This window comes from Phocoena phocoena, chromosome 19 (assembly GCF_963924675.1).
Source record: "Phocoena phocoena chromosome 19, mPhoPho1.1, whole genome shotgun sequence".
In the NCBI taxonomy this organism is placed as follows: Eukaryota; Metazoa; Chordata; class Mammalia; order Artiodactyla; family Phocoenidae; genus Phocoena; species Phocoena phocoena.
In genome coordinates, this window is record NC_089237.1 from 27,297,320 (window position 1) to 28,401,053 (window position 1,103,734).

Genomic DNA, 1,103,734 nt, shown 5'->3' on the forward strand with positions numbered 1-1,103,734 from the left:
CAAATTCAAATAATTTCTGGGGACGAATATGTCTTTGGAAACTGCCCATAAGAACATAAATCAAAAAGGACACCACTTAGTTTATGGTCACAGGAAATCTGTTGTATACTTAAACGCTGCAGGAGAGTCTTAAAAACGTCACGGAGGGCTTCCCTGGTGGCGCAGTGGTTGAGAGTCCGCCTGCCGATGCAGGGGACACGGGTTCGTGCCCCGGTCCAGGAAGATCCCACATGCCACGGAGCGGCTGGGCCCATGAGCCATGGCCGCTGAGCCTGCGCATCCGGAGCCTGCGCTCCGCAACGGGAGAGGCCACAACAGTGAGAGGCCCACGTACCGCAAAAAAAAAAAAAAAAAGTCATGGAAAGAATGCCTTTAAGTATTCCTTGGCTTTTTTTATTCTTCATAATAAAACAAAATGACTATTTAACATATGTTGATGACAAGTTTTCTAGCTCATTCACTTGCTTCCAGCAGTTTCTCAAATCAAACACACAATTTATCATTCTCCTGGTTCATAAACTTCTGAGCTATCAGCAACATGGCACTCATCAGTTCAACTACATTAAAATGTATGTTTCCAAGTACCCTCCTTTCCCCCAGAGAGGAAAAAAACGTAGTCAAAAGACATCTAGTAGCCCAAATCCCTCTGCAAGTCTAACCAAAATGTAATGACAAGTTGTCATTAGTGCCTTTAACCTTAAAAAAAAAAAAGATTAATAATAAGTGTTATTTCTAACCTAGCATTTTACTCTTTAAAAAGCACACTCAAAGACACTATCTCATAAGATTCTTTAAAAAAAGAAAAAAAGGGGGAATTCCCTGGCGGTCCAGTGCTTAGGACTCTGAACTTCCACTGCCAAGGGCCTGGATTCAATCCCTGGTCCGGGAACTAAGATCCCGAAAGCCGCACATTGTGGCCAAAAAAAAATTTTTTTGCAATAGTCTCATCAGATAAGGATAACATAGTTCTCTGTACTGGTTCTTTTGTATTGAAGAGAGGAGAGAAAGAGAAAAAGACTGAAGGCAAGGAGGGAGGGGAGGGAGGGAGGCAGAAAGGCAAGAAAAAAGGAAGGGAGGGAGGGAAGAAGGGAGGAGGGCAAGGAGGAAGGATGGGGAGATGGGAGGAAAAGAAGGCCAGCCCACACACATACAAGTTTTCAGGTTCCCTAAGAAAACCAATGATGTTTCATTCACCGCCATCCCCCAAAACCTGCTAAGCCAATCACATTTAATATCCATGAATTTAAAATTAGTTATTACTTCCATTCTCTTTCCCTTTAAGAGCAGTCTTTTATAACATAATATACCCTAAATCTCCCCTTTCCAGAAACTTTATTATTCACTATGATGGCTGCAAAGAAAAGAAAGCTCAATCCTCCAGTAAGATTCACCTTCCAAGTAACAGTCAAATTTTATATTTTAGGCTCCCATTTGTAAAGAAAGCCACAAGTAACAACACAGGTGTACATCTTTATCAAATGATTACAGAATTAAGTCAGATATTCTACATTCTACTACTAGAACTAGCTAAATCCATAATATTCAACTTGGAAGTCATTTTCTTATACCTTTCAATTAAGAAACCAAGAAAAATGTCCCACAATTCTATGAGAATTCACTCATCCTTATGTGTCATTAAGATCCTTGCTGAAAGGCACTATAAAAAAAAACACCTTAGGGCTTCCCTGGTGGCGCAGTGGTTAAGAGTCCGCCTGCTGATGCCGGGGACATGGGTTCGTGCCCAGGTCCGGGAAGATCCCACATGCTGCGGAGCGGCTGGGCCCGTGAGCCATGGCCACTGAGCCTGCATATCAGGAGCCTGTGCTCCGCAACGGGAGAGGCCACAACAGTGAGAGGCCCGCGTTACCAAAAAAAAAAAAAAAAAACAAAACACCTTAGAAGAGAACAAATTAATGAAATTTGGAAACAAAAAAAAGCACAATGTATTAGTCAGAAGAAAACATTAATGAAATTTGGAACTGTTCTTCTACTTTCCATACAGAGTGGAAATTACTAAATTTTTAACATCTTTCCTGACAAACTGGTGAAAAAGAACACATATAGTGCCTCTGCTATCATTTAGGAAGAACTGCTGAAAATCAACTGATGCCTTGGCAGCCACTACACCTAATAAGTGACAGGAAAAAATGTCATTTTCAGTACTACTGATGATAACAACATATAACATCTGAAAACCTTCACATGTTATTCCTTCTGTTACCAAAAGCAATTCAGAACAAAATTATTTAAATGGATAAGAGTCAGATGTGGATAATTCTGAATTCTTTAAAGAAATTCACATATTTACATTGTCAAACTGAGTTCTTACTTTATATTTTCTCGACAGTGTTTACCCATACTTTATAATAAGAAGGTGCATACCAACCTGGTAATGACAAATGTTTTAATCTGAAAATTTTTAATTAAAATTATAAGAAAATCTAACAGCTTCAAATTTTTATAGAAAGAATTCATGTACCATAGATACTTAATTTTCATGAGCATTTTAGATATTGTCCGTTACCAGTTCTCTTATCTCAGATTTTCTACAGCAATGATTACCAACAAGCATTGGAGGGAAAAATCATTACTGTTCTATTAAACATTCAGGTAGAGGAACAGACAACAGTATTACCAGTTTATGGTTTGAAGAAAAATAAAAAGAAAGTTATTTCAACTAGTGAAAGTTAATTTTGTTTAAATGAAGAAAATGGTCATTGTTTTCCAGTTTTTCTTGTCAACCAAGCTCTAATTATTCAGTTAATCTAGTTTCATAAATAAGTTTATTGCTTTAAAAATGACTCTGTTTTAAAGTTGAATTTAACTTTCAAGACAATCTGTAACTAAAGAATTACCTTTCCTGTAATCATTCACTCAATATTTCCCCAAGGAATTCCTGCCCTAGTTATGTACAAAAATTTTATTATTTTTTTCATTACACTGTGACTTCATGGCAGTGGTTATTAAGTTGTCAGGAAACAAAGTAATTACTAAAAGGATTCATTCAGAGAAGGCATTTTTACAAATAAAATTTTATATGTAATTTTATTAAAATATCAAAAATAATGCCACAGAATAAATATATAAGAGGAAAAATTAAAACAAAAGTACCAAAGAGAGTTTGGCCTTGAATACAAACTTCTGCCTTTTGAGGAAATTAACTCATATATTTATAGTAATAGTTTTACTACTCTGACATTTAAAACTGAAATGAATATTTCACTGCACTTTTAGGAAAAATGACTATAATTAGATTTGGTAAGAGTTTGCTATTGATTCTTGACTTTTATAATTCTAAAAATATTCTAATTTAAGTTTATTTTTGAAAATTGTGGTGCTGTTTTTTTCTCCCAGAAACAGAAACACACTGCTATTATTAAAGTGGATAAGAATCTTAAGCCCAATTTTTATTTTTTAACATCTTTATTGGAGTATAATTGCTTTACAATGGTGTGCTAGTTTCTGCTTTATAACAAAGTGAATCAGCTATACATATATCTATATCCCCATATCGCCTCCCTCTTGCGTCTCATCTCCCTCCCACTCACCCTATCCCACCACTCTAGGTGGTCACAAAGCACCGAGCTGATCTCCCTGTTAAGCCCACTTTTTAAAAGAAACCCATATAACTCAAAGAGCCATATAAGCTAACAGGCAATAAACAAACAAACCAACAAATAAATAAAAAGAAAATGTGGACAGGAAGTAAAAATTCCATATAACCAAGTTCACCCTATTTCATAAAAAACAATTTCATCCTTCCTGCTGCAAGAAAAATAAAGTATTTAGAGATAATGAAGCATTTCATGCTGTACTACAGCACTGGATAGTGTTCCACTTGCTGTTTATTTATTTTAATGTAAAAATTTTTTTAATTTGACAGAGTTATATAAACACTAAATTTCATTTCAATATGTAGTGGGTTTTTTGCCATTTTTTTACTTTCTAGTAATCAAGGAAAAGAGAAGTTCTATTATTAATAAGAAATCCTGATATAAAGATCTAAAGGATCTTTGCTACTAGAAGAAAATCTTTTCACCTAACAGCCCTGGTTCAAAAGAAACAAGGCTACTAGTTGTAGGGCCAACTACTAGTTGTAGTGGGGGGAAAAACGCTATAGGGAAAATATATTCTAAACTAAGGCCCTAGTTAAAAAACAAAAACAAAACAAACTATTAAAACCAAGAATTGAATCTGGCCATCAAAAAATAAACATAAAATATGTCTAGGAGTTTCTTTTCCCTATTGCACACAATAAGCACTTCATAATTGTCAGCAATTTCCTGATAACCATACATGGCTTTATAAACAACCTCAAGATGGCAACATTCTGAAGTTTTATTACATAAAAGCAAAAGTGTACCAACACTTCCCAAACAACCAAAGCAGAACAACTTAATTTAAAATAAGGAAGTCTAGATTACACATGATGCAATGCAAGTTTCTGTGAGGGAATACACAAGTTTCTGATGCAAAACTATATGGAGGAATAATTAGAACAGAATTTATGAGGTAAAATAGGAGTTACTACACATATTCAAATTCTTTGTTTAAAGATTTTTTAAAAACTAAGAATGGAAATGATTCCCTGGCTCATATTGGATTAGCAGCTTTAAAAACAAAAGCAAAAACAAAACATAAATTTATATACTAACTTTTACTACACTCGAAAATAAATTTCAGGTAATTTCTTTTTAAGTTCAATACTAAAAATATAAAGTCATAAATTAGAATCGATTATTTTTCAGAGATCTGTTTGAGTAAAAATGTGAAACTTCAAAAATGATACAAAATACAACTGTTCACAGGTTTGACTATATACAAATTTTAAACTCACGCACATTAAAAAATAGCAAAAAAAATCAAAAAATGGTAAACCAACTACAGAAAATATTTATAGCAAATCTGTCTGACAGTTTACATTTAAGGCATTTATTATAAAGAGGTTCTCAAATTGATTTTTTTTATGTTTTAGGAACTAAAAATGTTGATAAGAACAAAGGACAAAAAGATAGTGAGTAAATACAACTATCAAAAACGTGGGGAAAGTTTCTACCTTGACAACTAATACAAAAAAATACAAATTAAAACAAGCTGCCATTTTAGACTATTCAATTAGCAAATAATTTTTTTGGCAAATTATAATACCAAATTCTGATAAATGTTTAGTAAAATCAACACTCATATATCACTTTCAGAAAATGATTACAAAATAACAAGGTCTTACTATATAGCACAAGGAACTATATTCAATATCCTGTAATAAATGTAATGAAAAAGAATATATATGTATAAATGAATCACTTTTCTATACAGCAGAAAAACACAACATTGTAAATCAGCTATACTTCAATAAAATTAATTTTAAAAAAAGAAATAAAATTCAAAAAGATGTTATTTCTCGAATTCTATTCTAAGGGAATAATCCTAAATTTGGGGGAATCTTAAATTAATGAAGATGTTCACTTCAGCATAATGTAATAAGTGTAATTCTGGAAGAAACTTAAATATCTAGTAATAAGGCAACAGTAAATTATGGGCAATCTAGGCAATGCAATATCAAGCAACCAAGAATCATTATAATTATGAAAATATAACAATTTGAAAAAAATAAGATAGGATACACTATGTAACAAAAAATACAGAATTCTAATAAAAGAACACTGGATTGAAATACATTTAATTTCACTCCCTTCTTAAAGCCCACTAAAACTCAATAAAGGGACTGTTTGCTTCTTTAAATGCATAAACCCAAAGACAAAGAAATCAGGTTGGAGATAAAATTAAGAAAGTTTTGGAAGCTGTAAAGCAGAAGGATGTATATTCAATATTAAATACAGGACTTAGTAGATATAATAAAGCTGAATCCCTAAGCCAACAATAGGAGAAGGTGAGCTTTTTATATGCAGAATCCTATAAAGGCTCAGAATTAGTGGGACCAGGGTACCTCTAAAAGGTGGGAGTAAAGAAGGTAGTTGTGCTATTGGCTCAAAGCTAACTAAGAAACAGTGACATTACAGAGATACCCAACTCCATTTCACAAGCCTAGCCACTAAGCTTCCCCAACTATGGCAAAAGACTAGAAGTTTATTGTCTAGAAGATATGAAACACTTTTATGGACATCAGACAAAAATGAAGTTAGATAAGCCATTCTAAAAACACAGGTATTAAATAAACACATGAATGGGAATATAGAGATATCTCCCCTCTTCCTCTTCTGAGCTTCCGGAGTCTGGCAATCAGACATTCACCCTCCAGACAGAAGACTTGAGAGAACTTCTCTGAGTAAAGACCTAAATATACTGACTTATACAGTCTCACCTCAAGAAACAAAAAGAATATCAAATAAACAATCTAACCCCTACACTTAAAACATCTAGAGAGAAACTAACACACCATTGTAAAGAAATTATACTCCAATAAAGATGTTAAAAATAATAATAATAAAATCAAATTTAAAAAAAAATTAAATTTAAAAAACTAGAGAAAGAAGAACAAAGAAAACCCAAAGTCAGTAGAAGGAAAGAAATCATAAAGATCAGAGCAGAAGTAAATGAAATAGAAACAAAGAAAACAATAGCAAAGATCAATAAAACTAAAAGCTGGTTCTTGGAGAAGATAAAGAAAATTGATAAAACCTTAGCCAGACTCATCAAGAAAAAAAGGGAGAGGATGCAAATCAATAAAATTAGAAATGAAAAAGGAGAAATCACAACTGACACTGCAGAAAAACAGAGGACTATAAGAGACTACTACAAACAACTATATGCCAATAAAATGGACAACCTGGAAGAAACGGACAAATTCTTAGAAAGGTACAAATTTCCAAGACTGAACCAGAAGAATTAGAAAATATAAACAGACCTATCACAAGTAATGAAATTGAAACCATAATTTAAAATCTTCCAACAAACAAAAGTCCAGGACCAGATGGCTTCACAGGTGAATTCTATCAAACATTTAGAGAAGACCTAACACCTATCCTTCTCAAACTCTTCCAAAAAACTGCAGAGGGAGAAACACTCCCAAATTCATTCTATGAAGCCACCATCACCCTGACACCAAAACCATAAAAAGATATCACAAAAAAAGAAAATTATACACCAGTATCACTGATGAACATAGATGCAAAAATCCTGAACGAAATAGTAGCAAACAGAATCCAACAGCATATTAAAAGGATCATAAACCATGATCACGTGGGATTTATCCCAGGGATGCAAAGATTCTTCAATATACGCAAATCAATCAATGTGATACACCCCATTAACAAATTAAGGAATAAAAACCATATGATCATCTCAATAGATGCAGAAAGAGCTTTTGACAAAATTCAACACACATTTATGATTAAAAACTCTCCAGAAAATGGGCACAGAGGGAACCTACCTCAACATAATAAAGGCCATATATGACAAGCCCAAAGCAAGCATCATACTCAATGGTGAAAAACTGAAAGCATTTCCACTAAGATCAGGAAGAACACAAGGATGCCCACTCTCACCACTCTTATTCAACATAGCTTTGGAAGTCCTACCCACAGCAATCAGAAGAAAAAGAAATAAAAGGAATATGAATTGGAAAAGAAGAAATAAAACTGCCACTGTTTGCCGATGACATGATACTATACATAGAAAATCCTAAAGATGCCACCAGAAAACTATTAGAACTAATCAGTGAATTTGGTAGGGTTGCAGGATACAACATTAATGCACAGAAATCTCTGGCATTCCTATATACCAACAATGAAAAATCAGAAAGAGAAATTAAGGAAACACTCCCATTTACCACTGCAACAAAAAGAATAAAATACCTAGGAATAAACCTGCCTAAAGAGGTGAAAGACTTGTACTCAGAAAACTATAAAACACTGATGAAAGAAATCAAAGATGACATAGACAGATGGAGAAATATACCATGTTCTTGGATTGGAAGAATCAATATTGTAAAAATGACTATACTACCCAAAGCAATCTACAAATTCAGTGCAATCCCTATCAAACTACCAATGGCATTCTTCACAGAAATAGAACAAAAAATTTTACAATTTGTATGGAAACAAAAGACCCCGAATAGCCAAAGCAATCTTGAGAAAGAAAAACGGAGCTGGAGGAATCAGGCTCCCTGACTTCAAACTATACCACAAAGCTACAGTAATCAAGACAGTATGAGACTGGCACAAAGACAGAAATATAGATCAGTGGTACAACATAGAATGTCCAGAGATAAACCTATGCACATATGGGCAGCTAATTTATGCCACAGGAGGCAAGAACATACAATGCAGAAACGACAGCCTCTTCAATAAGTGGTGCTGGGAAAACTGGACAGCTACACGTAAAAGAATGAAATTAGAACACTACCTAACACCATACACAAAAATAAACTCCAAATGGATTAAAGACTTAAATGGAAGACCAGACACTATAAAACTCTTAGAGGAAAACATAGGAAAAACACTCTTTGACATAAACCACAGCAAGATCTTTTTTGACCCACCTCCTAAAGCAATACAAATAAAAACAAAAATAAACAAATGGGACTTAATTAAACTTAAAAGCTTTTGCACAGCAAAGGAAACCATAAACAAGACAAAAAGACAACCCTCAGAAAGGGAGAAAATATTTGCCAATGAAACAACAGACAAAGGATTAATCTCCAAAATATACAAACAGCTCATGGAGCTCAATATCAAAAAAACAAATTATCCAGTTAAAAAATGGGCAGAAGACCTAAATAGACATTTCACCAAGGAAGACATACAGGTGGCCAAGAAGCACATGAAAAGATGCTCAACATCACTAATTATTAGAGAAATGCAAATCAAAACTACAGTGAGGGCTTCCCTGGTGGTGCAGTGGTTGAGAGTCCACCTGCTGATGCAGGGGACATGGATTCGTGCCCTGATCCGGAAAGATCCCACATGCCGCAGAGCGGCTGGGCCCATGAGCCATGGCCCCTGAGCCTGCATGTCCGGAGCCTGTGCTCCGCAACAGGAGAGGCCACAACAGTGAGAGGCCCGCGTACTGCAGAAAAAACAAACAAAAAAAACTACAATGACGTATCACCTCACACCAGTCAGAATGGCCATTATCAAAAAATCTAGAAACAATAAATGCTGGAAAGGGTGTGGTGAAAAGTGAACCCTCCTACACTGTTGGTGGCAATGTAAATTGATACAACCACTATGGAAAACAGTATGGAGGTTCCTTAAAAAACTAAAAATAGAACTACCATATTACCCAGCAATCCCACTGCTGGGCATATACCCTGAGAAAACCATAATTCAAAAAGAGACACGTACCCCAGTGTTCACTGCAGCACTATTTACAATAGCCAGGACATGGAACCAACCTAAATGTCCATCGAGAGACGGATGAATGGATAAAGAAGATGTGGCACATATATACAATGGAATATCACTCAGCCATAAAAAGAAATGAAATTCAGTTATTTGTAGTGAGGTGGATGGACCTAGAGTCTGTCATACAGAGTGAAGTAAGTCAGAAAAACAAATACCATATGCTAACACATACATATGGAATCTAAAAAGAAAAAATGGTACTGATGAACCTAGTTGCAGGGCAGGAATAAAGAGGTAGACACAGACAATGGACGTGAGGACATGGGGTGGGAGGGCAAAGCTGGGGCGAAGTGAGAGTAACATCGACATATATACACTACCGAATGTAAAATAGTTGGCTGGTAGGAAGCAGCAGCATAGCACAGGGAGATTGGCTCAGTGCTTTGCGATGACCTAGAAGGGTGGGATAGGGAGGATGGGAGGGAGGCTTAAGAGGGAGGGGGATATGGGGACATGTGTATGCATATGTCTGATTTGCTTTGTTGTGCAACAGAAACTAACACAGTATTGTGAAGCAATTATACTCCAATAAAGATCTACTAAAAAAAAGTACCATTAATATCTTCAAAGAGATAAAAGATGAAAAAAAAAGAACAAGATACTATTTAAACAAAATTCATAGAACAAAAAAGGGCTCTTAAGGACATACAAAGGGCCAACATGCACAATTAAAAATGTTCAATATTCTTAGACTTTAAGGAAATACAAATTAAAACCACACTGAGATACTACTTTCCACTAATCTGAATGTGTGAAAATTAAGAAGACTCACAATACCACGCATTGGTAAGGAGGCAGAGCAACTAAACCTAGTGAAAGTAAAAAAACTGTATAACCACTTTGAAAAACTATTTGATGGTTTCTAATAAAGCTAAACATATACCTACTCTATGTCTCAACCATTCCACTATGCTCCTAGGTATATAAGATATATGAAAGCTTATGTCCAGAAAGACTTGCACAAAAATGTTTACAGCAGTTTTATTCATAATAGCCAAAACTAGGAAACTCAAATTTCCAACTGAAGAATAAATGATTATGTTCAATTCATACAGTAGAATACTACTCAGCAACAACTTGGATGAATATCACATCTCTCAGACATTTTTTGAGCAAAAAAAAAAAAAAGCCAGATGCAAAAGGATACTATACGATGCCATTTATATTAAGTGTAAAAACAAACAAAACTAATATATCATGATAGAAATCAGAAAAGTGGATGCCTCTGGTGGGTAGAGAATGATTGATTGGAAAGAGGCATGAAACGCCTTTCTGGGGTGATGGAAATATTCCATATCTTGAATTGGGTAATAACATAATTGTAAAGCATTTGTCAGAAATCACTGAACTAAACATTTAAGATCTATATCTTGCTAGGAATGTAGATTACATGAGTGCATGTTTTTCAAACTCTTTGAAGTGTACACTTAAGATTTGTGCATTTTACCACATATAATTTTATCAAATGAAAATTTTCAGTAAAGAAAAAATTTGAGAGCTCTTAAAAATTAAAAAATGAGGGCTTTCCTGGTGGTGCCTGCCAATGAAGGGGACACGGGTTCGAGCTCTGGTCCGGGAAGATTCCACATGCCACGGAGCAACTAAGCCCATGCATCACAACTACTAAGCTTGCGCTCTAGAGCCTGCGAGCCACAACTACTGAGCCCACGTGCCACAACTACTGAAGCCCACGCACCTAGAGCCCATGCTCTGCAACAAGAGAAGTCACCGCAATGAGAAGCCCACATTACGCAACGAAGAGTAGCCCCCGCCCGCCACAACTAGAGAAAGCCCGCACACAACAAAAGCCCCAACGCAGCCAAAAATGAAATAAACAAAATTAATTAAAATTTTCAAAAAATGAGAGCAGAAAGACAAAGATCAATAGAAAAACTGTAAGGTAAGTTTAAAGAAATCTCCCCCAAAGCACTAAAAAGACAAAGATGGAAAAAGCTAAGAAAATTAGAGGATCAGTCCAGGAGGTCCAATATCCAAATAAGAGTTGCAAGAAGAAAGAAAATCTAAGAGAGGAAATCATCTATGAGATAATTTTTTTCATTTCCCAGAACTGAAAGAGATTAGCCTTCAGATTAAAGGAGCCCATTTTTAGCAATAAATAGGTGAAAACAGAGCCATATTAAAGGATATCACTCTGAAAATTCAGAATATTTTAGATAAAAATCCTATAATCTCCCAGAAACAGAAACAAATACAACGGTACAAGAATTAGAATGGCACTGGATATCTCAACAGCAAATGGGAAGCCCGGCTAAAAATGAAGCAATACTTTTTCAAAATTCTGAAGGAAAATGATTTCCAGGGACTTCCTTGGTGGTCCAGCAGTTGGGACTCTGCACTCCCAGTGCAAGGGGCCAGGGTTTGATCCCTGGTCAGGGAACTAGATCCTGCATGCTGCAACTAAGAGCCCACATGGCACAACTAAAGATCCCAAGTGCTGCAACTAAAAGATCCCACACACTGCAACGAAGATCCTGCATGCCACAACTAAGACCCAGCACAGGCAAATAATTAAACATTAAAGAAAAAAAGAAAGAAAAATGATTTCTAACTTAGAATTCTAACTCAGACAAACTTTAAGTATGGGGACAGATTTAAGATATTTTCAGATTTACAAATTTTAATAATTTACCTCTAATAAACTGTTGCTCAAAAAGTTCCTGGAGAAAACCAAAACAAGAAAAAATCCAAAAAGCAGAAGATATGGGAAAGAAGTAACAAAGATCTAGTAGTACAGGAGAAACCCCAGGATAAGGGTGAATGGAGTTGCCAGGATCATAACCATGGACCAGGTTCAAAGAGTAGCCAATCTAGGGCTTCCCTGGTGGCGCAGTGGTTGAGAGTCCGCCTGCTTATGCAGGGGACACGGGTTCGTGCCCTGGTCCGGGAAGATCCGACATGCCGCGGAGCGGCTAGGCCCATGAGCCATGGCCGCTGAGCCTGCGCGTCCAGAGCCTGCGCTCCGCAAAAGAAAAAAAAAGAGTAGCCAATCTAGTTTGAAGCCAGTCCAAAGGCTACACAAAAAACATTAGAAGCAACTGAAAACATTTGATAATCTTGAGAGGTGAGTGTAGGGTTGAATTAGTGATACTTAGAATACTAAACAAACATAAATAAAACCACAATTATTAGCTCTAGGGAAAACAAAAAATTGTGCTAGAAAAGTAATCATAGCTCACTACATGACTTCGGCTGTGCATCATACGTACGTGGTCATAAGGTAAACACTGAATATTTATCTAACCAAGACTGCCATATAGCTGTAGTGTAGGATGAAGTAATAGGGAGAGGTGAAGAGGAAGTGACTAAGGGGGAACGGGGGAAGAAAGCTAAATTCACATGCTCCGAAGCGGGAAGTCAATAGATAATGCCTAGAATATAAAGTAGTCTCTTCTGAGAAGAAAATACCAAGGAAGATTAGGCAACTGCTTATTATTCAACAAATCTTATGCAAACTACTTAACACTTTAAGCTATATGCATGTATAGCACCGATAAAAATAGACATCTCAGAAAAAACTAAAAGATATAAAACTGCATGTGTTATGATTTAAATAATATAAAACATTTATTTGAAAAAAGAGTAAAAGCAAATAATTAGCTGTGTTAGGTGACAGGACCATTAGTGAAATTCTCTCCCTTGTCCAGTCTTTCAGTAATACTACTGTATTGCTTTTAAAATTTTTAAGCAAATTTTACAAAAGTGCTATTGGCTGTTAGGTGACATCCCTGTTTGCCTTTATTTACAATGCTCCATCCTTCTCTATAGATACTACCCTACTTTTTACAATGACACCTGAACGCCTAATCATCTTTTGTGACTTAGTTAAAACATCACCTTCCTCTTTCCTTTCATCCCCAAACTACTCTCTCCTTCATGACCCTGCTTTATCTTGTATGAATAATAAGCTCCTGAAGGTTGTATCATGTCTTGTCTTGATACACCTAGCACTCAGCACAGAGCCTAGAACAGTTTGCAGGCATTCAATAAATAATCATTCAATTATTTATTTATTTCAATAAGAAATCTAAGTGCTTTTGTCAAATCAAACAGACCATAAAATTTTTAAAAAAGGAGCTAAAAAATTACACACAGAAGAGACTTTTAAAAGGGAAATATAATTTCTTACTATTAAATTTCATTTTTTCTACTTTAACATTTTAAAAATAATCTACCTTTTACTTCTCTATATAACTCAGGTTGACAAAGTATTATTCAAATCTTTAATAGGAACTTACCTAGATCACCTTAAGGATAAACTCAAAACGTCTTAAATTCTTCATAAGCTAATGAAAGAGGCAGATATCAGATGATTCTCTAAACTTTGATGTTGAAGACAATGTATTATATGTTTTAGAAATTTTTTTTCAATTATATTGATCAACAACAAGCTCTTAACCTGATCAGATTCTCTCAACACAAACACGTTGAATGGTGATGCCAACAAATAGCCTCAATTTTTCTGCTACACAAAAAACTTTAAAAAGCTATTAATGGCAAAGGATATAAATTAATAAGAGCTGTTGAAAGCTTCATAAAACACAAATCTATTTTTATGAAACAACTGGCTAGAAAACACACAAAAATCATTTACATATTAACCTGAAAATTTAACCTTAAAAAAGTCACAAAAAACTTTACAACGGGACTTTAATCCCATTGGAATACCAAAAGAAATGGAACTCCTTATTACAGCTAAATATGAAACAAACATAGGTCACTTATGAAGTGGCCTAAAACGTGATGCTGTCTTTTTTTTTTCTTTTTTTTTTTGGTAATAAGAAAAATAATTTTTAAAATACAACTTAAACTTTTTTGAAAAACACAGATATACAAAGAGACAATAAAAATCACCTTCAACCTCACAGCACAGTGATAACCTGTCAATCTGTTAATGTTTTGCAATATATTCTTCAAATTTGTTTTCTTTTACATGTATATAATTTTTACAAAAATGAGATCATACATTATATTACTTCATGTTTTCCTCACTATACCATACTGTGAACAGCATTCCATGTTATTAAGTATTCTTCTACAGTATCAGTTTTAATGGGCATATGATATTCATTGTGTGGATATAACATAATTCTAATCTACTGGTGGATACTTAAGCTGTTCATAATTTTTTTTTTTTTTTTTTGGTATGCGGGCCTCTCACTGTTGTGACCTCTCCCGTTGCGGAGCACAGGCTCCGGACGCGCAGGCTCAGCCGCCATGGCTCACGGGCCTAGCCACTCCGCGGCATGTGGGATCTTCCCAGTCCGGGACACGAACTCGTGTCCCCTGCATCGGCAGGCGGACTCTCAACCACTGCGCCACCAGGGAAGCCCCCATAATTCTTTTTTAATTATTAACAATCTAAAACAAATAATTATTACTAAATCTTTTTGGTGAAAAAAGAATATCTTTGTTAATCAGTTCCACAAGGTAGGTAAGAAATGAAAAGCATCTAAAAAACTACCCACAGAACGTAAGCACATCATACACTGTCTACATTAAAAGCAGTAAGCTTGGGACTTCCCTGGTGGTCCAGTGGTTAAGAATCCGCCTGCCAATGCAGGGGACACGGGTTTGATCCCTAGTCTGGGAAGATCCCACATGCCATGGTGCAACTAAGCCCGTGCGCCACAACTACTGAGCCTGTGCTCTAGAGCCCGCACGCCACAACTACTGAGCCCGCAAACCACAAGTACTGAAGCCCGCACACTCTAGAGCCCGCATGCTGCAACTACTGAAGCCCGCACGCCTAGAGCCCATGCTCTGCAACAAGAAAAGCCACAGCAATGAGAAGCCTGCGCACTGCGACGAACAGCCCCTGCTGGCCACAACTAGAGAAAGCCTGCGCGCATCTACAAAGACCCAGCACAGCCAAAAATAAATTAATTTTTTAAAAAGGCAGTAAGCTCGTAGAATTTTTAAGTGTAAGAAAAGACTGAGGTTATATAGGTAAGCCTCACGTCCTTTTCTCTACAAACCGCATACACATTTATTCCTTTCTTGAGAAATCAAAGAAATTCCACACGCATGAATTTCAGTTACTACAGCTTAGCTGAATAACCCGAGTCCCCCCAAAACACAGCTCAAATTTCAGTCATTACATTATATTAACTATAAATAATTGCATAAAGCACAAATTTCACTGCTATCTCCTCAGTGCACAAATCCCTATGTAAACAAAAGATAGACATCATGATCAGTGACCAACAGTGTCACTTCTTTAAATGTCTGTCCATAACTGGTCACTCAGCATCTGTTATTTAGTTCTCATGTGGAGAGCAAAGGTAGTTACGTAATAAATCCACATTATAGTTTATGAAAATGGAGAATCAAAAGAGGGAACTCTCCAACAAAGATTAAAATGTAGAAAATAAATGAACTGATAATGCTAAATTCAAATTGAACATAAATGGAGATTTAGAAGAAACAGCTGACCCTGGAAATACTGACATTGCTACCTTTCAAGAGACACTAGATATGCATTTAGAGGAACTTAGTGAAAGGTAAATAAGGAAAGTAGTTGTGTTGAAAAGGATGAAGATGTCCCAGAGGAAGCAGCACTGGCAAAAAAACAAAAACAAAAAAACTTTTAAGTAACCCTCAGAGGTACTTTCACAACATTGAAAAGAGAAAAAGTGTTGGAAGTAACCCATACTTAGAAAGGACTATGACAATTCATCAAAGAAAAGATGCCCACTCCATATTTTAAGTTATACAACAAGAAGGAAGCTTGAAACTACTCCTGATAGGTTTTTTACAAAGAAATTTTTTAAAGTTCTGATCATTTAAGTTATAGTGTACTAAATAAACAGTATTATTGAGCATTTAAAGAAATATCTATAATGCACCATAAATTATACAGCCCAATGCCAGAATTTACATTCTAGGACCAAACACATATATACACACCCATAAAGTGTATAAATAACACATACTAAATTATGTCTTTGGTTAATACTGTTTTTCCTTTTCCTATTTTAAATGCAGTAGAGCTGAGTACATTCCATGTATAAGGCCAGAGTTATGATTACCCTTATCCCATCAACACTGGTAGAGGTAATCTGACAGAAAGCTGCAGAAGTAAGTCTAACATGACAATCAGAATTGAGATGTGAATTCTAAGCACAAAAATGACAGTAGGAGGAAAGTGAAAAAAGTAAATAATAATTTTGACCTGTCATTTTTAATTTTCCCAACAAATCTTTAACTTCTAAACTAATTCGGAAAGAAAGGATAATTCACATCTTCCAACATACATAATCAAAAAGCAGTAACTCAGAATATGCACTGCATTTTCGTTATCACTCAGTTTTTTTGCCAATTATACTCTGATTTTTAATTTTATGAAAAGGAACAACTTTTTTAAAATGAAGAAAATTTGGGACTTCCCTGGTGGCACAGTGGTTAAGAATCTACCTGCCAAGGCAGGGGACATGGGTTCGAGCCCTGGTCCAGGAAGATCCCACATGTCATGGAGCAACTAAGCCTGTGCGCCATGACTACTGAGCCTGCGCTCTAGAGCCCAAGTGCTACAATTACTGAGCCCGCATGCCACAACTACTGAAGTCCACGGCCTAGAGCCCGCGCTCCGCAACAAGAGAAGCCCCCGCAACGAGAAGCCCATGCACCTTAACAAAGAGTAGCCCCTGTTCTCCACAACTAGAGAAAGCCTGCCTGCAGCAATGAAGACCCAACACAGCCAAAAATAAATAAAATTAAATCTTAAAAAAAAAAAAACTACAAGGAGATACTACTTCACATCCACTAGGATGACTAAAATAAGACAGATAACAAGTGTAGACAAGGATGTGGAAAAACCGTAACCCTCATACCTTGCTGGTGGGAGTGTAAAATAGTGCAGCCACTTTGGAAAACAGATTGGCAGTTCCTCAAACTGTTAAGTATCGAGGTACCATATGACCCAGAAATTCCACTCCTAGGTATATACTCAAAAGAACTGAAAGCAGGGACTCCAACAGACCTTTGTACACCCATGTTCATAGCAGCATTATTCACAATAACAAAAAGGTAGAAACAATTCAAATGTCCAGATGAATGGATAAACAAAATGTAGTATATTCATTATTATTAATAATATACATATTATTCAGCCATAAAAAGGAATGAAATCTGCTACATGCTACAACATGGATGAACCCTGAAAATATTAAGTGAAATAAGACATGAAAGGATAAACACTGCATGATTCCACTTATTAGAGGTACCTAGAACACGCAAATTCAGAGACAGAAAGTAGAACAGAGGTAATTACCAGGGGCTAGGGGGTGGTGGAGGAGGGGTTATTATTTAATAATTATAGAGTTTCTGTTTGGGATGATGAATAAGTTCTAGAAATAGATACTGGTGATGGTTGCACAACATTATGAATGTACTTAATACCAGTGAATTATGCATTTTTAAATGGTTCAAAGAGTAAAGTTAATATTATGTATAGTTTACCATAGTAATAATAAATGACTGAAGTCAGAAAAAAACCAAAATTATGTACATACCTGAGTCTGTGAAGATGAGACAAAAATTCACATGAAACATTTCAGAAGTCCCTTACAACAATGCTAAGACAGTTGAAAATAAAATACTGGTCAAAAGGCTATGTTCCAGGCTTCCCTGGTGGCGCAGCGGTTGAGAGTCCGCCTGCCAATGCAGGGGACATGGGTTCGTGCCCCGGACCAGGAAGATCCCACATGCCGCGGAGCGGCTAGGTCCGTGAGACACAACTACTGAGCCTGCGCGTCTGTAGCTTGTGCTCCGCAGCAAGAGAGGTCGCGACAGTGAGAGGTCCGCGTACCGCGAAAAAAAAAAAAAAAAAAGGCTATGTTCCTACTGCAATTACATAACTGAGTATAATTTTTGCTTTCTATCTCATATGTATGAGAAAAGTATATTATTTTACTTGTTAATGTTAGGAATACACACACAGCTTTTAGAAAGGGTTTTACAGAAGTGCAAATGTCAAATTAGATTTTTTTTTTAACTATTGGAAATACCTGTGAAGGACTTAATAAATGTGAAAACTTTAAAAGGCTGAAAAATCCACTTGCAGTGTTTCCACTTGCATAGGGAAATATGTAAACATCTATCATTCCAGGTATAAGGACTCAGGATACTAAGATAAATATAAAAATCTACCCTTTCAACTTAGCTTACCCCTGCCAGGATCACAAAGGCACTGGTGAGAAGTAGACATTTTGGGTGCATTTTCAAATCCTCAAACTGACACAAATATATAAGATGAGAAAAGTCTTCTAAATCGCAGTGCAACCTACAATTGTCTATCTTCTAATAAATTCTTCTAACACATACAGAACTGCCATACAGTGCAGTTCTCTTGGACCTATAATTGTAACCTTCAGTCACATTTCTATAAACTTGCAAATTGGGAGTTTGAGGTATGAGCCACATGTTATTTAAACATTCAGATGAAGACATGGAAATGAAATTTACAAGGTGCAGTTGTCCCTTGGTATCTGTGGGGGACTAGTTCCAGGAGCCCCTGTGGATACCAAAATCCACAGATGCTCAAGTCCTTTACATTAAATGGTGCAGTACAATGAATACAGTCAGCCCTCCTTATCTGCAGATGCAAAACCCAAGGAGGACAGAGGACCAACCGTATATCTTAAGATAAAACTAAATAAGAAATAACTACTGATTTTAAAATGCAACACATCATCATATAAAGACACCAATGACTGTAACCATCTGCTTCTCTTGATCACCAAACAAATGCTGAACATCTATCTGTGCTTAAAACAGTATAAAGTGGGTTTTTGTTGTTGTTGTTTTTTATTGGGGTACAGTTGTTTCACAATGTTGTGTTAGTTTCTACTATATAGTGAGTGAAATAGAGTTTCCTGTGCTATAAAGCAGGTTCTCATTAATTATCTATTTTATACATATCAGTGTATATATATCAATCCCGATCTCCCAATTCATCCCAACCCCCCAATGTTTTATTTTTTTAAAGATTCCTCCTGGGCTTCCCTGGTGGCACAGTGGTTGAGAGTCTGCCTGCTGATGCAGGGGACACGGGTTCATGCCCTGGTCCGGGAGGATCCCACGTGCCGCGGAGCAGCTGGGCCCGTGAGGCGTGGCCGCTGAGCCTGCGCGTCCGGAGCTTGTGCTCCGCAGCGGGAGAGGCCACAGCAGTGAGAAGTCCACGTACAGCAAAAAAAAAAAAATTCCTCCTCAAGAAATTTGCAATCTAGCGGGAAGATTAAATTAATAAATATAAAACAATACCATATGTATGTAAAAATATTAAAATAACAAGGATACAAATTAAGAGTCACAGGAATTCAAAAGTGGTAAGTGCTGGATAGTCCAGGAACATTCCAGAGAAGAAGGTACAATTTAGGCAAAGTCTAGAAGTCCAGAAAGATGGGTAGAATCAAATGAGAACAAACCCTTCATATTCTAGCCTCATCTTGCCTGTCCAACACTCTGTACAATATAAAATTATTAGAATAAATGAAAGCAGAGAAAATGTCACCCAGACAAATGACAGAAATATGAAATGAGGAGTACCAACCAATTAGCCCACATAATGCATACTGTAGAGAAGTTAAATTTTTTTAACTAGGTAAAAAGTGTGGTAAATTATATGAAAAAAAGTTTCCAAAAATTGCATGGACTTTTGACATGACTTTCCCTTATTTTCTATTCATATCAGTAAGTATTTACTGTTTATGAGAAACGTGTCTCAGAACCAATCAAACCAATGCTCATCTGAAAAAAGTGGGCACTCAAACTTAATCAAAGGTACTAATTATAACACAAATTAGAAATCTACTAGTCCTGGGACTTCCCTGGTGGTGCAGTGGTTAAGAATCTGCCTGCCAATGCAGGGGACACAGGTTCGAGCCCTGGTCCGGGAAGATCCCACAAGCTGCGGAGCAACTAAGTCCATGCACCACAGCTACTGAGCCTGTGCGCCACATACTGAGCCCACACGGCCCAACTACTGAAGCTTGTGTGCCCTAGGGCCCGTGAGCCTCAACTACTGAGCCCATGCGCCGCAACTACTGATGCCCGCGTGCTCTAGGGCCCATGTGCCACAACTACTGAGTCCACATGCTGCAACTACTGAAGCCCACACACCTAGAGCCCATGCTCCACAACAAGAGAAGCCACTGCAATGAGAAGCCCACACACCACAACGAAGGATAGCCCACACGTGCCGCAACTAAAGAAAGGCCTAGCAGAGCAACGAAGCCAAAAAAATAAATTAAAAAAACAAACAAACAAAAAGACTCTGAGATCCCAATGCAGGGGGTCGGGATTCAATCCCTGGTCAGGAAACTAGATCCCACAGGCATGCCGCAACTAAGAGTTCGCATGCCAAGACCTTCAAGATGGCAGAGGAGTAAGACCTGGAGATCACCTTCCTCCCCACAAATACATCAGAAATACATCTACATGTAGAACAACCCCTACAGAACACCTACTGAACGCTAGCAGAAGACCTCAGACTTCCCAAAAGGCAAGAAATTCCCCACGTACCTGGGTAGGGCAAAGGAAAAAAGAAAAACCAGAGACAAAAGAATAGGGACGGGACCTGCACCTCTGGGAGGTAGCTGTGAAGGAGGAAAAGTTTCCACACACTAGGAAGCCCCTTCACTGGCGGAGACGGTGGGTGGCGGGAGGGGAAGGGCAAGCTTCAGAGCCACGGAGGAGAGCTCAACAACAGAGGTTCAGAGGGCAAAGTGGAGAGATTCCCGCACAGAGGATCCGTGCCGACCAGGACCAGCACTCACCAGCCTGAGAGGCTTGTCTGCTTACGCTCCGGGGCGGGTGGGGGCTGGGAGCTGAGGCTCTGGCTTCGGAGGTCAGATCCCAGGGAGAGGACTGGAGTTGGCTGCGTGTACACAGCCTGAAGGGGGATAGTGCGCCACAGCTAGCCGGGAGGGAGTCCAGGAAAAAGTCTGGACCTGCCTAAGGGGCAAGAGATCATTGTTTTGGGGAGAGTGAAGAGAGGGGATTCAGAGTAATGCCTAAATGAGCTCCAGAGACGGGCACAAACCGCGGCTATCAGCGCAGACCCCAGAGACGGGCATGAAATGCTAAGGCTGCTCCTGCAACCACCAAGAAGCCAGTGTGCAAGCACAGGTCACTATCCACACCTCCCCTCCAGGAAGCCTGTGCAGCCCGCGCAGCCCGCCACTGCCAGGGTCCCGTGATCCACAGACAACTTCCCTGGGAGAACACACGGCACACCTCAGGCTGTTGCAATGTCATGTCTGCCTCTGCCGCTGCAGGCTCGCCCCGCAGTCCGTACCCCTCCCTCCCCCTGGCCTGAGTGAGCCAGAGCCCCCGAATCAGCTGCTCCTTTAACCCCATCCCGTCTCAGTGAAGAACAGTTGCCCTAAGGCAACCTACATGCAGAGGCGGGGCCAAATCCAAAGCTGAACCCCAGGAACTCCGGGAACAAAGAAGAGAAAGGGAAATCTCTCCCAGCAGCCTCGAGAGCAGTGGATTAAATCTCCACAATCAACTTGATGTACCCTGCATCTGTGGAATACCTGAATAGACAACGAATCATCCCAAAATTGAGGCAGTGGACCTTGCGAGCAACTGTAGACTTGGGGTCTGCTTTCTGCATCTAATTGTTCCTGGCTTAATGTTCATCTTAGTTTAGTATTTAGAGTTTATTATCATTGGTAGATTTATTGATTTGGTTGCTCTCTTCCTCCTTTTTTTTTATATATAGATATATATTTTTTTATTTTTCTCTTTTTGTGAGTGTGTATGTTTCTTTCTGTGATTCTGTCTGTATAGCTTTGCTTTTACCATTTGTCCTAGGGTTTTGTCTGTCCGTTTTTTTTGTTTTTTTTACTATAGTTTTAGCGCTTGTTACCACTGGTGGATTTGTTTTTTGGTTTGGTTGCTCTCTTCTTTCTTTTTTTTCTTACTTTTTAATTTTTTTATTTTTAATAATTATTTTTTATTTTAATAACTTTATTTTATTTTATTTTATTTCTTTCTTCCTTTTTTTCTCCCTTTTCTTCTGAGCCGTGTGGCTGACAGGGTCTTGTTGCTCTGGCCAGGTGTCAGGCCTGTGCCTCTGAGGTGGGAGAGCCGAGTTCAGGACATTGGTCCAGCAGAGAGCTCCTGGCTCCATGTAATATCAAATGGCGAAAGCTCTCCTAGAGATCTCCATTTCAATGCTAAGACCCAGCTCCACTCAACGACCAGTAAGCTACTGTGCTGGACACCCGATGCCAAACAACTAGCAAGACAGGAACACAACCCCACCTATTAGCAGAGAGGCTGCCTAAAATCATAATAAGTTCACAGACACCCCAAAACATACTACTTAACACAGTCCTGCCCACCAGAAGGACAAGATCCAGCCTCACCCACCAGAACACAGGCACTAGTCCTCTCCACCAGGAAGCCTACACAACCCCCTGAACCAACCTTAGCCACTGGGGTCAGATACCAAAAACAACAGGAACTATGAACCTGCAGCCTGTGAAAAGGAGACCCCAAACACAGTGAGTGAAGCAAAATGAGAAGACAGAGAAACACACAGCAGATGAAGGAGCAAGGTAAAAACCCACCAGACCAAACAAATGAAGAGGAAATAGGCAGTCTACCTGAAAAAGAATTCAGAATAATGATAGTAAAGATGATCCAAAATCTTGGAAATAGAAAGGAGAAAACACAAGAAATGTTTAACAAGGACCTAGAAGAACTAAAGAGAAAACAAACAATGATCAACAACACAATAAATGAAATTAAAATTCTCTAGAAGGAATCAATAGCAGAATAACTGAGGCAGAAGAACGGATAAGTGACCTGGAAGATAAAATACTGGATATAACTACAGCAGAACAGAATAAAGAAAAAAGAATGAAAAGAATTGAGCACAGTCTCAGAGACCTCTGGGACAACATTAAACGCACCAACATTCGAATTATATGGGTCCCAGAAGAAGAAGAGAAAAAGAAAGGGACTGAGAAAATATTTGAAGAGATTATAGTTGAAAACTTCCCTAATATGGGAAAGGAAAGAGTTAATCAAGTCCAGGAAGCACAGAGAGTCCCATACAGGATAAATCCAAGGAGAAATACGCCAAGACAAATATTAATCAAACTATCAAAAATTAAATACAAAGAAAAAATATTAAAAGCAGTAAGGGAAAAACAACAAATAACATAAACTCTGCAAGCCAGAAGGGAGTGGCAGGACATATTTAAAGTGATGAAAGGGAAAAACCTACAACCAAGATTACTCTACCCAGCAAGGATCTCATTCAAATTCACTGGAGAAATTAAAACCTTTACAGACAAGCAAAAGCTAAGAGAATTCAGTACCACCAAAGCAGCTTTACAACAAATGCTAAAGGAATTTCTCTAGGCAGGAAACACAAGAGAAGGAAAAGATCTGCAATAACAAACCCTAAACAATTAAGAAAATGGTAACAGGAACATACATGTCGACAATTACCTTAAATATAAATGGATTAAATGCTCCAACCAAAAGACACAGACTGGCTGAATGGATACAAAAACAAGACCCATATATATGCTGCCTACAAGAGACCCATTTCTACCTAGGGACACATACAGACTGAAAGTGAGAGGATGGAAAGAGATATTCCATGCAAATGGAAATCAAAAGAAAGCTGGAGCAGCACTTCTCATATCAGACAAAATAGACTTTAAAATAAAGACTGTTAAAAGAGACAAAGAAGGACCCTACATAATGATCAAGGGATCAATCCAAGAGGAAGATATAACAGTTGTAAATATTTACGCACCCAACATAGGAGCACCTCAATACATAAGGCAAGTGCTAACAGCCATAAAAGGGGAAATCGACAGTAACACAATCACAGTAGAGGACTTTAACACGTCACTTTCACCAATGGACAGATCATCCAAAATTAAAATAAATAAGGAAACACAAGCTTTAAATGATACATTAAACAAGATGGACTTAATTGATATTTATAGGACATTCCATCCAAAAAATCCCAAAACACACTTTCTTCTCAAGTGCTCATGGAACATTCTCCAGGACAGATCATATCTTGGGTCACAAAACAAGCCTTAGTAAATTTAAGAAAATTGAAATCGTATCAAGTATCTTTTGTGACCACAACGCTATGAGACTAGATATCAATTACAGGAAAAAAATCTGTAAAAAAAATACCAACACAGGGAGGCTAAACAATACACTACTAAATAACCAAAACACCACTGAAGAAATCAAACAGGAAATCAAAATACACCTAGAACCAAATGACAATGAAACACAACGACCCAAAACCTATGGGATGCAGCAAAAGCAGTTCTAAGAGAGAAGTTTATAGCAATACAATCCTACCTCAAGAAACAAGAAACAACTCAAATAAAAAACCTAACCTTACACCTAATGCAATTAGAGAAAGAAGAACAAAAATACCCCAAAGTTAGCAGAAGGAAAGAAATCATAAAGATCAGATCAGATATAAATGAAAAAGGAATGAGGAAACAATAGCAAAGATCAAAAAAACTAAAAGCTGAATCTTTGAGAAGATAAAAAAAAATTGATAAACCATTAGCCAGACACAACAAGAAAAAAAGGGGGAAGACTCAAATCAATAGAATTAGAAATGAAAAAGGAGAAGTAACAACTGACAATGCAGAAATACAAAGGATCATGAGAGATTACTACAAGCAACTCTATGCCAATAAAATGGACAACCTGGAAGAAATGGACAAATTCTTAGAAATGCACAACCTGCCAAGACTGAACCAGGAAGAAACAGAAAATATGAACAGACCAATCACAACTAATGAAATAGAAACTGTGATTTAAAATCTTTCAACAAACAGAAGTCCAGGACCAGACGGCTTCACAGGCGATTTCTATCAAATATGTAGAGAAGAGCTAACACCTATCCTTCTCAAACTCTTCCAAAATATAGCAGAGGGAGGAACACTCCCAAACTCATTCTATAAGGCCACCATCACCCTGATACCAAAACCAGACAAAGATGTCACAAAGAAAGAAAACTAAAGGCCAATATCACTGATGAACATAGATGCAAAAATCCTCAACAAAATACTAGCAAACAGAACCCAACAGCACATTAAAAGGATCATACACCATGATCAAGTGGGGTTTATCCCAGGAATGCAAGGATTATTCAATATACACAAATCAATCAATGTGGTAAACCATATTAACAAACTGAAGGAGAAAAACCATATGATCATAACAATAGATGCAGAAAAAGCTTTCGACAAAATTCAACACCCATTTATGATAAAAACCCTCCAGAAAGTAGGCATAGAGGGAACTTACCTCAGCATAATAAAGGCCATATATGACAAACCCACAGCCAACATCATCCTCAATGGTGAAAAACTGAAACCATTTCCACTAAGATCAGGAACAAGACAAGGTTGTCCACTCTCACCACTATTATTCAACATAGTTGGAAGTTTTAGCCACAGCAATCAGAAAAGAAAAAGAAATAAAAGGAATCCACATTAGAAAAGAAGAAGTAAAGCTGTCACTGTTTGCAGATGACATGATAATATACACAGAGAATCCTAAAGATGCTACCAGAAAACTACTACAGCTAATCAACGAATTTGGTAAAGTAGCAGGATACAAAATTAATGCACAGAAATCTCTTGCATTGCTATAATGATGAAAAATCTGAGAGAAATTAAGAAAACACTCCCATTTACCATTGCAACAAAAAGAATAAAACACCTAGGAATAAACCTACCTAAGGAGACAAAAGACCTGTATGCAGAAAACTATAAGACACTAATGAAAGAAATTAAAGATAATATAAACAGATGGAGAGATATACCATGTTCTTGGATTGGAAGAATCAACATTGTGAAAATGACTATACCACCCAAAGCAAACTACAGATTCAATGCAATCCCTATCAAACTACCAATGGCATTTATTACAGAACTACAACAAAAAATTTCACAATTTGTATGGACACACAAAAGATTCCGAAGAGCCAAAGCAATCTTGAGAAAGAAAAACAGAGCTGGAGGAATCAGGCTCCCGGACTTCTGACTATACTACAAAGCTACAGTAATCAAGACAGTATGGTACTGCAACAAAATCAGAAATATAGATCAATGGAACAGGATAGAAAGCCCAGAGATAAACCCACACACATATGGTCACCTTATTTTTGATAAAGGAGGCAAGAATATACAATGGAGCAAAGACAGCCTCTTCAATAAGTAGTGCTGGGAAAACTGAACAGCTACATGTAAAAGAATGAAATTAGAACACTCCCTAACACCATACACAAAAATAAACTCAAAATGGATTAAAGACCTAAATGTTAGGCCAGACACTATAAAGCTTTTAGAGGAAAACATAGGTAGAACACTCTATGACATAAATCACAGCAAGATCCTTTTTGACCCACCTCCTAGAGAAATGGAAATAAAAATAAACATGGAAACCATAAACAAGATGAAAGAAAACCCTCAGAATGGGAAAAAATATTTGCAAATTAAGCAAGTGACAAAGTATTAATCTCCAAAACATACAAGCAATTCATGCAGCTCAATATCAAAAAAAGAAACAACCCAATCCAAAAATGGGCAGAAGACCTAAATAGACATTTCTCCAAAGAAGATATACAGATTGCCAACAAACACATGAAAGAATGCTCAACATCATTAATTATTAGAGAAATGCAAATCAAAACTACAATGAGATATCATCTCACACCGGTCAGAATGGCCATCATCAAAAAATCTACAAACAATAAATGCTGGAGAGGGTGTGGAGAAAAGGGAACCCTCTTGCACTGTTGGTGGGAATGTAAATTGATATAGCCACTATGGAGAACAGTATGGAGGTTCCTGAAAAAACTAAAAATAGAACTACCATACAACCCAGCAATCCCACTACTGGGCATATACCCTGAGAAAACCATAATTCAGAAAGAGACATGGACCACAATGTTCATTGCAGCTCTATTTACAACAGCCAGGACAGTGAAGCAACCTAAGTGTCCATCGACAGATGAATGGATAAAGAAGATGTGGCACATATATACAATGGAATATTACTCAACCATAAAGAAACGAAATTGAGTTATTTGTAGTGAGGTGGATGGACCTAGAGTCTGTCATACAGAGTGAAGTAAGTCAGAAAGAGAAAAACAAATACCATATGCCAACACATATATATGGAACCTAAAAAACAAACAAACAAAAAGGTTCTGATGAACCTAGGGTCGGGACAGGAATAAAGACACAGATGTAGAGAATGGACTTGAGGACACAGGGAGGGGCAAGGGTAAGCTGGGATGAAGTGAGAGAGTGGCATGGACGTATATACACTACCAAATGTAAAATAGATAGCTCTTGGGAACCAGCCGCACAGCACAGGGAGATCAGCTTGGTGTTTTGTGACCACCTAGAGGGGTGGGATAGGGAGGGTGGGAGGGAGATGCAAGAGGGAGGAGATATGGGGATATATGTATATATATATTTAGCTGATTCACTTTGTTATGAAGCAGAAACTAACACACCATTGTAAAGCAATTATACTCCAATAAAGATTTTTTAGAAAATTAAAAAAAAAGAAGTTCACATGCCACAACTAAGGAGCTGGCAAGCCACAACTAAGGAGCCCACGAGCCCCCACTAAGGAACCAGCGAACCGCAACCAAGGAGCCCGTAAGCCGCAACGAATGAGCCACCTGCCACAACTAAGACCTGGCGCAACCGAATAAATTAAATAAATAAATAAATATTTTTAAAAGAAATCTACTAGTCCTTGCATATAAGGTCATGTTTCTGTTTTCCTTCGTATCTTCTACGGAGTGCTTTGTGGATTCATGTAATGTTAGTTTAGGCCAGTTTTTAACCCAATTTTAAATGTTTATATTCCTGGAACATTTAAATAGTTGCATAAATGTCATGAAACAACCATAATTTATCCTGTAAAAATACAATTTACCAGATTATTGCTACTAGCTTTATTCTGTGAGCTTTCTCCTTTATTCAAAAGGCACTAAGTTGTCCCATTCATTCAGTCAACATTTTAATAAGCCCTACCAGGCACCTTCTAGACCCCAGAGTTCTCATTCTGAAGGATTTCAGAACTCAACATAAAGTAGAGGAGACAGCCAATTAAACCAGCAGCTATAATGCAGCAGGATAACTACTATAATAAAAGTATATTACAGCAGGAGAGAAAGTAGGAGCAATATCAGGGAAGGCTTCTAAAAGGACTTGATGCCTGCGTTTAGTTTTGATGGATGAGGATCTAGTAAGGCAGATAGTTCAGGGAAAAAGATGCATGTAAATTCATTGATGAGCATGTACTTCATGCCAGCCTCTATGTCAGCTTCTAGAAATGAAAATAATACATTGACGCTAATTCAAGATACTAGTAATCTTCTCAAGAATTTACTTCATAGAGAAAAGGCTTAAAATTTGGTCTTAAAAATGAGTTCACACTCAATTTTTTTTAATGAGTTCACTGTGCACAAAAAAGTAAATATTGCATGATTCTATTCATACGAGACTCAAAAATAAGCAAAACTAATCTACAGTGATAGAAGTCAAAACAATGGTTACCTCTGAAGGGCAGTATCAGCTGGGAGAGGTTAGGAGGGAACCTACTGGGGCGGTGGGAATGTTCTTTATCTTGGTTTTGCATGGTGGTTACTTGGGTACATACCTAAAATTTCATCAAGCTGTACAGTGAGATTTTGGTGTATGTAAGTAATGAAGGGAGGCATTCCCAGATCTAGGAAGCAGCATTTTCAAAGGCACAGAGTATTCAGACAAGGACCAAATCACAGAAACTACCAGGGCTTGCCATGCTAAAAAGACTGACTTCAAACCATGTGTACCTTCCACTGAAAGGCACTTGAGTAAAATGATCAGATGTACATTTCAGAAAGACTATTCCAGATGTATAATGGATTGGAGGGGTATGAGACTAATAGTCCAGGGAACAGATGAAGCCCTTTTCTAAAGCAATGACTTTAAAGGTGGAGAAGAAACAGAAGATAATAAGAAGGTAGCACCAAAAGGACACTGTGACTGATTAAATGTGAACAGAGGAAAGAAAGAGTCTCAACTGATGACTAGGTTTCTGGCTTGGGCCCGAAGTTGCATTTAGTTTTGGACTCTACTGAAATAATGTAAGAAACATGCTCCACTCAAAATGGAACATTTTTCTATGAGATGTTATTCATTGCCAAGTGTTCATTCAGTTGATGTCCTATTTTCCTTTATTATTTAAATATATTTGCTTGGGACTTCCCTGGGTGGCGCAGTGGTTAGAAATCTGCCTGCCAATGCAGGGGACACGGGTTCAAGCACTGGTCCTGGAAGATCCCACATGCCGCGGAGCAACTAAGCCCGTGCACCACAACTACTGAGCCTGCACTCTGAAGCCTAAGAGCCACAACTACTGAGGTCCATGCACCTAGAGCCCGTGCTCCGCAACGGGAGAGGCCAGCGCAACGAGAAGCCCGCACACTAGCCCCCACTTGCCACAACTAGAGAGGACCCATGCGCAGCAACGAAGACCCAACACAGCTATAAATAAAATTTTTTTTAAATAAATATATTTGCTTGGCAATCATCTGTCAACTTCAGTTTGAATCTCCATGGTACCAGCGATGTGACAATATAAAATGTTTCCACCATTAGGTAATTGCTCCTTACTACACCTCTAAGCCTACAAAGAATAAGCAATTTGTCCCTCCATAATCAGCTGTAAAGAGGTATTCTCAAGTCAGCATCTCTGACAAAATGAATAACTTCTGATCTATAAAATTCTATACAGTGAAAGATTTCATTTATAGATGCTTACATAAACTAAAGAATCTCTAAACCAAATTTATTAATCAAACAACTGTTCCAAACCCACCACAGCTTCCTACCACAGCTATTCACCAACAGATTCCAAAACCAACTTTAAAGCAGAGCCAAAAATGACATAATAACATGCCTAATACAACTAACTTTTTAAAAGCAAAAGATGCATTTAAATACATATATACTACAGATAAGAAAACATGAGTTTTAAGCCTCTGGGCACACACACATGAGCACACACACATATCCAAACCAATTTTCCTCTAAAAATTCAATCTGGTTTTTAGAAAAGATTGCTTTGATATGTAATTCACTCATTCAACAAATATGTATTGATTAGCTAATGTGTGACAGGCACTGTGCAAGTGCTAGGAATACAGCAGTGAGTAAGACACGCCCCCACCCTCATGGAGTTTTATACCCTAGTGGTATATGATCATGAAAACTGTATTCTGGGGCAATGTCTTCCTCCTACCCCAGTCTCTAAGTGAACACTGCAGTGAATGTGCCCTGAGCCTTAAATTAAGTATAAGGATTAATAAAAAGGAACTTCAAAATAATTAGTTGGTAAAAACATAGAAGGCCTCTCGGAAATTAAAAAGTAGAGATATAAGAATTATTTTTAAAAAAGCACCAGACTGGGGACTTCCCTGGCGGTCCAGTGGTTAAGACTCTGTGCTTCCACTGCAGGGGGCACAGGTTCGATCCCTGTCCACTGCCCGGCAGGCGGGTTCGATCCCTGGTCAGGGAACCAAGATCCCGCAAGCTGCACTGTGGTGTCCCACCAAAATGGAAGAGTAAATCAAGAAAGAGGAAACAAAGAATACAGACAACAGGATCCAACACAGGACAGCGAAGGAAATCCCCAGAATAATGGTGAGGAAGATCCCAGGATGGCAGCCATGCTTTAAGCACAAAGGCAAAAGGTACAGATTGGAGCAGGCCAGAAAGTTCCAGGAAAAGTTTTTTCTAATATGGTGAACTGAGTGAACACCTGATGTATATTAACATATGGAGTAGGGACTTCCCTGGTGGCGCAGTGGTTGAGAATCCACCTGCCAATGCAGGCGACACAGTTTCGATTCCTGGTCTGGGAAGATCCCACATGCCGCAGAGCAACTAAGCCCATGTGCCACAACTACTGAAGCCCATGCTCCTAGAGCCTGTGCTCCGCAACAAGAGAAGCCACTGCTGTGAGAAGGCTGTGCACGGCAACTAGAGAAAGCCCGCGTGCAGCAACAAAGACCCAACACAGCCAAAACTAAATAAATAAATAAATATTATTATTATTTTTTTTTTGCGGTCGCGGGCCTCTCACTGTTGTGGCCTCTCCCGTTGCGGAGCACAGGCTCCGGACGCACAGGCTCAGCGGCCATGGCTCACGGGCCCAGCCGCCTGCGGCACGTGGGATCTTCCCGGACCGGGGCACGAACCCACGTCCCCTGCATCGGCAGGCGGACTCTCAACCGCTGCGCCACCAGGAAAGCCCAGTAAATTATTTTTTAAAAAAACAAAACATATGGAGTAGATTTAACATTTGTTGGTAACTTTGGCGGTTGAATTATAGTAAATAGAAACCTAAGCAAATAATATAAAAAGCAATTATTAAAGGAAATATTTAAGAGGAAATCAAGTGTACAGGAAAGGAAAAGTAATCCTAGTATATTAAATTGCTTAGCTGTGAACAGCATTTACAAAGGCCTAATTATGTAAATAGCGAACAATGATCCGTAACCAAAATTAAAATATGCATATACTAAGATAAGGAAATGGGAGGATAGGAGCACGTGTGTCCTTTGAGGACTGGTAGCAGTATAGAAAAAGAGCCAAGTCCTCATCTTTAATAGTGGGAACACAATAAATACTTCCTTAAATGGAAAAAAAAGTAGCAATACAAGCATATAATTTCAAGACATAAAGACCAAATTAATAAAGTTAGGGACTTCCCTGGCGGTGCAGTGGCTAAGAATCCACCTGCCAATGCAGGAGACATGGGTTCGAGCCCTGGGCCAGGAAGATCCCACATGCCGCGGAGCAACTAAGCCCCTGAGCAACTAAGCCCCTGCACCACAACTGCTGAGCCCTCAACCTAGAGCCCACGAGACACAACTACTGAGCCTGCGTGCCATAACCACTGAAGCCCACGTGTCTAGAGCCCATGCTCCTCAACAAGAGAAGCCACGACAATGAGAAGCCCACGCACAGCAACGAAGAATAGCCCCCGCTCGTCGCAACTAGAGAAAGCCCACGTGCAGCAACGAAGACCCAATGCAGCCCAAAATAAATAAATTTTTTAATTTTTAAAAAAATAAATTGCTTCAAAAAAATCACTTCATGAGCAAAATTATTAAATATTATATATTACTAAAAGACATTCTTTTTTTTTTTTTTTTTTTTTTTTTTTTTTTTTTTTTTTTGCGGTACGCGGGCCTCTCACTGTTGTGGCCTCTCCCTCTGCGGAGCACAGGCTCCGGACGCGCAGGCTCAGCGGCCATGGCTCACGGGCCCAGCCGCTCCGCGGCATGTGGGATCCTCCCGGACCAGGGTACGAACCTGTATCGCCTGCATCGCCTGCATCGGCAGGCGGACTCTCAACCACTGCGCCACCAGGGAAGCCCTAAAAGACATTCTTAAGAGTTCATAAGCATAATACTTACCTCCATACTAGTCTCTCAATGACTACTCAGGACTTTACATTATTAGGTATAAACTTAAATATCTGAACTAAACAGACAAAATTACCTATTACTTTTAAGGCTCCCAGGTTCTTAACTATGATTCAAAACCTTTAGCAATTTTTTTCAAAGATTTTCAAAGCTGATGAAAGGAAAAGAAATTCTGAGATGGACTGCTCAGTATACTCAATCCCTGTCAATACTCCACTCTTTACCCTCCAACCTCACAAACATTATGCAGTTCTCCAAATCTTCTCTCCATCATTTGTATATTCACCCAGTCATGCAATATTTGCTGAGCACAAAATACACCAGGCACTGAACCTATCTTGGCACTGGGGATTCAGCATCATGACTGACGAAAAACATAATAATCACAAATTATGAACTATACAGAATAGTGCAATACTGACAGAAGACCACTTCATATAAGATGATAAGAAAAGGCCAAGCTGAGGCAACCAGACTTAGGACTTCAGGTATGAAGAATGAGCCAGACATGTGAAAATTTGTAAACAGCCTTTCCCGACTGAGAGGAAAACAGCCTGAGAAGAAAGGAATGACAGGATCTGATTTGAATTCTAAGATTACACTGGCCGCTGTGTGAAACTGGGAAACCACTGCATGGTATCCTAGCAAGAGATGATGGCAGTTGGGACTAGAGTAGTAGCAGTGAAGATGAGAAGTCAACAGACTGGACTGGATACCAAACTACATGACTAGGCAACAGAGTCAAACTGGGGATAAGAGGTTAGGTCAGATTGTGAAAGAGAGGAACTAAGGATGTCTATAGATTTTTGGCTTTATCCACTGTGTTGGAATAGTGGTGCCATTTACTGTCACGGGAAAGACTAGGAGAGGCCTACCTTGATAGAAGGGCCTTTTCACGATGCAATCTCTATAAACTCTTTTACAAGTCATTAGGAAAAGGCAAGACACCACAGCAAACCTTGAAAGTTTTTTCTGCAAGGGGTAAGATACTAAGACATTCTAACTTTACAGTAATGAAAGAGGAGAACTTCATTTTAGCAAAGATAGTATAGTAAAACCTCATTTTAGCATAGATTTGCTCTTAATGCAGTCCAGTATCAAGGACTCCAACAACCATCAATTTTCCTGAACCTTGTTCACAAGATAGTGATGAACTTGGGATTCCTCTAAAGTAAAAAGAACCTTATGTTAATATTAAATCCCTAACGAAAAGGGGTGACAAGGGAAAGCCTTTATCTTTGAATAGATGGGTCTTCTAACAGACAGGTCTCTGACTATAACAGTAAATACCATAAAGCTAGTTTTATCAGGCTTTTGGGTCAGTAATTAACTATCCACCTCTGACCTCCAAGAGCTCTTTATTATTAGAAGAAAGGAAAGAGGCTGAGTGGGTGGCTCAATTTAAACATAAATATCATGAAGCCCAAAAGGTAAAAGCATAAACAAGCCCTGAAGAGAAGCAATGCTTTCTGGAAACAGTATGGAAAGAACTGTCATCAACAAGGACCTACTGTATAGCACAGGGAACTCTACTCAATATTCTGTAATAACCTTAATGGGAAAAGAATCTGAAAAAGAACAGATATCTGTATATGTATAACTGAATCACTTTGCTGTACACCTGAAACTAACACATTGTAAATCAACTATACTCCAATAGAAAATAAAAATTTTTTAATAATTTTTTTAAAGTTTAAAGATATTAAAAAAAAAAACAACTGTCAGTCCCATCTTAGCCTTCTCAGTACTACTATCAAACCACCAACTTTTAATTTATAAATAAAAACCTCTTCACCTCTGCAACTGTTTAACATTGGAGCTTCTAAACTCTCAGCATTAATCTCTAGTGCTCCAAAAACAGATTTTCTATAGCCACAGCAACAATAATAATCACTTCCCTAACTTTTCCTGGGACCTATCATAAAATCAAGTGCCAAAATTCTTCCCTGTCTCCTGAGAAAACACCTGGCTGTTGGTTGGTCACCACATTCCCAAGTCTAAGTGACTTACACATCTTTCTGGAAGGCAACCCTGAATGCTGTCACTGTGAAGTCTCACTAACCAAGCACAAAGACAAACAATGAACAACAAACAACAGCTGTCCAGTTTGGTAAATGGGGAGGCCATTAACCATCAAGTGATGTCACCTCATTCTGCTCATTCCCCCCCATATCCAGGGTTCATTGGTGTATTTATCTCCTCTTTGTCACTGACACTTCATATGGAGTGTCAAACTGGAGATTATGAAGAATAGAACCTTTGTAACTACTTAGGTGACTACATATAAGCAGACTAATTTAAAATTGCCCTGTTTTCCTCCTTTACATATAATAACAGCTGGTGAGGCATACTTGCAAAAGGCTTGACCCAAACCTACCATTCCACACTAATGCTAGAGCGTTCACTGGTAAATTTAGCAAATTTAGATGAAGGCAAATTAGTGCTTTAATAAAAGAGAATAGTGCATCCCAGAAGGTACCAATTGTGAAATTCAATTTCCATTTATACAATGATATTTTATACTAAACCAGCTAACATCACATCATAGGTAGTATAATACTAATGAAATTTTAATATTAATACTACAAAACATGGAGAATAAAATCTTGGTTGGGGAGTCAATGTTTTAGAGCATGTTAGGGTTGGTGGATAAGCAAAATGAAAAGTTCTGAAATCCTCAACTATTACATGCCTAATTATTCCACTAGCAAACACAACAACCTTTAAGCGACTAGGAAATTAAATTCTTTAATAAACAATTAATTGAGCACATACTATGAAATAAGTATGGTGATAGGGCACTTCCAGATCACCAAATATTCCCACACACACTCCGCATTCCTACAGCACTCCCTTCTATAGCACTGGAGCACTTAATATACTGCATGTTAATCATTTATAAATTAAATACATATATACTACATTTTGAAAATATTATGCCCATTAATCAAAAAAACACAAAAAAAGAATCTTAACATAGAAGTTCTAATATTTTATTCCCACTTGCCATGGACAGTCCTACACACACCTTACAATATATACTGTACACTTTGGTGGAGATCATTGACCCAGGCTATAGGAGAGGGGTCTTAGTCATCTCTGTTTCTTCAGTGTCTAAGTCATAGACAGCTCAGTAAAAATTTGCTGAATGTATGAGCAAACAGACACTTGAAAAAGTGAATCCACAACATAACTTTTTGACATCAGCCAGCTGCTTAGTCTAATACAAGTGCCAAATTCTACTTAAAGAAAGGGATTAAAAGAAATTTACCTACTGTATTTTATTACTACAATTTAAAAGCTAAGGACAATTTTAATTCAGCCAATTCTTAATTTAAAAAAAAAAGCCTTATAATTCTCTTTCCAGAATGATGCAAGGAAGGAAGAGAGGCGCAGGAAGAAAGAATTAAAGAACTGGAGAAGATTTTCTAAGGTTTCTTGAGAGTTCTGAAATGCTCTAAACTGCAATTTCTTTCATTCAATGTTTTTTTATTGCTATGTTCCAAGCACTTAGAATACATTTTTAGAAATACACAGCCACAAACTTAAGATGCAATAAGGAAATGAAGTAAAGAGATGAAGAACTTAGATGCTAAAATTCTCACTATCCATAAAGTACAGTAATACTGTACTTTAGAAAATACATGCAATTGAACCAGAGTCAAGCCTTCAAAGGAAAGCTTGTGTCCTATTTAAGAAAGATAGATACAAGCCAAAAGTAAAAGCTACCACTAATACATCTCCCTTAAAGAAAAAAAAAAAAAGTTAAGGTATATTTTAAGGAAATTATTTTTATTAAACTGATATACAGTGTAGCTAAAATAGTATGCAAAACCAATCTTTCTAATTTCTAGAGCTTCTGAAATGTAAATGAGAAGTCACTAGCCTGCCCTTTCAGTAGGAGTTATCTGTCACATAACACTCCATTTCCAAGGCCCCATTTTGCAAGATAAACTGCTTGTAACTCCATATTTGTAGGTGGCAATATGTACTTGATATTTTTTTAATACTGTCTAATTGCGGTTAGGCATTATTTAGTGCTCAGTACTTTTAAGTAGGTATTTCAGTATTTTTAAGTACTTTTAAGTAGGTATTTCTTAAGCAGGTATTTAAGTAGGTATACTTCAGTACTTTTAAGTAGGTATTTCAAGCAAGTAGGTATGTCAGTAGTTTATCAAGCTTGCGTTTTACTTGTACAATGATTCATATAACACACAATGTGTATTTGTCCAATCCTTTGCTCCTTCCCATTCACCTTATACAATATAAGCAAGCAGCTAAGACTAAGGATGGAAGTTTCAGTACCTATTTACATTATTCACATGCCCCAAAAAAGTTCTCAAACTATTTTCTAGCTCTATCAAAAGCTTTATAAATTCCTTCTATAACCTTACTAAAAAAAATTCTATATCAAAATCTGACATTTACTAGCGTAAACAGTATCATATTCAAAAGAACTACCCACTTTATAAAAGAAAAAGCTGCTGGTTTACATTTAGAAATGCTATGTTATCAACTTGCTTCTCTTTCTTGCGTTAGTTTTCCTCTGCAGCAAAAATGATAAAACAAATTCATTCAAACAACAGTTAAATAAGGTTTTAACAAATATTTTGCTACCTCTTCAAATATATGCTTTAAAATTCAACAAGCAGACACTTCCTAACAAATTGAACAAATACCTTCGGTCAAATCACTTTAAAATACACCAACTATTAATTTCGTTTATATTTACAAAGGTAGAATATTAGTTTTACATGAAAGTAGGCAGGCTAGAGTTGGATAAAAGTTTAATTTCAGAATTCCTTAATGTCAGCTAAAACACTCTCAAACTTAAGAAACTAAACACTTCTAAACCTTGAAGCTGAAATCAGTTTGACTGATGTCCTCTTTCACGCCATGTAAGCCATTGTCTAATTGAGGCCAGACCTGTCAGGTTCAACAGCATCCCAGAAATGACTAGCCTTCTAGAGCTGGAAACACATCAAGAATTTGGAATATTTCTCATATTGAAGAAAGGAAAAAAGTTCAAGTGAGATTGTCCCTAAGAACAATCAGCATACTGTTCCACATGGAAAAAAAAAAAAAAGACCTAAAAAGCATATTTTTGTTATCCTGGTCAGTCCACAAGAATATATCAAAATTCTGTATCTATTTTCAGGTGATGGCCCACTGAACTTACCCCTTTCCTTCCTACACATGAACAAGAGTTCACTATTAAATTCTCATTTTGAATGCCTGTCTTGTAATCTAGATTTTTTATTTTATATCTTTAGCTACTAAAACCATCACCTGGAGCACGGCTGGTTTCCTGACTTAGAAACCTGTTACCAATAATGCCTAGCACCTAAGCTGCTTAATGTTTTTCACTTCTTACCAAGAAAATCCATTAAATGTCGAAAAGACATAAATACAAGCGCGCGCGCACGCGCGCGCGCACACACACACACACACACACAGAAATCCCAGTCATGAAAAATTAAGTCACATTCTGGCCATAAACCGTGCAATAGACACTTCGAGTTAGCGTGTGCCTTAGTGATCACGGACAGCGGTATCAGAGTAAGTGATAGGGGGTTGGAGGTGGTTGACAACATACAGTGCATCAGAGCCAATAAGCAGCAGGCTAGGGCTGACAGCAAGGCCGGTCTCTAAAGGGAGCTATAACACAATATCAGAATGCTGGATTTCCGAATGCCATTTTATGGGGAAGGAGGGGATGAGAACTGGGGATCAAGTGCAATGAAAGGCTCTGACCAATGTTTGAGGCGATGAAACCGAAGACTGGGTCTTCTGGCAACACCAGCTGTCCAGTCTCATCTCACCTCAAACACAACTAACTCAATTTCAGGTCGTTCTTATCAAAGTCAGCTGCTCAAAGGGTGAGGGGGTGGCAGGCAGGGGATGGTGACAGCCCCCAAGAGACTGCCAAAAGCCCTTGGAAAAGGCAGAGACACTACAATTGTAAGGGGCTTGAAGGGGCTTCTACTTCGCAAAAGGAGGGCTTCGCAGCCGCCTCCCCTCTCCCTTTCCAGCCGGGGTTGTTAGGTAAGAGGTTAGGATGTTGCTGGAGGGTTTATGAAGGAGTGATAGGAGAAAATGGCAGTAAAGGATGAGGGGGGCTGGAAGGGCTGGTGCCACCCAAGAAAAGGTGGGAGGAGGGACTTCCCTGGACACATCCAGGATAACAACGCCACCATAGAGCAAGGGCAGTGCCCTGCTAGCGCCTGACACCCCTCTCTCCGGGAAAGCTTCGCCCCCGTCCACACGATCCGAATCCCCAAACACTGCTCCCACCCGACCCTTCTCCCCCACGGTATCCCCATCGTGGCCTCCTTTCCCTTCCGCCTCAGGCCCCACGCCCTCAAGCTCCCCTCCCCTTCCCCGGTCACCCACCCTCAGGGCAGCCCGTCGCCGGCCTCCCCGGCAGCTCGCCCAGACCCCTCCCCCCTCACCTCTCCTCAGCGCCTCCTCGTAGCTGAGGAATCCGATCCGTGACTCCTTGGCGCCCATGCTCCCCTCATCCCCTCGGCTGGGGGTCGGAGCCCGATCTCGCCCCCACCCCCCTCCCGCCTTCTCCTCGGCGTCCCGGGCAGACGGTGTTGGCGTCCCCCGGCCTCCTCCTCCCCCCACACTAACAAGTGCGGCTTCTGCCCCGGCGGCTCCTCCCGGCCGCCGCCACCGCCTCCATGCCGAATCACGTGACCCGCTCCCACCCCGCCCCCTTCCCCTCCCTCTCACTCCGCCCTTCTCCTCTCTCCTCCCCTCCCTTCCCTTCCCTCCTCACGCCCTCTTCCCTCCCCCGCCTCCCGCCTGCCCCGCCGAGGGTCACCTGACCCAATGGCCGGGGATTGTTCCGGGTAATGGCCGCCAGGGACCACCCACCCCGCCCCGCCGCGCGCAGGGGCGTAGGGGCGGAGCCAGACCTCGCGCGTAACGCATCATCGCCACCTTCCGGCCAATCCGAAGCCGCGAGGCCCAGGAGCCTCCGCCCGCCTGGGGGGCAGTGACTTCCGGGGCGCTCGAGGCAGTCCTCCCGCCCACACGTTCTGGCGCTCGCTGGGAGGGGTCGGAGCCCTTGCCTGGGCCCAGATGCATCTTAAAAGAGAAATGGAATCTTAGGGTGCCGAGGTCCTAGCGGTGCGGTTCGTGAGAGAAAGGAGCGGGCAGACGGTGCATTCCTAACGTTAAGGACATTTTTGATTGGGAGGGAGCTGTGAAAGGAAAGGAGACTCTCAAGGATTTCATGTCACCAGAGAATTCTTTATCCTAGTGGGGCGATCCTTAAGGAAAGTGAATGTTGTGACAAAGTTGAGATCTTCCTTTTCGCGTTACCCCATCCCCCATCCCAGTTGACGCTAGATTTCCTTTCACATACGCCCAGCCAGCCTGTCCTGGGCGCACCTCCTGCTCTGAGCCTGCTTCGTGTACACAGGCTTTGGAAGCTGTTAATGAAAAGGCTTAGCTTGCTAATCTGCAAGAGTTGCTCCCTGCCAGAAATGTGGGAGTTACAAGACTGATAACAGCGTTTCTTACGCTTTTTTAAATTATTATTTTTTTAATTGTGGTAAGGTACAAGAGAATTGGCCATGCCAACCATTTTTAAATATCTCAAGAGCAGAATTACACAGTACTTCCCTTTTTGTGAATGGCTTATTTCACTTAGCATAATGTCCTCAAGTTTTGTCCGTGTTGCAGCACAGTATCAGAATTTCCCAGGTTTACCATATGACCCAGCAATTCCACTTGTGAAATTATACCCAAAAGAATTGAAAACAGGGACAGGAACAGATATTTATACATCTGTGTTGATAGAATATGATTCACAGTAACCAAAAGGTAGAAGCAGTTCATCCATCGACAGATGAATAAATAAATACAGTATATGCGTACAATGGAATACATTCAGTTCCTTGCTTTTTTTAATTCAGTTTGCTTTCATTAGTCTTCACCCTGAAAGCCACAGCATCAAACTTCTGGATAAGGAAACACAACCATTTATTTGAAAAATAAGCATGTGGATTAGATTAGACTCAGGGTGCTACTTAGGTAATTGAGGGGCAGCAAAAGGATTTTTAGTTCCTAAAGCCAACATATGTCCTAAAGCCAACTATATGTCCTGCTAGAGAGAGAAGGTAATAACTCTTTTCTCTACTCATCTTTCCTGGCAGACTAGATCAGCAGCGTGGCATTAGTCACAGTGCTGCCCTTTCCAGTTCACAGTGAGGTAGTTAATTTTAAGGCCTCAGATTAGTTTCACTACTAAAAGGCCATGAATAAGGGGGTTGGGAATGTACTTCAAAGCCTTTAATTTCCAGGTGATTAATTTGGCATAGACATAAGTCTCCAGACAAAACAACTCAGTCATCTTCAGCCTGCAGTTAGAGTATAGTAATTAATGGGAAGTGAATCTTAAGAAAGGGCCCAGCTGTGGAGAAAGGACCCTCAAGAGTTTAATTGCAAAATGCCTTGGCATTATTACTGTCCTAAATAATCAGTACCTAAAGGCGACCTTGCTGTACGAAGGACAGACCTGGGTGATGATCTACCCTCTTGATTTACAGTAGAATTGGAAGCAAATTGTTTTATCTCTTTGTAGTACTTGCCCGCTTGAAAGGTGGGATTGGGTTGGAATTAATCTATCTCATGAAATAGTAAATCATTACAAAATACTCAGGAAAGAATAGAAGATAAACTATATAATGAAAGATTTAAGAGCAGTACTAATACACAGGAACTTTTAAGATTTCCTCCTTGGTTTTAGGCCCAGCTTCCCCTAGAGCCATAAAAAAATTCACCCCGTCACAGAGTTTACCATGGATTAATTAAGTACAACTCAAAATTATGGGTTGAGGTAGAAAACTAGGAAATACTCTTTCTCCCTTGTCTAAGTTAAATTAAGCATATTTTTGAAGGCAGTGAAGCAGATAGTTATGTCTGATGAGAATTTTAAATGTTAAGCTGGGATTAAAACCTGCCTTTTGGTTTGTATTACACGGTATCAGGCAGTCAAATGTTAAACATCCCTCTATAACTTAAAATTGGTATAGCACTTAAGTTTGATGATGTAGAAAATCTAAAGCCTACCTGTCATGCTGAAAGGAATTCTATTAATCATTTCATTTGTTCAGTTTCATCATCTTTCACTTCATCCATTGAAGAGTTGACCAGCCCCCTGACTTTAAGCTTTAGGTCGCACTTGGGCAACCATTGCTTTAACTATGATTACATGTCTGTGAAAGAGCTATCCATATGAAGATGTAAAGCATGGGAGATTGGTATGTAATTTCTACTTCCAGTTGGGCAATCCAAATGACAGTGTTCCTCAGGTTATATTCCCAGAGAATTGACATAGGAATAGGATAGAGTCATTTTAGTACTTACCAAAGAAACTTAAGTCACAGACAGGGAGGTCACTACAACAAAGAAGGGGCAGAGCAGCACCTGACTTTTGTATAATTGGATTGCCACAAAGTGAGGCCAACACTGTAGGAAGTATGACTCTACAATAAGAGAACTGATTTTCCAGAATTAGGGACTTGTTACCTTATGGTGACACAATGTGAAGTTGTGGTCACCATATATACATTTTTTGGGGGGCCGTGTTTCATGGCTTGCAGGATCTTAGTTCCCCAGGGCCACGTCAGTGAAAGCACCAAATCCTAACCACTGGACTGCCAGGGAATTCCCTACTTGTATTATATTTTTATTTAAAGCATTTTAAGGTTTTTGGTTTTTTTTTAAAATAAATTTATTAATTTATTTTTGGCTGTGTTGGGTCTTCGTTTCTGTGCGCGGGCTTCCTCTAGTTGCAGCGAGCGGGGGCCACTCTTCGTTGTGGTGTGTGGGCTTCTCATTGCCGTGGCTTCTCTTGTTATGGAGCATGGACTCTAGGCACGCAGGCCTCAACAACTGTGGCACACGCACTCAGTAGTTGTGGCTCACGAGCTCTAGAGCACAGGCTCAGCAGTTGTGGCACATGGGCTTAGTCGCTCCGCGGCATATGGGATCTTCCCTGACCAGGGATCGAACCTGTGTCTCCTGCATTGGCAGGGAGATTCCTAACCACTGTGCCACCAGGGAAGTCCCATAAGCTATTTTTTAATGAAAATAATACCACTCATTGTAAAAAAATTTTTCCATCAGTACAAAACTGTATCTAAAACAAAAGATCACACTCCCTGCTTCACCCAGTCTCATTCCTTAGGAGTGTGTATCTTTCCACTTTTCTGTGACTATACCCACCATATTTTTCATGAATATAAGATATGCATCTATACTCCCTTTATTTTTAGACATATTTTTCAGTCTACCCACTGATCTGCAGTTTCTTTCTTCACTTAATAGAATATCCCAGACTGCTTTTCATCTCAGCATACAGATCTATCTTATTCTTTTTAACAGAAGCATAGTATACTGTATTTAATGTGTAATTGACCAATTACCTATTGATGAACACTAGATTGTTTCAAGTGTTTCAGTATTACAAATACTGTTGCAATAAACATCCTAGTATATATATCCTTCTTTACATATGTGAGTGTATCTGTAGATGGAATTTCCAGAAGTGGAATAGCAGAGTCTGGGAATATGCACCTTTTAAGTTTTAATAGATGTTGCCAAATTGCCTGCCTAAAAAGTTGGATCAATTTACATTCTAATCTAAAAAACTAAAATAAAAATAAAATTTACATTCTAATCAAGAGTATCTGAGAAAGCCAGTTTCCCCTCACCCTTGCTAACATTAATATCAAGTTAAGCTGATTTTTGTTATTATTGTTTACCTATTACAAATCCTATGAACAAAGAATTGAACCCCCGCTTTTCTAGACATGAAATTCATTTTCATTTTAAACCTGGACAAAGTATTTGAAGAATGACTAAAGAGATGTCATTCTCTAATCAGCAATTAGAGATGTTTCTCTTTCCTATTTATCATTCTTAAAAAGGTGCCTAGGGGCTTCCCTGGTGGCACAGTGGTTAAGAATCCACCTGCCAATGCAGGAGACATGGGTTCGAGCCCTGGGCCGGGAAGATCTCACATGCTGCGGAGCAACTAAGCCGGTGCGCCACAACTACTGAAGCCCGCGAGCCTAGAGCCCGTGCTCTGCAACAAGAGAAGCCGCCACAATGAGATGCCCGCACACCGCAACAAAGAGTAGCCCCTGCTCTCAGCAACTAGAGAAAAACCTGCGTGCAGCAGTGAAGACCCAATGCAGCCAAAAATTAAATAAATGAATAAATAAATAATTTTTTTTAAAAAAGGTGCCTAAAATTGGCAAGATTTCAACAGGGCCCATCCCCTAAGAGCTTCCAACTCACAAGATACCTAAGCTAAAACTAAGAATGGGAAAGAAGTACAACATTCAGAGTGAGGGCCTTTAACTTAGACCTACTTTAGAAGTTTTCTTCTGTCTTAACCACAGTCCATGCTTGGCAAACATTTTACACTACCCACTGAACCTGTGAGTAGATGTTTTGCCTTTATAATGCTCCTCTGTTGCCCTCCTCTACCCCACCTGCAATTAACTTGTATTTGTGTCTTTTTTAAATTAATAGTTTACAAATGTTAGGCAATGGGTCTTAAGGACAGGACCATCAGTGGCTGCTTTTTCTTGTCAGCTACTGAAAAATCAATCAGCTTCCTTTTAGTCCTCCTCTGATCTCCTAATTCCTTCCGATATGGCAATTTCATTGTACTCTTAGGCCAGTCTTTTCCAGCAAAATTGGAACTACAAGTTTGAGAATAAGTCCATTAATTGAATTCCACACAGCAATTAAAACATAGAATAATACAGAATCCAGCTCTGAACAGATAGGATATACCTTACTTCAGTTTCTAGGTTCTAAATAGCTTTGTCAAGTCATCCAAAGTCCAGCTTATCAGTCTAATATGCTTTCTTAGATATCTGAGAAATGCCAAATGTACCTTTGACTTTGATTTCTTCATCTAGTAGATGAGCAATTTAAACTCAGGCTTTTCTCAGGTCTTAAATTCTATGATCTTACTATCTCTTGAAATGTATATTCTCTTGCCAGCTCAGATCTGGTCTTTTGGGGGGTTGTTTGTTCGTTTTTTTAATTAATTTATTTATTTGTTTTTGGCTGTGCTGGGGCTTTGTTGCTGTGTGTGGGCTCTCTCTAGTTGCGGCTACTCTTCATTGCGGTGCGTGGGCTTCTCATTGCAGTGGCTTCTCTTGTTGCGGAGCACAGGCTCTAGGCACGCGGGCTTCAGTAGTTGTGGCTTACAGTCTCAGTAGTTGTGGTGCACGGGCTTAGTTGCTCTGCTGCATGTGGGATCTTCCCGGACCAGGGCTCCAACCTGTGCGCCACCATCGAAGTCCTCAAATCTGTTTTTATTTTTAGTTCAGGCTGAGTTTTTTTTCTCACATGGCTAATTAATGCAATGTTTCTATTCTGTTTCCCACCTTTTACTGAACTCCCAGTTTGCTGTTTGTCTAACTGTCCTCCATCTCTTGAGGCTTCCTTTTGATCAATAACTATTATTTTGATGGAGGAGTCTATGCATGTGTGGTGGCAGGGGGTAAGTGGGAAATCTCTGTACCTTCTGCTTAATTCTGCTGTGAACCTAAAACTGCTCAAAAAAATAAAGTCTGATACTCAAAAATTCTGATACAGAGATGCGCCTGCCTACATATCAGTTTTTTTTTTTTTTTTTTTTTTTTTTTTTTTTTTTTTGCGATACTCGGGCCTCTCACCGCTGCGGCCTCTCCCGCCGCGGAGCACAGGCTCCGGACGCGCAGGCCCAGCGGCCATGGCTCACGGGCCCAGCCACTCCGCGGCATGTGGGATCCTCCCGGACCGGGGCACGAACCCGCGTCCCCCGCGTCGGCAGGCGGACTCCCAACCACTGCGCCACCAGGGAAGCCCTACATATCAGTTTTTAATAGTAATTGCGCTATACTTTGAAAACTCAGGGGTTTACAGTGGAAGTGAGGATGGAGTAAATCATTGGAGTCTTAAATGATTTTTAGGAGTTAGGAGGTGAAGCTAGCTATACAGTATGTGTAAGTTGTGATTGTAGGTTTAGGTGAAACGTTTGTTTGATGTTACTGATCCAAAAACTAACATCGTTTAAAGTCCCAGTATTGGGCTTCCCTGGTGGCGCAGTGGTTAAGAATCGAGCCACACTACTGAAGCCTGTGCACCTAGAGCCCGTGCTCCACAACAAGGCAAGCCACGGTGATGAGAAGCCCGCGCACTGCCGCGAAGAGTAGCCCCCGCCCGCCGCAACTAGAGAAAGCCCACGCGCAGCAACGAAGACCCAATGCAGCCAAAAATAAATAAATAAATTTATTTTTTTTTAAATCCCAGTATTTTCTTCTAAAAGGATTGGAACGCTATACAACAGCATTTGGTCAAAAGTTTTCTGGCAGTTATGTTCTGGCCCCCCAGGGGCTAGGGGTTAGAATCAAATCTGGATTTCTTTGAAAGAGGAAGGAAATTCTCATAATAAAACAGGAAGTTGACAAGTTCCTCACTCCTTCCTATTTAACATCTTCCCACTGCCCCTACATTTGGTATGAATGTTGCAAATAGTTCATTTTAACATTAAGCATTTTTCTGTGTGCAAAGGACTGTGCCGAATCAAAGATGAACTTTTTAAATCCTGTGGGAAGTACTATGATCAGGATAAACACAGTATGTTATGGGAACCGAAAGTAGGGAGAGGTGTTAGTCCAAACTGAAGAAGTAGGGAGGGAGGGAAGTCTTGGGCAATGGGAGTCTTGAAGGATGAATAAGAAATCAGCCATTCATTCACTCTTTTTTTTTTTTTTTTTTTTTTAACTTTTTGGCACGGCATGTGAGATCTTAGTTCCCCAACCAGGGATTGAACCTGGGCCACAGCAGTGAAAATACCAAGTCCTAACCACTGGATGACTAGGGAACTCCCTATTTTTAAACGATTTCTTAATTGCTGTGTTGAAAATGGGCAGGTGAGAGGAGAGATAAACACAGGGTAAACACAGGGAGACCAGTTAAGAGGCAATTATAGATATCCAAGCAGTGAGGTTGAGGGGTGAGAGGCTGAGTCCAAGATAATAATTTGAAGGAACAGCCAACAGGACTTATTGACAGATTGGATTGCGACGTCTGAGAGAATATTCAAGAGTGACTCCTAGGTTGGTGGCGCAGGTAACTAGAAGGATAGAATTGCAATTCACCGAGATGAGAAAGGAAATTGGAAGAGCAGGTTTGTGGGGCAAGATCAGGAGCTCAGCTTTGGACCTGTTATGTTTGAGGTGCCTGTTAGACCCCCAAGTGAATGGAGTTAAATACTTGTCTGACGTTAGAAAGAGTCCAGGCTGGAGACATAAATTGAGGAGTCATTAGAGATTGATGGCATTTAAAGTCACGAGACTGGGTAAGATCTCCAAGGACATGTTCCACTCCCAAAGGGCTTCCAACATTAGAAGTTCAGAGATGGGGAACAAGCAAGAAGACTTAGTGAGAAGGTGAAGCCAGGGAGGTAGGAAAGCAAATAAGGGGAGGGGGCATGCCAAGAAAGAAGAAGAGTGTGCATCAAGGCACAGAGATATAAAGTAGAACTCCAAAGAAGGTCTGCTTCATCAGAAATGCCTTTTGTACCAGGGCTTCCCTGGTGGCACAGTGGTTGAGAATCCACCTGCCAATGCAAAGGACACGGGTTCTATCCCTGGGTCGGGAAGATCCCACACGCCGCAAAGCAACTAAGCCCATACAACACAACTACTGAGCCCGTGTGCTGCAACTACTGAAGCCTGCACGCCTAGAGCCTGTGATTCACTGTAAGAGAAGCCACCGTAATGAGAAGTCCCCGCACCACAACGAAGAGTAGCCCAGCTCACTGCAACTAGAGAAAGCCCGCATGCAGCAATGAAGACCCAACACAGGCAAAAATAAATTAAAAAAAAAAAAGAAATGCCTTTTGTACCAACAAAATCAAAGCTAGCTGCTAAAACAACTGAAAAATCAAAATCCATTATTAACTAGCAAGGCAACAGTGCTCACTTTTACCACTCGGTAAGAATTATAAGCATTTGAGGAATGCTTTCAGGTAGATTTTTTTAGAACCTTGTTTTTGTGAGATTTCTATTTTGCTGTGATGTCTTTGAGCTTGTCAATGGGCAATACTGGACAGGAGGTTCTCGGGACAAGAGGCACCATTGAAATTTGATCTAAAAGAATGAATTAGGCTAAAGTATAATAATTAATGGTTGAGGGAATTCCCCTGTGGTCCAGTGGTTAGGACTCTGCGCTTTCACTGCTGAGGGTTCAATCCCTGGTCGGGGAACTAAGATCCTGCGAGCAGCATAGCCAAAAAAAAAAAAATTAATGGTTGAAAGTAGATCTCTACAAATGCATGAACTTTAGCCTGGATGTCACTCAGAAGAGATTGTTGAGGCCCATACTTCTGTGTACATTAGTAAATAATACTGACATCCCAATTAATTCATACAAAAATCTAAGAGAGTAGCCAATAAATACAAAGATTGTTCCCAGAAAATCCATAGGGAAATGGTTCAAATTTCCTCCACTCAGTCAAACTATCGTTTAATTAGTAGCTCAGACCACGTCCTGGACTCATGGGCAACCTTCTGAAAAAAGGGTGTTGAATTAACCTAAATCTTCTAGTTTCTGTGGCTATGGAACAAAAACAAAGATGAGCAGAGTTAAATTCTAGTTAATAGGCCCCTGTGTGCATTTATTTAACGGCATCCAACTTAGCATTATACAAACACTAGTGTAAGGATTTTCTCTATCCTCAATACTCCATCCCTCATTGATCTTCAACTTTTTCACTCTTCTGAAGTGCTAGAGCACTCATTGTAATTACATTCTAGTACGTATGTCTTTGCTTGCATGAGTCAGTATGCCTATGCTACTGTATGTGATTCTGGTTATTACTGCTGCACAAGAAATTACCCCCCAAAACTTAGTGGCTTAAAACAATGACAACATTGATTTTGCTCATGAAGCTGCAATTTGGGCAAGGTTCGGTGGGGATAACTAACCTCTGGTCCATTTAGTGTCAGCTGCAACAGCTCGAAAGCTAGGAAGTAGGAATCCTCTGAGGGTTTGATCACTCACATGCCTGGCAGTTGATCCTGGTTTTGGCTGAGACCGTAGCTGGAACTGTCAAGTGGAATGATTACACGTGTAATGTGTTTCTTCTTTCCTCACAATGTTGTGGCTAGCTTCCAAAGATGAGCGGGGCGGGGGAGGATTAGCCTAAGCTATATCGCCTTTCATGACGTAGCCTTATATATAATGCAGTGTCACTTCTGCAGCATTCTAATCGTTGAAACAGTCACAGAGTTCTGCCCAGGTTCAAAGGGAGGGGAAATAGTCTCCAGAAACAGCGCTGTGCCACAGTCTGTCCTCTGGCCACAAGAGTTTACATTCTTCCCATATGCAATATACCTTCACCCTTTTCTCCAAAATTCCTGTCATGACATCAGGATCAGACATGGAGTCTGGGATCTCATCATCTAGATCAGGGCCAGTTGTGAGTGAGGCTCCTCGGTTGTGTTTTGAATACAGTATCTCTTGACTTGATCACCTGTTCTTTGTAAATATACACTGAGGTTATTCAGGGAAAAGGGACCATGATGTATGGAACAATCTTTTTTTTTTTTTGCAGTACGCGGGCCTCTCGCTGTTGTGGCCTCTCCCGTTGTGGAGCACAGGCTCCGGACGCGCAGGCTCAGCGGCCATGGCTCACGGGCCCAGCTGCTCTGCGGCATGTGGGATCTTCCCGGACCGGGGCACGAACCCGTGTCCCCTGCATCGGCAGGCGGACTCTCAACCACTGCGCCACCAGGGAAGCTTGGAACTTACTTTTAAATAGTTCAGGAAAAGACTATTTTTATACACACACAATTTCTGGAAACAATTTCCCCACTCCTTGAGCCTGAGCAGAAATTCGTGATTGCTTCAATGAATAGAATGTAGCAGAAATGGCACTGTGTTACATCTGAGGATAGAATATATATATATATATGTATTGTAGGCACATATATACGTAGTGTGTGTATATATATGTACATATGTATTTACATATATAAATATATAAAGACAATGGGAGAGAGGGAGAATGCAAATGATAAAGCAAATTCAGTAAAATATTAACAATACATGAATCTGAGTAAAGGGCATACAAGTATTATTTGTACTATTCTTATTTTTGCAACTTTTCTGTAAGCTTGAAATTAATTCCAAATAAAAAAGTGAAACAGTCAAAATTCAAAAAAAATGAAATAGGCTCTGAGCATTAATATTTTGATATATTTCATTCAAGGGGCAAGTCCTGACTTGACCTTTCTATTAACTTTTGGACATTAAGACCCTTTAATTCTCACTTTTCCCAGATGTCTTCAAGAAGACACCATCACCTCCCATACTTTAGCCTACATTCCTCCACATCCCATTTCCTTAAAGAGCTAGTCTTAGAAAGATCCCTGTCTGAGAGGGGATATTTGGCCTCGCTGAGACTCAGCTTTTGCCTGGTCTTTGCATTACCTACACACTAAACGCATCTGTAAGTGTGGCTCGGCTTTTGGAGAAATTACAGAGAGTTGCACATCAGCCTCCCTGTAACAAAAAGAGACTGGAATTAACTCTCTCGAAGAACCATCATTGTGCTCCCAGAGCACAAACTCTAAAAATAGTGGCTGCCCAGAAACAACTTTCTCATGTTTCTAGTTTGAAAAGGACACTTAAAGAGAAGGCGGGTCTTTTTAGTCAGTGTCACAATCCCCAAACAAGCAAAGAATGATCACTAGTAAAAGCCCCAGTTTAGGAACTGTTAGTACCTCTACAAGCACATGCTGGCCATTTAATAAATTTATCCATGGCCATCATGTATACAATTTTATTCATTCAAAGCTGATTATTCTGAAATCCTTGCATCAACACCAGATGTGTTATCACCTAAAAATTAGTATCAGCTATACCGAAGATGTATAAAGAGTTCATTTGTGAGATATATGTAATCAAGGATCATCCTCTTAAACAATTTAATAATAATTGCTAGCACTTATTGAGCTCTTCTTATATGTGTCAGACACTGGATTAAGGTCTTTTATATATATTGTTAAGTCATTTAATCTTTTTTTTTTTTTTTTTGGTTGCGTTGAGTCTTTGTTGCTACACGCGGGCTTTCTCGAGCAGGGGCTACTCTTTATTGTGGTACGCTGGTGCATGGGCTTCTAATTGCGGTGGTTTCTCTTGTTATGGAGCATGGGCTCTAGGGCACGCAGGCTCTAGAGCACAGGCTCATTAGTTGTGGCGCACGGATTTAGTTGCTCCGCAGCATGTGGGATCTTCCTGGACCAGGGATCAAACCTGTGTCCCCTGCATTGGCAGGCAGATTCTTATCCACTGAACCACCAGGGAAGTCCCAAATCATTAAACTTCACAACAGCCCTATGAGGTATATATTATCATTATCTCCATTTTACAGATGAAGAAAATTGAAGTTTATCAGGTTTAAATAATTTACCCAGAGTCATACAACTAGTTAATGGAACTAGGATTTGAACCCAGGCAATCTAGATCCAGAATCATGCTCATAACCTATACTTACACTGTGGATTATAAAATAAAATAAAGTATGAACTTAAGCATGTTGCTACTTTGTGAGTTATTTTTCCTTTGTGAGAACATTGATGAGTTTTGCCCACACATATGCTGAACATTCATTCTTTGATAAATTAGCATTGTTTCTCATGATGAGTATGCTTAGATAACTTCTTTGCCATTAGACTCATAGATCAAGGAGTTAGTAAATTCTTAGGATAGAGCAAATCAGTCTGGCCGTTCTTTTGGATCCTAAAATGACCTCGCTTAAATGTAATTATGTTCATTTAGTAATTCATTTATTCAACAAACATTTGTCAAATAACCATATGGGGTAAGAAATTGGGGTGAGATGCCACCTGAACAGATTTGTTAGCTGCCCATAAAAGGCTTCCCAGGTTGACACTAATCTTAGTACAGTCACCTCACTTGAGGAACTTTCAGGTTTACAAACTCCATTTTATCAGATTGATCATTTCTCACAGACTGGATTACGCTAATAAAATGACCATGAAACAGAGGACCTTTGTTTCTGACCATGATGCAGTTAAAGGGACCTAACCCTCTGCCATAACAACTAGGAAACTAAACAAAATATATAAAACAATTCTTTTTAGACATTGGACAATAGGGAGTCCAGAACTGACATCGTTGAGAGAAGAAAAACAAATGAGCTGAGTTCTACAATTGCCCTGGCTTTATGCCTAGAAGCACATTCTGGATCATAAATTCACAACACGGCAGAACACAGCAGTCTCACTGAGTTGAGAAGACAGAGATTGGAGTTCAGGGTCTCTGTGGCAGCTGGAAGTTGCTAGACAAAATAGCAAAATGGAATAAGAGCTCCAAAAATCTGCTGGGGGCCTTGAGTCTTTGCTGGATACTAATGTGGCCATATGTAGAGTTAAATTCCAGGAGAGTGAGCATGGAATAATCAAAGAGATATAACTGAACAATTCCCAGAGCTCATACAGGGCTAAGAAACATTCTGACCTGTCTGAGTAGAAAGACCTCACTGACTACCCAAGACGTTCAAGAGAGACCTCAGAAGTGTCAAACATTACCAGTTGGTCTAAACTACCTCTAGAGTAAATTATACTCTAGACCTGCTTTAACAAAACTTTAAAACAAGCCTGGAAAACATCATATTAATCTGAAAGTAACCTAAATGTCTGGTAAAACAAAGGCCTATGGTGTTTAAGGGAAGACTACAAAATTCAGGCACTCAACAATGTTAATATCCTAGCATCTGATAAAAAATTACCATATATGCCAAGAAGCAGGAAAAAGAATAGCCTAACCAGGAGAAAAACCAGTCAACAGAAACAGACCCAGAAATGACAGAGATGATGGAATGAGCAGACAAGAATGATAAAACAGCTATTATAACTACACTGGGGTATTTAAAGGAAAACACAAACATAATGAGGAAAGAAATGGAAGATATAAGAACCAAATGAAACTTCTAAAGGTGAAAAATATAATACCTGAAATGAAATATTCAACATGGCATCTAGCTTCCCCCAAAGCAAGTGTTCGGAGAGAAAAAAAAAGAGGCTGCAAGGAAGAAGGCACATGCCTTTTATGACCTAGTATATTCCTTTCCTATTGCAGTAATAATTTAACACAAACTTGGTGTCCTAAAACAACACAAAATTTATCCTCTTACAGTTCTGTAGGCTAGAAGTCTGACATGACTGTCATCTTGAGGAGACTCGAAAAGCCTTATGGAGAGGTCCAGCTAATGAGGAACTGAGGCCTCCCGCCAACAACCAGCACTAAGTTGCCAGGCACACAAGCAAGTCACCTTGGAAGTGGATGCTCCAGCCCCTGTCAAGTCTTCAGATGACGCAGCCCTGGCTGACATCTTGACTGCAACTTCCTGAGAAACATTGTCAGACTCACCAAACTAAGCCACTGCTAGATTCTTGACCCACAGAAATTGTGTCAGATAATAAGTATTGATTGTCTTAAGCCATTAAAATTTAAAACAATGTATTTTCCAGCAGCAGCAGATAACTCATGCAAGAACCTCTTCAACAAATAGTACTGGAACAACTGGGTAGCCATTTAGAAAACAAACAAACAAACAAAACTCCCCCCAAACTGATATATTCATACAATAGAATACAACTCAGCAATAAAAAGGAACAGACTATATGTCCATGTGACAACATGGAAGAATCTCAAAAAACATTCTGCTGAGCAAAAGAAATCAGGTGTGAAAAGTACATCCTGTATGATTTATTCATATGAAACTGTAGAAGAGACAATTGATGATGATGGAAAGCAGACCAATAGTTGCCTGGGCCTGTGGGTGAGGGCGGAAGGAGGAGGGAGGAGTGAAGGGTGGATGAGAAAGGAGAAAGGAAATTTTGGTGTGATGGGAATGTTCTATATCTTGATTGTAGCTCTATAGGTTATAAGGGTGTATTTGTTAATACTCACTGAACTCTGTCCTTGAAATGGGTTCACTTTACCTCAGTAAAGTTGAATTTTAAACTGAAAAAAAAAATCCCATGAAACAAATATACATACCTAAATGGTTAGTGCCTTTTATATAGGAGAAATTTCTTCCAGGATATATGATAATATTAGTCTCTATTAAGAATTTCCCAGGGACTTCCCTGGTGGTGCAGTGGTTAAGAATCCGCCTGCCAATGCAGGGGACACAGGATCAATCCCTGGTCCGGGAAGATCCCACATGCCGTGTAGCAACTAAGCCCACGTGCCACAGCTACCAAACCCCGGGTGCCTAGAGCCTGTGCTCCGCAACAAGAGAAGCCACCACAATGAGAAGCCTGCGCACCGCAACGAAGAGTAGCCTCCGCTTGCCGCAACTAGGGAAAGCCCGCGCACAGCAACAGAAGACCCAACACAGCCAAAAAAATTAATTAAATTTAAAAAAAAAACAAAAAAAGAATTTCCCAGGACTTCCCTGTCTGTCCAGTGGTTAAGATTCCGTGCTCTCACTCCCGATGGCCTAGGTTCAATCCCTAGTCAGGGAACTAAGATCCCACGAGCCACGTGGCACGGCAAAAATAAATAAATAAACAAAGAATTTCTCCCTTCCAGCATCAAGGAACCTAGGAAACTAAATTAATAATCTGAAGATTTTTTTGGTCAGCAGGTCCTTTTGTTATAGCTCTCAGGATACCTGATGTCATTCTTGTCACTCTAATTACAAATTTCTGGGAGTACTTGACTGACATCTTTCTCTTCCAGTAGACAATAAAGCCCCCCAAGGGCAGAGACTGGGCTTGTTTCACTCACTTCTATATCCCCAGAGTCTAGCATAGTGGTTGACACAGTGTAAATATACGTATCTGGTAAATGAATTCTCTACATCATTCAACGTACACAAGCTAGTCCTATAAATATAAAATCCTTCACAGATAAGAAATTGAGTCCCACTACTGTATAGCACAGGGAACTCTGTAATGACCTATGTGGGAAAAGAATCTAAAAAAAGTGGATCTATGTATATGTATAACTGATTCACTTTGCTGTACAACAGAAACTAATACAACATTGTAAATCAACTATACTCCAATAAAAAAAAAAGAAAGAAAGAAATTGAGTCCCTTCTGTCCAACAGGTGGAGAAACTATGGCCTCAAATACCTCACTCGGCCATGCCCTTTGTGAGTGTTCCCTCTCCCTTCCCCTTCTCTTCCCATTTCCCATCCCTAGCCCATCTCTCTTCTTTAACTGGCTCACTTCTCTACCTGTAGCTGACATCAGAGATGCTGCCCTTGGTTTGGGTGGCTATCCTCCTTGACATTCTCATCTCTTCACTCTAATCTGGCTTCTCCACTCCAGTCAAGCTAATGTGATCCCTTTCCTGCACACAATTCTTCCTTTTTTACCATCTCCGTGACTTTGCCTATGCTATCCCTTCCACAGAGAAATCCTAATCCCTTCTTGCCAGTCCATCAGATTTGGCCTATAAATTATTTATTTTAGGAACTCATTCTTACCTAACATTTCTCAATCTCTATGCTCTGCTTCTCACCAGCCCTTTGGATTCAACCTGAAACATGGGGACTTTGCACTTATGGAGACGTCACCCAAATGTATCATCATGATGGATTTGTATGAAGTTATGTACTTTCCACTAACTATGAACTCCTTCCAAATGGTACCTGCTTGCTTCTTTCCCTTGTATCTGTTGTATCTTGTAGTTGTAGTTGTAGCTGATCAACTACAAGTTGATCCCTTGTAGTTGTATCTCATGCAACTACTCAGGACAGAATTCTGCACAGAGTGGCACTCAATCTCAATATATTACAGTTATACAAGTGAAACATCAATGGGTAATTCATCCCAAGTGCAGGCCTGGAAAGGAAGCCAGGTTTGATCCTACTGAAACAGCTTAAGGGAGAATGTCTTTTGTGAGACCAGGTTCCCAAATGCATCTCTTTTTTGTGGGCTAGGAGACTCCCATTTCTTTTTGCCAGTGGGGATGAATGAAGATTCCTTGAAACATACTCTGCCAGGTGGCACAAATAAACCATATAATTATATTTCCTTAAACAGAAAAGCCCAGAACATAAGGATATGTGGGTTCCCTGGGTTAGACCAAAGGCCATGTAATTCAGATTATTTATTTATTTATTTATTTAATTTTTAAATGGAGAGCTGGTCACTTCCACCCCTGCTTTATTTATTTATTTATTTATTTTTGCCAGGCCACACAGCATGTGGGATCTTAGTTCCCCGACCAGGGATCAAACCCGCACCCACTGCATTGCAAGCGCAGAGTCTTAACCAATGGACTGCCAGGGAAGTCCCAGATTTTTTAAAAATAAACTTTTTAACAACAAGGTCCTACTGTATAGCACAGGGGACTATATTCAATATCCTGTGATAAACCATAATGGAAAAGAATGTATATGTATACATATGTATACATATATATATATGTATAACTGAATCAATTTGCTGTACAGCAGAAATTAACACAACATTGTAAATCAGCTATACTTCAATAAAATAAATTTTTTTAATTTACAGAAAAGTTGCAAAGGTTTTATAGAGAGTTTCTGTATAGTCCTTACTCAACTTCCACCATTGTTAACATCTTATATTATCATGATATATTTGTCAAAGCCAAGAAATAGACATTGGTATATTATTATTATCTAAACTCCAGGCTTTATTTGGATTTCACCAGCTTTTCCATTAATGTTCACTTTCTGTTCCAGGATCCAACACAGAGTACCATTTTGCATTTAGTTGTCACGTTTCCCTTGTCCTTTCTAGTCCATGACAGTTTATTGGTCTTTCCTTGTTTTTCATGGCCTTAACAGTCTTGAGGAAGACTGGTCAGATACCTTGTAGAATGTTTCCCAGTCTTGTTTTGTCTGATGTTTTTCTCATGATTAGACTGGGGTTATGGGTTTTTTGAAAAATACTGTGAAGCTGAACTGCCCTTCTCATCACACATCATATTTGGGAGTGCATACATGAAAACCACATGACATCATTGGTAATATTAACCTTCATCATTAGGTTGATTTAGTGTTACCAGTCTTCTCCACTGTAAAGTTACTAACATTCCCTGTTCCTACTCTATTCTTTGGATAGCTCGGATCTTGATGGGCATCAAATACCATTGTGTAAAGAGAGCAGGGTAATTTGACACTATAATGGCCTTAGGTTTTATGGATTTACTCAAAATATTCCTAATTCCAAAAGGAGTCCAAAAAGACAGAGAATCTTCTGGAAGTCTGACCTTCTGAACTATAGAAATAAACCAAAATGAATTAATGCTCACTTGTCAAGCAATGCAACATTACATAGCTCTAAAAATTTTAACAAAATTGAATGCAATCTATTGACAGCTGAGATCTCCCAGCTTCTTAAAATATAGAGAAAATTTATGCAGATCTCCAATCTGTAGAGGATAGAAGTTCAAAGTGTTTTTCAAGGTTTCTCCAAATTCCCAGGAATTTATGTCACCATGGTGATACCTTCTGATTGAATTTTTCCCTCTGTACCTTATCTTTTAGCTGTCTCTTTATCTCTCACTGGCAACCAGGGCCCAAAATAAGATAGTTTAGATTCTTTTTGATTCATCTCATTCCCAAAGAAACACGAATCCGAGGCTGTTGAGTAGAGTAGACATGAAGGGTTTTAGTGAAGGGTTGCATCTTGTACCTTATAGCCAGTGAATACAATCCATATTAATCCTTTTGGCCACCCTTTCCCAGGAATGTCTTATTGGAAGTGTAGTCTCTGTCTGACCCAACTTCCAACTCACCCCACAGTGAGCCAGCTTATCATTATCTGTTTTGCTGGCTTCTCGCTCTGCAGTGTCCCCTCTTTCTTCCTCTCCCTTCTGGCATGCCTTGATGGATTGCTGCACCGCAGCTTGCGGGATCTTAGCTCCCCGACCAGGGATCAAACCCAGGCCACGGTAGTGGAAGTGCGGAGTCTTAACCTCTGGACCGCCAGGGAATTCCCCTGGCATTCTAGACTGAAAGTAAAAACAAAGGCCAAATTCTTTTCATTTTCTCTTTCACATCATCTTAGCTATCTCTTTTTGGTGATAAGGCTCCTTGCCTGCAGGTATCACCTTCTGCCCCCAGAGTTATAAATTTGCTGGAGGAGCTCATGGTCTCTAGAGAAAGGGACGCCAACCAAGCACTTCCTGTGCAGCAGGCATGTGAATGGGCCCCTTTACCTGAACAAACTTTATTTGTTCGTTCTATTTTTTTATTGCTCTCTAACATTGTATTAATGTGTACAACATAATGATTTGACATATGTATATACTGAGAAACGATCACCACAGTAAGTTTAATTAATATCCCTCATCTCACATAAAGAATTATCTTTATTTAATCCTCAGAGAAACTCTGTAAGGTAGGTTTTGTTATCGTCTTTTGACCATTGAGGAAATTATGGCTTAGAGACAGTGGGGTGCTGGTTGAATGCTTAACCAACAGTTTGGTGGGAAGACCCTGATTTGTAGTGTTTTTGGTTTCTGCTGTGTAAATACTCCTACTGCAGCCAACATCCAGCTACCAATATGACATCACTGAATTTGGAGATGGGAAGAGATGCTTAACAGGATACCGTGATATAGTATCTCCACCAAACAGTTACAATAGACATAAAAACCTCCCAGGCAAAGATCATTGTAAAATGTACAAAAATAATCAAGAAGTGCTGAGTTTTGAATATTATTTTCTTTCCGATATAATTTATTTAACTAAGTTTATAATTTTATTTTTACAGAATTAACCTATTTTTTTTTTTTTGGCTGCGCTGCGTGGCATATGGGATCTTAGTTCTCCAATCTTAGTTCTCGAACCCACGCCCCCAGCATTGGAAGGGCAGTCCTAACCACTGGACCGCTAGGGAAGTCCCAGAATTAACTTCTTTATTGTGGTAAAATATACATTACACAAAATTTACCATTTTAACCATTTAAAAAAATTTTTTTAATTAATTTATTTTTTTGCCTGCACTGGGTCTTCGTTGCTGTGTGTGGGCTCTCCCTAGTTGCGGCGAGCGGGGGCCACTCCTTGCTGCAGTGAGCGGGCTTCTCATTGTGGTGGCTTCTCTTGTTGCGAAGCATGGGCTCTGGGTATGCGGGCCAGGGATCGAACCCGTGTCCCTTGCATTGGCAGGCAGTTTCTCAACCACTGCGCCACCAGGGAAGCCCTTAACCATTTTTAAGTGTACAATTCAGTGGCATTAAGTATATTCACAATGTTGAATAGCTATCACCATTATCTATTTCCAACAATAAACTTTTCCATCATCCCCAGAAGAAACTGTAACTATTCCTTCTTTCTCCCAGATGCTGGTAACTTTTATTTTCCTTTCGGTCTTTTTTTTTTTTTTTTTTTTTTAACATCTTTATTGGGGTATAATTGCTTTACAATGGTGTGTTAGTTTCTGATTTATAACAAAGTGAATCAGCTATACATATACATGTGCTCCCATGTGTCTTCCCTCCTGCATCTCCCTCCCTCCCACTCTCCCCCTCCCACCCCTCCAGGCTGTCCCAAAGCCCCAAGCTAATATCCCTGTGCCTTGCGGCTGCTTCCCCCCAGCTATCCACCCCACCACGTTTGTTAGTGTGTATATGTCCATGACTCTCTCTCGCCCTGTCAAAACTCACCCTTCCCCCTCCCCATATCCCCAAGTCCGCTCTCCAGTAGGTCTGCGCCTCCATTCCTGTCTTATCCCTAGGTTCTTCATGACATTTTTTTCCCCTCAAATTCCATATATATGTGTTAGCATACGGTATCTGTCTTTGTCTTTCTGACTTACTTCACTCTGTATGACAGACTCTAGGTCTATCCATCTCATCGGTCTTTTTAATATAAGTGGAATCATACAATATTTGTTCTTTTGTATCTGGCTTATTTCACTTAGCATAATGTTTTCAAGGTTCATCCATATTGTAAAATCCATATATAAAAATTTCATTCCTTATAAAATAATGCTATTTGCAGCAACATGGATGGACCTAGAGATTATTGTACTAAGCAAGGAAAGTCAGAAAGACAAATACCATATGATATCACTTATATGTGGAATCTAAAATATGACACAAATGAACATAGCTACAAAACAAGCAAACTCACAGATATGGAGAACAGACTTGTGGTTGCCAAGGGGGAAGAAAGGATTGGAGTTTGGGATTAGCAGATGCAAACTGTTATATATAAGATGGATAAACAACAAGGTCCTACTGTATAGCACAGGGAACTATATCCAGTCTCCCGGGATAAACCAAAATGGAAAAGAATATAAAAAAAGAATGTGTATATGTGTATAACTAAGTCACTTTGCTGTACAGAAGAGGTTGGCATGATGTTGTAAATCAACTATACTTCAATAAAAAATATATGTGTATAACTGAATCACTTTGCTGTACAGCAGAAATTAACACAACATTGTAAATCAACTATACTTCAACAAAATTAAAATTGTTTTTTCATTCCTTTTTATGGCTGAATAAAATTCTATTGTATGTATATACAACATTTTGTTTATCCATTCATCTGTTGATGGACACTTGGGTTATTTCCACCTTTTAGCTACTGATAATAATGTTGCTGTGAACATTAGTGTACAAGTATGTGGAGTTTCAATATCATTTAATGTCTGTGTTTAACAAACAGCTGACAAAATCCCTGAAAATTTACCGATCAGCTCTGGTGAGCCTGTTAGAGCCTGTCAGAGCTAGCTCTAGCACAACGCTGGAGAGTGCCTTATTTAGTAAATTAGACCCAACAAGGGCCAATTTGGGATGCAACTCCAGCATCTTTCAAATGTGCCTGATGATAAGAATTGCCTGGGACATCTATTAAAATAGTGATTCCCAGGCCCTCGTGGGAGATTCTGATTCCGAAGCTTTGAGGTGAAGTGATTTGACTCATCAGAATTTGTCTCAGTCTGGAAAACCTGATATGAGCCTCCAGTGCCAACAAACCTAGGCCTGAAGGCAGGGGGTACAAATATGGTGCCTTGGAAGAGGGGAGGTGAGCATAAGTCCTTTGAGACTTTTTATTTTTTTAACAGAGAATACTTTGAATATCAGTACTCATTTTAATGCCTAAATTCTGATACATAAATTTTTATTTTATTTATTTAGTTTTTAGAGATGACTTTTTAAAAATTAATTAGTTTTGGCTGCATTGTGTCTTTGTTGCTGTGTGGGCTTTCTCTAGTTGTGGCGAGCGGGGGCTACTCTTCATTGCGGTGTGCGGGCTTCCCATTGTGGTGGCTGATCAGCATGCACAGATGTGCCTGGGTCCTGCCAGCGATGGAGGGAAAAGCCTCACGCAGGCAGCCCTGTCCTGACAGGCTCTCACCCTTGTATTAGTACAAGAGATACTTCCTTCCCACTGGTAAGGGCTGGCTGTAGGTCCCTGGCAGGGGACACAGTGCTTTAGCTTTACTGGACATGGTCAAGGACCTCACTGGCCTTCTGCTTAGTCCCTGGTTTCTTCGGTTGGGTCTGGAATATGGTTAGTTAGGCCTTAAAACCCCTTGCCTTCTTCCTCCATCCTGTTTCTCTCCAGACTACCTGTGTTTCTGGCATTTCTCAGTGTCTCTATTTGCTTCCACGAGCTCAGATTTAAAGACCCATCTGGAAAACTATGGCTGAGAAGGTTCACACTCTTAGGTGCAACCTCTTAGATCACTGGTTCCTAACTTTCTGGGGGCTATAGACTTCTCTTGCCTGATGAAGGCTGTGGGTCCCCACATACAATTTGCTAGTTAGAGTTTCAAAGGGCTTGTTGACTTCCCCAAGCTCGTCAGTGGATCCATATTAAGAGACTCTTTTGGGGATTAAAATATACACACTACTATACATAAATTAGATAACCAACAAGGACCTACTATATAGCACAGGGAACTATACTCAATATCTTGTAATAACCTATAATGGAAGAGAATGTAAAAAAAGAATATATATATATTTATATACATATGCATAACTGAATCACTTTGCATACAACTGAAACTAACACAACATTGTAAATCAACTATACTTCAATAAAAAGTTAAAAAAAAAAAAGAGAGAGAGAGAGAAAGATACTGTGCCTTAGGTAGTGATTCAGACCCTGGTAGCTTTGGAGTAGGGATGCCTTGGCCCTCCACTGGGAACTGTCTCAAACCCTGAAGATCCAGCACTCCAGCTATGACAGGAAATTGAATGACCCCTTTTTCCTGAAGTCTTGATATAATTCTATTTGGATAATAGGATAATTCAAAGTAAGATCAATGCTAGAATACCCTGGGGTTTCTTATCATCAAGAGGAATAGAGCAGAGTTCTTTTGGGGAATAAAAAGTCTCTGAGTCACTGTTTAACCCAGAGAGAAAGAGAGATGGGAAAATCTTCAAGTCTATGAGAGGAAGCGTAGGCAGTGGATGCTAAAGTCATTTTCCATGTCCACTGAATCCAGAGCATAGGATTTTGTGAGCTCTACCATGTACACTGGGGGGTGGTATAAGCAGATAGAGGAGGAGATCCCCGGACAAAAAGAACCAGTCATGGCTTTCTTGACATAAAAGAAGCCAGTTTAGGGCTTCCCTGGTGGCGCAGTGGTTGGGAGTCCGCCTGCTGATGCAGGGGACACGGGTTCGTGCCCCAGTCCGGCAGGGTCCCGCGTGCCGCGGAGCGGCTGGGCCCGTGAGCCGTGGCCGCTGGGCCTGCGCGTCCGGAGCCTGTGCTCCGCAGCGGGAGAGGCCGCAGCAGTGAGAGCCCGCGTACCGGGAAAAAAAAAAAGAAAGAAAAAAGAAGCTTAGCCTAAGCCATTTTGTCATCTAAGCCTGGCTGCAATGCTTGCCCTTGAACAGGTCTCAGTAATTAATGATCTTAAGGAAAGTGAGAGAAAGCAGGAACAAAGGAAAAGCAGTCAAGAAACAATAGTTCAGGGACTTCCCTGGTGGCGCAGTGGTTAAGAATCTGCTTGCTAATACAGGGGACATGGGCTCGAGCCTTGGTCCGGGAAGACCCCACATGCCGCAGCGCAGCTAAGCTTGCGAGCCACAACGACTGAAGCCGTGCGCCTAGAGTCCGTGCTCCGCAACAAGAGAATCCACTGCAGTAAGAAGCCGGCGCACCGGAAGGAAGAGTAGCTCCCATTCACCACAACTAGAGAAAGCCTGCGAGCAGCAACAAAGACCCAATGCAGCCAAAAATAAATAAATAAAAATAAATAAATCTATAAAAATTATTTTTAAAAAAAAAGAAAGAGAAGGAAACAATAGTTCAGTGATAAAACAGAGTCCTAGTTCCTCCTCAAGGGATACACATAAAAATCTGATTCTTATCTTTGAGTTCTGCGGGATCTAAGGGGTTGGAATGATGATGTTGACCTTTTCTGACCCTATGATGTCAATCAAATGAAACTTGGACTCTCAATCTTTGCCCCAATTTTATGCTGAATTCTTTGCCCAAGCCCCTTCACGAAGATGCATGTACCCTTAGCTTAAAACTTCCCCACTTATGCCATTGGGAGACACTGTTTTGGGAAAGATCCCCAGTGTTCTCCTTCCTTGCTGCAAGTAATAAATCTTTCCTTCTCCCAATCTTTGGCTTGGTTGTGTCTTTTGGCTTGACACCCACCAAGAGGTGAACCCAGTTTTCAGGTTACAGTGGGGGTGAGATGTGATGATTATGAAATTGGTCCATACTATCAAGGAACATGCCAGCCTGCAGAAAGTGGAGGGTGGACAAATTCACACACCTTTCTACCCCCATCTCCTCCTCCCTAAAGTATGTGGCACACAGGATATTTTTTAAATTAAATATTGGAGGAATGACTGTTGAAAGAGTTGTCTTGCCCTATAGAGTCATTTTATGCTGACCAACTGGATTTTTAAAAATTAATTAATTTATTTATTTTGGGCTCTGTTGGGTCTTCATTGCTGCGTATGGGCTTTCTCTAGTTGCAGTGAGCAGGGGCTACTCTTCATTGCGGTGTGCGGGCTTCTCATTGCGGTGGCTTCCCTTGTTGCGGTGTGCGGGCTTCTCATTGCGGTGGCTTCCCTTGTTGCGCAGCACGGGCTCTAGAGCGCAGGCTCAGTAGTTGTAGTGCACGGGCTTAATTGCTTCGTGGCATGTGCAATCTTCCTGCCAGGGCTCGAACCCGTGTCCCCTGCATTGGCAGGCGGATTCTTAACCACTGCACCACCAGGGAACCCTGACCAATTGGACTTTGAAGAGTGTTTCCCAAAGGCAATGGATTTTCATTTTGTCTTAGTTAACGTTGAGCTTTGAGCCATTATTCGTGACTGCTGTTAGATTTAATTGTCTCTTCAGGCTACTTCCTATGGTTTATAATACAACCATTATGGGAATAAGGCAGACATCCAGAGTCTAGGATTTGCCGGAGACTCTGGGAGAGAAAAGGAGGGGTGGAGTGCGGTGAGAGAGCAGGCAGAGACAGATAAGCTTTGGGGTTCTGATACTTAATTCCCCCTTCTGAATTTTAGATATTGTTTGGGGCTGGTGGAGGAATAAATGTACATATATTCTTTGTTTCTTCTCTTTTTTTTTTCTGTTTTCATCCAGTCTTGGTCCATATTCACATCCACTTACCTAAGTATGAGTTATAATGTAATACTCTTTTTTTTTTTTTTTTGCGGTACGCTGGCCTCTCACTGTTGTGGCCTCTCCTGTTGCAGAGCAACAGGCTCCGGACGTGCACAGGCTCCGGACGTGTGCAGGCTCAGTGGCCATGGCTCACGGGCCCAGCCACTCCCGCGGCACGTGGGATCTTCCCGGACCGGGTCATAACCCGTGTGCCCTGAATCGGCAGGTGGACTCTCAACCACTGCGCCACCAGGGAAGCCCTAATACTCTTTTGCATTATGTTCTTAAACTTAGCATTATATTACATCTTTAATGATGTTATTTATTCCTTAAACAGCTTTTAAAAACAGAGCTCTCCTTTCTTTCTGACTGTAAATCTAAAGCATATTCATTATTTTTAGCACTATGTTTTTTTTTTAATAATTTATTTTTATTTATTTATTTTATTTTTGGCTGTGTTGGGTCTTCACTGCTGCACGCGGTCTTTCTCTAGTTGCGGCGAGCGGGGGCTACTCTTCATTGCAGTGCGCAGGCTTCTCATTGAGGTGGCTTCTCTTTTTGCAGAGCACAGGCTCTAGGCGTGTGGATTTCAGTAGTTGTGGCACGTGGGCTCAGTAGTTGTGGTTCGTGGGCTCTAGAGTGCAGGCTCGGTATCTGTGGCACACGGGCATTGTTGCTCTGCAGCATGTGGGATCTTCCTGGACCAGGGCTTGAACCCATGTCCCCTGCATTGGCAGGCGGATTCTTAACCACTGTGCCACCAGGGAAACCCCATATTCATTATTTTTTTTAATGCTGATAATATGCAAAGAAAGTGAAAAATCACCCTCAATATTTTGAAGTGTAGCCTTCAAAACTTTTTTCTATGTGCATATAAATACCTACAAAAATGGGATCAGGACTTCCCTGGTGGCACAGTGGTTGAGAGTCTGCCTGCCGATGCAGGGGACATGGGTTTGTGCCCCAGTCCAGGAAGATCCCATATGCCGTGGAGCGGCTGGGCCCGTGAGCCATGGCCACTGAACCTGCGCGTCTGGAGCCTGTGCTCCGCAACAGGAGAGGCCACAACAGTGAGAGGCCCACGTACCGCAAAAAAAAAAAAAAAAAAAAGGGACCATACCACCCTATCAAATTACCCATGAAAGTTTTCACAGAACTAGAACAAATAATCCTAAAATGTATACAGAACCATAAAAGACCCAGAATTGCCAAAGCAATCCTGAGTAAAAAGAACAAAGCAGGAAGCATAACCCTCCTGCTTTGACTTCAGACAATACTACAAAGCTACAGTAATCAAAAGAGCATGGTATTGGCACAAAAAGAGACATACAGATCAATGGAACAGAATAGAGAACTCAGAAATAGACCCACACACCTATGGTCAATTAACCTTCGACAAAGGAGGCAAGAACATACAATGGAAAAAAGACAGTCTCTTCAGCAAGTGGTGTTAGGAAAGTTGGACAACTGCATGTAAATCAATGAAGTTAGAACACACCCTCACACCATACACAAAAATAAACTCAAAATGGCTTAAAGACTTAAATATGAGACATGACACCATAAAACTCCTAGAAGAGAACACAGGCCAAACATTCTCTGACATAAATCATACTAATATTTTTTTATGTCAGTCTCCCAAGGCAATAGAAATAAAAGCAAAAATAAACAAATGGGAACTAATCAAACTTACAAATTTTGCACAGCAAAGGAAACCGTAAACAAAACAAAAAGACAACCTATGGACTGGGAGAAAACATTTGCAAATGAGACGACCAACAAGGGCTTAATTTCCAAAATATACAAACAGCTCGTACAACTCAACAACAAAATAACAAACAACCCAATCAAAAAATGGGCAGAAGGTCTAAATAGACATTTCTCCAAAGAAGACATACAAATGGCCAACAGGCACATGAAAAGATGCTCAACATCACTAATCAATAGAGAAATGCAAATCAAAACCACAATGAGGTACCACTTCACACCAGTCAAAATGGCCATTACAAAAAAATCTACAAATAACAAATGCTGGACATGGTGTGGAGAAAAGGGAACACTCCTATACTGTTGGTGGGAATGTAAATTGGTATAAATGGAAAATGGTATGGACGTTCCTCAAAAAACTAAAAATAGAGTTGCCATATGATCCAGCAATCCCACTCCTGGGCATATATCTGGATAAAACTATAATCCAAAAAGATACATGCACCCCTATGTTCATAGCAGCACTACTCACAATAGCCAAAACATGGAAACAACCTAAATGTCCATCAACAGTTGAATGGATAAAGAAGATGTGGTATACAATGGATATACGATGGAATATTACTCAGCCATAAAAAATAATAATAATGCTATTTGCAGCAACACAGATGGACCTAGAGATGATCATACTAAGTGAAGTAAGTCAGAAAGAGAAAGGCAAATACCATATGATATCACTTATATGTGGAATCTAAAATATGACACAGGGACTTCCCTGGTGGTGGAGTGGTTAAGAATCTGCCTGCCAATGCAGGAGACATGGGTTTGAGTCCTAGTTCAGGAAGATCCCACATGCCTTGGAGCAACTAAGCCCCTGCGCCACAGCTACTGAGCCTGCACTCTAGAGCCCATGAGCCACAACTACTGAAGCCTGCGCGCCCAGAGCCCATGCTCCGCAACAAGAGAAGCCACTGCAATGAGAAGCCCACGCATTGCAACGAAGAGTAGCCCTTGCTCGCCACAACTAGAGAAAGCTCGCGTGCAGCAGTGAAGACCCAACGCAGCCAAAAATAAATAATAAATAAATTTAAAATAAATAAATAAATAAAGTATGACACAATTGAACTTATCTATGAAACAGAAGCAGACTCACAGACATAGAGAAAAGACTTGTGGTTGCCAAGGGGGGAAGGGGTGTGGGAGAGGGATGGATTGGGGGTATGGGATTAGTAGATGCAAACTATTACATAGAGAATGGATAAACAACAAGGTGTACAATACAATATTCAATATCCCATGATAAACCATAATGGAAAAGAATATGAGAAAGAATGTAAATATATGTATAACTGAATCACTTTGCTGTACAGTAGAAATTAACAAAACATTGTAAATCAACTATACTTCAATAAAATAAATTTTAAAATAAATGGGATCATACCATACATGCTGTTCCAGTTCCTGTTTTCCATGTCATTAAATACAGATATAGATAAGCAATTAAAAATTTTTTAATTTCAATTCATTTTAAATTTATTCTTATAAATTTAATTTGGTAGGGTAGTATTTTAAAAATTTGTAGTATTTTAGTAGTAAAGTTGTTTTTTTTTTTTTTGGCTGTGTTGGCTCAGGCTTTCTCTAGTTGCTGTGAGCCAGGGCTACTCTTCATTGAGGTGCACAGTCTTCTCATTGCGGTGGCTTCTCTCCTTTTGGAGCAAGGGCTCTAGGCATGCACGGGCTTCAGTAGTTGTGGCTCGCAGGCTCCATAGTTGTGGTTCTCGGGCTCTAGAGCACAGGCTCAGTAATTGTGGAGCATGGGCTTAGTCGCTCCACAACATGTGGGATCTTCCCATGTCCCCTGCATTGGCAGGCGGATTCTTAACCACTCTGCCACCAGGGAAGCCCAGTAAAGTATTTTTTAAATTAACCTTAACCTTAATATTAGAGTAGTATTTTTTTTTTTTTTTGCGGTACGCGGGCCTCTCACTGTTGTGGCCTCTCCCGTTGTGGAGCACAGGCTCCGGACGCGCAGGCTCAGCGGCCATGGCTCACGGGCCCAGCCGCTCCGCAGCATGTGGGATCTTCCCGGACCGGGGCACGAACCCGTGGCCCCTGCAACTGCAGGCGGACTCTCAACCACTGCGCCACCAGGGAAGCCCTAGAGTAGTATTTTTAAGTATGTGTGTGCCACACTGGTATTTACCCTTTCCTATGGATTACACTTCAGTTGTTTACAAATTGTCACCACTGTAACAGTCCTCATACATATATCTCTCCGTAGGGCTAATTCCTAGAAGTAGAATTTGTGAGTCAAAGGGAATGCAGGGCTTCCCTGGTGGCGCAGTGGTTGAGAATCCGCCTGCGAATGCAGGGGACGCGGGTTCGTGCCCCGGTCCGGGAAGATCCCACATGCCGCAGAGCGGCTGGGCCCGTGAGCCATGGCAGCTGAACCTGAGCGTCCGGAGCCTGTTGCTCCGCAACGGGAGAGGCCACAACAGTGAGAGGCCCGCGTAGCGCCAAAAAAAAAAAAAAAGGGAATGCATATTTAACATTTTAAATTAATTTTTTTTTTAACTAATTATTACTCCCTATAGAAGTTTGTAAAAGAGCTCCTTTCCCCTCACTCTTGCCAGTGTAATTATCCTTCTTAACAGCCGCAAAATAATCTTGAATTGGTGCTCCAGTTTGGAGGCAAAGCCACCTTGTCCCCTAGGAACGTCAGGAGCTAAATGCCCCTGTCAAACGCGGCTGCTGCTGCCAGATGGCGAGAGGGAGACGTGGGAGGACCGTGCCGCAGCCTCAGCCCGGGCTGGGTTGGCCGACGGCCGTCCGACCCAGTGCCCGCGAAGGCAGGGGAGGTAGAGAGCCAAACGGAGTGGGGAAAACAGGACCCGGACCCAGAGGACAGAAAGGCAAGGGCCAGAAGAGGAAGTTCCGCGATCCAAGGAAGAAGATGCGGGTCAGGTGAGGGAACTGAGGCCGCACGGTCTTACCAGCGCCCCGACCCGCTGTGCGCCCTGAGCGGCCACCGGGGCCGCGGTAGGGATGAGGGGGCGGCTTGGACCCGAGCCCCCGAGAGCCTCCGAGGACCTCCCCGCGACCTTTGATCCTCCCGAGGGCGACGCAGGAGGGAAAAGCCAGAGCGGTCGGAATCTGACCCAAACCCTCGCGCCCCACCTACTGGCAGCGGACCCAAGGCAATTTACGGGACCTCTGTGCGTCTCAGTTAGTCTTCCATGAATGCGGATCACTGCTGGGACCTACCCCGGGGAAGACTGTTGTGAGCGTTAATTGAGATAATACATGGTGGCTAGTATTTCTGTACACCTCTCTAGAAACACCACCACCACCCAACACAACGGGCTCCTTCCCTTCCTGGAGATTACGGTGGATGGAAGAGAAGATCTATCCCAGGACAGATTTACAGTGTTCCCTTCTCCCTATACCCTCTAGTCCATCGTCCCCAGTCGGGAAAGAGATGTTACAAAACCTGGTCCTCACTCTCGGGAAGCCTACGCTGTAACTGAAGGGGCATGAATGGTACACACGCAGGAAAATGAGTTCAAAAGCCTTAACCCGGTTCAAAATGGACAGCATCTGACAGTTCTCTTGGGAGAAGGGGTGCCAGCCCCTCCTGTCCAGCTGTGCGATCTGACAAAGTCTGGGATCTACCTGGCACAACCTGCTCACTTCCCCAGGCCAGTCCCAGTTGAAGGAGAGACTGGTCACCTGGGGAAGGGGTGGGGGAGGGCCGGGGAGGGGGAGGGGCATGGCACTCTGTGTTGGCAGTTGCCATGGTTTTGCTCCGAGTTCTGAGTGTCAACCTGCCCACTCCCTGAGACACTCAGGTCCCAGAAGCAGTAGGTCAGAAGCCCGAGGGGGCTGAGGAGTGCTACCTCTGGAGCCCATCGGCACACCTGTTGAGATGGAAGCCTTAGATGGACAGGGGGGTGAAGGGGACCAGCCACTAGAGAAGGTGCAGTGGGGTTGGGGATGTAAGGGAGAGAGGAAAGGAGGGTCCTGGAGGGGCTGGTTTGGGAAGGCAGAGAGTATGAAACTCAAGGAAGGAGAGAAGAAAGAAATAGTGTGAGGTACACGAGTTGGCAAGAGACTGAAAGAACAAGAGAAGGTTAATTCATTCAGACAAATGTTTATCAAGGACATATATATCTGGCAAGATGATGGGAAGGTTCTCGGCAAGATGACTGTTGTTTATGAAGATACAGAGGCTCGGGTGTGTGTGTGTATGTGTGTGTGCACGTGTGTTAGTGTGCACGTGTGTTATGGTCTGTGAGGTCTGTCTGATTTGTGTGGTGTGTTTATGGAATTGATCAGCCTGAGTGCCCACTCTCTCGGGTCTGGAGGAGCCTGTGTCCCGTTCCCTCTCCATCTTTCTCCCTCCCTTTCCCTGGTCTATCCCTTCAGAGTGCTCTGGGCCTGGATCTTCCTTGTGCCCCCTGAACACAGGCAGGAATTAATGCTCACTTTTCTGAGAGGCTTTTGAAAGGTCAGGTGTGAATCTCGTGTCAGTCTAATCCTGTGCTCTGACTTCAAGTATTATTCCACAGTCACTTCGTCGTTATTAATTTTCGGCTTTTTTTGCCCCAGCTTGCTGTCAGAAAGTTCCTTCTCAACATCACCATCACCGTCATACGCTCTCTGAGTGCCCATTAGCCCATGGGCCTGGGATTTTTAGGCACTCAATAAGTGCTGAATGAATGAGTAAATGAATCCCTAATCATCCCCCCAAGGAGTTACTTAAAATTCTTAGTGCCATTAGTGTTCTCATCTGTAACCAGGAATAATGATTTCTAGCCTCACAGAATCTGTGGGAGAATCAAATGAGTTAATGTTTATCAAGTGCTTGGCAAAGTTAGCTGGTATACTGTGCTACAATTATTATAAAAGAAATGGGTCGGGCATTCTAGGTTTTCGAAGCAGGAATTCTCAGAGATGGTTTTCTTTGCCCGGGGCTCACTCACCTGAGTGCTGGCTCAAGGACGAGGTCACTGGGAAAACGGAGAAGGGCTTTGGCTGGCATCTGGACCAGTGGTTGCCCAGCACTGCCCCTCAGGAGCAGTAGCCCAAGCCCCCCAGCTGACTCCTGCCCCTGCCTCCTCCCAGGGGACGGATGGACCCTGCTTAGAGGGGAGCTCCAGCACCATCCCTGCCAGAGACTCACTTGTGTGCCAGGCCAAGGGCCTGGACAAGGACACCTTCAAAATTGTGAGTAAGGGGCCAGCCCAGGACCCTGTCCCCGTTCCCCACAGGTCAGGAGACCTGGGTCAGAAGTTGGCAGGCCTCAGACTCATAGTTCACAGCCCCACTTGACACACTCTTGGGAAGGAAGTGGGGTAAGAGGTTGACGGGAGCCTCCTCAACACTTCCTGGGCCATAAGGGTTGCAGCTGGGCCAACCTGCTGGCTCTGTGGGGCTGCCCAGCTGCCTCTTGTTTTTCCTGTGGCCCCTCACTTCACCTGTTGCCTCCTAAGTGTAAAGAATGTCTAAGGCCGCTGAAGAGGTTCCTGCGAAAGTTGCACCCGCCGAGGGACCTTCCCCAGGAGAAGAAGCTAAAGTACATGAAGCAGAGCCTGGTGGTCCTAGGGGACCACATCAACACCTTTCTGCAGCACTACTGCCGAGCCTGGGAAATCAAGCACTGGAGGAAGTAGGGCAGCCTCCCTACCCTTACCACTACACTCACTCCTGGGCCGACCCTTCTAGAATCAAGGTCACACCTTAGTGAAAATCTCCTAGTTCTTTATCTTAGTGTGAAAGAGTCAGGATCCTGGAGTGAGCATGGTGAAGGGGGATGGGGAGAACAGGGTCCGCTTGCGACTCTGGGCAGCACTGAGTGGACAGAGGACTCTCCTGAGCCTGGAGGGAATGGCTTCTGATCGAATAACTGCTGTGTGGTGTGGGGTCTCCTCACCGATACAGGGTATCCAAGGTCTGGCAAATCCCCATTACTCCATGTCCCCAACCAAACACTAAGGAGGCAGCATTTCCCCCTGGGTGGTCCTGGCCACAGGACAAACGCTGGAGAGAGAGGGGCTGTGCTCCGCCCCCCTCAGCCTTGGGCTTGGACTTCTCCCCTGCAGGAGGCTTTGGAGATTTGTCTCCCTCTTCTCGGAACTGGAGGCGAAGCAGCTTTACAGGCTCTACAAGTATACCAAGAACAGCCAGACGGCCAAGTTCCCGGTGAGGTTCCTCCAGGGCCCAGCTGAGGGTTGGTTGGTGTGTTCTTAAATTGTGAGGGGAGGCCTGCAACTGAAGGGCGGCATTTGGGATCTTAATTCCCCAACCAGGGATCAAACCGGCGCCCCCTGCAGTGAAGGCCGGGAATCCTAACCACTGGACCACCAGGGAATTCCCTGAAGGGCCCTCTGATACAGCCAGCACCCCTCAGTCCCTTCCACACTCACTGCCTGAGGAAGATGCCACTGCCCCTGCGGTGGGCACAGAGTGGGGCTGAAGAGGGCAGAGACTCAGCTTCAAGTTCTAGATATTTATTCATCCTCCACACCCACACCCTGATGTGAACAGGGGCAAGGACTGTTCACAGTCCTTGGAGAGCCGTGGGCAGGGATGATTGAGGCCAGGCAGAAAGGCACAGCCAGCTTGAAGGAGACTCTGGAGATTGTTGCAGAGGACAAATTCCTGGGCAGGGACTTCCCTGGTGGTCCAGTTGTTAAGACTCCGAGCTTCCAATGCAGGGGGTGTGGTTCGATCCTTGGTCGGGGAACTAAGATCTCACGTGCCATGAGGCATGGCCAAAAAATTAAAAAAAAAAAAAAAAAGATCCTGGGCAGTCTTTGTCCAAAAACAGTGCTTCTCAAACATTTTGGTCTTGGGTCACTTCTACCCTCTTAAAAATCATTGGGGACCCCCCAAAACCTGTATTCCTGTAGGTTACATCTATTGATATTTATTTGCCCTACTAGAAATTAAAGCTAAAGAAATAATTCAAAATATGTATTTACGGATTCATTTAAAAACAAGGAGTCCGTTATATATTAACATAATTTTTATGAGCGTTAACTGTATTTTTCCAAAACAAAAAAATTTAGAGAGAAGAGTGGCATTGTTTGACATTTTTGCAAATCTCTTTAGTGTCTGGCTTAATAGAAGACAGTTGGATTCTCATATCTGCTTCTGCTCAATCTCTTATGATATAGTGATTTGGTTAAAGTGCGTGAAGAAGATCCAGCCTCATACAGATTTATAGTTAAAAGAGAGGAGTATTTTATTAGTGTTTTCAGATAATCGTGGATAGTTTTCTTTGATACCACACCAAAACTCAGAAAGTGGCAGTTACTTAATTGCAGTGTGGAATCTGAAACCATATTGATGAATGTTTTAAAATAGAATTAAAAAAATGTTTTTTAATTAATTATTTTTAGCTGCGTCGGTTCGTCATTGTTGGGTGTTCGCTGCTGTGCTTGGGCTTTCTCCAGTTGCTGTGAGCGGGGGCTACTCTTTGTTGTGGTACGAGGGCTTCTCACTGCAGTGGCTTCTCTTGTTTCAGAGCTCAGGCTCTAGGCGCACGAGCTTCAGTACTTGTGGCACGTGTGCTCAGTAGTTGTGGTGCACAGGCTTAGTTGCTCTGCGGCATGTGGGATCTTCCCGGACCAGGGCTCGAACCTGTGTCCCCTGCGTTGGTAGGCGGATTCTTAACCACTGTGCCACCAGGGAAGTCCCAGACATTTTTTTTAAAACCAGTTTTAGGTTTACAGAAAAATTGAGTATAAGGTATAGGGTTAGCCAAAAAGTTAGTTCGGTTTTTTCCATATAATGTTTCGGAAAAACCCGAACCAACATTTTGGCCAACCCAATACAGAGTTCCCATATCCCACCCTTTTCTGTCTTCCTTATTATTAGCACCTTGCATTGGAGGGGTACATTTGTATCTTTGATGAGCCAATATTGATACACTATTAACTAAAAAAATAATGTCCATAGTTTACATTAGGGTGCACTCTTTGTTTTGCACATTCTATAGGTTTTGACAAATGTACAATAACATGTATCCACCATCACAGTAGCAAACAGAATAGTTTCATTGCCCTAAAAATCCCCTGTGCTCCACCTATTCATTCCTCCCTCCTTCCCCCAGACGCCTGGCAATCACTCATCTTTTTATTGTCTCCAGTTTTTCCTTTTCTGGAATATCCATGTAGTTGGCATCATACAGTATGTAGCCCTTTCAGATTTGTATCAATGAACTTTTCACACTAGGTTACATTAGAATCCATTGGTTTCTCTCTTGCACTTTGAGTGGACCCCACCTTTCAGGGGGTCTGTGAGGTTAGAGTATTTCACAGAGCACACTTTGAGAACCACTGATCCAAAAGAATAATCACAGATAACAGTTTTTATGTACCAGGCACATTATGTTCCCTCATGTCATCTTCAAAAGTAACACTAGGGCTTCCCTGGTGGCGCAGTGGTTGGGAGTCCGCCTGCCGATGCAGGGGACGCGGGTTCGTTCCCCGGTCGGGGAGGATCCCACATGCCGCGGGGCGGCTGCGCCCGTGAGCCGTGGCCGCTGGGCCTGTGCGTCCGGAGCCTGTTGCTCCGCAGCGGGAGAGGCCACAACAGTGAGTGGTAATTAGAATTATTGTCCACAGTGTGTAAATGAAGGTGGTGAGGTAAAGTAACTTGACCCAAGCCACATAGCAAGTGGGAGGGAAGAACTGGATTCAAACATAATCTAGTTCAAAGGAAAGCCCCGCCCTGACCTCACCCCACCCACTGCTCTAGCTGTGCAGCCTTAACCAAATCCTCTCTTTCTCTGGGTCTTTATTTCTACCTCTGAACATGAATGAGTGGATTCAGTGATTCCCCTTCTGAATATAAGGAGCTGCCATTTTGGTGATTCTTGGATTTCAGCAGCAGGAAAATTTCAAAAGATGTTTTCAGGCTCTCAACTTTAATTTTGCGAAGGACTTTAAAACAAGTACCACTGTTTCATTACAAACACATAAGACACTATACTCAAAAAAGAGATGAAGGACATATCCCAACGGAAAGAGACACCCAAGAAGGGACAGTTGGCAGCCTGGTCTCAATGTCCCCATGGTCCCCATCTGTGGCCCTCCATCCTTCTGGCTACGCAGGTGTGAGGTGCAGTCTGGCCGCAGCAGTTGCCTAACGAGGGCAGGACTGGGGCTCTGGCACACGGGCCCCTCTCTTCTGCTCAGCACTGTGGCCCCCTTGCAGGTAGCCTTCTACCCTTTGGACATCCCGGAGAGCTCCTTGCCTGCCAACAAGGAGGACAGTCTGCCCAAGCTCTGCACTGCCTGGGGGCTGCGCAGTCACCTCAGTGCCATGAAGGAGAGGCTGTCCAAGATGCATGCCCCGGGCCGCCAGGTCTCCCTGCTCGGGGAGCTGAGAGCTGAGGGCCACAGCGGGAGAGGTAATGCCTGGAGGAGGGGCCTGTGCGTCCCGTGGAACACCTGACATAGTCTTCATCCCTCCTCCCCATCTTCTCTTCATCCCTTCATTTCTTTTACTTATTCATTTACTTATTTATTGGCCACACCACGTGACATGTGGGATCTAGTTCCCAGACCAGGGGTCGAACCGCGCCCCCTGCATTCACAGCGTGGAGTCTTAACCACTAGACCACCAGGGGAGTCCCCATCCCTGCATTTCTGTTTTCTTTTTTTTTATAAATTTATTTATTTACATTTATTTATTTATTTATTGTTGGCTGTGTTGGGTCTTCGTTGCCGCGCACGGACTTCTCATTGCGATGGCTTCTCTTGCTGTGGAGCATGGGCTCTAGGTGCGCGTGGGCCTCAGTAGTTGTGGCACGTGGGCTCAGTAGTTGTGGCTCATGGGCTTTAGGGTGCAGGCTCAGTAGTTGTGGCACACGGGCTTAGCTGCTCCGTGGCATGTGGGATCTGCCTGGACCAGGGCTCGTACCCGTGTCTCCTGCACTGGCAGGTGGATTCTTAACCACTGTGCCACCAGGGAAGTCCCATCCCTGCATTTCTCTTTCTGTCCATTTTCCTTCCCCCTCTCCACTCTTTCTTTTCTCTTTTTCCCCCTTTCCCCGCAGGTATGCTCATTGTAGAAAGTTTGGAATGTACAGATAGTATAAAATAGAAGAGAGGAAAATTACCCATCACCCACGGGTATGACTATTAACATTTAGGTGTGTTCCCTTCACTGTTCTGTTTCATCCCAACCCCCCAACCCAGAGGTCTCAGGAAACATGCCTTTTTCAGTTAACATGTAAACAAAGCACTTTCCCGTACAACCAGAAGCAGAGCAGAGATGTTTCTAGAGGCTAAGAGCAGGGACTCCCGGGAAGTGTCCAAGCAGCAGCAGAATGCCCCCTCAGCTTTGGGCAGGGTATGGGCAGAGGAGGGGTTCATTCCACCAGGGAGGAGGCCGTCCAGCCAGCTGGCCTGGGAACCGACTTCCCGGCAGCCTTGGCCTCTGCAGTGACTGCGTGGCCTGGCTCTCTGGACAGAGGGTGCGGGATTAGGGGACAGAGACTCTTCAGTGAGAGGGACCCCAGCCAAGGTTGGAACCTATGAAGGCCCCTCCTGTGCACTGAGGTGCAGAGAGGTGTTGGGCCACCTACCTCACACCCTTCTGAAACTGGCTTTTTGCTTAGCTCCTGGGGGAGAAGATGAAGGCAAATGGTAAGCCTAGGACCACAGAGCATGGTCCTAAACTGGACCCAGGTGTTCCTCTGAAGGCCAGGCTGGCTGGGGCAGCCCTCAGGGCATCTTCACCAGTCACAGTCCACCAGTCACTTGGACCAAGTGGGAGGGCAGGAATGAGGATGGGTCAGGTACAGAGGGCCCAGGTCAGGCAGCTACCGAGACCCAGAACTCTGCCTGGGCTTTGCGGGGGCCCGTGGCCCCAGTGCCTATTGTTTAAATTGAGGAAGTAAAACATACAGTGGAATGAAGGCCAGTCCATCATTAATATGATGTAGGTCAGGGACTTCCCTGGTGGCACAGTGGTTAAGACTCCATGCTCCCAATGCAGGGGGCCCAGGTTCGATCCCTGGTCAGGGAACTAGATCCCACATGCATGCCACAACTAAGAGTTCACGTGCCACAACTAAGGAGCCGGAGAGCCGCAACTAAGGAGCCTGCCTGCCACAACTAAGACCTGATACAACCAAATAAATAAAATTAATTACTTGATTTTAAAAAATGATCTAGGCCAAGCTGTCCATGAATCAGATGAGGATAGTGAGGTGCAGGCTTTTGGGCCAGCGTCTCCCTGTACCAAGAGCTTTGTATCTCTTAATTTCACCCAAACCCTGCAGCATCCTGATGAGATGGGCATTATTATCCCCCTCCTACAAATGCACGATCTCAGAATACAGGGTAAAGGGTAGGTCTGGAGGAGGTAGGTTTGGGACAGGATTTAAAGAAAGGAATAAGGAGAGGGAGGGGGAAGGGGAAAGAGGTGGGAGGGACGTGTGCATGGAGGTGAGGGGGCAGTGAGTAGACAGGCTGGGCTCAGGGGTGAATGGCCAAGCACATTGCAGAGGTGCAGGCTGGCGTGTAACAGGAAAAAGGCTTGGATGGTGGGATAAGAAATTGGACTTGAAATTGTAATTCTTAAAATAACATTTTATTACAAGCATAAGCATATCCTAGAAAATTAGATAATTCAGATCAGCAAAAAATAAGAAAATATAAACATTGTCATCCAGTTAGCACTTTCCAGATGTTTTTTATGTATATAAATACCTGTATTAAACAAAAATGAGACCATGCCGTATATAGGATTTTGATTTGAACTTGCTTTTTTCAGTTATAGAAACCTTCCATGTTAACATCTTCATTTCATCTAATTGTTGAATTAAATACTCCACTTTCAAATTTTCCCAGCAAAGACATCTTTTGCACTGGTTTCCCAAACCCTGTGTTTCACCTGGTTATGTCTCTTAAGCCTCTTTTAACCTAACCGAGTCCCCTTTTTTACACCCTGGCCTGTCGAAGAGATCAGGCTATTTTGCAGAATGTTCCAATTTCTGCTTTTTTCTTATTACTTCCTTTTGGTATCTTTGAAGCTTGTTCTTCTATCCAGGAGCAGGATTGTAGGTCATGAGTCTCGATGAATTCATGTTAAACATGTTTTTTGGCTGGGCTATGTTACAGACGAGGCTGTGTTTTTCACATTGTGTTACATGAGATAACACATATTACCTGGTAGAGCCACCATGACTGAGTGAATCACCAAGTCTGTCGTGCAGTTAAAAGTGACCTGCATGGTGTTTCTTGGGCACCATGTTCATGAGTCAGTTCTGAAGGAAAAAGATGGCAACGGTGTTTGCAAACAACCCAGCAACAAAGTACTGGGAATTGGGCTGTGAAACTAGAGCGAGGAGTGGGGAGGAATCAGAGTCGGAAGCCAGAGGTCTAGTCCCGACTGTACCCCTAGCTTGGCTTAGGCTTTGAACAGCAGCCCTTTTCCTTACTCTGTGCCTGTGTGAGATCCCTCAACTGTGAATTGGAGGGATACCATCTCCCTACCCCACAGTGTTTCTGTGAGAAAAGAGTAAGGGACATAGGTTGGAAGCAAGATAAGATTTTGTTGTTCTTCCTTTGAGTCCTTACCATGCCCCCCACATGTTACAGACTGAGATTCTCTGACTATTTGTGATGTCATCAGCACTGTCTCTGACTTTCCCTTTTTCAGGTTCTTTAGGGAAACTTCCTCAACAACCAAAACTCAAGAGAAAGAGGATTAAGGAAGCCCCAGAAACTCCAGAGACCTGCCCACAAGAATACCCAGCTGGGGCAGAGGGCCAGCTCGCCCTGGATCCCAGAGCACTTGTACCTGAGGGCATGGGGGACCAATGAGGGGAAAGAAGAAATTGTCTCTGTCAAAAGGATGCTCAGGTCTTAATTATGTATGAATGGGGCAAGGAAATAAACATCCTTAATACAGTTTGACTTGGCTAAGGTGGTCACTGTGTCAAGGACCATCAGTCTGGGTGGAGATACATGTAAATAGACGTTACAACGGGGTGACACAGGTGCCTGGGGAAGACCTCAGGGGAGGTAACACAGGCACTGATGTGTTTGCCAGGGAAGAGCACAGGTGGGGGTGGAATGGGCCTGGGGTAAGTCAGAGAGTGATAACTCTGGCGCCTGCCTAAATCGTCTGCCCTTGATCTCGTGGGAAAGTTAGCGGGGGGACAGTGAGAAGGGAGATGCCAGGAATGAGCTGGTGTGACTCGGTTATCAGGTAAAGTACACGGAAGTGAGAGAGAGTAGAGGCAGGAGACCAAAGAAGTAACCATATTAATAGTCTTAGCTAGGAACTATACTCAGTATTATGTAATAAGCTATAAGGGAAGAGAATCTGAAGAAGAATAGCATACATATGTATAACTGAACCACTGTGCTGTACACCTGAAACTAACACGATATTGTAAATCAACTATATTTCAATTTTTAAAAATTAAAAAAAAAGTCTTAGCTAGGATGTTGGTTCAAACCTGTGGTCCAAAATTGGCAGCCCATGTGCTGAATTCAGACCACTGATGTGTTTTGCTTGCCCCCTGTGGTGGTCTACTTGTTTAAAACATTTTTATTAAGAAAGTCAGTTGCCAATATTAACTTGGTACATTTCACATTAGAAACAACAGCAGTTTAAAAAACCGGCCACACTTGGACCTGTCTTCTCAAATGACCACACCTGGCTGGGGCTGAGACACACATGGGGCTCAGGTTTCACTGATACTCTTTCCAGTTCACCACAGTCCCCACCCTCCCGGTTGCCTTACACACTGGCCTTCTTCACTTCCTTTCTATCACCTTTTGATCCTTTTAGCCTTTAGTATTTGTTACCCTTAGGGTATATACAAATGCAATGAAGCTGTGCATGAATGGGGGCGGAGTGAATTTGTGAGACTAAGGTAAAGTTGACAGTTTTTGGTGACAGAAGTGGGAGATGAAAAAGGAAGGGAAGGGGAGGAAGTGAAGGTGGTACATTGTTTCTAGCTAGAAAGGCCATGTGGATGGAGGTCAATTCCAGGAGAAGCTGGTCCAATTGTATTCCAAGAACACAGAAGAATCAGGGCTCTGCTAGCGGCAGCAACATACAGTGCCCAGTATGGGCTGGAGTGGATGGGACCAGAACAAATGTGTGTGACCCTTTTTCCTTTCCTCTCTCAATTTGTACTCAGGAGTGAATATCATCAAAGATTTAAAATGTTAAAATGAATATCAGTCTAGACTTGAAGACCAAGTACAGGGAAGCATAAATAGGGAAGGAGGTGGCAGCCCCAGCTGCTTCTTTGTTCCTGGTACCCATTGCCTCCCAGAAGCAAAATGAGAGGCTAAGGCAGCGGCCTGGGATCAGCCTTACTGGGTGTTCCTGACAGTCCTGACAAAGCAGGGAGGATTTTATATGGGAAAAGAATCTGAAAAAGAATGGGTATATGCATATGTATAACTGGATCACTTTGCTGTACACCTGAAACAAACACAACACTGTAAATCAACTATACTCCAACATAAAATAAGAATTAAGTTAAAAAAAAAAAAGCAGGGAGGATTTGTGAGAGAAGGGCAAGCAGGCTGGAGGGTAACCCTGACGACTGGGGGCTCTCCAATTTTCTCCACTCCTCTGAGAGATTTCACTGACAAGTCCCAGGGAAAGGGCTGGCTGTCTGGGGAACGGAACAGAGTAAGAAGGTGAACCCTGTGTGCGAGGCAGCACCGCCACCTAGAGGAACTATGGAACTCTACAGCCTTCTTCTTCCCGTGGAAAGAGATGGAGACCAGGAGGAAATGGGGGAACTTCCTACCAGCCTTGAGGACAATCAGAAGGCCTGAAAGCAAAATGGGCAACAGGTGAGGCTTCGTTTTGGAGGCTCCTTACTCCTTCCTCAAATTCAGTAGGATCTCAGAATTCTAAAAAGGCAGATCACATGACATTGCTCTGTTCAAAACCCTCCAACAGCACAGAGGCTTTTTAGGGCAGTGAAAATACCCTATATGATTCTAGAATAGTGGATACATGTCATTATACATTTGTCCAGACCCATAGAATGTGCAACACCAAGAGTGAACCCTAATGTAAATTTTGGTCGCTGGGTGATTATGTTGTAGCCATGCAGGTTCATCAGTCGTAATCAATCTACCCCCTGATGGGGGATGTGGGTAATGGGAAAGGCTGTGCACGTGTGGGGATGGCAGTATACAGGAAATCTGTGTACCTCCTGCTCAATTTTTCTGTGAACCTAAAACTTCTCTGAAAATAATGTATTAAAACAAACAAACAAGCAAAACCTTCCAAAAGCCTTTTCCCTCATGCATGTTAAAAGCCAGTCTTTGCGAGGGCCTGCAAGGCTCTCGATGATCTATCCCTGTCCATTCTGTTGCCTCTCTGCCCTCATCCTTGCTTTTCTCATACCTGTCAAGCATACTCCGGCCTGAGGGCTTTTTCACTGGCTGTTTCCTCTGTCTGGAATGTTCTTCCCAAGCAATTACAATAGTACCCAGCATGTAGCAGGCACTTAACACACATTTGACGAATGAATGATTTAATGAATAAATGAACCAAAATAGACCTTTCACCCAAACACCACCTGGTTCAGAGGGGATAAAAGAGGCCCAAGAGGAAACGTTACTTCTCCAAGGTTGAGAAGGAAGTCAATGCCAGAAGGCGGACGAGAATTCAGACCTGATGACCCCAGGCCAGTACACATACCACACACCAAGGACACATGTTCCACCTGCTCTCAGCCAACACGCTCACTTCCCACAAGATGTCAGTAACACACAAGACCCAATGTATGACTTCTCCTAGGATCGGCTGTGTTTTCTTAGTAACAATATCTCTAAGGTGGACTTGGGGACACCAGAAATAGTGGGTGGGGGAGGTTATTTGGGGGTGGGGAGCCTTGGTGGAAACCCCAAACCACACCTTGACCTAAGCTGCCTGTGGATAGGCTCACCCTGAGGAACATGCCTCACTGATGGCTCCTCTCCTAGTGAATAATGGATACTTTCCCTAAAGTCTCAAACAGAAGAGTCTCCTGACCACAGATGTAATAATTAACTGCTACCTGACCCACGCCCACCCCAGGCTACCAGAGTCTCCTGGCCGTCTTCTCTTCATAATAACACTGCGGCAAATGCTATGACTCAGGAGAGATGGCAAAGTGCTTTGCATCCATTCTCCTCGGACCTTCATGTCAAACTCGTGAGGGAGATTCTACCCCATCACAGAGAAGAAAGGAGGGGCTTAGGGGCTACCACAGCTGAATTGAGAGATGGACTTTCCAGGTCTCCTGACTCCACATCCAGTACTCCTGGGTTTTGACTTTACAATGTTTTTCCTTTGTGCAGGCAGACATTTCCTATTTTTATAGAGTTAAATTATCAGTCTTTTCTTTTTAGGCTTCTTTATGACTTTGAAAGGTCTTCCTCACTCAGAGAATATTTAAAATTCTATCTTTCCTTCTTCTAGCACTAGGATTTCAGTTTTTACATTTAAATCTTTGGTCTATCTGAAATTTATTTTGATTTAAGTTGTATAATAGGATTCCAATATATATATTTTTCAGGTGGCTAAATGGTTATCCTTGCGCATGTGGGAATGTATTTATAGGATATAACATATAAGGGAAAAATCCACCTTTTCTACACTGTTTTGAAATGTCACCCTTATATGTTAAGTTCCTGACTTATTTGGGTCTATTTCTGAGCTTTCTGTTCTGGTCTATTGATCTGTCTGTTCATGTAAAGTTGGGTTTTAATGAAAAAGGAGAAAAAGATATACAATAACAAAACAGGATATGATAGGAAAAGAGTATACAGATTCTAAAAAGAACCAAATGAAAATTTAAAAATGAAAAATAATTATTGATATTAAAAACTTAATAGTCAAGTTAAACAGAAGACAACATCTGAATTCACAGATTAATCTTGACATCATAAAGCTAAATACTGTAACCAGACATTATGGGCCTCCAGCTAAGCAGTATGTTTGCAAAAAATCTGAAACTGAATCTGATCAGATTTCTAGCTCTATTACCAGCTCATAGGAAATACAAGGGACTGAGGAGCACATTAAATGATACCATGGGGACAGAATCAGCAAACTCTTGAAGATGTGAAAATTCACAGAACAAACAAACCAGTTCCTTTAATATATAAACTTCAAAGGGGGGAAAAAAAGAGGAAGAGAAAATCTAAAAATTAAAAGAGATTGAAGAACTATGACCAAAGGACATAAGAGGACCATGTTTGCACCCTGATTGGAACAAACCAGTTCTACAAAAACGTTTCTGAAACATTCAGGGAAATTGAACATGGGCTGACAAATTTGATGATATAAAAGGATAAGTTAATATTTCTTAAGTGCGGTAATAGTATTTTGGAGATATATATATATATAAGGTTTTTAATTTTTTTTGGCCATGCTGCATGGCATGAGGGATCTTAGTTCCCCGACCAGAGTTTGAACCCCTGCCCGCTACAGTGGAAGCATGGAGTCTTAACCACTGGACCACCAGGGAAGTCCCTATATATATATATATATTTTTTTTTTTTTCCAGTACGCGGGCCTCTCACTGCTGTGGCCTCTCCCGTTGCGGAGCACAGGCTCCAGACGCGCAGGCACAGCGGCCATGGCTCACAGGCCCAGCCGCTCCGCGGCATGTGGGATCTTCTCGGACCGGGGCACGAACCCGTGTCCCCTGCATCGGCAGGAGGACTCTCAACCACTGCGCCACCAGGGAAGACCTACATATTTTTAAGGTCTTTATATTTTAAAGATAAACAGTAAAATATTTCTAGACAAAACAATGATTCCTGGATTTGATTTAAAATAATCCAGGACTTCCCTGTGGTGCAGTGGTTAAGAATCTGCCTGCCAATGCAGGGGACACGAGTTGGAGCCCTGGTCCAGGAAGATCCCACATGCCGTGGAGCAACTAAGCCTGTGAGCCACAACTACTGAGCCTGCACTCTAGAGCCCGCGAGCCACAGCTACTGAAGCTCGTGCGCCTAGAGCCCCTGCTCTGCAACAAGAGAAGCCACCGCGATGAGAAGCCCGCGCACCACAACGAAGACCCAATGCAGCCATAAATAAATAAATAAATGTATATATTTTTAAAACCCTCCTTTAAAAAACAATAAGGTACTGTCTGGAAGTGATCACATTCTTTTCAAACTTTATATATCCTGTCTGGCTTAACTATTTTATGCAGTTGTCCAGAAATTTTTTAAAATTGTGGGAACTCATAAAACGTAACCATCTTAACTATTTTTAAGTGCACAGTACTGTTAATTATATTCATTGCTGTGCAACTGATCTCCAGAACTCTCATCTTGCAAAACTGAAACTCTACTACACCCATTAAGCAGCCTCTCCTCATTTTCCTCCCCTCCAGCCTTGACAACCACTCTTCTACTTTCTGACTCCTCTAGATAGCTCATGTAAGTGGAACCATCCAGTATTTTCTCGCTCTCCTCTCCCTTTTGTGACTGGCTTAATATCAGTTAGCATAATGCCCTCAAAGTTCATCCATGTTGTAGCATGCATCAGAATTTCCTTCCTGTTTAAGGCTGAAGAATATTCCATTGTATGTATGTACCACATTTTTATCCATTTTTTGCGTTCATCCATTGATGGACATTTGGGTTACTTCCACCTTTTGGCTATTGTGAATAAAGCTGCTATGAACGTGAGTGTACATATGATCATGACAATGGCTTTAACAAAGCTTTAAATAAAATGCTGCATAAGTACCAAGAAGTGGCAACTCAAGCTTTAAGGGAAAGCTTCCCGTGTCCTTTCAGCTCGATGAAGGAGATTTTATGCAAGAAGTGGCATTCCATACAACAGAGGAAATAGCATGTTCAAAGTCATGGAGATGTAAAAGGAAAAAAATTTAAATTCAGTATCACCAGGGAACTCCCTGGTGGTCCAGCGGTTAGGACTCCATGCTTTCACCTGTGGAGGGCTGGGTTCAATCCCTGGTCGGGGAACTAAGATCCTGCAAGCCGCACAGCGCAGACAAAAAAAAAAAAGTTCATTATCACCAAAGGTGGCAGGTGACGAAGTCAGTGCTGACTATTCCAAGTGCAGGTGGGATTTTGTCTAAATGTTGATCAATTTTCTTTGTAATCTTTTAAAATCTCGTTTCATTTCCTGAGTGCTTTAGATTCATGCTGTTTCATGGTGGATTTCTAAAAAGACCTAATGTGACCCCGCCATTCACAGGAGGAAATAAAACACAAAGAGGCTTACAATGACATATCTCAAATTCCTACTGTTGAGAGGCAGGGCTTGAACCCTAACCCACACCCAGGGTTTTCTCCAATGTCACCAGCAGAACTTCACCAGGTCTCATCATCCATTCTCAGCCTTTTAGAGTTAGAAGACTAGGGAAAAGAGTGGTGTGCTTAATTCTGTAAAGATCAGAAAGTCCCCTGCATTAATGCAGTGCTTATCGTTTCCAAAGTACTTTCACGAGCACCATCTCCAGATGCTGTTACCATGTGTCTTCTCTGCCACACAGCTCACTTTTGTTGAGCAAGAACACTGTTGTTCTAGTTCCAACAGTTTCTCTCACACTGTTCTCTAATAAAAAGTCTGTGATGTTTCAACAATCCCAAGTCCCAAAAGTGAGCACAACTAAATTGGAAACAGATACACTATGAATGCAGGAACACTATATTTATTAAGTCAATAATTCATTTTTAGCAATACAAGTACAGAATATATCACAATGCTGATTACAAACATACTTAGTATGGTTTAATGGTTACAAATAATGGTGGGCACTACAAGTTTGTGATAAGGATGACATGAAAGGTCATTCTGACACAATGAAGAATTAACTGCCTTTAAAAAATCTATCAATGACCTTAGGTATTTCTATAGAAATTACTGTGGCACTAGTAGTGGGGATTTTCATGTAAAGAATTGACAGTGATTTGCTTTTGTTTCATTAAGAGATTTTTGAGTCTATTAAACTAAAATCCCCTGTTGCTTAGTAAAGTATAAAAATAGTACTGACCTGGTAATATTTAATAAAACATAGCATTCATTCACATCATAAAAGTGGAACTAAATTGAAAAGTTTTAGTTACCATGGCAACATATCTTCCCATAAAAGAAATCTACAGAAATGAGCAATGTTACACAAATGGTACCTGCAAAGTTATTTAGTGATCCAACACTTGTGCACCACAAACCAAGTTTTCTAGATACCTATATATAGCATATATTTTTAATCTTAAATTTTACTTTTGAAAAAAAATGTGCACTTCAAAAAACTCACTAAGGCCACTCATGCTATAGATGCCTAGGACTGTAATTAAAGAATAGCATTATTTTAAAAAATGCCAAAGCACACTCCTTCAGATCACCAACAGGGTAAAACCAGTTTTCTGCCTAAAACATTCCTGAGATCTGTGGACAATACAACTACTAGTGTTCAAGCTGGAGATTAATTCAAATGTCAGATAAAAAAAGGAATTTTCTAGCAAGAACTGAGGTCCTCCAAAGCCAAGAGGTGAAATATACATGTTAATTCCTAAAGCAAAAATAAAACTCTTAAAAACGTTTTTACTTATAAATAAGTATTTTTCCAGTAGTAACTTTGCCATCCAGAAAAAGAACAGTTTGGAAGCAGCAAGGCTACAAATTCAGGGGAAAAAAACCAACAAAACTGAGTAGCAGTTAATACAGGTATCCTCTGCCTTCTGAAAGTTCACTTTATGCTACTTTGCTTTTATGAAAGACCTACATTAGCACCTGTTTTTGCTAACCGAAAAAAATCCAAAAGGATCTTCACTCTTACGAAAAAAGGTGAAAAGCAAAATTAGCATGCAGCGCTTGTTTTGCAGACAGCTGTTATAGAGGCAGTGGCACCCTGAGCGAGAGTGGCACTGCCAAGCTCCTCCCCTAGAACTACGCTCAGTATCTCAGCTTCAAGCCACAAGTGTGCGAGTTTCTGTGCATTATCTCAATTTATTTTGTGCATCCATTAGCAAGACATGTCCTAAGGTAACTGCCTCTCTGCTGTTCACCTGTTTTGGCTTAAAGAGGTTTCATGGGAACGCTCTCCTTTTGGATAGCGGTGAAAGCCTCTACCTGCTACTCAGCAAACCATTCTTTCAATCTGTAAAGTATGGCCAAAAGCTTCAATCATGTTGTAGGCATGTGTTTACTGTGCAGCATGCTGTCTGCACTATAAGGCACAGCCAGATGGCACTCTCATTATTTATGACTGCAGCCGCCGGACCTGGTTTTCACAATATTATGAACCCTTCTCTAACAGGCTAAGAACAAAGGTCTTTGTCAAATCTTTCATTTTCACAAGTGAAAGCACACCTGTGTGGGGATTACCCCAAAGCAATAATGAGTTCATTTTTTGCTGAACAGAGACAAAATTTGATGATAATAAGGGTCTTGATGCTTCGGGCAAAGTCAGCTTTGGGGACCCATAAAAATTATGGTCTAAAAAACCCAACTGGCTCTCCTAAACTGAATGTAGGAGTGACCGACCACCTGTGTGGCTCACGAATGTTACAGGGCTCCCTGATGCACCCAACTTGAGTAGCACCAAACTTTAGCAAAAAGACTGGGTAAGAGAGAAAAAATGAAAGCCAGGAAAGGATGAGACCAAAGGCCCCTTATTTAATATTACTTTGCTGAACTTCCAGAAAAATCTTTTACGTTGGTCTAGGATTTCTGACACACAACCCCACCATATATAAAAAGTTTGTTCAAGCAACTGGCTATTGTGAGGTAATTTTATTCTTTGCTTTGAGATTTTTTCTAACCCCAAAAATCATGATGATATTTACCTCCCTAACTTATCCTAAACATCCCTACTGAAAGGATAAATTCCACACTTAAAAATTATTAGGGTATTATTCTTCATTAAAACCAGAAATAATAGCACATTAAATTATATCACTAACAGAAACTGGCAATCTCTCTTCTCAACCTAGAGTGTCTGCATTAAGTCAAAGTATATGGATTTACAGAAAACTACATTAAAGCCGTGGCAATAAGGGGGAACTACCAATAATGACTTTTTTTTTTTAAGAAAAACTGGCAGCCGTTTAATATTATCACCCTGTGATCCTAGGCTTCTAAATATCGTGTTGCTTTATCACTGAGTGAGCTAAGCTGAGTTCAGACTGAATTAGAGAAGATGAGGCCTTAAGTCATTTGCTTGATTTTATCCTAGGAAATGCTATATGTGCACAAAACCAAAAATATAGATTAAAAAAAAACTTCATATGAAAACATAAGTTTCAAAATATTTATTGAAAAACAATTTACCATGACATTCCTATACCACAAACATACCACAGGACTCTAAATAACCAACAAAAGTATACAAAGCCTATCCTTAAAGTATCTTTGGAGGTATTAAATATATAGGCCCATGAGGATAGAGCTGAGTAACTTAAAAATGTTAGTCCTTGGTCACACAGACTATTTGGTAATTAATAAAGAGGTGCCTCTTGGCATTAGATTGTAATAAACTGGAAGGGGGAGGTGCAGGTGTGCCAATGTACTCTTTTCAAAATTAAAAATAATTCAATTTGAGGATTAAACCCAGGTTTCAAAATCACATGGCTATAATCTTAGGGTCTGGGCTTGCTTCATCTCTTTAGGTACCTCCCCTAGTCAATGCCCACTTGGGGACTTAAAAACACCGGCTCATAACTAACAAGACGGCAAATTACAGTTTTAAACAAGGTTGTATTTAGGAAGTCCAAAAAAGTGTTTAAAATCAAATTTATCTGAAATCTCCAATTACTTTTTCTGTAGTCAATGTGGTGGACAGTTTAGATATTTTCCCCCTCCCACCCCAACATGCCTGTTAAAAGAAAACCAAAATTCAGCACACATCCACTCACCCACAGACCACTCCCAGCATTAGCCAGGAGCAACATCTCTAACAGCCAAGTCATGAACCCCTGAAAATAGGGGGGAAAAACCCTGATTCTTAACTATAGAGGCACCAAATAGGCCACTATAATAAGAACTGAGGTAACAGCAAAAGACCTTTTTTGTTTCTTGGATTGCTACATGTCACAACTTCTCAAATTTGAAGATTACCTCAACATTAAATAACCTGACTGGCTTAAAAAAAAAAATCAAAACCCCATAAACAGAAAGACAAGTTAGTGAAATAGATAAATCATTAGGGGAATCTTTCCACTTGCTTCTTGAATTGCAAATAAAATGACCTAGTTGCACTATTATTTACCATAAACACGAAGGATTTCTAAGACGACTTGCTGTTTTTCGGAATTCATTTTTCCATTAATCCCCATAAACCACACAGTAACCTATAATTCCCATCTGGACATGAGCTATTTCATGACTCGGAGCCAATATACTTGCTAACTGTGTTGCTTATTAGGGTAACATTTAAAATGAGGGAGATGGCTGCAGCAGATATTTATAGACTTGCTTCTGGCATTGCCATCTGTGTACCTTGACTAAAATATGCCACTGAAATTGCCAAATTTCCCTAGTTTGGTGTCTATTACATGAATATAACTTTTGCATGATCACTTTTCATTATACATCTAAATGAAATCATTCTACTGATAAAAGTATAGGCAGGGGCTAAAATAGAATCTAAAGCTTCTGGTCCAAATAACCCCTTTCTACATTAGGCTGGTCCTTTTCAGATCCTCCTGGTCCTGTTAGCAAACGCTATCAGAGCATCTTGCATTTTTGTACCCCAAAAAAACACAACAAAACCAAAACAACCAAAGAGTTAGAACTGCTGGTTTATCAGCTTTCCTGTTACTTACAGATCAACACTGGTCCAGTTCAGATGAATCTGACAGTCCTTCCCTTGTAATAGAGCTCTGGAGTGGTTGTATCCACTTCTCTGGGTAAGGTAGTCAAACCTAAGTCTGGATGTCCCTCTTCTATTAGTACTTGTGTTAACTTTTCTATACTGCATATAAAGATTTTCCCCATAAAATTTCTTTACAATACAGTATTGAATACCTCCTCAAGGAAGAATTATATGTTAAAAAGTTGTTAAAATCATCCTTACATAATAAGAATGCAACTCTTTTAAACTCTTAAATAGTTTTATTTAGGGGTTCTTTTTTTCTTTCAGGCTTTCTGCAAAATGAATTATTTTTTAAAAAGAAAAAAAATTCCTGTTGTTTGTTCTACTAGGTTGAAAATATGGGCCAGATTACTTACACATGCGGTACATGCTGAATATAACTGAATATATGCTTATTCCTATGGACACTCTGCAAGATAGGGATCACCCAAATAGGGTCAATGGACTGGACCAGTGTTTCAATGCAAATTCCAGCCCCGAAAAAACAACATGATTTTGATTTCACAGTATGAATTCCCTGGAATCTGGGAAAAGGTAAATTAGTTAACTGAGGTCCTCCCTCAGCAGCTCGGTCCCTCAACATTCTGAGAAATCAGGAAGGACTGCACCACTTCTTCAGTGGACTGGGGGCTGGTGTTGACATCTTCAAGAGCATCGGTCACTGAATACTGCCGATCTCGCAGCCGGTTCCAGTTAGACAGAACATTGTGATATTCAAACACTTTCTCGTAATTTCCAACGGAGTTGTAAAGTTTAATGAGACCTCGGTAATCATATTCTAGTCCACTGTAGCCTTCACCAAAAAGTTTCTTCCCTGAAAGTAAACAGAAAAAGAAAGAAAACTCAAATAAATAATGAAATAACAAGTAGTTTCCACAACACAAGCTCAGTTCTTTAAAATAAGGTGGCTTCATTTTATTCCCTTAAAAGGAATAGATTCAATTCTTTTATCAGCATTCACCAACATGGTCCTAACCATAATCTACCTCTAGGACTTAAAAGAGATCTAAAGAATGGCAGCACCTTCAACAGTAGAAAAATACATATGCACAAGGCTATTTATTACAGCATTGTTTATAAGTGCGAAATATTAGAAACAAATGAAGATTTGTTTCAATCTACTATGGAACATCCACTCAACTATGGAACATCCATTCAAGGCATACTATGCAGCTATAACAGAGGAGGGAGCTCCCAGCTCTTTATGAACTGACATGGAGTCATTTATAGGGTATACTGTTGAGTTAAAAAAAAAAGCAAAGTACAAAAAAGTGCCAAGAGTTTGCCACCTTTCATGTATAAAAGGGAAAATAAAATATTTATGTATCTGAACATTTGTGCAAAAAGATACACAGAAAATATGGGACTTCCAGGATTGAGCAAGGTAATATATTATGGATATATGTATGTGAGCAATCTCACATACATGGATATATGATTTATTGGCAAAGGTAGCACAGCAGAGGGGAAAGGACAGTCCTTTGAGAAAATGGTCCTGGTCAACTGTATATCCATACGGAGGAAAAAAAAGAGGGGGGGGGATTTGATCGCTACCTTACACCATAAACAAAAATCAATTTCAGGACTGTGGATCTAAATGTGAATGGTAAAATAAAGTTTCCAGAAGATAATCTTCCAAAAGAGTATCTCCATGACTTTGGGGTAGGAAAAGATTTCCTAAACAGAATATAAAAAGTGTTAACCATAAAAGAAAAGAGCAATATTTGATTACATTAAAATCTAAGAACTTCTGGTCTTTGAAAGGCACCATTAAGAAATAAGAAGTAGGGACTTTCCTAGTGGCGCAGTGGGTTAAGACTCCATGCTCCCAATGCAGGGGGCCCGGGTAGGGAACTATATCCCACATGCATGCTGCAACCAAGAGTTCGCACGTGGACTTCCCTGGTGGTGCTTTGGTTAAGAATCCGCCTGCCAATGTAGGGGACATGGGTTCAAGCCCTGGTCCGGGAAGATCCCACATGCTGCAGAGCAACTTAGCCCATGCACAACTACCGAGCCTGCGCTCTAGAGCCCGCGAGCCACAACTACGGAAGCCCATGTGCCTACAGCACATGCTCTGCAACAAGAGAAGCCACCTCGATGAGAAGCCCGTGCACCGCAACGAAGAGTAGCCCCCACTCGCCGCAACTAGAGAAAGCCTGCACACAGCAACAAAGACCCAATGCAGCCCAAAATAAATAAATAAAAAAAAATTTTTAAAAATTTAAAAAAGACAGAGTTCGCACATCACAACTAAGGAGCCCCCCTGCCGCAACTAAGTCCCGGTACAACCAATCAAAAAAGAAAGAAAGGGAGGGAGGGAGGGAGAGAGGGAGGGAGGGAGAGAGGGAGGGAGGGAGGGAGGAAGGAAGAAGCAGTAGAGAGTTATCTGCAACACATTTAACCAACAGATACATCCGAAGTATATAAAGAACTTCTATAAACCAATAAGAAAATGACAGACAAGTCAATATAAAAATGGGGAAGAGTTTTAATAGGCACAACATTCAGATGATGACCACAGTATCTTATTTTGTAATTGGGCTAAACTGAAAACAATTCAAATGTTCCAAATATCCATTAACAGTAGAATGGATTAAATAATGATATACTAATCCAATACAATATTACACAGCACTGGAAATTAACAAGCAACAGTGATATGAACAACACAGATGTATCTCACAATTGATGTCCACCAAAAGAATCCAGGCATATAAAAATATACATTGTATGATTTCATTTATATCAAGTTAAAAAACAGGTAAACTGGGTCTATGTTAAAATCAGAAGAAGGGAGAGGATGGGCTGGGGGTAGTGTTTACACAAATATTTAAAAATAACTACTTTTGCCTTTACTTGACACTCTACTGTCATATTTCTTACTAGTGGCTTCAACATCAATAAATAATCTTTAGCAAAATGTTTCAGATGATTTTTGAGTGGTTCCTGGATATCCTTAGCAGCTCTAAACTCATTTAAGTCTTAATAATAACACTTCCCTATACAACATATAAGACATGTTGATCTCTAATCAATTGACTAAGAAAATTTTAAAGTAACATACCAATTGCTATAGATCGCAAATAAAGTTTCTCAGCATTTTCATACTGATTCATGTCATAATTATATAAAGAAGCCAGATGTCCCACTGAAAGGGCTACTTCATAATCTTCTTGACCAAGAAGTTGCTCTTTAATCTGAATTGCTTTGATGTGCATTTCTTCCGCTTCCTGAAAAACAATTAAGGTGTATTAACTATTAGATTATACTTTTTCTTATGTCAACAATTCTTACCCCATGAGTAAGATTCTTCTAAATGCCAAAGACGTCTTATGGATGGCATAAGGTAATCTGATCAGAGAACACACTATATTCTTCCAAAAGTTGCCTACAGGAAGCCTTACTGGTTTGAGGAAGCTGTGCACATAAGCTGACGAAAGTAAAAGTGTCCTATACCAAAATGACAAAAGAAAACCTGTCCTTGTAATAAAAAACTGTTAGAAGAAATTAACATCAAAATATTCTAAAATGAAAATTTCTTCTTTCAGTTAATACACTCTAAAATTTAACTGAACCTTGTTAAGAAACTCTACACTATAGTATGTTATTTTACATAGAAGTACACTTTATTTTTTGGAGTCTTGACAATTTTTATTCCAACAAACCAAATTCAGGTTAATTGAGGAATGTGTAAACTGATTTTTAGATAAAAATGAATGCCTTAAGCAGCAACTCTCATCCCTTCCTTATTGTGACCCTGTAATGGACAATAAGAATCTATGACCGAAAATTCTAAAAGGAACTAAATTCAGTAAATTTTTATCACTACAATTAATAACACTTGCAATATCTTATATTTCTTGCATACCTATTATGTGGCAGGCATTCTGCTAAGTGCTGTACTTAAACTACTAGCTAAGAGCTATGTTTTAAGTCTAACTATAATAACTGTTTTAGCCTTTATGGTTTGATATATTTATTTTTCTAGGGTCTGTATTTTTGAATTTTATTTATATTTTGACTGTCTTTTTAAAAAATTTATTTTTATTTATTTATGAATTTTGGCTGCGCTGGGCCTTCGTTGCTGCGCGCGGGCTTTCTCTAGTTGAGGTGAGAGGGGGCTACTCTTCATTGCAGTGTGCGGGCTTCTCATTGCAGTGGCCGCTCCTGTTGCGGAGCATGGGCTCTAGGCGCGCAGGCTTCCGTAGTTGTGGCTCACGGGCTTAGCTGCTCCGTGGCATGTGGGATTTTCCCAGACCAGGGCTCGAACCCGCGTCCCCTGCATTGGCAGGTGGATTCTTAACCACTGCACCACCAGGGAAGCCCCTGTCGTTTTATACTAGCCATTTTCTCAATTCTTATGTGAAATAATGTAGGAGTATAATAAATGTATGCCTTATTATTTAAGATTACTAAAGAAGCATTATTTAAGATTTACTTATTATTTAAGATTATACTTTATTACCTAAGATTATTTAGAGAGAGAAAAATATAGTAAAATGTGCTTCTAACCTTAAATTTTCTCATTGACTGATAAAGTCTTCCAAGGTTTCCATAGTGTTTTGCAGTCTGTACATTAAATTCCCCAAAAGCTTTTTTAGCTAGCTGGAGTGAAGACAGGTGCAAATCATGAGCTTCTTGAAGCAACCTCTGTTCAGTTTCTTTATTATGACAGTCAATTGCAATCTCCTCTAAAATAAGTGCTGAATAAGAAGGCAATAAAATTAGTGCATTTCCAAACCATGTATCAAAGCTAATCAGAACATAAAATTTAAAACTAAATTTTACAGATGTTAGTTGTATATACGCTTATGGTTTAGAACCATAAACCATATCCCATGCCACAGAACTGGTAAAGATGAAAGTATTCCATTTTAATGAAAAAATACACTTTTGGTCATTCTATTTTGCACAGTATAATGAATTTCAAATTTAAGAAAAACAATGGTATACAACAAATTATTTTGTAGAATTACTCTCTATTTTACCAGACCTGTTATGCTTTGCTGATGTGGATTTGTTGTTTAAGCAAATACAAGGAAGACAAGAATAAAGAGGCAAATTTTTTTAAGTTGTGAAAAAAGTTGTCAAGGAGTACCTAAGCACTGCTGAAAATTTTGAAACCACACTTCGTAAATTATATAACCTTTAACCAAATACAACTAAAAGAACTGGTTTCCTCCTAACTCACTTGACCAATCAAACCAGTCAAGAAGATAATTTAACTTCAAAGTCCCATTCAAGACCCTCAAATTCCATTTAAAGTCTTAAAAACACATATTCTTTTACCAGGCAATTTTATTTCTAGGAAAATTGTCCATGTGCACAAAAGTAAAAAGAGATTTAGTTCACTGTAGCATTTTTAAAGAACAAAAGGTTAAAAAACAATTTAAAGGTCCAGTAAGACAGGTGAGGTTAAGAACATTAGAAAAAAAGATATACACCTACAGGTACTGAAATGGGAAAATGTTGATAATATATTAATTGAACAAAGCAGATTATAGAACTAAAAAAAATTATTCACTCATTTCAGCATTTGAAGAAAGAAAAGTTTAAAAGAATATTCACCAAAATGTTGATTCTGGATCGATGATATTTCAGGTAACTTAATTTTTTCTCTTTTCTATTTTTTGACATTAATTGTGTATTACTTGCATGACTTTAAAAATGCAAACCTAGAGGGGAGGTAAAACCCAGTTCCAGAATTAAGGTAAAAGTTATCCAACATGCATGGAATTACCACATGGGTGACCCAATCATGTTGGCAAAATGAAAGCTTTGGTAGTGATTTGCAGAAGAGTTAATAAGAAAAGAAGAAAGTGGTATGTGGTAAGAGCCTTACAACATTAAGGGTAACCTGATATGAAACTGAGTTTCAGAGGCTTGCATGATAAAACTGAGGGTATGAGAAAAACCCATCTTCAGTTTCCTACCCTTGTCACTGCACAGTAATAATTTGTGATTCTTCCATCCTCTCCTCAAAAGAAAGGACTGACTGAATGAATGAGTGAAAGGAAAGAGAGGAAGGAAGGTAGGAAAAGGTAAAGAAAGAGGCAAAAGAAATGTATTCTGGCCTATTAACAATGTTATATGAGAGATGTGAACAACCTTTCATTATGAACCACTGTAAATTCTTAGAGTTGTAGGCAAATACTTTAGATCAGTGAATTGGCTATTTTAGTAATATGCAGTCTAATCCTGAGGAAATAAACAAATACCCCTATTTTATACCATATACCATCGATTTTAAAGTTATCAGAGAGTAGACATCTATTATAATTGACAGCGAAAGAAATCTTAAAGAAAAACATACATACATGTGTGTGTGTATATATATATATATATATATATATATGAGACTAGATTACAAAGGGTACCTTTCACCCTCTTTGAAGAAGCCAAAAGAAGATGATCTTCAGGTAGGATGTGGGTAATGATACCAATAGCTCTTTCGGCATGAAATCTGCAATACAGATAGATATACTATGGCATTTCTTTTAAGTTACAAATAATTTAAGCATTTAAAAAAATCACAATTTATAATACTGAATTTCTAAAACTATCTGTGGAAAAGGACCAGTTTTTTTTTTGTATTAAAGTTCCAATCTTTTGTAGACTGAACTTTTAAACAGCCAGTGGATTCCCATCTCCCTCAGAATCAACTGTGAAGTTGCTATCACAGCCTATAAGGCTCAATATAATATGATCTTTCACTGGGCTACCTCTCTGACCTCATCTCCTCCCATTCTCAGAAACAATCCCCTCTTTTCCTTCCAGGTGCACAGGAACTGCAGTTGTCTGAACACGTAAAGCACGTGCTCACCTATGACTCTTGCACTCGCTTTACTGTCTCTCTGTAATGGCTTTCCCCTGAATATCCACATGGCTCACCCACACTGAAGTTTTTCCAGACCAGCCCATACAAAAGACCCTAAAAAATCTACCATCACTCTTTAAACTCTTAGCTTACTTTATTCTCCTTCATAGCATGTATTCTCACCTGACATGTTTGGTTATTTGTTCATGGCCCATCTCGTCAAACAGAAAGCAAGCTGTTTGTCTATTTTATCTGCCAGATAATCTCAAACAACTCCACGCCTTCTATTCCCAGCTTCCAGGTAATCATTAGTTTTCTCAGATCTGTCTTCCAGTTCACTGTCTCTTTAGTTGTGTCTAATCTGCTATTTAACTTGTCTACTGAGTTTTAATGTCAATGACTATTTTCCAATTCCAGCTATTATAATGTTTTTTATTATAAAAGTGCTTATTAAGACAATTCATACCAACACAATTCACCCATTTAAAGTGTACAATTGAAGGTTTTTAATATATTACAGAGTTATGTACCCATCACAATTAATTTCAGAATATTTTCATCACCTCAGAAAGAAACCTTGTGTCCTTTAGGAGTCATTTCGTTTTCCTCCAACTCCACCAGCCCTAGGCAACCACCAACTTACTTTCTGTTTCTACTTGTTTGCCTGTATCTAGATAGTCCATATAAATGAAATTATACAATATGTGGTCCTTTGTAACTGGCTGCTTTCACTTAGCACAATGTTTTAAAGGTTCATTCATGCTGTAGGATGTATCAGTTGTTTTATTTTTTTAATTGAAATATAGTTGATTTACAATGTTGTGTTAGTTTCAGGTGTATGGCCAAGTGATTCAGTTATACATACATATATATTTTTTTTTCAGATTCCTTTTCCCTTATAGGTTATTACAAAATACTGAGTATAGTTCCCTCAGTTGTTTTATTTTTAAATCTGCCTTTTTCCCTTCATTTTCCCGCCAAAACATTACTGATTCCTTCTTTTATATCAGCGCCAGCACATTTTTTTCTGTAAAGGGCCATATAGTAAATATCTCAGATTATGCGGCTACACTCTGTCCCAACTACTCAACTCTGCTGTTACAGCATAAAAGCAACCATAGACGATACATGAGTGCATGAGCACTGCTATGTTCCAATAAACCTTTATTTTGCCTTCAGGCCATAGTTTGCCAACCCGTTTTATATCTTTAAACATTTAAGAAACCTTACTTTATAGTATCAGCCATAAAGTTCTGTTAACTGTTATTTTTAGTGTTCTAATCTTGATCATTATGTCTGCTGACTCACCCATGGGGGAAATGTTCCCTTATTTAAATATTTTTTATGATGAGTTCATCTCAGGTACAGCTAGATCTATGGGAAGTCTGTATGGCTTGGACGGAAGGTTAATTATTTCCAAGAGTTTTGCATTTTCTCCTGAAAAGCATCCCAGGAGAACTAGCAGTCCCAAAGTGCTTCTTAATGTTTTCCTCAGTTTGGGGGTTCCTGCATGCATGATGCCCAAACACAACGTAGACATCTATAAATTATAAATTCCCCTGTGAGGTTCCTTTTTTTTTTTCAACTGAGGGCCCAACTTAAGTTGGACAAATTTCCATGTCACCTCTCTTGCCAGTGGGCAGTTTTTTCCCCTAGTCTACTCTTTCTCCGAGGGTGTAGCCTTGATCTTGGCTTCATGTGAGGGTTTCACTTCTAAGCCACAGCTTCCTATGGGCTAAATGCCTTGTCTCTTAAACCCAGGACTGCTGTTCAACCAAGGTTACAGAAACTTTTAAGCCTTCTAAGCCTTTCCACCCCAGAACACTCATACTGTAGTTCATGCCTACCCTTTTTGGATTTTAGTCCATTACTGGCCCTTGGGGATTTCTTCTCTATCTTACAAGCTCCGTTATGTATTTAAAAAGATGATTGTTACATTATTCAGTATTTCTGCATGTTATGAGCAAGTTTTTAGGTTAAGTCTGTCATTTAACCAGACACTACTGTATTAGTCAAAGAAAAATTACTGAAGGAGACACTTAAAAAATAAGTCATATTCTATATGGAGATCTATGTCTCAACGTTAAACCACATAAGATCTAAACAAATGGCTTATAAATTGATATGATTTTAAATGACTTCAAGAACATTTTAGGTATCTTGTTCAAGTTCCAGGAGGACAAATTTAATCCATAAGATACACTGAAAAGTATTGCATTAGGAAAAAACAAAACAAAATATAGCAACAGTAGTTAATCCCTCACTGAAAAGGAAAGTGGAACTTACAGTGCATTGTCAAATTTCCCAGAGCTATACTGGTGAACATATGAAGAATAAGCCAAGTCTTCATGAGCTGTTGCTACATGGATATTTTTGCCACCAAACACCGACTGCCGAATGTCAAGGGCTGCCTGAAAGAGTCATGAGAATAACTGGTAATACTGTGAATCCTTAAAAGACACTACCCAGTTAAATTAAGCATCCTAGTAATTTAAATATAGATTCTATATACTCAATCCCATCAGTTTTGAAAAAAGTCCTGCTGTATTTAAATCACAACAGAACATAAAATTCACCTACAGCCTGATTTTCTAAAGAGTTAAGTTTGACTTAAAAGGCAATGGCTTAATAATAAAATCACTCACATGTCTTAGGAATTACATTAGTGTTTTTCTCTATGTCCTCTTCGGAAGTAAACTATAAAATCAAGGATACCTTGTCCAGAGTGATGGCATAACACATCATTTTCCTGAGACTGACTGAGATAAGGCCTAAAATAATTGCTATCAAGCCTCCTTGCTACTACAAAGGCAGCTATAATGATATGAGCTAAATCAACAACAAAGACAAGCCATCATCTCGGTAAATGAAAAATGGAAAACTACTCTTAACTACTGACCCACAACACCCGAACTTTTTTCCTGGATGATACTAATTCCTAAAACATTAAGTTTTAAGCCTTCTAGGTATTATTTAGTAAAATAATGGAGTACCATATATGAGGAAGGGCTCAGAAAGAGTTATTTTTAGACAGTGGTTTGTACATCACAAATTACAGGTCAGCAAGTCAATTTAGGTTGAAAGAAAAAAAGTATAACTATTAACATACCTGATAAATTGCAACAGACTGACAGATGTTATCTACATTGAGTAAGTAGAACCCATAATCTAGCAGTGTATCAGAATATTTTGGGTGTTTGGATCCAAAATGATCCCTATAAAAAGATACAAAACTATTAGGATATAAAGTAGAAAGAAACAATTTGAAATGGTATTTTTAATAACAATCACCTACCGTGCCAAATACACTGCATGCTTAATTAACTGTTCTGCCTTCTTAAATTCACGTTTTACAACACAAGCCTAAAGATAAAGTGAAAAATTGTTAAATAACTCTGAAACAGTTAATTAGTGTGTTGAAACAAGTATGGCTTATGTTGATATAGTCAAACTATAATGGTTGAAAAAAGCATCTTCAAACATAAATAGAATGATTCTATTTGTAATTTATTTCCTTCCAAGTATTTGAAAACTCCATTATAAACAGATCTGTACATATCCTGGGAAATTACAAAACTTAAAATTTTGATAGTCATGCCCAGAACAAACCTGTTATAACAAAGTTACCTTAAAAAGCTGGTACATTCCCATCCTTACATATTATTAAAACAGAGGCGGGGAGGGTTCACCGTATTATTTTCTAAGGTACTTATTTATATCCCCGTTCTACAGTGGCTTACAACTATTTTGTAGTTTTCCATCTAATAACTTTTAAATGCACAGAATTCCAAGTATTCCTATTACTTCTTAAAATATTTTGATTCATGAGACAGCCAGTCGTCTTTAACTGTAAATATTATTTACATACAGAAATGTAAATCTTGCATATATATTAAGCTGTCTTTATATTAAATGTATATTCAATGTTTTAAATTAATTAAAAACATATTAATGTCTCTTCTAGCTCTAATAATAACCTGAATATTTATGCTGTTTACTTGCTCTAAAATGACTTATTTCATAAATTTCACAGAAATCTTAAAACTCTTCTAAATCTATAATTTTAGAATAATTCTTCTAATTGAAATTTCCATAAGTAAAACCAACCAAAATGGAATATTCAAAACTGAAAAACCTCTGGGTAGAAAGAGTATGTCTGAAAAGTACATCAATGCTTCAAAGCCTCAGTGTACCAAAGCAGCAATTTTTAAATATTACTAAATGGCTTCAAAGACTTAATGCATTTTTTTTTACAGAGTAAGAAGAAACTAGAGTAAAAATCAAATAAGTATTGCCTACCAAGTCAAGAAAAAAAAGCTATCACACTGTGACACTGCCAATACTGTGACTAAAAGATTTAATACCAGGCTATTTTTTAGGAGAAAAGTGACGAAAGCCCATACAACCATGACATAAGGAATTCAGGTTGCTGTAAAGGTTTAAGAAAGAAGCCGGACCTCTAAAACTGAGCAGAGAAACTTAGAAAATAGACTTTGTTATGCATGAGTATGCAATACCTGATTTGTTAAATAGTAGGTTAATTTACACAAATTTAAAGCTTACTAATCCTATAATCCATTTAATAATTTCAACTTTATATTCACCTTAGAAGCTTGTCTTAAAACATCCACCACGACTTTGACTGGTAAGCCTGTTGTGATTTCTTTCATTGCCTCAATGCACCATTTGTATGCCTAAAAAATATTTACAGAAGAGCAAAACCTGTGATATATCAAATTGACAATATTTAATGAAGTGATTATGAATTTTTCCTGCAGCTTACAAGTACTTGAATAAGAACACATATAAAATATTTACACTTAAAATTTTCTCTCAGAGGCTGAGTCTTCTTGAAAGTGTACGTTTGTTACATTTTTCTTGGGATATGTGACACATATTCAGGAAATCAGAGGCATGTTCTTTGTGGCCCAGAAACCTTTGCACATACCGTTCCCTCTGCCTTAAAATACATTCCCCTCCGCCCTCCGACCCCTTAAACCACTTAAGTTGTCCTTCAGGTTTCAGCCCTAGGCTAGGTTTCCTGTACTTTCCTTCCCCTACTGTAACACTTAGTATTTTGTATCTTAATTGCTTGTTTAGTTGAGTGCTTACTTTGTGCCAATAATTGTTCTAAGCACTTTATGTGCACTAACACACACATTTAATTGACACAACACCCCTTTGAGATATGTACTATTATTATAGGAAAATGAGGTGCAGAGAGGTTAAGTACTAGGCAATGTGCTGGCACATAGGTATCTACTGGGGAGCACAACAGAAAATGTCCTTCGTCTCCTAGTGCTTAGTGGGGAAAGAAAGCAAAATAAATTACTTTATAGATAGAAAGAACTGCTTCAAAGAAACAAAATAATATTATGAAGGGATCACAAAAAATGTGGGGAAAACAAATTGAAAATATTAGAAAGTAAACATTTGTTTTCCTCTGTAAGCTTCCATCTCTTCCATTCCACCTAAAAGATGTAGCTATTCAGAAGCAATTTTGATACAAAAAGGAAATATATGAGATTTAGGCCAAAAAATCTGATTTGTTTGTAAAATACTAAATAAGCTGATTTTGTTCCAGAATAAGAAGGTAAAATCTGTGGTAAGTTGTAAGTAATACTGCTTTTAAATATTTACTGCCCCTCTTCGGGGAAAGATAAAGTTCCCTTCCACATTAAAGACGAGAATGGTTATGTGAGTTCCTTTAGCCAAAATATTAATTAAAATATAAGCAGAGGTGAAACATGGCATTTCTGGGAGAAAGCTCTAAGAACCAGTAATCCCTTCCCCATAATGCTTCTGCCTCTGCTCAAGGCTGGTAATGTTCTAGATACAGGCTGTTCCACAATGCAGGGTTTTGATCAAAGTATAGATGGGATGTTAAGCAGAGCCACAGAGATCCCAAGATGGGATGTAGCATGAGCAAGATATAAACTTTTATTATTCCAAGTCAGTGCTGTTTGGAGGTTGATACTACCTTAGCAAAACCTAGCCTACATGGACTAATAACAGAATATGGTGATAATTCATCAAACTATTGATATATCCTCAAGATTTGTGTACTTTTCTTTCTGTAGATACAACGACAAATTTATAAACTATCAAGATTATCCAAGAAACATCTATAGACTTAAATATTCCTCATGAATGTGCGAGTTGCAAAGATCATGAATAAGACACAGTACGACACCCCAATTCAAATGTTCAGAAAGAAAATAACCGTCAATTAAATAGTAACTGCCTAGTAAAGAAAGTGGAAACTGGTGGGACTTCCCTGGTGGTCCAGTGGGTAAGACTCTGCCCTCCCAATGCAGGAGCCCTGGGTTCGATCCCTGGATGGGGAACTAGATCCCACATGAGGCAACTATGAGCCCGCATGCCGCAACTAAACACGCCGCAGCGAGGATCCTGAGTGCCGCAATGAAGACCCAGTGCAGCCAAAATAAGTAAATAAATAAAAATAAATATTAAAAAAAGAAAGAAAGAAAATGGAAACTGGTGAATAAAAAGTACTTTTCTTCCACTGAATACATCGGTGAGTCTGGACATATTAAGGTGGGTCTGGAGCTGAGTACATGAGTAAAAAAATGGCAAGACATGACTCACTTTACAGAACAGAAAGAAGGATGCAGGGCAGTATGAAAAACGAGGATGAAAAGAAACAATGAAAGGGGAAACGGAGATGGCCAAGATGAGGAGGACATATGTAGAGAGATAAAAAGATGGTGGGGCACCTGAAGAATTTTTTTTTTCTTTTGGGTGTACCATGCGGCTTGTGGGATCTTAGCTCCTCAATCAGGGACTGAACCCGGGGCCCCGGCAATGAAAGCACTGAGTCCTAACCACTGGACCGCCAGGCAATTCCTAGAAGAACTTTTAAGGCAGACATTTCTAATACTTGAACTGTTGCTGCTTACTTCATTCTCATTTCTAGTAAAGGCTATCCACACAAAGGCCCTCTGTGAATGGGGTTCTTTGTTTTTGGTGTGTGGAAATCATAGAAAGGGGCCAAATTCTATATCTGGGTCAATAAGCTATGGAATACTCTGCATAAAAGGGGCGGCAAAATAATCCATCGACAGAACGAGTTCAGCAGACACAGGAATTCAGCATCAAAAATAACCGAAGAACTTACATAAACCTCCTGAGAAAATGAAGGCACACTGATAAGGATTTTAGATTTTAACACATACACTTAATGACTTAAAAAAGTTTCCCCCCAACTTTACTGACATATAACTGACAAATAAAAATTGTATATATTTAAGGTGTTCATGATGACTTGATAGACATATACACTGTGAAATGATTATCACAATCTAATTAACACATCCATCACCTCACACTGTTACCTTTTTTGTGTGTGATGAGCACACTTAAGATCTACTCTTAGCAAATTTCAAATACACAATACAGTATTAACTATAGTCACCACACTGTACGTTAGATCCTCAGAACTTACTCATCTTATAATGAATTGTTAAGCTTTCAAAAATAGTTAATGTAAACAATGAGGCATGCCTGTTAGAACGGCAAAAATCTAAAACACTGACAACACCAAATGCTAGCAAGGATATGGAGCAACAGGAGCTCTCATTCATCACTGGTGGGATGTACACCGGTACAGACAGTTTGGCAGCTCCTTAAAAAACGTATACTCTCACCATACGATTCAACAAATGCATTCCCTGATGATACCTCTTAGATATTAAAAGCAGGATGATCCTAGCACTGGGATTGTAAACATCACTTCACAATTATTCTAGAATTCTCCAGTTTCACTTCTAATGGTGACTTTCTTTTAAATATGGAACATACACGTATTTATATTACAGGGTAAAAATTGAGATAGGGATAATTTTAAAATATGAAAGCTAAATGACAGCTATCTGACAGCATAAAGTAATTATGATATTCTTCCATAAATAAAGGAGTTAAGCTTACACAGCTCACTTCTCAACTATGTATTCATTAGCTCCAAAGCCTTAATTTAACAGTATAAAGCCAAGAATGAGGCTATCTTTCTCATAATGAAGAGACAGAAGCAAAACAATGCAATAAAGTATAAATAAAATCTAGGTTCCCACTGAAATGAATGCCTTCAAGTTATGAGAATTCACCCAGAGCTACACATCCAATTAAAAAGCACCTATTAAAGGTTCATTTAACAGAGCATGCCCTCAAAATAATTTATGCAGAGATACATTTGGTCAAATTAAAAACAAAAACAGGCTCTAAACTGTATAAGTATGTTTAAAATCCATCTCACAGAATAATCCTTTTGCCTAATTTAAAATATTCCATTACAAATGTATATTGCTCTAAGTAAACCTAATATGTCAAAATGAGATCTATTAAAACAAATATGACATTATATGATGTATCTTTTGTTTTATAGATACTTACTGGTCACAGTGAAACGTTCTTCAAAACACTCACCTCATCATAGTGACTTTTTGCAAATAGGAGTGCACACAGTTCTCCATAGAGTGCAGCTCTGTTTGCTTGCTGGCCATGTTTTGAGAGTTTATCCATGTATGTCTGAGCTAACTTAAATGTTTCTTCACCCAAATGATATTTGCAATTTCCATTTCGCACATGAAGCAATCTGCAGAAGCACAAATAACATTACTCTATTTCTGATAGCTATTTCCAGCATGGGAGAACTGATAACCTCTTACTGATCACTATGTAGCACCCAAATGAGTTAAGGTCGCGAGACAGAAGAAATGAGGCAGCACTGGAAAACAACCATCCGGCTGAAGCTGGGACCAACTAATGCACAGAAAAAAGTATATGCTCGTTCCAGAAAGCTACCTATGGTTATCTCATCCAACTTTGATTCCTTATCTTCTCTAAGTATTTTGTGTATTTGTGACTTACCATGTGCTACATCTATCACTTAATTCTTTGTGTTCCAAATCCCAAAGTAATGCAGTTTCATTATAAAAAATTTCGAAAACAATGAAGACAATAAAAATCAACATGAAATTCTATTACCTACCATTACTTTTCATTCTTTTTTTTAGTATATTCGTGCAACCCTTGGTCAGTTACCACTCATTTTATGTTGCTTCATAAAAGTTGTTTTTACTTATCTTTCCAGTAAGATAAGTTCACTGAAAATAGTGGTACTGCCAGTTCTTTCTTTTATAACCTTTATCCTCTATGGTGGAAAAATACAGAATTCTTTAAACAAAGTATCTGTAAAACCATGCTATCTAGTTGTTGTTGGTTTTTTAAAAAATATTTATTTATTTAGGCTGCACTGGGTCTTAGTTGTGGCACGTAGGATCTTTAGTTGCGGCATGCGGACTCTTAGTTGCGTCATGTGAACTCATAGTTACAGCATGGATGTGGGATCTAGTTCCCTAACCAGGGATCGAACCCGGACACCCCGAACTGGAAGTGCAGAATGTTACCCACTGGACCACCAGGGAAGTCCCAAAACCATGCTACCTAGTGATATGTAAGAGTAGTAAAATGCTTTAGGTCAGAATGAGGTCAAGATAGCAACAGACTATACATCTGTACAGACCATACAAGACAGGAGAACAGAGTGAGGACTGGACATATATTTATGTATCTATTATAATGTTGGCTAAAACATTATGTCCATATATCATGCTAAACATTATGTCCATATACCATGACAATTTTCTGAAAATGCTCAGCCCTGAGATGGAACAAAATATAAATGTAATTTAAAAGAAAACCAAGTATTAAAAAAAGAAAACCAAGTATGAAGAGGTTAGGAAGCATTCTTCAGGAGTATTAAATAAAACCCAGATACTTAAAATCTAATTTTTGTATCTATTCCAAAAATATTAACAGATCAATGATCCAAGATGAGAAACATTCTTAACAATCTTCTGATGTCTATCATTCCGTTGTACAGTGAGAAAAAAGAGAGTACTTTTAATTTCCTTTTTTAAAAATTGAAGTCCAGCTGATTTACAATGTTGTGTTAATTACTGCTATACAGCAAAGTGACTCTGTTATACATATATACATATATATATATATATATATATATATATATATATACACACATTCTTTTTCATACCCTTTTCCATTATGGTTTAATCACAGGATACTGAATATAGTTCCCTGTGCTATACAGTAAGACCTGTTGTTTATCCATTCTATATATACCAGTTTGCATCTGCTAATCACAAACTCCCAATCCATCCCTCTCCCGCTCCCCTCCCCCCTTGGCAGCCACCAGTCTATTCTAAAAGAGAGTAATTTTAAATTATCAGTACTATTCAATAAGGTGGCAAATATTACACAACGCCACTGTGTATCCTCCCAACACTCACAATACAGTTACCTGCTTTTAGAAAAGACTAAAGCCCTCAAATAAAATAATACAGTATTGAAGTTAATAAAAAGTTCTGGGGACTTCCCTGGTGGCCCAGTGATTAAGAATCAGACTTCCAATGCAGGGGACGTGGGCTCGATCCGTGGTTGGGGAACTAAGACCCCACATGCCACAGGGCAACTAAGCCCGCACGCCACAACTACTGAGCCTGAGCACTCTGGAGCCCGAGTACCACAACCAGAGAGCCTGCACACCACAACTACTGAGCCCACACGTCACAACCAGAGAAGCCCGCACACCGCAATGAAGACCCAGTGTGGCCAGAAACAATCTGAATGGAGTATCTTTCATATTACAAAATTTCAACTTAAAGAAGAAATAAATATAATTATCAGGCAACTCTAGAACAGTGAGTTGATTAGATTTATATTTTAAAGCAGAAATATAAAAGTAGAAAAAATATGTTTTGTATACAGGCAACTTTTCATGCTAAAGTAAGTATACTCATACAGAATAAAGAGACAATATCACTTGACAGTCAAATTGCTGATCTAATGACCAAGCAGTCTGCAATGATCCCTGTCACTATGAAAAAAAAGTGAAATTTAGTAAAATATTATAGTAAAAAGAAATATATACTTCAGATGATAAAGTTTTCAGAGACTCTCATAGTCAAGTATTGACTGAACACCTATATGTGCCAGTCATTTCTATTTCTCTAGGTGCAAGGGATATAGTGGTAAACAGGAGAGAAAGAATCCATGACCATAAGAAGCTTCATTCTAATAACGGAGGCACTATACAATGGGGGAAAGACAGCCTCTTCAATAAATGGTGTTGAGAAAACTGGACAGCTACATGCAAAAGAATCAAACTGGACTACTTGCTTATATCATAAAAAATAAGTTCAAAATGGATTAAAGGCTTAAGTGTTAAGTCTTGAAACCATAAAACTTCTAGAAGAAAACATAGGTAGTAAGCTCTCTGACATCAGTCTTAGTAATTTTTTTTTTTGAATATATCTCCTCAGGCAAGGGAAACAAAATCAAAAGTAAACAAATGGGACCACATCAAACTACAAAGCTTTTGCACAGCAAGGAAAACTATCAAAAACCCAAAAAGGCCACCTACTGAATGGGAGAGGATACTTGCAAACAATATATCTGGTAAGGGGTTAATATCCAAAATATACAAAGAACCCATAAAACTCAACATCAACAAAACAAACAACCCCATTAAAAAATGGGCAAAGATCCTGGGTATTTACCCAAAGAAAACAAAAACACTAATTAGAAAAGATATACGCACCCCTATGCTCATTGCAGCATTATTTACAACAGCCAAATTACGGAAGCTACCTAAGTGCCCATCAACAGATAATGGATAAAGAAGATGTGATATATATACACGATGGAATATTAGCCATAAAAAAGAATGAAACCTTGCCATCTATGACAACATGGATGGAACCAGAGGGTATTATGCCAAGTGAAATAAGTCAGACAGAGAAAGACAAATACTGTATGACTTCACTTATAGGTAGAATCTAAAAAACAAAACAAATGAACATAACAAAACAGAAACAGAGTTACAGACAAAGAGAATGAACAGGTGGTTACCAGAGGGGAAGCGGGTAGGGAAAGAAATAGGTGAGGGAGATTAAGAGGTACAAACTTCCAGCTGCAAAATAAATGAGTCACAGGTATGAAATGTGCAGCATGGGAAATACAGTCAATAACTGTAATATCTTTGTATGGTGACACATTGTAACTAGACTTATCTGGTGATCATTTGAGTTGTATAGAAATATCGAATCACTATGTTGTGTAACAGGAACCAACACAGTGCTGTAGGTCAATTATACATCAAAAACAAACTCATTGAAAAAGAGATTTGTGATTAACAAAGGTAAGAGGTGGGGGGAGGGGGAATCGGATGAAGGCAGACAAAAAGTACAAACTTCCAGTTATAAGATAAATAAGTACTAGGGATATAATTTATAACATGATAAATTAACACTACTGTATGTTATACATGAAAGTTGTTAAGAGTAACTCTTAAGAATTTTCCTCACAAGGAAAAAAATTTTTTCTATTTCTTTAATTTTATATCTATATGAGATGATAGATGCTCACTAAACTTGTGATAATCATTTCACAATGTATCTAAGTCAAATCATTTTGTTGTACACCTTAAACTTACACAGTGCTATATGTCAATTATATCTCAATAAAGCTGGAAGAAAATAAAAGCTTCATTCTAGTGGGGAAAAGTGTATTAGGCAGACACACACCAATTAAGTAAGACAAAGATAAATGCTACGAAGATGATAAAAACGGGGTGATATGATCAAAGCCTTCTTAAAGGAAGGGCTTAGGGAAGATAGGGAAGAATTCTCTTGCAGAGGTAACATTTGAGTTGACACTTAATGATGAAGAGGCAATCATGGGGGAAGCATGTTCCAAAAAGAAGTAATAACGAGTGCAAAGGCCCTGAGAAAGGGAAAAAAGTTCTGGCATAATCAAAGAACAGTAAGAAGGCCAATGTGTCTGGAGTATTTTGAACAACAGAGTATGTAAAGAGAGATGAGAAAGTAGAGAAAAGAAAGATTTTTATAGGGTCTTACTGGCCATGGTAAGTCATTTTGGTTGCAAAAGTGAGATTACTTGATTTATGCTGTAGAACAACGCTATCTAATAGAACTTCCTGAAATGTTCTATACCTGCTCTGCTCAATTTGGTAGCCACAAGCAGCTACTGAGTATCTGAAATCTGCCTAGTGTGACTGAGGACTGACTTTAAATTTTTAACGTTAATTAATTTTTTTTTAATTTTTAAAATTTATTTATTTTTGGTTGCATTGTGCCTTCGTTGCTGTGTGCGGGCTTTCTTCAATTGTGGCAAGCGGGGTCTACTCTTTGTTGTGGTGCACGGGCTTCTCATTGCAGTGGCTTCTCTTGTTGTGGAGCACGGGCTCTAGGTGCGTGGGCTTCAGTAGCTGTGGCACATGGGCTCAGTAGTTGTGGCACTGTGGCACATGGGCTCAGTAGTTGTGGCACATGGGCTTAGTTTCTCTGTGGCATGTGGGATCTTCCCGGACCAGGGCTCAAACCGGTGTCCCCTGCATTGGCAGCATATTGTTAACCACTGCGCCACCAGGGAAGTCCCATAATGTTAATTTAAATAGTCACATATGGTTAATGGCTACCATACTGAACAGTGCAACTCTACAAAGATTGCTCTGGTTGCAGTGTGGAGAATGGATTATAGTAAAGCCAAGAGCGGAAGCAAGGCAACCAGGACAGAAGATATTACAACAGCCTAGAAAAAAAACCCTTGAGAAAAAAAGGATTGGTATAAGAAATACAGATTTGATAGTTATCCAAATGGCTGAATGAGAAAAAAGTTAAATTTAGAAAATGAAAAGAACAGTGCTCACCAATTATTTCTACAATACTAAGAACTGCATTTCCAGCAAACTTCACTATAGGTATTCTGCCTAAAAATTAGTTTCTGGAAATTATTTAGTAATTGGTGGGGGTAGCAGACTACATATTTTATGCCAGAAAAGCACAGCTTGATATTTTCTCCAGTCTCCACTGATGATCTATTGAAACAAAAGGGCAAATTTAACATATGGAGACTCTTCAGGGTCTGTGTGTCCATCTGGGCTGACAATGAGCAGGATGCAGGATCCAAAAAACTTTTGGTCCAACTGAGGATCTAATTTTGCCTCAACGTTCAGCCTAATAAAAAGGCAGGTTCTCAAGGCTCTCCAAATGTGGTACTACCATGTAAGCATAGTATTTTATTTTAATAGTTTTTAAAGACAGATTTTATTTTCTAGAGCAGTTTTAGATTCACAGCAAAACTGAGAAGATACAGAGATTTCCCATATGCCTCTAGCCCCATAGTATTTTATCTTTATGACAATGTAAAATCATAGCTACTTGATCAATAGCTATTAGCAAAATCAATTACTATGGGACCTCCCTGGTGGTGCAGTGGTTAAGAATCCACCTGCCAATGCAGGGGACATGGGTTCGATCCCTGGTCCGGGAAGATCCCACATGCCGTGGAGCAACTAAGCCTATGTGCCAAAGCTACTGAGCCTGCGATCTAGAGTCCACGAGCTACAACTATTGAAGCCCGTCGCCTAGAGCCCGTGCTCCGCAACAGAAGCCACCTGAATGAGGTGCCTGCGCACTGCAACAAAGAGTAGCCCACGCTCGCCACAACTAGAGAAAGCCCGTGCACAGGAACAAAGACCCAATGCAGCCAAAAATAAATAAATAAGCAAATTTTAAAAATAAATTTAAAAAAGCAATTACTATTTAATTAGTTAAGTTATTCATTGTTTGAAGTGGAAAATATACAAATCTAGAGGTCACTAGTTTATAAATATATTTACTATAAGATTGAGCAAGATGACTAGTTAGATCCTCATTGGATAGACATGACAAAAATAAAATCTTAAAAGTAAACTCAAAGGAAAAAATTTCTCTCCTGCTTATGCAAGCATATTTTTCTATGAACTACTTAAGAATTTTAGAAAATAAATGATAAACTGAAAGGGGAGGGTTGGGTAATTAAAAAAAAAGACTGGTGGGCTTTTAAAAAAATTGTAGTGAAATATATAACATGAAATTTGTCATATTAACCATTTTTAAATGTACAGCTTGGTGGTATTAATTATATTTACCACGTTTACAACCATCACCACCATGCATTTCCATAACTTTTCATCACCCCAAACACACACTATAATATACAATAGCTTCCCATTCTCTCCTTACACCCCCCAGCTCCTGGTAACCTTTAATCTATTTCTCGTTTCTATCAATTTGTCTATTCTAGGTATTTAAGTAAAATCATACAGTATTTGTCTTTATATAACTGTCTTATTTCACTTAGAATATTACTTTCAAAATTCACCTATGTTGTAGCAGCCATCAAAACTGGTGGAATAATATTCCACTGTATATACGGTTGACCCTTGAACAACGTGGTGGGGGGAGGTTAGGGACACTGACCCTCCAGGGCAATAAAAAAAAATCCACATATAACTTTACAGCCAGCCCTTTGTATCTCTGGATTCAACCAAGAGTAGACCGTGTAGTACTGTAGTATGTATGTACTGGATAAAAAAAATCCGTGTATTAAGTGGACACTTGCTGTTCAAACCCACGTTGTTTAAGGGTTCTTTTGTTGATGGATACTTGGGTCATTTCCACCTTTTGGCTAATGTGAAATATTCTGCAATGAACTCTAACACACAGGTATCTGTTTGTGTCCCAGTTTTCAATTCTTTGCGATATATATACTTAGGACTGAAACGGCTGGGTCATATGGTAATTTTTTTTGCTCAGCTTTTTAAGGAACCACCAAACTATTCCATAGCAGCTGCTCCATTTTACATTCCCGTTAGCAATGCATGAGGATTCCAATTTCTCCATTCTTATTAATATTTATTTTGTTTCTTCCTTCCCTCCCTTCCTTCTTTGCTCTCCCTCCCTCCCTCTCTCTTGTTCCTCCTTCCTTCCTTCCCTCCCCCCCTTTCGTTTTCTTTTCTTTTCTTTCTTACATTACAGCCAGATTGGCAGATGTGAAGTTGTATTTCATTGTTTTTGATTTGCATTTCCTTAATGACAAATGATGCTTATTGGCCATTTACATATCTTCTTTGGAGAAATGTCTATTCAAATCCCTTACCCATTTTTTAATTGGGTTGATTGTTGTTGAATTGTAGTACTTGAAATATTCTGAATACTAGACCCTTATTTGATATATGATTTATAAATATTTCTCCTATTCCATAGGCTGTCTTTCCACTTTCTTGATAATGTCCTCTGATGTACAAAAGTTTTTAATATTGGCAAATTCCAATTCACCTGTGAACAGAGATAGTTTTACTTCTTTCTTTCCAACACGGATGCATTTTATTTTATTTTTGTCTAATTGTTTTGGCTAGAACTTTCAGGACAAAGATGAATGGTAGTAGTGAAAGCAGGCATCCTTGTCATGTGCTTGATCTCAGGGAGGAAGATTTGAATATAATGTTAGCTGTGGGTTTTTCATAAATGCCTTTTATCATATTAAGGAAGGTTCCTCTATTCCTAGTTTTCTGAATGTTTCTATCATGAAAAAGTGCTGGATTTTGTCAAATGTCTTTTGTGTCAATTGAGATAATCATGGTTTTCACCCTTCATTCTACTAATGTGGTGTATACTGCATTAATTTTCTTAGGTTGAATCACCTCTGCGTTCCTGGGATAAATCCCACTTAGTAATGGTGCATAATCCTTCTATATTCTATTGCATCCGATTTGCTAGTATTTTGTTGAGACTTTCTGCATTTATATTGATAGAAGATATTAGTCTGTAATTTTCTTTTCTTTTTTCTTCTCATGTCTTTTTTCTGGTTTTGATATAGGTTAATGCTGGCCTCATAGAGTAAGTTAGGAAGTGTTCCTTCCTCTTGATTTTTTTTAAGACTTTGGGAAGAACTGGTGTTAATTCTTTTATTTTTTAAAAATATTTATTTATTTATTTGGCTGCATCGGGTCTTAGTTGCAGCACGCACAATCTTCATCATGGTGGCGGATCTTTCGTCGCGGCAAAAGGGCTCTTCGTTGCAGCGCACTGGCTTCTCTCTAGCTGTGCTCAGGCTTAGTTGCCCCACAGCACGTGGGATCTTAGTTCCTTGACCAGGGATCGAACCCGCGTCCCCTGCATTGGAAGGCAGATTCTTAACCAATGGACCACCAGGGAAGTCCTTATCTTCTTTTAATGTTTGGTACAATTCACTACTGAAGTCTTCTGGTCTTGGACTTTTCTTTTTTGGAAGGTTTTTGATTACTGATTCAATCTCTTTGTTATAGGCTTGTTCAGAATTTTAATTTTTTTCTTGGGTCAGTTTAGGTAACTTGTGTATTTCTAAGAAATACCTGTCTGGTGTGGTTTTAATTTTAAGTGGGGAAGCAAAGCACTGTGAGATGTAGCAGATACTGCTGGCTCTCTAACCAAGTCATCTTTCCCATCTCATGCTTGTTGGCAGAACCCTGATTTTGTTAGACACTGACCCCTTTCTCATAGGATTCATAAGTAAATCATGATTAGTTTAAGCCAATACTAACATGGTGATCCCATTCAGATTGCCACTGATTGATTCAGAGGTCAACAAATGACCTAGCTCTGGTTAATGAGACTCAAGGGTACGTCAGCTAGGTGGTTTCTGAGAAAGGCTCCTTTGTCATTTAGAGATAAAATATGGTCTTTCTTCTGCTGGACAATGTGGAATCTGCATGTGATACCTCAAACCACAGCAGCAGTCTTACAATCACTGGGGACAGAGGAGCCAGAAGATGGAAAAAAAACCTAGTTCCCTGATAACCTCTATGAATTCTGAATTAACCCATCCTGGAGGTACTCGACTTTGTATTGATTATCTTTTTAATCAAATTCTTTGTATTTTTAGGGTGCTGTGTTTATGTAGAGGGCTACTATCTTATTTGCTATACATGGGTTTATGACCTTTTTGTGGATTGTACATTATCAATATCCTTTTTTATCAACTAATGGTTTTTATCCTGAATTCTGCTTTTATTGTTAATATTATTGTCTAGGGGTATTTTCTTTTAACAATATATAGCTGGGTTTCATTTTTCATTTTTTATTTATTTTATTATTATTATTTTTTAAGAATTGTTTTAATTTTTGGCTACATAAGGTCTTAGCTGTGGGATCTGCCTTGCAGCATGTGGGATCTTTCATTTGCAGTGCATGGGCTCCAGAGCATGTGGGCTCTGTAGTTTGCAGCACACGGGCTCTCTAGTTGAGGAATGTGGGCTTAACTGCCCTGTGGCATGTGGGATCTTAGTTCCCCGACCAGGGATAGAACCCACGTCCCCTGAATTGGAAGGCAGATTCTTAACCACTGGACCACCAGGGAAGTCCCCGGGTTTCATTTTTTAACCTTCTTGGCAGTCGCTGTTTCTAGATAGGGGAATTGAGCCCATTTACATGGTCATAGTTGTATTTGGCTTTAATTGTTTCACATTTTTCTGTTATCATACTTAGTTATTTCCTCTATTCTCTTTGCTTATCTATCTACCTTGGACAAGTTTCCAATCATTCTTACCCCTATTCCCACTATTCTAATTTGGAATGTCTATCGTATTTTTCCATTAGTCAATTTATTATATACCCCTCCCTAGCACTGACAATGTTTGAACATTAAATGATAGGCATTCATATTCCCCTTACCAAGATGAGACCTTTATAATACTTTCTCATACTACTACATTTTCCCGAATGTTTATTTTTAAAATAGGCTATTATATAATATATGCCCAACAGCAAGCAACCTGAACACAATAACATGAGCCTCAATTTTCCATCCAAAAAAGGTTTTTTGCTAACTTGAATACATCAAGTTTTAGGGATATATATGGTAACATTTTGAAATTTATAATATTTAAATCATCTTTATGTTGTTATAAATACATATTTAAAATCTAAACTAAATTTTCAAAAATTCTCCTTCTTGTAATTTATGAAATGTTACCCAAACTATTCACATGCATCTTAAAACATTTATCTTCATCATCACCAAACTACTTCTGAGTCATCTAACAGTTTTTCAGAGTAAAACATTTTCACTTGCTTGAAAATCAGCACTTTTGCGTCTGGTATCATGTCCCTAGAAATGTTATCCAAAGGTACCAGCAACCATTTGCAAAGCATTAAGACAGTTGGGCTTTCCCATTCCACCTAAGATAAGTAGACACCCATAACCTCCACAACCAAACCACTTAATGCATCACATTTCAAAGTAATATTCAAGAAGCCAGTTAATAAAGATATCTAACACAACTATAAGGTTATGACCCCTAGAATAATTCTAAATTTTGTGTTAAATTATGTTAAATTCCATTACTTCTGTAAAAAGAAAATTCTGCCAGGTGACCTCTATGAGCTTCCTGGTATTGGCACTGGCTGAGTTTCAGGCTAACATTTCTTTCCCAAACAGTACTTTGTTGTTCAAAACAAGAGACTTGAAAGAACATCACATAACATGAGGGATTTTGTAAGGCAACTCTTTTTTCAATTTTCAGGTGGAAAAAACACAAACAAACCTATCTTACATTTATTTAATAGTATGTGGTAACTGAGAATTTCTGTCTTGTTATTTCTAAAATTTCCCTTTCATTTCCAGTTTGAAAAAAAATCCTTACATAAGACATATTACAAATTCACCATTTGTTCTTCATTCTTTCCACTCCATAATGTCTAACTATATATTACAATATTCACTGCTTACCACTGTTTCTACACCATCTTCCCCTGTCGTGAGATTTGTTACTATTGAACTTTTATTTGGTCAGAGATATTCCTTGACTATTTTCCTCAGATAAAGTACCTGGAGGTATATTTGGTATCTACAAATTTGAAAAATTTGAATTTTATCCTAAAAGTTTGTGAAGTGTAGTATTTTCTCAGTAATTGAGATACTGCTCTTCTCTCTTAGCTTCTAACTCCTATTTATCCTTGGATTTCAAGAAATTCACCTGCTTCGGGTTCAAGGTTCTTTTTCAATCTAGATTCAAGTCTTTTCCCTCCAGTTCAGGAAGTTCCATTTTTCACTTAAAATCCCCAAAATACACCAAAATAATAATTGTGGTTATTTCTAGGCAGCAGGGTTACAGATAATATTTATTTTCTTCTTCATAGTTTTCTGTATGTTTTCAATTTGTTTGGCAATAGACACGCACATGAGCAGAACAAACAAAGCTATTAAATAGAAAGCAAGTAAAGTAAACAAAACTAGGCAGAGTCTTCAAGGAATAAAACAAAGACTGAGAAATGGTACCAGGTTTAACAAGAAGAGTCTCTGACATTTGCTCTATACTGCTTCCATGCCAACCCCAGATTAGAAAATGGTTTTGTGCTATTAAAGTTAAAAACACACTGTTACATTAGGCTCAAAGCTCCTGGGATTGGCTAAAGGATTTCACTAGTATCTGTTCTCCAAAATAATCCTCTCCCAAATCAGTTAAAAGCTAAGTAAGAATAATTTAACTTTTTTTCAAAAAATACTACTATAATAATAAAAATTATCTTAACGGCTGTAATGGCCAAGAATTTAGCAAGCAAAGCCGTGTAGAAGCAAATTTTATTTTGAAATTTAAAATTCTTAAGAACAAGATGTCTAGGTATACAGGCAGTAAGCTGGTATAAATAGCTTTGTTTCTTGGCACAGGTATTTTCCTATTCACATGTGCTTGTTCTGAAAACAGCCCGAGCACTCACAGTATTTACAGTTACCTGTCCAACATTCCCCTCTCCTCCTTCCTTAACGTAGACCCATGAGTTCATTTGGGGCAGCAAAATGCACAGTTAAAAATGTTTTGCTCTCCAGACCACCTTATACTGGTTGGAGGATGTGCAGAATGTGTCCCAGTTTCCCAGTTTCAAAGAGAGGTAATAAGTAAAGAAGATAAGGCTAGGCCTCTGGGAAAGCTATTTTTTCTGACTGAAAAAAAAAAAAAGGAAAAGGAAGCAGACTCAGCGGGCATGAGCCCTTTGCCCTTCTCCTTGCCCGTAGCATTTGCAAACATAATGACGTGAGCTACATGCTAAAGATGACAAGATAGGAAAAAGAAGAGGAGCCCTGGTCCTTTGAGAAAACTAAATCTTTTGGTTATATTAATACAAAATTTATATAAGAGCCTTAAAATCAGACAGATAGGAGAAATGTTAGTTATCTGGATGGAATAAATCTTCTGACTGTGTGCATAAAAAGCAAGCACTTACAAGAAAATGTTTCACCTTTTGGTCAAAAGACTGCTTGCAGTGAAAGAGCAATCTACAATGAAATCATAGAAAATGGGTTTTCTGTTCTAAATTAACAGTTCATACACAAAGAAACACTTAGCTAGCCCCTAAAATCCCTATGAGATAGTCTAGTCTTCTACTCCTAGGATAGGTAGAAGTGGGGAGGAAAGATGACACAGATTATCAGTACTACAAATTACAGGCCCAATACCAATCCTTTTATAGTTTCTGCACACAAGTGCTACTATAATTTATCATAAATATCTGTGGGAAATTATCCTAAACTCCTAAAATATTATTTATAATTAAGTTTGCACATTATAAAATTAACTTCAGGATTTGAATGTTTGTCTAACACAGGTAAGCCCTGTATAAAACGGGGTAATAGCCTCAAAAGATTGAGCAGAGAGAGCTTTAGTCAATGGTAGCATAAATCAACAATGGTTTTATATAGAAGAACCTGTATTCTAGCTCTGAAGAGGTGCAGATTTAATTAACTCACCTCTAAGGTACAAAAAAAATATGACCCCTTATTCAAAAAAAATAGAAGACTATCAATTCAGTAAACTGACCAGACTCTAGCTAACTTAGGACAAAGAATTATTTTGTTATTTTTTAAACTTTATTTTGATTTCCCTTTAGTTTCATATAAAAATTATTTTTAAGAAATGTCAAATCAAATGGGGGGGACAGAGAGAAAACCTGCATGAAAATGGCTAAAACTACATATACAAAAATAATAAAGACAGTAAAATCAAAGAGTTGCTTCTGGATTTGCTTGCCTTTCATTTAAGTACATCTGTTAAAAAATGTATTTTAAAGAAAGGTTAGGGGAACTTCCCTGGCTGTCCAGTGGTTAACGACTTCACCTTCCAATGCAGGGGTGTGGGTTCAATCCCTGGTCAGGGAGCTAAGACCCCAGGTGACTCGCAGCCAAAAATCCAAAACATAAAACAGAAGCAATACTGTAACAAATTCAATAAAGACTTTAAAAAAAAAAAGGTCCACATCAAAAAAAAAGAAAGGTTAGGGACTCTACGCTCCCAATGCAGGGGGCCCAGGTTCAATCCCTGGTCAGGGAACTAGATCCCACATGCCGCAACTAAAAACAAAAGATCCCACATGCCACAACTAAAGATCCCGCACACCTCAACGAAGATCTCGCAAGCAGCAACGAAGATTCCCGCGTGCCGCAACTAAGACCCCGTGCAGCCAAATAAATAATAAATGAAGATTTTTTTTAAAAAAGGTTATTTAGAAGTAAAATATTAATCAGGTTATGTCCAATTCCAGAAATGCAAACGGAGCACAGTAAAAACAAAACAAAACAAAACAAAACACACACACACACACACACACACACAACCCAAGGGACTTCCCGCATGGCACAGTGGTCAAGAATCTGCCTGCCAATGCAGGGGACAATTGTTTGATCCCTGGTCCAGGAAGATCCCACATGCCACGGAGCAACTAAACCCGTGTGCCACAACTGAGCTCGCACGCCACAACTACTGAAGCCTGTGCTCCACAACAAGAGAAGCTGCCGCAAGGAGAAGCCCACACACCACAACGAAGAGTAGCCCCTGCTCACTGCACTAGAGAAAGCCTGCATGCAGCAACAAAGACCCAACACAGCCTAAAATAAATAAATAATTTTTTTAAAAAAAGCCACTAATACCATTACAGCATGTAATTAAAGGACTGTTCCAACTTACCTCACACAACATTCTACTGCACGAAACCAGTGAAGCATCTCATCATGTAGAGTACACAACTGAAGGCAAGACAGGAAAACTTTCTCAGCATCACTGTACCAGCCTGCATCTGAAAGAAAGCCACCTAAGGGACAAGAAAAACCAAAAACTTTAGATAATTTAATAAATCACCTGAAAGCTAAAATGACATGCTTACAATGATTATTACCTAAAATGAAAAAAACCTCTGTTTAGTCTGAAACAAAGATACTAATTGTGAAATTAAAAAAAAAAAAAGGAACTCAAACCAGGGAAATTAGATCAAAGTTGAGACCCTGAATAAGGAGTAAAGAGTTTTTGTTTTGTTTTGTTTTTTACTTTCGGCTGTATTGGGTCTTCATTGCTGCGCGCGGGCTTTCTCTAGTTGCGGCGAGCAGGGGCTACTCTTCGTTGCGGTGCGCGGGCTTCTTGTTGCGGTGGCTTCTCTTGCTGTGGAGCACAGGCTCTAGGTGCGCGGGCTTCATTAGTTGTGGCACACAGGCTCAGCAGCTGTGGCGCACAGGCTTAGTTGCTCGGCGGCATGTGGGATCTTCCCCAACCAGGGATCAAACCCATGTCCCCTGCACTGGCAGGCGGATTCTTAACTGCTGTGCCACCAAGGAAGTCCCAGGAGTCAAGAGTTTTAGCCTTGGGCTTCCCTGGTGGCGCAGTGGCTAAGAATCCGCCTGCCTATGCAGGGGACGTGGGTTCGATCCCTGGTCCGGGAAGATCCCACATGCCTTGGAGCAACTAAGCCCGTGTGCCACAACTACTGAGCCTGCACTCTAGAGCCCTCAAGCCACAACTACTGAGCCCACTCGCCACAGCTACAAAGCCCGCGCACCTAGAGCCGTTGCTCTGAAGCAAGAGAAGCCACCGCAATGAGAAGCCTGTGCACAACGAAGGGTAGTCCCCGCTCTCCCCAACTAGAGAAAGCCAGCACATCAATGAAGACCCAATGCAGCCAAAAATAAATAAAATAAATGAATTAAAAAAAAAAGTTTTAGCCCTCCAAACGTACTTCATCACCTAAGGGTTGACATTTTCCAGCTAATTAGCCACTATATTTAGTGATTTGTCTAACATTTTAATCATGCAGGGTAAACATAACTTTCCAATCTCTCCATACCCAATCCCAAAGAGGATAAAGACATCTGAATAAACTTAATCTTCTTAGCATAACAGCACATCATAGAGGATAGACAGATAAAAGAGACAGTAGTGCTTGCTCATCTTAATTTTTTTTTAGCAAAAAATTAAACTGCTGTCCTCCAACAGTCGTAATGCATGGGGCATGTGGGCATCATTTCCTTAGGATACTGTCCATCTTTTTAGAGGCTCCTGACCCACTCCTAACAGTTTAATACATTTTTTGACAGTGTCAACTAATCTTAATAGCGTCAATAGTATCTGGGTCAAGAAAAAATATATTTTGCTCAGACTGGTGTTTCATGTTTAATTAAAGCTATATGAAATGAAACAAATACTTTAACTGGAGAGAAGTGTGCTTTAGAACACTTTTTTTTCCCCCCAAATATGACATTTTAGGGTCCTCACTGAATGACTGGAATAATGAGATTATAATACTCCTATGAAGCAACCGCCTACTCATTACCTCAGCATATTGTGCACTGTGCTGGGTTATGAGGCTGTTATCTCTCAGCTTCAAACCAACCCTTCTAGACTGTTCTATGACACTGGGCTAGGACTCTATAACCACATTTCTCTTCTGCCAGCTGGCTCCCTAGTAGTCTCTACCAAAGAAGGCACTAGAGAGAAAGACTGTAAGACTGGAGAAGTAAGAGACACTCCCTGATAGCTTCCAGTTTCTGCCAGCAACGCCCCCGCTAACAGCAGTGTCCCAGGGTAATGTTTCTTTACTCTGGCAGTGGCAATTCATCTCAGTAAGCCAATTCCAGCTGCAGTTTTCCAACACTTACAGAACCTGATTCACAGCACCCCATCAGAGAGACACTAGTACCAGCCAGTCAGGTGTCCCTCCTAGAGGTCGAGATTCTAGACCCACGAGTTCCCTTCTCGGAACTCTGAGGCACCTGTACCAGCCAAGCAGCATCCCAGCTCTGCGAGGTACCTCCTCAGGCTTCTTCTTTTTTTTTTTTTTCTTTTGGCCACACCACGCAGCCTGTGGGATCTTAGTTCCCTGACCAGGGACTGAACGCTGTGAAAATACTAAAGACCTTTAAATTATATACTTTAAATGGGTGCACTGTACAGTATGTGAATTATATCTCGATAAAGCTGTCATTTTTTAAAAGTTTCCATCATGTATACTTCTGGTATGAAGTGTTTTCACTGTTTCGGTAATTTTAGGATCAAGACTTATAATATAACTGAATCTGTTAGGACTTGGTTCTAACTCCAAGATACTTGTTCAATCTGGCTCCTTACAGTGGCCAGACTGGTACAAGTGAAGAGACAACAGAGGACCTCAGTGAACATTAGCCTTCCTGCCTTTCACCTTCCTTGATACTAAATATCTCCCACATAGATTTTTACATGACTACCTAGGACTAAATGGATGTCAATATTAACATTCATCTAGGTCACGAACACTCTATTAAGAGACATTCTTTAGTCACAATTCTTTGTTGCAATTTATATTCCACAGGACTATCAAAGGATAAATGCTGAGGGTTGTTTTCGGAAAAGAATGTTAAGTTCCTCCAAGCAAACTGTCTATGACCACTACAAAAAAAAATTTTTTTCCTAATACTGAAGGAAATGATCATGAAAACTTGGCAAAGAAAGTAAATGTGCACGTGCCAAAGAGAGAGAGAGAGAGAGAGAAAACACGCACACACACACATTAATGTGAGAAGTTAAAAATGAAAGGTAGAGCTTCCCTGGTGGCGCAGTGGTTAAGAATCCACCTGCCAATGCACGGGACACGGGTTCGAGCCCTGGTCCAGGAAGATCCTACATGCTGCGGAGCGACTAAGCCCGTGCACTGCAACTACTGAAACCCTCGCGCCTAGAGCCCGTGCTCTGCAACAAGAGGAGCCACCACAATGAGAAGCCTGCGCACCGCAACAAAGAGTAGCCCCCGCTCACCACAACTAGAGAAAGCCTGCGTGCAGCAACAAAGACCCAATGCAGCCAAAAATAAATAAATAAAATAAATTTATAAAATAAAAAAATGGGCAGAGGATCTGAATAGACATTTTTCCAAAAAAGACATACAGATGGCCAACAGATACATGAAAAGATGCTCCACATCACTAATCATCAGGGAAATGCAAATCAAAACCACAATGAGATACCACCTCACACCTGTCAGGATGGCTGTCATCACCAGAAAACAACAAATAACAAGTGTTTGCGAGGGTGTGGAGACAAGGGAACCCTTCTGCACTGCTGGTGGGGCTGTAAACTGGCACAGCCACTATGGAGAACCGTGTGGAGGTTGCTCAAAACATTTAATATAGAACTGCCACATGATCTAGCAATTTCACTTCTGGGTATTTATCCAAAAACGGCAAAAACACTAACTCAAAAAAGATATATGCACCTCAGTGTTCAGTGAAGCATTATTTATAATAGCCAAGATATGTAAGCAACCTAAATGTCCATCAACAGATGAATGAACGGATAAAGAAGGTGTGAGATATATTTACACACACAACAGTGGAATATTACCCAACCACAAAAATTAAACATAAAAAAAAAAAGAAATCTTGTGACCACACAGATGGATCTAGAGGGTATCATGCTATATCATGCTAAGTGAAATAAGTCAGACAGAGAAAGACAAATACCATATGATCTCACTTATACACAGACTCTAAAAATCAAAACAAACAAAACAAAATGAAAACAGACTCGTAGATACAGAGACCAAACAGTTGGTTGCCAGAGAAAGGAGGTGGGGTGTGGGGTGAAATAGGTGAAGGGGATTAAGAGGTCTGAGCCTCCAGTTAGAAAATAAATAAGCCATGGGAATGTAATATACAGCCTAAGGAACATGGTCAATAATATTGTAATAACTTTGTACAGGGACTATACTTGTCGTGGTAATCATTTCATAAAGTATGCAAATTCCAAATCACTATGCAGTACACCTGAAACCAACATAATACTGTATGTCAACTACATTTAAATAAAACACACACACACAAATGAGTATATGTAAAAACCAATGAAAGTTAAATAAGGTCTATAGTCTAGGTAACAGTATTAAACCAGTATCAATTTCCTGGTTTTGATATTGTCTGTAAATCTACAATCATTTCAAAATAATTTTTCCACAAACAAAGTAAAAAGGTAGCAATAACTTGAATAAATAATTGCCTGAGACATACTTATCTATGTAGATTTGTAAAAGCCATACTAAAATGTTATGCAACATTAAACGATATCTTTCTATGTGTGTAGCATACAAAGCCTTTTCAGAATCCTTTTCCATTTATGTTTTTAGTATTCTCATACCCATGAGGAAATGGAGATTTACCCTCATTTTAGAGATGGGAAAACTGAGGTCCCAAAAGGATTAAGTCCCACGTCACAACACACAGTAAGCTGGTGAAAGAGGTTGGTAGCAGCTTGACATGGTAGAAAGGTAAGTGGTTTGGAATCACAGCGCCACAGGATTCTAAACTTAGCTCCATTACTATGTGACTTGAGCAAGTTACTCAACTTTTCTGAGTCTGTTACCTCATTTCTAAAACTCTATTAATACCTTCACATCACTGGAATGTCATGAGGACTTTCTCGAAAGACAGCATTTAGATACATAGTATAGTACTTAGCACAAAGTTAATGTTCAATATATCGCATCTAGTTCTTCTCACAACCTCCCACGTTGACTTTGGGAATGTCCTGTGAGAATCCTTTAATGCCAGCAGGCTTAGTTCTGAGTCATGTCACAGGACAAAACACCCCTCTGTTTTACCATTACTTACCTAAAACAAAGCCAACCTGAATGGCTTTTTCCTTTACTGCAGCATCTGATTCCGCTATGTAAGAGCACCGTCTACTGAATGAGTAGGCTAAGACTGAAGCAACTTTCACACCATGATCCATCAAAGCCTGGAAACAATGATGAAGCAAATGTCTGAAAGAGAAGGAAAAGGTCATTTTTGCTTTTATAAAGGTAACATATTTTGTCCTTTTAGAAAGTGCTAACTTTCATGCACATTGTTCCTTCCTGCCTCAGGAAATTTGCACGTGCTGTTCCTTCTACCTAAAAAAGCTTTTCACCATCACCTAGTTCTCTCCCATAAATCGGGTAGACTTCAGCTCAAACGTCACTTCCGACAGTAGATCCTCCCTGTCTCCTGTCTCCCTCTCTTCATCAGCCTGATGGGGCCATGGTAGGCCTATCTCAGGATCCCCAAGGACCTGGTAGGTTATGTTAAGACATTTACTCTTCTATCTAGAAGAGAACAGGGAGCCACCAAAGTGTTACCAGTCAGGAAAGATAAGCTCAAATATGCTGGTAGGTCTGAGGCTCAGAGAATTATGAACAGCAGCAAGCAGCTTACCTGGGACACATATGACCCTTGCTCAACAAACAGTGGCCTCATCCTACCTCCCCAGGTACCTCCAGTAATTCCCTATGGTAGTGTTTTCCAGAATGGGGCATGACTATCACTGGGGGCTCTAGGCACAATTTTAGTGGCATATAACCAAGTATTTTTCAAAGATTAACATATTTATTTCAATGGGGATTCAAAAATAAAACTTGCAATCTAAAAAGAAAAAAAAAGAAAGTGCTAACTTGCTCTTCTGAAATAACAGTACCATTATTTTCAAAGATGGAATAAGATAAAAATCAACTGTTTGCCTTATGAATTATGAGGTCATAATAATTCACAATTTGGCCTAGTATCTTTTACTCAGTGGATCACTGAGTGATTCTGTATATGTAAATTGATGACAGTGAAGGATGAAAACAACTTCTAACATCAATCTTAAAAACCAAATTGTCTTGTAATTCAACAATGACCCAATTAAAAAATGGGCAATAGATTTGAACAGAGATTCCTCCAAAGAAAAAATACAAAGGCCAATAAGCACAAGAAAAGATGCTCAATATCATTAGTGATTAGGGAAATGCAAATCAAACTCACAATGAGATACGACTTCACACTATCTAGGATGGCTATAATACTTTTTTAAAAAACAGTTGATGGCAAGGATATAGAAAAACTGGAACCCTCATACGTTAATACGGACATATTGGGTTGGCCAAAAGGTTCATTTGGTTTTTTCCGTAAGATGGCTCTAGCAGCACTTAGTTGTCTTTAGCTTCATTCAAAACAATTTTGTTAGATTGTATGTGACAGCTGTCATATCAGCGTGCATTTAAAAAAATACTTATCAAAATTGGTGAATTTTTGTGTAGCCATTTTAATACTGAAGATGGAAGAGAAAAAGCAACATTTTCAGCATATTATGCTTTATTATTTCAAGAAAAGTAAAAATGCAACTGAAACACAAAAAAATATTTGTGCAGTATATGGAAAAGGTGCTGTGACTGATTGAACATGTCAAAAGTGGTTTGCGAAGTTTCGTGCTGGAGATTTCTCACTGGACGATGTTCCACAGTTAGGTAGACCAGTTGAAGCTGAAAGCAATCAAATCGAGACATTGACTGAGAACAATCAACGTTATATGGTGCGGGAGATAGCCGACATACTCAAAACATCCAAATCAAGCATTGAAAATCATTTGCACCAGCTTGGTTATATTAATTGCTTTGATGTTTGGGTTCCACATAAGTTAAGAAAAAAAAACCTTGACTGTATTTCTGCATGGATTCTCTACTTAAATGTAATGAAAACGTTCTGTTTTTAAAACAAATTGTGATGGGTGATGAAATGTGGATACTGTACAATAACAAGGAAAGGAACAGATTGTGGGGCAAGCGAAATGAACCACTACCAACCAAACCAAAGCCCGGTCTTCACCCAAGGAAGGTGATATTGTGTATATGGTGGGATTGGAAGTGAGTCCTCTATTATGATCTCCTTCCGGAAAACCAAATTAATTCCAACAAGTACTGCTCCCAGTTAGACCAACTGAAAGCAGCACTCAATGAAAAGCGTCCAGAACTAGTCAACAGAAAACATGTAATCTTCCATCAGGATAATGCAAGACCGCATGTCTCTTTGATGACCAACAAAAACTGTTACAGCTTGGCTGGGAAGTTCTGATTCATCCGCTGTATTCACCAGACATTGCACCTTCGGATTTCCATTTATTTCAGTCTTTACAAAATTCTCTTAATGGAAAAACTTTCAATTCCCTGGGAGACAGTAAAAGGCACCTGGAACAGTTCTTTGCTCAAAAAGATAAAAAGTTTTGAGAATGTGGAATTATGAAGTTGCCTGAAAAATGGCAGAAGATAGTGGAACAAAAGGTGAATATGTTCTTTAATAAAGTTTTTGGTGAAAATGAAAAATGTGTCTTTTACCTTTACTTAAAAACCAAAGGCACTTTTTTGGTCAACCCAATAAAATGGTGCAGCTGCCGTGGGAAACAATTTAGGAGTTACTCAAAAAGTTAAATGTAAGTTTACCCTCGTTATATATACATACAAGAGAACTGAAAACATACATCCACACAGAATCTTGTCCATGAGCATTCATAGCAGCATAATTCATAATGGCCAAAAGGTAGAAACAACCCAAATGTTCATCAACAGATGACTAGATAACCAAAACATAGTACATCCACACAATGGAAAAATGATACAAACAACAGCCATGAATGAACCGTGAAAACATTATAGGTAAAATCCAGTCACGAAAGACCACATACTGTATAGTTCCATTTATATGAAATGTCTAGAGCAGATAAACTCAGAAACAGAGAGTAGATTAATGGTAGGCTAGAGACCAGGGGTAAGGGGAAATAGGGAGTGACTGTTAATGGGTACAGGGTTTCTTTTGGGGATGATGAAAGTATTCTAGAATTAGATAGTGGTGATAGTTGCAAACATTTGTGAATATACTAAAAACTAATGAATTGTACAGTTTAAAATGATGAATTTATGGTATGTGAATTATCTCAATAAAAAAACTGCTTTAAACAAAATTGTAAATAACCAAGTCACTGCTTTGCATAAAGGGGGAAGAAAAGTCAAACTACATGCGTTTAGTTTCACAAATATATTAAACACTTACCAAGGGATCTGGACTTGGTAAAAAGATAACCTGAGAGATGAAAGAGAGGTAGTCCACTAAATCTTTATAATGGCCATCTTTAGAACTGCACAGAGAAATTCAAATCCTAGAAAGCTAACCTTTTCCAAGAGTAAAGAATTTTTTTCTAAGTTTTTCTATGGCCTTCTTGTCCCAAAATGAAACTCTCATCTATTATTTTTTAACAGATTAATTTTTAATTAGTCAACTAACCAAGAAATTTCTCTCAGGCTTAGTACACAGGTCACATCCAAAGGTATCCCTAAACAATGAAATCATGTTAATTTGTTAACATGTTACTTGTTATTTTATCTTCTCTTTCTAAAATCCAAACTCCATGAGGAAGAGACCTTGTAAAACTTATTCACTGCTGTAACCCCAGCATCTAGAATAGTACTTGACATATACTACGCGTTCTAACAAGTATTTACTTAACTTGGCAACATTCATATTAGAGATTAACAATATTTTGTAAAACTATATTCTTATTTTCCCAGAAATGTAGGTTAGGAAAAAGAAATGGCATTTCAAGCAAATTTAGGGAAGAATGCTAAAGAGAACAGCAAGGACAATCAAAGGCCATGTCACCTACATCCACATATAACTCCTACTACATAAGAGCCAGAACAGGGTAGATGAATCCAGTCTTTCTTGAACACAAAAAGCAAGGGTGGTACTGATGGTTTCAAAACAGTACGAATGTACTTACTGCTACTGAACTGTACGCTTAAAATATGGTCACAATGGTAAAATTCAGATATGTATAGTTTACCACAATTGTTAAAAAATGAGTTTACCTTTTATCCAAAGCTCTCAATACTTTAGCAAAAACTTCCAATTCACAAAATTCACTGCCCAGTTGACATAGGCGTCCCTGTTGGTACAGCTGAAATTAAAAACAAACAGAAAAAGATAACATTTAAAATTTTTTATTTAATTTCAATTTATACTTTACTTATGAATATAATTTGATGGAGTTAATATTTGATGAATTTATGACTATTACTCAAAGTTAAGATTACACAGTAATATCAGGGAAGATGCTTATGCTAAAAGAAATGTAACGCTAACTTAACAAATCTCTATAATTCATAGAGAACACTTTAATAGTTGTACATAATATTTAGAAATTAATATTTGTATAACAGTATACGGTACATGCTAAGTACTAAAAAGTGCTATATAATTACTTTATTTATTAAACACTAAAAACAGTTATACTCAGGACTTCCCTGGTGGAACAGGGGTTAAGAATCCTCCTGCCAATGCAGAGGACACGGTTCGATCCCTGGTCTGGGAATATCTCACATGCTGCGGAGCAACTAAGCCCGTGCGCCACAACTACTGAGCCCGCGTGCCACAACTACTAAAGTAAGAGTGCCTAGAGCCCATGCTCCATGACAAAGAGAAGCCACCGCAATGAGAAGCCCATGCACAGCAACGAAGGATAGCCGCCGCTCGCCGCAACTAGAAAAAGCCCATGCACAGCAACAAAGACCCAATGCAACCAAAAAATAAACAAATAAATTGATTAAAAAAGAACAATTATATTCAAAAAACTAAACTTTTTTTTAAAAAAATTATTTATTTATTTTTGGCTGTGCTGGGTCTTCGTTTCTGTGCGAGGGCTTTCTCTAGTTGTGGCAAGCGGGGGCCACTCTTCATCGCGGTGCGTGGGCCTCTCACTGTCACGGCCTCTCTTGTCGCGGAGCACAGGCTCCAGACGCACAGGCTCAGTAGCTGTGACTTGTGGGCCTAGTTGTTCTGCAGCATGTGGGATCCTCCCAGACCAGGGCTCGAACCCGTGTTCCCTGCATTGGCAGGCAGACTCTCAACCAGTGCACCACCAGGGAAGTCTGAAACTTTTTTTTTTAAACTTCTTTTTTTCTTAAACAAAACTGGATAAAGTAAAATTATCAAAATGATAGCAAAGATAATATCCAGAAGCCAGAACTGGTCACTATGCCCCACTAACAGCTCTTCAGACCACAAAAACCTCAGTTCAGTTCCAGGCATGAAACTTCACAAGCAGACTAACAGTAAATTATATCTAAAGTAATCCAGCATGGCAGGATTTCTGATCATGTCACAATCATTTACTCCTTTCGCCTGACTTTTTTTTTCTTTAACATCTTTATTGGAGTGTAATTGCTTTACAATGTCCTGTTAGTTTCTGCTGTGTAACAAAAGTGAATCAGCTATATGTATACATATATCACCATATCCCCTCCCTCTTGCATCTCCTTCCCACGCTCCGTCTCACCCCTCTAGGTGGTCACAAAGCCCCGAGCTGATCTCCCTGTGTGATGCAGCTGCTTCCCACTAGCTACCTATTTCACATTTGGTAGTGTATATATGTCAATGCTACTCTTTCACTTCGTCCCAGGTTACCCGCCCCCCTCCCCGTGTCCTCAACTCCATTGGCTATGTCTGCATCTTTATTCCTGTCCTGCCCCTAGGTTCATCAGAACCCTTTTTTTTTTTTAGATTCCATATATACATGTTAGCATACGGTATTTGTTTTTCTCTTTTTGAATTACTTCACTCCGTATGACAGACTCTAAGTCCTTCCAATTCACTACAACTAGTTCAATTTCGTTTCTTTTTATGGTTGAGTGCCACATCTTCTTTATCCATTCATCTGTTGATGGACACTCAGGTTGCTTCCATGTCCCGGCTATTGTAAACAGTGCTGCAATGAACACTGTGGTACATGTCTCTTTTTGAATTATGGTTTTCTCAGGGTACATGCCCAGTAGTGGGATTGCTGGGTCATATGGTAGTTCTACTTTTAGTTTTTTAAAGAACCTTCATACTGTTCTCCGTGACTGTATCAATTTACATTCCTACCAACAGCGCAAGAGGGCTCCCTTTTCTCCACACCCTCGCCAGCATTTATTGTTTGTAGATCTTTTCATGATGGCCATTCTGACCCCTGTGAGGTGATACATCACTGTAGTTTTGATTTGCATTTCTCTAATCATTAGTGATGTTGAGCATCTTCTCATGTGTTTGTTGGCAATCTGTGTATCTTCTATGCAGAAATGTCTATTTAGGTCTTCTGCCCATTTCTGGATTGGGTTGTTTGTTTTGTCAGTTGCTTTGTTTGCAAATATTTTCTCCCATTGTGAGGGTTGTCTTTTTGTCTTGCTTATGGTTTCCTTTGCTGTGCAAAAGCTTTTAAGTTTCATTAGGTCCCATTTGTTTGTTTTTATTTCCATTACTCTAGGAGGTGGGTCAAAAAGGATCTTGCTGTGATTTATGTCATAGAGTGTTCTGCCTATGTTTTCCTCTAAGAGTTTTATAGTGTCTGGCCTTACATTTAGGTCTTTAATCCATTCTGAGTTTATTTCTGTGTATGGTGTTAGGGAGTGTTCTAATTTCATTCTTTTACATGTAACTGTCCAGTTTTCCCAGCATCACTTATTGAAGAGGCTGTCTTTTCTCCATTGTATGTTCTTGCCTCCTTTATCAATGATAAGACCCATATGTGCATGGATTTATCTCTGGGCTTTCTATCCTGTTCATTGATCTGTATTTCTGTTTTGTTGCAGTACCATACTGTCTTGATTACTGTAGCTTTGTAGTATAGTCAGAAGTCCGGGAGCATGATTCCTCCAGCTCCGTTTTTTTTCCCTCAAGATTGCTTTGGCTATTCAGGGTGTTTTGTGTTTCCATACAAATTGTGAAGTTTTTTGTTCTAGTTCTGTGAAAAATGCCATTGGTAGTTTGATAGGGATTGCACTGAATCTGTAGATCACTTTGGGTAGTATAGTCATTTTTACAATGCTGATTCTTCCAATCCAAGAACATGGTATATCTCTCTATCTGTTTGTATCGTCTTTAATTTCTTTTATCAGTGTCTTGTAGTTTTCTGCATACAGGTCTTTTGTCTCCTTAGGTAGGTTTATTCCTAGATATTTTATTCTTTTTGTTGCAATGGTAAATGGGAGTGTTTCCCTAATTTCTTGCAGATTTTTCGTCGTTAGTGTATAGGAATGCAAGAGATGTGTGCAATAATTTTGTATCCTGCTACTTTACCAAATTCGTTGATTAGCTCTAGTAGTGTTCTGGTAGCATCTTTAGGATTCTCTATGTATAGTATCATGTCATCTGCAAACAGTGACAGTTTTACTTCTTCTTTTCCAATTTGGATTCCTTTTATTTCTTTTTCTTCTCTGATTGCCATGGCTAAAACTTCCAAAACCATGTTGAATAACAGTGGTGAGAGTGGACATCCTTGTCTTGCTCCTGATCTTAGAGGAAATGGTTTCAGTTTATCACCACTGAGAATGACATTGGCTGCAGGTTTGTCATATATGGCCTTTATTATGTTGAGGTAGGTTCCCTCTATGCCCACTTTCTGGAGAGTTTTTACCATAAATGGGTGCTGAATTCTGTCAAAAGCTTTTTCTGCTTCTATTGAGATTATCATATGATTTCTATCCTTCAGTTTGTTAATATGGTGTATCACATTGATTGATTTGGTATATTGAAGAATCCTTGCATTCCTGGGATAAACCCCACTTGATCATGGTATATGATCCTTTTAATGTGTGGTTGGATTCTATTGGCTAGTATTTTGTTGAGGATTTTTGCATCTATGTTCATCAGTGATATTGGCCTGTAGTTTTCTTTTCTTGTGACATCTTTGTCTGGTTTTGGTATGAGGGTGATGGCGGCCTCATAGAATGAGTTTGGGAGTGTTCCCCCCTCTGCTATATTTTGGAAGTGTTTGAAAAGGATAGGTGTTAGCTCTTCTCTAAGTGTTTGACAGCATTCACCTGTGAAGCCATCTGGTCCTGGGCTTTTGTTTGTTGGAAGATTTTTAAGCACAGTCTCAATTTCAGTGCTTGTGATTGGTCTGTTTTTATTTTCTGTTTGTTCCTGGTTCAGTCTCAGAAGATTGTGGTTTTCTAAGAATTTGTCCATTTCTTCCAGGTTGTCCATTTTATTCGCATATAGTTGCTTGTAGTAATCTCTCATGATCCTTTGTATTTCTGCAGTGTCAGTTGTTACTTCTTTTTCATTTCTAATTCTATTGATTTGAGTCTTCTCCCTCTTTTTCTTAATGAGTCTGGCTAATAGTTTATCAATTTTGTTTATCTTCTCAAAGAACCAGCTTTTAGCTTTATTGATCTTTGCTACTGTTTCCTTCATTTCTTTTTCACTTATTCTGATCTGATCTTTATGATTTCTTTCCTTCTGCTAACTTTGGGGTTTTTTTGTTCTTCTTTCTCTAGTTGCTTTAGATGCAAGGTTAGGTTGTTTATTTGGGATGTTTCTTGTTTCTTGAGGTAGCATTGTACTGTTATACACTTCCCTCTTAGAACTGCTTTTGCTGCATCCCATAGGTTTTGGGTCGTCATGTGTTTATTGTCATCTGTTTCTAGGTATTTTTTAATTTCCTCAGTGATCTCTTGGTTATTTAGTAGTATATTGTTTAGCCTCCACATGTTTGTATTTTCTACAGCTTTTTTTCCCTGTAATTGATATCTAGTCTCACAGCATTGTGGTCAGAAAAGATACCTGATATGATTTCAATTTTCTTAAATTTACCAAGGCTTGATTTGTGACCCATGATATGATCTATCCTGGAGAATGTTCCATGAGCACTTGAGAAGAAAGTGTATTCTGTTGTTTTTGGATGATATGTCCTCTAAATATCAATTAAGTCCATCTTGTCTAATGTGTCATTTAAAGCTTGTGTCTCCTTATTTATTTTCATTGTGGATGATCTGTCCACTGGTGAGAGTGGAGTGTTAAAGTCCCCTATTATTATTGTGTTACTGTCGATTTCCCTTTTTATGGCTGTTAGCGTTTGCCTTATGTACTGAGGTCTTCCTATGTTAGGTGTGTAATATTTACAATTGTTATATCTTCTTCTTGGATTGATCCCTTGATCATTAATGTAGATTCCTTCTTTGTCTCTTGTAATAGTCTTTATGTTAAAGTCTACTTGTCTGATATGAGAATTGCTACTCCAGCTTTCTTCTGATTTCTATTTGCGTGGAATATCTTTTTCCATCCCCTCACTTTCAGTCTGTATGTGTCCCAAGGTCTGAAGTGGGTCTCTTGTAGACAGCATATGTATGGGTCTTGTTTTTGTATCCATTCAGCTAGTCTATGTCCTTCGGTTGGAGCATTTAATCCATTTACATTTAAGGTAATTAACAATATGTATGTTCCTATCACCATTTTATTAATTGTTTTAGGTTTGTTATTGTAGGTCTTTTCCTTCTCTTGTGTTTCCTGCCTAGAGAAGTTCCTTTAGCATTTATTGTTAAGCTTGTTTGGTGGTGTTGAATTCTAACTTTTGCTTGCCTGTAAAGGTTTTAATTTCTCCGTCAAATCTGAATGAGGTCCTTGCTGGGTACAGTAATCTTGGTTGTAGGTTTTTCCCTTTTTTTTTTTTTTTTGATATTTCCTTATTTATTTTTGGCCATGTTTGGGTCTTCACTGTTTTTTTACGTTTTAAATAAATTTATATATTTGCCTATTTATTTTTGGCTGTGCTGGGTCTTCGTTGCTGCGCAAGGGGGCTACTCTTCTTTGCAGTACGCGGCCTTTTCATTGCAGTGGCTTCTCTTGTTGCAGAGCACAGGCTCTAGGCGCACGGGCTACAGCAGTTGTCGCACGTGGGCTCAGTAGTTGTGGCTCACAGGCTCTAGAGCACAGGCTCAGTAGTTGTGGTTCACAGGCTTAGTTGCTCCATGGCATGTGGGATCTTCCTGGACCAGGGCTCAAACCCGTGTCCCCTGCATTGGCAGGCGGATTCTCAACCACTGCGCCACCAGGGAAGCCCCTGGGTCTTCACTGTTGTGCACAGGCTTTCTTTAGTTGTGGCGAGCAGGGGCTATTCTTCGTTGCGGTGCATAAGCTTCTCATTGCAATGGCTTCTCTTGTTGCAGAGCACGGGCTCTAGGCACGTGGGCTTCAGTAGTTGTGGCATGCAGGCTCAGTAGTTGTGGCTCGCAGGCACCAGAGCACAGTCTGAGTAGTTTTGGCGCAAGGCTTACCCGCTCTGTGGCATGTGGGATCTTCCGGGACCAGGGATTGAATCTGTGTCCACTGCACTGGTAGGCAGATTCGTTACCACTGTGCCACCAGGGAAGCCCCCTTTCATCACTTTAAATATGTCCTGCCACTACCTTCTGGCTTGCAGAGTTTCTGCTGAAAGATCAGCTGTTAACCTTATGGGGACTCCCTTGTATGTTATTTGTTGCTTTTCCTTGCTGCTTTTAATATTTTTTTCTTTGTATTTAATTTTTGATAGTTTGATTAATATGTGTCTTGGCATGTTTCTCCTTGGATTTATCCTGTATGGGACTCTCTGCACTTCCTGTACTTGATTATTTCCTATCCCTTGTCAGGGAAGTTTTCGACTATAATCTCTTCAAATATTTTCTCAGACCCTTTCTTTTTCTCTTCTTCTTCTGAGACACCTATAATTCGAATGTTGGTGTATTTAATGTTGTCCCAGAGGTCTCTGAGACCGTCCTCAATTCTTTTCATTCTTTTTTCTTTATTCTGCTCTGCGGTAGTTAGTTCCACTATTTTATCTTCCAGGTCACTTATCTGTTCTTCTGCCTCAGTTATTCTGCTATTGACTCCTTCTAGAGTATTTTTAATTTATTTATTGTGCTGTTCATCACTGTTTGTTCTTTAGTTCTTCTAAGTCCTTGTTAAACATTTCTTGTATTTTCTCTATTCTATTTCCAAGATTTTAGATCATCTTTACTCTCATTACTCTGAATTCTTTTTCCGGTAGACTGCCTATTTCTTCTTCATTTGTTCTGGGGGGTTTTTACCTTGCTCCTTCATCTGCTGCATATTTCTCTGTGTTCTCATTTTGTTTAACTTACTTTGTTTGGGGTCTCCTTTTCATGGGCTGCAGGTTTGTAGTTCCTGTTGTTTTTGATGTCTGCCCCCAGTGGGTGAGATTGGTTCAGTGGCTTGTGTAGGCTTTCCGGTGGAGGGGGCTGGTGCCTGTGTTCTGGTGGGCAGGGCCGCGTCTGGCTGTGTGTTTTGGGGTGTCTGTGAACTTAGTATGATTTTAGGCAGCCTCTATGCTAATGGGTGGGGTTGTGTTCCTGTTTGTTTGGCATGGGGTGTCCAGCACTGGAGCTTGCTGGCTGTTGGGTGGACCTGGGTCTTAGTGTTGAGATGGAGATCTCTGGGAGAGCTCTCGCCAATTGCTATTACGTGGGGTGGGGAGGTCTCTGGTGGTCCAATGTTCTGAACTCGGCTCTCCCACCTCGGAGGCGCAGGCCTGACACCAGGCCAGAGCACCAAGACCCTGTCAGCCACACTGCAAGGTACGTAGGGATTTTCTTGCCTTTGGGGACGTCTGAGGTCTTCTGCCAGTGTTCAGTATGTGTTCTGTAGTTGGTCCACATGTAGATGTATTTTTGATGTATTTGTGGGGAGGAAGGTGATCTCTACATCCCACTCTTCTGCCATCTTGAAGATGTCCACTGAAGACACCAACCTCCGCAAGAGCTAGAGGTGCAGAGGCATTTTTTTCAGAGGATTTGCAGAGCTTGCTTTTTTTTTTTTCTTTTCCTTTGTGCTTTGTCTAGTTTCACTTGTTCACAGGGTGCTTCATGCAGAGGCCTCACAGCTGGGACTTTGGATCAGAGTGCCTAGTGAGAAATGGCTGCGCTGACACCTCAGCTCAGCGGGCCGGGCTGTATGCGGAAGCACTGTCCCTGACACTGCAACTCAAGATCTGCCTGATTTTTTAAAACTTCCATTTAAAATAGTATTTTAATAAATGTGTTAAATGTTTATCCCAAATAATACATGTACACAGTTAAAAAAAAAATACTACTGCCCCTCTTTCCCCTGCCTCAACTTCACCAAATGTTACTGAATTTATATAGCTATATAAATACAGTGCCTTAGAAGGCAGGAATTTTATTATATCAACTCATTTTACATTAGTAAGCACTTAACACTTAGCTCATTTGACAAAAACATGGGTTTCAGAAAGAGGACATGATCCAGAATTCATCTGCCAAATGGGCCAGTTAACTTTGCACAGGGAAAACATACTACAAACTCAGTTAGCAAACTCTTGGGCATAAATCACTATTCATAATGGAGGCCAGGTCAGATTAGGTAGATACAGGAATACAAATCAATAATGACTGCTGGAAGGGAGAGGGGACAGGGAGTGCCACGTGCTCAGGAAGGGGAGGCAGAAATGTTATCTTCAAACAGTGATTGGATATTCATCTTAACCATAAACTTTCATAAGGAAAGATTTGCTATTTTTGGAGATGATTATGTTTTCTGAGGTTAGAAAAACAGGGACTTCCCTGGCAGTCCAGTAGCTGGGACTCCATGCTCCCACTGCAGGGGGCACAGGTTCAATCCCTGGTCAGGGAACTAGGATCCCGCAAGCCACACAGTGTGGCCAAAAAAAAAAAAAAAAAAAAAAGCTTCTGGGAATGTATATGATAAAATTCCCTTCCATCACATATACCTTCACAGTTAACCAATGAAGAATAACTCAGGGAAAATAAAGCTGAGAATTTATAATCACATCCTATTTGGGGGCTTAACAATGTGATACATTTCTGATTTGGGGGAGAAAAACAAATGCACTTATCAAAATATATACATACACATACTCCAAAAACAGTACAGGACCAAAAAACCTTAGTTTCTTACCAAAGTAACTCATCATTAGCAAACTTAAGGCTTAGAATATCTTTTGTAAGATAGAAGAAATGGAAAGTTGTACAACTTTTTTTGACTACACTTACTAGTCAAATAAAGACAATTAAACTAAACTTTATATGTTCTACAACTCATAGTATCCCTTTAATACTGAAAATTTCCTAACAAATGGATTTGAAATTAAAATTTAGGAAAGTAGTAACCTTAGTTATAATTTTAAATATAAGTATGCCTATTAACAAACACAAGCTTTTTTTTTTCCTCTAAACCATTTAATTTTTCTAGCTAAAAAGGGGTCCGCATTTAAATTCTGGGGAGAGAGTAGTGACTTAACTGTTTCAAATCATCCTTTCCTGTACAACAACTGTAATTCAAAATGAGAAAATCCTTACTAGGCTTATCCCCAAAATGAAAATTTCTACATTTTATGAATGGGATTTTTGAATACCAATCCAGAAGAAAAAGAGCATTTAATCCTTACAGAGATCTTATATGTATGTGCCAGGCACTGTTCTAAGTGCTTTTCATAAGCAACTCACTCTGTCCTTCCACAGATGAGGAAACTGAGGCATATAAAGTTAAATAACCTGGTCTAAATCACACAATTAAGAAGTGGCAAGGCATTTGCAGCAACATGGATGCAACTAGAGATTATCATACTAAGTGAAGGAAGTCAGAAAGAGAAAGACAAATACCATATGGTATCACTTATAGGTGGAATCTAAAATATGGCACAAATGAACCTATCTACAAAACAGAAACAGATTCATAGATATAGAGAACAGATTTGTGGTTGCCAAGGAGGACAGGGGGAAGGAGAGGGATGGACTGGGAGTTTGTGTTTGGTAGAGGCAAACTATTACATAGAGAATGGATAAACAACAAGGTCCTACTGTATAGCACAAGGAATGATATTCAATATCCTGTAATAAATCATAATGGAAAAGAATATTAAAAAAGAATGTCTCTATGTGTATAACTGAGTCACTTTACTGTACAGCAGAGATTGGCACAACATTGTACATCAACTATACTTCAATTTTAAAAAAAAAAGGGCTTCCCTGGTGGCGCGGTGGTTGAGAGTCCGCCTGCCGATGCAGGGGACACGGGTTCGTGCCCTGGTCCGGGAGGATCCCATATGCCGCAGAGCAGCTAGGCCTGTGAGCCATGGCCGCTGAGCCTGCGCATCCGGAGCCTGTGCTCCGCAACGGGAGAGGCCACAACAGTGAGAGGCCCACGTACCCTCAAAAAAAAAAAAAGTGGCAAGGCAACAATCTGGCTCCAAGCAGTCTATCCTTACATCCATGTTCCTAATAACTTACAGTACAATGCTTTTAGACGGTTTTATATCAGGAAGTAAGAAAGAGTATAAAATGGGCAATTTAAAACATTTTTATAGAAATAATAGAAGAGGGACTTCCCTGGCAGTCCAGTGGTTAAGACTCCATGCTCCCAATGCAGGGGGCATAGGTTGGATCCCTGGTCAGGGAACTAAGATCCCTCATGCCACACAGCACAGGCAAAAAAAAAAAAGAAGAAATAATAGAAGATTAATCCCTTCATAGAGTCACACATCTTATGGAGTAGAGCTTAGAAGAAACAAAACTGAGGCTCTAGGTTCTTTGGTAATGATTCTTATACCAAATTTTTAAAAATCTGACTTATTTTAGTTCATTATTACATGTGTTTTAATATTAAATTCTGAGCAGGAAAAGAGATTCAGATGTAGAGAACAGGCTTGTGGACCCGGGCTGGGGGGTGGAAGGGGAGGGTGGGACAAACAGAGAGTAGCACCAACATGTATTCACTACAATCTATAAAATAGATAGCCAGTGGGAAGCTACTGTACAGCACAGGGAGCTCAGCTCGGTGCTCTGTGATGACCTAGAGGGGTGGGACAGGGTGGGGGGCATTGGGGTGGGAGGAAGGTTCAAGAGGGAGGGGATATATGTATACATATAGCTGATTCACATTGTTGTACAGCAAAAACTAACAACATTGTAAAGCAATTATGCTCCAATACAAAAAAATTTTTTAATAAATAAATTTTGCACCCACTGGGTAATGAGGCTATTAAAGGACTAGCAACTTCTTTTAGCTACTGGTACCTTAAGGAAAATAAGAAAAAACAAGTTTATTTAATAAGTAGGTAAATTATCTCCCAAAAGATATGAAACAGACAATAAAAATATTATGTAAAAACATAAACAATACTGTACAGGTATGTAGACTAACCAATGGAACAAAACGCAAAGTTCAAAAGCAGATTTTAGTATACATAAAAAAATTAACATAGGATAAAGGAAGCATTTTAAAAATCACTGAAAGAAACAAAAAATTAGTTAATAAAGAGTGCATAAAAATGGGAAAACAAAGTAAGGTGCCTCCTGATAAAATAGAACAAAAATAAATTCCAGATTTATCAAAGTTTTAAATATTAAACAATTAAATCATAGCAGTGTTAAAAGCTACCTGGTAACACTGCCTTTCTAAGCATTATATACCACAGGCAAAAATCATAAAGGAAGAGATATGTGACTTGATAAACACCAAAAATGTCCATGAATATAAAATACTGTAAATAGGGCTTCCCTAGTGGTGCAGTGGTTAACAATCTGCCTGCCAATGCAAGGGACACGGGTTCTAGCCCTGACCTGGGAAGATCCCACATGCCGCGGAGCAAGTAAGCCCGTGTGCCCCAACTACTGAGCCTGCACTCGGAGCCTGCAAGCCACAACTACTGAGCCCACGTGCCACAACTACTGAAGCCTGTGTGCCTAGAGCCTGTGCTCTGCAACAAGAGAAGCCACTGCAATGAGAAGGCCGTGCACTGCAACAAAGAGTAACCCCTGCTCACCACAACTAGAGAAAGACTGCGCGCAGCAATGAAGACCCAACACAACCAAAAATAAAAGAAACAAATAAATAAATTTTTTAAATAAATAAATAATAAAATAAAATACTGTAAATAAAAATTAAACATACAATAAAAGTAAGTAAAATATTAGTAACACACTTGTGCAAGTTTTAATATCTTTAATACATAAATGGGTGAAACTCCTGGTGATATTTTAGAAGCAATGGCTTTCAGAAACTAAAGAAAAATTTTCTTTCTTTAAAAAATAATTATTTGGGGCTTCCCTGGTGGCGCAGTGGTTGAGAATCCGCCTGCCAATGCAGGGGACACAGGTTCGAGCCCTGGTCTGGGAAGATCCCACATGCCGCAGAGCAACTAGGCCGGTGAGCCACAACTACTGAGCCTGCGCATCTGGAGCCTGTGCTCTGCAACAAGACAGGCCACGACGGTGAGAGGCCTGCGCACCGCGACGAACAGTGGCCCCCACTCGCCGCAACTAGAGAAAGCCCACGCGCAGCAACGAAGACCCAACGCAGCCAACAGCATATTTATTTATTTATTTGCTGTTGGCTGCGTTGGGTCTTTGTTGCTGCGCGCGGGCTTTCTCTAGTTGCGGCGAGTGGGGGCCACTCGTCATCACAGTGTGCAGGCTTCTCATTATGGTGGCTTCTCTTTGTTGCAGAGCACGGGCTCTAGGCGTGCAGGCTCAGTAGTTGTGGTGCACGGGGTCAGTTGCTCTGCAGTACATGGGATCTTCCCGGACCATGGCTCGAACCCATGTCCCCTGCATTGGCAGGCGGATGCTTAACCACTGCACCACCAGGGAAGTCCCCTAAAGTAAAATTTTTACAAAAAACTGAAGGCAGCTATTGCAATGGCAATACAAGACATCCCCAAAACCGGAGAACTCTTTGGGAGATAAAGATAGGGATGAAAGCCTGCCTTACCCCAAGGGATTTTGAATTGACATGGCTGCTTCTGCAGCCAATCCAGAATTACCAGGCTGAGTGAACAGTTTAGTGTTAATATCAAATTAGCATACAAAATAATTTAGGCTAGAAACATGGAAACAACCTAAATGTGCATCAAAAGATGAATGGATAAAGATGAGGTATATATACACAATGGAATACTACTCAGCCATAAAAAAGAATGAAATAATGCCATCTGCAGCAACATGGATGGAACTAGAGATTATCATACTAAGTGACGTCAGTCAGAAAGACAAAAACAAATACCATATGATATCACTTACATGTTGAATATAAAATATGGCACAAATGAACCTATCTACAAAACAGAAACAGACTCTCAGACATAGAGAACAGATTTGTGGTTGCCAGGGGGGAGGGGGAGGGCAGAGGGAAGGACTGGGAGTTTGGGATTAGCAGATGTAAACTATTATATATATAATAGGATGGACAAACAACAACGTCCTACTGTATAGCACAGAGAACTATATTCAATATCCCATGATAAATAATAATGGAAAAGAAAAAAAACAAAAAACAAAACCAACCCAAAATAATCTAGGCTTATTCCCAAAAACAAAAACTCAGGGGCTTCCCTGGTGGCGCAGTGGTTGAGAGTCCGCCTGCCAATGCGGGGGACGCTGGTTTGTGCCCCAGTCCGGGAGGATCCCACATGCCGTGGAGCGGCTGGTCCCGTGAGCCATGGCCGCTGAGCCTGCGCGTCTGGAGCCTGTGCTCCGCAGCAGGAGAGGCCACAACAGTGACAGGCCCACGTACCGCAAAAAAACAAACAAAAAAAACAACTCAGAAAGGTTTAGAAAAAGATATAAAAGAAATCAAGTTCATAACTATGGTCTAGGGACTTCCCTGGTGGCGCAGTGGTTAAGAATCTGCTTGCCAATGCAGGGGACACGGGTTCGAGCTCTGGTCTGGGAAGATCCCACATGCCACAGAGCAATTAAAGCCATATGCCACAACTACTGAGCCTGTGCTCTAGAGCCCGTGCTCCGCAACAAAAGAAGCCACTGTAACGAGAGCACGCACCGCAACGAAGAGTAGCCCCTGCCTGCTGCAACGAGAGAAAGCTCGTGCCCAGCAATGAAGGCCCAACGCAGCCAAAAGAAAATAAATAAAATGAAGTAATATTTTGTTTTGTTTAACACACATAAGATACATTTATTACTGTTCTCTAATCTCAAAATTCACTTGAAATGTAGCTCCGAAAAAATTAACTTTGGCATATAACTTGATATTCCTTTACTTTGCTCTCATATTACATTGTATATTACATGTAATGTCCTTTATCTGTTGTTTGATTACAATCTTAACGTGTTGTCAGATTACACATTCTTGGATTAAAGTACCACAGAAGTATTTTAATATAACGCACACTTAATTAAAAAGCATTGGGTTGGCAAAAAAGTTCATTCGTTTTTTCCTGTAAGATGGCTCTAATAGCACTTAAGTTTTCTTTAACTTCATTTGAAACAATTTTGTTAGATAGTATTGTGACAGCTGTCATATCAGCGAGCATTAACAAAAAACTTATCAAAATTGGGGAATTTTTGTGTAGCCATTTTAATATTGATGATGGAAGAAAAAAGCAACATTTTCATCATATTATGCTTTATCATTTCAAGAAAGGTAAAAACGCAACTGAAACACAAAAAAAGATTTATGCAGTGTATGAAGAAGGTGCTGTGACTGATGGAACGTGTCAAAAGTGGTTCGCGAGGCTCTGTACTGGAGATTTCTCGCTGGATGATGTTCAACGGTCGGGGAGACAAGTTGAAGTTGAAAGCAATCAAATTGAGACATTAATTGAGAACAATCAACATTATACCATGCGGGAGATAGCCGACATATTCAAAATATCCAAATCAAGCGTTGAAAATCATTTGCACCAGCTTAGTTATGTTAATCGCTTTGATGTTTGGGTTTCACGTTAAGTTAAGCGAAAAAAGCTTCTTGACCATATTTCCACATGCAATTCTCTATTTAGATGTAACGAAAATGTTCAGTTTTTAAAACAAATTGTGACGGGTGATGAAATGTGGATACTGTACAATAACGTGGAACGGAAGAGATCGTCAGGCAAGCGAAATGAACCACCACCAACCACACTAAAGCCCGGTCTTCATCCAAAGAAAGTGATGTTGTGTATATGGTGGGATTGGAAGCGAGTTCTCTATTATGAGCTCCTTCCGGAAAACCAAACAATTAATTCCAACAAGTACTGCCCCCAATTAGACCAAGTGAAAGCAGCACTCAGTGAAAAGCGTTCAGAATTAGTCAACAAAAAACACGTAATCTTCCATCAGGATAACGCAAGACTGCAAGTCTCTGCTGACCAGGTAAAAACTGTTACAGCTTGGCTGGGAAGTTCTGATTCTTCCACTGTATTCACCACACATTGCACCTCCAGATTTCCATTTATTTCAGTCTTTACAAAATTCTCTTAATGGAAAAAATTTCAATTCCCTGGAAGACTGTAAAAAGCACCTGGAACAGTTCTTTACACAAAAAGATAAAATGTTTTGGGAAGAAGGAATTATGAAGCTGCCTGAAAAATGGCAGAAGGTAGTGGAACAAAATGGTGAATATGTTGTTTAATAAAGTTTTTGATGAAAATGAAAAATGTGTCTTTTATTTTTACCTAAAAACCAAAGGAACCTTTAGGCCAACCAATAAATGCTTTCTTCTGGAGGTAAACCAAATATTTTAATTTCTTGCTTCTTATAACATTTTAATTGCTCAGCTGTTCCACTCATTGGTTCTATGTCATACTTTAAAAAAAAAATGCAACTGACCAACATGATTTTTGTATCTTCCAGGCCAAGGTGCTTTGCTTATTGGTTAAGTAAGGAAAAGGTTAAGTGGAAATGTTCACATTATTTAAAGCACAAGAAACAGTTAACTCTCAAATGGGAAGGTAACCCTTTCCTAACGTTTAAATACACTGTCCACATATAAAGATACTAGATTTGCCATCCATTAAAAGAGAAATTGAGTTTTTTCCTCAATCATTACAAGAATGAACTTATGTCGAATACACAGATTCTCTAACTCTGTCTCTCGCGCGATGGGTCAATGGCATAATTTTCAAGATACCATGATTGTGTTAATGGTGGAAGATGCTACCATGGTACAAATGGAAGGTCAAAACAAAAAACTAGTTGGATGTAAAATCTAACCAACAATGATAACCAGCCACATAAAACTCAATATGTATCAGTGATCTCTACATTTGGGTAAGAAGTTTCTCAACTTCTCTTCTTAAACCTTCACTACCAATCTTGGTGAAAATTAGGAGTGTATCCATGAAGCACTAGAAAGAAGATAGTATGGTTATAACAAAACATTCTGCCTCTATAAGAAAACTCATGCTCTACAACTGAAACACTGTAAATCAACTATACTGCAATTTTTTTAATTGTAAAAAACAAACAAAAAAAACTCATTCTGTATTCTAGATAGCCAACTTTAAAACATTTTTCCCTTTGATCCCAGAACTGCATATACATTTTTAAATTAGAAAATATAGAAAAGAATTTATAAAAAAGAATAACATTCATTCAATTTTACCATCTAGAGAAAATCACTGTCAACATGACAACACGTTTCTTTTTGGTCCTCTTTTTCTTAGTGATTTGCAGGAGTTTTCAGTATGTTTCATAAATTTTAATTCTCCATTATGGATGTTAAAAACTTTTTTTTTCATTACACATTTTTAAGTTATTAAACTTGGCTCCAAGACACAAGAGTTAGAGAGAAATCATATCTTTAAAACTCTGAATCTTCCAATCTAAGAAGAAAATATGCTTCTTCTACACTTATTGAAGACTTTCAGATTTCTGTACCCCTCTTTTTGGATTTACTCCATGGCATGTTTTCTTTTAACGAGTAAAACATATTCTTTCCTATATTGCATATAGAAAAATTATCAAATTTTTAATTATAAATGTGTAATCATCCTCCTACTGAATTATCTCATTGTAGTTTTTCACTTGATTTTGCTGGATTTTTCTTATTCTAACTGCATTGGTTAGCCCTTCAAGAATGTTGAATATGTAGCATACAGCTCCAGAAATAAGTCTGAAAATCACTTAAATACCAGTAATATCAAATGTTATTTGAATATACCCAAGAAAGTATCTAAAATCGGCGCGAGTTTTGTCTGCTGAGGGAGGAGGCATGTGAACAAAGAGAAAAGTATAATTTCTCAATTCTTTTACAGTTTTTAGTCTATCAACTTCTCTCTTGGATCATTTGTATCTTCCTAGAAACAAAATTTCAGTAAGGTTTTCAGACTGATTAGCACAGAATTACATAAGCTACTGTACATCTAAAGAAGCTATTCTATAACTTAAAAAGCTATTTTTCCCCTTTCCACTGTATCTATGGTTGTTTTTACTTTCTCATTCCTAATTTTGAGAATGTGAGCTTCCTCTCACACTTGTTGATCTGGCTAGCTAGTGAATTAACTACTTAGTTGAATAATTAACTTTTCTTTTAAACCAATCACCTCAACTTATTTTTTTTAAACTTTAAAAAAAATAAGTTTATTAATTGTATTTATTTATTTTTGGCTGCGTTGGGTCTTCATTGCTGCATGTAGGCTTTCTCTAGTTGCGGCAAGCAGGGGCTACTCTTCATTGTGATGTGCGGGCTTCTCACTGCGGTGGCTTCTCTTGTTGCGGAGCACAGGCTCTAGGAGCACGGGCTTCAGTAGTTGTGGCTTGCGGGCTCTAGAGCGCAGGCTCAGTAGTTGTGGCACAAGGGCTTAGTTGCTCCGTGGCATGGGGAATCTTCCTGGACCAGGGTTCAAACCCGTGTCCCCTGCATTGGCAGGAGGATTCTTAACCACTGAGCCACCAGGGAAGTCCCTCGACTTATTTCTTCGTCACGCTAATATTTTAGAATATCAATTTTTAGGCTATTCCCCTCTTAGTACAACTTCATGTCCCAGATATTTTATTCTTAAAAATTCAATTTTACTTCTTTTATATATCAAAATAATACAGTCATAAAAATCCAAGCAGTATAAAAAAAAGAGGATAATAAACAAAAACAACATAAGATAATAAGTACTTTGCTTGTTATCTTTTTTAAAATAATTAGAGATCTTTATTAATGTTAAGTGTAAAACACAGCCTACTAAATTAAAATATTAATAATGTTCCTGGATTTTCGAATATTTGGAAGATACTTTAGGAAATAATTTTGGTGATCCAAGTTTCTTTAAAAAACTCTGTCAAAGGATGTTTGAGTGGATTCTCTTTTCCTACTCTCAAATGTCTTGGAAGCTAAGGAAACATTTTAAATTATTTTAATTTTAAAACTTTTTAAAGGTAATATAGTGAGCATGATAAAATTGATAATTTGAGGAATTTATTCTACTTAGAATATTACAATGAGCCAATAGTAACATCAATAAATGGATATAATTTATTTAAGAGAGAATATATGTACAAAGTTAAAAATGACTATAATCCTATCCCTTGAATAAACACTATGAAATTTTGTTCCTCTCATTTTTTTCAATACATATACAAATGTACACATATATTCCTCCATTTAAAAACAACAGGATTATATTATTCACACTACTTTGTAACAAGCTTTTTATTCTCCCCATGTGCTCTCTAATTCGGTATACACAGCATCCTCGTTCTTTTTTTTTTTTTCTGGCCACGCTACACAGCATGTGGGATCTTAGTTCCCCAACCAAGAATCAAACCCGTGCCCCCTGCAGTGGAAGCACGGAGTTTTAACCACTGGACCACCAGGGAAGTCCCAGCATCCTCATTGTTTCTAACTGCAGTATGATATTCCATTCCTGATTGATTAGCATATAGTTGTTTCCAATTTTTGCCATCATAAACAATACTGTACTTAATATTCCCAAATAGAATTTTCTGCACAGTCAACAAGCATTCCTGTAGGAAAAAAAAATTTAATGGTATTGTGGATTAAAGGGTATGAGTTATTTGAATGATTAAACCATGACAATCTAGTAAGTGAAGATGAATGTTAATTTTTAAACCTTTTTATTGAAGTATGACATACACACAGATGAGTGTACAATTCATATTTAAAATATAAAGCTCTAAGAGGTACAAACTATTATGTACAAAATAAGCTACAAGGATATATTGTACAACACAGGGAATATCACCAATATTTTATATGAACTATAAATGGAGTATAACCTTTAAAAATTGTGAATCACTATATTGTACACCTGTAATTTGTATAATATTGTACAGCAACTATACTTCAATAAAATATATATATAATTTAGGACTTCCCTGGTGGAGCAGTGGTTTAGAATCCGCCTGCCAATTCAGGGGACACAGGTTCGAGCCCTGGTCTGGGAAGATCCCACATGGCACGGAGCAACTAAGCCCGTGCACCACAACTACAGAGCCTGTGCTCTAGAGCCCGTGAGCCACAACTACTGAGCCCACATGCCACAATTAATGAAGCCCACGCACCTAGAGCCCGTGTTCCACAACAAGAGAAACCACCGCAATGAGAAGCCCACACAGCGCAACAAAGAGTAGCCCCCGCTCGCGGCAACTAGAGAAAGCCCACGTGCAGCAACAAAGACCCAATGCAGGTAAAAATAATTAATTAAAAAATATATGGGGCTCCCCTGGTGGCGTAGTGGTTGAGAGTCGGCCTGCCGATGCAGGGGATACGGGTTCGTGCCCCGGTCCGGGAGGATCCCATGTGCCGCGGAGCGGCTGGGCCCGTGAGCCATGGCCGCTGAGCCTGCGCGTCTGGAGCCTGTGCTCCGCGACGGGGGAGGCCACAACAGTGAGAGGCCTGCGTACCGCAAAAAAAAAAAACATATATATATATATATATATATATATATATATAATTTAAAAAGGAAAATGAAAGAATAAAATGTAAAGCTCAATAAATTTTCACAAAGTGAACACACCCATAACCAACATACAGATCATAAAATAGAGTATTATCAGAATCCCAGACATCTCCCTTTGTGCCCCTGCATAGTCACTATCCTCCAAGGATAACTGCTCCTGACTTACAATACTTGTGATTAATTTTGCCTGTTTTTGAACTTTAAACAAATGGAATCACACTATATATCCACATTTTCCAAACTGCACCAAGGTTCCCTGGGGCATTGCAAGATATTTTAAGTTTGAAAGAAACAATATTCCACATCTGTATTAAACCATGCCAAATACTAGATTGCTATATTCCTTTCAACAACGTCTTATCTTTGTGAAGCAGCATTTTCAGTGGTTGCTATAATAAAAGTAATGTGCAAAAATCATTATGGAACAGAAAATGGAATGGTAGTGACCAATCCGATTCCAAGATGTGAGAAGTTGTACAGTGGCCGACAAACACACACAACCCAGCAATAACCGTGGTTATTTAAGAATGAAGTACACTACTCTTTGTTCTTTCAATTTTTGTGCACTATTCTTTTAATGGCTCTTAAGTTGTTAGGACGTTAAGTATTATTAATTGTTTATATCTACTTAATGAACAGAACTGTTAGGTATTTCTTTTGGCCTAAGGGTACTATGAGGGGAGAGTTTGGGAGCCTCTGATACATACTCCTATGATTGATTTCTTTCACTCAATACCATTTGTGAGATTCACCCATATGGTTTCTAACAGCTGCAATTCATTCATTTTCATTGCAAAATATTCTACTATACGACTACTCCACAATTTATTTATTAATTCTCCTACTGATAGACATTGGGATAGTCTCCACTTTTTGGTTATCATGAATAGTATTGCTATGACCTTTTTTTTTTTTTTTTTGTCACACTGCACAGCTTGTGGAATCTCAGTTCCCCAACCAAGGACTGAACCTGGGCCATGGCAGTGAAGGCACCAAATCCTAATCACTAGACCACCAGGGGACTCCCTGAACGTTCTTAAGTGTATATATCTTGAGATGGAATTATAGGGTATATATATGTTCAGCTTTAGTAGATGATGCTAGTTTTCCAAAATGGTGTATCAATTTACATTCCCACTAACAGTATATGAGAGTTCTGATTGCTCCATATCCTTACCAACACGTTTTTCTTTTTCATTTACTCATTCTGAGAAAAGTACAGGAGGACAGCGATTTCCCTGAAGACAAAATGAGGTTGAGCATTTTTCCAAATGTTTGACAGGTCCTTGGAATGTCCCCTTTTGGATGTCTATTGAAGTTATTTCTCCATTAAAAAAAATGGGTTCTTATTTTCTTAATTTCTAGTTCTTTAGATGCAGGATGATTCCTTTGTCAGATATATGTGCTGCAAATATCTTCTACTCTGTTGCATGGCTTTTCCCTTTTTTAAAAATAAATTTATTTATTTATTTTTATCTTTGGCTGTGTTGCGTCTTCGTTGCTGCGTACGGGCTTTCTTTAGTTGCGGTGAGCGGGGGCTACTCTTTGTTGCTGTGCGCGGCCTTCTCACTGTGGAGGTTTCTCTTGTTGTGGAGCGCAGGCTCTAGGTGCGCAGGCTTCAGTAGTTGTGGCGCACGGGCTCAGTAGATGTGGCGCATGGGATTAGTTGCTCCGCAGCATGTGGGATCTTCCTGGACCAGGGCTCGAACCCATGTCCCCTGCATTGGCAGGCAGATTCTTAACCACTGCGCAACCAGGGAAGCCCCGGTTTTCCCCTTTTAATGGTATCTATCTATCTATCTATTTTTGGCTGCATTGGGTCTTCATTGTTGCATGTGGGCTTTCTCTAGTTGCAGTGAGCGGGGCTACTCTTCATTGCAGTGCGTGGGCTTCTCATTGTGGTGGCTTCTCTTGTTGCAGAGCATGGGCACTAGGTGCGCGGGCTTCAGCAGTGTGGCGCGCAGGCTCAGTAGATGTGGCACATGGGCTTAGTTGCTCCGCAGCATGTGGGATCTTCCTGGACCAGGGCTCGAACCGTGTACCCTGCACTAGCAGGCAGATTCTTAACCACTGCGTGACCAGGAAAGCCCCAGCTTTTCCCTTTTAATGGTATTTTTTATGAATAGATGTTCTTGATCTTAATGTAGTCCAATTTTTCAAGTTATCTTTATATTTAGCTCATTTGTATCCTATTTAATAAATCTTTGCTGACACAGTGAAAACTTTTTTTCCTAAAAAACTGTTTTTTCACATTTAGATCAGCAATCCACCCAAAAATGGTAACTGTGTATGATATAAGGTAAGATCGTGATCCTTCTCCCCCTACATGGATATCTAACTGACCAACACCATTATGTGATTTTCCTTTCTCCATTGTACTGCTGTGTCACTTTTATTATAAACCAGGTGACAGTATACACGTGTCAGTCTGTTTCTGGACTGTATTGCTCCATTGGTCTATTTGTCTACCCATGTGCCCAAACCATCTTATCTTGTTACAGCCTGATATTTGATGGTGTAAGTCCTCCAGATTTTCTTTCTTCTTCATGGTTGACTTGGCTTGACACTACATTTTAATTTGCATTTCATCTGAGCATCTTTTGATATTTATTATGATTAGTATTAGATGTTTTCTTCTTGTATGAGCTAGCTGTTCAGGTCTTCTGAAAACAAGTTGGTTGTCCTTTACATACTAATTAGTATTAGATCTTTCTGTATTAGGAAATTCACTCTTCATGTGACAAATGTTGCCATTTGCATAGTCTTTTTAAAAAATGTGCTTACAATTTTCCCCCTATTTTTTAATGTACTCAAAAGTATCAATTTCTTTTTTTCCTCCTGGGTTTTGGTTTCAGGCTTAGAAAAGCCTTCTCTATGCCAAGACAGCATTAGTGTTGGCAAGATGAGTAACAGGACTTCACGTTTTACATTACTCATTTTTATAAAGTTTGACATTTTTAAAATTTGTAAATTACCTCAATAATTTCTTTAAAAAAGAATTTCAGTCATTTCCCACTCTAAGATACCCAATACTTTATTCTGATATTTTCATGATTTCATTTGCCATATTTAAATCTTTAATTCACCTGGAATTCATTTTGGTATAAGGTGTGAAGTAGAAGTCTAACATTCCCCCCAAATAACCAATTTTTCGCCATTTATTTAAAATACAGCACTGTCCTATAACTTTATTATGTAATATATTCTTAAATATGCTTTGGTTTCTATCTAGTCTGTCTACTATGTTCTAGTAATGTTCTGTCTACTGTGTTCTATAAATCATTTTCCCTCTTTGCTGTTCTTGTGCCAATACCATGTTGTTTTAAAATATATAGCCTTCTGGGCTTCCCTGGTGGCACAGTGGTTGACAGTCCGCCTGCAGATGCAGGGGACGTGGGTTCGTGCCCCGGTCCGGGAGGAACCCACATGCCGCGGAGCGGCTGGGCCCATGAGCCATGGCCGCTGAGCCTGTGCGTCCGGAGCCTGTGCTCCGCAACGGGAGAGGCCGCAGCAGTGAGAGGCCCGCATACCACAAAAATAAATAAATAAATAAATAAAATATATAGCCTTCTAATACACTTGACTATCCTAAATACTGTACATCTTAAAAATTTCCTTGGCTCATTTATTCCCATGTAATTAATTCCTCCATATAAATATATTTAATCAGTTTCCTATACCCAATAAAATTCTGAGATTCTGATTCAAGTTGTAATAAATTCACAGCTTAAACTGACATGAGTGGACATACTTATAACATATTACCTTCTCATCCAGATACATGGTATGGCTGGCTATTTGTTTTTTTATGCCCTGCCTCCCTTAAAGTTTTTGCTCTCAATTTATTAAGCCTAAGAGTTTTTTATGTGAAAAGAATATTAACTCTTTGGCTGTCAAATACGTTGCAAGAATGTATTTTCAATTTGTTACCAGCCAATTAAAAAAAAATTAGTTGAGGCTGTATATAACTAAGAAGAGAAATAAACACAGAAAAAGAAAAAAATTAATTCAACTCTAATACTAAATCAGGCATTAATTCGTATGGTTTTCAGCATGAGACTTACAATAATAATTTTTTAAAATCCCAAATTATTAAGTTTAAGACTGAAAACAATAAATAGAACACATTATGGAAACACTTCACTGGGTCAAAACTTAAAACTCTATGGAAAATTCTGTAATTGGACCAGGATAAAATAGACCATTCAGCAGTTACAATAAAAAGAAAAGTTAATAAACTTCACTCTTTGAAGAACCCAGCCCTTCACTCTATTTGCCTTCAGTTCGTCTACAATTTTACAATGCTTTCTATTCACTTTATCTACTTCTATACCCAAATTGTTGAGTACCCTTAGAGAAAACCCATTCTGATTCAAAGACATTACCCTGTAGGATACTCTTTTATGGAACCATCTATATCTCCTATCATTTTTTTTAAAACATATTTTTACTGAGCCTCCCTTTCTATATAACTTAGTAGCCATTTCCAACTTCTGTTTAGCCTTTCTACATAAAAGCCACCACTTCTATCCCTGATTATCAGCAGATGATCTTACCTCCTAATTCATAAGTACCATTCTTTGCAAACTTAGTTATGTAGACACTTTATGTCTTTAACTCTGCATCTGATCTTAGAGAAAGAAGTATTCCTTCCTCAACTCCAATGTAAGACTAATACCTTCGACTTCCCTGGTAAGCGCAGTGGTTAACAATCCGCCTGCCAATGCAGGGTACACGGGTTCAAGCCCTAGTCCGGGAAGGTCCCACATGCCGCGGAGCAAGTAGGCCCACGCACCACAACTACTAAGCCTGTGCTCTAGAGCCCGCGAGCCACTACTACTGAAGCCCGCGCGCCTACAGCCCGTGCTCCGCAACAAGAGAAGCCATCGCAACGAAGAGTAGCCCCCGCTCGCCGCAACTAGAGAAAGCCCGTGCGCAGCAACCAAGACCCAATGCAGCCAAAAATAAATAAATTAAAATAAATGAATTTTTTTAAAAAAGACTAATACCTTAACTTATGCAGGGTGAAGGAAGGGGCAAGGCTCATTAATTTAACACTCCTACTCAAGGACTCTGCTCCATAATTTATTTCCTGCCTTCCTTGTATATTCAACCTCTCATTCCGTGTTGGTTTCTGCCATTCAGCCAATAAATATATTCTAACATCTTCCATTCTTAAAAAACAACAACTTTCATATTTTACCCTTTCCAAATATCAATACCTCTCTCCCTTCCCTTTTTAGGGAGCAGTCAGCCTGTCTACTTCTTCAACTCCCATTCATTCCATAACCCCATTTCCTAAAGCTTTATGAGTGTGCCTTTACCTGAAGCTACTGACAAAAACTAACATAGTGACACTGGACTATGGTGAATCAGGATGGGGAAATTTTTGATTGCACAAATACTATTATTTTGTCTATGACTATGCCTACTGATGGAAGTCGGCACAGCTGGAGGGAGGGATCTGACTGTGAGTTTCTCCTTGGCTCTAAATTGGAGAAAAGTGGAAACTGTAAACATTAAGCAAGAAAGCAAGGTACACAGGAACTAAATACTAGGTATGAGACCTAGACTAGGGCTTCCCTGGTGGCGCAGTGGTTGAGAGTCCGCCTGTTGATGCAGGGGACACGGGTTCGTGCCCCGGTCCGGGAAGATCCCACATGCCGCGGAGCGGCTGGGCCCGTGAGCCACGGCCACTGAGCCTGCGCGTCCGGAGCCTGTGCTCCGCAACGGGAGAGGCCACAGCAGTGAGAGGCCCGCCTACCACAAAAAAAAAAAAAAAAAAAGAAAAGAGACCTAGACTAAATTACTTAACTTTCTCACCTATAAAACAGAGTCATACCCCACTTCACAGTTTAATTGTGAGGCTTAAACAAAATTAACTGTGTAAAAGCACTTACAGTTCCAGGCACATGTTAAACACCTTCCTTCACCTTAGCACAGTGCCATATTCCCTACAGGCACACAGCTATTAAGGAGTACAAGTGTACCAAAAAAGACACCATATTAAATCTCTGTGGACTATGTGAAACAGAAAATGTGGCAAAAGCACCATCTGTTCATACTCACTATTAATAATCCACAAATGAAAAGCTTCAATTAGAAATAAAAGTTACTAGAAGATATCCAAGTACTTTGAGGGAATTCAACCACTAAATATACTTTGATTACATTTCCAATGATTTTCTCTAAAAAGTGTAAAAGATTACACGCGATTTATTAAAATAGATAGAGTTAGCATACACGAAAAGCTGCAGTTTCCCAGGTTGAGAAAGAAATCCAACTCATCCTTCTTGGGAGGAATGAATCTTAAATATACAACACTTCCTTAGATATGCACAAAAGTAAATCAATGTATCAAAGGGATCTGGAATAAAGGGAGATTTTTCTCTAACTTCCCCTCTCCCCAAATAATAACATAAATGACCAAAATGAATATTCCCCAAATATCTAGGGGGGAAAAAATTTAATTGTTAGAATTGGTGTAAAGCAGCTGGATTTAGTAGAATGCAGCAAGTCAGCTGCTTTCTGAAAAAATATTCGGGGTGGAGAAAGTGGGCAACCTTCCCGATGAAACAACTGCCATAAAACATCATACATATATAAGAACGTACACATCTGTTAAATATCAGTTTACAATGTTCCAGCCAACTCACAAATCAAGAGGAAGTGTTAGATCTAAAAAATAAATCACACTTTACTTCTAGTCGAATTTTGCGTGGGTGGCTACAGGAGAAGAGGCGTTATCCACGCCGATTCAAGGCAAAGAGGACTGAATAATAAGTCCACTGTTCACATTCAAATGTGGGGGCAGAGGAAAAGGGAGGCTCCCAGTCCATAAAGTTCTCCTCCCTCTCTAAACACTGCAAAACTGTCCACGTCTAAAGACACTTACCCCTGAAACTACTTGGAGACTGAATTGGAAACTTTTTGTTCAGATTTCTGAGGGGGAGCGATTTAGGAATGCTGCAAGATTACAACTTGCAAATATATGAACATACTTTAAATTCTAAAGTTTTTTTTTTTTTAAGGATTTTCCCCCTTTCAAGTAGTTTATCACCACTCCCATGTTAATAAAAACCCCTATTCAACCCCTAGTATATACAAAAACCAAAGCTTTAAAGGAGATGCGAATAAGACAGATGACTACTTCCAATAATTCCTCAACTCCCTCCCAATCAGGCAGAAATAGGTAAAGCTAAGGAACAAAAAACAGAAGAAAAAAGAAAAAAACTTGGGAAGGAGGGCGGCGAGAAAAGAAACTAGAAAGGAGGGGAAAAGAGCAAAGAAAAGTCCAGCTGATGGTGACACTTAATTGGGAAGGAAGGGCAGAAAACATCCCGAAGACACAGGCTAGAAGGGAAGGACTGAGTGGGACAAGGGCGCAACAGAGGAAGTCCACGCAAAAGGCCTCCCCAAAGGGGCCCCAATGTAGGAGGGAACACCAAAAGGGGGAAAAGACTCATTAGGAAGAGGTATCCAACAAGGCCCAATATCTTGCAAGACAGAGGCTACCAGATGGGGTGTTTCTATACTGGTCACCCCGACACCGCCCCATATGTCTCGGAAGACGACCCTGCTACAAGGGGTAAGGGGTTAAACGCGGGGGTTCGCGGACGTGGAAGGGGGTGCGGCCCCAGGGGTTGCTGCAGGAGAGCAGAATGCTGGCCCACGGTCCGTACCTTATAGTAAACATCGAACTGAATGTTCTCGGGTAAGGAGCGGATGTCTCGGCGTGAGCGGATGTAGTTGTCCACGACAGCGGAGATGGCGGTGTTATAGAGGGTCTCTGGGATCCACTCTAGTTCCACGGCCGCCATCTTCCTTCCCTCCTCCTCCGCCTCCTCCGCCTCCTCCTCCCGAAGGCCCCCGCCTCCCTCCGTAGCGAACTCCTCGGCGGCCCCGGAGGATTCCGAGGGGCGGCGGCGGCCACGCGGGCACACAGCAGAAGGGCGCGGCTGCCCTGGCTCCTCCGGGCGAGCTGGGGGCGGCGGCAGCGGGCGCAGGCCCGTGTAGAGAGCGGGCCGGGGATCCGGGAGCAACCGGGCTGAGGCCTCACATTCCGTGTTTGCAAGCACCCTGGGATCCGTCCCAGTGCCTCTCTCTGCAGGGGCGGGACTACGTGTGCGGCGTCATGGCGTCAGCATACGCCGACGCGCTGGAGGGAAGGAATGCGGCAGGCAAAAAACTTGGGAAGAAAAGATCCGTGATCCCGCCCTCGGGGAACATACTTTCCGAGGGCGCTGGAGTTCCGTGGATGGGGGTGAGCTTTTTTCACTGCGACAAGTTATGACAGGTTTTTAAGCAGCTCCTTCCGAGTCACCGGCCGCATCAGTCCTTTCTGCCAGTCCTGCTTGGGGGGTTCTTAGGCACGGACCCTTTCCAGGCTCAGGTAGAAGTTTGGGTGCAGAGTTATCAGTCCATTAAAAATCATGCATTCAGAGAATTCACATTACTCTGGAAACCCTCCCTTAGACTCCGGTCCCTAAGCCAGGTTAGGAACCTTCGGCCCAGGAACTAGGGATCAGGATGGAAGGGAGACTTGCATTTTGTAACCATTTGCCCTGTTTGAACTTTACTATGTTTCTTTTTCTAAATGAAACTTACAAAAAAAAAAGGGAAAAGAACTGCTTTAGAAGAATTTGGTGGGAAGGTTAGGCTTATTATGGATTTACAAATAGTGGTGAGAGAAAAAGGGCTAAATGGTAACTGTGATATGACTGTGGTAAAACAGAAATGAAGATATCTGTTTCCTTCCGTCCTCAGCCTGAATATCTGCTATTATGTAACTTAATTTTCCAAGTCTGTGATTTCAAGAACTTTATGCAACATCTTTCTGCTCTAGGAATTTAACAAGGAAATTACTGGCCGTAATTGGTGACACTGTCAATCTCGTAGTCACGCTGTAGCAATGTAAAACCTGAAAACAATGATGATAATGTGCTGACATTTAGAGCTAAAGGAATTGGAAGTGGCTCTTCCAGTTCACCCTGCTATTTCAATGTTAAATGGTTAAATAGTTTGGTAAGAAAGAAAGAAGGAAACACACTTAGTGCTCTTCTCAGTCTGTACCAGTTCTTACTCTGTAGTCCATGAACCTGGGAAAGCTGTTGTTGGCCTTAAGGTAGGGTTGCCAGAATTGGCAAGTAAAAAAATACAAATGCCCAGTTACATTTTAATTTCACATGAACAACAGATCCCTACCTTAAGGCACTAAATCCAGAATGTGAATCCATCGGCAGGCCAGGCCCTTGTGAACCGGATGAACAGAGAAACTAGTGGAAACTAGGCCATTTTTGTTGTGGACTGTCCTCAATTGAGGGAAGAAAGCTTCTCCCTTGTACTCTAGAAAATTAACGAGTCCCAGCAGAGCTGGTATTTGAACTCAATAATTATATAAATACTGCCTTTCATATTCTGGATGATAGCATAAGATCTGAGTTTTCAGTGGTCAGGGTCAGATCATGAAGGGGCTAATGTGATGCTAATGACCTTGGACTTCATCTTGGAGATGATAGGGAATCCTTAAAGGATTGTAAAGAAGCAAAAGGATCAGATTTGTGTGTCAGCAAGAAGACAGTAATCATCCATGACCAGAGGAGCCAGAGGAAGATCTCGAATCATGCACTCCCAGCTACAGTAGGATAGAATACAGAAGAGGACTGCTAAACTGTCATGGCCATCTGTACATTTTGGCGGACAGAGGTCCTTTGTATCACAATGTTATCCCTACAGTCCACCAGATCTCCTTTAACCCTTGACTACTGGTGGCCTCAAATTTGGCAGAGAGCCTTGCACTATACAGAGCTATATGAGATGTGAACTTGGTCCAGAAGGAATCCTGAAAATCCTAAGAGGCAATACACATTTTGACCATTTTTAAATTGCAGGTTCTCCCTTCACTGAGATGTGGGGGTCTAAGTATTGAGCAATACCTTACTCTTGACTCTGGTTGGATTGTGTCTGTTTCAACAAATGGAGTACAGAAGTGATGCTAGGCCAGAAAAGGCCATATGGAGTCTACCTTGTTCTCTGGAATACTCACTCTTGGATTCCTGAGCCACCGTGTAAAAAGATGAACTACACTGAGGCCACCGTGCTCTGACTAAGCCCAAGCCACATGGAGAGGCTACGTGTAAGCACTCCCAGTCAGCAATCCCAGCTGAATGCAGCCTTTGAGTCATCCCAGCTCAGGTATCAGTTGTTTCAGTGAAGAAACATCCAGATGATTCCTCATCTCTAAGACATTTGAGTTACCTTCAGCCACACCAGTCTTTCCAGATGAGGATCCAAGCATCAGGGAACTGATTGAGACAAGTATCCCTGCTCTGGTCTGAATTCCTGACCCACAGGAGCATAATAAAATGGTTCTTCATTTATATCACTAAGGTTATAGTGGTTATGCCATAGCAGGTCACTAGAACACCCCATTTCAATCCCCTAAAGTTCCCAGGAATCCATCGCTTTAGACTCCATAGTCAACATATTCCCTCTCAGGGTTATACGTTACTAAACATATGAATTCATTCATGAGAATGAGACAATTGATAACCTGTGTTGGACAGTTTTCTTAACTTTCTGACAATGGCTCTGCTATACTACTTATAAGAGTGAACTGCCTAACCAAAGAGAATCAGAATGGAAACAATGATTCTTGTCCTAAATTTGAAGAGCCTTTTTCAGAGCCCTCCAAGTCTAAATCCACATAATCAACACCCATCAACCACAGGCCAACAATCACATGGACCTCATAAATAGAATCATTAAGGCACACCTGTGGCAGCACACATCACATAGGCAAAATGACTGGGTCCTGATACTTGCAACCATCAAAGAACAGAGCAAGGCTTTGCCAACCAGTTCTTGTCACTTAGGGAAACAATGAAGATGGGAAATCCTGCCCAGTTCTCATCCCTCAGTACCATCACCCATATCTGCAGAAAACTCAGGAGTTTTTTGGACATGTTCATAGTTACTGTCCATCTTGTCTTGACCCCTTTAAATTCACCCTGCTTGCCACATGTGGCTTCCTGTCTCCAAAGTTAATCCAAACAGCTACCTACTAGGATGCTCCCCCAATTCTTGATCTCTACTGTCTTCATTAACATACATAATACCCCCATTTGGCCCTAAGAGCAATGGAAAATAAAACCTATCATTTGCCAGTCCTTATTTTGAGGAAATCCACTTGGAACCTGCCCTGTATACAGTCTGTCTACTAACCCTGACAATTAGAAGTAGAGAATTAGCAAAGAAGGTCTGAGTGGTTTTGTATTTGTGCTGCTAGTGCTGGTCCAGTGCATGGAATAAAGGCTTAAGGATCATTCTTGGAAAGACAAACATGTAATCAATAATCACAATATAATGTGAGAAATACTGTGATAGACTTTGCACAGGATATCATGAGAGTAGTGAGGAGATAATGAGTTGGTTTTGGATGTAATATTCATAGAAAAGTTCCAAAATAGGTCAATTCTCAAAGTATTTTCAATTGCAATGAAGTTCATAGGAAAATATACACCTGAAACTAACACAACATTGTAAATCAACTATACTCCAATAAAATTTTTTTTAAAATAAAGGCAATAAGAGTTAAAAAAAAGTTCAAGACTTCCCTGGTGGTACAGTGATTGGGGATCTGCCGGCCAATACAGGGGACACGGGTTTGAGCCCTGGTCAGGGCAGATCCCACATGCCGCAGGGCAAATAAACCTGTGAGCCACAACTACTGAGTCTGTGCTCTAGAGCAAGCAAGCCACAACTACTGAGCCCACGTGCCACAACTACAGAAGCCCATGCACCTACAGCCCATGCTCCATAACAAGAGAAGCCACCACAATGAGAAGCCCGCGCTCCGCAACGAAGTGTAGTCCCTGCTCGCCACAACTAGAGGAAGCCCACGTGCAGCAACAAAGACCCAACGCAGCCAAAAAAATAAATAAATAAAATTCTTAAAAAAAAATAGTTCATAGGAAAATAACATGAATAGATTTACTTGAGCAATTACAGTATAAGTGTATATACCTCCAAGTTCTAGGAAATTTTCTAATTTTCAGAATGTAAAAACATACATGCAAAATTGTGAAACAAAGTTGTGGGTCTTTATTTGTGACAGTGAAAAGTTGTAACTTTTCAATGAGATAGAAACTGGGAACAAAGTAAACTATACACAAAGTGATATAGTCATATAACTCTTGAGCCATCTTATATAGATATTATCCTACCTAAGGGCATTCCAATCACATCCAACTCCCCACCAAACTTTTTAGTCAAGATATACAAATGATACAGATTTTTAACCTAGAAGACAAAATATATGGTGAGGTCATTTACTGAACTTAACAACATAGTGAGGAGTTTGGGTCCAGTTTTGGATTTTTTAAGGATGAGGTTTCTATGAGATACCCAGGCAGACTTGGGAAAGCTTTCAAGACTGGGGGCGGGGGTGGAAAACTTGATAATTTTTGAGGATAGTTAAAGATAAGAGAGTAAAAAGAGTATATCAAAAGAGAGGGAGAACGTATAATTCAAGAGAAAAGAAAAAGTTAAAAGATCACATTATAATCTTCCATGTAACATCTCTTATAATGATATCTTATAATTTAATTACATCATGTGTGGTTACCTTATCTCCCCAACAGGCCTCTAAGCATCTTGAGGACAAGACAATAAATGTTGTGGGGACTTCCCTGGTGGCGCAGTGGTTAAGAATCCACCTGCCAATGCAGGGGACACAAGTTTGAGCCCTGGTCCGCGAAGATCCCACAGGCCGTGGAGCAACTAAGCCCGTGCGCCACAACTACTGAGCCTGTGCTCTAGAGCCCACGAGCCACAACTACTGAGCCCGCGTGTCTAGAGCCCGTTCTCCACAACAAGAGAATCCACCGCAATGAGAAGTTCGCGCACCGCAATGAAGAGTAGCCCTTGCTCGCTGCAACTAGAGAAAGCCCGTGTGCAGCAACGAAAGACCCAAAGCAGCCAAAAATAAATAAATTAAATAAATAAATAAACAGTAATTCCACATATCCCCCCTCTTCCCAGCCCCTGGTAATTTCTAATCCGCTTTCTGTCTCTGTGAGTTCACCTATTCTAGGTGCCTCAACTACGTAGAATCATACAATATTTGTCCTTTTGTGTCTGGCTTATTTCATTTAGCATGTTTTCAAGGTTCATCCATGTTGTAGCTTATATCAGAATTTCATTCCTTTTCAAGGCTAAATAATACTCAGGTGTATGTATATACCACATTTGTTTATCCATTCATCTGTTCATAGACATTTGGGTTGTTTCCACATTTTGGCAATTGTGAATAATGCTATGAACAAAGTATACAAACATCTGTTGAGTCGTTTTCAATTCTTTTGGGTGTATACCTTGAAGTAGAATTGCTGGCTCATATGGTAATTCTACTTCTAACTTCTTGAGGAACTGCCAAACTGTTTTCCACAACAGCTGTACCATTTTATATTCCCACCATCAATGCATACACGTTCCAATTTCTCCACATCCTCACACTTGTTATTTTCCATTTTTTTTGATAATTAGCCATCGTAATGAACACGAAGTGGTATTAAAATATCTTTGTATTTCACAAAAATTCACAGTAGAGTGATCAGCTAGCCCAATAAGAAGACAAAGTGTATTAAATACATAGCTGAAGACAGTAAAGTTATGTTGGAAAAAACATTTAGGCAATACATATCAAGAGCCTTAAAAAACGGGCAAATTCCAACTTAATTTATAGATGTTTCCTCACATGTTTAAACTGACATGTATAAAGATGTTCATACGGTTTGTTTATGTGGTAAGATATTCATTTTAAAATATGAATAACAACCCTTCCCCCCACTGAGGCAGTAGATAGAATCGTTCTATGCTCATTTGTTTTAAATGACAGGACACAGAAGAGGGAAACAAGGATCCTTTTCTTTGCTTGTGCATTTCAAAAGTCTAGGCTCTGCTGGGGAATAGAAAGAACTTATATACATAGACAACACAGTAGATTTGATGAAAACAGTTTCCCCATCCCTTACACAAGCCTGTTTCTACTGGAAAGGAGAAAGGGAGAAGTGGGAAAGCCCAAAGTGGAAAGTATAGGAAACTGATTATGTGCAAGTGCCCTGTACCCTGTGCCTTCACCGCCTCCACCCCTCACCCCCACAGCCCTGCATGGGTCCTAGAGTAGGAACGAAAAACAGATTTGGGGCGAGGGGTTGTTGAAAGCAGAAGGTCTACTTTCATAAGAATTAGAATCCATAAAGGGAGTAAGAACACGTAGTAGGAAATGCGGCTTAATAGGCCCAGGCAGATGGGCCTTAGACAACATCACAGGGCACCCCAGCATGATATGGGAGTGGTATAATGACTACCTGGGGATAACCGGCATTTGTGAAGGGCTTTGAGCAACCCAAGAGTTGCTCAGAACAGCAGAATGATTTCTGTATACCCAAGATCCTGAGACAGCCTCCCAGAGCTGGCCACTGGCAGCCTGTCACAGGGGCTGACAATTCCCATGTAACAGAGAGGGCCCTTCACGGAGGAGAGAGAGAAATCTGTCTCTCAAGAAGCTCTGAGATCCAAAAGCAGTGATGGGCATGGACCATCTCGGAAAAGCTGATCACTAGCAGGATAAAACAGCTCCAACCATTTCTGGTCCTTGGATCACACGACTCAAGATTCAAATTCCAAGGATAGAAGGTCATACTGGCCAACTTGGGTCACATGTCCAACTTCGGCCAGAGGAGGACAAGGCAATATATATGACTATTCACCAAGATTATATCAAGTAGATGGTGACTTAAATGGGAAGGAAATCCAAAAAGGAGGGGATATATGTATACATATAGCTGATTCACTTTGCTGTACAGCAGAAACTAACACAACATTGTAAAGCAACTATACCCCAATTAAAAAAAAAAATGTGGGGTTTCCCTGGTGGCACAGTGGTTAAGAATCTGCCTGCGATGCAGGGGACACGGGTTCGATCCCTGCTCCAGGAAGATCCCACATGCCGCGGAGCAGCTAAGCCCATGCGCCACAACTACTGAGCCTGCGCTCTAGAGCCCGTGAGTCACAACAGCTGAGCCCGTGTGCCACAGCTACTGAATCCCGTGTGCCTAGAGCCCGTGCTCTGCAACAGGAGAAGCCACAACAACAAGAAGCCCGCACACCACAACGAAGAGTAGCCCCCTCTCGCTGCAACTAGGGAAGGCCCGCGCACAGCAACGAAGACCCAACACAGCCAAAAACAAACAAAGAAAACAAATAAACTTATTTTTAAAAAATGTGTTTAATGAACATACATTGTATTCCAGACCACATTCTGGATGTGGAGATCCAGAAATAAATAAAACAGTTAAAAAAAAAAAAAGGCTATCTCAAGTAGAAAAGTGATAGTTACCTAAGAAAATAACATCAGATGATATTACCAAAAGATGAGGTCAGAGATAGCCGGCAAGCAAAAACTACAGATGTATACCACAGCTGAAGTCACCAAGTGGATTTACTCTTCAAAGATATAATAATTTTTGGAAAAAAGCAACTTCGTTAAGGCATAATTTATATACAATAAAAGTTATGTGTCTTAAGTGAACAGGTTGATGACTTTTGACAAATGTACACATGTATGTAACCACCACCCCAATCAAGGTATATATTTCCATCTCGCCAGAAGTTCCCTGGTGCCCCATTTGCAGTCAATCTCCCCAGCTGCCCCACTCCAGGCAACCACCAATGTGATTTTCTAGTACTATTGATTAATTCTGTTTTGGAATTTCTTATAAATGGAATAATAATCTAATATTCTAAATATTTCATTTTATTTCCTATATAGCTGCTTAGCTATAGCTCTTTTTATTACTTTTTCAGTGTTTCCTCTAAGGCTCATAATATGTATTCTTAATTTATCAGAGTCTATTTAGAGTCAATACTAAATATATCTCTTCCCATTTCCCACTTTCTACTTAAGACTTATCCTACTTACCTGACACTTCCTGCCTCACAATGAAATAATTTTATAACAAATAAAAATTTACAAATAAATTCACCTACCCTCTTATACTTTATATGAATATGTTCATATCCTTTCCTTCTCCATTATAAGCCCCTCCTTACATTTGTTTTAACAGTTACTGTCTTTCAAGTGAATTACAAGAAAGAAAGCAGTCTTTTATGTTTTCCTGCTTATTTACAACTCCTGATGCTCTTACCTTCCTTCCTGTAGATTTGACTATTTGGAAAGTATTTAGTACTCTATTAATTTACATTCCTGACAGTAGTGGCAGTGATTTTCCTATATACAAATCATAGCAAGTTAAGAAACATAATGGAAAGAAAGATTACAAAAGCAATGAAAACTGAAAAAGATTAAGAATATAGAATAAAGAATAAGAATAAGGGATAAAGTCAATAAGAAATGTGAAAGACCTATATGAGAATAGCCACAAAACAATAAAGGGATACAAAAGAGGCTTTTAATGAAAGGAGGGACGTGCTTTGTTCCCAGAAAGACAATTTTGTAATTATGTGATTTCTACTTAATTATACTTAATTTCTACTTAATTCTCAACAATTCCGCATCATTTTTGTGGTCAATATAACATATAGCTGGAATTTACCTTTAAAAAAATTCATATATTAACTACCGGTATATCTGATTTTGCTCCAGCAATCATGGTTTACATTTTCCACCCATTGTATAGTCTTGCCTTCTTTCTTTTCTCTGTCTGTGACTTTGGCTATATAGGTTTTTTAAAAAAATGTAGTACTGGGCTTCCCTGGTGGTGCAGTGGTTAAGAATCTGCCTGCCAATGCAGGGGACACGGGTTCAAATCCTGGTCTGGGAAGATACCACTTGCCACGGAGCAGCTAAGCCCATGCACCACAACTACTGAGCCTGCGCTCTAGAGCCCGTGAGCCACAACTACTGAGGCCCGCATGCCACAACAACTGAAGCCCGTGCACCTAGAACCCGTGCTCCGGAACAAGAGAAGACACCGCAATGAGAAGTCCACGCACCGCAACGAAGAGTACCCCCTATTCGCCACAACTAGAGAAAGCCCACGCGCAGCAACAAAGACCCAATGCAGCCAAAAATAAATAAATGTATTTTTAAAAAATATAGTATTGCATTCTATTTTTGCAGTACTGCATTCTATTTCCATTCTTATAGTGGTGAATTTTATCTTTTATAAAATACTAGTTATTACTATTTTCTGATTATAAAAGTAAGACATGCCCATGAAAGAATATTTGGAATAAACAGAAAACTAGGAAAAATTTTACTGTAATCCCACTATGCAGAGATAACCACAATTAATATCTTTAAACTTTTTGTGTATTGAAATTAATTTTTTTTTACTAAAAGTAAAGCATGCTTCCTGTAACAATTTCAAATAATACAAAGACACTACAGTGGGCATCTTTTATTTTTGCTTGTCCAGTATCTAGTCCTTCTTCTTCTGGAAATGATACCCTGATTTTGCTTTGGGGAACTATCTCTCCCCCACTTTCAGTCCATGTGTTTCAGGTGAGACCGATCCAATGCCTCAGCTCTAAGGGCTAGCACAAGACTTAGTTTTGGTCAGAGTAATGATGACCCAGGAAAGGCTAACAGGAAACAATTCTGCAACTTTGGTTGAAATTACATATTGGGAAAAAGAAGTTCATTTCTACTATGACCCACATCTAAAAAATAGAATATGATGAAAATGGTGCTATGTGACTTCCAAGGACATAACTTCTACTCTGCGCTTTCCTTCTTGAGTCATTCATAGAATGAATCAGGAAGCCAGCCACCATGTTGTGAGGATACTCAAGCAGCCTCATGGAAGGGACCCTGAAGAGAGGAACTGAGGCATCAGCCATGTGAGTGAGCCACCTTGAAAAGAAATCCTCCAGCCTCAGTTGAGCTTTCAGAGGACTGCAGCTCTACCTGACTTCTTGGCTGAATCTTCATGTGAGATCCTGAGCCAGCACAGCTCAGCTAAGCTTCTCCTGACCCATGGAAACCTTGAGAGATACTAAATGTTTATTGTTCCTTTTAAGCCATGAAGTTTTAGGGTAATATGTTATATGGTAATAGATAACTAAAACAGGTTGGTTTAGGAATCTAGACCTAAGCCAATCAGAATGTGGCATTCCAGGTAAACTTTATCCATTTAGGAATAGGCAATTTACTAAACTGTCCCAACTGGACAAAAAGGATGGGCTTCCTCTTTTTTTTTAAAAACAGTTGGGTAAGCAACTGTCTTCCACTACCCATAAACATGAAAATCTATATTCATATTGTAATTGGCAGCCATCCTGTTGTCATAAAAGAGGCCAACTTTAGGATGAATATAATCTGGCAGGTGGCAAATCAGATAGACCAAATAAATTGGGTCCTTGATAAAATTATTGAGCTACAGAAACAAATAACCATAAACCCCACCTTAACTTTAGCCTTCCAGTTATATGGGCCAATGCATTTCCTTATCATTTTAGCCGCAAAAGCCTTCCTTTTGTTAGCGTATGCTTTGAAATGAACATCTCCCGTTATTTTCAAACTTTCTTAGTCATGTCGTTTTAGCTGCCTCTTTAGCTGGGGTTTTGTTGTTGTTTTTTCTTTTCTCAACATACCTATGCCTCTGATAGGAAGCATTTACTATATTTGCTCTTATAGTCATTAATCATATATTTGTTTTTATTCTCACTATTTTGCCTCATGCAGTCTATGTATTTTGCTTTATTCTTTAGTAAGTTTGAAGTCTTACCTCAGAGGTTGCAAATTGATAGCTTTATATTCAACCCACAGATATGGTTGGGGTGTTCGTCTTATAGGGTGTTTAAAAATTTTGAGTCAACATTTAAAAGTCTGGAATATGGAGACCTTCCTGGTGGTCCAATGGTTAAGAATCTGCCTTCCAATGCAGGGGCATGGGTTGGATCCCTGGTCGGGGAACTAAGATCCCACCATGCCGCCCCTATCTCAGACTTCCAGGTTCTAGTACTGTGAGAAAATTAATTTCTGTTGTTTAAGCCAACCAGCTTATGGTACTTTGTTATGGTAGCCCAAGATAACTATAATATACTATTTTTTCAAGAAAAAAAATGTACATTACCTCTCTGGCCCTTGTGGACATTTGGGTTTGCAATTTCTGTTTAAATCTTTTTTTTACTTGTGGTTGCCCATAATTTGCTAAGAATTATGATATGAGCCAATATGTTTATGAGCATCAAGATAGTTTATCTATAATTTTGCTACCCTACACAGGATACTTTTAACAAGATTTCATTCTCCCCTACTTTATACCTCACTTCCACTTTTATCGTGATTCAGTTCAAGATTGTTATTAATTTTTCTTATTTGTTCTCTTTTATTTTAAGATCTCTTCTGAAGAATTGCATTAAACTTCAAAATCATTTTATCAAAAACTATTTATACTTAACTGTAAGCTTTGTTGATTTCTTTGCTTATCACAGTTTCTAATAAATCATGCTTCCCCTTTTTGTCCTCTTTATTGTGATTCATTTTTTATTTTGCTGCAGTACTTCCTTAAGGAAAAAAAATCTCTGTTGACAGATGGTTTGCACTTCCTCAGAACTTGTATCAGTCACTGACCTGAGTTTCCCCTGAGGAAGGCCTCTTACTCCAAGCCTACAGCATTCTGCTGGCTTTACCCCCAGGGTAAAGCCATGGGCATGGAAGAGGCCTGCAAGTGAAGACCCTCCCAGAGCAAGAAAACAAGGGAGGTGGTGGAGGCTTAAGGAATTTCACTGATGTGAAATACCTTTCACCACGTCTATTGTGACCACCCCAGTCTAAGCCACTATCAGTTGTCATCTGGATGACTGAGATAGTCTCCTAAAATGATCTCACTTCATTCACTCCAAGTAAAAACAAAAGTCCTTACAATGGCCAACAAGACTCCATATGATTTGAAGTTCCCTCCACCCCACCTCACCTTCCTGACTTAATCTCCTACTGCTTTTCTCCTCTCTCCATTCCAGACACAGTGGTCACCTTGCTCTAATGTTCTCTCTGCCTGGAACACTCTTCCCACAAATAACTTCACTATTAACTTTCTCACGTCTCCAAGTCTTCACTCAAATGATGCCTTTCAAATAAGGCCCTCCCTGATCACCCTAAATAATGTTGTAACTAGTCCTCCAACCAATTTGCTCCTGATCTTCTCCGTCCTCTGCTTTATTTTTTCCCATAGCACTTACCATCTTCCAACATACCACATAAACCAGTAATTATTACGTTGACCATTTATTACCTCTCCTCCTGCTGGAACATAATTTCTACAAGGGTAGCGATTTTGTCTGTTGTGTTCACTATTCTATCTCCAGTGTCTAGAACAGTACTCAACGCATAATAGGTGCTCAATGAATATCTGTTGAATATAATGAGTAGGATATATATTTTCTTAGATTAAAAAACTCTTACCATGTGATTTTTGAAAAGAAGTAGAAAATAAAAAGCATAATAAATTGCTATGTACACATCATCCAGCTACAACTGTGATCAACATTTTGCAATGTTGTTGAGTAGGATATATTTAGATGTGGCTTATCTTTCAGTAACCAAAAATAAAGATGATAACAGCTTATATTTTTTCCCAAAGAAAGGTAATCTGTGGGAAAGCCCTCTTTTTCATCCTTAAATGAGTTAATCCCAGACTTTTAAAAATTGCCTGTATAGGTGCTACTCTCCTCCAAACCTTTCATGTGACTCAGCTCCATAAGAATTACTTGAAGGCTAAGGTGTGAAAGGGGTTCCTCTTTAGTTTCTGGAAGCATGATAAAATTTCTCCTTTTTACAACTCTTGAATCATTTCATCAGGAAATTGGAGAGATAGGAGGTAGAATGTGTGTGATTTGTTCACCACCTTGGACAATTCAACATCTGTTTGTTTTTTTTAATGTGTGCATGCCCTCTATTTTTTAAATGTTTTATTTATTTATTTATTATTTATCTGTTTTTTTTTGCTGCGTCGGGTCTTAGTTGCAGCACGCAGGATCTTTGTTGAGGCATGCAGGATTTTTCGTTGCGGCACGCAGGTTTCTCCCTAGTTGTGGCATGCGGGTTTTCTCTTCTTTAGTTGTGTGCACGGGCTCCAGAGCACGTGGGCGCTGTAGTCTGTGGCAAGCTGGCTGTCTAGTTGAGGTACGCGAGCTCAGTAGTTGTGGTGCGCGGGCTTAGTTGCCCTGTGGCATGTGGGATCTCAGTTCCCCCACCAGGGATCAAACCCATGTCCCCTGCATTAGAAGGTGGATTCTTTCTTTCTTTCTTTCTTTCGCGGTACGTGGGCCTCTCACTGTTGTGGCCTCTCCCATTGCGGAGCACAGGCTCCGGACGTGCAGGCTCAGCGGCCATGGCTCACGGGCCCAGCCGCTCCACGGCATGTGGGATCTTCCTGGACCGGGGCACGAACCCATGTCCGCTGCATCGGCAGGCGGACTCTCAACCACTGCGCCACCAGGGAAGCCTTTTTTTTTTTTTTTTAAGAGGCATAAACCAACAGGAATACAGAAAACAAGAAGGGAGGCAACAACAACAATACTTTGGCTGCTGGAATGTAGATGGAATGGATGGGTATTAACTGACTTAGTAAGACCTAAGAAAGCACAATCTTCAACCAGCAATGGAGAAAGTAGAGCATCAATCTGATTTATGTCAGAGAACTCATAAAAGACTCAAGAATTGTTGGCACCAGGTACCTCTGGAATTGGGGAGAAAGGAGTGGCTAAAAACAGGAAGACTGACTGAAAATATGATTAGGAAATGTTAGGTTCCTAGATGCTAACCTTCACACATGCTGACAAACCACTCTGCTTCTTCCATCCTGGCAGGAGAATGGAAGTTTAATCTTCCGAGAGGGTAAAACATAGGGTCTCTGGTCTGGGGGATACCAGGTTCAGTTGAAGGTAGGAGTTTCATGCTAAAAACAGGTTTAGTAAGTAAAAAATTTTTATAATAAATGTTAAGATGCTTCCCCTACTTCCTAGCTTTCTTCCTGCCTCAGTTTCCAGAATGCTGATGGCCAGGTCTATAACGATGAGTTGTGTTTAACTTCATTCGAAACAATTCTGTTAGATTGTATTGTGACAGCTGTCATATCAGCATGCATTAAAAAAAAAATCAAAACTGGTGAATTTTTGTGTAGCCATTTTAATATTGAAGATGGAAGGAAAAAACAACATTTTGGGCATATTATGCTTTATTATTTCAAGAAAGGTAAAAATGCAACTGAAACACAAAAAATGATTTGTGCAGTGTATGAAGAAGGTGCTGTGACTGATCAAACATGTCAAAAGTGGTTTGTGAAGTCTCGCTGGATGGTGCTCCACGGTCAGGTAGACCAGTTGAAGTTGAAAGCGATCACATTGGGACATTAATTGAAAACAATCAACATATACCACTTAGGAGATAGCCGACATACTCAAAAAATCCAAATCAAGCGCTGAAAATCATTTGCACCGATTGGTTATGTTAATCGCTTTGATGTTTGGGTTTCACACACGCTAAGCAAAAAAAAGGTTCTTGACCACATTTCTGCATGCAATTCTCTATTTAAACGTAATGAAAATGTTCCGCTTTTAAAACAAATTGTGACGGGTGATGAAATGTGGATACTGTACAATAACGTGGAACAGAAGAGATCGTGGGGCGAGCGAGATGAACCGCCACCAACCACATCAAAGTCCGGTCTTCATCCAAAGAAGGTGATGTTGTGTATACGGTGGGATTGGAAGCGAGTCCTCTATTATGAGCGCCTTCTGGAAAACTAAACAATTAATTCCAACAAGTACTGCTCCCAGTTAGACCAACTGAAAGCAGCACTCAACGAAAAGCGTCCAGAACTAGTCAACAGAAAATGCATAATCTTCCATCAGGATAATGCAACGCCGCATGTTTCTTTGATGACCAGGAAAAAATTGTTACAGCTTGGCTGAGATTCATCCGCCTTATTCACCAGACATTGCACCTTTGGATTTCCATTTATTTTGGTCTTTACAAAATTCTCTTAATGGAAAAAATTTCAGTTCCCTGGAAGGCTGTAAAATGCACCTGGAACAGTTCTTTGCCCAAAAAGATAAAATGTTTTGGGTAGATGGAATTATGAAGTTGCCTGAACAATGGCAGAAGGTAGTAGCACAAAACGGTAAATATGTTTTTGTTTGTTTTGGTTTTTTTGACAACACCATGCAGCATGCATGTGGAACTTCCCGGACCAGGGATTGAACCCGTGCCCCCTGCAGTGGAAGGGCAGAGTCTTAACCACTGGACCACTGGGGAAGTCCACAAAATGGTGAATATGTTGTTCAATAAAGCTCTTGGTGAAAATGAAGAATGTGTCTTTTATTTTTACTTAAAAACTGAAGGAAGTTTTTCGCCAACCCAGTAGTAAAGGCCCACAGTGAATAAGCCCCACCTGCAGACAAAGCCTAGCGGCAGCTCAATTAAATATGAGCACACAGCCATGCATCTAATAGAAAACACAGTAACCAAAGCAAACAGAAAAAGCCACTTGGAGGAAACCTGTATGTTGAGCGAGAAGAAAACACAAAAACTATGTCTCATATCTTCAGAGATATTTTATCTGTTAAACAAGAATAAGGTACAATTTTAAAAGGGACTTAAATTCTAAATTTTAGAGAGCAATAAGAGCTCTTGGAAATTAAACACATGATCACAGAAGTTAAAATCTCAATAGCAGTTTTGGAAGTTAAATTTGAGGAAAGCTCCCAGAAAGTTGAAAAAAAAAACTGATAGGGAATAGAAGAGAAAAATATAGGGGATCAGGCTGAAATGGATGACATTTTCAAATATTAAGAGGTGAAAAAAAAGGAAAGAAAAAAGAATAGAGGGGAGAAAATAATCCAGACATAATTTAGAATTATTTTCCCAAACCACAGGATATGAGTTTCCAGACAGAAAGGGCCTACCAAGTGCCTGGCAAAATGGATGAAAAATGAACATCTTCTAAGGTTCATCACTATGAAATTTCAGAACACCAAGGACAAAGAATAAATCCTTCCAGCAAGATTTTAAAAAACAATCAAAGAAGCAATTATACTCCAATAAAGATGTTAAAAAAAACCAAAACCAAAACCAACAACAACAACAACAAAAATCAAAGTGACATCAAACTTGTCAATAGCAACACTACTGTGAAAATATTTATTAATGTATGGTCTCAGGAAATTCCTTTGAGAGAAAATTATTTCCAACCTAGAATTCCCTGCTCAGCCAAATTATGAATTAAGTGTGAAAGTAAGGTAAAAATATTTTCAGACATAGAACATCTCAAAAAACAACTGCTCCTCATTTACCTACTCTCAAAAACAACTAAGGAATGGACTCCGCCAAAACGAAGGAATAACCAAGAAGGAGGAAAAAATATGACACAATATTGAGGGTCCAACCAAAACAGAGCTAAAAAGTAAAACTCTAGGATGATAGCAAAGGCAGCTATCATCAAGACAGTGGCACAGGCCTGAAGAGGAACCAGTATAGACTAGAGCCGATAAGAAGACTCTGGAAAAGATGTCTAAAATAAGATTAAATCGAAAGAATATTACTGCTAGAATGCTACTGTTTTTAAATGTTTCGGGAGATTTATATAGCCAGAGGAAGTTTGGGGTTAAATTAATAATAAATAAGTAGAAAGCTAAATAATCTAAAAAACAAGATAACCCTACAAAAGACAAAATGTGAAAGAAACGAAAAGGACTCATAGTATAATACTAAATTTGATAAGACTAGTATTTACATAGCCATAATAAAATAAACGCTATACGTTGATCTATTGAAATTATAAATTAAATGTACAAGAAGGATAAGGAAATGGGAAGGGTGCATATGTGACATGGTAGGGGATGGCAAAAGAGTTAAATCCTCATCTTTCATGAAAGGAAGACAATAGATGATGCCTGAATTTGAAAAATAAGAAGCAGCAATGCATGTTATTTTAGAGATAGGGAGGTAAATTCCCAAAAAATCACTTGAGAAGTAAAATTTGGTTGCCACTTGGGAAAATATTTCATTAAAGGGTGGACAGATAACAAAGGCATAAGACTTCCCAATAGGAGCACTGTTGTTGCAAACCTTTTAATTAGTGTATAGACTTGGTGAATGACCTTGAGGGAAAAATCTATTTCCAATCTACAACAATCTGAGAACAGAAAATAGAAAGGAGGACTGCTGTCTGACATAATAAAACTATAATAGAACAGCTTGACTCAAATTAAATGAATGTATAACTTTGAGAAAACTAATTACAAAATATTTTACATAATTCTATTAAGGGTACTATATTAATAATTAACTCATATGACTAAATTTGTTGGAATTCTTATATGGAAATTAAAAGCTAATTTTTCTCCTTGATACAGTAACTAAAAAATGATTAAGTTAAAATGTGAAAATGTTTACTACTGAATGAATTCAGTGAATTCTTTTGACCCACTTAAAGAAAAGAACATGACATTCATGAAGTAATAACTGAAAAGCCTTTAAAAGAACTGTTGTGTAGTTCACATTAATTTAGCTTTTCATTTTTAATATGCCTGCAATTACAAGAAAAAACTTCTTTCAAGCCTGAGAAAAAGTTGTGAATTCTTCTTTGCCCTTCAGGCCCTCTCCTGCAATATACTGAGGCCATGTATAAGTGCTTGGAGTTTAGTGGAAGCTGGGAAGGGTTGAAAAGGCCTGCCTGACCAAAGGTACCTTTTTCACCTGGCTGTCAAGATGTCAGAAAAATCCTCCTATTAGTTACTCTTTTTTATGTGACCATTAGAATCTCCTGTTAAAATAAAAATAGTTTAGCTGGGAGTGAATTTACTAAGTCATCATCACTTATTAACAATTTAGTTTACCAGTTTATCTCTTAGCATACTCCTGGTATTGAAGGACACAGAAATAGTAAGCACTGAACAGGAGAGAAGAATGATCTAATCAGCAATGTACAATAGAAACATAGTACCAGCCATATATGTTAATGTGAAATTTTCCAGTAACCAACAAGTAAAGAGGAACAAACCAACAAACAAGTAAGAAGGAACAAACCAACAAGTAAAAAGAAACAAACCAACAAGGAAGGACCTACTCTATAGCACAGGGAACTATACTCAATATCCTGTAATAATTTATAATGGAAAAGAATCTAAAAAAGAATATATATATAAAAGAATATATTCATATATGTATATGTGTGTATAGATATAGATATACCACTTTGCTGTACACCTGGAACTAACACATTGTAAATCAACTATATTATATTTCAATAAAAATTTTTAAAAGTAAAAAGAAACAGGTGAAATTATTTTTAATATATTTTCTTTAACCCCATATACATATATATATAAAATAATTTCAACATAGAATCAATTTTAAAAATTACGAAGGAGATATTTTATATTCTTTATTTTACTAAGTCTTTAAAATCCAGTGTGTATGTTACACAGAACATCTCAATTTGGACTAGACACCTTTGAAGTGCTTAATAATCATACGTGGCTAGTGGCTATCATATTGGACCAAGAGGATCTAAATCTATGGTTTTCAAAGTGTGGTCCCTGGACCAGCAACATCACCATCACGCTAAAACCTGTTAGAAATAAAAATTCTCAATCCCTGCCCCAGACCTACTGAATCAGAAACTCTGATGGTGCAGTCCTGCAATCTGTGTTTTAACAAGCCTTTCAGGTGATTCTGATACATGCTAAATTTGAGAACGACCAGTCTAAATAACAGGGAACTGGTGGGAGAATTATTTTCCTTTACTCTATTAAATAGGTATTACATTCAACATGGGTCAAAATTTTTAAAATACAAAAGCATATGGGGACTTTCCTGGTGGTCCAGAGGTTAAGACTCTGCACTCCCAATGCAGGGGGCCTGCATTCGATCCGTGGTCAGGGAACTAAGATCCCACATATCGCAACTAAGCACATGCACCACAACTACTGAGCCCTGCCCGCTCTAGATCCTTCACGCCTCAACTAGAGAAGCCTGTGTGCCACAACGAAGACCCAGCGCAGCCAAAAATAAATAAATACATACATACATAAAGCATATACAGAGAGAAGCTTCCTTTCCTGCACTGGCCCCAAACCATGTATTTCTGCTCCCCAGAAGCCTCCAAGCTGGCCTTCAGTGACCTCTGACACCTGGTAGTGACTCCTCTGATATTGTGATAAAATCTAAGTATATAGTTTGGTTTTCATCCCTAGACCTTTGGCCAGTGCAATGAAAACCTTTGTAATTTTCTAAGTGATAGAGGAGCTAGGAATATCTTTTTTTTTTCCTTTTTTTTTGTCCGCGCGGCTTGCGGGATCTTAGCTCTCTGACCAGCGATTGAATCTGGGCCCTGGGCAGTGAAAGAACTGAGTCCTAACCACTGGACCGCCAGGGAATTACCCATTTTGGTTTTGGCATTTGGCCTTTGACCCTGATTCTTGACACAGAGTTCCTCAATCCTTTGGAATTTCTTGGATGATAGGAACATCTTTTGCTCTAATGACATGACTCTTGGTCAGCTCCTGGATAGCTTCAGATAGGGGCTGGTCACCATACAGACTAAGCTATGATTAGAAGCTTGGAGCTTTCAGCCTCACCTCCTACCTGAGGAGAGGAGATGGGCTGGAGACGGAGTTAATAATCAATCATGCCTATATGATGAAGCCTCTGTAAAAATCCCTGAAGTATATATAGGGTTCAAGGAGCTTCTGGGTTGGTGAACACATCCACATGCTGGGAGGGTGGCACATCCCAACTCCACAGGGACAGAAGTGTCTAGGACGCTTCCAGACCTCCCCCTATGTATCTCTTCATCTAGCTGTTCGTCTGTATCATTCATCATATCCTTTATTACATAATAAAATGGCAAACATAAGTGTTTCCCTGAGTTCTGTGAGCTATTCTAGCAAATTATCAAACCTGAGGATGGGGTTGTGGGAACCCTAATTTATAACTTGTCAGTCATCAGAAATACAGGTGACAACCTGGTACTTGTGACTGACATCTGAAGTGAGGACAGTCGTATGGGACCAAGCCCCTAACTTATGGCATCATAAGCTGACACCAGCTCTAGATAGATAGTGTCAGAACTGAATTGAATTAAAGGACAACCAGCTGGTGTTGGAATACTGGTCAGCGTGGGAAAATCCCCACATATTTGGTGACCAGAATTAGACTGTGAGAGTAAAGGAAAACAGTACGTCTTCTTAAACAACTCCCTTGTATAATCCCCTCTCACACTGGATCAGGGTTGGTCTGTGTGACCAGTAGACTACTGTAGTAGTAATGGTATGTTCATTCTGAGACTAGGGTATAATAAGACATTATGGCTTTTGCCTTGCTCTCTCTTACATCACTCCCTGGAAGGTTCGTGGGAGGGCAGCTACTATGTTGTGAAGACACTCAAGCAGCCCTATAGAGAGGTCCATGTAGTGAGGAACTGAGGCCCTCAGCCAACAGCCAGCAAGAAACTGAAGCCTCCTGCTAACAGCCACGTGAGTGAACCATCTTGGCAGTGGATTCTCCAGCCCCAGCAAATCTTTTTTTTTTTTTAAATTAATTAATTTATTTATTTTTGGCTGCGTTGGGTCTTCCTTGCTGTGCACAGGCTTTCTCTAGTTATGGCGAGCGGGGGCTACTCTTCCTTGCGGTGCGCGGGCTTCTCATTGTCGTGGCTTCTCTTGTTGCAGAGCATAGGCTCTGGGCACGAGGTCTTCAGTAGTTGTGGCTTGTGGGCTCTACAGCGCAGGCTCAGTAGTTGTGGCGCACGGGCTTAGTTCCTCCGCAGCATGTGGGATCCTCCCGGGCCAGGGCTCGAACCCGCGTCGCCTGCATTGGCAGGTGGACTCTTAACCACTGCGCCACCAGGGAAGCCCCACAGCAAATCTTAAAATGACTGCAGCCCCAGTTGACATCTGAATTGCAATCTCAATACAGACCCTAAGTCAGAACCACCTAGCAAGGCGCCTTCTGAATGCTTGACCAACACAAACTGAAATAATAAATATTTGCTATTTTAAACCATCAAATTTTGAAATAATTTGCTATGCAGTAGTAAATAACTAATCTACTATGGGGGCTTCCCTGGTGGCACAGTGGTTAAGAACCCGCCTGCCAATGCAGTGGACACAGGTTCAAGCCCTGGCCCAGGAAGATCCCACATGCCGCAGAGCAACTAGGCCCGTGCACCACAACTACTGAGCCTGCGCTCTAGAGTCTGCGAGCCACAACTGCTGAGCCCGTGTGCCACAACTACTGAAGCCCATGCACCTAGAGCCCGTGCTCCACAACAAGAGAAGCCACTGCAATGAGAGGCCCATGCACCGCAGCAAAGAGTAGCCCCTGCTCACCACAACTAGAGAAAGCCCACGCACAGCAACAAAGACCCAATGCAACCAAAAATAAATAATAAATAATTAAAAAATAATAATAACAATCTACTATGTCTAGAAGAATTTTGAAAGAGTTACTTGAGGTCTGCACAAACACTAAAACTAGGCCTAATGAATCTAAACTACTGCCCTAAGAATACATTATTTATGCCAGCTTTTGTGTAAACAAAACCTAAAACCAAGTCTTTCTTAAAGATTTTAAAATTATAAACATTATGAGTCCTTCTCATTACACATATGCACACACAGATACTTCAGAATTATCTGAAGTAAATAGGACAACTCCCCCATTTCTGAAACTGCCCTGATTACATTCATTCCTGAGTATTTATGCTTCAACTTTTCCTTCTTTTTCATGAAATATAGTATATTTTTAGTATATTCTCATTTCCCCCCAAAACCACCCAGAACCTTTTTCTTTTGCTTGCAATCAGAAGAATTGTAATAGTGTAAAATGGATATACCATAATTTAACCTGTCTTTTCCTTGGACATTTAAATTATTTCCAGTTTTTAATATTATTAATAATATTACAACAAACATTCCTTACATCTCTGCCTACCTGTGTGTTATCTTTAAGATAAATTCCTAGAAACGAAATTGCTGCGTCAAAGGGTATGTGCATATAAAAGCTTGATAAATACTGCCAAATTTCCTTCAATAAACCTCATGCCAATGTACACCTTCAATGTACACTAAATAGTGTTGTTGGAGACTTTGAATGCTCCTTTCCCCAGCTACAACTCCAATTCTGATTAATGAAGAACATACACCTCCCCCCAAAAATTGGTCAAATTAGAATTGAAGTACAATTCCATGAATATGGACAACAGCCCAGTGCTCCAATGCTAAGCTGTAATTTAGCTTAGGTCTGAGACTGAAATAAAGACTTTTATTCCCAGCCTGAATCCAGACCTTGTGACCCACACACTCAGGCTTTCCTGCAGAGAAATAAAAGTTGAAAAATGAAATTCCCTTCCTCTTATAAATGAAAGTTCCAAAAATCTATCCTCCCCAATTTCCACTGGTCATGATGAGTCTGGTTTCCAACAGCAGGAGCTAAAACTCAAATCCCTAACCCACCCAAAAAGTGAAGCCCCTTTGAAATCCCTCCAAAGTAGAATTACTCCTCCCTGTAACAGATGAAGGAGATATTCTATTTGATTCATTATGAAGAAGGGCTTACTGAGAGGCAGTCCTGAAGGATTCTTTCGTTGAGGAAGAGAACCTAAGTCTTTTTCTCTTGGTTTGAAAAATACTTGACGGAAGATTGGAAGGGCTCATCTCTGCTTTCCTGTTTGTCTGTTGGTCCACTGTATGGATGTTCCCCATCCACAGAGACCTGATCCCTGTGCCATTGGTTGTATTAAGCTGTATTTCTTCAGGAAAGTAACTAGAAAGGTGAGGTGTTGACTAACTGTTAACGTGGTTACTGATACCAGGGTATATTTCTAAAGTATAAATACATGGTTTTAGGGTACTTCCCTGGTGGTCCAGCGGTTAAGAATCTGCCTTGCAGTGCAGGGGATGCGGGTTCGATCCCTGGTTGGAGAACTAAGATCCCACATGCTGTGAGCCCTGGTTGGAGAACTAAGATCCCACATGCTGTGAGCCCACGCACCACAACTAGAGAGCCCATGGGCCACAACGAATGATCCCGCATGCTACAACTAATATTTTTTAAAAATGTATATATGTGGTTTTACTTCCCTGATTAAAGACCTCTGATGATTCATCATTGCCCAAATCATAAAGTCTACACTTCCTGATTTGGCTTTTAAAGCCCTTCACAATCTAACCCAAACCCACATTTCCACCTTTCACTATTCCTATCCTACCTCCTACCCCACTCCCCTATTTCTTGAAATCTGGTCTTCAACTATGCCAAAAAACTGGCCACTGCCTAATCGGGCGACACATGATGGATCATGCTCCCCATGCTCTTGTCACATCTTATCAGTATTGAGAACACCTACTTACCTTGAATTACTCAGAGTATATCCTGCCTGGACTGTCAGGCAGCTCAAAGTTAAATTTGATGGCTACTCACTGAACTCTTACTAGCCTAATTGTCTTTTCCATTTCTTTGGACCAGATCTCTGTCCTTATATTTTACTTTACTTTTTTAAATTACAAAATCAATGGAATATGGAAAAGAAGAAAAATATTATTAGTTTTTTAAAAAGAAATAACGCTGTTATTAAAAAAACCCACAAGTACTTAAATGTATAAACTATACAACCCTCCATTCTTCCCTAATCCCACTCCCCAGATGTAGCTGTTGTTAAGCTTAAAAAATATACTTCCGAATTTTTTATATAAGCAGCTGAAGCTCTCATACATTGATGGTGGGAACATAAAGTGGCACAACCATTTTGTAAAACTATTTGGCAGCAACTACTAAAATAATATACACAAAGACACACAGTAGTTTTACTCCTAGGTGTATATCCAACAGAAATGTAGGCATATGTAGAAAATATATAAAAGAAACTTTCATAGAACATTATTCATAATAACTCAAAACTAGAGACAACTAAGTTGTAGAACAGATAAATTTTGGTATATTTAATAAAAATACCAGATAGCAACAGAAGTTAACAAACTATAGCAGCATTCAATGTGAATCTATCTCATAATAATAACCAAAGAAGCCAGACACAAAAGAAAATATACTCTATGATTACATTCATATAAAGTTCAAAACTGGCAAAACTAGTGTATAGTGGTAGAAATCAGGATGTAGTCACCTCAAGAGAAGTTGCTTGTGACTAGGAGGGTGCATGAGGGAGCATCTGAGCTGTTAATGGGTGTGATTGCTTTGTAATAATTTATTGAGCTGAACACTGATGCAGTAAAAATATATTGATCTTATTGTTTTGAATGGCTCCAGCATCTTCCACTGGATAAATGTTTACTAATTCACTGATTTTTTTCTATTAATTGGACATTCACATTGAACTTAGGTTTTTATTCCTATTATAATGTTGTAATGAACAACCTTGTAATATATCTTTTTCCATTTGTATAAATATATCTGTAAGATACATTCCTAGTAGAAGAATGATGCTTTAAAAGGAATGCACGGGAATTCCCTGGTGGTCCAGTGGTTAGGACTTCACGCTTTCCCAGCTCGGGGAGCTCCAAGGCACAGCCAAAAAGAAAGGAATAGACTTTGTAAAGGTTGATGGGCATTGTTTTATAACCCTGCAAAAAAGCTGTACCAGTTTGCATTTGCAACAACAGGACATGATTGCTTAATTTCCATAACCTGGAAATTCACTGGGTAGTATTGGTCTTTTAATTGCTGCCTCTCTAGTAGGTAAAAACATTTCTTCATTGCTGCATTCATTTGTACACTTATTTATTTACTTACTTGCTTATTTATTTATTTCTTTGTTTATTTATTTATGTGGGGGGTGGGGAGAGACCAAGCCATTTTATTGAGGGGCTTCCAGGGAGAGTCGAAGGGCTGGGAGGACAATGAGATGCGACATCCTCCTCCAGGCCGGGGTCTCCCCAGCTTCACGGTCGCTGAAAAGCCACTTTTACTCCTTTAAAATTATTGGTGAAGTTGAAAACTTTTTCACGTTATTAACAATTTTTGTTGTTGTTTTTTGGTGGTTTTTTGTTTTTTTGGCCACGCTGCGCAGCATGTGGGATCTTAGTTCCCGGACCAGGGATGGAATCTATACCCCCTGCAGTGGAAGCTGGAGTCCTAACCACTGGACTGCTAGGGAAGTCCCTGTTTATTATTTTTTATGAGCAGCTTTTTTATGTTTTTCTCCTCCTTTTTCCCGTAGAGAATGGTTTACTTACTAATATATGTGTTAAGAATACTAACCTTTTATCAAGTGGTGGAAAATATTTTTCCTGGTTTGTCATTTGGAGTTTGTTTTCATTTATGGAGATTTTTGGCCTTAGAAGAAGCAGTTTAAATTTTCATGTGTTCTGTTTTGTTTTTAGTGTTTTCTAGTATCTTGTCAGACTTGAAGTCCAGTAGGCAAGTTTTTCAGAACTTGTCTTGTGTTGACTATTTTGTACTAGTTTTTCCTGGAACACAGTGTACCCCTTGGGATGTTCTAGGGGAGGAGATCAAGGTATTAGACAAATTCTGTCCACACATCCTGGGCCAGCCTCCCAGACACTGGTCTGGAGCAAATAAGACAAGCAGTCTAACTCCTCAAGGCCTTTATGAATGCTTCTTTGATCCTGGCCTCTGAAGACTTTGAAATGGATTAAGGCAGAACATTCACTTTTTAGTCCAAAAGCCACATTATATACTACGTGAGATGTCACACCTTATTTCCTGCTCAGTTATATTTTCAAATTTAGTTTATTGGATGACACCACCCAAATAATACCAGGCCAGCTATTTTTTAAAACGGTAACATTTGGACTGTAACAGAATGATGTTTTGCCCTTATATTTAAGAGAAATTCATGTTCCCCAATGAATCTCTCCTTTTTTACACCCAAAGAAGCATTAACATCCCCAAATTTCCCCTTTACCACTTCTCCTTATTCAAGGCTCTAGCTGGAGAAGTCTCATTCAGGTGCCAGCTTATTGTCAGAGTTCTTTCTTTGACAACTGCAACTCTATCCATCTTTCACTAGACCCACTGCAGTTCTTCCAGCCCCTCGCAGAATGTCCCAACCCAATTCTGTACTTTTCCTGAGTTCTAGAAGAACACATGAAAATATTTCAACATAATATATCTTCTCTTCTTGGCAGAAGATCCAAAGTAAGAAGTCATGACACTGGGACTTCCCTGGCAGTCCAGTGTCGTTAACACTACGCGCTTCCACTGCAGGGGGCGAGGGTTTATCCCTGGTCTGGGAACTAAGATCCCGCATGCCACGTGGTGCGACCAAAACACATATATAGGTGTGTGTGTGTGTGTATACACACACACACACACACACATATATATATATAGCCCTCGCATATAAACTTCCACTTCCTAGACAACAGCATCTGAATTACTTGTCTCCCTGCAAAAAAAAGAAGAAAACTTGTAATGGTTATTCCAAAGACCCAGACCAGTGGGCTGTTTTTTTTTTCTATCCATCATCCAACATCTTCCATAGTGAAAGAAAGTAGCTCACCTCCCACTACAGAAACCAAAGAGGCAAATTCTTCCTACCCTCTTCCCCTTCCCAGCAGTCAGAACACAAGACCAAACAAATGTTCCTACCCAGGAATTTGAGTCTTGAGTCAGTGATGAAAAAACGATGGTCAGAATTCACTCACAGGAGGGGCTACAGTGGCAGTGACTTGCCATGTCAGGGTCAGTAAACACTTCTTAATAAAAGACAGCTGTGGTGACTCCTGCTTCTTAGGCCTGAGTGGTCTTGGCCTCTGTTGGTTTTCTGAGCCTGATTCTCCAGTATAGCTTTGATTCTGTGAGCCAATCACAAGACTCTACAAAGTGAGGGATACCCCTAAAGAAGGAGGATTAACGTTAGCCAAAAATAGCAACAGACGGTTTACTACATCTTCTTTCTGCTTCCTTTGTGTTTATCTCATATTTAAAACCTATGAATTTCCCTTTCATCTTTGGTTCCTGTATTCCTGGCACCGTGCCAAAGAGAGTCTTAGGGTGTGGCCTCCATTTTCCTTTAGGGATATGATTCCATGTATTTATAAAAGGCATATCTCCAAGCAAAGTTTACAGTTTTGTTTTGTTTTGTTTAATATTTATTTGGCTGCACCAGGTCTTAGTTGTGGCATGCGGGATCTAGTTCCCTGACCAGGGATCAAACCTGGGCCCCCTGCATTGGGAGCTCGGAGTCTTAACCACTGGACCACCAGAGAAGTCCCAAAGTTTACGGTTTTGTGTTCCCCACATTTCATCCATGGCTTCTGCCGCCGTTTGCTATTGTGTATGCTGATGCTGCTTCAGCTCCACAGTTCCTTACAGCTGTGGTTCCTGGTTCTGTGGTTCCATTGTGTGCATTCCTGGACTGGCTGGAAATAACCCAGATGTCCAAATGAATAAACAAATTGTGGTATATGCCTACAATGAAATTAAATCCAGAAATTAAATGCGACAAACTATTGATACAAGCGACCACGTGAATGAATCTCAAGATTATTATGTTATTATTACAAGACAGTTACAGGGCTTCCTGGGTGGCACAGTGGTTAAGAATCCGCCTGCCAGTGCAGGGGACATGGGTTCAAGCTCTGGTCCGGGAAGATTCCACATGCCGCGGAACAACTAAGCCCATGCGCCACAACTACTGAGCCTGCACTCTAGAGCCTATGAGCCACAACTACTGAAGCCCGCGCACCTAGAGCCCATGCTCCGCAACAAGAGAAGCCACCGCTATGAGAAGCCTGCGCACCGCAAGGAAGAGTAGCCCCCACTGGCCGCAACTAGAGAAAGCCCACGCGCAGCAACGAATACTCAGCACAGCCAGAAAAAAAAAGCACTTACAAAAAGCTACATACTGTATGTTTGCATTTATATGTAACTATAGGAAAGGCAAATATAAAATATAGTGACAGGGACTTCCCTGGTGATCCAGTGGTAAAGAATCCACCTTCCAATGCAGGGGATGGGGGTTCGATCCCTGGTCAGCGAACTAAGATCCCACATGCCACAGGGCAACTAAGCCCGTGTGCCACAACTACTGAGCTCACATGCCTCAACTAGAGAACCTGCGTCTCAACTAGAGAGCCTGGGTGCTGTAAACTACAGAGCCCGCGCGCCACAACTAGAGAAAAGAAAACCCTCATGCCACAAATAGTGAGAACCCCGTGCACCACAACAAAAGATTCCTCACTCCAGAACTAAGACCTGATGTAGCCAAAAAAAAAAAAAAACAAGGTATAGTGACAGAAAACAGATCAGTGGGTTCCTGGAGCTGTAGATAGGGGGATTTACTGCACGAAAAGATAAGGGAACTTTTTTGTGGTGGTTGTGGTAGTGGTTACATGGGTGTATACATTTGTTTAAACACACAGAACTGTGTATTTAATATGGGTGCATTTTATAGTATATAAATTATACCTTAATAAAGCTAGTTTTTAAAAAATGTTAGCACTGAACCACCTATATTTTTTCTCTGCTTTCAGGCACTACTAAGGTTGAATTGCGTCCCTCCAAAAGATATGTTGAAGTTCTATCTCCCAGTACTTCAGAATGTGACCTTATTTGGAACCAAGGTCTTTGTAGATGTAATCAATCAAGTCAAAATGAGACCATACTGGATTACAGTGGGCTCTAATCCATGACTGTTATCATAAGAAGAGGAAAGTTGGACAGAGACACAGACAGGAGAACACCGTATAACAACGGAGGTTGAGATTGAAGTTGTGCATCTACAAACCAAGGAACACCAAGGATTGCCAGCCACCACCATAAGCTAGGAAGAGGCAGGGAAGAATCCTCCTAGAGCCTTCACAGAGACCATGGCCCTGTCGACACCCTGACGTTGAACTTCTTGCCTCCAGAACTTTGAGAGCATAAATTTCTCTCATTTAAAGATATTCAGTTTGTGGTAATTTGCTACAGTAGACCTAGGAAACTATTACAGGAACATAGAATTATTTTCATAATATATTATTCTAACTCCTGCCTTGTGGGGATCTTCTAAGAGGGAGATATGATTCCTTGAGTTTGAGGTCTGAAAAATTCCTCTTAACCCAGCACCCCCTTGGTAGAGCAGTCAAGGAACTAGCCTTCCACTGTCAGCCCAGCATCCAACCCAGTCTCACACATGACCATTTGTGGTGTGTGGTGCTGTCTGGCTTCTGTTTCATGGATCTCAACACTTGTGGTTTCCCTTAGCTTCATATACATCCTAAGCGCAGCTTCGTACACATCTAAGCATGCTACTTGTAACATATGTCATTGTGTGAGTGATGGGCTATAAAATTTCAGATGTTACTGTATATTTCCTTATCCTCCAGATGTTTTTTTTTTTTTTCTTCTTCTTCCAGAAGAGATTTTTCCACAACCTACAATTAGTTCTGAATTTCCCACAGCTTTGGGAAAACGGGGGTGGAGGGTGGAGACATCACTGTGCAATGTCAGGAACAAAAGTCAATAAATTTTTGTTTTTTTTTTTTTTGTTTTGTTTTGTTTTTGGCTGCGTGGCCCAGCATGCAGGATCTTAGTTCCCCGACCAGGGATCAAACCCGTGCCCCCACAGTGGAAGTGCAGAGCCCTAACCACTGGACGATCAAGAAATTCCAATAAATTTTTCTTTGTAAGCTCAAAATCTATTTCTATATCATAAGCAAAAAATATTAAGAAAGTAGATAAAAACAGCTGGCAGAGGACTAGACAGGTAGAGATTGAGAAACTGACAATCTCTCCACCCTCCCACTCCCTCTCACAGGAGTTTAAACTCCAAAGGGAAGAAAGGACCAAGTAGGAACAAACCTAAACACCCTGTATTTTAAACATGAGTTGAGGTATAATTGAATTGAATTGTTTGCCTTAAATTGGCAAGGATGGGGACTTGAGGTCAGAAATTACGATTGAATCATAGAAAATAGTTCTATTTTATACACACCCTACACTTGTAGGACCCTAAGAGTGAGCACCTTTTTAATTGTGCATGCTAAGTATCTCACTCACCTTACCCGAGTACCAACCCTGTTCTTTGTTTGTTGCTTTCAGAGGATACTTTTCAATGATTTCCTGAACTTTGGGTTTTTCTGGGGAAGACTCAGCTACTTCTGGGATTACTATTTGACCACTCGTTAGTTAAATCTTTTGGGGTCCCAAACATCCCTGGTGTCCCTGAAATAGTAACATGTGATAGAACGCCTGCTTTCCAAGACTGCTATATCTGAATAAAAGTTTTTTCATATTTCCCTTTCACTGAAAGAGCACAGCCTTTGTCTCTGATAGGCCCCTCTCCTCCCTCACATACTGATAACCTCTAGTCTACCCTCTGCCAACTCTGTAGAAAAAGTGCTATTTGTAGGGCTTCCCTGGTGGCGCAGTGGTTGAGAGTCCACCTGCCGATGCGGGGGACGCGGGTTCGTGCCCCGGTCCGGGAGGATCCTACATACAGCGGAGCGGCTGGGCTCGTGAGCCATGGCCGCTGAGCCCGCCCGTTCGGAGCCTGCGCGTCCGGAGCCTGCACTCCGCAATGGGAGAGGCCACAACAGTGAGAAGCCCGCGTACTGAAAAAAAAAGTGCTGTTTGTGTCTTTGTTTAAAGTTTCCTGTAAGGTGCTCTTCTTTCTGCCAGAGGTCCTTCTTGCATCTCTTTCAACCTAATTCATAAAGCTGACAATTCCAAATGCAGATTCTTTTTAAATGAAATTTCATAAACCTAAAGGCCAGAAGTGTCACTCATTTTCCTCCCACCTTTTTCCAAGAAGCCACACACAGTTCCCATGGATTCTTCCCATCCACTGTGGTTGAACTGACATAATGACCACTCAGGATCCCTAATCAGCAAAGAATGGGAAAGTGGTGGCCGTGTATCAGTTAAATTCCTTTGAATTTAAATACAGAAAATGACTGCTACATGTTAAGGGGAGGAAAAAAAAAAAAACAAGAAATGGAATTTGATGTTGAAGTAGCTCACAAATCTTGGAAAAAATAGTAGTCTATTTTTGTTGTTGCTGCTTGACCATTTTTTAGTGTACCACTCAGTGGCACTAATTACAACCGCAATATTGTGCAACTGTTAGCACTATTTATTTCCAAAACTTTTTCGTCACCCCACACAGAAACTTTGCACTCATTAAGCAATAGCTCCGCATTCTCCCATTCTCCCAGCCCCTAGTAAACTCTATTCTACTTTCTGTTTCTACGAATTTAACTACTCTAGGTAACTCATATAAGTGGAATCATACAATATTTTTCCTTTTGTGTCTGGCTTATTTCACATAGCTTTCAAGGTTCATCCATGTTGTAGTATGTATCAGAACTTCATTCCTTTTTAGCTGAGTAATATTCCACTGTTTATATACGCCACATTTGTTTATCCATTTATCTTTGGGTGGACACTTGGGCTGCTTCAATTTTTGGCTGTGGTGAATAATGCTGCTGTGAACATGGGTGTACATATATCTGTTTGAGTCCCTGTTTTCAGTTCTTGTGGTATATACCCAGGACTTGCTGATCATATGCTAATTCTGTGTTTAATTTTTTGAGAAACCACCATACTGTTTCCCATAAATTCATTTTTAAGTAACATTTGTTTTTTACTGATTCTTTATGTGATTTAGAAAGTAGTTCTTAAGTGTGATCATATCAGGAAACTTAGAATAGATAAAATAATCTTGCCTTTTTCTATTTCTGAAAAAAAAAAAAGAGAATTTGCTAGAGATTGCATTGAATCTGTAGATCATTCTGAGTAGGACTGACATCTTAACAGTATTGTCTTCCAGTCCATTACACAGCATATCTTTCCATTTATTTAGGTCTTTAATTTCATACAGCCATGTCTTACAGTTTCAGTATACAAGTCTTACACCTCCTTGGTTAAATTTATTCTGAAGTATTTTATCCGTTTTGATGCTATTGTGATTTGGACTTTTAAGATTAATTCTCTCAGCAACTTGCCAATATGCAATACAGTATTACTAACTATAGTTACCATGCTCTACATTACATCCCCATGACTTATTTGGAATTGTTTTCTTAATTTCCTTTTTATATTTGTTGTAACTGGTGTATAGAAATACAACTGATTTTTGTGTCTTTATTTTGTATCCTGTTATTTTACTAAAATTATTTATTAGCTCTAACAGTTTTTTGTGTGTGTGTGGATTCTTTAGGGTGTTCTACATTTAAGATCATATCATTTGCAAACAGAGATAGTTTTACTTCTTTCTTTCCAATTTGGATACCTTTTATTTCTTTCTCTTGCCTGTTTGCTCTCTCTAGATTGGAAAGAATTGGAATTAGAGCAGCCCAATCACCTCACAGAACTTCTCTTTAGGCTGTTGCCATAAGATATCTCCATTCTAAACTATTTCTATGTGTCTCCATTCAAGTCTGCAATTCCTGGGAGGTAGAATCTGCATATGCCCATGGCTTCTGGTGGCCTAATCCTTGTGGGTGAGGTGTTGTAAGATTAGCCTAGCTTGGGCCATAGACCTTCTCTCTGCCTAGAGAGTAAGTCGGCTACCAGAAGAAAGCGATGGCAGAAATGCCAAGAGGATAAAATGAGTACGTACAAACAAACCACCAATCTGGTCTGCAAAGGTTGATCTAGGTGTCTGTTTCCTTACTGATTTGCTGGAGCTAAGTAAAAAGTTCAATGCTGGTACTTTCCTGTCCACTCAGCTTGGATGAGGATTTCTGTAAGGCAATAAGCAAATTTTCTGCTTGCTATCAAAGCATTATACGTAATGTCCAAGAGAGAAGGGGGAGCTCAGGTACTCCTAACCAAACAGAACATACTTACGATCCTAAGAAAAATCAGGGTCATCAAGTCCTTCCTGTACTGAGACCTGGAACTCAGATGACACCTGTGTCTCTGTAGTTCACAGTAGACAACAGAAATCTCTCTTATATCCTGACCATATGAAATATCTTTCTTGTCTACCCACAAGTATCGACAAAGGGCCCAGTTTCTTCAAAAGGGGCACACCCTCTCTGAAACTAGATGTCAACTTTATAACTTTGGATCATTCCCCAATTAGGCAAGAGTGAATCTTGCAACATAATTTTACGATATATATTCTATTTTGCAAATGCCCCCTGGTAGACAGAACTAGTATAACAACCAGCTACAAAATGTCACTGGGGATAATAGAGTGGGTCCAGGGGGTGAACAAACCCTCTACTTGGGTCTACTCACAACACAGATCAGCCTTAAAGGGCCTCAGATGACTCCACCCCCTTTTCTCTTGTCTTTTCTGCTTCCCTCTAAATTAATCATGATATAATCATCAAAAGGAAAATATTTGTTGTTGCAATTCATGTTATCATGCTGTCCAAGTTGTTGGCTATTGTGGTATGCAAGATATTTGGGTAAAGTATATGGAGTAAAGGCTCAGGTGCTAGGCAATGATGGGAAGTTAGTAATTAATATATTCACTCTCCAAAAGCATAGAATACTTATGCCCAACAGGAAAATCTCTAAACCAAAAAGTCCATATATCATGTGAGAATTCAATAGGTGCCTTATTGTTCGCAAAAAAATAGAAATCAGGGCTTCTTCTCCCCATCCATAATAGTAGCAACGAAGAGCTCTGGAAATCTTTTAAACAAATGTAGGAAGCATTCCATGACCTCAGACATAGAACATTTATAGATAAGATCCTTGAAATCTTATCTTGAGAAATATCAGAGTAAAACTGAAATCCAATTTCTGGGTTTAGGCAGAAAAATTATCTGAAACTTATGAAAGTACTCGAAACTCCAAGTTATTTATGAGCTTGACCTTCATGAGTCACATGGCAGCCCATTACAGCTCTTTTCTGTTTCTTCCCTCCTGTTGCTCTATGCTAGGTTTAGTGGAGGAGTATATTTTCTCCCTCTCTGCCAACCAGGAACTTCATATTTGAATTTCAGCTAGAGGAAGTGGCACAAATAAACACCCATTACAAGTTATGTCATCAAGAGTGGTTTCTGATGAGAAAGTTTTAAAAATCAGAGGAGGGCCTACGGCAGACGTGCTGGCCTCTCACGTGAGGTCCCCTTGACCCATCTCTGCTTTCAGAAACAGTTGTGGTGGATAGTTCCGCGTGAGCTCAGATGCACCTAGCACTAACTAACCAGATAGCCCATGACTATCCACGGTGCACCTTGCATATTCTGCCCCAGGACATTCTCCAATGCCACAGGAATCAGCTAGACCCATAGACAAGTATAGGCCAGGGCAAATTCCTCCAAAGGGGAATGGGAGTGGCTGATGATCCAGCCTCCCGTCATTCAGCTGGACCATTCTGGGAGGCATTCCGTAGTTTCTCAGGAGGCTCTGGCTAACTGGAGTCCCTGTTGCCCACAGCAACAATCTAGATAATGACCCTTATATGATCTTTTCCTTCTCTATTTCATTCTCCTCAGTCCCTCTTGTGATCATCATCCAAATAAACTACCTTCACTCAGTTCTTTGTCTTAGGCTCTGCTTTCAGGTGAACTCAGTAGTCATCATTGGTATTCTCTGTACAGGGACTTAGATATCTTGGCACCTGGTCCCCCTAAGGAACTATGGCTGGGGACATGTGGCAACAAACTGATGGCTGTGAGTAGGGGAGAATTCTGCAGAGAACAGATAAAGGAGGAGAGAAAAGAATCCAGAACTAGAAAAGGCAGAAGAGGAAAGGCTTTGATAGAATGGGGAAGAGGGTGAATGGGGATCCTGGACCATAAAAAAGGGAATATCGACCTTCACTCCAGGGAGGAGGCTAGCTCAAGACTGTGCTGAGGCTATGTTGACATATTACCCACTTTCCTATTGTCCTCCTAATTCTTCTTTTTTTTTTTGCGGTACGCGGGCCACTCCACGGCATGTGGGATCTTCCCGGACCGCAGCACAAACCCGCGTCCCCTGCATCGGCAGGCGGACTCTCAACCACTGCGCCACCAGGGAAGCCCCCTCCTAATTCTTATTCTGATAGCTCCAATGATTCTGTGAGCCCTAACATAAGTAGGAGCGTGCAGTCACGGCTATTGTCTCCATTCCAGAGATGATAAATGACAAATAAGAAAATTCTAAGGAGAGAAGGGAGTGCATGGTCCAGGCCCTATCCCCAAAGATCCTTGGTTCATTCCTACCCTTCCTTAGCCCCTTGTCTCCCTGCTTTTCTTGATACCCCCAGCTGACTATAGGGTAGATTTTCATGGTAGATTAGAGGATGGCAAAGGCCAATGAGATTTTCACTTTCCTCCTGTATATTTGATTCTCAGGTTCAGGAGTTGTGGCCCAGCCTCAGTGCCAGGGTCACTTGGTAACCCTCACAGGATCACACTATTATATCACTTTCCCCATTTCACTCTCTAATTTGTCCAGAGGAATAAGTTCCCTCTTCTCACACTTCTTGGGAATGGAGTTCTAGATCCTGTTACCCATTCCTTAAACTTATGAAGAAAAAGTAAAGTTCATTAGGAGCAGGGGGTATCCTTTACTGTGGATATCTTTTTCTTTTTTTAAAAAATAAATTTATTTATTTATTTATTTTTGGCTGCATTGATGTTCGTTGCTGCGCGTGGGCTTTCTCTAGTTGTGGTGCACGGGCTTCTCATTGCGGTGGCTTCTCTTGCTACAGAGCACAGGCTCTAAGTCTCTAGGGTGCCCAGGCTTCAATAGTTGTGGCACGTGGGCTCAGTAGTTGTGGCACACGGGCTTAGTTGCTCTGCGGCACGTGGGATCTTCCTGGACCAGGGTTCGAACCCGAGTCCCCTGCTTTGGCAGGCGGGTTCTTAACCACTGTGCCACCAGGGAAGTCCCACTGTGGATATCTTTATGGCTTCCACCTTTGCCAAGGGAATCTGTGTGAGAAGGTGTGCCTTCAAACTTTAGGCAGTTTACCAGACAGGCTTAGCTTTCACTTTCTGTTTGCAAAGAGCCTTAAAGTCAGCCAGAAATGAGCAACTAGGACCTTCTCCATTCCCTTGTCTCTCCTGCGCATGTGCAAAGCGTTGTGCATTCAAACAGCCTCTTAGAACTGCTGGAATATGCTAGAGATTTTCAGAGCTCCCTCTGGTTATCTAGTTCTCCAAGGTGTACTCAGATTCCCAGCCTGTCTCTCGCTAACCCCAACTGAAAGCATAGCCTTAGGCAACTCCTACGTTGCCAGCAGATGGCTATTATTTTGATAATGCCCTGGGAGCAGGGTATTTTTTTTCTGTTGAGCTGAACTCTGAGTCAAATCAAATAGTCAAAACTACCTAAGAATAGAGATTTTCCAGGGAGCTGCAAGTTCAGACAAAATATTGACTGTGCTCTGGGGATGTTGCTTTTAACTGAGCTCCGCAAGAGGTCAGTCCTCTCCATTGGCTGTGAGACTGCTGGCTTTTTGTGGCTACCGTGAAACTGAGCTGGGGAGGGAGGGTGAATGGGAATAGTATTCCATTCATAAGTTAAAATATCACAGATCCCATTCTGTAACCAAAGTTCAGTTGTTTCTCTTGGATAGATGATTTTCAGTTTTTCTGTGGCTTTGATTGGTTTCCAAAGTTCTAAAATGGTTGATTTTCATTGTTTTGCCCGCATTTTTATTGTTTTTGTGGGAAAGTGAGTTCACTGAGCTCCTCAGTCTGCTATTCTGGAAGTTGACTTCCAGGCAAGCTCATTCCTAATCGTGGCTCTTCTCACGTATCCTACGTCTCTCAGCAGAGTCTTTATTTAAAGTTTGTCCTGCTTCAAGGTCAGTGTGATATAAGCTTATTCTGACGTGGAATATCCCAGTTATCCTTAAGGTGTATGGTTCTCTTAAATGGAACTCCCAGAGGTCATTGGAACATATTTCATCAGGAACATCCCCCTAGCCTGCTGTGCAGTACAAGTTACTGTACAGCAGCACCGTGGACAGAAGGTGATGACTCGAGTACTGTCAAGTTCTCTGTACAAGTGCCCTGGTTGGAACAAATGCCAGTAGATTCTTTTACTTCTGTTTTTCATCTGTCTTGTCATCCAGGATGTGTCCTTGATCCATCATTGCTGCCTGTGGGGAACGGAAAACATCATGGTCTATTTAGGATGAGGTGCTAATCCTTCCTACTTAGCTCTGGACCTCTCACCTGGCATTAGTGGAGCCAATCAATAATGCCTTTTCTCCAGATTTCTCATTCTCCTAAGAATCAGTTCATATTGTTTCCATGTCATTCATGACTTTACTGCTGGGACATGAACTGTGCCTTTTTGGGGTCCCAGCTGGTAATCTGCCAAAGCTTCTGTCTTTAGTGAGTTTTTGTTATCCTCCAATGATTGAATGTGAGTGAAAGAAATAGATACCAACTCCTCTATCTCCATGCAATTGATTTAAATAATCAAAGGAAAATTAATATCCATGATGAAAATATACATCATTGTTGAAACAATGGAGGGGAGACATAGATACACACCACAATCATTTCTGCTGGATAATGGTCACCTGGGACTCAAGGTAAGACTAAAACCCATATGTATCATTTCCAAGAGACAAGTACAGTATCATGAAGAACTGAGTAGAGGAAATCCTAGCAGATCCCCACTAATCAGAGAAATAAGGTCTCCTAGAAAAAGCTGTTTTTTGGAAGGATGGGGCCATTTCTATTGAATACTTGGAATTGCTTTTGACACTACAGATCAATAGCACCTGAAGGCAGTTGCCCATAGCTTAGAGAACAAAAGGAGGCCATGAAAACAGAAGAACCTGTGAAGAAGTCTTTCCCTGACTGTACATCTCATTAAAGCAGGTAGCTCATCTCAATGCTGGGAGAAGTTTTCTTATTTTTAGGGGCAACTGACCCCATGAGGCAACTCAACTTACAACACAGCCAGGGAGACAGCCATACGCCTGTACCTAAAGCAGAAGCCAGGCCAAAAAATCAGATACCAAAAAACTATTACCAGGAACAGCAATTTGAACAAACAATAGGTAAAGATCTACCAAGACAAACGTCTAGATTAGATGACCATGACTCTAACTTTCTCTCAACCCTGTGCAGGAAGCTGACACTCTGAACTTATTATTTAAACCCACATAATGAAGGACTCCAAGAGCAGCCGGGTAAATAGAGAGACCCAAGGAAAATAAATGCATAATATTTTTAGTCAATTATGAAGTCTTTCCAAATCAGAGGTTGGCAAGGTTTTTCTTATAGGGCCAGATAAGTAAACATTTTAGGCTTTGTGGGCCAAGAGACACAATCAAGGCTATTATGCAGGTACTTATATAACTATTTTAAACTGTAATAATTTTTAAAAAATGTAAAAACCAGGGACTTCCCTATTGGCGCAGTGGTTAAGAATCCACCTGCTAATACAGGGGACACAGGTTCGAGCCCTGGTCCGGGAAGATCCCACATGCTGCGGAGCAACTAAGCCCGTGTGCCACAACTACTGAGCCTGCGTGCTTCAACTACTGAAGCCCGCACACCTAGAGCCCGTGCTCCGCGACAAGAGAAGCCACCGCAATGAGAAGCCCGTGCACCGCAACGAAGAGTAGCCCCCACTTGCCATAAGTAGGGAAAGCCCGCGCGCAGCAACGAAGACGCAACGCAGCCAAAAAGAAAAAAGAAAAAGTAAAAACCATTTTTAGCTTGTGGGCTGTAAAAACAAAACAGGTGGCTGGTCAGATATGGGTCACGGGCTGTAGTTTGCTGATCTAGACTTATCCTCACTCAAATATGAGTAAGGAGAAGCACAACATTGTAATCAATTATACTTCAATTTATAAATATATATATGAATAATGAGGAAGAACACTGGATCTATGACTGTTATGAAACACAGGAGAAAAAGATAAACATGGCATACACAGAGATAGCTATATTAGCTAAGATACTTTCAATCGTGACAGAAATCCAATCTAAACTATCTTAAGTGGAAAAGGATTATTAGCTCAAATAACGGAGGACTGGTGAATCAAAAGGGGAAGCAATGTGGTCTTTTTCTTCCATCTCTTTTCTCAGCTCTTCTCTATGATTCAGTCACTTTCAATCCACAGATGCAAATTAAAAGTAATGTATTATATTGGAAAGCTGGATTAAGCAAAAGGTTTGGGAAAAATAAAGTAAAACTGACCAATAAAGAAGATCTGTACAAATGCATAAAATGAAAGTGATCTAAAAACTAGTTGAGAGGGAATTCCCTGGCGGTCCAGTGGTTAGGACTTGGCACTTACACTGCCGGGGGTCCAAGTTCAATCCCTGGTTGGGGAACTAAGATCTTGTAAGCCGCAGGCGCAGCCAAAAAAAAAAAAAAACCAACTAGTTAAAAGCTAGTTTAAAAAAACTAAAAGAGTAAGCCGCAGGACTTCCCTGGTGGCGCAGTGGTTAAGAATCTGCCTGCCAGGGCTTCCTTGGTGGCGCAGTGGTTGAGAGTCCACCTGCCGATGCAGGGGACGTGGGTTCGTGCCCCGGTCCGGGAAGATCCCACATGCCGCGGAGCGGCTGGGCCCGTGAGCCATGGCCGCTGAGCCTGCGCGTCTGGAGCCTGTGCTCTGCAACGGGAGAGGCCACAACAGTGAGAGGCCCACGTACCGCAAAAAAAAAAAAAAGAATCTGCCTGCCAATGCAGGGCACACTGGTTCAATCCCTGGTCGGGGAAGATCCTACATGCCGTGGAGCAACTAAGCCCGCGTGCCACAACTACTGAAGCTTTCACGCCTAGAGCCCGTGCTCCACAAGAGAAGCCACCGCAATGTGAAGCCCGTGCACCGCAATGAAGAGTAGCCCCCGCTCACCGCAAGGAGAGAAAGCCCGCGGACAACAACGAAGACCCAACACAGCCAAAAAAAAGGTTGAAAAAAAAAAGAGTAAGCTGCAGAGTGAGTAGCTTTGGATTTAAGGGGGCTTGAGGGGAGTGGGGGAAGCCTCGGAAAGGTGGGAGAGTAGAATGGAAGAGGAAGAGAATCGATCAAGGGCAAGGAATGAGGTTCTTGAGTAATGCTCTGGGCGTACAGATCCAGGAATTTGAGGCAACATTTATCCTTGTAGCATTCCTCATCATTCTTGCTATAGGGGCAGAGAAGCCGGCATAGGATTTGTTTTCGAGAAGGTGTTTGATATCCAGGTTGACAGAAGAAGGAAGTGATGTGAGGGAGGTGAAAGTGCTCCTGAAAGAGTAGTTGAGGTGATAAACCAGCGAGGTCAGACTAAAGAGTGAAGGAAGTGAGGCAGTGATAGGTTGAGAAAAGAAAGATCAAGAACCTATATGTCTCCAGAAATTTACACAACATTGTAAATTAACTATACTTCAATAAAAAAAGAAAACCTATATGTCTCTTTTTTATGTGTCAGTCAAACCTCAATAAAGCCGGGGAAAAAAAGAACCTATAGGACTCTGTATGACCTAAGAACGGTAGTAATAACAATTAGGGCTTGGAAGAGGTGGAAATAGAGAATGGTAGGTACACTGAAGTCAAAGGTTTCTATTTTATTTTTAAATTTTATTCTATTATTATTATATTTATTTTTGGCTGTGCTGCGCGGCTTGAGGGATCTTAGTTCCCTGACCAGGGGTCGAACCCAGGTCCCTGGAAGCAGAGTCCTAACCACTGGACCACCAGGGAATTCCCCAAAGATTTCTAATATGGAATCGTTTTTAGCATGGTCATGTATGAGTCTGATTGACCTGGAGTGAAACTATATGTCACTTGAGTTGCATAAGCCACTGAAGTGTGAGGTTATGAGGTTTGTTTAATGGTTCTTTCAAGGGAAAATGAAGTTATCTGGGTGCTGGCACACTGGTGGGGGTGGTTAGCAGTAGATAGGAGCCAGGTGCTACAAGCTCTTATAAATGTAGAATAGAACCATAAACTGGTAGATGAGAAAGAAAAGTGGTGGAAGAATTTTTACCCATCTGAGAGGAGTACTGGCTTAGTAATAATGGGAATGAAAAAAATGCAAAGTTCCCTCCAGCCCCTATAATGTGTGGATTATGGGAGACCATGAGCCCCCTAACTTGAAAAGAGTAGTCCCAGGAGCAGGATTTTCGAGATAAAACAAGAAGGGAGTGAGGGAAGATTATAGAGGAGAAGAATGTGGAGGAGTTTGTTTATAATGGAAGTAAATATCGAGGAGGCACAGTGGAAAAATATTTTAGGGAAGAGAGCAATGGGAAGATGAGTCAGGGAAGAGAATAAAGTGGCATTGGTCTGGAAGTCTGGGAGAGGAAAAGAGTGGGAGATACAGAAGCTAAGTGATGAGCTGCCCATATTTCGGGTAAAATCCAAGAATGATAGGTGAGTTCAGCTGGCCTCTATACAAAACTCTGGTGACCTGTTCAGGTACGTCTGATATTCTGATATAGCTATATTCAGATAAAGTCTCAGTGGATTCTGTATCATGATATGCAGGCTAGGGAGCTGGGGTGAGCATGTTGGAGCAGGTCTAGTTTGGCTCTATCATTCAAAAATTTCCAAGCCATTGTGTACAGTACGTGTTCAATGTATATTCATTATTTGTCCAATGAAAGAGGGACTGGGTGTAACCAAAGAAAATAGGTGAAGTCTCCAAAGGACTGAAAAGCCTAGAAGATCTCAGCTACTTTTCCTTCCTTTCCCATTTCGACAGTCATAAAACTGAGGAATGGGGTGGGGCTAAGACTTGGCCGCCTCAGAGAACTAGAGTGGCTGAGAGACTGTCCTGCCCAAAGGCAAGGGTATTGACCAGATGAACTTAATCTTGGATAGGAAGGTGTGTTTGTTGAAAGGGCGGTGGAGGAGGAAGAATTCATTGTACTCTGTCCCCTGGAACATGTCTAAAAAAGTCACTCAACGCACCTTGCGGGATCTTAGCTCCCCAACCACGGATCGAACCGGGCCCCGGCAGTGAAAGCACCAAGACCACTAGGGAATTCCCGACCTCAAACAAATTCTTAACTTCAGATTTTTAATCTGTTAAATGATGTATTACTATTTACCTTTGCAGAACAATTGTATTAAGCCTATGGTATATTAGGGATCTAGCATGAAATAGGCATTCAACAAATAGTAATCATTATTATAATTTTCAATCCACATAAACTATATTACTTAAGTATCATAACAGTCCAGTTAAAGAAGGATAATTATTTGGCTACCTCAATAGTAGACTATCGAGATTTTGTGTAAAATAATATGCTTAAAGCTAATAACTGGTTAATTGGTACCACGCCCTAGTGGTCACTCCAAGGTCATCTTCTTGGGATCTGAGCGAAAACAGAAAGAGCTTGTTCCTGGACTTCCCTGGTGGCGCAGTGGTTAAGAATCCGCCTGCCAACTCAGGGGACATGTGTTCGAGCCCTGGTCCGGGAAGACCCCACATGCTGCAGAGCAACTGAGCCCGTGCACCACAACTACTGAGCCTGCGCTCTAGAGCTTTGAGCCACAACTACTGAGCCCAAGTGCCACAACTACTGAAGCCCACGTGCCTAGAGCCCGTGCTCCGCATCAAGAGAAGCCACTGCAACAAAGAGAAGGCTGTGCATGGCAATGAAGAGTAGCCCCCCCGCTCACGGCAGCTAGAGAAAGCCCGCGCTCAGCAGTGAAGACCCAAAGCAGACAAAAATTAATTAATTAATTTAATTATTTTTAAAAAAGAAAGAGCTTGTTCCTGAAGCCATATCCTAGATTCTGAAATCCTAAGTTCTTTAATACCAAGTGACAGCTACCTCATCTGATCCACTTATTTGACACATAATCTGAAGTGAATTCACATTACAGAGCCCCAAAGAGGCTATATTCTGAGTTGGTTTGAGTATATAGTCCTGGAGTTAGACTGCGTGGGATCAAACTCTACCACTTATTTTTTGTGTGACCTTAAGCAAATTATTTTCTTCAAGTGCCAGTTTCCTCATTTGCAAGATGGGGAGAATAACAGAACCCATCTTATGGAGCTATTGTGAGAATCAACTGAATTCATATGTGTAAAGTGCTTAAAATAATGCCTAGCACACAAAAAAAATGGCTGTTTTTTTGAGTATAACTCAAACTAGGGAAAGCCCACACACAGCAACGAAGACCCAATGCAGCCAAAACTAAAAATAAATAAATAAATATTTTTAAATAAATAAATAAAACAAATTGTATTCCTAAATTTCTTCATCAAAGCACATAGCAACAAGATTCGGGCTTGGCAATTCCCAATGCAGGTGTTTCTAGTTACCTGCCACAGGAAAATCTTAATAATTCTTCCACTGCACCGCATAACTTCCTTGTCAACTTGTCTGGATGAATTAATTGAAAAACATTCCTTTAATAAGTAACAAAACAAATTGATGTTTTGTGCAGTGTTATGAGAATAGCTAATTATAGAGCAATAGCCTTCACCTAATATTTATAGTTCCCGAACCCATGAGTCTCTCCCTTGCTCCCAGCTGATTTCACTCCTACTTCGCTGAGACGATATAGGCCAATGGGCAGTAAATTCCTCAGCATCCTACCTCCTCACAAATCTACAAACTTATCTGCGACCCTGTCAATCTCTGCCTTTTCCTTATCTCCTCAGTGGTGAAGCTATCTCTGTTCTAAGGTGATTTTCTCCATTTACTTACTAAATCAATAGTTTTCAGATGTGATCCCAGGACTGGAAGCATCAGCAGTACCTGGAAACTTATAGAAATGTAAATTCTTGTGCCCCATTCCGGAAGTACTGAAGCAGAAACTCTGGGAGTAGTTCCCAGGAACCTGTTTTAACAAGCCCACAAGGTAATTCTGATGCACACTGAAGTTTGAGAACCACTGCTCTAAATTCTTACTATTCAAAGTGGAGCCCATGACTGGCAGCATTGGCATCACCTGGGAGCTTGTTAGAAATGTAGGCTTAATCCCACAGGTGACTCCAATATCCCCAGGATATTAAAGTTTGAGAAATTGCTCTAGATAGCATTCTCTTCTCAGGGACCATCCACATTCCCCATCTCCCTTTCACTTTTTACTCTCTTTTGGATCTTTCCTGTTGGCATTTTAAAATTACCTTTCTCTTCTTTTTTTTTCCGGGCCATGCCATGTGACTTATGGGATTTTAGTTCCCTGACCAGGGATCGAACCTGGGTCCACCACAGTGAAAGCACGTAGTCCTCACCACTGGACTGCCAGGGAAGTTCCCTGTCTCTTCATTATTTAAAAACAAATTATTGGGGAGTTCCCTGGTGGCCTAGTAGTTAGGATTCCCAGCTTTCACTGCCGTGGCCCAGGTTCAATCCCTGGTAGGGGAACTGAGATCCTGGAAGCTGAGTGGCTTGGCAGAAAAAAACTAACAAATTATTCCCTTGACCCTTCAGCTCCTTCTCTTTCCCCTTCCATTCACAGACAAGCTTCTTGAATGACTTGCCTACACTATAATCAAGGTCTCTTGGTCATCACCTCTCACTCACTCAATTCATATCGGCCAAACTTCGGCCTTTACCACCCTACTGGAACTTTGGGGGCAAAAGTAACAAGTAACCCCTTTAGGGGTAAATCTAGTGAATGGTTTTTAGTCATAAACTTACTTGACTTCTCTATAGCATTTGACACTACTGACCATGTTTGCCTTCTTAACATTCTTCTCCTTTGGCTTTTTTTAAAAAAATAAATTTATTTATTTTTGTTTTTGGCTGCGTTTAGTCTTCGTTGCTCCGTGCTGGCTGTCTCTACTTGCAGTGAGCGGGGGCTACTCTTCGTTGCGGTGTGGGGGCTTCTCATTGTGGTGGCTTCTCTTGTTGTGGAGCACGGGCCCTAGGTGCACGGCCTTCAGTCGTTGTGGCACACGGGCTCAGTAGTTGTGGCTCGTGAGCTCTAGAGCGCAGGCTCAGTAGTTGTGGCACACGGGCTTCGTTGCTCCGTGGCATGTGGGATCTACCCGGAACAGGGCTCGAACCCGTGTCCCCTGCATTGGCAGGCAGATTCTTAACCACTGTGCCACCAGGGAAGTCCCCAACATTATTCATCTTATATCTTGTAACATTATTTTTGAGATGTATCCATATTGACAGAGCATAACAGTTAGTGATGCTTCTGGATGAGAATAGTATAAAATCCAACCAAAGGTGACTTAAAGAAGGATTTTTTTCCTCACATAACAAATACTCTAGAGGTAAACAGCTGTTGGTATTTTTTCCATGGCTCAGTAATGTAAGGACCAGAATCTCTATATTTCTCTTGGCATTTCCTTCATGGTTGTATGCTGAGGGAAAAGCCAGTGCCAGCTACATTTGTCTTCAGAATCCCCCAACAAACTTCCATTTATATTTCATTGATCTTTATTATCTCAAGACCCAGGTGCAGTAGAGTTTAGGAAAGGGAGTGTTGAACCTTTAAATCCTCAACAGAGGAGACAGCAAATAGAGAAAGGAGTTATGAATGGTTGGTAGGTCAGTCAAATAATGTCTGACAAACTATTCCTAAAAGAACATTCCTTCCAACTGCTATCACAGTCACATGAATACACCACATATTCTTATCTATTCCTTTTTTTTTTTTTTTTGCCATGACACTGGGCATGTTGGATCTTACTTCCCTGACTAGGGGTCAAACCCATGCCCCTTGCAGTGGAAGCACAGACTCTTAACCACTGGACTACCATGGAAGTCCCTCTATTCCATTTTTAAAAAAATATTTTATTTATTTGGTTGCACTGGGTCTTAGTTGCGGCATGCGGGCCCCTTAGTTGCAGCTCTCTGGCTCCTTCATTGTGGCACACAAACCCTTAGCTGCCGCACGCATGTGGGATCTGCTTCCCTGACCAGGGATGGAACCCAGAGCCCCTGCATTGGGAGTGCAGAGTCTTAACCACTGCACCACCAGGGAAGTCCCTATTCCATTTTTGATGGACGTTTTTGATTTTTGCTATTGCAAAAAATGGTGCAATGAACATCCTTGCATATGTCTTCTTGTAAGTTTGTAAAATCTTTATCACCTTCATTACACACAAAAACTGGCTCTATTGAATTATATATTTTTGCATACCAAGGATTTTGAAACAAGAAAGTTGAATATTTAACTTTTTTTTCCCCTCTAATATCACTTTCCTGAGATGTAAACTCAAAGTGAGTTCATGAGTTTGTGAATGAAGGAAGGGTCTTGAGGCAATAGGAATTTCTGGGAGTAGAAAACCAGTAAACATAAGAACAATTTTCTGCTACACATAAATCAATAAATAAAGTGTCAGTGTATGAAAACTATAATTTGAGTTAGTACATAAGCAAAAACTAGGACATATCCGAAAGAAACACAAAGAAGCAGAAATCTCAGAACAAACTACATGGGATGAAAGCAGCACTGAAATACAGAAGAATGTGGGACGGTTCAGAGCCCAAACAAACAAGACCAACCATACTAGTTACGGGCCGTCCCCACTTCCCTATCGAGGAGGAAAAGAAGATTTCTGTTTTTGTTAATGAAAATTCTTTATGTCACAGTGAAGAAAAATTCAAGGCAAACTGGTTTCATTAAAAGGGAAACTAAAGAGACCGTTGATAGATCCAGGTGTAGAGATGACATTATTCAAAGTTCAAATAATGTCACCAGACCTAGCTCCCAAATCTTCTTCCTGTGAGTGTTAAACTTCATTTTCAGACTGGTTCCCAACCTGGCAGCAGAATGGCTGCAGCAGTTCCAACTTCACACTAGATCCTAAGGTGAGAGCCTCTTCTAGTGGCTCCATTATTAAGGAGAAGCTTTTCTCTCCCAGAAGCCCCAGCAAATGTCTCCTCATATCTCACTGGCTTCTGATCAGGCTCTGAGTTCATTAATGAACCCACCACTAAGGCCATAGAGATGTTGACTGGCCTAACTCAATCTGGGCTCTCTCTTAGAGCTGGGTTTGGGACCAGTGACATAGCTTGAGAGTCGGGGAGGGAGAAGAAAATCACTGCATCATTTTACCAAAGGAGAGGCAGATGGGTGCTGAATGGGAAAAAACAAAATATCTACTATAAGAGTATTAGAACATATTTTATTTCATTTTTAGTTTACTACATGTAAGTAAGCACAGTAAACTATATTATTCTCATTACAAAGCTAGTCTCAGTCATTTTCTATGAATTCTTTGACCTTTTCACCTCACTTTTCATGAAAGCCCTTCCAAGAATAATTACACAATAGAAGCTCTTTCCACCAGTCACCACTTAAATGATTTACCTGATTAATTAGCACTCTCTTTTGCCTCTAAAAAAGATGCATGTCCAGATGCCCACTGCACGCTGAAACTTTGGGGCTCGACTTTGATTCGCTGATACGTCCAGACACTATTGCTCTCACATGTTGAGTCAATATTGGTTCACAAACCTGTTTGTTCCAGTTGTTCTTGTTTAATTACATATTTAATTAAATGTTACATAACATGATGAAATATGAGTGGAAGAAAAATAAAGTTCTCTCTATGAAAATTAAATGGAATTCTTTAGAAAGATTTAATAAAGGCAAATCAATTAAAAAAAAACTGCTGTGAATCAGGTATGGGTGAGAGAGACTACTGTAAATGGTGGATGGTGAGTTGGGTAAGTCATAAAACCCAGCAGGATTCTGTACTGAGAGCACTCTGATCAGTTTTTTAAGTTTTTGTTCCACTTATAAGAAATCAAAATTGAAAGTCATAGATGATACACTGTTCATGTGGTTTATGGGAGAAGAAGGGATGCTGAACTCCGAACAGTGGACACATTCAAAGTAAAGGTCTTGGCCTTACATCAAAAGATTGGCAAATGAATGTACATGAATGTAAGTTAAAATGTTTAAAGTACGTATGTATATGTGTGGTGAAAGCTGTAAATTAAGCAGAGAGGTCAATGAGCAAGATAATTGGAATTGAATTTGGTAATCAGTAGGTAAGAAGTAGATGGTTCACGAAGGTAAGTAGGATGGAGGGCAGATTATAGGAGATTAAGGTGAAAAATAAAACTACTGAGAAATTTTAATCAAGAAGCTTAATAGAAATAAATCATTAATAACAATGATAAGAGCTAACATTTATTGAGTGCTTATTGTATGCAGGTACTATCCTAGACATTTCCCATGCACTATCGATTTTTTTTTACAACAGTTTAGGCGATAGTAGTAAGTAACTTGCGCCCACTTAAACAGCAAAAAAGTGAAATCAATTTTTCTGGTAAAGCACACGCTGAAGGGAAAAAACTCAGGATTTTTCTGATGAGAGGATATCCCAGGAAAAAAAATAAAAGGATTAAATCAAAAGCAAATTATAAGTAAAGTCCCCTGCATACGAACAAATTCTGTTCTGAGAACATGTTCGTAAGTCCAATTTGTTTGTAATTCCAACAAAGTTAGCCTAGGTACCCAACTAACACAACTAGTTATATAGTACTGTACTATAATAGGTATATAACACTTTTCACACAAATAATACATAAAAAACAAACAAACACAAAAAATAAAGAAAACATTTTAAATCTTATAGTACAGTACCTTGAAAAGTACAGTAGTACGGTACAACAGCTGGCATACAGGGGCTGGCATCAAGTGAACAGGCAAGAAGAGTTACTGGAGGAGGGAGAGGAGGTGGGAGATGGTAGAGCTGAAGGATGGTCAGCAATAGGAGATGGAGGGCAAGCTGCAGTTTCACTCACACCTGACGGTGATGGCACAGGTTCTGGTTCCTTGCTGGATTCAATTCTATCTACCCTCTTGAAAAAACCATCCAGTGATATCTGGGTAGTAGTTCTTTTATTCTCGTCATAGGACATGGTACCACTGGATTGCATTCTGAATGGCTGCTGCAACCTTCATGTACCATTCTATGTTCGGGTCCTGTGCTTCAAAAACTAACAGTGCTTCCTCAAATAAAGAAAATCCCTTGCCATTTCCTGCACTGTGAATCTCTTCGGTTCTTCAGTTACTTCTTCTTGTCTCTCTTCATCCTTTCTCTAGGCCTCCAATTCCATCAGGTCTTCATTAGTAAGCTCCTTGTGTTGCGCAGCAAGGAGTTCAATGAAGTCATCCTCTTGTAAATCTAGCTTGAAATAAAGACACTGTGCTACTGTACTCTATTCAGTACTGTACAGTAAAGTACACAAAAGCACAACCTCTTGTAGAGGATACATGCACGTGACAATGTATGCCAGACACGTGAACTAACTTACGTGACTGGACATGACAATGCATATTCACATATTTGAAAGTTTGCAACTTAAATGTTCGTATGTAGGGGATTTACTGTATTAAGTGTTCTTGCTATTTGGCTAACATTCATTTAAAAATACAAGCTTCCTTTCTCAAAAATAGGTAATTTAATAGTTTACCTTTATACCACCTCTCACAGGTCAGAATGGCCATCATTAAAAAGTCTACAAATAACAAATGCTGAAGAGGGTGTGGAAAAAAGGGAATCCTCCTACACTTTCGGTGGGAATGTAAATTGGTGCAGCCACTATGGAGGTTGCTAAAAAAACTAAAAATAGAGTTGCCATATTCTCATGCAATCCCACTCCTGAGCACATATCTGGAGAAAACTATAATTCGAAAAGATACATGCTACCCCATGTTCATTGCAGCATTATTTACAGTAGCCAAGACATGGAAGCAACCTAAATGTCCACTGACAGATGAATGGATAAAGAAAATGTGGTACATACATACAATGGTATACTACTCAGCCATAAAAAATAATGAAATAATGCCATTTGTAGCAACATGGATGGACATAGAGATTATCATACTAAGTGAAGTAAGCCAGACAGAGAAAGACAAATACCATATGATATCACTTACATGTAGAATCTAAAACATGCCACGAGGGACTACCCTGGTCCTCCCTTGCAATGCAGGGGACACGAGTTCAATCCCTGGTCAGGGAACTAAGATCCCACTTGCTGCAGGCAACTAAGCCCACGCACTACAACGAAGATCCTGTGTGTCACAACTAAGACCCAACTCAGCCAAATAAATATTTTAAAAAATGACACAGATGAACTTATTTACAAAACAGAAACAGACTCACAGGCATAGAGAACAGACTTGTGGTTGCCAAAGGGGAGGGGAAGTAGAGGAGGGATGGATTGGGAGTTGGGGATTAGCAGATGCTAACTGTTATATATAGAATGGATAAACATTCTACTGTATAGCCCAGAGAACTATATTCAATATCCCATGATAAACCATAATGGAAAAGAATATGAGAAAGAATGTATATATATGCATAACTGAATCACTTAGTTGCATGTGGGATCTTCCCGGACCAGGGATGGAACCCATGTCCCCTGAATTGGCAGGTGATTCTTAACCACTGTGCTACCAGGGAAGTCCCTATAAGATTAATTTTTACAGTATATGTTTGAAGATTTTGAACTCAATAATTAAAAGCAAGATATATGACTCCCAAATCAACAAATTAGTGAAAAAGAATAGTTAACACTGAAATAAATCCAAGGGTATATTAAAACTTAATACTTAATAATGGGAGTGTCACTAACCAATAGATTAAAAAAATGGGTCATTTCACAAAAGACATTGGGAAACATACCTGCTTGAAAGATTCAAATCCACTTCATGTCAAAATAATTTCAAATAAACGTGAATGGTATTTTAACACTTTAACCACAAAAACACTAGAAGAAAACATGAAATTTTAGTCCCATTTAACTGATCTCAGAAATGAAAAGGACATTTTAAACATAAAACCATTGGAAATATAAGGAAGAAAAGTTCAAGTATTTTAGTATATTCTACCCAGTATTTTCTTCTAGCATTTAAAAACTATGTATTCATTTACTATCATGAAAAATGCTGCTGGGAAAATCCTTATATGTGTACCTTTTGCAAAGATCCCCATATAATGAATTACTAGCAATGGAACTTCTAGGTCAGAGGATATACATAGTTTAAATTTCAGTTGATATGGACTGAAACTAGAAATAAGCTAATGGCTTATGAAAGTGCGTGTCTGCACACCTTTCCCAGCCCTACATATTATCAAATTTAAAAGGCTTTTGCCAGTCTGACAGGTAAAAAATCTCATTGTTTCTTCTTGCACTTTCACATATTTTTCTTAATTTATCTCTTTAACCTACCTGCCATTTTATTTTACAGCTTGTCCGAGTTAAGGACTTCACCTTTTTTCCCCTTCAGGGATGGCAAGTTGTCCCAACAAAGGGATGGCCATGAGTCCTAATGTCAGTTAATAAATAATCAGCCCTGGGAACTCTCTGGCCATCCAATGGTTAGGACTCAGAGCTTTCACTGCCAGGGCCCGGGTTCCATCCCGGGGAACTAAGATCCCGCGAGCTGCATGGCACTGGTGCGGCCAAACAAAGCAAAACAAAACAAACCCCAAAACCAAACCAAAACAAACGAACAAAAAATCAGACCTTTCCTCAGCTGTTTGAAATGCTACATCCATCATATTCTCTTTTCACATGTATATATTGACCCTTTTCTGCACTCTCTCTGTTCTATTCTATTATCTACTGGTCCATTTGCCATTTCTCTGCTACTCCCAGCTTTATAAAGTATTCTGATATCGGTGGGACAACTAGTCTTCTTAATATTCTTTGTTTTCAATAACATCTTGGTTATTCTCATCCATTTTCTCTTCTGGATACGTTTTATTTTTTAAAATAAATTTATTAATTTTATTTATTTATTTTTGGCTGCGTTGGGTCTTTGTTGCTGCATGCAGGCTTTCTCTAGTTGTGGCGAGCGAGGGCCACTCTTCACTGCGGTGTGCGTGCTTCTCATTGCAGTGGCTTCTTTTGTTGCGAAGCACAGGCCCTAGAAGCCCATGCACCGCAACGAAGAGTAGCTCCCACTCGCCACAACTAGAGAAAGCCTGCGCGCAGCAACAAAGACCCAACGCAGCCAAAAATAATAAATTAATAAATTAATTAATTTTTAAAAATGTCTCAAACATTTAGGGACCAAATAAATCATGTAGGCCTTCATAAGGAGTTTGTATATTATTTTAAATGTGATGGGAAGTCATGGAGTCCATTGAATAGGGGAATGACTTGATCTGATTCATGGTTTTGAAAGATCATGATAGTAGTTAGTGGAAAAAAGACTGCAGAGGTCCAAGAGTGAAAGAAAGGAGACTTGTGAGGAGACTAACATAATGGTCCAATTGAGATGTAATAGTGGCTTAGAATGGAATGGTAGCGGTGGAGGTAGTGAAAAGTGGTGGGTTCAGTATTGATTTCGAAGATTTAGTCAAAAGGATTTGATGATGAAGTAGAAGGATTGAAAATTGATGGGGGACCTAGGGGGAGAGAGAATGGAGGAAAGAGAGGAATAAAAAAACTCTGATGCTTTTTGGCTTGAACAGCCTGGTGGATAATGATGCTTATTGATATTGATAAGAAAGGGAGGAGGCGATATGGAGAAGAAATTAAGAATTCGTTATGACCATGTTAACATTAGACACCTGTGTGGAACAGTCAAGGGTGCAGTTGCATACAGAGTCTGGGATGCAGGGTAAAGTTCAGACTGCAGATATAAATTTGGTAGTCATCAGACTTCCCTGGTGGCGCAGTGTTTAAGAATCCGCCTGCCAAGGTAGGAGACACGGGTTCGAGCCCTGGTCCGGGAAGATCCCACATGCCGTGGAGCAACTAAGCCCGCGTGCCACAACTACTGAAGCCCGCATGCCTAGAGCCCGTGTCCACAACAAGAGAAGCCACTGCAATGAGAAGCCCCCGCATGGTAACTAAGAGCAGGCCCCGCTCACCGCAACTAGAGAGAAAACCTGTGTGCAGTAACAAAGACCCAATGCAGCCAATAAATAAATAAACAAATAAATTAAATTACTTAAAAATATCAGTAATAAAAGAAAATTTTAAACTATGCATTTCAGGGCTTCCCTGGTGGCGCAGTGGTTGAGAGTCCGCCTGCTGATGCAGGGATCTTTGCGGACCAGGGCTCGAACCCATGTCCACTGCACTGGCATGAGGCTTCTTAACCACTGCTCCACCAGAGAAGTCCCTGAGACAACTCCTTAAAAATTTTTTTGGGGACAGGGAGCAGAGAAATTGGGTAGAATCAGGAGTCAAGGTAGTTTTTTTGTTGTTTGTTAAGATAGAAACCAGAACATATTTGTACAAAGATGGAAATGACCCCGTAGAAAAAGAGAAATTGATGAGGTAGGAGCAAGAAAGGATAACTGGTGGAGCAAAGTTCTTGAGAAGGAGTGAGGAGACAGGATCTAGAATACAAATGGAAGGGTTGCCTTTAATGGTAGCAAGGCCTTGGCATCATGAAGAGGAGGATGAGGAACTGAGAAGCCAGGATATTGGATGGAAAATGTAGATAACATTTTGAAGAATAAATAGTGGAAGAAAGGATTTCAGTGAGCCATGAACAAATGAAGGGGGAGTTAACAGGGATCAGTAGGTGACAGCATGTTGGTGTGGTGGCAGCTGGCATTAACGTTAAAAGAACTTGGGTTTTGTGTGTTTTTAAAAAATATTTATTTGTTTATTTGGCTGCGCTGGGTCTTAGCTGCAGCATGTGGGATCTAGTTCCCTAATCCGGAATCGAACCCAGGCCCCCTGCATTGGGAGCGTGGAGTCTTAACCACTGGACCACCACAGAAGTCCCAAGCTTGGGTTTTTGAAGGAGGAAGGAAGAGAAATGATTTGGGGGCAACAAGAGCAGTTGGTTTGAAGATAAGAATACCTGTGAGAGGAAAAATAATCTCCTGTACTTGAAAAGTTTTAAGGGAGGTAGTTTTGCTGTGCGACAAACCAGTTTTCAGTTGGAAGAGGAAGTGGATGGAACATTTAGAGAAGAGGTTAAGAATAAAGAGGAAATGGCTGATAAAGATGTTGAAATCTGAAGGGTGGAGTGAAATGGTTAGGATGATTGGTAAAGAGCAGAGTACTGAATCAGATTAATAGAAGTAGAGAGTACCATGGAGATGCTAATCAGGGTAATGGTGGATGACCTGGAGGCTACCGGTTGTGACTGAGTGAAAAGGATTATAGAGCATGATGGAATTAACTTTTTGTAATCTCTAGGAGTAGAAGGGAAGGTGAGTAAGCTGTTTAAGATGAGTAATATAGAGAGCTACACAAACTGTTGTCTCTTGCAGGTCTTGTGTTATGGAGGGTACTGAACTAGAATTGCTAATATTTCACTTAGGTTTTTTGCATTTAGTTATAAAATATGGTCTACAGATATCCTTCCAGCGTTACAATTATTAGGGTTTAATAACAGGGTTATGATTATCTTTCAAAACAAGCTGGGATTTTTTTCTAAGTGTTTTTACACTCTGGAACCATCTGGTGTAGTAGTGCATTTTGATGTAGGGTATATCTTTGATTACATTTTCAATTTAATTGATCTAGTCAGACTTGCTACATTTTCAGGTGATTTAATTTATTTTTAAAAATTTATTTATTTACTTTAGGCTGCGTTTGGGTCTTTGTTGCTGTGCGTGGGCTTTCTCTAGTTGCGGCGAGCAGGGCCCACTCGTTTTGGTGCGCGGGCTTCTCATTGCGGTGGCTTCTCTTGTTGCGGAGCACGGGCTCTAGGCTCGGGGGCTACAGTTGTTGTGGTGCGCAGGCTCAGTAGCTGTGGCTTGCGGGCCCTAGAGCGCAGGCTCAGTAATTGTGGCACACAGGCTTAGTTGCTCCGCGGGATGTGGGATCTTCCCGAAGCAGGGCTTGACCCCGTGTCCTGCATTGGCAGGCGGATTCTTAACCATTGCGCCACTAGGGAAGCCCTACCTACTGTATTTTTATTTTTATTTATTTTTGGCTGCGTTGGGTCTTTGTTGCTGTGTGCGGGCTTTCTTTAGTTGCGGCGAGTGGGGGCTACTCTTCGTTGCGGTGTGCGGGCTACTCATTGCGGTGGCGTCTCTTGTTGCGGAGGGCGGGCTCTAGGCGCACGGGCTTCAGTAGTTTTGGCACGCGGGCTCCGGAGTTGTGGCTTGCGGGCTCTAGAGCACAGGCTCAGTAGCTGTGGTGCACAGGCTTATTTGCTCCGCGGCATGTGGGATCTTCCCGGATCAGGGCTCGAACCCGTGTCCCCTGCATTGGCAGGCAGATTCTTAACCACTGCACCACCAGGGAAGTTCCAGGTGATTTTATTTATATGTTTATTGGCATAAGGATTTTTTTCTATTTGTATTTCTTGTCACATGTGAAAAAATGAACATTTTCCCCATACCCAGTTCAGAACTAGTATCATTCCATTTGAAATAACTCCAAGGCTGTAGAGGAAAGGGCACCCAGGAGAGCTGATGGTGATGTGGCCCAAAACTGGAAGAGTGAACTTTGATTCACGACAAGAACGTGTGCTGTTGAGAACATACCAATCTGCCCACTCTGAGGCTTATTTTAATGCCGTTGAAGTCCGTGCAAAGGTTTTAGCGCTTAGACTGTAACCTACTGGAGGAAGACAGGAGAAGATAACCGAACTGTTGGAGCACTGGAGCGCTGGGTAGTTTTTGTAAGCTATTTTCTGATCCCGCCTAAGGAGGAAAATGCTGCACCCAGGGCTCGTCGGAAAAAGTACTACTTTTAACAAAAGCTGAAAAGATGTTTAAAAAAACAGTTAAGCCTTTTAAGTCTCCGACATACCCAGGTATATGAAACGAGACTGTGCAGCCGATAGTGGAAATTTCCCAAGTTTTCTTAACACAAACTGGATTTGCTCTCTCAACTCCCGGTCGGATCCATCCCACCGAAATCCAGTTCAGCTGTGGCATGCCTTTTCCAGCCTCTTCGCAAACCACCTTCCGAAGTGAGGTTTCCCGCCATTTAACTTCAAGAAATGAAGGTCTTTCCTCCCAGATTCTCTACACTCGTGGGAGGCCCAAGCCCACACGAGGCGAGCAGCGGAATGCCCAGGGCAGCAGACTGCATCATGATCCCCGGGATTGAGCAAAAAGGTGACATCAAATTGGTAGATAAGCGTTTAGCACCCGCCGAAAAGTGGGAGGGCGAAAACACCCACTGCAAAGCGAAAGCCAGCCAGGTCGCGCGCGGGCCCCGCGCCCACGGTGGGAGGAGGGAGGGCGGCCGTTGCGGGGAGGAGCGAGGGTTGAGGGCGGAGGGCGGGTTCGCTCCAACTCGACTCCGGATTGGTCGGGCCCAGAGAGCCGAGTGACGTCAGCCGGGAAGAACGTCTGATTTGTGTGGTGGGCGCGGGCAGCCGGCGGAGGCGCATTGCGCAGACGCAGCTGGTCTGCTCCTTTCCCCCTGGCGCTTCTGCCCAGCTCTGGCGGACAAGTCTCGACATCGTGCACCCCCCCCACCTCCGGGACCGCTCCCTCCCCCTTCTCGGCGTAGTCGAAGATAAACAATAGTTAGCCGGCGAGCGCCGAGTGTATATCCCGCCGCCGCATTCGGCGGGCTGCGTGGGACCGGCGGGATCTCGGCCAGCCTGCCATGGCGGGGCTGTACTCTCTGGGAGTGAGCGTCTTCTCAGACCAGGGCGGGAGGAAGTACATGGAGGACGTTACTCAGATCGTGGTGGAGCCCGAGCCCACGGCTGAAGAAGAGCCCTCGCCGCGGCGGTCTCTCTCTCAGCCGTTGCCTCCGCAGCGGTCACCGCTGGCTCTTCCTGGCGGCGAAATCTCGGGGAAAGGCCCGGCGGTGGCAGCCCGAGAGGCTCGCGACGCGCCGCCGGACGCCGGGGCCTCGCCGGCTCCCGGCTGCTGCTGCCGCCGCCGTTCCTCGGTGGCCTTTTTCGCCGTGTGCGACGGGCACGGCGGGCGGGAGGCGGCACAGTTTGCCCGGGAGCACTTGTGGGGTTTCATCAAGAAGCAGAAGGGCTTCACCTCTTCCGAGCCGGCGAAGGTGTGCGCTGCCATCCGCAAAGGCTTCCTCGCTTGTCATCTCGCCATGTGGAAGAAATTGGGTAAGTTCCTCGGCTTGTTTGGCGCCCGCCTCTTTTTCAGGCAGTTTGGGGCCTTTTATAGCGCCAGTCCCGTGGTCCCCCAGCACGGAGAGCGCTCTCAGTGTCAATCGATGGGAGGGAAGACTTCTCTGGGTCTCAGCGCTCTTTCCACGGTGGAGGTGCGGGCAAACAAAGTGGCTTTGGGAAGGATAGGATTGTTGTCTCCCTTCAAACGCTCCTCGCTTTACTTCCCTCCCGCCCCAAGGATCAATGGGGAGCAGTCCTCTCCCTTCGAGACTTCACTTTGGCGGCCGCCAGCGGAAACGTGTTTGAAACCTGGAGCCAGATTTTGGCCAAAAGATGAACTGAAGACACGTTGCTATCTGGGACAGGCGAAGGAAGCGGGAGGTGGCAAAAATTAGACGAGATCGGGTGCGTTCAGGGTTGTATGGCTGTAGACAAGACGGCAAAAATTAGTGTTTCCTTCCGATCTGTCATAATTTCGCTCTTGAAGGACTTGTCCCTGTCGGTTGCCTCCTACTGGTGGTGTCAGTCCTCCAGAATTGATCCTGGGTGGCTGGTAGTTGGAGTAAACTTTTGGATAATTCAGAAAGGCTAAAAAGTTATCATCTAGCGACTTAAAGTCTTGGAAGGAATTCGCTGTGGTGGTCATGAAATGTTTCTAAGATCTTTATGCTTGTACGGCTTATGAAAAACAAAAGCGCAGAATGCGTTCCTATCGCTTAAACTGGCCGGGTTAAGGCGATGTGTTAAATTCAGCTAGGGCTTTTTAAGAGTGCGCTTCCCCACCCCCGCCCCCCCCGCCCCCGCCCTTTGGTAGTTGACTTAGCTAATTGCTGTCAGGTCGTTCTCCACAGTTCCTAGTTAAAAGTACTTGCAAATTGTAGCTGCCCGTCAAAGAAGCAAGAGGTAAGGAATTACTGATGTGCCAAAAGGAGAGACCTTCATTTCTAAAAATTTGGTGTAGTTGTAGTTTCATCTAAGCTTTAAGTGTTCTCTAAAGCAGACTATGTTCCTGTACCCAACATATGTTATCATACAGAGTTATAATTGCTTACCCATTGCTGTGAATGAATGGTCTGAATCTTTTTTTTAGAGAAAAGGTAATACTACTTCTGTCGTTTTAAAAGTCCTGTGGTTTATGGAAGAATAGTGTTGCTTTATTTTCAGCAGAGGGACAGACGTAGAGAAGAGTGTAAAGGTTGGTTAAATACAGAACATTTTAAAAAGGTATTGTCATAGAGTTGTAGAGTAGTTTCTTTCAAAGTCTGTTTTCTATTTGCCTGGCTTTCTGCCAGGAATTATTTGATTGACTCATAGAACAACCAGTCCACCGGTGGGAGGCGTTTTCCATCCAATCCCAGAGGTCCCTATTACGGATTTGTTTTGTTTTTGTGTAGGCAGAGCACAGCTGAAAGCACCAGCAGTATATTCCAGAAATTTGTCATTTCATTGCTTGCAGGGCAAGTAGGAGTGGACAGCAAGACAAGATAGAGGAAGATTAGACACAAAGAACAATTTAGAGTCCTGTTTATTTTGCAGCACACTTGGGGCAAGGTGAATTTGCCATATGTTTTCACTAAAAGGATAAAGTATAAACCCTGTTACTTGAACATATATTTTTTTAAAATAAATTTATTTATTTTTATTTTTGGCTGCGTTGGGTCTTTGTTGCTGCACGCAGGCTTTCTCTAGTTGCACTGAGCGGGGGGGGGGGGGGGGGGGGGGGGGCTACTCTTCGTCGTGGTGCGCAGGCTTCTCACAGCAATGGCATCTCTTGTTGCTGAGCACGGGCTCTAGGTGCGCGGGCTTCAGTAGTTGTGGCACGTTGGCTCAGCAGTTGTGGCTCGTGGGCTCTGTAGTTGTGGCTCGCGGGCTCTAGAGCGCAGGCTTGGTAGTTGTGGCTCACGGGCTTAGTTGCTCCGCGGCATGTGGGATCCTCCCAGACCAGGGCTCGAGCCCATGTCTCCTGTGTTGGCAGGCGGATTCTTAACCACTGCACCACCAGGGAAGCCCATTGAACATATTTTTAATAAAGCAGAAACCATGCTGTTAAATGTGAATGTATATGTTTTTTGACATATATGTACTTTTTGAACCAAGATTTATACACCAAATGTTAAAGTTTGCTTTGTTGCACAGTTAACCTTGTACTCCATCATCAAAACTTGAATTAAAAAAAAAAAAAAAGAGTATGCTGAGTATATGGAAGTCTTGACACAGGAAACTCCCTGTGTCAAGTTTCCACTTTTGTAGTTCTCATTTGGTTATTGTAGTGGTTCTCAAACTTTTTGCTTTCAGAACCCTTTGTACTCAAAAATGATTTAGGGTCCTAAACAGCTTTTGTTTATGTGGGCTACATCTATCATATTTACTGTTTGAGAAGTTAGAACTGAGAAATTTAAAAAATATTTATTAATCTATTAAAAATAAACTTATTGTATGTTGACATTTTTAAGTGAAAAATCAGTTTTTCCCCCAAATAAGAAATATTGGAATAAGAAATATTCTCATCTCTGCCTCTGCATTCAGTCTGTTATGCTATGTTTTCTGGTGAAGTATGTAAAGGAAAGGCAGTCTCACACACATACATAGTAGGAAAAGGGAGGAATAGTTTGTCTTTTCAGATAGTTGTGGATATTCTATACCGAAGTGATAGTTTCTTAAGACTAGTCAAAATAGAATCTGAAACCTCATAAATGAACTTTTCTATTTTTACATTAAGAGCCATTGGTCTCCCTTGCACTTTGAATCAATATTTTACCCATGTGTGATTTTGTGACGTGGTGCATTAGTCATTTGGAAAATAATGGTTCACTGAATTACGCAGCTCTTCCAAGTATTGATGCATTTCATTATACAATATTAAAGTATCCACATTTGTTAATATCACTAATCTCTTCAGAAAAGTCTTAAGATTGGGAAGTTATTACGTTCATTGTAGTGGACACACATATTCTAAAATACGAGGTTTTGGGATTTCACTGGCAGTCCAATGCAGGGCATGTGAGTTTGATCCCTGGTGGGGGAACTAAGATCCCTTATGCCACATGTTACTACAGCCTAAATAAATAAATAAGACGTCTTAAGCAGCAGCTAGAAATTTATCACTGGCAAAAAATACTGTCAGTTGTTTCTCTTGAAATGAAGAACTCACTGTTCATTTTGAAGAAAATGTACACTAAATGGCCAAGTCTTCTTCTTCTTATTCTTTTTTTTTTTTTGGCCACACCATGTTGCTTGCAAGATCTCAGTTTCCCGACCAAGGGACGCGGCAGTGAAAGGCCAGAATCCTAACCACTAGGCCATCAGGGAACTCCTTGTCCAAGTCTCATTAACCCATTTTATCAGTCTTTCAAGTAAAAATGATGGTCTGAGAAAATGTGGCTACTTCACTTCATTTCATAACTCACACAATCACAAGTGCTTTTCCTTTATACAGCCCTAGTATGTAACAGAAGTCTATTATTCATGCTTCTCTTCTTGTCATACAGAATGTTAAAAAGACATGTATTCATGGGTGGAAGTTTAATAAAATTAATTTTTATTGCATCATCAAGGATATTATTTTTTAAATTTATTTATTTATTTATTTTTGGTGTGTTGGGTCTTCGTTTCTGTGCGAGGGCTTTCTCCAGTTGAGGCAAGCGGGGGCCACTCTTTATCGCGGTGCGCGGGCCTTTCACTATCGCGGCCTCTCTTGTTGTGGGGCACAGGCTCCAGAGGCGCAGGCTCAGTAGTTGTGGCTCATGGGCCCAGTTGCTCCACGGCATGTGGGATCCTCCCAGACCAGGGCTCGAACCCCTATCCCCTGCATTGGCAGGCAAATTCTCAACCACTGTGCCACCAGGGAAGCCCATCAAGGACATTCTTAAGTTAAACTGGTTTGCCTTTTTTTTTTTTTTTTTTTCGGTATGCGGGCCTCTCACTGTTGTGGTCTCTCCCGTTGCGGAGCACAGGCTCCAGATGCGCAGGCCCAGCGGCCATTGCTCACGGGCCCAGCCGCTCCGCGGCATGTGGGATCTTCCCGGACCGGGGCATGAACCCGTGTCCCCTGCATCGGCAGGCAGACTCTCAACCACTGCGCCACCAGGGAAGCCCCACCCCAGCACCACTTATTGAAGAGGCTGTCTTTTCTCCACTGTATATTCTTGCCTCCTTTATCAAAGATAAGGTGACCATATGTGTGTGGGTTTATCTCTGGGCTTTCTATCCTGTTCCATTGATCTATATTTCTGTTTCTGTGCCAGTACCATACTGTCTTGATTACTGTAGCTTTGTAGTATAGTCTGAAATCAGGGAGCCTGATTCCTCCAGCTCCGTTTTTCTTTCTCAAGATTGCTTTGGCTATTCGGGGTCTTTTGTGTTGCCATACAAATTGTGAAAGTTTTTGTTCTCGTTCTGTGAAAAATGCCAGTGGTAGTTTGATAGTGATTGCACTGAATCTGTAGATTACTTTGGGTAGTAGAGTCATTTTCACAATGTTGATTCTTCCAATCCAAGAACATGGTATATCTCTCCATCTATTTGTATCATCTTTAATTTCTTTCATCAGTGTCTTATAATTTTCTGCATACAGGTCTTTTGTCTCCTTAGGTAGGTTTATTCCTAGATATTTTATTCTTTTTGTTGCAGTGGTAAATGGGAGTGTTTTCTTAATTTCACTATCAGATTTTTCATCATCGGTGTATAAAAATGCCAGAGATTTCTGTGCATTAATTTTTTATCCTGCTACTTTACCAAATTCAGTGATTAGCTCTAGTAGTTTTCTGGTGGCATCTTTAGGATTCTGTATGTATAGTATCATGTCATCTGCAAACAGTGACAGCTTTACTTCTTCTTTTCCGAATTGGATTCCTTTTATTTCTTTTTCTTCTCTGATTGCTGTGGCTAGAATGTCCAAAACTATGTTGAATAAGAGTGGTGAGAGGGCAACCTTGTCTTGTTCCTGATCTTAGTGAAAATGGTTTCAGTTTTTCACCATTGAGGATGATGTTGGCTGCGGGTTTGTCATATATGGCCTTTATTATGTTGAGGAAAGTTCCCTCTATGCCTACTTTCTGCAGGGTTTTTATCATAAGTGGGTGTTGAATTTTGTCGAAAGCTTTCTCTACATCTATTGAGATGATCATATGGTTTTTCTCCTTCAATTTGTTAATATGGTGTATCACATTGATTGATTTGTGTATATTGAAGAATCCTTGCATTCCTGGGATAAACCTACTTGATCATGGTGTATGATCCTTTTAATGTGCGGTTGGATTCTGTTGGCTAGTATTTTGTTGAGGATTTTTGCATCTGTGTTCATCAGTGATATTGGCCTGTAGTTTTCTTTCTTTGTGACATCTTTGTCTGGTTTTGGTATCAGAGTGATGGTGGCCTCGTAGAATGAGTTTAGGAGGGTTCCTCCCTCTGCTATATTTTGGAAGAGTTTGAGAAGGATAGGTGTTAGCTCTTCTCTAAATATTTGATAGAATTCCCCTGTGAAGCCATCTGGTCCTGAGCTTTTGTTGGAAGATTTTTAATCACAGTTTCAATTTCAGTGCTTGTGATTGGTCTGTCCATATTTTCTATTTCTTACTGGTTCCGTCTCAGCAGGTTGTGCTTTTCTAAGAATTTGTCCATTTCTTCCAGGTTGTCCATTTTATTGGCATAGAGTTGCTTGTAGTAATCTCTCATGATCTTTTGTATTTCTGCAGCGTCAGTTGTTACTTCTCCTTTTTCATTTCTAATTCTATTGATTTGAGTGTTCTCCCTTTTTTTCTTGATGGGTCTGGCTAATGGTTTATCAATTTTGTTTATCTTCTTAAAGAACCAGCTTTTAGTTTTATTGATCTTTGCTATCGTTTTCTTCATATCTTTTTCATTTACTTCTGATCTGATCTTTATGATTTCTTTCCTTCTGCTAACTTTGGGTTTTTTTTGTTCTTCTTTCTCTAATTGCTTTAGATGCAAGGTTAGGTTGTTTATTTGAGCTGTTTCCTGTTTCTTAAGGTAGGATTGTATTGCTGTAAACTTCCCTCTTAGAACTGCTTTTGCTGCATCCTATAGGTTTTGGGTCGTCATATCTCCATTGTCATTTGTTTCTAGGTATTTTTTGATTTCCTCAGTGATCACTTCGTTATTAAGTAGTGTATTGTTTAGCCTCCATGTGTTTGTATTTTTTACAGATCTTTTCCTGTAATTGATATCTAGTCTCATAGCGTTGTGGTCGCAAAAGATCCTTGATACGATTTCAATTTTCTTAAATTTACCAAGGCTAGATTTGTGACCCAAGATATGATCTCTCCTGGAGAATGTTCCATGAGCACTTGAGAAAAATGTGTATTCTGTTGTTTTTGGATGGAATGTCCTATAAATATCAATTAAGTCCATCTTGTTTAATGTATTATTTAATGCTTGTGTTTCCTTATTTATTTTCATTTGGGATGATCTGTCCATTGGTGAAAGTGGGGTGTTAAAGTCGCCTACTATGATTGTGTTACTGTCAATTTCCCCTTTTATGGCTGTTAGTATTTGCCTTATGTATTGAGGTAGGGAGCGCAGAGTCTTAACCACTGGACCACCAGGGAAGTCCCCTAAGCCCTTCTTGATTTATTTAATTAACATTGAGCTTGACCTCTCTAGCTTTGTTCTAGTGCTTGTGTACTCTTGCCAAATAAAAAAGGAAAACTTAATTTATCCAAAAATTTTTATATGACTATTTTTGTCTTGAGGCCAGGGGATTTGATAAATATAGCATGGAGTGAGAGAGTATGTGAGTATATCCTTTTGGGTTTTTTTTGGCCGTGCCATGCGGCTTGTGGGATCTTAGCTCCCTGACCAGGGATAGAACCTGGACCCCTAGCAGTGGAAGCGGGGAGTCCTAACCACTGGACCGCCAGGGAATTCCCAACATATCCTTTTTTAAAAGTAATTTTTTTCATATTTTTATTACTTCTTGATCTTAAGTTACAGTGTGTGCGTGATTTATGTATTTTCTTATGTCTGGATTTACTGTTCTTGTGTTATGCTTGCCTTCTAAGCAATAATGTTTCAGAGTTTGTGTGTGCGTCTTTAGGTTTATTCATTTGAAATAATGTTCTTATCCTTTTCGTTTGATAGTTCAGAGAAGATAGTGAACAACATGCAGCTTTTATTCCACTGAGCCAAAGTTCATTGACTTATGTTATCAAGAGAGCCATTAGAAAGATAACGACATACTCTTGAAATAAATGTAGTGTGATCTCTGATGTGATTACAGGAAATTTGCCACAGTATTTGTAAAGGAAGATGAAATATGGGACGTTTTGTTTTTTTAATTTGTTCAAATGAAAATCAGAGCATCTACTTAAAAGAATATGGCCAAATGAATGAATTATGAAGAAGCTGGTCCTAACCTAAATTGTTGGTTCTCGTTTTGGCACATAGTTTCCATTATCTTAAGTTTAAAGACAGAGACGGAGACAGACAAATGCAGAAGAGGGGTGGAAGGGGTAAAGGGAAAGACAGGAAAAGCCAGATAGAACTAAACTGGAAGAAAACCTTTATTAAATCATAGAATTTTAAACCTGTATCTTTATTATAGTTTGATATTTCTCAGTTTTTACTGTCAAGGACCTTCACCCTCTCACACATCACATGTTCTGAATGAGTTTGCCATATTTATCAAGTACCAGTTTTTTCCATTTTTGTTAATCAGTCATTACTTTCAATCACTATTATATAATCTCTGCTACATGTTGTTGCGTATATCGATAGTTCATTCCTTTTTTTATTACCGAGTAGTATGCGGTTGTCTAGATGTACCACAATTTGTTTATCCATTCACCTATTTTATACACACACACACACACACACACACACACACCCATATACATACATACATACATACATACATATATATATATATATATATATATATATATATATATATATATATATATATATATATATATATATATATATAGGCTGCGTTGGGTCTTCTTTGCTCCACACGGGCTTTCTCTAGTTGCAGTGAGCGGGGCCTACTCTTCGTTGCTGTGTGCGGGCTTCTCACTGTGGTGGCTTCTCTGTGGAGCACAGGCTCTAGGTGTGCGGGCTTCAGTAGTTGTGGCACACGGGCTCAGTATTTGTGGCTCGCGGGCTCTAGAGCACAGGCTTAGTAGCTGTGGTGCACGGGCTTAGCTGCTCCGTGGCATGTGGGATCTTCCTGGACCAGGGCTCAAACCCGTGTCCCCTGCATTGACAGGCGGATTCTTAACCACTGCGCCACCAGGGAAGCCCTCCATTCCCCTATTGATGGGCATTTGGATTGTCTACAGCTTTCGGCTATTACAAATAAAGCTGTGATGTAAAGCTTTTCTTTACAGAAGTCCACTAACAAATGTAGAAGGAATGGGAACTTCCCTGGTGGTACAGTGGTTGAGACTCCACGCTCCCAATGCATGGGGGCCTGGGTTTGATCCCTGGTCAGGGAAGTAGATCCCACATGCATGCTGCAACTAAAAGATCCTACATGCCACAACTAAGACCCAGTGCAGCCAAATAAACAAATACATATATTTTTTTAAATGTAGAAGGAATGATAGAACTCGAAAATCTCATTTAGTAACCATCATAATAGTTGATTCAGCCAAGAAACATCAATAAGTGTTACAACTAGTAGGTAAAACTTTGAGGAACAGCTATATTACTTTCCTAGAGGTGCTGTAACAAATTAGCACAAATTGGGTGCTTAAAACCACAGGAATTTATTCTCTCATGGTTCTGGAGGCCAGAAGTCTGAAATCCAGGTGTCAGCAGTGTTGATTCCTTTTTGGAGGTTCTGAGGGAGAATCTGTTCCATGCTCTCCCCTAGGTGGCTGGCAGCAATCCTTGTCATTTCTTGGCTTGTAGATGCATCACCCAGTCTCCACTGTCTTTATATTGCCTCCTCTGTGTCTTCTCCCCTGCTCTTCTCTTTTTTTTTTTTTTTTTTTTTTTTATGGTACGCGGGCTTCTCACTGCTGCGGCCTCTCCCGCCGTGGAGCACAGGCTCCGGACGCACGGGCCCAGCCGCTCCGTGGCACATGGGATCCTCCTGGACCGGGGCACGAACCCACATCCCCTGCATCGGCAGGCGGACTCCCAACCACTGCGCCACCAGGGAAGCCCCCTTGCTCTTCTCTTTTAAGGACACTTGTCTTTGGACTTAGGGCCCACTCTAATCCAGGGTGATCTCTTCTTAAGATCTTTAACCTAATTACATTTGCAAAGATCCTTTTCCCAAATAAGGTCACATTCAGAGGTTGTGGGTGAGCATATCTTTTATAAAGTTGGGGGGGGCACCACTCAACCCACTCCAAGGATATTTATGTCGTCTCAGATAATCTCCTTATGCACACTTATTAATTACAAAAGGAAAAGGATTATAGGGGGAAACCTGGTAGACAGCACCTTAATCAAGTGATCAAGAGTATCATCACTTTTAACGGGACAAATTGAAATTGTATACTGCCTGCAGGGAGAAGATCATATTTAATACTTCTGTGATATTCCTGCCAAAAATGTGTAATCTGATTACAAACAGGAGGAAACATGAAACAAACCCAAACTGTGAGACATTCTTGAAATGACTGGCCAAGTACTAAAAAGCATCAAGGAAACACTGAGGAATTGTTCCAGATTGGAAGAGAATAAAGATAAATAAAGATACATGATAAGTAAATATAACAAGGGATCCTGAATTTTATTCTTTTACTATAAAGAATATTGTTAGGATAGTTGATGTAATTTGCATGAAATATATGGATTAGATGGTTGTATGGTATTAATGTTAATTTCCTGATTTTCATGGTGTATTGTAGGAGTTAGATACTATAATAGTATTTGGGAGTGACGGTAGATTTTGTTGGCAGTTTGCTTTCTATTGGTTCAAGAAAAAAATTCTTTGGATTATTCCTAGGGAAAAAAGTAAACCTGAAGAAGCAGGCCTCAGATCAGAAACCTTGGATACCTCCAGGAATCTAGGTAGCAGTTTCACCAGAGCCCTGCTGCTGGATGCATACCAGGCTATATTTATTTGTTTCAGTACAGAGAATAAATCAGAAACTTGGCAGTAGCATTTGGAATCACCATTTGATTATAATTCCCTGTCATTTTCCAAGAGCTATCAGACTTTTGCAGTGGTCAAATTATAGACTGGAATATATCGGATCACCACCTCAGCTCATGTTTTAATGGTGACACCAATCTTCGTTATGCTTTGAGAGATGTGATAACGCTTTTAATTTTCTATTTTGGAAGAGAGTATCATTGGTGGTCTTGCACTTGGCCTTTTCTACCCTAATAGGCTTTCGACCAATCAATGAAGAGCTATGTCGGGAAGCTATTAGTTGCTGAGGTTATTTGGGGACCAAACTAGCTGTGGCATAGGTTTGGGATTCCATTGGTTCTGAGGTGGACTGGATTGAAAGTCCTATTTAGTACCTGATCTCCATGAACCTTATGTCTTATCAGTGGACTGTGGCTGTGTTTTGTAGCCCCAGAATTATTATCTTAGAGCCATCGTTCAGTAGTTTCTCAATGTTGTGGGTATTTCTTTTTCCTTGGTGTATAGCTACATGTGAAAATGGCCACATATCGCTTTGAAGAGGGTTAACAATTCTTTAAACGTGGAAGATTTTCTTTTTGTTTTGTTTTCTGTTTTCTGTGAAAGACCATTCTGCAGATCCAATTTTTCTTCTGCCCTGTTGTCAGTGATGTAACTGTACCAGATTTTCTTTGGGTAATTAACTGCTCCTATCTGATCTCTGTCACCTCAGGTTCTCCCATCCACAGAGATCAGGGAGCCCATTTTCATTGCAGCCTCTTCCCTTAGTATTTCTTGCCTAGAGATAAGAGTCAGTAAAATGGGTTTAAAAGATTTTAGTGTACCATATATAAAATAGACAAACAATAAGGATTTACTGTATAGCACAGGGAATATATTCAATATCTTGTAATAACCTATAATGGAAAATAATAATAATTTAAAAAAAGAACATATAGGGACTTCCCTGGTGGTCCAGTGGTTAAGGCTCCGCGCTTCCAGGCTTCCTTGGTGGCGCAGTGGTTAAGAATCCGCCTGCCAATGCAGGGGACACGGGTTTGAGACCTGGTCTGGGGAGATCCCACATGCCGCGGAGCAACTAAGCCGGTGCGTCACAACTACTGAGCCTGCGCTCTAGAGCCCGCGAGCCACAACTACTGAAGCCCACATGCCATAACTACTGAAGCCTGTGCGCCTAGACCTGTGCTCTGCAACAAGAGAAGCCCTCGCAATGAGAAGCCCCGGCTCGCCGCCACTAAAGAAAGCCCGCACACAGCAACGAAGGCCCAACACAGCCAATCAAGCAAGCAAGCAAGCAAGCAATAAACAAACAAATAAATAAATAAATAAAATCTATTTAGGAAAAAAAAAAAGAATCTGCCTGCCAATGCTGGAGACACGGGTTCAAGCCCTGGTCCAGGAAGATCTCACATGCCACGGAGCAACTAAGCCCGTGCGCCACAACTACTGAGCCTGCGCTCTAGAGCCTGCGAGCCACAACTACTGAAGCCCGTGCACCTAGAGCCTGTGCTCCGCGACAAGAGAAGCCACCGCAATGAGGAGGCTGTGCACCGCAACTTAGAGTAGCCCCCTCTCGCCACAAATAGAGAAAGCCCGCACACAGCAGCGAAGACCCAACGCAGCCCCCCCCAACCCCGCAAAAAAAAAGTAATAATAAAAAATTAAGGAAAAAAAAGGACTCCGCGCTTCCACTGCAGGGGGCACCGGTTCAATCCCTGATGGGGGAACTAAGATGCCACATGCCGTGTGGCATGGCCAAAGCGGGGGGAAAAAGAAATATATATATATATATATATATATATATATATATATATATATATATATATATATATATTATCCAAATCACTTTTTTTTATAACAATGATTTTATTTCAATTTATTTTATTTATTTTTGGCTGCACTGGGTCTTCATTGCTGCACACAGGATTTTTCTAGTTGTGGCGAGAGGGGACTACTCTTTGTTGTGTTGTGCAGGCTTCTTATTGCAGTGGCTCCTCTTGTTGCGGAGCACGGGATCTAGGCGTGCAGGATTCAGTAGTTGTGGTTCTTGCGCTCTAGAGTGCAGTCTCAGTAGTTGTGGTGCACGGGCTTAGTAGCTCCGAGGCATGTGGGATCTTCCCAGACCAGGGCACGAACCTGTGTCCCATGCATTGGCAGGCAGATCCTTAACCACTGCGCCACCAGGGAAGTCCCCTAGTCTTTGTTTTAATGACTTATGCACATTTCCTAAAGGATACTTATGTCAGAGTTCATATACTATCTGATACTGTCTTTTTAATATGCTCCTAGTTTTAAGTCATTTTTTTTAATTAAAAGATTAAAATGTAAAGTAGAAAACAAGAAAGGCTAACTAAGGAAGACAAATTAAAGAGGTAGGTTCCTTAATATATAAATTTACTGCAGTTTCAATCAGAACCTCCACAGGGTTTGTTTTTTAATTTTACAAGTTGCTTCTGAAGTTCATATGGAAAAATACTTAAGAGAATATTGAAAAAGAAGAATAATTGGCGGATACTTAAACTCCCTATTATTAAAAAGCACCATAAATAGATTAGTAGGATGAGTTCAGAAATAGATGAGGCAAAATGTAACATATGATAAAAGGTGACATTTCAAATGAATAGGGAAAGCATGGATTATTCAGTATTTTTAGATCATTGCGGAATTTCTTTCATAATATGTTAGTGCTTTTGACAAAAAATGTGATTTAAATATTAACATCGCTTTGAATATCCTTTTTATTTTTAGCTCTTTTTCTCCTTTTTCATCTCGTTTTAGGTGCTTTTTGCAAACAGCTAAATTACTTGTATGCTGTAGGTAAATTTTATTTTCTGAATGTGGTTAAGAACCCTTGTTTCTGGGAGTTCACCTCGTTTGCATTTATTATGATAATAGATTTCTTTTTCAGGTTCTTAGCTACAGAAAACCATGTTTTCTAGTTTTTTTTTTTTTTTAAAGGAAAAAAAATGTTTTAGCAAGAGCTACAGTTAACCCATAAAATAATTGAAAGGGCTAAAGAAACATACACCATATTCTATGCTGGGCTTCTGGAAATGACGTCTGTAACCAGACTGCAAAACTGCATGGGCTAGGGAGCTGTCTGCTGTGATCTATGTTTGTAAAATTGAAGCCTTCTTCCTGCTGCTTGTTTTTCTTTTAACTTAAAAAAGGTGTGAAATATAACATAGCATGCATACATAAAAGGCCATAAAACATAAATGTACACTTTAATAAATAATCATAAAATGAATACCATCCAGTTACAAAAGAGAACATTGCCTGTACACCAGAAGCCCCTGTATGCCCTTTCTGATCTCATATTTCTGTCTTCCCCCAAGAGGCAAACACAAGCTTGACTTTTGTGATTATAGGTCTATAGTGATTTACTTATTTTTCTTAATAGTTTTACCTCTTGTCTGTAAACATGATAGGTTTTTTTTTTCTGAAGAAAATCATGCTGAATGTATTCTTTTATCTCATCCTTCTTGTAAGATTCTCACCCATTATATGTAGTATAGTCTGTTGTTATGTTGAAGGACATTTAAGCTGTTGCCCGTTTTTAGTCCATATGAACAGTGCTGGTATGAACATTCATATGTATTGTGTGTCATGAATTTATGCTGTATACCAATGGGTAGTGAGTAGTCAAGAGTATACATACCTTCACCTTTACCATATAATGCCTAGATGTTTTCTAAAGTAGTTGTACCAGTTTATACTCCTACCAGTAGTTGATGATAGAACATGTTACTCCACATTCTTAACTTAACTCTTGTCAAACTTTAATTTATGCAGCAATCTGATAATTATGTTGTGGTATCTCATTATGGCTTTTATTTATTTATTTATTGAGTTATTTATTTATGGCTGCGTTGGGTCTTCATTGCTGAGCACGGGCTTTTCTCTAGTTGCGGCGAGCAGGGGCTACTCTTCATTGTGGTGCGCAGGCTTCTCATTGCAGTGGCTTCCTTTGCACGGGCTCTAGGCGCACGGGCTTCCATTGCACGGGCTCTAGGCGCGCGGGCTTTAGTAGTTGTGGCTCGCGGGCTTCAGTAGTTGTGGCTCACGGGATTTAGAGCGCAGGCTCAGTAGTTGTGGCACACGGGTTTAGTTGCTCCGCGGCATGTGGGATCTTCCCGGACCAGGGCTCGAACCCGTGTCCCCTCCATTGACAGGCAGATTCTTAACCACTGTGCCACCAGGGAAGTCCTCATTATGGCTTTTAATTTGTATTTCCGTGATGACTAAAGAAGCCAAACACCTCTGCATGCTTTTTGGCTTTTTGGATTTCCTCATTTGTAAAAGCCTGTTCAGGTCCTTTATCCGTTTTTCTATTGAGTAGTCTTCTTGATGTGATTTGTTTTAGCATTTTATATATTCTGGATACCATTCTTTTGGTGTGTATATATTACAAATATATCATCTTCCATTCTGTGAGTTGTCTTTTCACTCTAGTAATCATATCTTTTGATGAACAAAAATTCTTAATTTTGATGGTAGTACAACTTCACAGTCATTTTCTTATATGGCTAGTCCATTCTTTGTCTTTCGGAAATCCTTCCCCACCTTGAGATCGTAAATGTACTTTCTTGTGCATTATCTAAGCACTTTAGCTTTGCTTTTCACGTTAGGTCTTTGATGTACCTGGAATTGATTTTGTGTGTGCGTGTGTGTGTGTTTGGCATCAGGGACCCAAAGTTGTTGTTGTTGTTTTTTTATAATTTTATCCCAGTTCCATTTATTGACTGTCCTTTCTCCACTGTTCATATATCAAGTGTCTGAATATGCGTGGATCTGTCTCTGTGCTCACTGTTGTATTTGTTCACTGGCTTACAACTTTTCCATACAGGTCTTATTAGAGATTTGTTAGCATTGTTGGCAGATATATCACACCTTTCGCTGTTATTGTGAATGGGATCTTTTTTCTTTAAGTTACATTTTGTAATTTTTTGTTGCTGTTTTACAAAAATAGAATTCATATTTTATGTAACTACTTATATCCAGTAGCCTTATTGAACTTTATCAATGCCAGTAATCTATCCACAAATGTTTTCTTTAGGGCCTTTTTTTTTGGCGACTCCACTTGGTGCCTCTCAGGCTGGTTGCTTTTCTTAAATACATAATGGTGATAACAACAAAAACTAATGTTTATTGAGTACTAACTATGTGTCTGGTGCTGTTGCTGATAGTTTTACATGTGTATATGCCTGTGTGTGTGAATTTCTAGCTTCATCAATATTGGTAGCTGTTCTGGTTTCCCTTAGCATTTGTGAAGGTCATTATTTCGTATACTGCAAGCAACCCTCTGTTGTGAGTGACAGGTCACTCTGGAGGATGGGTTCCATCTGTGGGATGGGATGGAATGGGGAGATGCACTGTAGTGTTCAAGAGGTGGCTTTTCAGCATATATAATATTGGAAAAGAAAAGAACTAGTTAGCCCAAATATATTAGAGAAGGCTTGTGGCTATAAAAGTTGTGTGGCACCCGTCCATTTGGGAAGGGGGCTTATTTCTTCTACCACATCCCCTTTGAGACCCTGTTGTCCCTATCAGCTGATGTACCACTTTTCTTAAAAGAGAGGTATTATAGTTACTGGCATCTCAGGAACTTAAATGTTTCACTTTTTACCATGCAGGGAGTTTAGGCACTGACCTAGCTCCTGCAGTTTTAAATGAATCTGCCAGGCTTCTACCATCCATTCCTGACTTCAGCCTTTGCCACTGCCTCTGAGTTTGAACTTTTCTGGAACTCTGTTAATGGGGAATACTGATGTACTGCCTCCTTTACTGACTGTGCTTTTTCCTTATGTTGGATTACAAATTTTGCATTCTGATTTTTCCCTCAATCTAATTCCATTTGTTTAAAATTCCAGGAATTCCTCAGATTTTCTTATGACCCTTCTCTGTGTTTCATGACTGCTCTGGACTTTTTCTAATATTTATATTCTGTCCTTTCAGTAGGATTTTGGTGGGGAGAATATGTCAGTGTTTGGACTTAGTTTGCTGTCTTGAACTGTAACTTGTAGTTTAATATTACAGAATATTTCAGAATTTTAAATGATAGTGAATATAGTCAGTCAGTATAGGTTTTGGAATTAGGTATATGGGATCTTTGCCACTTAAAATACTTGAGTTATTTTGAGCAAATTTCTTAACCATTCAAAGTTTTGGTTTCCTCATCTGCAAAATGAAAATAATGGAACTAATCTTACCTATCACTTAGGTTTATTAGTATTATATGAGATAATACAATACATGTAAAGCTCTTAGTACAGAAAGTGGTATCCAGTAAGTGCTCAATAAATGTTATTTATTAGATTATGAATATTCAACAGTTGTTTTAAAAACAAATCCAGTAGCTTTTTCTGAAAATCTTCTTGAAGTGAAATTAATAAACAGATGATAAGCTGCTAGCAGTATGGTATCAAAACTTTTAACATATCCTTGCCACTAAATGTAATTAAGACTAAGACTTATGTGGAATTAGTAAATCTGTGCTGTAACATTTTTCTCCTAGGATCGGCTTGATGGTCGTAATATAATTGCATTATTTATAAAATTAATTTATTAATATGTGAATGAAGGGATTAATACAAGTCCTTCTTTAATAGCTTTCAAAATATTTTTCTTAAATATTTTCCTATGCTAATTCAAAATTTAACATGCTAATTCAGCATATGTTGGCATTTTTATTCTGCCACAGGATTAATGTATACACCTGAAAGAGTAAAATGTTTTATTTTTTATTACAGCAGAATGGCCAAAGACTATGACAGGTCTTCCCAGCACGTCAGGGACAACTGCCAGTGTGGTCATCATACGGGGCCTGAAGATGTATGTAGCTCATGTGGGTGACTCAGGGGTGGTTCTTGGAATTCAGGATGACCCAAAGGATGATTTTATCAGAGCTGTGGAGGTGACACAAGACCATAAGCCAGAACTTCCCAAGGAAAGAGAACGAATTGAAGGACTTGGTGGGAGGTAATTATTGTCCTATTTTGTCTTTCTTCTCTTGGTTCTATTTAGTCCTTTTCCGCTTTATTTACCAGATTGACCTACTCCTCCCTTTTAATGAAGTTACAGATTTTCAGTTTGCCTGATGAAGTACTTATGTATGTTCATATTTATCTTATTATTTTGAATTGACTGTTTTATTTCTGATAATGGCTCCAAAGGGAAATAATATTTTAATATTATTAAATAATAATAATAATATAACTAATAATAATAATAATTTTGTTACTCAAGTAACAAAACATACAAGGATTTATTTAAAACCTTTTACATAAATACTGATCAGCATGCCCTTCAGAATCTGGACAGAGCAGCCCTTATAGTTCCAGAGTAGAACAATTTGATATTTATTTCTTTAGGCTGCGCTGGGTCTTAGGTCGTCTTTGTTGCGGCATGCATGCAGGATCTAGTTCCCCGATCAGGGATCAAACCTGGGCCCCTTGCACTGGGAGCTTCGAGTCCTACCCACTGGACCACCTACTCTGGGGAAGTCCCCCAGAGTAGAACAATTTGAATCTGTCTTTGGGAATAGAATTTTGTTAGAATTAGCTTTCAGTTTTTCCCTTTTATTTCTGAGTCATATATGCTGCAAACCTCTGTTTCAACTTATTGTCTCAATATGTATAGAGATAGTTTGTAAACTATGAACTGAATTTGACTTCAGCCTAATATTTTTATGCTACAAACTAAAATGTAAGATTATTCTAAAAATCAGAGGAATGAGTAACATAAGAAAATTTAAAAATTATTCCAATACTAATTTTTAAAAATCAAGGATTAAGGCAAGTTAAACAGAGTCTGGTGTTTTCTAAATAATCATTCTAACTCAAGTCTTACAATGATATTATTACTTGCCTCCTCTTTCTTGCTTTTTTTTTTTTTTTTTAAGAAGCCCCAGGTTTTTGTTGTTTTTTTTCTTTTTGGCTGCATCGGGTCTTAGTTGCGGCATGCAGGATCTTTCATTATGGTATACGGGCTTCTCTCTAGTTATGGCACGGGCTCCAGAGCGGTGGGTGGGCTCTTTAGTTTGTGGCACGTGGCCTCTCTCGTTGAGATGCGCGAGCTCAGTAGTTATGGTGTGCAGGCTTAGTTGCCCCACAGTGTGTGGGATCTTAGTTCCCTGACCGGGGATTGAACCTGTGTCCCCTGCATTGGAAGGCAGATTCTTTACCACTGGATCACCAGGGAAGTCCCTCCTCTCTTTCTTGCTTTTTTTTATTTTTTTTTTTTTTGCGGTACTGGGGCCTCTCACTGTTGTGGCCTCTCCTGTTGTGGAGCACAGGCTCCGGACGCGCAGGCTCAGCGGCCATGGCTCACGGGCCCAGCCGCTCCGTGGCATGTGGGATCTTCCCGGACCGGGGCACGAACCCATGTCCGCTGCATCAGCAGGCGGACTCTCAACCACTGCACCACCAGGGAAGCCCTCTTTCTTGCTTTTATTAAATCAAAATGGTCTTTTTCAGAGAAATAATAAACTGAAGGAAAGAATTAACATCCTTAAACTACCAGGAGTTCAAAAGATAAGTAAGGAAAACACTAAAACTCTGCTGCCTTCAGATAGATGGGTAATGGAGAGGAAGTTTGAACAAAAACAGATTCTCAAAAGAATAGTATAAACGTTCGGAAAAATGTTTAACATTATTGAAATGAAATTATATTTTTTGCTGTTGGGTTAGCAATATTTTTGTTGTAATGGGTATCCTGTTGATAGGATTATATATTGGTATGACCTATACAAAATATAACACATACCACTAACTTTAAATGTATATAGACTCAGTAATTTAAGGAATCTACTCTAAAGAAGACATATGAAATGTGGACCAAAATATCTGAATGGAGCTATTGATTGCAGCTGTGTTTATTGACTGTTAATTTAGCTGAAAATAACTTGAAAGCCGAACAGCTGGAAAATGGTTAAGTACATTTAATATATATTCATAACATTGGATATGATATGAACATTAATTTTTATATGTAAATTTTTAAAAATCATGGTGTTATGAAGAATTTCAAACATAAAAGTAAAGGTAGGGGAATTCCCTGGCAGTCCAGTGGTTAGGACTCTGCACTTTCACTGCTGAGGGACCGGGTTCAATCCCTGGTTGGGGAACTGAGATCCTGCAAACCACGTGGCGCAGTCAAAAAAAAAAAAAAAAGTAAAGGTGGAATAGTGTAATGAACTCCCATACATATGGGGAATTTTTCTTTAATATATGATTTTTTTTTTTTTTTTTTTTTTTTTTTGCGGTATGCGGGGCCTCTCACTGTTGTGGCCTCTCCCGTTGCGGAGCACAGGCTCCGGATGCGCACGCATCAGCGGCCATGGCTCACGGGCCCAGCCGCTCCGCGGCATGTGGGATCTTTCCAGACCGGGGCACGAACCCGTGTCCCCTGAATCGGCAGGCGGACTCGCAACCACTGTGCCACCAGGGAAGCCCTAATATATGATTTTTTTCCCTGTTTCACTGAGAAATAATTGACATATATCAATTATATAAATTTAAGACGTGCTACATGATGGTTTCGTTTACTTATATTGTGAAATGATTACCACAATAGGTTCAGCTAACATCCATTTTCTCATATAGATACAATAAATAGAAAAGAGAGAATAAAGGAAAAAAACGTTCTCCTTGTGATGAGAACACTTAGGATTTATTGTCTTTAAAACTTTCCTGTATATAATATAGCAGTATTAACTATAGTCATCACGTTGTACATTACATCCCTAGTACTTATTTATCTTATAACTGGAAATTTGTACCTTTTGACCACATTCCTCCAATTCCCCCTTTCCCCTACCAGGAATTTTTAATAATATAGGAGAATGCTTATTGGTCAATAAGCAGGTTAATAAGAATGGTTATTGGTCAATAAGCAGGATATAAAATTACATTGCTAACTCTTTGTCTCCATGGAGATTGTACAAATTTATACTTATATCATCAGGATACGTGGATGACCCTGACAACAGTTGATCATATCCAGTTGTACATTAAAAAAAGGCATCTTGGTGATGTTTTCATTTGCATTTATCTTGAGAAAGCTTGAATATCTTTTTATTTAAGAGCCATTTATACTTCCTTTTCTGTGTTTTTTTGTTTATATTCTTTGTTCATTTTGGGGGAGAGTAGTTAGCCTTTTTTGTATTAATGTGTAGGAGCCACTTAGACATTAGAGAAATTAGACTAATATAATCGATGAGTTTCAGATGTTGTTTTCACAGTTTGTGTTTTGATTCTGCTCCTGGAATATTTTTCCATGTGGCAGTTTATTTTAATGTAGTTAAATTGATCAATCTCTACCATTATGACTTTTGGGTTTTGTGCCATACATACAGTTCCTTCACTCTGAGGTTATTAAAAAGTCTTCTATATTTTCTTCTTGTACAGCAGTTATGAATACTTTGGTCTTAGGAACCCTTTACACTCTTAAAAATTAAGGCCCTCAAAGAGCTTTTTGTTTATTTGGGTTATATGTATTGATTCTACCATATTAGGAATTAAAATGGAGACATTTTCAAATATTTGTTAATTTATTGAAAAATAACAATGTTAGGCTCATTATTTGTTAATATAAAGAAAATTTTTAATGAAAAAATAGCTGTTTCCCCAAAACAAACATTTGAGAGGATTGGCATTGTTTTACATTTTTTAAAAGTCTTTTTATTGTCTCGCTTAATAGGTGACTGCTAGATTCGTGTATTTGCTTTTACATTCAATCTGTTGTGATAAGGTATTTTGGTTGTAGTATCTGAAGTAAAGTCTGGTTTTACACAGATTTATAGGTGGAAAATGGAGAGTATTTCAAAAGCTTTTCCATGTTTTGGGGGTATTCTTCTTTGATATTATTCTAAAATTCACGAAGAGGGAGTTTCTTAAAGGTTAATAATAGTGTGGTATCTGAAATCATATCAATGACTTTTTTCATACTCTTTCACTGAGAGCCGTAGGTGTATCAGTTAAGAGCCATTGGTTAAATAATATCTTTATCCATGCATGATTTTTTTAATTAGTAGATTTTTGTTGTTTAAAGCAGTTTTAGATTCATAGCAAAATTGAGCAGAAAGTATAGAGAGTTCCTGTATACTCCCTGCCTCCTTCTACTCGCATAGTCTCTTCCACTATCAGCATCCTTCCCCAGTGGTACATTTGTTACAATTGACGACCCTACATTGACACATCATTATCACTCAAAGTCTATAGTTTATGTTAGGGTTGCTTTTGGTGTTGTGCATTCTAGGGTTTGACAAATGTGTAATGACAGGTATTTACCATTATAGTTTCATACAGAATAGTTTCACTGCCCTAAAAATCTTCTGTGCTCTGCCTATTTATCCCTTCCTCCCTCCATTTTTTTTTTTTTTTTTTGCGGTACGCGGGCCTCTCACTGTTGTGGCCTCTCCCGTTGCGGAGCACAGGCTCTGGACGCGCAGGCTCAGTGGCCATGGCTCACGGGCCCAGCCGCTCCGCGGCATTTGGGATCTTCCTGGACCGGGGCACGAACCCGTATTCCCTGCATCGGCAGGCGGACTCTCAACCACTGTGCCACCAGGGAAGCCCCCTTCCTCCCTTCTTACTCCTGGCAACCACTGGTCTTTTTATTGTCTCCATAGTTTTGCCTTTTCCAGAGTGTCATATAGTTGGAATCATATAGTATATAGCCCCCATGCATGATTTTGAAACCTAGGTATTGGTCATTTATAAAGTATTGGTTAGCTGAGTTATGCAGATCATCCAAATATTGACACATTTTATTATACAATATAGCAAATCCTGTAACTGCTCAAAAAGTCCACTGTATACACATGGTCGTAGTATTATTATGAAAATAATTTTGAGGGCTTCCCTGGTGGCGCAGTGGTTAAGAATCCTCCTGCCAATGCAGGGGACACGGGTTCAAGCCCTGATCCGGGAAGATCCCACATGCCGTGGAGCAAATAAGCCTGTGCACCACAACTACTGAGCCTGTGCTCTAGAGCCCGTGTGCCACAACTACTGAAGCCCTCGTGCCTAGAGCCTGGGCTCTGCAGCAAGAGAAGCCACCGCAGTGAGAAATCTGCACACCAGAACGAAGAGTAACCCCCGCTCGAGCACAGCGACAAAGACCCAGCACAGCCAAAAAATAAATAAATAAATAAATAAATAAAATTTTAAAAAAGAAAAAGAAAATAATTTTGATCTTGCAGACCCCCTGAAATGGTCTGGGGGACTCCTGGCGTCCCTGAACCAGATTTTGAGAACCACTTTTCTATTACTTGTGTGGTTTTATCATTTACATTTTAAGCAGTCCCTCTTTTAAATTTTTCTTTAATTAATTAATTAAATATGGGGGGGGTCCGTGTTGGATCTTTGTTGCTGGGCGTGGGCTTTCTCTACTTGCAGCAATCGAGGACTACTCTTCATTGGGGTGCACGGGCTTTTCATTGCAATGGCTTCTCTTGTTGTGGAGCATGGGCTCTAGGCACGCAGGCTTCAGTAGTTGTGGCACGTGGGCTCATTAGTTGTGGCACGTGGGCTCTAGAGCGCAGGCTCAGTAGTTGTGGTGCACGGGCTTAGTTGCTCTGTGGCGCATGGGATCTTCCCGGACCAGGGATTGAACCCATGTCCCCTGCATTGGTAGGTGGATTCTTAACCACTGTGCCACCAGGGAAGTCCCATCATTTACATTTTAATCTTATAGCTCTGGAATTTTAAAATTAAACCTGAGTAGTAGGGATATGAGTTAATATTTTTTTCTCATTGGCCATTGGTAGCCACTTAACAACCATTCCTTAGTGATTAGAAGGCTTACCAGGCATAAAACCCTTCTTCAATGGGAAGATGATCTTGAGTTTATCCTCTTCTAGCACTCTTTCTCTGGTTAAGATAAATATGGAATGTCAGCTCTGTTATAAGGCAACATTGCTTATTGTAGAATGACCCTTGAATGGAACTGCATCTGGATAGGAAAGATTTTGAATGGACCACAAATTTCTCTTGGGAAGTAGAGACCTTAGCTGCCCTGTGTACATGCAGTTTGACTTGTGCAGGGACGAGCAAGTCATGGGCTGTTAAGATACTGATTCTTATGGCATATGAAGCTCACTTGTGGTACCTAGAAATTGGCTCCTGGATTTCTGTAAGGATCACTTCTGAAGACAGCACGACTGAAGCTGCAGTGCTGGCATACTCTTGTTTCCTGTCCTGTATGCTACAAAGTTAAATGAGCCTGGTTTCATGCTATAGTTTATTTGATCCTATGAGTGTGAAGGTCAGTATGTATCTGAGACCAATACTGGTAGTTATGCAAAATGAGCTTTGCAATTATATATATTTGGGTCTTTTTCTGGGCTTTATTTTTTTATTTTTATTTTTATTTTTTTTGCGGTATGCGGGCCTCTCACTGCTTGCGGCACCTCCCACTGCGGAGCACAGGCTCTGGACGCGCAGGCCCAGCAGCCATGGCCCACGGGCCCAGCCGCTCCGTGGCATGCGGGATCCTCCCAGACCGGGGCACGAACCCGCGTCCCCTGCATCGGCAGGCGGACTCTAAACCACTGCGCCACCAGGGAAGCCCCTGGGCTTTCTTTTTTTAATACTGTATATTCGTGCACCAGTACCATACTTATTTTATTTATTTTTATTTTAATAAATTTATTTATTTATTTTTGGCTGCGTTGGGTCTTCATTGCTGCTAGAACCTGTGTCCACTGCATTGGCAGGCGGATTCTTAACCACTGCACCACCAGGGAAGCCCATATTATTTTAAATTGAGGCTTTATTTTAATTTTTAATATTGGTAGGCCTGACTCCTCTCATTAGTCTTTAAAAAATATTTTTCTTGACTGTTCTTTATTTTTCACTATGAATATTAAAATTATTTTTATTTTAATAACTTCTTTTAGAGTTTATTTTTTGTCCTGTTACTTAAAATAGCATCTGGATAGTTGGACAGATGCTGTTTGCCATTTGAAAGCAGGTGTCTTTTTGCACAAATTGAACTGTTTTTTTTTATTTTTAAAATAAATAAATATTTATTTATTTATTTGTTGTTGGCTGTGTTGGGTCTTCGTTGCTATGTGCGGGCTTTCTCTAGTTGCGGTGAGCGGGGACTACGCTTCGTTGCCGAGCGCAGACTTCTCATTGTGTTGGCTTCTCTTGTTGTGGAGCACGGGCTCGGGGCACGCAGGCTTCAGTAGTTGTGGCATGTGGGCTCATTAGTTGTGGCTCGTGGGCTCTAGAGCACAGGCTCAGTAGCCGTGGCACACGGGCTTAGTTGCTCCACGGCATGTGGGATCTTCCTGGACCAGGGCTTAAACCCATGTCCCCTGCATTGGCAGGCGGATTCTTAGCCACTGTGCCACCAGGGAAGTCCCTCAACTGTTTTATTGTAAGTTATTTACTCCTTTCCCTCTGTCCTCACCCTGGGCAACTGGCCAGTGCTCTGTTTTTCCAGCCTTCTGTTGCTGCTCAGTCAGCCCTTTGCATATCAGGCTGATCCTTTGTGTATGCCATTAGTCATGCAGGACAACAGCAGGAAGTGCAATAAAAGCAGCATCTTTTGCAACATTTCTTTGGTTTTTTGATACTGGATTTAAAACTTTGTTTTAGCCAGTGCCCTTATTTTGTCATTTGTTTCTGAGAAACACAGAGACCATAATAACTTTGAATATTAAGTATCTAGAGAGCTCCTAGGAGAGTTATGTTGGAAGCAATTTGCGTAGGTACTGTAATTACTTAAGTATTAAGCCTTACTTTTTAGGGAGCTGGTTTAGGGAAGAACAATAGGGCATAAGGTGTTAGGAAGGCAGAATGTTGGTGTCTCTTCTCCTGGAACTCTTATGTTTCACAGATTCTTGTCAATTATAGATTCAATCTTTACTCTCCTCTTTGCTTTTTGAGGATCAGCATTGAAGAAAGCATAAAATAACAGAGTGATGGCCTTCGATACTCTTACTATGACCAAGAACAATGTTGCTTTCAGTATTACAAATTAAACTAATTCTCAAAAGGGCTAGTAAATGAACACCTCTCTTGAATTTCTCTTCTAGGTTAATGTTGACAAAGTTATCTGCTCATCCTGTACTTGCTGCATTCCCCCCTGTTCTGTCCAGTATAGTAGCCACTAACCACATATAACTGTCTGAATTTAAATATAAATTAATTAAATTAAAAATTCAGTTCCTCATTTGCACTAGTCACATTGACAGTGCTCAGTTGGCGGACATGGCTAGTGCCTGCTGTATCAGACTGTGCCTAGTGAACATTTCCATCACTGCAGGAAGTTTCATGAGACAGAGCTGCTCAAATCTCCTGGCCTGCCCTTGTCTCGTGAGCTTGTTTTCTACTTAAGAAAGATGATTGAGGCTGTTCTCCTTCTGTCATATTCATGTTTTTCTGGGCTCAGAGGAAGATTTTTTTCTCATTTATGAAGGTTTATGCCTTTATTTTGGTTCTCTTAGAACTTGTATTCCATTTGTTATCTCTTCTCCCTAGTATCTTCATTCCTTTGAAGTTAGAGCAGAAATAGATAAGCCATAGATGGAGGTTAACTTGGAGGCTGCTGCTGAGGTCTACAGCATTTCATACTGACATTCCTGTGGAGATGGTCACCACTATCTGTCCTGTCTTCAGCTTTCCGTATCTTGAAGCCAGTTTAGTTTCAGTGTTCAGGTTTACGGGGACAGAGTCATACTACTCACAGTCAACATAGTAAGCTATTAAGAGACTCATGTATACATCAGGATGTCATAGTACTCATTAATAATGAGAACAGTAACTGACAAGAAGACCACATATTATTGTCAGCTGACCTGCCGTAGATGAAATGAAATTTCAGATTATAATCAGAGGGTTTCAGTGTGCACATGGGATCTTAGTGTGAAGACTTAATTCAGTTATCTTAATGTCATCTATCTTTGAGAGTTCAGAATCCACTTGTGTCTGATGCATGTATCTGTCAGGTGAACCTAATATCAGGCAGGCTAATACTGTTTCTTGGGAATGCTCTTTGCCACTCTTCCCCTCACCTTTTTAAAGCCTTCCAGGGGAACATTTTTCTTCTGTTTATTTATTTTTTTAAATTCCAGGCAGATTATTATTAAATTGATTTAAGGGCCAGTTTCCCATTTCAGTCGTTCAGGCATAGGTTGAGAGACCATCTCTGTTGAGTTTTATTACTTTTTTGCTCCAATATTTGACTATATCTCAATGTTTTAGGCACCCTGGAGTGTACTGACTTCTTGTGTATTAATTACAGATTTCTGTTGCTCCAACACCAAATTTCTAGGCGGGTTTTCTTGTTGTGTAACCCCCAAATCTATATTTCTACAGCTGATCTGTTTCCAAAGTCTAGTCTCACTTCTAAATACAAAAGTATCTAAATACATAGGTACTTCTATTGAGAAATTTATTATTAATTCCTCAGATCAAAAATATTAAACTTGAAGTTCTATTTTCAATACCCCTAAATCCTTCAAAAAGTATACAACCTTTTCAATTTCTTTTATCATTATGTAATCCCTCTTCAATTTTAACCACTTCTTCCTCCCCTCAGTTATCAAATTTTCTTGCTTTTTGAGAGTCATGTACCATAATGTTGATTGCAGCACCACTTACAATAGCCAGGACATGGAAGCAACCTAAGTGTCCATCAACAGATGAATGGATAAAGAAGATGTGGCACATATATACAATGGAATATTACTGAGCCATAAAAGGAAATGAAATTGAGTTATTTGTAGTGAGGTGGATGAACCTAGAGTCTGTCATACAGAGTGAAGTAAGTCAGAAAGAGAAAAACAAATACTGTATGCTAACACATATATATGGAATCTAAAAAAAAAAAAAAAGGTTCTGAAGAACCTAGGGGCAGGACAGTAATAAAGACGCAGACATAGGACTTCCCTGATGGCGCAGTGGTTAAGAATCCGCCTGCCAATGCAGGAGACATGGGTTCGATCCCTGGTCTGGGAAGATCCCACATGCTGTGGTGCAGCTAAGCCCATGTGCCACAACTACTGAGGTTGCACTGTAGAGCCCGCGAGCCACAACTACTGAACCCCGCATGCCTAGAGCCCATGCTCCGCAACAGGAGAGGCCACCGCAATGAGAAGCCCGCTCACCACAACGAAGGGTGCCCCCCCTCGCTGCAACTAGAGAAAGCCCGTGCACAGCAACAAAAACCCAACACAGCCAAAAATAAATAAATACATAAATAACTTTACTTATTTAAAAAAAAGAGAAAAGACGCAGACGTAGCGAATGGACTTGAGGACACGGGGAGGGGGAAGGGTAACCTGGAACGAAGTGAGAGAGTAGCATGGATATATATACACTACCAAATGTAAAATAGATAGCTAGTGGGAAGTAGCTGCATAGCACAGGGAGATCAGCTCGGTGCTTTGTGACCACCTAGAGGGGTAGGATAGGGAGGGTGGGAGGGAGACGCAAGAGGGAGAGGATATGGGGGTATATGTAAACATAGCTGATTCACTTTGTTATACAGTAGAAACTAACACAACATTGTAAAGCAATTATACTCCAATAAAGATGTTTTTAAAAAATCCAAAAGAAACACAAAATGAATATCATGGCAGAGATTACTAAGACCACTGAATCCCACTGAAATGGATTTGAAAAGGGAAAAATGTATTATGTCCTATTGCAGTAGTCTATTTCTGTGTAATTCCATTTGTGTGTGTGTGTGTGTGTACCTGTCATTGGATCTTAAAAAAATTATCTTGCTTTTTAATTTACATGATATCTACTCATTTCTATTCCCATTGCTTCCATTCCATTCTGTCTAGCCTACCTCAATAATCTCCAAATTCTCATATTAATCTACCCTATTTTGTCTTTGCCTTCTGAACAGGAGCTTTGGTTTATGCATCTTTGTATCTGAAACAGATAAGTCATTATTTTGCAATAATCTGATTTTATTAGCTATTTAACATGTTAAACTACTTTAGTTGTTATATTTTAATCATTTAGAGTATTTATGTGAACTCTATTTTTTAGCGTGATGAACAAGTCTGGGGTGAATCGTGTAGTCTGGAAACGACCTCGGCTCACTCACAGTGGACCTGTGAGAAGGAGCACAGTCATTGACCAGATTCCATTTCTGGCAGTAGCAAGAGCACTTGGTAAGTAGGACTTATATTTGGTGAAATCATCTTGGATTTTCTATAATATATGGTGGTAAAATAAAAGAGAAGACTGAGAATTAAACCCTCATTTGGCACGTAATGAAGGTATAAATATGATACTATAGTAAATGATTGAAAACCTAATTATAGTAAATGATTGAAAACCTGATTAAAGTATGGGTTTCAGTGCCAATTGCTCTTTGATCATGAATTATGTTCAATGTTTTGCTAGTTCCCATTTATTTCTAGGGAAGTAAATGTATGCCTAGGCTTGATGTTAGCCTTAAAACTATTTCTAAATGTCCTTCCCTACTTCAGCCCTTCATATTTCTCTTAAGAGCCTTCAAAGCTCTTTTTTTTTCATTAGCAAAGTAAATTGTACATGACAAAATAAACATACTTATTTTCTGTTCTACCTGGTTTTGAAAGGAAGGCTAGAGGATTATAGCTATAGAAATATCTTACCTTGGATGTACTAATTAAATTTTCTTCTAAAGAAAATTTCTTTTAGAAAACACCACTTTTCCCCTTCTCTCCTTCTTCCTCTAACTTGAGAACTGACTTGGTGCCAGGCACTGCCTTAGGCTTTGGAGAGATTATACACATAGACTCTGCCCTCAGGGAGCAAGACTAAGTAGTTGGGGAGATGGGCAATAAAGAAGGAAACTTGTCCTGAAAGTGATATGATATTGCAAGTCAATTATACTTTAGTTTTTTAAAAAGTAAGCTTGTAAATGAAATAATTACAGGTTAGGAAATATGAAAGTCCTATGATAAAGAATAATTTAGAAGGGAAAATCTATTTTAGATAGTGTGATGGAAATGATCCTTTTAGGAAGTGTTATTTTATCTGAGATTTGATGGCTGAGAAGGAGTTATTCTTGTGAAGAGCCTGTTGAATATTCTAGGCATCATTACTGAATTGGGAAACAGCGTGGCCTGTTGTAGGAATTATCAAAAAGCAGGAGTTAAGGAGGCAAACATGAGCCACAGATGTTTTCATTCTAGTCTAAGGGCACTGGGAAACATTGAAGGATATTAAGCTAAGGAGTAACATTATATGATTTGCATTTTTAAAAGATCATGCTACCTATCATGTTACTACCTTTGTTCATCTTTGGTGATCATATACATATAGTCCCAATATTCATGGAGCCTATAATCTAATGGGGAGAATAGATAATAAACAAATGAGAAAATTATTTTAAAAAGCACTATAAAGGAATTAAACAGTATGATATGCCACTGATTGGTGGGAGGGATAGTGGGTAGCAGAGGAGGGCTACTTTGGAGAGGATGATTAAGGAACATTCTTTTATTTATTTATTTTTAAATAAATTTATTTATTTTTGACTCCGTTGGGTCTTCATTGCTGTGCGTGGGCTTTCTTTAGTTGCGGTGAGCGGGGGCCACTCTTCGTTGCAGTGCGCAGGCTTCTTATTGCGCTGGCTCCTCTTGTTGCGGAGCACAGGCTCTAGGCGCGCGGGCTCTGGAGCACAGGCTCAGTAGTTGTGGCGCACAGGCTTAGTTGCTCTGCGGCATGCGGGATCTTCCCAGACCAGGGCTTGAACCCGTGTCCCAGCATTGGCAGGCAGATTCTTAACCACTGGGCCATCAGGGAAGCCCAAGGAACATTCTTTTAAAAAGTGATATTTTGAGTGAGTAAGACCTAAAAGGAGGAGAAGGGGCCAAGTCAAAGCAAAGCCATAGCACTTGCAAAGGCTGTTAGGCAATTAGTGGACATTTGATTTGGGAGGGATGGTGGTGCGGGTTGTGTAGCATATATTCTTTTTTCCTACTGAATAATGCCCTGACTTCCTTTTGGGAAACTGTATCTCCCCTACTATGTGCAGTTTTAGTTTAGACATTCCTATTCAGGGTCCTTTTATAAAACATAAAAGGTCAGGCATATGACCCCAGCTAGATCATTTAGATTCCCTGTTCCATGATTTTGAGTTGTGAATCTAGAAAGGATAAATATTAAAAACCAAAAACGTGTTGGAATGAATTCATCCTAGTGATACTGACCTCCTTTGGCAGTGCTCATTGATGTGGTTAGGTTTTCCTGCCTAGTTGTTTGGAATTGCCCTGTCTCCTTGCCTGGTTCTCCAGCTTCTTGTCTACCGTGTGAGCTACTTGATTTTCTTCTGAGTTGCCTTTTTGGCCTAGGTTAACCTGAGCTGGAAATTGTTGTTTGTTAGCAATGAATCCTAATGCAGAAAGGAAAGGACTTGCTGTCTTTAAGGACCAAGAATGAAGCCAGTGTGAGGGAGAGGAGGTAGAGATGTAAGATGAAGGCTGGGATGAGGACACTTGCCTGATTAAGAGGGTGGCGCAGGCTAAGGTAAGGAGTTTGGTGAAGACATTACCGGTGGTAGGCAAGAACTAAATCCTGCAAGGCTTTCTAGACCATGATAAGGAATTTTATTTTAAATGCTTTTGGGAAGCGATTGAAGAATAGGAGAGGAAGTAAACCATAGTGGTTAAGAGGTAGCCTTTGGAGCCAAAATTCCTAGTTTCCAATCCCAGTGCTGTTATTTACTGTACAAACTTGGGCAAATTACTTAATATATTGTGGCACTGTTTCTTCAGCTGTAAAGTGGGGCCTGCTTCATACTGTCGTGAGTATTGGGTAACTTAGCACATGTAAAGTGCTTAAAATAGTGCCTGGCACATAGTAAGTGCTCTGTAAATGTTAGTTGTTTTCATTACTGTTGTGTACTGAAGTAGGGCAGTGACATGATCCAGTATGTTTTTAAAGGATCATTTTAGCTGATCCAGTTTGTTTTTAAAAGATCATAATGGCTAAAATCATAGGGTAATAAAATTGGAGGCCAGGGTCCCATTTAGGGACCTGTAGCAGTATTCTAAGCACTTTACATATTTTACAGATTTTTGTCTGAGTTTCCCAAGCCATTCATTCATAGTATACATGTGATATAATTGATCCTCCAATTGTTAGCAAGGAGAAAAAGGGGGCAAGGTGGATGACAGATAGTCAGCTGCTATTGACACTTCAGGTAGATGGTAAATTTCCAGTTAACTGTTGCCATTTGTAACATTAGTGAGCTTAGGAGGAAGGCATGGGAGGCAAGGAATTAATATTACTAAAGAAATAGAGGGAACTTTTGGGGGGAACTCAACACGGACTGAGGACAAGGTCTTACTCCAGGTTCAAAAGTAACGTGAAACTTCATTTTAGAAAGTAGATGCCAATTTATTTTGTATATGTTAAGTGTGTGTGCGCCAAGCATTTCAAGTAAGCCTTGAAACCCTTAAGTGATTGTGGAGAGGAAGAGAAGGAACAGGTGATGGAGTGGCAAAAAGAGCAGAAAAACCAACTGGTTTTCCTGTTTCAGACATTCCTACTTAGTTCAGATATAGCTCTGGAGTAATTCAGACAAGAAGTAATTCAACCTGCTTGAATATCTTCAGTAATCTTTCCTTAATATTTTAAAGTAGAAATTCTTGTATTATTAGACAATTCTGTGAGTTAAAATCTGCTTCCATGAAGCTTTCAGACAGGGCAGTGTACTTCCTTTTCTTTTTGCATAATGACAGTCATTTACCTATTCAGAATTGGCTAGCATGTTTCTCTAGGCTATTTTCAGACCCTTCATTATTCTTGTCGTATTCCTCTAGATGTTTCCTTCAATAAATGTGACTTGGGAATTGAGGACACTGCAAGATGTGGTCTGACCAGTTTGAAGTACAATGGAAATATTTAGTTCCTGCTACCTGAACATTGTACTTCTAATAATGGAGTCCAAGAATCCTTTCATTAGCTTTTTGTAATCTTAACACATTAGTTGGCTTATTAAGCTCAGATCTCTAGATATTTCTCTTATGAACTGCTACCAGGTCAAGTTTCTCTTTTATGTACTCTGTTGGTTTTTATTGGGATGGTGTAAGGGTGGGGAAATGGAGACTGAATAATAGCATTAGATGAGTTGTTGGTGAAATGTATTTATCAATACAAAAGGTATTGATTAATAGATTGTTGTGTATTTAGAGACAGAGATCTTGATTGATGTGATGCTGTTTTTCTTATTAGCTTAGTTTCAACATTTTTTAACTACCTAGAGAAAGAAATAATGTGCATGGTCCTCGATTTTGTATATTATACAAATATTCAAAAATACTTAGGCAGCAAGATATTAGCATTGTTTAACTACTTTTAGTTGCCAGAGAGAAAAAATAGTAATTAGAGAGTAGAGAAATCAGACACTTTGACTGGGTGATGACAGTAACCATCACTAATGAGGAATAGTTGGACATTGTATGCCTCCAGATGTGTGGTACACATATCCCCTATGTAGTACCCTGGTCAAAAATGCATAGCCTCAATCTAGAATAAAGGAGGTTAAAGAAATGTTCAAGTAAAGAAAAAAAGAAGAAGAAAAGAAATGTTACAAGTATATGCTTTTCCTGATCCTAGGCTGGATCCTATAAAGGATATTATTAGGCCATCTGATAATTCAGAATATGGATGATAGATGGTATATTAGGTAAATATTATATTAATATAAATCTATGAAGCTGATAACTGCAGTGTCCTTATTCTTAGAAAATACACTTTGAAGTATTTAGGGATAAAGAACTATTATTTATAATATTTTTTATATATACACAAGAATCTTTTTTTTTTTGGTACGCGGGCCTCTCACTGTTGTGGCCTCTCCCGTTGTGGAGCACAGGCTCCGGTTGCACAGGATCAGCGGCCATGGCTCATGGGCCCAGCCGCTCCGTGGCATGTGGGATCTTCCCAGACCGGGGCATGAACCCGTGTCCCCTGCATCGGCAGGTGGACTCTCAACCACTGCGCCACCAGGGAAGCCCCAGAATCTTTATATATATGTAGATTGAAAACAAGTGAATGGGGCAAAATGTCAACAATAGATGAATCTGAGTAAAGATCGGTGTTCTTTGTCATAGTTTTATTTTTATAGCTTTATACATTTGAAATGATCTCCAGGTGAAATGTTTTTTAAAATAGGCTGGGAGGGACTTCCCTGGTGGCGCAGTGGTTAAGAATCCGCCTGCGAATGCAGGGGACAGGGGTTCGATCCCTGGTCTGGGAAGATCCCACATGCCACGGAGCAACTAAGCCCATGAGCCACAACTACTGAGCCCGCATGCCACAACTACTGAAGCCCACATGCCTAGAGCCCGTGCTCAGCAACAAAAGAAGCCACTGCAAAGAGAAGCCTGCGCACCAGAACAAAGAGTAGCCCCCACTTGCCACAACTAGAGAAAGCCCGTGCGCAGCAACAAAGATCCAATGCAGCCAAAAAAGAAATAAACTTAAAAAAAAAAGGATAAAACCACATACAGAGTCCCTACTTCTTTGTGATTGTTTATTCATTCACCAAATATTTATTAAATGCCTGCTGTGTGCCAGGTATTGCTCTAGGTTCTGAGGATTCTGCAATGAACAAGACAGGTGAAAATTCCTGGACCCATGGAACTTACTTTCTAGTGAGGGGAAACAGATGATAAACTAAAATAAATAAGTAGAATATATATTGTGGTATATAGTAAAAAGTGCTAATGTGAAAAATAAAGCAGGAAACGTTGTGGGGGTGGGAGTGTAATTTTAAATGGGATTGTCAGGGGGCTTCCGTAGTGGCACAGTGGTTAAGAATCCACCTGCCAATGCAGGGGACACGGGTTCGAGCCCTGGTCCGAGAAGATCCCACATGCCGTGGAGCAACTAAGCCCGTGCGCCACAACTACCGAGCCTGCGCTCTAGAGCCCACGAGCCACAACTACTGAAGCCCGTTGGCCTAGAGCCCATGCTCCGCAACAAGAGAAGCCACCACAATGAGAAGCCTGTGCACTGCAACGAAGAGTAGACCCCTCTCTCTGCAATTAGAGAAAGCCCACAAGAAGCAATGAAGACCCAACACAGCCAAAAATAAAACAAACAAATAAATAAATGGGATGGTCAGAGGAGGTCTGAAAAGATGACATTTAAGTTAAGAGATGAGGCATCAAGGTCTGTGGGTGTTTGGGGCAATATATTAGGCAGAAGGAACAACAAATACAAAGTGTCCTTTTTATGATTTTTTTTTTTTAACTGAGCAGCTTGAAAGGTGGAGTTGCTATTAACTGATGTAGCAAAGACCAGAGTATATGTAGCAGGGGGAGGTCAGTTCAGTTTTGGACAACTTACCTTCAAGTGCTAATCAGACATTAAAGTGGTGATATCCATTGGGCTTCTGGTTATGAAAATTGACTAGGTGAGGGCCAGGCTAGAGATATCAGTCTGTGGCTGAATCAAGGGATTGAGTGTAGGTAAAAAAGGGGGGAAAAAAGAAAAGGGAAGGGTCCAGTGACTGAGCCCTGAGATACTGTCACTGTGAAGAGGTGGGGGCATGAATGGAAGAACAGGTAAAACAAGACTGAGAAAGAGCCATAGGTAAAATACAAGAAAGTTCAGGAGAGTGTCCTGAAAGCTAAGAGAAGAAACTGTTTCAAGAAGGTATTTCGTTATATGTCAGTTATACCTCAATTAAAAAAAAATTTCAAATACTGTTGATAGTTCAGGTAAAGGAAAGACTGAGAAGTGACCTTTGGGTTTAACAATGTGAAAGTCATTGGTGACCTTGACAAAGTAGCTTTTGGTGGATATTGAGACCACAATCGTGACTGGAGTTGGTTCAAGAAAGAGTGAGATGGAGAAATTTTGATATAACAAGTTTTAGACACTCTTCCTAGGTTGGGAAGGAAGAGATGGGGCTTTAGCTGGAGTAGAAAGAATAGCGTCAAGAGAGGGTTTGCTACTGTTATTTTTAAAAGGGAGGAATAATAACAGTTGATGGGAAAGATCGTCTAGACCAGGGAAAACTCCATGTAGGAGATAAAATACAATTGCTATAGTAATTTCCTATGACAATTACATTATTGTAACATAATTTTGTAAACAAATGTATGGAAATAAATGAATATTTTCATATAAAAAGACGTGGGAGAGATGGTTTTGTTTTAGTAATGGAAAAAAATTGCTTCTGCTTTTTCTCTTGATTTTATTTTTCTATCACGTATTTTCTCAAATATCTTTTTTATTTTTTTAAACTTTATTGAGATATAACTGACATACAGCACTGTATATAAGTTTAAGGCGTACAGCATTTAAAAGAGAATATCCTTTAGATATGAACATTTAAGCTGAAAGAAATGCTTTGTCATATTACTTTTCCTGTCTTTATTTTGGCACTTGGGGGAAAAAAGTTAATTATTTAAGTTCTAGCTTTCTTTTTAAGTTTAACTTGTTGCATGGTAATTCTTATTGGCCCATAGTAAATTAAATTATAGAATTTAGCACCACTCTTATGGTTAATAGTCATTTTTCTTCCAGTTTTTTGGGAAAGAGAGAAGTTTGCTTATCAAAATTTGTACTGATGATGATCAAAATTACCTGAGTGCAAATGTAGCAAAGGTGTCTCCTAGTGGCTGTCCGATGGAATTGCATGTGAGTCTTGCAATTCATTTATTCTTTGAACAGATATTTGAGTGCAGTATGTGCCAAGCACAGGGTCTTTGTCCTCATGGAAGCTTACAGTTTAGAGAGGGGAGAGGCATTCATCAAATGATCACAAAAAGAACTGAAACATTACAACTCTTAACTATTTGTATATCTGTTAATGGGAACTTAAAATGGGAGTATTTTACCTAACCGGAGAGGCCAGAGAAGTGATGTTTGAGCTGAGGTCTTAAGAATTACTAAAAGTTAATAGAAGAAGAAAATGTGTTCTAGGCATAGGAACTGCATTTGTGAACAGCTCTGTGATAGGAGGAGGCATGGTGAATATAAGGGACTCTGATGAAGGGTAGGTGGAAGAAAGATATGGGAACAAGAGGCATAGATAAAGTCAGAAAATACTGCATTTTTATAGGCTGTGGTTAAGAGTTATGCAAGAGTAAACTATTGCAGAGTTGGGGTGGGAAACATATAACTAGGTAGGGGTGTGTGTGTGTTTTAATTACGGCAAAATACATATAACAAAATTTACCATCTTAACCATTTTAAGTATACAGTTCAGTGGTATTAAGTACATTTACATTGTTGTGCAACCATCACCACTGTCAATCTTAAATTTGTGTTTTAAAGAGATGATTTTGGTTGCAGTTTTGAGGATGGATTAGGTGAGGCAAAAGTTGCTGGGAAGCTCTCCACGGGAAGCCACTCACAGAGCTGGAGGGGGGTGGAGGAGGAATGTTGAAATTCCCTAGGATAAGGACCACTAGGTGTCCTGCACATTGCTGGCTGCAGTATGCCCCAGCAGCAAGCAGAGAACATACTGAAACCAGAAGAAAGGCCTCTTTCTCATCTGGTATCACTCCAGTGCCCCTACTGAAAACAAAAGGGAAATGGCCATTGAGCAGGCAACCAACCTCTGCCACAATGTTCAAGACCCCTCCCTTTAATATATAGAGGAATGACATTCCTGTGATCCTATAATGGTGCACAAACACTAGGCCAATAATAAAATACTTAGTTCAATTCTGATTCTTACTCATTTGATCTCAGGTAAAGCCATGTAGATTACCTGAACTGGCAAAATAAGGGAACTGGCTCTGTCTTCTGTTCCTAAATCTAGCTATGAATACAGATCATATGGTGAGTTCGTTAAAAATTCAAATTCTAGGGACTTTTACCGGCAAATATAAAGCAACTTGAGCATCAAAACAATAACAGGATAAGTTATAGTATAATGAGGAAAAAAAGAATCCCTAAGTCCATACTGGTACAAAAAGATTATAAAGAGGTAGAGAGAACAATGGAAAGTTCTTCTTTAGAAAAGACAACTAATAAATGTAGTTAGTGTCCTAATTCTATCATCAGTTTACAGCCGTCACAATAGCACTTGATTCGTGCAAGAATCATTAATGAATGCTAAAATGTGGCATATTTGGGTGAGGAATAGGATATTTCACACAATCTCAAACTATCACCGTACAGATTACTTAGGGCATCTTTACAGTGCTGGTAGGCAGCACTTTAACTGAATGATCAGGCTTGGCATTGCCAATAATAGGACAGACTGACATTTTGTGCCTCCTAATGTGACATACTAAGAAGGCTATGACTTCAGCATTGTAGTATTCTGGCCAAAAAAAAAGTTTAACCTGAACACAAACCCTTATATCTAGCCTGCGGACACGAGGAAGCAGTCAGACAAATCCAAATTGAGGGTCACTCTGCAGACAACTGGCCTGGACTCTTTTGACAATTGTCTGTCAGTGTCATGAATGACAAAAACAAATCACAAAACCTAGAGAATTGTTCTGGGTTAAAAACAACTAAAAAATATGACAACTGAATGTAATGAATGATCCCTGAGTGGATCCTGGGTATTAAAAAAGCATTATTGCAGGAATTCCCTGGTGATCCAGGGGTTAGGACTTGGCACTTTCACTGAGGGGGCCTGGGTTTGGTCCCTGTTGGGGGAATTAAGATCCTGAAAGCCACGTGGTGCGGCCAAAATAGAAAAGGCATTATTGGGATAACTGGGGAAATTTGAACATAGATTTTATATTACACAATACTGGATCAACATGAAATTTTCTGACCGTGGCTACATAGGGGGATATCCTTATGCTCAGGAGATTAAATAGGAGATACACCATGTTATTGGGTTGGGAGATATAATATTGTTAAGATGGCATTTCTCCCTGAAGTGATCTATAGGTTCAGTGCAATCGCATTCAAAACCCAGAATCTGGGGGGACTTCCCTCCTGGTCCAGTGGGTAAGACTCCATGCTCCCAAAGAGGGGGCTGAGGTTTGATCCCTGGTCTGGGAACTAGATGCTGCATGCATGCTGCAACTAAGCATTTGCATGCCGCAACTAAGAGTCCACGTGCTGCCACAACTGAAGATCCCTCATGTTGCAACTAAGACCCAGTGCAGCCTAAATACATAAGGTAATAATAATATTATTATTTTTTAAAATATATTTAAAATATTTTTGGCTGCGTCAGGTCTTAGTCATGGGATTTTTGTTGCAGCATGTGGGATCTTTCGTTGCGGCACACAGGCTCCTTGTTGTGGCGCACGGGCTTCTCTCTAGTTGTGGCTCACGTGCTCAGTAGTTGTGGTGCATGGGCTTAGTTGCCCCACAGCATGTGGGATGTTAGTCCCCTGACCAGGGATCAAACCCGTGTCCCCTGCATTGGAAGGCGATTCTTAACGCTGGAACACCAGGGAAGTTCCAGTAAATATTATGAAAAAAAAAAAAAATAGAGTTTGGGAATTCCCTGGCGGTCCAGGGGTTAGGACTCCATGCTTCCACTGCAGGGGACACAGGTTCACAGGGAATTAAGATCCCCCATGCCACGTGGCCCAGCCAAAAACTAGAAATAAACAAACAAATAGTTAATTTAAAAAACAGTTTCAGAAATTTAAGTTAGGAGAAATGCGCCTTTCTTCTGGAAATGTATTGAGGTTTAGTGAGAAAGAAAAAAGAGATTGGCAACATATTGGGGGCTAGTGATTTCGGAGTTGCGAGCTTGAGAGGACAATTTTGTGGAAGGAGTATACATATATATTGGGTATATATCCGTAGACATCTCTAGAAGGATACATAAGGACAATAGTTGTTCCCTAAGTGGAGAACCAGAAAGGACATGAATGGGAAAGGAGATTTTTGTATCTTTTGGTTTTCATGCCATGTGAAATAAACAAGTAACTTATTTTAAAATATTTTCAAATTTATAACAATATTAATGTTAGTTTATATATGAGAAATTGTGACCCTTCTTTGAGGTCATATAGTTTGCATTAGATTCAAAATTGGAATTTCTTTTTTTAACCTAGATTTTAAGTTTAGACATATTAGGGATTCTGCTTTATATGAATTTATGTTTTTACTTGGAGTGGCAATATTAATTTCAAATATTGGGGGGGAATTGCTTTTGAAAGCTTTTAGCATCACATATGAACCCTGTAATTGCTATCTTAAAATTTATCTTAACTGTTTCCATCCATGTTCATTTTTATAGTTTCATCAACCAGGGAGTTTTGTTTTACTGGTATAAAGAAATAAATGTGTCTTTGTGAGGTGACCTGGATTATAATTAGCTTTTAGTGGTCATATGTGTTCTCTTTTGTTACTCTGAAGGATGAATTGCCCCTTTCAAGAGGCTGGTTTAGCAGTGAATTTTGCTATTTCAGAGTAGAGTAATTGATTTGAATTATTCTTTCCTTGGACTCTGAGCATATTTGGATTGGCCAGTATTTCTGATGAGAGGTATGGTGACGTTTAAATAAGGAAAGGAGAGGACAAAAAGCTTCCTCTTGTTTAGCAAAAGTCAGACCTGCTTAACAGTGGCAAAAACAATTTATCCTCTTGTCTGAAAACCTTTTGCTCTTAATTAGGTCTTTCCCCAAAGTATTTCACAACAAACAAAAGAGGCAGAAATTAATGTTTTCTCCTTCTTGTCTCCTCCTTCCTGTTTTTGGACGCAGAAGAGTTTATATTGTCCTACTTATTTATCTTATGTATCACAAAAGAGTAGATGGTTTCTATAAATTTTTTTTTCTATTTCAGTTTTATTGATCTTTTAGATGACCTGAGTCAACTAAAGCTTCTTTTATGTTGAACATTTTGAGGTGTACATCTAATGCGTCTAAAAAGCAGAAGTGTTAGGCATTGTTTTATGTGGAGCTAATCAAGAAGGAAGATAATTATTTAAGAATCTTCTTTTACTGGCTCACTGAAAGGGTGAACTATTGATCTCCAAAGGCTAGTCATTGATCTCCAAAGGCTAGGTAGGTTGAAAGCATAAAAATGCTCATTTTTATCTCTGGAATTTTCTTCCAAGTGACTGGCACCCATCCTTTCAGTTTTGATGTAGGTATTTTCTTGACCTAGGGGGTTAACAGGAGGTTTTCAGTTAGCCACTAGGACTCTTATTTGTAGAGCAAGGTCTCCACATTTTATCTTTTTTTACAGTTATCTTAGTTAATCTTGGCCCTTCGCTCTTCCCCATACATTTTATTTTTTTCTACTTTTAAATATATTTTTTAAAATTTTTATTGGAGTATAGTTGATTTACAATGTTGTGTTAGTTTCTGCTGTACAGCGAAGTGAATCAGTTATACATATATCCATTCTTTTTTAGATTCTTTTCTCACGTAGGTCATTACAGAGTATTGAGTAGAGTTCCCTGTGCTATATATAGAGTAGGTCCTTCCTATACGTTTTAGAATCAGCTTGTCAGATTCTACAAAAGTCCTTTTGGGATTTTGGATGGAATTACATTGACATTATAGGTTATTTTTGGAAGAATTAACATCTTCATAATGTTAACCCTTCCTATCTTTGATTATAGTTTATTTCCCCATTTATTTAGATAGTCTTTGGAATCTAATTGTATAATCTTGTCCATAAAAGATTTGCACACCTTTTATTAAATTTCTCAGTACCTGATATTTGGTTCACTGTTATAAATGGAATTGTTTAAAATTTTACATTTTCCATTTCTTGCTATTATATAGAGATACAGCTGACTTTTATATATTGGGTTTGTATTTAACAACCTTGCTAAGTGTTCCTGTTCTGATAATTTATCTAACTTCTTTTTGGTTTCCCATGTAGAAATAAAATTATCTTCAAGTAATGATAGTTTTATTTTCTCCTTTCCAATTCACATATATCATTTATTTTTATCTTACTGTGTAGAGAAGGATCCCTCATATAGAATTAGAAGAGACGTGGTGATAGAAGGCATACTTTTATCAGGTTCATAAGGGAGTTACCTTTTCAAATTTCTAGTTTGCTAAGAAGTCTTTTTTTTTTTTAAATCATGAATGGATTTTGAATGTTATCAAATGCTTTTCTGCATCTGTTGAGATGAACATGTAGATTTTCTTCTTTAATCTGTTGATATGATACTACTAGCTTGCAAATAATACTTCTTGCTTTTTCTGCCTCCTGCTTCCCAGGTGATTTGTGGAGCTATGATTTCTTCAGTGGTGAGTTTGTGGTGTCACCTGAACCAGACACAAGTGTCCACACTCTTGATCCCCAGAAGCACAAGTATATTATCTTGGGGAGTGATGGTCTTTGGAATATGATTCCACCTCAAGATGCCATCTCAATGTGCCAGGACCAAGAGGAGAAAAGATACTTGATGGTGAGAAGTAACTCAATTCGATATTATTATCTACACATTGTTCTGGTACTTTTGTCAGGGGTCTTGAATATGAACTAAGGATGTTCACCTTGAGTAGATTTTTGTATTTGCCCTGACTGTAGAAGAAAGTAAAATATAGATTTCTGAAGCTTATTAGGAGAACAAGACAGGAAATAGATGAATGAAACTAGATAACAAAACATACAGCCACTGACTTCGTTATGAGCAGCCCTTGACTTCCTGGCCTATGGAACCCTCACCGATCCTTCTTTTTATAAATTGAGATATAATTCACATTCCATAAAATTTACCTTTTTAAAGTATTCAGGTCAGTGTTTCTTAGGATATTCTCAAAGTTATGTAACTCTCACCACTAATTCCAGAACATTTCATCACTGCCCCCAACAAACCCCATAACCATTAGCAGTCATTCACTATCACCCCGTTCCCTGGCAACCACTAATTTTTTTTGTCTCTAGGTATTTGCCTGTTTTGCATACTGCATATAAATGAGATCATACAATATGTGGCCTTTTGTGTCTGACTTCTTTCACTTAAGCATAATGTTTTCAAGGTTCATTCATGTTGCTTGTATCAGTACTTTATTCCTTTTTATGACTGAATAATTTTCCATTGATGGATATATAACGTTTTATTTATCCATCCATTCATCAGTCAGTGGGTACTTTAGTTGTTTACACTTTTTGGCTATTTTGAATGATGCTGCTGTGGACATGTTTTCAGATCTCTCAGGTATCTACCTAGGAGTGGAATTCCTGGGTCATGTGGTAACTCTATGTCACCTATATTGTTTTAGTCGATTGCAAACCTAGAAACAACCATCAATGAGAAAATTCTTTTCTTTCCTTCCTGGCTTGCTTAAAAGTTGATCTTCATTCTGAGCAATGACAAAGTAAGGAGATTTGGAAAGTGCAGTATTATTGAAGGCAAGGAAAGAGAGTGTTTTGGAGTAGTAGCCAGCAATGTCAAATTCTACAAAGAAGTAGAGGCAGATGAATGAAAACAGGGTATTGGGTTTTACATTTAGGACCTTTTATTATTAGTGACCTTCAAGGATGAAGAGTTTCGGTTGAAGTGATGAGGGCATTAGCTAGCAGACTGGAGGGATGATGAAACAGTACTTTGTGAGCCTAGGAAATAGATGTAGTGAGCGTTCAGGAAGACAAGGGAATGCGCCATTGTTAGCTTGAAAAGATAGTGAGGGTCTTGAAAGTAGTTTTATAGTCTTACAAGAAAGATTGACAGAACAAGAGAAATAAGGGATGTTGATGGAATGAAGGTCCAGAGCACATCGAAGTAACTGGAATCAATGGCTCCTTGGAAAAGATTATCTTTTTCTAAGATGGGAGGAATGGTAAAGCTATATTTTGGGGTGATAAGGAGGCAACATGAAAGAACTTGTATTAAATTGCCTCCATTCATTCTCTCAACTAACATGTTAGGCACTAGGTACAAAGGAAGCAAAGGTAAATAGAATATGTTCCTTGCTTAGCATTTACCATATTATTACAAATAGGATATATAGCTAGCTATCAGTACCATTTGATTGTGAGTTGTTTAAAGATAAGAGTCATGTATCTATTCAATTTTACAAACTTGGGGCTAGCATGATGCATTTGGTCAGTGATGTCAGATATAAAAGAAAGATTAAATAAAATAAAGACTATTTTGTCTATTGGAGTTTGTTTGTTTGTTTGCTACGCTGGCTTGCGGGATCTTAGCTCCCCTACCAGGGATCAAACCTGGGCCCTTGGCAGTGAAAGCGCGGAGTCCTAACTACTGTACTGCCAGGGAATTCCCATGTCTATTGGATTTAGAATTCTTTAATGATGAGAGAGGAAGAGAGAAACATTTCAGTGGCATGATGAGGCCAAAAGCCAGTTTTATTGGGTTGGGAGAACCTAAGTGTCATAAACACCTAAGTGTTTTTAGAATGAGTATTGAAGGAAGCATTCATCTAACAATATTGAGAACAAGTGTTGAGAACTGAGAGGGAGAAGATAGGAAACTTATGAGGACTGCCTAAGGAAGTTTCATGGATGAGAGTGGTATTTGAGCAGGTCTTAAAGGTGGAGTTGAATTTACCAGGTAAAGAGATGAAGCGAGGAGAGTGAAGCTTTCCAGGCAAAGGAATAGAATGTGTAAAGTCAGAGGGAAGAGACAAGTACAGCACATTCAGATTTCACAAGTAACTTGATGTGATTCGAAGACAGGAGGCAAAACGGTTTTGAATGGTCTGTTATGAAGTTAAGTCTTAATAGTCAGGTAGTGGAGAGTATTGAAAAGCTGCATTTTAGATACGCATTTTAGAAAGCATACTCATGGCAGGGTGGAATAGAGGGCAGATGATAATGGATGTGAGAATTCTATTTATTAGGAGGTGTAGGAAAAACATCTTGCCCCTAACTAAATTAAACTGATGCAAAGTTGGCAATGAAAGAGAATGGGTGTCAGCAGTGAGTGATTAGTGAAGAATCCCTGAGAGAAGGTGAATTTTGATGAATGGAATCATATTTATAAGGTCTGTCTCTGCGTCTCTTCACATGTTGATTCCTATTGACAGTATCTGATTTGATTTTAGTTTTATTAATTAATTAATTAATTAATTAATGGCTCCCTTGGGTCTTTGTTGCTGCATGTGGGCTTTCTCTAGTTGCAGTGAGTGGGGGCTACTCTTCATTGTGGTGCATGGGCTTCTCATTGCGGTGGCTCCTCTTGTTGCAGAGCATGGGCTCTAGGCATGAGGGTTTCAGTAGTTGTGGCATGCGGGCTCAGTAGTTGTGTCTCGTGGGCTCTAGAGCTCAGGCTCAGGAGTTGTGGCACATGGGCTTAGTTGCTCCACGGCATGTGGGATCTTCCCAGACCAGGGCTCAAACCCGCGTCCCCTGCATTGACAGGAGGATTCTTAACCACTGCACCACCAGGGAAGTCCTGATTTTAATTTTATTTATTTATTTATTTGTTTGTTTGTTTATGGCTGTGTTGGGTCTTCATTTCTGTGCAAGGGCTTTCTCCAGTTGCAGCAAGCGGGGGCCACTCTTCATCGCGGCGCGCGGGCCTCTCACTATCGCGGCCTCTCTTGTTGCGGAGCACAGGCTCCAGACGCGCAGGCACGGTAGTTGTGGCTCACGGGCTTAGTTGCTCCGCGGCATGTGGGATCTTCCCAGACCAGGGCTCGAACCCGTGTCCCCTGCATTGGCAGGCAGATTCTCAACCACTTGGCCACTAGGGAAGCCCCCTGATTTTAATTTTTTAAAAAAATATTTATTTTTTTGGCTGCACCCGGTCTAGTTGTGGCTTGTGGGATCTAGTTCCCTGACCAGGGATAGAACCCTGGCCCCCTGCATTAGGAGTGCAGAGTCTTAACCACTGGACCACCAAGGAAGTCCCTGACTTGATTTTTATTAATGGATCTATTAGGCTTCCACTTTGGAAGCTACTGTTATGTTCCAAATGAAAATTTTTGCAAGCTTGAGCTAAAGCAGCAATGGATTAAAAAAAAAAAAAAAGAAAAAAAAACATATGCACATACAAGCCAAAAAGAAATATGGGACTCCCCTGGTGGGGCAGTGGTTAAAAGTCCGTCTGTCAATGCAGGGGACACGGGTTAGAGCCCTGGTCCCGGAAGATCCCACATACCGTGGAGCAACTAAGCCCGTGCACCACAACTACTGAGCCTGAGCTCTAGAGCCTGTGAGCCACAATTATTAACCCCTGTGGCACAACTACTGAAGCCCGCGCACCTATAACCGGTGCTCCACAACAAAAGAAGCCACCGCAACGAAGAGTAGCCCCCACTCGCTGCAACTAGAGGATGCCCGCACGCAGCAATGAAGGCCCAACACAGCCATAAATAAATAAGTAAGTAAGTAAATAGAAATGTAGATGTTAAAAAAAATACATAAGTGGTAGAACTGACAGAACTTGGGTTTTAAGGAGGGAGAATATTATGACACCCCAATTTCTTAGTGGTGGCTGGAAGCTGTTATCAAGAAGAAACACATTATTTTGTGGGGAGGGAGGGATAATTCATATAGGCATGTTGAATAGGACGTGCCTTTGGTTCATCTAGATAGATATTTTCAGTAGGCAGTTACTGAAAGGCAATGCCTGGAAATGCTAATTTCAGTGTTAATGGGAGTTAAAGTTGTGACAATTTATGACATCACTAGTGAGACAGTAGGGTGGAAGAAAAGGACACAGTATTAAGGGCGGCCCAAATCAACAGAATCCGTGGGCTGAGGGAGAATGCAAGTAAGGTAGTAGAAATGGCTTATGTAGATTTCTTTTTTATGGAGCTTTGCTGGGAGGGAAACAGGCACACTGAAAAAGGGAAAGGTAAAGGAGTCCTTCAGTGAGTTCTCAGTGAGCTAGTATTTGGAGAGTGGTGCAACACATACACTGGGGAATGTAATAGATTCATGAATTACAGATTAATGCTGCCTTTCATCAATTGTGAAGTGCATATTTTTTCATATTAGAAAGGGGGGAACAAAGCAATGTTTAAAAACATCTTTACAAAGTGGTACTTTTCTTGCGAATGCAAGGATGGCTTAATATTAAGATTTTAAAGGAGCTGAGAGGAATTTTTTGCAGTTTGCCATCATTAATGTGTTGGAATACTGTAATATGACCAAGATCAGACAATCCCAAATAAAAATGATTCCCTGTTTCCCAAGGAAAGAATGAAAAAAGCCCAGTTCTTTATCCGGTTTCAATATATAAACTTGAGGCATATAGCTGACAGTTAAATGACATATACGTTATATATTTTTTAATAAAGTGCTTATAGTACGGTAGTACATTATATATTATTACATAGTATACATTATAGTACATTAATATTTTGTACTTATAATACATTAATATATGCATTTTTTAAATTAGGGTATAGTTGCTTTACAATGTTGTGTTAGTTTCTGCTGTACAATGAAGTGAGTCAGCTATATGTATACATATATCCCCTCCCTCTTGTACCTCCCTCCCACCCCCCAATCCTGTCCATCTAGGTCACTACAGAGCACCGAGCTGAGCTCCCTGTGACATTAATAGATTTTATTACATTACATAAAATAACATATTAATTAAAATTTTTTCCCCTTATAGTTCATGACACATTTCTTTTTCAAACATTTCCACTCATTTTCATTATTCAGTTATTTCTAGAGGTATTTTTTAAGATAAGTAATTCTTTTCTGGAGCACATCATTTCCTTTTCTGTTCTTTGAAACTTAGCAGTTATTAAATCCATGTATGATGCTGTAAGTTTTATTCCAAGCCACATTTATTTGTATAACACAAGTTCATTTAATTTTTTTTTTGTTTTTTTACTCTGTTTGTATGTATTTGATCTCTATACTATAACCACTTATTGTATTGCTTTTTTCTTCATAGGAGTGACATTAGCCATTTATATATCTATAAATGGCTATGTGTGTATGTATCTACGTATGTATATATATGTCAATATATATACATATATCTATGTATGTATATATATATGTCAATATGTATACATATATTTAATGACCACTTTTATTTCCTTGTCTCTGAATTTTGTTCATATCCTTTGACAGTTTTTATGTTGGGATTGTCTTTGATTTGCCGAAGCTCTTATTTTAGGAGGAAATTGGCCCTTTGCAATGAGTATTTTTGCCATGTGTGATTATTTCACTTGTGAATTGTTTATCTGTTATAACTTGATATTTACTTCCCCTTTTTAGATAACTTCTGTATAACTTTTCCTAAGTAAGTTTACAATGAAGTCCAAGTTTGCTACCAAAAAGATAAAAATACAGGTGAAATTTAACCACAGGATAAGACCTTGTCTTATTATTTTTTAAATTCAGAGCAATACTGTTTTAGCATAGTTATGGGGTTTGTGGATAAAGTTTGAAATTTTAATTGTTTATGTAGGCCATGTTGAACACGTGATTTTTCACTTGATACAGGTGTAGTGGCAACAAGGTCTGAGTTGTTATCTTCCTTCTTATTCTTTTAAATACAGGGTGAGCATGGACAGTCTTGTGCCAAAATGCTTGTGAATCGAGCTCTAGGCCGCTGGAGGCAGCGTATGCTTCGAGCGGATAATACCAGTGCCATAGTAATCTGCATCTCTCCAGGAGCGGGCACTCAGGGAGATTTCACCAATGAAGACGAGCTCTATCTGAACCTGACTGATAGCCCTTCCTATAATAGTCAAGAAACCTGCGTGATGACTTCTTCTCCGTGTTCTACACCACCAGTCAAGGTACACAGTTCTCTAGAATTTAAGCTGTAATAGAATTTCTCTGTTAGTATTACCTGAAAACAGTTTTCAGATTCTTTATATAATAGAATTTCAGATTTGAGCTACCGTCAAGAAAGTGATAGATCTTTGCCGTGTGACTTATTGTCAGTAGGCCATCTACACATAGGTACTATACTGAATGCCAGCTGTATGTAGAGCACCTAATAGAAAAGTGATTAGATATGGCCCCTGAAGAATATTAACAATATTAATATTTGGAACTTATTGATTCCCGTCTGATAGTATGAAAGTTTGTAAGCATTTTTTATGATGCACTTCCATATGTGGTATTTCATTTGAACCTCATAACCCTGAAAGCTAAATAGTGCAGATGTTATTCCATTTTATAGATAATATAACTGAGATATTGAGCAGTTTGAATAAGATCATACAGAATCAAGACTGAACTGGACCTTAGGATATCAGACTTCAGAACTGGTTGTCTATTAACATGGATAAGAAACATCATTCCTGTTTCTTATCCATGTTAATATTGAATGAATTTAAGATGTGCTGTGAAATAAACAAGTTTAAATGCTACTGTATTTCCCTTTTTCTGATTTCATCCCAATCTTTTCCTGCTAATAATTAGTAATATGGATAACTGTTTTGATATACCTGGCCTTCTGAGGACGTGCTTTCAGAAGAATGACCAATAAAATGGGAAACACAGTGGAATTTTATGCCATGTATTCAGGCAGCTTTTTAAGATGTTCAAAGCTACACAGCACAAAGAATTTATTTAATTTTGGATATTGTGATCCTATATGGAGTACTTGGAAGTTTACTATTACCACTTTCCTGTCTTTTACTTCACTATATATATGGCAACTTAATTTTCCTTACATAGACTCTTCATTTAGAAATTGACAAATTAATATTTTATGCTTATTTTCTTAAAAGAATTTCTTGTCAAAGCTTTCTTTGCTTTGAAAACTCTTGAATAATAATGCGGATTGAAATCTTTTAAAGTCTCTTCATTCTCTTTGAGTGTTATGAAGGAGCTTATGTTCATTTGAGAATTCGCTGGTTCCTGTATTTGAATGTATTCATTACTTTCATGTTTCCTAATGTGTTTGTATTTGAATAACTGAACTTTAGCCAGTACAGAGAAGGAGGCGTTAAGGTGGAGGTAAGGATGAGGGGATAGAAGATACTGTGATAGGAATAAATACTCTTAATATTGATCTCAAAACTTATTGCCGTCTGTGGATTGGCATTAGTAAAATTGAACATAAATTGCACCTAGAAATAATTTTTAAAACATATTTTAAAATTCTGAAAAATAATGATCTAACAATTTTACTAAAGTAAAGCTTAGGAGATTTATGTATGCACTGACTTATATGTAGGCGTGGTTGTTTGTTAACCATCTGGCCCCACCTAAATATGAAAGAATATTTAGAGCCATTCAGAACAATCAGTATTGTTGGCTCTGGCCTAACAAGTAGATAAAGACAAATCTCTGCCCCAAAGATTGTGTTTCGTTTGTTTATCTTAACCATGGCTACTCACAAGTATCTCTGATGTATTTCATTGTTACAGTAATCCTATGTTTAGTAACATCTAGATATAAATGACATTTTGGTTGATTTTGAATGGTTTTTAAGACCTACCCACATTTAGACTAGGCACTTGAGACTAGGTTATCTACCTATAGACATGTGAACTTCTGTTTGAATCGTAAGCTAAATCGGTAGTCAAATCCTTGTTTTCGCACAGATAATAGTAGAAATACTTCTGTTTGTGATATATTACTATGGCACAGATTTCTTTATCCTTTCTTTAGGGCAAAACTAAATTTAGCTGTTTTTTAAATAAGCCAAGAGCTATGGGAAGGAGGAATGAGGAAAAGAGTTCTTCCAGAGGATTAACACTTAGTTTCAATTGTGTTCTAGGCACAATTTGTAATTCGTTGTTTACTGTTGGATTGTAAAATATATGGAGCTTTCAAGAAAGCTGATCTCTGAAGTAGTGAAACTTTTAAAGTGTGAGTTTTTAGGACATAACCTCTCAATATCACAAGTGTTTTATGAGCATGTAAGAAGGCTTAGCAATACAGTAGTCATTAATCTGGGATCAGTCTAGGAAGTCTAGGCAGTTGCCTGAGCTAACAGATGCAATGTATTTCCACAGAATGCCAATAAAAAGAGAAGGAAAAGTTCAAGGAAAAAGTGGGGGAAGAAAAGCCAGTGCACCTGTAGTATCAGAATAATTTGTGAGTTTAAAAAGACACAGCACAACAGAAATTACAATAAATTGTGTTGACTCTGACATCATCCCATTGTTTTTCTTTTGTAAAGGAATTCCATCTAATGTCTAACATTGTTGCATAAACTAGAGCAATATGTTCTATTTCTGTAAGTGGCTTGATTAGTACCTTTCTTCTTGTGCCTAAATTAGTGATGTGCTTGTTTGGTAGTAGGAAGCCTTCTGTCTACAGAATTTATCTGCTGCCTGGTCTTGTTGCAAATCCTTTTTCTATATTAAACCAAGATGAACTTTTAGTCAAAAATTACTAATGACTAGTTTTCTGTGGTCAGTCAGAACATGCTGGTGATCAGGGTAGTAGGCATTGGAATCAACCTAATGCAGTGGGGATAAATTCACAGACAAGTTGTTGTTGATATCATTGAAAGCCAGATGTAAATATTCTAGAACAGAGACTGTCCTGTTATCCGTTCTCAACACTGGTATTTTGAAATAAGGTTGCTGCCCAACATCTAGTCAGTGTTAAAACAGATAAGAATTGGGCTTTCAGTAAACCATGTAGTATAAAATAAATAAATGAGCCAATGACCCCAGAAAGGAAGAATATATTCTTAGTTTTTTTTAAAAAAAGGTAGCAGCATTCTATTTGGGGCAGTACGAAAATAGGAACTTTAGGGTTTCTCATCTCTAGCCTCCACTGGACCTAAAGTTCATTTTTTTTCAGTAAAGCATGTTCATGTTACATGGTTAAATTGAAATGCGTTTGATTGCTTCAGTTTTGCCTTTTTCTTTTTAAATCTAGAAACGTTAAAGGGAACATTAGTTTTATAAATATGCTTTTTTATAGAGCACTTTCTCGAAAGGCGTTTATTCCTAGGGGATTTTATATCAGAGGGCGACCAGATAATATGTCTTTGTTTACCATTCTACAAAATGGTTTACTTGGGCTCTTCAGAATATATTACTATTTTAATAAATTTGATTTGATTGAGAGAGGAAATGATTGAGGGAAATGTTACACACTTGGGCAAGAGATAGTATTTATGCTTAAAATTTGTACTTAAGAAAGTATTAAAGCAATGTTTTTCTAAAATATTATAGTGGAAGATTTGTATTTGATAGGAAGAATGTTCTTATCTGTCTGGAGATGGGAGGATATTCTGAATACATATAGATCTGAGGCACTACACCTAAAGGAGTGGTGCATATCTGAACCTCCTGTGAAGCTTTTTAAAAAACAATACCTGAAAGTTTCCATATGATTTTCACTTATATCTTTTTAAAAAAAATAAATTAATTTTATTTATTTACTTTTGGCTGTGTTGGGTCTTTGTTGCTGTGCGCAGGCTTTCTCTCTTTGCAGTGAGCGGGGGCTACTCTTTGTTGTGGTGCGCAGGTTTCTCATTGTGGTGGCTTCTCTTGTTGCGGAGCACAGGCTCTAGGTGTGCAGGCTTCAGTAGGTGTGGCACGTGGGCTCAGTGGTTGTGGCTTGCAGGCTCTAGAGCGCAGGCTTAGTAGTTGTGGCTCATGGGCTTAGTTGCTCCGTGGCATGTGGGATCTTCCCGGACCAGGGCTTGAACCTGTGTCCCCTGCATTGGCAGGCGGATTCTTAACCACTGTGCCACCAGGGAAGCCCTCGCTTCTATCTTTGAAAGTTGCCCCAGCCATACTCAGTACATTCCCATATGTCCTGTTTTCTTAAATAACAGAACAGTATCTAGTGTTTGGGAGATGGGTGCAAAGCAACAGTCTGAATTTCCATTATGACAGAGTTGCTTTAATGTTGCACTTCACATTTTCCACACTACTGAATATTCAGAAATTAAAATATAGAAAGTAGGAAATAAACCCCCCAAATAAACAAATTTGTCACTTATTCTAATGAAATCTTTTCATTTCCCCAATGGTTACGCTGAATTCTAGGATAAATTATATCTTACTTGGTTTACCTTCTTGTTTTTCAGTCATTGGAGGAGGACCCATGGCCAAGGCTGAACTCTAAGGACCACATACCTGCCCTTATTCGTAGTAATGCCTTCTCAGAGAATTATTTAGAAGTCCCAGCTGAGATAGCTCGAGGGAATGTCCAGGCTGCAGTCATATCCTCAAAAGATCCAGAGCCACTTGAAGAAAATTGCACTAAAGCCCTGACTTTAAGGATACATGATTCTTTGAATAACAGCCTGTCAGTTGGCCTTGTGCCTACCAATTCAACAAACACCATCATGGACCAAAAAAATTTAAAGATGTCGATCCCAGGTCAAATGAAAGCTCAAGAAGTTGAAAGAACCCCTCCAACAAACTTCAAAAGGACATTAGAAGAATCCAACTCTGGCCCTCTTGTGAAGAAGCATAGACGAAATGGTTTAAGTCGAAGTAGTGGTGCTCAGCCTGCAAGCCTCCCCACAAACTCACAGCGAAAGAACTCTGTTAAACTTACCATGCGACGCAGACTTAGGGGCCAGAAGAAAATTGGAAATCCTTTACTTCATCAGCACAGAAAAACTGTTTGTGTTTGCTGAAATATATCTGGAATTTTTTTTTTTTTCCAAACTTCTAAGAGGGCTCTTTGAATTTGGTGCCGAAGTTGAACTTTTTTTAAGGGGACAAAATAAAAATAGTATACAGTTTGACTTTTTGGAATTCAACAGTTTTATCCTGGCCTTGTACTTGCTTGTATTATAAATGTGAATTTTGTAGATGTTAGGGTATAAGTTGCTATAAAATGTGTGTAAATTTGTATCCTTCACACAAACTCAGTCTCTTACTCTGATACACAGTAAATGTAACAACAGGGCTAAAGGTTTAAAAAAAAATCAAAAGAATCTATTCGATTTTAGAAATACATTTAAACTTTTAAAAATGCTTATTAAGAAATTTGTATAAGTCACTTGTGATGAAAACTACACAACTTTTTAAAGTAAATTATGAAGCAAACTGGAAAAGTGATGTATTTTCATAGTGATCTGTGTTCCACTTAATGTTTCTTAGAGACAATTAGTCTTTTAAAAATTATTCTTTATTTCTGATTTCATAATTCAGAACTAAATTTTTCATAGAAGCAGAAGTGTTGAGCCATGCAAAAGCAGCTGGGTTTTAGTCTCCTTGTCCTAATTAAAATACTATGCAGTATCTCTTATTTCATCCAGTAGCATTTTTTCTAAACATTAATCATCAGATTTGCTCACCAAATCTTTGAAGTAGAAGGAGGTAGGTTTGCCTAAAAAGATGCCCTTCTCAATCATCCCAGACATTCAGTGGCATTAGTAGGTCTTAAAAGTAGCTATATCCTCTTCTAGTGTTTGCATAAAATATGTGAAGTTTTTCTTGCTATGTCAATAACGGATGGTGCTGCTAATTCCCAACATTTCTTAAATTATTTTATATATCCTATGGTTTTCATTGATTATATGGACATGTTTGTTCATCTAATAAAATCAGTGAACTGTTACTGATGTTGCTGGATTTTTGTTAGTGGTTTGTTTAAATGGTGTATATTAACTTTTTGTTAGGCCATGATCAAGCTTTAGAGTAACAACTTAAAATACATGTAATGTTCATTTTTGCAATCTTGACTTTTTAATTTTAACTTAGAGTACATCAAATGAGGCTAAATATACAATAATAAGTATATGGTTAGATCAGTTATGGCTTATAAGAGTTTGATGAAATATTACATAGCAATTAAAAATGAATAAAATTATTATTTGGTAATATAAGAAAAAACTAAAAGGAACTAATACCAAAATACTAAGAGTATGTTCTTTTGGTGTGATAAATTGTTCTACAAAGAGAAATTTTTTAAATTTATTAATTTAGAATAGGACTCTAAATGAGACATTGAAGAGTTAATCCATGCATTCAACATTGACCATGCACCTACAGTATCCTAGGAACTGTGCAATTGGAAGCACACCAGTTTTCCATAAGAGGATTAATTGAGGGCTTCCCTGGTGGCGCAGTGGTTAAGAATCCACCTGCCAGTGCAGGGGACATGGGTTCGAGCCCTGGTCTGGCAAGATCCCACATGCCACAGAACAACTAAGCCCGTGCACCACAACTACTGAGCCTGTGCTCTAGAGCCTGCGAGCACAACTACTGAGCCCGTGTGCCACAACTACTGAAGCCTGCGTGCCTAGAGCCCGTGCTCCACAACAAGAGAAGCCACTGCAATGAGAAGCCCGCACACCGCAATGAAGAGTAGCCCCGGGGCTTCCCTGGTGGCGCAGTGGTTGAGAGTCCTCTTGCCGATGCAGGGGACACGGGTTTGTGCCCCGGTCCGGGAAGATCCCACATGCTGCGGAGCGGCTGGGCCCGTGAGCCATGGCCGCTGAGCTTGCACGTCCGGAGCCTGTGCTCTGCAATGGGAGAGGCCACAACAGTGAGAGGCCCGCATACCGCAAAAAAAAAAAAAAAAAAAAGAGTAGTAGCCCCTGCTCACCGCAACTAGAGAAAGCCCGCGTGCAGCAATGAAGACCCAATGCAGCCAAATAAATAAATAAAAATTTCCTTCAAAAAAAAAAAGATTGAGAACCAGTGGTTCAGGTGAAACATTAATTTTGGCTAGTTTTTCAAAACTAATGAGTTTGTTTTTCAGATCTTTCCAAGGTAATGACATATAGCAAGTAGCATACACTTTTGGAGTCAATTTTTTGTGAAGAATTTTTCCATCTTTATTTTTCAGATTAATTTTTTAATGTAAATGTCATAGCATTCTTTCCTAGGTCACATTTATAGTGCCATAGAGTCCAGTTCCATACCATACTAATAGCTGTCTAATACTGGAAACATTTTTGGTTTGAGATACATAACTAAAAGGTAAAATTAGCTCTCTTTTGTATGTGTACCTAGGGCTGTTTTTAGGCCTTTTCTTTAACGAGTTAAAGATGTTATGCAATTAACAATGTTTTAATGTTTATATTATTTTTATTAAATTTTTTTTGCCTATAATGTATACATCAGTAGTATAATGCATGATGCAAAATTCATGATTTATAAAAGGGTACATAATGAAACTACCCTCACCTTAGTCCCCAGGTTAGCCAACCAATCTGTACATAGACATGCAACTATACATCTGTTTCTCTCTTAATCTTATATCTTAAAGATTTTTCCACATCAGTACATCACAGCACCTCCTCATTCTTTCGTATTCTACTCTGGATATGTTATTTACCTATGCCACTACTTAACCGTGTCCACTGAAAGGAAAACAAACACTACTTCTTCCTTTACTCACACTCAAAATACTTAAGATGCCAGATGTGTGGGTTTTCCTACACCAAGCAATGCTGCCATATTCTGCAGACACCAACTGGGTGTCCTACAGTTCAGTTCAGTCTGACACTATCCATCTGATCCCACAAGTTAAGGGCTCAGTCTCATGGTGCTGCCCCCACTTCAGATGCCAATTGCAAGTCCCAGGTTGTCACCTACTCTTCTGACTGGCTGACTATAATTCAGCATTCCCACAATCACCACCTCAGGTTTCATACTTTGCTAGAACAGCTCACAGAACTCAGGGAAATGTGTTTACTGGTTTATCATGTAATAAAGATGAAGAGACATCAGGAAAGTCCAGAAGGGTTCCAAGTGTAGGAGGTTCTGTCCCCACGGATTTGGGTTGTACCACCCTGCCAGCACATGAGTCTGTTCACCAGTTTGGCAGCTCTCCAAAGCCCACAGTTCAGGGATTTTCATGGAGGCTTCATTATATAGGCATGATCAATTATTAACTTAATCTCCAGCTTCTTCTCCCAGGAGGAAGGTGGTGGTGTTACCGAACTCAGGTTCTGCTGCTCGCCGCTGGAAAACCAATATTCAAGAGATGAGAAAAAAAAAAAAAAAAAAAAAAAAAGAGATGAGAGTGTTGGTTGGAAAGGAAGAGTTGCTTTATTCAGGAAGTCAGCAATCTGGGGAGAAGACGGACTGGTGTCCAAAAATCAACTTTGAAGATTCTGCTTGACCATGAAAGTTTTTAAAGGGAGAATCATTTTGGGAAGAGGGATCAGACTTCCCACGTGCAGACTTTCTTCTGATTGGTCGATGGTGAGGTAACAGCCGTGTTCAAGGAATCTTGTGCTCAGCCTTAAGTTACCATTCTCCACCCGAGTGGGGGCCATAGTTCCTACAGAACTCAAAGATATTGTCATATTCCTTGAGGAGAAACCAGGACCCTGCCCCACAGCTGCACTATCGTTTCTTGACTGCTCCCCCTTTGTTTCTGCTTTCCCTCCCCTTCCCTGATAAGCAGCAGTTTGAAACTGCTCTTTGGAACTCAGGGAAGGTCAGGAGGCTGAATGAATCCTATTTCCTACAAACAAGAAATGGGGGACACGGAGAGGATTTGTACCAGATATGTATCAGAGGGTATGTATCCGATTGTTATGTACACCCCTTGGGGAGGAACTAGGACTTTTATCACTGAACTATTGTTTCTTGACTGCTTTTCCCTTGTTCCTGAATTCCCTCACTTCCCTTAATATCATTAATTACTGAGACCTGTTCAAGGGCAAGCTTCGTGACCAGGCTTAGGTCACAAAATGGCTTACGCCAAAATAGTTTCTCTTATGTCAAGAAAGCCAGGCCTGGTTCTCTTTCTCCAAGGACCCCCTACCCTATCTGCTTACAGTTCTTTATATCTTCTCTTTTTTGAGATTTTCTGTTTTTCCATTCATGTCAAGTGTTCACAGTTGCTTGCAAGAGCATTTGTATAATATTGGTTTAAAGTGTCAGATATTATTCTTTGTCATTTAGGTATTGGCATCTGTTAATTGTTTTTGTCATGCAAATTGAGGTTTTCCTGGTTCTTTGTATACCATGTAATTTTGGATTCTATCCTAGACATTTGAATATTATGACAATCTTATTTAGCTCTTATGGAGATCATTGTTTTAATAGGTAGTCAATCTGGTTAATTCACGCTGTTGCAGGAAAGAAAGTGGGGCACAAGAGGATGGTCACGTCCCATCCCAGGTCTCGGGCAAGTCCCTGGGACGGCTGCTGAGTGTGGGTTCTTGGCTTCGTGCAGGAAATTATTCAAGAGCGAGCCATAATAAAGTGAAAGAAGGCTTAATGCAGGGAGATACACACTGAATGTGGGTCATCTCAGAAGGCCAGAGGCTTAAGGGTATGGGGTTGTCAGGTTTTATAGTGGTGGGTAATTTCATAGGCTAATGAGTGGGAGGATTATTCCAACTATTTTGGGGAAGGGGCGGGAATTTCCAGGAATTGGGCCACCGCCCATTTTTTGGCCTTTTATGGTGGGCCTTGGAACTGTCACGGCACCTGTGGGTGTGTCATTTAGCTTGCTGACATATCACATTGAGCATATACTGAGGCTCAAGGTTTAGCGGAAGTCAGTCATCTGCCATCTTGGACCTAGTTTGTGCTAACCAGTTTATGTCACATCCTCAATGGCTGTCATTCTTTAAAAGGTTGTGCCCTGCCCCCTTCCTGTCTCAATGCCACATATTCCAACACACCTTCTGTGGTCTGTGGCTTCAATACCAGTTCATTTTCCAAATCCTTTCCCATTGTGTAATTTGATCTGTCCCATGTGTTCATCACCCAGTAGCTAGTTGGGGACCTGGGCAGTGATCTATCTGCCAGTTAAGTTCTCAAAGTCTTTAATATGCTGATTAGGATCAGATTCATGCCTAATGTACTCAGTGGGGTCGCTTTCCTGAGCTCCTCCCTCTCTACAGTCTCCATGGTACCTTCCCTTTCTTTGGGGTTCTTCTTTTTCAGGCAGAAAGCTGAGGCTTCAGGAACCATGCACTTCTGTCACTTTGCCTGAACTTGGGACTAAATGGCTTAACATCTTTGAGTTTTGGCCCCCACCTGTAAAATGCAGATAATACTACTACAATGGCAGGTATATAGCGCTAAATAAATGTTTATAAATGTTTCCTAATATTAAAATTTTAGCTTCTCAAAACTGTTACTACATATTCAGTTTTCACTGATTTAAAGCAATCTTTATCCAGGTTTATGTATATGAGGGGAAGATAAATTATGCCATGGCCATCATTAAAACAGTTGATGAAACTAATTTTTGGTCTTTGTTAATAGTTTTACTTTCTGGTATCTTTAATTATAAATACCAGCTCCAAATTGTAGGATAAATTACTGGGGTTCTGACATGAAATTTTTCCTGTTAGTGAGCAGAGTCTTATGGAAAATAGAAATGAAACAAATAATCACTTCTGTCAAAGAGTTTACATTTTAGCTAAATAGACAATAGAATTATAATCATGCAGAAATATATAATCATGCACAAAACAGTTACAAAGTAGTACTAATGTGTCAAAGATAAAGGGTAACCATACTTCATGGTTTGCAGGAGACAGTCCTACTTTACCTTATTTTTTTGGTTTAATTATTAATAGAGCCTCATTTCATGAAGGTTTCCTAGGCAGGATGACAAATTACATGGCCACTTTATAAATGCTAGTTTCAAGAGAATGACAAAGCAAAAAAAAATTATCACTGTATTTTCAGAAAGTTTGCTGGGCCTGAGAATGAGCAGAGTGGGCTAAAGAGATCTGTGGGTTAGGGTGAAGGGACCCAAGATAGTAAACAAATACTTAGAATTTCAAATAGAAATGTGGGAAATGGTGTTTCAGAAACCACAGTTATCTAGTAATATGCAGGGCAGACAAATGGCAGGCGTTGTAATTAAAGAGATGTGAGGTGATATAACCTTGGATTATGTTGGTTTTGCAATTCTGAAGTTTAGAATTATAATTTTTAGGCGATTACCACAAATGGTAGTGTTCAAAAGTTTCAGCCTGATGAATGCACGAGAGAATGTCTATGGAGTGAGTAATTAATGTATTTTTACCTCACAATTAGAGGATTTTAGAGAAATGTAATTTTTTAATAGACATTTTCTAGAGCAGTTTCAGGTTCACAGCAAAATTAGAGCAGAAGGTACAGATTTCCCATATATGGCCTGCCTTAACACACGTACAATCACCCTTGCTACAACATCCCCAACCAGAGTGATACCATTGAACAACTGATGAACTTACAGTTGATGATGATTTTTTTTTTTCTTTTTTTGTGGTACGCGGGCCTCTCCCATTGCGGAGCACAGGCTCTGGACGCACAGCCTCAGCGGCCATGGCTCACGGGCCCAGCCGCTCCACGGCATGTGGGATCTTCCCGGACCGGGGCACGAACCCGTGTCCCCTGCATCGGCAGGTGGACTCTCAACCACTGTGTCACCAGGGAAGCCCGATGATGATTTTTTCACCTCTTTGTTTTCCTTTTTTCTTTCTTTTTTTTTTGGCGCGGCCTGCAGGATCTTAGTTCCCCCACCAGTGACTGAACCCCTGCCCTCAGCAGTGAAAGTGTAGAGTCCTAACCACTGGACCACCAGGGAATTCCCTCTTTGTTTTTCCTTATGCTTGACTGACAATTAAAATATTAATGTTCACCATAGCTCTGTGTGAAATCAGATTATTTCACCACTGCTTAAATTATGTGATTCTTGTCCAAGTGTTTTTGGTGGCCAAAACAAGTGAGGCAATGGCTTGTCTGAGGCTGAAAAAAGAATCCTAATCCTACCAAACAAAAAGAGGGGAGAAAGTATAAACTGACCTTGACATTTGGATAGTTCTCTGACAAATCTCTGGGAACTGGGAACTTTTGTTTTTGATTTGCATGGCCACCGGAGAGGCAGTTTTAGTAATCAGTGATTTATTACAATGGGCCATTATAGCAACTGGAAGAACAAGGACTCTAGCTTGACGTTTACTTTCTTATATACTGAAAATGAGTTTCCTAGCTGGGATTGCCCAATCCCAAGAACAGATTGTGAAACGTTTCCCCACGTCCCAGTAATCTGAAGTGACTCATCAGCTGGCAATATGGACAAAGCACCCACAATTCACGTCCTCAAAACATGATCACCACAAATTCTATTTTCTCTCTATTTGAAGGCTGATGAGAGAATCGAACACCATCTTTGTGGAGAAAAAATGGAGTATAGCTGGGGTTTTTTTGTTTTGTTTTGTTTTTCGGTTTACTGCAGCACTTTTACTTCCTCACAATGGCACACTGCTGGGGCCTAATATTCTCACATGACAGTAGAAAACCAAAATCTGTTGTTATCTCTTCAAGAATTGAGAATTGTGTGCAAAAACCTTACATAAGTTAAGAGGATGAATACATTTACAGATGTGAATGCAAACTGTTTTCCAACTCAAGGCAAGTAATGACATATGGTGTTCTGGCAGGAAAACTTCGATAAGAAAGGAAAGCAGGTCCTAAGGTTCGGAACTTCTCAACCTGGTAAGACTGGCAAGTTAGTAATTACAACGAGTTAATTTGTATAAATTTCTAACTGGTTCTGAGAAGTTTAAATTTATTTACACCTCAAAAGAATCCCACTTGTGGAACTGTGAGGCTTGTGCTCACTTTGGCAGCACATATACTAAAATTGGAATGACACAACTGATGAACTTACACTTGATGATGATTTTTTTTTTTCTTTTTTTTGTGGTACCAGGTACCAGGTACCAGAAGATTAGCATGGCCCTTGCACAGGATTACATGCAAATTCATGAAACATTCCATATTTTTCAGTTATCGAATTTGTATCTTTGTGTATATGATGTCTTTGCAAAGATTAAATAGTATAAAATATGATGTAAATTGTACCAACTGATATGGAAAGAAACAGTACCAACATTAAACTTTGCAAAATTTTAAAACTTAAAAAAAAAAGTCCTGCTGGGACTTCCCTGGTGGTGCAGTGGTTAAGAGTCCACCTGCCAATGCAGGGGACATGGGTTCGAGCCCTGGTCCAGAAAGATCCCACATGCTGTGGAGCAACTAAACCTGTGACACAGCTCCTGAGCCTGTGCTCTAGAGCCCGTGAGCCACAACTACTGAGCCCACATGCTGCAACTACTGAAGCCCACGCGCCTAGAGCCCGTGCTCTGTGACAACAGAAGCCACAGCAACGAGAAGCCTGTGCACCGCAACGAAGAGCAGCCCCCACTCACCACAACTAGAGAAAGCCCTTGCACAGCAACAGAGACACAATGCAGCCATAAATAAGTAAATAAATTAATTTTTTAAAATCCTGGGAATTCCCTGGTGGGTCCAGTTGTTGGGACTCTGTGCTTCCACTGCAGGGGGCACAGGTTCGATGGCTGGTCTGGAACTAAGATCCTGCATGCCATGACGTGGCCAAATAAATAAATAAAATAAACATAAAATAAAACACAACCTCCTATCAAAACATCACATTAATAAAAAAAATTCTATCAGGCTAATAATTATTTTTTTTACAATTTACAAAGGATGAAACCAGGGCACAGAAATTCATCCCCACTAAAAAATGTATAACTTCAACAGGGTTCATCCTATCTGTAAATGTCATCACTCAGTTGTTCAAGCCCAAAGCACAGGCATCGTCCCTGATTCTCTCATTTCCTTCTATCCCACATCCAACCCATTATCAAGTTCTTTTAGTTCTGTCTTCCAAAATATTCTGAAAGTGATTACTTTTCACCTCTGCTGCTTCACTTCTAGGCCCAGTTCTAGACAGCTCTCCCATCTGGTCTAGTGAAATAGCCTCCCTACTTGACCCACTGTTTCCACTCTTGTCCCCTCCCTAATGACAGTTTATTCTCTGTTTAGTAGATAGACCGATCTTTTAGAAATATAAGTATGATCATGACACTTCCTAGCTGAAAGTCCTCCAATAGAGGCCCAACCTAGAATAAAACTAAAACTCTTTATAATTCTATACACTATACTCCATTTGGCCACTGCTTACCTCTCCTAACTAGTTTGCTATCATTTTCTATTTAATTCACTTTAACAACAATGTTTTTCTCATTCTTCCTCAAAATTCATTCCTTTCTTAAGGCCTTTGTACCTGTTGTTTCTTTTATCCTGACTGCTTTTCCCTCAGAGCAGCTTTCTTACTACTTCATTGAAGTCTTTGCTCAAGTGCCATCTCCTGAGAGGCCTTCCCTGACCACATTACCTAAAATAAGCCGGCTCTGACCTCTGTTTATTTGGCTTATTTTTTTTCCCATACCATTTTACACTCCTTGAATTTCTCTGTTTGTGTGTTTATTTCTGTCTTCCCACCAGAATGCAAATTCTCTGGCTGAGGACAAGTACATTGGTTGATTTGTTTATTGCTGTATCTCCAGAGCCTAGAACATGCCTGACACTTAGTAGGCATTCAAATATTTATTGAATGAATGAATTTGTGTTTATGATTTTTGTTTTCTTGTTTCTTCCACAACTTTGTAGAGGAATAGTGAAAGAGTTATGGAATTTAACAATGCATGTAAAACAGCTATTTAAACTGAAAAACCTTATACAAATGCTGGTTATCCTACTTGTGAGTATTACCTATTGGTCTCCTCTGGATTTTCTCTTTATTCCTGCTCTGGGTCAGGGACAACATGAGAGTAATTATTATTTAATTCAAGTAAGTCTGAATTTTGAAATATCTGTTGTGTTCAGGGTAGTTAGGTATAAAGGGGGATTCAACAACATGAAAGCCTTAGTCTATTAATGCCTAGGAGGAATTTAACTTTCTAGTGGGAGAAAATGAGACATGTATTAGAGAAATAAACAAAAAACATTTCAAAGACAACAAGGAAGTAAGCCAGTGAAAGCAATAAGAACAAAGGGAATTCAAAATACTGGAAAGATTCTTTCATTATTGGGTTTAATGTAGGAAGCAAATCTTAAAAGGACGACAGTGCTGGTAATTTGTGTAGTGAAAGAACATGAATGTCCAAACATTAGCCTGATAAATATTACTTTGGGTGTTCTTTTTATTGGCACTAATTGAGCATCACAAGCAAATGGGTGGTTTCTTGGCTATATCTATATCATCGTCCATCTGTCCAGCACCTGATTAACTGCATATTTCTGGTGAGGTATTTTCTCTACTAAACTTTTCCCTCCTTCACAGTGCTAAAACCTTTTAAAAGTTTTTACTGCTGTATCAGCCACTTTGTTACAAACCCCATGCCTATTAATAAACCATATTTTCATGGGATTGTCAAGAGTATTAAATTTGATAGTACTTATGAAGTTCCTAAGTCTATGTTGAGCGTTCCTTCGATAGAACAATAAATATTATTATATAAGAAATGAAACCGACGGAATGACACCAGGGCAATCTCAATATGTTCCTTACGGGAAGTCTAAACAGTTAGGAAGGAGTCAGGTGTGGTCCACAAACCCAGGTCAAATTGAAAACAATACAAGTCGTACCGGTCGTTCAGATCACCACCCTAGCTGCAGGGCAGCCCGTCAGCGTCAGCCAGCCTAGGCTCCCGGAAGGTAAACACATTGAAAAGGGCGGGGCAGAAGGCGCGTTCGGGATGGTTGACTGGCCAGCTAAAAGTGATTGGCAGCTGCCATGTCCACGTGCGTTGAGCTTCGAACCAGCTGTCGCGAGAATTCGATGTAAACAGACCGGTCCCCGTGAGGTACGACTCCCAGCCTGAGTCACCCAAGTGACGTGCACAGGCTTCTGCGGCATGATGCTTTTTGACAAGGCCACGAAGGTGCTGTGTCCAAAGGAAAACAGACATGTTTGTAACTCCTCCCTACCTGCCTGCGTTCGCAACCGAACCTTACACCCCGGCTTCACCCGAACTCACATACTGCTATGTTTTCCCTCGAGCCCCAGCGGATTGGATCACTTCAGGAGGCGGGTCCGCCTCTTTGCTACTTGCTGGTTGGCGAAGCTGACCTCTAAGGGCGGTGCCCAGCCGCGGCCAGTTTGCTTCTGGGATTGGCTAGAAAGGTAGTTCCGCTGAGGCGTGGTAGGAAGTGGTAACCGTCAATCACGAGGGGAGACTCCAAACAGTGAGTCTTGAGCTGGAGAGCAGCGTTTACCGGCGGCGCGGCCGGTGAGAGGGCTGGCTGTGCTGCTGCTTTGAGGAGGCTTGGCGAGGACGTGGGACGAGCAGCGTGAGGGGAGAGGGCTTGGCTGGTAGGAATTCGACGAGGTAGAGCTGTGGAAATCGGAGGGGGAGGGGAGGGAGGGCAAGGGGCCAGAGGGCGGCCGGGGACAGCGGTGGCTCAGCGTTGGAGGTGAAATGGGTAACGCCGTGCTGATGTCTTTCAGGAGAGTGGGGCCTGAGGGGCTGGCGAGGGTCGTCCTCAGGAGACAGGGCCCTTAAAGACAGTTCTTGGGAGCCTGTGTTTCGAGAAATAAAGGGTGGAATGGAAATGAGAGAGCTCAGGGGCTGGAGGTGAAGATACCCACTGAGGAAGGGGTACCTGGGCTAGTTGGGGCACAGGGTGTTTTGATTGTAGCAGATGGGACTCATCAGTTTGCGAGTTTTCAGATAAGGTGATAGAATGCTCCCTGCTTAGAAGAGATGGTTTTAAGGGCTTTCAAGATTAGTTCCAGGCTGTGGGCTTTCCTGAGCCGTGTAAGAGATCTTTAATATTGCTGTCTCTTTTAACCTTAACCACATACAGTCCATGCTTTTAAAACTTCCCCAGTGATTCAGATGCTTATTAGACATTCAAGGATCAGGATTCAGTGATGAGACTGGAAGGGCTTCTAACGTCATATATGTTTTTATTACTTATTTAGACTCTGGTGATTAGGTTACAATAGCAGAGGTTACAAATATGATTACAAATATGATTTTGATAGTCTTATTAAATTGTGACTGCAGTCTTTTTTTAAAAAAATATATATATTTGACATATAAATTACATGAGTTTCAGGTGTACAACATAATGATTCGATATTTGTATATACTGCAAAATATCACCACAATAAGACTAGTTAACATCCATCAGGATACGTAGGCCATTTTACTCCTATTTTCCCAACACTCTTAGTTGGAAGGTAGTACCTCACTGTTCCATTTGGTCTTAAAATATTATACCATGTATATTTTTATTATCTCAATATAAGATTTCAGTAAATTCTTTTAATTTTGGCTCACAAAGTTAGCATATTTGTTTTTATAAAGTGATCCTGTGCTAGACTTTCCATCCCTTCCTAGTTTATGTTAATAGTAGATCAGGGACTTCCTTGGTGGTGCAGTGGTTAAGAATCCACCTGCCAATGCAGGGGACACAGGTTCGAGCCCTGGTCCGGGAAGATCCCACATGCCGCGGAGCAACTAAGCCCGTGCTGCACAACTACTGAGCCTATGTTCTAGATCCCGCAAGCCACAACTACTGAGCCCGTGTGCCACAACTACTGAAGCCCACGCACCTAGAGCCTGTGCTCTGCGACACGGAGAAGAGAAGCCACCGCAATGAGAGGCCTGTGCACCGTAGTAAAGAGTAGCCCCTGCTCGCCACAACTAGAGAAAGCCCGAGTGCAGCAACGAAGACCCAAGACAGCCAAAAATAAAACAAACAAACAAAAACAATAAAAAAGCAGTAGGTCAGAGGGTCCTGCAAGGGTCTTAACTAGTTTTGTGGTTCTGAGCCTTGGTCCAAATAAGAAAACCTCATAGTAGTTTGAAAAATCTTTTATCTACTTCTTCCTCTTCTGCACTCCCCTCTTTTAGGTGTAATAGGAATTGCTGGGAAATTTTCCTACATTTTAGGACCTAACATTTAGGTATTTGTGACAAGGGATCTCTAGTGAGCAACCATGTATCTTTCTCCCGACCCCCAACAATAATGATCCATTGTTTTCTGTCTTTTTGTTCCGGAAACAGGTTTTGTGAATGAAGAAATGGCTACAGATTCCCCCAGAAGACCCAGTCGTTGTACTGGTGGAGTCGTGGTTCGCCCTCAGGCTGTCACGTAAGCAAATTTCAGATAAGCCTGATAGGTAAAGGAAAGATTACTCAGAATAGTAACTAACATTTAGGTTTCCTTTCTAAGCAGTACTTACTTTTGTAAAATCTGTTTAATTTTGGCTTTACAGGATGATAAACATCGTTGCCAAGGCCAAATAAAAGCAATAATTGGAGGGTCAGTTTGATGTATTTAGCACATTTATAGAGTACTTGAAAAGCACAGTATTTTGTCCTTGAGTACTGCTTTTTCAAACCTCAGGTTTAACAATTAGTGTCATTAAATCAGTTTAGTGAATCAAGACCATTATTCAAAAAATGAAATAGAATATAGTAGAAAATATAGTTGGGAGTTAGTATTGTGTTCTGACACGCACAAAGATAATATGCATTCATATGTATGTATATGTTTTCTAGATTGTGATGTATTACTCTAGGTCTCAGTCAGAAAGTTTCAAAGTGAATGTCATAACGAGTACATTTCTATATTTTAAGCATTTTTTTGACAAAGCATGGCTATACTTTGCAGTAGCTTATAATCTAATGTAGTTTTTTTTTCTTTTTTTCTTTGGCTGTGTCGGGTCTTAATTGCGGCACATGGGATCTTTGTTGTGGTGTGGGGGCTTCTCTCTAGTTGTGGCGTGCGGGCTCTAGAGTGCACACAGACTTAGTTGTCCCACGGCATGTGGGATCTCAGTTCCCTGACCAGGGATCGAACTGGCGTCTCCTGCATTGGAAGGCGGATTCTTAACCACTGGACCACCAGGGAAGTCCCTAATGTAGTTTTAAGCTGTGTATACTTGCAAGCACTCTAATGAATAAAAAAGATGCCAGCAAAACAGCATGGGAATTTAGAGGGAATATTTTGTGTTTTTTAATTATTTATTTAAAAATTTTATTTATTTATGGCTGCATTGGGTCATCTTTGCTATGTGCAGGCTTTCTCTAGTTGTGGTGAGCGGGAGCTACTCTTCGTTGGGGTACGCGGGCTTCTCATTGTGTGGCTTCTCTGTTGCGGAGCATGGGCTCTAGGCGCGCAGGCTTCAGTAGTTGCAGCACGTGGGCTCGGTAGTTGTGGTTCACGGGCTTAGTTGCTCCATGGCATGTGGGATCTTTCTGGACCAGGGCTCGAACCCATGTCCCCTGCATTGGCAGGCGGATTCTTAACCACTGTGCCACCAGGGAAGTCCTTATTATTTTTTTAAAATTTTGATTGGAGGGAATATTTTAGTGGGAGTATTTTAGATCTGAAAAGGTTTCATTAAGAAGCTAACATTTGGACATGGGTTCGAACCCTGGTCCGGGAAAGTCCCACATGCTGTGGAGCAACTAAGCCCGTTCGCCACAGCTACTGAGCCTGCGCTCCAGAGCCTGTGAGCCACATATATTGAAGTCCGCGTGCCTAGAGCCCGTGCTCCGCAACAAGAGAAGCCACCACAACGAGAAGCCCACGCACCGCAGCGAAGAGTAGCCCCCGCTCGCCGCAACTAGAGAAAGCCTGCACACAGCAACAAAGACCCAATGAAGCCAAAAATAAATAAATAAATTTTGAAAAAGCTGACATTTATCGTGTAATTTAACGGCTGAATACAATTTGGGCAATTAGAATCAAGGGCACATTTTCGGCAAAGGCAATGGAGTAAGCAGAGGTGGGAAAGGCAAGCTATTTTCATAAATGGAATCTAGGGAAGTTGACCTATTTAAAGGAGGTTGGGGTGGACAATTAAGACCCTTGAATACCTGGCTAAGGAGATAAAGTTTGCTTTCTGTCTTTCAAAGTGTTAATAAGGGAATTGTAGCATTTTGAATTATTTCCCTTGAGCAGTTTAGCATGTTACATAAAATTGCCTTCTCAGACTAACAAAAAATATATGTATAGTATGATGTTTCACCATTATACTTGCTTTTTTTTCCCTCCTGCATTTCCCAGGGCTATATCTTTCTTTGCTAACTGTGGACCATGGCAACAGGCTAAGCATATTATTAGCTATGAGTTAGGTACTGTTGCAATCTTCATTTTACAGATGAGGAAACCAAAGCAGAGAGAGAAAAGTTTTCCTTGGTAACATCCAAGAAGGGAAACCTGGATCAAACCCAGGCAGTTTGTCTCCAGAGTCTGTGTGCTTATGCCCTATTCTATGCTGCCTCACCATATGGTATTCCACATATATTGCTTTTTGTTACGCAATACATAATTTTAGTGTTTTTTGAAGTTCTTTAATTTATTCAGTATTCTTTTAACAATAATGCTTGAGCATCTACTCTGTGGCTAAGTACTGGCTTATAGATTCTGGAGATATAAGGTAAATATGAGAGATGGATTCCTTTCTGTAATAGAGTTTGCATTCTAGTGGAGGACACAGTAAGTAATTACAGGCTCTGATCAGTGCCCGGTGTGCTATGTTAGAGAACAGCATTAGGGAGTATGATTTAAGGCCGTCAGGGAAGGCCTCTCTGAGGAGGTAACACTTAGGCTGGAGATCTAAGAGGCAGGGAAGAATTTGCGAAGGGATCCATGCAGAAAAAAAGCTGGTGTAAAGGTCTTGATTCAAAGAAGAGCTTGGTGTAGTCTAAGAATTGAAGTTGCATGTGACTGAAGCAGAGTAAGTTACAAGAGTGGGAGAAAAGTGAGGTTGGAGAGGTAGGCCTAATCAAAAATTTTTTTTAAGGCCTACTCAGTTTTTATAGGTATCTAAGGCATATTGTCTTTTTAAAAAATAGGATTTAGGGTAACTCACATTATTTTCTTCAAATGTAATTTTTCACATTTCTCTGAAATGAATTTGATTTGGTATATATTTTGAAGAAAATTTTTTTTCCTCCATTTGCTGATCTCCATGTATTTCCCATTTAAAATATCTTAGTGTCCTTAATAGTTCTTCACCTTTATGCATTTTGATATTTTCCCATACCTTATCCACACCAAAAGTTCTGTGAGGACTGTTTAATAACTCCTTCTAATGCCTGCATCTGCAGCAAAATATAGATTCACTTGGCTAGATGCAGGCAAGGGACTAGGTTCTTAACCAGTCTAAAGAGAAGGTCACTAAATACTGAGTCATGAGCAACAGTTTTTCTTGCTCTAACTAGGGCATTCTTCTGCTCTGACTCAAGAGGACGGTCTTGCTTTAGCCAAGTCTTCTGTCAGCACTCCTTCAAATATGAGTTAAAAGTTCTATCTGTATCAAAGTAAGAGAGCGTGCGGCCATAAAAAAGAATCAATTATTGCTATTTGCAGCAACATGGATGGACCTAGAGATTATCATACTGAGTGAAGTAAGCCAGGCAGAGAAAGACAAATGTCATATGATATCACTTATACGTGGAATCTAAAGAATAATACAAATGAACTTTTATATTTCAAAACAGAAACAGAGTCACAGACATGGAAAACAAACTTATGGTTACCAAAGAGGAGAGAGAGAGAGAGGGATAAATTAGGAGTATGGTATTAACAGATACACACTACTATATATAAAATACATAAACAACATGGATTTACTGTATAGCACAGGGGACTATATTTAATATCTGGTAATAACCTATAATGGAAAAGAATCGAAAAAATGTATAACTGAATTACTTTGCTGTACACCTGAAAATAACACAATAATGGAAATCAACTGTACTTCAATTAAAAAAAATGGAGCATGACTTTTTATTTTACTTTTAAAAATTTAAATTTATTTTTGGCTGCGTTGGGTCTTCATTGCTGCGCGCGGGCTTTTCTCTAGTTGCAGCGAGTGGAGAATACTCTTCGTTGCGGTGCGCGTGCTTCTCATTGCAGTGGCTTCTCTGGTTTTGGAGCACGGGCTCTAGGTGTGCAGGCTTCAGTAGTTGTGGCTCGTGGCCTGTAGAGCGCAGGCTCAGTAGTTTTGGCGCACGGGCTTAGTTGCTCCGCGGCATGTGGGATCTTCCCAGGCCAGGGCTCAAACCCGTGTCCCCTGCATTGGCAGGCGGATTCTTAACCACTGTGCCACCAGGGAAGTCCCTAAAAAAAAAAATGGAGCATGACTTTTAAGAAGAGATAATGTTTGGGAATTCCTTGGCGGTCCAGTGGTTAGGACTCCACGCTTCCACTGCAGGGGGCGGGGGTTCAGTCCCTGGTTGGGGAACTAAGATCCCACAAGCCCCATGGTGCGGCCAAAAAAACAGAAAAGAAAAGATAAAGTTAAAAAATTTTTAAATCTCATTTGCATTTAATAACATATACAAAGATATTAAGAAAGCAGGTTAGCAGAATTATCAGACGATGAGAGTTGTTTCTTTTTTTTAGTATTATGAATAACTTTATTAGGGCTTGTAGAAAGAGCTTTTCCATGTTTCATATTAAGCTGTCATGATAAATTTTATCCATTTCACCCTTTTTCAGGGAGCAGTCCTACATGGAAAGTGTCGTGACTTTTCTGCAGGATGTTGTGCCCCAGGTAAGTGTCTGTGTGGTTTCAGAAATAGTAGGCTTCACTCTTGGCCAGGGAAGCTCTGAAATATTCTGTTCCCTAAACTTGACACCAGTATCGCCAACTTTAGAAAGACTTCTGATGTTTTAGCATCCCAAGCGTTGGTAGGGTAGAACCATACTTGCTGTTATTATTAGATGTGCCTTAGTTTTGTGCTGACGGTGGCATAATTATTATTCCTTAGCCCTTGCTTTACTAAGAGTAATCAAGGTGCGATATTAGCTGAGAGATGGGGTTTGGAACTGTCTATTTGGGTTCTCTTTCCAAAATCTTTCTCTTGTCCTAGTTAAATGTTGCCTGTTGGAAGTGAAATAAGCAATATATGCTTTGCATCTGGTTAACTAGATACTATATTAACTAAATACTACACTGAGGTCAAATCTATATCACTTTCCCATTGAGCAGTAGTTTTATGTCAATTATAGCTTGCCTTGTTACTCTAACTTATAAGAGAGTAAGCCCTTTACTGTTCCCTCTATGTAAATGTGAGAATAAAGAATGAGAGGAACCCTCCTGGGATCACCTCTAGTGCACCGTCTCTCAGACTTAAATTAACATAGGTGTCACTTGGCACACTTGTTAAAAATAATAATTTCCAGGCCCATCTCCCAGTGAGTTTGACTCAGGGGAATTAAGGTGGCATCCAATAACTTGTGTCTCTAGGAAGAATCTCAGGTGATTCTTGTGAAACAGTATCTTTGGGAAACACTGTTTAGTGGAACTACTGAAGGGAAAGGTTTCTGTGTTTTCTCCTGTGATGATGTCAGTGTTCAGACTGCTGTGGTATCTGTAATTGCACTGTTCAAAAAGAACATTCAGGGCTTCCCTGGTGGCGCAGTGGTTGAGAGTCCGCCTGCCGGTGCAGGGGACACGGGTTCGTGCCCCGGTCCGGGAAGATCCCACATGCCGCGGAGCGGCTGGGTCCGTGAGCCATGGCCGCTGATCCTGCGCACCCGGAGCCCGTGCTCCGCAACGGGAGAGGCCACAACAGTGAGAGGCCCGCATACCGCAAAAAAAAAAAAAAAAAGAACATTCATAGGTCCAGTGTCCCAGCTTTATGAGAAGGTCCTACCTAGAAAAGTCTAAAATCCAGATTTCAGTTGTATTAATAAATTGTATTCATCAAATAAGGGAAAGTATCAAGGCATGTTTGGTATTCCTTTATTATGTTCGGTCAACTTTAATGAAAATAGGCCACAATGACAAGGTCTGTGGGGCATGTAAGGAAAAATAAATGCTTTCTTTTCTTGAGGAACTTGGTTAAGAAGGGAAGTCAAATGGCTTGAAGCAGTCAGAGGTAATAGCAACCTATCACTAAGTGTTGCACATGATAGTACAGACTGAATATGTAATTGCTAAGGGAATGCATAGCAAAGAAAGCGTGAAGGAGTCAAGTTCCAAAGGACATTGGAAGTAGCGTTAGTTGAAATGAATGGCAAGGTTGGGAATCTGATGGTAAAGGAAACTGCCCAACTGGATATGGTAGGCAGCAGCGTTGCTGTGGCTGTGGAGAATCTTGTACTCTGTACAGTACAGACTTCGAGAACAATCAGGGGCCGAAATCCAACTTGGTCTTCTACAAACTGCACCTTTCTCTTAAGCCCTGAGCCCTGACGTGAGGCTAGTTCCAAGGAAGGGGCATTTAAAAATATTGGTAATTTGCCTGCTATAGAGTGCCCCTTTATCAGATTTTTACAAAGGCACCTTTTGTGCTAGTGGAAACCCTGTGTAGCAAGCAGTTTTTGTTGGCTGGAGGAGAGAGGCTGCGGTCAGAGGCTTTGAGGGAGTAGTTGGAGAGTTTGCTAGAGAAACAGGAATACTGGGTTGAGCAATAGATTGAAAATAGGGGGCTGCTAAAACTGATAGGGTAAAAATGCCAGAAGGTGGAAGGTTAACTTAGTTTTTATGAGGATTATACATTAGAAAGGGGATAGTCTATGCAGTTGACTGTGAAGACTGGGATCAGGGTTAAGTCACTTCAGAAGTAAAGTTGTAGTCCCGGATCTAAGAATTAGAATATTCATTTAAGAAATTTATGTTAGGTAAGTCATTCTAGTGACTGTGGAAAGAAAGCAAAAATTCAGGCACTACTGGTCAGGTGCTGTCTTAAGTTGGGGAATACTCAGTGCCTGTCCTTAAGGCTTCATGGTCTAGGGTAGCCATCAGGCAGACTCTTTCTGTAAAGGGCCAGAGAAGCTTTGCAATTCATACAATGTTATTTTTTGCTTTTTAATTTTTTTTTTTTCGGTATGCGGGCCTCTCACTGTTGTGGCCTCTACCGTTGCGGAGCACAGGCTCCGGATGCACAGGCTGAGCGGCCATGGCTCACGGGCCTAGCCGCTTCGCAGCATGTGGGATCTTCCCGGACCAGGTCACGAACCCGTGTCCTCTGCACCGGCAGGCGGACTCTCAACCACTGCGCCACCAAGGAAGCCCTGCTTTTTAATTTTTATTTTTGGCTGAGTGGGGTCTTTGTTGCTGTGCGCGGGCTTTATTTGCAGCAAGCAGGGGCTACTCTTTGTTGCAGTGCGCGGGCTTCTTATTGCAGTGGCTTCTCTTGTTGTGGAGCATGGGCTCTAGGCACGCAGGCTTCAGTAGTTGTGGCATGTGGGCTCAGTAGTTGTGGCTCGTGGGCTCCGGAGTGCAGGCTCAGTAGTTGTGGCTCACGGGCTTAGTTGTTCCGTGGCATGTGGAATCTTCCTGGACCAGGGCTTGAACCTGTGTCCCCTGCATTGGCAGGTGGATTCTTAACCACGGCGCCACCAGGGAAGTCCCTCATACAATGTTTGTTGTAACTACGCAGCACTGCTTTTTATGTAAAAGAAAGGGTGTGGCTGTGTTAAAATAAAACTTTATTTATGAACACAGGTCGTGGCCAGATTTGGTGACCCATGGTCTCCTTTTTTCCACATTTAATCTGTAATCCCCCATTGGCAATTTGTGGTGATACATTTGGAAAATGATATATTTTTGCTGATGTTATGTTCCAACTCCTGCCCTATTCTGGGAATTACCAAATTCGTGGAGCTTAGAAATTATTCTCTGGGTCTCCAGATATGCCTAAAAGGGAGAAAATGTGTTGTTAGACTGGTATCAGCTTCTTCAGCTGTCATAAATAGAGTGAGTTCCTACTGTGTCATTGACACAGATGTCATTGACAGCTGGTAGAAGCCCTAACTGTGCCGTTTGATATAATAGTTGTACTTCTGAAAATTTATTTTTAAAAAATTCAGCAAATAAATTAAAACTCAGAACTTTTCATTTCAGTGAGAAATTTTGACATTTTTCAGTGTGAAAAATTGTAGCCTGCCCAGATGTCAGTAGCAGTCAAGCAAATTGTGATATGTTGCCCCTATAGAATAATTTGCTGTGATTAAAAATTATACTTTTGACAAATAGCACACAATGGAAGTTACTTTCTCTCCAGTGAAAAAATAAAACACAACATACCTATAGTGATTGTTGCTGTGTTTTTTAAAATTGAACAATAACTTTGTGCTTATGAACGTGTATATACGTTAGAAACCAGATAAGAATTAAAAGGAGAAATAAATCCTGTACTCAGTAATGGGGTGAAAGTTTCAACTGTAAATAAGAGAGCTAGAGCAGTTGGATCTTGGTTGGAGAAGGAGGGCTAAAAATCAGTGCTGGGGGGAGAAATAACAAACTTTTGTGTGGCAGCGCACTGCCCTCCAGTAAGATAGCAAATAAACCTGGATGGGCACTGGGTGAGTCTGTGCTTCACTGACAGTAAAATACCTAAACATGAGCAAAGGATATCATAGAAAGCTGAGAGGCAAAATGACATGCTGTCATATGCCTTCTTGATGCCAGTCTGCAGGAAGGCACACAAGAAGCAACCCTCTTCAGTCAACTTCACAGAATTAAAAAAAAAATGCTTAGTAAAGAGCACTGTGTCTGCTAAGGAGAGAGGAAAACTTGAAGACATAGCAAAAGTATGCAGGCCTCATTATGAAAGTTTTGTTTCCCCCTGAAGGGGAAAGAAAAAAGTTTAAGAATCTCAGTTCACTGAAAGGCCTCTTTTAACCTTGTTTCGTGCTGCATATCGGCCAGAAATCAAAGGAGAGCACCGTGCAAATGTTGCAGAGGAATTGGGAGAATGTCGAGTAATGCAGGTGATTAGCAGCCTTCCATTTAGCAATCTGCTAAATGGAAGAAGATATTGTATATGTTATAGCTTTACCAGATTAAGGGAGAGCCTGACATAGGAAAAAAGAGGTGGTCCTAAATGAACGTGGTATCCTGGATTGGGTCCTGTAGCAGAGAAAGGACATTAGTGGAAAAACTGCTGAAATCCAAATAAAGTCTGGGGCTTTAATTAGTGGTAATGCACTGGCGTTAGTCTCATAGCTTTGGCAAATGTACCATGGTAGGGTAAGATTTGGTTAGGTTAGATTGTTAACAGTAGGGGAAACTGGCTGAGGAGTATATGAGAATTCTGTACTGTTTAGTAATCTAAAATTATTCCCAAATAAGAAGTTTATATTAAAGAGGAGAATTTTCAAGAATGAAGAGAGCAAGACCAAGGGAGAAGAGGAAGAAGTTGAGGATGAGATGGTTGAAGATAAAGTAGATGAATTAGTTGGTTCTAGTGGAGGTTTTCCTTTTCTCCAAAGGAATTAACTGCCCTATGCACAACTTGTTTTCTTAAACAATTGAAATCATAAGGATGTGTAAGATAACTTTTTTTTTCTTTTTGCATAGTAAACCTACTATTAGAGTAACCCTGTCTTTTAGTAATATTTTCAGTGGCCGTTAACCTTGTGCGGTAGAGGAAAAGGGCTGTAAAACTGCATGGAAATTTAAAGCAAGTTGTGTATAACACAGATTATATATGGGATAGTGGTTTTTTAATGCTTTTGATCCAGCTTATATTAAATAATTGTTCTGTGAACTGAAGACCACTTTATAACTGAAAACGTTGCAGCTTTTTGTTGACATTCTAAGTGCTTGCAAGTGTATACAGTCTAGAAAATCTAGACAGTTTTAAATAAAAACATTTGATTTGAGGAGAGATGACTCCCTTTGAATATTGATGGGTACCGTTGATACTTTTCCTGTGACTTCACAGCAGTTCATGCTTATCTTTGTGACCCTTGCAGGCTTGCAAGAAAGCTAATAGTTTGGGTCCAGAGGCCAGATAAGAGACTGAAAAGTAATACGTTTTTTTCTACCCCCCAACCCTGGCCATGCCCTCCACCTGGAACTGGTGGTTAGCAAAAAGTAATGCTCTTGACAATTCTAGGTAGAGTGTAATTGCCTGATCATAAACACCTGGGAACTAAATTGATACGTGTGGTAGTTTGGTGTATTTCTTCAGCTTTATTTGTTGACCAGTATAGGAGATTAGTTTTTTGAGTACCTTTGAATTAGAGTGATGCTTCCTAGTAGACTATGATTATTGTATTTTAGGTTTCTGTAATTCTTAGGCTAAAAACCCTTTCCTGACCAAGCTTATCAGACTCCTGGGTAAGTTTCTTTAAAAATAAAAATATTACAAAATGTGCTAGTTCTCAAGATGTAGGATTGGTGAGGTTGGAGGGGGATAGTGTTGGCCTTATTTAAGTTACTTTTTGTTTTGAACATCAGTTAATATTTGAGCTGTAAAACATTTTCATTCAAGTGTTTCTGTTTACTGTGCAGGCTTACAGTGGAACACCTCTAACAGAAGAAAAGGAGAAAATAGTCTGGGTCAGATTTGAAAATGCAGATTTAAATGGTATGGTTTTAACTTTTGGGGGGCATATGAATTAAATGTTTGTTTGAGGTTTACCTGATTCCAAAAAAACAACGCTCACTTTTCGTCAGATTACTTTTTCTTTAAGTGACTTTTAAAGTTTTCAAAATAAATTTATTTTTAATTTAAAAAGTAACATATTCAACTACAGAAACTTGATTAGAACTAATATTGTATTGTACAAGTCTTAGAGTCACTGTAACATGTAGTGCCTAGCCTTAAACTTCAAGTCCAAGTGAGATAACAATTTCTTAGAAAAGAAGTTTTTGTAATTCCAGTTTGGTTACTTGTATAGGATTTATAACTGCAAAATAATCATTAGTGTTGAACTTTTTAGACTTTAAAATTATTTTCCTGAGCAGAATGTGTGCCAGTTCAAGGCCTGTTTGTTCTCAGATACCTTCCATTTCATTGCTCCTTCCTGCTCCCTCTTGCAAGGGGGCTGCTTCTTGTCTGTTTCCCAGGCTGCCATGTCTGTTTTCCTCTGGCAGGGCTTGGGAGGCACTGGTGGGTAATTGAAAGGGAGGATGGGAGAAAGGGAAGAGTATTATTCCCTCTCCCTCTCTGTCAGCAGCTGCATTTCCTCTGTGGTTTTCACTTCACCTCGGCAGCTCCACTGGGGTTCCAGTTTCTGCCAGGTGACTCTAGCGCCCTGCCCTCCTCCCTGTCTCCCTAGTGTAGGGGTGGTAATGGCTGCCTGCCGTTGCTAATCCAGTAGGTTGCCTCACAGTTCCTTTTTTGGCTTCTTAGCAGTTCTGTAATCTGTGTAACGGTTGTCTGTATTAAATTCCCAATTATGAATACACTGAGTTGTTTTCACTTGGACCTTGATGGATACCATACTCTTGAGTCTTAGTCTCCTCTGAGACTTTTAAAATACCATATTTTCCTTTAAAAGCTACGGTCCAGGATGCGGGAGGCTGTGTCACTTCTGCAAATAGGTTTCTTTTGAATTTTGGATTCTCTGTCAGCTGGTTTGTTCAAATGACAACTTGTGCCCTCTGTGGAGAATAACACGTTCATTTGTATAGGTGATTATTTATGATATATAAACTTTTCCTACACTATTTCTCTTTGAAAGCTTATTCTATTTAAAATTTCCTTTCTTTTTATGACTGTCAAATTTCCTTGTTTACTAGTATATTCTTTTCTTTCTTCCTTTTCCTTCTTTATTAATAACTATTTAAGTGTCGGTCATCTTTTGTTTTCTATCACCATTTCCTCATGAATTCATACTCTTTTCCCTCCTGGAAGTATATTTGCTTTGTGGATGTTAGAATGTATTAGAGGACTTTCTTGATTTAATAACAAAGAAAATGTGGTCATGGTCTTGAAAATATTAGCCAGATAATAGCAAAAACTTGTACAGCGTATGCAAAATGTTAAAAATAATTTAAAAATCACAAAATTGAGGAATTTCCTGGCAGTCCAGTGGTTAGGACTTCACGCTCTCACTGCTGAGGGCCTGGGTTCAATCCCTGGTTAGGGAACTAAAATCCCATAAGCCATGCAGCGTGGCCAAAAAAAAAAAAACAACCACAAAGTTATCTTTAAAAAAATGTCATCAAAATAATCTTTAGGCAAGGTTTTTTTGTTTTGTTTTGTTTTTAAACAACAAGTAAGAATTGCTGGTGTAATAATGCTCTATAAAGCATTTGCTTTATTGAAGTAAAATGCATCTGCATCTGGAAATGTAGATGGAAACTGCTTATTTGGTACTTTGTGTTCTGTTGAACTTATAATGGTTGTCCTTAATTTAGTATCCCATATCCCCGTTGACTTATTAAACTTTTAAGTTTATGCATCTTCCTGTTAAATACTTTAGCACACTCACGTGTCCTTTGGTCTCTCCTTTCTATATCATATTGATAGTGTATGAAATTTTGTCCTGGTTTTTCAAGGATATACTTTTTATTATCTCTAGCCCTAGGAGGTGTGTGTGCATGTGTGCACATGTATGTGTATGGTTGTGTTTGTTTTAAGGCAATAGTAAATATTACCAAGATATTTGATCCTCCTTAACTGCCCCAATCTCTCATAACATTTCCTTTTTTTTTGGTCATGCGGTATGGCATGTGGGATCTTAGTTCCCCGACCAGGGATCGAACCTGTGCCCCCTGCGTTGGGAGCATCGAGTCTTAACCATTGGATCTCCAGGGAAGTCCCTCTTAGAACATTTCTTGAATGTGTCTCTTATTTGTGTTCTTTCTTCAGGAATGTTTTATTTAGGTGTTTGTGTGGCAGACCTTTGGAGATATTTATAATTGAAAGAAAATTTGGCTGTGGGAAAGAAAAAGTAGGGTTCATTGGCTGCAAGTCCAACATCTCCTTGAAGAAAGCTAACAAGGACTAACTTTTCCATTGCATTAGAGATTCTTGATCAGCCAGTCTGCCCTTCCCTGGTTGTGCCTGCTGCAGCTGGGATGCAATTCCTTGTTCATTGCCTTTGTCTTTCATGATATCCTAAGGGAGACAGTGGAGGGGATTCTTCTGATTGCAGCCTTATATGCTTAGCAGGCTGCTTCTTTGTAGAGCAGTTATGGGTACCCAGAGATTGTATTAGGTATTTAGGCTTCTCTTTGCTAGACTGGGAGTTTTTCTGGCAAAACAATTTAGAAGTCTTCTACCTGTCTATAGATTTAAGTTATTTTATCATATTAATGAAACTCTGTTGCTATTAATTTAAAACTTGCAGTGTTCGAATTGAACTCTGCTCTGGTGATTGCTTTCTGTTTATTCCAGCAGGCCTGAGAGCTCTGCTTTTCTGCTTGAAATTATAAAGTGGTGCCAGTTGGCCCCTTACCTCCAGGCTGCAGCCCATTTGATTATGGGCTTGTTGTGCTTGGGGGTGGAGTAGGTAACAACTTTTACAGGGGATACTTCTAAGGAACCTGGCTTATTGAGATTCTCCAGTCCTGGATCCTTCTAGGTATCTGCATTCCTAATCAATGTACTAACTTTGGTTTGGTGTTAGGTAGAGACTACTACTTTTGGAGTTTATTAGAAAGTGAGATTAAGGCCCTTTGTATCATGGTCATTGTTCTGTTTTTGCTTTCAGGCAGCCTGATTTATACCTAAGATTGTTTTTCTTAAGGCACTGTACTGAAAAAGGTATAAGAAGTAGCCAAAGCAGGTTATTTATGTATGTATTTATTTATTTTTAATTAATTAATTAAGTTTTGGCTGCGTTGGGTCTTCGTTGCTGCACACAGTCTTTCTCTAGTTCCCACGAGCGGGGGCTCCTCTTTGTTGTGGTGCGCTGGCTTCTCATTGCGCTGGCTTCTCTTGTTGCGGAGCGCGGGCTCTAGGCACACAGGCTTCAGCAGTTGTGGCATGTGGGCTCAGTAGTTGTGGCTCGCAGGCTGTAGAGCTCAGGCTCAGTAGTTGTGATGCACGGGCTTAGTTGCTCCACGGCATGTGGGATCTTCCCAGACAAGGGCTTGAACCCATGTCCCCTGCATTGGCAGGCGGATTCTTAACCACTGTGCCACCAGGGAAGTCCCTTTTTTTGTTTTTCTGTTTGTTTGTTTTGGGATTTTAGTTCCCCGACCAGGGATCGAACCCCAGGCCCTTGGCAGTGAGAGCACAGAGTCCTAACCACTGGGCCACCAGGGAATTCCCCGTTATTTGTATTTTAAAAAGAGCACTCTGACTGAAATATGGAGCTTGGTAGGCAGCGGTGGAGGCAGGAAGCCACTCAGGCTTTTGCAGTAGATGTTGTAGACAGGGGTGGTGGTGATGTAAGAGAGCTGTTTAGGAGCTTGGTCATAGATTTATTGCTAGAGGGAAGGAAGAAGGCGGTTCCTGATCTTGCTATCTGCATAGATAAACATGCTATTCACCAAAATAGGGAGCTCTGGAAGATCAGGTTTGGGGAGGAAATCCTGATCTTTGAGTGGAATTTGATCTTCTACTGAGACATGCAAAAACCCACACTGAGGAAGTCACCAGCTGATACTGACTGAAGCAATGGTTGGAATGAGATCACTTGGGGAGCGTATACTGTGAGAAGAAAACAGAGTTTAGGAATTTGCTTCGAGTAACTCCAATATTTAAAGAGTAGTTAGAAAAGGATGAGCCAGCAGAGAAAATGGTGAGCATCGGTTATAGCTGCTGAATAATCTTAACAAGATGTGCTTGAAAAACATATTGGATTCAACAACTTGGAGGTTATTGGTGACCGTAGCAAAAGTCACTTGGGAGGAGTGTTAGGGGCAGAAACACATTCTGCAATGGATTCGGGGTGAATGAGAGATGAAAAACAGATGACAGTTATAAATAGATGAGGAATTTAGCTTCTAGAAGGAGAGGAAATGAAGTCAAATAAAGGGGGAGGGAATATTACTGCTTTATGATTTTTTTAAAAACTTATTTATTATGCAGATATATCATGGTAAATAACACAAAAATATGGATCAATGAATGAATTTTTACAAATCCAACACCTGTGTAGACATCACCTAGGGTAAGAAATGGAATGTTGCTACCTAATTGCCTAGTGATTTTGAATTTCATGTAAATAGAATTGTTCGGTATAGAGGCTTTTGTGTCTAGCATATTACGCTTTTTGCATATTATGTCTGTGAGGTTCATCCATGTTACAGTATATGGTAGTGGGTCATTTTTTTCTGTGCTGAATAGTCTTCCATTGTATCCGTGTACCACTGTGCTTGTCCATTCTCCTCTTGATGGACATTTGGATAGATTTCAGCTCTTGGGTCTTTATAGTAATGCTGCTGTGAGTATTCTTATCTCTTGATGTATATGTGCTGAGGCTTCTAATGAGTATATACCTAGAGTGGAACTACTTGGTCAAGGGCATGGTATCTTCAACTTGAGTATATATTGTCAAACTGTTTTCCAAAGTGATTGTACTGATTTACAGTTACTAGCAATAAATAAGCAGCCTCTTCACTCCATATCCTGCCACCACTTGGTTTTGTCATTGTGGTTTTAATTAGCACTTCCTTGATTACAGATGAGGTTGAGCCACTTTTCATGTTCACTGATGATTTGACTATCCTATTTTTGAAGTGTTTTTCCATGTCTCCTGCCTATTTTTCTACCGACTTATCTTTTTCATATTGATGTTTGTTATATGTATTAGATGAATCCTTGTGTGGTTATAGTTGTCTCTTCTCCCATGCTGTGGCTTGGCTTTTCACTCTTCTGGTAAGGGTGGCTTATGAGTAACAGAAGTTCTTCATTTTAATGTAATAAATTTAATGTAGAATTTGGCGATCTTTTATGCTCAGAGTTTTTTTGTGTTCAGTTGTAAAGTTGTTCCCTGTACCGTGATCATGAAAATACGTTTCTACGGTGTTCCTCTAGTATTTTATTAACTTTACCTTTGTCATTTACATCTAAAATTCCCTGGTATTGATTTATTTGAAATTTTAAAAATTGTTTTTCAATAAGAAGTTCTGAAGTATTTGGAAGACATTTAAAGGAAAGCAAACAGGAAGCTGAAATCACAAAACTAGTATTTTTTTTTTAACAGTACTTATAATAAGCAGCACAAGTAAGGTTTTAAAGATCAAACTCTCTCAGTAGAGTACAAGTACCAAGTACCACCCCACTACACACAAAGAGTAGACTACAGAACCTAACAGAGCGCCACCAAATTGCCTCCTTGCTGTTCTTAAATATAGGAAACATAATCCGGACTTGCCTGGTGGCTCAGTGGTTGAGAATCTGCCTGCCAATGCAGGGGACACGGGTTCGATCCCTGGTCTGGGAAGATCCCACATGCTGCGGGGCAACTAAGCCCGTGTGCCACAACTACTGAGCCTGTGCTCTAGAGTCTGCAAGCCACAATTACTGAGCCTGTGTGCCTAGAGCCCATGCTCTGCAACAAGAGAAGCCACTGCAATGAGAAGCCTGCGCACCTCAATGAAGAATAGGCCCACTCACCGCAACTAGAGAAAGCCCACGTGCAGCAAGGAAGACCCAACGCAGCCAAAAATAAATTAAAAAAACAAAAACCACACAATTCTTTTATAGTGAACTATATGCCCAGTGTGTTCAGATATAGCAGGATTTAATTCTTATATGTAAAGGAATATAATTTTTCTTCTATTGCTAAATTTGCATATATTAGAAATTCTAGATGGTTATATGTCATATTTATATTTAGTTAACTTTGGTAAAATATTTTATTTTCATTTATCATTTACAGGTGGTTTTATTCCTGATATTAGTATTTCCTAGATATCGAGTGAGAGTTTGATTTTTATTTATTTTTTTTTACTGCAGCATGATTTTATAACAACAGTAATAACATCAACATAGGGCTTCCTATGCCTGATACTATTCTAAATGCTTTTTATATTATCCCATTTAACTCTTACAACAATCCTTTGAGATATGAGTATGATTACCTTCATTTTACAGGTGAGGAAACTGAGGAACATTGACAGTACTAAATTTCACAGACTCTTGTGTCTACCTACTTATACAAGACCTCTAGCTGTTTGCAAAACCCTCTCCGCATCTTGCTCTTCCCTGTCCTCTGCCTGTTATTTCTCAGAGTGTCCAGATGCAACTTGTGAACCCACACAGTTTATGTTGTGTGCTTCCGCTGGGCACTTCTCCTTCTGTGCTTTTACCTGGCACTAGTTTCCTACTGGGTACTGCTGTCACTGTGTTAGGTTCTGTAGTCTACTTTTTGTGTGTAGTGGGGTGGTACTTGGTACTTGTACTCTACTGAGAGAGTTTGAGTTTTAAAACCTTACTTGTGCTGATAATTATAGGTACTGTTAAAAAAAATACTAGTTTTGTGATTTCAGCTTCCTGTTTGCTTTCCTTTAAATGTCTTCCAAATACTTCAGAACTTCTTATTGAAAAACAATTTAAACAATTGTTACCGCCAGTAACATTAAAGAAGTGTACTTGTTTTCGTTGATTGGCATTGTCTTTTTTTTTTTTAATAGATCTTTATTGGAGTGTAATTGCTTCATGATACTGTGTTAGTTTCTGTTGTACACCAAAGTGAATCAGCCGTATGCATACATCTGTTCCCATATCCCCTCCCTCTTGAACCTCCCTCCCACCCTCCCTATCCCACCCCTCTAGGTCATCGCAAAGCACCGAGCTGATCTCCCTGTGCTATGCTGCTGTTTCCCACTAGCTAACTATTTTACATTTGGTAGTGTATATATGTCAGCGTTACTCCTACTTTGCCTCAGCTTAACCCTCCCACCCCATGTCCTCAAGTCCATTCTCTGTGTCTGCATCTTTATTCTGCCCTGCAACTAGGTTCATCAGTACCATTTTTTTTTAAAGATTCCATATATATGTGTTAGCATACGGTATTTGTTTTTCTCTCTCTGACTTACTTCACTCTGTATGACAGACTCTAGGTCCATCCAGCTCACTACAAATAACTCAGTTTTGTTTCTTTTTATGGCTGAGTAATATTCCATTGTATATATGTGCCACATCTTCTGTATCCGTTCATCTGTCGATGGACATTTAGGTTGGTTCCATGTCCCAGCTATTGTAAATAGTGCGGCAGTGAACATTGTGGTACATGTCTCTTTTTGAATTATGGTTTTCTCAGGGTATATGCCCAATAGTGGGATTGCTGGGTCATATGGTAGTTCAATTTTTAGTTTTTTAAGGAACGTCCATACTGTTTTCCATAGTGGTTGTATCAGTTTACATACCCACCAGCAGTGCAGGAGAGTTCCCTTTTCACCACACCCTTTCCAGCATTTATTGTTTCTAGATTTTTTGATAATAGCCATTCTGACCGGCACTAGGTGATACCTCATTGTAGTTTTAATTTGCATTTCTCTAATAATTAGTGATGTTGAGCATCTTTTCATGTGCCTCTTGGCCATCTGTATGTCTTCCTTGGTGAAATGTCTATTTAGGTCTTCTGCTCATTTTTTACTTGGATTTTTTGTTTTTTTGATATTGAGCTCCATGAGCTGTTTGTATATTTTGGAGATTAATCCTTTGTCTGTCGTTGCATTTGCAAATAGTTTCTCCCATTCTGAGGGTTGTCTTTTTAATTTGCTCCTTTGTTACTTAATTCTAATGTAGATACATCAAGAAATCTGGAATTTCATGAAATACATAGCACAGGGAATGAACCACCTTTGCTGATTATGATTGGCTACAGTGATGGAATGCAGGTCTGGAGCATCCCTGTAAGTATGAAGATGGTTGAATCCCTGAAATATAATACTTTTCAGCATGCTAGCTGGTGTGAAACCTGGCGATATTTTCTCTAAGGTCTCATCCATTTATTTTGCAAGTAATTGCTAAGAGACCGCTGTGTGTGGAACCCCATACTAGGCCCAAGGGCTAAGGGGAAAATGGGAAATTAAAGATGTTGTAAATGATTTGTAAAGTGGGCCAGCGATTGTGGGAATCACTTTACATGTTATATCTAATTTCTTATCATAGTAACTCTACCTAGTTGGTGTTATTATCTTTTCCTGCATTTTTACAGAAGAGTAAAGAGGCTTACAGAAGGCTTTTAAAAAAAATAGTGATCATTTAAAAAAAAGTTTTGAATCAGTTAAAACATTCACATGGTTCACAATTCAGGAGTTATAAGTGGGTAACAAAACTCCCTACCACTACTCTCCCCAATTTCCCTTATCTTGAGCAGTTTCTAGTTTTCTAGGATTTCTAGTTATGTTTCTTTTCCTTATAGCTATATTTTATGCTAATAAGAACATATATACATATAATTCTCCCATCCTGCCCTTCCTTAACGGAAGGGAACATATTATACAACTCAGTCTGTACATTGCTGTTTTTTTACTTATAAATCAGTATTTAGAGAGCTTCTCTATGGAATTTATAACTGCTTATAATTCTGTTTTTTGGATTTTCCTTAATTTACATAACTTGTTTCCTTTTATTGGAAAAACTTAAAATTCCCCCCCACCCCCACCCCCTTTCTGCTATTAGAAACAGTGATGTAATACATGAATTTGAACAAAGGTTTTTTTGTGTCTGTGTATCTATATAGGATAAGTCATAATTTTAATAAATGTTTTAAATTGCCAAATTCTATTCCCAGTTTCCCTCTTCAATCCTACATGTTCCTCTTTGGAATGACCAAAAATAAAATGTACTAAAAGAGGAAGAGGCTTGGTAGGATCACAGCTCAGTGAAGTGTAGTAGGGTCTGCATACTTTGGCGTGTACTTAGTTATATTCTGCTCTTTGGCATGGCCTAGATATCATGTCTCTCCTCCAGATTTTGGGGTGTGGGGGGGAGTTGGCGGGTGGACCCTTTATTGTGTATTTTTTTTTTGCAGTTAGAGGCCTGGAGCCAATAGAATTTTAATTTGTGCCTTTAATAGATGCATTTACCACATTGTTTGAAGCCTCTTGTTAGTGGGTGGTTCAGCTAGAATTTTTTTCCTTTTTTGATTTTTTTGCATATTATGGTTACTTCTTAAAGGATTTATAAGCAAACATATATTACCTCAAATTTAATGAAATTCAGGATGTTCCTGAATTCAGAATTTGGCTAAAAGATTATTAAGTAATGAATACATTGAACTGCATAATTCTTTAATATTCTAAGTAAAATTATTGTTTATTCTTTGATAAATCACTTATAATGAACTTTGGTCTTCCATCTAATCTTATAATAATTATATATCATATTATTAGGTATTTAGGATTTTAGGTTTTATATTTCTTTCTTTTAAAGATTGGCATTATTTTGCAGAGATAGAAGAATCCTGTTGGTATGTCATGGAATGAGTGTCCTCGTGTTTTTGCCTTTGGGGATGTGTAGTTGACGTTTTTTCAAGGCCCTGCAATGTTGTTTGTAATTTAAGTATCACGCCAAAGGCATAGACAAAGGACTTAAAAGTGTGGCAGTCTTTGCTTGCTTTCTTTTTCCTACCAAGAGAAATATTTCTAGGTTGTGTTCAAGAGGAGAGGATTTTGTGAATTTAACTTTTTCTTATTAATAGAGACTACATTTTGATTCTTTACACTGTTGACAGACTTGAAGGCAAAGAGGAAGCTAGAGCTTTAACAAGGTTGGGCCTTGTGGGATTAGGGATGTTGACTGGATTGAGCACATTTCTTTGGTGGTACTCAGGCTACCCACTTGCTTTGGTTATAATTAGAGGTATCACTTTTAATAGTTAATTTGTGTCTGGTTCTGAGTAACTTAAAGGTCTTATGAGGAAATTACTTCTTTACAGTAATTCTTATGCCCAGATTGTATTCTGAGAGATTTAAATAATCTTTTCTTCATGGAATTTTCATTGACTAACAGTTGTTTTTATTTATTTGTTTATTTATTTGGCTGCATTGGGTCTTAGTTGTGGCATGCGGGATCTTCATTGTGGCATGCGGGATCTTTCGTTGTGGCTCGCGGTCTTCTCTCTAGTTGTGGTGCGTGGGCTCCAGAGCATGCAGGCTTAGTTGCCCCGCGACATGTGGGATCTTAGTTCCCTGACTAAGGATCGAACCTGAGTCCCCTGCATTGGAAGGTGGATTCTTAACCAGTGGACCCCTAGGGAAGTCCCTGACAGTTGTTTACTGTTGTAGTAGTATAGCCCCGTGAGGACTGGTTCAAGAATTAGAAGGCAGTTTGGAAAAATAAGCTCCTTCTGTTGCACTGATTGAGCTCTTACTATGTTCATAGAACTTTATATACACATTATCTCATCTGTTGTATACTGTGAGGGAGAAGTTATCCTATTTTACAGGTGGTGAGGTCACACTACTTATAAGAGGTGGAATTGGAATTCAAACCCAGTTCTGACTTCAGATTCAAAGCCCATGATCTAAGAGCTCTATTTCCCCTATGTGATAGCAGAAGATATGCCATGCAAGTAGTATGGCGCCTTAGTTTTAGTTTTCATTGTAATAGGTTACGAAGTACCTTCATATATTCATCTTTTATAGACTAGTGTGACTGTTACCCATTACTCTAACTAAACCCTTCTGAAACTTGTTTATTAGTCAGTTATTCAGTAATCATTTAAGTGTTACCATGTGCTAGACACTGGGGAGCTTATGTTGGTCAACCTAGAAATAATCCTGGCTCTTAGGGATCTTCGCAGACCATAAATTGTGTTTGCTTTTCAGTAAGTGCGGGTGGCCAGAAATCAAACCCTGTCCAAACTACAGCTCAGTTTTTTCTTCAAGTTTGTGCACAAGGTTCCCTTCTATTGATTTTATGTAACTGTCCCACCTATGAGTCTCAGATTAAGAAAATAAACATCCTGGCTAAACATGTAAAAAAATTGTCTATTTATGTAAGTGCACAAATATGAACAAAGCTTAGATGATATCTAGGAATATAGTTAAGTGGAGTTAGCTCAGAAGCAGAACTGTGCACAAGTAATTTCTCTACTGCCCAATCACTACCACTTTGTATATGAGATGGCTGCAGGAAAACACCAGCTTTCATAGCTTTCCCAAGCTGTCAGGCCCCTTCTTTCAACACATCTGATGCAACATAAGAAAGAATGATTATTTGTGATGTTGATGTTCTGGATACATAGGCCCTTTTCCCACCTGTGCCTAACAGTGACATTGCCTCTTTTTGGTAATGTAAATATAGGCTCTCTTGCTTAAAATTCTTAATTAAAAAAAAAAAGTCAAAGTTATACATGTGCATGGACTAAAGACCGAATAATTTTATGGGAGTCATATGAAGAAAACAGTAGTTGTATATTCATCCTTTCTTAACTCCCATAGTTCTTTCAGCTCTTGTTATCTTTGCATTTATTTCAGTTATTTTATTTTATTTATTTTAAAAAATATTTATTTATTTATTTGGCTGTGCCAGGTCTTTAGTTGCAGCGCACGGGATCTTTGCTGCCACATGCAGGATCTTTAGTTGCGGCATGTGGGATCTAGTTCCCAGGCCAGGGATCGAACCTGGGCCCCCTGCATTGGGAGCGAGGAATTTTAACCACTGGACTACCAGGGAAGTCCCTGGTGGGGACTTCAGTTATTTTAAAATATCTTGCTTACATTCTCTCTTTTTTTTTTAACATCTTTATTGGAGTATGATTCCTTTACAATGCTGTGTTAGTTTCTGCTGTATAACAGAGTGAATCAGCTATACATAAACGTATATCCCCATATCTCCTCCCTCTTGCGTCTTCCTCCCACCCTCTCTTGCTTACACTCTTGATTTTTTTTTCAGCCAGTTTTACACATAGATTGACTTGGTGCCATGAACTGTGAGAACGTAAAAATTGTTATTTATTCATTACAATTCTTGGATAAAGTATGTATTTTGAGCAAAATAGACATGGCCTTTGCTCGAATGGAGCTAGTAGGAGAAATGGATTTAAATAAAAATAAATTAATAGGGCTTCCCTGGTGGCGCAGTGGTTGAGAGTCCGCCTGCCGATGCAGGGGACGCGGGTTCGTGCCCCGGTCTGGGAAGATCCCACATGCCGCGGAGCGGCTGGGCCCGTGAGCCATGGCTGCTGAGCCTGCGCGTCCGGAGCCTGTGCTCCGCAACGGGAGAGGCCACAACAGTGAGAGGCCTGCGTATGGGAAAAAAAAAAAATTAATAGACAAATTGTAATATGAAGAAAATAATAAGAGATTATAATAAGGAAGTGGCATAAAAGTTAATTAAGATTTAGCCACAGTAAGACTGGAACAGCAAGTAGTGAAGTCAGAGGCTCTGAGGTGGAAATGTTCTTTTCTCTGTACTGGGACATTGATTTAGATTTCTTAAGTTTTTTTCTTCTTAAAGAATATTGAGATAGATATCTTTATGATCATGTAATTTGGAGAGATCAATAAAAGTAAATATACCAAAACTCTTGATAGATTTACCAAATTGCATTCTTGTAAAGCCATGCCATTTATTCTCACCTCATTCATTTATTAATTCATTCACTCAGAAAAGATTTATTGATTGCCTTTTATATGTCAGACCCTGTTCAAGGTGCTGGGAAAACAACAATGAGCAAAACAAAACCATTATTCTCATGGAATTTCCATTCTAGGTAGGTGGGTTGGAGGGTGGGGAAGATGATAATAAACATGTACCATGCTTGGATAATAAACAAGTTACCAAGTGTTAAGGTGTGGTGGTTGATATTGTTGTGGGTTGCTATATTATATGAGGTGGTCTTGGAAAGCCTCTCTCAAAGACCCCCTGAGCAGAAGTGTGGAGGAGTGATACTTATGGGTATTTGAGGGAGGGGCATTCAAAGGCAGTGCTCTCTCATAGGATTATGTTGTTATTTTAAAAATTCTGTTTATTTTTGGGTCTTTGTTGCTGTGCGCAGGCTTTCTCTAGTTGCAGCGAGCGGGGGCTACTCTTCATTGCGGTGTGTGGGCTTCTCACTGCGGTGGCTTCTTTTGTTGCAGAGCATGGGCTCTAGGGTGCGCGGGCTCAGTAGTTGTGGCACACGGGCTTCACTAGTTGTGGCTCACGGGCTCTAGAGCTCAGGCTCAGTAGTTGTGGCACACGGGCTTAGTTGCTGCATGGCCTGTGGGATCTTCCCGGACCAGGGCTTGAACCCGTGTCCCCTGCATTGGCAGACGGATTCTTAACCACTGAGCCACCAGGGAAGTCCGGATTATGTTTCCTATATTAAAGGACAGCAAGGAGGCAATTTGGTGGAACTAGGTGAAGAATGCTAATGGTGTCTCAGAGGTGGTGGTGGGCTAGAGTTTTTTAAGGTAAAAGCTTACAAAATGAGCTTTGTACCATTGGAAGAACTTCAGAAGTTTCGCAGGGAAGGCACCTATGCCCACCACCTAGATTATACCATGAAAATTTTTACTATACTTACTTTGTCTCCACCTGTAGATCTTATTGGATGCATTTCAAAGTGAATTGCAAACATCAGCATACTTTCCCCTAACTACTTTTGCATTAACTAAAGTTCAATATTTGATGAGTTTTTAAAAAAATTATTTATTTATTTATTTATTTTGGGGGTACACGGTTGTGGCCTCTCCCGTTGCAGAGCACAGGCTCCAGACGCGCAGGCTTAGCGGCCATGGCTCACAGGCCCAGCTGCTCTGTGGCATGTGGGATCTTCCCGGACCAGGGCACGAACCTATGTCCCCTGCATCGGCAGGCGGACTCTAAACCACTGCACCACCAGGGAAGCCCCATTGATTAGTTTTTTATTGTAAAAGTTACACACAGTTAAATATACAAATCTTAATATGTAAATTTCCTGAACTTTGACAAGTGCATGGCAACCCAAATCTCTGTCAAGATATACAGTAGATCTTGATTATCACTCAAGACATTTCCTTCATGCCTATTCTCAATTTTTCCTCCATCCCATCCATGAAACAACCACTGGTATTTTTTTTCCATCGTAGATTAGTTTTGCCTGTTTTAGAACTTTCTGTACTATTATACAGTATGGACTTTTTTTGTGTAAGGCTCCTTTCACTCAGCATAATGTTTGTGAGATTCACTCTTGTTGATTGTCCCTTTTAATTGCTGAATAGTATTCCAATATATGAATATACCATAGTTTATCCCTTCTCTTAATGAGGAATAACTGGCCTATTAATAGCTTTTGCCTGTTATGAATGAAGCTGCTGTGAAGATTCTTTTGTAAGTCTTTTTGTAAACATATGCATTTATTTCTCTTAGATAAATATCTACAAGTGGAATTGTTGCTTCATAGGGTAGGAATATAGTTAGTTTTATAACAGACTTCCAAACCTTTTTTCCAAAGTAGTTGTATCGTTTTACATTTCCCCCAACAATGTATGAGTTGTACCATATCCTTGCCAACATTTGGTGTTGTGTCCATCATTTTAATTTTTTTTTTTTTAGTTGCGGCATGCGAACTCTTAGTTGTGGCATGTGGGATCTAGTTCCCTGACCAAGGATTGAACCCGAGCCCCCTGCATTGGGAGCGTGGAGTCTTAGCCACTGGACCACCAGGGAAGTCCCATCTTTTTAATTTTAGCCATTCTGGTGGGTGATACCTTGCGGTTTTAGTTAGCATTTCCCTGACTAATAATGTTGAATGCTTTTTCATATATTTGTTGGCCATTTGAATATCTTTTAGGGATTATCTGTACAGTTTTTTTGCCTGTTAAAAAAATTGAGTTGTAGAAGCCAATGGAGAACTTTGAACAGGGGTAGACAGTGATGCCTCTTATAAAAATAGGGTGTGACAGCTACTGAGCCCACACGCCACAACTACTGAAGCCCGCGCGCCTAGAGCCCGTGCTCTGCAACAAGAAAAGCCACCGCAGTGAGGAGACTGCGTACCACAACAAAGAGTAGGCCCCACTCGCTGCAGCTAGAGGAAGCAACAAAGACCCAACGCAGCCAAAAATAAATAAATAATATAAATAATTTATTTTAAAAAATAGGGAGTGATAAGGAACAGATTTGGGTGGAAAGATGGTGAGTTTGTGGACTATGGACTGTTGCTGGTCTATGAACTGTTGACAGTCAGTGAAATGTTTGTTACTGTTTGCAACAAGATAAGTACAGAAGTTGAGAGTAAGCTTTTGGAAACCTATAGCTGTTTGCCAGTTGCGCATCATCCAAACCTGTGTTTGTCATTTACAGACGTATCTGTTTGTGCCAGAATGGAAATTAAAAAAAAAAAAGAGTAATTGAGCCTTCATAACATGGTTTGACAAGCAGTATCGGCAGGCAACCAGTTGGAGGAGGAGTTGTTCATGACAATGAGTGTGTTTTAGACATCGTGCCGTCATACATTATTTCATTTAGCACAAGTAACATCTCTATGATCATTAATATTCATTTTAGTGGTTGTAAGCTCTCCGTGGACATGCAATGAGATATAGAAGTTTCAGGAAGGAGATTTGAATTGCAGGATGAGAATTTGGATTTATTAATATTTCAGCCAGTATGAATTCATTAAGAATCTTTGAGTAACAGAGATACATTCCAAAATCCATATTTAATAAAGGTTGGTTTTGCAGTGGCTTTGGAATGAATAGAGAGTAAAGGAGAAAAGAGAAGGATATGAGGCCAGTTAGGAGTCAATTTCACTTCCCTGGTGGCACAGTGGTTAATTCGCCTGCCAATGCAGGGCATACGGGTTTGAGCCCTGGTCCAGGAAGATCCCACATGTCGTGGAGCAACTAAGGCCGTTGATGGTTGTCACTGTTCCTGTTGTTGGATGCGGGCACGGAGCCTGAGCCTCCCAAGTCCCAGCTGTCTGAGCTCCTCTTGTCGGCTGAGGCCCGTCAGTTTCACACTGTCTACTTGGGAGACATTGAGAGCCTGAACTGAGTTAGTTGTATTGGTAACTGATAAAACATTTAGAAGAGAAGAATCAAAGATGTTTCCAAGATCTTGATTTGGGGCTGGTGCTGCCTGGTATGTAAGATGGCATAGTTTTAGAAGAAACAGAATTTGATTATTAGAATTAGACTTACATTATGTTGAAAATTTTATAAGGCAAAATTGCACTGTATAGTTTAAATAATAAAGTGTTGCCATTAAAAATTTTCAAGATAGTACCTTTGTAAAAAGTCCTGAAATTTTTCCATACCCTTTTGCTGTTAAATGGCTACTTAGCTTTCTCATCCTCTTTTGAAATGCTTAATATCTTAAACAAATCTTGAAAATGTATTCATTACAGCACCTAGAAGATGAGAGTTGCATTGTATGAAACAGTATATTTTTAGGTTCAGTAAGTTAAGATTTGAAGTGTTTTCTTGGAGCTTTTGAATATACTGCAAAGAAATAACACTAGGTGTCGCTAACACATTGAGCTAAGAAAAGTATAGCTGTTCCCTTGAAAGATTTGCCCTAAAGCTTTTAGTGTAGCTTTTATACTTTTTGTGTTGCCTTTACACAAAAAACTTTAGAGAAAACATGCAAGGACATATTTGAGGTGAATTCCAATTAGTTTATTATTTGTTAGAAGTTGGGTGCCAACAGACCTTGCCATGTCAAGATTGCTAGCCAGGAAACAATTTTTATGGGTTTCATTTGGGAACAATATAAAATCAGTGATTTGGGTGACTGGCAAGCAGAGAAAGTTTGAATATGGACCCAAATCAAAAAATTGCCTTTGTTGAGAGTATCTTATTTTTTTTGGTCCACTGTCTTATTACTGGAAAGAGAAGTAATGGATGGCTCTTTAGTCACCTGGCAATGAAAGATCTTTGGGTGTCATGGAGTGAATAGAAGCAGAAATGAAGAATAATATTGAAGTAACTTGTGGAATCCATTCATATTAGTAGAGGCAATTTTTTTTTGTAGTGTATGTTTCTTAAGGTGTCACTTTAGAGAAGTCTTGTATCTGAAGTTTAGTCTTTCCAATGTTTAAATAGTGGCTTTATGTGACTTTTGTTGATTTGAAAAGTGAGTTTGAAATTTTATTATAAATTGGTATTTTTCTTGTTTGAAGTATTTTTGATGTTTTTCCACTCTAAAATGGAAGATATTCTTTGGACACAAGCTGACTTATGTCAGCGTGTGGAAGACAGCTTTTTCTTATAAGTGTTACTGCGTATGTTAAATATCATAAAGTGCACAGGTCGTAAGTGTGCAGACTGAATTTTTATATGTGTATGTAACCTTCTGGGCACCACTCAGATTAAGACAGAACATTTGGAGCAACTCAGGAGTCTCTCATGCCACTTTCCTGTCAATACTGTCCTCATACCTCCACGTAACCACTATTCTGACTTCTATCACCAGAGATTAGCTTTTTCTATTCTTGAACTTAAAAAAAGGGGGGGATGGGGGGACATAGATAACCCAATCTATTCTTTTGTGTCTGGCTTCTTTCTCTCAACAGTGTGACTATGAGATTCTTTCGTGTTATCGTACGTAGAAGTAATTTGTTCTCATTTTTGCTATACACTATCTTATCATGAATACAATGCATTTTATTTTATTTATTTTTTAAAAATTTATTTATTTATTTATTTGGCTGTGTTGGGTCTTGGTTGTGGCACGCAGGCTCTTCGTTGTGGCACTCAGTCTTCTCTCGAGTTGTGACGCTCGGGCTCCAGAGCACGTGGGCTCAGTAGTTGAGGTGCGCAGGCCCAGCTGTCCCCGGCATGTAGGATCCTAGTTCTTTGACCAGGGATTGAACCCGTGTCCACTTCATTGGAGGGCGGACTCCCAACCACTGGACCACCAGGAAAGTCCCACGGTGCATTTTTGAAAGTTCGTTATACACCTGATAGACATTTTTGTTGGTTCTACTTTTTGAGCATTATGGATAAAGCTGCTCTGACGTTCTTGTAAGTGTTCCTTGGTGGATATATGCTGCACCCATTTCTCTTGGATATAGACCTAGGAATGGATTTGCTGTGTCATAGTGTAGGTGTATGTTTAACTTTAGTAGATATTGCCAACCAGTCTTCCAAAGTGTTTTTACTGATATGTACTCCTACCAGCAATGTATGAAAGTTTCATTTGCTCCACATTTTCATTAGCTCTTAGTATTGTCAATCTTACTAATTTTAATAATTTTTTTGTGTATGTGTTGGTATCTCATTGTGGGGTTTTCTTTCTTTCTTTTTTTTTTTTTTTTTTTTTTTTGCTGTACGTGGGCCTCTCACTGTTGTGGCCTCTCCCATTGCGGAGCACAGGCTCCGGACGTGCAGGCTCAGCAGCCATGGCTCACCGGCCCAGCCACTCAGCAGCATGTGGGATCTTCCCGGAACGGGGCACGAACCCGTGTCCCCTGCATTGGCAGGCGGACTCTCAACCACTGCGCCACCAGGGAAGCCCCATTGTGGGGTTTTAAAGATGCTTTTATTTTGCAATAATTTTAAACTTTCAGAAAACTTTATAACTGTTACAAGGAACTCCTGTTACTCATTACCCAGATTTACCAATAAAGGACATTTTGCCCCTTTTGCTTTATCATTCTCTCATTTTTTTTTTCCTGTGAAGATTTTTTTCAGAACCATTTATAAGTAGGAGAATTTATGCCCCCCCTTTTCCATAAATAATTCAGTATGTATTTCCTGGGAGTAAGCACATTATCTTTTACAACCATAGCACTATTATCAAAACCAGGACATTTAAATTTGATACAATACTATTTTGTAATCCACAGTCTATTTTCCGGTTTCATCATTTGTCCTAATAGTCTTCTTTTTAGGTTTTCTTACATTTTCACTTTCTTAATATTGTCTTTTGATGAAAGAAATCCAGATCAGATTTTAAGTGGTTTACTCTATTTTTTTATTTTTGGCTGCGTTGGGTCTTTGTTGCTGTGCACGGGCTTTCTCTGGTTGCAGCGAGCAGGGGATACTCTTCGTTGTGGTGCGTGGGCTTCTCATTGCAGCGGCTTCTCTTGTTGTGGAGCATGGGCTCTAGACGCGCAGGCTTCAGTAGTTGTGGTGTGCGGGCTCAGTAGTTGTGACTCACGGGCTCTAGAGCGCAGGCTCAGTAGTTGTGGCGCACGGGCTTATTTGCTCTGCGGCATGTGGGATCTTCCCCAACCAGGGCTCAAACCCGTGTACCCTGCATTGGCAGGCGGATTCTTAACCACTGCACCACCATGGAAGCCTGGTTTACTCTATTCTTAATGCTTTTTGTATCCTTGTTTACTCTAAGGCCATGAAGATATTCTCCTGTGTTTTCTGTTAGAAGGTTGTTGTTATTATCTTTAGGTTTGTAATCCTTTTGAAATTTTTGGTGTACGGTATGACATAGGGGTCAAGGCTTTTTTGAATTAAAAAAAGAAAAAAAAAAACCAACTAATTCATTCAGCACCATTTCCTGAAAGGACCGTTCTTTCCCCACCAAATATGAGCATGTAATTCTTGCCAGCTCTGTGTTTTTGCTCTTTTTTTTTTGGTCTCTTTTCAAATTGATTTTTAAAACCTTTTAACTTTGAAATAATTATAGACTCATGGGAAGTTGCAGAATATTAGAGTTCAGGGTACACTTTCCCCAGTGTCCCCCAGAGGTGACATCTTATGTGACCTATAGTACAATATCAAAACCAGGAAATAGACATTTACATTGATTTTTCAAAAAATGTTGTAGTTTGTCTTTTCCAGTTTTATTTAGATATAATTGACCTACTATATTGTTTTTCTTTTTTTTTTCGCTGTGCTGAGCAGCATGTGGGATCTTAGTTCCCTGACCAGGGATTGAACCGGTGTCCCCTGCGTCGGAAGCACAGAGTCTTAACCACTGGACCATCAGGGAAGTCGCTATGTTGATTCTTTTTTTAAATTTTATTTATTTATTTTTTATACAGCAGGTTCTCATTAGTTATCTATTTTATACATATTAACGTGTACATGTCAATCCCAATCTCCCAATTCATCCCACGCCCCACATTGATTTTTAACACCATAAATTATGGTCGTTTTGCCCATTTTGAACTTTATCTAGATGGATTCATAGGATATGAACTCAGATTTTCATCTGCAGACACAATGATTAATCTTGAGACTTAAGTCCCATTTTTTTTTCCGATTGACCACATATGAATATTCTTCAACCCTGGCCTAGGGGTTATTTGCAGCTAGACAGAGTGTGCATTGATCACACGGTTCTCATTTATGCCTTTGCTTTTTATCTTCTTTCCTTATGTTTACGTTCCTGGTTTAAAGAGTATTGGTCAGCTTGATGTGAACTATCAGAAGTGATAACAAAATTAATAAATAATTGTTTTAAAAGGCTAATACTATTTTATTTATGTATGTATTTATTTATTTATTTTTACGGTACGCGGGCCTCTCACTGTTGTGGCCTCTCCCGTTGCGGAGCACAGGCTCCGGATGCGCAGGCTCAGCGGCCATGGCTCACGGGCCCAGCCGCTCCGCGGCATGTGGGATCTTCCCAGACCGGGGCACAAACCTGTGTCCCCTGCATCGGCAGGCAGACTCTCAACCACTGCGCCACCAGGGAAGCCCAAGGCTAATACTCTTTTAAATAAGAAATTAACTAAAATTATAATGCATGAAGGTATGCAAATACAAATTATATATGTTTGTGACTCATTCTTGCCATTATTGGCGTTTTGGACCAGATGATTCTTTGTTATGGGGGGCTGTTCTGTACATTGTAGTTGCCACATCTGTGGCCTCCATCTACTAGATGCCCAAAGCAACTCTCTGAATTGTGACTATTAAGAAGGTCTCCAGACATTGCCAAACATCCTCTGGTTAAGAACCACAACTCCAGAGAAAATTTTGGTTGAAACTACTGGCTTAGGTACATATAATTTGATGGGAAAAGTTGTTGCGTGTAGTTAAGAATACCAAAGAGTTACTGTGCATATACATGTACACATACACACCGCACACCCACTTTAGTAAGAATTGTTTAAAAATGGAACTGAAATATCTGTATTTTTAAATATTAAAATCCATTATAAACTATCCATTATAAACTATATTGTAAACTATCCATTATAAACCTGTTCTTTCCCTTAATATTCATTCAAGTTGATTGTCAATAATCAGTTGTCTCATTTTTTTCAGATGGGAAGAGTCAGATAATAGAAAGTATTAGTTTTCTGGGGACCTTAAAAAGAAATGGAACTAGGATTTCTATTTTCTAAATTTTGTTCATATTCTATTTAATGTTTGAATTTTGGACATAGGACCAAAGGAATGAAATGGAGAATTTCTGATTTCCTAATTTTTGATTCAATTTACCTGTGAGTTTCAGTATTTTCTGGGAATCTTGATTTTATATTAGCAGTTGGGAGAATTCTTCATAAGACTCTCTAGAACTGTGATCATGTCTAATGGTCTTTGTATCTCTGGTGCCAAGTACATTCTCTAACAGTTAGTAGGGTGTGTGTGTTTGTGTGTGTGTGTCTATTTACATATATATTTACATATGTATGTGTATATATTTGCACATGTATATATGTTTAATGTGTTTCAAGATTTCAGCCTTTTGCTGGATATTTTCATTAAAGTGTGCTAGAGACTCAATATCAGAAAGATCCAAACTAAATTTCATAATCTTTTGCTGTTTGCTCTCATTCCATTCCATTCCCAATCCATCCCTTCACCCTAAAATCTTCTTGTTTAAATTAATTAACAGAAGTCTCATTTTTCCATTCAGCCATACTGAAACTTTAGGGTCTATGCCACGTATTAGGAGGTGTAAATGTAACTAAGGGCTGAGCCCTGCCTTGAGGAGATCATATTTTACTTGTGCGCGATGTCACTACATAATTGCAGTCTATGTCAGTGCTTCCCAAATGGGAGTGATTTTGCCCTCAAGGAAACATTTGTCTATGTTTGCAGACATTTTTTATTGTCACTATTAGGAGCTACTACTGGCATCTAGTGGATAAAAGCCAGAGATGCTGTTAAACATCCTACAATGTACAGGACAACCTCCCACAACAAAAATTGTTCAGTCCAAAATGTTGGTAGTGCTGAGAAGCCCTGGTCTATGAGATTTGTGTTTACGTTGGAGGGTTGAATAGAGTGCTGTAGAGCACTGAGCAGTGTTGGGATGCTTTGGGGAATTTTGACACTTGTGTTGCATAGTAAAGTTTCATAATATTAATATAAATAATGGCAACTATTTAAAAAAATAACCGGAGTGTACCACACACATTATTTTAGGCACATTGCCCATTATTGTCTCATTATCCTGTCAATTTAACTAGTTAGTGTTATTCCTGTTTTACAGATGAAAAAAATTGAAGCTCATATTTAACCTGCTCAGCTTCTTTAATAGGTGCCTTAAAAAAGAGACTATTTTTTATTTATTTTAAAAAATAAATTTATTTATTTTTTTGTGGCTGTGTTGGGTCTTCGTTGCTGTGCGTGGGCTTTTTCTAGTTGTGGCGAGCTGGGGCTACTCTTTGTTGTGGTGCGTGGGCTTCTCATTGTGGTGGCTTCTCTTGTTGTGGAGCACGGGCTCTAGGTGCGCGGCCTTCAGTAGTTGTGGCTCGCAGGTTGTAGAGTGTAGTCTCAGTAGTTGTGGCGCATGGGCTTAGTTGCTCTGTGCATGTGGGATATTCCTGGACCAGGGCTCGAACCCGTGTTCTCTGCATTGGCAGGTAGATTCTTAACCACTGCACCACCAGGGAAGTCCCCAAAAAGACTATTTTTTAGATCAGTTTTAGGTTCATAGTAAAATTGAGCTGAAAGTACGAAGAGTTCCCGTATACCTCCTGCCCCCCCAAACACAGAGCCTCCCTGCTATCAGCATTCCACATCAGGAGTGGTGCATTTTTAGAATCGATGAACCTACACTGACACATCATTATCACTAAGAGTCCATGGTTTACATTAGGGTTTACTTCCAGTGTTGTACATGCTATGGGTTTTGACAGATGTATAATGACGTGTACCCACCATTATAGGGTTATACAGAATAGTCTCACTGCCCTAAATATCCTCTGTGTTCTGCCTATGTATGCACTGCTCTAAAAGTCTTGTGGGCACCCTTCTCTGGCAACCACTGGTCTTTTTACTGTCCATGTAGTTTTGCCTTTTCCACAATGTCATATAGCTGGAATCATACAGTATGTAGCCATTTCAGATTGGCTTATTTCACCTAGTAATATGCATTTAAGTTTTCCCCATGTCTTTTCATGGCTTGATAGCGCACTTGTTTCTAGTGCTGGGTAATATTCCACTGTCTGGAGGTACCACTGTTTATTTATGACAGACACTTTTAAAAAATTAAGATATACATACTATAAAATGTACAAATCTCAAGTCTGTAGTTTGATGACTGTGTGTGTGTTTTATATATGTTTATACGCAAATAAGTCAAACTACCATTGAGAACAAAATGTAGAACATTTTTCTTACTCAGAAAGTTCCCCAGTCACTATTAGCCTCAAGGTAATCACTATTCTGACCATATATTAGTAGCTTTGCCTCATTGAACTTCACATAAGTAGAGGTACACAGTATGTGCTACTTTGTGTCTGTCCTTTGCACTATGTCTTTTAAAAATTCACCCGTGTTGTTGCATGTTGCAGTAGTTGTTTTTTAATTTTTATTTATTTTCCTCTTTTCTTTGGCTGTGTCAGGTCTTAGTGTGGCACACGGGATCTTCGTTGAGGCATGCGAGATCTTTCGTTGTGGTACGCAGTCTCTTCGTTGTGGTGGGTGCGCTTCTCTCTTGTTGTGGCGTGCGTGTTTTCTCTCTCTAGTTGTGGCACGCGGGCTCTAGGACGTGTAGGCGCTGTAGTTTGTGGCACGCAGGTGCACCCAATAGTTGTGGCATGTGGGCTTAGTTGCCCTGCGTCATGTGGGATCTTAGTTCCTGGACCAGGGATCGAACCTGCGTCCCCTGCATTGGAAGGCGGATTCTTTACCACTGGACCACCAGGGAAACTACCACCAGTAGTTTGTATTTTTAATTTTTTTTCATTACTGGGTTTTATTCCATGGATCGAATGTACCACAGTTTGTTTAGCTCTTCTTTTGATGAGCACGGGCTCTAGGTGCACGGGCTTCAGCAGTTGTGGCTCGCAGCCTCAGTAGTTGTGGCTCGCGGGCTCTAGAGCGCAACCTCAGTAGTTGTGGTGCATGGGCTTAGTTGCTCCACAGCATGTGGGATCCTCCCGGACCAGGGCTTGAACCCGTGTCCCCTCCATTGGCTGGCAGATTCTTAACCACTGTGCCACCAGGGAAGCCCCTGTCAGTCATTTTTTTAATCATCTTGTCAATATTACAAGTTTGTGTGATATCTGTTTTACAGAAGAAAAAACCTTAGGCTTCTTTTTGATATAATCCGTTTCTCTTTGGTTAGATATCTACTGCAAAGCTATCTTCAATCAACAGATTATATCAGGGTAGGTTTACAATACGAGTATAATATGACAAACTATTTTAAAAGTGGAAAAAGTCTATAAGCCAAAATTGGCTTATCTGCAGCACTGTTTTCTCTCTTTCCCTTTTCAATTGGACATGTATTCAGCATGAAATAAAATAATGAGTTAAAGGGAATCCAGTTTGTGTGTCTGAGTGATTATGAAGTGTTTATGACAGCTGCTAGGCTGACACTCTCTGTAATGGTGTTACATTGGCTTCTGAACACCTTCCAGTCTGCCTCCAGGCATGTGTGTCTGTGTAGTCTGAGTGGTTTTACATTAACATCCACCCTGAGTAAGATCTTTTGACTACAGAAGTGTTACTTGCAAATGGAAGATACCATTAGGGCTGCTTCAAAGCTCTGGAATGGTATTTGGATTGGTGATGCTGAAGTAATGGCTCGGGTTTTGAAGTGTAATGTCTAAATCTGCGTTGCATAACCGGAGGAACGTGTGAGTTTAAACTGCTTTTCTTTGATCTTCCTTTCAAAAATCAGGCTGAAGGAGAAAGGTTAAAGTTGCCTTAAAATATTCCTCTCTATGTGTGTAAAAATTTGGAAGTATGAAAATATGATTACAAATTCCATTCATTATTTATGTTCTGCGGTTTTCATATTGTTTTTGAAACTTACTTCCTTCTTGCCTCAAGTTTTGTATTTTGAATTTAGTGTCAAGACCAAAATACAGACTCGGTTGCTGTCTGCTTTATGTGGTTAGCAAATATCTGTTCTATAAGTTGTTAGTCCTCACAAATATGCATTTTAGGTGGTTTCTGTGGTTTGCATTTTTTTCTTGATGGCATACAGAGTAGGTTATGGAGATACTGACACTCTGACATTAACTGAATCATTTGTGGTTAGCTAGGCAGAAATAAAACAAAAAGCTTGTCCCCTCCTTCCTCCTACTTTTAGGAGCTTTCAAAAGAATTACATTTTTACCATTAGGAATACTTTCCTCAATGTGTGCTATCTTAAGTTTTTGATATTGTTGGAGCAGAACTGTAACACATAAAATGACCACCTGGCAGTGACTTGTTCAAGAAAAAAACCCCGAGTTTAAAAACTGTTTTTGAATCAGTATTAATGGAGATTCTGATGCCTCTTTGATCTGGTCATTTAGGGGGAATATTTTTCTCTGTTTCCTTATGTCTAAAATGAAAATATATCATCAGATTGGCTCACAGGGTGAGAGAGAGCTTGCTTTGTAGTGTGATCATTACTCATGTAGCTACGTGCTGTCCTTCTGTTGCTTAGGAACCAAATACCTTAGTATAAGATGATACTTCCCTCTCCTTCCCCTATCTCTTGTTTTATGTTTTTAAATTTTTACCCTTTCTCTCTAACTAAAAAAAATATACGCATATATATGTGTGTGTATATATATATATATATATATATGTATTTACCTTTTCTCCTTATTTAAAAAAATTATTGTTGTTACTTTGTAAGTTAAAAAAACTGGCAGGAATTCCCTGGCAGTCCAGCGATTAGCACTCCGCAGGCTTCCACTGCAGGGGGCCCGGGTTCTATCCCTGGTTAGCACAGTGTGCCCAGAAAAAAAAAAAAAGAGAAAAGGCCAGGGCTTTCCTGGTGGTGCAGTGGTTAAGAATCCGCCTGCCAATGTAGGGGACACGGGTTCAAGCCCTGGTCCAGGAAGATCCCACATGCCACAGAGCAACTAAGCCTGTGCGCCACAACTACTGAGCCTGCACTGTAGAACCCGCAAGCCACAACTACTGAGCCTGTGTGCCACAACTACTGAAGCCCATGCGCCTAGAGCCCATGCTCCGCAAGCAGAGAAGCCACTGCAATGAGAAGCCTGCGCACTGCAACGAAGAGTAACCCCAGCTTGCCTCAGCTAGAGAAAGCCCACACACAGCAATGAATATCCAGAGCAGCCAAAAATAAGATAAATAGAATAAGTAAATTTATTAAAAAAAAAAGAACACCAAAAACTGTCATGAACCAATCTTCGTTTTAAAGAACTTTATCAGTTCAGTTGTGTTGTATGTATGATTACTACATGTGAAACAATTAGCAAAGTGATAACTTATATACTTGTTTATTTAAATAGACCAAGTAAGGTCCTTTTGTTACTTTGGGAACTGAATTAATTAGTGTAAAATGTTATCGGCTCTTCATTCCTCCCATCTCTCTATATTTTTACCTTTTATCCCTATTTTGGGTGGGGTGGGTATCAAGGAAGGTTAAAATTTATTTGTGGAATTTTCACATTTTTCATATATATGAAAATAAACACTAATATACTATTTTTAAAGCAGTTTTAGGTTTACATAAAAGTTGAGCAGAAAGTACAGAGAATTCCCATGTATCCCTCATCCCCCGCATTTTCCCCTATTAACATCTTGCGTTAGTGATGCGCCACGTGGCTTACAAGATCTTAGTTCCTGGACTAGGGATCGAACCTGAGCCCACGGTAGTGAAAGTGCTGAGTCCTAACCACTGGACCACCAGGGAATTCCCAAGGTACATTTGTTAAAATTGGTGAACCAGTATTGACACATTATTAACTAAAGTCCATAGTTTACATTTTTCTCCTTAACGAAAAAGTCTTATTTGTTATTACTTTTTAACTTTAAAACTAATGAAGCACTGTTCTTATTAAGGACTTCATTTAAACTCTGTCTATGTGGCTGGTACATGTGAGACAATTAGAATAGATTGATAATTCTACATTTGTTTATTTAAATGGACAGTTTTTACATCACTCTTGGTAGGAAAACCTGTTGCAGGTAAAAACTTTACATTAACCCAGAAAGGTTGGATTGAGCGTGGGATATTTGCCGGCGAGAGTGGCGACTGCCTTGATCTTGAGTGGGAGTGTGAAGACCAGTGTGATAAAACCTGCTGCGCAGATGAGGTGCTGCTTGCCACTCTGATAGTAGTCCTTTTCTTGAGAGCTGAAAAGCTTAGGAAGTAATATACCAGTGGGTTCAGTAATGAGTTGTACCAAAATGTGTTTTATGATGTGGTGGTGTAACAAATTTCCAGGTATTAAATGTTAACAACATGTTTTGAAAACAGGGAGGCAAAGGCAAATTAAGTACCATTAAGATTGAATAATGATGCCAACATAGACTTAGTCGTTTATTTATCAGTTCATTCATTTAACAAGCATCTTCTTGATTTAACTCTCTTGTTTCATATTTTAAATACACAGTTTAGCACCTTTGCTTTGTGAGATAGACATGTCATTACCCTTATTTTAAAGCCAAACTCAGATTTAGCAAATTTGTGTAGTTTATAAACAGAAGTCCAGTTTATTTTCTATTGTGATAAACTGTTGGAATCGTTGATGTTGCTGATGTGATATTTGTAACTGATTATCTGTCATACTGTACGCACTTGGCATTGTTGCCATAGGCCATGATTTTGGGAAAAGAATAAAACTTCCAGGGTCTTACCTGTGGGCTGCTTTTACTCTCTTTGATTTTCCAAGTGGAATCAGAGGCATTACTTTTTGGAAAGCTCAGGTGTGAAAGATATTTTTGACTGAAAGTCAGGATGTGCTTGAGTTAAACACAAAGAATTCTTTTTCTGATGTCTTTTATGTCTGATGGCTTGGTCTTTTTTTTTTTTTTAAGAAGATGTTTTGGGTAGGAGTTAATTAATTAATTTATATTTGCTGTGTTGCGTCTTCGTTTCTGTGCGAGGTCTTTCTCTAGTTGTGGCAAGCGGGGGCCACTCTTCATCGCGGTGCGCGGGCCTCTCACTATGGCGGCCTCTCTTGTTGCGGAGCACAGGCTCTAGACGCGCAGGCTCAGTAGTTGTGGCTCACGGGCCCAGTTGTTCCGCGCCATGTGGGATCCTCTCAGACCAGGGCTCGAACCCGTGTCCCCTGCATTAGCAGGCAGATTCTCAACCACTGCGCCACCAGGGAAGCCCTTGGTCTTTTAATTTATATTTCCAGTGTAAAAATCCCTACTGTATGTGATGTAGCCATTTTGAAAAATAGGTAAATTAATACCTCTTTTTAAGTTTTTTAGAGATTAAACCTTGCTGAAGTATTTATCAAGGAAAAAACCTGCTAATCATTACCTTTTGTATTCGAACTGCTTGAGCTATAGGGGAAAGATATAGTAATTTTTGTATGTTTCCTATCTTTAATAGGGACTGAATTTGCTTTGAATGTTTGTGTGAATTTTTACAAATCAACATTTTTCCACTTCAAGGGCTATCATTTTTTAATAACCCAATCATTGTACCTTATATGGGGGGAGAGATTGCTTATTACTGGATTTGGAATTAAGATGTGAATTCAGTTAGGTATAAAAAGCTCTAGTTTTTCCAGAGCTGCTGAAATGAGTTCTTGAATTCAGTCATAATGCTGGAAATCAAGGGTCCTCCAGGATAAAACTCTTACATCATGAGCCCTGATGGAGGGCCACTATAGTAAAGCCTGTTTGTTTATTTAGTTTGAGGCAGCATTGCTTTTCCAAAGGAGGCTAATTTATGCATTTTACTCACTGTGCATAATCTAAATCCAAAATTTATTAGAATCAGGCAAATATATTGGGCAAGAGACTTTATCAGACTGCTCATGAGAGAGTATAACTAAATTCCAATAATAATATGAAAGGGTGAAACCTCCTTTGAAGAAAATGCAAATTAAAATGACGGTGAGAATCCCACTGAACATCCACCAGAATGACACCAACTGTTGGATGTGGAGCAGGTAGAGAACTCTTTTACACTGGTAAATTGTTCAGTTACTGTTGTTAAAATCTACAAAATATGCACATATTTCTAATACAGAAGCGACTTCAGTACTATATACCCAAAAGAAATACTTAAATATGGTCACTAAATGCCATGTGCAAGAACATTCATAGTAATCTTCCTTATGATGTTACCAGTTAAAAAATGGTAAAATCATGACACTCATACAACTGTAAAATGGACATGTGTCATAGATTTTATTTAACTTATTAATGAGGTGTTGGACAAGTTAACGCCGGTTCAAAGGAGAATCTGATGAACAGATATAGGGAATTAGGAATGCTGAAATGACCCTGAGATGCAAACCTAGCTAATAGCCTGTTGGGAAAGTGTATACTGCTTGGAATCTTTTTTATGAGTGGAATTCAATTGTATGTCTACTAAACAAGTTTCATTTGCATTTCTGTGGGCAAGAGTCAATTGCCTTACTATTAGTTTTCTACAACTTACAGTATTGTAAAATAGCCCAGTCAAGACAAAGGTGCAGATTCTTATAGAATCAAATAATCCCAAAGGATCCACTATATAACTCTTAGTAATCCACTGGAAGAACACACAGTAATCTTTTTCCCATTTGAAAGTTTGTTGCAATTTTTCCTGACATCTTATGAGCCCAAAACTAGAAACAACGTAGAAGTCCAGCAACCAACAGTAGAATGGATAAATTGTGGTCTTTTCATGCAATGGGAATCTATATAGCAACAGAAATAAAAACTACGATCATATGCAACAATACAAATGAATTTCACAGGCATGTAATGTGTGAAAGAAGCCATTCACAAGAGAGTACATACTACGTTATTCCATTTAAATTTGAAGAAGTAAAACTTATGTGTGAGAAGTGTTAGAAGTCAAGATAGTGGTTATGGTTATTCTTGCCTTGGGTTTGTGAGTGCGAAGGGGTGTGGAGGGACCTTCTGAGTATCTGTAATGTTCTGTTTCTTGATGTCTCTGCTGGTAACAGAGGTGTATTAACATTGAAAATTCATTAAGCTGTACATATACCTAAGATTTATGTATTACTGCTAAGTCTGTTATCTTTCAGTAAAGTTTGCTAAAAAGAATCAATTGGAGAACACAATTCTCCATTTGACCAGTGTCTAAAAGGGAAGTTGGGGGTGTAAATATGTACTATTGTCCTAATTCTGTGTTGTTGTAGAGCATTATTATTATTGTCCTTTGTGTTTGATTGAATTTTCTATTTTGTAGTCAGATGCCTTTGAAAAGTCATCAGGATTTCAGAAACAAGTTTGGTTCTGAGGGCTAGATGACCTTCATGTGCTTTCAGAATTCTCTAAAAGCACTTATAAAGTCCCCCTTCCCCCCCCCCCCCCCAGCTTTTATAGCCTTTTCTCTATGTGTATGATTGTCTCGGCTGTTATAATTTCCTTTTGCCTTAGGTTGAGCTGTGAGATTCTAAACTTGTACTCCCCCCCACCCCTTTTTGGTTTGGTATGTAATTTGCATATTTTCACCATGTGAAAGCTATTTTCTATGGTTGGAAAAGATTTTTTTCCAACAGTGTGAACAAATCATTCTTTGTTCTCCTTATTGTGCCTCCAAACTGGTACGTCCGGTTTATGCTCCAAACAACAAAAGCCTGTCATCAGAAATTAAAATGCCAGTAAGAACAAAGGCAGAGACCCATGAGGAACTATTGGAGAGGTTTCCTCCCTGTTTGCTCCTCTCCCCAAGTTACTGCAGTTGCCAGGAAGTTGGAACATTGCTTGATACACGCCTTCCTTGTAGTTCTACCCTTGGATTTATTATTGTTGGTTTAAAAGTGAACTTAGAGCTCCTGGTAATTCTTCTCAGGATCAGTAAAATCCTCATCTGAGAGATTCTTTGCTGTTTTCAATGAGCTCTTTCTAAGAAATCTAAAAATCACTTTGAAAGCCTTAAAAAAACTTCATCAGTTTTGACATTTATTTGAGAGCAAAATTGCCAGTGAACATACTGTATAAAATGATTAGAGGCAATTGAAAACGGCAGCTAAAGCGGAGCCTATAAGGACATAGCCATTCTCTCTGTGTCCTACCTAAAATGTGCACGTCTTACCTATATACACGTTATTAGCACTGTCTCTGTTCTGAAATTGTATTCCAGTATAGAGTTTGCCTATATTATTGGGAGAGTTCTCTCCTCTGGGAAGTTTGATATTTGTGACTCACTTAGGATACTTTAGAATTATGCTTCTAACAATTTTGATTTTAACATATTCACAAACTTCTATACATAGTAATAGTGCTTCCCCCCACCTCCCTTCCCTGATGTGATAATTAAAGATTCTAGGACCTTAACTTAGAGGTAATGAAGGATCGGTAATGAATGTGGAGATGCATTTTGTAATCACTCCTAATGTTTTTTGTCTTACCTGTTGCTGTACATTTAAAGAGGGATTTAGAGTAGAAGCTTAGAATAGAATAGGGCATTTAGGTTTGTTTTAAAAGCTGTTATGCTCAAAAGCATGGTGTGTTCAGATTTCAGAATGTTTTTGTATATCAAAGTAAGCTCTTGGGTATTAAATCCAGTGATAACAAACGTTTATCATATTGTGAATATGCCAAGACAGGTTTGTTTTATTCTTTATTGTTTAGTATAATTTAGTATAGCAGCTCAGTTAAATGTGATTAGACTTTTTAGCTTTAAGGCTTTATTTGATAGGACCAAAAGCTAAATGCTAGACTTGTGGCATATGGAAATAATAGTACAGAGCAGTGAATTTTGTGTTAGAATACTATGATTTGTTATAGGTATAAACCTTATTTGTGAGAGGTGGTTTTCATTACTCTGAATTATAATTTCAGTGCAATTTCTACAGTATTGTTTTTTTTAATTTTATTTATTTTTATATTTATTTTTTAATTTTTGGCTGTGTTGGGTCTTCGTTTCTGTGCGAGGGCTTTCTCTAGTTGCGGCAAGCGGGGGCGTCTTTTCATCGCAGCGCGCGGGCCTCTCACTATCGCGGCCTCTCTTGTTGCGGAGCACAGGCTCCAGACGCGCAGGCTCAGTAGTTGTGGCTCATGGGCCTAGTTGCTCCGCGGCATGTGGGATCTTCCCAGACCAGGGCTCGAACCCGTGTCCCCTGCATTGGCAGGCAGATTCTCAACCACTGCGCCACCAGGGAAGCCCTACAGTATTGTTTTATAATTTATTTTTCATTGCATTCTTAGTAGAAATAGTATGTATATTGAAGAATACTATTTATCCATTGCCCAACAAACAATCTGTTTTCAAAAAGTAAATGACTTGGCAGCTTTGGAGGTAGCCAGTAATGCATCTATAATGTAATTGGACTGTATTAGTGATTTACCTTTTGGTGAAAGTGTTCTTAAAATCAAAGAGGTGATGGTAATTTTTGGATTTCAGAGAATGTGTGATTACTGCATTGGGTGGGAGATTGAACAAAGTGACCCTTTAAGGATTTTTCTAAACTGAAAATTCTTCTATAAGAATAAAATGTGGACTTAAGAGCTGCAGTATATAATGGCAATGGTATTTTATTTAGAAAATTAATGTTTACAGAGGAATTTGTAGAGAGGTAAATTTAAGAAGTAAATTTAAGTTTGCTATACTGAGTTTGTAGCTTTTGTGTGTTTAATTGGTGATAGGTGGTGCTATTGTTGCATGGTTAGTGGCAAGAGCGTAGCATTCCTCGTATCTTCTGCTTCCCAAGTGCTATAGAGGGATTTGCCATTGTGGCCAATAAATACATTGTAATAATTTTTATAAGCTAAATGAATATGATGGCTCTTTAAGAGACAAAAATATTTACAGTTTGCAGCTCTTAAATTCGGGTAGAAGAGAAGCTGAAGATCTAAAAAAGTAGTTAATCTAAAAGACAGCTCTGCAGATTTATAGTTTAATATTGGAAGATCGATAAGCCTTTTATAATGTATACAATGTTGATATTTTAAATTCCTTGTTTGGCAGGCCTATTTTTAAAAAATACCATCAGCGTGTTTATGGAATGTTTATCATTTTTATATCTGTTGTAAGTTCTTAGGTATTTAGAACGAGTTATATTTCTATATCTGTTGTAAGTTTTCGGGTATTTAGAATGAGTTTTATAATATTTGCCATTTTCCCTATCTGATATTACATATTCCATCAAACACTTGAGAATTAAGAAAATGTATTGGGAACTACATTACCACTTATAGTAATCTGGAAAGCTTTTCTTAACATTATGATTTAATATGTTCAATATTTCATTTATCAAATTGTTCTTTGGAACCACTAATTCTGAAAAGCAGTTGTTTTCACACTTGACACAAATATTAGAATACCTCTTTTACTTTGGGATTAATAGGCTGCTGTACATCTGAGGAACAGATCTGATATTACTGAAAATGAAAGGACATTCATACGTGTTTGATCTATGTGTGTAAGAAGAATAATGACATTTAAAGATGCGTACATATTTTTTTATGCATAGAATACTGAAATTTAAAGCATCTTGAGGTCTTTTAGCACCTTTATAGTCTCAGCTTATAAATGCAAAGGAATATAGGCTTAGAGGAGGTAGGGGAAATGTGGAGATGTTGGTCAAACGGTGCAAAGTTGCAGTTTTGTAAGATGTACAAGTCAGGGGACGTAATGTTCAGGCATGATGACTGCAGTTAATAATACTGTATTGAAGACTGGAAAAATAGATTTCAGATACTCTTATCACACACAGAAGGTAAGTCTGAGGAAGTGACTGTGGTAATCATTTCACCATATATATGTATATCAAATCTTCATGTTGTATACCTAAATGTATACAATATTTACTAAAATATATTTAGAAAAGAAAATAAGTAATAAGGGTTTATAGAGGTTAAATGATTTACTCAACGTAGTTAACAGGTAGGGTTGCAGAACCGTAACTGGCAACTAGGACATTTACCCTCCACCTCAGTGTTCTTTGCAACATGTTTTGCTCTTTTTCATTTATAACAATTTGCGAAAGTTACTACAACATTTAAGTTCTGCTTTTCAGAGTGCTAAGAATATTTATGTTTTTCTTACATAGAAAACTGAACACTAATAAAAAAAATCAGAGTTGCTTTGCTCTGAAATGGCAGGCAGTCACATAGGAACCGAGCAGACTTTAACAAACTGGTAGTTTATTAAAGATAAAAATTACAGGTTTTCAGAACAGACCTTTTATTTTCCTATTCATATTAAGTGCATGCTCTTATAATTTTCTAAAAATATTTATGATAATTTAAGGTATTAATATACTTAATGTGTATGGTCAGCCATAAATAGGTGGGTGAATGTACATATACTACATTTCAGACCAAAAATCGTGATAAAAATTCAGGAGATCTTGTTTTTGTATAATAATGTTCTGACCTGCATTTTCATTTACTGAATTTTTTTTTCTGTCTTTTGCAGATCAGTGGGGAAGCACAGGAGCTTTTTTCTGTTCGACATGGCCCAATTCGAGCAGCTAGAATCTTGCCGGCTCCACAGTTTGGTGAGTGTAGCCCTTAAGAAGAAACAGATCATTCAGAAAGAGGTTTCTCTTTTATTGGTCTTGGACAACAGACAGCAAGAATGATAACTAAAGTCTGTTTTCCTCCATGTGTCCGTACTACTTCCCCTCCTCCCTCCAAGATAAACTCTTAGTTCTGTCAGTTGAGATGGAAATAGGTAATTTTAACCAATTCAGTATGGCCATTCACTTTTTGCTGCGGTTTTGATTTATCTTCCTCCTCTTTGATCTCCATTTAGTTTCTGACATTGCTGGCTCTTTCTTGAAGCCCTCTTCTCTCTTGGTTTTCATGGCAGTGCTCTTCCCATATCCCTTCCTTGCTGACTGTGCCGCTTTTGTTATGTTTCTGGTTTAGCTTTACTTCTGTGGGTATTCCCCAAGTCTCTGTTGTTCTCAGTGTCTTTGCTCCTCTCAGTTATACTTACTGCCTTGAAGAGCTTGGTTTTCACCATTATCTCGATTGTAGATGAGTCTGTTGTCTGTATTTACAGCTATGGCAGAAGTACAGTTTCGGGCTTTTGACCTTGGATCTCTGCTTTAATAAGGAAAACTTCTTAATGTTGTATTTAAATATTATGTATTTTTAAAATTAAAAAATCAGATATATGGTTAAATTACATCTGTTATTTGGAAGCGTAAGTAATTCCCAACTCTTTAATGATCTGAGCTTTCTAAGGGTTGTATTTTCTCTTTAATTTGCCTATGTTCACTCAGTAATGCTTTTGTATGTGCACTAAAAACAATCATATTAATATCATTTGCATACTTAAAAAGAAGATATTAAAATATTTTAATGCTATTATATTTTTAAAGTTTGTACAGAAGTTGGAAAATCTTCCTGATAATACTTCTTTATGCAGTTATTTCTCTACATTGGTGAGAATGATGTTTATTAAAATGTACTACTATTTGCATAACTAATGTTAGGGATTAATTTAATTATTAAATCTACTTAATTGAAATGGTAAGGGTGGAGGTAATAAGGCAACAATATCCTGCAGTCACGTGGAGATTTTTCCTTGTTATTGAACTGTATGGCATCTACAGTTATCAACTTTGTCTCTGCTTTACACTCTCTTTCTGTTTTCTGTTGTGTTTGTGTTTTGGTGAACTTTTTGACAAAGAAGATTGTTTTGGAATAACCAGCCTCACTGGATGGTTGGAATCAAGAAGAACTTTAGGGCTTCCCGGGTGGCACAGTGGTTGAGAGTCCGCCTGCAGATGCAGGGGGTGTGAGTTCGTGCCCCGGTCGGGGGGGACCGGGAGGATCCCACATGCCGCAGAGAAGCTAGGCCTGTGGGCCATGGCTGCTGAGCCTGCACGTCCGGAGCCTGTGCTCCGCAGCGGGAGAGGCCACAACAGTGAGAGGCCCGTGTACCGCAAAAAAAAAAAAAAAAAAAGAGCTTTATTACTAAAGGACTCTGCCATGTCTTTGTTTCTTTTGTATATAATTTACAGAGGCAGATTTTTCTCCTTTCATTTCATTTATGAAGTTCTTTTCTTTATGTCAATTATTTATTTTTTTAAAATTTATTTTATTTATTTATTTATTTTTGGCTGTGTTGGATCTTCGTTGCTGCAAGAGGGCTTTCTCTAGTAGTGGGTGGGGGCTACTCTTCGTTGAGGTGCGCGGGCTTCTCATTGCGGTGGCTTCTGTTGTTGCGGAGCACAGACTTTAGGCATGTGGGCTTCAGTAGTTGTGGATCGTGGGCTCTAGAGCTCAGGCTCAGTAGCTGTGGCTCATGGAGTTAGTTGCTCCGCGATATGTGGGATCTTCCCGGACCAGGGCTCAAACCCATGTTCCTGCATTGGCAGGTGGATTCTTAACCACTGCGCCACCAGGGAAACCCTATTTACTTTTTGTATTTTAATTTTTTTTTTGCCGCACTGCATGGCTTGTGGGATCATAGTTCCCCAACCAGAGATCGGACCTTGGCCGCCTGTGGTGGAAGCACGGAGTCCTACCCACTAGACTGCCAAGGAATTCCCCTCTTTATGCCAATTATTAATGTTCAACTTTTCTCAAATTTTTTACTTTGGGCAGAACTATATGAGAGAGTATAAAGCTTTAAAAGCTAATATTGCTAGTAGAATTTGAATTTGTTTAATTTACTTTGTCTAATTAAAAGAAAGATTTCTCCATCCACTAAAATATACATTTATTTATTTATTTATTAAAAAAAATTTTTTGGTTGTATTGGGTCTTCATTGCTGCATGCGGGCTTTCTCTAGTTGCGGCAAGCAGGCGCTCCTCTTCATTGTGGTGGCTTCTCTTGTTGCGGAGCACGGGCTCTAGGCGTGTGGGCTTCAGTAGTTGCAGCATGTGGGCTCAAGTACTTGTGGCACATGGGCTCTGTAGTTGTGGCTTGTGGGCTCTAGAGCGCGGGCTCAGTAGTTGTGGCTCACGGGCTTAGTTGCTCTGCGGCATGTGGGATCTTCCCGGACCAGGGATCGAACCCATGTCCCCTGTTTTGGCGGGCATATTCTTAACCACTGTGCCACCAGGGAAATCCAACTATAATATACTTTTACATGCACTATAAGATACTTTAAATACACTATTTTTTAGATTTAAGATGTAATTTCACAAAACTTAATGTTGTATGACTTGCAGAAATTACATGTTGCTTTTATTGTATTTAATTTTTTAGATTTGTTTTCATCAAACATGCAACTGATCAGATAAAATTTGTAATGGAAAAGAGAATACCCCTTTCCTCTCTTCTGCCCGTTTTGCTTTTGCGCTCACTTTGGTGGAATAAGTCCTTTGGTAGCTTCCTGGAAAAGGATGTGTGGTAGATCTTGTTCATCTGAAGATGTCTTTATTTTTCTTTAATTCTTGATTGTTAATTTGTCTGGGTAAGAAATACTTGTTTGTAAGTAATGTTACTTCAGAAATTTGAAGGTATTGATCTAGTGTTATGGTTGAAGAATCTTAAGACATTTTGACACCTTTTTCTTTGTATATGGCTTGTTTTTTCCTCAGGAGCTAATAGAATGTTGGCTTTGTTCCCAGTGTTCCAAAATTTTGCACTGTTGTTTCTTGGTTCATATGTTTTTCTGGGCCTCTTTGATGTAGAAATGCAAGTAGTATAGTTATGAGAAAATTCTTTTTCTTTTTTTAATATCTTTATTGAAGTATAATTGCTTTACAATGTTGGGTTAGTTTCTGCTGTACAACAAAGTGAATCAGCTATATGTATACCTAGATCCCCATATGCCCTCCCTCTTGAGCCTCCCTCCCACCCTCCCTATCCCACCCCTCTAGGTCGTCACAAAGCATCAAGCGAGAAAATTCTTTAAACTACTTTTTTGATGGTTTCTTCTCTTAAGTTTTCCATGTTCTCTCTTTCTGGTACTTGTATTATTTGGCTGTTATATCCCCTAGAATGATTAATTAAAAAATAATTTCATCCCTGTTCTTTTTGCGAGATTGTCTCAATATGGATTACTAACTCTTCTTGAATAATTCTTTGCTGGGATGTCCCTGGTGGTCCAGTGGTTAAAACTCTGTGCTTCCAGTGCAGGGGGTACGGGTTCAATCCCTGGTCGGGGAACTAAGATCCCACATGCCTTGTGGTGTGCCCCACCCGCCCCACAAAATGATTCTTTTCTGCTGTCTTTTTTTCTTAACCTCTCCTCATGCCCAACACCTCCCTCCCTCCCTTCCTCTCTCTTTCCCTCCCTCCCTTCCTCCTTCCCTCTCCCTCTTTCCCTCCCCTTCTCTCTCCCTCCCTTCTTCCTTCCTTCCTTTTCTTTCTTCCTCCCTACTTCCCTCCCTCCCCCGCTACTTTCCTTACTCCCTCCTTCCCTCCCTTCCTGTTTTTCTTTCTTGGTGTAATTTACATGTAAATATTACCAAATAGAATCCAGTGATCCATAAAAAATTTATACATCAGGACCAAGTAAAAGATATTCCAGGAATACAAGGTCGGTTAACATTTTGAAAATAAATCAGTGTAGTTCACCATATTAGTAAAATGAAGAAGAAAACACAGTTGATCATCTCAATAGAAGTGGAAAAAAACTTTGGCAAAATTTAATAGCCATTTAGGATTAAAAAAAAGCTTTTAGCAAATTAGAAGTAGAAAGAAACATCCTCAGTATGCTAAAGATAATCCATAAAAAAATCTATAGCCAACATTATAATCAATAATGATATATTAAATATTGTACTTTCCTACTGAGTTTGGGATGGATCCTATCACTACTTCTATTCACCATTGAATTCAAGTCCTAGCCATTACAATAAGGCAAGAAAAATGAATAAGAGATGTAAATATTAGAAGGAAAGGTATAAAATCATCTTATTCATAGATAATTTGATTGTATATGTAGAAAATACAAAACAATCTACAAACTGTTAGAATTAAGAAGTGATTTTTTAAAAAAATTAATTTATTTTTGGCTGTGTTGGGTCTTCGTTGCTGTGTGCGGCCTTTCTGTAGTTGCAGTGAGTGGGGGCTGCTCTTTGTTGTGGTGTGCGGACTTCTCATTGCAGTGGCTTCTCTTGTTGTGGAGCACAGACTCTACGTGCGTGGGCTTCAGTAGTTGTGGCTTGTGGGCTCTAGAGTGCAGGCTGAGTAGCTGTGGCTCACGGGCTTAGTTGCTCTGCAGCATGTGGGATCTTCGCGGACCAGGGCTTGAACCCGTGTCCCCTGCATTGGCAGGCAGATTCTTAACCACTGCCCCACCAGGGAAGCCCCAATTAATAAGTCATTAATAAGAGCTGTTGCAAAAGTCCTCAGGAAAATACTAGCAAACAGAATCCAATAGCACATTAAAAGGATCATACACCATGATCAAGTGGGATTTATCCCAGGAATGCAAGGATTCTTCAATATACACAAATCAATCAATGTGATACACCATACTAACAAATTGGAGGATAAAAACCATATGATAATCTCAGTAGTTGCAGGAAAAGCTTTTGACAAAATTCAACATCCATTTATGATAAGAACTCTCAAGAAAGTAGGCATAGAGGGAACCTACCTCAACATAATAAAGGCCGTATATGACAAACACACAGCCAACATTGTTCTCAATGGTGAAAAACTGAGACCATTTCCTCTACGATCAGGAACAAAACACGGTTGTGCATTCTCACCACTGTTATTCAACATAGTTTTGGAAGTGTTAGCCACAGCAATCAGAGAAGAAAAAGAAATAAAAGGAATCCAAATTGGAAAAGAAGAAGTAAAACTGTCACTGTTTGCAGATGACATGATACTATACATAGAAAATCCTAAAGATGCTACTAGAAAACTACTAGAGCGAATCAATGAATTTGGTAGAGTAGCAGGATACAAAATTACTGCACAGAAATCTCTTGCATTCTTATACACTAACGATGAAAAATCTGAACAGGAAATTAAGGAAACACTACCATTTACCATTGCAACAAAAAGAATAAAATACCTAGGAATAAACCTACTTAAGGAGACAAAAGATCTGTATGCAGAAAAGTATAAGACACCAATGAAAGAAATTAAAGGTGATACAGATGGAGAGATATACCATGTTCTTGGATTGGAAGAATCAACATTGTGAAAATGACTATACCACCCAAAGCAATATACAGATTCATTGCAATCCCTATGAAACTACCAATGGCATTTTTCACAGACCTAGAACAAAAAATTGCACAATTTGTATGGAAACAGAAAAGACCCCGAATAGCCAAAGCAACTTTGAGAAAGAAAAAAGGAGCTGGAGGAATCAGGCTCCCAGACTTCAGAGTGTACTACAAAGCTACAGTAATCAAGACAGTATGGCACTGGCACAAAAACAGAAATATAGATCAATGGAACAGGATAGAAAGCCCAGAGATAAACCCATGCACATATGGTCACGTTATCTTTGATAAAGGAGGCAAGACTATACAATGGAGAAAAGACAGCCTCTTCAATAAGTGGTGCTAGGAAAAGTGGACAGCTACATGTAAAAGATGAAATTAGAACACTCCCTAACACCATACACAAAAATAAACTAAAAATGGATTAAAGACCTAAATGTAAGGCCAGACACTATCAAACTCTTAGAGGAAAACAGGCAGAACACTGTATGACATAAATCACAGCAAGATCCTTTTTGACCCACCTCCTAGAGAAATGGAAATAAAAACAAAACTAAACAAATGGGACCTAATGAAACCTAGAAGCTTTTGCACAGCAAAGGAAACCAAGCAAGACGAAAAGACAACCCTCAGAATGGGAGAAAATATTTGCAAATGAAACAACTGACAAAGGATTAATCTCCAAAATTTACAAGCAGCTCATGCAGCTCAATATGAAAAAAACAAACAACCCAATCCAAAAATAGGCAGAAGACCTAAATAGACATTTCTCCAAAGAAGATAGACAGATTGCCAACAAACACATGAAAAGATGTTCAACATCACTAATCATTAGAGAAATGTAGATCAAAACTACAATGAGGTATCACCTCACACTGGTCAGAATGGCCATCATCAAAAAATTTACAAACAATAAATGCTGGAGAGAGTGTGGAGAAAAGGGTAACCTCTTGCACTGTTGGTGGGAATGTAAATTGGTACAGCCACTATGGAGAACAGTATGGAGGTTCCTTAAAAAACTAAAAATAGAATTACCATATGACTCAGCAATCCCACTACTGGGCATATACCCTGAGAAAACCATAGTTCAAAAAGAGTCATGCACCACAATGTTCATTGCAGCCCTATTTACAATAGCAGGACATGGAAGCAACCTAAGTGCCCACTGACAGAAGAATGGATACAGAAGATGTGGCACATATATACAATGGAATATTACTCAGCCATAAAAAGAAAGGAAATTGAGTTATTTGTAGTGAGGTGGATGGACCTAGAGTCTGTCATACAGCGTGAAGTAAGTCAGAAAGAGAAAAACAAATACCGTATGCTAACATATATATGGAATCTAAGAAAAAAAAAGGGCATGAAGAACCTAGGGGCAAGACGGGAATAAAGACACAGACCTACTAGAGAATGGACTTGAGGATATGGGGAGGGGGACGGGTAAGCTGTGACAAAGTGAGAGAGTGGCATGGACATATATACACTACCAAATGTAAAACAGCTAGTGGCAAGCAGCTGCATGGCACAGGGAGATCAGCTTGGTGCTTTGTGACCACCTAGAGGGGTGGGATAGGGAGGGTGGGAGGGAGACGCAAGAGGGAGGGTGTATAGGGATATACTTATGCATATAGCTAATTCACTTTGTTATACAGCAGAAACTAACACACCACTGTGAAGCAATTATACTCCAATAAAGATGTTTTTTAAAAAATAGAGCTGTTGCATACCAGAGTCACTAGATCTTTGGTAAACTGATTCCCTTACAGTGTATTTTTCCAGCATTATTTTCAGCCATCACCAGTATCCCCTATCTAAGCCTCCCTCTCCCCAACAATGCTCACTCCTTTGTGATAGTTTTTTTTGTGTGTGTGTGTGATAGTTTTCTTGAACTTTCGTTTCCTCAAGTGATCCGTCTTCTTTCTTTCAGACCTTTTCATTTGCTATTTCCTCTTCTAGAATACTCATGTCCTAACCCTTCTTTCTTGTTTTCTGATGTCAGTAGTATGTGCTCCCATGGGATTTACTGGTTTTTTATTTTAGTTACTCAGTTGCCTCTTAATTGCTAGGTTTATAGACTGTTTTCATATTTTCAGTACCTAACAGAGTACTTGGTACAAGGTGTTAATAAATATTTGAATGTTGCTGCATGGTATAATGTTTTGAAGGTTATGATCTAGAAGAAAAGCAAGTTTCCTTTCTGTAGGTGATTCTGTGCAAAGTCTGTCTCTTAACTAAAAGCAGAAAAACTGAAGGATTTGGATGTTCTTTTACACTGTAGAAGGTCATTATTGTATTTAATGGGCATTTACTCCCAACGACACAGTTTGTTCTTCCCTATATTTTCATGGTCACTAACAATCATTGATTACGTTTTTAATGAACCTACACTTGCTTTAGAATTGTTTTCAGTGCAGTCTTCCAGGAAGCTATGACCAATCAATTGGTATTCTCATGTCAGATAAAAGCTGTTATTATCTTTCAAATCTGTCTTTTTAGAACTTAATTCCAAGTAAATTCTTCTTCCTTGTTACTCTTAGGAGCCATAGTGGTTTTTAGTAACTCAGTACCTCACTTGTGAAATAGATTATAGCAATATGTGTGATTTAATATATAAGTTAAATTTAATATAAGTTGAAAATTTTATATGACTATAGATTTTGTGCTAATAATGCTTATTTCCGAGGAATAGGATCAGAGGACATATACATTTTAATATGTTCTAAATTCCTTAATATAAAGACCATACAATTAATTCTAACCAGCTAAAGTATTCATTATAAAAATTCAAGGAATACTGAAATGCAGAACGTGAAAATTCACATGATTCTGTTATTAGAGATAAACCCAGGTTACCTCTTTACTTTCCTTCTTTTCTCTCTTTACTCAGATACTGAGCATGTATTGACAGCTTAGAGTATGTATTTCCTGTTTTTTTCCCCCTAAGCTATTCATACATGCATGAAAGTAACTTGTAGTAGTATGAACAGGACCTGATTCAAGTTCTTTACATGTATTATATATATTTGCTATTGATGTGTATATGTAGGTTTTTTCATAACAGTTTATATTATGAATGTCTTTCCATTTCAAAACTTTCAACATTGCTAAAAATTATGTCATTCCATTGTATAAACATTTATATTAATTTTAACCTTTTCCCTATAACAGGTTATGTAGTTATATGCTTCTGTATATGTACATTTAAAAAATACACAAGGAATTATAAATATTTTCAGGATAATTCCTAGAAGGGGAATTACTGGGTAAAAGAATGTATACATGTAAAATTTTGATACATGTTGTAAAATTACTTCTCAGAGAGAATATGTTGTCATTTATATATGAGCATTCCTTTTTTTCCCCCAATTCTGTCCTCTACTGGCTATTATGAATCTTTTCAGTCTTGGCCTGTGTGATGGAGGAAAATCCTATTCTTGCAATTTTTCTGTCTTTGAGTGCTAGGAAGATTGGAAAAATCTTCATATTTTTGCTGTTTTTTCTCATAATACCATGCTTGTTTGTACTCTTTGCTCTTCTCTTACTGATTTCAGCTCTCTACTAGATTATTCTTAGTGAAATATTATCATGGATATGTGTCCTGTAGACTTCCTGTGTAGTTTGCAACCTATCTTGTTATTTGGTGAAATCTATCAGTTTTTTATGTTATATATCTTTAGTTTCACAAAAAGAAAAACTTTGCATATTTTACCATGTCATTTCAAATCATGACTCTCTTTGAATGTTGTATTGTTTTTCTTTTTTTTAATTTGTTTTCTTTTTCTGTTATATTTTCTTGATTGTTTCTTGCCAACCTCTGATTTTCATAGCTTTTGGGGGAAATTTCTCCTTTATTATGGTCTTTCCCTTACTATAATATGTTCCTTTGGAATCACAGGAACAGTGATTTATTAATCATTGCATTCTCTGCAGTGCCTTGCATAATATGTGGAATATATATGGGTGGTGCCCCCGAAAAGAATTTATCCAGTATTTTGTAAAAGAGAAACTAGAACTCCACTTTTGTATAAAGTTTTTTTCTTTTAGTCATTTATCAGTGACCAAATGGATAGCGCTGCTTTTGACTCTGAGTTTATAACTCTATTAGGAATTATCTTAGCCTTGTGCTTATGCTGTTTGCTTATTGATTATGGAGCAGACGATCATTTTGGCCTCTCACCTGAACCAGATTTCTTAGAAATGCAGATTGAACCTTACTCGTTATCCTTAGGAGTCCAATATACTGAGTATCTGAACTTCCTTGTTGTAGAGCAAATTCTTATAAACTAGCGCCTTTACTCTGGGACTAGACGGACTCTGTGGAGATACAGTTTCCTCAAGTGCCTGTGAACCAAAATCTTAATACTCATCCAAAACACTGGGTAGCCAACTTGGCTTATTCCTTCTAGCTTATTTTGTTATTACTTACTACTGGAAAGGTACTATTGTTTTTTGTTCTGCTGCGCACGGAATTCACAGTTTCACATCTTAAAATATTAAAAGGTTTTAAAATAACCCCAAGATCCAACCCATTTTTCCCTTAGTGGAGTGTAAATGCCATGTATTTTCTGAAGCTTGTAATATTGTAAACAGCCCACCCATGCAGTCAATAATACTAATTGTTGCTGACTTTTTATGATATGAATGGCTTAAGTTATTTTTTAGAAGCAAATATGAGTAGAACACCTTTAGAATTGTTAGACTTTTTCTCATTTTCTTTTTTTGGGGGGGATATATTTTCATATAGGGTGCACTTTTTGTGTGTTGAATTTTCATTACTTTTCTCAATGTACAAGTTACCTCTTTCATCCTCTTCAAGCAAGTTAAATGTGGCTTTTGTCACATTCAAGGAAGAGCTCTTTGATTTGTTCAGTCATGTCAATTCAGAAATTCTGCTTAACTTTTCCAGAACGGTTTGCCATAAGTTTTACTTTACTGTAAAAATGTAATAACTATGGTTAAACAAGTAAATCTTTACACACACTCACAGTCTGTTCATCCAAAACACTAGCAACCTTCCAAAAGTAGGCCAACTGACATTTGCTTACAGTCATCACCAGTGTTTTGCAAAGAGGAATCAGGCTTATCGACATTTTAAATGGCCAAACTATGAGATTTAGGGCTTCCCTAATGTTTTCTGCTCTAATTACTTCTCAGTTTGCTTTGTGTATGTTTTTCATAACACCTAGTCCTTATCAGTGGAGGCTTTATCACTTGGGATCATTTAGATTTTTACAAAATTTTGCTAAGCCCATTATTCAGATAAATTATAACTTGGGAACATTTGTTCTGTTCACTATCTATTTAATATTTTTGGTCAGAGAACAGTGTTTCTAATAGAGAATGTTTGCTTTAGAAGTGCTGCTTTTTAAGTTTAAAATTTTTTTTTAGTTTTTGGTGATGTCATGGTATTAGAGAAATTGATTTAAGAGTATTCTCAGTTTATACCTAAATATTTGATCCCTGTAGTTAGGGACTTTTCATATGAGGGCTGTAGTGCGTGGGAAGTATACTGAACAGAAAAGAGAGGAAGTAAATTGATAAATCAAGTGTATAATATTGCTTAGTATTTTTCAGATAAAATTCTAGGTTGATAATAAGCATTATCACCACTTTACTGCTATTCTGCAAGGTGAATGCCATGACACATAGTTGATAAGTGATCCAGCTGGAAATTGAACTTTAAATCTCGCTCCTTAATAATTTAGGCCTCACTGTGTCCCATTATATGATTTTTCCATTATTACAGGGAAGCACTTTTACCAAATTCAGGTGTTTCTAGGCTGTGTCTCTGACAGCAGGAATCAAACAGTTGTGTATCAGTTGAAATGTGTAAAAAGTAGCTCTGTTTTCTCTGTGTTTTCATCCACTTTTGAAGGTCTAAAATATCTTCAGTTGTGTCTTCATTATATTTGGAGCCCTTGGTTGTTTAGTCTAGTGGTGAAGAGCATTGAAAATAGTCAATATCGGGACCAATATATAGGAAAGCTATTATCCTACATTAGTGTATTTAAAATTTTAAGCTGTTGGGATAAAGTATGTCACAGAGACAGCTGTAATGTATTTAAGTTACATTCACCCTAAATTAAATCAGCCCTTTAAAAGAAACGTTGGTTCCCTTTACAGGACTTGGTATAAACTATTAAAAGTACATCAAAAGGATTAGTGACGGATATCTCGAATCAGATAAAAACAAAGGTGTAACATGAAGCAACTAAATTACATGTGAGCTTAATGATTCTGACCCAAATAAACAGACTTGTAATGGAGATGCTGATTATTATCAGTACAGCTTAAATGCTTTTTTACTTTAGAACTGTAAAGAAGATTGTAGGAGTCTTAGTGAATTGGAAAAATTATGGTCTTGGAAATCTGTGTTTATTTATCACAACACATTCCTAGGTGTGAAAGTGAAAACTCATAATTTTCTAAATAATAGTTATTTTAAAGTAAGTCTTTTAGTGACTTCCCTGGTGGTCCAGTGACTAAGACTCCATGCTCCCAATGCAGGGGGCCTGGGTCCCATCTTTGGTCAGGGAACTAGATCCCACATGCTGCAACTAAGAATTTGTATGCCGCAGCTAAACATCCTGCGTGCTGCAATTAAAACCCGACACGGTTAAATAAATAATATATATGAAAGTCTTTTTTTTTTAACATCTTTATTGGAATATAATTGCTTTACAGTTGTGTGTTAATTTCTGCTTTATAACAAAGTGAATCAGTTATACATATACATATGTTCCCATATCTCTTCCCTCTTGCGTCTCCCTCCCTCCCACCCTCCCTATCCCACCCCTCTAGGTGGTCACAAAGCACCAAGCTGATCTCCCTGTGCTATGCGGCTGCTTCCCACTAGCTATCTGTTTTACCTTTGGTAGTGTATATATGTCCATGCCACTCTCTCACTTAGTCACAGCTTACCCTTCCCCCTTCCCATATCCTCAAGTCCATTCTCCAGTAGGTCTCTGTCTTTATTCCCATCTTGCCCCTAGGTTCTTCATGCCCTTTTTTTTTTCTTAGATTCCATATATATGTGTTAGCATACGGTATTTGTTTTTCTCTTTCTGACTTACTTCACGCTGTATGACAGACTCTAGGTCCATCCACCTCACTACAAATAACTCAATTTCCTTTCTTTTTATGGCTGAGTAATATTCCATTGTATATATGTGCCACATCTTCTTTATCCATTCATCTGTTGATGGACACTTAGGTTGCTTCCATGTCCTGGCTATTGTAAATAGAGCTGCAATGAACATTTTGGTACATGACTCTTTTTGAATTATGGTCTTCTCAGGGTATATGCCCAGTAGTGGGATTGCTGGGTCATATGGTAGTTCTATTTTTAGTTTTTTAAGGAACCTCCATACTGTTCTCCATAGTGGCTGTACCAATTTACATTCCCACCAACAGTGCAAGAGGGTTCCCTTTTCTCCACACTCTCTCCAGCATTTATTGTTTGTAAATTTTTTGATGATGGCCATTCTGAGCGGTGTGAGATGATATCTCATTGTAGTTTTTTTTTTTTTCGGTACGCAGGCCTCTCACTGTTGTGGCCTCTCCCGTTGCGGAGCACAGGCTGCAGACGTGCAGGCTCAGCGGCCATGGCTCACGGGCCCAGCCGCTCCGTGGCATGTGGGATCTTCCCAGACGGGGGCACGAACTTGTGTCCCCTGCATCGGCAGGCGGACTCTCAACCACTGCACCACCAGGGAAGCCCTCATTGTAGTTTTGATTTGCATTTCTCTAATGATTAATGATGTTGAGCATTCTTTCATGTATTTGTTGGCAATCTGTGTATCTTCTTTGGAGAAATGTCTATTTAGGTCTTCTGCCCATATTTGGATTGGGTTGTTTGATTTTTTGATATTGAGCTGCATAAAGCTGCTTACAAATTTTGGAGATTAATCCTTTGTCAGTTGCTTCATTTGCAAATATTTTCTCCCATTCTGAGGGTTGTCTTTTCGTCTTGTTTATGGTTTCCTTTGCTGTGGAAAAGCTTTTAAGTTTCATTAGATCCCATTTGTTTATTTTTGGTTTTATTTCCATTTCTCTAGGAGGTGGGTCAAAAAGGATCTTGCTGTGATTTATGTCATAGAGTGTTCTGCCTATATTTTCCTCTAAGAGTTTGATAGTGTCTGGCCTTACATTTAGGTCTTTAATCCATTTTGAGTGTATTTTTGAGTATGGTGTTAGGGAGTGTTCTAATTTCATACTTTTACATGTACCTGTCCAGTTTTTCCAGCACCACTTATTGAAGAGGCTGTCTTTTCTCCACTGTATATTCTTGCCTCCTTTATCAAAGATAAGGTGACCATATGTGCATGTGTTTATCTCTGGGCTTTCTATCCTGTTCCATTATCTATATTTCTGTTTTTGTGCCAGTACCATACTGTCTTGATTAATGTAGCTTTGTAGTATAGTCTGAAGTCAGGGAGCCTGATTCCTCCAGGTCCGTATGAAAGTCTTTTAAAGGATTTGTCTTTATTAGAAATAATTTACCTGCAATGAAGCTCATCAATTATAAGTATAAAATTTGATGAGGTTTGCCAGATGGATACCGTTATGTAACTACTACCACAATCAAAACACAAAGCCATTTATCACTGTAAGAAGTCCCCTTTGCTACTTTACATCCAGTAAAATGGCTATATCCAAAAGAGAGATAATAACAAGTGTTGGTGAGATGTGGACTAATTGGGACTTTCATACATGGCTTATGCAAATGTAAGATAGTACAGCCACTGGAAAATAGCTTGACAATTCCTTAAAATGTTAAATACAGAGTTACCATATGACCCAGTACTTCCACTCCTAGATGTATAGCCAATAAAAATGAAAACAAACACCTATACAAAAACTTGTGCATGAATATTTATAGCAGCGTTATTCATATTAGTCAAAAGGTAGAAACAATCCAGATGTCTGTTAACTGATAAAGACAATGTGGTATAACCGTACAATGGAATATTACTTGACCATATAGAATTGAAGTTCTGATAAATGCTATAACATGTTGAATCTTGAAAACATTACGCTAATTTAAAAAACTCAGCTATAAAAGGCCACAAATTATTGATTTCATTTTATATGAAATATCCAGAATAGGCAGATTCATAGAGAATGAAAGCAGATTAGTGGTTGCCTGGGGTTGGGAGATTGAGAGGTTGGGGAATGACTGGTAATGTATAAAGGTTTTTAATTTTTTGGGCTGATAAAAATGTTCTAAAATTATTATGGTAATAGCTGCACAACTCTGTAAATATGCTAGGAACCATTGAACTGTACATATTATAATCTGCTTAATATAAAAGTCCCCTTGTAACTGGCCCCAACTTGGGGTCCCAAAACCACTAATATGATTTATGTCTCTATTGTTTCTGCCTTTTTGGAATTTGAAAAAAATGGGATATATAACATTTATATGTGGTTGGTTTCTTGCATTTCACATAATGCTTTTGAGAATCATAGCTGTTGTTGTGTGTTTCAGTTTAGTTGTTCATTCCTTTTTAAAATTTGTGAGTAGTCTTCCATTGTCTGGATATACTCTAACTTGTTTTTCCTTTCATCAGTGAATGGTTATTTGGATTATTTCCAGTTTTGTCTCTTATGCATAAAGCTCCTCTGAATAGTTGCTTGTGTATATATGTTTTCATGTCTCTTGGGTCAGTATTTAGGAGTGAGATTACTGGGACCTATAGTAAGTTAGGCTTAATTTTATAAGCAAATGCCAAATTGCAATTCTAAAGTAGCTATTCTGATTTGCATTCCCACCAGCAGTGTTCCATTTTCCCTAATGATAAATGATACTGATCATGTTTTCTTCTGCTTATTTACCATTTTATTATTTTTTTATAAAATTGCTCTTAAAATATTGCCCATTTTAATGTTTTTTTTATTACTGAGTTGTAAGAGTTCTATATATATTTTAGGTATATATTTTAGGTAGAAGTTCTATATATATTTTAGATAAATGTAAAATATGTACAAAGATGTGTTCCTTCATGTGGCTCACCTTAATGGGCTTTGGAAAAAAAAAGACGTTTTTGAGCAGCCTTAGGTTCATAGCAAAATAGAGCAGAAGGTACATAGATTTCTCTATACCCTCCTTACCTCCCATTATCAACATCCATGCTTTTCCTCCCCCAGGTTGATTAGGTGGCCAGGCTGAGGAGGGAGGCTTGGGGCTGATGCTTGGTACCCCATGTTCACTGGTCCGTGTATGGGATGTGGATTGAACAGGTTAAGATGGAATAACATTTTATAGTGATTTGACTAAGATATCATACTACAGAATCTGAAAAATATTGGTATAGACAATTTTATTTACAAAGCAGAAATAGAAATACAGATGTAGAGAACAAATGTATGGATACCAAGGGGGAAAGCGGGGGTGAGATGAATTGGGAGATTGAGATTGACATATATACACTACTGATACTATGTATAAAATAGATAACTAATGAGAACCTACTGTACAGCACAAGGAACTCTACTCAATGCTCTGTGGTGACCTAAATGGGAAGGAAATCCAAAAAAAGAGGGGATGTATATATTTGTATAGCTGGTTCACTTTGCTGTACAGTAGAAACTAACACAACATTGTAAAGCAATTATACTCCAATAATAACAATAAAAAACCCTGGAAAACCCCAAAACGAAAAGCAAACAACAAAAAAATAATAGATGGCCGATCTCCCAATTCGTCCCACCACTCTCACCCCCACCACTTTCCCCCCTTGGTGTCCACATGTTTGTTCTCTACATCTGTGTCTCTATTTCTGCCCTGCAAACTGGTTCATCTGTACCATTTTCTATATCTTTCTATTATTAATTTCTAATTTAATCCCATTTTTATCAGAAGGCATAGTTTATATGATTCCAGTCCTGTTAAGTGTTTTGCGATTTGTTTTAGGTCCCTGAATATGGTCTATCTTGTTCTCTTCTTCTGTATCCTTACTGGTTGTCTTTCTGCTTCTTCTATCAGTTATAGGAGATGGTTGTTGAGATCTTCAATAATAATAGTTAGTGAATTCTTTTAATTTTATCAGTTTTTCTGAAACCCACTTTTCCTGTTATTAATGTAGACACTGTTGCTTTCTTTTGACTAGTGCTGGTATGATATATCTCTTGTGATCTTTTTTACTTCTAACCTTTGATTTTCTTTATATGTGAAATGCATTTCTTGTAGGCAGCATATAATTGTGTCTTGCTTTTTTATCCAACGTTGCACTCTGATTATAATTGTGTTTTAGACCATTTACGTGTAATGTTTGTAGTACAGGATTTAAATTATAAAATGATTCCGCTTTATCTCCTGTATTCTATTAATTGTCTCGTTTTGTTTTTAGTGGTAATTTAGGATTTAAAATATATATCTATAATTCATCACAACCTACCTTCAAGTAGTATTATACCATTTCATATATTGTATAAAGATCTGAAATACATAACAACAATAAAAAAATGTGATTGAAAAATGGGCAAAGAACTTGAGTAGACATTTCTCCAAAGAAGATATGCAAATGGCCCATAAGCACGTGAAAAGATGCTCAACATCATCATTAGGGAAATGGAAATCAAAACTACAAAGAGATACCACTTCACATCCATTAGAATGGCTAGAATAAAAGAAAAGAAAAGAAAAGAACTCCACAGAAAATGAAATGTTGGTGAGGATGTGGAAAAATTGGAATCCATGTGCTTTGGTAGTGTAGCCACTGTGAAAAGTGGAATGGTGGTTTCTCAAAAATGTGGATTTGTGAAAAAAATTGGTTATTTATTTAGAATATATAGATATTCTAAAATAGGATATATAGATATATCTTTTAATAGATTTTTTTTTTAGAATAGCTTTAAGCTCACAGAAATATTGAGCAGAAAATACAGAGTTCCCATATATTCCCTGAAATGAGAGTTCCTGTTGCTCCACATCCTCATGAGCATTGATCATATCAATCAGTGTTCTACTACCTGTGTTATGGTATTTCACTGTTTGAATTTGTTTTCCATGATAACATATGATGGGACACATCTTTTTTTTTTCAGTTAACATATAAAATGTCACTAGGAATAAAATAATCAGTTTTGGCTTTTCATCTGTTCTCTTTTTAAAAAATTTTTTTAATTTAATTTTTTTATACAGCAGGTTCTTATTAGTCATCAATTTTATACACATCCGTATATACATGTCAATCCCAATCACCCAATCCATCACACCACCACCCCCCACCCCCCCACAGCTTTCCCCCCTTGGTCTCCATACATTTGTTCTCTACATCTGTGTCTCAATTTCTGCCCTGCAAACTGGTTCATCTGTACCATTTTTCTAGGTTACACGTATATGCATTAATATACGATATTTGTTTTTCTCTTTCTGACTTATTATGCTCTGTATGAGAGTCTCTAGATCCATCCACGTCTCTACAAATGACCCAGTTTCGTTCCTTTTTATGGCTGAGTAATATTCCATTGTATATATGTACCACATCTTCTTTATCCATTCGTCTGTTGATGGGCATTTAGGTTGCTTCCATGACCTGGCTATTGTAAATAGTGCTGCAGTGAACATTGGGGTGCATGTGTCTTTTTGAATTGTGGTTTTCTCTGGGTATATGCCCAGTAGTGGGATTGCTGGATCATATGGTAATTCTATTTTTAGTTTTTTAAGGAACCTCCATACTGTTCTCCATAGTGGCTGTATCAATTTACATTCCCACCAACAGTGCAAGAGGGTTCCCTTTTCTCCACACCCTCTCCAGCGTTTGTTGTTTGTAGATATTCTGATGATGGCCATTCTAACTGGTGTGAGGTGATATCTCATTGTAGTTTTGATTTGCATTTCTCTAATAATTAGTGATGTTGAGCAGCTTTTCATGTGCTTCTTGGCCATCTGTGTGTCTTCTTTGGAGAAATGTCTGTTTAGGTCTTCTGCCCATTTTTGGATTGGGTTGTTTGTTTTTTTTATATTGAGCTGCATGAGCTGTTTATATATTTTGGAGGTTAATGGGACACATCTTTTCATATGCTTATTTGCCATCTATATGTCTTCTTTGGTGAGGTATCTGTCAGATCTTTAGCCCAGGTTGTTTCTTTTCTTGTTGTTGAGTTCTAAGAGCTCTTTGTATATTTCAGGTAACTGTGCATGTGTATAATATTTTTTCCCAGTCCATGGCTTGTCTTATTCTCCTCACAGTGTCTCTTGTAGAACATATTAAAATGTTGTTTTCCTCTTCCCTACATGTATTTTAGCTTACTTGATGCTGTCTCACAACTCACTGATGCTGTGTTCATTATTTTCCTCTCTTTTTTTCCCCTTTTGTGTTTCCAGTAGTTTCTATTGCTGCCTCTGCCTGTTTCCTAATCTTTTTTTTTCCGTCTTTTTTTCCTTTTGTGTTTCCAGTAGTTTCTATTGCTGTCTCTGCATATTTCCTGATCTTTTTTTTTTTGCAGTATCTAATATATCATTAACCTATCCAGTGTATTTTTCATTTCAGACACTGCATTTTTCATTTTTAGAAGTGTGTGTGTGTGTGTGTGTGTGTGTGTGTGTGTTTCTGTATGGAGAGATCTCCCATGTATTTTTTAAAAAAATATTTATTTATTTAGGCTGTGCCAGGCCTTAGTTGTGGCATGCGGGATCTTTAGTTGCAGCATACAGACTCTTAGTTGCAGCATGCGTGCAGGATCTAGTTCCCTGACCAGGGATCGAACCCAGGCTCCCTGCATTGGGAGCATAGAGTCTTAGCCACTGGACCACCAGGGAAGTCCCTCCCATGTCTTTTTAACATGTTCACATTCTCTTCTACCTTCTTGAGTAAATGGAGTATGTTTATCAGAGAGTTTAAATGTCAGCCTGTTCTATGGAAAGATATACTGTGTTTGTGGATTGGAAGAATTAAAATTGGTAAAATGACCATGCTACCCAAAGCAATCTATAGATTCAGTGCAATACCTGTCACAATACCAATGACATTTTTCACAGAACTAGGACAAATAATTTTAAAATATGTATAGAAACACAAACGACCTTGAAGAGCCAAAACAGTCTTGAGAAAGAAGAACAGAGCTGGAGGTATCACACTTGCTGACTTCAGACTATACTACAAAACTTCAGTAATCCAAACAGTATGGTACTGGCACAAAAACAGACATAGATCAGTGGAACAGAATAAAGAGCCGAGAAATAAACCCATGCGTTTTTGGTCAATTGATCAGTGACAGAGGAGGCGCAAGTATATACAGTGGAGTAAAGATAGTCTCTTCAATAAGTGGCACTGGGAAAACTGGACAGCTACATGTAACAGAATGAAATTAGAACATTTTCTCACATCATATGCAAAAGTAAGCTCAAAATGGATTAAAGACCTAAATGTAAGACTCAAAACCATAAACACTCATTGACATAAATTGTAGCAATATTTTTTTGTATCTGTCTCCTAAAGTAAAGGAAATAGAAGCAAAAATAAACAAATGGGACCTAATTAAACTTAAAGCCTTCTGCACAGCAAAGGAAACCATTGACGGAATGAAAGAAAACCTACTGAATGGGAGAAATGATATGCAATGATATGACGGATAAGGGGTTAATATCTAAAATATATAAACAGCTCATACAACTCAACATAAAAAAAGCAAACAACCCCATTAAAAAATGGACAGAAGACCTGAATAGACATTTTCTCAAAGAAGATGTACAGATGGCCAACAGGCACATGAAAAGTTGCTCAACATCATCAGTCATCAGAGAAATGCAAATCAAAACCACAAAACCTCATGCCTCTCAGAATGGCTGCCATAAAAAATGCCACACATAACAAATGTTGGTGAGAAAAGGGAATCCTTGTACACTGTAGGTGGGAATGTAAGGTGGTGCAGTCACTATGGAGAACAGTATGGAGGTTCCTCAAAAAACTAAAAATAGAACTACCATATGATCCAGCAATTCCACTCCTAGGTATATATCCAGAAAAACAAAATAAAACAAAAACACTAATTCAAAAAGATTCATGCACCCCAGTGCAGTGTTCACAGCAGCACTATTTATAGTAGCCAAGATATAGAAGCAGCCTAAGTGTCCATCAACAGATGAATGGATAAGGAAGATGTGGATATACATGTACACACACACACGCGCACACACACACACACACAATGAAATTTTGCCATTTGCAGCAACATGATTGGACTTAGAGGGTATTATGCTTAGTGAAATAAGTCAGACAGAGAAAGACAAATGCTATACAATACCACTTCTATCTGGAATGTAAAAAATACAATAGTGAATATAACAAAAAAAAGCGGACTTACAGATATAGAGAACAAACTAGTGGTTACCGGTGGGGAGGGGCAAGATAGGGTTAGGGTATTAAGAGTTACAAGCTAGTAGGTATAAAATAAGCTGCAAGGAGATACAAACTACTGTATATAAAATAGATAAACAACAAGGTTCTACTGTATAGCACAGGGAACTATATTCAATATCTTGTAATAAACTATAATGGAAAAGAATCTGAAAAAGAATATGTATATATATGTATATATAACTGAATCAGTTTGCTGCATACTAGAAACTAACACAACATAGTAAATCAACTATACTTCAATTTTAAAAAATTAAGCTACAAGGATATATTGTACAGCATGGAGAATATAGCCAATATTTTATAATTATATTGTGAATCACTATATTATGAATTGCTGTGTTGTACCCCTGAAACTTATATAATGTTGTAAATCAAGATTACCTCAATAAAAAAAAGTTGATCTGTTTTATCAATTGATTGATCTTCTAATTGTGGGTCAGAATTTCTTGCTTATTTGCATGCTTTGAAACATTTCTTTGGATGACACACTTTGTGAATTTTATGTTGCTCAGGGCTGGTATTTTGTATTCCTTTAAATATTTTTGGACTTGGTCCTGGGATATAGTCAAATTACTCAGTTTTTGTTTTGTATGTCTGGGACAGTCTTTAGCCTAGGGCAGGAGTGTGCTAACATTTTCTTAAAGGGTCAGCTAGGAAATATTTTAGGCTTGTGGGGTTTTTATTTGTAGATAAAGAAAAATAAATTGGGTTTGGATTTTGTTTGCAAGATAGTTTAAATTTTAATGTGTCTTTGGAGAAGCTGAATCTTAGATCCTTTAAAAGGTGCAAGCGTTTTTAGAGTTATTGTAGTTTTAATTGTGCTTTCTTCTCTCTGGTGCTAGATGTAGTAGAAAAAGAAAATGATAAAAACACCAAGGGATTCTTTTTTTCTTTTGATTTTGTGAATAGTTAAAGGAGGCTTGAACTTTCTCTCTCCTCTTACTATTATCAAGGGACTACTATGATTCTTGCCTTATAGAGAATGGCTTTTCTTTCTTTCTTTTTTCTTTGCCTGTGATGCTTTTAATCTTAAAAAACAAGAGGACTGGGCCTCAGTTGTTATCATTTGAATATCTTCTTGGCACCTACTGTTTAACCTAGTTTTCACTGAAATTTTACCTCTTGTTGCTTTTATTGTGTCTTCCAGTTTTTATGTATATATGTGTTCACTTTGGAAGTATTTTGGAATTTCTATTATTTCACCTGTGGAACATGGAAAGAATCTGAGGCCAGGTGAATTTATATAGCTTCATAGTTTACAGCAACAGCCAGGCACATGAACTAATCAAAACTCTCAAATTGTATAATACAAAAATAAAAACTACAACTCTGTGTGTGTGTGTCTGCAAAGGAGTGAGAAGCACAAAATTTAGGAGAATGGCTACCCAGCAGTGGGTGGCTGACAGGGTTTAGGATGTATGAGTCTATGTTAGTAAATGGAAATTACTGGTAATGTTATACTTCTCATCTTGGGTGATGGGTTCATAGGTATTTATTATATTATTAAAATATAAAGAAGAGGTCCAAGCATTCAACGTTGAAGTGAGCCAAGAATTATTAATGGTCTAGTTCTTTGTATTTGGGACCTTAGGTGGGAGAAGAAAGATGCAAGCAAGAGAAACCATATTCAGCAGTCTTTACTGGGTCAGAAGTGGAAATCAGAAATAAGAATTAAAAGTTTATAGTGAAGAAATAAAAGAGAGGGATATTTCTCTTTGTATGTATTTTGCCTTGGGAGATTTTCTTATATAAAGATGTGTTACTTAAAGATGCTAATATTTTAAATTTAACAGTATTAAATCAGTTCTGCATTTTCAAAGTACTGTACTTATATATTTTCTCTAACCAGAACATGACTGCAGCTAACATGTGCTCTTGGTATTTTTATTCATATATTGAACGGGCTACTGTAGTATGATCTCAAGTTAATCATCTAACCTACTATAGTTTTTATACTATAGTTTTATACTCTTACAAATGTAAATAATATCCTTCTTTTAAAATTTTTATTATTATTTATTAAATTTCTTTATTTTTTGGCTGCATTGGGTTTTCGTTGCTGGGTGCAGGCTTTCTCTAGTTGCGACGATCGGGGGCTACTCTTCGTTGTGGTGCGCAGGCTTCTCATTGTAGTGGCTTCTCTTGTTGCAGAGCATGGGCTCTAGGCATGCAGGCTTCAGTCGTTGTGGTACGCAGGCTCAGTAGTTGTGGCCTGTGGGCTCTAGAGCGCAGGCTTAGTAGTTGTGGCGCACGGGTTTAGTTGCTCCACGGCATGTGGGATCTTCTCGGACCAGGGCTCGAACTCGAATTTTTTGGAAAATTTCCCTGCAAAAGTGACTAAAATGAGCAGATGTCAAGAGGGCGCGCCATGGCCTCCACTCCACCACTGGCAGGAGGGAGTAAGTGGCTCTAGAATTCTGGGTGTCTACCCCATCACCATCTGCCTTTCCCCCTCTCATGGTACACTCACAGTGTTGCCATCACCGTCTAAGACCATGGGGACTTTTATCCTTGTTGACCTCAGTCACCATAGGAAGCCAAAGACCATCTCTCATCCTCACACTCTCCTCCAAATAGCATTCAGTTGTCAAACTTTTGAAATCTCTCTGTGGATTCCCCTACTCCCTCCACTACTCACCCCAACACCTGAAGCCTTTTGACTGGGCCCTCTAGAAGTCACTGTCATCTGCAAAATTTCCTATATCCTCAATCTCTTTTCGAATGTTCTTTTCTTTTCCCTAAATCCGCTTTGGTGATATGTCTATTCATGTCTTTTGCCAATTACTGTTGAATTTGGAGAGTTTTTTACATATTTTGGCTTTGAGTCATTTGTAGGATATATGTTTTGAAAAATTTTTTTTCTGTCCATGGCTTATCTCTTCATCACCTCAATTTAAATGAATTCCAATTAATGACTTTATTTTCAAGTGAAAGGATTATTTCCTCATGAATATTTTGCCACAAATTAATAGAGATCCATCTACACATTATTAATTTTCATACTTTTGTGGTTTTGGTTCTCATTTTTCGGATATTGTTATGTGGGGAAGTTGGTGCTTACTGAGCAAGAACTTTGTGTTCTTCAGCAAGATTTATTTCCCTGCGGTCTGTAAATCTTTTGAGGAACTGGACAAATCCCCGAAGTTTACTAGTTGATATAGTTGATCCCTGGGTGGCACAAACGTTTTACATCTCTTTATAAGAGGATATAATTACCTATCATGTAAAAACACTAACCGTAGCATTTTACCAGGCAGTAGGATTCTTTTGGATAGAATTGAGTGGTTTATGCATGCCTGTTGAGTGTGTGCTGTAAGTAGCATACGGTTGTGTGAGCAGATAAACTATAGGTTATGTACATGTTAACACTTATTTATTGTAAAACTGCCTTGTGTCCAAAGTAGTTTTTTCTAGGCAGATATTGAAAAAACATCTAAATACAATTTTTGTAGTATACCTTTTGGTTAATACATTATTAGTGTTTTTAATGTCTTAATGCTTCCTTCTTTTTTTAAAAAAATTATTTATTTATTTATTTTTGGCTGCGTCGGGTCTTAGTTGAGGCACACGGGATCTTTCATTGTGGTGTGCGGGCCCCTTACGGTGCGTGGGCTTCTCTCTAGTTGTGGTGTGTGGTCTCTGTAGTTGTGGTGCACGGGCTCAGTAGTTGTGGCGTGTGGGCTTAGTTGCCCCGCGGCATGTGGGATCTTAGTTCCTTGACCAGAGATTGAACCCGCATCCCCTGCATTGGAAGGCGGATTCTTAACCACTGGACCACCAGGGAAGTCCCTAAACTGCTTGATTTATTCTTGATTTATTCTTGTAGGCTTGCTGAGGGTGTGCCAAGACCTATCAGTGTGTTAATAGGAGGAATCTCATTTAGCACCTAGTTTCCAGCTGATTGGAAGCTAGACCCCCAGGCAGGATCTGTATAGAAATGTATACAGTCCTGTGGGTCACATTTGTAATTCCTACTGGCCTCCAGTCCAGGAGATCTGTAGGTGTTCCCTGGGTGACAGTTACAAAAATTGGGGCTCTAGACAGTTGTACAAGCTCCTTTCTGGAAGGTCTTTTAGAGCTGTAGCAAGGTCAAAGAAAAACAGGGATGGGTGTCTCCCTGGGAGCACCTCCTTAGCTCCTGGGTGTGTGGGAAACCTGAGACCTGTCCCTCAGGCTGAAGCTCCAGGCTAAGTAAATAGGCCCCTTTCACAGGAAGACTGGGGTTGAATTTCTTCTGGTTTTCTGTGCAATGCCCTGGGGATGGTGGCCTGCCAAGAACTGTCTTTTCAATTGTTACAGTCCCCTAGAGCTCAGTAATGTCAGCCTCCTTGTCCAACAGAGAGGGCAATCAAGGGGTGGCCCTTGTGTGTATTGCACATGCCTGCTGGCTTTAGCAGGTCAGCTGGAGAGTGTAAGCGGTGAGGCTGGCCCCCCCCCCCCCCCCCCCCCCCGGCTTTACAAACACAGTGGGAAAATGTCTTGACCACACATGCCCATGGTTTCAGCAGTGCAGCAGGACAGTGCCTTGCCTTTGTACCCCTACCAGCTTTGGTCTCGGAGTGGGAGAATGCCACACTGCTCATGCTTGTCAGCCTCAGCCAGGGAGTGGCTGAATGTGGCCCCGGAATTTAGCTAGGGAGCAATAGAATGTCAGCAATAGAATGTCTGTTCCTGCTTATCCACTCCAACCAGTAGTGAGGAAGTGCTGCAACCCCCTGAGCTTTCCTGCTTCATCAAGGCAGTGGTTGCCACCACTTTCTCCTGATTGTCTTAGCAAGATTGGAGGGAGGGTGCTGCCTCTGATCTAGCCCAGCTATGCTAGCAGGGTACCAGGCGAGTGCAGTAATGGCATCCACCAGTGCCTTTCTCTCCAAGGGGAGATTCTGCTGTGCCCTGCCCCTCCAGCAGTTGCTTTTATTTTTACTTATTTTTAATTTATATTTTATTTATTGTTGCTGCACGTGGGCTTTCTCTAGTTTGGGCGAGCAGGGGCTACTCTTCGTTATGGTGTGTAGGCTTCTTGTTGCAGTGGCTTCTCTTGTTGCAGAGCAGGGGCTCTAGGCATGTGGGCTTCAGTAGTTGTGGTACATAGGCTCAGTAGTTGTGGTGCACGGGCTCAGCAGTGTGGCTCGTGGGATCTAGAGCGCAGGCTCAGTAGTTGTGGTGCACGAGCTTAGTTGCTCTGTGGCATGTGGGATCTTCCCAGACCAGGGCTCGAACCCATGTTCCCTGCATTGGCAGGAGGATTCTTAACCACTGCACCACCAGGGAAGCCCTTGATGCGATTTTAAATGGGATTGTCTTCTTGCTTTCTCTTTTTGATAGTTTATTATTAGTGTATGAAAAGCAATAGATCTAAAGAAAATTATTTATTTACTTATTTATTTTGGCTGTGCTGGGTCTTAGTTGCGACATGCTGGATCTTTGTTGCAGCATGCGAACTTCTTAGTTGTGGCATGCGGACCTCTTAGTTGTGGCATGCATTCAGGATTTAGTTCCCCAACCAGGGATGGAACTTGGGCCCCCTGCATTGGGAGCGAAGAGTCTTACCCACTGGACCACCAGAGAAATCCCAATAGATTTTTTAAATGTATTAATCTTGTATCCTGCCACTTTACCTAAGTCATTTATTAATTCTAATAGTGGAGACTTTAGGGTTTTCTATATATGGTATCATGTCATTTCAAATAGTGGCAGTTTTACTCCTTCCCTTCCAAATTTGGATGCCTTTAATTTTTTTTCTTTGTCTGTTTGCTGTGGCTAGGACTTCTAATACTATATTAAACCAGAGCGGCAAGAATGGGCATCATTGTCTTGTTTCTGATGTTAGAGGAAAAACTTTCAGCTTTTCACCATTGAGCATGATGTTAGCTGTGGGTTTGTCATAAATGGGCTTTATTATGTTCAGATATGTTCCCTCTATACCCACTTTGATGAAAGTTTTTATCACGAACAAATGTTGAATTTTGTCAAATGCTGCATCCCATAGGTATTAGAAAGCTATGTTTCCATGTTCATTTGTCTTGAAGTATTTTCTGATCTCCTTTTCAATTTCTTCATTGACCCATTGGTTTTTTAGTAGCATATTGTTTCATTTTTCCCATTTTTCTTCCTGTAATTGCTTTCTAGTTTTATACCATTGTGGTTGGAAGAAATGCTTGATACAACTCCTATTCTCTGAAATTTGTTGAGAGTTATTTTTGGCCTAACATATGATCTATTCTGGAGAACATACCATGTGTACTTGATAAGAATGTGTATTCTGATCTTTTGGGATGGAATGTCCTGTAGATATCTATTAAGATTAACCGGTCTAATGCGTCATTTAAGACCATTGTTTCCTTCTTGATTTTCTGTATGGATGCTTCGTCCATTGATGTAAGTGAGGCGTTAAAGTCCCCTACTATTAATGTATTATTGCCAGTTTCTCCCTTTATGTCTGTTAATATTTGCTTTATATATTTAGGTGCTTCTGTATTAGGTGCATATATGTTGATGAGTATTATATCCTCTTCTTGTATCAATCACTTTATCATTAAATAACATCCTCTTTGTCATTTGTTATAGACTTTGTTATTAAGTCTATTTTGTCTGATATGAGTATTGCTCCCCCCCACATTTGCAAGAAATTTCTTTTTACGTCTCTTTGCTTTCAGTTTGTGTGTGTGTCTTTAGCTCTTTTAAGCAGAATATAGATGGGTCTTGGTTTTTTTTAATCCGGTCATCCTCCTTGTGTCTTTTGATTGAAGCATTTATTCCATTGACATTTAAAGTGATGTTTAAAAAAATTTATTTATTTTATTTTTGGCTGCATTGGGTCTTCGTTGCTGCGCACAGGCTTTCTCTAGCTGCAGCGAGTGGGGGCTACTCTTCGTTGCAGTGCGCGGGCTTCTCATTGTGGTGGCTTCTCTTGTTGCAGAGCATGGGCTCTAGGTGCTCGGGCTTCAGTAGTTGTGGCACGTGGGCTCAGTAGTTGTGGCTTGCAGGCTCTGGAGCACAGGCTCAGTAGTTATGGCACACAGGCTTAGTTGCTCCACAGCATGTTGGATCTTCCTGGACCAGGGCTCAAACCCATATCCCCTGCATTGGCAGGTGGATTCTTAACCATTGTGCCACCAGGGAAGACCCAGTTATTTTTTGATTTGTATGTACTTATTGCCATTTTGTTCCCTGTATTCTGGTTGTTTCTGTAGTTCTTCTCTGTACTTTTCCTCTTCTTTTAGTTTCTTCCCTATGGTTTGATGACTTTTTTTTTAGTGGTATGCTTGTGTTCCTTTCTCTCTACTTTTTTTTTTTTTTTTTTTTTTTTTTTGCGGTATGCGGGCCTCTCACTGCTGTGGCCTCTCCTGTTGTGGAGCACAGGCCCCGGATGCGCAGGCTCAGCAGCCATGGCTCACGGGCCCAGCTGCTCCGTGGCATGCGGGATCCTCCTGAACCGGGGCACGAACCCGCGTCCCCTGCATCGGCAGGTGGACTCTGAACCACTGCGCCACCAGGGAAGCCCTCTCTCTGCTTTTCTGTGTATTTATTGGACGTTTTTGATTTGTTATTACTATTGGGTTCATATATGTTGATCTTTAATTGTATCTCCTGTTTTAAACTGGTAATCGTTTAAGTTCTAACACATTCTAAAAGATCTGTATTTTAACTCCTCTCCCCCACACTTTGTGTTTTTGATATCATATTTTACATCTTCATGTTTATCCCATTATCCTTTTTATTCTAATGCATATTAGAATGCATATTCCAACTTGTTTTTGCCAAAAACATAAAACCCCAGAATGGTGAAATGAGTAGGACAATAAACTCCTGTATACCTTTGTGCTAGACTAATTACTAATATTTTGGTCACATTTTAGCCCACTTCTATTCTTATCACTCTAATCAACCACTACTAATGTCATGCACACAGTTTATTTCCTTTGGCACTGAACAACTTTCTTATTTGCTTCTGTTTTTTAATGCAGGTGTAATTTGCAGTGGAGAAATGCAGAGATTTCCCTGTTACAGTTTTGGGTTTTGACAAATACATACACTTATGTAACCCATACCTCCTTGAAGATTATTTCTGTTACCCCAGAACGTTCTCACATGCCCTTTCCCAGTCATCCTTACCCCCTCGGAAGCATATACTGTTCCAACTTCTTTCACTTCAGAGGAGTAGGCTTCCCTGTTCTTGACGATGTTACGTGTATCAGTATATCTTTCCTTTTTATTGCTGAGTAGTGTTCCATTTTATGAATATATTTAATTGTCCATTTTCCTGTTGGATTGAATATATATTTTTGAGCTATTATGAATAAAGCTGTTGTGAACTTTGTAATACAAGTTATGTGTCATGGAGTTTGAGTCACCATTTGGGTAAGCTGAGAAAGATAGTCAATCGAATGTATATAATATGAGGCTCTGTTAAGTGATTTAAAGAAAAACAAAGGAGCGGAAGCATGATAGAGGGTGATCTTTCTGACTGGAAAATATTTTAGCAATGACCTAAAAAAAGTATGTAAGAGAACTATGGAGATAACTAGGGTATAACCTGATAATTCCAAGGAGATAGCAGAAAATGGAGTGTTTCTTAGGCAGGAGTATGCTTGGCATATTCCAATGTGGGTGAGCAGGGTAGAGGGGTAGAGGTCAGAGAGATATTGATACCATGGTAGAAGAGCAAGAAAGGAGTTAAGGACATGAACAGTGTTTTTTTCTTAGGAGGAAAGTAAATGAATGGATTCACAATACAACGGTTGCCAGCAACAATAATAACTACATAAAGTTTATTGAGTTCTTACATGTTGCAGCACCTTGTTTAGTCCAATCCATATCTTATATTTTTTAAACTTCACAACAATACTATGTGAGGTATTGGTACTTATCTCCACTTTATAGATGAGAGAATTAAAGCACTAAGGAATTAGACACATTAGCCTTTATCAGTACATTTATTTATTTTCCAACAGAGTTCTTCTTGGTCATAACTTTCTGACAGTAGATTTTTCAGTGAGCCAGGGTAACAGAGGAACAGATTCTGGGCTGTCTTTCTGGTTCGCACGTGGTTTAATACCACAATAACTTGGGAGAATTATTTAGCCTCTCAAAGTCTCATTTTACTCCTTTGTCAAATGTATGATTTGTACTTTGTGTTTAAGGTCTGGTGAGTCAAATCTGTGAAAGAGCACAAGAGGCCTGATCCTTGAAGAGAAATAATGTGATGCCACTAAATATTAAGGGATACCTCACATGCTGAACATTTTAACTTATGGAGGAAGATAATAAAGCAAGCAATAACTTAAAAATGATGTGTTTGACATTTTAAACTTTCTGAAGTCACGGTGGAGTCTAAAATGTATACTCATGTTTTGGATACTTGAGGCAGATGCAAAGATTTACTTGATGTTCATGGTTTTTTTTTTTTTTTTTTTTTTTTTTTTTGCTGCGTTGGGTCTTTGTTGCTGCGTGCAGGCTTTTCTGTGGTTGCGGCGAGCTGGGGCGTTGTGGTGCTCGGGCTTCTCGTTGCAGTGGCTTCTCGTTGCAGAGCGTGGGCTCTAGGTGTGCGGGCTTCAGTAGTTGTGGCACGTGGGCTCAGTAGTTCTGGCTCACGGGCTCTAGAGTACAGACTCAGTAGTTGTGGTGCACAGGCTTAGTTGCTCCGTGGCGTGTGGGATTTTCCCAGAGCAGGGCTCGAACCCGTGTTCCTTGCATTGGCAGGCGGATTCTTAACCAGTGCGCCACCTGGTGATCATGTTTTGATAAAACTGTTCAAGGCAATAAGATTTCTGTCCTGTTTTCCTTGTGGTTGGTTGATGGCACCCGCAGTCTATGTGTCTGTTTTCCCATTTCTCTCTCTTCATCTCATCTTCCACTTTATCTCTGTCCTCTTTGTCCTAAAAAAATTCCTCACATTTTTCTCTGTTTAGGTGAGAAATAAACCTGAAGAGTATTCAGTTCATAATGGTGATTGTTTTGTAGCACAAAATAGAACATTGCGTAATAAAATAGAACTTTTTAGTGGGAAAATATCCACACAGAATCTAAAATTACACACAATAAAATGTATTGACTACAAACTAAGGGTGGAATCATACTTTCTAGCTAAAATTTAGATCTGCAAATATGACTACAACTTGAAGCTCACATTGAGAGAATCTATGATGAAAATGGGTTTGGACAACCTCATTGAATTAAATATTTTCTAAAAGAATTATTTCAATAAAATAACAAATGGAATGGAAGACTTGGAAACAGTTTAACTGATAAAATGAATTAAATTGTTCAATGGAATCTTTCTGCAGAAGGCACTCTCAGTTAAAATTAGTACCTACTTAATACAGTTTTGTGTAAAATCTCTGTTTTCCAGTCATCCTCAACATCAAAAGAGTAGAGCTGGAATATCTTATTATCAGTTGGATGTTTATTTGCCTCTGGATATGATTTTGGATCCATACAGGAGTGGTTTCTATTTGATATCTTGAAATCCTTAAGGCTGATCCATGAACTTAAACTCTTTAGTTAATGAGTTTACAATAGTGTGTATGATGGGGGGTGTTATTCAACATTTTCTGACATGCAAACTGTCTTGAATTTTGTTGAGGGGGAGAGGAGTTGGTGACTTGGTGGGCAAGCACATTTCCATTACTTTAATTGTGCGATTTATTAGGATTTTAAGCTTTTTATAAATGTTTTAGTGTTACAGGACAGAATTAAAAGGATTTAGAATAAAAGGAGTTTAACAAAAGGACTTTGCAACAGGATTGCAATAGTTTTTATATTTGATGGATTTAGCTAACGGCTTTTCATTTCAATCATCATGCTACATTCTGTTAAATGCTGTAGAACAGGTGTGTGTAACGTCATTCTCTCTATTGTACATGCAAATAAACACAATTTTATGTATAAAAAGTTAATCCTCTACAATTTGGAGGATTACATTATGGGAGGGTGATGACTCCGTTAGGCATCTTGGAGAGTACATGCTATTTGTATTGCAAGAAAAATCAGGTTAATAGCTACAGTGTTCATGAGATTATAGAATTTTTATACCAACACTTTAAAAAATTGTATTTATTCAAACCATTCACAAAGAAATTATTTAAGGCAGAGTTAAGGTTTTGTTACATGGTTTTCCAACTTTGAAAAAATTTAATATAGAGTGTGCCTCAAAGATATTTGAAGGATTTGTTATGGTTTGTTTCCTTACTGAAGATTCGTCTTTTCTATTTACAAGGTTTTGGTAGTACAGTGGGGGCTTTTGGCTTTATGTTGTTCTTAAGTGAGGGCATTATTTTGTAGTTTAAATTTTTTGCTTGGTTACCTTTTCTGAATATCCATGACGCTTATCTTTAGTAAGCGTCAGGTGACTGACCTAGAGAACAGATTCAGTAGGACTGTTGTAACCCAGTAGGTCAGCGGAAACCAATGGAATTCTTCAATTCAGGTTTGAGAAACACAAAAACAATCAAACCATTCTTGGCAGTATTATTTGCATTTTAAAGACATGATGTATCATTCATCAAATTGGTATGTATAATACAGGTACAAACCATAAAGACCTTGTCAGAACACCAGGATGCAGAGGGAAAATAGGTATTGTTAAAGGTGAAGGTGAAATATGGAGGAGTGAAGAATTGGCCTTGTATAGCTGAAGTTCAATTATAATTAATTTGGAAAATAAATGTTATGGGCTTTGGACCAGTTAATTTTTAACTTGTGCTTCGCTTCGCTCGAAAGTCATATTGTTAATTGTGAAATCTGATTTATTTGTTTAGTAGGGGTAAGAGCACACAATCCCTAATAAATTAATGTTTGGTGAAGATGTAGTCACTGATCTTTATAAGATTCTCAAAATTTAAATTAGTTATGGAGAACTTTATTCATCAACACTGTTTATAGTTTTGGATCCTTTTTTTTAATAGTTTTGATCTTTTTAAGATGTGATAATACAGTCTGTTAGTGGATCATAGAACTTGTCTTAACCTATTTAGTATAATTATTATCACAATTTAAAAGTATATTATGTCAGATCACAATCTAAATGTGTAACCATTAACTTGTCCTCCTCTGGATTAAACTTCATTATTTTTGGAGGGATCCATTAACGAGGATTATTAACATTAACATTACAGTTGCTGTTTACCATCTAGCAAAGAAATGATACATTATTAAAAGAGAGCTGAAGTCCCCTGGCTACCTCTCCCAAATATTGTCTTCATCCTAAACCCCTAAGAGGACTATTCCTATCCTGAAATTGGTGTTTATGTGTTTAGCACTTAAGATAACTAAATATCTGTCTATACATCTAACTACACACACTCATGTGGGCACACACTTGTTCAAGCACACAACTTGTACCTTTTTCAAAATTGTGGTAAAAATCACATAACATAAGCCGTCGTTAGGGCTTCCCTGGTGACGCAGTGGTTAAGAGTCCGCTTGCCAATGCAGGGGACATGGGTTCGAGCTCTGGTCCCGGAAGATTCCACGTGCTGTGGAGCAGCTAAGCCCGTGCGCCACAACTACTGAGCCTGCGCTCTAGAGCCCGTGAGCCACAATTAGTGAAGCCTGTGTGCTTGGAGCCTGTGCTCTGCAACAGGAGAAGCCACCACAGTAAGAAGCCCGCACACCGCAACTAAAGAAAGCCTGCATGCAGCAGCAAAGACCCAAGGCAGCCAAACATAAAGAAAAAAAAAATTACCATCTTTAAATCTTTACAAACTTTTTTTTTCCTGCCCAGCCGTGCTGCACAGCATGCGAGATCTTAGTTCCCTGACCAGGGATTGAACCTGTGTCCCGTGGTCCCATGAAGTGGAAGCACAGAGCCCTAACCATTGGACTGCCAGGGAATTCCCAGCAGACTTTTAATTGTACCGCTTGGCAGTGTTAAGTGCATTCAGGGAACTTTGTATCCATTGAACACCAGCTCTCCATTTCTCTCTCCATCACTAGTCCCTGGTAATCACATTTTTCTTTCTGTTTCTAGGAATTGGACTACTTTAGATTCCCCATACAAGTGGAATAATAGAGTATTTGTCTTTTCATGAATAGTGTATTTCATTTAGCATAATGTCCTCAAGATTCATCTGTGTGTAGCATGTGACAGGATTTCCTTTTTAATATATACATTTTCTTTATCCAGTCATCATTTGATGGACATTTGTGTTGCTGCCACCTTTTGCTATTGTGAATGATTCTTTAGTGAACATGGGTGTTCAAGAGCTTGCTACATCTTTTTAAAATTAATATTTTAAGAGCATTTTTTTTTTTTTTTTTGCGGTATGCGGGCCTCTCACTGTTGCGGCCTCTCCCGTTGCGGAGCGCAGGCTCAGCGGCCATGGCCCACGGGCCCAGCCGCTCCGCGGCATGTGGGATCTTCCTGGACTGGGGCACGAACCCATGTCCCCTGCATTGACAGGCGGACTCTCAACCACTGTGCCACCAGGGAAGCCCTAAGAGCATTTTTTAGATACCAGAATTGAGCAGAAAGTACAGAGTTGCTGTATATCTCCTGACCCCTCACATCTCACAACTTCCCCCACTATTCATACCCTGCACCACAGAGGTACCCACACTGGCATCATTATCACCCAAAGTCCATAATTCTCATTAGGGTTCCCTATTGGTGTTGTACATTCAGTAGGTTTTGACAAATGCATAAGGACATGTATCCACCATTGTAGTGTCTGAACAGAATAGTTTTCCTGCCCTAAGCATCCTCTGTGCTCTACTTACTCATGCCTCCCTCCTTCTTAACCTCTGAAGACCACTCATCTTTTTTTTTTTTTTTTTTTTTTTTTTTGCAGTACGCGGGCCTCTCATTGTCGTGGCCTCTTCCGTTGCGGAGCACAGGCTCTGGACGCGCAGGCTCAGCGGCCATGGCTCACGGGCCCAGCCGCTCTGCGGCATGTGGGATCTTCCCGGACTGGGGCATGAACCCGTGTCCCCTGCATCGGCAGGCGGACTCTCAACCACTGCGCCACCAGGGAAGCCCACCACTCATCTTTTTACTGTCTCAGTATTTTTACTGTCTTTTGCCTTTTCCAGAGCCATTCAGTATGTATTTAAGTTTCTGCCATGTATTTTCATGGCTTGATAGCTCATTTCATTTTAGTCCTGAGTCATATTCCGTTGTCTGGAGGTACCACAGTTTATTTATCCACTCATCTACTGAAGTGCATCTTGATTGCTTCCAAGTTTTGGCAACTGGGAACAAAGCTGATAGAAATGTCCATGTGCAGGTTTTTGTGTAAACAGAGTTTTCAACTCCTTTGGGTAAATACCAAAGAGCATGATTGCTGGATCTTGTAGTAAGAGCATGTTTAGTTTAGTAAGAAACTGCCACACTGTCTTACGATGTGGCTGTACCGTTTTGCATTCCCTCTAGCGATGATTGAGAGTTCTTGTTGGTCTGCATCCTTGTCAGCATCCGGTGTTGTTGTTTTTACATTTTGGCTGATCTAGTATGTGTGGAGTGGTATCTTATTGTTGTTTTGATTTGAATTTCCCTGATGACCTGTGATGTGGAGCATCTTTTCATATGCTTATTGGCCATCTGTATATTTACTTTGGTTAAGTGTCTGTTCACATCTTTTTCTCAGTTTTAAATTGGGCTGTTCGTATTCTTACTGTTTAGTTTTAAAAGTACTTTGTTGTATTTGGGATAACACTCCTTTATCAGATATGTCTTTTGCAAGTATTTCTCCAAGTCTGTGGCTTTTCGTCTCACTCTTGACATATGTACCTTTTTAAAGAGCATAAATTACATAATATTAAAAGAAAATATTTATCCTCTTTATTCTACCTTCCATTTAAAAATAACCTGCCTTCTGAGATATTACATATTTACCAGAAAGTTGCAAAAATACTACAGACAGGTCTTGTGCACCCTCTGCCCAGCTGGTTACATCTTATATACAATATAAAAACCAGGAAACTGATGACATTGGTGGGATGTGTGCACATAGTTCCATGTCATTTTATCACATGTGTACATTCATGTAACCGCTACCATAATCAAGATACAGATCTATTTCATCACTACAGTAATCTCCCTGACACATCTCCGTCCACCATCCCTAACCTTTGGGAATTTATCAGTCTGTTTTCCATCTCTGTACTAATTTTGTCATTTCAAGAGTATTACATAAGTGGATTTACACAGTATTGCTTTTTCACTTAGCACAAGTTTGTTGAGGTGTATCCAAGTTGTTTAGTGTATCAATAGTTAGTTCCTTCTTACTACTGATTAATATTTCATGGTGTGGAGGTAAAATTCATCTGCTGCAGGACATCAGGGATGATTTCACTTATTTTGCTGTTTAAAATAAATCTACTATGAAATTTGTGTACAAGTTTGTGTGGGTGTAGTTTTTATTTTTCTGGGATAAATGCCCAGTAGTATGATTGCTGGGATATATGGTAAGTGTATGTTTAGGTTTTTTGTTTCTGCTCTTTTAAAGAAACTGCCACACTCTTTTCTAAAGGGGCTGTACTATTTCATATTTCCACCAGGAATGTGTGAAAGAACTAAGTTCTCTGCATTTTTGTCAGCATTTGCTTTTTACATTTCCCTGGTAGCTAATGTTGTTGAAAATCTTTTCATTTGCATATCTGCTTTCCATATCTTATTTTCAGTGAAATATCTCATGTCTTTTGCCCATTTAAAGTTGGATTTTTGTTTTTTAGTTTTGAGTATGTTGAGATTATTTCATATATTCTAGATGGGTCCTTTGTCAAATATGTGTTTTTGCAAGTATTTTTTCCAATGTGTAGCTTGTTTTTAATTTTAATCATAGCCAACTTACTGCTTTTTTCGGTCTCATGGATCATATTTTCTGTGTCATGTCTGAGACCTCTTCACCAAACCCTAGGTCCTACGATTTTCTTTTGTTTTCTTCTAAAAGTTATATAGTCTTACATTTTAATCTCTGATCCATGTTGAGTTAATTTTAGGTAAGGTGTTTTATTTCCAGTTTTATTCTTTTCCTATGGTTATGCAGCTGCCTCAGGACCATTTGTTGAAATGGTTAAACGGTCTTATTCCACTTAATTGCCTTTACACCTCTTTCAAAAATCAGTTGACCATATTTGTTTGGGTCTGTTTCTGGATTGTCTTCTGTTCCATTAATCTGTGCATCTCCTGTCAACTTTATATATCCATTTACTTAGATTGTCTTTCATTTCCTGCATCAGCATTTTGTAGTTTTCAGTCTCTAAGTCCTGTATATATATTTTAGATTTATACCTGAGTATTTAATGTTCTTTTGAGAAGTTATTAATGGTATTGTATTTTTAATCTGGAATTCTGGAATTCTGTGTGCTTGTTGCTGGTATATAGAAATACGGTTGATATTTTGTATGTTGATCTTGACTCTGGTGACCTTGCTGAGCTAACTCACTAGCTCTAGAAGTTTTTGCTGTTGTTGATTCCTTGGGATTGTCAATGTATCAATCATGTTATCTGAAAATAGGGAGTTTTATTTCTTCCTTTCTTATCTGTATGACTTTTTTCCCCCTTTCTCTTCTGCTTCGTTGCCTTGTCTAGAACTTCCAGTACTGTGCTGAATAGCAGTGGTGAGAGTGGAGTCCTTACCTCGTTCTTGCAAAATTCTTGTTTGTCCTTGTTTGTTCTGTGAAAAAATTTGAAACATTTCATGGATTCTTTCCTCCTGTCTTTCTCTTTTCTCTCTTTTTGGAATTCCTACCTACGTACTGGAACTTTGAGGCTGTCCTTTAACATTTCTCTTGTGTATGTGTTTGTGTGTGTGTATAAATTAATGCTGTTTTTCTTTTTTTTTTTTCCGGTGTTTTTGCTGTGTTCTCTAGGAAACTTTCTCTGATGCTTATGTTGAGTTTTTAAATAATATCTACCTTGTTTTTAACTTCCCAGAGCTCTTTTATTTTCTAAGCGTCAGTTTTTCATTGCATTCTTATATTGCTTCATGCCTGAAATATCTTCTCATATTTTTAAAATTATTAATGCTAGTTTCAAAATTTTTGATACTTTCTTCCTGTACAGAGTTAACCACTTTTCCAGGTGCTTGTACCTGTTTGTAAGCAGCAAACTAAAAAACTGATTGCAAGCAATGTGTATGTGTTTGCCAACCTCTAACTTTATTGAGGGTGCTTTGGTTGTGCTGTTTCTTGGAGCTCTCTGGTTGACAATGTCTTTCAGTCTTTCTTCACAGACTGACTGATTTAATTTTTTTTCTAATACATTGCTATTCATTTTACTAGTCTTTTCTCAGGATTTTGCATTGTTGTGTGTTGAGAATGGCCTGAAATTTTGAAGTTTTTAAAGTTTCTGTTGTGACCTTCCTTTATTTAGTTTTGAAATCAAGGTTATACAACTCTTAGGTAATTAGTTGGTGGAATTGGGGGTGGTTTTCTGATTTCATGGTGAATGTGTATAAGATTGACGTTGCTAATTTTAAAAAAAGGTTTTTAAATGTTGGTTCAATTTTGAAAATAGTTATAAGTTTATTTATAGCTCTTCTAGTTTTTGTTCAGTCAACTGTATAAATATATCAATTTAAATGAATGTTTTGCTATCACTTTAGCTGTAAATGTTTTGAGAGAATGAAAATAATGGGAAATATACAAGAATACTTCTCAAAGTTTTATTTTACATTTTATTTCATGTTCCTTATCAGGTGCTCAAAAGTGTGACAACTTTGCTGAAAAAAGGCCCCTCCTTGGTGTTTGTAAGAGCACTGGATCTTCTGGGTAAGGAATTAAAAAAAATTTCTTTGAACCACTATTAAAATTTTGTATTATTTCAGAGGGGGAACTTTGATGTCTTCAAATCTTTGTTTACCATAAGAGTATGCTCTTACAAGACAGATGGGAAAGGAAATAAAAGCATATTTAGGGTTTTTGTCACTCAGTCCTTGGGATTTTTCTGCTCACTGTTTTCTCAAATGTAGGGTGATAGCAAAACATGAAAGCAAGCCAGCAGTACCTCAGACTTCAGTCTTGAAATAAAAGATTAGCATCGTTAAGAAAAATGTGTTTCAGTTTATGTGTTTATTTAGTATTTATAGTGGCCTTCTACAGTGGATTAGAACTTACTATTAGGTCGTCGTCGTCGTCGTCGTCGTCATCATCGTCATCATCACCACCACCACCATTAACATTTACTGTTGTTGTAGCTAGCATGTGCCTGACACTGTTCTAAAGGCATTCCATGAATTTTCTCTTTCATTTCTTTCAGCAATACTATGAAATAGATACTGTTCTTAGTCCCATTTTGCAGTTTAGAAACACTCAGGCGCTGAATTCACACAGTGGAGCTGTGGATTCAAACCCAAGCAAGCATTCTCTTAATTCCATGCTGATTACATTTGTGACCATGAGAGGACTATGGACAAAGATGATTAATGGTTATTACTCAGGAAGTCAGATTTTCCCCTACTTTCTCTATATAGTAAATGAGAATATGTGCTTCTTAATGGCTTACGGTGATTTAGTTACCAGGTTTGTCATGACCTTTTCACTATGTAATTCCAATTCAACCTCTGGTAAAATTGCAATGGCCTATACAAACCATGTAATTGAAAGTTACTGGGTAGGCAGTCCAGGGCTAGTGAAGTGTTTCTGTGATATGTCGTTAATGACCTAGGTTCTTTCCATTTCTAGTTTTTTTTTTTTTTTTTTTTTTTTTTTTTTTATGCGTTACGCGGGCCTCTCACCGCCGTGGCCTCTCCCGTTGCGGAGGACAGGCTCCGGACGCGCAGGCCCAGCGGCCATGGCTCACGGGCCCAGCCGCTCCGCGGCACGCGGGATCCCCCCAGACCGGGGCACGAACCCGCGTCCCCCGCATCGGCAGGCGGACTCCCAACCACTGCGCCACCAGGGAAGCCCCCATTTCTAGTTTTGACATCTTTTAGGATCTGACCCCTTCCCCTAATGATCTCAAGAAGGCTACTGTCTTTTCAGTTAGTGCCTCTCCTCCACTTGAACTCCTAGCTCCAAGGTAAGCAGGGATATGATTATGGTTTTGTCAGTAAGGTAGAGGATCAAAATGAATATTAGGCTTGGCAACCAGTAGTCCCTGCTTTGTACTTTCAGCTGATAGTGTACACTCTAGGTCATGGATGCAGTGCAGAAGGGAAGAATGTGCTAGTGGTGTTACATGATTAGGTCTTGGAATCTTAATCGTTGCTTTCTGGGGAAGTGGTTGGGCTACATACATGCATTACAAGGCAGTTTCCTTCCGGTGTAAATTTTTGGGTTGAAGTGGGCAAAAATTTACTTTGTGTTCATCACTCTGCCAGGTATGGGATGAGGATACAAAGCATGAAAACCGAATTCCGTGTCCCAAAGACTTAAGGATGTTGCTGAAAACAAAAACATAGCACACAGAAAATGATTCTGATATAATGATGTGTAATAGGAATTCAAAGAAGGTAGAGATCAGTATGCATGGATTAATGGGAGATGGCCTCATGAGGAAGGCACAGCTTATGCTGGATCTAAAGGAATAAGAAAGTTTGGCAGTACATGAAGAAGACTAAGGACTTCCAAAGTACGTTATAAAGCTATAAAAGGGGAACAGACACTGGTATAAATATACTTAGGAAAGATGGAGGTTTGTGACTTAGAATGAAGTCCATCTGCAAAACAGGTAATAACAACCATTTCAGTGCTCTAGAACTCAACCAAAGGCTTCCAACAATGTGGAAAGTGTTTATGTTTGAGAAACCGGTAAATATTAAGCCATAACGGTGGCAATCTGTCACATTCATGCCCGGAAGCTGCTCCCATCACACTCCACCCTTTCCCCTTCCAACTTGCTTGATTTTCCAGGGTGTGCAATGTCATGATGATGCCCAGTAGCATTGTCCCTGGAAGTTATGGTCTTGGGGTCATGAGAGTTGTGCAGGCCCATGGCTCTTTTAGCCCAAAGTCATGGTTAGCTGAGGCTTCATGTAGGGGCAGAGGAGCCATGAAAGCATCCAGGGAAAGCTAAAATCTGGAAGACTTGAAAATGTCTGCCTGTTGAACGTGTTCCTCTACCCACACATAGATCCTTTTGGAAAGGATGACAACCTTTATTGACTTAGGGTATTTGAGCAAATTCTCTGTTGAATCTTTGGCTAAATCACTAAGCTACTTAGACACAGGGGCAAGCAGGCTTTAAAATGAAAACAAGAATTAAAGAAAAGTAAAACTCAGCAGAGGCATTAGTAACTGCACATTGTGGAGGAAGAGAGATTTCCAGAATTCTTACACTATTTTATATAACATGTCTAGTTTTCAGCATAAAATTATGATACATACCAAGAAGTAGGAAAGTGTGATATACTGAGAAAAGTAGGTGATAGAACGTGTTCCTGATTGTTTCCAATGTTAAAATTTGTAGACAGGGCCTTTAAAGCCGTTATTCTACATATGTTCTAAGAACTAAATGAACCGTTTCTGGAATGATAGGAAAGTATGATAACAGTGACTGAACAAATAGAGAATCTCAATAAGAAATTAGAAATTGTAGAAAAACCAAATGGAAATTCTGGAGTTGAAGAGAAAAAAGGTGAAATAAACTCTCTGGAAGAACGCAACACCATATTCAAGTCAGCACAAGTATCAGGGAACTGGTGTGTTGACAAGTGAGCTGAAAGGGAATGGGAACCAAGCAGAAGAGGGGAAACACTTGTGGTGAAAGAAAACCTTGTTGATTTCACTCTTCCTGGTGTTCAGGTCCCTGTAATTCAGGCGCGCCCAGTCCTGTTGAAGCCCCACAAAAAGATGTGTTTACGGAAGGTGCTCAGCTACCTACTGAGTTTGGTTTGCAGGTTTTGAAAGATTTTCCATTCCTTAGCAATGCTGCTTAACTGTATGATTAAGGAGATTGTTCTTATTTTTACAGGATTCATTTATTGAGGTATCACTTTATCAAAAAACAAGACACGAAAGGAAGGGTTGTATATAGTAGGTGATGAGATGATTTATTGAGGGATGACCATGATGGTATGCAGGTTATATTAGTCAGGGTTCTCCGGAGAATCAGAACCAGTGGGAGGTGAGATGTATGTGTGTGGGGAGGGAGGGAGAGGGGGATTGATTTTAAGAAATTGTCTCACATGATTGTGAGGGCTGCAGATCCAAAATCTGGAGACTGAGGGAAGAGTTACAATTTCAATCCAAAGACAGAATTCCCTCTTCCTCCAAGGAAGTCAATGTTTTAAAATTTTATTAGAACTTTGAACTGATTGGATGAGTCCCACTCACATTATGAAGCATAATCTGCGTTACTCAAACTGCTGATTGAAATGTTAGTCTTATATAAAAAATACCTTCAGAGAAACATCTAGAATAATATTTGACCAAATCTGGTTATTGTGGCCTAGCCAAGTTGACACATTAATGACCACAGGGGCGATGAATATAGTTCTGATTAAAATAGCATTTGCGGAACTTCCCTGGTGGCGCAGTGGTCAAGAATCTGCCTGCCAATGCAGGGGACATGGGTTTGAGCCCTGGTCTGGGAAGATTCCCTCATGCCACGGAGCAGCTAGGCCCCTGTGCTGAAACTACTGAACCTGCACTCTAGAGCCTGCGAGCCACAACTGCTGAGCCTGCGTGCCTAGAGCCCGTGCTCCACAACAAGAGAAGCCACCGCAATGAGAAGCCTGCACACCACAACGAAGAGTAGCCCCCGCTCGCCACAACTAGAGAAAGCCCATGGGCAGCAATGAAGGCCCAATGCAGCAACCCCCCCCCCAAAAAAATAGCATTTGCTGGGCTTCCCTGGTGGCGTAGTGGTTGGGAATCTGCCTGCCAAGGCAGGGGACACGGGTTCGAGCCCTGGTCTGGTAAGATGCCACGTGCCGTGGAGCAACTAAGCCCGTGCACCACAACTGCTGAGGCTGTGCTCTAGAGCCCACGAGCCACAACTTCTGGGCCCATGTGCCACAACTACTGAAGCCCATGCACTGCAACGAAGAGTGGCCCCAGCTCTCGGCAACTAAAGAAAGCCCGTGAACAGCAACGAAGACCCAACACAGCCAAAAATAAATTTATTAAAAGAAATAGCATTTACCTATTTCAAAAAAGTCTATTGTAGGCACTCATTTCCCCTGTCCCATTTCTGCTCATTAATTTATTTCTAGTAGGAGAATCATTCTGGAAAGAGACTGCTATATGTCTGTATCATTTGCTGGGTTGTTTTAAGAATGGTTATTGGGCTTCCCTGGTGGCGCAATGGTTGAGAATCTGCCTGCTAATGCAGGGGACACGGGTTCGAGCCCTGGTCTGGGAGGATCCCACATGCCGCAGAGCAACTAGGCCCGTGAGCCACAACTACTGAGCCTGCGCATCTGGAGCCTGTGCTACACAACAAGAGGCCGCGATAGTAAGAGGCCCGCGCACCGCGATGAAGAGTGGCCCCCACTTGCCACAACTAGAGAATGCCCTCGCACAGAAACGAAGACCCAACACAGCAAAAATAAATTAATTAATTAATAAACTCCTACCAACATCTTAAAAAAAAAAGTCTTACAAAAAAAAAGAATGGTTATTGATAAATAAATGCAAAGATATTTTCTTCTTGTTGTTTTTGTTTTGTTGTTTTTGTTTGTTTGCTTTTTTCTTTTGGCTGCATTGGGTCTTTGTTGCTGCATGGGCTTTCTCTAGCTGTGGTGAGCAGGGGCTACTCTTCGTTGTGGTGGGCAGACTTCTCATTGCAGTGGCCTCTCTTGTTGTGGAACACAGGCTCTAGGAGCGCAAGCTTCAGTAGTTGCGGCACATGGGCCCCATGGTGTGTGGGCTTGAGTAGTTGTGGCTCCACGGCTCTAGGTTACGTGGGCTTCAGTTGTGGTGTGCAGGCTCAGTAGTTGTGGCTCATGGGCTCTAGAGCGCAGGCTCAGTAGTTGTGGCACACGGCTTGGTTGCTTCGCAGCATGTGGGATCTTCCTGGGTTCGAACCTGTGTCCCCTGCATTGGCAGGCTAATTCTTAACCACTGTGCCACCAGGGAAGTCCTCCTTGGTTTTAAGCACAGTGCCTTCTAACTAGCAGGCTCTCAAAAATATTTATTTTTTGCTAAATGAATTTTAGTAAGCTTGCTTAGTAACACTTTTTTATGGTTGAGAAAATGTCTTAATCTGAGGAACCACATCTCCTGAACCTGGGTGTTGATGTCTTCTTCAGAGCCTGTGGTGAACAAAATTTTAGGACCCCCTTCACCCTTTGGAGACGTACAAGACATGTCTGTTGCTGTTCATTTCCGTGGCAAATGCTTTATTGAGCACAAGGTGCTTTGGACACTGTCAGTTGCTTATACTCACAATTAATGCCACTTAGTTCTTCTTAGGAAAGTTCAGGAAAATTTCCTTTTGATGTATAAATTTTCATATTTATATTAAATTTATAATAACTTTTCAAAGAAAGGGGGGGAATTACTATGGAAATAATCACAGCCCTTCCTCATTTTTTATCCTTTAGGTATACACACATTACACTTAGCCCACAATTTTTAATACTGGCTGTTACTGCATTCATGACAGTCATTAAAATGCCATTTATTTTTATATTCTAGTCTTTTTTTGTGTGTATGTGTCTATGTAGAGAGAAAGAGAGGGAGAGGGAGAAGGGGAGAGAGAGAGACAGATACACTGTTTCATAATCATTCCAGATAAGCCATTTAAGTGCTTGGTGGGACATAATGTTTATTGTGCTACTGATCCAGGGATTAAGTCAGTGCCTTGTGTAATAATTTGAGGGAGGGAGGAGAAGTATGGACAGTATACTAAGGAATATACACTTTCTTAGGAAATGAAAGCTCATTGTGTATTACATGCTAAACTGTTCCAGTAATGCAGTTTTTTGTGGTTAGGATTTTGTTGGGTATTATGAATAATTGCAAAAGAGTAACGTTATTCAACAGCTGGCTGCAGACCTTGAAGAATGTTTAATCCAATATAATATCATCACGTTATTGGAGTGAAGATGTGATCTTTACATAGAGAGAATCATAGAATACTGGCAGTGGAAAGAACCTTGAAACCACGTAAGATATATGCTACAGATAAAGGAAGTCTTATCCAGAGACTCACATCATATATCCATTTGGTGGTGGGAAATTCTCGTGAGAGTGAGAAAATTTCCCTCAGAATCAGACTTACAGAGAACAAACCAGTGATTACCAGAGGGGAGCAGTGTGGGAGAAGTGGTGAAATAGGTGAAGGGGATTAAGAGGTACAAACTACCAGTTGTAAAATAAATAAGATACAGGGATGTAATATACAACACAGAATAAAGTCCAGATTTTATAATAACTTTGTATGGTGTATAATCTATAAAAGTATTGAACCACTGTGTTGTACACCTGAAACGAATATTGAAAGTCAACTATGCTTCAATTAAAAGAGTGAGAGGGACTTCCCTGGTGGTCCAGTGGCTAAGACTCCCAATGCAGGGGGCCTAGGTTCAATTCCTGGTCAGGGAACTAGATCCCACATGCCGCAACTAAGAGTTTGCATGCCTCAACTAAAGATTCTGCACACTGCAACGGAAAAGATCCTGCATGCTGCAACGAACATCCCACACATGGCAACGAAGATCCCACACGTGGCAACGAAGATCCCGCATGCCACAACTACGGCCTGATGCAGCCAAATAAATAAATAAATATTAAAATAACATAAAATGAAAGTGTGAGAAAATTTCTTTATTTCAATTTGTTAGGAATCCCTTATCTCTTGTTAAATAAGCACTCTATGGCCGTATTTCCAAGATTGAATTTTAATAATCAGAGAGATTAAGATTTTGGCAACCAAAGACATCTTAAATTTACCTTGAAAAAAGCTAATTAATTTTAATAGCTGCATAGGAATGAAGACTTAATTTCAAAATTAAGGACTGTTCATTAAATATGATACAGTTCACAGTATTAATAGTTTTGCAGTTTGTTACCAATTGCTAAAAAAGGTCATTTTGGATTGACAGAATTCTGTGGGACTGGTTTTCATTTATTTATTTATTTAATTTTCTTGAAGTATAGTTGATGTACAGTGTTGTGCCATTCTCTGCTGTACAGCACAGTGACTCAGTTATACACATAGAGACATTCTTAGGGCTGGTGTTTGGTAGACACTGATCTAAAGCAGCAGTTATTTAGGTGGAGGTTAAGCACAGTTTCACTGTCCTGAAGTGTTGCTGAAGAGAGTTTATTTCAACTTGTGTCTAAAATAAATAAGGGTTATATTAAATAGAACTAGAAGGGAGGTTGCTTGGGATACTAAGTATCTGACATTTCTTCTTGTCATTAAATGTCACAGAGCCGTTACATACGATGCCCTTGTTTTAACTGATTTTCATCCTGTTGTGTTGTGAGGTCTGATGGAATCACAGTTTGGGCTGGCATTACTTGTGCAGATACAAAAAAGAGGTTTATGCCATTCTTCCAGTCTTTGGTGCTCTAACACGTGAGCTTTTTGAGTAGTTCCTTGGCCTTCCTTCAAGTACCCAGTCTTTCACTTGTTCATCTCACTGGTCTTTTACATTTCTGTGGGTGTTCTGCGTTTTCTTCTAGCTCTCTGCATGGCCTTGTGACTCTCTTTACTGCTTTCAAAGACTGGACTTTTACATCTTTGGTATACCATTTATGCTGGAAGCTGCCACCCTGGCACAGAGGTTTTTAATGAGATGGGTCAGGATAGTGGGGTATCCAATATCGTGGATTGTTCATGGACCTCTTGACTTTAGTATTGTCTTAGAACCACCAGAGCCCTCAGAGCATGATAGAGCACACCCTGTTTATCTGATTATGGATGTAATAAAACCTTAAGGAAATAAGATGACATTACTGTAACAGGTAAAAGTTGTTTTTTAATGTATTTATTTAAAAATATAGTATCTAAACTATGGACACCAGTTAGTGGTGTGTTGTAAGACTGTTTTTATAGACATTGTTGTATATTTCCTTGTGAGCCTGAAATTGGTACAAATTTCAAATGGCCCACCAAAATGGTTATATGTAGGTGACTAAACCAAAGGAATCCTGCTTTAATTTTTTGAAGAACTACTATTTTTTTTCTTGCTATTAACGTAATATTTGTATTCCTGAAAACCTGTCCTGTTAGGGTCCTAGCTAGAAATAGAAGATATACTCAAATTGGGTAATTTGAGGAGAGTTTAAATAAAGTGAATAGGAGCTGAGACCCTTTACCATTTCTAAGCAAGGGGTGAGAGCCATTAGCAGAATCTCCAATGAGAGCCCTATCAAAATGTTCACCTGACAGGAGCTGTGGCCTCTGGTGGAGAGATTCGGTCCATCTGCAATAACCTGACAGCAGAGCAGCCAGGGGTGTCCCCGCCTTACTGTCATTTCTCCAGATGACTCTCTCAGGCTGAGCCCAGCCAGAAGCTGGAGGTTCTGAAGGTTCAGGGAGCCTATGGATGCAATCCGTTTGATATGTGCCAGCCTCCCAAGGCAGGGAGCTGGGTGCCTTGAAAGCAGAGTATTTACAGGGGCAGCATGTTTATTATATTCTGCAAAATTGCACCCTAAAACTGAGGTTATGGGGAAAACAGATATGGAGAAAGTTTATACAATGGTATAATCACAGCAGTAGTCCTGATTAAAATTTAAAAAGGAATGTTAATATTAAAATTACTAGTAAATATGGAATTTTACCTTAAAAAGAAGGCCAAGGAGCCTTGATGGAATGGGGGTATAAGAAGGAGTTGAGACTGTTAAGTGAGAGTGGTAAGAACAAAATGGACAAAGACCAGGTGGAAATAAGCTATAACATTTTTTGTTGCCTAAGCACATGGTCAAACTGAGCCATGACAAATCTGGTCCCTCCTGGTTTTCTGTATTCAACTGAGCTAGTGAACTCTGTGTTCAAAATATACTTTGTATGTTGTATTGTAACACGAATGACTAAGTGCTGTCAATTTTATTAATACCACTTCCTTTATTAATACTACTGATGTCACTCCTCATTCAGAATCATAAATTTTAGCAGACTCTGATGTGTTTGTATACACTTTTAACAGCTTTACGAGGTGTAATTGATATGCAATAAACTATGTTCTTTTTTAAAAAATAAATTTATTTATTTATTTATTTTTGGCTGCGTTGGGTCTTCGTTGCTGTGTGCAGGCTTTCTTTAGTTGCGGCGAGCAGGGACTACGCTTTGTTGCTGTGCGTGGGCTTCTCATTGCAGTGGCTTCTCTCGCTGCGGAGCACGGGCTCTAGGCATGCACGCTTCAGTAGTTGTGGCTCGTAGGCTCTAGAGCGCAGGCTCAGTAGTTGTGGCCCATGGGCTTAGTTGCTCTGCAGCATGTGGGATCTTCCCAGACCAGGGCTCGAACCTGTGTCACCTGCATTGGCAGGTGGATTCTTAACCACTGCGCCACCAGGGAAGCCCCTAAAAGTGTACAGTTTTATATGTTTGGCATATGTATACACCTATGAAGCCATTGCCACAAACAAGATAATGAATATAATTATCACCCCCAAAGGTTCCTCATGTCTCCTTATAATTTTTCCCTCCCAACTCCTTTTCTTCAAATAACTACTGATCTGGTTTCGGTCATTGTAGATTAATTTGCATTTTCCGGAGTTTTATGTAAGTGGAATCATATAGTATGTACTTTTTTTGGTCTGGCTTCTCTTACGAAGCATGTTTATTTTGAGATTCATTCATGTCGTTGCATTTCTCATTAGCTCATTCACCTTTATTGCTGAGTAGTATCGTACTATATGAGTGTACCATAATTTGGTTATCTATTCACCTGTTGATGGGTATTTTGGTTGTTTCTAGGTTTTGGCTTTTACAGGTAATGCTGCTTTGAACCTAATGTTCAAGTCTTTGTATAGACATATGCTTTCTTTTCTCTTGGTCAAATATATACAAGTAGAATGACTGAATCACATGTTAGATGTATGTTTTTCAAAGTGGTTGTCCCATTTTACATTCCTACCATCAATATAGGAGGTTTCTAATTCCTCTACTTCCTCACCAGCCCTTGACTATATCAGCCTTTTAAATTTTAACCATTCTAATAAATATGTAATGGATTCTCATTATGGTTTCTATTTGTACGTCCCCCATTTTTTGTTATTCTCAACCCTCAATTCAATTAACTCTTCTTTCATGAGAAATAGGTTCTTGTCCTAAGCCAGTATGATTTCTAGTGGTTTGGCATACAGCATTAGATGCATGAACCATATTATCTCTTCCTTTGTGTACCTAGTGAGAAGGATGATGTAGTAGCACCTAATGACTGTAGTCTGTTGTTTATGGTCACTACTTCCATGTGTTTTGGAGCATTCTTTTTTATTTTATTTATTTATTTTTGGCCGTACCACGCTGCGCGGCATTCAGGATCCTAGTTCTCCGACCTGGGATCGAACCCATGCCCCCTGCAGCGGAAGCGTGGAGTCTTAACCACTGGACTGCCAGGGAAGTCCCTTTTGGAGAATTCTTGATTTTAGTTTTTATTTTGTCCCAATCAGTTTTTCTCTGCTACAACTTAAAAAAATTTTTTTGGCTGCATTGGGTCTTTGTTGCTGTACGCGGGCTTTCTCTGGTTGCGGCGAGCGGGGGCTACTCTTCATTGCAGTGCATGGGCTTCTCATTGCTGTGGCTTCTCTTGTTGTGGAGCTTGGGCTCTAGGCGTGTGGGCTTCAGTAGTTGTGGCACGTGGGCTCAGTAGTTGCGGCTCGCGGGCTCTAGAGCACAGGCTCAGTAGTAGTGGAGCATGGGCTTACTTGCTCCGTGGCATGTGGGATCTTCCCGGACCGGGTCTTGAACCCGTGTCCCTTGCATAGGCAGGCGGATTCTTAACCACTGTGCCACCAGGGAAGCCTTCTGCTATAACTTTTAATGTGTGTTTTGAGAGCAAGAGCTTTATGAGTCTCCAAAAGGTTGAAAAATTGGTGAGGAGATGGTGCAGGTACAAGGGAAGCAAAGGAAAAAAGCTTTAATAATTAAGCAAAAGATGGTCTTATAAAGAGGATTGAAAATGGACATAGAATTTAAAAAGTATATTTTCTTTAGAATTAGCTCACTCCACTGAACTGGTTGTATGTTCTAGAAAATTGCATTGTGTTGTGAGAAGGAGTCATGTTTTTTGAGAAACTTAAAAATAAATGTATATAATACATTAAATGGAGAATGAAACCAATGGTGGATTAACATTATCAAACTATGAGGCAGCCGCCAGTCTTCCACCTTGGACTCTTTTTCAAAGATCCTTCTTCTTCTTTTTTTTTTTCTTTTGTTTGTGGACAAGGTGCTCCATTTATTTTTGCATATACAGATTTTGTGTACGAAGCCACAAAGCATTTTTTTAACATCTTTATTGGAGTATAATTGCTTTGCAATGGTGTGTTAGTTTCTGTTGTAAACAAAGTGAATCAGCCAAACGTATACATATATCCCCATATCCTCTCCCTCTTGTGTCTCCCTCCCTCCTATCCTCCCTATCCCAGCCCTCTAGGTGGCCGCAAAGCACGGATCTCATCTCCCTGTGCTATGCAGCTGCGTCCCACTAGCTATCTGTTTTACTTTTGGTAGTGTATATATGTCCATGCTACTCCCTCACTTCGTTCCAGCTTACCCTTCCCTATCCGCATGTCCTCAAGTCCATTCTCTACGTCTGTGTCTTTATTCCTGTCCTGCCCCTAGGTTCATCAGAACCATTTTTTTTTTTTAGATTCCATATATATGTGTTAGCATACGGTATTTGTTTTTTTCTTTCTGACTTACTACGCTCTGTATGACATGACAAACTCTAGGTCCATCCACCTCACTACAAATAACTCAGTTTCATTTCTTTTTATGGCTGAGTAATATTCCATTGTATATATGTGCCACATCTTCTTTATCCATTCATTTGTCGATGGACGCTTAGGTTGCTTCCATGTCCTGCTATTGTAAATAGTGCTGCAAGGAACATTGTGGTACATGACTCTTTTTGAATTATGGTTTTCTCAAGGGTACATGCCCAGTAGTGGGATTGCTGGGTCATATGGTAGTTCTATTTTTAGTTTTTTAAGGAACCTCCATACTGTTCTCCATAGTGGCTGTACCAATTTACATTCCCACCAGCAGTGCAGTACCAGAGGGTACCCTTTTCTCCACACTCTCTCCAGCATTTATTGTTTGTGGATTTTTTGATGATGGCCATTCTAACTGGTGTGAGGTGATATCTCATTGTAGTTTTGATCTGCATTTCTCTAATGATTAGTGATGTTGAGCATCTTTTCATGTGTTTGTTGGCAATCTGTCTATCTTCTTTGGAGAAATGTCTATCTTTATTGGAGTATAATTGCTTTACAATGGTGTGTTAGTTTCTGCTTTATAACAAAGTGAATCAGTTATACATATACATATGTTTCCATATCTCTTCCCTCTTGCTTCTGGGTTGTTTGTTTTTTTGATATTGAGCTGCATGAGCTACTTTAAATTTTGGAGATTAATCCTTTGTCAGTTGCTTTGTTGGCAAATATTTTCTCCCATTCTGAGGGTTGTCTTTTCATCTTGTTTGTGGCTTCCTTTGCTGTGCAAAAGCTTCTAGGTTTCATTAGGTCCCATTTGTTTATTTTTGTTTTTATTTCCATTTCTCTAGGAGGTGGGTCAAAAAGGATCTTGATGTGATTTATGTCATAGGGTGTTTTGCCTATGTTTTCCTTTAAGAATTTTATAGTGTCTGGCATTACATTTAGGTCTTTAATCCATTTTGAGTTTATTTTTGTGTATGGTGTTAGGGAGTGTTCTAATTTCATTCTTTTACATGTAGCTGTCCAGTTTTCCCAGCACCACTTATTGAAGAGGCTGTCTTTTCTCCCTTGTATATTCTTGCCTCCTTTAAAAGATCCTTCTTTTATGGCTAGATCAGATTGTCTGTTAAAAACTTTAGAGTTATAGTGTCAAGGAAAAGATACTTCCTGTCAAACATGTCAGATTCTGATATTGAATATCCATCTGAAAGTAGATCACCTGAAAGTAGATTCGCCTTTCAAGAAAAGACCTTCTCAGTATGGAGAACAGTATGGAGGTTCGTTAAATAACTAAAAATAGAACTACAATACGACCCAGCAATCCCACTACTGGGCATATATGCTGAGAAAGCCATAATTCAAAAAGGGTCATGTACCAGAATGTTCATTGCAGCACTATTTACAATAGCCAGGACATGGAAGCAACCTAAGTGCCCATTGACAGATGAATGGATAAAGAAGATGTGGCATATATATACAATGGAATATTACTCAGCCATAAAAAGAAAGGAAACTGAGTGATTTGTTGTGAGGTGGATGGACCTAGAGTCTGTCATACAGAGTGAAGTTAGTCAGAAAGAGAAAAACAAATACCGTAGGCTAACACATATATACGGAATCCAAAAAAAAAAGGTTCTGAAGAACCTAGGGGCAGGACAGGAATAAAGACACAGATGTAACGAATGGACTTGAGGACACGGGGAGGGGGAAGGGTAAGCTGGGACGAAGTGAGAGAGTAGCATGGACATATATACACTACCAAATATAAAATAGATAGCTAGTGGGAAGCAGCTGCATGGCACAGGGAGATCAGCTCGGTGCTTTGTGACCACCTAGAGGGATGGGGTAGGGAGGGTGGGAGGGGGACACAAGAGGGAGGGGATATGGAGATATATGTACACGTATAGCTGATTCACTTCGTTATACCGCAGAAACTAACACACCATTGTAAAGCAGTTATACTCCAATAAAGATGTTAAAAAATAAATAAAGAAAGAAAAGACCCTCTGGCACCCTTCTTTATCAACAGCCACTTATAATAAAGTCTTTCTACTTTGACTAGTGTGATAAACTTCCATTATTTTTAAATTAAAATATAAATTTTAATTAAATATAGATTTGAAAATCTATATTTTCAAATTAGTGTTTCTCATGTAAACACACTTTCATATTCAACGAATATATTTTTCTCTCTCTGTAAAGATATGGATTGAGGTAGAACTCATTCCAGTTTTTCCCATTAAAAGTAATGGAAATGATTTTCCACTTAATGCTTTTTCATTTAGTGGCAGAGCTTTCAGGAACAAATTAAAGTCACTAAGTGAGGCTTGCATATTTGGGTTATAGTTTTCTATTTTGTGGGGCTTGGGGGGAATATTTTCATTAAGATGAAATTCTGGTTTTTCTTCTGGTAGTTTTGTGTGAATGTTGCTATTACTTTTCTTTTCCTTCATGATATACTCAGTATGACTTTTCTGGGGCAGTGTTAATAATCATTTTTATAGAGGTTAAGGGTTGTGGTTGGAGGGATTTGGGTCTTTACCTGGTTTCCTAGTGGGAGTGCGTCTTTTTCTGTAGGTATAGGGAAGTACAGGGTTTCTTTAATAAGTGGCATCTTGGTGCAATGGCTTCAGTCCTTCCTGTGGTTTTCTTGTAATACCCTTACTTTCAGCTCATTTCTTCTATTTTTCCTTCACTGCTAAGTTCCCACAGATACATCCCATGTCTGATGCGATTCCTCTCAGATGCTTTCCCTCTGACAAGCATCTCTGGTCCTGCACACACCCTCATCCTCCTACTTTTGATTCATTAGTAGCCAAGGCTTTGAGCCAACTGATCTTAGACCTGTTTGTAGCATTTCCCTACTCAGGGTGAGACCCACTTGCTTCTGGGTGTAAATCTTAGGTGATTTTATCTATGCCCCACCACTAGTAGGACTATTGCATTCTCTCCTTGTTTTCCAAGTAATCTCCGCTTTGCTGCCAGCCAGCAGAGAAGGCTTTGCCAGTTTTGAATCATGATCCCTGCGGCCCTCGTGGCGCCCCCGCCCCGCCCCGTAAATGTTATTTAAAGTTCTTGGCTTTTCTCTCTCATCCCTCTCATAGTTACGATGTAGTGTGATTTCATTTGCTTTTCTTGTCGATAGGTGGTGTTTTTCAAAGACATTTGGAGATTCAGAGTTAGGTGGCCTTATATACACGCACAAACACATTTGTAAAGATGTTTGAGTTGCATTGTTCTTATCTGCACCTTGCTTGTTTTTACCTCTTACTAATATATTATGGCATATTTTAATTTAATGGTGAATATTGGTGCTACCTTATTATGTATACTATCCCATTTAATACATATTCCGTTAATATACATATTTTAAAACATTAGTTATAAATGGAAAGAACTTAAAGCTTAAAATAGGCCATCATGTGCTGCCACCATATCTAAGAATTTCTTGTTCAGCTTTTTAAGATTTTGTGTCAGAGAATGCTGGTAAGCAAAGAAGAAAAAAGCACTTGTGAAAGGTTTGCTTCCTATACTGTCTGATTCAAAACTTGTTGAGAACAGAAATTAGCCACAGATTTTATTAAAACGGGACCATCTCTCCCGCCATTTAACTACTGCTTGTGTTTCCTGTGGCCACGTTGCAAAGAGGTGTGTTTTCCAAGAGGTACATCTAATTCTTGTTGTATGGTTCTACCTGATTTTAATAGAGGTTCTTAGGGAATGAATCCACATCAATTTTTGGACCTTTATTCAGAAAGTAAGTATTGAAATCCCATCATTACAATGACCTGGGAGAATGATGATGTCTCTTTTCTTGGGATGTGTTATATGTGTTATCACTTTTCCTTAGGATCTGTACACCTAAGTTGGCTAGAAATTCTCTTCATGTATTGTTTAAGCAGATTTGGCTATTAAACACTTGAAACATGGCTGGTGCCAATGGAATGCTGATATTGTGGATATATTAAGTTAAATATATTAAAATTAATATATTTTAACGTGGCTACTAACGTGGCTACTAGAAAATTAAAAATTACACGTGTAGCTCATTTTGTCTTTCTTTTGGACTATGTTGCTCTCACCTTGCTTTTGGCTAGGGGTATACATTTGGACTCTTATTACCTCTTTGTGGAAAACTATCATGATTTGTTATTACATGTACAGATCTATAGATTCATCAATCCTTTGCTATTAGCCAGGAAAATTTACAGGAATTCCTAAAAATCTGACAAAGCAAAGATTGCCAGAGAATAGTAGTCTGTAATGTATAGTTGAAGAAGGAGGCCTTTATTAAAAAGAAATTTTGACATTATGATATTCTGGATGATGGTGGGCCTTCAGTGGCAGCTTTTGTTGTGTTAATCTAATTTATTTTATTATTTTTATTTTTGGCTGTGCTGGGTCTTCGTTTCTCTGCGAGGGCTTTCTCTAGTTGTGGCAAGCAGGGGCCACTCTTCATCGCGGTGCGCGGGCCTCTCACTATCGCAGCCTCTCGTTGCGGAGCACAGGTTCCAGACGCGCAGGCTCAGTAGTTGTGGCTCACGGGCCTAGTTGCTCCGCGGCATGTGGGATCCTCCCAGACCAGGGCTCGAACCCCTGTCCCCTGCATTGGCAAGCAGATTCTCAACCACTGCACCACCAGATAAGGCCCCTGGCAGGAGTTCTTTAGACCCAACCAAGTTGTCAGTTACTTGCCGCGCAGTCTTAATTTGGATGTTCGGTGGTCGTCTGGGTGGATCTTTTCAAGTCCAAAGAGATAGAGCAATAGGAGAATGAGAAAGACTGAGGGGGAAAACCTTGGCCTCAGTGCGCTTCTTCGCGGCCAGAGAACTGGTCTCTGCCAGATCCTGCAGGCGACGTCAGCTGCCACTTAACGGACTACTCGAATCTACATGGCTCAGGATAAGTCCCAGCCACCCTTCAGAGGGAAGCCATAGCCCAATAGGCGGATCGAGATTATGGCCTTTGAGGCCCCGCATTGGGTGCCAGAAAAGATGTTGCAGGAAAGAGAGAGGGGGCGCAAGAGGATGGTCACATCCCAAGTCATGTCCGAGTCCCTGGGATGGCCGCCAAGTGTGGGTTCTTGGCTTTGTGCAGGCAAGAATTCAAGAGCAAGACGTAGTAAAGTGAAAGAAGGTTTATTCAGGGAGATACACGCTCCATAGACAGAGTGTGGGCCATCTTGGAAGGCAAGAGGCCTGTTGTGTTAATCTAAAAGAAACTCTACCTATAGTGATATTTACATTTAATGGATGTGGTTTTCATTTTGGGTTCTCTGAGTTCCTTTCTGTATGCATTTAGCCTAAGGTAGGTACTCTGTAGTGTTCATTGACACTCCTGAATCCATGGATAGAAGTATAGAACCCTGGAAGGAACAGAGATTTGGGGGTCACACAGACCTAGATATGAATTACTAGAGTGAAATTATTCAACAATTCTCAGGCTCAGTTTCCTCATTTGTAATGTGGTGCTCATACACAGCTTTGTGCTAGCTCCTAGTGAGGATTGAATATGACAATATTTTCAGGTATTTAGTACAATGTCAAACCCATATTAGGTGCACCTCATATTATTTGGTCAGAAAGATACGAAGGGTATCCAGGGAACACTCTTTACTAGGAATTTCTTTTCATGTATATATATGTATGAAGAACTATATATATATAATATATATTTATCTGTAAATGTATAGGTAAATTGAAGTGTTGCCTGTATGACTCTTGGAAGAGTGTGGCTATGCCCAGTTTATCCAGTATCCGCACTACAGGTTTGTCTGACTTCATGCCCTAGCCTAGTGCTGTATTTATAGTGTCTCTGATGAATTGGAGCCCTTTACTTTCATTGGAAAATGGTAATTTGTTTATATTCCCCAAGAAAGCCCATGTTATATTTATTTATATCTTTATTGAGGTATAATTGAAACATGACAAATGGCACATATTTCAAGTGTACAGTATGATAAATTTTGACGTATGTGCACATCCATGAGACCATCGTTCCAGTCAAGATAATGAGCATGTCCACCACGCACAATAGTTTTCTCATGCCCCTTTATAATACACCCCTGCTGCCCCTCCCAGCGCTCCATAAAAGCACATTTCTACGTAATAAGTCTCTCTTAGTATCATTGAGATCTTTTTTGAGGGGAGATACTTTGCTGTCATGTAGTTTAATATGACTTTATATTATATAGCTAAAAACAAAAGGTAGGGGCTTCCCTGGTGGCGCAGTGGTTAAGAATCCGCCTGCCAATTCAGGGGACACAGGTTCGAGCCCTGGTCCGGGAAGATCCCACGTGCCGCGGAGCACCTAAGCCCGTGCGCCACAACTACTGAGCCTACGCTCTATAGAGTCTGCGAGCCACAGCTACTGAAGCCCGCCCACCTAGAGCCCGTGATCTGCAATAAGAGAAGCCACCGCAATGAGAAGCCCGCACACTGCAACGAAGAGTATTCCCCACTTGCCCCAAGTAGAGAAAGCCCGCGCACAGCAACAAAGACCCAACACAGCCAGTAAATAAATAAGTAAATAAATAAATTTTAAAAACAGAAACAAAAGGTGGCAGTCTTTAATTCAAAGTTGTTTTTTCTTCTGCTCTGTATCTTAAACTAAAGGCCCTTTAAAAGAAACATTTTCCCTCTAGAACCAGTTCAGAAAACAGCTAAAGGGGTTGCAGTTTTCTGTGTAATCATTTCAAAACAACAATTTTTTTCAGCCACCAAAAGGATGCAGTCTTGACATATAAATAGAAAACAGACTGAGTTTTTGGCTGATACTGCTATACTGGTTTAAATGTTGGTTCAGTCAACTTCAGGCTTAGATTACAAGATTTGCAAATTAAAGAAAACCAAAAGGGCAAGAACATCTGTATAGATTCTGACTTTGTGGAATTCCGTACAGGCATGCTTATTCTACTGCTGGTGCAACAGGGCATGTACACAGTGAATAAGCCTTGAGAAGAGATCACTGTTATGTTCTTCCTATCCCAAAGACAAAATTGATGATGAAAATTAGGGAATTCATTATGAAGAACCACATCAGTTTCCAAATCATGTATTATTCCACAATTTTTTGGGGGAAATATTTTCATGATGTAGCTGTAGGGTATTTAGCCAGAATAAAAATCTTGCTAAATCTCACTAGTTGTGTTACTTGATGATTTTCTTGAATCTAAAGTATTGGGAGGGCTTCCCTGGTGGCGCAGTGGTTGAGAGTCCTCCTGCTGATGCAGGGGACGCGGATTTGTGCCCCAGTCAGGGAAGATCCCACATGCCACGAAGCGGCTGGGCCCGTGAGCCACGGCCACTGGGCCTGCGTGTCCGGAGCCTGTGCTCCGCAACAGGAGAGGCCGCAGCAGTGAGAGGCCCGCATAGAGGAAAAAAAAAAAAAGTATTGGGAATTGAGAAAGGTAATTTGCTTTAGCTAAGACTTAAATATGTTATAGTCAAAGAGTATGTTAATTAATTGATAGGAAATTAATTACTGTACACCTCTGTGAGATGTAAGGAATCCTCGTTTGCTACTGGGTAAATCATACCTGTGTGTATGATTTTAAAATGTTTGCTATAGGTTACCTATGCTACTATCTCAAAAAATGCTTTATTTTAATGTTTTTCTCCCTTTTGTTGTAAGAAAGAATTTTATATTCTTTCAAGAAATGTTTATAGCTACCAGTATTATTTATGGGTACCTGCTGTATTTCAGCTGCTCTCATAGTATGTGGGAATTCAGTAGTAATCCCAAGGCGGCAGTGGCTTTTAGCTGAGAGGGAGATGAGAGAGGTGGTTTTGACCCCCAGGAGACACTCGGCAGTGCCTGGCGACATTTTTGGATGTCACATCTGGGGACTGGGAGGTGCTAGTGTTGTGGCAGAGTCAAGGATGATGCTAAACATCCTATAATGTGCAGATCAGCTCCTGACAACAAAGAATTTTCCAGCCTAAAATGCCCATAGGGCCAAGGTTGAGACACTCGGATCTAAGGAGACAAAGAATCTATGCATTGATTGAGCTGACTTTCTAGCAGGGAGAGAGAAACAAATATGTAAAATATATAGTATGTTAACAAGTGATGTGTAAAAAATACTAGGGAAGGTGGTTAGAGAATGTTGGACAAGGCAATGCTATGTGGTGTTGGTGGACATTTGGATAATTGGCTGTTTTGGACTATAGTGAACAGTGCTGATATGAGCATTTGTATACATGGGAGTACATTTTTTGGTGTGCATTTCTGCTTGGTATATGTACCTAGTAGTGGAATTGCAAGGCCATAAGTTATGCTTTGCTTGATATTACCAAGCAGTTTTCTAAAGTGGTTCTACCAGTTGCCTTCCTACCGGCAGTTCATAAGGCTTCCAGTTGCAGTACTTTGTGTGAAAATTTGGCATTGATAGTCTTCATTTTAGCCATTCTGGTGAATATGCATTGGTATCTCATGTGGTTTTTGTTTTCATTTTACTGACAGCTAATGAATTTAAATACTTTTATATATATTTTAATCTATTTCAACATCCTCTGAAGTGCATGACCAAGTCTTAAGCCCTTTTTTCTTTTGTTTTATTTATTTATTTTGCGGTACGTGGGCCTCTCACTGTTGTGGCCTCTCCCGTTGTGGAGCACAGGCTCCGGACGCGCAGGCTCAGCAGCCATGGCTCACGGGCCCAGCCGCTCCGTGGCATGTGAGATCTTCCCGGACCGGAGCGCGGACCCATGTCCCCTGCATTGGCAGGCGGACTCTCAACCACTGCGCCACCAGGGAAGCCCTTTCTTTTGTTTTAAATGTCTTTTTCTTATTCATTTGTTGGAGTAGTTTTAATATGAGCCCCCTATCACTGCTTTTATGATTAGTGCTTGTTTTTTTTAAAAATATTTATTTATTTTTATTTATGGCTGTGTTGGGTCTCCGTTGCTGCATGCGGGCTTTCTCTAGTTGCGGCGAGCGGGGGCTACTCTTCGTTGTGATGCACGGGCTTCTCATTGTGATGGCTTCTCTTGTTGCAGAGCATGGGCTCTAGGTGCATGGGCTTCAGTAGTTGTGCCATGTGGGCTCAGTAGTTGTGGCACACGGGCTCTAGAGCACAGACTCAGTAGTTGTGGTGCTCAGGCTTCGTTGAAGATCCCATGGCATGTGGGATCTTCCTGGACCAGGGATCGTACCCGTGTCCCTTGCATTGGCAGGCAGATTCTTAGCCACTGTACCACCAGGGAAGTCCCTGATTAGTGCTTTTTATATCCTGTTTACCTCAAGGTCATGAAGCTGACTCCAAAATGTATATGGTTATCAATACAGAGGCCCAAGAATAGCCAAGACACTTTTGAAGAACAAAGTTGGTAGGGTTATACTACTTGGTATTTATAAAGCAATAGTCAAAGTTGCATTGGCATAAGGAGAGACCATTAGATTAGTGGAATACGTAGGGCGTCCAGAAACAGATTCACATATTTTTATGATAAAAATGGCACTGCAGTACAAAGGCAATTCATGTATGGTTCTGGGTCATTTGGGTATTCATATGGAAAATGAAGAAACTTGTTTCCTGTTACATATCATGCAAAAATCAACTTAAGATGTAGACCTAAAGGTGAGAGAAAAAACAAAATACTTTGAAGATGAAGAAAATATGTCATGGCTTTAAAAAAATTTATTTATTTGGCTGCATCGAGTCTTAGTTGTGGAGCCAGGGATCTTTCATTGTGGCATGCAGGCTTCTCTCTAGTTGTGGCGTGCGGGCTCAGTAGTTGCAGCTTGCGGGCTTAATTGCCCCGTGACATGTGGGATCTTACTTCTCTGGCCAGGGATCAAACCCGCATTCCCTGCATTGGAAGGCAGATTCTTAACCACTGGACCACCAGGGAGGCCCCCCTCATGACTTTAAGGTAGACAGGTATTCCCTAAACAAAACATAATATGTACTCACTGTAAAGAAAAACATTTGTATTCTTTTGGCTTCAATATTATGTAGAAAATTGCTTGATTTGGTGGTGTATGACTTATATATGATATTCTGTTATGTACATGTAATGAAAACCAGGATTTTACTATTTTGTGAACCTTTAATGTCAGTATATGGAATTATCATATAATTGGAACAATATAGTAACTGTGTATCATTTCCTTTGTTGATGATACCATGGGTTCTATAAAGGCTGCCTTAAAAAATTAGGATTTGAAATCTTAGGTTTGCTTTTTCTCCTTTTGTAGTCATTTAAATATTATTTCGTTTCTTAATTTCTTTTCCTAGTTTTTTTTGAATTTTATTTTATTTATTTTTCTATACAGCAGGTTCTTATAGTTATCCATTTTATACATATTAGTGTATATATGTCAATCCCAGTCTCTCTTCCTAGTTTAATTCCAATGATAGAATACCTTTTTTTTTTTTTTTTTTTTGCGGTACGCGGGCCTCTCACTGTTGTGGCCTCTCCCATCGCGGAGCACAGGCTCCGGACGCGCAGGCTCAGCGGCCATGGCTCACGGGCCCAGCCGCTCCTCGGCATGTGGGATCTTCCCGGACCGGGGCACGAACCCGTGTCCGCTGCATCGGCAGGCGGACTTTCAACCACTGCGCCACCAGGGAAGCCCTAGAATACCTTTAAATAGCTTCTTTTTTTTTTTAATGTTCGAGAAATGTAAATCCAACTATAATGGTACAAAACATGATATTGCTCTATAAGTCTAATTGGAAAATTCCCCTCAAAGATGGCAGAAATTCTTGAAGCCATCCAGATCATGAGGGGGGAAAAAGGACAAATAGGAAGTCCTGAATAATTACTTGGTGGGAAAGTGCAGTGGTAGAGGAGATTGGTTGTTTTTTTTAAGGCGATAAGATCCTGGTTTTTTATTCTGTGCAGGATGTTACAGAGGGCCACAATTTTCTTGTTTATTTCAGTTTGTAAAGATGAATATACCTTAGGATACAGAGGCACAATACACAAAAACTCCTTTGGACTTATACTGTGCTGAAAAACTTCAAAAAAATTACAAATGACTTGAATTATTGTTTTATGTTTAGAAACAGATTGTTATTTTAAAACTAAATTTCCTGGCCTCAAGGTGGTTGTCACAACCAATGTAATATCCTAGAAGCAAGATTTTGTTTTTGTTTTTGTTTTTTAGTCTTTTGAGTGTGTTATATCTTAATGTTAACTGATCTTGCTCTTTGTCAGTAACTTTTGGTATAACGAGTCTTTTTTCTTGGCATTCAAGTAATTTTACTAACATCTTGTTTTTCAAACACAATATCCAAGGAAGGTTAAAACAGTTATTATACAATAACTGGCATATTAATTAGAGCCTCCTGATGTGGGGTGGGTAAATGTGCTTGTGGAGAGGAATGAACAAGAGACTATTTTGAGTGTCCCTTTGGAGTTTTTTTTTTTTTTTGGAGTTTTTTAAAAAAACTTTTAAGTGCTTAAACATGTGGTATATTTAGGTTTTATCACTTATTTAAATATACAGTTTGTATTTAGCTCTGTGGAAATAATGAAATATAATAAATTTGTATGCGTTAAAGTAACATTTCCTATTTTATTCTAACTCTGTTTACTTGTTAGTCTTCATTTCCCTAAAAAATGTCAGCGAGCACATACTGAATGCATCTGTTTGTCAGTTTCGTCCATGCACCTTTTTTAAACAAGGAAATAAAAGTAAAGTTTATGATGACCAGAGAGCTTGATGAGAACAGCTGCACTGCATACTTCTGTGAGTCACTTGTCAAATGAAGCAGCAGTATAGGAAAAATGATAATGCACCCCTCCACTGTTAAAGACAAAACTGCTGCGATGGGGGACGTTTTAAATTATTAAACACTGTAAACGCCATAACGTTAATTAGAAGAGGAACAAACTCCACAAAGATAAATGTGTTTTCAATATGATTCTTAGGGAGGGTACAGTAGAAACCAGTGAACAGAGAGGAAATTTATTTCTGGCAGGACTCTAGACATGGAACTGTGGCTGAACTTTTTACCCTAATTACCTCCTGCTAATGCCTGCAGCGGTCTGGAATCAAAGTGGTGCTTCGGGCCCTGGAAATTCTCTGATGTGGCAAACGTTTGTTGTGTGAGGAGGGTTTCTTAAGAAAAAGCAGAATGTTGTGACAGGATTTTAAAAAAATTTCTCAGTTACCACCCACCTCACTTGTTGCCTACAAAAATAGAGTAATTGTTTGCATCTGTGTGTGCTTTTTTCCCCCTAAGAAATAACTGTTATAAATCAATGTGACATAGATCCAGTGAACTGAGCCTTGCCTGAGATATGCTTTTTTTTTTTTTAAGTCTCTCCTTTATTTAAAAATCTAGGTTCAAAATGTAAAGAAGTTATTTTTGGTGAAGGAGAAGAAACATTCTGCCCATTTCTGAGGAGATTTTAGATCTTAAAGTATGCTTTTCAAAATAAAGCCTAACCACTTTAGGAGAATCAGACTGATAACTATTAAACTGCTTAATCCTGGAAGTTGAAATGGGAATTTCCAGTTTCCATTTTTAACTGTCCATCCCACAGGGACCAGAACCTTAGAGACATTTCCCTTTAATTTCTCTGAAACTTCTTTCCGTTCATCTGTCACCACCTACTTTTCATCCTTTTCTTTTAAAGTTAGTGTTTCTATACTATATATAGGATAAATACTTTGACCTTGCATTTTATGTATTCTAAAACAATCTGAATTTCAATTAGTCTACCCTTATGTCATATGAACGTCTGTACTAACTTGTATCTCCAGTTCCAGCCCTTTACTAATCTTCTTAAAACCTTTTATATAATTCTTGAAAAACACAATTATGCACTATTGTTTTGTAAGGCAAATATACTCATGGTTTCACTTGGGAAGACATTTACTTAGGAAGTCTTCTATTTAGGTATTGAATAGATAGCTTTAATTAGTATGTTGTTAGTTTTCTTGATCCTGGGCAAGAAAGAGAATTTTTATTCCTTATAATGAAATACAAAATTTCTTACAGGATTGGATCAAAAATTCACATCTTGCTGTGGTTAAGCTGTGGTTACAAATTGCTCCAGTATAACCTTAGTATTTTGCATTTTGTATATCTGCCTCTGTGACCATTCATATAGTAGTTTTATTTGTGAATTGTGAATGAGGATTATTTCTTTGAATTACCAACGTTTCAAAATTATGTTACAAATAATTTATTTTCACTTTCTTCCCCTATATATTTTTATAAAAACTTCTAACATATTGTTTGAAAATTATAATTAGCCACTTTGGATGTAATATGTGTATTTCACAACTTTTGTTTGTTGTTTGATTCCTCTCATCCCCCCACCCCCTGCCCCATTCCACCTACCTTTATAAGAGCAGTCAAATTAGAAAAACGTTTTTGTTTTAACTACTAAGAAAAGTAATCTTTCATAGTAATGATACTGTTCAAACTGGAAAATGACTTTTAAGTTTTAACCATATCTATATGGCATTTGGAGTTGTTGCAGTTCAGTTTATACTTCACTATAAAATAACCTTGCATATTATTATAAGTATTTAAAGGGTCATCTGCTTTTTTTTCTAAACCTGATACCACAGGAAAAAGAAAGGACAATCACGTGGCTGTATCAGGTATTATGGAATGTAAATATTCCTCACAAGTTTCAAACAGACATACTCTACAGTGTACAAATAATGATTTTCTTGTGCTTTAGTAAGTCAGATTAGAAGAATTGATTTAGAACAATATAGGCACCTTCTAAAAAATATATAAATGCAAGGGCTCAGATTTTCTGTTGTCATTTTAAGTATGAAGAAGGGAAATATCAGAAGTAATAAGTTTTTACACATATCCTTTTCTAAAATATCTTTTGGTAAGTTTTGGTATTCCTTGATTTTGAGAAATAGATTGCATATAATCTATTAGCTTTAGCTTGTTGAAATTTCTCAGTGTGTCTCAAATGCTGTAATGATCTGTTGGCTTCTTTGACATGTTTAATATGTTGGTTTGTATTGATTTCATACGCAAACTTCATGCACATTGGTAAAGTTTTAGGGTAACACTGGAATAATAAAACCAGGTACGCTTTTACGCAGTAGAGCATATTTGAGTCTATGCTTGCTTGGCAGAAGTTGGTATAATTAACATTTTTTTCGTGAATTGAACCAGACTTAGTGCTCTCATTTCCAGTGTCCCATGTTTTTCAGTTAAACTATGGTTATATTTATCTGTTAATATGCAAATGATTCTGTATATACTTTGTTTATCATGACAGATAAGCATTTCACAAATTAGCTTGCTTTCTAGGGAAATAAATTCAAGCAAGATTTTGCTTTGTTTTTGTTTGGAGTGTTATTGCTTCTGCCTTAAAGAATACACAAAATTTTCTTACTATATTATTTTAGTTTTCAAAGTTTCTTTATAATATCATGACTCAAAATTAACTTTTTATTTTTAGGAAACTGTATTTATGATCCATTTCTTAACCATTAAGTAAAATTTTAATTTTTAACCTAACGTTTTTTGCCTCTGTTTTTCGGTATCCCTCTGCCAGTGGTTTCCCAAGAGGAGAATGTTATCCACGAAAAGGAAACAACAGGTTGTAGTAGAATTTAGACTCCCTAAATTCATATATCTTCAAAAATTATAAAATAATGAACAATTTATTAATTTTCTGCTATTAAGAAAAACTGATCTTCTTTTACATTGGGAATTACAAAGTAAGATTTTATTTATTTTTTAAAAATTTTATTGAAGTGTAGTGATTTACAATGTTGTGTTAATTTCTGCTGTACAGCAAAGTTATTCAGTTATACATATTTCTTTTTCATCATGATTTATCACAGGATATTGAATCTAGTTCCCTGTGCTGTATACCAGGACCTTGTTTATCCATCCAAATATAACAGTTTCCATCTGCTAATCCTAAACTCCCAATCTTTCCCTCCCCCAATCCCAAAGTAACATTTTAGTATCCTGAAGTATTAATTTCAAAGAATACAGTATAACAGTTGTACTATAATTATGGCTAATTATAATATTTACTTTGTGAATAGCAGAGGCAGATTTATTTGTTTTCTTTTTGATTGTTTGGAAACATGATGCTAGTGAAGGCGAGTTTACAGCTTTCAATCTTCGTTTTCTGTGTTTTCTGTCTTTGTCTTCTATGTCTATAAATCATTTTCCTAATCAATTAGTAAATGAATATCAGCAATTTAAAATATTAAATATTCAATATTTGAAGCCCTTGCTCTTGATAGAAACATTTTCCTATGATATTCCATTGCTGAAAATGCTTAATGAAAAGCTTTCCTCTGTAAATAGATCACATAAGGGTTAAATGAAATAATACATATAGTGTCTTTATAACAATGGCTGGTATTTATCAAATGCACAATAATCAAAATTATAGAGCAGCCACAGTCGTGGGACTTACTATTAGATAAGTGAGATTCAAAAGGTAGAATGTCAAACATTTTCATATCTTTACTTCATAAATGGGATTTTGCCAAGTATCTCTCTCTTCAGTTCATTCAGTCTTATACATTCTATGGTTTTGGACAAACATGTATTTATTTATATATGTATATATATTTGGACAAACATACATTCTGTGGTTTTAGACAAACATGTATACACCATTATCATATCGTAGAGAGTTGTTAATTGATAACAAGTAGTTAACATCAATTCTTTTCTCAATTTTTAATAGATTCTTTTAACAAATAATGTTATGTTCAACGTATTACAACAGTAAACACAGTGTAGTCTCTGCCTTCTGGAAGCTTCTAGTTCTTTTGATTGAAAGGGCGTGTAAGTTTGTGAAATGTGTAGATGACAGTACTAGATTTGTTTAGTACCTTTGTTTGCATTCCTTCATTAAGAATGTTTTAATATCTCCAAATGATTTTTAAAAATCACAGGAAATATCCTGGCAGGATTAGTGGGCAGTTCTTTTCCTTATTCGTTAGAATAAACTCATTATATGTTTTTTAATGTTATTGTCATTGTCCTTGGACTAGTTGGAATTTATTAATATGGTTCATTATAAATATCTCACATGTATATAATTATGAATTGTGTTGTATTATTTTTGGAGTTTGAAATAAAATGTTGCCTATATGTTAAGGTTTTAGGTTTTTGTAACCTCAGCATAGTTATATGCTACTTCGTGTTAGATCATGTTATGTAGAATGGTAATTAGAATATATTTCACTTGTACCTCATTAGTCTAGTTAAAACCAGTTGAGAGGTTTTAAAATGTTCTAATTCTTATTGATATTTCTTTTTGGGGGAGGTAGATCCTTAGATTTTGAATTTTGAAGAGATATTTGACAGGTTGACAAACTTGTCCTTTGTGTTATTGGGAAATGAGGCTTGATCATCTCATCTCTTGGAGGTTCAGAGGATTTTGCTCTATTCTTGAATGATTGCACTTTGACCTTTTATCTACTGAAAATTTTACTTTTCTTAGCAGAAGTCAGAATAGTTGAACTATTTAGATTTGGATGGTAAACTCGTGTTAGAAGGCGTATATATTTAATAAACAGATGGAGTAGAAGATGACAGATTAGCTCTTCCAAACATTCATAACTTTGTTTAAAGCTCTTTTATTTCCAGCAGAGTACCATACCTCCTACTTCACTGGAACTTTAATCCAATTTATTTGGAATTGCCTTAGATAACCATACTTATATATTATAAAAATACCTACTCATGTGTAATGAGTATTTTATTATTTAATATTTATTTCTTTAGGGGAGATGACTGGCAGACATTTGTTCTTCCTTGAATATGTTCAATCTTTTAAAAAATGACTATTCGAATATGTTGAAAAATATGAATTTTAAAAATACATGAAGCACTATTACAGCTGAAAGGAAAATAGAGAAATCAACAATTAAAGTTAGAGATGAGGAATCCTCTTTTAGTAAATGATGCAACTAGGAGATAGGAAATCAGTCAGGATATAGAAGATATCAACTACAACATCATTTTGACTCACCTGATATTTATAGAATACTATATCCACATACTGTACATACAGCATTGACCAAGACTGACCATATGCTGGGTGATAAAGCAAGTCTCAAAAACAGAGTATGTTTTATAACCACAGTGCAGTTAAGTTAGAATTCAGTAATAAACATCTCTCTGTAAAACCTGTACAGTGTTTGGAAATTAAACAATGGGTAAAGCAGAGATCAGGAGAAAATAGAGCAGATTTTGAATTGAAAGACTGAAAAAACACAGCATATGAAAAATGGAATGTAACTAAAGCAGAGACAGGGGATGTTTATAGCGCTAAATGCTCATGTTTGGAAGAAGGAAGGTCTAAAACCTTTTACCTTAAGCATCTAAAAAAGAGGAGCAAGTTTACCTAAAATAAGTAAAAGGAAGAAAATAATACATGGAAATTAATGAAAGGAAATGGACAAACAATGGAGAAAATCAGTTACGTCAAAAACTAGTTCTTTGAAAACATCATTAGTAGGACTGGTTGAAAACCACACAAATCACCAATATTAAGAGTGGGCATTACTACAGATCTTATGGTCATTAAAGATAGTAAGCAATATCAGGATCACCTTTATCTTTGAAAGCTTACATGAAATGGACAAATGGAAAATAACTTAGTGAAAAGTTATTGGTAAGTAAAGACCAATCAGTAGAATAATATTGCCATGGAGTAGTTCATAATTGTAAATAGATATTTCACAATTATTTCTATAAAGAAAGAGTACAAAACAGACATACAAGAACTTAGGGAAGACAGGGTGAGATAATATGAGAGACATGACCTATGGGAAGAACCAGAAGGACATAGCTCCACAAATTCATCGTAGAACTGACAAAGAAGTTAGAAGGTGGAGAAGGAAGACTAGACAGAAAACTGAATAAAATGAGAGCTTGAGCAAAATGGGAAAAAAATTAGAACATTTGCATATTTCCCAAATAAGAGAAGCAAAGTAATGCAGTGGAGGAAATGTCAAACATCAGAATGTTTAATCCCAAGATATATTATTGTAGAGTTCCTATATTTCAGGAACTCAGGCTCACTTCATATCCCCCTCAACTGAAGCACATACCTAAAAGACCCCTGAGAAAGACAGTGTAAAGCAACCCAGTTACACTAGAAATGGAGAACTATATTTCAGGGGTCAGTAAAGATGTCTCCCCCCGGCCCCTTTTAAATTAATTAATTTGGCTGTCGGGTCTTAGTTGTGGCACGTGGACTCTTCGTTGCAGCATGCAGGCTTCTCTCTAGTTGTGGCACGTCGGCTCAGTAGTTGCGGCATGTGGGCTCCCTAGTTGTGACGCGTGGGCTTAGTTGCCCCACGGCATGTGGGATCTTAGTTCCCCGACCAGGGATTGTACCCATGTCCCCTGCGTTGGAAGGCGGATTCTTAACCACTGAACCAGCAGGGACGTCCGTACATTTATATTTAAATTTATGATCCCCTTTGTGTTATTTTTCGTATAATGTATCAGGTTTAGGTCATGGTTTTTCCCTATTCTTTGCTACTTCATCAGTTTTTCAAGATATTAGCCTTAATCCGTTGAATTACTTTTGTACTTTCCTCAACACGTAAAGGTGTCTTCTTTTTTCCGGTACGCGGGCCTCTCACTGTTGTGGCCTCTCCCGTTGCGGAGCACAGGCTCCGGACGCGCAGGCTCAGCGGCCATGGCTCACGGGCCCAGCCGCTTCGCGGCACGTGGGATCTTCCCGGACCGGGGCACGAACCCGTGTCCCCTGCATTGGCAGGTGGACTCTCAACCACTGCGCCACCAGGGAAGCCCCAAAGGTGTTTTGTTTTGTTTTGTTTTTGCCATGTATGAAATGCTCAGCGGACTATGTGGTCTCTGTGGCAACTACTCAACTCAACCATAGAAAATAAATAAGTGGGTGTGGCTATATTCCAGTGAAACTGGCAGTTGGTGTTGGATTTGGGACATAGTTTGCTGATCTCTACCATACCCTAAAATTTTTGAAAATTTTTCTTAATTTTTTTTAAATAAGTTTATTTATTTTATTTTATTTTATTTTTGGCTGCGTTGGGTCTTCGTTGCTGCACCGTGGGCTTTTCTCTGGTTGCGGTGAGCGGGGGCTACTCTTTGTAGTGGTGGGCAGGCTTCTCATTGTGGTGGCTTCTCTTGTTGGGAGCATAGGCTTTAAGTGTGCGGGCTTCAGTAGTTGTGGCTGGCAGGCTCTAGAGTGCAGGCTCAGTAGTTGTGGTGCACGGGCTTAGTTGTTCCGTGGCATGTGGGATCTTCCCGGATCAGGGCTCGAACCCGTGTCCCCTGCATTGGCAGGCGGATTCTTAACCACCGCGCCACCAGGGAAGCCCCTTAAAATTTTAAGTATTGTATTTAGGAATAGTTTTTAGTGGACAAAGATTATTTAGGAAATGAAAAACAGTATCATAAATGTATAAACTGTGTAATGTTTATATTGTTTATATATGGATATATGAACTAACCTGCAGACTTTTTTTGTTCCCTGTAACATCTCTTCCATAATTTGAATTTCCATTCCATTTGTTTATCTCTGTGGTATTTTTTTTTTTTTTTTTTTTTTTGCTGTACACGGGCCTCTCACTGTTGTGGCCTCTCCCATTGTGGAGCACAGGCTCAGCGGCCATGGCTCACGGGTCTAGCCGCTCCACGGCATGTGGGATCTTCCCGGACCGGGGCACAAACCCGTGTCCCCTGCATCGGCAGGCAGACTCTGAACCACTGCGCCACTAGGGAAGCCCTTCACTGTGGTATATTAAACATACTTGTATTATAACTTTATTCTCTATCCTAAAAAAAAACACTAATAGTTTTTGAAATCTCCATGAAGGTAGAATATTTCTAACTCATCTTCATATTTAATTGCAAATAATAGAATCTTACATAAAAAGAATACAGTGTATTACCTCTTTGCTTCTTATGTAGTATATGACCCTATTGAGGAACACCTGATTCCACCCTCAGTTTTACATTACCTCCTGTTTTCATGTGGAGTCTTTACTTCTTCTTGCCTGGTTACCTCCCCATGTAAAAGCATTGTTAGTACCACTCTCTCAACTTGTAGTGGTGTTGGAAGGTTTAAATACCCAGTGTTCATTCTGAACTTTGCAAAAGAAAAATGTTATTATTAACTGGGCTAATCACAAATTTAGTCTTTAATATGGTTAAATTTCCATTTTCTTGGTTTTTTCTTTTTAATTACTTAATAAAAAAACGCCACCAACTGGCTTTTGTTCTTTAGCAGCTGGATAAGAATACAAATAATGTAATACTATCAAAAAGTTTCCTCTTATATTTAAAGGATTAGCTTCAGTAACACATGTTGAAGGTTGTGCAGCTTTTTCCCATTTAAAAATAAGTGTTTCCATGCTTCTTGCAATTTGTGGTAGATTTAAGATGTCTTTGCTATTTTGTGTTTCACTTATACATGCATATTCTTGGAAAATGTCACTTTCTCAAATACTTTGTTCCGCTTTTCCTAATTTTGGTTCAATCTGTTAAATATCATGAATAAAAATAATAAAAGTCTTTGTAAAGGAAAATGTTATTAATGTTTAGAATTTTCAAGTCATAAAAGCCATATCTCACATTGCTTTAACGTGATGCTTATTGTATTGCATTACAAAAAAACTTTTTTTTTCGATTTATTTATTTATTTATGGCTGTGTTGGGTCTTCGTTGCTGCGTGCAGGCTTTCTAGTTGTGGTGATCGGGGGCTACTCTTCGCTGTGGTGCACGGGCTTCTCACTGCGGTGGCTTCTCATGTTGCGGAGCATGGACTCTAGGCTTGTGGGCTTCAGTAGTTGTGGTGCACAGGCTCAGTAGTTGTGGCACACGGGCTTTAGAGCACAGGCTCAGTCAGTAGTTGTGGCGCACGGGCTTAGTTGCTCCATGGCATATGGGATCTTCCGGACCAGGGATCAAACCTGTGTCCCCTGCATTGGCAGGTGGATTCTTAACCACTGTGCCACCAGGAAAGTCCCCCCAAAAACTATTTTGAAAACATTGTCCAGGGTAAGAAATGGCTATGATTCTAATAAAATATATGAATATTAAGAAAAAAATTAGTATAAAAATTGAAAGTAGACTCTGTGACTCTGTGATAGAAAGTTATAAGTTTAGGGGATTAATATATATTATTTGTGATTCTTGTTTTCTATCAGGCATAAAAGATAGTTTGCACCTATCTAATAAAACATTTTCAGTCAGTGTTTAAATTTCAAAGATAAAGTGTAAGGTCACCATCATCATTCTTCCATTATTCTAAGTCTTCACAAAAAGCCCAAGATACCTAGGTCATTCCTCATTTTCTACATGCTAATAACCTAGCGTTTGGTATTAGAAAAGGGATTATTGAATCTTCTATGGAAAGATGTACTTCAATAGGAATACTTAACTGCACATACCTAAAGATCTTATTTAATTTCTATTCTTTGACCATTTCATGCTCCTTGCTCCATTTAGTGGTTCATTTGATTAGGTCTCACTGTATTGCTGACTTTTCCCTTAAATAGTAATTGTTGGATCTGAAACACACTGTCAGAATATTTCCCAATGTTTACAACATGTATAGTATTATCTGTATATAAAACTAACTGAAGTCATGGATTGAGAGTTCTGACAGTCACTCAACCAAATTATGTGGTTATGTATTTTTGGTCAAATCTTTTCACTGTGTAACCCCGATTAAGAAAAAATTACTGGTATAAATAATGAAAATTAAAATAACTTTTGATTAAAAGAACTTAATGCTTAGCATTTTAAAAGTTTTATTATTTGGAGACTCTCTGTTGTCCTAATAAAAGTATGTTGGCTTAATAAAAGGTTATCAACAGTTTTAGTGTGTTACAGAAGAACCTGAGAAATGGAAGCCCACTCAGATTTGTTTCAGAATAGTTTATAACAGTAAAAATTTATTTAAAAGTGTATTAGTTTAACATAATTGTCTATATAGTACTTAAAGGAAAGAAATTAATTTGATAGATTGAAAGAGTAAGCAGTAAATCATGACTCTGGATACACTGCTGAAATTTAATATTCAAATAAGTAAGTGAAAAGGCAACTGAATGTTATTGAAGTAGTAGTAGATCTTTTTACTGTCTCTATAGATTTGCTTTTCCAGAACGTCATATCGTTGGAACTTATTTCTTTTTAAGGCAAAATAATATTACATTGTATGTGTATACGACAGTTTGTTTATGCATTCATCATTTAAAAGGACATATGGGGCTTCCCTGGTGGCGCAGTGGTTGGGGGTCCACCTGCCGATGCGGGGGATGCGGGTTCGTACCCCGGTCCGGGAGGGTCCCGCGTGCCGCGGAGTGGCTGGGCCCGTGGGCCATGGCTGCTGGGCCTGTGTGTCCGGAGCCTGTGCTCCGCAGCGGGAGGGGCCGCAGCGGTGAGGGGCCCGCGTGCCGCAAAAAAAATAAATAAATAAAAATGAAAAAAAAAAGGACATAGGGTTGTTTCCACTTTGTGGTTATTATGAATAATGCTGATATACTCATGTACATGTTTTTCTGTCGACATATGCTTTCATTTCTTTTTTTTTGGCGGTACATGGGCCTCTCACCATTGTAGCCTCTCCCGTTGCGGAGCACAGGCTCCAGATGCGCAGGCTCAGCGGCCACGGATCACCGGCCTAACTGCTTGGCGGCATGTGGGATCTTCCTGGACCGGGGCACGAACCCGTGTCCCCTGCATCGGCAGACGGACTCTCAACCACTGTGCCACCAGGGAAGCCCCATGCTTTCATTTCTTGGTATACATCTAGGAGTGGAATTGCTGGATCATATGGTAATTCTATCTTTAGCTTTTTGAGGAACTGCCAGACTGTTTTTCACAGTAGCTGCACCATTTTACATTCCCACCAGTAATGGATCAGGGTTTTACTTTTTCTGTATCCTTGCAAATGCATGCTCCTTTTCAATTGTTTTGTTATAACAAACCCAGTGGGTGTGAAGTAGTATCTCACTGTGGTTTTGATTTGCATTTCACCACTGATCCGTGATTTTGATAATCTTTTCATATACTTGTTGGCCATCTGTATATCTTCTTTGGAGAAATGTCTATTCACATCCTGTGCTCATTTTGTAATTGGGTTATCTTCTAGATGTTGAATAGTAAGAGTTCTCAATATACTTTGGATACTAGACCCTTATCTGATATATGATTTACAAATATTTTCTATTTTTTGATTGTCTTTTAACTTTTTAAAATAATGTCCTTTGATACATAACAGTTTTAAATATTGATGTAATATAATTGTTTTTCTTCTGTTGCTTGTGCTTTTGGTGTCACATCTGAAAATATTGTCAAATCCAAGATCATGAAGATTTACCCCTACATGTTCGTCTTGTATAGTTTTAGCTCTTATATTTAGGTCTTTAATACATTTTGAGTTAATTTTTATATATGATTTAAGATAGTAGTCCAACTTTTTTGCATGTGGACTTCAGTTTTCCCAGTACCATTTGTTGAAGATACTTGGTACCTTTTTCAAAAATTAATTGATCATAGATGTATGGGTTTATATCTGGACTCTGAATTTTATTCTATTGGTTTATATGTCTGATGTCAGTAACACAGTATTTTGATTAATGTAGCTTTGTTGTAATTTTTGAAATCAGGTAATGTGAGTCCTCCAATTCTTTTTTATTTGGGACCTCTTATAACTTCATTTGTTTTTAGGTTGGCTTTTCACTTCTGCAAAAGCCATTGGAATGTTGATAGAGATTGCATTGCTATTGTAACTAGAACTGCTTTCTTAACTTTTTATTTTGTATTGATAATTGCTGGTTTATGTATGTTGATCTTGTACCCTGAAATTTTCCTGAATTTATCAGTTCTAGTACTATTTTATGAATTCTTTGGGATTTTATATATATAGCATCATGTTGTCTGTGAATAGAGATAGTTTTATTTCTTTTCCAATTTAGAAGTTTTCAGTTTCTTTTTCTTGCCTAATTGCTTTGGTTAGATCTTTCAACACAGTGTTGACTGTAGGCATCCTTGTCTTTTTTCAGATATTAGCGGAAAAACATTCAGTCTTTTGTCACTTAGTATAGTGTTTTGCAAATGCCCTTTATCATATTTGGAAGTTCCCTTCTGTTCCTAGTTTCCTGTATTTTTTTGTTGTTGCTGTGGTTTTTTTTTGTTTTTTTTTTAATTATGAAAGGGTGTTGAATTTTGGCAGATGCTTTTTCTGTATTGGTTGAGATGATCATGTTGTTTTTTTCCCCCTTTCATTCTGTTAATGTGATGTTGACTGTTAAGAGTTTATTATTTAATTCCACATATTTGTGACATGGTGATTATTTGATATGCTATGTTTAATATCACATATTCATGAATTTACAGTTTTCCTTCTGCTTTTGATTTGTAATGTCATTCCAGCTTGGTTAGAGAGATTGTCTTCATTGTTTTTAAATTTAGTGAGACTTGTTTTGTGGCTAACGTAGAAGAAGAATGTGTATTCTGCCATTATTGGGTAGAGTCTTCTACAGGCTTGTTGAGTTTAGTTGATTTATATTGTTAAGCTGTGTTCATTTTTTTTTCTTTCATTTTTTTCATTCTGCTACTCTGATATGTAATTTCACTCATCTTATTTTCAAGTTTGTGAATTCTTTCTTTGGTCTATTCTGATATTCAGATAGGCTTTTGAAACCTTTAGTGCCTTTTTCATTTTAGTTATTGTATTGTTCTGTTCTGTTATTTCTGTGTGGTTCCTTTTTCATAAGGAACCAGTATCTTTATTGATATTTTCAATTTGTGAATTCATCTTTCTCCCTTATTTCTTTGTCTATAATTTCTTTTAGCTTTTTGAGCATATATAAGACAAGTTGATTTAAATTCTTTGTATAGGTTCTTCAGTGTCAGTTTCTCTCAGTTTATTTTTGTTCTTTGTATGGGCTATACCTTCCTGTTTCTTTGTGTGCCTTGCGATTTTTTGTTGAATGGTGGACATTTTTTTTTTTTTTTTTTTTTTTTGCAGTACGCGGGTCTCTCACTGTTGTGCTTCTCCTGTTGCGGAGCACAGGCTCCGGACGCGCAGGCTCAGCGGACATGGCTCACGGGCCCAGCCACTCCACGGCATATGGGATCTTCCCAGACCGGGGCATGAACCCGTGTCCCCTGCATCGGCAGGTGGACCCCCAACCACTGCGCCACCAGGGAAGCCCTGGTGGACATTTTGAATATCATAATGTGGCAACTCTGAACGTCATATTGTCCTCCCCTCCCCAGGGTTTGCTGTTTTGCTTGTTGAGGTCTGCAGCCACACACTGTTTATTGACTTTTTCAAACTCTTTTTGTAAAGACTATGTTTGGGACACTCCTTTGAGTGTGTAGTGATACCATCTACAGCTCTGCTGTAGCCTTTACCTCTGGCTTGTGCAGTCAAAAGCTCAGCCAGAGATGCAAGACTAATGTTTTCACAGTTCTTTGTTGAGCCGGCATTGGCTCTGGGCATGTGTGCTGTATTCTAGATTCCCTGGTATATCACTCAGTGTACACACATGCAGATACAGAAACACACATGTGATTTTCATTTCAAGGAATTGGCTTATGTGACTGGGCTGGCAGGTAAGAAGTAGAGTAGGCTAGCAGGCTGGAAACTGTCAGGTAGAGACTGATACTGCAGTCTTGAGGTAGAATTTCTTCAGGATTATGAATTTTTATAAATTGAATCTCTATATTCAGTTTTTTAATCTGCTATCTTTCATTTCATCTCTTATTTCTTCTTCATTCTGGAAATTTTTCTGAGGTTTGTCCTATACAGATTCAATTTTCTGAATAAAACTTGGACTTCATTAAAATTACATACTCCCACTCTTCAAAAACACAGACTGGGATGGGAGAAAACACTTGCAAAACACATGTCTGATAAAGGACTGTTATCCAAAATACACAAAGCTCTTAAAAATCAAAAATAAGAAAATGAACAACCTGATTAAAAATTGGGCAAAAGACCTCACCTCAAAGACAATATACAGATGTCAAGTAAACATATGAAAAGGTGCTCCATATCATATGTCATCAGGGAAACAACAAGGACATACTACTACACACCTGGCCAAAATTCAGTTCACTGAATATATCAAATGCTGGTAAAGTGGAGCAACAGGAGCTCTCATTAATTTCTGGTAGGAATGCAAAATGGTAAAACCACTTTGGAAGACAGTTTGGCAGTTTTGTTCAAAACTAAACATACTTTTACCATAGTCAAACAATTGTCCTGCATAGTATTTACCCGAAGGAGTTATGTCTGCCCAAAAAACTGCACACAGGTGTTTATATCAGCTTTATCCATAATTGCCAGAATTTGGAAGTAACCAAGATGTCCTTCAGTAGGTGAATGGATAAATAAAATGTGGTACATCCAGATAATGGAATACTATTCCGGACTAAAAGCTATCAAGCCATGAAAAGAAAGGGGGGAAACTTTAAAAGTGTATTACTGGGCTTCCCTGGTGGCGCAGTGGTTGGGAGTCCACCCGCCGGTGCAGGGGACACGGGTTCGTGCCCCGGTCTGGGAGGATCCCGCATGCCGCGGAGCGGCTGTGCCCGTGAGCCATGGCCTCTGAGCCTGCGCGTCCGGAGCCTGTGCTCCGCGATGGGAGAGGCCACAACAGTGAGAGGCCCGCGTACCGCAAAGAAAAAACAAAAAAACCCCCCAAAAAACCCGTGTATTACTAAGTGAAAGAAACCAATCTGAAAAGTATACATACTGTATGATTCCAACCAAACAACATTCTGGAAAAGGCAATACAGTAAGACAGTAAGAAGATCAGAGTTCGCCAGGAGGGATGCACAGGCAGAGAACAAAGGATTTTTAGGGCAGTGAGACTATTCTGTATGCTACTGTAATGTTGGATATATGTCGTTATAAGTTTGTCCAAAACCCATACGATGTACAACACCAAGAGTGAACCATAATGAAAACTATGGAGTTTGGGTGATTATATTGTGTCATTATAGGTTGTAGCAAATGTTCCACTTTGGTAGGGGACGTTGATAATGGGGTAGACTATGCATGAATGGGGGCAGAGGCTATATGGAAAATCTTTGTACCTTCCTCTCAATTTTGTTGTGAACCAAAAACTGCTCTAAAAAATAAAGCATATTAAAACTTTTTTAAAAATGTGATGGGAAGGATTACAGAGAAAGTAAGAAATAATGAAATAGGCAACATACTTAGATGAAAACATTTAGTGTTTTCTTCTTGGGTTTATCTTCTGTACTATAGTCTCAGGGTTTGCTTTTAGGAAATCCAGTTTAACTATTTTGTTTTATATTTAATTTAACCTTTTCACTTTCAGTAATGGAAGTTTTAAAAATTTTTACTCTTTAAATAATTGTAGTCAACTCTCTTCACGGAAATGAACTGTAAATTCCATACCTTTGGCTCTGGGAGGACTAGTCCTTTGCTAATAAAAGCTTTATAACTTCCTTTATGTGTATAGGTTATGTATACAGCAGGTAACAGATTGCTGCAGTGCAAAAATTTTCAATATATGTCCTGGTTCCTCACTATAAAACAAGTTACATAGGTAAAGGGAAGGTCAGTTAAGGAGAATTTGCATTCATTTCTATTATATATTTATCGTTAAAAGTACTAAATAACTTTATATTACCCCTGTTGATATTTATGTGTTGGAAAGGCAGTGGTGCCTGGGCACAGTTTAGAGTCCTTTAACCAACGATTTAATAATACAAATTACGTCATTTCTGCTTTTCTTTCCAACTCTGGTTTTGCTTGCAGTAGATTCAGTTACATTCTAAATTAGATTCTCTACATTTCTATGTGAACTTTTTTTCCTTAAAGTATTAATTAGGTTTTATCTTAAAGTGAAGTCACAATTTTAGGTTTAAATGTCAGGCACAAACCTGTAAAAATGTTAATCCATTTGAGCTCTAGAAATCTAATGAAGACTTCTGTATACAGCTTTTGACACTGCTTGGTGTATACTAGAGTACAAAGTAAAAGCTTGTTTCTATATTTTAGAATAACACACGTCCTTTCTGTTATGGGGCATGCATTCTGCTGATGTTATAGAAAGCTTTCTCATCAGCCTACCCATGAGGAAAATTAAGATTGTCTTGCTGTGTCCCAGGGAAATAGTCAAGGCTTTTAAAAAGAGAGAAAATAGAGAACAAAAGGATATATCAGGCGTGTACACAACTGTGTTATTGGCAGATAGCATGACTCCTTTATGAATGTGTGACTTTCTGAAAATTCTGATTTTAAAAGAATTATCTTTTTCTATTAGGCATTGAATAAGAGGTTTTTTCCATGTATAAATAGAATTTTTAGATCTACCAAATCTTGTTCATTCAACTCTAAACTGAGCCTTCACAGCATTTGTTTTGTCTACTTCTATTGAAGGCTCTCTGCAGGAAGAATCTCAGTTGTGACATTGTATGGATGCCAGTGAAATGATCAGAATTCAAGTTTCTAGTGTACCCTGGCTATAATGAGCTGCTAATTGAAGGTGACAAGCTGTTTTTTCCTTCCCAGTTGGTCTGGCAAAATGTTAGATTTCGTTCATTATTAACTCATTGCTTCTCAGCAGACGACTGGATTAATTGGTTGGGAACATTAAGAAAAGAATTTTTGCCTTGTGTCAATTTTAGAGGTTGAAGTTCAAGTTTTACTAGATTCTCTCCCATCTCCACTTTCACCAATTGTATGCACTTGTGTTAAGTCCCTAGTACAATCAAGACACAGCAACATTTCTATCGCCCTAAAAGTGGCACCCATCATGCCACTTTGTACTCTGTAGCTTCTCTCCTTTTCTGGTCCCTGGTCCCTGATCTGCTTCCTATTTATTTTCTTTGGCTGCGTTGGGTCTTCATTGCTGCGCGCGGGCTTTCTTCTCTAGTTGCAGCGAGCGAGGGCTATATTCTTTGCGGTGCACGGGCTTCTCATTGTGGTGGCTTCTCTTGTGGCGGAGCTCAGGCTCTAGGTGCGCAGGCTTCAGTAGTTGTGGCTTGCAGGCTCTAGAGCGCAGGCTCAGTAGCTGTGGTGCACGGGCTTAGTTGCTCTGTGGCACGTGGGATCTTCCTGGTCCAGGGCTCAAACCTGTGTCCCTTGCATCGGCAGGTGGATTCTTAACTACTGCGCCACCAGGGCAGTCCCAACTTGTTAATGTTTTTGTTGAGGATTTTTTATGTATATTCATGAGACATATAAATATATCGGTAGTTTCTGGTGAGGTATTTATTTTTGGGATCATGTGTTACTGGCCTCATAAAATAAGTTGGTGACTCCTATCTTATAAAAGAGTTTGTGTAGAATATCTAAACTTTTTTGTTTAAATGATTAGTAGAATTTACAAATGAAGCCATTTTTAAGGATTTCTTTGTAAGAAGTTTTAAATTATGAGTTTGGTTTCTTTTATAGATACTGGAATATTTAAATTATCTATTTCAAGGAATTGGGTTTACTTTTTTCTTTTGCTTACTCAAGTTTTGTTTCATTGATTTGTTGTATTTTATTCATTCCCTCATTCCACTTTCATTTGATTTAACTTGCTCTTTTCCTACTTTCTTAAGGTGAAAACATTGATCTCTTCATCTGTTCTAGTATGAAGGAACACATGTCTTTATAATTTAAATCTTATCATTTAGAATGCGTATTTATGTACATTTTAGAAAGAGGTCTCGTTTCTGATAGATTCTTGATTAGGGTTGAACTGTATCAGTCTACATATTAACCCTTATATTAATGGTTTGTCTTTTATTATGGGTTTGTCTGTGTCTATATTGCAATTTGTGTTACTAGGTTTTATACTTATACAATCAAATTCTCACAAATAACTGCAGCTTTATTTCTTTCTTGTAGTAATTTCTTATGCACATACCTTCTATACTGTGTTGAGTAGAGTGGCCATATTCTTCAAGTGTTCTTCTCTAATCCCTGATTTTAGGGTGAAAGCTTTCAGTATTTCATCATTATGCAATTGCTAATTTTGTTGATTAAAGTCCAAATCAATTTGCTTGTATTATGTTAGTAAGAAAATTTATTGCCCCTCCCACCTGTTAAAACATAATGGCTTTTGCCTTTATTTATTTGTTTATTTATGTATGTATGTATTTATTTTTTTTTAGCACAAGTCCACCTTACTGTTGTGTGGATTTATATTCACTTCGTACTGGGGAGATGGTCAAGTCCATTCAGTTTAAAACACCTATCTATGATCTCCATTGCAACAAAAGGTAAGCAATTTTTCAGGTGTTTCTTGTGCAAGATAACATACCTCCTGTGCACGTAGTGCATTTCCATTATCATTGACTTTGATATAATAATAATAAAAAAGTCACAAATATGTCTTCGGAATTCTGCCAAATATAGGTAGCTCTTAAGATTTCTTAATGTTTTCAAACTTTTTGTCTTGACCCATTAGTGAAATAATGAAATGGAAAAGAATAAAAGTGCCTGAGCAAACATATGAAGGTTAAATATTGCTTTGAGGAACCTTTTTATATGTATAGCATAACATTTTATATATAACTTTTTGTTTAATATATGTACTTCTATACGTTTACTGGTTTATGATGGGAAATGTAATTTTCCTGTTAGCATTCATCAAAACAAAGCTTATTTCTGAAATGTAAAAAAGGCTTTTAAATATCCTTATTTTTTTGCACTTCACAATGGAGCTAAAAGAGGGACCAGCTAGATTTTTCCTAGCCCCATGATGCTAAATGTCTTATCAAGGTCATGGCTGCAAATTATTAATCTCAGTAAAGAGCAAACACATGGAACATGGAAAACAAAAAATAAATTTTATAATAAAAGACTCTCAGGTTAGATTTTAAAGAGATATTTCAAAAGTGACTCAAAGTTTGAATGTAAAAGGAAGGGTAAACACATACTACCTGACAAATACAAACTAAAAGACCAAGACTTTGATATTAATGATAAAAATATTTGAATTCAGTACAAAAATATGAAATAGGACAAAGAAAAGTTCAGTGATAGTGTGTAATTCATAATGAAGATCTAGTTATTATGTATATTTAAACTTAACATCAAACAAAATTATATATGACATAGGAGGTATACTCATGTTATTTCTGGGATAATGTACTTATCCAGTGATATATTAAATTATTAAAAGTTAACATTTTTGGGCTTCCCTGGTGGCACAGTGGTTAAGAATCCGCCTGCCAGTGCAGCAGACATGGGTTTGAGCCCTGGTCCAGGAAGATCCACATGCCGCGGAGCAGCTAAGCCCGTGTGCCACAACTACTGAGCCTGTGCTTTAGAGCCCACGAGCCGCAACTACTTAAGCCCGTGTGCCTAGAGCCCTTGCTCTGCAAGAATAGAAGCCACCGCAGTGAGAAGCCCGAGCACCGCAATGAAGAGTAGACCCGGCTCGCCGCAACTAGAGAAAGCCATGTGTAGCAACGAAGACCCAATGCAGCCAAAAATAAATAAATTAATTAATTAAATAAATTTTAAAAATCAACATTTTTAAATGGGTGGATCTAGTAGTTAAATATTTAACAACAGTTGTAAGGAGCAATACTCTAAAATGTAGTTTATAAAATAACTTCATTTCAGATACATTTTAATTTTGAAAATTTATAACTTTTCCCTAATTATTTATAAATCTTGAACTTTGGGAGAAATACAGATTCTGATTAATTTTAATATTTCAATAATCAGAAATGTCTCATTTACATTGAATAATAGTTATCTGAGCTTCCTTTCTCCCTCCCTCCCTCCCTTCCTCCCTTTCTCCCTCCCTCCCTCTCTCATTTTGGCTCTTGTGTTGGGAAATTCAGCAATCATTTTAAGTGCCAGGTTGTATAAATCCATTTTATGTTTAATTCCATGACTTTGAGCCAGCACTGGAAAAACACTTTTAGTAAATAGCCAGCAGTTTATTGATCTCATACATTCTTAATGAAGGTAGGTTCATTTGATTTATAATGAATGAAAATGAAATTTTATTTTGAGGTGTAGTTCTCCTGTGACTTTTCTTCCTTTCATCTTGTCTATCTTGATCATATTAAGGATTTTGTGACTGTATTTTGACATTTAAGAAGCAGATGTTTCTAGCCTATATGCTTTAAGAAGCGTTTGATTTTTAAAAATTCCTTTGGTACATACTTACTTAAATCTAGATGATTTAACTTATTTATAGTTCAGTTTATAGAATTTCACATTAACATTTTCTTTTGTGGTTTTTTTCCCTCTAATTTTAGGATCCTTGTCGTAGTATTGCAGGAGAAAATTGCTGCCTTTGATAGCTGTACTTTCACAAAAAAATTTTTTGTCACAAGTACGTATCAACTTGATTTATTTCCTATCATATGCATTGAGTTTATACTACTTACTTGATAGAATCAGCAGACTAATTGGAATCATAACATCAGTATTTCATGCTTACTCAGTTACTGTATTTTTATGTTTCTGTGATGTCTTATTTAGTAATATAATTTTATGGTATATGTGTTCAACCCACAGTACATTTTCTTCATATTACTGTGGAAGCCTTGTTGTATACCTCAGCTTTTCCTTATATATTTTCCTTGAGTCGTTTTGATTAATTTAGATTTGTGTAGGTACGTTGTTAAATTACTTAATTAACATAACATACTTGTGGACATAACTGGATTATTATTCATGAGGGAAATGTGTCAGTCTTTCACTCCTTCTTTACCCCACCTGTCACAACTCTGCCTGGATTTGCAGAAATAAGCCTAGATTCTGGATCCAAACACACACACACACACACACACACATCCACACACACACACACAGACACAGACACAGACACAGTCATACAGAGAGAGTGATTGTTTGATCAGTTGATCTATTTTCTAAAAAATTGACCCATGCAGTTGTGGGAGCTGGCAAGTCCAAGACTTGCAAGGCAGTCCAGCAAGCTGGAAATTCCAACAGGGGCCTTGTCTAGAGTTAGATTTTTTTTTTTTTTTTTACTACAGCCTAGTAAAACAATAGTTTTCACTCTTTCGTATTTTAACTCTTAACACTCACCATCAAAGCTATAGCTGTTTTTTCAGAGAATCTGTTATGTGTATGCTGCAGAAATAGTTCTGTTGGAACAGAGCTCATTTTTGTTATGTGTAGGGAATCCCAATCATACTGTTGCATCTCCTGAAATATCAGAACTATTTACACACTTACTCATCAGATGTTAATCCATGTATTAAGCTCTGAGTAGGAGATATTATTCCTTTCTGGTTAGAGCTCATGTTCTTGTTAATATCTTGCAGTCTATATGTTATTGCATACATTATATAATATATACTATACTATATAAACACATGAATAATTCATTGTAATATATAGTTTATCATTTTGTAGCCTATGAAGAAGAATACAACTCACCTCCTTGATCTTGTAATCTTTTCTCTCAGAGATCTACAGAGATAATAATGGAGATCATGTTCATTGATATATTTTTGTTTTATCACAAGTTTACACCATTTACAAATTTACATTAGTATCTCTAGCACCTAGGACATTGGCTGGCACAATGTAGGCTCTCATTAACTATTTCTTGAATGACTGAGTACATTAACCCACTTATCAGTCAGTTATTTCATACTGATCAGAAATTTACTGATGTTTTAATAATGATTAAATATAGATTACCAGGAAGGATCTTTTATTGTTTTATCTATAAATTAAAAGTTTTGGGGGAGCATACATTTGTTAATAACATCTTCATTCAAAAATGTAGTATATATATAATATAGTAAGCTTTGAAAATTACATGGCCTGTTTTAGCATATTAATTCTTACAGATCTTATGCATTAATATATTACCTTATAATTATATCACTCACTATTAAAATTGAAACAAGTAGAGAAATAGAGGAATCATGTATGAGTCTTTCCATTTCTTCCAGGTGTGTGAGCTACAGAGGAGTGAATTAGAACAGAGTATGAATATTTCAGCCAGATTTAGATGCCAGTTTTTTCTATTTGTCTTTACATCTTATCAGTAGTCTTCTGTTGTTTATTGTTAATCAAAGATGTGTGTGTGTTGGCTTCTGCAAAGTTAGACATCTCTGTTGCAGGTCCATTTTAATTTTATATTCACAGATAGCTCTTGCTGCCTCAGCTGAGTGTTAAACTGGGGAGAACTCTCAAATCATTATTTGTTAAGATAGTTTATTTAAATGACAATATATGTTTTGAAATTTAAACCTTATTTAAACACTGGGCTCTACTGCGCTGTGCATGTTGAAAGTAATATTACACTTGCCAATAGATTTCAGTTTTCTTCTCTGTAATAAATGGTAGGGTATAAAGTCAGTTGTCACAGCTACTAAAGAGAAGTTAATATATGTAAGTAAGTTACTAATGGAGAGTTAATAATACTATTATTATTCTTTATCCACTAAAAAAAAACTAGCATAAATAATAATGCTAGTTTTTTTTTTAGTGGATAAATAAACCTTATAGATTTTTCATTGATTAATACACACTATAGAATTTTAAAAGAAAAAATTAAACTTTATTATAAAGAAAGAATTAAAATAATTAGATTTGTGTATTTCATAGTTAGAGTCAAAGGACATAGGCTTTGTAATAATTTTGATACATTGGAATCAAAATAGGCTTTTCACAATACTCTGGTTGGAGAAAATGGGCAATGTATTATTTATATTATAATAGTAAATATTATATTTGTATTATAATAGTAATTTTTAAGCTTAGATGATCTAATTAAATTTTGCATAAAATCATGTAGATATAACCTGTATCTTTAATTGTTTATATCTATGTATGAGTGTAATTTGTCTCAACCAGCATGTCTGTTATTTAACTAATGGGTGATAGAAATATATTTGTTTCAAATAAGGACCTACAAATAAGATTTAAACAAAACCCTATGCACTGTAGGCTATAATTACAATTTATTTTTGAAGAGAGTTTTGTTTTTGCACATTGATGATTTTGCAGCTTTTCTGGGAGAGTATTTTGCAGTCTGAGATTTTGCAATAGAAGAATTTGTTTTTGGAATGTCCTGACTTGGGTTAACTTACAGAAAGTACCTAAAGCCCTTGAGTCAATTGGCAGGATCAATATAGAAACTGGCACATTACAGAAATTTCATATTTTCATGGGATTTTACTGTACTTTCTCAATTAAACCATTTATAGTGGAAATAAGAGTGAAAATACCTTTAAGCAGAAGAAGAGAGACTATAGTATGTATTCTTCTTACTTTTCAGTCTTACTTGAAATCATGAAGTTCTTGTAGAAAGGTGAATTTTTAGTCACGTTAAAATGGTGAAATGAACCTTTGATTTTCAATCATTTTGCTTATTTGATAAACATTAGTCATTTAGTGATATGGCAAAAATATTGCATTTTATTAAATTACTAAAGCCATAGATATACCATTTTATTTTCTATGAGTATTATTTTTTTGATGCCTTTTTTCTTTTTTAAAAAAAATTTATTTATTTATTGGCTGCGTTGGGTCTTCGTTTCTGCACACGGGCTTTCTCTGTTTGCGGCAGGCGGGGTCTACCCTTGTTGTGGAGCATGGGTTCTAGGCGCGCGGGCTTCAGTAGTTGTGGCACGTGGGCTCAGTAGTTTTGGCTCGCGGGCTTAGTTGCTCCATGGCATGTGGGATCTTCCTGGACCAGGGCGCGAACCCGTGTCTCCCGCATTGACAGGCGGATTCTTAACCACTGTGCCACCAGGACAGTCCCTAAATGTTATTTTTTAAAAAAAATTTATTTGCGGAAATATATACAATTATTTAAAGACGGTAGTATAATGAACCACCATGTATTTATCATCTAGTTTCAATAAGTACCAACTCGTGGACAATCTTTTTCATTTATACCCTTCCCAAATTATTTTGAAGCATATCCCTGACATATAATTTAATCTATTATCTATATTTAAATGATAAGAACTTATAAAATCATTATTTCTGTATTACCAATTGATCAGATAATTTATCGTCTAAACTCTGAGGTCTTTTGATTGGAACAAAGGCCTTACTTGATGTAACTGTGGTCAACAAATGTAAACTTGTACATTCCTTCCAACTGAACTCTCAAGGTTTTTGGCATACAAAACCTTCTTTATAAAAATCCAGTGTCCTTGCTAAATCTTTATTTCTACAACCCATTTTCATGCTGCTTATGCTACATTTTCTTTGAGCCACTCATAAATCTCATTTCTTTGCAAGGGCTCTGTTTTCCTGCCTGAAATGGCCTTTTCACTAGCAGTCTCTCTTTCCACAGTGACTTAATCCTACATGTCTTTCTAGCCCCAGTGTAGATGTTAGTTCTTATATGATGTATTTCCTGATCCCCTTAGTTTAAGGAAGCCTCTCCTTCTTCTAAATCCCCAAAGATAGCAATTCCCAAAATCTATCCACAGAACAATAGACCTTCAACATGCTGTGTAAATCAGGATGCCCTGGTCAAATAAACTTAGGAAATGCTGCCTTCTATTGGAGGATGCCAGTGGTGATTAGCATTTTAATCTGTTTAAATTTATTTACTATATTTCAATATTTCCTAGATTTATTAGATTACAGACCTCTTTTTTTACCCAATACCCTTTGGGAATGCTTTTATAGTGTAATTTTTCCCTCTGTTAAGACACTTAATTTCTATGTTATTGTATGTGTCTTCTGTCTACTTGTTCTATCTTTGCTGCAATATAGTAATTTCCTTGAGAGCGAAGTTATTCATCTTGACTTGGATTAAGGAAGTAGGTCCATCATGCAAGATATAATATATCCATTTGTTTTAGCTAACTTAAAAATATTTCTGATGCTTTTTTTTGGTTCTTACAATAATAAAGCTCAATTTGCTAAAGATGAAAACATTTATCACAACTATTTCTACTTTCAAAGCATCAGTGGTTCTTTTCCAAGATGTTTAGCTAGCCAAAAGCGTTGAGAATGTAGTACAACTCTATCAAAAGTTATCAGATAAGGAAGAAAGCTATTCATATAGGATCAGTAGTCATCTCTAGAGAAAGTGATATAGGTTTAAACTGGGAATTATAAATTTGGTGCGTATTTAAAGGAATGACTATATGAATGCATATATGAACAAAGTTTCTTTCTCATGTTGGAGTTAAGTACACAGATTTTCTGAAGTATGAGTTTATTTGAAAATTACACCTTTGTAGTGATCAGCTCTTGAGTATCTCTCCAGTATCTGGAGTATTGTTTCTCCTTTCAGGAGCAGGAGCTTCTGTTTTATAAGCCTTTAGGAAGCACAAAATAGCAGTTGAGTTTGATAAAAATGAGTGCGCTTTTTTTTTTTTTTACGTTATTGTTTTAGGATCTTTGCCATATAGTCCCAAATGCTTCCCTCTGTATTGCTGGACTACTGAACAGTTGAAACAAGTATTATTAAAATATTAGTCTCATATTGTGTGAATTGTTCATGATAGGAAGAAGAGATCTGGAAGGATCACTAGTGTGTCTAGTGTTGCAGTCAGGTGCTTTATAAGTGGCATGCAGCAAGTCCTGGTCAAGTGGAGTGGAGCCCACAGTAGTGAATTTTCAGTAATTTCTGATTCATTAGGATTATCACTTATTCTGTGACTGTACTGCTTGTAAAATGGGTCTCGTGGCTTGAGGATGCCATGAAGTCTGTTTAGTATGGATTTCTTTAAGTCTGAAATGTATGTTAAATGTTGAAAAATGGGGTAGTATAAAAGTACAACTGTCATTTCTTGGTGATAAATGATGGAAATAAGTGTAATAAACTATGTGTTAAAATCCAGCGATATCTTTTGAAGATAGATGTCTAGTATCATTGTCAGAACACACCTGCATAACCTGGAAGGGGGTATGAGAAGGGGCTTTTGGGATTCTATAATGTCCTGTTTTTTGTTTTGTTATGCACGCATATGTTTACTTTGTTGACTTGGGTACTTCTTTATCTATATTATATTTAAATACATAGTTTACATTAAAAAAAGAGTCCAGAAAGCATCAAGAACAACAAAAGTTGTGATTTCTCTCCTCATACTCTGAATGCCGTTCATTGTAGCATTTCACAGCAGATCTCCCCAAACCCTTCATCTGTAATACTCTGGCCAATAGAAGTTATATATCTCATTTCATACTTCCATTTTCTCACATATTACATATGTAATTAGTTACATATTATTTTACTTTACTTGAAAACCCTATAGACCAGATTTATTCAAGGGTTATTAGGTTTGTGATATTGATGATATTTAACGCATGTTTGTATGAAGAAATTTAGCTTCTTTTCTTTGAAATACAACTTCACCTTAAGGGATTTTTATCAACATTTTAAACAAAATTGAGCAAGACTTAATATTTAAAATCAAGGAGCACATGGAGCCATTTCCTAACTTTAAATAAGCTTATTTTCCCCTAATTTTTGCAACCCCCACCCCACCCCCATTCCTTTAAACAGACTGAAACTTTTGGCAGGCGGAAAGAAGCATGGTATAGGTTATGTGTGTTTCTCTGAATTTGGGTTATTCCATGCTTGTAAGCCAGTTTTGCTTGGGACAGTGAGAAGTACAGGATATAGGGATTGGAGGACAGGGGAGCTGATAGGCATACTGAGAATAGCATTCGTGGTAGCCCATTTAGTTTTTTTCCCCCATTGATTGGTTTCTAGTTATTAAAGAATTAGTACTAAAGCCCATGTAGAATGACAGATTCTTAATGAAGATATTGTTTTGTTCATGCAAGCATTTAATTTCTAAAAGAGTTTGAAAAGCTCTTGTGTAATACAATCATGATTGCCTAAGTTGTGTATGAATACAATGATGAGACTGTAAAATAAGTAGAGACAGCTGTGTCCATCAGAGAACGCACCATGGGAATTTGTGCCAAAGGGTGGAAGGGTCAGGTAAAGAGAGCTGATAGAGAACTGGAAAGGGAACACAGCCAATATGATGAGAAAGGAGACACCTTCGTATTTGGCTGTACAGAAAAGGTGGCCTTGAGCAGCTGTCTGATGTGGAAATCCAAAACCCACGTATGATTAAGAAAACAAAAGACCAAGACTGATAGATGTCATTAGCAGTCATTTCCAGTGTGCTTAAGCTTAAATGCAGATACGAAGTCTCCAGAGAGACCAAAGGATTGTATAGGAAGTAACTCTTTCCACTGGCTTCTGTTTTTACTTTGAGGAGGAAAATTTATTCCTTACAATCCTAATGTTATGTCTTAGGGTTAGAATGTGTATTTTTCATTTATGTTAATGGTGAATTACAAATAAGGAATCTATTTTAAGGATCTTTAAAATGCAAAATTATTTTTAATTTTGGGAAGAGGAACCTTTCTTTTTATGTTTCTAAGCAAGCTTGTAACATTGATAAGAAGAGATTGGCAGGTTAATGTGGCATCTAAGACCAGTTCAAGTTAAAACCCTGTTCTTTTGGTTTCCCATCTAAAAACAACAGACTAGGCTGCTGTGGTGTTTTCATAGCCCAGGCAGGTGTTCAGTATAAAGTGGACTCTAAATAACATGTATGCCATGAACTAACGTGATTTTCATATTTTCTGCACATAATTCCCACCCATTGAACCCGTTGAGCCTTTGAATGGCATTACTCTGTTTCATATACATAAAAAATAAAGCAAAAATAAAATCAAGTTTTAAATTCAAAGCTCATGGAACCTTAAGAGGGTCATTAATCAGGAGTAAGATGGTCAAATAAATCTCTGAAATGATATTTAATATTTTATGTGCTTATTCTTTCTGGAGAGGGTTTCATAGTCCTTTCTGAACTTCATTCAGTGTGTGGTCTTTTGTGACTTGTGTCTTTCACTGAACATAGTAGAAGATTATATTTTTTAGAGCAGTTTTAGGTTCACAGCAAAATTAATCAGAAGGCACAGAAATTTCCCATATAACCCCAGCCCCACACATACATAGTCTCCCTCTCCCCCATTATCAGCATCCCTCACCAGAGTAGTACATTTGTTACACTTGATGAACCTACACTGACACATAATTATCACTCAGAGTCCATTGTTTATCTTAGGATTCCCTCTTGGTGTTGTACATCAGTGGGCTTGGGTAAATGTATAATGACATATATCCATCATTGTAATATCATACAGAGTATTTTCACTGCCCTAAAAATCTTCTGTGCTCTGCCTGTTCGTCTCTGCTCTCCCGTTTCCCCCAGCAACCATGGCATTTCCTAGAATGTCATATAGTTGGAATCATAGTATGTAGCCTTCTCTGATTGGCTTCTTTCAATGAATAATATCATGTTTCCTCCATGTTGTTACCCAACTTCAAGATTTACTATAAAGCTACAGTAATCAAGACAGTGTGACATTGGCAAAAGAATAGACAAACAGAATAGAGAGCCCAGAAATAAATCTTTGATGAAGAAGCAGAGGTAGCACGATGGAGCAGAGATAGTCTCTTTAACAAATGGTACTGAACAGCTGGACATTCACGGGCATAAAACTGAATTTAGACACAGACTATACATCCTTCACAAAAATTAACTCAAAAAATATCACAGGCCTAAATGTAATACATAAAGTATAAGATTTATAGAAGATAACATAGGTGTAAACCTAGATGACCTTGGGTATGGTGATGACTTTTTAGATACAACACCAAAGGCACAAAAGAAATAACTGATAAAGTGGGCTTCACTAAAATTAAAAACTTATGCTCTGCAAAAGACAATGTCAAGAAAATGAGAAGAAAGGCCACAGACTGAGAGAAAATATTTGTAATAGACAAATTAATATTTGCCAACGAAGCAACTGACAAGGGATTAATCTCCAAAATATACAAACAGCTCATGCAGCTCAATATCAGAAAAACAAACAAACCAATCAAAAAATGGGTGGAAGATCTAAATAGACATTTCTCCAAAGAAGACATACAGAATGCCAAAAAGCACATGAAAAGATGCTCAACATTGCTAATTATTAGAGAAATGTAAATCAAAACTACAGTGAGGTGTCACCTCACACCAGTCACGATGGCCATCATCAAAAAAATCTACAAACAATAAATGCTGGAGAGGGTGTGGAGAAAAGGGAACCCTCCTACACTCTTGGTGGGAATGTAAACTGGTAAAGCCACTATGGAGAACAGTATGGAGGTTCCTTAAAAAACTAAAAATAGAACTACCATATGACCCAGGAATCCCACTGCTAGCATATACCTGGAGAAAACCATAATTCGAAAAGATACATGCACCCCAGTGTTCACTGCAGCAGTATTTACAATAGGCAGGACATGGAAGCAACTTAAATGTCCATCAACGGAGGAATAAAGAAGATGTGGTACATATATACAATGGAGTATCACTCAGCCATAAAAAAAGAACAAAATAATACCATTTGCAGCAACATGGATGGACCTGGAGATTATCAGACTGAGTGAAGTTAAGTCAGACACAGACAAATATCATGATATTGCTTATATGTGGAATCTGAAAAAAGGGGTACAGATGAACTTACCTTCTCTACAAAACAGAAGTAGAGTCACAGATGTAGAAGACAGACTTATGGTTAACAGGATATGGTGGGGAGGGATAAATTGGGAGATAGGGATTGACATATATACACTACTATATATAAAATAGATAACTAGGACTTCCCTAGTGGTGCAGTGGTTAAGAATCCTCCTGCCAATGTAGGGGACACGGGTTCGAGGCCTGGTCCGGGAAGATCCCACATGTCACGGAGCAACTGGGCCCATGTGCCACAACTACTGAGCTTGCGCTCTAGAGTCCACGAGCCACAACTACTGAAGCCCACACATCTAGAGCCCGTGTTCCGCAACAAGAGAAGCCACCGCAATGAGAAGCCCGCACACTGCAACGAAGAGTAGCCCCTGCTCGCCTCAACTAGAGGAAGCCCATGCACAGCAACCAAGACCCAACGCAGCCAAAAATAAAATAAAATAGGTAACTAATAAGAACCTACTGTACAACGCAGTAGAACAGGGAACTCTACTCAATACTCTGTAATGGCCTATATAGGAAAAGAATCTAAAAAAAGAGTGGTTATATGTATGTATAACTGATTCACTTTGCTGTACACCTGAAACTAACACAACATTGTAAATCAACTATACTCCAAAAAAAAAAAAAGGACAAACCTAATAATGGGCTGTTATCCAAAATATACAAAGAACTCTTAAAATTCAGCAAGAACAAAATAAACAACCTGATTAAAAAATGGGCCAGTGAATCTAACAGGCACCTCACCAAAGAATAATAAGCATATGATATGATACTCCACATTATATGTCATCAGAGAAATGCAAATTAAAACAATGAGATAACCATCATCACACGTCTAAAATCCAAAACACTGAGAACACCAGTGCTGTCAGAGTTGTGGAACAACAGGAACTCTCATTGCTGGTGGGCAGGCAAAATGGTGCAGCCATTTTTGGAATACAATTTGACAGTTTCTTACAAAACTAGACCTACTCTTAGTATACAATCCAGCAATCTCACTTCTTGTTATTGAACCAAAGGAGTTGAAAACTATGTTCACACAGCCTTCACACAGATATTTATAGCAGCTTTATTCACATTGCCAAAAGTGGAAGCAACCAAAGTGTCCTTCAGTGTGTGAATGGATAAACTGTGGTGTATCCTGACAGTGGAATATTATACGTCATTTCTTTTTATTGCTGGCCATTTAGTTTGTTTCCATTTTGGGGGTTTTATGAATAATGCTTTCATAAATGAAAGGTTTTTATGGGGACATCTATTTTTGATTCTCTTGGATATAAGTATTTGTGTGGATATGTTTTCGTTTCCCTTGGGTATGTACCCAGGAGTTGAATTACTGGCTCATATGGTAATTCTATCCTTAACTATTTGAAGAGCTGTTGGGCACAGTGACTGCACATTTTACATTCCTACCAGCAGTGTATGAGGGTTCCAGTTTCTCACCAATGATTGTTAATAAGATTATATAGCCATCCTGTTGGTATCTCACAAAGTAGTATCTGATTATACTTTTTTTTAATCTTTATTGGAGTATAATTGCTTTACAATGGTATGTTAGTTTCTGCTTTATAACAAAGTGAATCAGTTATACATATACATATGTTGCCATATCTCTTCCCTCTTGCGTCTCCCTCCCTCCCACCCTCCCTATCCCACCCCTCTAGGTGGGTCACAAAGCACCGAGCTGATGTACCTGTGCTATGCGGCTGCTTCCCACTAGCTAGCTATTTTACGTTTGGTAGTGTATATATATCCATGCCACTCTCTCACTTTGTCACAGCTTACCCTTCCCCCTCCCCATATCCTCAAGTCCATTCTCTAGTAGATCTGTGTCTTTATTCCCGTCGTACCCCTAGGTTCTTCATGCCCTTTTTTTTTTCCTTAGATTCCATATATATGTATTAGCATACAATATTTGTTTTTCTCTTTTTGACTTCACTCTGTATGACAGACTCTAGGTCCATCCACCTCACTACAAATAACTCAATTTCGTTTCTTTTTATGGCTGAGTAATATTCCATTGTATATATGTGCCACATCTTCTTTATCCATTCATCTGATGATGGACACTTAGGTTGCTTCCATGTCCTGGCTATTGTAAATAACGCTGCAATGAACATTTTGGTACATGACTCTTTTTGATTTATGGTTTTCTCAGGGTATGTGCCCAGTAGTGGGATTGCTGGGTCGTATGGTAGTTCTGTTTGTAGTTTTTTTTTTTTTTTTTTTTTTTTTTTGGGGGTAGGAGTTTATTAATTAATTTTTTTTTTTATTTTTTTTTATTTTTTTTTGCTGGGTTGGGTCTTCGTTTCTGTGCGAGGGCTTTCTTTAGTCGTGGCAAGCGGGGGGCCACTCTTCATCACGGTGCGCAGGCCTCTCACTATCGCGGCCTTTCTTGTTGCGGAGCACAGGCTCCAGACGCGCAGGCTCAGTAGGTGTGGCTCACGGGCCCAGCCGCTCCGCGGCATGTGGGATCTTCCCGGACCGGGGCACGAACCCGTGTCCCCTGCATCGGCAGGCGGACTCTCAACCACTGCGCCACCAGGGAAGCCCTGTTTGTAGTTTTTTAAGGAACCTCCATACTGTTCTCCATAGTGGCTATATCAATTTACATTCCCACCAGCAGTGCAAGAGTGTCCCTTATACTTTTTTTTGATAGATCTTTATTGGAGTATAATTGCTTCACCATACTGTGTTAGCTTCTGTTGCACAACAAAGCAAATCAGCCATCTGCATACACGTGTCCCCATATCCCCTTCCTCTTGAGCCTCCCTCTCATCCTCCCTATCCCACCCCTCTAGGTCATCGCACAGCACCTAGCCGATTTTCCTGTGCTATGCTGCTGCTTCCCACCAGCCAACTGTTCTACATTCGGTAGTGTATATATGTCGGTGCTACTCTCACTTCGCCCCAGCTTAGCCCTCCCACCCCATGTCCTCAAGTCCATTCTCTGCATCTACCTCTTTATTCCTGCCCTGCAACTAGGTTCATCAGTACCATTTTTTTTTATTTGCATTTCCTTATGGCTAATGATGCTGAGTATCTTTTCATATGCTCATCTTCTATCTTCTTTGTCAAATTTTACATTGATTTATTTGTCTTTATTGTTATACTAGTTTTATTTATATTTTAGATACAAGTCAGTTATCAGATATGTTTTGCCCAACTCCCATTCTCTGAGTTGTCTTTTCTCTTTCTTGGTGGTGTCCTTTGAAGCACAAAGATTTTAGTTTTGATGAAGTTTAATTTATCTATTTTTTTCTTTTATCATTTGTACTTTTGGTGTCATATCTAAGAAAGCATTGCCTATGGTTATGAAGGTTTACCATGGTTTGTTCCAAGAGGTTAATACATTAGCTTTAGTCTTTGATTCATTTCGACTTTGTATGTAGTGTGAGGCCAGGGTTCAGTTTCATTTGTTTGCATGCGGATATCAGTTGACCTATCATCATTCGTTGAAAGGATTATTCTTTCCCCATTGACTTGTCTTGGTAGTGTTGTTGAAAGCCAATTGACCATAAATGCAGACATCTGTTTTTTCGAAAAAGGTCTGAAATCTTGTGAGTTGTCTTTTCCAAGAAAAATAAGGCAGGGTGTTACGGAGAGTAGTTAAATCCTTTGTTTTTCAAAATGAGTTCAGGTCTTCTCCCCACTAGGACCAACATTCTGGGAGGATGCCATGTAAAATTGCATCAGTCTCATGAATCTTTTAGTTATGGAATCATCTTCATGTAGCATGCTTTTTGTGGATTTTACCTTTATTTAAATTTGGAAACCTGATATTTTTAAATATCCAGTTCTCTTTTACTTTGTTCACAAATACTGTAACCTTGTTAGAATTAGTCCCAGTATTATAGAGGTTTGGGTTGTGTTTTTTTTTTTGTTTCTTTTTTCTTCACTTGTTTTCAGAGTTTAGCTGGAGGCAATGGTTAATCTTTAAAGGAGTCATGCTTATAAAGTTGGGATAGTGCTGAGAGGCTGATGGTCTGCTGATTCCAGCTGTAAAATGTTTTTTGGAGAGCAGAAAAACAATTTGCTTTCATTCCAATACACTATAATTCTTGAGATCCACTAGCTTTCTAAAAACATTGACTCAAAAAGTGAAATGAAGAATTGTAAACTACATCTTTTCTTAGTATTCTTTAGTATTTGGTAGGCAGGTATACTTATTAGGATCTGTTGAGGCAAAATAGTTATCGGAGTTGGTTGAGTTAGATTATGTTGACTTTAAAGTTCAGGAGATTAGCTGCCTCTAATGTAATGCCACAATTCACAGGTATTTATTTCTGGTTTTTTTTTTGGTTATTTTTTTTCATGACATTTTAAAAGGGGAAATTTTCTTATAGACAGTGTTTATGCTCATTTCTCCAGTTCTGAAAGTATATATGGTCTATGTATATACACTTATATAAATGTACATTTTGGTGTGAAAAAAGTACATTTAGGTGTGGGTGTCATAATGAAATCTATTATGTAAATATTGTGTGATATATATATTAGAGTGTGTTGTCTTTGTATTATATTAGTGGACCTTTTTTTCTACGTATATGTCCATAATATGTGTCCATAATATGCCTTCAGTGATTACAGTAACATCACTGTTACCCAGAAGCTGATTTTCCAGAAATCCAAACATTCCAAACACACCACTTTAAACCCTGAAATACAAAAAAAGTTTTTAAACAATGAGTGAAACATTAGAAAACTTATATCTTATATTTTGTATGACATATGGATTTTCTCTTAGGATTATTATCTTCATCTTCTTTAAAAATGAACACTCAGGGAATTCCGTGGCGGTCTAGTGGTTAGGACTCCGTGCCGAGGGCCCGGGTTCAGTCCCTGGTCAGGGAACCAAGATCCCACAGGTTGCTCGGTGTGGCAAAAAAACAAAGAAAAAAGAAAACTCAAAGTAGATGGAGTTGAAGGAGCTGAAATGAAAACTAGCAGTAACAAAAGCAACAGCGACTTGCGCTTCTCTAGTGGCTGTGAACACAACGGCATTACCATTTCAGAATCACCACAATTGCTACTCAAAGGCTTTCTGAATTCAGGCAAGCATGTATGTACAATTAAGGAAGATTTCTATTAAAAAATGGCTTTAAAATGAACACAAAAAGCCTAACCTAAAGAATACGCAAGCACAATATTTGAAAAATATTTGAAAATTTTTCTTCTGTAGATGACTTTTTTTTTGCAAGTGTGTCTTATACATATGCTTTGATTAATTTAGGTGCATTGTTTAATTTATTCAAACATTTATTAAGCTATTTTTCAGGTATTATTCTAAGCAGTATAGATTTAGCTGTGAACAAAAGACACAAACACGACCTTAATCAAGTGGGAGGAAGACAGAAAATAAAGAAGCAAAAAGATAAATAAATATATTACAGAACATATAAATTATTTTTTATTTATTTTATTTATTTATTTATTTTTGCGGTACGTGGACCTCTCACTGTTGTGGCCTCTCCCGTTGTGGAGCACAGGCTCCGGACGTGCAGGCTCAGCGACCATGGCTCACGGGCCTAGCCGCTCCGCGGCATGTGGGATCTTCCTGGACCAGGGCTCGAACCTGTGTCCCCTGCATCAGCAGGCGGACACTCAACCACTGCGCCACTATTTTTGACAGTACTTGTCAAAGTAGTTAATTATTCATTCATTGATAACTCTATTCCTATTAGGATCAGCACTAGACTGAGACTTTCTGCTGGGTAAGGTATTTTCAGGTGTGCTGTTCATGCTATTTAGATTATGCTATTTTTTCCTGGTATGCTCATGTGTTTCATGCAATTTGGCTGTTTTTCTTTGTTTGTATTGTTTTGTTTTTTGTCATGGGAAGAAAAGGTTATTTTTATAAAAACCTGTCTCGTATAAGTTTAGATTCCAAATTGAGACCTAAACTATGAAATAGATAACCTCAGTTTGATCCACTAGTGTACATTTTGGCGAAAAACATTTGTGAAAATATTAACCAGATACTTGTGGAATGATAAACAAGGAATTCTTTAGGTTAGGCTTTTTGTGTTCTTTGATTCTGCAGTCTCCTTTGAGTAGTCCCTTAAAAGCAGTTTCGTGAAACCGTGTAATATCATTTTGTGTAGCTGACAGATGAGGACATTATACTCAGAGACCTTATTGGTATAGTCAGAAGGGGAGATGAGACCCTCACGGATGACAGATATCACTTACTTGACTGAATTGTGTTGTGTCTTGTTTAGTGGAGTTCGGGAAGATGGCATTGGTGTTTCCATGGTGTTGGTGACCACTGTCAGGAATGTGTGATTTTTTTTTGAAATTGGAGAACCACAAAATAATCCTACCTACTAGATTGTTTTTGGCTGGGCTGAAAGTAAGAAGAATGAAATTGAATGCTTAATGTAAATGCATAGGATTATGTAAATTAGTCCCCCAACATCTCCTGAGGCACCCTTTGTGGATTACTTCTCCCCATTAGCTCCACACCTAAGTTACTTGTTCTGCCCTGCCCCTGTTATTGTCATTTTATTTTAGGGTTATGTCTTTCTTATCTTTGCCCTTAAATTCCTGAGCCAATTGTATCCTTTCTCTTTCTTCTCTAAACAGTTTTGCTAGACTTATGAAATTGTAGGCTTATGATCTTTAAATGATTCTTCTTGGCTTCTCTCTCTTGTTCCAGGAATAACTGTACAAAATGCCCAATTTTTGCAAAAAGTGAATACCAGTTCTTCCCAGATTTATTTCTTATTGGAACAGAGTCAAAACCCAAAGGAAACTGTAGAGGAGAAAAAAATGAACCTCTTTTAGCTATTAAAATAATGACTAGGTTATGGGAATTTTATGTGAGACTTGAAAAAATAAAAGCATTTGATTATTCTGTTTTTATGGCATCAAAATATGATGCACCAACGGAAATTATTAAATTTCTTACATTGCCATTTGAAAATTTTCAGGCTGCTACCCTTGTCCTGGGCCCAACATGAATCCTATTGCTCTTGGGAGCCGCTGGCTTGCTTATGCAGAAAACAAGGTAAGCGGGCCGTGTTGGAATGTTTGTAATGGAGCAAGTGTTGAAGAGTTTTCCAAAGGTAATTAACAACCAATAATGAATGTTTAACTTACTAGTTTGTTTTCTCTGGTTTGGTTTTTGTTTTAATTGGGCACCCAGTTGTCTGATCTTATTGCTCAGGATCAGTATTTGGACTCAGCCTTACTTTTCCAGGCTCAGTTTTATATAGAGAACTTTACTCCATTAATTTTAAATCACAGCATTGATATCATCACAGGAGTTTCTGTGGAGCTAGAAATCAGGAGGCAGGAATGACTTCTGTCTTTAGTAGTAGGTTGGGAACCTGAGGCATAGAATATTTAATGGACTTCAACTGTATGTGTACATTTAAATCTAAACAAGGGTTCTGCCATTTGTGGTTATTTATCAATTTCACTTATCTCTTAAGGTCATCATAGTAAATGAAGATATTATATTTATACATTGAAACTTTTTTTATGTCTAGTTCAAAGCAAAGGGCAAATCCCTTTTTATGCCATTTAGTGCCCTGCATATGAATATAGAACGAAACCTAAAAAAAATTACAGACTTCAAAGAAGATCATTTTTTTGTTCCATTTTTGCTTGTTTGTATGGTTACTGTATATTGAGAATAATATGAAATAATATGTATTGAAGAGTTCTTGACACAAGTCTGGATATGGTAAGTACAACAATTATTTGGTGAAACTACAGTATATCTCTAGCCTCTGGAATTCACAAAATCAAGAAACTACTGGAGGAATTTATTTTTCTGGATGAATCCCTTGATGCTTTTTCCAGAATTCTGTCCGCTACATAAAGGTATTTTGCATTTTAGTGAATGCTGTATTTATACTCTACCTTCTTCTTTCTCTGGATTATCCAGTATATCACTTTTCAAATTCATTCTTTTCAAATAAGACAAGAGGCATACAATTCAGTGCGCTGACATCATGGTATCTTCTAATGATTACGTCTGTAGGAAATTTCTTTGAGTGCCAGAGACATCCAAGACTTCCAAGAGGAAGATATATACATTGTCCCTTGGCTCTTGCAGATTTATTGTGATGTGTGGGAAACTACTCATTTAGGATTGTAGGTATTATGCAAATAGTTACATATTATTTTCTTATGGATAAAACTTCCATCATAGATGCATAGCATCAAAGTGTGCTGGTTGTCTTGCCTTTGTCTTGCCTTTGCCTTTGTAGAGATACGTGTCAGTAATATCTAGTGTTATATACGGAGACCAGGACGTGTAGTGGCATTCACAAGGAGTTTACTAATCAGATGGTTGTACCATCCTTTGGAAGAAATATTTCCAGATAAATGTGTTTCCATGGTATTTACATAAGAGCTAGTATTTGTTAACAGTTTCTGATTGTAGTAGCATTTGGGCTGAGTGTGGAACTGCAGAAATTAAATTTTGGAGCAACAGTTTCTTTCAGTGAAAATGCTCTTTGACTACAGTTTTAACCAAGAGGCCATATTATCTTGATTGGGTTTGTTTTTCAGTGCCTATTTTTAAGTGTACTTTTAACTTGGAAGACTTGCAGAAAACCTGCAAGAATTAATGGAGTACAAATGTTATAAAGTACACCCATGTACTCTTTACTTAGGTTGACCTCTGAACAATCTCAGAGTAAGTTGTATATATCACATTACCCCAGAATACTTAAGTTATCAGCCAATTTAATTTTTAAAAAATTTATTTATTTTATTTTTGGCTGCGTTGGGTCTTCATTGCTGCGCGCGGGCTTTCTCTAGTTGTGAGCAGGGACTATTCTTCATTGCGGTGCGTGGGCTTCTCATTGCAGTGGCTTCTCTTGTTGCAGAGCACAGGCTCTAGGCACGTGGACTTCAGTAGTTGTGGCATGTGGGCTCAGTAGTTGTGGCTCGCGGGCTCTAAAGTGCCGGCTCAGTAGTTGTGGCGCATGGGCGTAGTTGCTCCGCAGCATGTGGGATCTTCCCGGACCAGGGCTTGAACCTGTGTCCCCTGCATTGGCAGGCGGATTCTTAACCACTGTGCCACCAGGGAAGTCTGCCAATTTAATATTGATAAGCTACTTTTATCTATTATAGCATCCATGCTCCAATTTTGTCAATTAACCCTATCATATCATTTGTAGAAAATTTTTTCCTATAGTGCAGATCCAGTCTAGGATCAGGTATTATATCTTGTAGGAGTGTCCCTTTCTTTTTTTATCTTTTACAGGATTGGTAATTTTGAAGACTACAGCCCCCTACATCTACCCCTTATTCTTTTTAGTAGAATGCTTTTTACTTTCAGTGTTTTGATGTTTTCTCTTGGTTATATTCGGGTTATGTATTTCTGTCTGGAATACTGTAGTATTGTATGAGTGCTGTTCTGGACTTCCCACAGTGTCACATCTGGAGGCACATGGTATATGTCTGTCCTTTATTGGTGATGCTAATTTTGTCAAGGTCTTGTCCAGTTTCTGTACTGAATAAGTACTATTTTTTCCTCTTGTAACTAATAATTTGGAAAGAGCATGCTTATATCCTGCGTTTTATCGAAATCTTAGCCTACCTAATTTTAGCATCCATTGATGATTCCTGCCTGAACCAGTCTTTACTATGAGGATTGCATATTAATGGTTTTCCACTTCCCACTACGCATTTACCTGTAGGCATTTGGCTTTCTGTCATAATCAAGAACTTTCCCTTCTTTTTAAATCTTCCTGTATCTATATTTTTGATAGGGGTTAATGATTCCTATTTTTTAAGTAGTTTTTAATTTTTTTCTGTCTTTAATTATTTTGGTTTTCAAATTATGCCAGAGTTGACCAATGAGAGCCCCTTTAGTCTGCTTCTTGTGACATTGTGTTGTGGCTTCATCAAAATTAAAAAAAAAATAATTTCCGCACTTGCTATCATAAGAATAAGTCCAGGTCCAACTTGTACTTGCCTTGTCTCAGCCCTGGAATCATCTTCTTCTGATTTTACTGTTTCTTTTTAATGGGCAATGGTATTAGATACTAAGCTTTTGTCCAGTAGATGTGTTCATTGTTACTGGCGTATTTTTGCTTCTAGACTCTTTCAGTGGACAAAGTTTAGAAATATGCATGTTATATATCCACACACACTTATTATACACATAAAGAGGCAAATATACATATATGCATATTTGTGCACCCATGTATACCCATATGCACATGTACATTTTGGAAATGAAGAGGTCACATTGGTATTTCCACAGGATTCTCTCTTTTTGTCCCCCGTTTCCTATTTGTATGTCCTTTGTTTTGGATAGGAGACCATGACATCAGCACGTTTTCTTCATTTCTTCAATCCTATAATGCCAAAAAGTAATTACAGAGTTGCTTGCTCATACCACTGCAAAAATCAAACCAACTACAAAGAGTTCAGGATTTTCTTGCAATTTTCTCTGCTTTCATTACTACCTAAAATGGAAGGTATGCAATCAAATACTGTGCTCATAGGTTATTTTAGTTAGTTTGTCCTTTATCCCCCTTTTTCTGCCTTCCTTCATTGTTACAGTTTTCATTTGATACATAATTGTATACATTTGTCTTTATATGCGTATATATTTTCTCATATGTTATATAGATATATTTATATTTCCCTTTATTTCCCCAAAGATAACATTATATACATGGTCTTTTATACGTCGCTTTTTTCACTTACCAATATTTCCTGGGATTTGGGCATGATAGATTTTTGCACTACGGAAATTTCTGCTTTATCTTTTATTTTGATGTACTGAGATGCAAATATAACTTTTGTAATGAGTCTAAGTTTTAAAGAAATTTCTGGCTTAGTTATGTTTATGTAGAAATGCTGACTCAGATTTAGATGAATTGAAAAGGTGATAGTATTGCTTGTTTTCCTTGGTTATTTTAATTACCTGAAGCAGGGAAAAGATAGTGTTTCTAGGATATGTCTTTCCTTGCACTTGCTTCAGAAGGCAGCAGAGGGGATAATTTTCATAATTCTTCAAATGTGTATTTGTGAATGAATGAATGAGTGACTGGGTGAGTAAGTGAGAGAGATTCTTTTTATTAGCTAAAATGATCACTTTTCAAGCTCCCTCTTTTCCCGTGTGAAACTACATTTGCCAATCACCTGCGATTTGGAAAATTCCACAGCACTATTGTCTTAAGGGATTTTTTTTTAAAATACAAACCAGTGATGAGGAAAAGTTTGATTTTATAATAAAAGAATAAAAGTTTCACATATTAATCTTTATCAAGTGACCTGGTTTTAAATTATATAGAACATTTTTTTTGTTTTTATATTTTGGGAGAGGAAGATTTGTTCTGAATTCTGAAGGCTTTTAATAATTCATATCACAATGTGGAGCTGTTCTAATAGTCTACTATTGCCATTTTATTGAAAATTTTAAGTGTAAAAATCTGGCTAATGATTTTTTTATTTCCCTTTCGTTCTTTCTCTTTCTTCTTTTCTTTCTTTTTCTTTCTATTTTTTCTTTAAATTTAGAAGCGTAGGAGCAGTGGAGAATTTAGTCTTGGTTAATTGCTCAGCACATGAGAGAATCATGCATGTCAAACTACTGATTCACTTTGGAAATTGACAGTTTGATTTACTTATTTATGAATAAGGGCATGTCTTTTTCATTCTCATGTTAAAACTGGTGAGCCCTCTGAAGTGGACAGCTATTATGTGTCATAGTTGATTTATGCATAATTTGTCCCACTTCCCCACAAACACAATTGAAAATGGAAATACGGCACATTCTTTTGTCTATTTTTTAAAGTTTCCTTTTACAATCTTTATGTAGGAATTAAGAGGACAAAACCTCCAATTTGTTAGCATGTTAAATATTTAATGTTAGGAAGTCATGGCTAAGTCCTTTGATTATGTTTCTAAAATTTATTTGTGGAAAGCCTGCCAGATCTCAAATCCTACCATTTCAGAGTTTATGAATTCTTAAAGACTATTCATCTTGTAATTAAAAATCGTATTTGAGCATGAAACTGCTTGAGTGGCACCAGTAGATTATAAAAAGGGGTAAAAGTGTCTCAGCAGGGCTTTTAGCTGTTTGTCTGGAAAACACTCATGCAAACATTCCCACCCACCACCATCATTCTGCATGGTAAATAAGCTCTATCTTAAGAGCCTGTAGAGTTAAACAGTTTAATAGAAATAACTTTCTGGTCATTCTCTCTCTTTCCAGTTGATTCGATGTCATCAGTCCCGTGGTGGAGCCTGTGGAGACAACATTCAGTCTTATACTGCCACAGTCATTAGTGCTGCTAAAGTAAGTATCCAGTAGGCTCTAGGAGGTACGATTTTGTGGAGTAATTATCACGTTCCCTTTTCATTTGCAAAGGTCGAACAAACTTAAGTAAGTCAGAATTATTTTGTCACTCAAGAGAACTGGTGACTTAAAATGATTAGTTATTTAATCTCTTAAGTTTCCTAAATCATACTTTATATTCTATTGTAATGATTATAAGGTTTGTATTTATCCAATTTAAAATATTTAAGTCTGTTAGCTAGGTCAAAGTCTGTAATCTAATTACTTTGGAAAGAAGCTTTACATGTTTTAAGTAGTAACTTCTGGATTTGTGTGTGTGTGTGTGTGTGTGTGTGTGTGTGTGTGTGTGTGTGTGTGTGTATGTGTGTGATTTGCATCATTCTACCTATACTGACATCCCTTTGCATTTTTGAACATTTATGAATCTTCTTGACATAAAAAAAAATATTATTCCTTAACAAAACTTGAGCGAAATCCCTGGCACATTCAAAGATTCTTTCATGTCACAGAGCTGCCCCCTGCGTGTTTGTCAAGTGAGTTCTTTTTGTGTATGTGCGAGGGTTAATTATGATGATGGCTCGTAAACTTTATGCTGATTATAAGGTATCCTTATAATCACCATCCTTTTGAATTGTGAAGTATACAACAAAACAATTCTAATAATAGGGATGACATAGTGAATCTAAATGACAGCATGTAATAGAAAGCACAACTATTCAGAAAAGAACAACAGTTTAAAACAAACCACAGGGAGGGAATCAAAGGTCACACTGTTTTATGTAAAACAAATACAAAAATACTTCAAGACTGATCACAAATGCTTACATGATGTGGTTTGATGAGAGAGGCATTACATATTTTTCATTCAAAGGGAATTATTGAATGGCTTTTTGCTTACAGCCCCATATATTTTAGATTTCAGAATCTTTATAAGAATGGTTTACTTTTCTCCTCTGTATGAAAAAATTATGGTTATTTCAGTGAAGAGAAATCTGAAACAGTAATTAGGCAACATCAGTGTTATTTAGCCGACTTAGTTCCAGTTTTCCATGATAAGAACATAAAAATGACTTCCATAATTAAGTAGTGTAGTTATAAATATATTACTTTATAATTTTTACTGTTATATTATAGATTACACTCCTGTTATATTAGTATGTTCACTTGTGAAAATTTATCATGGTGTACACTTATAATTCCTGTACTTTGTTGTCTAAGTGGATATAAAACTTTGCTAAGGAAAGAAAAATTTCACAAAGATACTGTCATATTTAGATACCTTCTCCAGAGAATTCTATCTAATGTTTATGAATAAACAATGGCATAGATAAACAATAAGGATTTACTGTATAGCACAGGGAACTATATTCAATATCTTGTAATAACCTATAATGGAAAATAATCTGAAAAAAAATATGTAGTGGAATCACTTTGCCATACACCTGAAACTAACACAATCTTGTAAATCAACTATAATTCAGTTAAAAAAAAAGAATAAACAATGGCAATATTACGAAAACTCTTCTATAGAATAAAAAGATCAGGTTATGCCTCATCTTGTTTCATGATTTAAGATCACCTTGATATTGAAACTTAACAAGAGCATTATGAAAAAGGAAAGCTATAGTCCTGTCTTGCTCATTAACATAGATAGGAAAAATCCTAAACAAAATACTAGCAGAAAAAGAAAATACACAGAGGGATAATGTGTCATAATCCATTTGGGATAATTCCACAATTAAGGCTGGTTTACTACTCAAAATCAGTGAATGTAATTTGCCACATTAGCAGAATAAAGGAGAAAATGATACAAATTATCTCAATATATGCACCAAAAGCGTTTGATAAAATCGAACATATATGCATTGATAAAACATTTTAGTAAATAGTGATAGTTTCTGGTTCTCTAGAATTCAGTTTTTCTCAAATTGCCAAACTATTTAAACATAGTAGACATGGTCTGTTTCTGATCATTTCACTATCTGGCTCCTTTTTAGTTTTGTTTTTGTTGTTTACTGTTAGTTCTCATTTATGATGTCTTGACTCCTTGTTTGCTAGAATTTTTAAAAAAGATTTGTAGAAACAGATGTGAGTTTGAGATCTAGGCTTGGATCATCTTAATCCAATTTCACAGATTGAGATTACTTAAATTATTTAAATAAAGGTCACTTGAAATAGCTGTAAGATCCTGATTACTACAGGTTCACTCTTGTTTCTATTGTATGTCCCTTTATGTTTCAACCCAAAGCATGCAGGGAAAGTAGACCCCCTTGAACATGACTACCTAGTTCCACAAGTCTATCAAAAGCACTACTCAGTCTCTTAGAAGCCCCCTCTAGAATCATCCTGTGCATTTAGGCCTAAATACCAGCTCACATGTCTGGATTTCCTTGTTCTCTTGGATTTTGACCTAGTAACTCATCACTATTTTGTTCAATATTCAGTAACTTCAAGCAGAATTAAAGAAAAATAAACTCCCCGGTTTTCCTGCTTGTTTTCATTGGTAGGATTGATATGATTTACCTAGCCTGTCATTATTGAAAATAGAAAATAAAATTTCTTCTTATTATTTCTTACCATTTTAATAATTTCTAGGTAATATGATATATTACCATGAGACATATAACATGGAGAATATTTAAAAAGCCATGTAGTATGTGCTTCTTAAGAGAATACTACACTTTCTTTGACAGAGTAATCATTAATATTTTTCTCTCTCTGACGACTGCTTCTCATGTGGCTTCATATAGGTTAACCACTTTGTTATACAGAAGGATTAATTATTAAATTTTTAATTCTTTATGTCTCACATTACAATTGTAAGTATAAATTATATTAATTATATATGTGCTTGGATCTCCTTCAAGGAAATAATCTTTTTTGCCCACCCTGGATTTTCAAATAGTACTTAAAATTCATCTTTCCAAATAATTTGGCTTTCCTTATAAAGAATATAATAGTGAAAAATTCTCTGAGGTCGTATTGAAGGAAGAAGTTTAATATTGAAATTGTTCATATTGGATTATTTTGAAACATTTATTAAAACACTCCCAAACTCATTCTACTAGGCCACCATCACCCTGATACCAAAACCAGAAAAAGATACAACAAAAAAAATTACAGACCAATATCACGGATGAATATAGGTGCAAAAATCCTCAACAAAATACTAGCAAACAGAATCCAACAACACATTAAAAGGATCATACACCATGGTCAAGTGGGATTTATCCCAGGGATGCAAGGATTCTTAAATATATGCAAATCAATCAGTGTGATATACCATATTAATAAATTGAAGAATAAGAGCCATATGATCATCTCAATAGATGCAGAAAAAGCTTTTGACAAAGTTCAGCACCTATTTATGATAAAAACTCTCCAGAAAGGGGGCGCAGAGGGAACCTACCTCAACATAATAAAGGCCCACATACGACAAACCCACAGCAAACATCATTCTCAGTGGTGAAAAACTGAAAGCATTTCCTCTAAGATCAGGAACAAGACAAAGATGTCCACTCTTGCCACTGTTATTCAACATAGTTTTAGAAGTCCTAGTCATGGCAATTAGAGAAGAAAAAGAAATAAAAGGACTACAAATTGGAAAAGAAGAAGTAAAACTGTCACTGTTTGCAGATGACATGATACTATACATAGAGAATCCTAAAGATGCCACCAGAAAGCTGCTAGAGCTAATCAATGAATTTGGTAAAGTTGCAGGATACAGAATTAATGCACAGAGATCTCTTGCATTCCTATACACTGACAACGAAAGATCAGAAAGAGAAATTAAGGAGACAATCCCATTCACCATTGCAACAAAAAGAATAAAATACCTAGGAGTAAACCTACCTAAGGAGGTAAAAGACCTGTACTCAGAAAACTGTAAGACACTGGTGAAAGAAATCAAAGATGATACAAACAGGTGGAGAGATATACCATGTTCTTGGATTGGAAGAATCAATATTGTGAAAATGACTCTTCTACCCAAAGCAATCTATGGAGTCAGTGCAATCCCTATCAAATTACCAATGGCATTTTTTACAGAACTAGAACAAAAAATCTTAAAATTTGTATGGAGACTCAAAAGACCCTGAATAGCCAAAGTAATTTTGAGGGAAAAAAACGGAGCTGGAGGAATCAGACTCCCTGACTTCAGACTATACTACAAAGCCACAGTAAGCAAGACAATATGGTACTGGCATAAAAACATAAATACAGATCGATGGAACAGAATAGAAAGCCCAGAGGTAAACCTACACACGTATGGTCGCCTTATATTCAGTAAAGGAGGCAAGGATATACAATAGAGAAAAGACAGCCTCTTCAATAAGTGGTGCTGGGAAATCTGGACAGCTACATGTAAAAGAATGAAATTAGAACACTTCCTAACACCATACACAAAAATAAACTCCAAATGGATTAAAGACGTAAATGTAAGACCAGACACTATAAAACTCTTAGAGGAAAGCATAGGAAGAACACTCTTTGACATAAATCACAGCAAGATCTTTTTTGATCCACCTCCTTGAGTAATGGAAATAAAAACAAAAATAAACAATGGAAATGGACAAACGGACCTAATGAAACTTAAAAGTTTTTGCACAGCAAAGGAAACTATAAACAATATGAAAAAACAACCCTCAGAATGTGAGAAAATATTTGCAAATGAATCAGTGGACAAAGGATTAATCTCTAAAATATATAAACAGCTCATGCAGCTCAATATTAAAAAAACAAACAACCCAATCAAAAAATGGGCAGAAGACCTAAATAGACATTTCTCCAAAGAAGACATACAGATGGCCAAGAAGCACATGAAAAGCTGCTCAACATCACTAATTATTAGAGAAATGCAAATCAAAACTACAATGAGGTATCACCTCACACCGGTTAGAATGGGCATCATCAGAAAATCTACAAACAACAAATGCTGGAGAGGGTGTGGAGAAAAGGGAACCCTCTTGCACTGTTGGTGGGAATGTAAGTTGATATAGCCACTATGGAGAACAGTATGGAGGTTCCTTAAAAAACTAAAAATAGAATTACCATATGCCCCAGCAATCGCACTCCTGGGCATATACCCAGAGAAAACCATAATTCAAAAAGACACATGCACCCCAATGTACATTGCAGCACTATTTACAATACCCAGGTCATGGAAGCAATGTAAGTGTCCATCGACAGATGAATAGATAAAGAAGATGTGGTACATATATACAATGGAATATTACTCAGCCGTAAAAAGGAACGAAATTGGGTCATTTGTAGAGACGTGGATGGATCTAGAGACTGTCATACAGAGTGAAGTCAGAAAGAGGAAAACAAATATATTAATACATATATGTGGAATCTAGAAAAATGGTACAAATGAACCAGTTTGCAAGGCAGAAATAGAGACACAGATGTAGAGAAAAAACGGATGGACACCACACGGGGATAGTGGGGTGGGGAGGTGGTGGTGTGAATTGGGAGATTGGGATTGACATGTATACACTAATATGTGTAAAATAGATAACTAATAAGAACCAGCTGTATAAAAAAAGTAAAGTTAAAAAAAATGAAAGAAACCCTTTTATTGAAAAAGAACAAAAGACTGGATGGGGCCACTTACCCTTCACCTGGGCCTGTGCAAGGGTCTGCTCCATGACCTTTTGAATGTGCAGAGACCTGTAGCTTTGTTACGCCTGTACATTTTTTCCCAATCATTTTCCCCCACGCTTCCCACACTCCCCACACCTCAGACCGCCCTGCTTCTTTATTCTTTATCACATAAATACCCCGAGCCCCTTGCCTTCAGGGAGGTGCATTTGAGATTTGTTCTCCTGTCTTCTTGCTTGGCTATATTGTGAAGAAAACTTCTCTTTGCTACAAACCTCGATGTCTCAGCTTTTTGGCTTGCTGTGTGTTGGGCAAGATGAACCTGGTTTGGTAACATATGTGTGTGTGTATAATTGTTTATGATTGTCAGTTTATTAGTCTCTCCCACTAGATGGTGAGTTCCTTGAGGTCGGGGACTATATTTTGTTCATTTCTGTAAACCCAATATGTAGCAGTGAATAAATGAATTCAATAATGGAATAAATGTAATAATGAATTTGAAAAAAAAAAGAATGCTACACTTCCTTTGACAGAGTAATCATTAATATTGTTCTCTCTCTGATAACTTCTCATGTGGCTTCATATAGGTTAACCACATTGTTATATAGAAGGAATAATTATTAAATTTTTAATTCTCTTTTATGTCTTACATTACAATTGTAAGTATAAATTATATTAATTGTATATGTGTTTGAATCTCTTTAGAGGAAATAATTTTTTTTTCCTGGATTTTCAAATAGCACTTAAAATTCATCTTTCCAAATAATTTGGCTTTCCTTATAAAGAATATAATAGTGAAAAATTCTCTGAGGTCGTATTGAAGGAAGAAGTTTAATATTGAAATTGTTCAAATTGGATTATTTTGAAATATTTATTAAATATTGGTCCATATATTCTAGTTACCTTATAACTGTTTTATTTGATTTTTCCTTTTAATGTGCTTTAACCCCAGCGTTGTAAATTGATTTAATAAAAATGCCTCTGTTTTCTCCTGTTATCTGATAACTTCTTAATGACAACTAACAGCTTTTGTGAAAGCAGCACCATTAGTCCTAATGGATAGGGAGGACAACTGATATGGCCTGAGAAAGGTTAAAGATGACTAGTGACCCTTCGGCAAATCTGTCTGCAACAGAACAGAATAAGAACCATGCTCGTTTGAATTTTTGGTCACAGTAGATTACCTGACACATTCGTTATAGTCTTATGTTCAGCCCTTTACAGTACAGATTAGTTATGTGAATATTCTTGTAATATTCTTCAGATTGTGAGGACACTAGTGCTCGCTGATATGACTGTAACATGGGAACAAATTTCTCCTAGAGGCAAAGGTCTTTACTAGTGTAGAAAGCTTCCAGCACCCCCCTCTCACACCCTGCATTAGACCTTATTTTGAAAGTTAATGAGCTATGGTAGATAGTACTGTCATGTTACTTACTATACAAAGTAAAGATTTGATGACTGTTAAATTTTGGGTTTAATTTTTTGTCCACTGATAAGAAGACCCAACCAATAGTCCTAAGTTGTTGTTTTTTTTGTAGAAGCATCGTTAACTCTTTCTGTAATATTAGCCTTTAACGCTGAAATATACTACTCTTTTCCCCCTCTTTCTGGAGTTTTTTTCCTAGTTCTCTTCTATTAACTTTTCCCTTTATCTTGTGGTTTGCTTTGGTACATTACTTCCACTTTCTGTGTGCTCCAGTTATTTTAGTTTTATTCCTTTTCATTGGTGTAAGAGCATGAAATAATAAGCTCAAGGGCAAACAGGGAGGATAAACAATTAAAGACTTTAAACCTGAAAGGCATTCCTTTGATAAAGGGATAGCTCCGTTTAAGTGGGAGCATCTCCATTAGCATTAATGGAGTAAGTACATCAGCTGAAGCATCTCAGAGGTTAATCAGGCTTCCTGGCCCGCTTTTGACATCAATATACTGTGGCGCCTGGTTTTGTTGGTCCTTCAGAGGCTTTCTTGACAACACTCTAACAGACTTTGTGTAAGTCATTTCTTGTGAATTATTGAAACAAATGTTTGGCTGCTAATTGAGGAGCACTAATGTGTTTTATAATCACTGCAGTTTGAGTTTTTAGCACTAAACAAAACAGTTACAATTGATTTGTGGCTTTTTCTTGGTTTCAGTGAGCTGTAAGTTATATCATTTTGCTTGAATTCAGCAAATGGCTTTGCTGGTTATTTTATTTAAGTATTTATTAGGATACACTATTACGGTTTTCATTTCTCCTTCCCAGTATGCATTTGTGTACTGAATTCATGAAGTGTGTGAGATCACAGGTAGTAACAGGAATAGATTACAAGGCAATACTGGATAGTGGTTTGGAGAGATAGTCCTAGTTTTGAGTTCTGGCTTTGTCGCTGGCTGGCTGTTTGAGCTGCCATTTTCTTTCACTTCTGTAGCCTCAATTTTCTCTTCTTTAAAGAGTAGAGGTGTTTGAGGATATCTATCCAGATCATTTTTGTTAAAGAGCCTTAACCATTTCTGAGTTCATAATCAAGTTTCCATGGAACGTAGCTACAGTAAAATAATACATATATTATGTGTGTTTCTTTTTCTTTTTTTTTTTTTTGCGGTACGTGGGCCTCTCACTGTTGTGGCCTCTCCGGTTGCGGAGCACAGGCTCCGGACGCGCAGGCTCAGCGGCCATGGCTCACGGGCCCAGCCGCTCCACGGCATGTGGGATCTTCCCGGACCGGGGCACGAACCCGTGTCCCCTGCATCAGCAGGCGGACTCTCAACCACTGCGCCACCAGGGAAGCCCTGTTTTGTTTTTTTTTTAGTTCCATCTGGTTGTTGTTTAAATTACATTTAGGCCTTTATAAACAACCTTTTTTTGCCTAGTAGCATTTATAAATTAATATTTGAAATGCTGTATATATAATATACATTTTAAAATTTAGCTGTAGCATATGCCAGAATATAGGTCCATAATTATTTTAAAAAGAGCAAGTCACGGTATTGAAGATTAATTTGAAGTATTTTAATAAAAACTTTTCCTCACAGTATGAGGATATGTGTCTGTTGTATCATACATAATTTCTGATATGTCCATGTAATCTAAACAACTTATTTTGGCTCTAATGATTAGATATGTTAATGTGTTTATGAATCACATAATTTTCTCTTTGTTTTCACTTTCTTCCCTTTTGGACAAGAAGAGAAAACCCCGTTACTTAATATGATGTTTGTTAATGGTTATGAGAATAATCAGATGAGATTCACATAAAAGAAAACATGCACATTAGTTAGTTTCATCTCTTTGTTTTCAATGAAATGGAACTAAAATGTAATTCTGAAACGTCTTAAGTTGTCTTTAATTGAAATAATATATTAGGACCATTACATTAAATTGTTTTCTGTTAGCAGAGAGAAAAGAGCCTTCTTGGTTAATTTTATATGACATTTCATTCATCTAGTAAAAAGTATCTTAGATGGAGACTGTATTTTCTACATGCCAAATCTTGATGTACAATATTATATAACATCATATTATAGATTTACTTTGGAATCAGAGTTGTTTTCACATATGAATTCTACCAGTATCTCAGTCTTTTTCCTGCTAAAAAGTTGACTCAGTATTAGATTTATACTGTTTAAAAAATAGAACATCACATAGTTGCTACTTCTTAATATTTCACATATTTTAAGTTATATGCATTGAGGAGAGGGGAAAAATAAATATTGTTAATAAAAGTATAATTGTATCCTCATGTGAAACAAACTCTTTAATTATTTACCTATAGCTTTATTCTCACCATGCTGGCTTTGGGGAATCTACTGATTCACTCAATCTAATACCAATTTTCTAACTAAAATTTAAGATCGTATAAAAATCAGACTGAATTTCTGTGACAGTGCACTGCTACATATAAGCTTGTTAGAGAATAAAGAATTTAATGTGAATTAACAAAACATGTATTACTATTTAGAATCCAAATACTGATGTGAAGTCATACATTTTACCTTTCATTGTATAGACATTGAAAACTGGCCTGACAATGGTTGGGAAGGTGGTGACTCAGCTGACGGGCACGCTGCCTTCAGGTGTGACAGAAGATGATGTTGCCATCCATAGTAATTCAAGGCGGAGTCCTCTGGTCCCAGGCATCATCACAGTAATTGACACTGAGACAGTTGGAGAGGGCCAGGTAAGAACATGTGGTGCATGTAATGTTCATTTTGTGCACAGGATGGAGTAACTAACAATATCATTTGGGATCAAGATCATACAAAATGTATTTGGAGATGTGTTAATTTGGAATTGTAGAAAATTAAGGTTATCTCAGGTTAGAATTTTGTTTTTTTCAAAAAATGATGAGTAATTATTGTACAACACAGGGAATATAGCCAATATTTTATAAAAACTATAAATGGTGTAGACCCTTTTAAAAAATGATGAGTAACATGTTAAAACCTATTATTTCAGACGTTGTTAATGTATCAAACCTGAAGGTAAAATTGAGGTTCTATAGAATTCTCTTGCTATCTCTTCATCAGGACATTTGTTCCATAAATAAATAATTATATATCTCATTTATACTGTTTAGTACTGTTTCTTTTTTTTTAATGACACTTGTTATAACTTAGACTAATTATGACTAATTATGATGGTAATAAATGACAATAATATTAATAAATTTTATTACAAATTTTATTACAGATACCTCCTTATAAATATGAAAAAATACAAAAAAATCTCAGAGTATATTAGAATATATAAATGGTAATAACTTATTATAAGATCTTATATCTTCACATAAAATAGATTTTTACAGCCTATGTTCAGAAACATTTAGGAGTGATTATAAGCATGGAGAAATACATTATGCTTATGTAAGTCTTGCTAGAAAGAAACCAGTTGGGTTTTGTTTTTCTCCCTCATACATTCATAGACAGTATTTTCTTTTGAATCATAGTCATGAATTTTAAAATACATTTCTGAAAGGTAGGTAATTTTCATGGTTTGTGATCCTTGCTATAAATACACAATGTAAACCTGATTACTAGAATGAGATAGGAGTAGAGCAAGATTTGGAAATAGAAATTATTTTAATTTTATATAGAATTTATATTTAATTCCATTTTCAGAACATAATTATGTGAGCCATTAAAATATTAACCCTAAATATTGCATGTTCTTTTGAGAAAATCTGCTTCCAGTATATGTGGTTCTGCATCTTGATGAAAGATTACATTTGGCTGGTACTCATATACTAATTCCTATAGTAAGATCAAGTGGCATTTCAAAAAAATATGGACTGTGCTGCAATTAAAACACCCCCCAAAATCTTTGAATTTCTGGGTTATTGAATCTGGCTATTATATTTTATTTAAAATCTGAATAATATAATTCTCTGCCTTTCCCATCTTAACTTTGTGGTTAATCAGATATGTTACAGACTTGTATTCCTGTTTAAAACTCATTTTAATGAAGTGCTAGCAAACTTTTCAGTTGACTGTAATGACTTTTTTTTTTAAAGTTGTGTTAATTAGCTCAAGTTGATAGACACATACAGATGTTCTCTTTTTAAATTGGAATTAAATATATAAACGCTTAGTGTTTTATGAGTGTTAAAGTAAAAAATATTTTCTTTTGTCCTTCGATTCTTAATTAATTCACCTCCAAGGCCACCCACATTTACTAAGTAGTAACAACCCTCCTCAACACTGTCTAGTTTGGTGAGTGGATTTAAATCTGTTAAGCATCTAGCATTTGTTGACAGACTGATTTGTGGTAATTTAAAAGTTGAAAATGTTATCTCTTATTATTTTTGATGAAATAGAGCTATAACTCATTAATTTATGTAATGAGTAAAAAGAAAAATTTAATTTATACGAAAAGCATAGCATTTGGTCTTGTGTTTTCACATGTGGTTTCTTTGGGGTTTTTTTCCCCCTAGTTCTTTGTTAACTTTTTATAACTTTAAATTGGAATTCTCACATTTGGAATATGGAAGTGAACAGCAGATTGTACAAAAGTTCATTTTTCTGTATAAGTGCATTGTTAACCCTGGAAACAAGTAAAGTTGTTCATTAGGAAATAAGAATCATAGAAATGTTACCTTTTAAAAGTTAAAAAAGTGAAAGTGTTGCTCAACCTGAAAAGTTTTATCTTTTCTATTATTTGTCGGGAGCATAATCTCTTTTCATTCCTACTTATACTCTGCAATTTTGATTGATTTAAAAATTCTATTAAAAGACAGGAAATAAATAATAAGTTGCTATGTGCATTTTTAAGGAATTATAAATATTTTTTAAGCAATAAGATTTCCTCAATATAATACTGTCTTATTAATGTGAATCTGTTTTTTGTCAGGAAGACATTTTTGTCTCTAATAAATAGTTCAGTTGAAGTACAAAGCTGTTTTTAGGTTATGCTGGGTTGTATTAGAAAGACTGCAGTGGTTAATGTCATGGATTTATCACTTTTAGCCCTTTCCCACTGATGTTTGACCTTAGCTATAGTGTTTCTTCTTGTCCCTATACATATCAGGAACTAAAGCTGACATTATGTGCACTTTTGCTGTTTAAAGCCATTGAGCCTTTAATAAATATATTTTCATGTTTACAGGGATAGTGTATAAAATTTGATTCACCATCTTTCTGATGCTGAATTGATTAGTTTGATTTGATGGTGACAGGATCACTGTATGGTACCTGCATTAAAGGGGAATGTATTTGCTTGACTTTGTCCATTTCTATCTGTGTTACTTTCAAGTTTTATTTAAAAGCATTTCGTGGCTAGGATAAGTTAAGCGATATAATTTGCCTTTATAAATTTATATAATTTTAGTTAACAAGGTGGCAAAGTCTCTAATCAAAGAAAAATGCTCTAGAATGATAACATAAACTAGAGCTATTTCTTGCCCTGGTTGCAAATGCAAGTGTTATTCATAGTAATTTGATGGTTCCTGTGGTGTTTGTCTATCTTTTTGTTCATATGATAAAGCCTTATCCACCTTGTATCCACCTTGCTTTGCTTTGTTTTAACAAACGCAAGTTGTTGCTACATATACTTGGGGGTTTAGCCTGTTTAGTTAAGTAGTGAGTAAAAATTAAATGTCTCAGGACAACTGTATTGGGATATCGCTGGTATTGATTTGATATTGATATTTTAGGCAAGATGATGATGCAGTGGAGAGAATCTCTACAAAAATATCTGGTTGTTATATTTGTGAAGTTCATAAAGAGAACATTCAAAGAATCCTATATAGTGGCATGAGGTTTTGGTATTCACCAAGATTAATGAGCCTTTTTGCTGGATGGCTTCTGTATTAGTACCATCAAGTAGAGTACTCAGTGCTAATTGTATTGGAAGGAGAGGTATAGGGTTATAATATATGAAAGGAAAGGGAATCATAAGATTGAGTTAAAATAGAAAAGTGGGCAAAGGACAAAATATTTCAGTGAAAAAATAAAATACTTAAAAATGGTGTAAAATCTTTAGACTTGACTTGTTATAAGAGAAAGACAAAACTACCCTAAGATACCACTTGTCACCTATCAGCATGAAAGAAATCAAAAAGCTTGCAGTATACTCTACATTTTTTAATACTCTTTTAAAAGAATATATTTACTTATTATTTATTTGGCTGTGCCTGGCATGCGGGATCTTTTTAGTTGTGACATGTGGGATCTTTTATTAGTTGCGGCATGCAGGATCTTGTTTTAGTTGTGGCACACGGGATCTTTAGTTGGAGCATGTGGGATCTAGTTCCCTGACCAGGGATCAAACCCAGGCCCCCCTGCATTGGGAGCGTGGAGTCTTAGCCATTGGATCACCGGGGAAGTCCCTGTTCTACATTTTTAACTTTTAATTTTGAAGTAATTGTAGACTCACAGTAAGTTGAAGATAGTTTCCCCAAACTGTGACATCTTATATAACTGTCGTAAAATATCAAAACCAGGATATTGACAATGACGCTTTACTGTTAACTAGGCTACAGACCATATTCAGCTCTCACCATTTGTTTTACTTGCATTCATTTGTGTGTGTATCCAGAATATTGAAAGAACTCCTATAACTGAATAATAAAAAGATAAATAGCCTTATTTTGAAATGAGCAAAGGATTTGAATAGCCATCTTTCCAAATATGATATGCCAGTGGCCAGTAAGCAGAAATGAGAGCCCTGGTACACTGCTGGTGGGAACGTAAAATTGTACAGCCGCTTCGGAAAGGAGTTATTACCATTTGACTCAGCAATTTGTCTCTGAAGAGATTTGCTCTTAGGAGATATATTACCAAAAGAAATGAAGATATATTTTCATGTAAAAACGTGTACATGAATGTTCGTAGCAGCATGATTTGTAATAGCCAAAAAATAGGAGCAGCCCAAATGTACATCAACTGATTGATGGATGGTTAAATAAAATGTGGTATATATATACAATGTAATATTATTTAGCAATAAGAAGAAGTGGAGTAGTGATTCATGCTACAAAATGAATGAACCTTGAAAATCTTACGCTTAGTGGAAGAAGCCAGTCGCAAAAGAATACATATTGTATGAATCTATTCATATGAAATGTCCAGAATAGGGAAATCTACATAGAGAGGAAATAGATTGGTTGCCTAGGGCTTGGAGTTCGGAGGGAATCAGGTGGGGAGTGACTGTTAATGGTTATGAAGTTTCTTTTGGGTGATGAAATTGTTCGAAATTTGATTGTCATAATGGTTGCACAACTCTGTATATATACCATATTTCCTAAAGCAATCTATCAGTTATTTAGCAGACTTAGTTTAACACACTTCCTGGAGACTGCTCCTATAAGCTTCTTCTCTTTTTCTTGTTTTCCTTACCTAACATTTTTGAAAGTCAAATGGAAGAATGGAAAAGAGAGATGAGAGAAATAATTTATAACCCATGTTTCCCCCCACTTGTGGTAAAATATATATAACATAAAATTTGCCATTCAGCCATTTTTAAGTTTACAATTCAGTGATATTAAGTACATTCACAATGTTGTACAACCATTGCCATTATCCATATCCAGAACTTTTCATCATCTGTACCCATTAAACAGTAACTCCCCATCCCCCTGTTCTCACACTCCCTGTTGACCACCATTCTAATTTCCGTCTCCAATAGATTGCCCTTCATTAAAAAGACATACAGTATAAACTGTTGAAAAGGATGTGGAGAGATGAAACCTTATACTCTACTGGTGGACATATGAAAGTATCTATACTTTGGAAAACAGTTTTTCCTATTTCTTAAAAAGTTCAGTATATATTTACCATATGACTGAGCAAATCCACTTCTAGGTATCTCCCCAAGAGAAATAAAAACATGTTTCACAAAAAAGATGTGTGTGCAGATATTCATAACAGCGTTATGCATAATAGCAATCAATTGGAAATAATCCAAATTGCCAAGAATTGTTTGGTGAACCCACATGTTGTGGTCCCTCCATACAGTGGAATACACGTAAGCAATACAAAGAAATGAATCATACCTGAAGCAATATGATTGAACAAAAAGTTTATATATTTAGAAAGAAATGGAAGATAAATTGCATGATTCTATTTATTTGAAATACTTTGAAAAATTTTAGAAAAGGCAGATGAGATGAAATATACACTAGGGATTGTCTGGGGCTTGTGGTTGGTGTTCTAAAGTCATCATGAAGAAATTTGGGGGGTGTTGGAAGTATTCTAAATCTAGAATGTGGTAATGGTTATACAACTGTATAAATTTACTAAGCATTATCCACTTATATGGGGTGATTTGTATGTATGAATTTTGTGGTCATTGAGGAGTGACTCCCAGCTATGATGAAGTGAAGAGATAAGCAAATCTTTTCCCCAGAAAATAAGTACATTACTGGACAGAATTGTCATACTGAGTGAAGTAAGTCAGAGAAGGAGAAACATCGTATGATATAGCTTATATGTGGAAGCTAAAAAAAAATGATACAGATGAACTTATTTACAAAACAGACACAGACTCGCAGACTTAGAGAACGAACTTATGGTGAACTTATGGTTACCACGGGGGAAGTGTCGGGGGGAGGGATAGTTAGGGAGTTTGGGATTGACCTGTACACACTGCTATATTTAATATGGACAACCAACAGGACCTACTGTATAGCACAGGGAGCTCTGTTTAATATTATGTAACAACCTAAATGGGAGAAGAATTTGAAAAATAATAGATACATGTATATGTATAACCGAATCACTTTGCTGTACACCTGAAACTAATACAACATTGTTAATCTGCTATATCCAATAGAAAATAAAAAGTTAAAAAAAAATAGAGTCTCAGAGGCCTTTGGGGCAACATTAAACATGTCAACATATATGTAATTGGAAGATTGTTTTAGGGAATAATGATGTTTCTCAGTTGATAATTCCCATGATAATAATAGCACAAAGGAATGGGGAGGAAATGGAGCTATACTGGAGCAAGGAGCTATAATTTATTGCAATTAAGTGTGGAATTAACATGTAATCTTCTTGTCTATACAGCACCTTATATAGCCTGTACGGTAACCACTTAAGAAATTAATCCAAAGAATTAACAGAAGATAAAAATAGTAAACATTAAAAATAATTGTTTAACACAAAGGAAGAGAATCAGAGCAACAACAAACACCTGAGACATAAAAATAAATGGAAAATGGCAGACCTAAATCCAATTATATGTGTAATTTTATTAACTATAAATGGACTCAAGTTAAAAGACAGTGATTGTCAGACCAGAATCACTTTAGATTCAAAGACATAATTGTTTCAAGTAAAAGGATGGAAGAAATGTACCATGCAAACAATAACCATAATAGAATTAGAATGGCTATATTAATATCTGATAAAAGACTTTAAGTCAAGAAATATTGCCAGAGGAAAAGAGGGACGTTTCATAATGATAAGAGAGTCAATGTAATAGCTAGATAAAACAATTAATAATGTGTAAACACCTAACAACATAGTGCAGCAAGCATTAAACAAAATCTGACAGATTGAAAGAAGAAATTCTAGCTAACATTTACAGTTTGAGATTTAAATACTGTGCTTTCAATAATTGATGGAAAAATTATACAGAAAACTTTTAAAGATTCAGAAGACTTGATTAAGACTGTCAACCAACACGACCTAAATCTTCCCCCAAAACCTACAAACGTAAGATTGTTTTCAAGAACATCTGGAACATTTTCCAAGATAGACCATATGATTGGCCATAAAACAAATCTAAAGAATGGAAATCAATAATAGAATGAAATTATGAAATGAAAGAGTCTCAAGTAAATTAGAAAATATTTTGAATGCAATGAATATAGAAATAGAACATATCAGAAATTATAATTGCAGCTATATTATTGAATAATGGGAAAATTACAACTTTAAATGGTTATAGTAGAAAAGTGGTCCTAAATTAATAATCTTAGCTCTCCATTAAGAGATTTCAAAAACAGCAAATTATAACCAAAGCAAGACAAATGAAGTAAATAATAGAAATATGACCAGCAGTCAACAAAATAACAAACAGTGAAATGATGGGGAAAATCCAAAACTGGTTCTTTGAAAAGATTAACAAAGTTGATAAATCTGATGATATAGCAAATGGGATTGTTTTCTTAATTTCCTTTTTAATTTGGTCTTTGTTAGTGTATAGAAATGAAACTGATTGTGAGTGCTAATTTTATATCCTGCAACTTTGTTGAATTTTGTGTGTGTGTGTGTGTGTGTGTGTGTGTATGTGTGTGTGTAATCTGTAAAATCTATTACAGAGGTAATTTTCTTTCTTTTCCAATTTGTATGCCTTGTATTTCTTTCTTTTTCTTTTTCCCCCCCTTTTGGTCTGGTTGCTATGGCTAGACCTTATAGTACTATGTTGAATAGTAGTACTGAGAGTTGGCATCCTTGCCTTTTTACTGATCTTAGAGGAAAATCTTTCAGTCTTGCCCATTGTGTGTAATATTAGCTTTGGATTCTGCATATGTAACTTTTATTGTATTGAGGTAGTTTCCATGTATTCCTAGTTTGTTGAGTGTTTTTATCATGAAAGTGGTTGAATTTTGTCAAATTATTTTTCTGCATTGATTGAGATGATCAATCAATCATCCTTTGTTCTTCAGTTTGTTAATGTGGTATATTATATTAATTGATTTTTGTATGTTGAACCATCCTTACATTCCAAGTGTAAGTCTCACTTTTCTTGGTGTATGATCCTTTTAATGTGTTGAATTTTGTTTGATCCTGTTTTCTTTTAGATTTTTGCATCATTATTCATCAGGGATATTGATTTGTAGTTTTCTTTTTGTCTTTCTCTTGTTTTGGTCTCAGGACAATGAGGGCCTCATAGATATATCTTATAATCCTTTTTATTTCTGTGACATCAGTTTTAATGGCTCTTGTTTCATTTCTAATTTTATTTTTATTTTATTTGAATTTTTGAATTTTATTTTTTATACAGCAGGTTCTTATTAGTTATCCATTTTATATATATTAGTGTATATATGTCAATCCCAATCTCCCAATTCATCACACACATGCACACACCCCCACCACTTTCCCCGCTTGGTGTCCATACGTTCTCTACATCTGTGTCTCTATTTCTGTCCTGCAAACCGGTTCATCTGTACCATTTTTCTAGGTTCCACATATATGCATTAATATATGATATTTGTTTTTCTCTTTCTGACTTACTTCACTCTGTATGACAGTCTCTAGATCCATCCACGTCTCTACAAATGACCCAGTTTCGTTCCTTTTTATGGCTGAGCAATATTCCATTGTATATATGTACCACATCTTTATCCATTCATCTGTCAATGGGCATTTAGGTTGCTTCCATGACCTGGCTATTGTAAATAACGCTGCAGTGAACATTGGGGTGCATGTGTCTTTTTTGAATTATGGTTTTCTCTGGGTATATGCCCAGTAGTGGGATTGCTGGGTCATACGGTAATTCTATTTTTAGTTTTTTAAGGAACCTCCATACTGTTCTCCATAGCTGAATCAATTTACATTCCCACCAACAGTTCAGGAGAGTTCCCTTTTCTCCATACTCTCTCCAGCATTTATTGTTTGTAGATATTTTGATGATGGCCATTCTGAAGGGGAGGGGATGGAAAAAGATATTCCATGCAAATGGAAAGCAAAAGAAAGCTGGAGTAGCAATACTCATTTCAGGTAAAATAGACTTTAAAATAAAGAATGTTACAAGAGACAAGGAAGGACAGTACATAATGATCACGGGATCAATCCAAGAAGAAGATATAACAATTATAAATATATATGCACCCAACATAGGAGCGCCTCAATACATAAGACAAATGGTAACAGCTCTAAAAGAGGAAATCTACAGTAACACAATAATAGTGGGGGACTTTAAAACCTCACTTACACCAATGGACAGATCATCCGAACAGAAAATTAATAAGGATACACAAGCTTTAAATGACACAATAGACCAGATAGACTTAATTGATATTTATAGGACATTCAATCCAAAAAACAGCAGATTACACTTTCTTCTCAAGTGCGCATGGAACATTCTCCAGGATAGATCACTTCTTGGTTCACAAATCAAGCCTCAGTAAATTTAAGAAAATTGAAGTCATATCAAGCATCTTTTCTGACCACAACGCTATGAGATTAGAAATCAGTTACAGGGGAAAAAAATGTAAAAAACGCAAACACATGGAAGCTAAACAATATGTTACGAAATAATCATTTCTAATTTTAGCTATTTGAATTTTCTCTCTTATTTTGTTAGTCTAATTAAGGGCTGTCAATTTTGTTGATTATTTTTTCAAAAAAACAAACTCTTAGGGATAAACGAAAACAAGGAGGTGAAAGACTTGTACCCTGAAAACTGTAATACATTGTTAAAAGAAGTGAAAGAAGATACAAAAAATGGGAAAAACATTTCGTGCTTGTGGATTTGAAGACAATGTTGTTAAAATATCCATAGCACCTAATGTGATATTAAATACAATATCTATGAAAATCTCTATGACATTTTGTGGCAGTAATAGAAAAAAACATCCTAATATTCTTATGGAATCTGAAGGGACCCTGAAAAGCCGAAATAATCTTGGAAAAAGAAAAACACAACTCTGCCTCATTTCAAATCACATTGCAAAGCAATGGTAATTAAGATGATGTACTAGTGGTGTAAAGATAGATATGTAGACCAATGGAACAGAATAGAGAGTGCAGAAATAACACCATGCATATGCATCCAAAAGATTTTTGACGAGGTTGGAAAAAGCTCACAGTGGGGAAACGGCAGTCTCTTCAACAAATGAGGTTTGGAAAACTGGATAGCTACATGCAAAAGAATGAAGTTGGACCCTTACCTTATTCCATATACAAAAATGATTATAGATTATAGACCCAGCCATTAGACTGGAAACTATTAAACTCCTACAAGAAAACATAGGAGAAAATCTTTAGGACATTGGATCAGGCAATGATTTCTTAGATATTAAACCAAAAGCACAGGTAACAAAATAGACAAATGGAGCTACATCAAACTTTAAAACTTCTGTGTCTAAATGGAATAAATCAACCAAGTGAAAAGGCACCCTATGGAGTGGGAGAAGATCATTGTAAATCATATGGCTCATAAGGAATTAATATATAGTATGAATAAGGAGTTTCTACAACTCAACAATAATAATAATAAAAAAAATAACCCGATTAACAAATGGGCATAGGACTTGAATAGAAACTTCTCCAAAGAAGATGTAGGGATGTCCAATAAGCATATGAAAAGATGCTCAACATCACTAATCATTAGCAAATCAAAACCACAGTGAAATACCACCTCCTACCTGTCAGGATGACCACTATCAACAGAACAGAATTTAACAGTGTTGACAGAAGATGGGGAGAAGTTGGAACCCTTGTGAACTTTTGGTGGGAATGTAAAATGATGCAGCCATTATGGAAATCAGTATGAAAGTTTCTCAAAATATTAAAAACAGAATTACCATGTGATCCAGTAATCCCACTTCGGCATTTATACGCAGAATAATTCAAATCAGGATCTTGAAGAGATATTTACACACTCCTGTCCTTTGCAGTGTTATTCACGGTACCCGGGAGGTGGAAGCAATCCAAATGTCCATTGCCAGATAAATGGATAAAGAGAAATGTGGTATATACATACAATGTAATAATATTACACAACCTTAGGAAAGAAGGAAATCTTTTTACATGTTACAATGTGGATGAACCTTGAGGACATTGTGCTAAGGGAAATAGCCAGTCACAAAAGTACAAATACTAAATTCATCCTTTTATTTTGAATATCTAGAGTAGTCAAAATCATGGAAACAAAATTAAAAGGTGGTTACTAAGGGTGGGAGGAGGGAAGAGGAAGAATTAGTGTTTAGTGTGTATAGAATTTAAGTTTTGCAAGATGAAAAAGTTCTAGAAATCTGTTAGATAACAATATGAGTATACTTAACAGAACTGAAGTGAATACTTAAAAATGGTTTAAGTGGTAATGAAAAAAATCTACAGACAGAAAAATGATCAGTCTGCAGCTTAACTGAATTGCAGGTTCTAGCCAGAACAATAAGGCAAGAAGATTAAAGCATTAAGATAGGAAACGGTGACAAATCAGATGTTTCTATATAATGGATTGTTGTAATGGTTGTAGTACTGTATAAAATCATTGAATTGTAAACATAAAATAAGTGACTTTTATGGAATGTAAATTACACCTCTGTAAAGCCTTTTACTCTAAAAGAAAAATTAACTTTGCCAGTGTAGGACTACTTCCTGGATTACTTCAGATTAAATTCTTTATGTCGATCATGATCCAATATTGGTACAGTAGGTTTTTCCTTTGCAACATTAGATATGTGAAACTTTTTTGTTTCTTGAGTTAATTACTTGCTTTGTAAAACGAATACATGTTATTTTAAAACTTTTTTCCTTAGGGATCATTGAACAGTGTACTCACAATGGGCAAATTGTATGGAATGTAAATTGTATTTCAATATGCTTAGTAAGAAAATTAAGGGGAATAAATTTGAGATACAAAACTGCCTGTTCCAATATACTTTTGCTTGGTAATATTTTCAAAGAAGTGATGTGTACATCTAAAATCTAGGAGTTAGATTAAAGTACAAAAGACCATAACTTTTGTACTTTAAGTAAAAAATATTTTGATAATTCCTCTAATATGTGGCTGTTTGTTTGTATTTAACTTATGTTGTTTTTCACTGTTCTGTTCCAGTCATGGCCAAGAGTTTTTCAGCAGGCCATAACACAATAAGAACTCTTGCTTCTGTTCTTAGATGAAGCTCTGCATAGCTGATTTTATGCTTTTCATTTTTTTCTGAATCTACGTGTCAAGAAATTATTGTCTCTGTCATGTACAGTCAAGTCAACCAACTGTTTTTAGAGGTTATATGATTGATCTGCTGGGGACATGTTACATCTTTTCCTATTTCTGAAGTGACATTCTCACCTTATATTGCCAAGAATAATCTTCAAATGTAGTGGAAACATGTTATTTGGTCAGGGATGCAGTGGTGTATCTGTATATCTTCAGGCTCAGTAGTTGGTTAACTTCCATTTGCCTTCTTCCTTTTTGTAAAGGTGCTTGTGAGTGAGGATTCTGACAGTGATGGCATCGTGGCCCATTTCCCTGCTCATGAAAAACCAGTGTGCTGTATGGCTTTTAATACAAGCGGTATGTCCTTCCCTCCCCTTCACCCCCCCATTTATGTTATGGGTTTTCCAACCAATTTTTTGGAAATGGAAAATATGAAATATATGTGTTAGTGTATGTGAGATAGGTAAATAGTTTTCAGTAAGTGATTATTGAATGAATGAATTTATAATAAAAATTTAGAAACTCCCTAAAGATTAGTTTTACTCTGAGCAAAGTTGTGATTAAGTAGTAGCAGTAGATAAATAATAGTAGATAAACAGTGCTGTTGAACTGCATTAATTTCTGTATTATTAGTAAGGCAAGGACTTCAATATACGAAACTACATATGTATGTGAATGGCATTTTCTCTGTAACTTCAAGTTTCTTTTTAACAATACAGTGACAGATGTACTGATTAAACAGGTCTTCACATTTTAATATAGTGTGTGTGTGTGTGTGTGTGTGTTTGTGTTTTGCTGAACTGTTTGAATGTAAGTTACGTACGTGATGACATTTCACCCATTATGAATTAAGCATGCATTTTCTAAGAGTAAGGCCCTTCTTGTACTTTATAGGCAAATATTATATTATATTCAGAAAAGTAACACATTATGTTATCTAATATCCAAGTCATAATTTAAAATTTCCCAATTGTCTCAAAAATGGTTTCTCTAACTGCTTCAAATCAAGGTCTAATTAAAGTTTACTCCTTACATTTTATGTCTCTTTAGGTCCTTTTAATCCAATTTATTACTTTTACCTTTTTCCCCCTAAATTTCAGTGTCCAGAGCAGTTATCTTATCCAAACTCTGCATTTGTCACATATTTTTTTCATTATAATAATGTTTTCCTTATTCCCTAAAAGGCTTTTAAATACATTCAGGCCTCAAGATTTTTTTTTTAAACTTCCTAAGTATTGCTGTCTACATCATTTCATCCCAGCAGGAGACACATTATATCAGGCTCTCTTGCAATTTATGATACTATGTTTGATCACAAGAATAAGTTAGTGACCCATCAGACATCTACATTTTGCAAATAGGTTGTCTTGTGGAGATTAGCAAGTGCAGAGTGTTATTTTGGCCTCATTTCTGAAACAACTTTTTACTAAATAGTTTTGTTACATTGAAGGCTATAGAATGGTGGTTTTTCTAGTTCTATCATATTTTCTGTATTGATTAACTGCTGTATTTTAAAAAAGATTTTTCTCTCATCAACCATAAATGAACCATAGTTCTCCTGTATGCAAAAAACAGGGCAAAAATGTAATACTTTCTCTTTAACAATTTTCATAGTTAGGAATTGGTTTAATACGTCCAGTGGTGGAATTCCACTTCAGTGGACTTATTTTTAAAATACTTTGATTATGAATAGAAGATAAAATTGCTCTTATGCTTTCAGAGCTGAAACAATCTACGTAAGTTTGCAATCTTTTCCTTGCTTGGTGGGTCTGAAGAGACTGCCATTTTTATCTTATTCTGCAGAATATTAGGTAAAATTGATGGAAAGGCCCATCTTTTCCCCCTTCTTTTCATCTTTTCAGATAAAGAATGATGGTAAGAGGATAATATAAAGTATTTTGAATAATTTTCCTCTGATTATCTTAGGTATTTTCAATAGAGAGGAAGATTTTGTAGTAATTGTTGATCATTAGGATTGATTTAATTAATGAAGACAAAGATTTATTGAAATGATCTGAATGTTGTGGGAATTTAGTTAAGTTTGAAGAAACAGTCCGGAAGTTATGTCACTTATAGCACTCTACTTGGAGTAACCAGCATGACTCATTTTGATAGTCCATCTGTTATGTCAGATCTCCTTTGTATTAATGTATATTTCATATTGCCATAGTTAGGGTGCTGCAGAAGTCTGAAGCTGTATTTTCTCCTGTCTATGAATTTCCATTGTTACCAGAACATCTTATATAACTTAAAGAATGTTTTAGTTACTTCTATCATTGTGTCCCAGTTTTCATAGTTTCAGAATGTCATATAGTTGGAATATTACAGTATGTAGCCATTTCAGATTGGCTTCTTTCACTTACTAATATGCAGATATTTAAATCTCCTCTGTGTCTTTTCATGCCTCGATTGCTCATTTCTTTTTAGCACTGAATAATATTCTATTGTATGGATGTATCATACATTATTTACCATCTGTATATATTATTTATTGAGCTGTCTGTATCTTTCATCCACTTTTTAATTGGTTTGTTCATTTTTTGATTGTTGAGTTTTAAGAGTTCTTTGTATATTTTGGATAACACTCCTGTATCAAATATGTGTTTTGTACATATTTTCTCCCAGTCTGTGATTTGTCTTCTCATTCTCTTGAAAATTTCTGAAAATCAAAGTATTTAATTTTAATGAAATCCAACTTATCAATTATTTCTTTGATGGATCTTCCTTTTGGTGTGTTATGTAACAGTTCAATACATATAAATTGGCATTCTTGTACTGTTGTATTCTTAATTTGGTCTCACACCAAATCTTATAATTTCTTGGAGGGAAGAGAATTTTATGAGAACTATTTTATGAGTTTTAGGATCTCTTACAGTTCTTCTTGAATCTAAAATAGAGCTTCTTAACCTGGGTCTGAGAGGTCCATGGGTAATATTTAGACAGTATGTGAACCTAGAAAGAAAAAAATTCATCTTTATTTTCTTTAACCTGTAGTGAAAATTTCTTTCACTTATGAATATGTACAATAACCCACTGAAATACTAGCTTGCTGGTGAGTTTGTGAGTAATAGAAATAATGGATATTTTCATATCATTTTGATGTTATTTATATAATTCTCTAAATAATGCTTATGGTTCAAAATCATGGTAGAGCCTATATTTTAATATATTAATAAAAACATATTCTACCACATGTCAATTTTTATAACCCTAAGTATTTTACTTTGTCTTTAAAAAAATATTATTCTGAGAAAGAGGTTCCTAGGCTTCACCATGTTGCCGAAAAGGTTCATGGCACTAAAATGTTTATGAGCCCATTCATGCTTGGTGTGATTTCACCTGTTTAAACTAAACACATTGGAAGCTAGACTTCATTCACAGTGCCTGGTTCAGTCCATACCCATGGAGTCTGCTGGTGGCATAGGGACTTTTTTAAAAAAAGGAAGATAAATCCTTTGGGGAGTAAGGACAGAGTGCTAGGAGGTGAATGTTAACTTGGTCTTCTGCTTTTGGAGAAAGTTCTTAAAAAGGAAGCCAGTTCTAAATTGGAACCAAAAGATGATTAGGAAATAATGATTCAGTGCCTGGTATATAAATTAATATTAGTTGAATGAATGAGGCAAAAAAAATATGGCACATTTGACATAGATTTTGAAGCAGAGGCTATACAGTGGACTCATCAGTTTATTATGTGGCAGATTTATTTTTCAATGTGTCAACATTTCTGCAAAATTTTATAAAATGCTTTGTATCTCTGTAAAAATTTGAATTAAATGGAGGGTTCATAATTCAGCAAGCACTCACAAAATTGGTTTGCAAAATCTTTTATAGAAGCTGGTAGACACAGATTTAGTGCAGTTGCTTACAATTCATCTTAGTTATTTACTGTTCATCTCCGAGTATTTTTGCCATTCAGAATATGACTTTTATTGTTTGAGTATGAACAAGTATGTACATAAAATATTCAATTCTCAATGATTTGAAAACCTTGATTTTATTTTAGCTATTCAGTAGCTGCACAACGTCTTAGAGAAAGGTATTGCGCTCAGCTATGGCTGCTAACTATTATCCAGCTCCTGTCACTAGGTGACATTTTATTTTGTTTTTCTAGTTTCTGTATCATGTTTCTCGTTTTATCCTAACATTCTCGGATTCAGACATACACACAGACATATGAAATATTTGAGGCAAGAGGCTTCTTTGCCATTTGTAAATGCATGAATACCGTAGTAGTTATTTTTTTTCCTTGTAATTTTTTATGTAATACTTAAAAATATTTTGGGGAGATCAAATGTATTTTCTATCAAAATTTAAGTTCTCTATGAATTTACTTATAAGATGAGGCACTTTTCTGTTCTCTGGCTAAGTTATTTCTGTTAGCTTCTGAACTTTCATTAATTGCTATTTTGTACAAAGGCACCATTTAAAAGGCCCTTGCCATAACACTTGTTTTGTTGTTGTTTAAATAGTACCTTTTCAAAATTAACTTTGTAAATCCTCTAGTAATACCCCAGTTTTTCCTTACATGTATCCAATATATATTTCAAAATTTATTTATATTCAAGTTTTAACTAACCCTCTAATAATTCTCTATTTGGTTAAAGGCATTTTCATCTGGTATGTAATGTGGCCAATAATAGCAATAGTGCTTGTTGAAGTACTCTTAATGGGCATAGGGAAGTTCACTTAAAAAAATAAGTTTAACAAAACATATAAGAAAAGTTGATTGCCTGTTTTTTGTTTTTAAACCTGATTTTCTCTAACTGGTTTCCCTGTATATATGTGTCACTGTTATACTTTTATTTAGAGAGGCCTATTTTTAACTGCCAGAATTATTACCATGTCCTGTATATCAAAATTCAAGAACAAACCAGGAATGCTGTCCATCTCCTGAGAAATTTTAAAAACAATGTACATGATGGAATAACACTGCAAAGTGAATTAAGGAGAAAATGTAGGTTGTTTGACTGGGTGGCATGCAGTTCAGCCTTGTATGGGACCTATTCAGAAAAGAAATTAAGGGGTACCATTAAATAGAGCTGTGAAACTTTCAGTTCAGCAGCTGCATTCAGTTTGTTTTTCAATTTCTCCTTCCCATTCTTGTTTATTAGCTATGAGTGAGTCCTGAATTAAAATAAATATTTTAATGGCAACATATATGATTTGGTTAGAAGAACCGGGGAGACATCATGCTTAGATCTAGGCAGATTCAATATGGGTGGTGTAAGTTTGTTGCTTTCAATGATTTAGATACACGATGAGTATATTTTCTATTGTATTTTCAACCTTTTCTAGGGAACTTCTTTTAAAATTAATAAACTATTTTTTAGAGCAGTTTTAGGTCCACAGCAAAAGTGAATGGAAAGTGCAGAGAGCTCTCGTATTCCACCTTTCTCCCATCCCCCCCACCCCTCAGGCCCACACCAAGAGCCTCCCACGCTAACAGCATTCCACACCACATTGATCATTTTCTTACAGTTGACGAACCCATGTTGACACATTATTATCATCCAAAGTCCACAGTTTACATTAGGGTTCACTCTTGGTGGTGTAATTTCTATGGGTTTTAACAAATTAATATGAACATGTACTCACCATTATAGTATCATACAAAGTAGTTTCACTGTCCTTAATGTTTTTCATGAAATTTGAGACTTCTCAGTCATTATTTCTGCCTCTTTTCCCCTCTTCTTTCCTTCTTGGACTCCTGTAGATTCACCTCCTCGATAGTATCCCACAGATCTCAGAGGCTCTTCATTTTTCCTCGTTCTTTTTTTATCAAGCTGGATACTCTCAATTGATTTCTTCTGCTGTTTAAATCTGCTTTTTGAGCCAGCCCCTCTATTGAATTTTTCATTTCAGTTATTGTAAATACTTTTCTACTCCAGATTTCTTTTTGTTTCTTTTTATAATGTTATCTCTTTATTGATTTTCCCTACTTGGTGAGACATTCTCATACTTCCCTTTAATCCTCTAGACATGGTTTCTCTGTATCCTTGCTAGCATTTGGTAGTCTCATCATTTTCTATTTTGTATATATATATATACACTAGATATAGGCCCTCTGTAAGATATGTGATGTGGAAATCTTTTTTCCCAGTAACAAGTTTTTCCTTTTGTATTTTTAGTAGGGTCCTTTGCAGAGCAAAATTCTTTACTTTTTGTGAAATTCATTTTTTCCTATTTGTTTATCTACTTATTTATTTATTTATGACTGTGTTGGGTCTTCATTGCTGAGCACGGGCTTTCTCTAGTTGTGGTGAGTGGGGGCTACTCTTCAATGTGGTGTGTGGGCCTCTCATTGCGGTGGCTTCTCTTGTTGTGGAGCATGGGCTCTAGGGCACGTGGGCTTCAGTAGTTGTGGCACACGGGCTCAGTAGTTGTGTCTCGCGGGCTCTAGAGCGTAGGCTCAGTAGTTGTGGTGCATGGGCTTAGTTGCTCTGCGGCATGTGGGATCTTCGCGGACCAGGGCTTGAACCCGTGTCCTTTGCATTGGCAGGCGGATTCTTAACCATTGCACCATCAGGGAAGCCCAATTTTTAAAATAATTTTTTATTCGTAAATTTGGGATTGTGCTATACATTTGTGAACTTTTATTTATTTATTTATTTTTTCGGTACGCGGGCCTCTCACTGCTGTGGCCTCTCCCGTTGCGGAGCACAGGCTCTGGACGCGCAGGCTCAGCGGCCATGGCTCACGGGCCCAGCCGCTCCGCGGCATGTGGGATCTTCCCGGACCGGCGCACAAACCCATGTCCCCTGCATCGGCAGGCGGACTCAACCACTGCGCCACCAGGGAAGACCATTCTTTTTTTTTTATTTTTAATTTTATTTACCTGGCTGTGTCGGGTCTTAGTTGCAGCACTCAAGATCTTTGTTGCAGCATGTGGGATGAGGGCTTTGTTGTGGTGACGGCTCTCTCTAATTGTGGTGTGTGGGCTCCAGAGTGTGCGTGCTCAGTAGTTGGGGCATGCAGCCTCTCTAGTTGTGGCGCATGGGCTCAGTAGTTGTGGCACATGGGCTTAGTTGCCCTGTGGCATGTGGGATCTTAGTTCCCTGACCAGGGATCGAACCCGTGTCTCCTGCATTGGAAGGCGGATTCTTAACCAGTGGACCACCAGGGAAGTCTCTGTATTTATATTTAAATTTATGATCCCCTTTGTGTTATTTTAGGTTTATGACCAGGTTTAGGTCATGATTTTCCCCTATTCTTTGCTACTTCATAATTTTTTCAAGATACTATCCTTCCTCCATTGAATTGCTTTTTTCTTTTTTCCCTTTTTTTTTTTTTTGCGGTACGCGGGCCTCTCACTGTTGTGGCCTCTCCTGTTGCGGAGCACAGGCTCTGAACGCGCAGGCTCAGCGGCCATGGCTCACGGGCCCAGCCGCTCCACGGCATGTGGGATCTTCCCAGACCAGGGCACGAACTCGTGTCCCCCACATTGGCAGGCGGGCTCTCAACCACTGCGCCACCAGGGAAGCCCATTGAATTGCTTTTGTACTTTCCTTAATAACATACTTCTGTTGGCTATTTCTGCTTTCTCTGATAAAGATTACTTTTTTAAAGCATTTTTTTGATTGAAAGTATCTGTATTTTGCTCATAATTTTGAGAATATGTCAACTAGATATGATAGTTTAGTTCAGTGGTTATTTTTTCTTTCAGCAACTGTCGGCTCTCTTTCTTTATTCACAGCTTTTGACATTATTAATCTTAATCCTCTTGATTAGTTGGGTACAGAGTTGTACTTTTGTGGGGGTGGTATTCTAACCTGTCGCGCCAGCTCAAATTGAGCCCTTGAAAATTTTTCAAAAGGTTGCTGAGTTCTCCTTATCCTCACCTATCTTGGACCCCTCTTCCTCCTGCTGTTCTGCTCAAGGTGAGGGCAGCTAGTTTTACTTATTGAACTTTCAAATAGTATTTTTTACAACTTTATTATGTTCTTCATCGGTTTGTTATAGAGCAAGAACAATAGCCTCTTTTGATTTTATAAATCCATCCCAAAATCCTGCTCATTGGTCATTTGACATGTAAAATATTCTCCATGATACTAGGTTTAGACAATAACCTGTGTACATGTGTTAGTCATCTCAGGCTGCCAGAATGCAATACCATAGGCTTGGTGGCTTAAACAACAGAAATTTCTTTTCCCACAGTGATTGAGGCAGGAAGTCCAAGATCAAGTTTCCAGCTGATGGTTTCTACTGAGGTGTTTCTTCCTGGCTAAGAAATAGCCACCTTCTCGATGTGTCGTCACGTGGCCTTTCCTTGGTACAAGGGAGCAGGGAGAGAGACAGACAGACAGAAAAAGAGAGAGAGAGAGAGAGAGAGAGAGAGAGAGATATCTCTGTGGTGTCTCTTCTTACCAGGATACTAATACTATCAGATCAGGGCCTCACCCTTATGACCTCATTTAAACTTAGTTACTTCCACAGAGACCACCCCCCCACACCCCCGATTCCACATATAGCCACACTGGGCTTTTAGCATTTCAATATAGGAATTTGGGGGCTGTACAGACATTTAGTCTGTAACAGTATGTATGAGAATCGTTCAGTTATTCTTGTTTTTAGAAAGTCTTGTTTGATCACAGCCCAATTCTAGGTTATTCTGTTCAACTGTGATTGTTGTATCATACTCCATGTTTACTTCCATTTTAAGATATTCACATATTTTATAAGAAATGTTAAATGTTAATGATACTTCCGTCTTTCAGCAACTTCCTTATTATTGAGTATATTGTCGAAAAGTATTACAGCCTGGTACAAGTTTACTGCTTCAACCTGATCAACATTTTTCTTCCCATATTTGGCCATTCTAGTTATTTTTCAGCTCCTTAAACATGTTACATCATTTTACCTCTGCCTGGAAGCTTCTTTTCCCTGGCTCTTATTTATCTGTTGAACCCCATCTTAAGTATCACTTTGGGAAGACTTACCTGACCCTATGTAAAATATCATGTCACCCCTTCATCCTGCTACTTAATAAGGCAAGCTACTTAATCTGCTTGGATCACTCACAGTACTTCCGTTTCCTCATCAGTAGAATGAAGGCTATACTGGCATCTTAAACAATACTTAAAATATACTGAGACATTTATTGAAGTCTCAGTTGTTGTTGTTTTCATTATTGTTAACCTCCCTCATCCTAGTTTTTATTTATATCCATCAAGAGTATCCTTTCAACATGTTTTCTGTTAGAGGTAAACTTTTATTTCGTCCCCAGGTATTATTAGCCTGGTAATTTTCACATAGTTGATAGTGAGTAAGTACACATTGAATAATTACATTAGTTAATTGTCTTTTTCTGTCATAGTAATTATGGGAAAACTCTGGCAGGGCAGAGATAAGGCATTAATTTAATGTAATTAGTCATTTGTTGAATAAAACCGACTGACTTCCAATTTGTGATTTGATCAAGAATTGTCTCCCTCCCTCAATTGTGGGATTATTCCATGATGCCAGTTATATTAAATGCAGATGCATATCACATGTAATTAATATTGAAATTAAATTTAAAATATCTTGCGGAAACTACATCATATTTGTGTGACTTGGTACGCTAGATTGGCATATTATTAATTGTATGGCATTTGACACCAAAGAAGATATGTATTTCTTTATTAATTAAATTGGAAATTAGAGATGTAAGGAAGAAATTGTCAACTCCTTGCAATCAGCCTGACGTTTCTCAAACAGACCTGTTGTCTTTAATTCGGCAAATAATTGATCTGCCTTCCAGAGGCGTTACTTCTGCCAACTGAGTAGCCTAGAGCTGTGAAGGGCAACACATCTACATTTTATTTTATTTTTATTTTATTTTATTTTATTTTATTTATTTATTTTTTGTGGTACGTGGGCCTCTCACTGTTGTGGCCTCTCCCGTTGCGGAGCACAGGCTCCAGACGCGCAGGCTCAGCGGCCATGGCTCACGGGCCCAGCCGCTCCGCGGCATGTGGGATCTTCCCAGACTGGGGCACAAACCCGTGTCCCCTGCATCGGCAGGCGGACTCTCAATCACTGCGCCACCAGGGAAGCCCCCACATCTACATTTAAAATAATTACCCTTCCTTGGCAGGGAAATTGCTTTTCCATCCATTAATAAGAGGAAAATGAACATTGGGTCTCTAGTAAAGTAGATTAAACATGTACCCCTTTGGATGCTTGACTGCATCTTTAACAGACTTGAAATTTTTCTGGTTACTTAAATGCTATATATCGAAAGGTGATGGTGGTCTTGGGTTAATCATTTAAAAAGTTGGATTTTTCTTTTTTGCACAGTTTTCCCCATTGATCATAGCAAGTTGTCAGAAAAATACCTTGTCTTGATTTTTTGTTAACGTCTATGCCTTGTAGATTTATAGAATTATGTGGCTTTAGATTTTTCCTCTCATGTGACAGCTTTGGTTTATTACTGTTAGTCAGTCATTCTATATCATTAACAATGCAAAAGCAGCTTGAAGAGTTTATTGCCAACCCCTCCCCCCCACCAACAAGGGGATGTTTCCATTAGAGGTCTGTAGTTACTCTCCTGTTTTTTCATCTTGTGAAGTGATGTCTTTTACTCATGTAATGGGTTGCTCCTTGGAGAATTTGTTGTCTTCGCTCTGTTCATTGTGGTGCTAGGCTTGTATGAGAGTCAAACTTTTCACGTTTGATGTGCCATAAAGTACAGTAGGCACCATGCCTAGGGCCCACAATAATTTTAGGGTCCCACCAAAATGTTTCATTCCTTTTAAATGCAAAAAAAAATGTATATATATATATATATATATATAAACTTTTAGGTTGATAGAATGCCTTAATACATGTTTAAAACCAACAACAGTAGTCATAAAATATTTTTTTCCTGGAGGGGTTGGGGGGGTCCACGAAGGCAAAATTGTCCAGAGCCCACGAAAGTGCTAATCCAGCTTTGGAATCCTACATGTCCACTAGTAAGGAGGGGCCCTGCTCCTTCACTGCCACCACTGCCACAGCAAAGATGCTCAATTAATACTGAATGAACTAATGAAAGATGTGAATGCATACAGTGGCATACTGTGTAAAAACATGAAGTAAATATATATGCCTGTAACACTATAGCTACAACAACAATATAGACCCAGTATTAAATTTTGAAGAAGGTAAAGAAGGATATCTATAACCAAGTACATACAGGCAAAGTAGCCAAGGTTGAATTAAACTTTTTAAAGGACAACTTTAAAACAGTAAAGTACTTGAATATTGTTGTCCCTTCTCCTTTCCACTCTTCTAGAATGCTCTGACCCTCCCCTAGCTTCAGGCTTGTTTCAGTTTCCTCTTTCAGATTGGTCTATATTCTTGCCATATATTAAATATTTTTTTATTCAACATTTTGAACAGTACTCTGAAAACAGTTTAAGTATTTTTCAAGGATAAGCATATTTCAAAGGACATATATTAAATTCAGTATGGTGAGTGCCTATTGTGGGAAAGGATGGGAGTGGGTGCAGGGATGGCGGAAGAGAAGGAAAATGTGAAAGCAGCAGTCTATTCAAAATTAATAAATATAATCTTAACAAAGTCTTACCAATAGCATAGAAAAAATAAAATTATTATTTAATTAAAAATGAACTAAGTTCACTACCCCCAATCCCATACCTCCATTATTTCATGGGAGGTTTTTTATTGTTCTTGTTATTGGTCTCTCTTTTTTTCAAGTCATATCTTTTTTTTTTTTAAGTCATATCTTTTTGATGGGCTAAGAAGCCATTGTATTTGTCTATATAGATATAGACCTATTTTCTAATATTTGCTACGTTTGCAAATATACCCAAAATAAAAGTGTTAAGTGATGACCAAATTTTATCTTCCATCTAATCATTATGTGTTACATCGTTTCTGATCTCCCCTGTTAGAACCCTGAATGAAATCTGTTATATTTTCACATATACACAGTGGAATTCATGAATAATGGTGTTTTGACCACTCATTTGGCCACGCTGAACATCTGAGACTTGTAGACCTCTTTCTTGACTCCTCACTATGTATCTGTATTTCTTATACATCTCTCTATGACTGCTATGTTCTTTCTTTATTTTTTGGTGTTTTTTTTTTTCCCCCCATAGGGCTAGTGTTTTAACTCTCTAACTTCTCCCTTTAGCATCTTTATCTTTTCCCTCTCTTCTTTCACTGTAGATAAAACCACCAATGTTATCTTGTTTCCTCACTCTTATTATTGTTTTGGTTCGTCTTCATTTTTATTGAACTGTAGTTATATGGTACAGATTGTACAAATCTTAAGTGTATAGCTTGGTGATTTTCTAACTATATATATATCTACACACACACACACACACACACACACACACACACATAAACTCCAACCAGAAAATTTTAAAGTTCTGTTTCATACATCTGTGAAGTATATCAAATGGCATTCCTTTGGAAATTCCTAAATTTCCAAATTTACCTTTCAATTTATATCTTACAGGCTTAATACATAAAATATGTCTTCTAAGCAGACTGATCTGTCTACCAAAATCCTATTAACCTCAATTCGCAATGTATTTTATCATGAACTTGTAGCAATGATTGTCTGTGACATTGATTTAGTATTGCTGTGTGTGTGTGTGTGTGTGCATGTGTGTTTATCTGTATCTGTGTATATAATTTTTCTTTGAGGATGGTAGCATTGTGTTGGTACATAGAATGTTCCCAAGGTAACTGCTTTATCTAAAAATTTTACATTTTTGCCATCCTAGTGACCTTCTATGTTGTGATGTTACAATTATATGGTGAGAAAACTCATTAATTCAATTATGGTAGAAAACCATGTTTTCATAAAAATGTTTTATCACTGTTGTGCTTTGATATCCTGTGAGTGTTTTGTGTTAATATTGTTCACTAATAGTTAGCTTTATTAAAAGCGAATGTTTAAACCAAAAATAATCAATGGAAGCTTATTCTAAAATAATATGGAGATTCAGAGGATCTAAAATAGTCAAATCAATCTTGAAAAAGATGAGTAAATTTTAAAAACTGAAACTACCTAAATTTCTCACTTACTTGATAAATCTACAGTAATGTAGAAAAGATGGTTTTGGGTAAATATAGTCATAGATGGATGGAATAGAATCCAGGAATTGATCAAACACTTATGGTCACTTGATTTTAGACCAAAGTGTCACGTAATTTGTTAGGGATAGCATAGTTTTCTCAACAAATGGTGCTAGAGCGCCTGGCATATCCATTTGGGAAAAAATAAACTTTTCTTTAACACCATACACAAAAATTTAACTCAAAATCAATCATAGACTTAATTTAAAACCTGAAACTATAAACCTTCAAAAAGAAAACAGAAGGATTATATTATTGTGCCAGGAGGGATAGGGGAAGGTTTCTTAGATAGGACACCAAAAAAATAAACCGTCAGATTGGTCTTCATTAAACCTTTTAGGATACATACGGTTAAGCAAATGAAGTGGGGTGCCATAAACTGGGAGAAAATATTTGAGATAAATATACACATGTATAAGTTTATATGTATTTTATAATGTAATATAAATATACTTTAAATGTATATAAAATAAAGACCAAACAATTTAAAATGGGCAAAAGATTTGAACAATCATGTCACAAAAGAAAATATGTAAATAGCCACTTAGCACCCCAACATCACTGATCACCAAGGAAGATAGCATATGTAAACCACAAGAAACCACCAAGTGCTCACTGAAGTGATTAAATTTAAAAAGAGTGGCAATACCAAATGTTGCAAAATTATGGAGTTCACGGGAAGGTAAGATGATAAACAGCCGCTTTGGAAAAACGTTTTCCCAGTTTCTTATACAGTTAAGTGTACATATGACCCAGCAATTCCCCTCCTAGATATTCACCTAATAGAAATGAAAACATATGTCCACAGAGTGACTTGTACTTGAATCTCCACAACAGCCAAAAACAAGAATCAACTGCTTAATGGATATATAATTGTCATATATCCATATAATGGAACACTACTCAATAATATAAATAAGTGCACGGACTACTCTTACTTGTAGTGAATAGGTTTAGCAAAATATTACATGATTCCATTACATGAAATGCTCAAGTAGGCAATATTAATTCATAATGACAGAAAGCCAATCAGTGGTAGCCTGGGGCCAGGCAATGGGGAGGGGATGGACTGCAAGTGGACACAAGGGAATTTTTTCACATGTTCTCTATCTTGATTATGGTAGTAGCTGCAGAGGTATACATACTTGTCATAGTCATTAAACTGTACACTTTAAATGAGTGTGTTTTATATAAATTACACATTAATAAAGGTTAATACAGTTTCAAAATTATTCTGGCTTGTGACAAGAAATATATCCAGCCACTTGGAACAATAAGGATATACATAGACATTTACCACTTTTCCTCTATGTCTGTTGGATGAATAAACTGTTGAAAGTAATGAATACTAGAATATTTACCTATTGGATATGGCCAGAGATGTCTTTAGAAGCTTAACAATTTCATGATGCAAAATGAAAGGAAGAAAATAATTATTTAAATGAAGATGTTAGGACATTTAAAGATTACAAACTTTAATAATTTTTAAGTTTCCATCTGTATAAGTATTGATGGGGGAGTATTAAATTCACAAGAGTTAATACTAAAACATACAATTATTTATGAGTGATTAATCTGAATTCCTGTAAAGATTTCTATATGACCCAGCATATGTCTCTTTTTGGAGAGAGTGTGAATAGCTCGTAATTTGTCTTCCAGTTCATATGTGTGTATTTGATAAAGAACCGTACAATTAGGTAGGTGTTATAAATAGTATATAGCAAAAAAGGCTTCCCTACTCATGTTTCCAAGATTTTATAGCATATGCCCAGTCAAGGTTTGCTACTCTTTAATTTTGCCTTTCGGGTTAACCAGCTGACGCCCAGTTGAAAAGACTTATGTTCTTATGAGGCCGCAAAAGCCTTAACGTTCAGTCTCCAGCTACCTCAGATTTTGGAGAACACCATGTACCATCAGCAGCTTTAGTCCCCACCCTCTAATGCTAACGCTCATCTATCAAACTTAAGGCTGAGAGTGAAGGAGAGGAAGCTTCCAGATAAACATACAGCAGCGCCTAAACAGCTAATCACTCTAGGCTTCCGCTTCCAGGCCCTATAATTAGAAGTCCTTCTTTTCCTTGTATTCCCAGATGACGCAAATGCTTTTTGTGGCTTGGCACCTCATCTGGGGCGTGGGTTTAGTTTATGGCCAGGCTAGAGTCTGGTTTAGTCTTCTGATGCTGCATAAATAGTTCTCAAGCCACAGTCTACTCTGTACAAGTCTTTCCTTTTATGTATATCTGCTTTTTAACTTGTTTTCTAGAAAAAAGAAGCTTGTCATTTCTCCCAGCAGATGTGCAAAAGAGGAAATTATAAATTAAAAGAAAGCATGTTATTGGTATAGTACTATACTAGCTATTTCTTCCTTTTCTCTCTACTTTTTAAAAATTAAAAAAAAATTGTTTTAAAGTTTTGTCAAAAAAGTGAGCTCATTGTTGGATTATAGAAGCCACATTTGCATGGAGAAGTGGAAAAAGAAAACTTTTGAGACAGGATACACAGGCGATAATAAGGATAAATTTTCAAAGGACTAATTCTCTAAAAATTTCAATTTGTTTTGCATATTAGAAACCAAACAGATATTGATGTCAGTTTGAAAAACTAGGAGCACGTTGAAAAGTTTCCATCTGTGATTATTTTTCATATGCAAGACAATAATAGTTTTGATTTGCTTAATAGGGACTACTATTTGAATGCTAATTATGAGTAAAATATTGATATGCTAATAAAAGAAACCAAGTGAAGTTTATGTTCAGTAGATGAGTAATATATAAATATAAGTTCATCACATTTGCTGTTAGAATGTTTCCACTGAATTGTTTGTCATATGCAGAAAATAATTTTGTGGGAATATGGAATTGGAACATAGCAGTAGAATTGTGATAATACAAACTTACCATAACTAAGCAAAAAGTAGGAGTCAAATACTGTCCACAAAAAAGAACATGTCCCATCTTAGAAATGTATTGTTTGAATAACAACAACAATATGGAAGGAATATTAAGTATGTCAGTGACCTCATGATGATAGCTAGGCATAGAGTGGGTGGCAGTGTTATATAAAATGTTAGCGATTTGAAGTAGATCTCAATAAATGACACTTTCATCATCTAAAATGTATTCTCTTGGAAATAGCCAAGACACTGTCATCTAATATTGCTATGTTTTAATCTAATGTAGTGACTAGAGCTATACCTTATGTTAGCCAATAAATAGCAAACTCAAATATACTTCATCTTCCCATATAAATGCCTATTTTATCTTTCCACAGGTGCTTAATATTCTTTCATAATCTTTTCTTTCAGCAAAGAAAAGTTTTAGGAATTAAAAAATATGATTCTGCTTCTGTTTCCCACAGAAAACAAATAAAAATTCTGGACAAAATATTAACAAACACACACAAATTTAAATATGTGTATTATAATCTCTGGAACAACTAGTAAAAACCAATAGACAAATTAAAATTGGATATTAAAAACAGTGAAATTATCCAAAAATGGGAAGGAAGCAAGAGCAGATAAATAAACAAAGATCAAAAACAAGGGTACAACTTAAAATATATAACCAACAAGGACCTATATATTGCACAGGGAACTCTGCTCGATATTCAGTAATAAATTAAATGGGAAAATAACTTGAAAAAGAATAGATACATATATAGGTATAACTGAATGACTTTGCTGTACACCTGAAACTAACACAACATTGTGAATCAACAGTACTCCAATATAAAACAAAAATTTTTTAAAAAGGAAAAAAAACCAAGGGTATAATCAGAAAAAAGGGTACAATAAAAAAATAACAAAATGGTAGATGTAAATTCAACCCTAACCATAATTCACACTAAATGTGAATGATGTACAAACAGCAATTAAAAGTCTGAGATTGGAATAAAAAAACCCAGAACTAGATCCCGATGATTGTCCAAAACACAGTCATTTTATAATATATTGATTGTGAAAGCAAAATAATAAAAAAGTGTGTACCATGCATATACCAATCAAAGCAAATGGTGATATCAATATCAGAAAAAGTTTACTTCAGAACAAGGGAAATATTAGGGTTAAAATGGGACATTATGATAAAAGAGGTAATTCACCAAGAACTCATAATAATCCTAAGTGTGTATGGACTTACAAAAAAGTAGGTCTGGGGCTTCCCTGGTGGCACAGTGGTTAAGAATCCGCCTGCCAATGCAGGGGACACAGGTTTGAGCCCTGGTCCGGGAAGATCCCACGTGCCGCGGAGCAACTAAGCCCGTGTGCCACAACTACTGAGCCTGTGGTCTAGAGCCCACGAGCCACAACTACTGAGCCCACGTGCCACAACTACTGAAGCCTGCATGCCTAGAGCCTAGTGCTCCGCCACAAGAGAAGCCACCACAATGAGAAGCCCGTGCACCACAACCAAGAGTAGCCCCCGCTCACTGCAACTAGAGAAAGCCTGTGCTCAGCAACAAAGACCCAACACAGCCATAAATAAATAAATAAGTAAATTTATATTAAAAAAAAAAGGTCTGATATTTAGGGAGCTTATATAACTGGGAAAAAATGCATATTTATGATTATGCTTGGAGATGTTGACTTCTACACAGTAATAGAACACGAAAGCAGGCAATCAATAAGTAAGGATGTTGAAGATCCAAATAACACTATCAATTAAATTAAATTGACACTGGTAAGACACACCAGGTGTTCAAGTGTACATTGAACAGTTACCAAGATATATCATTCTGAGACATAAAACTAATTTCTTGTCGTAATGGAATTAAACTAGAAATCAATATATGAATGATACCTGGAAGATACCCAAACATTTGGAAACTAAAAAACATATCTTCCTGACACAGTAATCTAAGCTTCAACCTTAAGAAACTTGAAAAAAGAAAGAGGAAATATAACTCAAGCAAGTAAAATGAAGGATATAGTAGTAGAAGGTCATTATAGCAAAAGGAGGAAGATAAGAGAAATCAGTGAAATGGAAAAGAGAAAACCAATGACACCAAAATGGTTTCTTTGAAAAGATCTAGCTAGACTGCCAAGAAAAGAAGAGAAAGGACACAAATTTTCGGTATCGTGAATGAAAAAGTGTGCTAAAGACCCTACAGACGGTATGCTTGAGTTATAGAGAGTAATTACTCCAAGAAGAAAAATTACATGTTACATTTTAAATTAACAAAATTTAAATTAAAGAGAAATTAAATTATTATAAATATCTAAAAATCTTCACACACACACACACACACAAAGGCCCAAATAGTTTTACTGGCAAATTCTACTGGAAATTTATTTAAGTATTTCTTCTAGAAAATAAAAGGAACCTTCTGCAACAAGACCAGCTTTACCCTGATACCAGAAATAGACGAACAGATTATTAGAGAAGAAAACTACAAATCAATATCCCTCAGGAACACAGTCACGAAAATCAACAAAATTTTAGCTAATTCAGTGCAGCAGCATATAATAAAGGATTTTGACCAAGTGGAGTTTATCCCAGGAATGCAAGATTGTTCCACACTTGATAACTTTTCATTATTAAAATTTACCATATTAATTGACCAAAGAAGAAAAACGAGGTAATCATCTCATAGGTGCAGAAAAGCACTAGAAAAATTTGACATCTGTTTATTATTTAAAACTCCCAACAAATTACAAGTAGAAAGGAATGTCCTTAACTTGATACAGGGCATTTACAAAAAATCTACAGCTGGCATCGTACTTAAAGATTGAATACTTTCTCCTAAAATATGAAACAAGGCATGAATATTGCTTCTCACCATTCCTGTTTACCTCAGCAAATGTAGTAAGTCAAGGAAAAGAAAAAAAAGGCGTGCGGTTTGGAAAGGAAAAAAATCAAACTATGTCTATTCACATATTATATGTTTGGAAAGAAAATTCCATGTAATCTACATAAAAACTCCTAGAATTGGCAGACTATATAGGTATGCACACATGTATATATAAATGTCAATTATATCTCTATATACTAACAAGGAAAAATTGATAATTGAAATAGAGTACCATTTATAGTAACTCTAAGAAAATATATTTATAATCAATGTGCTGAACAAGAAAAAAGAAGTCAGAGAACACACATATCAAGAAAATGAGGTGTTGGGGCTTCCCTGGTGGTGCAGTGGTTAAGAATCCGCCTGCCAGTGCAGGGGACATGGGTTCGAGTCCTGGTCTGGGAAGATCCCACATGCCATGGAGCAAAGAAGCCTGTGCACCACAACTACTGAGCCTGCATTCTAGAGCCTGCGAGCCACAACTACTGAACCCACATGCCACAACTATTGAAGCTTACATGTCTAAAGCCCGTGCTCTGTAACAAGAGAAGCCACTGCAATGAGAAGCCTGCATACCTCAAAGAAGAGTGGCTCCTGCTTGCCACAACTAGAGAAAGCCCATGCACAGCAATGAAGACCCAACACAGCCAAAAATAAATAAATAAATATTTTAAAAATTAAAGAAATATGAAGTGTTCATAGATCAGAAGAATCAATATTGTTAAGATGTCCATTATCACCATTGTAGATATCAAAAAGCTAAATCGGTGTTTGGAAAGGCAAAGGAATTGGAATAGCTAAAACAATCTTGAAAAAGGTCAGAAAACAAGGACTTGCTTTACTTGATTTCAAAGTTTCCGTCAAAGTTACCGTAAAATAAGAAAGTGTGGTATTAATGAAAGTATAGACATAGAAATCAATGGAACAGAATAGAACTTCCGGAAAAAGAACTACACAAATATAGCCAGTTGATCTTTGGCATGTTGACAGTGGATTTAGAGTAGATTAAACATTTAATGGATAAAGAATAGTCTCTTCAAGTAATCCTGCTGAAACAATTGGACATTATTTGCAAAAAAATTTAATTTGTCTTATACCTCACATTTTATACAAAAATTAACGCAAAATGGATGATAGACCTAAAGGTTAAATACAAAACTGAGAAATTGGACAGGAAAACAAAATTTTTGTGACCTTGTGTTGGGCACAGAATTCTTAGCTATGACATCTCATCAAAATTTGCTTTGTGAAAGACACTGTTGGGGATTTAGGTAAATATTATGCTGGAGTAGAAACAAGTTTTAAACTGGTGAATTGAGTAGGATATTACTAGTTGTAGTAGTAGATAAATTGGAACTTATAATTCAGATTTTGAGAAATGGAAAAAGTGGAAGTGGGTTTAATTCCATGGAGGAAAGTCTTTTGCATTCTTTGTTATCAGATTTGCTATCTGAAAATGCTTGTGAACTCTGTAAGTTCAGGCATTTAAACTTTTCTCTGCCAGTTGTATGAGAACATCACAAAACCTGGATATGTAGTATGTCACTATGCTTGTATACTGATGTGGTGTTAGGATTTGTATACCCGTAGGAAAAAGATCCTGCGTTTTAATTTTTTTATTTTGGGAAGTTTCTTATATATTTGGTCATTTTTTTCCCTTTGGTAATATTTTAAATCATGATTAATGCTTTGTGAAAATATTTCATCCACATACATAATGGTTTATATTTTTACCCTTTTTTGGTGTGTCCTTTAGGAATGCTTCTAGTCACGACAGATACCCTTGGCCATGACTTCCATGTCTTCCAAATTTTGACTCATCCTTGGTCCTCATCACAAAGTGCTGTCCATCATCTGTATACTCTTCACAGGGGAGAAACTGAAGCCAAAGTAAGTTGTATATTTTTCAGAAGATGTTTTCTTTGTGTAATATGACATCTAATCCAGCTGGTTATTTGTATCATATTGGAGCTTAACGTTAATGTTAGTGAGGTCATATTGTTCTTTGGACTGGGTCAGATAATTAAGAGTTTTTATCCTTTTTTGATCCAGTAAATATATAAGCAGTAGGTAAACAATTCAATGAATGTTGATAAGACAGAAGTTCCATTTTTCCTTCTCCCCCTACCATAATACCATTTCTAGCCTCAGAGGAAACGCTGTCATCCATATGATAGCCATCTCTCCAGACCTTCTCCTAGGCATTTTGATTCTATACATGCATACATACACACACACATACATGTAAATACATACATATTCACATATACCAGAAAATAATCGAGTTTTATAATGTATATAACTTATATGCATAGTATTCAGTGGTATGCTGGAGCCAGCTCACAGTTGCTAGTGAGAATCAGTTATGCACATCTAGCCCCAATTCTGGATGTAGTGACATTATATTGGTAGATTGAAATCATCCACGTTAGGAGTGGTTACGCAATGAAAATCAGCAACACTAAAAATCAGGGCTATTTTTTCTTTAGGGAGCCAGTTTTTAACATTTACCAGCACATCACTGCTCACATATGCATGCGCGTGCATGCACACACACATGCATACACACACATCCATATATATAATTTAATGAGCATTTGAATTAAGTACCATGCCGAGTGTATTACATGTATTTAATACTCTTAGTATCACTTGGTAGATACTGAGATGTTTTTTAATAGCCTTAAATCCCAAATACTCTTTCACAGAGCCTGTGGGTATGCATATACCAGTACACTTCTGTATATAGTTTATTCTGAAAGATAGCTCATTGACCCAGAAACATTTATTGACTAGTCCATTCTTTCCCAGTAGTCTAAAATGTTGTTTTTCATGACTTTGCATTAAATTTTCTATAATAGAATGAAACATCTTTAATATATATAAACCCATGATTTATAATGATACTTAAAAATTAAAAACAAGGTATTGGACATTACTATATGTTGCTTGTTTGCAAACTCATTATTCTAAAAATTGATAATTAAAGAGAAAGTACCCTGCCTTTCTTGTATCAATTTAATAAGATGACCAAGTAGTTGATGAGGGAAGGTTTTTCCTTATTGAAGCATTTCAGAATAAAAGATGTTGGAAATTAGACTTATTTTGTTGGTCATTTTATAATATATACATTATGGTATGCACCTGAAACTAATGTCACTGTCAGTTGTACCTCAGTTTTTAAAAAAGGTAGAAATAGAAGAATCACTGTGTTGCTATTTCTAATGAAACAATGTACCTAGGCAACAAACATCTCTGTGGTTTTGGCTAATGAGTCTTAATGTTAGCAATGTGGAACCGTCCTACCTATATCATGTGCTTCCCAATATGATGTAATTAGGATGTATACAACATCATCTATGAAATTAAACCTGAATTTAATTCAGCCACTAGATACAATGAGCACTTCTTTAAAAAAATGTATTTATTTATTTATACAGCAGGTTCTTATTAGTTATCTATTTGATACATATTAGTGTATATATGTCAATCCCAATCTCCCAATTCATCCCACCACCACCCCATCCCACTTTCTCCCCTTGGTGTCCATACGTTCATTCTCTACATCTGTGTTTCTATTTCTGCCTTGCAAACCGGCTAATTAATTTTGTTAATTAGCACATTAAACAAGATACATAGATAGAGGGACAAGTTAAATACCATGAGAGTGCAACTAGTGAAATATAAAATGTGGGATGTTCATTACAAAAACCAGGCTGTGTGGCAGGGCTTAGAAGTAATTTTAGAGAATAATATCTAAGTAGAAGGTGTGGACCTTGTTTGAATCCTGTTTCATACAAATCAAGTATGAAAATACATTTTTCATACAAATGGTGAGAGTTGAACATTTGGCTTAGTAGATACCATTAAGGAATTTAATGTCCTTATTTTTTTGTGATTCATACAAGAGTGTGGAATTTGCTTTAAAATAATCTAGACATAAGGGAGTGTTGGTTAGATAAAAGAACAAATACATGACAAGTAGGGATATGGTTATATTGATTACAAGAGTCTTAAAAGACATATCAATTTACCAACTAAATTCAATATGTGAACTTTGTTTAGAGCCTGATTTAAACAAGGTATAAAAAAGACATTCTTGAGACAGAGAAAATTGACCTTGAACTGGGAGTTACATGATTTTAACCAGTTTATTTTGCTGGGTCTGTAATTGTGTTACTTTTTTTTTTTAAAGCCCTAATCTATTAGGCATATAACCTGAAGTCATGCTGAAGTAGTTATTGGTGAAACAATATGATATGATATCTCTAGTTTGCCTTTGAATATTCTGGTAAAACAAAACAAACTAAGAGATAGATTGAACACAGTATGCAAAGCTGGGTGATGCTGATATTAGTGGTTCATTAAAGCAATCTCTGCACTTAGTGTATATCAGGAAATTCTTCTAGGGAATTCCCTGGCGGTCCAGTAGTTAGGACTCAGCACTTTCACCACGGGGGGATTGGGTTCGAACCCCGGTTGGGGAACTAAGATCCCATAAGTTGTGCAGCGTGGCCAAAAAACAAAAAAATTCCTCTAATAGAAAGTAAAAATAAATCAGTACCTTTTTCCAACATTATGCTGTTTTACTTACTTTAGCAGATTTATTGTTCATTTTCAAAAACTTTCCCAGCTATTCTTTGGCATTTTCTCATTGAAATGCATTTTAGAGTAACCCTATTGAGTTATATAAAGAATATTTTGAAGTTTTTTATTTGGATTGCATTGAAATTACATTTTAATACAGTTAGAATTCACATCATTAAATGTAGAATTTTTGCATCCAATGTTATTTATTGCTGAGGTATCATAAACTATAGATTGTTTTGTATTAGATTTGTAATTTGTATCTTCCTGCTTTGCTAGACTCTACTGTAAGATCCAATGCTTCTTCTGTAACATTTTCTTGGATTTTATAAGTAGAACATACTTTCTGACAATTATGGTAACTTTTGACTGTTTTCAATTTTATTTTTCTTGTTACATTAGGTCGGAACTCTAAAACAATGTATACCTATACAAGTGATAGTTGTAGTCTTTTCTTTGTTAATAATACCTCCTTTTTTTTACTTTCTTATTTTGCTGTACTGCTAGCTTCTGTTTTTACCCCAATACCATGATGTTTTTATTACTTTAGCTTTATAATATAGTTTGAAATCCAGAAACTTGATGCTTCCAACTTTGTTCTTCTTTGTCATGATCACTTTTGTTATTTGGGGTCTTTGGTAGTTCCTACAAATTTTAGGATTTTTTGTTCTAGTTCTGTGAAAAATGCCATTTGAATTTTGATAGAGATTGCATTGGATCTGTAGATTGCTTTGGGTAGTATGGACATTTTAACAGTATTCTTCTAATTCATGAGCATGGATTATTTTTTCATTTTTTTGTGTCTTCAGTTTGTTTCATCAATGTCTTATAGTTTGCAGTGTGCAGGTCTTTCACCTCATTGGTTAAATTTTCCTACGTATTTTATTCTTTTTGATGCAATTGTAAATGGGATTAATTTCTCTTTCTGATAGTTCGTTATTAGTGTGAAGAAACAGAACTGATTTTGTATCGCGTAGTTTTACTGAATTTGTTTATTAGTTTTATCAGTTTTTTGGTGTATTGTTTAGGGTTTTTGTATATATAAGATCATGTCATCTTCAAATAGAGACAGTTTTATTTCTTCCATTCCAGTTTGAATGCCTTTTATTTGTTTGTTTTTTTCTTGCCTAAGCGCTCTGGCTACTACTTCCAGTACTGTGTTTAATAAAAGAATCACAAATGGACACCCTTGTCTTGCTCCACATCTTAAAGCAAAAGCTTTCAGCTTTTCACCATTGAGTATGATGTTAGATGTGGGCTTGTCATATATGGCCTTTATTATGTTGAGGTACATTCTCTCTATACCCACGTTATTGAGTTTTTATTATGAATGGATGTTGAATTGTGTCAAATGTTTTTTCTGCATCTATTGGGATGATCATATTTCATTTTGTTAGTGTGGTGTGTGTCTCAGCACCTAGATGCAGACTGATAGGAAGCTGGCAGTGGTCTTTAAAGTATGCAAATGTACTTCTTTCAGGGGAAGATTGGGAGAAGGACATTTTAGTCTGCTGCCTCTATGCTGTGCCCTGGGCGGATAGTGGGTTAAGAGAAGCCAGTTAAAACTATGTAAATATCCCATTCCTCATCAAGCTTTGTATTACTTCTTTTATTTACATATATCATTTGATTGAATAGATTCTTTATTAAATGAGTTATAGTCATTCAATAATTATTTTAATACTCAAAATATCCCAGATTTGACCAGTTGGAGCCTATTAGCTTGACATCTATGTACTTTTGACCTATCTCCATTATTCTTTGACATTGTCCTTAACTTTCTGGTACAATGAACTTGCTTACTCTTATTTAGTAATCATTTGTTTTTGTTTCTTTTGCATGGAAGTTTTTAATTAGGTGAGCATTTTAGGTAAAGATGTACTATTTCTACATGCTGCTGGGCACATTTTATTTCTTTTAAAAAATTTTTTTTTCGTTGAAATATGGTTGATGTACAATATTATATGTTACAATACAGTGATTCACAATTTTTGAAGGTTATGTTCCATTTATAGTTACTAAAAATACTGGGTATATTCCCTGTGTTGTACAATACAGGGCACATTTTATTTCTTAACTCTGGTTTTTTAATCCCTGTCCTGCCCTCCCTACTTACTGATATGCTGTACCTCAGCTACAATCTACTAGAATTATTTTAAGCACCCACACCTTTTAAAAAAATTTTACACCTATTTTTGATACCTCTTTTGCATTAGAATTATTTGTCACTTAATTTACCTTTATATCCAACCGGAAATAGAGATCTTGCTTAAGCTTCTTGGTGTCTCTCATCTGTAGAACAGTGCCCTGCACATGGACAAATGTTTGTAGGTAATCATGTTTGCTAGTGACAATGCTATTACTGTTTAACAGGTAGGAAAACCAAATAGACATTATTAAAATTATGTTGTTCTATTTCACACCCTGTAATTTAGGAGACCGGAAATTTTAAACATCAAACATCAAGATCTAAGGAAACTCAATTAATGACCATAAAATTAATTTTTATAAACTTCTACTGAAAGTAATTTTGAAATGATATATAAAATTTAACACCAATGTTGAAATCTGTATGGCAAGTGATCTGTCTTTGAGTATTTTAAAATCATGTCCTTCTGGAATCTTCCAAGGATTCTGAGGGCACTTTCATCAGGCAAGAAAAAAAATCAAATATGTGGATCTAATTATGTTGAATTAACTTGTTTTGTGATCTGTGACTTGGGATATCCTCTGCATCTGACAGTAATTTTCCTCATAAAGTACATATGCAGTTAGAAAAATATTCTTAGTTTTCATCAATGAAGTTGTATATAGTAAGACCTTACAATATTTTAAAAATATACTTCTGTAAAGTCTTACTGAAGCAGACACAAGTAGTTTTTGTACTTAACATGTTAATTTTGATAAATGGTAAACTTGCTTTTGAAACCTCTGCATACGTGTTACTTTTACTTTATCAGAGCAGTCCTGCAAAATGGTATGATTAGTATGTTTAATACTCAAGGGGGAAAGTAGCTATTTAATATTATTAATTGATAGTAGCTGATGATCAGTTCAGGAAAAAAGAGTCCATGATGCAGGAAGGGGGAACCCAGATGGAGCCTAGTAGACTTCCTTTGTTGATGAGAGTCCAGGGAGACAAAGATCATCGAGTTCTCAGGACAGAGCACCAGAGAGATGAAAGCTGCAAAGAAAGAACCCCTGAGATCTGCAGAGAAATCTGCAGCCACAGGAAGGACGACATCATACTAGTAAGGAAGAAGTAAAATTATGTTTATTTAAAGATGACATGTAGAGAATCTAATGGATACCACAAAAAAAGTTAGAACTAATAAGTGATTTTAACAAGGCTTCAGGGTACTACATACTAGGAAAAAATAATTGGTGATTTAAAAAAAATTAGTTAAAATTTTAAAATAGTGACTATTCCATGTGCAAGACTATATTCTAGAACTATAAAACATTGCTGAGAGTAAAGACCTGAATAAATAAAAGAGTTAAACCATATTCTTGGGCTGGAATACTTAATATTGTTAGAATATCATTTCTGTCCAAACTGATTTATATATTCATTGCAATCTCCATCAAAATCCCAGCAGGATTTAAAAAAATTTTTTTTGGACAGAAATTGACAAGCTAATTCTCAAATTCATATGGAAGTACATAGGACTTATACTGGGCAAAATAATATTGAAAAATAAAAACAAAGTTGGAGGGTTACCACTACCTGATAATAAGACTTATTAAAGCTAAATAACATTCAGGAACATTTCCATACATATGTACAATTGATTTTTGACAAAGGTGCAAAGTGGAGACAAGTTAGTCAACAATGGTAGTAATAGACTGGGTATTGATGTGCCAAAAAAAAAAAAAGTGAATCCATATCTCATCCCATATATAAAAATAAACTGAAATTGGATCACATTTAAATATAAAATCTACAATTATAAAGCTTTTAGAAGAAAACATAGGAGGAACCCTTTGGATTAGATACAAGTTGTCTGGTATCTACAACACATTTTAAGGAACTCTCAAAAAGTCAGTGAGTGGAGGAACTCGATCTTCCGTACAGTGCTGTTGGGAATGTACAATGGTGCTGCCACTCTGGAAAATAGTTTGGCAGTTTATGAAAATCTTAACATAAGCTTGCCATTCCATCCAGCAACCTCAGTTACAGGCAGTCCACAACATTAAATTCGCATTGTTCTGGACGATATACAGATTTACTCCACATTTCTTTCCTGTAGTTGTCATAGCAAATTACCTTAAAATAACAGAACAAAACCAAATTGCCTTAAAATAACAGAAATTTATTTTTTCACAGTCCTGGAAGGCAAAGGTCCAAAATCAAGGTGCTGGTGAGGCTGCACTCCCTCTAGAGTTCTAACAAAGAATCTGTTCTTTGCCTTTTCCAGCTTCTGGTGACCCTCAGCATTTCTTGCCTTATGGCTACGTCACTCCAGTATCTGTCTCTATGGTCTCATTTCCTCCTCCTCTTCTCTGTGTCTTTTCCTCCTTGTATCTTATAAGGGTACCTGTGATTCCTTTTAATGTCAACACTGATAATCCAGGATAACTTCTCCAGATCTAGAAATTAATCACATATTTTGTCATATAAGGTAATAGTCACTCTTGGGGTCTATAATGTACTGTATGTAGGTTCCAGGGATTAGGATCTGTCTGGATGTGTCTTTTTTAGAGCCACTCTTTACCTCACTACAGTCCACCCTCTGACCCTTCAAATTCAGGATTACTTCATGTGTAAAATGTATTTACTCCATACAAACATCCCTGAAGATCTCAACACATTACAACATCTCCTCTAACTCTAAAATTTCTTTAAAATATCATCAGCTCCAAAGTTCAGATCTCCTCATCAAAATCAGGTATGGTTGAGACTGCATATGATCCATCCTGGAGCAAAATTCCTCTCAATCTGTGTAGAAGGAGAGGATACAGAGAGAATGAGGCAGAAAAAAAAAAGAAGAAATAAAGATGGAAAACTTTCCAAATTTATTGAAAAAAAAAATTGAATATGACAAAACACAAGTTTAACAAAAATGTCATAGTAAACTTTCTGAAAACCAAAGCAAATCTTGAAAGTAGCCAGAGGAAAATAACACATTACATACAGAGAAATAACATTTGAACAAACTGTTGACTTCTCATCAGAAACTATGGAAGTCAGAAGGCAGTGGAATAACATGTTTACAGGACTGAGAGAAAAAAGTACTGGTAATCAAAAATTCTCCATCCAGCAAAAGTATCATTTAAGAATGAAGGAGTGAGCAATAAACCTTGCACATCCACACTAGAAATCATGCACAGGGAAATGATACCAGAGAAACTTAGATATCTTGGAAGTAATGAAGTATGTGAGAAATGATCAATTTCTTATTAGAGAGCATTTTTTCTCTTTCTTTTAATTCATTTAAAATATGTAGGAATGTTAAAATTTAATGTTAAAATAATTTTTATATGTAAGAAATTTTAACATTTTCTCAGGTTTATATTGTATACATGTAATGCATATAGCTATAGCATAATGGACCATTGGTGCTTTGGTGGGAGCAAGGAACTATTTCAAGGTTCAGTGTGCTACACCTAAAAAGACAAAACTTCATATAAAATGGAATTCTAAAAAATGTTCAATTAATTCAAAAGTAGGCAGAAAGGGAGGAGCAGAGGCACAAGAAACAGAGGGGATAAACAGAAAACAACATTAAATGGTACATCAAAGTTGAATCATATAAATAATTATATTAAATTTTAATATATTCCAATCTAAAGAACTTCAAACTAAAGGAACAAGTTATCTATTAAAGATTTTCTTTGAATCTTTAATATGATGGTAGTGAAAGCATGTTAAAAGGTATGTCATGCAAATAATAAACATAAGAATATTAAAAATTTGACTATATTAATATCAAGTAAAATAGAGGTTAAGACAAAGACTGTTACCAGAGATATTTCATAATGTTCGAGTCAAATTATCAGGAGGATTTAAATGTCTATGCACCTAAAACTGAGTTTAATAACACTTTCTCAACATTTGATAGAACAAATAAGGAAAAAGGCAAATATATGAGCAATCCTGTCAACTATATTGTCCTAATAGATAGTTCAGCAACTAACCCCAGCACCTGTAGTATATTTATGCTTTTAAATTATGACATCGTGTATACTTTGAGTGATATGAAACAATGGATAATAGATGGGGCAAAGATTTATAATTGATGGATTTAGATGGAAATCACTGTACAAGGCAGGGCAAAAAGCAGGCCTGATCAGTGGCTTGATTCCAGTCATTCTCATCAGTGCGTGGATTCTTACCTTGGGCATTAGTGACCCAGATTCTTCAGTTACCAGCCATGATTTGCTTGCACAGCTCATGGCCCTAAAACAGGGACATCTGCAATCTGCCAGTATGTAGTCTACTTCATGGCAAACAGACCATTGGCAAGGCCATCGGCAGATGACAAGTTTCGGTATAAATATAGCAGTTCTAGTCCTTTGGAGTATTTGTCTAAAGCAGGAGTTTTCTTTAAAAGGCCAGATTGTAAGATAACTCTGCATTCTACATGTATTACCTCTGTCATTGTAGTGCAGAAACATCCATAGATGTTTATATGGGCATGATTGGTCCACAGTTGTAGTGACCCTTCAAAGTAGAGGTGACAGCTTTCCATTATCCTGCTGTGTTGACTGGTCCTTAGATTTGTCCATCCACAGTTTTTGTTGGTGCTGTGCAGCTGCCCTGGGCCAGCGGACATCATTACTTTTTATTTTAGCCAAACCATCAATCAGGCATTTAAAGGAAACTCTGCGATTCAGGGGCTTATAGAACCAGTGGCATTGCTTCAGGCAGTAGAGTGGGTGATAAAGTAGTGGTAAAAACAAGGTGCTCCTAGGGCCATTATGGAACATATTCTGGAACATACCATTCCCACTTGACTAGCAAGCCCTGTCGGGCCCTTCCCACCGTGCTCATCATCAGATTTGAGTTGATTCATCCAGTGTGGGTCTGGAAAATCACAAAGCCTCCATGGGTCAGTTCAGTTACAAGAACCTGGTAGCAGGTTAGTAGCTGCCAACTAAAAAAAGGGAGCGTACTTGGTTGCTGGATCAGGCAGGTGGCGATGTTGTACTGGGATAACACCGCTGTGTACTTCAGCAGCCATTAAGTCTCTACCTCAACTTTTTCCTACTGGGATTCTGTTGTTTCTATTACATAACATGGGAAGGAACTGGAAGCCTAGTAGGTGAGCTGTTGTGGGCTTGTCACATTGTCACCTCGATCTGCAGAGGATACCCCCTGACTTAAAAGCATGTAAGTACAATCAGTTAAGCCATTAATACTAGTTATACATTTATCAACATAAACGACAACAATAGTATACCCGCAAGGTCATCTTAGCTCCTCTTCCCTACTGTGCACTGTGCTTACGCTTCGTTCCAGGGTATTTTTCCTCCTACGAGGGCATGGGCTGTTTCCCCCTACACAAGAACATGGACAAATGTGTTTAAGGTGCACATGCCAGTTTTTCCAGCGATGGCTGCCAGGGGATCTCATTATCCCCTGTCCTGGTGGCAGGGGAGGCTAGTCTGTAGATGCTATGGGGGCAGCCAGGAGCGTTAGCCGTTTTTCCTCACTTGGTCAAGTGTTGGTGCCAGTTATTTCCCGATGAGCAGTGGTGCTGCTCACCGGCTTCCGGCGAGTGTCCAGGCATCACAGCCCCTTTCTGCCCCCACTGCCACGGTTCACACTGCACTCCTTGGCATTTTGGGCCATCCCTCATCCTTGTCTCCACTCAAGTTCAGGCTGCAGCAGGAGCCGGCTGCACTAGCACTGCTGGCTCTGTGGTGTTTACAAAGTGTCACATTTGCTTTTTTTTGTTTGTTTAGATTTTTATTGAAATAATCATAGGTTCATAGGCACTTGTAAGAAATTGTGCTTTTAGATTTTTATTGAAATAATCATAGGTTCATAGGCACTTGTAAGAAATTGTACTAAGAGATCCCATGTACACTTTACCCAGTTTATCCCAATGGTAACATTTTGAAAAACTAGAGTATATGACAACCAGCATATTGACATGGGCGCAATGCACTGATTTTTTCAGATTTTACCAGATGTGTTTGTGTGTGTGTGTTTGTGTGTGTGTGTGTGTTTAGGTGTATATAACTTAATCACGTGTCAGTTTGTGTATCCACCACTGCTGTCAAGATACTGGACAGTTCCCTCATGTTACCCTTTTATAAGTAACCTAACTTTTACAGTTTGTTTAAACATCCACCCAGACTATTTAGTTTGGGGATATTATGAGCATGTTACGTGAGCATAGTTTTCATTTCTCTGGCATAGATGCCCAAGAGTTCAGCATGCTGTTTATTTGATAGCTCATTTTCAAATTTCTAGCACCTAGAAGAGTGCAAAACATGTAATAGGGTTCCCATGAATACATTATTGGATAAATAAATGAATCTGAAGAATTGATATGGGGAGGGAGTAGACAGATGAGATAGAGAGTGTGTGTGGATTATCTGTCTTTACCACATCTCCATTCTAAGCATCTTATTCTCAAGCAAACATTGCCATTAACATAATCTCATCTGAAGGCTAGGACCTTGGCTAGTTAGTTTTTGTGATATGGGACTTGTCTTTACGGTTTTGATTGCCATTCTTACAGGCTTGTGAAAGAATAGTACTCTGGGATTTGAGACTTTTTATCCAAGTACTCTCTGCTTTCGGGTTTTCTTTCTTTTTAAAAGAGAGTTGGAAAGGGAATTAGTTATTGAATCATTAGGCATGTGTTTGCCTACAGAACCAAAAACAATGGTTTAAAAAAAAAAACAACCCAGGGTTTATTTTTCTCACTTTACAAGAAGGCTGCTGCCAGTTTTGGCACAGTGTCTCAGTGACTTTTTTTGTTCTTTTTCTTGTGATCGCTTTATAATTGCCACTCCAGTGGGCATCATTTCTGAATTCAAAGCAGTAAGGTGAATTCAAAGCAGTAAGGTGAATTCAAGGAGTAAGGACAGCTTCAGTGATGTTAATTCCTTTTGTCAAGAAAGTGGATACTTTTCAACACCTGCTGTAAGAGAGGCTTTGGGAAGCACATAGGAAGTGTCTGTAGTGGTGGCAGGTGAGGGAGTGAAGGTTGGAGGTTGGGTGTTCTATTTGCCATCCACTAGTTACATCTATACAACCATAAATCAAGGTATAGAACATTTTCATTATCTCAGAAAGTTTCCTCCTGCCCTTTCAGTCAGTCTTCTGCCCTACTCACACCCTAGGAAATCATTGCCATTACTTCATTTTTAAAAAAGAGTATCTTTTATGTAATTTCTAAGGTTTGGTGTGGGGCTGGGGGACTGCTATTTCTGGTTAAGTTTATTTTTTTTTCTAGCTCCATATTACAGACTTCAGGCCAGTATCAGAGTCATTATCTGAGTTCTAAAACTGCGGATTTCTTGGTCACGTCTCCCCCAAGACCTCCCAACACCTCCTGAATTGTAATTCTGAAGGTGGGACCAAAGGATCTGTATTTCCTACAAAAAATCTAGGTGCTTCTTAGTCTACTAAAAGTTAGAGAATCTCTGCTTTAGATTTTAGGATGTTAAAATAACAATGAATTTTAAAATTGCTATTATTAGTTAATTGGGATTGGGGGGTAAATTTGCGGCATAAATTTGGAGCCTTGTGCGATGCTCATTTCTGTATCTTAGATGCTTAAATGTAGTAACACTTAATTCTAGTGCTCAATTACTCTTGTTTTATATGTAATTTGAATTCAGCCTGTTCTGTGAATGAAATATACACTCGAGGTTTTTCTTTTTTTTGGTTGTTTGTTTTGATAAAATGTTGGACGTAATTATTCCATATATGTCTGCTATATTAGATTTTGGTTGCCCCAAATATTGTTTGGATGAGTAAATCAATGAAATTGATTTAGATTGCTGAAAAAAATACTTGTATAAACTAGAATTACTGGCATATAGCTGCAGTATGTTTTAAGGAACAAATACTTCAGCTTTCTACAGGCCTAATTGGTTCTCATAGCCAAATTTTACATCATTACAATAAGAAGCAAGTGTGAGATGTTATAAATATGCCAAATAATATGTTTAAAGAGCAATAAATTATATAACCGAATACAAATTTGCAAAACATTTAATTAAGCACTCTGTATTTCTTATTTATATCTCATTAGTTAAGAATTCTGACATTTGCTTATTTAAAAGCTCCAAATTGATAATAATGAGCGTCCTAATGAGGGTTCCCAGTCTTTCTTATTTTTAATAATGTATGAAAAACCACCCAACTTGTTTGATAACAGGAACAGTTGTATCATTTTGCATTTTGTGGATAGGCAACTTGTTATCCTTTGTAATGTTATTTAAAGGATTAAACTTTCTCTAGTTTCTTGACAGCTGATGTCTTTAGCAACTCTTCTCTGCTTGTTTATGTATCCTGATGTGTCTTTAAGGTCACAGAGCAGAATCACTTCTCTAATAGCAGTTTTCTAAGTAAGCTTTTAGGTGGAATTCTGTCTTCTTGCCTTGATACTGTTTGTTAGTATCACCTCATATCAGAAGTATTCTTAAAATGAAATTAGGAAACTTCTTTTCATTGACAGACCAGGAAGTCATCTTGATTATAAGTGTTTTGGAAAAAGGTTTTAGATAACATGGTTTAGTTCCGCTGTGGATGGAACATAAGTTACTCAGTAAGCCTAAAGATAGTTTTCTTTAGATGTTTGATTCTGGCTTATGTTAATGCATTTGATACTATAATATTAAATTTGTCTGGTACTGTGTTTCTTTTCTCTTGCTTCTGCTGTTTAACCTTTTCTTTGTCCTGCCCCTTCCTTTTCTCCTGCTTTTCTGTAAGTCGTTTAGCTGAAAGTTAGTGTAAGTGAAGTAGAGAGGTAAAGCACTTGAGGAATGACTTTTTGTTCGTAATTCTAGAATTGCTGGGAGTTAAATTTCTCAGTGTAAAGAATCAGGAGATTCTTTAATTATAACATTAATGTGTCATTTGGATGTGTCACAGTAATTGAAATGGGCAGGCATGGGGCTCAGTTTGGGGTTTATCCATGTATTGATAATTTTGGTCTGTCAGTTGTCTAGCAATGAAATACCCTGTTTTGATGTAAGACTAAAATTTCTTTTTTATTTCAAAGATTCCAGGCTCTTGTACTTTGATGAATACTTATAGCTTTTGCTTGTAGAATATTTCTGAAGTATTAGTCAAGATTTTCAGCAGAATTTAGGCTTATTTGAAGATTTAATACACTGAAAATCGGCTTCTTTGCTTGAGGAGTTTTACTCACAAGTTTTAAATCCTACTCACAAATATCTTATCTTTATTTTACTATACTTTTTTGTCTGGGTTATTTCTTTATTTTTATTTATTTTTTTTGCGGCACGCCGGCCTCTCACTGTTGTGGCCTCTCCTGTTGCGGAGCACAGGCTCCGGACACGCAGGCTCAGTGGCCATGGCTCACAGGCCCAGCTGCTCCGTGGCATGTGGGATCTTCCCGGACCGGGGCACGAACCCGTGTCCCCTGCATCAGACTCTCAACCACTGTGCCACGAGGGAAGCCCTGGGTTATTTTTTTTAAAGCACGGTTTGACATTTGTTTTACGTGATGAAAAATTATTTTAGTTTATCATTTAGTTAACATAGAAATCTTTCTTAAGTATCTGTGATTTGCCTTTTTTTAAAAAGGCTTGGTTAGAACAATATGGAATTTTTCTTAGCTGTCTTTTTTTTTTTTTTTTTTTTTTTGCGGTACGCGGGCCTCTCACTGCTGTGGCCTCTCCCGTTGCGGAGCACAGGCTCCGGACGCGCAGACTCAGCGGCCATGGCTCACGGGCCTAGTCGCTCCGCGGCATGTGGGATCTTCCCAGACTGGGACGCGAACCCGTGTCCTCTGCATCGGCAGACGGACTCTCAACCACTGCGCCACCAGGGAAGCCCTACAGAGACATTTTTGTTCAAGTTGTCATCATTAGATTGATATCAAGGTGAAAGTAATAAATTCAGTTTGCTAATTTGAAAATACTGGGACTTCTGTATTTCAGTACCTGATAAATGTCATACAATGTAGTGACTAACTTTACCTAGATCAAGTTTGTGGCCAGTCAGTTTTTCTGTAAAATTTTTTTCTACAAACATAGCTGCATTCATTGATTTACATATATTTTCTATGGCTACTTTGTCACTGGAAGGGCAGGGAAATAGCTGAGCGAGACCATATGGCCCGTAGTGTTTGCCAACCACTGCAAATACATAAGTTTTTTTTTCATTGTTATCAGAGTGTTTTTTTTAATTGAATAAGTTTGACATGTAACATTGTGTAAATTTAAGATGTACAGCTTGTTACTTTGATACATTTATACATTGCAATGTGATTGCCATTGTACCCATATTTATCACATTATATAACTGTACAATATTATTGTCTGTATCAGTATACTGTGCATTAGATCTTTATGGCTTATTTACTACTCGTTATAAGTTTGTACTCTTAAACACTATCAGTCTTATCCCCGCCTCACATCCCCTGGTAACCACCATTTTACTCTGTTTTTTACAGGTTTGCTTTTCTTAGATTTCACATATAAGTGATATTGTAAAGTTATTTCTCTGTCTGACTTACCACGTTTAGCATTATGTGTTCAAGGTCCATCCATGCTGTCACAGTTAGGAGGATATCCATTTTTCTCATGGCTGAAATATTCTGTTGTATATATATACATGCCACATCTTTTTTCTCCATTCATCTGTTGATGGACACTTGGATTGTCATTTGGGTGTTTTGAGACATTTTCTCTTCCCACCTCTCTTTAGGGTCCTATATCTGTGTCTGTTGAAGAAACTTCTACTTAACTTTCCTTCAGTTACCCTCATCTCCACTGCAAATCCATTCCCCTGCATTCACTCCCACAATCATCCTTCCAGAATTGAAATCTTGACTCCTTATTTTATTTCTTAAATAAAATCCAGACACCTCTTGTGCTGGCTTTTGCTCACTCTCATGTTGTTTCTGACATACTGAACTACTTGCTCATCATTTCCATCTTATGTCTATGCATCTATATCAAAAGTAGAATATCTGCATATATCTAAATTAGAATGTCCATCGCTCCTTTCTTTATAAATATATCCTACTTCAAAACTCAGTTCCAGAACCCAGAGCTATTCAGATCATGTGTTTTTGGTGCCACTCCTAACCTTCTACCTTCTTGAACATCTCCTTTTCACCTCTCAGAAGCAGATTTCATATTTTCCTTCCTTTTTGTTACCACTGTGCCTCAAATGTAAAATAGTTATTTCATTTTTATGTTATATTTTTGCAAATTTCTTATGTCTTTTCTTCCTGGTAGGCTGTGAGCCCAAGGATGATTTCTTATCCACCTCTTTGTTCCTAGTGTTTATTAGCAGGGTATCCAGTGAGTATTCGTTGAGTGAATGATTGGATTAATAACTTCACCTGCTTTGTATAATGTATGTTTTAATTTTTACTCTTCTATGATTTTTTGGAAGGTAAATTTCTTTAAATAAATGAACATTATCCATATATCTTTTTTTTTTTTTTAAATGTAGCTCTATAGGGTGAAACCACCTAGGTCCTATTTTCTGACTTGGCACTGTATACAGCAAGGGACAGAATTCCCTCTTGTAAATCTTATCAAATCCCTTATGTGGCGTTTTGATCAGTATTCACCATGAATCTAATCTTTAGAAGAAACATTTTGAAAATATAATCTGGTGTTAGGTAAATTTGGTAACCAGGCAGGCATTTCCTTTTTTAAAATCATTAATTAATTAATTATATTATTTATTATTATTATTCAGTTAGTTAGTTTTGGCTGCTTTGGGTCTTTTTTTGGCAGATTCTTAACCACTGTGCCACCAGGGAAGTCCCCAGGCAGGCATTTCTGTTCATATTTAGAAATATGTTTGTGATATTCTTAGGTAAATCCAAATAGTTTCAATCTTTTTTTTGTTTTTCCTTGTTTCATTTCTAGGTACAAGACATATGCTTCAGCCATGACTGTCGCTGGGTTGTGGTCAGTACACTCCGGGGGACTTCCCACGTTTTCCCAATCAACCCTTATGGTGGCCAGCCTTGTGTTCGAACACATATGTCACCACGAGTGGTAAATCGTATGAGCCGTTTCCAGAAGAGTGCTGGGCTGGAAGAGATTGAACAGGAACTGACGTCTAAGCAAGGAGGTCGCTGTAGCCCTGTTCCAGGTCTATCCAGCAGCCCTTCTGGATCTCCTCTGCACGGTAAACCCAGTTTTCTCTCTCTCCACTATTCCCAACAGTTCTTCTTCCCTTTATCTTTCATTTTTGAGATCTGGAATAAAATTAACCCATTTTTCTAATTCATTCATATGAAGATAAGATCTTGGGCTCATTTGGGGACCTTCTTTTTTTTTTTAATTTATTTATTTTGTTTATTTACTTTTGGCTGCGTTGGGTCTTCGTTGCTGTGCCTGGGCTTTCTCTAGTTGCGGCGAGTGGGGGCTTCTCTTCGTTGTGGTGCACAGGCTTCTCATCGTGGTGGCCTCTCTTGTTGCAGAGCACAGGCTCTAGGTGCGCGAGCTTCAGTAGTTGTGTTGTGCGGGCTCAATAGCTGTGGCTCACGGGCTCTAGATCACAGGCTCAGTAGTTCTGGTGCACGGGCATAGTTGCTCCGCGGCATGTGGAATCTTCCCGGACCAGGGATCGAACCCATGTCTCGTGCATTGTCATTAACCACTGCGTCACCAGGGAAGCCCGGGAACATTCTTAATTTATTAAATCATTTAATAAATTGAAGTTAATATAGTAATGGTGACCATTACCATGCTACATTAACTCCCTAACTTTTTTTTTCAACTTTAAATTAAATATTTATTTGTGTGATTATGTTTTAAATATGTCTCTGCCACCAGGCTATTAGTTCTATTAAATGCCCATTCTGTATGAACAGAACTTATTACAGTGCCTTCCAGGCACAGAGTAAATGGAGATCTGTTGAATGAATGAACGGATGGATGGATGGATGGATGGATGGAGGAGTGCGTGAGTGAGCAAATATGGAAACAGCAGTCCCCAGGCTTCAACATTCCCATTGTGCTGGGAATTCTGCCTTCTATTTTTTGATAAGTTCTCTCCTTCTTCCCCCAATGACTGCCCCCTTCCCCCACCCTAGCAGAGGCCACACCACTCTCCTTGGCCCCAGGGGAAGAACCAGATCTCTTCAGCTCACTTGCCACGCTCAGCTAACTCCCTAACTTTTTCAGTATATAAGAATTACTTGATGTCATATGATGTCATATGGAATATGATGTTCAAGACTATTTTCATAAATTTGGAGATCGGATCTCATATCTATAGATCTTTTCCAGAAAACTCTGGCTTTAACCAGAATCAGTGCTGTAGTTCATTAAGAAATATTTATTGTTGGAGAGGAATAATCTTGAGTCGTATGTATTTTAGAGCAGCATTTGCATTTTATTTTAAAATATTGGGTTGGCCCAGAAGTTTATTTGGGTTTTCGCAAGATGTTATGGAAAAACCCGAACGAACTTTTTGGCCAACCCAATACATCTTTGGGGGATTTCTAAAAAACCCACGTATTAGTCAGTATTTTATCTAGAGCAAATAGTTGTGTAACCATCACTCCAACCAATAAAGGAAACATTACTACATTACTACAACTCTTTTGTGCCCCTTTTCCATAAAAGCAAGCTGTGATTCTGACTTTTAGGGTAATCACTTCCTTACTTTTTAAAAAAGTGAACTGTTCACTTTTTTAAAAAAACAGAGTGTGTAGATATTCATATATTCAACTTCTTTAACATGTTTATGAGATTAATTCATGTATTTTTATGTAGGTTTAATTCATTTATTTCCATTGCTCTTACATATTCCATTGTACAAATATATTTTTACTTATTTATCCTTTCTCCTACTGTTGATGTATATTTGGATGGTTTCTGATGTGGAGCTATTATTTATAATGAAGAGATGAAAAGTTCTGTCCTTGTTTCTTAGTGCAGATGTGTGCTTATTTTTGTCTTTTTTTGTTTTTGTTTTTTAACATCTTTATTGGAGTATAATTGCTTTACAGTGGTGTGTTAGTTTCTGCTGTATAACAAAGTGAATCAGCTATACATCTACATATATCCCCATATCTCCTCCTTCTTGCGTCTCCCTCCTACCCTCCCTATCCCACCCCTCTAGGTGGTCACAAAGCCCCGAGCTGATCTCCCTGTGCTACGCGGCTGCTTCCCACTAGCTATTGGTTTTATATTTGGTAGTGTATATATGTCCATGCCACTCTCTCACTTTGTTTTATTTTTGAATTGAAGTGCTGGATAACAACGTATGTGAATCTTGGCCTTGATAATATCAGAATGGTTGTGCCCACCAGAATGAGAGAAGATATTCGTTGACATTAGATGACACTTTGTCTTTTGGAGCATTGCAGTTTCTCCTTGACAGATGACCAATTTAGATTTTTAAGTATAGGGAATTTTATAGAGCGAGATTATGGTTCCTACAGAAAGCAACCCTTATTCAATTGATTTGACATTCATATGACATAAAATTAACCATTTAGATGTTAACAATTCAGTGGGATTTATTACATCACAATATTATGCAACTACCGCTTCTGTCTAGTTCCAAATATATTGTCTTCACCCCAGATGAAAACTGCATATTCTTTTTTTTTTTTGGGGCTGCACAGCATGGCCTGTGGGCTCTTAGTTCCCCAACCAGGGATCTAGTCCGTGTCCTCTGCATTGGAAGGGCGGAGTCTTAACTGCTGGACCGCCAGGGAAATCCCCCAAACTGCATATTCTTTAAGCAGTTCCTCCCCACCCCTCTGTCCCCAAGCCCCTAGCAACCACCAGTCTGCTTTCCATCTCCATCTATACCTGTTATGGGTATTTCATATAACTGCAGTCATAAAATATGTGACCTTTTGTTTCTGGCTTCTTTTGCATAGCATAATGTTTTAAAAGTATAGCCACATTGTAGTATGTGTCAGTACTTCATTACTTTTTATGGTTGAATAATATTCCATTATATGTATGTACCACAGTTTTTTATCCGTTCATCCACTGATGGATATTTGAGTTGTTTCCACCTTTTGATTTTGTGGATAGTGCTGTTATGAACATGTGTGTACAAGTACTTGTTTGAGTACATCTTTGCAGTTCTTCTGGCTATATCCCTAAGAAGTTAAAGAAGCTAAAATGCTTCTGCTTGAACACACATCCTTTTGTAATACCTAATCAATTCAACATATGTATTTTTTCTGGAGGAAGTTTTAAGATAGACTGAAAAAATATATTGGTAAATAGAATCCTGGGGAGAAATTCTGCAACTCAAAACAGTTTGGGACCTTAGTTTTCTGCTTAGATGATATTTTGTGCTTTAGCCCTATTATAATTTTTTTAATATTTATTTTTATTTGTGTTTGGCTGCATTGACTCTTAGTTGCAGCATGCAGGATCTTTCATTGTGGTGCACAGGCTCCAGAGCACGTTGGCTCTGTAGTTGCTGTGTGCAGGCTTTCTAGTTGCGGCACACAGCCTGTCTAGTTGTGGCACACGGGCTCTCTAGTTGTGTCACATGGGCTTAGTTGCCCCCCAGCATGTGGGATCTTAGTTCCCCGACCAGGGATCAAACCCGCATCCCCTGCATTGGAAGACAGATTCTTAACTGTTGGACCACCAGGGAAGTCCCTGGCCCTATTATTTATTTAGAAGTATTTTTTTAAATTAATTAATTATTTGTTTTTGGCTGCGTTGGATCTTCGTTGCTGCTTGTGGGCTTTCTCTAGTTACGGCGAGCGGAGGCTACTCCTTGTTGCAGTGCACAGGCTTCTCATTGTGGTGGCTTCTCGTGTTGCGGAGCATGGGTTCTAGGTGTACAGGCTTCAGTAGTTGTGGTACACGGGCTCAGTAGTTGTGGCTCGCGGGCTCTAGAGTGCAGGCTTAGTAGTTGTGGTGCATGGGCTTAGTTGCTCTGTGGCATGTGGGATCTTCCAAGACCAGGGATCAAACCCGTGTCCCCTGCATTGGTAGGTGGATTCTTGTTTTTCTTTCTTTTTTTTTTTTTTGCAGTACGCAGGCTTCTCACTGTTGTGGCCTCTCCCGTTGTGGCCTCTCCCGTTGTGGAGCACAGGCTCCGGACGTGCAGGCCCAGCGGCCACGGCTCACGGACCTAGCCACTCCGCGGCACGTGGGATCTTCCCGGACCGGGGCACGAACCCGTGTCCCCTGCATCGGCAGGCAGACTCTCAACCACTGCGCCACCAGGGAAGCCCGGTAGGCGGATTCTTAACCACTGCGCCACCAGGGAAGTCCCTGGCCCTATTATTTTTATAAGAACAGTTATTATTCATGTATATTTAACTAGTGATCCATGATCTTTGAGGTTGAAATAAGTCCTGGGTGAAAACTGTCATTTAAAAAAGTATTGGGACTTCCCTGGTGGTCCAGCGGGTAAGACTCCACGCTGCCATTGCAGGGGGCCTGGGTTCGATCCCTGATTGGGGAACTAGATCCCGCATGCACGCTGTAACTAAGAGTTTGCATGACGCAACTAAGAGTCTGCATGCCGCGACAAAGATACCATGGCCGTAACATAGATGCCATGTGCAGCAACTAAGACCCGGTGCAGACAAAAGAAATAATAAATAAATAAATATTTTTTAAAATAAAAATCATAAAAAAGTATTTAAAATTTAAAAAAAGTTTAGAAAGCTATGAGATATTCATGTTTTCAGCCATTTGCAAGAAATTTTACTTCAGAAATAATTACTTACCTTCTTAGGTGTGACTATTTTGTCATATAACTAAATGGTAGTATAGGTTCTTTGAGGGCCTTGCTTTTTGTGTTAAATATTTTTCTTAACTTGAATTTCACCATACAGTTTATGGAGCGAGATTTAGTGTGCACATTGGGCAGCTAGGTTGGCCAGAGAACCAGCTGTATTAGAAAAATTTGGAAGAATTTATAGTCTTTATACACCTTCAGAGAGCATTCTTTTGAGTTCCTTTTTTCTTCCTCTTCTTCCTTCTCTAATAAGCATACCACATACCAGGTTCTGTGCTAGGCTTTGGGCATACTGTGCACAGAAATTAAGGTCATCTCTGCCCTTGTCTAAGGGAACAAAACGGATGTTGAATGACTGAATGAATACCTTTCAATATATTTTTGCTGAAGGGTGCAAAGTGCCAGTCAGTTAAGGATTTGTCATTTGTAAAAGATCAAACAGTTGAAGAGTAATATTGTCAAAATATATTATTTTCTCTCAGCATTATTGTTTTCACAGCTTTCTTCATATTTTTCCATAAAGCTAAGAGAAGGCATCTCAGAGAGGAGATTATAGACAGTTTAGCAGTACTGCAGTTCTTAAATTCCCTTTTGAAAGCAAGGAATTTCAGGAGACGTTTTCCTCCTGATAACACATGCTAAATTTTTATTATGTTGGAATTTCACCCCCTTTTTCTGTAGTTTTTTCATTTTTAAAGTGCAGACATTAGAGTGATGGTCATTTTTCTTTATGTTCTTTTTGTACCTTACATGTCAAAACAAAATGGGCATTGTTGTTGGTTAGTTCTAAAAATGATGTATTTACAGTTTGTGTGGATAAACAATCTGATGCTAGTCAAAAACAATGTAAATGTTTGAACAGGGAGGGATTCATCTTGAAAATGAATCATGGTTTGGCGGTTGTTGCTGTTGTTTGTCTGTGCTCTTTTTAGCAAAGTAAAGGAAACTGTTAAATAACAGTTGATATAAGGATATTTCCTTTTTACTTTCTGGATGCAATCCAGTTTAGGTTAGGATTATTTTATCTATTTGCCATTTTTACTTAACAGAGGATGTTTATTTATTTGAAATATACTTTCTCTAAATATCTCTTTCATTTCTGGTCTTGTTGCCTGGACCTTAGTCTTAAGGGGTTCTTAAGATCCGTGAACATGGATAGGAAAATATTTCATCGTTAGGATTACTGTCCTCTACCCAAAAGTAAATGTTTTCTTTCATTATGAATATAGACAACACATGACAGTTATAGCAGCAGTACTTGTGACATTGTCACCAATAAAAACACAGATGTTTTTGTATCACATTATATACAAAGAAATCTTGAAGTGTTTTGTCGAGATGTATTTTGAAATATTGTTTATGCTCACCATTGCTTGGAAATTATATATATATATATAAAATGTAATAATATTACTGATTTTAATATTACATATATTACTATAGCAGAACTTAATTTTTAAAATAAACTGATAGCTATACTTCAGTATAATAATACGGTTTTCTTTGTAATTCTGTGTATTGTATCCCATGCATTTAAAGTATTATTCTGAGAAAGAGTCCACAGGCTTTTCCAGGTTGTCCAAGTAGTCCATGACAAAAGTGATTAAGAACCTCTTATCATCATTTCTTACCTCATCTGTTTCTGCAGCCTCCAGCCTTCTTTTTTTCTTTTAACTATCGCAAGCATTTTCTTTGTTAACCGTAAGTAGGATAATATTCCGCTTTTCTGCTTTCAGTCTTTCAGTGTCTCACTATGCTTTTAGGATGTTAGAGAAGGTTCCATCTCACTCTCAGCTTCTTGTTCCACCACACCTACATTTCTTTACCCTTCCCTGAAAATGCCACATGTATTCATTTCTTGACACCTTTTAAGTTTGCATACTCTTCTCAAAATAATTTTTATTCCCTTGGATGCCTGCTGAAACCCTACTTCATTATGATCTAGCTAAAAGTATCACTTCATCTCTTCAGCCTCTTTTTTTTGTTTGTTTTTTATTTATTTATTTTTGGCCACGTTGGGTCTTCGTTGCTGCACGTGGGCTTTCTCTAGTTGCGGTGAGCAGAGGCTACTCTTCGTTGCGGTGCGCAGGCTTCTCATTGCGGTGGCTTCTCTTGTTGCAGAGCATGGGCTCTAGGTGCGTGGGCTTCAGTAGTTATGGTGTGCGAGCTCAGTAGTTGTGGCTCGTGGGCTCTAGAGCGCGGGCTCAGTAGTTGTGGCATGTGGGCTCAGTTGCTCTGCAGCATGTGGGGTCTTTCCAGACCAGGGATCGAACCTGTGTCCCCTGCATTGGCAGGTGGATTCTTAATTGTGCTACCAGGGAAGTCCCTCTTCAGCCTCTTTTAAACACCTCTTTATGTTGTATGTTCTGTATCAGTCTTGGTATTGGCACTATGAATGTGATTTTATTATATTTTAATGTTAGTTGTTCATATTAACATATGTTAATATGTTCATTGACATGCCTGTGTCTCCCAGTAGATTTACCTCCATGAAGAGAGGGTCTTTTTCTTGTTTATATTTGTATCTTGGCACCTCATATAGTATTTGGTAAAATGTAGATTCTAAGGCTTCAAACCAAAGTTTTCAAAGTTATTAGAACTTAGAAGTTCTAATAAAAACAATTTATTACTTGTCAGAATGAAGAGATTTTCATTCATGGTAACATTGCTTTTCATTTTAACATCCGTAAGATTCTTTCATTTTATTCAAGAACTATTAATTAGTGTTACTATGTCCAGACACTGTTCCTGAGCTCTAGGATACAGCAGTGAATAAAAGAGGAAAACATCCCTGTTCCCATGGAGCTGACTTTCCAGTGGAGGGATATGTATGATGCATAGAATAGATGATAGGTGGATGGATGGATGGGAAATGGATGGATAAACAGGTAGTTTTATATGCTATGGAGTAAAGTAAAGGAAGGGGAATAGGGCATGCTTAGAGAAGATTGCAGTTTGAAATTAGGATGCTCCTGGCAGGCCTTACTGAGTTGATGACATTTGAATAAAGATCTGATGGAAGTGTGGGAGAAAGTCATGCAGATGTCTGCGGAACGTGTTCCAGGCAGAAGAAACAGTCAGTGTAAAATCCCTGAGCTGGGAATGTGTCTGGAGTGTTCATGGAGAGGCAAGGAGGCCCATGTGGCCAAGGAACAGTGTGCAAGGTGCAGAGTAGAAGATGAGGTCGGAGAGGGAATGTGGCCAGATCATGTCAGCCTTTGACTTTTACTCAGAGTAAAGTGGAAAAGCTGTGGAGGGTTTTGGGTGATGGGGTCAGATTGTGGTTTGACAGGAGCAGAATGGTGATCTGTATTGAGAACGCACCGTCTGCAGTCTGCCAAGAGTAGAAGTCTAGTGAGACCAGTTAGGAGAGCATTGCAGAAATCCAGGAGAGAAAAGAGAGGAGTCAGGGTGACCAGTAAGGCTTTCGGCCCGAACAGCTGGAAGGGTGCGACTGCCATCACATGAAATGAGGACTGCGAGCATAAAGCAGCTCTGGGGATAGAGACAGATCAGGACTTTTGGACATGTTTAGTTTAAGATGTGTCTTGACCTCCTAGTGATGTTAGGTAGGTAGTTGGTTTTATGAATCTGGAGTTCAGTGGGAAGGAATAGACTGAGAATAAATGTTGGGGAGGCATAGATAAAAAAAGCCAAAGCAGGATGAGATCACCTAGTAAGTGAATGAGTATGAAAAGAAGATGAAGATGTCCCAGGACTGAGCCTGTGACATAGAAGGAAAACCACACATGAGAAATCCTATAAGCCAAATGAAGACATTGTTTTTTTTTTCCTGAGAAAAGGGAATGATTAATGTGTTAAATTCTGCTGATAGGTCAATTAAGATAAGGACTGAGAAGAAGATAGAATACCATCAAATTTAGTCATGTAGAGGACATGTAGCTTTGATAAGAGCAAGTTTTGTTGAAGCGGTAGGGGCCTGATAAGAGAGGATTTTATTAAGGACGGGAAGAGAGAAATTGGAGGCCAGTATTGACAGGCCTTTCAATGAGCATTGATGTAAAGAGGAACAGGAAAATGGGGAAAAGTTAGAGGGCAAAGAGGAGATTGCCTCTGTTTCTCATAGAAATAGGAGGTGAACATGTTTGCAGGCGAATAGTCCTCTAGGAGATGAGGCATTCCCTTTACCAGTTAGTAAATTTTTGCTGAATGAAGAAACCATTTCTGCCACTATTGTTTATGCTCCAAGCAAATTTAATTACTTGCTTCTGCTTTTCAGCTTCAATCAACACCTTGTTCCTGCATCTGAATTGTTTTCCGCTTATTTCTTCAGGTAAACGTGGAATGAATCTTTGAAGCTCAGCTCAGCTCAGCTCAGCTCACAGTGTGCTTTTCTCCCTCTTAACATAAAGTGTCTAACTTTGGTATTTGTTTCTTCTGTAAGCTATTTATCCATACTTATCGGTTACTGCCTTCTACCTATTATTTTCGATGATCTCCATTTTTAACTGTAACTTCCTTGGGGAGGCAGTTGGAGGACCTGGAGTCTGACTTCCTGTGGTAGAACCTCTGTGACTTTCTGGCTCTGTAAATTTAGACAAATTACTTAATCTACCTGTGCCTTAATTTTCTATCAGTAAAATGGGGATAATAAAATTACCTACCTTAGAGAGTTACTGTGAGGATCAAAGCATTTTGAATAGTGTCTGGCACATATGAAATAACTCAGGAAAAGATTAGCTGCTATGATTAATTTCATTATTGATACTGTTTATTACTAAGGAGGTATGTAGGACTGATTCATTATTCATATTTTTGTATAGTGGCTCTTATGCAGAAAAGAGAATAAATGAAGAATTCACCAAATAATAAGTGACTGAAATATAATCGTGACCTTATTGTACATAGGCTTTTGTAGCATTATTAGACTCAATATTGATGAGTTGACTTCTGACATTGTTTCTGAAATGAAGGTACACCCAACGCAAAATTGAAAGTGAAGGTAGTATTATTTTTTCTTTTTCATCTGTTTTTACTCATTGTAATACCATACATTAGGAAATATAGTTGGATAAATTAACCTACCCATTCTCTAGCCTTTGCATTTCTTTATTTTGCAAATTAGTTTTCCAGTTTAGGTTCAAGAATATGACAGTCACTATGTGATAGGGCTTTTAAGGAATTTGTTTTTTTCCTATTTCCATTGCGTTAACAGAGGGGTTCTGGATTTACTTCTAAAGTTCTCGGAAGTGTTGCCTTCCCATTAACTCATTGGTCCTGAAGGGAGGAGTCATCGTTGAGTCACAGCTTTAGGCATCTGAATTCCAGATTCTACTTCTTCTAAATGGAAGGAATGGATGAGACTCTGGGTCCTGTAGAGGGGGCCTCTGATTTCTTGGGCTTGAAGCCTCACTATTTTAATAAACTGCTTCTAAGTAACTGGTAGCATCACTTTTCTTCCTAGCATCTGTATGAGGCATTCTTTTTACCACTCAGAAACTGTGTTTATAGCTTTCATTTGCTGGTTTTTTGTAATTACTTTTGTTGATCAGTAGTTTTCTTGATACAGACCACATCACAACTGTAAATACAAAGCAACCACCCATTTCAGCCTTATATAGTTTCACCTACTTAAGACAATCAATAATAATGTGATGTTTTTTGACTTCTCTTTCCACATCACTGTTTACTTGTGGATTGAAGTTTCCATTTGTGTGTTTTAATTTTTGCCAAGAAAAATCAATCATGTGCACTGTAGCTCTGCTTTAAATTTTATGCCTCATATGACACAGAGTATATATATATATATATATATATACAGTATATACATGTAAATGGATAAAAATCTTTTTAGGCTATCTTAGTTTAGTACCTACCTGGGTTTTTTACTGGTTGCATGTACTTTCTTGTAGTTCAGATGAAGTTTTTAATCCATTGTTTTGAAGTCTATTAAAGTTTTCCTAGTGAATTTGTGTCTTTACATCTATACACCAAAATCATGCATATTTAAAATATTTTCATGTCACTTCCTGTTGTTTCTCAGAACAGATGAGTTCTTTAGGGAAAGTGGATTGAAAAGAGAGGGCTTATAATTAATACCATCCTGAAAAGTTCTTTTATTTCAGAATCCCTAATTGGAGAAACCATCTACAAAGTAAAGATAGCATGATTTTTTAATAGATGGTTTCATAGAGCAGTTATAGGTTCACAGCAAAATTGAGAGGAAGTTTCAGATAACATAGTTTTTGAGGACAATAAAATTACCTGTGGAGTATCTTCTAACACTCTTATATTGTCTCTGAATTATACTTTATGTTAAATTTAATACTATAAAAACTGATTAAAGTCTATTTGAATACTTTATCTCTTGTCTATTATTTGGAATATGCTACACTTTTTTCTCTTTTTTTTTATTCCTTAAAATAAGTGCTGGCTCAGGTAGTTAGCAGTTGGAGCTAAACTGTCATTCTTTGTTTTCCTCTTTACTGTTCCTGAAATATTTTGTGTTTTCTCTGTATTTTTAACACTGGCACATCATAGACTCCAGGTTTCTTGTTTTGTTTTTAAATGGTTAATGAGACATGCCTCTAGAGGGCGATCTTTTCTAAACTTTCCTGTGATGGTAATCATGGCAACCCTGGCATGAACCTGGTGTACTATGGATGTTGATGTTGTCTAAGATTTTATAATAACCTAGCTTCCTTTTCATGATGTTTTCTATGATTTATTCCTTAAAGTCTTATTAGAGAATTGGACTTTTGAAATATATTACTATCAATTATTGTCTAGCGTTAGTACTCCGTCCAGGTACCTAGCTCCTATGAATGAATGGAGGGAACTCTTTTAGTTAATCATCTGAGTAAGTGGTTTCTGTATGTTCTAAAAGATCCTTTCTTTGTTTCTCTGTACATTGCTATTCAAGGACCTGTCTCTGTATTTTATGGGACCAGAGTCCCATAAAATAGTAGTGATTACACTCTACTACTGAGGCATCATTAGGCCTTATACTTAACCTCTGCTTCTCTTTTCTGTTAACATTCATTGTAGTTTTATTGTTTTTGTTTACCTATTCAATATAATTTTTGTATGAAAACAATACATACATTTATTATAAAAGTCAAATAATGCCACAATTTTATAAAGAAAAATTGCACTCTCCTGCACCCACTTCTCCCACTCAGAGTCTGCTTCTTTCAGTTCTTCATAATTTATTTCTTGCTGTTTTCTTTTTTTGCCCCTTTCTGGAAATCATTTTGGTTGGATAATGGATCACCTACACTGAACCCCTAACTTTCTTTTCTATTTCCTGTCTCTTTGTCTTTTTGTTTTACTTTAAGAGAATATCCCCAACTTTATCTCCTAACCTTCTTATTAGATTTTTATTTGTGCAATATGTCTTTAATAACCTTTTCTATAAATGTTTCTCTTATTTTCATATCCTTTTCTTATTTCACAGATGTAAAATTGTTTATCTCTTTAAAAGATAGTTATAATTTTTGATGCACTTATTTGCTCCTGGTAGTATCTCTATTTCCTCTGAGTTCCTTTTTCATTTTTTTTTTTGTGGTCATCATTATCTTTCATCTTGGACTCTCAACCCTGATTGTACATTATAATTTACCTGGATAGATTAAAAAAGTACTGATGCCTAGGCCCAATCTCAGGCTGATTAAACTAAAATACTGGCCGGAATCCTTGGCTGATCATTCTTATTTTTTATTTTATTAAAAAAATATTATTATTTGATTTATTTTGTTATTTCATATTTATTCACATCCATACTAAAGAACTGATCGGAAGCTCTTTGAGCACAAGTACCTCATACCAGTTTATAGGTCCAACTGGTCTATCAGTTTTATTAGCGTACCCCCCAATCAATGGTATTTGTAGATCTTTTCACTTTGACTGGTCAGTTTCCCCACGAAGGAATTCTCTAGAAACGTTCTGGCAATAGAATTACAAGTTAGTTTTCAGGGAGTTGATCCTTCAACATTGTTTTAGTCTGGTGATTAGAATAACTAACTACAAGAGGATTTGGCTTATCTGTTTGCATGTTAAGTTAGCCTTACTTTTCCAGTGAGGAAGACGATTAAGTGAGAAAATTCTGGTCAGATTCCGTTGGAATATTTTTTCAAAATTTGGTTTTAGAAAAATTGGAGGGGGAGAAGAGAGAAGGAATTGGGCTTCTTAGGATACACAATGACCAGTGCCTTCATGAGTGACCCAAATAAACAGATTTAGAAATTATGAGACTTGGGAGTAGCAGCCATGAGCAGTCTTGAACTTAAAAATCTGAGCAGGAAGTAAAAATATGACTGCTGGCTTATAGTTTGTAAACTACAAAAGGGTACGGAGAGTGAAGTCGCTGCTGTGCCAGCGTTACACATACTGAGAAATAGAAACCGTTATGGTTCTTAGCATAATAGGTTCTTAGCATAAAATGACATTTAGAATTTGGAAGAGGATGAGAAAAGGAAAGGGATTTAAGGTTCATTGAAAGAGGTATTAACATTGAATGATGTGTTTTTGCAGGTGAGAATATTGAAGCTAGAATGAGGCACAAGAGTGAAACTATTTCAAAATGGATAGAGTGGATTTAGTGTGGGCATTGTTGTTGTTGGCAGCTTCAGAAGAGACAGGCCATTCCCTTTTCAGTGTTGAGAATCATCATGAGTAGGGAATTCTTAACAAATGTTCAATAATATTTCACTCCTGTCCAATTCGGAATGGATTGAAATGTGTACGCTTTTGATAAAATCATGGATGAAAGAAAATAAAAAGCAACAGTACTGATAAATGATTATGGTTTTCTGGCAATAATCCAGCTGATTAAGAATAAGTGTTTCTGCTAAGGCAGAAGAATTACAGGGAAAGAAGTAGAGTCGTCATTCTCAGGTGCCCAGATATGGTCATGGTATCACTCCTCTTTGTGATTTTCATTCTCAAGGACTTTCTGTCAAAGGAGTTTTTATGCATACAGGTAAATTCATGGTTTTGCTTTTGGAAAAATAAGTTTGGAAGACAAGGACTCGAACTATTTATTAATGTTCCTATGTGTACTTTGATTTCTTTCTTTTTCTTTTTTTGTCGGTGAACAATACTCTCACAAATTGTTGATAATTTAGGCAGCTATATTGAGAATGGGTTTCCTGTTTTCTTCTCGAGCAGAACATGTGAGCATATTTCGATAGAATGATATTTAAATGTTTTTAAGCTGGAAATAAAATATATGTGAGTATAAAAGGTTTTATCTTCCCTGCTGTCAAAAATGCTGATTTGGCTCTTTTGCACAGTACTCCCATCTTTGTATGGTTGTTAAAATCTGTTGCTCTTTCCCATCTGAAGGAAATGCATCTTTGACACTTCTCATGACCTGAGTCATGATGCTGAAATAGAGCCAGAAAATATCCTTAACAGTCATAAGTAAAAAGAAGGAAGGCTTCCGTGGAGTGGGGGTAAGGGAGCGGGAAGGAGGTTGTGGGGAGCATCTTTGCTATTTTGAATTATATCTTTTTGATTATTATGAAAGTTGCTTACATTTTACTACGATCGTTGTTATTCAGCAGAAAATACTTTGATTTTAATATTTAATTTTTCCTTAGTATACAGTGTTTAATGTACTGGAAAAAGACCAGTTCTGCAAATGTTAAATTGTTTTGAGTCCTCCAAGTCTAAAAACATTACACCTTAAATCTTGCAACTTATTCAGTATTTAATCTTGTTACAGTGTTTTTTATTTCAGTACCAGCTCCCATTTTTCCAAATCTTATAGGTTCAACAGTTTAAGTAATAGCATTATGTTTATTGAATGATGCAGATAAATTTCCTTTTTTTTTTCCTTGAACAGTGAAGTGCTTCTGTTTGATCTGTTGACATGATACAGAATTCATTGCGAGATAAGCATGGGAGATATGGATGTGGAATATTTTCAAAAAAGAATTTTAATGAGGATTTATTTATACTTTGGGAGAACTCATTTAATCACAGATTTGGTCTAAGTGCTGCTAGATTATGGGATTTTTAATTCTGGGGATTTTGCACTAGGGTTATTAAATGTCTTCACTTCTGAGCACTTAGTCCCAAAACTCTACTCTTCGATTCAGAGGAGTGGGGAATTTTGAGGTTGCTTACGTCTTTAGGAATAACTTGATTCTTTTTTTTTTTAATAACTTGATTCTTAAAGTAAAATCCCAAGATCTTTTTCATTTATTCTCCTTCTTTATACAAACAGTTTGCATTGTTCCCTCTACTGTTAAATATAGTCCATTGACTGTCTTCCTTGATTTTTCATTGTGGAAAGAGTGGTAAACTACAATCCTAATGTTTAAAATGAATTAAAAATTGCTGAAACTTCTTAAATATTAAGAGCACCAGCTCTTACAAATTGTCTTCATCCCAAATCTTGGAATGCTGCAAGAATAATAAACTAAGGTAATGAACTTCCCACTTATGGGAGGAGATTTTAAAATTTCATCTTGTAAATTTGGGTTGGCTGTGTGAACAAATTGTGCCAAAAGTATAGTGGAGAGGAGATGCAGACAGAAGATTTTCATGCAGTTTATTTCAGTGCTTGTCCCCATACACTTTTTATCTCTGAAACTTTTTGGAAATATTTCCTATTTCCTCTTATTTGTATTTTTTTGAATGTTGTTTCTGACTTATCTCCCTTTCTAGGGTTATTTTTGCATCCCAAGGATCCTTGTTCTCAGACAGCTTTAGTATCTTTTTGGAGTAGTGTAGACTGATCTTGTTCTACATATAGTTTTAGCAACAGTTAGTTAGTTCCTTTTGACTTTTTATTTTTATGTGTAAATTTTCTAAATTTATTTAGTTTTGGATTAAGGAAAGAAAAACACATTTATGTGTAACAGTCGTGAACACATTAAGATAATAAACTGGTAAAAAAGTATTCAGACTAGAAAAGGAAACTACCTAGCACATTGTGTATTTGAATATTTATAAATTTATATATATACTTTTAATTAATTAATTTATTAATTTATGGCTGCGTTGGGTCTTCGTTGCTGCGCACGGGCTTTCTCTAGTTGCAGCGAGCGGGGGCTACTCTTTGTTGCGGTTCGTGGGCTTCTCATTGCTATGGCTTCTCTTGTTGCAGAACACGGGCTCTAGGCACGCGGGCTTCAGTAGTTGTGGCACGCAGGCTCAGTAGTTGTGGCTTGTGGGCTCTAGAGTGCAGGCTCAGTAGTTGTGGCGCACGGGCTTAGTTGCTCTGTGGCATGTGGGATCTTCCCGGACCAGGGCTCGAACCCGTGTCCCCTGCATTGGCAGGCGGATTCTTAACCACTGTGCCACCAGGGAGCCCCTATAAATTTATATATTGATTAATGTTTGAAAAATAGTGCAGTTTCAAGTCTCCAGAATGTGAAGTTTTAATTCTACTGACATTTAGTTAGTACTAGTGCAAAGTTCCGTGCAGCTACTTTGTATGTAGTGGGAAGAGTAATGACAGTATCATTAAAAACCTCAACCCCATCTTGCAAAGAAAAAAAAAAAATTGGTTTCTTGTTTTCAGGTTAATTTTGTGGGGGATATTTCTTATCTTTCTACCTTCCCATCCCTCCCCCAAAGTACCTGTCTGTTGTGTTGTGAACTGTTTACTTGAAAAAGCAACAGGTGTTTTGCTTGAAATGCATATATGTTTTTGCAGTATCTTTACAGTATCTTTGCTTCACCACCTATTACTCTCCAAAAATTTTATAGGGAGAAACAAGTCAGTGCCTAGTCAGAATTGTCCTTAAACGCTTCTTATCTTGCACTTTGTCACCAAAACTGTTTGGTTGTTCTGTTAACAGTCTTTAAAAAAATAGGGATGTATTATTCATTTTCTTTTAATTGTGTGTGTTCTGCTCTCCTTGGCTTCTGTGAACAAGCATTGCTTCCGCCCAGTTTGGTATGTGGGTCAGAAGGCACTGTTTCTCACCAGGGCGCTGCTGTTTCCTCTTCCTACTTGAGTAGATTACAGATTATACTGGAATACGCCTGAGAAAAGGTCAAAAAGGAGGGTGAAAGTCCTGGAACTGCAGCTGGGAAGCTTGTCATTCTCATCTAGGAAAGGGGAAAAAAAGAGAGAAAGAAAGAAAAAGAGAAACAGAGACTCCAATGTCAACCCCAAACAACCCACGTTCAAGAAATTCCTGTTTGCACAGGATACTTTTTATATATTCCAAAAGGACTCTATTTGGTTTTGATTAAATAATCATCGAGTGTTTGGCTGAGAAAGCTTTAATGTTAAATTAGATGGCAAGCAAGTGCTAAGCAGTGTTTTTAGGTTTTCAGAGCCTACATTTCCAGGGATTGTTACAAAACAAGCTACCATTGTACCCTTTTTGACAGAGTCAAGAAGTCGGGAGCTGTTCAACTACAGAGTTAACTTAGTTAAACTCATTGGTATATTTTGGATTTTTATCCCTGTCAATTCCACAGCAGGATACTAAAAGCAGACCGAACATTTTGGTCTTCTGTGGAAAGCAAAAAGCACCAAAAAAGCCCCATATGAACTTGTTACCCGATTTTTATTTTGGAAAGACATGATGTTGGCAGTAGACCATCTACATGAGGTCTTAGAGTAAAGAAGTTGGTTGAAGTAGGATAATAATGGGATATTTGGGAATAGGGTTCTTCCTATATATTTATCTTCTCAGGGGTGCCAGGTAGTCACATCCACATTGCCTCTTAGTGTGCCTTGTTACTCCAATTTCAAAATGTAAGGGTTCAAAATATTAGCAGACCAAGGACACTGACTGAGAGGTTTATATCCTAGAACAAGAGTGGGTCTTGTGGACAGGTGTGTGGAAGGGTGATGAGAACAGAATTTGAAACTATTGTAGGAGTCTCATTTCTATATGTTTCTTTAGTAAACCTTCAGAAAAAATGGAGTGCCTAAAGGAATGAAGTCTGTGTCCACGTTAAGGGTCAAAAAGTGGAAGATGGGGCTTCCCTGGTGGCGCAGTGGTTGAGAGTCCGCCTGCTGATGCAGGGGACGCGGGTTCGTGCCCCAGTCCGGGAAGATCCCACATGCTGCAGAGCGGCTGGGCCCGTGAGCCATGGCCGCTGGGCCTGCGCGTCCGGAGCCTGTGCTCCGCAACGGGAGAGGCCGCAGCGGTGAGAGGCCCGCGTACCGCAAAAAAAAAAAAAAAAAAGTGGAAGATGGGCTTGCCTGGTGGTGCAGTCGCTGAGAGTCCACCTGCCGATGCAGGGGACGTGGGTTCATGCCCTGGTCTGGGGGATCCTGCATGCCGTGGAGCAGCTGGGCCCGTGAGCCATGGCCACTGAGCCTGCACGTCCGGAGCCTGTGCTCCGTGGCGGGAGAGGCCACAGCAGTGAGAGGCCCGCGTACCACAAAAAAAAAAAAAAAGTGAGAAGATAATGCAGACCTCCTAAAAGCTGTGCTCTCCCTTAGGACACCATCAACACTGCCTAGTGTCATTTTGCTTTTTTCCACATGAATCTTTGCCATTTTTATGTTTATCCCTGCATCCCTAATGACAACAAAAGACAATGCTTCTTTATCCTCCACACTCTCCATTTGGTCCCCTTGATTCCATTGTAGTTCTTATTTTCTTACACCTCTGTTCCTACAATCTTCCTCAGACCCTCATTAGCAGTAATTTGTAGCTTGTGCCTCTAGAATCCTATAACAAAAAGTTTTCTCTTTTTCATTGAAGTGATACCGTTTTAAGGTACTTTCTCACCTACAACTCTGATCCCTTGATTGCTTAATGTTATTTTAACTGGTCTCATTCATCTTACTTCACACTATGGTAAGATAGGGAAATTTTTTAAAGGGGAGGGAGGAGGCCTATAATTGCATTTACGTCTTATTTTTCCTCTTCTGGTTTGCATTTAAGAAGAAATGAAGGTGTACACACAGATACACTGGTCTTAACTTTAATATTTAGCAGAATCTGAAATGGGCAATAATCTCAGGACCTTGCTGGCTTTTAGAGATTTCTTGTGGCTGGCACTTTGCCGCATTCACATGTTCTCACATCATGCATTCAGAAGCTAAGAATACCAACCTGGCAGCTTCTGCAGGGAGGGTAAAGATAAAACAGAAAGGAGTCTAGCTTTGCAGCCACATTACCTGGGAGTTGTTGCTGATGTCTTTTCCACAAATGTTCAAGTTTGTCAAAGCCCAGTAAATCTTGGAAAGTTTATTTTCCTTGTAGCATCTGTGTTTTATAATGGGTCTTTTAATTTGTTTTTACTTTGTCTGCAGGGATTTCTTTTGTCCGGAGTTTTCAGACTCTGTCTTTTTTTTTTTTTTTCCTGTGGAAGTGAGTCCGTTAATGATGACTGGTTTGGGAATATGCCTCTGCAAAGCTGACCTGACAGGCTGTTCCTCCAGCACAGCAACAAAGCCCATTGTTATTTTCTCTCTTTTATCCTCAACTTCATCCATTTTCCCCCTGTGTGTTTATAGTATAGAAAGTCTGGGAAAACATACTTTGGGACAGTGCATACATGATAAGGTGGCATTTTGAAGTTAGAAACATTTTTAGTAAGCAGAGATTACACCACATCAGCCTCACACACAGACAGAGGTGCTGTGTGTTAATGTGGAGATTGAAAGTTTCTTTCCCCAACGTACCTGCAGGTATTCTTCTTCCAAAAGGCAGAACGGGGGAGAAAAAAGGAGCACATGAGGTTGTTTTCATAATTCCTTTTTCAAAAATGCAAACTTGTACAAGTAAATACAAAAAGTCAGTGGTTAAACCCCGATGTGAACTGTTCTGGCTTCGGGCTTTGTATTGTGACATTAAAAACAATAATAACCGTAAACAAATAAACAACTGAAAACAAAATACCGCTTTAAACATCAAAGGATGTTTTGAAAATTCTGATTTTTAAATGATTTTCTATTCTCAAATAGAATTCCTGCTTTAATTTATTGAGAAAGCATTTTATTGGAACTTGGGATTTTTCCCCCACCCCAAGAGAGCTCTGTCTATCTTAGGGACTGGTAAACCTCTGAAGGATCAAAGCTCTGGTGGATTTGGTTAAAGACCCAAAAGCCTGAAGGCTTATGGAAGTTTATCTATATAGAGTAAGTCCAAAAAACTGGGATGAGAGTTTTAGAAGAGCTTATTTTCTCATGAGATTTTTGAGACTTCCTCTGTTTGGATGTGCCAGAAATACTGTGAGAATATCCATTCTCATGGCATTTGTCACTTACAGGTCTTTTCCCAGCTGGAATTTGTAAGTATAATGCTGTGTGAAATATTATATGTATTTTAAGGTTTTATGAAGCCCACTACTAAAATTGCAATTAAACAGCCTCCACTGTTTTCACTGTACTCATACAATAAAGAGAAAAGCATAGTAAAGAATGGTTGCTGAAGGTGACATTTAGAATTGATGCAGTGACTCTTCACTGATCTCAGAAGTTTTTAATTTTACTGTTACAGTCATATATATGCCTAGAAGGTGGAGCAAAGAAAGTGCTGCTCTCCCTGTCTGTCCAAAGGGAAATTGAAGTGTAAAATGGAGGGACAGACTTAATCCACGTCCAAGACTTAGGATACTACGAATTTCTTCTGCTGAGCCTCATTGTATTAAGAAGCTTCAGGCTTCAAAAATAATCCTGGCCCAGAAATTTAGGTTTGATATATCCATAAGGAAGTGTCTGAAGATCTATTCTTTTTTTTTTTTTTTTTTTTTTTTTTGCGGTACGCGGGCTTCCCACCGCTGTGGCCTCTCCCGTTGCGGAGCACAGGCTCCAGATGCGCAGACTCAGCGGCCATGGCTCACGGGCCCAGCCGCTCCGCGGCATGTGGGATCTTCCCGGACCAGGGCACGAACCCGTGTCGCCTGCATCGGCAGGCAGACTCTCAACCACTGCACCACCAGGGAAGCCCTGAAGATCTATTCTTAAAGTTACCAAGTCTAGGCTCCTGGCCGAGTCAACCTAAGACTAAGGAGACTAGTGAAAGCCATGGGTTCCAGCACCTGGCTATCTTCTGAAGGACTTTGGGTGTCCCCTCCAAAATTAATTTTTTTTTCTATAGATCATAGGGCTGTATTTTCCTATACTTCCTGGATATGAGAAAAAATATATTTCCTCCCTTCATTCAGCATTTACTGAGCCGTCAACAACTAGTAAGATACTGCTCCTACTCTGGAGGAGTCTTAACAGTTTTTGTGGAGGGTAAATCTGGGGGTTTGTTAGATTCTAGCTTCATTTTCAAAGAAAATCCATGACACAAGAAAGAGATAGTGAAAATTGTCTTTAAACAAAGACTTTGAACAATTGAAAAGGGAAGAAAGGATCATTATACTATTTTTGTGTATTTGATTGATTCAGTATGAACTTTCATTTTTAAATTTTGTGCTTTTAACATATATTTTTATACGTAGATCATTACGTGTGAGTTAATGAGATTTCTTGTCTAAGCTAGTTCCCTCATTTTACTAATTCCTGAATTAATTGTTCACACAGCTCTCATCCTTTATTTTCTACTAGAAAAGTGAAGATGAGAAGATCCAAGTTCCTTCCTCTATACTCAAAATTTGTGTATCGTCCCTTTAAAACAACAATGAAAAACGTCTCCTTCCTTTTTGTTCCTGAGACATTTTGCAGATATCTTTATTAGCACTTTTTCTCCCATTAAATTCTTTAAAGACCTGTAGTCTTTCTGTCTCATTATGTTATGACCTCTTTAGGAGTCCGTTGGACTTATTTATCCAGGACTAGAACAGGGCCTCATACCAATAAGGCTCAAAAAGTGTGAGTTGAAAGAATGAATGTTGAATGAAACCTTTGCCTGGTACAGTATCTCATCTTGTTAACGGCTTCTTTTCAGCTCCAAAGTCCTTAAATTTGTGTTCTGTATCCATTACCGGAATCATTTCCTATCAACGCTCCCTTTACTTATCCCTTTCCATATGATTTGTCACCTCTTTAGTGAAGCTACCCTATTGAAGATTACCAGAGTTACTAGTTTTCTCTCTGTGTTTGCCTTTCTGAACCTTGTCATTGTTGACCATTTTATTTATTCTTTAATTAAAGCTATTTTTATAAATTGCTTACCACATAGTAAAATATGTCAGACACTTATGAATTCTTATGAAATATACCCAACTTATTTTACTCTTTCAGATGCACTGGGTTTCACAGGCTACATCATGAACACAGACACCAAGAATAAAAGCTCATAAATACTTGAGTGTTGCTTGACAAGAAGATAGAAGACTGCGAGGGATAGATGTGATGTACCTTGTATGCTCCCTTTAGGTGGTTTTATCTTGGTGAGCCAGCGAAGGGTTTTAAGTTATGGCTAACTAAACCACAAGATTTGGAGCTTCTCGGTGAAATCACTTCCTTTTTCTAGACTACGGATCCTATCTGTAAAGTTCAGTGATCTCAGAATCTGTTCTGTTCCCTTGCTGAATAATTTAGGTACCTAAGTTCCTACTCCTCTGCCTCAATTGAAATATCCTTCTAAAACTGAAATATATTATCTTCCCATTGCTTTCCATTATAACTCTCTCCTAGTTAGAGATTTCTTACTATTGCTCACATCTGTGGCATCACTTTACATGCTCTCCTCTTCATGTTATCCTTATCCTCAGAATATTTCTACTCTTCTGCTCTTATCCATATTATACCCATCTTTCAAAGCCTAGGGTATGTCTCATCTGCTCTATGATCTCTTCTCCAAATAATTGATCCCGTGTGTACTTATCTTTAGTGCTAGGCAATTAGCACTTAATTATTCCTGTTACATGCATATTAGACTGTAAGCTTTGTGACAGCGAAGAATGCAGTCCTCACAGTGTGTGATCTTAGGCTAAGGCACTCAACAAATATTTGACTCCTCGTTGTGAAATGTGTGTGTTAAACATAGTCCTTGAATTTCATTAGCTTGTGACATATTTCGTGTTGCGGTCTGATTTCAGATCCAAATTAGATTCAGATCCAAACAATATTCAAAGAAATTAAAGGATACCTACATAAGTGGAAAGACATCCCATGTTCTTGGCTTGGTTGTGGTCTGATTTCAGATCCAAATTAGATTCAGATCCAAACAGTATTCAATGAAATTAAAGGATACCTACATAAGTGGAAAGACATCCAATGTTCTTGGCTTGGAAGAATTAATATTCTTAAGATGTCAGTGCTCCCTATACTGATCAACAGATTCAGTGCAATCCCTGTCAAAATCACAGCTGGCATTTTTGCAGATAATGACAAAATATAGGCGGAAGCAGCAAGTTTTGTTGGATATAATGATCCATCAAAGAAGCATAACAGACCACTGACTGTCTTAGAAAGGAAAGGAATTCAGCATGATTTTTCTGTTATTTTTCTATCTTAAGTTCCTCTGAAAAACCGTTAGTTGCAGTGACAGAGATGCTTCACAGTCCTTATTCTTCCTGGAAAAAAGTGAATAAGTGTTATAGGAGTTTTGAAAGTATTGTCTTCAGTGAGTTCTGTATGTGTGTATTTGGGTAAGGGTTTATGTAATGGGTATTTTAGAAGTCATCCCGATATGGCAGAATTTCAAAACAATTTGGAAATGAAAAACAACAAACACACTGATCTAAATTTTTAAATTCCATGTGGCTTGTATCTGAAGAGGACATTGATAATGTAATCTCAACTTCTGTCTTTATATTTCATAACCTTCTCTCTGGGAGATGTGTAACTTATTTGAATTTTGTAGTGGTAGGCTTACAAGGTGGTGACATCAAATAATATAGAAATAGTAAATGTCCAAATGGGTGCTTCTGCTCTACAGTATAGTATGTTCCCTTCTGCTATTATCCTTTCTTTCTTTTCAGTGACTATATGTTTTCTCTTTATTTTCAGATAGCAGTACAAATTGACATAACATGTCTGCTTAACAAAATTTAGCGTTAAGTTTGTCATTAGGCCAGGATATCATTAAATGGAAAAAGGAAAAGAGATCATGGATCCTGACTTGCCTCAGATTTCAAGTGTCAGAGTATTGAAATAATAGACATTATAGGTACTATTTTGAGGACACTGGTTAAAAAACAAAAAAATTTGAAATGCATATTTGTAAGGTTGTGGTAAGTGTAAAATATAAAAGTTAAACAGTTTTTAGATAAATTTATTTATTTATTTATTTATTTATTTATTTGTGGCTGTGTTGGGTCTTCGTTTCTGTGCGAGGCTTTCTCCAGTTGCAGCAAGCGGGGGCCACTCTTTATTGCAGTGCATGGGCCTTTCACTATCGTGGCCTCTCTTGTTGTGGGGCACAGGCTCCAGACGTGCAGGCTCAGTAGTTGTGGCTCACGGGCTCAGTTGCTCCGCAGCATGTGGGATCTTCCCAGACCAGGGCTCGAACCCGTGTCCCCTGCATTGGCAGGCAGATTCCCAACCACTGCGCCACCAGGGAAGCCCCTAGATTGAATTTTTGAAGCAAAAAATGTACAAAAGAAACAAATTCATAAAGTGGAATTTATGAAAAAATATTTTGCTTGTTAAAAGATCTGTAAGAGAAGAAAAAGACAAGTCGCAGCAGGGTAGAAAATATTTAAGAATCATGTATCTTATAAAAGGTTTATATCCAGAATATATAAAGAACTTTTGAAATATGGGAGTAAGATCCATAAATGATTTCTTACATTTATAGTCGTTTGATTTTCAGCAAGGGTACCAGGACAGTCCATTGGTGTGGGAAAGAATATCTTTTCAACAAATGATGCTGGAACAAGTGGATATTCAATATTCAAAAGAATGAAGTTGAACCCCTACCTCACACCATTTATAAAAATCAATTCAAAATTGGTCAGAGAGGGCTTCCCTGGTGACGCAGTGGTTGAGAGTCCACCTGCTGATGCAGGGGATGCGGGTTTGTGCCCCGGTCCGGGAGGATCTCACATGCCACGGAGCGGCTGGGCCCGTGAGCCGTGGCCGCTGGGCCTGCATGTCCAGAGCCTATGCTCCACAATGGGAGAGGCCACAACAGTGACAGGCCCATGTACTGCAAAAAAAAAAAAAAAAAAAAAATTGGTCAGAGACCTAAATGTTAGAGCTAAAAATATATAAAACTCTTAGAAGAAAACATAGCTCTAAATCTTTGTGTCCTTGGACTGGTTTCTTAGATATGACAACAAAAGAATAAGCAACTAAAGAAAATATAAAGAGTTCATCAAAATTAAAAACTTTTATGTTTCAAAGCATACCATGAAGAAAATGAAAGATGACACATGGAATGGGAGAAAATATTTATAAATCATGTATTTGATAAGGGACTTATGTTCTGAGAATATAATTAGTTGTTACAACTGAACAATAAAAAGATAACTCAATTTTGGGTAAACATTTTGGATAGACATTTCTCCAAAGAAGGTATACAAATTACCAAAATGCTCATGAAAAAGATGTTTAACATCATTAGTCATTAGTAAAATGCAAATCAAAAATACAGTGAGATACCACTTCACACCCACTAGGATAGATAAAATAAAAAAGATAGACCATAACAAATATTGTTGAGGATGTGGAGAATTTGGAGCGTTCATACACTGGTGCAGCCACAGTTTAGCAGTTCCTCAAAAGGTTAAATATAGACCCAACAGTTCCGCTCCTAGGTGTATATACCCAAGAAAATTGAAAGCACAAGTCCACATAAAAACCTGTGCACTAATGTTCATAGAATCATTATTCATAGTAGCCTGTTAAAACAACCCAAATATTCATCATCTGGTATAAATGTGGTATATCCATACATTGGAATATTATTCAACCAGTTAAAGGACTGAACTATTGATACTTGGTAACATGGATGAACCTTGAAAACATAATAAGTGAAAGAAACACTCACAAAAGGCTACTTTGTATGATTTCATTTATATGTAATATCCAGAACAGGCAAATCTACAGAAACAGAAAAGGTTCCTGTATCAAAAGCCGATGGGTGGGGCAAAGGAAGAGTATGGGCTAATGGGTATGGGCTTTCTTTTTGGGTGATGAAAATGTTCTGAAATTAGATAGTGATCATAGTATATGATTCTACTCTGTAGAATATACTAAACACCATGGAATTGTACATTGTAAAAGGGTGAATTTTATGGTATATGAATTACATCTCAGCAAAAATATTAACCCAGTTTTTAAAATTGGCAAAAGCTTTACATAGGTACTTTACCAAAGAAAATATATGGATGACAAATAAGTACATGAACAATAACAACAACAAGCTAAACGTTTTTGACCATTAGAGAAATCCAGATAAAAGCCGGAATAGCTAAAATCAAAGAGCACCAATGCCAAATTCTGGTGTGGATGCAGAAGAACTGGAACTGCCATACTTTGCTGGTGGGAGTATGAAGATCAGCTACTTTGTCAAACTGTTTGGCATTTTCTCATAACCTTAAACATACAATTATTATGTCCATGCAAACATTCATTTACTATGATCAGCAGCTCCATTCCTAGATTATTTATATGTTTTTTAAAAACTTACATTCGTACAAAAACCTGTTCAGAAATGTTTATAGCAGCTTTATTTGTAATAACCAAAAGTTGGAAACAAGTCAAATGTCCTTTCGCCAATGACTGGGTAAACAAACTGAAGTACTTCCATACAATGTGATCATACTCAGGAATAAAAAGGAAAGAATTGCTACATGTAGGAAAATGTAGAGTGGATGAATCTCAGATGCTTATTGGCAAGTGAAAGAAGCAAGACAATACTGTACATACTTTGTGATTTCATTTATAGGATGTTCCGGAAAATGCAAAGCCATGGAGAGGGAGAAAAGATAAGTGCATGAGAGGAATTTGGCTTATTGGTGAGAGCAGAGTAATTACTCTCACTGCAGATCGGATTTTATTTCACAGAGCTTGTTTTTCCTGGTTGTTAATGAGCCATAATGCCTATTCTTTTTTTTTTTTGGTATTAATACCATCATAAAATAAAGGGTTGATTTTTTTTTTTTAATTTTATGGTGGGGAGTGGTACATTTTGGGAGTAAGGCAATGTTTTTGCCTATTGACTTTTGTCAGTCTCACCCTATGTCTACTGTGGTGCATTCTATGGATACACATCCTTATGACTCATGTTTCTTCTGCTCTCTGAGCCTTTGCAGGTCGCCATGGCTGGAATATTCTCCCCACTTACTCTCAAGCTTGTTTAGGGAAATGTTCCATGCTTCCTCTAGACTAATTTAGATCTTGCCATTTTATTTTCTTTTACTATCCTATATTTCTTTATAGCACCATAAAATTATAATTAAGTTTTATACCAATTATTTGTATAACCATGTAACATCTATCCAATTCTGTATCCTCCAATCCTCCATCCTCAAACACTACAGTCTCTGTTTATAATCAATGCACATTTGGTATTACCAGAGTCCTTTGTTTTTCTTCCATCCATATAGCCATGATTCTTTTAGAATCCCTTCTGCCTTTAATAACTTTCTTAAAAGATTAGTGGAGTCAGTGCAAATCCTATCAGAGAAGGAAACTTCGCTTGGTGATGCTTTTCTTTTCTTTTTTCTCTTTGTAGGGAAACTCAACAGCCAAGACTCCTACAATAATTTTGCCAACAACAACCCTGGCAACCCCCGGCTTTCTCCTCTCCCCAGCCTGATGGTATTGATGCCTCTTGCACAAATCAAGCAGCCAATGACATTGGGAACCATCACCAAACGAACAGGGTAAGGCCTCAGGCTTGATGCTTTTTTAGTAGCTGTTTTAGAGGATTAAATACACAAAAATAAAACATACTTTTTCTTTGGGTGGTTTTGATTATGTTCTTCATTTACAGCCCACATGAGACTTAATGGCAGCAGATTAAATACAAAGTATAGAACATACACAAACACATTCATACATAGCCATGTACACACACATTCACAGAAAAAACAAAGCAGTGACAAGTTGTGAAAACTAGTATTGGCTAATAAAAACCAGATCCATTTACTCAGGCTTATAGTTGCTGCCTTGTGGCTTTGTCTGAAAGTAGTGCAGTTGCATTTTCTTGCTTTTGTGGACATGATCTGGATTTATAATGACCCCCAAATTTTGACTGACACCAATACTAGGGAGAGAACTTAATATGACAACCATGTTTCTAATACTTTAAAAAAAAATCATCTACATTGAGGTACAATTTACATATAATAATCTATTGTTAGTATCAGGACAATGTGATATTATGGATAGTTTTCAAAATCCAGAGTCCTAGGGTTTAGGCTTTACTCAGATTGGTCCTTAACATCCTCAGAGACTCTTGATGACTCACTTGATATCTTTGTGCTCATTTTAGCTATTAAAAAATTTTTTCAAATTCCTACCTGTTAAGAATATAAAATTATCACTTCTTTGGGTTCCTGAAAATAAAGTGCTGTGTCTAAGATTATTAGATATTCAATTGTATAACAACTGTGAAACTCCATTATGTTCCCCAAAATATATATGTCTATAGCCAAATTACCTATTTTCATCAGTAAGCAGTCCTGAGGTTTAGCCTAATTTGAAATGGAACAACTGTCTTAAAATTCTGTATTTGGTAGTCAAGAGAAAACTCCATCTTGGCATTGTCTTCAAGGTCTTTCCAATAAGAGGAATAGACTTAATTATGTGGCTGCTGTATCATTATGTTTTAATATTGTTGTGCTAGGTGGTGAAGTGTTTACAGAAGCTGCTTTTGTAAGAAGAAATACTCATTCTCCAGGATGAGACCTTTTAGCTCCAGATTTCACCATTACACTGAAATTGACCCTCTACCTAGTGGAGTTGTGTTTGCCTATAAATTCCTGTTTCTGAATGCAGAAATTGAGGTTGTGGTGTATTAAGGGAAAAATACAGCAAACCGAGCTCCCAAATCAGACATCTTATGATACAAATCATTTGCCTGTATTTTTAAAAATTGATATCAGCTTTTTAACTCTTCATTAGTAGTGTAATTTAAATAGAATTTTTACCTCCCTTTCCTCTTATTTCGTTTCTTTATTTTAAAATAAGTTAAATAAGAGTGGCTATGGATAGTAAAGGGGTTATGAACTTATATTTACAGGTGGCTCATTTTTTTCTTTGTGTAATGATACATTTCTGGGATGTAGAATCAAATAAAAATGAGACTAAATCTTGAATCATAATCTTAAAAGTTATTTTTTCACTCACAGAAGTCAGTCAGTACATAAATATACCTTCTTGATCCAACCCAGCATTGTAGAATTCTACAAAGTGTTTGTCAGTCTTTCCTGAATCTAAGAATCTAATCTCAAAATTGTTCCTCTTGATTTTAATTTTACCACTAAGATCCTAAATGAAGTTCTATGCTTGAAATCACGTGATCTTAGAGTTTAATTCAAAGTATTTGTGGGGAGGTTGAAAAGTGAGTTTACTTCTGTATATATTTGAAACTTTCCATAATAAAAAGATAAACTATCACACACTCTTTCACTGTCTCTCTTGCTACTCTTTCTCTCTGTCTTTAGTTGGGTAGAAACTATTAATCATCTGGTGTCTTCCTGTGCTACCATACTTTATGAACTTAGATAACTTCTGTGTTTCCTTTTCTTGTTAAAAACTTGGTCACAGGGCTTCCCTGGTGGCGCAGTGGTTGAGAGTCTGCCTGCCGATGCAGGGGACGCGGGTTCGTGCCCCGGTCTGGGAGGATCCCACATGCCGCGGAGTGGCTGGGCCAGTGAGCCATGGCTGCAGAGCCTGCGCGTCCGGAGCCTGTGCTCCGCAGCAGGAGAGGCAAAAAAAAAAAAAAAAAAAAAAACTTGGTCACAATTCCTAGATTTTCAGAGCACGTGTATTATGTTCCCTTATATTCTAGACAGTTTAATGATTATTTATTAATGAATTAAGTGATAGGAATTTGAATTGTGTGCTTTGAAATTAATATTAGTTCAAGATACATGTATCTTATTAGTTACTGGGCTTTTTTTTTTAACATCTTTATTAGAGTATAATTGCTTTACAATGGTGTGTTAGTTTCAGCTTTATAACAAAGTGAATCAGCTATACATATACATGTATCCCCATATCTCCTCCCTCTTTACTGGGCTTTTAATCTCAGATCTCAAACCATTTTATTTTTTCCAAATTTTTGAATTCTTTTTGGCATGTCCCCTATCTTGGAGTGTTTAGAAGGAATAATTACTGCTTGTCCCACAGTGAGTCCTTGGCTTTTAAATTTTAAACATTTTGATAGAGATTCATTCAAACTTACCAAAAAAAGTTACAAGACCAGTAAAAGGAATTCCTGTATACCCACATTTCCCAAATGTTAGCAGTTTAACATATTTGCCTTATCATTTATCTTTTCTCACTCGGCACACACATACACACATGCACACACACATCCACCAAAAGCTCACTTTATTAGTATTTTTTTCTTCTATATGGTTGTTTTCTGTAATGAATTCTCTACTATGGCAGAGCTTTAGTGCTCCATAAATTACCCCACCCACTCTTCTTTTTTTCCCGCCCCTCCTACTATTCTTTTTTCCCCTTCCTATTAACAAAGATTACAGTGACCAAAAACACCTTGATGATAGTATTCATAACTTATGCTTGCCTATGGCTAGGTTACAAGACTTAATACCCTTAAGCCATTTTCTGAAGGGTTTGTTGATTATATTTAGAAATTGCTATTGTGACTTTACTTATAATTCTTATAGTACTACTGTAAGTCACCCAAACATTTGGTCATAGAATTTTTAGAATATAGTTTGTGGTTTTATTTTCTTAACATTTAGCATTTTCATTGAAATACATGTATTTTGCCTAACCAAAAGTAATATTTTTGGGGGGAGAGTAAGATATATTCCCTAAATTTCCATTTTTGACATATGCTGAGATTTGAAGCACATCCCAGACATTTTTATATCATTAGATTTCTCCCATTAGGTAGTAAGGTTATATTTATGTCATTTTTATTAAGAAAAAAAAATTTTTTTTTTACTGTGACCAGTTCGCAAGCTGCCCTTAGCTCACTTGCGTTATTTCCATCAAATTTTATATATTCACTGAGAATTTTGCCTGCCACATTAAGGTAACTAGAGTGAGGAGCAAACAGGCTTTTAATTTTCCAGGTCATTGTGGAAATCCTGATTTACTCTGTGCTTCAGTGAAATGCCTTTCCTAACATTTTAAAGATAAAATTAACAGAAGTATTTGACACGAATTATGTAGAAAGAGAACACAGAGCTGACTCATTTATAGACATGTAAGTTCAAATATACCTGATAATATATCTAGTAAAATATATATTATTTGTTCCATGTCCTAGATATTTGGCATAATGGCATGAAATAAACATTAAAAATCATATTTCTAGCATAGAGATTTCCAAGGATTGCTTAGGATCCTATATTTAAATAACCAAATTTAGATGGAAGCCTTAACTCAGACCTTCAGGGGATAGACGTGTACTTACCGTGTTTCATGTCTGCCCTCTTATTTTTGGAAATATAGATCCCTGAAAGCCTGTGCAGTGTCAGGGACCATCTGTCTTATTCGAAGACATTTGCAAGGCCAGTAGAACTACAAATGGCAAAAGACAGATGTATTTGCACCTTCACATTCTGTACCTTGAAGCAGCACTGGGAGGAAATAAGGCCTGTTTTGGCAACAGCTGTTGCTTAACCCGATTGTAGTACACACTGGTGAAGGCAAAAGACGTGCTAAGAATCTTTTGGTTTAACAGTCACTCATTCAAACAAAACCCATTTCTTCCAGTCTGAGACTGGAGGATTGGAAGGACCTCCATCATGTTTTTATCATGTGTGAATAAGTGTAGTTTTCATCTATTAAAAGTGAAACTGGGTGCTAAGGGATTGCTCATTGTTTTGGAGTATAAAGTTTTTGTAGTAGGGATTTACTAAGCAATAGTCCATAGATGTTTGGTTGCATTAATTTTTAATGCTTCCTATGTAAAAACTTACTAAATAGATAATTTTTCATCAATATGCTTAATTTTTTGTACATCAAATCTAAAATTATTAACATACACATCATTTTGTGGGCACAAGCAGGGAACAGTACATTTCAAAAAATGGTCAGGGGACTTCCCTGGTGGTGCAGTGGTTAAGAATCCGCCTGCCAATGCAGGGGACATGGGTTCGAGAGCCAACACAGCCATACATACATACATAAATATAAATAATTAATTAATAAAAAGAACAGTATATGTGGAATGTGCAAAAAAAAGAGTGGTCAGAGTAATTTCATGGGAATAAAAATATAGAAATTGGGAATGAAGTTATTTCCTTGACCTTAACTAGCTGAGGTTTTTGGTGAAGTAAACCTGGTATGACTTGTTGTCTTTCATAGGTTTCCTTTTTCTTAAATCGAGCAGCTTTTTGCTCCTTCTTCCCTCCCCCCCATTTTTGTATTTATTCATTTCTGTGTGAGCAATTCGAGCTAGGTATTAGGAACTTTTGGCCTGACCCTGTAGAAGTAGATAATGTAGTAAAAGAATACTGACTTAGGAGTCTGAAGCTCTGGTTTCACATCTTGGTTGTCCTAGGTAAATTTCTTCATCTGAAAAATGAAAGCTTGTATGTATGGATTATTATCTGTCATACTTACAGTGTAAGTATGGTGTTTGATCCTGTTACCTACTTTCTAAGCCTCATTCATTGCTGTGCCCTAGGCCAGTGCTTCGCAAGAGCTCCATTTAGAACTCCATTTAGAACACATAGATGATTATTCTTATTTAGAAATGGAAGCATTTAATAGCATTTATTTGCTTATCTGTAATTGAAATTTGTAGACTAAATCTGCCGTCAGAGCTTGCTAAGTGAATAAATGACATTGGCATATAGTCCTTGAGGAAGGTCTATTCCTCCTAATTCAGTTACGTCTGCCTTGGCTTATTTAGACGCTTTGACCTGAGCCCCAAATGTTATAGGTGAAGTTCTAAGAGTTAAATGGGTAAGATTTGGAGAAAGATTCCCCAGATACAGTAGCAAATGGTAATTCTCCACCTCCCAGCCCTGTCTTATCTATGTGTTATTTCTTGATAGCTAAGCTGTGTATGTTTGGTTCCAGATATAAAGTAATTGATAATGTATTTTCATTAGGGTGGATATGTCTACATGTGCAATATACATATATAATTTGAGTTTTCAGTTTTTGTACTAAATCAGTAGAATCCTTAAACCACTCCATAGTTTGTTCCCTTTTACCATATATCTGTGGATTTGCGGGGGGATGGGAGCGGTGAGAGGATTAAGTCTCCTATATACTGTATTACAAGTCAGTAAGCATTACTTTCTATAGAAATTTGACAATCTGTGTGTACTATTCTAGTCTCTCTTCTGCCACATCTGGCAGAATTCGAACATTAGTGTTTTTCTAATGAAAATCTTGACCTTGTAATTTAAATTTGCATGTTGAACGTACCTCAGATTAGACAATTTATCTGTATATTTCAGCTTGAATTTGCCTTGAGATCAATAATTTGAGAGCCAATAATGCCATAGGTCTCTGTAGTAGTAAGTGGTTAAAATTAAATTAATGAAAAATTTAAAGTAATACTTGAAAATGATGTGAGGACTGATCTGCTTGCATGCACGTAGGAAATGTGTGTCCATCAAAGATGCTGCTTAACGGGGGCATAGAGAGCGTAGCAGAGTCATTAGGGTTCCTGGAATATTTTGTTAGAGAATACGGCTTTACTTTACAATTTACACATAATGTTGTATAGCCCTTTCTCTGTTCAGTATGTTTAATATTTATATGGGCTCTTTCTGATGTCTGTTAAGTGATAGTGCTTGAATTCTCATAGGACATGATCAGTTGGAAAATAGGAGTTTCAGAGATTTTTTTAGTTTCTATAACTCTGAAGATGATGAAATCTAATCATTATTAATGCCTTTCAGCACTAGAGTCAAGTTATAAAAGATTTTACCATGTTCAAATCAAATCTAGACTTACTTTTCCCTTACATATAAAAAAAAAAAAGTCTTCACATTTGTCTTGTTTTCAGCTAGTAAGACCAAAGCTTTTGTGGTACTGTGTGGCCTTTGAAAAAATGAATCAGAGTTTAAAGAGTTACATAGCATTAATGATTTGATATAAAGCACAATTCCTAACTGTCTTCTGACAGTCTCCAGAAGAAACCGTTTGAGAGCCAAAGGCAAAGTCACTCTATGCTGGACTAGCATTTCTGTATTTTTAGTCTCTTGGCCAGCCCTGATGTTTTTCAATCAGAATTCAGCTTAAAAAGGACATAATCATGACTTAAGTGGATAGGTTTTATATGGATTGTTCAACCTGCTGAAACTTAATAGTGTTTGGAAAACACACAAATTCTTAATACCTGAATATGATAATTTGAGTTGCATTTGTTAATTCAGACCATTTAAATTCCCTATACACTCTTACTCACACGCTCTCTTCCTCCTTCGAGTCACGCCCTGTAAAACTACAGCTGCGGGATTTTGGAGAGGAGCGGAAAGTCATAGGTGAAGACAGCTGGATCATGGACTTGGCCTTTGTGACTTTATATTTTCATTCTTTCCCTACTGAGGAAAGATGAAGCGGGCACATTTCAAAAGAACAGCTGACACCACCCATGCAAAGTCAGTAGTTACGTCAGTCACTCTAATTCGTTGGAGTTTGTGGCTCTTCTTTTACATGTATGTGGCAGAGGTCCAGTTTGTCGGAACGAGTAAGAAGTGGGTGAGTACAGATTGGGACCGTGCCAAATGTACGTGCTGAAGCGGGTCCTCACCCTGTTTCCCCAACCCCTGTTTTCTCCTTGAGCTGCGTCAGCCTGTAGATCCTTATTTGGCTAAAGAAGGATGGCTTGTAACTCACACAACCGAGTTATGTTGTGAACAGTGAGGACTGTGTTGTCTTTAAACTTGACCACACTGCTGTTTATTGCAGGCCTGTTTGCTACAGTGTCTGGAGGGTTAACAGTGCATTTTGAGATTGTGGGGTTGTAGAAATCTTGTTGGTAACATGCTGCTACTGTCCGGGAAGGAAAATCTAGGATATTTAATTTAAAAAAAAAAAAAAAACACCAAAAACTTGTGTTTAATTTGTTTGGCTAATATGTTTCTTTTTTATATATAAGGAAATTTAAACTTGGAAAAAGGTATTTACTAGCTCTATAGGTGGGAACATCAGCTGGTCTTTCGAAATGTAGAAACTTAATTTTGTTTCATTTTTGTTTGATTTTGGGGGTCAATCAGAAGCCTTTTAAGTCATAAAGGATTAAGATAAAACTTTCAAATTCTTTACAGTGAATCAGTTGTATTCTGATATTTGGAATGAGGTGGGAGACTGTCTAGCTTCTATGCAATATATGCTAAAGAGCGACTCATGCCCAGACGTTCCAGACAAGTGCTTCTGTCAGAATCGTTTGAACTGTTTGATTAATTCAGGTGTCTGCCTAAGGAAGAAAATGAAAGGGAGTTGGATAGTATGTGCCAACAATAACTTCTTCATTTTGGTGGTATTTGTGGGCATACGGAAATGTGTTGAACTTTCCATTTTCTGATCCTTTTTTTATGGCGTCACGGTGCTGTTGAGACATTGGAGTCTTCACGTGGTCACACTTATTTAAAATGGTGTTTCTCAAAGTTCCGGGTGAGCTCCAGTAACATTTTGTTTCTGATGTAATTAGTGAATCATGAAATCAAGACAAGGGGATCATGGCTAACTTTTTTTTCATTAATGAAATAGAATATAATAGAATGTAATTTCGCTACTGGTTCTGCAAACTAACAGCCTTGGCATTATCTAGGAGCTTGTTAGAAATATAGAATCCAAGGCCCCACTCAGACCTATCTACCCTGTCATTATATGCAACAATCTTCACTGTAACTAAATCCCAACATTAATGTTTACAAAACGTTGAAATAGAGAATAATAAAGTTGATTACACACCAAAAAAACCCACATTCATTAAATTGTTTCAATTTGTGTGTGTTCGTGTACATACCAGCTTACACGTTAATACATTTGTCTCTTAGTATCCAAAGGGGGTTGGTTCCCACCCCGTGCCGAAATCGTGGATGCTCCTTATATGAAATGGCCTAGTATTTGCATATAACCTACACACATCTACCCATATATTTTAAATCATTTCTAAATTGTAAATAGTTGCTGGTGCACAGCAAGTTTTGCGTTTTGGAACTTTCTTTTTTTTTTGATCTATATTTGTTTGTGGATGTGGGCCCTATGGATATGGAGGGCCAACTGTATATTTCTGTGGGTCATAGTCAAAAAAATTTTTGAAATACATTGTTTTAGATGTGGATGATGACATCTGAATGATGACATTTTTCTGATTGTAGTCTTATCATTAACTGTGGGAGAGATTTCCTTGCTATGTATTGACATCATCTCTAAAGTTTTCTTTTCCAATATTTCTGTCTTCCAACTCACTCTTTCTTCTAATAGTATCTTGCTTTTCTGTTCCCTTTGTCATATCTTCTGTTCTTTAGTCCTCAGAATTGTACTCAGTTTTGTGAATATGTTCAGTTCACTGGGAGATTGGTGCTAATAAGCATGATTTTTCTTTTTTAATGTTCCTAACACCAAAGTTGAAGAAGAAAATTACCAAGTTATTCAGTGCTCTTTCCTTCTCAGTTTATTATGTCTTCCTTCCAAATGTCAGATGCAACAGCGATATTTTGTTCTGTGTGCAAATATGCATAGCATGTCTTAAATGCTGTGAACAGAATATTAAGAAGTATGTGTAACATTGAAGTCTGCCTTTGTATCCCCAGCTGTATTTAAAGCAAGCAGTTGTGGCTTTAGTTTCCTGTATTCCAACCTAGCTCAGTGTAGGCCAGATAGAGGAAGCTAACCTCTTCTATCATTATTAAGAGTAATGCTAATTTCCTGGAATGTGACCCTAAAATGGAAGTAAATCATACCACAGACTTGGTTTTAGTGTTAGTTCCTTTGACCAGCAATATGCAGTTCAACTTACTGTAATTAAGCAGCTTAGAAAATATGTACTTTCTTTCTGTGGCTCTGAGACTACAACTGGTGAACAGCAAACAATGCTTATCAAATTTTTATTGAGTCCCCTTTCGCTAGTTTTAAACATTTCGTGTCACACAACCACACATCTATCGCTACTGGTCCCACTCTTTTCTCCATCCAATTATTCCATTTAACTTGTACTTTGTTTTAAAGGGCCTCTGAAGTGGATTTTATTTTATTTTACCTTAGGAACCCTACAGGGGTGCTCCAGAAAAGGGGGAGAAATAGAGCATTTTGAAATCTCTAACCCTATGAAAATTAAGGGCCTTGTTACTGCACATCATTCTATTTATTGGTTATATCAGACTTGTTAGTATCTATGGCAGGATTGCAAACGATTACTAATTTTTAAATTTATTTTATCCATACTCTTTAACAGTATAATAAACATGTATTTGTTAATGTTACATGAGTTTTCCTCTAATTTTTTGTGCATTTTCCCCCCTTTTCCATGAAGGCCTTATCTGTTTGGAGCGGGGTGTTTTTCCATAAAAGCTCCATGGTGAGTCCCAGTTCAGTCCAGCATGCCTAATTCATTTGCTGTACTCTCAGAAAGTAACTCTGTTTTGTACTTTGTTTTCAGTTGCATGGCCTGATCACAGATAGATGCACCGAATTACTGAGTAATTTGTAGATGGGACATGAATGTTGGTGTTTAAGCTTTAAAAGATTAGTTTTCTTGGTTTCACTTCATTTCTTGAAAAGTCACATAAAAAATCATAGATTAATATTTAAAAAAATAGAAATTAGAAGAATTCTCATAATAATGCTAGTATATATCATAAGACAAAGGCTAACACCCAAGTTTAAAGCTTTGAGTATTTTAGTGATAGAAATTCCCTACATGACATGCTGAACATTTGCAGACAAGATTTATTTTGAAATGTAAATATATTTAAGGTATACTAAAAATACCCTATAAATTTTTACTGCATTTTATTTGGTGCCAAAGGAACAAGAGTCAGTTCTGTTTTGAATAGTTTAGGTAGTTGTGGAGCTACATGAGGAAATTTGTATTTCATATAAAACCTCCTAAGTAACTTATTATTTCGAGTTACTAGCACCTCCCCACCATAACTTATTTAGTAAACTCTTATGTAAGGCTGCATAAAATACAGCTTTTGTCAGTCTTAGACATGGTGATCATAGAAAAGAAACAATATGTTTAATACTTTTATGTAAAGGTATGAAATAGAATATATTTAGAACCTGGTATAATATGTTTAGCACAATATTTAAGAGTCAGGGGACTTCCCTGGTGGTCCAGTGGTTAAGACTTCACCTTCTAGTGCAGGGGGTGCAGGTTCGATCCCTGGTCTGGAAGCTAAGATCCCGCATGCCTCGTGGCCAAAATACCAAAACATAAAACAGAATATTGTAACAAATTCAATAAAGACTTTAAAAATGGTCCACATCAAAAAAAACTTAAAAAAAAAAAAAAAAAAAAGAGGGTTCCAGAATCAGACTGCCTAGGTCTTAAATCCCAGCTTACTTACTGCCTATATGATCTCGGGCAATTTTCTAAAACCTCTCTTTATCTTAGTTTCCTTATCTCCATTAAATGGAGTTACCAAGTAGCACCTACCTCATAGGTTTATTATGAGGAGTTAATGAGCCGACAATATAAATTGCTTAGAACAGTGCCTGGCACATAATAAGAGCTCAGTAAATGCTCGCTGCTACCGCTATGATTTCTTTTCTGCTTTAAGGGGAAAATTCCATTTTTGAAAAGTAGTTTCTTTAAGTTAGATCATGATTTTGTTTTTCGTTTTTGTTTTTGTCTGTTTTGCTTTTAAGAGTGAGTGAGTCCAAAAAGAAGTTTTGGTTAATGTAAGTTATATCAATTTTATAAATTTAGTCAGAATATATGTATGTGCAGTTCTCATAACTGCTCCTGGGACTTGCTCATACTGTCCCTTTATACTAGGAGAAAACCTTCCAATCATTTTTCTCTTGGACAAAAAGAAACTTAAAAATTTGACACAAACTAATTTCAGTGTTCATATGCCACAGGAACATCTGAAAATGTCATTGTCGTATTAGAATAGGGTGATAAATCATCATAAAAATTTCCTCTTTGAAATGCAGCATCAAAATTAGGATATAGATTGTGAAACTATTGTAAACAAAATCAGGGTATACAGGAATAAAAATTCCCTGAAAGTCAACCTTCATTCTTTGTGTTAACCGGATTTCTTCCAAAACAAATAAAATACATGGATCTTACTCAGGAGCTTGTAGTGAACAGTTGATTTTTAAATGCCAGATTCAACATATGCCAACATTTCTTTGTAGACGCAATTTAGAATTAAATTCCATCTTCGGATAAATTTCTCATTCTAAGTACAAAGAAAAAAGTTTTAGTATGTTAATAAAGATTGAAGTTTTAGCGTAGAAGTAAAGATAGAATGACAAACATTGTATGTGAAATAAGAAAAGCCCATGCCTTCAACAGCTTATGTGCTCCTCAGATTTAAGCAAAAGTACTTGTCAACCAGAAATGATTTGAGGTTGAAACAAGATTAAAAGAGCCAGATTAAAGAAAGGGATATATGAAATATAGTAGACTTTTAAATCATTGCTTGTCTTTTAGAAGACTGCTTTGTGGTTTGTTTGATGCCATCGTTAGCTCACAAGAAACTCGTTTTTAGTCACTTATACTAGCCTAAAAGAGCCTCCTTTAAAATACGGTCCTTTACTGGTGGTGCATGTTTTTCCCATTAAGATCTTAATGAAACCTCAAATTAAGGCAGCAAAATGAATATAAATTTGACAACTTCTTCCATGTTGTTTATAAGAGCTTCTTTGTTTTAAGAGTTTTTACTATTTTTTCATGCTATTTAGCATTCAACCTGAGAATGTTTTTATTTACTGTTTGAAATAAAACATTATGCTAAATAAAGTTATTTATTTCATCAGGGTTATAGGACTTCCAATATAGGATAATATTTGTATTTTGGAAGAATGTGAAAATTTTATAGTTCCTCTTAAAATGTTATGTAAGTTTCATACGAATTTTTTTTATAGATTTTCATTTGCAACATTTATATTTAGCTAAGATTTTGCTTTTATTTGATCACAGTTTCTACTAATTCTTCATTCTTTGATAAACTGTTTTAATTATTTAAATTCAGGCAGTTTCAGATGAGTCAGTTTCTAATAATATCTTTTCCTTTGACAACCAAATAAGCTTGTTGGAAAGTTAACTATGCAGACCATCTTCGACACTTTAGCCATTTTCTACATTCTGGAGATTATGTATTCTCTAGGATTTATGAATTTAAATAATGGCATAAAATGATGTAAGAATCACACACATGATACAGTTTTTAATGCAGAAATTTTAAGAGAAATAGCCATTGTGAAATTTTAAAAATGAATTTTGCTTTCAATATTACAAATAAGTAACAAGTTTTTATCGAGCTCCTAGTCAGCATGTAGTATCATGTTTAAACTATTGCTATTTTTGATTTTCTTAGCAAAAGAAGAAATATATGCACAACAGTGTAGACAAGAGGTAGTCCATTTGACTATATCTTTGTAGTGTATAAGGTTAATTTTAAAGAAGAGTTAAAACTTACATGTCAAATTATGTTTAAAGTTTTAATTAGCACCGAGTCTTCAATCTGTTTATAAATAGCTAATTTAAATTAATCTTGTTATTCTGAGAATATTGAAAAAAATAATATAATAATATAATTTCCTTTTTAGAAGCAAAGACTTAAATGGAGAGGAGAATCTTACCTGGCAGGTTTACAGAAATCTCATATCTTTAAGAATAATTAGTGATAGAATAATTTTAGATATATTATCAATATCTTTTTTAAAAATAAATACTTTCATTTTCCCTCTTAGTTTTTATTTTAGAATACACAGTTGAGAATGAGAGAAAACTGCTGAATTCCTTTTGAAAGCCCAGTCATAGTGAGGAGCATAAAGAAAAGTTTTTCTTCCTTAACACAAAGACGTAATACCACTTGTAATTCTTACATCAATATTGTGTCTAAGATTTAAACTGAAATATTGACTGTACCCTTATGTTTTAGAGAAGGAAAGAAAACGGTGCTTCTATCTCAGTTTAGCTCTTTTCCTTGCTTGTGTCCTAAACAAGGCACTGGACCTCATTGTTGCTTCTCATGCCATCCACAGATTCACCACTTGTATCCTATTTTATAGAACATAGTAAAATTATCCAGATAGACATAATTTTTCTATAATTTTAAAGCCGATATCGTTAGAGTTTTGCTTTTTTTTTTTTTTTTTTCTGTTCGCAGTAGAGTGTGGAGAAAAAAAAACAGGCAAGAGAAATTCAATATGTTTCTCTGACTGAATTATATAATACAGAAAAAGCCAATGGGTAACTTCAATAGTCTTCGTAAATATTTTTAAAGATGTCATCATGTTAATGTCCATAGGACATCTGATGGCATTAAAAATGATTCTCATTCTATGGTTAGATGGTTAGGTCTCCCAGAAGAAATGACAAAATGTTAAACTCCTCAGTTTTAATTCAGCACCTTATTTGTTGTTTTTTTCATCGTACATTAATTTTACTTTTGATTATGTTGTGTCTTGTATCAAGTTTAGTAAATGTGATGTTTTCTGATGTGGTGAAGGTTGAATTCATTCCATAGTTCTTTATGTTTTGCTCACAAGTTAAGGCAAATTTTTCTTTTAATTTTTGAACATGGGGTTATTTATGGCTCAGGAGGGTAAAGAGCAGGAGTTCTCAGTGGAAAGGAGTCCACCAGCACTATCAGTATGTTTTGTACTCATTTATAACCACAACACAATTGAATTTCTGGACCCCCATATACATTGAGAATTTTTATTTTTTATATCAATTATTAATTTAATAAATTAATAAACACCCAGAGGTATTCATTTATACTTGCAAATGTCTTGTAATAGGATTTATTGTCTCTTTCAGAGGATAAAGGGAGATATTGAGAGGAAGAAAGAAAAAAAGGCTAGTACTGGAATGCTTTCCTAAAATGGTTGGGTCACCAGTCTATAAGTGAGCATGATTTGCAAGGCTAGCACTTTTCTCTTTTGTTCCTTTCACGTATGTATCATTTTTCAATGTTTTATCTTTCTGCCGACAAAAGGTGATTTTGCAATAGAAATATTCTGGGTCATTGTGGAAAAAGTTCAATTCTGCTTCCACCCAACATTCCTGGTCTTGGTCTTTTAAAATTTTAGGATAAAGGGCAAATTGAATCAATGTTAAATTTTCTCCCTTTGGGTATTTTGTATAGAAAATACTTTAATAATAATAATCTTTTCTTTAGATTATTTCTCCTTTTTATTTTTCTGAAAATCTTGCATACATAAGCACATATTTTAAATTTCTATTTTGCTTAAATACCACAGTCATTCCAAAGGTAGGTTGATGATAGAAATAACTTGTTATGAATATGTTCACCAAATATGCTAAATACCCAATACACAGCACTGTGTCATGCAGGAGGTAGCAAGTTATTTTCAGGGATAAAAACCTTTTAATTACTTATTAAACACAAACTTGTACTAATGTGATTTATGAAGGCCCTATCAGAAGAACAAGAAGAAATAATGAAGTATAAGAATAAAAGTAAACATTTTTTCATAATTTTAAGAATACTTTTAACCTAAGATACTTACTCTCTGCAGGAGATAATGAGTTTATGTAAATTGATACTGTGTTGGTGCTTTTTAGTTGTGTGTTCAGAAGCTGAGTTATGTATAACATTAAAGAAGCCTAAAAGACTTTAGCTTTTGACATTAACTGATTAGACTGTAAGCTAATAAACATACAAAATATATATATTTGCTTGGCTAAAGACTAAATTGATTATTATATTACAAAGGTAGCTAAGTGGCCCAGTAGCAACTTTTTAAATCTATTTAGGATGCATTCCGTAGATGCACCATAGACTCTCTTAAGAAGTGGCATGCTACTTGTTTTCTGTCTTGTTGCTTACCACATGATTTAAAAACAAAAACAAAAATAGCATTCATTAATTTGCAAAGAACTTTGAACTTGTGCATTTTGTGGGATCATTGTTGCTTGATGGTGATTCTAGTAAAAACATAGTCACACAGTTGAAACACCTTTCAAAAAATTTTGGAATGTTTTTTTCCTCTCTCCTCTGCCTTCCAGCCTCCAAAAACTGACCAATGGAAGTTAAAAGATGCTAGTTACAGGAACTTACAGCATTTCAGTGATGGAAATAAAGGCTTTGAAGGAAAATTTACATTCTAAGGTAGTACAACAGAGAGCATCATAACCAGAAAGAACAATTCTGGTGCCAGTTACCCAGAAACCAAGGGAAGGTGCTTGTTTGTTCAGGTGTAGGTGGAGGGGAGTCTTCTGTTGGTTTTGCAAAGGTTATTGCAGCTGTGGCAAATGCAGCAAGGAAAACGTGAAATTGTTGGTAGAAACAGATGCATTTTCTTACAGAAACTTAAAAATAAAAAAACTGTCATTTTATTCCCTATCAGTGGAAGTCTGACTGTGACTAGTGTTGGTGATTTAGGCATGGATGTGATTTTTATGGGTAATAACTTGTTGTGTTTAAGAAATGTTAATGATGGAAAGAAGAGGCCTTTGCATATACGGCAATGTGCATTACATGAATTTGGTCAAAGGCAGAGAGACCAAGCAGAGTGGTTTCTGATCCAGACTTTTTGCTTTCCCTACAAGGAAGGCATCAAAACAGAAGGCTCAGGAAATAAAATATGTGAGAGACTATTTCAGGTGTCATAACACCTGGAAAATGAGATTGCCAAAGTGAAGTCTGATTTTTTGAAAATTAGTTGAAGGCTGTGTGCTATACAGGAGATAGCGTTGAGTTCTGTGATATGGGAATTCACAGCGCTTTCTACACGTTACCTAATACAGTGGTTCTTAAACCTGAACGTGTGCCAGAATCTCCTGGAGGGCTATTAAAAACACAGATTGTCATGCCCCACCTCCAGAGCGGGGTGTGGCCTGATGAATATTTGCATGTCTAAGAGGTTCTCAGTGCTACTAGCCAGGGACCACACTTTGAGAACAAATAAAATGCTGTAAAGCTTAAAATAACCCTAAGAGGTAGGCATTGCTGTCTTTCTGTTTTATATATTTTATATATTAGTTGTCTGAGCACTGAGAGGTTAAATAACCTAATCAAAATCCACACAGGTAAAAAAGTGGCAGCACTGGGATTCGGATTTTTCCACCTGGCTCCAAAACCCAGTCTTTCTCTGTCTAACCGTACTTCATTAAAAGATAAAGAGATAAAGGATAGTGAGCAAACGAAGGTAGAAATAATGTTGTTTGACATTGGAGACTGACTAGCAGCGGCGAAACATTATTCTTGTGCTCCGACTGGGCTGTGATCTCGACCAGTGTACAGTGGGGTTATTTCCTGGTCTACGAGTCAGAGACAATAATACACCATTTCTCTAAGGTGCCTGACAAAATTGCTAAGGAACTTTGGGGCAGTCTTTGACAAATTGGGAGAGAAGAGAGATATAGGATTTGCAAGAATATGAAAGGTTGATATCAGAAGTCAATGGTATTAGAAGCTGAAAGCTGATTTGGGGTAAACAAAGAGGACAGCAAGTACTTTTTTATGGTAGTTATGTGAAGTATCAGGAGTTACTTAATGTGTCTTCAAACATAGGAGAAGCAGAATAAAAATTGACCTATCATCTTCACAAATCCACAAAGAAAAAATAAACAAGAAATAGGAAGATCAGTGACTGTAATCGCCCTAGATCTTTAGGTCTACTCACCAGACATTGTCTAACCATACATATATGTCTGAGAGCATTGTCAGGATTCCATTCTGTATCACCTCGTGTTTTCATACATGCTGTCTCCATTCAACTGTATTGTCAGTCCCACATTTTACATATTGAAGTGAACTGATAAACTATTCTATTATTATGAGATGTTTTTGCTGGTTCTACTGTTCCACTTTGAAATATCCAGGGAAATGTTATCTATCTCAAATGGGTTGACTTGGATTTTGCCAGCACATTCTTCAAAAAGAAGCTAATTTTTCTTGGTCTAAGTTGCTATTCTGATAATACTCTGGAGCTTTGAACTAGTTTTACTTTTACTGCAGATCACAGTCTCACAACCACCGGTTATACTTACAGTAAAATGCATGTCCACATGGGAGCGTTTGAATACTTAGGGGCAGATTTTAAGGGAAATATGTCATTTTATCAAGGACCATGATTTTATCATGGTAATTTTTCTTTTTTTACTATCATTTTATTTTTTAAGCAAAGTTAAGCCACCACCACAAATTTCACCCAGCAAATCAATGGGCGGAGAATTTTGCGTGGCTGCGACGTTTGGGACATCCCGATCGTGGTTTGCAAATAATGCAGGTCTGAAAAGAGAAAAAGGTATGTATTTTTATTGAAGTTAAACTTGCCATTTGTAATTTTTGTTTCTTGAGGAAAATTCAGAGCAGTTCTCTTTGAATAATCTTGAGCCCAACAATAGAAAAAAATTTTCCCACTCAGTTAGCATGTCTCTCCTCAACTATTCAAGTCTCAAGAAGACAGGCTATCCTCTCACTGTAAATGTGGAATAAATTGCCCACTGAGTGTTTTTATTTTGTTTTGCTGGTGACAATATACAGGTGTTCTCAGTGCTGTCAATTCCATAGCATTATATGTAGCTTTTACATTTTTCTCAAACTAATTTCATGCCATTGTCTATAAAGTGTGGAGAGGAAAAACATTGTTATCCCTATTTTAGAGATGAAGAATTTGAGATCAGTAAGTTTAAATAATTTAGCTAAGATCACTAGTTAGTAGGTTGTGGTATCAGAGTTTGAACCCAGGTTTTCTAATGCTAAATCTGTCCTTAAAAAATAATCTGCAACAGCTCTGCCATGTTATAAATTAAAAGATAAAAACAGGCTCCCACTCAGAAATAAGAATCATCTTTTATGGTGACTGTTGTCCCTTTGAACTTACATAGTGTTGTTGTTGTTGTTTTTTAAATCTCTCCTTTGACCACCAGAGTCAACTTATATAATTACTCTTTTAGTATGTGATTCCTCATTGTTTCTGTTTAGAAAAGAGTGCCTGCATTCGTGGACCAAGTGTTTAATTTTGAGTGTTAAAAATTTCCTCTTATTATTGTGATACTATTAAAGTAGGTCAGAAACCGAGTTGTTAGTGAGGCACTTTTCTGACAGGTTCCACAGGCTGTATTGTTCTTGGCAAAATGGCTCTCCCTTACGCTTAATACTGGCAGTCAGACGTCAGCCCTTTCCCTTGTTATCGCCTTTCAGTGGCCCTTTCCTTGGAAATAGGATCCCAGGCACAGCAGGCTCTTTACCTAAGTGGGAGAGGATACAGTAAAGTATGCAAGCCTTCCATTTTCTTATCCCATCTTTATTTTTTTGTTACCTCCTCAGCTTTAATGATGCTATCGAAATGACTTTTTGTTACTAGTTAAAACCCTCTGTGAAGCTCGATTTCAAATGCTTCTCGCTTCTGTTCTAATTACCCTTTTAACTTGCTACCCCTTTATGTCCCACTACTGGTCATTAGCCATTTTCTCAAAGCAGCTGTAATCCAGTCCTCTGGCATAGAGATAAGGTAACCCACCCAGCATTCATGAGGGATTTTATATGCTCCTAAGTTTACTGTAAAACCCAAGATAGAGGACTAAACCTGGTTTGGTAGTGAGGACATGTGTACTCCTTATAAAGTCATTTGATTAGATCCATATTCAGCACCTGACCTCAAACTATGACTGGTCTTCATTTGCCGTGGGAGGAAAGAAGGAAGAGGATTGAGAGGAAAGAAGGACAAGGATTTGGGGGAGGAGGACGTGTGTGTGTTTTTCATTTGTCTGTTTGTTTTAATCCAGAAATTTAAAGGAGGAAGTTTTCTGAGAGAGAGTAGATGAGAAGTTAGGCTGATTTAGGCAAAGGGTCTCTCCTGCAGTTGAGTTGGTGCATCCAGTGTAACTAAATCTTAGTCCATACAGGGTTCCTTTTCTGTCAGTCCTTCCCTGTCCCACCTGATACCGTTCATTTTTCGTAATGTGAGACAAATTACTACACTGCAGGCAAATACAAAAGACTATATAATATTGTTTGAGCATACTAGAATTTTGAGTATATTTATGTCATTCTTGAAATTAATTGCTTAAATTTAAAAATATTTTGATAGCATAGAACTTTTCATATTCGTTAGCATCTACTTATAAGAGACAATTTTTAGGCAAGGAGCAGGCACCATGTGAAAAAGTTCCTGCCTTCTTATTTTCTCTCAGCAACCTCAGGAACGGACTGAAGGGTCAATAACTTGTAAAAATGATTCTGTGCTCCTTTTATGCCAATATCACATATCCAGGATCTGTTTTCCTGTTTTGTAGATCAGTCCAAACAAGTTGTAGTTGAATCCCTCTACATTATTAGCTGCTACGGGAACTTAGTGGAGCACATGATGGAGCCACGACCGCTTAGCACTGCACCCAAGATCAGCGATGACACCCCACTGGAAATGATGACATCTCCCCGAGCCAGCTGGACTCTGGTTAGGTAGTATCTCTTTTTGTTTTTTGGGGTTTTTTTAACAGCTTTGTTGAGATATAAAATATTAAAAGTGTACAATGTGGTAAGGTTTGACGACGTATGTATACAGCTGTGAAATCATCCCCATAAGTAACATTATATATATATCCATCACCTCAAATGTTTTCTTATGCCTCTTTCTAATCTCTCACCTGCCCCCCTTTATCCCTTCTTAACCCACTGAGCCCCAGGCAACCACTGGTCTGTTCTCTGTCACTATAGATCAGTTTATAATTTCTAGAATTTTATATAAATGGAATCAGAGTGCATAGTCTTTTTGTCTTTTTTCTCCCAGCAAAATTATTTTGATTTATCCCTGTTGTGTTTTTTTATAATTCATTCCTTTTCTAATTGAGATATAATTTACATGTAATACATATAATACAATTCACCCACTTAAAGTGAATTTTCACTAGGTCGTGCATCCATCACCACAATCAATTTTCATCACCCCCCAAAGAAATCCTGTACCCATTAGCAGTCATCCCCTCCCCGCCCCCATTTTCCTTCAACCCTTCAGCCCTAGGCAACCACCAGTTTATCTCCCGTCTCTGGATTTGCCTACTCTGGACATCTCATATAATTGGAATCATGCAAAATGTGACCTGTTGCATCTGATTTCCTTTACTTAGTATAATGTTTTTAAGGTCCATCCATGTTGCAGCATGTAGCAGAACTTCATTCCTTTTTTATGGCCAAATAATATTCCATTGCATGGATATACCACATTTTGTTTATCCATTCATCAGTTGATGGGCATTTTCACAGTTTAGTTGTCATGAATTATGCTCCTGAGAATATTCATGTACAGATTTTTGTGTGGTCCTATGTATTCAGTTGTCTTTGGTGTATGCCTTGGAGAAGACCTCCCTTTGAACTTCTTTCTCCTCGCATCTTTGAGTTACCTTTTCTAGGACTTGTTTTTTTTTCCTATCCCACATAAAGAGCTTTAGTGCTTCCCCTATTTCCAGTCTCATACTCACTGCAAGTAGAAAGTACATTGAGATAGCCATTATGGGGAATGGAAACTAATATAAATATATTGGAAGGTTTCCTTTAAAGTGATTCCCCAAGATATAATGGCTTATCACTATAAAAATGTTTATTAACAATTAGAGTCCTTCTCAAAAGAACATAATCATTAGAACCTTTGTAATCTAGTATAAAGATGGAGAAATAAGATCTAGGATAAAATCCGTTCAATATAGTGTACAATAGTATAGGAGGACCTATAGGACCAAAAAATTGGTCCTGACGTGTATGGAAGGAAACAGACAAAAATGGATATGAAAATGATCTCTCTCCTTATGACATTTTAAAATATTCTTATATTGATTTTTGGAGGCTCTACCATTCTTTACTAGTACTTTACTGCACTGAATTGATCTGAACAATATCTTATTTATCAAGCTTTTAGGAATGGGCAGATCTAATTAAAATTACTGCACCATCATTGAAATAAGTGGCTTATTTTGGCATTCAGATGCTAATCAGGTCTTTCATAAGCCAACCATTAACTGCGTTTTTTTAAGCCATTTTTATCTGCTTTTATTTTATTTTAAAATGTATACATATTCTAAGAATAGAGAGCTCTAACAAGTGTCAGAAATTAGGTAAAAATTAGTTGTGACATTTGAATTCCACACTTCCTCTCTGTTCAATGTTTTGAATGTCTTGTCTATCGTATTGAAGGGTCGTCTGCTTTAAACTAATATTGGCTGTATGTAATTTGTATGACTCACTGCCACCTTTTATTCTTTCTAAGCAGATGGCCTTGTGTTTCAGGTTTCAGCACTCCAACAAGTTCATTTTAATGATTACAAAGATAGTGTGAGTTTATATCAATGTCTGTAAGTGGTGACAGTGATGGTGATTTACATCCCATCTATTAAGCCTGAATATTAATATTCTTCTGCTGTTTCCTTAGAACTCCTCAATGGAATGAATTGCAACCACCATTTAACGCAAACCACCCTCTGCTCCTCGCTGCAGATGCAGTACAGTATTATCAGTTTCTGCTTGCTGGCCGTGAGTAGTTCTCATTTTTTTTCCTTCCATAGAGTATTTTGAGCTTTCATTTTAAAATGCTGACTTTTAATGTGACCGTGCATATTACCACTGGTCCATAGGCCAGAGGCCATAAGTAATCAGACTGAGGCAAGTAAGATGTTTAATACAAATGTATACCATAAGCTTTAGCACACATTAAGTATGCCTCTAGCTGTTCACATTCCCTGGCCATGAGGTATCTGGTGGGCTCAAAATTTCTTTTAAAAAATGAGGATACTAGGATATAATAAAGTTTCATGAAATTGGAATTTATTTCTGACATGAAAAAAGTTAAGCACTTTTCATTGTGAAAGTTATATCAGCAGGCTTTTCGCTTTGTGGAATTTTACTTGCAATAATGAAGTAGTGATTCCAGCTCCATCAGGATTTTGTTTGTTTACTTTTATACCTAAGCCCTAACATTTGTGGAGATTGATCTCGATTCTTTTTTTACTTAAGGAGAAAAAATGTAGATTGAACTAGAAACAGCCTTCTTTGTAGGTGAGGCCTGAAAAGATAATTTAATATTTATTATCCAGTTTATGGTCATAGAATTAAAAATTCTTTACAGTTATAATTCAATTTTGTAGAATTCACTGGATCCTTAATTTTACTTCATGGCTCTGAGTACTGCATGTTTTTAAGAAACTTTCTAAAAATCAACAGACATGTTTTTAATGGAGTTTTGTTGAATCAGACTTCATTTCTTGCCTAGCTGTATTATGCAGCATGAAGTAAAATATTTGTGAAACAATTTTATTTTATGTTTATAGTGTGTTATATGTTATACCGGAAACAGAAAGTGTATTGACTTTGCTCTAAAGTTACGAAACTCTATAATTGTAACAAATAGTTGGCAGTCTCATTCTCTTGTATAATAGAACTCACTGATTCTTCTTCTTCATGTATTTATTGAGTGACTTCTATGTGTCAGGAACGTGTGGTTTAAATGAGAATAGTATGTTGCTTCTGTCCTCAATGAATTCAGTATCTAATTCAGGAGACAGGTGTTAAAAGATAAAAGGAAATGAGGCAGGTGCATCAGTGAAGGGTTATACATTGAATTATGAGGGCAGTGACTTAAGTTGCCAAAGCTTTCACAGAGGGATAATAGGTAAGTGGTTTTCTGGTTCCAAGAAGCAGAGTACATAAAAGTTGTTAGGGTCTAGGTCATCTAAGCATATATTTAACTCTATCATATGACTTGGAAAATACATGACATTTATGTAATATCAATGTTCACGAGAACAGTTCCCCCTACTTCTCAATAGGGGTGAAAATAACTAATTGTTGGATTAAGTGTAGGTAACTTTTTCAGAATTAATATTGGTTTTCTTTGTTTAGTTATTTTGATAGGTCTGCTCAGTAGACAAACAGTAGCAAGTCCCAGATATGTGAGAAAAAAATATGGGGGGAAAATAATAAAAAAGCAACTGTCTCTATTCCTTAATTTTTTTGCTCCAGTGAATTAAGCTGATGGATATGACTTTATTTTAGCAGCTCTACTTGCACGGTTGAAGAACCGCCACTGTAGGCAGTAGCAAGCCATCAGTTGTTTTCAAGCATTGGAGCGGCACCATCAGAACTGCATCTTAGAAAGATCACCCTGGCAGTGTTGTAATAAGAGGTTCGGTGGGGGTGGTGGGGGGAGTGGAGTCACAGTGATTCTGGAGCAAGATGAGAGGGCTTTAGTTAAGGCTGTTTACAGAGAAGACAGGACAAACCTGTGAGATGTTGCACAGTTGGACCAGAACAGAATTAGACAATTTGAAAGAAAGGTAGTCACTGATGATTCTATGGTTTCTAAATAAAATACATAATATAATGCATTTTATGTGAGACCTTTTGAATTCCCGATGGACTAGCATTGGGATAAGGATGAAAAGGCCTAGTTTCCATTTCTAGACCACCTCTCAATAACTTGGAAAATATAAAGTATCAGTAATGATACTTGCTCTTACGAAGGTGTTACTATGGTCAGTGAAGTGATGCTAAAGTCCTTTAAAAACTTTAAAATAATCTATACATTTAAGCATCATTCTGAACCTTTATTTCTTATCTCAGAAGTGCATATTTTCAAATAATAGACTTCAGGGACTTAACAATGGAATCCCTATTCTGAATATGTGATTTTGACGATGTTGCCAGATCTGTGATCTAAGTGATAGACTTAATATGTCTGTCATATATCTAACTGACATAATTATTATGTTTCCTCTTATCTAGTGAAATGTTAGTATAGATATAATTTAATAAGTTAAAAACTACCTAAGAGGCAGGTAATTCTGTAATAATTATTATATTGCTTCTTTACATTGACAGTAGAGACACAGATTTAGCCTGGATTTTTAAAGTCATGTTTTCAACATAAAGAAAGGCTATATGGGGCTTCCCTGGTGGCACAGTGGTTGAGAGTCCACCAGCCGATGCAGGGGACCCAGGTTTGTGCCCCGGTCCGGGAAGATCCCACATGCCGCAGAGCAGCTAGGCCTGTGAGCCATGGCCGCTGAGCCTGCGCATCCAGAGCCTGTGCTCCGCAATGGGAGAGGCCACAGCAGTGAGAGCCCCATGTACCACAAAAAAAAAAAAAAAGAAAGAAAAAAAGAAAAGCTATTTGATTGAGAGTCCTCAACAAGATAGTATATTTCATGACTGAAGCAATTAAATATGCAAAAGATGGGCATCTGCATCAGAGGAGTAAGAGCTGAAATATAATTGGTAAAAGCAATGCTGGAGCCAGTTTAGAGAGAATGCCTTTGCCTACCCATCTGTTGAGCCCTCTCTGTAAGTTAGAGCCTCGTTAAGAAAACTTTCTTATTACCTTCTTGCTTGACTTTCTCTCCGGTTTCCCTTACTGAAGCCATTTGAAAAGATGACGTGTATACTGTACCTGGTGGCAGGAAGTTTTTGTTTTATTCAACCATATTGAAAATCACTTCTTACTTCCCAACCTGCAAACTGTTGATAAATATATTACTGAAGGTATTTTCAAATATAACCATTTGGAGTAAAACTGTAATGCAAACTTCACAAACGTTGTCAGTATTTTCTTTGGTTGTATCTGGATCTGTGGATCAAGTGAAGCAGACTTGTACAAACTCCGGAAATTATAATAATAGTGGACAAAGAATGATGTAAATGGAAATGTGAAAGAGACTTTGTCTCAGGGAGAGGAGAGTAGGAGAGCAGGATGTTTAGCAAGGAATCCCCACTCCCCTTTCAGCCCTGTAATCATAATAAATACACCACTAGTTGTAAACAAAGTTCTGCATATGTGGCAAAAGGGTGACTGGTGGTAAGGGAAAGGGAAACCTGCCTGAACGCTAAAGACTTCTTACCTTAATTTAGTGAAGTAAGTTAAAACTCCAAATTTTGTATTAACTGTAGTCACACTTCCTACCCATATTAAATGAATGGAATGATACAAAATTGAGCAATTTGGGTGTATCATAAATTGACTCATAGTAGCCTGCTCCTTACAAGAGCTCCTCACTATGGAGGTAGAAATCACTCCTTTGTCATTAGGAGGATAAGCCATAAGAAACTGCTGTTTAGAATAAGCAAAAAACGTCATATGGTTTGAGATGTGTGCAAAGTGGATATGCAGATGGTAATCTAATCTTGCTATATAGCTCAGTAAAGGTAAAAGTCAAGAATCTAATATAAAAAAAAAAGTTTTGCCTGGGTCGAAATCTTGGGAATTGTTTATAAAAAGATTATAGTAGTGGTGATTAGTGATTTTTGTGCTAACGGTATTTTTTCTTCCTTCTGAAAAAAAAAAAACGCATGCTATAGTTACCTTTTCTAAAATAGGCTTTTTATTTCAGTGTATTTCTTTGCCAAAAACAAAGGTAAACATTAGACGAGACTAACAAATATCAACCAGCTTTGAATGTGATCTGGAGTAGACAATGCTTTTTCTTTAGTCTGCTTCAGAGCTTCCCAAATTGTAAATTAGAAACAGGGCTTACTTGGGAACGTTTTATTTAGGGCAAAAATAATGTTTCCTCCTTTTCTTTCAGGTAATTTGGCAGCAGCAGTATTTTTTAAGTTGCTGACATTAACTAGCTTTGTTGGGGGTAGGTCAGACTTTGAACTTCCAAGATAATCCATGGGTTTGTGAGAAGTTCCTCCCTAAGCTTACTGAATTTTCTTTGTTAAATGGTAACAAAGGATCACTCAACAGAAATATAGCTTTGATACACAATAGAAAGGTGACTGGGATCCATAGAACCCCCTCCCAGTGTTTTATTGGGGATATAATTGTTTTTCTCTACTTATAAAGGCATTATAGGAAAGGTGGGGAAAGCCTTTGACACTAGATGGAAGGGAATGAAGAACACTGAAAGTGGTTAAAGCATATATGTGGGTTTTTGTTAATTATTTAACTCTCTTTCAAATATAATTCACTGTTAACACAAAAATAGTATCAATGTATTGTGGTCTTTAAAACACATACATACGTGTGTGTGTGTGTGTCTGTGTGAGACAACAGTAGCATAAAGGCCAGGAGTGTGGGAAATGGAACTATACTATTGTAAGTTTTTATAGTATATGTGACTTCAGCATCATTTGAAGGTTGTTAAAGATGTATATAATGAAATTTTAAAAAACCTAAGTGCTCAAAAAGGAAATAAAATGTTAACAAATAAGCAAGTTGATGTAACCCTAAGCATGTCAGTGCTCACATTAGTTATAAATTAGTCTAAACATCTAAACAAGTCATGGATCAAAAAATAAACCCCAGCTATATGCTGCTTAGGAGAAACCCTTTTTTTTTTTTTTTGTGGTACGCGGGCCTCTCACTGTTGTGGCCTCGCCCGTTGAGGAGCACAGGCTCCAGACATGCAGGCTCAGCGGCCATGGCTCACGAGCCCAGCCGCTCTGCGGCATGTGGGATCTTCCCGGACCGGGGTACAAACCTGTGTCCCCTGCATCGGCAGGCAGACTGTCAACCACTGCGCCACCAGGGAAGCCCCCACTTTTTTTTAATTAGCATTTTTTTTTATCCTTTATTTTAATATTTAATCACAGTTTCCAGGCTGTGTTGCTTGGTTTATGCTGTCTTTTTATGAACATACTTTTTTTTTTGTTTTTGCGGTACGCGGGCCTCTCACTGTTGTGTCCTCTCCCGTCGCGGAGGCTCCGCGACGCACAGGCTCAGCAGCCATGGCTCACGGGCCCAGCCGCTCCGCGGCATGTGGGATCCTCCCGGACCGGGGCACGAACCCGTGTCCCCTGCATCGGCAGGCGGACTCTCAACCACTGCGCCACCAGGGAAGCCCCAATCAGCATTTTTTAATTGAAGTATAGTTGACTTAAAATGTGTTAATTTCTGCTGTACAGCAAAGTGATTAAGTTATATGTTCTTTTCCTTTATGGTTTATCATAGGATATGGAATATAGTTCTCTGTGCTCTACAGTAGGACCTTGTTGTTTATCCGTTCTATATCTAAAAGCTTATATCTGCTAACCCCAACCTCCTCCCCCTTGGCAACCACCAGTCTGGAGAAACCCACTTTAAACCCTCGCTTGCTACATTAATATAAGACTAAGTAGAACACTCCACCCAACAACAGTAGAACGTGCATTCTTTTCAAGTGCACAGGGAACGTTGACAAATAGAGACCTTCTTCTGGGCCATAAAACCAGTCTCAATAAGTTTAAAAGCTTTCAAGTTATACAAAGTATGTATATTCTCTGACCACAGTGGAATTAAATAAGAAATGATTAACAGGTCTCTGGGAAATCTACAAATATTTGGAAACTAAACAATACACTTCTACATGATACATGGTTCACAGGAAAAGTCAAAAGGGAAATTAGGATTATTTTTAGCTGAATGAAAATGAAACCAGAACACATCCCTATCTTAGACTACTATTCAGGGAAAAAAATAGTAGATTGAAGTATAAATACATGCAACAAGTTGGATGATTCTTAAGAACATCATGTGGAGAGACAGAGTACGACAGAGAGTTTTGAATATGACCATAAAGGGTTCGGTAGATCTTTATGGTGATGGAACCGTTCTGTATCTTGATTACTATTTTATCAAATTCTTATGAATCTGTAATTCTTTCAAAATAAAAACTTCATAGAAAAATGAAACATTTGTGGGATGGCATTAAATTACTACTCAAGGTGAAATTTATAGGACTAAATGCCCATGTTATAAGATGAAATCAGTGACTCAGCTTTCACATTCAGAAACTAGTAAAGTAGAGCGAATTAAAGCACAAAAAAGGAAATAATAAAGATGAGTGAAATCAAGGAAATAGAAAACATAAAAACAATAGAAATAATATAGAAAAATAGGAAAAAGTATTTAAACCATAACGTTGTGGTGTGGTTTTCTTCTGCTTGGAGTCTGTGAGATTCTTCAATCTATGAAGTTTTAATTTTCATCAGATTTGAAAATTTTAATACAGTTACAGCTTCACATTTTTTTCTGTCACTCTGCTTCTCTCCTTTTGTGACTCAAATTATATGTCTGTTGACAACTTGATATTTTCCCAGCTCACTGATTCTTTGTTCAGTTAAAAAATTCTCTTTCCTTCACTCTGTTTGATTGTGTATAGTTTGCATTTCTATGTATTTATATATATTGTCTTCTGCTGTCTAATCTGCTGTTTTATTCAACACATTCTTCATTCCAGATACCATATTTTTCATCTATAAGTTCCATTTGGATGTTCTTTTATATCTTTCATTTCTTTCCACATCACGTACCTGTTTGAACATACGAGGCATATATTTTGTAATTGTTGTTTTAGAGTCCTTGTGTGCTAATTCTTTTCACCCTGGTATTGCTTGGGGTTTTTTTCTATTGATTGATTTTTCTTCTTGGTGTGCTTTCCTGCTTCTTTATGTGCCTAATGATTTTTGATAGGATGCTGGGCATTTTTGGTTTCATGTTGTTGAGTGGTGGATTATTCTGTTTTCCTAGGATGTAGTCAAATTACTTGGAAAAAATTTGATTCTTTCTTTGTTTATTTTTAAGCTTTGTTATGGAGGGTTCAAAATAACCTTTTGCTTAGGACTAATTTAATTATTTTAGGAGATAATGTAAATCTAATCTCTTTTATGTGGCCAGTAGTAGATATGGGTGACCCTAATTGTTTTTTACATTTCTTGTCCTTAAATCCTATGTATTATCTTGATATTACATTATACCAGTTCTGCTGCCTTTACTTTTGACTCATTACCTTCCCTAACATAAATAGAAATAAAAAACATGTATATGAGTATCTATAACACATTGTGATAAGTGCTTGTTAATAGCATGAATTAATTGGTATAGAAAGGATGGTGAAGGATGAAGGAGGTACAGAGAATTCAAGCCATAGCTGCTGGGACAGAAATGACTTAGGAAACCATAATTTGAAAAGATACACGCACCCCAGTGTTCATTGAAGCACTATTTACAATAGCCAAGGCATGGAAGCAACCTAAATGTCCATCGAAAGAGGAATGGATAAAGAAGATGTGGTAATATATACAATGGAATATTATTCAACCATAAAAAAGAATGAAATAATGCCATTTGCAGCAACATGGATGGATCTAGAGATTGTCATACTGAGTGAAGTAAGTCACACAGAGAAAGAGAAGTATCGTATATTGCTTATATGTGGAATCTAAAAAGAAGTGATACAAATGAACGTATTTATAAAGCAGAAATGGACTCACAGACTTAGAGAATGAACTTATGGTTACCAGGGGTGGGAGAGTAGAGGGAAGGGATAGTTAGGGAGTTTGGGATTGACATGTACACACAGTGTTATGTGGCAGCCTGGATGGGAGGGGAGTCTTGGGGAGACTGGATACATGTATATGTATGGCTGAGTCGCTTTGCTGTGCACCTGAAACTATCACAACATTTTTAATCGGCTATATTCCAATATAAAATAAAAAGTTTAAAAAAGAGAAATTCAAAGAAGGAAGAAGTTAATTGTTAGTGGGATGGAGAGAAGTGGCTGAATTTCAGAGAAATTGAGCAAGTTGCCTCTGTAGGATTTGGGACTATATGAGGTTACTGAAGAAAAGTGAGGAGGAATGGATAACTAGCTTAACACTAGGTTATGCCATTCATTGAAACATTAAAGAAAAAATGTTGCCTAGAGTAGGAGAGAGAATTGCTGATTGCAGTGTTGCATCTGTTTTGGTGCATGCAGTATGTATCCTGGTGGTAATATTCAGTAGGTTCTTGGAAATAACTCAGAACCTTCCATGTGTGTATTTATAGATTTGAGCTCCTTTCTGAGATTGTTTGGATATATAATTAGTAATTGATGTAAGCTTTCTCTGAAATAATTTTATCCTAGAGAGAATTTAGAGAGGAGAGACGAGGTTCCATTATGGTACAGACAGCATAACATGTAAGAAGGCAGTGTTAATCATTCTAAAAGCTCCACCTGAAACCTTACTTTTCAATAGCTGGGCTATCTATTGATATATCAGCTTTTTAAAAATGTTTTTGCTTTACTGATCACTTGGACTTTACTAGCACTTTTGTTTAAATCTGTATATATAATGAAGTAGATAATACCTAAAGCTAGTATTGAAATTTGTCTTACCCATAGAAGTATGAAAAACACAAGTAGGCAGCATATTTAAGGTTAGATTCTAGAGATCTTAATTCCCAACTAAATTTTGTGCTGCTGGCCTACCGGCTGCAACTGTGAGAGTAAAAATAGGAAATATTTTTCCTTGTAATATAAAGTCACACTTTTAAGGGTTTAGAGTTGAAGACATTTTTAGCCTATTTTACTGTCTTGTTTCATTGGTTTTACAATACACTGGTGATCTATTTTGAACATACTGATACAAAAAGGAAGAAAAAAGTATTGCTCTCCTCTACGAGGGTCATTATCAGTACCCTGGCAAAGCAGTTAAATGTGCAGCGGTTTTCTGAGCTGCTCTCTTTGGAGTGTCACATTAGATTTAACCTAACATCCTGGATTGCATCGTTGTTGTGGTATGTACCAAGTATGGTGGAGGTACTCAACACTATTTCCTTGCATTGTCCATAATAAATATTTGCCCAAGATTGGGTAGGGTGGAAGGGGAAAGAAAGAAATGTTTTTCTCCTGTAGAGGAAACTTGTAATGTAGGACTTATTTATAGAGTATTTATAGTCCATTGTTGGTCATTGGGTGTGTCATACTGCTCTATCTAGGTCTGAATATCTGAGGTACTTAAGAAACCACTTCATATTGAGTTATATTTGATGGATTCTCTTATTTATAGTTAATTTTATCCACTGACATGTCCTTCCATAGAGAAATGATTTTAGTGAAATGAATGGTATTTTTCTTCAGGAGACTAGAAGTTTGAGACATACTGACCCTGAATTTAGCCATATATATGTTGTATAATTTGGGGAACGTTATGAAATTGAATACATTGTCTTCCTCAATGAAAAAATATCATATAGTTAATCAAAAAGTTTAGATTAGAGTACCCTCTTTTCCTTCTTCTTTCCCTTTGTGTTTAATGGGATACATGCTTTTTATTGATACCCATATCTTTACATAGATCTTCACACCTATGGAATAGTTCATTGGGTTTCTCTGTCATCGTTGATTTATTGTTGAGATGTTTCACCATCAAAAGTCCTCTCTTTTACAACATAATGACCTATACTCCATTCTGAAGTAAGTCTTGGCATTTCTGTCATTTGCTTTAGTATTTATCATTTGGAGAAATGATGTCAGACCACCTTCCTGTCATAATTGTTCTTAAAATTGAAATGAAACAAAAATGTTTTTATAGAGAGTTTTTTGGTACTTTTACATATCTTGCTTACTTTATTTTACACAACTGTGTGACATCACAACTTACTGTTCCTGTTGGTTGCTTTATTTTTATTTTTAATAAATTTATTTATTTTATTTATTTATTTTTGGCTGCGTTGGGTCTCCGTTGCTGCGTGCAGGCTTTCTCTAGTTGTGGTGAATGGGGGCTGCTCTTCATTGTGGTGAGCGGGCTTCTCATTGCAGTGGCTTCTCTTGTTGCGGAGCACGGGCTCTAGGCATGTGGGCTTCAGTAGTTGTGGCTCGCAGTCTCAGTAGTTGTGGATCGCAAGCACTAGAGTACAGGCTCAGTAGTTGTGGCACACGGGCTTAGTTGCTCCATGGCTTGTGGGATCTTCCGGGACCATGTCCCCTGCATTGGCAGGCGGATTCTTAACCATTGTGCCACCGGGAAGCCCTGTAGGTTGCTTTATGACCTGCTTTTTTTTCAGGTACAGTTGACAGTATATTCTTTTCCATTTATGCTATTAATATTCATTGCCATCAGTTGGCAGATTTGGCTGGGATAGAACATTGATTCTGATAGATTAAAGAAAAATAATCTATTGGTCATAAAGCCTCTAGTCCATGAGTACCTCTGCTTCTGCTGTCATTTACTCTAACCCACTAGAGTTTAAGGTTCTTATATTCAGATACTGATACCCCTGAATATGCATTTTGTTAGTTGAGTAGTGGGGATATAGGATGGAGGGTACAGGGATATCTGTTTGCCTTTTTCTCCAAAAATAAGGAACTGAAAGAATGGTCTGTGTCTGCTTACCTACAATAATGTAATGGGTTGATATTGGCAGGAGCTTGTGGTTTGATGTGCCATCACTTCCATCAGTAAGGTTAATTGCTAACAAATGACTAAATGGGAATTTAGGGGGAATGCTACAGCTGTCTGCTACGTTAGTGGTGATGGGAGTTCTGGCGCCATTTCAGGGTCACTATTTGTATCTGTCTATCAGAGTTAGAATACAGTTGTTTCTCTCAGTTTCAGCCTTCTCTATAGAATTTCTGTCAATTGTTTGACTCCATTAAGTGTGCAGAGGAAATAAAAGCCTGAATGACCAATCCACCAGGGGCTATGGATAGACCCTTTCATTGTCCATACTCAGAGCACTGCATTAGGTCTCATTATCCATTTATAATAAGCGACCTCTGCCCCCTGGGTCATTGAAAAATATTCAGTGTGCTCTTCTGACACATAGGGCACCTTTCTCAGCAGACACATCAAACAATGGGACGTCTGGTAGTCTGGAGGACTAGTGCACATGGCAGGTTTTTAAATACACAGCCTTGTGCCAAATCACTCTGACAATTTGCTCTTGCATGGTTCATAAATGTGCTAAGGAGAGCCTAATGTCTGGAAGATGAATGTAATGTTCCTTTCCTCTTTTCTTTCTTTCTTTTTCTTCTGTTTAAAACAAATTTTTTTTGCCATGTTTTTCAGTATTGTTTTCTAGAAAGGATTTGCCTTCATGTCTGCTTTTGCATTTCCTGATAGAGAAATATGGAAAGATTTGGACATAGTGAATGGATAGAGCCATCATCTTTGGAAAGTATTTGCGAAATACACCCATGGAGGTTATCTGTGGTACACTAAAAACCTATCTTCTGTTTCCCGCCATGCCCAAACTGGTAGTGATTAAATATCCCATTGAAAAGTTTGAGAAAGAACTTGATACTTCCTTGATCACTATAGTCCAGATTTCTTCTGTGATATAAATTTGGGCCACCTACTTGAAATCTCCGTGGTTCTCTCTCCAGCCCCCAGTGCATAGATAGACTTGGGGAAAAGATGGAGATAACATAGTGATTATTGGATGAAATATAAAGTAAGAAAACTGTCATGTCCGGAGCTTCGCACTGTGTAAGCTGAAGGTGGCCTTCTAAGAGTCTTGTCTAATGGTTACTAACTATGTGGCCTTAACAGTACAGTGCCCTGTTAAGTACTGCTAGGAGTCAGTCATTTACCTGAAGGATGTTGGGATAGGAAAATAAAAGATTGAGAACCACTTCTTCAGCAGTTCATATGAAGAAACATTAAGAATAGGGCAAAGTGTTTATAAGAGTACTTTTTAAGTTTAAGATGCATACATTTCATTGGTAAAGCCTTGTTCCTCTCTTGGAAGCTTACATACTTTGCATTTTCCATGTCACATATATTGGCTTGATCAATTTATTTAAAATATATGAAACACACAGGCATTCAAAGAAAACCAGTATTACAATGAACTGGCAGCCACACCGTCCAGTAGATCCCAGGTGTCTAGTTCAGCAAAGCAGTTTTCCTATTAAATGATGTACTGTGGCATGCTCTCAGGTCCCGGGACACAGAGGTGTCACCTCCAAAGAATGACCGTTGAGTTCCAGCTCAGATTTTTCTCTCCAAACCAGTTATGGAAAACCATGTAGTTGTCAGAACTCTCTCCATGACAAGAATTAATATATTAACTGGATTATAGCACCATTTGACAAATTGCTTACTAAATACATCAAAATTGATTGGACATTCTGTATTTGAATTGACAAATGGCTGCATTAGGAGAACGAGGGAAATCCATTAATTATAGCCGCTCTCAACCATGGGAAATATAATCATATAAATATAGATTTTGTTAAAACAAAAATCTCCACTTTACGGTAGCATTGCTTATGTGTTTACCTACACCTCTTTGTTGTTAACAGAAGGGCTGCTCTTGGCCACTGCCCTTTACATAATCATAAAAAAATAATAATTTCTGCTCTGTTACATGTTTCAGGCCCTCCTGACTGCATAATAGTTTTTAGTTCTTATTCCAGAAAAGTAGAAAATACCAGGGAAACTCAGCCTTTCTGCTTGGTTCTCAGCTGCCCCCCTGTCTGTCCATCTTGCCCTTGGAGTCTCATTTAAGTCCAAAGCTTTACTTTTTGCTTTGATGGTGTATAAGCTTGTATCATCACTCAATTTCTTCTTTTTCTCATGGTCTTTCTTTCTGAAGGTAACCAACCGAATGACCAAGGCAGAAGGGAGGTGGGTGAATGCCATGGATTGTCTCTCTCCAGTTTGAGTCTGTTCTCCTTATTGTTGACATATGACAGGAGGCTTTCTGCCATGTGATTTTGTGGAAGTTGGTGGAGAGACGAGAAACACTGGAGTGCTTTTATACCATTAGTTTCTTGCCTTTTCTACTATGCTTTCTTTGTATTTTATGACCACATGAAGAGCATCAGAACCTCCCTTACATGGTGTCAAGTCTGGGTCAGAGCTGAGATTTTTTTTTTTTTTTTTTTTTTTGCCGTACGTGGGCCTCTCACTGCTGTGGCCTCTCCTGTTGCAGAGCACAGGCTCTGGACGCTCAGGCTCAGCGGCCATGGCTCACGGGCCTAGCCGCCCCGTGGCATGTGGGATCTTCCCGGACCGGGGCACGAACCCGTGTCCCCTGCATCGGCAGGCGGACTCTCAACCACTGCGCCACCAGGGAAGCTCCAGAATTTCTAAGAATTCTGGAGATTTCTAAGAATATTTTGCGTTCACTGTTTTTTTCTTCTCTTGGGCACTCTGCTGCCTTCCAAGGCTGTTCCTAGAGTACCAGTGGTCCTCCCATGATTATGTCACTTATACTTTAAGTATAAAACCAAACCAATATTTTCTAAAGTGAAATCTTCTAATTCCTCAGGGGTATTATAGAGAATGTAAAGTGTGGTCCAAAGTACTTTCTTTTCTGTTACTACATGTAAGGCTTCCTTGAATGTCTGTAACTTCCTTGTGTTGGGACTTCTGTTCACAGTCATTTTTTCCCATTATTCCATAGCTTTAGATGGTATCTCTGATCAGTATACATAGATGTTTATTAAGATGAGAAAAATGATTATATTAAGACATGAAATAAAGGAATCATGGAGACTAAATCGGTGATATAGTTTATATTTGGGGATAAATTACTCTCAGATGTTTCACATGAAAATTTTAATTTAAAATAATGAACTTACCAAGTAGAGACATCATGAATTGAAACAGTTTATACTTCAGGTTAAGAACATGGTCTTTGGAGTTTGCAGTTCTAAATTCCATTTCTGCTGTTTGCTGGCTGGGTGACATTGGGCAGATAACTTAACCTCTCTGGGCTTTAGTTTACCTGCCATTAAAATGGGAATAATACTTACCTTACAAGATTGTGTTAGATTAAATGAGGTAATTCATCCAAAAAGCTTTACACATTATCTTGGATAGAATAAAAACTTAGCAAAGATTAGCTTTTGTTTGTAGGTGGTGTTAACAGAAATAGTATTCTTGTTCTCCTTTGAGGTCTTTCTTGCCTCTATCCACTCCAAGAGCTTTATGACTGAGGTACTATTAGTCGGCACAGCTTTGCTGTTAACAAACAACAGTGAAGAGAAAACATTTGTGGTAAATCCTATCTCTTCTGTTTTTAAGTGGTCATCTGGACAAGTATGGCTCTAACCTGAGCATTTTCAAACCTATAGAAAGAAATTTTTCTTAGCAATTTTAATTTATTGATGCAAATGAAAATTTCTCTTAGACCTATTTGTTTTGAGCATCTTCAGTACCTTAGTAATTTATAGGAATTGGGATTTTTCTTGGTGTCCACTGCATTCTGAAAGGCTTTACTCTGGATAATTGCCTTAAAACTCTGAAACTTTTACATAAAAGGTAAGATTCTCAACCCCCAGACTTCTGAAATGCCAGAAGGGCATTTGATTTTCTGAGTTTGTCATTAGAATCATTGTTCACTATTCCAGTGAGCCTTTTGTTTTTTACTCCATATTTTTTGAAGTTTATAGTGAACATGTGTTCATATAATATTATTTAGGTGATTTTTTTCTTTTTAAAGGCAATGAGAGAGGAAGAGAGGGAGGGAGGGGAAAAGGAAGAAAGAAAAAGAATGAAAGGAGAGGGGACTTCCCTGGTGGCGCAGTGGTTAAGAATCTGCTTGCCAATGCAGGGGACACGGGTTCGAGCCCTGGTCCGGGAAGATCCCACATGCAGCGGAGCAAATAAGCCTGTGCGCCACAACTACTAAGCCTGCGCTCTAGAGCCTGCGAACTACGACTGCTGAGCCTGCGAGCCACAGCTACTGAGCCTGCGTGCCACAACTACTGAAGCCTGCATGCCTAGAGCCCATGCTCCACAACAAGAGAAGCCACTGCAATGAGAAGCCCGCGCACCACAACGAAGAGTAGCCCCCGCTCGCCGCAACTAGAGAAAGCCCGCGCACAACAACAAAGACCCAACGCAACCAAAAAAAAAAAATCTTTAAAAAAAAAGAAAGAGGGAAAGAAGGGGAGATGGAAGGACAGACTATTGCAATTTGTTATAGAGCATAGAAATTAAATGTTATACTAAGGCTAAAGGTATTAATATGGATGATCCTCACATGTATGGTGCTGTGGGAAAACAACATAGTCCTGAATACTTCATAGATCTCCTAGTCTTGCCAAGAAAAGAATCAAGATGGCTCTGTGTCCAACTGCGGGTCAAGAAATGTTTGCTGTTTTTTTCATTCCTGCAACAGACTTAAAAATTTTTTTTATTATGGAAATGTTGAAACATTCACAGAAGTACAGTGAATAGTATAATGAGCCTGCCTATTACTCAGCTTGAAGAATTAACAACATTCTGCCACTCTTGTTTCTTACGTTCTCTTAAAATCTTTTTTTTTTAATGTATGGTGGATAAAAGTATTGTGAGAAAGCCACTCACTCTTGTATCTTTTTACCTATTAATACTTTAGTATGTATCTAATGACAAGGACTTAATAATAAGGAGATACCTCTTTCTAGTAGTTGTACATTGTGCAGCAGTAGAGGGAAGAGCAAGCCATGGAAAATGTTCTCCTGCATTTGGAAAGAGAGAAAAACATATGGTGGTTGTAAGGCAGTATTCTCCATCTCATTCTTTCCCCAGTCCTCTTGGCTCTGTGATTTTTCTGATTTATTTAGAGGTAAAAATCTTAAACATTTAATTTCTCTATTTTATGGAACATATCAAGGATCCTTAATGATTGTTTGGAAAGATTTTAAATTATGTTCTTAAGTATAGGTTGAAAATGTTGATGTCTTCCACAACTAAAAGCTTTTAACTCTCCATGCCAAGAGAACTCTGCCTCTTTTGCTTAGGCAAGAGAAAATCTGTACTTAATTCTTCCTGCTGTATAATGATCTGGCCTTATCTGGTACGCAACTAGATAATAAATAAGGAAAGCATGGAAGAAGCTGCATTAACTGTTTGCAAAAAATGATCTTTGCCGTTTTTACATTTCCAAACGACTCCCTCCCCTTTATATTCGTTTTATAAGACCTTGTTGTGGAGGCTGGACTGAGTACATTAGACTCTTTGCCCTTCAACTGTGCCATTGTAGGTTAGATCAGGAACAATACGTTTCCAATAACTGGCCTATTGCCTACTTGTACAGATTGGTACATTGATGACTGAATGTGGTGTAATGATCCAAAACAGTGATTTTTTACCTTCAAGACATCGATTTGCAATACTTTCTGCCTAACCTCTACTCATCTCAATCTCATAGAGGATATTATATTTTAGAGTGTTCCTTGAATTTAGAGAATTGATTATTCCTGAAAGAGCTGCCTCTAACATACAGGGTTAGCTGTGAGAATACAGTTGCCACTATCGAAAGAATACAGCTCATAATTCTACAGAGAATTAGCACCAAAGAGCTTCTAGCTTCCAGCAAATAGTCATTTCCCTCAGCAGAAACATACACTACCATGTGTACTTGAGCAGTTGCTAAAAGCTGGTCCTATATTTGATATGTGTGTGTAAATACAGAGATAATGATAAACAGACATGTAGAGTGAGAAAGAGTGTATATAAGCACTTCTATTTCCCTTTTTAGAGAAAACGCCACAAAACCTAAGAAAACGGGGGAAATGTATGACTCGATATGCTATAAGCTCAACTTTTGTTTCATGCATTGGTTTCCATCATTTATTGTTACACATTTTATTTCTTTGTTTTCCTTTCTTAACTTCTTGGATTGACTCCACTAACCATATTAACTGTAGTGTGCTTATTCCACAACTTTATCATTATAAATTTTTAAATAGGTACATGGTATACACAATTTAAAAGGTACCAAGAAATATTTAGTGGAAACTGAGTCACCCCCGTCCCCAACCATGTTCATTTCCTCCCGTGAGGTAACAGTTATGTAAAGGTGAGCTTTGATAATAATGGTTTTGTTGTTATTTAGACTTATTTTTCTGGATAGATTATCTAACCCTTGGTAATACAAAGTTGTTATCTCTAAGCTGCAAGCAAGGTATTATACAGACATAGTATGATCCTTTAAAATAATCAGGGTGGACTCACTTTTCTAGTTATCCTGCTACTGGTTTAATGTATATATAATATAGTTGTACTATGAATTGAGTTGCCATAATACACATTAAATTGTGTACATCTTTCCAGGTGACTTTAATTGCAGATGTTTTGAAGGGACTGTCGCAGCCTATTAAGTTGGGACAGTTCGAAATTTTCAGGGGAGCAGCTGATCTTGCTGACAGCCTGAAGCCATTGTGTTTTATTCTTTCTGTTCATTTTATGATATTTAGAGTTACACTGAGGAGCAAAACTAAATTGTGACCCCTTCCAGTCTATCCCCAGGTACAACTTGTCCAGATACGAAATGGCAAATGACCGTTATGGTAGGAAGAATAACAAATGAAAGCTCCTTAGTTTATGGCTTCTGTGGGAATATTATATGATGCTTTAGGGGTAGGGCAAGGGAGACAGAGCACGGTAGGGAGGAGATGCACCTAGGGTTGTCAGTTATCCAGTGAAATCTATTATCTCATAAACAATGAGGGTATGTCATTTTTCTAATTATATATTGCTTGTGACTGTTCTTCTGGGAATGTGGAATAAAAGGAAAGTGAAACCAGAGATGTACAATGACTGACTGTTAGAAAACTTTAATAATTAATTAGAGAACATCTATGGTACCGCAGGGTCAGGGTGCAAGGAAGATCATTGATCCGTTTAATATATAACATAGGTAAAGCCTGTTCCCTGTTATGTATTGTAACACTTCAGTTGTTGTTGCACGGATACAGGAGATGGCTCCTAATAAACAGATTAGCCAGTAATATATCGTGCTATTACTTGATTACTCTGTGTGTGAAATCCAATGAATTCCTTTACATTTAAATGGAAACATTTATAAATTACAGAGAAAACTTACAGAGTTCAGTAGAGGTAAGAGTCACTCCCTCAATAAATATAAGTAGGTACCTTTATCTTAAGGTAGTTAGGTGTGGTATTTTTGACCTGAGAGCCTTCTCCCTTTTTAAAAAATTATTTTTAAAAAGACCAGGGTTTAATTTTTGTCAGTTTGATAGTATGAAAGCATAACTTCTTAAATTTTGCAAATCTCTGATTACTACTGTTTATGTGTGTTTGTCGGCTGTTGTATTTCCTCTTTTGTGAATTGCTTGTTCGTTAGGAAATGCCTTAGACTATTTTGCTTTCGGATTATTTCTATTTGAGCCTTTCTTCTTAAAAGGCAAATTTTATTTTCTGTACTAAGAAACTACATTCCCAAGTAGAATTTCTTCCTGAGATCCTGAGTGCTTTCTGATCAGAAACAGAGTTTGGTAAAGAACCCTCTCTTACTGTATGGCTGCTATATAAATGCTGTTTTTAATAAGTACCAAAAATATATTGAAGTTTGTCCTTGGATGAGAGTTTATCACTGTTGGCCTTTGGGTGAACTTTGAGCCTGAGCTGTTTCATTCAAGGCAGCATGATGTCACTTAACTCACAAATTTCTCTGTTGCTAGAAAAAGGAATGTTGTTCCCCTAAATAACTTAAAGGACTGAATAATGCTGGCACAACATTCTTCACCTCTCAGGTCTCCACTAAAGACTTCAGCATGGTAAGGGTTTTATTGTTCACAGAGGATTGGTGGGGATATGGTATGGAGTAGGAGAAAACAAAAGCTGTGTCTGGTCCTGAATCTGAAGAATATTTTATTCTACCGCCCACTCTGCTGTCGGTATGACCTAGCTCTCACTCACTTCTCCAAATAAAAACCTTTGGATCCATTTTTGCTTCTTCATATTAAAAGACTCTCTACGTTTCTTTCTAGAGCTGTTTATTCAGCATATGAACATATTTTAGGTTTTGCAATAGAAGCTAAAGCAGAGAGCTACATCTCACATAAAAAATGAGATACCGTTTGGATCAACATTTACCCCCTTATTTGAGAAGTAGATTTCCCTGATTCCAGTACTACCAAGATTCATTTCAGGGAGTAGAGCAGCTTTTAGCATCTCCTAAAGTTGGGAGCATGGAGTTCGCTCCAGGAGAGCCTGTGCTTGACTAGCAGCTGTGTCCTCTGAAGCTAAGAGAATTTATTACTGGGAGTTCAAGAGATGCAGGGAAGACTAGAACAAGAACATAACAGAACCAAATAGATTTTCCCTTCATTGGGTTCATAAATAAGCACTGCTCATTGTTCAGCATTATGCTTTGTGTCAGTTTATATAAAAAGGATGCTTATAACATGTATGTGGTTAGTCTTTTAACTTTCATATGCATTGTCAACTCTTTTCTTTCATTGTTTTAAGGACAGATGGTGCTGGGAGCAAATAATTATTCCTTTTATTCTTTCATCTTAATGGAATATCTAGATCCTGTGTGCCCTGTTATAAACTCCGTAGTTAGGAGACATGATTTTTTTCTGGAGTATCTAAACCATGCCCAATACACTGAGAAAAGTAATTACCTGCTCTAATATAAAGTGTATTCAATATATTAATGGTAAAAATGTATCTCTCTCTTTCAACCAGAAGGCTAGATTTGTTGTGGATGAACTTAGGCTATTGAGATCTAGCTGTTACTTTCTGGGGATTTTCGAAAGAATTTGATTCCCTGGAATTGAGGGTACACTGTTATTACTTCGGATAAAGCACCCTGAAATGTCGAGAGTTTTACATTTCTCCAGGACTAGTAATAACTCATTCTTGGAACCTTGATTCAAACCTACATATCCTAACCTTCAAATATTCCATTAACTAGTGTTAAAAAGGAGATTTCAGGGCTTCCCTGGTGGCGCAGTGGTTGAGAGTCTGCCTGCCAATGCAGGGGACATGGGTTCGTGCCCCGGTCCGGGAGGATCCCACATGCCGCGGACTGGCTGGGCCCATTAGCCATGGCTGTTGAACCTGCGCGTCCGGAGCCTGTGCTCCGCAGTGGGAGAGGCCACAACAGTGAGAGGCCCACATACCACAGATAAAATTTTTAAAAAAAGGAGATTTCAGCGTGTCTTTAAGTATCTGTTAATACAATGTTTATAACTCTATTTAATTACTATATTTTATGTGGGTAATTTGTAAAAATTCTATACTCATTGATCCTCTTCCTGACTACTTATGGATTTGAGATGTTATATTATGAATTGACATTTTCCATTTTCAAATTGAGAATTTTGTTACGTGGGATTCAGACGTAGGGGTATTATCAGAGGGCCATTTAATCTTTCTGTTCATAATTTTACTTAGGTTGTTCTACTGACTTGGAAGTTTTTTGGGAGTTTTGATTAACAGGACTAATTTGCAAAGGTCAGTGCTGAAGCAGATTTGTTTTTGTTTGCTTTGCACATAAACACATATAAAATATATAAATATATTCATAGGAATACACACATACCTACACACACACTCATATATCACTGTAAGCCAGCAAAATACACTTAGTGATTTTTTTCTTAGCTTTTATTTACTCACTAGAAGCATGATCTGCTTTCCTGAGAACACAATATAAACAAAGTCTAGCTCACAGTTACCTCATAACGATCTGCTCATCCTGCCCTTGGTTGTTGATCTATACTTATCAAATGCCTGTGTGTACAGGCAGTACTTTTGAAGCTGTATTCTCTAAAGAAAATTGACAGTGTATCCTTTTTAGTTAGATGGATAGGCTTGTTTTAAATTACTGTACTAAAGGTAGGGATAGAACATGGCAGAGATTTTTATTTCAAAATTCCATATCCTTTTCCTAACCCAAGATTATTAACTATCTGAAACAGTTGGTAAAAGTAAAAGATACTAACCATTTTTCTTTAGATGGAAGGTAGGTATATTGGTCCATTAAACTCAGGCTTGTGATATATGTAACTTTTTTTTTTATAAATAAACTCTCTTAAGTCCTCTTTTGTGCCTCCATCCTAACAAGTACAGAAAAATTAATCTCATCAGCTATAGCCTTTTTTAAAATAATAGCTGGTATTTATTTATTTATTTGGCCACGTGACATGTGGGATCTTAGTTCCCTGACCAGGGATCATTTTATCTTTATTTTCACCACTGAGATGTCCCAGTTCCCTGCCCGATCATTGGCTATTGGTTCATATAGATCTCTGCAACATCCATCCTTGTTTCAAAGCCTTTTCAAAGTCTGACAGTTCCCTGGACCTTGTCCATATTACTCTTGGACACATAGTAAATAGTCATCATCCCATCCATAGGGGACTTAGAGAGGTTGTCACAGGCTCAACTGTGCAGACCCACTATGTGCACAGCTTCTCTACTGTTGCACATGTGGAATCTCCTGCTACTTCCTTGAACTCTACCCAAGAATGAAGATAAAGGGCTTCCCTGGGGGCGCAGTGGTTGAGGGTCCGCCTGCCAGTGCGGGGGACACTGGTTCGTGCCCCGGTCCGGGAGGGTCCCACATGCCGTGGAGCGGCTGGGCCCGTGAGCCATGGCCTCTGAGCCTGTGTGTCCGGAGCCTGTGCTCCACAACAGGAGAGGCCGCAGCAGTGAGAGGCCCGCGTACCGCAAAATAAAAAAGAATGAAGATAGGATTTTTCACAGCTGTTCATGCCAAAAACTCCTTCTGAATTCTGTCATTTCATGCCCTTCCTTGGGAACCCTCTTTTCCCCCCTTTCTGCTTATGGTACTCTCACTCCAATCTCAAAATATCTTTCCTAATAATTAGCTGCTTGGAGAGCACGGAAACTTTGCTCTTAACTATCATACTTTCAATCTCTTTTTCTTATCCCAGGGTCAAATTTTTGAATTCTTTTTTTCTCTGTGAGCAGGTATATCATTGCTTCCCTGAGATAGTAAACATGGACTGTTCTTCCTACCTGGATTGGAGAAATTTTTTAAATGTAAAGAAATATCACAGAGAGGGAAGGACATTTATTTTATGTTGAAAAATATTATTCCACCACACTTGTATTTTTATAGTGTGATTCTTCTGAATGCTTCAAAGCTTTCTTAATAAGAATACTGTTTTTTAGTGAACATAAGGTATGGAAACTCTTCTTACAATCTCAATTTAGAAATTCAGGATTCAGACTTAATTTTTCATAGATATACATTTGGTATTTTTACCACTTCCTTTGGGAAACAGGGAATGGCTGGGAAGAAGAGGAGGGGGAGGAAGAGATTTCTTCTTTTTCTTTTTCTTAAGAAACTTTTCACTGTGGGAAATTTGAAACATACACACAATCAAAAAACAATAGTATAGGGCTTCCCTGGTGGCGCAGTGGTTGACAGTCTGCCTGCCGATGCAGGGGACACGGGTTCGTGCCCCGGTCCGGGAAGATCCCACATGCCTTGGAGCGGCTGGGCCCGTGAGCCATGGCCGCTGAGCCTGTGCGTCCGGAGCCTGTGCTCCGCACCGGGAGAGGCCACAACGGTGAGAGGCCCACATACCACAAAAAAAAAAAAAAATAGTATAATGACTCTTCATGTACCTGTTCTTCACCTTCAACAGTAATCAACTCATAACTAACCTTTTTTCACCTATAATCCTACTCCTCACCATTCTCTGCCTTTGGATTTTTAAAAAATTTATTTATTTATTTATTTATTTTTGACTATGCTGGGTCTTTGTTGCTGCTCACGGGCTTTCTCTAGCTGTGGCGAGCGGGGGCTACTCTTTGTTGTGGTGCGTGGGCTTCTCATTGCGGTGGCTTCTGTTATTGCAGAGCACGGGCTCTAGGCGCACGGGCTTCAGTAGCTGTGGCTCGTGGGCTCTAGAGCCCAGGCTCAGCAGTGTGGCGCACGAGCTTAGTTGCTCTGCAGCATGTGAGATCTTCCTGGGCCAGGGCTTGAACCCGTGTCCCCTGCATTGGCAGGTGGATTCTTAACCACTGTGCCACCAGTGAAGTCCCATTGGATTATTATTTTTTTTTTTTTTGCGGTACGCGGGCCTCTCACTGTTGCGGCCTCTCCCGTTGTGGAGCACAGACTCCGGACGCGCAGGCTCAGCGGCCATGGCTCATGGGCCCAGCCGCTCCGTGGCATGTGGGATCTTCCCAGACCGGGGCATGAACCCGTGTCCCCTGCATCGGCAGGCGGACTCTCAACCATTGCGACACCAGGGAAGCCCTGGATTATTTTTAAGTTTATCCCCCCTCCCACCCCACCCCTTGCCTTTTTCTTTTTTTTGGCTGTGCCTTGCAGCTTTCAGGGTCTTAGCTACCCCACCAGGGATTGAACCCAGGCCCTCGGCAGTGAAAGCATGGAGTCCTAACCACTGGACCTCCAGGGAATTCCCAAGTTTATCCTGTTTTGATGATGGATGAATAAGTGTTCTACCATTCTGGTATCATTACTTATTCCAGAATGCAAAAGTCCATTTATTCACGTAATACTTATGGAATGCTTATTCTGCAACAGGTAGTAGCCTAGGCTCAGCCTATGTAGAGTACATTGTAAACTCCTGGAAAAAATTCACATTAGGTGCTAGGTGGTAACACAAGGGTATAATTTCTCACTTCTTCTTAAGCTTTTCCGATATCTTTCTGTCTACCCTAGCTTTATTTTTTTAAAAAAAAGAAAGCCGTAAACCATCTGCTGATCCCTGCCCCGCTTGCCTTCCTGATTCTTCTTCCACTCTCAACTTGCCTCATCACACCCAACCACACTGGCCTCCTGACATTACTGAAACATTTCCTTTATGTTCCCACTTCAAAACGTTTGTAATTGATATTCTCTCTGTAACACTTTCCCCTCAGATATCTGCATGGCCTATTCATACCTCACCTCTTTAAAATCTTCTCTCACCCCAGCTGCGTTCCAAATTGTGTCCTGACCTCTAGATATTTGTCCGTAGTTGCCTTCTTGACTAGTATTTAGGGAGTGGGGTTTTGAGGCATACTCTTGCTCTGTTCTGTATTAGGAATTTAATATCAAATTTATTTATTAAAAAGAATACAAATGGTTGGGGAACAACTCAGCCTTTGCAAACATAAATTTACTTATCATCTTTGCAATATACACCAAAATTATTTAAAAGGATGCTTAAATATTAATTGATTATTATGGTATTCTTTTCTTCATGGTATTCAGAATCCTAAGAAATTAGGTGTTATGCTTTGGTGATAACTTGTGTTTTGTGCCAGATGCCAGCATGCCTCCCAGCTGTAGAACTATGAATCTGAAGAACTGATAGCTAATAGTTTTAACCACTGCAAATCTTGTATTTTAATACTGTTTATCTCCCTCTGATGAGTAATTGACTGGTATCATTTCTCCTCTCCCAGATAGTTAAGATAAGGTTTTTGTGAGTTTTTGTGTGTCTTCTTTAAAATCTTGTCCTGTGTTCTGCTCTGTCTACTTCACTAGTATCTGTTTCACTGAGATTTAGTTCTTCAAAATACCTTGTTCTGGCAAGAGAGCTGTGAGATTAGCATTCTCAGTCACTGCTCATGGAAGTGTAACTCTTTCTGAGAATATGCATTAAGAAATTTAGACATGTTCATATCCTTTGATTTCATTTTTAGGAATGTAACCTAAGGAAAATGCACATACTGAAGTATATATACTTATTTCTGGGTGGTAGAAATTCTGAGATTATTTTCTTTTTCTCATTCTTTTCTGTTTCTTCTAGGTTTCTTTAATACTCACCAACTTTCCATCCTCTTCTCTTCTCTTCCTTTTCTTTTCTCTATTTCCCCTCAGTACTTTATTGCTTTATTTCTCTTAGTATTAAAATGTATACAGAGGGAGAGAATATATGGGAAATCTGTATCTTCTCATCCATTTTGTTTTGAACCTAAAATTGTCCTTAAAAATGAAGTCTAGGGCTTCCCTGGTGGCGCAGTGGTTGGGAGTCCGCCTGCCGATGCAGGGGACACGGGTTCGTGCCCCGGTCCGGGAAGATCCCACGTGCCGCGGAGCGGCTGGGCCCGTGAGCCATGGCCGCTGGGCCTGCGCGTCCGGAGCCTGTGCTCCGCGGCGGGAGAGGCCACAGCAGTGAGAGGCTCACGTACCGCAAAACAAAACAAAACAAAACAAAACAAAACAAAGAAAAAAATGAAGTCTATTTTATAATAAAAATAAGCAGATAAATAGTATGGGATTTTAGGGACTTCCCTGGGTGGCGCAGTGGTTGGGAGCCCGCCTGCCAGTGCAGGGGACATGGTTTTGAGCCCTGGTCTGGGAAGATCCCACATGCCGCGGAGCTGCGGGGCCAGTGTGCCACAGGTACTGAACCTGCGCTCTGGAGCCCAGGAGCCACAACTACTGAGCCCTAGTGCCGCAGCTACTGAAGCCTGCGTGCCCTAGAGCCTGTGCTCCGCAACAAGAGAGGCCACCGCAATAAGAAGCCCGCACACCGTGGCGAGGAGTGGTCCCTGAAAGCCGCAGCTAGAGAGAGCCTGCACTCAGCAACAAAGACCCCAATGCAGCCAAAAATAAATAAATTAAATTAAATTTAAAAAAATAGTATGGGACTTTAAATAAGTTTCTGTTGGGATGGTATTTGGTTCATTAGGAACTCAATAAATGTTTGCTGAATCATTTTATTGCTTTGACTAAGCAAAGGTTCTTCTTTTTATGAGAAAGCAGCCTCTTTGTGTTTTAAAGCCTATATCCTACCACCTAAGAATCAGGGAAACTACTGAAGTATCCAGAAAAAATGAAACATTTCTTTGGATAAATGAAATGTTTTAGGAACTAAAAGTGTTTTAAAATTAAAAATATTTTAATGCCTTCCCTTTATATGAACTATTAAATAGACTTTTAAAGAATCTTATTTGATATTTGTTTTAAAAGCCCCTTCCTGAATTATAGGAACTGCATTAAATTAATTTCATTGTTAGATGGAGAGGACTGAAGTGTCCTAAAGGCTAGGAATTATATTGGTGCATGGGCAATCGAATTGTCACTATTCCTTAATGTACTTGTGCTGTTCAGATGCAATTAGTTGTGTATTTCTTTAACAGTGATATATGTAATGACTAAATTCCTGCAGATGTTTTTTGAAGTGTACTCTTATTTGGAGATTTTTCTTATTCCTCAGAAACTCAGTCTTTCTTGTTCGTTAATTATTTGAATTGTGCATTGAATGTCTTATTTTAGCTTATAAATTACCACAGTATTCAGGATGGTTATGCCCACATTCATTTTTTTCACTGCATGGATTAAAGTTGTTTAAATACATTTTCTTTCTCCTGCAGTGGTTCCCCCTGGAAGTCCTGGGCCCATTACTCGGCACGGGTCCTATGACAGTTTAGCTTCTGACCATAGTGGACAGGAAGATGAAGAGTGGCTGTCTCAGGTAAGACTCTGAAACACTGGGTCTATTGAAGTGACAGAAAACAGAGATCCATTAGCTCTTTTTTTCTTGAATTTTAAAAATTATTTTCCTTAGAGGAAAATGGGCAGAATTGGGATTTTTTTAGGTTCCCCAAGAAATAATCAGTTGTCTTTCCATATTAAGAATTTCTCATAAATACTGCTGCAGGGATACATATATTTTATACACACACATATACATATGTATATATGTGTGTACATTAGCGTTCACACAGAGAGCATAAAATATGCTATCTTTCAAACAATCCATTCATATCCCCCAGGACCTTGGATTTCAGATGGACTGTTTGGATTAAAATAAGAATTGGCCTTGTTAAAACAGTGAAGCCTTTCAACAGTCTTTGGGCTTTTTTTTTGTGGAGGCAAAAATTTCTGAAGATTGGGCCCATACTTTGATTAGGAAAGTTAGGCATTCTAATCTACACAAGTGCCCGCCTGGCTTTCCTTTCCTAAGCTCCTGTAATGCCGCTTCTAGCGGTCTCAAAACCAGTCCTCTAACAGCTTCGACTGACCCTTCCTCTCCGTGCTAGGTGAAGCTGTCTTCATCTCAAGGGCTTTGAAATAAAAGATACTCAGGCAGATTTCAAAATGATGAGATTACAAGTGACTTCATTACAAATGCTGTTATGTCTGTCTCAAGTCTGACATCATTTGGTGAAGTTAATGACTGGTCTCAGATTACCAATCCAGCGGCTTTTCATCAGACAGGTGCCTCAGTGGAGGCCGGGTGCAGTTTCATTGCTTTCTCAGGGAAGGGAGCCCAAAAAACTAAAGGGAATCTGGGAACTGGAGAATCAAATTGTTTCTAGGTGACATACATTTCATCACACCAAAAATACTCCCAGGAAGATCCTTGAAGGAGCTTGATGCATATGGAGATACATCATTTCTTGAGGATACCACGATAAATTTAAAAAAAAAAAGAATGCTGGCAAAGAAACCACTGTCCTTCACTTCCACTTTTCAATTAGAAAAAGGGATAATGTGTGCTGTCAGTGTGAAAGTATCTACAACATGTTTGTACTGCATACAACAGGAGAGTGAGCAGGAACATCTGGCCATTGCCTCAGTGAAATTGCACAGGCATCTGTTTACCTCTCGGCTCTGTGACACTGATGGTTTTGAGCTTAAAATACACAGAATGCTTTATCTGTGGCCTCATTTACATTGCTGAATACAACTTCTTGAATGAGAAATCACTGTCCTAAATCTGAGTAGTTTTCTCCCTGTGATTAGTGGGAATGTGAATATTGTTCCAAGACCGTGATGCTTTTGCCCCTTAGGACTTACAAACACAGAGCTGCACTCCGTGAACCTTTTCAGTTACATTTTGTTAAGAATTAATCACTGCAATCAGAGAAATGTGATTAAATATAAAAGAACTCAGGGCAAAACTAAGGCACACGGCAAGTCAGTTCCATAAAGTATGTATACAGACGTGGATGTAGCCATTACAAGACATCGAGAAATAGTGTTTTACCAAAGGTTTGCATATTTAGTCTCTTATTCAAGTCGCTCATTTGTAAAATCACATGTTTATTTTTAGGTTTTACCCTGTGTCTTACTCTCTGCATTGTCTAATATTGGCAACATTCCATACCCCCTCCTTAGAGCATGAAGTTCATAAAGCATTCTGTTATTACTGTTTTGCAGCATTTAAAATACCTATGTGAATGTTCATGGTAGTTGAGAAAACAATCTAATTAAGAAATGGTATTTTGAAGACAAATCTAGTTTGAGGGAAAATATATAGTCCTCTCTTACATTAAAAATGAAATTTGGAGGATTTTGAGGGCAGTAAATATTATGGTGTTTAATTGTGGAAAGAAACTGGCTTTGGGTATTAAATTATTTCAGACCTTTTCTTTTCCTTGGATAGTTCAAGAACAACTTCACATTTGTCATGAGCTTGGTCCTCAATGAAGGAATTACTTTTAATCTGTGGATTGATAGGTGTAGTATTCACTGCATGCCCACAAAGTGGTAAGTACTGTCTAGAATGAGTGAAAAACGTAGTCCCTAGGGAGCCAGTGCTCGGTATATGAGGCAGGCAACTGATCCTTTTATTCTCATGTGATTTTTGTGTTATATATGTGGGATGCATGTGTGTGTGTGTGTGTGTATTTGTGTTTACATATACACACATATATTTACACATACACAAAACGAGTTTCTGGTATTGATATATTTTGGTGAGAACCTGTAGAGGGATGTAGTGAATGTCTCTATAGGTTGCTACTGTCATCACCTTTTTTAAAAATATATATTTATTTATTTATTATTATTATTTTTTTGACTGCGCCTAGTCTTAGTTGCAGCACACGGGATCTTTTGTTACGGTGTGCAGGCTCCAGAGCACATGGGCTCTGTAGTTGCAGCACACAGGCTCTCCAGTTGCAGCATGTGGGTTTAGTTGCCCTGCAGCATGTGGGATCTTAGTTCCCCGACCAGGGATTGAACCAGTGTCCCCTGCGTTGCAAGACAGCTTCTTAACCACTGCACCATCAGGGAAGTCCCTGTCATCACCTTTTGATTGTAGATGCCCTGTCCCTCTTCCACTTGGTTAAGATGGGCTTCTTGGAGAATGTGAGTGTTCAGAGCTGAGACTGGGGTGAGGGGGTGGATCATGAAAGGCTCTCAAAGGGAGAGCCTAATACATTTCAATCATGATTCCTAATCTGTTCCAGGTAGAAATTGTAACGCACACCGGACCCCACAGACGTCTGTGGATGGGTCCACAGTTCCAGTTCAAAACCATCCATCCCTCAGGCCAAACCACAGTCATATCATCCAGTTCATCTGTGTTGCAGTCTCATGGTCCAAGTGATACTCCACAGCCCCTTTCGGATTTTGATACAGATGATCTTGATCTCAACAGTCTCAGGTAAGAAATAAGAACTAGAGAGTGATTTGAACACATTAATATGTTCATTTGTCGTTAACATCTTAGATAATATTTGCATTTCCCCTTTTGACGCTGTATCACATTGCAGAATACATGCAGTGTAACTTGTGGTTCATCATTATCACTGGGGATCTTATGTGAGATCTTATCACATCCAATAAATATTTGTGTTCTGGATTGTACTTCCCTAAATCTAATATTCAGTGTACTTTTTAAAGCCGTCTTATTTTATGATGCCTCTCTCATATTTCTAATATCTATCTCTTTATCTGTCTTGCTATATTTTCATCATATATATTCTCGATTCTTACTTGTAAGAATCACAGTAGTTTACAGAGTATGCTTTTTATTATTAGCATTTTTTTAACGTAATTGAGAACTTTTTGACTTTTGTGCTCTTCTGTTTGCTTAGCAGTTTAATTTGTTACACCAAGACTTGACACATTAGGATACAACAGACAGTGAAGGGCTCAGTCTAATGCAATATAATCTCCCTTTCCTTGTGTTCTTTTAAAAAAAAATTCTGCAGTGTATTTTTATTTGAATCTAAAATAGCCCTCTGACCTTTTTCTTGCAACTCTTTTTTAAAAATTGTGGAAATATGTGTCCTAATCCTATGTTGGAAATATGTTTTTATTCTACTTCTTTGTCAACATTAATAACAAATCTTTATAACAATGCAAAAGCTGTTGCAGAGGTGGATTAGGCCTAGATATTTCTTCTTTAAGAATAACTCATATAATGAAACATGTCTCCTGTAATACCTAAGTATTTTAGTTTTGTGTTTTTTTTTTTTTTTTTTTTGTGGTACGCGGGCCTCTCACTGTTGTGGCCTTTCTCGTTGCGGAGCACAGGCTCTGGTCGCGCAGGCGCAGCGGCCATGGTTCACGGGCCCAGCTGCTCCGCGGCATGTGGGATCTTCCCGGACTGGGGCACGAACCCGCGTCCCCTGCATCGGCAGGCGGACTCTCAACCACTGCGCCACCAGGGAAGCCCAGTATTTTAGTTTTTTATTTTAGTTTTCTTTGTATTTTATTTCTTCCATACATTTTTGTGTTTTTTGGTTCAGTATATTTTCTTCAGCTTTCTAGAAGTGGCACTTCTCCCTAAGATGTGAGGCAATAGTGACAATACAGTGAGTGCTAGACCATTTTTCATAGGTACTAATTATAAAATATGATCCAGTTTCAGAAAGTCAAGTAGAGTCAATCCTCAGCTTAGTGAATAAGTGCATATTCAGATGTTTTTATAGGTTATTTTGTTACTTAAATGTTAATAAAATAGACCCATAAAGCTATGTTTATTCTCTTTACTAAAGTATTCACAAGATTCTCCCCCCACCTTTTTTTCTTTCTGTTGATTGTCACCCGCTACTCTGATAAGACCCTGTCCCTTTTCTTTGGAGGACATCCTCAGCTCCTGTATACACAGCTCTGTTCCTTTGGGTTTTTTGTTTGTTTCTTTTTTTGTTTTTAAAGTTTTTTTTTTTTTGATGTGAACCATTTTTAAAGTCTTTATTGAATTTATTACAATATTGCTTCTGTTTTCTGTTTTGGTTTTTTGGCCACAAGGCATGTGGGATCTTAGCTCCCCGACCAGGAGTCAAACACGCACCCCCTGCACTGGAAGGTGAAGTCCTAACCACTGGACTGCCAGGGAAGTCCCCTGTTCCTTTGTTTTTGACCTCCCCTAGCTTTCTTATCCCTGTTCTTACCCCTGTTCCTTTGTTTTTGACCTCCCCTAGCTTTCTTATCCCTGTTCTTACCCCTGTTCCTTTGTTTTTGACCTCCCCTAGCTTTCTTACCCCTTATTTCAGATACAGTTCTTCATTCTCTAACTTGCTTCTTCAGACAGAGCTTTATTCCTGAAATCCTTCCAGAAATTTCCTCAGGGACTTTTCTTTTTCTTATACTAAAGAGCTCCCGGTATTTAAATTGTTTCTGTCCTATTTGTTGGGAACATATAAATACTAGAAACCGGGCTTCCCTGGTGGCGCAGTGGTTGAGAGTCCGCCTGCCAATGCAGGGGACACGGGTTCGTGCCCCGGTCTGGAAAGATCCCACATGCCGCGGAGCGGCTGGGCCCATGAGCCATGGCCGCTGAGCCTGCGCTTCCGGAGCCTGTGCTCCACAACGGGAGAGGCCACAACAGTGAGAGGCCCACGTACAGCAAAAAAAAAAAAAAAATAATAAATAAATAAATATTAGAAACCTTTATGTTAGTCCCAGGTTTATAAGTTTTTTTTATTTCACTTGTAGTTTATATTTAAACATGTAAGCATATAGGCCCTTGGTTATGACCTTAACCCCATTAGAACACAGTTTTGGTGGAAAATTCAGATTTACCTCACATCATTTCAATTATGTGTCCCGTTTAGTACCATTTCCTGCCCAGCATCCAGTTAGAAATCCCACTCTTTATATCCTCCTCACTCCTGTCCACTGTCACTTTATCCCAGCTCCTCACCTCTGGTCCTACATTGCTTTAGGCTTATGCACAATGGCAGTATGTCTGTTGACTTTACCTTCTTCTTTCTTTCTTTCTTTCTTTAATTTATTTTTATTAATTTATTTTTGGCTGCGTTGGGTCTTCCTTGCTGCGCACGGGCATTCCCTAGTTGTGGTGAGCGGGGGCTACACTTCGTTGTGGTGGCTTCTCTTGTTGCCGAGCGTGGGCTTTAGGCACGCGGGCTTCAGTAGTTGTGGCACGTGGGCTCAGTAGTTGTGGCTCGTGGGCTCTAGAGCGTAGGCTCAGTAGTTGTGGCGCATGGGCTTAGTTGCTCTGTGGCATGTGGGATCTTCCCGGGCCAGGGCTCGAACCCGTGTCCCCTGCACTGGCAGGCGGATTCTTAACCACTGCGCCACCAGGGATGCGGCCCTGTACCTTCTCCTTTAAATTGTGAAGACTTGTTTAGATTTTTTGGCTCAACTGACCCTTTACACCTGGTACCTTGTCCTATACCTCATATTGCTAAGGATTACTTGATGCTGTGGTATTCTGCCTCCCTGTATCCTAACCAAAATGGCAACAGTCAGGTGTATTGGTGGCTGTCATATCTATAACAGGCATGGCTGTTAGGCATGGCTAACCTCATACCAGCTCCTTATTTGGAATAGGGATTTAACTCGTTAAAAAGGTCAATGAAATATTTATTAATAGACCTGAGAAATAGATAATGTAAAAGAAAGTGAAATATAGAACCTAGTTTTTCATTCAAGATTAGCTCCTAAGAAATCAGTTTCATCTTATCATTTTATTTTTTCATCTAGTTAATTAATACATCCATCAACTGATATATTTTATATATGTATGTTGTGAATTTTCTGTGTGTGAGAACATTTAACTTCTACTCTTTTAGCAAACTTCAGTTATATAATACAGTTTTATTAACCATAGTCACCGTGTGATACACTAGATCGTCACACCTTAATCATATTATTTTAGTTGATATATAATTCACATAACATAAAATTCACTGTACAATTCAGTGGCTTTAGTACATTCACTATGTTGTGCTACATCCCCCAGTCTAATTCTAGGACATTTCCATCACTCCCACCAGTTTTTTTTTGGTCTTTTTTAAATTATTATTATGGAAAAATTTCAAGCATATATAAAAATATGTAAAGTTAAAGAGAATAATAGAATTAACCCCTGTGTATCCGTTGCCCAGCTTCAACACATCAATTCTTGGCCAATCTTCTTTCATCTATAGCCCAGTCCATACCCCACCCACAACTCTGGATGATTCAGAAACTCCAATGCTATAAAGTGAATTAATAATAGGAAAATTATTAGGCCACATAAATTATTTAGATCGGGAAGGAGCTTTGATTTGCATGCACTGGGCATGTCTAACAGACTAGCTTCTTGTTTCTTATAAGACCCAGAAAACATCTCTTCTAGAAACTTCAAATAAACTCTTCCTCTCTTCTCACTGGCCCTCATTTGCTTCGGCCTGCCCATCCCTGAGCTAATTAATCTCACCATGAGATGATGGGATTACCATGACTGGCTTGGGAAAATGACCTGGGGCAGAAGGCATACTGGTTAGGGCACCATTATCGTCCACTACAGCAGTGATCATCAACATTTCCAACTTCCAGTACTAGATCAAATGCATCATTTTTCATCCCCCCGCCCCATTTCTTTCTTTCATACAACAAATGCATATACATTCGAGCTGTGCTTTCAGTAAGGACTCTTTTGGGACTTCCCTGGTGGCACAGTGGTTAAGAATCCGCCTGTCAATTCCCACATGCCACAGAGCAACCAAGCCCATGTGCCACAACTACTGAGCCCACGCTCTAGAGCCCGTGAGCCACAACTACTGAGCCCGTGAGCCACAACTACTGAGCCCGTGTGCCACAACTACTGAAGCCTGTGCACCTAGAGCCCGTGCTCCGCAACAAGAGAAGCCACCGCAATGAGAAGCCCGCGCACCGCAACGAAGAGGAGCCCCCACTCTCTGCAACTAGAAAAAGCCCCCGCACAGCAGCGAAGACCCAGTGCAGCCAAAAATAAATAAATAAATTTATTAAAAAAACATACAAAAATACCTCTTCACAAAGATTAACTCAATGGATCACGGATCTAAATGTAAAAAGCAAAATTTAAAAAAAAAAAAAAAAAAAAAAAGGACTCTTTTTCTGTAGTCCATAATTGGTATGTCAGGCTTCTATAATCTGTCCCATGGTGCTTATCGATTCTTATCTTCCATGAGTATCCACTATAAACCCTATGCTTAAGCCAAATCATGCTCCTCAAGATGCCCTCCATTTATCATGCTTGGTCACAATTCCAAGGGTTCACTTGTTCTAGTTCTATGTTTAAAGGGCACTTCTTGCCCCTTTGCATATATACACATCCTAAGACTGTATACAGGTCCAATTTCTTTTTTTTTTTTTTACATCTTTATTGGAGTATAATTGCTTTACAATGGTGTGTTAGTTTCTGCTTTATAACAAAGTGAATCAGTTATACATATACATATGTTCCCATATCTCTTCCCCCTTGCGTCTCCCTCCCTCGCACCCTCCCTATCCCACCCCTCCAGGCCAATTTCTGTTACAGCGCCATAAGATCATCTCGATCTGCTGTGGGCTGTACATTCCTCCCCCCATTTCTTCATTCTGAGCTTTCATTACCTATTTCATTCATTTTCACACTCCAGTTTTCTTTTGCATCTGTCCTGAATGTCCATATGCTATACTATATATCTGCACACAGACTTTGTATTTCGTGTTTTGTTTCTGCTTGTTCCTAGAATAATACTGACACATGATCAATATTCAGCAAATACTTACTGAATGAACGAATCGCCAAAAATGCATGCTTATATTGTTATAACAAGTCTTTAGTCCTTTAAGTTGCCTGGGCCTCTCAAGTCTTTTAGCCATACAGAAATTTTTGTGTGAATAGTATTAATCTAATACAACTGGAAATAGACTCTTGGCATTTATAGATTTGCCATTCCCAAGCAACTTGAAATTGTATGTAGTAAATTGCAGTTTTGCTGAGACTCTAATTGATTCTTCAATGCTAATTGATGATTTTATGGAGGTAACTCAGTTAGATAGTAGTAATCCTGGCTAACCCCCTGGCAGCCAGATCCCAGCACAGCTTTGTTATCCTATGCTTGTTGTCATATATAAAGTAACTTTCATTAAGGATTTTAAGGGAGTGACTCAAAATTTGTATCTATTAATGCTATCTTTTAAGGAAGGCATGGTTCTATTCATGAATTTGAAGATTCTCAAAACTTTTAATCTCCTTTGCAAATGCCAAAGTTTTCAGTATAATGTGTTTTGTGTCCTCTCCCATGCTGCTTCATTTATCCCTTTAAATTAATTTCAGTTTTTCAGTCCCTTGCTTAAAACCTATTGAAAACATACAAAGAGAAGAAGAGGTCTAGAGTGTAGAGAATGCTGTGCTTTAGCCTTCTATGAGAATAAGGGACTGCAGCTCCACTGTTTGCCTTGTTTTAGAATGAATGGTTCTTTAATGGATTGGGCTATTCCAGCGTTCCTGATTTAAGATCTGTTGTAGCCAGCGACAGTTTTGATGCCAGTAACATACGTGAATTAAATTAAATTGCATTGCAGGATCCAGCCAGTCCGCTCTGACCCAGTCAGCATGCCAGGGTCATCCCGTCCAGTGTCTGATCGAAGGGGAATTTCCACCGTGATTGATGCTGCCTCAGGTAGAAAACTACCTCCAAAGTGTTTACTGCGCATTTCTGTGCATTTTTAATTTCTTTTTTGCCACCTTCCTCTTCTTTTTTCGGGGGTGGTGGGGAGGGCTGGCTGCGTGTGCACGTGCAGTTGTGTGTGCACGTGTGCGTGTGAGGGGTGTGTGTGTGTATTAAAACAGTACTGTGCCTACATTTGCTGCTAAACGACGCCATGCATTTAAATATTGTTAAGGTTGGTGAATGATGCGGTGGAGTTGGCACTTGATTAAATGTCATGAACACAGTATTGAAGGCTACAGCTTGATGACTGTTTTGCCTTTGATCTCTCAAATGTGGAGAAGCAACCTTGACAGAGAACGTAAATACAATATATGGATTCAATTTACTCAACCTGTTGAGTATCAAAGTGCCTGATCTGTGGAAGTAGAGAGTCCAAATGCTATAGCTTAAATGGTTTTATTATTGAAAGCATAAAGTTTAGAAATTCATTAACTTAACTCTATCTATCACAATGATTAACTTCCTATCCTTGGAAGCAAGCCATGAATATGTGTCATCAGTACCTGGAAGTAGGTCTTTGTCTCTATAGGTGATAGTTGCTACATTAGTATTGTAAAACTGTTTTCTGCCAGGTCTGCCAAATAATAGAACTGCTCGTAATAATACATTTTCTCATCTCTAAATGCAGTCATAAAGAAAATAAGGACAGTGATGCTTTATATATGGTGCATCTGTGGCGCATCTGAAGACAGCATACAGCAGGGTTTCATCAAAAAAGTCTCTTATAAGTAGAATTATTAAACCCTCGACATTAGTCAAACAGTTGAGTCAGAGAGGATTTTAATCTATAGCAATTTCAAAATCCCTAGAGACAGCTGACTTGATTGAGGCTTAAAATGTGAAAGAAAAAGGAAACAAACACAAACCTGATTTGTGAAGGTCTCTTTTAAAAGACCAAAGCTTCTGTTTCTGATTCTGTCTCTGGATGTGTTTCGAAGTTCGAAAGCTCATGGGTTTCGTACGTTTTCTTGGCTTTCTGAACTATTTGTCAGTGGATTGTACCTTGTGTCTGATTGAGCTATCCACTTCCAGGGCTGTGCTTTCATTCTTAATGTAAACTCCTACTTTGGAGAACTCATACTTGTTCCTCTGCTTTAACTTGGCAACCAGGGTAGTCCCCTGGAAACAAGCACAGAAATATCTAAGGTCTCTAGCCTTGCACTGAATGAGATATTGAGATAGGTGACTTAAACAATAAATCTTTTTGATAGTTTCAGTCTGTCAGTGCTAACAGATCCTGCTCATATGAAATTATCATTTACAATTGTGAATCCTGGAAATGATGTATTTTAACCTGAAGTATTTTATTCAAGATTTCAGTAGTAGGCTTTGTTGGTTTGGGGGTATTGGTTTTTTGTTTTTTTACATTATTAAACTGCCATATTATTAATGTTTTAGCATCAGGTAACTAGCTATTGGTCAAGTGAAACACATGTCACTAAAGCAGTTCCCATGTGTGTTATTAAATGTGCCATATTCAGTGCACAATTCTGGGTTAAGACTTGTATTTATCACATATCATTATCTCAATTTTAGCTCTTTGTAAAGTTCTCTCATGCCACAGAAAGGAACCTCAGTGAACTATTGCAACCATAGTTTTGTTTTACTCTGTTGCAAGAAGAGTTTTTAAGTTGATGTTTGAGCAGGGGATTCAGTCTTTGCCTTTGATTTACTCAGATTTCCATCAGAAAAACATGTAGGAGTTTCTAGGATATTGTTCTCCAACTCTGAGCCTCTGCCTGACAGTACTAATCTTTGGAGTAGAGAAGGACTTCTTGGTGACCAAGCTGTATTATTTTTCTTGGCCTCTTTTCATTCCAGAAAACTATAGCTCCTTTCAGAATGACAGCCAGAGAAATGAAATGTGTGTGCTACGTTCTCTAGCTGAGCTAAAGAAACCCCATAAATGAGGGATTAGACTTCTATGAATTATCCTCTACCTCTCAAATGGTTTGCGTCCCTTTTGTTGAACATGTTTTTTAAGTGGGTGAATGATGTTTTGTTGGGGAAACTTCATCTACTTCTATCTAGTAGGACCACTTATTTAACAGTCTTACTTTCTATTGAGAAACGATAGAGATAACAAGATAGAGGTTAGATGATTTGGGTTCTGTTTTTGAAATTTATTTTATTGAAGTATAGTTGATTTACAATGTTGTGTTAATTTCTGCTGTACAGCAAAGTGACTCAGTTATACATATATACATTCTTTTTCATATTCTTTTCCATTGTGGTTTATCCCAGGATATTGAATATAGTTCCCTGTGGTATACAGTAGGACTTTATTGTTTATCCATTCTGTATATAATAGTTTGCATCTGCTAATCTCAAACTCTGATTTGGGTGCTTTATGAAAGGAAGTTTATGGGGAAATTCCGTTTTAGATTCTTCTACTAAAAAGAGTATAACATATTTTTATAATTGCTCCTAAGCCAGGAAGTGCGTCTCTGATTATGACCCATGCATTGGAGGCAGCTGCATATTACGAAGATGCTAATCTGGAGTTTTGATTGCCTTTGCTTAGGGGGATATGACCAGTGTGGCATCTCCTCTTATCAGGGTTCATTGCTTTGTCTTACCGTCAAGCAATTTATACGACTAAACGGATTGTCTTTTTAATTGTTCCTATGGCATATTTTTTTCTCCATTACCAGTAAAAGTGTAAAAAGTATGAGAAAAATGTCACCCTGGAGCAGCTCAATCATTTAAGCATTCCAGTAAGTGTTGTCTCAAAATGTTAACACTGAAGGTCTTCCTTTGACAGCCTGACATGCATCCGCCATCAATTAAGTTATCTGAAATATTCTTGAATCTCTCTTTTAACAACATCACCTTTCTGGGAAAAGACTTTCATGTGTTTATAATGCCTTTCAATTGTGAAAGGTAACCCTTATTCTGGTTACCTTTATTGTAGTGGCAGCTCTTGCTCTGTCTGTCTAAACCAGTGGTAGTTTAATTATTTTTCATCTAAGTACTTTTCAGAAGCATAGTATTTAAAAGTTTAATGTGACACTATCACATCTTTTGATGGCCGTGACAATTTTCAAAGTGAAAATATTATTTAAACCTTGGGTCTGTATGTTCTGTTTTAGGTATATGTGTATATTGCAGTGTTATTCTACTGAAACTAAAAGAGATCAGCAGGGCATTGTGCCACTCTTGCTAGCAAATTTTTTTTTTCTTGATCATCTAATATGTTTGTGCTTCACTCCTTCACATGGAAATATATTACCTAAACTACATGTTTTTCACTTATTAACTTTGATAATTTAGGCACAGTGTAAATTCCATGCCTTTAGATACCTGTGAACCAGCTTCTTGCTGTCTCTCTCTATATATATATGTGTATTTTAGACTCAGCAGATCTATACTGCTTTATATGTAGATGTTGCTTCCCATGACATGTTTCAACTGATCTTTGGAGTTTCAAAAGATACTGTCCTACCTCAGGTTTTGAGTTTAGATAATTGTATGAGGTTCCCTTCTTGACTGAGGAGAAGACCATTCTGGAAATGGACTTTATAGGATTTATCCATACACACGGTCTACCCAGAACAAATGGGATTTGAATGAACTGCTCCATCTTTCCGGTCCAACTGATTGACATCAGTGTCGGAATCTTAGTATGTCTAGACAAAGCAATGCATGGATTACTTACTTTTCTTTTTTTCCCCCTCTGTACATTCCTTTTTTTCCTAACATTCCCGGTTAGGTAACTAAGAATTTCTTCCCTTTGTCCTTTATAACATGTGTCCTTCTTTTGATAAAAGTGTAGGACCTGAAGAAAAAAAAAAAAATACTGTCAATGTCCTGTTCAAACTTGTTTCCCACATTGGTGACTGAAGTACTTGTTCCAGGCCTTGCAGGCTGTACTTGTTGGATAACTTAATAACAACTCTAATTGCTTTTGAGTCATCCACACAAAGAGCCTAGAAAGATCTGGTTCATCCTAAGTTTGTTTGTCCTCGTTTGTAGTTTTACTATGGAAATTGGTGTTTACCGAGGAAGAACTCAAAGCAACTGAGATTTAAAGACAAACTTATGCCTGACTTGTATGAAGAGCAGACATCTTTGTCAAACTCCACTAAAGTAAACATTTTATAGAGAAAATGTTATTAGAAGTGGTAAGAGCAGCATTGATGTACATTCCTGAGGCAGATGACAGTAGGAGAGGGAAAATTGTGACAGATAAGTAAAGTGAGTTCTTATTCTTTAGAGCAGGCTTTTTGGTACATAAGGTATTGGTGCTACTTCAAGCATTCCACTAAATAGGGACAGAGTTGCAGACCTGGTATTTGTTGTTGTTCTTGACTCAAGAGAAATGTTATTTTTGTTGTACAATTGCAGTCATCTAAATGATTTCTAAGGAATTAATTAATTCAGGCTTCCAGCACCAATTCTTCTGGAAAGCGAAATAATATGTTTGCTTGAAGAAAATGGAAACTGGTTTGATTTGATTGATTTTATAATGATCAACTGTGCCTACTTTGTGTATTTGGCATTTGGTGCATCAGACCCTTAAAAGAACAAATAATACTCATTAGAAGAGTATGGTTGGGTAGGCAACAAGGATATTATTTGAGGAGTCAAATTTCTGCTGGAGGGACATTCTGATAGAGGCATGCTTTTATCTTACAGAGATTTTTCTGATGCGCTGGGGGAAGCATATTCCTAAGGACTGTATTTCACTGTATCTACAGTTGCCGTTTCAATCTGAGGCAGACAAACTTAGTTATTGCATCTTAAAGCCATCAGAGGCACAAGAGCTGCTGGTGGTAAGAAGCAAGAGAGTTATAAGAAACGCCATTTGGTCTACCATGGTGAGGCCACTTAGCTCCGTGACTTTTTTTTTTTTAACATCATTATTGGAGTATAACTGCTTTACAGTGGTGTGTTAGTTTCTGCTGTGTAAGAAAGTGAATCAGCTCTACGTATACATATATCCCCACATCCCCTCTCTCTTGCGTTTCCCTCCCACCCTCCCTATCCCATCCCTCTAGGTGGTCACAAAGCTCCGAGCTGATTGCCCTGTGCTATGCGGCTGCTTCCCACTAGCTATTTTACATTTGGTAGTGTATATATGTCCACGCCACTCTCTCACTTCGTCCCAGCTTACCCTTCCCCCTCCCCATGTCCTCAAGTCCATTCTCTATGTCTGCGTCTTTATTCCTGTTCTGCCCCTAGGTTCTTCAGAACGATTTTTTTTTTTTTTTTAGATTCCATATATATGCATTAGCATACAGTATTTGTTTTTCTCTTTCTGACTTACTTCACTCTGTATGACAGACTCTAGGTCCATCCACCTCACTACAAGTAACTCAATATCATTTCTTTTCATGGCTGAGTAATACTCCATTGTATATATGTGCCACATCTTTATCCATTCATCTGTCGATGGACACTTAGGTTGCTTCCATGTCCTGGCTATCGTAAATAGCACTGCAGTGAACATTGTGCTACATGACTCTTTTTGAATTATGGTTTTCTCTGGGTGTATGCCCAGTAGTGGGATTGCTGGGTCATATGGTAATTCTATTTTTAGTTTTTTAAGGAACCTCCATACTGTTCTCCATAGTGGCTGTACCAATTTACATTCCCACCAACAGTGCAAGAGGGTTCCCTTGTCTCCACACCCTCTCCAGCATTTATTGTTTGTAGACTTTTTGATGATGGCCATTCTGACCAGCGTGAGGTAATACCTCATTGTAGTTTTGTTTTGTTTTTTTTTGTGGTACGCGGGCCTCTCACTGTTATGGCCTCTCCCGTTGGGGAGCACAGGCTCCGGACGCGCAGGCTTAGCGGCCATGGCTCACGGGCCCAGCCGCTTCGCGGCATGTGGGATCTTCCCGGACCAGGGCCCGAACCCATGTCCCCTGCATTGGCAGGCGGACTCTCAACCACTGCGCCACCAGGGAAGCCCCTCACTGTAGTTTTGATTTGAATTTCTCTAATGATTAGTGATGTTGAGCATCCTTTCATGTATTTGTTGGCAATCTATATCTTCTTTGGAGAAATGTCTGTTTAGGTCTTTTGACCATTTTTGGATTGGGTTGTTTGGCTTTTTTGATATTGAGCTGCATGAGCTGCTTATATATTTGGGAGATTAATCCAGCTTCATGATTTTAAAACTAGAACTGAGTGACAGAAGCCATGATGTTATAATGGTCTTGAACTTTTGCTGAAACCTTCAACAAGTCATGTTTCCTACCTATCCATTCTTCTCTGCATCTGTAAAAAGAATTTAAGTTTCCCTATGTAAAAATTTGTTTCACCTCTTTTGGCAGGAATGTGTTCAAATTATTTCCTAAAATAATTCCCAGATATAAAGGATATAAAGTTCTTTTGAAATGTTGAGATATTTCTTTGAATAAACAATATGGTTTTCATTTAATAGAGTTCCAGATATTCTTTGTGATTATAAGGTGACGAAAACTCCAGGCATACTTGTACCTTGGGTATTCAAAGCCTATGTGGGATCAGTAAGAGGATTATGGATGAGGGTGAAATTAAAAGAAGGCTTAGTCCTGACCTGTGAACAGAGTCCCTCAGAGGGGAAGAAAGAGGTCAGTACTTTTACTTTGACACTATTTATACTTTAAACAGTAAATATTCAAACTAAGATATTAAGATTGGCTTTTTAATTAGAAATGAGGAAGTCTGTGCATTATTTCAGCTCTAATCTAATGAATACCTACTGCCTGTAGAGAATCAAAAATAAATTTTAGAGATTAAGAATATAGGGAAAAGACCTAGATTTCTCATCAGAAAAGTGCTCAGTCACATCTCTCTCCTTCTGATTTAAATATTCCTCTCATTCTTCTTTCTAATATTTATAGGATGTTAGAAGATGAAATTCAAGTTAACAATGTGGAAAATTTTAGCTCAGCATAATTAAGGAAAAAATCATTGCCCCACTTGAAAATGAAGAAACTGTAAACAGAAGTAGAAGAAGCTGCCGGGAAAGTCTTTTCTGATGACACATTACTTCTTTGAATAAATCTTTGTGTCAACTGAAACCTCGCCTTTGCTTTCTCTGTTGCAAGCACCAAGTCCTTGACATGACTTTAAGTCTTTCCTAAGCATTTTGAGAAGGAATTGATGGAATTCTCCCTACTGTTGATATACCAGGTTACCACATATTTACATGGGACTTTTGGGCAAAAAACCGAGCACTTCTTTTTTGTACCTTTATTACTACATCTTTAATACAAGGCTGGACTGTTTATGTAGTCTGTTGCCTGAGACTGTGGTGGCAGAGGGACAATATTGGGGGCAGTATTAGAATTTGTTTAAGTCTGAACCGGGAATTCCATCTGTCTTAGTGACATTAGTGTCAAACTGTTAGTGCCACACTATTTTAAATTGTGTCCAAGAGCCTGAGGCTTATGCTTATAGGTGCCATCTATAAACTTAGAAACAAACAAAAGAGCCTCTCTCCATTGAATATGAAAGCCCAGTGAGCAATTAAAAAGCAGCCTGGGACCTCACCCGGACAGCTAGTCGGAACCAGAGCTCTTGATATTCCCCTGGATATTGTTGAAAACTGTCAGACAAAAACTAAAGCAAATAATCAAAGTGGAAATAATTGTTCCCGGGAACAGTTTTGTTTTCAAAGCTTGGTGCAGTGGAAGGAATAGTGGCTAGTCACTTACGAATCTTTGGTTCTAGTCTCAGCTCTGCTTGGAACTACCTCTTTAAGAATTTGCTTCAAAACCCAAGGCTTGCTTCTATAAAATGAAGAAAAGAATTGAAGTAGGTTATTTGCAAAGTCCCTTCCAGCTTGAAAAATTGATACATCCATACTTCAGATCACCTTTGAAGAATTTTTTAAAATTAGGGTACAGTTTACATATAGCAAAAACACACATATCTTAAGCATACAGCTTGATCAATTTTTATGCCCGTGTAATCACCAGGCAGATCAAGTTAGAATATTTCCATCACGCCAGAAAGTTCCTTTATTTCTCTTCCAGTCAAGACTACCTTTGGCCTAGACTATGACTTTTATCATCATAAGTTAGCTTTGTCTATATTGAACTTCGTGTAAATGGAATCATTCTGTACATACTCTTTTGTGTCTGGCTTCTTTTACTCAGCTTAATGTTTTCGAGATTCATCCAGGTATTGCATGTGTCACTAGTTCATTTTTTTCTACATTGCAGTGTGGTTTGAATGTAGCACAGTTTATATATCCATTACCCTGTTGTTTTTAGCTTTTGGCATATTACTAATAAAGCTTCTATAAACTTTTCTGTATAAGTCTGTTTTTTTTGGGCGGGGGTGCATATACGTTCATATCTTTGGGGCCTATACCTAGGATTGGAAGTGCTGGCTCACAAGGTAGGCATGTGTTTAGCTTTATTAGGATCTGCCAAGAAAGTATCCCTAAATGACTATACCATTTTTTCATTCTGAACAGCAATGTAGGAGCCGTTCTAGTGAATGTAAACTGTGGTTTTAATTTGCTTTTCTCGGATGAATACTGATGTTGTGCACCTTGAATATACTTACTGGCGATTTGGATATCTTCTTTTGCAATGTATTTGTGAAGTCTTTCACCAGTTTTTGTTGGGTCTACTGTCTTTATTGAATTTCAAGGGTTCTTTAACTATTCTGGGTAAGGTCTTTCATTGGATATTTTGCCAGTATGTTCTTTCAGTTCATTGCCTTTTCACTTTCTTATTGGTGTTTTTTGACAAAGCAGAAACCCAAACTTTCCATTGTTTTCCCTTTTATGTTTTCTGATGCTTTTCTCTAGTAATTGTATGGTTTTGGCCTTTGCATTTAGGTCTATTATCCTTTTCAAATTATTTTTTATTACGATATGAGGCAAGGATCAAGGTTCAGTTTCTTCCGTACAAATGTCTCGTTGTTCCTGCACTGTTCATTGAAAATATATGCCTTTTGATGATGCCTTTTCTTTTTTCTTTTTTTTTTTTTTTTTTTTTTTTTTTTGGCGGTACGCGGGCCTCTCACTGTCGTGGCTTCTCCCGTTGCGGAGCACAGGCTCCGGACGCACAGGCTCAGCGGCCATGGCTCACGGGCCCAGCTGCTCCGCGGCACGCAGGGTCCTCCCGGACCCGGGCACAAACCCGCGTCCCCTGCATCGGCAGGCGGACTCTCAACCACTGCGGCACCAGGGAAGCCTACCTTTTCTTTTTTTAAATTTATTTTTGGCTGTGTTGGGTCTTCGTTGCTGCGTCGGCTTTCTCAAGTTGCGGCGAGCGGGTGCTACTCTTCACTGTGGTGCGTGGGCTTCTCATTGCAGTGACCTCTCCTGTTGCAGAGCATGGGCTCTAGGGCGTGTGGGCTTCAGTAGTTGTGGCTCACGGCCTCTAGAGCACAGGCTTAGTAGTTGTGGCGCACGGGCTTAGTTGCTCAGCGGCATGTGGGATCTTCCTGGACCAGGGCTCGAACCCGTGTCCCCTTAATTGGCAAGTGGATTCTTAACCATTACACCACCAGGGAAGTCCCGATGATGCCTTTTAAAAGAATCATATTTTTCCTGGGTTCTCTATTTTCTTCCACATATGTGCGCGCGCGTGTGTGTGTGTGTGTGTGTGTATATATATATATATGTCTTTATACCACTATCGTACTATCTTAAAAAATGGAGCTGTTTAGTAAGTTTTGAAATGTAGCAGATTAATGTCTCTACTTTTTTTTTTGCGGTACGCGGGCCTCTCACTGTTTTGGCCTCTCCCGTTGCAGAGCACAGGCTCCAGATGCGCAGGCTCAGCGGCCATGGCTCACAGGCCCAGCCGCTCCGCGGTATGTGGGATCTTCCCGGACCGGGGCACAAACCCGTGTCCCTTGCATCGGCAGGCAGACTCTCAACCACTGCACCACCAGGGAAGCCCTCTACTTTTTTTTTCCAAGTATATCTTGGCTATTCTAGAATATAGAATATAAATTCATGTATCAATTTATCTTTGCATTTCCACACACATGCATATGTATATACATACTGGTGGATGGTATGGTCCACGGACATCTGGAAGTCCCCAGTACACTTCCAAGGGGTCAGTGCGTGAAAACTATTTTTATAAATATGAAGTCATTATTTGTCTTTTTTATACTGTCTTGACATTTAGTATAGATTGTGCTGAAGCAATGGTAGATAAAACTGATGGCATCTTAGCATAGTTAAAAGCAGTGGCACCAAACTATGCTTGTAGCCAATGCAACTCACAGTTTAAAAAAAAAAAAAAGATATAATTACTTAAGGCTGTCTTTGATATAGTAAACATTATTAATTTTACTAAATTTAAAAATCTAATACATTTTATTAAATTTTCATGCTTGTGTACTTCTTTTTAATGTTCTGTATATCATAGTCGAATTAATGCACAGTGTTGTCTTGAGGAAATGCACTTGTGTGTTTGTTGTGCACTGAACTAGCAACTGTTTTCATGGAATGCAGTTTTACTTGAAAGAACAGCTGACAAACTATGTTTATTCAGACATTGGTATTTGGCAGAAATTTTCTCAAAAATAAAGTAAGCCTGTCATTTCAAAGAAGACAACTTACAGTATTTACTACCAATGATAGAAATTCTAGTCTTCAACTGAAGATTGGAAATTTGGAAACCACGTACCAACCAGTCTGCTTAACACGTTCCCAATACTTAAACACATTTCTGATGAGATAGGTGGTGATATTGACTAGTGTGATGTTTTATATCATAAAATAAATCAACATTTGGAAGATCTGATGTATATTCCAAATGACCAATCTTATGATATGATAAAATTATGTCTGGGTAATGGATTCATTCCAAGTGCAAGATAGGACAAAGGATTTTAATATGACAGAGTACAAAAGTTAATTGGTATGGTTTCAGATATCATTGTAACTAATTTGTTAAGTGTAATATCAAAGACGAATATCCCCAGAATCTGCAAAGGCTCAGAATATGAATATGCTAATCCTTTTCCAATCACATTTCTCAGTGAGGCCAACTTGTCTTCACATACTTCAACCAAAACAACGTATCACAACAGATCAAATACATAAGCTGATAGGAGAGTCTACCTGTTATCTATTATAAAGATTTCTCTCCAAAAAAGTAAAAATGTCACTCTTCTCACTATTAGTTTGGAAATTATTTTTAATAAAAATACTATTTAAACAGCCAGTGCCACAGAGATACAAAAAATCATAAGAGAATACTATGAACAGTTCTATTCCAGCGAATTGGACAACCTAGGAGAAATGGAAAAATTTTTAGAAACATATAACCTTCCAAAACTGAATCAGGAAGAAATAAACTGAACCAGACCAATCAGTAGTAGTGAAATTGAATTTGTATTTTTTAAAAAATCCTAGCAAACAAAAGTCCAGGAATGGACAGCTTCCCAGGGAAATTCTCCCAAACATATAAGGGCTATCCTCAAGCTAGTCTAAAAAACTGAAGAGGATGGAACACCCCCAAACCCATTCTATAGGGCCATCATTACCGTGATACCAAAACCAGACAATGACACTACAAAAAAAGAAAAATATAAGCCAATATCTCTGATGAATATAGATGTAAAAAACTATTAGCAAATTAAATTCAGCAGTATATAAAAAGGATCATACACCATGATCAACTGATTTATTCCAGGGATGCAAGAATGGCTCAGTATCTGCAAATCAATCAATGTGATACACCATATTAACAAAAGGCAGGATGAAAACCATATGATCATCTCAATAGATGCAGAAAAAGCACGTGACAAAATCCAATGTCCATTCATGATAAAAACTCTCATCAAAGTGGGTACAGCGGAGCATATCTCAACATAATAAAGACCATTTATGACAGACCCACAGCTAACATACTCAACTGTGAAAAGCTGAAAGCTTTCCCTCTAACATCAGGAACAAGACAAGGATCCCCACTCTCATCACTTCTATTTAACATAGTGTTGGAAGTCCTAGCTACAGAAATTAGACAAGAAAAAGAAATAAATGCATTCAAATTGGAAGGGAAGAAATAAAACTGTCACTATTTGCAGATTACATGATATTATGTATGGAAAATACTAGTTTCCGCCAAAAATCTATTAGAGCTAATAAATGAATTCAGCAAGGTTGCAGGATACAAGATTAATATACAGAAATATGTTGCTTAGCTATACACTAATAATGAACTATCAGAAAGAGAAATTAAGGAAACAGTTAATTTAGAATTGGATTAAAAAGAATAAAATAAACTTAACCAATGATATGACCATAGGAGTTAATATCCAAAATATATACATAGCTCATCCAAAAAAAAAAAAAACAATTAAAAAATGGGCAGAAGACCTGAATAGACATTTTCCCAAAGAAGACATACAGATGGCCAAAAACCACATGAAAAGAAGCTCAGCATTGCTAATCAAAGGAGAAATGCAAATCAAAACCACAATGAGATATCACCTCACACCTGTCAGAAAGGCTATCATCGAAAAGTCTACAAATAACAAATGTTGGAGAAAAGGGCACCCTAGTACACTGTTGGTGGGATTGTAATTTGGTGCAGCTACTATGGGAAACAGTATTGATATTCCTCGGAAAACTAAAAACAGAACTTCCATATGATCCAGCAATTTCACTCCTGGGTATATATCTGAAGAAATAAAAGCACTAATTCAAAAAGATATATGAACCCCAATGTTCATAGTAGCATTATGCACAATAGTCAAGATATAGAAGCAACCTAAGTGCCCATCAACAGATGAGTGGATAAAGAAGATGTGGTATATATGTACAATGGAATATGACTCAGCCATAATAAAGAATGATATTCTGCCATTTGCAACAATGTAGATGAACTTGGAGAGTATTATGCTTAGTGAAGTAAGTCAGACAGAGAAAGACAAATACTTCATGTTATCACTTATATGTGGAATCAAAAAAATAAGGCAAATGAATGTATATAACAAAACAAAAACAGACTAACAGATATAGAGATCAAACTACCGGTTACCAGTGGGAAGAGGGAAAGAGGAAGGGGCAAGATAGAGGTAGGTAGGTGATTAAGAGGCACAAACTGGGCTTCCCTGGTGGCGCAGTGGTTGAGAGTCCGCCTGCCGATGCAGGGGACACGGGTTCGTGCCCCGGTCCGGGAAGATCCCACATGCCGCGGAGTGACTGGGCCCGTGAGCCATGGACGCTGAGCCTGCGCGTCTGGAGCCTGTTCTCCGCAACGGGAGAGGCCACAACTGCGAGAGGCCCAAGTACCGCAAAAAAAAAAAAAAAAGTAAAAAAAAAAAAAAAAAAAAAAAAAAAAGAGGCACAAACTACTGTGTATAAAATAAGCAACAAGTATATAGTCATTATTTGGTAATAAATTTAAGTGGAGTATAAAAATACTGAATCACTATGTTGTATACCCGAAACTAGTATAATATTGTAAATCATCTATACTTTGATAAAATATTACGTAATATACCATCAAAGAAAGAAAGAAAGAAAGAATGTCATTATTTGTAATGGCTTAAAATTAAAATGTCACTTAGTTTAATACATAAAGTGATTCTTACTGTTTTTTAATGAGTTTATACATAAATATTTTCAATATTGTTAGATATAATCACATAAACCAAAGTTCTTTGGAGTCCTCAATTTTTTTTTTTTTTTTTTTTGTGGTACGTGGGCCTCTCACTGTTGTGGCCTCTCCCGTTGCGGAGCACAGGCTCCGGACGCGCAGGCTCAGCGGCCACGGCTCACGGGCCCAGCCGCTCTGCGGCATGTGGGATCTTCCCGGACTGGGGCACGAACCCATGTCGTCTGCATTGGCAGGCGGAGTCTCAACCACTGCGCCACCAGAGAAGCCCAGCGTCCTCAATCTTTAAGAGCACAAAGGGGTCTTGATTCCCAAAAGTGTTTGAAAACTATTGAGAGAGAGACAGATTATATGTGTGTGTATATATATATATGCCCCACACATGCATATTAAATATATATTCATCTCTACAGAAATTTAGATGAGATTTGATTCACATTTCATTGAATCTGTGGATCAAATTTGGGAGATTTGACATTGTAATCATATTGAATCTTTCAATACATGAATCTTCTTTAGCTATCCATTTATTTAGGCCTTCTTTAATTTCTCCTAATATTTGTTAACTTTTAATGTAAAAGTCATACATATTTTGTAAAATTTATTTCAATTATTTGATGTTTTGATGCTATTATAAATAGCATGTTTTATTTTTCAGGATTTTTCCATAGTATATAGAATACAATGATTTTTTTTTTGGTATGTTTAAATTGTATCCAGAATCCTTTATAAGTTCATGTATTAATTCTAATAGATTCATTTGGATTTTCTGCTATGCAGTCATGTCATCTACAAATAAAGATGGTTTTATTTCTTTCCAATCTTTATACCTTTTATTTCTTTTCCTCCCTTATTGTACTTGCTTAGATCTCTAGTACAATGCTGAGTAGAAATGATGATATTGAACATTCTTGTCTTCTTAATCCTAGAGAGAAGTGTTTAATATTTCACTATTAAATATAATGTTAGATGTAGTTGTTTTGGGTGTTTTTTTACAAATGAAAACCTACATTCCTCTATTGTATTATTCCTATATTGGAACTCCTACATTCTTATATCATTCCTTCATTGGAATGGCAAAAAGATGGACAAAATCCATAAAAGAACCAATCTGACATTCTAAAACTGAAAAATATAATTTATTAAATATATAATTTATTGAATGGGCTTAACAGCTGACTGGATGCATAGGAAGAAAGAATTAGAAACTCAAAAGCAAGTCAGAACTTATCAAAACTGAAGTAGAGAAAGAAGAAAATAATGAAATGCAACAGAACTCAGTGTGAGAAGTGTGTGGGGTCATGTTTAACTGTCTATCATATGTGCAGTTGTTACACATGGATGGAAAGAAGGAGAGGATAAGGCAAAAGAAATAAACGAAGGGCTGAGAATTTTCTAAAATTAAAGACATCAACTCAAATTTCAAGAAGCTTAGCATGCCCCAAGTAGGATAAATATAAAGAAAACCGTACCTTAGCATATCAGAGCCAAAATCTTGAAGTCCAGAAATCATGAAGCAATTCTAACAAGTCTACCATGTTTCTTTATTTCTTAGGTTCATATTTGGGTGAGGATCTAAAGTTTTGACAAAATTAGGGTGATTTTAAGTTTCTTTGACAGTATGAGATCCCTGTCTCCCAGTGCTCTGTGAGGAATCTTCAGGATATTTGCCATTAGACAGAAGTAAAAGAAATGGGGAACCAGTATTTACTTATAAACAGCTATGTGCCCAACATTGTGGTAGGTGTTTTCACATGGCTTATCTCATTTAATCAGGATCACAGGTCCATTTCAGAAATATGCAAAGAGTGGGCTTCGAGACACCTAGTTCCTGATACTTAGAAATACTTAAAGTGCATTATGGTGACACCTCAGATAAGTCCAGACCTCTTTTTACCCTGCCTGATCAAATATTCATTTCAAAACACTGTATGCTGAAATGAGCCACGTGGGAGTTGAAGAGAATCAACCATTCAGGTGGTGAAAATGTGTGAATGCAGCTGGCAGATGAAGTTCCAGCCTGATGAATTCCCAGCTTGTCCTCATTGCTTCAGGCAACGACTGACAGGCCTGACTGGTCATTGGCTTTCCATTTCTGGCATTGATAGGACTGAAAATTCTTAGTGTCACAGATACTTAAAAGCTGTCCCTGTTAGAGTGCATACAGACAGTGCTGGAGGGTCCTTATTGCATAGAGATGTAATCAATATGGTCTAGAGTTCTTGACCTGAACCTGTAATTATCTGTATGTTGTAAAGGTGGCTTATTGTTAAAGAAAATGCTTATATTCAGAACTTTGGGACTAAGTTGTGAATGAAGTGAAGAAAAATAGAGGCTTTGTCCCTCTCTTTCTACTTCCTAGTATTTAAGAGGCTATCATAATAATCACAGATCAGGGTATTCTTAAAGGATTAGAACATTGTATCTTTAGGATTTGGGGTGCTGAAGTTTAAATTTTACCTCTGATGCGAAAGTCGTGTCTTCAGTGTTTGCAGCTTGTGATTGTGATTTTTCAAATTCCAAAGTAGAATTTCTTTTCATTGATTTAAATACTTGGATTTGAGAGACTTCCCTGGTGGCACAGTGGTTGAGAATCCACCTGCTAATGCAGGGGACACCGGTTTGAGCCCTGGTCCGGGAGGATCCGTCATGCTGTGGAGCAACTAAGCCCGTGTGCCACAATTCCTGAGCTGTGTGCCACAACTACTGAAGCCTGCGCACCTAGAGCCCGCGCTCTGCAACAAGAGAAGCCACCACAATGAGAAGCCTGCGCACCGCAATGAAGAGTAACCCCTGCTCGCCGCAACTAAAGAAAGCCCACGCGCAGCAACGAAGACCCAACACAGCCCCCAAAAAAGTAAATAAATAAATTTATTAAAAAACAAAACAAATACTTGGATTTGAAGTGCAGCTTAAATAATAACACATTTGAGTTTGATCTCTTCCTGAAGCTAAGTGTATGCTGAAAAAAGAAATTGGGTAAGCAGATGTTATGGCATCCATGATCCATGGGTGGGAGTGAGTAGAAGGCTGTGACACTGGTAGCAAATCTTAAGTTACTCTACGTTCCAATGTGTTTAAGTATATTGTGATCGAGATTAACTTGCCATGAGAAAATAGTAGAAGTGGAGTTATAAAAGCATTTAATAGTCAATGTGGATGCTGATTGCTCTGTCACTGCTTGGCTTAAGATATCTCTGGCTGGCGTTATTATTAGATTACCTTATGCGTACGATGCCTTGAAAAAGAGGGGAAAAGTAATGCCTTGTAATAGAGGGCTATTTGAAAACAAGGGCTGTCTTTGTATTTCCACATGCCTGGTATTGGTGTCTGCCACAGAGCAGATAATCAGTATTTGTCACATTGTTGATTTCTGATAAAACGTCTTTTTTGTAAATTGATTTATTTATTTTTGGCTGCATTGGGTCTTCGTTGCTGTGTGCGGGCTTTCTCTAGTTGCAGCGAGCGGGGGCTTCTCATTGCTGTGGCTTCTCTTGTTGCAGAGCACGGGCTCTAGGCACACGGGCTTCAGTAGTTGTGGCACACGGGCTCAGTAGCTGTGGCTCGCAGGCTCTAGAGTGCAGGCTCAGTAGTCATGGTGCACGAGCTTAGTTGCTCTTTGGCATGTGGGATCTTCCCAGACCAGGGATTGAACCCGTGTCCTCTGCATTGGCAGGCAGATTCTTAACCACTGCACCACTAGGGAAGTCCCTAAGTCTTTAAATATACCGCAAAATGTTTTAAATTTAATAATGTTACATCTTTGTGTATACATTACCTCACTTAAACCTAGAAAATGTAATCTTGACCTAGAGTCCATTATTAAGGTTGTTATTAGGTTGCTATTATGTTTATGGTCACTATTCCTTTGTTTGGGTCCTTGGTAAACTGTGTAATCCGTTGAAATATTTTGTAGAGCGTTTCAAATGATCTTTCGTGTCATTTTTTTTAAAAGCAGCATTATGTTTGAGTGGTATGTTTCTCACCTTTGATACTTTTACATAACTGGACAATAAAAAGAAAGAAATCATGGCCCTCAACTCAGTCATGCTTTAGTCTTATTAGGCTGGCATAGAAATTTGTGTTTGAAGGTTATCTTCATAAAGCAATAATTGGCAAATTCCTGCTTCCTGGGATCTGTTGTCAAGCCTGACAAACATCCACTGAAAGGAATGGACTTGCTTTTGTCTTCTGGTCATACTAGGCTAGCTTCCAGAAATGGTGTTGTGGTCATTTGGGACTACCTTTTAAGTCTAGCCCATCTTATACATGGGCCCAGGATATTGGCATATAGGGATCTGACCTAAATTCCATTAAACGAAAAAGTTTTGTTTTGAATTGCTACCATTTTGGTAATGCCATTCCAGTCCAGTGGCTTGTACTTATGCTCTAGGCAGTCCTATGCAACACGCCATCTTGAGTCTTAAACCTGTTTTACTTTGCTTTCTAAGAATAGTGGAGAGATGGTATTTATGCTATAAATGCTCAGTGTTATGATTGTAGAGAATACCAAAAGATGCACTTGAAACTTGAACTCTCCACATAGTCATCCATTTTTTAGATGAGTTTATATAGTTTTCAAGTAAAGAATGTTTGTATGATTGGGAAGAGAAAAGACTCCTTCACCCTTCTGCTTCTCTCTACCTAAAGAGGACACTTAGAACATCCACAATAATCCCTTTGAAATTCTCCTGTCAGGCTGACTTTTCCTATGTCAGAGATTTTGAGCCATAAGTGAATACCTCTAATCAGAGTTTTTATCCCCGTGGTAGGTTCCCAGTTCCTGAATCAGAGGGCCTACACCAGAGAGACTTTAGAAAAATGTTGGTGTGGTGTCTGAAACTTTTCATTTGCCTTGAAACATGTTCTTAATTTTACTTTTTCTTCCAGTCCACCTCGTTGATTAAATTAATTACTTTCTCCTCTGTTCTTAAACTTTTACTATTGTGTTTATCACCTCATATTAAAGTTCGTTGGGAACCATTTCCCTTTCAAAACTGTGAGCTCATCTTTGAACTCCCCGCAGCACCCTGAATCGTTCAGACACATAGTAGGCACTCAATAAATTTTAATGAATTCAGCGTTTTAGCATGGAATATTGAAACCAAACTTTTGAATTTGAGTGGGCACAGTAGTTGCCTCCTAGGAGGGGAACTGAATGGCTAGGGAACAGAAGTGAAAAGAAGACTTTCTTTTCATTGTAGCCTTTTAGAACATGAAGGTGCAGTATCCTTGCAAAACATAAATGAAGCTCTTCTTAACACCTGACATATTTTCCAGAATTTGACAGGTTACCGTCAACAACAAGATATTATTTTTTATTTATTTATACAAATAAAGAAACTGAGATTAAAGGGTGTTCAATAGCTTGTGTATTGTTACCTAGTTAGTAGGTGATAGAGCAAAGTATGAATCAGTACGACCTTTACTTTCTCCAGGATATTGAATACCATTCTCGGCCACAATAGCCTACCTTGATTTTGTTCATACAATCAGCAGGGAGCAGGGTAGGTGTCTGACCTAGGAACTATCCTTACTTACTTCTTATACATGTACTGTGTACATCACAGAAACCACAAAATACAGCACCTCCACTCGTTGAGTGGCACCTTTATTTTAAGAGGCCATTGGCCCAACCTCTTTGATGAGGTTTTGATGATTGAAGACTGTTGTGCTCATGACTCACCTAGGTATCCCTGCAGCTCACAGACTCTTACCCTTTAAGCAGTAAACATTTATTTTCAGCTAGGAAAGCCACCATCAATCAGGTAATGTTTTCTCAAGCTGAAAAAGGCTTTCACTGAAGAATGGTGATTGCCCAAGGTCACATTTCTTTACCCATCTACTTGTGGGAAAACACAAACTAAAGGAATATTAGTGTTTGAAACTCACAATTTATTCTGTATTTGCGGGGGAGGGGTGGGAGAGGCAGAGTGATTATATTTCTCTTGGAAATATTGTGAATTACATTTTCAAAATATGGGTAAAAGCATAAAAGAAGCCAAAAAAAAAACCCTCTGATTCTAAATGGACCTGACACCTTGATCTTCTATCATGACATAACATATGAGTGGAGGTTCCCAGTGGACCTTTCCACACTACAATATTTATTCCTATAAAGATTTAAGAGTTTTTAGTCGCTTTGAAACTTGCAAAGAGCCGTTCAGATCCCATCCGCTGGACTTGTGTTTTTACATGTTACAGTTATTCTGGTTTGTTTAGTATAGTTCATTCAGAAGTAACACACTGGTCAAATTCTGAATAATAATATTAGGCTTTTCAATAAACTTAAAAAGTAGAGCTCAGATATGAAAGTAATACCTGAGAGAAAAATGTTTTTGCTTTGCTTTTCTTGTCCATTAATGTTTAGGGACTACAGGGTCTTAAACTGACCGATTTTATCCCTCTGTATTTTCATGTGCAAAATTGTAACTAAATTTTGCCTTCTGTTTCATTAATATGATCGAAATACTGATAAATTGAAAGGTACTAAGATGGTACTTCTATCAGTTCCTGCTATTGATGGTGGAATTTTCACTGTAGTTTGCTTTAATACTGTGGTGTCAAGAATAAACAGTGGTTCATTATGGTTTAATTTTAATAATATGGTTTTAAGAAAAAAAATTACTAAAAAATCTCAATGAATATAGTACCATTTACATTCACAAAAATAGCTCTATGTAAATTAGTAGATGTACTTAGCTGAGACAAAATTATTTTGAGGTTGTGATCATCAAAATCAATGTAAATTAATATAATTTTGAATTATGCACTTCCTTACTTCTGAAGAAAACCAAACTACATTATTCTAGGAAAGTTATAGAAGTAAGGGGAAATAAATAGGATATTTAACATCTCTACTTAAATCTTGAGTTACATGCAGCCCATATAGTTTCTGTGCTGCATATTAAATTCCATATATAATGAATAATAGTGGTTTTTGGTAACAGTTCGTTGCTTAATATACTGTGCTAAGAGTTTCACATGCATTACCTTCTTTATTCTTCACAGAAATCCTGTGAGATAAACATTGTTATAATTTCCTTTTTTCAGAATAAGGAGCTATGGCTTAAGAGAAATTGTGGACTCTATACTACTTCCCATTTTGACAGTGCCATCTGAATTTCTTTATCGTGAACATGTTTTACACAGATATTTATTAAAATATATTTTTGATAAATGCGTTTTTGGGATAGACAGGTGTGTAGTGTATGAACTTTGTGATCAAATGTAGGTTTGCTTTCCATTTCTGTAGCCAGCCAGCTCTATTACCTCCAGTCTCTTTGTCCTTAAGAATAGTATGAAAATACCTGTCTACTGTGTTGTGAGAATTAATAGGCGTAACATTTGTATATCTTCTGGCCATTGTTTGGATACATAACAAGGACTCATTAAATGTTAGTTCTCTCCTTGTTACTTTATTTCAGTAAGAGGAGGAGCAAGAGGGGGAGGAGGGGTAATTTTTACTACGTCCCAATGTTTTTGTTTTGCTCTTTAGTATATTATGTTTATTCCTCAGTCTCCCTATGGAGAATGATTATACTATTGTCCTTATTTTATAACTGAGGAAGAAGAGAAGTGGTAGATGCCAGGTTGGAGGCCTGGTAGTCTAATTCCGGAGCTTATTTATTTTCTTTTTTTTTCTTTTTTAATACATTGGACTATAATTGCTTCACAATACTGTGTTAGTTTCTGTTGCACAACAAAGCGAATCGGCCATCTGCATACACGTGTCCCCATATTCCTTCCCTCTTGACTCTCCCTCCCAACCTCCCTATCCCACCCCTCTAGGTCATCACAAAGCACCGAGCTGATCTCCCTGTGCTATGCGGCTGCTTCCCACCAGCCAACTATTTTACATTCAGTAGTGTATATATGTCGATGCTACTCTCACTTCGCCCCAGCTTTGCCCTCCCACCCCATGTCATCAAGTTGATTCTCTACGCCTACCTCTTTATTACTGCCCTCTAACTAGGTTCATCAGTACCTTTTTTTTTTTTTTTTTTTTTTTTTTTTTTTTTTGCGGTACGCGGGCCTCTCACTATCGTGGCCTCTCCCGTTGCGGAGCACAGGCTCCGGACGCGCAGGCTCAGCGGCCATGGCTCATGGGCCCAGCCGCTCCGCAGCAAGTGGGATCTTCCCGGACCGGGGCACGAACCCGCGTCCCCTGCATCGGCAGGCAGACTCGCAACCACTGCGCCACCAGGGAAGCCCACTATTTTTTAAAAATTATTATTCCATATATATGCGTTAGCATACGGCATTTGTTTTTCTCTGACTTACTTCACTCTGTATGACAGACTCTAGGTCCATCCACCTCACTACAAATAACTCAATTTTGTTTCTTTTTATGGCTGAGTATATTCCATTGTATATATGTGCCACACTTTCTTTATCTGTTCATCTGTCGATGGACATTTAGGTTGGTTCCACGTCCTGGCTATTGTAAATAGTGCTGCAATGAACATTGTGGTGCATGTCTCATTTTGAATTATGATTTTCTCCGGGTATATGCAAGTAGTGGGATTGCTTGGTCATATGGTTGTTCTATTTTTAGTTTTTTAAGGAACCTCCATACTGTTTTCCGTAGTGGTTATATCAATTTACGTTCCCACCAACAGTGTAGGAGGGTTGCCTTTTCACCACAACCTTTGCAGCATTTATTGTTTCTAGGTTTTTTGATAATGGCTATTCTGACCCATGTGAGGTGATGCCTCATTGTGGTTTTGATTTGCATTTCTCTAATAATTAGTGATGTTGAGCATCTTTTCATGTGCCTCTTGGCCAACTGTGTGTCTTCCTTGGTGAAATGTCTATTTAGTTCGCCCATTTTTTAACTGGACTGTTTGTTTTTTTGATATTGAGCCCAATGAGCTGTTTGTATATTTTGGAGGTGAATCCTCTGTTGTTTCATTTGCAAATATTTTCTCCCATTCTGAGGGTTGTCTTTTCGTCTTGTTTATGGTTTCCTTTGCTGTGCAAAAGCTTTTAAGTTTAATTAAGTCCCATTTGTTTACTTTTGCTTTTATTTCTGTTACTCTAGGAAGTAGGTCAAAAAAGATCTTGCTGTGGTTTATGTCAAAGAGTGTTTTTCCTATGTTTTCCTCTAAAAGTTTTATAGTATCTGGTCTTACATTTAAGTCTTTAATCCATTTGGAGTTTATTTTTGTGTATGGTGTTAAGTAGTGTTCTAATTTCATTCTTTTACAGGTAGCTGTCCAGTTTTACCCACACCACTTATTGAAAAGGCTGTCTTTTCTCCATTGTATGTTCTTGCCTCCTTTGTCATAAATTAGGTGCCCGTATGTGCGTGGGTTTATCTCTGGGCATTCTATCCTGTACCATTGATCTATATTTATGTTTTTGTGCCAGTACCATATTGTCTTGATTACTGTAGCTTTGTGGTATAGTTTGAAGTTGGGGAGCCTGATTCCTCCAGCTCCATTTTTCGTTCTCAGGATTGCTTTGGCCGTTCGGGCTCTTTTGTGTTTCCATACGAATTGTAAATTTTTTTCTTCTAAATCTGTGAAGGATGCCATTAGTAGTTTGATAGGGATTACATTGAATCTGTAGATTTCTGTAGATTACTTTGGGTAGTATAGTCATTTTCACAATATTGATTCTTCCAATCCAAGAACATGGTATATTTCTCCATCTGTTTATGTCATCTTTGATTCCTTTCATCAGTGTTTTATAGTTTTCTGAATACAAGTCTTTTGCCTCCTTAGGCAGGTTTATTCCTAGGTATTTTATTCTTTTTGTTGCAGGGGTAAATGGGAGTGTTTCCTTAATTTCTCTTTCTGATTTTTCATTGTTGGTATATAGGAATGCCAGAGATTTGTGTGCATTAATGTTGTATCCTGCAACCTTACCAAGTTCACTGATTAGTTCTAACAGTTTTCCGGTGGCATATTTAGGATTTTCTATGTATAACATCATGTCATTGGCAAATAGTGACAGCTTTACTTCTTCTTTTCCAATTTGTATTCCTTTTATTTCTTTTTCTTCTGTGATTGCTGTGGCTAGGACTTCCAAAACTATGGTGAATAAGAGTGGTGAGAGTGGACATCCTTGTCTTGTTCCTGATCTTAGTGTAAATGCACAGTTTTTCAGCATTGAGTATGATGCTTGCTGTGGGTTGTCATATATGGCCTTTATTATGTTGGGGTAGGTTCTCTCTATGCCCATTTTATGGAGAGTTTTTATCATAACTGGTGTTGAATTTTGTCAAAAGCTTTTTCTGCATCTATTGAGACAATCATATGGTTTTTATTTCTTAATTTGTTAATGTGGTGTATCATATTGATTGATTTGCATATATTGAAGAATCCTTGCATCCCTGGGATACATCCCACTTGATCATGGTGTATGATTCTTTTAATGTGCTGTTGGATTCTGTTTGCTAGTGTTTTGTTCAGGATTTTTGCATCTATGTTCATCAGTGATATTGGTTTATAATTTTCTTTTTTTGTGATATCTTTTCTGGTTTTGGTATCAGGGTGATGGTGGCTTCGTAGAATGAATTTGGGAGTGTTTCTCCCTCTGCCATTGTTTGGAAGAGTTTGAAAAGGATCCGTGTTAGCTCTTCTCTAAATGTTTGATAGAACTCGCCTGTGAAGCCATCTGATCCTGGACTTTTCTTTGTTGGAAGATTTTTACTTACGGTTTCAATTTCATTACTTGTGATAGGTCTGTTTATATTTTCTAATTCTTCCTGGTTCAGTCTTGGAAAATTGCACCTTTCCAAGAATTTGTCCATTTCTTCATGGTTGTCCATTTTATTGGCATATAGTTGTTTGTAGTAGTCTCTTGTAATCCTTTGTATTTCTGCAGTGTTGGTTGTGATTTCTCCTTTTTCATTTCTAACTTTATTGATTTGCATCCTCTCCCTCTTTTCTTGAGGAGTCTGGCTAAGGGTTTATCAATTTTGTTTGATAAAAAGCCAGCTTTTAGTTCTGAAAGAGCCAGCTTTTAGTTTTATTGACCTTTGCTATTATTTTCTTTGTTTCTATTTCATTTATTTCTGCTCTGATCTTTATGATTTCTTTCCTTCCACTGACTTTGGGTTTTCTTTGTTCTTCTTTCTCTAGTTGTTTTAAGTGTAGGGTTAGATTGTTTACTTGAGATTTTTCTTGTTTCTTGAGATGCGATTGAATTGCTATAAACTTCCCTCTTAGAACTGCTTTTGGTATATCCCATAGGTTTTGGGTCATCATGTTTTTGTTGTCATTTGTTTCTATGTATTGTTTTATTTCCTCTTTGATTTCTTCAGTGATCTCTTTGTTATTTAGTAGCACACTGTTTAGCCTCCATGTATTTGGGTTGTTGGTTTTTTTTTAACAGTTTTTTTCCTGTAATTAATTTCCAGTCGTAGCATTGTGGTCAGAAAGGATGCTTGATACGATTTCAATTTTCTTAAATTTTCCGAGGCTTGATTTGTGACCCAAGATGTGGTCTATCCAGGAGAATGTTCCATGTGCACTTGAGAAGAAAGTGTATTCTGCCACTTTTGGGTGGAATGTTCTATAAATACCAATTAGATCTCTATCTGGTCTGTTGTGTCATTTAAAGCTTGTGTTTCCTTATTTATTTTCTGTTTGGATGATCTGTCCATTGGTGCAAGTGGTGTGTTAAAGTCCCCTAGTATTATTGTGTTACTGTCGATTTCTCCTTTCATGGTTGTTAGCATTTGCCTTATGTGTTAAGGTGCTCCTGTGGTGGGTGCATAAACATTTATAATTGTTATATCTTCTTCTTAGATTGATCCTTCGGTCATTATGTAGTGTCCCTCCTTATCTCTTGTAACAGTCTTTATTTTAAAGTCTGTTTTATCTGATACAAGTATTGCTACTCCAGCTTTCTTTTGATTTCCATTTGCATGGAATATCTTTTTTCATCCCTTCACTTTCAGTCTGTATGTGTCCCTAGTTCTGAAGTGGGTCTCTTGTAGACAGCATATATATGGGTCTTGTTTTTGTATCCATTCAGCCAGTCTGTGTCTTTTGGTTGGGTCATTTAATCCATTTACATTCAAGGTTATTCTTGATATATATGTTCCTATTACCATTTTCTTAATTGTTTTGGGTTTGTTTTTGTGTGTTTTCTGCTTAGAGAAGTTTCTTTAGCATGTATTGTAAAGCTGGTTTGGTGGTTCTGAATTCTCTTAGCTTTTGTTTGTCTGAAAAGCTTTTGAATTCTCCATTGAATTTGAATGCGATCCTTGCTGGGTAGAGTAATCTTGATTGTAGGTTTTTCTCTTTCATCACTTTAAGTGTATCCTGCCACTCCCTTTTGTCCTGCAGAGTTTCCACTGAAAAATCAGCTGATAACCTTATGGTGATTCCTTGTATGTTATTTTTTGTTTTTCCCTTGCTGCTTTTAATAATTTTTCTTTGAATTTAATTTTTGTTAGTTTGATTAACATGAGCCTTGTTGTGTTTTTCCTAGGGTTTATCCTGTATGGAACTCTCTGTGCTTCCTGGACTTGGGTGACTATTTCTTTTCCCATGTTAGGGAAGTTTTCCACTATAATCTCTTCAGATATTTTCTCAGATCCTTTCTTGTTCTCTTCTTCTTCTTGGACCCCTATAATTCGAATGTTAGTGCGTTTAGTGTTGTCCCAGAGGTCTCTGAGATTGTCTTCAATTCTTTTCATTCTTCTTTCTTTATTCTGCTCCTTGGCAGTTATTTCCACCATTTTGTCTTCCAGCTCACTTATTCCTTCTTCTGCCTCCGTTATTCTGTTATTGTTTCCTTCTAGTGTATTTTTCATTTCAGTTGCGTTGTTCATCTTTGTTTGTTTGTTCTTTAGTTCTTCTAGATCTTTATTAAACATTTCTTATATTTTCTCAATCTGTGCTTCCGTTCTATTTCCGAGATTCTGGATCATCTTTAGTATCATTACTCTGAATTCTTTTTCAGGTAGATTGCCTGTTTCCTCTTCGTTTATTTGGTCTTGTAGGTTTTTACCTTGCTCCTTCATCTGTGATATATTTTTTTGGTGTCTCATTTTTGTTTTTTTATGAGTGGCATTGTGTTCCGGTGTTACTGGTTGTTTGGCCTGAGGCTTCCAACACTGGAGTCTGTAGGCTGTTGGGTGGAGCTGGGTCTTGGTGCTGAGATGAGGAACTCTGTGAGACCTCACTCTGGTGAATGTTCCCTGGGGTCTGAGCCTCTCTGTTACTCCAGTGGTTTGGACTTGGAGCTCCCACTGCAGGAGCTTCTTCCCCCGACCCAGGCTCACGAATCAAGATCCCACAAGCTACGTGGGGCAGCAAAAAAAAAGGGAGAACAATAACAAAGTAAAAAATAAAATTAGACTTGGAAACTAACAGATATTTTAGAAAGAATGTAAAAAATAAAAATATAGATGGGGGGCTTCCCTGGTGGCATAGTGGTTGAGAATCTGCCTGCCAGTACAGGGGACACGGGTCTGAGCCCTGGTCTGGGAAGATACCACATGCCGCGGAGCAACTAGGCCCGTGAGCCACAACTACTGAGCCTGCACGTCTGGAGCCTGTGCTCCGCAACAAGAGAGGCCGCAGCAGTGAGAGGCCCGCACACCGCGATGAAGAGTGGGCCCCACTCGCCACAACTAGAGAAAGCCCTCGCACAGAAACAAAGACCCAACACAGCCAAAAATAAATAAATTAATAAAAAAAAATATATATATATATATATATATATATATATATGAATCAACAACCAGAAGGTGCATCAGTACCACAGTAGTGAAAAAGAGGAGGAGGGAAAAAAAAGCGGGGGGGGGGGGGGGGGGTGGAGAAGGCCTTGGCTGTGGAGGGCGGGGCCTAAGCAAGTGTGAAGTTTGGGCAGTGGGTGGGGCCAATGCTCAGGACCCACAGGACTGGAAAAGGCCCTAGGGTCTGTGGGGGGTGGGGCTTAGGCTCAAGGAACAGAAGGGCCCCAGGCATGCCCCCCATCCCTGGTCTCAGAGGGCATAGGACCTCACCTGGGAGCCCAGCAGGCTTCCTGGGATCGAGTGGGCATGGCAAATGCCCTCTTCTCCTCTCCTGCTCCTCCGGTCTGCAGTCTGGGAGGGCCCCTCCCGCCTGCCTCTCCTGATCTCCCGGGCCTCCCTCCTATGCCCCCAGGACCAATGCAGCTGATGGTGGGGAATGGGGTGCCTTGGAGGGCAGGGGACAGGCCTGGGAGCTCAGCAGGGTGCCAGTCTTGTCTGACCTCCACTTCTCCTCCCCCCTCGGTCCCCCTGCGTCCTACCGGTTCACTCTAGGGTTCCTACCGTCTCCTTTGGGGTCAGAGTCCCCCACCAGTAGCCTGCAGGTACCCTAGTTGTGGGGAGATGCTAACTCTGTGTCTTCCCACACTGCCATCTCGACTCCTCCCCTGTTTTTTTTTAATTGAAGTATAGTTGATTTATAAAAGAGCTTGCCTTCTTAACTAATATATGAGTTTCTTGGAGGATATGTTCCAATAACAATAGATGAGATTCTGATATTTTAGGTCTTAATCTTAGAAATTATTCTCCCACCCCCTCCTTCTCCCTCATCCACTTCTTCCAGGTTTAGATGTGACAGTGTGACAGTTCTTTTCCTGACCCTCAGTTGATTCCTACCATAAGTTTGTTCGATTAGATGTTCACAAAGACCCTTCTGATTCTAAAATCTGCGATGCTATACTGTTTGGATACATTTGCAGTATTCTGAGGCAGCTCTGACAGTCCTTTAAGGGAAAGGTATTCATCACCGTGGCCAAATAGGGAAGATGTTGACTTCAGTAGTGAACTGAAATTAACCATTTCATGGGGTTTTTGGTGGGAACAACAGAATGCAAGTTACCTCCTCAAGCCTCTTCATCTCCTTAAAATAATTCTGCCCAGTTGGATTTTACTTTGGTCATATTAGTTTTTGCATGTGAATACATTTTGTTCTGCCTACAGAAGATGAAGACACGGAGCTGTTCTGTTTGCCAGAGGGGGAGTCACTCTCCTAAACGTTTTTGGCTCTGTCCTGATCTGTCATTGTTTCCCTTTCACTCTTTTTTCCCTATGTCTCTGTTTCAGTTTGTCTTGTGTTTCATTTTCTCCCTCCTAGGTTCTATCTTCTTGTTTTGATAATCCCGCCCCCCTTTTTTTTCTCTAAATGAAAGTCTCTCCCAGGGATGCTGAATAGTTCATTCTTTTTATAACACTCCTTATATGCACAGAAGAATTTAGCTTGGCTGTAAAATTTGTCCTTGGCATAAATTTGGCAGATAGTTTTTAACCTCGGTGAGACTTTTCATTGGGATCATGAAAGTGTTGAGGCATCACTGCCCTCCACTCTTCCTTCTTCAAGTATGACATTAGTGGTTTTAGCTCTTGTTGACCCTTCTTTAAACCAAAGCTTTATAGCCTATTACAGCACAGTGTGGATTTTTTTTTTTATGATATGTTGGAGGGAAAGAAAAAACTCCTCTAAAGTTACAAATGGTTTCACTTACCAAAATGACTATTACTCTTGGAAAGTTTTGTCTTTTCTTTAAAATTTCCAGGAGTTGGGTGGGCTTGATGTCCTCTCTCCCACTCCACCTCCCCACCCACACACTCATGTTGGTAGAGATGCCAAGAGCTTGAAGCATAATTCCAGTCTTCTAGGAGACAAATCATTTACCAAGGAGCAAGCAAGACACACTTTCCTGCTGTTATTTTAATCTTGCATTTCATCATTTATTGGATCAAATAACAGTCTCATTTACTTAGGATCCGTGTCAGCACCTTGAAATCCAAATTATCTGTTATATGTCACCTTGTAAGAGATTCTCTGCATTGCCCCTCTCCAGCCCTCCTTCCTTATAGGACTTTATTTAAGCATCTTCATTTTTGCTGGGTATCTGAGGGTTTCAGTGTAATGAAAAATGTTTGCCCTCTTCATAAAAATAATACTTAAAACTTTTTTTTTTAAGTGTGTGCCTCTTCCGAGGCTTGCAGCTTTTGTAAAAAATAAATTTATTTACTTATATTTGGCTGTGTTGGGTCTTTTTTTTATTCTATAAATTTATTAATTTAAAAATTTTTTAGCTGCATGGTGTCTTTGTTGCTGCACGCGGGCTTTCTCTAGTTGTGGTGAGCAGGGGCTACTCTTCATTGCAGTGCATGGGCTTCTCATTGCTGTGGCTTCTCTTGTTGCGGAGCACGGGCTCTAGGCACGCGGGCTTCAGTAGTTGCGGCACGCGAGCTTCAGTAGTTGTGGCTCGCGGGCTCTAGAGTGCAGGCTCAGTAGTTGTGGTGCACGGGCTTAGTTGCTCTGTGGCATGTGGGATCTTCCCGGGCCAGGGCTCGAACCTGTGTCCCCTGCATTGGCAGGCGGATTCTTAACCACTGTGTTACCAGGGAAGTCCGTGTGTTGGGTCTTTGTTGCTGCATACGGGCTTTCTCTAGGTGCAGCGAGCGGGGGCTACTCTTCATTGCTGTGCACAGGCTTCTCATTGCAGTGGCTTCTCTTGTCGAGGAGCACAGGCTGTAGGCACGCGGGCTTCAGTAGTTGTGGCACGCAGGCTCAGTAGCTGTGGCTCGCAGGCTCTAGAGTGCAGGCTCAGTAGTTGTGGTGCATGGGCTTAGTTGCTCCGCAGCATGTGGGATCTTCCCGGACCCGGGCTGAAACCCATGTCCCCTGCATTGGCAGGCGGGTTCTTAACCGCTGCGCCACCAGGGAAGCCCAATACTTAAAACTTTTATCTTAAGTTTTGCTTATCAGAGTAGCTTTGCCCAGACCTGGACCTGAGCATTCTTAAATGTGAGCCAGTGAATCTTAGCTTCTGATGGTTCTACAAGGAACCACTGAAGAAACTTAAGGATTTCCTGTCCAAAGCAAGCAGTGTCCTTCAGTAGGGTACCAGATTGTCATAAACCTAGACATAGCTGAGAAGATGAAAAGTTGTGAATCATTTATCATCACAAGTTGAATAACACAAACTTCAGGCAGCCTCCATGGGTTTCCTCCCTGCTGTTGGCTCAGCTAGGGCTTTTATTGGAGCCATATCTGCACCTCTACTCTTTCAACCCTCTCTCTTTATGAGACTAAAATGTAAATTGGGTGCTATTTAAATATTTCCTACTTATGTTTATTGAAAACTATGCTGCCACAGGGCATGGCACTTTGAAAACTGCCTTGCACCAGCCCAGTTTTCCACCGACGTGGTTTACCCAAAAACCTGGACTTTCCTTTCCTCAGACCTTTAATTTCTTTAAACCAAATGATCACACAAAAACTTAGGATGAACCTAGTTTCGTTTGTGAGGTTTTCAGTAAAAGTTGAGTGTGGCTAGAAAACCAGACCCATGAAAAGCTATGCTTATGCTGACACTAGAGGAAAAACTTACAGAATTCTTATACTTCCTGCTTTCAGTGTTGGGGAGAAAAGAAAAAACAAGGAAGATGGAAGAGCTTTAGCAGTGGTCCACTTTGGGAAGGAAAGGAGATGAGGGAAGCTTGGTTGAGTTCATTTGTCACTTATTTGGTGTTTTATTTTGTCCTAGACTTAGAAATTTTTGAAAATACAGAAAAGTATTAAGAATAAAATTTAAAAACTATAATATTTTTTAAATTGACAAAATATTAAATGATATTTTGTAACTTACCTCATTTATTATCATCAGCATATTTCCTTCAAATCATTAAATATTTTTCAAGGCATAGATGTTTTAATGGTTATATTCTCTGAATCATTTATTTGTCTAGTCTTCTATCCTTAAACTTTTTGATTTCTAATTTTTTTTGCCCTACTAATTAAGAATAAATAAAATTCCTATATAGAGATCTTTGGTTTATATGTTTCCAAACACTTAAAGAAGAATTAATACCAATACTTATCAACCATTCCAAAAAACAGAAGCAGAGAGAACCCTTCTAAACTCATTTCATAATGTCAGCATTATCCTGATACCAAAACCAGTCAAGGACACAACAGGAAAAGAAAATCAGGCCAGTATCCCTAATGAACAAGAGGTAGAGATCCTTAACAAAATTTAGCAAACCAAATTCAATAATACACAAAAAGGAGCACCCACCATGATTAAGTGGGATTTATTCCAGGGATGCTAGGATGAGTCAACATCTACAAATTAATCAGTATGGTACACCACATTAACAGAATGAAGGATAAAAATCATATGATCATCTCAATAGATGCAGAAAAAGCATTTGACAAAATTCAACATTCATTTATGATAAAAACTCTCAACAAAGGAGGTATACAGGGAACATACCTCAACCTAATAAAGCCCATATATGACAAGCCCACAGCTAACAACATGGTGAAAAGCTGAAAGATTTTCTTCCAAGGTCAGGAATAAGACAAGGATGCCCACTCTTGCCATTTATTAGGCAAGGCAAAGAAATAAAAAGCATCCAAATTGGAAATGAAGAAGCAAAACTGTCACTATTTACAGATGACATGACATTATATATAGAAAACTCTAAAAACTCCACCAAAACACTTGTGAGAATTAATAAACAAATTCAGTAAAGTTGCAGCATACAAAAATCAGTTGCATTTCTATATACTACATACACTATACTGAACTATCAGAAGAGAAATTAATAAAACAATCCCACTTAAAATTAAATGAAAAAGAATGAAATACCTAAGTATAAATTTAGTCAGGGAGGTGAAAGACCTGTACGCTGAAAACCTTAAGACATTGATGAAAGAAACTGAAGAAGACATAAATACAGGCATACCTTCTTCAGTTCCAGACCACTGCAATAAAGTGAATATCAAAATAAAGTGTTTCACATGAACTTTTTGGTTTCCCAGTACATATAAAAGTTATGTTTACAATATACCGTAGTCTGTTAAGTGTGCACTAACATTATGTCCAAAAAAACAATGTATGTACCTTAATTTTTAAATACTGCTAAAAAATGCTAACCCTCACCTGAGCCTTCAAGGAATAGTAATCTTTTTGCTGGTGAAGAGTTTAAAATAATGTGAGAATTATTAAAATGTGACACAGAGATATGAAGGGAGCAAATGTTATTGGAAAAATGGTGCTGGTAAACTTGCTTGACACAGGTTTGCCAGAAACCTTCAATTTGTAAAAAATACAGTATCTTCAAAGTGCAACAAAGTATCTTCAAAGTGCAATAAAGTGAAGTACAATAAAACGAGGTGTGCCTATAAATGGAAAGATATACCATGATCATGGATTGGAAGATTTAATATTGTTAAAATGTCCATACTACCAAAAGCAATCTACAGATTTAATGCAATCCCTATCAAAATTCCAATGGCATTTTTCACAGGAAGAGAACAATCTTAAAATCTGTATGGAGCTGCAAGAGGCCCCAAATAGCAAAAGCAATCTTGAGAAAGGAGAACAAAGTTGGAGGCATCATGCTTCCTGATTTCAAACTATATTACAGAGCTATAGTAATCAAAAAAATACAGTATTGACATAAAAAATAGATCAATGGAACAGAATAGATAGCCTAGAAATAAACCCTCGCATATATGGTCAATTAATTTACAACAAAGAAGCCAAGAATATGGACCACTATCTTATCCTATGCACAAAAATCAACTGAGAATGGTTTAAAGACCTCAGAATGAGACCTGAACTCATGAATGCATAGGTGGTAAGCTCCTTGACACTGGGTTTTTTATTTGATACCAAAAACAAAGGCAACAAAAGCAAAACAAACAAGTGGGACTACATCAAACTAAAAAGTTTCTATACAGCAAAAGAACCCTCCTCCCCCACCCCACCCCCCCGCAAAAGACAGGTATCCTGCAGAATGAGAGAAAGTATTTGCAAATCATGTATCTGATAAGGAATAATATCCAAAATATATAAAGATCTCATACAACTCAATAGAAAAAAATGTCTGATTAAAAAATGGGCAGAGGATCTGAAGAGAAATCCCATAGAATACATACAAATGGCCAATAGGTACATGAAAATGTGCTCAGCACACTAATTATCAGGGAAATACACATCAAAAGCACAATGAGATGTCATCTCACGCCTGTTAGAATGGCTGTCATGAAACAGACAAGAGATAACAAGTGTTGGCAAGAATGTGGAGAAAAGGGAATCCTTGTGTACTGTAAACTAGGATTACGGAGTGTAAGCTGGTGCAGCTACTATGGAAAACAGTATGGAGGTTCCTCAAAAAATTAAAAATAGAACTGCCATATGATCCAGCAATGTCCACTCTGGGGAACACATTAACTCACAAAGGTATCTGCATCCCCACGTTCATTGCAGAATTATTTACAGTAGGCAAGACATGTATACAACCTAAGTGTCTGTCGATGGATAAATGGATAAAGAAAATGTGATACACACACACACACACACTGTAATATTCAGACATAAAAAGAAGAAAATCCTGCCCCTTGTGACAACATGGATCGACCTTGAGGGTATTATGCCAGTCAGACAGAGAAAGACAAATACCATATGACCTTACTTTAGAAGTGGAATCTAAGTAAAAACAAAAACAATAACAAAAACTCATACATGCAGGTAACAGGCTGGTGGTTGCTGGTGGGGGGATGTATTGATAGATGGAGGGAAATGGATGAAATGGGTGAAGGTGGTCAAAAGGTACAAAATCTAATTTAAAAATAAGTGAGGCTTGGGAATGTTAAAACATGGTGGCTATAGTTAAAATACTACATTGTGTATTTGAAAGTTGCTGAGAGAGTAGATCTTACAAGTTCTCATCATAAGAAAAAAATTGTAACTATAAGTTGGTGTTGGATGTTAACTAGACTATTGTGATCATTTCCCAATATATACATATATCAAAACATTATGTTGTACATCTGAAAGTAATGTTATATGTCAATTATATTTCAATTAAAACATTTTTTCTTCTCATTTTATTGAGATATCATTAACAGGCAGCACTGTATAGGCTTAAGGTGTACAGCACAACTGACTTACATGAAATGATTATCATAATATGTTTAGTGAACATCCATCATCTCATATAGATACAAAATAGAAGAAAATGAAAAAAAATGTTTTTCCTTGTGATGAGAAGTCTTAGGATTTACTCTCTTAACAACTTTCATACATAACATACAGCAGTGTTACTTATATTAATTATGTTGTGCATTATATCTGTAGTACGTATTTATCTTATAACTGGAGGTTTGTACCTTTTGACCACCTCAGTTTTTAAAAATGATTTAATGCTTAAAAGATCAAAAATAAACACATTTTATTTTGGGGGGGGAAAGTAAGTTTAACTTATACTCATTTGATTACTTTTGATGTTGGACTTTGAGAAAATGTTAATTAGCCATCCATTGTTACCTTCTGGAGTTTTCCTATTCTCATTGACTTTAAGATCATATACCTTTTTCCAAATTTTACTTTTCTGTGTATATCATTATGTCTTACAATGAGTTTCTTATAGACAGCATACAGTTTATGTTTTTAATTCTCTCTGCCAACCTCTGTCTTTTATTTCATGTTTGTGGACAATTTATATTGAATGTAATTATTTATATGTTAGGGCATAAGTCTGCTCTTTTATTTTTTATTCTCTATTCTGTTTTTGTTTGTTTGTTTTCTTTCCCTTGCCTTCCTGTTTTTATTATACCACTTTATATAGCTTTATTAGTGATTGCTGTAGGTGTATTACCTTAACTATGCATAACTTATCACAGTCATTTTACCAGATTGAGTGAAGCCTTTCCTCCCTTTATGTCCCTTTACACTCCCTATTTGTAATATAATTATCTTATATATTTAGAGCCACATCCATGAGTGTTACTTTTTTCTTCAACTCTTAAACATAATATAGAAAACTCAAGAGGAGAAGCGCAACCTATTATATTTACTCATATTTTTGTTTACTATGTTTTTTCTTCTGTCCGATGTTCTAAAGTTCCTTCTTTTATTGTTTTCTTTCTGTTAGGAGAACTTCCTTTAGCCATTATTTTAGAGTAAGTCTGCTGACAACAAATTCTCTTTGTTTTTGTTCATCTGAGAAAGTCTGGATTTCCCCTTCATTCATGAAATATATTTTCTCTGGGTACAGGATTCAGGGTTGACAGTTCTTTTCTTTCAATACTCAAAAAAATACCGTGTCAGTTTCTTCCAGCCTCCGTGTGTTTTTGATGAGGAATCTGCTATCATTTGAGGTGTGTTTCCCCTATAGGTAAACTGTCACTTTTCTCTGGCTGCCTTCAGGTATTTTTCTGTCTTTAGTTTTCAGAAGTTGCATTATGATATGTCTTTTCATGGGTGTCTTTGGGAGTGTCCTGTTATGGGTTCACCCAGCTTCTTTATTTTGTAGATTTATGTCTCTTGCAAAGTTTAGTTAGTTTTCAGCCTTTGTTTTTTCAAATACTTTTCCAGCCCCATCTCCTTTTCCTTTCCCTTCTGGGCCCATTATGACCCACATGTTAGATCTTTTAAAATAATCCCACAAATCCCTGGGATTCTGTTAATTTTTCAGTCTGTTTTTCCTGTCTTTGTCAGATTGGGTAATTTCTACTGTTCTTTTACAGTTTACTGATCCTTTTTTACTGTCCCTCCATTCTGCTATTGAATCTATCCACTGAACTTTTGATTTTATTGTATGTTGAAGTTACAGAATTTCCATTTGGTTTTTCTTTACATCTTGTAATTCTTTGCTGAGAGTTTCTTTTTATTTGCTGAAGATTTCTATTTTTACATTTGTTTCTAGCATATTCATAGGTGCTCTTTGAAACATTTTTATCATGGCATTTGAAAAATCTTTCACAGATAATTTAAACATCTTGGTCGTCTTGGTGTTAGTGTCTATTGATTGTCCTTTTTTCATTCAGTTTGACATCTTCCAGGTTCTTGGTATGTCCGGTGATTTTCAGTTTGAACCTAGGCATTTTCCTAAGATTTGGATCTTATTTAAAGCTTTTGTTTTAACTGGCTTTCTTGACACCACCGTGGCAGGGGAAGTTGAGCACTGTGCCTCTCTCTGCCAAGTGGAGGTAGAAGTCTTGCTTGGCCAACGTTACTCTTCAAGGTCAGGGGACTATTGGGCAGAAATGGTAGTTCAGCTCACCATGTGGCTTCATTACTGCTGAATGACGACAGAAGTCCTCCTGACCCTCTTCTAGGCCTGTACTCACAGCTCACGAGTGGGAAGGAGTAGGGGTGCCTCTCTACTGCTGGGAGCAGCGAGTGAGGGCAGTCCAAGTTCCCTGTTTGTTCTGTACCACCAATGCGTGGATTGGGGGCTAGTTCTTATTAATGGCTGGAAGGAATTCAAGTCCTAACAACCTACTTAGCCTTTTCTGGCACCGCCTCAGTTGGGTGTTGGGCATCTTGTTACAGTCTCAGGAGGGCGGAAGTCCAGCCTCTCCACTTGGCTTTTGCTGGCATGGGTGGTGGTGGAGCCACAGTTTTTTCCTTTGGTGTTTGTCTAGAGTAAAGCAGCTATTTTCTAAAAGTCTCTGCCTTGCAAGGCTGCCCCTTTCCTATTCCTTTGGCTAGAGAGATCAGGCTTTTGTTCAGACTTCTTTTTGTCCTTTTCCATTGGCATTTTCAGGTTGCTGGCCTCTTCACCTCCAAAGCTGGGATATTGAGGCAAAAACAAACCCCAAGGACCTCACGCTCCTTGTGTTATTATTTGTGTCCTGAAGGTCCTAGCTGTCCTGCTGCCTCTTCTTCACCCTCCAGAGTCTTATGTTTATTTTGTATGTACAACTGACCCTTGAACATCGTGGGCATTAGGGGTGCTTATTCTCTGCGGAGTCAGAAATCCATGTATGACTTATAATTGGCCCTCCATATCCCCGGTTCCGGTTCTGCATCTGCAAGTTGCATAGTATTGTAGTAGTTACTGTTGAAAAAAAAAATCCCCATATAAGTGGACCCACCTAATTGAAGCCCATGTTGTTCAAGGGTCAGCTGCAATTAATGCCCATGGTTTTGCATAGCAGATTGCGTAGTATTGTAGTATTTATTGTTGAAAAAAAAATTCCTCTGTAAATGGACCCACCCAGTTCAAACTCCTGTTATTCAAGGGTCAGCTGCAATTAATGTCCAGGGTTTTTAGTTGTACTTAGGTAGAGAAACGTACATCTACTCTATTTTCCACTAAGTGGAATCAGTTTGTGCAATTTACTCAAATCTTTCAGCAAAAATATATATGCATTTTTCTGTCTGTATGTGTATGAAAATATATCTTACGTGAACAATTTGTCCCCGATTTGGTCAGTATCAGGAGTCAATAAGCTTTTCCTCCACAGTAAATATTTTAGACTTTGAAGACCATACCGTAATGGTAGGTACATTTGAATTTTTCATTTCTTCCTTGCTTGCTTTTACTTTACCAGTATTTTTAGAGCATGATGTTCAATATGACACAAGTTTAAAGCCAAGCTAGACATTTCATGTACATTAAACTAAAATTTGTCAACATTGTTTCTCTTTTTGAAACATGTCGCAAAAATCTGGGAGGGAAAAACACTGAAACATTGATAGACATAGAATATGCCTTGACTGAATATGAAATGGGCTTTGGAATCTTGAGTCTTGCTAAGTAGGAGCACAGCTTTGCTTCCCCTCCATCTCTTTTACCTGGCTTCATTCATTTACAAATAGAATTTGTAGACCAATCTCTTCTCTGCTAAAGACCTTACTAGTAAATCTGCAGAGACCTCAAACTTAGGCTTCTCTACAGAAAGAGGCAGAGATGAGCACATAGCTCAATAAGCTACTGTTGTCTCTCATATGGTAGGTGGCTTGAGTTACTGCCTCCATTTAGTTCCTTTGTGTTCTGAATATCTTGCAATTGAAATGTCATTACTCAGGGATGTAATGCACCTTATAAAATAAAGAACCTATCCTTTCTCCAGGTCACTATGTAGATTCTATCATAAACTGTAGCAAACTAGTACTAAGGACTCCAGTGAGTTATAGAAATGTTCAGTAACATTTATCAAAATCAACACTAACTTCTCAAGATTTTGTTGCTACAATTTGAAATGAATATTGTTTGTCTAATCTGGCTTTCTCGTTTCTTACTCCATAGTGACCTTGCCAAAAAAAAAAGTTTTTAAGTTATCTTCCAAAAAGTTGACAGCTCTTTTGTTTGTCAATTACTTTAATATTTTTAAACAGTTGCTTGGTTGGGAGTCTCTAGATACAACACTTCACACTAAAGAAGGCTGACAGTTAAGTGATGTGGAAGCCATTATCTCATCTTTGTGCTTGTAGACTGTGGCCTCTTGCCTTTTCCTATTTCATAATAAGTAGCATTAGCATTCAGGAACTTTTTAACACCTATTGAGGACAGGAGTTTTCTAATCCCCTATAAGAGAGCATTTTAAAAATGAATGAGTAAAACCTAACAAACATAGCATTAAAATAAAGAGAACTAAGCATCATTCTTACATTTGAATTTAGATTCATAAATATCAAGTAAAATACCAACCAACCAAATTGAACATTACGGGGCTTCCCTGGTGGCGCAGTGGTTGAGAGTCCGCCTGCCGATGCAGGGGACACGGGTTTGTGCCCCGGTCCGGGAAGATCCCACATGCCATGGAGCGGCTGGGCCCGTGAGCTGTGGCCGCTGAGCCTGCGCGTCCGGAGCCTGTGCTCCGCAACGGGAGAGGCCACAACAGTGAGAGGCCCGCATACCGCAAAAAAAAAAAAAAAAAAAAATTGAACACTACGATAAAAGAATCATCTACAATGACCAAATATGATTTATTCCCATATTTAAAAATCTGTTGTTGTAATATATAATAATTGGTCCAATAAGAGAACATGATAATCTCACTAGTTGCTGAAAGAGCATTTGATAAAATTCAGCAGTTATTTATGAGATTTACTCTTGAGATAACTAGGAATAGAGAGGTAAATTCTGTAAATAATAAGGAATCTTAAACCAAATCTTAAACCAAACAGCAGCATCATATTTAATGTGGAATATTATCGGCATTCCTTCTAAAATCATGAAAAAGGCAATCATGCCGTGACCATTTTTATATAATTACTCTGAAAATTCCAGACAATGCAGTAATATATAAAACATAAGGAACAGATATAGTTACAAAATCATTTACAGATTGATTTTGAATTATTTTTTCAGACAATATAATTTTTTTTGACAGAGAATTCAAGAGCATCAAGTTTTAATGAACTTATTACACTGATCAGATACTTAGTTCATATGTAAAACATCCATACTCTTTCTGTAAAACAGTGAAAACTAATTAGGTAATCTAATTCTTTAAAAAATGTACTCATAATAATACCAGAAAACATAAAGTACTTAGGAATAACCCTAAGAAGAAATATAAACAGTGTACCAAAAGAAAAAAAAAAAGGGCGAAACTCTTCAGAGTAATATAATTTGCATAAACTAACAATATATCAGGTTTCTGAAGAAGGAAACTGAGTATTGCAAAAATTGCAGTTATTCCAAAATTAGTTCTGAACTTTTTTACAATCCCAGTCAAAATAGCAGTGGATTTTTTTTTTTTTTTCTTCCCAGTACGCGGGCCTCTCACTGTTGTGGCCTCTCCCGTTGCGGAGCACAGGCTCCGGACACACAGGCTCAGCGGCCACGGCTCACGGGCCCAGCCGCTCCATGGCATGTGGGATCTTCCCAGACCGGGGCACGAACCCATCTCCCCTGCATCGGCAGGCAGACTCTCAACCACTGCGCCACCAGGGAAGCCCTAGCAGTGGATTTTATTTGACTCTTAACACTGCATTTGAAAGTATCAACAGGCAAGAATTGCTAAGATAATTTTTTGTCTTGGCAATGAGTAGGAAGTTTAATTCATAACTTTTTATTGTGAAAATTTTCTAACTTATAGAAATAATTTAAATAAATATATAATATAGCAAATATCTAAACGCTGTCACTAGATTTCAACAAGTGATAATATTTTTGATATGTCTCTACACAAAGTAGAACTTTAAATAAAAATGAATGAAAAAAAAAAAATGAATGAACCATGAGGTCCATTTTAAAAGCAATATCAACTACAGACCCATTTCTTTCGTTTAAAGTATAACTCCTCAAAAGAATTATCTACACTTGCCATCATCAGTTTCTGTGGGTCTGCGCATGTGTGTGCGCATGCGTGCGTTCATGCACACATACACGCTCTCTCTTCCTTTAACACCTTATTATACAAAATTTCAAATATATGCAAACATAGAAGGAATAACATTACGAATCCCCTAACAATCAGGTAGCTTCAGCAAGTAGGAACTCATGGCCAGACTAGTTTCATACCTTACCCCACTACCCCACCAGATTATTTTGAAGCAAATTTCAGACATTATTTCATCTGTAAATGTATCCACACATATCTCCAAAAAATAAACTTCTTTTAAAGCAAAATACTATCACTCCTGAAAAAAATAATAATGCTTTAATATCAAATTTCCAATTCATGTTAAATTCCCTGATTATCTCATTTTTAAAAATCATGTTCCAGGACTTCCCTGGTGGCGCAGTGGTTGAGAGTCCGCCTGCCGATGCAGGGGACACGGGTTCGTGCCCCGGTCCGGGAAGATCCCACGTGCCGCGGAGCGGCTGGGCCCGTGAGCCATGGCCGCTGGGCCTGCGCCTCCAGAGCCTGTGCTCCGCGACGGGAGGGGCCACAACAGTGAGAGGCCCGCGTACCGCAAAAAAAAAAAAAAACAACCAAAAAAAAAAAAAAATCATGTTCCAAATAAGACCCATACATTCCAATTGGTTGATATCTCTCATAAGACTATCTTAAAATATAGGGTTCTCTTCTATCAGTTTTTAAAGAAACATGTATCCTGTAGTGTTTCCCTTCCCACAAATAGGATTTTGCTGACTGTATCCCCATGGTGTTCTTTTGTCCCTGAAATTTCCTATAAATTGTTAATTAGATCTGGAAGATTGTTTAGATCAGATTTTATTTTGTGGCGAAAATACTTACTTTCTGTGAATTTATATTATTATGCGCACTTGAAAAGGGATATATTCTCTGTTTTCAAGATATAAAGTTGTGTTTACATCAGTTAGATTTACCTCATTAATTATGTTTTTGTGTCTTCTGATGCCATATGTATCCTATCCTGGACTTAGAAAGGTGAATTAAACTCTCATGCTACTAATACTTTTCTCTTTATTTCTCCTTATACTTCTGTAGTTTTGCCATGTAATGTCCATGTTATGTGATATACAAATATGCATAACTGCTAAGGCTTCATTGTAGAATGTAATGTACTACGTGTCCTTTTTAACATTTCTAGATTTAATGCTTTTTTTGTTGTTTAATGCTTTTTCTCTAACTCAGATTGTGACCACTGCTTTTCATTTTGCCATTATAAATGTGTAGAAGGATAACAGAACTGTATTTTATACATTTGAGAAACTAGAAGGAAACGGAGCAAAATATAAATAGTATTTAACCTCTGAGTGGTGGGATATGGGGCATTTTTAACTTTCTTCTTTAAAGTTTTTCCAAAGTTTTCTACAGTGAGCTTGTGTTACTTATATAAGGCTTAAAAATCTGTTATTTTTTTACAAGGGAAAATTTTAAAGAAAGTATGCAAAGGTAGTTTGGTTTTGTTAATGTTCTTAGTATGTTTTTGCCCACAGCCTAAATAATGAACTAGTGACAGTATCGAACAGACCCTGCCCCCTATTTTAATCACAACGAAAATCTAGTGCATGCCTTTTTCAGGCATGGGTTTGAAATGGGAAATTGTTACATGAGTGAAGGAAAATTCCCAGAGTCTTTGATGCAACTCAAGGACTGGGAGTGGAGCGGGGGAGGCCTCCTGAAAATCTGTCTAACATTCGCTCAGGCTCCTCTTGGTTCTGAGCCAAATAACAAACCCTTCAGTTGAATTTTTCTGTCCAGACACTGGCTTAAATGAAGGTATACTTAACTTGGAAATATCATTTCAGCTTTTGGCTGGAATAGCTGTTGTAGAAGAGCTTCTTTAGATGTGAAGCCATGAGGGAGTTCTCTGAGTACATGCATTTTCACACATCTGCTAATGCAAAAGCCCCAGTGTGAGCATTAGTACTCAGGAATGTGATGTGGATTTGAGATGATCTCCCCAGGATTTTGGCAGGTCAGGACAAACATTATCTTGCTCCCATATGTTTTTGTAGGATCTTGAAAGGGAAATCATATACATTTCCTTAAACTGACATGCTGAATTTTCCCACATACACCAAAAAACCCTCTCAGCTAAAATAAATTCAGGAATATGTATATATGACATTCATATATTTCGCAGCTGTTGTCAATACAACAATATAAGCTGATGGCTATTGGGAGTCGCAGACAGTTTGTATTTACTTTGACTTATGTTTAAATGGCTGATTTCAGAAAACCTGGCCCAACAGATAAAAAACTATGAAAGGTCCCACATTTTGAGTAAGTCCTTTTTTTTTTCTGCTCTGCACTTCCTTAGGTGCAGTGTGTATGGGGCTCAGTCCTCATTGTCACTGTTTCCCACTGATAGCACTGCTACCCTATATGGACCCCTCTCCCGACATATACAGTATAAAAAACAACCAGGGAACGCTTGTGAAGCTAAGAAATTCAAATGCATTGATAATAATATTGATAACACATACTGTGTACAAAGACTGTATCTGTTTTTTATCACCCTTGAGCAAACCCACTCCTGTTTCCTATGGGGTTTGACAAACAGTAAGTACTCATTAAATGTTGACTAACCCTTTTCCTAAGTCTTTTCATTCTTCAGTCTGTACTCCCTCTAGAGAATGATATATTATCTGCCTAGTAGTTTGGCTCCTTTTCTCAGCGAGTGTATTATTAAAACTTGAATAAATATAGCACCAGTTTCAGCTACGTAATGGCCTCTTGTGCCAAGGGTCGCACATTGGTTGATTCTCACTGGCACAAAAGCTGATAGATTTAGTCTTATTTCATTCTATATCATAGCTAGGCCCACTTGTAGGATTGAACCTATGTGAGAAGGTAATAATCCCTAACCACTATTTGTTTTCATGTTTTGTAAATGAGTTTTGTTGCTGCAGTGTCTTGTATCTAATCAAATCAGTCCTCTGGTTCTTCTATCTGCTTATACCACATGGTTTTTAAGCTATCAAATATTATTTAAAAGTAATATCTAGGATATATTTCTTCTCCCACCCCCAACATTTGGAGAGAGGTCACATATCTTTTTACCTTTTTACCTCATTTCTTTTACTTTTGTTTTGCTTATTTATTACCATTGGTTTCCTGTTGGATTATTTAGCTGGAAAAATGATTTCTTTATAGAAGTAAGACCTGGGATTCTACTCCATAAAGGGAAACATGGAGAGGCAATGTTATCAATTTAATGTATTACAAATAATTGGCCTTGGGTTCTTTTCCTGGCATCTTGATGAACCACTGCGTTCATGTAGCTTTATTTGGTCTGAATTTATCAGTCTGTACAGGTAGGGATTATGATAATGTATTTTTTAAATTTAGTTTGTTGACTGCATTCTATTCTGGAATTGTTATGTATATATATTTTTAAGATCATGTGATTCATGAAAATATTGGTGTTGTATCGGTTCTTATTTCATTGCATATTGGCACTTTGGCATTAGTTCTTACATCCACTGTTAGTATTTAGGGGAAAATCATGGAAAACTTTTCTTTTTTTTTTTTTACTAGTTTTCCTTGGTGACTTATAAAGTTAATTTCATAAAAATGTTCTTCTGTTCTAAAATATGTAAGATTTTCAGTCCTTTGAAAAAATCGTTATAGTCAATTTTCCATGTATTACTCAACGTTAGAGATCTACCTGCCAAATGATCCCAGGTGTGGGATTGCAGCAGGTAATTTCCTGAGCTGTATGGTACAGATGATTTTCTGTGTTAGAAGATGCTATCGGCTCACCTGGCCTCTTAGTGACAGAGAAATCCTTTGTTTATTCATTTAGTAGGCAGATTAACCCTAATGAATATTGGCTTCCTGGAAATAGATACAGGTGACAATGGCAAAGTGAGGAGTGGGGAGAAGTAAGACAAATTCCCTTTTCTTTCTTCACTTATAAATAATGGTGGCTTTCATTGGAGAGTGTTTTAAATCAGAAAGGAATGCAAAATATTTTAATTTAAAAGCAAGATTTAAATAATCAACCTTTAATTTTTAGTTTTGAACGTTTATATATGTATATTCTTTTCAGAAGAACTAAGGATTTTCTCATTTTGGCAAACAAGTTAAAATTTTTGTGTCTTTCAAATTAGAGTTAAATGAAAATATTTAATTAAATGCTTCATGCTGGTTTGGACAGAATGAGTCATTTGAACAGGCAAATGCAACTCTAATATGTTCTTACATTCAGTTAAAATTTTGTGAATTAAAAAATTACATCATTCATCAGCCTCTCCTAGCACAGGAAAGAAAATGTGCATTGTGCTGTGTTCATTTCTATAGTCTGTTCATGCTGCTTCAGTGACATATTTATTTGTTTTCTCAGGAGCAAAGATGAAGGGCTAATATAGCCATTAGAAGATTATTCATAGAGTTATACTATAAATTGTCAAAAATTTGTAGAATTAAGCTACTTAAAATTCTTTGCTTTGTTATAACTTTTAACAATATTTACAGGAATCATTTTTGTGAATATAATCATGGATATTTGATTAATTCTCAATAACATATGGTGAAATGAAATCTTTGTGATTGCAACTCATAAGCTTTGCTTACTGAAGGGAGGAGTACTTTACAACATTTTTCTGTGAATGGTTTTGAAGATACATTATTCCCAAGACATGAATGTATAGACACAGATGTGGAAATCTCTTAACATTCTACCAAACTTCTCCAGATCTTACAGCAATAATTTATTCTGCACTCTCCGAAGACTCCCCAAATGTCTTCTTTTACATAACTTTATTCATTGGAGGAAAAGTTAAAATTCTTCCCCACCACATGCTAAATATTGAAGATAGGCTTTTCATGATGCATTTTGTAGTTGACTATAAAAGCTCTAGAATTTCAAGGGAGAAGTGAAAAAGCAGAGTTTATCTTTCTATGCAGATTTTAAATTTATGATTTTTTCCTAGCTATAGGCTTGATATTCTGCTTGAATTGTGTTATGGAGAGTTCTGAATAATCCGAGATATATATGAATCAGAGGCAGTAATAAATTCTGAATGAATCTTTGGTTTTTACTTAAGATTACTTTATCCTTAAAACTAATGTTTCTATAACCTCTGACCGAATACAGAAGATCCAAAGTACTTCCAAGGGTGAGAATTTTTCCTGGCCTCGTGTGAGTAGTTTAATTCATTCCAATTGTGTGGTACAGTGTGGCATGTGATGGAGCACATCAGAGGTATATTTGCAGATTCTTAATTTACATACCACCTTCCCAAAATATGATGCAGTCCTTTACTGATTTGTCAGTAATATTTATTTTCAAAGATATTGGAAAAAGACAAAGCAACGTATATGTGTCATATTATCTTCACAGTAACCACTGCCTATGTTAACTGGATTTTCCTATCCTTTTCGTGAAAAACCAAAGGACAACGGTCATTATATGATTTTGTATTTTAAGTATTTTCATAATCCAACATAAATTGGCCCACCCAAGGATTATGTCTGTCTTATAAAGATGTGTTTACATAGTCATTGGGTGAAAGATTGCAGAAGTTGAACCACTAGTTTTGAAAGTTGAGCCAGACCAGGAAAAATCAGGATACAATTTGGCACTTATGGAGACGAAATGATTTCCTTTTTAGCTGCTGATTTCTACTGGGAAATGTATCCTTGGACTGAAAATTGCATCCGGAAAAATGTTTATGTAGTGTTTTTCAAATGACTGATTATTCTTCTAACCTTTAACATGAACTGTGTCTAATTTTGGTCTCTTTTAACTCTTCCATGACTAGGGGATTTTTCTCTTTGTGGGAAAAATATTACTCACAAACATATTTTTACTACTTGGAATACAAAAATGTCTTCCATGGCAACAATAACATAAAATGTGTTAAGATTTCTTCTTGGGTTGTTTTTCTGAGCAGTTAGTACGATGTCGTAAATCATCCACCCTTTATCACAGGCATTATATTATGAAAATATAGTAAGGTACAAAAGATCATCTGTACCTTTATATCACAGGTTTTATATTATGTTACATCTTAAGGAATAGTTTTAGTTTGCTTGAGCAGCTACATTTCCTCCTCATTCCACCACCACCTGCACATGCGAAGTAGGAGCTTCTTGACCTTTTCGTGGGTAATATTTGACCCATAGGGTTTTAACAAAGATCAGTACTTGCTCTACTCTTTTTCTTGTATATTTTGTGACTTTTCTGGCTAAATTATTGTCCATCAGAGGTTGCAGGAGTCTCTGCTCCATGCTGTCTCCACTCTTGGACCTCGATTAACTAAAGCGTCATCATCAAATTATTGCAGGTGACCGTGGCAAGGGGAAGGGGACACTGGAGGTCTCACACTGGTCACTTCTCACAATTCATGGGTTAGAACTGTGCTGTCCAGTGCAATAGCCACTAGCTGCATTTGCTTATCTAAGTTCAAACTAATGAAAATTAAACAAAATTTGTCCTTCAGTTCCTCAGTGGCACTAGCTGCATTATAAATCTACCATCCTGGACAACACAAAATACAGAACATTTCCATAATCACAGAAAGTTGTGTTTGAGACTAATGGACTAGAGCTTTAAGGGGATGGGGAAGTACAATCCTCTTATTAGCCCAGAGGTGGGAAAGAAGGAAATATTACTGACTTGCAATAATGTCTAACACTGTTGGTAAACTATATGCTTGCAAATATTCCTGAGATACTCTGTATCCTTTTTTTCCCCCTTGTTTCTTTTGGGGGGGGTGAAATGTGAGGAGGGTGATAAAAATGCATACCTACATGAATATATACATACACATATACTGTTTCTAGCTGCATGAAAAAGACAAGAAGCATACACTTGAAACTAACATTTTGCCACGGGGGACTCCTTATGTTCCATATCCCTTTGGAGGAAGAATCTGTATTGCATTTATGTGGCTTTGGAGAAGATATTCAGGAAAGAAACACCACAATTCCCATTGAGCTCAGAAAATGTGATTAAGGAATTTGAATGTAATTACCCAGAGTTTGGCTTTTCATTAAGGAACCCACTCATTTTAGAGATTTTTTGATAGTGTAAATCTGACAACTAAATCTGGATTTTTGGGGGAAGATTCCCACCAGGAATAGTGTGAGTCAAGGATGAGTCCATAAAATAGAAGCCCATGCAGCAGGGACAGCCTGAGCAATATTCTGTTTTGACATGATTTTATCTATGGCTGATATATGGAGGGCATATTTAGTGGAATGTGCAGAGCTTTGCTCTAGATTTGTACCTTCTATGATTGGTGTACAAGCTTATTTAAATAAAACGTATGGCAACAATAAATATATATTTGAGTAAATTACACACTGTAGTTATTTCTGATCACAGTAATAATAATAGATTTGGAAAATTGTCTGTGTTTTCAGAGACAAAGTTCTTTTTACCCAGAGTCGATGGATTAGAATTTGCCAACTGACAAGAAAACCTTCAGTTCTTCTGTATCCTAAATGGTTTGACAGCTGTGTAAAGTCCCCAGAAAGCAAGTAACCCAGCAGAGTTTGTGACAGAAACTGTTAACCGTCCTTTTCGGTGTTTCTGCACTATCTTGTCCAACATCTGGAAATCAGCATGTTTGCAGTCATCTCACAACATGATTTTTCATTTACATCATTGTGCTAGCTGATAAAAGTTGTTTTTTTCTTTCTTTCTTTTTTTTTTTAAGGGAAAAAATATCAGCAACTTTTGGTCTGTCACAGGGTCAAGTGATGATTAGTGATGTAGTCTCTCCTAAACACATGTTTAGCTCAGTTAAAGTTAAATCAGTTTCCAAAAATTTGGTAACCATTAGAGTACTTCCTAAGTCACTTCCGGATGTCAAACCTAAGGTAGAGGGGGGACAGGGCTGTATTGAGTTCCCTGCAGTTTTTTTTACCAAAGGGACTTAATTTGGCAGCGGATCCAGCCAAGGCAATACTCACGCAATGGCAGAACTAGACAGGAAAGAAACACTTTTGAAAGTGCTGTTTTTTGATAGAGGATCATGAGATCAGGCAAAGAGCTGTGAACTTTGTATGTAGCCTAGGCCACTTAGCACCAGGCTAGCCATCTGAGGGTATGGCGTAAGAAAGGAAATTAAAGTAGGAGGGCCATAAAATTTGCACGCAGTTTTCTTTTCTCAAAAGAGGAATGCTAAGAATTATGAAATTCTTTGAAGTAGAGGGACATAATTAATGAATTTTGTTGTTGTTATTAGTTTTTGGTTTTGGTTAAGCATTCCACCATCATTATTCACCCTTACATTTTTAACATGATGGTTAGCTTGACTACAAGAGCTTACCTCATCAATTCTAACCACCTTTTTATAGCTCTCAGAAGAGCTGTCTTCCAAGGAAAACACTGCGTTGAGCAAAGGTTGTACTTTGGGAAGATGGACGTTTTATAATGATAAGTTTTGACAACTTGCTCTGGTCGCCATGTGTCTCCCAGGCCTGCCGGTGGGTGGGTATTTGTCAGGAATGAGAATATATCTGAGAGGGTTGCTTTATAGCAGCCAGACTTGATTTTCAACCTCCAAGACTTTGAGCCTCCTTTCCTTACAGTACTCAGGAAAACAGAGAGGAGGAGCTTTGCTCTCATGTGTGAGGTTGAGGAGACCCCGAGGTCCTGTACAGGGAGGTGCAGATCCTCTGTTTTAGCGCCTTTGTTGGACACCTTTCATTGTCCCATGAACTTCCTTATGTTCTTCTCTGCCCATATTTAGGAACTACACCTTGATTTATTTCTTCTGCTGAGCTGTTCTTCAGGGTCTATGGAAGCCATTTTTGTGTATAAGGTAGACTTATTCATTTCTCATAGCACATCATGAAATTGTATCTGGTTTAATTCCAACATTTAAAAGCAAAATAAAATCCGTATCTGTACTTGACAAATCTGCTGGTGCTTTTCTTTAGACCATGAGTGATTCTTGGTCTGTTGTTGTTTGTAAAGGCCATGTTGGATTCTCAGCATTATCACCCACACTGCTTCTGTGGCTCAGACAGTTGGCAGGTCCCCGAGAGCAGATGATTCCCTAATAGCATCTGCCCAGCTGTTCTAATCACATATTTGGTAGATAGCTGAAAGACCCACATTCAACTTTACTGAGCTTATATGACTAACTCTAAATTTACTGTCAATACTTTTTAATCTAAAGCTCTTTCAAATTCTTAATAGTATTTAATAATAATTGCATAAGTATTCCTCTTAGTTCTAACTTTCAGAGCTTCTTAAAAACCAACAAATATAAAATATCTTCCCAGTTAACTATGAGCAATTAGTCTGTACAAAACAATACCGAAACAATGTCAGCATTTGGAGCAGAAAAAGGTTTATTTCAGGGCCATGCAAGGAGAATGGGTGGCTTATGCCCTAAAAATCCCTGAACTCCCTAAAGGGTTTCAGCAAAGTATTTTTAAAGGCAAGATGAGGGAAGGGGCATGGTTGGTTGTTGCACACTTCTTGGTGTTGGAATCCTTTGTTCTTGCAGCTGTCTAGATAGGTCAGGTCTCAATGTTCCTGTAAAACTCCAACAAGACAAATGTTATTCTCTGTTCTGCAACTTTTTATCTCTATGTGAATGAAAAAGTGTTATACCCTTAAAGATCAGAGCCTTGAGAATGGGCTATTCTGTATATTTCAGGCTATAGGCAACATTCTTAAAGCAATAGAATACAGAGGTTAGAGTAAAAGAAACAGATCTAATGTGGAGTGAGATTTGTTCTTCCCTATTACAGTGTGATTAATTCTCTTATATCCAAGAGAATAGTCAATACAAGCCAAGGAAACCCCTTGCCCCCCATTCATCAGAATAACCACAAAACTGATTCTTAATTACCTCTTGCCTGGAGCACTGCAGCAGTGTCAACCTTGGTCCCCCAAATGTCAGTCTCTCTGAAGCTGCCACTTCCCCCAGTTTATCCTACATAATGCTGATAGAAACTTCTTCCTCAAATACTGCTTTTATCGTTTCATTGCTCCCGTTTTACAATATGAAGTCTAGTATTTTGAATGAAGATTCAAAATTCTAGCCATGCTTCTTGTATATCCCTTCTATAAACACCTGCGGTCTAATCAAATTGTCCTTCTTTTTAGTTCAGTTGGGCTCCAAGCAGTTCAGATCCTGGCTCCTAAGATCAGTATCAAGCAGTGTTTCTCCTAAGGTCTTATGAGAGTTTTTCTTCATAAAGTCAATGACAGACAAAGCTTCTGGTTACATTAGGAAAAACAGGAGGCTGTTTTATGCAGTTAGATTCAGGAAGTGTTCATCACTTTGACGGATGCTAGTTCCTTAGTTATATTTTAATAATATTGGAGTGTAGGAAAACTAGCATTTTTGCATACCTATGACTCTGCCTCAGAGGGGTGCTCCTCTGTGCTCTGTGTAAGGACAGTGTCCATATCTGTCAGGCCATGGTGAGATGGCATTATCATGCTTCAGCTTTCACAGACAACAAGCAATAACATACCAACAAAGCTGGAACAGCAGTAGGTCTTGGCTCCTAGGCAGGCGTGTTGCCTTTACTGCCACACAGCATCATGTGTTTGGCTAAGTGTCTCCTATGATTTCTTTCTGGAGTCCATGCCATCCTCACTTTGTCATAGGCAGATAGATATAAAGTAGGTCTTAGGTTTGCCATTAGAAAAGTCAGCATCTATTTTGGAAGCCATGGACTCAACTCTTGGCTTGCTAATTTGCGTGCCACACTATGGTCTGATTTCGTGTCTCAGGGGTGATTTCACATCTAAGCTTGTATTCTAGGATTCTAGTAGTATTCGCTACAATCTGTATCTGTCTTCCTCTGAAAAGTGAATTTTCTCTACTTTACCTGAATCCCGTTAGCTCTTCAGCCCATTCCAGCTCTCAGAAAAGTCGTTTATAATAATTTAATAATACCTTGTATATATATTGCAGCAGCCCTATAATATATGCAGGAAATATGTAAACCCCGTCTTACAGGTGAAGAAATTGAGTCTCAGAGTGTTCAGTGATTTAGCCAAGGTAAGCGAGTAAGTGGTAGACATAGGACTGTAGCCCACATTTCCTGATTCATATTCTACTCTTCACTTTTCTCTGTTAAGTGGTGATTTTTCAGTATTGACTCATGCATGAGATCTATAGTTGTGTAAGATGTTTGGAATCCTAGTTTCTAGAGTAAACTCTGCTACTAACAAGCTCTGCTGACTTCTAGCCACTCCATTTAGTCTTTTTCTTAGATTATTTCTAAGATCCTTTCCAGAGAAAAAATACAATATGTTCATAATTTTATGATCCTAGTTCCATTTAAGCAAAGTAACAGTCATATTATAGACATTAGAGTTCTCACCTGGAATTTTTTGTTTTATTTCTCAATGACATCTCTGAGTCTTACTAAGTTTTGAGTTAGGTATCAAAATCATTGAGCTGGGAGTACAAATTCGATTCATTAAGCAAACTCATAATCTGCCTTACATTGCTAAAACGAAATTATCTTCTAAACTCTTACGATTAAGTGTGAACAATTTGCGTTTGAGATTTTAAAATAAGTCCTAGACATTGGAGTGCTATTCCACCTCCACTAATTTATTATTTCTCCATAAAGGCCTTTCTTCCTTGAGGCCTGTGAGCCGCCAGTCCTTTTCAGTGTAGCGGTCTCTGCACTTCTCTGTTTTTCTTTCCCTGGGAGTGCTGATTAGTGACTTGTGGCGTGGACTCTGATTTATCGCAGACCAGAGCTGCCCCTTAGGGGCTGAGCAGAAACACTCATGAAGGAGCCCTGATTTAAAAGAGTGGTAATGAAGACAAATGTTTCAGAGGGAGTTGAGAGAAAACCAGTCCTTGGCGTTCCCCGTAGCTCCTCTGAGCTTTTGAAAAGGAGGCAGTGGTAGCCAAAGGAAATATTTCTCCTTTGTTGTTTATTTCTTATGGCACTGGAAACATTTTTCTTTTCCTCCTGGGTGTTCTAATTCTCACTTGTTAACTGCTTTTCATGCAGGGTTGCAATTAACCCCTGGCAGATTCCTAACCGGGTTCGCCTTATAGCCACTCCATCCCCAAAGAAGTTTTTAATGCTTTGACCTATAACCATTTTAAAATTCTTCAGACTTGACACTTTTGCCTAATTTCTTAGGGCATTAAATCACACTTCTGGTTTTCTATTCAGTGATTTTTACTGAATTTGATGTTAGGTACCTATAATCACCTTCCCTTCTTCTTCTTTTTACAAGACAGAATGCCAGTAGAAAGAGCAAATTCCTACTCCCTTGGTAATTTTAATCACAACTAGGTCGAAAGTTCCAAATCTAGTGTTATTAAGAAGGGCAGGGCTGGGGCTATATCTCCTACTTTTTGTCTTTCCTTCTCTCCATCTTGCCTTCTCAGCATTGAAGAAAGTACGCAGCACATTAACCAGGTACATGCGTAACAGTCTGCTCTCGTTCGCCAGAATACTTCATGGCGTCCACAATACTTTGTTCAATGTTGAGAAGGCAAGATGGAGAGAAGGAAAGACAAAAAGTAGGAGATATAGCCCCAGCCCAGACCTTCTTAATAAGAAGCTCCTGAGCAGATCTACTTGGGTTAACAGGAAAACATCAAAGAATTTAAGTTCAGATTGATCTGACCCTACTGAAAGGTTTGATTTCCAGAGGCAGGTAGTGGTTTCTAATCCAATCAAGGGGTTTCCTTTTTGTGGAGAAAGTCTCAGTGTGCTCAAGAACCTGTCAAACATCCAAGGTTAAAGGAAAATTTAAATAGAATCCAATCAGATGAACAAAGCTGATACAAAGATACAATCTGGGCTTCCCTGGTGGCGCAGTGGTTGAGAGTCCACCTGTTGATGCAGGGGACACCGGTTCGTGCCCCGGTCCGGGAAGATCCCACATGCCGCGGAGCATGTGGGCCGGTGAGCCATGGCCGCTGAGCCTGCGCGTCCAGAGCCTATGCTCCGCAACGGGAGAGGCCACAACAGTGAGAGGCCCGCGTACCGCAAAAAAAAAAAAAAAAAAAAAAGATACAATCCTTAGTGTGAGAGGAGCCTTTCAAGTTACCATTATGGCCTTCTACTTCTGCCTTAAGGCAAAACAGAAACAAAGAAACAAATAAGAACAACAAATTATGAGCTTAATATTTCTTAGATAGAAGGGAGAGTTTGCAGTTATCCCATTCTGATGAACATATGAGATTAAAGATCAACGTTAAATATTAAAGAGCACTCATTGAGAGAAGCCTTGGGGTAAAACCTTTCACACTTAGGTTGTTTCTATCGAGGTTTGGTCCCTCTGAACTCTTCCCCAACTATAAAAGCAAGGTCAAGGGCTGAGTCTAGGCTAAATGATGTCAAGTGCAAGGGCTGTAAGGCAAGGCCAGAAATTGCTGCAGCTCATCTGGCAACAGATGAAGACTTAGGCTGCTCGAGTAATTGCCAAGTTTGTAGGATCACTTCAGGAGCATGCTTCAGGGTCGTGGAACGCCGTGTCAATTTAAACCGTTTGGCATTTTCTTCCCCAGTTACCATGGAAGTAGACTCTTTCAGTAATTTCCAAGACTGAACAAAATTCCCCCTCAAGTACTGATGGACTTTTTCTGGTCTTCAATATTGGCGTACTGTTCTTTATTTTTCCTGGCTTCAAACAGGCATATTAAGATTTCATGGATATCTGAATCTTTCTTTGAGTATCTGGGAACACATCAGAGAAACCAGATAGAAAACAGAGAAAAGGAAATAGATTATTTCCTTAGCCTTTTAAGCAAATGAATTGGAAGGATGCTTTCTGTGATGTTCATTGGCCCACAACTGCTTGGAATCTCCAGAAACACCATCTTTTGTTCCTTATTGTGTAATCTTTAACAAGGCATTTCACAGATATATTTAGCACAGTTTTTACATATGTGTTCCCAGGACCCATGGAGCAGAGTTGGAGAAATTGAAGCACTGGAAGACTTACTAAAATAATTTGAAGTTGAGGTATATACTAACGAAGGAATTGTACAAAGAAAGGGAGAGGCAGCATTTGCTGGATTTGGAAAATAAATATTTTAAATAGTTTGCCTTAGTCTGGTGTGGCCTGTCAGTGTAGTTAGCTAGGAGTCAAGTTCAGAACAAATACAGGAGCAATTTACACACATTTCTTCAAAAGATGGACAGAGGAAATATAATTTCATGGTAGGAAAATTAAGATCAATAATAATAGTGAACATTTATTGATTTAAAAAAATACATTAGTCACTGTCTTCAGTACTTTGTGAGCATCATCTCATTTAATCCACATTTTTATAAATTAGGAAATTGAGGTTTTGGCTGAATTAACTCAGCTGGTGGAGCCAGGATTCAAAATCAGGCATGTTCAACTACAGAGCCCTTGCTCTTTATACCAAGATATATCATCTCCCTGTGTGACTTCGGTCAGTCAATCCATTTATATAATATGAGAACTGGACCGTGCAATTTCTAGGTTCTTTCGATTCTTGAATTCTTTGAAAAGTATTTTAAAGTCGTGAGAACTCTGTCGTGGTGAAACATTTAGAGAGAAGTTGAAGTAGTGATTGTAATACATTTCGTGTTTAATGATACCTAACCTCGATGGAGCATATACTCTATACCAGACACTATGTAATTAAATTACAAACAGATCAATTAATCCTCAAAACAATCCTTTTGACGTATGTTTACTGTCCCTAAGAAAGATCATAATTATTCATAAAGAGTCAGCCACATCAAAGATGTAAAAGACAGTTGTTTAGATTTGAAATGGCTTTAGTTATAATAGTACACCATTGTGGCTATTATAAATCATACAAAATTGGAATCAGGAAGAAACAAGTTTTTTAAAGAAATGTTTCTCTACATCAGTATTCTTGTACTTTTCTCTTACACAGTTTAGTTTTTAATAAAACATTTTTAAATTGAGTAAAAGTGACATACTGTCTTCACAATTTGAATCCATGTTATCAGACCTCTCTCTTGAAAATAGTTCCAAATTAAAAGTAAGAGGTTTCCAGTAGCTTGAAGTTTCTAGAATTTGAATTGGGATAATATCAGGACTAAGATAGTGAGGACACCTTACCTATGTGTCAAGCGGTCTGTGTCATACTTCTCATATTGATACTATGAGGTATTTGGTCTTCTCTTCATCATAACAGATGATTATAAATATGGAGTTGTTTCTTAATAGCTGGTACTTTTTGTCACTTAGCCCTAATTTGCTTAATTCAAGGACATACTCTTGTCAGTACTGGGGAGTTAGTTTAAAGATGACTTTGCTGCAGTAATCAGATTACATTAGTATCAAGTGCCCACTAATTATGAAGAAATTTATATCTGCATTAGGTAAATGTCATTTCACCACAGTAGCCTAAAATGAGCTTTCCTTTCCTTTAGTTAGCATACCACCTCATTGTAAGTATTACAGGCAAGCTACTGACAAAATTTAGGCCCAAGTCCATTTGTTCTTTAGCAGGAATGGCTAGAAGATGGTCAGTCCTTCCAGAGATCTCAAGAAAAATGCCCCGCTTCATTTTTTATCTGATCACCTGACTTGTCACCTTGAAGTCCTGTGTATTCACTATAGCAGGGCTTGGCAAACTACTGTCACCATCTGCTTATGTACAGCTACAGCCCACAGGTACAGAATGGTTTTCACAGTTTTATACGGTAGAAAAAAATCAAAAGGGCAAGAATATTTTAATTAACCCTGAAAATTACATGCAATTCAAATTTTAGTGCCCATAAGTAAAGTTTTAATGGAACATAGCCACATTCATTATGCACTTACGGATTGTCGATGGCTGCTTTCTCCTCACTATGATCCCAGAGTTGAGTAGTTGTAACAGAGACCATATGGCCTAAAGATATTCCTATCTGGTTCATTACAGAAAATGTTTGTTGACCACTGATTATAAGATCAAGTCCAAGTTCTTTCCTAGCATGACATACAAAACCATGATGATCGGGCTCCTGTGTAATCTTCTATTTTCTTGTTCTCTCCTGAGCTGTAACTATTCTGAACTCCTGGAACTTCTTAGACTCCAACATGCTTTCTGCATATCAGTATTTTTCCACGTTAGTCCCTCTGCATGAAATCACTCCTTTCCATCCTGAGTACCCCTGGCAAATTCCTGTTTGTCTTCCAATATTTTTTGGCTTAAGCGTCCTCTTCTCTCTGCAACCCTAGCATCCTGTGCTGTCTCCACCTTGCACTCTTTCACCAGACAGTAAGCTTTGGGCAGACAGAGATTGTCTCTTGTTCATCTTTGTATGCCAAGAACAAGTTTCTTAACCTAAGCACTACTGGCATTTTGGACTGGATAATTCTTTGTTGTGGGGCTGTCCTGTGCATTGTGCATTGTAGGATGTTTAGCAGTATCCCCGGCCTCTATCCATTAAATACTAATAGCTTCCACCCATCATGAAAATCAAAAATGTCTCCAAACGTTGCCAAATGTGCCCTGGTGGGCAAAATTGTCCCCATTTGAGAGCCACTGCTCTAGAACCTTACATAGTCAGTAGCCCATACTGGGTACTGGGTAATGTTGAATTATGTGTTAAAAGACTTGATTCAGGGGCTTCTCTGTGTGGCTCAGTGGTTAAGAAACCACTTGCCAATGCAGGGGACACGGGTTCGAGCCGTGGTCCGGGAAGATCCCATGTGCCGCAGAGCAAATAAGCCCGTGCGCCACAACTACTGAGCCTGCACTCTAGAGCCCAGGAGCCACAACTACTGAGCCCACGTGACACAACTACTGAAGCCCGCATGCCTAGAGCCTGTGTTCCACAACAAGAGAAGCCACCACAATAAGAAGCCCGCGCACTGCAACGAACAGGAGTCCCCACTCACCTCAACTAGAGAAAGCCCACGCGCAGCAACGAAGACCCAACACAGCCAAAAATTTTCAATTTTTAAAAAAGGCTTGATTCACATTGAATTAATTGTACACTTCAAAAGGATGATTTGGGGCTTCCCTGGTGGCACAGTGGTTGAGAGTCCGCCTGCCGATGCAGGGGACACGGGTTCATGCCCTGGTCTGGGAAGATCCCACATGCTGCGGAGCGGCTGGGCCCATGAGACATGGCCACGGAGCCTGTGCTCTGCAACGGGGGAGGCCACGACAGTGAGAGGCCCGCGTACCGCAAAAAAAAAAAAAAAAAAAAAAGGATGATTTGTATGATGTGTCAGATATTGCTCAATAAAGCTGTTTTTTTTTAAAAATAGATCTTTATTGGACTATAATTGCTTCACAATACCGTGTTACTTTCTGTTGCACAACAAAACGAATTGCCCACCTGCATACACGTGTCCCCATATCCCCTCCCTCTTGAGTCTGCCTCCCAACCTCCCTATCCCCCCCCTCTAGGTCATCGCAAAGCACCGAGCCGATCTCCCTGTGCTATGTGGCTGCTTCTAACCAGCCAACTATTTTACATCCAGTAGTGTATATACGTCGATGCTACTCTCACTTCGCCCCAGCTTCGCCCTCCCACCCTATGTCATCAAGTCCATTCTCCACATCTACCTCTTTATTACTGCCCTGCAACTAGGTTCATCAGTACCATTTCTTTTTCTGGAATAAAAATTTTTATTAGTATAGTTGCTGTGCAATATTATATAAGTTACAGGTATACAATATAGTGATTCACAATTTTTAAAGGTTATGCTCCATTTATAGTTTTTATAAAATATTGGCTATATTGACATATATACACTAATAGGTATAAAATGGATAACTAATAAGAACCTGCTGTATAAAAAAATAAATAAAATTCTAAAATTCAAAAAAAAATAAGCTATAAGTATATATTGTCCAACAGAATATAACCTACATGTATATACGTATGTATTTTTAGATTCCATATGAACACATTAGCATACGGTATTTGTTTTTCTCTTTCTGACCTAGTTCACTCCATATGACAGACTCTAGGTCCATCCACCTCACTACAAATAACTCAGTTTTGTTTCTTTTTATGGCTGAGTAATATTCCATTGTATATATGTGCCACATTTTCTTTATCCATTCATCTGTTGATGGACATTTAGGTTGGTTCCATGTCCTGGCTATGGTAGATAGTGCTGCAGTGAACATTGCGGTGCATGTCTCTTTTTGAATTATGGTTTTCTCAGGGTATATGCCCAGTAGTGGGATTACTGGGTCATATGATAGTTCTTTTTTTTTAATATAATTTTTAATTAATTAATTTTTGGCTGTGTTCGGTCTTCGTTACCACGCACCAGCTTCCTCTGGTTGTGGTCAGCGGAGGCTGCTCTTTGTTATGGAGCACGGGCTCTAGGCATGCAGGCTTCAGTAGTTGTGGCACATGGGCTTCAGTATTTGTGGCATTCAGGCTCAGTAGTTGTGGCTCACGGGCTCTAGAGCACAGGCTCAGTAGTTGTGGCACATGGGCTTAGTTACTCTGTGGCATGTGAGATTTTCCCGGACCAGGGCTCAAACCTGTGTCCCCTGCATTGTCAGGTGGATTCTTAACCACTGCGCCACCAGGGAACTCCCCACATGGTAGTTCTATTTTTAGTTTTTTAAGGAACCTCCGTACTGTTTTCAATACTGGTTGTATCAACTTACATTCCCAACAACAGTGTAGGAGGGTTGCCTTTTCACCACACCCTTTCCAGCATTTTTTGTTTCTAGGTTTTTTGATAATGGCTATTCTGACCAGTGTGAAGTGACACCTCATTGTAGTTTTTTTTTTGTTTTGTTTTTTTTTTTTTTTTTTTTGGGTACGCGGAGAACAGGCACTGGACACGCAGGCTCAGCAGCCATGGCTCATGGGCCCAGCCGCTCTGCGGCATGTGGGATCTTCCCAGACCAGGGCACGAACCCGTGTCCCCTGCATCGGCTGGCGGACTCTCAAACACGGCGCCACCAGGGAAGCCCCTCATTGTAGTTTTGCTTTGCATTTCTCTAATAATTAGTGATGTTGAGCATCTTTTCATGTACCTCTTGGCCATCTGTATGTCTTCCCTGGTGAAATGTCTATTTAGATCTTCCGCCCATTTTTTAGCTGGATTGTTTGTCTTTTTGATATTGAGCCCCATGAACTGTTTGTATATTTTGTAGATTAATCCTTTGTCTGTTGTTTCACTTGCAAATATTTTCTGCCATTCTGAGAGTTGTCTTTTTGTCCTGTTTATGGTTTCCTTTGCTGTGCAAAAGCTTTTAAGTTTAATTAAGTCCCATTTGTTTATTTTTGTTTTTATTTCTGTTACTCTAGGAAGTGGGTCAAAAAAGATCTTGCTGTGGTTTATGTCAAAGAGTGTTTTTCCTATGTTTTCCTCTAAAAGTTTTATAGTGTCTGGTCTTACACTTAAGTATTTAATCCATTTGGAGTTTATTTTTGTGTATGGTGTTAAGTAGTGTTCTAATTTCATTCTTTTACATGTAGCTGTCCAGTTTTACCCACACCACTTACTGAAGAGGCTGTCTTTTCCCCATTGTATGTTCTTGCCTCCTTTGTCATAAATTAGGTGCCCATATTTGCGTGGGTTTATCTCTGGGCATTCTATCCTGTACCATTGATCTATATTTATGTTTTTTTGCCAGTACCATACTGTCTTGATTACTGTAGCTTTGTGGTATAGTTTGAAGTTGGGGAGCCTGATTCCTCCAACTCCATTTTTCTTTCTCTAGATTGCTTTGGCTATTCGGGGTCTTTTGTGTTTCCATACAAAGAGTAAGATTTTTTTCTTCTAATTCTGTGAAGAATGCCATTGGTACTTTGATAGGAATTGCATTGAATCTGTAGATTGCTTTGGGCAGTATAGTCATTTTCACAATATTGATTCTTCCAATCCAAGAACATGGTATATTTCTCCATCTGTTTATGTCATCTTTAATTTCTATCATCAGTGTTTTACAGTTTTCTGAGTACAAATCTTTTGCCTCCTTAAGCAGGTTTATTCCTAGGTATTTTATTCTTTTTGTTGCAGGGGTAAATGGGAGTGTTTCCTTAATTTCTCTTTCTGATTTTTCATTGTTGGTGTATGGGAATGCCAGAGATTTGTGTGCGTTAATGTTGTATCCTGCAACCTTACCAAATTCACTGAATAGTTCTAGTAGTTATCTGGTGGCATATTTAGGATTTTCTATGTATAACATCATGTCGCTGGCAAATAGTGACAGTTTTACTTCTTCTTTTCCAATTTGTATTCCTTTTATTTCTTTTTCTTCTGTGATTGCTGTGGCTAGGACTTCCAAAACTATGGTGAATAAGAGTGGTGAGAGTGGACATCCTTGTCTTGTTCCTGATCTTGGTGGAAATGCTTTCAGTTTTTCACCATTGAGTATGATGCTTGCTGTGGGTTTATCATATATGGCCTTTATTATGTTGAGGTAGGTTCCCTCTATGCCCATTTTGTGGAGAGTTTTTATCATAAATGGTGTTGAATTCTGTCAAAAGCTTTTTCTGCATCTACTGAGATGATCATACGGGTTTTATTTCTTAATTTGTTAATGTGGTGTATCATATTGATTGATTTGCATATATTGAAGAATCCTTGCATCCCTGGGATACATCCCACTTGATCGTGGTGTATGATTCTTTTAATGTGCTGTTGGATTCTGTTTGCTGGTTTTTTGTTCAGGATTTTTGCATCAGTGATATTGGTTTATAATTTTCTTTTTTGTGATATATTTTTCTGGTTTTGGTATCAGGGTGATGGTGGCTTCGTAGAATGAATTTGGGAGTGTTTCTCCCTCTGCCATTGTTTGCAAGAGTTTGAGAAGGATCCGTGTTAGCTCATCTCTAAATGTTTGATAGAACTCGCCTGTGAAGCCATCCGGTCCTGGACTTTTGTTTGTTGGAAGATTTTTACTTACGGTTTCAATTTCGTTACTTGTGATAGGTCTGTTTATATTTTCTAATTCTTCCTGGTTCAGTCTTGGAAAATTGTACCTTTCCAAGAATTTGTGCATTTCTTCATGGTTGTCCATTTTATTGGCATATAGTTGTTTGTAGTAGTCTCTTATAATCCTTTGTATTTCTGCAGTGTTGGTTGTGATTTCTCCTTTTTCATTTCTAACTTTATTGATTTGCATCCTCTCCCTCTTTTCTTGAGGAGTCTGGCTAAGGGTTTATCAATTTTGTTTGATAAAAAGCCAGCTTTTAGTTCTGAAAGAGCCAGCTTTTAGTTTTATTGACCTTTGCTATTATTTTCTTTGTTTCTATTTCATTTATTTCTGCTCTGATCTTTATGATTTCTTTCCTTCCACTGACTTTGGGTTTTCTTTGTTCTTCTTTCTCTAGTTGTTTTAAGTGTAGGGTTAGATTGTTTACTTGAGATATTTCTTGTTTCTTGAGATGCGATTGAATTGCTATAAACTTCCCTCTTAGAACTGCTTTTGCTGCATCCCTTAGGTTTTGGGTCATCATGTTTTTGTTGTCATTTGTTTGTATGTATTTTTTAATTTCTTCTTTGAGTTCTTCAGTGATCTCTTGGTTATTTAGTAGCGTACTGTTTAGCCTCCATGTGTGTGTTTGGTTTTTTTTACAGATTTTTTCCTGTAATTGATTTCCAGTCTCATAGCGTTGTGGTCAGAAAGGATGCTTGATATGATTTCAGTTTTCTTAAATTTTCCGAGGCTTGATTTGTGACCCAAGATGTGATCTATCCAGGAGAATGATCCATGTGCACTTGAGAAGAAAGTGTATTCTGCCACTTTTGGGTGGAATGTTCTATAAATACCAATTAGATCTCTATCTGGTCTATTGTGTCATTTAAAGCTTGTGTTTCCTTATTTATTTTCTGTTTGGATGATCTGTCCGTTGGTGTAAGTGGTGTGTTAAAGTCCCCTAGTATTATTGTGTTACTGTCCATTTCTCCTTTCATGGTTGTTAGCATTTGCCTTATGTGTTAAGGTGCTCCTGTGGTGGGTGCATAAACATTTATAATTGTTATATCTTCTTCTTAGATTGATCCTTCGGTCATTATGTAGTGTCCCTCCTTATCTCTTGTAACAGTCTTTATTTTAAAGTCTGTTTTACCTGTTACAAGTATTGCTGCTCCAGCTTTCTTTTGATTTCCATTTGCATGGAATATCTTTTTTCATCCCTTCACTTTCAGTCTGTACATGTCCCTAGTTCTGAAGTGGGTCTCTTGTAGACAGCATATATATGGGTCTTGTTTTTGTATCCGTTCAGCAAGTCTGTGTCTTTTGGTTGGGTCATTTAACCCATTTACATTCAAGGTTGTTATTGATATCTATGTTCCTATGACCATTTTCTTAATTGTTTTGGGGTTTTTTTGTGTGTGTCTTTTTCTTCTGTTGTGTTTTCTGCTTAGAGAAGTTTCTTTAGCATGTGTTGTAAAGCTGGTTTGGTGGTTCTGAATTCTCTTAGCTTTTGTTTGTCTGAAAAGCTTTTGACTTCTCCCTCGAATTTGAATATGATCCTTGCTGGGTAGAGTAATCTTGGTTGTAGGTGTTTCTCTTTCATCACTTTAAGTGTATCCTGCCACTCCCTTTTGTCCTGCAGAGTTTCCACTGAAAAATCATCCGATAACCTTACGGGGATTCCTTGTATGTTATTTTTTGTTTTTCCCTTGCTGCTTTTAATAATTTTTCTTTGAATTTAATTTTTGTTAGTTTGATTAACATGTGTCTTGGTGTGTTTTTCCTAGGGTTTATCCTGTATGGGACTCTCTGTGCTTCCTGGACTTGGGTGACTATTTCCTTTCCCATGTTAGGGAAGTTTTCCACTTCAAAAGGGTGATTTGTATGATGAGTCAGATATTGCTCAATAAAGCTGTTTTTAAATAAAAAGATTTGGTTTACTAATAGCCGTTACCAGTGGCACTGTTATTGTGTACTGTGAATGAGTGTTTTGTTTTGTTTTTTGTCTTCTAGAATAGTTGCTGATGCAACTCCTTGTGTCACATACTGTGCTAGTTGATGCCAAACATACATTATCTTCTTAATACTGAAGAAGCCTGGGAAGTTGACCTGATTTTTGCTTCTTTCTTTTTTGGCAAATTCAGATGTAGAGAGATTCAGTAACTTGCTCAAAAGTCATGTAACTAGTGAGCATGTATGAAGGGATACAGGACTTAGCTCCTATCTGGTTTCAAAACCTTTGTTTGTATCATTTGACCATGTTGCTTCCGCAAGCCAGTTATTAGCCAGAGGAAGCCTATCTTCTTGGTTAGGCGAAAATGCATGTACCTACTGAGGACAATATGTGTATATAGCAGATGTGAGGATTTTTTAAATAAGGGGAACACTGTTTTTGTCCAAAATGCTTAGCACTGAGTTTCTCATCGGTAGAACAGCCCATATGCTCTATGGACCATGGTGGAGTTTTTGTTTTGTTGTAGTTGTAGTTGTTTTGGTTGGTTTGTTTTCTTTGAGTCTGCCAAGGGACCACGTCTTTTCTTTCATGTTTTTAGATCCTGAGGTGGTGGGGACTCTAGTCTGAAACATCATAACGATTTGATTCTCAGCCTAGAAATAAAAGAACAAACTTGATAGGTGGCATTATCAGTTCTATCTTTCACTTTGTCTTGAAGCCATGGCACTAAAGCAAATATGACCTATAAGACCGGTCATCCTTAGAATGGCACTGTGCAATAGAACTTTCAGTGGTGATGGAAAAGTGCTAGATCTGTGCTGTCCAGTATGAGAGCCACGTGTAGCCTTTGAGCACTGGAGGGGTGATGAATGTAACTAAGGAACTGTATTTCAAATTTAATTATGATTCATTGAAATTTAAATAGCCATTTGTGTCTACTGACAATCAGATTGGACAGCACAGCTTTAGAAGTCTTCACTTTGATAAAACCACAAATCTAAGCTTAACCCCAGAAAATATCTTAGGGGTCAGAGGCCCCAGTTTCAGATTGAGTAAAGGGAGCCCAGTCTTAGATTGAATAAATGACCAGTGTTGAATACATATGGAGAGTGTAGGAATATCTACTTTCACAGTACAATTGAATAAGTGATTGTTATACTACAGCTATGTGACTTGTAGAAGGACAAGCTTACTCTGTAGGGGATATACTTCAACAATTATAAACATTTTCTAGTAAGCAATTTTGCATTTTTCTGTTGACTTGATAATTATAGTGATAAAATAAATTATCCATCCAGGGGCAATGTTGAGACATTGAGAAATAAAATGGAGAATGTAGTGTATTTGATTGTTTTAGGTGTTTAAGAATTCTTGTTGGAGTAAGAGTCTTGCTTTGTTGAAATGCTAGGAATTTTTATCATAACATTTGATTTTTGGCTCTTGGTCCAAATGACAGCTATATTTAGGAATTCGGCAGAAAACTAACAAAATTTTTCTTCTTTGGGGATATTGCTTTCAGAAGATGTAGTGTTTTGGGGGACTTCCCTGGTGGCACAGTGGTTAAGAATCCACCTGCCAATGCAGGGGACACAGGTTCGAGCCCTGATCTAGGAAGATCCCACATGCCACGGAGCAACTAAGCCCGTGTGCCAAAACTACTGAGCCCACGTGCCACAACTACTGAAGCCCGCACACCTAGAGCCCGTGCTCTGCAACGGGAGAAGCCACCACAATGAGAAGCCTGTGCACCGCAACAAAGAGTAGCCCCTGCTCACCACAACTAGAGAAAGCCCACGCGCAGCAACAGACCCAATGCAGTAAAAATTAAAAAAAAAAAGAAAAGAAGATGTAGTGTTTTGGAATACTTTTCATATTCATAATATTTTAATTATGTTGATGAGTATAAAAATATTAAGTTGTAAAATTTTCATCAGCAACACATTCATAAAAAGGAGAGAAACACTTTATTTCAAATGCCACCCTAAATTAGCTGTTATCTTTGACAAGTTATATTTAAACTCATTTTTTGCCTTTGCTTGTGTGTTTATTACATCTATTAGATCTAGGAAAAAAGCAACTCAATTATAAGGAGACAGAGATGAGTTTTATTTTTGGATTTTCAAGAGTTATTATTTTCTTTTTGACTTTTTATTTTATATTGGAGTATAGCTGATTAGCAATGTTGTGTTAGTTTCAGGTGTACAGCAAAGTGATTCAGTTATACATATACTTGTATCTATTCTTTTTCAAATTCTTTTCCCATTTAGATTGTTACTATTGTTAATATTGAGCAGAGTGCCCTGTGCTATACAGTAAGTCCTGATGGTTATCTATGTTATTTTTTTTATTTGTATTACTATTTTTTTTTTGATGTGGACCATTTTTTAAGTCTTTATTTGTTACAATATTGCTTCTGTTTTGTTTTGGTTTTTTGGCCACAAGGCATGTGGGATCTTAGCTCCCCAACCAGGGATCAAACCTGCACCCCCTGCATTGGAAGGTGAAGTCTTAACCACTGGACTGCCAGGGAAGTCCCATAGTTGTCTATTTTAAATATAGCACTGTGTATATGTCAATCCCAAGTGCCATTTTAGAAATATAACTGGGAGGTGGGGACAGAAAGGGGTCTGTGGTGTTGGAAGGACTGGGGCCTGCACGTGTGCTTTGGCATATGTGTGTTTGTAGTACTAACTCTTAGATTTCCCCCGAGGGTAGTTATATTTTATTTTATTTATTTTTGGCTGCGTTGGGTCTTCGTTGCTGTGCGTGGGCTCTCTCTCGTTGTGGCGAGTGGGGGCTACTCTTCGTTGCAGTGCACGGGCTTCTCGTTGCAGTGGCTTCTCGTGTTGCGGAGCACAGGCTCTAGGCATGAGGGCTTCAGTAGTTGTGGTGTGCAGGCTCAGTAGTTGTGGCACACAGGCTTGGTAGTTGTGGCACACAGGCTCAGTAGTTGTGGCACACGGGCTTAATTGCTCCGCAGCATGTGGGATCTTCCCAGACTCAAACCCATGTCCCCTGCATTGGCAGGTGGATTCTTAACCACAGCGCCACCAGGGAAGTTCCGTGGTTATATTTTAAAAGTAATAGTATGTGCATTTCATGCTACATTTAAAATGGATAACCAACAAGAGTTCCTGTTAATTTTTTTATTTATGTTTATTTTGCCCTAGCATGTACCTTGTATTAATTGCTAGTGGTTGAAATTCTGAAGTCTAGGTGCATTCTTCACTTGATCTTAGCCAAAAGGCCAAGAAACGTAAGGTGCATTCTCAAAGATTATACATTATTCTCCTTAGAGTTACAGATGACCTAATCTAAAAATTTGGAAGACTTTAAAAGAAAAAAAAAAGCATAAAGATATTTTTTTCCCTTCCCCATTTCCCGACTTGCTCCTTTTAAGGAAGTGTGATGAAATTAAAGATGTCTGTGATCTGGCTGAAAGAGGTTCACAAACACTGTTTCCATATTTGTGGTTTTGGTATTTCCTCCTACACATGTGTCTTCCTTCTTCAGTTTCTTACTCACTCTGTCAGGAGAGAATTGGCTGCTCTTTCTGTGTACTGTGCGTATATCAGATGGGCTCAGTGGGGGCTTTGCAGCAGAAACCATAAAGTCCAGGAGTTGGTGAGCCAGTTAAGAAATTTCCCTCAAAAAATTCCTTGTGTGGACTGCTTATCAGAAAAGATGTAAATGTTATTACTGATGGTTTCCTAGATATCAAATATGCAGCACAGTTCAGTGTGATTAAAAGTCACTGTGCTCCATGCTCTAAGGGGTACAAAAAATGAAAAGGGTATACTCCCTGACCCTTAGAAACTTGGAATTCAGGGGATAAAAATCAAACTCTAGTGACCATAGTACAAGACCAATCAAGTCCTCTTAGAGTACAAATAAGGGAAAGATGAGTTCTAACTGGGGCGATGAGAGACAGTTGTGTGGGGAAAAAAAAAAAAAAAGCCATTTGAGAAATAGGTAGAATTTTGATAGGCAAAGATTCAAGAAATGGACTCCTATTGGCAAGAAGCAAAGGCACCAAGTCAGACACATACTGAATAATTTGAGGACAACCTGGAGTCTGCTTTGAATATATAGGAGGGGATATGTGCAGGGAAGTTTGGGAGCTTCAGCTGTCTAGGGAGGTTATGACCAGACAGTGAAAGGAAAGTGCTGGTAGAAGAGTTGGAATAGAGAACAAGGGATGAAAAGTGTTTGAGGTGATGAGTGATCTGTTTAGGAAGACTGTCCTAGCAGCAGGATTGAATAGGTGTGGTAAAGACTAAAGAAAAGTAACCTTGTTAAGTGGTTATCACAGTCAGCCATTTACCTGGTAATCACACCAAGAGAGGCTTGATTTGTAAAGCCACATAACACATATATGTGGAATCTAGAAAAATGGTACACATGAACTGGTTTGAAAGGCAGAAATAGAGACACAGATGTAGAGAACAAATGTATGGACACCAAGGAGGGAAAGTGGGGCAGTAGGGGGTGGTAGTGGTGGTGGTGGGATGAATTGGGAGATAGGGATTGACATATATACACTAATATGTATAAAATAGGTAACTAGGACTTCCCTGGTGGCACAGTGGTTAAGAATCCACCTGCCAATGCAGGGGACATGGGTTCGAGCCCTGGTCCAGGAAGATCCCACATGCCTCAGAGCAACTAAGCCCGTGCACCACAACTACTGAGCCTGCGCTCTAGAGCCCTCGAGACACAACTACTGAGCCCACGTGCCACAACTACTGAAGCCCGCACGCCTAGAGCCTGTGCTCTGCAACAGGAGAAGCCACTGCAATGAGAAGCCCGAGCACCACAACAAAGAGTAGCCCCTGCTCGCCGCCAACTAGAGAAAGCCTGCGCACAGCAACAAAGACCCCACGCAGCCAAAAGTAAATAAATAAAAAATTTAAAAATAGATAAATAATAAGAACCTGCTGTATAAAAATAAATAAAATAAAATTCGGAGAAAAGGGTGGCTAATCTTTCCTCTCCACCCCCGCCCCTCGATCCCAAGAAATAGTGCTCTGGCATTTGGCCATCTTAGGATAACTTTGGTACAACTTTGGAATGCAAAATAGAGAGAGAGAAAGAAAAGAATACTCTCATTATAAAGTCAGCAAAAAGCTTCTAGTTTGTGATTTTTTAATTAATAAGTAGGTAGACTGTTCTTACATAAAATGTGGATGTCCATTCTTTTCCTTATTAAATGACTGTGTGACATTGGGCACATTACAGATTGTAATGTAGTAATTTGGTAGTGCATGATTTAAGATACATTTTGTCCCAATCTGCAAGTGTCCTGGCGAATGTTAAGTGAACGAAAAGCATGCCTCCCCATGCCCTTTGTTCATCTGAGTGATTTTTTTCAAAAGTATAATACTGAAATGGTGCAGGCTGAAGCCAAGTGAGAGACCATTGCCGCCACTGCTACTTTCCATTATCAGTACTGTCACTTCTTGGCTTTGCTGTGGCTCACCTGTACAGATGCACTGGGCTGGTTCATTTAGATAAGGCAGCAAGCATTCATCCTCTATCCTGAGTCCTTACCCCGATATATTAATACTAATATAATTAATTATATAATTATATGTAACATATTAATATTACATTCTTTTTTTTTTTTTTTTCTTTTGCGGTACGCGGGCCTCTCACTGTTGTGGCCTCTCCCGTTGCGGAGCACAGGCTCCGGACGCGCAGGCTCAGCGGCCATGGCTCACGGGCCCAGCCGCTCCACGGCATGTGGGATCTTCCCAGACCGGGGCACGAACCCGTGTCCCCTGCATCAGCAGGCGGACTCTCAACCACTGCGCCACCAGGGAAGCCCTAATATTACATTCTTCAACCAAGGCTCCTTACATTTGTGTATGTGACATCAGATTTTTTAAGGATCGACAGTTATAAACAGGTTGAAGCACCTTTGTTTTAGATTATGAGCTTATTGAAAATTCCCATTAAACAATTATACTGAAATACTTAAGTTCTTAAAAGAAGTTTGTTGAGGGTTATGATTTACAAAAATGGAATATTTTTACCCCCATTTCTTCCTTCACTTCCTCCTTTCCACCTTATACATAACCTCCTCTCTTTATTGGTATTTATCACATGTAGATTCTCTTGCTTAATTCTTAAAAGTAAGCTACCATTTATTATTTATTATTCTTGGCCAAGCACTCTACACGTATTATTTCATTTAATCTTCCCAACAATTCTATGAGGGAATTATTATTCCAGATTTACAGATGAGGAGACAGGGAACTTGCCCAAGGATACAAAGTTAGTAATTGGCAGAGCCAAATTTAAAACCAGGTCTGTATGACTGAAGCTGATGTCTTCACCACTGTACTTCCTTGACCACTGTAGAGTGTCTTCCTTGGTGCCAGATGATGTGACCCCAGTTTTGGTAATGGAGGAACACTGGTCCAAAATGTCTGTTTGCATAGAGGAGTCATAGACTTTTAAGAATGGAAGGGTATATGGAGGTCATCAGCCCTCATGTCAAACAAAAGTCCTGTGTATCTGAGACATGCTAGGTTTATCTAGATTCATGTAGGGAAATCCCTGGCGGTCCAGTGGTTAGGACTCCGTGCTTCCATTGAAGGGGGCAGGGATTCAATCCCTGGTCAGGGGACTAAGATCCCGCATGCCACATGGCTAAAACAAAAAACAAACTAGATTCAGGTAGTGCCCTGGGTAGTTAGTACTAGTAACAACGACCTATGGGGAAGGGGAGAAGTTTATCATCAGAAAAAAATGATTTTTGGGTGGACGTGAAGGCCGAAAGAGGCCGTCACTGTGGAATAGTGTACTTGAAGGGTCTCTGCTTTTTCATGTACTGTGTCTGATTTGATGACATCTGGAATTTGCCTCAAACTAATACAGGAGGAGAGAGGTGGATGTGGATGGGGCAGGATTGACCATGGCTTGATGGTTGTTGGGTTGTGTGAAGGATGCTTGGGTTTTATTATATTTTTCTATTTTGGTGTATGTTCAAAATCCTTCATAATAAAGTGTTTTAGAAATTTAATTTGAAAGCCCTGTTTTCATGATTTTGTAGTGGTTAGATTATGTATATGTTTTCTTATCCAAAAGTCTCTTGGATGTTTTAGTCGAGAGAAGCATTTTTTCCTCGCGTTTATTCCCTCTTAGAATCTCCTTCCTCTCTTTTTTCTGAATATTTGTTAAAGAAAGGACTCAACTTTTCCAGTGCTGAAGCTAACTGTCAGCTGCCTATATGGCTGCAGTGTTGGGATAATTCATCTAATTTCTCTTATGAGTAACTTCTCTTTGACATTATTTTTGAACTCAAAGACTTGCTTGCATTGTTCTTGTTAGTAAAAAAAAAAATCGCTAGGATGTACTTAGTAATTGGAGTCAGCTGCACTTAAGACTGTTCAGCCAGACTGTTATTTTAGCCTTCACTAGTAAGGTTTTTAACACCAGTTTGACCTTACTTTGAAACATTCTCAAAATACCATACTTTAATATCGATTTATATACTTTCCTACTAAGGCAGGGCAGGGTCCCTGGGGAAAAAAATAATGAAACTCTTACTTCCCACAAATACAAGAATCAAGGTAGATTTTTCTGGTTTTGTTTTTTAAAGAAAAATAGGGAAAGACTTTGGGTAAAGGTTTCCTTTGGTTAGGGCATGATGTTTGCAAAAATGCATTCTGAGTATACAAGCGACAGAAATATAGGATACCTACAGATTAGGTGGGCTGATTCCCTTGGCGTGTGAAGATGGGAGACCAAATGCTCAATTTGTAGCGCCAAGCAGATGCTCAAAGAATTTGTTTCTGAATGCTAAATATTATACTAAATTTCCCAGACTTCACGCCAGTTATACTTTAGGCAAATAAAGTACAAATTTTATAAAATTTGCTGAAAATAACTTCGACGTTTCTGTTCATTCCAGAGGAGGACAGTGTTCTGATTCCTTCCTTCTCTTTGCTTTTTGCCATGGTCCCTCTTTTCTTGACCCGGGGTAAACTCCCGTCTGGTAGCATGTCAGAGGCAGAATAAATTTAGGAGTGTAGATATTCTTTTTTAACGTAGATGGAGAGGGTTATAGTATTCTCAGGACTTCAATGCTTTCTCTGAGGACACAACTATCAGCAGATCCATATAAGGTAGCCGGACTGCTTCCCATCTCCTCCGAGCCTTCTGCGCTCATGTCTAGATACCGTGATAGATCCAGTGCCTGTGAAGACCTGGAACATTTCAGACAATAACTCAGACTTGTTTTCTTATGCTATATATAGGAATTGAGCAAGTGTTTTATAATGAAATATCCCTCCAGGCACTCTGCATCTCCTGGTGATGCAAAACCCTCAGACACCCAGTAAACAGTCCTTTTTAAGTTTAAAATTCTTTCTTTTGGCTGCTTTATTTCTGTTACCTTTCTGAAATATTTGGCCCAATAGCTTTCATAAAATAATAAAATCTGTGAGAGATTAAAATTTTCTGATGGTTGATCCTCAGTAGCTAAAAAGTCGATTCTGTAACAATACAGCATTTCTCTGCATGGTCTTGAGCTTCCGTTCTTGGACTTTTACATTTGCTTTTATTAACGCTTTATTTTCTTGACTTCAAGTCAACAATTGGAATGGTTTTTGAGTGGCGGAGGAAGCTAAAGGTTAAAGATAATTTCTTAGTAAGTTGATTTACATCAAAGAATTACATCATCTAGATGAATGGAAATAATGATACTGGTGAGATTTCCAGGCCAGGATCATTCCAGCATTTGGAGTACGTTCTCGGTGGCTCTAAACTTGTTTGGCTTACCCCCTAAGGTTTAAAACAGAAAAAATATAAAAGTGTTTAAATTTTTCTTTCTCTTTCCTTATCAGAAATATTCATTTAGACCATAACAACTGTTAGAACAAGATAACAACTCCAGGCCAGCTGTCAAATGTTTACCATTATCAGAACTCTCCCTGGAGGGAGATGCAACTTTGGCTCGCCTCACCGGCAGTAATTTAATTTTTCCTTCATTCTGACTCGGAAATGGCAGCATTTTTCAAAGCTTCCTCCCACTGATGGCTGAAATTTTCCTTGTGAAATGATTTCCACCAGTCTTGAATCTTTCTTGTTTCTGCCGTCTTCACCTTTGCTGATGGTTCTGCAACTCATCACCAGCTATGCAAACTGACAGTTCACATCCTGGGGCAGCAGCGGGGTCTGGCCTGCAGAAAGGAGCAGCCTGACCAAATTTACGCTCACAAGATCTCTTAATTCACAAAAGCATTTGCTCTAGTTCCTGTTCTCTGCTGCAGGGGCTTCGGAGAGGGAGTGGGGGTGGGGGCAGGACCGTTGGGAGAATGTTCTGAAGAAAAGAGAGGCTCTCTTCACACTCTACTGAGTACACAGACTTTGGAGATGAAAAACAGACGGAGAGAGGCATTTCCAACCATCTTGCTGATCTGCGCGGGAGTTCATTGAACTGTACAGCATAGCACCAGAGCCTCGTGTCATTTAATGTTCCTTCTTAAAATCGTTCTTAAATGTTCAGCAAAAATATCCCTCCCCCTTTGACTCAAGTTGACAAAGAATATAAAAATTAAAAAGGAAGAAAAGGCGAACTATCGCCGTGAGAATGACCAGAAATCACTTGGCTCTCTGGAGAGTTCTGCTGAATAGGGAAGTCCTCTTAACGAGAGTGGACAGAGGAAGTTTTAGGTTTGATCTGAACTTCATGTTCATGACAGATTTCATTTTTTTTCTTCCTTCACCAATTTCAACCCAGGCCACTTGTTTGCAGAAACTGCCAAACCTTCCCTGGCTGCTGCTAAGATGCTCCTGAAATTTGAGGTTGCCTTTTATCTTCTTCTTGGTAGAGACATATTTTTGTCTTTTTCCCTGCAGCCCCTCAGCTCTTCTACAGAGGACTCATCCCTCTCTGCACAGTCTACCCCAGACAGGCAGCTGGTGCGTTACTGTTTGTAGCACAAGATCACTTATGTACTTGTGAACCAGTTTGGGTCGGTCTGAAAATTGCTTTTGAACACAGATTGTTTATAATGACTGACCTCATAGGCCTATTTCTACCCACTCCCTCCCCAGCTGTCTGAGACAACCTAATCAAAATGGTAGGTTGTTTGCCTGGCTTTGAGTATGGGACTGTAATTAAAGTAAAAATGAGAGAATCCTGCTGCTAGAGAGGCAGATTTGAATTCTAGGCTTCGCTCTTCCACTATGTTCTTCAATTTTTTTCCTTGTAATCCTCATGATCCCAGTGAAAGGGTGATAACACCATCAAGTCCCTAATTTGGATCCCGCTAATTCAAAATGTACGCTGATACGGAATTGAACTATCTGGAAGTAAATTTTATTATACAAATTGGTATCTTAAATATTAGTTTACTGAAGAAACGAAAACTTTTCAAACACTTCTGCTGATACAGTTAGCTGTGTACAGCATTCCTAATTACAGGTGTTTCTTTTATCAACGTAGATCTAACAGACCTCTACCTCTCAGCAAGTATTCTTCTGAAGTAGCACTCACCTGTTTCCTTGTTTGAGACTAGCGGTTTCCTGAGTTGCCTGAATTAGAGGTATTTTTATGTTCTCAACAGTGCTTTGGGAATACACACTTGAGCTTACAAGTTGGTTAGGGATGCAAATACCAATACAAAATCGTATGTGCTAAATTCCAGAAGAAGCTTGATAAAAAGTAAGTGCTATAGGAGCTTTAGATCGTAGAGATATTTGGAAGGTCTGAAGACAGCACATATACATATATATGCTGTTTTCAAAAAACTTTCCAAATATATATATAAAAACAAAATACATGGACGTTTTAAAAAATTATTTCCAGAACTTGATGTATTATTCTGAGCCACATAAAATGTTTAGCTGATACCTGTGAAACCTCTCTCCATTTTGGAGTCAACGGATTTTATTTGTTGTAGTAGTTCTTTTATTGAGTACTTACTATGTACCGAACACTGTGCGTCAAACACAGTTCCAAACTCTGTTTTAAGCTATCCATGGAGGGTTCAAAAACTCAGATGCTCCGATGGCCAGGTTTAAGCTGGGGAACTATATATAGCAAATTACTTGCATTTAAGGTTCTGTCGCTACTCCGTTCCATGTTGCTGTTGCCAGACCTTCCATTTAGTCAAGAGAGACAGGAAATTCACATTTTTATGGATATTTCCTGATTTTTAAACCGGTACAGGCCAAATAAAAGTTTGTGACTTTTGCATTATATACTCAACCCCCTTGTATCCTCACGACATCCCTACAAGATAGGGATAGTTATGTGTATTTGGCCACTTTCAGTATAGCCAATAAGTAGCAAAAGTAGAGCTTTACCCCCAGGCCTATCTCCAAAAACTACGGTGTTACTGGGCTCTCTCCTTTCTCCCCTAGATTTGTGGGGATGGAGCTGGGGATAGTTTTGGCAGAAAAGTGCTGTTTGGTTAAAGCCAGGCCTTTAACAAAATTATCACATCTCGTAGTACTGCACCGTAGAGGGTCATCTTCCAGAGAACAGTTATGTATGGCTTGAGGGGAGTCAGTTATAACAAGAAGGTATTGGTGACTATAAATATCAAACAAAAGCTCTGTTGCCTTTGCTGCAGATTTATTATTTCAACCTCATTGTACTTCTAGAAGAGCTACACAAATACTCTAAACCGTTTGTAGAGTTCTTCATTTCACAGAGTGGCAAAAGTGTTAGTGGCAATTTTACAAGGCCTGACCTTGACAGAGACAGAGGAGAAATCTGTAGTTCTCAGGATCTACTAAATATTCAATCACTTTTGTTAAAATTCTAATATGAACTTTGTGGCCTGAAGGAGTTAACACACCTCCACAAACCTGCCTTCAGCTGGTAAGGTCAGGCCCATGATTATTTTTATATACAGCTGTAAAAAGCCGGTTACATAGCATAAATTGCATTGAAACACTTAGGCCACAAGATTACTCAAGAAGAATTGTATTGCTTGTTCAGTCATATATTTTGATCTTTATTGCTAGTAGTTTATTCTCCTGAGAGTTGGGGATTAGCCTTGCTTTTAATGTAAAAAGTGTATCTATGAGGGTAAAAATATAAAATGAAAATAGATTTTTAATGGCAACTTTGGTCCTTAGCATTAATTTTACATGCCTTTTTCATTCTGAACTTATAAACAGTTTGGAGAAACATATGAGAGATTTGTGAACAGGGGCAAGAGAGGGTCAAATGTATCAAATCCTTGGATTCCAGCAAATGTAGGATTTGTGGACAAGCAGAGAAGCACACATGTGTTGGGAATGTAAATTAAAATAAAACCTCGCTTTGTGGAGACTTTGAGAAGCGAGCACACCACTTTATGGCGCATGTCTGAGGCGTTCGTCTCCTTAATTAACCAAATATTAAAATAAACATTCATTTTATCAGTCTGCATTTTTTCCTCTCTGGATGAAAGTATTTCAGGAAAAATCATAAAAGAATCTATGGTAGCTCAGAGAGGTTAAACTCAACAGTTGTTTTCTTTGAAGTCCCTGGCCATGAGGTTAATTGCCAAAACTGCTTGTGGAAAAGGTGGTAACAATTTAACAAGACTGTACAACTGCAGAGACTTAGATGAATATCAGGTGTTTGCAGAAGTTTTTTTCCTCACAGGAAAGGGGGTGGGGAGGAGAGGAACAGAATGAGAAACAGGGGAAGAGGGAGGCCTGAATAAAGTCCCAGCTAAACAGCCAATAATTCTTTGTTTGCTTAGCCAATCATCCTGTAATTGGCCGGGAGGTTAATAGGAGTCTATTGATTGGTCAGGAGGAGTGCTTACTGTGGCTATTTTTACTGTATGCTTCCAGACAGAAGGCTGCAATTACTGGAGCTCTCAGTCCCACTTTTTAGGGCCATGGTCGCTCTGATTTTTGAAACCCGATCAAGTTGCTCTTGGCAGTTTATGTTTTAAGTGTTGCCTTCTGGGTCTTTGCTGTTTATGGGTCAGTGTGCTACTTCTCATCATTTATTGTGGTCATTTGAATAGGTAAGCTTATTTATGACTTATTGAAGGAGGAATACATTAAAAATAATCACCACCACCCGCGTGGACTGAAAAGTGGGAACCATTGGACAAGCTGTGTGATAGAGCCCTACCTGCTCTAGAAATAGAAATTCTGCTCCTGGCGTAGAGTTCCCCATTGATCACGAGATAAAATAATGCAGTCCTCTCTTTTATCTGCCTTCCACAGACAGGTTTCTCAACTCTCCCCGTTCCTTTGCCTTCCTTGATTACACTTGGATTTGCTCTTGTAGACCTTTTAATAATTGGATTTGGTGGCTGCTGTTTTAGAGTTCAGGAAACTGAGGCCATGTTTAAAAATGACTTGCACCATCCAGACTGCTTCTGGAGCTTGTGCCATGGCCCATCCTGACCTGGTCCTGACCCGAGCATTACTAATAAGGTACTTAACCTCATCATTTCATTTCTCGCTTGCTAAACTTGACTATAAATCCTTCCGTTACTCAAGATCTTGGTTTTCCACCCTTGCTCAAACCTTCTTTTGTAGTTCAGAGTTTCCTGGGAGCCCGGTTGAAGGGGCGTAGATCTCTACTGATGATAAGGTCCTGAGCCACAGATTTCTGGGGAGCCACATCTAGACGACCAGATTTCACCTGCACTGCCAGCTTGTCACTTCAGGCCATGATGACCACAGCTACTGCTGCTGCTACTACTGCCTCCTGTTTCTCCTGCTTCTTTAATTTTGCTACTGCTATTAAAAAAATACAAAACACGTTAAGGACTTCTGCAGATCCTCTCGTTGTTTCTAAAGATCTCCATCATTCAGCATCCACGTTTTGAATGACTGCCCCATTTCGGGGGCTCTTGCAAGTACTGTGGATACAGTGGCGATGACAGTAGACCACAGCTTTCCGAGCTGATCATGCTACCCCGAGTGTGGCGAACGTTGCTAAAACCCAGCGAACTTCCTGTAAGAAGTGTGGCAAGCACCAACCCCACTATGTGACCCAGTACAAGAAGGGCAAGGATCCTCTGCCCACAGAGAGCAGCATTATGACAAGAAGCAGAGGCTATAGTAGGCAGACTAGGTTATCCTTTCCTTGAACTGGAAGGACATAAGAGAATCAAGTGATCCATTTCTAAACTTCATGTTTCATTTTATTATGAAGAGTGTAAAATCTTGAGGTTACATTAAAAAAAAAAAAAAAAACCAAAACTATCCCAGTACTGCAGATTCCTGGTCATTTTCCTTTTGGAGAGAAAGGTGCCCTTGAGTTTGGTGGGTACACCTCCCTCTACAAAGCGGTGAAAGATAGGATTGCCCCACATGGCAGAGGAACTACCAACAGCCTCACAGAGATTTTTTTCTATATGTGAACCACTTATTATTGAACTTTCTTATTTATGCTGTCTTGACATTGCAGGAGATAATGCCTTTCCTTGGTCCTTCTTTTAAAAATTTTCTTCCTGGACATCCCTGGTGGTGCAGTGGTTAAGAATCCACCTGCCAATGCAGGGGACACGGGTTCGAGCCCTGGTCCAGGAAGATCCCACATGCCGTGGAGCAACTAAGCCCGTGCGCCACAACTACTGAGCCTGCACTCTAGAGCCCGCGAGCCACAGCTACTGAGCCTGCGTGCTTCAACTACCGAAGCCCGCACACCTAGAGCCCGTGCTCCGCAGCAAGAGAAGCCACCGCAGTGAGGAGCCCGCACACCACAACAAAGAGTAGCTCCCGCTCGCCGCAACTAGAGAAAGCCCACGCGCAGCAACTAAGACCCAATGCAGCCAAAAATAAAATTATTAATTAATTAATTAAAAACCAATATACAGTTATAAAAAAATTTTTTTTCTTCCATCATCTTACTCTAACAGTTTTTCTCCTAATCCTCCTGAGTTCACTAGAGCTCGGAAGAACCTTGATAGTTTTCTCGTCTGTCCATTGTCCATAGAACTTTCTTTGTCTTCTTGTTGCTTCTGCAAATAAGAGTGGCCCTTTCCTGCCATGCCCTCCACCTCATTACCTCACTTGAGAAGTCTCTTCTGATTATGATTCCGTCTTTTGTGAGTCTTTTCAACTATTCTGACTAACTTGTTATTATCATCGTGTTATGAGGTAGGAGTGTTAATCTGACCTCTCAGTGTGGCAGTTAGTTGTATAACTTCTAATAATTGGATTTGGTGGCTGATATTTTAGAGTTAAGGCAACTGAGGCCATGTTCAAGGAAAGCGTAAAGGTTAGTGGCCAAATACCCCATAGGGTAGTCTGCCACCAGTTCCACTAGACTTTAAGAATATCACTCCTGCCTTTCACCCTGGTTCACATCTAGGCAAAATTACCTTTTCTCTTGGTTTTCTATTGGTTACGGTTTTTACTATGACTATCGTAAGGAAAGAGATGACTCAATGTGCTTAAAAGATCTGACCTCACCAACCCCCCCATTGTAATGTGACAGCTCCTATTTACTTAATTTGGAATTCACAAGAGAAGGTAGCTTGGTACTTTTAGACAGACCACGTGTTCTTTAGCCTTTGCTTTTTTCATTAGCCCCAAATCTCAGAGTCCCAGGGAAAGGTCCCTGAAATGCATTCTTTCCACCTTTGTATGCCTTTAGAATCCTTGTATTAGCTTGTTGTTTTCTGATTTTTTTGCTAAACTTCACTATTTAACTTCATTATCAACTTTAGTATCAGAACGCAACGGCATTTATAAGATTCTTTAGTAACATGGTGATATCTGAACTCCTATCTTCCCATTTGTGGGTAGAATCTGCTAGTGTTTTCCAAAGGAATTAACAAACAACCGCCACCAACAACAAACATTTCAGAACAGTCCATGTTCTGCAACTAGCCAGTTTAAAGATCTCATCGTTTAAGTATCCCTTTACTGGTGATAAAGGAATTATGAGAAAGGAGAATAAACAGACAGCAATCCATTTTAAAGAAAGGAAGCAAGGGCTGAGTAAGTAAGCTTGGTGTTCATCCCCTGGGACTGCTTGGTTCTCTTGAAGGATTTTTCCTGTAGATATATGTCACACTGCCTTCCTTCAGTTTTGTTTTGTTTTGAGCCAGTTATGTCCTTTGCTGGATAAGCATGTATAAAAAGGGAAGGGAGGGAGGGTGGAAGGAAGAAAGGGAGGGAGGGAGGGAGGAAGGAAGGAAGGAAGGAAGGAAGGAAGGAAGGAAGGAAGAAAAGAGATGGAGGGAGGGAGGAAGGATGGAGGGAAGGAAGGAAGGAAGGAAGGAAGAAAAGAGATGGAGGGAGGGAGGGAGGGAGGAAGGATGGAGGGAAGGAACGAAGGAAGGAAAGGGAGGAAGGACAGACAGAAGAGAGGGAGGAAGGAAGGAAGGAACGAAGGAAGGAAGGAACGAAGGAAAAAGAAAACCCATGTAATAAAGCAGAGATTTTGAACTGCGTGTTGGAGCAAATGCAATATTTGGAGATAAAACTATTTATAAAACTTTGGGCGCTGACTCAGCCATGACACATTCACCTTTTTGGGAAAACTCAGGGAGATTTTTTTGGCAAAACTCCGTAACTTTGTTTTCCTAGTTCCGGGACAAAACTACCACCACAGACTTTCACATTCTTGAGAACTAAAACATGACTTTATCAGTTAATCACCAGATTATTCATTATTTAATGTGTTTAATGTAAAAAGGAATAAAATCTATTGTGAATGAAGTTACTGTCACTAAATATAGTTTTGTTTTTAAAATGTAAACTTGAAGTGTTCTTTTGATTGAATGCAACTGTTTTTTTGTGGGGGGTTTTTTTGGCTTGCAAAAGACAAAAGAAATCATTTCAGAAATGTGTTCCTGTCAGCACTTTTCCTTGAAATTGTCTTTTGAATATGGGAAAGTGACCAATGCACAATACAGAGAATTTGTAATGAGACATTTCAGGCATCATGGAAGGTTCTTGCATAGCTCCCTCATGTGAGATGACCTCAACAAACTCATTTTGCTGTACAATGAAAAAAAAAGGCGTGAGAGGCTTACATGTGATAAAAATGTTTCTCCAGGGGGCTTCCCAGGTGGCACAGTGGTGTGAGAGTCCGCCTGCCGATGCAGGGGACACAGGTTCGTGCCACGGTCCAGGAAGATCCCACATGCCGCGGAGCGGCTGAGCCCGTGAGCCATGGCCGCTGAGCTTGCGCATCCGGAGCCTGTGCTCCACAACGGGAGAGGCCACAACAGTGAGAGGCCCGCGTACCGCAAAAAAAAAAAAAAAAAAAGTTTCTCCATCCTAGAGCATAGATTAAAGAAACTTTAACACGGAGTAAAAATTTAATAAACATCGTTCGATATGAATTTCTGTGAACGTTATCAGAGACAAGTAGTAGTGGGCCAACTAAATTGGTATCTTTATAGGAAAGCTTGAATTGGGGCAATAAACATGTCCTGAGGCTTTGGTGGCATCATCAAGTATGTGTGCTTTATTCTTCGTGATTTATTGCTTTATCAACAGAAGTGAGCATTTGTGTTCAGAAATGGATAATTCACACTTAAATCTTGTTTTTCTGTGTTTAATCCAACTTAAATTACAGGTTGAGTGGTGGCAAAAAAAAAAAAAACCCTCCAGAAAAAGTGTATTATTTTACTTGAATCTTAACTTAAATTTGTCACCCAATGCTGAGGTTTTACATCTGTCTAGGGGCAAACACTGCTGGTATTTGTCAATAAGCAAAAGAAAAATACTGACTTTCAGATAACAGGCATTTGGTGAACTGGCGACAGTCATGCAAGCGAGAATGCTCAAATGACTTCGGCTCTTTCTAGCTTCATTATGTCAGGCTGGCAGATCACATATGGCATTATGGAAATCAGCAAATGAAAACCATATTGATCACCATTGAGAACAAATGTAAAAAAGGTGGTCTCGAGGAGGAGCCCAAGAGAAGAATGCTTTCCTGGTCAACCTGATAGGCCCTTGTTAAGGCCTTTTAATCATTTATTAACGTAACCCTCCTTCTTCCCTTTCCACTCAGATTACCTCAGCCACAGAGCATCCTGCTCCATTTATCTTTTAATGTTTCCTTTATTTAATTTATTTTTAAGCTCTAAGTTATACTCTTATTTCAGAATTGAGTTTTACTTTTCATGGGATTGTTTTAAGTGACTTAAATGACTTTTCCCAACAAGCTCACCAGGCATTCAAAGGAAGAAAAGCATTTGCTGAGATTCACCTATCAGCAAATAATTTACTTGGTATGCACCACAACCAAAAGCAGAGAGACAGAGAGAGACAGTCAGCCAGACACGTTTGAAAAAAAAAAAAGAGAGAGCGCGAGCAAAATCAGAGTTGTTCCTAAACCTAATTCTCTGGTTAAGGTTTGGGTCAATGTTTCCGTTTTCAAGTTTTTGGTTTTTGGGTTTTTTCACAGTTTGGAATTTAGCTTGGTACAGTTCCTTCAGGTCTAAAACTGAAATCTCAGTCCCCTTTCCTTTCTTTCTTCTCTCTGTGTGACTAAAGTAGGAAACTGGAGTTGTCTTTCATCTTGCTACTTTGGAAGGAAAATGGGAGTAATACTGGGTCCGCGTAAATAAAAGAGAAATGGGAATCTGGGGTTTGTGGAGGATTCTGTTTGCCTTGAGTTTCCTCACTGGAAACGCATCTTGGGTTTGCAGGTTTGCTGCTTTCCTAAATCACATTCAAACCTAGGTTTGACCGGGTTTGCTTCTCTCCCTGCCTCTTCCGTCCCTCTCTCTCTCATCCCCTCCAACCCCTGCCTCCCCTGACATTTTTTATGTGCAGGTTCATCGTTTAGTAAGAAATTTCAAAGGTGTTTTTTCATATGGAACTGTGTCCTTTTGTAGTTGATGAGTAACCTGTGGACGTGATCCTTTGGAATACTAATTGGCATATGACAATAATTGTTTCTACCCCACTTTGGGGCATAAATCAGTCCTAAGAAAGACTGACACACAAAAGAAATGTGGAATATAGATATAATTTAATGCCCTGAAACTGATGCATACAAACCAACTCTACGATGGACTCTTTCAAGAGTTATTTAGGAAATTGACAAAACTGAATATTTTCTAATTTTTTCCTTCTGAAACCACCTTTATAAAAAAAAAAAACAACCAAGAAACTCTTCAGCATTAAACAATTGAGGTTTCACTTTCCTATAAGTTTAACATTGAATTCTGAGATAGATATTCATTTTAAAAAATGTGTTTAATCTCTACGTGCTGTGGGTGATCAAATCATTGAACTTTCTTTTCGTCCTGGACTCCTTGTCTGTGGCCGTTTGGGCATGATTCTTTTTATCTTTGCTTTCCTATGTTTCCTTTGCCTGCCCGGGCATTTTGAGGGAATATCTCTGATTGATTTGGATATCAAAAGATGTGCCATGTGTAGATCTAATTTATCTAAATAGAACCAAGAACTTTATTTTATTTTGGTTCTCCCCTGGGACTCCAAAGATATATTCAATAATGGATTTGAAAAATCCATGTATAAAATCTATTTTATGGTTTTATCTTCTTGCATACTCATTGATTCCTAAGTGCTTTTCCTTATAGACTCACATTACTGTCCCATGTTCCTCTCTGGGCTCTACATCAAACAGTGTAGGAATTACAGCAGGAGTGATATCTGGGGAAGAGCTACTCCCCTTGTTTGTTGCAGAAGAGCAGAACATTAAACAGTGAGTGGACTGTGCAGAAATGCTCTCCCTCTCCGGCTCTTTTATTTTTCTCTCTGCCTTCCTCTCTTCCTCTTTTTTTTCCACTCTTCCCTCTCCTTCTCTTCTTCTCTTTCTCTCTCTCCCCATTCCCAATGGGAGTGTTGTTTATAGAGCATTATAATTTATAACTGAAGAGAGTGGATTTAATTTCAGTGGAGAGGCTCGCCAGCAGGGCGCCAGCCTGCAATCATATGAATCAGCAAGCTGCAAACTCTATTGAATGGAAAGTATTATCGCTGGCCACAAACGGACACTGTTTCTCCTAAACAACTCCCTTGGTGCAGGAAGACCTTGTCTTCATTCATCTATTTTACATATCTACTTCTGTTTTAATTTTGCCATTTCCTAAAAGTGTTTTCTCTTTGGGTTGCAACTTTTCTCTAACTACCTTATTTCCTGACTCAACATTGGAAACTGCTATTGTATATTTCTAGCTGATTCGATATTTCTTCTTATCTCCATCCTTACCATGTATGGCTTTAGTTTTCCCTTCGCTTCTCCTTCCTGTGTACAAGTCTTTTTTTTTCTTTTTAATGGGAGCTGTTAAACGTGCAAACAAGACTATGAAGAACCATTAGCATTAATATTGTAAAATGCTAGTCAGTTTCAATCACCTGCAATTTATTTAATCATGGATATTTTGCTTATAGTCAGATATTTTTTTCTACATTCACAGGAAGCTTTATTTTCTTGTCCTTCAAACTTCTGGGAGATGATTTCTTATTTGTTACGTGACCCATCAAATCTCTTGTAACGTTAGTACCTGCACCTTTATGCCAAGTTTTTGAAGCGTTTCAGTCATTTTTTAGAAAGCGTGCTAGAATATGTACATGACTTTTTGTGGTTGGTATTTGTTTTAATCCAACATCAACTGCTTTCATGTAATTAAGCTAAATCTCTGAGTCATTTTGAAAAATCAGATTAGACCGACAAGGCTGGTAACTTTTTCAAAAGTATTTTACTGAATTCATGTAGCTATTATAATTGTTGGTAATTTTGGTAGTGAATCTTTAGCTGAGATTAGACAGATTGCGTTAATACTGCATCAGATATCAGGCTATCTTCATCCAGACTTTTGAATAATTTCCACATTCATGTCTTAACAATGAAATTCAAGTTGCACTAACAGCCTGATTCTGATATTTGCTTAAAGAGAGAGAGGCATAGTACATGAGGCAGTAAGGAAACTCTAGTAAAGGAATTCTATTTAGACATTAGTGGAAAAACCAGACTAGTCTGACTACACTTGTTTAAAATAAAGGTCTTACGTATTTAGAAAATGTAGAAGTTAGCAAATAATGAAAATGCTAAAAGCTCAGAAAATTGATACGAAGTTCACAGGTTTCACTGTCAGAAATGTATTTTCTTGTATGTATACAAGGGAAAATTATTTCTATATCAGCTTGCATTTTTTCTTGACACAATGTGACATCAACAAATCAAATATATGTACATAATTTTTCTCATTTAAAGCACAAACTTATGAATCCATACGTATTAATACATTTTCTCCTTTAAAAGCCTGAGAATAGCGTTACAGTCCTCACTGTCTCAGCTAGAATTTTTTTTTTTTTTTTTTTTTTTGCTGCCTTTGATTACTTAATAAGAATTACACATGGGAACAGAAAATCAATATGTTTACTTCTGCTTATTTTCAAAATTGAACGTTGCTCTGTACTAATTTCAGAGAAGGTATACCCAGCGTCAGCTGAGAGAGGTTCTGTTCGGTTTAGTTTTAAATTCCTTGTGCTGGTAGCTGTCACCTCTAACAGCAGTGAACTATCAAAAGAAGTGAAATTTCTTATCACTCCATTTTTATTCCAAGAAGTAGTATCTGAAATAAGGAAGAAAACTGTAAAGTGATTGCAGGCAAATGTATTTCTAAATCCTTTTATTCCTGACCTAAAATTAGTTTGTAAGCCTGACTCATGATATGTGGATTTTTATCGAATTAAGATTAGAAAAAATACAGGCAGCTCCGTAATGAATATCTTTATACAGAGGTCTTGTGCACTTTTATCATCCTTGAGGAGGTGGGAGAGCTATAGTGAAACACAAACGTGTGGCTAAGGTTGAAATGAGTCAACAGGAGTGAAAAGGCCCTTGGCTTCATCCGTTCCTTTTCAGAGGCAGGGAAAGGGAGGGCCTTTGTCTTTTCACTTGTCTCTTGTGGAGTTTAGTTACTGTGTTTTGTTTGTTGTGTTTTTACCTAAAAGATGCCGCACTCTCTACCTGTGATGTATAAGGTTCAAGACAAGCATGGTGTATTCTTGTTTTATGCTGATTAATTCCTATTTTTAAAAAATTCTACCATAAGGACTCTCAAAACCCAATCCTAGAATAGATAAGTTCTGTTTGCCTGAATATTACATGCAAAGGGTTAGTTTCTTAAAATTAGTACCCGTAGTTCAATTAATTCCTTTGAGAATTTTCTGCAGTTGAAGTCAAAGAAGACAAAAATGTGGTACTTATCTATGATTCAAATAAAAAATTTATTGAAAGTAGAATCATCTATGAATACATTTGCCCAAAATGTTTATATGCTACTGGAATCAAAAATAGAAATAAAGGACAGTTCACGAAAAGGTGGTTTTTTATCGTCTAAAGCAGGGTTGTTGTTTTTTGTTTTGTTTTGCACAATTATTACACGTTGTAGCGACCTGACTTCTTAACACATTATCTGATCCCTTGATCAGAAAACTTTTATGAAATAGTCAGAATGGATTTTTAAAATGTTAACCAGGTGACCTTGTAGAAGTCCCTGCCCTGGTCATACAAGAGATACGTTGCATTTACGTAATTGCTGTTGGCTTCTTTGATTGTTCATATCCAAAGTTTCCATGCGTCGCTTTAATAAAGCGCGTTCGGGCACCGGGGCTATGTTTCCCCTCCTTGTAACTCTGCTCCTGGACCGTGTGCTTGGCCGATTTAGCAAAGCTTAGAAGTCAGCTGCATCTGTGTGAGCCAACTCTGCTTTGACTGGGAGCAATTGAGAACACCATTTGTTTTCTTTTCTAAATATCACAAAAGTTTTATTTTCCATCCACTGGGGCTTCCCCCCCACCCTTTGGGCTAAGGGTTTACCAGTTTTTCTAACATCTATACATACTTACCAAATGTAAAAAAAAGGTCATGGCCTTATTACTCATTGTAGTGGATAACACTGCGGTCGCTCTAGTTAAAACTGTGACCTTGGTTGGGGGAGGGGGAAAGGCCCCACTGGTGGTGGCTTTCCTCACTTTTTGGAGCTTTGATGTGTCCCTGCAACTGATATAAATGCAGGGGGGGCTGTTCAGGGAGAGGCAGCTGGCTGGCAGTGTCAGATTAAAATATTTCTGACCCACAAAAGTAACCAAATGCCCATATTTCTTCATTTAACATAATTAATACCTTGTATTTCCAATGACTTTGATAAAGTGGCCTTCCTCCTCCCACCCCTTCCCCCTTCTCTCTGTCAACTTTGGGAAGACTGCAAGAGATCTATAGTTAAAATACTCTGTAGATGATGAAGGATAGCGTGTCTTAAAAAAAGCTAACATCAAAAGTATCAATTAGGTTGCTGCCTAGCAGGAAGCTTATAACCACATTAAAATGGAAAAGTTATTTCATTTTTAGTATACTGTATTTCAGCAGCAAGGGTTGCAATCTAAGAGCAATATGAAACACTTTGGTTTGGCTGCCAAGTAAATCCACATTTTGTTATAAATGTGTAATTACAGGAAATATATGAAAAGAAAAGTGTTAAGCATTTCTTATCAAATACTGTTAAAGAGGAATTTGGTGCCTTTGGAATTTAGAAAAAGCCTGGGATGGATTTTGGTCATGTTACAAGGTCTACTTGTTGCATTTAATTTAAAGCAGTTGTTCTTATATCATTATCCCAGAGCACAGTGCTTTTCAATTCTTTAAAAGACAGAGACAGTGCTACCAAATGTGGCTATAGGTTTAAGCAGTATTTGATCGATCACGTGATTATATCCGTGACTTTTTTTTTTTTCTTTCCTTCTGCACCTCAGTGTACACATTTCTAAGTGAAAACACAGACGATGTCTTTATTTTAAACAATCTAGCACTGGTTGAGCCAGCCATCTGGAAAGGTGATGTCAGCTGAGGGCAAGGGTGTTTGCTGGTTGAGGGTAGTCATCTGCTCCTTCGCCTACAACACACACACACCAGCCTCCGCAAATCCAGTTTCATGGTGCCTGAGTTGCTGTTTGGTTGGTTGAACTCATTCTCCTCAGCTGATATTTAACTAGTAGTTTGTGCTGGAAAAGTATCAGTACTGCCTTCTCTGGCCTTTACAGACATGATTGCTGCACAAAGATGAGCAGTCCTGGTCTGCTGTGATGGACAGAATTCAATTATATTACTGTCTCTCAGAGAGGAAAAAAGCACACATTTAATGCCATAACCAAATTGTATTCCTTCTGGTAAGAAATCCTACATTTGTGCTTAATAGCCAGATAAATGTAGAGCTGATTTACATTTACAGGCTGATTGTAGATTTGGTTCACAGAATATAAAATTTGGTCAGTATGTAGATGGTTTTACTCCCCCAAATGATATGTATGGATCCTGGTCGTGCAGTATTTTTTTCTTAAGTAAAAATTAAAGACCTCTCATTGGAAAATATCTTGGGGAAGTAAACTGACAGTGACTGCAATGTGTATGGAGCTGCCGTTCTTATAGGAGTATGTACGGTTCAGGAAGATTTTGATTTCTCTGTGGGATGGGGGTAGGTGAGAATCATTTTGTGAGGGAGGGCTTGCAACGGAATTGTGGAAGTGTTCCTGACACCTTTTTTTTTTGTTTTTTTTTTAACATCTTTATTGGAGTATAATTGCTTTACAATGGTGTGTTAGTTTCTGCTTTATAACAAAGTGAATCAGTTATACTTATACATATATTCCCATATCTCTTCCCTCTTGCACCTCCCTCCCTCCCACCCTCCCTATCCCACCCCTCTAGGTGGTCACAAACCACCTAACTGATGTACCTGTGCTATGCGGCTGCTTCCCACTAGCTATCTATTTTACGTTTGGTAGTGTATATATGTCCATGCCACTCTCTCGCTTTGTCACAGCTTACCCTTCCCCCTCCCCATATCCTCAAGTCCATTCTCTAGTAGGTCTGTGTCTTTATTCCCGTCTTACCCCTAGGATCTTCATGACCTTTTTTGTTTTTTTCCTTAGATTCCATATATATGTGTTAGCATACGGTATTTGTTTTTCTCTTTCTGACTTACTTTACTCTGTATGACAGACTCTGGGTCCATCCACCTCACTACAAATAACTCAATTTCGTTTCTTTCTATGGCTCATATTCCATTGTATATATGTGCCACATCTTCTTTATCCATTCATCTGTCGATGGACACTTAGGTTGCTTCCATGTCCTGGCTATTGTAAATAGTGCTGCAAGGAACATTGTGGTACGTGACTCTTCTGAATTATGGTTTTCTCAGGGTATATGCCCAGTAGTGGGATTGCTGGGTCGTATGGTAGTTCTGTTTTTAGTTTTTTAGGGAACCTCCATATTGTTCTCCATAGTGGCTGTATCAATTTACATTCCCACCAACAGTGCAAGAGTGTTCCCTTTTCTCCACGCCCTCTCCAGCATTTATTGTTTCTAGATTTTTTGATGATGGCCATTCTGACCAGTGTGAGATGATATCTCATTGTAGTTTTGATTTGCTTTTCTCTAATGATGTTGAGCATTCTTTCATGTGCTTGTTGGCCATCTGTATATCTTCTCTGGAGAAATGTCTATTTAGATCTTCTGCCCATTTTTGGATTGGGTTGTTTGTTTTTTTGATATTGAGCTGCATGAGCTGCTTGTAAATTTTGGAGATTAATCCTTTGTCAGTTGCTTCATTTGCAAATATTTTCTCCCGTTCTGAGGGTTGTCTTTTGGTCTTGTTTATGGTTTCCTTTGCTGTGCAAAAGCTTTTAAGTTTCATTAGGTCCCATTTGTTTATTTTTGTTTTTATTTCCATTTCTCTAGGAGGTGAGTCAAGAAGGATCTTGTTGTGATTTATGTCATAGAGTGTTCCGCCTATGTTTTCCTCTAAGAGTTTGATAGTGTCTGGCCTTACATTTAGGTCTTTAATCCATTTTGAGTTTATTTTTGAGTATGGTGTTAGAGAGTGTTCTAATTTCATACTTTTACATGTACCTGTCCAGTTTTCCCAGCACCACTTATTGAAGAGGCTGGTTCAGGAAGATTTTGATTTCTCTGTGGGATAGGGGTAGGTGAGAATCATTTTGTGAGGGAGGGCTTGCAATGGAATTGTGGAAGTGTTCCTGACACATGTTGTTTTTTTTTTTTTTAATTCCCAAGAAGGAGATGTTTCAAATGCATTTGCCTCCACAGAAAGAGAATTTTCTCCTATTATATGGTTATAGATAAAGGACAGATACACACACCATATTTTTTTTAAATTTTTTTTAATTTACCATTTTTTATTGAGATATAATTGACATACCACATTATATTAGATTCAGGTGTTCAATAAAATGATTTGATATTTGTATATGTTGCAAAATGATCACCAGAGTCAGTCTAGCTAACATCCATTACCACACAGTTAATGAATTTTTGTTCTTGTGTTGAGAACTTCTAAGATCTGCTCTCTTAGCAACTTGATTTTTTTTCAATTACTTACCTATTTTATACATATTAGTGTATATACGTCAATCCCGATCTCCCAGTTCATCCCATCCCTACCCCCCATCCCCCGCTTCCCCCCTTGGTGTCCATACGTTCGTTCTCTACATCTGTGTCTCTATTTCTGCCTTGCAAACCGGTTCATCTGTACCATTTTTCTAGACAGATACACACACCATATTTTATTTGGAGATGTCCTGACAGAATTCCTCCCTGCCTTTTTCCATGTTACAGTCTGTTATACAGCAGCAAGACCAAGATGATCCCAGTAATAAACCTTATGGGTATGGTTCACTGATTTTTTTGGACTCTGCATTTATTTTAGTAGACTTCTCCAATAGCTTTTTGCAGTTTTCAGCTTTTTGTTGTTGAAAACAAAAATAATAAGTAAACCAGTTTAGGGATATATTTCTCTTTCTGAAACTGATTTCCTGTCATAGTGCCCTCCTTGGGGAGGAGCTGTCTCTCTAGCCAAGGCTGGAGCCTAAGGAGCCACTCATGTTGGGATGTGAGAGAAAAGACGGTAGTACTTACATTCTTAAGGTCTTATTATTTGAGACATTCAAGAGGATCAACATGGTATAAAAAATTATATACATACATGTCTTGTTCAAGTTGTAGTCATAGGTCTATAAGTTTAGTCTTACTTTGTGAAAGATCAGGGCAACATTTTATTCACATTCAACAAATTTTGGTTGAACACCTATTGGGCAATACAATAGTGAATACTTAGAATGTGTTTACTGCCAGAGTAGGTGGTGTTGTTTCTATTATAAGAGCAAAGCACTGCAGCACACATGATAAATATTGCTGACTAAGACATTTCTTACTAAAATGTAGGGGTCAACATTTCTTAACTCTCAAGAAATGGGATAGTTTCTTTTAACACTTGACGCCAAGGTATTTTATGTTTGAAGGAATAACTATGGTATGTTCTTCCAATGCAGAATTGCTCAGATTCTTTAGCAGTTTAAAGTTTTCATTCCATAATCTTCCTGGAATATAGCTTAAGGAGTGGTCATATTCTATTTGTCCAGGAGTCAACAAAATAAACAAACAAAACTCAAATAAACCAAAGACTTAATTGAAGTGATCATTTTTCAGTTAGTCACAGAAATCAGTGATAAAGACGTGACTTTTTGGGGAGGGGGGTGGGGGAGATGTTGATATTGGAAAAATTATAAAACCCTTAAGAGAAAGCAATAAAAGTCGGGACTTCCCTGGTGGCGCAGTGGTTAAGAATCTGCCTGCCAATGCAGGGGTCACGGGTTCGATCCCTGGTCTGAAAAAGATCCCACATGCCGCGGAGCAACTAAGCCCGTGCTCCACAACTACTGAGCCTGTGCTCTAGAGCCCGTGAGCCACAACTACTGAGCCCACGCGCTGCAACTGCTGAAGCCCCTGCACCTAGAGCCCGTGCTCCGCAACAAGAGAAGCCACAGCAATAAAAAGCCCACGCACCGCAATGAAGTGTAGCCCCCACTGGCTACAACTAGAGAAAGCCTGCACACAGAAACAAAGACCCAATGCAGCCAAAAATCAATCAATCAATAAAATTAAAAATAAATAAACAAACAAAAGTACCATGGAATCATGTGTATATAGTGATTCTGAAACAGTGGCAAGATATTGAACTGTCTTCTAAATCATCAAAGAAAAATTATGCTCAGTATAGTTTTGTATTAAACATGCTTCATAATTTTCTAGTTCCTTACAAGTTAGTATCTTACTGATAGTATATGATAGCTATGATACCTCTTCATTAAGAAGAATGTTCTCTTAACCCCAACGTGGAATTTCCTGGTTAGACCACTCTCTTTGTCGGTTATGAGAAAGCTGAACCAAAGAGACCCCACAGCCAGCGGCATTCAGATTGAAAGGTATTGAACCCTAGTTGGTTCTCCATTTAGGTGTCATCCAGGAAGCAGAGTGCAGAGCAGAACTCCCAGGAGAGTGCCTGCAGTGACAGTTTCTACCTGTTCACTTTCATTGCCCATGTCTCTTAGAGTTTCTTTAGTTATCTGTTTTGTTGCAAAGGAAGCCTTGTTAGGGCCCTGAGTACTTAGAGACTTTTGTCTCAAAGGGAGCCCCGGGATACGAAGGAATTAGAACAAACCCACCTAAGCACCCAGATGCTCTCTAGAAAGTAGCAGCCTACTGCCCACCATTCTTTAGCTTGGCCACACCTACTTCAAGAGTGTCAGGCACTCTGAGGGCATTTGTGTGATTTTTAAAAAAACATTCTAGGGCTTCCCTGGTGGCGCAGTGGTTGACAGTCCGCCTGCCGATGCAGGGGACACGGGTTTGTGCCCCGGTCCGGGAAGATCCCACATGCCACGGAGCGGCTGGGCCCGTGAGCCATGGCCACTGAGCCTGCGCGTCTGGAGCCTGTGCTCCGCAACGGGAGAGGCCACAACAGTGAGAGGCCCGCGTACCGCAGAATAAATAAATAAAATAAAATAAAACAAATACTTTAAAAAAAAAAAAAAAAAAATTCTAATTTATAGAGAACTCTTCACTTACATCACTTACATTTCCTTCATTTTTTATAAATTGAAGTATAGTTGATTTGCAATGTTTCAGGTGTACAGCAAAGTGATTCAGTTATACAGATACATATATATCTATAGATATATCTATATTCTTTTTCAGATTATTTTCTATTATAGGTTATTACAGTAGTTCCCTGTGCTATACAGTAGGTCCTTGTTGTTTATTTTATATATAGCTGGTGTGTCTGTTAATCCCAAATTCCTAACTGATCCTTCCCCACCTTTCCCCTTTGATAACCATAAGTTTGTTTTCTATGTCTGTGAGTCTGTTTCTGTTTTGTAAATAAATTCATTTGTATCATTTTTTCAGATTCCCCATGTAAGCAATATCGTATGGTATTTGCCTTTCTCTGTTTGACTTACTTTACTTAGTATGATAATCTCTAGGTCCATCCATGTTGCTGCATCCTCGATTCTTGAATGGACTCAGGCAGGAATTATTATTTTATATTTTATAAATGACCAAACTGAGGCTTAGAGATGTTAAGTAATTTCAGCATAGTGACCAAGTGTTAGAGCTGAGAGTCAAACTGAGGTCCTGTAAATCCAAATACTGCCACCATGTGACACTGCCTAATTCTTTGTGATGGTAATGATCATTGCTAAAGTAGGTAATTGCTACTTGGGCTTATCAATGAACAAAGGAAACTAAGTCTCATGATAAGTTTTCCCCTATTATCACTGGTTCAGGAGATGTCCCTGCTCAGTTCCTTTTCATCCTTGCAAAACAAAACACCTTTCCCAGGAGCTCCTTTTGGCAGGTTATCAACAAGCAAAAAGCCTTGAATTCCTTCCTAGCATATTTTTGTCCTATAAAGAAGCTTCTGTAACTGATGGCTTCATTAGTCTTGCCTCCCAACTCCTTCCAGTTAAAAGGCAACTTGCAATAGAGCCTCCAAATGCTAGGTGACAGCACTCTGAGCATTTTCTTAAAGAATCGATTCATTTTGTGAAATAGGTTGGTATTTATTGAATGCTCTCTGTCTCTGTCTTTCTGTTCTTAGCAGTGTGGGAGATGAGAAAACTTTGTTCCTCTCTCATTTCACGGAGCTGTAGTTGGGAAAGATGAGACATAGCACTTGAATTACTTAAAAGATGAAGAAATACATTCTATGATCAATTACAAAATTAATAGTACAGATAGTAAATGCTTTGCATTCAGGGAAGAGAGAATCATAGTCTTAGAACGTGTAATCCTACCACCTTAAGAGAAGGTAGAACTCAGCAAGATTAATATACAGGCATAAATTTATACAGCAAGATATTGTCATATCTAGAATTCAGATTCATATCTTTTCATTGCCAGTCTCTTGCTGGAAGTATACTCCCTCCCTGACCTGTAATCACTTAGATTTTTTGAGATAGAAGTGAAACCTCACCCTCAGTATTTTTAAGTTTCCAACATGATATAGTGGATATTTATCCAGCACCCTGCTGTGTCCTGGGCATGGAGGTACTGGTCCTATAAAAAATGGTCCTTGACTCAAGTAGTTTACAGTCTACTGGGGCAGGAATATATACAGTTAACTGGACTACAAGATAAATTTAAGTGCCACAGAAGAGCCTTACATGAATATAATGTTGTGGGTGCCCAGCGGTGGGGGCAGAAATCGAGTTAATGGGGACTAGGGCTTCTTGTAGGGGATGTATTTGAACGTGCGGCAGTGTTTGGAAGGGCATTAGGTGCAAAGGGAAATGCTAGGGTTTATTTTCTGTTTTTTAGTGCTTTCACAATTAGTTCCTATTTTCCTTTACTCTTTCTTTTATTTATGTATTTTTGGGGCATGCAGGATCTTAGTTCCCCGGCTATGGATGGAACCCGTGCCCCCTGCAGTGAAAGTGCAGAGCCCTAACCACCAGACTGCCAGGGAATCCCCCCTTTACTCTTTCTAATTTCATCTCTGTTCCCCATACCTGTTTTTCACCATCTTAGCCACGTCTACGTGGGGTTTTACCTTGCTGCTAAAACCTACTTTTTGATATTTGCAGTAACTATAGGTTTGTTTTCTCTCCTCTCTGGCATAATATGGCACTGCCTGTCTTTTGATTCTAGCAGTAATTTGCCTTCCCCATTGGCTTTTATCATTCATTGGAAACAATTGAAATTAATGCCTATTGACAAAATTCATCATTAGCTTATTTTATTTGCTGGGTCAAGCTTGACTTTTCTTTCTTCCGATCTGTCTCTGTCTTTCTGTCTTTCATTTCTCTATCTCTAGGCTTTTTTCTGTCCTTCCACAGTTTCTCCCATGTAACTTCTACACTCTGGAAATCACCTTGATGACCTCAGACAGCCCCTCCATATCTGTTCACACCTATCATGTGGAGCTGCCTTGTCCCTTGAGCCTTTTCTATTTCTTCCTTCTCCTACGTTTTATATTTGGCATTTAATTACCATGCTACAAATGGTTTGACATCATTTTGTGTTTAAAAAATGCAGTCGAATAAAAGCTTATTTTGAACAGCAACTTTGAATATTAATAACTGCATGGAGATTAGGTCATAATTTTCTCACCATATTCAAATATTTTATCTCTACTTTTCCTCCTGCCAAAGTCTAGAATTCCAAAGTGTCTTTCCTCAGTAATTTAATTAGGCCACAAGTTTGAGGCTTAATGATGGATCAAAAAATGTATGATATGCTTGAGAGATCAAGACGGCAAATTGATTACTGCTGTAGCAAAGGTTGGCCAATGTGGGAGAGGGAGCAGGTAATGCCCTGTGCTGCAAGATCTGAGTCAGTGATCAAGGTCAGCCTCAGTTCATTAACTTCTTTTGAGGGCTTATAGTCATTATACATATAACTGCCTATACCTTATATTCTAATTACAATATAGTATGGTTTTGCAATGACTTATGTTCACTTCAGTAATGTCCTAGAGTAATATAGAATGTTGAAAGATCCAGAGTAGTGTAAGCTGATTTCTGGTCATTTTGCCTAGTTTCTTAGTGCCCACAACAGAAAATCTCACCTCTTAAGATATTAGTGTGGATAAATATGCTCCCATCCTTGAGCACAATAGGCAGGAGCCTGTTCTTAACCTAATCATCTAAAACCATCATCTATATTAAAGAGCAATATAAGGGATTCTTATTGTGCTTTCAGCTAACTCATCATTGAAAATTGGAATGTATTTTCTTTTTTTTTTTTTTTGGCCGCGCCTCGGGGCATGTGAGATCTTAGTTTCCCGACAAGGGATCAAACCTGTGTCCCCTGCAGTGGAAGAGTGGATTCTTAACCACTGGACCGCCAGGCAAGTCCCTGGAATGTATTTCACGATAATTTTTAAGACCTCACAATCAAGATATGTGTCTTTTCAACAATTCTAATACCCAATTTCATTTCTGTGTTTAGACAGTACCATATATTGTTTTGACCATAAATTGCTAATAAGCCTACTTTTTTTTTTTGTAAATTTATTTATTTTTGGCTGCTTTGGGTCTTTGTTGCTGCACGCGGGCTTTCTCTAGTTGCAGCGAGCGGGGGCTACTCTTCATTGCTGTGCGCGGGCTTCTCATTGCGGTGGCTTCTCCTGTTGCGGAGCACAAGCTCTAGGCGCGTGGGCTTCAGTAGTTGTGGCTCCCGGGCTCTAGAGTGCAGGCTCAGTAGTTGTGGAGCATGGGCTTAGCTGCCCCACAGCATGTGGGGTATTCCCGGACCAGGGCTCGAACCCGTGTCCCCTGCATTGGCAGGCGGATTCTTAACCACTGTGCCACCAGGGAAGCCCAAGCCTCCTTTTAAGTGACTTTTAAAGTATTTTACTTGAAGCAGAATAGCAAATCATTTTAAGCTTAGCAGATTTTTTTGTGAAGTCTAGAATGAAGATAACATCTTGTGTACCCAGTCCTTTGCACAGAAGTGAAATAACTTGGTTTGGGGTTTTGCACATGGATAACCTAACTGCTATAAGATGATTCTTTTGTTTAAGGATTCCTCAGTATACATTAGAAACTCTCAACACCAATCTTCAAAAATAGACACAAAATCAGAAAAATCAATCTACTTTTTCATTTGTTATATAGACGTTAAAGACCATTTGAGAAGCAGAAATTGGTGTTAGTGATATGATAATGAATTAGAGTTTAAGCTAAGGATATTTGTGGACGTTGGATCATTGTTTACTCCTTTAATTTTTTGTAATATTTATTTATTTATATGGCTGCACCGGCTCTTAGTTGTGGCATGTAGGATCTTTCATTTGTGGCATGCAGAATCTTTAGTTGCGGCATACAGGATCTTTAGTTGCTGCATGCGAACTCTTAGTTGCAGCACGTGGAACCTAGTTCCCTGACCAGGGATCGAACCCAGGCCCCCTGCATTGGGAGCGTGGAGTCTTAGCCACTGGACCACCAGGGAAGTCCCTTCACTAACTTAACTTAAAATAGATTTTGTTCCTTGCAATTTCTGTAAGTTGATTTTCATAAAGGTGAAATAATTAACATTCATTTTATAAACATTAATTGGATACTCCATCCATGGAGTTTTACAAGGCCTTCAGTAAATACAGGCATCAGACTTACCCTTCCACCTGAAAAAAATAAGCAAGACAATTGTATGATACAGTGGTTTTCAAGGTATTGGGTATCAGGCAGCAAGGACAGTGATCCCTGAGAGATGGGAAACAAATGAAGTGAGTCCTACAATTGTCCTGGCTCATTACCAGGACATATTGTAGGCAAGGGGAATCCACATAGAGCACAGCACTCTCTCTGAGTGGAAAAGACGAAGCTGGGAGTTTGGGGAGGCCAAGGTGTCTCGTAGTCACAGGGCACAGTACCAGAGAGGAGAGAGCTGTCCAGATAAATAGCTCTAGAGATCCGCAGAGGATATCCTGTAAGCCTTCATCTGAGTACTGATCAGCACATGAGAAACTACCCAGGGCCCAGGAAAGAACCACCAACAAGGGTTAGAGCAGACATTCACTAGAACTCACACAGGGCTGGGAATAGTTTCTGTTCCCGGTAGCAAGAGTGGAAAATCTCATAATTTACAGGCAAATGGGGATAATATGCAGAAAGTTTTTTCCTCCACAGTGGGGCAAAATTTCTCTTACACTATACTGTTCCAGTTCTGCCTAACATAACTTAAAAGCATGACCCACATCATAATTAAATTGCTTTAAGCCAGTGTTTAAAAGTTATAAGGTTTTTATACTACCCATGAAGTGGTATAATATTCCTAAAAGGTAGGCTTTGATGAGTAACAAATATATGCTATTAACCCTAAAGCCACTACTAAAATAACAAATTATATAGCTAATAAGCCAACAAATGAGATAAAATGGAATCCTAAAAATATTCAATGACAAAGAAGTCAGGGAGAAAAAAAAGGAACCCTGCCCCCCCCAAAAATATATATATAGGCAAATAGTAAACATATAGCAAAATGGTGCATTTAAACCCAACATAACAAAAATCATATTAAATGTAAATGGCCAAAAGACTCAATTAAAATTAGACAGAAGTTGTCTAATTGGATAAAAAGGGAAGATTCAACCATAGGATGTCTACAAGAAATCCAATTAAATATAAGCATACAAATAGAATAAAAGTAAAGGGATGGATTGGGGTTGACATATATATGCTAATATGTATAAAATAGATAACTAATAAGAACCTGCTGTATAAAAAATAAATTAATTAAATTAAATTTTAAAAAGAGTTAAGGGATGAAAATAATATACTGTATAAGATTAAAGAAAGCAGTAACTCTTATATTAATAGACAAAATAGACATCAGAAAAAATATTACAGAATAAGAAGACATTCATAATGTTAAGGGTGTTAATTCATAAAGAGTACACATCAATTCTAAAGGTTTATATTCCTGATTATGGAGTTTCAAGCCACATGAGACAAAACTGACTACAAGCAGAATTAGGCAAACACATAGTTGGAGATTTCCACATTCCTTTCTCAATAATTGATAAACCAATAGACAGAGAATCAGCAAGGATATTGAAGACTTGAATAACACTAATAACCAACTTAACCTAATATACGTTTATTTAAAAAAAAAAAACCACCAACAGCAGAACCACCGTCTTTTTTTTTTTAAATAAATTTATTTATTTATTTTTGACTGCATTGGGTCTTCGTTGCTGCATGCAGGCTTTCTCTAGTTGCGGTGAGCGGGGGCTACTCTTCGTCGTGGTGCACAGGCTTCTCATTGTGGTGGCTTCTCTTGTAGCAGAGCATGGGCTCTAGGTGCGCGGGCTTCAGTAGTTGTGGCACATGGACTCAGTAGTTGTGGCTCGCAGGCTCTAGAGCACAGGCTCAGTAGTTGTGGCACACAGGCTTAGTTGCTCTGCGGCATGTGGGATCTTCCTGGACCAGGGTTCGAACTCGTGTTCCCTGCATTGGCAGGCAGATTCTTAACCAGTGAGCCACCAGAGAAGTCCAGAACCACCTTCACTTTTTAAAAATTAATTAATTAATTAATTTTTATTTATTTTTGGCTACTTTGGGTCTTCGTTGCTGGGCGTGGGCTTTCTCTAGTTGTGGTGAGCAGGGGCTACTCTTCCTTGCTATGCGTGGGTTTCTCATTGTGGTGGCTTTTCTTGTTGTGGAGCAGGGGCTCTAGGCACGCAGGCTTCAGTAGTTGTGGCACACAGGCTCAGTAGTTGTGGTGCACGGGCTTAGTTGCTCCGTGACATGTAGGATCTTCCCGGACTAGGCCTCAAACCCGTGTCCCCTGCATTGGCTGGCAGATTCTTAACCACTGCGCCATGAGGGAAGTCCCCAGAACCACATTCTTTTTAAGTGCACAGAAAACATTTATTATGATGATCCATATTCTGCACCATAAAGCAAGCCTCAATAAATTTAAAAGAGTTGAATCATACACAGTTTTGTTCTCTGACCACAATGCAATTAAATTAGAAATCAATTACCACAAGATATTTGGAAAATCCCCAAATATTTGGAAACTAACATTTTAAAAAAACTCATGGTTCTAAGAAGAATTTTTTGTTTTTGGAAATTATTTTGAACCGAATAAAAATTAAGACACAGAATATACAAATTTGTAGGATGCACTAAAGTGGTACTTAGAAGGAAGTTTATAGTACTAAATGCCTAACTGGAAATGAAGGAAGGTCTCAGATCCATGACTTCAGCTCCCATCCTAGACTAGAGTAAGGATCAAAGTAGAAAGCAAATAAAAACAGAAAACAATAGAGAAAATCAATGAAACTATAATTTCTTAGTTTTGGTAACAGAAGTGTTTTCCGTAAAAGAAAAAATTGACAAATTAAAATTTGACTTCATCAAAATCAGGAACATGTGTTCTTTTACTGATCCTGATACTGGAATGCCACACATTGAGAGAAAATATTTTCAATTTACATAACTGATAAAAGACTTGTATCCAGAATATGTGAATATATAAAAACTCAAACTCAGTAATAAGACAACCAAATAAAAATTGGGGCGATTTGAACAGATTTCACTGAAGAAGAAACACAGATGGCAAATAAGGACATGCAAAGATGTTCAACATCATTAGTCGTTAGGGAATTGCAATAAAACCATAATGAGATACTACTACATACTTATTAGATTGTCTCATATTAAAAATACTGACCATACCAAGTCTTGGCAAGGACATAGAGCAACTGGAATTCTCATACACTACTGTTGGAAATATAGAATCTTACAAAACACTTTGAAAAACAATCTGGCAGTTCCTTAATTTTTTCATGTATCAGAATTCAATAAAAGCCATATTTGTAGTAGCCAAGACCTGGAAACAACTCAAATGTCCATCTGCAAATGAGTGGACAAATTGGTATTTATCTGTAAAATTGAATACTACTCAGCAGTTAAAATGAATTAACTTTTTTTTTTTTTTTGGTGGGCTGTGCTGCATGTGGGATTTTAGTTCCCTGACCAGCTGACCAGGGATCGAACCCGCGCCCCATGCATTGGAAGTGCAGAGTCTTAACCACTGGACTGCCAGGGAAGTCTCCAAAAATGAAGGAAGTTTTGATAAATGCAGTAACATGGGTGGATCTCAAAATAAGTCAATGGAACCAGACCAAACAAATACATACTATATAGTTTCATTTACATAAGATGCTAGAAAATGCTAACAGATCTGTGTAATAGAAAGTCAACGAACGGCTTCCTGGATTTAGAGATCGGGCAAAGTGAGAGATGGATTACCGCAGGAGGAAACCTTTGGCAGGGAAGGACGTGATCATTATCTTGATAATTGTGGTGATGGTTTCATAGGTTTATACATATGTCAGAACATCTGACTGTACACTTTAACATACACAGTTTATTGCATGTCAGTTAAACTGTTAAATTCTCAAGGATGACAGTTTACACTCTCATTCTAAATTCTGTACAGCAATGCTATTTTGAGATTTTTGGTTTAGCGTTCCAGTTAATCCAGTAGGTCTTTCATCTGAAAGATGAACATTGTCTAGTCATTGTACCTGACTTGTTTCCAAACTGACCACTGTTTAATGAGGAAACCAACTCTTGATACTGTACTAAACCAACAGAAAGGATATATTACATGAGAACACGTATAACAGCTACTAAATGTCCTACATGTCTACATCCTAAAATAAAGTGAACATTAGACGCTTGCTGTATCTTTGAGTGTTTAGGGTAGTGTTTTGCTTTTGGACTCTGAAAGACAGACTAAAATCCTGAACATTCTTTTTTTAATTACCTCCCAAATTCACAAGTTCTGGCTCTTAGATGTTTGGTGGGTTATACACACCCGGTCTGCCATCTTATTCCATGGAAGTCCTGCTTGGACATTATATTTTGAAATCTGTATTACAAAGTCTTTTATCCTTTTATTAGTTTAGTACTTTAAGCCTTAGACATAAGAAAGAAGGCTATCAGTGAAAATCAATTGAAATGCGGTTAGATAAAGATCTGTTGTACTAGCAGAAGGCTTAGTTGCAGCACAATATAATCAATTAGAACCCTCCAGCTGCATACAGAGTTTTTCCCAGCCAATCACTTTTCACACGTTTCCTCCATTAGCTTGACTAGAGTTCTTTTTCTTTTTTTTTTTAATGTGAATTATGATGAATGAGATTCTTGTTATGAATATAGAGATGGGTCATTACCCTACAGAAACCAGACTGTGCTGGTGTTTAGTGATTAGGGCTTTCTGCTCCTGCTATCAATAAAGTATAAATTTATCTGTCTCAAACTATAATTGGGAAGCTGTAGTCATTGTTATCTAATTCATTTAACAATGTTATAATCGTAAATTGTTTTTGTTCGTCTGGATAATTTACATAACTTTTAAGTTAGTTGGGAGGATGAAGGCATATAATTTATCAAATAGAGGTGGGAGATTTTTCATGGCTTCAAATCAAATAAATATCCCTCAGGAATTAGTACCCCCAAATTCAACAACCTGGGTATAGCCGGGCTTCAAGATGTCACAAGTGGAAATAATAAATGAAGTTTATATACCCTACATGAAGATGCTGGAGGTTTGCAAAATAAGAAGCATTAGCTTATTACAGAAATCCCATAGTTGATTAAATTCTAAAAATTATGTGACTGTTTTTCTTGGGCTCAGGTTGTGGAATTGGAGGGAGAAAGGGGTTGTTGTCTTTTGTTTTAATGCACTCAGAGACTGAGATGCGACACTGGTAAAGTGGGCTGATCTGCCTAACGTCAGCATGTTTTATGAAAAAAAGAATTAATCTTGAGAACACCTCCACCTGAGTGGATTAGTAGAGCAGGTCCTGACCATTGAATTATAATCAAATTTAGTCCTTTTCTTTGCTCTGAACTATTTTTGTTTTTTGTTATTTAACTTCTTCCTATTGCAGCCTCCTGTTGTCACAGAAAAAGGCTTTTTGTGTGTCTGTGTGTCTAGAAAAAGCCCTTTTTCAAAAGAAGTCTAGAATATACTGCTTATAATACTCAGCCCTCACAGATGTCAGTGTATGTATAGAAAAATCTCACCATCTTCAGGTGTGAATAACTCCAATGTTACATGGAAAAGCAGGAACTGTTGCCTGACTGATGGATACCAAAGAACACTTCAGTAGAGATGCTGTACTTGGAAGCTGAAAGTTAAAGCAGACCTGCCTTTGAGGTCCATTGATGAAAAGTCCTTTGTGTTTTGTGCCATGAGGGTGGGGGAGGAGTCCTCAGTACTAGAAGAGTTAATAAACACCAAGAGCTGTGCTCATCTTGTAGCTTTAGTAAGCTTTAATCTGTAAGCTTGATTACCTCCTAACCCCTCTATCTCTTGCCTCCCCCTTCAAGCACTGTGGGAGCTTTATGGCAGTATTAGTGGCATTTTGCCCAACACTGGCTTTAGGGAAATCATTCTACAAGAAAGAAAAGCAGAAAGACTGGATCTGTCTGCTGTGTGAGGTCATTAACACAAGAACAACCTTATGAGCTCCAGAGGGCAGCCGGGAATGTCTGTACTTACTAGAAATTTGCAGGTGAAATGATACTGTCCTTTTCATGTAGCCCAAGTTGTTCAAGGCCTGGCAGCATCTATCTTCTAGAAAAACTCCCTTTAGATACTTTCAGCAGGATATTCAGTCGTATATCACGGAGAGCCCTTTGTGTTTGCTATGATATTTTGTAAAAATATGTTTGCAAGCTCTTGCTCTCGGGGATTTTTTTAGAGATAGATACTAGCAAAGAGGTGCTATGTAATTAATTTTCAGTATTAAAGATATTCTAGTGTCTGAGACCAGATTCAGAGCTCCTCGTTTTGCCACACGTCATTAAGTCATTAGCTCTGGGGACTTGTTGTGAAGGACTGATTAAAAGCTCAGAGAAGCCCTTGTACGTTTTTATATTAATCCCAAGAGCTTTACCATATTCCCTTTTCTCTTTATAATGAGTGGTTTGAGAAGATGATATATCATTTCATTAAAAATATCTTGGCAGATAAGCCAAGACAGAAAATGATTATGGCCACGGATAAGCGATTAAGCTATTCAGCCAATAAGCCTGTGATAAGTACTGAGCCCATATACTATTAAACTGGGAGCCACTGGGTAGAAATAATTTGGCTTAAAGTTTGCCCCGTGTTGTCAGAGGATGTGAAAGAATTAGTGAAAGTTGTCACTTGCCTCCAGGGTATTCAGGAGTTGATTGTCAGGTCACTTGGAGAACTGGTGTGCCTTACACCTGTGAGGAAACAACTCAGAGGAGCTGTTATAGCAAGTGATGGGCCTTGATAGCAAATGGGGGCTCATACTTGCTACCTTTACCAGGGGGCGTTGGCCCCATTCTGTGTGTCTCTGCAGTGGAACAGAAAGCAGCAGTTCAACCTCACAGACAGCATTGCCTGCCGGAGACTTTGTGCTTTAGGCACAGGATAAAATCATCCTAGCCATGCAGCCCTTGAAATGTGGGGGAAATAACATAGCCATGTAGAGCCCAAGGGTAGAATTTAAGCTCCATGAGGCCAGGCCTTATCTTCTGTCATTGAATTTCCAGAAGTTGGAACAGTGCCTGGCAGAAAATGGCAGTTTGATATAAAATTTTAATTAATTAATTGGCATGACTGGTGAGGGACAAGAGATGATTTGATCCTGACCTGAGCCCATGCTTCTATGGTAAGACCTGAAACATTGCAGGCCCATTGGTTGTGGTCAAATGAAGGATTCTAAGAAGATCAGGACAAAGTATGGATTTGCCATGTTTGTTTGAGAAAGTCTTTATTCCTCCTTCAGCTCTGAAGGACAGCTTTGCCAGGTATAGAATTCTTGGTTGGCAATTCTCTCCGCCAATATTTTGGGGATGTTTATCCCATTCTCTCCTGGCCTGAAAAGTTTTTGTTGAGAAATCTACCGATGGTCTTGTGGGGTTCCCTTGTATATAACTTCTCTGTTTTCTCTTGATGCTTTTAAAATTCATTTTTTGCCTTTGACTTTTAAGAACTTAATTATCATATGTCTCAGTGTAGCCCTATTTGGGTTCAACCTACATGGGGTCCTTTGGGCCTTATGGCTCTGGATGTCCATTTCTCTTTCTAGGTTTGGGAAGTCTTCAGCCATTATTGCTTTAAATATACTTTCTGTCTCTTCTCTTTCTCTTTTCCTTCTAAAATTCCCATAATCGCTTCTTTTCATTGTGTCTCGTAAGTCCCACAGACTTTCTTCACTCTTTTTCATTCTCTTTTCTTTTTGCTTCTCTGACTGGATAATTTCTAATGTCTTATCCTCCAGGTTGCTGATTCTGTCTTTTGTGTGGTTGAGTCCACTTTTGAAACTCCAGAGAGTTTCAAGAACTGAATTCTTCAGTTCAGTTATTGTATTTTTCAACTCTAAGATTTCTGATTTCTGTTTATTTGGGTTGTTTGCTGTTTGTTTTTGGTGGTTTCTGTTTCTTTGTCACACTTCTCATTTTGTTCATCCTCTGTTTTCCTAATTTCGTTTAGTTGTCTGTGTGTTCTTGAAGCTCACTAAACTTCCTTAAGAGTATTATTCTGAATTCTTTGTCTAACAGTTCGTAGATTTCTGTTTGTATAGGATCAATTATCAGAACTTTATTAGTTTCCTTTGGCAGTCTCATATTTACTTGGTTTTTTGTTGTCCTTCATTCCTTATGTTGATACCTGCACATTTGAGTAATCAGTCTTCTCTTCTAGACTTTACAGGTTAACTTTGGCAGAGACAGATCTTTACTAGTCAGCTCAGTTTGGGTTTCTGGGTGTGTCTGCTGGTAATGTCCTTGGGCAGGTGGGGCCTGCTATTATGGTCTGTTTTGGGGGCAGTGGCCGTTTGAGCGCTGAGGTCAGGGATGGGGGGCAGGTGTTCCGCTGTCTGAGAACTGTTGGATAGGACTGCTGGCTTGGTTTCCTATTCAAGTGAGGCTGTAAGAGGCTCAATGTTTGCCTGGGTTCTCTGGTCAGGCTTACTAGATGGTCAGGACTGGGTACTATATTCAGTAGTAGATGGGGCTATGAATGAGCTTCCCTGCTCTGGCAGGGCAACAGGATGGGACCCAGGGCCTATATGGCTCATTGTTTGGGGACTGGAATCAGGCAAGAGTGTGCACTGAATTCCCTGGTCAGGTGAGGCCACCAGTTTTGCCCTGCAGATGGGGAAAGCCATGGGTTATGTATGTTCTCTTTTCAAGTGCCACTGTTAAGCGGGGCTTTTCGATGGGCTACGCAGTTTCCCGTGTACTCTGGTTAGGTTCCTTGGTTGGGCGGGCTGAAGACTACCTTCAGCAACGAGCAGGGCTATGAATTAGTTTCCCTGCCCAGGTGTGGTGGGAGAAGCAGCTCCAAAGCCGGTAAATCTGTTTATTTGTTGTCTTAACTCAAGCTGACCTGCACCCCAAGTTTCCTGTCTGAACAGGGCCACTGGGTTAGCTCTGCAGACTATCAGCTCTGCCTGGCCATTTCTCAGCTCCAGCGTTGCTGGACTTTTGCAACTTCCAGGTGTTCTCCTATCCCTTCTGGTCATATGGGGCCAGGAGACACTCTCCACGGTGGCATAGCTCCAAAAGGAACTCAGTTCCAAAAGTCTCAGTTCCCTTGCCTGTTTGAGATGGGGAAGGGTCACTACAGGCCTCTTCTCATTTATTTGTTGGAAATGTTGTAACCAGAGGCTCACAGGTCCCTCACTCTGTTTCTCCCATAGGAAATTTCAGTATTCATTAATTCAGTGTTCATGGTGACTTTATAGAACATAAGTACCACAGATAACAAGAATTGACTCTATTTAGTAAAGGAATCATGTGCAAAATATGTAAAGAACTCTTATAACTCAGTAAAGAGAAAAACAACTCAATTAAACAATGGGCATTTGAACAGAGACTTCACCAAAGAAGATAAAAAAGTGACAAGTATGTGAAAAGATGCTCTGACATTTGTCCTTAGGGAAATGATACTAGAACTACTAGAATGGCTAAAATTTAAAAGACTAATAATACCAGGTGTTGATGAGGATGTGGAAAAACTGTGGAACCCTTAAACATTATTGTTGGAAATGCAGAATGGCATAACCACTTTGTAATATAGTTTGGTAGTTTCTGATAAAGTTAAACATATACCTACCGTATGGTTCCATCATTCTACTCATACGTATTTACCCAAGAGAAATGGAAACATATGTTTATACAAAGACTTGTACTCAAATGTTTATTGCAGCTTCATTCATAATAGCCAAAATCTTTAAACAAACCAAATGTTCATCTGTTTGTGAAGAGAGAAAAAAAAAATTGCGTTGTATCACTACTTAGCAATAAAAAGAAAGGGGCTACTGATTGATACACATAGCAACATGGATGAATTACAAAAGCATTGTGCTTAGTGAAAAAGGACAGACATAAAACACCACGTACTGCATGATTCTATTTACATGAAATTCTAGGAAAGGCAAAACTATAGAGCTATAATGCAGATCAGTGATTGCCGGGGACCAGGAGTTGGAAGAAAGAGATTGATTTCCAAGGGGTGTGAATGGACCTTTTGGAGTGATGGAAATGTTCTGTATCTTGATTGTGGTGATGATTACATACTATATACATTAAAGACAGAAACAAACAAACAAAAATCTCCTCAAAGGCAACACTTAAAATGGGTAGGCTTAATTAAAGGTAAATTAATGCCCCTGTAAAGCTAATTAAAACAACAACAAAACTCCTTACCAAAACCTATAAGGCCTAGCATAATAAAACTTGTGCCTAATTTTTCAACTTACAAGTATAAAAGTTTATTGTATTTGTATTCGTAGACCTTCCGCACAACAGAAGCTACTAGTGGGGTTGAGTTATCACCATATAAGCCAGTAAGAATTAAAAATGCTCTTTCTTAAAATGGCTAATGGACTAATGGTTTAAATGCTTATCCATATTCTAATATGTTCTTCTTTCATGACCATGCTGTGACCTCTCAAAACAAAAGTTAGAGATCGGATGTAACTAACTGACAATTACAGTGGTTGATACACTCCAGTTTAAATAGAAGTGTCCTCGGTTAAAATATGGTTCATTCATCGGTCAAACTGTCCTTATTTCCTTTAATTGAATTAAGATGGACAAATGAGAGATGTGTGCAAGACAGAAAAAAATCCTTTCACAAATCACTGTTATCCTCCCTCTGAGTGTAAAACGAATCAATTAAAAGCATGTCAAAGCATCTTTTACTCTTGAACAACTTTAAAGCAGAAAACATTTTATAGAAATAAAAAATTTGAGTGAGAAATTGAGAGAAACTGGTTACCTTTTACAGTTAAATACAATTTAATTTTATTTATGAGAATTGTGGATTATATTATTTTATATGCTCTTGCTTGGCTACAGATTATAACTTTGTGCTAAAAAGCCTTAATTTTTCATTTCATCTTCAAATTGAAAATTCCTAATAACAAGAAAGTACAAAATGTAAGAAAATACACAATTCACAGTTGTGTGTACACAATTTGGTTTTATCTGTACACTTACTAAATAGTATTTCTTGGGGAGAGGTGTGGGAGTGGGATGTAGGATGAAGTATAATTTTTATTTTTCCAGCTAATATCCAACTACTTTGAAAAATGTAGTTTTCCGGCTCTTTCTACTCCCTTAAATTATTATTTATTTGTACTGTATCTTATGTGTGGATTCATACACATTCTATACAATCATTTTTAACCTGTGTATTAAGGTTTATTTTATTAAAATTAGTTATCTGTCCCTACACTTACGTCTATTTTCACTATGTACACATGCAAATTTATACTGCTTAACTTAGAGCCTACTTCCCATTCGTAATTCATATCTTTTTACACTTGAATATGTTTTTTTCCTGCTTTCTGAATTTGGCCATAGTTATGCTCATAATTTGTGTTATTTGTCCATTTGAATTTTTGTTTTACTTTTAATATTTCTAAATTTTTAATAGGTTCAAAATTCAAAAGATACAAAATTGAAAAATCTTTCTTCTACCCCTGTCCCTCAGTCACCTAATTCCTCTCTTTGGAGGCCAACAATATTATCAGTTTCTTTATCCTTCCAGAAGTGTTTTACACAATATCTATCTGGGTGGAGGAAAAAAAAAAAACTGAAGCAAAATTTATTTATAAATTGGGGGGTTCAAAATTTCAAAGCTATTGAAGTGCTATCACTTTCCACATGTTGGTTTTTATACAATCAACTTGCCAACATCAATCAGCTCTCAGATTTTTCTTTTTCTTTTTTTAATTTTATTTTTTGGCTGCATTGGGTCTTTGTTGCTGTGCGCGGGCTTTCTCTAGTTGTGGCGAGTGGGGGCTACTCTTTGTTGCAGTGGGCTCTAGGCACGTGGGCTTCAGTAGTTGTGGCACGCAGGCTCAGTAGTTGTGCCGTGTGGGCTCTAGAGCACAGACTCAGTAGTTGTGGCGCACAGGCTTAGTTGCTCCGTGGCATGTGGGATCTTCCCAGACCAGGGCTCAAACCCGTGTCCCCTGCATTGGCAGGCAGATTCTTAACCACTGTGCCACCAGGGAAGTCCCAACTCTCAGGGACTTAAATGTTATCAGGGACATCATGACAGACCTTTCACTAAGAGATTTTAAGAACTTATTCAAAATATTCTGAATATCAGGCTTTTAGAGTTTCCTATCTCTAGACTTTATGTCTGTGACCTGTGTTCTAGGCTAGAATTCTGGAATGTCTGAAGTACATCTTTTACCACTTGTCTTTTAGCATGGACCATGCCAGTTAGAAAGAGCATGGATATGAATTATTGTGTAACGCTGATCAACGGCACATCTACCCATGTGGTATTTCCCTTACTTTTTTTTTTTTTTTTTTTTTTTTTTTTGCTGTACGCGGGCCTCTCACTGTTGTGGCCTCTCCCGTTGTGGAGCACAGGCTCCGGACGCGCAGGCTCAGCCGCCATGGCTCACGGGCCCAGCCGCTCCGCGCCATGTGGGATCTTCCCAGACCGGGGCACGAACCCACGTCCCCTGCATCGGCAGGCGGACTCTCAACCACTGCGCCACCAGGGAAGCCCTTCCCTTACTTTTATAATAATAAAAGAATAATAATTTTACCATCCTTCTTCCATAATAAATAAATAAATATGTAAAAATTCAGGACAGGAAACTAAAACCTAGAAGAATATTTGTAAACACGTTTAGGGTTATTTATTGGTGGCTTGCTCATTGGCAGTATAAAGTGTGTGTCACTTGTCATTAGCAGTAACAATTTCAGCACATTATGTTCTCTTTTTATTTATTCTGGCGGCAACATGTTTCTGAACAGGGCCACTGGCTGTGGGTCAAGAGGTCAGTCTTTGAGGTTAAGAGTGGATGGGGTCATTTACTATTAACCTAAGATTAGCAGCGAAGTTTTTTTTCTTTTTTTTTTTCTTTTTAGCAGATTTCCTCCTATTTGTATAACATGCCAAATTAATCTTGCCCATTTTTAGAATTTCTCCTTTCTGATCTGAATTTTTTCTTAAATTTTATTAAAGATATTTTTCTCTATTCAGATCTCTTTCTAGTCCCTTTTCCTTGTGCATGAAGCAATGTGAACTTTTTCTAAGATTTAAAAATTTTCAGATATTTAAGATCCATTTCCCAACGTACAAATAACAGCTATTTCTTCTATTTTTGAAGTCTTAAGGTTTTTTCCCCCCACATATATACTTACCAAAAAACCCAAAATATACAAACCAATACACAGCAGAATTTTAGGATTTCAGGGATGGATTCTTCCCTAAACCGTTTTTTTTGTTTGTTTGTTTGGTTGGTTGATTTTCTTTTGCTATTCTTGCTAATAAACAACACCCAACTCCTAAACTAGCAAGTTTTCTTGTTGCTGTTTAACTTTAGGTATCTATTTAGTTGGTGCCATGATATCTGAAACATTCTTTTTCTCTCCACTCTTCAGCAAAAAGAATCACCTATTATAATGTAGTTTCATTAGTCATCATGTATCAGTAGCAAGTGTTCCCTGTGGAATGTCTCCATGAGAATTTCCACACAATTCCTAGTTTTTATTCTGGTATGAACCACAAGCCCTCTCTAGAAGCTAAGTCGATGTTAGGTCTTTTATACCAAGATTGTTTCTCATTCGATTACTAGAAGGAGATTTTACTTAACTTTAAAAAACTATTGCTGGGACTTCCCTGATGGTGCAGTGTTAAGAATCCACCCGCCAATTCAGGGGACACGGGTTTGAGCCCTGGTCCAGGAAGATTCCACATGCCGCGGAGCAACTAAGCCCATGCACCTCAGCCACTGAGCCCACGTGCCACAGCTACTGAAGCCCATGTGCCCTAGAGCCCGTGCTCCACAGCAAGAGAAGCCACTGCAATGAGAAGCCCGCACACCTCAACGAAAGCCTGCATTCAGCAACGAAGACCCAACACAGCCAAAACAAACAAACAAACAAAAACCTTTAAAAAACAAACAAACAATTGCTGTCGGTGATTCGCTTTCTTTTTGTCTCTAACCTTATCAGTCGGCCTTAGCCTGTGAATAAGTATATAATGAATACCCTATGGGTACAAGGTAAAACAATCAGGGAAAAGTCCTTAGTGCAGACTTCTCAGAGTGCAGTATTGAGCTTAGTGGGTAAAAGAAGGAGAGGAAAGTAAAGTACATACATAAAATTTCAAACATATGAAACCTTTGATAAGGGAGAGATGAAAATCAACTGGATTTCTAATAATATTATACTCTAAAGAACAGCAGACTTCAAAGGGTATGGTCTTTGTTGCTAAGTTCCTTTCTGTGCTTGGAGTTGAGGAAGGGAAAGAATATTTAAGGAAAGCTTTCTAAAGATAGGACACCCAGGATGAGGATGAGTTGAGTCGGTAGCAATCCAGGTAGACAGTATGGCCTAAGTGAAGGTATAGAGGCAGGAAAACCCGTGGTATGTTCCATGGGCTCATACAGAGGCCGCCATAATATAAATTCCTAGGCAGGGAGTTGTAAGAGATGAATCCAGAGCAGTGTGTGTGTTAGTTGAGGATTTTGGAGTTTATCTTATAAGGTATGGACACAGATTTTAGGCAGAAGGGGCTTGCATTTCAAATGCAATTTGGTAGCTGCAGAGAAAGCAGATTTGAAGAAAGGTTAAGACCCGAGTCAGGGAGACTACTTAGAGTGTTGACCTGACCTAGGGCAGTGGTAAATGCAAATGAAAGGAGAAGAATGGAGAGACGTAGGATAGGAAGTTGAGAAGTGTTTAAGAGTAAAACTTGTCAGGCATAGTGATTGGATATTAGGCATGCGGAAGAGGGAGGAGTTTAATATGAATCCCAGGTTTCTACCTGTGCTAACTGAATGGAAAAAAGCAGTTTAATGGGGAACTTAATACTTGTAGTTTTAGGAGTGTTGAAATTGATGTACTTTTGAGACAACCAAGGCAGACCACCTGGAACTGAGTAAAAATTTGGGAGTTATCAGTGCAGACGAAAGAGAAAGTGTATGGAGTGAGAAAAATGGTGGGTCAAGGGCAGACCCCGAAAATCAGCAAAATACCATAGGCCTACAAAGGATGATTTGTTCAGAAAGAACTGAGAAAGAATCAAGACTAGAACCCGCAAAGTGCAATGCCACCAGAAGTCGTGGCGGTGTGGGCATGGGGATTTCGATCAGCAGTGTCTTTAAATATAGGATCGTGCAATCATCCTGGATGACAAGGATAGAAGTATATATTGAATTGGCAAATCACGAGAGGTGTTAGCAAGAGCAATTTGAACATAGCAGTAAACGTGAGAGCCACACTACCACAAATTATGGAGTGAATAGGAATTAGTAGGAGGTGAGAAAACAGGACATGGGGTGTCTCTGTTTTGATGTCATTTTAAAGAGCGGATTTTTTATTTTCCTTTAAAAAGACTTGAGCATACTCATGGTCTGAAGGGGAAAATGCAGAAATAAGGAATGAGTTAGAAATGGAAGAGAGATTGGATGCCTGACAGAGCAAGATCCCAAACAAGGAAGAGAAGATTGGTTTGGAGGCCTTGAAAAGAAGGAAGGAGAGCTCAGATTTGTGTAATAAGAAGAAATAGCTCTAGGCATGTGGGGATATATTTGTATTTATAGACAATCAGCTGAGGGATTAAGTTCCTTGGTCTCAAGCTCATATTATGACTCTTTTCTTGCCTTCTATGCATTTAAGAGTAATTATTCCCCCCATCTCTACTTAATTTTTACTTTTTACAGAGAGATACATACATAGTCCTGTGGCAATAATACCATAAATACCAAAAAAAAAAAAAAAAAAAAAAAAAAGTAAAGAAAAGAAAATATAGGTTACCCATTAACATACTTCCAGAGGTAACATTTTGGTATAAACTTTCACCTCTCTTTTGTGTATATGGGTGCATTTTTACAGTGACTGTGTAGTATTCCATAATTTATTTAACCAGTCTCATGTTAATGAATATTTTGTTTATTCCTTTGCTTTTGTTTGTTATGATATTATTGGTTTGTTTTTTTGCTTTTATAAACAATGAATTCCTTGTACATTTTCATATATTTTTGTTTATTTCCTCACAATAAATTTCTAGAAGTAGAAATGCTGTCTATTGAGTAGGGGTTCTCTTTGGGCTTTGATGTATAGTTGCCTAATCACATTTCAGATTGTCAGGTTTGCACTGCCATATAAGAGAATGATTTCTTCTTACTCTCAACTTTTAAAGAGAGAGTTTGATAATACAATATGTAAAAGTTAGGTATCTTTCGCTTTAGGTTTGCATTTCTTTGATGCTGATTATTTTTCATTTGTTTTGATCATTTAAGTGAATATTTTTGAGTACTTTCACTCATTACTTGAATAATTAAGCATATAAGAAATTAATTACAATTATTATTATGAATTATAAGAAATTGTTTGAGTATGAGAAATTTTCAGCATGGCCTGCGTATGTAAGTATCTGTGACATAGCAATAATAAGGCCGGTTTGGCTTCAAGGAAAATCAAAAGGTGAATGACTTAGAGATTATTAACAAGTTGGTTGGGGGAATTCTTTCAGTAAAGATGATGTTGTAAGTCTATACTTTGATCACAAACTACTGGAAAAATAAAAGGAAAAAAAAAAATTTAGGAGACATGGCAAAGCTAAAGAACAATAGTAGTAACAATAAAATAATAAAGACATTGAAAACTTAAAACTCAGTAACAATTCTAGACTGTATTTTTGGTAGTAGTTCTCAGAAAACAGTACAGAGATATAAAAAAGAGAAATAAATAGTTAAGAAATAAGGAGTTCAGAAACTTCAACATATATCTAGTAAGAGTTCCAAAATAAAATAGAGAAAATGACCAAGAAGTGATGCTCACATAATAACTAAGAGTTTTCTAGAATTGAAGAGATTTAGTCCTCAGATTGAAAGTATAACTTGAGTATTGAGCTGAATATATAAATAAATTCGTATCTGCATATTTTATTGTAAAATTGAAGATCCCTGATTTTTAAAAGTTAGCAGAGAGAAAAGCTATATTACCTACATAGGTATGAAAATTAGATAGCTAGCAGACTTCTGTTTGGTCACATTAGATGCTAGAAGACAATGGAGTAATACACCAAAGTGCTGAGCAAAAATAACTCTTAAATTACCATTCTATACCCAGCTAAAATTATCATTCAGTACTTTCATGTGGTAGTAAGCATTTACCACCAACTTTTTCTTGCTGGAAAAAAAATCTTTTAAAGATGTACTTCACCATGAAAATGTGAGTGCAGAGGGAAAGAGTGATATGCAAGATACAGAATTATTTTGGCAATTAACTTTGAATGTTATAATAACAATACGTTTCATGGAACTTAAATCCCAAACAATAATGACAAAGAAGCTGTGAGGATGTTCGGTGGCAATTAAAGCATATTTAGGACAAATATTGTGATATTGAGTAACTTAGGGATTTTTATAGTTGTATACATTATGATAAAAATTAAGGGTAAACCATTAACAGAAACATAATCTATAGCTTCCAAACATATAGAGAAAAATGATTATAGAAAACTATCAGTGCCATAGAAGGCAAGGGAGAACAGATCTTACAAAATAAGATGGTAGAAATAAGCCCCAATACATCAATGATCAAAATAAATATAAAAGGGGATATAATATTAAACTTAAAAATCTAATCATATTCTGCTTACCAAAAAAAAGTACATCTGGAGATTGTGCTGTTAGCTTGTACCAATGGTGTGAGATTTTCAGTCAGAATCTACTGTTAGCAACAAATGGCTTTATTTTCTTTTCCTCATTATTACAAATATATTTGCGTGAGAGGAAAAAAAAATCGCCTTGTAATTTCACAAATTTTGTCATCAATCAGAGTTCACAGAAGCTTCAAATATCCCATCAGTTAATTCCCCCAGCACTTGAAATTTTCATTGTGCTAAAGCTGATTGAAATTCTGATCTGCCTTTACAGCAATTCCAGACCTCAAGCTTCTGAGGATTTTTTTAAAGTTATACTAAGTATGTGACGCTTAAATTCATAGGCTAAATTTCCTTTTGGATTACTTTTCAAAGACTGAAAATGCTTATGTCAGGAAATATTTTCTCTTTCCATCTCCCGGCTTCCCTGTTTGTCAACTCTTCTATTCTGACCTCTAAGATGGGGTTCACATTTTAATTACAGTTATGTGTATGGCAGTCTCCATCTGCCATAGCCAGTCAGCATGCAGGCTTGCAGAGAGAGAAAGACAGAATGTAATACAGGACTTCTTTCTGACAAGCTAGATATCTTGCTGTTTTCCCTTTACAGTTAGACTCTCTAAATAATAATCTGTTGCAGTGACTGACCCTATAAATTATCAAATATTAGAAATCTTCATTTTTTGGAAGTGTATCACTTTAAGCATTGGCAATCTATTTCTTTTCAATTAAATTTCTTTATTCTTCACATATGCGTTTGTGCTTATGGACAGAAGGACTTAAAATTTATGAAAGTTGTAAAAAGTTGCTGTTTATGCTCTTATTCCCATTTAACTACAGATGAAAATTGGTTGTTCAGGATGAATTATCCTTAATGGAATATTCTTCCCTCCCATCCCTGTGGGGCCCCTCCCCCAACTGTACTCTCCCTAATAATATTTCTAAACTTTCTAGTTTGCTGTGACTACAGTTATCCACAGATTAAACATAGATTTTTTTTTCTGGTTGGTAATGTACATAAGAAATGATCTGATTGGATCTTTAGGAATGATTTTATTTGCAGGCTGTAATAATGATCAAAAGCCCAAACTGATTTTTATCTTTTTGTCCTATTGAGGTACAAGGATCTCATTTTTTAAAATTTATGGACATTACCATCAGAAGTATTTATACATAGTTTTGAAACTGAAAATATAGCTTTTTTTTTTAACCTCTCACATAACTGTAGGGACAATTACCTCTGCAGATCCATCTAGGGCACTTTTCAGATTCATACATGTAAATGAGAAAACTCGTTTGTTGCTGCTGATACATCCTTGCTGTGACTATAGCTGAAATCACTGCAGTCTGAATAACTAAAGAGAAGCTATTCCATAACACAGTGAATCTCAGAATTTATTTTTTCAACTGATACTTCCAGCTCTGGATTCTGTGACATTTGCCCAAAGGGAAACACCGGTCCCTTGGATTACACTGTGCATCCATTGTCTGAACTGTCACAGCAATAGCGCGTAAAGCTGTTTGTGTAGCGTGCTAACTCTATCAGGGTCAGTTCCAGTCTGTGGCCGCTAAAAATGAAAACCATGCCCCAGCCGGGACAAGAGCAGGGTCAACAGCTGGCAAAGGATATGGCAATCATTTATATAAATATGCTTTCTCAAGCCCACAAAAACAAAAAACCCCAACCCAACAGCTGGGAAGGGTTGGAAGTAGCCCCAAGGCTGGTTAGTCCCCTTCCAGATGGGGAGGTTAGACTGGGGCTAGCCAGACTGCTCCACATAGACTTCCGATTCGCATTAGAAATGAAAAGAGGAGAGGAAAGGGAAAAGGAAGAAAGGCTACAAGCATGACTGCTCTGTTTTTCACCTAACTTAATCAAATAAGTGAAGACTTTCCGAGACGGAAGGCTTGCATTTATCGGTATTCACGCTCCGTTTTTTCTGTTTATCATAGGGTCTAATACACTTCTTAACTGCTTAAACAGAAAGCATATATGCTCTAAAGCATAGTTTATATATAATGTCATGGTTATTTGTAGACAGATTGAAGAACCGATCTCAGATTTATGTCCTGTTTACATCTTCCAAACACTTATGTAGAACATTCAGTGCTAGAGAAGATAATAATTGTGGTGTTGGCTCACTCCCAGAACTTTATCCAAGGGATGGGGTTCATTTTTGTAATTTGATTTACTTTATAATACATCGTTATTGCACATCTAATATATCCTACACAATAACGAATACCATTTTCCTGAGTTCATCTTAAGGTTGCATACCATGAGACAAAGTATTATTTTTATAACCTGTTGATGCTACAAGAGGCAAAGGTGGAGAGTATATGACTTTCGAACTCTTCCAGAGGGACATAGTGAAATAAAAGACACCACAGTGATGATGAAAAATTTGTCCTCGTTATCTAGAAATGGGCAGCTTCCTCCTGATAATGGAAAGTTCTGCTGAAGCCAAATTGAATGGCAAGCAGCACTTTCCTCCTCTCCAGCCTATGTTTGCTTAAGAGAAAGCTTACATAATGAATACATTTTTTAGGTGTAGGATGAACTCATGATATTGGAATCCATAAAGAGACATAAATTAGGGTCTTTTGCCAAAATTGAGGCGTTGTCTTAGAGAATGTGCTGGTCTGACACAGAAGTTAAATAATGTATTTTTCTTCTTGTAATGATCGGCCTAAAATAAACATTTTAGCTTTACTCATAGGATGTCATAACTAGAAGGAACTTCAGTGATCATCTCAGATACCTCCTCTCATCTTACTGCCAGAGTAGTAGAGATCTCAAAGGCAGAATGTGCGACTGGAGGATGATGGGGACCCCTCATCAGCTATGCATTTCCCAGCTGCAGTTATACAGAGGACCCTGTTCTGAGGAATAGTGCTAAGCCAAGCTGGACAAAGGCCTGCAGAAGACCTGAATTATCAGCTCTATCTGTTGATCCCAGATTTACCCACATCTGCTGTGTAATTGTACTTACTTCCTACTTTACTACAGCCTTAGAGTGTCAAAGCAAGTGTCACTGAAGCATCAACATTTTATTAGATATTTTGACGGTTTCTAGATTGTTTTAGTCATATTTCCTTGGAGAACTAATAAGGTGAGTGAGTTAGGTGTGTTAGGCGTGTGTTAGGAGTCTGTCTTCTCTTTCTGGGTGGTTCTAGCTTTTAAGCATTTTGAGGGCAAGAAAACTAGGTCTTATTCATGTTTGTATCCACTGAGTCTTGCACGTATGAAAGTACCCAGTAGATGTTTGCTGCTGTGAAATTAAAGTGTAGGAAATGCTGATTTCTGAATCATTCAGTCATTTAAATGTTTTCTCCTATAATATCTGCATCCATTTTATGCTAAATTTGGGCGGGGGGAGGATAGGCACTATTTATTACCTTAATTTATATAGTAGATCAGTTAGTTATGTTTTGCAGGAGAGAGAGAGAGTATGGAAAAGTTGTTTTTGACAAGTTATCATTGCTGTTCCTGCCACCTTCAGTTCCATTAACCTGGCCCTGTTTTAGTTCCTGTGCACTTACTTTTGGTTAATCTTCTATTTGATTTTAATATACTGTTCAATTTGTCTCGAACATTTTCTTAGCATTTATCTACAAACATTAAGTACAAAAGCAAGTCAGGCTTAGAGGTTGCTCAGAATTCAAGAACTAGTGGCTTAATTTCCTGAGTCTGAGAGTCTAAATGTTTCCTTAGATTGATGCAGATTAGTTTAACCTAATTGGAGGTTTGAAAGGTGCATGTTTCTAAAGCTTTTAAGATAATGATACTTAGAAATCACTGATTCTTCCCTGATGACTAATGTCTTTAATAGATGTTTACAAGCTCCAAAGACTTTTAATATATTTTACCATACTCTGATTACTAGTAATATACAACTGAAACAAACATTTTCTATATCTTGTAATTCTTAGTGAATAAAAGTATTTGGTGGAGACTGTCCTTCCTGAATTTAGTTAATGCAGCTCTGCATCTTATTTTTATGTTTCTTAAAACTTTCCCAATCTACAATACATTGCAGCCTTGCTGGGATATATAAGAAAGGTATTTCTTCCTTCCATTTTCTTTCCCTCTTTTAGCCATTTGTATACCATGTACAACCACATAATACATGTGTTTATACCTATTCTATTGTATAGAATATATGTGCGGCCTGCCGGCCTTACTCTTTCCTCTCCAAGCTGCCTGTGGAGAAGCTACCAGCCCTTCTCTACCAAACATTAGAAAAACAGAGGGAGGAAACCAGCGTGTGGTGTTACATGAATGACAATATATTGACTGAACTTTCCTCTCTTAGTTTAAAGGTGAATACTAGCTGTCACAACCAAATTTAGGATGCGATTAATACCATTGTTTAGGTGTGTATGTGGTTCAGTGTGGTTAATCTAATCATATATACTTTTCCTTGTAATTTGTGGTCTGACTGTGCCTTATCAAAGGTTTAAGACAATGACGAACAAGTCAAAAGAAGGACTTTCAGGGTGGACAAATGTTGATTTTTAAACAGCATACACAGAAGGTGAAGCTCCTTTCTCAAACAGTGACTGGTTGATTTTGAATGGATCCCTATGATCTTTGTAAAGTGTATTCATGCCTGTAATCTTGTCCTAAGCATTAGATTCTATCTCTATCACTTTTCAAAAAGCCCCATAAAGTTAGTTGCCCAAAAGGACCTGAAAACATCTTTCTAGACTTCCACCTTACTTCAGGGCCCTAGGGTCATAACCTCTTAACCTTACAGGTTAGAGGTCTCTTGCTTTTTGATCTTTCTTGGTTCCTTAGTTTTTGCCTACTTCCTCCATAACATTCAAGCCTTGTTATATAAGGAAATTGGAAACACCAATTTTGGATGAGATAAGAGTTACCCTCTCTTCCAAAATAATGCAAAAAGATGATTTTAAATAGAAACATGCTTGGGAAAAAACTTAACAAAACTAACTACAGCATCCTGTCTAAGCCAGTTTGAATTGGCCCCTTCATTTCTTGTCCTCCAAAACAACAACAAAAAACCAGCAACAACTTAGAATTTACTGTTGACTTAGTAGGTAAAATTTTTATTTAGGTCACAACACAGCTTGCTTGAGACATCAGAGAGATTCAGAAAGGTTTGAGTGACTAAGAAGTAGATTAATAAAATTGGTTGGTTAACTTAATATTCTTGCCCTACTGGTCAGTATGCTGTTTGATAATAGTAATGACTAACATCAGTATGGTACTTACTGTTGACAAAGCATTATCACATTTATTATTTTATAGCCATATCAATTTAGTGAGAGAGAGAGATTATCTTCATTTCACAGTAAAGGAACTTGAGCTTCAGAAAAGGTCCTTGACCTGCCCAAAGCCAGATAGAAAATAAATGGCAAAGCTGGTGTGGAATGTTAGCCTCCTGGATCCTGATCCTTTGCAGCCAACCAAACGTTCCTGTTGGAGAGGCTTTAGGAGTGGAGCAAATTTCTTTTGATTCTCAACGAGGGTGGTGGTAAGATATCTTCAGTTGTTTGGCTGCCCGGCTTGCTCTCTCATTTTGTTAATATGTTTTTATTGTTTATTTACTACTATATTATCTTGCTTTTGTTCCAACCAATATTTGGGTTTTGTTTCTTTGCCACACCCATGGTGCCAGGTACGATTAGACTGAATTTTTAATTCTCCAAATGAAGAAACTTCTTTGAGCCTAATAATCAAGTACTGAAACTATAAATAGAATTGGAAAATGCACTTTTTTGATGGGATACCTCCCTCCACCCCTGCCTGAGCCCAGTAATATCCCCATTAGAAAGGAAAGGAGGGCTTCCCTGGTGGTGCAGTGGTTGAGAGTCCGCCTGCCGATGCAGGGGACATGGGTTCGTGCCCCGGTCTGGGAAGATCCCACGTGCCGCGGTGCGGCTGGACCCGTGAGTCATGGCCGCTGAGCCTGCGCGTCCAGAGCCTGTGCTCCGCAACGGGAGAGGCCACAACAGTGAGAGGCCCGCGTACCGCAAAAAAAATAAAAATAAAAAATGAGGTCTTGCTTTTAAAAAACATTAAGATATATTGTAACTCAAACCTAAAATCAAACAATGACAGCAATATTTTTTCTCAAATGCAGACTACCTGACATTGGCAAATATCTACTAGTAGCAAAATCAGAACCAGGAGGCCTGTGAATAATAATCATACCTCCAAACTGTGTTAATCACCTACTTGTCTGTCTCACAATAGCCCTGAAGTGTGTGTGTGTATTCTGAATTTATTTTTGTTTTATCTGGCTTGCCAGCTGAATAAGGGGGCAAAGAATGTAATGTGGAAACTATCCATTGCCACTGTGAACGGATCCAAGAGGAATTCCTCAAGCTGAGAACATGAGCTGTGAGCAACATGTTTAAATCGCTAAATATCCAAAGTTTGAGTCAAGTCCATTTATTTTGGGGGGTACACTCTCTTCTTTGAGGCTTAAAGGAGTCCCTTTGACTTAGAGTATAACAGATGTGGTGCTGGTGGAGGTGAGAGACTGGAAGCCTAAAGAGTTTGCCCAGGTTGTGATTGATGGTGAGAGAGAATGGTGCAGCTCCGTGTACATGACATACAGTCCATGTGCAATCCAAAAAAGCCAGGGACTTTTAAAGGCTTTTCTGTATACTCCGAAGAAATGAGGGGAAAGGTAGGGGAGAGGAAGGAGAGCGGTAGGGGAAAGGAAGCTCACATTTTTGAGTACTTTTTATGTGTTGGATGCCATTCCAGAAGTGTCACATTTAGTTCTATTAACACTTTTAGTAGGTAGTGATTTTTACCACCATTTTGCAGAGGAGGAAACATGATACGTGAAATGACTTGCCCAGTCCAACAGAGCTATCAAGGTTGGGGGTCAGGATTTGATCCCAGATCTGGCTCCAAAACCCATACTTTTCTCAATTGCCTTGAAATATTATTCAAAGCATTCACTAGAACTCTCAACAGCGAGTTTACTTTCCTTCTGATTTTCCTTGTTTTTCTGCCCTAGGCTATCTGGGCTAATCACTCCATTAGTTAGAATAAGAATACATTGGGCCCCAAATCTTGTTTGATCTCTGGATGGGCCAAATGAATTTTTTATAAAGCAAAGCTGAGGATTTTATAGCATCACCATTGGGCTGCTGTTGTGACAAAAGTGTGAGAGATGAGCTGAGAGTGTGTCTGACTCAATGGCAACCCAGAAAAGCAACTCAAAAGCACATGCCCTGTTGCTCTCACAGGGTCTGACTATTTAAAAGGAGTAAAAGAGGGCTTCCCTGGTGGTGCAAGTGGTTGAGAGTCCGCCTGCCGATGCAGGGGATGCGGGTTCGTGCCCTGGTCCGCGAAGATCCCACATGCCGCGGATCTGCTGGGCCCATGAGCCATGGCCGCTGAGCCTGCGCGTCCAGAGCCTGTGCTCCGCATCGGGAGAGGCCACCACAGTGAGAGGCCCGCGTACCGCAAAAAAAAAAAAAAAAAAAAAGGAGTAAAAGCAATGCATCAGAAGTAGAAATAAACAGCCTGAATAACTTATACCAAGTCGGTAGCTTTTCAACAGTAAAGCTGACTCTTTTGTATCTGTCTTGTTTCAATTTAGGTAATCAAGATACTGAATTTTCTCTGAGCAGGTTTATATTTATAGTATCAGCATCATGACGAAGGTGGTCTTAGCCCTCTGTTGTGAATTAGGGCTCATATTAAATTATGTATAATTGCTGGAGAAGTTTGCTAATGCCTGTGCTTATTACCTCTCGTTTCAAAAAAAAATTTTTTGGTGCCTGCTAAATCTAAAAGGGAACAGTTTTCTTACAATTTCAAGACTTCTTTTTTTTTTTGAGTTATTTTTTAAATGTAAGCACCTTGCTCTGTCCATCTTTGGTCTCTGCTGGTTGTGATCAGGGGTACATGCTTTTGTCTGTCCCACCTTCTTTTCATTCAGTATTCGAAAAATAAACATTTTCATCATCATCACACTTTTCACTTTAAGAATTTTTAAAAACCATTAATAACTATCTTCAATCATTCCATAGTTTAAGTGCATAGTAACAGTTTCTGCGTCGGCAGATTGAGTTTGGTGTAGAGAAAGAATAGGCAGTCTTTAAAAAGTCATTTTTAGAGAGTAAAGATTAATGAAGAGAACTAAACGTCAGTCCAGCCAGGAAGAACCTTCTGCCCTGAGTAGTTGAGAAGAGTCCTGCAGAGTGTATTTTCTTTTCTCTCTCTCCCTTCATTACTATTTTTATTTTATTTTTGTCTTCCTGACTTCTGGGGGACAATGGGGCACAAAAAAGACAGTTTATGAAGAACTTAACAATTTCCACATTGTCATCTGTGTAAAATCAGGCAAAGAATAATTAACAGATGTACCACAGAATAGTTAGGGAGAATAGTGATCAAAAGGGCTTGAAAAGATATTTCGAAATACATGGAAACTTCCAGCTACATATTTTGCTTTCTGTTCATCTTTGTAAACTTTTTTTTTTTCCAGGTTGAGTGTGATTCTTTTTTTCCAGCTGGAACTTTCAGCTTTGTCCCTAGGACCAAAGGCTCCATCAGTATCACTCCGTTTTCAATGTACTAGTATCCTCACCTTGGCAGTCAGTAAGGGATAGTCAACCCTGCCATTGGCCCTGAGCTAATTAATCGCAGAGCCCTCCAAGCTCTGAAGTGACAGAGGGGAAAGGGCAGAGAATGGAACCAAGAGATCATTTAAAATGGGGTTCAAGTTGTGAAGGATGCCGGCCCCCTTCTTTCACAGCTGGGGTTTTGGCTGCATGTCCCTTGGCTTGTTCAGCATGGTGACCCTGGCTGCCTGTGATTTACTAACTGTTTTACAAACATTTCCTCACTCTGGGAGGTTTGATATACTCTTCATCCTCCTCAGCTCACCAGAGTCACTCAGGGTCTGAGCCAAACCTGCCTTTGTTTACAACTTTTCCGGAAATTTTCACAGGGGCGGGGGTGGGAGGTGGGGGTGGGGGAAGCCCCTCCCTCCTCTTCCAGTGTTTTATTTTTAAGTCAACACTTTCCCCAAGTTTATTTGGCTAAACCAAGTTCTCCTACAAGGTATTGCTCTATATTCAAATGGGAATTGCTGCATTTCTATAAATAGAATGAAGGTCATGTGAACGAGTTCAGAAAAATCTAAATATCACATTTTACTGGACCTTTACATTTAGTTATAACTATTTTTTGAAAATAATATTCCATGTTTGGATTTGTCTTTTTTTCCCACATTCATATCGGACTGACCATTATGCGAAACACTGAATTTGGGAAACATTGAGTGGAATCTTTTTTAAACTAAAATACCCATGTTAAAAATAACAAAAATTGTTGTTGCTTCGTCACTGTAACTTTCTTTAAAACAGAGTTTATAGCCCTTACATTAAGTATTTCTGGAATACGATTACCTTTGAAAACACAGTACCAGGGCTTTTTTCTTTAAATCTGATTCCCATTGTATTATTCAATCTTTGCGTTGGCTGAGAATGGAAAAATGTCTTGGAACTTATTAAACATCAAGAATAATTTGAAGAAAAATTAAAGAGTAATAGGATAAAAAATTAGGAAGTCCCATTCCATCTGAAATCAAAGGCTAACTTCTGATTCACACTAAGAAGAAATTAAGTAAGTAGCAATTTCTGACAAATATGCAATGGGTTACTCCTACTCTGCTCATTTTTCCAGTCCACTGTTAAAATGGAGAGAATTTTCAGACTCTCTTGTTATTACAAAGTGACTTTCTTTGGAACTTACCTGTCTGGGAAATACAAGAAGTATTATTTTTCTCTTTTCTGCCTGTCAAAAAAAAAAGGTTGAAAGTGAAAGAAAAAAACCCAAACATCTATCATTTCTTTCCTCCTTTTCTGTCTTCTAGAGCCAGGACAGACAGTATATCCTAAGAGGGATACAGGCAGAGACCAGTTTCCTGATAAAATGTGTTTTAGGAAGGAAAATTTGTTTTATTTCAACAAATCCAGCTGGACTTCCTGGTGGGCCTCCCACCTTGTCAACATCAATAGCGTTTATCTGTTGACCAACAGAGGACCACCAGAATGAGGTATTTCCATTTCTGCGTATTTCTAAGTCTACAGGAAAGATAGCTGTTAAGAGAGCTAGTATGGAGGAAATGGCAAACAAACACCGTAGGTGATCCTGTGTGACATTCAGGAACTGTTGCAGACTTCCAATGCTCAAGACAGTCTCCTCAGCCATAATGTCATTGACCTTGACATGCTCAGAACAAATTGGGCTTTGTGATTGCTACCACATGCTGTCGTGCTTTCTTACACCGCCATTGGTCTAAAGGGAAGTGGGCAGGAAAGAGAGCTGCTCATCAGAGAATGTGCTTCTTTTATGTTCTCTAGACCCTTGTTCAGCTGCTTTTCCCACTCTGGTTAGTCTGAAAATGGCTAATTTAAAGTGGCCTAAGCGACTTCCCTGGTGGCGCAGTGGTTAAGAATACGCCTGCCAATGCAGGGGACACGGGTTCGAGCCCTGGCCCGTGAAGATTCCACATGCTACAGAGCAACTAAGCCCATGTGCCACAACTACTGAGCCTGCACTCTAGAGCCTGTGAGCCACAACTACTGAACCCACGTGCCGCAACTACTGAAGCCCGTGCGCCTAGAGCCCGTGCTCCACAACAAGAGACGCCACCGCAATGAGAAGCCCGCGCACCGCAACGAAGTGTAGCCCCCCCTCGCTGCGAGAAAGCCTGCGCACAGCAACGAAGACCCAATGCAGCCAAAAATAAATAATAAATAAATTTATTAATAAATAAATTTAATAAATAAATAAAGTGGCCTAAGCTTTCTAGAACCTGTGGAGTGTACCTAATTTTACCCAAGTACTTAACAGACGAGTAGTCTTGGTATTCTTAGGGTGTGAACTGTGTCAGGGGCAGAGTTTCAGGCAGACACAATCAGAAGGACAGCTTTTTTTATCAATTAGGAAGATAATTTTTGCCCCAAAGGCCTTTATGCTATCTGTGTCCATCAGATCAGTAGAATCTGAGCTTTTAAAGGAAAAACAATGATATCTCTTTTCCCACCTAAAGGGCGAGATGCGCATATTCCTGAATTGTACTTCTCTTTTACTTCTGTAGGTTTTTCACGTATCTGGGTAACATAGGTTTTAGCCTAAGTTTTAGAGGACTGTTTCTAGCACTCTAGTTATAGGCACTTGATAAATGTTGCGGAATGAGTGAGTCTTGCACAATTCAGGATGTGTCGGGTAAGTCATAATCTAGGCAAAAGCCTTACCTAGTACCATCAAATCATCACCTTTGAAACAGGAACTTAAAATCAAATCACACCTTTGATTTTTAGCTTAAGACCGATCCATTAGCTTTTGCAGTGCCGTATGCCTTGACACATACACTGGAGTGACTGTCTGTCGGAATAGCTGGGATGCTCGTTGGCACCCTGGGGCATTTTTTGGGCATCGCATGCACAGCCTTCCCCATGTTCTGAATCAGAGCTGTCTGGATGATTCTTGAGCTCTGGGAACAACTTATTTTTACAACAAGTAGGCATATTTTATCTTGCTTTGTGTGTGTATGTATATGTGTATATATAGATCTATACATTATGCTAGTTCTTTTGTGGCACTACGAATAACTATAATATTAACTAAAACTACTTTTTAATGTTAGAAAGTCATGAGGTGGTTTTTCCCTGTGAACGTAGCAGGTTTTACTTTGGCTCTATCTAGTTCTTTTCTTTTTTTTTTTTAATATTTATTTATTTGGCTGCGCCGGGTCTTAGTTGCGCCAGGCGGGATCTAGTTCCCTGACCAGGGATGGAACCCGGGCCTGCTGCATTGGGAGCGTGGAATCTTAGCCACTGGACCACCAGGGAAGTCCCTATCTAGTTCTTTTTTTAACTTGAAGAATTCAATGTAGATCCAAAATAACTTTGTTTTGAAAGAACAGGGGTATTAGGGGAACAACTGACATGAAAGCTACAAAGGAGTATGTTTTTCAAGTATCTTTTTATATGAAGACACAATATTAATATTTGTTCTTAGACCTTTTTCAAGTTTTCTGCATATAAACTCTTGCAGTATGCCAAAGATAGCAGAGATGTTTCTTCTTATTTATTAATTATTTGATTTTATTTAAAAAATTTTAATGGAAGAGTAGTCGATTTACAATGTTGTTTTAGTTTCAGATGTACAGCAGAGTGATTCAGTAATGTGTGTGTGTGTATTCTTTTACAGATTCTCTTCCATTATAGGTTATTAAAAGATATTGAGTATAGTTCCCTGTGCTATATCATAGGTCCTTGTTGTTTATGTATTTTATACATAGTAGTATGTATCTGTTAATCCCAAACTCCTAATTTATCCCTTCCCACCCCACTTTCCCCTTTATAACTATAAGTTTGTTTTCTATGTCTGTGCGTCTGTTTCTGTTTTGTAAATAAGTTCATTTGTATCATTTTTTAACATTCCACATATGATATCATGTGATATTTGTCTGTCTGGCTTTCTACACTTAGTATGATAATCTCTGAGTCCATCCATGTTGGTGCAAATGGCATTATTTCATTCTTTTTTATGGCTGAATAGTATTCCATTGTATATGTTTACCACATCTTCCTTATCTATTCATCTGTCAATGGAGCAAGGATGTTTCTTAAACTTTTATCTGTACATGCGTAAAAGCATAGAAATTCAGTTTTCTTCCCTGTTCTCATACTACTATATCTACTGCTCTCCAACCTGTGTTTTTCCTCTCACCAATTTATGTGATAGATACCGTCTCCCTGTCAGTATATATTGTACTTATAGATCTACCTTATTCTTTTTACTGTCTGTATATTAATAATAATGGGTAATATTTCTAGAGGCAGCTGTGTATTAATTCATTTAATCTTCACTATAACTTTAGGATATAAGTATTGATAGATGAGGAAATTGAGTTTAAAAAAGGTTATAGATGTGCCCAAGGTTACAGAGACAGTAAAAGCCAAGGCTGGATTCCAACCAAGATATTCTGACTCATTGGCCTGTGTTCCTGTTCATTGAGCTCTTTCCAATAGCATTCTGCTATATGGCAGTATTATAATCGATTTAACTGCCTCCCTGTGGCAGTGGTTTAAAAATGTTTGCTTCTATGAACAAAGCTGCAGTGAACATCTTTGTACCTATTTCCTTGTGTACTGAGTAACATCTTAAAAGCATGGATATAACTGCCCTCTCCAACCACTCCTACCCCAAGCAATCCCTGTGTTGCTTCAAAACCCAGGAGAGGAGAAAATCTGCCCTGTCACAAGGCTCAAGGAAATTCAGCTGTCAAAGGGTCCATTTCCCCAAGTTTTCTTGGAGCTGTGAGATTTAAACTAAGGTAGAAACAATGCATATACATATTTGTGTCTTGTTTGGTGAAAGTGGTGGGGCGGGATAATGTTTTTGGTTTTGCTGAGACTTTATTAGTAACATGGCTTTGTAAAACTCTCAGTAGGATTCTTGCACTTAAGTGGAATCAGAGGAAGAAAAGTATTGTTAGTATTACTAATCTTCCTTTCATATAAGAACCTGGATGGAGAAGAAAAATCTTAGGAGGTAATATTGATCACCTCTTTAAGTTATCTTTAAAGTGTATAGTAATGATAGTAAGTAGGGCTATTTTAAAAATCCCCTTCGAAAAATATATCCAACCACATGTGCAGAAACTTACAGAGACTGGGACATTTAGGAACTCAGAAAGAAGTTAAAGAAATGCCTCTCTGAATCTAGGGTAGAAATAACCTGTTTTCACTTACAGTTTTACCTCTTACCTATTATATCTTAATAAATAACTCATTTAGTATGTTAGAAAATGGTGTCTAAAAATGTGTTGACTTCAATTTATAATTTCAAAATCTAAATTCAAAATAGGGAGGTTTCATGAACTCTCAGACTTTCTAGAGGCTGGTGGCTTCCTGTTCCACTCCCCTGCACGTGGTATTTTACTTATTGTGTTGCCTATTTACATATATTTGACTTCTCACAGTATTTCATTTTTTTCTGAAGCTGAGCTCTCATCTTCCAGGAACGAGAGAATCTTGTTTTTGGTGCACCGCTAATGCCTTGCTAATGCTCTGACTCAGCCTGACTAGAGCCATAGTTTCGTTTTCTAACATTCTTAATGATTAATATTGAAGCACCAAATTTTTTAAAAAAATATAGTAAGTTTCATTAGAGAGCTGAGATAGTAAGTTTCATGAGAAGTTCTTCTGTTTAGGACATTTCTCATCCTCGGTGTGAGTTTAACTTGAATCTCACTAGCCCAGCTTCACGTGAGGATGTTCTAAAACGGAAAGGGGAGAGACAAAGCGTCTGGTCATCCTAAATGCGAATATCAGAGCCTCCTCTTTTATACATCTGTTAGGTCCATGCTTCTGTGAAGAAAAATAGGTATCCATATTGTCGATGTGCCCTCAGAGGGGCTCAGACACATTTCGTTCCCAAACAGAATTAGAAGGAAAAAGTCTGCTTAGCTGTCTTTCCCTGTTTAAAATACAGCTGCCCCTGAAGCAGAGCCGTCATCAGCTCACCAGCGCTCCTGCAAACTTGTAGTGCGAGTGTGTGATATAAGTGGTGTGGAGTGGTTTTGTTGCTAAGGGAAATGTGCTAAAAAAGGAAGGGGAGGGGGGGGGTGCCATATCTCTTGTATAGCTTGGATCCTTTGGGTATTTAATGTACAGTTTCAACAAAGGGCACTCAGAATTATACCTCTGGTTCAAAATTGCTTAAATGTTGGAACATATGGTCTCGTGTTCCATTCGTTAGGAAACAACCAGCTGTTCTCAGCCTGCCAAATCCAAGTAAACATCCACTGTGTGGAAGAGTGAATCTGAAGTGGTTCAGTAAAAACATAAAAGCTATTTTTGCTGAAGAAGAAGAAGAAGGGGAAAAAAAAAAAAAGGCCACCCCGAAACAACAGCTAGTAAAGAAATAAGAAATCCTGTCCTGATAACATATTTTCCCTGGCTTGCTTGTAGTGGACTGTGGAACAGGAAAGGCTCTGGCAATGTTTCAATTAAAAAAGATTTGTAGCCATCCATGTTGTCTTCTGACGGTGAAAATTATGCGATTGCCTCAGTGACAGTGATTATTTTAATAAAACGCAATTATCTGAATAATTAATTTATTTGGCTACTCGACTGTGTCCTCCATTCACAGAGGCCAAAATGTCAAAGATCAAGTAGATTGGGAGAATAGGAAAATTCTCATTATAGAGGCAAAGGGAGGAGGGAAAGGATGAAATATTTGGAATTTCAGTGCAGTGGTTTCTATTTATCCGAAATGTCAAGGGCAGTGTAAAATGTATTTTTAAAATGTGTTTCTGTATGGTTTGTGCCCATTCTTGGCATGGCTGTGGCTCTGCAGAGGCCATTGTTCTTTGAAGAGTATGAGGGGGTGTCTTTGTCCAAAGTGACAAAAAGAAGACTTGGAAGACTGGGCTTCCTTTGTTCCTGTGCGGTGCTGTAAAATTTGGTTTGAAATTAGGACCTCAGGGAAGGACCTTCAATAGAGAGCTTTCATTTCCTGCCAGCATTTTAATCACTCTGGGGTTTAAAGTGGATGGCCGGCCAGCATAATGGCCCTATGTTTAATAGAACAGCTCGTATCTTGAAGGCCAGTTAAGGCATCTGTCATCCACCCAAATATTCGTCTTTTCTGTTTCCTGTCCATTTATGAAGATCACCCACCCTTTTAGGTGGCTGCCCTAGACCATTTTGTAGGAGAGCTGCTGCCACTGCTTCTTAAAGAGGCTGAACGGAAAGCCACTTGAACAGTGGTCCAGCCTTCACCCCTATACAGAAAAAAGGTCAGGAGAATGCTCTGACTAGACACGAAATCCACCAGGTTTGGAAGTTGATTCCATCAGTTGCAGAGAGGAAGTGTCAGGGTTCACAAAAGGATAGAATGTGAGGAAGGTTAAAACTGAGCCAGCTCTCATCAGGAATATTGGCACCTGCTGACTTGATAGGTGACTACAACATCACCGCCGTGGAAGTTAATGTCATTCCCATCAGGCAGAGGACGAATTTACCCCTTGGCGGGTGAAGTAACCCAGTGGATTTGTTCCTGTTGTATAATAAGGACATGTGTAGCTTTTGTGATGGAGTGGCTTTTTAACTCTGAAAGATTCCTTTGGAGCCGTTTAGAGATTTACCTTTATGGTCTGTTAGATGATATCCAGAAATCCTAAGGGAGTGAATGTTGAAGTAAAGTCTTGAAAGATAGGGCCAGGTTCTGAATTTCTTCCCTGATTCATACCTGGTGGCTAGGAATAATACCAGTGAAAGCCTCAGGTTCACCAAGTTCTAAGCTAGGACCTATTGCTGAAATTGCTCTGTGACCAGATGCTAAGCATAGAATCCTCCCTGTGTGGTGACAGTAGTAGTAAACTACTTAGCAGAGGCAATTTCAGGGATAGCTTTAGATAGGATCACAGCGTGGTTGCCTAACCCTGAGTTATGACAGACATGAACAGAGAGCGAAAGGGAAGGGACTCTTCCAGCTGCTAACTCACTCTCCCATCTCAGGGAGTCAGGAACCGCACAGAAGAAGCAGGGAATCTACTCTCCACAGGTAGGTGTGTAGGTTATCATGGGGAGATGAAGGCGTGTGTAAGCCTCCTTCAGCAGGACTGAAAGGATTCTCTCTCCAGTCTATCCCAGGCCAAGCTTGACCCATACCCCCAGAGATGGTGGAAGTGAGCCAGAGTCTTAGCTGCCCACAGCCTTCTCTGAGCCAGGATCTCTGCCCTGGGTGGAGGAAAGGAGAAAAAGCCTGGGGTGGGGGTGGGAGGAACTGTTCTGGAGAGTATTCTCACTTCTTCAGAAGAAATGGAATGACATTAACATTCTCCCCACTGCCCTCAAAATTGCTGGAACCAGCCCCCCTTCACTTTTCCCCTCTGTCATCAGTAATCATTGCCTGGTTAGTTCATACGACAGCCCAGTTGGCCACCAGGTGGTTGTGCTTCCTTACTGACTGTACTTGTGCCCTGGAAGACTTTTCAAACAAGAATGTAAACATCCAGAGACTCTCCTCCCTTTTTGAGAGCCACCCTCCCTCTGGGTCCCTTCTGACCTCTTTTGTCATGTCGCTAGCCACAGATTTCTGAGCTGCCCAATTTGATCCCTTTGAATTGTCCTCCCTTGGATGAATAGCTGTTTGGAAGCTGATTTAAAGTGAGTGTTGCTCCGTGGAAGAGCTGTTGGCTGAAAAGAGTGCTATCGAGAGCAGCAGAGGTGGCTGCATAAGGCAGGCAGGCTCTCCTGAGGTTGGTTTTGCAGATGTGCATGGGTCTAGTAGGAATTATGCATCATTAGACTCAGGATCTTTTCTTTGTATCCAGGTTGTTTCTCCATCCAAAAAAAAAAAAAAATGCATCTGACATTTCAGCCAGGGAACCATCATTGTACTTATACCAGTCTATTCCCACACAGGAAATGTTTCAACTCAAATAACCACTCAACAGCTCTTCTGAAGGTCTAGGGTCGTTTCTTGGGTAACATTTTTCAGGCATAGATTTGGAGGGAAAGCTGCCCACCAGAGTAGGGCCTTAGCGTAAAGTTAGTATCGTCAAAGATCTGACTATAATCCGTTTCATTCACTGTAGCAGTTTGCTGTGTGGGTGTATCCACAATGTGGGAACCTCATTTCATTGAAGAATCTGAATACTTTGTAAGGATGTGAAGAGTTGCAAACAACTTTTCTGTAAGGCTGTGAGAGGAACAAAGCAGCTAATGTTAGAAAGAACTGGTACACTATTGTTTTCTGCCATTTGTAAAACTCAGTAGGAATATTCTAGACTTGACAGATTTATATCCTCAACTTGTTGCTCCTTAAAGGGTATACATATCCTGTTTACAAAAAGCCTACCTGCGAAAAGATCTGTTCCATTGGAAGGATATCCTATTTTGAAGATCAGCAAGTTTAAAAATAAGAGGATATGTGTACTAACCCCCTAAATTCTTTGTTTATAGCAAAGAATTTGTCTATACCTTCAAAGAGGTATCCGAAGTCTGCTATATTAGCAAAAGACAAGGCATGGAATAAAAGTTTTATATATACATACACACACATTACCACTTTATTTTTATATGTACACTTGAATATATAAAAATTGTATATAATAATATATGTATAAATAAATATAAGTATATAAAATATGTGTGTCTATGCAAGTCAGTGGATTTAGCCAAGATGCCTTCATATTTGCTTTGCTTTAGGCAGAGACTATGCCAGCCTTAATTATAACCAGGGCGATTATTAGACTCACTGGTGTTAGTTTCCAGTTTCCGTTTTTCAGCCTCTCTTAGAAACCACACTAGAAAATGAAGTGGCCTTTGTGGAGGTCCCATTTTTGGGCAATGGCATTTGATTAGCATTGTATCTATGGGCTCCCTTGGCAAATTTTGCCTATATCTATATGTCCTTCTGGTCCTTCTAAAAGTCTTTCTTGAGAGTTCCTCCTTTATTTAGTTAATACCTTTTTTTTTTTATTATACTGTGTGCAAGTGCTTTTATGTTTTAGAATTGAATTCCAACAAGGTAGTTAACTTCTTTGAGGCAGGACCTACGTTAATACTTTTTCTGTGTTCCTCAGAACCTAGCCAACTGTTCAGTGCCTCAGTAAGTGTGAGTTTCCTTCCCTTGTTTAATTCTTATCCATAAATTTTTCATATGAGAAAAGTAAGGCATGATGAGAATTTAAAGCAAAAGTAGTACAATAACCATCTTACCTCAAGTTCCAAGAAGGATGATCTTCTTTTGCCACCTCTGCATTGTAGCTCATCTCTCTTCCTGACCTTTAACTGTCTTATATTTACATGTTTTCCTTTTTGAAAAATACAGTTGTTTTGAAAATTGTGAAAGAAAGATGGAGGATGAATAGATAGACAGATGGACAGACAGACATTTGTGCTAGGCAGCTGTTTATTTTATTATTATTATTAATTAATTTATTTATTTGGTTGTACCGGGTCTTAGTTGCAGCTGGCAGGCTCCTTAGTTGCAGCTCTCCAGCTCCTTAGTTGTGGCATGAGAACTCTTAGCTGTGGCATGCATGTGGGATCTAGTTCCCTGACGAGGGATCAAACCTGGACCCCCTGCACTGAGAGCACGGAGTCTTAACCACTGGACCACCAGGGAAGTCCCTAGGTAGCTGTTTAGAACTCACAGGTTTTGAGTCTTCTGGATGTGGTTTAGTCCATCATGAATTCCAAACCATGGCAGCTCCCAGCGTGTGAGGCAGGCAAGGAAGAACTGAATGAGATATTAAACTCTGCCTTCTGACCTTTTGCAATTGTCCCAGGATGGCAGAGAAAGGTCTATAGTAATGTAGTGCAAAGGGGTGAGTGAGGAATTCTGGCAGCCGAATGCCTCCTAAAGTGAAAGGCAAGAGAATGATTGTTGAGAGCTGTTGCTTGATTTAAAGTGGGCTGGAGATGCTAACTAACCTCACAGGACTCCTTGTAGGGCCGGTTTCAAAGCTCATTCCAAGTAAAGGAATATACTAATGGAACTACTCCTTGGAATTAACTGTGGCTTTCCTGGAAAATACCGAAAGATAACTATTCAAAAGGGTATTCTCTGGCTATGAATGTACCATACAGACGCTGAGCAGTATTTAGTGATAACAAGTTTGTTGGGGGTTTCGTCTCAGAAAATTAACCACTTGCATATACTTAATGCACAGGATTACCCTGTAAATACAACCTACATTTCTCTTACATCCACCTGATAAAATTTAAGGAACCAATCAGGCTCTCTCTTTCGATAGCTGGAGCAGATAAGCAGGAAATATAACTAACCAGGATTAATTTCACATATTGTCTATTATTATGATTTTTCTTGGTCTACTCCTTGGCTTGGTCTAATATTTTTCAGTTCAGGGAGCTAGCTTCTTAAGAATGGACAAGGGGCTTCCCTGGTGGCGCAGTGGTTGAGAGTCCACCTGCCGATGCAGGGGACACGGGTTCGTGCCCCGGTCCGGGAAGATCCCACATGCCGCGGAGCGGCTGGGCCCGTGAGCCATGGCCGCTGAGCCTGCATGTCCGGAGCCTGTGCTCCACAACGGGAGAGGCCACAACAGTGAGAGGCCCGCGTACCGCTAAAAAAAAAAAAGGAATGGACAAGGATATATTTCACTGATGTCTAATGCTTTTAACTCTTTTGAGAGGGAAACAAAAGTCTCTTGAAACCCATTGGTTAGAGAAAATATTTCAGGCATCATAGTACAAGAGAAAAGAACTTGCTTGGCTGATTCTTTCTCTGGATGGGGAATCTGGATGTCTTTGGTTTTTAGTTATCTCTTCTGATACTTTACCTTTCTATACTTCAGTTTGGTATTTTGTGAAACATCTAAACTAGATGATTCCTGACCTCCCCCCAGATTTGTAGTGATTCTGTTGCTTCATCACTTGAGACATGCAGACACTTGAATATGTCTCCAAACGTGTATGCATTGCTCCCCCTGCATAAAGTGGGAACCAATGTCCATTACACTGCAGACTCTAGAATACAGAGGAATATCTTTTGACATATTTTGTGTGTGTGTGTGGTACGCAGGCCTCTCACTGTTGTGGCTTCTCCCGTTGCAGAGCACAGGCTCCGGACGCGCAGGCCCAGCGGCCACGGCTCACAGGCCCAGCCGCTCCGCGGCATGCGGGATCCTCCCGGATTCGGGCACGAACCCGCGACTCCTGCATCGGCAGGCGGAGTCCCAACCACTGCGCCACCAGGGAAGCCCCTGACGTATTTTTTAAAGCTACTTAATTGCAAAGTAAACTGTAATCTTTTACGAGAAGAGTGAAAGTTTAACATTAGCCTCTCCCAATTTCCATCTCTTTCCAATTCACCTCCTTAATTTGCTAACCCCCCCAGCTCACCATATCCAGGCTCCATTAGATGTGGACACCAACAGCTCTTGTGCAGTGGTTCTCAACCTTGGCTGCACATTAGAATCCCTTGGGGACCTTTCAAAAAATCCCTGTCTCCAGACCACGCTCAGATCAGTTGAGATTGAAGCACAGACATAAGTATTTTTTAAACTCTCTGGATGATTGCAGTGTACGGCCGAACTTGAAAACCTCTGTCTTAGTTGGATCTCTTTTGCTTTTCAGAGTGTAATATATAAGTTCACTTTTCTAATTTATTAAAAGATATATTTATGTTGGTTTCCCCAGTAGTAGGTCTTTTATATTCCAGAACATTTTGCTGAATATCTTACTGTATATATTATTCCATACTAATCTCTCTGATAGCCATTTCCCTTGCTTTGGAGGTATAGCATCGTTTCAGATTAGGCAGCATGACATGAATTGTCTATTCCCATTTCCTAGGAATAAGCTCTAAGTAAGTGAGGAGGGAGATTCCTTAGTGTATCATGGGATGTCAAGAAATTGAGCATAGTCTGGGACACACGAGTGGATTTAGAGTGGTGTCGATATGTGTTTATGTACTACAGAAGATACCACTATTGGGATTTATGTCACTGTTTCGTCAGATTTGCCTTAACTCAGGTTTACAAAGTATTGAGGGAGAAGCTTTTTTCTTCCAGAATTGACCCTACGCTTAACGGAAGTTTAAAGTACAAAGCAAAACAAAACAAAACAGTTCAGAAAGGAGATACCAAATTGAAACACATGTAGGATTCTAGCCTGTGTCATCGTATCTATGAACTAGGCAGTTCAATAAATACTTGTTGATTTTGTATGAAGTAAAATAATTCTCACATAGTGGAAAAGAATATGAAAAAGAATATATATATGTATAACTGAGGCACTTTGCTGTATAGCAAAGTTAATTTCTGCTGTACAGAAATTAACACAACATTGTAAATCCATTATACTTCAATAAAAAATTTTTTTAAAAAGATAATTTTCCAACACACTCTTCTAAGATACAGAATTTAAAATGTGCATTTGTTAACAGTGAGTCTGTACACTCTTTTTTTAAAAATTTATTTATTTTATTTATTTTTGGCTGCATTGGGTCTTTGTTGCTGTGCGCAGGCTTTCGCTAGTTGCAGCGAGCAGGGGCTACTCTTTGTTGCGGTGCACAGGCTTCTCATTGCGGTGGCTTCTCTTGTTGTGGAGCACGGGCTCTAGGCATGCGGGCTTCAGTAGTTGTGGCACGTGAGCTCAGTAGTTGTGGCTTGCAGGCTCTAGAACTCAGGCTCAGTAGTTGTGGCTCACGGGCTTAGTTGCTCCACGGCATGTGGGATCTTCCTGGACCAGGGCTCGAACCCGTGTTCCCTGCATTGGCAGGCGGATTCTTAACCACTGTGCCACCAGGGAAGTCCCTAGTCTGTACAGTCTTGTGCAGGTTTTCCTTTATCTAAATATCAAGTCCTCAGTCTGCAAAGTTGTTTGCCTACCTTGTAGAGTTTAAAGCTAGCGCTAGTTTTAAAGTGTCCTCTGCCTTTTGTGATAGTAAAAAATCTGGATTCCTGAAAAGAATAGATTCTTTTCCCACCTGGATGATTTCCAGTCCTTACAATGGTTTGGAAGTGTTTGGTGAGGATATTGTGACCCAGGAATCATTGTGGCTTAGTTTGGCTTGCCTTAGTAATGTAAATTATAGGAAATCTTTCCTGAAAAAGATAAACAGGAACTGAGAGCAGAAGTGCTTTTCCTCCTGTCGTGGTTATTTGGAGCTATTGAAAGAATGGACAAATAAATGAAGGGCATATTCCCAGGACCTAGGCACCCTCCAAAATTACCCCCCTTTTATCCCAAGTTCACTTTTGCACATCTGATATCATTAGGCAGATTCCTCTGACTTGTCAATTTGCTTGAGAAATATTTTTCTTCATCGTGTAGCAACCCATATTGCTTTGCTTAAATTCCTTGAAGCCTTTTTTTCTCCCTTCCTCAAAATGCCTTTTAAAAAAAGCCTAATGCTTTTTTTAAAAAAAAGCGTTAATGCCAGGCACAAAATAAACTATACAAGAAAACTGTCAGACTTCCTCTGAAAAGTCTTGGTTACTGAGTTTATTGCTCTGAGAGGCCTTCGTGTTTTGAATGAACAATTATAATTGGCCACTGATAATTTAAGTCGACTAGTTACTGCCAGAATTCTTGGGATTATCTGATCTTTTCCAAGTAGTTCTTCACTTAATACTGCTTTGCTTATAGTCTGGTTATGCTGTCATGGTCTTCAGGCAGAACACCCACTGAGATGGTTAAAAGAAGAAATGCGAAGTGTTGCGTCATGGGAAATTGAATCGAGCACCCATCTCTTGTTCCTTGTGGAGCTTGCTGCACTGGCTTTCTCCGTCTGAAGTCTCCCCCTCCTACCCCATTACCCTGTGAGCCCATTATCACAGTGATTAGAAGCATCCAGAAGGTTAGGTAATACTCCTTTCCCTCAAAGACTCTACCCGAAAGACTACAGTCTGAATTCTCCTTAGTGTGTTGGGACTACCTTAAATTCTATCACAGTGGAAAATGCCCAAACCCCATTCTGCCTGTCCTCTTGGGTCTGTCCTTGGGGCCAGAGAAAAGGACCCTGAGACCAGCATGCTCTTGGCTTCAGGTAAATTTCCTGGAGACGGCTCGCTAGCTGTCCCAGCACCCTGCGTGTGAAGTTGCAGTGGATAATTGTAACTGCGTTGTAGTCACATGGTAACGCCTCCTTCCTCTCACCTGGGGGTGGGGTGGGGTGGGGTGGGGGCCGGGGAGCGGGGGGGTGGGGGGGGCGGGTCAGGGCTGAGTCGGCACAGTTGTCTGCATGGACACCGTGGATCAAACAGCCTGACGTTTGTTATTAGGCAAGTAAGACATCCAGCTGGTGGGCTGAGCATCTTCATTCCATCCTGCTGTTCATTCTGTGAGGAAATAGCCACTTATTCATTTCCTATCCCATCACATAACTTTTCAAGTCTCAATTTACTGCGAGGACTTAGCTCGGCTAATCATAGGTCCCAGTCTACCCAGCTCCTGCTTGCACGTGTCAGTTTAATTAGCGGTGCTCATTTCACCCTTAAAAGTGCACTGACGTGGGTGACAGCCTCCCTATTTATCACCCTATGTTAGCCAAAAGAAAGAGCCATCAAATGGAACGATACCAGGCTGTGTGCTTCTAAAGCGCGGGAATTCTGTATTACCTGCTGTTTTCAACTTGCATCCAAAACAGTCGTAAGATACCTTCTTCTTTATGTTTGCTGACAAGGGAAGGTGCTCTAGAATTAGGATTCCGGTCTCTGTAACTAATATTGTCATCGGAAATCAGAAACAGAGCAGTGAAGTATGAAATCAGGCAAATTCTGTAGCCTTTTCAATACAATTGGACTCTTCTCGTGAGGAACAAGCATGGGTAGATGTCGGTGGAACGAACTGTCTTCTGAACATACAACCTCCAAGAAAGGAACCTGATCCAGAAATCCCATGCCTTAACTGGTGCCCAGTGGTGCCCTGGAGAGGAACATTCATTCCAGTAATTCCTTTCTGGGCAAAGTTCCTAGGGAGTATTGCAGGTTCAGTAGTCGTGTGCAGGTTCAGGACTTCGGGGCCAGATCTGAACATAAAGGTCTTTCTCTCCCTAGGGTGGTCCACTGGCTTGGTCTCTATGTGCCCCCATGACGGGTGCTGCCAGCTGAGGGAGCTTATGAAATTTTGATGTAGAAATTAGGTTGTTGCTTTATGTTGTACCTCCTTGCTCATAGTATTGACAGTACCATTGAATTGCTCAAGGCAGATAGCATCTCAGTGATCGCTGTGCTATTTCAGCTCTCGGCTGCTGACAACATCAGAAGTGTTTTAACAGGGTTTTAATGGGCAGCCTCTGAAGCTCCTTGGAGGGTTGCAAATAGCTGCTGTGAGAAACCCTCTCTGCTGCTCTGGGCTGACATGCCCTCTTTTCTCATCTAGCTGCTGCTTGTTTAGATGGCCGCCTTCCTGGTGACAAGCACTTCTTATTTGGTCTGAGCAGTACTAGGACTTGAATTCCAGAGATGAGATTGTGTAATATAAAAAAGGAAAGGTCTCCTGAGGACGTTTTCTTCCCATCCTGTTGGGAGCAGGGAGAAACAGGGCGGGTTGTGGGAGTTAGGGAGAGAGGGGGTCTAACCAGGAATGAGTCTGCCATTCCCAGAACCTTTCAGAGAAAATTCCTGGTGCATCGTTAAAACAAAAGTGTCCTCATTTGATGGAGTCACAAGAATCTATTTGGAGAATGCCATGCCCAGAGCCCCTGTTTCTCAGCTTTCCCACATTTTAGAGTTTTATTTAATGGCTGACAGGCACACGAAAGAGGAAAACACCTTTCCACACATGAAGACAATTTTTGACTATTTCATGATACTCTGGGCTTTTATGAAATACATCTCCAGAGTTAAAGCACAGTGAATTAATGACGTTTCAGCTTGGGTTCTATACTTGACCTTTAGATGCAACAAAGTGACTGAATTCCCAACTAGTAACTTAAAACCTCAAATCTTAGGGTGAAAGGGGATGGAAAACGACCCTTCCAAGAATTCTCTTTACAGAGACAGTGAGGTGAAAACATGATATGACATAGACCTCCCAGCTGTGGTACCAAAGAAAGTTCTTGATATCTGTGCCCAAGGTCCACAGGGTACCCAAAAGGGAACTGGTGATAAAAATGGAAGAAAAAATAGAGTGGCCGAAATAATAAAGTTTTTAGTGGGATACAAGAACTCAGTCTAATCAGGAGGGCACGTGTCCTACTCCTCCCTCCACCCCCAGTCCCCACCCCTGGGGAAAATATGTCTGTGTTTCATTTTAAAAGTGTGGTTTCTGGTAGAATCCCGGGGTCTGGAAGTATCAGTACAGACATCAGCAGCTGTGATTGTTTCTCTCCATCATTTCCCTTCTCAGGGACATAGAAACAGTAGTTTGCCTGGCTCTTTTTAAAGGAGATCTAAGAATACTTCCTTCTAATGTCACAGAGAGACTGCCTTCACTTCAGGCTCTACCTGCTTAGAATTGGTTTCTATCATTATCACCCTCCACAGATTTTTTTCAGGCTGCCTGAGAAAAATCTCCTATCAGACACTTAAGGCCATTTCACAGCCTTCTCTTCCCAAATCAAATTGATAGTACTAGGTTATCATCTGTCCTTCAGAGATTTAAGATTCTTCTTGTCACCAGCAGAGTCATGATTTTAGCTATCAAGGGATAAATTTGATTATCAAGGTTGTAAGAGGAAAAAAGAGTACACCTCTGGGACACGTTCAGAAATGGATTCTTGGGAAGGCCCAAGCCTGTCTACCATTTGCTTTCTTACCACTGGCTACCTTTCCTAAAGCTGCTGTCAGATATGTTGCCATTGGGACTGCTCCTTCAACTAAGATCATAAAAAAGGCTTTATTCGATGTGCCTGTGTTTGGGGTCTTCTGCGAGGCCCTGAATAAAGAAAACTGCAGGAGGCTACATAATATAAAGGGGAAAACCACAAGAATATGGCCTATGGGAGAGTGTAATTATGAAGAGTATAAGTTCTAGAGTCGGGGAGAAAGCTAACCACATCACTAACTAACTAGTGGATTTACCTCCCTCTGCCTCAGCCTCCTCATTTATAAAATAAAAATTATAATGAGAATTGTAACCTACTTATAAGGCTGTTAGGGATTAAATATGAAAATGCACGGTGCCTGGCACATAGGTAAGTGTTTGGTTAACAGGCGTTGATATTACTATTTCTATTAAGAATACACATGCCTGGTACTCAATAAATGTACTCAATAAATAATCTCTGCATATGTTCAAAGTGCCTAATTTAGGGAATTGATTAGCAGTCATAGATACAATCAGATATAGATTCAGGGGTAGAGGACATAGAATGGCAGAATGAAATCAGTTAACCAAGATACGAAAGAATGGTGGGGAGCTGTAAATAAATGATAAAAATAAAGATTCAGCACAAACCTTTGAAAGAAAGAGCACCCCTCGACTTGTCAAACTACAGATTTCAATTTTGAGACTCTATATTCTCTTTTATAGTCTAAAATCAAGATTAGGCTTGACTACCTACTGTGGTCTTAGGATGGTTTTTCCTTTCTTTAAGGCCTCAGTTTTCTCTAAAGTGGGAGATTGGAATAGATGGTCTCCAGAGAATTTTCTGGTCTAAAATTTTATAGGTTTGTTGAAAAAGAAAGAGTAGTGGCATTCCTCTTTTCACAATTGCTCAACTGTATTTTCCCTGAGGTAAAGATGTTCTGTGGATCCGCCCTGATAGATCTTTCTGTGAAATTTCAGACTCCTGCCTTATGTCTATAGCTTACCAGTAGGCAACGTGGTTAACTTATTGTTTTATGGCTGATTTTGTAAGTTACATCATGCGATGAGTGGTCTTGGTCAAGGTGGGCCATTGGCCGGTCCACAAGTCCAGGTTGATTCCTATGCCTGTTGGCTTTGAGGTTTGCTTTGAAGCTCCCTTTTGCCTCACTCGGCTGCCTTGAGTAAAATCATTTGCTGCTTGCTCCCTGTGCTTCCTCTACTTTCATCTTTGTGCCCTCTCTGAAAGATGGGAATGTAACTTGTGGGCTGCATAACCTAAAGCTAGCCCTTTAGGTTTCCCCCAGTGATAGTATTACTCCACCTTGGGCTTTTCTCATTTCCCAGTTTGGTTGGTCCCAAATTCAGTAGTTTAATCCTCCACATTTGAAGAACACCAATGCAATATCTCCCTTTCCTTAATCATAACTGCAGGTAGTAATTGTGGAACAGATTTCTTAGAAATATTTATTTTGCTTTCCATATGTGACAGTATTCAGAGCTGTTTTTTATAGATATTTAAAATGTCACTTAGTAGAGACACCTCTAATAAGGTCCTGGATGGCTTGCAAGCTGCCTGATCTAGTCATTCTCCTCTCTGCCTTGAGTACTGTCTCTCTACATGCTCATGCATTTCCTTATTTTATATACCACCTGCCAACATCTAGCTAAAAGATGTCTTTAACCGTGAGTCATTATGAAGGGCCGCATAGTGTCTTTTCATGATGTCAAGTTTTAAAAAATATAAAACTAGCAGTTAGGGACTTCCCTGGTGGCACAGTGGTTAAGAATCCGCCTGCCAGTGCAGGGGACACGGGTTCAATCCCTGGTCCAGGAAGATCCCACATGCCACGGAGCAGCTAAGCCCATGCTCCACAACTACTGAACCTGAGCTCTAGAGCCCGTGAGCCACAACTACTGAGCCCGCCTGCTGCAACTACTGAAGCCCGCACACCTAGAGCCCGTGCTTCACAACAAGAGAAGCCACCTCAGTGAGAAGCCTGAGCACCCCAACTAAGAGTAGCCCCCGCTCGCCACAACTAGAGAAAACCCGCGCGCAGCAACGAAGACCCAATGCAGCCAAAAGTAAATAAATTAATTAAATAAATTTTTTAAAAGCCTAGCAATTAGGATACACTTGAAAGGAGGAATATCTTGATTTCTTAGAACACGATATGGAGTAATTTATATTTGCATCTCTGAGAGCCTTTGGCGAGGTGGCCACGTGATGATGAAAGAGTTAACGCAGGTATTTTCAGAACAGCTGATTTCCTAAGCCTGGGTTCTTTGTGGTGTGTAAAGTTGTTTCTACAGATGTCAGCCAGGCATTAGAGCTAGAACTCAGTTATAGCCTGCTCATGTCTGATGGATATCTGCCAAGCGTCATCACGTGCTAGGATTTGAATAGAAGGACGTAGGTGACAGTGAAGTTGCCGTTCTTCAATTCCCTTCAGCCACCTCTAATTGGGGGCAAAAAAAGGCATTTGCTTTCTATCACTGGGGCAGTCCATCTTTCCTTCTGTACTCAATCATAAACCTATTGAGGATAGAAAGCGGTTTTAATTTTCATCCTATATATTTATTATTTACTCGTTCATTTATAAAAGGAATTTTTGAGCACCTATCATGTGCATCTCTGTGCTAGGAACCATAGGCGATTCAAAGATGCACAATGCCAAGTTCTTCTTAGCAGGAAGATAAACTGTTAAGTACACCTGTAACTATCAAGTAATACCAGAAGTACAGGTGAAATAGGGGGGGACATTTAGAAGAAAGGGAAGTAAGTTTCTACTGGAAGTTCAAGGGAAGGCTTCCTGGAAGAGGTATCATTTGAGGTGAGTTTCGTTATATGGAAATAGGAAAGGGCAGTCGTTCCCGGTAGGGAGAACAATGCTCAGAAAACATGATGTACATACAGGGAAAGTAGATGGTTTGGTTTGCCTGTGGGACAGGGTGTGACAAGGAGAGGAGAAGGAGAGAATGTTTGAAAAGTAAATTAGACTAGAGAGTATAGGGTTTTGAATGTCACCTCTGGAGTCAGTTGGCCAGTCGGATTTGAATCTTGCTTCCACCACTTCTTAACCTCTGTGACCCTGGGCAATTCCTTATCCTCTCTGCACTTTGGTTTCCTGGTGTGTAAAAACTAACAGCTGAAACGAATTTTAATAAGATGCTTTATTTAACCCAGTATATCTAAAATACCATTTCAAGGTTTAATCAGTATAAAAATGATTAACGGAGTATTTGACATTCTTTTTTCCCATGCTTAGTCTTGGAAATCTGCTGTATATTTCATCCTTACAGCACATTTTGATTCGGACTAGCCGTCTTTCCCGTGCTCGACAGTCGCACCTTGTCAGCACAGATCTGCAACATGTAGAACCCCTTCTGCTACTCCACCACCTTGGGTTTTATGAACACAAAGAGTGAAACATTTGAACTGAACTCAAAAGTCATGCCATGCTGGTATCCGTAGCTACCACTTACAGATGTTTTTGACATGACTGAAGTTAATCCAAATAAATTTTGTTCTTAGCTGGCCACAAGAGATTTGTCAATGATGATTCGAATGAAAGTAATCACTGGTAGCAAGTCCATCCTGGTGGACATGTGAGTTTTTTTGTTTGTTTATTTTTTTAAATTAATTAATTAATTTATTTTTGGCTGCGTTGGGTCTTTGTTGCTGCACGTGGGCTTTCTCTAGTTGTGGCGAGTGGGGACTTCTCTTGTTGCAGACCACGGGCTGTAGGCGTGCCGGCTTCAGTAGTTGTGGCCCGCGGGCTCAGTAGTTGTGGGTCGCGAGCACTAGAGCGCAGGCTCAGTAGTTGTGGCACACGGGCTTGGTTGCTCCGCGGCATGTGGGATCCTCCTGGACCAGGGATTGAACCGTGTCCTTGCATTGGCAGGCGGATTCTTAGCCACTGAGCCACCAGGGAAGTCCCGACGTGTGAGTTTCGCTCAGGCATTTGTTTAAAGAAATAAGACTCATCTCTCCTTTTATTCTTTCTTGACTCAGCCTGCCTTTGTATTCAGGTCTAACGACCTTAGAAGAACACAGATTATTTGCTTAAATATAATAGTTACCCTTTTTCACTTAATAAGTGGCCGTCTGAATTCCCAGCACTGATCTAATTCCAATTGCTCCTGAAGTTTACCTTTTACACTTGTGCTGGTTTTAGCCAGTGGACACTGTGTCAAAGGTCATGAACTTGTACACTTCCTCCCCAAAGATTCGCTGTATCAGTGCTCAGTTTGTTAAGATCCCTCTGGATTCATTTATTTAATTTTGCCACCATTGGTTAATTCATAAAATCGTACGGCTATTTTTTTTCTTCTTTCAACTGGATGGCAAATAAAGGAGGAGAAGGAAAAGGAATGGAATTCGTCAGTTTCCTCAGCATCCTAATTATCTTAAAGTTCTTCTATAAGTGTGTCTTTATGGATAGAGTTTTACTGGCTTAAAGCATCTAATTGAAACCAGATCCTTAAATCTCTCTGGATCAAGGAGCAGTAATAAGCCCAGAGCATCTTATCCCCACAATCCAGAAACACTTACATGTGCTTGTACTTGGGGCAGTGTAATCAGTTTACTCTCCCCGCCTCTTTTCCGCCTGAGACCTTCGCATGAGCTAGTGTAGTGGTGAAGGGGATATTTATTCCTGTTTCCAGTGGGCACAGCCAAGGAAGGGAGGGTGAGAGCTTAATTATGCGTGATTGTTCAGAGGGTCTGTTTTCTTTCCATATGGTATTACGGAGACTACTCATATGTTTTCAGCTACAGAATATACGATTGTCCTTTTGCAAATTAAGGTTCACCGTTTTCTCTGTCACATGGTCGTTCTGATTTAATATTTATACACTCAGAAATACAGCGTGATTTCTAAAACGCCTGCTGACCACAAGAGTGTCAATCATACGCGTTTTAACATTCTTGCTGTTACGTCCATAATCCTTTCTATAGAGAATTTGGGAAAATTTGTCCTGTGATATCAACTTTTCGGGTGACTCCAGCATGTCAGAAAAAAAGGGCAATATCTGAAGCATTTGTATTAACACTGTCTTTTTGTGCATAGTTGGAGAAGAAAGTGTTCAGATAATTATTTTAATGTTTTAACCCTTTGTATGGAGCTCTTTCTCAAGTGGATTCATGCTTGCTTACTTCTTGAGTACCCTTTGATCTAGTACAGGGCCTAGACATGCAGTTCTTAGTTGTTGAATGACTCATGTTTTTTCTTTTTATCTATTTTTAATTTTTAATTATGAAATACTCCAAACATACAGAAAAGTACAGAACATAATGGTAACAACAGCAGTGTATCCACCATCCCATGGACCCATTGTACAAATTTTAAAACTTAATTTAATATTTGTTCTTATATTTTTCCCAAAAGAAATAAACAACTAGAGCCTCCTAACTCATTACTGCTACGAGAGGTAATCATTAGCCTCAATTTGGTATGTATCATCCTATTTATTCATGATTTCGTACTTTTTCTACATTTGCGTGTATGTTATTGAATGACTCATTGTTATAAGCGTACAGTGTTGTACTGGATCTTACATATTAAAGGTTGAGGGTTTTTTATGTCATATTCTTTGCTCAGATGCAAAATAGCTCCAGCACTGATGTGTATTAACTGTAACTTTTATTTTTCTGCCATCAAGACTGACAACCTTAGGAGAAAGACAGAAATCTTTTACTGACTATGTAATTAATACATGCCAGGTGCACATAGTGTTACACTGGATACTTCATTTAATCTTCACAGTGACCCTCTGAGAGAGCTCTCACTGTATCCATTTTACAGGTGAGGGAACTGAGTCTTAGAGAGACCAAGTTTTTTCTTGTTGCTCTCCGTGCATCTACTTATATCATCCCTTTCCTTTTTAAATGTGTTGCTTCTACTTCTGAGGACCAGAAATCCAGGTAACTAGATTATGCATAAAATAGAATATGCTTTCCTTCAGGGAAAGAATGATGAAGACTTGGAGAGGGGTTCCAGGTTGACTATTTATGAGATGTTTTATGTGGGGGCTAATGCCCCTCTCATATAGGTTATGGTTGCTCTATGTTAAGCTAATGTTACACTGTTAGCCAGGATGGATACATTTTGACTAGACTGTCTTTTGTCTAGGGGTAGTGGAATGACATGAATGAGTCCTCACAGACTGTTCCAGAGGGGCACAAGTTCCACCACCTAAATATGGAAAAGCTAAGTCAGTGGTTCCTAGTATTTTGGGGTCATAGCACTGAGAAGCTAGTGAAACTTGTGAGTCTGGTCCAGAAGAAATGTGCAGACACTCTCAGACACACAGTCTTGTATGTTTTCAGGGATTTGGGGATCCTCTGACATCCATCCCTGGACCCCAGATTAAGATAATTGATTTGGCCTCTGCAGGTGGGTGGTTGTCACTGATGCTGTTATAACCTGAACATGTCCCTCAGACCAGAAACAATATGATGGCAGAGGAACCCTTGGGACTGTGGGAGATTTGAAACAGAAAAGGGGAGAATTTGTGTTTGCCCTTGAATATTACAAGGTGAGATGAGCAGGTGGACAGTAGAGCCAGTCCTGGATGCTGGGGAGACCTTGTGTGCCTGAGGTCACCTGGCTGAGAGAAGGGCCAGCATCCAGAAGAGAAGAAACCAGGCAAAGGTCCTGTAGGGATATACGGGTCCAGCAGGGCGGAGCACCTGGCGCCATGTCAGGAAAGCCCTTGCTGCTCTGAGGAGAGATTTTCAGGATCAGAAACCTTGGGAAACGTAAAACAGATAGCTAGTGGGAAGCAGCCTCATAGCACAGGGAGATCACCTGGGTGCTTTGTGACCACCTAGAGGGGTGGGATAGGGAGGGTGGGAGGGAGGGAGACGCAAGAGGGAAGAGATATGGGAACGTATGTATATGTATAACTGATTCACTTTGTTATAAAGCAGAAACGAACACACCATTGTGAAGCAATTATACTTCAATAAAGATGTTAAAAAAAAGAAAGAGAAAAAAAGAAACCTTGGGAAACATAGCTTTTTATGCTGCTCATTTTTTCTCTAGTGATTTTTTTCTCTCTCTCCCTGGCTTTATGTAAAATTTGCACTGAGGTCAATATAGAAAGGGAGTTTTGCAAATAAATCCTTGAGCCTTTATAAAGGGAATAACAGCTCGTGCAGTGGCGTTAGCAGTACTTTTCCTCTTCCTTGAGAGTGAACCCCAGGGAGATAAAGTGCAAAGGCTCAGCCACAGGTGTAGACACAAACTCCCTTCCCACCTGGAGACTCTCCTTTTAGATTTTTAGCCCTAAAGATTTTTGCATCTTGTTCTACCTGTTCTTTTACGCTCATTCCCACAAATTCTTACATCATCCCCCCAGGCCCAGTAGAATCCAGCAGTAGGAAATTCCTCATTTTGGCAAGTGAGACTCGTGTGTGGGACCAGTCACCTGGCTCTTCACTAAAGAAGCCTTGAACGGCTTCAGGAGCACTTTATTATCTTGCTTTGAGATTCCTTTAAGCCCCGATAGTGTTGAGAAATTGTGAAGGAGACTAGACACGTTGAACTCTTTAACCAGAGAAGCTGTCTTTAACAAGAAAGCATAATTTATAGTGTTTTTTAAAATTTTATTTCTCTTATTTATTTTACTTTTGGCTGCGTTGGGTCTTCGTTGCTGCATGGGCTTTCTTTAGTTGCGGCCAGCGGGGGCTACCCTTCGTTGTGGTGCGCGGGCTTCTCATTGCGGTGGCTTCTCTTGTTGCGGAGCACGGGCTCTAGATACTCAAGCTTCAGTAGTTGTGGCACACGGGCTCAGTAGTTGTGGCCTGCGGGCTTAGTTGCTCCATGGCATGTAGGATCTTCCCGGACCAGGGCTCAAACCCATGTCTCCTGCATTGGCAGGCAGATTCTTAACCACTGCACCACCAGGGAAGCCCTATAATGTACTTTTTTTTAAGTCTTTATTGAATTTGCTACGATATTGCTTCTGTTTTATGTTTTGTTTTTTTGGCCGCGAGGTATGTGGGATCTTAGCTCCCTGACGAGGGATCGAACCTGCCCCCCGTGCTTTGGAAGGCAGTCTTAACCACTGGACTGCCAGGGAAGTCCCCTCTATAGTGTATTTTAAAAGGATTTAAAAGCACTAAAGTAAGAGGTCCAATAATTACAGTATTTTCCCAAATCATTGCATGTTATCCTAAAGAATGAAAGCTGTCACCTTTTAAGTCACACATCAATTTTCTGTCTAAATTTAATAATTCTTCTCCTCAGCAGCCCCAGTCTGAGTTGGGGAACCACCTTCTTGTGCTTCTAAAACTTTTCCATTGAAGTACCTCGAATAGCAGAAGAGGGATGCTTATGTGTCCCCTTTGCTCATTCCCGAACTCTGGACCCACAACCTTGACTGCTACTGGCTTAAAATTTTTCTTGAAGCTAGGGTTTTATCTTAAAATTAGTGTTGATATTGTATTCTCTTCCACAATGTATATGTTTGTTTTAACATATGAATTATTTGTCTGTCAAATTACTTAATTTTTTCCCCTAAAAATTTTAAGCAATGCAGCTCTCCCTGGCCCACCACGAGATAACCCCAGAAATTCTACAATAACACAAACATTGATAAAGGTTATATTTTTTTATTGCTCTCTTCTGTTCCCATTTTACAGATAAGAAACAGGTTTTATAAAGTTCAGCTGCTTGTTCAAGGTCATAAACTCATGAAGTTCATGAGTGGCAAAGCCATTTCTAACCCGTGTTAGAAATTTCTTGAGGTACAAATCTATAATACAAAACCATGCTGGGTATTAAGGCAACCCTGTCTTCAAAAGAAATAAGAAGGTAAGTTTTAAAATATTCCACGAAGTTAGTGACTATGAGTTATTCATGTACCGGGTGCTTAGTTTCCCACATAGCTTGGAAACAATTAATTTTGGGTAAGCATGCATGTTTTATGTAACTGTACCTACTGGCAGTAATGCTTCATAACTAATGCATTTTGGCAAAAAAGAATAGGGGGCTATATCTGGCAGGGTAAGAAGGGGTGGTTTTCATATTTGAACAGAGAAACAGAGACTCATGTGGGAATCTTTGTTGCATTTATGGCACTTTGACAGACCCTTGAAGATAACCAATTGCATGGCCCACGTGCTAGTCCTTCCCTGAAAACCCTCTTGCTTGTGAAGAAAAACTTTAAAAAACCTCAAGTCCCTGAGTTTCATCGTGAGGATTCAGGACCAATTTTCTCTTTCTTAAAAGGAGAAAGAACCAAAATGGTGGGAAATTCTTTGCAAGTCTTGTTTTTTCCTCAGTTGTTCTCTCTCTTCTCCGTTGCTGCTGTATTGGCATCTTCAACCCTTGTGAATAAGCATATTGGAAATAATTATTATTATTATCATTATTAAAATAACTATTGTCTTTATCCTCATTTTAGAGTCATGTATCTATTTAGCAGACCACAGCAGCTAGTCCAAGCTAGTATTGTAAGATACAAAATTACGTTGCTTGCATCAGTTGGGAATTTCGTGGAATTTGCTTCTATTTGACTATATTTCCAGATGGAACCATGTGCCTAAGTGTTTGTTTTAGGCCTCCAAGAAGTCATTCCTTTGCAATGATCTGTAGCCAGACTGCTCTCCCTTGGGACTAACCTGTGTGACTAATTTGAGTAGGAGTGTGATAAACTTTGTCACCGCTTAAAAAGAGGCTAAAAATACTTCCTTTTTTTATTGGGCTTTTTCTTTTTCCCCCTCCATATTATCTAGCAACACTCTTCAAGGGATAATCAAAAGGAGGTGGTGAAGATTAGAGCTGATTGGGAAGGTTCTGAGTACCCAAGCTTCATTTCAGAAGCTTCACACCTTTGAGCCCCAGGGAAAAGTTTTGACCCCTAGCTTTTACAGGTTTTGTTGTAAAATCCGAGCTGCCCAGAACACTTCGTGGCTAATGGCTTTAGCAGAAGTGATTTTACAACTAAAGATGGCCATCAACCAGGCTTGCCGTAGTTCATTGTCCAGATCTAAAAAATGATTGTTAATTTGACTTCTTGTGCCAGTTAAATATTTCTAAAAAGTGTTTCTTTTTAGGTTGCAGTCTTGTGATGCAAACACAGTAAATGGAGGCAGGGCTTCCCTGAAAGGTGGAGCAGACAGACATGGTTTGGAGATGGAGCACATACTGAACTGGGGGCTGCAGAGGAATTCTTGTCTTAACCCTGTTCTCTACTCACTGAGGGACCTTGGCCAAGTCACAGCCTCACAGTCCCGTGTTTCGTTAACTTTAACATGAAAGATTGGAACAGCTCTTTGGTTTTCAAACCTCCCTCTTACCCGTTCCTCCCCAACAGCAGAGCCTTTTCTTCTAGTGAAATTTTTGCAGGACCCCAATATATAAAACAGATACAGGTGGAGATGTTTTGTTAATGGAGGGTACAGGGAAAATCCCTGTGTGGCCTCAGTTCTGGCCCCTGAGACACTTCTACCTTAACCTTTCTTTAAGAGCTCTTCCGGCTGTGGCATTCTATAATTCTAATTAATGTGAACTGAGCACTATTAATATCAGTGGGCCTGGGTTTTTTTTTCACTCAGTACCCACAGAAGGGAGGAAAAACATGGTCTTAAATTTCAGCATGATTTAAGTTAGTAGAAGGTGTAATTCATTGATATTAAAGATGAGTATATGTCTAACATACGACTATTAGAAGTTGTGGAAATTCACAATAGAAACCTTCTTCCTTTGCCCCAGAATGCATGGAGCAAGGATGCAGAGGAGTAGATAAATGATAAACCTTCAACCATTAGACCTCACTTCCTATCCATTTCCCACTGCGCCCTAATGCACAGCGCTGTCTTTTTTCTTCTCCTCCTCTCTCAAATCCTAGATCACTGCACAGTTTAGAATTTTGGCCCCAGAAGGGGCTTTTCTTGGTTCCCTGTGTCTCTCTCTGTAACTGGAGCCAGCTCTGAAGTACTCTGATTTCTACCTGTCATCTCAGCTGAGACCTTGCAGTTTCAAACTGTTGTATAGGATTAAATTCTGTGCCTTCCAGGAAGAATTTCAGAAAGCGTTCCTTTGCTGTTGTTAATTGTAAAATAAACAGGTATCCCTCCCAGGGAGCAGAGTTTCCTTCTCCTTTGGTGGCCTTCCCTCTAGCAATGCAGGAGCTGCTGGGACCAGATTTACACCTACAATTCCAGACCAGTTGAGAGCTCCCACTTCAATTTCCCAGTTTGCGGCATTTCGCCAACCCATGTACCAATGGCTAATCATTCCAGCCTTTTCCGAGCCATGGTTTTTCCCCACCAGCAGTTTTTCCACTGATTGCTAGAACTGTACCTCTGAGTCAGGATTTCCCCTCCAAAATACTAATGGCAAATACTGTCTAGCATTTTCTGTCAGCCAGGCACTGTCAACTCATTTGGGCTCTTTGAGAATGGCCAGAGCAAGGCCCAAGTGACAGGATAGGTGCAGAGTTTCCAGAATCCTTCTTGGCTTGTTAGAGAGAGCCGAATGACTTGCAGACGGGCAGGGTGGGTAGATCCCAAACGAGTGTCCTCCAGTTAAAACGTACAACTTGGAGAATTTGGATTTTTTTTTTTAACAAACAAATGAGCCACTTGAGTTGCTTAAGTATGAAATGATTGTTTGGCAGGTGAAGTTATTATTATTCTATTATGTTAAAAATGATTAACAAGGGCTTAATTTCATTCCAAACAGATTGTGTCAAGGCAACTGGGCGCTGCAGAAGTACAGTGAAATATGAGCTTCTTGAGCCTTTAGTAGAAGCTGAGCTAGAGACCACAGTTAGTCCTACCCTTTTCTAAACAGCCACAGCCATGAAACTTTCTTGACCTTTTCACCTTTAAACTTTGGTTGAACTTGGAAAGAAGACTTTTGAATTATAAAAAAAAGAGAGAGAGAGGGAGAAAAAAGAAGAAAAAAGAAAGGAGGAAAGAAAAAAGGTTGGGGGAGGCTGTGGACGAGATGTGGAGACTGGGAGAAAAGGACTGATTATATGTTAGCGTAACAGTAATACTAGGAAAATAATCCTCCTCTTGTGTATGAGTTTCTGCTACTGGGAGCCACAGGGTAGTCAGCTCACATGACATACCCAGAGGCTAATGCTAGTCTGTGCTGTTTTTGAACATATTCAAACAAAGACTGATTATCCAAACAAGAATTTGGACTGCAGCAGTCGGACCAGTTAAATTATAGTTAGTAAAACTTGGCGCCTTCTGAGCTTGGAATGTTACAATTGCAGCTGGATCTTCGTTTGTCAGGCAGCCTCACTAAACAATAAAACCGGAGATTTTTATCTCCCCGGGACTCAGTTTAACTCCTTGGATGCAAAGAGAGAAGTGCCAACTCTCACAGCTTGGGCTCCTGGCAACCTCTGTCTCTCCCCGTCCCGCCGGAGTTAATGAGGCATCGGCGTTTTCGTGGGGTTCTGTAGGGAAGTGGGAGTGTGAAGGCAAGTTGCTCATTTTCTTATTAGAGAGAGAATTGTCCTTATTTGTTTATTCCTCTAATTAACCTTTACTAAGTGCTACTGTGGACAAAGCCCTGTGCTAGGTACTCTGTTTATATACAAATGCCTATAACAGACAGCATAAAATCGTCAGTTGTCAGAAGGTTACAAGACATTATGAGTAATTTAGTGAAGAGAGATGGGGAAGATAAAAAAAAAAAGGCTTTTTGAAGAAGGTGTTATTTGAACAGTAGGCTTGAATCTTCAAAGGTGACTCTAATGGTGATTTTATGCAGAGGGCACGACACAAATAAAGGAGTAGAGGCAGGAAAGTTGGATAGTGGATGTGAAGGGAAGTAGTAGAAGCGAAGGCTGAAAACGTTGATTGAGACTAAAAGTAGATTGGGAATGTCAGGCCTAAGAGAGCGGCCTTTAAAAGTTATCTTTTGTTTTTATAATACATAGCTGTCTTTAATAATAAGTTAACATATATTGAAAGTTTACCCTTTTTTTTGGACACTGAGTGCTCATAATAATTCTCTGAGAAAACTGCGATTCAGACAAACTAGTAACTTCCCCAAGATCACACAGCTCATAAGTAGCAGAGTCAAGGTCAAACCCAGACTGACTATAAACCCTCTCCCCAGCTCTTAACTACTTTTCTATTCTCCTCTCTGTGCCTTTTAAATTTGCTGAGTTTATGATCACAGTGCACAATGGATTAGGCATATTCTTATATGGAGGCAAGCATGGATTATCACTGTTCTTGAACTGGATGGTTCTAGTGAAAAGAGTCACTTTACATGGATGATCTTTATATCAGAGGTCAATATACAGTTACCACGATCACCACTCTGAGTTGGTTTAAGCATATGGGTTGTAATTACAAGTTGGTGTGAACAGGAGTGTTTCTTCTTGACCCATCCCATCATAATGAGACAATCTGCTCTCCTAGTTACGTCTGGCAGTAATTTTATGGTAGTACAGGGCCGACTTTGGCAGTCAAGGTCCAAAGCATTTATGACTTTGCCTTTTCTGAGAAACACACTCGATACGATGAATATATGGCTCCCCGTTCCTTGCTTCCACAGGGCATCTTCACCGTGTTCTTATCCTCTGCTGACCCTGCCACTGTCTTGTTTTCTTTCCTGTCCTCTTTGATATACTCTGTTATTGTAAGCCAGGCTTGTGGCTTCTGGCAGGGGTGATTGGCAGGGTCAGTCAGACATAAGCGCTGAAACGTGTGTCCCAGAGGTGGAAGCCAGATTTCCTCTCCGGGCCCTGAGGCCAACTCCTGTGATGGCTTTGTGGCTAGAAATAGCAAAAATCGAAATGGGTATTGCAGATAGTCCAGACAAGCAAATAAGAAATCGAAATGCTTGAATACTTCAGATTTTTAACTTTACTAGTGGATATTTTTAACAACGGAAGCAATATAACCTATCTTTGTGTCAGTTTTTCCTACGTATAGGATGGGTTTACAGTTCTTAGGGGAAGATCAGGTGATTTAGTGAGTTTATTTTTGAGAAGCAAAAGCAAGAGTGAATAAAATGGGTTACCATATTGTAGATAGTGGGAGTTGATTGGCACCAACATCCTTATTTAGCTTGGGTTAAAAGTGAATTTGGAGAGGAAATACTAGCTTGAACAGAATTATCATCAAGGATAGTTACATACCCAAGAGGAAAGCCTAGGTTTGAAATACTGACAGATTAGGGGGGTGGGTATTTATTTGCTTTATTTTGTTATTTAATTCAATTTGCAAGGCCTCTAGTAGATAGCTCTGACACCTTTGAGAAAACTGTTGAAATTCCAGAGACAAGCTTTCTATAACTTATGATGCCTTTGGAAATTTGGGTGGCCTAACGATGAGCAATTCTTCCTTTCTGATGTTAATCATTTGTATTTTTATCAGTGGCTCTAAAATTAATATAAAAAGGGAACTTCATTTACTTTGGGCAGTCATGTTTCAGGAGTAGCAGAGGATAACATGCTACTGTTAAGATCTAGATCATGCTAAAAGTATTAAACTTAGCTTTTGGAGATTAGGTTTTCCCTACTTAAAATTAAGAACTTAAAGATTTTAATCAAGATAATCTTACAATGTCTTAAGGTGCAACTTATTCGGGAGGTGATACTGCTTGGAATAGTAAAGACCAAAGGAGAAATTGTGAGTTAATGTTTACTCTTTTATTACTATTTTAATCAAATGGCTTTACAACTTGACCTTTTAAATGTGAATATATTTTTTTAAAAGAACACTCAGGTGTGTGAAGCCATACTGTTGTATTGGAAGTTCGCAGGCCTAAAAGTCTTATGCTTGAGTTTTAAATATGTATATGATAAAAATATTTTGATTGGGATTTTCTTTGAGGGCAGTTACATTCTCCTTGTGACCTGCATTTTGGTATGGGTATTTGGATGTTTGGGAACTGTAAGCATGTCACCTCATATTATAATAATAATAATAATAATAATAGCAGTAACTACCATTTATCGAATGCCTACTCCGTGATAGACACTTTTTTTGCGTGTGTGTGATAAACACTTTATGTGCATATTTTCTTATCCTTACAACTGTCCTGCCAGGTAGAATAGTATTTATATTTTTAAGAGAACTGAGCCCAAGATAAGTGAGAGGGACAGGCTTTGAACCCAGGATTATCTGACCCCAAAGTCCATATTCTTTCCACTGCACCATGATATTACAGTGGAATGAGTTGTAGTTGATGCTCATTTAAAACATCCATTTTAGCACACACACTCTGAGAAGTTCAAGACCGATCTTATTCAGTAGACTGGATTCATTTACCCGTGTCTTTCAGCCCTGTGACTGACTGTAAAGGGCTCATTTCTTTTAAATTAAATTCAAAAACACTGAAGTAAGTCTTAACTAAAACCTTCCCCCAAAAGAAGCATTCTTAAAAAGTACCAAGGGTGGTTGTTCTTGAGAGGATTTTGATGAATTCAAGGGTAAAAATAGTCTAGCCATTTGATTAGATTTCAATATGCCACCCTTACTTGGGAACTTTCCTCTGTTTGGACAGGAGAGGACTCTTGCCATGAGAAACTGTCCGCTCCCTCCCGGACAACTCTCACTCCCTGTCTCTCACCCTTCAGAAGAGGCCAACCTGAAATTACAATCCAATTAGGCTTTCTTTGGGGGACCCTCAATACGAAAGACACACTGAATTAGGTGGATTTGACATTAGAGGTTTGACTATTTGAAGGTGATTCCGGATATCAATAAGGAGTTTGTTGTTTCTACCGATTTGTAGGTTGGTATACAGGAGAGAGTGGCAAAGCCAGTGAACCAGCCTGTTTGACCACCCAGCGCCTGTATCTCCCTTTGGCTCTGCTGTTCTCTACTTGTTGTCTTGTGCCGGGATTTAATACACACACACACACACACACACACACACACACACACACACGCACACACACGCATACACACACACACACCCCAAATGACTTAGCCATCTCCTTATGCTAATAACAGAAGAGAAGAGAAAGTAAATAAGCCTAATAAAATAATAATTTTGAGATAAAACCAGTTTAAAATTGTATTTTCTCCCCTACTCATAGCATGTGACACATAGGGGTTGAAACAAGGTTTGCTGAGTAAATGCTTAAGTTTTCTAAGAAGGCTAAGAGCCTTCAGGATAATAGAATAAGATTCAGCGTGTGTGTGTGTGTGTGTGTGTGTGTGTGTATGTTTTAATTAAAGAGGAATGGTTTCTCGGTGATAAGTATATCTAGGACCAGAATGGCTCTTGTTATTCAAGATGAAGAAGCCAAGAACATGAAGAAGACAGTATAAATATCAGAAACCAAAAGAGACTCTTAGATATGTCCCGATGAGCCTATAAATATCAGAAACCAAAAGAGACTCTTAGATATGTCCCGATGAGCCCTAAGTCACTATACCTAAAACACATAAGGACGTTTAGAGTGGTGTTTTAATAACTTTCATGTCTATTTTGGACTCAGTCCATATTTGGTTAATGTTGCCAGACCCAGACTCTAGCTATCCTCCCTTTATATCTGATGCTTTAGACATGATGGGAACTGCTTCACTGACTAGCCTGTGACGCTTAGACCCTTCCTCCGATTAGAAGGACATCACTGACTGCAAGCTATAGCAAAGAGCTGCTGTACAGAACCTGCAGTTAACAGAGCTGCTGTACAGAACCTGCAGTTAACAATCTCCTGAGATGAAAAGAACCTGGAATTCAGGAAGCTAAAGGAAAAATTCACCTTCAGAGCCTCACTTCTGCCAGTCAACCTGCTTTTTTACAGAGGTTTATCCCGCTTCTGAGCCGATGTTTAGGAGGAGGAATAGTGTTGATCAGTTTTCCAAAGATTGTCATGTCCCGCGCTGCCTTTATGAACTAATCCCTAATCCCAGTTTCTTCCAAACAGATTGAGAACTTTATAATGTCATATAATGGGGTGCATACTATCTCATTATTGGATATATCAGGATTTATTTTGCCAGTTCTTTAGAAGATAGTGTCTTTAGAAGACAAATAAGTAGGTTTTCAACATGCTAAAAAAAGCAAAAAAAAAAAAAACTAAGGAAAGTCCATTCAGTCTGTGGAAATAGCATCGGCCAAGGCATCAGTTTGAAAACAGTGTGACTAGAAGTTAGCAAAAATGTGTCATAAAAGAAAAACAATAGGTAAAATTCAGAAGATTTTTACTTTATTATTAAAATTGCCTGATGCTCACAGACTTCATTTATTCTACATTTTACAAAATGGGATATACAGGGAAGGAGCAATGTTTTTTAAGACTTAACTGAAACTCCATAGGATTTGTGATTTCATTATTCATCCTCCTAAACACAGTGTAATAGACTATAATTTTAGGTAGTATTTAAGCAAAAATTACTGATAAATTAATAAAGTTGCTTATTTTATTTATTTATTTAGGCTGCATTGGGTCTTCGTCGCTGCTGTGGACTTTCTCTAGTTGTGGCTAGCGGGGGCTTACTCTTCGTTGCGTTGCACGGGCTTCTCATTACAGTGGCTTCTCTTGTTGCGGGGCACGGACTCTAGGCTCACGGGCTTCAGTAGTTGTGGCTCGTGGGCTCTAGAGCGCAGGCTCAGTAGTTGCGGTGCATGGGCTTAATTGCTCCGCAACATGTGGGATCTTCCTGGACCAGGGATTGAACCTGTGTCCCCTGCATTGGCAGGTGGATTCTTAACCACTGCACCACCAGGGAAGTCCTAAAGTTGCTTATTTTGTAAAAGTTGTTCCCATATTATCTGATATCAATCAGTTTTTCTCTCTGGTTGAAATTTTATATGTAATACTCAAAGTCATAGAAGTCCTCTGCCTACTATTCAGTGGTTTCAGATGGTAGGCTTTAACGTAACAACTGTGAGATGTTGGGCTATCATAAAAACCAGTTCCTCAGGGAACACCTACATTTAGTACTTCTTTTTAATGGTAGTGAAAGTCTCATTGAAAGAAAAAACAACAGGAGATTGTTAGGGGACCTCTTACTGCCTAGTCCTGAGGGATATGGAGCTGATGGGGTGCCTCTTTAGGTCTAGAGACCTGTTCTTTGTGGACTCAATGTAATGTCAAAGCTGGAAGGCTTCCTCCTCTGACATGTGAAAAACCTGACACTCTGAGGGTTCAAGTGATCTATGTACAGCGATTGACAGGGCTGACACTTACAATCCCAGCCTTCTAGCACCTGGATTTGGCCTTCCTTACATACTGATCAAGGATTGTTTTCTGTCCTGGGAGAACCCTGGACCTATCATGACCCCAGACCTGGCCTAAGGTGGCATTCTAGAGATGGTTGAGTTAGGAATAGGTCTAAAGTAGGTTGAAATTGGTCTCTGGGTCTCTCCCTCCACTTCCAAAACTGTCTAAGGATTTCGAAGAGCCCCAGCCGTCAGAGGGTACACTAGGGGTAGTATTGTATATCCAGTAATATTTTGGACATGACCTACCTGGCATGGCCTGATTGGAGATTGAATACCTGAATTATACCAGCTGCTGCAGGTGAGCTCTCTTGGTCGGCAAGAGAATTTCCTTTTCTTTTTTAATGCAAATCATGCTTTCGTTTTAATATAATATCGACCATTCAGCCTTGACATGATTTAAAATGAATGTGGCTAGTTTTGCCTATGAATATGTGTGTAGAATAACTTAATTGACAAGCAGTCATGAAGTTCTCCTTGAGGCTGATGTTATCCCATCATTCAGAGACCCATTTTGGTTAATTTGTTTTTTCATATAGTTTCTGGTGGGAAAAATGCATTGCTTTCCTACTGAAATTAACTTGATTGAAATGTCTTAGACTTTGTCATTTTCCAGCGGCTGAAGAGGTTATTTCCCAAGTGTTTAATTTTTTAAGTACAGTGTATATTAATGTAACTGCTACTTTCTGACATTCATCATTCCATGAAAAATTATCAACTGCATGCATTGAACAGATTTTTATTTACATTCCAAATTCCCATTCACTGTAGGGTTTATTTAACGTTGAAGATACCATGCAAATTTGATAAAGATGAGGTTTTTAAAAACTTGTACCATTTATTGATTTGCTAAATATAATTTTCACATTTTCTTTAAAGTATTCTATAATATATCTTTCAGAAGGAAACACTTAAAGAGTAATGCAATCTACAGGAACTGTTCAATCAGAAATAATGAGTGGAGAGGTCACTTGTCAAGAACATATTTTTTGAAATACTTACATTTAAGGGTTTCCAGTCTTCGAGGTAAAAAGTTCTGCCATGAAAAATATGGACTGCATCGGGCTTCTGAATTCTATACAACATGTCACGATTTTTGCTCCTGGGCTAAAGATAGAAAGTAAAATAAAATGTTCTTTGTCTGTTTAGTTATCCTTGACTCCGTGAAATTCTCCAAAGTAATTACTGGTGACCACAATACCACCTACCAGCAAGAACAGCCTTGACCCTGTGCCAGCTGCCTTATTGCTGACCACAGCTGCTCTTGACTAGAGCAGATGTTTCTCCTTTTGCCTTGCCAGTAAAATTTTATTGAGCAGTTTTGCACATAGAGAGCAGTATACTCTGCCTGAAGAGCGGCCAGAGATCTTAGCCACCTTGTACAAGAAGGTTAGATTTCCCCTCTCTACCATGAGGTCCCCACTCCCAGGTTCTGTGCATCCTACTTCCCAGGCCTCGGGACTTGTAAACTGCAGTCCTCTTGGGTTTGCTTCCCTACCCACCCATGTAATTTTCCCAAAGAAAATAATGTTGGAAGAGCAACCACACTTGTGGTTGCAACTTGCTGCTTTAAAAGGCTGTCACATTAGAACTTTGCTCCTACCAGCTGTGGGTTTGCAAAAAGGAGTTAGGGTACTTCGTTGGGATGTTTTGTTAGGATGCTTTTCTGAATTTTTCCACATCTCTTCGGTTTGGATGTTGACTTGGAAATCTCTTTTGAATTAGCTTCTTTTGGAGAGCTTTCTGCCTTCCTGAACACTTCTTGAATCCTTGCCCCACGAAGGTGGCCAAGGGAACTTCTTCTGATTGTACGTATCAAGGGTGGCACCCTGTTTGAGTCTGAAAGTTGAAGCACTTTAAAGGCCTGTATTTTGCTTTGGATGATTTAATACAGTTTCCCTGTGTTGCTTGTCCAGAGGTAAAGGAATAGATTTTTGAGTTGAAGCTGATACTACTTTTTTTTTTTTTAATGGAAATCTAAAGGACCACTCCCTGTAATGATTCCAGCCTATTTCCCAGGACCTTTTAAAGAAATCAACTCATAAAGATAATGGCAGTTGAGGTTCTAAGCCCCAGCTTGGCATGAATTCCCACAGAGCCTTGGGCCTAGGGAGGACAGGTAAGATATAAGATCAGAGGGTAAAGGCCATATGGTGAGAATTTGTCTGCCTTGTGCTTTCGTAACAGGAAGTGGCCCTGACCTGAGTCCCTCAATGTTCATTCCAGGAGTGTGTCATTGTGGAAATTTATCTAGCCAGCTATGTGGGCAGATGACCAGTTCTGATAGCCTGATTTTAAGGCTCCTAACACATATGATACCAGGACTTCATTGAATATTCTATTTAGTCCATATTAGGATACATAGGTCAAGGTGAGTGATTACTTTTAGATCTATAGGTCAGGAAGTTTGAGGCACATTTAATGCTTTAAACCACTTGGAGTAGTTTAAAGTAGTAGTATATTCTCAAATACTTGTAACACAAAACTTGATTCTTCTTTGATCTTAAAAAGAGGAGCTTTTGTATATTCTTTTGCTACTTTCTCTGCTACTCCTGTAAAAATTTATTTTTAAAGTAAGAGCCTTGAAACCAATATCAGCACTGCTAGACTGGGTGTTTGGCACAGGACTCGGGCTTTTTTTTTTTTTTTTCATGTTCCCAGAGCAGAGCACTCTTTAAACTAGGATGAGAAAGTTAATTTTAATCCTCCAAAGGCTTATTTGCTAGCACAAAAGGTCATGAAACACACCCAAAAACTATATTGCTGAGATCTTAAGGAGAGAGATCTCGGCAGCAGAGATGGACTCCAGTATCCCAACATAGAATTATTTCCCTGGGTGGAGAAACAGTTTGTTTTAGACTTCCCTGTCGGTCCAGTGGTTAAGACTCAGCACTTCCATTGCGGGGGGCACGGGTTTGATCCCTGGTCGGGGAACTAAGATCCCGCATGCCTCATGGCACGGTGGAAAAAAAACAAACAAAAAAACCCAGTTTGTTTTAGGAGCACCAATTAATGCAAAAATGACTGAATAGAAGGGCTTTCCCTTAACCTGTCTAAGGGAAACTCTTGGTTTCACATTGTTTCATCCCAGAAGAGAATTCTTTAGAAGTGGTTATAAAATGGTGGTAGAAGAAGTTATTTCCAGGATGTTTAAGTAGCTGTTCTCTGTCCAGTCTTTTTATAATTATAACCACTTGACCTATGATCTGTCAAAAGAGAGAAAGACTTGCCATATCTAGCTAGTAGACCCCTAGAGTATGAAAATAGGATGACCCAATTTTTCAAAGCTTTCTTTTGAGCTGATTTTTTTAGGTTATTAAAATGTCACCTGCCCCAGAGATTAAGAATCAGAAATTGGGGACTTCCTTGGTGGCACAGTGGTTAAGAATCCGCCTGCCAATGCAGGGGACACGGGTTCGAGCCCTGGTCCGGGAAGATCCCACATGCCGCGGGACAACTAAGCCCGTGTGCCACAACTACTGAGCCTGCGCTCCAGAGCCTGCGAGCCACAACTACTGAGCCCGCATGCCACAACTACTGAAGCCTGCGTGCCTAGAGCCCGTGCTCCGCAACAAGAGAAGCCACTGCAATGAGAAGCCTGAGCACTACAATGAAGAGTAGCCCCCACTCACTGCAACTAGAGAAAACCCACACATGGCAACAAAGACCCAATGCAGACAAAAAAAAAAAAAATTCAGTTTTGATAGATTTATAAACAACTGCTCCTTCACATTGTGGATTCTGACACATTATGAAAATCGGCCCTGCTGAGCCATTGCAAGAATTCTCAATATATTGTGCAAGTTTTGATGGCAAGGGAACTGAGAGGAAAGCTTGTTTTTCATAAAAAAAAATTGCTTTAGAAACTAAGGTTGTAACTGAGCACTGCTCTGTACTGTATCAAGCCATAATATCCAGTGAGTCATGAAGACATTAGGGAAACACTGGAGACATCATAAGAAACATTTGAGTTAATGTTTGAGATAAGGAAGATGGCTATCTCTGAAAAGAAACTGAAATTAAAGGGCACATGGTCCCATTTTCAGATGACTAAAGGGAATTCCTTCCAGTGACGCTTCCTTTACTCACCGATGGTCATCCTGTAGGTGGTGAAGAGCCAGGTGGAGAACTAGAAAGCAGGTTTCTAAGCTCCTGTAGGCCATGAGACCTTGGGTAAATAACTTGCCCATGTTGGCTTCAGTTCCTCACCTGAAAATGAGTGATGGACTACATCATCTCCATGGATCCTTCTGGCCGAAGGAGTCTCTGTAAATCTGGTTTTTGAACATTGTGTTATATTAGATGTTCCTGGAAAGGTTTTATCATTTGTGGCTGCCATTGTGGTGCTTTGTGTCACTGGGAGTACTTAATACTTGGACCACTCAAGAGACAGTTTCCTCCTGGCCAGGAATCCAGATGGCCAAATGCTCCCATCCCCCGGCCCTGCCCCAAGAAACCCTTCACTCAGAAAGGTCATTTCATTTCCTGTGAGCCTGTGATTGAGGTTTATATCACTGGTCCAAGAGCTGGGCATCATTTGTCCATCTGGAGGGTGGGACAGTGGAGACCTCAGCCCCTCAGACTCTGTCCAGTGACCCAGCCTTCCAGGGAGTTGTCAGCCTGGTGACAAGCTGGTGGAGAGCCCAATCCTCTGTTAACTTCAGGCCTAATTCTAATGAATTTGGGATTCCTTGCTGAAAAGCAAACTGGATCTTGGTATGTCCAAGACTCTGCCCTTGAAACCTCTGGGCTGATGACTGATATGTTAGTCTCTTGAGACAGGGCTATACAGTTGAGAAAAGTAGCAAGAGCATCAGATCTCCGTGGGTCATCTGGCCCCCATAAAAAAGCAATAGCAAACTGGGAAAAGGCTAGATTGCACAGTTCCCAGCTATACTGGCTTATTAGACAAAGCCACCCACTCCATCTTTGTTTATAGAACTCATTTTCAGGAACAAGTGTTTTATAGTGAGGTGGATGTTGTTAAGAAGCTATTTATAATGGAAGATCTCAAATATGTGAGCCCTCTATCAAGCTTGATCTAAAGGAACTTTGATGGGTGGCAGTTTAGGAGAAAAAGGGAGAAAAGGATAAGGAAAAAAAACTAATAAAAATAGCTGAGATCACTCAACAGTTATCAAGAAACAGATACTACAGTTTTATAACACTAAGTACTAAAAGTATATGCACTCTTAAAAGGCAATTAAAACGTATGCTCTGAAACTATAAAACATTTTCTTTTCATCTGCAACATAGAGGGCAGATTACAACACATTAATAACGTTTTGTTTAGAGTTCAGTTTCTGATGGTTTCCAAATGTAGTCTGTGTAGATTAAGCAGAAGGAGTCCAGTTCCCTTTTTTAAGAGCGCTTGTAAAGGAAAGCAATGTGGTAAGATTGTTATGAAAAGAGAGTGTATTTAGGAAATAGCACTTAGCAGGGTCTCTCTGAATGGCTGCCAGGTCAGGAAGCTGAAGTGCAAGGCTTGGCCCTTGTTCAGCCCCCCCAGTTCCAGCTCCTTGACCACACAGTACGTCAGGAACATGTCACAGGCCAGCCAGGAAGACTCGGCCCCGCCCATGGGCCAGCTTGGCACGGCTGCTTTCACATAACCCAGGGCTCCAGAGGGGCCAGAGGCAGGCATTCCAGGGCCACGGGAACATGCAATTTTTTAAAATAGAAATGAAGAACTTAAAAAAAAAAAAAAGCCTGGGAATCAAACAGTTGCTGAGTCCTTATGGAACATGGTCCCTCATGGAGAATGTCAGAGCTGAAAAGGGCCTTAAAGGTTATCTCATCTTCTGCCCTTGTCTTGCAGACAAGGAAATTGACTTGGCTTAACTGCAGTGGCAGAGTCAACATGCAACTCGTAGCTCTCAGTTCTCAGTCGGCTAACCCCACTGGCTCCACCTCGGTGGGCTAAGTCTTCTCTCTTGGGAGCTCTGTCCTGTCCTTAGCGTCCTGCGGTGCTGTGTAGGAGCCCTGTGGACCCCCTCCCCCTTGGATCTTAGCTATTCAGTGATTTGTTGCTGCATCATTTGCTCCTGCTACTTGCCTAACTGCTCTGTGCCTCAGCCTCAGTTTCTTCATCTGCAAAATGGAGATAATATCAGGGTTAATTCCTCATAGAATTGTTACGAGGATTGACCGAGTAAATAGATGTGACCTAGTGCCTGGCCCTTAAGAAGAACGCAATAATGTTAGCTGTTATTATCATTAATAATAGCATTTATTGGCCTTATTATCAATACTATTATTGTGATGTCATTGTTACCACTATTGTTTCGACAGTTGCTAAATCAACAGTCACCCTTAGGAATTTGGGCCTGGGGGGGATGGAACATGAGCTCTATCACTAGGAGGCTGTCAGACCCAGGATTGAGGGGTCATGAATACCTCTGGGCTGGTGTTTCATGAAGTCCTACCATCATATTCCAGCTGAGGAGTAGAGGTTTAGAAGTGGGTTGTTTTTTTCTTCTTCGATTGTTGTTGATGTTTGTTTTTGTTTTGCATTTTTATCTTTGTTATGTACTTTCAGTTGAAAGGGACTTTGGGGATGATTGAGTGATTATATATTACAGTTCAGTCTCCTCAATTTACATGTGGGAAAACTGAGGCTCAGAGAGATAAAATTTGCCTTATGTTTTGCTGCCCTAACTTCACAATTGCATGGAACTCTTGTCTTATTTATATATGAAAGAAGACTGGAGGAGAAAGACCCTGAGGATAATACCCACAAGACCTCAATCCTTTAGCTTTTCTTCTACCTTAGGCCCACAGAGACCCTATTAAAACCCCAGTTGTGACCTTATTCCTTAGCACAGAGACAACCCTAAAGAAAAATTCAAGAGAACCAGCCCCTTCCTTAGGTATTAGAGAACAATCCCTATAAAAATTAAGTGGATTTTTTTGGGGGGGGAGGTGTTTTGCTTTGTTTTTTGTGCTTCATGCTTTTATTTTTTGGATGTTTGTTTTTTATTTAAAACCTTGAAGAGACTTAACCCTGTTGGGCTGCTACTGCCTCACCCCAAGCATTGTCTTTTGAGGCCTCATATGGTACTACCTGAAAGAAGACTTACTTTCCCAGTTGCTTTAAAAACTGTGAGAAGCACATTTCTGTGCTTAACATAGGCTCACTGGTTTAAAAAGTAAAATTACTTTCTTAGTTTATGCATCAATTGTCTTTTCCTTGAGCTTTTTTTAAATATAAATGTATTTATTTTTGGCAGCATTGGGTCTTTGTTGCTGTGCGCGGGCTTTCTCTAGTTGCCGCGAGTGGGGGCTACTCTTGTGGTGCGCGGGCTTCTCACTGTGGTGGCTTCTCTTGTTGCAGAGCGCAGGCTCTAGAGCGCAGGCTCAGTAGCTGTGGCATGCGGGCTCAGTAGTTGTGGCTCATGGGCTCTAGAGCGCAGGCTCAGTAGTTGTGGCACATGGACTTAGTTTCTCCGCGGCATGTGGGATCTTCCCGGACCAGGGCTTGAACCCTGTCCCCTGCATTGGCAGGCGGATTCTTAAACACTGCACCACCAGGGAAGCCCTCCTTGAGCTTTTATCTCTCCTTCGCCCTTGTGTCAAATCAGTTTTCCTGTTTTTTTAAAATGATTGACCAAGTAGTTGGTAAGATTAGAAAATTTAACTACACTGCTTAAATAGCAGGTAAGTATAGTATTTGATTGCTGGAAAGGTCTTGCATACTTAGCAACAACAATACTACAACAACACTGATTATTATTTACCTAGAAAAATCAACCACAAATTCATCCCAGCTCTCAGTAAGAATATTTTAGCTTTTCGCTTTTAAGGTTTTAAGCTCTGGGATTGCCTGGCTACATTGAAACACCTGGTACCTTCCTCTTTGGGACCCTTTTTAGTTTCATTAATCTAAATTTGTTCTGACGGCACTGAAGCAGCTTTTCTAAGAGCTGTAATTGTCACAGAAAGAGCACAAAGACTTATTGAAGTTTCAGATTTTGCTCTGTTCGGAGCTACCATAGATTGGAACCAATTCTCCATCCTCATCTCTGCCCCAGAGTTGGATGAAAATAGCAAAGCTTTCCCTTCTCTGATGCTTGTCGAACATACCCTTCCCAGCAGCTAATCACGTTCCTAATTTTCCAAAGAGCAAAAGCAAATCTCAAGAGGTAACTCTTCATCTCAAGGTCATCTGACAAGGTAAGAAGAGAGTTTGGATGAGTGCGCCCAAGTTTCTTTCCCTTATAGCCTCCAAAAGACATCCATGATACAGTTTCTACATCCCACTTCCCTACATTTCTTCTTAGTTTGACAGTGTCTGGAAATCATCGTGGGAAACTGGTGGTGACTTCCGGTGGTCAGAGATTTTGAATATCATCAGCACCCATAAGCCTTCCCATCCTTCTCTAGAACCCCAGTGGGCACATCATTGCACCCTGTGGTGTGAGTGAGGGCCCTGGAATCAGGGTAGACTTGACTTTGTGCTTCTTGGTAGGTGGCTTAAGTGCCAACTGCATGTATTGAGTGAAGCTTTTCCATCAGAATGATTGTTTTTTGGGAAGACTTTTCTAAACACGTGTTTGCTTGACCACACCGTGTGTAGAGTTTGGGGACTAAAGATTTCCTGATTGAGCTGCTCATGTGGAGAACCTTGCCACAGCTTTCTTTCCCTGAGCTATTTATAGTAAAGTCCTGGCAATTTGTTTATATGTTCAGTAAAAAACAACTAATAAAATAATAAGTGGATGGCGTTTGGCTCTCAGGAATTTGGGGGCCTTGCTAGTTTCCTTGCCAAGCTACTTACATGCGACTTTGCTCCTAGACTTGAGGACTGGGAGTTGCCACATTATCCATTTTCCCCTGAAAATTGAGTCTGATCAAACCAGAAGCTTATTTTCTGAAACTCCAAGTCACAAGTATATCATATTTATTTTCTGACTTTAATCTTTACTTTTTACACTTAATGTTTCCCGCCCATTGTCAACCTCTACTCATAGTCATAGGCTAAACGGGCTAGTGACTCATAATTGAGGCTTCTTTTTTAACATGGAAGTGCTGTGTTTCAAAGTGCCTTCAAAGTGACCCTGAGCTGGACCAGACGACATGGGGTCATTAAGCCTTCCTTCTTCAAGCCAAGAGGTAGTTTCTTTTTTCATGATTTCTTTAAACAGAATGTCTTTGTCCGTGGAGTGCTATGCATTTGAGGTTGATGCCCACTTCTTGCCTTTAAAACCATTGAGTCTGGGGCCCGGAGAGAGATGAGTAGGATACAAAGGTGAACAAGAGACAGAGCCACACAAAAATAACCATTACAAAAGGGACTCTTCTCAATACTCTGTAATGACCTATATGGGAAAAGAACCTAAAACAACAGTATATGTGTAACTGATTCACTTTGCTGTACAGTAGAAGCTAACACAACATTGTAAATCAACTATACTCCAATTTAAAAAAAGAAAAAGAAATGTTAAAGAAAAAAAAAAGGGACCTAAGTGTTTTTAGGGTTGTTTGTGTCCTGTGGCACAGGAACCCAAAGTAATTTCCTTAGCCTTAAACCCAACCCCCAAACGCTACAGATGGTCTTTGTTTTTGTTTTAATAAATTTATTTATTTTATTTATTTATTTTTGACTGTGTTGGGTCTTCGTTGCTGCGTGCGGGCTTTCTCTAGTTGCGGCGAGCGGGGCCTACTCTTTGTTGTGGTGCACGGGCTCTCATTGCAGTGGCTTCTTTTGTTGCAGAGCACAGGGTCTAGGTGCGTGGGCTTCAGTAGCTGTGGCACGTGGGCTCAGTAGTTGTGGCGCACGGGCTTAGTTGCTCCGTGGCATGTGGGATCTTCCCGGGCCAGGGCTCGAACCCATATCCCCTGCATTGGCAGGGGGATTCTTAACCACTGCGCCACCAGGGAAACCCCTGCAGATGGTCTTTGAACCGCCTACAAGTAAGGGGTAGGCCTTACTACTGCACTTATGTGTGTCTCTGAACTGTTTCTGGGGGTGAACTCAAATTCTGTTTAGGTATTTTCTCTACCAAATTAAGAATTTTGGATTTTTAAAAATTTTACATTATGCTCTAGTTATAGAGCATTTCCTCCTTTTAAATCTAAACCTGTGAGATGGATGTTTTCATCGCCATTTTGCCGATAAGGCTTAGAGAAAGAAACTCATCTAAAATCACATTGCTAAAAAAGGCCAGAACCCTGGCCTTCAACCCATATTCTCAGTCATTCCTTCAAGAAAACTTTTTACCAAGTTACCTTCCTTTGAATGGAAGACTTCAGTGGCCCCAGGAGAGTCTTTACGTATCCCCAAATAGCAAATAGTTAGATCATGTCAAAATATTTTTCCCCTCAAAAACTTTACTGAGTGTTGTCACCTTCAAATAATAGAAATCCAGATTCATTAATTTCTTGTTGCAGGTAACACAGTGTAGTGGGGGGAACATGGAATTGGGGAGCAATCAAATAATTCGAAAATATGACTGTTCTGCCGTAAATGTGGGACTTTCACTTAGCCTATTTCTTCTTCTATACAAATGTGAATAGCAAACCACCTCAAAGGAGTCTATGAATCTAGATGAAATGACAGCACAGTGCCTCATATTCACAATGATAAACTGGAGGCTCCCTTCCCATTTTCACTTTGGTTCAAACCGATCTCTTCTATCTGACCTCCTGCTCCTTGCTTAGATGAACCCTTTGCTTGTGCCGAATTTAATTAATGGGTTGGCCAGAAAGTTCATGTGAACTTTCTGGCCAACCCAATATTTATCATCTCTTGAGCATGCCTTCCACCTTGCCACCTTCATATTTTTGTGCACATTGTCTCCTTCCTCTGAAAAGCTCTTCTGTCATCAGTATCTCTTTGTACACGCCTATAGAAGTGCTATTCATCTTTCCAATTTTAGATCAAATACCATTCCTCCTTGTAGCCTTTTCTGCTGCTCACCCTTTCTGCCATGATTTTCTAAACAGGGGATTTATTGATAATAATTTTAGTTGGCTCATCTAATGTAACGAAGATTGGTATACACTCTCTTTAGTTTATTTGGGAAGCCAAGTGTTACTCTGTGGAAGAATCACAGAACACTAGCTAAATATTAACTGACTCTTCCATCCCCTTACAGCATATGGATTTGTATTTGTAATTCCCTCTAGATAAGATTTTACCGTCCCTCTTAATTTTATTAATCCATTCTAAACTGACAGATGTTGCAGCAAGCCTTGAGCTCTTGGGGATTCTTATTTCATTTCTGATTAAAAGATGTTTCCTTCTTAAACCCAAGGGTCTAAGTATACACTGCCCTTCTCTCCTAAACAGCTTATTTGAATGTCAGGAGTAACCTTGTTATTGTCTATCGGATACTGAAGAAGATTTCTGGTAGCTGAGCCCCTTCTAAAATGTTTCTTTCTAGCAGCAGAAGAGTGGTGTGGGGGTAGATTAGCAGTAGTTCCTGGTACTTTGTAGTTGCTTAGTCAACAGTAGTACGATCTTTACTTTTTATTTACATCGGAAGAGGCTGGGGGCAGTAAGCAGAACTCACAGAACTAATCTGTGTTGATATCTCTTCTTCTCAAGGGCACGTAGAATTTGAGAACACTGAAATTCAGCCAGATAACGACCCAGAGTTATGGTCAGCATTCCGGTATGGTTTGTGCTTTGTTCTGATTAGAGTCCAGCTCTGACTTTAATAGCATAGCAATTGTCAGTTCCTATCCACAGAAGCTGAGAACATCAGATCATCTGTTTAACTCTGGAGAAGCTGAGGGTGGCCTAAGTCATGGTCCATCCTTAGGTTACTGGCTACTGTGTGAACTGCTGCTCCAGAAGACAAGTTATCAGCATAAGAATTTTAATGAAGCCATTTAAGTTTTCTACCCACGGGAGCTGGTTCTCTTGTTTATTTCCCTTTCATCAGCCTACCAGCAAGAAGAGGCTCATGTTCTTTCCCAGGGCACCAGTCCTGGAGCAGGCAGCTGTCCATTACTGGCCTGGGACAATCATATTGGAGATCTCCCTGACACCAGACACTGGCTATCGCTTCTGCTCTCCCGTTGGCTGATCCTCCACGTGCTCTGAGGGGCGCCTGAGGTCATCTCTTTCCTTAGGAGGTGTCACTGTGTGCCGTCTTTACTGAAGATAACTGTGGATTTGCCGTCTATCACTTCGGGTTGGCAGTAGCTACTGTTCATTGAACTGTGTGCCTTAAGCACTGGGCAGGTTGCTTAACCTTGATGGTCACGAGTCCCCCATACAACCTTTTAAGGAAGGTATTATTACACCCATTTTACAGATATGTATTGGGGAAATTAGGTAACTCGGTCAGATTACTAACTGCAGAAGCCGAGACTTAACTTCAAAGCCCCATTTTTCCACTCTGTTTACAAAAAGCTCAAAATGCCCCTGAAACTCTGAAATCACTGTGGCATTTCACACTAACATTACCAGAAATTCCCGGGACGTTAATGTAGTGATCAGACTTGAATGTGTAGGGGCATTAGCCAGTTCAAAAGCAGTAGATGTCTACCGTTTTATAAGAAAACCCAGAGAAGCCCAAGTACATTAGAAAAACTCAAATTGAAAAGCTTAAGTAAAAATATTCATTTGAAGGTCATCTATTTATACTGACACGAGGTCTATGGAAAATGAAGGAGCCAGCATCGTGTTTCTGAAATATGCAATTTTACAATGGGAACGTGTTATAAAACGCCCCGCCACTGTTGTTTGCCTTGGGATTTAGGGTGAGAGACATGAAGGCTGACAACTCTCTTCCTGTTGTAGGTCAGAGCTTCAAGGAACTCTGTAATCTTCCCACCAGCTTTCCTCTCTCCTGGAACTCACGGGTAAAATTAGATGCTGGCTGGACTTCAGTAGCTGAGTTTGAAAGCTTTCAGAGGCCCAGTCAGACAACTGCAGCAGACTGCTTTCTCACAGGACCATTTTGAGAGACGCTTTGTACAGACTAACATAGTTTGGTAAACTGATGAGCGTCTGACAATTCTTCCATAAAACACCATTAATAACAGTGTCCATAGGAGCAGAAAAAAAAATTATCTTCGTGTGGTTAATCTCCTTGGAAACAGGATAAGGCTTTGTCTTCCTTTTATCAATATGCTGCATCTGCCTCTTGATACTGCTTTACTATATGTATACTGGTAAAGTTTTGTTTTCTTTTTTTAAAAACCCTCTATTTGAGTTGGAATTCTTTGATTATACACATTCTAATTGACTCTAGGAGGCAAACGTGGTGAACAGGGTGTGGGAAGAAATCAGAGAATGAGAGCTCCCAAAGCAGCATCAAACTCATTTATCTAATTTGACACAATTTGCCTGGAAGTCATAGAAAGAGACTGAGGTGTCCCCATTCAGAATATAAAGAGCCAGAGACTAAAACCAGACTGAAAAGGGCCAACCCATTAGGGAAGTACCTCCCTGGGGAGCGGGTGGGCAGGGGAAAGAGGTTAGATGGCAGCTATTAAACCCGGAATCTAGAATGTGTTCAGAGAGGCTGCTACACGGGAAAATCCTCCTTCCTGGGCTCAGCTGGGCAGGGGACGGCTCAGGAAAAGGGGTTCTGCTTATTCTCTGCTGCAGGATGCTACCCTCTGACCCTTTATAAGTCAGCCTTGCTTGATTACTCCTTTTAATTCAAGACTCAAAACAGCTTGTAAAGTTTTTTTTTTTTTTTTTATCATTCCTTTCCAGATTGTGTGGGCCACACTGTAGCATGGGCTTTTCTTTTGTCCACATCTGTTTTCCAACCTCATTACTCTTCTGTTATTACATCCATTAAAAAAGAGAGGGAGAGCTGTTTATTTCTTTTCTGCATGTTTCCCCCCCAGTTTCAAAAGCTAACATGGTAAATCATGTGATGTTTGGTGTGATCACCTCTGCAATTTCTAATATATGAATTGATGGTGGCTTATACAGGAATTGGTTGAACCCTATTGTTTAAATTAGCTATACCCAAGCCAAGGCTCACAACTCACATAAGGCTATTTCAGTGTAGACTGCGACTGTCATTTCTATATTAGAATGTTACATCGTATGCTCCAGGGCATATGGTAGTCACATGACTTTTTGGCTAATATGACTTATTTAATTTGAATATAATTATTTAAAGGCAAATGGAAGCTGGGAGGCATAGCTTTAGGATTTATGGTGGTTTTACTCAGTGAAGAGAGAGCTAAGAAAGATGAGACAAGGATGCCCATTAACACCGTTTCTATTCAGCATTGTATGGAAGTACTAGCCAATGCAATGGAGTAAGAACAAGCAATAAGAAATGTAAGATTTGGAAAGAAAGAGACATAGCTGACCTTATTTGTAGATGATAGGATTTGCTGCATAGAAAATCCAGGAGAATCAACAAACTATTAGAATTGTTGCTGGATACAGAAATTGATGGTGTTGCTACAGGCCAGCAATAACCAATTAAAGAAACAACCCTTTTTGCCAAAGCAGTGAAGCACAAAGAAGCTGGGAATAATCCTTAGAAAAGATATGCAGAATGTTTACAGAAAATTTATAAAAGGAAATTGAAGGGGGGCTTCCCTGGTGGCGCAGTGGTTGAGAGTCCGCCTGCCGATGCAGGGGACACGGGTTCGTGCCCTGGTTGGGGAAGATCCCACATGCCGCGGAGCAACTGAGCCCGTGAGCCATGGCCGCTGAGCCTGCGCGTCCGGAGCCTGTGCTCCGCAACGGGAGAGGCCACAACAGTGAGAGGCCCGCGTACCGCAAAAAAAAAAAAAGGAAATTGAAGGGATGAAAGAAGACCTAAATAAATGGATATAGCATGTTCATGGATAAGAAGACTCAGTATATAAAAGTTGTCCATTATCCTCAAATTAATTGAGAAATTAAATGAAATTTTAATCAAAGTCGTAATAGATTTTAAATTAGTCAAAGGCCTGGCAGGACACCAATGGCACACACCAAAGTGTTTACTGAAGAGAGGCAATGAAGGGCTTATTTACAAAGGTCTGGACAACCAAGAAACCAACGAAGGTGAAGCATCCTAAGCTATCAAAGGCAAGAAGTCTTTAGCATCCCCCGGCCTGAAACAGCAAGAGGTGGAGCAGTTGTCAGACCCCAGAGTGTGCTGTAGCTGTAGATCTAGGAGAAATCTGCCAGGCCTTGGGTAGAGGAACAGCCACTGCTGATTGGGCCCTGTGGCAAGAAAGCCAGTGGGGGGAAATGCCTGTTTTCCTTCTTGTTCTTCATTCTCCTGTCATTGACTCTCAGTGGCTGAATCCAGGATGAAGGAACCCAGTTGATGCTGTCCATCTGGAGGACAGCCTCATGGGGATGGAGCAAGGTGAAGAGTAGAAAGGGGGTCTGAAGGAGAAATCAGAACATCCAGCACAGATTTCTTTCCATAAAAATTTTCAAGGTGGTGTTGAACTTCACGTGGAAGACCAAAGGGTCGAAATCGTCAAAGAGCAATTTTGGAGAACAACAGACTGTTATGATTTTCATTCGAATCTCAATTAATTTCTGTCCTACCAGATATTAGAATGTATTATAAACTATAATAATTAAGGCAGAATGGTATCGTTACAGAGGCAACCAGTAGAACAGAATCCACATGTGTGTGGAAACTTGAAATATGATAGAGATACCACTACGAATCAGTGCTGTAAGATGGACTAGTCAATAAATTGTGCCAGGACAAATGGTTGTCCATGTAGGAAAAGCTTAGTACTTCATATTTGGGTAGCAGAAATTAAAAACTTTGACCAAAAGTGTTGGCAAGGATGTTGAAACTCATACACTGATGGTGGAAGTATGAATTGATGGAATCATTTTAGGAGGTAATGATTAGATTAGGCAATGTCTAGTAAAGTTGCATAGATTCTAGAGTCAAACTACTTCCTGTCTGTAAAATAGAGATAATAACAGAATCCTCATAAGGTTATTGTGAAAATTAAATGACTTAATATATATAAGCCATTTAGAACAATGTTTGGCACAAAATAAGCACTAAGTGTCAGTTATTATCATTATAATTTCTAGGATCCTACAGTTCCATCCCTAGTATGTAATCCAGGGAAAGTTCTGACTCATGTAAAAGAAGACTCCTACAATAATGTTCATTGCAGATGAGCAAAAGAATGGATCCTTTAAAAAATCATGATATGTTCCTTATATAGAGTAAAGCTGTATGTAGCAACATAGATAAATCTTAAAAACATGTGGGGGAAAAAAACACTGCAGAGGAATAAGAGTAGTATGACACTTGGGATAGAAGGAGAAATGGGACTGGGTTAAGGTACACAGAGATTTTAGCTGTATCTGTAATATTTTATATCTTTTAAAACACTTTTAAAAATGTGAATCAACAGAGGGAGAGAGAGCTATGTGGTGAGTTATGGTCAGGTTTCAAAAATATAAAAGGGCTATTAGAAATATGATAGAAAGAAACCACCTTGTAGAGGGATCTAGTTTTTGGTGGCAGAGAGCCCTGGGATCCATTCCACTTTTTTTTTTTTTTTTTAAATTAGCTGTGTAACTTCGTAGAGCAACTTAACATTAGTTATCTCACTGGGCTATTTTGAGGATTAAATGAGATACTGTATATAATATAGCATAGGACCTGATACATAATATTCAATAATTGTTCCATTATTTTTCCTTTTGTACAAGGAAGAAAAATGTCCAATCAGTATTTTCCTTGGAAAATATTCTAGACCAAATTTCTGCTTCCGTGGGCCTGGTTTCTACAATCTTTTCTTGGCTCAAATTCATGTTGACTTTAAGTAAGGATTGCCAAGTCATAACCAAACTTAGTGAAACAAGCTCATTTGATAAAGAAATGAACTGCAGAATCTCACTGCATAAAATCATCATTCTTTTTTTTTTTTCCGTCAAGTGGTATATTTCCCAGTGTTTGGGTGTGCACTGCTGTCTTGAGCTTTATATAAAAAAGAGCAAATGACCATGGTCCTTCCCTTTATCCTAAAAAAATCTTCGACTGTTATGCACTTGTGAACTTAACACCTTCTCTTGCTAACTGAGCTGGAGAAGAGTTATTCTTTCCCCCCGTAACAGATAAGTGTCTTTTTCTCATGAAAACCAGTATGGATACTAAACTGTTTCCCTTCCTCATCTCTAATGAATTGCTGTTTGATTATTGTTTTTATAAAGACATGAAATCCATTTGAAAGCCCGTGTAGTCTACATCAGTTTCTACATGGGGGAAACTTGTCCTCACTTTCATTAAAATTTCTCTATTCTAGGCAGACCCCTTTTGACCATTAACAAGCAATTTGATGTTTTTCATATGAACACTTCTGTAACAACCAAGATAGCAAATTAGGGATTGTGCTTTGGAGTTGGACCTCATTTTTACTCTAGTATTTGGGGAGTTAGATATGACATTCAGTGCTAAAAATAGAAGCAGTGCAATAGGCAAAGGAGACAGATGGCTTTAAAAAGAGGGAGACAGAGAGACCTAAGCCTAAGTGGACAACGAAAATGACCTGTGTGGGAATTTTGAAAGGAGACCTTCTTTGTTGCAGGCTTCTCACAAGGAAACTTGCTGTGAGCAATGCCATTTAAGGAAAGATTTAGGAAAGGAGAATTAGTTTCCAAAGGAAAGTGTGAGAAGCCCCTTGAGCTTGAATGATTTAACACTAAACTAAGACCTGGTATTTGAGAAGCTCTATCTAAGGCTGGAGAGATAAAACAAGAGGCCTAGGAAAATTTTCCTGTCTGGTGTCCCCAGGGTTTACCAACATGACCTTGCATGTAGACGCTCATTTCTGAAACTGACATACTTGCTGCAACAAGTATGACTCATAACCCTTTGCACCTTCTGCTGTTATGGAGTCCATCCCTTGCCGTGTTAGAAATTTTCTGTAATTGAAGCCTATTTAGTCTATTTTCTCCCACTTTGTAAACACCCTTTTTCCCATAGTTGCAAATGTCTCCACCATTATTTGTTTCAGTTTGTAAATTGCAGAAAGTCTAGAATAAACAGTGTCCTCACACACGCATATCGTCCATTGCCAGAGATTAACTATCTCCCACCAGGGATGCATTCAAATGGGGACATTCCATATTTTCTTTATAAAGCCAGAATTCCAAGAGTAAGGTTCTTTTCTTCTTGTCTCATCTCTACTAGGATAGCAAAGTTAGTTTTTAAATTTCCACGGTGGTTGGTACCTTCAGAGATAATAAGTAGTGATGTCAAGGCTTTTATTTCTTTGGAAACTTAAACAAGAGATTGACCAGTCCCTCAAAAATATTCAGGGGCCTGACCAACAGCTACAGTGGTAGGAATTATCTTAGCCGTGGTTGGTGGGTGGGTGAGTGAGTGAGTGAATAAATGAATGAATGCCATGCTGCCAAAATGTATTATCCTTGTCAAGAAGCATGAGATGCCCACAGGCTTACAGTCTGATTCTGAGTTCAGAGAGGGAGGTGGCAAGGAGGTGAATGAAACATGGAATTTTCCAGAGCATAGCCAGGAAGTGTTATGTAAGAGAGGACTGCTTGACCTGAAACATGACCACGGGGTAAAAGGCTGCTCTCCTTTGCTTGGTTCTCCTCTGTGTCCACGGACCTGTCCTACATAGGTCTGTGTATGCTCAGAGCTCACTGAAAACCCAATACCCCCAGCCCCCCAAAAAACTAGGTCATGTATCTCTTGAATATTTAACATCATGTCCTACATTTTGTGCCTGGAGAGAAACCGTTACTCACTTGTAGATGTCCCTCAGGCCGCAGATCTTCTGTCACTCACTAAAGAGTCAGTCTCCCCAGTCATTTATGACCTTGGGCACTGTTTACACCTTTACTTGTTCCATCCCTGCCTGTTCTGCATTTATTTATTCATTCATTCATTCAAGTACTTTTCCTAACTCAGACATGAAAATGAATAAGCCATGAACTCTATCTTCAAGGTATATCCTCATTCTAGATGGAAAGACAGAATTATATAGTAAATGATAGTATCTCCACCACCAACTCTCTCACCCCACCACATTTTAAAGTTTTCTTTTGCTTTCCCTTTACCAGATTCAAATTATTTTTGTGTGCATGGTTAAAAATATATATATATAATTTGCCATTTTAACCATTAAAATTTTTTCCCCTTTTTTCTTCATTTACTGAGATATCATTGACATACAGCAATGGATAAGTGTAAGATATACAGCCTAATGATTTGATTTACATACCTCATGAAATTATTACCACAATAAGTTTAGTAAATATCCATCATATCATCATATCATCTCATATGGATACAAGATAATAGAAAAACAAAAAAATCTTTTTTCCTTGTGATGAAAACTCAGAATTTACTCTCTTAACTTTCACATATAACATACAGCAGTGTTCATTATACTAATCACGTTATACATTACATCCCCAGTACTTACTTATCTTATAACTGGAAGTTTGTACCTTTTGACCACCTTCCTCCAATTTCCCCCCAATTTAACTGTTTTTAAGTGTCTAGTACAGTAGTATGGACTTTATGCATATTGTTGTACAACGGATGTCTAGAAATTTTCACCTTGCAAAACTGTAACTCTTTACCCGTTGAACAGCTCTCCATTTGCCCCTTATCCCCGGCCCCTGGTAACCACATTCTACTTTCTGTTTCCGAGTTTGACTACTTTACCTGCCTCATGTAAGTAAAATCATGCAGTATTTATCCTTTAAAATTGTTTTTAATTTGTTTTTTAATAGACAATTTTTTAGAGCCATTTTAGGTTCACAGAAAAATTGAGTGGACAGTACAGAGAGTTCCCGTACACCCCAGTCCCGACAAACGTTCAAGATCCCACACAGAGTGGTATTGTTTATAATAACATAAATAGGTTTTGATCATAGAAGCAGAACCACTTTTATAGAATAAGGGTCTCATTGTAGGGACCAGACCTTGTATGTCTATACAGTAGTAATGAGCAAATCGAAAATGAAACTAAGAAAACAAGTCTACTTATAATAGCACCAAAAAGATTAAAATATTTAGGAATAAATTTAACAAAGGAAGTATAAACTTTATACTCTGAAAACTACAGAGTGTTGAAAGAAATTACAGAAGGCCTAAATAAATGGAAAGACATCTTATGTTACTGATTGGAAGACAATATTGTTAAGATGACAGTATTCCCCAAATTGATCTTTGTATTCGACTAAGTCCCTTTAAAAATCCCAACTGATTTTGCAGAAATCAACAAGCTGGTCCTAAAATTCATATATAAATTCAAAGGATGCAGAATAGTCAAAACAATTTTGGAAAAGAAGAACAAAGTTATAGGCATCAACTTCCCAATTTCAGAATTTACTGCTAAGTTACAGTAATCAAAGCAGTGTAGTACTGGCATAAAGACAGACACATAAATCAATGGAATAGAATTGAGAGCCTAGAAATAAACCCTCATTTATGGTCAATTGATTTTCAACAAGGGTGCCAAGACAATTCTTTGGGAAAAGAATAGTCTTTTTAACAAATGGTGATGGGACTGTTACAGGTTCACATGCAAAAGAATGAAGTTGTACCCCTACCTTATGTCATATACAAAATTTAACTCAAAATGGATCAAAGACTTAAATACAAGAGCTGAAGCCATAAAACTCTTAGAAGACATTGGTGTAAATCTTTGTGACCTTGGATTAGGCAATGGTTTCTTAGATATGATACCAAAAGCAGAAACATAATAAAAAATAGATAAGCTGGACCTCATCAGAATTAAAAACTTTTGTGCTTTGAAGGATAATATCACAAAGTGAAAAGACAACCTACAGAATACGAGAAAATTTTTGCAAAGCATATATCCAAAAAGGAACTTTTATTTATACAACGTAAATAGCTATTACAACTTGGCAATAAAATGACAGATAACCCAATAACAATGGGCAAAGAATCTGAATAGACAGGTCTCCAAAGAAGATATACAAGTGGCCAATAATCATGTGAAAAGATGCTCAACATTATTAACCATCAGGGAAACACAACTCAAAACCACAATGAGGACTTCCCTGGTGGTGCAGTGGTTAAGAATCCACCTGCCAATGCAGGGGACCTAGGCTTGATCCCTAGTCTGGGAAGAGCCCACATGCCTCGGAGCAACTAAGCCCATGAGCCACAACTACTGAGCCCGCATGCCACAACTACTGAGCCCGCATGCCACAACTGCTGAAGCCTGTGCGCCTAGAGCCCGTGCTCCACAAGAAGAGAAGCCACCACGATGAGAAGCCCGTGCGCCACAACGAAGAGTAGCCCCCACTCGCTGCTTGTAGAGAAAGTCTGCACGCAGCAGCAAAGACCCAACACAGTCATAAATAAATAAATAAATAATTTTTTAAAAAACCCACAATGGGATACCACTCTGCACCCACTAGCATGGCTGTAATCAAAAAGATAAGAGATGCTGAGGATGTAGAGAAAGAAATTGGAACTGCCCTTGGGAATGTAAAATGGTGCAGCTTCTTTGGCAAACTGTCTGCCAGTTCCTCAGATTTTTAAACATAGAGTTGCCATATGATCCAGCAATATCACACCTAGGTAAAAGAGAATGAAATGAAAGAGAATGAAACCAACAGAAATGGAAATTTGTACACAAATGTTCATGGCAACATTAATCTCAAGTAGTAATTAATAACCATTAATAGCCAAGAAGTAGAAACAACTGTCTATCAACTGATTAATGGATATACCCAAAGTACTTGAAGACAGGAACTCAGACAGATGCTTGTACACTATTCACAATAGCTAAAAGAGGAAACAACCCAAGTGTCATGAACAGATTAATGGATAAACATAATGTAGTATGTCCATACAATGGGTTATTATTCAGCCATAAAAAGGAATGAAGTTCTTATCTATGCTACAACATAAATGAACCTTGAAAACATTTGTGACTGAAAGAAGCCAGTCACAAAGGACCACCAATTGTATGGTTCCATTTATATGAAATGTCCAGAATAGGCCAATCTAGAGAGACAGAAAGTAGATTCCTTGTTGCCTGGGGCTGGGGGCTGGGGAGTTTGGGAGGTAATGGCTAAGAGGTACAGGGTTTGTTTTTGAAGTAATTAAACTGTTCTAAAATAGATGGTTACATGTTCTATGAATATACTAACAGCTGTTGAATTGTACCCTTTAAATGGATGGAATGTATGGTAGGTGAATTATATCTCAGTAAAGCTGTGTTGTTTTTAAAATGTGTACAGCCTAGGACTGACACTCTTAACAGAATAGAAGCTCTTGCTTATTTCTTCTCTCCTTCTCAATGATTCCCTTTGTGGGCAGGTGTGTGAGCAGATGGGGAATTCCATTCTGTTCCTTGTCATTTGGTTTCTTCTTGAATGGCAGCTTCTGCCTAGCCTGTCGTGGCTAACGATTCACTAGGCATTGTTTGTATGTTGCAGACTTCTCCCTGAGGCCTCGAAGATGATATTTTTAGCAAAAATTTGTGTCTAATGTTGATGTTGCCCAATGTCTCTTCACTTGTCCCCATCACTGCCATTGGGATAAGCACATGTTACATTCAGTCTTAATCCCTTGGAGGACACAGACTTGTTCAGTCTATCCTGGTATAGACCACAAACCATGTTTAAAATAGTGGGCCAAGCCATTGGGCTTCCATGGTGAGGTGGCCCTGATTCCTCTGCTTGAGTAAAAAAAGCCGGCCAGGTAACCACAAGCCACATTGGACTTGGCTTCTTCAGACCGGCTGGATGTCTGAGACGGTGTGAGTTTTGCTAAAGCACCTATATGGCTCCCTCTTTCTCCCTCCCCCAGTCTCTCTCTATGTTAACTCTTTGTTTAGCTTAGCTCCAGAGCTCTGAGTACTTTTTTTTTTAGTTAAACGCTCACCCCTGGGGTAATTCTCTCCCCACTGTCAGCAGAACCCAGGAAATTCTCCATTTCACTGAAGAGTAGAGTTGTAAGGGATCTCAGAATTCTTATAGTCCAATCTCCTTACTTTACCCTGGAGCACCGTGGATGTCCAGAGAAAGGCAATTATAGTTTGTTAAAGTCCAGGAGGCTATTGGATGCCTCAGGATCCAGGGAGTTGTATAGGCAAAATAATTACTTCATAGCTTTTAATTGCCACAGCTTCAGCATGGAGGGGTCATCACTGATTTCTTTTCAGAAGGGAATGTGAAGTAGTTGACCAGGTAGAAAGAACATCTAATTTGGATCAGGGGATCTAGGTTTGAGTCACAGGTCTGCCACTTAGATTTTGCAACTTGGGTGAGTGACTTAAATTTTTTGAGCTTCAGTGTACAGATCTGTGTATCAGGAGGGCACTAAAATGTATAAAATGGATAACTAATAAGAACCTGCTGTATTAAAAAAAAGTGTCCCTTCCTTGGAATGTGTTTGTAAAGATTTGATAAAATGATGGGTATACAAGCTTCTTGTAACTTGAAAGGAAAGGTATATTCACATGAAAAGACTGATATCATTCGAGGGTGGGGGGCGGGGGGAGGGGGTCTGTGGGTCTGTGGGTCTGTGCCCAGTTAAGACGCGGCCCCTCCAAGTACGTTCTTATGACAGAGTAGTGTTTACTTGGGCAGCACCAGTGCCGAGGACTCTGCCAGCTATTCTCACACATGCCTGCTCGTTTGGGCAGCAAAGATGGAGCCATATGTGTATCTTTGGACTTTTAACAGGTCAAAGCCTTTTTCCAGCAAGTCTCAACTCATTGGCCTACTTTATTCACGTGGTACCTCAGCTTTTTTTTTTTAAATAAATTTATTTATTTATTTTATTTTTGGCTGTGTTGGGTCTTGGTTGCTGCCGTGGACTTTCTCTAGTTGCAGCGAGCGGGGGCTACCCTTCGTTGTGGTGCGCGGGCTTCTCATCGTGGTGGCTTCTCTTGTTGCGGAGCATGGGCTCTAGACGCTCAGGCTTCAGTAGCTGTGGCCCACGGGCTCAGTAGTTGTGGCTCACGGGCTCTAGAGCGCAGGCTCAGTAGTTCTGGTGCACGGGCTTAGTTGCTCCGCAGCCTGTGGGATCTTCCCGGACCAGGGCTCGGACCCGTGCCCCCTGCATTGGCAGGCGGATTCTTAAACACTGCGCCACCAGGGAAGCCCAATCGCAGCTCTTTGAACAGTATTACGTACCATGTGATATTAGGCACTAAATGGTATGTAGTGAAAAGTCTTCCACCCCTATCTTCTAGTGTTTCCCCAGAGGTAATCACTATTACCAGTTTCCTGTGTGTCATTCCAAGGATATTCTGTGCACATACAAACAACCTTTTTTCTTTACATCAAAAGGACACCCTAGTATGCATACTCTTTTGTACATTAGTTTTATATGTCAATATATCTCAGATATTTTTCCTTTTTCTTTTTAGTATTTATGGAATTTCCTTATTATTTTTAGACTACATAGTTTTCCATTGTAATGATGTACCATAATTTACCTAGAACCGCTATTGTTGGACATATAGATGGTTTTCAGTCTTTTTTCATTATAAACTAAAGCTAAAGTAAATATCCTTTTACATCTTTGAGCATTTGTATAATTGTAGCTACACAGTTAGTTCCTAGAAATAAAATTCCCAAATCAGAGCGTATGTGCATTTGGGTTATTTTGTTTGTTTTTCTTCTTTTTAAAATATCTATTGAAGTATAGTTGATTTACAATATTGTGTTAGTTTCAGTGTTGTGAGCAATTTTATTTACTAATGCCTAATTTTCCATCATAGTTGCTGTACTAACTTATACTCCCACTAACAATATATGAGAGTGCTTGCTTCTCTATACCTTTTCAAAACAGCATGTTATTAAATTTTTTGAGTTTTGCTAATCAGATAGATTCAGTGTGATATTTCATTGTAATTTTTTTTTTCTTTTGCGGTACGCGGGCCTCTCACTGTTGTGGCCTCTCCCGTTGCGGAGCACAGGCTCCGGACGCGCAGGCTCAGCGGCCATGGCTCACGGGCCCAGCCGCTCCGTGGCATGTGGGATCTTCCCGGACCGGGGCACGAACCCGTGTCCCCTGCATCGGCAGGCGGACTCTCAACCACTGCGCCACCAGGGAAGCCCTCATTGTAATTTTAATTTGAACTTCTCTTAGATTGGCATTGAGTATCTTTTCACATATTTACATTCTATATTTTGTGCATTCTCTGTTCATGTTCTTTGCTCATTTTTCTTTGGTTATTGGGATTGGTTTTAATTCATATTGATTTGGTGAAGCTTTCTACATATTAAGCAAATTAGCATTTTGTGGGTGTATTGTAAATATTTTGCTTATTTTGTCAATATCTTTTAACATGTTTTTGATACTTTTTGCCATACAATATTTTAAGTTTTTATGTGTTTGAATTTATCAGTAATTTTTAACAGTTTTGGGAGTTTGCATTATACTTAGAATAACTTTCTCCCCTTCTCTATCGATTACAAAATTCTCTTATGTTTTCATGATAAATCTTCACATTCTTCTCTCTGTCACTCCCTTTCTGCAAGAAGGTTGCACACATAATAGATGCTCAGGAACATTTTTCCTAAACAACTATTTCCATTCAGGCTGTTGCATCTAGTGGAAGAAACACTGAATTTGGATTCAGAATACCTCATTGACTCACTGTAACATATACATACCAGTTATCTACTGTGTACCTGCCTCTCAGATTTTTGTAAATATCTAATAAGATCAAATGAAATCATATGTGAGAAAGTACTTTTTAAACTGTAAAGGAATCATTTGGGTTAATTTCAGTGAACACGTCCATACATGCTTTTGCTATTTTTCTCCCTAATTGGTCTCAGGTTTGAAATAAAATTTGTCTCTAGGAGAAAGCAAACCTCATAAATCTGAAATTTCCTTTAGTGCTTCTTTGGGAATATCTTACCAAACTGAAGTCTTTCCTGAGCCTCCTGGTTGGGAGCTGACAAAGGAGGGGGAGGACTGAGCCCTTGGTAAGATGTTCTCCCCAAGTATCCAAACTGGTAACTTCTAAGAGTTGGATGGTTAGAAAAAGTGGGTGGGGCATTTGGTTAATATGCAAGGACAGAGAATGCAGGTCACTGGGATCGTGCTCAAAGAGTTCAAAGGCGAAGTCTTTGGAGAACTAAAGTTGGTGTACTCTTAGATGTGACTTCCTGTGTCAGCAAGGGAAAATTCCCTTGCTTGACCTATGAAGGCTCCAAGGACATGTTAAATGCCTAAGTTATAGAAAGTTGTGTTTACATTGGTCCCTGTTAATAAAATGGAAGAGTTGGGTTGAATGAAAAAGAAGGAAGCCTGTGAACACAGAGGGCTGTGGACCAAACTCTTCCCAAAGTTGCTATACTTCAGTTTGAGAAGAATTAAACACTATTATTTTTGGTTCTATCCTGGTTTAACGAATTGGACAAATTATGTTATCCCTTTATCTACCTTAAATGTGAATTTTTAAAACATTTTTACTGAGGTAAATTTTATGTATGTAGATTTGACTGTGATTTTTCCCTCTTTAAAATTTAAAATAAAGCAACTCATGACATCTTATATCTACACAATACTATAATGTTGTGATGTTATAACACTAGAAGTTGTGATGGCTATTTCACTTTGTTCTTTTATGTGGTGGAAACAGTTGGGCTGCTGGGATGTTCAGTGATGCTGCCCAGTCCCTTTAGAGATTTTACTGTTTTATTTTATTTTTTTTAGGACTAATAGGACCATTAGTGTTGGAAAAGTACCCATGAATCTAATTAGTCTTGGTCTCCTACAGTTGATCCACCAGATCTTTATTAAGCACCCACTTCATGCCAGGTACTTTATATTTATTTCACTCCTTTTCTGTCCCTATTTGGAAGGAGGCAGAGGTGGCAAAGGGATGGCCAGGTGAATTTAGAGGGGATTTGTACCAAAATGAGGTTCAAAAAAGTAAGTTGACTTTCAGCGGTTAGAACTTGAGAACTGTAGTTCAAGTTGGAACTTGAACTCCCTCACCTGGGCAGCTTTAATCATACCTTTGGTATTACGATCTGTTGACCCCTGCTGCCTCTGGGCTCCTTGGAAGCAGCAGTGCAGTATGCAGCTGCATTTCTTTTCTCACTGCATTTCTTTTTTGCTTTCTCCAACTGAGCTTTGGAGGACGCCGTTTAGACTTCAGCTCTACCGGCTTTTCAACCTGCCTGGGCATTGATTTGTTCCCTTAAGGCCGTGCTGATGGCTGTAAACACAGAGAGAAGGGACCCTCAGATGAGCTGCCAGGGCCTCTGCTGGGAGAGTCCCCATGCCCCGCTCACCAAAAAGTGAGGGGGATTTGCCCAGATAGGACAGGGCCTAGCACAGTGACCACAGAGAGGCCTCCTCAGAAAGAGCAGTAGAAGCTTCCCCAGCACCTATTTGTAGAGTGGATGGGTGAGTGATGTTCCCAAGCAGTTGTCACCAAGGCCCTCTCCGGGCCATCTGGTCTGTAGGCTTCTGGAAGCCTTGTTGTCCTAAATTCCTCTCTTCAGTCTCTACTCAGACGAAGCTGCTCTCTCCTGACCTACTGCCTGGCTCTGACCTTGGGGCCTCTTCTGCCCCCTGGTGACTCAAACCAACTACCCTGAATCTGCCTCCACCACAGTAGACCAGGGACCACAAGAACCAGACAAAAGAAAAAAAGTATCAGCTGAGAGTTGAATTGGGGTCCTTTGCTTTCCCATCCTCCTGGGTTGTGGTTTATCTTGCTAAAATGCAGAAACGAAGGGACACAGTTATGCTACTTGGTGCCTGGCCGAGTAGGTGCTAAAACGTGTATGTTAAAGAGAGAACCCAGTGCCATTGTCCGGCCCAGAGGAGCCCCCAGGTCTGAATACTTGTCTTTGTTTTCTGCTGATTTCCAACAGGTGTCAGTTATATTTTCTTGGCCCTAAAGTGCGGAGCTCCGCGTGTTTGGTTCGGTTTACCCATAGGCTGTAGACGAGACTGGGGGATTGACTCAGTGAAAATGTTTACGTCTCTAATTAAGCAAAATTAAGGTCTGGACTCAAAACTGTCTTGGGCTGTGCTAGGCATAATTGAGATGCATGGGCTTTGTGTAAATAATGTCCCTCTAATTGGCTTTGATTAAGTGCAAATTAGGATCACACTTCACTCCAGTGTGATTTACATTCCTAAGCCCTTTTACTCACTGAAGGAGTGTGGGTGGCCGATAAAGCAGGCTGTTTATTCAGGGTGCCAGAGTGCTGGGAGCTGGGGATCTGCAGTTTTCCAGAGGTAAAGAGCCTGCGGCCGAGACTCCCCCCACCCCCATGCCGAGCTCTGCCACCTACTTCCCCGTTTCTGGGCCCTACTTTGGGCGAATCAGCTTAGTCCTCCGAATTCTAGAGCTCCACCGCTTAACTTTTTGATTTTCAAAACTTGGGAAGCTTGTCTAAAAAATAAAAAGGCAAGTGACTATTGGAGTTTGCCTTGTGGAATCTTAGACCTAAAACCAGCGCCAGGCTGTGGCTGTCAGAATATTGTGACACCTTGGCTACTCGTTGACCAGAAATGTTTCATGAAAGGAAACACCTGGTGGGAAGTTGTCTCCAAAGAGTTCCCAGTGTGTGGGTGTGAGTCAAAAGACTGCTTACAGAGCAGCTTAACTCTACACACATCTTCCTCCTGGACTGCTTTGCAATATTTGAAGGGAAGGTCTTTGCCATTGGCCCTTGGTGAGCCTGGATGGGGAGTGTGACAAATTCCTTCTTGCTCATAAATCCTCTGAATCTGCATTTGAAAGTCATCATATGAGATGGAGCAACAGTGGCTGGGTTTGTCTTGATGTCGGCGCCTACTCCTGGGCTGGTGAAGTGTCTGGCGAGTACAGAAAAGGACTGTGATGTGGTGTATATGACCCTGTAGGCCACCGACAGTTCAACCTAGAAGGGGTTTCTCCAGATTTTCTCACATTAGCATGCTCCTACTTGGTGTGGGACCAGAAACTAATATGGCAAAATAGGGACTTCCACACTAACCTCTAACAGTGGGCTAGGGTCCAAGGGATGCTGTTAAGAGGTGTGATGTGTTCAACGCTCACTTCCCGGCCTGATGAAAGAGTCACAGAGGGACTCCTTGAGCGTGTCACCTTCAGAGAAGGTTGGACTGCAAAGACATGTGGTATCTGAGCTCTGCCCTGAGCTCTGCACTTGAGTGAGAAGGCAGACTATTTAGACAGGCTACACTCTGGCCAGAGCGAAGAAAGACAGAAGGGTTTCTACGCCCTTTAAAGTACATTCATTCATTTATTCATTCGATAAACATTTGTGGGCCACCTACGGAGCCAGACCCTAGAGATGTGACTAGGAATAAGCTATGGACTCTACCCCAGGAGGACTCTATCTAGTTGGGGAGCAGATCCGCACAGAGCTAAATTACAACCAAATGTGGTGTGTGCCATGGCAGAAGTAAGGAAGCATATGGTGACGGCCGTCATGGGGGAAATTGTCGGCCATGCTGCATTGGTTCAGAGCAACTTGGGCCACGTGCTGTCCCACAGAAATGCATTTCTTATCCTTTTCACTTGAGTGGGGCCAGCACATGAATTTCTGAAGGAAAAAACAGTAATAACAACAACTCCAATAATTAAGAACACGTTTTCAGTGTGCACCACATGCCAGGTGCCATTTCAGGGCTTTTAGTTCACGCTCTCAGTTGAACCTTCACAGCATTGGATAGATACAGTTATTATTCCTATTTTAAGAGGAGTAAACTGAAGCTTGACATGATGCCAAAGATAGGAAGCAGGACTTGAACTCGGGTGTGACGTCTCTACAGCCCGCTGACCCCTGTTCCTCTTCATCAGAGTCGGGAACTCTGGGCTCCGGTCCTGACTCTCCCCCTCTGGCTGCCAGCTCGTGAGCAAGTTGCTTCCTGTCTCTGCCTCAGTTCCCTCCCGAGCCTCACCATCAAGGGAGATGCTCAGCCAGCTTCTTGAGTCACAGAAAACACGTGGGCTGTGGCTAGGGAGAGAGGAAGGTCTTTTGCTGCTTGCTGTTACTGCCGTCAGTTGTGAATTTTGTGGCCTCAACTTGCCATCTGCCAGCCCTCGAGAAAGTGATATTGATCTCTGTTAGTCTTCTTGACCTGGGTACTTGATTCCAGAAAGCCCCTTAAAGTAGGGCTCTGTCTCTTTTCCTTTGTCAGGAGTGGCCCGGGCGGCAGGGTCCCAAGGTTAGGGAGTGCAAAGGCTTTGTCCCAGGGCCATCTCTGCTGCAGACTGTCCTGGCTTTAGATCGGCATGTGCTTTCTACCACGGATCCCTGTCAGGCCTTGTTGGCAAATGGTGTGCTCTGATCTTTTAAAAGATGCAGTTCAGCCCAAGACCTTGACTTCTCCAGTACTTCTGGTGGGTTAGGATGATTGCTTCCTTGTCTGAGTGACAGAGACTAGGAACCAAGCCTGAGGCAGCCACAGAATATGGCCTCCGAAAGGACCAAGGAGTCTCCCTTCCTTCCCACCCCTTAGTCCACTTGTTGGAACAACTTGTTTCAGACTCTTCATGTTGTCTCCTTCTAATCGTGTTCTAGAACTTTGACCTTGAGTTATGTTTCCAAGTACTAAGCATTACATAGGAGAGGATGTAGCCTCCATGACTCTGTGGGCTCACTCAGAGTGGTGGGATTGGGGTGTGGATGTGACCCAGTAAATTCTCATTCACCCACGAAAAGGGGCTCCTCTTCGGACCTTTTCCAAACATCTTCAGATGAACCAAATTTGGTTTTTAGCTTCTTTTCCTGCTCTTGGCTTATAATGTCTCAGTATCAGACATCAGTGTTTACCTCTGTGTGCATTACTGCAATATGAAACCCCTCCATCCTCTGAAAGCAAATAAACTGGCTTTAATGCATGCGCTGGCAGCTGGCAGCTAAAGGGTTAAAAGTTTTAGCAGGCCGACTGGCCAGCAGGAGTTAGTGGTGTGGAGTAAGAGGGACGCCAGGCTGTCTCTAAACTTTTTGGCCCTCCCCAAGTACAGAGATGAAGGAAGAGCCTCTATAAATCACTGGAGATTAGAGACCCTGTTCTTGCCGACTCTCTGGGGTTGCACTGCTTAATGTCAAAGCCTCACGTATTACTTTAACAGCACACTCCTTTTCTTTATTAAATCCACTTTGAAATAAAAAAAAAAAAATGATGATCTTTCCAGTAAGGGGGAGAAGGCTAAAAGGATTTAGAAAGTATCTGCTATGTTACATTACAGAGACTAATAACTGTTTAGGGAGTAAGTAACATTTTTGCACCATCTTAAGCCATAAAAATGAAAAGATGTATAAAGGTCTGTTCCTTAAAATCAATTTGTTTGAGCATTTATTTTGCCCTGTGTCCTTGCCTTCAGGTTCTTTCAAAGTGTGAGCACAGAACCTGGGAACTGGAGACATGTGTGCTCATGACCCAAAGGTCTGGGAACACGCTCTTCATGGAACTGTTCAGAACGTAGGGTATTAGTTGTGTGTGTGTGTGTGTGTGTGTGTGTGTGTGTGTGTGTGTGTGTGTGAAGGGAGCATGGGAGGGAGTGTGGTGGTGGAAACAGTTCTACTTTTATACTTAAAAGAAAAAATGCAAACTTTGACTACGTTCCATTGGAGGCCAAGACTAAGCTTATCTCCTTCATCTGACTTTAATGAAGACATATTTTAAGCAGCTGCACCCAAGTCAAATGTCATATTTTGGCTCAAAACTTCCACCTTCTGAGTGGGAGGTTTCTCAAAGCTAAAAAGTTGGTAGTAATTATAAACTAATTGGGGAGCTCTAGGCAGAAGTCTGATTGTCAAAAAACTTATGTTAAAAACTAATTTATATATGTGAAATAAGAGGCCATGAATTGATAGTCTTTAAAGTTGGTGACGAGTATGTAGGGTTCATTACACCATTTTCTCTGCTTATATATTAAAAAAATGTTCATAGTAGAAAACAAATAAATCAGTTTAAATAAAATGCTAGCACTCAATGTAAAGAATAAAAAAGTGCTAACCACTATGAGCTAAAGCATTAAATCACCAATTACAGCATTTTTATTTATACTTTCAGAGAGATCTTAAGATAAAGAAAAGCTGCACAGAGAATTTGGGCGCCTCTAATTTGTTTACTACCCATTAGGGCTTGAAGATTCATTCTGTTATATTCATTTATAGTCAAATGGCCCTTACTTAAATAGAATTGTTTCAAGAAGGTGGGATTTCCTCACTTAAAAGCTCAGCCAAAAGCCTTCAGAATCTTGGGAACAAATGTGATCAAGGGACTTTTTCGGTTTGCCTATTTTAACCAAGCACCCACAAGCCGAGTCAATTTTGTTTTCAGGGTTTCACTTGTTTATTCAGCAAACATTTCCTGAACAACTGCTACATCCCAGGCAGTGCTAAAAAGCTGAATAACCTGGGTTCCCACTCTTGAGAAGCTTACGACCTTAAACGGGAATGTAAAAACACAGATCAAACGTAAAGTAGGCATGAAACCTTGAAAACCAAGGCCACTTTTAAATGTCGCTGTACTTGATGTGGGGAAGGGAGTCGTGCTTGCTTTCTGTGGCTCCCAGGTCACGGCTGGGAGGACTGTGAGGTTTGAGATGAGCAGAGAACCCTCTCTGAGCTGATTCCTAGATTGGGACGGTGTTGTTACCATCCGCATTTTGAAGTCTGGAAGGAGTTCACACCTTTAAAATATGGTTCATATTGGCCAGGAAACAACAACAACAAAACAACAACAACAAAAACAGTTTATTTTGTAGTGCTTGTCATCCAAAAGCTGACAAGTCGCAGCTTTGGGTTCTGACGAACAGCTTGGAGTTGTCACCTCCCCGGGCTCCTGACACAATGAATTGCTGCTCTTCGCTTACAGCAGTTTGTGCTTCTCGTATGCCTTCATATATTTAGGATGGTTGCCCAGTTTCAAAGTAGCAGCTCAGAAAATAGCTGGAAATGGATGTGAGTTCAGGCCCGGTGGAGTTGGGCTTGGTGGTGCTTGTGTGAGCCATGCGAGTGCCAGTGCCGCCACAGGTCCGTGCTGGAGCATTTACACAGGGCTCCACTGTGGCCAGAGAAGAAAAGGCACGTAGGGCGAGGAGGAAGAGGGAGGGAGGAGTGCAGCTAGTGATCCGGGAACAGTTGCTCAGACCAGCATTTAGTGTTTTATTAGGAGAGAACAACTCTATAAAAGGAACAAGAGGTCCAATGATTACAGAGTGGGGCGCCAGGAGGCAGCTGCCCGCATGACTTTGAAAACCCTTTCAGATCCTGAAAGAGTTGCCACATATAGTGTGCTGCAGCTGCTGGGATCATTTAGGAGAAATGCAGAACTTGGCACCCACTGACCCCTCCGGGAGAAAGGATTCGAGGATCACCCCAATGTTTTCTTTAGATGAGTTCCAATCCCACCTACCCCCACTTGCCTTCTTTGCCACTGAACCTTCTCACAGCAGTTCTTGTATTTCCCTTTGTTTTTTTTTTTTTTCAGGTAGGTTTGCAGAGAATTAAAAGAAAAAGACAGTTCCCTAGTTTGAAAAGAGATGGGCGGGGGTGGGGCTGGTCCCGCATGCTTGGGGACTGGGTAGGTGAGGCCAGGGTGGGAGAAGACCGAGGGTCTCTTAGTCACGCGCCCAGTATTTGTCCTTGATGAATGAGTTACCATAGCCTTGCAAACTATCACTTACATGATGTCATGCAAGTAACAAAGTATGTGGATTTCATTTCTAAAAATCAGCCTCGGGATGTCTGTTTTTCATCAGTACATACAGAATATTTGCAAAGTTGAACTGTTGGTGATTAAAAATCTCCAATTAAATCATATAAACTTTAGCAATAACCTATGAGTGTATACGCCAGGAAAAAATCATTTATGGGGAGTTATTTTTGACAGATGCATTTTTTGATATATGTATAAGATTTTTTAATAAGATTTTTAAATAAGATTTTTGATAAAGATTTCTCAAAGTGTAAATGTCAATTACGGCTAAAATTTGGCAACCAGAAGAGTTTCTTTGAACTCGTGTTTTGTGGGCAAGTTCAGGGATCACTAGTATGTTAGCAAAAAATATTACTGATGCAATTTTGAAAGAGGTGTGACCCTCACCTCATTGGGGACCCAGTGGAGAGAAAATTAGGGGATGTGGAGGTAGTCAAAGTTTTAAAATGAGAAGGGATATTAGAAATCCTTTAAGCTGAAAATCTCACAGTTTGAGAAAATCCCCCTGCCCCTCCAATCTGGCAACTTTTCTTTCTTACCTTCCTCACCCCAATTTAAAAATCATTCCCTCTCTTCCTCTGAGATATGCATGTCTCTCAGATATGTTGAGATGGAGACAAACAAATTAAGAACCACTAATTGGAGCTTCATGACTTCTTTTTTTTTTACTGAAGTATAATTGATTTACAATGTTGTGTTAGTTTCCGGTGTACAGCAACGTGATTCAGTTATATACCTATATATATTCTTTTTCAGATTCTTTTCCATTATAGGTTATTATTAGATATTGAGTATAGTTCCCTGTGCTATACAGTAGGACCTTGTTGTTTATCTGTTTTATATAGTGTGTATCTGTTAACTGTAAGTTTGTTTTCTATGTCTGTGACTGACTCATATTTTGTTTTAATTTTATTTATTTATTTATTTTTGGCTGCGTTGGGTCTTCGTTGCGGTGCGCGGGCTTCTCACTGCAGTGGCTTCTCTTGTCGCGGAGCACAGGCTCTAGGCGCACGGGCTGTAGTAGCTGTAGCACGCGGGCTCAGTAGTTGCGGCACGTGGCCTCAGTAGTTGTGGCTCGCGGACTCTAGAGCGCAGACTCAGTAGTTGTGGCGCACGGGCTTAGTTGCTCTGCGGCATGTGGGATCTTCCCGGACCAGGGCTCAAACCTGTGCCCCTTGCATTGGCAGGTGGATTCATAAGCACTGTGCCACCAGGGAAGTCCCAGACTGACTCATTTTTAAGATCAGAAAACTAGGACTCAGAAAACTCCTATAGAAAAAAACAGAACAAGGTCTTTGTATTCTGTCATAACTCAAATCGGGCATTTCTAAGACATCGTCACAACCCTCATGCAGTTACCAGGTAACCGGGGATCCGCAATGGTCAAGTAGGAAAGAGAAAAGACCATGTTGCTGGTGAGATGCTGTGAGGAAAAGACCATGTTGCTGGTGAGATGCTGGTGAGGAACTACGTATGGTCATAAGCTCAAATTCCATTATGTGCAGCAGGATTCAAGAGAGCTACTGGAAGTAGCAACCCATTTTGCTAGAAGGTACATTGTGTTTGCAGTCCACGGAGTTGAGTGATAGATTACAGCATTTCATCCTTATATCTTGCAGTCACCAACATAAGTGGTTATTAAGAAAGAAAATAAATGTATAGAAGAGATGCCCAGCTACTATAGTTAAACTCATAAAAGAGTTACTTATTACGTTTGAAAAGAGACTGGAATGGAATAGCCTATGTTTTTATTCCAGGCCCCCAGCTGGATAGTAGCGCTGTCATGTCCCCATGCTCACTGGTCCTTTGCTTCTGTATTTGAGGGGCACAGAACTTCTCACCAGCCCAGGAAGAATCACCCATCCTGAGTATCTTTAAGTATCTGATTAAGCCATACAAGGAACAAGCAGAGTTATGCTACCTACAGCATGGTATTTGGAATTCCTTTTGTTATTAAAAAATTCCACACTGGTAGTATGAGTTCAGGAAGCCTGAGGAGGGATAAGAAATAGAGAGCTTTTGTCTAGGGCTGTTTTAATGTACTCCTTCAGGTACTGGTGGGCAGAAATGCCTGAGTCTGAGAAATCCTCTTCCAGAATTTTATTTTATTTTATTTATTTATTTTTGGCTGCATTGGGTCTTCCTTGCTGCGCGCGGGCTTTCTTTAGTTGCGGCGAGCGGGGGCTACTCTTGGTTGCGGTGTGCGGGCCTCTTATTGCGGTGGCTTCCCTTGTTGCGGAGCACAGGCTCTAGGCGCGCGGGCTTCAGTAGTTGTGGCTCGCGGGCTCTAGAGCTCGGGCTCAGTAGTTGTGGCGCACGGGCTTAGTTGCTCTGCGGCACGTAGGATCTTCCCGGACCAGGGCTCACACCCGTGTCCCCTGCATTGACAGGCGGATTCTTAACCACTGTGCCACCGGGGAAGCCCCTCCAGAGTTTTAGAATGGAGACTGAAGGATACCCAGAGATGCAAAGAAATAGAGAAATCCAAAGTGATGAAATAAATGTATAGAAGAGATTTCAGGCCTAGGCTCAGTGGCAGAGATGCCTGATCCCGTTGGGGACTCTTCTGCTCCATCTCTCCTGTCCCTATATTTGTCAGATTTTTCAAGACAGTGTTGTTACTTAAACGCAGTTGGGCAGCTCCTTTCCTTTCTGCCAGGCTCCATCCAGCTGCCGTCACTGGGATCTAGCCTGCATTTGATACAGCTGGGCTTGGGGATAAGCTCAGTCTTTCACAAACAGTTTCTCTTGAGACTTCTGGTTCGTTTCTTACCCTTGAAGTCTTTGCCCCTAAGACAGTTCTCTCTGCTTCTGTGGTGCTATGAGTAGGACAGGTCAGTTAAGCATTTAGCCCCCTCACTAATTTAGAAAACCAAGACCACCTCCACCCACATGACCAAAGCCTTTGATGACATCACTACTCAAGACTGTGGCTGACAGGAAGGTCTTGGTGTCACTTTATGGAGGAGACAAGCTGAGAAGCCCAGCTTCTAAATAGCCCCTGCTGGGTGATGAAGTCTTGATCGGGGAATGTGCTCCCCCTGAGACTTATCTCTAAACCTTTGGAGGGCACGCTCCCTAATAAGCTGCCAGAGATGGGCAATGCAGACAAGGAACTCCCTTTCAATGAGTCACAACATCTGGAATGGTCGTGCCGGATTACTAGGCAGCCTAGCCAGCAACCCCTTTCTCCTTTCCTAAAACTGAATTCTCAAGTGAAGTGGTTTACAACAAGCAGGTGATGGCGGCAAGGAGGTGTTGGTGATGGAGACTTCTACCAGAGAGCAGTCTGGCTCCTGGGGGGAGCGAAGGGCTAGAGAACCTCTATCTCCGAGACAGACCGTGCCCAGCATTATCCCCAAGGCACAAGGGCAGACTGAGAGTGTCTTTTAGAAGAGTAGCTGCCTCTCTGTCTCTGAGGCCATGGGGGAGCTGCTTTTCTGTGAGTTTCCTCCAGGAGCCAAGGCAGTGGCTCCCAGGTGAAGGTTCTTTTGTCCGGTTCTTTCCGTGCTTACGGTAAAGCCTGTTTCTGCTACCACTCAGGTCAAGACCAGTCTTACTGAGATGTCTGTTGCATTGGAAATTTCCAAAGATCATTACAATTTTAAACACTAACAGTTGCTCAGACAGCTCCTGCACTGGCCCAAGGGGGGTCCTGAAAAGTTTCCCTTTCTTCTTTGAACATGAGTTTTGTCTTGCTGATGTTATTTAGTAAAATGTTCCCAAAAATATTTCCTAGGGAAACAGAATCTAGATGTGTATCATCACCGTATCTGCCTCCACCACTCCCTCATCCCCCCAATCAGATTATATAGCCTCGGCCCAGAGGTCATTTGGATACTCCAAGTTCTTCGTGGTTACCTTGAGTTAGACTTAATGACAGTTTAATAGGACAATTGCTGGCAAAGTCAGTGAAGGCAAATAACATGATCACTCTGATTCGATGGTTCCTAATGCTTCCAAGGCAGGCGGTTATGTTACTGTCCTAAGTTCCAGGTCTTCTAAGGAGAGACTGTTCCTTAGGATTCCATCTCAGTCTTGAGAAGGCAGTTCTGACAAAGGTACCTGAAACAGGATGCTTCTGCCCCAGCCATGATAATGACATCACATTTAGCCAAAGTTCTTATTCCCCAGCCTACGTTCCTTCCTTTCCCTCTGCAGTTATTACTGTGCTTCTGTAGGAGAGAGGTGCGTCTACCAGAACATCTTCCTACCATCTGTTCAGTTTATTCATTTATTCAACAAATTTATTAAGCACCCACCAGGTGCCAGGGGAAGCTTTCTGGAGGAATGATTGCTTGAACCAGGTCTTGAAGAACAAGTTGGAATTAGCCATGCAGCAGTGAAGAGGGACAAAATCCATTGACAAGAGAGGCCAGAGCATAAGCTTCATTTAGTTCAGGAAGGCCAGGCCGTAGGGCATAAACGAGAGATGAGGTGGGAGAAATAGAATGCTGAACGTGAGGAGTTGAGGTGTGTCACGGTAGAGAGGCTGAAGGCTTTGGGGAGCTCCCGTGGAAGCTTAAGCAAGGCAGTATGATCAGATATGTGTTTCCGAAAAACCACTTTGACTACAGTGTGGAAAATGGATTCCAGTGGGGTGAGGCTGGCTCCAGGAAGACCATCAAGTATAACTGTATTAATCTAAGTGATAAGAGAGGAATGCCTGAAGTAAGGTAGTGGGAGTGGGAGTAGAGAGGAGATGCAAAGCGTGAGAGGCAGTTAGAGGGCTTTCTGAGGGTTAAACGCCGTATTGTGCCCAGGATGTAATAAAGAGGGAAGTGTCCAGGGTGATACTCAAGGTCTGGTTGGGCAACTGAGTAGAAAGCAATACCATTCATAGGGATTGAGGGTGGGGAGGGAGGAGAGGAGATACATCTACTTTGTAACACTGAGTTTAAGGAACCTAAGAAATAGCCAGGAGAAATAGGGGCAAGTCACACTCCTTGACTTTCTCTTTCTCGGCTCAGACTGTCTCACTGCCCTTGGTGATTGGCTTGGGGCGGGAGGAAGGGGAGAGGGGGGCATGTAGAAGCTCTCAACATCCAAGAGAAGTTAGCATAAACCCTCCTGTTGAGATTATTTCCAAAATTTGACCAGACGTTTAAGCGAATGAACAAGCAAATGATTAAAGCAGCAGTCGGCAGAGACCTAGACCCCTGTAGGGATAGGCAAGGGAGCAAAGGCTACAGAGAAAGCCAAGCCCAGGTGTTCTTGCCGGAAAGATCGGTGTGATGTGGGTCCCCAGGGGTTGGTGGACAGAGAGAAAACAAGGCGACCTGAGTCTGATGGAGAGGGTAAAATAGGCGGTCTAGAAAAAGTACAGATGTTTGCGTTCATTCTGAGAAACTTCTGCCCGATGGCTAGGCTTTCAAAAATGTTTTATTCTATCCATTGTTGGTAATACATTCCACTTTTCTCTATAGTCAAGTGTTTCAGCCCTCAAAATGACTGTTTCTAAATAATCCAGAGAGAATAGTTTCAGAGAAGGACCATTGGTTCACGTTTTGCCATTGCCCGTGCGCTGGACCAGCAGCTGGAGACTGACTCGGGTCCCCGTCTCCAGCTTCGTCAGCAGCCCACTGCTGAGCATCGAGCCCATCACTCACCCTCTCTGGACCTTAGCCTTTGCCCTCAGAAAGTTAAGTATCGTATCCCAGCTTGTTTCTAGGGTCCCTTCCAGCATTAGCATTCGATGTCTGTGTCCATTTCTGATTTGGAAAGGCCACACGTCTTGCTTAGAATGACACATTCTTCTCACTCACCAAAGACACAGGCATGGACATCAGCAAAATACTTCAGTAAATGGTACTTCCCAGCACATTCTGTGCCTGGTGTGTAGCAAGGCTGGAAAATTGCCACAGAGACACTCACTGTAGTCCTTAACCCAGCAGGGGTGATTTAGAATGTCACGTTTAAAAATCCACTATCCATGCGTCCCTCTCCCTAAAAAAGTCAGCTTCCTAGCTGGCCTCATCTAGAGGCTGCATTCCTTATTGATCTTCAAATAAAAGCAAACTAAAATGAAAAGGAAGTTGAGCTGTAATATGTGGAAGCTCTCCCAAATGTCCTGATCTTTCTGTCCCTGTTAACACTGGCTCTTTTCAGCAACTTCGTTCTCCATGTGAGTTGACTCTCCAGCTCAAATCCTCTGCCCCGAGAATAATGATGAAAAAGATCATTGATGACTATCCCACTGTCTTTCCAAACTACTTCCAAAAGGGAGTCAGATCCAAGCCCCCACAGGGGATGGCACTCAGGCTCCTTCAATTTTTGTGTCTCAAGCTGCATCCCTCCATCTTTCCACTCATCCATCTCACCCCTCCTATGGGAATAGAGATTTCAGTGCCCTCAAATACGGGCTACCTTCCAGTTGAGAGTAGTCACATATAATTTTATTTATTTATTTTTAATTTTTTTGGGGTGCGTTGGGTCTTCGTTGCTGTGCGCAGGCTTTCTCTAGTTGCGGCGAGTAGGGGCTACTCTTCGTTGCGGTGCGTGGGCTTCTCATTGTGGTGGCTTCTCCCGTTGCGGAGCATGGGTTCTAGGTATGTGGGCTTCAGTAGTTGTGTCACGTGGGCTCAGTAGTTGTGGCTCCTGGGCTCTAGAGCGTAGGCTCAGTAGTTGTGGTGCACGGGCTTAGTTGCTCCACGGCATGTGGGATCTTCCCGGACTACGGCTCGCACCCGTGTCCCCTGCATTGGCAGGTGGATTCTTAACCACTGCGCCACCAGGGAAGCCCAGTAGTCACATATAATTTAACACTCACATGGCAAAAGATGGGATTCTGATTTAACTTGGGTTAAGTGTCTGTATGAATTAATTATGTCATAACAAATTCATGGCAATTTCATAGCACTCTTCAGAGGGTTTGGGCTTCTTTACCAAAAGAATCTCATTAGTACTCATGCCACTTTTGTAGGGCAGTTAACATCTATCAAAATGTTTATTTCACATTCAGGTATCAGAGAGCCAGAGAGGCTTAGTTACTTGCGTGTGGTCACACAGTGAGTGCTCAGGAAGGATGAGGAACAATCCAGGTGGTAATGAAACTGAAATGTTTGGGCTCTGACAGAATAGTTCAGCAAAAGGATGTTAGTCCTAAAATGGGGAGTGTAGCTCAGCCTTCAAGTCCCATTGCTCTCCCAGGAGAACTGTATTTTCTACTCTCCTGAATTCTATTATGACAGGTTTTTAAAAATGATTTAAAATTTATGTGTATGTATGTGCATGAAAATATGTAGCTGCTCACAGATACGTATATAGAAGATGAAAGAGAAAAATGGACAGCTTATAATTACAGATATTTTTGTTCATCTGGTATCCAGATGATCTCCCTTGATTCTGACAGTTTTGACAAATCAGTTTATTAAAATTGTAAATGTAACCCAGAGCTGTTTAGTACAGTACTAAGCAGAAGGTGCTTTCTACTCACATTATATTTTGCTGTTGCATTATTAGAAGTAAATACGGCTTATACTTGAAGGACAAAACAGCCTGTCTTTTATGAGAAGTATGTAACTTGCCATGTGTATTCCCAGTCGGTTTCACTGTTCTGAGACTCTAAGGATATTTTGCTAGAGCTTTGACCTTGACCAGGCACAGAGAGGCCTTGTCCTCTTGTCCCCTTTTTCCCTTCAGCTTCCCTGTCCCTTCAACCTCAAGTTTCTAAATCAAAAATTCTAGGGAATTCCCTAGTGCTCCAGTGGTTAGGAGTCGGTGCTCTCACCGCCAGAGCTGGGGTTGGATCCCTGGTCTGGGAATTCCACGAGCCATGCTGCATGGCCAAAAAAAACGCTTAAGAGAACACTTGCTCCCTAATATCCAGAAGGTATTTGTTCTGGTGACATTTGAGGAAAGAAATCATCAGAAAGCAAGTTTCAACTTGAGGTGTATAAACCCATTGTGCTTAAGGAACAGATTTTCACTGTAAACTCTTCAGAAAAATTCATGGCAGCAAGAAGTGATGGCGTGGGGAGGCAAGATGGGAATAGTGAGTGCTTCTTTTTTTTTTTCTTATAAATTTATTTATTTTATTTTTGGTTGCATTGGGTCTTCGTTGCTTTGTGTGGGCTTTCTCTAGTTGTGGCGAGCGGGGGCCGCTCTTTGTTGCGGTGCACGGGCTTCTCATTGCGGTGGCTTCTCTTGTTGTGGAGCACAGGCTCTAGGCACGCGGGCTTCAGTAGTTGTGGCACGTGGCCTCAGTAGTTGTGGCTCGTGGGCTTTAGAGCACAGGCTCAGTAGTTGTGGCTTAGTTGCTCTGCGGTATGTAGGATCTTCCCGGACCAGGGCTCGAACCCATGTCCCCTGCATTGGCAGGTGGATTCTTAACCACTGCGCCACCAGGGAAGTCCGTGAGTGCTTCTTAAACTGAGATAGAAGAAATGTACAGAAAGTGGAACTCACTTTATGTAGTCACTGAAAATCATTCCTTTTTTTCTCATCACCTACCATGGAAAGACCAGGGAGGTTTTTAGTTCATATCTGATTAGCTTCAAGTTGACAGTGTCTTCTACCACGCTGACTTTGTTCCTCCAGCATTCCTCTTCCCCAGTACCTCTAGTCTGCCCAGCAGTCATTTGTCAGCAAGCACATATATCTACGACAAGGCATCTAAATCTTTCTGCCATGGACTATTGGTAATTTAGTAAAGCCTGTGGACCCCTTCACAGGATATTTTTCAATGCATAAAATGTATAGCAACATAATTATTAACATATTTTATATGCCTACACATTTATGATATAGTAATACTTATATTTTAGCATACTAAATAACCAGAACTAATCGCTACTATAAAGTCATAATGTGTGTACACCAGGGATTAGCAAACTGCAGCCCACAGACTGTTTTTGTAAATAAAGTTTTATTGCAACACAGCTATGCTCATTCATTTACATGTCACCTCTGCCTGCTTTCATGCTGCAATAGCAGAGTCAAACAGCTGGAGAGAGATCATATAGCCCTCAAAGTCTAAAATATCGGGCATCTGGTTCTTTACAGAAAAAGTTTCCCAATCCTTTGTGTAAATTGCAATAATAGTAATGTGCCATAAAAATGTGATTTCTGTTGACGACAGTCGTAGGCGCTACTAATGTTTGCTGCCTACATTCATAATTGGTGTAAGTGCTAAATTTCAGTTAGAGGTTACTGAAAATATAGGTGGAACTTTTTTTCCTTCCAGCTCCACAGACCACCTGAATGTTAACCATGGATCCCTTGGGGACCTGTGGACCCCACGTTGGTAACCTCTGGATGGGATTAAAATTTAAAAGACCTTTCATCAGAAAGAAATCAGCCTTTTGCAGTGTGAAAAATCTGCTCCCTTTCTACCCCCTCGCACAAATTTGTGTATTGTAATTTCATATTTTCATATAAGGGGTTTTTAAGGGATAAATGAAAAAGAAGCTAGATCATCCCTCGAATTAGGTGACTCCTTGGACTCCAGCGCCACCTTGGACTCTTATTACCATTCTGTAAAGACCTAGTGTCTTGCTGAGGAAAGGTTATTTCTGTCAGCTCATGCTAAGAAAAATTTGAGATCCTCTGCGCAATCAGCTCATTACCCCTGCCCCATCCCACCCTGACAGGAGAAAGAGCCAGGCGCTTCCCCTCCCCCACTCCTATGCTTCTTCCGTCCTCTCTGGTGCATACCTTGACTTTTCTCATCTTGTCTTTTAATGTCACATCAAGACACGCCGTGGGATCTGACTTTACCATTTATGTGGCTATGATGTCTTATTCTCCAGAGATAGCTTCAAGTATTCAGCAATAACTCATGTCCACTTAATGTGAAAATTGGTACCATCTAATAGAATCTTCAACATGCTAACCACACCATTCCAATAATGAAATGCAAATTTTTCTGGGTTGTTTCTTTTTTCTTTTTTTTTTTTTAGTATGGTCATTTTTAGACTCTTGAGGAATGGAATATCCTCTTTATTATGAATTGAAAAGTAGAAATAAAGGTACAGAGTTTCTTACACTTCATTTAATTTAATATTTTTAAATCAAAGTATAGTTGATTTACAATGTGCTAATTTCTGCTATACAGCAAAGTGACTCAGTTATACACATGTACACATTCTTTTTTTATATTCTTTTCCATTATGGTTTATCCTGGGAGATTGGATGTAGTTCCCTGTGCTGTACAGTAGGACCTTCTTGTTTACCCATTCTACATGTAATAGTTTCCATCTACTAACCCCAAGCTCCCAGTCCGTTCCTCTCCCTCCACCCACCCCCGCCGCCTTGGCAACCACAAGTCTGTTCTCTGTGTCTGTTTCTGTTTTGTAGATAGGTTCATTTGTGCCATAAATTAGGTTCCACACATAAACAGACCCAGAAAGTCCATGTCATTGTTACTCCCATTTTACTGTGAAGAAAACTAATATAGAGAGAGTTTAGGTTACACTGGTAAGTGACAGAATTCCAGAATTCTTGTATTTCTTTTTCCAACTTGGAGAGAAAAGACGTTACTTTATATGACCCTTCACTTTCAGGATCAGCTATGGCCCCTGGGTGTGTTTTTATCTAAGAGAATCCTGTAGTAGTTCAAACACTGTAGAGAAAGACAGTGAAATGGAATAATTCTGACTGTAGACTCGGGATCTAGGCTGTAGATCATTTCCCAGTTTTCTCATCTGTGCACTCGGGGCTTTGAGGGAGACCATCTTTAAGGCCCCTTCCAGTGTCATCTAACCATCTGTGTTCTAGGATATTCAGTGCAAAGGATGTTGAGGAAGCCCAGCTTGTGATGAGTTCCCAGCCTGCTTTTCAGGTGGGTCATTAAAGGCAAAGGCTGGTCCAGCAGTGGGACCTCAGAGATGGATTCGTAAGCACCGTAGCCACCGTCCTGTGTGCTGAACAGCTCTACTGATACAGCAAAGCAGGGGATATTATTGATTTTTCAAATAGTATTTGAATATCATCTTATTGAGACAGAATGAAAAGAATGTATGGGGACGCAGAGGCACACACTGCTGCAGGAGGCCTAAAAATAAAAAAGGAAAGAAATAGTCCCTCATGCATGAGAGTGGGGGAAAAATGTAAACAAGCGCCTGTGTGTGGGCACACAGCAGCCGCCCGGAACTTCTGAGCTGCCAGAGAAACGTACAGTGTGTGAGAAGGAACACATGGGCTTCACTGAGTGATCGGTGCCGTAGGCTTCTATAGAGTTTGAATTCTGATCTAGCCCTGGTCTGATTCAGCCCCAACTCTGCTTGGCTTCCAGGACAGTGATTTGAACTGACAGCCTTACCACCTGTTGTTAATTGGACTTGGGTGCTTTCTCCTCCTGCTGTCATTTCTCATTTCTGTCCTTGACTTCGTTTTAGGGGTATGGGGGCAATGGGGAGTGACCAGCCCGCAGGAAGAGGGCCCAGGTACGGGACGGTGCTTCCCTTTTTCCGCCGCCCGTCTCTGGCTCTGCGTGGATTGAGGTGGAATCCGTGTTTCCCTATCCTCTTTTGTTCCGTCTGTATTGAGCATGTATCACAACATGCCTTAGTTTTCTGCTAACATTCCTGACTCCCTTCTGGATGGTAAGCTCCTGAAGAGTCGCGGTTGAAAAGTCATCTCTGTGATCCCAGCACCGAGTTCTGTGCCCGGCACTAAAGAGGTATTCCGTAATACTTGTTGGCTGGCTGGATGAAGGGTGGGCATCATTCTCCTAGCCTAACCCGTCCTACCCCTGCTCCACTTCCAACAGTACCATTGTCATTATTTTCCAGTCGGGGCTGGTAGCCCCACCACCCATCATGTCAACAGAACTAGAAATATATGGGGTCATCCTCACTGCTGCCTCCTTCTCCACACAAATAAATCACCAATTCCTGCTGATTTTCTTTTTCCCTAAAATTTCTCTAATTTGTCCTTTCTCCTTTTCATTCCTATTACCACCTCCTGGTTATTTCCTCGGTATTGTCATTGTCTGCTCTTCCTACCTTCGCTTTGGCTTCCATTTATCTGTCCTGTGACACTGCTGCTCTGACCTTGTCACTGTCCTGCCTGAGGTCTGTCTGAGGCTCCCTGTTTGCCCACAGCGGCTCTTAGCATCGTCTGCAGAGCCTTTCCTTGCTCTGGCTTCTGCCTGCCTCTACATCCACGGCTCCGACCACTTCCTGCCTTGAATTTTACGTTTCAGTGGCACCTGAATTCTTATGGCTCCCCATGTGAGTCCTACTGTTTGCTGCCTAGGAGGCCTCTCTCACTTTTGCTTTTTCCATTCTCAGTCATACTGTGAAACTCAGGACATATGTCACTTCCTCGTCTGATCCTGTCTCCCCGTGGAAGGAAGGGAGTGAGGGAGAGGGAGAGAGTGGGCATCTCCTCTGGGGCTTTTACAGAACTCTGTACATACACCTCAATGTCCCAGGCACGGGAAGTCACTTCCATAGGGTATTGAACTTCCAACATGCCTCTTCCAATTGCTTAATACCCTCAAATTCTCTCTATTTTCCTTCCCAATCCTTTTCTAAAGTTTTTATTCACGTTAGGATCAAAGTGACAGGTATGTGTGACCTTTCTTAGGAGGATTGCCATGTTTATAGAGCCCTACTCCTCTACAGGTGGGATACTGGCCTTAGTGAATGAGGAGGCATCTCTTGGGGTTGCCAGATGATCCCAGGAAAATGACGCATCCGTTGAACTCTGACTCGGCTGCTCAGTTGGGTTAACACTTGCCTTTGCACTCACTATAGAGTGAGGAATGGAGAATGCAGTGGAGCGCCAGTCACATACCGTGAAGGGGGGCCGTGAGCCAAAAGCAGTGCTGAGCCCAACCAGAAAAAAGCCTGGCATTGTAGAAACGGCATGGTCTCTGAAAGATTGACAAGCCTGGGTTCAAATCCATTGTTTGCCACGTAACAGTGGAAAATGGAGCAAGTTCCTTAAACCCCTCCTCCTCTGTTGAACATGCGTACACACTGAATTGCGATAAGGATTAAGTGAGTAAATATATGTTATATGCTTTGAAGAGTCACTAGCACATAGCAGGTGATCAATAATGATGGCTGCCTTTGTTGTTACTTTCCCTGTCTCACTCCCGCCAGACGGAGGTTGTTGTGTAATGAGAACGCCATAATCTCTGAGCTCTATGTGTGTTTTCTCTTGTTTCACTTAACTTGGCCCTGAGGCTTCACTTCCAATTCCACGTCATTGGGTGGCTTTTGATTCAAACACCCTAGTATGTGTTTCCAGTTTTCAAACAGTTGGTGAGAGCATTATAAAGCCCCAAATCCTATATGTGGGAAAGCAGTGTGGTATAAAAAAGGAGATACACTCAGGTCCTGGCCCTGGTTTCTCTTCTTGGGAGCTGTGTGATCTTAGACAGAACCCTTAGAGTCTCTGCCCCTGAGCTGTAAAGATCCCATGAGGTTAAAGTGTACATGGAACTTTCTGTTTGTTGGATGTGCTTTTTTAACGTCCTTGTGGACACTTTGCTCACAGTCAAAGTACTTTGGCACTGTAATAGTGGTTTGGTTATAACTGTATAGGAGCCAGACTTCAGCCTTATATTTAGCTATTAGAGATGAGCAGGCTTTGCTTTGTCTTCAAATGAAAACAAAACTCACCTTGAGAAGTAGAACATAATCAGTATCACCAAGTATTAATTTTCAAAGATAATTCAAGAAGCTCTTTTCTTTAAAACATTTCTTGGAAAATAAGCCGGTAGATCTTCACTTTCATTAATCGTTCCGTAACGGAACTTTGGATTTTTCCCCAGGCTTAAGTAGAATGGTTATTTCTAAGTCTGCTATTTCCTGGCGTCAGATCTTTCTAGGAACAGCTCTGGGTCTCTTGGCCAATTTGGCATCAGAGCTTCTGGGCCAGTTTCCTCAGCTTCTGTGATTTTCTCAAAGGTCTGACAGTGTTCGTCAGAGAGTCATTTCTGCTGAGTCCTTGTGGTTTTTCTTCCCCATGAGCCACAGAATTAGAAAAGGAGGGATGAAGCTAAGAGCCCAGCCTACTGTTGGGCTTGGGTTGGCACCTAATGTTGGTTCCCATCTGTCTGAAGAGTACACTCCAGTCTTCCTCAGCCACGTAATTCCTCTGGGACTATTCCCGGAAGGAAATTTTTCTGTCCGTTTTTAGTTTGCTCTTTGGAGAACCGTGAATACTACCTGTCATTTCCCCCATTTTCCCCTTACTGTCACTAGCATTTACTAGAGTTTGACTCAGGTTCTTTGAGAGTAATCTCAGAGGAGCATCGTACCCACCCTTTCTTTTTCCCATTGCATTTCCCACACCGTAAGCACAATAGGCATGGAATTATCTTTCTTTAGCCTCCAGCCAACATGCGAGCATCCCCTTTCGTTTTTTTTCCAGTTTTATTGCAATATAATTGACACATAACATTGTATAAGTTTAAGGTGTACAACATAAAGATTTGATACACGTTAACATCCATCACCTCACATAGTTACAATTTTTTTTTCTTGTATGAGAACTCTTTTTTTTTTTTTTTAAACATCTTTATTGGGGTATAATTGCTTTACAATGGTGTGTTAGTTTCTGCTTTATAACAAAGTGAATCAGCTATACATATACATATGTTCCCATATGTCTTCCCTCTTGCGTCTCCCTCCCTCCCACTCTCCCCATCCCACCCCTCCAGGCTGTCACAAAGCACCGAGCTAATATCCCTGTGCCTTGCGGCTGCTTCCCCCTAGCTATCTACCTTACTACGTTTGTTAGTGTGTATATGTCCATGACTCTCTCTCGTGTATGAGAACTCTTAAGGTCTACTCTTCCATCAACTTTCAAATACACGATACAGCGTTGTTAACTACAGTTGTCATGTTGTACATTACTAAGTGGCCCCTTTAAACTTTATTTTCTGTGTTTGGCATCTACCTGTGTAAAACAGCAATAATCCCAATCTTTCTCAATGGGATTTGCCACCCCCCACCAAATAGTGTTCAGAACAAAAAGAACTATATAAATCCCAGAAACTACAGAGAAGGCTCTAGCTAATTTCCAGTCCGAGTGCTCTACATTGAATTACTGTTTCCCACGTAAACAGTGTTCTAGAAGGAGTTACATTCCTGACTAAGAACGTAATGGCCAACTCATTGGGAAATAACCAAATTAAAAGTGTTTAACTCTAACTTTAACTGCTGGGAACACCTTCTTTAGGCACTTCCATATGACCTGTGTAAAATTAACAGCAAAACATCCGATACAGAGTTACAAATGTAACACAGTTTTATGAGCATCTTCAAATGATGTACCTTTGTACTGTTGAGACTTAAATTTTCCAAACACTAATTAAGTGGGGCAGATAAATACCTATTTCATCCAATTACCTTCTGTTTTATCTAGTTAGCTGTACGTGGGCCTCCTGAAAAGGGACCTGGGAATGAGGTCCAGCGGTGGAGGCCAGCGGTGGAGGGGGTACAAGTGGCCAAGCCCTGTGAACATGGCTGAGTGCGTGGGGACTCCCGGTGTTGTCGTCTATGCCATTTGGCAAATATTTCCCCTCAAGCCCTCAGCTAGTTTATAACATTTCATTTTACAGCCCATCGCGATGATAGTAACCAACCCCAGAAAAACATCAAGCCGTTAGAAACCATCGTGTTGGAAGATGAATGTGACCTCAGAGACCTCCATTCTATCCACCACCCGCATCCCATCCCACCCCCTTCAGTGTTCAGTGAATTTCTTTAGCCAGAGTGGTTGCCATGGTTCTTGGGTCAAAAGGAGGATATTTGGAGGGATTTTTTCTAAACACACACATATAAATGTTGATAGGACTCTAAAAAGTAGGAGTTATACACAGACCCCAGTCCCTCTCAGTGAGTAAGACAAAAGGCAGCACGATCTATAAATACGGTAAAGTGCTTTCAAATGCTGAGTATTCTTGGGGGGTGGGGGGAGCCAGCACTGTGTGTGTGACACGACGCACGCGTGCCATCTGCTCCCTCCAAACACAGCCTCGTAAGACATTTTCCATTTTTGAACAAGGAAACAACAATTACATTTTAAGTTGCATTGGTTAAGAACAGAAAAATATAACTTGGCACGAGTTCCCATGCTGGCCTTTTGGAACGGGTTGGTCTGTAACACCATACTGAGTCTGTTTTCTATCAGTGATTCCTAGCCAGCTTATTAAACAGATTTATACAATGAAAGAATCTAATAACAGAAACATTCACCTCCTTTATTACTTGGCATTATTTATGGTTTGAGTTTTTTCAGCTACTTTTTTATGCACCGGAATCTGGCAACATTGTACTTATAAAGTTTACGTACCAAAGTATGAGTAGGTTGGGGGAGTATTATATGTGTCCCCTCCATCCGGCTACATGGACTCCTCCGGCAGAGATGCTGAGGACCTATCTGTCCCATCCTCTGAGTGTTTTAAGCACGTAATCCTGTTTCCTTTTGGGTTCCATGATGCTTGCCCCAAACAAGGGTTAATATTTTTCCCCACAAGGAGTAATGTTCCTTTCAGCCCTGGGTTTAGTACTGGGGGGAAAGAAAGAACTTTAGCCTGTGTGAGAATGTTTATAGGGGAATTAGATAATTCTCCACCGATTTGCAAACATCTCAAATTTTTCAAGATGGAAGAGATATCTAGAGCCTCCTTTTTCCTTCCCATTCATTCTCTGATAATGAGGGATTAGGTAGAGGTAATAGAAATTTTTTGAGGGTACTGGTGTGGGGAGAACTCGGGGGTACTACACTCTAGAGCATTACTCCCCAAATTGCCCTTTTGTAGGAGACATAGCAGGGAGCCACTTACAGGGGCATCAGTGGACCTGAAGTGGGTGTCAGATGGGCCGTGGTGTGGCCAGTGTGGCCCCGACCCTTCCCTGCCTCAGTTACCCCTCTGCATCCCAGCTTCATCATAGCATGAAAGAACATTTTCGTGTGTTTGTTCTCCCTGAGAAAAAACGAGTCCCATCTCAGATAGGCTTTGCCTCCTCTCCCTGAGCTGCATCCTTCTTCCCAAGGAAAACCCATATGTGAGGCACACTGAGCAACGTCTGGAGCTGGAGAGGTGACCCAGGCGCTTTTGGATTGTGAAGTAGCTCCTGTGGGAAAGCAGTGGCCTGTTTATGGGTTCATGGGTTAAGGAGGAAGGACGGGATGACAAGAGGGAGACCAGGAGGCTCCCATGTATCTACACGCCCTTGTAAGAAGCAGCTCATGAGGTCGAATGGCAATTTGTAAAAGGAAGCCGTGAACACTGGCAAATGAGAACGTTGGTGGTTCAAGACAAAGGTATAAAGTTAAAGGAAAGGCTTATGCTTAATGCAGTTTTCCTTATAAAAACCTACAGCATTTAGGCTACCACCTTTTGTTTCCTTAGTAAGGAAGCCGAATCCCAGCCATGTGGTGGGAATTAGTCATTGCCGTCCATATGGTTCATAGTAATAAATATAAGAATTCGGGGGTTAATGAACATGGTCCGGGCTCTCAGTTATCAGTGGGGATTGCCAGAGGTTTGCCGGGTGGATGGACCAAAAGAGATCACGTTTCTTCTTTCTCCCAGCTTCCAGATTTCCAGCCCTTCTTCCCTGTTATGCATATATGTATTGGGCTCCCATCTCTTTGACCCACTCATCCATCTCTGTTTTGATGGGTCTTTTGAATAATCAGAAATTAGAGACCATTGAAAGAACTCCCAAATCTCTCTCGCTGGCCTGCATGTGAACCATCTCTCAGAAACCAGTATTTCCCCTGAGCCCAGGTACCGAACCAAGCTATGAACAAAAAGTTAGAGGTGTGAGAGACATAATGAGGATCCTGCCTCCACGCCCTGCCCTCCGAGAGCACCCCGTCTTGTTCTGTATAAACAGATCATTCTAGTGGCAAATACTGTGAGAGAAAAAGGACTCCCAATTCTGTTGACCTGTGTGTGTTTGGGGAGGCAGCTGGCAGGAAGGTAGAATGCAGAAGAGGGAAGGCTGTGTTCCAGATGGCTTCTGAGGATCTTCCAGGATGTTAGTGGCAGTTCAGTGGATTAGAACATGGGCTCTGGAGCAGTCTGCTCTGACTTCAGTTCCCAGCTCTGCCTCTTACTAGCTGTGTCACCTTGGGCAAGTTACTTAACCTCTCTGGGCCTCATTTCTTCATCCATAAAATAGTATACCTACATCCGAGGGTTGTTGTGAGGATTCAGTGAGTTAATACGTGTAGAACACTTAAAATACTGCCTGCCCACCACACAGAAAATACTGCCTGACGGTAAATGCTGTATGTAATTATTAGCTGTTATTACTATTTTCACATATTTTGTGTGAATGTATATAAATGTGATATATGTATACCTATCCTTTTTTTCTTCTTTAAGCTCCTACTCTACAGAGAGCCTAACTTGCTTTCCATATCAGCACATACAGATTTATCTTATGACATTGATTTAAAATTAACTTTCTTTGGGGAAATTTTATAACTAACCCCTCAGAGACTGGAGATTCTATGTGGTGGCACCTCTCTGAGAACGGATCTTCCTCTGGTTAATGGAATTACGTTCTTCAGTGATCAAATTTGAGATCTCTATTCAAACTGTTTGGTCTGTGAAAATTTTAGATATTTGTTTTTTAAATCCACATCAGGACACATTATCCGCTATTTGAAGAAGTCACCGTATGCTAATTCCTAGGCTGCTTGGAGAATTTGTAGGTAAATTGTTGCTTTTAAATCCCCCTGAAATATAGGGCAGAAGGGACCTTGGCATCCTGTATTGAAAAGATACATTTTTAAGTCAGCTGTTAGGGCACATAGGTCATTTCACATCTCAACCTCCTGAGACTTGTATTTCTCCAAACTGACGTGGTTTCTGGCAGTTAGAAATGAAGCCGGAGGACCTTTTTCTTTTCTTTTTTTTTTTTTTTGCGATACGCGGGCCTCTCACTGTTGGGGCCCCTCCCATTGCAGAGCACAGGCTCCGGACGCGCAGGCTCAGCGGCCATGGCTCACGGGCCCAGCCGCTCCGTGGCATGCGGGATCTGCCGGGACCGGGGCACGAACCCGTGTCCCCTGCATCGGCAGGCGGACTCTCAACCACTGCGCCACCAGGGAAGCCCTGGAGGATCTTTTGATCTCTTGCTCCTTAAATGTGAGCCCTGGGTCGTCATTAAGAGGTGCTGGCCCTTGGGAGAGTTCTCCCTGATTTACCCCCTAGGAACAGTAGCTCCAAATCCCAGTCCAGGATCCTACGTGTTACAGAATCTGTGGCATATCCATTAGACAGGTCTGTCCAAGGAAACGGAATGGAGCAAGGAGAACCGTGGTATCAGCCAGATGGGCTGGACCGTCTAGCGGATGCCAATTCTCCCACAAGGCAGATACCCTGTGTAATTCACATCTGATACTGAAGAGGCTGGAGTGTTGCCACACCCCAAAATGGCACTGACCTTGGCCATGCTGTTGGGGTAATTGGACTTTCAAGATGAACTCCCTGAACAATCTCACCACTGTGACTGGCACAAACAGGCTTTTCTTTAGCAGCAGACGTTCATGTCTTCTCACTCCAACTTTTTTTTCTTGAACAAACATATGTATTGTGGCCAATACAAGGAAAATCCCACTCATCATTTTGTTCTGAGTCGTTTCTGTCCTGGAACAATAGTCTAGTGTACCCAGGGCCCTTGAAAATCTGGTTTCCATGCCTGTGTGAATCTCCTTGGAAGACCCTAAGGCCAGGAAGCCATTGGTATTACCGATGCCTTCCTACCGCCATCCGTGACATCAGTGGCTTTGCATCAGATTGGCTCCTTTTTCCATGGCCAGAGAGTGAACTTTAGCAAAAGATCCCCAAATCTACGGGCTTCTAAGTGCCTGTCTTTTCTCCCACAAGGGAAGGCGGCCTCTTCATTATTACTTCGATGAGCATAACCAAGGACTTGTCTTCTTCTTTGAGCATCCACTTCACTCAGTAGAAGGAATATGTCTCCAGGCACTGCAGACTAGTGAATAAGCACTTTCCAAGCCCAGGTACTAGGTTAGGCACTTCATATCTTTAATCCTGTTGGGTTCCTCCAAATCCTGTGAGGTTTTTAATCACAGACTTGCTATGTACTAATCGAGAAACCTACTCTGTGTGAGGCATAGACTACGTAATGATGAACAAATCAGACAAGCCTTTGTGCTCATGGAGGTTGCCACCGAGTCGACAGGAATCCTGTTATTTCCATATTAAGAGGGAACTGAGGTTCAAAGAATCGAGAGGTTCTCAGGGCCGTACAGCTCTAGAGGCCAGAGCCCCAATTCAGATGCCTGTCTGACTCCAAAGCCTGTCCTCCTTCCACCGTGCCACACTGCCTTCCTGCAGGAAGCGTAATCTGTGGTTCCACTTAAAATATGAGGAAACATCTGGAATATTAGTTTTCAACCACATTTCAGACACGGAAAGTGGAGCCTAAGGAATAGCCCAGTTGGCTCCTTGCTGAGAGTGGGTAAGAGTAGAAAAGAATTGCTGATATCCAGCATTTTGTTACCAGAATAACCCCACCGGAGAGGCCCGGCTGAACTGGGATTTGTGTGGGCCAGACAGTGTAGGGGGTTTACTTCCAGAGCTGCAGGACAGAGCTGGGATTCTGGTCCAGCGCTGCATCCTCCCTCGAGTCCCGCTTGCCGAGGAGGTGCGGCCTCTGGAGGCGGCCTTTCCGGCTGGGGTAGAGCTCGGCGGGGCCGAGGCAGTTAATGATTAAACAAGAAGCAGCCCTTGGCAGCAGACCTCATGGTTTGGGTTCCAGGGTGCAGGATAAAAATATACAACTGGAAAGGCAAGCTCCCAATTAAGTGGAAGAGCTCGCGCAAGAGACGTTTCGGTCCAGTGTCGCCAGTGACCACACGCGGGCCCACTGTCTCCTCAGACGGCCCCGCGCTCCCCGCCCCATACTTAGCGTTGGCTCCAGGATTTTGTGGGGAACGTCAGCTGGAGCACACAGGCCTTTTCTCTTTTCCATTCAGAGAAAAACTTGCATGCCTTCAGCCCAGCCATTTATCTTCTTTGGCGTCTTAGAAGAGTAGGCTGTGAGAACAAGGAGTGTCGTCGAATCCAGCTGCTGGGCTTAATGCTGTGGAAACTGAGGTCCAGACAGGGGAAGTGACTTGAGCAAAGTCTCTTTGCCAGCGAGGTGAGGGGTTGAGAGGAGATTAAAGTCTAGGTCTTCTGATGTCTGCATCCACCCCCGCCCCTCCCCCTCCAAGTGTCCCAAGCCAGCACCATTGGGCAACCTGCCAGTCGCACTTCTTTCCTTCTCCCCCCCGAAACACAAGTGCGCTCAGCCCTCCTCTTCTTTTACAGGAGAGGATGCTAAGGCAGGGAGTGTCAGCAGTACCCACAGAACTGACAAGAGCAGATGCCAGAAAGGGAACCACAGGGTCCCGACTAGCAGGGCTGGGCCTTCTCCATCTGACCACATTCCCTCTCTAAGAACGTGTTGTGGGAGGCTAGATTTGGCCTCCCCTGAGCTCCCAGCCTGCAACAGCCCTCCTAATGGCCCTACGGTTCCTGGCTTCTTCTTGCCACTGACTTTCCCCTCCGCCGCTGCCCGGGACAACCGTACAACTACAGTGACTTTGAGTCTTGCCAAGACAAGCCCAATAGTTACTTTCAGCCTCCATTTCTTGCCAAGCCTGAAATAGTAATTGCCTGAAGGATTCCAAAAAGCTGGGCTCTATCTGCAGCAGAGACTCCGTAAATCAAAACGCAGGTCTTATCTCTCGATTCTCTCCTCTCTGTTGTGTGGTCTCCTAAATGAAAAATGTTACCTAATTGCCTAAAACAGCTGGCCTGATGTTTAATTATTTGAGCTCGCTAACCTGATATTCTGGGCCAATAAATCGTACCCAGGGAGTGCATAATGCTCTTTACAGATCCGGCTTGTCCAGGTTGCCTTTGTTAGAGATGTTGATTTCAGCCACCAGAGGGAATTCCAGATTTGAATGCTCTTAGCAAGCACCGCATTTGTCTGATGTTGGAGCTCCCCTTCACCCATCTGAGCAACTGTTTGCTTAGAGAATGCCTTTAATCCTCTCCCAAACATTCCAGTGGCGTGCCCTTCTGCACCCCTGCCCATCTCAGCCTGCACTCCCTGTAGCGAGGCCCGGGAGAGCCTGAAGAACAACTGCGAACCTGACCCTCAGCCTTGGTGCCTGTGCTCTCACCTCAGAGCAGAGAAGCCCATGGGAGGGGTAGCACAGTGTCGCTGGTTAATAACAGCCCCAGGATTACAGGCCAGTGAGCTCCAGCGATCCTCTCTGACCTCGAGTCTCTCCACCCACACCCCTAACGCCTCCCCCACGTGGGACCTGGATTCTGAACAGGCCAGATGGCTTGTCGTTCCCTGACCCCCGTTTCATGCCCCTTTGCCTTTGCTCCTGCCGGTCCCTGGGATGTCCCCTCGCCTCACCTCCTCTTCCCTGCCATCCGCCAGATGCCACCTGCTCCTCCTTCAGGAGCCCCCTCAAGTGGCAGCACCTTTGCACAGCCTTGTCCTTCACCCCTCAGTAAGCTCAGTGGTTCCCATGGCCAGTATCTCAACTCTACCTCCATCGTCCCCCCCATCTGTTTCATCGTCCCCCCTCATCTGTTACTGTACTTCTTCAGGGATGGGACTTGATCTTTCCATCTGGGATTCTCTGGTGCTTAGAATCATGTCTGATCTACAGCAGGAACTCAGCAAATGTGTACTGAATGGGGGCTGTTTGGGAGGGGAGCCTAAGATGTCATTCTTAGAGCAACAAAGATAGGGTCATGGAGCTGTGTATATACTTAGTGTTTGATCCAAGAAATAAAGGAAGGAGAGAGGGAGGGAGGGAGGGAGAGGAAATAAATAGAAAGAAGAGGCAGATTCTTCAGAAAAGAAACCCAGGCCCTCTGAATGGCGTGGCCCTCTTCTCAAGCCCGACATCTACTCACGCTCACCAAGATTCTGTATGCTGTGCTCTATTCCTCAGGGTAATAGCCACCAATTCCTGCCATTTGGGTTCATTGAATTAACAGTTTCAACTTAAATTACGTTTAGCTGTTTTCCCCTAAGGAATTCCTCATGCATTCGATCGGCTGGTGTAAGAAGCAAACTCCGGCCATTGCCAGTCCTTCTGTGGAACTGCTACTGGGGGAACCAGAATTCCTTCCTCACAGCAGACACTGAAGATGCCATCAGACTTAGGGAGACTCCCTATGCAAGTCTGAGCTGGGTACAGCAGGTATAAAAGTTGCTTTCGCTGCTTTATTTTCCTAAAAAGTTCAGGTTTCCAAAGAGTAGTCTCTTCTCTCTAAACTTAATATATGTATGTATTATATCCATTATATTGTATTTAGCTGTTTCCTCCCAGGTATTCGATTGATATGCGCATTCCATTGCCAGGCTTTTTTTTTTTTTTTTTTTTTTTGCGGTACGCAGGCCTCTCACTGTTGTGGCCTCTCCCGTTGCGGAGCACAGGCTCCGGACGCGCAGGCTCAGCGGCCATGGTTCATGGACCTAGCCGCTTCGCGACATGTGGACCAGGGCACGAACCCATGTCCCCTGCATCAGCAGGTGGACTCTCAACCACTGCGCCACCAGGGAAGCCCAGGTCAGATGCTTTTATGCTTTCATTCATTCATCTACAGGTGATGTTATTTTCCTTATCAGCAAACAGCCTTTCTCAAACACCTGCTTGTTTGTGGGCCTGTGCTGAGAGTTAGGCCTGACCTGGTAGGCTGGTAGCAGCAGCAGGGACAGCTGGCAGTGGAGCCCTGTAGCAGGTTGAGACTCCAGCAAGACTCTCCTAGGTGGGGCGGGAGAATGGTGGCTGGCAGGGTAAGGCACGGTCTTGTTCCTAGACAGCTGACGCTGCTCGGGGCAGGGATCCAGTGCACAGATACCCCTGGGACTCGTCCTCAGGGAGGGAACAGAAGCGTAATTAGAGCAGAGGCACAGCCTGCCACGGGGGGCCAGTTGCTGGTCTCTTCCCCTCCACCCACCTGAGGGCAGACTTGGACCAAGAACCTGGGTGAGATCTGAGGGTGGGAGGAACCAGGTAGAACATGCCAGGTTGCCCTGACGGACACGGCTCTGCAGGCCTGACAAGTCAAACCAAGTGGTGGAGGGGCAACAAGGGCAGTGTTTGTGCTTTGGGCGTCCCAGGATGTACAGGACGCTGGGGCAGAGACCTCCTCTGCTGCCAGAGCTCTGTCCCACCCTTCCCATCCTCCCCTTCCATCATCACCCTGGGGACCAAACCCCTGGCTAGAAGGGACTAGAACCTGCTGGAAAAAGAATGGACCGTTTCCCTGCCAGGTGGGATCAACCCTTCATTTAAGAGACTGTCTGGGGCCAAAAGTTAGTAAGGGTTCCGCAGGTGAACTCTGCCCTTTTTTTGAGGCAGGAGTAGAGGTGCCAGAAGTAACTGACTTTTCTACATTGGAACCTCCCTTCTCGGGCTCCAGGATTTGCAGTGTCCAATCTCTGCTCCTTGGGGGCCTCCAAGCAGCAGCTGTCTCCTCTCCTCCTCTCCTCTAGTTGTAGCAAAATGTAGTCTTTCTTGACGCCCACCAGGCAGCACCATCTCCCTTTCCTATTGCCATCAGCAGCCGTGCGCTGCTCCCCCAAACGGCAAGTGTGGCCATTTCTAAGTGTCCTGTAGCATTAACAAGGAATGAACAGCTTAATAACATTTTGAACCACAAACAGACAAAAGATTATTCCCGTATTTTGTTCCCGTATTTCTCCCCGCCCTGCGGTGAGGCGACAGCCTCGTGTGGGGTTTCTGCAGAGCACTCCTGTTCCAAGGACGTGCGCTATTTCCAGCCCAAGTTGTCCACCTGCAACTTTCTGCTAGTGTTAGCAGTTTCATCTCCCATTATTAGAGTCCAGCTGGAGTACCTTTGAAGTTGGTCCCATAATGTTAAATGTTAACTATAATTTCTCTTGGCTCTCACTGAAGAGTGCATTCCTTCTGTCGGTATGATAATAGCCATGGCTATATTGGCCGTGTTCTAGCTGACCACCTCAGCAATTGCTTTCTCTCCCATGGTGACATAGAAAGAGCTTTGTACTGTGCATCGTGAAACTTGGGTTTGGACCTGGTCCTGCCAGGAGGCCTTGTGACCTTGAGCAAGTCCATTCTCTTCTCTGCTTCTCACTGTCATGCTCCGTGAAATGATGGGTAAGGGCTCCTGCCTCTGAGTCTAGATTCCAAGATTCAGAGGGTGCACAGTGATTCTCAACTCCTGCTTCTGCCCCTGCCTGTGGCCTTCTTCCCTCCTCAGAATTCTCCCCCATCTGCGTATCTCAGTAGGAAGCCATGATCTGGGAATGCTAGTAATATGTAGAGAACCTGGGGTCGTTCTGACCGTTTGAATTTGAAATCCTCAGAGACCCTTACATTCTAATAAAAAGGCATGATATTGGTGATATGACACCCCCTACATCAAACTCTATCATATTAAGGAAACCTTAGAACTCAGATCTACAGTCTGGCCTGATAATTTACAATTCTGCTGGGATTGGTATGAGGAATAATTATATCTATTTATTTATTCCACTGTCAGAATATTGATGCTAGGTTTTCATATTGTCTCTGTCACTAGAGATTATAATTAAATAATATGTCAGATGTATTGATCATATTCTTATAAATTTACCTGATATGCTATAGAGGCCTTTTGTTGTTACAGTATATCACAAGATTAAATTAAAAAGTTTGCCAGGCCATCTAGGTCTGTTTAAGAGATCTTCTCTTTTTTTCTTAATAAACCACAAATTTTTGATGGCTTGTCATTTTGACATTGACTAAAGTAATTTCTTTTTCCTCTCTTGTGCAGTATTGTTATCTCTGTTAGCCGTTAATCAGATTAATAGCTATAATTCCATTAAAATGAAAAGTAGTGTGTATCTTTGAAGGTGGATTTCAAATGTCTTTTTCAGTGTGAAATCATAGTTTTCAGAAAAGAAGTCTGTTTTTTCTATGCATTTATTATGAGAAATTTTCCATAGGAAAAAGTGTATTTTTACTGGTTCTCTAGACTTTAGTTCCATTCTTCCAATACAGAAATAGCAAATAAACATACGTTTATTCGTCAACTACTATATTTCTAAGAATACTAGAAATGAGACCTGGTCCAGCTAAGGAGCTGGATTCTAATAAGATGATAAGTAGGCAAGATGGGAATTGAAAGACAAGAGGCATTTCTGGATTAGATATGAGAACAGATATGGCAGCAAAGGTGTATGTAATGCTGTCCAAGAGCACAAGAGGCCAAGGATGGCAACAGGAGGAATAGGAAATGAGAGACGGGAAAACATCTGAGGTACACAAGATACACCTATATCTCTGATGTTTACTCTCTAGAATCATCCTCAAATGCTTGTTACACTCTTGTTGTCCTATAAAGCTATCCATTATTTTAAGTCCAAGACCCCAGATGTTTGCCAAAAGAAGGAAAAACCAAGACATTTTCTACATGGTGGGCCAGGAAAAAAAATTGGCCACTTTTGTACATATATGCTTTTCTGTATAGGTCTAGAGAAACAATTAGCAAATGAAATTTAGAAGTCCATGTAATATGTTATGATGATACCTGCCCAGGGAGAGTTCAGACATAGTGAACTGAAAAGGGGTAAATTGAGAAAATGAATTGTGCCCTATAATTGATATTTATTGATCTCTTATTATATGCTTGACATTCTAGAGTTTTTCCTAGTTTGTGTCTTGTAGTCTTTACATTGACAGTACAGTATTTTTCCTGTGTTACAGATGAGGACATTTGGGCTGTTCCCTGCCCGTGGTCTCACAGCTAGTAACCCAGGTCTTCAAAGCCTGGGTTTTCCATGCTACCATGCTATTGTCTTTACATTGTTTCTCTCATATCTACCTACTTCAGCGAGTCACTAGAATTTTATGACATTTTAGGAGATAAGGTATAAGATCACTTACAGTAAACATCTGCTACAGGCCAGTCACTTTACATACATAATTCCAAATCCTTATGGCAACTCTGCACGAATAGAGATTCTCATCCCCATTTTTCAGGTCAGCAGCTGAAGCCCAAAGAGGTTAAATAAATTGCTCCAGGTGCATGGCTAGACTTTGGCAGAGCTAGAATTTGAACTCGGGTCGCTTTGACTCTAAAACCCAGTTTTTTCTTCTGCACCAAGCAATTTCTTCCTAGAGAGCTACGCTTCAAGCCAAAAAGACTTGGGTTCCTCACTTGTCCCTGGACTCTCAGCCAGGCGACACAGGTGAAAGAAGGTATTTGACTGCAAGCTCTTTTTTCAGCGCAGTTCTTTTACTTTTCTTAAGTCACAAAACACTCACCTGCTTTAGTGACAGGACCCAGAGGATATAATTAGACTTTCTCTAATATTTGCTTTGGATGTTCCATATGTTTTCTTAATAGGCAAAGAGGACTTCTTCAATCTGCCTGAAACATGTGTAATAAGCTCTTCAGTCATAATAAAAATAATAATACATCACAGGTGTATAATACTGTAACATTTACAAATAGCTGTCGTATACCTTATCCCCGATGAACCTTTAAGTATGCGGTGATATAGGCAGGGATTATTGCTATCAGTTCATGCTACAGATTTTAAAAAAAGAGGCCTCAAGAATTTAAGATTTTCCCATATCATATAATTAGTAAGTCGTAGAGACTAGAATTCAAGTCTTCTGAATCCTTAATCTAGCTTTGTTTTCTTATGAGCTTTACAAACATAACTAAAAATCTCCGATTTCCCTTTTTTGCTTATTTGTTTAAAGTAGGCTCTCAGTTCCTTGTAGCATCCAGTGCTTTGGAAAGATGTGGCATGAAATTAAATGGTCACCCTTTACTAACCCAAGGAAGGACAGAGCAGTAGCAGAAGAAGCAAGATGCTGGTTATAATTGACTGAGAGGGCTTCCCTGATGGCGCAGTGGTTGAGAGTCCGCCTGCCAATGCAGGGGACCCGGGTTCATGCCCCGGTCCGGGAAGATCCCACGTGCCGCGGAGCGGCTGGGCCCGTGAGCCATGGCCGCTGAGCCTGCGCGTCCGGAGCCTGAGCTCCGCAACAGGAGAGGCCGCGGCAGTGAGAGGCTCGTGTACCGCACAAAAAAAAAAAAAAAACAAATAATTGACTAAGAGATGGACTCACACCCCTCCTCTCCCACCCCGTCTCCGGGTACCCATCCATCCTTTGGCTTCTTGGGCAGCTCATGACCTCCATTTTCAAAGAGCTTTGTGGTGGTCCTAGGCCAGGAGGAAACACATGAGCAAACGCAGTGATGGTGCATGGCTGATGACCCCCAAGAAGAGGCCATTTGGCCTAGGGCGGTGTGAGGCTCTGGCCAGGAAGCCCTCTCCTCCTGACGGGCATCCGGGTAGCCCTGTGGACCACTAGGCTCCCTGTGCTTTTGGGGAACCTCACGCTGCTGTCGCTTAGGTTGGCTTTTGGGCCTTTGTCATCAGAAATTCTTCATGCTGGAGCAAGCCCTAGGAAGAACGACCAGCGAGTTGTCCTTTTGGCCACTCTAGACTATGAGAACCAACCTGGCCTGGTGTTCTCCACTCTGGCGTATGATTTGGTTGGGAGACAAGGGAGAGTAGGATGAAGAGCCCCGGACAGCTGGATTTTAGGCTTTGCAGCCTGTGTGACCTTAGGCACGTTATTTGACCTCTCTACGTTTCAGCTTTGTTTCTTCATCAGTAAAACATGGATGATAACATGAATTCCCGCTTATTTCCTCAGGTTACAGTGATGAGGCAAAAATGAGCTCATGTGTAGAGTTAGAGAACAAACTTATGGTTATTCGGGGGGAAGGGGTGGGGGAAGAATTAGACTGGGAGTTTGGGATTGACACACTGCTATATTTAAAATAGATAACCAACAAGGACCTACTGTATAGCACAGGAAACTCTGCTCAATATTCTGTAATAACCTAAATGGGAAAATAATTGGAAAAAGAATAGATACATGCATATGTATGACTGATTCACTTTGCTGAAACTAACACAACACTGTTGATCAACGATACTCCAATATGTAAAAAAAATGAACGAGCTCACGTGTAAAGGCACCTTGCTCATTGTAAAGCCCACTCAAATGAAAGGGTCTCACTCTGAGGGAAGGTGCTAGTCTCTGGAACGTTCTGTTTTAGGGGAGCTGCCGAACTGAGCAGTTCATAGGAACAGAAAGAATTCTTTCCTCTCCTCATTCTTGGTGAGGGCCAGGACTGCCTCCTGGGGTTGTACCCATCCCTGCAAGCCTTCCGCCAGCCTCTTAGGAGTGAGGTTGTAACTCAGCCACGATTCAGCTGGGACGTTTCTTCAGGCCCGAGGCTTGGCCAAGTGCATGGCCTCCCCGTGCCTCCCCCTCTTCTTCCCTTCCTCCTCCCCCTCTCCGGCCTCCACTTCATTTCGAACAAGTGAGTTGTGTTGCTCAGCTCTTTAATGAGGTTTTTCCAGCCTCTTGTTTTTTTGTCCTTGACCATAAAGAACTCCCAGTTACTCAAAGCTGAAAATAAAATTTGGCCAGAAGTAAGCTGAGAATATAGTCTCATTATTGGTGTTGATATTTTTAAGTCTCTCTTTAAAATAAAAAATTTTTAAAAAGGCTCTGGGAGAAAGGGAGGATTTGTCATGGAATGAATATCTGTTTGAGTACTCTAGAGTGAGGACTTTACATCTTTTCCTGAAAACAAGGCGCCTTCCTTTTTTTCTCAGGGAGAGTCGTGGCTATTTTGATGCCTTCTGAAAGCACCACAGTTAATTTGATTGAGCTGCTAAGCAGTTGGTTTAAAAAAGAAAGAAGGAAGGAAGGAAAAAGAGAGAGAGAGAGAGGGAAAGAAAGAAACAAAGAAACAGAAACAAAGAAGGAAGGAAGGAAAAAGAGAGAGAGAGAGAGGGAAAGAAAGAAACAAAGAAGGAAGGAAGGAAAAAGAGAGAGAGAGAGAGGGAAAGAAAGAAACAGAAACAAAGAAGGAAGGAAGGAAAAAGAGAGAGAGAGAGAGGGAAAGAAAGAAACAAAGAAACAGAAACAAAGAAGGAAGGAAGGAAAAAGAGAGAGAGAGAGAGGGAAAGAAAGAAACAAAGAAACAGAAACAAAGAAGGAAGGAAGGAAAAAGAGAGAGAGAGGGAAAGAAAGAAACAAAGAAACAGAAACAAAGAAGGAAGGAAGGAAAGAAAGAAAGAAGAATTAAGAAAGAAAAAGAAAAAGGATAATAGTCACATGGATTTAGCATCACATGGGGAAATTCGCTGTAACCCAGCGGTCTTTTAGACAGCTGATGACCACGGGCCAGATTGTTCATTTCACAAAAGGGAGTCTTTTAAAGATGAGAAGACTTTTGTCTAGAGCCCAAACTTCCCCAGGGGGAAGGACTCATTTATAACCCATTCTGATTATTTTTTCCTATGAAATCTCACTGGTTAAATATGAATATATGTGGAGCACTCTGCTACAACATGAAAATAAGTAACGCAGTGAGAATTTGGCCTCAGGGAGTTCTAGCCCTGGGTCCCAGTCTCAGCTCTGACACTCCCTAGAAAGCTGTGTAGCCATAGGAATGGCCCTGAGCTGCCTTGTTTCTGTTCTGTAAAATGAAGCAATAAAACAAATCCTTCCTACCTTGAGGATTGGTTTGAAGGAGAAAATTAGTTGATAATGTAAAGTGCTTTCCGAAATATCTTAGGGAAAAAAAAAAAAAGAAATATCTTAGGTAATTCCCTGGCGGTCCAGTGGTTAAGACTCTGTGCTTTCACTTCCGTGGGCCTGGGTTCAATCCCTGGTTGGGGAACTAAAATCCCACAAGCGACGTGGCGTGGCAAAAAAAAAAATCTTAAAATTACACACTTGAAGGTGTGTGGTGGGGGTGAACTTGGGGAGAGAATGGTGACCACGCTTCCCAGTTCCTTCCTCCATATGGCATCTCAGTCAAAAGTTGGGTCTCTGTTTCCTTAGTAGCCCCCACTTCCCTCCGAGGACCCAGAGACCATTCATCACCACGGTGCAGAAACCCCAGGAAGCAGGCGGCCCATCTGCTGTGCTCCACTGCTCGTAAGCTATCCGGCAGAAGAAGGCAGCCCTACTTTTCCTTGGGCCCCCTGGTCCCCGTGCGGGTTAGCTGCCTCTTTGTTTCCCCTCTTTCCTAGACTACCTGTTCTCTTCCCATTTGTACATTCTTCCTGGAGGAGAATGATAACTCACTGTCGGAGCTTGGGTGGGAGACAGGATTCGAGCTGCTAGTGTCTGTGTGGTGTTTGGGGTCCCTTCATCATGCTCACCCTAGCTTCCAGCTGGAATCCTCACACTGCTTCAGCTCAGGCCTCCTTCCTCTGTGTTCCCAGGGCACTCCTCACAAGCGTCTGCTAGAGCACTTTTGTGGCTCTCTCTTCCTGTCAGGACTCCTCCTTTCTCTACCTCTGTGTTCCCAGTGCCCAACACATGCTAAGCACTCAGTAAATGTTGCGGTAAATGAATGAATGAATGAATGGGAGACCTTGGAGTACTTACAGCCCCCAGCTCCCTTCCCTGTACACACTGTGGGAACCAAAGCCCACGGCTCCTATGTGAATTGGTCATGCAGAGAAAACTAGGACTCGGATTAAATATGTATTTATAACAAATACATAGATTTATATATTGTGTATGATACCCGTAAGTCATCTCAGTTCTACCATAGCCTGACTCTAGTATATCTATGTATGCCCTGACTCAGAGTTGGCCGTGTGTTTAAAAAGCAAACTGAAATAGCCCAGAAAGGAAGGCAGCACCGAATAGGAAGGCAAGAACCACGCTTGGAGTCACCAGCCTGGCTTACCGCCCTGCCAGTGACTGGTTGTATGACCTTGGACGTTGTATGACATCACTTCCTCTCCCTCATATCAGTTGCCTAGTTTATCAAATAAGGATGTAGACTAGATGACCTCTTGAGTCTCTCCATGTTCAGAAGTCTAATGCTCTAAGAATTTCATGAGTTTCTAAAAGTTTTAGCTTCTTGAGGAGAAATTTTAAAACATTTTTAAAAATCAGAGAGTTACTACAAAGGAGGGTTTTGGTTAAAAATTCTTTCCTTAAAACCCATTTCCACGAGGGTCCCATCATGAGCACTTCGCCTGTGCTTTAGACACGCCCGGCCCTCTTCCCGTCGCCAGCTGAGTTACTGGTCGGAGAGCTTGAGTGTTTGACTGTGTCTCCGCGGCCCACAGCACAGGACACAGGCTGTAGCTTAGTTGCATTTAGGGAGTGAGAGAATCCTGGTTTCTGTGCTGTTTGAATAGCGACCATGACAAGGAACTCTGAGCAGAACCAGCGGTGCCCTGACCCTTTCACGTCTGTGGGAACTGACTCCCAACCTCCACCCTGTCCCAAACCTGCTTGGGCAGCCTCGTGCCGCCCTGCCCTGCCCTGTGCAGTCCTCAGGCCCCGCTGGGGTGGGAAGGGTGACCCTCAGCCTCAAGGCACTGGGCACTGCCTGGGGGGTGGTGAGCCATCTCCGGGAAGACCTGTGCTGGCGGCGCTCCCCGAAGGCTTTGCAAAGCAGAGGAGCTACACACCAATTCATTGTTGGTCAGTGGCAGGCAGATTTCACACTGAATTCCACCCCATGGGGCTGTGTCTAATTGGACAAATTTGAACAGCAGGCCGCAGAGCCACTGCAGCGAGGAACATTGATATATGGCCCAAGCAAGGGACTCAAATCTTAAAGTGACAGGGGTTCTTTTTCATAAAATGACTGGCTGGATTCCAGGAGTAACAGGCCTGACTGGCGAGAGAGAGAGAGAGATGGGCCAGCTCTCCAAAGCTGGGGCTCTTTCAAGGAGGTGTTTTTGAAAAGAGTGTCTCCATTTCTGCTGGTCTCTGTGGCAGGATAAACAGTATAGGGTGGTCCCTAGGGACTGTCAGCTGGGAACCAGTCATGCTGAAGACTTCTCCCACCAAAAGACTCACTATGTGTGATTGAATCTGGCTAAAATATCCAGCAAGGAAACCTTGACAGAAAATAATTGAGAAATCGTGTTGTCATACGTTCCTGAGCACCCGCCATTCGTTAGTTCAGCATCCATCAAATAGCTCTTCAGTGCTGCTGTGGGTACTGTTACATGCACTATGCTTGAACACAGTGGGGCTTGTGAGTCTATGGTCTAGGGAGGGGGAAAGACATTAATCAAATAGTCTCACAAATAAACATGATTACAAATTGTGTGAAGTCTTACGAAGGAAGAATTCCACGTGGTATGAGAGCATCTGAAAGGGCTCTTTGGGGAGAGTTTTCCTGAGAAGTCACATTGAAGCTAAGCCGTAGGGGGTGAGTTAAGTCAGCCAGGGGGGCAGGGGTGCAAGAGGTCAGGGGAGCGGTCAAGGTGAAAGAGGGCCTGCGTGGCTGCAGCTCAGTGCCCAAGGGGAGGAAGGGGCGGTGAATAGCACGGGTGAGGCTGTGGGGACTTGCTGCCCCTGTGAAGGATTTTAGTCTCATCCTAAAAGCAGTGGGGAATCTATTTCCAGCAGAGAATGATAGGATCATATTTGAGATTTGAAAAGATCACTCTGGAAGACAGACTTTTACAGAAGTCCAGTAGGAGGTGATGGAATGGATTAGGTTGGTATCAGTAACCAACAGAAGCGGACAGATGCCAATGATGTTTAGGAGGTACAATCAGAGGATTTTGTGATAGAATCAATATGGGTGTGAGAGAGGAGGAGATGTTGAGGGTGGTCCCCAGGTTTCTGACCTATTTTTCTCTATTCACTTCATTCACGGAGAGTTGCCAGTTACGGAGAAGGTGGCTTGGACACGTTGAGTTTCCATTGAGATGTCAGGATGCAAACTCCACATCTGTGGGGTTGAATCTATGGGTCTTCGGCACAGAAGAGATGTTTGGGTTAGGTGTTTCCTCAGAGAGGGATGGGGAGAGAGGGAAGGGAGATGACAGAAAGGTAGAATAGATACCCCTCTCCCTTGAGGCATCCTCAGATCTATTTGGAGAGGCAAGGAGACATTTACAAATTAATATAATAAGTGTAAATGTTCATGATTTTGTAGAAGTGTGATGAGACTGTGTTGAGAGTTAGATGACAGCCAAGTGTGTAGTGTGTAGCAATGAAGAGGTGGAACCCATAGAAGATGAGGGAACTGACCAAGGACTTGTGCAGATGAGGGCAGCGGTTCAGTTCACGGCAGGTCAGCGGTAGGCATTGACTTTATTTAATGCCTGTGGTGCTTGTTCAGACACTGGCAGTGGAGTGTAAACTGGGTAACCCTCTCTAGAAGGCAGTTTGGTAGTAACCATTATATATTAATAATTCATTCTTTTTGATCCAGTAATTTATCTTCTAGGACTTTATTCTATAAAAATATAGGTAAAATTTCTAAGGTATAGGGAAAAGCACTGTTGTAATAGCAAAGAAAAACTAATAATAAGTAACACCGCTGTCAATCAATAGAGGCACGGGTAACAGTAAATTTTGGTATGTCCATATCATAGCAATAGCATGTAGGTATTAAAAAGAACATTTTTAGATTTAAAAAAAGCAGTTGAAAAGCAACGTGTATAATATAATTCTATTGCTAGCATAAAAACAAAACTCAGTGAATAGTAGCTATCCGGGGAAGTTAAAAAAAAGGGAATTCTCACTCTTTTTTATAGTTAATATATTTTGCAATTAACATATGTTACTTTTCTAATCAGAAATAACAGTAAAGACTTTTACCAAGAGAACACAAGTAAGGGGGCAGGAATAGCTACTGGCTGGGAACAAGCTCTTCTGGACGATGGTGATGAGGTGGGGGGAGGGCGCTTTACTCTCCTTCTCGAGGCTTACCTGTGTGACTCAGCTGCTACTTGCTTCTGGATCCTGCAAGACCGTGCTCAAATGCCAACTCTTCCAGGATTCTGTTCCTGCTAATCAAATTCAGGGTGTCGGTTTAATGAGCATTTATTGAGAATTTCCTTTTATCAGCCCTCATGAGGCACTGGAGATGCCTAATGGAGAAGAGTGAATAAGATAGTCTCTGCCTTTAAGAAACTTTCTCTGGAGGGGCAGAGATCGCCAAGGACACGAACGATTGCAGTACAGAATTGAGTCCAGAGGCCCTGGGGTCTCTTCCAAGTTGAAAAGCCTGCAATTCAATGAAGAAAGTCCCCAAAATTTCTGGCTTCTTTTCACAGGCTGGGAGGGATGTGCTGTGAGCAGTGTTCATCCCTGAACTGTCCTGGGCCCCCAGATGCGGGCCTTCATTCACCGGGCAACAGGCTCTTGCCCTCAGCACAAGGCCTTGTGTGGGAGGCAGACGCACGAGTCAGTGGCCAGTTGGCTGAGTGGATGACCTGACAGCCTCTCAGACCTCAGGCCCAAGGAGAGTCCCCCAGCCTGCCTGCTCGTCCATCAGCAACACATGCTGGTTGTGCATGTGCTCAGGGACCCTCGGGGACGCACCGTGCAAGGCCGGCACTCTCACTCTGCTGATTGCGTGACCGGGGACAGGTGACGTTCCCTCTCGGGGCCTCGGTTTCCTCATTTACAAGGTCAGCAGCTGGTGCTGAGTGGTCCCTGCTAACTCTGACATCCTGCAATCACGGTGAGACGATTCTGCCATCTCCCCGATGGGTCACATGAAGCCACAGTGTCAGGCACACAGTAGGTATTCCACACGTGTTTGTTGTTGCCAGCCTACTATGGGTGCTGGGTGTGGTAGAGGTGAGAGAAGCCTATAAGACTTTATCCTGCCTTCTAGGAGCTTCCAGTCTTTCTGAAAGGCAAGAGAAGTATCCGTGGAACAGTAGCAACCCGTAGAACCCTCAGGACAAAGGGGTGGAGGGGTGGAAATGGTGGAGGCTGGGAGTGAGGGGTGGGTTCTTTGGTCAGTTTTCAAAGGTTCCTACTGATCTCCAGAGAAATAGCCCCTTTTTAAGGTATGTGGCAATCCCATTGTCTTGTTTCATTCCAGAACATCCTACTCTCTGAATCACTTTGTGACAGGGAACGCACGCTGGAGCTTTTGAAATTTCCTTAGAGGTGAAGGAGGGTTGGAAAGCAGTGAGACGCCCCTCTCCCTTTGTTCTAGAATGCCCTGCCTGCCCACCTTGGCAGAAAGAAAAGGTCCAGTTAATATAACCCTTCTTAGTCCTAAGGGAAAATGAAAGAGGAATTCCTGTCGAGAAAACCATGAACAAGGAACACATTTCAGTGCCATTTCTGTCATTTTTTTTCCCGTGTGGGCTTGTCAGTGTGTACTCAGCACACGGCAGGTGTATGGCTTGTGCTTATTAGCCCGAAACGACTACCGTTCTGAACCCTCAGCCCATCACCGGGGCTGACAAGAGCTTTGTCCATACCCGAGCCTACGATGAGCTTGGGTGGTGTACTTCTTTGGGTTTGCACCAAGCCAGCCTTTTCCATGGATCGTCCTGTGCTGGTCTGTCTCTTTTGCACGTTGGGCTAATCTTCTCCATATGTGTGTCTGGTTTGGCATGTGCATCTCGACCTCCCATGAGACGGCGAGGCTGCCTCAGACAAACGCGGAGAGTTGCTGCCCAGCCCACCAGGCTCTGGAGCTGGGCCACTGTCTGGCTCTCTGAAGAGGGCAGCCCCCCTTCGGCCTCTTCTCTCTGGAAAGGCTCTGTGGAGAGGCACCCAGATGGGCTTCTCTTTTGGCTTGAGTGGGGCATGAGAAGAAGGCATCCTTTGAACAGCTACTGCCTGGTGACCCAGCCAGAGCAGAGTGTCGCCAGGACAGTGGGCCTAAGGTATGCCCGGCTGTTGGCCAGACCTTGTGTGGCTCTCAGGTGAGGAGTCCTCTAGGCCTTGAACTCCCTGCACTGACTACCAACGTCCTCTTCTCGCCTCCCTTCACCATCCTAGAAATCAGCTTCCCTCCCCAGCTGGATGGAGCCCCTGCTCACCATGTTTCTGAAGGGCAAATAGATCCATAGGATTTATGGCTGCAGATTGAAAGGAGGGAGGCAGTTTGACAGCAGAAAAAGAAACCTCATGTGAAGGGTAATGTTGCAATTCTACAAAGTTCTTTCAAAGTCATTACCTTTATTAATCCCTACAGCCACCCTCTGAAGTGGGAATTAACCTCCCGCAGGTTCAGAGAAGTCTTGCTGCTGGTAAGAGGCAGAGCCAGGACCAAATCCCGGCCTCCTAACTCCAGGTTCAGAGTTCTCTTCTAGAATTCTGCCCTCCCCAGACCTACAGGCTGCAGCCTAGTGGCTCCTTACCCCTTCCGCATAGACCCCATCAAGGTGCTCTTTCAAGGCTCTTCCTGTCTCCCTGGTGCCATCTCAGGCCTATCTCTGGACCTTGGTTGGCATGTGGGCCAGGAGAGAAGCCCGTGTGGGCAGAAAGATGAAATCCCTGTGAAAAGAACAAGTACAGTTACTGCCCAGGGCCTCAGACTGCATCAGCCACTGCTGCTATGGTTGTTGATCTTAGGAAAGCTCCATCTGCAAAGGGGTTTGTGCCCGACTGCTAATCTCCACCTGTAATCCTCAGAGGGTACCAGTTCTCATGAGGCCATAGTTGGCCATGACCTCAAGCCAGACCCTGGTCAGAATGGAGGCATTTTGTGAGCCAGGTGGGCCTCTGCTTCACCATCACCAATAGCGTACCTTCCTTTCGGCCCGCACTCTGCTGCCCCCAGCCCTCACCAACCCCGTGCACACCATGCAGTCATGCCAGCTCTTACTTCCTCTCCAAGCCCAAGAGCCCCTTTTGTGCCCGCTAGACTAGCTATACAGCTTTATCAAGTTCCTGAACCTTTCTAGTCGTCGTTTCCCTGGTTGAGAGATGAGGTCAGCACACGTGCATCAATTCATTCATTTATATTAACTCAACTTCTAATTTGATGAGTCCCCAAGATTCAGATTCTAGGGCCCCAAGCCCTAGAGGTTCAGAAAGGTGATCAGACACAATCTCACTGCCCTCCAGACGTTCATAGTCTAGCAAGGCAGACAGATGTGTAAACAGATGAGCATGATACAGTAGGGACATCAACAAAGTGTTTCCAGCTCATGTCAAAGCTGTGTCCACCGAAAGCCGTCGAGGGAAGGAGAACGTGGGCTTCATTCCTTAGAAGTCACGGAAAAGCATGTGGGAGACAGGGTGAGCTGGATGACCTCGGGCAAGTTCTGTAACTTCTCTGAGGCTCAATTTCCTTATCTATGAAGCAGAATCATAAAGCCCATGTTACAGAGTTTTAACGTAAGGGTAGTACAGAATGTATTCAAGGATCGAGCCAATACCTACACGTAATAGGTCATAGAAAGCAAAAGAGCCACAGAGATTACTGAATTGTAATTTTTGGAAAAATAAGGGTCACAGAGATGACTCATTATAACAGCAACTAGTATTCATTAGTGCCCAGTAGATGCCTGACCCATTGTGGACCTTGGCCTGTACCTGAGGCTGAGACGTCTGCTGTGATCTGGGGTTCCTGAGCAGACGTTGGCATCTGGATAGAAAGAGCCTGAGCCTGCATCCCGTGCAGGGCCTCAGTCACTCAAAAGTAAAACTCTGATGGCCCCAGCACTCTCGTTACCTCTAAAGGTCCTAGACCAGGCCGAGGAGTTCTTCCTCGGGCACATCACTGCCCAACCCGCATGGCCTTATATCATTGTCAGCCCATTGCTTTTTCTCATCAAGTAGACATAGGCAGACCTCCCTTTAGGAGGCCCCATTTTAGTCAAGTCTGCTTCCATGAAAACCATGCAAATTCAGAGCAGCAGATTCCTCTCGGGTGGAACGGGGACGTTCCCCTCTGACCTAGCCGCTGAGTCCTACTTTCCAGGGCTGACTTACAATGTGCCCTCAGTCAAGGCACCTGATTTTTCAGGACTACCTCTTCAGCCCCTTTCACTCAAAACAGCTGTCTTTGCCCTACATCCTTAGCATTGTAATATGTAAGCAAGTGGACTCTGCTGTTCTTTGCCGGTCATTCAACAGATACTCCTTTCGTTGCTTCTCTGAACCTCACACTATGAGAAATGCAAAGATGCAAGGTGTAGGGACCATCTAAGCGGCTGTCTCCCTCCCAAAGGAGTTCTTATTGCCAAGTAATTAATGTTGGCACATTGAGTGAAGTTTAATTTAATGATTATTTTGCTTTGTGGGCCTCAGTTTTCTCATCTGGAAAATGGCCATAGTAATAATACCTCGTATAGCTCTTGCTAAGAATTAAACAGTGTCCCTAGATGAGTTGCCCAGATGAGGTGCTCAGTACATGGTAGCTCTCGTTCATCTGCCCTTAGAGCTCCCAAATATTTATTGAGGGCCTCCTGTGGACTAGACTCTGCAGGGGGCCCTGGAGATACCATGGTGGTGAAGACCCAGGCAACCAGGAAGTCATTAGCCCAGTCTAGCAGGGGAAAGAGACATTAAACAAAGAATCACGTAAATAAATATCTAATTACAAATTTCCCTTCTCTTGCCCTTCAGGGACGAGGGCAGATTGCATCAAGACAAAAAGCCGTTGAGGGAAGGAGAACGTGGGCTTCCCTCAACGGCTTTTCTCCTCCTTTGGGTGGAGGAGAGAGGAGAGAAACGGCTGTATTTCTAGGCTGCTGAGGTTAGCTGGGCACAGAAATGAAGGAGAGGTTGGCGTCTGCTGGGTCTGACCAGAAGGTCTGGCCCCTTTTCTCCAGTTCTAACACTCTGAGCGGTGCCCGCAGGGGACCCCTGTGCCGTCCTTGAGGGCTGCTCCAGACTCGGAAGCAGCAAGGAGTCCAGATGACTGAGCTGGAGAGCGTCTCCCCTGATCCCCGGCCCAGGGCTACATCTCCTCTGAACGCTAACTGACTCCTGAGAGATGCCTTTCCCATGTTGGGAATTCAGGGCCGTTCACAGTGACAGGGGAAACAGGAGCAAAAGCATCTCTAGGCTGGATTTTCTCTCAGAAATCTACAAACTTCAGTCTGGTCAGAGTCTGGGCTGGAGAGTGGGCACCTGAGAGGGCACAGCCCAGCCTGGCAGCTGTAGCGGCCTGCAGACCAAGGAGGTGCTCACATCCGGCCCAGAGGGCTCCACCGGCCTCCTGACTGCCTTCTGCTCAGATGCAGGGCTTGTAGAACTTCCCTGATGCGAGGGAGGGAAGCTCCAGAGGCCCTGCCCCAACGGTGCTGCTCTGGATCAAGGCCTCGCTAAACTCCCAGCTCCCTGGTTTGCAAAGCAAACTTCAGCCTTGTACTATTTACCTTGGCAAGTCCAGGACCAGATTGATGATCTGTAAAGTGGATTTGTTATTTGGCTGTTTGCTTTGGCAGCTCTTGAAAGCACTTTGCTGATTACAGTCCCAGATGTCATTGCATACGTTACCATGCTCTATAATGGGGCTTTGAACACTTTAATTTGAACTACAAATACTATTAAGCTTTTTGCACCTCTTCTGCCTTTTTCGTTCTTGGTTATTAAGTATCAGAACAGACAACCTGCATTCCCTTAGGCTTCTTTCTCATTGTCTTTGTCAGCCTCCTCCCATAGAGAGCTTCCAGCTTTCCTCCTGTTCTCTCTGGGGCTTGCTAGAAACCTTACCCACCTATGCCCACCCCGCAGGTAAGCTACCCTGGCGGCAGCCTTGCCAGTTTTTCCCTAGCAGGTCATCTCGCCTTCTAGTTTCAAGGTGCAATGCGTTCATTCCAAGCCTGGCTTGCCCACGCTCCCAGGCCTGAGGACTTCGTCCTAGTGCTTCGTTCCACTCACCCACAAGGATTTTTTGTTTGTTTTAACGTTACCGATGGCATTCTTTGGGGGAAGCTAGATCTGGGGCATGAATGTGTCATGTCTTTTTGCCCAGAGAGGGCAAGGGTCTCACCAAAAAGGCCCAACATCACACAAAAAGGCAGCGGCAGAACCAAAAATGACTTTATACTTTCCCAACCCAATGCCTGGTCCTGCTTCCCCGGGCTCCCCTTCTCATACTTGATTCTCAGTCACCTCACCGGGGTGGCGTGGGGAGGAGAGTGGTGGCCGTGTCTTTAAATGGGGGCAGTCGCTGCTCCGTATATCTTTGGGGTTATTGGTGGAGAGTGCCCGTGTTCCTGGCTGATGGGGGAGTATATGACTCCGTGTTCTCCAAGGTAATTGCTTCTTCCCATTGTAAATAAACCATTAGCCAGGTCCTTGCCTCAGGAAGCAATTTAAGGCCCAGGGGAGGTGGCCAAAGAAGTCAGCTCGCAGCGTCCTGGAAAGGAGGCCCGGCTCTGCCCGGCGCCTCCCGTCCCCGTCTTCCCTTCAGAGCAGCAGAGTGCCCCCTCGTCGTCCTGCCAAGCTCCACGTGAGCTGCCTCTGGTTTTGTTTCTCTCCAAAGAAAATGACCATCTCTAGTCCACCTAAACTGAGTACCGGTGGAATTTCTTTTTTGTTTGGTGGTTGTGGTGTTATTTTTTTCCTTTTTCTTTTTTGCTTTCACTCATTAAAAGTCATTTCTTTGTCCACTCCTTCTCCTCTGGCCTTATAGATCCACAAGGTTCTTAGCCGAAGCCTTTTGGCGCGTCACAGGGCTTTAGAGACAGAAAAAGTCTCCCTCGTATCAACAGTCAGTGGCGTGCCTGTGTATATTTCTGTTAATCATTATATCATCCCTGCAAGGAAGCTAGTTCTAACCCTGTTTTATAGTGAAGGAAGCCGAGGCTCAGTGAGGGCCCGTCCAGTATCACACAGCCACGGCGGGGCTAAGGTTTAAGCAGCTAGATCAGTGTGACTCCAAAGCCAGGGCTGTCTGTCTTCTCCCCCTGCTGCTTGCATTCGATCCCTTCTCCTGTGGAAGGTCTGAGTTCTGATTTGGAAACTGCAGCATCCCTTCTGTGGTGTAAACATCTCAAAGGTAGGTTGAATGTCATGCTTCATTTTGTATCCCGGTGACTAGTCCCGGACCTTGTTTGATCTAGATGCCCAATGAATGTTTGTTGAATGAAGAACGTGCTTCTGATTTTAAGTGACCGTGTCTTCCCTGTGGCCAGTCTCTATGTCGGAAGGTGGGGCGGGGGAGGGGAGAGACTTTCACCTTTGAAATATTTCAGTTGAAGAAGTTAATTCACTTCGTGAGTTTACTTTAGGAATAGCGATTATGGCAGTACTTTTGGCCACCACTCTCAAATTCTTCTAACCCTTTACTATAATAAGCAAATTGAGCAGATTAAGGACATACTGAACTGCCAAATGGTGTTCTGAACTGTGTAAAGTTACCAGGGTGGCTTTTTTTTTTTTCCTGTATAAAAGATTGTGTGGGTTCTGTGAACTTCTCTGCTTTTTTTAGCCCTTCCTGTCTTATTGTGTTTGAAGTATCTTTGTGGTGACCTGTTGGGAGTGGATTCTTCCATATGGAAGTGTTTCTCTAACTTTTTAATCATTTCTTTTGGGAAGTGGAGAGTTAGGGGTAGCAGATGTTTTTCTGGCATTGTTGTTGAGTGGAGGTAGGGGCTTTTGAGCTGTGAGTCAAGCTAAGCCCAGCCTGAAAGGAGAAGGCCCCTCCCAGGGGTAGGAGGCAGCCCGACACCATTGGCTCTGGCAAATCAGGCCCGTGTGGGAGTAGATCCTTCTGCCCTCACCCTGACTAATGCCTTTTCCATTTCCCAGGAAGAATGCCTTTTCCCCTGTGACACTGAGAAAAGTTATTTTTTTTTCAGTGTCCCAAAGCAAATTCTTACCAGTCCTCAAATGGGAAGCCTGTCTGGTGCCCTTACACACACACACACACACACACACACACACACACACACCCCAAAAAAGGAAAAATAACAAACAAAATGAACCCTTGTTTCTCTCCTTCGTGGCAGTCACGTCCCTCTTCGTATTCAGTTTCTCAGTGAGCCACAGCTTAACATCTTGGTTTAAAAAAGAAAGGTTGCAAAAACCTGTCTGATTCTCCCATTTTCTCATGTTCTCTTGGACTCTGTTACTCAATCAGCCTATTCAAGAAGCAACACGTGACCTCCTGGGAAGGTTGTTCGGTGGAGGTTGCAGAAACTGATGGCTGGCAACCGTCGTGTGCCGCAGCTCTCAGCCTGAATACTGATTCAACAGTGGCCGCTGCCCTTGCCCTCGGTCTGTTTTACTGCCTCACCTCCAGTGTCCGCCTCCCCTTCATCCCCAGGTCACACCTGCACCGCTAACGAAGAAGGTTTTGGTGCAGTGAGGGAGAGTGCTCAGGCACTGGCACCCTTCAGCCCCCGGTGATAAGGATACAGTGGGAAGACGGGGAAGGAGCTCAAACGAGGGCTTCCCTTGCCCTGTAATCCTTCCTTGACCAGACCATGGCTTTGCATGTAAACTTGGGCATTTCAACATTTAGAAGTTGAGGGGGAGAGTAAAAGAGTCAGCAAAAGAGACTGAAAGTAGCTGCTAGAAAGATGGGAGGAAAACTAGGTGAGTGTGCTGTCAAAGCCAAGGGGAGAGAAGGATCAGCCGCATCAAATGCACACCTGACCTGCTGAGCAGTCAGGTTGGATGATAACTGAGAGGCAGCCATGGGATGCTAACGTGAGGGTTGCCACCTGTGGAAGAGCCTTTGCAGTGGAGAGGTGGGGGCAACACCCTGATTGGAGTGGGTTTGAAGAGCGAACGGGAGGAAGGATCTTGTAGACAGCAAGTCCAGACCTCTCTTTCAAGGAGTTTTAAGGGAAGGACAGAAATGGGGAGGCAGCTAGAGGAGGGAGGAGGGTCAACAGGGTCTTCCTTTTTTTTAATTTAATTAATTAATTTATTCATTTTATTTATTTTTGGCTGCATTGGGTCTTTGTTGCTGCGCGCGGGCTTTTCTCTAGTTGCGGCGAGTGGGGGCTGCACTTCGTTGCGGTGCGCGGGCTTCTCATTGCGGTTTCTCTCGTCTCCGGTTTCTCTTGTCGCGGAGCATGGGCTCTAGGCGCACGGGCTTCAGTAGTTGTAGCACGCGGGCTCAGTAGTTGTGGCTCGCGGGCTCTAGAGCACAGGCTCAATAGTCGTGGTGCACGGGCTTAGTTGCTCCGTGGCATGTGGGATCTTCCCGGACCAGGGCTCGAACCCATGTCCCCCGCAGCGGCAGGTGGATTCTTAACCACTGCACCACCAGGGAAGCCTGGGTCTTCCTTTCTCTTAATGGAAGAGAAACTAGCAGAATGATGGCAAGAGGATACGGGGTCTAGCACACAGGTAGAGGGATTGGCCTTGATGAGTGAGCACATACACTCAGATGGAGGTAGGTGGATAGATACAGCAGAGGGACTTTCAGTTCCCTTCTCATTGCTTCCGTTTTCTTGGCAAAGTCATAATACGTCCTCGGCTGAAGGTGAGAAGGATGGAGAAGGTATTGGAGGTTTGAGGCTAGAGGAGCAAATATGAAGTCATCAGCCAAGAGAGTGGAGGGCAGATGGACTGAGGAAGTATGATTAGAGGGCAGCGTTAAAGGCCCACTTGAAGTGAGTGATCATCAAGTTCAAAGTAAGACCGGTTAGCACAGTGAGCTTTTTTTTCCAGCTATGAGTAATTGCATGGGGCCAGGGAGTAAGTGGAGAGTGGGTTTAACAAGATCGTGGTTTCACCAGGCAAGTATAGCAGAGGGAGAGAGGGGCACTCTTATACTCATCCAAGGGGGTGAGTATAACAGCGCACGTGTGGGAGGAGAGGACAGAGGGGACCAAGGGGCGATGAAAAGCAAGTGGAACCAGCAGATTAGAGACCTTGGAGGGGTGCTGAAGGATTGTTGGAGCTGGGGTACTAGAGGGAGAGACCCAGAAAGACAGGAGGTGATGGTCAGAGTGGGATATTTGATTTTGAGAGTGTGACAGTGTTTGCAGATGCTGTTCATTATATCAAAGAAACGGCTGAGACTGAGTGATGGAGGTAAACTACAAGTGAAGTTCAGGAACTGAGAGGCCAAGTTGCTGGAAGGACCATCTGTGTGACTTATGACAGGATTCGTGATGGAGAGAGTGGCAGTGAACCAACCAGGAGCTAAAATCTTTGAGGAGTGGGGGGTGTGATGGAGGGACAGGAATTGGAGAAGGAGGGGTGAGGGGCCGTTTAGTCTCATGGCACCGGAGTCAAAGCTGGAGCTTTTATGAAACAAAGAAGAGACGTCTGCCTCTGTGAGGAGCCGGAAGGACGCCAGCTCCACCCCAGGGGCTAAGGGACGTGGGAGAGAATCAGGAGAGGATTGCTGGGCGCGCAGGGTCCTCAGACGAGAGCCTGGCATTTCTCAAAATATACCACTTTAGAATTTACAGAGAGAACGAGTGTATATACACTTCCTATTTTATTTGATCCTTTCAACAACGCTTCAAGTAGGGAGGGCAGGTATTTCACACCGGAGGACACTGAAGCTTACAGGGGTGAAAGGTTTGTGCAGTGTCACTCAGCTAGTTGGTGATGGATCCAAGGCCTCCTGACTCCAAGTCCAGTGCTCTTTTTACCACACGGTTCTGCCTTCCTTCAGGAGGCCAGCAGTCCTATCACTGAACCCAGGAAATCACACTTGATCCAAAGTCATGACTGTTCTTCCCGTGCTGCCCCCGTAGCCTGAGATTCAGCACCCAGAGACAGGTTCCGGGAAGTGGTGATCATTTGGCCTATACTCTGCCCTCTCAGATCCACCTAGATATTAAGGACCATTCTCCGTAGTACCCCAAATATCTTAAACTTAGCAGCCAGCAGTGAGACACAAGTGGACATTCCCTTTCAGGGATGATTTGGAAAGCAATTTCCAAATAGGAATAACACAGTATTTTAGTGTGAAGGAACTTAGGTGTCCTAGAAAGTGCCTTTTTAGCAACAGTGGACAGAAAAGTTATTACGACGTGTAGGCAGGCAGTTGGCCGTGATGGAAATCATGAACTTAGGATGGTGGTTCAGAGCTTGGTTCTTAAAAATGTTTCGTTCTCGATTCTCAGGCAGAGTGAGTGGGGCAGTGTCGCCGCTGAGGAATCTCACAACTGCCGAGTTACCCCGTCCCTCCTCCCTCACTGGGCCAGAGAGCCCAAGATGAAGGGGTCTCTGTAGCTCATTCACTTAGCAAGCGTATGTTGATCACCTCTATTGCAGTTCTGGGCATCCAGCAGTCAACAGCACACTACAGAAATGAATGCCGTGGAGGGCTAGAGGTTCTCATCCATGCACGGTATGAAGAAATTTTTCTTCTGAAGGAAAAGGAGAATGTTCCTTCATACTCTAGTAAGTGACCTCTTCTGAGCCACCCCTCCCTAGTTTCCCAGCTTGCTGGGCCACGGAGGAGGGTTGGTTTGTGGAGGGTTGGCACCAGATCCCTCCGTCAGTCCATGTGTGCCTTCATGGGCACATTGGCCAAGGCTGTTGCCATGCAGGGTGGGGACGGTAGTGTTTCTACAAACGTCATCTGGAGCAGAAGCACAAACCCTTCCGTGGAGCTTCATGTTGGAAATGGCACCAGGGTGGCCTCTGAGTAGAGAGAATTATGCAGGTGTGTGCCCTGCTCTCTACGTAGTAATGGCCTCAGGCAGACGCACTGACTTAGACAGCAGTAGAGACCTGGCCGTGGTTTATGGCAACAGGGAGTACCTCAGAGTCACCTGGGTTAGAGTTAGGGTGAAGGTGAGTGTCAGGGTTAGGGGAGCTTTTCAAAGATAAAGATGCCCAGGCCCCAGTCTTATGCCCCAGAGATTCAGATTATGATCTGGGACGGGGCTCGCACCTCCGTATATTTGAAAAGCTCCCCAGTGGATTCTGATGTGTCGCCCCAGGTGAGAAGCACTGTTGGAGGAAGCGTATGCAGGGGTTTGTGCCAGACAGCTGGACGGCAGGACAACAGACATCCCACCGCCGTTCCTCTACCAGGTCTCAGCGTGATCACATGTCTCTTCTGACGGTTCCCTCCTCAGCGTGATCCTCCAGGAACTTGTGATTACCCTCAGTCTAAGTCAGAAGCAGCTTAATTTCTCTGAAAAAGTGCCAGTTGGGCATCTTGCCTGGAACGAGAGAAGCAAATCTGTGGCAGTGTTCTTCGCTCGATTCAGCTCTGCAGCCGCCATGGGGCACCCTCTCTGTTTGTACCCCTCCCCGCTTTCTCTTCCTGCCACAAAGTCCCGTGCTTCGTCTGGTGCCTGGTTGGTGAAGTCAGGTCGTTCTAGCAGGACGGGGCACCTGGCTGGATACAGACTCGGGTATAGATGGCCTGGTGAAATCTGGTTAGCAAGAAGGTCCTGGGTGGGCTAAGACAAATCAGAGACCAAGAGACGGGGGCCAGGGGCCTGGAGAGCAGGCTGAGGGTGCAGACCAGACCAGCACCCAACTCTGATCCCAAAGAGCCCCGCGATCAAGTCTGAGAGAGGCTCATGGATAACCCACAAGGAGCTGGAACACATGAACCCTCTTTACACAGAGGAACCTGAGTTCACCTGCCTACGTCATCCTTTGACATCAAATCCCCTGGGTCTTAAAGGGCCAACCTCTTACCAGTTTATTCTGCTTTGTCAGAGACATGGGCCTGTTCATCCAAGACCCTGAGCTGAAAGTTGGAGCCATTGCACCATGAAACGAGCAACGGTCGACTCTGGGTCTTCTGGTTGAGACTGGTTCCCCCTTTAGGCCCAGCGTTATTTCCACTGGGACTTTCTTCCCTCTGTGCACTGATATTAGTGTTCTGTTATCCTCTAAAACCCTTGATTCTCAGGGATCGGTATCAAGACGTTAGGAATGTGGGCCCTAAGTTTTGAGGATACGGTAAAGAGCAAGACGGATGATCTCTCCACCCTCGTGGGCTTATATTGTAGGAGGGAAAACAGACAAACCAGCAGTGCCCATGGAGTGTGTGTGATAAGGTAGGTTCAGGGGTCTCTGCTGTGGGAGCACACAGGAGGGGCATTGGAGCTAACCTATAGAGAGGGTCAGGGAAGGCTCAGAAGAAGCTCTGTTTAAGCTGTCATCAGGGGGAAGATATGAAGGCCCAGAGGTGAGAGGGAGCCGTCCACTGGAGGAAGAAGAAGAATTTCATTATGTTTAACACAAGGGACAAGGGAGCAGGGGGAGCGATGAGTCTGGAGGAGTGAGCAGGGCCGGGTCATCAAGGAACTTGGCCACCGTGGCAAGCAGTTGAGGCAGCATTCTAGCCCCTTGTCTGCCACTGTGGACAGGTATTTTCTGACTCCTGGGATGACTCTGAAATGGATACACACACACACACGCACGCACACGCGCACACAAATCTCTCAGGAATGATTACTGCTGTGTCCCTTCTCATTTGGAGGCACCACAGGGTAATCTGGATTATAAACCGTCCGCCTGGGGCAGGGGCTCACCCGCCTGCTGTCATCATCTTTCCTTCCACCTTAGGATGGCACTCAGCCTCACACAGCACCAACCTGCTGATGAAGAATAGAAGTGACAAGGGCAAAGTAAAAAAACTCTCCAGAACGTATTCAGTGGGAAAGGAAAGGCGGGAAGAGCGGTTCTCTTGTTCCCAGCCGACACCCCCCGCTCCCGCTTTCTCCTTCCGGAGGAGACTCCGCTTCTACTCTGCCTGACTGGCTAGCTGGACGATTCTTCAGGGGCTGTGTTTTGGGCTTGTCACTCCTATACCAGGTTGCTTTTAAGATGCATAGACTTTTGAATCTTTAAAAGAAAGAACTAAAAAGGAAATCCCTAAGGCAGTGAGTTGGCAGGTCATCTGCTGAGAATGAGGGAGAGAGTTGTGACAGGTTTGGGGAGCTTGAGAAGAGGGGGAAAATACAGGAGGGAACTGACCAGGGACAAATGGGAAAAAAAAAAAAAAAAAAAAAAAAGATTGAGGAACAGGGAGGGCCTGGCTGATAAATTTGTCATGGCGCCAGTTGACACAGGTGTATGGTTTTTCTCCGGCACAGCTCAGCAGCCCGGGGGCAGAGAAGTTCAATGGTTGCCTGGACCATCCCGGATGCGTCCGGCAAAGCGGGAGGGGCGGATAGACCATTCGATGGTTGCCTGGACCATCCCGGATGCGTCCGGCAAAGCGGGAGGGGCGGATAGACCATTCGATGGTTGCCTGGACCATCCCGGATGCGTCCGGCAAAGCGGGAGGGGCGGATAGACCATTCGATGGTTGCCTGGACCATCCCGGATGCGTCCGGCAAAGCGGGAGGGGCGGATAGACCAGGAGTGGGGGGTGACGGGGGCTCGGCGAGAGTGTTCTTGGACCTGTGAGCTGGGATGGATGGTGAAGAAGTGCCACCAGGAGGGAGCTGGTGGCTTGGGATATTGTGGAGGGCTCCAGAGGCTGGCAGTCTCGGTGAAGCTGAAAATCATCATTGGTAGAAATGAGGACGTGTGAGGGAGAGACAAATAGGAAGTTTCACGATCAAAATGTGGGGTTTCTTGCTTCAAATACTAGAAGGGCCAATTGCAAGATCCAGGTGAGCGAATGGCTGGAATGAAGGGGAAGGTCACTGGTGTGTGGAGGTCGGTGAATCGTGAGGCCAAGGGGGTTGGTTGGTTCGCGCACCTGAGTGCCACACTTTCTCAGCATTTGGCAGAAATCGTTGAGAAGGTGACAGGCGTGTAACACCACAGTCCTCTTTGAAGCCGAGGGATTGTTGCTTTGGTCTGTAGAGTCCAGTGACGAGGATGTGGAGCCCTATTCTAGAGACTGTGTGAGCTCTGAGCTTCTCCCCCGCTTGGTAAGGTAATTCCTTTAGAAGAGGTGATGTCATTCACAAAGAATATTTGCATTCCCTTGGAGAAGACTGTACTTCCTTTTATTGTCAGATCATTTTAGTATGATTGAAAAATCAGGGAGAAAGTGTTTTTGTAATGCCTGAAAGGAATACTGTATGAGATGTCTCAAATCCTGGCCCCGAGGTCCAGCTCTGTGGCCTAGTACAGAGTGTCTTTATACCTCAGCTTCTTTCTGAAACAGAAGAACTTCTCAGAAGAACGGAATAATGCAGGGTCGTTGTGACAATCAGTGGGATAGTGGTCCCTTTAAGCATTTATTGTGTATAAGGCACGTTTGTTTAAGCCTTACTATTTTTAATTATTCCCATTTTACAGATGTATAAGTTGAACCAGGAGAGGTAACTAAGTTCCCCAACTTATACAGCTATTATAAATGACAGAAGAAGGGCCCTAAAAGTCTGAGCCTTTCACCATTTCCCATTCTACCTCTGTTGGGCTCTGAATACAAAAATAAAACAAAACACTCACAGTGCTGTTGAAAGACACGGAAACAGCTCACTTGGCCACAGTCCCACCACGGAGGGTGTGCGTTTGCTGTGGGGATGCAGCAGGAGGACCATTCCCTGCAGGTGACTCCAGGAGGGCTTCCCGGAGGAGCTCAGGCTGGGGCCGAGCCTCGTGTCGTGTCAGCTGCAGGCGGCACCTCTCCTCATGCTGGTCTGAGACGCGGCAGCATGTTGTCTTCTCCCTCTGTGTCCTGTTTTGCCCCCTGGTGAGACAGACAGACAGACAGACAGACACACACACACACACACACACACACACACGCCTATTCCCTTTTCTGTAAAACTGCTCTTCAAATGTTTGAGTTCTAGAATCTCAGCTCTCTGAACCTCTTCTCCAGGTTAAACAGCCTCAGTTTCTTCCCTCCCTGTTTCCTTCCTGTTGGGTGCCAGGAACTGAGGCACCGTGCTGTGCGTTTAGGATACAGAGATCTTTTTCAAAAAGAACGGGCTTCCCTGGTGGCGCAATGGTTAAGAATCCGCCTGCCAACACAGGGGACACAGGTTCGAGCCCTGGTCCAGGAAGATCCCACATGCTGCAGAGCAACTAAGCCCATGCGCCACAACTACTGAACCTGCGCTCTAGAACCCACGAGCCACAGCTACTGAAGCCCGTGCGCCTAGAGCCCGTGCTCCGCAACAAGAGAAGCCACTGCAATGAGAAGCCCACGTGCCACAACTAGAGAAAGCCCGTGTGCAGCAACGAAGACCCAACACAGCCAAAAAAAAAAAAAGAAGCAGATGCTGCCCTCCAGGAACGTACAGTCTAGTGAGAAGATAGACCAGAAAATACTTTATTGTTCTTTTTTGTAGCCTGTCACCTTTACCAAAACTCCCAGCACTCAGCACAGTAGCTGGACCGTAATGGACCCCCAGTAAGGGTCTGTTGTGGAATTGACTACATGTGGGCTCTCGGGAAGGGAAGCCCAGGGTGCTGTGGCGCCTGCTGGAAAACCTGAATCAGCCCCAGAAGGAGAGCGCTAGACTCCCCAGCTGATCTGAGTCTTCAAGGATAAATAGGACTTAGCCAGGGAAGAACGTCCCAGGCAGAGGGAGCCGCAGATTCAGTGGCACAGTGGGCAAAGCACCAGGGCGAGTATGGTGTGTAGAGTGTGGAGAGCCGGCCAGGGCCAGGTGATGACAGTGGTGCTAAGGAGATTGGGCTTTATCCTGAGGCTAGATGAGGCAGATATTCAGATTTGCATTGTATAGAAGATCACTCTGGCGGCACTAAGAAGAATGAAAAGAAGGGGGAAGGTCTACTGAGCAGCAGGAAGACCAGTGTCAAGTTGTTGGAATGACCCTGTGAGAACTGAACTCAGTGGCTATGGAGTAGGAGACAGCGTCAAGAGGGTTTAAGAAGGGAATTCCCTGGCGATCCAGTGGTTAGGACTTGGTGCTTTCGCTGTTGGGGCCCAGGTTCGATCCCTGGTCAGGGAACCAAGATCCCACAAGTCTCGCGGTGCAGCCCCCAAATTTTCTTTATTTATTTTATTTTTTAAAAAGAGTTTGAGAAGTCAGATCCACCGGACTTCCTGACCAGCTGGCTCTGGGAATGGGATGAGGGAAAGGAGGGGTCTGGCAGAGGGCACCGAGAAGACAGTGTGGCCATTGGTTTAGGGACTAGAGAAGGAGGAACACACTTTGGAGCTGTAAGGTAATGGATTGGTTTTGGACATGACTTGGAGGTGCCTGGGGAACGTGTTTAGTCTGACACAATTGGCCCTGGAGGCCAAGAGAGAACCGAGTTAGAAGTGCAGTTTGGAAGTCAAGTCGCATGTCCATGGTAGTTGCGACTAAGAGCTGATAAGCTCGCCCAGGCGCAGTGTGCAGAGAAGGAAGAGGGTTAAGGGTGAAACCCTTAGAAGCACCAACATTTGAGAAGCAGAGGGGCCGAGCAAGGCCTTGGGAGAGGCTTTGGGGGTGGTCAGAGAGGGAGGAGGAGAATCAGAGGAAACTGGGAAAGAGTGGGAGCAGTCTGCAACTTCCCGACGCACTCAGCTTTCCTTTATAGCATCTGAGTTGCCACATGGTTGTAACTGAGCTACCACGGTCATGGGGGGACAGTCACATGCTTTTTCAATCTTGAGAGATGCTTAAGACTAGATGTGAGCACCGGCAGCTCTAGAGCCGTGGTTGCCAAAATTCCCAGGTCAGAATCAGACGCTATCCCAGAACCACTCTATTATTAGGACACCTTGGAGACGGGCCTGAGAATCTGTTTTTCAATAAGCACCCTGGTGATTCTTCTCATTAGGGAAGTCTGAGAATGATGCTTCAGACCGAAGGTTCTTCCATCATAACCTGGGGGCTCTTTGTGACTCCACCAGCCATACCTCCACCCTCCCACCCTACACACAAGTTCTGACCTAAGGCTCTGGAGAACCCCTGGCGTTAGTTATGAGCCACTGTGACTGGTAGAACTCCTCAGATGTGTAGAAATGGAAATGCTAACCCACTGATCTAATGGAGAGTTTTTGAACAACTGTCTGAGTATTCGGGAATCCAATGGAAATCCTGCGTTTAGACAGATAATTGATCTAGCGCTACTTCTCTGAAAGCATTTAGACTGGAACACCCTCACTGCCCTCTGGTGTAGACAGTCTCATTGCCTATTCCACTTTGTGGAATAATGGAACTGAATGTAATCCAGCATGAAAAAAAAAAAAAACAAAAAACCCCACCATATGTTAAAAAGCTGACTATTAAAGTAGTTTGGAAGAGACACCACATGTAGACAAAGAAGACATTTTAAAGTTACTGCCATGGCAGGAGCTGACTCTACTCATTTGTATGTTTAGGAGCTAAGACCGCTCACTGTCCCAGCAGTGAAATTCATGAAGTATGTTTAAAGCATCAATTCTCAGGAGCGTCTTTGTAAATAAGGCCTTTGACTCTACCATAGGTATTTATTAGGCATAGAAGTTGTTCAGAGGGCCTGCACCCCTTGTGTGAAATTGCAAATCTATAAAATTCAAACGCTGTCTTTAATGAATAGTCAAGATAGATCATCTTTCCTAAGCAATTGGCTTTGGGACGTTATCTTTCCAGAATAAATAGAGAAATTAATTAGACTTATGCTAATATTGCAGGCAGAAGGTGCCTGCTGAGGTAGAGAACTCGGGAGTGTCCCTCTAAGGAGCGTGGGGACCTCTTCGTTTTTGTAGTTATTTTAAAATGAAAGACTGATGCTGCCTGGAGGTAGGAGGGTGGCTGAGAAATGCCCTTAGGAGCTCCCTTCATACCCATGACACGTACATACTTCAGACTGAAAGATAACGAAGTCTTGTTCTTTCATCCATTCATTCAATAAATATTTACTGGGCACCTATTATGTGGCAAGATCTGTGCTGCAGGCTCTTGGCTCTCGGGTATCTCTGGGACATCAGAACAACTTCGGGGGGAGCCTGTTTGATCCTGGAGGGCAGCAGTGGAGGATCTTGTGCAACACGAAAGCTACAGTAAAGACGTTACTGGTGACTTTCACATTCCCGGTTTAGAAATGAGCAGTGAGCTAAGCTATGTGGATGTTCCCATGCCACAGGAAGCCACACCATTTAGACATCCTCCTTATGTCTCAAAGGAGCTGGAGGGAAGTGGTGAAAGCACCAGCCTAGGGCCATCTGGCTTCTCAGGGCAAAATCAGCACTTTGCATGCAGATTACACATCATAATCTTGAAGCTTCTATCTCGTACCCTGTCATTTGAATCTTCGCATAACTTTGAGAATTACGAATAACTAGCCAGAATAGCTAGCATTATTATTGCTCTTTTCCAGTAGAGAAAACTGACGTGCCTGGAGGCTGAGTGACCTGCACAAGCTCACACAGAACAGACCAGAGTCAAAGCTAGTATTTAGTTTCCCACTCTTACCCACGTACTCTTTCTACCAGCAGAATTCATCGACCTTATAAGCACCTTGTCTGTCTAAAGGATCTGACCCCCAGCCCCATCTCACAATGCTTTAAAAAATAAGATATAAGGTGAAGAGAAGAGATTGCAGCTAGATTCAAAGGGTACAAGCAACTCGGGCCTTGAAGATAGACACCACAGGCAGGGGTAGGAGAAGGAGGGGTGGTTCACCCAGTCTGGGATGTGCCACCACCCATCCTGACTCTTGAGAGCAGGAGAGTCACCTCCTACATTAGAAGATGATGATAGAGCTCATATCCAGGCCTCTTCATTAATGACCTGCCCGGGAGGGTTTTGGTGAGTTTGCAAGTTCATTGAGTTGTTTGGTAGGTATTTATATAAGAAAGATGACTTGGTTTTTATTTACCTTTTTTTTTTTTTTAACAGTCTGAGACACATGAGAAAGCTATTCTAGTAACTTTTCTACCCTGAAGGCATTTCTAAAACTCAAATGAAACACAATGAGAAATTAATTCTTCCGTTCAGCTGTTAGCTCTAACTCACGGTTAGATGACAGGCCGTGTCTGTCTGACATGGCAACAGGAGTTGTCCAGGCCCCTCCTAAGGGCCTCTTGGCGCCTTGGCTTTTTTTCTCTCTCTCTCTCTCTCCTTATGGATGACTCTGCTCTTCCTCTAGTTCATTGTGTACCCTAGGTCCAAAGATAAAAAGATAGGTTTCAGCAAACACACGAACACACTCGTTCTGGGCTAACTCTGTAAACCTGCTCTTTGCGTGAGTGTAGCAGAAACAAAATATGTCGCTTCCTCCTCGTGGGAGGGATTGGCATTGCTTCCACAGGGAGGGGGTAGAGGAGGCTGTGCTGGCCTTTTTGAACTTGCTTCTCAACTAGGGAAATGAATAACATCCTGATTGGCCCCAGTGGAGCAGAAGCGGAGGAAAAGGAGGGGAAATCCTGGCCCCAAGCTCCAGCCACGGCATACGAATCACTGTACCCAGGTGCCAGACTTGGCACAGGGCGTGACCAGTGAGTGGAGGGGAAATCGTAAGAAGATTAACACAGTTTTTTGGACATTTTCACACTTAACTAATGAAGGGGGCATTTTACAAAGCCTAAGCAGAATCTCCTTCACAGGCAAGCAAGAGTTCCCCAGCCTTCTCCTGTAGGCAAGAAGGCCGGAGGGGAAAGGGCAGAGACAACCCAAGCATTGGCCCTCCCCACCTCTCTCTCTCACACACACACACACACACACACACACACACACACACACACACACACTTCTCTACTCGGCTCCTAGACTTAGCACGAGGTATGAGCTTCTCTGTTTGCTTTCATAGAGGGTTAACCCCGGGCCTTAGAACTTGTGTCAACACTTAGCACAAGACTGGAACCAAGGGGAGAGGCTGAGTGACTGGCAGATGAGGGTGGTCTGAGGGTTGACCTGTGGGGTGTGGAGGGGGGTGGAAAGGCAAAGGAGATACCAGTTGAATGTCAGCTGGATGTAAGGGACCCAGGACTGATCAGCAAGATCAAGGTTCTGTCTGTTCCTGCTGCCGTCGGGGGCCAGGACCCGTCCCCTCCCTGGACCAATTTCCTTGTCTTGAAATGAGTAGATAGAAGCATCTCTAAGATGCTTCTCTAAGCATACTCTAAGAATGTTTGGTGGGACAGGACAAGGGGAGGGGAGGGCGGTGTCAGCAACAGTCTCCAGCTGTATTGTGCACACGGATCCCCTGGGGATCCGACTTAAACGCAGATCCTGATTCAGTCACCTCTCAGGTGAGGCCTGAGAGGCTCCATTTCTAATGGGCTTCCTGCTGCTGCTGGTTGGGGGCCCGCACTTTGAGTAGCACAGGTGTGGAGCACAGGATGGGGCTCCCCAGTCTACGCTCTGCCCCCCACTTAACTCCCTGCACTTATCTCGTCAGCTGTGAAACAGGGACTAGTAATAGTTGCCTTGCCTTCCTCCCTAGGGGTGTTGTGAGGATTAAGGGGAGAAAGGCCTGTGAAAGCACCTTGTGAAGGGTACGGCAGTGTGAGTGTAAGGGATTATTTTCATTGTGAAGATTTCTGTGCCTCAGTGCTCCCCCCTGTGTGTTCCTGCAGCGGCTCAACTTTTCCCTACATCCTCCGTTGTTTCCATGCCTGGGCGGCTAGTCGGTGTCACCAGCCAGGGCTAAACAAATACTTGGACATGTCAAGGCAGGAAATGACAGTTCCCGGGCACCCCACTGTTTCAGGTGCAGAACAAGCCCCAAACACACCTTGTGTGATAAATTCAAGTGATACCAGGCTGAGCCCCACCCCCTCCCCCATGGCTGCCAGGCCAGGAAATGAGGCCAGAAGTCAAGGAGGTCCCTGTAGGACAAGGGACCCAAGCAAAGCACTAGCCAGGCTTTCAGCAAGATGGGTCACCAGTCCACGCTGTGATCCCACTTCTGTGCCCACCGCAGGCAGCCACGATGATATTTCTGAAGTGTGTTGGTCTGTCCACTGAGGACCTTCACAGATGGTTCCACAGCTACCCTGTGAGGCAAGAAACTAAGGTGACTGAGGCAAGTCAGACCCTCCCTGACCCTCAGTATCCTCATCTGTAAAATGGAGTCGACAGTGTCTGTCCTGCCTACGGTACAAATTGCTGTGATCCTAGAATCAAAGTGAAATAACTGTGTGAAAATATGCAGTGATTCTGTGAAATTGTGTGAGCTGTTATTCTTCATGAGAGACTTCCTGCTCCAGTGGAGTTGACTCACAGCCCCACATGAGGGACATCCTTGCTTTCATTTTTGTGCTCAGACCTCCCCGCCCGTCGCCTTCCCTAGTGTGGGTTGTCCTCCACCAACCTCAACCTCCACGCCCGATGGAAAGCATCCCCAGGCACCCCAGCTCCAGTGGGGGTCCCGCACTGTCCAAACCGTGCTGGTTTTCATGTTCCTCCTTGCAGGCCCTGAGGCCAAGTCTCTGCCAAACAACTTCTTTGGAAGGGCCTGGAAAGTAGAGATCCTGTTATATAATAGATCCCATGTCAGAATGGCAGGCCAGGCCCAGATCTTCATCCCAAGATGCCTGCGGCAGAAAATCTGGTTCAGGTTTATCCCGTGGAGTCAGTACTGATGGGTTTTGATGGCAGAGATTGGTAGAAGGCTGACCACACATTACAAATGGAAACGCCTATTGCCCAAGCTGGGGCCGCCATTTTCAAGGCCACAGAGTTCGGGGTCTACCAGGATAATAAAACCAGAAATGGGCAGGGTATCAAACCAGTCAGCTCTGGGGCCCGTACGCACATCCAGGACCCTCCTTCGGCACAGGGTGGGTCCCTCCCTTTCCCCACAGCCACTGCCCCGGGGGCTTAGAGGAGCAAATGGCAGCAGGACCCACTTTGCCCACTCATCCCTCTCTGGCCTTTGAAAACTCCTGAGGCCAGCAGGGCCCAGACCTGCAAAGTTGGGCCTCCATTCACCTCAGCCAGACCGGGAAGCAGAGCACTGTCATCTGAGGAAATGCAGACCCTCAGGGAGGAGCAAAAATAACCCAAAAGGGCAAGCCATGCTCGTCTATGTGTATACTGGGTTTCACATCTGAAATCCGGTTGTGATGAATCTGATGGTTTTGAAACATCTTCTTTAATTAATAAAAACAGAGGACATCTTAGCCCCAGGTTTCAGACTTCAAAGTTCTCCTCAGTTGAGAGCCTCAGATTTGGCTTATTTGTGGAGCATTGCGATCTCTTTCAAGACAAACACAGGCTTTTAGTTGGGTTGCCGCCCCCACCCCACCACAGCTGAATGGCAAGAACCACTTTATAATTCGAGACTGGGAAGACTGAGCTGAAAACCCCCTTCCTGGTCCTGCAGCCATATTTTCAAAATCAAAATTCAGCCTGGATTTTCATGGGGAAAGTACAGGCTTTGGAGGCAGATGAACCTAGAACCAGAATCCTGACCATACCTTTGATATTGTCATCTTGAGCAAAAATGTTAGGTCTCTCTGCCTCGGTTTCTTGATCTGTAAAATGGGAGTATTGATACCAACATCAGACTTGTTGGGGTGATTCCTATGGGGTAATGCACGTGAAGTGGCTATGCCTGGCTCAAAATAGACACTTGACAAATGTCCGTTCTCTTGCCTCTCCTGATACCTGATCTGATCACAGAACTAATTATGTGGAATCGGGACTGTCCTGGAAAACCTAGTTTGTGTGCTTACCTGTCTGGAGATAACAGTTCCATGAAGTTTTTCCATTCAAGGAGTCGTTAGGTTTCCGAGGATACCGTTTGTCTTGCGGTGTATTCTGAGCCTTACCATAGAAATCCTATGACAGAGGGCTGTGCGTAAACTTCCTCTCCACCCTCAGAAGCAGGCCAAGCATGCTGAGGGTTAGCCTAGCTGCAAAATGATTCTTCCCTTCTCACCTAGACGGCGAGAAATCTTGATGGTGCCACGTTTCAAGCAGAGGAGGAAAGGGTCTCTGGGATCCTGTCTGGGAAATGCCCATGTCCACCTGACTCAGAAAGCTCTCCTGTTTGAGGCACCTTCGGGTCTGGTCTGAGTGTGAAGCCAGTGGTAACTCCCCTGGGACCTGCAGTGATGACTGATTTCTTGGGCTCCCAGGCAAGAGGCAGGGCCCTGCTCAGTGACCTCCTAATGATGTGCAAGGGGCTTAGACCTTCCTTGACAGTCATGGAAGGGTATCTCCTAGGAAGCTGTGTCCTGTTTATCCAAAGGATAGTGGGAGTGTGGGAGGCAGGGCAGGGTGGGGACAAAGGTGACAGGTAAAGGGACTTGATGTAAAAATCGGCTCCTTCCAGAGTTGCTCTACCTGCCCTTTCTTTTTTTTTTTTTTTTCGGTACGTGGGCCTCTCCCGGAGCACAGGCTCTGGACGCGCAGCCTCAGCGGCCATGGCTCTGCGGCATGTGGGATCTTCCTGGACCGGGGCACGAACCCGTGTCCCCTGCATCGGCAGGCGGACTCTCAACCACTGCGCCACCAGGGGAGCCCCTCTACCTGCCCTTTCTGATCTGATGTCTGAAATTTGTACAGAGGTGGAATTGTTTCTGCCATTTTTCACACACAAGTTGGTGCACATTCCTGATATGAATTAATAAGAAATATGCCAAATGTACACAGGGATGGGTCAACATCGCATGCAGCCAACCACGGCCACTGGGAGAAAAGTCAGATATGGGCCCTGGAGCCACAGGCTCACCTGCCCTGGGAGTCAAGCACAGAGCTTGGCAAGGGAGTCAACTCAGCAGAGTCAGGGCTTCGCCTCCAGTGCTTTTCACAGGCTCACCTGTGATCCAGGTCCAAGCATGACTGTTTCTGCCATAGGCATTTTTTTCTCTCCAATTTTTTCTTAGTATTTGTTGGTTTGCTTTATGCTGATTACGGAAGTTATAAGAAACAAATAGAAAGGTTTAAAGTAACAGGAGAGTTCCATATAACCCAACTGCCCAGAGGCAACCATGGTTAATAACATTTTGTCATGACTCTTTTAAAATGTTTTTGTTTGTTTGTTTGTTTGTTGCGGTACGCGGGCCTCTCACTGTTGTGGCCTCTCCCGTTGCGGAGCACCGGCTCCGGATGCGCAGGCTCAGCGGCCATGACTCACGGGCCCAGCCGCCCCGCGGCCTGTGGGATCTTCCCGGACCGGGGCACGAACCCGCATCCCCTGCATCGGCAGGCAGACCCTCAACCACTGCGCCACCAGGGAAGCCCTAAAATGTTTTTTTTTTAATGCTTTCTTTACATTGTTCAGTAATACTAACTGTACAATTTTGTTTTATTTTTTTAAAAATTGAAGTATAGCTCATTTACAATGTTTCAGGTGTACAGCAAAGTGATTCAGTTATATATATATATTTAGGTATATATAAATTTACATATTTTTATATATACACGTGTATTCTTTTTCAGATTCTTTTCCATTGTAGGTTATTACAAGATACTGAGCAGAGTTCCCTGTGCTATACTGTAGGTCCTTGTTGTTTATCTGTTTCATATATAATAGTGTATGTCTGTTAATCCCAAATAATTTGACATCATCTCTTATAGAATTTCTCCTGCTATAAGTATCATTTTTCAAGACTACCTAATATTCTACTGCCACTATGAAGCATAATTTACTTAACAAATACCCTATTGTAAGGCTGCATTCAAGTAGCAATGAGCATCTTTATGCATGAAGGTTGTTGGCATCTTAGATTAGGGTTAGGTTGGGTTAGGTTCCTAGAAGTGGCCTTTCATGTTTTTAAAAGGCTCTTTATACGTATTGCCAAATTGCCCTTTAGATAGTTTATAACAATAATATTCCCATTAGCAACAGTCTATTTCATTTCATCCTTACCTGTGTTGAGTACGATTCTGTTTATTCATTAAAGAATTTAGGGAACAGAAATGTCCTATCCCCACCCTCTGATGTGGGGAGATCAGGGGATGTGAGGGACCTGACCTCAGAGCTAAGACACCACCTCCCCTGCTCTCCTGGACCCTCTGCAGTCATCCTCAGAGAAGTGGAGGATACATACCCAACGTAGATGCTGTAACTCCTTATCAAAGGCTCTGGCTATGTAATGACACAGAACCACTCAGCTTTCACGATGGAGTTGCCCAGACTGGGAGCTGATGTGACTTTTTCCCACCCAGTATCCTCCTCAAGCTGCTTGTCTTCTGGCCTAGAGGTGTCCCTACTCACTTTCTAAGCCTGTCACAGAATCCCACTGCCCCTAAGAAGAGCTGCTCACAGAGCCCTGGGCTAGTCCTCTATGTTGGAGTGGCCCCGTGCAGTTTTACAAAGCACTCTTTCATGTCCTATCTGATCAGATGCTCGTGACAGCCCTGGAAGGCAGACATTCATTTCCCTGTTTTATAGGTGTATCATTTTCCTAGCGCTGCCGTAACAAATTACTACAAACTTGGTAACTTAGAACAACAGAAATTTATTCTCTCATACTTCTGGGGGCCAGAAGTTCAAAATCAAGGTGTCAGCAGCATCACGCTTCCACCAAAGTCTCCACGAGAGAATCCTTCCTTGCTTCCTCCAGCCAAGACCCCTTTACAGGGTGGCTGCTTGATTATGGAACTGGTTCGTGGAAAATGAAATTTGGTACCCTTGGATACCCTTGGATACCCTGGGAACCTCAAACATCATGTCACCATTGCTCTGTTAGTGTATTACTGTTCATTACATTGAAAATATTAGCAAACCCCTTAAATGAGAGTTGCCCATTTATTCTCCATGTGGTAAGTGGGGAAATTAAGACCTAGAGTAACCAGAAAAGTTAACGGGAGAATTCCAATTATAGCCTGGACGTCTGGATTTGTAATCTATATCCTAAGCTTTAAAGTATGAGTTGTGATCATATATTGCAGTTAAAATCGTTGTCAAAATGACTATTTTAAATAGCACATAAATTCTTAGTGTCTCAGTTACTGTTGAATTTCTCTTCCCTGTCTCAGGTGCCTTTGACATGCCCCACATGGTAGTCTGTTCATGGACCTCTGATGAACAATGACTAATTCCTTCCCACTAGTGGCCCCGAGGGCCTGTGAGGACAGATGTGGCAACACCACATCTGGCTCGCCAGCATCTCCTCGCTTGCCACCATTAGCTAAGGGTGTTTCTGTACTTTGCTGGTACCTTTCCTTTCTATTGCTAAGTTTACTTCTGAACTGGAATAGTAGATCCTTTAATTACCTAACCACCAAATCTAAACCCCGCAGCCAAACGGATGACTATGGGACAAACATGGTACATGGTCACAAGTTTGGTGAGCATTAGATAGTCGGAGTCATAAAAGATTGCTGGGGTCTAGGCCTCTTTGCTCTGTACTACGTTTGTGGATGTGGGTTATGGTTATCTTGGGAACCAACGTAAAGGATTGAGAGGGACAGATGGGGTCCTCATATGCTCTCAGCCTCCTTCTCCCATGTCTGTTAGCCATGACATAGCACATGTTGAGACAGTGAAACATGCCTGTGGCCACATCTAATAACCACAAAGCTAATGTCCTCAGCCTGTGCTTATATGAAGCAACCTGTTCATATAAGCACAGAGAAAGCACCAGTCTCAAGCGCAGTCTGGTGACCTAGTTTGCAGGTCAGGTGGGGACACTCTCCAATGGCCGCGCTCATCATGCCTGGGATCATTTCTTAGTTATCATGGACGTCATTGTCATCACAAACTCTCACCCAGGAAGGCTTCTGTCTTGAAGAGCGTTGTTTAATGACAAGTTTTGCTCTCGGTACCTGGCCTCCCTGGTGGCTGGAAATCTGATCAACAGGCTCTCATCAGCATCCAAACCCTGGGCTGAATCTAATGGATGCAAAGCGGAAGCTGAGCCACAATCTCCTAAACAGCGAGGGTGTGATTAGACACTATCAGCTCGGAGGAGCATCCCACCTCCCCCGTGCTGCCTCCACCGCTGGGCTTCCCTGCCCCTGGACAGTGGTGCACAAAAGACAGAGCACGTGTGCCACTCACCTCCCCCTGGAGCTTGCTGGCTCACCAGCTGTCGTGGCATGCCTTTAATGCGTTTGTGAAACCCGAGAACCTGACCCATTTCTCCTCTGGGGAGAGAGTGTGATGCAGGATGCCAAGCTGGGAAGCAGGATTCGGGAAGCTCACCTGTATGAACCTGGCTCTCTGTGTCATCCAAGGCAGATTGTTTGGGTTCTTCCAATTCCCAGAATCTCACCGTAAAATAAGTCTCCAGGGGGTAGTAGAATGATATTGCAACATTGTTTTCTGCTCACTTACAATTTGTCTCCTTCCTCTTATTTAATTTTAGCTCTGTTTTCTGCTTTCCTCCATCTCCGCCTCCCAGCCCTGGCCCTAGATGTTTAGTCTCTGGGACAATGCACCCAAAGGGTACTGACTCCAGAGTGACTGTCAGATTTCTCAGATGTTCATAATCAGTCAATAAACATGTTTGGAGCAAGCACAATGCACAAAGTCCGGTGCTTATTACAGACTTATGGCTTGTGGAGGAATCCATGCCCTAAAGCAGCTTCTAAACTAGGTTGAAGAGCAGATCATGAGAATCATAGAAGGCAGTGTGGGGAGAACACCAGGACACTGATGATCTCACTAACCTGGGATCTGAGGATGGGCTTCGGAGGCATCCCTCAACACCCTGAAACTGTTCGTATCATTTCATGTTTGCCTATACACATTTTGGGGGTAAGTTTATAGCTTTCACCAGCTTCATCCCAAGAGGTGAAGAACTTCGCATACAGTCAGACTTTGTAGGAGAGTGCTCACGATAACTTAGATTAGCGTTATAACAAGGTTTTGTTGAGCCAATGAGACCTGAACTGAATCTTAGAAAATATATTCAGAGAATAGCGGGGTGGCAGGCAGCCCTGAAGGAAGGGGTCCCCAGGGAGCATCATGGGAAGACTGTCGCACTTAAGACCGGTGACCTTAAGTTGTCTCACGTCCCTCAGTCTCAGAAAAATGCAGATCTGTAAAATGGTCACCATTGCTGCTTCCCAGAGTTTTGCGGACCTTGAGCTTTTTTTTTTTTCTTTCTCACTTTGTATTCCCATCCCTCCGCACGGGGCTTGACTCATATCACAGTGGACACTAATCCGTATTTGATGAATGTGTGAGTTAACCGAAATCATAAACGTGAGAGGGCTTGGTAAACAGCAGAGCATTGCTTCAGCTAAAGATCTTTGTTGCTAAGTACATATACTTTGTGCTTTGCAAGCAGCCTGCACTAAGTGTCTTCTCCCCCTTGAAACTGACCCTTTCCCCCGTAATGGGGCTCAAAGGGCCAGCCCATCTGATGGAGTGTCTCTAGGCTGGCCAGATGAATGATAGTGGTGCCCATCACGCTGACAAGATGCGCAGTTGCCTAAGAGCCCAGAGGTGACCTCACTCTCCAAGGGCTTAGCCTCTAACCCCAGCCCCTGCTGGCACACGCACACACCTGCAGCCCTTTTCTCCCTCCAAGACAAGGAGACCCCGTGAGCTCCTTTGCTGCCCTCATCTGCACTGGCAGGGGTGGAAGGATGGACAGGAAGGGGGGCATCGCTGGGCCTCTGCTGGGACTCCCTCTAGCACTGCAAGCAGGACCACTGACTGCGTGCTCTCTGTGACCTCTCAGGACTGTCGAAATGATCAAATGCTCCTTTGCTGAGCACTGTTTGTATCCCCAGCCTCCTACGCACCGCTCCCTCGCAGTACCCGTGCTAAGAGAGAACAGATTAGATCTTCTATCAGTTTTTCTTTTCTCCTGTGTGCCATCTAACAGACAGGATGGCTCGTCGGCGTTACCAGGATACTCCAAGAAACTTGGGCCGGTTGGGTGTGGGAAAGATTTCTAAAAGGCCGTGGTTGAAGGTGACAGGAGTTCTCAGAACAAGTCAGGAAAGATAGAGGTGATTTCTCCCTATAACAGTTCTCCAGTTCTCCAGATGCAGCTGATAGAATGATCTCCAAGATGAGAGTTAGGAGTTTGTGTTCCAGATCTGTCACTTAGAGACTTTGAGCAAGCCACTGAATCTCTCTGAGCTTCCAGCTCCTCTCCCATAAATTGGAGTGGTACCCATCTTGCCTTTCAGGATCATTGTGATAGTCAACATTTATGATGACGCTTCAAGTGGTATAAAGTTGTACATATTTGTTATTATTAACATATACACGAGTGTTACCCCTTATGTGTAGAGCGCTCACTATATGCTATTTATCCAATGCAAACCCCGTAACACCCCTATAAGATTGCATTGTTTTTCCATTTTTATGGATGAGGAATCAGAGGCTCAGAAAGGTAATACAAGTAATATGTGTTAGAGCCTGTGTTTCTGTTTCCATTCTCCACTAAAACACTAGCTCATGATCCTTTTCTCCTGTATACTGTCACTCTGTCCCTTACAATATTACGTACTCCTCTGGCCTTTACCTTCTCTCATGGACCGGGCCTCTTACCTGCACGCTTCTTGCCATAACATCTTGCTGGATTGTTTCGTTTTCTTCCTGCTTTGGCTTCTGATACATCTCTTGGCCCTGCTGTCAGCTTACCTGCCCTGACCTCTAAACACAGTACATACAACCCTTGACTGAGCGCCTTTCTAGAGGCAGGCACCCTGCTCCTGTGAAGTGAGATCATTCTCTTCCCTTCCCCAGGCTCTGGGACATCTCTGTCCATAAAAAAAAATAAAATAAAAAGTTGCCACCCCGGCCCTGAGCGCACAGGGTGGAGGAGTACCCACATTTTATTGTTGATCTCCTGTTCTGGAAATTACTAAGCATAGACTTCCCAGGCAGACCAGGAACGATGGTGCTGTAGCTCTTGATCTTGTCAACTAAGAGTGGGGTGGCGCTAGAGGAGAACTCAGACTCCCGGCAGGAACCTCACTTAATCTCTTCCCTCCTTTGAGACAGGGCAAAGAGTTACTAGGTGTACTTCAGAGATGGAAAAAGGAGATGGAGGGACTTGCCTCACGTCACTTAGTGAGTGGGCACTGGAATCAACAGTCCACTGTGTGTCTTCATTCCTTGTGTGTCCTTGGGGACTGGGCACCTTTGAGTCGTGGCTGACGCCGGTTGAGTGTGGGCTCTAGGGCAACACTAGCACAGCCCAGGCCCTTAGAGGGCTGACACTCAGAGCACCTCTCCCCCACTGCCCAGCGCCTGGCTCCCCAGACCCACCGCCTGACCCTACCTGATGGAGAGAGAAGGTGGTGTAGGGCAGCTCCCCGTCCCTGAGTCCCACCTGACAGGCTGATTCCCCAGCAACCCACTCCCAAGGTGGGCCTCTTCTTGGGGAGATGCATTTATAGACGCTGCCCATGACCCCGGCACCAGGAATCTACCCTCCAGTTAGGCAAGAGATAAATCAAAGCCAAACCTGGCTGATGACATCCAGGAACCAGGAGTGACCCTTGCCACACATAGAAATCCCAGCGGGCTGGCCAGGGGCCTTTGTCTGGTCAGGAGAGCTCAGGATTATCTGGCCCTCTTTGCTGATGTATGGAGTCACCGACTGTCGGAGTGTTTACGAACGGTTATCACCTCAGTGCTTTGGCCATTATCAGAGGCAGGGCCGCCTGCCGGGGCTGGGGCTCGCACCCTCTCTATTACCACCTGTCATTGGCAGAGAGTGTGCCCTGACGCTGCTCAGTCCTGACTGCCGAGGGAAGATAGTTTCTGACGGCTGATCAAAGAGGAGAAGCAAGACCTGATAAAAAGAGTGTGTGGTGGTGTACTTTTAACTTTGGGAAACATTGGCATTTGCATTTTTTCCCCATCTTCCTGGTGCTGGCAGGAACCAAGCCCAATAAATGCAGTGGATTCAGTTACCTAATAGCTGGGGAAATGGTATGTGCTTAAAGCAACAGAGCATGACTATAATCTCCTTCCAAGAGAGAGTGGATGAAATAAGCTTTCACAGAAGACTTGCTGTATAATAAAGGAGAATAATTTAAATTTAGCCTTTGAAGTGATCTTGCATGTAAAATCTAATCTTGGCATTCAGCAGGGCACCGTGTACTTTTTGGAATTGGGAAGCAGCTTCAGATCGAGGAAAGGTCTTTGCTGAAGGTGCTATCACCCAAGTCTCATGCTGCCGTCCTGAAAATGGTGCCCCAGTGGTGCACATGTCCTGGGGCAGCTGGGGGACTGTATGCGGTGGAGTAGAATGAGTTCTAGACTGAGCCATCGGAAGATCTGAGTTCTTGAACCAAGCCTGCCACAAACTTGCCGTTGGATCTTGGAACATAACCTTTCTGAGGGCATTTGGTATAGGTGATAGGATATAGTGACTTAGAATGCTTTTTTAAAAAAAATTTAAGCTATGTAACCCCTTTTAAAAATGAATCTTTAGGGCTTCCCTGGTGGCGCAGTGGTTGAGGGTCCACCTGCCGATGCAGGGGACACAGGTTCGTGCCCCGGTCCGGGAAGATCCCACATGCCGCGGAGCGGCTGGGCCCGTGAGCCATGGCCGCTGAGCCTGCGCGTCCGGAGCCTGTGCTCCGCAACAGGAGAGGCCACAACAGTGAGAGGCCCGCGTACCGCAAAAAAAAAAAAAAAAAAAAAAAAAGCATCTTTAGGCGAAGCCCTATTGCCTCAAACAGAGAAAAGTGGGGAGGGCAGTTTGCTTGAACCTGGGAAAGAAGTTTCCTACCCTTGACCTAGATCTTGAAGCAGTCCCTGAAGACTTCAGAGAACCCTGTAGGTCCTCAGAAAACAGTTCGGGGGAGTTCCCTGGCGGTCCAGTGGTTAGGACTCTGTGCTTTCACTGCTGAGGGCCCGGTTTCAATCCCTGGTGGGGGAACAAGGATCCTACAAGCCATGCAACAATAACAGAAAAAGAAAACAGTTCAAAAACCACTAGCCTCACGCCGCGGAGGTCTACACGCTCTGATCTGGTGGCGTGAGCGGTCTCGTTCTGCCCTGCACATCCGTGTTTCGTGGCGTTCCCTCCTTCATCCGTCCTGTGGAAGGGCTAAAATGGACCCTGGGCAGGGCGGGGAGTTGGCGGTGAGCAGACATAGAGAACGGCCCGCTCTCTGCAAGGTGACTCAGCGTCAGATGTCCCTTGTGCGCTGCAGGTACCTTCGACCGGAGCGTGACCCTGCTGGAGGTGTGTGGGAGCTGGCCGGAGGGCTTCGGGCTACGGCACATGGCCTCCATGGAGCACACGGAGGAGGGCCTGCGGGAGCGGCTGGCCGATGCCATGGCCGAGTCACCGAGCCGGGACGTGGTGGGATCCGGAACAGGTAAAGGTGGCCTCACACTCCTAGCCTGGCTTGGTCGTGAATAGCTCCTGTGGGTATGGAGCTTCTCTGGTGGGAGAGGGTGTGTGTTTTAACCATTTGTTTCTTTAGTTAGTACTCTGATTGCCATCCATTTTGGAAGCTTCTGATATTGGGAAACCCAGTGCAGAGGGGGGTTCCCAGGGAACCGACCCCTCCTACATGGACTATTGCATACGAACATGCTGTGGTTACACAATTGTACTGTATAGGTGGCTCCCAGAAGGACACCTTCTCCAGGGGAAGGGACAGCCTTGGTGTCCCTAAGGTTTCAGCAGCCCTTGAGCACTGAACACTGAGGCAGCACACCTTCTTCTGCCCTGCAGCAGGCTTTATAGACTGGAGAGTATCAGTGGGCCCTGCCAGCCGGGGAGGGAGCAAGGATGCAGCAGGCAAGGCTGGTGTGATCCCCCAGACAGCTTTTCTTACGCTGCCTCTTGCCTCTGCACTCCTGTCTCTGAGATGGTGCAGCAACTGGGGCCTGGGGTAGCTTCTCACATCCACAGAGCAGGAACATCCTTAGATGATGGGTAAGCCCTGCCCCGGGCAAGCAGGTGTACACACACACACACACACACACACACACACACACACACACACACATGCACTTAGGAAAGCCCACAACCCTTCCACCTTTGCAGAATTACAGTACAGCCTGCCTCTCCTTTTTTCTTTTCTTTTTTTTTTCTGCCTCTCCTTTTTTCTAAAGTACCCCTTCCTTCCAGACATCTGTGCCGTTAGTGCCAGCTCTAGCCCGGCTTTTATCCCTGAGGAAGACCGCCCCACAGGCCTCTTGCCAGTGTTCTGAGGTCAACAGGAACTTTGTTTGGGGATGGAGGAAATCCTGGCTGCAGGCCTTCTCACTCTTGCTTGCCTGAGTCCCCTCAAGCCTGTTATTCCTTACCATGAACTGCTCCATCCACGTGCCTACCTGAAGAGGGGATTCCAGGGAGGAGAAACTTACAACCCTGGGGCAGGAATCAGGACAAGCAAGATCGAGAGTCAAAGCATTTTTGGAAAAAAAAAAAAAAAAAAGGGCTTCCCTGGTGGCGCCGTGGTTGAGAGTCCACCTGCCGATGCAGGGGACACGGGTTCGTGCCCCGGTCCGGGAAGATCCCACATGCTGCAGAGCGGCTGGGCCCGTGAGCCATGGCCACTGAGCCTGCGCGTCCGGAGCCTGTGCTCCGCAACGGGAGAGGCCACAACAGTGAGAGGCCCGCGTTCTGCAAAAAAAAAAAAAAAGCATTTTTGGCAGGGCTCAAAATGCCTGACATTATTACACAGTCCCAATTTCCTGCAGATCCTCCAGGTCTTTTAGATATTTGGGTTTAGCAGTTAACCTTTTCCCTCTCTTCTTTCCCATCCCATTCAGTTCCTCTGTTCCTACACTAACAGGATAGAGATACATTGTCCTCATCTCTTTCCCCACAGCACTAGCTTCATGCCTGCCCATAGCTCTCGTGTGATAATTGGCAAATGAACAGAATAGATGCAAGAGAGGGAGTTGGCTAGAGATGGAGAGGTGCTTTATCTGGCCACAGGAGACAGCCATCTCTGAGGACCAGGCCCCCTCCGTGCCCCCTTCTTCCCTGGAAAGGAAGACGTGCACCATGGAAGCTGCAACAAGCCATGTCCCACCCCCTCGACTCCCACAAGCACAGACATGGGCAGGCCACCTCTCCACCCCTATTGTAAAGCCATCCAACTAGCGAATGGCAGGTCATCATGCCATTGTTCTCCCACCTGGATCCGGAGATGAGAAGCAGCTCTGCCATTTACAGGGGCTCTAACCCCATTTTGCTTGGAAGCTGGCCGAAGGGAGAAAATCTTTTCCCTTTCTGAACCTTGCTCGTAGCACAGCTTTCCCTTACATCTCTGGGCCCTGGCCAGCCCCAGCTCACACAAACCAGAGCCGGTGGCACCAGACACACTCCCAAGGAGCCACCCTTCCAGGGACCAGAGCAGCTCTGGGTCAGCTCTCCTCCCCAGCCGCCTTCCTCAGAAGCCGCTTAGAGCACCTCCGTGTCATCCAGCAACAGACTGGAAGTCTTGGAAGGCGCATTCGGGCAGAGTTGGGGAACTTCAGCCTGGCACAGACCATTAGTAACCTGAGCGAATCTGGCAGCCGTTCATCTGCCAGACAGCTGAAGGCTTCGGGAGAGTCTTTGTGGCCTTAAGCAGGTTCATGAAATTAAAAAAAAAAGAGAGAGAGAGAGAGGAAATTAAAACTGCATGACCCATAGGTCAGAAAATAGGAGATGCCCTTTTTGAGCAGAGGGATTTCATTTTCCTCCCCAAACTGTCACCAAATGGGATTCATTTGGTTTTCTTTGACCAAATTAAATCTATCGGTCTATATGTGTGCACACATATATATGTTTTTGTTGTTGTTTTTAAACTCTGCCTCGATTTTAAAGGCCAATAAGTTAAGCAGATATCATGGAAGTTAACCTGTTCCCCCCTGCCTTTGTTGAGAATCAGTTTTCGCATTTTGCAGCTCCAGATAAAGTATCAGCCTGGTCATGCAGCCCAGGGCCTTGAAAGGGCAGCCTGACGCACCCACACCAGAGTCAGCCTGCTGCCCAGAGGTAGCCAGGCAACGTGGGTGAGAATTTCCAGCAAGTCACCCTTTGCTCAGAGCAGCCTCTCAGTCCCATCGCTTTCCACAACCTGCTCCTCTAGGTGCTCATGGGATAGGGTGACCCAAGCATGTGCCTCTGTTGGTTCCTCCGAGGCACCAGAGACGATCAGTTTCTGTAATGCCTGCAGCAGGCTCTTTGTTTAGTGTAGTACCCGGGACGGGTGCTCCATGACCCCTGACACCAAAGCCCATTGTATCCATGCTTCACTATTATACAGGTTTACCTAGTGATATGCCGGTAAATGTTTAACAACCAGCTCTCCAAAGGGAAGCAGGAAAGCCCTGATTTATAGCAGTTGGGCATTGCCATAGGACAGAACCTCCCATTACGGCCAATTTCAAGCTATCAACATGATGTCAGTCACCTAGCAGAATTCCTGAAAATGTAACAGTCAGCCAGCCCCAGCGCCCCACTGGTAAGCTGTACCATAGTGCAAAACAACTCTCCCCCAAAGTAAAACAAAACCTTTCAAAACCTTACTATTCGCAGAGTGGTCTGTGAACCAGCAACACTGTCTATATCCAGGAGCTGATTAAAAATGCAGACTCTCAGGCCCCACCCAGCCCTATTGAATCAGCACCTGCGTTTTGACAAGATCTCTATGCGCATTAAAGTTTGAGAAGGCCCGTTTTAAAACGTAGTTGACCTGTGAGGCGGACATTAGCTCTGTCCTCCAGGATGGCTGTGACCAGTTACTCTAATTGGATTAAATTTGAAAGTCCAGCTCAAAAATAACTGACTGAATTGCTTTCTTTCTAATATCCTCACACCTCTTGCCCCTGTTACCTTTCCACTGTCCCCAGTCAAGAAAACAAAATCCAGGTCAAGTCAACTCTGCTCGTACACTTAGGTTGCTGAAGAAAAATCATAAGTTGTTCAGATCGGTACCTCTACAAACGTACGGCCTCTACTGTCCAGTGAGCCCTGGCAGTCCTTCTGCATTTTCCCAGTGCCCCCTTTTCCGATTCTCAGTTTGCACTCATCTTTTGCAGCAGATCCCAATGCCTAGAACAGTGTCTGACACATAGTGGGTGTGCAGTAACTACTGGGTGAATGGATTGTACATTTAACCTAGGTGTTAGCAGCCCCTGCTTTACTGCTGTGGCTTCTGGCCCGTTTTCGTTCTCTTAGAGATTCCCCAGATCTCTGGTCCTCTGAGAGTTTGTATTTTATTATTTTTTTCCATATTATTGCTGTTTATTTGGTATGAATTAGTCTGCGCTTTATTCGGTATGGGACCTATGCTGTGTCCACCCGGCATCTTGAAATCAGTCTCTTTCCTTCTTCATGGACGCTCTGTCAAACTTCCCGTTCCCCTCAAATCTCTTACCCCATCAGCTTGTCTCTCACCCTCAGAAAATGCTGGTCACCATTTGAGCAATCCCTTGGCCTCCTGCACCCAGACCCTAAACGTCCCTGCAGCAACGTCCCCTCCCCTGCTGTCCAGAGGAGGAGCAGTTCCTACCCCCAGCCTGCCCGGCCACGATACCCAGAGTCACCACCGAATGTCCATTTTGCCCCAGCGCTGGCCCGGTGAGCCAGGCCCTGTGATCTCGGAGTGATTTCCCTGTAGTTCCTGTTTCACCACACTCTCATGGTTTTTCTTCTGCCTCTGCTACTTCTCCGTCCTTTCCCTGGGCTTGCTTTCTCTGTCGGCCTTCAGTGTATTTCTCCAGGCCCTTTCTTAGCCCTCTGTCCTCTCCCTCAGTGCGAACAGGGCCATCCCCTCTGCTTCCGCGGCCTCAATTACTACCCATAAACCGATGATTTCCAAAGATTCTCCAAGTTGGCTTCCTCTCCTGATCTCCAGACCATCTCTCCAGTCACCTGTCGATGTTTCCACATGTCCAAAAACTGAACTTCTCTCCCGCCAGCTCTGTCCTTCTTCTGGATTCACCCCATCTCATCACATACAAAGCCCTTCATGACCAGCCGCTGCCCTGTCTGCGGACTCCTCTCTCACTGCTCTGGGCGAGCTCCAGCCAAGCTGAAGTCCCCGGAGGGTCCCTAAGCACACGTGTTCCCTCTGCCTGCCGGGCCTCTGCACAAACTTCTCCTTCTGCCGGGAATGCTGTCTCCTACAGCCCCTCCTCTCTCAGCCCCTCAAAATAACATGACTAATTCCTGCTTAGTAGACATGCCTTTCAATATTGCCTTTTCTAGAAAAATAGGATTTTTTTCGATAAGCAAAACATTTACTTATTCCAGTTGTTTTGTGTCTAAGTAAAGGTATAACCTAATACCAAAAAAATTTTCATAAACACCTGGACACATATTAAGTTTATTTTCACTTTAACTCTTTCAATCACTATTTAGCTAAACCTTGTCTTTCTTTTTTTGGCTTTCTCCCACATCCAATAGCAAAAGCCCTAGGCCTAATTCACAGGTCCTGACCTGCTGTTTAAAGTATTGACACATCTCTGTTGCAGGCAGCCTCCCTTTGCTGCTGTTGACTCTTAAGAGCTCACTAAGTCAGCAGTCAAGGTCAAGGGGGACTGACTCTTCCCCATGACTGTGGCTTCCTTCAGTCCTGGGAATGCTGTTTCATTCTCCTTTATGATCACAGCACGAAGGGTAGGAAAGATGCTCATCCTTTTCTGTCTAGAGTCTCTTTAACAGATTCTGTCCTAGTCCAGAAGCAGCTACTCTTGAGGATCACACTGGGGGCTCAATCTCTACCTCTTACCTTCCATGAGAAATACATTTACTTCCTTGCTCAAATATATAAAACTTTCAAAAAACAATAGTATAGGCAGTACACTCTAGTACTATTTTATTTCATTTTTTTTTAATTGGGGTATAGTTGCTGTGCAGTGCTGTGTTAGTTTCTGCTGTACAATGATGTGAATCAGCTGTATACATTTTTTTTAATGCAGTCATGACTCACTAAACTGACTTTACAGTACATCAATGAATTGTGATCTACAGTTTGGAAAGCAGTGCTCTAGTTTACTCTGCTAAATCCTCTGAGTTTTCCTGTGTGTATAGTAATTACTCAGCAGAAAAGGCTGTGAGATTCTTTTCAGCTAAAGGTCTTCCAAAGATTTCTGTCAGAAACTACTTTTACTTTTTGAAAGGGCTGTACCTTTTTTCCTCCTTAATATGGAAAGCACATTTTGAACAGTATACACAGCTTTTAAATGGTCATAGGAAGGGTTCAATAAGTGAATTAACAAATATCCATTAACAAAGTCCATTGACTACCTACGTTTTGCAAAATGATGAACTAAAAGCACTATTTTTGTGTGTGCGTGCTAATATCTTTCATTTCAGGACTGTGAGAATTAAGATCTCAATAAATGTTAGCTATTGTTCCTGGAGTTGACCAGATGGGCACCCCAAGACAAATAACCCAGTATGTTGGACCATGTTGGACCCTCTGTCCTACCTCTAGGATTAGCTCTTCCAATGGGCCTTGGAACTCCTGCTTGCCTCATTGCTGAGGGCTGGGAACATTTTCGTGCTAAGGCTGCAATTCCAGGAGGAGCCGTGTCCTCCCCCTTCCCTCTCAGGGTGCCATGTGATCACGTGACAGTAATTGCAGGCATGGGGCAGTGAATTAATTCTCTTACCTTTTAGACGTCCCTACTCTCAGGCAAGCACTATCATGGAAGCAACTTAGCCAGTCCCTTAGGTACTTTCCTCTGCTTCACCTAGTCGGGCCCTGGATTTTCTCGCCTTCTTCAGTGCCTCTACAAAATGCTTTCAGGGGCTCCTGTCAGCCACCTCCTCAGTAGGCCCTCACCTTCTCTCCCGGGCCGCTGCAGGCAGGTGGGCTCTCCGGAGGAACCCCTGGGCACGGTGCTGGCCCTCCAGGGAATAAAGCTTTCCCTCTCTCAGCTCACTTTCTTCCTCTCTAAGTCCAAGGGAGAGGGAAGACAGGAGGTACAGGAAATGTCGGCCTCCTGTTCCCGTGATGTCCTGGCCGCTGTTCCCTGTGCCGAGCGCTTTGGTTGCCTTGTTTCCTCCTCTCCTTTGTCCTCACGGCCGCCACCTCCCAAACGGCTTCTACGCCTCCGATTCCATGCTAACCGTGTGAGCATCCTACCGTTGTCACACCACCGCCGGGTAGACGTTCCTCTCTGCGATGTACAAAGGAGGAAAAATTAAAGCTTTGAAGTGAAATCATAACTAAAACATGTGGGATTAAAAGGAGATATCCAGGGCTTCCCTGGTAGCGCAGTGGTTAAGAATCCTCCTGCCGGTGTAGGGGACACGGGTTCAAGCCCTGGTCCAGGAAGATCCCACATGCCACGGAGCAACTAAGCCCGTGCGCCACAAATACTGAGCCTGCACTCTAGAGCCCGCGAGCCACAACTACTGAGCCTGTGAGCCACAACTACTGAGCCCGCATGCCTCGAGCCCGTGCTCCGCAACAAGAGAAGCCACCACAATGAGAAGCCTGTGCACCGCAACGAAGAGTAGCCCCCCACTCACCGCAACTAAAGAAAGCCTGCGTGCAGCAACGAAGACCCAACACAGCCAAAAATAAAATAAATTTATAAAAAAAACAAAAAAAGGAGATTTCCAGGAAGAATTTCCAGTTCTTAAGATCCTGTCACCTGGTCCGAGGGGTTTATCAATCACTCCTACATATTATTCCCGAGAAGGGAGACCAAGAAAAGGAAGGCATCCTTACTGTCGGGGCCTCCTCTGCCTGTCCTGTTTCCCTCTTCACAAGAGCCCAGGGCCCACACGTGACAGCCTGGGTTCCTTGCTGTGATATTTCAAGTCTCTTACAGGCCTTCTTCACCTTCCTTTCCAGCCTGCTCCCCCACTTCCCTTCCACAGTCGCCCCTTATTCATGTTCCATGCAGACACCCTCACCCATCACCCCCAGCACATGACACTGCTGACCTGGCTCTGTTTAGGGGCCTGCTGCCCTCACCCACTGCCCGGTCACCTTTTTAGACCAAGCTCAAATCTCACGTTGTCTGAAGCTTTCTCTGAATTTCTGCCTCGCCGACTCACTTGACACTTGGCCCTGGGCAGGTAGTACATGTTGCCGTTTCCACTAACTAGCAATGGCGGATTCCCTTCTCCATCCCACTGGGGCAAGGCTCAAGTCTGGTGGTCTCTTCAGCCCCTCTGTCAGCCATACTGTGTGTCTTAGCCCAACTCCGGTTCCTCGGACTGAGTCCGATTCCTCTTCGTTACCTCTAACCACCAGCCAGCCTTTCCCTACCCAGCATCTAGCACTGGGACAAGAGCCAAGCTGAGCCCCAGTTAATGTTTGCTGAATGACTGGATGGGTTTTCGTGGCTCCTGAGAGGTAAATGAAAGCCAGTCAGAGCAATGGAAAGAAGGATTGTGTTTAAAAGACACACTTGTCAGTTTCTGGCCAGTTCTAGATAGTTAGTTTCTGCCTCCTCCATCCCTCTCTCCTTTTCCCCTAAGGCCGCTGGAAGCCCCAGGCAAAGGCAGAGCTGTAATGGAAGTTTAGGGCTGAGAAGCTCCTCTGCATATTTCTCAGTTGCCCAAAGTCTTCTTTGAATTCTTTAACCAAAGCACACTGATTCCTGTCGACAAGGAGGAAGTGCCCATGTGATCTCATCAGTGAATCTTCAGAGTCCCCTTTCCAGGTGTTGCCCCACATGGGCAGGGATTCCTGTGGAAAACGGACAGGCTTGGACAAGGGGTGGAGAAGTGCCGTTGGACCCCCAGATAAGGGGCCTTCTCTGAAGACATGAACATGGGTAAATGGTTAACAAACGGGAGGATTTCTCTCTGTTCCTCCTCTTCTGCCAGAGAATTCACCTTTAACCGTTGACCTTTCTGCGAGGTGTGAGGTCTGAACAAAGTTGAACACAGTCATGGATGGTTAAATACCCATCTTTCCCTTCTGCCCCTGCCTCTGCCCCTCTACTGCCTCAGAAGGTGGCCTGAGGTATTTCGACCACCATCTGCCCCCACCCCAGGCGGGATGGCTGGTGACAGAGGAAAGACAAACAGACACACAGAAAATGAAAGTTGGAAATGGCCCTCTGACCCTTTAGGAGTCCAGAGCCTGGGCTCTTGAAGCAAAAGAGTCCTGGACGAAGGAAGCCAAGCCGTGCCCATCAGATTGAATTTACAGAGGGAGGCGTTTCCGAGTACCCACCCCAGAGTCAGCTGTCTAACCTCTGACATTTGGTGATTGCTTCCTGCCCACTTCTCTTTGAACCCCACCCCTGCCCCCAGGGACCTGCTGGCCCACCACAGAAAGCATTTTTAAATGTCCTGGTAGAATCTCCGGCACCAGGCTTCCCAGACCTACCCCGATTCCCCCCACATATGTTTTATTTAGTGTAGACCGATAGCTTGCAGTCGCACCCTTCTGTGTGCTTAATTGAGTTTGGGGAGAATTGACATCCAGTTGCTTCATTTGTTCAGGATGATTTTTTCCCTTCTGTGCCTGCCCACCCCACCCCCACTCCCCCGCCAGGTTGGGGCCAGGGGGCTCATTTTTCTGGCCGGTTCCCATCATCTCCAGTTGGCCAGGACCAGCTTGCCATCTCCACTTTGATGTATGTGACTGGTGTTGGCCTTAGGGGTGGGTTGTGGGGAGGAGCAGGTGGGCCGAGCCTACCACACCCCCCCGCCCCAGCCCCCGCTTCCATCCGGACATGGGCCTGGGTCCTTTGGTTTCATACTTTATTCCTCCCCAAGCCACTGGGAGCGGAATCTAAGCATATGGTTCGTGCATTTAAGCACGTCTCCATGAGCCTTCTCTGAGCAGCCCAGCAGCACTGCCAAGCTGCTTGGAACTTAAGGCCTGGTTTCCACATTCATAGAACCCGAGAGGGAGGAAGAAAACCTGAGGGGCTGTGGTGCCAGTGGTAACTCCACATCCTTCCCTGCTCCCATTCCCTTGTAAGGGCGAAGGCAGGACTGGGAGAAGGAACAGAGGGAAGGACAGACCAGTTCAGGCTGGCGAGAAATAGATAAAACCCTGCCTGACTGGCATGGACACATATCCACTACCAAACGTAAAACAGATAGCTAGTAGGAAGCAGCCGCATAGCGCAGGGAGATCAGTTTGGTGCTTTGTGACCACCTAGAGGGGTGGGATAGGGAGGGTGGGAGGGAGGGAGATGCAAGAGGGAAGAGATGTGGGGGCATATGTATATGTATAGCTGATTCACTTTGTTATAAAGGAGAAACTAGCACACCATTGTGGAGCAATTATACTCCAATAAAGATGTAAAAAAAAAAAAAAAAAACCCTGCCTGTGCTGTGCCTCGGAACAGACCACTAGTACTCCCCGCAAAGCGCTCGGTGGTCAAACCAGATTTTCGTATCTACTCCCTTTGATCTTGGCACCGCTGCTCTCTGAAAGGTCCATGTTGTGATCCTCTTTAAAGAAAGATTTTATTTTCAATACGGACACAGCCCTTGACATAGCGGCAAAAACCATCATCCCTGAGAGGCACATGGCTGTGAAGTGTGTTGGTATGTGACTTCCTGTCTTTGCCTACGTGCAGGGCTTCATCCACTGCTCTTTTGGTCCCTCAAGAGGCCCCCCACCCCTGCCCCGGTGCTCAGGCTTCAGGAGGCATTGGAGTGAGGGCAAGAGGTCAGCTCAGACAGGAGGTACCTTCTGGCGACGGACTGGTTTGGGGTGGGGAGTAGGTGCCGTGCTTCCCCCAACAAGAGTTTCTTTGAGAACCTCACTCCCTGCCCCCCACTTTTAAGATGGAAGTCAAATTTTCGGATTCTGCTGTGCAGAGCAGAGAGGTCACTAGGCTCTAATGCATTTACCATTGACTGCCCCTCTTGTAGTGCGTCTATTAGTGAGTAATTTGATTTGTACCTATTCATTTGCAGTCCCTGCAGGAGCCTGGAGCTGGCCCCTAGTATAATTGGTGCTGTCTCTATTTTTACATCATTAGATTAGCCCCGACTCCTGGCCACTTGTTGTCTGCGCTTGTCTGTCCATTTATACAACCTAATGTAACACAAAATTCATTACTGATCACATTACTTTCAACTCTGAAGCCAGCCTTGTGATAAACATTTGGTTAACCCCTTCCTGCCCACAGGGGGGCTGACAGAACAAATGCACTCCCACTCGACGGGCAAATCAATATTGTAATACAGCAAAGTGGAATTGCATTTCTAGATTTGTTATTTCTCCTGGAGGAGCAAATGGAAAGGCTCGTCTGAGCGAGCTGAATTGAATAATGAATAGCGGCCCGGCACCAGCAGCCAGTCTGTGGACAGAGCACAAAGGCAGCATCCGGCTTTGTGTATCCGCCCAGCTTTTTCATCTGGACGGGCGGCACCGCGGCAATTAATCGAGACTCGTGACTACGGGGTCAAGATCATAGGCTGGGGACCCTAACAGAGGCAACAGAGACCTTGACCCCATCACCACTGTCCTAGCTAAGCTTGGCCTAGGACAACTGAACTAAGAACTAGGCTCATTTCCTTTAACCTTCACTGATACGAAGGCACCAGCCCTATGGCCTTGGCAGCAATGAAATTAAATCCATTACTAAACTAAAGTTTACCATTTGGAAACAAATATACAAAATGTTTCCTATTTAGAGTCAGGTCAGCAATGTTGGGATTGCTGTGTGCTGTGCCCATCTCCAGGGTGAGCACTCTTTGGTGTGGAAGTGCCACGTGTGCCTAAAAGTGGTCCTAGATCTCAGATAGGGATGTTGGTGAGCAGCCTGGGGGATTCTGGTCCAGGAGCTGACCAAGAGTCTTAAAGGGACATGTATTTAATCTAGAAGAGTCTTATCTACCCCCACCCTGGTTTTCCCCTCCCCAGCCCCCATTTGTCTCTGGGCAGCATCCACACCCACTCTAAGTCATTAACTTGCAGGACAGTTTGTTTCAAAAAGAATACTACCCCGACTTATTAAGAAACTCTCGTAAAGCCTACACCACAAAGATTAGAAAAATAGACATAGAGGAAGTAGAATGGAACCCATTACCATGAAAGTCATAAATCCCTAAGTAAAAATAAGCCGTAAACTGGAGATACTCAGTTGGGAAGGGAAGCTGGAAAAGGCAGCCTGTCTAGGGGGTGTTCTCCTTGAATTCAGGGAAGTCCTGAACGGGAGGCCGGGGAGAGGCACCGAAGCCTCGGGTGAGTGCGCCTCCTTTCTATTGAGTGGGCCACCCTCCGTCTCACCGAGGCCGGCACCTTGGACCGTGCTGCCCGTTAACCCGTTCGGAGCCCTGACAGGCCAGAAATGACCAGCAATCCTGTGAGACATGGAGGTCCCAGGGATTCCCGGAGACGGCTCCCAGGCCTTCTCCATTCCTCTGCTTCCTTCACACCTCCCTCCTCTTCTCCGTGCGTAGGGGCAGGCAGGCTGCCTCGCCCTGCCCTGACTGTGAGAGGCTCCATTTCCCATAGAGGGCTCTAGGGCCAGGCCAGAGGCTCTCGAGTGCATTCTGTTGTGAGAAACTACAGAGAGGGGATCCCTCAGCAGGGCGTGACGAGACAGATCTAGGCAGTAGAAGGAGGACACCGGTGTGTCCCCGAGGCGAGCCTGGGTTCGGCAGCCGTGTCCCCAGGGCCGCTCACCTCCCCGCCCCTGCCCAGCCCACGGTGCACTGACTTGTTCAGTCAAAGCGAGCCTGCTGCTTTGGCCTCAGCTGGCCGTCCTCTCAGGTGGGTAAGTGGGATGGTGGGGGAGAGGGCGCGGCATGGGCCCCAGCCCCATCAGCTCTAGAAAACAGATCAGAGCACAGGCCTTAACTGTACAGAACGGGACAGATCAGTGGCAGGGAGCAGATTGGGTCAGCCGATGGAATGAGAGATGATGGTGATTTCTTAACCTTGATGGAAGGCGGAAAGCCACATCTTACCAAACTCTTCCGCTGCATTGGAGAGAATTTAATTACATTTGGACGTTTGAATGAGAACCGGATGTGGCTCGAGCCCATCAGGCCAGCCGTGTTCAAGGAGCAGCATCTCTCCTGTGGTCCATGGGCCCCTGCGCTGTCTCACAGCCCCGGAGGGCGGCTCGGGAAGACCCCGCCCGGGAGCTCGGTGGGGTCTTCCGAGCTTCAAGGCTGGACTTCAGGAGGCAGGAAAGTCGAGGCTGGCTGCCGGACACCTGGTTCCCTGGGACAGTTTCCAAGCTCTGTGTCCTTCCCAGAGCCATGCTGAGTGGGCATGTTCGCGGGGCCCCATATGCAGACGCACACAAAGGAGGCCCGTCCAGCACCTGGCTGGGCGTCCTCTACCGCCACGCTGCCCCCCTGCATCTACCTCAGATGGCATCTGCTGCAGCTCTGCCCGCCGTGTTGTGCTGCTGGCCTGGAGCTAGAGGGGGCATTTTGGGCCCTCCCGGGTGAGGACCGCTTCTCCAAGGGCCTCAGCCTGCTGAAGCAGCAGAGGTGGCAACCCCAGCTTTCTACCCAGGACTGCACTGCAGTGAGAGTGGCCTCTCCCATGCGCTCCGGGTGCATCCTGCTTCTTGAAGCACCTTCACATCCTCTTCTGTTTAGAGCCTCACACGCCCCGTGAGGTCTGCAGAGCAGCCCCTCCCCTCCTGCCTGACAGATGGTGATGCAGATGAGAAGTGAAGCAACCTGCCCAGGTTATTCAGCACGTGGGCGGCAGGACTGGGGCTAGTGCGAGTCCTCCTCGACGCCCACAGGGAGGTTCAGCTCAAGGCTGCTCCTACGTCTGGCTGATCTCAAGCATGGTTTCAGCCAGATTTATCACCTAACTCAAAACCAGGGACCCGTGAGCCAGGTCAGCTCAGCCTTTGCCATCCCCAAGTATAATATGCTGTGACAGAACATAATCTGCCTGGGTCAGGATTTAAAGTTAGACAGATGTAGTGACACCGAGAGGGTCCCCACACATGGGGTGCTGGTCGAGGTGACCTGGGTGGGTGATCCTGCTCTCTTCTCCTTAAGCCAAGACTTGAGAGGGCTTGGGTCACATGGGTTGCCTGGGAGCGGGTTGTGGCAGCCTTCCTGGTCTTTCCCTGGCTGGGGTTGGTGCCCTATCATGGCTGTTGTAGGAGGGACCCGGGGGAAGGCTCCAGCCCCCAGACAGGCCAGCCTACCCTCTGGCCAATGCCACCTAAGTCTGGGAAGGGATCCGGGGCTGGGTTGTGAGCTGCTCTGCCTGGAACTCAGATGCTCTGCTCCCTTCTCCACCCCCAACACACACACACACACACACACACACACACACACACACACACACACACACATCCTGGACCTAGCCTACCTCTGTGCCCCTGTCTCATGTATTAATGCCAGACTGGCCTGCTGTCACGAATAGGGTTTCCAGAGGCCTGAGGACCTTTCCTGTTGGAGGGAAGAAAGGTGATGTGCCTTTTCCCCAGTTTTTCTGGGTGGAGCCTAAGGCACAGAGAGGGCTCTCCACTTGCCAGTTTCCTCAACCATCCTTTCCAGGTATTGATCGTGACTTTCACCTTCCAGGGAGGGGCCAGTGGATGCCCAGAAGGGTCTGAGGTCTCCTTGAGGCCTCAGGTCTCCCCGCAAAACCCTGAGGTTATTAGGCAGTGGTGCGTGGCCCCAGTGGCCAAGGGACACACTTGCAGGTGCCTGAGCCACGAGCAGCAGATATTTGCCCTTCATGTTTGGAGCTGGCAGCAGGGGAGGGGTTAGCGAGGGGCAAGGCAGGCCGCGTAGACTTGGCCTCATCCTGTGACGTTCTGGGTCTCGGTACCTGCGGGGGTCAGGAACAAGAGCTGGGCAAGGAGATAAGAAAGCGTGTTTGTGGCAGCCCTGTGGGTTGGAAGAGACTCCTGCCAGGAGGGAAGGCGTGTACCTGCCCACTGGCTGCAGGACTCGGGCCGTTGGCACAAGCTCTCAGGGACCCCAGGCTGAGTGTGCAGTGAGATGACCAGAAGTCGGGTGGAATCAGTGGGCCAGGGCTCTGTGCTCAGACACAGGTGTGAAGCCCTGGAGATACCCAGGCCATTGTTAGCTATCTTCTCCACTCCCTCATTCCATCACCCAGACCAGGATTCCCATTATCTGAACTCCGAAGGCCCTTTTCATCCTCAGCCCCTCAGCTTCGAGAAACTGCCCTCCTTCCTTCCACAAGTGTGCCTGGGAGGGGAATAAAAACCCCTGCTGGAGGAGAAAGGTGATACCTTCTCAGCCCTACCCCCCAGCCCCCATCCTTCCAAGACCTGGTGTTGGTTTAAGAAGAGGATCCCTGGTCTGTTGGCCTCTCTGCGGGCTCCGGAGCCTGAGGAGGGTGCCTGAGGGTGGGATACGGCAGGGCTGAGAGGACAGGAAAAGGGAAGGTGCAGGGGGGCCGTGCAGCCTCAGTTCGGTGTGTCAGGGTGGGAGGAAAATCAAGGCCTCCCTACAGGCTGCCTCCTTTAACTGCTGCCCTTTTAACCTCCTAAAAAGTGCCCTGGGGCTGAGGCTGGCTCCAACCCAGAGTGTGGTCTGTGACAGAGCTGTCAGGGTTTCCAGAAGCCATCTCAGGCAACTCCATCTCTGTCTCCCTGAAGAGACCCCCACCTCCGTGAGCCACTCCTGTTCTCTGGAAGAGAGAGCAGTAGTTTCCAGGCCCAGGGCTGGTGTAAGACAAGCAGCCCCTCGCCGTGTCCACCGCCTAGTTGGCCTCCAGATCACCTCTTCGGGTTCCAGCACCAGGAAGCTGACAAACCTCCTGAACCCGCAGGATGCAGCCAAGCCCCCCACCTCCTTAGTGCCTCTCTCTCCAAGCCCCAGCTTGCATAGCTGGTCCCAGGCCCTTGTTGGCAGGCCCCTTGCTGACAAAGTCGATTGCTTGGGGCAGACCCCGTTGAGATCCACTTGCTGAGCTTGAAGCAGTCCTGTGGTCCCCTGGTCTCCTCTCTGTATATCCCCTTCAGGGAAGATGCTAAAAATCACTAATCGGCTCAGAGGACCTCCTTCCCCCCACCCCACTCCCTGACCTCAACCCCCCAGCCAAGAACCCTCACGGCAGGAGGGGATGGAAGCCACTTCTGTTTGCAGACCTCTGAGCCAGGCACTGGGCAAGATGGGGCAGTTTGGCTGACAGTTCCGTGCTCTGGGGCCACCCACTCCCCTGGGGTACCACTGAGCCCAACCCAGACACGGGGCTTAACCACAGGCCCTGCTGACGGGGAAGAACTGGGAGGTGGACGCAGGAGGGAAAAATCAATGCACGTCAACAGGGTTGGAAATTTATTTTCCAGCTCGGAAGAAGGTATTTTCAAAGAGGCAAGGAGGGAAATGAAAAGCTGTAAACACATATCTGCCATCTTCCTCTTCAGGCCATTTCTTGATTAAAAAGAAAGACTCTTTCCCAAGATCCAGTGGAGAAGGGGGAGCGTGAACCGGTGGGGCCTGGATGGCAGAGACACCTGCTGGGGAGGGAAGATGGAGAGGGACCCCGAGGTCCTGTGGATAATCACAAGCGCTAATACAATTGCAGCAATGAGAGTAACTCACGTTTGCTGACGGGAAGCTTTAAGCACTTCATGACGCGCTCTACGTGCATTGTTTAATTTAATTCTATGACCGCGCTGTGAAAGAGACACTGTTACCCTCCTGCGCAGGAGACTGGGGCACAGAGGTTGAGTAACTTGCCCCAGATCTTCCAGGTAGCAGGGCCCAGAGCCTGTGCTCTTAACCACTGCCCTCATCTGCTTCCCCAGCCTGGGCCGACATTGCCACCCCCCGCCCCCACTCCTCAGGCCCTTGAGGCTGAGGGGTAAGGGTGGGGGGCATTCTCCCTCCTGTCTGCTGGAAGTGGGCGGTGGGTGCCACCTAAGACTCCACCCCAAGGCCTAATCCTACTCCCCGCAGGCCGCCTGGGTGGTTAGCTTGGGACGGGGATGTGTGGCTGCAGCCAGGGCCCAGTAGAAGTGCTCTGCTAATCCCTTTAACGGGCAGCATCGAGGCTGAGTGTGCAGAGCTGGGCCGGCTGGAGCCTCCGAGCACACCAGAGGGGCCCGGCAGTAAATGCTACTCCTTTTGTGGCAAGGGAAGTGCCAGGGAGGCCTGGGGACTGAACCCCAGGGGTCCCAGGGACCCTCCGCCCAAACACACACACAGAACTGCCCTCACTGACCCCATTAGGTCCCGGAAACAGACCTTCCTCAGCCAAGTCCTGAGACGGGCTCTCCACAGTACCCTCACCCACCAGAAGCCAAAGGGGCTTCCCTCGGGGTCTCTGGCCAGCCACCCTCACTGCCATCCGGCCTGGAGGAGGCCTGGAGAAGGTCAAGCCCAAAGTAGGACTTCACTCCTGACCTTCCCCCTGGGGTCTCCTGCCCTCCTGGGCTCCCCCAGCCCCTCCCAAAGCTCACACAGACCCTGTGTCCTCAGCGTTTCACCCCCTCCCCAGGGATCAGGGAACCGAGACCATAGCGCTTAGTAAAGTGACTTCCTGTGAAGAGAGACCTGCGCCCAGTCTGTCCCCAAAAGTCCCTGCCTTACCAGGCATTGCACGGCCTCAAGGGAGTGAAGGGTCTGTACCCAGGGGAGAGGACGGTCCCAGGGAGAAGAACCTCCAGGGTGAAGCAGCCTTGGGGACCAGCAGTCCAGCGGGGAGGACCAGAGAGAGGGACTTCCTCGTGCCCTGCGCCCCGTGCCATCTCCTGTGCCATGTAAGGTCCCCTTCCTGCCTCATCCTCTGCCCGGGTGGAGCCCTGCCCTGCCCATCGGCACCCACCCACAGCTCGCAGGAGCCAGCCTGCTGCTCCTGCCTTTGCAAAGGGGCCTCAGGATCCTGCTGGGAGATGAGGGGCTGGGGTGATGGTGGAGTGAAGGACGGAAGACAGTCTCCCTCATCCTGCGTGGCCCAGCCCAAGATGGGGCAGCCAGGCTCCTGCCTCCTCACATGCTCCCTGGGTCTCCGTTGGCATACACGCCTAGGGAACGAGGCCTGCTTCTCCCTAACAAGGCCAGCCACCTCTTTGCCCACCTCTGACACCTTCGAAACTTGCCAGGCTCCATAGTGAGGGCAGCACGAGGGCGGAGCTTTCTCGGTCCTTCGCTTACTTCGTGAGAGCCAAGGCGCCTCCTTTCTGCTTGCTGCCCATTCCACTGCCCCACTACGTGCTGTGGCTTACCCATCCTGGCCCAGGGCATAGAGGGGCAGCAGGGAATGGGTGGACACAGCCAGTGGGGAGCACTGGAGCCAGTCTTAGCGGTTTCTGGAGTTGTCACATCACCGTCCTGGGGCCTGCGGTGGCCCAGTTCTCTCTCGTGGGGGGTTGTGTACCCAGAGCCAATGGCTTCCTGCTCTTCCTTGGTTTTGCTGCCTGCAAGATGGGGAGACCAGCACCCACCTCCCAGGTGCACAAAGGCGCTGGAGAACGTGAGGTCATAATAAGATTTTCTGTCCGAGTCCAGTCCATTGTCTAGGAGCTACTCTTCATCCCCTACCTCGCTTTGAGGCCTGGAGAGCAGCCTCCTTTAGAGCTAGCTTTTTCCCACCGGCCAGAGTCCGCCTACTTCTGCTGAGTAGGGAGGCTGCCCGGGATGCTTGCTTAGTCCCCCACCACAGAGCCCCCAGCTCTCTCTCCTGCAGCCCTGGCAGGTTTCTGGTGGGCTTTCCCCACAGGTCCACGTCAGCTGCAGGAGAGCTGTTCAGACCCAGGGGTCTGGGGATTGGGGGAGGAGGGTGGCAGCCAGAAACTGGGCCACTGAGTCAGAACATCCGGAGGCATCCCCGAAAACGCAGCCTTTGTCTGTCTCCTCTTCCTCTCCTGGCATCCCACGTGCATGGGGCGCAGCCGGCACTGCATGGGCCAGAGGCTCCTTCCCTCTCCCCCGCCCCCACCCGTCACCCTCACCAAAGGGGGTCTCGGCTGTGTCACGACACTTCCATCTCTGGGACCCCCAAGACTGGTCCCCAGGCCCCTACACATGCATGTCACTGCAGAATTCTGCTGCAAGCTTACCCTCCTCCCAGTGTGACTTCCCCACACCTCCCGATACCCTCTCCTCCTGCTTGCAGAGATCAGTGTACTTCTCCATCATTGTCCGGGGTCTTTTCCCAAAAGGTTCCTCAATGCTCTTCTTTTCACAAGGGAAAAAAAAAAAAAAAAATACCAACAGCCCAGCGTCCATGAGAAACCCGACAGTAACAAAGCATGTGTTCAGGGTGGAGGAAGGTAAGGCCACACACTTCCGTCTGCCGCTTGCTCTGAGGGCTGGGCGGCTGGGCGGCCTGAGGGGCAACCGTGTGTGCACCCCTCGAACACGCCCACATCCGCTTCTGCATGTGCTCACCCTGTCTCAGCGAGACGAAGAGAGAGGGACTTGACAGAGGCAGGTAGGAAAGCGCCCAGGCCCAGCCGGGCCCCTGCTTCTTGTACTGGAAGTCATGCGCAGAAGCAGCGCCACATCTCACCACATCATTCACTCATTCATTCGAGAAATGTTTTTTGAGCACCAGCTGTTTTCTAGGCCCTGCGGTTGGCACTAGGGAATACAGAGAGAAAGCACAGAACTGGCCCCCGAGAGACCCTCCACCTGGATGGAGACACGCGTGTGAGCAGGCAGTACACAGTGCGCTAGAGGGCCCGGGGCAGGAGTGGGTACACAGCGCAGCGGGGCCTGGCCGGCCCTGCCAGGGCAACAGACAGGCTCGTGCTTGCCCTTAGCTTCGAAGATGAGTAGGCGCCCTAGGGGCCTCGGGAGCCCGGGAAGAGCTTTTCCGTCAGAGGAAGTTGGATGAGCACCGGCCCAGAGGCCTAAGGCAGCCTGGAGAGGCCCCCAGACTGCCCAAGCTCATTACTGGTTCCTCAAATCCAATAACAGGAGAGGTTAGTGAGGTCTTGCGGGGGCCGGGTCAGTCATGGAAGGCAGTTTGATAGAGCTGAGGGGTTTAGACCTCATCCTGTGGACGCTTAGGAGTTGATGAAGATTTTTAAGCAGAGGAAAAGCAAGATGAGGTTTGTGCTACAGACAGGACACCCCGGCTTTGGGATGCGGTGGCTTGGAGAGGGGGGTCTGGAGGGCAGGAGACCAGTAGGGAACTTTGGAACTTATCCAGGCAGGAAGCACAGGCCTAACCCGGCAGTGGCCGTGGGCATGGAGAGGAGAGAGGAGGCCCGGGGAGACGTACGGGACATAAATTCACCAGAGCTCGGTCGCCCTGGGAGATGGGGCCACTCCCTTCACGTCCCAGGCCTCACTGGTAAAGAGAAAACACGAGCAGGACAGCTCAGGCTCTACCTGGCCCCCAAGAGCAGCAAACTCATCTTGTAAGTCCCTTTGGCAACCGTCCCTGCACTGTCACAGGATGGGATGATGGGCGTCCGCCCAGACTCGTGGGGTGGGGTCCCTGCGGGCCTGTGCTGAGGGGCAGAAGGGGTGCCACGCTCGGTCCTGGGCTCCCGGCCCCTCGGCTTCCTCGTGAGTGGGGATGTGCCGGCGCTGGGCCTCCAGAATGTCAGGCATGCCTTCCAGCTCCGGAGAGGTGCCAACCTTCCCCATGCTGGTGGCCTTTTCTGCTCCTTCATGTGGGGCTTTCTTCCTTGGACCTGGTGTCCAGAGGCTCAGGAAGCCCCTGCTCCTCTTGCTGTGGCCACTGCTCCTGTCTCCTGCCCTCTTGGCCCTGCTGCCAGCGCCCCCTAGTGCTGGGACAGCCTGCACCAGGGCCAGGGCCTCTGGAATCGGAGATCTCCCACAGACTCCTCGGCCTGACGCTTCCATACAGAAATTCCGGGGCCTGTTCTTTGCTTTCCTGTCCTGTCCCTCTCTCGGCACAATGGCCTGGACTCCCAAATGAGGGTGAGGCTAGAGGGCGATCCACATCTAGATAACTCTCGACTAATCTCAGGGTTGGGCCCAACGGGGCAGCCAGTGTCTCTTGGAGATCAGGGGCCATCACCAAGCCTGTAGCCTGTGTCCACAGCCCCCATCTGCTGAGGGGTTCTGGTGTCCAGGCACACACACCCTTCCAGCCTGGGCCCGGGCCCCGGAGTGGTGCCTGGTGCAGCCTGAGGGCCCCTCACGCCTCACACAGGACCAGGAGCCTGCTCTGAAGGAGGGCAGCACAGACCCAGCCCGTTCTGTGGCTGCCTCTTCTGGGTCACCACGATGCTTTGGGGGTCGCCCGCAGGGAGGGGGGGGTCGGTGGTTATTTCCTGGCCGACTGGTGATGGCCGGCCCAGGAGTAAAGGCCATGACCCATTCCCTAACCAAAGCCAGCTGTGGTGCGTGTGTATGGTGGCAGGGAGCCAGGGAGCAGGTGCAGGCTGGAGATAAAAGAGACCAGACAAGTGTAACATTCGAGCACACCTTGCCGTTTCAGATGACTGCTTTGAGGTCATGGGCTCCTGGGGTGGACACGCAAGACCCCCTCAGTCCCGGGCAGGTGTACCTTGGGGAAGGAGAGGTTGCAGGTACCACATCTTGGCTTGGGGCCCAGAGTTTGCCCAGGGATGTGTGTGCCCACATTTCAGAGCCCACTGTGAGGGAGAGGGTATAGGAACTGGCCACTTTCAAAAAGCCAAGAAGTAATTGTCTCTTCCTTGCATTCGGCACGCCAGGAAGTCTATTCCCAGCCCACCTACCCCAGCACTTGTCTTGGATCAAGAGATGGTGGGGCAGTTGGGTAAGCTGCCCAGAGTTGAATGAGATGGAGCCAGTCGCCATATCCAAGATGGTAGCGTGGCTGTGTTGATGCCAGGGAAGGGGCAGAGGAGGAGATGGGAGCCTCCCTGCCAGGTTGACTCTGAGCATAGAAATTCTGGGAGGCCTCCAGGACACTTGGGAGCCCAGAGGAAGGGAGAAAGGAGGCACTCCAGGCACGTAGGCCCCTCTCAAACCTGGCATTCCCTCCTGAAGGGAAACAGGTCACTTTCCAGGAGGTGCCACAGAGGGACCGGGGCCTGGCCAGCAGGCAGACTGTGTGGGTGAGAACGAGTGAGCGGGTGGCTAAGCCAGGGTTGACGCTCCCTGGCAGGGGAGGGGAGGGAGACAGATCAGGTAGGGAAGCATCGGTCCTTCCCATGTCCTGGCTTCTCCCCTCCTGCCAGACTTGTAGCTCCAGGACAGGAGCCTCTCGTGGAGTTGGGGGAGTATGCTGGCTGAGCACATGCCCCATGTATGGCAGTGTGGTCCAGACACATCATCAGGGCGGCCATACTTCTGGCTAAAGGGGCTCCCACAGTGAGGGAGTAACTGGAGCCCGCCAGCCAAGGGGGCTTCGCCCTCCTCAGGGAGAGCCTCCCTGTGACCCGAGCTGCCACCCGGCCCGTCCTTCCCCCTGCAGAAGGATGTATATGGACCCAGATTGGTGCCTCAAGGCAGGCAGCCCGGCCCAGGGGCCACCCCCGCCTCCCCAAGACTGCACTCTGACCGGGCCTGGCCCGCTCTTCTGTCTTGCAGAACTACAGCGAGAGGGAAGCATCGAGACTCTGAGTAACAGCTCAGGTTCCACCAGCGGCAGCATCCCGAGAAACTTCGATGGCTACCGATCTCCACTGCCCACCAATGAGAGTCAGCCCCTCAGCCTCTTCCCTACCAGCTTCCCGTAGGTACCAGCAACCTGCTTCTGACTGGCTGGCCCACTCACCTGCTGGAGGGAGGGGAGAAGTCCCCCCTCTGGTCCTGCCCTTCGGACCCTGCTCGTCTTTTACCAACCACCTTCCCCAAGCTTCGTGACAACAGCCGCCCACCCTCCCTGGATTGAGAAGAGACCCTTCTCCAAAGCACCTCGGCTCACCATGACCTCTGCCCCCCATCAACGGGGCCGTGGCTGAGAGAGACTCTGCAGAAGCTCCGTCCCCTCCTCCGTTTGCACATGATGTCCTGCATTGGACCCGCTTTTGTATTTTCTAACCAAACCCTTCGGGGGCCTGGGTGGGGCGAGGTGGGTGGTCCGGCGGGCACTTTGGCCCTGAGCGACAGCCCCAGCTCACTCCTGGCTTATGGCACACACTGCCCAGCTTCCCTTGGCCAACCTCCTTCTGGCGTTGAACTGAGACCCAGCGTATTAGGGAAGGAGGAAGGAAGAAGAAACCCCCCTTCCTCTTTTCTTTCCCCTTTGGCTCATGGAAAGGATTTGTCTTTCTTGTCTGTAAGCCCTTTTACCCTGGTCCTGTACTGTTCAGTGAAGGAAACCCTGGTTACTGAGGCCCTGTCCAAAAGTGCACGTCTTGTTCAATAAATCACGCTGCAGTCGGTGTCCATCCCTGAGTTGCTGGGGTCAGGGTCCTCTCCGAGCGCTGAGCAGAGTCCTGTGGGCCTGACCGTGTGTCCCTGCTCCACACGTGCGGCTGAGGGGGAGCCAGGGAGGGGGGAGGAAGGAGAATGAGGACGTTTACTCTTGAACTGGGGTAGGGTCTGACTTAAATCCATTCTCTGACCTTCTTGCCTGTTACCAGAGCCATAGAGTTCTGGGGGCACCCCAGGCCCGGACCCTCCCTGGCTGTGGCAGTCAGGGCTGGTCAGGTCCTTGGCATGTGCTTCTGGGCTGCTGTGGGAAGGAGAGCCTGATGAAGACTCTGGCCTCATCTTCGGGACAGGCTCCCTGTCATTACCTCTCCTCAGACTCAGAAGGTGACGGGTGGTCAGGTGAAGGTGGGTCTCCCAGGAAACCTGGCTGGAACCTTGGATGACAAGTTCCTGATGTGGTTCCCCTCCCACCTCCCAATTCTGGACCTAAAGTGAATGGCAGGAAGGAGACAGGAGCCGGGGGAGTGAAAAGGGGTAGCCCCAGTCCCACCTTCCCTGAGACCGCAGAGAGGCCTGGGAGGATTGAAGGAAACCCACTGATCCAGGTGTGGTTTGGGGTGAAGTTTAATGTAACAGCCACAGAAGAGTTGAGTTCACAAACAAGCAGGCCTTCCCATCCAGCCATCCAGAGCGGGGGAGCTCCAGGGCCCCCGCCCTCTTTGCACGCACCCCATCCAACCCTGGCGCCTGAGGAGAGATTAAATCTTCAGTGCCCTCCACCCGACCAGTTGGGCATGCTGGCAGAAGGGGGACCTGAATCACACTCGGCTCTGAAGGCTGAGTAGATGGCCCTGCATAGGGTGGCTGAAGCCAGTCCCTCCTGCCTGGGAGCCTGCGGGGTGAGGAATCACATGCCAGAGTGAGGCATGCTGGGAACGGAAGGAGGCCTGGGCCCAGTCGGGGCTGCGGGAGGAACAGCAGCCTCTCCCGTTGCAGCCCAACTGGAGACACTGATGTGCCTGGCATACCCCCACCCCAGCCAGAGCAGAGACTGCCTATGCACACTGGCCACGGAAGGAGCTCAAGGAAGGGTCAGGCCCTCTGAACCCACCCTAAGGCACGTGGATGGGGCAAAGATGGACAGCCAGGAGCGCTCTCCAACCACACAGGGGGCCGGCTGTCAGCTTAGAGCCAGGAGTCCTCCCTGGCTCAGCCCTTTCCCTCCAGGGGGTGCAAAACAGCTGTGGCCTCCTTCAGTCAGGGAAAGTGGTGGGTGTAGGGCTGAGCTTGCAGGACAATCTGGTTATTCATCTGCTCACAGCTAGGGCAACTCTTTGAGTATGTGGGGGAAGGGGGAGGATAAGAGAGGCCAGATAAGCTGGCCCCATGGCGGCTGCCACTGGAGCTGGGGTTATCAGAGAGGCCTTGGGTCTGGCCCCCGGCTAATTGGAGAGGTTATAGACCCTGCCACAGCCTGTAATCAGCTGGAAGTGAGACTGGGCCCCAGGGTGGGGGGCTTTACTGCCCACTGGCCCGGGAGCAGCCAGCCTCCTGTCCTCTAGAGATAACACCCAGGGCAAGGTCCACCTCACCCCGAGCAGCCCCAGCAGACCCCCATGATGGCATCACCCTAGGAGGCCGTCGGAACATGCATCTAACTGTGGCCTGACCAGGTGACCTTGAGGAAGCCATGTGACCTCCCTGGTTCTTACAGCCCTACCTGCTCAACAGGCAATCACTATGGACTTTCTCTCAACTTGATGGAGGAAAAAATACCTTCATGGTTTGCGAGGAGGCTGATGGGAGCTGGGGTGGCAGCTCAGGGAGGAAGGGCACTGTCTGGGACGGATTGGAGAAATGGCCCGGAGGTCGCAAGGTAAAGTCAGGTGCACGGCGCTCTGTCAAACACTCGTGTCGGCTCCTCTGGAAGCAAGCAGAGGCCAGAGCAGGCAGCTGCCAGCCTAAGACTGGAAATGGTTTCTCACTGCTGAGTTTTCTGATTTTCACAGATCAGGGAATCTCTAAACTAGAAGGCACCCAAAAGAGCGCTATTCGGTTCTCATCTTGCAGATGAGAAGCCTGAGCCTTAAAGAGGCCTCGCCCAAGGTTAAGAAGTCACACAGCTAATCTGCTGGCCCCTGCCTGCTCCATGCTGCCTCACATGCCCAGGCCAGTTCCCTCAGAGCAACTGCATTCTGCACTGACCTCCCTGTCCTGGGCCCGCACACAGTCCAAGACTCTGAGGCCACTCACCCCCATTCCCTACTCCTAAGAGCATCCAGCCCTGGCCCCTGGCTAGCTTTATAGCTGCTCCTTTGTCCCCGTGTAACTGAGAAGGCAGCCCCCTCCTGCAGACCTAGAGCTGGGAACTCTGGGGGCAAAAGGGAAGAGCATCTTGTGCCGTCTTGTATTCAAAGCCAGAGACCAGCCTGAGGGGGGGGGCCTGGAGTCTCAGTACTGCATTGCTGCAGGAGCAGGTGTAGCTAGTGGGACAGCAATGACATCACCAGCTTCTAAGGAGTGGCCTTGCTGTTTCTTAAGATCCTTGGGTCCCATCCCAGCTCTGCCACCGGTAGCTGTGTGGCCTCGGGTAAATTACTGCACCTCTGGGCTCATCTGTAAAGTGGGGGGAGGGGAGCACACCCAGCAGAGAAAAGCAACAAGGTCCAAGGAGGCAAAGAGGAAGCTGCAGGTCAAAAAAGCGAAAGATTGGTTGGAGGCCCAGAGGCTGACCGGAGGCCAGGTAGCTCTTTGGCGGGGAGAGGGAGGGCGGGTGAGGCGACGCTGGAGCCCGCCCGGATTGTCGAGAACTACCCCCGAAGCTGCTCCAGGGAATCATGGCCCTGCTCCAAGGCGAAAGCATCTCTGCAAAAGCTAATCAAGAGCCTGGTGAGCGTGCGCAGGCCAGCCCCGCCCCTCTCTCGCAGGTGGGCTGGTCCTAGGGGGGTCCTTGTGCTTTGCCCCCTCTCTCAAGCCACACAGCAGCGTGACCTGTTCACTCTGCCACGATCCCAGGTACCCACACCCATGACCTCACACCCGTGCTCGTCCATGCACTGGCAGGTTCACAGATGTGCACCTCACTTTTACCGACCCCTGCGCCCCAAGCAGACTGCTGCGAACCGAGGACCTTGACCCCAGAGCATAGAGTAGTCCGGAGCTCTCAGGGTTATGGAATCCCCAAAACTCTGGGGAAGTCGTCCCAAATCCGGCGGGAATGAGTCTTGGGCTGCCGGGCCCTGTGACCTTGCTTGCCCTCAGGTGCACAGCGACGACCCTCAAGGGCCAGGGCTGTCCCGCGCCAGAGCTGCCAGCCTGGGCCTTGCTTTCGCGTCAGCCTGGAAGACTGGGGACTGGGCCGCAGAGGCCGTGCTGCCCAGGCACTTCCAGGGACATGATCCGAAGAAGTGGCCCTGCCGCCTGTCCCGGCGCAAGGCCTGGGCCACAACGCAGACGGGAAGAGGTCGCGCCTCCCGCTCTCCCCGAGCCCCCCGCCCCATCCCAGCCACTTGGCCCGACCCTGCGCGGGGTAATTGGGTCGGGAGGGAGGCGACGGACGGGCGGCGACTCCAGAGAGACTGCGAGCCTGTCAGCCGCAATTTGTCTAAGTGGACGGGACAGGCCGGGCTGCTGCGGGCCGGGGTCATCGAGGCCGCGGCCCCCACCCCGGCCAGACCCGGGACCGCGGGGGAGCCGGGCCGGCCACTAAACGGGGCTGGCTGGCGCCAAGGCTCCGGGAGGCGCGGGTCCGGCCGGGAAGCCGGGGATGGGAGCAGCTCTGTCTATTCTCCCTCCCCTTCTTCCTACACACACAGGCCAAGACGAGGATGGACGCGCGCAGTGGCACCTCCACTACTGGTCACCGGCATAGGGCCACACACGGGCACTAGTAGCCCGGGCACACTCATAAACCACCGCGCACTCAGTGCCAGTCTCACAGCAGCGCCCCGCTACCCGGACGCACGTCCCCTCTGCCACACGACCACACACACCAAGCCATCGCTCCACGTAGGAGCACGCAGATCCACGCCCAGTCACACAGACCAAGACACCGGGCGGGGACCAATTCCGGGAAGGTCCCAGCAGTGCCCCTTGACCCCGCGAGAGGTTACGGGGGGCCAAGGACGGACAGCGGCCCGGCCAGGCCGCCCCCGCCCGATTTCCGGGTTGCGGGAAGCACAGAGCTTATTGAGCGCGTGCAACGGGCCGGAGGCCCGAGGCCCACGCCCGCCCGACGCCCGGGCCCTGGACGGCCTGGGAGAGGGAGGGGCGGCTGAGCGCGCGTCCCCCGCCTGTCTGCGGGGCCCGGCCGATGCGAAGTGACAGGGGCCGGAGCTTTGCTGTGGAGCCTCGGCCGCCTGGCGCCAGCCGCCCCCGCTCGTGCCCTCCCCCTCCAGCCCCGGGCGGCTCGCGAGGCGCCCCCCAGGGCCTCTTAAAGAGACACGCACTCTCAGCCCCCGGGGACCCCCCAGAGGCGCCTGTCCCCGGGAAGAGGAGGGTCAGACCCGGGGGGTGGTGGGGGAGGGGCCGAGCGGGACATGGGCGCCGCACGGCGCAGCACCAGGGCCTCCTGGGCCTCCCCTTCGCGGGTTTTCGTTGAGCCAAGGATATTCCTCGCTGGAGAGTTTGTCTGGAGGTGTTGGGGGTAGGGGGATAGGGGGATGGAAATTCGGAATATTAAGAGCGGCTGTAGCGACCTAGGGTTGGTTGCGGGACGACGGGGCAGGGCAGATGATGGGGTCCGGGCCGGGAAAGAGCCTGTGGCCGCCGGAGGGCAGGTCCGTGGCCCAGTGCTTGTGGCCAGGTGGGATTGTGGTCCCCAAATGCAGCCGCTGCATCGTCTCCGCGGGGTTTCTTGGGCGAACAACCCGTACCAGCGTGTTTCAGACTGCCTGGGCCTTGGACCCCGGACCAGCTACAGACCTTCTCCAGGAAAATGTCCAAATTGCACACACTTAGGTGTACTACACGCCATTCTTGCAAGTTCGAAAGTACGTGTACACACACGACTTTGCGAGTACATGCACGGATTCCCAGGCCTGTGCCCGGATTCCTGGCTCCGGAACGCTGCCCTGGCTATTATCTGGTCACCTCACCAACTGCTCAAACCTGTCCACACACATCCATCCCCAGGGGCAACATCTCGCCTAAGACGGAGCCGGCAGGACTTCGCCTGTGCAAAGCTGCAACGGATCCTGCCCCGGCTGCATAGACTGAGCAGCGCGGAGTCGAAGATTCGTTCTGGACAGAGAGGAGGCACTAAGAGAGGAGCGACCCAGTTAGAGAGTGAGGTCGTGGAGAAAAACCCTTTGGGGGCGGTGCCCTGTTGCACGCTGGGTAGGGGGGTAGCGAGCTCTCCGGGGTCGGCTCAGAAAAGTAGAAAAAAGGTTCGGGGAAGCCAAACCGTTCCGGCCGGTCCCCAACCCGCACTGCCGGGGTGATCAGATTTTACACGGCAGGTCTGCGTGTGCAGCGACAGGATTCCCCGCGACTGGTGTGCGCAGCGGATGGGACACTGTTTGATGTGGGCTGTGCGCGCCCACAACGCCGGCGCAAACCCGCTCCGGCAGAACTCACCCGCCTTTGCATTGGTTATGCGGGCAGGAGTGTCACCCGTGTCTAGTCCGTGGTCCGTCTTGCCTTCAGAACGCGATCTCCAAGAATCAGTGTCAGGCCTGAGACTGATTTCGAGGCAGGTGTGTAGCCGCTTCACTGGGCGCACGCCTTAAGTTCGGCTCCCGCTGCGCACAGAAGGCACCACCACAGTGGGCGCGAAACACACACACACACACACACACACACACAAACACATACACACACACACAAACACATACACACCCCAAGGGCGGGAGGCAATACTGGTGGTGCCTGAGAACGACTGCGGCAGGCGGGGGTAGGAGGGGGTGGGGGTGGAGGCTCAACCGCAGGTGCGCACAGACGCTCAGACCCCCACACTCGTTACTCGGCATTACTGAACCTGGGAGTCGTGAGCTTTCGAGAGCTGGAAACAAATTCTAGGAAAGTGGAGGAGAGAGGATGCCGGTGTTTAGAATGAGGGATACTTGTGTCTTTGGTACCGGATGCGGCGAAAATTCGTTGGGTCGCGGGTCAAGAACCTGGGGGCTGGATCCGCCCGCGCCTTGCCGCCCTGTGCTCGGCGGAAGGTGCACTCACGCCTTCCCAGCCCCGAGGACCCGCTCTCCCGGCAGTGGGAGAGCTCTGCTTAGGTCGGGGACGCAGGCGGATACGGGGCTGAGTCCAGGGCTTTCCCGGAACTCCCGGTTCCTCCTGAGTCTTCCTGTGAGGGGAGGCGCGGGCTAAGGGGTCCCCGCGTTTCCCGAGTGAAAGGCCGCGTCCCGCTCCCGCCCACGCCGGCCCCTCCAGGGCTCTGCCACGGCTCCACTCACCGGCTCCCGCCACCTGGGTTCCGCTCCGGGACCTCGGCAGCCAGCGCCTCCCGACTCGCCCGCCCACCGGCCTCTCTTTCCAGCACCCGCAGCCTCCCTCCGGAGTGCAGGGGCCCGGGCGGCGCCACGGCCGGGAGCGGGGTCGGAGGCCAAGCTGGGGCGCGGGCCAGAGCTGCCGGGCCGCCGGGCGCGGGAGAAGGAGGGCGCCCCCTCTCCTCTCTGGGCCGTGTCAATGCTTTGCACTTGGGGCGGCCTGCGGCTGGGGGTCCTTCCCCAGGGCCCTGGGACCCAGGCGACCCCCGCCTAAGGCCCTTTCGGCAAGTCGGGTCGGCCCGCCGCGCTTTCCTGTCCGGGCGCAGGCAACCGCGGGCGCGGGCGGCGGGGTGGGGGCCGGGGCAGGGGGAGGGGTCTCGGGGCTCGCTGGCCCGTCATTGGTTAATATTTTATTCTGTTGACATGTTTTCTTACTGCTGAGGCTTCCGACACCTTCTCCCCGGCCCCCCCTCCCGGCCGGAGCTTGGCCTGAGCTGTCAAAACCCCGCCCCCGGAGACCCACAATTGGTCCAAAAAGCGTAAAATCAGCAATCAAGGGGGGCCTGGCTCGTTAGCGCAGGGGATCCGAGCAGGGCAGGACATGTGAGATAGTCACAGTTTTCCAGAGATCACGACAAGATCTAACCAGTCGCGCGTGGTCCCCGGCGCCGGAGCGGGCCAGCCCAGCCCAGCCCCGCGCAGAGCCCCCGCCGCCCCCGCGCCCAGAGCCCCGCATCCCTCGCCGTGCGCCGGACGGGGAACCGGGAGGAGCTGCCACCGCGCTTGCCACCCGGGTCGCCCTTCCTCCGCGCGCGCCGCCGCCCGGGCCGGGGGTCCGAGCCGCGCGCCCCCGGCCCCGGCCCCCGGGCGCCTGGGCCGGATGTCCCGATGAGAGAGCCGGCGCTGGCGGCCAGCGCCATGGCTTACCACCCGTTTCACGCGCCACGGCCGGCCGACTTCCCCATGTCCGCCTTTCTGGCGGCGGCGCAGCCCTCCTTCTTCCCGGCGCTCGCACTGCCGCCGGGCGCGCTGGCCAAGCCTCTGCCCGACCCCGGCTTGGCGGGGGCGGCGGCGGCGGCGGCTGCGGCGGCGGCGGCGGCGGCCGAGGCGGGGCTGCACGTCTCGGCACTCGGCCCGCATCCGCCCGCTGCGCATCTGCGCTCGCTTAAGAGCCTGGAGCCCGAGGACGAGGTGGAGGACGACCCCAAGGTGACGCTGGAGGCCAAGGAGCTGTGGGACCAGTTCCACAAGCTGGGCACCGAGATGGTCATCACCAAGTCCGGGAGGTAGGGCAGCCGGCTGGCCGGAGGGCGCGCGGGTGGGCGAGAGGGGCACCCGACAGCACACACCAGCGCCGAGCCCGCCGCTCGCGGCTCCCTGCTCGCTCGGGCCCCCGCACCACGCTTAGACAACCAAGTTGACTTTTCTTATTTGGCAGCGAACGAATTTTTTTAAACCAAAACATCGAAATCTCCCAAATGAAAACGAAAATATGCTCCTGCAAAATAGCCCCAATCGTTATGAGTCCCAAAGCCGAGGAGGCCCCGCGGCTCGGCCCTGGCTGCTCTCCAGCGGTCTCGGCTGCAACTCAGCCCCGCGGCCTCGCTCTCCTGCCTGCGAGTTTGGCTCGGTGCTCCGGCCAGATGCAGCGTCTCCCGCACTCTTCTCCGACCCTGGAGCCCAGAATGAGACTCGCACCCTGCTAGGCCCAGGCTGGCCCACTGGTTCCCGCCGGTCGCTGCGTTCTCGGCAGCGAGCCCCGAACCGGCCCAGCTGCAGCCTGACCCGGCCTGGAGCCTTGTCCGCGCCGAGGAGCGAGGACCTCCAGACGCTCACGTCGCCCTAGGCCTTAAGGCCGGAAGAAAACTACAATCCCCAACCACTCAAGCCTTTGACTCAGATACGGAGAATCCAGGCCTCAGGCTCACCCTCTTCCCCCGAACTTCAGGGTCAGGGTCCTTGTTCGGCGCTGTAACCCAGTTCCTTCCCCCAAACAAACAACATCCGAATTTATTTCTGAGAGCTTCGGTCCCAAGTGGATATATCCCCTGAACCGATTTCAGGGAGAGTCAAGAGAAGCGGGTGTATTTATAAAGGCCCTGGATTTCTTTCTTGAAATCTCAGCTTTCATCTCAGATGAGGGAGAAAGAGGGTCACTAGATCTGAGCATAGGGCCGATGGGAAGCCTTATAATAGGAGAGGGTCTTGACAGGCAGAAATGGGGTCTCCCAGGAATAACAACCGCAGGTGGTGTCTCCCAGGCAGTATTAAGGGGGAGAGCAGGGACAACAGCGGAACACAGGTGGGGAAGCTCCAGGCAATGGTGTGTGTGTGGGGGGGGTCCTCCGACAGAGAGCCGGGTCCCATGACGTCTCCATCTTTCCCTTTCTTGCAGGAGGATGTTTCCTCCCTTCAAGGTGCGAGTCAGCGGCCTGGACAAGAAGGCCAAATATATCCTGCTGATGGACATCGTGGCCGCTGATGACTGCCGGTATAAATTCCATAACTCGCGCTGGATGGTGGCGGGCAAGGCCGACCCAGAGATGCCCAAACGGATGTACATCCACCCGGACAGCCCGGCCACGGGAGAGCAGTGGATGGCCAAGCCGGTGGCCTTCCATAAGCTGAAGCTGACCAACAACATCTCCGACAAGCACGGCTTCGTGAGTGCAGGGCGGATGTGCAGATGGGGGTTCAGGCACCGAGCACTGGGCACTGCAGGGGTTGGGGGGAGACCGCAGGATTCCCCAGAGGGGAACGCTTGCCGAACCTGCAGGGTGCCCCTGCCCAGGTCACTGCCCTGTGGCCTATGCCGGCTGGGCCTGGGCCCAGAGGGCTCTGCTCTGCAAGCCTGGAGAATGGGGGGGTTGGGGGCCGCTAAGCTCCAGGCTGCTCACAGCCTCAGCTCTCTTCAGGCCTTCCAAAGCCCCTCCTAGGGTCCAGCGGGAGGCAGGTGTGGCCGGAACTGGGTCGTGCAGCCGCTGGTCTTTAGATTCTGAGCTTGGAAGCCCTGCCCAGGACCTCAGCTTGTCCTCACCCTTCCCCGTGAACAAGACCTGGGTTCCATCCCTCTCCCCAAACGAGGAGATTTAAAAGTTAAAACAGCCCCCTCCATACCTTTTCTGAGACTCCTTTCCCTCCTCCCACAGGCAGATTGCCCGACCAGGAGGAGGGAGTTTGGGGTTCTCATCGTTTCTGCCTGAGCGAGGGCCCCAGCGAATGGGAGGGGGGAAGTTCATGGGGCAGAAGGGACTCCTTGTCCGGACGTAGGGCAGTCGGTGAGCCCTCAAAGGTCCCAGTCTTCTCTCCGTGGCGTTACTAGGGTCTTAGCAGTGAGCCCAGGAAGAGAGGTTAAGAGTGGCATTGTAGGGATTTTTATTTTGTTTTATTTCTGTTTTCAACTGGGGTAAATTTTTTTTTAATGGAGAGAAACTGTGATGAAGAAAATTGAGAGAAAAAATAAAAAGTAATATAGGAGCGAAAAGAAGCGGAGAAGACAGGAGAAAACGGGGAAGGGTGGGGGTTGGAATGGGGAAGGCAAAACCCTGAGAGAGATAGAGAGAGATGGAAAGAGGTCGGGTCCCCAGAGAACAGAAATGCTCGGGTCACAGGCTGGCGGGGGCGGGGGGTGCTGTCGGCTGACCCACGCCCTCCCCGCAGACCATCCTGAACTCCATGCACAAGTACCAACCACGCTTCCACATCGTGCGAGCCAACGACATCCTGAAGCTGCCCTACAGCACCTTTCGTACCTACGTGTTCCCCGAGACCGACTTCATCGCGGTCACTGCCTACCAGAACGACAAGGTGCGCGGGACCGGCGGCGGGCCCAGCCCCTCCACCGACGCCCTCCCCACGTGCAGGTTCCAGCCCTCCACTCACACCTGCCCGCAGCCCCCGGCTCCCTCACGGCCCACTCCCGAGCACCAAGCCTGACGCTGTAAGCGCAGCAGCCACCGAAATCCCCCAGGCTCTCTCGCAAGCCCGCGACACAGACCCACGAGCTCCCCCGGGCGCGCGAGCAGCTGGGCGCTCGTTGGGGTGGGGATATTTACTTAGCAATTAGCGGAGACTCCGGGGCCGTGCTGACATTTTTACATTTTATTCGTTTATTTCTTGGCTCAGGGATGGGAATTGAAATGAAAAGAGGGTGCTGGAGGCAATCTGCCCAGGTGTTCCTGCTGCTAGGAACCCAAGGCTAGGAACAGGGGGCCCAGTTTTCACTCTCCTGGGGGAGCCAGAGGGTGGGACAGGTGACAGCCCCCACCCCGCCATCCCTCTCTGGGTCAGTCCAGGCCCGGGACCCCTTGGGAGGTGCTTAGAGACTTTTCCTTCAAGTGAAAGGGCCTTTTCTGCTTGCTGCCCTTCCACACCCTCTCTCTAGAGAGGCAAATCACCACCCCACTAGGCCTGTGCCCGTGTGCACGACTGTCGGGTGAACGACAGTGTCTGAGTGTCCTGCCGGGTCGTTTTTTCCGTCCTTGTGAACCGATGTGTCTGTCCCACGCGGATATGCGTGCACCATTTGGAGTGCCTTAGATTCGTGTGGAGGCGTGTGAATTCGTTTGGTTTCCTGGGGACTTGTTTTGCCCGTGTGTACTTGCATGTGCGCGGCCCGTGAGTGTGGTTGACTTTGTGTGTGTCTGCTGACCTGCGTGTGCTCTGCTGTCTGCGCCCTGCTCAGGTTCCGGGTTAGTTTAACTTGAGTGGCCTCGTGGGCCTGTGTGCACGCTTGGACGGATTTCGACTCTGGACGCAGAGCTTTGGGTTTGTGTGTGCAAGTTGAGGGATTATGCCTCGAATAAGGTTTTTGGAGGTCGCTTTCCTCGAGGCCCGCCCGCCGGCCTCACCTTGCCTTGTGGCTTGGAGCGTCCTATCCCAGGTGGGCGGGTACCAAGTGTGCACTTCCCGGGCTCTCCTCTGGGTGGGCAGCCGCTGACCTCCGGGTGCCCCAGGCCAGGCTGGAAGAGCCGCATCCTGACCTGGCGCCACCCCCTCGGTCCCCGCAGATCACGCAGCTTAAAATCGACAACAACCCGTTTGCCAAGGGCTTCCGGGACACCGGGAATGGCCGGCGGGAGAAAAGGTGAGGGTGTACGGGACCGGCCTATGGCGGTGCCTGGGGGAACAGGACGTGGAAGGGGGCGGTGGGGGTGCTGCGCTGCGCTCTGACCCGCTCCGTCCGCTTATCCCCAGGAAGCAGCTAACGCTGCCGTCGTTGCGCTTGTACGAGGAGCACTGCAAGCCAGAGCGCGACGGTGCCGAGTCGGACGCCTCGTCCTGCGACCCTCCCCCCGCGCGGGAACCGCCACCCTCCCCGGGGACAGCGCCTAGTCCCCTGCGCCTGCACCGGACTAGAGGTGCGGATCTGGCGGGGAAGAGAAAGGGAGGGTGTCCACCGGGCGCCAGGTGGCTCGGTGCTCCACCTCCGGCTAACTTAAGGCCTGGGAGAAGCGTCAGCAGTGAGCCTGGGAGGCCTCTAACCCAGGACTCTCCTGTGAGGGCGGTCCCAGGTGGCCCGCAGATCCTGCTGGGCTCCGAGGTAGGGCCCTGGCGCTGGGTGACTCTGGCGCAGTAAGGTTTTCTCTACCGGGTTCACTTTCTCCCACTGCACATAAGGGGTCTTGGATAAGGTGACTGCCCCTAGCCCGACGAGCCCCTAGAAGCTCCTCTGACTTGGCCTCCCAGAGAGCAGGCTTTCGCACGTCTCTCCGGCCCGGCGCCGACACCGGGAGAGGCTTCGCGCCTGTCTCTCCCAGGCCGTAACCCCGCGCGTCCTCTCTCCCCGCAGCCGAGGAGAAGTCGTGCGCCGCGGACAGTGACCCAGAGCCCGAGAGGCTGAGCGAGGAGCGCGCGGGGCAGGCGCTAGGCCGCAGCCCGGCCCTGGACGGCGGCAGCCCCCCTCGCTTGACCGAACCCGAGCGCGCCCGGGAGCGGCGCAGCCCTGAGAGGGCCAAGGAGCCGGCCGAGAGCGGCGGGGACGGGCTGTTTGGCCTGCGGAGCCTAGAGAAGGAGCGCGCCGAAGCCCGGCGGAAGGACGAGGGGCGCAAGGAGGCCGGCGAGGGCAAGGATCCCGGCCTGGCGCCACTGGTGGTGCAGACAGACAGTGCGTCCCCCCTGGGCGCCGGACACCTGCCGGGCCTGGCTTTCTCCGGCCACCTGCACGGGCAGCAGTTCTTCGGGCCTCTGGGGGCCGGCCAGCCGCTCTTTCTGCACCCAGGACAGTTCGCCATGGGCCCCGGCGCCTTCTCCGCCATGGGCATGGGCCACCTACTGGCCTCGGTGGCAGGCGGCGGCAGTGGAGGAGGTGGCGGACCAGGGACAGCCACCGGGCTGGACGCAGGCGGGCTGGGTCCCGCAGCCAGCGCGGCAAGCACCGCCGGGCCCTTCCCGTTCCACCTCTCCCAGCACATGCTGGCATCTCAGGTAAGGCCTGTGAGCTGGTGGCCGCACGATGGAGGGAGGAGGACTGAGGTGGGCAGAGGAGGCAGGCGTAGGGCCTGAGGATGCCATAGGCGCTCCAGTGCTTCCAGCCGGCAAGGACTCCCTCCTGGGGAGACCCAATGGACCCTCTGGAACACACCTAGGTTCAGGGAGACTAGGACTGTAGGTCCAGGGTCTGCAAGGGCACTGCTTCTGACTCCTGTGTCCCTAACCCTCTCTGGGCCTATTTCCTTCCCTCTAACCCTAGCATAGAGTGGCACCCATTAGACTCTTTCTGCTATGGCAGACTGGGGCTGCCACGGGCTTTTGTAAGTCCACTTGCCTGGCCTGCCTCAGGACATTTATCTTGGGAACAAAGATCCCTGGCTCACTGTCAGTCCCTGAAAGGCTAAGGTGGCTGGACAAAAGGAGTAGGAAAATTTGAAATATGTTCTGGATAATTGACCACCCAAATGACCCACCTCCCAGATGTCTCTGGCCCCTTTCAGACCCTCCAGGAAGTCCTCTGCCCTGACAAAGGACTGGGTTCTCCCTTCCCCCACACCGGGTTTCCCAACTCTCCCAGCCACATGGTCTCAGAGACGAGGGGCTCGGTTCCCCAGGCCCAAGTTGAAATTCTGAGCTCCCAGGGGAAAGTTTATGAAACTGTGGCCAGCAGCAAAATAAGAAGATCTGATGGGGAGAGCGGCCTCTTTGGTTGCTTGGGTGGAATATTCCCTGTGGAAAGATTTGGAATCTCCACATTCATTTTCCTCCCTCTGAGGTTTCTGGCAAATTGAACCCGTGAGATCTTATCTTAAGGGAAGGAAAATAGGAGTTCAGATCTGAGAAGGCTCCTTTGGTTCAGAAGCAAATATTTTTAAAGTGGGGGAGGGGATTCTGAAATGAGTTTTAAATAGAGCTCCACGTCAGGGGTGTGTGGAGTGAGTGTCTGAGGCACTAACATCACCTATCTGGGGATCTGAGCTGGCAAGGAAGCCTCCAGAAAATGGAGTTCAGGGCCTGGAGGTTTAATCTGCACCCTTGAGTCGGTGTGTATGTGATGCCTCGTCCTCAGACGAATTCTAGTGATAAGCATGGGCATCAGAGAGGTCACAGGGAAGTCAGGGCTTCTAGACACAGCCTGGTCACAGGTGTAAGGCCAGGGCAGAAGCACTCAGCACTCGGGACGCATCACTTGGTGGACGGCTAATGGTTAAGTTCTCAAGCCAGGATAGCTCACCTCTGGCCATCAGGGAGAGCCCAAACCTGGGAGATCCGAAGCCTCCCTCCTTCCTCTGAGACACCATGTCTGAATGCTCAGTAGGGCTTGACCTTCTCAGGAAGGATATTTTCTCATTCCTGACTAAGCTACTTCTCTTCGTTCTCCCTGCCTGAGCCAGGCCTGAGGCTCCCCGGAAGCCTAGCCCAGTCAGCTCCTGCCCTCCTCCCCATACCCACATACTCTGTGGAGTGAACATTATCTCAAAGGTCAGATAATCCAAAAGTCGGGCCTCAGGGACTCAGGCAGTGTTTGTCCAGGGTTTCCCAGCTACTGTGCTTTCCACAGGCAAAGGCCTTGCATTCCTTCCTCAGCTGCCACTTAGGTGCCGCCAGGAGTTCTTTGTATTCAGGCCAGTTTATAAACTGATTGGCATCTGGATCCTTCTCCTGGTCCAGGCAGGAGACCCCTGAGCAGGTGGGCAGGCAGAGGGAGAATTTACAAAGACCCCGGCCCCCGCCCCGCCCCGCCCCTCGCCTGTGCTTCCCCTGCCCCGCGGGGCACCTGCGGATAGAAAGGCTGGGGAGGACACTGTTCTAAGTGAGCAGAACCTCCCTCCCAACACAGCCAAAGATGCCTCCTGGCCACCTGGCCCTGTGCCAGCCCTGTTTCCTCCCTCAAGGCCCATGCTGGTTCAGCTGCCTGTAATGGCCTTCCCATACTCCGATTGTAATACCTGGCACAGAGCTTGATGGCGCCAGGTCTGTGCGTCATAACCTGAAGTGAGCTCCCCTTCTGACTGGGTTTGGCCATAGGCATACCGGCTCATGCCTACCTGTGCTGTTTTGGGATTACAGTCATGTGAGCTCTGGTCTCATATTCCTAAAAACTGTAGGGCAAGGATTTCCAGTTGTAGCACCACCCCTAGAGCCCAGATCACCTGCAGAAACACCTCAGGCAGGATGCCTAACCCTTGTCTTGTTCTGTTTCTTCCAGGGAATCCCAATGCCCACTTTCGGAGGCCTCTTCCCCTACCCCTACACTTACATGGCTGCTGCTGCCGCGGCGGCCTCCGCTTTGCCCGCCACCAGTGCTGCGGCGGCTGCCGCTGCTGCCGCAGGCTCCCTATCCCGGAGTCCCTTTCTGGGCAGTGCCCGGCCCCGCCTGCGCTTCAGCCCCTACCAGATCCCAGTCACCATCCCACCTAGCACTAGCCTCCTCACTACTGGGCTGGCAGCCGAGGGCTCCAAGGCTGCAGGCGGCAACAGCCGGGAGCCCAGCCCGCCGCCCGAGCTGGCTCTCCGCAAAGCGGGGGCCCCACCCCGCGGGGCCCTGTCGCCCAGCGGCTCAGCCAAAGAGGCAGCCAGTGAACTGCAGAGCATCCAGAGGCTGGTGAGTGGGCTGGAGAGCCAGCGAGCCCTCTCCCCCGGCAGGGAGTCGCCCAAGTGAGGGGGCTGCTCAGCTGCTCCACTGCCGCGCAGGCCTCCTGAGCTGCCTGCCCCTGCTGCTTGGGACATGTACAGCACAGAATGGGTATTTATTTAAATAAAGGAGAAAAAGCGGGCTGCAGAGGCTGGAATGAAGCCCCGATCAGCCAGCCGGGGCCTGGGACACTTCCCTGGGCTTCAGAAGGAATCCAGCTGCCAGGAACGCAGTCGCTTTGGAGCCACTGGATTTGGTCCAAGCCTGCTCCCGTGTCAAGGTGTCATCGGCGGGGCCCTCTCCGGGCCCTCTCCGGGTCCTCCAGCGCTGTGGGGAGTCCTCGTCCCTGGCCCAGCCAGAGGCTGGCTCTTCGGGAGCCAGAAGGTGCAGGCGTCAGGCGGGGGAGCCCCAGAACCCCTAGCCTCGGGCTGGGACCGCTTGAGAATCTGGGGTGAGGGGTGCTGGGGTCAGTGAAGATTCAAGTCAGTGTAGACTTGAGCTGAGAGGAACCTGTTCTTTTAGTCCTTCCACCTCTTCACCCAGACAGGCGCCCCTCCCACCCCTGGGTCAGCAGAGGGAGTGGCACTTCTGCCTTGAGTCCCCAGGGGGAAAAAAAAAAGATATTTATGAAATAAATGGTAATTTGTGTAAATAAGCTTTAAGGTTCCCAGAATATGCAAATTGGTATTAATTTATTCAAAGGTGTACATTGCTGTGTACATAATATTTAGAGATTAACTCATAGCATTTAATTTTTTTTTCATTTTACATGAGCATCTATATTGTACAGGGCTTGGGGGGGTCCTTGGCTGCGGGAGAGGGCCCCGGTCCCTGGAGGAGCTCCCACCCCGCCAGCCCCTCGGCCCCTGCGCCCGGGCTTTGCTCTTCCGGCCCGCGGGCTCCACCTCAGGTTTTCACTTTTCGCTCTGGAGCGAGACGAAACGACAAAAACTCGAGAAAACAATAAAACGCTACAATGCAAAGTGAACGGCGCAGTGCGCTCTGTGGGTCGCGCGGGGCAGGGGCGCCGCAAGCGCGTCAGGCGGGACTGGAGGCGGGGACCGAAGGTTGGGCGCCCCGGGCTCGGCGGCAGCTGCTCCCCGGGGGCGGCTGCATGGCTGGGGCAGCGAGCTGAGCTGCGAGGCCGGGCGGCGCCGGCGCGGGCTGCGGGCTGGGCCGGGCGGCGCCGAGCCACCGCGAGCCCCCCGCGCTCCCAGCGCGTCCGCGTCCCAGGCCGGGGGCCGGGCTCCCTCTGCTGGCCGCTAGCCTCTGTCCGCCTCTCTCGCCACTCCGCGCCTGGCCTCCCGCTCCCAGTCCGGGGCGCCACAGTGGAATTGCACCCCCTTTCAGAGCCTCTGGGTAGGTGGGGCTGATAAGATGGGTGCTGCCTGCTCCCTCTTTCCCTTCGGAGGAGGGGTTTGGCCATGGTCCCCCATATACCGCGGACCCTAGAATCCTTTTCCATCGCTCTGTCTCCTGAACCTCAAAAAGAAACGTTCTCTCCGTATCAGGGTTGTTGACTAGAGTGGCAAAGTCTAGCCTGAAAGTTCTCCCGTGGAAATCATCTAAATCCCTCTTGGGGGTGTGGGGAGTGAGGGTCACTAGGCTCTTTCTTTTCCTGCCTCACTTTCCCCTTGTATAATAATGGGTTCAGATGGTGGTCTCTCAGGGAGCCCCACTGCGTTAGTCTCCATTAGGCCTCCTTCCCCGTGGCCCACGTCTGCGAGGACAGCTGCCTCCTGTCCCTATCCCATGAGGGCGGAATCTTCTCTCTTCTTCACCGAGCCAACAGGTGTCACCAGCCCCAAATCCTAGCAGTGGAAGGGATGGGAGACGGGCGGTCACTCTTTCAAACCCAGTTCCTTCCTCATTAAGCCTTGGAGATCCATAACACCCTGGCCCAGCAGGACGCTCAACTTGGGTACTTCGGGGGACGAGAGACTCTGGCTTCCTGTTCACCGGGGCCATCAAGGATGGTGAGATGGAGGAAGGGTGAAGGCGGAGGTGGAATTGGCCTCCAAGCTCCCAGGACACCTTCTTGGGCCGACACATTTGCAAGGAAGAGAATCATGTTTGCCTCTTCCAGGTAGGGAGCTGGCCACAGGTCACGCTGAATTCGGCGAGGGGCTCAGCCAGTGAACCGCTGGGAGGGCCAGAACACTGTCCCAGTCTCGGATGGTGGGCTCCGGCTTCCGTGCCTCTGACCTTCGGGCGTGCAGGACAGCGAGGCGGGCACTTCAGGAACAAGGTGGGGCAGAAAGGCCCTTTTCTCAGCTCAAATAAAATCCTCTGTGGACAGTGTGTTTATTCGAGTTCGCTCTGGGCTAAAAACGCCTCTAAAATTCGAAGAGGGGCGCGTTGGTTTCTTCCGGTTTCTCACCGTCAGCCCGTCTAGGAAGAATTGGGAAGAGGCTGCAGAGCGAGCTGCTGACACCAGGGGGCAGCACCAACCCGGAGCCGCGGGCGGGCCCGCGGGCAGATGGGAAACCGGAGGAGGGTCGCTGTCAAAGCCGGGCAGAGCGGCCAGTTTGCGGCCGCGTTCTCACCGCGTGGTGGCTGCAGCGCCCCGGGTGGGGTGGAGTGATACTCCAGGGCCTCGAGAGGCCCTGGGCCCCGAGCGCAGCTTGGAGAGTCGTCCCCCCTTCCCCCCTGACCCCCCAACCGCACAGTCCCCTCCCTGAGTCTCCCTCGCGCCCGTGCGCTGGGTCCCAGCTGCCAGCCTAAGTTCGGCTGCGGGAACCGCGCGGTCGAGTCCCAGACAAAGGCCAGGCCGCTCCCTGGCCCAATTAAGCCACCCGCCTCCCAGCTTTCATTGTTCCCGGGGTCGCCAATTAGCCCAGGCGCCCCGCGTCCCGCCGCTCCGGTGTCCCAAGGCCTCCTTTCAGGGCCTGGCACCAGGCGCCCTAGACGGCAGAATCCCCAGCGGACGAGTGTGGAGGGCTTGCTGACCTGGTGTGTCGCCGCGAGGCCCTGTGCGTTGGGACTGCGGGGTGTGAGAGGGAATTGTACGTGTCGGCGTGGGATTGTGAGTGTGATTCGCAGGGGAGCTTGGAGGCTAGGGGTGTGGATGTCGGGGGCTCCGTGAGACCCCTAGCGGATGGGCAGCGAGGAGTGCGAGAGCTAGGGGACTCGTTTCCTGTTCTGCCAATCCCAGTCTCCCGAGCCCTCAAGTCATCCCCCTACCCCCAGCCCCGCCAACCCAACCCCCAAAAAGGCTGCCGTGGAAACTCTTGAGCATCAGGGGCCCCGCCCTGTCCTCCCCAAGGGCCCAGAACTGGGACCCGCCTCCGCAGCTTACCGCGAATGCCCACGCAGGCCACCCCTTGCAGACAGAGGGGCGCGTTCAGCTTGGTGCTCCACATGACACCCACAGGTGAAAGCCCCAGCTGCAGGCCCCTCCCCGCCCGCTCCACCCCCACCCCCGTTTCCCGGGTATAGGACGGTTCAAGGGACAGAGTCTCGATGAAACCGAGGTTTAAACTCTGAGCCTGCCTTCCTCACTGCTCTAGGAAGTACCCCAAATCCAACCCCACTCTGTCCTCTCCTTCGCCGTCCTGGACCCCAAAGTCTGTAGCACCAGCCCGGCATACAAGGTCCGTCGAGGGGCCAAGGGCTCCGTGCTCTAGGGCCTGGGCAGCAGAGGGGTAGGGGGCAAAGGCTGAGGACCCTGAGCTCCGGGTCCTCTCTGGGCACTTCCCCAGGAGGGCCCTTGGCAGTGCAGCCTGGTCACCCTCACTGAATACGTTCCTGTCTCCGTCTGAACGCGCCGGGGACTTTGATTTGCCCTTGGAGCTCCTTTTGGGTTCTCTGGAGGCGCGGACCCGCTCACTCCACCTCTCACTCATTCCTGAAGCACCAGGTTCCCAGAGCCGACGGCCGCCTCTCTTCTCCAGGCCCCTCCTTTTGGTACCTTCCTCAGCTCCCGGCCAGGAACGGACCTGGAGCGAGCCCTGTCCGGGGACCGTGGCAACTCTCCACATGCCCACCAGATGGCGCTCTAGGCCAGGGGCCGGGCTGCAGCCGCACAGCCCGCCCCGGGCTAGAGCTGGGGTGGACCGAGAGCCGCAGCAAGAGCAGCACGGAGGCAGAGCCACAGACTACCGTCGATCCAGGCCCAGAGACGGGCACAGGCAGCCAGCCAAGAGACAGAGGCGCTCCGCGGAGCCCGAAGGAAGCTCTGGACAGCGGCTGCAGACACAGGGATGGGATTGCCCTAGGCTCGGGATGGGGGCTTCCCTTCTCCTCGGGGCCGCCCTGCCGGGCCAGCTCTCCGACCTGCGAAGCCCCAGCTGCAAACACCCACCGGCCGCCTTCTGTGTGCCGGGCGGGCTAGGGCCCTTGCGATCCCTCTCGGGGCAGGAGGCCGCCTGACTCCCGCCTTCCGGACGTCTCAGAAGCGGGGCTGTGGGCTTGGACCCGTCGCGCGCCGGACGAACTGCTTTGCGCGGCGGGGCTCCCACGAGGGTGCGGGGTTGGGGGATAGCAGGTTGAGGCGGCTCCCGGGTGCTGGGTGGGATCCAGTGGGCCTCCCGCCGGGAGGTGCACCGAGGCACCTTCCTCCCCCACCCGTCTTCAGGGGCAGGATGGGCCCCCGGTCCCCCACTGCCACCCCGGGGCGAGACTTGCGGAGCTGCTTCCCCAGGGTCCTGCCTCCGTGGGCCCCGGTGCCAGAAACCGTGGGGAGGCTTCGGGTCTGCGTTGTTCCAGTGGGAAGCGGTGGGGACTGGAGAGGGCACAGGGGTCAGCCTGAGAATCTCTCCCTCGGGTTTAAAATCCACCAAGGTTCTGGGTCAGGTTTGAATGGGGACGGGCGAGTGTGAGGCCCAATGTCCTATTGCCAGTTTGATTCGGGGCCGAGGTTTGGAAGGCTGATTCCAGCTGACGCTTGAAGTCCCCAGGTGAGCTCTGGCACTCTCGGAGATTACCTCCCTTATTATTAACTAAGGGTACACAGCTAGAGAGCTGCGACACAGTTACCAGCTTGTTGTGTGACCCCAGCCGAGTGTCCTTCCTGCCCTGGGCCTCCAGCTCTTTCCCCTTCAATGTATAACACAGGATAGAATCAAACCTATGGTAATTTAGTAGTTATCTGCATGTCCATCTACCGCTGAAGCTGGGGAGACAGGTATAAAGTCAAGCTGTGAGTCTTGCTGTGTGACCTTGGACAATGTGACTTTCCTCTCTGGGCCAAATCCTCCTCCTGAAGATAAGTGGTTTGGAGGAAAATCACATTGGTCTGTGAGTGACCAGGTGACCTCGCTCTCCAATTCCCAGCGACCCCCAGTCTCATCGTCTTCAGATAAGAGGCTGGGACTCTGCTTCCATTTAATGTTTGAGGAACCCAAGCCTGGAGGGTAGGCGGGGTTATCCACAGACCCAGGCTGTTGCTGCTGAGATTCCTGGGGTTGGGGGTAAGGCTGGTGGCCAGAATGAATTCACAATTAGGAAATCACATTCCAGGTCCTGAAACCCTCAGGGAACCGGCTGGCTCCAGCTGCCTCCACTCCTTGTGGGATGTGGTTCCCTCCCCCCCACCCCAGCCCTGCAACCCCCTTCCACTTTGGCACAAACTGGAGGAGAGGCACAGCTTGGTGGAGGGTGGGTTTGGCACCCAGCACCACAGTTTGCCCACTGCCTGTGGCTTCCTCCCAAAGAGAGAAGGGGATACTGATGGAGGGCATTCAGGTGCCCCCCAGCCCTGGGATACCCAGCAGGCTAATTCCTTGGCTGGTGGAAGGCTTTGGGGGCATTCAAAGCACTTCTGCGTATGGGCTTTCACTGAACCCTCATTGGCAGGCTGTTGACTGCGAATCCCCATTTCACAGCGGATGACAGCGAGGTTTAGGGAGGTGAAGTGAAGTGCCCCAGGCCATCCAGTGAATAAAGGAAGAGCTCTTTCACAATCCCACGGGCCTGGTCCTTGGAAATGTTAGCTGATGAAGTGACGATGGGTGAGAGTCAGCCTCATGGCTGGGAAAGGGCAAAGGGGCCGGGTGCCCTCTGTGGCCCGCCAGGCCGCGTGTCCATGGGAGAAGCAGCCTGACTCGGAGCCCCAGACTAGGACACCAGGGGAAGGGTGGCCTCCCCACTTCATGTCAGCCCAGCAGGGGGCAGGACCCCCTGGTGGGGGCAGGGGCTTCCTCTGTGTAAACCATAGCAGCGGGGACGTCACATGGCAAGTGCCAAGCGCAGGGATGTTTGGTCTCCTTATTGTTGATTTCAGTCCCCAAGAGAACAAGGTATCCTCTGGCCCCACCACAACTTCTCCTAGGCCCGAGGGGAGGAGCGGTGGAACACCAACCATGTGCTCAACGCTGGGCATGCCTTTTTTTATTGCATTCTCAGCTGGGTAGTGGGTATGCTCATCTCCATTTTATAGAAGAGAAAACCAAGGCTTAGGCCTGCCCAAGGTTATAGAGCTGCTAAGAAGCAGGTCACGGGTCATGGCAAGGTCTGGCCGACCCTAAGCCTAAGCTCTTTCCTGGAGCCCTCTTTCCTACAGGGTAGAAGGGGTGACTCCTTCTACCCTGGAGGCCAGTGCAGGCCAGTGAGACCCTGCTGTCTGGGGTGACAGCCCCAGGACCTCCAAGTGCCACTGGGCATTCAGCCCAGCCCCCCATGGCGGACTCTTGTGGGACTGGTCCTTACTTAGCCCTGCCCCACTTTGGGTCTCATTTCCTTCTCGGAGGGGCTGTCCACTCTCCCAGCTTTGGTCTCCCGCACCTGTCATGGTGTGTCCATAGCAGTTCTGACTTTAGTATCGCTAGATCAAGTTCTGAGAAACCCCTTAGATGTTAGCAAATCACCCAGGAGGTCACCCTGTCACTCACACAAAGACACCCACACACATGCATGCACGTATGTGGAGACCCATACATAGCATGCTAACACCCACACACACAGACACACAAATGTAGTCATATATGGACACCCCCCCAAACACACAGAGGCACTTCCTTAACAACCACATACAAACACACAGAGACATAAAGAGAAACACACTCAGACTCACAAATGGACACAGACATATGCCTGTACCTACCACATAGACACAGGTGCATGCAAACACACAGAGACAAGCCTACATGGAGACACTTGGCGGGGATGATTTTCCATGGAGAAACCAGTTCCCCAGCCTCTCTGAGGCTCTGAGGCTCTCCCTCTGCCCTCAGTTTGCTGGGGCCAAGCCCTTTCCCACCGCACCCCTCTGTGTTGCCACATCTCCTCTGGGAAGGGATATATTTGCTTAAGTCTCTGTTTCCTACGAGATCATTGGCTCCCTCAAGGAAGGGCTGGTGTCTGCTTTGCTTATTTCTGGGTCTCTAGACCTGAAACTGCTCAACACACGGAAGGGGCGCAAAAAGCATTCGCTGAATAAATGAATGAATGAGTAAGTGAAATGTACCCTCCAGAAGCAGGGCCCACACCTGGCCCTGTCAGGATATGTTTGCCAGGCCCTGGACCAAAAGTTCCACATTCACTTGGAGTCGGCACAGAGAGCCCCTGAGGGCCAAGGGCCTCAGTCCCGGCCAACGGGGCCTCCTCTCTCTCCTGAGGAACTGAGGCCCAGGGAGGAGGACGTGTATCTTGCCTGAGGACTTGCCTTGCAGGAGAAGGGTCAAAGCTGCAGTGGTCTGAATATTTGTGTCCCCCCCAAATTCATGTTGAAACCTAACTCCCAAGGTGACGGTGTTAGGAGGTGGAATCTTTGGGAGGAGCCTAGATCGTAAGGATGGAGTCCTCTTGAATGGGATTAGTGCTGTTATAAAAGAGACTCCTTCCCCTTCTCACCATGTGAGGATACAATGGGACACCTCTGACACGGATGAAGGTCCTCACTGGACCATGCTGGCACCCTGATGTCACACTTCCTGCCTCCATGACTGGGAGAGATAAATGTCTGTTGTTTAGAAGGTACCCAGTCTGTGGAATTTTGTTACAGCAGCCCGCATGGACTGAGGGCCCTCCCAGCCCTCAAACCCTGCTCTCCAGTTGTGCTGGGTGATTCTCTGTTCCCTAGGGGCTCTGGGGCTCTCTGGCCTCTGGGCATTTGCTGCCACTGAGTCCCTGCCTTGAGCAACAGACGCCCCTCCAACCCCCCACTCCAGGGCAAGCCCCTCCACCTGCGACGGTAGGGAGCCTCCCAGTGTGTCTCCCCACTGATCTCTCCTGCCAGCAGGACCTTCCCAAAACACAGATGAGATGGGGTCGCTGCCCTGTTTAATGCCCTCCAAAGGCTTCCTGTGTTCTTGGGGTCAAGTCCAGACTCCTTAGCCTGGCAGTGGGGCTTGTATGAGTCCTGCCTACTCCCCCCCCCCCCCGCCCCCCCGCCCGCTCTGCTGTCCACCTGCCCAGGTCTAGGTTAACCTTTCTGACCTTGCCTCAGGGACTTCTCACACCCATGGTTCTGCCCTCTGCCTGGAATCACTTCCTTCTCCAGGAAGCTTCCCATTGGCCTTCTCCCTTCTGAGTGTGGTGCCCACGCACATTGTTTTATAGTTAGTATTTAATGAATGTGTGACTTGGGCAAATTAGTTTACCCCTCCCCCATCACTTCTCCAAACTGGAGATAATAGTACCTAGCTCATGGGGTTGTTTGAGGATTAACTGAGGTGCTGTTTAGAACAGTGCCTGGCACAGTGAACTCTGCTTTCCTGCCCCTCCTGAGGAGGCCTTGCCCCTTTGGAGGAGCCTGAGGATGGGGGCCTGGGGGCCATCTGGGGACAGGGCAAATTCTCTTCTGGTCTGGGCAGCAGCCAGGGTTGAGCCCACCAGAGCTGGGTGACCCCTTCTACCCTGGAGGCCAGTGCAGGCCAGTGAGACCCTGCTGTCTGGGGTGACAGGCTGCCAAGTCCCTGAGCCTGGGGAATCTGGCCTAGACCTGGATGTTTAGGCTAGATGTAGCCAGAGGGGCCTGTGTGATAGTGTCTGCGGCTGAGCACAGAGCTCCGACATGCGACTGGGTCGCTACAGAGAAATCATGAGGGCAATGAACCCCAGTGCCAGCTGATGGGACCTCCTCTCTCTCCTAAGAACCTACGCCCAGGGAGAGGGTGTTTGTTGCGGGAGGATGGGTTACCGGTGACCTGGCTAGATCTGTGTCTCATTGAGCTGCCTGGGTGGTGTGGCAGTAGCTCCCTGCTACCACTAGGTGGGGATCTGGAGTCATCCAGGCCTGGAGTCTGGGGCCCGGAGCCCCCGCACCCACTGCTGCAGGCCTGTTTCAGGTCAGGGGTTCCCAGCCTGCTGGCTGCTGCCTCTGGGGGGATCCAGGCCTGCTCTCTGTGCCTCCATCCTAATTTCTGGCTAGTCCCGCTGCCAGGCAATGACACTGAGGGAAGTAAGGGCAAAGACCTTGTGCAGCCAGAGAGACCTGAGCGCAAATCCCAGCTGCACCTCTAGCTCTGTGGCTTTGACCCCTTGAGCCTCAAGGGTCCTCATCTCTGAAATAGACTCGTCTATTTATCCTGCAAAGGGAGAGAGGAAATGGGGCCACCCTGATGGTCACACAGAGCTGGGGGAACCAGCACGTGTGCTGAAGCTTCTGCCTCATGCTCGCGTAGGATGTGGGACCAGCGGACCCAGGAGGAGGGGCCGAAAGTGATCTCCGTTTGTCCTATCCAATACTCCCTCCGGAGCTTCTTGCTCTCAGGGCTCTGAGGGGTCCCCAGGAAGCATGGCCTGGTCCCCTTTCTCAGGCTGCCAACAGACAAGATGGCAGGTCCACAGGGAGGTAGGAAGGAAGAGCTTGGGGCGGTTCATCTTCCACGACAGGGAAACCCCACTTCCTGTCTGCGTGGAATGGCCCTCTGTCCCTCCTCTCCTGTTTCTCTAAATGCACCAGTATTTTCCAAGTCTCAGGTCAAAAGTCCTTTCCTTCCGGGTGCCTCATCTGGCTCCTCCCTCCAGTCTGGGCTCCCTCAATCCTGGTATGTCCCTTTCCCCAAACTCAGAATTTTGGCTGGGTTCAGGCTTCTGGCACAGGGCAGATGCTTAGTGAACATACGGGAACATTGCCAGAAGAGGAGGACGTCATAGAGAGGCGACCTGAAAGATGGGAAGGCATTTCACAGGGGGAGGGGGAAGGGGGGCCGCTGCTTAGGAGCCTCCGAGAGGAAGGCAGGTCCCGGAGGGTGGAGGTGGCTGGGAGACCTGGGCAGAGAGGTCCTGGGGAGAGGACCTGGAGAGAGAGGCCCTGAGAGGGCCTACTTGGAGCCCCAAATCCAAAACCTGCAGCTTGTCTGGCCACAGTGGTGGAGCAGGGCCCGGGCCCAGTCTAGCCTCTCTGAGGGTCATGCCCTCCCCACCCCACCACACCCCATCCCCTCCTCCATCACCACCTGGGACGTATCCAGTGGAGCCAGAACCCGCCATGGGGCTGGGTGCCCTGCTGGGGGCGGTTTTCCATTCTTCCCCCAGTTCGGCTTTCCAGCAGGGCCACCGTAGGAAGAGCTTGGACTGGCAGGTGGACCTGACTTCCGCCTGGCTCTGCTACCTCTCAGCTGGGTCATCTTAGGCAAATGGCTCCACATCTCTGGTTTCCTCACCTGGGAAATGGGAGTAAGTTGTCCCCCTCCCCCACTCCTCACCCAACCTCTCCTGAGGTTTAAGGAGACAATGTGTTTTACCATCAACAACTCTCCTCCCTTGAGGGCCTGGGAGTAGACTATGTTTTTTTCTTTTTTAGATGTTGGGGGTAGGAGTTTATTAATTAATTAATTATTTTTGGCTGTGTTGGCTCTTCGTTGCTGTGCGAGGGCTTTCTCTAGTTGTGGTGAGCAGGGGCCACTCTTCATCGCGGTGCGCGGGCCTCTCACTATCGCGGCCTCTCCTGTTGCTGAGCACAGGCTCCAGACGCACAGGTTCGGTAGTTGTGGCTCACGGGCCCAGTTGCTCCGCGCCATGTGGGAGATTCCCAGACCAGGGCTCGAACCCGTGTCCCCTGCATTGGCAGGCGGATTCTCAACCACTGCGCCACCAGGGAAGCCCAAAGAGTAGACTATGTTTGATGCATCTCTGCCCCCGACAGTGCTCCCCTCAACGCCTCCCACGGTGGTCCCTATCTCCCCCCACTCTGCTGCCACAGGGCATCGTCACGAGAGCAGCTGAACTGCATGCAGAACTTGCCTTTCCTCACATCGAGGCTGGGCCCTGCCCCTGGCTGAGCCTGAGCCTCAGGCTGGTGTGTGGCATTAGTGTGGCTTGTCCTCCCCGGCCCTGCACGGTGACCTCCTAAATGCCCAGGGCTGCCCAGTCCCCCATGTTTCTGGACAGCACCCTGTTTTCCAGGTCCTCCCCACGTTCCTAGCTCACTGGTGGAAACTTACCCTTCCCAGGACTCCCTCCCCCGGGGCCAGGCTGGGTGAGGGTGAGGGTTAGGGTTAGAGTTCGTGCTCCCTCTTCCAGGTGCCATGCTGGCAGCTTCCATCAACACCTGGGGATCAGACTCTGGTCTGAGTCCCAGGGCATCATTTCAGAGGCTCAGAAGTCCCCTCCCCCGTTACACGAAGGCACTTCCTCCTGTGCCTCCATCAGGCCCCCTGCCAGGGCTGAGCGCTAACTTCCCTTCTCCCCCAATGATGGGCAGGAAAACTGAGGTCCAGAGAACCCAGCGCAGGTTCCACAAGTGGGAAAAAGTGAAGGACCAGCCCAGGGAAGCAGAACGTGGAGCTTGGGATCCTTCCTTTTATGTCACGGGTGTACTCCTTGGATCAGGTGCCCCCTCCTCCCCAGAGCTCATCCGTCTGTCCCCTGAAGTAGGAGGGATTTGAGTGAGAATCCTCACCTGTTCAGAAACCTGAACTAGCCAGGCCCAGAGGGGTCTGCTGTCCCTGGTTCTCACCACTTTGGGGTCACATGAATGAAGAGGTGGAGGGCCCTGTGCTGGGCACACAGGGCAGAACATGGTGAGGCCTGGGGGGAGGGCACTCCGAGGATCACCGAGGCCCCCGCCTGTCAAACTTGTCATGGGGGCTCAACCCAGACCACTCATGCTCTCACCGTCGCCCACCAGGGGCAAAGGGGAACCCGACCTACTCCCTAAACTAGGCGGGACGCTGTGCAGTCATTACAACAGGCCTGCCTACTGGATAGGACACAGTTTACAGACAAGGCAACAGTTTAGTCAAAGGGTTTAAACGGTGGCAGTTGGGGAGGGCGTTCAACTGACATCAGCGTCCTGCATCGGCCCTATCTGTTCCCTCCAGGAGGGACGTGAGATGTGAGAGCTGCTTGACAGGAAAGGATGCTGGCCTTTCCCACGCCGGGAGCCAGGGACGGACTGTCCCAGCAGCAGAGCTGACCCAGTGGGTCTTTTATGGACTCACCTCAGCTGGCCTCTGGGCACGTTAGTCAGGAATCCTTCATTGGCAAGGGATGGAAATACAGCTCAGGCTGAAGGAAAAAAGCAGTTTGTTGGCTTATGTGGTACCTGGAAGGGCAGGGGAGGGGGCAGCCCGCCTTCAGAACTCTGGCAGCTGGGCACACGTGTCCTCAACTCTCTCACTCTTTTTTTTTTGCGGTACGCTGGCCTCTCACTGTTGTGACCTCTCCCGTTGCGGAGCACAGGCTCCGGACGCGCAGGCTTAGCGGCCATGGCTCGCAGGCCCAGCCGCTCCGCAGCATGTGGGATCTTCCCGGACTGGGGCACGAACCCGTGTCCCCTGCATCAGCAGGTAGACTCTCAACCACTGCGCCGCCAGGGAAGCCCTCTCTCACTCTTGACCTGCTCTCTTATTTCTTCTCTTTGGGGGTTGGTGTCATTCTCTCCCACCACATGTGGGCTTCTTCAGGGGACAGGGAGCTTGGCTGCGGACAGCTGTGGTTACAGAAATCCAGCTTCGTGGCTCAAGGGGAGAAGAAATTGCCCCACTGCACCCCTCAGAACAACCCAGGGAAACGCTGATTGGCGCAGTGGGGATCACATTCTCGTTTGTCTCAAACACCCGAACAAACACCCTGTTCCACTGTTGTCCATTATGGTTACACCAGAGAACCAGGCTTGCTGGGCTCTCACAAAATGCCTGCCTAAGTGCCAGGTGCTTGACAGTATTTCTTTGAATCCACACAACTGCCCTGCAGAAAGATATACTGGTTAGGACTTTTTGGGTTCCTACTGACAGAAGCCCAACTCAAATTAGCTTAAGCCCAAACCGGAATTTATTGCTCACATAATTGATAAAAATAGGAGTGGACTTTAGGCATAGCTGGGTCCAGGGGGTCAGATTAGTCTGGGCTGTCTCTCCTTAGCTCCAGCTCTTAACCTGACTCCCCTCTATATTGGCTCTGCTCTCAGGTATATTCTCCCTGCAAAGCAGGAAAGATGCCCAAGGCAGCTGAGGCCCAGATGGCCTTTAGATCACTCAATCCCAGAGGAAGAGAGAGGCCTGCTCTCTGTGTGTAAAGCAGACCACTTGGGGAGACTCTGACTGGCTCCTGTGAGGGTTCCATATCTACTCAGTGGACAGGGGGAAGGCAACCATAATTGGCCAGGCCAGGTCACACGCCCACCCCTGCCTGCAGCAAGAGGGTGAGACAGAGCTGTGGGGGTTGGTGTCCCCAGAACTGGCTGGGGGCTGACAGATTGCATCTGGTCAGCTATAGTTGGTATAATTTTCCCACTGTACAGATTAGGAAACTGAGGCTTGCAGAGATTAGGTAACTTGTCAGGGCTATATAGCTAGAGACCCAGCCGGGATTCAAACCTACGTCTGTCTGCTCTTCCCAGAACATCGCCCTGCCTCCTTTTAAAGTGATATTGAGACATCACTTGAAGAGGTAGATTCCTGTTGGCAGCCACATCATTCCCTTTGTAACAGCTGTCACAGAGAGGACGCCCTGGGAGGAGAGGGGGCCACACGCTCAGACAAGACCTTTACAAGCCCTGCTCCATGACTGAAAGAGTCTCTGGGGTCATGGACTCCTGTTGCCGTACTGATTCAGTAACCCATCACCTGGCCTCTGTTTGGACACTGCTCATCCCAGGGAACTCACCCGCTCCCAATGTAGGCAGCCTGTTAGAGATTTGAACTGGTCTAGTAGTTAAAAAGCACACCAATGGTTAGAAACAGGGCAGCTTTGGCTGGCTCCTGATCATTTGTTTGTCTTCATTCATCTGTAGGGGGAGCTTTTGTTTTATAGGTGGAAGAGGAGAGAGAAAGTTTGGGTAGAGGGTGGAGCCGTCCAAATATTTGAAAGTTACCATGCACCCCCTTCCTCTAACTCTACCCAGTCATATCCCAAGCTTCCTCAATTGAATTTATTCACGATATATATTATCCTGTCTCTGGAAACATCATCTATGGTCTCAAGAATCCTCTAGAAAAATGTGGACCTCAGTGGGTAGAGCACAGGAGACAGGGCCCTCTCTCCTCCTGCACGGGTTTAAACACAGCCCAACATCACTTGCTCTTTGGCAACCACAGAGCAATATTGGCTCAAGTTGGTACTATGCCAGATCCCCTCCCCACTGTGGACAGATGACACCGATTTTTTTTTTTTTAATCAAAAACGATGGGTCAACCGTGTTTGGAAAAACCCATCCTAAAATTCATATAGAATATCAAGGAATTTTATATCAAGGAATCCTAAATAGCCAAAAAAAACTTAAAAAGAAGAAGAAAGTTGGGCGGCTCACATTTCCCAATTTCAAAGCATAGTACAAATCTACAGTAATCAAAACAGTGTGGTATTGACATCAGGATAGATATATAGACTAAAGGAACAGAATTGAGAGCCAAGAAATAAACCCTCAAATTCATGGTCAACTGACTTTCCACAAAGGTGCCAAGACCATTCAATGGGAAAAAGAATCTTTTCAAAAAATGGTGCTGGGAAAAGTGGATATCCACATGCAAAAGAATGAAATTAGACTCCTACTTTATATCATACATAAACTAAAAAATGAATCAAAAAGACCTACGTTTGGGCTTCCCTGGTGGCACAGTGGTTGGGAATCTGCCTGCCAATGCAGGGGACACGGGTTCGAGCCCTGGTCTGGGAGGATCCCACATGCCGCAGAGCAACTGGACCCGTGAGCCACAACTACTGAGCCTGCGCGTCTGGAGCCTGTGCTCCGCAACAAGAGAGGCCGCGATAGTGAGAGGCCCATGCACCGCGATGAAGAGTGGCTGCCGCTCGCCACAACTAGAGAAAGCCCTCGCACAGAAACGAAGACCCAACACAGCCAAAAATAAATAAATAAATAAATTTATTTTAAAAAAGACCTACGTTTAAGAGCTAAAACTATAAAACTTGTAGAAGAAATCATAAGGGAAAATATTTACAATGTTAGGTTTGGCAATGGTCTCTTAAATATGATACCAAATGCACAAGTGACAAAAGAAAAAAATAAATAAGTTGGACTTCACAAGATTAAATACTTTTGTACAACAAAAGACACTATCAAGAAGGTGAAAAAACAACAAACAGAATGGAAAAAATATTTGCAAATCATTTATCTGATGAGGATTTAATATCCAGAATATATAAAGAACTCCTACAACTCAACAAGAAAGAGACCAACACCCCAATTAAAAAATGGTCAAAAGACCTTGAATAGACATTTCTCCAAAGAAGATATACAAATAATCAATAAGCACATTAAAAGGATATTCAACATTACTAGTCATTAAGGAAAGGCAAATCAAAATCACCATTAGATACCACTTCACACCTGCAAGGCTGGCTAGAATTTTTTTTTTAATTAAAATAAAAAACAAGTGTTGGCAAGGATGTGGAGAAATTGGAACTTTTGTCCATCCTGTTGGGAATCTAACATGGTGCAGCCACTGTGGACAAGTTTGGCAGTGCCTCAAAAATCTAAACATAGAATTACCATATGATCAAGCAATTCTCCTCCTATGTATATACCCTTAAGAACTGAAAACAGGGACACAAACCAACACTTGTACCCCAGTGTTTATTACAGCATTATTCACAACAGCTCAAAGGCAGATACAACCCACGTGTCCATCAACAGATGAGTGGATCAAGTATGGTATAGGCATACTTTGTTTTATTGTGCTTCACTTTATTCACTTTGCAGATGTTGCATTTTTTTACAAACTGAAGGTTTGTGGAAACCTTGCAACAAGGAAGTCTATAGGTGACATTTTTCCAACAGCATTTGCTCACTTCCTGTCTCTGTCTCATACTTTGGTAATTCTCACAGTAATTCAAACTTCATTATTTATTTTTAAAAATAAATTTATTATTATTATTTTTGGCTGCATTGGGTCTTTGTTGCTGTGCATGGGCTTTTCTCTGGTTGCGGCGAGTGGGGGCTACTCTTCGTTGCGGCGCGCGGGCTTCTCATTGCTGTGCGCGGGCTTCTTTCTCATCGCTGTGGCTTCTCTTGTTGCAGAGCACAGGATCTAGGTGCACGGGCTCAGTAGTTGTGGTGCACAGCCTCTAGAGCCCAGGCTCAGTAGTTGTGGCACCCGGGCTTTGTTGCTCTGCAGCATGTGGGATCTTCCCAGACCAGGGGTCGAACCCGTGTCCCCTGCATCAGCAAGCGGATTCTTAACCACTGTACCACCAGGGAAGCCCAAACTTCATTATTATTATACTTGTATGGTGATGTGTGATCACTGATTTTTGATGTTACTCTTGCAAAGAGACTATTACTCGCTGAAGGCTTAGATAATGGTTAGAATTTCTGGGCAATAAAGTATTTTTTAATTCAGTTATGTACATTGTTTTTTCAGATATAATGCTATTGCATACTTAATAGACTACACTATAGTGTAAACATAGCTTTTCTATGCACTGGGAAACCGAAAAATTCGTGTGACTTGCTTTATTGAGATATTTTCTTTATTGTGGTGCTCTGAAACCAAACCCAAAATATCTCCAAGGTATGCCTGTATATACATACAATAGAATATTATACAGCCATAAAAGGAATGAAGCTCCAATACATGCTACAACATGGATAAAACTTGAAGGCATCACACTAAGTGAAATAAGCTAGATACAAAAAGACAAATATTGTATGATTCCACTTGCATGGAATATCTAAAACAGGCAAATTCATAGAGACAAAGTAGATCAGATATTACCAGGGCCTGGGGGGAGGGGCAAATGAGGAGTTGTTTCTCAATGGGTACAGTTTCTGTTTGAGGTGATGAAAATATTTTGGAAATAGATATTGCTGATGGTTGCAAAACAATGTGAATATACTTAATGCCACTGAACTGTACACTTAAAAAAAATTAAAATGGTAACTCTGATGTGTATTGTACCACAATTTAACATTTTTAAATGATTAAAATGGCAAATTTTATGTTATATATATATATATATATTTACCCCAGTAGAAAAAATGATAAGCCAGCATTGCTGCAAATTCATAAAATACCTTCAATGTGAAATTTTAAAAGGGTCCTCTTCTTTTGGGTGGAATTGAGTGGAGAGCTGGCTGAATTTCAGCCCCTATTTAGTTCCTCAACTCGGAAGATGCACTTGGGTAGTCAACAGCCTACGCAGCCATACATGGCGACTTTGTGCTGGATTTTATATTTATATCTCTTTCTGATTGGTCAAAATCATCTTTGGTCCTCATTCTGTCATCCAGTGTATTTGCCATCTCCCCCAGTTTGTGCCACCTACCGAGCGGATGCTATGCCGTATTCCACAGCGTTGATTAAAAAGGTCAAACTGGGCAGAATCCTGTGGCTCCTCAGTAGAGACCTCCTGCCAGATTTGTAACTAACCTGTTAACTAACACTCTGGGTGTGACCGTCCAACTGCCATTGGTCCTAACTGTGCCTCTGGAATGACAGCACACTGTCGTGCTGTATGCAGCCTCCTTCCTCACTGGTCTTCTCCACATTTTCCCACATTGTCCTCAAAGTTTTCAAAGGCTTTACTAAACTCCAGAGAGAGGCTGTTTCCTTCATCTGCCAGCCTGGGCACCCTATTATAAAAGAAAATGAGATGACTTTGGCCTGCCTGAATCTTTGAGGGGGTAGGATGATGCAGGGCAGTTGTTTTCAAACTTGCATCAGAATCACCTGGAGGGTGACGGCTGGGCTATGAATGAATGAATGAATGTGTGCTGACTGCTTTTCTAAACTGCTCAACTCCACACTGGAGCTGGGGTTGGTCAGTTACTGGCCTCAGCTTTTCCTAGGTTGATCTGGATAATGGGTAGATCATTGATTACCTGAAGAAAGTAGGTTGATTAAGGAAGAACGGGGAGAAGAGAATAAATCCTTCAAGTGGGAGGAAGGAGGACTGGCTGAACTGGGAGAGGACCCCTCTATCCACTGCTTCCTCTTTGCCTCTTAGCTGGTCATTTGCGGTGCTTTCAGAATTTTACTTTCCTCAGCTCATTCCTAGATACCAGGCTAAGAAGGTGGGTGCCTGGCCCATCCTGGCTCCCAGGCAGGGAAAACCTCTTCCCCAGGTGGCTGGGACTCCCAAGGCAGCCCCCAGCTGCAAGCCAGCCTCACCCTGCGCACCCTCATTCTTGCTGCCTCTTGGATGCTGGACCTGCTGCCCTACTCTTAAAATGCATGTTTCAAAACTGACGTGTTGCCTCAACTTCTATTCCCAAGATTCTGTGTTGGTTTCTGTCTGGCCCTTCTGCCTCAATGGTGGCCCCCAGGCTCAAGGGTTAAAAGAAGTCGTGGACAGAGCCAGCCGGCAGTAGATTCACCCACCACCTCTGCTCGCTTCCCAAGGTCTAGGCTCTGAGAGGTCACTCCCACCCCTTACACAGAACTCCCCCAAGCCCTGAAAGGAGAAAGATGTCCAAGACCTCCAAGAACTTTAGGGGCAGAGTCTGCACTGCGACGCACTTCTCCTCAACACCTGCTACAGGTAAAGTGATGCAGTGGCTCTGGGCCTGGGCCGCTTATCTGTAGGCTGTGCTGACCAACCGTGAACATGTTAATGAAGCACCTGGTACCACCTGTGGTTTCCTCCGTCATCATATTGCAGCGAGTGATCTCGCCTGCCTCAGAACTGCCAAGGAGTTTAAATGGGATAATTTATGTCTAGTGTTTAGGACAGTTCTTAGCACATAGGAAACTCTAAATAATATTGACTTTTATTATATTTATTTTATTTAGTTTCTGGCCCAGAGTCTTTTAAACTCTTGGTAGTTTTTCTTCTGCGGTGGGTTGAATTGTGTGCCCTCCCCTGCCCACCCTGAGAGAGATATAGCTAATCTTTATCCCCCAGTACCTGTGAATGTGACCTTTCTTGGATAGGATCTCTGCAGATGTAAAGTTCAGGATCTCAAGGTGATATCATCCTGGATTTAGGGTGGACACTAATCTACTGGACTCGTGTCCTTACAATAAAAAGGACACAAGGAAGAAGGTCATGTGAAAACTGAGGCAGGGATTAGATGCTGGCACAGCCAAAGAATTCCTGGAGCCACTAGAAGCTGGAAGGAGGAAGGAAGGATTCTCCCTTAGAACCTCCGGAGGGAGTGCGGCTCCACAGGCACCGTGATTCCAAACTCTGGTCTGCAGGACCGTGAGAGAATCAATGTCTTTTGTTTAAGCCACCCAGTTTGTGATATACTAATATACTTTTCTTTCTGATTGTCCAGAAAACTTACCCAGGCTCACTTTTCCCGGAAGAGTCTGTCCACATTTCTTTCTCTTCCCAGTGGAAACTCCCATTTAGGGAAATTTACCTTGGCGTTAAGAGGAAAAAAATGTGATAATTTAGTTAAGGAGTCTTTCCCTCTGAGCCATTAAAAATGTTCCCTCACACACCTGCATTCGAAATTAAGCCTTCTTAGCGGAACGTGGTCTGAAGACTTTTGAGGCCCTCTTGGGTCTCCTTGGCTGGGCTGGCCCCTTCCACAGAGGGCATTTCTGCCACGATGCTGACCACACTGAAAGGTCATGAGAGCTCTCTTTGACCTGGCTTTCTTAGCCTGTAGATAAGGCTTGGTACATCATCATCCTAATAAATGTTTATTGACTTAATAGATGAGGGAGGGCTTTTTCTCATGGTCCCTACTCCTGGCTACCTCTACCCCAGTCCTAGAAAAATTCCATGAGAAATGAAAACATATGTCCACACAAAGACTTGTACATGAATGTTTATAGAGGTTTTCTTTACAACAGCCAAATCTGGAAACAATCTAAATGCCCATCAACAGGTGACTGAATAAACAAACTGGGGTCATATCCATATAATGGACTGCGACTCAGCAATATGAAGGACTGATTTACCCACGAGTATGGATGAATCTCAAATCATTACGCTGAACGAAAGAAGCCAGATGCGAAAGAATACATACTGTACGATTCTGTTTACGTGTAATTCTAGAGGATGCAAACTAACCTATAGTGACAGGAAGAAGAGAAGCTGTCTGGAGCCGGGGCCCAACGGGGACTGACTGCAAAGGGACAGGAGGGGACTCGGGGTTGATGGAAATATTCTGTATCTTGTGGTTGTGGTTATACCGATGTAGCACACACTTGTCAGAACTCATCCAACTGATACTTTAGATGGGTACACTTTATTGTATGTAAACTATATCTCAATAAAGTAGATTTAAAAGAAAATTCTATAAAGCTTTGGATCCTAAATACGGCATCCTCTACTCCAAGAAAAATAGTACATGTGACTTGCATGTGGAGAGGCCTATTTGAGAACTTACTTAGTCCACAAAAATGTACTGAACATCCATCACTGCAGGTACCTGGTTGACCCTGGAGGTGGATAAGGTAAGTTCCACCCTCAGGAGACCCAGGGCTGTAAGAGAACTTGCCAAGTTCTCAAAGAGAAAGGAGCTAGATGAAAATAACACGCCAAGGGCGAAGTATAGGAATTTGCCTCCTCTGTGTTGCCCAACTTGCCTGAGGTGTTTGTTATAGGCACTAAAAACATCTGGGCTCAGTCCCTGACCTACTGAGTCAGAATTGCTGAAAGGGCCTAGGAATCTTTATTTTTAACAAATGCCCCAGGTAAATCTTCAGATCAGGTAAGTTTAGAGAAAGTGCTTGACTGGATCTCCATTTCAGGCATAGGTGGGAATACCTTACAAAGTTAAATGAGATGACTTTGAACTGGAAGGGAGGGTCACCTGCCCACCCTGCCTCTGGCCAATGAGTCCAAGTTCACCAGCGCCTCCTCTCCCTCCAGTCCCAGACCTCGGCCCGTCTGCCAGAAGTGACCCTCTCTAGTTGACTCGGTCCATCCTGGGAAAAACAAAAAACAGACGCCGCCCCCCCCCCCCAATCCCACCATCTTTCAGAAGGTCAAAGGTTTTATTGAAAGGGTCTGCAACGTGGGCCAAACATATCGGTCCTTTGATGAGACGGTGTTTCTGCTCCTGTGGCCTGAGAACTCAGTGCTAACCTAGGAAGCACATTACCCACGCTGCTGGTGGTAGGAAGATGGATGTGAGGGTGGGGTAAATTCCGTCCTGTGTTCACTCAGGCCACAGGGAGATGAGGTCACCATTGCTGTGAGCTCTGACTATTCTGCAGACAGCCATCCTGCTTTCATGGGCAAAGCCTGCTCACCGGGAGGCTGTGTGGTGGCAGTGCGGACACAACATTCAGAAAGGGTTTGTGTCACAGCCAGAGATGACCCAGGACCTGGGATCAGCAGCTCCACCCCCTCCCAAATCTGGCCGGGTTCCTCCCCAGGATCTGGACCTTTGGCCAAGGACCGGAGTTCAGGTCTGTCCTCTCTTTGAGAAGATGCTACGGAGACCATATTTTAAACCCCCCAAATCAGAGCACCATGCTAATTTGTTATTTAACGATGCAAAAAGTTCTTTAAATGTATACAAATCAAGTCACAGTTGGTTACATATTGAATAAATTATACTTCTGGAAAAAATGCAATCAAGGCCGACACTGTCCTGAAAACCCAGTGGTTGTCTGTTTAGGCCAGTGTTTCTAAACGGGGGTGATTTTTGACCCCCACCCCAAGGGATATCTGGCAATGTTTGGAGACGTTTTGGGTCTTCATAACCTGGAGTGGGGATGTGGGTGGAGGCCAGGATGCTGCTGAATGTCCCACAATCACAGGGCAGCCCCTGAAACAAACGATTATTTGGCCCCAAATGTCAATAGTGCCAAGGCTGAGAAACCCTGGTCTAGGTTCTCCGGGGCTGCACCTGGGTGCACCCCAGGGTGTCAGCCCTGGCATTTGTGTTTCCTCCTACCTACTTTGGTCCTGACCTTGATGCTGTTGTCTGAGGGGAGAGGCTGGGGACCCCTCCGCTCTCCATTGCATCCTCTTCTGTTAGCAGAAGCAAGGAGACAACTGCCCTTGAAGACACCACGCCAAGCACAGGAAGAGACAGGCAGGGTCTCGGGCCAGTATCTCCCATCACAGAAGAGTTTCTAGAGCAGAGACCCCCTGCAGCAAGGGAGTAGGAAGGAGCCCTGGATTTTGAGGGAGACGCTTGGGTTCTAGCTCTGCCTGACTCTGCTTCTGACTGGCTCACTTAACCTCTGTGCCTCGGTTTCCTCAGGCCCTCCTCTGGGCACAGGTTCCTGTGCTTGTCTCCTTCACAGGGTTGTTATGGGAGGGTGCGTGCAGATATAGGGGTGACCCAGGTGGCAGCAGGTGCAGGGAGGGTAACTGTGGGTGGAGAGGATAGAGGGTATAACCTACGAGGGTGCAAACCACCCACCTGGCTGAGATCACAGGGCCTCCGGGAGGAAGGAGGGGGAGTGGCTGGCATCACGGTGCTAGACCAGTGGCACCTTCCTCCGAGGAAGCCCTTCCCTGCAGCTCTCAGACCGAGGGGGCAGGAACCGTACAGGAGTCTGGAAGTGCGTCCAGGCCACATGTGCTGTAGGAGGTTATCCAGGAAAGAGGGGCTGGTAGATGGGCTCCTTGCAGTTGGCCCAAAACAGGCCAATCAGCAGGATGGCCTTGGAAACAAACACATATCCAAAGCCAGTGTTTCGAAAGTCTTTGAATTTTCAGTTGCTTGCGAAGTGGTTTTGCAACCTTTAGATGTCTTTAAGCATTTCTGCCCATCTTTTCAAGGCGTTTTAAATCTACTTTTTAATTTCTAATTTTTTATAGCTAAGTATTTCTTCTCTGTGTTGTACATATTAGCAAAAATTTGGAATAACTGAAATGCCCAAAAATAAAGTATTTATTTATTGAAACAGAATTAATATATAACCACAAGTATCTGTGGGAACAAACTAGATGTTCACACACACACACACACACACACACACACAAACACAGGCATGATAAGGAAACCATAGCAAAGATTATGGATTAAGAGAAATTAGAAAAGTTTTGCAAGCAGGGCAAAATTGATCCAAACTCCAAAATTTCTTAAAACGTGTGTGCATGTGTGTGTGTGTGTGTGTGTTTAGAGGAGACAATGGTGTCTAATGGTCATACGTGGTGTGAGTCAACGCTGTAATTCGTCTTCTCTCAATTTTATTTTTTTCATCTGTGAAAGGCGGATGTTAATGATAGGATATCAAAGGGACACAGGAGCCAGCTGAAAGAGCTCCCAATGGCCAAAACTGCAACAATGTGACAAAATAAATAACACAGTATTGGATTATAACCCAGAGTGCAAAATGAATATCCATGAGGTTATACTGATATAAATAAATGATTGAAAAAATCAATAAATTTGAGGAGAATAGATAAATCTACTGTGAAGAACGTCAAATAATTTACGTAAATACTCCTCCCTCCAGGAGGAGAGCAGAACTCCCCATTCCCGAAGGGAGGGCCGCGCTCAGCGACTTCTTCCCGACAACTGCAGTGTGAAAAGAGAGCGGAGAACGTTTAGTCTAGTCGAAACCTGGCAAACACTGTCTCGGCTAAGTGATCAAGGTCAATATCATTAGTGATAAGTCATCTTGATAACACGTCCCTTTGATAGGATGTGATGAGAAGGGCGCTTCACAGCTGCGGCTTTCCTCCCCCAAAGGAAGGAATCCTGAGATTCCTTCAATCCTGAGAAACACATGAGACAAACCCCGATCAAGGGACAGTCTACAAATACCTGACCAGCACTCCTTAAAGCCGTCAAAGTCTTCAAAAACAAGGAAAGTTGGAGAAACCGTCACAGCCAAGAGGAGCCCAGGGAGAGATGATGACTAAATACAATGTGATATCCTGGATGAGATTCTGGAGCAGAAAAAGGACATTAGGTAAAAACTAAGGAAATCTGAATAAAGTATGGACGGACTTTATTTAGTTAATATTATCGATCAATATTCGTTCATTAGTTGTGACAACTACACGATATTCACGTGACGTGAGATGTTAACAGTAGGGGAGACTGGGTGTGAGCTATCTGGGGAGTTTATGCACATCTTTGCAACTTTTCTATAAATCTATTCTGAAATAAAAAGTTTACTTTAGAAAGTGGATAATAGTGTCTACATTATGTTGTTGCACCCATTAAGGGAATTCATATCAAGCATTTAATGCACTGGCATACGGTAAGGGTTTAAGATTAGCTATTGTTTATCATTATTGCTCTTATTTCTAGTTTTCTTATGAAAACAGCAATACATACCCATTACAGAAAAATTTACAGATGAGCCAAAAGAAGACATAAGCCACAGAAGAGCAAAACAGAACACCCACAACCCTACCCTCCCTGAGACAACTACTGGTCACACCTTGCCATGGACCCTTGCAGAGATATAACTAATTGTTTTTTGAGAGAAAAATATTTGCTGTAGTAATTTATGTTAAAATTTAGAACATGTGATCATCGAAAGATCCATTCATAGAGTGAAAAAACAACCCCCAGGTTGAAAGAAGCTACTTGCAACACAGATATCTGGTATATACAATACAACAGACTGGTATAAATAATATACAGAAAATTCTTACAGATCAGCAAGAAAAGAGCGGAGAAATAAATAGAAAAATGGACAGAAGAAAATGGATAAAAAGGTAATAAATTTCACCAAAGAGGATAACCGAGCGGCAATTAAACGTATGAAAAAAGTGTTTAACTTCTCTAGTCTAATTTTTTATAAAACTTGGATCGCACCACACATACAGTTTGGTAAGTGGCCATCATTTAAGTAAGTAACATTTCTGTTGTTCCGCCTCTTTGCTCTTACAAGTAGTCAAGAGCACAAGTAATGGACTAAATATTAGTTGGGAAGGGAACAAAACCCTGAAAAATTATAAAAACTGGGCAACAGCGCTTAAATACGCACAAAAGGTGCTCAGTGGTTCATCAGAATGGCTCTCATCTGAAAAGTTAATGACTGACTTTTCTAGGTCTGTTTTATTAAAATTGAATAGATTAAAACAATTTTTTTAAGTTAAGAAAAAGAGAAGAGAAGGGACTACAGCAAGATGCTGACAGCGGTTATCTGTTTTGCTTCCTCTGCAGCCTGCTGTGACTGCCAGATTCCCTACCAGGAGGACATGACTGTAAAGCTGTGGACAACAAGTGATTGGGTCTAGTCCTTTGCAACCAGTTGCCATCTTGCCTAAATCACTGGGTTCACTGATTTCTTTCAAGTAAATCTATTTACTATGTAGTGTTCTAAATGCTTCCCAAATAGTTAATGACCTGATGATGTAAATGGGTTTTGTTCATTTTATACATGAGGAAACTGAGGCCCAGAGAGGCTAAGTTACCCAAGCCTTATGGACCCAGAGACCAGCTCTTGACCACTGCACCCATGATGCCCCCCAAACACCTCTAGCCAAATTGCATGGAGCCAACAGCCTGCCCTGTGCTGGCAAGGAGGCGACAATTGCACTAACCTTCACGATTCCAGGGCCTGGCTTCTAGAAGCCACTGGACTCTAGAAGTCTGCACAGGCCACTTCCTAGTTGTGTGACCTTGGGAAAGTCCCTTTACTGCCCCCAGCCTCAGTTTCCTTATTTGTAAAAGGGGCGTAACTATACCACTTCCTCCTTTCCTACTCCTCAGCGCTGTTGTGAACACAGGTACGTGAAGATGCTTCGGCAACTGTGAAGTGTGCGTGTAGGCAGGAGATCAAAGGAGAGAAGGGGTGTCGTGTGAACAAAGGTGCAGAAACAGGACTGTGTAGGCCATTTCGAGAGAGCTGTGTTCAGGGAACTTTGGTTTCTGAGAAGCGGGACGGGGGTGGAAGGGGGTTTGGAGTTGGTCTTGGAGGGCTTTAATGGCAGACGATGAGTTGCATGAGTTTGGACGCTAGTGACAGCGGGGTGGAAGGGTGGGCTGTGAAGGAGAGTCCACTGCAGGAACCCAGGGCCACGGCAGGGTTGTCTCCAGCCTCTCAGCTGGGCCCTGGGCTCCTAGGTGACTGAGACAGAGCTCCCCAGGACAGGCCCTCTGGGTGGGTGAGGGCTCCAGTTGGGTGTAGGGACTTGCCAGCATATTTTTGTCAATGCCCGTGAGAGGGGAGGATGGTACAGGAGGCAAGCACTACTGCTCTTTCCAGAAGCCCCGGGAAATCAGAGTGCAAGCTTCTTATTTGGTGGCCCCCTCCCAGTTCACCAAAGCCAGCTCATCTGAGCCTCCAACAGTCTGGGAGGGAGGTAGTCTCTTCTCTCCCCCGCCCTCAGTCTGCTCTTTCTAACGTCCCTAGTGCTCCCCTTGCCAATCATTTACATTCTCCTCCTTGACACTCTTGCTGGTATTTTACACTATACTGACCTCTCCCTTGCTCTGAAAAAGTTCTTTTTCTGCCAGGACTGCACCCCTTCTTGGCCAGCCCTTTAACTGATTCTTCTTGGGTCACTTTGCTGGTTTCCTATCTTCTTTTCCACACCCTCCAGATTCTCTTCTTGGACTCCTTCTTTTCTTTTTTTTAAATAACTTCTCCCTTAGTGGCCTCATGAGCGACAGTGTGAACCCCACTGCGTACTGATGTGTCCCAAATCTTCAGCCCCTGCATTTCCAACTAAAGTCCTGTCACGACTAAAACTAAACTTATTTCTGCCCACACCCACTGCCTCATCTCTCACTTAATGTCCTCAGGACCAGATAGGGTTCTGTTGTCAAAGCTGTTGAAATGCACCTGTCTGGCTTAAGCAGAGAGGGGTTTACTGGAAGGATGAAGCAACTCACCAACTTGAAGCGAAGCCTCAAAATCCAGGCTCAGAAATGACGGAGGCCGGAGCAGCTCTGGGGAGCTGAGTGGTGGGTGCAGGTGAATGGCTCCTTCAGGGCATGAAGACTGGAGAATCTAGAATAAGGATGTTACCTACCATATTGCCAAGGGTGAAGGGGTATGGGTGAGGGATGGACTGGGAGTTTGGGATGAACAGATACAAACTATTGCATATAGAATGGATAAACAACAAGGTCCTACTGTATAGTACAGGGAACTATATTCAATATCCTGTGATAACCCATAATGGAAAAGAATTTGAAAAAGAATATATATATGTGTAACTGAATCACTTTGCTGTACAGCGGAAACTAACACAACATTGTAAAACAACTGTACTTCAATAAAATAAATTTTTAAAAAAAGGAATGTTGCTTACCACGCAGTGTTGGTTGAAGCTTAGATCAACTGTATGCGTAAGGAAGCTGAGACCCAAAAAGGATAATTCAGCTCCTCTGCCTCCATTCTTTCCGCCCTTACGCTCAAGATTAGAATTCTAGGGAGAAAGCATCTAACATGTTCTTGGCTGGGGATGGGCAGAGCGCCTTCACTGAAACTCTTCCCACCAAACTTTACCAATGGCAATGATTCTTTCCCCTAAAACTAAATTGGGGTTCTGAACCTGAAAACGAGGAGTGGACCCAGGATGTGCAAAATCAGAAATGTCTACCATATTCCTGCCCAGAGACATCCTAAACTCCAGCCTCTTTCCTACTCCACTTCTCCCAAATATCCTTTGAATAATTTCCCTGCCTTCACAACTGGTCTCCTTGCTACTCTCCCTCACTCCCAAATCTTCCCACCCTACCAGCAATCATTGTCTAAAACACAAATCTGATCAGTCCAGAACCATTTCCTGCTAAAAACCATTTATGGCTTCCCATTGCCCTTAGATAAAGTTTTTGCTGTTGTTTTTGTTTTGGTTTGGTTTTGGGGGGGAGTCTGTGGAGTTTTTTGGGTCTCATTTCAACTTTTATTACCCTCATCATATGCAGGGTGTGTAGACAAAAGCTTTTTATCAGCTAACTATATTGAAAAGACAAACACTGTAATAGTTCATGTGATCCAAAATGGGCAAAGGCAAAATACAAGCTTCCTCTCAATAAGGAAAGTTTCAGACCTTGGAAAAGGACAATACTAATTTTAAAAAACTGTATTTACTTAGAGGCATTCAGATTGTCAACAAAATTGCTGCAACTTTTTTTTTTTTTTTTGCAATTACAGAGTGGTATTCGGTTAACAGAACAACAATTACTTCGTATATAAGCTTCATCAGAGACAACTGAAGATGAAGAAATTATCCCCATACATAACTCATTTGTATTGTGTACCAGCAAGAACCTACTTTAAATTTCCATGCCGTGGGCTTCCCTGGTGGCGCAGTGGTTGAGAGTCCGCCTGCCGATGCAGGGGACACGGGTTCGTGCCCCGGTCCGGGAGGATTCCGCATGCCGCGGAGCGGCTGGGCCCGTGAGCCATGGCCGCTGAGCCTGAGCGTCCGGAGCCTGTGCTCCACAATGGGAGAGGCCACAACAGTGCGAGGCCTGCGTACCGAAAAAAAAAAAAAATTTCCATGCCAATTTACATCCCCACGCTGTATCACGCAAGGTTAGCAGCCATTGAAAATACCACCAGGACAGGGTTATCTAGAGACACATTCAGCAGCGTAACTATACAGAAAAAGACACTGTATGGTTTTAAAACAAATCTTCCACAGCCTTACATTTCAATTTTTTTCTTAAAAAGGAGTGAGTTGTGTACAGGGGTGTTAAATGCTTTATAGACAAGACAAGAAAAAAAAATTTAGAAAGAACCAACTTATTCATCATCATCTTCATCTTTCTCCTCCTCCCCCTTTTCATCTTCCTCATCTTCCTTCTTTTTCTTGCTTTTTTCAGCCTTGATGACTCTCTTTTTCGCTACATCAGCTTTCCTTTAGCTCAGTAGACAGCAATATCCTTTCTATATTTTCCCTTCAGCCTTCTTTTATAAGGCTGCTCGCTTGTCATCTGCTGCAGTGTTATTCCACATCTCTCCCAGGTTCTTTGCAACACCACCAATGGATAGACCCAGGTGTTCTCCTTTGATTTTTTGAGTGAAACTCAGAACAAAATAAGAAAAAGGCCAAAGGAAGCCTCTTGGGTACACTGGGATCCTTAAACTTCTTTTTTGTTTCCCCTTTATAAGAGAGACAGGTTTTCATGTCTCTTACAATGGGCCTTGTCCACCTTCACCATGTCTTCAAATTTTCCTTTCTCCTTGTAGACATGGTCCATAGAAAACTCCAAGAAGCTGACTGAAGCATTTGGGTGCTTCTTCTTGTGCTTCTCCCAGCAAGTTTGCACAAAGGATGCATATGACGACATTTTGCCTCTCAGTTTCTTAGGCTCTCCTTGCCCGTGTTTAATTATTTTTCCTCAGCGAGGCTCAGAGTTACCTAGTACCTGTTTGGCTCTCACTTGCCCTGGTGCTGTCTCTGTGGAGCTCAGTGTCCTGCAATGGCTGTCTAGATAAAGTTATTAACAGGGTTTACAGGACCCTTTCCAAACTTTACCTTTCTACAAAGCTTCATTTCCACCACTGCAGCCCTGCTGCTCCTCAGATATGCCCTTTGTGCCTTTGTACTTGTGTTTCCCCTCTCCTGGGAGTCCCTTTTCACATCCTCTATCCCTCAGGATCCCATACATATTCATCTTTCAAAGATGGCCTCAGATGTCATCTCCTCATGGAACCCTGTGGAACAAGGTAGGGTGAATTGGTTATTCCCTCTTTTGTAGTCTCATCACACTCAATATAGAAATAGATTATAGCCCTGGGCCTGTTTTATTACTGCATTTGTTTACAAGTCTGTCTATCCCATGAGACTGGGAGGTTAAGTCACACACCTAGAACAAGTAACGAACCTGATGGAAATGAATTTGGAGGGAGATGTGATAAATCAGATTGTGTTTTTCATAGTCTAGGCAGTGGCTAAAGACTGCCCACCCGCACCAAAGGCAGGTAACCACCTACTTATTCCCTTTGCTCTTTGGGAAAACAGGGCTTGGAGAGATTTAAGTTATAGAAGAGGAGGGTCTTCTTGTTCCTGGGTTCTTGTAGACAAAAAAGGGAGGTGACTCAGAATGCATGGATTTGGCCTTCGGAGGCTTTTAAAAACAAGAGAGACTTTATCAGGAGCAAGCTGGAAGTCCTGTTTGAAGTGGACAAATGGCTGAGCAGACACCTGAAGAGGCTGCCTCTTGAGGAGGCCTACAAGGAGCAGAGAAACCAGCCAGAGGTCTCCAGTGTCTCCAACCACGTACCCATGGAGCTCAAGGATGTTTGGGGGAGGAGAGACAGATGAGGGAGCCCTCGCTAATCAAGCCTCTACCCTCCAGCGAATGTGAGGCTAATAAGGCGGCCCCATTCAAGGGCACCTCCATACCAAGCCAGCCGGTCTGCCTGTTTATTGCCCGTATGGAGATCATTAATACCTCCTGACACTGGGGTCACTCCTGGGGTCAATCCCTGAGCCCGTTCTGCAAAACAAGGGGAAATGAACTTCCCAGCACATGTGGCTCAGGCCTGGTGGGGAAGGGGACTCCCGTCACCCCACTCAGCTCTGGGAGAGACAGCACCCCAGGCTGTTGGACCCCCCAACACAATCCCTTCTGCCCAAGCTGGACTCTTGAGAGAGTGGTCCTGGGGAATGGCGAAGGGGAGGCCCTGATCTGGGACAACCCCCACCAAGGCTGTCCCAAACGACAGACGGACACTAATCCCTTGGCGACGGGCAGGGGTGGTGTCTGGGAGCTGCAGCCACAACTTGTGATGGGCCAGACTCGGGCTGCAGATGGCGAGAAGGCACAAGCCTGTGGCCACTTGGGTGCCAGCTGCAGATTCGGCCCCTCCCTCCCTGCTTCCCCCGCAGTGATTGGGCCCTCCGGAATCCAAGATGGCGGACAGAGGCGGGGTTCCTGGCCAAGCGAAACTGCGATTGGTGAAGTGCAGGTCTTTTGTGCTGAAAGACGGCCTCAGTAGCCAGTCAGGGAACTCCTTGTGGTGTAGGTGAGCGCTCAGCCGCCTTACCTCACCCTCAAGCAACCAGGGCCTCATCAATCTTGTCCCTCGCAGCCCCGAAGGGCCAAGGTGGGAACAAGGAACCCCCAGATGGTCCTCCAGTCAGGTCCTTACCCGTCTGGGGCCTCTTTCTCGGTAATGACCGGAACTGGGAATCAGCCCCAGCTGGCCCAAGGAGAAGTTGAGAAGGCCCCCAACTAGCTTGGAGAAAATCAATAGGATTATGAGGTTAATGCCAGAGCAGGCTGAGTGACAGTTATCAAATAAATGATATGGCTGAGGTTAAATGAGTCCCAATAAATAAAGGAATGTGTTCAAAGGAGAAACTTCAGAAAATGCAGGGACGTGGGGGTCGGGCCTCTGGACTTCTTCCAGCCTTCCCCTTCTAGGTCTTGTTGAATTCTAGAAGAGCCACAGTCAGGGGCACTACCTCCCAGGAACGCACAGGCTGGGGTCTGTGCCCTGTTCAGTGCCAGTGTTGGCATGGCGCCTGAGCACAGGGCTCCTTGGGCAGCTCCATCCGCCCAGCTTTGGGTGAGGGAATGGCAACTTAGTGTGGAGGTCTGACCAGTTAACAGCGGGGGTATGCCTCTGATTGCTTAGAAGCAGAAAATGGACCAACTGCAGCAAGACAGGTGGAAGCCAGGAAGCACTTTTTTTTTCTCTTTCTCAGGAAGCACTTTTATCTATGTGATATCACTTCATGCTTTCTTCTACCCTGTAAGGTGGCTGTTATTATTAAATTCATTTTACAGATGAGGAAACAGAGGCTTAAAACAGATTTTGCTCTAGGTCCCTCTATAAACAGCCTGTTTAGGACCAGAATTCAGGCTTTTAAACTTCAAATTCCAAGGGCTTTCTAATAGTCCACATATTTTCATTCTTGAATTCTAATTTGTTTCAGCCCCTGGTTCAAAGAAATCCTTGAGGGCCCAAATTAAAAGCCAGTTTTGGATAATCTATGCTTAGGAAGAATGGAAGGGAGAAAGAGGAGGAAAGAAGGGGCAGGGGGGACTGAAACATTAAATAATTTCTCTGACTTAGGATTTTGTTTTTAACCTAACACAACCCTAGCGGATATACCTTCCTTGGACAGATTGTAAAATAAATGTGTATTTCAGAGAAGTCTTACTGGAGGAAATGGAAGGAAGTGGCAATTCAGGAGCATATAGTGTGATGGGGAAGAAAGTGTGATCGTCTACAGTGAATCCACCTACTGATAAGGACTCCGGAACAGAAGGTCTATATCGCTACCTGTGACTGTGCAAAACCCAGATGTGATTATTCATTCCTTACCTCTGTAGTTCCTCAAGTGAGAGTTATAGTAGGGATCCACCTGTGTTATTGGTGAATCACTGCCCCTGTCCTCAGTCCTGAGGAGGGTCTCAGACCAGCTTACCTCACCCAGGTCCAGGATCAGGCCAGCCCAGTCCTCAGTTCCTTCTAACTGGAAGTTTCCTAATTCTCTTTGTGGGAGAAGGCCTGGGAAGCCAGGGTGAGAGGTCAGGTGTGCAGAGCTGCACGTGTGGTAAGAGGGGAAGCACCTGCAGCGGTAGCTGCCACCCACTACCCATTCTCCTTATTCAATCCTCCAATTTCCAGAGTGAGCTCAAGCTCCTGCCCCAACTCCAGCTGTCCTGAGTTTGATAATCTCCACGGGATGTGGGCTGGGGAATCTGGAACCAAGATTTGGGGTTACTGGGTAACAATAAAGCCACAGGGGACAGGTAAATTCCCTGCTGCCTCACCCATCTTTCCTCTTTGGGGGACTTACTAAGGATCCCAGGCCTTAGATTATAGCACACATAGAATAACATGGCTGGGAAGGGAGTGTGGAGGGATTTTCTTTCCTGGATTTGAATGAGAAGGTATGTGCACGTGCTTAAGAACACATATGGACACTAAGATATGTATCTTTCATTGTGAAATGCCCAAGGACTCACTCAGCACTGAGCTGGGACCTTTGCATATGCCTCAGGAGTAAGACTGTAAGTAACAGAGACTCAAACTAACAATGATGTAAAGAAATAGGGTTTATTTTTTCTCACATTACAAGAGCAGGTTTACCTGCTCAGTGATGCCATCAGGAACCCAGACTCTTTCTTTTTGTTCTGATATCCTTAGCATATTAGCCTTTATCTTTCTTGCCTCAAGGTCTCTAGAGAGTGAGAACTCCAAGGATCTCATCCACAGGGGAAAAGAAGACTATGCCTTCCCCTTTTTCAAGAAAGCAAAAAATTCTCCACATCCTTTCTCCTCTCCAGTCTTTTGCTTAGGCCTCATTGGCCAACATTGGGTCACATGACCACTCCTAGCTACAAGGAAGGGAGTCCATGAGAGCATGGAACAGGATTTCCATGATTGGCACAGAACAGTGGTTCTCAACCTCGGCTCTGTTCTCAGAGATTCTGACTCTGTTGGTCAGGGTTGGGGCTTGACATTGGTATTTATTAAATTCTCCAAAAACCTAGGATTTAAAAAAAAAAATGTAATTGCTTTTTACTACAGTATGGTGCCAACTCAAGTAATCATCTTCAACCAAACCCACCCTAGGTTCTGGACAAGCCACCTTATTGTACTGACTGGGATTCTCTAGCTTATCCTGTAGCCCCTGCTCCCTTTGGAACTGATTATATAGGTGATTAATTAGTACATTTGTAGGTCATTTGTTAGTGAATTTGCAGTTAGTAACTGGTTAGCTAATCAGCTGGCTAACTAATAGGATGGTTAGCTGGCCTTTCCTCTTGTTTATGTGTCTGGCACATAGTAAGTACTTGTTAAATATTTCTTTGGGTGAATGAATCCATAAAATGGAGATAAAACGGAGTTAATACCGCATCAAATGAGACAGTAGCTATGAACTTTGTAAATGATAAAACACTGTAAAGATATAAGAATAAACATTTACATGAGAAGCTACTTAAAAATTTAGGGCCAGAGTAAAGGTTTTCCCCCCAGCCTTCACCAAGGAAATAGTGTTTCCACGTTTCTGAAATGGAGAACTACCATTTTGCCCTGTTGCTAGTAAGCCAGATTTCTCTCTCAATTATAGCAACTTTGTCAACACTTAGCGATAGCATATATAATTTCTCCTTTTTCCTTGACCCTACTTTGTCTTTCTACTTGTATTTTTATTAGCTTATTTTGGTTATAAACCACCTCAAGCCTTTTTGGGAAAGAGGTGGGGTAAAATTAATTTTTAAAATACTTGGGAACTAACCTTTATTATCTACCTACCACATGCCAGGCATTTTACATGTATTGACTTAGCCAAATCTCACAAATAGCTAGTAGGTTGGTGCGATTATCCCCATTTTATGTAGGTGTCAAGGGACTTGCTCAAGGTCATACAGCTGCTAAGATTTCAGAACCAGATTTCAAAACCAAGGCCAGTCTGACACCAAATCTGAGACCTTTCCCCTAAGCAACCCAAGTTGGTGTGATAGATGCTTGGTTATGGTCAACTATTTACTTAGCTAGTTGAGGAGAGTTTTTGTACTTTGAACTCCTCAAATAAGTCTTGGGGGGAAAATTGGTCTTTTTCCTTTCGCCACAGGCCATTTATCAGCAAACACTATACTTCATCAATTGTATGCTCTTCTATTATTTTATGTACCACTAAGAAAAAAAAACCCTGCTACTTAAACTATGATACACCATTGATGTTAAGATGCATCCTAATTTCAGAGATGTCAAAATGTGAAAAATGTGTGTCTTAGAATCAACAAAATAATGTATTCCATTCTACTAATGGAGAATTTGTGTACATAACCTCCCCTCTTTTCTTGCTCAATTGCTGGCTGGTTTGCCCCTTCCTTTTCTTATTTATTTTATTTACTTATTTTTGGCTGTGTTGGGTCTTCGTTGCTGCGCGCGGGCTTTCTCTAGTTGCGGCGAGCAGGGGCTACTCTCTGTTGCAGTGCGCGGGCTTCTCATCGCGGTGACTTCTCTCATTGTGGAGCACAGCCTCTAGGTGCACGGGCTTCAGTAGTTGCGACATGCAGGCTCAGTAGTTGTGGCGCACGGGCTTAGTTGCTCCGCGGCATGTAGGATCTTCCTGGACTAGGGATCGAACCTGTGTCCCCTGAATTGGCAGGCGGATCCTCAACCACTGCGCCACCAGGGAAACCCCCCCACCCCTTCCTTTTCATCACCCAAACCTTGCCTGTCTCTTCAATATCGCATTTCTCCACATCATCATGAACTGTCAGTTTCGATTTGGATTATCTCACGTGAGCCTCCAGAAAGCCTTGCACTCATAGGAGGTTTCCACTCTAGTTTTTTTAAAGAGCTACCTTAGATGATCTTATTATGAACTTCCTCCAGTGGCTGTCATCAAACTCTTTCCAGAGTCTGGCCTAAGTCTAGTTTTCCCATTGTAACTGGTGATTCACTGCCCTCCCTGTTCACCATTCCACACAGTAGTTCGTTGGTCTGTACACTATTTACTTGCAAGGGATTTCCCTCCAGGCTGTTGGAGAGGGCATGGGAGGGGGCTTGGGTGCAGAAGTGGGCATGTCATCCAGTTCTCCCTAACACAGGAAACATGACTCCCCAGGCATCTCCTGAAACACCAGGGCCTTCCCTTTCTCCACACCAGGAGGAGGCAGGATTGGGGGAGGATTCAGCTTCTCCTCCCCTCTTAGACCTTACGTCCCCTTCCTGGTTTGGGACTCCATGAGACAAGTCATGAAGGGAAGATGAGGCAGTGGGATCTGGTACTGCTGGGGGAGATGAAGATTCTTGAGCAGTGGGCCCTTGTGGAGCTGGGTTACAGGCTCCTGACAGCAGCAGCTGGCTTTTCTGAGGTGGTGTTCTGCTTCCCCCTTTGTGTGCAGGGTTCTGGACAAAGCACTGATTCTGGCTTTCCATTTCCTAGCATTATAAAAGGGACAGAGCCATCCAGGATTTTCCCTGTCCTGTTTCCGTCAATCTGATTTTGAGGTCAGAATCTGGAAAGGAACAGAGGCTGATTGGAGAGATTGGGACACCATGGAGGGAGGGATGCAGCCCATGCTGAGAAGTGAGGGGCTAATCTGGGAATCCTATTGACAGAGGACTCTGGGGTCTTTGCAGATGGGTGGGCAGGCAGACCTATCCTGGCCCCAGTGTTCTGGGCATGTTACAGGCTGTGAGGCTTGGGCATGGGCTGAGGTCCACATGGGTCTGTGTGCCTGTGCAGCTGCAGGAGCCTGTGGGGAGGTACAGTCAGACACAGAGAAATAGAGATAAGTGAGACAGAGGGAATCAGAGGCCGGACCGGGAGGTCCAGGTCGCTGAGGGGCACTCACTTTCGGAGGCACCTTGGCTGTCTGGCTCAGTGCGAAGCCGCCTGGGCTTCCTAGACTGGAGCAGGCACTGGGCTTCCTCTTCAGCCCTCCGAGATCTCGGGGAGCTGCTGGCAGAGTCCTGGCCCTGGTCCGCAGTTTCCCCAAGAGGCTCTGCCAAGCCTTGGCACCTCGGAGCCTGGGCCTGGGCTCGGATTCAGGCCGGCGCCGCACCTCCCCGCCGCCGCCGCCGCCGCCGCCGCCGCTGCCGCCGCCGCCGCCGCCGCCGCTCCAGGCCGGACCGCCGGCCTCCTCCCCGCCCTAGCGCACGCAGGGCCTGCCCTAACCCGTGACCCCCGCGGTCGACTCCAGCGCCCGCTGCCCGCTGGGCCCGGACGAGCGCGGGCCGGTGAGCAGCGGAGTCGGTCCCAGACGAGGCCCGGCCCGGCTGTCGCGAGAGGGCCCGGAACCCGACAGCAGGAGCGAGCGCGGGCCGGCGCGCGGAGGTGTGAGAATGTGAGGCGGGCAAGGTCGGGAGCCACCGTGCGGGGCGGTGGGGCGCGTGTGCGCTGTGGCCGCCGAGCGGGCTCACGAATAAAGCGGGCACGGCCGGGAGCGGGCTCGGACCGCGGTGCGTGCGGGCAGGCGGGCCCCGCGGCCTGCGGCTCGGCGGAGGGCGGCCGTCTGGAAGTGGGCCCCGGCCCCGCCGGCCCGGCGTGAGGCAACCCAGGGTGCGGGCCGCGCCGCCGCCCCTGGCCGGCCGTTCCGGTTGTCGAGCCTCGGGTGGGAGCCGCGCGGCGCCGCCAGGCCGCTCGCCCTCTCTTCCCCCCCACCTCTAATCTAAACCATGCGGGCTCCCACCCCGAGCCGGCCGGCGGGGCCCGAGGGCCGCGGAGAGGGCACCGGGCCGCGCGCTGGTGGAGCGGCAGCCCACTCCGAGCTCGGGGTCCCCGGACCATGGAGCCAGGGGACCCTCGAGCCCCCTCCCCGGGGGGCGGCGGGCGCGGACTGATTGACAGCAGCGACGTCAGCGCGGGGAGGGGGGTGCGGCCCCGGAGGGAGGGAGGGAAGGAGAGGAGGGAGCTGAGGCCCCAAAGTGCAGCCTCGGAGATCAAGGGCCCGCTCCAGAACCGGGATGTGTCCGGCCACGAGGGCGCGGCGGGCAGCGGAACCCTGACCCAGCTGCCCCGAGTCGGAGTCCCGGCTGACCCGGGCTCCTCGGACCCGAGCCTGCAGCGGACCTCGGGCCGCAGGCGCCAACGCATGCGGCAGCGCAGTTTGGGTGAGTGAGGGTCCCGGCGTGGGTGGGGGTGAGTCGGGAGTGCGGGAGAGGGGCAACCCCGAAACCAGGGAGGATAAGCTGGAAAGGGGGAGAGTAACAGGACCTGGGTAAGAACCTCGGGGACAGTCAAGGCGGCAAGAGGGCGGCGAGAAGAGTTTCTGATCCGGCTGCCGCCTCGCCCGACTCCAATCGGTCGGAGCTCGAGCCCTTCTCTCCTCCTAGTAACCGGACAAATTGGGTCTAAGGGCCCAAGAGCATAGAAACGACCGCGCTGGCGCCAAAGGAACAAGGTTAGGACGAGACAAGTGGAGCGGTGGCCTTGAAATTGGTGTTTGAAGAATAAGAAAGGCCAAGGAGGAGGGCCCAGGTACTTGGCGAATATCGATGTGGAAATGTTCGTGATCAGAACACTGGACTACAGTGCCTTTGATGCAACAGGGTCGTCAAAATTAAAGCAAGGAGCATACTATATAAATAATGATCCGTGATCAAGAATTATCAAAATATGAGCAATTACCCAAAAAGCAGGGCTAAGCGGCATAACTAATACAGTACTCGGACTTTAAAACAGCAATAAAATAATAGTCACTCTCAAAACCAAGTGAAAATTGTAATCACAAATTTGAGAGAATCATAGACAAAGTGATGGAACAATGTGATAAGAACTGTTGTATTAAAATCAATAGAATAAGAAATAGTAATAGTGTAAAAATGATAAAACTGTAGGAAAAAGGTGAACAATGAAAATACTAGTAAGGGAAATACTAATATTAGTAGTATTGACAGAATACTATCATATAACTTATTATTGATACTATAGTGAATTATAAAATAAATGTTAACCAAAATCGTAAGAGCAATAGTAATATAAATAAAGACAGCAACAAGAATTACTGGAGTAATATGACAATTTATGACCAAGGTTTTAATAGTCCCAACAACATTATAAATAATGGTAGAGTAATAAGTATTGTACCAATGTGATGAGAAAACAGAGTATTAAGAGCTACAACAATATTACAAATTATGACAAAGTAACAAGTAGTAAGGATGCATTGAAAAATAAGTAGCGAATTAAGATCCATAACATTACAAATAATGACAAAGTAACAAGATATTGTAACGATGTGATGAAGAATACCTGGAGTATTACGAACCATCCTAACAAAACAAATAATGGTAAAATAACGAGAAGTATTATAAGGATGTGAAGGAAATGCATGTGAATATTGAGAACAATGATACTACAAGTTATGGTAAATAAATTACTGAAACTGTGACAAAGTACAGAGACTGAGGAGGCAGCACGGAAACATTTCAGGGATACAGAGTAAAAATAAAAATAATGAGAGATTAACATGACCTATTGGAAGACTATATTTAATAATTGCCTAGGTATTAGTAATAGTATTACGAATGTGCCAGGAGGCCCTAGAATGATGGAGCAGTGACAGGGAAGCAATAACAACATATTTGATAATGATGAATTAACAAATCAAACCAGTACTTTAACCATACAGTATTAAAAATAACATGTACTAATAGCTTGTGTGATAGAATAAGTAGTCTTAATGTTATTGAATTGACCAGAATACTACTCTGATAATAGAGATAATTAAAATAGTATAAAAAATTAACAATTCCCCCAGTGCGAGAAAAGTATCACCAGTAATCTAGAAATGAAAAGAAAAATGCTGTTCTTCTTTAAAAAACGAGTCAACTGAAAGTGACGGACCCGAGCGCACAGGGCGGGGAGCCGGCCGGCCGCGTCCGCCGAGGGCTCCAGAAGAAGGGCGAGCGCGGGCCGCGCACCCCGGCTGGTGCGGGACCCGCTCTACTGGCGTCCCAGCGCGCCGGGGCTCGGGGTCCGACGGGACCGGACAGCGGGGATGGCCGTGCCGGGCGGGAAGAAAAAGGAACGAGCGGGGAGCTCCAGCGAAGGCGAATCTTCGCGATGTCGGGATGTGGCTGCGTGTCGGAGAGAAAAGGAAGAGGCGAACCTCGAGTTGGGGAATGAAAGCCCAACGCAGCCCTCGTCCCGCGTGGGAGCGGCGGGACTGGCGTCAGTGGACGCCGGCCGCGGATGTGCTCAGCACCGGGCAGGACTGAGAGCGCGCGGCGCAAGTCGCGGGGAGCCGCTGCACAGCTCCGGGTGTGACAAGTGCCCGCAGAGGACCTAGTAGCCAAGACAGCATCGGGCCAGGCGGCCCCTCCTGGCCCCGCGGGCCGCAGCATCTGGACCAGCGGATCGCGGGTGCCCATCCCGGCTGACCCCAGCTATACTCGGAACCAACGCGTTGGGCCAGAGCCCACAACTACCCCCGTTGCACAATGTCCCCTTGCCTGGGGTCTCCTGGGTTTCCAGGCTCGGCCCCGGAACCCGCATGTGGCCCAAGGCCGGTGCTGGCATTGGCCATGCCCGGCGAGTCTTCCTCCTCAGTGCCTGTGGCTGGAGGACCGACCCGCCTGTCAGCCTTATCTTTATGGACTTTTCCCAGCCCCAACTGGCCCTGGCCCCTTTTTATCTCCTCGGTTGCACTTGGCTTGTTTACTTTGTGAGGCCCTGGGAGCCCATGTCTAGGCCTGGGATGGGAGGCCAGTGGTGAGGGGCCTGGGCCTTGGAATGCCCAGGGAGAGCCAGGAGAGGACAGAAAGAAGATAGGGGGAGAAAGAGGGAACATTCAGCTGCAAGAAAGGCAGCCAGACATTTAGAAAGCCTCCCCAGAACTTGCCCAGATCCAAATGAAGGGAGAAGAGCTAGGAGGTGGAAAGGAGAAGCAGGGATAATGCAGGGTTGCACCCACGATGAGGCAGGACAGGCAGGTCCTTGCAGGCGGGACTCTCATCCTGATATCCCAGGACCAGCTTCCAGAAGGAAGCAGGCACATGAGCAGGCGTGTGAATAGTCCTAGTCGCTTGGGGAAGGGTAGCTGTGCCCTGGGGCAGGACTAGGCTGTGCCTGTCAACTGGACTCAACTGGCCTGGTCCTTAGCTGGGAAGGGTCTGAGTCCTTTGCCTCAAAGCAGAGCCCTTTGAAGCTAAAATCTAAAATGTGAGTGAGTGAGCCAGCCACTGTGCATGTGAGGGCAAGGCTGGGGTGGCCCCTGGCTGAGTTCGGGGCCTGAATCAGAGTGGCCCTAGTTAAATGTGGCTACTTGGGTGACTTGTAGGCTATGAGAAGGTGCTGTGTCTGTGTGTGAGGACGTGGGTGCCTGCGTGGGTGCCACACAGGTATCTGAGGGAGTGGGAACGTACAGAAAGGAAAACCTTTGGTTCAGGAAGCCTCTACCTGACTGCTGTCTGAGGGAGTGGGTTTGGGCAGATGAGTGACCAGGGGCCTGAGAGGCCGCTCAGCCGAAGGCCCTCTCTGCCACTGTGGAGCCCTGGGAGCCCAGGCCCTGCCCTCCTGGGCTGACTCTCCTCTCCTCCCTACCCAGAAGGTGTCCTGGCTGCCCTGGGCCAAGAGTGAGCCTGGACCCCAGTTATTAGGAACAGACGAAAAAGACCCAGGCTTCAGGCTCCAGGGTCCACTGGAGCCCAGCAGGAGGAGGCACTGGGGGTGCAGCTGGGGCAATGCTGAGAGGGCGGTCCTTCCCCCAGACCTACTCGTCACACAGCCCCACACCCAGGGCAGGAGGACCTGGAACCGCACACAAACCCTCCCAGGTCCAGACCCAGAGGGAGGAGGCGAGGGTCCTGCCCACGCTATTCTCCCTCCTCCAGCTCAGGAGGGGGCGGGGTCCACGTGCACCAGGGCGGCCTCCCAGCAGTGCCCGAAGCACCCTCCACCGCCACCCGCGGCTCAGCTCCAGGGCTGCCGGGTCTCAGGCGCGTGTGGACATGGGCATATGACTCGCGTGTGCTGTGCCCACAGGAGATGCTGCAGGATAAGGGCCTGTCGGAGAGCGAGGAGGCCTTCCGGGCCCCGGGCTCGGTGCTCGGCGAGGCCAGCGCCGCCAACGCCGCCAACGCCCCCGAGCCCGCGCTGGCCGCGCCGGGCCTCAGCGGAGCCGCGCTTGGCAGCCCCCCGGGCCCCGGCGCCGACATCGCCACCGCTGCCGCCGCCGAGCAGGTAGGGCCGGGTCGGGCAGGCCGTCGGGTGGAGGTCGGGCGTCGGTTTGTCTGCAGGGCCGCCTGTGTCTGTCAACCGCCCCACTGCGGGCAGGACTGTCTGCCTGTTCGCGCTCCCCTGGGCAGGGCTCGCCTTCTGCCCTTCGTCCTTCCTCCACCTCGAGCCCTTGAGGCTGCTCTGAGACAGGCCGGGGAGGGAGCCCGCGGCGGAGCGAGCCCAGGAAAACAGTCCAGCTCCGACGACCCTGAGAGGGCGGGGACAAAAGCCTGGGACCAGGCGGGGTGAGTAGCCCCTGGCCGGGTGCTTGCGGGAGCCGCCGCCGAGCTCCGAGGCCGAGGGGACACCACCGTGACCATGTGCACGCCCCCTGCCTGTGTGGGTCTGCAGGAGGTGTTTGCGGGTGCGCGCCGCTGGCCGAGGGTGTGTGTGCCCATCCTGTGTTGGTGTGTCTGCCCGCAAGCCTGTGGCTATGTCGGGCCACGTGCAGTGTTTATGTTTGTGTAAGAGTGTGTCATCTACCCTGGCACGGTCGGTTAGTGTGTCCTCTGCGGGCCCGTCTGTAGATGCAGCTCCGAAGAAGGGGATTTCAGCCACTGATTAAATTTTTAAAAATTCACCAATGGTACAGAATAATTTTTTGAAACGACATCTCGAGGCGTGGGCACCTGGGGCTGGCAGTGTCCTGCATGGTCCCTTGGGTCTGTGTTCCCCTTTCTGATGGCTCCGCATGGAGCCGTGGGCAGGGCGACACAAGTCCCCTCTCTCCCATCCTTAGACTATCGAGAACATCAAGGTGGGCCTGCATGAGAAGGAGCTCTGGAAGAAGTTTCACGAGGCGGGCACCGAGATGATCATCACCAAGGCGGGCAGGTCAGCGCTGGTTTTACTTCGGGGGTGGGGATGATGGATGGGGGCAGTGGGGAGCCCCAGGGGCTCCCTCAGCAGTCCTCTCGGTCTTCAGCCCAGGGGGCGACTGGAGTCCCCTTCGCCATTCTGGCCTTAGCTCCAAGTCCCGCCACAGCATCAGAACTGACCTCGGAAGCCCGCAGGGGGCTACATCACAATCGAGAGGCTCGGGATGGAGGGAGGGGAGGGGCAGTGATATGCAAATGAAACGCAAACAGGGTCGCGTTGCTGGAGGTCCCCACTCCAGCACTTTTGGCCCCTGGGGGGCTGCTTTGTCCTCCTCCTTTTGGGGAGCTGCTGGGTTTCTCAGGATTGTATTGACTGGGGACCCGGAGATGCCCCTCAACAGACTGAGGAAAGGGTAATGGGACCATGTTTTCCTATTTCCATTGCTTTTCCCGGGGCAGCTCGAACTCCAAGCCTCTCATCCCACGGGCGCTGCTCCGCCAGTTGCCAGCACCCTCCTCGGCCAAGGGGAAGGCACCGTTGGGCCCTGTGTGTGTGTTGTTCGGGGAGTAGCCCTCGGGTGGCTGCCAGAGAGGGATGATTTATAAAGTGGAACCATCTTTAAAATGTGCTGGTGTCTGTGGGAGAGAGGCTGGAGGAGAGGGAAAGAGGAGGACGATGCAGAACGGGGAATGATGGAGAGATTCGCTGGGGCGGTGCACCCCGGGTGGGGTTGGAATCGCAAGGAGAGCGGTTACCAGGTGAAGGGAGATGGCTGCAGATGGAGAAGCTGGAAGGTTCAGGTTCAGGTTCAGAAACGTTCTTCCCGCTACTCTGCCTCCTCCACAAACTCACACTGGATTTTGGTTCCCGGGGTACAGTTTAGGTGTGAAAATGTCCCTTTATCTGACAGTGGACCCATAGTTGGGTTTTCTGAGGAATAAGATGGTGAAGCTTCAAGGGCCGGGGATGGGGAGTCAGACCTGGTGGGGGGGCAGGCTACCCGTTCCGCTCACCTACTTCCATCTGTACAACCCTCAGGCCAGGTACTTTAGAGTCTATGCCCTTTCCTCATCTCCATCTGTAAAATAATAGGTTTTTCTTTATACAGTTGCATGTAAAGCCCTTAGCACAGCTCCTGGCACATGTAAGCACACAATAAATGCTAGCGAATACTGTTCATCGTAATTAGAGAAATGTCTGGCATTTACTCAGCATTTTGTTCTACTTTTTAGAGAGCTCTGCTGAGCTGCTTAGGGAATGATGGGTCAGAGGAAACAAAAAGCCGGCAGTTTGCTGGGTCCTTCCAGTCTGCTTACTGAGAGGCCTTGCAAATTTTCCTTTGTTTTGTTGGGGGAGGGGGTCTGGGCACTCGGCTGCCCTCTTGCCTAAGTCAGGGAGGTGGCAGGGCCACCCAGGGCCTCTATCGGGGGAAGGAACAAGGAAATGTCAGGACTGGAGTTTGCTGCATTTTGGGGATGGGGAACCCAGGATGCACTGGGGAACCTGGTGGGGGAACAGTCATTGAGGACAGTGGGGATCAGGTGTCACAAGGCCTGCCTCTTCCTAGTTGTGTGCACTTGGGCTAGTCCCCAAGCTTCCTGTGGCTCAGAGGTGTCAGGTAAAACAGGATGGTGACTGTAGACCTACCTGCCATCCTTCCTTTTTCAGTTACTGTGAGACTCAAACCAGGAACCTTATGAGCAGTGCTTGGTAAATTGTTGAGTGGATTATAGGTGTGAAGAGGGGATTTATTTCTTGTTACTGCTGGGATGTAGAGAAGAAAAGAAGAGAAGGATCCAGAACTTCCATCTTGAGGCAGCAGAAATAACCTTGTCTCTTGAAAATGAACCAGCATGTTCTTTGGGCATGCGTGGCCCCTGCCATTTTAAACAAGGCATTTGTGATTCTCCTCAGTGGGGTTTCCTGCACCTGCATGGGTCCTCCTCCCTCCCTTCCCCAACACACATACGCGAGCACACACGTGCGCGCACACACACACATTTCCAGAGGTGACGGGCTTCAGGCAGACCTTTGTGCCTGATCCTAGTGACAGAAGAGGCACATCCCTAGAGGCTTAGAGGCAGGCCTCAGGGAATGACGATAATAATTTTTAAGTGACCATGACGATGTTGGCCCATTAGGGATTCATCGCAGTCTTTCCCTGGCAGAAAGTTATCCTTGCACCAGGTCTAGTCCTTAGGAAAATCACTAGCCTTATCCCCTGCCTGCACAGTTCTCACAGACCCTTTTTCCTCCTGCATAGCTGCCCACTGGCTTCAGAGACCACTTTCACCCCTCTGACCCCGTGTCCCCCTCCTCCCCGCTGCCTCCTTCCCATGGCAGCCTTGGAATGCACTGTGCTTTGCTCGGGCTTGTGGCCCTTCAGCGTCCTGTCCAATGCCTCTCCCTGTCCTCTTCTTTGTGTCTCTACCATCAACTTCCTGGGACACTTCTATTTCTCAGCAGATGGCCTGGACATTTCTCCTGAACCTTGAATCACAGATTCCTAGACCGCTTGAGCTGGAGGAGAACCAAGGGAACATAAACCCAGCCCCTGAGAAGGGAAGGCGTTTGGCCCTTGCCCACAGAAGCAGGGTTAGGCGACTGCCAGGTCTACACAAGCCGAGCAATGATGCCCCTCCCCCCAGAACAAACCCCTAACTTTGAGAAATTCCCTTGATTGCTTGTTTATGGGGGCCTGCGCAAGGTGGAGTTGTTGCTCTGCCCTAGAGACCCTGGCTGGTTAGGGGCATGATTGCTCTCTGGTTGGCCCATGGAGGCATGGTGGGGGTGGGGTGGGGGGGGCGGGGGCTGGAGAAAAGGAGCCCGAATGTTCTCAAGCCAGTATGAGTCCTTAGTCACAAGCCTCGGCCTTAAGCCCTTGAAGAGCTGAAGGCCAAAGGAAAAAAGGGTCCCCTTCATTGGATAGTGATTTTGAATTCTCAAACAACTTGAGCTGGTGAATAACATGCCAGCCGCAGCTCAAGCCATCAATTTCTGAATGCTCGGGGTCCCCCGATGTCAGGTATATAATGGGGCCACAGCCTTCCCTAGCCAGTCTCTGTCTCTCTTAGGCCCCTGCACCCAGAGAGTTTATGCCCTTAACTGCAGAGAACAGAGCCCTCTCTGCTTCCTCACATCCCTGCCAAGCTTGCTACATGTGAGAAACTGCATTTTCTCCCAAACGCAGATAAAAGTGAGCTCTACAAAATTTAAATATAAACCTCCCCAATATGAAAATTTCCTAACCGTCTGACTGCTCTACTCCTAGGTCATGGTTTTGCCACCAGATAAATCTCCACTATCAGCCTTCATAGCCTGTTGAGTTCAATGTTGCTTGTGTTAGTGACAGTGAATTTGTGTTTGAAAAATGAACTACTGATGAGAACTCCTGTTGAACCTGTATTGTTTGTTATTCTGAGGCAAGGATTTGGCCCGGCTTAATCCGGGGCTTCAAAGCCAGTTGCCCTTGCTCTGTATACAGAGCGTCAGAGCCCAGTGGCGTGGGTGATAAGAGAAGTAAGGGTTGAAGACACTGGGAAAGTGGGTTGGGGAGAGAGTGCTTTGATCTCTTTCTAAAGTATTTTCTGAAAGCAAAAGTCTATCAGAAGGAAGTGTCTTCAAAAAAATCTGAGAGAAGCAACTGGCCTTCCAAAACAGCATCCATTCCACACACCCTCTCTCCTGCCCCCCCCACCTCAGGGAAAGTATTTCTTAAAAATGCTTTGAGTGAAGTAGAAAACTCTGTGTGTGTGTAAAGTGGAAATAAATTACATAGCTTTGTCATTGCTCTCAGAAACCATTTGGCCACAAAAGCTTTGGTCTCAGTATAGACGGCACCCCTACCTCCCACCCCCAAACTTAGCCTTAGTTGCTAGGCCCTGGCCTCTTTCCAACACACCCAGAATTCTTCTTTAAGACCCCAAGACACTAGGGATAGAAAATGGATGGGGTTTTCTGTGGACCCCTACCCTTTCCTGCATCCCTTTCCTTTCAAACTCTGGCCTCCACGGGCCTCTGTATGTGTTTATGTACACATATTTATGATATATACACACACATATCATTTTTTAATATCAATGTTATTGAAGTGGAACATTTCTGCAGAAAAGTGAACAAATCTTGATTGTACAGCTCTACAGACTTTCACAAAATGAACACACTGGTGTTAGCACCACCCAGATAAAGAAACAGCACGTTACCGGCCCCCAGAATCCCTCTTGTCTGCCCTCCCAGTCACCGCCTCTCCCCACCTCGAATCCCCTCTCCAGACTTCTCACCCCTTCGATTTGGTTTTGCACCTACATTTCAGGGAATGCGCATATAACCGCTCCTGGGGTTCCGGATCCCCCTGAGGAAGCCGGGGGTGTGGTGGATTTGGGGTTGGGGGGCTCTGCTAACTGGAGAGAATCTGGTGGGTCCCCTCGGTTCATTCTTTCCTGCCCCCCACCCCCATGGATTGGTGGGGAGTGAATAGGTCAGCACCTTGAATTTGGCCACCGCTTTGGCCCGGGACCGGGCGCCCCGCGGCTCTCTGAGCCCAGTTGAAACTTACTTGGCCTCTCTCTCAGTGCGTCTTTACGGGTTTGTTGCCAAAATCAAAATGCCCCAAACCCTTGCCCGGCGCCCCGCAAGCCTCCAACACCGAGAAACGTCCAAGGAAGCTTATCTTAGCAGTTCATTCTAAAACCATTTCCGAGTATGAAGTAGATAAGGCCCCACGCCCGCACCCTTTCAGAGCCTGTTTCATGATCAGAGGAGAGACCCCCCCCCCCCCCCCGGCTTTCATCTCCTCCCGGGGCCGGCGGGGCAGGCGGCTTGTTTATTCCCTGGCGGAGCAGTTTCCGCGGGGGCCGGGAGCACCCCAGATGCCTGCGGACCAGGAGTTCGAGGCGGGCGGGGAATCAGAGCCGGGAGAGGGCGCCAGGGCCGCAGAGAGAAGGCACGCAGGGCACGGGGAAGGGGTGCGGAGGGGTGCGCCGAGCAGGGGTCTGGGTGGCTGCCGGGTGTTGAGGACAGGGAGCCAGGGCTTCACGGCCACCAGCGGTGGCCGGTGGCAGGACTGAGTGGGGTACGGGCTGCGCAGTCACTACTTCCCTGCTTGGCCCTCCCTCCCTGTCCCACTGAGGTGTTCACTTCGCCCCCCCCCCCCCCCCCCCCCCCGCATAGGTGATGGTTTTCAGGTACATTTTCTTTTGGTCCTAAATCACAGAAGCAATTTACAACTCACTCTATGGTTTCATCTGTTTCAATAGAGAAGACCTTTACAGGGCGGGGTGAGCCCAGAGGAAGCCACAGCTCCCAGTTCAGCTTCCTGAGGCCTGCCCTCCTGGTGAACACTCCCATGCCAGGCCTCTCGGCTCCAACCTTGGACCCTCTGGAACCAAGGGCAGATGCCCTCAGCTTGGGCAGGAGGCCTGCAAGGCTGGAGGAGTGTGTGCTTCAGCTGTACACGTAGCCTTTCCCGCACACCAGGCAGGACCTTCATCCTCTGGAGCCCGCTAGGTGGGGAAATGATAGTGCCCAGGGTCCCCACTGGGTGTGTTCTCCATGGCCCAGAAGGAGCCACCAAACTGGACGCTAACAGAGACGGAGATACCTGTCTCCATGAAGGCAGCGGTGCTCACCTGGCCAGCTCAGGCCAGCTCAGCCTGGAACAGAGGACTTTTGAGCTCCCCATTCAAACCACAGATCTCATCGTCCCTCCTGATTTCTGAGGGCAGTTGCCATAGGAAGAGGGACAGGCAGGGCAGTGGCTAGGAGACACCTTCCTTCCCTGCCCCAACTTCCTTAAAACCTCCTGGAGGCTGTTATCCATCAGGAATCTGGTCCACGGTCAGCTTCCAGGAGAGGCCAAATCACGGGACACCAGCCCCGTGCCTTGGGAGGCCGAGGACAGGCTCCTTGCCAGCCTTCTCAAAAGCACTAGTCATGTCTGCCTGGCCTCCTGAGCTGCTGAGGTGAAGTACAGTAGGGGGTAGAAGGGCAAGGGCAGGACCCCGTACCCCGCTCTCAGCCTAGGTTATGAAGACCGTTGAAGTGGCAGCGGGCAGTTTTCTCCTGGCCCCCTTTGTGGACGCTGGTTGTGGGGAGCGGGGGGGGGCGGGGAAAGCTGTGCCTGCCCTCTGCTGTCGCCACCTGGAGTGATTATAGGAGAAGCAGGCTGAGTGCAGGGCACTGGTACCAGGCCAACCCTAAGCCCAGCCAGGGCTGCCCCACTCTGTGGCTGTTTCTGTGGCAGTTACAAAATGATAGCCTGCAGGGGACGGGGTTCTTGGCCTTCCCCCAGGGAGGTGGGAGCTGAGCTAACTGCTGCCTCCCTCTCCTTCAGCCTGAGGCCACCTGGAGAGAGGCTGGGCCAGGAAGGGGGTGGTGCAGGCTCCAGCTGTGCCCCAGGGCCGGCTGGGCAGGGGGCTGGTAAGCAGGAGGCAGCATTGGGTTCCTGGGGAGGGGGTTGGGTGGACATTTGAAAACGCTTACAATTGACATCTGAGACAAATTCTTCCACACGGTTTATGAGTCCCTAGACTTGCCGCTAGAACTGCCCTCCTCTCTCCAGGCGCACACGCACGCACTCCAACGTGTACGCAAGCACATGTGCTCGTGCACACACATGGTCACACAGCTCCCGCACCCCTGGCCCACCGCAGCACTCATGGGCCTGCCCTCCAACGAGAGAGGGTGCACGGGCTGGGGCACCCTCCACCTCAGGGTCCTGGCCTGGGCTTGCCGTAGGGTCTGCCACCTTGTGGGGGCCTGGATCCCTCTGGAAGCCCTGCTCTGTCAAGGTAAGCTGGTTCCCTGTCGACAAAATGGGGGACTCCAATCATCTGTTTGAGGTGTTTAAGACAGCTTCTCCTGAGGGTTCCCGTGCTGTCTCTCAGCTTCATGAGAGCCGGAGGACCCCCTGATGGCTTTCCCAGAGCTGCTTGGGCTTCTACCAGCTCAGGGGATTTGGCTCCCAGTGGCCTTAGTGTCTTCAGTTAGGTTTGGCTTCTGCCTCTCTCTTGGGGACATCTTTGGGGGAGATCAGCTAGGAGGGGGTGGGAGCATCTGAGGAGGACTGAGGAAGTTCCCCTCTGAGGAAGTCCGGTGTCAGGGACCTGGTGACCAGAGGAGGGTACCCCGCAGGTATGGGTACATGCTGTTGTATGTTTGGTGTGCTGAGGTCTGAGGAAGCTCTTCTCTAGAATGTTTCCTGAGCCTCAGGGTCCTGGACGGTTTCATCATGGGCTGCAGGACCTGGAAAACTTTCTGCTTTTTTGCTGACTCTATTTTCATAGAGGTAGGTCATACCACTGGCCTGCGGAGGAAGGAGTGCAGTGGGGGTCAGTGGTAAGAGCTGTAAGTGGACTCATTTAATCCACGCAGCAACCTATGAGATTGGTAGTCCCATTTTAGAGATGAGGAAACCAAGGCATAGAGAGATCCAAGCAAGCTGGCCAAGGCAGCATGCTGTGTCAGTGGTGGGGCCAGGCTGTGGACCATGGCAGGGAGGTTCTAGAATCCGTGCTCTACTCCTCAGGGCTCCTAGACTGACTTTCCCCGACACCCAGTTAGTGCGCACAGGCCCAGGCAAGGCATTCACAGGGATAAACACCTCTGCTAAACACACAGGAGGCATCCAGAGAGCGAGCAGCAGCTCTGCTACGAGTTGGTTTGAGGTCTGGGGGTTTCCATAGAGACATGACCCAGAGTAGGCATCTCATTGATCATGGAAGCAGCTGACAGGGACTTCCAGGTCTTCTGCTCTGGGCCCCTGTAATGCCCCCTCACCCCCACCCCAGAACTTTCGTTGTGTATGGATGACAGACAGGAGGGAAATTAAGGCAGGCTGGTTGGTGTTGAGATCCTCTCTCACATCCTGACCGGAGTCTCTGTGCTTTAGCTGCTCACAGCCACAGACTGACAACTGCAGGGGCTCAGAGGGAGCAGCTTGTGCAGCCCTTTCCTCGTAGAGGGGGAGGCTGACCACAGAGGGAAGCAACTTACCCAAGGTCACAAAGCTCTGACCAGTGCCGAGACCTCTTGCTAAAGGGGCAGTGCCTCTTAAGGCCTTCTGTCCCCTCGCCCACTCTGTGCCACCTCTCCTGGTGCTCTGTCCACGCCTCTGCGTCATCTCTCGGCTTCCCCCAGGCGGATGTTCCCCAGCTACAAGGTAAAAGTCACAGGCATGAACCCCAAGACCAAGTACATCCTACTGATCGACATCGTCCCTGCGGATGACCACCGCTACAAGTTCTGTGACAACAAATGGTAAGAACCCGGGACCCTCACATCACCCGCCTTCCCACTCGCACACCCATCCCCATCTGACGTTTGGCCCAGGGACTTACCAGTTAGTCCCAGTGATTGGCCAGATCCGCAGCCTTGGGTGCCGGGCCTGCTGAGGCTACAGGGTCATCAAATGTTCGCACACCTGCTGCTGGTGGGGCAGGGGCTGCGGCTGAAAATGAGCTGCAGTGTTTGGGCTTTTGGTGGATTTCAAGGGTCTGTGCTCTCCCCACAGCTATGGACGAACAGGGTGGGTGCCTGTGCTTTGGGGTGACAGATGAGCCCCAGCACTGGGCAGGTTTAGGCTCTAGCAGTGCTGTGCTCAGGAAGGGGGGCAGAAGATGGAAGCCACTTTCCTTGGGGGCTTTGGTATTCCATAGTTGGGGCCCAGTTACCTGGGCTGTGGCATCTCTCTCCTGTTCCTCCACTCATTTGCTCTTTGGCCGCAGAGCCTTCCCTCTTATGCTGTGCCCCCCATCCAGAGAGAGCAGTCAGGTTTGAAGGACGAAACCAAGCTGGGACTGGGTGAAAAAACGCTGGGCTTCTTTTCCTGAGGCCATCCCGTTAGTACCCTGTCTGCCCCCAGACCCCAGGACAGCGCCCAGGGAGAGAGAGGGATGAATGAATCCACAGTCCGGGACGTGGGCTCAGCGGTGGATGAGTAATAGGGCTGCAGAGCCTGGACCCGGGAGGCCAGATTCGGTGGTCAGGTCCTGCCAAGGGCTTGTCTCTGTTCTGTCTCTGGGCTGGAACAGCACTCAGAGCAGCTTCTGGCTCAGGGGACAGCTACCAGTTCATTTCTTATGTTTGTTTTGGGGGCAAGCAGTTTGAAAATTGTCTACATCCTCTGAGAAGCTACCTCCAAACTTATAACATTTAAAAATTGTAAATATAACACATACATGGAAGTGCCTAAATCTCCCCACAACATACTTGTGATTAGCCCCATTCCTTCAAGTAAATCATCACATGTCTCTGTAATCTCACTTTCTCTTTCTTATTGCGGTGAAATACAGGAGGTTCAGAAACGCTCTTCCTCCCCAGCACTCTTTCCTCTGTCCCTCCCTCTTACCCCCAAAGCCCTAAATTGACAGTCTGATAGGACCATCAGTGATTTGTTTCTCAGGTCTCTGGGAATTTGCTCTCAGAGGGGACAGAGAATCTGGGCTCCCCCAGGCTGCAGGGCAATCAACTGCTCTGGCTTCTCCATGCTCTGTTGGCAGGATGGTGGCAGGGAAGGCTGAGCCGGCCATGCCCGGAAGGCTCTACGTTCACCCGGATTCTCCTGCCACTGGGGCCCACTGGATGCGGCAGCTGGTCTCCTTCCAGAAGCTGAAGCTGACAAACAACCACCTGGACCCCTTCGGCCATGTAAGCATGGGACTGCCTGGCCTTGAGGGCGAGTCCTGGGGCAGTGTTGGGGATGGGCCGGTCCGGGGATCTGGGCTCTGGAGAACCCATTCTTGGGATCCAGCTCCAGGCCGGTTTGTGGAAGGAGCACAGGGTCTGAGTCCCACAGCAGAACATCCTTCCCCTAGCACTTACTGGCTGGGTAACTTTGGGCAAGTCTCTTAGCCTTTTTGCACCTTGGTTTCCTTGTCTAGAGCATGGAGATGACCATGTGAGAATTAAATGAGAGATTACGCATGAGGTACTTTGTACCTAAGAGGCTCCAAATAAATGGCAACAACGACGATGATGGACCAAATCTCAGCTTCAGTTTCCCCAAATCTGGCCTTGCTGGAGCCTAAGACAAGTAAACCTTCTTGAGAAAGAGTCACTGATGGGTTCCGAAGCCTGTCTCTGGCGTGTACCGTCTGCCTGGCCCGGCAGCCACCTGCCCTGGAAGGGAAGGCCTCGCTCTGGCTCCTGTGTCAGCGCCTTCCTGGCCTTGCCCGGGACCTGGCTGTCACAAGAGAGGTTCTGGAGCCCCAGGGATCCTGCCGCTGATGCCCCATCCAGGCTGCTGAAGCTCATTCTTTCCCCAGTCTGTCCCTGGCAGGCCCACAAAAGCTTTTTATGTGGAAATTTTTAGCTCAAGTGTGTGGCAAACAGAAGCCTAGGGACCTGGTGTCATCTGCCAGGGAGCAGGCCTCGCCCCTCTAGGCTACCCATGGTTACCCTGGAAACGCAGGGTGTGGTGTGGTGGAGCGGGTGCTGTCGAGGCTCCTAGACGCAGTTGCCCCGGCTGCACCCATAACACTCATACTGTCCATGTGGATGGTGGTGGGGAAGCAGGGGTGGGCGCTGTGCAGGCGTGTGCCTCTTTTATGCCTCAGTTCTATTTCTGGGGAGCTGTGTGCAAATCAGAATTCTGTGAATCATAGTTCCTTATGGAAAATGCCAGTGATGCTTCATTTCTGATTGATCGGTGTGTAACTGGCAAGCAGCTCTCAGTTCTCATTTTCTCAGAGTCTGTTCAGTTCTCTTCTGGGTCACTGGTGATCTATAAACCAGCAATTAGGAGAATGCTTCATTAACATAATAAACTCCTGACTTATCTGTTTTGCGAGCGGCATGGGCTTCCCCGTGCAGGGCAGGCAGATGCCGTTGGGTGTGTGACAGAGACCTGCAGGTGTGCATGGTGACGTGTACTCATGTAGCCCCAGCCTCTCCCAGGGGGCAGAGACAAGCCACCATCCAACAGGAAGGGTCAGCCAAGCCCCCACCTCTCAGAGCACAGGGTCTTTTAACCGAGGGCCAGAGGGGCCTCCCATTCTGGCCAAGACTTTGCTCCTGGTCAGCTCCTACCTGGCCTCCTCTGCTTGGCCAGGCTGTGGGATCAACCTCAAAAGGTTAGCGAGGGCCTCGATGGTGGGAAGTGGGAAGCCACATCTCTGCCCATGATTGCACACACACGCAGACCCCAGGGGACAGACCACTGCGGTGAACACAGAGCTTGGCGGAAGCTGGATCTTTGGGTAAGTGACCAGAAGTACCCAGGGAATCGAAGCTCTGGAGAATTTTGGATGCACAGCTTGCTATCATGGTTCCCAGCTGCAGGGATGCCTCTGAAGACTTCTCCACCTCCCTGGCCCCCTGCAGAATGTGGCAGGGGAGAGAGTCAGGTGGTTGAAAAGCTGGGATTTTTAGGAATCAGGAGACCTGGCCTTCATAGCCCAGCAGTAGGTTTCCCAGCCTGCCTTGTGTCTGGTGGCTCTACTGGAGTCCATAAGAGGTTTGCAATAACCCTGCATATAGTCTGGGCCAGTGGGGCTGCTTGTTGGGCTCGTGACATTGGAGGTGCCCCTGGCTACACTCGCCGTGCCTGCCTGGGGCTCTCCTCTCCTCGGCAGGAGGGACGTTCCCCATACTAACTCAGCTTCCTGCCTGGAGGGTTTGGGTTCAGAGCATCTTCCTTCTCCCCATCCCCGAATTTATCCAGCACTTGCAATCTATTGGTTACAACACCCGTTGTGGGGTGGCAGGGCTCAGGGAGATGAGGTGCTTGTCTCAGGAGCTGGGAGTAAAGAAGCAGAGTGTGGGCCCCTGCCTTCTGATGCCTAGTCCCGCGCTCCTTTGGCTTCTCCACCTGTCTTCCCGTACCCGGGGCTTGAGCTGTCAGATCTTCAGCAATTTGGAGCATCACTGGAGAGGGAGCAGCCTTTGACCATGCAGGCAAGGGCTGTGGAGGATGAGCTAACTTCCTCGACACGTCAAGGGAAAGTGGCCCATTTGAACCTTGGCTTTCTGCTCCTTGGTCTGTGCCACCTGGAGTGGTGAGCTCTCCCAGTCGCCCTTCTTGGTGCAGGAGCCTGGGAAAGAGCCATCTTCTACTGAGAACTTGCCCCAGACAAGTCCTTCTGCACAGCTCACCTCCACACTTGCAATTTTTCCTAAAAGCTTCCAGACCTCAGGGAACTTTCTCCAGCCAAATGGACTGTGGACTTTCCCCTTGGGTCAGCTCAGAGATTTTAGCAGCTGTCTCCCATTTACAGACTTCCCCCAGGAGAAGGGCCCAGAGTCCAGGAACCCCTCCGGCCACAGGGCCACATGCTCTGAAAAGACAGGGTTGGCTTCTGACTAGAAAACTCCTGTGGGTTTTTGCTGTGAGTCCAGGAAAGCCCTCTGTTCTTGAGGGGTGGGTTCAGGGTGTGACCCCTGGGTTCTGGGTATAAGCCTAGGGGCAGAGGACGGGCAGGCGGAAGGGGCAGAAAGGATCAGGGGGCTGGGGCCGGGCTGGGCTGCTCCAGTTCAGCTCCACTGCTGTGGCTCCACTGGCTACAGAGGACGCCTGCCATCCTCCCCTCCTACTTGCCAACCCCTCCTACTCCTAGCAGGGTCCTGTGCCAGGTGACCACGTGATGGGAAGAGAAGCTGCTTCGGGAAATTGAAGAGGGCCTCACTGGGGTGGGGCCTGGGTCCTGCAGCGGGACATGGAGGTGGCTGGCACGTGGGTCTTACTTTTCTCCTGATCTGGAGGCAGGGAGGGGATGGCTGCAGTGAGGGGTGTGTGTGTGTGTGTGTGTGTGAAGGGGAATGGCCGTCTTCACCACCTCTTGTGTCTCAGGACTCCCAGATTGCCGAGGTAGACGGTTAGCTTTTTTTTTTTTTTTTTTGCGGTACGCGAGCCTCTCACTGTTGCGACCTCTCCCCTTGCAGAGCACAGGCTCCGGACGCACAGGCTCAGCGGCCATGGCTCACGGGCCCAGCCGCTCCGCGGCATGTGGGATCTTCCCGGACCGGGGCATGAACCCGTGTCCCCTGCATCGACAGGCGGACCCCCAACCACTGCGCCACCAGGGAAGCCTGAAGATTAGCTTTTGATTTTGGGCATAGTAGGTCTCACTGTTCCAGAGGCAAAATTAGCCCCGGACTGGGAGTGTGGGCTCCCAGGCCACAAAGTGGCACATGCACCATCCCCTCAGTGTGTTTCCTTCTCCAGCCACAGGCCTCTTAGCCTAGTTTGTTACTGCTGAGCCTTGGAATCCAAGCTCAAATGCCACATCTTCAGGGAGATGGTTCAGGGTCCCCATTATATGCTCTCAGAGCACCATGCACCTTTCTGTCCAAGTACTTACCACAGTTATAATTTTATACTTATTTGTCAAATTTGTTTTTGAATAGGAAATACATTCACATGGTTTAAAAATCAATCAATGAATAAATAAAACACGTCTGCAATGAGACATTTCCATCCCCTGGTTCCCCATCCACCTAGTTTTTTCCAGCTCTGGCCACAGGTAACCATTGTTACTAATTTCTTCTCAGTGTTTCTTTTTGCACATGCAGGCAGAATACAGAGTCTCAAATCCCTTCTTTTCCACACAAAAGGTAACATGCTGTAAACACTTTGCACCTTGCTTTGTAAACTTAGTGTATCATGGAGATCATTCCAGTCACGTAGAGCTGCCTCATTCCTTTTTATACAGCTGTATAGAGTTTCATCATGTGATCGTTCCATTAATTATGTAGCCAGTCCTTATTGAAGGAATTAGATGTTTTCCTATATTTGCTCTTTTGATTAAGCTTGTACATATGTCGTTTTATACCTATGGCAAGTATTCTTTCTGATAAATTGCCTGTTCAAGGGGTGCTTGGATTTGCAATTTGTAATTCTGCCCTCCACTGGAGTCCCAGTGATGTGTATTCCCACCATCACTGTAGCCTCACGAACATGGTGGGAGAGAACGGTTTGGATCTTTGCCAGTTTGATGGGTGAAATATAGATGTCAGTTTTAGTTTCAATTTATATTTCCTTTATTATGAGTGAGATTAAGCATTTTTTTGTGTGTGTGATAAGCGGGCCTCTCACTGCTGTGGCCTCTCCCATTGCGGAGCACGGGCTCCGGACGCGCAGGCTCAGCGGCCATGGCTCACCCGCCCAGCGGCTCCGCGGCATGTGGGATCTTCCCAGACCGGGGCACGAACCCGCATCCCCTGCATCGGCAGGCGGACTCCCAACCACTGCGCCACCAGGGAAGCTCCTAAGCATCTTTTTTATATGTATCTCCTCTTCGGTCCTTATCCTTTGCTCATTTTTCTCTTAGATTTTTTTTTCAATCACCTATCCATTCTAGGAGCTTTTATAAATTAGGAAGATTTCGCTCCTACTCTGGGATGTCGAATTGCTTATATGTTTTCCCCGTTTGTCACTTGTCTTTTGGTTTGGCCTATAGTGGTATTCCTACACAGAAGTTTTTGATTGAATGTGTTGGTCTTTTCTCTGTGGGTTCTGGATTTTGAGTAATTGAAAGTCCCTCTCCACTCTTTACTTATAAGGGAGTTTGCTTGTGTTTTCTTCTAGTATTTTACAGAATTATTATTACACTTTAACCATTGATCCTTTTGGAATTTATTCTGGCATTCTATATGAGGTGTGAATCCAACTTTTTTTTTTTTTTTTCTAGAGAGCTATCCAGTGGTTCCCAACACAAATAACTGACTAGTCCCCTTCGCTCTCTGGTTTAGGATGCCTTATTTCTGTACACTAAATCCCCTTCTGAATCTGTGTCTGTTCGTGTGCCAGTGCCTTAACTGTTGAGACTTCATAATAGGTTTTAGTGTCTGGCAGGCTTGGTCCCCCTGCATTGCTCTTTTTTTTCAGAGTTTTCTTGGCTGGTCTTGTCTATTTTTTTATATGAGCTTTAGAATCAGCTTGTAGTGTTGAGAAAGAAACTTGCTTGTATTTTTATTAGAATCACTTTAAATTATAAATTTACTTAGGGAGGATTGATAGGGATGCCTTTGTCTTTGTTGAAGTCTGATTTTTGTCCTTCAAAGGCATATTCAGGTTTTCTTCCCGAGGTCCTACACATTTGCTGCAAGCTGTTTCATCTTGTTTGTTACTATTATCAATGCAGTTTGGGGTCCACTACTTTTTCTCACCACTGATTTTTGCTTGATTTTTGGATTACCATGTGACTTCCCCACTGGACGGTAAACCATGAGGCTTTTCATCACCATTGTGCCCTGGTGCCCGGCAGTGTGAGTGGTGGTGAGCAGTGAGTGAGTGAACCTGCTGACGGGGGGATTATTTAGACAGAGAAGGCACTTCCTCCGCTGGAGGCTGATGTCCCCCCAAAGCATATGCCAGCCAGCGGGGACCCAGAACCATTGGTCTCCCTCTTTTCCTCCCACATTTGCTGAGCCCTGACAATGCGCCATGCCTTGCCGGGCGCTCTGGGACATAGACCACCCGTCCGGCTCCAGACTGGGCCTCACCCTCCCCAGCCACATGGGTGCAGGTGCAGGTACGAGCTAAAGCTCGGAGAGTAGTGATGCTGGCTCTGCTTCCCATCGCTGTCTGAGGTTGGGCAGATGCCTTCCCCCGCTTGAGCCTCAGTTCCTTGCCTGTTAAAATGGGGCTAATAATGATACCTCCTTTACAGGGATGTTGTAAAGGTCAGTTGTGTGATGTGTGTAGAATACTCGTCGCAGGGCCTGGCACAGAGGCTGTGTTCAGTCAACGCTGGCTGTCATTGCTGTGACTGGGAGAGAAGGTGGGAAGGCTGCTGCCCTGGGTGTGAGGCCTCAGGCCTGTCTGGCCCAGGCCTCTTGAATCGGCTGATGGGTTGTCCGACTCAGTTCTAGTCTAGGTATTCTTCGGGCCAATCTTTGGGTCTCTCCGGTCTTAGTTTCGTTGTGTTTTTTTTCTTTTTTCTCTAAGTTGCAGATGCTATCTCTTTCCTAAACCTCTTTACAGGGCTGGAGGGGGTAAGAAGGATGATGGAGAAGGTCGTCTTAGAAGGTAAAAATGTGATGCAGGAGAAAATTTGGTTTTAATATATGACAAACGGACATTAGCCCCACTTGTTGTGTGGCTAGCATCCAGATACGCTGTGCCCTACCATGGGCGACAGGGCCTGGTGAATCCTCATCCCCCACGGTGTTTGGTTGGAACCTTATCCTTAATTACCGAGCTTGTTGTTGAGAGCAGTGTGTGCTGTCTCAAGGGCCATCTGGAATCTTCCCCGATTCAATCTCCAGCCAGCTGTGTGTCCTTGGGCAAGTCACGTTCCCACTACTCGCCTCCTGTTCCTCGTCTTTACAATTAGGAGGTGAACTAGAATGATCTCGACGGTCTGTCCCTCCATGCCCTGATGTGCTGTGATTCCAACACAGATAAATCTGGGCCTCATTAGCCAAGCACGCTATGGCGATCTCTTGAGGAGATGGATGTTTGGCGCTATCACAATTGTGAAAATAGAACAGGCCTCTGACTTGTAGCCAGAACATAATGAATCCCATTTCTGTAGAACAGTGATGACGACGGGACCAGCCGTGTAGTGGGGTTTTTTGACGTGGCTGGCCCATTTGACCCAACATCCTCTGCAAGAAATATAGATGTGAGATTCTGGCTAAACAGTTTAACGCGGCGCCTGAGGAACTTCCGAGTAAAGCCAGGCGCGAGTCACTGAGGTAGCTTCCCATTCTCCCAGGCCGTCGGGACCGACGCTGTACTTTGTGTCTGCATTGGTTCAATGGGTGGGACTTTCTTCCACACACCTGTCCAAGTTCCAGACTGTCAGAGGCGGGAGGGGTGTCTGGGACCACTTAGTCGAAGGCCTCACTTTACAGATGGGGGACCCCGATGACTGGAGGGGGAGAGCTTGCTCAGGACTTGCAGCTGGTGGGCAGAGATCCATAGACGCTTCCGGGCCTCGCTTGGCTTCTCTGTGGCTGGGATTGGACTCCCCATTGGCCCCTACCTGCCCTTGCAAGTCTGGCAGTTACTCTCTTCCCAGATTTCCCTACCAGCCTGTCTGGTTCCCTCTCCTAGAAGGTGTGTTTGGCAATCTCTCCACCCTTGTCATCCAGGGCCTTGTCTGATAGGCTAAGGATTCGGCCTTTATCCCAGGGGGCAAGAGGGAGCCATCAAAGGTGGCATCGTGAACTTAAGATATTTACTGAGCCCTAAATACTGGCAGGAGTTTGGGGGCCAGCGGACAAGGGAGGCAAGAGGAAGAAGTACAAAGGGCCCTGCTCTCAAGCAATGTACAGTCTTCCTGGATGAGCCAGAAGGTTCTAAGCAAGGGAGTGACCTGATCTGATGTGTAGCAGGTGAAATGGAGAGGAAGTAGATAGAGGCAGGGAGGGGGCTGCCACAGAGCCCAGTGAGAGGCGGCGGGGCCTGAGCCAGGGCTGCGCAGGGGGAATGGAGGAGCCTTTGTTTTACAGGTGGAGTCAGAGGCCTTGGTCACTGATTGGACCTGGAGGTGGGTGACAGTGAGGGGGAGGGGACTGATGATGCCCAGGGCTCTGGCTGGACTGTCACAGCCTGTGGCTGCCCAGCTGGCAGAGGAACAAGGTGGGTGCTGCTGTTTGTCCCAAGGTGTCCTTAAGGGACGGCACAGCCTTACTGCATGGTGACTGCAACCTCTCCTTTGGGTTCTGTCCTCCCGTTGTCTGTGTTCTCCCCTTGGGCGCCCCCCACCCCCTGCCAGGAGAGCTGGACTGATGCAGGGTTAGCCCTGCATGTCAGGGGGCTGGAGCATGTGAGTGATCATGGAAGGATTGTCTGTGCACATGTTTGATCACTATTTTTGACCTGAAAAGTGCCTTAGAGGTTATCCTGTCTCTAGTGAGCAAAGAAAGACAAGGGAGAAGGGGACAGAGAGTTCGTGGTCGTGGCCCAGGTCTTTCTCCTCCCATATCCTGGTCTCGCACTTACTTGTTCCTGTTTTGAAGTAAAGGAGCCTGGAGGTACAAAAGGTATAAAAGGTGTGGCCCTTTCTCTTGAGGAGTTATAATTTAATTGAAGGGCCAAGAAGAAATGGGAAGCCGCTAGGAAGCAGCACAACAGCCAAGTAGACAATGCATGGAAAGGAAGTTTTCATGAATTGGGAGTTCAGAGCAGGCTTTAGTAGTGTGGGAAGGCTTCCTGGAAGAGTTGGGCCTTGAGATGATAGGCCTAGAAGGTGAGGGAGAATGGGAAAGGGAGATCAAGGCAGCAGAGGGAACTGCCTGTGCAAAGGTGCAGAGGTGGGAATCTGGCATCTAGGCTACCTCCCGGGTAGTCAGGTGCTGGGTCTTCTGGGCACTGGGGTCCTTTGTGGGCTCCTGCAACGTGGGTACAGTGCAGGGTGACAGAGTAACCTAAAGGGTCTGGGAGGTGCTTCCCAACCCCCAGCCCCTCTCCCGAGGGGCCCCTTCCCTGGAACACGAAGTCCGTTGAGGCCTCCCCGGGCAGGACTTGTGCCCTGAGGTTTGCTTGGTAGGCTCCCAGCTGGGCAGTGGGTCCCCAGCTGCAGGATGGGATTTGGGATTTGGGGAGCTCTGTACTTGCCCCAAGAGGGTCCAGAGGTTTGTCACTGAGGGCTGAGTGAGGAGTGGCCCGTGCAGAAGAGCTAGTTTCTGCTGGACGGAGCTGCCCAGCCAAACCGAGGAGCCCGGGGAACGTCAGAGCCTACAGCCCAGCTCCTGGGCTACCCACGCCCTTGGCTGAGCCTCTCCCTGGGCTGCCTCTGTCCCCAGGGTGTGAGGAGAGCAGAACCTCGCCAGACGAAGGCTTCAGCCCAGACTTGCCACGGAAGGGCCTGGCTCGGGCCCCTTGCTTGGCACTCTGGTCACTCAGGGGTTAAATGTTTCACCAAGCCTCAGCCCCAGGCGTGGCCCCTGGGAACCTGGAAGGGTAGGAGCCAGCAGAGACAGCCCAAGGGAGGGGCACTCCCTGCGGAGAGAAAGGAGCTCAGAGGGGACCAGCCTCACCCAGCCAGGACAGGAGCCAAAGGGTTAACAAAAGCAGCGGTGCTGATAAAATGCCCCAAACGCCTGGTCCTACCTCCAGTGGGAAGGGCGTCTGGTAAATGTCAATGATAAAAAATACATTTTAATGGCATGTGATGCTGCGCTACCGTGGGGCACAGCCAAATGGAGTGGGTTTGGGGCCACAACTACCGTGTGTTTCTCCCAGGGCTCTGGGCCTAGTCTCCTGGGCTCTTCGCCTTTTGCCCCAGGCATCCTCAAGGGCTGGGGGTGCCTGGGGCCTCTGGGCTTCCTCCTACCTTGGTACCTTGAACTCTAGTCCCTGATGGCACTCCCCTCCTGGCTGAGAGCTGCCTGGGACAGGTCTGAAGGCACAGTGCCTCTGGGTGTCCCCAGTGTCCCCTCAGCAGGCCTCTGTGAATGAAGGAAGGAGTGCCCCGAGGGAACAGGTCGGAGGGCACCATTCTCCTCAGCATCCCCCCTCCCCCATCTTGCAAACTCTGGGCTGTAAAGCTGCTTTTGTTGCTGACAAATGTGAGAGGAGGGGCTGAGCGCCCACCGCTGACAACTCTCCGAAAGGCAGGTCCCTAATAAGTGGGGAGGGGTGAGCAGGGGAAGAAGAGCTGGATAGGACAGGGGGAGGCCCAGGGAAGAGTCAGCCTGCCGGCTGCGAGCTGAGGCTCAGAGAAGTCGAGGGACTTGCCTGAGGTCACACAGTGAGTCAGTGGCACCTGGACTTTCGCCTACAACTCAGAATTCCACCAACTGCACTGTGCTGACTTCATTGGGGCTTTTAAATGGTTATGTCCCCATTTCCACACTGAAGGGTCTGTAGCATCCGGGAGGTCCTGGGACCAGGAGTTGGTGCTGGAGCAGAGTCCAAGTGGGGCCAGGGGCCTGGTTCTTCAACCTTCAAGGGAGGTTTGGACCTTTCTGGGCTCAGCCCCTGTGGTCAGGCCCTGGAGCCCGGGTGTGTAGGACAAGGAAAGCCAGCCCCAGGCCAGCTGAATGAGGCCGAAGACAAGAGGGTGGGGACCCGGAGCTCAGAAGAGACCCTTCTCTTCCAGATCATCCTCAACTCCATGCACAAGTACCAGCCACGGCTACACATCGTGAAGGCTGATGAGAACAATGCTTTTGGCTCCAAAAACACAGCTTTCTGCACCCACGTGTTCCCAGAAACTTCCTTCATCTCTGTGACCTCCTACCAGAATCACAAGGTACAGCACCACCACAGAGGCAGGAAGTGAAGCCCCGATGCAGCAGGGCTGAGGCAGGCAGGGCAGGTGCCTCAGGAACCTGCTAAGCCCTGCAGAGCAGTGAGAAATGGAGTGATGTGCGGGAAAGGAGACCAGATTCCTGAACCCCCAGCACAAAGTAACTGTGGTCTCTGTGCTGGGGATGGACAGAGTTGGCAACTGTAAAGATCGGGAACGTGGAGCTTGCCCTGTGGCTCAGTGCCGGGCCCTTTCGTTCTACAGTCTTCTTCTCCCGGGTGGGATTCTGCACCTGCAGAGAGAAGGAGATGGAACAGGGAGAGGAGCCCTGGGGCACTGCCAGCTGTGTGGGAGCAGGTGACTGAGCCATCTGGAGGCCCTTCCCAGGCAGCGGTCACAGGGTCCTGGCATGTCCTGGCCCACCTTCCACCCCAGGCCGACCACCCAAACAGCCTCCCGATCCCCTCCCGGGCCACTCTCCCCTGCCCCCGCCTTTGCCCACGCCATCCTTCTCAGAAGGCTTTCACATCTGCACAGTGGGACTGGCCAGATCAGGGGAAGGATCTTAGGCAGAAGAGTGACAGAGTCAGGTTTGCATTTAGAAGAGTCACGCAGAACCTGATGCGGCATTTGCACTGGAGGGGGATGATGTGCAGGGGAAGCTGCTACAGGCCGCCGGGAGAGGATGATGAGGGGCTGAATCGAGGTAGCACAGCGGGCGGGAGAGCGGGAGACAGAACCAGAGGTTCTGCCGCAAGTGGAAGGGATAGGAGCTGGCCACGTGAAGGGCAAGGCCAAGGAGGCCTCAGCAAGACGCAACTTCTCCAGACACTGCCGGGGGTTCCAAATGTGCCTGGGATAAGGGAGGAGGGCCAGAGGCCAGCCCAGTCCTCTCCCCGCAGTGACTCTACCGTGTATCCTGTCCTGACAGATAACACAGCTGAAAATTGAGAACAACCCTTTTGCCAAGGGGTTCCGGGGCAGTGACGACAGTGACCTGCGCGTGGCCCGGCTGCAGAGGTGGGGCTGCTCCGGCCTGGGGGTGGGGCGGGTGGACCGGGTGGCCCGTGTTCAAGCACAGGGACTCCGTAACCCTCAAGGTATCTCCACTCCCTTCCCGTGTCCCGCTGACTGTCCTCCCCTCTCCTCCAGCAAAGAATATCCCGTGATCTCCAAAAGCATAATGAGGCAGAGGCTCGTCTCCACCCAGCTGGCATCCAAGCCTGACGTCAGCCCCCTGCATGGGGCTCACCAGGCGCTCCAGCACTACCAGTACGAGAACGGGGCTCACATGCAGTTCGCTGCGGCTGAGCCCCAGGACCTTCCCCTCAACACCTTCCCAGCCCAGAGGGACTCCAGCCTCTTCTATCACTGCCTGAAAAGACGAGGTACCTCTCTCCTGCTCTAGAAGCCCTGGAGGGTCGGGGGGTGACACTCTCCCCACAGACACTCCCCACTGCACATGTGATCACGCATGGGTGCACACACACACACACACACACACACACACACACACACCTGGTTATTGTGTGGCCTGGGAGAGCGAGCCTAAAGTGTTGGGGACCGTGGCCAGGCTCAGTGCAGGGATACGCTTCTTGCTTTCCACGCAGCCCTCCGAACCCTCACAGGCAGCTTGCGGCCTTGGTGTCCCCAGACACCGGTACCCCTCCCTGGCCCCAGGTGCTGCTTTCAGCGGGGTGGGCAGAGGACACGAGTCAGCCAGGCTCTGTCTCTAGGTGTGGGAGGAGGTGGAAGCGTCACAATCCCAAGGTTTCCACTTAGGGAGGCGACCTCCATCCTAACACAGGGAGTCCCCAGCACAGGCTCCCCACCACATCACACCAGATCTGCAAAGGCTTCTTGAAAGTGGCAGGGAGCTGTTGTGGATGCAGACTGGGGACCAGGAAGACAGGCAACAGACTTGTCCGTGCTGGCTTCTTTGTGAGGAAGAGGAGCCCTGAGCCGAGAACCAGATGTGCTCTGGTGCCAGGTCTCGATTTTTCCCTCTATAAAATATGAATGATCAGTGTTATTACACCAGAAGTCCTCACAGGGCCACTGAATTGTCTTGGGAATGAGTTTGGGGACTTTTGCTTGCAATCCAGAATGTTCTCTCAGCCCAGCTCCTAGGGACCAGCCAGGCAGGCCCCTGAGTACCCACCACACCAGGTCTAGTAGAACTAGTGACCTAGAGCAGGGGCTGGCAAACTGTGGCCTCTGGACCAAATCTGGCCTGCTGTCTGTTTTTGTTCAGCCTGTGAGTCATACAAAATGGTTTTTACATTTTAAATAGTTGAAAAAAGTCAAGACTCTTTCGTGATACATGAGCATTATATGAAATTCAAAGTTTGGTATCCATAAATAAAGTCTTATTGGAACACAGCCAAACACATTTATTTACCTACTGTCTGTGGCCTCTTTCCTGTTGAGAATCCCTAGAGAAAACAGAAGGAGGGAGACCAAGACAAGCGACCCGACAAGTGTTCTTGAATTCGTTGAGTGGGCTGCCGCCCAAGTCCTCAGGCCTGGGTCATCCCTGTATCCCAGGGGAGCCCATGCTCGTCCAGAGACTCAAGCCCTCATGCTCGAGGATGTTGAAAGACACACATCCGTGGTTTGGAGCAGTTAATGTCACGTTTCCTGAGACACAGTATTAGCTTAGCCTTAAAAGTACTAGTCACCTTTTACTTATTAACAGCTCCATTTCTTAATTGTGTAAACGCTGTTATGTTGGAATCTGTGTAATTACAATCTGATGGGACTTCTTTGAACACACGTAGGGTTTACTTCCTCCTCTAAAAGCAATAGAAGCGTGCCTGTGAGTAGCTTTGTCTTGCTAAAGCCTTCCTGGGAGTGGAGGATTGAGGCCGAAGCATCGAGGCTTTACTTTTCTGGCTAATTCAGGCAGATGTAGCCTCCAGGCCCGGTTTGGGCTGGCAGTGGCTTGCACTTTCCTTGGCCAGGGTGGGCCTAGCCTAAGAGCGCCAGTGCACATTGAGGCCTCTTACCATCCCCAAGAGTCAGGGTGGCAAAGGATCAAAGCTATACACTGCCTGGCTAAACACATCACTCAGTGTCCAGTGATGCAGTGTGCCCCGTGGCCTTTGAGCGTGGTCCATGATCGGACCACTTCTTGGCTGCGGCCGCCTTTGAAAAGCTGTAGCTGATTAAAATGGTTCTGGGAGTGCCGTGGTAGCGTGGGGCGGTGGGGGCCCTGAATGACAAGGAAGGGCTGTCCTAGCGTCCATTTCGGGGCCCTGGGCTGGCGGAAATGGCTCTTCCTGAGGTTTCTTTGTCTTCCGGCAGACAGCGCCCGCCACCTGGACTTACCCTGCAAAAGATCTTATCTGGAAGCTCCCACTGCAGTGGGGGAGGATCATTATTTCCGGTCTCCCCCTCCCTACGACCAACAGATGCTGAGCCCCTCCTACTGCAGTGAGGTGACCCCACGAGAAGCCTGCATGTACTCAGGTTCAGGGACCGAGATCGCCGGTGTGTCCGGGGTGGACGACTTGCCCCCGCCCCCACTGAGCTGTAACATGTGGACGTCAGTGTCGCCGTACACGAGCTACAGCGTTCAGACCGTGGAGACTGTGCCTTACCAGTCCTTCCCCACGCACTTCACCGCCACCACTATGATGCCCCGGCTGTCCCCCATCTCGGCTCCGAGCTCCCAGCCGCCCGGAAGTGCCCACTTCAGCGTCTACAATCAGCTCTCACAGTCTCAGGTCCGAGAGCGAGAGCGGGGGCCCGGCGCCTCCTTCTCGAGGGAGCGCGGCTTCCCCGGCACCGGCACCGCGTGCGAGCGGAAGCCGCCCTCGCCGCACCTGAATGCTGCCAACGAGTTTCTCTACTCGCAGAGCTTCTCCTTGTCCCGGGAAGCCTCCTTACAGTATCATTCAGGAATGGGGACTGTCGAGAACTGGACTGACGGATGACTCTCAGGGCCCGCCCACAGCCCCAGTACCGGGTTGACCCAGCATTAACCTCTGAGGGTGGCGTGCACTACCAAGAAACACAGGAAGGTATCATAAAGGGTGGGGTGCGAGTGCGCGTGAGCGTTTCTTTGGAGGGCATCTATCTTCTGACATAAGACTGAGGCCATGACAAAGGAAAAAACACACTATCTCGGAAGTGATTTTGGCTGCAGGACCTGGATCCACTGTTATCTGATATCTCTTGACATGCCCATGGGTGGGATGGGAGTGGAGAGTTCAGGTGGTGAGGTCTCTCCCGCGGGGGAAGTCGGGGTGGGAGGGGTCTCTGCACATCTTAAGAGTCCTGGCCTTGCAAGGGAGCTGAGAATCTTGTTTTGGGAGCAGGAGGCCCATTCCTTTGGCTTCCGGAGATTCTGTGAGACCACCTGAGAGGTGGGCTCAGCTAAGCCACGAAGCCCTTCTGGGAGAGGAGCGCTGACTGCTCAGTTAGTGGCCCGGAAATTGATCCCCGGAGCTCTGAGGTCTGAGGGACAATTTTTAGAGAGAGAGTCATGGGCTAAGTGCCACCTGATGGGTATTAAAACATTGCTTTTTCCTTCAAGAGGAGGGAAAACACAACCAGTAGCATCTCTGGCATCATTCAGGTTTTCTTATAACGTACAAAGCCCTTCCCCCTCCGTCCCCAGTGTGCAGCCCCTCACCCTCTCTGGTGCACAAGACTCACCTCTCAGGCCCCATCTGCGTCCTACTGCGGCCAGTAGGAAGCGCACTTGACCTGGCAGTGTCCCCAGGAGACCACACTGGAGCTGCTGCCCAGCAGCTCTAGAGCCCGTTCTGCTCCCAGAAAATCCTCGCCTCTGGAGCAAGAAAGCCCAACAGGAATAAAAATGAGAATTCAGAAGACATTCATTTCTTCCAGTGAATTCAGCCAGTGAGCTCAGAGGAGCAAGGATAATTCTTCTCCAGGGAGGTGGATCTCGTCCTCAGCTCAGCTCTTTAGCATTGGAAGTCACCAGACCATCCCTGTGGCTGGTGTGAACTCTGTAATCAAATTTGGGAAATCACTAAACTCTTTGCATGCTGAATAGCTATTTATATATTATATAAATAAATAAATAAAATAAAATATATAAATATATATATCTCACAAATGCAGGCCACATGTCCAATTCAGCTTTGCTTTTTTACAAATGAATAAACTTAATAAAATGAACATTGGAGAGGGTGTTTGGAAAGACATCTATTTAAATCTTTATTACACATTTGAGGTTAAAAACAAAGAATGGTTTAGATAAAACGTACAGATAAATAATTATATATAAACACACACACACTACAGATTACACTTTATTAGAAGACACATTAGCTAACGGGATGTGGAACTTCACGTGTTTTGTTATATAGCATGGACATTTTATTTTACATATCGGAACATAAAGCCATTTTACAACTGAGAAGTGTGTGGGTGCTCTTTACTCCTGACTTGTCATTTCCTGGCTCAGCAATGGTCTCTGCTTCCCCTTTGCTCATATATTTCCTCAAGGGTCAGGTGGAGCCCTTAGTGCCTCTGCGCATTTGTTCCACGGAGCCTCTGAGCTCAGAGTGAAGTCATTTAGGACCAACGGAGCAACTGTACCTTTGATCTCATGCTACTCCCCAGACGATGGACCTGGATTCCAGGGCCCGCAAAGACCCCAGACAGGCAGGGCAGACAGTACGCAAGGATCTGTCACCTTTTAGTAGTGGACGTGCAACCTGGTGGTTTGGGGGAGATGGGCTCCCAGGTGGGGAGTTCTTGGTGGGATTTGTGCAGCTACCTCAGAGAAGGAACTGAAGAGCAGGTTGGAGTCAGAGCCCAGGGCTTCCTGGAGCAAGCAGTCAGCTATGTGAGCCCATCAACCACCTGCACCCCCAGGGGAGGAATCCAGGCCTGGCAGAGACCTCCGCCTGTCTACCCCTCTGCCAGATCCCTGACGCTGGCCTCAAGATGGGGGTGGGATAAAAGGAGACAAAGTCCAGTCCAGGTTCACCCTCCTCGATGAGAAGAGAAGCTGGTGTCGGAAGGCATGTTGGGTCTCCCTCCTCACAACCCCTTGCCTCTTGCTCCCTCCCCTCATGGCTCCTTTTCCAAAGCTGCTCCCTGTCACCCACCATCTCCAGGAGCGAGCCATGAGAAGAGAAGGCAAGGGTAAGGGATGCCCTTTCAATCTGGTCCTCACCAGGATTAAGATTAGATTTCCTGCTGGGTAAAAAGTCAACCTTGTCTCCTGTTTCCCCAGGGTCCTGCCCTTGTGGCCCTGGGTTGCTCTCTGGCTGGACTCCTCCCTGCAGAAGGAGGCCAAGCTCCTTTTTTCCCTTTGCTGTCGGCTCCCACCTTGGGCTTGTTGGTCACAGAGAAAAACTTAACTTGGCTCAGGAGACAGGGAAGAGGGGGGTTCTTCCTAACCCACACCTGCACTGCTCTTTTCTTTCTGGGTGAAGACAGCATTCTGGGATACTCTATACCTTCTACAACCACGTGTAGGGGGCTGGGAGCTAGATGTATGTTCCCAGGCTCTCTCCAGACACACAGTTGCCTGACTTGGAGGTAAAGAAAGCCGCTTCTTAAGAGAGATGTTGTCTTTAGGCAGCCCGCTGCTTCCTACCAACTTTCTGGGAAGCATGAGGTCCGTGGGCTTCCCCAGCTGGACATGGCTAGAACAGGGCCTGCAGTGGGATTTGTGGAACTTTCCTGCCCCTCTGAATCAACAAGTCAATAAAAAGGGGGCACATGGGATACCCTGGAACAAAGGGCACCATTCAGTAGCGCCAACGGGTCATACATCATGGGGCCAGAAACCTGCCACATGAAAAGTGTCTGCTGCTGCTGTGCCCTGCCTGGGAAGGGAAATAAGAAACGATGAACGTTCAACTGTGAGCCATAGGCAGGCCGCCCCCAGGGCTCTGCCCTCAGCCCAGGGCCAGGCCCCTGGAGTAAGCTGGACTAGGCTCCCAGCCGCAGCTCAGCCACCCAGCTGCCCCTCCAGTGACAGAAGAGCCTGGAATAACCAAAGGGAGAATGAAAAGAGAAGCTGGGTCAGACTGACAAATTGTTAAAAAACCAAACCAACTTCCAGCCTCCACTGGGCCTCAGGGGGTCAAGAGGCCTCGCCTCTCCCCACTAATGGAGCCTGCTGGAGGAGTAGCAGTCCCAGCCCTGCAGTGTCTTATCTTACAACATAAAATTAAAACCCACTTAAAAGGCCGGAGGGCATGTTAACATTCCCCCTGCTGTCTAATTGAAGTAGTTCCCAGCGCAAAGGATTTCACTTGAAAGATGTCTCCCTCCAAGCCCGGGTTCTCCTGCTTGGCGGCCCGGGGAAGGGGGTGGGGAGAGACAGGGCATCATTTCAAAAACCAGCAGGAACTTAGGCGGGAAAAGCAAGGGTCCTGTTGGCCGCCCGCACCCTACAGGCGGCAGGTGGCGTCGGCAAAGGTTAGGACAGGCTGGATTGTTTTGTATTTTTTAAAAATCTGCAAATTCATTAACAGCTATGTCAGCAGAGGCCAGACTCCTGACAAGAAGGCCTGGTAATGATTCAAACGCGGTAAGCCCCACAGCAAAACCTGGCAGTTCCCGAGGCCAAGAGATTTCTATTCGGTCCCCCAACGACGCCCTCCTCCCTCCTATGCAAATATATTACAGGTCTCCAAGGCATACGGAATCAATCAGGGACATCCTGTAAAGGTGATGAACTTGCACTGGCCATCCTGAGTAATGGGAACCAGTCAGCCTGAAGCCCGCTGCGACTGAAAGCCAAGGTGACAGCTATTAAGCAATTGTGTGCAGAACAAAATGGCAAAGGGGCCGGGTAATCAATTCAATTTCGATGGGCAACCCAAGCAACTGCCGCGTCTGTCGCAGCTGATTAGAGAGGGCCCTGTTGGAGCTTTCAGTGCGAGCCCATCACAGATCAGAAACAGGCCCGGATGAAAAGGGAAAGACCCGTCACCCTGAGGAGCAGGCGATGAAGGACTCTGTTTTATGTGACGGTGTTCTTCCTTCTCTCCTTGAAGAAAGAGTCGAAAAAAAGCCAGCAGTTTGGAGATTAGATAGTTTTCTTTTCAGCCATTTATCATTATGAAGGAAAGTAGACAGGGCAGGGGCAGAAAAATCTCCAGTGGGATTTCTGCGAAGTCTCACTAAGAAGGACCAGGTTTACACTTTGCCGCTCAAACAGCCCCTGCTTATTACCACAGCCTGACGGGGTCTGCAGAGCGTCCGGAGCCCCTCTTCTCTAACAAGAGCAAACAGGCCCCAGTGCTCTCAGGAGCACAGAAATTCTCCTGCAGAAACCCCAAACCGCCAAATTGTATCGTTTGTGAAAATTAAAGCCTGAGTTGGAATCATGGGGAGAGGAGGAAAATGGGAAAGGGAAAGATGAGACAGGGTCATGCAAAGTCCCAGCTGGTTATGCCCGGCCGGGGCCCCCCAGTTACCTGTACCCAGCACAGGGCAGGAAGGACCCTGCCGTGCGTGTCCGCGGTCCGCGTGGACCCCAGGCCGATGGTGAACCCTGGCAGCCTGCTCGAGGATTCTAGGCTCGTGCTTGGTTCTCGGGAGCTGGGGTTTGGGGAAGGTAGAGAAGGGGTACCCACAGGCACAGAAGCCGGGAGAGACCAGCTAGCGGACTGTGGAGGGGACAGGAGAGACTTGTGAGCAGATGGGAAGCGATGCAGAACCAGGAGGGGCAGGGTGCTCTTGGAGCCCAGGGCGAGGAGTAAACATCCGGGGCAGGGTGGTGAGGAAGGAGGAAGGACTGACGTGGAAAATGAGAGCCATGGGTGAGCAGATCATTCTTAAGAGAAGGATGGCAAATGGATAATTAACCTGAACAAGACTAACATCACTAATAACCGAAAATGCAAAGGAAAGTGATAAAATATCACTTTTTTTTTTTTTTTTTTTGCGGTACACGGGCCTCTCACTGTTGTGGCCTCTCCCGCTTTGGAGCACAGGCTCCGGATGCGCAGGCTCAGCGGCCATGGCTCACGGGCCCAGCTGCTCCGTGGCATGTGGGATCTTCCCGGACCGGGGCATGAACCCGTGTCCCCTGCATCGGCGGGCGGACTCTCAACCACTGCGCCACCAGGGAAGCCCAAAATACCACTTGTGTCTAACAAATTAATCAACATTTAAGAAAAGATGTGGGCAGCTTCTTTTAGTCCTTGCTGGTGGGAGCACAGATTGTTATTTCTGGAGAAAGCAATTTGGTAGTGTGGACAAAAACTCTAAAAACGTTCATATCCTAAAGAAAATATCCAGAAATGTGGACATAGCTTAATGCTCCATAATGTTCATTGTGGTATTATTTTTAATAGCCCCAAATTGGCAGAAAGTAACTTATGATATGCCCATATTCTGGAATATGATGTAGTCACTGACACTGTGTTTACAAAGTGTGTTTAATGACATGGGGAATTGATTTAAAGCTAAGTGAAAAAAGAGGATCGTAATATAGAGTATGATCTCAAGAATATTGGAAAATGAAAAAAAGAATTGGCATAGCCAAAGTATAGATCATTAAATAGCAATCAACAAGAGAATGAAATATATAAATGTATATTTCTATGATACATTATGTGAAAAATAGTTTCTGAGTAATATGTATGGTTTCCCAATTGTGCGAAATATAAAACAAAAAACACCTCTGTGTGTGTGTGCACATATGGGTGTGCAGTATATATGCATGATGTGTGAGTATGTATGAAGGTGTGTGATGTGTGAGCCTGTGACGTGTATCTCTGTGTGTGTGTGCACGTGCGTTCACACGCAGTAGGGGCACAGAGGATTTAGGAGGAACTGTTTCTAATAGTTCCCTCATACATCTCTGTTTTGTTTGACTTGTTACAATGAGCATGTATTCCTTCTGAAATGAAAAGTTTTAATTAAAGAAAAAAGAAAAATAAGGTAAGATTATAGAAGTGCCTGAAATAAAAGAAGAAAGAGTGAAAGAAACTGGGCCCAAACGCTGTAGAGGTAACTCTGGGAGGTGGATATGGCTGCCAGTGAGGTGGCCCGAGACTGACATCTGGGCCCCCTCTCTCTGCTTGTTTGCCTCCTGACTCTGGGGTCTCCCTCTTAGACACCCCTTCTTCTGCCTAGGCCTTTAATGTTGGTCTTGTTCAAGGTCTGGGGCTTTAGCCTTCTTCATTATTTGTTTATTTTTTATTGAAGTACAGTTGATTTACAATGTGTTCGTTTCAGGTGTACAGCAAAATGATTCAGTTATACGTATATGTATCTATCTGTATATATATACACATATATCTATATCTGTTCTTTTTCAGATCCTTTTCCATTATAGTTTATTACAAGATATTGAATACAGTTCCCTGTGCTATACAGTAAGTAAGTCCTTACTGTTTATCAATTTTATATATTAGCCTTCTCTTCTAACTAGCTGCTCTCCCTTGGTGATGCCGTCTGTTCCCAACAGCTTCTTTCACCGACAAATGCCAATGCATCTCAAGTCTAATTTCACTTCCCTCTCCTGAGTCTGTCTCCTGGACCGTTCTACTTAAGAAATGTCAGGATCTCCAATTCCCCCTGTTCAAACTTGAACCCGTCCTCCCCCTCCAAACCTCCCCTTGCCTTCTACTTTTGGGTAAATGGAGCCACCAGCCAATGTCCCGTTGCTCGACTCAGAAACCTGGGCTTCAGTGCTGACTCCCCACCTGCCCACCCCAAATGCTTGCTGAATTATGCAGATTCTACTTCGTAAAGAGCGCTCACATCTGCGCAACTTTTCTCTCTTCCATCAGGCCCGGCATATCTGCCTAGCAGCAAAGCCCTGGGTCTGGGCTGCCCGCCCTCTAGCGCCAGCCGTGTGAGGCTGCAGAGTTTTGGGCTGTTGTGAAGTGTCCATCATGGGGTGACGGCTGTTCAGACACATGAGTCAGGGAACTGCCCAAGCAGAAGACAGGATAGGAATGCTGCCTCCACCAGGGACTCAGTTTGCAGCTTGGTGTGGCCTGCGTCCTCTGCTCTGGCTGCTATCATGGGTGTGATGAGGAAGCAGTGCACTCCTGCAGCTCAGCTTCAGGGTCACAGACCAGCTCCCGGGGTCCTGAGCTATCTGAGCACCTCCTGCCCTGATAGGCCTGCACCCAGAGTGTGATGCTCTCACTGACAGCTCTCTGTCGTCTTATCCAGTTGCTTCCTAGGGGCAAATAAGCCCCAGCGGTACTAGATTGGGGCAGTTTCCAGCAACTGCCTTTGATGTCCCTACATCTCTTTCTCCTCTGGGGATTCCAAACTATCCCCTCCCCCACCCCCTTCTGTGAGACCACTCAGCCTATTCCAAGAAAGGACTGGCCTTGTCTCTCTCTTAAGAAGAGAGAACCAAACCAAACCAAGGCAAGAAGCCCCCAAACATGGCTCCCTGTGTAAGCCTCTGGGAAGAGTGCACGCTTGGGAAATGACGGTGCTCCTCAGTCCTGCGTCCCCTCACACCTCGACCTCTCTCCTGAGCAGGTGCCTGTATGAACTGTGGGACAGCAGCCGTTGAGACGCTCACCATCTTACCTGCGCTCAAGCTGTGGTGCTAGATGGGCTCCTCCGTGTGCTCTAATGTGACACTTCTTCAGGCTTGGCTCTAAGGAATTCGGAGGCCCCTCTAAACATAATTCAGTGAATAACTTGTGGCACTAGGAATGATAGAAACTATGTGAACTGCTTCTTTTTTTTTTTTTTTTTGCGGTACGCGGGCCTCTCACTGTTGTGGCCTCTCCCGCTTTGGAGCACAGGCTCCGGACGCGCAGGCTCAGCGGCCATGGCTCACGGGCCCAGCCGCTCCACGGCATGTGGGATCTTCCCGGACCGGGGCACAAACCCGTGTCCCCTGCATCGGCAGGCGGACTCTCAACCACTGCGCCACCAGGGAAGCCCTGTGAGCTGCTTTTGATAGCATCAAATACAGCATAGCACAATCTTCCTTCTCCTTAGAGTGCATGCGCTGATGACCTGGCGCATGTGCTCTGCGGCCCGGACTGAAAAGCCCGGGGCTGCCTTTTTAGGGCAGTCGATGGACCTGAATTTACTCCAGGCACAGCGCTGAAGGGTTAGGCATTGTGTTTAGGCTCTGGCCTGTCGTGCTGGTGACCCCGGTGCATTTTCTAGCCCAAGAAAATGAACTTTCGGCTTCTACCTACATCAGTGTAGAGCAGTGAAAAGGGCTTGGGATTGGGTGTGAGGAGATGTGGACTCTACCGCCAGTTCTGTCACATGCTGGCTGTGTGACTTGCCCTCTCTGAGTCTCCTCATATCCTTTGCAGCACTGAAAGTCTATGATTCCGTGAATAATGTCTGCAATCGTGAATTCCCTACTTATATTCCACAATCTGTCTAAATCTATAGCAGGACTCTCCAAAGGAGAGTAACAGAAGGAAATACTAGAACTTCTTTTTCTATTTATTTTAATCTCATCCTTTTCCAAGTATCTAATGTCTATGTTAGTAAGTTGTACATCTATATATATAATAAATAAGGTTATAAATAATAAATAATATAAATATATTGGGAGTATGTGCTTTAAGACTTTTTGCTAAACGGAGGTGAGATCAAAAAGGTATGGAGGGCTTCCCTGGTGGCGCAGCGGTTAAGAATCCACCTGCCAATGCAGGGGTTACAGGTTCAAGCCCTGGTCCGGGAAGATCCCACATGTGGCGGAGCAACTAACCCGTGCGCCACAACTACTGAGCCTGCGCTCTAGAGCCTGCGAGCCACAAATACTGAGCCCATGAGCCACAACTACTGAAGCCCGCGTGCCTGGAGTCCGTGCTCTGCAACAAGAGAACCCACCGCAATTAGAAGCCCGTGCACCGCAACGAGGAGGAGCCCCCACTCACCACAACTAGAGAAAGCCGTGCACAGCAAAATTGCCATAAGGCTCTGATCTGCGTGACCTTCCAGAGATGGTTTACCAGAGCTTTGGATGGAGAGGCACGGGGAGGTAGTGGAGAGAGAGTGAGCCTGGAGCTCCACCACTTATTAGATGTTTGCCACATCTCCCCATGTGTTAATTAGGAGCAATGAAGTGCTACCTATCTTCCAAGGTTATAGAAAAGATTAAATAAGATAATAGAGATAAAAGTGTGATCCCCTCCCCCCACATGGAATACCAGTTTACGCAGATTTTATTTTTGATGCTTAAAAGATGTGAGACTAGGGCTTCCCTGGTGGCGCAGTGGTTGAGAGTCCGTCTGCCGATTCAGGGGACGCGGGTTTGTGCCCCGGTCCGGGAGGATCCCACATGGCGCGGAGCGGCTGGGCCCGTGAGCCATGGCCGCTGAGCCTGCGCATCCGGAACCTGTGCTCCGCAACGGGAGAGGCCACAACAGTGAGAAGCCCGCGTACCGCAAAAAGAAGAAAAAAAAAAAAGATGTGAGACTTTTTTTTTCTAGGAAATTCCTTTTATTGCTTTTCTGGACTTTATTGCTTCTTCTGTCTCACAGTTAAGCCTCCTTTAACAGATGCCAAAGCCTAGATCTATGTGCAGTTAGGTATACAATGCTAGGCGGGGTGGGAGGGTGATGCCGGGAAGAATCCTGCTTGGTCTTCCCAGCCCTCTGAGCACCTCACAACCCCAAGGGTTTGGGGCTCATCCAGCAGTAAGGACCACATTCAAGAACAGTTAGGAAAGGATGTCCCTGCAAAGGAGAAGCCGGCCATCGTTACCAGTGCCTCCAGGAAGGGACGGGTTGCATTTTCTGCCCCTTCATTCAGAACCCATAGCCAAACTCAGTGACACTGGGAACTAATCTATTCCTAAAAGAAAGTCCCAACTCTGCCACTATATTTTTGGAGGCCTTGGACAAGTCTCTCAGTCTCTCTTGGCTTCAAGGTCCTCATTTACAAAAAGATATGGGTAATACCTGTGCCACCAACCTCCTAGGTTTGGTTCATGGGCCAAATGAGATGCTCTGCATAGAAATACTTAGTAAGAAATGGATGGGATTGCAATTATTAAGCTTCCTGTTGGTCTAGTGAGTACCGATCCATGCTCATTTTTCCATTTTCATTAAAAAAACAAACATTGCTTTTTTTATAGACTAAGGAAGGGGAATGGTTGGTGAGGTATTGAGCAATCTCATCAGCTCTGAGACGTGGATGATTTAGCATCATCACCCACCTTACCATGATCCTTGCCTCGCCTGCATCCTCAGCTTTGACGAGGTCGATTGCCGGCTGATGCGGAAAAGCCTGTGGCTGTGATCAGGAACAATCGGCCACAGCGCTCCTCGCTCCTCTCGTGTTGTTGATCCTTTCATTTCCTCCAGCCGACTCCTGCTGGGGACTAAGTTCTGAGCTTTTCACTACTCTTTTGGGCTCATCCTTTACAACAGCCCTAGGCAGCCAGCCCCTCTCTCACGTTTGCTGTCCAGCTACCCCTCTGGATGGCAAGATTGCTAACCGGGACACGATCCCAGCCAAACGGCAAGAAAGACTCAAGAAGCTGGTTCACTGGACCTTAAATATCCTGCCCACAACTTTAGAGCTCAGGCAGCCATGGAGGAAGCATGAGTCATAAGGTGAGGCTGCTGCTTAGGGAAGGCCTCTGCAATGACATTTTTCACACTTTTAATAAACCGCTCTATTATTAGAACTCACCAAAGCTTAACTTAGTGAAAGTGTTAGGCCCTGAGCCCTGAATTTTTCTTTTGTATTGCAAAATGAAACCAACTGGTCCATTCAAATCAACCCCAGCGAATGCATAGACTTTCTTTCATTCTTTTTTCTTTCTCTCTTTCTTTTTCTCTCCCTTTCTCCACGCTCTCATTTTCAAATTTTGCTGGTGATTACAATCTATTGGAAGAAAAGGAATGTACAACAGGAAGAAGAAATAAAATATGAGAAACATTCAGATAGTCACGAGTTTCTCTACAGGATTCTTTAAGGAAAGTTACTGATCAGTGACACAAATGCATGTGAGAGTAAATACAAGGTCCCCTCAACTTGTATCACAGACATAATCTGATTTAAAATTCAATTTTAGGAAAGCTCCTTCAATTAGACCTGCTAAGTATCATTTCATAACAAGCAGTTCTGTACACAACACTGGGTGCCCCCCAATAAACAATCACTCCAGAAATAATGACAAATCCTTTATTTCAAATTTCTGGGGCTGAGCCCTTGGGGACTACCTTGAGGGAGGTGGGTAATGAAACATGCAGCTATGCACCTGGCCTTCAACTATTCAGAAGCTTGGGTGGCAGGAAATAGGTCTGTGGCAGCTTCCGTATTTGCAGGAGCTGGTGAAAAGATACCTTTTTTTCCCCTCACAGCTACGTTCACAAACAAATGTTCACTCTCCAACCCCTACCCCAGTTAGAGCATATTTACCCAAGAGAGTGGCCTTCAAATGCCTCCTTGACTTTACAGAGCAGGTGACACAAGCGCCCATGGTCCCAGCTTTGCGGCCTCTTTAGGGAATACACTGTTGGCCCTTCCTGAAGACAGGCCAGCAGTCTACCAGGGCCCGGACTCCCCACTCGAGTCACTGGACTGCAAAGTCACCCAAGATGTCGGCGAGGGAAACAATTTCAAACGCACTGCCTGCAGCATCAAGGGGCAGGCGGTAGAGGGGGACTGGGGAAAACCTGGGTGCCGAGCTGCCTTTGTCTTGGCCAGTTCGTCCTTTTGGGGATCAGGCTTAGCTCCAGTTCCTGCAGGGAAGTTTCTGCTTGGCATCAAGGCGGGCCTCAGGCATAAGATCCTAATTATTTGAATGGTATTTGTTTTCATAGCTTTCTCTCTCTCTCTCTCTTTTTTTTTAAAATGTATCCAGGTCGATGGCATTTTAATGCCTTATTAAATGGGGGTTTTACAGCAGTCTGTCTGTTCAGTCTCTGGGCCCATGCCTGTACTTTGTGTGCAGGGATTTTATCTTTCCTGCTGGCAGAAAATATTTTCCGAATTCCCTATAAAAGTTTTCGAGATTTCCTAAGACAAATAGAGCTCCACGAGCTCTAAAATGACCTTGATGCAGTCGGAATTACATTCAGACACATGTTTACACAAAGAACTGAACTTCATTAACTGGACTTAATGAACTTCATTAACTGAACTTCATTAACTGCCCTTATGAGTGCACCAAATTTGCTTCACAAGTGTGCTGGTGCATAAAAACACAACTCTACCTGGGATGGCTCCCCAGAACACCATCTTTTACTGGTTTCTTTCCTCCTCTCAGATGGCCGCCTTGCCTTTGAAGGCGGCATCAGTAAAGCCTGTCCTGGACGAGGGGTTTACATAAGAGCAGGCAGCAACGCACAGCTGAGGGGAACAGCCAGCCCTGCAACAGAACATGGCTGTTGTGAAGACCACGGAGCCGCCTGGGAGAAAATCAGCCCAGCCCTTTTGTTTCCTTGTCAGTGCTGGAGATTTCGTGAAAATGCATTGTTCAGAAGGAACTTGAATGTAGAAAGTATTGAAATAAGCCACGAGTTAGGCAACTTAGTGTTATGGAAAGAACCTAGAACAGACATGGGTTCAAATCTCATCGCCGGCCCAATTTAGCGTGTGATCTTGGGCAAATAAAATGGGGGAAATTTTCTATATCTCTATCGATTTTCTGTTTTCTATATCTCTATCTCTGTTTCTATCCCAGGGTTATTGTGAGGACTGAAATGAAAGGATGTATATAAAACATCGAGGGCCACGGCAGACTCGAATGTTTGTAAATAGCCATCACTACTACCTTGTGAGGGTCCTTAGGACTCAGATAGGCAAAAGCACCATCATCGTGCGTACAGTACTCAGGCTTTTGTTAAGGGTTCTGGAAGTGGGAGGGGAAAGGAGGCCTTAGGGATTGGATGCCCAACTCTGGACCAAACACCAGAATTTAAATCCAGATCTGACTCCAAAGCCTGGTTCCACTGTCCAGCTTGGGGAAATTAAATATGGAGAATTATGTCAGCTGCCTGCAACACAACCCAAGCCTGAATCAGCCAGATGGGACTTATTTTGCTTATGTGGCATTAAAAACCCCCTCCAACGCTAACTACTTAGTCACCAGGAAATCGTCCTCTGAATTTCTATTTCTCTGGGTCATTTTTGAGCATGACCTTCTTGGTGGTGTTTCACTACAAATGCCACTTTTAACATTTAAGACAAATACTCTGAAGATGAATTGGGATGCCCAGCCCATTCCGAACATTTCCTGCTTATTCCATGTCTTCTGGTATTAATCATGTCACAACCAAAGATGAAAGGTTGCTTGATGCCTGCAGTTGGAAAGGACAATAATCAGGGGTCATGTTAATGCTTCTATGATTAAAACCTGTCATTTATTTAACTAAGACTTTCCACTTTCATGGAAGCAATGAATACTCTCAATTTTAAGGAGTATATGTTTCATTCCTTGAAATTCTATTTGATTCTTCTCCAAGTCAGTTTAGTCTTTTTTTTTAAAAACAATATGGCCTTTTCTGTTTGTGCTCTCTTCTTTTTATGTATTTAATTATCTTAAACATGCTTTAAAATCATCTCTAGATGATAATTCTGCTATCTGAGGTCCTTGGGGAGGAGGAGCTAATTCTGCTATTTATTGGGTCTACTGATGTTTCACAACAAGAACAGTTTTGGTTTTGCTTTTGAAGATTACCTTTTTTTTTTTTTTTTTTTTTGCGGTACACGGGCCTCTCACTGTTGTGGCCTCTCCCGTTGCAGAGCACAGGCTCCGGACGTGCAGGCTCAGCGGCCATGGCTCACGGGCCCAGCCACTCCGCGGGATGTGGGATCTTCCCGGACCGGGGCACGAACCCGCATCCCCTGCATTGGCAGGCGGACTCTCAACCACTGAGCCGCCAGGGAAGCCCTGAAGATTACCTTCTATGTTGACTTTTCAGCTTGGGTTCTTAGACTATGCAGGAAGAATAAATTCAGACACTGAAACCCAAAGGAGGAAAAAACTTGTCTTGTGCTGGCTGGAAGTTTTTAGGGTTTTAGCTATTCCTGAGTCTCAGTATCAACTTCTCTACTTTCCTATCATTATATGTCAGTTAAAAGCTCAATTCCCTTACATTGAAGAAGAATAAAACTGGAGGACTTACCCTATAAGGTAAGGAGAACTGTCATAAAACTAGAACAATTAAAGCAGTATGATACTGGTGCAAAGACAGATTTCATAGACCAGTGGAACAGAACAGAGAGTCCAGAAACAGACCCACACATATATAATACCTGAATTATGAAAAACATGGCATTGCAGTGGAAAATGATGGCGCTGTGTTATTGGTTATCCATGTGGAACGAAATGGTATTTGACCCCTGACTCACACCATACAGAAAAGTAAATTCCAGATGGATTGTGATCGAAATATGAAATATGAAACAATAAAATGTTTAAAAGAAAACATAGAAGAATATCTCCATGACTTTGAGCTAAGCAAAGATTTCTTAAAAAGAACACAAAAAGCACTAACCAAAATGGAAGAAACTGATAGACTGGTCTATATTGAACTGTAAACTTATCTTTTTTTTAAAAAGCTGTAATAAGTGTCAATTTTAATAAGTGTCAGTTTCCATGATAACAGGTTTTTTTTTGTTATGGGATCCTAGTTCCCTGACCAGGAATGGAACCTGAGCCCCGTGCATCAGAAGCACAGCGTCTTCACCACTGGACTGCCAGGGAAGTCCCTAAACTTATCTTTATCAAAAGACTTCACTAAGAAAATGAAAATCTAAGTACAGAATAGAAGATATTAAAGATATTTTTTGTTTTTGTTTTTTGAGGTACGCAGGCCTCTCACTGTTGTGGCCTCTCCCGTTGTGGAGCACAGGCTCTGGACATGCAGGCTCAGTGGCCATGGCTCACGGGCCCAGCCACTCCGTGGCATGTGGGATCTTCCCGGACTGGGGCACGAACCCGTGTCCCCTGCATCAGCAGGTGGACTCTCAACCACTGTGCCACCAGGGAAGCCCTAAGGATATTTTTTGTATATATTTATGGACTCAACTCCAGAATAAAGAACTCCCATAAATCAATAAGAGAAAGGCAGACATACCAATAGATAAATGGGCAAAAGACTTGTACAGGCTCTTTGCAAAAAAGGATGTCCAAATTTCCAGGAAATGTATGAAAAGGTGCTCAACTTCAATAGTGATCAGGAAAATGCAGATTATGACCATAATGCAATACTACTGTACTCCCATCAGAATGGCTAAAATGAAAAAGACAAGGGAATTCCCTGGCAGTCCAGTGGTTAGGACTGGGCACTTTCACTGCGGTGACCTGAGTTCAATCCCTGGTGGAGGAACTGAGATCCTGCAAGCCTCGAGGCAGGGTCAAAAAAAAAAAAAGAAAAAAAAAATACAGAGCGTTGGTGGAACTTTCAAATACAGCTGGTGAGAATATAAACTGGCATAACTGCTTTGGAAAAATATTTGGCAGTATCTACTAAACTGTTTGTCAGTATCCTACAATTATGTTTAGTAGGAACATGGGAACATACCAGATGGCTAAGCAATTCCCCTTTTAGGTACATACAGAAAAGAAATGCATGTGTGTGCTGACAAAAAGGTCTGTACAGAATCTTAACAGTCGCACCATTCATTAAACTCAAAAGTGAGAACAACACCATCTCATCTGCAATAGGAAGAATAAACAAATTGTGGTATATTCATACACTGGACTATTACACAGCAATGAGAATGAATGAATGACAACTTAATGCAAAATTGTAGATACATCTTACAAAAATAATGTTAAACAAAATAGCCAGACTTAAATGAGTACATACCATGTGTTTTCATTATACAAAGTCCAGACAGGCAAAACTAATTTGACGCTGTTAGAAGTTAGAATAGAGGTTTCCCTTGGAGAGGTGGGTAGTCATTGGCTGGGGTACAAGGGAGGCTTCTGAAGTGCCAGGAAAAAAGTGTGTTTCTTGGTGTGGGTACTAGTTTACATGGGTGTGTTCACTCATTACAATGCACCAAACTGTACAATTATGATTTGTGCAAATTTCTGTTATGCATGTTACACTTCAAAAAAGTTTATTAAAAAAACACAATCCTTAACCAATTAAAAAGAGGAAAACTCAAGCCCCTGGGTTAGTAAGATAGGTTCTTTAACCCCACGTAGTCCCAGCATCAGCTTAAATTTACAACTGACTGTTTCTAGTTCCTCTTACATTTTTCATTTTTGAGGGGTTTTCTTACTTTTTTAAAAGCTCAGCTATATATTTAAGTGAAAATTGCTATGTATTTTTCTATTGAGATATAATTGACATTGTATTAGTTTTAGGTGTACAAATTAATTATTTGATATATGCATGATTGCAAAATGATCATCACAATAAAGTTTAGTTAACGTCCATCACACATGTAGTTACACAGTTTTTTTTTCCTTGATGAGAACTTTTAAGATCCACTCTCTTAGCAGAAAGTTGCTACGTTTTATCCATCTTTCGAGAGGTTTTTGGGCTGAAGCATTTTCAGGTTATCTAAGTCACAATATTGTCAACATCAAAAGTCTTCTATGAAAAGGTGCTCAACTTCAATAGTCATCAGGGAAATGCAGATTATAACCACAATACAATACTATGATATCCCATTTGTTTGAATTTCCTTAAGCATTTTTACTTCTCAAGTGACTCTGTTCTAACTGAAGCAGGGATCTAGGCTCAGTCAACCATGAGGTTAAAGACCAGTGATTTAGAATAGTCTTAAATGATTCTTCATATATCACCCTGGATTCACCTGGATCCCACCCCCACCCCAGTTTTATTGAGAGAGAATTGACACACATCACTGTGTAAGTTGAAGGTGTACAGCATGATGGTTTGATTTACATACATTGTGAAGTAATTACCACAATAGGTTCAGCTAACATTCATCTTCTCATATGGATGCAATTAAAAAGAAAAGAAAGAAAAAAAGAAGAAAGGAAAAACTTTCCTCCTTGTGATGAGAACTCTTAGCAACCGTGCAGCAGTGTTAGCTTTAGTCAACACGTTCTACAGTACATCCTCGTACTTATAACTGGAAATTTGTAACTTTTGACCACTTTCATCTAGTTCTCCCTCCCCCCACATATGCCTCTGATAACCACAAGTCTGGTGGTCTCTTTTTCTATTAGTTTGTTTTTTTGGGAAGTTGTTGTTTTTTAGATTCCACGTATAAGTGAGATCAGACAGTATTTGTCTTTCTATGTCTGATTTACATGTACTAATTACCTTCCTTGTTGCTCCAGGTAATCTATCTGCCAGCAAGGTGAGGAGAGAGAAGTGACAGGAGAGAGGAGACTCTGGTTTGAAAGAGTTTGCTTTCTCTTTCCCTTGACCCTAGTCCACTTGAGAAGGCTGTCTTATGGCTATTCCAGCAGATTCATTTTTAAAAGGTCTTTTTATAAAACGTACTTAGTTGAAGCAAAGAAAGTGAACAGGAATGTGGCCACTAAATCTTGTCGTGTGGAACTGTTAGTTTTCAAGTTGGGGGAAAGGAGTTAGATGAATGATTTTGATATAGTGGCATTTTTTCATTAGTTCACAAAGTGGTTATTTCCTTCTGTTAAGTCTCTACTTGAAGTTTATGTCAAACTGAGAAAAATGCACAAAAACAGGATGAATAAGGTAGTTTCAGCCCTTTTCCTCTGTACTTAGCTTTCTAGTAGATTTCAGATGAGAAACAGAAGGAAGGACAGGTCCTGTGGTCCAAAAGCTTGTGGTTTAACTGGGGACTCAGAGCTAGCACACGTGCAGCAACAGCAGAAACGTGAAGTGTAATCTCCACCTGTAACAGGGACCATAAGAAAGGAGTTCCTTTAACTTTCTTCTTCTGCATCTCCAAATGTAGCTCTTTCCTTATTTTCATTTTCATTGTACATGGTATTTATTACTTTTCCATTAGATTTTCTAAGTGGTTGTTTCTGAAAAAGAGTAGGAAAACAGTTTTTATTTCGTAAATAGGTACTATTACTCCCTTGGTTCTAGCAGTAATTATTTGGTTCTCTTGGATTTTCTAGTTAGATAATCTTATCGTTTGCAAATGTTGATCATCTTCCCACCTCTCCCCCCACAACCTTTCCTTCTTTTCTATTTTTTTGTTGGATAGAATTAACTTTAACAACAATGATAAATAAGCGTAAGGATAGCGGCCCTTCTTGTCCTGACCCTGACTTCTACAGAAATCCTCCTAGTGTTTTATCCTTATGTTTTTTATTATATATTTGATTATTGCATCTGTTCCCATTTGTTCTATTCTTTCCAGGAGCAACATTTATCCACTGAGTTCTATATCTGTCATGGTCTCTCTCAATGTAGTTTTTCTTGGCATTCTGCATGACTTCTCTTATAGCTTAACCAGTGCCCCGTACACCGATGATTCCCAAGTCAAGAGAAAATGGGCTTCCCTGGTGGCGCAGTGGTTAAGAATCTGCCTGCCAATGCAGGGGACACGGGTTTGAACCCTGGCCCAGGAAGATCCCACATGCTGTGGAGCAACTAAACCTGTGCGCCACAACTACTGAAGCCCGTGCAGCTAGAGCCTGCGTTCCACAACAAGAGAAGCCACCGCGATGAGAAGCCCGCACACCGCAACAAAGAGTAGCCCCTGCTCGCTGCAACTAGAGAAAGCCCACGCACAGCAGCGAAGACCCAACGCAGCCAAAAATAAAATAAATAAATTTTAAAAAAAGAGAGAGACAAATTACTTCTCTCTTGAGGACCAACAGCTGCATTCCTATTGCTGTTTGGCAATATTATCTGATACCTGAATATTTATCTGCATTGTTATCTGATGTCTGATCGTATGGATACCTGAAGCTTGACATGCTTAAAACTGAACTCTTTTCCCCACAAAAAAAGTTCCTCCTCCTGTGTGTCCTAAGCAAAGGCTGATGATTTACCAATCACTTGGTCACCTAAGCTGGAAAACTTGGAGTGAAAGTCATCTCCTTTCTTATCTTACCTCTCCTTTTCGCATACAGTTGAAATGCAGCTGGTTTTATTAAATAAGGCCAAAAGAGTGAAACAGCGAGATCAGAGCCTCTCATATGCATGATGGTATGATGTGTGAAAGATAGGGTCCTCATGTTTGTAGTGATGCGAAATGACGCTATTAAAAAAAAAAACCACCTGACTGCAGCCACTTCTACTATAGGGAAGTTGCCAAACTGATTTTCAGGGTACATAACATTATTGTTTAGGAAAATTCTTTGGCTGAACTTTTTGGCTGAGAAAGGATCAGCCTAGATGTTCTAGACACAGGGAGAGCTGAAGTTCTTTGTGGAAGAAAGAGAGAAGGTCTGAAATTCTGTAAAGCATCATTGTGAAAGAGATGGGGTGGGACCACAAGGTAGAGATGTCTGGAGAGATGAGGAGGGACTAGGGAGAAAAGAGGGCCTAAGAAGATGACAAGAAGCAAGAACCGAAGGAAAGAAAGTTCCTTTCTCTCTGGGAAAAATTCTCTGTAATGGGGATGGCCTGGGGACTTTGGGACAGGGATGTTCACTTCTAAGTTGTTTGCTGTACTGTGTTGTTAACCTATCTGTGTCCCCCATAAAGATATGCTATCCATAACAGCCTGGCATAAGTGATGTTGCAGGGAACCAAGGGTGAGGGCAATAAAAGAAATGAAGTCTACTCCACATCATCCCCCTTGAGGCAGCGTGGCTGGTAGCAGCAGTGTGTGGAAGACAATTTAAGATTGTGCCCTTGAAACGAAACCCTCTTTCCTCAGGATATCAGAAGGAAGTGATCTTTAAAAGGGGGTAGCCAGGGAATTCCCTGGTGGTCCAGTGGTTAGGACTCCGCGCTTCACTGCTGAGAGCCCAGGTTCAATCCCTGATCGGAGAACTAAGATCCCACAAGCCGCATGGTGTGGCCAAAAAAAAAAAAAAGAATGGGGGGGGGGGGCACCAGGCAGACGTTTAAGTTGCACTTACAATCTAGAAGGGGAGATAACACAAGTAAAATCATAACTATGATACAAAGCATTGTAAAATACACCCTGTAAGAGTGGTATATACAAAGAACAGAATAGGAAAACAGAAACACTGCAAATCACCATATCAAGGGAGGACTTTGATATTAATGAAAGTAGAATGAGATAGAATTATCTGAATGTATATGTAATAAAAGCACTGTGCAGACCAACAACAGATAAATGTGCTATGAGTTACTTTAAACTGTAGCAATCATTTCTGCAATAGTAAAGTTAAGAGCACGTTTCTTAAAGTAAAGCATAACACCCAACACATGTTGATTAAATGAAGAATGAATGAATGTAGAATTTGTTAAAGTAATTCAAAATGGGAAAGTGATAAATGAACCAGTGCAACTGATCAAGCAGGAAAGATTATAAAATAAAAGAATGAATGGCTTACAAAAAGTATCTGAGATCCTGAACTGGTACATTTACTAAAAATTAAATTTGACTAAAGAAAGACTGAGCCGCATATATGCTAGGTCGTCTCGTTACCAAGATCAAAATTGCTGGTACTAGCCAGGGCAGGGTCAATTGATGAAAAGATTGACCAAGGAGAAAGGCCTTACAAAGCTTCTTAAATTCTGTGATAAAAAGTAGTAAAGATGGAATTGGAAGCTTTTAACCAGAACACCACTGCAACTGCTCCTGAGTCATTCTGATCATAGCTGGAGACAGAGAGAGACAGACAGACAGAGAGAATATGAATGAAAGTCTATGTGGCATTTGTGAGTGGATTTTGTGCTGACAAAATGAAAATCAGAATGTCCAATTGTACTTTGTTGTAAGTGTTCCTCCCTAAGATTATGTGCTTATAAAAATAAAACTGGCTTTTCATTTGACAAATATATGGAACATGGTGACAGAGTTGAGTTGGAATGATTAAGCACATGGTACTGATATTTCTGAGTATTTAAAAACATAAGAGAAGGGGACTGGGCTTCCCTGGTGGCGCAGTGGTTGAGAGTCCGCCTGCCGATGCAGGGGACATGGGTTTGAGCCCTGGTCCGGGAAGATCCCACATGCTGCAGAGCAACTAAGCCCGTGCACCACAACTACTGAGCCCCCGCGCCACAACTACTGAAGGCCACACACCTAGAGCGCGTGCTCTGCAACAAACAGAAACCACCTCAACGAGAAGCCCGGGCACCGCAATGAAGAGTAGCCTCCACTTGCCGCAGCTAGAGATAAGCCCGCCCGCAGCAACAAAGGCCCAACGCAGCCAAAAAGAAAAGGAAGAAATTAAGTTTTTAAAAATAGATAAATAAAAATAAAAAATAAGAGAAAAATATCAGAAGCCCCAGACAACAATTATTTGTCTACTCTAGTCTTCACGTAAGCCAAATGTGAGGTGCAGGTTTGGCGAGATTAGTGGAGGAAAGGTTTTTGGCCAAAGATCACAGATGCGCTGAACAGGTGGACTGCTGTCAAAGGACTACGCTTCCTAAGGTGAAGGGAACACACATTTTTGAGAGCTGTGTGTCATGTAGGCACTTGATGTGTATCATCTCATTGGGTCTCACAGGGGAGGAAGGCAAGGGTAATTGTCTTCATGTACAGACAAGACTGAGGCTCTGAGAGCTTACATAGTGGATAAGGATTGGAAAAGGGTTTAGATGCCAGGTTTGGTGGCTCCATATCGCCACACCACCACGAACCCTAAGTAAGGATAAGGATTCCTTTTTCCAATTTCTTACTGATTCTTAGGAACAGAAGAATCTTTCTGAGACTCTGATGGCTGTTTGACACTAGGCAGAATTCCCCCCAAACAGGTGAAAGTTATCAACAAAAGCCTGTACTTTCTGAGAGCCTCTGGAGACATGCTCCTGCTTTGGAAAAAAAACTGTGTAAAATAAACCGAATCAACTCCAGATCCATCCCAACCAATACTACCCAAGAGGGACTAGGGGAGCCATTCACTAAGGGTGAACTAAATTCCAGCTTATATTTCCTCCTGTGAGAAGCAACCATGTAGGAAAGGAACAAAGATAGTGAAAACAAACTGTGTTAAAACCTCTGCCTATCAAATGTCAGCATAAATAAGTGAAAATATATTTGCAACACATCAAGTGACAAGGATAAAGCACATAGAAAGAATTTCTAGCAATTACTAAAAGACAAACAATCCCATAGAAAACCTGGCTCACAAAAGAACAAATACAGTTGACTGATAAATACATGAAAAGATGCTTAACCTCACTGGAAATCAGTGAAATGCAAATTAAAATCGCAAAGGGATAACATTTCACATACATTAGGTTGCCAATACTTAAAATGTCAAACAAAACCAAGAATTTAAAAGGATATAGAGCAAGTGGAACAAATACACAGTGCTGGTGGTTGTGTGTCAACATTTGGAAAAGAATTTGGCATTTTTTGGCATGTTGAAGATGCGCAAACTCTATGACCTGGCAGAAATAAATTTCTAGAGAAACTCTCGTCATGTTCCCCAAGGGATAGGTACAGTGAGCTTCAAAGCAGAACTGTTTGTGATAGCAAAACATTGGAATCAACCCAGACATCTAAGAGGACAATGGTTGGATACATTTTAGCATGGTCAAACAATGGAATATTACACAGCAGTGAAAATGAATTTAGCCATGTAGATCAACATGGGTGAACATTGCAAGCACATTGAACGAATGAAGTAAATTGTGGAAGAATACAGTATGACACCATTTTTATGAAGCTCAAAAGAAAAACTGAGCAGTATAGTTTAGAGATATGTACTCAGATAGCTGAGCTACATGCTAGAGAAAAGTCAAGGAGTAATAAACATGACAACCAGGATAGGGTAACCTCCAGGGAAGAGGGAGCAGAATTTGAAATGGGGGAGGAGCTCACAGGAGTAGTTGGGGATATGGATGGTGTTCGTTTCGTAGCCTGTGTTTTGGGTATACCAGCATTTATCTTATTCTTCTGCCTAATGTATACTTTATATGCATTCTTTTGAATGCATAATTTAAAAATATAAAGAAAGAAAGAGTATGAAGGGCTTAGAAACGCATTAGTTTTAATAGAAACTTCACTGACTTCCCCTCCCTAATCAGTTAGTATTCACCAAACACTTTTACTTTGCCTTGATGACTCCCTTCGGAATGGAATTTGCAGTGGATAAAAGGATTAGACAGCAGTAGGTAAAATTGTTAACTGTTCGTAGATCTGCAGTTTGCTTTTGACATTTAAAAAGTAAAAGTTAAACTTCAGGTTTGACTGACCCCTAAATGTTCCATGGACATTTCAGTAGCGCCTCTGTTAATGAAGAAGATGTTTCTGAAAAATCCCTTTGTTGATAGAAAACTTGTTTCCAGAGATGGAAATCACGTTGGCAGCTTGGGATTGGGTCTCAGAGCCAGGGATTCCTCTCCTGGCTCCCAAACCAGGCCCCACAGCCAGACATTCCCTCTCTCTCCCCTGAGGTTAGCACTGACTCCCCAAGTCTCTCAGCGTGTTTGGGAAGCAGGGCAACGTCCTGCCCAGGGATGGGTGGTCCATATGGTGGCTGCCCTGCTCCTGCCCTGCCCTCTCTCCAGCTGAGGCATCTGCCTCAGTGACTGTCATTGCTCCTATTCTTAGCTGCCAAAGTCCCAGCACTTGAGAAGACCAGCCTCTTCTAACTTCCCTCCAATCAGGCTGACTGTTACAAGGAGCCAACGTGCCCAAGCATTACTTACAGAGCTAAGTTATCTGATTCGAGCTCTCACAAGTCTTGGAGACCCCTGCCATACCTGTAGAATTATTAACTCCTAGTCACTTGTCTGCTTTTTCCAAGATTGAGGTTTATAACGTCACTCTTGGGAGCTTTCTCTTGGGAATTTATTTTTCAATTTACCTAATATTTTGAATGCCTTTATAGCTTCAGGGGCCAGTGAGAGGTATTAGGGGAAGAGCAGAATGGGTGGAAATCTTAAAATGAAGAGGTTAGAGGACTTTTCACTCATGACTACCATATACTCATGTCCCTGAGTTACCAATAAGTTGCTACCGATAAAGGTCAGTCTATTATATGTCAGGCTGTGTTGACATATATTATCTTTTCTGTCTGTACCTAAACCTGCAAGGAAAGTCTAATTGAGGTGTAAATATGTCAAGACCCAATAACTTGTAAAAACTGGAATCCATTGCTGACTTCAACCCTCTACCAAACTGTCTCCAGTTGGAAATCCAAATGTCTTTTAGGGAGAGGACAGCTTCAGCCCCTGGTGGTGAGTGGCAGTGAAGGTCACGTGTGACATGACATCTTACTCTAAATATGCAATAACATTAGATTCCACTTACTTCCACTGCCCTAGTTCAGTGTGTAGGGAATCGATATTTCTACTGGGAAAATATTACTATTTCAAAACAGATTTTCTGCATATTTACAGAGTCAGACTTTCGCTGCATATAGGCCGACAGCTTAGAAACCCATTTTTATCAAATGAAGTTTTGGGGGTGTTTATAGAAGTCCCCCAAATGTATGAAACTGGAAACGTCTCTGTTTTTGAGCACACAAGACCAGCTAAGAGACTGGATGCCAAACTTCAGCCCAGAGTGAATTTTTATGACTTGAGCTGTAAGCCTATGAAATTAAGGGTTTAAAATGGAAACGCTGACACAATCTTTGCACTTCGTAGAACGTTGCGTGCTGGTGGGGGTAGTGCTATTCTCTTGCTGCTGCTGGCCTCTGCTGTGCTAGGAAACTTCCTGTCCAGCTTTCTTTGGGGCCTCTTGTTCTCCTCTCAGATCTCCCAAGCCTCCCTCTGGCCCAGCTAAGAAAGCAGCTCAGAGGCAGGCCCATCTGGAGATGTTCAGTGTGAAGCCTGGCTGGCTGCAGAGCCCAGCCTGTGGAAGCCTTACTGGTTTCAAAGCTCTCTGGTGCCGCCCTGGACTGCTCTCTACCAGGCCCTCCTAGCCTCAGATCTCCCCAGTGGCCCTGAGTGGTACTGCATCAAGCTATCATCCTAGGTCCAGCTACCACCTTCCTGTGAATCCTTCCCATGACGCAGAAGGGCACCATTCCTGAAGTATCCAGGGCTCCCCCTGATTTACCGATGGCTTTGGCTGGCGCTGAGTTTACATCCTCCTGAAAGAAAACCTCTATCAGAAGCTTTTTCCTTCACGGCAGCAAGAGTGACAGGTAATGATGCCTGCCTGAAACGTACCTCAAATCAGCATGGCTTTAAGCATGCAGACACTGTCAGGCTGCCTGGATTCAAATACTTGCAGCACCTACCTCACAGGATTGTTTTGAAGATTAAATGAAGTAATATATGCAAAGTGCTTGACGCTCACTAGGTGAGTATTGAGTGAGGGCAGTGCTCTTTCTTCCTGAATCAAGAGAGGGGATCAGGACCTATGAGGACTGGCTCTGGGAGGACTGCCCATGACTGAACCCAAGGGAGAGAAGAATGGAAATTGATGACTTCAAAACTGATGACTTATTTGCATGGTGCTTTATAGTGTATGGTCTCATAATTTAGTCAGAGCATCCCTATAAGGTAGGTTATCTCCATTTTACAGACTGAGACTCAGAGAGGTTAAGTGACTTGGCCAAGGTCATATAGCTAGTAAGTGAAAAGCTGGGGTTTGAACCATGTCCTGATTCTAAGTTTGGTGCTCATTTCACTATTCCATGAATTTTGTGGAACAAGAAAGAGGGGCTGGTGGAGATGGTAGAATCCTCATCACCTTATGGGTTCTCAGTATAAAAGACCGATTTTATACTTTTAAAAAGACTCACTATCTAAAGAAAGCATGTATCATTTCTTTATTACTGAGAATCTCAGAAAGTACCTTGGAAATGGTGCAATCAAGGCTCAAATGAGCGTATAAGTTTTTAAAAGGAATTAAAACAAGTTGTCTAACAATTCCTTTTTCTTTTACACTTTCTCCAATTTTAGTTTTAGTAATTTTCTTTTCCTCAGAGATTGTTTTATAAAACCTCTTGTTCCATGATCAGAATTTAATTGGAAAACAGTAAGGTAAAACAACAATAAAACAAAGGAAACAACTAGGAAATTTTGCATAACTCAGTAAAATGTGCTTAGACATTTGATGCTCCCATAGAGATGGGCCTGAAATAATTAGACAACAAAACTCTGGTTTGTTACAGCCAGACTATCATTTCTTCTGCACAGTGGAGACTTTTCAAGTTGTTTCAACCTGAAAACTAGTCTCATCCTTAAAAGAAGAAACAGAGAGACACACAGAGAGAGAGAATGCAAGCAAGCGAGGAAGAGCAAGAGATATCAAAGCTGTGCAAGATAAAGAGTGGACAGTGGTGGCACGCATTTTGCAAGGAGCACCGTGAAAGAAAACGAACCTTCCTATGTAAGAGCTTTAAATGGTTCTGCTCAGGAGCAGATGCAAAACAGTTTTGCTAGTGCTATGGAAATACAGTTCAAAAGGATTGTAATTAAAGACTAAACTTTGAGCCATTGCAGACAGAGAAGCCTAAAATTCTCTGCGATTAGCTAAAAGCATTTGGACAGGGTCGAAAAGTGAGGACTACGAGACAGCATGGGACACAGAAGATGTGCAGAGAGTGTGCTGTCAGGCAATGGAAGAAGAGGGTCTGAATAGGACCAAGAGAGAGCCATTCCACCAGTGCTTAATGTCAGAAATGTATTATTTATTACTATAGTTGTGTTTATAGATTTATGTTTAAATTAACTATTTGATAAAATATAGTTCATTCTGTAATACATAGTTATTCTCAAAAGATCCTTTTAAAAGTTTTTATGAAGACTTGAGTTCAAACAGACAAAACCTTTTAACTATTGATGCTACTCAAACCAACAGGATTCCAGGCAAGATTTTATGTCAAAAATGAGCAGAGAGGATAGTTCAGAACAGTGCCTGCTTAAGGATGCAGCATCTTGTAACTGAATATGTTGTACTGATGTTCGTGCTACTGATGTTTTATGCTATGATCTTTGAAAAACTACCTTATCATCTTGCCATTTTTCTTCCTTTTTACTTTTATGGGTGAGAAATGATAGCCACACTCCATCTCTCAGCTTCTTATGGTCTTCACTCTTCTCTGGTCTCACTGCTACCCCTTCCCTAACATATTCCAAAATTTATACCATTATATCTCACCTGAGCCAGTCAGCAACTTAATCTATCCAGAAACACAGTGAAAAACCAGGAAAAAAGGAAAAATGAAGGGTGAAGTAAAGAAAGAGAATGAAATTTTGCATATCACCTACTATGTGTCTAGGACTCCACTACATCGTGTGTGTATGTATATGTATATATATATATATATATATCTTCATTTAATCATTGTAATTCTATGATACAGGTTTTATTTTCTCTTTTTTCTTTTTTTTGCGGTACGCGGGCCTCTCACTGTTGTGGCCTCTTCCGTTGCGGAGCACAGGCTCTGGACACGCAGGCTCAGCGGCCATGGCTCACGGGTCCAGCCGCTCCGCGGCATGTGGGACCTTCCCGGACCGGGGCACGAACCCGTATCCCCTGCATCGGCAGGCGGACTCTCAACCACTGCGCCACCAGGGAAGCCCTATTTTCTCTATTTTAAAGCTGATAAATCTGAGGTTCAGTGAGGTCAAGTAACTTGCTCAAGGTCATATAACTAACAAGTAGAGGAGTTAAAATTCAGATTTAGGTCTTACCCCCAAACTCAGATTCTTTCCACTGTACACACTATTTTCTGAAAAGATCTCTGAATAACCAAGACTTGTGTTACAAAATATGAGCTCAAAATAGATGATCAGGGTTTCCCTGATGGCGCAGTGGTTGAGAGTCCGCCTGCTGATGCATGGGACACGGGTTCGTGCCTCGGTCCGGGAAGATCCCACGTGTCGCGGAGCAGCTGGGCCCGTGAGCCATGGCCGCTGAGCCTGCGTGTCTGGAGCCTGTGCTCCGCAGCGGGAGAGGCCACAGCAGTGAGAGGCCCGCATACCGCAAAAAAAGAAAAAAAAGCCAGGGAAATTGCATTGGTTAAACTAATGGAAAAGTGTACTTAAATGGCAAGCACCCAGCTACCTGGAAAACTTAGCTCTCTTGAATGACCACATACATAGTGCCACAGGACCTACCACATAACCAGGCTCCTTACACTTTTCCCAACTTTGTGTTAGTGCAGTTTTGTACTTTTCATGTCTGTCTTTCTAGTAGGTGATCTTATATGGTCCTCTCAGTGGACATTTTGAAGAAAATCCAACCCAGGAAGGATTTTGTCATAGAAATCATGAGAACTGTATACTTTTCAGCTGGTGTATGTGTTGTCCTCTCTTTGTGGCAATGACTTCATTGAACCACTGTTCATTACAAACACATAAATATAATTTATGGATTATTATTAATAAAAGCATATTTTTCATGAAAAATAATCTGTGGGCTGCAGGAGCAGAGTATCTTTCACGACATCTTTCTAATGATATCGTTGGAGGGGGAAGGAGTAGTTATAAATCATCCCTCAAATCCCCTAAAGGTTGAAAGGTAAGTAGTAACAAGTCATCTTCAGAACTCACTGGATTTACAAGTTTATCCTTGAATAGGTTCATGACTGAGAGTAAGCCTCGTTAATCTTAATCATATCAATCTGAGTACCCAGTAAAGTTAGGTCAGAAATGGCTGCTATCAGAGACAGTCAGGACATACTTCAGACAAGAATGCACTCACTTCTTAGACACACATACCCAGGCCAGATAACAGCCAGGGATTTAGGAGAGATTCACTGGAGACACAAATAGTCTCAATAACGACAATAGCTAGAGAGAAGATCCCAGAGCCAAACACACAGCTAATAAAACCACTGAGGTGCAGGGTCAGACCAGAGTTAACTGCAGTCATCCAGAACATTACCGGCTCTACTTAAAAAAAAAAAAAAAAAAAAAGCAACAGAAACCTTGTGTGAAACAAGTGGCCAGTTTGGGGCTCCAACAGGTAAACTGTGATTGTTGCAGGAGATAGAGATTGCTATCATTAAGGTCAGGAAGAACTCTGCTCTGAGCCCTCCGCTTAGATGTGGGGAGTTCAACACGAGATGATGAAGGAAAAAGGGTGGAGGAAACGAGAAACCACATAATGCAGACAGACAGATTGTTGCATTTGTTGGAGGATCCGAACTCTAAAGTTTAGACTGACCTGATCAGACAAGTGAAAAAGAATCATCCATCACACACTGTCATGAACATAACAAGTCGGGTTAGTATTTTTTCAATTTTTTAACCTTGTGAAACATGAAACTTGCCAGGAAACGTCAGGGTAGATATTCTCTCCTCCCTCCAGTTCTCCAGCTCAAAGAGCTTGGTCACTTACTCTGTCGAATCTCTCCGAGAGTCTGCAAGCTCCTGATGGACAAGGATATCATATTTTTTTCATCTTTGTGTTTCCTACAAAGCCTAGAACAAAACATAGAGTAGGCTCTCAATACGCCTCTGCAGATTTTAACCACCCACTCCATGACCCGAGAAGGCATTCTCCCTCTTCTCTCTTTGTTATCACTAACTAAACCCTTTACTTCTTGGTCAAAAATTTTAAAAGAAGTGTGAAGAAACACAGGACCTGAAACTGACAATGGAAGCCCTTGTGATATACAGAAAGATCTCAACACATGGGGTGAGAACCTACATTAGGTGATTTGATTTTAGCCAGCCTTGATTTTGTGACCTTTCAGAGTTGCACCTTACTTAACTTTTCTTTTTTCTTTCTTTCTTCTTTTTTTTTTTTTTCAGATTTAAGCTTCGTTGTTTTTTTTTTTTTTTGGCTGTGCCACACAGCATGTGGGATCTTAGTTCCCCGACCAGGAATCAAACCTGCGCCCCCTGCATTGGGAGTGCAGAGTCTTAACTGCTGAACTGCCAGGGAAGTCCCTAAGCTTCGTCTTTTTAAACACTTGGAAAACTTTTATTTGTTCCTTCTTTGTTTGACCTAGTACTAACAGGAGTAGGTGCTCTAATTATAATACTCGCTGCCACTAATGCAGTTTTTAAAAGCTTTTTTGAGATATAATTCATGCACCATATAATTCACCTATTTAAAGCACACAACTCACTGATTTTTAGGATATTCACAGAGCTGTCAACCATTACCATAATAAACCCTAGGACATTTTCATCACCTCAAAAAAAGCCCTGTATCCCTTATACCTCACACACTCCACCTTAGGCAACCACTAATCGCTTCCTGTCTCTATAGATTTGCCTCTTCTGGACCTTCCTATAAATGCAATCATACAATCCAACTGGGTTCTAACTCCGGCTTCTCTACTTACCAACAATATGGACTTGGAAAGTCCATTTTCTTTCTCTGGGATTCAGTTTCCCTATTTGTATAAAGAGGACCAATTTAGACCAAAGGACTTCTAAGGCTAGAGGATTGAATTTAAATTCCAGTTCTCTCATTAACTTGAATAAATCCTTTAATCTCTCTGAAGCAAGTTTCCTTATTTCTAAAATGGGGACAATAACATCTTAATTTGCAGAATTGTCTTAAGAATAGAATAACATATGCATAGTCACAGCACATGTTAAGCTCTCAATAAATGAGTTTTGTTTTGGGGTTTTTTTTTTTTTTGCGGTACGCGGGCCTCTCACTGTTGTGGCCTCTCCCGTTGCGGAGCACAGGCTCCAGACGCGCAGGCTCCGTGGCCATGCCTCACGGGCCCAGACGCTCCGTGCCATGTGGGATCTTCCCGGACCGGGGCACGAACCCGTGTCCCCTGCATCGGCAGGCGGACTCTCAACCACTGCGCCACCAGGGAAGCCCGAGTTTTGTTTTTCAATGATGATAGTTATCAATTTTTCCTACAGTCCAGCAGAGAGATCTAGTAAACTCACCCTGGCAGCAGAGAGGCAAATTCTCTGAAGCTGTTTTAGGAGTTGGTTTGGAATCACTTGACTTTCTCAGTGGTTCAGGCCCATCATAACCCAGCAGGCTGAGTTCATCTCTGTTTGGCCTTTGCCCTCCCAAGCCACTAACTGATATTAGGATCCCACATGTATAGTATACTAGAAATGAGACCTCTTATGGTAACATCAATCTGAGCCTCAAGGAGACTTTTTTACATAATGATATTTACTATTTTGTATTTGATGTCTACTTTCCTCCTTGACAGTCATGATGTTTCATAATTGTTTGTTTTACTTACTGGGTAGAAGTTCTGTCATCTAGAGGGCGTACGATCAATTTTTCTAAAATACGGAGAAGAAGCTGCCAAAGAAACCTGGAACTCAGAGAGATGTTAAGACATACTAGGTCCTTAATCCAGCAAAAAACAAAAACAAAAAAACCCTCTCGTTTTAATAGTTTTGACAGCCAAATTTGTACGACCTATTTGTCTTTAGTCAATCGCTGAGAATGAGGAAAACAAGTAGACTTTGAAACTCGGCAGGAAAGAAAGAAGAAATTCCTGATCAGACCCTACACTATATGCAGATGTAAAATCTACCATTCAGTACTATACGATACATGTAGATACAAGAGGTTAAACCTGACAATAGGACTTAGAGCACCAAATTCAGAGATCTTATAAATACAGGGAGGCGGGGAGGGTGTGGGAAGTGGGGGAAGAAAGGTCATTACCCATCTGATGCTGGCTGAGATTACCTAGCTACAGATAACAGAGAAATCGACTCAAGTTTGAATAGTGAGTGACTGTAAGTTATACCTCTTGAGTAAAATTCCTGAAACCCCCCAGTGTGGGATACTATGGTAGAGAATGAATAGGAGAGTGGTAGGTATTACTCCAGGTGTTTAAAATATGTTTTTCTGATGAAATATGGTTCTCAGATGTGCCACAAAAGATGAATCTGTCACAATCCTAATCTGGGTGAAGAGTGAGTAGAAAGAAACTGTAGAAGAAGTTATCTGCACACTCCCTCTTTCTTTTCAAAGATCAAGTCTGTTAGCAACTCTAGTATCACAATTATTACAGGTTTTGGCAATACAGGAAAGAAGTCAAGTATAATTTATTCCTGGACGAGAACTTAACAGGAGTCTACCAGGTACCCCATGCCACATCCCAGAGAACAGCAAATTCACTGGAGGAACTGGCAGCTATTGTAAACCTCTCCACTGGACCAGGGCTCCAAACGTGTAGCAGCCACGATGCTTTCCTTGGACCAGCCTCTGAGCTTTTATTAGCTTTTTGCTGTTTTTCTAGGTTAAACCCATTGGAAATTGGATTCTTGTTAAAAAGAAGTCTATTTTGGTAGAGAATACAGAGCATGTGGAATAATCGAGTCAGGTTATCTCTGGGGCTTTGGATCAAGGATTGTCTGCCCATGATACATCATATTTAGGGGGAAAAGTTAGTCTAAGAAATGGTATGGAAAAATAAACAAACAATCACAACCTTTGGAAGATTAGAAATCATGGCTGACAGCTATTCAGTGAATCTTGAGGATTCTGGCTTTGTCCTTTTTGATTGTTTTAAGTTGACAGGTGTTTCCAGAAAAACGAGTCATGTTTGTTTAAGGCCAGTATTGGAAGCCAATAAAAAGGCTGGACTTTTTGGCTCTCAGATACAGTGCGATTTTGGATTTTTCTTTCTACTGCATTAACCACGCATTCCTTAAAGAGTACTTAGAGTCCTAGGGAGGATGTAAAATGTCAACACTGAACTAAGATCACAAAATTCCTGGAATCATAGAAAACATGTTGCTAGGGATCAAACCGAAGATGTGCAAATCAAAAACAATACTTTAAACGTACTCTCAGCTTTTCAGTTTATCCTAAAAACTCAACTCTTGCTCCCAGTACAGGGTAACGACACCTCCCTCCCTTTCTAGGTACTTCTCTGAAGAGCTCAGAGCACTTTCCAGACATGACTTCATTCACTCTCCCAGTAAGGAACAGTGCAGGAGAAGGGAGTGAGAGCTGTTCTCTTTATATTACATTGTGAGGAAATGCGGCTTAGAAAAGAAATCATGCTAGAGTCGCTTAGGAGTATAGGCGGAAACATCTGCGTGCCTCTCGTGTTCCCCTGACTCCCCGAAGCAAAGTCTATAGGATGTAAAAGCTAGGAGAAAACTTAGATCCCATCTAGTCCAGTGGTTTCCAATCTTTTGGATTTTATACAAGTAAAATTTCAAAAACAATTTTAAGGATTAACTATAATACTTGCCCCAAAAGGACATTAGAGAAACAATACCAGTCATCTCATGAAAAAAGGGATATTATAACACCCTGAGACCAAAAATTTTGATAACTGCTGATATAGAGGGAGAAGAAATTTTGGACTTTAGAGCAGAAAGTAGTAGAATTTGGAATAATGGAATTAGAATTAGAAGTGGGTTTGAAGATGGTAGGCACTCAAGCTATGAATTAATATCGTAGAAGAATAACCTCAAAATAAGTGATAATCCTTTCAATAAAGGACTGTTTACAACTTTATATTAATACATGCATACAGGTGCAATATATATTCCTAAATTTTCTTGTTTTACCATCAAAGACCAGCATCAATACAAGAGTAGACATATAGGAGTTTCACCGGCGTCTTCATTTTACTGACGAGAAAATTAAGACCTGGAAAAGGAAGTAGGGCTCCCGGAAAAAATGCAGGACACTCGGTTAAATATGAATCCCGTGCAGTATTTGGGACATTCTTATACTAACTAATTATTCATTGTTTATCTGAAATTCAAATTTAACAGAGCGTCCTGTATTTTTATTTGCTAAATCTAGCAACCCTAAAAGGAAGTGACTTCTAGTTACTTGACTTGAAGTAGCTGTTGCTTAACGGTAGAGTTAGGAGAAACCAGTTTTGACTCCAGTGATTTTTTTTTTAATACATTGTGCTATCTTGTAATACATCATAGTTTTGCCCTAATTCAACACAATGCATCAACCATACTAACATACTGGTTACATTTTTCTTTAAATCTCAAAGTTTCTTCTCTGTCTATATGAGCGGACCAAACTTTTTTGGTCTCAGGACCCTTTACTCTTAAAAATTATTGAGGACCCCAAAGACTTCTTATGTATGTAAGTTATATCTAGCAGTATTTACTGTACTAGAAACTAAAATTGAGGAAAATTATATATAGGTATTTATTAATTCATTAAAAACTAATGTCATTATATGTTAACATTTATTTTAAAAAACTATATTTTCAAAACAAAAAGATAGCAGGAAGAGTCGTAATGTTTTATATTTTTGCAAATCTCTTTAATGTCTGATTTAATAGAAGACAGGGGATTCTGATATCCGCTCCTGCATTTGATCTGTTGTGAAATGTTTTGATTGAAGTATACAAAGAAAAGCAGCCTCGTACAGACCTGTAGTTGAAAAAGTGTTTTAAGTAGGATTTGGAGATAGTTGTGGCTATTTTTCCTTGATGCTACACGAAAAATTGACAAGTGGTAATTTCTTAAAGTTTAGTTGCCAGGTGGAATCTGCAACCTTATCAATGAACTTTTTGTACTCCGTTACATTAAAATCATTGGCTCTCATGCACTTAGAACGGATCATTTACCCATTTTTTTAACATCATTCGTTGGTAATTTGGAAAATATTGGTTCACTGAGTTATTCAGATCTTCCAAATGTTGACACATTTCATTATATAATATAAAAAAATCACACGTTAATATCACCACTGATGTGATTAAAAATATCTAAAATTTTACAAAATTTTCTTCTTGCTTGGAAGCTGGGCTTTTATCATTGGCAACAAATACTATATTAGTTGTTGAAATGACTGGCTCCCTTTTTTCATCATTAAGAAAATATCAGGCTTCCCTGGTGGCGCAGTGGTTGAGAGTCCGCCTGCCGATGCAGGGGACACGGGTTCGTGCCCCGGTCCGGGAGGATCCCACATGCCGCGGAGCGGCTAGGCCCATGGGCCATGGCCTCTGAGCCTGCGCGTCCAGAGCCTGTGCTCTGCAACGGGAGAGGCCACAACAGTGAGGGGCCCGCGTACAGCAAAAAAAAAAGAAAAAGAAAAAGAAAATAATCTGGGACTTCCCTGGTGGCACAGTGGTTAAGATTCCGCCTGCCAAGGCAGGGGACACAGGTTCGAGCCCTGGTCCGGGAAGATCCCACATGCTCTGGAGCAACTAAGCCCGTGCGCCACAACTACTGAAGCCCACCCACCTAGAGCCCATGCTCCACAACAAGAGAAGCCACCGTAATCAGAAGCCCATGCACTGCAATGCAGATAGCCCCCGCTCACCACAACTAGAGAAAGCCCACGCACAATGATGAAGACCCATCACAGCCAAAAATAAATAAAATTAAAAAAAAAAAGAAAAGAAAATATCTGCCAAATCTGAGTAACCACAACTTGTCTCTCAGTCATTTTTTCAAGTAAAAATAAGGTTCTGTGAAAAAAGCAGCTAGTTCAACTTGAAACTCAAACCAGCGCACAGTAATTTTCCTGGAGCTAGCCATTACACTTTAGCATGCAGCAGAAGAGCTTTATGCGTTTTTTTGTTACACAGACTATTCAAAAAGTCCTGTACTTGAGTTGAGATTTAATAAAAATTAATGATTTTTACTGCTTCATCAAGGATTTCTTAAACAAAACTGGCTGTTTTTATTTGTTGCTGTTTGTGTGTGTGTGTGTGTGTGTGTGTGTGTGTGTGTGTGTGTGTGTGGTGGTGAAGAATGCAATGATTACTATTGCAATTTGGTGTCAGCAGTTTTATCTACCGTTGTTTTGAAACATCAGTGCAAATACCTACATAGTGGAAAAGGCAAATGATGTTTAGTATTGTTAAGAAAATAGTTTTGCCCTTGTGGACCCCATGAAGGGGTCTTGGGAACTCCCAGAGGTGCGTTCAAGTTGAAGTACACTGCTTTATACGGCCTTTGTGCTGACACACCCACAACCAATCGAAATGCTTAGCAAGAAACGTAAATCCAAAACTCATTAAAGAAAGTTAAACCTTTTGTTCCAACACATCACCATAGTACATAACCTGCAGGGAAGCCTCTGGAAGTCCTTTTCTCTATTAATTGTCAAAAGATAGGGCTTCCCTGGTGGTGCAGTGGTTGAGAGTCCGCCTGCCGATGCAGGGGACACGGGTTCGTGCCCCGGTCCGGGAAGATCCCACATGCCGCGGAGCGGCTGGGCCCGTGAGCCATGGCCGCTGATCCTGCGCGTCCGGAGCCTGTGCTCCGCAACGGGAGAGGCCACAACAGTGAGAGGCCCGCGTACCGCAAAACAAACAAACAAAAAGATAGCTGTGGTCTACATAGAGAAACTTAGACTGTGAACTGTTCCCAAACACATGTTGTTCCTTGGGCCTGGAGTGTCCTTGGCCCTTCCCTACTCCTCTAACTACTACACATTCTTCAAATTTCAGCTGAGCATCACCTCTTTGGGAAGCTTTCTTGAATCCCCTAAAACTGTATTCCCCTAGCATTGTGCTCACCACCACGAGCAAAGGTTAGCATGGGAGCAGGGAGAGAACAACATTATTACGTACCTCCCATACTTCAGGTATTGTGCAGGATATTTAACATTTAATGCTTACAAAAACCTTGTGAGATAATTCTATAGATGAAGCAACAAAGTTTAGAGAGGCTGAATAACATAGCTAGTAAGAGGAAGAACAGCTGAATCCAAAGCACGTGTTCTTTGTATTTGATCATTAGTTTTCCATCACTCAGAGAAATTTGATTTCGTTAAACATTTTCTCACCTTCATATCATTTATGAAGAGGTTTAAATCAATAATCTCTGATTCCTTTTAGCATTAAAATTTTTAAATAGCATTAAAAGTGTATGAATCTTGGCTCTTTATAGAGCAACTGATCATTTATTTGGCAATCTGCATAGAGATAACCCTATTTTTTACATTTTTCTGGAAATCAGAGCGGGCAGAAGAAAGACTGGGACGGAGATGGAGTAAGGGAGGAGCAGAGGCAGGAAAGATATAATCAGTGCATTTGTGGAAATGATCAGAAGCCTAGAAAAGGATATTCAAATAAAGTCCTACTATTAGAAAAGCAGGAATAATCACACTTTAAAAATCCAAGGACATCATTTTGTCCAAGGACATCTCCAAAAACAAGGTGGAGAAAATTGTCCCACCCCAAATCAAGATTTATTATAAAGCTATAGTAATCAAGACATAAAAAGCATAAACTATAAAGAAAAGATTGATATATTTGACTATTTTAACTATTAAAACTTCAGCTTATCAAAGGACACACCACAGAAAAGGTGAAAAGAGAAGACAGAAACTAGAAAAATGTACTTGTAATACATAAAACCAGCAAAAGATAAGTGCTCAGGATATATTACAAATCTGTATGAAAAAGACAAATAATCCCCTTGCCCCCCCACCAAGGACAAAAGACATAAACTTATATTTCACAGAAGATAAAACATGGGTGGCCAATAAACAAATAGATATTAAACCTCACTAAGTGATCAGGGAAATGAGCTGTTTCACATCCATCAGATTAACAAAATTAAAGTCTTATAATACTAAGTGTCGGTGAAATAGTGAAGCAGAACCTGCTGGTGGGGGTTGAATTTGGTTCAACCACTTTGGTGAAAAAATTAGCAATAAGTAGAAAAAGTGAATATGCATTTACTTTGGGGATATATTCTAGAAAAATCCTTACATGTGTGCATAAAATATATGCACAAGAATATTCATAGCAGCAATGTTAATAACAACAAACAATAATAGGCTGAATGTCCATTGACAGGAAATGTCTAAATAGATTGTGGTATAACCATGCAGAGTAATACTTTACGTCAGTGAAACTTAATGAGTCAGAGCCACATATATCAATGTGGACCAATCTCAGACACAAAATGTTGAAAGAAAAAAGCAAGTTTCGTAAGCGAGTAGGATAACGTGTATATAAAGTTTTAAAAATGGATATTAATACTAAATATCATTTAGAGATACATACATATGCAGTAAAAATATACAGAAATGCCTCGAAATGATAAACTCCAGATTCCCTCATCTAGAGGATTGGAAGGAGGATGCAACTAAGGAGAGGGGGCACACAGAGAACCTCTATTTATTGCTAATGTTTCATTCCTTAAGTTAAGCAGTGAGTAGAAAGGTATTTGTTGTATTATTTCCTCCCCCAGTTTTGTACCTGTAACAACAATTAAAAAAAAAAAACACCTTAGGGCAGATGCCTGAAGAAAGTCGTTCTTTAGGTATACCAAATATATATATCCAGGCAGCCAAGAACTTTTTTTTTTAGTATTCAGGATATGGATTTTAACAATTGGATTGTTTTAAAGAATAGTTTTAGACAAAATAACACAAAAACCTCATTCTCACTAGTTTAGTTTCACATTACGTGCTTTCTGGATTAAAATAATGCAATGCAGAATCCAGCTTATGTCATATGAGGTCAGGGGAAGAAAAAATAATGATACCTGGAAAATAGCACAGGGAAAAAGATGCTGTATGCACACAGTTTATTTGTTCAGGCTTGTAGCAAGGAGTAAGGGAAACATGAAAATACCTTGGTCATAAATTGTCATGTAAAAGACAAAGAGAAACTCTGGAATATTATGAAACTATAAATTACTTCTGCTGAAAGGGTAGAATTTGCAGCATCCCCTTAACCGAGGTTTCACCTCCCCACTTTTGACAGAATAATTCCTGTTCTTTGGAGAGAAACACATGAAATAAATGTAAAACCCGAGAGGGAAATCATCTAATATGTATACCACCTGCCTAATAAAATGACAATAAATTTGGCTTTTTGGCTAAGTAGAATTGCTTATGTTTTAACTTAGAGGCACAAGCCACCTAAATTACATATATATTTTTATTTCAAAAGCCCAACATGAAGGGATGAAAAATAATTTCATAATGTTTAAATGATTTTGCTTTCAAAGCAAGCATCATACAACAGAATTCATGTTTATAAAATGAATAGGCCACAATCTGCTCTTAGGTTAACATGGAACCATGTCCACTTATTAGCAACGCTAATGAGATTTCAATAAAGCTGGAGAAAAAAAGAAACGGTAATATTGAAAAATGCTAATGAGTTTCTGAAACATCACTGCTTTGTCTCCAGCTCAGTCCTGGGACCTCAGACCTGTGGCGTAGACACCTACTTTTACTCCCGAGATTGCCAGTGGTTTAGTTCCTGAGCTAATGGCTGCAGGTACCAAACAATGACTTCTCAGAAGTAAACATCTCTACTCTTTTAAAACTCTCTTTCTCCCAAATCCTAGAAGGTGACAGACCTCATGAAGAGCTACCTGCAAAATCCTTCCTTTGAAGAGATACACAAATGAGTCAATCCCCCGTTAAAGGATTTGCTAAAAACAAAGGTCCAGGAAGCCACGTAAAAATGATTTGTGAGGCTGCCTGATGCCTGACATAAAAAAAAAAAACAAAAAAAAAAAACCCCTTTCTATGCCCCATTTCAAAAAATGCATCTGCAGGCAACTTGGCTGCTATTTAAGACTGAATGCTGGTCTCAGATGTATATGTGAGGCGTCTATTCAGTCTGGAGTTTACTACAGCCAAGATCTAAACCATAAAAATGGAGTTGGTAATGAAAACATGGAAAACTTTAACTAGAGTCAGGGCCAGATCCCTATCCTGACTCCTCCAGCACCTTTCACTTACGAGTAGTTACTGCCAAATGGAGAGGAGGGGTTGCAGAGTGAACCCCCCCTTCACTGGCCGATGTGACTCTCACACTAATGGAACACTGCAGTACCTTGGAGCTATTGTTTTTTGCAGTTGTGTTGGTGAGTTGTGAAGCTAGAACTTCAAAAACCCATTCTGAGCGTGTTGCATTGGCTCCATTCTATTCATTATATTGGGTGATAGAAGCACAAGTATATTTTCCAACATTCTGCATACTGTACAGGAGAAAGAATGGCCAATATCTGAGTGTCAAAATGGGCCGTCTTTTGAATACCAATTAGTAATTATTTTGATTACTGGTAAGAAAAATTACAAGAAAATTAATTCAATAAACATTTACTGTGAATAATAAGAGCTATGATATTTGAGGACTTACAAGTTAGTGCTTTTCAGACATTGCGTTGTATAATCCCCTCAACATTCCTAGGGATGTGACTATTTTATAAATGAGGAAACTGAGGCCCTGAGAGATTAAGTAAAATGACCCAGATCATTTACTAAGTGGGGATTTGAACCCACATCTAGTCAAACATTAAAACTCTTTTCACTACACTATAATTCTTCTTCAGAGTTGTTCTTTATGTGAACTACTAAAGATGCTATCAGATCAAAACATTAAAACACATCCTGTTCTGATGAATAATGTACTGCAGTGGTAGATACCAAAACCTCTATTCTGTAGTGGGAATCCTAACATACAAAGCGGTTAGTTATTTAGTCTAATGTTACCCTGCAAGGAAGAGCTGTGGTCTGGACTTGACCCTTTGACTTTACTGGTCTAAGAAAGTTATAAAATACTCCTTATATGACTCGTCTTATTCTATTCCTGTGTTTGATCTGACAGTAATAGTTTACAAAACCTGCTTTGTTTCCAAACAATGTTAAATAATAGAAGGGGAAAATTACAGTTTCTTCCCCCTCAAAGTCATGCACAGATAAGTTGGCTAAAAATACAAAAAACCCCACACAAAACATATGAGCTCTTTTTGGAATTAATTCATTGAAAGAACGATTACAGTATCTATATCCCTTTCCATCAAACTTCCCATCTGGAATTTATTTTTTAGGCGCTCATTGCTTCTCACAGGTTCAACGTTACCCATTTCACACCATTTAACTATTGAAAGCACTTGAAATTCCGCACCCTAGAAGCAGAGCCAGTGTATTTCCCCGTGATGCAGCTAATGTGTCAGACTTGTAAAATAGCTCTTAGTGGCGGGCCTCCATTTAGAGAAAGACGGAAACTAGCTTTAAATACTTAGAGCTTTAATATCTAGTCCATTATACTGAAGCAGGGTCTTGTAAAGAGTCAATTATGGGATACTTCTGATTTGATCCACATGCAAGGGAAATCCGCTGCTTTGCCTTTAAATCCCTGCTGTAAGTGTCTTGTTTAAATAATTAGTGACACTTTTTCTTTGATCAAATTGATTCATATTGTTATTCTTCTATGCTAATTTAAAACTTAATCCATGTAAAAGTCTAAGGCAGATTTCAATCTCTCATGAAGAAAGCTTTACCAAAGAATGTAGTTTTCCAGAAAACATTTTAATTTTTAAAACATTGTTAACTGATTGAAAATAAATTAATTTTTCTATAAGGGAATATGAGTCAATCACAAGCCAAGTTGGTAATGTTATTTTTTTGTATGTAGAGTGATGTATTTCACACACACACACACACACACACACACACACACACACACAAATACATAATAGTTGCTTAATAGCATGTTTAAGCAATTAATATTACTGAGACTTCTAAAGGCAATCAAATGTAACCTTAGTTTACAGCTGGGGGCTAAAAAGTTTGTGTGTTTGCAATATACTCTCAAAGGGTTAATGTCCTTAGTATTAAACTTTATTCATAATCAAAGAATTGATTAGCATGAATAAAAACAAATGTCAGACTTTACTTATTAAATTCATATTTTTAAAAATTGCAATATCCAGTGTTGGTCAGGGAACTGGGAAACTGCTACTCTCGTGCACTGCTGGTGAGTATTAAACAGTAATTTACCAAAAGTCTTGTAGAAATACACAACCAAGGCCTAGAAAAGGCACATTTCATCTGATCCAGCAACAACACTTCCAGCAATTTAAGAATTAGTCTGAGGAAATAAAATCACAATAATGATTTAGTTAAAGAGGTATTTCAACACTGCAAAAAATTGGGAGAAATCTAAAAGTACAATAGACGATTAATTAAATACATTATACTTTAACTCACAATTGTATTCCTAGTACTTACTGAACAAATGAAGGAAAATATATCCTTTTAAAAAGTTTTATATTAGGGAAGATGGTCACAATATACAATGCCATCTCTATTTTAAAATGCATGTATATGAATAAAATAATTTGGCGGGCTATACATCAAAATGTTAATAGTGGATATTTCTGGATTACAGGTTAATTTTTATTTTCCTATTTTCCTTCTCCGAATTTTCTATAATAAAAAGGTATTGCTTTTGTAATAATGGTGTCATTTCAAACATTTATGTAAATTTAAAATTATTTATGTGAGAAATATAGTCTCATGAAATTAAAAAAAATACACAAGTAGATAGCATAAATATCAGAAAGTTCTTTCTTCCCATCCCTATCTCCAATTCTACTCCCTCCCTAAGATGTAACTACTCTTAACAGTTTGGTATATCCTTCTTGACTATTTTTCTACATATTTATGTCTTATATACGTGTGTTTATATATTTTTATATTTGGTTTTGTTTATAAGTGGGATCATATTCCATGAATCCATAGAGCCCTAGTCTACTTAGCTCTGGGAATATTTATGTTATTTCTCTTTCATTTTTTGCTATTATAAACAAAGCTTCAATAAACATCCTCATATATATTTCAATATTTATAGGTGCAAGGATTTATCTAGGTTAAAAACCAAGAAACTGCAGAGACAGGTTGATGAAATGGTTGATGAGAACTTAAAAACACCTTTCAAACTCCACTAGTTCTCAGTGATTCATACGAGTGCCTACTGTTTATACTCATCAACGGTGGCTATTACCTATCTTTTGAAAAATTTTGGTCAATCAGATGGGCAGAAAGTGGCATTTCGTTGTTGCTTATGTTGGCCTTTTCCTGATTACCAGCACATTTGAACATCTTTTCAGATGATAATTGGTCATTTTTATTTCTTCTGTCAATTGCCATTTTTACTCTTGTTTTCTAATTTCTCTGATTGCTTTTTATTACTCTATATCTTGAACGTTACATTCAATAAATTTATTACATATGCTGCAATTATTTTCTCCCTGTCATTTTTCTTACCTTTTAACAAAACTTGAGGTATAATTTACATATGGTAGGTATAGAGTTCAAAAGTTTTTATACATGTTTACGCTTGTGTCATTTTTTTAAAACTTTATGTGTTTTCAGTTTCAGTAGTTTTCATTTACTGTCAATCTATTTTATGGCTTCTAGATTTTTCATTATGCTTAGGAAGGACTTCTGCAGACCAAATTTAGAATATTCATTTATATTTCTCCTGATATTTTTATTATTTTAGCTTTCTAATTTATTTAGAATTTAGTTTTATATTTGGTGTGAGATTGTGATATGATTTTGTTTTATTTCTCTAATTGACAGTTAATTACCTCAGCAGTATTTTCTCACTCATTTAAAATACCATTTTTATCATAAACTAAGTTTCTGTATATGAGTGTGTGTTTCTGAGCTCTGCATTTGTTCCATTAACCTAATTGCCTATTCTTGCACCACTGTCAGAATGTTTTAATTATCATAGGTTTACAGTATTTTTTCATATCTGGTAAGGCAATTCCCCCCTCATTGTTCTGTATCAAACCATCCTCTTATGGTCTCAGTCAGTTTCTCCTCACTAAATGAGAATCAGCTTGCCAAGTTCCGTGAAAAATACTGGGATTTTGATTGGGATTGCATTAAACTTATAGGCAATGTGAGGAGAACTGACATCTTTACAATTTAGGGTCTGCCAATACAAGAACATGGTATTTGTCTCCACTGATTCTTCTCTTATGGCTTTCATTGAAGTTCAGCAGTTTATATAGGTCATACACATTTCTTGTTAGGTTTATTCCTAGGAATTTATCCATTACATGTAATTTCTGGAATATAAGAAATCTATTGATCTTTCTATAACGATCTTTAGTTAACTACTTTGCTATATTCTCTTAGTTTTTAGAGCTGTTGATTTTTCTAGCAGATTCTCATGTGGTCTGCAAACAATGACACTTTTGTCTCTGTTTCCAATATTTATTATTCTCATTTCTTTTCCTTTTCATATTGCATTGGCTTTCAGTTATAACATTAAACAGTAGTTGTAGTGGGCATCCTACCTTGTTCCAGATTTTGAAGGGAATGCTTATATGTTTGCTGTATATTTCTTTTTTTAGTTTTAATTTCTTTTTTTTTAACATCTTTATTGGAGTATAATTGCTTTACAATGGTGTGTTAGTTTCTGCTTTATAACAAAGTGAATCAGCTATACATACACATATATCCCTATATCTCCTCTCTCTTGCGTCTCCCTCCCTCCCACCCTCCCTATCCCACCCCTCTAGGTGGTCACAAAGCCCGGAGCTGATCTCCCTGTGCTATGCGGCTGCTTCCCCCTAGCTAGCTATTTTACCTTTGGTAGTGTATAGATGTCCATGCCACTTCCTCACTTCATCCCAGCTTATCCTTCCCCCTCCCCGTGTCCTCACGTCCATTCTCTACGTCTGTGCCTTTATTCCTGTCCTACCGCTAGGTTCTTCAGAACCATTTTGCTGTATATTTCTGATAAACTTGATCAAGTTAAGGAAGTCTACTTCTATTTCAAATTTACTGAAAATTATTGGTTTTTATTTGTTTAATGAGGAATGGTGCTCAGTTATATTAAATGTTCTTTTCTGAGGTGGGGACTTTGAAGAACACCTTTTTTTCCTCTGTTAATCTGATAATTTATAGAGTATTAAATTATTTTTGCATTTCTGAGACAAATATTAATTGGACACAATGCATTTACCTTTTAATAATCATTAGATTTGATTTTTGAATATATTACTTAAAGTTTTGAATCTTTCATAAATGACATTAGTGTATATCTAAGTGTATACTGCCCCTTGTCTAGATGTGGGTTCAGCCTAGGAGGCTGAGTTAGAAAGCCTGAGCTCATTCTCTATGTTTTAGAGCATTTTATCCATCAAAAGAAACAGTTATTCCTTAAGGCTTTGTAGAATTCATCTATAAAAAACTGGGCTTGATGCTTTCTTAGAGGAAGACTTCTTCCCACTTTTATAATTTTTTTAATTTTTGATATATTAAATTGTTTTTCTTGTAGAGTAGATTTTGCTAAGTTATACTTTTCTAGAAAGTCTTTCATTTCATTTAGATTTTCAAATTTGGGGTATGTAAGTACAACTTTAAATCTTTTCCAATGAGTTTATTTGTGCTTTCTTTTTTCTGGATCAGATTTGCCAAAGTTTTGTATTATTTATTGGTCTTTAAAAAAAAAAACACCTCCAATTTTTGGTTTTATTGATTTCTAGTTTGATCTTCCTATTAATATCTGCTTTCATCTTCATTAATTATTTCTTCCTTTTAGGGTTTATTTTATGTTTTTTCCCTTAGCTTTCTGAGTTGAATGCTAAATTAATTTATTTTAAATCTTTATTATTTTTTAATAAATGCAGTTAAGGCTCAAAAATTTCCTCCAAATATCTCTTTGCCTAATCCACCAGATTTTGATATGTTGTGCTTTTATTGGTTTCCATTTCTAAATAGTCTGTGATTTGATACAATAGCATTTAGGACATTTAAATTTTTTCCATGCAGAGAGATTCGGGGAGGTTTCCATTAACTATTAATTCCAAATCATTATTTTTTTGCATTGTGGTCAGAGATTTGTAGAACATAAAGAGATTTTTCTATTCAAGTATCTGTTGAAATTTCTTTTGTAGTTTAATACATGGCTAAATTCTAAGAATCTTTCTTTCATGCATGTTTAAAAATAGTTGTATTCCGTCTTTGTTGGGTATAATATTCTATGTGTATCATTAAAACAGAGTTGTTTGATTGTGTACTTTAAATCCTCTCTATCTTTGCTTTTTGTGTGTGTACTTGATTATCTGATTTCTGAGAAAAGGTTGTTAGAATCTCCCAGTTTAATTGTGAATTTGTCAATTTCTCCTTGTATTTCTATCAAATTTCACTTAATATTATATATTTCAAAGCTATGTTCTTAGTTAATGAAAGTTCAAAAATTTTATTTCTTCTTGGTGGACTGTACTTTCTATCAATATGAAAAGTCCCTCTTTGCCCCTTTTGTTGCTTTTCACTTTTTTTAGACTGAAACTAATATTTTGTCTGAAATTAATATTCCTATACTGCTTTCCTTCTGTTAGCATTTACATAAGATATATTTTTCCATGTCTTTATTTTATTTTCTTTGTGTTTATCATTTTATATTTTATATATGTATATATATAATATATATATATTATATATATATATATTTAATAGCATACAGCAAGATTTGAGAAGCCCAATTAGATTTTTATCTTTTGATTGGAGAAGTTAACCTATTTACATTAATTGTGATTACTGGTATATTTGGACTTAATCTTCCTACTTTATGTTTTTTATTTACTGTGATTTCTTCTTTTTTCTTATTTATTGCCTTTTGTTGGATTGATTTAAAGCTATATTTTATTTTTCTAATGATTACTCTTACATTTTAAATATTGATTTAAACATTTTTATTTTTCTACCATTTTTCCTAATGATTAGTCTATATATCAATACATCTCTTGCCCCCAACAACAGAACAGTCTTAGCAAGCATACATTCACTTCCCTCTGCTCTCATCTTTTCCCTCCTATTGCCCATACTGAAATTATCTGGTGTTTTATTCCAGGTTGTTGTTAATTATTTCTTATTATTCATGAGCATCATTAGACTTACTTAGGTTTTGTTTCTTTGCTGATCATTTGTTCCTTATATCTCATATTCCTATGAATTCCTTTTTGGGGAGGAGGGGTTGAGTTACATTGTTTAGTAATTCTCTAAAGAGGAAGTTTGTGGGTGATTAACTTTCAAGTCTTAATATGTCTGAAAATGTTTAATTTTGCACCTCCACCCCACCCCCATTTAAATGTTAACTTGGGTGGGAATAAGAGTTTAGCTTTAAAATACTTTTACATCTTTATATTGAGATATTGTTTCATTGTCTTTTAGCATCCAGCCTTAGTAATGAAACATATAATGCCCAACTCATATCTATTCCTTTGTAGATAATTTGTTTTTCCTCTCCTTATCCTTGGTATTCTGAGATTTCTCTTCATCCTTGGTATTCTGATGTAAGCCCTTTCTGTCTGAAGGCTTCTATTTTCATTTAGATCTAGGAAACTTTCTTCTATTATTTCTTTAATTATTTTCTTCCTTTTATCCTCTGTGTTCTCTTGTAGGTATTCTTCAAAATATCTAATCTGATGAATTTTTCTTCCTTTAACATATGTTTTCTTACATTTTACATCACTTTTTAAGAGAGGAAGTAGGCACATAATCAGAGCACAATTCTAATCTAGCCTCTATGCCTTACAAAGAGAATTTTTAAATGAATTTCAAATTACATCTTTGAATGTGATTGAATTTGGGCTCTGGCAATTTTCTCAAAGAATCTTATTTTTCCACCTTTGGGTGAATTCCCTTCAGAGAATCCTATGAAATATTTTACTTACTGAACCATATTTATTTAGTGTATAGTTCTGGTTGACATTGTTCTACATCCTGAGGATCTAAAGTTGAAAAAAGACACAAGTTTATAGTCTGGCAGAGTTTCTCAGCCTTGGCATTATTGACTTTTTTTTTTTTAATTTTTTTATTTTTTGCAGTACGCGGGCCTGTCACTGCTGTGGCCTCTCCCGTTGCGGAGCACAGGCCCTGGACACGCAGGCTCAGCAGCCATGGCTCACGGGCCCAGACACTCCACGGCATGTGGGATCTTCCCGGACCGGGGCACGAACCCGTGTTCCCTGCATCGGCAGGCGGACTCTCAATCACTGCGCCACCAGGGAAGCCCGACATTTTTGATTGGGTAATTCTTTGTTGTGGGAGATTGTTTTGGGCCTTATAGGATGTTTAGCTGAGTCTCTGTCTCCTACCCCACTAGATGCCAGTAACACTCCCTCTCCGCTGTGTGACAATAAAAAAAATGTTTCCACATATTGCCAAATGCCCCTGCTTCCCTCCAGAACCACTGGTCTTGCAGGAGAAGTAACTATATAATATGGGGAGTGTGTTAACGGAAAAATATATACAGTAGAGTATTGGCACAAAGAGGGTAAGGGCTAACCCTGTCTGGGGTTCAGGAAAGGCTTTTCAAAGCAGAAGATACTTGGCCTGGATCTTAAAGGAAGAGCTAGGTGTTTGTCAGGCAAACAAGGAGTGAGAGAAGAAAGAATAGTAGTATTAGAACTACAACATGTAAAGACAGAAAGGTTGAAATAATTTGATGCATTTGAAGAACCCTAAGTAATTCAGTACATGGCTGGAACATAGGTTTGAGTGCTGTGGTGAAGGGAGAAGGAAGCAATAAAGCTGGAGAGTTGTTAGGGACAAGGTTATAAAAGAACTTGCAGGCTATGCTAAGAAAATTTGGGCTTTATTGAGTAGTGATGGCAAACCACTGAAAATGGTAAGCAGGGAAATGGCATTTCAGAAAGGTGGTTTTGTAAATATGCAGGGAATGGTTTAGAAGGCGGTGAGACTGGAAATAGATTAGTTTGAAGATAGTTTCAATAGCTAAGTTAAAGGTGCAAGCAAGAAATGGTGCAAGCAATATTCAGGAGATAGAATTGAAAGATGTACTGATTGTTAGCTATGGAGAGTAAGGAATTGGGAGGAATTAAGGATAATGTCAGATTTTGGTGAAAAGAGAGGATAAGTGGGGATGTCCTCAATGAATTGTGTTTATGGGCAGTAAATTCAAGTCAAAACCCCTGGAACAAAAACAAAAACCAAAAAACCTACCCCTCCCTCCTCAAGGATCTTGTAGATATATAGTTCTTAACACAAAGGACAATAAAAAATTCGGCAGTTTTTAGAAAACTGGTAACCCCTAAACCGGCACACCCCCCCAATCATTGTTGTCCTTCATCTCAAGAAACTTTAAAGTTTTCTCTAAATAGTTTCTCATGGTCCTTCCAAAATTTCAAGAAAAAGATTTATATATTTATATATAAATTAATTTTTATATATTATATATATAATAAATTTATGTATTTTTTCAAATATCCCACTATTGGGTCAACTCATTTTGGCACATCATTTTAGCTATTACAAAAGACTGTGAAAATTTAAGCCAAGATCAGACAATGCAAGCTAAAATTTTTTCACTTATTAATGACATAAAAAAATAGACACTGGTATCCACAAAATGAATTAAATTCCACAAGCACCTACAAATGCCAAATAATTCAAGGGTGGGAGAATTTTTCAGCATCTTAGTTGAAGAACTGTGGCACTGAGGACCTCTACTGTTAAGAATATGAATGGCTTCAACTCTAGGATTAAACATTCGGAAAGACATCAACCAAGCATGAGCAGTCTACAGCCTGCCAAAGTTTGGAAATAATTTTCAGAGGCACACGGATAGTTGTGTCACTGGAGTCTCTGCAGATATGTTTATAAGGCAGAATCTCGGTCTCCTCCCAATTCCTGGAACTACTTCTTCATCTCCAGGTGCCTGTCCTACTGCTATCTTCTGACCGAGTCTGTATTGGGTCTGATTACTATTTTTTTTCTCTTTCTTTTTTCGAGGCTTACATCTTTTCTGAGGCTTTTATCAAGGCAAAATTACAAGCAAATTTAATGTTTACACAACTTAAATCCATTGATGCAAAGAGTTGGAAGTAATCTATTATCTTATGTCTCCCAGTCTATGCTTAGATCCCTTTAGAAAGGGGAGAGGGTGTTTTTTTTTTTTTCTTACATCCATTCCTGCCTCTAGAGAAAAGTGCTCCATCTAAAATGGTTAGTGCTTAGAAATGCAAGATGGTGAATAGAAATAGTCCCCTTTTCAGATAATTTTTCCTTTACTCTACCCAGACGCTGAAATATTGACTGAAAACACCAGATTCTCTTACTATTTATTCCCCCACAAAGTCTGAATCCAAAAAATGTTTGATTCTTTCAAGCCATTGAGCCTCTGACATTTTCCCTGATTTCTCATAGTTATCTCAGAAGATTTTAAAACAGTACAGTTTTTTGGGGTTTTTTTTTTTGCGGTACATGGGCCTCTCACTGTTGTGGCCTCTCCCGTTGCGGAGCACAGGCTCTGGACGCGCAGGCTCAGCGGCCATGGCTCACGGGCCCAGCCGCTCCACGGCATGTGAGATCTTCCCGGACCAGGGCACGAACGCGTGTCCCCTGCACCGGCAGGCGGACTCTCAACCACTGTACCACCAGGGAAGCCCAGTACAGTTATTTTTAAAAGCGGTGTTTTGTGAGAAGATTTCTCGACTGCCACAACCTATAGGATTGGGAAAGATTTCTTTTGTGTTTATATTTAATATATGCATAGGTACAGTTCTGTATATAGTGGCCTTTCTTTTTAAGAACTCCTTAGTTCCATTATTTCCATGCTATTCATCTATAGCATTTAAATTAACCCAAGGGCCTCTCCAGTATAGATTAGCTAATAACTATCAGACACACTAGGGCTTGAATTTGAGCTCTGCTTTTTATTAGTTCATTACTAAGTAACTTGTCCAAGTCACTTAACCTCTCTGACTCTACATTTTCTCCTCTGTTAAAATGGGAGAAAATAGTGTTTACCTTGCAGGTTTTAGGAGGTTTGAATAAGACAGCATTTATGAAAACATACATGACAGAGACTGGCACAAAATCAGTGCTCAATGTATCTAAGTCTCCCTTCTCTTCCCTTCCCTTCCTTTACAAAGAACACATTAATAATCACTTCAAAATAAGAGCTATCTGGAATATTACTTAGCCATTAGAAAGAATGAAATAATGCCATTTGCAGCAACATGGATGGACCTGGAGATTATCACACTAAGTGAAGTAAATCAGACAGAGAAAGACAAATATATGATATTGCTCATATGTGGAATCTAAAAAAAACTGACACAAAGGAACTTATTTACAAAACAGGGGAGTTCCCTGCTGGTCCAGCGGTTAAGACTCCGCACTCCCAATGTAGGGGGCCTGGGTTCGATCCCTGGTCAGGGAACTAGATCCTGCATGTCGCAACTAAAAAAAGATCCTGCGTGCCCAAATAAGAACTAGGCTCAGCCAAATAAATAAATAAATATTTTTAAAAAACAAACAAACAGAAATAGACTCACAGACTTAGAGAACAAATTTATGGTTATGGGGGGAAAGGGTTGGGGGAGGGATAGATTGGGAATTTGGGATTGATTTGTACACACTGCTATATTTAAAATAGATAACCAACAAGGACCTACTGTATAGCACAGGGAACTCTGCTCAATATTCTGTAATAACCTAAATGGAAAATGAATTTTTAAAAGAATAGATACATGTATAACTGATTTCCTTTGCTGTACACCTGAAACTAATACAACATTGTAAGTCAATGATATTCCAATATAAAATAAAAAATTTTTTTAAGTTAGTTATCTGTGTTTAAAACTATGCCTAGGTGGGATCCTTTATCAACAACATATTTTCAAGCCAAATGCGAATCAAACCAAATTCTTCTCTTCATCAGATTGTGTTTTTATCACTAGAAAGGCAGTTAAATGTTGATGCTGACCAAAGGAACTGGGTTTTAGAGGGTTTGGTTGTACATATAAGTACCAAAGGCATAATCCAAATTTTGTATAAGGAATTCGATAGAATTGCAAAAGAGTTTAGTCAGCTCCTACAGTCATGTGTGAATGTGTGGTTTGGTACAGGGGCTGATGAGGGAAAGAATCCAATGAAAGTTCAAAACAAGAGAAACTGAAGCCCCAAACATAAAAGAGGCTCAAACCACCTCTAGCATCATCCAACCACATTCACAACACGCAACACGTGTATTTGAGCAGCCTATACAAAGAAAGTTCAGCAGCGCCGTGCCTCACCTTTGACGGCTCAAAGTCAGGTCATTCTGTCACAAACTTTTTTGTTACAAGGTATGTCAAGCCATATGCAGAGAATGGTGCGCTACAATACAAATTCAAGGTAGTGCATAGATATATTTTTGTTGTTTTCAGTGCTTGGGGTGAAATGTGAAAGCTGAGGGCTCCTATTCACTTTGAAAAATGAAGAGGGAGCAGAAATCTTGTTAGAGAAATAGTGGGTTAGCAATCAGGAGATCAAAAATCTAAGCCTTGCTTATGCCACTGCCTGTCAGTGGGACCTAAGACAAGTCCTGTAAATACAGTGTTCCGTTTCCCCGTCAGAATGCTCTAAATAGCAATTCTGGCTTATACCTCAAAGGCAGGATGCAAGAAGCATAAAATACTTTGCAGTCTTCCTTAAGACAGTGTTACATAAATCCCGGTCATTACTACCACTAATACACTAGGGTGATAGTAGCTGCAGGGAGGTAATCATCACCTTGGAGAAAGAGAGGGGGAGAGCTGTTAATCACCTTAAATCCCTCAAATTGTGTGTCAAGTTAAGGGCAAGCGAGAGACATGCAAACTATAGTGTTGGTGTCAGAATGATTTTGTATAGGCCTCAAGCCTTCACTGTGAACATTTCGCTTCTAAGAAAATGATTCTGAATTGCTATGAGAAGATATGATCTTGACTACTTTACCTCTCTTGAGGCTTTAAATCTTGGCAACAGTGTTGTGACTCCCACTTAAGCTGAAGTACATGTGCAGGATACTGCTGTCAACATAACCAGGAGGAAAGATACTTACACTAACCAAGAAAACCATTTCCAACCCAGGATTATAAAATGTCTTCCTAAATCCAAACTGTAACTTTTATCTTGGACTTCGCCTCTAACAATGTGGTCACGGACAGATCAAATGTCTAGATTGATAAATGTGGCTTGCTTGCATAAGGTACTCACTGACAGAGCCCAGAATCCAAAGGTGATTAGTCAACTAAAGAGAGAAGATGAGCACCAAACCAGACAAACCTTGTTTGTCATTTTGCCACTTAATCACATAAATCCCTTAACATGAAGTGCAATCTGCATGGCAGGAAATTAAACACTGACAAAAATAAAACCAAAGCTCCCAAATCAGTTCAGACACCTGTTTCCCAAGAGGAAGTGTGATAAGATTGTCTGTTGGTAGCAATTTCTTTTCTGTAGACAGTCTTAACATTTGAATATTGACACACATAATTTAGGATTTATTTTCACAATGGTGGCTGCTTTTTCTATAATGTAGACAAGTGTTAAATTCCAGGAAAAAAGCAGACCAGATTCTAATCAAAAATAGAGTAACCTCTAACTGTGGTTACTAATTCAGAAACAGTATATTTCCTATTTCAGAACGAAGCCAATTTCAAGATTTCCTCTAAAAAACTCTAAAAGTGACGTAATGTTTCCACACACACACTTATTTGATTCTATCAAGATTGTCCTCATGATCCTTACATTGCTTAAATGAATTCTTCATACGCGAGACATGAACCTTTTAAAGTCCTAGTACCTGAGAGTATTATTTAAAGATATTTTTACCCAGATGAAAAATATTAATGTAAAGACCATATTTTCTTCTTAACACACACACACACACACACACACACACACACAGCCACAGTCTTGTACCATCATTTTTTTGTGTATGTTTGGTACGCGGGCCTCTCACTGCCGTGGCCTCTCCCGTTGCGGGGCACAGGCTCCGGACGCGCAGGCTCAGCGGCCATGGCTCACGGGCCCAGCTTCTCCACAGCATGTGGGATCCTCCCGGACCGGGGCACGAACCCGTGTCCCCTGCATCGGCAGGCGGACTCTCAACCACTACGCCACCAGGGAAGCCCTTGTACCATCATTTGATGACTGTTTTTCTCCTATGTTCCATTTATTTGTTAAAACCACGGGTATAAAAACATGTGCATATCAGCTAAACCCTTAAGAGAGTATTAGTGAAAGCTTAAAGTAGAAAAGCTTCTGAGAAAAATCTACCATTTACAGGCAGGGTTAATTAAAACTTTTTAAAATGTAAAAATGATTTAAAATAGAAGATCTTTAAAGAGTTAACTTTAAGCAGAAATCAGTTTTCTTTTAACAGTGCAAATGTGTAGAAAATCCCAGAGATGTTCAAATGCACAAGGAACCTACAGAGCAACCTCCAAGCAGATAAAACTTGGAAAAGATCCACGGAGGGTTTTCACGGCTACTGGAGGGAGTCGGCGCAGAGTACCACAACTCTTTTCAAAACATACCAAAGTATGGAATAAAGCATTCCAAGCACAAAATGAGCACTCAACAAGAGCTGCAAAAGAGTCTTTTACCTAATTAAAAGCTTAACTTTACAGAACTTCAGAGCATTGCCATTTCAGTTTAACTTTGCCAAGATAATCAAGCAGAATGAAGCAAAACAAATAGGGGAAAACAAGCCTCCCACTCTGGTTTTGATTTGCTGCCCATTACAGTAGAGCGGTTTGGCCTGCTTGGGCTAGACGGCGTTCAAACATCTTCCAAATGCCCTATAATGACACCTAATTCTACATTTAACTCTTGGAGGAAAGAGTTGTTTTTCTTGCGATGGTATTTGTTCTATTTGAACAGTATCAAACCATTTGTTCTAATCCATTAGAAAAAAACATAATAAGGCTCATCTAGAGGCTTTTCCCAGTTAGGAGGGTGACTGAAGAGATTTAGGTCTTTAGCCTGTTTTTAAATCTTCTAAATGAAAGATGATTTACAATTAAGCTATGAAAAATGTGAACACACTCAAGCCTGGAAATTGTCAGTCTGAATGTCAGTATCCCAAATCAATGCAAAATACTCTGTCTCACAGAACCAAATTTTACAAAAATCAGCCTCTATGCTCAAATCTTGTTAATAAATTATAAAGGGTTCATGTACTATGTTTAAGTTCAACTAGTCTCACACTATCAGTGTTTCCCTATAATGTGCCATGAAGAGAATAATAGGGCTTGCTTTTAGAGGTAAGATGACATAAAGTGCTAGAAAACTGTCACACGACGATCATTTTCCTTAGGAAAAAAATGATCACATTTCTAATAATTTGATTAATTGGAATAGGAAAATAAGATTTGTCAGGCTCTCCAGAAGACTTCTCCAGGTTTAGTTGCAAATTAAGGTCAATTTTTACAATTTTTAAACAGTTGCTGATTATCGAGTTTGGGAGCCTTGTCAGCACAAACTTTTCGCTTTCCCTTCTCTGTACTCAACTAATGCCCTTGCCCTTGTTCAGAGATCTTATTTTCATTCCACAAGCAATGTAAATAGTAGAAGGACCATTGTTAGAATCCTAGATTTGGATCCAGGCTATATAACTTTAGGCAAGTTTTTTTTCCCCCCACCGGAGCTCATTCTCCTGATCCGGAAAACAACAGAATTAGACCAAGTATCTCTAATAATTCATTCCAGTTTAAAACTCTCTGAATTCTCAGCAAAGGAGGAGTACCAGACAATGGTGCCCACATATCACATCACCCAGCTTTGTCAGTAGACCTTTGGGTAAATGTTATACAATGACCCAACTAGCTATCTGAATATTGAAATTAGGAACTAAAGGCCAAGAAACTAGGAGATTTGAAAAACACGATGGTTATATAGAACCCACTAGAGAGAGAAAATTGCATAGAAAAGGTTATTGTAACAATACCTGGTGCAGGTGTGCGTGTGAGTTACACTTCAGAGAGTGAAAGTAGACAAAGAAAAGAAAAAGAGAGTACAAGTCCAGGCAGAAGACTATGACACGAACACCGAGATTTACAAAACTGTGTCAGAAATGACACTCCCCAAAAATGAAGAAAGAGAATTTCTCAAAAATGAGGGCAATGTACTCAAACTTTTTTGTCTTAGAGGCAGCAGGGGTAGTGGCTAGAAATAGGACTCAGAAGACAGGTTTTATTGCAGTTTAGACTCTGCCATTTATTAAGAATATGTGACAGAGAAGCCAATTCATCTGTCCAGATATCATTTTACTTATCTGTAAGAGGAAGGGGAAGAACCCTTCAAGGTCCCTTACAGATCTTCAATTTTGTAATTAGATTAAACAATAGCATTCTTCAATGAAGTTAGCCAGTTATCTAAGAAAGGCCTTAAAAGTTGAGATAATAATAATATCCACTCCATCCATTTGGGAAATTTTAATGAAATGAGAGAGTTTTGGAAGCAGCAAAATGCTGTACAAACAGTGGTGGTAGTGGATATTATTATTTATCAGCGTTTTAGAAAATCGAGGCATTAATGTTGGTGGAAATTTCAGCAATGCCATAGTAGGTAGTCAAAACATACTTTCTGAATAAATAAACGGATCCAAAGTAACATGTCCGATCTCACAGTGAAAATAATTGATAAACAGATTTGCCGGTGTAAGAAGGAAAGCTCATCTCTACATTGTGGAGAATGTGGACAAATAGGAAGCCTAGTTCAATAACAGAGCAGGAGAATGTTTGGAAAGATGCTCGCCTCTCATCAGAATTTCTACTTTGAAGATCCTTTGGTTTCAAAATATATTGTCAACCATGTGAAAGACTTTCTGTTAATTTCTTGAACATGGAGAATAAGTGTTCCACCATAAAGAAAGCAGGTCCTGCCATCAAAGAGCTTACAATTAATTTGGGAGAATGACAAATACATACTACCTGTAATATAATACGACAAGTGCTGTAATAGAAGCAGTACTAGATCCTATAGAACTACAGAGTACGGGAAATAATTCTGTGGGGGAAGAATGGCGGGTGGGAAACAGAGAAAAGTTTCTGTAAGAGATAATATTTAATATTCCTCAAAAGATGAACAGGATTTTATTAAGCTAAAAAGGTTGAAAAAAGGGCTTCCCTGGTGGCGCAGTGGTTGAGAGTCCGCCTGCCGACGCAGGGGACACGGGTTCGTGCCCCGGTCCGGGAGGATCCCACATGCTGCGGAGCGGCTGGGCCCGTGAGCCATGGCCGCTGAACCTGCGCGTCCGGAGCCTGTGCTCCGCAGCGGGAGAGGCCACAACAGTGAGAGGCCCGCGTACCGCAAAAAAAAAAAAAAGTTGAGAAAGGCATTCCAGGCAGACAACTGAAAGTGTCCCAGAGTGGAAATATAAATGAGAATCAAAATCCAAGAAACAAAAATTGAGTGTGAGGGTGACCAAGCAATGGTTAAAGTTTTAGCTGTTTGAGCCATGTGAGAGAAGTCATCATTTTCACAATCATAATCCATTTTTTAAAGGGCGGTTTTCTTGGGCAGATGGTTTCATATAAAAGTATTGTTAACTCCAAAAAGTGTCAGCATGAATACATGTGTTTTGCTGGGCATTTTACAAAGGAAATTAAAAAGATAATAAACTGATCCTTTCCGAGCTTAAATTTAGACCAATGCAGTTTGGAGGGACCTCATAAAGTCTTCTTTTTTTTTTTTTAGATTTTATGTCCTATTTCAAACTCTAAAATGGACTTAAAGGCAACATTGTCTATAATAAATTACACCAAAAATTATATAGCTAAATACATATACTTAGGGCTTGGACTCTTAGTCTAACTCAAATCACGTTTTGGAGCTCTCACTTCTATTTTTAAACAGCATGAGGCAGGCAATGGAGCTAACTTTTCTCACCATGGCTCCAGCACACATCTTACTTATTTCCATCTTTTCCCAGTGCAATTTCTTTAGTTCCCTTCCAGAGAGGTGGCATATATTTTACTCACTTTTCTGTCACATCTGACTGCTTGCTAATTAGTCTGGTTGAAATATCTTTCCAAACCTATCTTCACCACTAGTTAATCAACCTTAGTAGTCACTTTTGAGCGCTGCCATGTAAGGCATACTCTCCCTGACACATTCCCAGATCCTACTGGCTTAGGTCCAGAGTTTGGGACTGGAAATTCAATCAGAACCATGCTTTCCTATGGAATTTGACCTTATATTATTTTTAACACATACAGGCCAACAGAAACAAACAGCCACGAGAAGGAACTTCACATGTTAAGCACGTAGCAAGCCGTTAGGTAAACATGCCATATTATACCGGGTATATAGCTGCTAGGACATTAACCAGCAGGTCTCTCATGTAGGAGATTCAGTTCGCAGTTTTTCTGTTAAAAGATATAAGCCTATCCATCTGAGTAATACTAAAGCAGGTGGCCTGCTTGAGAGATCCTTTGGAGAAGTTGGTTCTGGAGAGAACCCTGGGGCTTTCTTTCAGTCCTTTTAGATTTCCCATGTTCCGCAAAGGTCAAACTACTCTTATAAAAGGAAATTAAATGTTAAAAACCAGCATTAAAATGAAATCACTCTATTTTGTCACCTAACCCCACTAAAGTCAGGGTGTTTGGAACTCATATCTCTCTATTTCCACTAAGTAGTGGATCCCAATTTAGGATTTAAAAAAAATGTGTCTGGGTATTTCATATGCTATAATTCTTCAGAAGAGGATATAATGCAGGTATTTATTTAAGAAGTAACGAATTAGATAATAATGAACTGGAGACTTTGATTTCTAAATCACAATTGAATTTTTTGTTGATTTCCTCTACTGATTAAAACATTTGCATAAAGGGGTTTCCCTGGTGGCGCAGTGGTTGAGAGTCCGCCTGCTGATGCAGGGGACGCGGGTTCATGCCCCGGTCCGGGAAGATCCCACATGCCGCGGAGCGGCTGGGCCCGTGAGCCATGACCGCTGAGCGTGCGCGTCCGGAGCCTGTGCTCCGCAGCGGGAGAGGCCTCAACAGTGAGAGGCCCACGCACCGCTAAAAACAAAAAAAACAAAGCAAAAAAACCCCATATGCATAAGTACATTTAGTATATACGTTATTCCATCTTTAAATACATGCCTTTTAAGAAGGTAAGCAAGTTCTTTAAAGGTGCCAATCCTGAAAGTCCTCACTTGCATGACAGGTATATTCGGCTTTGTAACACTTCCTTTTGGTTCCAAATGGAATAAACCCACTTTGATTAAAGCATATATAATTTCAGATACATGCAATGTAAATGGGAAGATTTATGTGACAAAATTCCCCTGTAGGGAGCACAGAGCAACTCATTTAAAATAACTAATATTCGAGAGGCAGCGCAGCATCGCTGTTAAGCACGCTTGGCTGTAGACTCAGACTGCTGTGCTTGAATGCAGGCTGCATCACCTACTGCTGTACAGTCTTTCTTTGCCCTGATGGTCTATCTTTAGAGGAGATTGCAACAGTACCCGGGATTAAATTAATTAATACTATGTGTAAGTTTCTTTGCACTGTGCACGACACATACTAGTGCTTCAAAAACAATAGTTATTATTATTTGCGTAATACTATGTGCTTTACCAAGTGTCCTTACTGGCGTCTCACTCGGTCCTTCTGATAACCTTGCTCCTGTGTTGCAGCGTAGTGCAGCTGTTAAAAGTCTGAATTCTGGAATCCGACTGCTTAGGCTGAAAGGCCAGCTTCCCCACTTACTAACTATGCAAAATGGTTAAATTTCTTTCCTTATGCTTCAGTTTGCTTATCTGTCAAATAGGGATGATAATAGTATCTACCTCACAGCATTGATGTGCACACATGCAAAGTACTTAGAAGAATACCTGTAACATAGCAGGTGTTCAATAAATATTAGAAGTTATTATCTTCATTTTAAAGATGAAAAAACTGTTTCAAAGAGGCAAGTGATTTGCCCTAGGCAATTAGCTAAAAAATAGTAAAGCGATATACAAGAAAGAAAACACCTACTAAGCTATTATATGTTTACTCCAGAAAACATACAAATGTATGCATTAAGTTCAGTGTTAGGCACTGATGACATAAAAGAGAAGACATTTCCTCTCTGTATACGTATATGAATGCTTTCAACATACATTATATGCTGATAGAGATTTTCAGAGATCATTATGGGATCACAGAGAAAGGGACTTTTAAGTTCAACCTAGGACCTCAGGAGAAAGTGATGCCTGAATTGCAGTCTTAAAAGATGAGTAAGAATTAGACAAACAAAGATTCATGGGAAGGGCAATCCAGGTAGAGGGAACATAAGAAAAAAAGGCACCAAAGGTATGAAATAGTATGTGTGTATTTGCAACAATAAAGAAAATCCAGTATAACTAGAACATAAAAGTCTAGATGGAGCGAGGCAGAAGAAAGGATTGGGCAATGAGGGGCCAGAGGTCTTACATGCACGTTAAAGAACTTGGGCTTTATTCGGTTGGCAATGAGAAATTGCTGAGGTTTTAAGCAAGCAGTTGTAGGCAGATTGTTCTGGGTGCAATATGGATGACAGATTTAAGAGAAGATAAGGTTATAGAGAGGCAGGAAGTCTAGCTTGTAGGCAAGCTATGATGCAGGTTTGAATTAAAGTATTTGTAGCAGAGATGGAGAGGTTTGTCCTTAGGCTATGTCTATAGGGCCTTGACAAAACTTGGTGAAAGCATTTTGCAGTGGTGGTACCTTCAAAACATGTTAATATATTTTATAGCTTAAAGAAATTTTTATAGTTTTTTTAAAAATGACTTTTCTAATTGTAGACAGTTTGGCTGGCTATTATTTTGGTGTCATGTATATTTTTAATCCCGCACATACTATATTAATATATGTTAATGTCATTCCCTCAGATTGTAAGCTCCTTGAAGGCAGTAACCATTTCTTATACTTACCTAACACAGTACATAGTCCAGTCCTAAATATGTAATAGGAATACTATAAATACTTGATTAGTGTGCTTAAGTATTGTATTAATATAATGTGAGCTTATGAAGAAAAGTATAATTCTGACTATATTAAAACTTAATATCAGGGCTTCCCTGGTGGCGCAGTGGTTGAGAGTCCGCCTGCCGATGCAGGGGATGAGGGTTCGTGCCCCAGTCCGGGAGGATCCCACATGCCGCGGAGCGGCTGGGCCCGTGAGCCATGGCCGCTGAGCCTGTGCGTCCGGAGCCTGTGCTCCGCAACGGGAGAGGCCACAGCAGTGAGAGGCCCCCGTACCGCAAAAAAAAAAAAAAAAAACTTAATATCAGTTAATGACATGACTAATAGCAGAAGTTAGTAAATTTTTCTAAAGAGGAGAAATTCTAAAAGAGAATGGCCAATAATTTCTTTCCAAATTACTTTTATTGAGTTTTTTTTTTAACCAAAACTAATAATGATATCAAGAAATTTCCAGAAAGGAAAGCTATACCTTTAAGAAAAGTTGCTGCAACGTATCTGGGAAAGAAAATCTTTTCGGAGATATGATCAAAGGATAACTGTATTCAGTTTAAAAAGCAACATGCACACCTGCTGAAATATTAGTTTTCTGTTAATGTTTACATGGTTCTAGGCTCTTTAGTCTTTTACAGCTCTTCTATAGGATGGGAAGTTGACAAAAGCTTATTTCTTTGTACCTTTTGAAAAATTCTACTTTTGTCTAGAGGCTGAAACTTCTTTTGCGCCTCTCTTTTGTTCTATTGTACACATTCGTGGATTTTAGTTTAAGTGATTCATCATTGATGCAACTTGTGAAAAGTTCAGCATAACTGGTAATTAAAGGAAGGCATTTTGGAAAACATTACAACTTTTGTGTTAATGGGTGTAACCCAAAAGATGTCCCTAATGAAAATACTCTTTTATGTATTATGACTCTACCACATTAAAACCAGATGGTAAGTAAACACTAAATACACTTTAAAGTGAAAGGTATTATCAAGCAGAAATCACTGATCTTGTACCTAACATGTTAACAGTGATCAAACAATATTACCTAGGAGTAGGGGAGTGCTGCATTCTGTAGAAATTGTAAATTGTTTGAGCTCATTCAAAAGTATTTTCAACTTGCCTTGAACTTCCTTTCACCGGAAACAATTAGTATTAGGAACTATTATCTCTATGAAAACCAACAATGAAGATGAAGCACAAACAAGCTGAAAAGTTCCTCAACGAACACCTACTTTTCTGTAGAGTTGGGAGGTTGTATGTTTTAAAGCTAAAAGAAGTTTCAAGGTTAATCTAGGGTGTTCCTAGATCAACACTGAAGTTGACTTCTCTACCCGGTTTTAAAACGTGTTGATATCCAAGACAAGAAGCTGCATGCTAATTGACACGGGTTTCATTTCAACTGAAAGTTCAGAGAAGCACACTTTGGAAGGTATTACAAAGTTATGGTGACTAATTCTACCTGAGAACTATTAGGTATCTTTGTTTTCTTTTAAGTGTTTCACTTGCATATTTGCTACTCAAAAGCCAATTTTCACCTTAGATGTCTTGAGCTCTTGGTGGGAAGCATTCCCCACCAACCTCCACCTATCTTCTTCTTTTTTTTTTTTTTTTGCTTGCACACTCAATACCGCCCTCCCCCGCCCCATGAAAAGAAGCCAGAAAGAAATATTACAAATGTGCAAGTCATTACTATAAGCACTGAAAATAAAGTGTTTCTACAGGTTCAGATTTAGCTCATTTATCTCCTTTGTGTTTACCTAACCACACCTATGTTGATATAATGATTCACAGGGAAAAATACGAACCCATATTTGAGCATAATGATCAACAAAAAAAAAATACCACCCAGGAAAATACTGTTATTGAGGCGGATCATGCATTAGGCAGAAAGATGCATAAATGAATTGCCAACCTAATGCTCAGGTACCGGAGGATATTAATTGGAGCCAAACCTCTGGTCCATCTTTGAGTTCTTGTAGCTGACAGTAAGAGCACGAGATGGGAGAGGGAAGAGAAGATCAGGGACTTACATCACACTCCAGGTCAGAGTAAATGTATTTCCTGAGTCAAAAGAGAGGTTGCCTTTGTCACATACTCAGTAATGAAAAATAGCCAGACTCCAGTGGGGTGTAGGGGTACCTGAAAGATGTATAAAACCATCAAACACCAAAGTTCACCCCTTGATGAAATTAGTTTCTCAAAACAAATATGGTTGAAGCTGAAGTATTGGTCTGAGAATACAACTTTGCAAGTTCTGATTTAAAGATACAAACACACAGAACCACGTGTGTTTGACATTAAATATAGTTATGACCTAGCCCATACTTCTGACTTTGTATGGTTTTATTGCCAAATTATTTGAACATTTTGAATATACTTACATTTCTCAATAGTGTTAATTTTTTTGATAAATACTTGGATTACATATATGGCCAATGTTCTCCAGAAATTGAAATATAATTAAACAAAGATCCTTGGGTACTTGTTGAACCTTTTAACTATGATTTTCTTTGAATGGTTTATGTCTTATAGCTTAAATTCTATAATTTTAGTTATAACAGAAAAATATGTATAACATAGTACGACTGTATTTTTGGACTACAGAATTGGTTTTAATGTCATATATTACCTTGATTCATCAGAATTTTCAACTGATGAAATAGTTAAACAGGGTTGCACTGGAGATAGTGGAACACTAAAGGGAGGGAGACAAAGTTAGGAGACATTTGCGACAGTCTTTTAATGTCTTAAAATTACATAAATTTTATAATATATTTTAAAAGTTGAGTGATAAAAGCAAAATGCAGCTGGATAGGTGTGATACTTTTCATATAAAGTTTAAAAATCACATCAAATAATACTATATATTGTTTATGGATTCAACATGTAAAAAAATATTTTAAAATAAATGGGATTGAGTCACATACACAAAGTTCAGGACAGTGGCTGTCTCTGGGAGCAAGAGGGAGGGAAATGGGATGAAGGAGGGATACAAAAGGGACTTTGCCTGTAATATTTTGTTGCTTGAAGAACAAAACTAAAGCCAACACAGCAAAATGTTAACATTTGTTGAATCCATTCATTAGTTGATGGATATTTGAATTATTTTCACATTTTAGTTATTATGAGTAGTGTTGCTTTGAAGATTTGTTTACGTTTTGTTGCTTTGAAGATTTGTTTATGAACACATGTTTCCAATTCTTTATTCTAGGACTAAACTTTGTGGATCATATGGTAATTCTATACCTTTCTGAGGAACCACCAAACTGCTTTAATATAAAATGGTGCAGCTGCATTCGTTTATATTCACACAGGCAAAGTACAGTGTTCCAATTTCTGTACATCCTTACCAACACTTATTATTTTCTTTTTCCTTTTTTTAAAAATTATAGCTATCCTAATGAATGTAAAGTGGTACTTCATTGCGGTTTTGCTTTGCATTGTCCTAATGACAAATTTTTTTGAGCATCGTTTCACGTGCTTATTGACCATTGTCTATTCAAGTCCTTTGCCCATTTTGAAATTGAACTGTGTGTCCTTTGCTGTTGAGTTGTAAGAGTTCTTTTTTTTGATACCTTTTATTTTTATTTTATTTATTTATTTTGTCTGCGTTGGGTCTTCACTGCAGTGCACGGGCTTTCTCTAGTTGCGGCGAGTGGGGGTTACGCTTCATTGTGGTGTGTGGGCTTTCCACTGCGGTGGCTTTTCTTGTTGTGGGGCACGGGCTCTAGGTGCACGGTCTTCAGTAGTTGTGGCTCGCGGGCTCAGTAGTTGTGACTCGCGGGCTCTAGACCACAGGCTCAGTAGTTGTGACGCACGGGCTTAGTTGCTCCACTGCATGTCGGATCTTCCCTGGCCTGGGGTCGAACCCGTGTCCCCTGCATTGGCAGGTGGATTCTTAACCACTGTGCAACCAAGGAAGTCCTGTAAGAGTGCTTTTTATATTCTAGATACTAGACACTTATCAGATACATGATATGCAAATAATGTCTCCCATGCCTTAGGTTGTCTTTTCATTTTCTTGACAGTGTCCTTTGATATACAAAGTTTTAAACTTTGATGAAGCCCAATTTATCTATTCTCTCTTTTGTTGCCTGTACTTTTCGTGTCATATCTAAGAATCCATTCCCAAATCCAAAGTCATAAAGAATGACACCTAAGTTTTCTTCTAAAACTGTACTGTTCTAGTGCTTACATTTAGGTCTTTGATCCACTTTGAGTTAATTTCTGTATATGGTGTAAGATAGGAGCACAACTTAATTATTTTCCAGTTGTCCCAGCACCATTTGTTGAAGATGTTATTCTTACCCTCATTGAATAGTCTTGGCACTCTTGTCAAAAATAAGTTGACCATGGACACATGGGTTTATTTCTGGACTCTTAGTTCTATTCCATTAGAACTAATATCTATACATCTACCTTTATTCTACCATGCTTTCTTAAACACACTACACAGAACAAATTGTAAATGCTTTCATAATGATACAGGATCATTACTCTTAGTAACAATTATATTGTATTATGTAGTAATAGTGCCACTCAAGGTACACTGAAATAAATTGGATGTTTGGCTCCACAGGAAACAGTCCCAGACTGGTATTCTTAGTTATTAGTGTTTTATATGGTTTTCTATCTTCCCCTTGCTGAGAGCTGTCATTTTTGCTAAAATCAGGATTCCTATCATAATTTGTAATCTAATTTTTCCCTTCCTAATTCATTATATATATATATTTTTTAATGTACTGAGAAAGTGGCCTGGTTTTATTTTATTTTATTATTTTTTAACTGCAGTATAGTTGCTTTACAATGTTGTGTTAGTTTCTTCTGTACAATGAAGAGAATCAGCTGTATGTATACACATATCCCCTCCCTCTTGGACCTCCCTCCCACGCCCCCCAACACATCCCACCCATCTGGGTCAACACAGAGCACCGAGCTGAGCTGTTATACAGCAGGTTCCCACTAGCTATCTGTTTTAAACATGGTAGTATATAAATGTCAATCTTAATCTCCCAGTTTGTCCCACCCTCCCCTTCCCCACCTTGTGTCCACATGCCCATTCCCTACATTTGCATCTCTACTCCTGCCCTGCAAATAGGTTCACCTGTACCATTTTTCTAGATTCCACATATGTGCGTTAAAATACGATATTTATCTTTCTCTTTCTGACTTACTTCACTCGGTATGACAAACTCTAGGTTCATCCACATCTCTACAAATGACCCAATTTCGTTCCTTGTTATGGCTGAGTAATATTCTATTGTATATTTTGTACCACATCTTCTTTAACCATTCATCTGTCAATGGACATTTAGGTTGTTTCCATGTCTTGGCTATTGTAAATAGTACAGTGGACATTGGGGTACGTGTGTATTTTTGAATTATGGTTTTCTCAGGGTATATGCCCAGTAGTGGGATTGCTGGGTCATATGGTAGTTCTATTTGTAGTTTTTTAATGATCATCCATACTGTTCTCCATAGTGGCTGTATCAATTTACATTCCCACCAACAGTGATGGAGGGTTCCCTTTTCTCCACACCCTCTCCAGCATTTATTATTTGTAGATTTTTGATGATGGCCATTCTGACTTGTGTGAGGTGATACCTCATTGTAGTTTTGATTTGCATTTCTCTAATGATTAGTGATGTTGAGCATCTTTTCATGTGCCTCTTGGCCATCTGTATGTCTTCTTTGGAGAAATGTCTATTCAGGTCTTGCGCCCATTTTAGGATTGGGTTGTTTGTTTTTTGATATTGAGTTGCATGAGCTGTTTGTATATTTTGGAGATTAGTCCTTTGTCAGTTGCTTCGTTTGCAAATATTTTCTCCCATTTTGAGGGTTGTCTTTTCATCTTGTTCATGGTTTCCTTTGCTGTGCAAGAAGCTTTTAAGTTTAATTAGGTCCCACTTGTTTATTTTTGTTGTTATTTCCATTTCTCTAGGAGGTGGGTCAAAAAGGATGTTGCTGTGATTTATGTCAAAGAGTGTTTTTCTTATGTTTTCCTCTAAGAGTTTTATAGTGCCCCATCTTACATTTAAGTCTTTAATCAATTTTGAGTATATTTTTGTGTATGGTGTTAGGGAGTGTTCTAATTTCATTCTTTTACATGTAGCTATCCAGTTTTCCCAGCATCAATTATTGAAGAGATTGTCTTTTCTCCCTTATATATACCTGCTTCCTTTGTCATAGATTAGGTGACCATAGGTGCATGGGTTTATCTCTGGGCTTTGTATCCTGTACCTTTGATTTATATTTCTGTTTTTGAGCCAATACCATACTGTCTTTTTTTTTTTTTTTTTTGGCTGCGTTGTGTCTTCCTTGCTGTGTGCGGGCTTTCTCTAGTTGTGGCAAGCGGGGGCTATCTTCCTTGCAATGCACAGGCTTCTCGCTGCGGTGGCTTCTCTTGTTGTGGAGCATGACCTCTAGATGCACAGGCTTCAGTAATTGCAGCACGTGGGCTCAGTAGTTGTGGCTTGTGGGCTTTATTTCTCCACAGCGTGTGGGATCTTCCTGGACCAGGGATTGAACCCACGTCCCCTGGCAGGCACATTCTTAACCACTGTGTTACCAGGGAAGTCCCCATACTGTCTTGATTACTGTAGCTTTGTGGTACAGTCTGAAGTCAGGAAGCCTGATTCCTTCAGCTCCCTTTTTCTTTTTCAAGATTACTTTGGCTATTTGGGGTCTTTTTTGTTTCCATAAAAATTGTAAAAATTTTTGTTCTAATTCTGTGAAAAATGCCATTGGTAATTTGATAGAGATTGCACTCAATCTGTAGATTGCTTTGGGTAGTATAGTCATTTTCACAATATTGATTCTTCCAATCCAAGAACATGGTATATCTCTCCATCTGTTTGTATCATATTTCTCTCCATCTGTTTGTATTGATTTCTTTCATCAGTGTTTTAGAGTTTTCTGAGTACAGGTCTTTTGCCTCCTTAGGGAGGTTTATTCCTAGGTATTTTATTATTTTTGTTGAGATGGTAAATGGGATTGTATCCTTAATTTCTCTTTCTGATCTTTCATTGTTAGTGTATAGGAATGCAAGAGATTTCTGTGCATAAATTTTGTATCCTGAAACTTTACCAAATTCATTGGTCAGCTCTAGTAGTTTTCTGGTGGCATCTTTAGGATTCTCTATGTATAGTATCATGTCAGCTGCAAAGAGTGACAGTTTTACTTCTTCTTTTCCAGTTTTGATTCCTTTTATTTCTTTTTCATCTCTGATTGCCATGACTAGAACTTCCAAAACTATGTTGAATGATAGTGGTGAGAGTGGACATCTTTGTCTTGTTCCTGATCTTAGAGGAAATGCTTTCAGTTTTTCACCATTGAGAATGATGTTTTCTGTGGGTTTGTCATATATGGCCTTTATTATGTTGAGGTAGGTTCCCTCTGTGCCCACTTTCTGGAGAGTTTTTATCATAAATGGGTATTGACCTTGGTCAAAAGCTTTTTCTGCCTCTATTGAGTTGCTCATATGGTTTTTATCCTTCAGTTTGTTAATATGGTGTAACACATTGATTGATTTGCATATATTGAAGAATCTTTGTATCCCTGGGATAAATCCCACTTGATCATAGTGTATGATCCTTTTAATGTGTTGTTGGATTCTGTTTGCTAGAATTTTGTTGAAGATTTCTGCATCTATGTTCATCAGTGGTATTGGTCTGTAATTTTCTTTTTTTGTGATATCTTTGTCTGGTTTCAGTATCAGAGTGATGGTGGCTTGTAGAATGAGTTAGGGAGTGTTCCTCCCTCTGCAATTTTTTGGAAGAGTTTGAGAAGGATAGGTGTTAGGTCTTCTCTAAATGTTTGATAGAATTCACCTGTGAAGCCAACTGGTCCTGGACTTTTATTTGCTGGAAGATTTTTAATTAGTTTCAATTTCATTACTTGTGATTGGTCTGTTTATATTTTCTAATTCTTCCTGGTTCAGTCTTGGAAAATTGTACCTTTCCAAGAATTTGCCCATTTCTTCCAGTTGTCCATTTTATTGGCATATAGTTGCTTGTAGTAGTCTCTTATGATCCTTTGTACGTCTGCAGTGTCAGTTGTAATTTCTCCTTTCCAATTCTATTGATTTGAGTCTTCTCCCTTTTTTTTTTTTTTTTTTCTTTTTTGCAGTACACGGGCCTCTCACTGTTGTGGCCTCTCCCATTGCAGAGCACAGGCTCCGGACGCGCAGGCTCAGCAGCCATGGCTCACGGGCTCAGCTGCTCCACGGCATGTGGGATCCTCCCAAACAGGGCCATGAACCTGTGTCCCCTGCATCGGCAGGCGGACTCTCAACCACTGCGCCACCAGGGAAGCCCTCCCTATTTTTCTTGATGCATCTGGCAAAAGGTTTATCAACTTGGTTTAGCTTCTCAAAGAACCAACTTTTAGCTTTATTGATCTTTGCTACTCTTTTCTTTGTTTCTATTTCATTTATTTCTGCTCTGATCTTTATAATTTCCTTCCTTCTATTAACTTTGGGGTTTTTTTTTGTTGTTGTTGTTCTTCTTTCTCTAGTTGCTTTATGTGTAAGGTTACATTGTTTACTTGAGATTTTTCTTATTTCCTGAGGTGAGATTGAATTCTATAAACTTCCCTCTTAGAACGGCTTTTGCTGCATCCCATAGGTTTGGGGTTGTCATGTTTTCATTGTCATTTGTTTCTAGGTATTTTTTTATTTCCTCTTTCATTTCTTCAGTGATCTCTTGGTTATTTAGCAGTACACTATTTAGCCTCCATATGTTTGTGTTTTTGACAGGTTTTTTCCTGCAATTGATTTCTAATCTCATAGCATTGTGGTCAGAAAATATGCTTGATATGACTTCAATTTTCTTAAATATGCTTGATATGATTTCAATTTTCTTAAATATATTTTCTGAGGCTTGATTTGTGACCCAAGATGTGATCTGTTCTGGATAATCTTCTGTGTGCACTTGAGAAGAAAGTGTATTCTGCCGCTTTCAGGGGGAATGTCCTATAAATATCAATTAAATCTATCTGATCTATTGTGTCATTTAGCGCTTGCATTTCTTTATGTATATTCTGTCTGGATGATCTGTCCATAGGTGTAAGTGGGGTGTTAAAGTCCCGCACTATTATTGTGTTACTGTCTATTTCCCTTTTTATGGCTGGTAGCATTTGCCTTATACATTGAGGTGCTCCGATGTTGGGTGCATAAATATTTATAATTGTTATATCTTCCTCTTGGATTGTTCCCTTGATCATTATGTAGTGTCCTTCCTTATCTCTTGTAGCAGTCTTTATTTTGAAGTCTATTTTATCTGATATGAGTATTGCTACTCCAGCTTTCTTTTGATTTCCATTTGCATGGTATATCTTTTTCCATCCCCTCACTTTCAGTCTGTATGTGTGCCTAGGTCTGAAGTGGGTCTCTTGTAGGCAGCATATATATGGGTTTTGTTTTTGTATCCTTTCAACCAGTCTGTGTCTTTTGGTTGGAGCATTTAATTCATTTACATTCAAGGTAATTATCGATATGTATGTTCCTATTACCATTTTCTTAATTGTTTTGGGTTTGTTTTTGTGGGTCTTTTTCTTCTCTTGTGTTTCCTTCTTAGAGAGGTTCCTTTAGCATTTGCTGTAAAGCTGGTTTGGTGGAGATGAATTCTCTTAGATTTTGCTTGTCTGTAAAGATTTTGATCCCTCTGTCAAATCTGAATGAGATCCTCGTTTGGTAGGGTAATCTTGGTTGTAGGCTTTTCCCTTTCATCACTTTAAATATGTCCTGCCACTCCCTTCTGGCTTGCAGAGTTTCTGCTAAAAAATCAGCTGATAACCTTATGGGGATTCCCTTGTATGTTATCTGTTGCTTTTCCCTTGCTGCTTTTAATATGTTTTCTTTGAATTTAATTTTTGTTAGTTTGATTAATATGTGTCTTGGTGTGTTTCTCCTTGGGTTTATCCTTTATGGGACTCTCAGAGCTTCCTGAACTTGGGTGGCTATTTCCTTTCCCATGTTAGGGAATTTTTTGACTATCATCTCTTCAAATATTTTCTCAGGCCCTGTCTCTTTCTCTTTTTCTTCTGGGACCCCTATAATTCATATGTTTGTGAGTTTAATGTTCTCCCAGAGGTCTCTGAGACTGTCCTCTATTCTTTTCATTCTTTTTTCTTTATTATGCTCCTCAGCAGTTATTTCCACCATTCTTCTTCCAGCTCACTTATTTGTTCTTCTGCTTCAGTTATCCTGCTATTGATTCTTTTTAGTGTATTTTTCATTTCAGTTACTGTGTTGTTCATCACTCTTTGTTTGTTCTTTAGTTCTTCTAGGTCTTTGTTAAACATTTCTTGTATTTTTTCGATCTCTGCCTCCATTCTATTTCTGAGATTTTGGATCATCTTTACTATCATCACTCTGAATTCTTTTTCAGGTAGGTTGACTATTTCCTTTTCATTTATTTGGTTTTGTAGGTTTTTACCTTGCTCCTTCAACTGTAATTTATTTTTTTGTCTTCTCATTTTTTTTTTTTTTTGATGGGTGGGGCTGCATTCCTGTCTTCCTGGTTGTTTGGCCTGAGGCGTCAAGTACTGGAGTTTGCAGGCAGTTGGGTAGAGCTGGGTCTTGGTGCGGAGATGAGAACCTCTGGGGGACCTCACACTGATTAATATTCCCTGGGGTCTGAGGTTCTCTGTTAGTCCAGAGGTTTGGACTTGGCGCTCCCACCACGGGAGCTCAGGCCTGACCCCCAGAGTGGGAATCAAGATCCCACAAGCAACACTGTGTGGCAGGAAAAAGAAAAAGAGCCAAACAATAACAAAGAATAAAAATTAGAAAAATAAAAAATATGTTAGAAAAAATAAAAGTATAAATGAAACAACAACAAGGCAAAACAGAACCACAAGAGCAAAAAAAAAAAAAAAAGCCAGAAAAGGCCTTGGTTGGGGGCCGGGGCTTAGGTGGGGGGCAGGGCCTAGGCTCAGCCTGGACAAAGAGGGCCCTGGAGGGCTGAGATTTAGGCCTGAGACCCCAACAGTCTCGCTGGGGCTCGAGCGGGTGGGGGAGACCCTAGCCTCGTTCCCCTCTGATCCCCTGACACCCCAAAGGTCTCTCCCCTTTCCTGTTAATCCCCACTCCATGGTGGGCCCCTCTGAGTGTGGGAACCCCTCCCCTCCCCCAGCTGCCCCTCAGGGGTGCCTGTCCCATCCAGCCTCCACTTTTCCTCCCCTCCTCCTTGGCCCCCACATCCTCGGGGATTCCTCACCAGTCGCTTGGGGATTCCTCCCATCACTTTAGGTGTCTGAGGTCCCCCACCAGCACCTGGCAGATGCCCTACTTGTGAGGAGACGAGAACTCCGTGTCTGCCTACTCCGCCATCTTGACTCCTACCCTAATTCGTTATATTTAATGCCGCTGTGAATTCAGATAACTGAGCTTCATTCATTCAATAAACATTCTGAGTGTCCAGCAATTTCTGAGGTACTGCTAATGACTTTCATACCCTAAGGTGAGTATGAACACGCTCACAATTTAACAGGCATATGTGTACACAGCTAATTGTAAAACAAAACACTAAGTGCACTAATAAAGGTGACAATAGTATTGTGGTAGTATGAAGAAGAACTATTAATTTAAACAGGCAGAGGGGAAGACGTCACAGGGTTGCTGACATTTAAACATGCCTTGAAAGATGAATTGGATTTTGTCAGATCATATCAGATAGAAAAGTACACTTTAGGGGAAGAGAACATACTATGTTCAGGGAACAATAAATACTCTGGTGTGACAAGAGTCATGGTAAAAGGGAAGGGGATGAGACAGAGAGAGACACAGAGATGGCAGGGGGGAAACAGAGGAAGAAGAAGAGACAAATGGAGAGGGAAAGACAGAAGAAGTGGGAGAGACAGAGGGAGAAGGAGAGGGAGAAAGAGAAAGAAAGGGAAAAGGAGAGGGAGAAGGGGAGAGAGGGAGGGAAGGAGAGAAAAAGACAGCTAGACAAAGCCGGGTCTAAGTGAATAGCCTTGAATACTATGCTAAGGGGTTTGAACTTTATGATGAAGAAAACTGGAAGGCAGTAAAGGTTTTTGTTTGGATAAGTGATGTGACTAGTTCTGTTTTAGGAAAATGACTTAAGTTGTATGCAGTGTGGTGTTGATGGTAAGACTGAGGCAGAGAGAGGAAGTTAATTTTTAATCTGTGTCTGAGATGTTGAGCAGTAGGCATGAAACTGGATTTGTGATTTATGAAAGTAAACCACCAGAGTCAGAGTTCAAGGAACTTGTCTTACGGGTGAAGTGTGTAGGAAGTCATAGTGTTTAGACTTAGCGATGCTTAACTCTTGGCTCCTATGAGGAAAGAAGGTGATGGGGTTCAGGACCTGCTACCTGTTGGCATAGTGAATATCTTAAGCTAAAGGAATTTGAGACGCAGCAAGTACAGGAAGAACTTTCTGACCTCTCCCTGAAGCAGGTCATAAGACCCTCATGTGAGAGGTTCTCCCCTCCAGTACCTGGAGGAAAGGAGCATCCTTATCTCTGAAGACAGAGGGACACTGAGAGGACTCTGACCAAATAGGCCCTACTAAGTCTCCCCCAGTTTACTCCATTTGCCTTATACTCTTTTTGTCCTATCACATTCTTCCCACGGCTTTCCACTCTTCATTACACTTGCATAAAATCATTCTTAGGGTCTTCATTTCCTTACAAAGCTCCCTGTGTCACATAAAACTCATATTAAATAAATTTGTATGCTTTTCTCTTGTTCATCTGTCTTTTGTTCCAGGGATCCCAGTCAAGATCTTGGAAGGGTAGGGGGGAAAAGATATTTTTCCTTTCCTACAAAAGCATAAAAAAAGCATGGGCTTTAGAGTCACTGCACCACCAACTCTGGCTCTACCTTCTCCTAGCTTGCCAAGGGCAAGTTCCTTAATGTTTTTAAGTCTTATCATAAAACAGGTACATTAATACTAATATCACAGAGTTAATGTGAAGTGTTGAGACAGCATGAATGCTATTCAAGAACTGTCAATGTTCTTATTTTCTTTCCTCTCCCAGGTACTTAAATATATTTTTGATGGTTAAGGTTGTAATGTAAGTGTCCTTGAGATTTAGCATTATTATAATAGGTTTTAGGTTATAGTAAGTGTTGACAAGAAAATAGTGACCCTGATTCTTCCCTTTGAACTCAATAAAATTATTTTCTAAATTTTGCACTTTAGTATTAGAGCTAGATTGTTATTTAATGTGCGTACCATGCTGTCTTTGGTTTATGCTTCTCCGCTGTTTGGAATGCCCCTCCTTTATCCCTTCCAATTGTCTAGTCCAGCCTATAAGACACAACTGAAATCTTTCTTTCAAGAAAACTCTCTTCCCCTCTATCCCAGGTAAGACTTGCCTTCTCTGTGTTACCACATATTACAATGTACTAAATGCAATGATAGACTACACTGTGTTATGTTATAATCTATGTGTGTGTTAGTTTCTCCCTACAGACTACAAAAAGGCAAGAACTATGTATGTTAGACTATGTCAGTGTTTCCTCAGTTCTTATCCTGGGCCTAAAACATACCAGACATTTAATAAAAATCTATTGAATGAAGAAGCAAATTTTAAAAATCACCCACCTACCCATTCCAAGTGCTTACCAATTATATCCATTTTCCTGTTTTAAATCTCTCATGTCTTACCAGTCTCCTCAGAGAAGCAGCTATAATGGCTCTGAAGAAACTGACCCGAGAATAAAAAACCTGTATTGCAGCTCGGCTCCACCACGATTAGATGTGAAGTCTTGGGCAAGTCACTGAGCTCTTTGCACTTGCTTCCCTATGCGCAAAATAAGAATAACTATAGGTTTGTAACAAGGATTAAATGAAAATAAGATATAAAAGAGCCATACTTAGTATGTTCCACATAGTGAGTTTTCATCATTTGTTGATTACTTATTTGCTTTTGTTAAAAACTTAAGTTCGAACATAGTTGGAAATGAAAAGGACTTTTCACGAAAAATTTGGGTCTTTAATGCAATTAACTAGATTATTCCAATCATCCAGAGAACTCTGTAAAACTGCCTTTATTTTAGGCTATACTATTATCACTAGCACCGGAATGAACCTGTTAACAAAAATAAAACAAAGTAAAACACCCCAGCCTCAAAGTCATTGCCAGTCATAAATAACTTGAAAGTTATTTAAATGAAGATATATTACCTCTATAATGGGGTGCCGTCTATAAATCAGGAAGAAAAACAAACAAATAAAAGACCCATTAATGTGAAATGCTGACAACTCTGGGTTTTCAAAGGCCCTACAACTGGTATTTTCAGAAGCTCTAATAAAATTCATATCCTTTGTGTCTGCCAAACCCCACAACTAAAGGAACACACTCACAACCTTGAGGATAAATCTAAATGTAGTGAATTCAGAGGTGGATGCTTGCAGAGTCAAGGAAAGTTTTCATCCTTGACAAAGAAAAATTGTGGCTGGTTTCTAGTGAATGAACCATAGTCCTCCAGGCACCAGAGCTTTTAGCATCTTTCTCGCAAATTCACCCTAGGAGGCTTTAGAATGGATGTGTTAGTGTGATGCTGCCATCTACAGCCAGAATTTTCCGCGGGCCTTGATAAAATAATAAAAAATAACAATTCTAGGCCTGTCCGGTCAGCATACACTTTAAATATTTTTGGTCGCTTCGTGGAGTAAGTTCCAAAACTCATTAGTTCCAAAAGAATTTTTGGCTAAGGTTTCTTCTGATTACCAAAGGAATCCATTTTAGTTTCACTTCAAGAGAAATCTCATACAAAAGATATTTCCACGTCATATGAGTTTTCCTGAATTTCCACAGCATATATTTCTATCAGATGGTATTACTAAAAAAATCTTTTAAAAACAATTATGTTTGTTCCTCTAATGATGATGTGAAACTCACTTCAGAGTGAAGTTATAAACCAGTCAGACATAGGCAGATGATTCAGCCCATGGGATGCTACTAACAGTACCGCTCCATGACCACTTTTCTTGGGTTTTGCCCTTTCCCTCCTGTTCTGACAGCAAGCAGAGGAAATAAGATGACAGTAGAGGGCATCAGTCTTTTTTCTAGAGAACAATGCTGCCTCAGTAAGTAGCATCCAACTAAGATATAAATCATATTTATAAAATACAGAACATTCCCAGAAATAACCAACCAATTTTACAAAAATGAAAATCATGCCCAATATTACCAGTGTCTATTGTATCCATTTGTTTTTTCTCAGCTAAGTATTTAATCTCTGCTAACTGTCCCACACTTTTGCTGAATATTTCTTATGTCTCATTATGAGTCATTTTATTTTCCTCAAGCTAACTTTGCGTCTTATATATCTCAATGCTCACCTAAAAACTCAAGAACAAAAATCAATGTTTATAATGTCTCTACAATACCATAATATGAGTTCGTTTATTTATACCCTTCCAATATTTCAGTGTATTTTAGACTGAGTTCAACTAGTTCCCAAAATACAGATAAAGGTATCATAGAAAATTTAGTCATATTGAAAATATTAGTTTTTAATGTCTTTCTGAGGGACAAAAGATATACAATTAGTTGATGTTATATTTTTGATCATCATAAGCAACCACCTAACTAGACCACTCTTCACTCTCATTTGGTGGATGAGGAAAATAAGGCATGTGAATGTTAAATGACTTATTCAAGGTCATTTCAAGTAATTTGCATAAACATTTAGAGAAGAGGCTCTTATCATTACAGTCTGTCCTGAGGTCCTAGCAAGAATGTTAGGCCTCTTCTTTTTCACCTCTCTAGTGAGAGATTTACTTCAAATTTTCCATGGGTGAGAGAATTTAACAGTGAGAGAATAATTTATGACAACCCATTCATTTCTGAAGAGATGGGCTGGAAAAGAAAAATGAGATGCTACACTGAAAAGTTTATAGTGGAGTGTTAAAGAGAAAAGGTTTTATCTACATTTACAAAGGTAGTGTTGTGTTTTTTATAGCATCAGTAGTACAAGTTACTAAAATGTCATTCGATGCGGTAGTAAGTTATTCAGCTTGTTTACAAAATAGTTAAGAAAAGATTACTAGCAAGCTTATTGCAAAGGCTTAAGTAAAAGAAAAATCTAGTTAACTCTTTCATAATTGATCTTATGAAATGTTTAGGATAAAAATATAAATGTCTCAGTTATTATTATTTATCACTTTGAATCATACCTATGCTTTCTCAAAATATAAGAAGGGTTTCGTTGTTCTGGAGGTTTTTTTTTTTTTTTTTTTTTTTTTGCGGTACGCGGGCCTCTCACTGTTGAGGCCTCTCCCGTTGCGGAGCACAGGCTCCGGACGCGCAGGCTCAGCGGCCATGGCTCACAGGCCCAGCCGCTCCGCGGCATGTGGGATCCTCCCGGACCGGGGCACGAACCCGTGTCCCCTGCATCGGCAGGCGGACTCTCAATCACTGCGCCACCAGGGAAGCCCTGTTCTGGGTTTTTTTCATGGCTTGAAAAGACAATTATTATCCCTCCATCACCTTCAGATGTTCCTCCCCTCCCTGTCCCCACCACCTCTGGCCTTGATATTTAACCATCCATTAGAATTCTAAGTCAACAGAGGGAGGCAAAATTTTTAAATGACTCTAAATATTTTAAATAAATTGAAAAACACATGAATCCTCCTCAGCCTCTTATTCACCTTTCATCTTATTGCAAAACCATCAGACACACACACTTTCAATTTTTCTATATTATGTAAACAAAAGATTTCAAAGTATGATTTGATAGATGGTGGATTTTGAATTAAATTGAAAATGTGCCCACAACACAGCAATTATTTCATTAACTCTGAAGAGTTTAAATTCTTACAACTGAGCCATGTCTTGAGTGAAAGAAAAAAATCTACAAGTAATACCAAATCCAATAAACAAGTCGTAGTTGGTGTACTGTCTACACACTTTCATTTTGTTTTAAAAACACATCGATGGTGATGGTTTTACAGCTCAGTGAACATACTAAAAACTACTGAATTATACACTTTAAAGGGTGAATTTTATGATATGTGAATTATATCTCAATAAAGCTGTTATTTTTAAAATAATCTAGCTAAGTGTTCTGTAACAAAATCCTGCTAGGAAAAAGATATATGATTTTTTCTTTGTCAGCATCATATTTAAGAGTGTATACAAAAGTGAGATCAACAAGATAAATGTTCCCTGCAGCCCAGATAAGGTGTTACTATCTTTTGAGATAGGATATCTACTGTGCTGTAGTCATGACCCCCAAATTCTAATCTGAGAGGTCTGTATGAAATTCCCACTGAAACCAGTGACCATTATGCTACAAAACTTAGGAAATAATTTGGCATATTCTGCAGTATACTTACATTTTTTAAAGGATTCTTTGTTGTAACTTTCTTCTGTTTTTGTTTAACTGACAAAAGGATCACACAAAGGTTATGCTCTCATCATGATCTTTCTTCAAAGTAAATTTGGATAGGAACATGAAAGTTACGCCAGTATAGACATATAGATTTGAACTCACTGAAAGGTTTTGGAAATAAATATTGCAGACACTCTCCATTTGGATTTCGGAAGGAGGAGTAGTTAGAAAGGTCATTCTTTTCTGGAAAAAATGGTTTTGATAGCATCAAAGAATCTTTGAGTCAGAAAGCACTTTAGAGATAATCTGGTTAAATCCACTGCCCTCCTTGATGAAGAAATAAAGACCCAAAGAGGTTAAGTAATTTGTGCAAAAGGTCACACAGTAAGTTAGTGCACGAGTAAAATAGAAAGTGGGTCTCCTGATTCTCTAACCAAAACTTTTCATCCCCTCTTTCCCTAAACTGCTATCATCTGGAGAAAATGAAAATTTGTTAGGTGTTCCCTGTTAAAAAAAACACTTGTAAAAGAAATACCTGTATGTAGAATAATCTCATGCACAGCAGGTGCTTAAGGGATCTTTTTAAATTATGAGTTATTTTCCATTGATTTTTACTGTCTTTTCATACAATAATTTTGTGAGATATTTTGTAATTCATCTCATGATGAAGAAAATTGTACGTGGAGAGATTAAGGGGGTTAAGCAAGGGGCCAAACTGCAATCACATCTCCTTCCAAATTCCACTGTGCCTCACAGAATCCCAACAGAGTTTAAAAAAATCAGTCATTCGAACGAACCATGAAAATGAATAATATCACACTCTGCTAGAGAGAGTGTAAATTGAAACAACCATTCTAGAAAACAGTTTCACAGTGTCTCTCAAAAGCCTTTAAAATTTTTTTATAGTTTAAACTAATAATTCTATATCTGGAAACCAGTTAAATAAATATAAACCAAGATCCAGAGACACAGCTTTGCAGAGAATCGTTCGTTATCATGAGAAGAAGTGGTAAGCATCAATGATCGAAAGATTAAGAACATGACAGTACTTTCATTTGATGATTATCATGGTAGCTAATAAAAGAAAATTTAGAATTTAATACAAAAAATATTATGTGATATAGTAAGTTTTAAAAGCAGAATACAAAATATTATATGTGGTGTATATTTAAAAATATAAAAACTTCTGCATAGAAAAGTATATTGGTTGCCTTTGGGTAGTAAAAATATGGGTGGTTTTGCTTATAATTATCCAATCTTTAAAAGAGAAAAATGTATTGCTTTTATCGTAGAAAATCTTTAATAGATGTTATTAATAAAACAAACATAAAATGGGCCAACCAATCAAAAACGAATTCAGAAAATATAATTAGGATCTACCTTTGGAATGAAGTATTTATAGGCTTGGGTTCAGATGCCTTTCCACTCACTACAACATATTATCCAATGCCATCTTTTCTCATGTTGTGGCCAAGTGCTTTTCTTTACAGAATCACGTACGATTAGTATCTATCATAATATGTCATTCTTTGAGATTCTAAAGAATACCATTCACTCTAGATCTTATAAATACTTCATTCTTGTGATTTGCCGCACCAATTAAAACCAAACTGCACGTCTCCCAAACTTAGTTCAGGTGGAGAGGCTCTCCGGCTGCTTCCTGAGAGGTTTCCTAATTCAAGTCAGTCCCTCTTTTACAGCACATGGTGAAGTCATGTTTTCTCTTTGTACTATGGCAGCATCCAAACTCACACAAAAGCATGAGGGGCCATAATTCCTCATTTCGCAAGTTAATCAAAGTTGTCACATATAGAACTGGAAAAATAGCGAACACTATAAAAGTTATAGCAACCGTCTGAAAGGACAATAAAACATTGTTTTGAATAAGAAAACAGGTTCTAGTGAAAATGTTCTTCATTTAAAGAGGAGAATTTGTTAAAGGGGATTTCAAAATTTCTGAGTCTCACCTTCAGAAAAATTCCCTCTGTTGCTTTTACACTTTGGAATAATAAGGCCAGATAGAAGGACCTTTTATTTTTCTGTCAGCGTGATTCATGTCCCAACATTTGAAATGAAGAGGATCCTTTCCTGACTAGATCTCAATAAGACAAGCATGAAGGCAAAATGGCAACATGGGTTTCTGCTGTCAGAGGTTTGCACATCAATCAACGAGACTCCAGATGGCGTCTGTTTTCAGTGATCATGTCACTTACCATCAACATCACATTAAATCCTTGCAGTAAAAATGGGTTCTTTTCCCCACATTCACAAGCAGATGATCTCTGATTTCATCCTCAGGCCTCTCACGTTGGGGAGAAAACAGTGCAACAGTGTCTCCTGCTGCCTATTAGTGTGGCGACACGTGTGCACCAGAGGGACTCGTCCTAGTGAAAAGGAATGAAGACTTAATCCTTGGCAGTACTTGACTTCATTCCAATGTATACTTTCTCTACATTCAACTAAACTGTGCTTTGAATTTCACATTGCTCATTTCTAAGTGTAAGAATACCATTATCTCTGCTATTAGAGCTCCTCTATTATTAAGCAATTGCTCACGTTCTTTTAATTTCTCACATGTTCACTCCCATACTTGCCTGCTCAGCACTCCTCCCCTCACCTAGCAGAGGCAATACAGGATAGTTTTATTCGGAGAACAGTTCTATCAACAGAAGGATCTGAATTTTGGATGCCAGAGAGAAAATTACTGTTGTCAGGATACATCCTTATTGTTTTACAGGTTTGGCATAACATTCAGTGGGAAATCATTCTGGATGAGGGCTGCCCAAACCCACACAAATACAAGTTGGCTTTTTGGTATTATTTCAGATCCTTGATGGAGGAAAAAATGCATGTCTGGGAGCAATCACACTCAAGCATATATCTTCCCCTGATGCAATTTTGTGAATCCAAAGTGATAAAAAGAAGTTGTGACTTTTGACATTACTGAATAAATTCTGAGGTACTGTTTGAATCAATCAGGTTACTTTTTCCCCTGAAATAAATCCAGTATGTTTACACTCTTACCATATGTTAAAAGAATGCATTTGAAAATCTCATGATGAGTTAATTTATTTTTAAAAAAGGCCAGGGGTGCGGGGAGCTCATGTAGAAAACGGTACAGTGTTGCCTCAACTCTTTTTTTTTTCCTCCAAGTTTCCGATCACGCTTCTAATTTTGAAGTTCTGCTCCTGGGGAAAGGCTAGTTTTTACTGTCTCTTGTTTTGGAAAAATTTGACAAGCAGTGCTGCACCCATCTTAGATGCTAAAGTAACTGACTTTGAGTACAAGGCTAGTATGTTCCATATGTGTGCAGAGTTAGCTGAAGGAGGGCAATTACCTTCCCTGGTCTCAAAGTAACTACTGAAGTAGTTAGGGTGGAAGACAAAATCATGGTATATTATTTCCTCCTGTTTCTAAGAAGCAAAATGCTCTTTGCTCTAAGATAAACTATAGATCTGGTTTTCTCTACTCTGATCTATAGCATTTATTGTCTATTTCGGTACATAATCATGTTCAATCTTGAAGATTCCCTAAATGTTCCAGAAGGGCATCTCTTACTTCCAAAACAGGGTGAATTTTAAGGGTGTCTTGAACGTGCTATAGTCCCCTCAACCCAAAGTACACTCATTGAAATGATCTCTTTTCTCTTTGCTTTAGCAATCTCAGGGGCAACACTAACAAACTTTACGGAGTGTTACGGAATCAGTTTGTTAATATTTGTACAGCACTTCAGAAATATAAAGCACTAACTATTGTAGTGGATAGCAACTTAATAAGATAATGAACCAACCATTTCTAACACGAAACTGTGTAAGTATGGACATGTTTAACTTCTGAATATTTTAGTCTTTCTTCCTTTTATTGGCTTAAGCATAATACTGAACATTCTGATGATTCAATTTGAGTGAAAGAAAAAAGGACATTTTTGCTTTGAATAAGAATGATCTTACCATTAAACAGCATCGTTTTCTCTCAGTGTCCAGAATGTTTTTTCATTTTAACACGCCCTGAGTAGGACGACTGTCAAAGGTAAACACCTAGCTAATCTCTAGTTAGGAAAGCATTTGATCACCAGCTTTGTTTTACTTTTTGAACCAGGACACTGTTTAAGGAGACAACCACTCCCTCCCAGGGTGGAAAGTGACTATTCATTTCTGTTTTATACACAGCTAAACCTTCTATTATGTATCCTATTAGTAACTATATTTGTTTTTGTAGTGTGTACCATCTCCTGATCTCTGAGCTCATATCTATTATAATCCTCTGTAAATAAATAATATCCAAGTTCCAATCCCCATAGACCTGCTGGCAGAGAACATTTCCCTCCATTTTTCTAGTATCTTAAGACCCAAGTATACCATGAGATTCTAAAATTATTTTAAAGCAAACATTAGAGTGGAATAGCAATTAGGAGTTACTAAAAACTCATATGCATTTACTGGTCATTTTTTTTTCCTGGCAAGTTGTGGTGTTTAAACCATAAATAATTCTTAGCTTAAACTACACTAAAGACAGGAAAGCAGGAAATAAATGAAAAAATGATTTCAAATCCATAATGAAAAAATAGAGAAAATCTTTAAGATTTTATTAAAATAAAGTTATTTTCTCATTTACCTTGCTGAATATTAAGTTTGATGCTATCATTACTATAATATTACTCTTAAGAGAGAGTTCATTCTGTTTTGCACCCTCAGTCTTTTTTTTTTAAATATCTTTATTGGAGTATAATTGCTTTACAATGGTGTGTTAGTTTCTGCTTTATAACAAAGTGAATCAGCTATACATATACATATATCTCCATATCTCTTCCCTCTTGCCTCTCCCTCCCACCCTCCGTATCCCACCCCTCTAGGGGGACACAAAGCACTGAGCTGATCTCCCTGTGCTATGTGGCTGCTTCCCACTAGCTATCTACTTTACATTTGTGTACCCTCAGTCTTAACATACAATGCCTGGAACAATGAAGGCATTTAATAAATATTTGAAAAATGAGTGAGAGAATGAATGAATGAATGGCAAATGTACTCTGAATATACACTGCAGTTTGTAAATGTCTGTACCTTACCTTACCCACTGATGTTCAGTTTACAGATGTATCTGAAACAAAGATGTAGGAGGCAAACATAAAGAACCAGAAATCAAACACCTTTAACCCAGACTCCTTGAAACTAATCTTAGACTCTTTTGAGAGTATTTGGGAGGGGGTTTGGTTGAAGAAGTCATTATGGAAGAGAAGAAAGGCAGAATCCTAGGTGTTTGGAAAGCTCTAAGTAGATTCTTAGGTTAAAGTTGGTGAACTTTATTGCCAACAATTCTTCAACTTTTGTTTTAAATAGCTTCTAATATTATTTCACAAATCTCATTCAGCCCTATACTATATGCCAATAATATTTCTAAGTAAAGGATCATATTATTTCTCTAAAGTATATTTAATTTTTAAAGCCATAACCACGGGGGGAAAAGCACACAGAAAGTGATCTTGCAGAGAGGGAACACATTTGAAGTTCTCATTGAGATCAGGGTCAAGAATACCCCCAGTGCTCGCTTCGGCAGCACATATACTAAAATTGGAACGATACAGAGAAGATTAGCATGGCCCCTGTGCAAGGATGACACGCAAATTCGTGAAGCATTCCATATTTAAAAAAAAAAAAAGAATACCCCCAGAAGTGGAGGGCAATACAGAAAATCTTGGCATATGTTATCAATCTGGGAACAAGTACTTGTATCTACATTGGCATCAGGCAATTTGTTAGATCCAGAGGCAGGATACTAAGTGATGTACTAACAAGGCAAAAATAAGAAAACCATTTAAAAAGCACATCATTAGATTCAGAATAAAAACACTACCTCAAGTATTTTATACATAAAACACACCACCTTGTGGAATGAAAGATAAATACTTTACTATGTTCTGCCCCTTGTGAATGATGTCATCACTGTGATTCCATGAAGAAGAAACTTCTTACCTCCAGATGGTCGCCATTCTCTCTCTCTGGCAGCCCTAGGATTCATATGTTAGTATAATTTCTGTTCAATTCAATTGTATAAAAACACATTGCCTTTTCTCACTGACATGGGTGGATGAGCACACTGTTTTATCTTATTATTCACTTCAGTCTTTGCTAATGTGTTTTCTGCAGGATTTATTCTTTTACTGTAGTGATCACAAGCTTTGCCTAGATAAACAGAACAGACTTTCGGAAACCTCTCTTCTTTTAGCTCCTAAGTGGGGTCAGAGATTTTTTTTAAAAGGTTTATTAAATCCTCTTACATTCAAGCAAAGATACTGCTTTACTTCCTATCTACATCATGAGGGGTACCCACTAATTAATGCAGAAAGAAAAAAATGGATAATTTCTGTCTGTTAACCTTTGTAGATTAAATTATCTCACACCTCACTATTCCCAAGATATTATGGAATTTAGAAACCATGTGGTTTAATATCTTCATTTTTAAAATTAAGAAACCAAGGCCTAGAAAGGTTAAGCAAATCACCCAAATTTACATTAGCAGTTAATGGATGAGCTACGCCCAAATCCCAGGCCTTTTATACTGTCTGTTCTACTATATGACACAATACTGCTTAGAAGTAGAGTGAATTTTTTTTTTTTTAAGATGTTGGGGGTAGGAGTTTATTAATTAATTAATTTATTTTTGGCTGTGTTGGGTCTTCGTTTCTGTGCGAGGGCTTTCTCTAATTGTGGCAAGCGGGGGCCACTCTTCATCGCGGTGCGCGGGCCTCTCACTATCGCGGCCTCTCTTGTTGCGGAGCACAGGCTCCAGACGCGCAGGCTCAGTAGTTGTGGCTCACGGGCCCAGTTGCTCTGCGGCATGTGGGAGCCTCCCAGACCAGGGCTCGAACCCGTGTCCCCTGCATTAGCAGGCAGATTCTCAACCACTGCGCCACCAGGGAAGCCCCTAGAGTGAATTTTTAAATGGGTTCTCCAGATGGCAAAATTCAAAATGCTTAGCAATGATGTTACTTATTCAAAAATTATCAATTTCTTGTGATTTTTATATTTCATGTCTTAAAAGTAACGCTAAAATTTCACTCTGATGAAAATAAAGCTATTTTATGTACTTCCTAACTGCAATTTTTACAAAACATGCATTTTACTTTGAGATTTGGTTTGTTGTACGTGTATTTTTAAAACCAGGAAAACAGAGACACTTCTGATTTTTCCATTAGCTATAAAATCAATGTATATCCTTCAAGATGAGAATGCATTGCAGGGTTTGGATCTGTTGCACATACGAATTCTCCCGGATGCTTGGTTGACCCGTGTTACATCAGTTTGATGACAACTGTCTTGTCATTTCTAATTGAAGGAGCTTTAAGTAATTGTGCTAAAGCCATGTTCAGTGTGTGCAGCAATGAGGAAGCCCAGACACTAGAGAGGAAACTTTCACCAGAGCTGTTAATAGAATCCAAATTCCAGTTTGTAAAGCAGCCAGCTGCAATACACTTGTGATATGCCGTATGAAGAGGAACAGATGAATTTGACACAAATGATTTATTTGTGAAAGCAGAAACCTGATATTCAAAATTCACACTAGTTGATTTTTTTAAAAAGCAAATACATCTTTGCTTTTGGGCTATCACTTGAAATATGAACAAGAAACCTAAGTAAAGATTCTTCGGCATCTTAAAAATATGGAACATAACTTCCTTCTTTGGAAAAGTTTTTTTTAAATAGAGTTAGAATATCTTTTGTATCATGTCTTTTGTTTCAAAAATTGGGTATAAAATTCAGAAAAAAATGTTTCTTGTATGATTTATAGCTGGTAAACACAGTGTTCTACATTCCCAGATGAATGTCATAGTAAAATATGAATTCAAGTACACTAGGTTTCTTTGGAAGAAAATGTACATATTTGTCAGTGAGGGAAAAAATGATCATATTAAATATCTCGTACTAAACTTGACTTCGACTAGCCTACGTCATCATTAACTTATTCCTTTTTTTTCCTCCTCCTCCTTCTTCATCTCCCCCTTGGTAGATACGGACAATTTAAAGCAGTGATTTTCAAACTGAATTTTCATCCATTTATTAGGTCCTGATCAGAATTTTTAAAAATGAAATAGAAATAGCATCAAAGGTGCATTATACATAGTGAGGGTAACTACTTTGAGTCTTAAGATAAAATGTATCTATTAATGTGAATCATGGTTTTAAAAGTTTGAAAGGCACTGAGTTAGAGTAAAATAATTATGAAAATCATTACTAGTTTTAATATTTTGTACATGTTTCTCTTCTTTGGTTTTCTTCTTAGTAACCCTTGACTCTTTTATCACTAATTATCATATGCTAGAATTTATTTTTCACACTTAAGGCTTTGCAGAAGGAAGAAATAGGTGTACTAACAGATAGCATATACTAACATATATATTAGTATTCTAACGTATAATAATACTGTATACTAACAGATAACAAAGGAATGTGTAGTTAAACCTCCTTAGAAATCATCTTATTTTTAGTAAATAATTAACTAGAAGTCAGGACGTCTAAATATTATTTCTATGATTGTCAGGAGACCTTGTACAAGTCCTGCTGTGATTTAGTTCCCTAGTATATTTGGTAAGAATAATTCCTACTACTAAATTACTTTCCAGAACCCTTGGAAAATTAATATTAGCAGACTAATAATACTGTAGGCTGCTCTGAGCGAGAGTAGGATAAATATATGGGTGGAGAGAACTGCTAAAACAGCAATTTTAAGACCCTTATTGATTTTCTTCATTGCATATTCTCTTTTTGACTGTTCCTTTAAAAAAATCCTTAAAAATATTTGTCTTAGGTAAGTTTTTTTTTTTTTTTTTTTTTTTTTTAGGTACGCGGGCCTCTCACTGTTGTGGCCTCTCCCGTTGCAGAGCATGGGCTCCGGACGTGCAGGCTCAGCGGTCACGGCTCACAGGCCCAGCTGCTCCGCGGCACGTGGGATCCTCCCGGACCGGGGCACGAACCTGCGTCCCCTGCATCGGCAGGCGGACTCTCAACCACTGCGCCACCAGGGAAGCCCAAGTTTGTTTTTTTATGTGTGTAATCTTCCTATTACAATCCAAGAAGTTTTTTGAGAATATAGAGCATGATTTAGAAGGTTCAATATCATTTTAAGGGCCGGAAAAGAGCACTATGAACAGATGTGACTTAAGAGATGCTTATAATAAATAATTAAATCATGATGAAGGACAGATGAAGAGTTAAAATTTATGAGGTGCTGGAAACAGACTCTACTGACCTTAAAATAAATGCCATGAAATCAGTCAGCAATAGAGACAAGAGGAGAAACACAAAAAGGTGGGGTTAAAGTATGCTAGCTTGTAAATAAAAAAAAAAAATTATAGTTTGGTATATATTTGAATGTACTGCTGATTTTTATGACACAAAGCTTTACTATTCTTTTCTAATTTCCCTTAGTTGGGTGTTTCCTTGTCATTGGGCACTAAAGGCTCTTGCATCATAGTCTTTTTGCTAGTTTTAAGCTAGAAGACAGAGATAATGTGTCAAGCTACCTATCCAAGACAAATACTTTCCTCCAAGGGCATCAAGTTAAAAGGGAGATCAGCTCAGTGCTCTGTGACCACCTAGAGGGGTGGGATAGGGATGGTGGGAAGGAGATGCAAGAGGGAGGAGATATGGGGATATAAGTATATGTATAGCTGATTCACTTTGTTATAAAGCAGAAACTAACACACCATTGTAAAGTAATTATACTCCAATAAAGATGTTTAAAAAAAAAGGGGGTAAATGAATTTGGTTCCATCTACATAATGGCACAATCGAGATGGAGATATGACAAAAATGTTATGACTGTCAATGTATTCTGTGGGAAACTGACAGTCTGTAGCAAGGTAAACATCCAAGTTGGAGTCTTTGCTTGGACAAGGTATAGACATCAGATTAGTAACTGGAAATGTCCCATCAACCACCACCCCCATTTCCCATAGAAGACTCAATATCAGGAGGCAAGAAAAATTCCCCATAAAGGATTGGTGCATTACCATTCTATAGGAAGCAGAGATCATGGAAAGTTAGTTTCCATAGGGCAGGTCATAGAAGCAGGATCTGAGCCTTAGTAACAACTTTTGGGGCAATGAAGTTAGAAGTTAGGCATAATTCTTCAAAGACAGTTACTGAGAATGCAGTCAGAAAACACTCAATTTTACAGTAAAAAGTTGAGAAAAATATACTTAATAGAAAACTCTTGATGCTCATTTTGAAGAAAGTAGAGGCACCAGAAGACTGAGACACTGGTGAGAAGATGGGCCACAAAAAGAATTAGAGTGATAGTGGTGGGATTCAAAATGTACTGTCTTTGCATATGATGTGGCCTTAGTTCATTAGGTACTTTGAGTAAAGTGGAAAAAACTGGGGCTTTGGAATTATGTAGATCATGAGTTCCCAGTCTAACTCTTCCAACTGCTGGATGTATGATAATGGACAAATTAATTAACCTCTCTTGGCTTTGGTTTCTGAAATGAAAAAATAATACTTGTATATTAAGTGCTTAATTTAGCATAATTTCTGGCACATAGAGGGGGATCTAAATGAGATTTATTATTTTTCCTTTTAATAGGGAAGATAGATTTATTTCTGTAGTTCTGGTCTTGCCCATGATTTCCCTTGTGACCAATAATACATATTTTTGAGATGTCTGACCAGAATCTGAAGGCACCATCTGTGGCAGTTGGTCTCACTCATTAACTTCAGTAAACTGAGCCCACCAAATCTCACAGTGGTTGGTACCCTTGAGAGCTATCTTATTTGGCAAAGGATTACTCTATATTTCATAACATTTTTGCTAGGGGAGGTAGTTAAGTATGTGGGCCAAAGTAGCTTTTCTTTGTGGTGATATGGGCCAAATTACAGTGATGATTAATTTGTAAGTGCTTTGCTCATTATTAAATGTTCTCAATAATGGTGATGATAAGTAACATTTACTTAACATTTTCGGGCTCTGTATACTACTATATCATGCTCTTTCTGAAGCTTTGAGTAAAGCTCATACATTGGTAGAAACTGTGTCTAAAGGAAACAAGAATTATTAAACAAAACAAAGCATTCCTGACTGTATATATCTAAATGAGCAGTGCCCCCTGCAAAGTAGTTCCCTTGGGAAGCTATACAAACATTCTAACAATCTTGCCATTGCTCAAAACATTTTTGAAATTTCTCTTCTGGAATTGCCTTAAGACCCAGTTTATGAGTCATACAAAAAAGTCAGACTCATTAATTTACAGTCACACATAATTTTTCACCTCTGATAGTATTACCCAGATTAATTACCCATCTCGGCTCTGAGTGATTTTCTACTTCCAAAATAAAATCCAACCTCAAAGGGTAAATATTTGCCACTGTCTAGGGTATTTAAGAGAACATATTGCATTTCTGAAGGTAATTCCAAAAACAATTCCAGAATTAGAAATACTTGAATAACATCTTCCATGTCAGTGAGCTCGCTGAGGACAATTCTGCTCCAAATAGAGAGTTGTAGTGTATTTTTTTAACTGTTTCATTCAACAAACATTTGTTGAGTGCTAACTATTCATTCATTTGCTCACCAAGTATTTATTGAGTACCTACTATGTGATAGGCATTGGGTTATGGATCCAGCAGTGAGTAGGACAAACATGGCCACTACTCTTATAGAAACTTCATCTAGTCAGGAGGACAAATATTAAATAAGTAATTACAGTAAAGAGAGGTGTAATGGGAACATGTTTCAGGGAGATCTGTCTAGGGATAGGGTTAACTCTCCTGAGAAAATGACTTTAAAGCTGAGATTTGAAAGATGAGTAGGAGTGTTCCAGGTAGGGGGAATGCTTGAGGGCAAGCATGGGAATGCTTGAGGGAAAGGAAGGATGATGTTCTAAGAACTGGAAAAAATTCAGTAGAGTTAGAGTGTTTGGTGGAATAGCAAGAGTAGACTGACAGAGGCCAGACCATGCAGAGCTTAATAAGCCATTTTACTAATTCAGTTGTACACACACTGAAGCTTGAGTATGCAACTTCAGTTGCAGAATAAATTGGTAAGAAGAGAGACTGGAGGTAGGGAGAACATTTAGTAGGTTATTATTACAAAAATTAGGAGAGAATGATGGTAGTAGAGATGGAGAGAAGTACATGGGTTTGAGAAATACTCAGAAGGTAAAAAAAAAAACACAACAGGACTTGATGATTCATTGGATGTCACAGAAAAGGACAGAGAAGAGTTAAGAACAATTATTAGGTTGTTGGTTTGAAAATGAGGGTGTGATGGTGCCACTCACCGTGCTCAGGACACTGAAGAAGGAGCTCTAATCATTCAGTGGGGGAGAAGTGGTTAGTTCATTTTTGAATATGCTATGTTTAAGGTACCAGAGAATTATCCAAGTGAAGGTGTTAAGTAGGCAGTGGATATATAAGTGTGTGCCTCAGGGTGAAGATTGGACTTGGAATTACAGATATGTGAGTCATCAGCAACAGGAATGAATCAGATCATTTAAGGTAAGTGTACAGACTGAAAAGAACACAAAGCTAGGAAAAACACCTGAGATATACCAATGTTTAAGAGCTGGGCAGAAGAGGAGATGCCCACAAAGGAAACTGAGGAGTAAGCCAGATAGAAAGAAGACCAGGAGAATGTGGTAGCATGGAGACTAAAGAAAGAGAGCATTAAAAAATACAGATGTCAATAGTGTCAAATATTGCCAAGAGGTCAGGTAAGGTTGGCAATGAAAAGTATCTACTGGATTTACAGAATATAAGGTATAGATTATCCAGAGTACAGTAGAAACACTTTAAATTAATGTTTTCTGAGTGGGACCTGGAAATTGGTCAATAATTCATTGAAAAAGTGATTAAATTGGATAATCATAAACAAAATCACATTCTTTCATGTTATTTTAATCTGAAACATATAACTGTACATTTATTTGTCAATCTTTGACACAGGGCCTAAACCTTTCTTTATGATCTGTTGTTGGTATATGTGTATTGAAATCAGTCTCAGTTTTCTCGCATAAATAATATCCATAAGTGCATTGTCTATGATTCCCTGTTTGGGGGAATTATTTAAAGTAAATCAAGAAATTAAAGATACTCATGGAGAGGATTCTGAGAAGATGGTGAAGTAGGAAGCACAAGGAATCTCTCTCCCATCTAGACAAAATTACACTGACAGAATCTGTTTGATGTAACTATTTTGGAACTCAAGAGTCTACAGGAGACTTGCAACTTCCAAGGGAAGGTTTGGATGGTAAATTGTGGTTAATCTTGATCAATTTCAGCTCTTAGCACAGTAGCACTTACCCATCTCCCCACCTCTCAGCCCCCTGGTAGGCAGCTGTGCACATATTCCAGGAGCAGCTTGCAATGCAGCTTGCAAGAGCCAAGGTAGCAAACAGAACTCTGTCCACAAAATATCAGGGATCTGTGGCCATTGTTGTTGCACCTCCCCCAATTGTTGCAACCTCGATCCCTTTAGCTGAAGTGACTTCCAGAGGATTTAAAAGACTGGAACCTTTCTATCTCCCCTTCATTTTTCTTTCCCTTTTGGTAGCCAGACACTAAAAACTAGGACTTTCAAAAGGAACTGCAGATATGAGGGAAAACATAAAGTCATTGTGTATGGCCAGGGAAAGGCACAGGCTCAGAAAAGACCTGAGAAGAACTAAACACCTCAGACTAATCCTTGGCAGAGAAACACTAATAATAATAATAATGATAATAATAATAAACAAAAACAAAACTCAGCCAATTCTTGGGAAGGAGGAGAATCTGATTTCCAGAGTTACCACATTATTCAATGTCCAGTATTGAACAAAACCCCACAAGATACAAAGAAACATGAAAGTATGACCCATTCAATTGAAAAAATAAAATGACAGAAACTGTCCTTGAAGAAGACCTGATAGTGGATCTACTAGACAAAGACTTTAAGGGACTTCCCTGGAGGCCCAGTGGTTAAGACTCAATGCTTCCACAGCAGGGGATGGGGTTCTATCCCTGGTCAGGGAACTAAGATCCCACATGCTCTGCAGTGCAGCCAAAAATACAAAACAAAAACAAAGAAACAAAAACCAATTCCCTTAAAGATGCTCAAAGAACTAAAGGAAGATGTGGAGAAAGTCAAGAAAACAATGTATCAATAAAATGGAAATATCAATTAAGAGATAGAAAACCTAAAAAGAAACCAAAAAGAAATTCTGGAACTGAAAAGCACAATGAATGAAATTAAAAATTCATTAGAATGATTCAAAGGCAGATTTGAGCCAGCAAAAGAAAGAATCAGTAAACTTGAAGATAGGACAATGTAAATGATTGAGTTTGAGGAACAGAAAGAAAAAAGATTGAAGAAAGGTGAACAGAGTATAAGGGACCTGTGAGACACAATCAAGTGGACCAACACACCCATTGTGTGGTTCTCTGCAAGAGGAGAGAGATAGAAAGGTGTAGAGAGAATATTTGAAGAAATGATGGCTGAAAACTTCTCCAAGTTGAAAAAAGACATAAAAATAAATATCCAAGAAGCTCAAGGAACTCCAAAGAGATGGATTCAAAGAGAACCACACCAAGACACATTATAATTAAACTTTTGGTAGATAAACACTAAGAGAGAATCTTGAAAGCAAAAAGAGGGAAGCAACTTGTCACATACAAGAGCTTTTCAATGGGATTATCAGCAGATTTCTCATTAGATACTTTGGAAGCTGGAAGGTAGTTGGCTGATATATTTAAAGGGCTAAAAAGAAAAAAAAACAAAAAGCTCAAATCAACAACCTAACTTTACAACTTGGAACTAGAAAAAGAAGAACAAATGAAATCCAAACAAACAAATCTAGCAGAAGGAAGAAAATAATGAAGATGAAAGCAGAGATAAACAAAATAAGAATAGGAAAACAATAGAGAAAATCAATAAACCAAGTTGGTTCTTTGAAAAGATGAACAAAATTGACAAATCTTTAGCTGGATGGACTAAGAAAAACAGGGAGAAGACTAAAAAAATGAAAACGGGGATGTTACTACTGATTCTACAGAAATAAAAAGGATTATAAGAGAGTACTATGAACAATTGTACACCAACAAATTGGATAACCTAGTTGAAATGGACAAATTCCTAGAAACACAAAACCTAGAAACACAAAACCATGAAGAAATAGAAAATCTGAATAGACCTATAACTAGTAAAGATATTGAATCAGTAATAAAAAGTCTGACAAAGAAAATCAATGAAACTGATGTCTTCACTAGTGAATTCTATCAAATATTTAAATAAGAAGTAACATCAATCCTTCTCAAACTTTTCTTGAAAAACTGAAGAAAGAAAACACCCTAACTTATTCTTTGATATCAAAGTCAGACAAAGACATTAAAAGAAAAGAAAACTATGGTTCAACAACACTTATCAATGCAAAAATTCTCAACAAGATACTAGCAAGCCAAATTCAGCCGCATATTAAAGGGATTATACACTGACCAAGTGGGATTTATTCCTGGAATGCAAGGATGTTTCAATATATGAAAATCTATCAGTGTAATACACCACATTAACTGAATGAAGGAAAAATCCACAGGGTCATCTCAATTGATGCAGAAAAAGCATTTGATAAAATTCAGCACCCTTTCATGATAAAAACACTCAAGAAACTAGGAATAGAAGGAAACTACCTCAACATAATAAAAGCTATATATAAAAAACCCACAGTGAACATAATATTCAATGGTGAAAGACTGAAATCTTTTCTTCTAAGATCAGGAATAAGGCAAGGATGCCCACTTTTGCCATTTCTATTTAACATAGTACTAGAAGTTCTAGCCAGAGCAATTACTCAAGAAAAATAAATTTAAAAGCCATTCAAATTGGAAAGGAAGAAGTAAAATGATCTCTGTTCACAGATGATATGATCTTATATGTAAAAACCTCTAAAGATCTCACACACAAAAAAATTATTAGAACTAATAATTGAATTCAGCAAAGTAGCAGGACACAAAGTCAACACACAAAAATCAGTTGCATTTTTTACACTAACAACGAGCAACCAAAAAGAAAACAATTCCAATGCATCAAAATGCTAATGATGGTTATCTCTGGGGGTGGGGATTGTGGGTGAGCGTTAATTTTTACTTTATGCTTCTATGCATTTCTAGTTGTCTGCAATGAACGTATATTGCTTGTAAAAGTAGAAAAAAATAATGTCATTAAAAATTTTTTTAAAAGAAAACAATTCCCTTTACAATAGTATTAAAAAGAATAAAATACTTAGGAATTAACTAAGGAGATGAAAGACATGTACAATGAAAATTACAAAACACTGATAAAAGAAATTAAAAAGACACAAATAAATGGAAACACATCCTATGTTCACGGACTGTTCATCTTAGTATTGTTAAGATGTTGATATTGCTCAAAATAATCTACAGATTCAATGCAATCCCACCAAAATCCCAACAATGTTTTTTACAGAAATAGAAAAATCCATCCTAAAATTCATTTGGAATCTCAAGAAACCCCAAGTTGCCAAAACAATCTTGAAAACAAAACAAAGCTAGAGGAATCACACTTACTGATTTCAAAACTTTCTACAAAGCTACAATAGTCAAAACAGTGTAGTACTGGCATAAAAACAGACATATAGACCAACGGAATAGAATAGAAAGGCCAGAAACAAACCCTCGCATATAAGGTCAAATGATTTTTGACAAGAGTGCCAAGATCATTCAGTGGGGGAAAGGACAGTCTTCAACAAATCATGCTGGGGAAAACTGAACATCTAAGTGCAAAAGAATGAAGTTGGACTTGACCTAATACCATACACAAGAATTAATTCAAAATGAATCATAGACCTATATGTAAGAGCTAAAATTATAAAACTCTTAGAAGAAAACGGCAAAATCTTCATGACATTGGATTTGGCAGTGATTTCTTAGATATGACACCAAAGGCACTGACAACAAAAAGAAAAACAGACAAATTAGACTCCATAAAATTTTTAGATCTTGTGCATCAAAAGATACTATTAACAGGGCTTCCCTTGTGGCGCAGTGGTTGAGAGTCCGCCTGCCGATGCAGGGAACACAGGTTCGTGCCCCGGTCCGGGAAGATCCCACATGCCGTGGAGCGGCTGGGCCCGTGAGCCATGGCCGCTGAGCCTGCGCGTCTGGAGCCTGTGCTCCGCAGCGGGAGAGGCCACAACAGTGAGAGGCCCACTTACTGCAAAAAAAAAAAAAAAAAAAAAAAAAAATTGGCAAAGAACTTGAACAGACATTTCTCCAAAGAAGATATACAAATGACTATTAAGCACATGAAAAGATGCACAACATCATTTTTGTAAACTCTCTTTTTTTTAAATAAACTTATTTATTTATGGCTGTGTTGGGTCTTCATCGCTGCACGCGGGCTCTCTCTAGTTGCATCAAGGGGGGGCCACTCTTCGTTGTGGTGCGTGGGCTTCTCACTGCGGTGGCTTCTCTTGTTGCAAAGCACAGGCTCTAGGCATGCAGGCTTCAGTTGTTGTGGTATGTGAGCTCAGTAGTTGTGGCTTGCGGGCTCTAGAGCACAGGCTCAGTAGTTGTGGTGCACAGGCTTAGTTGCTCCGCGGCATGTGGGATCTTCCCAGACCAGGGCTCGAACCCGTGTCCCTGCATTGGCAGGCGAATTCTTAACCTCTGCACCACCTGGGAAGCCCCAACATCATTAATCATTAGGGAAATGCAAATCAAAACTGCAGTGAGACACCACCATTAGGATGGTTGTGTTGATGAGGATGTAGAGAAATTGGAACTCTTGTAAACTGTCGGTGGGAAAGTAAAATGGTACAGCCACTGTGGAAGACAGTTTGACAGTTCCTCAAAAAATTAGAAATAAAATTACCACGTGATGCAGCAATTCCACTTCTGGGTATACCCCAAAGAACTAAAAGCAGTGTCTCAAAGAGATTTTTTATACCCATGTTCATAGCAGATTATTCACAATAGCTAAAACATAGAAACAACCCAAATGTCTATTGACAGATGAATGGGTACGTAAATGTGTTATATACATACAATGGAATATTATTCAGACTTAAAAAGGAATGCAATTTTGACATGCTACAACATGGACGAGGCTTGAGGACATTATGTTAAGTGAAAAAAGCCAGTCACAAATAGAAAAGTGCTCTATGATTCCACTTACATGAGGTACCTAGAAGAGTCAAATTCATAGTTAGAATGCAGAGTGGTGGTTACTAGGGACTGCAGGAGAGGAGGGACTGGGGATTTAGTGTTTAATGGGTATAGAGTTTCAATTTTACAAGATGAAAAGAGTTCTGGAGATGAGTGGTAGTGACGATAGCACAACATTATGAATGCATTTAATACCACTAAACTGTACACTTAAAAATGGTTAAGAAAAAAAAAAATGGTTAAGATGGTGTATTTTATGTTATGTGTAGTTCACCACAGTAAACAAAAAAATGAGAAAAAAGTGATTGTAAAGCAATCTGAGTGAAGAACCCTAGATATGATTTTCCCCGATCATTTTTTGCCCACCTCAATCCAATGAAAAAATTTAAAGCCATTTTCCTTTTATGAATTTTTCCAAAACATTTAATTCAATTTTCATAGAAATAACCATTTTCTTTTTCCTATTTATACTTCATATAACAATAAGTAATGGTTTACATAATAATCAACTTCCATAATTACCTAGCATAAACAAATTGAATAAACACAACTGATTCTTGGTAAGCCTACCACTATCTAGTGAGAACAAAAATCCTTAAGTATACTAACCAGCAGAATATTACCCATATGCGTTCAGTGTGCTGTAGGCATCAGTTGGGATGTTTTATAAAGGTAATGGAGAGTACCAGTTAATTTGTATTATGTTGGTTAAATGGAAGTTAGTTACAAGAGTTTCTATTTTAGAGCCAGGAGATGATCAGGAGGAAGTTAGATTTCAGTGGGCTAAAGAGGAAATAGGAGTTGACGGAATGGAAAAATTGAATTAGACAACTCTTTTGAGAAATCTGTGAGGGAGAAGAGTGCAGTAACTGACACATAACTATAGTTGGTGGATAGATAAATACATATTATTCTTAAGATAGAAGAGACTTCAGCAAGCTTAAATATTAGAAGGGGTAGCTAAATATGAAGAAAAGGGAGACGATGATCAACAAAGGCTCTGAGAATTAGGCCGGAATGGAATCCAGTGAACACATAAAATAATCAATCTTGAATAATCGGAAAGGCATTTTCTTCATTGTAATAAGAGAGAAGGAGGAAAAGATGGATATAGGTGCAGGTAGGTTTTAGGTTTGGAGGCATAAAGTCAAAGGAGTTCGTATCTGATAACATCTATTTTTTTTCTGCAAAGTTAGAGGAACCATCTGCTGAAAGTGAGGGGAAGGCAAGACAGTTAAAGGTTTATGGACCATGTGAAATATTTGAAATAGTTGTTGCATAGGAGGGAGGAAATGATCCCTAAAGGAACACAGTAGGATTGTGACTCAATGTTGAGGTCCCAGTTGAGATAGATAAGCACTGTGTTATATGTTGGGTTGAATAGAGTTGGAATGGAAGGAGGATGCAAAAATAGATAAGACATAGTTCCTGTTAATCAAATGGAATAGAGACATAGAAACAAATAACTTTTTTTTTTTTAAACAAATAACTTTTAAAGCAGGGATCCCCAACCCCCAGACCGTGGGCCGCTACCAGCCCGCCGCCTGTTAGGAACCAGGCCACACAGCAGGAGGTGAGCGGCAGGTGAGTGAGCAAAGCTTTATCTGCCGCTCCCCATTGCTCCCATTACCGCCTGAACCACCCCCCCACTTCCGCCACCCCCTCCCCACCCCCCGTACCGTCCGTGGAAAAACTGTCTTCCAGAAACCGGTCCCTGGTGCCAAAAAGGTTGGGGACTGCTGTTTTAAAGAACAGAATGTATAAATTTTGCCAGATTGTGAAAACTAGGGCTACACACAGTACTGTGAACAAATCTTAAAAACTTAATGTTGAGTGCAAGAGGCATGGCACAAAAAGGACATATAGTAAAATTACATTTCTATAAAGTTCAAAAACAGATAAAACTAAATTATATGTTTTACGAGTGCATACACATATATGTGATAAAATATGAGGAAAAGCAAGGGAGTGATTACCGTAAAGGTCAGGTCATGGTTACTTCTGGGAGAAAGGAAGCAAGTGTGATCAGGAAGCGACATATGGGGCACCTCTGGGGTGCCAGTGATATTCTGTTTCTTGACCTGGATAATGGTGTATTTAGTCATAGTTTAATCAGGGAAGCAGAACCACTTTGGGTTAGAGAGAGGAATTTATTACAGAAATTGGACCATAGGTAATTGTAAGAGGAGCTGGGGAAGTGAAGTTCTTTAAGAGGGTGTTGGAAGATGGAAGCGTTACCAACCAATCTATCTACGAAGCCCAGCTCATCCAGCTGCTGAAATGTGACTGCAAAGAAATAACTAGTGGAGAAGTCTATGAGAAGCTATTGCCTCTGAGGGTCTGCAGCAAAACATCTGGTAATCAACCTGGGACCACTGTTGGGAAGAAGAGCTGCATGCAGAGCAGAGAAGAGCAAGAACAGGTTAGAACCAAAGGCCTTCAGAGAGTAATAGATGCTGCTTCACCTCCATCTCCCAAATCTCACACAAGATGCTCTTTTGCCCAACTCTATACCACAGCCATTCAGGGAAGGGGATTCTGGGAAATACAGTTCCGAGATTAACAATCTGAAAATAAAATGGTCCAGCCCAGGTGGCTACATGAGTTTCACTTTATAATTATCTGTTATAATATACATTTATGGTTAAACACCTTTCTGAAGGTATTATAATTCACAATGAAAAGACCATCAAGTAGTCAATCAAGCAATAAAAGAACAAGAGTGTCATTTCAAATGCTATGTATGATATGTTCCCATAGTGCTATCAGAGTATATATAAAAGTGCTGTGAAGCTAAAGGAACAACGCTGCCTGGCAGTGTCAGGAATGGTTTTGCAGAAAAGGAAGCATTTAAAAATAGTAATAAAAATAATTAGCTACCATTCATTGACCATTTACAATGTGTCAGACATTATAATATGCTCTTTAATTATATCATTTCATATAATTTTCACAACAATCCTATGAGGGAGATATTATACTTCCCATTTTGCAGATAAAGAAACTGAGGTAAAGAGAAGTAAATTAACTTGCCCAGTGCCGCATTAGCTAACAAGAAACAGAGCAGGAATTTGAACACACATCTGATTCAGTCCAACCACTCTTAACCATTGCTCTCTACGATCTTCCATCTGAGTCTTGACAAGTAGAGAATATTCCTGGCAAGCAGAGGGAACGGCCTGAGCAAAGAACTGGCAATGTGAAAGAGTGTGGTTGCTTGCAGAACACTGAGAAGGCTGGTGTGGCTGATGACTGTCTGTGTGGGGGATGGTGAAAGAGGTGAAAGATAAAGCTATAAAATTTGCTGAAGGTTTTTTTATGCCATGACAAAGTATTCTGAACTTATCTTACAGTCAACAGGGAACCATTAGCACTTAATTAGACGGAAAATAGCACAATCAGATTTACATTTTATAATTCTGGCAGTAATTACTTAATGGTTATATACCCCTTTGTATATGGCAATGCATAGTATATTTGGACACTTCTTAACTCTTTACACAGAACTTTTAATCACATTATTTCTTTTGATTCTCACAACTAACTAGCCTATGAGGAATGCAGGATAGGTGTTATTATCCCCATTATATGGATTTTAAAGCTGAGTCTCAGTAAGGTTAAATAATTTGTCCAATATCACGTGGCTAATAAGTGGCACTCTGAATGAGAACCCAGGCTTCTTTGACTCCTTTGTTTTCTCTTCTTCCTACAACATATTGCCCAACTTGACCTAGGCAAATGCAAAAGTAAGGAAAACAAAATGAATCTAAATCCCCAAGCATTTTCCACTGAGCCATAGCCAGATCTAGTGAATTTTCTATTTCTTGTATTCTAGGAGCTGAGAACTGATTGACATCATCATCTTTTTTTTTTTTTTTTGCGGTACGCAGGCCTCTCACTGTTGTGGCCTCTCCCATTGCGGAGCACAGGCTCCGGAGGCGCAGGCTCAGCGGCCATGGCTCACAGGCCCAGCCGCTCCGCGGCTTGTGGGATCTTCCCAGACCGGGGCACGAACCCGTGTCCCCTGCATCCGCAGGCGGACTCTCAACCACTGCGCCACCAGGGAAGCCCGACATCATCATCTTTTGAGAAATTAAATTTTAGTCATGGAATTTCTATTTGATTTAAAATTACATGACTCACAGATATACTTTGATTTAAACCTAATGACAGCAAATTGGTTCATAGTGGGAATATAATAATTCTGGACAAACATTAATTTTGTGCTTCAAAATGAGACAAAATTTTCTAATTTCAATGAGCAAGAGAATTTAAATTAGTCTCAACTGCCAGATGAGACACTGTGCCAGGAATTTCAAGAACAGAATAAAACGAAAAAGGAATTGTATTCAACATGGAGGCCAGGGAAAAAATGCTTCCAGGAGGCTCTCAGACTCTCATGGGAAATCAGTTCCTTTTGTTCCTTAAACATCCATATCCATACATTTCATCAACACTGAGAATTTGCTCGATATTCCTCGTTTGGAATTCTGATTTTCTTTATTAAAGCTCCTGTCATTGCTCTGAAATCTCCTCCTCAGTTTATAAAGTCTGAATTTATGAAGGTCTTGAAGATTTTGTTTTCCAATTGTATCAAGTTTTTCCCTTTAATATAACCAGTGAGGAAGAATGTAAACAAGGAGACTTCCCTGGTGGTGCAGTGGTTGAGCGTCCGCCTGCCAATGCAGGGGACACGGGTTCGTGCCCCGGTCCGGGAAGATCCCACATGCCGCGGAACGGCTGGGCCCGTCAGCCATGGCCACTGAGCCTGCGCGGTCGGAACCTGTGTTCCGCAACAGGAGAAGCCACAACAGTGAGAGGCCCACATACTGCAAAAAATTTAAAAAATCAGCAACAAAAAAAGATAAATAATTATATGTTTGTTTTATATATACTTGTGTATGTATAAATATATATGTGTATATATATACTCACTGCTTAAGTCTGAAGATTTAAAAATAAAAATAAATATATATATTTATTTTATTTGGATTCTCAAAGGATTCTTCTCCAAAGCCATCAAAGATAAATACATTTTCTTCCCATGCACTTAAAAATTGGGGATAAGTGTCAAAGCATCATGGGATTCTAGTTTCTTATTAAAATTGGTGTTTTTACCTATGAAAACTATCTCATTCATTATTCTCACTTGGCTTGAAAGATGCTGCTTTATACTCAGCCGAAAATACTGAGCATTTAAGTATTGAGTATACTGAAGTACGTGGTGCTGGCTTCACCAACTATTGGCTCCCACTCATCAGAATTCAAAATGGAAATTTTACCTAATGAAGGTTTATACATAACTTCTGGGAAAACTCTCTGGATTTAATTTTTAAATTTTTAACCCTATAATTGATTTCATGTACATAGTCTCAAAGAGATCTCCATAAGTGGCCAGCTTTAACTTATATACCTTGGGATTCACAGCACTGTATATAGAGGGGCTGGCCCTGGTCTTAAGATGACAGCCTGCTTGGTTACAGGCAGAATACCGTAGTTTGACGTTAACCAAAATTAACAGAGCTATATATTCTACCTCCTGCTTATCTAGCTACCTGAAATGTTATTGTAACTGCATCTGATTACATATACTAGCTGAGCTAGATTTAATCCATTGTTCAATAGCAGTTCCTTGTGTAGCAATAGACAAATTGTTTAAACGTCTTGTCTTCTCTACACATATAAATGGAGATTACACTCTTGCATTCTGTGATGAAATACTAAGCTCCTGCTTTTGTTGCCACCACCCAATAGGTTAAGGCTTCTTCCTGTGCTCACAGCTTGGGAAGGTAGCCCTTCTTTTCTCTTGTACTTCTCCTTGTTTTAAATTGTCTGTAGCAACACACCCTCAAAATACTTATCTTCTTTGAATGGGAAAAATTTTTTTTTACTACTTACTGAGATTTATAAAAAGAAAAATAAGTATAGGTTGACATTATAGTAGGTAAAGTAGCTCCATAATCTAGCTTTTTGTAGCACAGGGGATAAACCTAGTAAAAGATCTTATTTCTGGGTACTTCTCTTCAGCCATATATTCTACTCCAATCAGTATAATCTAGATCATTTAATAGTCAGTTTGAGAATGAGATAATATTAGTCCAACCTTTCTTTTTTACAGCTAAGAAAGAACTTATGAATAAGGCTTTTGGGCTTTGACTTATGCTCTTCCCTCTATAGTTATATATTAAAATCCTACTTATATCTTTAAAAATGATATTTTACAAGAGTAAAAATACATGTAAAGCACTTAGAACAATACATAGTACTATATAAACTTTTTTTTTTTTATTTCAAGACCCATTTATTCTCTAGTTCTGCCCACATGGAGACACCTCCTCGAAAAGGCGTTGAATCCTTCCGTTCACTTTAACACCTTGTGCTGAAAACACGTGTTCTGAGGTTTCAGCTATGAGATCCACATTCTTGAAGCACTGATTCTTAAACCTCATCTAGATTTCTCCCCTTGGATGGGGGGAGATGACCCAAACACAGCGAAGAACAGCTCAGGACTGTGGGCTCTGCTCGCCCAGAAGACCTTGCAGCTTCCCTGACCACCCGGCTGGAGCTAGGATTAGGGCCCTGAGACAACGGGCGCCTGCTGGGCTGCTGCCACCGCCCCCCCCCCCCCCACACCGCCTCCTGTCCTCTTCACTAGGCTGACTGTCACCTTTAGTTTCCCTGGAGTTTGGGGATCCCAAACGGTCTCTGCTCACGCTTCTGTATTGCGCCGGCTGCCTCAGCACTGCTGATCCACACCAAAGGGGAAAAGCACACAGAACTGCTTTTCAACACACCAACGTTCCACACAAAACTTATTTTATAAGCCTTCAGGTTCTTTTTCATCAGAGGACATTCCCAAGGCCACGACTTTCCCGAGCTCCCCACTGCGCTTGACAGCAGACTGGACTTGCGCGGCGCTGTGCTGAGTCGGGCACCCGCCCCCCCCCCCCGCCCCCCCCACCAACCCGGCTCCACTCCGGGGCGCTCTCCTGGAGAACTGAGGACGGTGCCCTGGGCTCATCAGCGGATCTGTCCCGAAGCCAGTCCTAGAGTGACAAGAGCCACACCTGCAGGTCTATTCCACTGACCAGCCGCCCAGGACCGAGCTGGGCCCACGGAACCGGGTCTGGATTGTATTGGCTGGTCGTTCTTGCCTAGGTTCACAGGGCAACAGCCAGTGTCCTTCCTTCCCTGCTCATCGCTGCACCAGCGGCTCACTCCTACCTGCTGCCGTCACACGCCTGGCAACCTCATGTTCCAGGGCCAGCTAAGAACTGAGACCCCAGCAGGCAAACTCCCCATTAAACTACTGCTGCCTAGCCGTGTTCTCGAGGCTTCAGAGCCGGGAAAGTGCGGAGAGCATAGCAAGCCGCGGCGCCCCCAGCCCCAGACCCGAGGTGCTCCGCGGAGGCGCCAAAACCTCACCGCACCACCCCCAAACACAAGCGACCTCTGGGCCGGCCTGTCCCGCAGACCTGGGCGCACCTCCAGCCACCGTGACCCAGGACGGAGGCACGGGGTGCGGGGCTCGGCCGGCGGCGGGCGCTGGGTCGGGCGGGGACCCAGGCTCTGGCCCCGAGGCCGCGCGGACCCGCCAGGCCCACCTCCGTCCCCGCAGCCCGGAAAAGCTATATAAACTTTTAATATAGTTTTATTCCAACTCCTTTGTGAAGTCTTCCTTATCCTCATCTGGCGACTCCTCCCTGTACAACCATGAGTTTCTTGGGCTTGTTTTCCTATTTCTACTTATATTGAACTTAATTTATTTTTCCCTCCCCCTCACTAGACAGTAAGCTATTTGAGGGCAAGAACCATGAATTTTCTTTGAATCATCCTCTTCCCCAGTGCCTAGTCTTGACCTAAAACAAGTAGACTTTCAGCTACGTCTCCAGAAAAAAAAAAAGATTTATTCAGGATCAACATAGTATTACAATTCAGGGTCTGCAACTTTGGCAAGCCACATGTAAGTCCCCACACAGCAAGGAGAGGAGAATTCTTTTTAAAGAGTGGAAAGGGAAGTTGGGAGGCCTACAGTAAAGAGTCCATTGGAGGATTTGAGAGTTTGAAGTATAGTGGCTTTTCGCTGGCTGTGTTGTGACAGTCTCTCATTGGTTGTACTCTTGCCAGGCAAGAAGAAGAGGTCTTTCTTCTTCCTGTTGGGTTCTGCTATTGTTGTTGGGCATGAGAGCTCCCCCTCTGGCCTCCCAACTCCAATTTTGTTGTAGTTGAGGTCACTGTGTGTGTGTGTGTGTGTGTGTGTGTGTGTGTGTGTGTATAATTGAAGTATAGTTGATTTACAAAGCCTGATTCTATTTTAATTGAGGTTCCTGTTTATTAACTTTTATACTAGCATATTACTTTTCAGGCATTACATCCTTAAAGAAGTGTTCATTGATTTAACTGTAATGATGACCTTCAAAAAAAGTAGGAAGTTATCAACCAGTGTAGGCTTCTCTGTTAGACCTGCCTGCAAATACTAATAGATACCACATTAGTTTCTTTATGCAGACAAGTTGGAGGTGCAGTAATATTAAGCAAGTGGCATGGTCAAATGGCAGGACCTGGAAAAATGTGATTGCAAAACAACAACAGCAAAATGCACAAACAACGGGATTAACAATGGGATTAATTTAGACTGGAACTCACTAAAGCAACAGACAGATTGAGACAAGATTAGGGACAAGGGTAGATTTAAGTAAGGGAATAGGGCAAGCTGAAGCATGGTTCAGACCCCGTTTATAGGTAGGAAAGAAAAGCTGCAATCTTAAGAAAGCATCCGAAATGGCTTCCAAGTGTTGCATCAATAGGTGATTGTGGGATAAGAGATAAAAAGACTATAGTCTCATAACTACAAAGGATAAGTCTTTCATCATTAGTTCTGCCCACAAGATGTTTGTTAAAGGATCTCAGTTTATTTAGAGTGATTCCCATTTACCCAGGTTCATCTTCATGACAATACCTCCCATAGCTGTGTCCAGATAGTAGTGTTATTTCTTCAAAAAGGATCAAAGATATAATCATGACTTAGAGACCAATTCTAATTTTCTAAAGACTCCAGGAATTTCCATATGGAATCTGTTCTCCAGAACTCCTAATAACTGGCTTTTGACCACAGTACCAATACTGTTCCCCCACCATACTCACAAAGTGGAATATCATATGCATAAATCTCTAGATGTTGTTTGGTTGCAGATAGCAGGTCCCCAAATCTAAAAGTTATCCCTCTCAATAGAGTACTTCTAAGAAACATTGAATTGTGCAAACCTCAAATTCCACAGCATTGCTCACTTGAATCAGTGAAGGAAGAAAAGGAAGGGAGAAAGGGAGGACATTGTACAGGAGGAAATGTTAGGGGAAACACTGACTGAAACAGTCCACCCTGGCCAGGCACCACAGTAAACATTTGCATGAGTTATCTTGACAACAGCTGGTCCTGGTAAGGAACATGGAACTAATAAGCCACCACCAACTGGAAGAATTCGGGAAAGGTCAAAAGGAGACAGGAGATGCCAGTCCATATGTCCTCCCATAATCCTCACTGGAATCCATGTTGGCTAAGCACACCACCAGGAAGGACCCTGAGTCAGAATGATTGGTCAGAGACAACCCAGAAACTAATCCCATCACCATAAAACCCGAGACTGTGAGCCAAGTGGCAGAGCAGTCCTCCTGGGTTCCCTTAACTTCCTGCTCTCCACCTGGGTGCTCCTTCCCAATAAAGTCTCTTGCTTTGTCGGCATGTGTGTCTCCTCGGACAATTCATTTCTCAGTGTTAGACAAGAGCCCACTCTCGGGCCCTGGAAGGGGTCCCCCTTTCTGCAACAGAAAGATATTTAATATTTAGTTTGGTGGGACAGAGAATAGGAAAACCGTGTAGACTTAAAGGTCACTAGGAAGCTGAAGTTCATTGTTTTGATAATAGGAGAACTAAATAAAATGTTTTCTAGTCTTTAAGAGGGTTAAAGAAGACTATAAGGACCCAAATGGTTAGAAGTACTTGGCCTCCAATCATTAATATACCCTGGGGACTGCAGTTTATTCCCAAGTTTGCTTATTTTTCCATTTGTAGAAGGGTGCCCTTCATTATTTATTTTATATATATATATATTTTTTTTTTTTTTTTTTTTTAGGCTAGAGAGTCTGCAAAGAGTTCATGTCCTTGGGTGAAGAAACCTTTTATGTTTCTATCATTTAGACCCTCTTAATACTTTTTTTTTTTTTTTTTTTTTCCGGCACGGGGGCCTCTCACTGTTGTGGCCTCTCCCTCTCCCGTTGCGGAGCACAGGCTCTGGACGCGCAGGCTCAGGGACCATGGCTCACAGGCCCAGCCGCTCTGCGGCATGTGGGATCTTCCCGGACTGGGACACGAACCCATGTCCCCAGCATCGGCAGGCGGACTCTCAACCACTGCGCCACCAGGGAAGCCCCCTCTTAATACTTGAATAGGGTTGTCAAAAAACAAAATTAAGCTGAGTAAATTTGTAAATCTAATTGCCTTTATTCAACAATTCATGAGTCAAGCAGCATCCCATCTAGCAACTAGTAGGGCACTCAGAGAAATTATACAAAATGGAAAGCTTTTGTAGAAAGGAGGGTGGGGCAAGGAAGTAATTAGCAAAAGAAAAGAAAGGATTATTTGGGGCTATGCATCTTCTTTGGAGGAGAAGAGAACTGGCAAGCGTTTTATCATGCAGATTGCCTCTTCTTCCTCTGGGGGGTGATGGAGAAGGCCCACATGACAGATTAACCTGATTGATGCTGACCAGAAAATTTCAACCTGATTAAGATTACATTTCTGGGGAAGGTCAAAATTGCAATTAGCTTAGGTATTAAGATCTAGGTTTGATATCACAGGTTTTAGCACAAGTGACATCATGTTGGCCCATGGTTTTTCTCTTTAACTGGATTAGCCAGACATTTGTGTTTTTTAAGTCTGAGAAAAGGAGTCATCCTTGCCACCTCCCTCTCTGTGGTGCGCATCTGATATTTCTTTGGCTAACCCAAATTCAATTTCCCTTTCTAACAGCACCTTAGTTTTGTGGGGGGCTGGGGTAGGGGGGATATCCTTCACTAAATTTTGTGCAATTTTGAGGACTGTAAGTTAACTTGCCCTCCATGAAAGCTGAAGGGGTTCCCAGATTCAATCAAAGCTTTCTTCCACTCTTATTGTCTTGGTATATCAAAAGCCAGGCATATAGCTCATGCTCAGCTAGTTGGAGTGCCTTTTCTGGGACTCTAAGTCACAGGTGGAGTATACAAAGATGGAAAAATCAGTTAGACTTCGTTCATTCTGGTGGTGGTAGCCTGATAAGACTCAATTAGTTCCTGCTGAACTTGCTCCATCATTTCTAATCTTTCAATCAATTTTGTGGGTTGACCATAACCGTTATTTTTTAAATTCCCTTTTTGCTTTAAGTTAGTCAGAGTTGGTGTTTATATCTTGCAACCAAGTACTCTTAACTAGCCATATGATCCTGCAATCCCACTCTTGGGCATATATCCGGAGAAAACTATAATTCGAAAAGATACATGCACCCCAATGTTCATAATGGCACTATTTACAACAGCCAAGACATGGAAACAACCTAAATGTCCATCAATATGTGAATGGATAAAGAAGATATGGTACATATAGACAATAGAATACTACTTGGTCATAAAAAAGAATGAAATAATGCCATTTGCAGCAACATGGATGGACCTAGAGATTATCACAGTAAGTGAAGTAAGTCAGAGAAAGACATACCATGTGATGTCACTTATATGTGGAATCTAAAATATAACACAAATGAACTTATATACAAAACAGACAGAGAATAGACTGTGGTTGCCAAGGGGGAAGGGGACGTGGGAGAGATAGATTGCGAGTTTGGGATTAGCAGGTGCAAACTATTATATATAGACTGGATAAAAAACAACTGTATAGTCCCCTATACAGTTCCCTACTGTATAGGGAACTATATTCAATATCCTGTGATAAACAATAATGGAAAAGAATATTTAAAAGAATATATATATATATATATATACATATGTGTGTATATATATATAAAACTGAATCACTTTGCTGTAGAGTAGAAATGAACACAATGTTGTAAATCAACTATATTTCAAAAAAAAAAAAAAAAGACCACTTAGATCAGTTACTGGGAAACCCTCTGTGAATTGCTGTCTGAGCTAAAATTGTGTTGAAAATGAAATAAAGAAAAAGGTTGCCTTAAAAAAAAAACCTCTAATTAATTCATTATCCCTTTTCCCACATGTTTTATTCATCATTCAGTCTTGTTAATTCTATTTCCAAGATAGATCTAGATTCATTTCTATACAGCTATTCTGACATCACCCCTAATCTAACCCGCAATCTTTTTTTCTTATCCAGACCACTGCCAAGAGCTTTCATGCTTCCACTATTTGAGATTCCTCAAATCTAATCCATTCTTCATATTGCAATCACAGTGATCTTTTTTTTTTTTTGGCCACACCATGAGGCTTGCAGGACCTTAGTTCCCTGACCAGGGATTGAACCCGTGCCCTTGGCAGTGAAAGCACTGGAGTCTTAACCACTGGACCACCAGGGAATTCCCCTCACAGAGATCTTTTAAAACTCCAATCTGGGGACTTCCCTGGTGGTCCAGTGGTAAAGAATCCATCTTCCAATGCAGGTTCAATCCCTGGTCAGGGAACTAAGATCTCACATGCTGCAGGGCAACTAAGCCCACGTGCCACAACTAGAGAGCCTGTGTGCCGCAAACTACAGAGCCCATGCTCCCTGGAGCCTGTGCACCACAACTAAAGAAGAAAAAACCCACATATCACAACTAAAGAGAAGCCCATGTGTGGCAACGAAAGATCCTGCATGCCACGATGAAGATCACACGTGCTGCAACTAAGACATGATGCAGCCAAAAATAAATAAATAAATAAATAATAAAAAAGAAAAGCTACTAGAGAAAAGAAAAAAAACTCCAATGTGATCGTGCTAGTCCTCAGTCTAACACTCTTCAACTGTTTCCCATTTTTCTTAGGATAAAATTGAAAATCCTTAAGAGAGCTTACATGACCTTTCATAATCTGATCCCTGATGACTTCACCAATCTTGTCTTATAGCATTGCTCACTGAGCTGCAGCAACTCTGGCTTTGAATACACTAAGCTCTTTATTTTCTCAGGGACTTCAAACATGGTGCTCATGTTTGACCATCATCAAAAAGAACACAACAAACGTTGGAGAGGATGTGGAGAAAAGTGAACCCTGATACACTGTTGGTGGGAATGTAAATTGGTGCAGTCACTGTGGAAAACAGTATGGAGGTTTCTTGGAAAACTAAAACTAGAACTACTGTAGGACCCAGAAATGCCATTCCTGTGTATATATCCAAAAAAAAAAAATGAAAATACTAATTTGAAAATATACATGCACCCCGATGTTCATAGCAGAGTTATTTACAATTGCCAAGATATGGAAGCAACTTAAGTGTCCATCAACAGATGAATGGATAAAAAGATGTGGTATACATATATACATATATATATACACACATACATACAATGGAATACTACTCAGTCATAGAAAAGAATGAAATTTTGCTATTTGCAACAACATGGATGGACTTGGAGGGTATTATGCTAAATGAAATGTCAGACAGAGAAAGACAGATACTGTATGATATAACTTATATGTGGAATCTTAAAAAATAACCAATATTTTATAATAAATATAAATGGACTATAACCTTTAAAAAATAATTTCAGTTCATCAAGATGACAATCCTAAATGTTTCCAATTTATCAACAGAGCTCCAAAATACGTGAAGTAATAACTGATAAAACTGAAAGGAAGATAGATAAACCTACAATTATATAGGAGATTTTAAAACCCCTCTCAATAATTGATAGAACAAGTTGACAGAAAACCAGTATAGGTACACAGACTTGAATACATTATCAACCTTGGACATTCCAACCAAGAACAGCAGGATGCACACTCATATCAAGTGTTTATAGAACATTTACCAAGATAGATCACATTCTGGGCCATAACACAAGTCTCAATAAATTTAAAATGATGTAAATAATACAAAGTATGGTTTGTGATCACAATGCAATTTAATTAGAAATCAATAACAGAAAGACATATTTACAAACCCCAGGTATTTGGAAACTAAACAATATACTTCTAAATAACTCATGAGTCAAAGAAAAAATCACAAGGGAAATTAGAATGTATTTTGACTAGAGAGAAATTTTTATTTTTATTAATTAATTTATTTATTATATTTATTTTTGGCTGTGTTGGGTCTTTGTTGCTGCCAGGCAGGCTTTCTCTAGTTGTGGTGAGTGGGGGTTACTCTTTGTTGTGGTGTGCAGGCTTCTAGATCACAGGCTCAGAGGTTGTGGTGCATGGGCTTAGTTACTCTGTGGCATGTGAGATCTCCCTGGACTAGGGCTCAAACCCGTGTCCCCTGCATTAGCAGGTGGATTATTAACCACTGTGCCACCAGGGAAGTCCCTAGAGAGAAATTTTTAATAAGAAAGTCTCAAATGATTGACCTCAACTTATACCTTAAGAAACTAGAAAAGGAAGAGCAGATTAAACCCAAAGTAAGCAAAAGCAGGTAATAATAAATAACAGAGTAGAAATCAATAAAAGAAAAGGAAGCAATAGAGAAAATCAATAAAACCAAAAGCCGGCACTGTATGAAAATCAATATAATTGATAAACCTCTAACCAGACTAATCAGGAAAAAGAGAGAAGACACAAATTACTAATATTGGAATAAAAGTACTTTGTTATAGATCCTATAGATATTGAAAAGATAACAAAGGAAAACTATGAACAATTTTATGCTCATAAATGTGATATCTTAAATTAAGTGGAAAAAATCCCTTGACTCAATCTACTAAAACTCAGTAAAGAATAAATAGATAGGGGCTTCCCTGGTGGTGCAGTGGTTAAGAATCCGCCTGCCAAGCAGGGGACAGGGGTTCGAGCCCTGGTCCAGGAAGATCCCACATGCTGCAGAGCAACTAAGCCCATGCGCCACAACTACTGAGCCTGTGCTCTAGAGCCTGTGAGCCACAACTACTGAAGCCCATGTGCCACAACTACTGAAGCCCATGCGCCTAGAGCCTGTGCTCTGCAACAAGAGAAGCCACCACAATGAGAAGCCTATGTCCCGCAACAAAGAGTAGCCCCCGCTCATTGCAACTAGAGAAAGCCCGCGTGCAGCAGCGAAGACCCAATGCAGCCAAAAATTAAATAAATGAATAAATAAATAAAAATTTAAAAAAAGAATAAATAGATAACCTGAATAGACCTACATCTAGAAAGTGAAACTGTTAAAAAACAATCCCATGAAGAAAACTCCACTGTGAATGCTACTTAACATTTAAGGAAGAAATAACATCAATTCTACACAAACTTCCAGAGAAGTGAAGAGTAGGTAAAATTTGTCAACTCATTCTCTGAGGCTAGCATCACCTTGATACGACAGCCATCAAAAATATTACAAGAAAAAACTACAGACTAATAGTCCTAACAAACATAGATGTAAAAAAATTATACATAAAATTTTAGCAAATCAAATCCATCAATATATGAAAAGGATATACGTGACAGTAAAGTTGGGTTTCTCTCAGGAATGAAAGGTAGGTTTAACGTTCAAAAATAAATCAATGTAAATCATTTTATCAACACATGAAAAAAAGAAGAACTACATGATCATCTCATAGATACAGGAAACGCATTTGACAAAATCCAACATTCATTCCTGATAAAAACACTCAGCAAATGGGAATAAAGAAAACTTCTTCAAGTTGTTAAAAATTATTTACAAAAAAAATCTATATCTAACATCATACTTAATGGTTAATGACTGAATGCTTTCTCCCTAGAATCAATAACAAGACAAATTTGTCTCCTCTCACCATGCCTATTCAATATTGTACTGGAGGTTTTATCCAGTGTAATAAACAAGTAGAAGAATTTAAAAGCTTCTTGTTTGAGAGGAAGTCTTTATTCACAGATGACATGATCATTTATGGAGAATATCCATTGCAGCATACAAAGCTCTACTAGAACTAGTAAGTGAGTTTAGCAAGGTTGCAGGACACACGGTAAGTGTAAAAAAATCAGTGATGTCTTTTTTACATACTGACAACATACACTCAGAAATTTAAATTTAAAAACAATAGCATAAAATATGAAATATCTAAGAATAAATGTGACAAAAGATGTGCAAGACCTACACATGAAAACTATAAAACATTGCTGAGAGAAATTAAACAAGACCTAAATAATGGAGAGATATACCTGTTCATGCACGGATGATGCAATATTTTTAAGATGTCAGTTCTTCCAACTGCAATCTTAAAATTCCTGTGAACTTATCTGTATAAATTGCCAAGCTGATTCTAAAATTTGTATGGAAATGCAAAGGATCTAGAATGGTAAATTCAACTTCAATAAAGAAGAATAAAGTTGGAGGATTAACACTACCTGATTTCAAGATTTATAAAGCTACAGTAATCAAGACAGTGTGGTATTTTGAAGAGAGATAAATAAACAGATGGAACAAAATAGAGAGTTCAGAAATAGACTCACACATATACAGACAACTTATTTTTGACAAAGATGCAAAGGTAATCCAGTGGAGAGAAGATATTCATTTCAACAAATGTTGCTGGAACAATTGGATATAAAAAAATAAACTTGGACCCATATCTTGCACCATATACAAACACTACCCCAAAGTGCGTCATAGACCCAAAACTTCTAGAAAATGTAGGAGAAAAATCTCTGCAACCTGGGGTTAGGCAAAGATTTCTTAGTTATGATACCAAAGCATGATCCAAAAATCAAAATGACAAATTTGACTTCATCAAAATCTAAAGCTTCTGTTTTTTAGAAAAACACTGTTATGAGAATGAAAGACAAGGTACAGACTGAAACAAAATATTTGCAAAGCATATATCTGATAAAGGACTCGAATCCAGATCATACAGAGAGAACTCCCAAAACTTAATAATAAGAAAACAACCCAACTTTTTAAAATGGGCACAAGATTTGATCAGATGCTTCACCAAATAAAATATATAGACAGCATGAAAACACATGAAAAGATACTCAATATCATTATTAGAGAAATACAAAACAAAATCACAATAAAATACTACCGCACACCTACTAGAATGGCTAAAATTTTAAAAACCAATCATACCAAGTGTTGACAAAAACATGGAAGAACTGAAACTTTTATGCCTTGTTGGTAGGAATGTAAAATGGTACAATGACTTTGGGAAAGTTTGGCAGTTTCTCAAAAAGCTAAATATGCCCCTAGCATAGTATTCAACCATTCCACTCTTACATGTTTACCCAAGAGAAATGAAAGTATATGTCTATACAAGGACTTGTTCACGAGTGGTCATAACAGCTTTATTGGTAATAGCAAAAACTGGAAATAACCCAAACATCTATTGACATGTGAATAAATAAAGTTTAGTATATTCATATAATGGAGCACCACTCAGCAATAAAACAGAATAAACTATTGTTATATGTAAAAACATAGATGAATCTAAAAATAATTATGCTAAGTTAAAGAAGCTAGGCAAAAAAAAAAAAACATACTCTATGATTCCATTCATATAAAATTCTAGAAAATGAAAACTAATCTACAGTGACAGAAAGCTGATCAGGGGAGGGACGAAGGGACTACAAAGAGGCATGGAACAACTTTTTGAGGTGGTGGATATGTTCATTAGCTCGATTGTGTTGATGATTTCATGGGTTACAAGTATATCAAAACATGTCAAATTGTACACTTTATGTCCAATTTATTGTATGTTAATTATATATCAGTTAAAAATGAATAGAAATGACATAAATGAAACAAAACTATCGAAGCACTAGAAGAAAATAAAATATATTATTTTCATAACCTGGGTGAGGAAGACTTTCTTAGCATGCACTAAAGCTAGAAACTGTCAATAAAAAGACTAACAAGGGCTTCCCTGGTGGCGCAGTGGTTGAGAGTCCGCCTGCCGATGCAGGGGACATGGGTTCGTGCCCCGGTCCGGGAAGATCCCACATGCCGCGGAGCGGCTGGGCCCGTGAGCCATGGCTGCTGAGCCTGCGCATCTGGAGCCTGTGCTCCTCAATGGGAGAGACCACAGCAGTGAGAGGCCCGCATACCGCAAAAAAAAAAAAAAAAAGACTAACAAAATTGGCTGCATAATGGACCACAAATTGACACATAACATCAATCAAGTTAAAGGATAAACTTCAACATATGATCTACAGAGGGTTGGTATTGTCATTACAAGCCTCTTACCAATCAATAAGAAAAAGATGAATACTTAGAAAGCTAGGGAAAAGGTATGCATTTCCTGGTACTGCACAAATAAAGAAATCTAAAATTATCAATAAATGTATAAGTTGTGCTACTCCATCACATCTAATGGGCAAATATTAGAAACATGGACAGTACTCAGGGTAGGGTAGGGTATATACTCTCAAACACTGTTGGTGGCACTGTTAATTTGTATATCGATCAGCATAACTGATCATAACTGAGCATAACTCTCAGAGAGCAATTTGACAAGATATACAAAACTTTAAAATATCTAAACACTTAATCCAGTAATTTCAATTTTTAGAAATTTATTCCAAAGAAATCATTAAACAAATGCAACATTGTTTATAATGGCACAAAATTGGACACAACCTAAATGTCCGTCAATAGAGAGATTCATTAAATAAATTGTGGTTTACCTATAGGGAGTTAACTATCTCCAGAATACTATGTCATCATTAACAATTATCATTGCTATCTGTATTGACATGGAAAGATACCCATGATATATTAAGTGAAAAAAGCAGCTTGCAAAGTAGTATGCATAAGTATATTTTAAAAGTATTTTGTTAAAAAATGTCTTGGATGGCTATACAGCAGAGTTTTTGTTTTTGTTTTTGCGGTACGCGGGCCTCCCACTGCCGTGGCCTCTCCCGTTGCGGAGCACAGGCTCCGGACGCGCAGGCCCAACGGCCATGGCTCACGGGCCTAGCCGCTCTGCGGCATGTGGGATCTTCCCAGACCGGGGCAGGAACCCGCATCCCCTGCACCGGTAGGCGGACTCTCAACCACTGCGCCACCAGGGAAGCCCAACAGCAGAGTTTTAACAATAGTTTTCTCTGATAGGTGAGATTATAGGTAAAATTTCCAGTTTTGAGATTTTTGTATTGCTTGATTTTTACAACAAAAATGTAATATTTTTAAGTGTGAAAAATCAGTAAAGTGTTTCCATTTTAGAAAAATTTCTGTTCTAATGGTATTTAATAATATTTTTATAATGAAATTATGAATAAAATTGACTCCTACCTAGGTTTTTAAATGTTCTAATTTTTTCACTGAAAGCTTTTAGAAAGTGTTTCTTCTATTGAAAGACCATGAGCAATTTTCTTGAATTGTGACTTTTAAACATTTATAGGCAATTGTTCCTAACCAAACAGTTTTGAGCATGAAAAGTACAAGATGTTGGACTTGTATAACCAGTTCTGAGTAAAATACATCTTATCATCACTTTGTGAGATGACTTCCCGCTAAACAAACACCTGGGCTAAGAAAATTAATGGGTAAACCAATATTGCAAGCCTGGGCTACATTCATATATATTGGATTAGTTTTCATTCACAACATTATTTCTTGTTGAAAAGTATCCCATTTAAATAGTTTAAAAAATCACTTTTCACAATATATTGTCACATTAAATGTGACAAATATACACTGAAAATGCTCTGGATATTGTTTCACAAAAGCTATGAAACTCTGTAATCATTTTTAAAAGTAATCATATGTGCTATATATTTACACATGAAAACAAAACATTATGAAGAACACCAGTTGTTAGAATAATGTGTCTTAAAATGAACTATCTTCAAATTTTAAAAATTCACATTATGTAATATTGGCAAGATTAAGGCATGATTAAAGATAATGGTAAGTTATACACCAAATATGAATTGCATCACTTCTTTGCACCAAATTTTATCACTGCTGCCTATGACAATTTAAACAAACAAACAAAAAACTCAAGCACATTATAAATCATGCACTCTCATACACACTCTCTTAAGCAAAAACACCTACCAGGTATACAATCAAATTAAAACTGTAGGAGAGATTTATTAGTTTGTAGATGTTCCTAATTATTTGAAAAACCTGTCTTATGTTCAATAGTAACATCATTCAAGAGCACATTTCAATCTTAGAAGCTGGGATCAAATCATTATAAAAGTGATCATAGAGAGCTTTTATTAAAGTCACATTTCAGGGCAAGGCAAATTTTTGGCAAGTATTATGGGTTTTATTCTAAAATACACACAATAGCGCTGAGCCTTTGTTACTATCTAGCAAGCTTGCTATGTATAGGAAATAGAATAATAGAATAATGTAGAAGGTATATTGGGGTAGGGGCAACACAGAGGGAAAGGGGGTAAGATTTATTACCTTCAATTATTTTTGTTAAGAACCCTCCTCTGGGCAGAGGCACATAATATATTGTACTTTCCATTACTTAGTGCAAATGTAAAACATATCTAAAAAACACATTTCATCCTTATAACATATTAAAATAACCAGTAGGATGTCATGATGTTAATTTGATAGATGGACTGTCATTTAGCAATGTTGTACGACATTAGTTAACAGCAAATTAATATCATACCTAATTTTTCTTAACACCTAGAAGCTATCAGATTGGGAAAAGTTCTCTAATAAGGTATCTTTGATTTGTTTACTAATCTAATAAGACAAAATAGTCATCTGAAAATATGCAAATGTAATCCACATATAATTTTAAAATAGCTACTTTCAAAAAATTTAAAAACAAATGGTAGAATAATCAAAAAACTCTGATGCTAGCCATCCCTTCCAACTTTATCCTTCACTAAGGTATTGATTTCTTTTTTGACAAGTTCACATGTACGTTATGAGTTGACTCATAAAAATTTTCAGCATATTGTACTAGGTTTATTATAACCACCCTTACTATATATGAAGACCAATATCTTTTCATCAACACCAGCTGTTAAACAAACTCGAGTGACATAGTAGATTCATGATTAGTCCACAGAAAAGAAAGCAAAAAGAGTGACATAAATTTAATTTCATTACACTTTGACATCTAAAACCACATTTTATGCCCCACTGACCACAAATGACTTCTCTATTGTAAAACAATCTTGATCTATACAATTCTAGTTAATAACATTCACCAAATGGATGTTAACTTTAGTTTAAAGTTTTCATATTAAAAATTGATGTTTTCTGAAATAATTTTAAGAGTTTTGGAATAACATGAGGGATTATTTCTTGAAAATTTATCTCCATTGATAATTAGTGTTTTTGTATGTACTTTCTATTGATATTTTTTTCTTCATCTATTATACAAAGGGGAGGGGCAAAAGAGAAAGGAGAACTTGCAGCCTAATATCAGGGATTGAATGAAAACATCAACTTAACTTTACCTGGTTCTTGAAGCAGGAACAGGAAGGGTTGCAAAAGCAAGGCTTTAAATCTTTAACAGCTACACTCTAGAATAACAAAAAATAGTGATGTTTTAGCATTAAAATAGACCTGCTTCTCTGTAAAAGGAATTGTGGTAACCATAGTTTTAGGAAAGAAGTTATAATTTCCTAATGAAAACAAAGAAGATCTGATTTCAGGAATGTTTGTATAAAATTTTAGGAAGAAATTTGCATGCTTTTTCTTTAAAACTTACAAATTCTACCTCATTGGAGAGGCTAACTCATTCCACACCAATATCATATAACTTACTTCTCTAGTTGTCTTATACAGTTTAATTCAATCACTCCCTAGGTAGGATACACACACACACACACACACACACACACACACACACAATACAAAGTATATAACATTTCTCCAAAATTTTATACTATTGGGACCTCCCTGGTGGTCCAGTGGTTAAGACTCCACGTTCCTAATGCAGGGGGCCTGGGTTTGATCCCTGGCCAGGGAACTAGATCCCGCATGCTGCAACTAAAGATCCTGCATGTTGCAACTAACCACCACAGGCAAATGAATGAATGAATGAATAAATAAATATTTTTAAAAAATATTTTAAAAATAACAATATTTTTAAAATAATAACAAAAATTATATACTCTAAAATATATTATAATATATAATTGTTTAGAATTTTATATATAAATAGTAAGCATATTTTGTTCCTATCTTATCGCCTTACAAGAAATCTAAAAAACTAAATAAATTTTTTTTTTTAGGTTATCTGAAATTGATTTTTCCCACTAAAATCACTGATCCTCTTTTCTAATGGTTGGTCTACATTATCCCATAATACAGCAATAATTTCACTCAAATAATTCACTACTTAAAACATTTAATTTTATTAACTTATTGAAAACCATGTGTTTTACTACATTTGCCAATTCCATTGGAAGAAAGAAAGGGTTGTTACTGATAAAAGAGGATTTAAAATAAAAATCATTCTTGATTTCTTCTCATGGTGGTGTTAGCAGCCTTATCTCAACTTTAATGCTCAGCCATTCCTAGATTATAAATCCTCCTATCTTTCTGTAACCTATGATTGTTTTAGGAGAAAGAAGGTACATTTAGTATAGCAATTTATACACAGACCCAGAATTTAGTAGGAAACCTAAATTCAACTCCTACCCTTCTAAAATAAAAACAGCATGGTTGTTCAGTATCTATGTGTGTAAGATCTGAACACATTCATTCATTCATTATTCATAAGTAAATCTATTATGTCAATTGGAAATGATATTAACAAAAGTGTAAGCAGATAGCTTAGGGGGTCCCTGGAGGAAGAGAACAGGCATGGCTTTCTTGACATAAGAGAAGCCATTTTTGGCCTAAGCCATTTTGTGATCTAAGCCTGGTCACAGTGCTTGTCCTTGAACAGGTCTCAGTAATTCATGATCTTAAGGGAAGTGAGGGAAATCAGGAGCAAAGGAAAAAAGCGGTCAAGAAACAACAGTTCAGCAATAAAGCAGAGTCCTGGTTCCTCCTCAAGGGATGCACATAACGATCTGATACATGTCTTTGAGTTCTGCAGAAACTAAGGCCCCCTCCCGCGTGGAGGATGGAATGATGATGTTGACCCTCTTGACTTCAATCAACTAAAGCCTGGACTCTGTCGACCTTTGCCCCAGTTCTATGCTGAATTTTCTTCTGCTCAAGCCTCTTCATGAATATGCATGTACCCTTAGCTTGAAACTACCCCAATTTTGCTGTTAAGGGAGACACTGCTTTGGGACAGATCCCCAGCGTTCTCCTTACTTGCTGCAAGTAATAAATCCTTCTTTCTCCCACCCTTTGGCTTGGTTGTGTCTTTTGGCTTAATACCTTCCAAGAGGCGAACCCAGTTTTTTGGGTAACAAAAGGAAAATAAGATTTGTAATGTGATACGTACAATGCAATATTATTATATCATGTTATCATCTGAACATCAAATTATTTTACAGAAAATTGTAGTTTAATAACTTGAATTATATTATGGATAAGCATTTTGAGCATAGGCTTGTGGAAAATCAGTTTTCAGATCTGAGTTTCTGGCACTAACAACGTGTGGCTGAAGAAATAAACTGATCTTTATGTTAGCAAATTGCAATGACATGGATATCATAAACACAAGTTACCTAATGATAAATAAAAAGTTTCCAGTGGGTACAAACTGCATATTTCAAGTACCCTGAATGATGTTTGCCATTTACTTTATGAAGTTTAAGTTGTCTTTTAAATGTAAGATTGTAATCAGAACATTATTTTCATGATTCTGCATCAAATAAGTAACCAGTTATAATGGATCTTTAAATCTACTTTAAATGTAGAAATAGAAATTAAAAACTTGCAACTCCCATTAAGAGACTTACCCAGTGTGACGGCCATTAATTTTCTGATTACCTCTGCATGTGAAATTCCATCAGAATTATCTTTTTAAATATCTCTTTGTGTTTTATCCCACTGACAACTATTTATAATTATGGCCATTATAATATGTAACTGTAGTATAATTAAAACCTATATCTGACTTTTGTCCCTGGTTCTTGGCACAGAGCTTCAAAAACCCTGGATATTTCCTGAGTGATAGGAGTGTCTTTGTTATGCTAAGGAGGTTACTCAAGACAGGACCCAAGAAAGCTTCAGGATAGGGTTAATCACCAAAAAGAACAAGGTTGAGACTTTGGGCCAGCCCAACCTTCAGGGAAAGGAGATAGGCTTGAACATTCAACCAGTATCCTTCGATTTGAGCAATTTTGCTTATGTAATTAAACTGTCTGGACATCCAGGCCCAGGGGAACTTCCTGGTTGGTAAACATACAGATTTACTGGTGGCAAACCCTGATTCCACAGGAACAAAAGCCCTGCACTCCAGGCACTTCCAGATTTTGCTCTATGTATCTCTTCATGTGACTGTTCATTTGTACCTGTTATAATAAAATGACAGTCATAAGAACAGCACTTTCTTGAGTTCTGTGAGTCATTCTATTGAATTATTGAACCTGAGGAGGCTGTGGGAAGCCCTGCCTGAATTTGTAATAGACCAGGCAGAAGTTGGGTGTTTTGGTGAAAACACAAAACTTGTGACTGACATCTGAAGTGGGGGTAGTCTTGTAAAGGACGTTGTCCTAAACCTGTAAAGTTTGACTCTAACTCTGGGTAATTGGTATCAGAATTGAATTGAAATGCAGGCCACCAATTTGGTGTCAGAGAACTGGTGTTGGAACCCAGCAACAAACAATTTTATCTCAAGAATTGTAAGGACTTCCCTGGTTGCACAGTGCTTAAGAATCCACCTGCCAATGCAGGGGATATGTGTTCGAGCCCTGGCCCAGGAAGATCCCACAGGCTGAGAAGCAACTAAGCCCGTGCGCCACAACTACTGAGCCTGCACATCACAACTACTGAGCCAGCGTGCCACAACTACTTAATCCCACACGCCTAGAGCCTGTGCTCTGCAGCAAGAGAAGCCACTGCAACGAGCAGCCGCAATGAAGAGTAGCCCCCGCTTGCCGCAACTAGAGAAAGCCCACGTGCAGCAACAAAGACCCAACATAGCCAGTAAATAAATAAATAAATACATTTATATTAAAGAAAAGAATTATAAACTTTTGGATTTATTTCCACCCTGCTCCCTTCAATATGTAACCAAACAATTTAAATAGTCTTTAAAGAAAATATGTCAGAGTGATATCACAGCCATTACTCCAGTTGCTTTTTCTAAATGTTATTTTCATCTTAAATAACAGAAAAAATAAATAACAGCAACAATTTTTAAAAAACCAACTATCATCTACTAATACATATGCAGAATGCATGGGGCATGGGAATAAAAGCCACTGTATATATATATTCAATGGTCTTTTTTACAATTATTTTTTATAAAAAAAAATTGAAGCCCAATAGCTTTTGATTTAATGGAAAAGCAAGAACTAAAATGCCAAAAACCCAAAACACTAGGAATTTAAAAATATAAAACATATTGCAGTTGGAACTTTCTGTTTCATTAATATTTTTGTGAAACTGTATTTGTTAACTATAGTGTTAATTCTGCTATTTAAAATAGAATTTACATTAAACCTTAGATAAAAAGCATTCTGCTAATTTTTGTTTTGCAAAAAAAATGCACTGCCATGAAAAAGATAGGATTACAAATTAAGAGTCCTTATATACAAGACTATACTGAGGTAAATGCCACACGTTTTAAAGAATTATCAATTTTAGAGACTGATGAGAAACAGATCATGTACACAGTAAAGTTGCCACAAGGGCTAAGTAGAAGCCCTGGCTACTATTTTTGCCAACATTTAATAGTCAGTAGCTCTTCTTAGAGCTAAATTTATTTGCTAAATTTACTTACTAGAAACTGAGGGATGTGGAGAGTTACTCATAAAGAAGAAATGCTAAAGATTCAGGAAAAAATGTCAGTTTCTTTATTATACAATGTATTTCACAATTAAAATAATTCATCCGCTGGTAAAATCTGAAAAATACATTTTCCAGCACACCTATCCATTTATCATAGTATAGGAAAATAAGTGGATTTCAATTTGGTAATTTAATCTATAGCTTTAAATCTTTAATAAACAAGCTTGAAATTCCAAACTTTAATAATGAAAAGGCCATAACTGAAATGATGTCAACCCTGGATATGAATCTCTTACTAACACAATGAAAGCCCCACTTGTAGAGCTGCCCTTCTGGTCAGCAGCTGCTTTTTTGTTTTAATAAAAGGAGAAAGGGTGCCAGCACACCAATGAGATCCAAGACATGGCTGATACATAAGCAGTAGGATTAATTGCTTTTCCAGAAAGCCAGAGTAAGCTCTCCTTCCACTGTCCCATCAGGATCAGCTTCCATAAAATGAGTGTAATAAGATAATGTATTACATACGCCACTAACTCCTACCAGCAGTATTCAGCTGAACAAAGCCACCCATATTTATATCAATCAATAAAAACTTCATTGTTACATATATTTCAGACATCACATTTTAGCTATGTTTTTTAGGTGGAGATAAGGTAGACTATAAAGAAGCAAAAGTGTATTTCTTTACTCTCTGAAGAATCTGTCCACCTTTCCTCTAATATCTTCCTTGACTAATAAGATGAGAAAAAAAAAACATGTATCAGGGATTTTGAAAAAATAGCTCTACCAATATGAAGGCTCTGATTCACAAACATTAGAATTACAGACATTTTAATTGGCACCAAAATGGTCATACTAATCATAATTAGTATAATTTCATGATTGATAAGATTTGGAGATGTCATTTGATTATACCAGATATAGCCATGAGTAGGTACATTTAGGTCGTGATGTACCTTGATAACTTCATAGGCTTGCGCTATCCTTTGGAAGTAAACATAGAAGAGAAATTATTTCTAAATTTAAGAAAAGCACAGAAGGAAGAATGACAAAGGTCACACTCCAGCCAGAAAAAAACTCTTTTCTTCTGGCTCCACAGTCAGGAGCTTATCCACTAAATCATTTGGATTTCCAGACCACAACCTAAATGTAACTTCTTATGGCTATATATGGGATAATCAAATGATCTCTCCAAAACCCATTAATCATTTTGGAAACTATTGGAGAGCCTAAATACCATAGATTTAAGTTTGCTTCATAGGTAAAAAAGTTCTGAGACTATTCTTAAAGTTCTAGCCCATTTATGAAAATGACACAATATACTATATTAGAAATGGAAGGCTTCCCTTGAAGATTTTGTTTTGCTTTGTTTTTCTGTTTTCCTTTTTTGTTTGTTTATTTTAAATAAAGATGGGTCTTTCTCTTTAGGAGAGCACATGGATTATTGTCATCTAATGAAATCTAAGCCATCCCAAGAAAACCTCTTTTCTCAAATGGACGCTATTTGTTGAAATGATATAAGAATAATTTAGGTCTCTGATTCAAATTTGAGCAAGAAACAAAGATAAAATTATGATTAAACTAAAATTTTTAATCTTGCATACCTTCTTAATGCGGGTGTGCGTGTGTATGTGTGTAGCACTAAAAATAGGCAAAAGCAGAAATATCTATTTTTACTCAGAAATACTACATGATAGCTTTAGGAACAATATTATTATTTTCAAAGCAAGCTATCAGGTGCTTAAGATGTTTTAACCGTATCAACCCAACACTTTCTAAATTCTTAATAAATTTTTTTGTTGTAGCCTTTACCTACACTGAGAAAAAACATACAGTACCATCATCCTCTATTATGATGTCTGTGATGATTTCCAAATGTTTCTTTGCTATGCAGCAGAGGTATATGATTTCTGATCCAGATGCTTTAAAAAGCAGTTCTAACAAAGAAACTTAATCTGAGCTAAAATTGGCACAGATTCTAAAAACCTATAGGATGATGTTTTGGAAGCTGCTCAAACAAAAGTTGAAACAGAAATACGCATCCACAATCATATATCCCTGGCTGGTAGTAATAAATGAAGGATACAGACTTTTCCCATAAGTGTGGGTGAATAGAAGTTAATGCTTATAAAATACAAACTACGAAAACAGTATTTGAGATTGATGCTTCTTTTTTTTTTTTTTTTTTTTTGTGGTACGCGGGCCTCTCACCGTCGTGGCCTCTCCCGTTGCGGAGCACAGGTTCCGGACACGCAGGCCCAGCAGCCATGGCTCACAGGCCCAGCCACTCCACGGCATGTGGGATCTTCCTGGGCTGGGGCACGAACCCATGTCCCCTGCATTGGCAGGCGGACTCTCAACCACTGTGCCACCAGGGAAGCCCCTGATGCTTCTTTTTTAAAGCTGAAACATTCATTTAATTCACAAGAAGATATAAATCTAATAAAGAAAAATTACACTTACTCTTTTGAAAATTATTCAAAAGCTTTGGTACCCATCTTAAGTAAGGAATTATTTTTGTCATAATATGCAACAAAATTGTAGCATGATAGTCTAAAAAATATTAACATAGAGAGATGAGGGCACTTCTAGTCAATTTTTTCCAGTAAACATGGAATAAGCTGGGTACAAAAATTCTGAGCCTTTTTTGAAGTCCCAGAAGGAGAGGAAAGGGAGAATAGGACAGAAGAAATATTTGAAGAGGTAATTCCTGGGAATTTTCTAAAACTCACAAAAGATGTCAAGCCACACTTTCAAGAAGTGCTAATACCCAGGAGAAATAAATACAAAGAAAAGTGTACTAGGAATATCACAGTAAAAGTGTTGGAAACCAAAGACAAAGAAAAAAATTTTTAGAAGTAGCCAGAGGAAAGAAAGGTCAGATGACATTCCAATGAAAACAATGGAAGTCAGAAGACAATAGATTGCTATTTCCAAAATGGTTCTAGAAAATAACTATAACCTAGAATTCTATACCCAGTAAAAATATCCCTCAAAAATAAATGTGAAAGAAGAGAATTTTCAGACAAATGAATACTGAAAAAATTCATCAGTGGGAGACAAATACTAAAAGGAATAGTATTATATAAAAATATAATTTATTTTTGTAATGATTTTGTATTGTAAGACCTCATTAATCATACTGATTAGTTCCAGTAGCTTTTTTTTTTTTGTATACTCTTTATGATTTTCTACACAGGTGATCATGATGTCTGTGGATAAAAACAGATTTACATATTCCTTTACAATCTGTATGCTTTACTTTTTTTTTTTTTTTCCCTCATTGCACTGCTGGGCCCTCCAGTACAATGTTGAACAGAAGTGGTGAGAGTAGATATCCTTATTTTGCTCCTCTTAGAGAAAAGTACTTAATCTTTCACCATAATTAAGTTTATTCCTGATTGAACTTATTACTAATATTATTAAAGACTATTTTTTTAAATAGCAGTGTTAGGTTCACAGCAAAATTGAGAGGAAGGTACAGAGATTTTCATTATCCCTCCAACCTCCACACATACATAGCCTCCCCCATTACCAAAAACACTCACCAGAGTGGTACATTTGTTACCATAGTTGAAGTTACAATGGCACATCATAATCCCTCAAAATCCATAGTTTATCTTGGGGTTCACTCTTGGTGTTACATATTCTTTGGACTTAGACAATTATATAATGACATGTATCCTTCATTATAACATCAAAAGAGTATTTTCATTGCCCCAGAAATCCTCTGTGCTCTGCCTATTTATCTGCCTCATCCCAACTCTTGCAACCACACTGATCATTTTACTGTCTCCATAGTTTTACCTTTTCTAGAATGTCATAAAGTTAGAATCATACAGTATGTAGGCTTTCCAGATTGGCTTCTTATAATTAGTGATATGCATTTAAGTTTCCTCTGTGTCCTTCCAAAGCTTAATAGATCCTTTCTCTCTGGTGCTGAATAATATTCCATTATAACATTCCATTGACTGAATGTATCACAGTTTATTCATCCATTCACCTACTGAATGTATCTTTCTTTGTTATCTCTTGGTTGCTTCCAAGTTTTGTCAATTATGAATAAAACTGCTATAAGCATCCTGGTGCAGAATTTGTGTGGACTGAAATTTCAACTCCTTTAAGTAAATACCAAACAGGACAGTTGCTGGATTGCAAGCTAAGAGTATATTTAGTTTTGTAAAAAACTGCCAAACTGTCTTCTAAAGTGGCTTTACAATTTTCATTCCACCAACAATGAATAAATTCCTGTTGCTCCACATCCTTGTCAGCATTTGGTGTTGTCAGTGTTCCTGATTTTGGCCAGTTTAATAGGTGTCTTTTGGTATTTCATTGTTTAAATATGCATTTCCCTGATGATATAGGATGTTGAGTATCTTTTCGTATGCTTACTTGCCATCTGTATATCTTCCTTGGTGAGGTGTCTGCTAAGGTCTTTGGCCCATTTTAAAATTGGATTGTTTTCTTCTTGTTGAGTTTTTAAGAGTTCCTTGTATATTTTGGATAATGGTCCTTTATCAGATGAATCTTTTGCAAATATTTTCTCTGAGGCTATGAACTGTCTTCTCATTCTTTTGATATTGTCTTTCATAAAACATAAGTTTTTATTTTAATAAAGCTCAGATTATCAATTCTTTCTTTCATGGTGTTGTATACAAAACATCATCAATATACCCCAGGTAATCTAGGATTTCTCTAATGTTATCTTATAGAAGTTTTATACTTTTGTATTTTACATTTAGGTCTGTGATCCATTTTGAGTTAAATTTTGTGAAGGATGTAAGGTCTGCATCTAGATGATGATGTGTCCAGTTGTTCCAGCATCATTTGTTAATGAGACTATCTTTGCTCCATTATACTCCTTTTGCTCCTTTGTCAAATATCAGTTGACTATATTTATGGAGGTCTATTTCTGGGCTCTTTATTCTGTTCCATTGATCTATGTGTCTATTATTTTGCCAGTACCACACTGTCTTGATTACTGTAGCTTAGTAAGTCTTAAAGTTGGGTAGTCTCAGTCCTACATATTGTTCCCAATGTTGTGTTGGATATTCGGGTCTTTGGCCTCTTCATATAAACTTTAGAATCAATTTATTGATATCTACAAAATATCTTGCTGGGATTTGATTAAGATTGTATTGAATCTATAGATCAAGTTGGGGAGAACTTACATCTTGACAATATTGAGTCTTCCTAACCATAAACATGGAATATCTCTCTAATTATTTAATTGCTCTCTGATTTCATTCATCAGAGTTTTATAATTTTCCTCATATAGATCTTGTACATATTTTGTTAGATTTATAACTAAGTATTTCAATGAACAATGTTGAAGAGGAGTGATGAGAGAGGACATCCTTGCTTTGTACCTGATCTTAGTGGGAAAGTTTTGAGTTTCTCATCATTAAGTATGAGATTAGCTGAAAGTTTTCAAAAATAATCCTAATCGGGAGTGAGAGGGGGTGGTGTGTGGCCAAGATGGAAGAACAGAAAGTCCTTGAGCTCACCTCCCACCAAAATTACAACTATTTACAGAGCAACTATCAAAGACAAGAAGAAAAGATTTTCAACAAATAAAGAAGGAACCAACAAGATGGGTAGGAGGGGAGGAGACAGGATACAGTCAAGACCCACATCCCTGGGTAGGTAACTCACAAATGGGAGGATAATCACAACTGCAGAGGTTCTCCTCAATGAGCAAGGGATCTAATTTGGCTCCCCCATCTAGGGGTCCTGGACTAGGAAGACAAGACCCCAGAATGTCTGGCTTTGAAGGCCAACAGGTCTTGAGTATGGGAGAGCATGAGGGCTGCAGGAAACAGAGAATCCACTCTTAAAGGGTTCACACAAAGTCTCACATGTTGTGATACCCAGTGCAGAGGCAGTAATTTGAAGGGAGCCTAGGTTAGACCCACTTGCTGATCTGGAAGAGCCTCCCAGAGAGACAGGAGGCAGCTGGACTCCTCCTGGCAATATAGATGGTGGAAGTAGCCATTTTGGGGAGCTTGTTCTATCATGAGGACACTAGTGTTGGCAACACCATTTTGGACTCCTCCCTTTAGGCTATTAATTCCAGGGTTTTAGCCACCTACCACGTGGTTGACTCCAGTCCTGGGACCCCCAAGGCCAAGCAGCAAGCCACACCAGGACCCAGCCACACAAACCAATGAGCTAGCAGTCTCTGCATGAGGTAGGAACTAACAGCCACCTGGGTCAGGGGCCAGCCCTGGTTAACAGCATGCCAACAGTAGATGGCCCCACCACAATAGAAGGGCACATGCAGCCCACATAGAGGACACCTCTAGAGCACATAGCGCTGTTAACCAGAGGGGAGTGCGCTGCTGGGCCCCACTGGATGTCTCCTACATAAGGCTACTTCTCCAAGATTGGGAAACATAGCCAACCAACTTAATACAAAAAACCCTCCAGACTAAACAGATGAGGAGGAAATAGGCAGTCTACCTGAAAAAGAATTCAGAGTAATGTTAGTAAAGATGATCCAAAATCTTGGAAGCAGAATGGAGAAAATACAAGAAACGTTTAACAAGGACCTAGAAGAACTAAAGAGCAAACAAACAATGATGAACAACACAATAAATGAAATTAAAAATTCTCTAGAAGGAATCAATAGCAGAATAACTGAGGCAGAAGAATGGATAAGTGACCTGGAAGATAAAATAGTGGAAATAACTACAGCAGAGCAGAATAAAGAAAAATGAAGAGAATTTAAGAAAGTCTGAGAGACCTCTGGGAAAACATTAAATGGACCAATATTCGAATTATAGGGGTCCCAGAAGAAGAGAAAAAGAAAGGGACTGAGAAAATATTTGAAGAGATTCTAGTTGAAAACTTCCCTAATATGGGAAAGGAAATAGTTAATCAAGTCCAGGAAGTGCAGAGAGTCCCATACAGGATAAAACCAAGGAGAAACATGCCAAGACACATATTAATCAAACTAACAAAAATTAAGTACAAAGAAAAAATATTAAAAGCAACAAGGGAAAAGCAACAAATAACAAACAGGGAATCCTCATAAGGTTAACAGCTGATCTTTCAGCAGAAACTCTACAAGCCAGAAGGTAGTGGCAGGACATATTTAAAGTGATGAAAGAGAAAAACCTACAACCAAGGTTACTCTATCCAGCAAGGATCTCATTCAGATTTGACAGAGAAATTAAAACGTTTACAGACAAGAAGAAGTTAAGAAAATTCAGCACCACAAAACCAGCTTGACAACAAATGCTAAAGGAACTTCTTTAGGCAGGAAACACAAGAGAAGGAAAAGACCTACAAAAACAAACCCAAAACAATTAAGAAAATGGTAATAGGGACATACATATCCATAATTACCTTAAATGTAAATGGATTAAATGCTCCAACTAAAAGACAGAGACTGGCTGAATGGATACAAAAACAAGACTGTATATATGCTGTCTACAAGAGACCCACTTCAGACCTAGGAACACATACAGACTGAAAGTGAGGGAATGGAAAAAGATATTCCATGCAAATGGAAATCAAAAGAAAGCTGGAGTAGCAGTTCTCATATCAGACAAAATAGACTTTAAAATAAAGACTATTACAAGAGACAAAGAAGGACACTACATAATGATCAAGGGATCAATCCAAGAAGAAGATATAACAATTGTAAATATTTATGCACCCAACATAGGAGCACCTCAATACATGAGGCAAATGCTAACAGCCATAAAAGGGGAAATCGACAGTAACACCATAATAATAGGAGACTATAACACCCCACTTTCACCAATGGACAGATCATCCAAAGTGAAAATAAATAAGGAAACACAAGCTTTAAATGATACATTAAACAAGATGGACTTAATTGATATTTATAGGACATTCCATCCAAAAACAACAGAATACACTTTATTTTCAAGTGCTCATGGAACATTCTCCAGGATAGATCATATCTTGGCTCACAGATCAAGCCTTGGTAAATTTAAGAAAATTGAAATCTTATCAAGTATCTTTTATGACCACAATGCTATGACTAGATATTAATTACAGGAAAAAAAAACTGTAAAAAATACAAACACATGAAGGCTAAATAATACACTAGTAAATAACCAAGAAATCACTGAAGAAATCAAAAAGGAAATCAAAAAATACCTAGAAACAAATGACAATGGAAACATGATGACCCAAAACCTAGGGATGCAACAAAAGCAGTCCTAAGAGAGAAGTTTACAGCAAAACAATCCTACCTTAAGAAACAAGAAACATCTCAAATAAACAACCTAACCATACACCTAAAGCAATTAGAAAAAGAAACTCCCCCCAAAACCCCCCCCCAAAGTTAGCAGAAGGAAAGAAACCAGAAAAATCAGATCAGAAATGAATGAAAAAGAAATGAAGGACACAGTAGCAAAGATCAATAAAACTAAAAGCTGGTTCTTTGAGAAGATAAACAAAATTGATAAACCCTTAGCCACACTCATCAAGAAAAAAAGGGAGAAGACTCAAATCAACAGAATTAGAATTGAAAAAGGCGAAGTAACAACTGACACTGCAGAAATACAAAGGATCATGAGAGATTACTACAAGCAACTCTATGCCAATGATATCGACAACCTGGAAGAAACTGACAAATTCTTAGAAAAGCACAACCTTCTGAGATGGAACCAGGAAGAAGTAGAAAATATAAGCACACAAATCACAAGCACTGAAATTGAAACTGTGTTTAAAAATCTTCCAACAAACAAAAGCCCAGGACCAGATAGATGGCTTCACACGTGAATTCTATCACACATTTAGAGAAGAGCTAACACTTATCTTTCTCAAACTCTTCCAAAATATAGCAGAGGGAGGAACACTCCCAAACTCATTCTATGAGGCCACTATCACCCTGATACCAAAACCAGACAAAGATGTCACAAAGGAAGAAAACTACAGGCCAATATCACTGATGAATATAGATGCAAAAATCCTCAACAAAATACTAGCAAACAGAATCCAACAACACATTAAAAGGATCATACACCATGATCAAGTGGGGTTTATCCTGAGAATGCAAGGATTCTTCAATATACTCAAACCAATCAATGTGATACACCATATTACAAATTGAAGGATAAAAACAATATGATAATCTCAGTAGATGCAGAAAAAGCTCTCAACCAAATTCAACACCCATTTATGATAAAATCCCTCCAGAAAGTAGGCATAGAAGGAACTTACCTCAACATAATAAAGGCCATATATGACAAACCCACAGCCGACATTGTTCTCAGTGGTGAAAAACTGAAACCATTTCCACTAAAATCAGGTACAAGACAAGGTTGCCCACTCTCACCACTGTTATTCAACATAGTTTTGGAAGTTTTAGCCACAGCAATCAGAAAAGAAAAAGAAATAAAAGGAACCCAAATCGGAAAAGAAGTGATACTGTCACTGTTAGCAGATGACATGATACTATACATAGAGAATTCTAAAGATGCTACCAGAAAACTACTAGAGCTAATCAATGAATTTGGCAAAGTAGCAGGATACAAAATTAATGCACAGAAACCTCTTGCATTCCTATAAACTAATAATAAAAAATCTGAAAGAAATTAAGGAAACACTCTCATTCACCATTGCAACAAGAATAATAAAATACCTAGGAATAAACCTACATAAAGAGATAAAAGACCTGTATGCAGAAAACTATAAGACACTGATGAAAGAAATTAAAGATGATACAAACAGATGGAGAGATATATCATGCTTTTGGATTGGAAGACTCAACATTGTGAAAATGACTATACTACCCAAAGCAATCTACAGAATCAACGCAATCCCTATCAAACTACCAATAGCATTTTTCACAGAACTTAAATAAAAAATTGCACAATTTGTATGGAAACATGAAAGACTTCGAATAGCCAAAGCAATCTTGAGAAAGAAAAAGAGAGCTGGAGGAATCCGTCTCCCTGACTTCAGACTATACTAAAAAGCTACAGTACTCAAGACAGTATGGTACTGGCACAAAAACAGAATATATAGATCAATGGAACAGGATAGAAAGCTCAGAGATAAACCCACACACATATGGTCACCTTATCTTTGATAAAGGAGGCAAGAATATACAATGGAGAAAAGACAGCTTCTTCAATAAGTGGTGCTGGGAAAACTGGACAGCTACAAGTAAAAGAATGAAATTAGAACACTACCTAATACCATACACAGAAATAAACTCAAAATGGATTAAAGACCTAAACATAAGGCCAGACACTATAAAACTCTTAGAGGAAAACATAGGCAGAACACTCTATAACATAAATCACAGCAACATCCTTTTTGACCCACCTCCTAGAGAAATGGAAATAACAACAAAAATAAACAAGTGGGACCTAATTAAACTTAAAAGCTTCTTGCACAGCAAAGGAAACCATGAACAAGATGAAAAGACAATCCTCAAAATGGGAGAAAATATTTGCAAATGAAGCAACTGACAAAGGATTAATCTCCAAAATATACAAGCAGCTCATGCAGCTCAATGTCAAAAAAACAAACAACCCAATCCAGAAATGGGCAGAAGACCTAAGTATAAATTTCTGCAAAGAAGATATACAGATGGCCTACAAACACATGAAAGGATGCTCAACATCACTAATCGTTAGAGAAATGCAAATCAAAACTACAGTGAGGTATCACCTCACAGGGGTCAGAATGGCCATCATCAAAATATCTACAAACAATAAATGCTGGAGAGGGTGTGGAGAAAAGGGAACCCTCTTGCACTGTTGGTGAGAATGTAAATTGATACAGCCACTATGGAGAACAGCATGGAGGTTCCTTAAAGAACTAAAAATAGAACTACCATATGACCCAGCAATCCCACTACTGGGCATATACCCTGAGAAAACCATAATTCAAAAAGACACACATACCCCAATGTTCGCTGCAGCACTACTTACAATAGCCAGGACATGGAAACAACCTAAATGTCCATCAACAGATGAATGGATAAAGAAGATGTGGCACATATATACAATGGAATATTACTCAGCCATAAAAAGAAACGAAATTGAGTTATTTGTAGTGAGGTGGATGGACCCAGAGTCTGTCATACAGAGTGAAGTAAGTCAGAAAGAGAAAAACAAATACCGTATGCTAACACATATATATGGAATCTAAAAAAAAAAATCGTTCTGAAGAACCTAGGGGTAGGACAGGAATAAAGACACAGATGTAGAGAATGGACTTGAGGACACAGGGAGGAAGAAGGGTAAGCTGGGATGAAGTGCGAGAGCAGCATGGACATATATACACTACCAAATGTAAAACAGATAGCTAGTGGGAAGTAGCTGCATAGCACAGAGAGATCAGCTCGGTGGTTTGTGACCACCTAGAGGGGTGGGATAGGGAGGGTGGGAGGGAGATGCAAGAGGGAGGGGATATGGGGATATATGTATATGTATAGCTGATTCACTTTGTTATACAGCGGAAAGTAACACAACATTGTAAAGCAATTATACTCCAATAAAGATATTTAAAAAAAATAAAGACACACATTGGCTGAAAGTGAAGAAATGGAAAGAGATATTTCATATAAATGGAAACAAAAAGAGACCAGGGGCAGCTATTTTTAAATCAGACAGAATAGACTTTAAGTCAAAAACTGTCACAAGAGACAATGAAGATCATCTCATAATGATAAAGAGGTGAATTCATCAAGAGGGTATAACAACTGTAAATATATATGTACCCATCATCACTACACTTAAATATATAAATCAAATATTAACAGATATGCAGGGAGGAGTAGACAGCAATAAAATAATAGTAGAAGACTTCAATACTCCACTTTCAACAAGATATAGTTCATCCAGACAGAAAATCAATAAGGAAATAATGAACGTGAACTACACTTCAGACCAAATGGACCTAACAGAACAATCCATCCAACAGCAGCAGAATACACATTTTTTTCAAGTGCAAGTGCACACTGAATTTTCCTAGGATAAATCATATGTAAGGCCACAAAACTAGACTTAAGAAATTTAAGAAGACTGAAATCTTATCAAGTATCTTTTCTGACCCAAATGATATGAAACCAGAAATCAGTAACCGGAGAAAAACTGGAAAATCCCAAAATATGTGAAAATTAAACATGTTCCTGAATAACCAATGGGTTAAAAAAGAAATCAAAGAAGAAGTTTAAAACTATCTTGAGACAAGTAAAAATGGAAACACAACATAAATCATGAGAGATACAGCAAAAGCAGTTCTTAGAGAGAAATTATAGCAATAAACATCTACATTAAAAAAGTACAATGAGGGACTTCCCTGGTGGTCCAGTGGTTAAGTATCCGCACTTCCACTGCAGGGGGCACAGGTTCCATCCCTGGTTGGGGAACTAAGTTCCCACATGCTGCTCAGCCCAGCCAAAAAAAAAAAAAAAGTAAAATGACCTCAACTAAAAAATTTAATTTCACACCTCACAGAACTAGAACAAACAAACAAACAAAACCTAAACTCAAAGTTAGCAGAAGGAAGGAAATAAAGATCAGAGCAGAAAAAAATGAAACTGAGATTAGAAAAATAGTAGAAAAGATCAATGAAAGTAAGAGTTGGTTTTTTAAAAAAGTAAATGACATTGACAAATCTTTAGCTAGACTAAGGAAAAAAGAGAAAGAACTCAAATAAAATCAGAAATGAAAGTGCAAACATTACTACTGATACCACGGAGGTACACAGGATCATAAAAGATTATTATGGACAATTATACACAAATTGGGTAACCTAGAATAAATGGATAAATCCCTAGAAATGTACAATCTACCAGGACTAAATCATGAAGAAATAGAAAACCCAAACGCATGAATTACTATTAAGGATATTGAAGCAATAATCAAAAACTGTCCCACCTCCACCCCCAAAAATCCCAGTACCAGATGCTTTATAAGTGAAATACACAAAATATTTAAAGAAGAATTAATATCAATTCTTCTCAAACTCATAAAAATTGAAGTGGAGGGAACACTTCCAAACTCATTTTATGAGGCCAGCATTACCCTACCAAAAAAGCCAGACAAGGATACTACAAGAAAAAGAATTACAGGTCAAATGCCTGATGAATATAGTGGCAAAAATCTTCAAAAAATATTAGCAAACTGAATTCAACAGCACATTAAAAGGATCATACACCATGATCAAGTGGGATTTATCTCTGGAATACAAGAATGGTTCAACATATGCAAATCAATGAATGTGATGCACAACATTAAGAGAAAGAAGGATAAAAATCATATGATCATCTCAATAGAAGCAGAAAAAGTATTTGACAAAATTCAACATTCTTTTATGATAAAAACTCAACAAATTAGGTGTAGAAAGACTGTACCTCAACATAATGGTGGCCATATATGACAAGCTTATGGCTAATAACATACCCAATGGTGAAAATCTGAAGAATTTTCCTCTAAGGTCAGGAAAAAGACAAATATATCCACCCTCACCTCTACTATTCAACATAGTACTGGAAGTCCTAGCCCAAACAATCAAGCAGGAAAAAGAAATAAAAGACATTCAAATTGGAAAGGAATAAGTAAAATTACTCTGTTTGCAGATGACATGATCTTCTATATAAAAACCCTAAAGACTCCATCAAGAAAATGTTAGAACTAATAAATAAATTCAGTAAAGTTATAGGGCACAAAATCAACATACAAAGATCAGTTGTATTTCTACACATTAACAGCAAACTACCCAAAAAAGAAATCAATCCCACTTATCACAGCATCATAAAGATAAAATACTTAAGAATAAATTTAACCAAGGACATGAAAGATCTTCACACCAAAAACTATAAAACATTAATGAATGAAATTGAAGAAGACACAAATAAACACAAATAAATGGAAGGATATCTGTACATGGATTGAGAGAATTATTATTGTTAAAATTTCCATACTACACAAAGTGATCTACAAATTCATGCAATCCCCATAAAAATACCAATGGCATTTTTTTTTTTTTTTTTTTGGTACGCGGGCCTCTCACTGCTGTGGCCTCTCCTGCTGTGGAGCACAGGCTCCGGACATGCAGGCCCAGTGGCCATGGCTCACGGGCCCAGGGGCTCCGTGGCATGTGGGATCCTCCCAGACCGGGGCACGAACCCGTGTCCCCTGCATCGGCAGGTGGACTCTCAACCACTGCGCCACGAGGGAAGCCCCTCCAATGGCATTTTTTAAGACAGAAATACAAAACAAAAAACTCCTAAAGTTCATATGAAACTAGAAAAGGCCCCAAATAACCAAAGAAATGTTGAGAAAGAAGAACAAAACTGGAGGCATCACACTTCCTGATTTTAAATTATATTATAAATCTATAGTAATCAAAACAGTATGGTACTGACATAAAATCAGACACAAAGGCCAATGGAACAGAACAAAGATCCCAGCAATAAACCCATACATATACAGTCAGCTAATTCTTTGACAAAGGAGTCAAGAATACACAATGACGAAAGGTTAGCCTCTTCAGGAAATGGTGGAGAGAAAACTGGATATCCACATGCAAAAGATAAAACTGGATCCTTATTTTACATCATACATGAAAATCAACTCAAAACAGATTAAAGACTCAAATGTATGACCTGAAACTGTAAAACTCTTAGAAGAAAACATAGGGGAAAATCTCCTTGACATTAGTCTTGGCAATAATTTTTTGGATATGACACCAAAAGCATAGCAAAATCAAAATAAATAAGTGGGACTGCATCAAACTAAAAAAGCTCGTGCATAGCAAAGGAAACAATCATTAGGGTGAAGAGACAACCAATGGAATGGAAGAAAATATTTGGAAACTATATATCCAGAAATATATATAAGGAACTCATACTACTAACAGCAAAACCCAAAATAATTCCATTTAAAAATGAGCAGAGGAACTGAACAGACATTTTTTCCAAAGAAGACATACAAGTGGGCAATGGGTATATTAAAAGGTGCTCAACAACACATAATCAGGGAAATGCAAAACAACAATGAGATATCACCTCACATCTGTTAGGGCAGCTATTATTTAAAAAATAAGAGATAAGTGATGGAGAGGGTATAGAGAAAAGGGACCCCTTATACACTATAGTGAAAATGTAAATTGGTATAGCCAATATGGAAAACAGTATGGAAGTTCCTAAAAAAATTAAAAATAGAACTACCATGGGATCCAGCAATCCCATTTCTGGGTATATATCTAAAGGAAATGAAATCACTATCTTGAAGAGATGTGAGTACTCCTGAGTTCATTTCAACATTATTCACAATAGCCAAGATATGAAAACAACCTAAGTGCTGTCAATGAATGAATGGGTAAAGAAAATGTGGTGTGTATGTATATGTGTGTATGTATATATGTTATATGCATATATATTCAAATATGATATAAAATATTACTCAGCCTAAAAAAGAAAGAAATCCTCCCATTTGCAACAACGGGGATGAATCTGGAGGGCATCATTAGGCTGAGTGAAATAAGCCAGACACAAAATACAAATACTGCATGATCTCACTTATATGTGGAATCCAAAAAAGTCTAATTCATTGAATCAGAGAGTTAAAAGGTGGTTACCAGGGGTAGGGCAGGGAGAGGTGAGAAAAATAGAGAGACGTTGGTCAAAGGATACATACTTTCAGTTATAAGTTTTAGAGACCTAATGTACAACATGGTAACTATGGTTAATAATAATGTATCACATACTCGAAAATTGCTAAGCGAGTAGATCTTAATTGTCTCACCACACACACAAAAAAGGTAACGATATGAGGTGATGGATATATTAATTAGGCTGATGGTAGTAATTATTTCACAATGTATCAAATATCAAAACATCACATTGTACATCTTAAATATATACAATTTTATTTGTCAATTATACTTCAATGAAGCTGGAAGAAAAACTCAGATGTATTGTAAATCTAAATGAAAATAGTAAAAAAACAAAGGTACTAGATAATTTTTAAAGTGAATATTTTCACTCAAATAGGTACTATAGTAATAAATTTTACAGCCTATAATAATTGCTTTACATATAAAATGCTTGACAATAACTCATTCTTAGTAAAATTTGTAATTTATTAATTTGAGGGGATTCAGCTCCTTGATAAAATATAAAATAATAAATATTCTTCCCTAAAACTAACTGGTGAGAAAAGACGAAAGACAATCATCTACTCAAAACTTTTAAACCAGATTATAAAGCTAAGTCGACCTGAACCCTTCACGGGTGAGGATTTCATTTCCACGGCTGCAATAATTTCATTTGTGGCCAAGTCTCAGCTCCAGGAGCAGACAGATCACCAAAGATGTTCTAGATCATTATGAAGGACATCCTGCATAAACCAATTATGATGAAATTGTCATATCACAAATGACAGCCAATTTCATGCATTTCATAGCCACTGAATTTATGTAATCACAACAGTAATAGAAATTGAACAAGAAAGATGTCATTACATATAATTCAAAATCTTAGATAGATATTTTACAAATAAAATTCTGTGGGTCAGCAAATAAGATTTTAAGAAAAATATGTTGTAGGAAAATGTAGAGATATAAATATATTGTTTAAAAATTATATTTTCATGATTACTTTTTGCTTATTTCTATCTCATTGATTCATTTTAAGAGAAAACTAACATGTAAGTTTAAATAATATATTTAATCTTTTTTCCCCTCTATATTATTTCATTCATAAAAGTGGATGATAAAATATACCAAGGTAGAAGAGCAATGCTTACAAATTTCTCACTTTCATCCTACTTTTAACCCATGGATTCTGAATGGTGTGCTATAATATACACAAAAGGAAACAGTTTAATAAACATAATTAGCAATTATTTCATGCATTTTTCAATATGAAAGCCTGTTACAAACTAAGAATTCATATGAGCTTTTCCTAAGACTGTTATTTATAGTGTGTTTGCAATAATAATAAGACCCAATCTGTTAGAAAATAAGTAAAGGACAAATTAATAACATCATCATTTTGGTCTAATGATGCTTAATGCAGTTTTAGCAATCTGCTCAAGACAAAATGTGGCCACTCAGACATAACCAATTATGCATTTGTGTGGCAGATTAAATCTTTAATGATGAATCTGATTAACATTCAATAATAAACGTACAGGCTGAGAAAATGACCAAGCTACTGCCTCAAACATCAACTAAGGCTTTGTTCAGATTGAGGTCAGACTGGTATTCCAGAAAGGTGCATTAAAATAAAAGTTTATCAAATGTGTTAACATGGATTCCCCTAAAAAAACACAATATCCTTGTTAAACAAAGGTCACCTTTTTAACAGCTGACTTGTCTGATCAGTTAGGAAAATAAAAGACCAAACTTCTTTATGAGTTGTATGTATTTAATTTTTTAGAGAAGTTTTAAAGCAATTTGGTTTGCTCTCCAAACACTAAAAACATGATAAAGTCATGCCATCGGAGATTTAGTAGTCCCATTGCTTAAGTTTTTCTACCTATGGTCCTTTCTGAGCAACTTGAAGGGATTGTTTCACTCAGATTTATATTCCTAAAATGCCTTGGATCCAACGGGGTTTGATAATTGTTTCTTATCTAAATAAGCACTAATTAATAAAGTATGAAAGAGATTAGGTGAGGATATCTCAAACTGTATTTTTAAAATGTTTTATTGAAGAATAGCATACCTATAGAAAAGTACACAAATAAAAAGTTAAACACATTGATTTTCACAGTGAGCACACCTATTGACCAATAACTGGATTAAAAACACTAAACATCAAGAAACAGCATTCTAAAGGCCCCTTCTGGTCACTATATCACTTCCTTCCAATCCATTAACTTCACTTTAAACACCATACATTAATTTGGCCTGTTTTTGAACTTGTGTCTGGCTTTTTATCTCAACATTATATTTGTGAAATTCTTCAATGTTTTTGAGCACAGTTATAGTTCATTCAGTCTCATTGTGCAAATAGATCACAATATGTGCATATCCATTCTACTATAATGGTAAATTTTGTATTATTTATCCATTCTACTACAGTTGCCACTTTATAGCTATAATGAATTGTGCTGCTACAAACAATCTTGTACATGTCTTTTGTTAAACATATATACACATTTCTGTCGGGCATATATCAAAAAGTATTTCTGGGGCTTAGGATATACATATATTCAATTTTATTATAAACTGTGAAACAGTTTTCCAAAATGGTTATACCAATTCACATTCCCACTAACAGTGTCATGAGAGTCTGGCTGTTCTACACTCTTGCCAATCCTTAGCATTTTTCTGCCTTCATTTTAGCCATTCTTATAGGTATATAGTGGTATTGCATCAGGTTTTAATTTGCATTTACCTGATGATGAGGTTCACATATTTATTGGCTATTTGAATACCTTCTTTTTGCGAAGTACCGATTCAAGTCTTTGGTCTACATTTTGCCTTCCAAGCCAAACTGCAACATCTGCTGAAAGTGATTATATTAACCAACATGTAAATAAAATTTGAGTTTTTATTATATTTTAATTAATTAATTAATTTTATTTTTGGCTGCATTGGGTCTTCGTTGCTGCACACAGTCTTTTCTCTGGTTGTGGCTAGCGGGGGCTACTCTTCGTTGCAGTGCATGAGCTTCTCACTGCGGTGGCTTCTCTTGTTGTGGAGCACAGGCTCTAGGCTCATAGGCTTCAGTAGTTGCAGCACACAGGCTCAGTAGTTGTGGCTCGTGGGCTCTAGAGAGCAGGCTCAGTTGCAGGCTTAGTTGCTCTGTGGCATGTGGGATCTTCCCGGACTAGGGCTCGAATCCGTGTCCCCTGCATTGGCAGGCGGACTCTCAACAACTGCGCCACCAGGGAAGCCCCCTATTGTTTTTTTAAAATGTGAAAGGAATTGAAATATGTCACCATGTTTAAGTTTCTGAGCTTATAGTGAAACTGAAAAACAAACAACCAAAAATCATCACAAATGTAGGATGCTAGTGAACCAACTCATTATAATAATTGTGGTAAAGGAAGATATCAAGTATTTACCCTGACTTTCCTATCTAAACTGTACCTCTGGGAACTAAATAGCACATAAGGAGAAGTTCTTCTTCATAAAAGTACTCTGTATAAAAACCGAATGAGAGAATATCACTATTTTGCAATCCCTAATGAATTAATGGCTCTAGGTGTTGAATATCAATGGCTGTTAACACCATCAAAAGAATACAATAACACCTGTGAAGTAGATTGTTAAAAAAAATAAAAATAAAACACAACTAGGTATACTAAAAGACATAAACTTTTTTTTTGAAGAGACAGAGCATTAAAAGCAGACTCAGATATGGCAGAGATGTTGAAATTATCATACTGGGAGCTTAAAACATATATGATAAATATATTAAGGGCTCTAATGGAAAAAGTGGACAGCATGCATGAATGGGTGGATAATACAAGCAGAGAAATGGAAATTCTAAAGATAATCTAAAGGAAATGCTAGAAATCAAGAACACTGTAATAGGAATAAAGAATGCCTTGATGGGCTCATCAACAGATTGGAGACACAGGTCAGGAAAGAGTCAGTGAACTCAAAGAAATGTCAACAGAAACTTCCAAAAGTGAAATGCTAAAAGCAAAAAAGAATGAAAGAGAACAGAATATCTAAGAAATGTACAATAATTACAAAGGGTGTAACATGTGTAATGAGAATAACACAAGGAAAAAAAGAGAGAAGAAGAAATGCTTGAAACAATAATGACTGACAATTTCTCAAAATCAATGATAAACATCAAACCACAGATCCAGGAAGCTCATAAACTACTAGAGAGGAAAATTCCAGAAAACCTGCACCAAATCATATCATATTCAAACTTCAGAAAATCAAAGACAAATGGAAAATCTTGAAAGAAGCCAAAGGAAGAAAACACATTACCTATAGAGGAGCAAAGATAATAAATACATTGGACTTCTCTTCAGGAAATATGCAAGCAAGAAGAGAGTGGAGTGAAATACTTAGTGTTAAAAGAAAAAAGAAACAAACCTAGAATTCTGTATCCAGCTAAGTTATCCTTCAACAGTGAAGAAGAAATAAATACCTTCCCATGCAAACAAAAATTGAGGGAATTTGTTGCCAGTAGACAACTTTCAGCCTTTGCAAGAAATGTTAGAAGAAATTCTTCAGAAAAAAAAGAAAAAATTTTGCTCAGTGTTATGGGCTAAATTGTGTTCTCCTCAAAATTCATATTTTCCCATATTTTTTTATCTACTTGCTTAGTGACTGCTCTGGAGATTACAATTAGCATCTTAAAACAATCTATTTCAGATTAATAGTATCTTAATTTTAATAATATACACCATCTTTTCTCTGATATCTCCATTCCCTCCTCCTTTGTACTATTATTACCACTCAATTTACATCTTTATTATAAGCTCATCAACAGTTTTATAATTGTTATTTTATGTTGTTGTTATTGAAAAGAGGTAGATAAAAAGGATTATGAACAAACATACATTTACACTGTTTTATATATTTATTTCTGTAGTTACTTTTACCAGTTCTCTTTACTTCTTCATGAGGATTTGAGTTACCACCCAGAGTGTTTTCATTTAGCCTGAAGGACTCCAGTTAGCACTTTTTGTTGGGAAAGTTTGCTAGTAATGAATTCTCTGTTTTTGTTCACCTGAGAATGTCAGAATTTCTCCTTCATTTAAACAATTTAAACCTTTTATTTTGAGATAATTATAGACTGATATGTAAGATATAGTAGAGAGATCCCATGACTTTTTAATTATTATTATTATTTTTTGTTGTTGTTGGCTGCATCGGGTCTTAGTTGTGGGATCATCGTTGAGGCATGTGGGATCTTTTGTTGTGATATGTGGGCTTCTCTAGTTGCGGCACATGGATTTTCTCTCTCTAGTTGTGGCACGCGGGCTGTGTAGTTTGTGGGCTCTCTCACTGAGGCGCGCAAACTCAGTAGTTGTGGTGTGAGGGCTTAGTTGCCCCACAGCATGTGGGATCTTAGTTCCCTGACCAGGGATTGAACCCGTGTCCCCTGCATTGGAAGGAGGATTCTTTACCACTGGACAACCAGGGAAGTCTCGATCCCATGACTTTTTACTCAGTTTCCCCAAGTGTAATATCTTGCAGAACTTGAGCATATCAAAACTAAGATGTTGACATTGAAACAGTCAATATGCAATATTTCCATCGTGACAAGGATCTCTAGTGTTGGCCTGTTATAGCCACACCCAATGTGCTCCCACCTGAACTTCCTCCTTAATCCCCCACTAGTCTGTTCACCACTTGAAAAGTTTGGTCATTTCAAGAATTTTATATAAGTGGAACCAAACAGTATGCAATCTTTTGAGATTGGCTTTTTACTCTGCATAATTTTCTGGAGATTTGTCCAGGTTGTTGCGTGTATCAATAACTCATTCCTTTTATTGCTGTGTAGTATTTCATAGTATGTATATAATGTTTGTTTAGTCAGCTATTGAAGAACACCTGGGTTGCTTTCATCTTTTAACTACTATGAATAAAGCTCCTATAAACATTTGTGTACAGATTTCTGGGTGAACAGAGTCTTCATTTCTCTGGGATAAATACCCAGGAGTACAATTGCTGTTATATGGGTGTTGCACCCTTAGTTTTTTTTTTTTTTTTTTTTTAATAATTAAGACAACTTTAGGAGCAGTTTTAGGGTCACAGAAAAATTGAGAGGAAGGTCAGAGATTTCACATATATTCCCTGGCCCCACACATGGATAGCCTCCCTCTTACCAACATCCCCCACCAGAGTGTACATTTGTTATAAGTGATGAACATACATTGACACATCATAATCACTCAAAGGTCCACAGTTTACATTATGGTTCACTCTTGGTGTTGCATTCTATGGGTTTGGACAAATGCATAATGATACTATAATAATTACATGTATCCATCATTATAGTATCACACTGCACTATATTATCTTTGCCATAAAAGTCCTCTGTGCTCTGCCTATTCATCCTTTCCCACCATTCCCAAACCCTGACAACAGCTTATCTTTTTATTGTCTCCATAGTTTTGCCTTTTCCATAATGTAATATAGTTGGAATCACACAGTATGTAGCCTTTTCACATTGGCTTCTTTCACTTAGTTATATGCATTTAAAGTTCCTCAATGTCTCTTAATGGCTCAATAGTTCATCTTTTTAGTGCTGAATAATATTCCATTGACTAGATATACCAAAATTTATTTATGTATTCACCTACTGAAGGGCATCTTTGTTGCTTCCAAGTTTTGGTAATTATGAATAAAGCTGCTATAAACATCCACATGCAAGTTTGCAACTTTTTTGAGTAAATACCAAGCAGTGCAATTGCTGAATTCTATGGTAAATATATGTTAATTTTGTAAGAAGACTGCCAAACTGTCTTCCAAAGTGGCTGTACAATTTTGCATTCCACCAGCAATGAATGAATTCCTTGCTCCACATCCTCATCACCATTTGGTGTCAGTGTTCCTGACTTTGGCCATTTTAATAGGTGTGTGGTGGTATCTCAGTGTTTTGTTTTTTTTGGTTTTTTTTGCGGTACGCGGGCCTCTCACTGTTGTGGCCTCTCCCGTTGCGGAGCACAGGCTCCGGATACACAGGCTCAGCGGCCATGGCTCACGGGCCTAGCCGCTCTGCAGCATGTGGGATCTTCCCAGACCAGGGCACGAACCCGCGTCCACTGCATCGGCAGGCAGACTCCCAACCACTGCGCCACCAGGGAAGACCTCAGTGTTGTTTTAATATGCATTTTCCTAATGACATAGGATATTGAACATCTTTTCATATGCTTATTTGCCACCTGTATATCATCTTTGGTGATATGTCTGTTAAGGTCTTTGTTCCAGTTTTAAATTGGGTTGTTTTCTCCTTGTTCAGTTTCAAGAGTGCTTTGTATGTTTTGAATAACGGTTCTTTATCAGATGTGTCTTTGGCTAATATTTTCTCAAATATTAAGATAAATATTTCTCTAAAAGTCATCTCCATACCCAAGGTCATCTAGGTTTTCTCCTATGTTATCTTCTAGAAGTTTTGTAGGTTAGGTTATTTGATTTTTTTCTTGTTTCTTGAGGTAGGATTGTATTGCTATAAACTTCCCTCTTAGAACTGTTTTTGCTGCATCCCATAGGTTTGGGGTCATCGTGTTTTCATTGTCATTTGTTTCTAGGTATTTTTTGATTTCCTCTTTGATTTCTTCAGTGATGTCTTGGTTATTTAGTAGTGTATTGTTTAGCCTCCATGTGTTTGTATTTTTTACAGAATTTTTCCTGTTATTGATATCTAGTCTCATAGCATTGTGGTTGGAAAAGATATGTGATATGATTTCAATTTTCTTAAATTTACCAAGGCTTGATTTGTGACCCAAGATATGATCTATCCTGGGGAATGTTCCATGAGCACTTGAGAAGAAAGTGTATTCTGTTGTTTTTGGATGGAGTGTCCTATAAATATCAATTAAGTCCATCTTGTTGAATATATCATTTAAAGCTTATGTTTCCTTATTTATTTTCATTTTGGATGATCTGTCCTTGGTGAAAGTGGGGTGTTATAGTCCCCTATTATTATGGTGTTACTGTCAATTTCCCCTTTTATGGCTGTTAGCATTTGCCTCATGTATTGAGGTGCTCCTATGTTGGGTGCATAAATATTTACAATTGTTATATCTTCTTCTTGGATTGATCCCTTGATCATTATGTAGTGTCCTTCTTTGTCTCTTGTAATAGTCTTTATTTTAAAGTCATTTTGTCTGATATGAGAATGGCTACTCCAGCTTTCTTTTGGTTTCCATTTGCATGGAAAATCTTTTTCCATTCCCTCACTTTCAGTCTGTATGTGTCCCTAGGTCTGAAGTGGGTCTCTTGTAGACAGCATATATACAGTCTTGTTTTTGTATCCATTCAGCCAGTCTCTGTCTTTTGGTTGGAGCATTTAATCCATTTACATTCAAGGCAATTATCAATGTGTATGTTCCTATTACCATTTTCTTAATTGTTTGGGGTTTGTTATTGTAGGTCTTTTCCTTATCCTGTGTTTCCTGCTTAGAGAAGTTCCTTTAGCATTTGTTGTAAAGCTGGTTAGGTGGTGCTGAATTCTCTTAACTTTTGCTTATCTGTAAAGGTTTTAATTTCTCTGTAAAATCTGAATGAGATCCTTGCTGGGTAGAGTAATCTTGGTTGTAGGTTTTCCCCTTTCATCACTTTACATATGTCCTGCCACTCACTTCTGCTTGCAGAGTTTCTGCTGAAAGATCAGCTGTTTACCTTAGGGGATTCCCTTGTATGCTATTTGTTGCTTTTCCCTTGTTGCTTTTAATATTTGTTCTTTGTATTTAATTTTTGATAGTTTGATTAATATGTGTCTTGGCATGTTTTTCCTTGGATTTATCCTGTATGGGACTCTCTGCACTTCCTGAACTTGATTGACTATTTCCTTTCCCATGTTAGGGAAGCTTTCAACTATAATCTCTTACATATTTTCTCAGACCCTTTCTTTTTCTTCAAATGTTGGTGCATTTAATGTTGTCCCAGAGGTCTCTGAGACTGTCTTAAATTCTTTTCATTCTTTTTTCTTTATTCTGCTCTGTGATAGCTATTTCCACTATTTTATCTTCCAGGTCACTTATCTGTTCTTCTGCCTCAGTTATACTGCTATTGATCCCTTCTAGAGAATTTTAAATTTCATTTATTGTGATGTTCATCATTGTTTGTTTGCTCTTTAGTTCTTCTTGGTCCTTGTTAAACATTTCTTGTATTTTCTCCATGCTATTTCCAAGATTTTGGATCATCTTTACTAGCATTACTCTGAATTCTTTTTCAGGTAGACTGCCTATTTCTTCTTCATTTGTTTGGTTGGTGGGTTTTTACCTTGCTTCTTCATCTGCTGCATATTTCTATGTCTTCTCATTTTGTTTAACTTACTGTGTTTGGGGTCTCCTTTTCACAGGCTGCAGGTTCGTAGTTCCTGATGTTTTTGGTGTCTGCCCCCAGTGGGTGAGGTTGGTTCAGTGGCTTTTGTAGGCTTCCTGTGGAGGAGACTGGTGCCTGTGTTCTCGTGGGTGGGGCTGGATCTTGTCTTTCTGGTGGGTAGGGCCATGTCCAGTGGTGTGTTTTGGGGTGTCTGTGACCTTATTATGATTTTAGGCATCCTCTATGCTAATGGTTAGGGTTGTGTTCCTGTCTTACTAGTTGTTTGGCATGGGGCATCCTGCACTGGAGCTTGCTGGCTGCTGGGTGGAGCTGGGTCTTAGCGTTGAGATGGAGATCTCTGGGAGAGCTCTCGCTGATTGATATAACATGGGGCTGGGAAGTCTCTGGTGGTCCAATGTCCTGAACTTGGCTCTCCCACTTCAGAGGCTCCGGCCTGACACCAGGCTGGAGCACCAAGACCCTGCCAGCCACACGGATTGATGATGTAGCTCCCCGGAGAGAGTTGTTGGTCTCTGTAACTTATAGGTTGGATTTTAATGACAGGAAAAGACATCAGAAGCCTTGTTGGCCAGAACTTCAAAACACCTGCTCACCTCAACCGTGTCTCACTGTTGCACCACCACCATCATCTCAATGCCACTCAGCACCATCCTTGTCCACGTGCTGTTTCATTCACATCTGCATGAAGAGGAGGAGGAGGATGGCTGTGGACTGGATGGGTGGAGAAGATGGCCAAAGAAGATAGCACGTGGTGACAACAGGCCAACTCTCACTCAGGCCCTCTGCAGGCACTACACACCTTATTTTCTGATTTTAGAATGGAATGACCCGTTGGGGTTCTCTGGGGTCTTGCCCCTTGGCAGACAAGGGGTTGCGCAGCAGAAGCTGCATAGCCACAGCCTTCTGGAACCCTGGTGGGCTGCAGAGTCTGTCTGCTTTTTTCTAGTTAGCCTGGCTAGGGGCTTATCAATTTTTGATATTTTCAAAGAAGCAGCTTTTGGTTTCATTGATTTTCTCTATTTTCTATTTTCAATTTCATTGATTTCTGCTCTAATTATTATTTTTCTTCTGCTTTTTCCTACTTTCTTAAGATTGAAACTTAGATTTAAATTTTTAGATCTTTTTTTTTCTTATAAATGCATTCAATGCTACATTTTTTTTCCTAAGCACTGATTTCAGTGCATCCCACAAATTTTGATAAGTTGTTTTCATTTTCATTTAGTTCAAAATATTTAAAAATTTCTCTTGAGATTTCTTCTTTGACTCATATGTTATTTAGAAGTGTGTTGCTTAATCTCCATGTATTTGGGGATTTTCCAGTTATCTTTCTGTTATTGATTTCTATTTTAATTCCACTGTGGTCTGAGAGCAGATATTGTACGATTTCTATTTTTTTTAAGTGTGGTCTATTTTGGTGAATGTTCATTCTTAGTTTTTAAAGAAAATTCCAAATTGTTTTTGAGAGTGGTTTTACTATTTTATACTACCACAGCAATGTAGGAGTGATGCAGTTTCTCTGCATTCTCACCATCATTTGTTAACACAATTTAAAACTTTTAGTCTCCTTTTTGTTGTTTATTTATTTTTTGGCTGTGTTGGGTCTTCCTTTCTGTGAGAGGGCTTTCTCTAGTTGCGGCAAGTGGGGGCCACTCTTCATCGTGGTGCGCAGGCATCTCACTATTGCGCCCCTCTTGTTGTGGAGCACAGGCTGCAGACACGCAGGCTCAGTAGTTGTGGCTCATGGGCCCAGTTGCTCCACAGCATGTGGGATCTTCCCAGACCAGGACTCGAACCCGTGTCCCCTGCATCAGCAGGCAGACTCTCAACCACTGTGCCACCAGGGAAGCCCCTAAAAATTTTAGTCATTTTGATAGGTATGTAGTGATATCTCATTTTGGTTTAATTTGCATTTCTCTAATGGTTAATGCTGTCAAATGTCTTTCCATGTGCTTTTTTGTCATTTGTATATCTTCCTTAGTGAAATATCTCTTCATGTCTTTTGCCCAAATTCTAATTGGATTGTTTGCTTTTTACTGTTGAGAGTTCTTCATACATTTGAGATAGTAGTCCTTGGTCAGAAATGTGGTTTCAGATATTTTCTCCCACACTATAGCTTGAATTTTCATTCTAAGAGGGTCTTTTGCAGAGCAAAAAATATTAATGAAGTCCAATTTATTAATTTTTCCTTTTATGAATCATGCTTTTGGGGTAAAGTGTAAAAACTCTTTTCCTAGCTCTGAATCCCAAAGATTTTACTATGGCTTTTTTCCCTAAAGGTTTAATAGTTTACATTTAAATTCTTGATCAATTTTGAGCTAAATTTTGTATAAGATGTGAGGTTTATGTCAAGGTTTGTTTTATTTTGCCTATGGATGTCCAATTGCTCTAGCCCCACTTGTTGAAAAGGTAATCTTTCTTCCATTGAATTTCTTTTGCATATTTGTCAAAAATTAGCTGGGCATATTTGCATGGATATATTTATGAATTTTCTACTCTGTTCCATTGACGTATGTGTCTATTCCTCCACTAATACCACAAGGTCTTCATTACCGTAGGTATATAGAAAGTCTTGAAATCAAGTAGACTGACTTCTTCCACTTTATTCTGCTTTTTCAAAATTGTTTTAGCTATTCCAGTGCCTTTGCCTTTCCATACAGATTTTAGAAAAACTTTGTCAACTAAATCCTTGTTGGGATTTTGACGGGAATTGTATTAAACCTGTACATCAATTTGGGGATAACTGAAACGTTGCATCTTCCAATCAATAAACATGTTATATCTATTTATTTTAGATCTTTGATTTCTTTCATCAGCTTCTTTCATATCAGACTTTTATGCTGCATAGTTTCTAGCATACAAGTCTGATACATGTTTTGTTAGATTTACATTTAAGTATTTCATTTTTTGAGCAATTATAAATGGTATTATATTTTAAACTTTGGTGTCCACATGTTAATTACTAGTATATAGAAAAACAATTGACTTTTATATATCTGTCTTGTATCTCATGACTTTGCTGAACTCATTAGTTTTAGGAGGTTGTTTTTGTTTTTTGTTTGTCTTTGTTTTTTTAATCCCTTGGAATTTCCATGTACAAAATAATTTAATATTCAAACATCTCCATTTTTTATGGAAAGTTTGGCTGCATATAGAATTTTTGATTGATAGTCTTGTTCTTTCAACATTTTGAAGACATTATCCCACTGCCTCCTAGCTCCCAAGGTTTCTGATAAAAAAATCAACTCTTAGTTTACTGAGCATACATTGTATATGTTGTTCTTGCTGCTTTCAATATTTTCTATTTGTCTTTGACTTTTGTCAATTTGATTATGATGTCTCTAAGTGTAGATCTTTTGAGTTTATCCTATTTGGAGTTGGTTGAGCTTCTTAGATCTGTAAATTTTCAGATTTAGAAATTTTCAGCCATTATTATTTTAAATGACTTTCCTCTACCTTACTATTTTCCTTCTCCTTCTAGAACTTCCATTATGCATATGTTGTAATACCTGATGGTGTCCCACAGGTTTTTGAAGCTGTTAATTTTCTTCATTCTTTTAAATTTGTTTTTTATACTGGGAATCTCTATTGACCCATCTTCAAGTTTGCTGATTCTTTTCTCTGCCAGCTCAAATGTGTTATTAAGCCAGTCTAGTGAATTTTTCAATTTATTGCTCTTTTTAACTCCAGGATGTTGGTTTTTTTTTTTTCTAATAATTTCTATGTGTTTGTTGGTATTCTCTGATTTCATGGAATAATACTGCTATACTTTCATTTAACCCTTTAGACATGGTTTCCTTTAATTCTATATATAGATATAGTAGACAAAGACTTTCAATTAGTATATATATACATTATATATATTATATATCAGTATATATATTATATATTCAATTGGTATATATTTTTTATATATACTAATATATAATATGTATATATTATATGTCTACTTCGTCTATATAGTAAAGACTTTCAATTAGTATATATATTATATATTATTAGTATATATGTATTATATATTATAAAATATTATATATGAAATTATATATTATAATTTAATATATTAATATAATTGTGATCATAATTATATATATTATGTATAAATATTATATATATTATTAGTATATATATATATTTAGTCTTTGTCTACTAAATCCAAAATCTGGGGCAGCTTAAGGATATTTTCTTGGCTGCTTTTTATCCTGTGCATTTTGCCACAATTCCGTTTCTTTTCATATCTATTAAGTTTTTGTTGAAAACTGGATATTTTAGGTAAGTAACAACTCTGGCATTTGGTCCATTCCTCCCTAGGGTTTGTTGTTGTTGTTGATTTGTTTAGTAACTTTTGTGGTCTAAATGTGTAGGTTCTGTATTCCCTGTCACTGAGTTCTCCTCTAGCTTCCCCCCCCAACCCTTTAAGTTCTTAAACTTTTTTTTTTTAAGCCTGGGTTCCTAGTAGTCACTTCTAGGTCACTATAATTTAATGATCAGTTAATAACCAATCAAAAGATTTCCTAAAATACCTTGACTTTTATGTTTTCCACCCTTTGCCAAGGGAATCTGTGTAAGAAGGGATAACTTCAAACTTCAGGCAGTTTATAAGACAGACCTACCCTTCACTTCCTTCTTGTGTAGGACCTCAAAGTCACCTAGAGATGATTGACTGAGGCTTTCTCCTTTCCCATGTTTTTCATAAACAAGCACATAGACTTGTTCATGTGTGCAGCCTTTTAAATCCCCAGGAATACAACATAAGTTTTCAAAGTTCCCTATGGCTTTCTGCTTCTCCAGGATTTCCTGCTAAATTCCTGGCTAGACTCTTTACTCCAACTGAAATCAAAGCCTTAGGTAGTTCTAAGGTTGCTAGAAAGTAGCTATTCTTTCAGTAATGTCCTAGAGGAAGGGATTTGTCAGTGTTTTTAAAATTTTCACTCATTTAAATCAAATAACTACAACACTCTGGGAATATGTATTTCCTAGGGATCCGGAAATTCAAACAAAATCTTCACTGTGCTGTGGGGTTCTTAATTATTATTTTAATTGTGGTAAAATACAAATAACGTAAAATTTACCATCTTAACTATTTTTAAATGTACAGTTTAGTAGTGGTAAATATATTCACATTGTTGTGCAACCCATCTTTGGAACTTTTCAGTTTGCAAAACTGAAACCCTATACCCATTAAACAACTCTTCATTTTCCCCCTCCCTCAGCCACTGGCAACCACCATTCTACTTTCTATTTTCTAAGAGTTTAAGTGTAATCAAGTGTAATCATAAGGCATTTTTCTTTTAGTGACTGGCTCGCTTCACTTAGCATAATCTCAAGGTAATGTGTCAGTTTCTTTCCTCTTTAAGGTTGAATATTCCATTGTGTATATATACCACTTAAAAATAAATCTTTATTGGAGTATAATTGCTTTACAATGGTGTGTTAGTTTCTGCTTTATAACAAAATGAATCAGCTATACATATATCCCCATATCTCCTCCCTCTTGCATCTCCCTCCCAACCTCCCTATCCCACCACTCTAGGTGGTCACAAAGCACCGAGCTGATCTCCCTGTGCTATGCAGCTGCTTCCCACTAGCTGTTTTACATTTGGTAGTGTATACATGTCCATGCCATTCTCTCACTTCATCCCAGTTTACCCTTCCCCCTCCCTGTGTTCTCAAGTACATTCTCTACATCTGCGTCTTTATTCTTGTCCTGGCCCTAGGTTCTTCAGAACCGTTTTTTTGTTTGTTTTAGATTCCATATATATGTATTAGCATACAGTATTTGTTTTTCTCTTTCCGACTTACTTCACTCTGTATGACAGTCTCTAGGTCCATCCACCTCACTACAAATAACTCATTTTCGTTTCCTTTTATGGCTGAGTAATATTCCATTGTATACATGTGCCACATCTTTTTTATCCATCTGTTGATGGACACTTAGGTTGCTTCCATGTCCTGACTATTGTAAACAGAGCTGCAATGAACACTGTGGTACATGACTCTTTGAATTATGGCTTTCTCAGGGTATATGCCCAGTAGTGGGATTGCTGGGTCATATGGTAGTTCTTTTTTTAGTTTTTAAAGGAACCTCCATACTGTTCTCCATAGTGGCTGTATCAATTTACATTCTCACCAACAGTGCAAGAGGGTTCCCTTTTCTCCACACCCTCTCCAGCATTTATTGTTTGTAGATATTTTGATGACGGCCATTCTGACCCCTGTGAGGTGATACCTCACTGTAGTTTTGATTTGCATTTCTCTAACGATTAGTGATGTTGAGCATCCTTTCATGTGTTTGTTGCCAATCTGTATAATTTCTTTGGAGAAATGTCTATTTAGGTCTTCTGCCCATTTTTGGATTGGGTTGTTTGTTTTTTGATATTGAGCTGCATGAGCTCCTTGTAAATTTTGGAGATTAATCCTTTGTCAGTTGCTTCATTTGCAAATATTTTAACCCTCAGAATGGGAGAAAATATTTGCAAATGAAGCAACTGACAAAGGATTAATCTACCACATTTGCTTTACCCATTCATCTGCCAATGGACATTTATGTTGATACCACCTCTTACCTGTTGTGAATAATGCTTCTATGATTAAATTAATGAATGTACAGCTATCTCTTCAAGACCCTGCTTTCAATTCTGTTGGATATATCCAGAAGAGGTTGTGCTATATCATATAGTAATTCCAATTTTTAATTTTTTAAGGAGTAATGTTGCTTTTTAATTGAGGTTTAGAGAGGTCAGTCCTCTCCAATGACTCTAAAACCGAGAGGTTTTCATGGTTACTGCACTACTGTGAAGGACAGGGGATGGGTATAGCCCCATGTTAAAATGTCACTGACACTGTTTTCTTACTGAGGTAATTTTTCTTGGATAGATGATTTTTTTCAGTTCATTCTGTGGCTTTGCTACATTTCCAGAGTTCTGTAGTAGCTGTAAGTTGTTTTGCTGGTATTTTCATTATTTTTGTGGGAGAGTGAGTTTGTCAAGATCCTCATTCCACCATTCCAGAAGTTGATCTCCTATATTGTTTTAATTATTTTTAACTTTGCTGTATGTTTTTAACATCTGTAAAGGTGAGATTCCTTCATTAGTTATTATATTTGAATCAGTTAAACCTATACCTTAATTTGTAAAGAACTGACATCTTCACATTTATTTTTCTCATCCTATAACACAGTATCTATTTAAAGCTTTTATCCTCAAACTTCTCAGCCTCTATGTCATTTACATATGTACACAATTCCATCAGTAGTAGCTCTCATTATGTAGAAATTCTTGGGAGTAGATGTTCACACTCTTCCCTCCACTTGAAAATCACTGCTTAAAGATCATTCAGAGAGGGGCTTCCCTGGTGGCACAGTGGTTGAGAGTCCGCCTGCCGATGCAGGGGACACGGATTCGTGCCCCGGTCCGGAAAGATCCCACATGCCACGGAGCGGGTAGGCCTGTGAGCCATGGCCGCTGAGCCTGAGCGTCCGGAGCCTGTGCTCCGCAACGGGAGAGGTCACAACAGTGAGAGGTCTGTGTACCGCAAAAAAGAAAAAAAAAAAAAAAATGAGGACTTGCATTCTTTTTTTTTTTTGATTTTATTTTATTTACTTTATATACAGCAGGTTCTTATTAGTTATCTATTTTATAGATATTAGTGTATATATGTCAATCCTAATCTCCCAATTCATCCCATCACCACCACCGTCTCCCCCCAACCTCACTTTCCCCCCTTGATGTCCATACGTTTGTTCTCTACACCTGTGTCTCTATTTCTGCCTTGCAAACAGGTTCCTCTGTATCATTTTTCTAGATTCCACACATATGCGTTAATATACGATATTTGTTTTTCTCTTTCTGAAGGACTTGCATTCTTAAACATTTATTTATATACTCATTAAGAAATATTTGAAATAATTAGTTTGAAATTATGGAGCTAGTATGCAAGCTTAAGATTAAAATAGAAAAACGGAATCAGGCAATTATTTAAAATAATTACTAAAACATTTAAGTGATCAATTATAATATAGTTGCTTAATCATTTAACTAAAGATTACTAAGACTGTGTGAATGGTTTCTCAGGTGTATTAAGGTATCTTCTAAACAGTCTAAAAGTTTACAAAGACAAATTCTAAGGATAACACCAAAATTTCTGAAGCTTTAATGAAATATGAGTAAAGGATGAATTAAAAAGAGCTTTTTAAAATCATTTATTTAGAACTAACTTTTTCTTTCCTTAATACAAACCAAACTGGGAGACGTGAAAGAAAGCAGGTTTTTACCAGTTCCCTACGGATCATTACTCTTGTTGCTCTTTGAATGCAACTTGAGATTTTTGGTTCATCCTTCATTCTGCTTTAGAGATATTGCCATGGCAGTGATACAGTGATCCCAGGGTATGCTTAGTTCTTAGGAAGAAGTGTTATCTTAACTGAGGAGGATTTGTATGTTTTCGATTGACACAATGTTCTAATAGTTGCCAAATAGGATGCAAGTGTTTGCTATAATATTTTGGAGTTTTTTCCCTCCAGATTTTCTTACTCACCACTGAATTACTCTTGGTTTTCTAATGCTGTCCAGTGAAATAAAGGTTTCAAGCTATATACATGTAGGTCTGTAATCAAACCATATATGTGAACTGCAAAAACATTCCTACTACCTTTTCTATTGACATAAGAGTGTTATACCACCTAAAACAGACAAGATATTGTTATGGTGTAATGTGATTTTTTTTATTGATGCAGTCATTTAAAGAGTACTAGTATTCAAGTACTAATTTAGTATAAATAGGAGCAAAAAAATAGAGAGGGTTATAAATAGGCATAAATGAGAGAAATAAGGCAATAAGAAAAAACAGATTTACAGAAAATGTTTAAAAACTAATATCATTCAGTGGATGTTTTAAAGATAAAAGGAAAAAGGGAGATGTTAAGAATTGTAAATCAGAGAAAATGTAGTTTGTTTATCCTGCATGGTAATAAAAATATAAAAAAATATATCTTCTACAAGCTATTAAGGTACATATGATGCATCTAGGTTAAAAATATTAACATCTCTAGAGAACACCTCATTTTCCTCAATAAGATGCCAACAATAGCTATAAAAACCACCCTCAGTAAAGCCAGAAACAGCAGAACTAATCTTTCATTTGCATGTAGTACCTTTACACAGTCATTTCAGATTTTAGATCTCCAAATATCTTCAATGCTTAAAAAGAATCATTATATTAAAACAAGCAAAAAAAATCTGAATTTTGTTGTGCTACTATTAGGTAAGATTAAACAAGAGAATAAAAAGTGAGTTATGTCTCAGCAACACAGGTGATGGCTATGTTCGGTTAACATATGATAAATGATATAATTTCCTAACTCACTAATAAAGTGTGTGATATGGACGGATATGATATAGGCATAACTATAGAAGAGAAAGCCATATTTGAAAGCTAATCCCCAGTGGTCCCAACCAAAATAAGGTTATGCTTACCCTCCTGTCTAAACTTCTTATCAGGCAAGACAATGGAACAAAACCTTGTTACAAAATCTTTATTACATTTCCAGTTGGGAAGAGTAAATTAAAAGAAATAAAATATATAACCCTGCCAGAACTTTTCAATGTCCCCATACTGCCAATTTTACCTTCCTTGGAAGAAAGACTAGCTCTATTTTTTTCCCACAGAGAAGTATTAATTATAAGGCATAATTCACCAGCCCACCAAGGAATAGTACTTAACTATGGTCTTCCTGTGAGCATTCAATTAACTGTATGCTTATAAATGGCATTTCCTCTGAATCTGTATTGAAACTCACCTTATAAAATCCACAGCAGTAGAGCATTTCTTGTTGCTAAGGGACTATGATACCATTTCATGATGCTAAAACAGGAACATTATAGTTTAAATTGTTCATATACCTAGCTATCATCAGACAACTTAAAAACTAAAATGGTAAATGTTCTAACCTCTAATTTTGCTAATGCTGGGATAATGAAAGATCCTGTTCTTTTTAATAACTAAAGACTTCTAAAGCAATATTAATAACAATAATAATGTACCATTATTATCATTATGATTATTGTTGCATGAGCTCTTGCATCATCATTCCAGGCACCATTCTAAGTGGTTTATAGGAATTAACTCATTTAATCCTTAAAACAACCGTATTGATTAGGTATTATTATTTCCCCAGTTTTGCACAAAAATAAACTAAAGCACAGAGAAATTAAGTAACTGGCTCTAGGTCATGGAGCCAATAAAGAGGCAGAAGTAGAATTTGATATCCAACCAGTCTCACTCACTGCAGAGTTCACATTCTTACCTGCCACACTATATTATACTAGGAAAATATTTTTAAAAATCGTACTACACTTGGTTACCTGGGATTTTACTTTTTTAAGTGATGTTATTCATAGTTCTTTAAGAACATACTTAGTCTTATTCATAGAACATATTTGGTGAAAGTACTTCCATCCTCTGATGGAACTGTAAAGTCTATAACAAATTGCTTACATTACTATAACAACTTTGACTCTGCTTGGTTTAGGATGTGTGCTGGCAGTGTACCTTGAATTGGAAATCCGATCCTTATCTTACAAGGCTGATCTTTGGCTCATGTCTTTGTCTCCAATGTATATTTCATCCTGATTAGGCTTAAATGAACAGATTAAAAAACACACAGAGATAAGACAATTACTTTAATAACGCAAATTTTTAAAGTAGAATTTCACTGCAATATGGAAGCACAACGTGTCTCATTTTTCTATGCTGCCATACTAAATGGCTTTTTAGTTTTACCTTTAATACTTCTGCTTTAATGCCAGATACTAAAGTACTATACTAGGAATAGCTCATCTTTAATAGTATACATACTTTATATATTTTTTAATTAAAAGAGAGAATGGGCCTTATTAATTATATTTTTCATCAGCATAGCAGTATAGTTATGCATAAGCAGCTCCATATTAAATTTCAAGGACAAAAATATATAAACTTACCCTTGATTCAGCAAGGTTTCTAGGGTCACTTATTTCAGCACCAATTAAAGGACACAGGAATAGAGACTGGTTGATACAATTTCTACACTGCAGGTAGATGGTTAAAGAACATTCTTCCATATTCCAGATGGCATTTAAAGATAAACCTGTCTCCATGCCTACAGAAAATTTAAAAAGGCCTTTCATAAACCCTGAACTACCAGATTCAACATCTCAATTTCACTTATAAAAGTCTAATAGAAAGTGAACCGCATGTTAAGACTGGATAATGTTTTTGAAACCATTAGTTTAACGTATTTTTTTTAAAAAGGGAAAATTTTAACGTTAATAATCTTTAGTCTAACATAGACAAGTACAGAAAATAAGTTTACAAAAAGAGTCATTGCTTACACTTGCTAATGTGTATTGTGTAAATTCATTATTTAATTTTACTCTCATAGCAACTCTGAGGTAAGTATTATTGCCCTCATTTTATGGATAAAGAAACTGGGTTTCAGGGAGTATAAGTTAAAGTTAGAAAACAGTAGGCTGGGATTTAACATGTCCAAATCCAAAACTCATGCGCGATCCCTTCGGCTTAGTGCCCTCCTAAGAATCAAAATTGTTTTCAAGAGAAAAATGTAATTCTTTGCTTTCAAATAAAACCATGTATAATTGAGAGACCTATGAACAAATGTCTATAGTCTATTGTACAATAAGAATAATCTGTTTACATTAATTGTGAAACGGTACCTCTAAAAATTTTAACACCAGTTAGTTTTAAAACAGAAATTTGATTATCACATAAAAATATGAGAATGCAATCTTTCCCGTAATAGAAGCTATAATAGAAAATACATGAAGATTCATATTCTAAGAGAAGACTATTTTAAAAGAATATTACTTTAAATGCAAATAGTTCCTCAGCAATTAGAAAAAGCAAAGTGATTTTGCTCAAGCTTCTACACTGTAATATGTCTGTGGGAGTAGCATTGTTCCTTTTACAGTACATTCATAACAATAATAGGTATCACCATTATACATCTGCTTTCAGGACAAAAAGTTTCTCCATATTCTTTAGTTGAACTATCCACCAAACAAACCTCAAATATGCAAGGACAATATTTTATGTTGGACTGACTTTTTAATAAAGTGAGTAAAACTCCAAGTTTTTATGAAGTGAGAGCTCCAGGGGTTAAATGAGCATTCGCTATCTTTGGTAGGAATTAATGGTGCTATACAACAGGTGTTCATTTATGGCGGAGAGAAGACAATAGATCAAGGCAGAACCTCTCCTATACACTCCACTCTCCCAATCTCTTTTGGGACTGAATTGCATTTGTGTCTGGAAGTCACTGAAAAAAGTGTAGTGGAAACTGAGAATGAGGAGACATTGCATGATGTAGCTAGGAAAAAAAATTAACAACATAGCCTTTCACTTCAAGCTTAAGGGTATACAGATGAAATGGGAAGGATGTGTGTAATGATAAGACTATGAATCTACGCAGAGTTGTAGTTCTCAAAAAAACTTCTTATAGTCTTCCATATTACACTAAGCCCAAAAGTTCTTAACAAGCTCATATTCATTTTTTTTATATTCATTTTTTGATAAATGAGTACATTCTCGCAAGAAAGAATTTCCAATTCCAGAAAAAAATATTGAAATTGGTCAAAGCTGCAAAATACTAAAGGGACATTATTAGAACCATATGATCTGACCATGTTTCTGCAGACATTTGTAACCTAAGTAAACATTCAGACTTGTCATGAATGGTCCACCTTTGAGGGGGTAGCAGCAGGGAAAATCCCAAGTTATAGTTTTAAGTGTTTTTTATGCTTAAGTATTGAATGAACGGATATTATCACAGAACTTATGACTCTCAGTTTTTAAATGGGTAGAAAAGAAAGTTTAGATGAATCCACTGATGTTGAAAATGGGTAAATAATAGATGCTTGGTTATCTGAAGACAGGACTTTGGAATAAAAGTAATGTTTCTACCTGGCCATATTGCTTCTAGGAATGAGTGGAGTTTAGGATTATTTCTGAGTGAGTGCAGGGCCTGGGATAAATCATAATGTGTGGCCTAGTCCCTTCTACCCAACATTAAAAACAGGTATTGGCAGAATAAAAATGAACATGATGAACAGGCTTGAAAGTGGCCAAGAAATTGTAAAAGGGCAGTAGACAACCTGAGACTTATTTATGCAAAAGAAAAAGGACTTGGGTTTATAGGTCATTTGTTTGTATATGATAAGCATACATCCCATTGTTTTTTAGGAGGAGCTGGTGGAACCCAGTACCTTTTATCCTATAGGTTGCTTCCATGAGTTACTGCCCATCCTTTACCCAGGTCAAGACGGTCAACACATGCATGAGATCTGGATTTGTAGCCCTTGGGAATATTTTTTGGGAGTCATTATCAGACACAGATAGATCAATGCCTCATCTGTCCCAATGTGACATTTCTTATTTATACATTTTTGTTTTGAACAGAGTTTGAGATTCTGTTTTATCTTTTCTTCCTTTGCAATTCTTGAGACAGTGGAACTTATTTTAAAAAGCGAATTAAGAATTGCTTTTCATTTTAGAAGTCACATGAAAATGAAAAAGGTGCCTTATTTACACCTGAAGACTTTAGAAAACAAGGAAGCTATGTAGTCATTAAGTTTACCTTCATTATTCACTGAAGTCTGATAAACCATTTATGTGGCTTTTAAATGGTTAAGGGCAGCAATGTCATTGGTGACATAAATTTTTTTCTTCTGATCTGTACTCAACTCAGTTAAGCAAAGGCATAAGGATTTTGTACAATTTAACATTCAGAAAGATTCTTTGGAGTCTCATCAGCACGGTATTCTTAGAAAAAGCTTTCCAAAAAAATTCCTAAGAAAAGAATAAGATGAAAAGTATTTAGGAAAGGCATAGCACACTAACAATGATATTAGTTTCCTAAAAGCAAACAAACAAACAAAAAACTACTGGATGAAGTAATTTATTAAGGTGTTTGTATATGTATGTCAATCAGAAGACAACTCAATGGAGAATTATTGCACATAGCGGTAACAATAAAACAAGTATATTATCATTAAAATATATTATCAGCAATCTGTACTGCTTCTCATAAAAAACTCTTTAGTTAGATGAAGTCCAAAGAATGAGATTGAGTGGCTTTATAACTGGTATCTTAATTTTTATATTCTTAGTTGTCTAAAATTATACCTTTCTCTTAGAGTGCCTTGAGAAAGAGGCTAAGTTAATATGAACTAAACTATGTTAAAAACCGTGTGGCGTGTTGCTATCAATGACCTTTGTCTAGGTACTAAAGCACTCTGGGCCTCAGTTACCTCATGTTTAATATAAGGGAAGTAGATGACTTCTAAAGTTCTGGCCTACTCTAGAATATTAAAACAGTAATAAAAGTATAGTAAACAAATAAAAGCAGTACTTAACTAGAAGTTGCCAGTCTCAAGATAACATGATTCAGTTCAGTTTGTGGAACTAAACAGTGCCATAAATTGGGTACTTACTATTTTAAAGCATGTACCAGATGCAAGAGTGCCAAAGCAAACAAGGTCTTAATTTGTACAAACATACAAGTCTGGTACAAAAGACAGAAGCAAAAATAAACAACTTAATGTTGAAAATACTATGTTGAAGTTGTGCACTGCAGGGGGGAGCAAGAAAGTTAGATGAAGTATACTTAATGCATTTGGGAGGACATGGTAAGTTTTCAGAGGACTAATGCCTTAGTTGAACTTCTCAAGATGAGTATGAGTTTGTCAAGTAAAGGAGAAGGGAACTCTGCACAGATGGAAGAACATTAGCACAGGCAATGGATGTGAAACAGCATGGTTTGTTTTAAAAACTATTCTTAAGTATAAAGTTAGCACAGGGTGCCAGGAGATGAGGTTGGAGACGTTAGCAGAGACCAGATCACAAAAGTCTGGTATGTCTTAGAAAACAAACTTATGGTTACCAAAGGGGAAAGGGCAGGGGGATAAATTAGGAGGCTGGGATTAACACATACACACTACTATATATAAAATAGATAACCAACAAGGACCTACTGTATAGTACAGGGAACTATACTCAGTATCTTGTAATAACCTATAAGGGAGAAGAACCTGAAAAAGAACATATATATATATATATATATATATGTTTGTATTTATATTTATATATATATATATATTAAACTGAATGTGCTGTACACCTGAAACTAACATGACATTGTAAATCAACTATACTTCAGTAAAATGAAAAAAAAGTCTGTTATGTTTTCATGTAGAGTTTTGACTTGATCTTGTATATAAAAAGATTTTAAACAGGTGAGTGAAGTGATTTGTTCTTTAGACTAGTTAAATGGCAACAAAGTAGAAGGGGGACTTTCGGTGATGGACTGGTGGCAAAGTGACTAGTAAAGAACTATTACACTAGTCTAGGACTTCCCTGGTGGTCCAGCAGTTAAGACTCCATGCTCCCAATGCAGGAGGCCTGGGTTCGATCCCTGGCCAGGGAACTAGATCCCGCATGTTGCAACTAAAAGATCCCATATGCTGCAAGTGAAGATCCAGCATGCTGCAACTGAAGATCCCACACGCGGCAACGAAGATTCCACGTACTGCAACTAAGACCCGGTGCAGTCAAATAAATAAATATTTAAAAAAACACAACCATTATACTAGTCTAGAAAAGAGATTATGAAGGTCTGAATTAATGCAGTCACTGTGAAGATGGAAAGTAGGGGATAGTTGAGCGATATTGCTCAACTCAAAAACTTGGATGACCTGATATTTAATATTTAGAGAACTAGATGGATGATGGTGCCACCAGTGAAACAGGAAGAGCAGGTTTCAGAAAAGAATTGTTTTATACAAATTGAGTTTGAGATGCTATGGGATATCCAGGATGTTGAGCAGTCAGCTGGATGATGGGTCAGGAATCATTAGCAAGTAGTTCAAAACAGGATACGATTATCCAGAGGAAGCATATCAACTGGGAAGGGAGCAGGGGTGAGAAAAGAAGCAACATATAAATTTAGTCCAGTTACTGGTGGGTTAGGGAAGGGAGGGGAACTAGTCAGGGAAAATACATGAGCTGAAAAGCAATGCTGAGAATCCAATCAAGACTAGAAGCCATCTACTGTAGTGGCACCAATCCACACTACTATACATAAACTTCAGCAGTGCTCAACTTTCCAGTGTAGTAACAGCAAAGACAAACTGATATTAAACTAGGCTTGGGGATTCTGCAGGACTGGGATAGAATGACAAAGGTGGATAGGAGTTCAGGACACCAGTGGGAGAATAGTTCCAGTGACTGATTATGAAGTCCAAACCTGGAAGTAAGGAAGAAAGACTGAAGGAAGGAGGCTGATAAGCTGGGAGAAAACTGAGGGAGTAGGTAAAGGAGGAGGAATGGAGTAGGGTGTATTCAATGGAAAAGGGTAGATGAAATGGAGGTAAAATCATAGGAGTTGAAGTCAGAAACTGAGGCTTTGGTATTAGGTATGCTGGTAAGGTGTTAAGAAACTGGAATTGAAAGTTATGACACTTTGGTACTAGTTCTGACTCGAATGTCACTAGTTAGCTATGTTACCCAAGGTAATGTTAAGCTTTTTGAGTTGTTTTAAGGAGATTCCTTTTTTCATCGAAAAATATTTACTAAGCACGTACTACATGTCAAGCAGTATACTATTCTCCAGGATGGTTTCTACCCTCAAAAAGCTAATACTCCTTAATGGATGTTAATGTACCTTCATTTAATATTATTAAAATGTTGTAAAATTATTCTGGAAAATGCCCCTTAGGATAAAAAGTAGGATCGTGAGGCTTGCTTTCAGAATTCCAAGACTATACCTTTCATAGAGAGATTCTGGAAAACAAAAGTGGACTAATAAAATCAATACAAAGCACAAAAATACGTCAACCAAGACCTTGATTGTGGTCTCATTACAATGTTTTATTTTCCTCATTTATAAGAATGAGGATAATACCACCTGTGTTGCTGACTTTGGCAGGCTATTTTGAGAACCAAATGAACTAACAGTTGTCAAAGCTCTATGATACACTATACTACATGCTATACTCTAAGGCACTACAGATGTACTTGTTATGTTCTTGTTTTGTTCTGTTTGGGTAAGTTAACACTCAATAATCCAGAATAGAGAGGTTTAGAGATCTGAAGATGGGCACTTCAGGAAACGTAGCATATCCTGAAATTCCTCAAGAATATATTTTAAAATGGAGCATTTTCCCATTAAAATTAAAAAAAATCTGTTAAGAATTTTCCTGTTAAACAGATTATGCTGTTAACTTACAGATCCTCTATAATCTTAATTGTGCTTAACAGTATGCATATACTCAACAAACACTGCCTTGCCTGTATTACAGCTCCTATCACATTGTACTATAAATGTTTACTTATATGTGAATTAGGCTGTGAATTCCTAGTAGATATATCCTCGTCATACTCATCTTTGGTATCCCTAGAGTATAGCACTGCTCTTAATACAAAGTAGGCTCTCAAAATACGCAGATGAAAAAGTAGATGAATGATTAAATGCCAGGTAATATGAAAAGTGTCTGGATTCTTAGGGGTCACAGTGGGCCAGAGAGACAGACTTCTCAACAATTAATTGCAATACCAAACAACAAATACTACACTGGGACAAAGGCAGGAAAAATTAACTTTGCCCCAGGGTCATAATGGGCTTAAAAGGTTTACAAAATAGCTGTCATTTTTGGCTAATCAATTAGCTAACATGAAATTCAATTCCTATTTTAGAATCCAATGTGTCAGAATAGTACTGTTTATGAACATCTCAAAGAGAATGTACAAAAATCCAACATTCTTTGTAAGTTAAAATTGGTAAAATCACACCCTTTGGAAAAAAAGAAAGAGAAAAGACAATCTCTGGCCCACAGCTGAAGGATTAGAGAAAATGTAAGGGATTTAATGCTGTTAGGGTAAGAATAACAAATTTGGAAAGAGAAGGGTCACTAGTCTTGAAATTAGTCAAATGAAATAGGCATTTATGAAAGCCAAGTATCCATATATAAAGTCCTGATAGAAATACATTATTAATAGAATGTATCAATTAATTTAGTCAGTAAATATAATGTTGGGAGTACAGCAGTAAACAACAGAGACTGCCCCCACCCCCAACAAAAATCCCTGCCCTATGAATTGTACATAGAATGTTCTCAGTGCAAATTACAGATTTCAGTGTTCTGCTGATGACATTTTTGTTTGTAATGTGTACACATTTTAAGATATAAAAATGAAATGTAAAAAATGGAAAATACATTTTCACAATATTTAACTACACAGAATTTTTAATAAAGCTCCAAGTGCCTTTCAGCGCTTGGACCAAATTCTAACAGGTTTATTAGTCCTTTTGAAGGTGCAATTTCAGGATACTGAGAAAACAATTGTACTAGATTATTGTTGCAGTTTCCTAACAACTACCATTTGGACAGTGGTTCAACATTTATAAAGTACTTTCACATATTGCATATCATCTCATTTAATCATCACAATACTTTTCTTAGGTAGATACTGCTCACTTTTTTCACCCCCAGAAAATAAAGCTGAGGCTCAATGAGTTAAACTAATATGACCAAGGCCACTCAGTAAATAGCAGGGCCAAAACTCAAACTCATACTTTTGACCCCCAATTCTGTTATCTGTCTCCTTGTCTGATGTAAAAAAAAAAAGCTTTTATGCACTCTATTGCATCTGATACTCATAATGTTTATTTCTTATGAAATTATTATTTATTAACATTTTAAGGTGAAAAAACAGAAGTTCAGAGAAGATAAGTAACGTGCCCAAAGTAAGTCAGCAGGTGGTATCAGAACATGTTTCCATGTCTAATGGTAACAAAGCCCATGTATATTGCCAATCAACTTTAAAGACTGAATTATGGAAATATTAATACATCAATCTACTTTACTGTAATTTAGGTTGGTCCATACTAAGGATGGCACAGAGTAATTTTTTATATTTCCTACTGCCTTCTGCTTTAGGTAACCACAGCAATAAAACCCTGACTGGCAAGGTGGATTACTTGGGTCCTTTTACAACAGATACAATAAAAGAGATCAATGTTTGAAAGGATGGTTAACACTTAAATAGGAATACCATAACACTAGTTTGAAAAAAAGGGAAAATATACCAAAACAATTCTTGATCCAAAATAACAACAACCAGTATTTAATATCTCTAAATCTTTTCACTATATATGAATCATACATAAAAGACGATGGCATCTAACTTAGTTTACATACATGACATGCCACCTGTACAATCAGTACTTTGTAACAGAAAGGAGACAAAGGAAACCTTTTAAATTAAGCTTTGTAAATACAGATGTAAAATAATGTGAAATGGTGAAATTTTGGGTAAAAGCTCAAGAGAATCAAAATCACAAAAGACCAAAATTAAAAAATACAAACTATAAAGCATACTAAAATATGTACCTCACTGTGCCTTGTGAACAAATATTCCTTTTAATCAGAATTTACCATTAGATTTTCAAAGGTTAATTTCTGGGAATACAATTTTTGTTTTCCTTGTAATACATTGAAACTTATTTATTATAGAGTAGAATTTGGTATAAGATGGGTTGTTTTGGATCTTGTCC

At 40.6% G+C, this 1,103,734-nt stretch overlaps 6 protein-coding genes, 2 non-coding genes and 1 pseudogene across 8 annotated transcripts; 7 read left to right on the forward strand and 2 right to left on the reverse strand.

Moving 5' to 3' along the window:
• The first annotated feature begins 70,112 nt into the window (after nucleotides 1-70,112).
• CHCT1 (CHD1 helical C-terminal domain containing 1) lies at nucleotides 70,113-79,185 on the forward strand. The gene is made up of 6 exons (XM_065897740.1): nucleotides 70,113-70,229; nucleotides 71,378-71,479; nucleotides 71,746-71,921; nucleotides 72,355-72,454; nucleotides 75,476-75,671; nucleotides 78,932-79,185. The coding sequence occupies exons 1-6, from the start codon at nucleotides 70,179-70,181 to the stop codon at nucleotides 79,093-79,095; spliced, it is 789 nt and encodes a 262-aa protein (XP_065753812.1). The 5' UTR covers nucleotides 70,113-70,178; the 3' UTR covers nucleotides 79,096-79,185.
• Nucleotides 79,186-90,317: 11,132 nt separating this feature from the next.
• On the reverse strand, nucleotides 90,318-156,446 carry APPBP2 (amyloid beta precursor protein binding protein 2). The gene is made up of 13 exons (XM_065897293.1): nucleotides 156,070-156,446; nucleotides 128,775-128,863; nucleotides 124,732-124,883; nucleotides 119,795-119,918; nucleotides 105,361-105,529; nucleotides 101,523-101,612; nucleotides 100,214-100,281; nucleotides 100,028-100,133; nucleotides 99,205-99,329; nucleotides 96,479-96,564; nucleotides 94,614-94,804; nucleotides 93,166-93,331; nucleotides 90,318-90,912 (listed from the first exon to the last, which is right to left on the reverse strand). Exons 1-13 carry the CDS (start codon nucleotides 156,205-156,207, stop codon nucleotides 90,659-90,661), a joined length of 1,758 nt encoding a protein of 585 aa, XP_065753365.1. The 5' UTR covers nucleotides 156,208-156,446; the 3' UTR covers nucleotides 90,318-90,658.
• A 55,999-nt stretch (nucleotides 156,447-212,445) lies between these two features.
• PPM1D (protein phosphatase, Mg2+/Mn2+ dependent 1D) lies at nucleotides 212,446-265,648 on the forward strand. The gene is made up of 6 exons (XM_065897322.1): nucleotides 212,446-213,138; nucleotides 229,963-230,191; nucleotides 241,228-241,352; nucleotides 254,307-254,497; nucleotides 260,526-260,768; nucleotides 264,983-265,648. The coding sequence occupies exons 1-6, from the start codon at nucleotides 212,667-212,669 to the stop codon at nucleotides 265,538-265,540; spliced, it is 1,818 nt and encodes a 605-aa protein (XP_065753394.1). The 5' UTR covers nucleotides 212,446-212,666; the 3' UTR covers nucleotides 265,541-265,648.
• Nucleotides 257,830-257,902, reverse strand: TRNAR-CCU (transfer RNA arginine (anticodon CCU)). The gene has a single exon. It is a non-coding gene; the product is annotated as a tRNA-Arg (tRNA).
• A 7,787-nt stretch (nucleotides 265,649-273,435) lies between the features above and the next one.
• LOC136139562 (U6 spliceosomal RNA) lies at nucleotides 273,436-273,608 on the forward strand (annotated as a pseudogene).
• A 3,210-nt stretch (nucleotides 273,609-276,818) lies between these two features.
• On the forward strand, nucleotides 276,819-855,375 carry BCAS3 (BCAS3 microtubule associated cell migration factor). The gene is made up of 25 exons (XM_065897745.1): nucleotides 276,819-276,922; nucleotides 278,708-278,795; nucleotides 283,161-283,215; nucleotides 288,913-288,988; nucleotides 297,056-297,162; nucleotides 323,843-323,924; nucleotides 362,528-362,600; nucleotides 404,674-404,781; nucleotides 406,780-406,856; nucleotides 422,958-423,034; nucleotides 428,213-428,296; nucleotides 437,890-438,060; nucleotides 450,479-450,572; nucleotides 470,835-470,968; nucleotides 487,709-487,973; nucleotides 496,765-496,818; nucleotides 514,991-515,141; nucleotides 532,712-532,836; nucleotides 534,830-534,995; nucleotides 536,956-537,056; nucleotides 563,325-563,425; nucleotides 566,151-566,347; nucleotides 572,473-572,570; nucleotides 832,421-832,588; nucleotides 854,566-855,375. The coding sequence occupies exons 2-25, from the start codon at nucleotides 278,725-278,727 to the stop codon at nucleotides 854,712-854,714; spliced, it is 2,784 nt and encodes a 927-aa protein (XP_065753817.1). The 5' UTR covers nucleotides 276,819-276,922; nucleotides 278,708-278,724; the 3' UTR covers nucleotides 854,715-855,375.
• A 7,093-nt stretch (nucleotides 855,376-862,468) lies between these two features.
• Nucleotides 862,469-871,469, forward strand: TBX2 (T-box transcription factor 2). Its single transcript, XM_065896643.1, has 7 exons — nucleotides 862,469-863,080; nucleotides 864,190-864,457; nucleotides 865,455-865,601; nucleotides 866,804-866,880; nucleotides 866,991-867,154; nucleotides 867,586-868,220; nucleotides 870,436-871,469. Exons 1-7 carry the CDS (start codon nucleotides 862,683-862,685, stop codon nucleotides 870,886-870,888), a joined length of 2,142 nt encoding a protein of 713 aa, XP_065752715.1. The 5' UTR covers nucleotides 862,469-862,682; the 3' UTR covers nucleotides 870,889-871,469.
• Nucleotides 871,470-912,393: 40,924 nt separating this feature from the next.
• TBX4 (T-box transcription factor 4) lies at nucleotides 912,394-937,519 on the forward strand. The gene is made up of 8 exons (XM_065896603.1): nucleotides 912,394-912,588; nucleotides 913,364-913,458; nucleotides 921,580-921,699; nucleotides 922,941-923,088; nucleotides 933,432-933,584; nucleotides 934,513-934,601; nucleotides 934,734-934,969; nucleotides 936,888-937,519. The coding sequence occupies exons 1-8, from the start codon at nucleotides 912,394-912,396 to the stop codon at nucleotides 937,517-937,519; spliced, it is 1,668 nt and encodes a 555-aa protein (XP_065752675.1).
• Nucleotides 937,520-1,020,653: 83,134 nt separating this feature from the next.
• Nucleotides 1,020,654-1,020,760, forward strand: LOC136139545 (U6 spliceosomal RNA). The gene has a single exon (XR_010657069.1). It is a non-coding gene; the product is annotated as a U6 spliceosomal RNA (small nuclear RNA).
• Nucleotides 1,020,761-1,103,734: the final 82,974 nt, after the last annotated feature.

Excerpts from the sequence above, each read along its gene's own strand:
- CHCT1 (XM_065897740.1), top strand. The coding sequence starts at position 70,179 with ATGGAAGCCTTAGATGGACAGGGGGGTGAAGGGGACCAGCCACTAGAG. Across the intron at positions 71,480-71,745 it reads ACAAGGACACCTTCAAAATT|TGTAAAGAATGTCTAAGGCC; the intron begins GTGAGTAAGGGG and ends TTGCCTCCTAAG. Across the intron at positions 71,922-72,354 it reads GAAATCAAGCACTGGAGGAA|GAGGCTTTGGAGATTTGTCT; the intron begins GTAGGGCAGCCT and ends TCTCCCCTGCAG.
- APPBP2 (XM_065897293.1), bottom strand. The coding sequence starts at position 156,207 with ATGGCGGCCGTGGAACTAGAGTGGATCCCAGAGACCCTCTATAACACC. Across the intron at positions 119,919-124,731 it reads TCAGGTTGGCTTTGTTTTAG|GTGGCTTTCTTTCAGATGCA; the intron begins GTAAGTAATGGT and ends CTTGTCCCTTAG. Across the intron at positions 101,613-105,360 it reads CAAAAAGTCACTATGATGAG|GCATACAAATGGTGCATTGA; the intron begins GTGAGTGTTTTG and ends AATATTTTTTAG.
- PPM1D (XM_065897322.1), top strand. The coding sequence starts at position 212,667 with ATGGCGGGGCTGTACTCTCTGGGAGTGAGCGTCTTCTCAGACCAGGGC. Across the intron at positions 230,192-241,227 it reads ATTGAAGGACTTGGTGGGAG|CGTGATGAACAAGTCTGGGG; the intron begins GTAATTATTGTC and ends TCTATTTTTTAG. Across the intron at positions 260,769-264,982 it reads GTTCTACACCACCAGTCAAG|TCATTGGAGGAGGACCCATG; the intron begins GTACACAGTTCT and ends CTTGTTTTTCAG.
- BCAS3 (XM_065897745.1), top strand. The coding sequence starts at position 278,725 with ATGGCTACAGATTCCCCCAGAAGACCCAGTCGTTGTACTGGTGGAGTC. Across the intron at positions 423,035-428,212 it reads TTGCTTATGCAGAAAACAAG|TTGATTCGATGTCATCAGTC; the intron begins GTAAGCGGGCCG and ends CTCTCTTTCCAG. Across the intron at positions 450,573-470,834 it reads TATGGCTTTTAATACAAGCG|GAATGCTTCTAGTCACGACA; the intron begins GTATGTCCTTCC and ends TGTGTCCTTTAG.
- TBX2 (XM_065896643.1), top strand. The coding sequence starts at position 862,683 with ATGAGAGAGCCGGCGCTGGCGGCCAGCGCCATGGCTTACCACCCGTTT. Across the intron at positions 865,602-866,803 it reads CTGCCTACCAGAACGACAAG|ATCACGCAGCTTAAAATCGA; the intron begins GTGCGCGGGACC and ends CGGTCCCCGCAG. Across the intron at positions 868,221-870,435 it reads AGCACATGCTGGCATCTCAG|GGAATCCCAATGCCCACTTT; the intron begins GTAAGGCCTGTG and ends TGTTTCTTCCAG.
- TBX4 (XM_065896603.1), top strand. The coding sequence starts at position 912,394 with ATGCTGCAGGATAAGGGCCTGTCGGAGAGCGAGGAGGCCTTCCGGGCC. Across the intron at positions 912,589-913,363 it reads CCGCTGCCGCCGCCGAGCAG|ACTATCGAGAACATCAAGGT; the intron begins GTAGGGCCGGGT and ends TCCCATCCTTAG. Across the intron at positions 934,970-936,887 it reads TCACTGCCTGAAAAGACGAG|ACAGCGCCCGCCACCTGGAC; the intron begins GTACCTCTCTCC and ends GTCTTCCGGCAG.